Source organism: Festucalex cinctus, chromosome 19, assembly GCF_051991245.1.
Source record: "Festucalex cinctus isolate MCC-2025b chromosome 19, RoL_Fcin_1.0, whole genome shotgun sequence".
In the NCBI taxonomy this organism is placed as follows: domain Eukaryota; kingdom Metazoa; phylum Chordata; class Actinopteri; order Syngnathiformes; family Syngnathidae; genus Festucalex; species Festucalex cinctus.
Window position 1 is genome coordinate 12,380,758 of NC_135429.1, and position 818,806 is coordinate 13,199,563.

At 39.5% G+C, this 818,806-nt stretch overlaps 5 protein-coding genes and 3 long non-coding RNA genes across 23 annotated transcripts in view; 6 read left to right on the forward strand and 2 right to left on the reverse strand.

Moving 5' to 3' along the window:
* Positions 1 to 78,930: 78,930 nt before the first annotated feature.
* On the forward strand, positions 78,931 to 163,849 carry trps1 (trichorhinophalangeal syndrome I). 4 transcript variants are annotated; one of them, XM_077507147.1, is made up of 11 exons: positions 78,931 to 79,325; positions 96,897 to 97,311; positions 115,969 to 116,601; positions 117,484 to 117,599; positions 119,446 to 119,956; positions 120,143 to 120,357; positions 121,188 to 121,362; positions 121,800 to 122,034; positions 122,422 to 123,115; positions 156,097 to 156,219; positions 158,199 to 163,849. In XM_077507147.1, exons 2-11 carry the CDS (start codon positions 97,299 to 97,301, stop codon positions 159,600 to 159,602), a joined length of 4,119 nt encoding a protein of 1,372 aa, XP_077363273.1. In that variant the 5' UTR covers positions 78,931 to 79,325; positions 96,897 to 97,298; the 3' UTR covers positions 159,603 to 163,849. The 4 variants fall into 4 exon arrangements, with proteins under 4 accessions (XP_077363273.1, XP_077363276.1, XP_077363275.1 ...); XM_077507150.1 differs by having other exon boundaries at positions 115,969 to 116,190; XM_077507149.1 differs by lacking the exon at positions 78,931 to 79,325 and adding an exon at positions 79,625 to 79,782.
* Positions 163,850 to 164,354: 505 nt separating this feature from the next.
* Positions 164,355 to 185,699, forward strand: LOC144007592 (uncharacterized). The gene is made up of 4 exons (XR_013280229.1): positions 164,355 to 164,447; positions 178,122 to 178,177; positions 180,207 to 180,252; positions 184,467 to 185,699. It is a non-coding gene; the product is annotated as an uncharacterized LOC144007592 (long non-coding RNA).
* Positions 185,700 to 194,930: 9,231 nt separating this feature from the next.
* Positions 194,931 to 526,451, forward strand: csmd3b (CUB and Sushi multiple domains 3b). Of its 3 annotated transcripts, none has more exons than XM_077507458.1 (76): positions 194,931 to 195,155; positions 195,663 to 195,830; positions 195,941 to 196,033; positions 196,414 to 196,537; positions 235,324 to 235,535; positions 302,396 to 302,618; positions 347,151 to 347,263; positions 368,954 to 369,151; positions 394,034 to 394,241; positions 408,599 to 408,711; positions 418,805 to 418,882; positions 425,386 to 425,473; positions 425,559 to 425,683; positions 435,932 to 436,053; positions 445,747 to 445,850; positions 445,969 to 446,081; positions 452,036 to 452,218; positions 452,364 to 452,690; positions 454,437 to 454,631; positions 456,123 to 456,261; positions 456,558 to 456,745; positions 457,286 to 457,474; positions 460,609 to 460,725; positions 460,830 to 461,045; positions 463,326 to 463,514; positions 467,040 to 467,140; positions 467,517 to 467,585; positions 467,670 to 467,826; positions 469,347 to 469,538; positions 472,229 to 472,355; positions 472,429 to 472,631; positions 472,711 to 472,902; positions 472,968 to 473,106; positions 473,305 to 473,492; positions 473,564 to 473,682; positions 473,801 to 473,876; positions 473,962 to 474,078; positions 479,217 to 479,330; positions 479,432 to 479,527; positions 479,647 to 479,850; positions 480,857 to 480,981; positions 481,428 to 481,524; positions 483,189 to 483,293; positions 484,418 to 484,536; positions 485,028 to 485,097; positions 486,259 to 486,375; positions 487,626 to 487,835; positions 489,243 to 489,431; positions 490,078 to 490,255; positions 493,925 to 494,070; positions 497,139 to 497,219; positions 498,288 to 498,401; positions 498,480 to 498,668; positions 499,391 to 499,549; positions 501,564 to 501,752; positions 502,487 to 502,672; positions 502,751 to 502,945; positions 503,054 to 503,227; positions 506,097 to 506,270; positions 508,224 to 508,397; positions 509,730 to 509,915; positions 510,348 to 510,521; positions 513,133 to 513,315; positions 513,421 to 513,597; positions 515,609 to 515,788; positions 516,464 to 516,637; positions 516,713 to 516,886; positions 519,824 to 519,897; positions 520,285 to 520,396; positions 520,525 to 520,704; positions 521,642 to 521,701; positions 523,005 to 523,163; positions 523,360 to 523,496; positions 524,076 to 524,163; positions 524,249 to 524,384; positions 525,206 to 526,451. In XM_077507458.1, exons 3-76 carry the CDS (start codon positions 195,961 to 195,963, stop codon positions 525,363 to 525,365), a joined length of 11,076 nt encoding a protein of 3,691 aa, XP_077363584.1. In that variant the 5' UTR covers positions 194,931 to 195,155; positions 195,663 to 195,830; positions 195,941 to 195,960; the 3' UTR covers positions 525,366 to 526,451. The 3 variants fall into 3 exon arrangements, with proteins under 3 accessions (XP_077363584.1, XP_077363586.1, XP_077363587.1); XM_077507460.1 differs by having other exon boundaries at positions 499,391 to 499,537; XM_077507461.1 differs by lacking the exons at positions 194,931 to 195,155; positions 195,663 to 195,830; positions 195,941 to 196,033; ... (6 more) ...; positions 408,599 to 408,711; positions 418,805 to 418,882 and adding an exon at positions 423,480 to 423,545 and having other exon boundaries at positions 508,224 to 508,409.
* A 2,510-nt stretch (positions 526,452 to 528,961) lies between these two features.
* On the forward strand, positions 528,962 to 653,900 carry LOC144007652 (uncharacterized). Its single transcript, XR_013280296.1, has 7 exons — positions 528,962 to 529,062; positions 530,306 to 530,369; positions 530,825 to 530,888; positions 604,728 to 604,803; positions 618,329 to 618,442; positions 651,611 to 651,679; positions 653,790 to 653,900. It is a non-coding gene; the product is annotated as an uncharacterized LOC144007652 (long non-coding RNA).
* Positions 618,712 to 649,142, forward strand: LOC144007649 (teashirt homolog 1-like). Of its 3 annotated transcripts, none has more exons than XM_077507463.1 (2): positions 618,712 to 618,814; positions 644,233 to 649,142. In XM_077507463.1, exons 1-2 carry the CDS (start codon positions 618,775 to 618,777, stop codon positions 647,457 to 647,459), a joined length of 3,267 nt encoding a protein of 1,088 aa, XP_077363589.1. In that variant the 5' UTR covers positions 618,712 to 618,774; the 3' UTR covers positions 647,460 to 649,142. The 3 variants fall into 3 exon arrangements, with proteins under 3 accessions (XP_077363589.1, XP_077363590.1, XP_077363588.1); XM_077507464.1 differs by lacking the exon at positions 618,712 to 618,814 and adding an exon at positions 620,119 to 620,249; XM_077507462.1 differs by lacking the exon at positions 618,712 to 618,814 and adding an exon at positions 638,370 to 638,420.
* Positions 653,901 to 655,881: 1,981 nt separating the features above from the next.
* Positions 655,882 to 750,242, forward strand: LOC144007653 (uncharacterized). The gene is made up of 4 exons (XR_013280297.1): positions 655,882 to 656,022; positions 656,288 to 656,389; positions 665,651 to 665,725; positions 749,876 to 750,242. It is a non-coding gene; the product is annotated as an uncharacterized LOC144007653 (long non-coding RNA).
* Positions 749,436 to 770,285, reverse strand: LOC144007650 (uncharacterized). Of its 7 annotated transcripts, none has more exons than XM_077507470.1 (23): positions 769,948 to 770,285; positions 769,846 to 769,880; positions 769,640 to 769,725; positions 769,427 to 769,489; positions 769,197 to 769,251; positions 769,018 to 769,070; positions 768,138 to 768,424; positions 767,979 to 768,048; positions 767,753 to 767,842; positions 767,545 to 767,598; positions 766,711 to 766,746; positions 766,530 to 766,600; positions 766,320 to 766,391; positions 765,982 to 766,168; positions 764,389 to 764,473; positions 763,842 to 763,995; positions 762,185 to 762,237; positions 757,539 to 757,624; positions 756,861 to 757,011; positions 755,554 to 755,644; positions 752,718 to 752,807; positions 752,040 to 752,188; positions 749,436 to 749,701 (listed from the first exon to the last, which is right to left on the reverse strand). In XM_077507470.1, exons 4-8 carry the CDS (start codon positions 769,476 to 769,478, stop codon positions 768,010 to 768,012), a joined length of 486 nt encoding a protein of 161 aa, XP_077363596.1. In that variant the 5' UTR covers positions 769,479 to 769,489; positions 769,640 to 769,725; positions 769,846 to 769,880; positions 769,948 to 770,285; the 3' UTR covers positions 749,436 to 749,701; positions 752,040 to 752,188; positions 752,718 to 752,807; positions 755,554 to 755,644; positions 756,861 to 757,011; positions 757,539 to 757,624; positions 762,185 to 762,237; positions 763,842 to 763,995; positions 764,389 to 764,473; positions 765,982 to 766,168; positions 766,320 to 766,391; positions 766,530 to 766,600; positions 766,711 to 766,746; positions 767,545 to 767,598; positions 767,753 to 767,842; positions 767,979 to 768,009. The 7 variants fall into 7 exon arrangements, with proteins under 7 accessions (XP_077363596.1, XP_077363594.1, XP_077363595.1 ...); XM_077507468.1 differs by having other exon boundaries at positions 768,138 to 768,173; positions 768,276 to 768,424; positions 769,846 to 770,285; XM_077507469.1 differs by having other exon boundaries at positions 768,138 to 768,173; positions 768,248 to 768,424; positions 769,846 to 770,285.
* Positions 770,286 to 777,057: 6,772 nt separating this feature from the next.
* Positions 777,058 to 818,806, reverse strand: part of epha10 (EPH receptor A10) — a 187,626-nt gene continuing 145,877 nt past the window's right edge. The window contains exons 7-19 of one of the 3 annotated variants that reach the window (XM_077506454.1): positions 817,922 to 818,204; positions 815,143 to 815,251; positions 809,930 to 810,055; positions 803,767 to 803,822; positions 796,054 to 796,179; positions 794,930 to 795,115; positions 789,839 to 789,900; positions 788,077 to 788,193; positions 786,691 to 786,777; positions 786,159 to 786,311; positions 781,626 to 781,816; positions 781,371 to 781,535; positions 777,058 to 779,566 (exon numbers count right to left, since the gene is read on the reverse strand). In XM_077506454.1, the coding sequence (XP_077362580.1) occupies positions 779,452 to 779,566; positions 781,371 to 781,535; positions 781,626 to 781,816; positions 786,159 to 786,311; positions 786,691 to 786,777; positions 788,077 to 788,193; positions 789,839 to 789,900; positions 794,930 to 795,115; positions 796,054 to 796,179; positions 803,767 to 803,822; positions 809,930 to 810,055; positions 815,143 to 815,251; positions 817,922 to 818,204 (1,776 nt within the window). In that variant the 3' untranslated portion in view covers positions 777,058 to 779,451. Of the gene's footprint in view, positions 779,567 to 781,370; positions 781,536 to 781,625; positions 781,817 to 786,158; positions 786,312 to 786,690; positions 786,778 to 788,076; positions 788,194 to 789,838; positions 789,901 to 794,929; positions 795,116 to 796,053; positions 796,180 to 803,766; positions 803,823 to 809,929; positions 810,059 to 815,142; positions 815,252 to 817,921; positions 818,205 to 818,806 lie in introns of all 3 variants that reach the window. The other 2 variants (XM_077506453.1, XM_077506455.1) reach the window with 2 other exon arrangements.

An 818,806-nucleotide genomic window follows, 5' to 3' on the forward strand; every position in this document is an offset into this window, starting at 1 on the left:
AACAATTTGATGGATGGAGCCGTACGAAAGCTGGTTTTGGTTCTAGTGGGTCATCATCAGGACAATGTAAACGCACACTTGTAAGCAGCTGTTGACTGATGAGGATCACATGTGATGTGAGTTCTCTTCTCAGATGCCACTGGATGGCACTGTTGACGTATGCACACTGCGAAAGAAAGAGGAAAATTTTTCTCCTCTCTTCCTGCTGCCTCCACACTTACATTAGCTATCTATTCCCCCACGTTGTAATGCGCTCTTATTAGAAAAACAGACGCACCTTGACGCGCACAATCTATACGGGCCGAGCGGCGAGGGGAAAGTCGACGTGACGCACGGCGGACGTGATGCAACAAATTCAATCCATTGTATAATATGCCCGTCATCCGCCGGCGAGCTGAATATATGTTGCTCTTGTAAAGTCACTCCATTATGTGAGCGTGCGTGCGCTTTGCTGAAGAGTACTTGACAAGAGGATGACGGCGCTTTTTGTAGGACAGAGGCCGCCGTCAGACTGCGGCTAAATGGTTATTAATCATTTTGCACAATCGGATGGGATCAAGGACAAGTGGTTAGCTCGTCGGCTTCACAGGTCTGAGGTGCAGGGTTCGAATCTAGTTCCTCCAATAGCCCAATTGTCCATCGCTGTGACTGTGAGTGAATGGTTGTTTGTGCCCTGTGATTGGCTGGCGACCTGTCCAGGGTGTACCCCACCTCTCGCCCAGTGTCAGTCTAATGACAACAGGTGCGACAGGTGATGGATGGATGGAAATATGCTTTTTAAAAGTATTCTTTAACTTCGGTTCTCACTCCAGTGGTCAAGAAATGGAAGATTATTGTATAAAAGAGGCATTGTGCGCTTGCTTTTATTTTTTTTTGTCTGAAATTTACTCTCAAACTGACATGTAAAGTAAAAGAGAATTCAACATGATAAATATTCATCCAAACCATATGCAGTAATTTCCTCTCACAAAAGTCTGTTAGCTTAAAGCTAACATATAATGTGAAACACCATAAACGGGCTAACTGGAATTAGCATACAGTATTGGTACTCGTGACGGCGGCCACGCCCTCTAGTGGCCGTTTTACAATCGGGAACTAGAAATTAGAAATTAGAGGAATAGAAAATTGCAATTAATTTCATGCAATTTCAGGAAAAATACTATATTGGGATTTTGAGGTCTTTTAAACAAATTATATTAATTAATGTCATTTTTTGAGCTGGAATTTTATGTACTAGTGGTATCTGGTGTCAGTGACTACTCAACATTTGAGTATCGGTTTGAAAAAAAAAAATGGCATCGAACGTTCCTAATGGTAATTGTAAACCTTCAAACAACTGGTACTTTAACATAGATTGAGCAGCAACACGTACAACAAACAGCATACAAAAAGTTTAACTATTACATCTAAAATATTATCTTTGGTTTGTGGAAATTCGAACTTTCCTGTATACTATAAACCCCCCGAGAAACAATTTGCTTAAAAATTTGTCATATAGTACAGGCATGAACGCTGGACTCCAATATAGTGTACTTACTGTATATGTATAAAAATGCTGTATAGAAATAGAGTATTATAAACAATTGGAGGATGCCTGGTTGCTAGTATGCCTTGCACATTGAAGGATTTCTCATTACCGCTTCAAAACATCAAAAAAGCCTCAATCCACCCAAACAGAACTGAACATTATTTTCTTTGTAGGTAAGAGTTTGGAACCAGGTATAGGATTTCATTCCATTATGCAGCTGCACCTTAATGTTGTGACACATATTGGTTCTCAAAAGTCAGATGAAAGGCACCAAAGGGAGTCTCTCCTGCGCAGAGAAGCGTCAACATAATTCATGATGAAGAGCGCCATGTTTTCCGCACATTTCCCCGGCCTGGCGCTGCTCCCTTGCGCTCCAGCCAATAACCAGCATCCCCCCGTCACGATTGGAGAGTGGACCCGGCGTAATGTTGTTGTGGCGCCACAAAACCCCAAGGAGAGGCGCGCTGCGGGGGTGTGTAGGCTACAACGTGGAGAAAAACCCTGGCGGGTTTGCACGTCCTCCCGACAGTGAATGTGTGGCGCGAGATCAGAAACGTTGCGGTCTGCGCTCAGAAGGGCGTGTTGCATGCTGAGTAAGATGCTGAAAAACAACATATCCATTCACTGACTCACACAGGCCAATATAAACAAGTGTTGACTACCGCTTTGATAAATGATTTATCTTGTCGGCAAACGCGAGTTAAAAAAAAAAGAAGCTTGCTACCTGTTATGGATGTTAAGCTGGTAAACGCGCTTTTAAGGAGTTTTCCCATTGCCCTGGCCTATACCTATATTTTATTTTTTAAATATGGTCTTTATATTGCAATTTTCAATAAAGAAGTCAACTTTAGACATTTCTTGACAATAATACGTTATATGTGACTTCATTAGTCTAAACATGACATTTTGATTAACATTACATTTGAGGAAAATGAGTTATGTCGCAAAATCCAGCCATTTTTATCCATCTCGGGGCGACCATTTTGTCACTTGGTGTCGACTGAAGATCACATCACAGTTGCTCAGGGGCTCAGGCACTGACCAATTAGTTTTATGAAACAGAGCTGTGATTGGTTGTTACCTGAGCAACTGTGATGTCATTTTCACTCGACAGAAAGTGGCAGAATTTTGCCACTTGCTGTCGACTGAAGATGACATCACAGTTGCTCAGGGATCAGGCAGTGACCAATTACAGCTCACCTGTTTTCTGTAGCTGAGCTGTGATTGGTTGTTATCTGAGCAACTGTGATGTCATTTTCACTCGACAGAAAGTGGCAAAATGGCCACCTGATAATAACTGCTGAATTTTGCTGCTTAACTCATATTCCATTAACACAATATGAACCAAAATACTGTACTGTATTTAGAGTCGTGTTGCTGCATAGAACATATTCTCAAAAAAAAAAAATTTTTTGGTTGATTTCCCCTTTAAACTGGGCAACTCTCTTTTAATTACTCATGTTGCTTTTAGGTCCATAGTGTCTTTCCGGTCTTTGTCTCAAACTTTGTCAATCCTTGAGAAGCTCCCAAGTTTTGGCTTGTCCTTGTTGCTACTTTGCTAATTTTGTCTTTAGGCTGAGTTGGATGTATAATAAATCTGAGGAGTTCCCTTCTCAGTTCAGGACAGCCGAGATGGCTATACATCAACAACATTTCAAGAGTACCCTCTCTTCATCTCTTTCAGTGAGCCAGCACATCAAATTTGCTCTTTATTTATTTTTTATCTTTTCTTTTTTTTTCCGGGGTGTAGCTGACAGTTAAAACACGACGATACTCGCTGCCAAGGAACTCAAAATTGCTGCAAGTCACCAGAGCAGCACGAGTAAATCATAAATTCATGAAGAAGTCACAAACACTTTAGAATAAGTTGGACAGAAAGTTGTCGAGCTCGGCATATATTTGCTGAGGGCGAGGGCGTTGTGAGTGACGGCCAGAAGTGGCAAAAGCCCTCACGCTATACTTAAGTACAGATACTTGGAAAAAGACTGAACTCCTTTACAAATGTAAAATATATAAAATGTAAAAACAGTTTTCTCTCTGTTTACGTCTTTTTTTTTTTACATCGTGTTGTCATTCGCAAAGGTTGAAAAAATAAATAAATAAATAAATACTTAAGTACAAATACCTGAAAAAATACATTAGTATTTTATAATGTGTTTCTAAGAAATAGTCATGAGTTTTACTTTTTTAGTTGAACTACTGGAATAAACCTTACAAATCTTCATTAAACATTTTCTGCTCTGTATAGAAGAACCATGCTGGGAAGAAAGTTAGCCAATATTAGCTTCTAGTTAGCATTTACATGAGAGTTTGCTATTCCCATCAGGGCTTGGTTCCTAAACCATGAGAATATCGAGGTTTGATTGTATTATAAAGAACGTGTACCATTCTTAAGCACGAGTGGCCCAGTCGCACGCAGCTTTAAGGGCATCTGAGCGAAGTGACAGGCAGAGGAGGAAATTCCAGCGTATGGCTATAATTTGACCGAGCAGGTAAAAGGCTGTCAGCGCCTCTCGAATTCCTATTAGACGTCGCGGTATTGGTGGTAAATCCATAAACGCCATCCTCGGCTAATCTGATCCGTTCTTTTCTGATAGCGCGCAATGGAATGAGTTGTAGCGGCGGCGACGTCTCACATTTACACGCTACAGTCTTGCCCTTCAGAGCCACAAGCTATTCGTCAAGCTTAGACACATGGCGACTGGTGAGAGATATAAATTGATCATGGAAATTAGGGCGATGACATTGTTCACACTTGTAACAGAGGTGATTCAGTAATTGGCATGCTAACAAATGCCTACAAACAGTCCAAGTGGAATGGATTTTGGGCTTTTACGTCTCAGTTTTATGGAAAATTCTTTCTTTTTATGTTTAAACTGAGGCACTAAAATGTTAAAGCCAAAATCTAAGCAGAGCTTGAGCTGCAGAGTTAGCGCAGATTAGCATCAGCTAACAGGGTAATCAGCTGTTATGATGTGCTGCCCTCATTGAGTGATGGGACATTGTTTACTGTGTTTTGTGTGCATGTGTGTGTGTTTTTTTTTTTTTTAAACATTATTCCTGACTGGCGGGGTATATACTGCCAACAATCGCTAATCTTAAATGCTAAATGCTAAATGTGTTGCCTGACTAGTAGGACTACATTTCACATGATTCTTAGATGTGAAAGCATGAAGTAGTAAGTTCTGATCACCGCCTGCTGCGCAAGTTCGTCCATTTACCCATTAGCTATGGATGCGAATGAGAGCGCAAATGTGAATTTGGAAGTAAATAGGAAGGAATATAACAGTTAAACTCCCTTTTATTTATTATATGAATAACTATGACAACTGTGTGGTTGACATACACATGGCTAAATACGTACGTAATAGCAGGACACAACAAAGAGGTTGGCGAAATCTGGCAGGACCCAGGACCCAAGGCTCAAAATCACAGGACGTCTGGTCACCCTAGTGCAAAATCTTCTGTAATTCTTGATCTTTTGTGTTTACTAGTGAAGGTATGCAAACACATTGAAATCAGTTATAACACTTCGTATGACCGTCTCCGTTTCCATCTTAAATGATAGAGACCAGTCGAGGTGACTGCGGTCTAAGCAAAAGGAATTGACATTTCGCCAGACCACACCCCAATGCATCCAAAACCCACAACTAACCCGGATAAATGCAGGCTCTGGAGAAAGCAGTCGAATCCTGTCAAGCTCAATTGTCTGTAAAGACTTACAGTCACATAACATTTATGAGATTCTTTCGCCCCCCCCCATAGAATAACATTCATGCATCATATAAGAAAGCATATAGGAGCGCAGGTGGTAAATCCGACCTGCGACTCATCAAAGAAACCTGGATAATACAAAGCCTGCTCTTTGATCCCTATGCCGCCGTCTTCCCGTCGACTTGGCGAGCCTTTTACCCTCGCCTTGCTAGATTGCCTGGTGTCCCGCAGAGTGGTTTCAATTCATTTCCATACACGGCGCACGCATCAAACGGCGTGTTTCCACAAAGGTGTCCATGGCTGTTCAGGTTGCTTCTACCTTTTCTGGGCTGTTTTAATTGGTGCTAATGTGATGCCCGTGGTTGCGTTTGAACCTTGCGTGACAAAGCCGACGATTGGGCACTCTTCAGTTTCAAGGTATTTCAATGAGTTTCCATCACCTAGACAGACAGACAAACTTGTCTAGAGTCAGACTTGAGTTGCCAATTTTAGACTTGGGACTTGCTTGGCTTGAACTGCATGACTTGACAACCTTGCTTACGAACATTTGGTCTTCATTTGGTCGTCCACCAGTTGGGTGCCAAAAATAGAGGTACACGACAGATAATATATACTTTGGTACCAGACAAAACTTTCGGCGACTTGTCACGTCTAATAAGGTCATGATAGGCATCTTCCGTGGCTAGTTGGAGGCTTCCCAGAGAGCGGGTCACCTTCAAGGTTGTTATTCAAGAGAAAACTCGCTGAGGTGTCACAGGAAGTCTATTTTCCACTCCAAGTAGTGGAGCTGATTGGAAGTTTTGGACTTACCTGAGACCAATTAGCAATCAGCACACAGCCCGTTTGACCTGTCAATCACTCGGGGGAGCTCTGCGAGGAAGCTACGCTCGCACATATGGAGGTCAGGGTCAGGTGACCGTACGGGATCCCGGTCCCTGGAGAAATGCCGTCTTCCAACCATGCACAAACTTCCTCTGATGAGACTCAAGGTCATTCATCACTCTGACTTCCTGCGTTTTTTTAGGAACGGTCGGTAAGGTTGGCATCAAGTCATACGTCTTAGCCTGGTGTCATCCTGCGACTCATAGATTTTTCCACTAATAAGGAAATTGACTCACACAGAACTGGATGACAAACAACACGTATTTGTATCGAATGTGAAAGTGTGACTCACCCGTGTTTATTAAAAGAGCCAACCGTACCATCCTCGTGTAGCCTGGAAGCCAAACAGCAGTTTCATTTTAAGCCTGCTGTGGATTTCCACTTCAACCTGAGGCACAGAGAAAAATAAATGTCATGTCTTATTTCATTTTTTTTTTTAAAGATTAAAAAGGATTAATCATAGTTCTGAAGCACGGCTGAGTGTAACCAGAAGTTATTATCACCACAAATGTGTTTAGTCACTTCTGATAAAACAGACCGCAGTCCGACAAACACTTGTACACATGTAACTCGTTATGAGTTTTTGTTTTTTAAATCTCGAACTAAACAATGAATGTTTCATTTTCATTGTCATTATTTAATTTTTAACTGGGCGGCTACTGACGAGCTGCCACTGCCCCTTGCACTCATTGGTCTTATTTACCTCCCGACCTGCTTTTTCCTCGACTTCTATCATTATCCTTCTCTCTCTTTATGTTCTTGGCAGCGCTCGCTCACATTGTCCATGGTAGCAGGTCGCTTGAGCATCTGTGAGTGTGTGCGTGAGAGCAGTCTAGACGTGGTTTCCTCTGCCGTGTTTGTCTTTCTCCCCGGGCCAGCTGATCTATTCGGCCAGGAATGTTAGCGCTCGCCATTCCGTTAGCACACGCTCTCCGTGATGCTCCTCGTCTTTTCGCCCCCTCCATCCGTTTTAGTCTCCTCCGGTTCTTATCTGCGTCTGACTTTTAACCGCCGCCTCCGTGCATGTGGACTTTTTCCCCCTCGCCTCAGTTTCCCTTCTCAGCGGGGAATCAGACGTACAATTTATCTTTCTGTTAAATGGTCGCAAATGCAGATTTCTGATCCGCGCTTCGCACATTTTTCTCCTTCCTCATCACGCCTTCGCCGTCCTCCTCTTTTCCCCTGCAGAGTCATCATTCATTGAGTGTCTTCTGGCAACAGACCAGCACACCTTAGCATGTGTAATTAGGTGTGAAAATTCCTCATTTCAGCACGTACGAGAAACTGGTCGGCTTTCATGATTTTGGCCTTCCTGTGTGGTGTGTGCATGTTGTCTCCGTGCTTGGATGGGTTTTCGCCAGGTTCTTAGACTTCCTGCTGGCATTTTTTTTTTTATAAAATAGTTGATAAGACCCAGACTACCATAAAATACGTAGTTCTCCAAGTCTCGTCAATCATATTAATGCATCTTGAAAGACACTTCCCCTCTCACCGACTCATCTTTCTCTCATCCAAAGTCATCTGGAATAGGCTCGCCCTAATAAGGTCACTGTCACAGGTGAATTGTAGCTTATCCAATCTGACTTTGGCGCAAGACCCAGGGTACACCCTGGACTGGTCGCCAGCCAACAGCAGGGCACCAGGACCTATCACTATCAATATTTTCCAACCAGGACTTATTGCCACCAGGAAGCCATCCAACAAGTTCCAGTCATCAACCTCGCACCATCTGCTTAACTTATCAGCAGCCTGGCTCGCTGTTGCCGTGGCAACACAAGCAAACAGCGAAAAGGAGGGGCGCGAGGCTGCCAAGCGCTACAATGACTCTGTTTTCTCTCCATCTCTTTTAACCCTGTCTTCTTTTATGCTCACTCACTTAATTTTCCTCTCTGTCGCACTTCTCTTGTCACTTCTAAAAATGGACTCTTGATCAATGAATTCATCAATAAAGCGTTGGACTGGAGTCCCTAGTTCTCCCTTAAATCTTAATTCGACTTCCATCCATCCATTTTCTACCGTGCCTGTCCTCGTGTCAGCACATTTTACTTCCATTTCCATTGGCCAACTTTTTGTGACAAAGGGGTTTGACTTTAATTTGGATCTCCACTGACTGGTGTCATACATTTAATTCCATATGTTTGACCAGAAAGGAGCAGAGTGGAGGTGTAGATAGCTTCGCCGCTAGCTAGGTTGCTATTTCCTGTATTTGTCCCCAGTTCCGTTGGTTTGACAGGATTTGATAAGGAGTACTGTATACAAATGTAAACTTCTATGTTAGAAACACACTAGTTTCTACTTCCTGTATTTTTCCACGGTCCTGTTGGTTTGTTGGGTTTGACAAAAAGACGTACTGAGCAAAAATGGACACTGCTATGTTAGCCACTAGCTAAGGTTCTACTTCCTATATTTTTCTGTTCGAGTGATAGGACTCAGTCATAGTCGGTATTCACCAACTTTTTGTGAACAAAATACTTTAATATGGATCTTGTGTGACTTATGTTGAACATTTGAGTCCATCTGTATGAAGCGCTTACACAGTGAAAATGCAGACTGCTACGTTAGCCCTAAACTAGGTTTCCACTGCCCTCCGTGGTTTGATAAGAAACTGCCAATTTTTAGAACAAAGTACTTTCATTTAGATCCTGTATGACTGACGACACATATTTGAGGTCATCTATTTGTAATATTTGTCAAGAAAGATCACTGAGTGAAGATGTAGACGGCAACATTAGCCATTTTTTTCTAGATTTATGCTTTCTGTGTTTCTGTCCCCCCCCCTCTCCCCCATTGACCAACTTTTATGATAGACTTAATTATGGCTCTCCTGTGACTGGTATGGTACATTTGAGTCCATGTGTTAGTGACATTTGACAAGGAGGACTACAGAGTCAAAAGGTAAACAGCTACAGTATATTAGCTTCTCGTGCTAGCTGCAATATGCTTGTGACTCGTAATCAAAGGCAAGAGTATTTCAATGTGTGACACGTTTATTACCCATCCTCGTTCGACAAAGTTTTGGAAGGTGCGCTGCGTATATTATCTATCGGCTTCCATATATTTTGGCGAGTGACACAAATCACAAATTTTAATGAACCATATCTTTCCCACTTGCCAATATTCTGATGACGAGAAAGCAGAGCATGATGTTTTCACTTTGCTGGAAGGCGTCAAGGTCTTCTGATGGATTTAAAATAGATTTCGGAGAGCGTGCGTGTACGTGTGTGTGTGCGCGCCAGCACCGCATCACCATGTTTTGCATAATTCGCACGCACGCCCAGGCACCGCTGCCCTTGCCCAGGGCGGCGAACACGTACGTGCTCGTGCGCGCGTGCACCAGTGATGGATGTTTTAGGTGTGCAGGTTAATCTCACGCTAATGTAGATGAATTGTCCGCCATCCAGATTGCGGCAAAAGTACACACACAAATACTCATGGCTTAAAACATGACACTGCAGATAGTGCCTTGTTATGAGAGAAGAGTAACACAGTGTAAAGTCAATTGACGAGTTAATTGGTATGTCTGAACTGTGAAAAGCTCAAAATTTTGACTTTATAGTTGTAAATTACCTAGATAATTGTTTGTAAGTATGTATTTTTATTTCCTTCTTTCATGTAAAAATGACTTGTTTGATTGAAAAGCAACATCGTAACAAAATTCCTTTTTAATCATGAATTTGAGTCAGCCTAATGTCTGTTGTCAAGCGCTGATTTGGTAGTAACGATCACCAACGCAACTATCAGTCGACAGCGCATCACATCGCATCAAAATGCAAAAGCCGAGGTGATGAGTTCTTATTTGAACTTATGCAAATTGTCTTATGAAATATTGAAGGCGAGGCATGAAACTCCAAAACTTCTAAAAGACATTTTTGGCAATTTGGTTGGCAAGTAGTTTATATTCACCAAGAATCGAGCAGCTTGAGGAGAGAGGACAAGATCAGACACACATCCAACTTGTGATTATTCTCTTAGGTCTAATTTCTTTCTCAGAGCGTGCTTTTTGGGTTTCACGTTTGATAAAAGATGGATTATATTTGCTTATAGTCGTGTGACCGAGTAGAATGGAAAGGAGGGTTTGAGATAATCACTTTAGGAAAGGAACCTTAAATGCTTCCTTAAAAATGGATCCATGGAAAGAATACTTGACTTTTTTTCCCCTAAAGTAATAACTACTTGTTTTATTCTCATCATATTTTCACTTTAACATTTTGACTTTTCTAGTGATATTTAGAATTTATTCCTATATTTTTTGGGTGTCAAATTTAAAACTTATCCATACAGAATTCCCCCCACCATAATAAAATGTATTTACATAAAATGGAATTTCATGAATACATTCTTGTAAAATTGGCTATATAATATTTCACCTTCATCTTACAGTACACTTAAAAATAAAGATTTGATTTTGAAAATAAAAAATTGCCCCATGAGTGTACATGCACATGAAAAGACTCTCTGAAACATCCCAGGCTAAACATAGCTCCTCCCTTACACATTAGCCTTGCCTCTCTGTCATTTCAACACACTTCCTTGGACCAAGTACTACTTTTGCACCATCTTGTGGCGTTTTAGTGCCAAAGAACTATCTTGAAGTGAATTCAGGAGCTTCATTTAGATATAAGTAGTGCTTTGGTGCCATATTGTAACATTTTGTTGCCAAGGAACGATGGTGAAGTGAGTTGAGAAGTTTCATTCGGACAAAAGTAGTGCTTTGTCACCATTGCGTGACATCGATAGGCAAATAGACAGATGGAATAGTTTTGTATTGATCGTGATGAATCATTTTTTTCTCACAAGATGCGATTCTTAGGATGTGACTCATTGCGTTTTGTCTCCTTTTCAGCCTAGTCCCCTTCGTGGTTATGTAGTAGCAAAAGAGCCATCTTAATAGGAAAGAGCGCTGTCATTTCATTTCTCCGTCTGGAGACATTTGAAAATTTCTATTTCATCTTTCATCATCACAGACGCTCAACCGAAAAGAACAACGCCAGAACCTTACTGACCTTTTGTACCACCGCACCGGCTGCATTGAAACATATTTTTCTTTTACAAAACTTTTCTATTTTGTCTGACATTTTTTTTTCTCTATTTGAATGCATGATTGAATACCTTTCTTCTTCTGCCACTTTCCAATTTGAACGCATTATAAAGCTGATGTGAATTATTTAGCAGACTTCATTCGTCAAGTTAGTTTATTATCCTTGATTACAGTAGTATTATTATTCATGGGTGTGATTTTTCTTTTTTTTCTTTTTTGGAGTGTAGTTTCAATGAATTTCGGGGACGTGTTAGGCATGTTCCTCCATGGCTGCGCATCTCCCTCAGCCTCTGCTCCTGTCAATAATTGATGAGCTGAATTTTATGAACACATTCAAAGCGAACGCACTCGTTGCTTTTTCATTTATTGCTGCTGCACATCCGCCCATGCTCTAAATTCTATATAAGCGCCAATAGGCAACAATATCAAACTTCAGGCGTTGCGTCAACTTTCCAAAATTGTTACTCAGCAGGCCTCCCCCAAGGCCGACGCAGCTTGGTAGCTGCAGTGTCAATAATGCAACAAGGTCGGACGTCATCGGTGGCGTCTCTTCTCGGATTTACGCACTCACACAGAAGCCTGAGGGAAAAAAAAAAAAAAAAAAAAAAATCCAACACTTTTTTGTTATCTGCGCTACTGCAGCAGGCTTCTGCCAGAAATTGTCAGGCGGTAGATGAAGAAGTCAAATTTGCAGAGCAAATAATTGGATTCATACCCATAGATATCAAATCCTGCAATTCCTAGAAAACCGTTGGAATGTTATAAAATTAAATGTGAGCAGAATATATAGATATATATTTTTTCATGACTTTTGACATTACGTTATTACTGAACTCTTATATTTGAAGTGTGACATTCCAACTTTATTTTTGTAATAAATACAAGTCAATTCACGGGTTGCCATTTACAGGTTCACATTTGCAGAATTCTTTTTTGGAACCTATCCTTTATTTGCTAAAAAAAAAAAAAAAAAGTCACATATTTGCGGTCATATGGTATCTCGGTGCCAAGGAACTATGCTAAAGTGAGATGAGGAGCTTCATGAAAGGCCATATCCCACTGAGGGGCGAACGTTTGCAAAGATGTGCGAAGGTAGTGAATGTTGATTTCTCATCAGGGTTCCTTCAAGGTCTCAAATGTTCACTGGACGTTAGCTAACAGTTTGTTTTTCATGTCGTAAGATATTTTTTATCACGTTCAAAATTTCCATGAGGAAAGAAAAAACATACTTTCAATTAATTGTACAATTTTCCTATATTACTAAAAAAAAAACTAGACTTTATTTACAAGAATGTAAAAATAAAATAAATTCATAAAAACAAATAAAATAAAATAAAATAAAATAAAAATTGTCTCTTAAAAGCTACACTTGTTTGTTTTTTTCCTCATCGAAATTGTAACATAATTCTCATAATTTGTTTCCAACAAACCAGTTACCGCAATGCATTCTGGGATTTGTAGTACCACTGGTGCACGTTTAATTAAAGGCTCCCAACCACTCTCTATTTGTGTAAAAAATAGACCCACAGTCCACTATAGTCGACTATATATTGCTCTTAAATCAACGTAATAAACTTTATATTCCACCGTCATCATCCGTAGTTGTTTAATAATTGAGCTTAGGCAAGGAAATGTCCTTGTATCCCTGACAAATCCCCCCTGGCTGCTTCTGCTGTGACCACAAGTTCAACTTCCTTTTCAGCACCACTGAAGAAGCGGCTGAAGGATTTGTTTCGCAACTTGAGGATTTGGGTCCCAGTGGTATAAAAAAAAAAAAAAAAAAAAAAGTAACCTTGTTCCTAACCTTGTTCTGATGTTTTTCAAAGCTCCAGGAGAGACGAGGGGCTTAAGCTCACAGCTCTTACATGAGCAGAGATCATTGGATAATTGATTCTTTTTGTTCAAACCGTCACTTGTGACAAACTCCGCCAAGGCCCAACAATCCTGAAGCAGCGCAAAAAAAAATGTGGAAGGTCCTTCACATCTTCATCACGAGCAGGCCGTTTTTGCCATATCTGGCCAGCAGATGGAGACCGTGAAATTGATTTGAATCTCAACTCATTTGCTCCCAAAAACGTATAAATACGTTATATTTTAAATATTACCAGTGACCCAAAGACGTACTTTTTTTTCAAATGTTTTTTTTATGCTAGAGAATACAGAAGGCTTTGATGCAGCCTCTGAACTGAAGAGAAGGGTCAAAGCAATGGTAGTTATTACAAAAACGGACAGCAGGTGGCAGCAGAGTATAAGAGATCAACCAGGGCCATTTTGTAACAAGCTGTTTTCACCACAGTTTTAAAACAGTTTTGTGAATAATGATGACACTTAGCTATATTCTAATGCTAATTGCTGCAAAACGGAAACAGATAGAAATATACTTTTTTTTTTGTGATGAAAGAAGAGACTCTAATCTTTCTTTTGGTTCCATGTTTTTATAGCATTAGAACACAATATTTTGGGGTCCTTATAAAATCAGTCAAAATCCAGTAAAACAGCCACTACAGTAGCTGTAGTGAAAATGAGCTGGGAGTGAATGAGTTAATCAAAGGAATCTGCAGCATTTTTTGGGTGCAGCATAACAGCTAAATGCCCCTTCACCATGTTTGCTTTGACGCCTGGACTCCACTAAATAATTGACTCAAGTTTGCACATCTCAGAACCCGACCAGGTTTATATTCAATTAACATTTCGTTTATGTATTCAGGACACAAAACATTCAGTGAATCTGCACTTAAATGCCCAACGGGCCGATGCTTCCCCACCCACGACGTACAGGGACGGGTCCGTCCGTGCGCATGTGCGTGCGAGCGCGAGCGATAATGTTGTGTTTAGGGGCAGTTAATTTGGTTGGCGAAGCGAGAACGCGCGTATAAATATCCCCGCGCTCGGGACAGCCTGACGCAGTTTGACAAAAATTATAGTTATGGCCGCGCTCGCGTCTCGACAGCATGAGTCAGTTACGCGCAGGATTTACGGTTATTGGGGGAGGTGAGGCGAGGACACCAGCGCGCGCCCGTGCACAAATAGCGCGAAAAAAAAACCAAAAAACAGGTTTGGAGCACACATTAAATTATCTTCACACAAACACAGCGAGGGAACAGAATATTTTATGGTGGACACAGAGATGTGTTGTTGCCACGCAGCGCTAATCAATACGTTCTTTATTGGAGGCGGTAGTAGCTCAGGCCATAAGCACTTGGCAGCTTTGAGACCCACCGCGCACCAGAACAAGAGGCAAGCGCAGGCTGCGAGCTGGAGAGACGCAAATTCTCTTTATGAGGACCACTGAAGTGCCTTTGAGCAAGACCCTGAACCCCCAACTGCTGACCAGGGACTCAACATCTCAACTGTAGCACACACTTTCAAATCCACTGTCCAATAAAAAAAAAGTGCTCAGTAAACCTTTTGCCGAAATCACAGTTAGTTTGTCAGTAGGGATGGCTGAGTGCGAGTATGCTACCAGACCTTAAGATCGTTTTATGATCAGGAATTAGAAATGATTAATTACAAGAATAGAAAATGGCCACCAATTTCTTGCAATTTTAAAGAGACATGCTATAATGTGATATATTGATTAGGGATGCAACGATAAGGGCAATATCGCGATATCGTGATATTGAAACTGCCACAATATCGTCGTCATGTTCACAATATTTAAAAGGAATACATCTGTTAAAAAAAAAAGTCAGGTTGATTTCCATTTGTGCAGTTCTAGCACCTTCTAGTGACAAGCTTATTAGTTTAATTTAATTTTTATTAGGGATGTTTTGGCCTTCTATGTTCAAAATCTATGCTAATTGTCAGATGAAGGGGAACCTAATTTGCTTTTGAAGCGATCAATGTGTGCTTGCATTAGCAAGTAAGTGCCTCAATATTGTTATTAGAGATTGTAGGTGGTTTATATGCATTGCTGTTATGTACAAAAGCACAATATTATGCTTTTTTTTGTATGAGCTCTTTTTATTTTTTATTTTTTTATTTTTTTACAATATTGTGATCTTTTTTAAATACCCCCCCCCCCCCCCCCACACACACACACACACACACAATATAGTGATAATTATCGTATCGTGACCTTCATGTCGTGATAATATCGTATCGTGATGTTTGGATATTGTTACATCCCTAATATTGATCTTTCTTCGCATTATCTGTCATTGATTTTTTGGGGGGCAAATTTTATGTATCAAAACTACTAGTGGTATCGGTATCAGTGGCTACTCAAGAGTTGGGTACTCGTATTGGTATCTGAAAAAAGTAGTATTGAAAGACCTTTATTTATTTATTTGACCTATTCAATTGAAGTGTGGGGGTGTACAGCCAAAACCTACACCGATCCCATCTTTATTTTACACGAACGTGGAATTCGTGTCATTTGCGGTTGTGGATACAGAGACCACACTAATTCAATATTTATACAACTAAAAACTTTAATATTTAATGAATTGATGGAGTTTAACCGTTTCTAAATAATGTTTAAACCCCATCGTGAAATTTTACCCGTTAATATACAAATTAAATTTATAAAAAGGGAAAGTGAGTACAAATTTAAGAGGAACAGCCAACCTAAATATAGAACTAAACAAAAAGAATGACGTATTGCAACACAATGTGTCAGTTGAATTATTTTATAGAATAGTTACATTGAAAGCATCTTGACCGCTCGCTGTCATTCATTTTGTGTTATTTTTGTTGTTGATCAGGGGCAGATAACATAAGTTCTTACTTCTTTCTGTCCCTTTTCATTTCTTTTTTTTTTTAGGAATGAAGTAACTTTGAATGGAATTGAAATAACAAAACAATATTTTTTTTTTATTAATGACCCTGCCAGACTCATACAGGAAGTGGAGTCTCTTCATTAATACCACAAAAGAAGAAGAAGCCAGAGATGAGCTGCTAGTATCAATTGGAGGCGAAATGTTTACTTTGAGTCACAGTAAAGAGTAAAATATGAGATTCTTTTGAGACAAATGACAAATGGTGTCAATGAAATCCAATTTATGCTCACTTGTTGAATGGAATTACTTTTTAATCCAGTGCTTCTTAATTATTATTTTTTGTTGGAAGAAGATACATAATGTATTGTAGAGACTTCATACTGATATTACTCATATTTCAACGTGCATTTAAATGGTGTGCACAACAGGTGTTTGTCTTTATCTTGACTAGTCTTTAGTGCTTGTGCCCACAGCCTTATTGAACTCCTCTATAATTGACTGACTGTGTGTGAGTTCTTTGTGAGTCATTCCACCCTGGCATCACAACAAATTGTACAACATTTGCCGCATGCGCTACACTCTGTCAAGCTGTTAAATGAGGGAGCCAGCATAAAAAAACAATCATGTGCCAAAGGTGGAGTTGGGCTTCCTCCTGGAATGTGGATGAGATGAGTAATAGTTCTAAATGTATCTTGTCCTGCCATAACAACCTCCTGTGTGTCCGCTCTTCTTCAGCTGACCACATCAAAAATTGTTCCGCCGTAAAATTGCAGTTCATCGTTTATGGTGGATTTTCATGTTTTTTTTCATTTTTTTTGGGGTATACTTTGGGTATACTGGAAGAGATGCCACGTAATTAAGAGGATGAAGAAGAGGCAGAGAATGTCCCCTACTAAGCTGCAGCTGAGATACGTGTCTGCAAGTAGGGCTACTCAATTATGGAAAAAATAGTAATCACAATTATTTTGGCAATAATTGAAATCATGATTATTCAAACTGTTTTTTTTGGTACAAAACAAGAAAATGTTTAAGCATTTAAAAATATTAAGACCAATTAAAAAAATATAAGTTCCTTTTGGGCCAAACATTATTTATTTATTTATTTATTTATTTATGTTGGCAAAAGCTTGAAGTTGAAGTGCAGCTAGTGCACTGTAAAATACGACGATCATTTATTTATTTTATATATTTATAATAATATTTATTTATTTATTTATTTATGTTGGCAAAAAACTTGAAGTTGGAGTGCAGTATGTGCACTGTGCAGTAGGACGATCTTTTATTTTTTGGTACAAAACAAGAAAATGTTCAAACGTAAAAACAAATAAAAAAAATATTAAGACAAATACAATTTTTTGAAACACTATAATTAAAAAAACAACAACAATTATTTATTTTAAAATTGAAAAAAGGTGCAACTGTGTCAATTTAAACAACTCGAAAAATTACTATTAATAATCTTTTTTTTTTTTTAATGATTACACTAATTTTGTAATTGTGCAATGAAATAATTGAAATTGTACTTCAATTTTAATTAATTGCACAGCCATACCTGCAAGTTTGTATTTGTTGCTGCACAAGGGGTAATCACAATCACCGTAGCATCTGCGCTAATTTCGGTTTGCTCAATTCCATTATTTCACAGTGTCATGGGCAAAAAAAGGTAGAATAATTCTGGCTAAATGAGTTATAATGTAGATAATTAATTATTTTATGACTAAAAAAAACTTTCTAACAGATTTAAAACCAAAATACAAATGAAATGAGTTCAGTTTACCCCTGTATATATTCTGCAATGTTACCCCTGAAGTTGGAAAATTGCAGAAGCGACTTCATTCTCGATCCCATGTCCATAAGTACAGGGTGGCCCAAAAGTCTTGATTCACTTTCTTCTTTCGATTCCATTTGAGTTTGGATAGATGTGAGGTCATCAGCATTTGACAGCTTAAGCTTTGCAGGTTTTTTTTTTTTTTTGCAAGCGTATCATTCCGTTGCCCGTGGCTCACCAATTGACATTGGAGCAGCGTTGCAAAATTGCCACCTGACAGACGTTTGCTGTCCCCAACTGCAGTTCAGGATCAGTTTGAGAAGATTTATGGCCCCAGCACGCAGTGCAATTTACGCTATCCATGCTAAGTTTCTCAAAACAGGATCTGTTTATTTGCTACTATCTCCACTGATGACAAAAACTCCTAGAGCAGGCAATTCAAGAATCGACTTGTATATTGACTTCTGGGACACAATGTATACCAACACAATGTGATAAAATTGCTATGCGGCTATTTTGCACATTTCTCCATTCTGAGTGCAAAAAGGTGACTTTCCCGTAGGCGGGCGACGAGTGGCGGCCATTCCGGGAAAACGCAACAACCGACAGAGTCATTAGCAGAGATGACGAAACGTGAAATTGGGACAATTAATCACCGGACAAGAGGGCTGAATGTATCCACACATCTCAGGTGGATGAGCTCCAAAATGGGAGCCAGTGACTGCGGATGGAATCTTCCATTCATTTTATTTTATTTTTTGACAAGCACTGAGTCACGACTCTGACACATATAGTGGCTAATGTGCGTGCGTGGGTGGCACAGACTGGAAACAAAATGAAGCTCTGAAATATCAACAAGTTGCCACCAGGCCGCAGATTTTGGCGTCCAAATGACTGATGCCAGTTGAGGACAGCGTGCATGAATTATTCATGGTGGGGAAAAAAACGACCCCCGCCAGACTGTGAGGGGGGGGGGAAGTTGCGCAAGTTACCCACCACGTTTAATCCATCGCACATGACTGATGTCCCGCTTTAGAACGGCGATCCCTCACTGAGTGTGAATTTATTTTTCATTAAAGTGCCTCGCCACCCCCCGCAGGGGTCATCTATTACGCCACTATACGTACGTCTGCAATGCAAATGTTGGGGGGGTGGGGTGCTAAAGAGCGGACGCTCACATTTATTACATTTGTTCCTGTGTGGCCTCAGTTCATTTGTCTGCTCAGATCAGCGGCAACGATTTATCAATGTGCAAAGTTCTACTTTTTAGCCATTTCTCATGTAGCTCCGTTTTAGTGCACAGATTCCAGATGGCCCACTAGAAAGCAGAAGAATCGTGTCATATGCCCCAGCCAATCAACGGCGAAAGGTAACCATGTTGAACAGTTATATTGAAGTGTAACACAAAAGAAATGCAGTGAATATGCTAACAATTAATGCGAAACGCCATATATGGGCTAACATACATTAGCATCAGCGTTACGGTAATTATAAACCGAACAGCTGCTACTTTGATACAGGAGACAAAAGTAGCATATTTTGCATGGATAGAGTTTTAAGTAAATCTTTATTTATGAGAAAAAAAAAGTCTCAATGTCAAAATGTTTGGCAAATAAAAAAAAAAAAAAATGCTATTACGAGAAAAAAATCATAATATCCAGAGATAAGTATTTTTTAGAGAAAAAAAATCTGCACATTAAAAGATAAAGTGGTCATTTTGTGAAAATTCACACACCCCTCTTAAATTAGAGATTGGTAAGTACAGATACCAGATATTGATATCACAGTGATTGCCAATGCCAGTCTTAGCTGAACTCTTGTGACCGTTTTACGATAGAAATGAGAAGAATAGAAAAATGAGTGTTAATTTCATGCAATTGTAAGAAAAATGCTACAGTAGGATATATATGTCTTTCATTAAAACTATCTGTCATTATTTTTTTGAGAAATTTTATATATAAAAATTTGTAGTTGTATCGGTACTTGATATTGGTATCAGTGACTACTCAAGAGTTGCGTATTCGGTATTGTTATCAGTCTGAACAAAAAAATGGCATCAAATATCTAGGGATGTAACGATATCCAAACATCACGATACGATATCACGATATGGTCACGATACGATAATTATCACGATATTGTTGCCTATATTTAAAAAAGATCACAATATTGTAAAAACAAAGAACTCATACTAAAAAAAAATCACAATATTGTGCTTTTGTACGTAACAACAATGCATATAAACCACCTACAATCTCTAATAACAATATTGAGGCACTTACTTGCTAATGCAAGCACACATTGATCGCTTCACAAGCAAATTAGGTTCCCCTTCATTTGACAATTAGCACAGATTTTAAACATAGAAGGCCAAAACATCCCTAATGAAAATTAAATTGCACTAATAAAATAGCCACTAGAGGGTGCTAGAACTGCACAAATGGAAATCAGCATGACTTTTTTTTAATAGATGTGTTCCTTTTCAATGTTATGAACATGACCACGACGATATTGTAGCAGTTTTAATATCACAATATTGCCCTTATCGTGACATTCCTATAAATATTTCTACTTAAAATTTACAAATTCCATGTAAGTTACACTCTTATATGACTTTTTCCCTTTGTGAAATTGTCTCTAATATTTTGCTTTTGTTTGGTTTGGAAAAATCTTTTTGCTTCCCTCATATTTCAACTTTATTTCTGTAGTCGTATCAGTTCTTCTTCTTCTTTTTTTTTTTTTTAGTGCACCCTAAATACTCGTTTTCATATCATACTGACTCACGATTGTCATTAATATAAACAGAGAAATGAGATATTGAGAACTAGTTAATTTGTTAATTAAAAAAAAATGGAATGCATCCCTTGTAAACTGTGTTTGCTATCAGGTCAAATGAGTGAAACAAACAATTTGTGATCATGATAATGGACTTAATATCACGTGTGAGTTTGTGTTTGTGTGTGTGGGGCCTCTCCACATTCAAACCTACTTGGACTACTTACAATTTATTACCATGAATATTTTATTGTATTTGACAGGAGCCACTTGTAACAATACCTTTATTGTGTGCCTCTTACAGCTACTAATGGCTTCCCCTTCTGCACGTGTGCGCGCGTGCGTGCGTGCGTGCGCGTCTGTCTCTCTTCAGATACTGGCCCGTAGACAGAAACAACAACTCCCCAAAAGTAAAGGAGACAAATCAAATAGCAAAAAAATACATAAATAGAGGAAGAAATAATCACACACGCATTCAGAGTACACAGACACTCTTTATCCCTTCATTAGCGTTACACATACAAAGATATATGACAGCTGTGGAAAAGTCTGGGAAGTGGCTTTGCGTGTGTGCGTGCGTGTTAGCGGAACGTGTCAGCTCAGTCGAGCGTTACCATGGCTCCTCATGGCTTTGGCCGCAAGCTCGAGTCCCTTTCCCTGCGCTCAATGGCCCAACTCAAATAAATACGCCTCTGTCTTGTGCCACCGACAATTCTTGATGAGAAGAAGGAGGAAAATTTAAGGCTTACTTGCCTTTACAGTTAAAAACAAAACAAAACATCATCATCATGGATTTGGCTTTTTTTGGGCAGCTCAGTGAGCATCAAAGGGCTAGCTATGTTTTTATTTGTATTTATTTATTTATTTATTTGTCCAAAAAAATGCAGTTTTTGTGCTCTTCCTGTAATTACTAAAATGCCACAGGATGGCGCCAAGCGCATGGCTAAAAGAGGCTTCATTAAGAAAAATAGCAATTGGTGTTAAGGAAGTATGTCAAAGCTGTATATCTCAATGGACAAATTAACGTCTTTGTTGGGGAGGAGTTAAGTTTAGTCTGCGTTGCTAATGGATGAAACAATTCTTGATTGCATGCATATGTGTTGTACACACAGAGTTTCGGTGCATTTTTGTCATGTCATGATTAGGGTCATGCAGGAGTAATGTTTTGTAATGTCTAGACTCACCCCAGGGTTAAGTTTGGGTCATGACCGAGAGGTCAAGTGTCTGTGTTGGACTGATATAACAAGTGTCTGTTTTGAACTGATGTAACCGGCATCTAGTTTCAACTGGTTTTAGACTATGTGATGTCAAGAATCTTTAATCTCTTTACTGGGTCAACAGCCAATCAGATTATTCCATGTCAGTACTGGTACCCACATGTCTAGCCAAAACCAATAAGATCGATTCACTGTCTATTTAAGCCAAAATGAGAAGTGTGTGTTTGCCGGATTATCACCTCTGTTCCTCTGTGCATCTCCGCAGCCGAAGGGGGCTTGGCGTCTCGTGATTCCCGATGCATTCTCGTTGTTTTTCGTCGAGTCAAGTTGTTCTACGCCTCTCGATGTTATGCGAAGAAAGAGTTAAAATCTTATTTGTGTCTGAGTGTTTGGGATCCAACCTCAGAACATAACATGTCAGAATCTAATCATCTCAAGTAAGATTACAGGATCTGAGCCATTGATGTCAGTGTACGTGTGGCGCATGTTTTTGTTGTTGTTTTTTTGTTTCCAGATCCAAATCGGTAAACTTGCACAGAATTTCAGAAGTTTGCGAGATCTCAGTTAAGTGACTGAGAGGAGGAATTCCAAAAAATTCTTCTCCTTTTTTTGTTTGTTTGCACTAGAGCTGTCAAAATTAATAGACTAATCAACAAGTAATCTATTATCAAATTAATTGACAACTATTTTAGTACTCGAGTAATCGTTGGGAGCAATTTTTTAATTAAAAATTGTCAAAACAATCTGATTTCAGCATCTCAATGTCACGTCAGGGGTGTGGTGGTGCACCCAACTGCAGGGAAGCAGGGCGAGGAGGCAAAGAATGCGGTCAAAAAATGTTTAATAAACAAAAACAAGGAGGCAAAAATGAACTAGAAACTAAGAAACCAAAACAAAGTCCAACAGGCTAAAAAAAGACAAGGTGTGGAACAGAACTGGCAGCATGACGGGAGGAAAATGACAGTGAATCGACGCGGACAGAGGGGAGACAAGAGACTAAATACACACACTAATTGACAGAACGAAACATAACCCAAACTAACTGAATAATCGATAGATTAATCGATTCTGATTCTGTCCCATGTACAGCACTTTGTATACACTTTGTTTTAAAGTGATTTATAAAGGAAGTTGAGTTGAGATGAGTAAAAATAATCAATAGTGACAGCCCTTCCATTCCAAAATACAATCTGATATACTGTACTAAAATGTCAACAATTGTTTTTCTCTTCTGTGCGAGCTGATTTTTTATTTATTTTTTTGCTTGATGATGTGAGATGAATGCATGCTGGTCTGTTTGCGTCGATCCCACGCCGGGGATTAGCGGGCACCCTCGAAATGGCGCAAACCTAAACAAGCTCCACAATCAAACCCGGCTGAGTCACTCTCCCATCCGAACTCGATGGGGGGGGGAGAACACCAACGTCGACGAGGAACACACACATTGACGGTCGTCGGACGGGCGACGTGACCGTTGCCGTCGCGCTTAGCCGGCTGGCGCAAACACGCCGACGCTGGCGTGCGCCGAAGCAGGGAGAAAAGGCACCGGCGTGGCTTTTCCATATTTATGATAGCCTCCGCCCTCCGGGGGATCGTTCCACTTTAATTGGACGTGCAAGGAGCGACGCACTGTTAGCTGCGTGCAAGCGTGTCAAGTCCACGTGTGTGGTCCTCCACGTGTGCACGACGATACTGCGTGCAGTTGATGTCTGCTTCATCCCTCAAAGCTTTATTTGATCTACTTTAGGTTTTCCCTCATGTTCGTATTTATATTGTAAATATCTCTAATTTGATGATTTACGTAAAGTCCTGTGCTTTAGCAAATAATTTCTTCCAGTGATGCAGTTGTTCAGATTGGGCTCAAAAGTGAATTTTCACTAAAGTAAAAGTTTGAAGAAGGAAAAGAAATATATGTGAGAACTTTTTTTCCAGATGTCGGACAATTTGGAATTTGAATGCAAATTTCCAAAAACTACATTACAAAGTCTTGGAATACTTCAAAATTCAAACCGTCATCATGCGAGAGGTCAGTTGAGTGAGCATGAATGGATTGCACTAATGCATACATAATGTGCATATTTGATATTTCAAATGCCCCTAAGGTATTACTTTTTGGAATTTGAGTACAACTTCCCTCAACATGAAAATGAAAACAGAATAGATGAGAAAAAATACAAGACAAATATTTTTCTAAAATTATATGTATATATTGATTAAAGCAAGTCTTTGTAAACCCTTCATGTACATATTTTAAATGTATTATTATTATTATTATTATTATTATTAGTAGTAGTAGTAGTAGAATTATTATTATTATGAGTGATACCTTTCTATTAGCTTTTATTGAAATAATACTAAAATAATTTGACTATTTTTTTTATTTAGCTATTGAGAATTTTAAACAGTCTTCACATCAAGTTCAGTGAAGCAGAACCCAAAATATTTTTTGATTACAATATTTGAAATTGTTTTCAAACTTTACTTGTAAAAAAAATAAAATAAAAATAATAATAATAATAATTCCCTGTCGTAAAATTACAACTGCAATGTAAATATTTTTGGTGTTGTCATTAGAACAGAAATTTAAAATACAAAAAAATAAAAAATAAATAAATCAAAATACTGAACTTTGAAATGTTCCCATGTAGACTTTTATTTAAATAATAATTAAAAATTAACAATAAAAATTTTCCCCAGATATATTATTTCATATGGCACTCGTTCTGATTAAGTTTTGTAAACTATTAACATTCAAAACTTCACATATGACAAAAATAATGTTTCCCCATTTTATTTATTTATTTATTTATTTATTTATTTATTTATTTATTTATTTATTAAACTCAAGTCAAATCTGTGTAATTACTACACAAGCATATTTTGGGGAAATTTGACTAAATTAAAATAAATATATAATTTCAAAAATGTAATTTAATAATAATAATAATAATAATAATAATAATAATAATAATCATAATTATAATAATAATCATAATTATAATAATAACAATAATAATAATTAATAATAATAATTTTCAAAATTTTATAGATTAATACAAGAACTTTATATATATATATATATATATATATATATATATATATATATATATATATATATATATTTTCTATTGACACTTATTTAAGAAAAAGTAATAAAAAAGAACCGAAATGAGATTTCAACCACAGCCTCCATGTGAAACGTGTTGCAGCAAGACTCTCCTCTTCTTATTTTATTGCTTCACGACTGTGATTTGCACAGTTTATGAAATGACTTTCAACATTAAATCTAATAAGAACAAGGCTAGAATGAGCAGTGTTTAAAAAAAAATGAAATGGGGAGGGGGGTGGGGGGTGCATTGCGATGTGAGAGGAAGAAGCCACAAAATGATTTACTGTCTGTTCCGAACATTTAACCGCAGTTTTGATGATATATTAATGCGGTGTTGTGTTTTTATATGACTGTAATAAACAGTGGGAAACACAGAGGGGTTTAATTTTAATCTTGCATGGGAGTAAAAATTGTACACTATAAATGTATGGAATACGGTATACAAGGAAGCGAGTATCTCTTGATATTCACAATGGATCCTGACCCCAATACAATTGTATTTGGTGCCACATGCTGCTTCACTGGGTCACTGTTTCATTGCATTTCTGCCTTCTGTTAAAGTGTTTTTTTTTGTTTTGTTTTTTCCAGGTTGCTAGCGCACATTTGACGATGCAGGCCGTTATTTTTATATTATGGTCACAGCATAATGTCATGCTCCATACATATTAGTGGTAGTAGTTTTTGTTTTATTACTCACATCAATAATTTGCAGCCCCCTGACCTGAAAGTGGGTAATGAAAGTGCACAGAGGCGAAGCATGATCACACGGAGACAAGAGACGAGCCCGGCAGGAGGACATCTGAATGCTAATTAGCACTATTTTATTTACCCGCCGGCTGTTTGTCGAGGGTCCGGGCCTTTTCATTAGAGCTGCACGGGCTCTCATTAGCGCAGGACGCTAACTCCCGCGCTGCAAAAAAAAAAAAAAAAAACTCATTAGAGGCACTGCCCCCTTGCTTGAAGAACACACGGTTCATGCAAACGCTGCGTCAGTGTTGCACCATCAAAATCAGAATTGGGGAATACTTTAGATTCACTTTGACAACTGTTGAGCACGAGCTATTACCACAAAACATTCTTTGATAAAGCTGAGTCAGCTTTTCTTTTGTTTTTTTGCCGCAACATGAATTTCTTCATCGTTCATCTTCGCCGTGGCGGTTGTGACCCGTCGACTCCTGGCAACTCGCTCGCTAACGTCCGCTTAATAGGAGCAGTATGCAAATGATGCCCGAGTCACCCTTCACGCCGCCTGACAGCGGGAGGCGTTGTGCACCATCGCCATAGAACACCGCCGGGCTAATTCATACCGCGCTCAAAGCTCGTTAACATACTTTTGCGAGGGGGAACCATTTGCTTTTCTTCTTGCCTTGATGGGGAAAGTTTGTGAAGGGATTGCGGACCTCTGCGTCGTGATAACAGTTTTCCAAGTACTGTGTTTGTGTGAGTTCTCTGTCCGTGTGTGCGTTTTTATGACCAGGTATTTCTCTGTGCTGGAACTGCTTGTTAAACCATTTGCGGAAAAAAAAAAAAACAGGTGCAGTTTGTCTGAATGACTTCTCTGTTTTCCTGTGTGTGCGTGCGCGCGCGCAAGCGTCTAATGAGCACAACCTCAGCCGTCATGTCTGACAGCCGGCTTCCTGACAACACACCTAAGAAAACACACCGGTGCAGCACATATGTGCAGGCGCACTCAGCGCACAAAACACACACGTGGTCGTTTTTAGAGGTGTGTTTGTTGGTACGAGTAAACAGCGTCTTTTTAGAAAACGACACAGCTCACGCAGCTGACACATGAAAACATGACGTTTCAACATTTTAGTGGCCGCCCTCTTTTGATTGATTGTCCCGTTGGGCAAAGTGACGGAATGAGGCGATGGAAGCTCAAAGTGCAAGATAAAGACGACTTTCACACTTTGGTTTCCTCGTGTCGACAGGTTAATGGGAACACAATACTTTGTCTGCTTGGCTCTGATTAAATGGTGCTAGGCTAAGCTAATTTTGGCTAGGCTAGCACGGTTACAGTGGAAGTCAACCTTAAACATTTTTTGACAATAATATGTTAGATGTGAACTCACTAGTTGTGGGAATGCTGAAAACATCCCACATTGGATTTTTATTCTTCTTTTTGCCGAGAAACCACGCCCACATAATACTTCCGATTCACACTGTTCAAATTTCCACGAGCTTAAAAAATTCACACCTTCCGGGGTATATATCGTCTGATTCCACATTACTTACAGTACTTGCACAATTTAATTTAACGTTAAATCTAAACTTTTCCCCATTCATTTTCAATGGGACTGACATTGAACTTTTTCTAAGTCCCATTTGCCACGCCCACTTACACACATACAACTGATCATCATTAGCAGCTCTCTGATACGGTTGCATGGACAGGATGTCACTCACTAAGGCAATTTCCAGCCATACATTTGGTAACTTGTTTGAATTGGATGCTGCACTTGAATGTAATACAACCATGCGATTCCTCCCCCCAGCCAATATGTGAAATCCGTTAAGGCTTAAAATTTACTCTCTGTAAAAGAAGCTACTGTATGAAATCAGAAATGGCAGATTCATAAAGGGCAAAAAAAAAAAAAAAGTGCAGGAATCTCTGCTACTGCAGATTGTGAATTTAAAAAGCCAAAAAAAAAAAAAAAAATCAAATTAATATATCACACAGATGGGAAACAGCAGTGCCCGTTTGATTACAACTGCCCATCTGCTTGGGCTCGAACAAATAAAGGGCAAAACCAAATCAAAACAATCCTCACTCGCCGATGCGATGCATAATGCGCGCGTGTATGATGGAAGCGGAATTCAAACAGACAAGCGTCCGTTGCTGTCTGGCTGCGGGCGAAGGACAGGAAGTGATTTTAAAAATAACACACTTGCGTGTATTTATTTGGAAGCCGAAGTGCATTGTCAATATTTTTGCCGCGCTTTCTGATTTACACGCCGCGCACCCCTGCTCCAACAATAATTAATAATTGCTGCTTTGCGACAATATTGTATTGGGTACGCCTCCATAAAACTAATGCAGCATAATACAACAGGCCCGGCAGTAAATCCTCCCTAATGGCCTTCATAATGCGCCATCTCTTTTGAAAAGGAGATGACAATAATTTTTTTTGATTTACGGAACTGATTTTTCCATTCTGATTTTTATTTTTTTTCCCCCGCCACGATAAAATGGAACAGAAGTGTGCCTGTCAATCAACCCAGCGGAACACAATGGCACATCCTGGTCCCCGGCCAACTCCCATAACGTTAAACGATGCTGATCAATAACAAACGCCCTGTTCACATCATTTATTTGATACCCTCCCTGACATAAACCATAATGGAATTGATTTGTTTACCGACTGAAACAAGTTGAAGATGACGGTGCTGCTTAAATCGTCATATAATTAACGACGTATCATTTGATTGCGTCTGACCCGAGCAGTTTCCGGATGGAGGTAATAAAGTTGATCCCGTACAAAGAGCTGCGCTAACGAGCTGAGTCGCACCAACGGATGCCAAACAGAGATCAATTCGGTCTGTGCACGTTGGCGCCGGAACGACACGCTCAATTGCTTCAACCGGAATCGCAGTGTAGGTAGCAGTCACGTTTGTTTATAGATACTTGATGCTCACATCACTTATCCGTGACCCACAATATTTCCATACGCACAAGAGCGGGCCGTGATTTAAGTTTATTAGCAAAACGCGGCCTTGCGTTCCAACACGCACGACAGTGAATGATGTCGCACTGTTCTTATTGAGTGTAAGCATAAATGTGAATTTCACAGAAGCAATCCCGTTCGCTCCCGGCTGTTTTACTAGATTTTGATTTTGCAAGGCCCACGGAATATTGTGTTCTATTGCTATAAAAACATGGAACCTATCGAGAAAAAAAAGATTAACGTCTCTTCTTTCATCAGGAAAAAAAAAGTATTCTATCTGTTTACGTTTTGCAGCAATTAACATTAGAATACAGCTAAGTTTAATCAATTTTCACAAATCTATTTAGAATTGTGAGCAATTGAGCTTTTTTTCACCATGGCCTTGGTTGATCTCCTTTGCTCTGCTGCCACCTACTGGCTGTTTGTGTAATAACTACCATTTCTACAACCGTTCTTTGCAGTTGAGAGGCTCTAGCATAAAATAAAAACAAAAACATAAATGTATAAATACGTCTTTGGGACACTTAAAACATAAAAAAACAAAAAAACAATTATAAGTTATTGGGAGCAAATGAGTTAATCGCATGACTTCAGTATTTAACTCACAATTAATGACAAATTTGATACCTTTTCTAACTGTACAATGAAATGTACAATAAGTTTCCATACTCTTAACCTAAAAGTGGGGGAAAAAATGTTAAACTAACAGAAATTTGGCTACATGTTTTAGTCATTGATACAGTAATTTCATAATAATTTATGAAATTGAATTAAAATCAAAAATATGTACTGTAAAAAAAAAGTGTGATATTGTATTGAGTGTTGAGGCCATTTTTCTGCCACTAGATGGCATAATTGCATTTGTAAGACATTGGTGACAGCTCAGTGCATTTTTCTTTTAAATTAAGAGCTTTCTAATCTTTAACATGAAGTTCCTCGTGAAAGTTGCATATTTTTTTTTACATTTTAAATAACTTGACCCCAGTCTCCACAAATATATGCATTATTATGAAATGTATTACTGCAATATTTTGACATGGACATATATGCTACGGCTTTCTAACTAAGGGGCGGCCATTAATTGCACATAAAAAAAAAAAATTGTGGCGTTAAAGGAACTTTAAATTTTCTCAAAATTAACGCACTCATTTTGACGCCCCTAATGACAACACATCCATAAACATACACATTACTATAAAGCCTTGAGAAATACAAACTTGTATGGCTCTTTGTGATTTATTTACATGGAATGGGAATACACCATCAGATAGAAAACGAAAGAGAAGGATTTGTAAACCACATGTACAAATTGACCGTTTACAACAGCAACATTTTCTTCATGCTTGCGTGAGTGTGTGTGTCTGTGTGTGTGGGCGTGTGCACGTGCGCGATGGTCAGTGAGAAGTAAAGCGCAGGATTCATGTTGGCGAGCGTGCAATTTATTTTTTATTTTTTATTTTTTTGTACTTTTGAAGGTTGGAGCGTTTGGAGTCCCGCTTGCTGTTTTAACAACGGTAATAATTTGTGCGGCGGATGACAAGGGCACACTTAGGAGAGATAACTCAAGAAACCCCCCCCCCGGGATAATTTTCACATTTTATCCTCGTTTACTCCACGTTGTGTACACAGTATATCATGTGCTGAAATATTTAATAACACTCGCCTGCAGTTCATCACATGTCCAGCTTAGGTAGGCGGTATTTTACACTGTAACAGAGGCCGTACCTCATTGAGGAGATATCCGTCCATCCATTTTCTAGACCGCTTTGACTCACTTGGAGCTGGATTCTATTCCAAGTGATTTTGCGTACAACTTGGACTTGTTTCAGTTTAATTGCGGGGCACATTTAGACCAAGTGTCTGTCTCATGAAAATGAGTGACAGCTCTCTACCATGCCGTGTCGATCTAGGAAGGAGCCAAGGGAGTTGCACAGTACAAGATGTTAGCATGGATGGCATAGAAGTCCAAGAAGTATATGATACAATGTGGGGTACCGCAAGGATCCATTCTAGGGCCATTATTGTTTCTTATATGGGCGTTTTATCAGATTGGCTACTTCTTCTAAGTCATATACCCCAACTGCTCCACTTAAAAAAAAAAAAAAAAAAAAAAAAAAAAAAGTAATCTATTGATAATTTTTTATGTAAATATTCTTCAAATATGCATACTGTATTTATTTTCAAATTGAAGTACATGGGTTCTGTCATGTGCTGAAGGTTGGATCCCAAAGCGCTGACACAAATAAGATTTGAACTATTTATTCATATCGAGAGGCATGGAACGAACTTGACTAGAGGAGAAGTTGGACAGTGGTAACAGAAGTAATAAGCCGACAAAGACACACTTCTCAGAAGGCTACCACAGACAGTGAATCGATCTGATTGGTTGTGACTAAGTAAAGGATTAAAGATTGACATCACAAAGCTCATGACATCACATAGCATAAAACCAGTTGAAACATCCCATCGCGTCTTTCCAGTTGAAACCAGATGACACTTGTTACATCAGTACATAACAGACACTTGACCTCACGGTCGTGAACCCGAACTTAACAGGTCATGAACCCAGACATGACAGGTTCAGACTTGCCTCAAAGTTTTCAAACATTTTTTATTTGTAATTTTCAGCTTAATTCTTATTCGATCAGACAAGTCAACAATTTGTACTTACCATTTTATTACATATCTCGAGGTCAGTTTTCATTGAGATACCGTGAGGCCCAGTTATGGAATACAAATTCACAATTATTAACCGACTCCATGTCTCTATCTAAATATAAAATGAAACTTAAGGAAGCTTTAATATCAGAGAGACTAGGTGCTGCAGAAGACTGACTGATTGTATATACAGTATTTAATGTGTGTGGCTATGGATTTTTTTTTTTTGCTAAAGTAATAATCCAGTTATCCTGAATATATTTTTGTTGAGGTTCTCTGTATATATGCATATAAATCTTAGTTTATTTTTCTTAGCTGAGGTCCTTGATAAGCCCATCATGGGTTTCTACTTCACCTTCGCACGTGTTGTATTTATTTAATTTATTTTTTTACTGCCATATTTGTATTTTTATTTCAAGATTGTGTGTTAACACTGAACAAACAAACAAACAACAGACCAGCGGCTTATACTTGAGGAAGTGTAGCCAACAGTGTAAAAGTGTGACCGCATTTTCCCTGGTGAATGCAGCACTTCCTATTTAGTTGTTGTACTTGAGCTTCATGTAACAAAATTTTTTGGCAAGCCTTCCATTTTTATTCAATTTTCATGCATCCTTTTGTCACTCTCCTTCACAAAAAGGCGACGCTCACCATGTCATATGATTTTTATTTTCCCTTAACCACATCTTCTATTGTATTTACGCCCCAATTGTTGAATTGCCTCATCGTAATAGGAAATTCCGGAGCACTTTCTGCAGCATGCGACAAGGCGACAGAGCGAACGCTGGATGTTTATCAAGGAGGAGGGAAAAAAAAAACCCAGCACTCACACACACATAGCAAATGCCAAGAAATGCTCCCGCCGCCATCTATATTGCCAAATATGCTGAGCCAAGCAGCCTCTGTTCACATTATAGACGACTGTACTGAATATGTGTGTGTACTTCATACGTGACCTCAATTTAGATGCTGCTCGCCTCTAAACTGGATTACTACTTTAGCTTTTATTTGTCCTTCAACTTGTTTACATCCCTGGAAATAAACACAGCAACTACTACGATGACTTTTTACTGACGGGTTCCAGCAAATCATAATAATCTCTCGGGGTGAACGCGGATGCCCGTGCTGAATTGTTGGTTGCTGTTTTATTTTTTTTTGTCTAATGTACTGAGGGCGCGGCACGGTAGTCGAGTGGTTAGCACGTCCGCTTCCCAGTTCTGAGGTCTCCGGTTCGAGTCCAGGCTCGGACCTTCCTGGGTGGAGTTTGCATGTTCTCCCCGTGCCCGCGTGAGTCTTCTCCGGGTACTCCGGTCTCCTCCCACATTCCAAAGACATGCATGGCAGGTTAATTGGGCGCTCCGAATTGTCCCTAGGTGTGCGTGTGAGTGTGGATGGTTGTTTGTCTCTGTGTGCCCTGCAATTGGTTGGCAACCAGTCCAGGGTGTCCCCCGCCTACTGCCCAGAGCCAGCTGAGATAGGCGCCAGCAGCCCCCGCGACCCTTGTGAGGAATAAGCGGTCAAGAAAATGGATGGATGGATGGATGTACTGAGGGCCCAAGAGTCAACGACATCAGCATCCAATACGTAGATATTCTTTTCTTCTACCTTTCGTCTTCCGGTTTTGTATTTTTGGGGGTCATTTTTCAGACTTTGTTTTTGCTTTTTATTTTTCATACTTCTTTTTTTTATATACATTTTTAGACTTTTCTGCCTTTCTGTCAAATTTTTGATATTTTTGGCAATTTAATGGACATCTATTTTTCTTTTCTTTTCTTTTTTTTTTTAAACTTTTTTTAAAATTTTACTTTTTCAAAATACCTGTTCTGTTTTTTTTTGTACACATTTTATGTTAAATTTCAGGAATTCTTCTTTTGGTTTTGGACATTTTTATTTCAACATTTGAAACATTTTTCTACTTTAAAAAAACAAAAAAAACAAAAACATTTTCTGTCTATTTTGGAGGCATTTTGTTTAGATTGTATGTTAATTTTCGGGATTTCTTTTCTTTTGTTTTTGGACATTTTGTAGTTAGCGTTTGAACGGTTTATTTTCTGTCTTTTATTCAATTCTCTGGCCTTTTTGGCAATTTTATGGACATTGATTTTCTGATTTCCCTCTTCCCTTTTGGACATTCTATGATCTCTTTTTGGACATTTTTTTTGGAAAGTAAAAAAAAAAAAAATGTATTAACTTTTTCATCTACCTTTCACGCATCTTTTTCTTACAAAAAAAAAATATATATATATATATATATATATATTTGTTTTTTATTTATTTAAATCATTAATTCATTGAAAGAGTATTAAATCTAAAAAATAAATATGAAAAAAATAATTTAAACTATTGTTTTTTTTCCTTGAGATCCACAGGGAGTCACAGAGCCACATGTGGCTTCAGAGCCGCACATTGCACACCCCTTATATATGTCAGAGCCATCTAATTGGCTGCTTGGTATGGATGAAACATACAAATACGTAAAATGTCTTGTTGGTCGTTTTACCAAACAAGCAAGCACAACAAAAAAAAACTTCTCCATGAATAAGAAGAATGCACAGAAACATTTGAATGATTTAGTGGCGTTCCTCCGTTCCAAGTTTTAGTCAAAAGTGTAATGAGTCAATGTGTTGAGTGTATCTGTATATCAGCGAGCTGCGTTTGGCTGCCAACGTCTGCCTGTGGCACCCAATTTAATCATTGTCCCACTTCACATGACCCGCTGCGTGTGCGCGTGCGAGGCGAGCCGAGTAATTGTGTTTTCATTGTTTAGGTGTCAACAACTCACGGTGGGCTACTTGTTTGCATATTGTTAATTTCCCCTTCTTGCTGGGCCCCGCTGTGCATCTCTGCATGTGTCTGTGTGTGCATGAGAGACGGAGAGAGTGTGTATATAATGTATAATGCTGCTGTATTTTAAAGTTGGTCATGCAATTTGGAATATTATTTTTTAAAGGTGGTACTTGGTGTAAAAAGTTTGAAACCCGCTGCTCTATAATGCATTATTATACTGTCTCCTATTTCTGACGGATTTCCTTTAAAGGGCCTGACTGTCCCTAATGTAAATGAAAAGTGCCGCACAGGAAACGTCTCGCGTCGCTCCCAAGACGCTTTAACTTGGACCTCCGTGGCCACCGTAGAGGCAATTAGGCGGCGACTCGGTGTGAGTAAATGTCACTCTGTCTGCTGCTGGCTTCGTTAAATCAAACATTAATTCAGAATCCACACTGTGCATTCAATGCTGGGGGTTTATACTGCGGTTCCAATTTAGCGACTATATCAGATAAATGAGCGGGAGTTCAATATGTCTATTTCATTGAAGAATTACATGGAATAAAGGAAATGAAGAATTTAAAAGTTCTGAATTGTACTACTTATATAACACTTTGGAACAATATGAAAAACAATATCTCTTGAGTTATATTTTAACTAAAATTGGCAAAAATATATATATTTTTTTCTCCACAGTGTATTATCTAGCTCAGCATTACGATTGGACTCATGCACAGCTACATAGCAACTTTTTGCGCAGTCACAATAAAAAAAAAAAATAAAAAAAATAAAAAAATCTATTTCCATTTTATACTTTTGTTTTAGTTTTCGAAACTTGTAGCTATTCATTCAGAACATATATTTAATATTTGAAGAAATATTTGATGTGATCGAGAAAAACTGAAATAAATTTGGGATTCCGCACCCAAAAATGAGTTAAAAACAGCTGCCAAACCTAACTCAACAAAAGTTGTGATCCCTAGTGTGAGTGAGAATTGTTAGTGCAATCATGCTAACAGCGGCTATGCTAACATAGCAAAATAGTAACCTGATAGTGAAAGCAAATCTACGGAGGCCCTAAGGTGACATGGTATAAAAAAAAAAATGTAGCGTTCAAAGATTGCGTTGCATTCCCTCGCAAAACAACTTTGCGTTCCCTCGCAAAGATTGCGTTCTCTCACAATCTTTGCGAGGGAACGCGAAGTTGTTTTGCGAGGGAATGCAAAGTTGTTTTTTTCGCCTACCATGTTACCTTAGGTGCTCCATACACACTTCCGGGTCATCTACCATGTGAACCAAAGCGACGAGGATGGAACGTGTAAACAAAGCAGTGGGAAAATACATGCTCCATCTTAGTCGCTTTGGGAAAGCTTTCCCACTGCTTTGTTTCATGTTTATAAACGTTCCACCCTCGTCGCGTTTGGTCACATGGAAGATGACCCGGAAGTGTTTACGGCGCACCGAAGGTGACATGGCAGGGGGGGAAAAGCAACTTTGCGTTCTCTCGCAAAGATTGCGAGGGAACGCAATCTTTGCGAGAGAACGCAATATTTTTTTGCGTTCCCTCGCAAAGTTGTTTTTGCGACGGAACGCAAAGTTTTTTTTTCTTTTTCTACCATGTTATCTTAGGTGCTCCGTAAAATAAAATGTCTTCTTAATTTGGGATTTTTTTCAGGGAAAGTGCTACCATCAATACTGATTCTCCATTTTAGTGTGAAAATGTGGAATTCCATAAAAGTGAGATTTAATAGAATGTAAATATAGTTCTGTAGATGTCCTGAAATGAGCTAACAGATTGAAGTAATAATGCTTTGAATCGGTTTTCAGAGTAAGTTGGCAATTTGACCTACCGAAAATCAAGATGTGCCGTGAGATGCGTCGCGGTCGCCTACCGTGATTATATTTGTCCCAACAAGAAGCCAGTCAGCCCGTCGTCATTTCAACGTCCTTTCCGCATTTGTTTGTACGCGGGAGTGTGCTCTGCTTGGCAAAATATGTTTTCTAAAGTTTGTTCGTAAACTACATTATTCACTGGAGACACGCACACACTTACACAGGAGGAGGCTAGGACGAGGAAAAAAAATCTTATCTTCAAACACTGTGGCTTCCACTCCTATGAGATTCTTGTGGTGTGTGTGTGTTCTTTCAGATGTGGTTTTGTCGGAAGAGAACAACAAGCCTTTTTAAGCTCCATACAGAAACTCTTCAAATCCCCAAATGGATTGATAATTACAAACAGGACACAAATTATATACTCTATATGTATACCAATATGTGTGTGTGTGTGTGTCATGGGGCTTGAGCTGAACATGTTTTATGAATTTAGAAGGAGAAATAATTACAAAGGGCCGTCAGATATAGTCGGATTTTGCATGGCGGGGATGCGAAAAACATGAAAGACGCGAAGGAGCGCGGCGAGATGCTCAAATATTCTTGGAAAGGGAACAAATCAACAACATGAATATGTTCACAGATTGAAAGGGAAATAAGATGGAGGAGGCAAGGATGTTTTGAGCACCCCCGACCCTTCCCCCGGCTTGCATGGGCCCGTAAAACAGTGATGAATTGCTTTCCCTGATCGTATCAAGTATGTTGCCACAAGAATTTAGTAGGATATGTTGCGAAAAATGTCACATAACCACATCTGGATGTGACTGTTGACCAGAAAATCAGTGTCACTTCGCCTGAGCGACCCCCCACGCTGAAGAAAATGATCAACTTCAGCTTCAACAAATGTGGCCCATGGCTGGGATGTTGCAATAAAAATGTTGCATTTCACATCAAATTCGCTGGAGTTATAGGATGATATTATATTTCGGTTGACTGAACATATTTCTAGAAAGTAACATTAGTCAATTATTTGATTTACAAAAATGCAACCATTAATAATAATCAGAAAATGGCAATATTCTCTCACTTAATGACATTATAATTGATTTGTTTTATATATAGAGTACAGTGTTCCCTCGTTTTCCCGCTGGGGTTAGGTTTAAAAAAATAGCCGCAAAGTAGTTAGCTTTATGTTTTACATTTATTATAAATGTTTTAAGGCTCTAAAACCCCTCACCACACAATTTATACTTTTCTCATTGAGGCCTTTACATTTTCTCACATTTTTCCCATTTAAACATTCTCAATGTCCAAACCTTCATACATTTTATAAAATAGATACAATACTATAAAAAAAAATGCATGCAAAATTACACTAAATAAAATCTGCAATACAGCGAGGCCGCAAAAAGTGAACCGCGTTATAGTGACGGAACACTTTATGCAATATTCTGACATGGGCGACATTTACTGTACATGACAACCAAACAGAGTAAACAATGACAAAATGATGTACATTCACATAAACAACCAAATATAGCAATAAAAAGAACACAAAAGACTGTAATGTGCATGCCAGGCCACTAGTTGGCGATGTCATGCGCGACATACTTTTTTTTTTTTTTTTTTTTTGTGAAAAAGTAGCAAAATTAAGACGATAGTTGGCCCATAAAGATTACTATTATTGACTTGGATTGTCTTTTTAATTTAATGTTAATTTAATTTACCCAATAGAAGCTGAATGAAAATTTTTTCATTGTGGGAATGTGGAAATTTACATATACACATAATTTACATACAAATTTCATCTAGCTTAAAAAATTCACACCTCCCGGGGTATATATTGTGTGATTCCACATTACTTACAGTATTTGCACAATTTAACATTTAATATTAACTTTTCCCCATTCATTTTCAATGGGACAGACATTGAACTTTTTCTAAGTATCACTTTTCTCGCCCACTTCCATACATATAACTTATCATTACAAGGTGTCTGATACTGCTCGGTGGCACAGTTGGTATTGTCCAGTAACCAGGAGGTTAGAATTTCATAATTTATCTCGCAATTTAATTCATAACCATTCGACATGCATTCAAATCTTAGCATTCAGCTTTCAGCATTCCCACACAATTTCTCCAGATATTGCACTTAGTCTAGTTGTCATAGTCATTGTCAAAAAATAAAAAAATAAAAAAATATCCTTGTTCTAGTGTAAAAAAAATTCGAATAACCATCAAATTACGTCACATTGCTTTCTGTGCTAAATCGGACTAAAATTTCACACTTAAAGTATTGGTGTGTCTTTTACCAGTCTTACCTGACCTGTGGCTTACATCTAAATTTTGACAAGTTTCCCATATAAAGATGTGTTTTTTTAAATACACCAGTCTGACAGGATAGGTTTATAAAATTGTCCCATGTATAGACATTTTTTACCCCAGTCAACATGATAGTTTTATTAAATTTGAGGTGATGATTATGATTACCAGATTAAAACCGTTTAACTTTTCTCTCTCCCGGTTGAAGCTTACTGTAAAATTAACACATAAAAAAAAAACATTTTAATCACTAAAATATTGCACAACATAATTTTGCCAAAGGAATGGCCGCTAGCTTAATGCTGACATATAATGTAAAACACAGAAATTAGCATTGCTGTTAGGATAATTCTAAACCAATGTATACAACAATACTCATGGACATATAGTTGTTTGCATCTCTCTTACCAAAATAAGTAATAAACTATTTTCAAGTAACGTAACTGGCGGTATATAATTGATTACATTTTGTTCTTGCCCAACTGTGGTTACATTGAAATGGATTGGATAGGCTGTGGAGGTTCCAAATCTCTGCACTGGGGGCAGCAGGCACACACACACCCACGCACACACTTGTCCTTTCTCTCGCATGCTCTGTTGTACACAACACAAAGACATCCATCTAGTGTGTGCGGGGTCCTTAAGGCCTAAACTTGTTTGCTGTGATGGAGTGTTGCACACCTCTGTGCCTTTCTCAATTTTTCTCTCTCTCTCGCCTCTCTTCTTTTTTTATGTTCCACCTCGCCGCTCTCTTCATCACGCACTTCCTTTCCACCGCTCACGTTCTCTCTCTCTCTCCCCTGTTTTGTCCTATCGCAGGCACTAACTCTTATATCACGTTCGTATCACCATGCCGGGTAAATGTCTAGTAGTTGTAATTACATTCAAAGGAAAATAAAGGGTTAACTGGGTACTCTGTTTAACTCTTTTACTGCCACACGTTATCAAGAAAAACAAACACGGTGCCAGCCGATTTTGCGCATTTTAACTCATCTTTCAACGCAAACAGAATATTGTGTGCATTTACTACATATGCAAGGTGCATACCACATGAAAGATCGCATTCCATTCTTTCATTAGAAAGAAAAAAAGGTATGTTTCTACCTTATTTCGTTCTTTAGTAATCACCATTTGAAAATAAGTCGTTTGAGTGACACTGAGCAAAAAATTGGAAGATACATTGAAAGATTGAAAGATACATTTTCTCCACAACAGTGACACTCATATTTTTTGTTTAGTGACATCCTTGAAAACGTTCTATTTCATCAGATTTCTTCATGTTTCATTGTAATTCCATGCAAAAGAAATAAAATGCTGCCATCTGCTGGCCATTGTGAGTTTTTGATTCCACATCCCATTGACCAGGCAGCGCTGCACTTAGACGTTGCACTGTCCACTGATTAAAAAATAATAATCATAATAATAATAAAAAAAAAAAAAAACGTAGTTGACATCATTATACATTTATGGCGGCATACATCGTGATTTTACTAATCGTTATTAAACATTTTTGGCGGAAAGAGTTAAAATGTTGCTAACCAAAACAGCAGGACCTACCAAAGCACTTAAATGGATTAAAGGGTAGAGTCTTACAGAATTAAAGATGATCTTAATTTTGTGTTGGATAACATTACATCTCTATCAAGTTCCTGTGTCAAAATCTTTACCGAAACACTTTTTGGTAGAGAACAGTGAAAATTGTCTTTGTTCATTTGCAAACTTGTGCTCACTCTAATTAAGTGAAAGAAGCATTGTTGCATTGTTGAAAGAAAAACGACCAAAAAAAGTTGTTTGTTTATAGTTAAAAGGGTTTTCATTCCAATTGTTTGTGTTTGTTCTTTGCCGGAGGGCCTGTTGCAAAGCTCTGATTTACATCGCTTGTGTTTGTGTGTTGAGAGAGAAAATTGAAACCATTTAAATTGGAGACAGCATATTGACGATATGTATACGACGCAGAAGGAAACTGTTTTTTTTTTCCTCGCAGCAGAGCTTTAAAAGAGTCAAAACTCATCGACCACCCAGCGCTCGCCGTCTTTCAACACTGCTTTTTGCCCCCTCTGTTGTTTTTATTGTGTTCCGCTTCTCTTTAAATCCGCCTGGTTTCATACTCTTGTCATCTCAAGTGCGCTTCTAAATCCCTTTTCTATCTGCGTCTTGGCTTCTTTATGCTGCCACGTTCGCCACATCATCAAACCGCTATGTTAATGAAAATTGATTCCCCCCCCCACAGTCTGGAGGAGAGATTTCTTTCTCTGTTTTTTTTTGTTTTTTTTTGTGTCTCAGCACAAAAACAAAAATCGTCATGGGCAGTGTGTTTGTGTGTGTGTGTGTGTGTGTGTGTGTGTGTGTGTGTGTGTGTGTGGCATCGTTAGACACAAGTGGGGCATAAATAAAAACATGGCATAGAAAACGTTGGCACATTTTAAAAAATATATATTCATTTCATATAAATTCATCAGCTTGACAACATATTTTCCTAAAGATATGATTTAATATTGCATTTAGTTAAAACACGCAAAATGAATTGAAATGAAATATTAATTACAGTCAGTGAGCTCTGGACGAGTGACAAAAAAAATGTATAAAATATATGATCAAATATTTGAATTGCCAATTGAAGTATACCAAAATGCACATAAAAAATATTTATTGAAATTTTAAATATCATAATGACCATGCAGAGGTCCTTTACAGCTGTAAAAGAAACCCTGGAGCAAAAATACCTAAAATTTGAAAATAAATGTATTTAAAAAGGCAGAACAATTTCCTTTAATGACAAATGAACAACCTGCATTTTAATATTCAAATCTTGCATATACATACAGGGAACAGGAGCAAAAAAATGAAAAAAAAAAATACATTTTGCAATTGAATTTATATACAAAGTTTTCAATTCAAATAAAATGATGTTATACTTTACAACTGTAGAGGGAGTCTTGGAATAAAAAAAACACTAATTTAATATAGTTAAAAAGTATTTACCATTTATGACACTTGATTAAAACTTTTTTTTTTCCTAATTTACAATGATTTCCTTAAATGTGAGTTACACATCATGCAGAGGGAAGTCAGAATAAATAATACATAAATAATAAATAAAAGGTTGAGGGGAAAAAAATATGAAATAAAAGTAGCTTGCATGCCACAGACAGTTAATTGTCAGTTACATTTCAGAATTGTAGAGGGAGCTCTAGAGTGGTTGTAAAAATATACAGCATCCATAATACAGTGAAATGTATTTAAAAAGTTAGAAATTTTAAACACCAGCCGCCAGTGTCAAAATACACAAAGGGAACCCTAAAACAAAATATGGATGTATTTTAAAATCATCACTTTATCTAAAAGTGTTGCCACTGGAATATATCTTAAATTTACCAAAAAAAAAAAAAAAAAAAAAAAGTAAGGGCAAGGAAAAAAAATCCACATTTTATCATCAAATATACTATTTAAAAAGTTTACCCCTAATGACACTGAATTTAATACATTAAATAAAAACATGTAATTAATAATAATAATATTAAAATGTGGTTTTTGTGTGTTTGTGTATGTGTCAACTTATGGGAAGTAAAAGGCTTTAAAAACATTAATATGTGGGTTAAAACAATAATAAAAAAAAATACATAATTTATAATGTATCAACACATTCATCCATCTACCCATCTAATGACATTCAAATAGTTGCCCATATGGCACTTGAATATACTTTTGGAAAGAAATTGAGGCCCAGTAATAGATTTAATAACATAATAATAATAATAATAATAATAATATAACCATATTTATTAAATGTGACCGTTTCTGTGTGTTTGCACATAGTGAAAAGCAGCTGGCATGTCTCTTTGCTCTGATCCGCCCATCAAGGAGAGCCTGGTGGAAAATCCATCTGGAACACACGGCACCAACACGCGCACACACCTAATGATGTCAGTCTGTTCAAAACTTTTTTTGTTGTCGGGAATTTGTGTGACTAAATTGGCGTGAAAAATCGACATTACGCTGCAAACTCAATGACCTCAGGATATATAAGATAAAGTAGAAAAACCAAAAAAAAAAAAAAAAAAAGATAAAGGTGGGGCGTCACATTATGTGTCGCACTGCCACATGAAAACAATTGGCAAATAAAGATCGAGAGATGTAAAGATACACCTAATTTGTTATATGTGACTATATACTGTATAGTGTGCGTGGGGTGTGTCTTTGTGAATGGCTTGTGATTGGTGGTGGGGGGGGGTAGGAAGGATCTGGCATGGCGTGCTAGTCATTTCCCTTCTAGACTCAACATCACATACACAGTACAAGCGTTGGAATATCATTACGGTAAGAGCTGCAGTGAGCGGGCCCCTGACACAAGTGGCCCTTTGTTCCAGTGTAGACACACACGCACACACACACACACACAGAGTCAGGCCTTCCATATCGCCAATATATAATTGCAGCTATTACATGTGACTCAAATATAACTTTACATTTCTTTTTTTTTTTTCCCCCCACCTCTTCCTGTCCAAGTGCTCCATGTTGAACAAGAAGCATTTGAATGTTTGTGTGCCATGGCATAATGCTGTATAAACATTACCTCAACTAACGAGCGAGCGGTAACTGCTGGCCAGTGTGCGTGCGCGCGTCTTTAACATCACCGTTTGTACAGACGGCCTTTTGTTCGCATGACTTTCGCATCAGACTCGTAGCATTGCTCTTATATTCCTGATTTAATGCGCCTTTAAGTGTCGTCTTCCTAATGATAAAAACGAGCGTATTTCCCCAAATTGTGGTTGAGTGTGTTTATTTACTCGGCTGCAAATGTGGGGAGGCGTCTTATTAGAGGGGAGGCCTTTATCTGCATTTATTTAATAATAGTGAATGTCTCTGGTATAATACAATTAATGTCATGTGAAACTAGAATTTGAAACAAAATAAAGAAGAGCAAGAGGCAGAGTGTGCGTTACGTAGACATTGTGGCTCCCCGTAACATAAACATGGACACACACAACAATGTGGAGCGACCACATATCGGTGTCTAGGTGCAAACAAACAAATAAACCAACTAGCTAGCAGCTAGGTTCACTAGGTAGTAGGAAAAAAAATGTAACCGACTGCAGAGAAAGAGCTGAATAAAAAAAATAATTGTAAATAAAATAAGTAACAAAGAACTGAGTGGGGGGAAAAAAAGACTACAAAAAAAAATAATTAAACTGCAACTCACATATGAACAAATTAACTACCAGTGAACAATTGAACAGCTTCGCTACCTGCAAACAATCTAAAACAAACTAGTTCTAAAAACAATTAAATACTAACTAACTAACTAACTAACTAACTAACTAACTGCAAACAAATGGGCAAGCTATAGATATGGGCAAACAAATGAACAGATTAACTGTGAACAAATGAACAAATTAACTACCAGTAAACATATGACCAACTTCACTAAGTGCAAACAATCTAAAACAAGTTCCAAAAACATTGAAATACTAACAAAACTAACTAACTAACTAACTAACTAACTAACTGCAAACAAATGGACAAGCTGTAAATATGGGCAAACAAATGAACAGATTAACTGTGAACAAATGAACAAATTAACTACCAGTGAAAAATGAACAACTGCAAACAATCGTAAACAAACTCGTTCCAAAAACAGTGACATACTAACTAACTAACTAACTAACTAACTAACTAACTAACTAACTGCAAACAAATGGGCAAGTTCGATATGGCCAAACAAATGAACAAATTAACTTTGAACACATTAACTAATGAAACTAATGATCACGTGGCTTCAAACAAACATATTAACTAACATTGAACAAACATACATTTCTACTAACGGCAAACACATTAACTACCTATGGACAAGTAAACGAACAAATGACCCTGACAGAACAAAATAATCAATTTACTATGAACAAAAAATTGAACAAATTAGATAACTGGCTAGGGACAAATGAACAAACTAGTAAACTAGCTGTGAATCAGCAAACACACAAAACTAACTAGCTACAAAGAAAATTTATAAAAATGGACAAACAAATGAACAATTTAACTGTGGACAGTCAAACTAATTAACTCCCTCCAAACTAACTAATTCAGAACAAATTATAATAATTAAATAAAAAAAAAAAAACATGTTGACGAACAGCAAAGAAGCCCACACGTTAACTGTGGAAAAAACTAATGAACAAATGAGATAAGACAATTGTAACACATATATGTGAGGTTTTGTATAGACGTCATTCATCGTCTGTGTTGAGGAGTGTCATTGCCAACTGGTAGCTGCGATGTGTAACGCTTTCCTCCACGCTTAAACACACGTGTATGTTATTATGTCAAACATGATTGCACTTTTGTCTGCAACATGATCTCATCTAGTTGTGTGCGTGCGAACCTATTTTCTCGCTCACTGCTTTTCTCCTCGGCCAGGCTGCTCGACAATGCTTCCGGCACAGACAGGAAAGTTACATGGTATACACACCGGCTCAAATATGTACATTGCCAGAGCTTAGACATCCACCAAGGCCAAACAAGCAAAATGTTTGATTAGAGAATTAAATAAATGATGATGTTCCACTCCAGTCCTGTAGGTGGCGGTAAGTGCTGGATCTGGTGAATCATTGGTCCACTTAGACCTTAAAGTAAGTCGATTGAAACGACGATAGAAATGAAAATAAATTGCTCATTTATCCAAATCTGCTCAACAGCATTTCCGAAATTAAACAAATCAAAAGCAATGAATGAAGAACAGGATGTCACTTCGCTCCTGCTGCTGTTTGAAAGCACACAAGTACATAGAAGACAAAGTGATTAGTGGTACGTTCACTATTGATTAGTTAAGTGTTTGAAACGTCTCTTTTATTTTAGCCATGACTTTATGGAGCAGGTATCATTGCTAGCCACGCTCCATAAATTGTCCCAGGAGTGCTTTTTGCTTCTTACTGCACAACACACCACACTCTCATTTAATATTGTGCAAAGTAACAACCCTGATCAATTTGCATTGTGCAAGTCACCGCATGTTTGAGTGTGCGCTTTTGTAGGTGTGCATGTTAAATCAATTTCATAAATAACACTGAATAGTTTAAACAATTATAAAGGTGTTTTACATACACAGCATACATAAAATGCTGTATATATATTCAGTATAAAAATATGTAAAAGTAATTTAAAGATTAAATATAATTTTTATTATAGTATTATTGATGATTATTGAAATCAATAAAATTGAAATCTATTGTCAGAAAAGGCATTATATTCTTCTCTATTTTCTAGCCATTGAAAATTAAGTTTGCATTAGTTACAACTCAAAATTTTGCTTTTAGATTTAGAGGCCGTAGTTTCATTGCCAATCTGTTTAAATCATCGTTAGTGTTTCATTGTGTCAGTAGCAAACAGGAAGACTCATTCAACATAAAAACATTTAAAAAAAAAAAAGCAACCTCGGAGGCACAATTATAACTAATAGCTCTCCTCTTTATTGTTCAGTCCCTAAACAAGATGTTCCGCTTTACTTACTTTGTCTTCTTCTTTGCGGTGGAACATAACACAGAAACAAAACATGTGGCATTACTTTGCTTCACACAGCATCAAACATTATTAATGCTATTTGTCCTACTATGAAGTTAGAAGGCGCAGGGAGAATCTTTCCAGTTAAACGTCAGCTCCAGATAAAGCTATGTGATTGTCCGTGTAGTTGGCTGGATCCTGGGGGAAAAAAATATCTAGAAAACACCTTGTCGACCTCCAGGTAAGCGTAGTAATTTGTATATCATTATCTATAAAAGTGGACGGCTCGCTAAACTAACACGGCTAGCTACATGCTCCTGGTTGCTACGTTTACATTGTAATTGTAATTAGCGAGCTAGCCAGCTTTTTAAGAATAGAATGAAGGGATTAGCTTACTAACTGTTAACTAGATATCAACAAGTCAAGTCGTCGTTAACAGATGAATAAACAAATGAGCTATATAACTGGTTAGCTAACTGCAACGAAGCAAACAAGCTAAATAATCAGCTGTAAACAAACGAGAACGATTTATGTAACACTCTAACTGCAAAGAGACGAACTAACTAACTAACTAACTAACTGCAAACATTCACAATATTGTAGCCATGAGTATATGTAATGTACGCGCAGTATATAAAGTGATTCCACTGATGTTATGCAAGCTCTCTGAGCCAAAAGTGAAAATGAAGGTTGATCGTGTTCATACATAATGGTTCATTTACATAAATAATAATTCTCTGCGGTGGACGTCTGCAGGCTGCTGATCGTAACCAGCACTTGTGATGGAAGGTCCGACCGCGTTAGGTTGCCCGGCATGCTAACAAGCACTTACATGTAAGAGCCACCTAATCAATTTTGTCTTGAGTGCTTTTGGGTTTAAAAGGGGCTGAATAAGGAGGCCGGAATTTGCATTTAAAGTGACTTGCTCACACCGGTGCGACACTTCAACATGCAAGAGAAAACGGGGATTCACAGCAGGGCAAGGAAGTGTCTCGTTGGCGTTGGGAATCTTTTTTCCTGTCAAATTATGAATTGTGATGCAACGCTATTTGGTATTATACAGCATATGTTAGAAGCATTTTTAGGTTAAATATTTTTGGGGGTCTGCTTTGGATTGGGGTTCATTGAGGCAAATTCCCTCATTAAAGTTAATCAAAATTTGAGCCATTGTAAATCGCCAAAAATGTCTACATTGTATAAAAAAAAAACCCAAAAAAACAGACTGCAATATAACAGAATTTTACTTTTTATTTTACTTTTTTTTTTAATGTATTTTGAAACTATCATTTAATTTACTAAAATAAACTGATTTTACATGTCAAATGTAAAATAACATGAAATCACTAACTGTAAAAACACTCATTTCTGTTCTTTTATGAGAAAAAAAACAAACAAAAACCTCCATTAGAAATACATATATTTATTGTTAAAATATGTTCACAAATGTATCATAATTTCACAAATATTTGTCAGTTATTTAATGGATGGATAAATGTAAAATTCAACATAAAATCCTAAAAAAATGAAAAAAAAAGTATATTGACTGAGAAATTAATAGTAAAAATTCACAATTTTACTATAATTTCTTTGTGAATTACAATTTTTTTAAAAGTGAAAATAAGTACAATTTCTGTAATGTGCTAGAGATGGTAGCATTCATTGTATTAACATTTATTTTGAAAGGACATCTAAAATCATCTAAAAATTCAATCTCCGGAGTAATAACCTTATTTATTGATTGATTGAATTATTTTTTATTTTATTATCCGTTATTATTGCTGCTGGATATGTAAATTTCCCAGAGGGAGCCATCCCAAAGGTATCAATAAAGTGAAGTCAAAGTCTAAAGAGATAACTTCTAACCAAAATGACTTCCTGTTATGATTGACCTGTCCTAAAAATGTCATGTTGATCGATGATGTTAGTGTTGGAAGCTCAGTTTTTGGTTTTTTTTGTTTTGTTTTTTTATTCCGAGAATTCTCAAAATGTTCATCCAACTTGGACGCTATGCTCCCCTAAGCTTGAAACTCAGTCATTTGTCAAAATACGAGCCTTTGTAAATGACCCAAAATGATTGCTTCAAACCCAAATGACCAGCTTCCTGTTTAATTTGGAGCACGAGTCCCCTAAAATCCATACATTTTCGCTCGGATAAACATGAACGCTGAATTCTCAAGCATATTGAGGTCTGCCCGAAAAGGAATGGAACTCCGCCCATTCATTCAAACAAGCACTGTAATTAGTGATAAGTAATCATCGCGCTCTTGTTATTTAGGATAAACAACCACTGCTTGTAATTAACACATCTATACAAGCACCCTCCATCGCCCTCCTGCTTTATTCACTACTCTTCACTCATCATCTTCACCATCATCACCATCAAACATTAGGATTCCGCTCGGCGCTGCACTTACAGAAACTTCCGCGTCGAGTCCATTAGTGGCACATAAAAAGCACTCTGGCTAATTAGGAATACACATCCGCTAATGTTCCGCTGTGGTGCGTTGGGATGGACGGGAAGAAAAAGTTGCTTTTATGAAGCTATCATGAAGTTAATGCAACAATTCTTTTGTTCAAGATTAAAAAAAAAACAAAAAAAACAAGGTGAAGTAAAATATTCCCCAAATGTTATATTAATCAGTGGTTGCCCTTTAGTTTGCCGGATATAAACCGGTTGCATTACTTCCAAGTTAGAATTGTGCTCCCCTCCAAAAGTATTGGGACAGCGAAACTGTTCCGTACCTTGAAAACATTTGGATTTGACGTGAAAAGTTAAATATCAGATCAATATGTCAACTTTTATTTCCCGGTATTTACAACTGGATCTGTTAGACAACTTTGAAGATGGCGCATTTTGTTTGAACCCGCCCCTTTTTCATGTGAGCTAAAGTTGTGGAACGTGTTTTATTGCATAAGGGTCAAACTGAAGGCTCAGGGGCCAGATTTGGATATCCACTTTTTTTTTTTTTTTTTTTTTGTGGCCCACAAAAACAAGGTGAGTCCATTTTCTGTGTCGAGCTTCATGGATTTGTTCTACTCTATTACAGTTAATTCCACTAAAAAAATAAATAAAAAATGACATCACTTCTTATACTTAAGCCAGCCATATGACAGTCAAGCCTCAAATTTAAAAAATAAAATAAAATCTGCGTGTTTCAATACTAACAGTGGTTCACTCCATGACAGCTAAAATAGATGATTTCCTTCTGGTAAAATACTTTGAAAATCCCAGTGTTTGACATGTGGAGGGGCTGACATTGGAGGCTCCCTGGAAATGGAATATGAATTGAAAAATAATATAGAAGGGAACAGTCTTATCTAATCCAATTAGGTATTATTCGGTAATTCTTACCTCGGAGCCTTTCATCCTTTTGCTTCTTATGGCTTTTACGTCTCATCTCTGCTCTCTCTCTCTCTCTCCCCCATCTCTCTATTATCCAATCATGCATTTGTGTGAACCTCTTAACCCGCTGGAGGAAGGCACAAAGGCTGGAATATTGGCTTTTGGCAGCTAATTGGATAGACAATTGCCTTTTTTTTCCTTCCACCTCCTGGTTTTATTGGTTCCTCGTATGGATGTCCTCAAGTTCCTTTCTCTCGATTATTCTTGTTTTGTAAATCACACTACACCGAATCCTCATTACCTAAAGGTGTTCTTTTCACAATTTACAGCAACCATTCGTCATCCTTCAAAGTGATTTTAATTAAAATGTTCTCGTAAAGCCATTTTCGAACGAGTTCCAGTCGCCTCGTAACATAAAATTGGATATTCTTGAGGTTACGAGGTCGACTCGTGATTTGTTTGACATTTAGCTCAATTACTGAATCTGGCTCTCGGTCCAGAATCGGCTCCGGTCCGATTGGACGCCGCCTCCATCCGCCCAAAAAACTCTCACTTGGCAGCAAAGGCCATTTGGCCGTTTTTGACATTGTGCGGTTGAAAGAAGTCGAAACTTGTGGCAGCAGTCTGGTGCCAGACACGGCTGTAATGGGAAAAAATGTTCCCTCAGAAAGAGACCATTAATCACTGTTTACACAGGACATCTGAAATTATGAGATGAGGAATTTTGACGAAAACTGAGTTAAAGCTATCTACACTTTTTTTTTTTCTTCTTCGCGACTATATTATTAAACTAAATAAACTGTCACCCATAGAGTGGGTATCTTGCCAAAGCACCGCGCCTGCTCACTTCATCATCATTTTGGGAGTTTAATTAGCAGTGAGGTCGGTGACGTTTTCAAACCAAACACAAACAAATGTGTTTTTTTTTAAGTCATTGGGTCATCGCATGAGGACAGAGAGCCAAAATAATTACAGTTTAGAAATCCTTTGTTGAAGCTTTTAATTTGATGCACTGTATGTCTTGGCGTAGTTTGCTGTATGAAAATGATTGGATAGCGAAGAAATTGAGGATTTTTGTGTTTGACATATTTGATTTTGTTGTGACCATGTACTTGGTCCTTAACTCATTCATTCCCAGCCATTTTCACTGATGCAACCCACTTTGCTCCCAGCTGTTTTACTGGACTGATTTTGTAAGGCATACAGAATATTGTGTTCTATTGCTATAAAAACATGGAGCTTACCAAAAGAAAAAAAAAAAAAGTATATTTCTATCTGTTTATGTTTTGTAGCAATTAGCATTAGAATATAGCTAAGTTTCATCATTAGTCACAAATCTGTTGGGGAAAACAGCTTGTTGCAACATGGCCCTGATCTCTTATACTCTGCTGCCACCTGCTGGCCGTTTTTTTAATAACTACCATTGCTTCAACCATTCTCTGTAGTTCAGAGGCTGCATCAAAGCCTTCTGTATGCTATAGCATAAAACAACAACAACATATAAATACATCTTAGGGAGTGATAAATGATATTTAAAATAGAACGTATTTATACGTTTTTGGGAGCAAATGAGTTAACCTTGATGCTATGTCCTGAGAAAACCTCTGAAACTAAAGAACCTCTAATGGCAGTTGTGTGGATTGTAACCACGAAAGAGTGAAATAAGAAGCTGTATGTTTCTCACAAATACTGTATTACAGTGGAGGGAATGCATTCAACGTATAATGTGACCATCTGTGCCTGACATAAATCATCGATATGGTCACCCTGCAATTTTATTACAACTCTCATGCGAGGCTGTCAGTGCCTTTCGGGAGGAAGAGTAGTGGTTGGGGAGGGACGCAGGAGAAAACAGAAAATGCAAAGTCATGACGGAGCTATAAAGAATGGCAGTGGCAGTCAATGATGCATGGCGCGCCATGACTCAGCAGTACCGATCACAAGCCAGCGGTTTCAGCAAAGTGCGACGTCGCACACGAACGGACGCGCGGGACTAAAGGTCAGAGCGTAAGTAACTCCGAAAAAGGCTGCAGACAGCAAGAAGAAGAAAGCGAGGCGTTGGTGACTTGCACAAAGTGTGATTAAAACACTTAGAAAGTTACTGTGGCAAGCAGGCCATCAGACGGTCAACTGCTGTGGTATTGCATTGATTGTTAGTACCCTGCATTGTAATAAGTGCAGTGTGAAAAGGCCTCTAATTTTTAAACCTATGTTTAGCCTTGCGCCTTGAGTGTTTAATGTTGAATGTTTTTTTCTTTGTAATAACCTTCCCGTACAAAACCACTCACCCCACTTCATCTTTTTTTTCTTTTTTTGCTGCCATTTTGAACTCTCAGACGTCCCCACTCGTGTTTTTTCATCTTGCCGCAAACCCTTTTCTTTCCTGCTTTCCGCAGGAGAACAGCCCTCGAATAATATCTTAAATTTTTCATTCCTCATCTCGGCTTTTTTTTTCTTTTTACCTTCAATTTGTTGCCCGGAGCCCAAAAGCATCACGGGATTCATGAAACGTGCACACGCCACAGAAAATGCGATTACAAGCCGCTCCTTTCCCGCAGCTTGGGAGTCGACAGACGTGATCGCACCTTCGTCTCTGTAGAAAAACCCTTTGTCAATTTTTTTTTTTTTTGGAACCATCTCAGTCATATTTCTTTGTTTCCTCTCGCTTGTCTCGTTTGGCGTTATCACACTCTCCCTCCTCGCGTCACCGTCGCTCTTACTAGGACTCCTTCTTCTTCTCTATCCCTCCCCGCATGCTCAGAGGTAATTCTCTCCTCTCCTAAGTCCTATTCATCATCGTCGGTGTCTCTCAACTGGAGAATACACGGTGACATTTCGGAGTGCAAGAAAGGGAAATTCAAAAAGAAAAATGTGCGTGCGTCTGTGAAGTTTGTGAAATGTGTGTAGTTTCTTTTGATAGAATTACCATTTTCTGGGAAAGATTTGCCTCAAAAGTATAACAAAGGGTTGACTCCACAAACGTGTTTTGCTTTTACTGTTCTTTTTTTTTTTTTTTTGATACGCAGGCACACGAGCAATATCTATGCAATGCTGGAAGGTGAAATCCCTCTCCATCTTTAAAGCGTGAGTAGTTTTGCTTTATTTACGTATACCCTAGCCATCAACCTAAATATCTAACTTTTGACTATGAAGCATAACCTTAACTAGGGTTGCCAATTGTCCCGTGTTAGCCGGGACGCACCGTATTTTGGGCTGAATTATACGGGACCTCAAAAGTCCCGTAAAATAATTCTCAATTCTTGCACGAAATGCAGCAAACGGCATCTTCGCCATTTTTGGACCACGGCTGCTCCCGTAGGTTTCATTCATTTTCATTCATTTTCATTTGTTCATTTTTTTCAGTTAATAATCAACATTAACAATATATATAAGTTAGGTTTGTTTACAGCTAAACTACATAACTTTTCCGAAAGCCTGCTAGTTTAATGCTAACACATAATGGGAAAGGATATAGACAGGCTAAAAAAAAAAAAAAAAAAAAGCAGCTTCGTTGCATGAGCTTCTCCTTCTTCATCAATTCTAATTGTAGTATGTTAATGTATTATGCTGCCCCCTAGTGGATAAGGCGTACACACCAGAATGAACAGCACAATGCCTATTGAATTATCGTGATGCAAAAACTGTCTAATGCTTCACTTTTTTTTTTTATTGTGGGGCTTTTTCAATACATAGCAATGAATTAAGATAGTGTTTTGAGTCATGAGCATCTTAATGTAACAAATTAAACTCACAAATTAAGGCATTACTGTATTATTCATCTTCTATTTACGCATTTATGAGTTTTACTTTAACTCAAAAACTCGTGCGACCGGAAGTGGGCTGAAGGAAACGACACGAACGGGACAGGAAGAATATAGAGTACGGCGCTCCCCGTGCGGGCAAGATTGATAAATGGATTTCATACGTCGTAACATGAAGTAAGATGATGGATGGTCACGGTTTACAAGGCAGCAACATGTGTGTGGAACACACCAGTCAACTTTGCTGTGCCTTTGCTATGAAAAGAAGCCAACATGAAGGTTTTTAAATGAGTTTAATGCATGTCGCCACATTGCATTGTTAAAAAAAAAAAAAAAAAGATCTACACTATCATCTTCCTTTAAAGTGTGTCATGATTCATAACCACTAATATGACACTGCAATCTGGGCCTTAGTATGCATGACAATATCACATCATCACAGATGTGTTGCATTCAAGCAGAATGGATTCATTTGTGTAATGGGGCCAATTTTTTTATTGCAAAAGCGCAGCTGCAAACGTTACATTTTAAACGATCGCTTGTCTCATCAAGTGAGTGCAGAGTGATGCTTTCGGGGGGCCAAAATGCCACGACGAGACTTACACACAGACAGTTTCGGGAGTGGCAAGTTATTAAATTCATCGTGAAATGTCCCGTGAATCTCGTCTGGGTTGCAAACTCGTCGACGTTGTCCGTGGTGTAACATTAAAGGGGACGCTTCTCGAGGGTGTTGAGTCTGGATCTTCTGGATTCTTTGACTACAACCAAGGTTTGTTTTCTATTGAAGCGGCCGCAAATAAACAACTTCAGACCTGCGTGATAATCCGGGATTATGATACTCCCTGGATAAACGCACTTCTGTTTAACATATCCTGCGATATATAATCCGCCAGATTACCATATTTCTTTATGCTCCAATTAGCACTGAGGTGGGGTGCGTCTTCCACTTATGACAAATAAACACCTCCCTCAAATAGGCACCTCTCCTTTCAGATCTGAGGTGAAAAGGTACGACTAACAGTAAATATCTCAGTTCACAGCAGTGTTTATAGTTTGGGAATTTTCATTTTAGTTTGTTTTTATTTTGTTTGGAGTTTTGTTTTTTAAATTTATTTAGTTTTAATTAGTTTTAAGGGTGGTTCTGTTAGTTGCTATTAGTTTTAGTTATTTAAAAATGTTAGTTTTAGTGTAGTTTTAAAAAGCCTATTACCATATTTTCATGACTATAAGGCGCACCTAAAAGCCTTCAATTTTTTCTAAAGCTGACCCTGCGCCTTATAATCCAGTGCGCCTTATATATGGATCAATATTGAGCCGCAACAGGTCTCGCTGTCAAGACGCTATCGGTGACCCTGCACAATCGGTGACGCACATGCGCAGAAGATCCCGCCATCTTGGATCGCTAGCTAATACTAATACTTTACCTCAGAGAAAATAATAAAACAGCTGTTTATTCATTTTGGGAGTGAACGGAGTTGTCAGAAAGCTGGTTTGTAATCTATTAGTAAAGTTTGACTGAACTATCTGACTGTTTTGTTGACATTCCCTTTAGCGCAGCACCATCTAATGGATGCATAACGTAACCCCAGCCTCTACTGTAGCGCCTTATATATGGAAAAAGTTTGAAAATATGTCATTCATTGAAGGTGCGCCTTATAATGCGGTGCGCCTTATAGTGCAGAAAATACGGTACTTGTTCGTAATAATTATTTGACACCATCCTAAAATGAAAAAAAGTAACACTTTCCTTACCTAGCGTTGCATTTCGGCTGAGGTAAATGAAAAAACTAATCAAGCCAAAAGTCAAGCACACAATGAGCGATGTCATCTGAAGGTGCTTTTCTATTGGCTGCTGCTAAATGATGTCACTTCTGTGTGACACACTTTCAAACGTCCTTATTCCAGGTTAATATCGAAATAAATATACTTAAAATCACATTTAAAATCATCCCGAAGGCTCATGCGTTAAATTAATTGCCAAAGACTAAAACAAAGGACATTCTAGTTATAGTTAGTTTTGTAAACATTACATTTAGCTTTAGTTAGTTTAAAAAAATATATATTTTATTAATGAAATTATTGTTTTGAATTTTAGTTTCGTTAGTTTTCGTTAACTAAAATAACCTGGGTTCACAGATGTTTTAAAAGGGATACATGATTCATTGAGCCCTAACAAAAATGTCCAGAATTAATTTGATAACTCTATTTAATTTATTTATCTTCATAATAATCTAATTAAGAATAATAATTAAATTTAACAATTAAAAATACATTTTTTCCACTTGCTGTCGACTGAAGATGACATCATCCGTGCTGAGGAATTAGGTAATGACCAATCACGTCTCACCTGTTTTCTGGTTTTGGTCAGCAAACTGAGCCATGATTGGTCGTTACCTGTTTTCCTCAGCACAGGTGATGTCATCTTCAGATGACAGCAAGTGGCCAAATTAGTTTTTAAAAGTATTAATTGTTCATAAAAAATAAGGATGTTATCACATGCTTTAATTTTGAAAATCTGGTCATAGTAGAATTGGCTTGAAATTTGGTGGGGAACTTGAGACTTATTGTACTTATGCCTTGACTACTCTCACCTCTGGTTGTTGCTTTCAAGTAACACAGCAACATGCCGTTAGAAATAAATAGATCAACTTTGCAGACAAGACCAAAAGACAATTTGAGCCTTTTCCGGGAACTGAATCGTATTGTTACGTTCTAATTGAGAAAAGTGTGACGCCGCCGTCATTGCGTAAGATGTCGCGCACACCGAGACGAGCTGGGTCGCCAAGTTCTACTCAGTCATATAACCCTTCGCCGATCGGTCCTCTGGATTGGATTCCCATTGCCGCGGCTTTGATAGCAGCGTGTAAAAAAAGGAGGCGGGCGGGTGGCGTGTAGACAGTTGGCACCAGCGGGACGACAAGACGACAGAGGAACACGTCCGAGCGGGAGACATTGTGGCTTTTCTCTTCTCGTGGATATATAATCACTTTAAAGAGGATGTTTTTTTCCCCCCACAGTTTTTGGCTTTGATGCGCAATCAGATTTGGGGCCGCACTGTAATTCTGCGTCTTTGTCTGTCCCGCTAAAGTCTCCCTGTCACCCGCGTTTGATGTGGCGGCGCGCTGGCACATTGTTCCCACTATTGTGCCAAGCGGAGGGGCGGAGGCTGGGAAAGGAGATAGATGAAGGGCAGGCTTGATGTGGCACGGAGGCCCCAGTCAAGTTGGGGCAATCTGGTTGTAATTGACTGCCACACGGGCAGATCTGGGATTACCATTAGAACAAAAGAGGGCCATGTTCTGGAATCACCTCCAAAAACTTTGAGAAACCTCCACCTGTTTGTACTACGCTTTTCACAAATTCACCCTTTTTTTTCCCCCCCAGCTATTTTTTGTGCTCTTAAGCCCTAAGATGCCAAAAGAGCCAAAGTCCTGGTTAATAGGAACATAGTAATTAGTGTCCAAGGTTATTATAATTAACGAAAACTAACAAAACAAACAAAATTCCGTTAATATAAAAAATACAAAGGAAAATGCTTTAAAAAATGACAACCAACAAAAATTAACTATAAACATAGTGAAAATGACTTAATTGAAAAGAAATGATTTTCATATTGCTGTACGCCCGTCCAAAAGAAGGAGGGTCAAACAGTCGTTTCAGAATTGTAGTTTACTTTAGTAGTTTACAATATGTTATTGCGATCGACCAGTTGATCACAAAGTTAGTATTGGTACTGTAGATCGCATGCAATCACGACATTAAAAAAATAAAATAAAATAATTGAACAAATATTCAAATAGCTTCAAATAAGGTGCTGACATTTAGCGAAAATTTAGCTCCCTGCCTTCTAATCCCGTGGGCACGGGTTCGATCCCAGAGATGAGGAAAGGTCAATCGGGGATGTTTGTGCACCCCTGCTTTACTGTATTATACAACAATTTTTATTTCTTATTTTGCTTGCGACAAATAATCCATATATTTAAAAAATAATAATAAAAGTAATAAAAAACGAAACTACATATATATTTAAAAAAAAAAAACTAATAAAAAAAAATAGCGTTTAGAAGCATTTTTGAAAAATAAATAAATAAATGAATCCAACCAACAAACTCACTGAATTTTAAAAACTAATTCAAAATGAAATATTTATTGAAAATTCAAAATTGTTGAAGTGATGCACCTTGACTGATTGACTAAGATCTTTGTACGTCGGGTAGAAGATTAGCCTGGGTTGTTAGGGGAAGTTACGGAGAGTCTTCACTGTATGTGTATGCTTCTCACTTTTTAAAATTTTATTAAAATTAATGTTAAACTGGTTCTCCATTGTATGAAGTGTAATTAAACAAGAAGCCAAAAGTTTCCAAAACTGTAATGTTTTATGTGTGTGCCTTTAACTCTTTGACCACCAAAAACGTTTCATAACGATTAGTAAAATCACAATGTATGCCGCCATAAACGTTAAATGATGTCAACTATGCTGTTGTTGTTGTTGTTTTTTTTTTGTTTTTTTTATCAATGGGCAATTCACCGTCTAAGTGCAGAAGGCACTGCCTGGTCAATGAGTTGTGGAATCAAAAACACTCACTATCTATGGCCAGCAGATGGCAGCATTGTATCTCTTTTAAATGGGCTCATTGCGTATGAAATTACAATGAAACATGATGAAATCTGATGAAATTGAACGTTTTCAAGGAGGATGTAAATGATCAAAGCCTTTTTCATATTAAAGTTTTTTTGAGTGGCAGCAAAAGAGTTAAGGGGCGTGGCTGAGTAACTGACGACAACTACTGAAGTTGCGTCAGCCGAATAGTGACTGTTGCTCTCCTTGTCCATGTGCAAGTGCATTACAGCACCTTAATCGCTCTACTTCACTCGAGTGACAGCATATCTGAACTTTGCTTATGACACAAATTTCTCCTCGAAACATGTAGCAAAAAATTAACCAAGCAACAGCTCGTAATCCCCCCCCCAAAAAAAAAAAAAAAAAAAAAAAAAAAAAAAAAAAAAAAAAAAAAACACTAAAGTTTGGGCAATTCTAAACATTTTCTTTGTTGTTGTTCTGGTGTTTTTTTGTTTTTTGTCTATTAGTGGCAGTGCTTGATCCCTTGCGAATAGTGGGCGTATCCTGTATCTGCACATTATCATCATCAGAAATACCAAACGTCCATGTTTCTAATTATTATCCCGTTTTATTTTCGTTTCCATTGCACTCGTCTTATCTCGTCTCTGTCTGTTTATCTTCAGCAGTGACTGAAGTTCCTCGGGGAGCTTTATGGGTAAAACATTTTTGGACGACGCTCAGTGATGATCTCACTGTTATTATCAGTTGAAGCGGAGCAGGCAGCGAAAACAAACAGCTCAGCCTATTACGTTTCGAAGAGCATAAGTGGAAATGCATGGTGGCAGGCGACCGCATTGCATTCCGCGGGACATCTTTTGGGTTGTCTCACGCATCCCAAGTGGATAAAAGCAACAGTGCTGGAGAGGAGAGTTGGTCTACCTAGCGGGGAAGTTGCTGGATTAGAGTTGAGGGGGCTTTTTAGCTGACCAAAAATATACAAAATGTGTCAAAAATGACAAATGACATCAGTCTTCCATCCATCCATCCATCCATCCATCCATCTTCTTGACCGCTTATTCCTCACAAGGGTTGCTGGAGCCTATCACAGCTGGCTTTGGGCAACACGCGGGATACACCCTGAACTGGTTGCCAGCCAATCGCAGGGCACACAGACACGAACAACCATCCATGTTGCCATGCATGTCTTTGGAATGTGGGAGGAGACCGGAGTACCCGGAGAAGACCCACGCGGGCACGGGGAGAGCATGCAAACTCCACCCAGGAAGGTCGGACCCTGGACTCGAACCCGAGTCCTCAGTACCGGTAGGCGGACGTGCTAACCACTGTGACTTCCCCATTGTATTATTTACTATTTAATATGATCAATTTTTTAATAATTCCAAGTCTGACAACATTGAAATATTTTCAAGATATTATAAATTTAATTTAACTATTTGATTACATTTTTTGTTGTGTACTTTAAGATCTCATTTATTTAGCTTCATAATTTTTTTTCAATTATTTAAATGTAGTGGTGTCAGGCGATTAAAATTTTTAATCGTAATTAATCCCATGATTCAATAATTAACTCACAATTGATCGCAAATTTTATATCTGTTCTAATTGTACAATAAAATTTACAATAAAATATTTTCCAAGTTTTCATACGATTGTTAACACAAAAGTGGAAAAAATGTTAAACTAATAGACATATGGCTGCATCTTTTAGTCATTGATACAGTAATTCATAATAATTCATGAAATTGAGTAAAAATTAAAAACATGTACTGGACGGCAAAAAAAACCAAGTGTGATATTGATTTGTGTTGGTCATTTTTCTGCCACTAGATGGCATATTTGCATTTGTAAGACGATGGCATTTTTCTGTTCATAAGAGCTATCTTTGTTTTGAAATTCTGCACATTTCTAAAATTGTAAAATACAACTTGACCCCAATTTTCAAAAATAATTATTAAAATGTATTACTGTTAAATGTTGACATGGACGTGCTGCTGCGTTGCATGGCATTCAAGGAACTTTAAATGAACTCAAAATTAATGCACTAATTTTGACAAATGTAATTTCACTATTATTTGCTTATTTGGTTGATTCATTATCACACCATTATTTTTCTATTTTTCTATAAATGCAAACATTTACTTTTTTGAACTTAAAAAAATTGTTTTATTTTTGTATTCATCTATTTTATCCTGAAGTATTGATAAGAACTTGTTGAGAAAAGTTTTAAAGATTACCTTGGGCGGGAATTGAACTGGTGCCCTTTAAAATACTGGACACACATTTGAACCGTGAGGAGTTTCATTACAATCCTGATGCTCAAAATGAGTGACTCAATTTTTGAAAATAAGATGGCACGCACGCTTGATGTCTCATAGAAAAGCAAGCATTGGGAAAATGTCAACCTGTAACAATCAGCCGTAAGTGTGCCATTTGCGCGTGAGATCCGGCGGCTCAATGGCACATGGAAAATGGGAAGAAGCGAGCGGTGCGACGCGGTGATGAAAGACGATGACGGGGCGGCGAAAAAGAAAGCGCAAAAACAATGACGGCCAAACTCAAAGAGCATAAATGAGCCAGAATGGAGTGAGAGGAGGAGAGATATAGAGGGCAGGAGAAAGAAAGAACAAAAGAGGGGTGAGGCGGAAGATGATTTTGATGGAGCCAAAAAGCCGATTTCTTGCTTCATCTGATCTGCATTACTCTGCAATCAGCACACACACACACACACACACACATACTGCAATCAACGCACACACATTGCAATCAAGGTGCAGGTTGCTGATCAGACGCTGTCATCAACTACACACTCTGCATGCTGAAAGTGCGCACACAGTTTGATCGGGTGAAATAAGCTCACATTTTTCTTGAAAGATGGAAACATTTTGGGTGTCAAATTGTGCCACACAAAGATAGAAAGACAAAAACACCTCATCTCAGAAAACTTTGTTGTGCTAAAAAAAATCGATACGGCGATATATCGTTGCGGACCTCATTACAATACATGTATCGATACGCAGGCGTCAGAATCGATATTGCTCCTTGACTTTAAATAGGCAGTTAACGTTTGCCTTTGCAGCTTGCATTGTACCTAAAAAAATAAAAAGCAGCAGCGTCTTTGAAGTTAATTGCCTTCAATTAATGCAAAAATAGCTCACCAGTGATTGGACACTGTGTCTTGCTAAGAAAAATGAAAGCAAAGGAAGAATATCAACATTTATTTACTTATAAACTTAAAATGGCACATGTGTCTTAATGTACCAATTTTCCTGTATTTTGTTTAAAAAACTAAATAGAATGTGTTACATGAAAAAAAAAATGCTGTTTTTATTTCCCCAAATATTTCAAATAAGCACATTTTAGAGCTGTAATTTTAATACTTTGATATTTTTACTCATATCGGCTCATGCCTATTAATAAATTTTCCCGGTGTGTCTGTGAAAACTGCTCCTTGCTCTGCAGTGCGTACATATTTAGACAAGGAATGCCGCTAAACCAGAAGAGCTACTAACAAAAACATTTTTGTCATCCAGCATAATAAACATATCCTTTAGGTATACATATGACTGTTATTATAAAATGCAAGTAAATAAATGTGAAATATCGGGATACGTATTGCCTTGAAGATCAAGTCTTGGGATACATATGTATCGCGATACGTATCGCATCGTGACCCCTGTATCGTGATACGTATCGTATCGTGAGGTTGGCGGCAATACCCTACAGAAAACACTTTTAAAATTATTATTTTTAAAATTATTATTATTATTTTAATACATTAAAATTACATTCAAAATTAATTTCATTAAAAAATATTTAAATCATCAGTTTTAAAATAATTATAAATAATAACAATAAAGCCAACTAGAGCTGCGAGCAGCTATAAAGGGCCCTCGCAGCGTGGGCCACGTTGGGTTACTTGCACGTTGGGGTTTTTATTTTAGTACGCTAGGGGGTGCTATAGAGTCACGTTGTTATGACAACTTTAAAATATCAAATATTTCGCCGGGCCCGAAGAGTGTGCAAAGTTTGGTGAGTTTTTGGTAAATGTTTAGGTCCTCAAAAATGCGATTGTTTGTGGAGAATAAAGAATAATGATAAATACGAACGAAAAACAATAGGGATCTCACAGCGGTCGCTGCTCGGGCCCAAATAACGATGCACAATATAACGTGGGAACTATAAATCCTACCAAACTGGTGGTGTTGCAATCATCATCCCCTGACCTCAACCCTATTGAGATCCTGCGGTGCATCCTAAAAAGGAACTTGTGCGCGGGTGGACAGCATTACTCACATCCTCAAACGAGGATGGAAATGGAAAATGACACCCTACATTTGTTTTCTTTTAACTTTTGATAATAATTCAAGTTTAATAAATCAAAATGTGTTTTGAAGACGCCTCCCAGTAACAGTACGGCTCCTCCCTTAATCAACCCCCCCCCCCCCCCCCCCCCCCCCCCCACACACACACACACACATCTACACTGCGTGCATGTTAATGCTCTCAAGCAGTTGATGTTATTGACGCAATGAGTAGCGGTGTCTCCCAGGCAAACGGGGCGTCGTTCATAAGCGCCGTCGATCAACCAGTTGACTTCACAAGCCAGCCAGGCATCAAAGAGGCTTTCAAACGGCTCACGAAAACAGGCGGCGTTGCTCAAAAAAAAAAAAAAAGGAAGAGAAAATTGGATGTGAGCGTAATGGCAGTCGCGGAGATCATTAGGCCTGGCAGGATTTTTTTTTTTTTCATAGGACAGAATGATTTTTTTTGTTCCAGTGTGAGAAAGAAGCCATTTAGCTAATGCCAAGCCTCGTGTGAAAATAAGACGTTTAGGTTTTTGGCATGGCTTCTCATGGGGAAAAACATCTCTTTGCGCCCAAATATTTTCTAGCAGGGACGAGCCAGACCCACAGTTGTGGCTTTTTCACCCTTTAGAAAAACATCCACTTTCACACCTGTTTTCAAAATTTGCCAAACAGCATGAAAATGACACATTCTGGTTAAACATTTTTTTTTTGTGTGAAATACCCCCAATGATTTTCCACACAAGCATTTGTCTTGCAAAAGTTAGCATGTTTTGAGACAATTGAGCGACAAGGCCCATTAGACTTAGACTTAGATTTCCCTTTATTGATCCCTTTGGGATGGCTCCCTCTGGGAAATTTACATTTCTAGCAGCAATAAGGACAGATAAAAAAAAAAAGAAAAATCAATCAATAATAATAATAATAATAATAATAATAATAATAAAAATAATAATAATAATAATAATAAAATAACAATTCAATCAATCAATAAATACGGTTATTACACCGGAGATTGAATAAAATAAAATAAATACAGTACAGTAAAGTGCCATATTTGTGACACCGATTGCAAGTATGGCTTTTGTTACCATGACGACCAATCAGATTTAACCAACAACCAAGCCCAAAGTGGGGGGTGGAAAAAACACACCCTGTAAAGACAAAAAAAAAAAAAAAAAATTCACTCATGCAGGCAGCACTTCATAGACTATACTATATGAATGAGTTGCATGGACACGTCATAAGCGCCATAACCCACTTTGTCATTGGAAGCTATTAACCCATGCTTATCTATGTTCCTGGCAAAACCCACGGCAGCTCTGCTTACCTTTTTGGCCAGCAAAATCAACACACCACAGTGGTAACAAAAGATGGCATTCAGTTGCCTGCACCTTTTACCCAGAAGCCTCAGTCAGATTACATCCAGTGCGACTAATAAAATGCTTGCCAGACAACAACAATTGCTTTGAAAACAACAGAAGTGAGTGTCTGGTTGTTTAAATTTCACAGCCTGGCCACAAACGAAAGAGAATAAACAAGAAAGAAATAGAATGTTGCATTTAAATCCTGTTTTTGGTAAGCAGTGATGGCGATTTTAAGGTGGTGTTGTTTGCCGTTAGCCCAAGATTGAAGAGAAACAAGCTCTCTAATTACAAAAACGACAGTTAGCATTTGTTTTTGTTTGTTCATTCATATTACTTGAAATCGGTTTGCGGCAGAAAAAAATGTTGGGGCCCGCTGTTTAACAGCCAGTGTGAAAGGGGCTCGTCACGACTATGTCAGGTGAGGCGGCGTCGCTTCGCCTCTGACGTGAAAGATGAAAAATCAATGACGATTCGACGCGGCTGATCTTTTAACAAGGAACAGGTGGCAGGACCTGATTGCAGGCGAGGAGCTGATTGGTTTCGGGGCGAGATGACAAGGACTGATGCAGCACAGGTGCTCGGGGAGGGGGTGGAAAAACAGTGGAGGGTTAAATAGACTACAGCTGTGTGCTGATTCAGGGGGTTCGCCCTTCGAAGGATCCCGAATATACAGTGCAGGCGGAAAACTGCGTCTTTGGGAGATTTCTTGGTTGTGTCACATAGTCCCTCCCATACATCACGATGCTAGGTTAATACATTTTAGCATTACTAATAAATTGTGCTAAAGTAGCAGTATATCCTACAAAACTCGAAAATAAGGCCACATTCGAAGGTTTTACATCAACATCGGTTTTTAAATCTGGCATTCAAAGATGCAGCACCTACAATATTAGAGTATTGGTGGCAGCGAAGAATAGTAGATGCTGCATTTGAAGGCGTTTATGAATGAGTTGTATTGATATTTTATGTGCCTTCAATTACTATCTCCGATATCCAATGGATCCCACGAAGGATCGCCACAGTTTTAATGTATAGTATTTTATATTTTTTTATTTGAAAGGATTCTTGTCTTCTCCTGTTCTGTCTGCCTTCAATTGCTGCCTCTGAGGGATATCGATGGCTAGTAAAGAGAGCATCATTGCATTATCCAAAGAGCTACATTTAAAGGAATCTTGGAATTAGTGCTTTATTAGCCTTCAAATGCAAAGTTTGTTGGTAAATTTGTAGGATTGACACATTGTGTCCTTAATAAAAACACTCAATTTGAAAATGTCTTTGACACGGAATTATTACATAATTTACCTTCAAGTGTTGCCTCCGTTTGGTTCCTAGTTGTCTAGAAAGAATATTCCAGTGTAACCTCATAATTAAAAACTGCATTTGGGATCCCACTGGAGGCACCCTTAAATTAAATGGAGAATGCCTTCATTCTGAGCTATTACCTGCCTTCAAATGTGCCCTCCAAAGGATGTAGCATGAACAATCTTGTGACATTTGTGGCGATGAAAGATCGTTGCAATGTTACTCCCAATAATGTATTCGAAAATTCCATTCAGAATTATTATTAATCTTTTGCCATCAATTGTGGCTTCTGGCAGGTTAATGGGTGCCCTTTAACTCATTGACTGCCATTGACGGAAAAAGACGTCAAATAATGCATTTTTGCTGGGCTGGCAGTGAATGTGTTAAACACAATGTGCCAATATATTTTGTGATTATATTGCAGCATCCTTTTTTCCTTTTTTTTTGTTTTTTTTTTAGGCAAATGTTTAAAAATCCATCAATTTTGGTTACATCTCATCTTAAGTCATTGACTGCCATTGACGGAAAAAAACGTCAAATAATGCATTTTTGCTGGGCTGGCAGTGAATGTGTTAAGTATTGTTTGTTACAGTTTATCCTGCCAAAAATGTATTTGGTCAGAATTTGACAGAGTCTCGAGGTTAGGACTACTGTCTTGCATATTTATCATGTCATTTGTGTTCAACTGTAGCCTACAAATGATGTAGCATCAAGAATTTTTGGGTGTGGGTGGCCTTTGAATTAGACCTGTCCTTCAAATGTGTCCTTAAGAGTCTTGTTGGTGGCTTAGAAAGATAGTACCACTTTGTCCTTCAATTAAAAGCTACATTGAAGATGCATTTAAAGATTTCCTTGAATTGTGAAATCCTTACTGACGTTTTCTGCCTTTAAATGTGGCCTGCAAAGGATACAGTGAAACCAGAATCTTGTGGTACGTTTGGCAGCAAAGGAAAGTCATGTTTCCATGATCCTGCATTGAAATGATCCTTCATTTTAGGCTTCCACATAGAAAAATAATGCCGCCTGCCTTCAAATGTGGTATCCAGTGGGTCAGTGGCTGCCTGGGAAATCGCATAGCAGTACGTGGCTGTGACGTCCTCTAATTGGGAGAGAGGTTTTCACAATCCTTCGAATTCAACCTTGACAGTTTATGGCCTTGAATTAGGATACAGTTTATTGTTTTGTACAGCTACACAAAATCATTCCTTTCAGTCCTACATGTTCATTTTCAGCTTCAATGTTGCAATTTATTCGTTATCCCATGGGAATATACACAAAAAAGAAATCCACTGAGCAAACTCTTGTAACTCTGCTTTGCTGGGGAAAAAAAAATAGAGGTCACCTGATCAGGTTGTTCTCTGATTATCTAGCTGGAATCTCTGCAGTGGAAGAAAACAACATTGCCTGACCTTGGAGCGTACAGTTCAACCGGAGCTAAAGCAAAAGAATAACAACAACTTTTATGCAGGACAAAATGTGTTCCAATTCTCAAGAGGCTTTAGTAGTAAAAAAAAAAAAAATCGCTGTGGTCCGTTGTGGCGTTGGGGAGGGAAGAGACGAAAAACAAACACAATAGGAGGGCACACAGTCAAAGGAACCTCATCAAAGGGCAAAAAAACGGAATAAAATAGAGACAAAGTTTAAAATTGTTTTATGAAGACTGAATGTGGCGTCGGGAGGAAGAAAACAACAAAAGAAAGGAGAAACTTTGACCACATGGCTATGCATGGTCAGATCTTTTAACGCCGGGTCAAAAGAGTTCCGAACTCACCCACGGACAAACACAGCACTAACGTGACGAAAGACACCCATGGGCTGGAAAGTGCCTGTTCTTAACATAATTTAGAACAAAAAGTACAAAAAAATGACATTTTTGGTTGCTTGACACTAATTAGAAAGAAATTGTGTGGAAAAGAATGGTGCTAGCTGAATGTTAAAACCACAATGTTAAGCAGATAATATTTATGTATGAGTTCAAAGAATTATTTTCCATTTCCATCGATAGCCACGGTACACTTTTATTTTTGCACACGTTCAATTTACTGTCCTGCATGCACCGTGTGCCTCAATGTTCAAACAATGGCTATTTTTATAATTTTGAAAGATGCGTTTGGATTTGGAATCAATAAATATGGAGGCCCCATTTTCCATTTTGCACTTGTGGACGGCTGCCAAATTGAACGGGACACTTGTGGTGCGAGGTTACATCATTGTCATTCGAAGGCATAAATGGATTTCTCAAGGGGGGACAGGAGGGGGAACGTGAAGAATGGACATTAGTTTGGGGAGGTTAAATCAACGCTGCATGGGGATATTGAAAATGTGTACTCTTGAACATTGGATAGTCATGTTTTGTTTTTCCTTTTTTTTTTTTAAATTTAGTTTGTATTCTGCATGTTTTCCACTGAAGGTGCAATTTCTTCCATTTTAGCCACTGAGAACTAGATGCAGAGGTTTGTCTTTCCATGCCCATCTGGCTCCTTCTCCTTACTGTGCTTCGGTTGCCTGAGGGATTCACGTAACGGGTCATCCCTGGGGATCAACTTCTTTATGTATTGTTGGAGGCCAGTTGTTTCCTCCTGGAAGTGCCTGTGACGCACACTAGTCCTCAGCAGTCCTCTTTCCGCTTTGTGTACAGACTCAGGATGCTGGATTTGGTTTCATATTGGGGTTTCAAGTCAGGGTGTGTCATGACCGTGTTTTGCCTGTAAGTTATTTGGGGCCAGGGTTATGTTCGGGGTCAAGTGTCTGTTTTGAACTGAGGTCAAGTGTCTTTTTTTGAACTGATGTAAACAGCATCTAGTTTCAACTGGTAATACGCTATGTGATGTCAAGAGCTATGCGATGTGATACCAATCAGATAATTCCATGTCAGTCCTGTTAGCCTCATGTCTAGCCACAACCAATCAGATCGATTCACTGTCTATATAAGCTGTCTGAGAAATGTGTGTTTTTGTCGGATTATTACCCCTGTTCCCTTGTGCAACTCTCGTTGTTTCTCGTCAAGTCATGTTTGTTCCACGCCTCTCGATGTGAATAAATAGTTAAAATCTTATTTGTGTCTGCGTTTTTGGGAGCCAACCTGAGAACATAACAGGTGAGGGTTTCACATTAGGTTTTCAAAGTAGTGTTTTGGTTAGTGTATCAAAGTAGGTTTCAAGCAAGGGTTTGATTTTCAAAGTAGGATTTCAAGACAGAGTTTATGTACCAAAGTGGTTTTCAAGCCAGGATTTGGCTTTCAAGCACTCATTGACAAGATGGAGTGCCCGAGTGAAAATGTACACTGCTACATTAGCTTTTTATCATATCGGCTACATGCTTGTAAATGTTAAAGATTTTGGTCCACCTTGGAGGTATCGCTGCATGTAATTACTTACAGATGGCATTGGAAAATAACAGGAGAATTTATTGTTCTCAATACTGTGTAGATGGTCTCAGCTAAACGTAGGTAGTCTGTGTGCAACCACACCCTGAGTGGGAAAAGGGAAGGGCTGCAGGGTACACACATCATTTAGCAATTAGAGTCTAACTCCCCCGTTTGTATTTTGATCAGCAATTATATTGTCAGGTGTCATTTACGCTGCACACTGTACAGCACGGACAGCGACTTTCTCTTTCACACACATGCGATACTGTATTTAATAGTGTGTTCTCACGGGAGGTTAATTATATACCCTCAATTTTTTTATTTTATTTTGGTAAGGTCTTGGCATAATTTTCCTGTCACGTGAGATTCAAACCCAATCAGGTCTGTACGGATGTGATGTGATCTGAACACAGAAGGAGCGATGAAGTCAAACACGCTAAACAGATTTCCATACAATGCTTGAAGGGAGAATGCTTTAAGAGTAGAAAAACAAACAAAATGTGTTTTCTTTACTTTTGTAACTATAGGTCACATTATAAACAATAGTGGACCTAATAAGACCAATATATCTAGAACACATTTTCCTCTGGAAGTGGGTGCAAATAAAGTATGTAAAGTATGGCTTTACTTTTTGTATAAATAAAAGGTCAACCCCCAAAAGTACAAAGTTTTAAACATAAAAGTCCAATCATGACAACAGGAGTGCGGAAAACTTGAACTATATTTGTACATTTTTGTTTCTGTATTTTGTTAATCATTAACTGTTCATCATCACAGACACATAAAAAGGAGAACATGTTCCAAATCCTCAGATTGTGCCGGACGCACCGAGGTGTGCCGTATCAAAGAAAACGTAGCCATGTACAAAATTGGCTTGGCTTGGCTCGCTGCTCGCGTCCGCCCGCACAAGCGCCCGGCCCGGCCTGGCGTGGCGGCTATCGTCCGCATCGGCGTTGCCGCCGACCTCGCCGCCTCTCCGGGCCCTCGTGTGGTTCCGCCGGCTGAGCTCCATTTCGCCAGGCACCGATTCAAAGTGCCAATTTATGAACGTAATTTGTTCCGCGTCCACATTTTCCATAGTGCGCCGGCTGTGTTTAGATGTGTGAGGTCTGCGTGTGCATGTGAACCTACTCTTATTATTCATGCTATTGTCCCCCCTCATCATATTTTACTCGTACTGTGTGCCAGGGTGTATTAATCCTCTTACAATTTCAGTTTAGCTTCCCGGAACACTGGCTTGCAATATATGATTCTATACTATGGGGACTCTTGAGACTACTTTAACACAATACACTCACCATATCATCCACAAGTCCTCAAGCCATACTGAAAAATGAAAATAAATAAATAAATAAATAAATAAATAAAAAACAAAACTATATATATATATATATATATATATATATATAAATATATATAGATAATTTTTCTTTTTTTCCATATACATACATATATTTTTTTCATCCACAAGTCCTCAAGCCATACTGAAAAAAAAATAATAAAATAAATATATATATATATATATATATATATATATATTTTAATATTTTTTTTTTCATATACATACATATATTTTTTTCTCATCCACAAGTCCTCAAGCCATACTGAAAAAAAAAAAATATATATATATATATATATATATATATATATATATATATATTTTTTTTTTTTTTTTTTTTTTTTTTTTTCATTTTATATATAATGCATATATTTGTGGAGACTGGGGTCAAGTTGTATTTTACAATTTTAAAAATGTGCAGAATTTCACAAGGTACGTCATGTTAAATATTAGATAGCTCTGAATATGAAAAGAGCCCTGCGATTGGCTGGCAACCAGTCCAGGGTGTCCCCCGCCTACTGCCCAGAGCCAGCTGAGATAGGCGCCAGCACCCCCCGCGACCCTTGTGAGGAATAGGCGGTCAAGAAAATGGATGGATGGATGAATATGAAAAGAAAAAATGCCCTGAGCTGTCACGTCATACAAATGCAATTCTGCCATCTAGTGGCAGAAAAATGACCTCAACACAAATCAATATCACACTTGTTTTTTTTTACAGTACAGTACATCTTTTTCATTTTAACTCAATTTTATGAGATATGAAATTACTGTATCAATGACAAAAAAATTGCAGCCATATTTCTGTTAGTTTAACATTCCTTTCCACTTTTATTTTCGCAAGCGTATGAAAACTCTTAAAAGATTTTGATTCAATAAGGTGTAAAAACTACCAATTATGATGAATGAAAGCTTACTAGAAATATCACGATCCCTGTGGTTAAAAATAATTCATCGTGGATTTTTTATTTTTTTTTCAGTACATCAAGAAAAAAAGCTTCCTGGAAGGAAACTGCGGTGGCAATTGTGCAAGAATTTGCCAAAGACATGCTGGCCATTTATACGTGTCAAAAGAAGTGATTTATGGACATGTTGGAAACTTTTGACCCGAGGTATGTGATTCCAAGCTGCAAATATTTGACTGAGGTCACCTTGCCTCACCTGTAAAGCACCATGAGGAAAAAATGTGGGAAGCTGAATGGGTCCAGTGCTGAACCATTCAGTTTGATTTTATGATGTTAAATTGTTGACGTTTTAATCTCTCAATATTAATGTATTAAGAATTGTATGTGCTTTTTAATACGAGGGACATTTTTTCAGTTAGGCTTGTTTTGCCTTGACCTACTTTTATTCGTCAATATCCAAAAAGCAGGACATCCCAAAAAGAGATTAGACATATTTGAAACCCTCATTGACACAAAATAAAGGAAAACATGTTGCCAAAAAAAAAAAAAGGTGAGTATCAGTATTCTCACAAAATGATCCCTCCTCTCGGTAATCACCCCGTCATGAAAGCTGGCGGATTTCGTCTGTCAGCCGCCAACGTGACAATTAGCGAGCGGCGCGGAGCGGAATGGCAGTCACAAACGACGCGTCGCACGCGCGATTTCAAGCTCTCAAGCAAAATTGGCGTGACGCGCCGTAAGCATGTTGCTCCGATTAAGCGTGTTTGTTTTCCGAAATGAGGCCGCGGGGGCCGACGGGACGATGTCAAACGAGCCGCGACTGATTACTTACACAATAGAACTTCAACTTGAGCGCGTCCAATAGTCATCCGTGAACGCAAACACATCTGGAAAAATGTGCAGGAATAACATCGACAAAAAAAAAAAAGGGCCACTTACAGTAAGTGTGTTTGACTTTTAAAGATTTGAGTAGAACAAACTATGACATTTTATTGTTAATACAAAAAAATACATACAGTAAAGTAATAATAAATTTTAAAATGATCTTTAAAAGTGACGTTTTAAAAAAAAAACTACATTTTTGTCAATATTGTAGTGTATTATAATTAATTTCTCCAAGTAACATTTTATTTTTAATATATAAACTAATGCATACAATAAAATAAATATATTTATGACTAGGGATGTAACGATGAGCGCAATATCCTGATATCGTGATATTAAAACTGCCACGATATCGTCGTCGTCATGTTCACGATATTTAAAAGCAACACATTTGTTAAAAAAAATCAGGTTGATTTCCATTTGTGCAGTTCTAGCACCCTCTTGTGGCTAATTTTTTATGCAATTTAATTTTCATTAGGGATGTTTTGGCCCTTCGAGGTTTAAAATCCAGACTAATGGTCAGATGAAGGGGAACGTAATATACCTGTGAAGCAAGTCAGTATGTGGAGGAACTCAATGTGTGCATGCATTAACAACATCACATAATAATAACATAATAATAATAATAATAAAACACTATAATAATAATAATAATAATAATAACATAACATTGATGTTATGTACAAAAGCACAATGTTATTATGCTATTTTTTAGTATGAGCTCTTTTTTTTTTTTTACAGTATTGTGACCTTTTTTAAATATCGCCAACATCCTCACAATATCGTGATAATTATCGTCAGCTTCATATCGTGATCATATCGTATCGTGACGTTTGGATATCATTACATCCCTATTTATGACTCAACAATGGATGGTTTGATTTTTTTTTTTTTTTAGGAAGGAAAGTAAAACAAATCACCACAGGACTTTTGTTTACCTATTTTTACTTTTACCTTCTTTACCTTAAAAAAAAGTTACATAAAATATTGTAATGTACTGTATAGTGAAATAATCCAAAAACATCATTTCACCACATTTTAATACAAAATTTGGTGAAGCAGCATGTGGCTCATTGCCCAGGGTTGTATATGTTCTACACTCTGTTCCGAGTTAGCGTCAACAACGATGTCATAGGTCAAGTCAAGAGTTTAGTGTACAGTAAGTGTGAAAGCAAGCACCCGCCGTGTTGGTCAGAAGGCCTCGCATACTGCATTCCGTACATATCCGCTATAAAATGTTAAATGTTTCCTTTTCCTCCTCCTCCTTTCTCTGAAGTCAAATCCAGCAAAGTTTTTTTTCTTGCTCTTCCTTTCTTTCTCCCCCTCACTTTATGAGATAAGTCCTCTAAACCCTTTAAGCTACTTGGCCATATAAATTCTGTTTTATTGGAAGTGTCCTAGGCAGAGAAAGCAGCGAGAGAAGCACAACAGATAGCCGTAAAGTAACGAGAAAAATATGGATTTTTTTGCCCGCCACTTTTGTGTTATTTTTTTATTTTTTTTAACAGTGATTTCAAATATTCAGATACTCTCCGGGACGTGTTTAATTTGATCTGTCTGCCCGTGATGGATGAGTTGGAAATTGAAACGTCATTGCCGCATTTGTCACAAGGAGACATTATGTGTGAATAAATACACGTTCCTCTGGGGCGACAATAAGAAAAAAAAATCATAATCTCAACTTTTTTCCCAATGCAATAAAAATTCACTCTCTTTTATGAGCAAAATTTGATGATATCAACTTATCATGGCTATCATAAGAGTGTATAATAAAAAAAAAAGTAATTATTTGCATGTCCAAATGTTCCTCACTTTTGATCTCTTTTTGAAGAAAAAAAAATGTAATTGTTTATACTTGGAACAAGATGTTTCAAAAGTGGCTTTGCATAATGAGCCACATGCTGCTTCACCAAGGCAAAACATGCTATTATCTGATCACATAAATAACCTCAAACTCCATCGCGCAATGACTTTGCAAAATGACAAGCCCATTGATGTATTTTCTCACAAACGATAATGACGCAAAGAGCCAAAAATTTGCAATCGTGAAATTATTTTGCTTTGCTGTGGTTGACCGCGCGGAGGAAAAAAAACATCCTAATTATTCGTTCTGATACCACATGTTCCGTGTTGTCTTGTAGCCGGCAGAACAACATCAATGCCTTAATTATCATGCAAGGAAGAAAAAAAACAAAAAAACATCCTTGATTCAGTCGCCCTGTTTTGCAATCAGATCGTCTAACAGTACGGCAGCCATCTCACTCGTGGAATTACATAATGATAATAATGCCAGGGCTTCTTTTAATGGCCGAAACCGTGAAGCAGAGATCCCCCCCACCCCCCCCACCCAATCCCCCCTCCAAACACACCCACACACACAGTCAACAACATGTTAAACACCTTCCATGATCTCACCAGTCACACCCCTGCAGTGTGAAAAGCTTGCGGAGGAAAGTTTTTCACTCATTCATAAAAGAAGGCAGCACATTATGTACTCATGAGTTCAAATGGCACAAGTTATTTTCATGATATCATAACAGCATATCACTGCTAAATGCATGACAATGTTCCACAACCTTTATTGCAGGGGTGTCCAAACTTTTTCATTTGAGGGCCACATCCAGAAAATCAGAAGGACGCAAGGGCCACATAATGTTATGAAGAGAAATTGTGTTTAGTCCTAAAAATTGTACAAATAATTTATTTGTGCTTTTGCATATTTAGAAAAATGCTACAGTATATAAACCAATTTATTTGTAATATGGCAGTAGGGTTATTATAGTTTTGGAATTTTTCATTTTAGTTAGTTTTTATTAGTTTTCAGGGTGGTTATGTTAGTTTTTATTAGTTTAGTTATTTAAAAAATGCTTAGTTTTAGTTTAGTTAGTTTCATTATTATTATTATTATTATTATTATTATTATTATTTTAAAAGTGTGTTAATTGTGCGCAATATTTAAAAAACACCATGGGCGCAACGTCATCTTTTGGTGCTTTTCTATTGGCTGCTGCTAGATGACATCACTTCTGTGTGACATACTTTCAATCGTCATTATTTCGGCTTATATCAAAATAAATCTACTAAAAAATCAGATTTAAAATCATCCCCAAAGGCTCATGCATTAAATTAATTACCAAAGACTAAAACGAAGGACATGTTTTCTATAATTATAGTTTGTTTTGTAAACATAAAATGTAGTTTCAGTTAGTTTTCGTTTTTTAAAAAGCATTTTCGTTTTTATTTTATTTCGGTAACAATATTGTTTTTTGAATTTTATTTTATTCATTAGTTTTAGTGAACTAAAATAACCTTTAATGGCACCTGTTTTTCGATACCCTCCCTTCTTACTTTGACCATCTCCAAACATTTTTGTTTGTTGTTTTTTATTTCAACTGAGTCAAATGCCATTTTTAGCATATGTCGCGGGCCACTGAAAAATGGCCCAGGGGCCGCAGTTTGGACACCGCTGCTTTATTGAGTCAAGATACGCATTTTACATTATGTCACAAATGGTAAGGAAATTATGATCATCTCGTCTCAATCTACTCTCTATTTACTTTTGTTTCTTCTGCCATCTAGTGGAAGAACAATTTATTATTCTGCCTGTCAGTATATGTTGTGGCAAAGATGGATGAAGAAAAAGGCAATATTTGCAGTATATATTTTGGGATTTAAAGGTAAGGTTTCAAATTAAGGTTTCAAGGTCAGTGTTATGGTTTCAAGTCTTGGCGTGGCTTTGTTGTGTATTGACCTTCCTTCCTTCCTGATCACCCTTGTTTCCTTTCATCACACCATCTATTCTGAATTCTTACCTTCCAACTCCTGCCTTATTTCCTTCCTTTGGTTTTTGCCTTCATACATCTTTGTTTCCTTTCTTCCTACCTGTCATTATCTTTCTTTATCTTTCCTTTTTTCTTTCATATAAGTCTTTTTTTTCCTCCCTTCCACACTACCCTTGTTTTCCAAAGTCCTCCTGTCCTTTCATACTGTTTCGCTTTCTTTGCTTCCTTTCATACGATCCCGACTCTCAACTTTTTCTTCCTGAAATAAGTTAATTTCAAAAGTGCATGCCAACTTTTGACCCACCCTGTATACTGTTACTGTATATTTTTGTTGACTTGGCCATATTGGATTGAACGGCCAGCACAGAGGCTTGTGTACTTACGGAATGACCAAAACCTGCGGCTAATTAGCAGAGCAGAGAAAGTCAACCCAAGTGTCCGTAAATGCGGGGACATGCTCTGTTGGATGTTAGATAAAGTATATTATTATTGACTTATCCTTCTTGTACCGACCTGCCTGGACAGAGATGCGTGAAGCACTTTTGACGCTGTGCAACCACTTTGTCCAAAGTTCCGCTTGCAGTGTTATGGTTGGCATTTTGCCATCCCAAATACCCGTCCGGAGTGGTGAATCAAACAAAAAAGCCAAATCAATGAAATAGCAAATGCTCTTGTCTCAAAACTTTGACAATTTTAAAAATCATTAGACCAACTATCAATATTGTATTTTTGTTTCTGTTTATAAGTAAAAATAGGATACAAAAACAAAAAAAGAAAGAAAGTAAAAATACTTAGGGTGCGTCCCATTTTGTAATGGGCCACTCCTGTGTCTGGAAATTTCTTACATGATTTGAGCAATTAAAAATTGAAAAAGTTAGCACACCTTAAAATACCACAAAGAGCAACACTAGTCTTTAAAATATTCCGTCAACATCCGTGTATTTTCTACTGCTTGAGTTACCCTAAATTCAGGAAATGCTGTATAATTATGAATACTTTATCTTAACCTAGCATGTACTCTCTGTTGTTGAGAATATTGCCCAGTAGGAATTGTGGGTAAAGTTAAGAAGTTATTTCAAACCAAATCTTTTGTGTTTTTGTGGGTGTGTCTCTTTAAGATTTGGCCTTTATTGTTTGGGTCATGAAGGGCTTTAGTATGAATTTACACAATACATTTGTTATTTAATGCATTCAATCCCAGTGACACATTGTTGGCTTTTAAGAATTCACACATTCAATACCAGGTACGTATTTACGTGTGTCAGTTTTCAAGTGTTGTAGTTTTAAAGTAGTTTAATCAAAACAGAGATTTTTGATTGTAATGTGGCAAAACTTCAAACCGATGACATTCATTGTTACAATAACGCTCCATTATGAATAAGTTATGCTACCAAAATAGCAGTTGTGGCTAACATCAGCTTGTTTAAAATGCTAATGCTAGCTAAGTTTTGCTAGTGCAAACGAAAGCACTTGGCTCTGTTCGTTTAAGGGGGAGGAAAAAAATAGGAATAGATAGCACTCATGGCTCAGCAGGAACTTGGAGAGTTTAACGTCATTCGTGAGATACAGTTCCATCAAGGCCGCTTCGAGGTATATTTCAGGCTGAGCAGGGAACAGTTTCAAAGTCTACTGCAGAGAGTTGGTCCAAGGCTCACTGTATTTATGAGGATTTCCTCCATTTTCCTCATGCTTGCGCAGAGTTGGTCCAAGGCTCACTGTATTTAACTCATTCACTCCCAGCCATTTTCTCAGAAGCAATCCCGTTCGCTCCCGGCTGTTGTACTGGATTTTGACTGATTTTGCAAGGCCCACAGAATTTGGTGTTCTATTGCTATAAAAGCATGGAACCTATCAAAAGAAATTTAAAGTCTCTTCTTTCATCAGGAAAAAAAAGTATGTTTCTATCTGTTTCCGTTTTGCAGCAATTAGCATTAAAATAGAGCTAAGTTTCATCATCGTTTTCACAAATCTATTTAAAATGGTAATTTAGCTTTTTTTTCTACATGGCCCTGGTTGATCTCCTTTGCTCTGTAATAACTACCATTTCTGCAACCGTTCTTCGCAGTTGAGAGGCTGCATCAAAGCCTTCTGTTTGCTCTAGCATTAAAAAAGAAAAAAAAAAGAAAAAAAGAAAAAAGTATAAATATACGACTTTGGGGCACTTAAAACATAAAAAAAACGTATTTACACGTTATTGGGAGTAATTAAGTTATTAGGATTTCCTTGATTTTCCTCATGCTTTACTGTAAAAGTCCAGTAAAATAGCTTCCATCAAAAATCACTCTGTTAGCTCCTCTCCTATTGGAGGAATTTTCTGATGTCACAGTGATGCTACTCTTGAATACATTATTTTTTTTTATTTATTTGACTTACATTGCTGTCATTCTGCGGTCCTGCACCCTCAGCTCATACATGATGCTAAGTGCAGTGTGAAAAGGCCTTAAGTCTCCAATCTCGGGTTATTTGTGTACATTTTTTTTCATTGTTGTCATCCATAGAAATTGAACAAGTAACAAGCAAATTTTGATTGCAGTAGCAAGCACAGATGCTCGTTTTCAAATGTAGTGTTAGTGATGAATCTGTAGTGTTTTGTTACTTTCCATCGCTGGGAGTTAGAAAATAGTTTTAAGTAGTAGAGGGAATTGGGGGATAACTTACAAACTTGCCTTCTTAGACACTCTGTGAAATGTAAATAATTTCTATCATAATCACAGGGTTTATACAAACCATGTGTCAGGTGCTTTTTCCTCTCTAGTCCATCCAAAGCCTTGCAACCGCATCACAGTGCTTGTCTGCAAGGCAAGGCCTTTGTTAATAGCAACAAAAAGGCAGTGTTTGAAAGATGTCCCGGAAAAATCGAAATATGGACTGCCACGTTTCTATTCAAGTCACATTAGAAGACAGCTGATTGAATAGCTCGTATTGATAGAGTTCTAACAGTCTTATCTTATCTTCTACTCATTTATTTTGGCTTAAATCCATCTACCGATGAATATTTTCATCACGCCGGCTCATTTGCCCCATGGTTATGTGCTTAGCGAGACCAGATAAGAGTTATTAATATGTATGCTGCCTGCTTCTCTGGCAGTGTTTGAGGGGAAACCGTGTTTGGCTCCAATTATATACACTTTTATAAAGTTATGTGGCCTGAGGTTGAGATTTAAGGGGTGAGATTACCCCGTTGCACTTTTACATGTGTTTACCTTGCGTTTTGATGACACAATTTGTATGTGTCTTTATTGAATATTTTTTCCTCATCTTTCTCACTTGTAAAGATAAACATCTTCCGTAAATACCGAGCCTGTCCAAATAATCAAAAATCAATCAACAGTACGTGACATAAAGTTGGGTTTATTAACAGGTGGATTATTGCGCTTAATGTGCACGTATGTCTCCTTAAGAGTTAATCGCAAATGTTATCAGTGGGCGCCTTTGAGAGTCAGTCTTTGTTGTATAAGGCTTGAAGTGACAGTAGGCACATTAACAATAACTTTGTTGCATGTGCCTGTCAGTCGTTATTGTATCAGAGTAAGTGATTTAATATGAGTTTTTACTGAGTATGTGTCACTTTAAGAGCCAGTCTTGATTTTAGTGGTTTGAAAAGTGGTTTCATTTGAGTTGTATCACTGAGTTTATTCATGCGTGATGTTTAAGAGGCAGTATTGAATGTGTTAGCCTTGATGTGATTTAGTGTGCTCATGAACAACAAGTTTGTCATGGGCGTCTGACACTTTCAGAATCATTATTTAATGTCTTAGCCTTGAAGTTATTTAGTATGAACTTTATTTTAACGCAGTTTATCATGAGTGTATGTCAGCCTTTTTAGTTTTGCAGTTTTTATTTGAGCTGTAGAGAATGTGATGCATTTCAACGTATATCACGTTTGATATTTGTCTTCTCAATATGTGGCTACGCTCGGTAAACAAAAATAATACTGGTTGGCATGTTTCTTTTCACAAAAAGCTGTTTTCTCTGCTTTTAGGTGATGAAACCAACCCAAGTTGTATCATGGAAAAAGGTAGGAAGAACTCGGTTTTCTTCTGGTGACTGAAGATAATGCACTCTTTGTTTTTGTAATGCCTTAACTTTCATTTGAATAGAAAGCTTGACTTTATCAGTGCTTGTGCTTGTCACTTAGAATCAGTTTAATATATTGCATAGAAAAAAAAAGTCTGTTGGATTTACATTTTTAAAAGCATGGACTATACATGAATATTGAACAAAAATCATATTCATGTTGGTGAAACATGATTTTAACACGTGCATCCCAACCGAGGTCCATACCATTTTTATTTTTTATTTTTTTTATGAAAATCCAACAGACTCTTGTTTTCAGGCACCGCGCCACTTTTCATTTTCCAAAACAGTCGTGTTGATTTCGCCTGGACACGAACAGTAAGTTTATGCACACGATTGTGCGTGTCACTTTAAGATTCCGTCTTCGGATGGCTCCTTGTTGATATTAATAGAGCTGCAGCTGTGTCTTCCTCTTGTGACGTCATGACTCCGGCGAAAACGGCAGAGATGTCCTGTCACAGCAAAAGCGACAACACTGCCACACCGAACTAAAAATAACAACAAAAACAAAAACAACAACAACAAACCGGGAGCTGCTCCTCCTTTGTCGGGCCGGATAACACAGGATACCGAATGAGAGCCCCCAACAAACCCGGTTGGCGTGTTCTATCGCGTCCAAACTCTTCATTTATAAAAGAAAAAAAAGAAAAGAAAGAGAGGCATAAAAACGAGTCGCCCCTCATCAAACAGCATTAAAAAACTACAACGACAAGAGACGAAGCAGCCTTTTTTGTGTCCCTTTGGCTAGCCCCCCGGAGCTAACCTCCTTCTTTAGCACGGAGCTAAAAAGAAGCTAATGTTCTTGTTGTCCGGATCAACAGGTAAGAAAAACACTTAAAACTGTCGCAGTGGCGTAAAAAAAAATAGCTTAGGAAGGCGAGTGGGAAGCTCGGGGCGCAGCCGCCGAATGGCCGGTCCGGAGCGGACCGGGACATCTCTCGCTGTGTTCGCTGCTTTTACGACAACCGGCGGCCGCTTGGCGACTTATGTAACTAACGGCGAGCCGCTGGTGGATGAAGGAGGGAGGGAGGGAAGTAAAAAGAGAGAGAGGGGAGGAGGGAGGGAAAGGAAGAGCTTTGAATTCACATGGCAGCTCACATTTTAGCTCGGGACAGCTATACAAAGTGCGCGAGCGAAGGGGGCTTCTGGTTCGGGAGGAGGGGGTACGACTCGGGCTACTACCGCTTGGCCGCCAAAGTGAGCCGGGGAGCCCGCGGCGAGACCAGACGAGACACGGCGATCGGACAGACGCGGTTGCGGTCGCCTCACAAGTAGTAGGTTGTTTGTTGTTGTTTATCTTCTGTTTTCTTGATAGGACAGTCGTTGGCCTTGATTTTCTTCTCAGCGTAGTTTGTTCGCATTCATTGATAACTTTTTTGGTGCGTAAACTCGCTGCAAAGTGTTGGAAATGGTGCCTTCACGGATCAAAGCACTTGTTTTGCACGTCTTTCATTGTTGGGGGGCAACATGGTAGCCCCCCTAAAACTCCCCTCCCTCCCTTATCAGCTTTGAAAAGTGAAACTTCTAATGGCCTGATAATGTTTGGTGCAACTTTGCATGATGGATGCCCAGAAGCCTTTTTTTTTTTTTTTTTCCTCAATCATCCCCCCCATCTCCCTCCACCTCGCTACTACCACCTTCACTAACCTACCCCCCTCCCTTCTTAGTTCCTCTACTGTGGTAAGAAGTGTGATGTTCCTTTGAGATAAGGGAGCCCGGGTAGGCATGACAACTCTGTGGGGAGAGCCGAGTATGCGAGGCCAGCACAATGAGGCACACACTGCGAGGAAGGCTTTTTTTACACAGTCCTTCCACAGTTCTCCAGCCACCGCTTTACCCCCTTTTTTTTTTTCTCAAAAAAAGAAAAATAGAATTGCTCATGTGCGCCCACTTTTATGCATAGATAAGCTTCAGGAGTTTTTCAAAACATTACAGTACCTCATAGTACCCCAGGATAGCTTTGCTTTAAAACGTGTCGTTGCTGTACCAGTACAAAGATTCGTGTTAGTATAGTGAAATGTGGGGGAGAAAAAAAAGCTGATTGTTTTTTTTTTGTCATTTATTTTAACAGTGAGGATGCATATCCCATCAATGTGGAGTTGAAAAAAGTTTTGACCAAAGTTTCAGTAACTTCCACCTGATAAATAGCATGCAGAACCATAGTATTTAATTTAAAGCATGACTGTCAAATTTTTTTTTCTGATTATTTTGACCAAAGCATTTTTTATTTTTTTTTAAATTGGAAAGCGATAATACACATTTTTGCAGGTTAACTTTGTGTCATGGAAAAACATTTTGTTCAGTCATGTAGATCCTGGAAAATTAGTAGTACAATAACAAGCCACGTACAGTATACATTTTGTGAATTTTATGTTTTAGTTCAAACACCGAGAGAGCAATTTTGTGAGATTTTTTTCTTTTAATTGCAGAGGGATGATATAAATCTGAAGGTTAACACTGTGGAGTTGAAAAGTTTTCAAGTAAAAAAAAAAGTATTTCTACACGCTATGGTGTTAAATGAAAAGCATCTATTTCCGTAGATTGAGCTTCCAGTTCTCATTCAAAATCCATGAAAAGCAAACTTTTGCTGATTTTAATTGACAGTGACGATACCCTGTGTGGAGTTGGGGAAAAAAAAAAAGTTTCCAAGAAGATTTCATCGATGTAAATCAGCGGGGAAAAGCATGCTAAAAATTAGATTTTCCAAAGCAAAGTGTGTATTCACGTTTCTTGAGCTTTTAGTTGTGATCTGAAGAATCCGTGGGTTGACCCTGTGGCGTATTAAAAAGTTGTTGCATGTTTCAGTAGTTTAAATTCTGGAAAAAGTAGTAGGCCTACTAAGAATTGTAAGGTCTGATGAAGACCATGTTTCAATCACATTTTATGTGCTTTTTGTTTTTGTTTTCAAAGCAAAATAAGTCATGTGTGGTTTATTATTATTTTTTTCTTTAGACAGCGACAAAAAAACATCCGTGAGTGAAACATGTGGAGTTGGAACAAATTTGTTGCACTAACCTTAATTATGAATAATTAGCACTAAACCAGTAGCCAATGAAAAGTTAGTATGTCCATATTCTGTCTGTTTTATCAGAGATAAATAAAGTAACAACCATGTGGTGGTGAAACGTTTTTAAAACTTTGAAAAGCCCTATTACACAATTTTCTGAGCATTTTGTTTGTATCTGCAATGCGCAGAAAAGCCGATTTTGGTTGTTTTTCCATTGATGGTACCCACCCGTGAGCTGTAATCCAACTTAGAACCATAGTGGCCCATGAAAAGAATATACTGATTTTTTTTGTTGGTTTGTTGTTTTTCTTTGGACTGTGAAGGATACACTGATTCTTATGAAAACAAAGCAATGATTTACATTGCTCTTAACTCAGCTATTTTCTACATTTTCAAAATTGTAAGTTGTGGATGTATCTCTAAATCTAATACTAATTTTGTTAAAATTAGCTACATGATCTTCATTGGACAGTGACAAAAACTTTTACTATCAAAAAAAAATCTGTGCGCATTGAAATGCCATCAGATTGACTTGGTCACAGCTCCTCGGGGTTGGTTGCTCAGCCAACTGCTTTTTTTTTTTTAATAGACTTTGTCAACCGTAGCTTAACCTTTTCACACGTTTCACAGTATCTCGGTAAAAATCCACCATCTGAAAGTCTCGCTATAATAATGTCAAATATTGCTCCTTTTCCTTCCAGACACTGGATATTATTGTCTCACGGCCTTGTTCGAAGCCACTATTAAACCTCAAACCAGTTGATGACCTCTTAAATAGAACGTCTGCTTATAAAACTCTTTCCCGTATGTGTGTGTGGGAGAGAACACAGCACTTTTGTGTGTGCATGTGCGTTATGGAGACAACCGCGGATTACTCATATGGCTGCAAGATGTGAAGCCTCTGCGGTGCAACTGGGCCGAGGAGAAAGTTTTCTGGTCGCGTGGGAGAAAAGAGTGAGGGCCTCGGACTCGGGAGCGAGGAGGGGAAGTCGCAAGCGCTGGAATGCATCTCGCCATCGTTTTTATTGACGGTTTGACGCGCTGTACGACACGGAGGAACAACTGTAGTGATTTTGCGGGCTGCCGCGCGTTTGTCTTTTGGTCGCTTCCGAGCAGCCCGGCGTTACGGGGGGAGGACGATGGGGAGCGAAAGTAGACATTACTCCTGGCTCGTGCAACTTTTGAGGCTAGATGGTGGTGACCAAGATCCCGTGGAGCTTCATGAAGTACGACACTAGGTAATTCGCATCTGACAGTATGTATTTAAACAAGTTTGTCATTTATGTCGAAATTGCTTGAAACTTTCCAAGAGGGCTTTGCAAACTTTTTCGGCTCAAGACTCAGTCTGAAATTCCTCCCAGGGACCATGGATTGCAATATCCCATAGAAAAAGTAGTACGATTGAACGATAAATGTGACTAATTAGTAGGGGTGTTTAAAAAAATTGATTCGGCGATATATTGCGATACTACATCGCGCGATTCTCGAATCGATTCAATAAAAAAAAAATCGTTTTTTTTTTTTTTTTTTTTTTTTTTTAAGAGCTCAGAATTGTTCAACGTCTTATCATCATTGCCTTTTTTGTGTGTGTGTGTGTGTGTGTGTGAATCCATTTTTAATGGAAAAATATTCAACAAAACGTCTTACTTCGGGTTAGGATTCACACCTTGAGCATGGAAGAATGTTATATGAACGGAACATTAAGCCTTAATATTTTATTTTAATGCTGTTCAAACATGAAACAAATTACAACCTCTATAAGACTGAAATTTCAGATAAATAAATAATACATTTTCATATAAATCTTACACTCTACAAGCTTACTGATTAGTATTTTCTAAATTTGAATGAAAAAAAATCGCAACAATCGACTTATAAATTCGTATCGGGATTAATCGGTATCGAATCGAATCGTGACCTGTGAATCGTGATACGAATCGAATCGTCAGGTACTAGGCAATTCACACCCCTACTAATTAGCATATACATATATCATAAAGCCACAGGCTGAAAAATTCCGTTGTTTCTTTCCTACAGTTTACAGAATTTTACTGATCAGTTTAACTGCTTTAGTGTTTGTTTATAAGATTAAACTAATCTGAAATACAGTCTCAATATGGTTAACTTTGGTGAGTTGGTGACCAAAACAAAACGCTGCTTTAAAAAAATAAATAAATAAAAAATCAGGACATGTTGAAGTGAGCCACTAACTTTTGAACAGTACTGTAGTACATACAATAGAGTAATTTCATAAAAAACACCCTAACTTCTGTATGGTCCGGTATGTGAGGTTAACTTGCTTAGTCAGCACATCTGTGTATTGCATTACAAGGTGTATTGCCATCTTCCTTGTTAACAATGAAACTCTGCAACATTGTAAAATCAGAACCGGTAGTAACGATTATTGATTTGAGACAGTTCTTAGTGTCTTAAATGTTATCAGAGTTTAGGTTTAAACTGTTTTCGTTCCTATATGACAAAATTCTTTGCCGAGTGCGACGGCACAGAACCTGGATGTCTTCCCCCTCCAAATGCGGGAAATATCACCTTTCACAAGCAGTTGTAGACGTCTGAGTAGCACTATTAATCTAACAATGTCTTCTGCTGCTGCTGGTGATTCGAGTGAAGGCCCTCAAAAATACTCTGAGCGGCACGTTTATTATGAGAGGCAAATGGGATGACTGTGGTGCCTTGTTATTGTTTCACATTTGAATTAGTGAAGAATTTGCGGTTCTTGTGTATTATGTTTCTTGGAAATCAAACCACCTCTGGGGGTATGCATAGTTTTTTTTTTTTTTTTTTTTTTTAAGTATGATTGAACAGTTATTCTGTACAGCATTTTTGTTTTGCGTAAATTCTTTTGATGTTTCATTATTGTTATTTCAATTTCATGTTGGTTTTGTTAGATGTTCTGGGTAATTTCACGGTTTAGTTTTGGGGGGGTGGAAGCTCGTATCAGCAAATCTGTCTAGACTAAACATCTAATTAATTATTGTAATCAAAGTCATCCTTTTCTGATGATGTGTGAAGCCCTCTTCCACCAAACATCAGACACATAATTTGTAATTTGAAGGCACCCTTCTAATTTATACTTCTGCGTATATATACGGTTGTCGACAGACCATTCAAAATCTTGTTTATGATAAGTATTAAGAACTATTAATTACTGTAGCTCATAAAGGAAAACACCCATTTGTCTCGGCTAGTATATTTTTAGAAAAACGTTTTTGCGAGGCTTCTGGCGCATGGCTCTGTCGCTAGCACTTGGCTAACTCGCACTAGGATGCAATTGTTTCACCAAATTTTACAAGCTGCACACATGTTTTTTGACTCTGGTAGCTGTATAGCACATTAGCTAATTATAAATTCTGCATGGCACTCAGGGTATAGGAGTGAATGCTAAGAATACCAAAGCCATTTTCTGGAGTTTGTCGCTGTGCTTTTTCTGTTTATTTTAGGCTTTTGACGTCAGACTGTAACGCACACATGGTCTTAGTTTAAGGAGATTTTTTATTTTTGTATTTTATTTTTTCACTTTTCATGGGATGTCCCAAATATGGGAGTTTTTTTTTTTTTTTTTCTTCTTCTTGCTGCCACTTTGATCACAGAAAGTAAATAATCCTCCTGTCACGACACAGAGGAAGCTGATAAAAGTGGCAGCTGAGTGGATTTAGGCGTTTACAAGTGCCAGGTGACGACAAATGGGTTACAAACGTCTTCCTTTTCGCTTCCGAATTGCTGTATAAAAGTCGCGTGATAAAGCTGACAGTTTATTGTGTGGACTGAAGTTTGTCCCCCCCAATTTCTTTTTATTGGACTCGAGCTGTAAAGAATCTTTTTTTAGTTCAATATTCGTGTAAATCACATTCTTGCTGATAGGTGCGCTCATTGAAACATATGAGCAAAATATTTGTCAAATAATTTGTCCTTTTGACTTTCAGGGAGAGGTAATGTCAAATTATTAAGTTTGAAATAAAGATCCCTTTGTCTGTTTTTAAGATGGTTTTTCCCTCAAAGTCGGGACACAAAATGGATCGCATGTCAATTTTCACTAAGTCGCCAATAGTCAGACTAAAGAGCTGCAAGGGATTTTATTGACTGTTAATCCACGACACATTTCTTGGCAAATTTCTCTTTCACTCTTGTGTGTTGTAATACATTAGCGTGTGTTTTTATTCTTTCTAAGTGTGGGTTTCATTTTGGGCTGAAAAAGCCTCTGCATAGCGTCCAACCCTGTGCCGTTGTTCAAAGTCATCAATGCACAATTAAGATATTCATGCTTTGGTGTTATGAGTTCGCATTACAGGACTCAACGCGCTCCCATGAGTGCAGCCCCCTGACGGTAATTTCCTCTGGTTTTTCCCACATTAAGCCATCAGACAGAGAGACAGTGAAATTAGCTTTGGAAAATGTGACTGAAGGCGAAAGTGGCCTGAATGTGATCAAGTTGTAAGTTTCTTTTTGTTGGAACCCGAAAAGGCTGATGGGAAAAGTCCTGAGCTATTTTTCCCCTCAAGTGCCGCATTCTGCCCGTGTTTTTCATTTGAGGACATATCTGTTTGTTTTAGTGTAGGTACATCCAGCATGACTTGTAGCAGCTTGTAGGATCAGGCGTTGACTTTTGAGGGCTGATAATTGGTAGTCTTTGTTGTTCTCCGTTGATGTAAAGGTGCTTTTTCTTCAGCCAAGTTTTTCACTCAGTGGTTCAGTTCTGCTAACCGGTATGATTTGGTCACCACTTTCCTACTCCTTTCCCCATCGACCGATGAATGGAATGCATTGTCTTGAGATTCAAAAGGGTTGTGATGTAGGGTTTTTGATAAAGTTCAAATGCACAAATGTCAATATTATAGTCTGTGCTACTTCGTGGCAAGTTTTAATCTCACTGCCGATTTGAATGAGCACTGAAAACACATTTTTCCCCCGTAATAAAAACTATAAATATAATAACTTTGCCAAATTAATGACATTGTCTCTGTATAGCGTGGATTTTCATCTACAACGGGTGCGTCTGGAACGTGTCCCCTGCTTTGAACCGGGGTTCTCAGTACATGGTTTCGAATAGTAAAGTTTACAGGTGGTCGTTTATTTCAGCTGCTTTTTAAATCATTGCTCATACACACTTGCACACACAAACGCTCAACCCCATTAGCATTGTCGTCTGGCTAAAAACATCTGGCGACTGTTTCAATGTAGTCTTGGTCCTTTCTCAAATGGGCAGGTCAGCCATTCTGTCTACAAAACAAGGAGCAGACGTTTTATGTTGTCCAAGCTAATTGGAGCTCGGATTTGAAATGACAGTTTTATTTATTTTTTTTCTTCTCTCTTTTCTCGAAAACGGAGCTGGCTGCTAGGTGGCTCGTCCTGGCTTGTCCGCTCAGCTTGCCTCTGGTCCAGTTTGACATTTTGACTAAGAGCCTGAGAGAAAACCCAAACAGGCAGAAACTGCTGGAAGTTGGAGCTGATGCCCTCAGGCCTTCTCTCCAAGGAACATGAACTTTGGCGGAAGCTGGTGGCCCTCTAACTTTACGTCAAAAGTAGACTTTTAGATTGTATTGAAATTCTTCCGATGTAGAAGTTATGGAATAATTCCCTGCAAAAATACAGGACCGGTGTCCTTTATTTTCAAAATACGTAGACCGAAACCATTTGGGTTTGATAGCAATCATATGACAGAAGATCAATTAAGATTTTATTTCCAGTTATTAACTGGATTGTAAATGTAAAGATTTTTTTGGTAGTAATATAGAAATGCTCTTTAGCATGTTACAATTTGATCATGTTATTGTATCTAAGATGTGCATAATAGCCAATTGATTTTGTTTGCAAGTTTGTTGTTTTGAGTGTGTTTATTTGAAATCAGTTAATAGCACCTTGAAGCTATTAAGCCAAAATGGAGTACACTGCTTTGTTGAAACTATCAGACACTTTTGATTCAGTCTTTCAAGTTGTTATTTTAAGAAGAACAAACGTCTTCTATCTAAGCTTCATCCGCGTCGTAGCCTGCAGCACAATTAATCCTAACTGACTCTGAATATGACTCTGGCGTTTAGAGCGATTCCATTAAATAACTAATAGATTAATTGATTTTAATGGCCATCCCATTTTATTTTTTAACTTATGGTGACACTTGTGCTGGCCCCTAATGTCTCAAGGGAATCAAAGTTTCTTGTTGACCTTCTGAAAGTTGGCTAATTTGTTTAGAAACAATGTTTGCCGAAACTTTCTGACAGGACTGAGTGCCGTCTTCCTTCTGCTCACCCAGAAGAACAGCTCCTAATGTGGCCAATTACCAATCACTCAGTTATGTAACCATTAGCTGCACTCAACACTAACAACAACAACAGCAACGCTCATTGCTGTGTTGTGCGCTGCCTACACTTTAGGGGAGAGTTTTCAAAAGTGCAGCAACTCCTGCTTCGCGGAGGCAGTTTGTCGAAAAGAATGAAGAACCACAATAAATGAAAACGAGTAATAACCACATTAACTATTGAACTGGCTGTGTTAGGATGTGATTCAGACAACCATGCATCAATGGATATTTTTATTAGCTGTCAATAAGCTCAGCCTGAACCTGGTCTCTTGAGAATTTTGACACAAGTTGTACATTTTGACCAGTAAGTCCTATGAATATTAATACACACAACTTAGTGCTAATGACCTAGATTTTATGGCGAAGTTTGTTTATTTAGTAAACAATGCAAAATGCAATCTATTTTATTGTAGTTGGTAAGGATAGACAACGTTGCTGGAAAGTTGTCTAGCTTTAAAAACCTTTTGTACATTTCCTGCCATTCAAGCAGTTGTTTCAGGATGTGATTCAAGACAACTTTACATCTATGAACATTTTTAACTGTCAATTTAGTTGGAACTTGGAATTTCTACATTTTAATGACTCTTTATGATTTGTGCTAATTAATGCGAATTTAGGGTAAAGTGCAGTGTTTTTATTATAATATCTGGAAAATAAAAATTTTGCCTCGACAGTTTTTGACGAGACAAAATGCTGTCTATGTACGAGCCTTTTTTTCCCTTTTTTTTTTTTGGGTGGGGGTAGGGGGGGGGTAAATTCCTATTACATTAGTACATTTGTCTTGCTTTTTTGTGTTGATGGGTTTTGAAATGTGTTAGTGTGTGAAGTGGGTGCATCGATTGGATGTCAAGCAGGAGGGAGTTGGTCCCCCAACTTATTTAGTTTTTTTTTAAATGGAAATGAAAGGGGGCACACATCTGGGGGTCTTTGTGGTAGGAAGACGAGGTGGCGGGTGTCCGAGGCCCACGGTCAGGGTGCGAGGGAGTCTTTGGTGAAAGAAGGAGGGACGAGGAAGCTTTCCTTTTATGAAGGAAGGTGTCAAGAAGTTAAAAGAAAATAAGTGGAAAGTGGATATCCATATTGGCCATTCAATTCGGCCGTCCGGAAGGACGACGAGTGTGTATGCAAACATTAAGACTATTAGGAAAAAGGAGAAATCTGAGGTAGGGCAACGTAAGAGGGACTGAAGGCCAGATGAACAAGCAAGGAGCTCATTAGCATAGACAGGAGTGAGAGGAGGAGGGAAATGGGGGAAAGGATCACTTGCTATAGTTGAAAACTTTACGGCTGACAGTTAAATTTACTTGTGTGTGCATGTATGTGTGTGTGTGGGTGTGTGTGGGTGTGTGTGTGTGTGTGGGTGTGTGTGTGTGTGTGTGTGTGTGTGAGAGAGAGAGGAATAGCTCGGTGGGGGGTGCGCTGCGTTTGTTCTGCAACATGGCTTTTAGGCTTTTTACTACTGCCCCCCCCCCCCCCCCCCCCCCCCCCCCCCCCCCCCACCACACACACACACACACACACACACACAAAGTTGTCCTCTCGCTTGTCCGCTGAGGCCGATTTCACCTCGCTGTGACAATCATGCATTCTTTCACCTCTTAACAGAAGAGACAAAACATAATTTCAATCATGAAATTTGATTTATTTCATAAAAGGAAATGCTTTTACACTGATGAGTCACTTTTTTTTTTTTTTTTCTTTTTTGTAATTTACTGCATTCAAGGGGGCCGTTTACTGGGCTTAGTAGATTTAAACACAACCAAACAAGTCTATTGTGATGCAAGCTAATCAGTTGTGGCTTAGTGTTTCTCCTCCAAAATATATAAGTGAAGCCTGAGCAAAGTGCAACGTTGTGTGGGGGGGGGGGAGTTGATATTCACGTGCTCAAGCTATCTTTCTCCTTTCTTTGTTCTTCTTATTTTATGGCTAATTCCTGCACTGCAATTGGAGCATAGTGTTTGATGTTCCACCATTTTAATTTTTGAATACGGATGGAGAAAATGTGTCAAGGAATCGTTGCGGGCAAGAGGAAACGGCATTGGAGCGAGTCTAAACCATAGCGCCATTAGAAGTCTCTACAGATGATTATGCAAATGTAATCTGCTTAATAACCACATCCGAAGAAGCATCCATTACAGTTATTTGCGGCCCACTCTGCCTCCAAAAAAAATCTTTTGAATAGACTGAGCTTGCTTAAATTCAGCGCCGGGGATGCTCAAATGGAATTAGTCGAGGTGGCGTGCTATAATATCCGATGGCAGCTGGATGGACTGCACCTGTTTTGTTGTTTTCAGTGATTTGCGGAAATGGTTGTGCTGGAAATGGAGGGAATGAACATGATTATAAATTAGTCTGTCTGGTTTAGGAACGGGCATAATAATCGATTAATTCATCTGCAATTGGAGTTGAACGTGGATATAATGGCGTATTGAATGAGTCATTTCATCCATCCATCCATCCATCATACCACTTGTTTTTGGTAATGCATTGCTCAAATGCCTTTCCCAGCTGACTTTGTATGAGAGGAGTGGTACACCCGAGACTGGTCAGCCAGCCAATTGCAGGGGGTCTTAAACTAATGCAAGGTTTTACATTTATGATTGTGAACCCTGATCGTTTTCCAACCAGATCAGGACGAAAAAGTATTAACGCACCCCATATTACAGAATCGCTCAAGATAATCGTTGACATTTTTATTTTAAATATGGGATCGGGCTCCAATCAGGCCTGATTGCTGTTGATTTGTCAACCCAGCTTTAGTATTTGCAATCATAAATATTGAACAGGTTTAACATTTTACAATTGCTGCCCCTGTCCATTTTCCAAGCTGATAACTCTTAATACACCCCACACTACAAGATTGTCACTGACATGCAGGCAATAACCCTTTTAAAACCGGGTTATGTAAAACATGTAAGGCCATGTAAACACACACAATAGCCGGAATATGCTTTTATTCGGGTTTTTAAAAACCCGAATAAGACCCCTGGGTTACCCCTTCATAACCGGAATTCTTGCTCATATAAACGCATTCAGAGTATCTCAAGTTAATCGGGGCATTGTTTTTCGCTGTGCGCATGCTCAACGTTTTCTTCTTCATCATCTTCTTCGCTTATTTAATTCGCAAGGAATCTTGGTCTGTGTAGCCACGAGTCTTGTATGTGCAGCTCAGGCATACTCGCTGAAGGGAGCCTCCCTTGAATACATTGATTTCTCCGCGATGTTTTCATGTTATTTTGTGTCTCTACGGCGAAAATGTTTACAGTAAATACAAGTTTATAAATCCGTGCTTCTGGCGTGTAACCCACCGGAAATACTCAAGCCGATGTCAACAAACATGACGCCGTAGCAAAGAACCACATTTCTGGAGAGAGGATGAAACAGAGTACTATATTTAGCGTGGTGAGTGACATACATATAATGTCTTTTATTGAACGTATACTAAGTTAATGGAAATTATTTTTGATTTGCGTAATTACGTTGTCCACGCGTCGCGGTCCGAACAGGATATTCCAATCAAGCACAAATGAGCATGTAAACGAGAATAACTCTGTCCGCCACACATGTAAATGTGTTACCTTGATTGTTTCAGAAACTGGAATTCTTACCTTAACCCGAATATTGACTGCATTTAAACATAGTTACTCAGGTTAATTGTTCTGACAATCAGGCCTTTGCTGATTTCGGTCACAAGGGAAGGCTGCTAAAATATTGTGATTGTTGGTGTCTGATAGTGTAATATTTATCCTGCTTATAGGATTAGTGATCATAAATATTAAACAAGTTTAACAATTACGATTTTCAGCTCTGACATTCTGAGCCGATCAGGAAGAGAAAAAATATATAATCAACCTTTAACACCAAATGACAGCATAATCGCTGAGTATAGTCTTTCAGACACAGCCGATAATCGGCCCTTTTCTGGCTTTGAGGGAATCGGGCCGAATCTGAACATGATCGTCAGTATGCATGCACGCAGCTTAAGGATTTGTAATCATAAATATTGAACATGGCTAGCATTTGTGATTGTCAGCCCTGACCATTTTCAAGCCAATTCAGGTGGAAACAATTAAAAACCCACTCCACAAGACAATCGCTCAGGATAATCTTTTCGAGACATCTGATAATGGGGCCTTTGCTGACTTTGTCAAAATGATCAAATTTGTCCCAATTGTCAGTGCATGTTTTACCCGTTGGAATTGGATGGGAAAACTCACAGCCAAAAATTCGAGACAGTGTGACAACTTCTGGCTCCCGAGCGAAGACGCCCAGCTCTGAAATTGACATCACCGAGGAAGAAAAAAAAAAGAAGAAAAGCCACCCCCGCTCTCGCTTCCCGATAGTGGAGAAATGGCGCTCTGCTTGCCTCTGCAAGCGAATATAAAAGTCAACATTGTGGCCCAGCAAACGTTCCGCTGCGCGTCTGCGCGTGTGCACGTTAAGTTTGTCCAGATACATTTCCCGTCAGTCGGAGCGGGTGGTGGTGGTGGTGAGGGGCTGCTTCTGCAGGAAACGTCCGCTTCTGCGGGAGTGGAAAAGTGTGCGTGTTTGTGTGTTTACACAGGCGCGAAGAGTTGTCGGTGCATGTGCGCTACATGGCCGTCCTTTTTCTTTTCCTTCGTTTTCTGTGGACGGCTTGTGCGCGAGTGATGTCATGTTTGAGATTAGCCAGACAGGCAAGTGCACGTGTGTGTGGGTGCACTTCCAAATCGTCTTAATTACCTGGTCGACTTTGGCACGTGGGCATCTTGTGTGTGTTCCTTTGGCATGACTTGGGTTTGTTTTCCATAATTTCTGAAGGGGAAAAAAAGACAGACAAGGCGAGAGAGTCAACAATCAACATGTTGATTTATGCCCACAACTAGTTCCTTCCATGACGCCTACGATTACTGCTAAAAAAGTTTGTTCTCTGTAATTTGTCTTTTTTTTTTTTTTTTTTTTTTTTTTTTTTTAAGCGACAGCGTCTTAACCGTGCTGATACCTGTTGATTTATGCAGCTCGCCTGTGTAGCCAAGGATGAATATACGCTCTGTCTGTCTGGGCCGCCGAAAGTTGGAAAGCTGCCTCGGCAGCCACGGGCACAACCAGACATTATTTGGCTATTCTTGTTTGAGCAAGGTTTTTCTTGAACTCTGCCAGGGATGCGTCTGCTTGTCAGCTCATAAAATAGTATTCCTTGGATTGATTCTTTTTCTTCTTTTTTTGAGCAGGTTGCGCTAACTGGCATAGCCGACAGATGTTCAGTAGTTTAATGCATGTTTAGTTTTCACACTGGCGCTTTCGTGACTATAAAATATTGCTTTCTTTTGACACATTCAGGTTGTGAATGTTTTTTAATGGGGCATAATATGTAAATTGACTTTTTTTTTTTTTTTTTAAATATCTCCATTAATTCTCCACATTCTTTTCTTTTTACTTTTTATTTTGTTGTTGCTTGTTTTGACCCAGACTTCTGCTATTTTAAGTACAAATAGCAGGCCTAGCTATAGCATCTGATGGAATGTTTGAATTGAATGTGAAATATGGTGCATTCATCCCTCTAATTGCTGGAGTCTGAAGCTTAAATGCTTTAAAACTAAAATCAAACATAACTTTCAAATACAATGAATTATTTTGACTGGGAACTGACAAGGGTCATGCAAGAATGAGAACAAATTTAAATCATATATTTATCATTTTGACTGCATAGCCATTTTAACGGGTCTTGGCTAATCAGAAACAAATGAAATGTTTGATGTTTCAAGGTAAGCGTCTGAGGAATGGGGAACTAAAGAGCGTCAGTAGCTCACTTTCCCATATCTGACGTGTAGACTTTTTTTTTTTTTTTTTTTTTTAACAACGTCAAAACAAAACAATCATAATTGCTTCTTGTGATTAATCATCCATCTAGTTTCTGTTGTGCTGCCTATCCCAGCTGAGCTGACTTTGGGTGAGAAACAGGATTACACCCTGGACTGGGTGGTTGCTAGTCAATCGCAAGACACATATTGACAACCATTCACCTCTCGAGACGATTTGGAGCCTTTAACCAACCTAACATATCTATTTTTTTTTTTTTTTGGAATGAGGAGGAAGGCATAACGGAAGAACCAACTAGAAGGCCCAAACTGAGATTTGAACAAAAACAAAAACAAAATCTCAGAATTATGAGGCAGATGTGCTAACCACTTGGACGCAGTTTGAAATCTTATCACTTTTCAACACGTCCATTCATTTTTGGCTTCTGACTGCCTGTAATGGCTACTGGTTGCTTTGGGATGCACTTGACAGCCTGTTTTGGGTGGGCAAAGGTTACTGGATAAAATCTATTCTTGGATACGGGTAGATACAGACTGGTGTGTGTTTATGTGATAACTGTACTTTTGTGACGACGTGTTGTGCACCTATACATGCCTCTACGCCTTTTCTGCGTGAGTGTGCGGGTGTTTGCGTGTAATCGCGTGCGTCAGGCCGTCATGAATGGTGTGTTTGAGTGTGGAGTTCCTCCGGGCCGAACCAAATTGGAAACAGAAAAACAAACAAACCCACCAAGTCAAGTTACCCACCCCCCTCGTCTGCCGGCTAGTGACGCGGCCTGACCTGTCTGGGACAATGTAACGGCCTATAGTCGGACCGGACCACACACGGCTGTGGAGCACAGGAGGCGGTGGCTGCGCTGCGGTGGGAAGACATCTGTATGTATGCGTGTGCACGTGCGCGTGAGTGATGTCCTGGGCAATCGCAAGTTGGAAAAACAGGCGGCAATCACGCAAAGTTTGTCGGGTGCTCAGTGACGGATTGATGGGAAAGACAGAGCGATGGAAAGAAATTTGAAAAGTGGATGGTGGAACACGAGTGGAAAGGATGGAGATAAGTCACGGTGGAGAAGGCGGTAAAGAGAAAAACAGAGGAACTGTGATTGAGTAAATGAATGAGGATCCGCGAGACCCGGTCGGGTCTCTTCGGGGAAAATATTCAGACTTTCGATGGGGGAAAGAAACCCCTCCCCTCAATCACTTATTTTCCTGTTGTGAGTGCTACTATTTTTTTCCCCAGAAAAAAACACTAATGGCTAAAGCTATTATGTGGTCAAGCTTGCAATAACCGGAAGCGTTGTGGATTTGTATGAAACGTCACACAGCAGCTCACATAATAGTAGACAGGCTGGACAAAACTCATTTCTAGATCAGTTCCTATTGCACCTTTTCCACCTATCTGATTGGCTGAAATCGTTTTTCAAATTTTTCATCTAATCCCTTCTTTTCACGAGTGTGCCTGCTCTTGTTACTGTGCCTGTAACTTTCCACCAAAAACGCATTAATAGTTCACAATCAATAATTCATCATTTCCAGCTTATTCTACCAATGGCTTTCTTCGAGCTTCTGATTTGCTAAATTCAATCAATCAATCAATCAATCAATCAACCTCACTTTATTTATATAGCACCTTTCATACATTCAAATGCAACTCAAAGTGCTGAACAATTAAAACATCCATAATACAATAAAAATAATTCCCCCCCCCCCCCCCCCCCCCCCCACCCCCATATCCCTATGATCGTACCCACAAAGACACAGACAAACCACAACATGGTGGGACACAGAATAACTCTGTGAGGAAAGACACCAAGGAGGAGTTCATCCACAAATTGGCCTTTTAGTTGTAGTTTACCCCTCCTTTTACTTTGTGGTTGAGCGTACAAAAAACTGAAGCATATCGATTGTTTGTGTGCAACAGCAGCTCTTACGATGGGCATGTTTTAAATAAATCAGACACAATAGAGCGCTGTTTTCTCACTGTGATATCACAACGTAATAACCTACAAGTGTGATTTTTGTTGCCCCAAAACACGCTCACAGTACCGCTTCTTGATGGGAAGGTCTGAAAATGACTCATAATTTCTGTAATGACTCATAATGCGCTTGACTTTTCTCGCCAGCAATCTTCTGTTTCTCCTCCAAAACGCCCCGTATCCGTTTTCACATAACTCGCTCGCCATCTCGAATGGCCGCTGCCGTTTTCTACTTTCCAGACAAAAGTTGTAAAGGTACGTGGATGGATGTGTGCCACGACGGGGCAGGAATTGTAAAAAAAAAAAAAAAAAAGAACTTGACAGGTGGATGTCTTCTGATGTCAGTTTTTAAACAACCAACATCCCAGAGTGACGTTTAAAAAAAAAAAAAAAAGTGATGATCCTGTCTGTAGAGATCTCAGAAGCGCTAATGGTGCTTGATATCTACAATTGCCAACAAAAGGTATCAGTGTTAGCTAATTTTATAAAGCCTCCACCGCTAGATAGAACACAGCCACCAATGCTCTTTCAATTGCTTTATTATATAATGGTAAAAATAATAATAAAACACATGCACATTATGCATTTGACATGCAGACTAGGTAACAGTTAGCCAGTTAACAGGCAACTGCAAACTTGAGCTGACGCCCACATCAGTCACCAGGCCAGGCCCTACATAGTTTGTTTAATAGAATAAAATGTTTTTATCTGAGTTATTGATGGAATAATCGGTAACTGATTCTAAATAAAGTTGATAGCTGGAGCACTATTATCTGGAGCTTGTGTTCTCATTAAAAAATATTTGAGGCTGAAGGCTGTGAATACACAAACCTTAAAAAAAGTGCGTGTGGATGAACAATTTTAAGGTAAAAAATAATTTTATTTGTACAAAAGTGTGTCACAGACATTTATTAGTCACTTGAGAACTGTTTTTGTGAAAAAAATGTATGTCATTGGGTTTTGTTGGCAATGGCTCCGTCTTGTGCTTGCTTAGCACTTAACAACCGTTTGTGTCCCATCAACCATATTGAGGCCATCTATCCCTGTAGTTTTGATGTAGCACAAATGTCACAGGCCGCCGAACTTCGATAGCGCCTGGCTCTCGTTTGTGGGATAGATTCAATCTATCCGTCTACGCTGCAGTCACATTGGCACAAAACTATTTTTCCTTACGCCGCACGACACTCAATTTGGGAGTCGAGGGGAAAAATGTTTCCCGTAAAATCTGGACAAGACGTCCTAATATAAAACACCATTGCATGTAAAAATCTGAACCTATTTGTCTGTCTGCCTTGTTCCAGGTGCTAAATGCGGCTTTTTTGGGGGGGCTTCCCAAAATTGACAAGTGAGGATCTAAACCAGAGCTGAGACCGGACCGCCACCTGTTTTAAAACTTCTCCTGTGGATCTACAACACGCTCCATCGAGCTGCGACGCTTAACAGCACCAGCAGCGGTGGACCAGAGCGAGCGGATGCGATGTGGAGTTTAAGAGCCTCCCCAAAAAACTGATAGAAGCTGAAGGGTTGGCAGCCATGGACCTGCGTGGAGCTATGCGGGCCTGCTGAGAAAGGAGCGCTTGGATATAGCCTGAGCTCCACCTTTTTTTTTTTTTTTTTTTTTTTTAAATCAGAGCGGAACCTCTGGGGTCCAACTGAGCCGCTTGAACAGAACCGATGCTCAGGCATGTTATTTTTATAACCTGATGACCAGCAGAGGTAAGACATTTCCATGTATTTTTAAATCCTGCTACAGTACCATGAATGATTGGGTGGGGAAAAAAAGCCCCAAATTATCTCCATTACTCAAATCATACGACAAATCCCTTCATTTTTAATACTCGAACAAGATTTAATATGCAAATAATCAGCTGTCTGCGTGTATGTAATTAAAGTGGGGTCATCAATAATATAAACTGCGCTATTATTATTTATATTTAGCGTTAATAATTGATAAAGATGCCACAGCAATGATGTATTTTTCTCAATGAGTACATGGAATTACATTGAAGTAATATATTAATTCTTATGGAGAGAAAAAAAAAACCATTTGCTTCATTCCTCCCTGTTTACAGTGCATGTGTCAAAATGTTCATAGCTGTTTTTGCATGTGTTTATTATTGTTAAAAAATATAATTGCTTATTACGGTTATGAATTATTTCGCTCTTGACACCACTCGGAATTGTAACTTTTTCTGTTTGTGCTCCTTATTTTTTATATATTTGTTTGTGCATCTCCAGTCCACCCATCATATTGAATATATAGTTGCATCGCTCACCTTTTTAAAATTTGTGATGAAAGTTAAAGGGATACTTTAGACATTTTTGGCAGTCAAACATGAATATTTTGCCTATAATAAATTTGATATTTTCATTATTTTTCATGTACAATTAGTACCTTTTAAAAACACATTTTGCAACTTGCTGTCGACTGAAAATAACATCACAGCTCAGCTTGTGAATGTCACATGACCAAACCTAGAAAACAGGTGAGCTGTGATCAGTTACCTGAGCCCTTGTGATGTCATTTTCAGTCGACAGCACGTTGCAAAATGTGTTTTTAAAAGCTACTGATTGTATGTGAAAAATAATGAAAGTATCAAATTACTGGTAATTATCGACAAAATATTAACTTTTTATTGCTATAATGGGCTAAATAAGTGAAGTATCCCCTATGTGTGTGTGCGTGCGTGTGTGTGTGTGTGTGTGTTGGGGGGCAAGATTTTTAATGACTTTTTCTGCCATTGTGTGTTTAGATAAATGATTAGAACAAGCCTGAACATATGGGTCGGGATATATACAAGTTCTTTTAAGCACGTGAGCATGTGCGTGGGTGTGTGCGTGTTTGTATGTTTTTCATTATGTGGTACGGCGGCTTTTGCTCGGTGATGTTATTCAGCAGGGCGGGTTGCTTTTAACCGCTTGATGCTTTTAGCTGTGGTTTGCATGCGCTCTTGTTTGGGACTGTCTATGCATGCGCATACTTGCATGTGCGTACATGCGCGCGTCCGCATGTGCGTGCCTGTGTGTTGTGGTACTGCGACAGCTTTGATGTCGCCAGCACGAGTCGGATTTGGAACATGTTTTTGTGCAGTTTGTGAAAAAAAAATGAAGGAATGTCAAGTGGAGACAATTTGATGGAGTCTAAAAGTTAAGTCGGACTGTCATTCAAACTGCGCGCACATACGCAAGTGCGGCATGATCAGTGCTACGTCTGTTTGACTCTTGCTGAACATTTTCATGTTTGTTGTTGTTTTTACCAACATTACATCACAGTAAACGCAGCACCAAATATACAGTAGACCACAATTCTGTCAGTCATGCACCGATTTAGTCGATCGGCAAAACAAACTATTCCAATAAAATAAACTATAGCTAGTAGGGCTCCAGACTGAGACCAGTTTGGGCACCCAGGCACACTAAATGGTACGCCTAAAAAAATCAGAGGTTGCACTTTGTAGGGATGTAACGATAAGCGCAATATTGTGATATTGTGATATTAAAATTGCCACAATGTCGTCGTTGTCATGTTCACGATATTTAAAAGCAACACATTTGTCAAAAGTCAGGTTGATTTCCATTTGTGCAGTTCTAGCACCCTCTTGTGGCTAGTTTTTAATGCAATTAAATTTTCATTAGGGATGTTTTGGCCCATTAGCCTGAAAAATGTTCTTTGCCAAAATAAAAAATAAAAACTTTAAACCTGCTCTAATTCAGTTTTTAATCGATACAGAAAAAAAAGACAAATCTGCCTTTACACTTTCTCTACTCAGTTTGCCATCTTACCATATGATGGCATACTAACTGTTAAAAAAAAATTGACCATTTTGAGACTTTCTATTTTGTTAAGGCCAAAGATTAAAATAATTCTGCAAGGCAAAACCAACTCACAATAAAGACCTCACAAATGGGAGTGAAAATATTCAGACATAAATCATAGAAGGTCCATTCAAATTTCCTGTGTGGATTTTTGCCGTTATAACTCAGTCCTTCACAAGTCACGAAAAACTCTACTAAAAAAAATAAAATCAAAACAAATCACAACAGCTGAGCAATTATTGTCTTTTGTAATTTCACACTTAATGGACTATCTGTAAACAAGCTATTAAAGCCAATTTCCCATGATATGTTCCCTTTAAGGCATTTGACTTTGTAGTTCACGCTGTAAGTTACCAGTTGCATCCATATAGTGCATGAAACACTCATGTTCCTTCAGTGCTGCATAATGAGTGTTTAGAACTACAGGTGCCAATGCATCATCATGTAGCAAGCCCATTAACCCTCACTGCACTCACCTCCATGCTCAATTTTGAAGTAAACTATTTTTTTATTGTTTTTTTGTTTTTTTGGTCCCACAAACAATTATTTTCCTGGCAGAGGCGTCTAAATTATGCAGACAAAGATGGATAAAGGCGTTGTCGCCAGACGTCACCACAATTAATGACTTCATTTGTTAGTTTGCTAATGATCGACTTGTTTAAAGGACGCAGAATCAATCAAGCGTCGAAATGACAGATGTGCGTTTGCCGTTGTGTGAAGTGTGCGTGTGATTTCATAATTGATGAAGTCACTCGAATGGAGTAAGCACAGCGCGCTTTCTTTGTGGTCGCTGTTGACGTGACTTTCCCCAGGTCAATTGCGCAGTTTGGGGTGGGCGGGACATGTTTGTTGTTGGTAATTAGGAGATGAGAGCTCATATGATTTTGGGTGTCAAAGATAATTCTCCATAATTAGGAGAAAACTGCAAATTCGACATGACCATGTTGCCTTTATGGGAATTTTGGAACACCAGCTTACTGTTTTTATTGTTTATGCAGCCGTTACTTATTTGTTTCAGGTCTGTAGCTGCACTGAGGTAGTACAGAGGTGTATGATGTTTCCATATTTAACATGCAATGGATTAAGTGTCACATTCTATTTTCAGATGCTATTTTGAAACAACAAAAAAAGATTCATTGTTCTTCTATAAAAGTGGGTCGCAACTGCAACAATAAGAAGGAACATGGGGGTAAAATAAACCATAAAAATACCACAAACCATGATCACAAAATGTTAAAAGCATTTCAAACATGTACAAACATCCCTTAAAAATACAGTGCTGTAAACACAACGAAGCACAAGAGTTACACCAGTGGTGCCGAGTCTGCCAACACTTCTGGCATGGCGTCTACCGGTGGGAAATGCCACTGCTTCCCATCTTAGTTTTGCTGCAGTTTAGTCCTAGTTTGGCAAAATGATCGTGAGCCAAAACTGCTGCAGCATATGTGCGCCACTATCGTTTCTATCCACTCCTGCTTTGAGTTGTGATTGGTGAACTTCCGTTTAGTGGAAGTTTGGTTGAACGGACAACTTCTGGTAGTTTTTTTTTTTTTTTTTTTTTTTAATTGCAATTAAAGAGATGTTACAGTATAATACCATGCATACATACTGTTGTATTTTGCCAGTAAAATATGTATGTTTCAGAATTTTTCTGTCACTTTACCGAAATTGTGAAAAGGAGAGTTGTTCTATGAAAAACTGAGGATATATATTTTTTAAAAATCAACTAATAGGTTTATTTGTGGTATATAGTGGTGAGTCAGAGTACTGCTAGTCCTATTACTAGGTTATTAGGTATTACATATAACTGACGTGGTGTTAGTGAGATCTCTCCCTGACGCCCCTGCAGGAAGAGCCATTAATCCGAAAATGGTAACCAGAAAAAAGCTGGGCCAGTGGGTCTAACCGAGACTTCCAAGGCCCACTCCATTTGTCTCCGACCAAGCCCGGCTGGGCTGAAATGCCTTAATCAGATCAGATTAGATTTGAAACCAGCCAGTGGGCACACAAACCGACTCTTGGTTCAGTGTGAAGGCTTCTGCAGCCTGATCCTGCACACTGTGTTTGCCTCCCGAGCAATTACATTATGTGTTGATACTCGCTCCCACGCTAAGCCAAGCTACACCCGCTCACCTGCTTGTATGTGTGCTGCCACGGGGCGTGTTGTCTTTTTTTTTTTTTTTTTTTCGCGTTTTGGCTACCACCGCGTGCCGTGGCCAAGCGAACAAGTGTTAACAAGCTCCGCACACACTGTATTTATTTAATCCATATGCCGGTGAGCCATACAGCTGCTGCAGCGAGTGCGTCTGGGAGGGAATTATTGCATAGTCATCACCACAGTGTTGCTGGTTTTCCTAAAGGAGTTAAACATCTAAGCCATATTAGTTACACATGAGCTTTTTTATTTATTTATTTTTATTATTTTTTTATACCCTCTGCCCTTCTGTCCTGACATTATTGAAGATGTTTGGCGGAGAGAGCTTTCAATTACACGAATGCTCTTGGCTTTTACAACATATTTTATTCACAAATCTATTTCTTTTGTTGGAGCAAGGGCCAGCTGTGGTAAAAACAGGGATGCATGGAACTCAGGCAAAGGCTGTGAGCACCATTGACAATAAAAAAAGGTGGTGAAAAGACCGGGATGATGCATAAGCCACCAGCTAAAGCATCCAAACTTGCTTAGATGATAAAAACAGAATAATCCAGCCATCCATTTTCTGTTCCACTTTTCCTTGTTAGGGTTTGGGGTGTGCAGCAGTCGATCCCATCTGACTTTGAATGAGAGGCGGGGTGCACCATGGACCGCTTGTCCATCTCTCGCAGGGTACATTTTTCAAAATTCACACTCATACCATCTTCAGTGCATGTTTTTGGAATGTGGGAGGAAGTCAAACTCCAAAATCCGACTAGACTTTACAAATTGATTTCTTATTTTTCATAGTATTTTAGATATAATTTTTTTTACATCAAAATATTTTAATAACGTTACAAAATTAATAAAAAATATCTTATGAAATGACTGATCATTATATTGAATCTATCATTTTTTCCAAAATAAAAATAAAAAAAATAAACTGGTTTAACTTTTAAACATGAAATACTTTGCTAAAACTGATACAAAAAACCCCAAAACTCTATGTGAAAATGTAAAAAATAAAATAAAATAAAAAATTAATGAACACAGTCTAGTGAGAGTCAGTCCAGCAAATGCAGTCAGTCAAGGACAGGTTGAATACTGTCTACTGACTTGGCAAGCCTGGACAAACTCAATACATTCACACTCTGTCAGCATCTTAGGTTGATAAATTCTCCCTGAATGTTCTGAACTCTTGTTTCTATGCCATTGTTGTTCATAGCACAATAAATGTGCAGCTGAAGTAGTTTGCTTGCAGTCATGTCGCTGTTGTTGTTTGGGTTACAAAACTAGCAATGCACTCTATTTTGCCTCAAGACACGATGAATCAATTCCACACGGTTGCTTAATCCGGCCGTCTAGCTGCACAAATGACCGAACGCGTTGCCATGTTGTTGAATGTGGTGACTGCGTGCTCACCGCCAGTCCACTGGCTGCCAGAGCTGGGTGGTGGAAGTTACTGGAAGTTTGGATTGCTAGTTTGGAATATAGCATGGAAACACATATCTACTTTGAAGAGCCACGCCACAGCCAGCCAGTCATTCACTGCACAGTTACTCATTTTTTTCTAAATTTATTACCCTACTCTGCTATATTAAAGATGTAATCATGCAAGGACAAGCTAAATATCAGCTGTCTTTATGGGCCTGTGTATAGGCCTCTATTGGTATATAAAATTTGGGACCAATGGATAATTGCCCGAGAATACCTAATGCAGAATGTGAATGTGCAAGTGTGGTAATCTCTATGGCAGGTTCCTTGCCATTAGCGCACCACCGAACAAGGCAGCAATTCATTCAGCAGATTTAACTGTGTGTGGGTGTGCACGCGCATGTGTGTAGTACTGTTATGTCTGGATGACAGGTTTCTAAATGTAGAGTGTGTGTTGTTTTTGGAGAATTGTTTCCGTGCGCCTGTCTGCACCATATGGCCCTATGTGGAAAAAGGCCTCTTTAGGGGTTTGTGAGTGTGTGTGTGTTGTGTGCGCACACAGCGGTTGGGTCTGCCCAGAGTTGAAGCTGTAAAAACAAAAACGTCTTGAGAAGAAGAAGGGGGGAAAAAAAGCTCCACTCGGAGTAGTGATGTCAGAGGCAACCGTGCTCACTTTCACTCGCCACCTAAAGAAATCACAATGCCCTCACTGTCACACCTTGCCGTGTACAGTGCACAGTGTTGGAAGGGAAGTTTGTTGATGATGTCATTGCTGTCTCGTAGGAGTGCCACAAAATATCTTAGTCATATGATGTGAATAAATATGATGTGAATTTCAGTACTGTCATCGTTGCTTAGCTAAACAGCAGATGAAAAACAATGTTTTGCCAGTTCCCCAACACCCAGCCATGGCCAGCTCTAAGCCCGGATTAAAATAATAATTAATAAATGGGTGGGTTGGTTGTTGAGGAAAAGGATCCAGCATAAAATTTAAGCAGAATTAACTGGGAGTAACTTGCTGTGGCAACTCCTGCCAAAAGTCATGCACTGATGACTGCAAAGGAAATCTACTGGAATCGATGAGCAGTCGACTATGGGTGTTTTGACACCCCAAATATCAGGGTTTTGGTATCTACCTTGTCATTAGACAAAAAAACAAAACAAAATGTTGGGCCATTGCATCGTCAGAGAGAGCAAGCCAACTTCAACACTTACAATTGGTTAATTTGTAAAAATTAGGGATGCACGATAATGCTATTTTCAACCGATACCGATAAACCAATAATTTAGAAGTGCCAATGTCGATAACCGATAAGTAAGCCGATAATTGTTTGCAAAATTAACTTGAATACAAATATACTTTTGAGTCCTACTATAAGTCTAACAAATACATTGAAACATTGTATAAACTTTGCACAATGTTTCAATGTTTGTAAAGCACTATAAGCTGAATTTTATTGATATGAGCCACAACCACAACAGATTGACCAACGTGGCATGTCTATAATTATTGCTGGATTTCTTTGTTATCTGGTTTATCTGTATGAACTCAAGTTGCCGATAATTATCGACAGATTTCTCTATTATCTGTTTTATCTGTTTGACATCAAATTGGTCGATAATTGCCGATAATTATCGGCCACCGATATTATCGTGCATCCCTAGTAAAAATAATAATAGGGGGCTGACCAATGGTATTGATTTGTGCGTATTAAAACACTGACCAAACTGACCAATTCTGGACAGTTTCGTCCACCAGCCGCCATATAAGCAACTCGCTCGAAATCAGATGGGTAGGCTCCAGTTCCCCTGTGACTTTGTCACCTTAATAATGACAACCTTAAAAGGAAAAAAAAAGATTTATTTCAGAATAATTTTTCATGCTAGTGCAAAGTGTGCATTGCTAGCCATGACCTCCGCTAAGCTGCACAGTATTTGTTTACATAGTCGCATGCGGCAAGAGCACACGGGAGTTCCACTTCGGTCCCTTACCTAATGTGTTCCGTGTGGGAACCCGTACGCTCTGTGCCAGACAGACAAATCTGAATATGAACACATGTACCATTACACCCCTAGCGAGAGCATTGATATCTTTGGCAACCATATCGAAATATCATATCTTCAGTTACTATGCAATTCCGACCCCAAATGTCCAACACTTGCTGAATATGTATTTTCAAGCCCAGTTTATCCTGCCTGATAGTGTTTCTTACTTGTTTTTGGCTTGTTCCGAAATTATCACTTCGGTTTTTCTCCCCCCATGTACTTTTCTCATGTTTTCTTTGTGTCCGTTTTCCTTGCGACTTTTGGTTTACTTTGGCGTAACAGTTGGCGCAGTGGTCGAGTGCGCCGAGACCTGCGAACAATCAACGTCTCACACATGCAGAAACGCTTGAACGCGCTCCCGTCGGTCGTCATGTGTTGACAGATGTAAGCAGATCTATGTACACCCGCAAGAGACCGAACATTTACGTCTCCTTAGAACTTTGGTTTATAAGAATAGTAAGAAAAAAATGGTTTGATTAATTAGTCATTATTGCTCTGTCTGTAACATAGAAGTGAACAAACCAATCATAGATCTACTTCTTACTTGAGCTATTATAAACCTCAGACTATTAGGTCAAACAAAGGCAAGCAAAAGTGAGTGTTTAGACGCAAAATCCTTACAGAAGTGCCTCACTAACTCAATTTGTATTGTAACAGCTGCAAGAAAGGCCTTTTTGTTTCTAATGGCTGCTCTCTTTGGTTTAGTTTCAACATGTTCCATTTAATGTACAACATCTGTTGGGAGAACAGCCTCTCGTTTTGGTGGCTCCGTCAAGTTTCCGCAATGGAGTGCGCCCCTCACCCCGTCAAAAAAAAAAAAAAAAAAAAAAAAAAAAAAAAAAAAAAAGGTTTTAGGCTTCATGTTAACATGCTCACAGAAGAAGAACTTTTTTTTTATTAGGCCCCTGGAGGGAGAACAATTATTGAACACTGTTGCTGTCAAATGAGAAGCATATATCTCCTGATTTTTCTGAGCTTTTTATCTGGAAACAACAAAAATGACTCATGAAATACCGACTCGCACTCAAGGCTGAGCATTTTCTATCTTCAACAACTAAGGAACTAGCCCCAAGCACCAGTTAGCAATCACTGGTCTAGAGGGATGGATGGAATAATGGAACTCAATTTCTTTGCAGCGTCTTTTAAAATCCGCAACCAAGCCTAGTCGAATGATCTAGCACCGCCTGTCAAGTCAGGTAAAGTCGCACAAGACCTTGACGTCCTCTGCGAACCCCTGTGGACTTGAATTCACGCCTGGTCGTAACATGTCTGATCGGATCTCCCATGCAAATGAAGACTGGGGAGGCAGCAAGTCAATTGTGCTTATCGCCCGTTGATTAAAAAGGAGAAAACCGTAGCAGCGCTCCAGGCAAAACCCGATCGCCTGGGGCGTTTGATGCACTCGTAATACATTTTTCAGCCAAGTGTAAAAGTCAAATCAAAAGTCCTGCTCATGGTCTAGCCAATATTCTTCTCCTGTGCTGCCTCTTCATGCTAACGGCACATTGAAAGCGCTCAGTCATCTTGTGGTGAAAGTAACCAATGGCTTTCAAACTGGGTTCAGTTTGTGGGGGCACACACACTCTCTGTAGTAACCAGCAAGAACTGATTAAAAGATTATTGAATTCATTCCTCCTTTACTCTCAAAGTTTTTTTTTATTTTTTTTTTATTGTATTTCTGCATTTCTTTTAAGCATCATGCCATTAGGCTTTCATTTGATTTCCATTGTGCTACGCAAAAGAGCAACATCCATCTCCTCTGGCCTCGCCAAACTTCCAGCATCTCCACTTATAAACTATGGATTTCATGATAACAAGTTCCTCAGGACTTGATTAACGAGAGGCATCCGACTGCGGCCTCCTGCGTCTTCTCCCGGTGTGAACTTTCATCTCATCACAGTCTCTCTCTTTGCTCGCTGCGGTATCTCGATGCAGCCCCGCGTTCTGCAGCCACGTCCAAACATTTACATTTCTGCTTTCAAGTGCTGTTTATATATGGCCTTATCTGTTATCTAGCACGCACCCGTGCACATTCAGACAAGGACGGTCGGTGAATCAAGCCTCCATCGTACTGACATCAACACAGTTGCTTTGTCCATAATAGGACAGAGAGAGTAAAAGAGAGTGCCACATAGACACAGGGAGGGGAGGCAGATCATTTGCCACCACAGTGATTTGTGGTGAGGTGACGCATGGAACTTTGGGGACTTTAGCGCACACAATTTTCTTCTTTGCTGTCTAGCTTGTGCTATAGAACAGCCGCGCTATTGCAGTCCTGTTCAAGTTCAGATTGTTTGAGCCTATCCCAGCTGATTTTGGGCAAGGGGTGGACAACACCCTGAACTGCTTGCCACTCAATTGCAGGGGGTTTTCCAGTGCTTTTTCTCTTTTATTAGAAATAAAAAAAAAAAAAAAATCCAATTTATGTTTTGCGTAGATGAAGGTACTACATAAGTTACAAGTACTGGACTGCTTAATTTCTGCTTCCCATCCAAATGACAAATCCTGATCTTGTGCCAAAAATTTGGTCAAGGCAACTTGTAAGCCTGCAGACAGAATCAAACCAGATATCTTAAATAGACTGTTAAAGGAGACCTGTTATGGTATTTTTAACAGGATTGGTGTCTGCCTCAAATTCTTAATTTTGGGGACTGTGATCGGCTGATCTTTAAAATAAAATATTTTCCACGATCGCAAAATCTCCCATCTCAGAAGCCTGAGCAAGCATAATAAGTTCTTTTGGAAATAGGTACTACTCTGGTTGTGCTTCACCGTTGCCAACATGCATAAGAATTGTTGCAGGAACCCTGTAAAGCTGTATGTGGATCGTACAATTCTTCCTGTTTGAAAGAGCATTACAGGGTGCACCCTCAGCCTCATTTTGAGGACTCGATTTGTCATCCTGACCCTACTCAGAGGCATCCCGACCCTTTGACATTCCTGTTTGTCCAAAAAGGAGATCTCTGATTCAGGGATCTGCCGAGTGTCACACCAGTGCGTGATGGGCTCGGAATTTGACACTCGGTATCTGCTTATCTGTCAGAGAGAGAGAGAGAGAGAGAGACACGAGTGAGAGTGAGTGTCATGGGTCTTCGGTGTGGATGTGTAGTCTGATTGTTATCACGCTGTTTGACTCCCATCTGCTTTTAAGGCAATGAATTCACATCTACCCTTCCTTCTTGTCTTGTGAGCCCTCTCCTCTTCTCATCTCTGGTTTGAATCTGTCCTTCTTCCCCCTCCCTTCTATCTGTCTGTTATATCTTCCGGCACTCTCACATGACCATGTTTTCTTTTGTGTTTTTTACAGATTATGTGTAATTAGCAGCGAGACACCAAATGCTGATTTGCAGGTTTGGTGAGTCTTATTTACAAGAGATTGTTACCTCAACCAACAATGACTGTAAAACTTTGAACCGTGACGGGACCCCTCAGGTGAGATGTTTTATTGGTTGTCACCCTGCAGCAAGGATACAAGTTGCGCTCCCTCTTTCCACCTGCACATCTGAACCACTGCCAAGATTGTGGTTTGTTTTGCGGTCTCTGTACTCAAGCGCGCAATGGCACACGTATTAATCAGTCGGCCGGCGAGTGATTGACAGTGGGATTTGTCGTGTTTTTCTTTCATTCCGCAATCAACGCACGTGTATATTTGACATGATACAGCCAAGACGCTCTAGTTTTGACTCGCTCGCCGATGACGCATCCAACTGTCAGTTTTCCAAAACATCACAAAAGGGAAGCCTCAACCAGCACACCCATCTTATCATTTCATTTTTATGTATGCCTGTGATTCATCAGTGGCGTATATCAGAGGAGGATCAGGGCGAGGAATAAAAGGCAGAGGGGAGAGGTTGTCAACAAAAGCCAGTCGATGAAAAGATTAAGGGTGTAGTAACTGCTGATTCTCAGCAGTGAAATCTGGAGTGTCTCTGTGCCAGCGCTTGTGTGCGATTTTTGTTTGTTCATATCTAAGGGCGTACCAGCAGTTAAGACGGGCGTGAGAACAACAGATTGCATTCCTTTGCCATCAAAGATTGTCTACCTTTGCTTTCATTATGACTCCACACCTGCATCTATTTTAAATGAGCGGGGAGGTAACTCGGGTCATCCAAGGAGATGTCCACTAAAGCGATGCAAATAATTAATACACGATAATACATGAAGTCAAGCAAAACCTTAATAACGGGGACTGGGCGTGGGGTGGGGGTCCTTTGTTTGTTGTACTTTGTTTACAAAGAAGATTCGTTCCTATCGTGGTGACTGGTGACACAACCTGAATTTGCCTCTGGGCCCATCACACACAGCGATGCAGCCGAACGTGACTGACCATTTGGCTGCAATCGTTTGTAGCGATATAATTGCATTCTCACTGTGATGTCTATGGCAAGTTAAGATTCTCCTATACCAATATACATTAAAAAATATAATATCTTCAAATGCTCCACCCGCAGGAAAAGGGAACAAGTCATTCACAAAACAAGTTGCACAGCTGACAGAGTTGACCCAGGAAAATTAAGTTGTTCTTGAGAAATGAGCAAACAGAAGTTTGTCTATTTGCTCTCTGTCCTCAAGAGTTCAAAAGCAATCTCTGTTCTGAAATGTATGTTGGTTATACAGTATCTTGACATTTGATTTTTATTTATGTAGACTTCCTTACTCAAGAAATTCATGTTTTTGTGTCCTGCATTGTCACATAACCGTTACTATTGTAGTCACAGTTTGATCAGCTTGTTTTTACGGCAAGCTATTTGTGTGCTGTGTAGTTCCTGCGGGCGGGTCACAGCTCTTGATAACCATCGGCTCACAGTGTGCATGCATGTCTGCGTGCTTTTCAACATTTTTGTCATTTTTTTTGTGTGTGGAAGGACAGAGGAAATGAAAGCTCAGACTGAGGCCTCAGAGGCTTTTTTAACTGTCTCTGTGTCCTTCTCGTGCATTTTTGTATCTGTGTTTGTTGTATTCTTCAAAACACGTGTGCCAGGAAGTTATCGAATCTCAGTGCCACCACATCCTCTCTCTTCTGTTTGTGCGTTTTGTTTACCTTGTGTTTCTTCTGGACTTTTGTAACCCGAGTAGGGTACTTCAGGGATGTAACCCAGTGGCATCCCCTCAAACTATCGCGTCATTGCACGTTAACATTCATTTTTGTCTGTTTTACATTCATTTAATCCTGGTTATTCCATTAGTGGGGTCATAGCATGTTAAACCAACAGTTCATACATCCATGTATACATCAATGGGAGCTTCTGAGCTTCCTCTGTGTGTATACAAGACATCCATACGGGTTGTACTATTGCTTAGCCTCAGCAGCCTGTTTAGCTATAATTAATTACACCCGCTCATTGTGTTAGTAAGAGCTTTCCACATAGTTACCTTGAAAGTTGAATGCCCTAAAGGCGACATTTTATTCCCGCAATTTAAAACGGTTCCTATATATCTTAACATGTCTGTGATGTGCTTTCGACAAATTACTGAAAGGATCAAGAGTTACAGCACATTGCCTTTATTTTTTTATTTTTTTATTTTTTTTAAAGCCTTGTTTTTTGTGTTGTGTGGGGTAGTCTTGTCTTTCCAACTGGGCCTGTGCTGAGTATAGCTTTCCTTTTCGTGCGGATTGGGTGCAGAGCTGAGGGTTGTGAAGATGCCAGAGTGTAAAGAAAAAAAGTGGGGCTGATTTGTATTTTCACTCATACAGGCAGCACTTCATCTCCAAACTGATGAATGACACTTAACAATTAATGTAACACAGTGTTCTGGAGTCTTAATTGAGCCAAGGGACATATTTCGGAATATTTCATGACACTCAACCAATCAAAAATGTCACCCAGTATATTTACGGTACTAAAATAATGATGATCTTGTCTGAATTTACTTAAAAATTGACTGCGTCAGTGGGAAATCTAAGCTTGTTATGTTGAATACAAAGCTAACGTTTTATGAATGGCAACAGGTGGCTACACGGGTTAACTGTACATTCTGCCATCTTGTGAAAGAGCATTTAAATATTCTGCCTTTCATTACATATCTCGGTCATAGACAGTATAGGGCTTACTACAGTTTAAATAAAAAATCAGACCCATTAAAACTAGTGTGTTTGACAAGAACAAGCACCGAGCGAACATGTAGACTACACTGTTAGCTTCTAATGCTAACCACTTGAGAAATGTTTTTCATGAAAAAATGGGAGTTGACCACACATGCTATATTTGATGACATTCACACACTCAGACAGCATATGCTCTAAAGACCATAGTGGGGGAAGCTCTGTCTGCGTTTTAGTGTGTGTGTGCGTGTGCGATTGTGTGTTTGTAAAGTCAAAATCCAGACAAGGGGCCAGACTATTCAGTCTTATAAACTCTCAGGTCACAGATTATTGAAATAACAGAAGAGATGCATTGTCTGCACCCGCGTCTTCTGTTTCGCTCTGCGACTGAAATACTCCCAAGTTGCTGAAGATAGTGATCATTTGTGAGTGTTTATTGTGTATGCAGTAACGGCATATAACTTTTTTTTGACCAGTACACAGTCGTTGACGTGGTTGAGTCATTTTAGATTAATTGTGTTCTATTTGCCATGTTGAAATTACAAGCCTCTTTTTGCACGGAGATCCCTGAAAATGGCCGCTTCTGACCTGTAACAGTGTTCCATGTCAGTCTTGTGGCGTTCCTGTGTGTATATAATTGGATCAATATCTAATACAGCAGATCAGTATAACCTCGTAATCACACAAACTAGCAAAGCATTTCAGGGATGATTATTAATAGTTGGACTGGATTAAATGAAAGTCAAACTAGTGATACTCCAAAACAGTAGTCTTACCTGAACAAGGTGTGAATAACGCACACACGAAGTTTTGTGTCAAGATAAGGCAAGAGACTGAGCAAAGTAAAATTAGTGGAACTGAGAACGTGATGAATGTGTGTGGGTGTGTGTGACGGATTAATTGAGAGTGATGGATGAAAGTTGGAGTGATAGGGAGCGGATGCATTCACAAAAGAAGTATGATTGGGAAGAGAGCAATTTAGGAGTTGAATTTAATTTGAAAGGTCTTGAAACTACCTAATTAGTTTTGACATTTATGATGACACTATTGGCATACTGTTACTTCACTACAGGGAGTTCTTGACTGCACTAACCGGATGTCTCTGAATGGGAGTTGCATGCTCCTTGGAGAGAGAGCTAGTTGTTGCTATACAAGAGGCATATGCAACTCTCACTTGAGCAGACTATTTATATGTGTAGCATAAACAGTACATTTTTCCATAGATAGTAAAATTTGTGTGTCACAATCGTGAGAAAAGATGGCGATTCATGGAGCAAATGATGAACACCATGCGCAAAAAAAACAAAAAACACTTTTCAAATGGAGCCATGTGATGAGTCAGCGTTGCTCACGCCGCATTTTTTAGTTGTATATCTGTAAATAAATCAGTATTTTTTAATTTATTTTTTTGCCATCTGGGGGGGGGGTGGCTTGGTTGTCAAGCTCTGATCAGTTTTCCCGATAAGTTGGTTGATTGGTTTGGTTGGTGAAGTTCACTTGGTTTATATGGTTGTTGGTTGTCACCTCCAAATGTCTGCTCTGACCAGCCCTGAAATACGATCTTGAACCAGATCCTGATTAATGGTATATGCTAACAAATCTTCAACAGTGAAAGGTAATGAATAATTCAAGTTTTCATACAATAAACTTCATACCACAGAGAAACGACACTCCAATAACACTGTTTTGTAACTTCTTCCCGTCTTCCTGAGGCTGAGAGCTAAACCTCTTAAGTTTACAATGTATAAGTTCATTCATTATCCATTATTGACTTTAAATTTGTTTGGCAGCAAGTTCAAGTTACAGATATGTTTGAAATCAAATGTGTTCATAGCTTAAAAATGCAGCTTTTGGCCCTCCAAAGCCTCATCGATGAAAACTCCGCAGTTGATCATTGATAATCCATAAGTCACCCACATCCACACTTGGCCAGAGCTCGATTTGTGCTTAAAATGCAAAGCCTCCCCCTTCTACTCCGAGTAACCAGTGCTTGTGTCTGATTCCCATTATAGCTTGGCTTGGTTTCAGGCACCCATATGTTTTGTCTGTCTGGGCATGAAAGCATATGCGTTCATATACAGCCGCTTTTATTAACTTTTTACTTCAAAGAGTGCTAAGTTGAAGTGACAAGCCAACGTAGCCATGAAGTCCCATCAATAGGGCATCATGTAATCACGTGTGACAATGACGTCTTAATAACTGCTTTGTACTTTTGGAGTAAAACTGTGTGATCTTGAAACAGGGATGTGAAGGAATACATTTCTATATTAATAATATTGCAATTTGCAACTTTTTTTTGTTTGTTTTTGTAACCTATCCTCAGCTATTTGCTGAACAACTCACGTTAAAATATTTTGTCCTCATTCTAAAATTCCCTAAGATGCCACAAGATGGCACTAATGTTAAATAGGAAAGTAGTACTTTGGTGCCAATGAAGCTGTAGTGATAAGTCTCAACTAGAGTTGTTTGCAGAAATTATTGATTGTAAGTGTACCGTATGATGAGCTTTGAATATTAAAATACTTTGGGATCATAGTTGTGATATATTTAAGATTATGAACATTTTTGGACAGGTGTCAATTACTATTACCTGTACTTTTGTTCTTGGATTTTCTACTTGAGGGAGAGAGAAAAAATAATAAAAAATCCTGTACTTTACTTAATAGTGGCATTTTTTTTTAATGACTTCCTTGAAATCTTAAAAGCCAACTAGTCATATTTTCATATTTTTCTTCAGTTCCCCTACTTTGTCATCAACCGTCAAAGTTGTAACGCTCATGTCAGCGTATCCCTCAGCGGCCGTCTCCGGGTCATTATCATCAATTTTAGATAATAGTCCCACCGGCTAATTCGCGATGATGGAAACGTTTAAGCGTCACATTCATCCTACCTGTCATATCGCGGGGGCCGCTTAGCGTTGTTTTTTTCGGAGGCGGGGTGGGTAATTGTAGCAAGTAGCAGTTGCTGATATGCAGTGAAGCCAGTATGTTGTGGTGGCTTGCACCTAATTGCACTTGATAGTAATGGTTCCAGCCTGTGCATACAGCCTGAAGCATGCACAGGCCGAGGATCGGCAGTCCTGACTAGGCGGGATCCAATCCCAATTCGGACCCAGATGTCACTTTATGGGTTGAGGATTCGTATGAATAGAACTAATTTATGATTTTCTTAATATTGTGATAGATGATATGTTAAGTGATGTTCTACTGTCTTAGTTGGGATACTCCAGTCCAGACTTTTATTTTTAAGAGTGTGTTTGACAGTCAGTCAGACTGATTTATAATGCAGCATCATGGTGGAGCAGTGGTTAGACTGTCTCTTAGTTTAGAGGTTCTAGGTTTAAATCTTGGCTTGATTGTGTGGGTTTTTTCCAGGTCCGGCTTTCTCACACGTTCCTAAAACATGCTTGTTATGTACTGAAGACTAAATCATCCATAGGTGTAAATGTTAGTGTGAATGGTTGTCCTCATGCGTGATTGACCAATGAGCAGTCTACAGGGACTTGGGATAACTTCCAGCTCCTCCACGGCCATAATGAGAATTAGGGGTATAGAAAATAGATGGATGAATTTTTGAAGTTTACTGCTATACTTTGGCATAAAACGGGTCTTCCTGTAATTGGCACGCATCAGCAATGTTGGCAACCAATTGGTTCTGATTAAATTCACAGTTTTATGACCCTCATCTTAATGGACGTCCATTGCCCAGCAGATGGAAACACAGTTTGGTCACTCGCGAGCTCCTTTATGTTGGGACTTTTTGCGTCATCACTTGACCACAACGATGTCGTTTTCCACTTGTGTGTGTGTGTGTGTGTGTGTGTGTGTGTGTGTGTGTGTGTGTGTGTGTGTGTATGCGTGCGTGTGATGAATTCTGACTTGGGTGTGGTGAGCATCAGATGAGATTTTCCTCTGCTCCCCGCACTCTATCTCACGCACACACATGCACACACAAGGAGTTCGTGCCAGGGTTGGTTGAGGCGTGGGCACTGGCAGACATAAATTACTTTATTTTAATAGTTGCATGGCTAGGAAAGAGAAGGAAAGACTCGTGGATACCACAAAGAACAGTCTTTTTTTTTTTTTTTTTTCCTCCATAATCACATTTTCTGATTTCATTTGAGCCATTTTGCACCTCAAGCGTATTGCTAGTTATACATAATTCAGCCTATAGTCCATTCTTATGCACTTAACATGCATCTTTGTGTTGTTGAGTTTGTTGTAACATGCCAACATACTAAGATTAACAGAGAAATTGAATTGCTGTTTTTGCTTTGTTACATAGTTATGCAAGATATTCTGTATCATGATATTATTGGTATAATTGGCAAAATATCACTATATAGTATCAACTAGTAGGGCATTATGAAGTATACTGGATGATAGGCCTGCACGATATACTGTTTGAACATCGCCATCGCAATACCGCGGGTATTAGGGCTGCACGATATTGGAAAAACATGCGATATGCGATATACTTTCTGAACATAGCGATATCGATATTATTGCAATATTTAACATTTACCTAAAGAAATTAAATTTTTATTACCTAATGAAAGAAAAACATTTTTCATGGGGCAAAATAAGCAACCTTCATGTAATCTTAGTTCATTAATTGTAATTATGTCTTGATAATTTTCAACAATTGAATGGCGATGCACATTTTAGTGAGCATTTGACTGGTCAAATTCATATAAAAAGCATGAAATTCCATATAAAACTTATTGCGTGCCTTTGCGATATGCATATTGCAAGGGCCAATATCGCGATATCGATATTTTTTCGATATATTGTGCAGCCCTAGCGGGTATTGTACAGTATCACAATATGGTATCATAAATTCCTTTGTGTCCATGTAGTAGACAAGTAGAAGTAACATACAACTTTCTCCATCTTCTCAGCGATGGTGAGGAAGAAGAATCCCCCTATCCGCAGTGTGGGAGGCGAGGAGGAGGAGGAGGAAGAGGGGAGGAGGCCAGCGGGCGAGGATGAGGAGGACGGTGAGGAAGACGAGGGCCGCGTGGGAGCTGAGGCCGACCGAATAAGCCGTCCCTCGGAGCCCGAGGACCGAGTCCGGGGCGATGAGGAGCCCGACGAGGAAGAGGAGGAGGAGGAAGGAGAAAGTGAGTGCATTTCCTCATCTCTCTCGCCCTCATCCGTTGGCAACGAGGAGCGAGGCGGGCGGAGGGGAGGAGGAGGAAGAGGTGGAGGTGGAGGTAGGCCTTCGCAAGGACACAAAGCGGCCGAGTCGGACCCTGAGGACAAGGTGGGCAAAGGCAAGCCCCCCGGGTCGGACGCGGTTAGGGCAGAGTCGGCCCCCGACACGCCACCGCTCTCCTCCAGCCCCTCCCCCAAGCTGCAGGACTTCAAGTGCAACGTGTGCGGTTATGGTTACTACGGCAACGACCCCGCTGACCTGGTGAAGCACTTTAGGAAGTATCACCTCGGCCTGCACAACCGCACACGGCAGGACGCTGCCCTCGACACACACATCCTGGCTCTCCACAACATGGCGCCCCCGCACACACCTCTAGGTAACTCCTAGCTTGGCTTGTTTTGCACCCTCTTTGTGTGACGTGGTCGTAAACAACACAAAGTAGCGAGTGAAACAGTGTGTCCGTGGGGTTTGTCAAAGGGTAGTTCATTGGAAATGCAAACAAGTTCTGTGAACAGACTTTCTGCCACATCACAGTCATCACAGTAGAGCCTTCATTTATTGGCTTGTAGGGCATTTCACCATGCCTGCCTGTTCACACACCTGTCCGTCCTCCATCCCTCACACATTCATTGATCTTTTTTTTTTTTTTTTTTTTGGGTGGGGGGGGATTATCACCGCTACACCAAATGTTTGTTCATGAGTATATTTTGAGTTGTACAAAATGCTATTAAATTGGTGCATTTCATCGAGATTGAACGCATTCACTCCAACTTTCAAATATTTTTTTGAGAAGATTGTCTTATGATCTTATTATAAGTTAGTGGGAAATTACAGCTCACCCAACACAAATTTCTACCCACCACAATTTATTAGGATACAATAGCCCATGCAGCCCAAAATGTCATGGGCAAGAAGTGACTCTCGGGTGTCAAATGCACTGCACAAATACTTTCCTTTTAATTGTACAAGTTATACTGCATATTGTTATATTCACATTTATTTTCTGTTCTATTTTGTGTTTAGTTTTAATCTGCAACTTTGATGTATTTTGAGGGTTTTAAAACTGTTGCAATTCAATGTCTGGTTGTAAAAAATATTAATGTATGGTATTTGAAGGTATGACGTTTAACTTTAATCAACATTAATTTAACCATTGCATGGCATTCTCCTCAAGTTTGCATTTTTGCTTTTGGTGGTCCGAGTCCCACAGCTTTTGCAGTTCTGACTTGTCCGTCCATCCTTGTGTTTGTTCTCACAGTCATGCAGGCAGTAGAAGGGAACAGGAATCAAACCAAAGAGTCTGGCGTGAGCAGGCCAGAGCTCCACCATCAGCAACACAGGACAGTGATGATGAACGGCACTTATGACATCCAGGTGGGCATCCACATTTCAGGTGGCTCTTAGGGCTACTTTAATTTATTCGCAGGCTCTTTGTTGGAATAATACTTATATTGTTTTACTCACTTGATTATGGATTTGGTGCGATACAAAGTCTGAGGGTCAGAGCCATCTTACACTGGAGCTAGCATGTCATAGATAGGGAACTCCTTTACTTATACATGTACCTCATCAGTTGTGTTCAGTCATGTTAGTTTGCAAGTAGTATTAAGTATTGCACTGAGGTAACTGGTCATTTATTTTAAACGTTAAGCCACACTTTCAATCAGCGCGCATACGCTACATGCACAAACTCCCTGCAGTATTTCTTGCGTTTCACAAATGCACACTCACAGACTCACAAATAGAAAACCCAGGTCTGTTTTTGAAGAAAATGTACTATTTAAAAAAAAAAAAAAAAAAGAATCAAAGGAGTCTCTATTCTCTTATTCCCTCGTTCTTGCTTTTTCACTTTCTCTCCTGCACGTGTTTGGAAAGTTCCATGCTGTCATTTGCTAAGACGGGATTCCCGGTGAGCCAGTGAGATTTTCGCGGGAGGGGGGGTGGAAGAAAATGATAGCGATAGGGGGAAAAAATGTCAAGATGAAGGGTTACTTAAGGAGGCTTCAAAACACTGGTCGATGTAATGAAGCAGCTGTCAGACAAGTTTAACTCGGCTTTTACTTTTGTTTACCGACTGCCAAATTTTTCAATTTACGTTTCGTCTGTCTTACTGCTTTTTCCCCCCACCATTGTCCTGCCCTCTGACTTTTAATGTTTTCCCTCTTGACCAAGATTTCCAGTTGGGGAGCATTGATTGTTCAAGTTGTTTGCTGTCGAAAGAAATCCAAAACAGGTCTACATATAGAAAATTGAGCTTCATCCATGTTTTTGATGAACAAATCGTCTTCTGGGGGAGGCCCTAGCATGTGTGAAAACGCACCAGTTTTTGCAACCCTGGTGAAAATTTATATATTTTTTTTATGGGTCCCCCACAGAACACAAGCAATATTGAACCCCATGAATGAAAAGAATCAAGGGAAGTCTGTTATTTTGGCTTTTTGATTTTGGCCTTTGATTTCAATACTTCTCGTATTTTAAGTGGCTCATTCAAATCTCACTCGGTAGCATGCCCCTGTAAAAAAAAATAAAAAAAAATAAATAAAAAAATTAAGCCCTATTCGGAAATTGTTTTCTAACATAGATAGTTAAACGATTAATTTTCATGTTTATAGCAATTCCAGTTCTAATGCTGCTCTGTTTTGCTGTGTAAGGAAAATATGTTTGTTTAAAAAAAAAAAAAAAAAAAACATCAAAGAAACTAATTCCCCCTGGTCATGGTCAAGCAAGAACATATGATGTCATGTTTCTGGTTTTAAATTCAAAATTCTAACACTACATCTGGAATTTTCCAAAAGGCTTTCTTTTGCATTGACAAACTGCCGCCGCCGGACCGCCGAGCGTCCGCATGAGACCGCAGATCTGCTCGGAGATAAATCCACATCGTACGGTAGTAATGTCATTGTAAGCCCCTGCGCTCCCGATCCAGCCAGCAGCAGCACGTTATAATCACCTACAGTCTACGGGGCCAGCCTAATAAAAACCAGATGGGCGTCAGGTTTCCTTGCCTCGCAGCCGTGGAAACCTGGAAAACATGGAAACCTGCCCTGGAATATATGTTAGGGGTTTGGTTAGTTAAAGTTGCAGCAGCATTTAATTGCACATATAGAGAGAGTATGCATTCAAGTGCTAAGAGACATTTTTCTTTGTAGTTCGATGCTTCTTTCAAAAGCTCGGCAGTCAGAAGTTGAACTACTTACTTTCTAATGTTTACATTCAACAGGTGACAGTGGGTGGCACGCTTATCGGAATCGGCCGCAAGACCTCCGATTGCCAGGGCAACACAAAGTACTTCCGCTGCAAATTCTGCAACTTCACCTACATGGGCAGCAATTCAGTAGAACTGGAGCAGCACTTCCTGTCCTCGCATCCCAACAAAGCCAAGACCCCGCCAGCCACGTCCCTCCTGAATGACAACCAGAGCAAAGGGAGGAGTCCGATAGTGGACGGGGCGGAGCGAGTGGCGGTCCGAGCGGAGGATGACTCCCTGGTAGGGTATTCCATCCCCATCCGGGCCGAATCGTCGGGCTGGCCGACAGAGGGGACGCAGGCGTACTACTGGTGCAAGTTCTGCAGCTGGAGCTGCGAGTGGTCGGGAGGTTCGGCCAAGCTTTTGGAGCACTATGAGCAACGGCACAGGATAAACACGACAAGCCCGAATGACTCCAGAAGGGAAGGCGAAAGAGACCACATGTTCAAAAGTCGCAAGGATCTGTCATCCGGTCCAAACCAAGGTAATTTGGGCCCCAGCTTATGAGCAGTATAAAAATAATAAAGTAATGGAATGGAGCAATATTTACATATTCGACTAAGTGGCGAAATGCTGTCCTGGTGTCCTGTGGGTGTCAGACTAAAATCTCCGATGTTCTAATCCTACCAACTGGATGACCTTTTTGATGTAACATCCGTCTGGTTCGCAGGTGACCCGAACAGCGGCGACGCCGACGCCGTGGTTACCAGCTACAACTGCCAGCTGTGCGACTTTCGCTACTCCATGGCGCACGCCGCCGACGTGATCGTGGTTGCGCCGTTGCTGCTGCATTACCAGCACAACCACTCCATTCATCGATGCTGCATCCAGCACTGCATGTACTGTCCGCAGGGCCTCTGTCAGCCGCACAAGCACCTGGGAGAGGTGAGTTGTGGATTTCAGGGGTTCTCAAATAAGGCGTAATGTTAGGGGTCTACAAAATAATTTGTAATAAATTACAATTGGGAAAAAAAAAAGTGCATATCTTCGTATGGAGACTGGGACACCAAAAAAAAAAAAAAAGATTAAATAATTCTAATGAATAATAATGTATATGTAAATCATTTCTTTTTTGCAATTGTTTTTTTTTCTTCTGTTTTTCTTGTTGTTCTGATGTTCAGTTCAAATGACATAGTGATTGCCTTCCACCAGGTTGCTTTCTCCTTATTTGTCAAATAAGGGGAAAATGATTCTGCTCATGCTGTCTGAGGGTTTAGAAAAGGCTCTAAGTTGGCAAGACTGACAGTGCGTTTGTAAATGAGCTCCTCTTTGTTCGTAGCCATGCTGTTAGTTGAAGCAGTGCACGTCTGCTTGCGACGGTGGGTAAATATTGAATTTAATGAATTTGGTTTTGGTGAAGTTCCTTTCTATTTAACAGGTCATTAATATTTAGGTTGAAATGAGCAAAAACTTGGTACACTTGGTTGTGATCTTTAATTGCCGTTATGATTATTGAGCTGGACCTCGGTAATGAAAATTGTGCCTGGACCAAAAAAGTGAGAAGTTAAACAGACACCTCCATCTTTCTTTTTGTCCAAGCAGCAACATTGGGGATGGCATCATTAAGAGCATCATTAATGATGCACATATCCCCAAAGAACTCGCAGTTGTTTGATTTTTCCCTGCCAAGATGAAATACATAGTACTGTCGAGCAAGGGTTTCAAATCCTGGTGATCACATCATTCTTGCGTCCCACCCCCGCCTCTCTGAATAGGTATCCCACCCGTTTGCGTGCCGCAAGCCCACCTGTCCAAAATGTTGCGGCAAATTCCCCCCGTGCAAGACACAGCAAGACACGGGCGGGTCCACGTCGCCTCCTCATCCCAGAAGCGACCCCAGTGTGACGTCGGCTTCGACTGTTCATCCCTCAAACCCTGTTGCGTCACAAGGTAATTCATTTGGATGACCAGGGAATACTTTATGTAAAATGTAGTTAAATAAAATAAAGAATATAGAATGCATTCTCCAGTGGACAGTAGCAACATGCAAGAATAATATGAAATAATCCAAACTAGCTACAGAATATATATACTTGATAGAGCAGGCAATGGGAGCATAGTCTGTAACTATATATGAATAATATATTGTACTGTGTTTGCAGATGTAAATGGCAAAGTGTACATGACTAACTAGATACCATATATGCTTTTAGATTGATACTTTTAGATCTAAGTTGAAAATTACTTCAGGAATGCTATCAGGATGAATAATAAATGTATCAATATATGCTACTACATTACGTAGATGTAAATGTGAGCAGCTGCTTAACTAGTCGGCAACATTCACTGGAGTAGGAATCCAAACGAATGTGATTATCCGTCCTCAGGCGTCACCCACCTGTGCGACCAGTGCGCCTTCGCCACCACCGACATCGACGTGCTGCTGCAACACTACGACGGCTGCCACAGCCTGATCAACCTGAAGGGGGCCCCGGCGCACGTTAAAGCCGAGGAACAGGAGGGCGGCGGCAGCGGGCCGGACAGGGAGGCGAGTCGGGAGTACTCGTGCTCAAAGTGTCACTTCATCACAGAGGTGGAGGAGGAGATCTTCAGACACTACAGGTCGGATGTGTTTAAAGTGCTTTGAATGTCTGGCTTCTCCACGGAAGTGGTCATTTTGTAAAGAGTCACGCATTAATGTAGGAGTTTAATATTAGTTATTTTTTATCTATGTTAGTGTTATGTTGACACAACTTAATCCACCATTACTACAGTCGTAAAACCATCACTATCAATGCTAACTGTTAGCATATGAACGGCATTCTGCATTATATTGTATGTTAGCAAAAAGCTAGCAGATCATTCTGAAGGTAAAGTTGTCTGATTGTTTTTAAATACACAGTGTTATTCTCCTTGTTTGATGTTTAGTTTGACCGTAAAAATTGTTCACTGCATGTGCTGCATTGTGTGTTATAATGAAATATAATTGTATTTATTGCTTCTGCGCAGACGTGTCCACGCGTGCTGCCGCTGTCGCCGCTGCGACTTCACGGCGCCCGATTCATCGGCGCTCCTCGACCATTTCAACTCAGCCCACTGTCACGACGCGTCACTGTCGGCGACCTCGCTGACGCCGTCCCTGACGCCGTCGGCCAACGGCTGCTCGGCGCCCTCCACCTTGGCCATCAAGGAGGAGAGCAAGGGGGATCTTCGGCTGCTCTACTCGCTGGCGCCGCCCGAGGGACGCCTGGCCGAGGGGGGCCGCGAGGAGATCGTCAAGAGCGAGGGCGGCGACGAGAAGGAGAGGGAGCGCGAGAAAGGCTGGGTCCTCGGGGAGACGAGAGGCGGCGAGCAGGCCCACGGTCTTCTGTGGGTGCCCAAGGAGCGCATGGGACCCGAACCTTCCCTATTCCCCTCACCGTTGTCCGTGGCGTTCGTTGCTGCCAACCAAGAGGCCTCTCAGCAGAAGCGGGGCGGCGGCGTGGCCTCGCCCAGCATGGTGTACCTTGGAGATACCAAGTCGTTTTTGGGAGAGGCCAAACTGTATGGCGGAGGCGGTCGGCCGGGCGCAGGACCCGCCTCCAGCGGAGGGGAGAAAATGAGCCAGATGCCGTCTCAGCAATACACAAGGGGAGGAGGGAGTGGAGGAGTTCAGGAAGTGAAAGGAGGAGCTGCTAAAGAGGAGTCCCAGTCGCTGCTACGGGTAAGGTTGAACACATGTACACAACCTCCCGAACACTTTTCTCGTCCTTTTATACTGCTGTCAATCATGCCACACTCGCATTTCACTCTTCCTCTTCCCCACCCTTCTCTACTTAAACACTTTTAAGTTACCTGTAGCATGCTCACACCTTGGTGGCACTGTCTACATAGCAACATATCTGCAATTAACCCGTTGTGCTTTATGTTGTAGGATTAATATATATTTTTTTGTTCTCACTAAATATCAAAGTAATTATTCAATTTTATTTTGTGTATCTCTTTATATATTCAATTATCCTAAACACTGTATATTACATTAATAATAGTGCCTATTTAATATGATTTCAATATATCACATTTTTTTTGGTGAAAAATACCTACCCAAATAACATTTGCTTCCTTCTGTCACCTGTTTTATTATCTTATACTTGGACCACTGCAATCACCAAATGGAATATGCCACCTTCTCGCCTTAGTGATGAAGGGAAGGCAAACTTTGACAGTTCCCATGGCAACTGACCCGTAAAGTTCCAATTTTCCGTAGGGGGGAGTCTCAGTTCACAAGTGATGTCATGGACTGGCAGTAGTGAGATTGCGGTCATAGAATGGATTGGTTATGATCACATTAAATCAGCATAGGCCCACATGTATTTTGTGTGGGTGGATATAGAGTCATTGCATGGACATGTCTCCATCTTCGTGGCAAAAGTGAGTGTATGAATGGAGCTCACGGAGTGCCTGAGAATATATCACTGTATGAATACACTGTACTGGCTTGCTTATTATGAAGTATGTGTGTGCGTGCACATGATGTGTTGGCAACCACTTGGCAGACAGTCAGGGTGTGTCGGTAAGGAGGTTTACTCATTTTCTCGGGTGGGGCAGAAAGAAAGGGAAGAACATTTAGATGAGAAGCAACGAGGCGAGTCGTTAAGAGAAAAATTAACCCATTCCGAATCATCAACTTTCTATCTTTATCACAGTGGAACCTTCAAAGTGCTACAGTCTGGAGAAATGTGCCTCCAACGTTCAACAAATTCACGGTTCAAACAATCATGTGAAATCATCTGAGCTTTTTTTTTAATTTTAATTTTTTATTTTTTTTTTAAATTTTTATTTATTTTTTTTGATGGAACTCAAAGAACTGGAAATGGAACTAATTGCTTCAAATTCCAATTTGCACGATTCAAATTCAGAGATTTATAGTGGCCAAGAATGCATTAAGTCACTTTCAGTCATTTTAAAAATACTTAGGGAGCCCTATTTGGTGTTAAATTTACACATTTTTAAATATTATATTCTTAAATTCAAACAAACTTTCTGAAACTTAATCAGGTCATCTAATATTAGAAACTGCCCTCAGTATGCTGCATACTTTTTTTTTTTTTTTTTTTTTAAACATTGCAAACCAAACCAACTTCGCACTCAATCACATTTTTTTTTGGTAAGAATTGTCTAATTTATTCGTGTGTGCGTGAAAGTGGCAAGTACAAACACTGCAACCATATTACTTCAATCGCGCCGTAAGCGATTACACTTTATTGGTTTATCTTCAACTCAATATTTATATTGCGTTTCCATGGCGTACACACACACACACGCTTTACGCCACATATGAATGCATGCAGAGCCGCTGTTGACTCATCATTTTGACTCATCGTCATAAGGCAGGGCAAACGACTGGCATGAATATTGCATCATTTGAGTTTTTTTCTCTCTCTCTCTCTCTGCTCAAATCTCCCCAAAAAATAATATCAATCACCATGGCAACACCCGAGAAACTAATGCCAACTGTTACTTAGTGAAATTTATCATGTGCTACTGTCAAATGCTGATTTTTTATTTTTTATTTTTTTTGCGGGAAGGGGGGCCTTGGCGCAAGCTAAACTGCGGAGGAGGGAGGCCGAGAATGATGCATGACAAGATGAAAAGCAGCAAAAGTCATATTTCATCGAAACATGCGACGCTGGTCATTTTTTCCCCTCCCTGTGTGCGTCTCGTGCGTTTATTCCCCAGACACTGCATCAACCTGCCGCTTTCTTCCATTTCCACAACTCACCTGACAGAGCCAAATCAATAATCAGCTTAGACAAGTCCGGCAAAGGAGAAAGGGTTTCTTCTTAAAGGGCCGGATGCTAGTTCAGCACTGGATTGTTAAAACATTGTGCCTCCTATTGCGTGGTGATTTATTACGCCGCTGTCAACCTTTGTGTATCCCCACCGTGACTTTCTACTTCTTTGACTGACTTAATGAGACAAGCTTTCGAGCGTTGTTCATGTGCTCTTTGGATTAAAACTTCCATGACGCTGTACCAGCTTGGCTCTACTAATATACAACATGATGTACACGTCAGTCACAACAAGGCACGCTAACAAACAATGTATGTTGTTTCTGAGTATGTGGACTAGACATGCTAGCAAATAACTGCGAAGAGGATCTTATTCGAGAGGAGACGAAGCGTGCAGCCAAGTGGAGACTTTGGTGTATTATACAAGCCCATTGTCTTGAAGATTCAGGAGTAATTAAGTGGATTTGCCACGTTCAGCACAGTTTATTTCTGCGAGAATCCCAAACTGTGGACCTCCCTCGGGGTTTCACCAACATCCAGCATAAGCTCTGAAGTACTGGGTCGGGACGTGTAGTCAGATAAATGGCTGTGTGTGCTTTCGGCATATCACAGAGAAGTTTCATTAAAGTTCTTTCCGTTTACATTTCTGCCTGACGGAGCTAATTATGTTAAAAAAAAAAGCACATACACACACACAGTTGTATTTTACATAAAGTTCTCATTACTTTGCGTTCCATTTCCCCTTCTCTGTCTTGCATAAATCCATGTGTGTGTATCCATCTGTGCGACTGAGCCCTCCTCTGCTTGTGTACTTAATTATGTGCGTTGTCCCCACATTTGCATTCCATCTGAGCGTGTGTGTTTTGCAAGGAAATTAAAGCTTGAATTGAAGTTATTTTCCGTACTGATAATTTAACATCCCGTTACATCCGCGACAGGAAATTGTGGAGCTTATGCCGGTCTGTGTATGTGTGCGTGCGTGTGTGTGTATGTGTTTAACAGTGAAACTGAAGTGATTTAGCCCCTAATGATGTAACTTCGCTGTACTGAAATAATTGCGTAAAAAAACAAAATATTCACCTGTTCATAGAAAGCGAATAGGAACGTTGTTGTAGAGGAGTACTGTTACGTAGTGGTGTTTTAAAGGCATTGCGGTTATCTGTGAGTTACTGATCCCCTCGTAAAAGTGTTTATAATTACTCATGTTAATAGTTCAGTGTGTTACATCATTGACATGCGGCAAAGACTCACGTAACTGATTCCATTCACAACCCAGGCTAAACGTAGCTCCTCCCCTTACGTTCAACAACTTTGATGGCACCGATGTACGGTTCTCCTATTACACATGTCTTCGCCGACATCTTGTGGCATCTTAGAGGATTGCAGAAAGCGTTCGTCAGTAAGTGTAAGTTCAATTTCCTGTTCTATAGTCATGATAACAGTTTCCCTCTGTGTTGCCTTCAAAATAAAAGCTGGAGAAAAAGTAAATGTACTACTTATCCAAGTAAACAAGCTTAATAGGTTTTGACATGTAGCATATATTGTTACAATGTCCCAAATGTTGTGGGATCTGTTAGCTAACTTTAACTCAGACTGGTTCTCATCCAAAAAGGCAATCCGTGTGACACACATACACACACACACTCGTGCACGTTTGCCAAACTGTTGCGTTTGTTTGTGCAGCATGGCCACATTTCCCAGGACACACGCTCAAATAAACATGGCCGCGCTCGGAAGGGGAAGAAAAGTGTGCGTCTTGTCTGCGTGCGGCGGCTAGCTGGCTGTTTGTTAGCCTTCGAAAAATTCCCTGATTAAGACACTCATCGCTTGGGCATAAAAAGCAAATAAAACAGCAGGGCGAGGAAATCTGTTTTAGACGAAGATATAAGTCGCATAAGCACATTGGTGACCCAAGGGTACAGATGTAAACTTGTGTCAATTTCAAAGGCTACCACGGTTTTGTAAGGCGTAATGGTGGATACCTGCGACGTAGTTAGAAAAATGTTGGATGGCTACACCATGTTTATGGACCCTTGTTAACATTCTAGGTGTTTTCATCTTCTTAGCCCTTATCATGTTGGCTGCCCCTGGCTACATGTTAACCGTTAAAGGAGTTACCAGATAGTGTCTTTGCACGTACGTGACCATGCTAGGTGACGATATGTTAGCCTTTGAAAGCTTTACCAGTTGGTAGATTTGCCCTTTAGTCACCATGCTAGGTGGCTATACGTTAGCCTTTGAGAGATTTCCTGGTTGGTTTGCATGCTATGCCAGAAAAAGTTATTATTGATATTTTAACAGATATATTTGAAGGTTGAGGACCTTTAAAGGCAAATTTGTCACAACCTTGGCTCGTCCTTTAGTGACACAGTTATTAACTTCACCATTGAATCAGCGCTCTGTAATAAGTTTCAAACAAACGCCACCCATCCATTTTATTTTATCAGCATAGAGAAGTACAATGTAAATTGGCTTTAAAACTCTCGGGACTTGGGTCTTGGCTCTTTTTATTCCCCCTCCTGTTTGCCTTGCTTCTTCTAAGAGGTTGCTATAGTGATGCAATCAGATGAGGTCCAGCGTGAAGGTTTTGTCCATTTTTCAGGGGAGTCCTTGAACAAGCCCCCTGTATGCTGCAGGGCTGCTTGGAAATTGTGTTTGTCACCATGCTAGGTGGCTACATATTAGCCTTCAAAAGATTTCTCAGTTGTGCTTGAGTTACTCCCTTGCTTGCTGCAGCCCTGCTGGGAATACCTCCTTTCGGGAAACAGATTAAACTTAGCATCTCTTTTGACTCGTCCTATTTACGAGGGAGAGACCGCAGTTGTCGGGAGCCAAACTTTTTCTGAACCGGCATCTAATTACCACGTGGCGGTTCGCCTCTCACAATATCGGTCGTGCAGTAGAATGAGTTTGACGTGCGCCTAACACCCATGTCACATCGCTGCTGGCGGCCGGCCTGGGCCTCCGTCGTGGCTCTCGGGCCGGGCGCCATGACACAGATGTTCCGCCCGGGCCGCCAGAGCGCCGGCCAGGTGTTTTTCATTGGGTCGCCACGGCAACGCTCAAACACAGCGGTCACTTTAGCTCCTTGCTGTAATTTAGGCGTTTACATCAATTACTGTTACAATCAGCTACAGTGCACGTGTTCTCTTAGTCCGGCTTTTAGCCGCCGCGTTGTTCGGCCCTCGCTCTCTTTCTTTGTGTGTAAGGCAGGAGCGCTTCACAGGCTGTGCGTGCTTGCTTGTGTGTGTGCGTGCGTGTTCACACATGGAACCAATATTGAGGCCAGATGTTCATTTTGCTACAACAAGACCTCTACACGCAATATTAGCCAGGTCCACACACACATGCACAGGCAGTACATAGCATCCTGGCAGCACTTGTGTAATTAGGAAGCTGATTGGTTAGATTAAATGTCCACCTGACCCCTGACCAATAGTTAATTTGAGAAACCCCCTCCTGCCTTTCCACCATCTTTTCTACTGACATGACGTCCTTTTGCAGAATCTACTGACAGTTAACGGTGTCTGACAATTGATTTTTGTAGCATGAGTAAGTGGCGGTTTTCTGTATTCAGCCCCATACAGCGGTTCACTATTCACAAATTTACATTTCACATTTTTGTCTGTACAAAGTATCCCTAGCTCGTCGCTTGAAACAAATCATTTTCAAGAGGTAAGAACACTTCCTCAAGACAAGAGTTAGGTATGCTGTAATTTTGATTCTTAGTGTTTGACAAAGCATGTCAACTCGTCTGACAACATTACACTTAAATGGAGATTCCCAATACATCAATTATACACATATTTTCGCTCTTTTTGGGCTGGCCTGCTCCCAATACCCCTGCCACCCCCACCCCACCCATATTAGACTGTACGCCAGTTTCTATGTGAATTGTTTATCAAAAAGTATAATCAACAAGACATATTGTGCAAGAAATATCTCCAGTTTCTGCATTTTCATTGACTGTCACAAGTTCACAACACATAAGCCGGAAATTGACTCTGGTGCGCACACACACAAAAAGCTGCATCAGCAACAAATTATCACTCATCTGCCTTCTTGCAGCCTGAATTGGTTTGTCAGTCGTATGGATAAATTCTTATGAGAGAGGAAGGACTTTTGCGCTGCACAATCTTCTGCTTTTCTTCCATATTGTGCAGACTCAAGCCATCATCGTGACACGCTAATCCACTTCTCTTCAGACACACCCTGCTCCCCCTCAAGAGCCATGTGTGTGTTTGTGAGCGAGTGATACCATGGCAACCCTGGCCGTCCAAGGCCCTCTTGGCAAGGTTGCAGCACTGCCCTGGTCACACACACACGTGCCTCCGCACTCTGCGTTAAATGTGTGGACGGCAGATTTTCACTCTAACGCACGCTAAGAGGCGCACATGCTTGATACGATGTGAAAGCGTTTTCTCCTCTCGGCATCTTCCCCAACTACTACTCTCCCACCTCCCCCCTCCTCTTCTGCATCCCCTGTGAGGTCTTCACTCATTAGGAATTCTTGCCTGTGCGCGAAGTGTGTTTATGAATTCTGCTCCACGGGCGCGATGCAGCTTGTATACCCTGATTCCCCCCAAAGACCACTTCGCTTTTTTCTTCTCCCCCTTTCGATTCTCTTCGGCGCAACAGGATCACACATTCTTTTTAAAATAAAATATATTGTATTGCACTTCTGTGGTATGTACGGAGGGAATATATGAAGGATGGATTCTTCTCGCCTTGAAACAATTGATGAAAGTAGCTGAGATGCTTAAGTTATTCCAGGTGTACGAAAAGCTGAGCTGTTTGCTGACATTGGAAATTGATGATTGTCAAAGTTGGTTGCACAAGGGCATAAAAAAAAAAAATGTTTACTCTATGAGCGCATATGAAGAGGAAACTACTTGAATGATATATGACGAATAACATAAAGCGACGCTACACTTAATATTTTACATTTTGTATTTTTTATTTATTTAATTTTTTTACATGGTTTTAGGCTGTCTGTTTTGGAGGCTCAAGTCGGCTGCATTCGTCAGCCACTGCCGTTGTACAAGTTTTTATTTTTCTTCTTTCCAGAAGGAAGAACATAAAATCTGACATGGTTTAGAGTGTCCTTATTTGAATTGTGGCAATATTTGGTGATGCCATACGGCGTTTTCATAGCAAATTAGAGCATGAAACAAATCCAAAAACAACAGCTGCCATGTTGAAGCTGGAGCTACTGCATGTCATAGTGATCACATGACTTGTCAAAGCGGTGTTGCCATTATTTTAACACTTAATTGACTTCAAATTTCTTTCAGGTCATCAGATGCCAATTTTTTATTTTTTTTTCTTAATCCAAACTACTTAGTCGAATGCTAGATGTAAAATTTTCGTTGTAATCACAAATGTGTTCCTCTAAAGCTGCTTCCTGTAAAAATTTGGCTAAAAATATCTTTACATTCGCATTTTTATTTGACTATTTATGACTGAAACAGCTTATTAGTAGATTAACACATTAGTTTTTCATCATGGCTATTCCTGCAAGCCTCCGGCCAAGATTTCAGACTGGATTCGGGTTCAAGTTTCCCGCCCACCGTCCTTTTGGCAGTAGCCATTTGTAATTTAATTTTCTGCATTCAGTAGCTTTAAAGTGAGATTACCATAACTCCCGCAAAATTTTCACACTTTTTAACAAGGCTGGCATAAATCCTGTTAAAGTTGTGCGGTTTGAAACAAGATTACCGTTCCTCTCACAGAAGTTGCACAAGTTAAAATAAGACTACCTTAATTCTTCTAAAAATTAAACACATTGAAATAAGACTACCATAAAGCACCCAAAAGTTGTGCAAGTTAAAATGATACTACTGTAAATCTCCCCATAGTTGTGCACTTTTAACCAAAGATGTAAATGCGCCAATGCAACTTTTTGCCGAAGCTGTGTAATATGAGTGCTTCATAGCATCAGCCGCAAAAGATAAATATGCTTGCCTCCATTTTCTGATCAGTCGCAAATGTCCTTTTTTTTTTTTTTTTTTTTTTTTTTTGCTTTCAAATGTGAGTGATGGCTTTCCAGGCCTGGTTGAATGGAACATGTATTTTCCGGCTCATTTGGACGATGATCATTCATATTTTCGTTGTTGTTTTTGATGAAAACATATTAGTGTATGTAAAGCTCTGCCATCTGCGGGCTGTGCGTGATTATGGTGTGAATAATGGCGTACTTAGGTGTTAGCGTACCTCAGTCACGCCATAGTTTGCACCCATTTTTACGTCGTTTCTCAAAGCTTGCTGCAGATGTTTGGCGTCAGAGACTGCGCAGCTACAGATGCACGCAAATCAAAGTTGATTGACACGTTCATGCGGTCAGGTCCCGGTGATCCATCTATCCTGTTCCTAAATGGTCCAGGTGCTGTTGAACAATGGTTATGTGCCCTTTACTGCGTGTGTGATTGCGTGTGTGTGTGTGTTATTCTAAACTACTGTGTTTGCATGCCCTTGAACATTTCTTTCAATTTCTCTTTAGGATCATTGCCGCCCGCCTGCCCGCCCAGACATCTTGACTCACACAGTTTGGCTGCACCTTTTAAAGTCTTTATGTTCCCCATTAGTGGAATCCATAGCAATGCTATGCTTTCATTATTCTATTCGAGGTGCTTTGTCTTTCTTCCACTACACGTCGAGATAAAACCGTTTTAAAAAGACACGATCACCACCACCCCAGTAGAGCTGCATTATTCCTTTAATCTACATGGCTCACTGATCAAGAACAGCTCACTCTGCCTTAAGTCTTTGTTGCATTAATGTGAAAGAATACATACCGTGACTGGTCTCTGACCACCCTTGAAGAACGACAGCCTGAGGAATTCGAGCTACATCCATGTAGACGTCGTAATAATTAGAGTTATGTATATTGTATCTTTCAAGGGGTTCAAGGACACTGTGGCACAACTCCACTGGGCAGCATTATTGTGCTATATTCTATTCAACATTGCTTTTGAAACAAAACATTTTTATCCTGGTACAAGTCTGACTGAAGGACTGTTGTGGACCGTAATACGATTAACTCCACCAAAGATTGCACAGGGTAAAATAAGACTGCTGTGAATGCCCAAAAGTTATGGAGGTAAAGAAAGTTTCACAGTATAAACTGAGGCAACTGAAAGTTGCAAATCCGTTACATCGAGGGTCCTATATTTTATTCGTGTTGTGTTGCCCATCCCACATGCTTTGAGCACATCGAAACTTTTGCAAACACACACACATCAAGAAAATGCAACTGAGCGTCGGAAACTTGCGTGTTTTGATTCGCAGTGAGATCTTTGAGGCTCATGAGCATGCCATGCAAAGCACATGTGGAGGATCATCGTTATGCAAAGCCCCACCGCCAGGATGCCAGTGTTCTATTACCTCGAGACCACCGCCAGTGAGACGGTAATCAAAGAGCGATGGGGGAAGACAATAAAGACAGAAGGATGATGTGTGTGTGTGGGGGTGGGGTGGGGGGGTACAGGGAGAGAGAATGAGTTGGCAGCAGCTGCCAAGTTTTGAGTGGGGTTAAGCATCACCACAAGAACAACCTAATAAGGTCTGAAACACACCGAGTTGGCAAGTGTTCACTTAGAAACTCGCTTCTGCCCCCTGCAAGCCGACGTGACGCCTTGCTGTGATATCCAGGGGAGGAGTTCTTCCCTGTTGTTTGGCCTTTGACGGCCAGCATTTGCAACACAAGACACCCTCCCCCACCCCCAAACCCAAAATCAATCATCGCCCAGGCTCGGCGCTAAGACGCTCCAGATGTGTGGCAGCATCACCTGGTGCGCTTCCAGCTGGGATGCACAGAGCAGACGCAAACGCACACACTTGACGGATTGGCACAAAAAATGTGAAATTTCCACACGAGTGTTCTTTGTGTGCATACAAAAGTGTTCAAAAGAAGGACAGGATGTACTAACAAAAGCAAAGCGAAAATCCACAGAGATGCACAGCAAATAATGTTGCTCACAAATGTTCAAACATGCTGCACATACAATGCTTGAATAAGGTAAAAAGTACTTTTTTTGCCATTAATTCTGATTGAGTAATTTTGCTTTAAAAAAAAAACTGACTTCCTCCCGCATTCCAAAACCATATGTTAAATTATGCAAGACTTTTAATCACGGGCTCAAGGCCCGTGAAAAGCTTGCCACAAGTTTTCCTTGACTTTTCAATCTTATGGTGTGATTGTTAAAAAGACAGATAGATGTCAGCTCAGTGTAGTGATCTGCTTGTCAAACTTGTTACCTGGTTTGAGCAAATGTGAACATCATTGTAGCATGGGGTAAAAAGTAGCAAAACAGAAATCCAACTGTCAAACTTTCTACAATTGCATGACGGGCTCTCGAGTGTTGTTTATCTTGAAGAATAAATCATTGCGAATTTTTTTGTTTTTGTTTTGTTTTTTGTTTTTTTTAACGTCACGGTCATTCAGCGTCATTTGTGCAGAGCTATAATTTATAAACAGTTTAATCCAGTGAAATGTTTGAGGTGAGGCGTGGTTTTCCTTTACGTCCTCCAATCTGTTCAAATGTTATTAAGCTTTATATCTTGTACCTGTTAGGCCTCGTAATAAGGTACAAATCTCATTGAACTGGCTGAACCAATAAGTCCTGATCTCGTTTTGGCATCCGCAGTATAAGAGTTCATTTATTTCTCCGTTTATAATCACGTTTTGTCACGTTAATGCCTCTCTGTCCGTGTGTGGCCGTGGGTGTTTTTTTTTTTTTTTTTTTTTTTTTATAAATGTGTGTTAAAATGTTAGTCTGTTTGTGTGTGTCAGTATGGGTCCATCTGCTAGTGTGTTAAAGTATCTGTGTGTGTCCCCATAGAGGGAGTTTACAGAGGCCATCAATTTTTAGCTTTTACCCAAAGGGATGTCTTCTAAAATGCTTTTTTTATGCAAGATGGTCCAAAGAAAGTCGCAGTGACATAATGGCTTTTTATCTGTTTGCAAGGCTTAGTGAGGAATGAAAGTGGACAATCCTGCCTGCTAAGTAACCGGAGAAGCCAAAAATGAAACTCATCATCTTCCCGCAGTATCCAGACAGTAAAATGAAATCACACAAATAGTGTGCTGTCCCTTGACAGGTAGCCTTGTGGAAAACCGAATGAATAATGGGAGATGGAGGATAACTTTTCCCTGAGTGCCACTGCTAGCTTTCTCTCCGGTAAAGACGATAGATGAAAAGCTGATTGTAGAATGGCAGAGACATGTTGCACTCGTGCCTTTTTTGTTTTTCCAGGTCTTTTGTTTTTTTCGTTCGCCGACGCTAACATGAGTCTCTCCTGATGTAAGACATATGTTCTGGCCTCGTCAGCGTGTCCGCGGCTGTTTAAACCAACTTTATCGCTCCATCAGCTTGCAGACAAGGAGCGATTCATTCAGTCGGCGGGAGAAGGGGGGTGGTCTCCTACGCGTGTGTGGGTGTGTGTTAATAAAACCTCTGGAATGTCGGACATCGGATGAAAGTGATTCAAAAGGTCTGCATTGATTTCATTAATGGAACTGTATTCCGTTTAAAAGAATGGCCATATTTCCTCCAGTAGTGGCATTAAGTTAAGACGGGTTCAGCAACTAGTTTTCATGAGTGGCTCAGTAAAATAACATACAATGTGTCTAAAATGTCACTCAAGACTCACTTTTTTTCTATTTCATTTCAGCTATCAATTGGGATTACGTGAAGCCATCAAGCTTGACCGCTTTGGCTTTGCAATTGTTCAAATCACATAATTTCTTTTGACATTGGAGCAGCGTTGCAAAATTGCTACCGGAGGTTTTTCTGTCCCCACCTGTATTCATCTCACTTCATAGATGCAATTGTTGTTCACCAACATAAACAACTGAGCTCACGTAAACAGCATTGCTAACCAAAACAGCAATTCCTACAGTTTCTCAAGTAAATTGAAGTGTTACATAACTTTACCTTGTCATAAAATCTACATGTGCAGTCTTGTGCCCATCCATGTGCATGTTCTTGGCAGCTAGGAAACTTTCGTCTTCCTCCATTTTGCGTTAAACTCCACTTTTACTTAAAGTAATTGTAATGGACCGGTTGCATTGTTTAATATAATTCCAAATAAAGGACTTCCTCCCTCACTTAATAAATGCCTCCTTTCATCTGCTGTTGCGTAAATACAGTAAATGCCCCTAGCAGATGAAAACAAAAGTATCTGCCTGACGGGCATTCATACAAAACCCCAAACATTACAAGGGGATTTTCACCCTTGATCCCAACTTCTTTTATAGCAAAATGAGTTTCTTATGGTTTGGGCACCATAGCAACTACAACCTGTTTATTGTTTCTAAGGATTCAACTCCAACAAATGCAGAATTTATTGGGATTAAACATTTCTTTTGGTTTATTATCATTCTAAATATACTTTTCCCTGGCTTTTATTGTATTTTATAAAGGCGGTAATGGGGAACAGCGCAAGTAAGCTGTAACTTCCAGTCTACCGTTATTGTTTCTTAAACTCTCTTCAATGGCCCATTCAATATGGCAGGTTGAACATTTTCTTTGTTAGAAAATGCAACATCAGTAGAATTTCTTCTTATTTCGGAAATAAACAATCCAGACACGTAACAAAAGTAGCACCAGTGGCATTTTGTATTGCGCTTTGACTTCATCTGAAGAGCCTGTAAGAGGCTATTTAAACGCTGCCAGATGTTGTGTTAGCACCAAGCTTTTTTTTTTTTCTTTTTTTTTTTTTTATGCCGACTCATATTCACAAAAATAGTAGTTCAGTTCCACCTTGTTTGTAATGTTGCTGTTGTATTTCATATTCGGCACAGTAAAGGAACAATGCATTAGAAAATAATATATGCTTGCCTCTGTACCTCCAAAATGTTCAATCCCCCCCAAAAAAATCACAAAAGAATATTTGCAAAACTTCATTGTGCATTTTTGTTTGCAAATGAATGAGAAGCCTATCATCCAATTTTAATGGAAATTGTGCCCTAAACAAAAGATTACATTTTGATAGCGTACAATTGTGGAACACTTGAATTGAACGAACACATGGTTTGATTAAGGCTTCATCTTACACACACGGAACTCATCTCCATTTAGATTCTCCGGCCAGTGTGTGTGTGGTCATCCGTATAGTTGGATCGTGAAAAGTGTGCGTGCGTGCTGTGAGTTATTGATAGTGTGTGCGGGCTATCAGATGGATTTTGGGAAATGAAAGCATTTTATTTATTGATACCATATGATTAAAAGGCATTTGTATCTGTCTTTTGTATATGCGTGTGTGCGTGTGTCTGTGTTTGGTATAATGACAAATAGAATGAAGGGATCAGAGCAATCAGGTTTGAATGATTACTATGGGAGCGAGGGAGCGAGCGAGAGAGAGACTTTGGACTTGGCTAATTCTAACGCGGCGATACAATAACAAGAGTATTGCATCAGTTGTCTATCAGATCTTTTATTTATCATTCTTGAACTGCAGCGCCTCATTTCATTCCGTCCCCTCTCGCTCCATCATTTGCTGCCTTTCCATCTTGTCAGGGCGGCCGCATCAGTGCCAATAATTACAGCCTTTGTTTGCGATACAGCCTTGGCAACGTTCGCCCCCGCTCGGCCGTATAAACTCTCTGTTTTGTGGTTCGGAAGAGAGGAGAGACTTTAGAGTTGCAGCCAGCAAAAACGTCATCGTTATTTAGTGCATCCTTTATGTTGTCAACGCTTTTATGGCCCTTCTTCGTCACTTACTGTAACTGGAAGCATTTTTTTTTTTTTTGGTTTTAGGTTTGACGGGATGTTATTTTGTAGTTTATTATAGTGGAAAGTGGTTTCATTAGTAGTAGCAATTGCGATTCACTTTGAAATTGTGCGGGAATGCCAAGAGACTCAGAGCTGAAATTGTGAAGCAAAATTGACGACCATAACGCAGATATACATACTGTAGAAGTGCCACGTCCAGGCTCGTTACGAGTGTTCTCGTTTTGCGTTTGTTTGGTATTTTGGCCCATTTAATAAATGACCAAAAGTCTTTTGGCATGGACAAGTTCTTGCTGTCTATTACTATCCTTGAAATTGGATTTTTGCCGCACTTAGTCCTCCACGTTCCATGTCTTGTGCTGTTTATACTGAACAGAAAACTTTGAAAATGTGAAAAAAAAATCCTAATTTTCTTTTAAATAAGTTATGTTTGTGTCATTTTCACTCATTAGATCATCAGAGGTGGTTCTTTTTGTTTTTTTTATACGAAGAGTATCCGTGCATGTGTGTTATACAAAAAAAAAAAAAAAAGACAAGGAGTGTCTACATATGTTCCAGCACAATTCCAGCCTCATAAATCACTTCAACTGGTGTTCAACAGTCAATCGCTTTCTCTCTCGCACTTTTTTTTTTTTTTTTTGTCGTTTTCACTGCCAACAGGGAGATTTGTGCTCTGTCTCTGTCGTACAGGATTAGCGAAAAGACAAAGAGAACAGAAGGAAAGAATGAGGGAGGGAAGGAAACTTAAGAGGAGAAAGAGACAAAAACGCAATTCCCCGAAATCATACTCCTGCCTCCATTTTGTGTGTGTGTTATCTGTTCTTGTGTGTCCGGATGTCGTCCAGATGTGCAGTGAGCTACACTTGGTCTGCAAGTCTGTACGAGCGTGTGTGCGTGCGCACGCGTGCACGCATACGTGTGTGTCTAGTCCAGCACTTTACTGCCGAGTTGCTTGAGCCAACAAGCTAACGCTAAGCCACTTGTCTGTCTGCGTCCAGAATGGCGAGCGCCTCATTTTTATATGAATGCATTTGTAATTGTGACAGCACATTTGAAATAACCATCAATCCTTTTTTTTTTTTTTTTTTTTTTTTTTTTTCTCTCTCCCCCAAGTCGGAGTTGCTATTTCACAGGAGTCAAGCAGAAACATGAACGGTGAAGTCTAGCTTTGACTTCAGCCACTAGAGGGCACATGTTTGTTGAGAAAGAATTAGCCACTTTTACACTGCAAGCTGTGAAGTTTCTACCTTTAGAGTATGTATCAGACTTGACGGATAGATGCCTGGTATTGTGTTAGAGCTGGAGTATAACAATTTTGCAGGATTGTGTGAAGAGGCTACACCACATTTCAAGAATAACGGAGGAAATTGAACGTGTGCTCTTTGCATTTGCAGCTCCGTGCGGCTACTTTTAATATCATCCCGTCTGCCCTCTGTTGCATTTCTGTGGGTCAGCTTGTGTTGGAAGTGATCAGTATCTGTTCTGTTTGCTCCTCTCCAACCTGCAGTGGCCCCCATTGTTTGTGTTTGTTTCCTCTGTGTGGTAGAGATGAGAGAAATGATACCTCAGGAGGATAAAATAATGAAAGTAAAGCATGAGAAATAAGGGGTGAATCACAGCTTTTTGACCCTCTCCAGGTGCAGCCAGGCTCTTTTAGGAAATTGGCATTCTTTTCCGTTATCAATCATCTGGAAAATAACCACTCAATATTTAGTAATTAGTTTTGGTGATTTATGTGATGTATCCAGCCAAGGGCATACTTTGGATTCATAGTCATCTGTCTGGAGCGTCTTTGACACTTGCCATCTCAGCTGCCATTTTATTTCCTTTCTGTTCATGTGTTAAGATAGTGTTGTAGTTCTGGAGATCGGACTCGGTCTCATTTCAGCATCGACAGCATTTTTCCACGCTCTTGTCTCGGTCTCAGACAGGCCAGACTCAGATGTTCCAATACCACTCAGTTGCCTCAAAGGATTTTTCATAGATTCATGATCAAATGTGGTGTGTTCTGACTGAAGGAGAAATTCAGGTTTCGCCGCCACCGGAATTCCGTGATAAACCAGGGACCCCCTGCATAAATCTCGAAAAGGAACCTGACGTTCTGAACTTCTTCTTTACACATTCAAATGCATACGTCTGAGCTTGTCATAGTGAAAGTGACCTACAGTTAGACTAGTTGTTAAAAAATTCTAAGGTACCAAAATAGAGTTATCAACAGTAATTTTCTTTTGAACATAGCTGAGTCACAATAGTTTGCTGCTGACCATCATTTAGTGACACCGAGCACCATAGCTTCTATTCTATGTCCTGGCAACAACTCGACTGCAAACAATCTTTTTGAAGAGTCTTGGTCCTCGCATGCGTGTGCTGGCATTTCTTTATTACAAGAGTTTCCAACGGATGGAAATGAGCTCACTCTCGTCTCGGATTCCTACCAATACACTCTTTGTCGCATGATATCAGGCTCTGAGAGCAAAATTGTACCTACCAGCAATCATTTGCTGTTCTCCTGTTTTGCTCTCTTTCTCTCTCCATCAAGTTTGCTCAGCGTTCTCAACACATCTCAAATCCTTTTTGTCGATTGTTTGTTCTGCGGTGTAAAAAAGAGACACAGGGGAAGTAATAAACGGAGATTTCCTGACCTTGAGTGACTCAATGCAATTGATTATTTCACTGTCTTGTTTTTAGCCCAGTCACCAGTCCAGGGTGCCAATATTGGCAGCAAATTTTTTTATTACAACTTAGGTTTGTGTACAGCGTCCTAACTGCTGTTTTTGATTCCTCAATGCCTTGACAAAAAGTTAAAAACCTTAGATGTGTCTTTCTCACGGTAAATTTTTTAAATCAAATATATGTGTTCCCGATGTAACCTTGTATCTCAAGACTATTCTGGATAATACTTTGATGCTTTCTTGATTTTAAATACTTGACTCATTTTAACAACATTGAATGTTCCATTCCAAGCAACCATCTTTAGCTCAGTGTTCAGTTGTTGTACAAGTAAACTGCCACCACGACACAACGGGATGATCAAAGCCCATGAGAAGACATTCTGTAAATATCTGTTGATTTATTTATTTTTTAAAGCGCCAGACAGAGGAGGTCAGTGACAGAGCGAGTTAGCAGATTGCTGAGATGAAGGGACATTACAGAAGCTGTCTAAAAGTAGCACAGTTCCGTCCTGCCAGTTTTTGTCTTTGATTGACGCGTTCGACGCGACGTCTTTGGAGGTGGCGGGGCCCCGCTTGATGCGAGGCCAGGTTTGATGGTTGGATATGTTTGGCTCCGCGCCTCGTTCAAGTCCAATTAAGGCCTCAGACGCAAAAGAAAAAAGAAAAAAAAGACGGCTCTTTCTCGGTGCCAGATTTGGACGCCCATTTGAGTCGATGTGAAGTGCAGCGTGACTATCTGTCAACGCTCCCGTAGCGTCGTCTGGGTAACATATCGGGTTATCATAGGTGGCTGTCTGGAGCGAATGGCACAAAGATGACATGTCGATTACGCCCACCAGACACGTATATGCGCTCTTCCAAGGCTAGCTGATCTGTTTGGTTTGTTGCGACAGCCAGAGCATGACCGTCAACAGCCTCAATGTGTGTGCATTGGAGGGGGGGCGAGTAATTCCGATATTGACGTGTGTGGCTCCATCTCCAACCTGAGGTTCTTTATAAGTGGAAAATGTCAGATAAGCCCCAGGTGAGTCTCCCATTTAGTATTAGTGGTGCCTCAGTGCTGACATCGACGACAAGCTGCACTCATTTATGCGTTAAATATGCAAAAGACTACACATGCATTACAGCACGGGGACGGCGAAACATTTTAGAGCCTCTTAGGAATGGCATTCAAGTATGTCTCAGAAATATACCTCAAAAATATTAAAGATTAAGATTTAGTCATTTAATGTTATGCTTGATTAATTTCAGACTTCTCAAAAAAGCCTAGGGAGCTCAAATTTGGGTCTAAAAAGGTGAATTGAGTCATTATTCCTGTTCATAATGGATAAACATCAAGGCCTCCCTCAAATTGAAAGTCTGCTTAAAAGAACTCGGACACTTTTCTCATTCAGGTGTTCTAATCCATTTGGCAAGAGCACAATAGATTCAAATTGGACTTTTGCTTGACGACTTCAGTGAGCGTGAAACCACACTGAATTTAAGTTGGGTAATAATTAGACCTGATTGAAGTAGGGCAGGGACAAACCTAGTATTGTTCCATATGCTCTCCACGCTACAGTGCAAGGTTATAGACTGTGTTTTTGTATTTTTTTTTTCTATTTTGTACTTGCGCTACACACTCAGGATGAGTTAAATAAAAGACAACAAAAGCATGAACGTTGACATTTGCCCAAAATGTCTATTTCAAAACAAAAAAGGCAAAGTTTCTGTTTAGTTTTGTAAAGCCATCAAAATATATTATTTGAACTGTTTTGATGACCAACTCTACTTCACTGTCTTTCTAAAATTAGGGCCCATGTTTTGCCAATACTTTGACTCTTCGACTACCAACCCGCATCTTCCTTGCCCGAGGCTGATTTCATTAAAATTGAAAGTCAAAAGAAGCAATTTGAAGCGGTCATCTTATCACGCGGGACCCTTATAAACAGCTCACATGCATTCCGAGCGAGCGAGCGGCCGCCCGCGTGCAGCGTGAATTTTCTCGCGGCAACAAGTCCACACGCCTTCCACCTCCCTCGCCATAAATAATAATACAACCTCACACTGACAGGCCTGCACACATCACCACCTCGCTATGAGCCTTCACACACATGCAACATGAATACCTGGTTGATAATACAGAGCAGCGGCTTCGCAACCTGACCGACACAGCCCAGGGACATTGCAAGCTCATAGCCCAACAGACTTTGTCAATATTCAGATGATTTCACGATGCACTTGTATTGCGGCTGGCGTTAAAAACCATAGCGAGCTGTCGCTTCCACAGTAATGACGGTCAGAGGTCGGCATCTTCCATTAATTTCAGGCGGTCTATATCACTGAGGGGGATGTCAGCGGAGATTATGCGATTCCAGGCGCTAATCTATTTTAAAGTCACATTGTTGCATAGCCGCTAAATCCTAACCGTTTGAATTTGATAATGTACTTTCAAGCAAGTGAAATAGAGACAATTGTTGTTACTTGTTTTAATACAACAATTTTGTTCTTTTCAAGCAGAAAAAAACACTTATGTTAATGAAGGCGCAGATTTTGTTTTTGAGTATTAAATCCATTGTTCGTTTGTGCTGTTGTCATGGATGGACATTTTGTTTTAAACCAAGTAGAGCTGTCAAAATAGATAATTTTATATGTGGTATTAAATTGCTGGATGTTGTATAATCACTGAATCTTGACAGTTTGCAATAACTTCTTATATATTATTTATCGTGCAAAGAAAAGACTGCTGAAGAAGTATGACTTTTTGTTTTGATTCAGCAAGTGTTAATCATCTTGGATAGTGAACATTTAACTCTAAAGGGAAAGTCAAGTCAAAAATGTTCTTTCCAATGATATGATCAGTGCGCTCCTACTAGTCTAAACATGGTATTTTGGTTAATATTGCATTTGCGGGATATGTATTAGAGTCCACCTGTTTTTATCCATCACAGGCGACCGCCATTTTGCCACTTGCAGTCGACTGATAATGACGTCACAGTGCCGAAGGGCTCAGCTAAATCCATGTATTGTGCTTTTTTTCATAGGCATTCTTCCAAGTTTTCCATTTGCAACACTGTAGAATTGAGATGATTGTTGTTAAATTGGTTTAATAAGCTAACTGCGAGCAACAATATATATATATATATATATATATATATATATATATATTAAGGGTGTCACGATTTCGATTTTTTATCGAAATCGATCGAAATTACGTCACGATTTCGAGCATCGAAATAGAAGAGAGGACACACGATTCGATGCCCCCCCCCGCGCCCGCCGCCACCGCCGCCACCGCCACCTCCCAGGAAAGCAAATGAGACGCAGCCATTCAGCTACTAGCTAACGGCACTTGTTAGCTGACTTCTCCTGCAGTCATGATGGCAAGCGCGGACAGACACAGCAATGGTGCTTCAAGCCGCTCCCGCTTCTCTCGTCACCAGTTTGGAAACATTTTGCGTTCCCGGTGAGTTATGTCGACAACGTTCACGTTGTCGATAAAAAGACCACAGTTGCAAGATATGCTATGTGCGCGTACTGTACTCGGCCACGGTGTTACGCCCGGCTCGTCAAGGGGAAGGGAAGTAACACAATAACAGAAAATATAGAGTAGATAAACACGGGTCGACTTTAACATCTGAGTAGTTTTAATTGAAATTTCAGGCAGGGGTTTGACAAGGGAGTGAAAGTGGAAGGTGAACAAATAATAACCGCATTTGACAGAACTGACAGAACGGAGGAGAAACAATAACTAATAGGGGTATAATACACGGATACACAATAGCGTCGCGCTGGCACAGTCGTCCAATCGGAGTGTCGCGCTGGCACAGTCGTCCAATCGGAGTGTCGCGCTGGCACAGTCGTCCAATCGGAGTGTCGCGCTGGCACAGTCCTCCAATCAGAGTGTCGCGCTGGCGCATTCAAACTGAATGGCCCGAGCCGCCAGCCGTAACAACGGGAAACACGACAAACATGACGGGACATTTACGCAGGCATCACAAAGATTTAGATTTATCAAATTCAACTAGAAGTGGGAAAACAACGGTCCAACCAACTATTTCATCCTCATTTACAGTGAAACTTCCACACACTTCAGCTCGCGCGAAACGCCAGATCCATAGGTCTATTTATAGCAGCAGACCTGCAGCCTTGGAAAACGCTGGATTCAAACATTTAATTAGTGTACTTGAACCACGCTACAGTATGCCCAGCAACTGTAAATGTTGGGATATAGTTTGTTCAGGCTGTATTTGTTCCATGACTTTGGATACAATATATTTTTTGTTGTTGTTGCACATTGCACATTATTTTAAGAGGAACGCACAGCACACTGTTGTAACCAAAAACAGTCAATAGATGGCAGGCACCCACTGTGACTTTTTGTTTTTGTTTTTTTATTTTTTATTTTACACTTCAGTAAGAACAAGACGGTTAACTTTATATTGTAAATAAATTCTTTGAATTTGATCATTCCTGCCTAATGTCAATTATCATATATTACATAAATTTACACAAAAATAATATGGAAATTGCATCACCTATATGTAGCCGATCTTTTGAAATAAGATTTACTGTACAATGAATAGAACCAATGATCATAGACTAGCCTTAGCCTACAGAAGCATATGCCTCTGTGTTATAAAGTGGGGGAGCGGAGAAAAAAAAAAAAAAAAAAAAAATCGAAAAAAAAATCGAATCGTGACCCCAAAATCGAAATTTAAATCGAATCGTGGAGTTGGCGAATCGTGACACCCCTAATATATATATATATATATATATATATATATATATATATATCTATCTCAATTGTCATGTAATCATTAGCAAATTATCACAATCATTTTAACATCTACTCCTTAACTCCTGTTCATTTGCATCAAACGTGTTTTTAAGTTGGTTAACAACACACAATTGTGAAAAATGCCATGTAGTCCTGTGGTGGCCAAGTCCGGTCCTGGAGAGCCGCTATAAAACCTGTTTTCCATGCCTCCCTCCTTCAGCGCAGCTGAATCTAGTGATCTCACCAGCAAACTTTGCAGAAGCCTGATCACGATCCTGATCTTGAATCAGGTGTGTTCGTGGAGAGAAACATGGACAACAGGCTGGATAGCGGCTCTCGAGGACCGAACTTGACCACCCCTGATATAGTCAAAAGTCGAATTGTAACCGCTGATTTTTTTGTAACAAAGATGGAAAAAAAATTCTCATTATGCAGCTCAGACTAGTTTCCATTTGTTTTGTCAGGACTTTGATGAGTTGGCCCTAATGAGCTAGCTAGCCTTATCATTTGTCCTTTTGGCTTCAATTTGATGGAGCGCGTTGATATTGGTGAACTACTCATTGGGCCGCGCAGCCCCGTGGTGTTGCTTGTCTCCGACGCTCACCCCGCTTTTTAAATTAAAAACCTATCAGATGGTTGCATATTCTGAATTGTTAGGCATTTAAAAACACAAATGAGGAATGGCAATACGAAAATGTTTTAGGCGTCGTAGTTTAGTCCGGAGTCGCCGTGTATGCTCACGATGCACATTCTGTGCGCCATCTTCTGCTTGTTATTCACCTTGGCCTCCTTGCCCACTCACTTTTGCTCATTTCCCGCTACTGTGACCTGTGGCACTATCACAACCGCCCTCACACAGTCGAGGACTCACACTGATAAAATACAGACTTTACCGTGGGACCAAGGTAGGTAGGGAATTATTAATGTTACTATGTCACTCAATGGACTGAACTTTTAATGATCAAATCACTGATTATTGAGTTATAATGAACCAGTTCTATCATTTTTAATGGCAGTTTAGTATGGACTAATACAAACTTTTAAAAAGAAAAATGTCCAATCCTGCAATCAAATAAACATCACCAATATGTCTTGGCCCTAAATGTAACAAATTTTATGAACAAACTCCAATCTTTGAGGCAGACGTGCTAACCTTCAATCCACCAAGTATCTGCGCGTTACCCGTCAACAACATACATTTTTGTCTAAAATCTTACGAAATTCTTTTTTCCTCATTTTCTTGTGTCTGTTTTTGTATTAGAATTTAAATTTTGGACACAATTGAGGGTCCATTCATCCTTCGCAATACCAGGAATGGCCAAAGGTACCTTACTGTGCTGCAAGATAAAATCTTGCCAGTTATCGGTTCTTGGGAGAATGTTGAAGATTTCATTTTCATGCAAGATGGGGGCCCGAACACATTATACTATTTTCGTTCATGAATGGTTGAACACCCACTTCCCGTGAGATGGATGTGTAGCCAGCCAGGGGTCCCAAGTTAACACCCGTGACCTTTTTTTCCTTGGGCTTTGTTAAACAAGTCGACTGTACTAAACCAAAAACTTGGGAAGAACTTGAAGGATGAAAATGAAAAGTTGTGTTTTCCATCCCAAAAGAGTTTCTGGTTCAATCACTTTATGCAATTCCTGAGCAGTTACAGAAGTTTGTAGCAGATTCTGAAGTCCCAGTTAAATTTGAAATAAAATGTCTTGATAAAAATGCAAACTTTCCTATGTTCATTTCTTGAAAATAAATCATACATTAAAGAAGCACTCGAGGGAAAAAAAAAAAATCGAAATCCCAGTTAGTAATTAAATATTTTCATAAAAGAAAATAATTCTGTGCAAAATCGTAGAAAGTGTCTAATTAAACTCCAGGAGGAGCTAATTTGTGGATTTTTCAGCTGGTCATAAATGTCAGCGTTGTGTTGTAACTGTGCTCGTCTTCTTTTCTGTCGTCCACACCGTCCAGCCTCTTCCCCCTCGGTCCGCTTCACACCTCCTCTGTCTTGGTCGTAGCGCTAATTGGAGAGATAAAGTCATTTGGTGAGGCGGATAGTGCGCGAGGTCATTTTGAGGTTTAATACTGTAAAGTGCCATCCATTACATGCTTTTGGTCGCATCCCTTGCTTGCTTCCCATGTTGTCTGTGGCTTCTCGTCTTCGCAATCATTTTTATTTAACAGCCCACACCCTCCTTCCCATTTTCTTCCCGTCCCTCGTTTGCACCGCAATTAGGCAAGTCTTTGCTTGTCCAAGGACGTTTGGAAATGAAGACATACGACTGGCGGTGTGTGCGCACCTTGTTTAACGTGCCGCGTTGTCAAACAATTAGCGTCGCAGATGTTAGCGTCAGGCTGGGATGAGCTTAATACATGCCGGTGTTCACAGCACTGTTAGTTTGCCTGTCAGGTCAGTTTGTGGTGTTCTTTGACAACTTCATTTCTGACATCACAGCCATTTTTTTTCCCTCACAGTAATGTAGCAACAGGACAAGGTATCGCTTATGAAATCCGCACCCTCTCGAGCATTGGTTCTCAAACTGGGGACCCCTGATGGTCTGTGAGGTCCACTAAATATATATTGTTTAAAAAACATCACACATGATAAAATGTCTGTTATATATATATATTTTTTTTAGAGAAAAAGTAGTATATTTTCAAGAATAATGTCCTATTTCCTAATATTAAAAAAAATGAAGTTGTATGACATTGAAGTGGGAACCAATTTTGCTTTAGTCATTTCTTCGAGACTGAGCATGGCAATGAACTTTAATGACTTGCCATTAAACCCAAAATTCTAATCAACTCCACAAGGTCAGTCTTGTGATGAATGCTCTGGCATAACTACAAATAATTTGCATTTACGTCTCTTCAGTAATTGTTTTGTTTTTAGACATTACCTAGCTCACTTGTTGCATCGGAAAAAACACACACAAAAAAAACAGTTAAAATGGAACCAACAAGAGATGAGCGCATTTTTGAATGAAAGTGCCGGTACCAGTCTGCCTTGCCTTTTATTTTTGCTCTAACTTCTACATTCATTCACATTCCTATTGAAATAAATTGGTTCAATTGTACCAAATCCCAAATAAAACGACTCCTTGCACACATCTAATGTTTTGGTCACAATCTCCAGGCATGTAGTATTGGCATTGAACAGTCACGTGGGGGTCTGCAGTGTGGGAATCGACTTGATCTTCTATTCTCAGATAAACAAGAACAAATAGAGACTCAGACAGTTAATTAGTTGCTTAATGCCAGTGGATCAGGCCTCAGGTATTAAGGGTGGACATGGAATAACTTCCACTCTGCTCATCTTCTTCCCCTCTTGCTCATTTTCCTTTGGGCACTTGTAATGTGAGAAGGGGTTAAGGTTGCAATGTCCTGGATAAGTAAAGCGTGTTCATGTCCACCTAAAGGGGCCTTCCTTCCAGGATGAAATATGTGAACTACATTTCTCACCAATCTGGACAGTTTGAAGTGGGTCACTGTTCTCCAGACACCATTTTGTTCTGGGGGGTGGGATGATAGCATTTTAGACAGTGAGTAATATGTTCTTAACCACAGAGATTTAATAATTCAACCACTGTAACTACGTTTTCTGATCAAGAATGTGCTTTATTATTTCAAGTTGGCTAATTTGAGCAGAAAGTACTGACACATTGAGCACTTGGACAAGAATTCAGAAGTTTAGGGAACGTCAAGCTATGTTCACCAGTGAAGGTGCATTTTAGGTTCATCCTGAAATTTTGCCCAAAAGGCCAGCATCTTTTTGTGAGTCGAATAATGTTATGGCCTACAAGTATTATTTCATTTAAACATAAATGTCTACCACTGAGTTAGCATAGTGATAACCTAAGGGTATATTCCCATTTAAGTACAAATTTAGGTTATATGGCCTCCATAGGAACAGAATTCCATTGTTAACCCACGTTGGATTCTGATACATAAGTTTTCCTTTTATGTAGCATTTTCCTCAACCCTTTTGTTCTTTTTAAGCATTATGACATCTGTTCGGAAATCCGTCTGCTGGTATTTATGTCCTTAGATGTAAAACAAAATCACTTGAGCAAAACCTTCGTTAAATGTCACATGCAGATTCCCCCTGAGGTTATCGCGTTAGTGCTCAGGTTTAAGCTGCTCCCATTGGCCACCGTCCAACCGAAAAAAAGAAAAAAAAGTCAAGTGGCGTTTGCTGACATGGTCTTTTGAAACATCATTAAACACTTCCTCCGCTCTAATATGGAGCTCGCCCGGTGGTGGCCTAGTCGTCAACCGGCCTGGGCCTCGCTTTTGAAAGCCCGCTTACGTATATCGCCACACAGCCTTTATTGTCCAGCAATGAGATTTACTCTTAAGCTCCAAAGAGAGAAGGAAAGGGGGATGTAGGGGGGGGGATAGCTGAATGTGCTGCTGTGATAGCGTTGGCGCTGCCTGTCCAAAGCCTGCTGGTGTGGTCTGTTACTATAAGCTTGCTTATGTGTAATGGAGCGCAAGGTGCACAGGGACAAACACCGGCCGTGTTCTATATATAAAAAGCTCTTTCAAGCTCCACTTGCTTGTTTACAAGTTTGTTGCTGTGCTAACCGCCGCGTAATGCTCGCTGACAGCAAACTTTAGACATTTTATTCTCAGGCTAGTGGTGTAAACCCTGATACATCTCCATTGCATCCACTTTGATTATTATTTTTTTTAATGGTCGTTCAATTGTGTAGGTTCCATAACAGTGTCACATCACTTTGCTAGAAAACAACTTCTGATGTCATACAATCTTCTGTGCAGCTCACGGTCATCTGTAAGGCCTCTCAACATCGGCACATATGCCTTTTTATGACACTTGCATTAATGCTGCAGAATGCATTATGCTGACATTAATGCAGAATTCAGGCACAGTTCTAATCCCATCGGATATATATATATATATATATATATATATATATATATATATATATATATATATATATATATATATATATATATATATATATATATATATATATTAAGGGTGTCACGATTTCGATTTTTTATCGAAATCGATCGAAATTACGTCACGATTTCGAGCATCGAAATAGAAGAGAGGACACACGATTCGATGCCCCCCCCCCCCCGCGCCCGCCGCCACCGCCGCCACCGCCACCTCCCAGGAAAGCAAATGAGACGCAGCCATTCAGCTACTAGCTAACGGCACTTGTTAGCTGACTTTTCCTGCAGTCATGATGGCAAGCGCGGACAGACACAGCAATGGTGCTTCAAGCCGCTCCCGCTTCTCTCGTCACCAGTTTGGAAACATTTTGCGTTCCCGGTGAGTTATGTCGACAACGTTCACGTTGTCGATAAAAAGACCACAGTTGCAAGATATGCTATGTGCGCGTACTGTACTCGGCCACGGTGTTACGCCCGGCTCGTCAAGGGGAAGGGAAGTAACACAATAACAGAAAATATAGAGTAGATAAACACGGGTCGACTTTAACATCGGAGTAGTTTTAATTGAAATTTCAGGCAGGGGTTTGACAAGGGAGTGAAAGTGGAAGGTGAACAAATAATAACCGCATTTGACAGAACTGACAGAACGGAGGAGAAACAACTAACCAATAGGGGTATAATACACGGATACACAATAGCGTCGCGCTGGCACAGTCGTCCAATCGGAGTGTCGCGCTGGCACAGTCGTCCAATCGGAGTGTCGCGCTGGCACAGTCCTCCAATCAGAGTGTCGCGCTGGCGCATTCAAACTGAAGTACTATTATACGGGCACCAGCCGACACAAACACACACATACATACTAGGGGAGCGGAGCCGGCGGCGGGCCCGAGCCGCCAGCCTATAACAACGGGAAACACGACAAACATGACGGGACATTTACGCAGGCATCACAAAGATTTAGATTTATCAAATTCAACTAGAAGTGGGAAAACAACGGTCCAACCAACTATTTCATCCTCATTTACAGTGAAACTTCCACACACTTCAGCTCGCGCGAAACGCCAGATCCATAGGTCTATTTATAGCAGCAGACCTGCAGCCTTGGAAAACGCTGGATTCAAACATTTAATTAGTGTACTTGAACCACGCTACAGTATGCCCAGCAACTGTAAATGTTGGGATATAGTTTGTTCAGGCTGTATTTGTTCCATGACTTTGGATACAATATATTTTTTGTTGTTGTTGCACATTGCACATTATTTTAAGAGGAACGCACAGCACACTGTTGTAACCAAAAACAGTCAATAGATGGCAGGCACCCACTGTGACTTTTTGTTTTTGTTTTTTTATTTTTTATTTTACACTTCAGTAAGAACAAGACGGTTAACTTTATATTGTAAATAAATTCTTTGAATTTGATCATTCCTGCCTAATGTCAATTATCATATATTACATAAATTTGCACAAAAATAATATGGAAATTGCATCACCTATATGTAGCCGATCTTTTGAAATAAGATTTACTGTACAATGAATAGAACCAATGATCATAGACTAGCCTTAGCCTACAGAAGCATATGCCTCTGTGTTATAAAGTGGGGGAGCGGAAAAAAAAAAAAAAAAAAAAAAAATCGAAAAAAAAATCGAATCGTGACCCCAAAATCGAAATTTAAATCGAATCGTGGAGTTGGCGAATCGTGACACCCCTAATATATATATATATATATATATATATATATATATATATCTCCATAAATCTGTTAGGATTGCGCAATGGGCAGTTTTCACGAGTTCCCCCCCAACAAGGTAGCAGTTGCATTTTGGGACATCTCCATAGGCTTCAATGATTCCAAATTGAGGAAAATCAAGTCATTTTCACTCCACAATTCACTATTACATTGTTTTCAGTTTTTTCATACATTTTCAGCAATTATCTTCAACCGTATATCATGTATCAATAAGCAAATCTATGGTTTCACTTTACAGGGACTTGAATGTAAATTCTTTCTAATAAACCAAGACAAATATTTGTCTTGGTTTATTACTGCAGTGATGTCAACCGCGTTATTGATTTCACAAGGTAACTGCTACATGCTGGTGGAGCGACAAGTTCCATTCTTCTTTCTCACTAATAATGTTATGTGAGCTGATAACCGTTGGGGAGAATTTATCGCCCCGCTGCCGTTGATTCATGTCAATTTTGCAGAGCGCGGGACCTGAGCTGTTTCAGTCTATTTGCGCTATCAATAGCAGCTCCTGCCATATAGCATATAAATATGTACAGTAATATAGCATTTGTTGTGCTCCCTTATCTCCTTATTTTTCCCAGTCTTTAAAATGGCCTACTATTGTATTATTGAAGGTGAGTTTGTGCAGCGTCTGTCGGTCCTCCAAAGTGCTCCTGCCAAAGCTGTCAGTGGAAATAGTCAGATCACCTTTACATCCACTCAACACCAACTTGATGGTTCCTTTTGGTTTGCACAGTAGCATGAGAAGAAGCATATGCCGGACACGCAAGCAGTTAGTTGATGGTTGGTAGCATGATTTACAAGACTCACTCACGTGTTAGATGGCTCCCAGATGCAGTTCGCTGCACTGCGATAACTTTGTGTCTTATTGTCTAACAAGCGCCATGTACACATTTCTTTTCCACGTGTGCGTTCCACGCGTGCGTGCAATGAATATACTGATCCAGCGTAAGGATATTTGACTTGTCAGTACGGAAATTAGTTAATTCTTCCAGCGAAGTAGTCTTCTGGGCTGATTAAATAATCACTGATTTAAAGCAAGTCGTTGCGTGTGCGATATATGCTCCAGAGAATACTTGACTTTCTCTTTAAGTGAATCAAATGTAATTTCATTCTGCAAGAAAAGCCTCTTTTTAAAATCTATCGGAGACTGCTGGGCGCCCTGATCTCTTCTCTGTTACAGAAAATACTGGATTATTACCTTATTTTATGCCGAGAAACGTCCATGTATTTCTCTCAATGTGCCTCTTACAGAACGGTCGTCTGGAGTTGTATTTGTAAGTCAAAGACTAAATTGGATTTTGCTGTAAAAATACAATATTCAAGATATGATGGTCTCCCTTGATGGCAGAGGACTGCAATAATACAAATTGTAAGTAAAAAATTGCTTTCTAATCTGAATGTATGGTCATCTAACACCATGCGAATACCTCAAAAAGGAACTCATAAACAAACATAAATACATAACATAACTGAAACTGTCTCTGTGATGTTAAAGATTTGATTTAAAAAAATACACAAAATTAAAAAATATATATATTAAATACGATTTGTTTTTCATGGAAATCTTACCCCCTTTGTTACTCAAATTTTCTTTTAATTCAGCTCGTTAACATAAATTAAAACATCAACAATGTGAATACGTAAAAAACATATTTTGCTCAAACTATATAGCTAAAAATCATACTCATTTTTCTTTCAACAGGTTTTGTGATAACGAACAGCAATATTGAAGGTGAAATATGTGTATTTTTTTATGCTACGTTGTAACAGTGACATCAAAAATAAAAACAAAAGTCACACTGTCAAAATGAATATTCCTAAAACTTTTCCAATCCCATAATTCCTCCACAAATCCACTTTGATTGTGTTCATGTGATGAGTCAGCTTTTGAACTTCCAACATGTCGACAGGTGTTATTCATGTCATGCGTTGTTGCCAGAAGGTTCTCAGCATTGACATAAATATCACTTAGTAACCAATACAATAAATATTTTTTTATTTGCTCTTTGACACAAAGTTGATTGCACTCCTGTGCCCCTTTGAGTCTCCTTGCCATGTCCTTAATGTATTATATATGAGTTTGTTTGTTTTTTTATCCAAATTGCTATTTCATAGACAGATTATTAGGTAGCAGGCTAAAATCCTTTTTTAATAGCAGGATGCAATTTCCTCCTTTTGAGGGTTTGTGTGTGTTAGGTACAAATTGAAGCGTGTCATAAGCAGCTGAGAAATTGATGTATGAGTGCGATATGATTAGTGCGTATGTGTGTCTGTTCTCTTGTGTTTCTATGTTTGTGTACCACAAAACCTGGCTGTTATCTTTATGGATACATTTTGATTCCACTCATGTTGAAGTCTGTGCGTCCATCGTCCCATAAGGAGGAGGGGCAGCTGCGTGGCCATATGCGAGTAATTTGGCTCGCTCGGAGAAGCTAAATTCTGATGACAGACACATTGTTGGGCTTGCGGAGGACTACACACGCATACACATGCACTCTCGAAGAGGAAGTGGACATCAATCAATCACCTGGCTCCGTCTCGCTACATGTGGTGAGCGTATGGTGTGCGCACACACACACGCGTAGTGTTCGTTGCCAGCAAGAGGATTTGGATCCGTGCGTGGTCCCGTGTCAGAAAGCAGCACATGTACCATAAAGAATCCCAATATTAGCCATGTGCTGTTTATTCCATACAACATGTTTGGAACAGGATGTTTAATCATCCCCACATTGACTCGGCGAAGGGTGGACGGAGGCTTTCCAGAGTAAATAAATATCCTAGCTTGCAAATATTTGAACTGTCTGATATTTTGTCGGTGTAGTCTTAAAGTAGAGTGAAGGAAAGTACTTGAAATCTCTGCTTGGCAAAAACATTCATGTCCCGCCTTTAAAACATTGTTGCTAAACAGTAGTAACATTAAAAAAACAGTTGTGGACTGGACAATTCATCGTCTTCAGCAAGCAGCTGGATTTGCCGTGTCATGGAAATGAACCAGAGCTGGCTGCTACATGTGATCAGATAGTCTTTTGACTCGGTGAAGCAGCATGTGGTTCATTGCTTAAGGTTTTTCATGGTACACTCAATTCCAAGTCTCTGTAAACAAGTCGTTTTGGTCAAGAGGTCGCTCGAGGTTAAAGGTCATACCACAATATGATGCTATGATGTGATGTTCTGCACACGTTAAATTTTTAGCATTTTTGAAAATTAATGCCTGTATCCCACTATGGGGTGAACATTTGCGTATCTAGCAAATGTTGATTTGTCTGTGTGCGACAGGGTTTGTTCAGGGTCGCAATGTTCACAAACAGTTTCAATGGGGTTTTTTTTCTTGTTGCAAGGACATTTAGCCGAAGGTTTAGCGAATGTTACGACTCTTAAGTGAACCCTGCTGAAAAATTATTTGCTACCTTTGCAAAAATTCGCCACTCAGTGAAATGCAGGCTTTAGCGCCGATTTTTGTCAACTTTGTTACCCAATGCGGTAGCCTAAAATCCTTAAACCTCTTCCATGGTAAGGGTCCGACAATTAATTGTGGCCCTGGGCCAGTATGGCACTGTCTCGGGCCATCACGTATCTTACAAATCGGGCCATGAAATCAACACATTCTTGCTTTTTTTTTCTTTTTTTTTTGTTTACATACAAAACAACTAACTGCACAGAAGTAGTATCTTCAAAAATTCTTAAATTAAATGGATATGAAATAATCAGTGAAACTTATATCATGAATATATGGGCCAGCATGGCCGCCACTCTCAAAGGCTTCTGACAGTGATTATGAACAAAGTTATCCGCACCACAGATGGTCATTCCATTAAATTACCTGTATAGAACATGAGGGAAATTCACAATCAATCAGTTATCTTTTTATAAAAATGGCATTTTTACAAAACCAGCAGATGTTACTACTAATTAATACCCCGACATGCTAACCACTAGTCCACTTTGCTACCTACATTTTCCATAATTTGCTGTGCATGTAAGTAGATTTTTGAAAGATTATAAATCTACAGTATTTGTTGACCAAAATGTGTGGAAACCCAACTGTGATTAATTACAACCAGATTTGCTGTTTTTTTTGTTTTTTTTTTGTTTTGTTTTTAAACTCCATTCACATCCCTGCCTCTTCACAAATAACACATTTCCGGTGGGAACACAACCTGAAAATGTAGCAGTGCTGTGCCCATTGGACTCGTCTGCTTTGTAGCTGCCCCCGCCCCCCCACGAAAACAGATGCCTGTTGGAAGATGTGCTCGTGGCTCCATCTGCAACAGCTCGGAGAGTCCAAAATGGCCCCGAGTGAAGTGAAGGCGCTTTTGTGAAAATGTTTTTGCACCAGCTGCTTCGAACCCCCCCGCTCCCCAAAAGTATGCTAAGCTCTCCACTGTCAGGTACATAAAGCGACAAGATGGCGGTTTTGAAAGGAGAAGGGCCCGGCAGAGCGTCGACAGAAGGAGAATGCCAAAGATGGCAGGCACAAAGATAAAATTTTGGGGGGTTTATACAAGTGAGAACATAATGGAGCTGTAGTTCTTATAGATGGACAACAATCCTAAACATGGTGTATTGTTGCCTTGATTGACAAGTGGCCCAACATGTGAGTTTTTACAAGTCAGGAGACGTCAGTTCATTTTTTTATTTTTTTTTTTGTATATAAATACCACTGTATTTTCTATGGTTGATGCATTAAAAAAAAAAAAAAAAAAAGTCAATATGAAATGGAAATTGGTAGTGAAGATTGATGGACTGGCATAAAAGAAAATAAAAGCAAGTGAATTTGTTGGCATCGTGGAGGAGAAAGGATGAGGTAGCGGCATCGTACAGGTGGGGACCTGGGGACCACAGACCTAATGGGATGGAGAAATGCTGTGATTGGCTCATTACTGTGATGGAGCACGTTGCCACGCCAATTAGCCTCCTCACCTCTCCCGCCTATTTTCCACGCTTGTATACTAATACCGTTAATGACTTACCTGCAAAACACTTCTTAAACTCCCCTGCGTCTTTATTTTTCTTCATCCATTTGTGTTGACATTCCCCCGCTAACGTCAATCTTTTTTTGTTTTCATCGTCCTCCAGCGGCGGAGAGGCAGCGGGGTCTTTTGCGCCAACTGTCTGACCACCAAAACGTCGCTATGGAGGAAGAACGCCAACGGCGGCTATGTCTGCAACGCCTGCGGCCTCTATCAGAAACTGCACTCGGTAAGCCCTCATCCTCGCCAACTGTATATATTTTTCCCCTTCAGTAAAGAAGGCTTTTCAAACTTGGGGTCCAAGGACCACCTCATAATCCTAACCTCAATTAAACACATGTGGGGGAAACTAGGGCTGAATGAGTTTGAAAAATGATCAAATTGGGATTTTATTTATTAATTTTTTTGCCTCATCATTATTGTGATTATGATTTATTATGAAATTATTTTTTTTCAAGGTCCTCTTACCTTATTAACAAAAAAGAAATAAATTATTACAATAAAAAATATCAGAATTATACTTTTTTTTTTTTTTTAGGTTAGATTTACGCTAAAAAAAAAGCACATGAATATATATAAATATATATTCTACGTACATATATGTACATAATGTATGTATATAAAATATAATATAAATACAGCTTACCAAGTGACTTAATTAAAGCAAGCCTTTGCAATTCGAAAATTGAAATGTACTACGTTGCAATGTTGATTTGGTTTTAATTGTTCAGCCCAATAGGAATCAGCTGTGTACTGTACCCAGAGAACTATACTGTACGCCGTGGTGGAAGCAGGCTTTAGTCGTCCAAGGCGCCAGAAGACTGCGCATCTGTTCACCCTTAGCATAGCAAATAAACGCAACAAATTGTGCTCTCTTAAGATCTGTTGCACTGCGACTCCTGCTGTGGAAACATAATATTGTGCAAAAGTATATTTGATTTGGCTGCTGGGGAGTCGCAGACCTCAGTCAGCTTCCCTGGGAGCGCGAACCGTCATGGCGTGATCCGAGCCGACCAGCCGTCTCCAGCCTGGGGAAAGACGATGGAAATCCCAAACTTAATTAGACGGCATGAATTACAGATGAGATAACGACACTCGGGTTCCGGAATCAAACGGCTTTCAAGCGTGGATCACCTCACCTCCACTCTTGTGGAGTTTGGAGTCATTTCACGCATCAGTACATGTTTGCATATTGACTTTTGAAGCTGGCCTTGTTCAACCGCAAGGTGCTTCCAGTGTAATAAATCGCATTGTTGATTTAATAAACGAGCCGACTACTTGACAATTACTGAATGTAGCTCAAACTGTGGGTCAGACTATCCAAATTGGTTCAACCACTGCAACTAATTTTACTCTTGAACAAAGCTAATAAATAACTAAAATTATGACATTTCAATTTTGTAGTGCAGGATATGAAAAATGTCTTAGAATATTGTCATCAGTAACTGAAAACAATACGTGATGCATTCTAGTTAGTTTGGGTGTTTGGAAGATCTAGAAAAGTCTTTTAAATACCCCCTGCAGACGCACCAGTTTCAGAACGCGCCACTCGCGTCCCGTTCAGTCCCTCCCGGTCGCCACGACGGCCATATTTTACATGGCACGATAAAAGTTTTATTTGCTCGACACACATTATTAGCGAGGATCGCAGCTAGTAAAAACACTGGCGTGGTGAGAGTGCACAGGGAGAGTTATGAATATGGAGTCGCCGGCGCGAGAGGGAGCGTGTCACCGTTTGTCTTCACTCCGGCGACCTTTTGTCGCCTCCGTTTGCTCACTTTTGAAATGGAAAAGCGTTGTGTTGACTCCGTGAATCACTTTCTCCTTCTTCTGGTTTTGTTCACTCAACACTGACTAGCTTCCTTTTACCGCTACATGCACTTTTATGAAAATTACATGTGGTTCATTGAAGATTATGAATTGTTAATAGGTAAATTTGATAGGTGAGTTAAAAATAAGTTAGCTTTAATAATGTTATTTTTATGTTAATCGTAAAACATAATTTATGTGAAGACAATGGTCTTGTAAATAATTTCTCACAATTATTATTTTCAATCTCTTTACTAACATGACAACGTAAGTTATCATATACAAGCACTCCCCCTTGTGGTCAGGGTAGGAACCAGACAGTAATTGAAATGGAAGGTTCAACTCATTCTCCTACAAGAAAATGCAAGTCACATTCTGACACTTTATTTTGTGTTGCAGACACCCCGACCTCTAAACATCATCAAGCAGAACAACGGCGAGCAAATCATCCGTCGGCGCACCCGCAAACGCCTCAACCCGGACACGCTGCCGCCGGAAAACCCCGCCCCCAAGCAGCAGCGCGGCGCCGCCGCCGATGAGCGCGTCAACGGCGACGAGTCGGACAGGAGCTGCGCGTCGGCGAAAAGCCAGCAGCAGCCGTCGCCGCGCTCGCGCTCGCCGCGCTCCACGCAGGCCTTCCTGGCCAACCAGACCTTGGAGATCCACCGGCGCATGCCGCCGCTGTTGCTCCCGTCGCACCCCGCCTCCTCCGAGGTGGCGGACGTGCTGGCCAAAGTTGAAGCGGGGAAAGTCGGCTCCGGAGGCAGCTCGGAACGAGGAAGTCCCATCGAGAAGTACATGCGGCCGTCCAAGCCGAACAGTTACTCTCCGCCGGGCTCGCCCATCGAGAAGTACCAGTACCCGCTGTTCCCCGTGCCGCTCTCCCTCGCGCTCTCGCCGGACTTGACGCCCGAGTCCGATTGGCTGCGCTTCTGGACCAAGTACAAGATGGCCGCCGCCTCAGGCATGGGCAACCTGGGCGGCGCGGCGGGTCTGGCCAACAACGCGCACTACCTGGGCGCCATGGTGGCTCCGGTGCAGCAGCACCACCCGCAAAGCTACGCGGTGCCTTACTGCGCCTCGCCGTACTCGCCGCTCCCGCCGCCGCCCGCCCCGGCCCAATACCCGCCTCCACCCCTCCACCCGCAAACCTCGTCGTCATCCATGGAGAGCGACGCGCCATTGGACCTCGCCATACGGCAACGGGACGCCACGGATTGCGCGGAAAAGAAGAAGCGGGAGTCGCCCCCGTCGGAAAGCCAAAAGGCGGAGGAAAGCGGCGCCCGGCGGGAGGCGGACGACGGGAACTCGTCCGCCCGCGCCACTGCCGACGTCGCCACGCAAGACGAGCCCAGCAACCGCTGCCTGCACTGCGGTATCTACTTCCTGGACGAGGTCATGTACGCGCTGCACATGAGTTGCCACGGCGACCAGGGACCCTTCCAGTGCGGCTTCTGCCTGCACGTTTGCGCCGACCGCTATGACTTCACCACGCACATACAGCGAGGCTTACACCGCCACACGGACAAAAAGACGCCGGCGAAGGATCAGAACGACGCCGCCGAGACGCCGAAGCATCTCGTTTTGGAGCCTGGACATGGAGATGTGGAACTGGAGCATCCGGATATGACGCCGAAGAATCAGGATTCGACGGCAGAGTTGACCGCGGAGGAAAAAGATGGCGGTGATGGCACAAAAAAAGACATTTCCTGTGAGGACGTCACCGACGGAAGTGAGGAAGGTAGCAAGATGGCAGCCGACGGTGGCGAAGAGCCGGACAAAGGGGACACAACGTGTCATTGATGTCCCTCGAGAATGAAAAAACACATCCCAATGCTGGAATAGAAATCACCCTGCGAAGTGCTGCTGGGATGGGAGAAAACTCGTGGAGAAATGATGACGTGACTAACAGTTTTGATGGCACCAGAGCGACTTCACCGCCATTAAATCGGTACGACCTGCGCAAAAACCAAATCGGATTTGGTCTTGGTGGGAATGAGTCAAGCGGTATCAAAGTGGATCAAGCGTGTCTCTCTGCTGTTGGGCTTCGAAAAACTCCAAAACCCAAGACTGTTTGTTTTGAGTGCGGACGCAGCTGTCTGAAACCAGTCGAAACTGCTCCAAACCGGTGCCAATCCGGAACGGAAGTGTTCTCCATGTCCCGTGTGGACGGAACCAAGTGACTTTATTTTGTACTTCCCTCCGTGCCATGATACTAGCTACGTGCCTGGCTGCCTTTGCCTGCCTGATAATAGAACAAAACAATCTATTAACCTGCTTAACATTTGTATTCAACAATAATAATAATAATAGTAATATTAATAATAATAATTATATGGTTCTGTTACAAAAAAACATGCAATTTCATACACTTTTATTATGTTATTTTGTAAAGGCAAATGCTTGTTTTCAGGACTTGGTACTACAAAATTAGTGTTTTTTTGTTGTTGTTGTTGTTTCTTTTACATCGTTATGGAAATGGTACAAAATGTGTGTATGAGAGTGTGTTTGCGTGTGTGAGGGTCAAGGGCGCGTCCGTCCCCGATCATGGATGTAAACAAAATGAAGGTTTGCTATTTCAGTCCTCAGGGGTCACGCGTGTTGCACACCAGCCCGCCTGCTTTTTATTTCGATTCTTGGGATTGTTTGACCGTTATTTTGTAACTTGTACATTATGTAGCTGACGTCACGATGTTCTCACGTACGGGGGGTCCTCGATTTACGACGAGTGCCGTTCCTATGGCGGCGAAGTAACGGAATTTTTTTTCTCTCTCGCAGTGTTACGACTTCACTCATTTTTCGTGCGGTTAGAAATGTTACATTTATTCAGGTCACCTGGCATATTTATTTGTGCAGAAGTGAAACGATTAAAAAAAGGGAAAAAAATACTTTTTTGAAATATTACAACTAAGAGCATATAAAATGATGCCTTGTAAAATTATGACTTGTACCCCAAATTTATTATAAATTACTATTTGTGGAAAATGTGGCGTTTTCCACATCAAATTTTTGATTTTATGCACATAAATTTTATTTTATTATTATTTTGCTTTTGTTTTTTCCAGTAAAATTGACTGTCCTTAAATATTCTGACAAAATTGAGATGTTGCATATTTAGTGTTAACGTAAAATTAGGTATTTTCTTATAAAATTACAACTGCAATTATTCCAGAAACATTGCAACTTTTTACTCATTCTATTGTAGTTATTTTTATTTTTATTTTTTATTTTTTTACACAATTTTTAATTTATTCACTTAAAGTTGCATCTTTATGTACAAAATTTTCAAAAAAAAAAAAAAAAAGCCACAATTTTTAATGCTATGTCAAATTGGTTTTCTCATCAAATGACAACTTATCTTTAAGGAATTTTCACCATTTTTTTGTACCCGGAACCTGCTTTAATCTATCATTAGCCTCTACTAGCGCAGTCTATATTTGTATGAAAAACACTTGACTTAAATATAAAACGGAAAGACGGTAAGTACGACATTCGTATGCCGCCGTGCAAACTCGCTCATTGCACACCATCTGCTACCTTACGTCTTATATCGGGACCATCGTAAACCAAGGACCCTCTATCTAGTCAATGTTCTCATCCTGATTTTTTTGTTTTTATTAGGTCAACTTGAAGTGTTTGGGTTCGAATCAATAGTCAGTGTGCTACAGGTCACCTCCTCAGTAGTCTTACTGATACATTTTACTGTGCAATCACTTCACAGGAAACACCCTCCCATCCCTTCTGCTGAATTTTTTTCATTTATTAGTTTTGTCTCGGTTATTTATCAGCAGAATATTTTTCTACTTCTCAACTGTTTACATTCAAAGTTGTACATAACCAGGTAGGGGGGAGAAAACGTCACCCGCCTTGCTGCCTTAGCGTAAAAACAAAACAAAAAAAAACACTATAGGACTAAAAATGAAGGAAAAAGAAGCCTTAGAATATTTTTCTATCCGTTGAATGAAATCCCAGCTAGTGCCTGCTCACTTTTTTTCTATTCAACAAGCTCCTCCCTGGCTGGATTTGCGCCACACGTCCAAGTGCACAATTCTGATTGAATGACTTTTTCAAGCGATGCGATATGGACTGTTTACATAACATGGAGGTAAACCATCATACATGAATAGTATAAACACACTTAGCCCCCATTACTCCATATTTTTTTTATTTAATGAACATCTTGATTCACATGTGGAAAAGTCCTGATTGTCCCAATTGAAAATATCATGCCTCATGTTGCAAATGAAAAAAAAAAAAAGAAGTCAGAATTGTGTCACTTGAACATTCAATGTAAATCCGTCTCTTGTCTCAAAAAGGTGCATCAACAAAAAAAAATGCCAACCCTCCATTAATTTTGTCATAAATCGACATTGCAGCAAAGCGCCTTAATGTCTTTGGCTGCATCCCTATTTCAGAATCCAAAGGATCTACTGGAGTTGACATCGGGAGTTCTGAATTTTCCAGAAGTCCGCATGGTCGACTTTCTGATCTCCTGGAGCCAAAAACAAAAATCCACTTGTCGACCATGTTGGAGGTGTGGCCAAGATGGCGCCCTTGTTTTCATCAGTCACACGTAAGCAGTCGACATCCGTTCAGCAAAACCATTTTGTTCGCTCAGCTAAAAGCCATATGTGGTGCTTACGCATATTTAGCTGGATGTCAACACAATTTAGTAGGAAATCGTACTAAATCACGTCAGCGTGGGAGGTCATATTGGACATTTATCCTAATAAAAGTCCAAATTTTGTACATTAATTCGCATTTTTTAACTTAGAATTTTCAAATAAATGAATAACATGACTTACTTGTTGGCATCTTTTTACCTTTCAAAGCAAATTTAACAGTTTATAAATCTGCATTGAAGCCTTTTTCAGATTTCAAGTCAAACAGTTGACACCAAAATAATTCATCTTAACTAAAAATCCATAATAAAGTCCTTTAGTGCCCCCACTAGGCAACGTGAAGCTCACATAGGACCAAAAAAGTCATTCAAAATGGAAAAAAAATCCTCCTTTTGCCACCATTCACTGATGAAAAATGGGAAAAGCGCCAAATCTCTTCCTTCCATTTTTTTTGTGACATTAGCATTAATAATTGACTCGTAAGATAATTATCATTCTGTATGGACCTTAAGATGGACATCAAGGATAATGAATAAATGCTAAAACAGCTGATTTGCTTGTTGTACGAACTCCTACTAAATTGTAAATAAAGCAGGTAAGACCAAATCAAGGTCACGCTATGCTATTTAAGACACAAGGTCTAAAATATATATATATATATATATATATATATATATATATATATATATATATATAGCTTGATTCCAAAGTTCACCTTTAATGCAAAAAATAAAATTGCGAAAATCCTATCATGCAAAAATGATACAAAAAAAAAGTCTTTTATTTTTAATAACAGGATAATTTCAACCATGGGAAGTGAATGTGTAGGGTTTTTTTTTGTGGGTGGTCAAAATGGTCATGTTTACATTTTGGAAATGTAGCAAAGAAATGAAGTGACGGGGAAAGACTGGAGGGCTTCTTTTCGGAAACAGCGGGGACATTTTCTAATTATGTTTGAATTTTGTTTTCTTCTTAGTCCACATCGATAAAATTCACGAGTGGCATTTCACATCAAAGTTTACATCAAGGCCTTTGAGTGTTGTAGCTTCTTCCTGCGTTCATATAAAAAGTCGCGAATATCGCGAAGGGACAAGAGAAATGTAGCTTAGCATGCAGCCGATGGTACGATCATGTTCAAGAAGGGAGCTAAAAAAATAAAAGAAGCCAGTTTGGTCCGAACCATGCATTGGTAAATGTACATTTAATCAACTTTTGTTGTAGTAGAATTTAAAATGGGACTATTTTGTTTTAGTTTTCTGTCATGTCTTATTTTATTCTGTTATCTTTCTGTATGCTATTTGTTAGGTTTGCGAAAATTGTATTTTAATGACATTGGGGGGAGGAGTTTACGGCCAAGGATAAGTTTGTTACGCAGCTAAACTTGAAAAAATATTGATAATAATTAATAAAAGTAACAAATATACTGAATGTCTTGTCTCTATTTTCTTGTCATCTGATTTTGTCAGCTTTTAGCGTGTTTAAATTCCTAATAATGTAACAAGCCAACTTTTAATGCTCCAAATATGTTGCCATGCTATATGCTAAACTAAGTTACACAGAATGGTAGTCTACAATTCCCAGATTACTTCCCGGTTTGTGATACAAATGTATGATGATCATTTTCATGCAGAGGAATTAAAAACAAAGTTGGCATGTTGTTTTTGCTCATGCGACTTAAACACTGGATAGCAAACTACAATATTGCACATAAAAGTGAGATAACCGTAGCCTACAGAGTAATTTCTTTTTGTTTATGCTACATGCTAAGCAAAGTGTGTGTATGTGGTACGTGAGCACGAAGGGAAAAATAAATCACCTTGTGGAGCAAAATGAGCCATATGTGGAACTAGCTCAAGGGGGCAGCACTGTGCAGAGCAGTGCAACTCACGTGAGTTTTCAGGTGAGGGGGAAAAAAAAGGCATGACCAGCTGCAATCAATTAAGGAATGGTAAACAGACACGTTACTGCCGCTAATATGGAATATGCCGGTTTCAATCATGGAAAGAAAAACTCACAGATGCTTTTGGTATGTGGGGAATTGTTTGTTTTTCTTACGTGATTGCTTTTGAAATTAGTAAATATATGACGTAATTTTATTACTATTAGGGAACTTATCTGCCTGTAGTCCAGGACAATTTCATTTGGCACGATTTCTTAAACCATTGCAAGAAAGTAGTCTTAAAAAAAAACAACACTTTTAAAATACAATAAAATATGAAGTAAGGAATATAACTCAATTTGTAAATTACTTAAGCATTGCAGTATTCAAAGTGCTGTATATGAAACAGAAATCGGTCATGTAGTAAAGAATAAGACAAGAAAAACAAGAACAAACATTTCGAGTCGACGCCACACAACCGCAATCTTCCCCACAGTTGCTGAATCATTTTTGGTTTCAGCGCACGTGTGCCCCCACGGATCAGGAACTTTGACAATCAGCGTAGCCGGAGCCATCTTAATCTCATGTTTAGCATTATCAATTTATCTGTGTGTTTATTATATGAACATTGATTAGAGTTTATTAACTCGGCGCCTGGAGTGAAATTAAGAGGCAGCAGGGTATCATTTGTATGTGTGCGTATGTGCGAGATGATGATTTAGCACAGATAGAGGATGTAAGGACTGGAATACTAACTAGCCCCGTGTCTTTGCTCAGAGGTCATCACAGACCGATGGATGTGAATGTAATTATGAGCACGCAGCAAATTATGAAGCAACATAATTACAAATATGCTACTAAAAATCTTATTCATGATATAGCAGCTGTAGTTTCAGCTTCTAAGCCACATTTACAAATAAACATGTAGGGAATCAAACTGGAATTTTGTGTTAGTATATGAAAAGTAATGTTCGTTTGAGGTGATATTGCTGTCACTACTTGAAAAGAAAGAGAAAATCTCTAAAAATATACTACTTGATATAACTAGAAAGTGACATTTCTGGGGAAATGGCATGTGAAGGCTGGAAAGCTGAATGAAAAACTGGATAATTTGGAATAGCTCATGGCGTGAATTGTTGGAATATATTGAAGTTGGAATGAAGTGAATCGGATGAAAAATGTGGAAGTAAATGTGAAATGTAGAATCTCTCAATAGAAATGAATGGGGACAAAAATCGGGTACAAAATCGGGAATTGTGGGTAAGGCGAAAATATTTGGAATAAACAAAATGCACCCAATCATGGCGTGAATATTTGGAATATGTTAGAATTGGAATAATTGTGTGAAGGCTGAAGGCCTCGGATTTTGTTTAGTTAACTTGAATCCAATTTTTTAAATGACTAAAGACCAATAAGTAATCCATAAATGATAATAAATTACATATTTGCACAGTAAATTTTGAATAGCTCCAAATATTAGTAAGTGCTCCTCTGTGTGCCGTAGAAAGCAAACCCAAATCAATAGTTGAGAATGAGATGAAGACAGGCTTGACTTCTCCTGGCTCGCCGCTTGCTCCATCTATTATTGAGGATCCCTTCAGGTCAAACTACTACACCTTTTCTCCTTTATAGTCTTTTGCTCTCCTTCTTTTACCCCAAAGTCTGTTTGTCTGTGCCATCCTCCATCTTTGTTTCAAGCCTGTGCTAAAATGGCCGTTTAAAAAAAAAAAAAAAAGAAAGAAAAGAAAATGGCCGTTCAAAATTTATGCTAAATGTATGATGGAACTAACTCGTATGTATTAAAAAAAATAATTAAATAAATAAAAAAGCTATTTTTATGAAGAAAAACGTCATGGCTGAAAAGGCAGAGGAAGTTGGCCATTTTGGTGTGTAGCGGCAAATTTAGATCATTCATTTTGGCCACTTCCAATGACTTTTCTGATTTCCTTAAAAAATTGCACCCCAGAAGCCAGTTTGACTTGAACTTTAAGAAGTCTATCATGCGTAGAGCCACAAAAACGTCATGCCTGAAAAGATGCAGGAAGTCAGCCATTTTAATTTGAAGCAGCCATTTTATGGCCATGTTGGCCATTTTCAACAATCCTAAATTTATCAGAGAATTGTCCTTTTTTATTTCGCCACATAGACGGAAAATAGTTCATAGCTTTTAGTCCTTTTTAAAAAAAAAGTTGAATAATCTTTACTTAATGACTGATGGATCCATTAGTGATCCCCTCTGAGACCTCTGACCAGACAAGGCAGCGTCCGTTTTGTTAGCACTGTGAGATAAATCCAGCTTCTCCGCCCAAAAGAACAAATATCCTCTGTCTCTGAGCCCATTAAAAAGGTCCATGATCGGCGGACACATAATCGATCATCCTTTCGGCTATTTTTCACATTGCAAACACTCTCCAAAATCTGGATATATTGTCCTTTTTTTTTTTTTTTTCCCTTATACAACTCCTTTAATCCTGTAATACGGCTTTTAATCCCAGCTAAATACAACTTTATGTTGATATTTGTGTGCATGTATCCCCTTGTGCACATGCAAACACACATAGATTATGAATTTATCACCTGGCAGGCTTCTTATGCCATGTGGAGTACTTGGTTGCCATGGCAACACACTGTCGCTGCAACAAAAGGCTGTTTAGTTTAATGCTAACAAACAAAACACTATAGATGGGCCAACAAATAGCATCAGTGTTGCTAGGTAAACCCTCAAAGTACTTTTAGCTCTTTTTTTTTTTTTTTTTTTTTTTTTTTTTTTTTTTTTTTTTTAATCTACATGTATATCCCGTATAAAATAATGCTATTGATATGTAACCATTTTCCCGTGATTCCCGCTGATATTGCATATGGGTCATTTAACGTACTTTATCGATTTGAAGTGCGATTTAGGCTGTGTGTGTGTATATGTGCCGCGCGTGTTTGTATGTTTACGTTTGACCTTTTTGCCGGTGATGAGCATCCTAGCGTGTTGAGAATAATCAGCGCCCTGTCAATCACGGGTGCCGCAGCATCAACAGGCAGATGGCAGACATCTTCGCGGGATGTTCACTTGGAGTTATTTTGAAATATGAATTCTAACTAAAATATTCCATGTGATGTATATTCTGATATGTAACAATCAGCCATATTGAGAGAGTCGGCTAGCTTACTGTTAGCATATAAAGTGAAAACACAGTGTGCTAATGGGGGCTAGCGTAGCTGCTACCGTAATTATACAATTTCAAGCAACTGCTTCTTCAATATTTTCTCCATTGGAATGTCAGGTGCATTATGAAGCTTTATTGGGGACCTTCTTTGCCTCTTCTTGCTTGTAGACGGTGCTACTTGCCATTTTGTGGCGTAACATGGTAAGATTTTTTTTTTAATAGTGTTCCAAATATTAGAAATAAACTCCTCCCCCTATCTGCAGTTGAGTAATTGTTGCCATCATTTTGATTATTGGTGCATGTTATCGAACAAGGGGGCTCATCTGGCTCTCATCCGAGATATGTAATGGGTCTATTCTCCTCCTAATGTGCCACAAATTGAAAATCTATTTGCATTACCGACGTCATAAATATCATAGTGTGTGCGTGTGTATTGTGGGTCCTTGTACTGTACATCCACATTAATTTTATATTTGATCATTTATAGCCCAGCATTGTTGTTGTGCTCGTTTCATAATTAATGCATAGCGGAGGATGTCACCATTACAGCTTTATTGAACGTTTGGGCCCCAGCGGACTGATGGGACTGCTTATGAGGTGACGAGATGCGTTTGGTTTGTTGCATCAGACTTGCCACCTGGTTTCCCGTTTTTATGTGGCTGTCAAAGGCGAGACTTGAACAGACCGCTGTCAAACATCCAGCTGCTTGTTAGCCGAGCATGCTAGCAGGATATCTGACAAAAGTCGACATGTTTCGGAGGAAATCTTGGGGAAAAATTAACTACAGTGAACCCATGCATAGAATTTGCCTCCTGGCTGATCTTTTTGGTTTCGCTGTCCATCATTATTTGCTGCATTTCTTCTATTCTTCCAAAACTATGTCAATTGTCAAATGTACAAATCTTTCTTTATCGCCATCTAGTGGCACACCAATTAACTATTGAAGTGTAGGGGGAGGGGCTTCATCACTGATCTGATCATATGACTGGCTCGCCAATAGGCCGAGACGTTTGAAGTTGTGAGGCCGCCATATTGCTCCTCCCAAGAAAACGTTTCTTGGCATACGATCCTATACATTTACAGTATAGAAATTGTAGAACATTTGAGACCGTAATGAGTACAAACAGCATGATTTATGAAGTTTTAAATTTGTTAAACTGCCACAAAACCCACGACCCCCTATACTAACTGCCTATGAGCTGTCTAATCTGGACGTATACCGTATAGAAGTGGTGTCAAAGTCTGGTCCTCGAGGGCCTGAGTCCTGTATGTTTTAGAGGTTTCCGACGTTCAACACAGCTAATTCATTTTTAAGCTCATCGGCGAGCTCTGCAGGAGCCTGATAATTAACCTGATCATTGAATCAGGTGTGTTGGAGTATTGAAACCTCGAAAACATGCAGGACTCAGTGTTGTGTGTTGAAGGTTGGATCCCAAAGTGCAGACACAAATAAGATTTTAACTATTTATTCACATCGAGAGGCAAGGAATAAACTTGACTCGACGAGAAACAGAGTTGCTCAGATGAACAGAAAGCAATAATCCGGCAAACACACACGCTTCTCGGACTGCTACTACAGACAGAGAATCGATCTGATTGGTTGTGACTAAGTAAAGGATTAGAGATTGACATCACAAAGCTCATGACATCACATAGCATTTTTGTAGTTGAAACCAGATGATGGTTACATCAGTACAAAACAGACACTTGTTGTTGTTTTTTTTGTTGTTTTTTTGTTTTTTTAAAAAAATAAAATAAAATAAAAAAATAAATAAATAAAAAACAGAAAAAAAAAAAAAAAACAGACACTTGACCTCACGGTCGTGAACCCAAACTTTACAGGTCATGAACTCAAACCTAACCCTGGCGTGACCCCAGACATGAGTCAAAACCCAAACATTACCCTTGCATGACCCCGAGTCATGACACTCAGACCCTCGAGGACCGGATCTGGGCATGTGCCGTATATTGTAGTTTACGCAGTAGTCTGCTCGCGAGATGGGGAGAGCAAGATGGCCGCCCTGTGACGTCAACGGCTTGCACAGGCGTGTATGGGCTATCGGCTATCCAGTCATATATTCAGATCAGTGAGATCATCTAGTTAGGCCGAAGTGCTTTACTGCCATCTAATATAGTAGGACAACGTACAAAAAAAAAAAATCAATTATCTTACTGTAGTAGGAAATTTTACGAAATGTTGATACATTTTGTTATAGAATCTGACAAAAAATTCACTTGTTTAGTAAAAAATCTGAGAGGAAAAAAAGGCTGAATAGGAAATTTTACAAAAAAGTTGGAAATGTTATAAACACAAAGAAGGTGAAATTAGTAAGAACTCTTACCAAAAAAAACTAATTAGTAACTAACTCAGTTAAAAAAGTACACTTAGTAGATAAATGTTGACTACTCTAGTAGGAAATGTTACATAAGTCGACTAATAATCTTGGAAAAAAAATCGATTAGGAGGAAAACATAATAGTAAAAAATATAGAAGGAAATTTTACACACAAAAAAACCTTTGAATACTTTAGGAGGATGTTACATAAAAGTTGACTACTTCAGTAGGAGATTTTACTCCCCAAAAAAATCAATGTATTCAGTAGAATTTAAAAAAAAAAAAGTGAAAAAAAAGTAAAAAGGAAAAAAGCCGACTAGTTTCGAAGGAAAGTTGAACAGAATGTTGATTAGTAGTAAATCTACACAAAAAAAAAGTTTGCTTACAGTAATCTTATAAAATATTTAACAACTTAAAAAGAAAATGTTGACAACAGTAATGGGATTACAAAAAGAAGTCTACTATCACTAGCCACTTGTTAGCCTGGCACGCTATTTAGCACATGTGGTCATAGCAACTCATTGCAGCGCACATATTGGATGAAAAGCTCGAACATTCTTGGACGGGCTCACGTCGTAAATCAATTGTGTTCTTGCTGACACGGAAGATTATTTCTGCCACTCCGTCGGCCGCACCTGATTTTGCAAAACGCGCCGCCACGCTGCGGCCGTTAGGCAAGCGTTCAAAGCTGCCATCGGGACTAATGGCGTGACATGGCGCACTTGACCCGTGTTTACTCGCCGATGCCCGTCACTCGTCAGCGGCCACCCAAATGCCCGTGCTGCCGTTTTGCGAGGCGCCAAAGCACACTCGGCACTTTGGGTTTGATCTCGACGCACTACCGGAAGAAAAAAAATGACAAGTCGGCAGAATTTCCTGCATGGGAAATTGTTGCTAGGCAGAATTCATTCAGCAGATTTAAATAACTAACTAACATATGGCTGTTAGGATTGGATACACTCTTTTTGTCTTTTGGTGCATTTTAAATAAATGTGTTAAATAAATGTTCTTATTTTTTTTCATTCTTAGTAAGTCACTGTCCCATCACTGGTGAGCTATTTTTAGAACAGACCTGTGCGCTACTCATGTTGTCATTGGGGCTAACCAGTACCTATTTATTGTTTATTTATTTATTTTCTTATGACAGTTTCTATTAATCAAGTGAACAAAAAAGCACCTGTGAGTACAGCATCTTTGGTCTTGCTCCTTACCTCCTCCTCCTCTGTGCCTAACTGCTCACCCCTCCCCTCTCTGCTCACAATATATTCTATATTTTATGTAGCATGTATAATTTTAAGTATTTCATGCGCTAAACCATTTCCTTCACACATTTATGATCATTTTTAATTAATTAAAAAATTTAAATTAAAAATAAAGTCAAAAATCTTTTCAATTCAAATTCCAATATATATATATTTTTAATTCATCAAATTTAACACAGTGCCATCTGCTGATCATAATGAAAACAGATTTTATATTATTTTAAAAAATATAATCATTTGTTGAATCTTGTAGTTTTATTTATGAAAATAATTGTCCAATTTATTTCCTTATTTTTCTGAGGCGTTTACACCACAGTGCCATCTGCTGAATCTTGCCCTTCACGCTAGCTACTGCATCCCACGTCATGCCTCAAGTGTGTGTGTGCGCGTCATTGGCAATAATAAACACATTACTTGCCCTAACGATCCCTAAGTGCAGCCCCTTACCCATAACCCCCCACATGCCGCTGCCCCCGAGGACGCAGAAGCTGACGCATAATCACAGATGCACGTGCACATCCTGCCGCCACTGCAAGACATAAAAAATCCCCACTTTAATCATCTCCCCTGCCTGCCTCCCAACTGTGCAAAACAAGCAACGGCGGCCCACGTGGCCATTCCCCGTCCCCTTTTCCCTGCCCTCATTAAATATGGAGCATCCGAGGGAGCCGTAACGTGCAAGGACACGCCGCCGCTTTCTTGTATATGTCAACCGGATTTAAGCGCACTCTGCTCTTGCATTCCGGAAATGAATTTGCAGCACCTTGCCAATGTAGCTTCAAATAAATCCGACACGAAGACGCAACGGTTGTTGAAATCAAATCCGTCGTAAGCCAACGGTGCGAGGCTTCGGCCGCGTATCAGACACCTGAGCAATGGAACTGTCGGGGCAATTAAAAGCGGCTTAAATGGAAATATTAATTATGTCAGGGACCGGCGCTCTGCAGATTGGCCTGTTTTTTTTTTTGCAGGCAGCCGAGATAATGAGGTCTGAAATTCACAATTTCTGCGACGTGACACTTCTCGGCAATGAGATTGACAGATTATGCCAAAGTGCCACGGGCGACGAGTAGAAACGTTGAGGAGAAAATCTTTAAAAAAAAAAAAATAAATCTAAGGAGATCTTTGAAAAATGTCCAACTGACTACAACGTAAGTCATTCAAAAATATCACTGAAGGGTTTAGGAGGACGATAGTTAAGAACCCCGCCCCCAAAAAACTGATGGCAAAAACAAGCAAACAAAAAAAATCATATGCAATTTTGGTCTGAAATTTTAAGTTAGTTAATTTAGTCGGAAATTTTACAAAATGTTTTTTTTCTGAAATCTAACCAAACTATTCGTTAATTTTATGGGCAGAAAGTTTGATATTGTGTGAAATGTAACCAAGAAGTGGATTTATTTTACCTAAAATGTAAAAAAAAGTTGACTAATTTAGTAGGAAAATATTTTTTTAAAAATTGACTAATTTTGCTTGGAATATTATACAAGGTTGACTAATTTAGTAGGAAATATTATTACAAAGGTTATTTTAGTGTGTAATCTTGCCCAAAAAAATGGCCAATTTGGTCTGAAAAAAAAAGTAGATTTTTGATTGATATTTAACCAAGTAGTTGACTAATTTAATAGAAAATAGAAAGTTTTTTTTACTAAAGTTGACTAAACTAGTCTGAAATCAAACCAAAAAGTTTGCTAATTTAGCAGGAAATTTGACAAAAAGTTTGCAAAGTTTTGTCTGAAATCTTACCAAAAATTGGCTAATTTAATTGGAAATCTAACAAATGTTGACTAATTTAGTTGGAAATTTTACAAAAAAAGATGAAAATTTGGACTGAAATAAAAAAAAAAGTTGACTAATTTAGCAGTATTTTTTTATTTATTTTTTTTTTATTTTATTTTTTTTTATTTTTATATATTTTTTTACAATAAAAGTTGACTTATTTAGTCTGAAATCAAACCAAAAGTTTACTATAATTTAGCAGGAAATTTTACAAAGTTGATAAATTTTTGTCTGAAATCTTACCAAAAAATGACAAAAATTATTGTGCATTTATCGGAACAAAAGTTGACACATGCAGAAGCCAATTAATTATCACTGATTCAAACTAACTTGTAAGCTATACTGTTAAAAAATAAAAATGAATAATAATAATAATAATAATAATAATAATAATAATAATAAAATAAAGTGCTGCATATCTGGGGTGCTAACATATTTTATATGAAATATTGCCCGTAATTCCGGCCAAACAGAAACTGAACACACGCCTCAGCCCGAGGTTTCATTAATATATGAACTGTCCCCCATGCAGATGATTGTCCGCACGATCACATGCTTCCTTGTAAGCGCCCCTTCTTAATTGACCCGCGCTCATTAGCTCGTCTGAACCCGAGCCCTCCATAATGGCATTTAACGAAGGCGGAGCAAAGTCGCGCGGTGTAGGAACAGAAAGGTGGGGTCGGCGGGTCACGACCTGTGACGCCGCCGTTCTTCCTTTGCATGATGTCACGCACCTGCACACCAGCAATTATTTAAGGGTCAAGTTATGTGTCAAAGTTCTAATGTCCACGTGTGAACAGTAGTACCCTGAAACTGTGCTAATTTCACTTTCTTTCTGATGTCAACATTTGACTATTAAGTTGAAGTGAAGAAATATTGTGAAACGATCTTGATGCTCTTTTTCATTTGCAGTTTGAAAAGCGTGAAAACACACGAGCGAGTCACGGTGTCCTCACCTCATATAGGCTTAGCGGCCTTCGCTATCACTGAAGGAGTAAATGGTGCTGAATGTGCATTCTGAGAGACTCACTTCACTTTAAATAAAAAGACTTTCTAATGCTTTTGGTCTTTGCCAAGGTAACTTCACGCTCGGCTGCACGCTCACTCACCATAAGCAGAAAAGAGACGAATGTGAGATGACGCACGCGCAAAAAAAGGACAAAGAAACGATTTCGAGACACTTGTGATGAGACCGCGAACTTTAATTGATATCTCATTGGTAAGAAATCATACAAAGCCTTGTTTTCTGAAGAGGGCCCTGCTTTCGCTTGTTTTCCTCAAAGTCGTCCCGCTGCCAAGGAGGCGTCCATATCGCTGGAAAACGTCCGTCTGAACATTTGCTAGATGGCCATCGAGCGCCTGTTCTCTGGCCGCAGTTTGTTGAATAATTCAGCGCGTCATCACTCAAGCATTTTGGTAAATATTACGCAGCGGCGGCGCCGTCATCTAACGGAATGATGCGCACAATATCTATTTGTTGCCGGCGCGGCATCATAATCACCTCATCTTCCTGCCCCCCCTCCGCCGCCGAGAGCAGAAGCGTCTCAGTGCCTCGCCGGCCGCTGTTTGTTGTTTAATAGCGGCGACCTCGGCACAGCGTAAAGCATGCGTATGCATGAGGCCGACCACTGCTGTGCTGATGGCCGCGGCTATTACGCACTCTGCTGCATTCGTGCGTGTTGACATCAGCCACAAAACAACTTCAGATTTGCTCCAAAAAAAAGATAGAGCATTAGTTTTTTTCCGATTTCATTTGTGCATAGGATTTGGATAAATACTTACTTTACAGTGAAATGTAGCGTTTGACTGTTTTTATTTGCTTAAATCACATATTGTAAATTATATCCATCAAATCCTAAAACTACTTTAAAATGCAATAATTTTTACTTAGAAAGTTCAAATAAAAATTAACAATTTTCAACAAATTTCTGTTTTTTTTTGTTTTGTTTTTTTTGTCTTGGACAAAACCCATTTTGGGGGACTACACTTTTTTTTTCTTTTTTTTTTATTATTTATTTATTTATTTATTTTTTTATGTTTGTTTTGGGGAAACAAACATTACAAAACCCCCCCAAAATAATGGGTTGTTTCAACCCACTAATTTGAGTTAATCTGGCCCAACTTTCTGGGATGTTTTGTTCAAAACAATCTCTTTTTTTTCTCTCTCTCAAAACAATTTATTTATTTTTTTCTGGGTACGAAACAACCCACAAATATTGGGTTGTTTTGACCTCCTAACTTGCATCAATCTGACCCAGCTTTCTGAGTTTTGTTCAAAACAATCTTTTTATTTTTGTATTTTTTTGTACAAAACAATCCACAAATATTGGGTTGTTTTGACCCCCTAAATTTGGTCATTTTGACACCACTTCGTGAGTTTGGGACCCGCTAACTTGGGTAAACTTTCTTGGATGTTTTGTACAAAGCAACCGAAAGTTGGGTCAAATTAAGCCCGTCCAATTTGGACCCAGCAGTTTTCAGGGTGGTAGATATAGTTATTGATTTGCCATGTTCGTCATTGAGATTCTTTAGAACCAATACCAACTTAAAATTAAATATTCATTCAGTTCTTCAGCTGTCCAACTTCTGTTATCTGCACTTTTGACATTTTTTTTTCCCCCAAACAAAAGTCCCTAGTTGTCCCTTTTGCTATAGCCAAAAGGATCATATCGTATCCCCACATCTCCTTGTGAATTATACATTTTGCTCTTAAGAGGAAACCGCAGTTCCCAAAGACAACACGCGCGCTAAGACACTCAAATGCGTCGCTGCGTTGAATAATACACGCCATTTATTCCCCCGTGCTGGCCATCACAAGTAACAACAATTTTGATTGCTTCATCTGTGCAACGTGAGACAACAAGATGTCCTCACATGGCTTGTTTTGGCAAGTGCTTAGGGGTGATTAACTATAAAGGAAGGTTCTGGTTACACTACAAACGGTTCTTCTGAGACACAAAGTGCATATTACTTGACATTGATGGGCATTAGGCGAAATTTCTTTCATAGATTAGTTTAGTAAATTAACTATGGATTGATTTTATTTCTATTTATTGTATTTTTTTATTGTTGGAAATTATGTACATTACTATGGAAGCTAAATTCCATCAGTGGGGGGAGATAATTTTTTATTTATTAATGTATTTATTTATGAATACATAAATATATTTTGGGTAAAAAAAATAAATAAATACCCATCAAAGCCTTTTTTCACAATTTTTCCATGCACAACTTGGGTGTTTAAAAAGTTTAAAAAAAAAGAAAAAAAATTCTGAAAGTTAAAAATAATGATGACAGTAAATACCAGGATGACAAAGGATGGAAAATGGTCGCCGTGTGTGTCTGTTGGTTGTGTACGTTTGCTCCTGGGACGCACATGCCTCATGAGTCATTTAAATACAATATTGCAGCATGTGTCTCTGCCAAATGGCTGGCAAATGAGTCCCCAAGCCCCCATGTTCCTTTCGCCTTCCTCCGATGTCTTTGGTGTGTGGGTGTGTGTGTTGTCAAAAAGTCTCAGTGGAATACTTGCAAATGGATCATATGGAAATGTCCATGTTTGCGGCATACGCAGGTCCAAGAGGTCACTTCTGTGTTTACATACATGGAGTTGTGCTTCTGAAAGCATCATTAAAAGCAACCTGACAGGGAACTGAACAGAAGCCCTCCAAGTGTGCTTAAATAGACTCTCGTCTTCAATGAATTCCTGCATGGTATTAAAAATGGCAAATGTTTGGCGTTCCACGAAACTCTGGCAAGTGTTCGCTCCACAATGTTGTGTGGATTTGTTTTTTGTTCTGCTAAGTCTGCCTGGTTTCTTGCCATTCTTCCCATTATAGTCACTGTTATTTTGTTTTGAAAGCCACTTTCCCTATGCAATAATCCCCCACATATTTGCTGCCACCTACAGGGCTGGAGTAGAACAACATCTCTTTTAGTTCTACGTGGGACCTGATGCCAGTTGTTATGTCAAATGCAGCATTCTTGAATGTTTCAAATACAGATACAATTCATTTTCAGTCAAATCTCAGCCTAGTAACCATTTTAAATGGTAAAACTGCAGAATCTGTCGACTTTAAAAGGTGCATACCAACCCAAGCTTTATCAACCGAAATCCTTTTGAGTGGTTTTGTTGGCACTGGGAGGCAAACTTGCCACGAAGAAGCTTCTGTCTCGAGGGTGGGAAAACATGAAATGCAAACGATCGTCACGGGAAACTGACAGTGAGATGAAAGCACGGCGGCACAAAAGGAAACATGTTTGAACTTGCCGTGATTATTCCGCATGCAGGATGATTGGAACGGCTCATCATCCGTGCATGCGGATGTTGCCGGCGCCTGGTGCTGCACGCCTTGGATGGGAACCAAATGGAAACACATGGAGAGGCTGTTCATTTTTCCGCATTCAGGTTCATTTCTAGTTGGTTGAGGATGCACAAACGAATTTAATTGACATAGTTTAAGACATTAAGTAAACGTGCAGATCAGATGTGATGTGATGCAACAGGAAAACGGCGGTCTCTCCTCCATCTTGCTCTGATGGACTTTGCCATCATTTGACATGACGTCCTCACCCCCACAGGAAAAATTAGAATATTCAGAAACAATCCCTCATCTTTTTGTACCAACAAATCAGTCCGGATGAGGACGTTCGAACCTTTATGGTGTGCTGTGCTGTGCTCTTCAGAAATCTTAACGAGCACATTTTGTATTGCCGACTCATTAAAACGTATTAGTGTCATCCGGAGACCCTAAGCGGGCCAATTTAGTCAGTCAGGTCGGCTCTATCTTGGCCCAAAATGTGAATATTTTTGAGACCCTGGGGCTCATTACAACATATTAGTACCTCTGTCATGTTGGGGTGGGGGGGCAGTCAAAAGCAGTTTGCGTCCTCACCTGTGCTCTCAGAGTGATTATCACACCTGTGTGGTCAATTCCTGACGACCAACGTGCATTTTCTTTGCATGGAACACGTCCACGCCGGTGTTTTGAAAAACTGACCTATCTCGTTTTTTTTGTGGTCTTTGATGATAATCCTCTAAAATGCCGCAAGATTGGCAGATAGGAAAGTAGTAATTGGTGTCAAGGAAGTACGTGGTTCGTAGGATGTTAGGAGAGTTCCTTCATACTGCAACTGGACTGTTTTGGTTGTCAGTTCATGAGAAGGCTCAGTAGGAAGTGAAAAGTCTTCTCCGACAACCAGAAGAGTCCAGTTGTGATCGATATAAATCCCTGGTTGAGAATATCAAAATGTAACGTGTCTTTTTTTTTTTTTTTTTTTTTTGCAGGTCGTTGCTCCCTGGATCCTCTTGTGAAGCTTCGTGACCACATAAGTGTTAATAAGGTGAGCCAAAAGGTGTGTTTGGATATAAATTGTCCTCTTCCAAGCGGCGTCAAATGAAATCCGACTCTATCTCCCGTCCTTATTGGACGATTTTCCTGCCACCAGTCAATCTGTGTCTAATTGCCAGGAGGGGTTCGCCGCCTAGGTCGCTGGAAAGTGGGATGATTATCTTCTTTCCTTCCACCTTCTCTCATCAGCTGTCTGCAACTCCCTTTTTCTGATTATCTGTGTCACCACTTTCCTCTTTCATCCCTCATGCTCCCTCGTTCTGTTTCCAACTCTGTGCCTTTTTTTTTTTCTTCTTGCCCCTCCATCTTCCATTAATCACAATGTCATTCTCCTATAGAAAATGTAGTTAACAGACTGATGACTGCAATCAGCATTGGTTCACCCGCAGGTCACCCACTACATATATACAGTGTATTGAGTGTGTGTGGGCGAGCGCACGTCTTTTAGTAAGGCCGAGATTGACGTGTGATCTTTCACGAGAGATGAGCAATGCAGACTGATTATGAAGTTCCACAATAGATTGATTGGTTGGTGCACCATCTGCATATACAAGAAATATTGTAAGTGCAAGTGTCCTGACAAATCTTCCTCTTCTCCATATCATAATTGAAAGATGACTCGTTGCACATACTGTAGTTATCCTAGACCTGACGTATACATATTCAAAGAATTCTGGATATGGGGGAGGATAGAGGAAAAAAAAAGAAGAGCTTTAAAATGTGGGGGAAAAATAAAAGAAAAAAGGTCAAATGAAAAATGTTTTCTTTTCTGTGAGGTGTTTGTATAAAAGTAGGGGTCTGCAACCTAAAGCTCTGGAGCCACATGTGGCTCTTTTAGTCCCTCCCCTGTAGCTCCCTGTGGATATATTAAAAAAACAAAACAAAAAAACCCCCCAATATTTTTCGTTTTTATTTTTTAGATCAAATATTCTTATAAATGAATTAATGATTTAGATTAAAAAAAAAAAGTAATTAAATATAAAGAAAAGGTCAGAGTCCAAATTTGTAAAAAAAAGAAAAAAAAAAGAAAAAGAGAGACAATAAGTCAGGGGTGGGCACACTCTGTCCTCGAGGGCCGGAGTCCTGCAGGTTTTGGATGTTTCCCTTCTTCAACACAGCTGATATGTAATAATCTCACCAGGAAGCTCTGCATAAGCCTGATAACAATGCTGTCGATTGGAATCAGCTGCGTTGGAGCAGGTAAACATCCAAAACCTGCAGGAAAAAAAATGACCTAAAAAATGTCCAAAAAGTTACCGTAAAATGTCAAAAAAAAATGAAGAGGGGTAAGCCGAAAATGACCACTTTCAAAAAGTAGCTCTAAAATGTTGAAAGGCAGAAAATCACCTTAAAATGTCTTTGAAATTGGAAAAAAAAAGAAACCATTCAAAAAAATAAAAAAAATCCTGAAAATTTCCCATATGTTCACAGAATTGCCAAAAATGTTAAATCTATTTAAGAAAAAATAGAAAAGAAAACCTTCAAAAACTCTAAAATGTCCAAAAACAAAAGAAAAAAAATCCTGAAAATTACCACAACATCTCCATAAAATTGCCAAAAAATGTCAGAAATTTGACATAAGGCAGAAAAGTTTAAAAATGTATGAAAAATTACCTCCCAAAAATAAATCTCTTTGTATTGGATGCTGCATATTTTCGTTCCTCTCAAAATAGATCTTGAGTCCTCAGTACATCAGACTAACACACTGTTTCCTTTGTTTTGCGGCTCCAGACAGTTTTTCTGTGATTTATTAGCTCTAAAATGGCTCTTTTGACAGTAAAGATTGCTGAACCCTGGTATATACAGTAGTAGGCGTTCCACAGATATCTGTTCTAGGTCCACAACTAATTTTAATATAGATTGTAAACCTCAGCAGTTATTTATTGTACTGTAAGGTGCGTGTGTGAGGGGGGAGGGTTATGGTGCACACAATACAATTTAATGATTCCAAATGTCATTTTTAGGATGCTAACGTGATGAATTGCTGAAATGGGATTCATGCCGCACTATTCTGATTTCAGGGTGACTAAAGTGTCGGATGATGACGGGGCAACAAAGAATCACAAGGCAAGTAATAATACACATTTTGCTAGATCTGATGTAAAGGATGAATGAGGAAGAGAGAGTGCAAGCAAGAAAACAAGTAGACATGCAGAAGTCCGATAGCGGAGCTGGGGGTAGTACAAGCATACAAACAAGCAAAGAGGTTTGCAGCTGAAATGGGTGATGGGAAACTATCAGGGCAAATGTGGCCTATTTGAGCGTAGATGAAGTCATTTGCGCCGCGCCACACAATTCTCTTCATAGCGACAAGCGCTGCGACACAAAGGGCCGGTGGAGATAATGGGAAAGCAGGGATTTCATCTGCACCACCGACAAGTGTAAGACAAATGGCGAGATATATGTGCTTTGGTGTAATGGAGTCCCCATACCAGCTGCACTGCCCAAGTTGTGGCAAAATTGGACTTTTTTTTTTTTTTTTTTCTCATTCTAATGAAACATGAACAACGGTGTATTAGGGCCACGTATGAATAAATATTTTTTTATAGGGTGGGGGCAATATTCCGAGGGAAAAAAAGCTTGTAAATTTTTCACTTTATAAAGTGGTAAAGTGGAACATTAGCGAGAGAAAAAAAAACCTCAAACAAAAGAAATACACATAGCGTACTGCTTGGATGTTTGAGCCAATACTTTTCGGTCGGTTTTTCAAATAAGGAGATGGTAATTGCTTGAACAGAGATTAACCATATCATGTTAGGAATTCGTACTTTGAATCATTGGGTGCAATCTGCTGCTGTCATTCACTTGCAGTTACCTAAAGTATGCTATCTTCTGATTGATTAGTGCTAGTCAGCTGATAGGGGATCAGGAAGTGTTGTCGCACTAGCTGCCCTGTATGACCAGTAAAGTTTAAATTAAGAATGAATCCTGCATTTTCATTAGTTTTTTCCCCCCCAAAAAAATATTACCTTACCTCTGGAAAAAAACAAAACATATGTGGTCCTAATATGTATATATTTTTTTGTGGGAAATCATACCAAATGTCAAGCAGAACTGTCCAGTCCTGAAAATGTCATATTGTAGCTATCCATAAGTGGTTTATTATTATTTCTGTAGTAGTCAGTGTGTATATGTCACCCTCAATGTTTCATTGGACTAATTATACATTGATAGAAATGCACTACTTTGACAACAATGCTTACTAGCTCGGCACTTTTGTAACAAGGTAATACACTTTTTGAGGTCTGCAGCTAGCCAAAACAGCAGTACCAAAACATCATAATCACACCCAGCGTTGTAGTCAGAACAGCAGCTGTTTCAAAAATCGGGTGAATGTAAATTTGGCCAAGGGCTTAATAGGCTACGCATGATTTTATGTTATATGGAGATGGCATCATTAATAACAATTAGCGTTCCAATATACATATTTGGTCGTTCCGCAATGTTGTGTGCATCCTTTTTTTTTAAGGAGCAACAAACTTCCTCAGTTATAGCAGTTTTACAGCGTTTTACCATAAAGGTCATTTTTATTAAGCTATAAACTGCAATCTTTGGCCAAAAACCTAATAAAAATGCATTTAAGTATCTTTCAGTATGTATAACAGTGACATTTAATTTGAAAATCAGAAGAAAATGAAACTTTCTGCCCTGCCGGTCACGATCCGGCATCTTCATCACGCTCAGGATCATTCAGCCGTCTTTACTAATGTATGTTGCTTAACGTTTAATGCAGACCATGAGAAGGGCGAGAGCCGCCGAGGGTCAGCAGGTTGCAACAGAGAAAAGATGAAAAAACAGAGCTTTGAGAGGGTTTTGTCTTCATCTCTCCCCCCCCCCCCATAACGTGTCCTCCCTGTGAACCAAAGCTGCATTATCACCTCTTTAATTGGTGCATGCAACAACTTGTAAGTCATTTGACACAAATTGAGTTGATGAGAGCACAGGGTTCCGCACAGTCGTTATTTTTGGTGTATCTAACACTTGATCATAGATGCAGACACAAAGAAGCAATTTTTGGTAGGAGATGATGCAACTATATACTTTTAAATAAGGTATGCTTTCGGACCCGAGCAGTAGAGAGACAAAACATGGTGCACCTACAAAACCAAGATTGAATCTTATAACGTTACATTTGGCGTGTAAATATTGTCTAAAACAAATTTGGCATTTAGTGGTTTGCAGTGTTGCCGGTAACGCGTTACTTAGTAACGCGTTACTCAAAAAAGTTGCTTTCTAAAGTAACTAATAGTCTAACGCGTTACTTTATTCTACAAAGTAGTCTGATTAAAGTTACTGTCCAGAGAATCAATGCGTTACTCCACATTTTCATGAAGAATGCAAACTATCTCACTGTTGTAACAGTCACAAACAACTACTGCTAACTACGAAGATGAGGCAGAAGTCATTGATCACCACACTGAATTCAGCCATGGTCTGGTCATGAATGGTTTGCACATTCAAAACAAAAGTGATGATACTTTTACTACTAGTTTTATTAACCAACAGGCACACAACACAACAAAAAAAGTGTGCATTATGGACCATAAAAGTGGTAAAAAAAAAAAAAATTATTTCCATCCTCAACTGGTCCGTGAAGCATTATGGGATGAGGTCGTCTCCGCCCTCTCGCCAGGGGGAGTGACGTCAGACAAGTTACGTTTTCAGTAGGGGTGGAACAAAAAAACGATTCGACCGAACCATCGTTCGTCAAGGGGAGCTAAACGACCGTATCGGTTGCGAGTGAGGCTTTATGGTTTTCATAACAATAGCAAGAGTTCTGCGCCGTGCTCTACTTGTTTTGTTTACATTTCAGTAGCATCACCATTCAAGCTACTTCCGTGTTTCCGTGCTCGCGACACGGCGCGCGCGCGCGCAACGAGTGACAACATACAAATGGAGACAGTTAGCAGAAGCCGGTGCCGTACATCTCGGTATTTCCCATGGCTATCGAGTCCTCTCGGTGCACTTGTATGTCCCGGGCCGGCGTTGGTACTGCGCGCGAGCCAAAAAGAATAACTCCCGTGACGATCCAATGCATGGATTCAAACGACACATGTATGTCCCACAGCCAACACACCAGCTAAGCTAAAAGCACACTGCAAGTATCTCATTTCTCAGTTTGTGGCTCCCTGTCAATGTCTACAACTAGCATGAGCAGCAGATAGGAGAACTGAGACGTGCCCGCGATTACGACAGCCCAAAAAACAAAATATAAACAGTAGTGATTCTGTGGTCATCATCGTGTCTCAGATTAAAAAAACAAAAAAAGATGTCATACATTAACCAAAAATGAAAGTGATGACAAAAGAAAAAACAATTGTTAAATACAAAAATTGTTGATTAAAAAGGGAAATGAACTTTTGGAAATATTTTTGCATATATTAAGTGGTTAAAATGTGTTTGATAGATTTATTGTTCCATAAGGTGGCTTCATATTTCTTTTGGCTGGACGGTAGGTTTATTTCATGTCTTAAATTTATGTTTCTGAAATACTTCACAATGTGCAAATATTCTGTTTAATTGTGTTGGTGTCTGTCTAAAGGTTAAATATTTATATTTAACATTAAATTATCAACCTTTTGTTTTCCTGATCCTTATTTTGAAGAGAAAAAACAAACAAACCAAAAAACAATTATAACTGTCAATAACTACTAATAAATATTTAAACTGATACATGTGTACACACTGGAATAGCGGAACAAACAAACAATAGAGGAATTTAGGGGATTTTCATTTTCAACCTGGATAGATTTTTATTTTTTGTTTTATAAAAAGTATTTACGTTACAAGAAGTCAAGAGAGACTGCCTATTTTGTTTTTCATTAAAAAAAACCTTTATTTTCATGTTAAAAATGCACTTTCAATAAAGTATTTGGAACTCTGTTTCTACTGCATTATTTTTATGTTGAGATGGTGTTATCGGCAGCTGCTGAAAGTAACTAAAAAAGTAACTTTTAATCTAACTTAGTTACTTTTAAAATCAAGTAATCAGTAACGCAATTTAGTTACTTTTAAAACCAAGTAATCAGTAAAGTAACTAAGTTACTTTTTCAAGGTAACTGTGGCAACACTGGTGGTTTGGTAGATGCTTTAGAGCCAAATTTAGGAACTTAAATTGAGCTCAAGTCTCAAATGTCCCTCAATCTTTTCAATAATTGCATATTTTTAACATTCAGATTCCGACCTTGTTTCCCAGTCTTTGACGATATTTTCATTATTACAATGCAAAATTCCTCTCTTCCTATCAACACCGCTCCCTCCACATTGACACATGACACCAGCCGGCCCGGCACGTACGACCTTGCGCCGCCTCTTCCATCCGCTCGTCCCTTCTGTTGCGCATTTTGGCCTCTGCAGCTTTCAATTACGCCGCTGACATCCAGTATGTGTCATGTCATCTCCTCTCTCCTCACGTGCGGATTCCGCTGCATTCTCACCCCCACTACTCCCATCTTCTGCTTTTTCATTCTGTCTCCTTCATGACTCTCTTATTTTGAGTCATGCTGAAATAAGATTACATGAATATCAATGTTTTTGTGCCAAATGGTTTCAGGCTTTTTTTTTTTTTTTTTCATTCAACACAAAAATCTAAAGTTGATTAACTCATTCACTGCCATTGACGGAAAAAGACGTCAATGCCATTTTTTTTTTTGCTGGATTGGCAGTGAATGTGTTAAACATGACCTTTTACTTGCTAACAAAATGACATTGTTAGCATGTGTGAGTGTAAGTATCTGAGGGTTTGTGTGAGAGACAGTTCCTGTGTGTGCGCGTGAAGCTTCATTCCACCCCAATCTCGTAAAGTCAACATTAACAAAAAGAAAGAAAGACAAACTTGTTTCAATAATTGTTTGTGGCCAGATCTTTGCAGCACAACCTGTTGTACAGTGTGCCGCAAAGCTAGCAGAAATATAATTCCGCAAGTTTGTGTTCTAAATATGTGACGAATAAACGCGTTTGTGGAAGGTGAGAAAAGTTACTTATGTCAGGGCATACAGTGAGCAGATTATAGCGGCTATTTTTCTTTCCTTTTTTTTTTTTTATACATGTCGGTAATACATGCAGTGTTTGTTTGCTTTAGGCTTTGTTTGTGCGCTACGAAGCTGTCAATGCATGTTTGATGTTCTCTGTCGAAATGCGAAGCCAAAGAAGGCAACCAGCACACATTTTTATCTAGTAAAACTCTATAAAATTGTTTTGATTGGATGGAATCTTGTTGCTGTTATTTTAATTGATTGTATGCTTTTTTTGTGTGTGCGTTTGAGATGGCCAATTGTGCTAGCTGTCCTCATGTACAGTGAAAACATTTCTCCAGCTACGGGTAACACATGCCATGTCTACTTTGCCTTGAAAATTTATTTACCGTCATTTGTTATTGTGTAAAAATGCCAAAAGGTGATTTTAATGACTTAGTATTGATTTTGCTAGAAAGTGCTAATTTGTGCTAGAGTATTGTTTAGGCTAGTATGCTAGCTATTATTGATGAGTCTCATGTAAAGGTGGTTTGTGTTGAATAATTTAAAGTAGGAGTATGCAATAAATAAATAAACCTCTTTTGGACGTATTTTGTGTCTCGCAATGTCATGCTAACTTGCCGAGTGCTACTCTTGCACTAAATGTAAAATCAGTTTGAAGTTATATAGTTTTTCAGGTGGTGGAGGTGTTGCCTGCAAGTAGTGTGCTCAAAATGATTGACACCTCACAAGTCCCGCCTTCTGTCTCTGATTGGTTGTTTTTCCTTGAGTGCGGTGTTTATGTACCAAATGGCGCCTATGCCACAGAAGGGGCAGGACTTCCAAACAAAAACTTTATGCGGCCGCCATACTTCCTGGTTACAGTAGCGCCATAGAACCCCCCCCCCCCCCTTTTTTTTTTCCTTCCTTTTCCACCATATGAGATTTGATGTCAGTGGATCAATTTCGACACAACCGGGTGTGTAGCCATATATTTTTTTTTAAAGCAGGCATACAGAAAAAAATAAAATAAAATCTGCTTTTCATTGGCTAATATGAGTTTGACTGACTTGCACGGAAGCAACTACATGAATGAACAAAGAGACAGCCCGCTAAATCAAAGACACTGACCACACTATTGCTGAAGTCGGCATTTACAGGATGCACTTTATTTTCCAAAGCGGCTCGCTTAATATGGACATCAATCACCGAACAAGCGCTTTAAGCTGCTTAAATCCCCGCGAGGACGTCGCATCTCAGCAGAGCCAGTTAGACGACTTTGTCAAAGCTCGTGTGCATCCAATAAGCAACAAAGTGCGCGCTTGCCTGATTGTTTGTCCTGCGGAATTCCTCCTTTGTTCCAAAGTTGAACTGACAAGGCATGCGAGGGGAGCTTAGCGGGGCTACATGGTGCTAATTATCAGGTTAAAGCTTTTAATTTGAGGGTTTTAGTAGTGGGGCTTTGAGTGATCAAGAGCATTATTATCTGGCTTGTGCTGCCGAGTTGCTGCAGTGATTGTTAATTCTGTTCCGGAGTGCATACAGTCACGACCTGCAAGCTAATTGCTGCCGGAGTTATTTGAAGAGATGACATGATTTTTACCTTTACTGTCAGCAAGCAACCTCTAACGGGTGCACATTCGCCATACCAACAGTCATTGTCAGTATCACACACCAGAGAGGTATTACGCGCTAAATATTAATATTATATTAGGGGTGTCAGGCAATTAAATTTTTTTATCATAATTAATCGCATGACTTCTATAGTTAACTCACGATTAATCGCAAATTTTATATCTGTTCTAAATATACAATACTCAACATAAAAGGGGAAAAAATGTTCAATAGAACTATGACTACATTTTTTTAATCATTGATACAATAATTTCATAATAATTCATATAGTAAAAATTAACTGATATTGATTTGTGTTGAGGTTATTTTTCTGCCACTAGATGGCAGAATTGCATTTGTGACATTGGTGACAGCCCAGTGCATTTTAATTTTCATATTAAGAGCTACCTAGTCTTTAACATGGAGTAACTTTTGAAAATCTGCACATTTTTTAAATTGTAAAATACAACTTGACCCCAGTCTCTACAAATAGATGTATAATTATTAAATTTGACTGGAATTCCCCCAGTACAGGCTTTCCAAGAGGGGCAAACATTAAGCGTGCGTTAAAGGGATTACGTCACGGTATTTTAAGTTCTTCCACAGTTAACTATTAGCATATAATGATTAAATCTCACCTTTGATACCCTTTGTTTTTCTTTTTTTCTTTTCTTTTTTTTTTATAAAGTATTAGGTGTTTTGCTGGTTATTTTTCTAACGAGGAAGTAAATCGCTCGGTTCAGTAAAACCCTGTCTCTCCGCGTGGTCGCTGCGCCCCCAGCGAGCTGACTGCAGTCTGCTGTTGGAGCTCTGCGTTTGAGCACTTCTTCAATAAACATTTTAAACAAAATGGCTCCTTGTCGCAAGAAATCGTGGAGGAGGAGAAGAGAGGGAAGAATAGAGAGGAAAGGAGAAAAAAAAAACGAGTTGGTCGCGAACCAGGTACCTGCTGCTTACGAGCGCACTAACCACTGCACTATTTGTTCACTTTGGTTAGCGGCTCAAAAGTTTTACTTGTAGTTTACAAAGGTGTCAGTCGTAATAGATTTTAAGACGCCCATTTGTCATTGCACTTCATCCATCCATCCATTTTCTTGACCGCTTATTCCTCACAAGGGTTGGCATTGCAAATGTGAAGGATAATTGATTGCTTTGAATTAATTTGGACAGAATGTTTACTAATAAAAGCTACTTTTGTCACTAACCCATGGAGGACTTAGAGAAAGTGTGCGTGTTTAGTACGCAGAGGCGGCACCATAATTTCCTGCCAGTTTCATGCTCAGGATAGAATATCTCTGCTCATCATTACAGGCTAGGGGCCGTGCTCGCCTTGCTGGGCCGCGGTCGACGGTTCCCCTCTTTGGTGGCAGTCCTTATGCATGCAGATCCATCACAACAGCATCTACTGAAATTCAAACAGAATTCACTTTTCCCTCCCACTGCTTGCTGAATAAGTGGATGGTGGTGTCTGTGGATCTCACTCTTCAGCTATCCTTCCCTCCTTCCTCTCTTTTCCTCTGGTCTCTTGATATCTCCCTAATCTGTTGGAATTTTGAGGTTTCTGGGGTTGGCGTAAGATTCTGGCTTTGTAACCATGTGGTTGGCAGGTGGTGTTTAGTTGGTGCTGGATTTCACTTTGATTCATCTTTCTTTCCTTTGACCTTTCCTCTGGTCTCCCGACCTTCTGAACTTCACAACTCTGACACATGATGTGATGTTTTTTGTGAGGAATTAGCATTTTAACATGGCTAAAAGCTCCAGCAAGTTGATTTTTCACGTTGCTGTCCCTTTAAAAAAAATAAAATAAATATTTGTGGTGTTAAAGGAACTTTAAATTAACTAAAAATTTAAACACTAATTGTTACACCCATAATATTATTAGTAGTTGTTAGTATCAAACAGAAAACATAAAAAAATAACCCTTTTTAAGCAAACATCTTTAAGCCTTGGTGGAGGTCTCTTGTCCATTTAGTGTTGGTTTAACCACCTGTAGCGATGCTGTGATGGATAAACAAGTTGTGAGAAATGAAAAACAAACACCAGTGCAATTACAGGGAAGTTATTGTGCACACGGCTGTGACTCCTAAAAAGACTTCTTTTTTTTTATTTAACACTTCGTTATCTCATTTCAGAGCACTGTGCCGTGTGCGAGGCGGCTGTTGTTCTTTTTTTTTTTTTTTTTGTTGCTTGGTGAGATCCAAAAAATGATGTTGTGGGCATACTCTATTGCACACGCACCCACGCTGATTTTCTGAACGGTAGTCACTAAACTCATAATCTGGTGAAATGTCGTGTCAGGGCTTAGGCTGCTGATTTTGGGTTGCTCTCTGTTACTAGGATGACTGACGGCCGGCCGGCTTGGCGTGGAGCGTTAAAGACCACTCAGTGCTCACGGGAAAATAGATTGCCTTCCCATCGCTTCACCTGTGTCTGCCTCGGTACACTGGGGCCTGCTGTAGACCTTTATTTGTCCCCCAGGGCCAATTCATTCTTCTCTCTTAGCAATAAAGGCGGTCAGCTACACACACAGAAGACAAAGGCAGCAACAAGCACGCTTGGAGATGGTGGCAGGCGCAAAAGAATTTATTAGTTTTGACAGATGGTTGTCTGAGACGAGAAGCACAGTGCAGGAACTTCAATTCCAAGTGCAAGGGATCATGGGTACTGTCAGATGGAATAATACTCAAGACAATAAACGCCTCCCTGCAAATAGCCGCCTCCTTTTTCCCGTCGGAAAAACAACAGGTACTAAGTGTAATTCTTTGTTCAGTTCATCGGCACGGTTGTTTGCAAGTGTTAACCGCCGAGCTCGTCTAAATATTGGATGATTCCGATTCAGAAAAAGGGCAATTTTGGGAAGAAAATGCATAAGGGGGAGGGGCAAAACTGCACCTTTAAAAAGGGGAGCACGGTATGAGCCTGGAAAAAAAGTATTCTTAAATAAAGTCACATAACATGACATTACAATGGAAAACCCAGTTCAACAACGACATCCTTGTCAAGGATTCAAAGTGCATTTTGTAAACAAGTACTCGATACAGTATTAAAGATGATTTCATAGCTGATGACATGCATCTCAGTTGAATCTGCCCATCTTGATATACTTCCCGGGCTCTTATTTTATACACTTCTTAGTCTTTATGTATTCTAATATATGAGTAACAATCTAAAACTGAAGAAATAAACAGCGTTCAGTGCTCCTATAACAATGAACAAAACTAATTAAGATGACTGCGGTCTGGCTTTTGTGGGCATTAGTGCGCGAGTCCACTCATTAAAACCCAATTTGGATAAAGCTGTGTGGAGTGTTTGAGATATTATAAAACTCCCTGAAATGATTAGGAGTCATGAAAAATGGATTTTTAATTGCGGTGGAAGTCCACTGATGGCTAATGCTGATAGGACGATTCTCTTTGAAATCTAATCGGAAACATAGAGGTAGCCCGTTTAATGAGAAGTTCTGTGCCAGTATCACCTAAGTTAATATCAAAATAAAGTGCCTTTGAGACTTCACCGTTTCATCAAAAAGTTGAAAATTTTCCATGAACTTCATACTTGTATTAAGTAGATGTTAAGCAGAAATGTATATTGGTCTAGGTTCCATGCTGTAAAACAAATGCAATTGCAAGATGACACACAAACGGCAAAGCAATTAAACTTGCTGACAGGGTGGACATTTTTGTCAAAAGTTATCAATTTATGAGCACATGGTGGATCTTCACTTTGCAACATAATTCAGTTAGCAAGCTGACTGTGTACTGTTTAACAGATATTTTCAGTTTTAAAGATGACTTGACTTGACTTATATTCATTGATATTTGACTGTGACAGAATGGACATAAAATGACTCATGGTCAAATATGACACATATGGTGAAAATTGAAAAGCTTAAGTGTATGTAACACGCCACTGTTTCAGCCATTGATTTCATATATTGGTATTTCTTAAAGTGGCATTTACTCCGTAATGACAGGGTGGACATTTTTGTCAAAATTTAATGTTTTATGAGCACATGGTTCACCTTCCCTTTGCAACATGACTAAGATGGCAGGCTGACTGTGTAGTGCTTGACAAATATTTTCAATTTATATTAATGGATATTTCACTGTGACAGAGTGGACATGATAAGCTGGACATCAAACTATGCACATTATGAAAATTGAGAAACACAAAGTGTACATATGAACTATATCACTTGCCACTTTTTCAGCCTCCTGTGATTGGATATATTGGTGCTTCTTCAAGTGGCGGATACCCCGTAAAGACAGGGTGGACATTTTTTCAAAAACTAACATTTCTTGAGTACTTGGTGGACTTTCACTTAGCTATATGATTCAGTTAGCAAGCTGAGTGTGTCCTTCTGAACAGCTATTTTCAATTTATATGAATTGATATTTCATTGTGACAGAGTGGACATGTTAAGCTTGACAGCATCAAACTAAACACAGAAAGAAAATTCAGAAGGCAAGGCAAGTTTATTTGGATAGCACATTTCATACTCAAGACAGCTCAATGTGCTTTACACAAGAAAAAAAAATGTATAAAATGAATGAAGGCAAGTTTGTCTTCTTTTGATCTATCATGACAGCTCTATCTATCACGTATGTCTGCAGTATAAACATTATTTCACTCATTTGTGTTTCTATATTATCATTCATCCTGTTGTGTGACTGCAGTATTTCCAGCAATGCCACGGTGACCTTGCAAGATACGATTTTTCATATGCCTCAAATTAATTGTGATGAAAATCCACCCAAATGTGAGCGTGGAGGAAATGATAAAGGTTTTCAGCCTTTGTGAAATGTCAAAGATCAACTCCACTTCATAATACTAAACTTCATAAAGCACTTTTTTTTTTTTTATGGCTCCCGTTTATGAGACCATAATTCTAATCACCTAGACCTTCACTCACAGTAATCAGGAACAAAGCATCCACATTATGTAATTTTTTAAAAATGTTTTAACTGCCATCTTTCATACAATATATCATAAGGGCCCTTCTGAAATCAGTTTGTTAATCATGTTAAACATAACCCAAAACACATTTTAAAACAGGTTTATTTTTTAATTAGTTTATTTTTATTTTGTCAAATGCCTATTAGTTTAGCTTGTATTTATCTATTTATAGTTTAGCTTTGGCATTAGCTTTAGTTTTTTTTGTTTGTTTTTTTTAAATATGTTGTCAAGAGCAATATATATTTTTGAAAAATGTCACCAAGTGTGTAATCACAAACATTTACATTTTGCTTTTCGATAATTCAGGGTGGGAAAAAAAGTGGTGCAAGGGCTACTTCATCGCCGTTTTGCAGCTTTTGATATATAAGTGTAGTTGTGCCCTCCTCCCACCTCCTCTGCCGCTGCCTGCTTCTGGCCTTGGTCTGCCTTTCACAGCTCCAACCGTGCGCGGATTAGGGCTGGCTGAGCGGTCATACCATGAGAAGTCTAATCCATCATTAAGAGACAAGAGGAGTTTGGCGGGATTTGAGAGAAGACGACCTGAAATGTAGCGTGACGTGCCAAGAGCCACATGCAAATGTGCCGCAAAGACGGTGCTACAAATGAATGTACACCCAAATTGTATTGAAAGTCATTTTTTCTGTTCCCCCCCCCCCCCCCCCCCCCCCCAGATGTGACATGTTATGACATATAACATCCTCAGTGTCTCAAAGCATTTTGCCATGATTTATGGATGCATTTTGTCATGTTATATTGAAGCAAACAAAATGATTTTATTTATTTACTATGCACCATTTCTGTTTCCATCCGTGCACGTTTCACTTCTGCAATCACGTCTTATGAATCAGAGTGAAACGCCGGCACCGTCAAATGATATTTGACAGTCCCGCTGTTGTAAAGAACACAAGTTGCATCCAAGGAAGAGCTGTTCTATTAGCCTTGTTTAAAGGGATAATAAAGCATCACTTTGAAATTGTGGACTTGTTTATGGGCCGCAAACTCCACAAAGGTTAGAGGGATTTTGAGAGCCCATTTTACACTTTTGTGGTGTTTGAGACCCGGCCATGTTTTGTGTGTGCGTCTTTGGGGCGTCCGTGAGAGTATTGTGCATGTGGGCTGTGTCACAATGTGGCCTTTAGAGAAAGGTCGGTCCGTTTGGAAGAGGAATAGAAAGATCACGCTGGAGCAGACACATGAAGAAGCCGCAGTGACATAGATCGAGCGTACATGACAAAGAAATAGGAAATTATTGACCTCTATATAGTCTATATTCTCAAAATATGGCGCATGTTGGGAAGCGCTATAATCACTGTGCTGCAATTTGAGGCGGCAGAGAAGGAACGGGTGAAACATCTGATGTGATATTATTGATTTCTCTAGTACGTCTATGTGTGGCTCTCGCTGATCTGGGATCAGTTCGGAATTATTTCATGAGGCTACCTGGACTGGATAGACATCAAGTATCATAATGATTAAAGTCTCTTTTTTGTTTTTGTTTTTTTTTTGTTTTTTTTTGTTCACAGATGGGCAGCCTATTAGTATTCACAAAAGAAGAACATGTTTTATATTAATCATAGAACTGAAACATGAAACAATGACATAGAAAATGTGGAGGTGAGTGCGTCCAGGGGTTTGGATTTCATAGTTTTTTTGTTTTTGTTTTTTTTATGTGTTTTTTTTTATTTTATTTTTTTAAATAGTTTTTAGAGCAGCTTTGTTAGTTTGTATTTTTGGGGGAAAATAGTTTTAATTTAGTTTTAGTATTTTATTTTATTTTTAAATACATGGAATATTGTGTGCAAGTGAACTTGCCACTTAGAATTATGTAATAAAATTTGAAATTCATATTTGAAAAAGCAAACAATTTTTTTTCAAGAATTTTCACTTGGCTTTATAAATGTAAAATGAAGTTTCAGTTGTAGTTTCATAACTTTTATTTCGATAATGACATTTTATTTTCTATTTTAGTCGGTTACTTTGTTAGCTTTTAACTATTGTAGCCTTGTTTGGGACTTTAGGGATGGCGTCACAAGTGACTTATTTGAATTTGCCACATCAAACCAGGTAAATTCCACCAAGTCTCAAAATCTGAGTTGTAAATGTGCTTCAATACTTGAACCTTGGGGTATTTTGTCGCTGCCTGGGGGCTCTTTTAAATGGTAATGCAAAAAAAAAAAGTTTCCCATGTACTTTTTCAGATTTACGATGAAAAAGTGGAGTTTTTGGATCCGTCTGGTCAACCAAAATATTTCTGTCCAGCTCCTTTTGTTGTCCGGAGATGAGTCTGGGTATTGTCACTTGGATATATGTCAAAAATCCATTGCAACCGCTCCTCCATCCTGCTTCTTTCTCATTAAAAGTCTCCTCTCTCCTTTGCCACATCACTCCATTCCAGCTCATTTCTTAGTCAGATGGGGCTTTGCGAGGCAGAAGGTCACGGAAATATCTCTCTTGCATACACACAATCACTCTTTCGCTCTCACTTACTCATGGATCCCCCCCCCCCCCCCCCTTTATTTTTTTTTATTTTTATTTTTTTTACAGCCACCCACATGCATACATTATTAAATGTCCCTTTCCCTCTACCCCTTTGTCTCCACTCTGTGCTGTATGCGCCACATATATTTTTTATTTCATATCATTCAAATGCTGTGATGCCTTTGAGCAAAGCATTTCACTCAGCATGCTCGTTCTAAAGGTAGGTAATCCATTACAGGTGCATGGCAGCTAACTTAGCATTTATTTCATGGACAAATCAATAGAGGGAGTGTAGGCTAACTGGCAGTGATGGGCTGCACCTTAAAAGGATCGCGCAAAGGTTCCTTGCATGTTGTTGACGCCGTTTTTTTCATTTGACATCCCGTGGCGCGGTATTATAAAGTTACATAGGTAGTTGCTAAGACTATAAGATGGCTTTTGCAAAGAATAGTTGGGTGAGAGCTTCAAATATTATTACTATATTTTAATTTCATATTTGTGCTACGGCAAATATAGAAAAAAGTAGCATTCACATTCACAACTATGCCCAATTTTATGAAACCTTATATTCAAGTATTATTAATTAAAAATAATGTTGTATTACTAACCTTTGAATAACCATAAACCATATCTATTTGTCTTATTGCCTATTTGCAAATATCAAGTTTAATTGATTAAAAATGTTTCGAATACATTGCTGGGTTTCCTGTTTTACTTTGAAATCCTTTTCGCTGTAACGCATTTCTTAACTTTACTTCCGGTTGTAGATTGCGGTCACCTGACACCTGCCTGCAGGCTCAACTGTCGGCTGTTAGTTTGTCTGCTCACCTTTTATTTGTTTGTCTTGACACGTTTGTGTTTAAAATATTTCTTTCTCCACAATACCCAAAGTGGCAAACTTCATCACGTATAAGCCACAAAAACAACACCCGTGTTTGCTACGTTGTTGTTCGACTTACTGCGTGCGAGGTAAGTCATATTTCACGGATGAGCAGCGTGTGATGCGGGCACAGTCATTTTTTTTTTTTTTTTTTTTAAATAAACACAAATTAATAATCATTTTTTCTGTAATATTCTTGGCTTTTGAATCTAGAGCATGTGGTTTTAACTGAGGTAATATTTTACGGCCGTATTTTCATTGATAGTTTTCCTGGTTCAAATTGAGGCATAAGTGACATGTCTCAAACAAACGCCACCCCAAGTCAAGTACTGCATACTCTTTACATTTATTTGGTTTTTCACGTTTTTTTTTTTTTTTTACTTTACTAAATTATCAAATAAAAAATACTAAAAGCACTCTCTTCACTATTAGGTGAATATGTGAGCAGACATCATTATTTTCAAACTGAACTCTTTACTTTAAAAGTCCTTGAAATATAAAATGCCTTCATTAACCAAATGGGATGCACTGCATCATATTATTATTTGATAAATTTTGCATGGACTTAGTTTCACAGATATGACTTTGTCTTTCAGGTAAGGTGATAAACTACGATCACAATGCTACTAGATGCAGACAACGAGTAAATCCATTTTCCACTGATGCAATAAACCATGAGAGTTGTGTTTGCTGCCCGGCTTCACTTTCCCTCCCATGCGTGGACATGCGTCTCTTCTGCAATTGAAAGCTGATTATTATAAGAAGTGAGCCCTCACAGTGACTTCCCAGTGTGCCTTCATGCGCAATAATGTTGTTTACCCGCCGCCATTCATTAGCAAACATTCTTGACACCACCGCTTGTGGGCTTTCACAGGGGTATCCACCTGCCCGCTAATGGAACATCATCGGCAGAAAAGACCTTTCTGCTGCTTTGATATTTGGGGCCTGATCCACCGCTGTTTTAAAGGTGACATTTTGTTTTTACAACATGACACGATTTCCAGCGTGTCAGTGTATGTGCCAGTGTGCCAAAATAAATGTGAATATGAAATTTTATAGATAAGTGCTACATGCTGTAAGTGCGCTCCATTTAAAATTATGGTCAAATTGGATTGTTATTTTTTATTTTTTTGACTGTGAAGTGTTTCTGTCTAATTTACAATTGGCAACCCATTCGAGTTGATCCGACTTGCTGCTTAAATGTAAACAAATAACAAACGGGACTTTTGGGTGCAAGTCCGAGCTCTAGCAATGATGACTAGTCAGAAAGGCCTTGCTATCTACAATGTTAATAATACTTTTCTAACTTAGCTTTTAAATTGGGATTCCACTTTTCATATCCAACAGACAAAGAGAAAAGGAAGTTGGAAACCGTGTCAAGGGGATGCAGAGAAGCCTCCAAGTTGCTCTTGGCAGTGGTGGAAGCCAACATCTGTGCAGCTGGTAGCGGCGAGCGGCTCAATGTGTTACAGTAAGTGTTCAACTCATGCTTATAAGGAGTTAAAATGTCTTATAGAAAAGTAGCACTAATTAACATTTTAACGGGATGTAAGCCAACATAAATTCCAGCATCCGCAAACTTTCTGTCCATTTTTCAAATGACAAAACTAAACATTTTGCTAGCACGGGGATTAGTACGTAGCACATGCACGAATCCCTGAGTGCACCACTTTGACTTATTTTTGTTTAATTTGCCTGTTTTATTGCCATAAATAGAACCTTATCCTTACGTGCTCACTCAGCAACACTCGCTGATTTGCACCCGCCGCTCACTTAGCTGTCACGTCCGGCCACACGTGTGAAAGTGACCTGCCTTGATCAGACATCGGCTGCATTCTTCTATTTGCTGACACAGCCTCTGTCCTTTTGTGTACTCTTTGACATGCGACACATTATAATGTAAATAAATCATCTGATAGCACGGATGATCCCCCGCCGATTGATATGCAGTAGCTAAATAATAGATAGATGAATAAGATAGGGGAGGTACGTAGTTGTTGTCTCAGCAAAGTGGTGAGTCCTTTACTTCCCTGATCCGACTTCCAGGGATTAGAACTCCATTTCCAGAAACAGACTCAAGAGTCACACATTATAAAAGAGATGTGCTAATCCCACCCCCACCCCCCTCAGTTTGCATGGGTCATAGTTACTAATGTTTTAATGGCACATATTTGTTAAAAAATCCCCAAGAATTAGAATTCTAAGAAATTCATCACGGTACAGGTCGCTCAAACTTTTTCAGAAATAGGTAGCTCATCAAAGGTTTACTTGGTCGTTTAATTTCTCCTTTCAAGGGAGGGCAGGAATTCCAGAGTGCCATTTATTTCTATACAAAAACAATAAAAAAGTCAATTTTCCATGATATACCCTCAATAAAAAGGTCAATTTTCCCCTTAATATGTCATTGATTTTTGTTACATTTTAGTGTTGTACGTGATTGATTTTCACAGTATCTAGCTCAAGATGGCTGACATAGCAGGGTTATAAAATGTCTGTTCACTTTTAACATATCGAAGACAATATAAATCTGATATATTTTTTTGCAATATACAACTATTTATTTCAAGATCATTTTCCTATGTCTTTTTAACAAATCAGCAATAAATGAATATGTATTTCAATAAACACTATCGGATATATTATACTTAGATTTTAGTAAATGCGTAAACAAACGTAAATGAGCCATGGAAGCATTTCTTTATCTACTTAGTCTTGTAACTTGACCAAAATAACTTTTTATTCACTTACATTTTGTAATGTTTCGTGAAAGAATATGTCAATGTGGAATGCACTTCTTAATTCTAATAATTAGGATTTTTTGGGGGTAAAACTTTTGCCTTATCGATTTGAAAATTGCAATTTACTCCATTGCGGTTCAGGCGTTCTATTTGAAAGAATGTTCAATCGTGCTGGTTTCACTTGGACTCCATACTCGCCACTAGTTTAGCACTTTTGTCACCTTATCCAATGTATCCTCCGACGAAGGCGATATGGAACTAAATGCCGCAGCGGTGCTGAGGCACAAGTGTTGCGTGCCGTAGCTTAGCAACAGGCGACTCTGCCATTTCCTCGCCGCGCTCTCAAAATTCTCTTTTTTTTTTTTTTTTTACCGAGAGAGGGCTTCTTAAATGTTGTCTCCTCACCAAAACGGCTGAATGCAAATCACAATAGCGTATCATCGTGTGTGTCTGTGTTTTACCGAAGCAGCCGAGCAGTGAAACTAATTGGCTTCAGCTGAGAGAAGCAAGACAATAGCTGGGGACACAAAAAAAAAGTGTCAAAGTCACACAGGGACAAACAAGCACACAGTTGCTCTTAACATCCGGGTGTCGCTTGGCCGGGCCCAAACAATTGCAGTCGATGATGATATACACTCTGTCGCCACCTCATGATTTGATTACGATTCTGGATACTATGATTCAATTGGTTCAACTGATTATCGATGCGTTTTGGTGTGCCTTGAATTGAATTTTTTTCTTACTGTGTTGCTTCTTAGTTTTCAAATGAGATTTGTTTTGGTGACTTTTAAACAAAAGGTGTAAGAATGAGTCACTTAGATATATTTGCTAGCAAACGTTTCGCATCATTGGAAAATGGCAACAAGTTTAGCTCCTGTGACGACGATGCAGCCCAAATATGTTGCAACGTTGTCTTTCACCAACAACATAGTAAAGTCGTTTTATAAATATTTAACAAAACACAGTCGTAGTAAATTGTGCACCCTTTGTCACCTCAAAATGTCAAATGTCGGGAACTTTTTAAAATTTGGCAAATCTAACATGCTAATTTCAACTTTGCCTCTATTATTTTTAATCGCTGCATGTGTCGATATCGTGTGAATTGTTATAATTAGGACATCCAAGCTTTAAACAAAATTATAAGCAGCCATTAAAATGCCATTTTTACACTTAAGAAGCATTAATTTTGCATACCTGCAACTGCCAAAACATATTCGCCATTACTCGTCAGGATTCCCAAATATATAGATAATATTGTTGACAGTTATGTATATAACCAATATGTACAGTATATAACATATACAGTATGTGAAACTGTAGATTTGCGGACATTGTCAGGTCGTCTTGGCACAACTTTCAAAATAAAAGCACTGCATATTTTAGGTTGTACTTTGACTTCATGGTCACCGTGAGGGCCGGTCGGAGACTACGGATGGGCCGCATAAGGCCCCCGGGCCATACTTTGGATTTTGCATCACATGATGCGTTTGACTGATTTAAATATGTATTCATTGCGCTTGCGATAGAAGTGATTCATGTGACGCGTCTCATTCACATAATTTTTTATTCAAGCAAAGTTAATATAAGTGAGTTGTTGTCTTCGATGGCTTATATTGGCGCTGAGATGTGATTCCCATACGTTGTAATTTGTCCCTTTATTTCACAAGCCCCCAGGATTGTGGAGTCATTTAATAAGCAGGTCCAAGTAAATATAATAAAATGACAAATATATCAAGCTCCAGTGAGATGGACTTGCTTCCCTTTGAATTTTATTTGCGCTCACAATTTTCACCGCACTCATTTTCAGCCCCCGAGTGTATCGTGTTTGGTTTGTGTGCAAGCGGAGGAGATGGTCGGCTTCATCTCTGTGAAACCAGGAGGGCGTGCTCAAGCACCTGGAGTCAGAAACTAATTCCGTGCACACACACGCCGTCCTGATCCGGCAACGTAGCCTCTCAGGCACTCTTTTGGCGCGAGGAGGTGGCGGGGTAGGGGGGGGGGGGGGGGGGGGGGATAGAGCGAGCGAGCTAGCAAGAAGTGAATTTGCACTTGAAGTGTTTTTTCTGGGTTTCCTCCAGCGGGCTTCACTCTCCATCACACACGGAGACATTACCGCACGCGCACACAAACGCCACACAGCTGAAAACAGTCTTTGCTTTTTCTCGCACAAACACACAGACGTCATCGAGTGGAAATGACTTTGAGATTGTCTTTCCACAAACACATTTTTCTGGCACAGGAAGCAAATATTTTTCAGAGGGTCAAAACATTCTTAGAGTTCATTTGTTTATTGATTTATTTTTTTAACAGCCAATGAAACTCTAACATTATAAACGTTGGTATTAGTAGCATGTGCTGTAACCGCAGATAGGAGTCAAGGAGTTCTTGAGACGTGAAAACGGAGTTCGAGCCCCACATAAGCAGTTGGAAGCTCTCGGATTGGTTCAAATTTTACAGTCAACGAGTTTGCGCTGCACCATAAAAATGTTGTCACACTAAGATAGTACCATTGTTGTCTCTTTCTTTTAATGTATATTTATGGCCTGTAATTGCTTTTCATGATACATATAGGACATGATAGAGCAAACACGTCGTATAGGATTTTCAATATTTTTGAAGGGACCCTGTATCCCACTAACACTGAACACTGAACAGTGAGCAAATCCCATCTCCACATTCAGAACCAAAACGAGCAAACTGTAATAAACCTGACAATTTTTCAAACACAGAGTATCATTAATGTCAAATTTAAATTTTTAGCATATGCCACGGGTCGTTGAAGAATGTATGGCGGGCTCCAAATGAACCCCGGGCCATAGTCTTGACACCCTTGCAGGGCTCTACACTAACTTTTCCACTACTAGCACTGGTGAGAGTAACATTTTTAGTTGCTCGCACAGCACAGGATTTGGTCGCACCATTTTATTGTGGAGGTGCAGCATGACCTTAGGCATACGCAACTTGATATATTTGATTGGAACAAGAGATTTACCTGCAACAGCAGTGGCTATCAAAACAAGTCAATAATTTCGTATAACTTAACTGATGTGAACATTATTTTTTTTTAGCTCAGTAAAAGTCAGTGCTTTTTTTTTTCTTCACCTGCTTCTCGGCCGATGTTCCCCTACCTTTACATTTGTATACTGTCCTCGTGCCGAAGCTTCTAGATTTCACCAGCTAGCCAGCGAGTTAACGACGTTCCAAATAACCAGACTTTGTTTTCCTTTTGTGCTGTTAATTTGAACAATGGCCTCTTTTTAATTTTTTTTAATTTTTTTATTTTATTTATTTTTTTATTTATTTTTATTATTATTTTTTTTTGCGAGTGAAATGCTCGTACTGCCTTGGCCTGATATCCCGGGATTAGAACACCAGTTGTTTGTCTTTTCCTGTGTTGCATACACTTCAAACTTGCTTGCGTGCTAGTCACCACATTAGCATCTCAGCGAGGTGAATTTCAATCGACGTTTGGTGCGTCACGCTTGCGCTCGTAAAATAAAGGCGGCAAGAAAATGAGCGTTGAAGTAGAAGCGGCACTCGAGCCGGGGGACCCCCCCCTCCCCTCCAATAAACATTGACATTCATTGCACTGAGCCCGATCAACTTTTGGGCATCGATCAGGGAAAACAGCCAGAGGGCAGGTCCGCTCCTCCAACCTGCGGGTTGAGTGCTAATCCCTCCATATAAATCTCCCAGACTCAGACTGGGAAATCAACGTTTGACCACCCCGCTGTGGGGGTCTTCATGGGCTAATATAGATGAGTGCATTCTGAACAGTGCCGAGTGCGGTCGGGTGTGCAGGACTGCAAGGCATTTACGACGTAAGCGTCTTTAACATGCGGCTGCGTTTTATGTCGTGCACGTTAGTATTGAGCGAGGAAGCTCCCATTTGAATGCCAGGCAGAAGCAGTTGAATCTGCTCCAGCCCGACATTCAGATGTGCTTACAGAATGACAAGTACACATTCATTTTATAGGCAGCGTTGAACCCAATATACTGCCGGCAACGTTGTGTGTGTGTTTGAGGTATTACTGCAGACATGCTTGGGAGGTTCTCGTCCGCTCGAGTCTGTTTCCCCAAATCCTGCAGAGATGGAGAAAACAAGAGGGGAGGAAGGGTGCAGATGAGGGGATAGAAGCGACTTGCTGAAAGTGAAGGCAAGAGAGAGGTGTTTTTAGCGGAATTAGATTGTTCCTCGGAGTGACTCGGGCCGTGCGGTTCAACCTAATGGTGATGGATGGCGCACGGCTGTGATACAATGCAACGCACGGCACTCGCAATGCACTCCCATGGCCCTATAGATGGCTTTTAACGCACACTTTGTGATGATGGGAGTGGAGAGAAGGAGCACTTGGCTATACAGTAAGTCAAAGAAAGGAGCCTGTGTTTTAATGAAACCAGAGAAATCTTTCTTAGTGCATATCTTGTACATACATTATTGTAATTCAATGATGTAGCAAGTTTGAATATATAATCCAGTTTGCTATGCTCGATTTAGCTTGTTGATGTTCTCCGTTAAACAAGGCAAGGCTACTTTATTTACAGTGTGCAGCATATTTCATACACAAGCACAACACCAACAAGTATTTACAAGACACACTTGCATGCAGCATAACAGCTAAAAGCCGCTTCACCATGTTTGCGTTGAAACCTGGGCTCCGCTAATTCAACCGAGTCTGCAGACGTCAGAGTCCTACTGGCAGTGTTGAAGACTAGAATTGAAAGTGAAACATATTGTGACATATGTAGGTAGGAAAATGGAGGTGCACTGGTTGCTAGGTCCAATGTGGTAATGATACAAGAAGTAGGTGATGCACAGTTTGTTTCATCACCCCTCTTGCGTGCACATCCACGCTTGTCCGCCCAGCTACCTGTGAAGCCATTCTACTGTCTGGCTCTTTATCTCCCTTTCTAATTCTCCCTCCCCAGTGCACCGTTTTCCCCCTCAATCTTGCCCTCGTTTGCTCTCATCAGTGCCTCACACTCTCCTTGACATTTTTCCCATAATCCTTCACGACCAGGAAGTTAAGCCCTGCGGGGGCTGGGCTGACATTTAGGAACTGCTCTCCGCGCTGGATAGCTGAACTCTGGATTTTCATGCAGCCACACACACACACATGCGTTGCACACCGTGTCTACGTATAGACTTAATCCGCTGCTTTATTATGGACCCGTGGTAGACTTGTGGGCGGAATGCAGTTTTCTGGAAGAATTTTTGGAATATTAGCTGTGAAAGCCTTTTCTGTGCGGAGGTGCTATTCTGCTGCACGTCTTGGCCACAAAATATTTGTGTCAGTCAGGTGAGAACTATACTTGACGTATAACCAGACCTCACCATTGTTTCACTGAAGTGAGGCGGACGTTGTTCAATTTTGGTTTTGTGAGTCCAACCCACACTGTCGAAATGGATTAACAAGTCGAATACATCAGACGTTGCATTTGTCACAGTTCGTTGTGTGTCGGTAGCGTGCCCAAAAGTGTTGTCTCCCATCAAAACAAATCGAAGACAGACTTTTAAGCCATCTGTTGAGTCCCAATGCTAACGCTAAAATGAACTTTTACAAACAAAGCTGCCTGTTTCAGTTAGGACTGTTCTACACTACAAATTTGCCTCAAATAATGGTTATCATTATACACATTTAAAATGACCCCTTTTCAAAATAATTATTATAATCTGCTGCTGTTTTGCCAATCTATTGTCAATATATTCTTACATTCTCATAAAACAGTAAATGCTGTTTTAACAGTGTTAAGTCATCCACAATGGTGCCTTGCACGTTTCTTTTTTTTTTTTTTTTTTTTTTTCCTTTCTTTTTTTTTTTTTTTTTTTTTTTTTTAAGAGCTCAGAATTGTTCATTCGGTAGTCTTACCGATTCAACGTCTTGTCATCATTGCTCTTTTTTTTTTTTTTTTTTTTGTGTGTATGTGTGCGTTTGCGTGTGTGCGTTTGCGTGCGTTTGCGTGCGTGCGCGTGCGTGCGTTTGCGTGCGTGCGTGCGTTTGCGTGTGTGCGTTTGCGTGCGTTTGCGTGCGTGCGCGTGCGTGCGTTTGCGTGCGTTTGCGTGCGTGCGCGTGCGTGCAAATACGTATAAATTTATACTCATTCATTCACCTAAAACCTTATAAATATCCCATTACCCTTCGCCTTAACCAGGTACTTCAGAATCTTGCCAGAGTCGTGAGGTTTAAATGGTCAGGAGACCAGAGAAAAGGTCAGAAAAAAAAAGAAATAAAGAGAAAAGAAAGGTAAATCAAAGTGAAATCCAGCACCGACCAAACACTTCCTGCCTTCCCCATGATTACAAAATCAAAGTCTTATGCCAACCCCGGAAGCCTCTAAATTCCAGCAAATTTAGCGAGATCTCAAGAGACCAGAGGAAAAACTAAAGAGAGGAAGGAGGGAAGGATCGATAAGGCAGAGTGAGATCCATAGAAGCCAGTACATCCAATCCATCAAAGTGAAGTCCAGCACCAACAAGACCCCTCCTGCGTGGTTACAAAACCAGAGTCTTATGCCAACCCCAGAAACCTCATACTTCTAATAAATTAAGATCTCAAGTGACCAGAGGAAAAACTAAAGAGAGGAAGGAGGGAAGGATAGATAAAGCAAAGTGAGAACCACAGACACCAGCACCAACTGATTCAAGGGGCTGTGGGAGGGAGAGGGTACTTCTGTTGAGTTTCAGTAGATGCTGGTGCGACGGATCTGGCATGCATAAGGACCACCACCAAAGAAAGAAGCCGTCAACCGCGGTCCAGCAAAGCGAGCACTCCCCCCCCCCCCCCTGGAATCCCCAGGCCGCGGCAGCACCAAGGCCACCCCCAAGCCACCCGAGCGGACACCGGTCGGCAAGCCGACCCAGACACCCGGAACACCCCCGCCCCAGCCCCGGCCCACACCCCCGAGCCCAAGGCCGCAGAACGAGGCCCAGCAGGCCCCCACAGCGCCCCACCGGTCCCCAGCCCCCATCCTCCCACGACCCCCCCGCACCCCACCCAAACCCGCCATCCACCACGACCCAGGCCCCACCACCCCCGACCCCCAAACCCCCGAACACACCCCGACCCCCAGCACCCAACCCCCCACCCACCCATACCTCCACCCCCCCCCAAACAAGCCGCCCCCCCGCCGACGGCCGCCACCCCCCCCCCGCGAACCCGGCCCCCCGCGAGAACCCCCCACCTCCCCCCCGGAAATCGGCACCGGGCAGCAGCGCAGAGAGGGAAGATGTGCCCACCCCACCCCACCTCCAGCCGCGCGAGATTTGCACAGCGGCGGGAGGGGGGAAGCAGAGGAGGAAGCACCAGGGGAGAAGGCGGAACACCAGAACACCGAGCCCGGTGGGGAGAGGCCCCGGTCGTCACGCCAGAGTACTAGTGACACCTAACCCTGTTACTGAGTCCGCCAGCTCGCCGACTGGCGAGCTCTACCCTTACACCGTGAATGTGGCCCCACCCAGTGTATATACAAGTGTGTGCGTGTGGTGCATTAAAATTGGGAGCAGGTGAGTCGGAGCAGAGGGAAAAAAATTTCCCCTACTCCGACACACCCGTATCTCCCCCAAAAAAATGAATATGTATATGTGTGGTGCATTAAAAAAGGGAATGGAGGGACAAAGTGGTGGGGCAGGGACACAAATGGGGGGGACCACAGCGCTGCCAGGCACTGCAGTCCATCCCCTCTGATGGCTCCCCGCCCCAACTCACCCCTCCCCTTGGACGTGAGGTGCATTAAAATTGGAGGGGAGTTGAAGGGTGAAGACGGTGTTTCCACCCTTCCCCACCCCACCAAGAAATGTGTTGTGTGCCCTATGTGTATATTTACAAAGTGTATAGTGCAAGCTAGTGAAGTGAGTAAGAGGAGCGACCAGCGGGGCCTCACCCAACCCGGCGGGTGTAGGTGGCACGCCCGCCCCCCAGCACCCACCCCCCCACCCGCCCCCCACCTCATCCACCCGGCACCACAATGGGCGGACAGCCAACGCAGCAGGGCTACCGGACAGCCCACCGGCCACCGGAGCCCGCCCGGGGCGCCAGGAGTTCTACCGGAGTGGGGCAGGCCCCAAACCCTCGCCCGGCCCCCGGAGCCCGACGCCCGGGCCGGGGAGGGAGCCCCCAGGCCCAGGGACGTTGCACGTTTCATTCCATCCATTAAGCATCTACGGGAGGTGATGTTTTGTCACAGTTGTTGTGTGGCCATGCTCGAACTTTGCTGTTATCTACGACAAAAATGCTGGAGTTCCAGGTTATGTTAGTGCTGTAGAAGCTCCTAATCATGATATGTCTTGTACAGCAAAAGAAAAAAATCTGTTCCTCATCGTCAGCAGCAAGTTAAGATAAAGAACAGTATATAAAACATGTTCCTAAATCCATCACATATTACAGGAGAAAGTTTTTGGTCAGTTTCAGGCAGCGTTTGCTTGACTGTGCACCCACATTTTTTGAAAGTTTCCTGGAAAATGTTAAAAATGGATAAGAAGCAGAAGATTGGCTCTCGTTTCGGTTTAATTCTCTCCCTGTACATCATGTATTTATAACGCAACTCTCTCCAAGGCTGCATGTTTTGATATCTGAGAAAGGCATCTCTGGTTTCATCACTTCATGGAAAAGAAAATATTGCAGTCAAAGAATGTGAAGGGTATCGTGTATGAATAACGTTTTTGCCACTGTCTGTATACATTTAAGGCATTACATGCATCAGGCTTTTTTTTGGCATGTTTTTATATTAAAATAACTAATGGCCAGATCCACTATGCACTGCGTCCACTAACAGCACCAAAAATTGCTCCACATCTGCACCCGCAGCTTGCTCCCTATCAACGTCCTATTCACTAATGATATTGCTATAATTTCAGAGGTTGTTGTCGGGGTACAGTATGCATATGTTAAATGACATGTACGCGCAAAAACCATCGTCACGCCGGGGCGCAATCTGGTTGGCAGTGCAGTCAAGAGTTGAATTTCTCCATATGCGCATGTTTAGTGGATTACACGCTCCCCGATTGCTCCATTTTTAGCGGTTAGCGCCACGCAAAAGCTGTGCAAACCTTTAGTGTAAAAATTACTCTGACCTGAAAATGATCTGAATTCTCATCCTTGTTGTTAGCGTTCAGGATTGTTAAAAAAAAGTGTTTATTTTTTATTTTATTTTTTTGAATTAATTGGCTGATTAATCATTTATCTGAAATATTTTCAATATATAAGAGAGGCATTTTAATAATAATAATAATAATAATAATTAATATTATTATTATAATAATAAATCTATATCTGTTGTGTCCTTCTTCCCACTGTGTTTTTCCATTCAGTATTGACCCTATGGTGATACATAATAAAACGAAATATGCAGTGGTCAGGTTAGCTGGCGAACGCTCGTGCTAACTCTCATTAGACTTACCTCCTGCTCTATTTCCAACCTGACATGTTTACCAAACTTTCCTCTTCCCCTTACTCATTTATTAGAAAACGCCACTATGACAGGTGCTAAATTTTGGCTCACCGTCACCATGACAACAATCTGAGTTGGCCACACACTGGTGACATTAATGCTGCATTTACATCCTGCAGCCAAGATTTAATGTATGTTCCATTACAAAGTGTGAATAATTGAAAATCAACGATCGAGCCATCTGACTAGGCACAGTGTGCTTTGCTTTCACCTTATAAGACGGCAAAAGCGATCAGGTGTAGCCTCGGTCCGTTTTGAAAATTCGCGACGGCATCCTTGATGACATGAGAGATGGCTGGCGTCTCTGCTGTAACTCTGCACGAAGACTGTTGATTTCACACAAAATCGTCCAATCGTTAGATGACCGGTCTGGAGCTTCCAATCATTCCTTGTGCAACTGACAGCACCTGGCGGGTCTAAAAAAAAACGGCAGTTAAAATTGTGCTTGATACTGGCTTAATTTGCACAGTGTTCGCCCATCTTAATTAAAAGCCAGTTTTTAAGCCTTTTTGGGGTTGATGGATTCCCTTGCGTCTCGCCTCTTTCTCTCTTCCTTCTTATCGATTCTTCCATCCTTCCACATTCCCAGCAGCTTTCTGCTTTTACTCGTAAAGGTTTATTAGAAGCCTTTCTGAGCGTCTGTGTTTGTGAGTTTCATCCCTGATTATCTCCCTGCCTATCTTTCTCCCGTCCCTGCACCCTCCCCCTCCCTGATAACAGCCTGCGGTCATGAAAAGTTTTACAGATGTGAGTTGGCAGACCTTGTTGGTGGGGTTTCCGCATAACTGTGTATGTGTATGCGTGTGCGCTGGCAGACCTTGAGACCCGTCAGCAAGTCAGTGTGTCAAAAGAGGACACTGGCATCCTGCCTAACCCCCTCTTCTCCATATCCACACGTCTCTAACACGTACAGAATTAGCAAATGGCGAGCACGCTAACTAGCAGTCGGCGCATTTTTGTTTGCACCTGTGCTGCCTTTCTGCCGGCGGTCATGCCCTGCGTCGTTAGCCTGCAGAGTCGGTCAGTTGGAGGCCCTTCTCTGTTTGCGCACGGCATAGATTTCTGGAAACCACAAACAAGGGTTGGGATGCTTGAACCGGAGGGCTTTTTAGTTGGTCAAACTGTTCTCTCCCATGCCGTTTTGACACCGGATGGCTGGAAGGGCAGTTGGTGTTTATATCCTGAAAGCATTGAAAAGATATGATTTGTTTTGGCATTTTTCAAAAAAACAAAACAAAACATTTCAGCCATATTTGTTATGTGCATACAAAGAAAAGAAACACTATCAAGTCTTTCATGACTGATTTTACACTGGAGGTCCCCAAAGTATCGAGGTCTTATTTAGTAATTCCCACTAAAACCAACCTACATGACATGGACAGCTCCCAAGATGCCTGGAACAGACTGACAGGATTTAATGCACTTGACTTTGACATTACTTTACTGACTGCAGTCAGTAATTGCTTCACTTATGTAATGGTCTATGTACCTGTAATCGAGTTTTCCCCCACTCTTTATTTAGCCAAGGCATGTATATTTTATATTAGAAAATGTTCCCGCCGTGTTGATGATTTTGCCTCAATGTACTCGTACATTTGTATACTCTCTGTGAAATCTGGGCCTATTTAGTCAAAAACAAAACTGACATACTGATTAGGGCTGCACGATTTTGGGGGGGAAAAAACAAACAAACAACTAATTGCAATTTTTCAGACCAATACTGCGAGTCAATTTGCGATTTTTGTATTTTACACATTAAAATGCATGAAAACACTACAATTGTCAGTTTAGTTTCAGACAAGTAATTTGATCAATATTTTAACAATGCACTGCAATACTATAATGCCAGTATTTGATTAAAAGTACGAGGCGGAGATGTCCTCTTCTGGTGAATATGCGAAGGGAGGAGCTTTGACCTACATTATGCTTCAAATAATTTGCCAATAAAAACAATACATTGAGGCTCAGGCTATGGTGAGATTTTAGGTAGTTACATATCCAGAATAATAACATAGAATGGAAAATAATATCCCAATTATTATTTTTTTTGTAACATCATTATATTCAAATAAGACAAAGAGAACCATTAATAACTGAATGTAAATCATCTTCAAGTATCATGTGTCAACATTTAAACAGGTAAACATTGCACACTATTATGCACTTACATCAAGTAAGCAAACCTTTAAAGCACAATACTCATGACAAAACTCTTGTATTAACAGTGCAAAACTTTGAGGTCTGTCCATTGTGTGCATGAGGCTTTTGAAGCCACCCCCTGACAGAATTTAAGGGAATCATTTCCTTGACAATATAACTGGTTATAGCCCTTTATTGTAATTTCTTTGTGCCTAACTAGCCCTTGTAATTTCTTTGTGCCTATGGGAACTTTTTTCATAAGACGTGACTAACGTGAATGCTGCTGTTAGCGATGTTTGCTTCGCACGGCCGCTAGTTGTTGCCTCCCCTTCATCAGTCATTTTTTTAACCTGCTTGACATGCTTCATACTGAAGTCGGTCGCTGATGGCACATTTTGTATCTGGCGCTTTTCTTTTGGTTTACATCATTTTTGTCGAATCCGAAATACGTCCAAATAATAGACGTGCCTTCTTTGGCACAAGTTGCTCTCTCTCCCCTCCTTTGTAGCGGCAGAAGTCCCATCTTCCATTAAATCCACTTCGGTGCACGGCAGTCACAGCAAGCCTCGAGGTGCACTCGTTATGGTTGCGCTGTACAGAACGCCAACAACGCTGATTGGCTAGCGCCATTAAGACTCGCGCATCAGCAATTGTGGTTGGCTAATACAGCTATCACTCAAACACCAAAGGGGGGAAAAAAAAGAAAAACTATCTAAAACCGCACTTTTTTGCGATTAGGTTATTGCACTTTGTCAAACCTCCACGTCGGTTAGATTTAGATTAATCGTGCAGCCCTAATACTGATATTTAAGATGCTATTTTCTGGGAATGCACTATTTGTAGTGAATAAATAATTTCCGGACCAATCAAGTCAAATTGGATAATTTCCTGCCGTCCATGTGATAGTTTTTGAAGCAAAATGGTTGATTGCTCCTTTACCATATTGATGTTCTAAGTTTTCTTCACGTTCAGTATCTTTGATTTAGAGCACTGAGCAAAAAATTTATGGAGCACTTGAACTATGTAGACCCAATACAGCCGAAGAGACATTTTTCAATCTATATTAAGTTCATCAACCTCTCAACTGAATGCTTTGGTAAAAATCTACTTTGATTAATTGGTCCAGTTTAAAACAAAAACAAAGCTGATGAGGTCTTCATATTTGAGTCCAAGGTACATAATCCTTCCCAGCTTGCTAGGTTAGAATGACATGAAAATGTCAGCTCGCCCGGCTTCTCAGGACCAGAAATGCTCAGCACACGTCGAGCCGTCTCGTCGTAACTGCTGCTTTCAAGCCTTTTTTTTTTTTTTTTTTTCCCTTGTCATTCTCATCATCCACTCTTCCCAAGTTGAAATTTGCTCCGCTGAAGAAACGGGACAAATTAAATGAATTGTGCCGCTTTGAAGAAAAGCCTGAGCTGCATTCTAAACGCATTCATAATGGTCGATACAAGTTCACTTTAAGTTGATTTAAATCAAATCTGTTCAATGGTACTCGTGAAATTGATTTCTTGGGAAAGATAAGAACGGGATGAGTGTGGCTACGCTAACATGCCAGCCCAGCAGTGCTTAAAATGCAGGAGGAGCTGCCACAAAAAACTTCTTTTGCAGCTGCTTTAAGTGGACTTTGAGCCAACATTTTCCATTCACTCTAGTTTTATTGAATCCTGGTTATCAACCACTGCTTGATGCATCATGCCATACCCTGCATAAAAATGGATTTTGACTTTCAGTGCATGACTAAAACAACAGGACATCATTTTTTTTTTAGCACTTAGCATGATTCTGGTTGGCTTCCAAGTTTGTTTTTTTTCTACCACAGGAAAACATGTAAAGTGAATTTATTTTGTAAAAGTCGCACACCCTTTCTTTAACATCATGTGACATCTGCACAGTGACGTGACCTTCCAATACGAATGAGACAGTTGCCTCGCGGGGGGGAAAATGCCTTGTCATCACCGTCCCTTTTATAATGAATCAGTTTTGTTTACGTCGCTTGCTTTCTCCTCTCGTATCCCTTTGCTCAACCTGTTCTGTCACGTTGTCTCCACCGGTCGTCAACTTCCCCTCAACGTGGCCGCCGGGAGAGCAGATGGCAGTGATCCATATAAACCCGGTTAAAGCAGCAGATTCTTAACGAGGAAGGACGTATATACGCGCAGGAAGAGAGAGACGTTGGGAAAGAGTGAGGAAGAGACGAGCAAGAGAAGAGGGGGGGATTATCAACATGCTCACAGCTCTGTCGGACCGCGTCTGAAAAGTTAATACCTCAGGGAGATGTCTCGCTTTCAACATTCTCCTCTACAGTGTGCCCTTTTAGACTATGCAGCATATTGAAGACCTGGCAGGGGGCTGCAGTGTAGTCATATATGCACAGCAGTGCCGTCTCCCGAGTCGTTCGCCCGGTGCTTATCAACATACTGGAGTGACTGTAAAAGACTGACGACAACAATGTGTAATAGGATCTGGAACAGTCATTACTTTTATCTTGCATTAACTGAGTGATAAGGCAAAAGAGCCAAATTTTTGTAATTTATTGCCGCGGCGGCCGTAAACCAAAATAACTTGACTCACTCAGTGCTTAAATGGACTCGCAGGGATGTTCAGCAATAATTCAATCATCATCATAAAAATGTGCAGTGGATACAACCAAACGCAGCATTGTTTATGGTGAGTAAAATAAACCAGAGTGTTGATGATAGGAAAAACAAGCATTGTTCAGATTAGCTAAAGCCAATAACAACATGAATTGCAATGGGTACAAGTACGGGTGCTGCTGAGTGAACTGTAAATTTGGGTTGCAAATTAGAAAACAAACCTAAGAATGAGTGATGTTTAGTAGGGCTGGATATTGATTCTAATTTCCGCAACCGTTTCGATTTCGATTCACAAAAGTTCAGTTCGATTCAATTCTTTTCCGATTCGATTTGCTTCAATTCAATCTGGTCTCGTTTAATTATGGCACATTAATTCTTCTTAAATGTCAAGGACATGATAAATACTCTACAAACATTAAATTCCAAAGTGATTTTTTTTTAGAGGCAGTAATTGGTCAAATGATTTAGTTTCTTAATGAAGGTAACACATTATAATTGCTTAAGTTTTACACAAACATTGACATCAGCAAGGGTGAGATGAAAATATTTTCATAATTTAATTAAATAATTCTAATTATAAATTAAAAAGATTCTGAATTGTCTTAAAGTGCAATAAGTCAGGTCTTTCATAGATGTAAGAAAATGCTTTTAAATTCATGTCAACAGTAAATTGAAAGAAAACGGTAAGACAAAAAATCCATCTTTAAAATTCTACTTGAGAATTAAGAAGGTTTGATGAATCAATATCTGGCTTGAAAAGGAAAATCAATTCAATATCAATTGTTTTATTTTTTATTTTTTTTTAAGCTCAGCCTTAATGTTGAGCAAATTTAAATTGTATTGTTGGTGATGACTATAACCAGAATAGCTATAGCTAACTATTCTATCAATTGCAATAGAAACAAGCAACTGTAATATGAATTGTGAGGTGGTACAGCAATATTGGTGCACAATGAGTAAAATGAGCTCTGTTGAAACCCAAGTCTGATGTGGGAGGTTCAAGCTAACTGTAGCATGTGTCAAAATAAATTAAGCCAACTGAAGTGTGTTTGTTGTTGGGTTTTACGTTCTCTGTTGTGGGCCACACTCACCAAAGCTTGCACTGAGTAAAACCGTATCTGGTGTGGGTGGTTATAATCCACTTTCTATTGGTAAGACCAACTTCTGTATGGATGCTTGTGTGTATAATCAACTGCAGAACTGCTGGTGATGGCTAAAACCCAACTTGTAATGGCCTGGATAATCCATTACATTCTTAAAGTACATTTTTATCTTTAATTTGAAAACGACGATTTTTAAGCCCTGCGGTGGCCGTAGAAGAAAGATGAAAATCAAGGCTGATTCGTTTACTACCCTCCAACTCCATGTCCTTGAAATAAAAATGTAGTTGATTGGTTGGCCCCAAGTATGGAGAGAATGAGCGCAACACGTCTTGTTCTCTGTTCTCATTTAATTAAGGTGCTCTCGCTTATGTTTTATAGTCTGAATGGAAAGCCTACGGCATCCTTGGAATTGAATTGATGCAACCATAGCGACTCAGATCTTTAATGTCCGGACTCTGCGGCTGGGATTTACAGTGCAGTCCCAAGGGGAGTGAATTTATAAAGTCCCGCTTGTCCTTTGCATCTGGTATGATATAATGTACACTATTGACCCGAGTTGTTTCCCCAGGATTTGGTTTAACTGCATTCCCCATTATCTAATCAAAGCATGGGTCAATACTTTCATCATGAGATTAGACTTGGTGCTTAGGCAGTTATTTTTACAAAAATAAACAGTCTAGATTAGTATATAAATGGTCCAGAAAGTCATATCGTAAAGAGGTCAACTGGAAATTTTCTGGAAATCAGTCTGCAGTCAGAGACTTTCTTGTCAGTTTGTCTTTTTCATTGGCTTTTTTTTTTTTTTTTTAAATATACTGATTCCAACTCCCAAGTACTTCGCTCACTACCTGCAGTCTGGCTTTAAAGGGAAGGATGTGGCGGGGAATGATGTCTACAAAATAAACCTGGAAACTCTCCAATCTGGCACCCGCGACCGCTGCTGATGTAGCTTGCAGGAGGAGGCCATTGTAGGCCTCGCCAGGAGTTACAGCCTGGCGGCCGGTTGACAGCGCTGTCACCAAAAGAACGGTGAAGGACATCGGCCGCAACGGGCGGAGAGTTTCACTAACGTTCTTTGCTCAAGCGCTGCCAGCGAAGCCCAGGCCGGGTCCAAATTTCAGAGCTACCGGCCCCGCTCAGGCTCCAATTTGTGCGCCGGTTTGATGCTGCCAGCCCTGCAGCAGACTGAGCGGCTGCACAAAGAGGGAAGGGGCTGCAAGGACGCGATAGAACATTATTGCACACGTAAACGCCTTGAGACGACAAGCCTGTCCTTAAGACACAACAGTCACTGCTTTAATCCATTTTTCTGTCTCTTTACCTGCTCTTTCCTTTAGAAGTTTACCCTTCACTTTTTATCCACCCCCCCCCACAAATGTTAATCTGGTTTTCACACACGCACACCCACCCATAGAAAAAAAAAAAACTTTCGAGATAAGTGTGTCCGTTCTCTGAAAGCTGAAATTGCTCTCAGCTGGGAGCAGCTTACTCCGAGGATGTCGCATGTCGACGGTGTGAAACCGATAACAATCCATTCCATTGAATTCCCCTCCCAGCCCCTTTTCTTTTTCCAACCGGACTCACAATGCATGTTCTTCATTTCAAGCGCTAATATTTGTCTGCTCACCTCGTGTGCCAAACAGCAAGGCGAGAGAAGATAAGGTGTCGATGAAAGCCCACGAACGGCCGTTGTCCTTGATGAATCCAGCTGGGAGGTAGTCGCAAATCTCGACGTGAGCCTTTGCGCTTCAGTCAAAATTGTGCATTTGTAAAGGACACTTTTTTTTTTTTTTCATTGATAAAACACAAATATTGTTTCCCAACCTTGAGGGAACTAATTGACATTTTCTGCGTTGGAAAAATCTCACCACCAAACAAAAAGGTCCCAAAACGTAACCATCGCATATTAGCATTAGCATTTATGAATTTGAATGTTGTCAAATTGTTTTTGGGACCCTTTAATCGTTATTCTGAGAATTAATAAAAAAAAAAATAATAATTCCAGACATTGTTTACAGGTTATTTAATATTTAGGATTTATTTTTTGTTTATTTATTTTCCATTGATTGGAGTATGGTTTTCATTCAATATTGTCAATACATCCGAATGTAATCATTACTTATGTACACTTTTATTTTCTAACATTCAAGTACAAGTCAAGTCACCTTAATTTCTATAGTGCTTTCAAACAGTGTTGATGTTTGAACTGTGCATAATGTTGCAATGGCAACGGAATGGAAATGAATATAGTTTACTGTCAAATTAAATTAATGGTTGTTGATGAATTAGAATAATCTTCTCCATTTTGAGTTCTTTGCCGCCATCTTATTTATATGCAATTACAACCTCCTTTTAGGGAGTTGTCAAGTTTTGGCTTTTCTTTATTTATGGCAGGGTTCGGTACCTATCCTCTGCAAATAAACACTATAACTGTTCTTTTTTGAAAATCTCTGTGAAGAGGAGTTTGAAACAATAAAACCGTTATAGGTGAGTGCAGCAAAGCATCATAATCCTATAAATATATGGATGTATATAGCACTGTGAAGCAACATGTCAGGCATGTAGAAACATTGTTTTCATGCCTATCGAGAATCATCTTTACTACTGCTCAGGAAACTTATTTACCACGTGCCGCAAGCCAAAAATTGTTCGGTGCTGCTGGTTTATTTAGCAATAGAGTTCAGTTGGACTCGGAAGTTTAACTTTTTAAATGTCTGTGTGAAAAATATTGTCTATGAACTATCATTTTTTTCCTGATGGAAAAACCTCAAGTGACAATTTGAGAGAGGTGTTTACTGGTCATAAGTGACTGACACACCTGTCTATTTGGACACATTGAGAAAAAAAGTGTCTTGAAAAACTAACATGAGAGAGATTTTAATTATTTAAAATTGAGTGAAGACTAAATCACACACTCGGTGCTCAGTACATAATAATGTACCAGACAAAATTTTGGTTTGGTATTTTAGAGGTCCGTCCGTCCGTCCATCCGTCCGTCCGTTACTCCCTCCCTCCCTCGCTCCCTCGCTCCCTCCCTCCCTCCTTCCTTCCTTCCTTCCTTCCTTCCTTCCTTCCTTCCTTCAAAGCGTTTTTCATTTTTAGAGCACAACCTGGACTAGTCATCAGCCAATCACAAGGTGCAACCATTCCCAATCTTCAATTAACTGAACATCTTTTTGTAATTTTGTGAGGAAGTCTAAGTAAGCTGGAGAAAAACAATTGTAAACCTCACAACTTTGAGGCTAGCTTGCTTTCCACCATGTCTCTCTCCTGCTAGTGTTAGTGGAGCACATTTTGTATTTATTTATTTATTTTTAACTTTTGCTGTACTCGTGATGCCAAAATGAAAATTTTGATAGGCTATACAGAGAGGAGGACAGAATACCTCAAGTATCAAGTAAGCAAAAACCCTTGGCTTCCTCTGAGTCTTAATTCTTACTCTTTTCAAGAGACTTTTGGGATGATTGATTTTTGCTTAAAATTTCATAAAAAATACATTATTCTCTTAAGATTAATTTCGGTGTACATTTAATTAAAGAGGCCTAGTGAAGATGATTGTGTCATAATCTAAAATTCAAGTCTTTGTGCTTTACGCTGTCCATCACCAAAACAAAGATAGCTCAATCTCCTAGGAACTGTCTGCAATTATTTTCTTTTTATTTGTATTAAGTGCTTTGTTTGAAGCTGAGCCGCCAGACGACGGGTTAATTGAGTAGGCCAACAGCATCGCTACATTAGAAAGTGAGTGGAATACATCTAAGGGGTTTTTAATGGCTCAAATTATCACTGTCAATCGTGAGAATAATGAGGCATGAACAGTTGGAATCCGGTGAATTTGTGTGAATCAATTGTATTGCCGTGGCACCAATGAATATAGGAGTATTTAGTTAAATGGCACCGTTCCGTCTCACTTGCACCGAAACGGAAAACGGGCAGTGTGAATCGTCCAAAGTGCCGGCTGCATGGGAGGGAAGGATCAATCAAATGGAGGTAGAGATAAGAAGGACGAATGGAAACACAAGGTGGATATTAAGACAGTTGGACATTAGCATGAGCCACTTATGGGGCATGTGGTTGCACGATCAGTCCAGAGACAATAATTTCATCCCTCAAACCAGAAGTTTTAAACATGAAGACGAGTATATTTTAATTTGGTGATCAGTGTTGCATTTGCAGTTTGCCCTCAAGGATGTGAGCACTGTCATCTATAATCGACATTTTCCACTCTGTATGTATTTTTTTTTGTGTGAAAACAGCACTTTGAGGTAAAGGAATGACTGGCCTCTGTTAGTTCACGCACTACCAATTTTTGTGACTTATGTATATGTTTCATCCTCTTTTATGGCTTGTTGCACTCCAAGATTAAGTCGGGACCATTGTACCCAAGAAGCCATTAGATATGTGTACAATCAGCATCTCCAATTGCCTCTCAGACTTCCTCTTGCACACTTCATGTCCGCACAGGGCGGCAATTTGCCACCGCTGCTTGCTGCACGTCATCACTTTCAACTTCTACATGGTCCATTACAAAAAAAAAAAAAAGTAAATGGGCCGCAGGGCATTCTGTACCTCTTGCATCTGGACCGCGCGGTACTATTTTGCCGTATATAATCTAATCCGCTTCCTGCATAGCAATGACACCATTTAAATTCAATGCACATTGATTCAGAGCAGCAGAATTGTTTGAAATGAAATGTTCCAAAGGGTGAAATGTTAGGGGGGGGGGAATGAAAATCTTTCCTTTCATCTCGATGGGCTTTGAGGTGTTAGGCGGGGAGAAAATGTTCTGTTTTGAGGGATAATGGAAGTCTTGTAAAGTATGCTTAATCTTATACAATATTGTCACTTAGCTAGGATGGTCAGAGCAACAAAAATGTAATGAAATGGCAAATATATTAGACAGATTGAGTAGCAGAAGTGTAGATTTGTATTAATTTAATGGCTGTATGTTGAAACTGGCAATTAATTTTAAAGAGTCATTAATTTTTGTCTGTTTCTAGCAATGCATAGTAAACACTATTCCGCAAAAGTCCCTAAACAGTTCAAACATGGCGCTAAGATTTTACATCAAGATCAGCATAATTCGGAATTCAACGGCTAGTTTGACTTCACACACAAGCGTACACAAACACCATCAACCCTTTGGTATGAATAGGAAAGCCGGTCACCGTCTATTTTATTTAATGACGGTCATTAAATAAAAGTGCCGGTGGTCGTCTTTCCTATTCAACGTTTTGCCATTGCTCCTCTCCAATCATCAATGTTGTAGTTATGTTCAAAAGAGGAAGTATGGGTTTTAAATGACAGAACAGGGCTACTCTCAATGCCCGACGTGGCTCTGCGTGAGTAGTTTAGTAGTTTGGATTTGAAATGTCTTTTGTGATAACAGCCCTGAAACTTTCTGACACACCTCGTGCAGCACCTTGTCATCACCTTGCGTATGTGTGTGTTGACAATCAGCCGGGAGAAATGACTTCCAACGATTTTGCATCGTACTCTCCCTACCAGCCAATCACAAACCACAGCACGGACACGCACACCTCGTGTGTGTCCGTGGAAACACATGGAAACGAAGCGATGTTTTATTCAGAACAATCCAGGAGCCAACAGAAAATGCAAATGTAGAACTTTCCCACCCCACCGCCAAACACATCCCGCATACAGCGAGATGGATTATTTTGTAACGTAACTTTGTAAGTGTGAGTGTTTCTTGTTTTGCCTTTGCATGCCATTATTCAAATGGGGAATACTCTGTGGGTATTAGGGCAACTTTGTTTTGAAGGACTTTCCTGTAGGTGTATGTTCTTTAATTAGTCTCAAAACGTGTGCGTGTTGGAAACAAGGCATGGGATTCCCCCCCCCCCACGTGACTTGCGTTGACTTACCAAACCTTGAGGGCAGACGGGCATCGATGCTTCTTTCTTGCTCCGAACGTTTCATTGCTTCCTTTGGTGTAGTCTAAATTCCCTCTGAGAACGACCATGTTTGTTTGGCATCCGTGTTAGGGCACTGGCTAGGGCTAGGTATCAATTCTAATTTCCTCAGTTGATTCACAAGAATTCAGTTCGATTCAATTTAGATTTTTTCGCTTCACTTTACTTCAATCCGACATTGATTAATTATGGAACAACTTCTTAAATATCAAGGACATGATAAAAATTCCACAAACATTAAATTCCAAGTTAGATTTTGCAGAGGCAGTAACTGATTAAACAATTTAGTTTATTAATGAAAGTAATATGTGATATAATCACTTAATTGTTACACAAACGCTGACATCAGCGAGGATGAGATGAAAATATTTTCAGCATTCTAATTCAATAATTGTAATATAAATTAAAAAGATTACAAATTGTCAAAGTGCAATATGTCAAATCATTCATAAATGTAAGAAAATACTTTTAAATTCATGTGAACAAGTACATTTCAAGAAAACGGTAAGATACAAAAAAAATGCCCCATAAAATTCAATTTTCTTATGAATTTATGGGGGAAAAAAAGAGATATTAAAATCGATTCATGTTCTTTAAATTGATGTCAGGCTCAAAGGAAAATCGATTCAATATATATTATTCGATTTATTTAAATCCATCCCTACCACTGACATTTTCTGAGGCTACATTTACTCTACTTCGTAAAATTGGGAACGTTTCCCATACAGTATGTCACAGTGTTGCCATATGCAGACCTGTCTTAAAAACACTGCGGTAATCATGTTCGGCCAGAAATGAGATGTACCGGGTTGTGGTTCCTGAACAAAACAGCAGTTTTGCGAACAAGTTGTTTCTGAATGTTTGTGTTTTAAGATTATTAAAATCATGGTCATGTAAAGAGGAACCAGATCAACGCCAGGTCAGCTCTTCTAAATCAAAACGCTGAAAATAATTCAAATTCCTTGGCAGGCTGCCTGAGCTAAATTGGAGCACAAAACCGCAGTTACTATGCTTAGTTTCCAGACAGTAGGCCATGTATAAATCATTAATCGTCCAATAGTGTATCATGACCAGGGACATCATTACAGTATTGAATTCCTGTTTGTAGCACACACATTCATTTTGTGAACATGTATGGTTCATGTTCCAATAGAATAGAATATCCCACAAGGCTGCTCACTGCAGAGCCTCCAGCTGTGTGCCTTTTGAATAGACCATGCTAATAGTGGCATTTCAGTCAAAGTCAAATCTTTCTTTCTCCCTACCAGAGAATCATGGTATGTTTTGTACTGTACACATTTTATTCTATTGCTAGGCCCAGTTTCGTAATTACCTGCCAGCAAGGAGTTGACGATTTCGGCGACATTGGTTTGTCTGTGAACACGACTACGCTAAAGGTTTTAGATTTATCATGCTGTCATTGGTTGAAGTGGTCATTAATCATCCTCAGATCAGGTTTTTATCTTTTGAGTTAAAATGCGGTCAAGGTCAAGGTTGCAATATCCCTTACTTTCAAGCCACAGGAATCAATGGATGACATTACGGAAACTGACGACCATGGCCTCATGCAGGAAATGAGCAACCTCATCAAAGGTTTGCTCTCTCCGTATACTTGCTTCAGAAAACTACCAGTATACCCTACGGCTTGATCGCTTTGGCAAGCGGTTGGGTTTGACGAAAACCGATAACTAGAGCTTCCAATTAATTTAGCTCAGATGGAAAATGGACATTCTCGCTAGAGGGACCAAAAAACATTGAAGTTGCCAACCCAAAATAACATCAAGAGTGTATTCTAGTTTAGGCGAGCCAGGAAAGCCTGCTCACTTTCTCAGGCGTCAATCACATGCACCACTTCCTGTCAGCTGTCACATGACATTTTCATCAGCAACCACAGCTGGGCATGAATTTAAAGCGGATTATTTCAACTTTGTACTGTATTTCACTCGCTGTCCACTGAGCTTGCTAAACTTTGAATTGGAGCACCAGCTCATATACTGTGGCTGCTCGATCTTGCGATGTTTCACAAGTCTTCCTGGGATGTAATTCTATGAATAACAAAGTCTCTTTTGTGCCCAAAACGCAAGATCAAATTGCAGAGTATAATTGATTTCTCGGCTATGAATTGGAATTATTTTGGAAGACAGACAAGGCAAATCAACTTCCTTCCCCTTGAGGATTTGCCTCTGCTGGAAAGTGAATCACTGTTTTGAAGCCATTTGTCTTTCTGAAAGGGTAGAAAGATATCTTTTTTTTTATTTTTTATTTTTTATTATTATTATTTTTTACACAAGTTTGCAGCTCCATCACTCATGTGTCAATGACTCTCAACACATCTCTGGTGCGGATACTTGGAACCATACAGGCTAGTAACAAGGTGTGCTTGGAAACTAAACCTAGGGGTCTAAATCCAGTTAAGTATCCACTTAAGCCAGGCCAAGTCATGGGAAGTAATGTATCCACGAGCGATGCTGGCCGCCCAGCTTTAAAATGCCTTAGTTGTCTCATGCAGCCCGTCATAATCTTCCAGGCCAACAACTAAGCAGAAGATCTGCTTGAAGTGTTGGATTCAATGTCAGCCTCTCTGGTGTACCAACCCTTGCCCTCCCTTCAAGTGTTGGCAACTGCTTTGTTCAGTCAGTCAGGGCTGGTTCAGAGGTTCTCGGCAAGTGCTTAGTGGCAGAATAGTGGTTCAAAAACAGCTACCCCGAGGAAAGGAACAGTGGAGATAAAATCTCTTCTTTGTCGTGCAGATTTCTCCCAGACTGAGCGCGGTTTTAACATCAGTATGGTGCTCCCTGTGCGTCTTAAGTACAGCTCCCTTGACGTACTCCAGCTTCGATTGCTTCTCCCTACACATGCTCTGTTTCTGATGTCGGAGTAATCCATATTGTCCATTATATAATATCTTTCACGTTCACCGTAAATCAAAGTGAAATCAAGTTTCACATAGTTGCCATGAAATGTGGGTCTAAAAAAGGGTTATCATATTGCATATGCACAGTATATTGCTCACAACTTGAATTGATGAGTCTAAAGAGCATGAAGGGATTATTAATATTGCGTATTGGGCAGTAACCTGAATTGAATTTTGTGTGACACATTTGCACGTTGAGTGGTTAGCACATCCGCCTCACTGTTAATGATGTGAAATCACTGTAGTGTAGAGTTTTGAGAAATCAAAAACTCACACAACCCAGAGGAGAACCGCCATAGAAAATGGATGGATGAGTTTCGAACGCATCAGATATTCCCTTTAAGAATAATTCAACTTCCATTTTGGCCCAATCAGTGGCTAAATGTTGCACATCATCTGATCTTCAGTGTCTAGAATTGAGCAGAACAAGCAGAATTGAAACTATGTATTGCTCTTTGTGTCAGTGGTGTAGTTAAGTTGCGCTGAATATAGAACTGAAATATCTGCTTCTTTGATTTTGGCAGCTCAATGAAGAGGTCAGCATCAAAACGGCAAACTGTACTAGAGCCAGTTCATGTAAGCCAACGGTATCATTCATTTCCCGGCTTCCCAACTGCATTGTCTACAATATTACGCACGGTTAAGTCAATTAGAATGGATTATGGCTTTCAAGATTTACTTCTGAATTCGGTGATAGATGTTGTGTTACGCCAACCTGGCAGCATAAGCGGGAAGGCGAGACCGAACTGTCAGTGTTTGTTCAGTCGGAACGGGATACAAAGGGTTTGCGGGTAACACCGTATAAATTATTTTCTGTTCCAAGATGGAAAGCTTCACTCCCCCCCGAGGGAGGCCACAAAATGACGCACCCACTGGCTAAGACTGAAAAGGACAGACGCAATCCGACCACAATGAGAAGCCAGCAGTTGGCGACCGGACACGAGCAAGCTGGACCGATCGTCCTGCACGAGGCAACAGTCTTTTTCGGGTCACTTTCTGCTTCTCTGTTCTTTTTGGCTGGCCTACAACTGCAGGCCATTGGCACCAGTGTTTCTGTCAGTTATTGCTGGTCAGATCTTTGGCTCTCTGAGACACTTTGTCTTTACTCTTTTAGCAGAATTGAAACCGAGTTAAGCTGTCATTTTCAGTTTGGTTTCCCCAAACTGTTCTTTTAAGATGACAGCCTCTTTCATCCTGCCCACTAAAAGGAAAATGGAGCTAAAGATGAAGTGCTAGCTGCCTTTAAGTAGGAACATGTTGACCGTGCCCTGAAAGTATGGTTGCATTTTGTTTATCCTGCTGACCTTGACCTGGTGCTGATTCAAGAGATGGCAAAAAAACTGTTTTCTCAAAGGGGGTTGGGATCTGCTCTCTGACTGACTCAAGATTTGACACAGAAGCTAGGAATTGTCCAGTCAATTTGCCTTCATTTGCACATAAGTTATCACCTCACTATTTCCAGGTCGTTATTTTCTGCTCTTTGCCGGCGACACTACAGAACATTTTTATGCTGTCATCACAACTAAAATTAATGCAGGAAAATTGTCAATGATTTTTCTACTTCTTTCAAGAGGTATTACTGCAACAACATACTCGTTACTGTGATTGTCGTTAGATGTGGTGTACAACCACAGGTGTCTTCTTCTTTCACCCTCATTTGATGATTTTGAGTAAGTGTAGCTTCATTGTTCTCTTCATTAAATTGAGAGCAATAAATTTGACGATCCCAAACACACGCACACGCACACACACAGCCCTGCTTTAACCTCTACTCCCGCATTCACAAACACTTCTTATTTATGAGGCTTTGGCTGACAGTTTGTACGTCGGAGCTGGATTAACAGCCTACTGCTACCAAAGGGGCGAGATGTAGATGAACTGCAACAAATTATTTCCTGGATTAAGTGGTTGAACCTTTAGATTGGAAACCCCCCAAATCCGTTGGAAAAGGTCTGCTCCTTCAAGTCTTTTCACCGTTATCTTTCCTCTTGCGATAGAGGATAAGAGGGGCCAAAAAAAAACCCCACTTTGCTCCTGCAGGCAATATGTGAGACTTAAAAGTAGAGTGTGATAAACAGGATTGGAAGGGACAGAGCAAAATCGAGAGAAACTCACAGAACACTGTAATAATTCAGTCTAGATTGGCTGCACTAACATTTTATCATTTGTTTATTGGAAATTACGAGAAGCACACCTACCTATGATGCTTCCATTTCTAAGAATACCGCAAGGATTGGTTGCACTGGTTCAATCCAAACCCACATTTCTAAAATATAGCCCTATGTACTACATTAAAAAAAATAAAAATAAAAAATGAATGCAACAAGATGCAAATCAGTTTAAACTAGTGTTCTTCATTAGCATATAAAAAAATAAGACGGCATCCTTGCAAAGAAAACTGTGTAGTGGATTGAGGCTTTTGAAACAACCTTAAATGTAGCAAATCTTTCAAGAGCAGATATTTGTCAAGTTTCTTATCTGAAACTTCAAGGTTTCTCCATTACATCTGAGAGATCTGACGGTGACAAAATATATTTGTCAGGAAAGCAGTCACTGCTCCCAAGAACATTTTTAGGATTTCATCTATGTAGCATTTTGTAGTTGCCGAAGATTGACACGAAAGTTAGTCTAGAAGTAACTGTAAGGTCACGTTGGACTTGACGATGGCTCATTCAAGTCCTGATATTGATCAGTCTTGAAATTGGGACTACTAACTCAAGATTCCAGCTACCGTGTAATGCACATTCATAGGATTCAACTGCATTATAAATGTGAATAAGAAATTCATTGATTAAAGGTTGCAGTGACTCAATTTTTTTTTTTTTTTGGTCAGATATTAAAACTGTCTCTATGACCTGACTGTAGAATATTACTTAAATAATCTTTTGAAAAGTCATCTCTCTCTGGCCCAATCTTAATGCCTCTAATTTAATTTTTAATTATTTCTAAACTTATCATTGCGTGACTAAACTAGTCAATTAGAGACTGTAGAGACAGAAAGGCGTGACTGAGGGATGCACACTGCCACTCACAGAGGCTCTTGGAGACACACGGAGGCTCTCGTGAAGGAGAATATTAAAGTTTCTGGGTTGGCTAGCAATTTTTTTTTAAAAACAGGAATAGGAAAGTTTCATGTAAAGGGACATGAAAGTGTTGCTTGAGGCACTCATGGCTGCAATGTGACCGTATCCATCAGGTCATCTGTTATGTTGATCCTCTCATATGTTTTAATTGATTGTACATTCCAAAAACAAAATCATCATCAAAACTTTTTTGGTTTTAGGCAATCATCCATCCTGAAAGTAGGGGCCAGATTTGGGGGGTGGGGGTAAGTCAAGTGAGGCTACGTTCACATCTTGCTAGCAGCTTTCAGTCTGCAAATTCTACTTTTTATGACTTTGGCATTGTCACTGGTGCAGTAGTCTGTTGACCTGATTTGGATGCAGGAAGCTGATTCAATCCCCACTCAATGATTGTGTCATGGTAGAGCGAATGGCCACCAGTACAGGAGTCCGCTCTTCCCTCGATATCAGCTGGCTTCGGCAGACTTACAGTTTTTTCCATTGCGGCGAGTGTGGGCGAGGGCCAGTTGCCTGGCATGCAAGTGTGGATTGTGGACTGTAATGTATTTGCGATTGTCCAGTTGACTTGCGTTTGGCTTCATCACTCGTTATACACATGTAGCTTCCGGACCTATGTGTGTATTTAGAACTGAAACGATCATTGTAATGGAATACAGTAGTTTTTTTTTTTTTTGTAGTGTCTTCCAAAGATATAATAGTAAGGACTCGGGAGTATTGTGGTCACTTCGGTACTCAAATAGACTTAAAATAGTAATAAAGTTCTGCTCCCAACCACACTTCATATTACCCAAGTATGAGTTTTACATATCAGGATATTGAGCCGAATGACATCCCTCCCCTCCACCTCATCAAATAGTTTTATCGCGCTAGACCGGCCGATATTGTTCCTATGTGTGAAAGCGATCAGTCAAACCTGCGTGCGTGCCTGTTTGTGTGTGTTGGCGGTAGCCGCCGGCATCTTGTTGAAAAGTCAATGACGTTGCCTCTGTTTGTGCAATGAGCCTCTCCACACTGACAAACACACACAATCTCACACACACCCAAACAATCTGTCTCTCGACGTACCCTCCCCGCGAGCGACAACGGTTGTAAACAGGCAGCTGGGGACGAACAAACACTGTCTGCCTTGTTGTGTGTGTTTGTTGGAGAGAGTGAGCATGATTGTGCATGTTTACAAAATGGGAGCCATGATTCCCCACGAAACCCCCCCGCAGCCCCCACAAGTGTTGCAACTTCTTGTCTATTCGCAAAAATGGGAGGCGACTTTGCTTAGCATCGGTTGGTTAGCATAAAAAAAAAGAAATCCCAATATGAGGATTTCATGCGTTTAATTCCAGTACCACAGGATGAGCTGACATTTAATAGCATCTCCAATATCCTCTTCTTTTTTTCTGGCCATAGTTCCTTACACCACTTTTTTATTTTATTTTATTTTTAAACCTAATTTGTTTAATGCAGAGCTGGCCTCTGAACCAGTAGACAGCCTTTGTTGAAAATTCTGGCAAAAGCCCAATACGACTCTTTTATGCACTCTTTGACTCGCTTTTCTGGCAAAGTCTTGCCTTGCGTCTAAGTGTACATAACTCGGAGTGTCAACAGAGAGGTCGGTGTAAACCACAAATTGCTCGTATATGCAATGCAAAGCCAAAGCCTTTGTGATTACTTTTTGTTTTTTTAGTATCGTGAGCTGAAATGTTTTGGTTTAAAAGGTGATCCTTGATTTTAACCTTTCTGATCGTGTCAGAAGGCCGACGCGTGGCAACAGTTCTTTGCACTTAGATATTCCTGAGTTTAAAATCATCAATACAAATTGAACTTCATGACCCTTAGTCGTTAACCACTGCGCAGCGGCCATGCCCTTCAAATGATGAGCTTCCAGCCAGGGCTGGTCTTGACAAGGTCTTGCCAGCACCCAGCTGTGAACAAAGTCGATATTATGCACTTCCTCACTTGGAGCCAACCTTGTCTGTTACAAATGCTTTTATATTTCAATAGAGTCTTGGATAAGGGAGAACAATTGAAGGTTAGCATGTCTGTCTTGCAGTTCGAGCATTCAAATCTCTGCTATACTACCTTCCTATCTGACGTTTGTATGTTCTAATTTTGCATGTGTGGGTTTTCTCTGTGTATTCTGGCTTCACATTCCAAACACATGCATGCTAGCTTAACCGAAGACTCTCATTTGCCCATAGGGGTTAAAGCCTGTGTCTTTGTGCCCTGCGATTGACTGACCAGGCTAAAGTCAGCTGGGATAGACCCCACCTCTAATGAGGCTCGTAAAATGGATGGATGGAGAGTCCAGGATCCTGTCACACATCCGCCGGCAGAATCTTTGTCTCTTGTGTATTTAAAGCAAGGCTTGCTTGGGTGGGTGGTTAAGCGGGGACAACGCTCACACCTGAAGCGCATCGTCTCTAACAGCTGCGCTAACACATAGGCGGCCTCTTTCTCCTCCCGCGTCACGACAATTTTTGGAACGCCTGTTGAAGACAAGAAAACAACCGTCACTCCCGCTTTGCCTCCGCTAGCCACCGGTTGTCAAGAGAAGCGGCAGGTTTTAAACACCTTCCACCATCGCCATTTCACATTTGCTTTTGTCACCGCTCCAATGCCTCCTAGCAGCGACTGTTCCTGTACTCTTATTGAGGATCGTGTTGCACTTGTCTTCACGGTGGAAGTCTCTGCACCAACGCTTTTGACAACCGTTTTCTGCAAATCGGGAGAACCAATCATATCATCTTCCATTCATTCATCCATCCATTAATTTTCTCTCCTACAAAGTGTCCCAAAATGCCTGACACACACGTGTGTGTGTGTGTGTGGGGGGGGGGGGGGGTGTATATATGTATATATATATATATTTATATCTGCATCTACATGTCCTAGACAAACACGATTAAATAGGTTGAAAAGTTTCATTCACAAATATTCCAGCGTTACACAGGGAACATTTGCAACATGGTTGTCTAGTCAAACATTTTTTATACACACACTCTACTGTACATAAAGTTGGGGACTTGCTGGAGTGCATTCCAGCCGTCTAAGGCACACCCCAGAAATGCCAATGAGATAATCACTGAATGGACTTTCCGTTATTATTATTTGTAAATTAATAGTATACTTTTGTTACATTATAATACTATTAAGTTGCATTGTTAGCTTATCTAACTACCAAGGTTAGCTACTTGCTCCTGGTTGCAACGGTTGAAAAGTCTATTAAATGATTGTGATTGTAAAAAGAGAGCTTGCCAGCTTTCGAGAAACAGAGTTGCACTTTAATATCATCTTCTTGATTTGTTTAGCATTATTTCGTCATGGTGCATGCAAACTTTGAAGACATAATACAACCTATAGTGGTTGCTTTGGTCTAAAATGTAATGTCATATAAAACGTTTTCCAAAAATTGGATTGTATTTCCCTGGATAGACTGTTAAAGGTATTTATATCTACACTATTCGTTCAGTTAGGTCCAAAAGCGCATACGTTTTACTTGTATTTTAAGTGTCACCCACGGAACCTTTCTTGGAATATAAGACGGCCAGTTGTCATTGCACTTTTGCATCGCAAATGTGAAGGATAATTGATTGCTTTGAATTCTTTTGGATAGATTGTTTACTGATAAAGGCTACTTTTGTCACTCTCCTGTGAGCAAGGAGCTCTCAGGGAAAGTGGGCATGCGTTTAGTCTACAGAGATGGTGCGGGGGTGGGTCTGCACCTAATGATGTCATAGAGTGAGCACCCGCTCGTTTTCTCGGGTTGGGAGGGGCTGATGCTTGGAGAGCAGAATGACCCAGAATTTCTCATAGAGGGGCGAATGGAGGAAAATACCACTTTGGTCATATTTTTGTTGAGGAATTAGCATTTTAACATGGCTAAAAGCTCCAAAAAGTTGATTTTTCACGTAACTGTCCCTTTAAAGAAAAACAATGATTTTTGATGAACTTAACATTGGGTGACGAGTAAGGGTGTCACGATTTCGATTTTTTATCGAAATCGATCGAAATTACGTCACGATTTCGAGCATCGAAATAGAGAGAGGACACACGATTCGATGCCCCCCCCCCCCGCGCCCGCCGCCACCGCCGCCACCGCCACCTCCCAGGAAAGCAAATGAGACGCAGCCATTCAGCTACTAGCTAACGGCACTTGTTAGCTGACTTCTCCTGCAGTCATGATGGCAAGCGCGGACAGACACAGCAATGGTGCTTCAAGCCGCTCCCGCTTCTCTCGTCACCAGTTTGGAAACATTTTGCGTTCCCGGTGAGTTATGTCGACAACGTTCACGTTGTCGATAAAAAGACCACAGTTGCAAGATATGCTATGTGCGCGTACTGTACTCGGCCACGGTGTTACGCCCGGCTCGTCAAGGGGAAGGGAAGTAACACAATAACAGAAAATATAGAGTAGATAAACACGGGTCGACTTTAACATCTGAGTAGTTTTAATTGAAATTTCAGGCAGGGGTTTGACAAGGGAGTGAAAGTGGAAGGTGAACAAATAATAACCGCATTTGACAGAACTGACAGAACGGAGGAGAAACAACAATAACCAATAGGGGTATAATACACGGATACACAATAGCGTCGCGCTGGCACAGTCGTCCAATCGGAGTGTCGCGCTGGCACAGTCGTCCAATCGGAGTGTCGCGCTGGCACAGTCGTCCAATCGGAGTGTCGCGCTGGCACAGTCCTCCAATCAGAGTGTCGCGCTGGCGCATTCAAACTGAAGTACCATTATACGGGCACCAGCCGACACAAACACACACATACATACTAGGGGAGCGGAGCCGGCGGCGGGCCCGAGCCGCCAGCCGTAACAACGGGAAACACGACAAACATGACGGGACATTTACGCAGGCATCACAAAGATTTAGATTTATCAAATTCAACTAGAAGTGGGAAAACAACGGTCCAACCAACTATTTCATCCTCATTTACAGTGAAACTTCCACACACTTCAGCTCGCGCGAAACGCCAGATCCATAGGTCTATTTATAGCAGCAGACCTGCAGCCTTGGAAAACGCTGGATTCAAACATTTAATTAGTGTACTTGAACCACGCTACAGTATGCCCAGCAACTGTAAATGTTGGGATATAGTTTGTTCAGGCTGTATTTGTTCCATGACTTTGGATACAATATATTTTTTGTTGTTGTTGCACATTGCACATTATTTTAAGAGGAACGCACAGCACACTGTTGTAACCAAAAACAGTCAATAGATGGCAGGCACCCACTGTGACTTTTTGTTTTTGTTTTTTTATTTTTTATTTTACACTTCAGTAAGAACAAGACGGTTAACTTTATATTGTAAATAAATTCTTTGAATTTGATCATTCCTGCCTAATGTCAATTATCATATATTACATAAATTTACACAAAAATAATATGGAAATTGCATCACCTATATGTAGCCGATCTTTTGAAATAAGATTTACTGTACAATGAATAGAACCAATGATCATAGACTAGCCTTAGCCTACAGAAGCATATGCCTCTGTGTTATAAAGTGGGGGAGCGGAAAAAAAAAAAAAAAAAAAAATCGAAAAAAATATCGAATCGTGACCCCAAAATCGAAATTTAAATCGAATCGTGGAGTTGGCGAATCGTGACACCCCTAGTGACGAGACATCCCATTTACGTGCGGTATTCAGTCCCGGATTTTGAGCCTTGTGTCTTAAGTCCTGGTGGATTTCGCCAGCCCTATCCTGGTTTTTCCAGTCTGCAAGCCAATTGTTTGTGTACTCCAATCACACAGTTTATATTGTGTGTGTGTGTGTGTGTGTGTGTGTGTATAGTTGATTTTCAGCAAAATTAGTGTCCTGGTTGTAATTTTGAAAATCTGGTGACCCTAACGAATAACAATATTGAGGGTGTGTTGGCAGCTTTATTGAGATGGTCAACTGTAAGCTGAGCCTTGAAAGGGAACCGAGCCTGTGGCAATGGCATACAAATCAGCTGAATCTACCCACGACCAATGGGCCATCTTTGTATGGTAGACAAAAGGCGCTTTTCCACCGAAGGAACTTTTGGAGAACTTTTCATTTTACCTTGGTAAAATTCAGTTTGCGCGTTTTTCCACCAACAGCAATTTCCGGGGTAATTTAATTCTCCAGGGGGCATCCAAGTACTATCTCAGCAGCAGGGTCTTTCTGAGCCAGGGAGGGAATTTGAGGGGGCGGGCTGCAATGACCAAGGCTGAATGGTTGGACAAATTTGGGCATTTGGATAGGTCATCAAACTCATTTGAATGAATTACAGAGAACTCAAGACGCTGTAGAAACTCAATTATAAATTCCCTGCTGAACTTTTACAAGAACTCCCTTTACCCAGAACTCAAAGATCCTGCGCTTTTTGGTGGAAAAACAGCAAAAGATATACACTTCCTGTTGCTTTGATGCGTTACCTGCTGCAGTCCTCATTTTTGCTCGGATTCCCTTCTCAGACGCGGCAAATGGAATTGACTTTAAGGCAATAACAAAAAAGTGTTCCACCTTGACCGCTAGTTGTTTGACTGGAATGGGAAGGCATCAAACCAAAGCTGATCGGAGCAATTGCGACCCTAATGGTGGCAAATAAATGGGCTGCTGGAAGAGGAGAGTTCATAAATTTCAACTCATTTGATGCAGTGGTGTGTAGCACTTTGCAGGATAATGGCTTCTGTCAACAGCATCGGTTTAAACAGGTTTGCAGCACCGAAGCACAAACATGTAATGCAGCTTCCATGAAGATCTTGATCACTCTTTATAGATTCCTCACTTTTTTCTTTTTTTGCCTCAGTCTCCCTTCAAGTCCAAAACCATCATGTCCGTCCATTTGGTCTCATTCTTCTCCTCCTCATTTTGTTTTAATTGCCTCTTTTCTCCCTGCCTACCACCTCCCCACTCCTCGTCTCATCCGATATTCTTCACCCGAGCTCGGTCTGCAACCTCCCAGCCCTCCCTTCTCGCCAATCCCCCTCCAGCCTCTTTCTGCTCTCCTCCCTGTCATCGTTTCTCCTCTTTCTTACTCTCTCTCTCTTTTGGTCTCACTTTCCCAGGATGTGAACCTCACACATGGCTTATTGATTTCTCCTAGCAGGAGCAAGCAGACATAGGGAGAAGAGGGTTTGGTAAAATATTCACACTAGAAGTCTTCAAGGAAAAATAGGCACTAGACATTAAACAAAATGCTATGCAGATGATAAAGCAAAGACGGTGCTAAGATCAGGTTGTTGCAGGAGAGTTTGGAGGGAGTGCACCTGCAGATGGCAGAAGAGAGCTTCATGAAGCTCACACACAAAATCACACACGTACACAAACTCTTACGGCCATTAACCCCCTCGCATTTGCATCGATACACCTGTTTGGATATTCCTTGATGAAATTCTCTCAACTGAACCAGTCAGTGTAGCATGCATGCATAGATTACACTAAAGATGCATGTATTACTGCATAAATGAATGAATCAAAAGCAGCAGCATCAATAATTTATCTCTAAAATGATTACACAAGGGTAAGAAATCGACGCTTAGCTTGATTGGTTTAACCAATGATGCCTGCAAATATTTTGTCGATCTGTCCGTCTGGATTCACGTTGTAGGGTTGATTCAGTCACCAAATATGCGTCTACTTAGCTTTCTACCAATCGACCTACCTAGAATGTGACGCAATCTGTCGCTAACCTAAGCTGATGCAGTTGTGAAGTCAATTATTACAGTAAATATTTGTATAAAAATTGCTTCTTGGCCATATTTACATAAAAAATGAACAGCAGGAAGAACAGCAGAAACTGATCATGCCTCCTTGTGCCTTCTGACCACGTATTCTTATGCCGCTGTGCAAGCTAGTTGCTTGGAGCACCAAAACGTTGTCGACAGGGACCTCCTGTATTATCTTGGACATGTCTACATCTATTCAGTGCCTGTATAAAATCGAACTAGTAGGAGTGCAAACCATTATTCAATAATTGCAGCCGTTATCCTTTCAGTAGCAAGCCAACGTTTTAGAAATCGGGAAAAACGTGTGACATTGTGCTGACTGCTTTAATGGGGTGAAAAGTAGTGCCACCTGGTGGACAAACTCGACACATCCTTTATAAGATGAATTTGTGTGAAAGTAAATGTGATGAGATATTATTATGCCACCACTCAAACTAGTTAATTGTGTGCCACTTGTAACCTCGAAACATCGTAAAATGTATTCAGGTGAGCAATTGGGGAGGAAAAGCCTAACAAAATAAAGCAAATCTCACTATTTAATTCTCGTTCCTGTCATGAAGGAGCACAGTTATCTGGATAATGCAGTCTTTAATCCCTGTCGTTAAAACTCACCTTATTACCCAAAAGGCTCTGACTACTCAACTCTGAAAATCCTTAATCACTCGTCTGTGAGACCAAAAAAAAAAAAAAGTAACATCATCCAAAATATCTGTGCGCCGTCCGTACGAGATGACCTTGCAGGACAAACACATGCCATGCAGCGAGTAACGGATGGTTGGTGATGGCTTTTGATGTGACGGCCTCCTCGCGGACTGAACATTGTTGTATTAAAAAAAAAAAAAAAAAAAAACAAAAAAAAAAAAAAAAAAAAACATAGTCCGCCTACAGGTCATCCCAGCAACAAGCGCATTGCGTGTGCAATTTATGGTAAAGAAAGGTCTGGAAAAGGATACTTTGAAGGTCTATTAAGAACAAACCATTAAATGGTTTGTGGAGAACCTGAATTATTTATTTTTTTAACCATTTTTGACAATATTTTTCATTGCTGCTAGTTGTCAGGATAATACACATTTTTTTCTCAACACTTTTTATGTTTTGGTATTTGTATGACTTTTTTTTCGGAAATTACCATAGTACGCCTGAAAATGATTACAGAAATCGATTCATCTGTTTTTTTGATTAATCAATGGATCAGATTTAAAAAAAAAAAAAAAAGTTTACATTTACAGCCGTTTTTTCAAAAACAGGACATTTGAAATTGACAGTGCGTAAACAGAAATTACGATTCGGTTACTGGCTTGCTCTATAACGTGAGGAAAATTAGCAAAAATGGTGATCATTGTTATTCAAAGTGCAAAGCTAGCTTTCATGCAGGACTTAAAGAAATCAGAATTTTTTCACTGTTGAGCTGAAATTCAGAGCATTATGACAATTACCAAATAATTTGATAATCGGTTACGTGCCGATTATTGCACCTCTATACTACAGCTGAGGATGGTTGTTTTTCATCGCTTCTAATTGTCAGGATTATGCAAATGTGCAGAAATCTGCAAATTAGTGTAATTCCACATTTTCTTTGAAGTGCTGCACCCATGAGTGAAAAGGCTCTTATTCTTTTCTTCAGACTTTTTCTCATACCATTGCACTGCATGCATACAGTGCTGCATCACTTCCACGGCCCATCCCCTGACCAGTAGTCACACCCACGCACATGGCTGGGGAGCCTAATTCGCCACCAACTCCCAAACTCCTTCCTCTATTGACTTCATTCCACGAGACCAACGGCAGAGGAGGGTAACGGAGTGATTCGTGCGAGCACCGGCGTTTCTCTCCCCCCCCCTCCCCACCTTCCGCCGGAGCGGTTTTAATCACGGAGCCGCTCGGGCTGTGAGTCGCGTGCAACGGACGCGCGTGACTTACGACGCGGGAGCTTCCGAGGAGCACTTGAAGGCAACATCTCGCACCAGTCAGGCAGCCCGCCTCACTCGCAGCAGGAAGACGAGGCAGAAGGATGGAGCGGGATACGTCTCCTCTGCTTTCAGACTAGAGGGATTTCTTTTCCTTTCTTTTTCAGTCCTGGGGGACAACTTGAACATAACACTGCAAGACTATTTGATGGTTTTATTTTATTTTATTTTTTTAGGAGGGAGGGGGGGTGGATCAAGAATGAGTGAGGCTGATTGTTTTGCGCCACAGCAGGGAGCAGGATGCAACAATTCCCGCATCCGCACTTGAAGAGAAAAGAGTAGAAGAGGCTGCGAGGGGGTTAAAAACACAGAAAAAGGGGATCTATTTATTGTTGTTGTTTTTTTTTTGTGGAGGGTGGAATACCAACCCTCCCGAGAGCTTGGATGCATCCCAAAGGAGGAAAAATGTGGATTTGACACGTCAAGTCTCCCTCAACATTGATGGCTGATTTACAAGTCACTTCTCCTCTCGAGCGCCATATGATGGATTTATTTAGTCTATGTTAGCCGGAGGAGGAGGAGGAAGGAGAAAACTCACGCACCCCCCCACCCTAACCCCCCTTATCCTCTCCTTTCCTTTCGCTCTCGCCCTCCCTCCTCCCCCCTCCCTCCCTCCTTCCCGTGTTCTGGATGTGAAGCAGCATGCGGCCCGGTGAGAGCTCAGAGGGCTGGCGCTCACCTCGCCGCGGAGGATGCGTCGGAGCCCGCACTAGCGGCACGGAACGCCGTCTGATGGAAGGAGGTGGCGGAGGAGACGGAGGACGACGGACGAGCATGACCGGCGGAGGGATGACGGCGCGCTGCCTCCTGTGGCTCGTCGTCCTCGGCTCGCTCTGCACGCACGCGCAAGGTACGGCCGGGGATGGATGGATGGACGCACGCACGCACGCACATGCCAGGGTCGTGGCACTGGTTGAGCCCGCACCCCCCTCCCCGTCCTCTTTCTTTGCTGCTTCTTTGATGTGTATGCATGGAGTGTTCAGAATTGAAGAGCTATTGAGCTGTAGCTTCTTCTTCTTTGCTCGTTTTTCTGCCTCCCTCCCTCCAAGCCTTTGCCTCAATACAGCCATTGAGCCGGTAGCCAATAAATATTCTTGCGGTAGCTCTTGGGCTGTGGCGGCGTGAACGTGAGCTGATTATTCCAAATTGTGTGTGTGTGTGTGTGTGTGTGTGTGTGTGTGTGTGTGTGTGTGTGTGTGTGTGTGCGCAAGTGCGTGCGTGTTGTTTGTAGCAATCATCTCCCATCCTTCCTTACGCAGCACTTTTCCTTCCATAGATAAAGCTCAACCTATTTCACTCTAAATGTGTTATATAATGGACAGGGTGCTCTGCTCCCCCTCCTTACACTTTCCCCCCCAAGCCTTCCTCTCCCAAGTGGAATCAAATGTTAAAATATTGACCGCGCCGCGTCGCATCTTCCGGTTCTGATCACCCAAACTCATCCCGGCATCATGAGGAAGATGCAGAGTGGTGGGGAGGGATAAAAGATTGCACCGGCACCTTGGCCCGACTTTGAGAACTTGCCAGTAGGGGGTGAAAAAAGGAGGAGGTGGAGGAGGAGGAGCTTGTACAGGAAGTGGGTAGCTAAAGGCTGGACGCTGTTGAAGGAGCGTTTGTCACTGTCACAGCCAAGTGGAGGGCGATTGTTTGGAGGCTGACTGAGCCAGAAAAGCTAGATGGATTTTCCTCAAAGGAACAAAGTCTCCACGCATGTAGTCATGAATAGGTTCATCAGACAGTTTGCTTAATTGCAAAATAAGGCCGTCTTGATCTGTTTTGTAGCATTATATCGTATCTTGATAAGATATTTGAACTTTCTTGAATGTTCCTTGACTGAGAAACCCATGCAAGAAAAGTTTGCATTGAAGGGGAGGGATAGGAAACCTCGGCGTGTTGAGAGAAAACATTGACGTACTGACAAAAGTACTTGACTCATTGAGACATTTTCAGCAGTAAAAAATTAATATTTTGATCATGTCATTATTTTTCTTGTATAATTAATAATTTTTAAAACTAATTTTTCCACTTGTTGACTGAAAATGACATCACCTGTGCTGAGGAAGTAGGTAACAACCAATCATGACTCACCTGTTTTCTGGGTTTGGTCAGCAAACTGATGATTGGCTGCTAACTACTTCCTCAACACAGGTTATGACGTCATCTTTAGTGGACAGCAAGAAGAAAAAAATAGTATTTTAAGGTATTAATTGTACCTGGAAAATAATGACGTTACCAAATTCATTCTGGACAAAATATTAACTTTCTGCTACTGAAAATGGCTCATTGAGTCAGGTATCCCCCCCCCTCAGCAACTCCCGCTAGGGCAATCCACATTTCTATATGACAGAATAAAAGCTTATATGACAGTAGTCACAAATACAGAAACCAATATACAGGACCTAAGAGTGACACTTACAGGGACGTAGCGACTCCATAGCAACTGCAACTATCCTCACAGGGGACATAGCAACTGCATAGCAACAATGACCCACTGAACCAACCCAAAACAGTCATAACAGACTGAAGCTTCACAAACTCCAGATCATTTCAGTGAGAATTGCCTTATATTAAACAACAAAATGTTTGCTTCAGATATTTTTCATACATTTTGTAAATCCAGCGGAGAACTGCTATACAAAATTTTAACAGAAACTTACGTTTCTCAGTCTGCTCTAGACTTATATGTCATTTCACATTCACGTGATGGAATTCCCTCAACAAACACATGAGATCTAAATCACAGCCCTCCATAGAGGAAGGCAAAAAACCTTGGGGCAGATTCAAATTAAGATGAATAAAATGTCAAAGGTAAATCGAGGAATTGGAGAAGCAGCCAAGCAAATAAAACTCATTAAAACGCCGAACAAAGAAAAGGTAAATAATAAGACGCGCTTGATACTTGATGACATTTGCTGACATTTTGGGGAGACCATGGCTCAGAGTACAAAAGCGGGATTTTTTTTTGCAGGGGTAAATGAATGGAAATGAATGGCAGATTTATAGAGGTGGAATCCTCTTCTGAACCACAATGGGGCCACTCGTGCAGACCCTCCCCCAAGGTAAACGATCCTAGTTTGAATCAGAACCAACATGTACACCTTTATTGGTAACAACCCCACTGCCTGTAGACCACAGGTCTCAAACTCCAGTCCTCGAGGGCCGCAGTTCTGCATTTTTTAGAGGGTTATCTCCTCAAACGCAGCTGTATCATATAATGATCAGGTTCCTGCAGAGCTTACTGATGAATCAGGTGTGTTTGAGGAGGGAAACCTCTAAAACATGCAGGACTGCGGCCCCCGAGGACTGGAGTTTGAGACCTGTACTGTAGACTGAGTTTTCAACAAGTTCCTTTAGTTCTCTAGCGAACATTTAATGCTTGCTTCTTGGCTATGTTGTTACATCCTGTTGACAAAGAATCTAGCTGTAATGAAAACACAATTTGTGACTTAACAAATCGGAACAAACTTCACTGAAAGTCTACCAAATTTGCCAGGCTTTCCTGGTGCCGATAAGCTAAATCACGGTGAAGTTTCAAATAGATGCGGGTTCAGTTTTTGCCGAATCATGGTCACGAACAACCTAGTAGTGATGAAAACACAACTTAAATGGTGATGTTCATGACGGATAATGGCAAATAATACACAATAACAAATGTGAAAGAAAACAAGTTCAGATGACGGATGAGCACGTTTTTGGTGAGTGCTTTGTGACGCAAAGCCTTGACGAAATACACGGACTGAGAAGGACCCGCTGACTGACCTGGAAAACCGTCTATTTTCTCGAGGATTGACGTCATAAAGCCCTCGCCGAAAATGTGCGCATCCGTTCAGGACGGTGAGACGGACCTGCCCACCTTTGGCAAACGTTTCCTAGGCCTTTCCACCAACTCGCTACAAAATAATTCTTGTCTAATCCGTCTTACAAATAGCCAAGCCATGACGAAAATGAATGCATCTTTAATCTTTTCTCTTTTTACTCATTTATCCTGTTTATATTTGAAATGTTTGGCTGCACAAAGTATTTCAATTCAGATTATTCATCCACAAGGGAAATTACAAAGTATTATATGGAAAGGAGTTTTCTCTGAACAGAAACAGTATTTTGTCGTTTAAAAATTTAGTTTTTCCCTCTCAGCTTTCCTTCTTTCCGCACCCTCTAGAGGCTTAATTTACACAACGCTACATCGCACTTGCATGCCACGAAGTCAACCCCCACATCTTTCCCCATCTTCGCTCCTTTAACGTATTCTGCTCTCGTCCTGGTCTCGGTCACCTGCCGACTGATTCGTCTCCGGCACGTGACCAAGCAGTTATCTAGCGTGGTCCAAAATGAGCTTTTCAATCTATATTGGGGAGGCGTGAAAATGTAACACTTTGTTCTTTGTAAATGCAGCCCGATTGAAAGTTAGCCGTCATCGGCGGGCGGGTAATTGAATACAAGTCATCGCTGTTAAATTGGCGTACTGAAGCTCTCCTGCCGCTCGGCTTTTTTGTAAGCCATCCGCGGATATCGAAGATTGATCGGCGCCCAACGCCTGCTTATGAATCATTGATTGATGTCATCCCACTGCTAATCATTTACTTTTTTTTTCAATTTTATTGGTTTGGGGTGTGGGGACGGGGTCACATCTGGGTAATAACTTCAGTCGGTAATGGATTAATATTCCGCTGCGGACACGCAGGCAAAAACGATGATCATACTTTTTGTGTTCTTGCATACACACTTTGACACACACATCAGCATACACTTTAATTCCGCGGCTTATGGCCACTGGCTCTGAGAGGGAGATCATATACTGTAAATAGTGACGCTGTGCCGAGGAGGAAGACACACATGGCGCAGAGAGGGGAATTGGGGGATTGTGAGGCTCCGTGCCTGAGGAGGGCTGCGTAATATACTGGAGTGTGAAATGTCGCGGCCAGCGAGGAGGCGTTCATGATCTTCACGACAGCCTCGATGCTTGTGATGGATACGCTTCCAACATCAAGGGGTTCTTGCTTTTACGCAGATGAATTATCCTTTTAAAGTCACAAGTTGACATATGAAAGAGGGTTAGAAAGGGGTTGATGGAAAATGGTGGCTGAGCAAACTGGTGTAGTTAAAAATCTCTCAAGCTTCTTGCTTTCACCCTGAACAATTGGATTCAATTGCTATAGAGTTTAGAGATTAGTTGAAGATTGAAAAAATGTACTGATTTGTTTATTTTCTTATATGCGTCCACCCAATCCAAAGAATTGGATTCAATAAATAACCTTTAAAATGAATGTTTATTTGACACTCAGAATAGTTTTGAAGGGGGGGGGGGGGCTGAAAACTGTAACACCTCACCTAGCTTGACTGTGAAATTGAGGTTTGTAAACCACTGTAATGACAAAAATATCCCCGTGGATGCTGATGTTGCAGCTCTTCGGATTTGAGATTAGCACAACTTTTGCATAGAAGCTAAAGATTAAGCACTGGATCTTGGCTCGTCATGTCAATTATGAGGGTGAGAAATGCCAACACGTTGGAAGTCGTATAAGTTTCGGCTTCTCACAGTTGAACGGAGTATGTACTATATGAAGGCTGTTACAAAAATGTATAAAGACATATTTTAATGTTACCATGCTCCCAAAGACGTGTTTATACTTTTTTTCCCCAATGTTTTTTTTTATTTTTATTTTTTATGCTGGAGCATACAGAAGGCTTTGATGCAGCCTCTGAACTGAAGAGGATGATTGAAGTGAATGGTAGTTATTACAAAAACGAGATCAACCAGGGCCATGCTGCAACGAGCTATTTTCCAAACTGTTTTAAACAGATTTATGAATAATGATTAAACTTAGCTATATTCTAATTCCTGCGAAACGGAAACAGATAGAAATATATATATTTTTCCTGATGAAAGAAGACACTCTAAACTTTTTAATTGTTTTTATAGCAATAGAGCACAATATTCTGTGTGCCTTCCAAAATCAGTCAAAATCCAGTAAAACCGCCGGGAGCGAAGGGGGTTGCTTCAGTGAAAATGCGAGTGAATGAGTTAACAGTGGTCGTTGTGGTAGGTAGTAGAATTTGTGTGTCAAACTTTTAAGAAAAGGCAGTTGATGGAGTGGCTGACAAATGGAAGGTAAAAAAAAAAAAAAAAAAAAAAAATGGAGTCAGCATCACTTAGTTGTATGACTCTAAATTACTTTTCCATCAAAAACCCTTTCTGAGTCTTATTTTTCTTCTTTTATTGTTTGAGGCGTCACAAAAGCAAATAAAAAAATCTCAAGGTTGCTGTTTTCTGCTCGTCATGTTTCTTTTCACAAAAGCTTGTTTTCCCCGCTTTTTATTCCGAAACCGGTGTTTTTTGCTGAACACCCCATTTTCTATTGCTGATTATTACTTTAGAAAGATGAACTGGTGAAAGGTCACTATTTCTTTTGTTGGGTTTGCTGCTTATATTGTCACAGATCAGTCAAAATGCTCTGAAATGGCTGACAGTACGGGAAACTGCTTTGAAAAGGGCTGGCAATAAATTGCTGTACCACTGCGAGTGGCATCCCAACGGGGATAATCCCAAAAGTGGTCTCTTATGGCTTACTTCTGCTTTTAAAAAAATCATACAGCATTTCTGAAATTAACTTAACTTGTTCATTCTCAGCCTTACTTTCACGGATAAGACATTGCTGATGGAGAACATTTTTCTAAATTGATATATTCCACGTGAACACGTGCACACCTTGTAATTTTCTGATTGGATTAGGATCTCGGTCAGATAGAGATCTAAATTAAATTAGCCCCTGTAGCCTTTAAAAAAAAAAAAATCACATCTCCTAGGATTCTTTGGATGAGGGCTTTCTTTGATATTAGCGATGAGAGAGCGTGGCACCTGGAGTCAGTCCATTTGAATTCTATTAAAGTCACAGTGTCCGTTTTTGCTGTGCTCGTGTTGTCAGCTAGGAAGATGGATACTTACCGTCTGGCCTTGTCTTGTTGTGTTGCTTTGCCCAAGAAAAGCATCACCTTATCAATGCAAGTCCCTTGTTTATTTCGTACCTGAGGACCTTTTGCGGTTTTACACGTGATAATCGCCATGCTGCCAAATTTCATGTTTGTTCGTGAAACTAGCTGAATTTTTGGATTTGAAAACCACACTTAAGTCTGTTTTTCCTCCGAGGACTTGTGCCTTTTGCCACACAGTGTTGTCATGAATACGATTAGCGTAATGCTAATTCCTCATAAGTGAATGCACAAGACAGTGAGGCTTCCCGCAGGAGCCATTATGAAATATGGCAACGATTCAGAGTCAACAGGAAAAGGGTCAGCCAGAGTCCACTGTATGATTTATTTATTTATTTATTTTTTTTAAACCAACGTCACATTTTCAACTTTGTCATGATTGATTCTCTGTTTGAGGTGGATTGTCCAAAAATTCAATGAACAAACGGACAATGTTGAGAGTACTATGATTTGCTTTTATTAGGCAAAAAAAGAATTTTGTTGATAAAATTGAAACGGCCAAAGTCAAATTTTTTTGTGGAATGGTTAACAAAGAAATGTAAAAATATGACTTAATTAAAACATTGCCAGTAATGGAATTGTTTGAATTTAGATTGGATTATTTCCATAATTCCCCATCTTCACCTATCATAGCTCAACTATATTTGGAGTGGGACCTTGATTTCACACTCAGTGACTAGCAACAAGGCCTTTGGAGCAGTGTCTTGCAACCTTAATGAGCCAAGGCGCATATTTTACATTGGGAAAATCTCCCGGCACTACCAAATGTCACAAAAAGTATGAATACTAAAATAATAATGATCTCTCAATTTACCCACAAAACCACTTAGTGTGAAATCTGGGCTTGTTTGATTGAACTTAGGAAGCTGAATGGCATTAGGTGGATGCACAGATTTATTATACCTTCTACCATCTAATGGAAGAGCATTTAATTGGTTTGCCTTTCATTATATGTTGCCGGCATAGATAGAACAACATTTGTAATTCCCAAATATTCATTTTCTGATAGACTGAGGCCAAATGGATTATTCCCGAGGCTCAAAGCACTCTAGTGTGTTGGAATCACTTCTTTGGAGGAACCCAAAGAATCCAGCCTGTGCAATTTTAACTCCTAGCCAAACTGCTGTTAAGACTTGTCTGCTTCGTTTCAAATATGAGTCAATATAGAAATAGAAAAATCTCATAGCGGGGGAGGTATTGCGCAAAAACGCACGCCCACACGCCGAATTTGCCAGTCCTCCATAGCCTTGTCATTATTCCAGAGAAGGTAGACATGACATGAACATATCGTCTTCTGTGTGCCCACAGACAATAATAAATATCTAAAAAATATTCAGGTCACGTCAAGATAGCACTTCCCTGAAGGCGTGACCGCAAACTTGCACGCGCATGCATAAGGGGACAGCAGACAAAATGACTTTGTGATGGCAAATGAACATAGACAAATCCAGCTGGTGCCTCCTCGTGTTTTTGTGTGTGCGTGCGGGCGCATTATGAAAGGTATTTCGGCTTCCTTACTCAGTAAGAATTGTGGCAGATAGTTGCTTGAAGATGGTGATGAATGCAGAGAAGGAAGAGGAGGGAGGGACGGAGGGATGGATGCGTGAAGGGCAGCGTCGGTCAGAGGTTGGATCCCCGCTGACAGCCGCGGTGTCGCTGTCAGGCTGTCCTTGAGTAAGACACCCCCGGCCTTAGTGATGGCGAGTCGTGCTTCCATCTTCTCCAGCCCGCTTGGGGAAATACATGACAAGAATTTGTACAAGACAAAGTCCAGACTTGAAACTATACCTCGTTCGTTTGTGAAAACGGTTCAGTTGCATGTGAACATAACATATAAAAAAAGGCTCATTTGATGTTTGTTGTTTAATTAGCTGGTTTGTTTGCAAAAATACACAAAAACTATTCAGCAGATCCAAGCAACTTTGCAAAGATTCCTCCAATGCAGCAAGGTTCTAAACACATCGAACTGATGCGCTTGCTTGAAAAATCATGAGGCCCATAGCTCTATTTAGTGGATCTGGTGGGTGACTGCCAAACTTTGACCCGATGCAAGTGGAGCGTAACAAGAGAAATGTAATTTAATTTCTAGATCTGCATCATCTATTCAGATCTGCAGGGGGAAAATATGGTTTTGTCTTTGGCTTGTACAATATGTAAAAAATTAGGAGGGTAAGTAAAAAAAGTAACTGCAATAATCTGGTTGCATAAGTGTGCACACCCTAATCACTATTATATAACTAATCACATTCATTATATTCAATGGAAGTCAACACACACACGTCAACTTTTAAAGTGCCTATAGCGAACACCAACTCGATTTAAGATGTTCTAGGAGGCTTTTCCTGACTTGAAGGGTTTGTGACAACACAGTACTTTTCACACTGCTTGTAGAGTCATCTGTGGTTGCTTTAAAGTTGCGCCACACAGCTGACAGAGCTGTACACCTACCAGAAATTATATTTCAGGTTGGTAAAGTGGTAAACACAGTTAGTATCAGAGCCTTTTTTTCATGTTTGAGTGCGAGTATAAACATTCAGAGTGTCGACGTTCATAATGATTCTGGTCTTAGTATCGGGCCATCTATACTAGGGGTGTTTGATATCCCGTTTTTTTTTTTTTCTCAGCCCAATACAAGAGTGAGTATTCACCGATACCTCTCGTACTTTTGATATATAAAATTTCAATTAGCTGGCAATAAAATGCGTGAAATTACTGCAGTATATAACAACTGTCGATTCCGAGGAGGCCATATTCAATGTAAGGTTTTATTTTTTTTGCCTTCAGTATTGGTAGATGGTGTCGGCAGCCTCCGTGAGTACCCGGTACCTTAAAATAAGGCTTGGATCAGCGGGATTCCAACCGACCTGGTATCAGTACTCACCGATCCCTGATCCATACTACACAGCTAGTTCCAACTAAATTGCTCAAATCAGTCATAAAATAACACACAAAATTCTAGTTTCTGTTCTATTCAACCAGATATTCCACAAATCATCCGAATTCTACACTTAAATCTCATCCACAAGGAATAAGTAAAGCCTACAGAACTGCGTGTGCATCCTTTGCTAGTCCTGCTGCCACATCGCGTTGGCTACGATTGTCTCGGGAACACTTCCTTCTGCAAGTGATGGTGTATTTTCTTTCTGGCTTTTCCTTTTTCTTTCCTTTGGAGACATTTTGTGTTCTTATGCCATGTGCCTCTTTATGTGTGTGTGCGTGCGCGCGCACACTCATTCCCCTCGCAGGCCCTGTCAGGCTGTTTGGAGGTGCACTCAGCTCACAGCTTGAGGCTGCCGCTGTCACCTTCTTACCTAACATCCCCTCTGTCTTCTTTTGGAAGGGATTTAACCCATCTGAGTCAGGACACAGGGGTAAATAGCCCCTTTATAATAAGATTAGGACTGAACTGTGAATAATTGTATTGGCAGTAGTAGAATGAAAATGACACTCATAAGGTTAGCAAATTCGATAAAATGTTTTTTTCGATAAAATGTTGTTTTGTTTTTTTTAACGAAATTTGATGTATCAAAACTACTAGTGTTATCAGTATCGGTGAGAACTCGAGTTGAGTACTCATAGTGGTATCTGTTTGGAAAAAAAAAAGGCGTATCCAAAAGATCCCTAAAAATGTCATCGTTCATTGATAGCTTTGTTTCCGCACTAGCTTAAAGTTCAGTGTGTAGCAATTAGTGTCATCTAGTGGTGAACTTACAGAATGCAACAATCTATGTTTGAAGCACGTACATTTTGAAGCGTGCGCCTCAGAGACCACAATTCTCAAGTCTAGCATCACTTTCTACCCTCGCAAAGTTCCTCTCCTTTGGGTATCTGTAGCAGAAAAATGGCGGCGAAACATGTTAGCTCGACCAGCGGCACCTAAGTAATACAATTAGTGATTACTAGACCTATATATATATATATATATATATATATATATATATATATATATATATATATATATATATATATATATATACACGTGTTGATGTGATCCAACACATTATTCAATTCAATAGTGTTTTTTTTGTTGTTTTTTTGTTTATAAAGTGACTGAATGCTGAAAAAAAAAAAACTCTGCACACTGTCTCTGTGTATTTTGGGCTTGTTTTGGGTTTGGTTTTATGAAGCCAATGCTGAGATAAACCTTTATTAGTTGAAAAACAAAAATGTGTCATTATCATAGCAGATGGCCATTCAACTTTGAATGCCATGCAGCATAGTTTAGGAATATCTGGCATATGCAATCATGTCATCATTGGAATATGAAAAATAAATATACAATATTTAGCAGCAAAATAGGCTGAACTAACAACCAGAAGGTCAGACAATTATGTGATTAACATAAATGAACAGCTGCATAATTATGACCTAAATGGAATTCTTGGCATTTGTTTGTGTGCACGGATGTCACAAAAGCCGCTTTCCAGCACCGTCGCTCCCCTCCCCCATTGTTGTCACCCTTCACGCTCGCCATCCCCCCCCCTCACCTGCTTGCTTGTGGGTCAGCGGGTCAGACGGCGAGCAGATGCTTTCACGACGTGACTCCAACCAATACTGCGACACGGTTACTCCTGTTTGCTCATTTCACACACACGCAGGCAGTAAGTCCTCACGCTTTTACACAGGAGTCAAAGCTAATTGTTTAACGGCACATTGTGGGCTTTTTACATTACAATTTGTGCCTCTGGGTTTTCTTTCCTCGCACAAACAATTGTCATCATTGAAATGTGTTTATGGCGTTGGCAAAGCTTTCCCCGCCATGCACTTTTCTCCGTGTTGTGTTCAGTGCCAGTTCCTCCACGTTTGATGGGATTGTGTGCAGGGAAAAAAATAACAAGAAAAGCATAAAAAGTCTCTTTTAGATTCGAATGCAAGCCAAAAGATTTAGTCTCCCCTCTGTTGTTTATTATAAAGCACCAACCCATTGGCTGTATTCTTGAGCCAGTTGTTTTTTTTTTTCATTTGGTAATTGGTACTACAATTACAGTGGTACTTCGAAGGCTCTCAGCACATAAATCCAAACGAGTCCACGCTGTTGCCATGATAAAAGTTTTAAGTATACAGGCTATATTTTGATTTAAGGAAAAAGTCAGTCAGGACCAATTCCGGCTGAAAGTCATACAGGAAGTAGCCACCTAGCTAGCGGCTAACGTAGCAGTCTCTGAGTGTTTCTCCTTGCCAAATGACACAAACGGATGGTCTCAACTGCATGGAATCACTCACATAAGTTAAATAATCACAAGTCCTTTGTTCACAACTATTAGGTCACTACTGTTTCCCGTTGAGTCTGTAGGCGTGAGGAAAAAACAAGGAGTAGCGACCTAGCTAGTGACTAATGTAGGGCAACTAATTGGTCACTACCAGCTCCGGCTGTGTGTCTTGTCACATTAATAGGAATGAGAATAGCAAACACAAAGCAGATACCTAAAAGGTTAAAAACCACTGCAGTATAGATTTTTCTGCGCTTCCTGCCATCCTTATGAGAAGGGGAAAAAAAAGGTCAGAGAATCTTTAATAGCATGTGCACGGATCCCTTAAAATCTCCTGCAGTTTTTTTCCCTCTAATATTTTGTCTAGGTAAAATTGGTTGGCTTTGCTGCAAAAGTACATTATTCCACTTGGCGCATTAGACAGCCCAAATTCCTCCCCGGATAAATCACAAAAATACTAAATGTCAAAGCCACTTTTGGCGTCGCCGTTGCAATCTGGTGGAGGTAATTTACTGTATATTCTCAAACACAACACAGAGGAAATAAAAAGGCTGCCGCGTCTGCTCGTCACAATCCCAAATACCTTCTAGCGGCTCAGCTCAAATGACTTTGCCGGATCAGAAGACGGCAGGCGATAAGGAAGGGGGAAATAAAAGGATTTGAGTCGGACTTGGAATCCATTCAAGCGGGCGGCGCACCAGGCGCACCGGACTTGGCTCATGTCACCCGGGTCACATCTTATTCTACTTCTGCACACTTTATCTGAACTTATCTCTGGTTTCTTTTTGTTGCCTTCTCCATGAAGTTTTCCTTTTTGTGTCTTTGAAATAACCAAAAAGAGCAACAACAAAATATTGAACAGTTCTTCAAAGCTACTTTTAATCTCTTGCAGCAGACTTTTTTTGTGTGTGTGTGTGTGTGTGTGTGTGTGTGTGTGTGTGTGTGTGTGTGTGTGTGTGTGTGTGTGTGTGTGTGTGTGTGTGTGTGAGAACATCCCCGGCTGTATTTGTCTCCTGTGGGCGCTAACAAGGGGGTTGATGAGGACTGAAGACTTTTGGGTGAAAAGGTGAATCATTTTCAACAACCAAAGTTTCTGGTTGCTTCGATTCAACTTACTATGTTCTTATATACAGTAGACATTCATTTTCTTGCTGAAATTAACCCGTTTTGATGGGACAGGAGCCCCCCTCTCCCTATGCTGCTGGGCGAATGACAAATAGCTTTGTAGGGGATTGCAACTAGGCGAGCGGGCTCTACTTGCAGAAAGGGAGCCCGGATCGAAGAAAAGAAGTGAACGTCTATAGAGATGCTGATAGCATTTTCTTTTGTGAAAGAAATACTTCACACTCACACGTTGAGAAAACACATTGGCAAACTCAAATATGACCCAACCGCATTGGCAAATTCACCGAGCAGTCAAGTACGTGCTGCTGATCAGAAGCTAATGCTAATCTCAACTAGCCTAGTTGCCAAGTAATGGTTGGAGAAACTCAATGCCTGGGCATTATTATTGAAATTAGCCCCACTGTTTCATCATAATCTGTCAATTTATAATAATGTAGCTAAGCAAATACAAGTACAAGTTTGACTTATGTATCACCCTACTTGATCCCAAAGTGACTGACCTGCGCAGTAATGACGCCTACTGAAAAGCTATAGCTCCTATTGCAAGGTACTTTATTGGTTTGTCTCCCAGTGCTGTTGCTTTCCAAGCAATTTCATTAAAGGTACTTCTCAATAGACCGCATGCTGGATCTCATCGTGTTCATCTCAACAGAACACAATTTCGGGGACATTTCCGTGAATGAAATGCTTCCTGTGTGCTTCCCAATTGCTGTAGTTGACTTCAATTTGGGGCCTGGATGCGAGTAGATACACTCACAATGTCACTGTCTGAGAAAAGTAACATACGACGAAGATTCTGGGGGGTTAAAAAACAAACAAAAAAAAACTTAATTGCAAAATGTGTCACTAACGAGTCATCATTGAATATGATATGTGGGGTACACCATAGACTTGTTACCATCCAATTACTGGGTACGTATCGACAAACAACCATATAAACTTACATTCATGCCGATGGACAATTTAGAAAATACCATACAGCGATAATCCAATGGAGATTTGAACTTGGATCTCATGATCATGAGGCAGATATGCTAACCACTAAACCCCGCCATGTTGCCTAATTTTTATTAACATCCCTCCGTTTCCTTTTCTGCTTGGCCTCATTAATGTTGTGGCCAACCACCTGGCAGATTGTGTCATGAACTGTACCAGCAGTAGGAGGTAAAGTCAAGACTCAAAAGGCAAAAGAGAGTTCGAAAAGTACACAGTTTAATAAACAGGCTGGGCTCGGTACACAGTCGAGCAGCTGCAGCAAAAGCAACGGTAGTCAAAAATAGTGGGTTTTTTGTTTGTTTGTTTTTTTATTGTCCATGAAAAATTGCATGTATTCAAGGGGCCTCGTATTAACATGTGCCTCACTGTACTGGTTTCTTACGGCTTAGCAAGAGAAGTGCCAAATCTCCCGGTAATTATAACCTGAGCAGCTCTGACATTTCTTTTTTTTTTTTTTTCTTTTTAACACCAGACTCCCCCAGGTAAGTGCATGTATCGCATGTGTGTGTGAGAGACGGCCCTTTTGTCTTACGGGGATGAAACAGCTGGGTGCGCCTTGCTAATTAACTCGAAAACCTCATGATTACCGTTAGCTGGTGCGCTCGAGCTGACAGAAGGAGGGAGAGTCAGGAAACCCAAAGACAAGAGTGCCCAAATGGGACACTCCACATGGACAAATGTTTATTTACTGCTCATCCGAGACTCGCACACACACACACACAAAAAGTCTTTTTTTTATCACAAAGTTTCCAACAATTGACTTTTTGCAAAGCTAAGTATTTATTTATTTTTTTTGGTTCTGTTCTCAAATCATGAACCAACCTCTGCACTTTCCGTGTCAAGATAAGCAAAGTACTTGTATTATACCTAAAATGTGTATATCATAAGCTTGTTAGCCAAAATGTTAATGTTATGTTACCCAGGGGTGTCAACACTCACGCAATGAGTGTGTGACACATTCTCCATTCTCATGCTCATGCTTTAATTTTATTTCTCATGCTAAGAAAAAGTATCTGTAACCAGGATGCAAAAAAATAATTTCGCGCAGCGATGCTGGGCTGGTAAAAGCTTGCCACAGGTATGTTGTTGTTTTGCTTATAATAATATGAAATTATTTAAAACCGGATGCATCGAATGTCGACCTGTAAGGGCTGAATGCAGTTGCTGCAGAGCGAGTGAAACGGAGCCAAGTACAGTATGATTAAATTACGGAGTTGCTGAGTTGTGTTTACATCGCTTTCCCTCCCATTGTTTGAAAGGGTTAGCCTAGCCGGTAATGTAGTATGGTACAGTCTAGCCTTCCCATTCATTGGATTTGCCAGCCTTCCCGAGCGAGGCGGTTACCTGGCTGTTGTGTTGACGTATATGATTGTGTATTACTGCGTGTAGAAGTTTGAATGTAATTGGAGTGCTCTAAAGCCCAGTCTCTTGGTTATTATTTACTTTTTGATATTAGAGTTATTGTGATGAACCTCAGTCCGTCAGTCAAAAAATGAGCGCATTGCGGGGGCTTTGCAAAAGTGACAGAACATCCATCATTTTAAGTTGAATCAACCTCAGTACCTTCTTGTCACTTCCTTCAAAATAACCAATACTACATTTTTTTGTATTTTATATATTGAGAAAACATTTGTCACTTTTTTTTTTGCTAAACTTATTCTGAAATGAGGATTAACTTGCCTAAGCAAAACAGCACGCAAACTGATAATATGGCCTAATTTGCTTATTTGAAATCTCTTAAAGATTTACCCTGAACGATTATCATATGGTGTGGGGTGTTCAATCTTTATGATTCTTGTGTGTTGTCAACACATTCAAGCCACGGACTGTCATTGTGATGTGAAGCTGAACAGTAGTTAATCAGCAAGCAGCCTGAAACACAATTAGTGGTGCAACCAGATGTGTTGAGTGATTGTAATACGTGTCTCACTCTAGTCAGTTAAAATGACACGTAGAAAAATGTATCACTGCAAAGTCATTGCCAGATAAGCTAACAGTTAGCCTTGCTTTGCAATACACTACTTCTGCGTATCCAAATTGATTTCTGGGCTTGTAAACCAGCTAAGATTGTGGAGAAGTTAATTGTTTTATGATGATGGTGGTGTTGTCAATTCTGAACTCATCCAACTTTTGCTTTTACTGTCTGTAAACCAGTAAACCTAAGTGGAAAGCCTTCCATTTGTTTCCATTTAAATCACCCAAGAGGATAGTCAATAGCTGAGCTTAACATGACTGACATAAAAATGCAAGCTATGGATCACGTATGGCTCCCAAGCTAGACTTTAGACCCCCCACAACATGCAGTGCAGAAAGAAGATGGATGAACTAGAGGAGATGAAACAAGACAACAAAACAACAAATGGAGCATAATTAAGACCGGTTGAGATGTTTGTTTTTCCATAACTGACAATCCAATTATGTGCAGCAAATTTCTTGCGTCTCTCAAAGCCGGTACATAATAGGGAAAAAAATGTTTCCTCACAAAGCAAAGACAATCATTTCTGGCAACAAAGCGACAAACATGAGGATGGTGACCATGCAAAAAGAACACGGGGACGACGAAAGCTTGTTGTTCCTCCGCAGGCGAAAGGCCACCCCTGCCGCGCCGCTACATCGTGTGTGTGTGTGTGTGTGTGTGTGTGTGTGTGTGCCTCTCTGACAAACATGTAACGTCGGGTTTATCTGAACGGCTCGCCTTGGTTGACCTTACAAGCTTCTAGAAGTCTGCCCTGAAAGGTCACGGAAATCAGTGGGGATGTGAGCACACTATATGACTTCGACATGCACAAAAAGTTTTTTTATCCTAAACAGCATACATTTTTTAATTTCGAATGCCAAACACATTTTCAACAGTATTTTTCTTTAATATATATACAATTGTACTGTGCACAAAATAAAATTGCCATATTTCTTACATGAACCAACTTGAGCCACTATTCTACTGTGCTTTTTACATGAACCAAATTGGGTTATGTTGCTTTGGTGGATAGCATTTTTTTGCTGAGTTGTGGTGTCACCAGCTGGCAAATTGGGAACTGGCAACGAGGCTGAGTGCTTGAGCTAAAGGCCACCATTTTCAGGCAAATACATGGAAACACTGTAATGACAAAGTCAAGAGCTGTGATGTTAGCATTAGCTTCCTGGCACATACTGTGATGTTCAGCAAAATTGTTTTGTTGTGGATGTCGGGGTATTTGTGCACATGCACTTAACTGCTACACCTGTAGTGCTCAACCTTTAATTTACACCAAGTAGTAGGGATGGGCGAGCAACGATACCAGCTATATTATAGAAAGGTCACTTCAACATTTTGGAGAGTTTTAAAATTAACAAGGAATAAATATATAAAAAAAAAAGCTTATAAAAAACATTCAGTGAAAATGTATGGCACATGAAAACATTTGAATACGAGTTCCATAAGATGAAATTCACATCTAGCAATAAAAAGTTAACTGAACTTAGGAAATTGTATGACTGGAGGCAGGAAGACACTTTGAGTATCGCCGTGCGACTCTTAATTGTCAAGTGTGATTCAGGGCTTGCTGATGAAGTGTTCTTACCATCATAAGCGTCACAACAAACCCCCAAATGCTCAATCATAATACATGCGGATATGCATATCTTCTTTAAGATGTTAAGAGTTATGTTTTTGTTGATGAGTTAATTACTCTAGTGTTCGAGCAAAAAAAAATGTGACATGCTCCCTGACTGTCAGGCTCTTGCAGTGTGTAGCTTGTCTCTCACTGCAATTAAGATGCCGCCATATAATATCTCATGAATGTCAGGCTCATTGCGTAATAATATTGAGTCATGAAGCCAATAAACCGCCTCCAAATTCTTCTGTTGTGATTGAAAGAGAAAGAATAATAACCGTTGACATGCTTGTGTGCATTTTTTTTTGTTTTTGTTTTTTTTAATTTGTCTGGGGTCAGCCGTGGTCTAAGCAGCTGGCTATTCATATGTGTGTATCATGATGTCGTCGCGGCACGTTGATTTTGTCTGACAGCAGCGTTCTTTGCGCCACTCAATTACTCCACGTGCCCACGAGGCGTCACGGCCGCGGGGGCTGAGTGGCTGCCGGGCAGTCTCAAGATTGCCGGTTTGATTCCCGTAACCGTCCCGAGTATCTCGGAGGAAATATTGAACTCCCCAGTCGCTCCCAGTGCCATGTCATCATTTTAAATCTATCCATTGTGGCTACACTCACTTATTTTTTTTTTCCCTCCATTCTATCCCGTCTTCCCTTGTGGTTTCTCGGCCGAGAACTGTTTTAGTCATTCCTTTCTTTCCTTTCCACACTAAAGCTATTTAATTGCCACTATGGCCTGAGTTTGACACAACACAATTGCTCACAATAACAATAACGTCAAGTCAATGAAAACCCACAAAAGAGAAAAAAAAAAACAAATAAAATACCGCTCAGCATCATTTTTCAAGCTTGAGCACTGTCACTGGAGACTTAAGAAAACTGCTGAATTAGATCCACTCCCAAGCACAAACAAGCAATTGTGTACAAAAGGCATAAGTCATTTTTAAATTACGTTTTCCACAGAGGAGAATAATCATTCGAAAAGCTTAATTAGTGTGTGGAAAACCGGACTTTTTGGGTCTTGAATAAATCAAGTCAGATTGCAGTAAGTAAAGGAAGTCAAGTCAATGATAGATGATTTTAGATTATTCAAGTGCTGCTCATGTGCTCACCCTACAGTTGTGAAGGTAAATTTAAATGTTAAATGTACTTGAGCGAAACAACATGGTCTGTACGGAGGTTCAGTATCACTTTTTTTTTTTTTCCTAATCGATACCGATACATGTTGAAATATAAAGTTAAAATGACCCCCCAAAAAAGGCATTTCTTTCCGACGCATCAGCTAATTTGCCAAGTTGAATGCCTCTTATTTATTCAATGTCAGATTTGTGTTTGTCTTAAGTATCAGTGGCTGGTATCGGCAGCCTCCACAAGTACCCATTATCTGGTATTGGTACTCACCCATCCCTAATGCTCTGTAAAGAAAACATATCTTTGTTATGGTGAAGCTGCAATCACTGAATGTTATTTCTGCTTGTACCAAGTAATGACAAACAGTCGTATGTTTGTATTCACCAGCTTGCATTTGTGTCTTTGCTATGTACAAGCTCCTCTCTTACTTTAAGTATGAGGTTAAAATACTTGTCAAGAAGCAGCCATTTCACAGTTTGTTCCCTACAACTGGGATTTGCCTCACGGCTTGCATTCGCCTTTTGTTTTTTTCTTCTCATTGTGCACTCCGATGCCTTTACAAGTTGTTATGGAATGAAATATTGTACTTTACTTTTTATGGCACTCTTACTTTGCCATTATTGGCCTTGTCTACTCCCACACCACTTAGCGATCGCCTACACAGAATACCTTTCAACAGTCCCCAGACACCGAGGGACCCTGAACTTTTATTCCGTCGAGACTTGCACTTGTATTGTAGGAGGAAAGCTTTCTTTCAACGGTCAAACTTGAAACACCTCCCGAAAAAGCAACAAGTCTCACATTCAGGAGCTTCAGTCGACCCACGGTTCCATTTATTTCTGGAATTCTTTCTTTCTTTGTCATCTTGGGTCTGAATTTTGCACATGTGCCAATATCAAGCAGCAACAATACAGAAGGATATATGAAGAAGTAACGAATGTATTTCTGCAAATGTTTTTTTTTTTTTTTTTTTTTTTTTTTTTTTTTTTTTTTAATTGGCCCTGACTCTTTCCCGTACTGGTTTAAACGTTTTTGTAACCTTGAAATTACTCTACTGATTGCCGTAAAGATTTTCCTTATTGAATAATCCATACATGCAGTGAAGCACATTTACTCATTTCTACATATGGGAACCACTGCGCCAAACTGAGTGAATAACTCATGACATATATGAACTCATTCACTCGCAGCCATTTTCACTGAAGCAACTCCCTTTGCTCCCAGCTGTTTTACTCGATTTTGACTAATTTTGCAAGGCCACCATAATATTGTGTTCTATAAAATATGGAACAGCCAAAAGACCTACCAAAAGAAAAATTAGTCTGTTCTTTCATCAGGAAAAAAAAAGTATATTTGTATCTGTTTCCATTTTGCAGCAGTTAGCATTAGAATATAGCTAAGTTTCATCATTATTCACAAACCTGTTGAAAACAATAGGGAAAAGTGCTTTTTGCAATATGCCCCTGGTTGAGCTCTTATACTCTGCTGCTACATGCTGGCCGTTTTTTTTTTTGTAATTACTTCCATTGCTTTAAGCGACCTTCAGGTCAGAGGCTGCATCAAAGCCTTCATTATGCTTCTAGCATAAAAAATAAATAACTAAATGAAAATTGAAAACGTATAAATACATTTTTCGGACCATGGCAATATTTTAAAATAGAACCTTTTTATATGTTTTTGGGAGCAAATGATTTTAGAACATGGCATGTAATAACATCGAATAAAAACTGTAATGAGAAGGAGCAGCGTGCAATTAATACAGCTAGAAGTCAGTTACATTGCAATGTATCTCTTCCATTTTGTTTTAATCAAAGATAATTAGTTTTTCTGCTTATCCATGTAATTATGCGTTATACAAATACTCAATTATCTTTTGTCAAATCAAATCATAGCCCTTTGGAGTATAATCCAATCCAATTGTCAGGTGGTGAAAGAGGCCCACCTGATTTCTATGAACCTTTTTTTTTTTCCAACCCACAATTAGAAGAGGTGTTATTGTGATCTGAGAACATTCAATTTCAAGCATTTTCTTTACACTGGCAAGGCAAAGACGCACGTTTTCAAAATGAGCACTTGAACCAACTCTACCATAAGTGGCTAAGTACGCTAAAAGCATACAATAGTCATGTCACCTGTTAAATGTGGAGAGTCAACTGATTTGGAGAGCGTCTGTGTAGAGCATTCAGCATGAAACTTGTTCATATAAATAGGAACATGCACTTATTTATTTTCATCAGGAGTTGTTGGGGTACTAGTAGTAGGATTTGGAAACTTCCCCGGCGGTGGCTCGATTTCTCACAGCTGCAAGGAAGCCGCAGAACCTGGACCCCGCTATCTGTGCACGGAGCACCGCTAATGTATAGTGATCCCTTGGCTAAGCCCTTTATCACAGCAATTAGCGGAATGTCTCTTAACGGCCGGAGGAGAAAAAGGGCTTGTAGAAGGGCCGGTGTTGAGGAGAAGCTGGAATGGGCTATGAGTTGGGCAAATTGCACGGCTGGTCGAATGAGTGACATTTCTGGCTGACATAATAATAATAATAAAAAAAAGGCCTTACACCAGACATCAGGGATTTTGTCATTTTGATACTGGAGGCGCTTCAGATCCGTCGAGACCTGATGTCTTGTTGGGTCCTCAAACCAACCATATGATATTTCAAGATTAAGAATTATCAAAATGAACTAGCTTATGCAGTGTCGTATTATGGTGTAAGACAAGATTTTGCTGTTTTTTTTAATTTATTTTATTTATTTTTTATTTGCTTTACAAGCCAATTTGTCATATGCCCAATGGAAGGTTTAGAAGTTGGATGATTTCCCATTGTAGAAAGAGTTCAAGTTGTCAATGATGGTGGAATTTACTTGATTGCTAGGTTTTTACACAAATAAGAGTCAAATAATTAGTCAAATACAAACTTTGGGCCAAAATGTTGTTGCCCAAATGGAACATACAATCCGAAATATACTGTACGTTGGCACAAAAAGCATTCTGAATTATTGCTGTACTTAATGCATTTCATTTAATTGGTTAATTTATAGTTGTTTGATAGTTTGTTAGTGAAAGGTTTTGGCATGTTCCGACAAATTTAAGTTACGTGGCCGTCGGAAATAATTCATCTGTGCATGAGTCAATAATAGATTCTGACAGTATGATATCTGAGGGAAAATATCATAGTATTAAAATTACAGCTCTAAATGACTTTGCTTTAAATATTTGGGTCGAGAAAAACATTTAACACAATGTATACAAAATATGAAATATTTTATCCAGAAATAAACATGTACCACATTAACAGTTTACATAAATAATTAACATTTTTCTTAGTCAGTCACATTGTCCTATCACTGCTGAACTATTTTTTAAAACAGACCTGGGGACTACTCATGTTGTGCTTGAGGCTAACTAGTACTCACTGGCACCATTTATTTATTTATGTATTCATTTATTTAGTTAGTTTGTTAGTTCGCATTGTCCCTTTGGTCTTGCTCCCTCCTCCATACGTCTCCCCCAAAAATTTGTTAATTGGAGGCAATTAACTTTACTGGTTGTTTACTAAACTCTGCAAGCAGTCAATCATATTGTGCCCTGCTAAGACGTCCCCTCAAAAAAAGAGAAGAGCTCATTACGGGTGACAGCCATTATTAGCGGTTATTGAATCATTGACTTAAAAAACAAAACAAAACTGTTAAACCAGTAATCGGACCATGCCAAAGTATATTTTGAGCTATGGTTGTGCACCTGCTAGAAGATGAGCTGTACTGTGATTATTTATAGAGGAATTGTGAGACCGCCTGTTTTTTTTTTTTTTTTTTTTTTTTTTTTTTTTTTTTTTCCAATGGTTCAATTCTGTGGCGAAAGTGTTTTTAATTCTCTGTACTACTACATTAGTTGTAGGTTAGTGATCGGCCACAGCGTGTTGCATTCTAAGTCAAAAGTCAGCCTAGCAACAGAACTCCATTATAACAACTGCATTATAACAACACATGGAACCCCGCCACCCTTTGTTCCCTTGAAGTATACCCTTAAGTGGACCACATGTAGGAGCTTCTGCACTTTGCTTTTCACCATTCCCTCCCTCCTGACTGCGCTCATCAACTGTAGGGCAACGTGACTTTTTGTTGCTAGCTCCTTTGGATTCACTAAGCCTCGTCAGAGAATGAAACGGAGTTATTATTAAGCCCCGTCGTTCCACTCGCACCTCAATCAGAATCGCTCATGGCGCCGATGGCAAAAAAGCCCCGCCGGGCTTTGGGCGTTTTGTCTCAAGGTCATTTGGGCGCGGGCGAACTGGTTACTGTCCTTTTGCGAGACGGCTTGGATGCTCCGTGAGCCGTGACGGGATGACAGTTTAACGGGTCCGCGCAGGATCGCGCGCCGCACATGACGCCGCAGCACGATGACTCATGGGAGCGCAAATGGCTTTGAAGATGATGTGGAATCAGTCGCGTACAAACACTCGCCGCTGTGCTGTTGGATTCAGCCTGCGGGGTTGCTCATTGATAAAACGCTTGCCAGCCTGACGTGTGCAAGGCAATACACACATTTTTGTAAATATTTTATTACTACCAACACTGTAGAAATGACCATTTGATACAATATAAAGTCGGCAGTGTGGTTGGAATAACAATATAAATATACTTTCCCTTCAAAATTATTTAACACACATTGTTTAAGCAGCTAGTGGGGACCCCCCAAGTGAAAAGGTCCAAATTGAGCCCAATTAGCCATTTCCCCTCCCCAGTGTCATGTGATTCGTTAGTGTTACAAGGTCTCAGGTGTGAACGGAGGAGCAGTTTTGTTTAAAAAAAAAATGGTGTAATTCCTTCAGTCTTGTTCCATAATAATATATAATAAAATAACTTTAAAAATTATACAAAGTGCAATTTCTGAAGAAATTGCGTGGGAATGCTGAAAGCTGAATGCTAAGATTTGAATGCATGTGTAATGCTTATCTCATTCACTGCCTTTGACAAGTATACTTGTCAATTGTATTTTTTAGAGCGGTGCTAAATGGGGGCGAATCTGAGCATGCTCCACTGTAAATATCAAACTTGGAAACAACTTTACTGATGCCCAACCACCGGTAGATGACATCATAGCCCCATTTTATAGGAAATAAACACAGTTTCAGAGTCCATGGGAGAAATGGCTGTATTTTGGCAAACCTACATTTTTCTGCTGTCAATTATAAAAGAACGGGACGGGACAAAAAGTAGGGAGTCTATTCTGTTATTTGGTAGATTCGGTTTATATATAATTATTGAATGGAATATCACGCGAGTATTGGAAATATAAAGATTTTCTATAATGACTGGCAGTGAATGAGTTAAGAAGTAAATTGAGAGATAAATTATGACCTCCTGGTTACCGGACAATGCACTTTACCAACTGTGCCACTGAGCAGTGTAAGACATCTGGTAATGACAAGTTATGTGTATGGAAGTGGGCGTGGAAAGTGATACCTAGAAAAATTTCAATGTGTGTTCCATTGAAAATGAATGGGGGAAAAGTTGATATTAAATGTTAAATTGTCCAAATACTGTAAGTAATGTGGAACCAGACGATATATACACCGGGAGGCATGCATTTTTGAAGCAAGTTGAAATTTGAACACTATAAATTGGAAGTATTATGTAGAAGTTGTTACGTGGCAAAAAAGTGTGGAGAATAAAAATCACAATAACATGTGGGAATGCTGAAGCATTCCCACAAAAAGTGATATACTTCCTTAGTGCTGTCAAGATTGAGTAATTGACAAGTAATCAATTATCACATTGACAACTATATTAATTGAGTAATCGTTTGGAGCCATTTTTTCATAAACATGTTTCAAAATCGTCTGATTTGGAAACATTTAATATCAGAAGTAATTGTTAACCGATTTCTGCAGACCTTCATGAAAGAAGACTGATCTTCTCTGTTTAATAATCCAAATAAAACATTTGCAAACATCCGTATTTACTGTGGAAAACAAGGACCGAACCGGTAACAGTACAACATCCTTCCCCCTTTTTTCTTTAATCACTATAAAAATACGAATTACGAAATAACCAGCAATCACTGTGGTTAATTAACAATAAGCAGGGATAAAATTCCTTTGCAATACACTTTATGACGCAAAATTAAAATGATTCCGAGAAGTCGATTAATCTATTGACTGGTTGATAGATTAATCAATCCTAAAATTATTTGATCGTGACAGCACTAGTTCACGTAGCCTCAATTGGGTCAGATGGGGGGAATGGAAATGATCTCACTTGAAGCTTTTCATTGTCGGCCCTTTGACTGTACTCTGTGGGAACGCTCATTTGTGTGCCTGAAAAACACAAAACAAGAAATTTTTCTTTTGGTCAAACTGCTGCTCCGCGCACATGCTAGCGTTTTTGTTTGCATGTGACCGTGGTAAGAGTTCATAAGTGTGTTTACTCCTGATGTCGCAGAGCTCTAATATGCGCCATCTCCAATCTGACAGCGTCTCTACAAATTGTCCTAAGGGACACACTGTCTCGCTCTCTCGCGCGCATAAACGCGCATTTGTTTGTACACGCCACTCCATGAACACAAGTCACCATGAATGAAATGCATGGCAGCGTTTTGACTCTGCACAGCGGTACTGAAGCACCCCATTTGGCGGAAAGATAAATGAGAAAAGAAGCAATTTGTTGGAAAATAGTGCCAACTGTCTGAAACACACACTGAAGGTGACTACTTTACAGCAGCTATGTCCTTGTGAGAACATGGTAGAAAATTGTGTGAAATGTCACTTATTTGGAATGCTTTCAAGCAGACAATATATCCTCACAAGATTTCTGTCAACAAATTGCACAAAATGAAAGCCTGGTAATTGCAGTGAAGTGAACTCCTTTCCAGCTGTCAGCATGTCCTCTCAAGAATTGGGAACATTTTGTCAAATGTCAATAAATATGTCTTAGGACTACTTTCCAGCAAACAAAATGTCATCAGAAGAATTGAGTGTGAAATTGCACAAAATTTAATCAAATTACACTGAATGTGGGACTACTTTCCAGCAGGCAACAAATTTAGTCGGAAGTCGAGCAAAATGCAAACAACTGTTGCTGGGAATATGTCCTCACGTGAAAAATCACACAAAATGTCAACATTGTAATTAGCCCGTACCCGACTTCTTTCCAGCAATAATTCAAAATGTCATTAATTTGGACTACTGTCGAGGAGGGAATATGTCCTAATATGAATTGCGTATAAAATCACGACACGTGAGCATTATAAATACATTGAACAGGAATACTTTACAGCAAGAAACATTGGCTTAACGAAAATGTAGTAACAAATCTACGAAATTCTAAGAATTTAGTAGATCTTGTACAAAAATAGTGCACTTATTTTGATGTCTTTTCGGGATGTTCAATGCCACTTTTCTCAGACCGATACCAGTAGGAGTACTCACTCTTGAGTAATCACCAATACTAATACCAACCAAGTACCAATACCACTAGTAGGTTTGAAATAGAAATTTTACCCCCCATTAATAAAAAATAATTTTAAAGAAAGACCTTTATTTCCCAATAGGGCAATATGGCCAAAAATAAAACCACAATTTTATTGTTTGTTTGCCTTGAAAGATGAGTAAAATGCTCGAAATTGGCTGGCACTGTCGGGGTTGTTTTTAGATAATGTTTTTCAGTCAAAGAGTTAATAGAATTACTTCGATTTATTGCCCAGCCCTATATCCCAGTGTAGCAATTTTCCTTAAAATTGCATAAAAGTAATTGCACTTAAAAAAAAAAAAGTTAAAATAAAATACACAATTCGTATAGAACATCCAATAAAATGAAATTTTAATAAATGAAATTAAGCTAATAATACAGTGGTCAGAAAAAGTCCTGCTCAAAATATGGTTTTGTACATCTTCATGGGTATCTGTCAGACATGTATGCCTTTAATTTGCTATATTGTTAAACCGATACCTTAAAGGCCCATCCTAATAATTTAAGTTGAAAAAAAAAAAAGTTTCCTTTTTTTTCTGAGAGGAAATAATTGTAAACCATTTCATGGTTGTTAATTTTGTAGATTTGTGGCGATACACTATTTTGATTCCACACTGAGTTGTTACTGGAAAATGTGAGAAGTGTTTTTCTTTTAGCATGATTTTCTACAAAAATTGCATCTCTCATAAAAATAAGATATCATTTGGCCATGGAGACAAAAACATGTTTCTCTTCATATCTGTGTTCAACTTTTAAATGATTTTTGAATAACTAAAAATGGCATACCTATATCCAAATTAAAGTTAACTGCTCCATTTTAAGTCCGTGTTGTGAAGTCTCAGGTACTGTGACAAATGCCGAAAATGAAAAAAAATGAAAATTGCGACTGCACATAAATGCAACGCACCACTATGAATCAGGGGAATAAGTGAGACACATTGCAAATTTGTGACGAAAAAGTTGTGGAGAGATGCTGGACAAGGGTTGTACATGGAAAGTAAGCGGAAATAAGAGAACAAGCAAAAAGAAAAAGAAAAAAAAGACAATAACGTAGAGGCAGGGGGAGACAGAACGCTCTTATCAGTGTGTTGCAGGAGGCCGAAAAACGCAACTGGGGAGTGTGCGTGTGCACGCGAGTGTGTTATTGAAGTGACTTTGGTCAAGTTGAAAAAGCGGAAAGTCCAGCTGAGAGACGGACGTAGCGAGAGCCATCGCAAACACCATCATCCTCCTCATCAGTATGTGTGTTTATATGGTGCAAATGGCAGGTGTATTTTCCGTGGCCGTGCATTTGTCAACATCCGTTTGGCATGTTTGCGATGAAGATTGGGGGCCTGGAGGAGATTCAAAGTCAGACAGCCCCAGAAAATCGATGCCCACTTCTCTCTGAAGACTTCGCCTGCGCTTTGCATCAAATGAGCCAATGAAGCCAGTAACGACGCACGAAAAGCTCGCCCGCCTTTTAAAACATCTCTTATTTAATTAGACGTACAGTATCCTCCGCTTTGTGTGGTGGGATCTGCTCTAAGCGTCAAACTCGAGGCCTGGGGGCCAGATCCGGCCCGCCACTTCATTTTATGTGGCCCGCATGTTATGAGGTGAGAAGTAGGATCCCAAACGCAGACACAATTAAGGTTTTATCTATTTCTTGTCATTGAGAGGCAGAAACTCGGAGACGCTGTACACAGGACAGGTGGACAATAATCTGGCAATACACAGACAATTCTCAGACCCTGAAATACACAGTCAATCAATCTCATTGGTTGTGGCTAGACATGTGAGTACTAGTACTGGCATGAAATTCTCTGATTGGCTGTTAACCCAGTAATTACAGATTGTTCCCGACAACAACAAACATCATACAGCATGATCCATGAGCATGATGATACAGCAAGATCCTTGACAAACATCACATAGCCTAAAACCAGTAGAAACTAGATGGTTATATCACGGTTACGTCAGTTCAAAACAGACACGTGACCTCCCAACTTAACAGGTCAAACTTCGCCCAGACATGACACGGCAGAAGTAAATCTTGTGAATCAACTTGCGGGATTATTGCGAAAGTCTCTATCTACTAACATTTTTAAATGTCATATGTAGAAATGATAACATATAAACAATTTTTAATACCAATTATCTTTTACAGTAACTGTCACTCAAGACACCACACCCCTTAAAGGCACAAGCAATACATTTCATGGCATTATTTTATGTTGCATTCTCTTTCAATGTTTTTAATGCAGCAAGGAAGGATTTAGCCGTGCTGGAGGTATTTAAATTTGGACAGCGCATGGTGACAAATCAAATCAATCTACATATGAATCCGAGTTTGGGTCTTCCTCAGGACTTCACATCTAATTAGGACTTATTGAAAGAACAGAAACTGTCATCTAAAATCACTTGAATATCTGCTTGCGGGACAATCGCCACCAGACACACCTATTTCATAAATGCGCTATGCCAAAAACCTTCATGTCAATCATGAAAAATATATCCTTGAGCGGTAAACAAGGGTGGGTGTGAGCTTGTTTCGTGTTAATGAAGTGATCGGGATTGACAGGGGACTTTTTAAAAATAAATCTGCGGACGTCAAATTGCATGCGATGCAAACAAGATGAGAGAATACCGCTTTGGGAATCTTCCATTTATAGATGCACATGCAGAGATGCAAAGATGGCACATTTATGATGGTTTGGTGCTATATACATTATTACATTAACTCTTTTACTGCTGCACATTATCAAAAAACAACAACTTTGATATGACAAAGACTTTGATCATTCACGTCATCCTTGAAAACGTTCTATTTCATCAGATTCCGTCATGTTTCATTGTAATTTCATATACCGGCAGCCCATTGAAAAGAGATAAAATTCTGCCATCTGCTGGCCATAGTTAGTGTTTTTGATTCCAAGTTGACGTCATTTACCGTTTATGGCGGCATACGTCGTGATTTTACTAATCGTTATTAAACGTTTTTGGCGGTCAAAGAGTTAAATATAGCAAAATTATCCACAAAACGCTAAAGACTCAGATTACTAGTGCTTAGATTTTATTAGACTAAATTCTTGTGTCATTTTGCCTGCTGGAAGGTCTTGACCCATTTCAATGGTGTAAATGCCACGGAAGAGGCGGGACTGTTTTTGCACATCAGTTTGTTTCTGGTTCGGTTTGCGATGTATGGGTGCGTCAAAAATACTTGTGCTTCCGACTTTGTGCCCCTCGGTTGCGCATTCGCAACCCGGACCGGAAACAAACCCACGTCCCGCCTCTTCCGTGGCATATACCCTATACCGAGCCTGGAACTTGATATGTGTGGGCTAGCATCTGAATGTTTGAACATTGTTGCCATGGAGACACTGATGCAATTTTCTTGTCAGCGCCTTTATTTTCTCCGCCAAATGGTCTTACGAGCCAGTAAAGTTAAAGTGCTGGTTTAAAACATTGTGCCGAATGCGCCTTCCTCCTCTGATGTCATTTAATGTTAGAAAAGGGCCCAGTGACTCACATTTTACTGACGCACGCTAACATAGAACCGTACAAGCACTTTAAGTCACATACATCAAATTCCAAATTATTATGCAACTATTTTTCTCAGATTTTCCTAAATAACATAAATTAATTTTCAAGTCAACAACCATTTAAGAGTATCATTTGAATGTTTTTGAACCAATTGCATAATCATATTGTGTGAGCACATTAATGTCCACCCATATTGTACAGTACATGCCCCTAACTGTTCCAGTCATGGCTGGTGCCTTATGGAGATCAATCGTGTCTGTGCGGGGACTAGGATGTGATGTCAACGGGGTTCATTCACACTCTCTTAGCCACCGACAACTTGAGTCATACCACCCGCCTTTTGATGAGCTTACACACACCCACTCGCGCATTCACACATGCAACACAGCTAATTAAGAGCATCATTATTGTTGGCTTATGTAGCTCTGCTTCACAACTACGGGCTGTTCTTCATTGGAGAAAATGCTGCTTTCACTTGCTGTACCTTCTAGATTCATGGATGGGATTAGTGGTTACACCTAGGGGTGCATAATTTGGGGTTGGTGCACAATTTTAACATAACGAAAGAGAGTACATGTGAATGGTTGTTCCTGTTGGCATGCATCTGGGCTTTTTTTTTTTTTTGAGGGGACTCCAATGCAGGTAAAGTCACGCTGCAATATGATTGGCTATATTCTTTGATGTTAATTTTAAGATGTCAAATGCTTTTTTCCCCTCACTCTTTCTTGGCTGAACAGAGAGGGGAGGGGGAAGCAGTTACACCCACCCCCCCCCACACACGCCCCCCCCCCCCCCCCCCCCCCCCCCCCCCACACACACACACACACAAGCAGGGGCACAAGGCAGGGCGGCGAGCTATTGACTTTGGCTGTCAATTAATGTGCATTGTCCTAAAGTAGGTGCCAGTGGGTAGTAGTTAGCCCCAAGGACAACATTAGTCCCATGGGTCCGGTCTAAAAATAGTTCATAAAGGCACTGTGACATACTTAATTAAAAGAGAAGAATGTTAGTTTCTTTCTTTCTTTCTTAGTTTATTTTAACTTGGCATGATAATTGTTTCTTGATGTACCAAATATTCTGTTTTGTTTAATTAAAAAAATTGATTGTGTTCAATCGCAAATAAATAAGTAAATAAATAAATAAATAAATAATCCAAATATTTCAGAAAGACGTTTTAGAGCTGTAATTTTAAAACTGTGATATCACATTTTTTAAAATCATGCTTATCATGCTGTCACAATCTATTATAATCCAATGCCTAGTCGCTCATTTAAAATTTCTTGTCCGTCATGATGGTGGACAAAAAATAAAGTCTGTCATGTCCTGATGGGATAAGGATCAGGACATCTAAACATGAGTATTGTCGTCGTCGTATTTTCCGCAGCCTTGGTGCCCCATCCTCTACCTGTTTTATAGTCTCTGCCCGTCATAGCGGTCGGTCACTGTCGCCGACAAATGAAGTCTTTTATGACCTCAATCTGATGGGTCAAAAATGTTTGAAACCTGAATTTCACAGTTGCTAAGAGCACCTTGGCAGTCCTGTCGGCCTTGTTCCATCCTCCTGTGCTTGTTTTCGAGTTGTGTCCATGGCTGTCACCAGTAAATAAACTCTTTGATATCCTAATAGGTCAAATATTGTGGAAATCTGACAACAGTATCAGACTTGGGAAGAGTGTCTTGAGAGTTTGACTGAATTTTTGGTGGGTTTTCTTAGACTATAAAATGCAGCTTGAGTATGGTACATATACCTCATTTCCCCCGGACACTAGCAAGCCATGTTAGCTGCTCTGTTAATAGTAATGAAGAAGACTTAACATGAATTTTCATGCCCATCTTTTTTCTTCTGTGCACCGCTACCCGCCTGTGTGTGTACTTGCGCAATGCACACGCACGACTGACTTTTTTTTTTCCACCCCTTTCTACCTCGCTCGACTCAACTTGTTGCTGCCAATTTACATCATCAGTCCAAAAGATCTTCACATCGCTCCTGCTGCTTTTGATCAAAAAAGTGCAATTACAATGAGTATCACAGAGCAAAGCCCGCCCCGTAAACCCCGCCTCGGATAAGACGACCTCTATATGTGTAACACGGAGGGATTTCTTCTCACGCAGAGACACGAGGCTGCCCTTAGGGTTGCCGGAATGGAAGAAGTTGGCTCACTAGGTGGCTGTAGAAAGGGAAGTACTCTAGGTGTAGAGGATAGAAGGTTGATACGCAGTGATTGTGATTATGATTATGCATTGCTTTTCTGTGAATGCTTAGCCACCTAATTTAGATTTTATGAATAAAATGGATGGAGGTGTGGTCATATTTTCACAAGGTTTTTAACTACTATACCTTCAGTACCGATCTACAGTTTGTTCATACAGTACAGGCCAAAAGTTTGGACACATACATCTCATTCAATGTGTTTGAACGGCGGTTATTATGCGGGAGCGGTACAAGATGTATTCTCCGGAGTTTGTGAACTCACAAATATTGTGCGAATTCATATTGCGAGAGCAAGGTTGATATTTCATGGATATTGTCCCAAGTTGTAAATACTGTACAATGAGTGAAATGTTGAGATACTGTGCAGGTCAGTTTAGCATAGTTAAGTAAAACAATGCAAATACTAGCTAACATTTACTAAGTAAATGTTAGAATTGTTTTTTAGAATTGCCCCATTCATATTTTTTGTACCCAAGTCTGAGTCATTTGTTTTTATTTGCCGATAATGAAGACAAAAAGAGCACACATTGTCTTACCCCCCCCCAACCCCCCCCCCCCCCCCCCCCCCCCCCTCCAAGAAAGGTATCCCAACATGAAAATGTTTTATAAGTCTGAAAGTCAGCAGTGGGTCAAATGAAGTAAAAGGAAAAAAAACAGACTTTAGAAAGGATGAAAATTCAAAAATATGATCTATTTCATGCCGATGCCGATCAGCTGAAAATCATGTGATCAGCCCAAATTTCCGGTTACATGATCGGATCGGGACAACTCTACTTTTTAGCCATCGCAAACTAGTACTTTCACATTTGACAGTGTCGAAACACATCTAAATTGATTTTTTTTTTAACCATTATAAAATGTATAGATTTTTTTTCATCCCAGCAAAAATTTTACTGAAATGTCAAAACACGTTATAACCCTCACCCTAAAAGAAATCCATGCTGCTATATGAAAATGTGTAAAACTGGACGTCACCAAAGGCTTTGTTTTGATCCGATTACAAGCTCATCGATTGAACAGCTGTTGGATTTGTTGGGAAAAGCCTTTTGTTTTTCACACGATTCACTGGATTTTAGTCGAATCAAAAAACAAAACATTTTGATTACCAGCGTGAGCAAACTTGATCACATTTGCTCTAGTTAAAGTTGCAGCAAACATGGAGTCAGCAGTCATGCAGAAGCATGTCAGGATCATACTGGATAAGGGACCTCTGCAGCCCTGTTGGACCAGTGATGCATTTGCTTGCATCAGTGTGTGTGTGGGTTTGTGTGTGTGTGTGTGTGTGTGTGTGTGTGTGTGCAGGGGTGTGCGTGTTTGTGTTGAACCCTCAGGTATCAGCTAGCCTAGTTTTAGGTGATACACACACACACACAGACGCACACACTTGAGATAGCATCCACCTCCTGAGGGCCAATGTTTCGCTGACCACGAGTTGTTTTCCTTTCATGTAGCGTGTTTGTGTGTCTTGGCCGTGTGCTATTTTAGGTGTGTTTGTATATGCACATGTGGCTTCTATATGCCTCCAAAAACTGACTTGCAACTAAGAAAATTGTAGTTGGGGCAACAAAGATTTTTCATCTTGGCATCATGTTTATTCTGTTGGCCTTTTGCTGCACTGTTTGTGTTTCCGCCGTTGTGTGCCTTCAAAGTGAAACGCTGCCCCCTCTCTCATTATTTGTGAGCCTGTATTTGTGTGTGTTTGTGTGCGTGTGCTTTAAACAAAGAAATATGGCCGGCGAGTCAATCCTGCTGACCTCACTCGGTTATGCCTCTTCTCAATTCGTTTTTTTTTTTTTTTTTTCCGGCGGAGCACAAAACGCCGACACGTTGACACCCACGCACACGCATCTTTGATTTAGTGAGAGCACAATAAACCCCTTGGTAAATATTCATTCACTCCGATTTACATGGAGGACTGGAGATTGGGTGGTTAGGAGGAGGCGCCACGTGACTATTTGTTGATGCTTATCAGGGAACACTCTTGACTTGTTTGTATTGCTGAGCAGGATAGCAGCAATGTTTGCAAGGAGTGAAAATATTGCATTTCAGTTGTGGCTAGTTGTGTTTATTTACTCAAAATGCAGATAGTTTGAAGGTGCCAAGCCACCATACTTCCCTCGCCTAATCCATTTGCCCCACCAACCAACCTATCCCCCAACCAAACCATCCTTACACCTGTCTGTCAACCAACCCAACAATCCATTAAGGGAGCCATTCCTCCATCAACCAATCCTGTGTCTCCTCATCAAATCCATCTTTCCATCGCCCAAATCAAACCATCCCCCAAAGTTACCCATCTCTTCTCTCGTCTTTTACACAAACCAACCGATCTATGAACCAGCCGTCTGTCCCCACGAACAACCCATCCATCCCCTCAATCATTTCTCAAAATCCATCCTTCCCCTACCCATCTGTCCTTTCACAAACCCAGTTGTCCGCCAAACTTAGCCCATCCTTCCAGGAAGTGGAACAAGGAAACTCATTGTAGTGGAACCCCAATCAACCACGGTTACGGGCAAACCTGCTGAGGTAGAACTTGTGACCAGAGACATCAGACTCAAGGGATTTGTGGTAGAAAGAGCACAATATGGTAAGAGACTACCAGGTCAGCAGCGCAACAGCAATCCACAGAGAACTGTTGGACACATATCAAAACTGTCTGGCAGGTAGCAAGTTGTTTGCAGAGCTGTGAACAGTTGGCTGTGGCTGACTGGCTGTGTCACAAACATTCCGCTGGTCTGCCGTCCCAACTGATAATCCTGCCACTTCCCATCCATCCCGAGCCAGTCCCCCAACAACCTATCCGAAGGGTACCCTAATCCTCGCCCAGACTGCCCAAACCTGGTCCTGGAGGGCCAGAGTCCTGCAGGTATTAATGTTTCCTTACTCCAACACACCTGATTCCTATAATCAGCTCATCAACAAGCTCTGCAGAAGCTTGAAAACGATGCTGATATTTTGAATCAGGTGCATTCGAGGATGGAAGCATCTAAAACCAGCAGGTCTCCGGATCCTCAAGGACCAAGATCCAACCCCCAATCCCCTGAACCAACTCTTCTGTCCCCCAACCACTCCATTCGTCCCTTCAACCAAGTCATCCTTCCACCGGCCATATGTCCCCTCAATTCATTTATCCACTGACCCCTCATCCATCAACCAAATAGTCTCTTACCCACAATCAAGCGAGCCATCCAAGTCATCTCTCTGCCATTGTATTTCTTAAAGACTTAAATTAACAAAATGTTTTAAATAATATTTATTTATTTATTTATTTTTTAAGGTACACTTCAGGTTTGCCAAGTGGTCAAATGTGTTGAAGCCAATGAGGACCTGTTGGTTTGTTTCATCATCAACTTGTTTTTGTAAATACCACACAGGCAGACACCTCTTCACGCTCTGTTGCTCGCCCCTTGCTCATTATGTTTTAGTTTGTCCAATTACTGCACTTGTGTTCCTGATGCCTTGCCCTTGCTATTTTCCAACGTTGTTGCTTGCTTACCCGGCAGGGCTCGCGTTGGGTAGCCTTGCTCTGCATGACCTCGATTCCCATTTTGTCTCTCTTGCCCTCACTGTTGCTTGCCAGGTGGTGCTGTTAGCACCTTGCAGCTAATGCGCGTCGACTTTTTCCTGTGTGCATAATTGTGCGCATATCTCCATGGATCATGTTTGTAGTTAGTGTGTGTATGGGAGACCTTATGCCCCCCCCCTCCCTCCTCCTCTTTATCTTTCTCTGTGTCCTCGATTTCTGGGCAACCCATTTGCTATTTCTTCCCCCCCACCCTCTTTCCCTTTTGTCTCTTCTTACCCCATATGTGCGTCACTCTCACCAGGTGTATTTTGTGTTGTGCTCGAGGCTAGTGTGTGTGTTAGGAGTAGAGCGAGCGAAAACGAGAGAGAGAGTGAGGATGCCCTACTTCCAGCAGTAAAAACTACAGGAGGGGAATAAAATAAACTGCAATCAAGGCAATAACAGTAAAATCCTGATGCGGGAAACTGTAAAGAAAATAAAAGAAAAGGTTGTGCGCCTTTGAGTGTGCGTCAATGAGTGGGGTTGTAATCATAATTATGAAGGACGAGCGCACCCCCATCCTCCCTCGCTCGCTCTCTCCTTCCCTTTACTCCTAAGGCGTCATCGACGCTGCTGCAGAATCACTCGAAAGACAGCTAGCGCTCCTACAGCGACTTCACTGACGTTCGTATGATACGGAGGTTCTTTTTGAGGTTACGATGTTCAATTCTCGCCGACCCAACTAGCATGCATCCCTCTTCTGCAGGAAAAAAAAAGAAAACTGAAAAATTCCCTCCAGCTGCTACATCAAACGTAGCAGTTCAAGAAGGGAATGTAATGAAATCTGTCGTTGGGAACGCAAAATGAGAACCGCGTCTTCAAGTGAGCCGATCGCCTTTATCGTAATTCATTTGTTATGCGTAGTGCAAAGGGGACCAGTTGCCCTGCCTCCCCGCCTGAGGGAACGCGAAGCGGCCAATCGGCGAGAGTCTTAATTAAATAGTCGGCTTGTTGTCCAATCACCGGGGGTGTCGTTTGGCCTCGGCGGCGGCTTATGGATCTGCCGTCTTGTGGTTGGCTTGTAATGAGCCAGCAAAGAAAGAGATTAGCTGGAGCATACTGCGGACACCACAAAAGGCTAGGCGGTAAGTAAGGAACATGTGAGGAGGAAGAGAGGGATTGTTGTGTCCTAGATTTCAAAATGGGCGTTCATAAACTCCGGATTAAATATATCAAAGAGGTTACGTTTTCATCTTCATTCAGTTTTGGCGCTTAAATGCAGATTTCAAATGTTGAATGGTTGATTGTTGGTAAATAAAGATTTTGAATTTGGAGAAGGCCTGTGATCAACTAAATTCCATTCTAGCATTGGTTTCCGAAACAGCTTTATGGGGAAAGGATTTTTGTTGATATTGTAACATTAGGTTATCCGCAAAAAAACTGGTTTTCTACTGGGGTGCGCATCATCGACAATTAAAGATTCCATCACATTTTGGTACAGATCCATAACATTGCAAAAATGGCTTTTCTTTTTTCTTTTCCATAATTCATGGATTTAAATGTGGATTTAGAATTTCCATTTTTTTTTTTTTTTTTTTTTTTTTTTTTATAATAGAACTTGATGACAATGTGGTGTTCAATGTTTTTGAGAGGTCTGCAACAGAGTTTGACTTTAGTTTTAGGTGTTTGTAGGGTTTAATTCACATGCAAACTCTGACTTTTTCATTTTCACAAAACTCTATTTGAGGGTGGGGCTTGTGAGAATTCAGCAAACATAACATTTTGCTGGGAATCAAAAAAAATGAAACGTTTCCAAGAAACTTCCTGAGGTGGTTTGGGTGCGAAATTTAATGTAGACTCGGAAATGTATCTTCCACTCGTCTTATTTTGGTGGCGTTTTCCTTAGTTTCTTGATAAATCCATCCATCCATTATCTGAGGCTGTTATTCCTCACAAGGGTCGTGGGGGTGCTGGAGCCTAGATATTTGAAAAATTTAGTTGATCCAAATTTACAGTTGTTCCACCTTCGTGAGGTCTTTGCTAAACTCCGTATCGTTCTAGTTTTAAATACTTACAAAATGGATCAGAAAGGCTTCCAGTTTGAAGACCTTGAGTTTTGAACTGAGCGGTCCAGTGTGATAATGTGGCTTTCCCATAGTGCTGAGTACCTTCTCCACTCCGCGTCATGATGTAACCAAGAGAAATAATAGTGATGTGAGGGGAGCTCACACATCAGCATATCAACTTGTTTACTCCTCCAGTTCCATCTTCTTCTCCTCCGCGTTCATTCTCAACCTCGTTTTCAACCTAGACCACACCTTGCGGCGTCTTCCCCCTACTTTTCCCTTCATTTATCTCTACCATTCCTTCCGTTAGTTACCTCATAAAGTTTTTCAATTTCTCTCAGCTTCGTTACTTGCTCTTCGTAGAGCTCTCGCCGCCACTCTCGGAGATGCAGGGGAGAGATTGAGAAGGAGATGAGATTGAAAAAGAGGATGAAATCCAGCCAAAGGGTAGATCTAAGGCTTTGGGGGTGGGGGTGGGAGGATGCATTAAAAGAGGCGGAGAGAGGGGGATGGCAACGTGAGAAGGCGATCAAAGGAAAGAGGACTCAAGAGAGTAGCTGAATTAAATAGGAGGATTCAATCGAATTAGCATTGAATGGAAACAGGGAGAAAGACGGCAAGGTCCTCGGAGGAGCATATGTGAATTGACTGGTTCATAAAAGAGAGCGTCTGCAGTCAACAAGGTCTGCCATGGACTATTTACACTCACTGGCCACAACAATGTTGCATTACTTCAAGTTCCTCAGTCCCAAAATTTGCAGAACTTGGAGGGAGAATATGGAACATGTGCCTCTTTTTTTTTTTTTTTTTTTTATTTTGCTTTTGCAACACATTTTATGAAAAGGCAATGGGTATACTAGTACATGGGAGAATAGCCATCTGCACAAAATACTCAGCAGTCCTGTGGATAAGAGAAATGTTGCTTCCGATAAGCCATGTTTAGCGCTGTTACTGCTTTTATTTGGCATGTTTTCTTCAGTGACCTTGGCTTTTTAAGACTCTCGATTGGAGCCGGCATCAAACAGCTTTTTGTGAACAAAATACGTAGAATTGGATCTTCTATGAAAGACGTGTTAGATCTGAGTCCAACTGTTTGTACAGTTTGATAGGAACAGGCGCTGAGTGAAGATGTAGACTGTACATTAGCGTTTCGCTAATCACTTCCAACGTTAAAAATTTGTTATATTTAAATGCGTTAGGGGTTGACTGTGATGTCATTTTCAGTCGACTTTTGAAGAGCTCAGAATTGTTCATTCGGTAGTCTTACCGATTCAACGTCTTGTCATCATTGCTCTTTTTTTTTTTTTTTTTTTTATTTTATTTTATTTTATTTTTTTTTGTGTGTGTGTATGTGTGCGTGCGTTTGCGTGCGTGCGTTTGCGTGCGTGCGTGCGTTTGCGTGTGTGCGTTTGCGCGCGTTTGCGTGCGTGCGTGTGCGTGCGTGCAAATACTTATAAATTTATACTCATTCATTCACCTAAAACCTTATAAATATCCCATTACCCTTCGCCTTAACCAGGTACTTCAGAATCTTGCCAGAGTCGTGAGATTTAAATGGTCAGGAGACCAGAGAAAAGGTCAGAAAAAAAAAGAAATAAAGAGAAAAGAAAGGTAAATCAAAGTGACATCCAGCACCGACCAAACACTTCCTGCCTTCCCCATGATTACAAAATCAAAGTCTTACGCCAACCCCGGAAGCCTCTAAATTCCAGCAAATTTAGCGAGATCTCAAGAGCCCAGAGGAAAAACTAAAGAGAGGAAGGAGGGAAGGATCGATAAGGCAGAGTGAGATCAATAGAAGCCAGTACATCCAATCCATCAAAGTGAAGTCCAGCACCAACAAGACCCCTCCTGCGTGGTTACAAAACCGGAGTCTTATGCCAACCCCAGAAACCTCATACTTCTAATAAATTAAGATCTCAAGTGACCAGAGGAAAAACTAAAGAGAGGAAGGAGGGAAGGATAGATAAAGCAAAGTGAGAACCACAGACACCAGCACCAACTGATTCAAGGGGCTGTGGGAGGGAGAGGGTACTTCTGTTGAGTTTCAGTAGATGCTGGTGCGACGGATCTGGCATGCATAAGGACCACCACCAAAGAAAGAAGCCGTCAACCGCGGTCCAGCAAAGCGAGCACCCCCCCCCCCCCCCCCCCCCCGCCCCCCGGAATCCCCAGGCCGCGGCAGCACCAAGGCCACCCCCAAGCCACCCGAGCGGACACCGGTCGGCGAGCCGACCCAGACACCCGGAACACCCCCGCCCCAGCCCCGGCCCACACCCCCGAGCCCAAGGCCGCAGAACGAGGCCCAGCGGGCCCCCACAGCGCCCCACCGGTCCCCAGCCCCCATACCCCCATGACCCCCCCCGCACCCCACCCAAACCCGCCATCCACCACGACCCAGGCCCCACCACCCCCGACCCCCAAACCCCCGAACACACCCCGACCCCCAGCACCCAACCCCCCACCCACCCATACCTCCACCCCCCCCCCAAACAAGCCGCCCCCCCCCGACGGCCGCCACCCCCCCCCCGCGAACCCGGCCCCCCGCGAGAACCCCCCACCCCCCCCCGGAAACCGGCACCGGGCAGCAGCGCAGAGAGGGAAGATGTGCCCACCCCACCTCCAGCCGCGCGAGATTTGCACAGCGGCGGGAGGGGGGAAGCAGAGGAGGAAGCACCAGGGGAGAAGGCGGAACACCAGAACACCGAGCCCGGTGGGGAGAGGCCCCGGTCGTCACGCCAGAGTACAAGTGACACCTAACCCTGTTACTGAGTCCGCCAGCTCGCCGACTGGCGAGCTCTACCCTTACACCGTGAATGTGGCCCCACCCAGTGTATATACAAGTGTGTGCGTGTGGTGCATTAAAATTGGGAGCAGGTGAGTCGGAGCAGAGGGAAAAAATTTCCCCTATTCCGACACACCCGTATAAATGGAAACATTTTAATGACATTTACACAATTGTGGTCTGGAGCACATTCTAATATTTTAGCTAGTCAAGGCAGAATTCCTTACTGGATCTCATTCAATTGTGCAGGTGTTGTCACCGATAAGTTTATTTACCAAAACTGCGTGGAAATCCATCATTGCCTCCTCCGTGTCCCTGCTTTCATAAACACAGCGGGTATCGCTTCTTAAATCTGCAGACGATAATGCTGGCAAGAGCGCCCGTGTCGCACAGACGCCACATCTCGCTTGAACCTTGTCGAGCTGTCGCACATCTCAAATTCACTGGCAGCTGCCGTGCCTTCGCCGGCCAAGTTTGCAATGCCGAGGTAGCTGGCAGAGCAACAGTAAAAAAAAAAATAAAAAAAAATACAGTCGATGTTTGCCAAGCCTTTATTTGGTGACGTCTGCGAAAACTCCCACTGCGCTTCCCTAAGACGCAACACATTCACTATCGACAAGTGGGTATTAATTAAGCGCATGGTGAGGGACTCTACTTGACAATTTAGGGATTGACTGCACCTGCTCACTTGTACCAGGAATCAGCAAGACAAAACCATGTCGGCGTAGTGTATATTGTTGATGTGGATTCTGTCTTCACTTGTTTGCTGTCTAAAGCGGTTATTCCCAAGCACTAAGTGGTGGAAATTGTACTTAATTGGACCAAAAAATATGTTCTCTGTCTCTTTGCTTAATTCCTACATGTATATCAGCTTGTGTAGTTAAAGCACTATATAAAAAGCAGTCTGTGTACAACAGGCACAGATTTCACATTGCATAAGTAAATTTGTGAGTAAATTGAGACCAGATCCTCTCTATTTCTGTTTGTATGTTTTTTTGGGATACGTGTTTGGTAGTGTGCAGTGAGATTTGTAATTTAAATATGCAGCTTTGGATCAGTAAAGGTTGGAAACACGAAAAGAAAGCCAACTTTGATGTCAAAATCCATACGGGCAGCACATTAATCTGGAGTTCGGAAAATTTGGACATATTCCCCCAACTCATAAAATCATTTTTGTCAAATGCCCAGCCCTGCTTTTAATAAAAAGTCGGCCAACTAATGACACAATAGTAAAGAAAGTTGAAGTTGATTATAATGTAGTGCAGTAAAATGGAATTTATTGGTTAAATTTTGGTGTTTTATTTTTACGGCTGCCCTTCCTGACTCCCAACTCTTCCAATTTATCTGGAAACCATATTGGGCTGACATAGCTCAAATCAAAGTACAACCCTTCTGTGTGGAACCTCCCAGATCAGAGTAGTATAGCCACTTCAATTTACAGAAAGAATGAGCCACATGTTTCTTCACCAAGCCTACAGACAAAGATATGTGTACTTTTCTCAGATGTCAGGCCGCTCTGAAGTTTCTGTTGCAAATTGTGTATTTACCAGTGTGACTGCAGCGTAAATGAATGGATTGGATCTATCCAGATGATCCAAGACTGACACAAGACTGACAGTGTTGTTTGAGGTTCTGTGCACATAAACGACGATGTTGGACACATTCCTTGAAAAATCGGACAAAGGCACTAAACCGGAATTGTATATCTGTCTCTTTCTGTTTACCCTTCACACGACAAAATAATTGCTTACGATCATCTTTGAAGCAACTGACAATCAAGTCCTTTGCTGAATTTGACGAGGGGGTTTCAGTCACAAATTGTGCCCGATTATGAGTATGCGTGTACCTCTCTTCAGGCCGAACTGGAAGTTGAATCGGTTGGCCCGTGACCGGGAAGCCGTCAGCTCTGCCGCTCGAATTTGCCGAACAAAGCGAAGGCATTCATCTCTCGCGGTGAAAGGGACCCCCCCCCCCCCCCCCCCCCCCCCCAACACCCCCCAGCGAGCTCATCGACAGCCAAGAAAGAGCGACCTTTTGTACTTGCTGTTTTCCTCAGGGGGGCTTCACAAACACGTGTGACTGCAACCAGTCTTCCATCCGAACTCGGTTACCATTCCCTTTAATGACTTTGATGACTCTGGCGATCAGATAGGTGTCTGTAATTGATAAGTCCGGTCCTTGAACCCCTATCCAGCCTGTTTCAATGTTTCCCTCTTCCAACACACCTGAGCAACACATATCAGCACACACTGCAGATGCCTGGTAATGATCCTGATTATTTGATTCAGGTGGGTTGGAGACAAGGACTGTCAAGGACTAGACTTGGAGACCCCTGATGTACATTTTGTGTGGAACATTCAATCCAATCAGTCTAACAGTTTTTAACTCTGACTTTTTGCTTCCATTGCGACTTTTCCAACCCCCTATCCTAATTAAGCTTTTACAACAACTTCAAATGTACAAGAGTCCATTACTATTCATGAAAGGCAAGACAGGGAATGGGCCTAAGAGATAGATAAAGGAGCAGGGAGGGGACAGGAAATAAGAGTAGTTGTGACAAGACAGGACCAGTGACGGAGAAGAAGTAGACAGTTGGCCTTCGCGCAACATCCGCCGCACTTCCAACGTGTCTAAATTAGATGAGAAAATGTCACTGGCTGTCCAGGGATCGCGTTGACAGTAGGTGGAACTTTTGGCTACATTTGGCGTGGGGGACTGACTCAACTGGGAAATGTCAGTAGAAGCTTCTGTTATAATTGGCAAATGAATCATAAAACTCCGCTTTAATTTACTAAGGAAGTTTTTGGTAGATTTTGTTGGTAAAGTAACACAAAAAGCTAATCACAGTTATTTGCGATAACACAAAATGTGAACAGTGTATGAGATATTAACTCAAGTCACTTAAAGTGGATCTTGGACGTGGACAGCCATCAATGGCTGTGATTTGTGGCAATGCCACAAGATCGTTTAGAGCAATCTCATTGGATCCCTAGCACGTAGGAAATTTGATGACATCATTTTGAATTGTCTGATTAAAAAGGACTCTGTGACGATGGACATCAATGAAAGTAATTCAATTCAACACTAAGGAAGTGTTAGGAAAACATGCCAGGACATCGTTTTGAGCCATGTGATTGGACAAAGTATGCACTAGGTGGACATGGTGGGGCCTTATTTAGAGCAATCTGATTGGATGTTTAGTACGTGCTACGATATTGCAACAAAAAGTTAATTTCTTCTGACAGTTGCAGGAAAATATTGTAATTGTAATATAAGAACGTGTCATTTTTCCATTGAAGTCTTTCTAAATTACCATACGAATGTGACCAAAATATGTCGACCTCAGCATGCCGCTGACTTTAAATAATGTAACAAAAGCAAGCGGAGGACCACTCACTTTGTTTGCTTAAAAGCCTTCACAGCGCCTTCCAATTAATGCCAAACTGCTGATTATTAATTACATCGCTGACTGAATCGCTAATGAAATGAAGCTTGTTATAAATTAGCCCACTCGCGGTCCCTGAACATTTACAAAGACTTTTTTTTGTTTTTTCTTGTTGTTTTAACAGGATTGATCATTTTAATGTTCACCTCAGCCTTTTGTACTACGGGCGAGGCTATTTTTGGTCTCCATTAGAGGCTGTTTCGCTTTAAGCCATTTGGGGAAACAAACACAGATGAATCGTCAAAATGATCAATTCGTTTCAATTATTTCCAGTCTTAGATGTCCTTTTTGCTTTTTTTTTTTTTTTTTGAATTTATCACTATAGAATTTAATTGGCTATTTACTCGATCAACATGCACATTATCGCCTAGTATCTAGGGAAAATCTTACATAGCACAAATAGTGACCTCCTCTTAAATGCATACCTCCCTTTGCTAACCAAAACAGCAGCGCCACATAATTAACGAGCACCCTTCGTTGTCTTATAAATTATCTTATGTTAAATTGGCCATTTCCTGATGATTACTAGTGTTACAATCACTTTCATTTTAAGATGATTTTTAGTATGCGGTATTAATTTGGTATAAATGATTATAAACGTAGTTTGATTGAACGCTGAATAAGTCTTGACTGAGGCAATACCGGAGCATCGTTTAGAGCAATCCACGTGGATTCATATACAATATTCAGAAGAATGAATGTTAGGTTCATGCAGACACCATTGGATGGTTGTTTCTTTATACTGTATATATGTGCCCAGATATTGACTGGCAACCAGACCAGGATGTCCCCTGATGTCGATAATCGATTTAGAAAATGTTGGCTGGTTGAGTTAATAAGAAAAAAAAAAAAAAAAAAAAAAAAAAAAAAAAAAAAAAAAAGACCCTGGTCTAAAATGATACCTAAAAATAGCTTTGGGCACCTCTCAAGACGGTGACTTGATGCTAACCCTTGACATTTATCCGTAAGAGTGACTCACACTGATGAAAAAGACACACACAGACGCGCACACACGCAGAAGAAATACACAAACATGGTATTTGCAAGGCCTTGTGGTTTTAACGCGAGCTGTCAGCTCTGCCACATTGTTGTGACTCGTTACACGGGATAGCGCCGCGAGCGTGTCTCCTTGTGTGTGTCTTCGTGGCAAAAATAACGCTTTTGTATACATACTGTAGCATTGTGTGTGTGTGTGTGTGTGTGTGTGTGTGTGTGTGTGTGTGTCGTATGCATATCTGACAAGATCAAACAACACAGATATGTTATGGCAACGTGTCAAATGTATCAAATCAAAACGCAGCGCATGCGGATAAGCGTGTTTGCTCTTTTCATCGCCATACGCCACCCCCCCTACTCCCCACCCTATCCAAAAAGCAGTTTTGACATTACCCTGTTGTACAGTACACACACAAACGCGCACAATGCAGCCCGCAAGGCCGATTAAATCAGATTTGTTTCAAAGAGAATTTAAGTCAGCGTGAGCAATCTCGAGAGGCGATCGCAAAAAAAAAAAAAAAAACGTTCCAATAATCGCTCCCATCTTTGTCCTCCGCCGCCTTCCCTTTTCCCGTCGTTTTTCCATCAGCGTGCTCCGCAATCTGATCCAGGTCCTTCCCCGTGACCGCCTCTTCTCTGCAGTTAGGAATACAACAGATACATAAAAATATCATCCACCCCCTCAGGACGAGACGTCATCTTGATGTGTGGGGATGCTTTTGCAGGCGACATGTTCAGGGTTAACGCTGGCATTGAGATTCTTGAAGATGCTTCCGTTGCGGTGTTGTCATTTCAAGATTTGAATCGTGCATTGAAGTGCTTCACATTAGAGTCGAATGTTCACAAAATTACAACGGAATCATTTGCCTATTCGGTGAATGCGACATATTACGGAAAAGAGTTTTTAATCGCTTGTATACAAATAGTTGCATCTCTTGAGTGTGAAATTACACGTCTGAGTGCTTTTTTCTGTGAGAATGTGTCTAAGTATGCCTTCCGATGTTTCTTTTTAGTTATTTATTTATTACATTTTTGGAATGCCACCTCCACACTGAGTTTCTGTGCCTGCGATTTGACAGCTCGGCTAGGCAAAAATCTTCCATTTTATAAAGATCTACACTGATTTGAAGTCGAAGCCAAACACCAAGCAGAGCTGCAGTGTTGTTCGATGCACAGATCAACACACTGGCGCATAAAGACGATACTGTATGAGGCGTCCTTGATTTATGAAGTTCTATTTCTGCAGCGATGACGTAACCCAAATTTGTACGGAATTTGGAACATGCCGTAACTCGGGGGTCACCAGCTTGAAAAATAGCTCTCCAGTGAGTTTTTATTTTATTTTATTATTATTGTTATTATTTAAATCACATGTTCAGACATGCTTTGGTTTTTTAATAAAAACAAAATATTTTCAGAAAGATGCCCAACCAAATCTGACTATAATAATAAAGATCTTAATCTTCAATGTCTAGACAGCTGTGTGACTTTCAATACCCAACCCTAATGCTGCAATATGCCACCCTGATTTGGTTTTCTTAAGGCGACTAAATGTTGACTCTGACTTCAGTCGCCTGTGTAACTTCTTTTATCGCAATTCCCCAATAAAGTAGGGACGCACGATAATACTATTTTCAACTGATACCGATAAGCAAATAATTTAGAAAGTGCTGATGTCGATAACTGATAAGTAAGCCGATAATTGTTTGCAAAATTAACTTAAATACAAATATACTTTCGAGTCCTCCATTCAGTCGAATGATTGCAAACTTGACCACACGTACTCAGCAATCTTCAACTCAACACTGTGTTCCAACTATGTTTTGCATTTGCATTTTTTAGGGTTGGAACACCCACGGAACTGGGGGCGTGAAAACCAAATAAAAAGAGAGGGTGAAGAGAGGATTGTATTGACATCTCTGCTTCAAAGTAACTCATTTTGATTTTGCAAAAACAAAAGGGTCAGGTTTTAAAAATGCAACAAAACACTGCGAGGGTAACATTTTGTGGGGACGCAGTAACGAAAGCCCACACTGGTGATAAGCCATGTCACCATGACGCACCGTCTATGTTTTATTTTATTTATTTATTTATTTATTTATTTTAATACCCACTCACACACGTGGCCTACTTCTTGTAGGCCACATACATGGGCCTCTCCCAGGCGGAGGATCTCGCACGCATCATGACATCACAAATATGAAACATTTCCATAGGAGAGGGGAGGGGTTGAAGATTTGGGCACAACTTCAGCCACAAATACGACGGATGGACCAACGTGGCATGTCTGTTATTATCGGTGGATTTCTTTATCTGGTTTACTGTATAATATCAAATTGGTCTATAATTGCCGATAATTATCGGCAGATTTCTTTAAATCTCTTTTATCTGTTTGACGTCAAATTCGTCTAATTGCCGATAATTATCGGCCACCAATATTATCGTGCATCCCTACAATAAAGTAACTTCAGTTTGTGGTTCTATGGTCATCACAGTTGTTCGTCTTGCCATCACAAGCGCCTTTTCCCAATGCCTGTAAAAGGCAACTTGTTTCTGCCTGTCATTATAATCGGCACAGGCAGGCTATGAAGGCGACATCGTTGTCCCATTAATATTCCGCCCTCAGAGGTAGTAGCAGCACCAAGCAAGTTATCCCACTTTGCTCACTTCTTTAAAAAAAAAAATGCTGTGTGATGTGGAAATTCAGTGGGATGTCTGTGTGAAAGACTTTTTGGCCTACACCGTTGGCGGGGCGTGATTGCCTGTGAGCAAAATTGCTTGATCACCAATATTTCCTGTTGTGTGTGTCCATGTTGAGCCATTTACAAGAACAGAAGACTTGACTTAGGTCAGCCGTCGGTCTTTTGAGGACATCAGAGGCTCTTTGAGGTGGCAGTAATGGATGTAGGCGTCCATATTGCTCGCTGCCTCCCGTTTAGTCGGCCTCACACTCTCTGTGTGCTACTTTTACTCTCGCTGATTGGCTCAAAAAAGTTCAGCCTTGAAACCGTCAATAGTCTGACGCCCTCTGTTGTGTTCGCCCTCCGTTTTAACTCCAGTCTGGCTGTCTTTTCTCTGTCAATTGCAGCCATTTACACGTCTGGCACCACATAGCATGTGCCCTCCAGTTATGTAGCTACATGTGAAATATGTACGTCTGTGCGAGGAGTCGGAAATTAAAGCTGCTCGTGTGAATCCAAACTGACTCACACCCTATCCGATAATTGCATTAAGTCTCTATTTGAATATATGCTCATCACGCAGTGTAATTCTGCCCGTTCCGCCGTGTCCTCGCATGTAATTGAAATGAGTGCGTAATGAATGCATATCTGAATTAGAAGCCCCTCACTTCATTGACTTTACTGGCACCGTTGTAGCAAACAGCCGACCTCGAATGCTCCCTTGAAAGCGACGGGATTGTGCTTGCGTTCTTCGACTGTCATGATATGATGATGATGGTCACATTGTACCACAAGCAGAATGATGGGGGAAAGTTTTCATGTTGTGCAATTATTTAAAAAAAAAACCATATTTTTGCAGCTCTCTGAAATCTGCATGGATAAAACCTAAAAAAAATAAAATGGGGAATGTATGAGCTCAGTTAATAGGGATGTAATGATATCCAAACATCACGATACGATATTATCACGATATGAAGGTCACATTACGATAATTATCACGATATTGTGGGGGGGTTGGCGATATTTAAAAAAAGATCACAATTTTGTAAAAAAAACAAAAAAAAAACAAAAAAACATGTACATAACAGCAATACATATAAACCACCTACAATCTCTAATAACAATATGGAGGCACTTACTTGCTAATGCAAGCACACATTGATCTCTTCACAAGCAAATTAGGTTCCCCTTCATCTGACAATTAGCATTGATTTTAAACATAGAAGGCCAAAACATCCTTAATGAAAATTAAATTGCACTAATAAACTAGCCACTAGAGGATGGTAGAACTGCACAAGCGGAAATCAACCTGACTTTTTTAACATATGTGTTCCTTTTAAATATTGTGAACATGACGATGATGATATTGTGGCAGTTTTAATGTCATGATATCACGATATTGCCCTTATCGTTACATCCCTATCAGTTAATACTATCTTTATTTTTTAATTAGAAAATATATCACAGACCCTCAAAAATAGTATTATTTTTACTAAAAGAGGGATAGACAATCAATTAGAAAGTTTTGTAAACCATCCATGTAAAAAATAAGCAAAATATATTGCCATTAGTATAAAACCAGCATTTTTGGGGACACTTGAGTTTTAATTACATTCAAGTACTAGTCAGTCAATTAGGTGATTGCTCAGAATTCTGATGTGGAGTTGATTAGTCAGTCTTTGAGTAATTGAGGCATAATGGACGAGTGGAGTCAAGTATTATGTTTTGTATTTCATGTAATTTTTCCAATAATTTTTGACTGAAAGGTAAAATGGAGTGCAACCAGCTGTCGATATGTCAGTATATTTAAGAAGCATTTAATCTGTATTAGGAAATATTCACACAGGTGTTATATAGGTTAATGATAATATGCTATATGATCTATTTGGAACAACAATATAATAAAAACAAAAAAATATATATAATCTTTATTGTTTAATCCCTTTGGTCCTTGTTTCCCTAAAACTCTTGTTCCACATTGTGTTGTTGACATCACTGAAACAAATAATCCCATTATCTCATTTTCCAAAGGCTTTGGCTAATTGGCATCAGTGGAAAAGTTGAACGTTTTAATGAGAGACTTTCATTAGCATTAGCTCCTCAAAGGGGGCACTTAGTGACACGCACCCGGTGTTGGAATGTTATCTCATTTGTATTTGTGTGTGTTTTTTTTTTTTATTCTTTTTTTTTTTTTTAAACACTGGCTAAATAGTACTTCAGTCTGTAGACACTTAAGAGGGGTATTTAGACTTCAAACAAGCACATTGAAATGGCTCCCGGCCAAAGTGTGTGTGTTTTTTTTTATTTTAATTATTATTAGCTGCTACCTTGCACTTTCACCCTCATTTCATTTTTTTTAACATACACAATCTCAAATTGTGGCACCTACTGTAATACAAGCAGTGTCACAATTAGAAAATGTTCCAAAATCGTAAGAAACATGATTTCATGTATCTTTTCATGGGACAACTCTCAAGAAACGACACTTGGACACAATGGAAAGTAGTCAGTGTAAAACTTATCTCACGGTGTAAATTTATTGTTCCCTCAAAATGACTCAAAATTCATCCATTAATAACTGAACCCCTGGGAATAAAAGTGAGTACACCCCTAAGTGAAAATGCCCCAAATGTCAAAATGAGGTATTTTCCAGCACTGCCTTAACTCTTGGGCATGGATTCACCAGAGTTGTGCAGGGCTAACAATATGAGCAATACTTTTCCATTGTACTTGTTTTTACATGGAAAATATAGTTAATAGCCCCGTAAAGTACCTTCCAGTGCTCTTGGAGGTTTTGTTTCCAGCTGAGCAAGCAGCATCTTGTGGGCCAGGCCTCGGCAGGATGCTCGGCGCGCTCGGAACAGGTGTTCTCCGCAGGTGGGCTTTCTGACGTGATTAAGTTAAGTATGCAAATTGACTAATTAAACAAATAATCATCCCATCATCCCGTCCTGTAAGCCATCACGGTCAGTGCGCAGCGCCGTCCAAGTTTCCATTTGAGGCGTTTAAATGCAAGCGGAAGGAAGGAAGGAAGGATGAGGGAACAAAGTGGAGGCGAATATGATGGATGGCAGCGAGCGAGGAAGTGCTGATGAAGGCTCGGAATGAACACATGCGTGGATAACTTTTTACGAGTCCTCCTTTCTGCCCCCCCAAAAAACCTGCCGACGATTTTCACAAACTAACCTTTTCTCTCACGCCGATGTGACATCTCGCTCTCTTTGCCGTTTTTCGGTTAATTAAAATGTCACAGGAGGTGTGGACAGCTTGCCCACATATTCTACATGGAAAGGAACATTCGCATACAGTAGCACTTTTTCCTTTTTTAGTTTAAAAAAAAAATGTCATGCTACTTAGGTTGGGTATAATCTAGGAAAGGTCAGTTTTTTGTGAATTCAGACTTGAAGTCCATCTTAAAATAATTCAGGTACTTTATATTAAACATATCTAGAAGCTCAACAAACTAGATTTTTCTTCATTGGTTGTCCTATATTGAGTAGAAACTGCTGTTATTAATCCTTAGGTGAAAGCAGGGGTGTCAAACATATGGCCCGCAGGCCTGATAAGGCCCGCAAAGAGGTTTAATCCGGCCCGCAAGATAATTTTGTAAAGTAAAAAACAAAATAAAAAAATTGTAATGTCGGACTAATTAATCAGCCGGCCACAATCAAAACATAAATTTGTAATTTCACAAGCAGTCCTCAGATGAGCAATGCAACTTGTACGGGGAATCGTCCTGGATTTCATTATTTTACACACAACTTAAAGTTACGGGTTTTATTATTATTATTATTATTATTATTTTTTTTTTTTAAATCATAGACCGCCAAATGAGTTAAATACGAAAAAAATTAAATTACTAGTAAGGAATAACGTCCTTTTGACGTCATTAACTGCGTCACACAATGCATTCTGGGAACAATATATATGCAAATCAGGTGTATTTAATATGTCCGGAACTTGTACCGGCAAAGTGTTATTTTTTGAAACAATATGATAACAGTTGAGCTCCGTAATTTAGGGCTGGTCCACGAAAATCTGCGTATAAATGACGGTAATTATTTTGAAGTTATGTCCAGCTATTCTACTGATGCACCTCACTTGGTAATACATTTTCGTTCATGCGGCCCCTGAGCTAACATGAGTTTGACACCCCTGTCTTCAAGTAATCATTACGGTGTGCTTTTGCTCAATGTACGTTAAAATTGACTGATTGCTCCTGAGCAATGTTTTTGTTTGTGTTGAAGTGTCTCTTAAAAGTTAAGACGTCTTTCTAAATACTGTTTGAAGGTAAATGCAGAAAATGTTCAAAGTCTGAGAACTATGCGTCAAACTATTTTTCCACCATTTTAGTTTTTTTCTGATTTATTTATTTCTTGGGGGGGGTTGCATGGCTAAAATGGGTCCTAGTGACCTGCACAGTTAACTATATAACTACACTCTGAAAATCCATCTTCCTTTTGGATAATCCACATTCAAAGGCCACTTTGTTGTTGGCCATGAATACACGTTGGTAATGATTTGGACAGTGGATATGGAGCCCCCAATTACATCGCCACTCTCTCATTAACCTCTCTCTCAAGCTTGTTTCCTACCTCACACGCTCACGACATTGTGCGTCTCCTCCGCTTCTAGCGTCAGCCTTGTTTCATGTATTCATGTCGGCAACAAGTGTTACATGGTAATTAGCAACCAGCCAAGTCCTTCTGTTTGGTTTGCGTGTTCACATGCATGTTGCATATATTGCCCCCTTTGGAAGAAAGAAAAAGAAAAAAATGATCTTTGCACGCACTTGTCACTTTCCATAAATTTCTCTCCTCGCTTCCCCTACTTGTTTCTCCGCCTCTCTCGCTCTCTTTAATACCATTATTGGAGCCATCAGACAGAGTGGTGGCATTTTCTGGCCCTGACGTTGGCCCACTCAGACAGGCTCGCGCACACACGCGTGAACGCGCATATACGGGCAGGCTGCCCACTGCGTGCTAAGTTAATGAGATTGGCAAGGTGCCACGTTGCCAATATCAGCAGCAGCACCCCCCTGCACACTTTGGCCCTTTTCCTCCTCCTCAAATGCACAAAAAAGGGGGAGATTTACGCTTTGAGACGTGAAATCGGAAATACCCAGAAGACATGGGTGTCTTACAACAAGTACAAAAACCGGCTGTGAGATTTGAAACGGTCAGATGGCAGGGGAAAATGGAAGCAGGCGAAATGGCCTGGCAACAGTTTACAATAGTCTAAAATGCATGCAAGCAGATGATCGACAATGTCGGGTTTTACCATCGTTGTTCTGTGTAGATATAAATGTGGGGTAATTAGGATTCAAGGTCACAATAAGCATCCTGCGTTAAATTGAAAATTGATTGATCTGTTATGTAGTAATAATTGATTTTATAACATGGCAGCAGCCAGCAAAGACTGAATTGTGGACAAATTAGTCTGCTGCCGAAAAGGGATGCATTCAAAATGGGAGGAACACAAACGTTTGGAGTAGAACTATAAAGACTAAACCAGGATTTATTATTTGACTACGTTGTATGTAAAAGTAAAATTAACTTGTGGTAGAAATGGGAAGTAAGTATTGAACCATTGAAGACTAAAAGCATATCTAGGGTGAATGTTTGATGAATGAACCAGTATTTACTTTGCTAGCTGAAAAGGTTGCAGTAGAAATGGAATATAAATATGAAAGGTTGGAACAGTTTGACGAAATGGATGGAAAATCAATTTGCTGCTTAAATGGTTTGCAGTGAGAATAGGAATTTTCCGGAAAATGTAAATTTGCATTTGGACGTTTTACATTTGACTTTTTCTACCGCAACCTGTTTATGTAGCAAACTATTTGGTCCACAATTCAGTCTTTGATGCATGCTGCCATGTAGGAAAAAAAAAACCCTTATAAATACAAAATGGAGACCTCGTGATTGGCAAATATCCAATTTAATATACAGTACCTTCTTATTCCAGCCTTCAACCAATTAACTTTTTGGGTGGGAAAAAAAAGGAAACGTCTTTAGTTAATTGTTATCTAACATTTTAAACTACCTTTCAACCAAAAGCCTCCATCTTTTCTGACTACATGAACATCTGTTTACACCCACGTTAAAAATTCATATTCTCATGTTCCAGTTGAATGAAGTTATTTACTTTTTTCCTTTTTACCGTTTTTTTTTTCATTCTGCAAATCTGATCCCAAAGAACTGTTTCCTTCACTGTGTTTTAAAATACGAGTTTCTTAAATTGTTGAAGAAGTGTCGGCGACCCATTTGAGGCTGAAAGTTTAATTGTGAACCAAACACCAAGAACCAAAAACATCCATATTAAACCATAATGTTGTGATTGTTCTTTGTAGTTTGTTGTCTAAAAACATTTCATCTAACACTCGGCTGTGCAATGCAATATGGCGTAAGCATGTCAAACCACCGTATTTTATCATTGACACTCACAGGCTTGGTTTCTTCCACCAGCATTTCCCATCCTTTGCAGTCATTCATTATTTCATGAATGATTAACATCAATGTTTTACCGAGTGGGGGAATGAGATGGGGAGGTGAAATGCCACAAAGCAACAGAATTTTGTTCAATTTGGGACGCCAGCCGAGCAAACGTGTGCCCGCCTTTTAAAATTTGCATAAGTTCATCTTCAGGAAGTGACGGCTCGGGATTTTCAAGGTTTTCTTGTTTTGTCGGTTATTTGCAATTGTTTTTAATATTGCATGAATCACACTTTTGATTTACTTGTGGTTGCATCAGAAGAGCAGTGAACTCGAGAGAATAAATGGAGTTGCTGTCCAAGGTCCTGAAATCACACTGGCTTCAGTTCCTTTCAAAAAAGGCTGTTTGTGGCGTGTGGAGCAAATAAACCATTCATTTGTAATAATAATAATAATAACGATGATAATAATAATAGTAATAATAATAATAATAATAACTACATTATGCATTAAATATCTTATTAAAATATTTGGGCAGTTCATCTTTGCTCCACCTCTCGTTTATTTTGAGTGTAATTTCACTGGGCACCACCAGATGGCGGCATACGATTTAATTTGACATTATGAAAAGTAGATGAAGAATGAAAACAGGAATTATTTTTAGCGCTGCCTAGTTTTTGCTGAAGAATGATTATTTAACATCTTTTTGGTCTGGCAGGGTGAATGACGGGTTAGCACATCTGCCTTACAGTGCAGCGGTTGTGTGTTCGAATTTGGGCGTCGGCCTTCTTGTGTGGAGTTTGTTTTTTTTTTCTCCAGGTTTCCTCCCACATTTCAAAAACATGCATGGTAAGCATTTCGGAGAATAAGAAATGATTTGTTTACTGTAATCACAAAGGGATCAGTACACAGACTGTTTGATAATATATAAATTGTAAATAAATTCAAATTGAATATTTAGTTATATATTTATGAATGTATACTTAGTTTGCAGCTCTCGTCTTTGTGTTTGACTGTGTGTTCTGTTTTATAAACTCAAAAAGCTCCTGAGTTGGGGAACTCCCAAATTTAGATACCACTTGCATTATAAATATAAAATATTACAAATGAAGTCATACTAATATTACTTCAACAATGTCACATTTCAGTTCCCAACACATTTTTATTGTATCAAGAGTTGAAAAGTAGAAATGAGATTTCATCAAACCTCTTAAATATAAACCAGCATTGCATGTTTTTTTTAAACTTATAAATACAACAAATGCATGCATATTAATTACTTCAATTTATGTATTTATATTGCAACAACTCCAGTGTTAATTAGGGATGTAACGATATCCAAACATCACAATACGATATCACGATATGAAGGTCACAATACGATAATTATCACGATATTGCAGGGGCGTTGGCGATATTAAAAAAAAAAAAAAAGATCACTGTATTGTAAAAAAAATAAATAAAAAAATAAATAAAAATAAAAAAATAAATATAAAAGAGCTCATACTAAAAAAAGCACAACATCGTACATAACAGCAATGCATAAATACCACCTGCATTCTCTAAAAACAATATTGACTTACTTGCTAATGCAAGCACACATTGATCACTTCACAAGCAAATTAGGTTCCCCTTCATCTGACAATTAACATAGATTTTAAACATAGAAGGCCAAAACATCCCTAATGGAAATTAAATTACACCAATAAACTAGCCACTAGAGGGTGCTAGAACTGCACAAATGGAAATCAACCTGACTTTTTTTTTTTAACAGATGTGCTCCTTTTAAATATTGTGAACATGATGACGATATTGTGGCAATTTTGATATCACAATATCACGATATTGCCCTTATCGTTACATCCGTAGTGTTAATTAGCAAAAAGCGCTTGTAGATACTTTGAAACACAACCCGTTTCCTCCATATGCACACAGTAACCACCTTTTTGTTTCTTAAATAAGACGCACATTAGGCCACTTGGCGACTTGTGACAAAAGGTTAAGCGTGAGCAAAATCCCTCATGTCCCAGCATGCCCTGATTTACGACTGTGTGTTTTTGTTCCCGCGCAGGATGTTTGCATGCTGAGGTGACATTTGTCCCGACAATAAGTCAAGCTACTTGACATTTATCATGGTAAAGCGCCTCAACACTTGTAAAAGCAAAACGGTGTGACCTTATAGTTACATTTAAGACTTGCTGAGCACAGAACCGAACATGATTATCTTCGTAAAGCTCGTTTGGACTTCATATATTTCCACGCTTTAAAAGACACATTCATTGACATGCAAATGAAAGTCGGCTAACAAACTCTGAATGATCTCTCATCCAGTAACACACTTTGCTGCAATTTCTTTCAATTTATACACTTCCATCACCGCCGTGTTGTGTTGGCAAGTGAAAAGCATAATTAGGTCGAAAATGCGCTCTGCATAATCTATTTCTTCTTTTTACCTCACTGTGATTTAATATCTAGTTCTGCCGCCTGAAAAACTGGCAATGAGCTAAAAAGGGACTGGAAATGGTTTCCAAAAAAGTCTTAGCGGTTTGCCAGATTGGATGCTCACACAGTTATGATAGTTAAAATGGACTCCGAAGCACTCAAACGAACAATTCATGTGTACAATTTGATTTGTGCTGATGGCTCCGTTTTTACGTGTCGTTTATTTACTCAAATGCAGATTTTGGGGAGGCGATCTAAACATGCTTTGCTAAGTTAATCTTACCATGATATGATTCTCCGTCAATACTATATGTTGGGCTCTACAAAATGTAGTAAGCCCACTTTAATCACCTGATCGTCCCTTTTTCTTGAGTCAAAAGATAGATATGAAATCTGAAGTGGGTGATAAATTAGGGACAGCTATAATGGACGCTCAGCAAAAACAAAACACATAAACCATGTTTAAAAGCTGTAAGCTATGATTAATCAGCACTCAAAGTGTTTCTTGGGTCCAAAGCGACGGCGTAATTAATCGGTGTGCCACTTTGACTCCATTGGCAGCCATTGATTTATCAATACATACATGTGCACAACAGCGCACGGCGACAGTGACTGATGACCAAGCGGAGGCGGGCAATAGATTCTTTCAAGGTGATGATTAATCCATAAGAAGCCGAATCCCCGAAGACAAGCGTGTCCCACCAATTAGTTATGACACAGACACGCTTGATGAGTCGGAGCAGCGGTAATGAAAATGAACAATTCGCCGGACGGGATGAGATTGAGTTACCTCTGGCCGCCGGAAGCTCATTACACAGACGGGAGAAGTCTTTGACGTTATCGATCTCGGACGGAAAAGGAATTATGATTTTTTTACCTTCGACAATCGGAATGAGTGCAGCATCATTTAGTTCCAAATTTGCAGACTTTGGAAGATGTCAGAAACTTGAAGTACAACTTTTTCACTCTTCTGCTTGTTTTATTAAAGCCATACTTCTTTTAGAGGGATTATTGTCTTAAATTCATTTGAAATGTAAAGTGCTAGACATATTTCGAGAGAAATGTGCAAATGAAATCGGGTTTGTGCCGTGGCAGACTTCCACACTCTAACAAATTGTCATCTGAGCATTAGATCGGCGCTTCTTTGGGGGGGGGGGGAAAGCTGAATCTAATATTGGCCCGTAAAGTGGTTCGCTTTATGAGGTTTGCTTCCTTCCCGCTGAGCATAACCATGCATGCTGAGTGCGGGCGGGCGGTTTTGACAGCCAGCTTTTCCCCTTTTTTTATTCAAACAACAACAACAAAAAAAGCTTGAACAGGAAGGCAATCCAATCTTTTGTTTTGGCAGCCTTGCTCGCGAGAAATTTGTCTGTTTATTTATCGCTAGCAGTGAAATTGAGTATATTAGGGATTCATAACATCTTTTGGAGACAAAAGGAGTTACTTATAAACAAATGGAGAATGTTCCATGAGATGCATTTTGTTCAAAATCCTGCTAAATTCCATTGAGAGGAGATGAGGCCAGTCTGCTGAAGTCACAGATATACATTTTGGAATCTGGGCTGCCAAGGTAGTCATGGTGATTTAGGTCCATCAGTGTGCTCGCCGTAAAGGGGCCATATTATGGAAAATAGACTTTTGAATTCCATGTATACAAATAGTTGGGTCTCTGGAGTTCCAGCCAACTAATCAAGTGTGAAATTACACAACCAAGTAAATCTTTTGTAAGCTTGTCTATTTCCGGAAGTGTTCTTGCAATTAAGTGTTTTTGAAATTGTCTTTTTGACCCAACAATGTCAAGTCCTAATATTGAGACACATGCTAACGGTTTTAAATTATGAAATAAAATGTCTTGTATGCGAAATTATTATTTTTTTAAAAAACTCTCATATGCATCCTTAAACGGCTTCCCCATCCGTCCTTGTAGCATTTCCGCTGACGTCTGCTAAGCTGATGGCTGCCTTAAAAAATTAACAGAGACAAAATATGATTTTGAGTCATGGAATCATTAAATCCTTCCTGGTGCAAAATAGGAAAGGGGGGGGGGGGGGGTCTTGGAAGCTGACTTGGATCCAGCATATTTAGGGCAGCGGGATTGTTGTATTTCTAATGACTGTTCAGCTCCTAATGGGGCCTCCTTTTGTTTTTTAAGCAAGGCTCTGTCTCCGAACAGCATAATGAGAGCAAGTGTGTGTGTGAGTGAGTGATTAAAGCAGCTACGCCTGCCATTTTAAAAAAAAAAAAAAAAAAAAAAAAAAAAAAATGAATGGGATGGGATGATTGTGGGTTTTAATACCTTTGCTTGTTTGAACGTGCACTTTTTGGGGTAAATAACCACTTGGATGAACCGCACGCCAGCCTCCACTTGAAGCTCCCACAGATGCTGAAGAAGGAACGCCCGCTAACTTGTGCTCCCCCGGCTGAGAAAGATGTTAGCAGATTCCATATTAAGAAGTGCAGTAAAAAGAAAGATTTCTACACTTTGATTGAGTCACGCGGCGTCCCAACATGGCACCCGCTCACTCGGCTAGCCCACTTTGCTTTGCGATTTAATTTTTTAAGACTTTTTGCCTCTTTTGAGTGAAAATGGGTCGAATTGGCTAGAGAATATTCATTAAAAAAAAAAAAAAAAAAAGTTTGCGAATTGTCGTCTTTATTTTTAATGGGGCCGTCAACTCAAATTTTCTTTACAATATGTTACATGCGCCCCCACTAGTCTAAACTCTTTGTCCTGATTAATATTATGTTTGTGGAATCGTAATGAAGCAGCAAAATCCACCCATTTGTATCCATCACAGGGCGGCCATTTTGTTACTGTCGACTGACAATGACAAAATGGCTGGCCCTGTAAGATGGATAAAAAATTGGATTTTGTTGCTTTATTCATATTCCACAAACACTATATTAATCAGAATGTAGTTTTTATTCTATGGGGTATATGCCACGGAAGAGGCGGGACTTCCGACTTCCGTGTTTTTGCACGATTTTGGTTCCGGTCCGCATTGCGAACGCGCAACCAAGGGGCACAAAGTCGGAAGCACAAGTATTTTGACGCAGGCCACACGTCGCAAACCGAACCGGAACCAAAGCTGATGTGCAAAAACAGTCCCGCCTCTTCCGTGGCATATACCCCATTGAAGCTGCATTGAATATATTGTAAAGATGTTTTTTGGGGTTGGCTTCTCCTTTAAATCAGCATAAAATGGCAAAGCTTTGTAAAAAGAGTCACATTTGTTATGACAAAAAATTATTTTATTCCACATTTATCCATCCTTTCAATTTTATATCCATATATATTTTTTACTGTACACTGCCCCTTAGGCTACTACTTTTGTCAAAATGAAACACCTCAACTCACTTCAAACTAGTTCCATTTTAAGAAGATGTGGCAGATCTAAATGAAGCTCTTCAATTCAATACAACATAGTTCCTTCGAACCAATATGCCACAAGATGGCATCATATCATTACTTTTGTCTAAATATAGTTCCTCCATTGACGTCAACACATTTTCTGACCAAACAAGATGATGTAAAATCTCTGTAATGCAGCTCCTCAATCCACGGCAAAAAAAAAAAAGTTAGAATGATATAAAAATGGAGGATAGGTGAGTAAATGGTGAATTTGTGAATGTTTTGTGGTTTGGGGTTATTAGAGTAAAATTACTCAAAATAATGATTTGTGTGTATTTTTCAGTAGTTTTAAAAGATAGTGAAAAGCAGTGTCGTAACCAAAACTCATTCCACAACACAGGCGGCGCCATCTTCCCGTATAATAGGTCAAATGTTACCATGGCGACATACATTCACCTGAGTTTCCTCAGTAACAAGCTCACAACGTCTTACCTACAGAACAAAACAGAAGATGCTTGTCAGTGTGTTTTTTTTTTTGCACTTCGGGTCTCATTAGCGGGGTCGGTGTCTGACACTCGAGTAATCAATAGCGCCCCCTTCAGATGACGCCTACCAGCGTCTCATTATTCCCTCCTGATGTCAATCACTAAGGCTTTAATGCACTTGTCACTTCCTTTCATCGTTGCACATGCATGACAGAGTTCCTCGTTATTGACGTTTGACCGATGAAGTCAATCAAATACTCGAGATTGTACAATTTCCCTCCTCTATACCATTGCTGGGCTCTACTTGAACACCAAGGGCAATCCCTCAGAAATATGCTTGACCAAAACTACCTCTCAGCTGACCCACTTTCAAAGAAAGCACATAAAAAGTTGTTTGCCAAAAGTTAAGCATTTAGCTGCCATTACCGGCAAGGCCAGCATGCTGATAAAAGTGCACATTATGGCTTATTATTATTCAAATAGTGAGTGCATTAGCGATTTTTGTGCCTGGTGCTCATTAGCCCTAAACGGTAATTTGACTCTATTAGGATATCTTTTCAATACGACGATGTGGAATTAGACAGCATGGCTGGATAATACGCAAATGAGGCCTGCTGTGAGAAGAATTGGGCAGAATTTGGATGGACTACTATGGGACTATATTTGTCCACCAGATGGGGCTATTCATCCCAATTCAAAGCATGAAGCAAACATTCATATTGTACTTGTATAGATGGTATATTTAACATTTTTAATATTATTAGTAAGTCAGAATGCCGAGCACAGAATTCGTCAAAGCTATCATCTCAGAGCAGTTCTGACTTTACTGGCGCATTACTAAAATTTAAGTACAATTTTGAATGTAATATTTTGTTGAATGTTGAAGTTCCACTGTGTCAAGTTTTCTTATAACATGTCCACCATGTATTTGCCGATGACATTTCCTTCTCTCACTGATACGATTGCAGTCCTGATTCTCAATTTCAGCTTTCCTGTATCAATCTACTTTTTACCACAATCCCATCCTGTGTGCTGTTCTCTTGTTTCCCCCCCCCAACCCTTCTTTTTTCCCCCCCCTGCCCCTCATTTTTATTCACATGCTCTTTCCCCTGCTAGTGACTGACAGCCCTAGAAATTGATTTTCAGCCCGGTGTGTTCCCTCTGTCTCGCTCTCTCTAGGCATTTCCCTTTATTTAGCCTCCACCACTCCAGGGTATAGTCTAGACCACGAGTTTGACGGGAGCCGTCTAATTCTTGGTTTGACGGGCGCTCAGTGACAAGACCCGGGGGGACGTTTCAAACATGTTCGGTTTCACGTTTGGCGATACCTCCGTCCCCCCCCCAGTTTGGCCTTTGACAGTCTCTCTTGCTTTTGCGCTGTCTTAAAAAAATCCCACGGGCATACTTTAAATTAAGACAGCATCCATTCATTTAACCGCTGGACTTTGCTCCAATCAGAAACACGACAGTGTTACCGGTGTGGCCTGACTTGATTGGTAAGTTGCCCACTGGGCGAAAGCTATTTGTTGATCATAAATCAGAAAATGCTCAATCATACAGAATAGGCCCTTAAAGTGAAGATGCTTGTTCGATGAAAGAGATGGACAAGCAGAGGAGCAGGACGACAGGAATGCATTGGACGTGACCAGCGGTTGAACAAAAGCTTGGTTTCATCACCAAATGAGCCTATTGATCAGAGGATTCCTCTCCCCTTGTGGAAAATGACGGGCCCTGTAATTGATTTCCCTGCCGGCTGTGTACGCATTGTGACGGGCTTAACGCATTCTCTTCGTCTCACCGTAATGTTTTGATTCACCGGGACAACGTGAACAACCGGAAAGCATATAACACAGAAGATGACTTTTTGTATTTGTTCTTTTTTTAAATGCAGACATTTTTCTTTTGCATAGGTGTGCGCTTAACAATGGACAAATGTAAAGTATGTACAGTATGTGTATCTTTTTACAGAGAGCTCAGAATTGTTCATTCGGCAGTCTTACCGATTCAACATCTTATCATTGCTCTCGCTTTTTTTTTTTTTTTTTTGTGTGCGTGCATTTGTGGGCGCATATGTGCGTGCGTGCATGTGAATACGTGTAAATTTGTACTCAATTCACCTAAAATCTAATAAAAATCCCATTGCCCGTCACCTTAAGCGGATACTTCAGTCTTGCCAGAGTCATGAAGTTCAGAAGGTCAGGAGACCAGAGGAAAGGTCAAAGAAAATAAAGATAAATTAAAGTAAAATCCAGCACCAACTAAACACCTCCTTCCATCCCCATGATTACAAAACCAGTGTCTTACGCCAACCCCAGAAACCTCTAAATTCCAACAAATTAAGATCTCAAGAGACCAGAAGAAAAATGAAAGAGAGGAAGGAGGGAAGGATAGATGAAGCAGAGTTAGATCCACAGACCCCAGCACCCACTGATTCAACGAGCAGTGGGAGGGAGAAGCGAATTCTGTTCAGTATGTGTATCTAAAATGTTGTACAGTTTAGATTTGAAAGAAAATTAAAGAATATTTGAGTTTTTCTGACGAAAACATAACACACGAGATTTAAAGATGAGTTTGGAAAATGGATGTCTAAAGCATGTGTTTACAAGATAGATATACTTTCTTCACTTCACAAGAAATGTCACAGTGGGCGTCATTCGTACTATTCAGTATTACTCATGTATGAGACACCAATGGTTGTTTTGGAGGAAAAGGTCCAATCCAATTTATTTGTGATAAAGTGGCATATAAGACTGAAGTCTACCATAATGGAAATGCTTGAAATAAATCTCCTTAGCGCCTCTGCCAGCTCACCCGCTGATTCGCTTTTCACTCCAATCTCAACACTGAAAGTCACTTACTTTACAATCAGGTATGTTTTGAATCATACACTCACAATTTAAAAATATATAATTCAGAAAACACGTTTGTCTGAGGCAAGGCTGTTGAACAGTTAAAGCAATGCTTAGCAAGATTCAGTTCGCTGATTATGGCGGCACTATATGGACGAAAGCGGTATTGTTTTCCCTTGAATGAGAATAGGGCTGCCACAAACGACTATTTTGCTAGTCGACTAATCACTAACAGTAGTCACGATTAGTCAACTAATCGTATCGTATCGTCAGCCTACTTAAATAATTGCCCAAAGTCTTTTTTTCCCACCCTTTTTTCTTCAGAAAACCCCAAAGACGGAACCACATTCTGATTACGTATTCATTTCATTTTCATTTCAGGGATATAATTATATAAACATAAAATAATAAACTATGGATGTAGCCAATTTTAACAAAGGTGGCCAGCATTTTTTAATTTATACGACTTAGGCCAATATTTTTAAGGGGCTGACAAGCAAGCAGCTACTCTTATATAACCATCATTAGCATATAGCTTGAATTTGTTCAGAAGTATGTACAAGTTAGTAATAAAGATGGTGACAGGTGAAAGGTAATAATACATTCAACTTTTATTAAAGTGCAGTTTGTGCCAGAATTCCTTGTGCAATCCAAAAAAGAGAATAGTACATTTGAACTTTTAGCTCAAATACTGTTGCCTTTAACATTTATAACAACAAATGTTGAGTGCATTTGAAAATAAAACCCAAACTAAACAGCAATGACTAATATGAATACAACAAAGATGTAAACAATATAAAAATACTTGAGGCATGCACGCTGATGGCTTCGTAACAAAGCTCTTCATTGAAGTGGAACGGAGTCTTTTAGCACTGTAACGCAGCTTTAAGACATCGTTGTCACATTTACTATTATGCCATAACATCGCTGTACAACGTTGCACGTTTTATCACACAGTGTGTTCTAAATACTGAAAGCGTCTCCGTTAACGTCCACGTTAGCACTTAGCTACGCTAACCATCCAAATAACTTACAGAGATGACGGTCCCTCGCCGTCAGAAGGATTTGACAAAAGGTGCGTCTGTCTCAAATGCTCATGCATTGCCGATGTGCTGCCGTGAAAGGCAAGGTCTGTCTTGCACATTTTACATTGGACATTATTTGCCTTAGCGTCTTTGTGGAAATGTTCCCAAACTTCCGAAGTCCGATGTCAGTTAGCCATGATAGCATACTGTGTACAGGTGCTATAGCTTCCGGTGACGTCACGTCTGACCCGGATTAATGCTACTGCGCATATGCGTTCAGTGAGAACATGCGGCAGGCAGTCAAACGAGCGGTTGAGGCAGTTTTGGAAGAAAAAAAAAAAATTAAAGCTGATATATATTATGTAAAACTGACTAGTCGACTATTTAAATTAGCCGTTGACGCTTTTGGTCGTCGACGTAGTCACGACTAGTCGACTAATCTTGGCAGCCCTAAATGAGAACCACATTTTCCATGAGGACAAGCGCATATCGTGAAATCCGGATGTCCCGGGCGCAATTGGACTGAATTACATTGTTTCCAGTGGCTGGTTTCTATCTTTTCTTCATACAGCACTGTAACGTTTCTCAAGTATGTTAACAGCGGACGGTGGTTGTGATCTTACCTTCTTTATTGTACGCACACACAAACGCTGTGCTCCCCCTTCCTTCCTTCCCGCGATGCATACACAAGCATTCATTAACAAGAATGCACACAACTTTTTGAGTGTTGCGTGGCTGGTCGGGCCAGTGGATGTATGCCGTAAAGCAGTCTGCACATTTGTACTTTTTTGTGTGTGGCCGAGTTCACACCATCCACCTCAGTTATTTAATGGCAGTAAAAATGATAGAGACCACCTCAGGCCATGATAAAGGTTTCATTAATCTAGCTGTAAGTCAATGTTTCATCAGCAGAAGTATGAAAATATGAATTGAAGTTTCAAAAAGTATTTAGTGCTATTTTAACTTATCTGAGTTATTCCAGATGCATTTCTTACCATGGACAAGTAATGGAATCCCATTCATTAAGATGCTTTTCATCCATTTATTTTTCCCTTTGCTGAGTGGGCATGCTCTTTTCCAGCAATGCATCACCATTCCTCATTAGCACTGTTGAATATATTCGCACCTAGCCAATTCCTTCCGCGACTCTTTGACAGTTTGCCAATTAGTGTCTTTCTGTAAATCCTCTCGACAAAACTAGTCACACTCTGCAGTTATCCTTTAGACACTTTTTTTGTTTTTTGTTTTAACTCGACAAGAAAACCTTTTGTATTTTGTAGCTCCTTTAGTTAGCATGGAAGTGTGCAGATACCAGATTGAAAAAGGAATGATATCTTAAAATTATTCAAATTTGAGCAGAGCCACATGGGTCATGGCGGCGGTTAACAATGATTATTTTATTTATTTATTTATTTATTTTTGGAGGAGGGGGCGTCATGTGGTGTGGTCGAGGGTTACAAAATGAGGTCGATTGAGGTTAGCGATGGCGGAATGAAGAAATGACGTGATGAGTGATGGGTTCAAACAGTCGAGGACGCCCGGGAATGCTTATACACTGTGCGGTTATTTGTAGCTGTGCTTGTGTGCGTCTTTTATTTTGGTGTGTACGTTTTGTGTGTATTGAGGATGGCTGTCAGTTTCGGTCTGGCAGTCAGCATAATTAGAAATCTCTTTTACCCCTGTGTACTCTTCATTCTCTCCCGCTCTCTCTCTCTCTGGCTTCCATTCTATATTTTTCCATCTTGTTTCAGCCAGCATCCTTCCTCCCTCCCCCACTCCTTTGCCACTACCCACCTCTCCTCGCTTTGAGTGATGACTTTTAAATCATCTTTTTTTTCCCTCCCACTTTCTAGCATGGTGACTAACGTCGAGGAGGGGTGAAGGGGGGGGTGAAAAAAAAAACCGTTCTTTTTCTCTGTTTGCTCTGCAGTCCGTCTGTCCCCTTTTCACCCGCCGATCCGATTTAATGACTCCACTTCATCTCGGACCAAGACATCCTCTAATCTATTAAGTTCAGATGAAGCCCTGATGGACTTGTCAGCGAATCCGCCAGAGCGTTACGTTAAACACAACGAAGGGGAAAAGACGAGAAAAGGCTGCTGCTGCCCACTTTTCGATGTTATTAGGACCAGACAGTGCAAGGGGGCCTTGTTTATTTTTCTTTGGATGACTGAATGGTGGTTATGGGTGGGGGCTCAACACGCTTCAAAAGTCACCAATTTTTCCAAGCATGTGTACCCTGATGAAAATGTACATATTTTAGGGGTCAAGAACATTTTGGAATTCATTCCATGAATTCTAGGGCCCGAACTTTGATGAAGACTCACTATAGATTTAGTCTGAATGAGCCCCAATTGAAAGCAGGTATTAAAGATGTCTATTTTTGTCTCTGCTGTCTAATGTGGGTGGACCATTTTGTTAGTTTGATGGATTCGCTATGAAAAAGGTGAACCTTCATCACTGTTCATATTTTCTTTTTTTTTCTTTTTTTTTAAACCTTGGTCTTGACATATTGCACATCCCAGTGTGATTAAATACAGTGAACACCTCTGAGAGAAACAGGTACAGTCTGCAAAATGACCATCTGAGTGATTTGATACAAGCCTCACATGAAACGACAATACTTGAAAGTACAAACCTGCAGACGGCTGCAAAGTTCACTCAGCGGAAACAATGACTGTCGAAACAATTCTTTGAATGTTCAAATAGTATTTGTTTAAATGCAATATGTTTGTGTTGTTTTAAAGTGAATGTTTAAAAATCTTTCACTCAACTCAACTCAACTTTATTTATATAGCGCTTTCAAACAGCCTCAGCTATCACAAAGCGCTTTACAGAAACACACCAAAAAAAACAACATATTGAACACATTGAAAAGCATTGGTTTCCAATGTTTTAGTATTTTTGTTTCATCAAAAACCCATGGAAACGTTTTTTATGTTTTTTTTTTGTTGTTTTTTTTTTTTTAAAAGGGAAAAAAAAAACTTCATTTTTCCAATGAAACACATTTACAGTATCGGCATCTTGGTATTTGATTTTATTTATTTATTTTTTTTAGTAGTTTCTCAGATCAATAATTTTAATCTCCCCATATTTGTGAGTTGATTTTTCTTTTAAACCAAACCCACCTGAATTATTTTCATATTTCCATTGGAAAAAACAAAAACATGTTCCAACAGTACTGAAACTCAGAGGAAATTACTTGGACCAAAAACACAATTTGGAGATTTTGTTGAACACTACAAACGCTACATATATGTAAAATATACTGCAATGGATTTATTCTGTCGTGTACACCAGCATTTTCTTGTCTGAATGCAAAATCTCTTCTATGTTTCCAGTTTGAACATCTTCAATTAACTGGCGGCAAACTGAAAGTTTTCATCTGCGCTCTCTTGCAGGTTTTATCTACACTTGCGGCGGCACCCTGAAGGGCCGAAACGGCAGCGTGGAGTCGCCGGGGTTCCCCTACGGCTACCCCAACGGGGCTAACTGCACCTGGGTCATCGTCGGGGAGGAAGGCAGTCGCATCCAGCTCATCTTCTTGTCCTTCGCTATCGAAGAGGAATACGACTTTTTGTCCTTATACGACGGACACCCGCACCCAGCCAACTTCAGAACCAGGTAAGACAACTCTCATTTGTGCTTCAAGTTTCTCCCTGCATAGAGATTACAATTCTAGTATAAAGTGAAGAAACTAGGCCTTGTGAAAGGTTTTTTTTTTTGTTTTGTTTTTTTTGAATAATTTAACTTATAATATATGAGTTCATGACTGTGTCCATGTTAGATGCATGGTTTTGGTGCTTCTATATCAGGATTGGCCCAAAGCATTGCTTAATTTAAAATAAACCTAACACATTGGAGCGCCAACATGGCCAGGAAGGCGGAGGCTCCGTAAAAGAGAACAGCTCCACCCAGCAAAAGAACGCAGATGCCAGCATTGCGACCCGGCAGATGCAAAGAATTGTGCTCCATAAACCACAACGAGTTCATTGGCAGTTTACGCCAACGTTAAAAGCTACAAATGTATATCAGATCTTAATCTAGGACTTTTTTTTTTTTTTAATTTGGTAAGAAAGTTGTTTCTCCAAGTTACACAAACACCCGTGCGTCACCGCCTCGGGAAATAGGTCTGGGGCTGCATTGTCAACATGAGTCAGCAGAATTTGCAGTCTACAGGGTTCACGCAAAGGTCCGACTTATTTAATGAGATTAGGCAAGACGCGGTTCCGAGATGAGGGGAAGCGATTTAGGTCATCAAAAGATGCAAATGAGTCCTCCTGATAGTTGCTGGAAAGCAGTCCTCTCACCATGGGACGCTTTGGCTGGCATCCGTTAGAAGCCTGACGCAATCAGCATTCTCAAACAAAAATGCGTTTATTGTTCAAATACCGTGTGAAGACGCCAAAAAGGAAACGGTGAACGTGGGATTTGGTTTTGTGATGCCCAGGGAGGAGATAAAGCAGTTAAAAAGGAAAGCCAAAGTAAAAGACGTCCTGGGTTGACTCGCGTTTGCCTGCTTAACGTAGCAAACGACTGCAAGTAAATTGACGGGTATTTTTCCACATTGCCTTCACAGCTTGCATTGTGAAGTCAGTCTACGTTTCGCTGTACGTATGATTTCTTTTGGGCCTAATTGGTCACTTAATGGAGTGTCTAATGTGAGCTTTGAGAGAAAAAAGGGCGGAAAACAAAACTCGCTGCATAAAGAAAACCCATTGAAAGCAATTTAATGTCCACACTGAAATGTGTCATTTTTTAAATGAACAGGCACAGTGAGGAAACAGTTGCGCAAAATGAGCTCACGGGGCTCGCTATGAGGTAAGCAGGTAAGTGGTAATGTCATAATCTTCTCTCTGTGTAGCTTTCACACACACAGTTTAGAGGAAAGTCAGCAAGAAAGTTATCGACGATAACAGACATGCAGTATTACATATACAATCACCGCTTGCTCAAAGGCTCAAATAGGGAAGCATACGTTTGTTAACGACTGCTGGTAAAGGCATCAAACAAGTTTTTTTACTTAGGGTGGAATGGTACATTGTGTTCGTGTATGAAGTGTAACTTGCCTTGCACTGTAATCCGTAAACAAATACAGTGCAGCTCTGCCGCTAGCTCATGGACATCGTGGCTGGTAATAAGCTCTTGGCAGTACATCAAATTCGCAGCCAAATCAATAACAAATGCCATCTGCATTTTTATTGCACAATAGTTGTGACTGTCGGAAATTGTTACTTTTGAGATTGTCTGTTCCCTGTGACACAAAAGAGAAACATTTTTTATGCTTTGCATTTTGTTTCCACATTGAATCCAATGTGAATTGTGACCTTAAAAGCAATGACAACAGTAACGATCTTACACTTGCTAACTATATTGAGATTTTTACTTTTAACCTCTGTGTATTCTTCACCTCATCTAACAAGAACAAAAATGAAAATATAACTACATAGGGTTAAGGTTAGGCTCAAAGGGACAAAGATAAACCTTTGCAATTGAAAGCTAGTATTGCGATTGGCTGGCAACCAGCCCAAAGTGCACCCTGGCTAAAGAGTGACCCTAATGAGGGCAATCACAATCGAAAAGGGACAGATCTATTGTGTGAAGGCTGTTATTCCGACTTTTTGTTCCTCCCACTCTTTCTTCTTCCACACAATTCATCTGATTCATATCATTCCAAGTTCCAAAAAGTCACACCATCTATATCTTATATATTTTTTTTTATTAAAAAAAAAAAATCACAGTTTCCCCATGATTAAATATTTTTTCTATAAATTCCCCATTTTTTCCAATTGAGGCCATATTTCCCCCAATAATTATTTATTCATTTCCTTTGGTGCATTCAAAATATCAGATTCAGATAGTTCCAATTTGAAATATAAATCATTCTGCTTAGAATCAATTCACCTGATGAACGATTTTCAAACAACTAAAAATTCCCATTTTTTTTAACCCCCAAAATTCCCATATTTCGATATTCTACATTATTCATTCCTCCCTCAACATTACATGGCCGATTCAAACTATTCCAACTTCAACATGTGCAGCCACAAATTTCAAATATTTAAATCTTCACCTCCAGTTTCCATCTATATTGACCAATTAAAACCATTCCAACATATTCAGCTCATTCCAGATCATTCCAAATTATCCCACAATCTTGTTTTTTAATCAGCCTTTCAGTTTTCACATGCAATTTCTCCAGAAATTGCAAATGTCTAGTTATTACTTCGTATCTTAATATGTTATGAGATGAATTCATTGCAAATAACCATTAAACAAACCAAAGATGTGTTTAAGTTTGTTCATACGTCATAGACACACTCCAGCTTCCTAATCAGCACTAAATCTATTTATGAGTTAACTACTTCAATGGCAACAATTTGTTCTAATTACAAGTTTTCATAATTAATTAAAGGGCACCTCGCTTGTGCCGCATGTTCCATCGAGCAGTTCCAAGTTGGCCCGCTGACAGCCGCTGGTGTTGTGCGAAAAGTCTGCTTGGCCCACAGCACGACAACATTCAGCCACTTTGGATGAGGCACACTGATTCAAGGACGTGGCAATTCAGCCTCGTTATGTTTGTTTACGTGCGGATTTTTGTGCGCAAGTTGGAAAAGTTACGGCGAGTTAGCCATGCATGTATTCATGCAACTCCGGGAAAAGTTGCTCATACAGTACGGGCCTCTCATGGGATTGACAGACGGGACGCTGCTTCCTCTCAGGTTTCATGCTAATTCAACCTGACACATTTGCATACAGTTTCCTGCTTTTTTTTTTTTTTTTACCCCACTCCCGTCTTTCCCTGAATTGTGTTCTATATATAACTCCCTAGTTGTTATTCAATTTGACTGGTGACCTGTCATTTAACTGCACACTCAATTTTGTTAGGGTCGGTAACAAAGTGATCATTGGGGATATTTTGGTGCTAAAAAACCCCACCCCCAAGCACAGAGTGCCTTGCTTTGGGTAGCTTCATGTTGTTGTTTAAAAGAGAAAAGTAGTAAGTATTAAGTTTTGCTGTACTTATATATGTCTACCAACAAGTGTAGTAACTTGAGAGTGAGAGCAAAAACTGAAAATTAAAGCCGTTCACAGTTCAATTCACATTGGGTAAATTAGGGAAACAAAATGCAAAACTGCTTATCTTTTCTGGGCAGGAACATATAAACATTTAAACTGACAAAAAAAAAAAGAAAAAAAAAAGCTTACAACATTAAGTTACAAATTCTACCATAACATTAAAACAGCAGCACAACAAAAACATTGCTTCTTCATTTCCTGTATGTTAAGATTTGTCACCCAGTATAAACACCCTTTCATATTTCAGCTGTGTGAATGTTTCATCAGTACGTGTGTTTTGCGTGCATGAATGCTTTAAACGTTGGCCGTATTTATTTTTGCGCAAGAACAAACTCAATACGTTAGTCTCCTCTCAGGGGCCTCAATGCAAACCGGGGGGGTTGTGTTTGGGCGTCTGATTGGCTTCGATCCGCCGCGTCTCAGGCTGGAATCTTTGGAAATGTGTTTACACCGTCTGCTATATGAATGTTGTACACATGCGGCAAGCGTATTGCGAAGTCAATAAAGTAGGTTTTCAGCGAGACACGGCTGGTCAAAGGCTGGTGAAAAATGGAAGCGGCAAATAATATCGCAAAATGTAATTTCTAAATACAAGGAAGAGTCATTGAAGTGTTGAATGAAGTGTTAAAGTTTTTACAAAGAAGACAAGGCCAAGTAAATATATCGATCAATCTGATAAATGTAAGTTAATATTAGTAACGCATCAACTAAGGGATAGAAAGTTTAGCGGTCCTAATGGGCCACAAATAATTATTTCAATGAGTCAAAGGTCCTTTTTTTTGTTTTGTTTGTTTAGTCAAGCCGAGTCCACACAGTCAGTACTCAACCAAAACGCATTTGGGAGGAAAACATTTTTCAATTTGGGAATTCAGGAGCCCAACTCGCCGCCAGCCTCACATACACTGAACGGGCTGGTCAACAAAGACAATGTGTTATGTCCAATTTGGAATGGTGCCTTTGGATTGTAAATGTTTATATTTATCACAATGAGGAGATGAATTTACATGCATGACTGTATGAAATTGTCAGCTATATTCAGTAAAGTTAAGGAAATGAATTGCATCTTTATTATTAACAGCAGGGGTGTATTTATTGACATACAGGGCCACTGGCCACCCCAAAATGTATCTTATGAGCTACATATAAGAATGCCTCCACTGGTCTCCCTTTGCCTGTATAATTGCGTAGTATGGTATTGGGTTGTTTCATTATGCAGTGGTGAAAAATATCAGTCTGTCAGTCGTCTTGAAGTTGTTTGCTGATTATGTGTGAAAAGTCAGCTCCTTTGCAAAATAATTCATCATTTACTTTCGTCAGCACCACCAAAAAAAAAAATGCTTTTTAAATAATTCACCCTGAGAATTTACTGCGTGAAGCATTTTGTCGTTGATTTAACCGTGTCGCTCGGTTTTGAAAGCGCACTTCTGTTTGTCGTCAGTTCATTATTGCCGCTGTGAGCCACTCTGCGAACTCAATATGATGGTATGCTATCCATCAGGCAATGAGGAGTACAATTGAGGTCAGATGCGGAAAAAACAAACAGAGGAACTTCGAAGCCCCTAGAAAAGCAATCAATGCGAGCGTATATATGCTGGAGTGTAGGGCATCCATCTTGAGTTGGGTCGGCGGGGTGAACGACAAGGTTACTTGGGGCTAAAGATGAGATTGTTGTAGAGGCGAGAGGGCGAGGGGGTTGCTGCACTCGCCTACTAAGTTAAGATGTCGTGATGTGTGTCTTCAATTGCACTGTGGTGGCTGTACCTCCATTTTGGGGGTAAAAAAAAAAAGACAATAGTTATTTTGTTTGAGGTGAACCAGGTGAACAGAGTTTCGGCTGCTTGTCTGATGTGATTTATTACGGGCATTTTCACTCAATGGACTGCTAATGGGAATATAATGTTTGCGGCCTATTTTGATTTTAAGCGTCTGCATTGTTTGGGGATTGAGCTGCCGCAATCCAATGAGATCTAGTAGGCTACAAACACAGACAATTGCACCTTTACTACCATCATAATACCCACTTCGTCTTTATTAGTGCATGAAACAAGGAGGTTTTGGTCATATTTTGCATTTCATTGTGGCTAAACACAGTAGAAGCATTGACTCCAGCTCAGGTCGGCCATTTACTACGTGGTTATTTCTGTGCTAAGCCCTTTTTCACACTGCACTTAATTAGTGTGACAGGGTTGCGTTTAGAGTGACCCTCACTCTAAACAACACCAAAATTTTCTTCAAGTTGGTGGCTCCAAAACAATGTAATTTATTTATTTATTTATCTATTTATTTATTTATTTATTTAGAGTTGTTTTTATATTTTTAAGTTATAGGACAATAAACTCTTAAAATATTTTGTTGAATTGCCCAACTCATTTTCTTTATGCTTGTAGCGATAATTGGGTCGTCTTTTGGACGAATTAATAATCTGGACGTTACAGAGGTAAATTGTATTTACCTCAATAACCTCTGGGGCACCACGTTTGTTTTGCTTTGTATTAACAGGAGCAAACAACGACCAAAATCCTTCTTTTATCAGTCATTGATAATCTAAAGTCGCCACACTCGATATTCAGTGGTTCGTTGTACTAACAAAAGAATAATAATCCACTCGGAAACACAGATGACTTAGGCGGAATAAAGTTTATAAAACATGCATTTATTCACGATTGCTACACTACAGAATCAAAATACTGCCTATCTAACTATTCTACCGTCAGAAGAAAAGAAATAAAATAAAGCGAATGAAAATAAGGAAGGAATGCGAATGAATAAAGAAACAGGGAAAAGAGAAAATTTGACCTGCCAGATTTGTGATGTTTCAAACGTAAGTGGCACACAGTGGATACGCCGAGGTAGAAATCAAGCGCACTTACGAGCCCTGGAGTTGCGTAGCAACGAACAGAAGTGGCGGCCTTTTTGACAAGGGGGAAAAAAGAGTCAATGTTCGTTGAAAAATGCAAGGAAAAAAAAAAAGTTTATTCCACAGGTTAGCGAGGGAGCCGCGCCAGGGGCCTGACGTAGTTGCGCGGCTCGTCCCTTGATTGGTTGGTCGACTTGGCGAGGTTGGTTCTGCTGGGCAGCTGTCCGAGCTCAGGTGTTGCAGCTCGGTCAGTACGCGCCTGCGTACGGGGAAGGCCAGCCGTTGGAGGTGAGCTAGCACCGCGGCGGGGCACCACCGACTAGCAGTTGAGGTGCTGAGCGGCTGAGGTGCGCAACCTTGAGTCCGGGATACGTTGCAAGTGTACCCCGGGGCCGCGAAGGTCGGGCGGGTAAGCACCGATAGTGGAACAAAAAAAAATAAACAAAAAAACAAAAGAGTCTTTAGTCAGCGTTGCAGTTTGCACTTGCTTTGGCGTGGCGTGGCGCGAGGATCCGATCTCGTTAACGGATCCTGCCAGGAAAGAAAAAGCCACGTGGTTTGCAAGTTTCTTAGACAAAAGAGTTCGAGCAGCCTGGCTGGCCCACTTGCAAGTCGGGCCAGAGTTTTTGGAAGAGGCTTGTGAGAGCAGGAACAGGCAAGAGAGCAGGAGGGCAAAAAAAGAAGAGAGCGGGCAGTGGTCTGCTCGTGTTTTTATAGTCTCTGGGTGGGGCGAGCAGGTGAAGGCACACCCTTCTGTTCGCTCGCGCAGACTCTCAGAGGAAAATTATTAAAAAGATTAATAATTTGGCATTAAATTTGGTCAGTCTGGCAAATCAGTTTTCCCACACAACCCGTTTAACACCCATTGTAATTAATGCATCATAAACTAACTTGTGAGGTAACTTCTACTTGTCTAATCTGACTGAACTGAGAGACATTGATTATCTTTCATTCTTTATGGAGTACACATGAAATAGGATGTTCATACACACAAAGATATAACATGAATCATTCGTAGTTCAGTTGTCTGTCAAGAATTATCATGATATAAATGTGTAAAATGCGGTTACTTATGTGAATTGTCACTAAGGATAGTTCCAAGTTTCGCCACTTGGAGGTGTTGTTGCTCCATCTAGACGTTCCAGGAAGGGCGAGGCGCCAGAGTATCCTTTTGTGATTGATAAGAAGTCATGAACATTCCTTTGATCGGTCATTTGTGTATTCCAAACCATTGGAGCCATTTGTTCGGGCTCCGAGCAGACTGCTGGAAATACACTCCTTTGGCAGACGCATAAATTCCTTTGTCACCTGGTCAGCGGCTTCAAAAGAGTTTTGTTGGTGGCAAGGACCACCTGTAGAGCTGACCAGGCTGGATCCTGTCTGGGCATTGGCATATTCATGCACTGCAGAGAATTTGCTTCAAGAGAAGCAAACTAAAAAAAAAATTAGAGGGTGGAATGGACCTAGGCAATAGTTGTTACAGACCCCCCTTCGTCAAGCGGGATGAATCTTCAGGATGTCCAGGTTGGCGGGTCCAGATGATGCGTGGCCAGGGTCCAGGCCACGGTCAGACGGCCGGAGTCCCACTCACGCTCTGCTGCAACACTCAAGACATACCACTGGTGCCACTTTTCCCTAACCTCTGCCTGGTTATGTGTATGCAGGGTACGTCTGTGTGTTTTCAATGTGTCTCTATGTGTATTCAGTTAACAGTGTGTCTAACTTGGTACTGTGTCAGCTAACTGAGGGACTCGGGTCCCAAAACAGGCGCGGGCCTGGGAAAGACGCAAGACGCGAAATTCCAAACAAAAGAAAAGGAAGAAAACTTTTCCTAAGGCTATAAGGCTAGTATCATATTATGAGTAACTAGGGGAAGCGAACAGCAAATTAAAGAAAAGAGAGAGAGAACGAGAAAAGAGGCTGTCGCCTTCTAAAACTCAAAAACCCGGGACTATACTCAGGCCATAACTCTCTTATAAAGACGGGGAGGTTGTCTCAGGCACCTGCGTGTCGGTGCAAATCTCCACCCCTGGGGGTGTTCGTCAAAAAAAAAAAAGTCTTAGGTCGGTTAGCGCGACACTATCGTTGCTAGGTACTTAGCTATCGCGTCTTCCTATGGCGTAATTAAACACCCAAAAAGTCGTGCGTTATCCAAGAATAACTGAAGGGAAAAGGGAAAGAAAGGGAGGAGGGGAGAAAAGGGAGCAAAAGGAAGGAAAAAAAAAAATCAGAGTATCCTTGGCAGTTGCGCTAGACTAAGGGAAGGAAGGCAAAGGGGCTTAGTTAGATTAGCTAGACTCACTAACGCTTTAAAAAGAGTACTCTGACCTGCTTTTGAAGGCCTTAAGTACGGGGGAGCTTTTCATGGCTAGCAAAAACTGATTTCACGCAGCATACCATTCATAAGTATCATAACACCTTGAGTGTACATAATCTTTTGAATTTGAGTTGCAAATCATTTTGTAGTTGTCTAGTCTAGTTCTGCATAATGCTATCGGTGTTACAGCTAGGACCGTATCCTTAAGTGTTGCACCAAGCGTCTGCAAATAAGTAGCAAAACACAGTATGCTAACCTCTCGCAATCAACAAAGACAAGCGGATTAGCGTCGCTCGGTATGGTATCACTGAGGGGTTCGGTAGGTGCAGCGGGGTGTTGACCCCCCTTTTGCACGTGTGATACTTTCAAACATCGTAGTCAGCGAGGTCGGTCGGCGGAATTTGGCACGTCTGTCGAAGGTGGCGGTTGGGTCGCTGACTCGGAGTCGGCTGGTGACCCCCCTTTGTCAGTTCCGCACGTATGCTGGTCCTGAGATTCGCTCGATCGCGTTCTCAGACGTTCAAACCCGCAGTGACTTTTGATCTGGTTTCGGTGGACCCATCTCAGTTGGTCCCCCTGACGTCCTTTATTCATCCTAATTTGATAGGCGACGGGTGACAGTTTGTCGACGATTTCATGTGGTCCTGACCACCGGGGAAGAAATTTTCGGGCGATGCCCCTCTGGGCACGCGGAGTATTAGCATTTGGTTGCGCGAACAAGTAATACCATACTCGATCACCTATTTCAAACTCGGTTTGTGAGGCTTTCCTATCGTAGTAGGTTTTCTGACCTTCTGCACTTTGCTTAAGCCGTTGTTGGGCAAATGCAAACGTGGCTCGGAGGTGGGCTTGCAAGTCCTCCACGTACTGGGAGGCCGTGTATGCCGTGGCTAGGTTTGTTTCGCCTGGCTGGTACATCAGGTGCAGGGGGAGCGTCATTCGCCGTCCGGTCATCATTTCAAAAGGGGCCACCCCTGTGGATTCGTGAGGGGTGGCTCGAATTGCCATGAGGATCAGTGGGAGTCGGGTGTCCCAGTCCCGATGGTTGGAAACAACAAACTTTTTCAGCAAATTTACCACGGTGCGATTAGTCCGCTCCACCTGTCCTGATGACTGCGGGTGATGGCTAATATGCAACTGGGCTTTGATTCCGAGCATTTGCCAAAGTTGTTGCATCACCTCGGCTGTGAAGTGGGTTCCCCTGTCTGAGTTAACCCGTGAGGGCAACCCAAAACGGGAGAACACGTGGTTCATCAGCAGGCATGCAGTGGTGTGTGCGGTGTCGTTTGGAGCAGGCAGGCATTCTACCCACTTGGTGAACGCGCAAACTACTGTAAGAAAGTATTTGTTCCCTCTCAGAGATCTGACCAGTGGTCCCACCCAATCAATTTGGAGATCAGACCATGGGAAGTTGACTCCTTTCTGTTGGAGTGGTGCTCGGTGACTCGGGTTTGCTGGCTGAAACTGGCAGCAAACCAGGCATCCTTTGATGTAGGTTGCTACATCATTATGCATGCGCGGCCAGTATGCCACCTGTTGTAGTGCGGTGACAGTGGCCTTGAATCCGCGGTGGCCTGCATAAGGCGCGTCGTGGGCGTATGTTAGCAAGACCCCCCTTTGGCTCCGTGGAACCACCAACCGCAGGGCAGGCGGAGACGCGGAGTCATAAACCAGAAGGCCTTTAACGAGACGCAGCCTTTGCAGCACGGAGAGCAAGTCTTTGAGGTCGCTGTCGTCACTCAACGCGTCAGGCGACACGGGGTTGGCGACAGGATCAGAAAGGTGCTGAATTATTTTGAAAAGCGCGGGGTCGCCGGCCTGTTGGGCGACCAAGTCGGAGGTTCGGACGGGCGGTACGCACGCCACGGGCCCCGTAGGGGTCCGTGTGGGGGCGTCGCGAGACTCAGCGGCGGCCGCAGCGCGGCGGCGCGTGAGAACGTGGACCTCCAGGGTGGGCTGGGTGGGCAGCCAAGCTGTATTAAATGTCCAAGGAGTCCCGTTGAGGGCCCCTTGTTTGGCTAACGTGTCCGTTAGGTCGTTAAAATGTTTGTCAGGTCCTGGGACTTTTGAGTGTCCCCGGACCTTTTTCCAATAGACATGCATATCATTGGAGGAAACCAAATGGTCGCATGTCAAAATGAGGTCGCGGTGTTTAACGGGTTTCTTCGCTGACGTAAGGAAACCATTTCGACGCCACACCGGTAGATGACAGGTGAAGGCGAGGCGGGCATAGTTTGAGTCAGTGCAGATAACCAGCACCGTGACACCGTGTTCAACTGCTAATTTGAGTGTAATCAGGATGCCAGCGATTTCCGCATATTGAGAAGAGTGGGGGCCCAATTGGAATAGCAGTGGTTTGCACGGTGTGTCGTCGACCCAAGCGATGCCCACCCCAGCCTGCAGCTGGGTTTGGTGGTGGTAAGAGCAGCCATCCACGTAAGCTGTAGGCATGTCTTTGCAGACATGTTCCTCAAAATAGCGGTGACGCGTGAATTCCGGCATCGGTGCCACGGCGACGTCTGTCGGCGGGGTCGGGGAAGTTGACACACAGTTCTGGCAAATCGCTAGATCGGTACCCAGCGGTAACTTTGCGTTTTTCGCGTACCGGACTCGAACATCGTAACTTTGTAACGCCATAAGCCAGCCGGCAATGCGCGCGTTCGTTACGACACCGTCTCGAATGCGTTGGTTGTTAAGCAAAGTAACCGGATGATGGTTAGTATCAATCGTTACTTTTTGACATCCAATGTAGTTTGAGAAATGTTTGATTGCCCATACTGTGGAAAGCAGGGCTTTTTCGCAGTCGGAGTATTTCAACTCAGGGCCGTTCAACGTTTTACTGGCGTACGCCACGACGCGTTTATCCTGGTCGTACATTTGGTATAGACCCGCACTCAAACAATGGTCGGAGAATCCTGCTTCCAAGAAAAATTCCTTGTTGCTATCGGGGTACGCGAGACAGGGAGCGGAGCCCAGCTTTTGTTTTAGCATATTCATCGCGTTGTTTTGTTCGTCACCCCAATCGAAGGGCGTGTCTTTCTTCAGCAGGTTAGTAAGAGGGCGTGCTATGTCAGCAAAGTGTTCAATGAACTGGCGCGAATAGTTGCACACGCCAAGGAAGCTGCGCAATTTTGACACATCGGTGGGGGTTTTGATGTCAAGAAGGCCTTGAATACGGCTGGATTGTGGTTCAATCCCGTTCGGCCCAACCAAGATCCCCACGTAGTTGACCTTCGTGCGACACCACTGACCTTTCAGGAGGGACAGTTTGGCACCTGCAGAAGACAGCTGTCCAAGAACGTGGTCGATTTCCATCAAATGGTCATCCAAAGAGGAGCTCCTCATCATAATGTCATCGACATAAATGAGGTTGCCCCTGGCGGCGGCATCAGGGCACGCCTTGTTGAGGAAGATGTTAAATTCGGCTGGCGAGTTGGCGTAGCCGAATGGACACCGGTTGAAAGTGTACTGTTTGTTGCCAAAGGTGAATGCCAACTTGTATTGATCCCTGGGATCTACTGGGATCGTCCAGAACCCCGAAGCCACATCGATGGTGGTGAAGAATTTGGCATCTCGAACCTTGGGAAGTTCCTGTTCAAGTTGTGTCATGGGCCATCGCGAAAGAGGAACCTGTTGGTTCAGTTTGCGATAGTCAATGGTTGGTCTCCATGTGCCGTTTGGCTTCAAGACTGGCCACAATGGAGCCGAATAGGTGCTGTTACAGGGGCGAATGATGCCCTTTTCCAGCATGGCGTCGATAGTCTTCTGTACTGGTTCGTAAGAAGCTATCGGAATCTTGTACTGGCGCACGAAAGTTGGAGGAGCGCCGGGCTGAGTCGGGATGCGGACTACATGTAGTGCCGTCAACCCGCAATCCAAGGAGTCCTTGGCAAAAGAGGGTGTGTATTTCATTAACACGGTGCGCAAATGTTCGCGGTCCTGTTCGGACCGGAGCGCGTCGGCGCGGTGCAGAACTTCTTGGAGGTGCGCCTCGAACTCTGGGTACGGTTGAAGGTCCCCATTTGGAGTCGTGGTTGGTTGAGGTCTCTCTGGGTTTCCAGAGGGAATGCTGGAGGGCGTTGGAGGCAACGCGCTCAAGGCATAAATCACCAGTTGTTGGTCTGTCCCCAGGTCCACTCGGACGATGTCTTCATCGTTGGTGGGACCGGCAGGGTTGACCGTAACAAGCTGAGATGGCCTGGTGAGTCTTCGGCCACCGGTGTCTTCAGTCAAGAACAAGTCCGATGGGATGTGTCCAACCACAGGCACCGTTAGAGTGAAGTCGTGGAAGTCGGAACGGATGAGCAGGCCCAGACGGGTCGCTTTTGGTATGCGAACGTCGTACGAAAGGGGGTTGTGAACCAAGATCAGAGTGGTGAGGGAGGCGTCCACGATGGGCGTGGCCTCCAAGAGTAACGACAGGTTCATGAACTCCGAAGAAGGTTGGAAGAAAGCGGAGCGAGCATTCAAGACCTGGTTAGCTCGTGTCACCAAGCGAACCGGAATGTTGATCGTGGTCGCCGGAGCGATCACTTCATCCTCATTTAAGACTTCGCAAGCATCTGGGACGGTCTGTCCGGACTTCATGTTTGGAAGACTGGGAACACAAGCTAGAGGTTCCGAGTTGGTGAGGGACCACAGCACGTTGTTGATGGTGTCCACCTGGACGGCAAGACGAACAAGCAAATCTGCACCCACGAAAAGGGTGTGAGGCGCATCCGGGACAACCAAGAAGTAGTGGGTCAGTGAGTGTTGCTTCCACTGAAGGTTTAAAGCGCACACGCCCACTGCGGTTATTGTGAGAGGAGGTTCCGTGTTTAACGGAAACCGGCAAGACTTGGAGACGAAAAGAATGTTTGGGTCAAGATCTCGCAAGTTGTCAGCGAATGCTGCAGAAATGGCTGATTTGTCAGCCCACAAGGCGAGGACGGCGTCAAGAACAGGTGCACCTTGCACGTGGACACCTCCGATGATGCGCGGGGCGTACCCTGCATCAGGCGGGGGTGGGTCAAGGTCACAAAGAAAGGTGTCGTGGCTTCTCAGCCGGTCCTTTGTCGGGGACGCGAGGGGTCCTGCCTTGGACTGTGTCGTGTCCCAGCTCCCTGTGGGGGCGTCTGCTTCCCCGTGGGGTGGCTGCGCCCGAGTCACAGTGCAGAGCTGAGCCTGGTCAGGGCCCGAAGGAAATGTCGGCAGGGCCTGCCGCACCTGGGCCCAAATCTGGAGTCTCTGGTAGTCTATGATGGGTTGGAAGCGGAACAACAGGTCTTGGCCAATAAGAAGGGGGACTGACTCAATGGGTCCCACATAGACTGGATGAATGAATTCCATGGGGCCAATGGACCAGTGTACCATCGCGACAGATTCCAGCTTTGTGTTAGTAGGTGAGAAAGCGCTAACGGTGAGTGGGCACCGCCGTAGGCGGAGCGGTCGACTGTTAGCTTGTGACGCGGCGCGGAGTTGTTCGAACACCGTGTTGGACATCACCGTGATGTCTGCGGCAGGATCTACAAGGGCTTCGTAGGTAAGAGCTCGCTCCAGGGTGACGCTCAGATAGAATTTACGAGCCATCCCCCTGGTGGTGAGGTCACCTAAAAGCTGTTGGAACGGTCTCACGTCATCGGTTGATCGCGATACATGCGGGTCTGCTGTATTTGGATCAGCCTGCAGTACCAATATTGTTGAGTCAGAAGGCAGTTTAGTAGGTGTCTGAGTGTCGGCTACTGGAGGCCCCTCTGGTGACCTCTGCTGGTGGGTCACTTCAGTGGGCATCCGGCCGTCGGTTAGTCATAAAGGCGGGTCTTTTGACGAGTCTTTTGACAATTTCAGGAGTGCCTTCAATATGCCGTTGGCAACTGCGTTGTGGTCAGTCTCGGAGTCGGCTTGGCGGTTCCGGGACTCGCGGCAGGAATCGGTTGCTGGTGCGCGTTCGACTTTATCACGTTTTGGATGATAGCGCGAATCGGGCTTACCTTTCGCAACTTTGGAGCGCCGGCGGTCGTCAGCTTGCTTTTCTCCGTCCGCTTTCTTGTCACGCGAGTAGTCGGTTTTGGAGCGCGGTTTCCGGTTTCGCGGGGCGCGGGACTGTTTTGACTTTTTGGATTTAGTCTGGTCTTCCCTCGGAGCAAAGGAGCAAGCTCCCTCCAGCTCTGAAGGAGGACCCACGTCCACTTTATAAATTCCTGCGTCGCCTGCCTTGGGGGCGGATAATTTTAGCTTTGCATAGCCCCTAGCTGCTAAGTCACGTAGCTGCGAGCTATTCAGTGTCTCAGGACACAAAGCCAGTCCCAAGTAGTGGTTAAGGTTTTGTTGGAGGTTTCGGACAAACAACGTTTTAAAACCAGAATCTTCCTCCATGTTGGGCTCGTTACGAGTCCCAAAATAGGCATCGCGAAGACGACTATAGAAAGCCTGAGGAGCCTCCTGCTTTCCCTGTTTGACGAACATGGCGACTTCCATGCCCGACAACCCAGGAGAACCGTCAAACTCGCGTGAGATGGCTTGGTGCAGTGCCAAAGGGTCAGACAACACATCAGCGGGCTGCCGTTCCAGCAGTCTGTTGACTGCTCGGCTGGACGTCATTTTGATCAAGTACAACTTATCTTCCACGGTTGCCATTGGGACCCGCTGGAGATGATAGTTGATGTCTTTCAAGTACTCTGTTGTGTTGTGGGACCCCCCTGGTTTCGGTTCGAATTTGGTTATATTTCGAGCCAGCTTGTCCAAATCTTTCCAGGCCACGCCCATTTGTCCCTCCAACGGGGGAGTCGACATGGGTCCACGTTGGAAACTGTCATCACCTGATGGCCCGAAAGCGTGTGGGGAGGCGGCCATTGGAGGTGCCAGGCCTAAAGCGGCGGTGGTCACTGGCGGCGTCCTCCAGGCGGTTCCGGACTCAGGTGGCAGTTTGAGCTGTGGTGCTGTGGCTCTGGGATCAGGAGGTCTGTGTGGGGGTGGAGCTCCCGGCCGGGAGGCTCCTCGGGAGACCTCATGCAACTGCTGCGCGCGTTGTAACTCATGTTTAATATGAGCTAACTCTGTCTCATATTCCTGCTGGCATTGTCGGAGGCGGGTAACCTCGGCTTCAGTCAATGCTAATTTAGTTCGCAGGTCATATGAGCGGTCCACTTCGGCATTACGTTCCTCCCTAAAGGTCTGTACCTGAACTTGGAGGCGCTTCACTTCATCGGTTGACTGAGCTAGCGACGAACTAACCCGAAAGTAATTAGCTTCTGCTAGCCGAAGTTGGTCTTTTGACGGTCGTTCAGTCAAGTCAGTCACCTCTGCTTTTAGTTTGTGAATTTCATTTGCCGCGGATCTCAGCAGTTTTTCTTGCTCTCGATTTGTCTCTTCGACGGTCGCGAGAGCTTGGGTTAACTCACCAATCTTTTGATGGGAGTCGGGAGTGAAAGCAGACTCATCTGCATCACTGCCCAGATTTTCGGCTAGCGCCGCATCTGCGCGGGCTTCTGCCTCATCCAGCTGCGCTTTAACGTCATCCAGCTGGGTCTCCATGACCTTCACTCGGTCGTGGGCGGCTTCAAGCTGTGCCGTGGCATCACGGCTCTGCTGTTGTGCCATGTCAAGTTGGTGTTTCACTTGACAGTCCTCGGCATCGCTCAGCTTCAAGTGTGCGGCAAGGTTCAAAGTCAGACATCCGAGCATTCGAATGAGTGACTTGTCCTTTGGGGCTTTGGTCTCAGCGTCACTCATGAGCTGCGCGAGGTTATCATTTAGCGTATTGACATCCGCATCCCTAATAGACTCAGCGTATCCAGGTAAGAAGTCCTTGGTCAGCTTCTGCACCAGTTGAGCCAAGGTATCTAGGTTCTCACAGGGGCTGGGAGTCTCTCGGAGTGATGCCATATTGTCAATAGCTTTTTAAACGATCACACTTGTACTAGCGTTTAATAGTTAGTTAATCAGCGTACGCAGTTAGCTAACTACCGCTATCAAGTATTATCGTCAACAATACACACTGGGTTCAAATTATCAAAAGGGGAATTGCCACAAAAGCAAAAGATTTGTAGTGGGCTATGCAACCCACAGCTTACACTATAGTTGGGAGAAATCAATTCCAGTTATCAAAACAAACAAAAACAAACGGCAACAAAAAATAAAATAATAAATAAAGCAAAATAAAATAAAATAAAATAAAATAATAATAATACTAACTTCAACTTGACTCACTCAGCAAAGAATAGCTTAAACGAGGGACAGGGTAACTCTAAAATGTTACAGCGGTCAATCCCAAAAGCTAAATCAAAAAAAAAAAAATTCAAACAAAATTTTTTTTATTTTTTTTTGGAAGTCGAGTTAAAAGTTGAAATTAAAATTAAATTAAATAAACAATAAAACAGAAAAAGGGGGAAATAAACTTAAAAGGGGTTAATAGTCTTAGTCAAATGACTGGTTACAGTGTCAGTACAGTTTCATGCAAATGTCCTGTGGACGGGGTTTTTGGGACACAAAAACTGCAGAACTATACAGAAATATTAGAGCTGCCTCTCTAATAATAGCTCATTCGAACTCATACCTTCTTATTAACTAGACACAACCGAAAAACAAAAACAAAAGAACAAACAAAAACAACAAAGTTAAAAATAATGGATAAAAATGAGAAGAAAACAAATAAAAGGGAAGAAAATAATAATAATAGTACTAGGTCTACCAAACCAACTAAACAAACACAAAACCTGAAATTAAGTGGAATGTTAAGTCAAGAATATAGCTAGTTAGCCTAGTATGAAACTGGATAAAAGGGAATACGAAAAAAAAAAGAGGAAAAAAGAAAAACACATTAGTGTAAATAGTTCCTTTGTATTAATTTGACCCAGCAGTATGTTTTGTTGATGCACCCGTAATTACTCTCACGCTAGGCAGCGTAAAAGGCTAGAATGCGGTCAGCTATTACTATAATCCTTAAACGCAAACAGTCAATTAAGCCTACAACTGCGTTTAATCGGACGTGGATAAATTTTTTATTATCCTTGTGTACTAACGGTGACGACACTCACTAAGTACAACGCTCGACACGGAAAACAATTCAAAAAGCAATGTGAAGTGACATTGAATCAGAATTATCGCGGAGCAAGGACCACCGGCGTTAAAGCAGCAGTGGGGGGGTCAGTTGTCTATTGACAGCTCAAACGCTGTCTGACAGCTGACAACCTGCGAGACCCGCTCCCTTTCGGGGCGTCTACAGGCGTGGCTCAAACTCGCCAATGAGAAGGGAGGGGGAGGTACTCAACCACGCCTCCACGAGCCACACAGCTCTTCACAAGGACTATGGCGCCACCTTGTGGAAATGCGTACACGGTACAGGTAAGCAGCTAACGTCTTAGCGCTCTGTTAATCCGCTCGCCACGAGCTGAAACTTTGAGTCGGCGGCTACAAAAGCTCAGTCACGACTCAAACTTCTCCCACAAGCTAGGTGTAGGAGGAACACGGGGAAAGTGACTCGGACGTCGTTTACGTTGCTCGCGGTTAGCTACTCCGAAGCACGTAACTCGAGTCGGGTCAACGCGACGCACGTAGGCTGTCACGTGACTTCCCACAATTTCCGGAAACACAACAACACAAAGACAAACAACTTCAAATTCAGCCAGCTGAAATTTAAAAGTTGCACAACTCGAGTTCTATCACGTACGTTTTCAAATACAAGCCACTATTTTTTCAAACGGTGACCGGCTCTTACTTTTATTCCAACAATCAATCCCGTTACTCTCGTTTACTTATAGCACGTCACTCCGTGGTAACACACGCAAGATGGCGGCTAACCAGACGCTCGATTCAAAGCTGAAGGGGAAAGTCAGTGCAGTTCTATGTAAGAAGCAATGTTTACCTTTTTGCACAGAGACAAATGATTAGGTACACTACGTGAAATGCGTTTTACTTTTCACGTCCAAAGTCTTGTGTTTTCGAGTGGATCTTCTTATGTTTTGTAGCCTCACACGGCCGGCACCATTATGTAGCGATAATTGGGTCGTCTTTTGGACGAATTAATAATCTGGACGTTACAGAGGTAAATTGTATTTACCTCAATAACCTCTGGGGCACCACGTTTGTTTTGCTTTGTATTAACAGGAGCAAACAACGACCAAAATCCTTCTTTTATCAGTCATTGATAATCTAAAGTCGCCACACTCGATATTCAGTGGTTCGTTGTACTAACAAAAGAATAATAATCCACTCGGAAACACAGATGACTTAGGCGGAATAAAGTTTATAAAACATGCATTTATTCACGATTGCTACACTACAGAATCAAAATACTGCCTATCTAACTATTCTACCGTCAGAAGAAAAGAAATAAAATAAAGCGAATGAAAATAAGGAAGGAATGCGAATGAATAAAGAAACAGGGAAAAGAGAAAATTTGACCTGCCAGATTTGTGATGTTTCAAACGTAAGTGGCACACAGTGGATACGCCGAGGTAGAAATCAAGCGCACTTACGAGCCCTGGAGTTGCGTAGCAACGAACAGAAGTGGCGGCCTTTTTGACAAGGGGGAAAAAAGAGTCAATGTTCGTTGAAAAATGCAAGGAAAAAAAAAAAGTTTATTCCACAGGTTAGCGAGGGAGCCGCGCCAGGGGCCTGACGTAGTTGCGCGGCTCGTCCCTTGATTGGTTGGTCGACTTGGCGAGGTTGGTTCTGCTGGGCAGCTGTCCGAGCTCAGGTGTTGCAGCTCGGTCAGTACGCGCCTGCGTACGGGGAAGGCCAGCCGTTGGAGGTGAGCTAGCACCGCGGCGGGGCACCACCGACTAGCAGTTGAGGTGCTGAGCGGCTGAGGTGCGCAACCTTGAGTCCGGGATACGTTGCAAGTGTACCCCGGGGCCGCGAAGGTCGGGCGGGTAAGCACCGATAGTGGAACAAAAAAAAATAAACAAAAAAACAAAAGAGTCTTTAGTCAGCGTTGCAGTTTGCACTTGCTTTGGCGTGGCGTGGCGCGAGGATCCGATCTCGTTAACGGATCCTGCCAGGAAAGAAAAAGCCACGTGGTTTGCAAGTTTCTTAGACAAAAGAGTTCGAGCAGCCTGGCTGGCCCACTTGCAAGTCGGGCCAGAGTTTTTGGAAGAGGCTTGTGAGAGCAGGAACAGGCAAGAGAGCAGGAGGGCAAAAAAAGAAGAGAGCGGGCAGTGGTCTGCTCGTGTTTTTATAGTCTACCGGTGGGGCGAGCAGGTGAAGGCACACCCTTCTGTTCGCTCGCGCAGACTCTCAGAGGAAAATTATTAAAAAGATTAATAATTTGGCATTAAATTTGGTCAGTCTGGCAAATCAGTTTTCCCACACAACCCGTTTAACACCCATTGTAATTAATGCATCATAAACTAACTTGTGAGGTAACTTCTACTTGTCTAATCTGACTGAACTGAGAGACATTGATTATCTTTCATTCTTTATGGAGTACACATGAAATAGGATGTTCATACACACAAAGATATAACATGAATCATTCGTAGTTCAGTTGTCTGTCAAGAATTATCATGATATAAATGTGTAAAATGCGGTTACTTATGTGAATTGTCACTAAGGATAGTTCCAAGTTTCGCCACTTGGAGGTGTTGTTGCTCCATCTAGACGTTCCAGGAAGGGCGAGGCGCCAGAGTATCCTTTTGTGATTGATAAGAAGTCATGAACATTCCTTTGATCGGTCATTTGTGTATTCCAAACCATTGGAGCCATTTGTTCGGGCTCCGAGCAGACTGCTGGAAATACACTCCTTTGGCAGACGCATAAATTCCTTTGTCACCTGGTCAGCGGCTTCAAAAGAGTTTTGTTGGTGGCAAGGACCACCTGTAGAGCTGACCAGGCTGGATCCTGTCTGGGCATTGGCATATTCATGCACTGCAGAGAATTTGCTTCAAGAGAAGCAAACTAAAAAAAAAATTAGAGGGTGGAATGGACCTAGGCAATAGTTGTTACATGCTGTTACTTGTAAATAACTGCATAAAAAAAAGAAGCACAAATTCGCTCCACCAGCCCCTCTCCTATTGGAGGGTCTTGTCTGAGGTTATGGCGCCACCGCTCTCAAATAAAACATGTTTTTTTTTAATCAAGGTGACTTGATGTTTTGACAAACATCCTCTTGCCACACACGCCATTTCATGGTCCCCGCCCCTCACCACATACACAACGACAAGGTCTGACAACGCCACTCTGCGCCCAAGTAAGTGCAGTGTGAAAGGGGCTTTAATGCCTTCTCCATGCTCCGTGTTAGTGTTTGCATTATGTCTTTGATTGACTGTTTGATGATGAACTCAAAGTCCATCGGCAACTGGCATTCCAGGACTCTGCCTGAAATTGAGCAGGAAGTTAACTATCTTGGTTCATATCTACCATTTTCAGGGCTTGTATTTTGAAAAAGTCTGCTGAAGAGTTTGCCGAAATGAGCCCATCTTAGAAGCAGGTACCATTGACAGATATATGGGTGACACTAAATTGCTGAACATTTTTAGTCCACACCATCTAATGTGGGTAGAATATGAGTCCGTTTGTCCATACTTTTACACGAGCCGGACTGGAAGTTGGGCGTCGGCATCAAGGTAAATCCGGTATATTTCAAAATAAAACAGTTTGCAAGCTCGTTTTTTTTTTTTTTTTTTTTGAGAGAAGCTAGCTAACAGCATGACATGAGTCGGACGTATAAAAGACAAAAAATACAAACTTAGAATAAATTAAACATGAAAAAATGACACTATTTAAACACAAAACGTACTTACCCATGGTAGAAGGGCCATGGTAGAAGTCCCAGAAAGAATGTCCAAAAAGCATATCGATGTGACAACGGGCAAGTGTGGCTATTGTTTACAAATAGGACTCCATCTACACGGTTGTTATTACGTAAAGTCAACTCTTCAGCGTGAACCCCCGTCATCTTGTGGTCTGGCGGGTGCAGATTTCCGGCGTGAATTGCAGTCCGTGCGGATAACGTATGGAAAACGCTCCGCGTCCTTTCCGCCGTCAGTGTGCAAAATATTGCCCTTAAACAGTGCAACACATTTGTATGATATGTTGCCATCCAAGCTCTGGTCTTTGTGTGTTCCGGTCCTGACCTGTTTTGTTGCGTGTAATCTTCTGCAATGCCCCCTTTACACTCGATAAGTCACTCTATGATTTTCTCCAGCAGGACGACATTCAGGGGTCACTCACATAGACACAACACAGTACAATGTACAAAAAAAAAAAAAAAATCATGTTCAAAGGGATAAACACAGAGAACTGTAGCGTACAAATACAAAGGTCATGAAAACACTTTTGATGTTACTAAAATATATTTTGGGGGAGAATGAATGGTTTGTGTGTGTATGTAGCTGCACACTAAATGTGTGTGTGTGGAGTTCCAATGGAGGTGTGTTTACCCCTGAGGTTGTCATATTTCATCTCCTGCCGCATCAGTTCTGCCCTGTAGGAGGGTAAGAGGTGTGCGCGGGTGCTTGCGTGTGTGTGTTTGTGTTTGTGTGGTTGTGCAACTCTTTTGTGTTTGTGTATGCAAGCTCTAACATCCACATAATGTTGCCTATAAGGTTATGAAGATGGAAGAGGTGATATGAGGCCGCTTTATTTTTTCATATCTTTGTGTTTTTTGTGGCGCTTTGTTGACCAACATTGCTCATTTGTTGAGAAGCGAATAGTACACAATTCAAATGATTTTAAGGAACCATTTGATGACCGCAACTGCAAATTTCTTCTTTTTATAATTCAGGCAAACCATCTGATCTTTCCCAGCCAATCAAAAGAAGCTTTTTGATAATCTGATAAGTAAAATAAAATGTTAAAAAATAAATGGTGAATACTAAAAATAAATAAATGAACCAAAAAGAAAAAAAAAAAAGAAAAAAAAAAGAAATATATATATATATATATATATATATATATATATATATATATATATATATATATATATATATATATATATATATTTAAATGCATTTAAAACAAAATGAGTTGAGACATTTAAAAGCAAAGCGGAAATAAAAAAAAAAAATAATAATAATAATAATAATTTTAGACATTTAAAAGCAGAGTCAAGAAAGAAAAAGTAGTTCAGTAAAATTACTATAAAAGAATGTACAGCGCAGGAACAAAATTTTTGAAAAAAAAAAAAAAAGATTATCCAAATAGGTTGGGGAAAAAAAAACAAAACATAACAGATTTTAACCTAGATTTCCAATCATATACCACTTGGGGCTAACATTTTCCTGGCAGTTTATTCATTCATCCTAACCGCAAAATGCTGATTCACCCTGTTGGCCTTGAACTCTGGTAGTCGTAATAATTTAGGTGAAACATATTCAAAATAAAACAATCTCACGTCTTGTCCAAAGTCAGTTGACATTGGCTGACCCTTCTCTTGTGAACGAGATCAGCAGTACAAATTAAATTAAACTAAATTAAATTAAAATAATTTGGATTAAAACGAAGTCCTGAAGAAAATGTATCTAATATACTAGAAAAATTATGAGGGCCTGTAATTCGTAATGGATAACTATATTGATGACTCGATTACTGAAATGCAATCAATTTTTTCATTTAAAAAAATAAATAGATTACAGTAATTTTCAAGGGCCAGAATTCAGATATTTTTTTTTTTAGCATTTCAAAAAGTCCCTTACTGATTAACTTGCTTTTTTTCCAGTATTTAAAAACAAAAGCAGTTTAACTTGAACAATTGGCTAAAGTTACAACTATTTTTCAATTGTCACATAATGATCACTGATTAATTTGTTTTATTTGCAATTCAAAAATCAATTTATTTGCAGGTAATTTCACTCTATCCCCAGGTGCCACTACCTACGCTAAATATTATGTGCCACAATATCGTTTGTATTTGCGCAATGTAATTACATGTAAAATGAGTATAATGTGACAGTGGCCATAATACAATTAATAATAGTGAGTAGAAGTTGAGACTATTACAAGGTGAACTCGGGACATTTGGCTGTCTCTATCAGCATTACAGTTGATATGTTGTAATTGGCACGAAGAATGGTGCAGCTCACTTCACGGGAAGTTTCAAAGCTGCTAACAGCTATTTAGGAAATTGCTTTTTACATGAAGCATTTTCTTTGAGCGTGCAGTTTCCTGTCAGGGATTTCCCGGCTTTTGCTGTAAAAATGAGATACAGTATTTGAGCCGTGCTGTATATATTGCGCATGTCGAGCTTATCACTTGCTGTCCATTATCTACTATCTTCCTGTGCACAGTCTGTCTCTGTCTGCACCTGTAATGGACTCCTTCATCTCTCCTCTCGAATATTACTTCAACGACCGTGTCTGTTTCGACTCATTTTGTCAACGTCATTTATTCACCGGTGATAACTGGCCTCCCGTTCCTTTCAGCCGCAGATTACAATTGTAATCTCAAAAGAACACTGTGCGGCATTCAATGAAAGAGTCACCGTCGTCATTGTCGTCCTTTTTGACGCTTATTAAAAATTGACTCCAGGCTTGCATTGTCTGGGAGCCTTCTGGTTCTACTCCTTCGCCGGAATCAATCTTGGCTTTTGCAATGGGGAGAATCACCTTTCAGTGATTGATGAAAGCCTTGTTTATACTGTGATGACCGGACCATAAAATGTTCCATCAAAAAATTCTTGACAAAAAGATTGCTATTAGACTTTCCACCGATCTGATCGGCTATTTTTTGGGCCGATATTTTGCATCTTTTGTTCATTTTGTCACCACCTGTAATGCCAGAATTTTCAGATTCCGCAAATTGAGACATTAAAGCTGTAGCCACGTGCACTTTATCTATGACCGGGCTACCACTAATGAATTCCGTCTGCCATTGATAGATTTTGTGAGCGACATGACCAAAAGCAGCAGCTTCCAAGCACACACAGACATTTCAAAAAGTGCAACTCAGGTAACTCCATTGTGTAATACAAAAATAAAAAATTGTGTGCAGGCAAGAGGGGGTGAGTCAACTTCTTTGGGATGTTGTAAAAAAAATATATATAAAATTGATTATTGCAGGAAAATGTTTTAAGATTCACACTGTTTTTTGTGCTCCTTCTGCAAGCATGAGAGCTCAAGTCAAGTGTTTTGATTTTAAGAAAATCCAACAAAAAGAACTTATGTTTCTCTAATAACAGCGCATAATGTTCCTCGGCACTGAATCATAAACGGCAGATCTTAAGAGTTTTTTTGCAGTCTTTACAGTACCTTCAGAAGGACAAAGATAAGTACCCACTGTTCCACTTTTCATAAATATGTATCGAGGACTTTACATAATGGAGCGAGGAGCGAGCAAACACTTGTTGGGCGCCTCGTCGTGCAAGTTCTACGTCTCTGACAAGAATGTCGTAATGACATCGGACTACCTTGGTGACAAGCGCCCGGCTCAGATCCCGGCGGTTTTGTCGACTTAAGCGGGATTGTTTTGAATTGCGGGCCACTGAGAGCCAGTGAGCCAATGTCTTGGATGACTTTCCCAGTTGCCACTCTGGCTTTTTGTGTATTTGTGTGTGTGTGTGTAGCATTCCAGTAATCCCAGCGGCTGAACTGGTAATCCCCTCAAGTTGCCCATTAGCCTCTTCATGCTCACCAACCCCCTTGCGGGTCTTCACCCAGGTGTCAGGCATGCTCTTTCCCTGGGGAGGGATCACTTTGATGAGCCGCAGCGCTAACCTCGACCCCCCCATCCTTACTGGAGGGATGAGAACGGATGTTTGGCGAGCCTTTTGACAATTGCAGGTGGGGATCAGACTGAGGCGAGCAAGCGACAAGGACCAAAAATGAGAAAAGTGAAAATGTCATTCAGTTAAAGGCCAGAGAAGATGACGTGAGTGTCTGGTATGACGTGACTATTGCTTTCAACGTAACAGGGATTGGGTAGGTTTGGGGGCATTACGGAATAACCTCACACACAGGACCTTCACGCTTCTATTCCACCTCTGGTAACCAATGCAGCCAAATAAGTGACAATTCCCCTCAATTGGTACTGTTTATACTGAATACCAGAACAGAACAATGCAAATAATTGTTGCAGGTAGTGTGAAAGGGGCTAGAGATTAGAAAGTGTGATCATAACCATGTCAGAGCTCTATCACAGTTTGTAATATTGCTGAAAAGAAATTCAGAAGGTTGGAGAAAACTGATTTGCACATTTTGTTCTCGGAAAGATGCATTTTTTTTGTTTGTTTCTCCATTCAGTGTTTCGCTCGGCGTTCTTTTCTTGAGCCTCACGCCTACCCGACCTCCCACTGGATGTTTAGCGGTGAGCCGCGTGGGCATGGATCGACGCGCCTGTCTCGTTATTGAAAGACAATCGCGTTGAGCCCTAAGGTTCTCTTGCATTGATGTCGATGTGGAATTCTTTCCTCGGAGCGTGACTCACAAACACGGGGTGACGCAATCTTACGGAAGGGTTGCGGCATCCTCTACTGTCCACCATCTTGACTATTCAATGGTTCTTTTTTTTTTGTTGTTCAGTTCTTTTGGTTTTGGGCGCTAGGGTTAGCTGAGGATACATACCTTGTACTTTTGCTAAAGTTAAAAACAACCACAGAACCTCCACTTCAACATTCTGTGTTGGATATTCCTTCCTGCCTGCTTGTTGTTTTCCCTTGCTTCTTTTTAATCATGGCAGATGTGATAATTCAATTGGAACAGAAAATGCAATTGTTCTGTCAATGTGGCATTTTAAAAGAGAGTCTGGCTGTCTCCGCCTACACCTTGGCGATTTTTTTTTTTCCTGCCTTGAAGTTTACGCTGATTTGATCTCAGCCGAACTTAATGACGTCATGTTCATCCTCTGATTGATGCTTATTTTTGTGACTAATTTGTTTTTGTTTCCACAAATAGCCACTGTTCCACTTTTAGTCCAGTTTGGACAAATAAACACATCAGGAAATGAAAACATATGCAGTTAAATAAAGTCACTGATACTTAATGTTATATATCATCGCTGCTATGTGAAAAACACTTATGTCCATTTTTTCCCATTTTTTTTTTTTTACATAAAAATTTAAAAAAAGGCAGTCATGCTATATCAGATATTTTTTACACAAAATATGAATGTTATTCATAATTGCTGTATTGTGATATTTTTTTATAAACATTAGCAAAATATAGTCAGTGTATCACGAGTTTCCCCGAGATTCACTTCTTTGTTTATATAAATAGTAAATGGTAAATGGACTGCTTTTTATATAGCGCTTTACATACAACATATCGCCGCTATGTGACACACATTTTTTCCATTTTTAGGTTATTGGGATTGTTACATTCAGTTTCACTCCAAAACCATAAAAAAAAAAAAAATGGACATACGTTGTTGTAGCAGCTAAGTTATGGTGTCCAAAGCGCTTTACACAAACCTCACATTCACCCATCCACGGTGAGCATTATCCACGGGATTTTATGCTACGTTATTTCCCATAATATGTCCATAAAACCTCTGTATCGTGATCCCGTTATCAAAATATTTCAATAATTCAGTTTTGCAACTTGGTTTCTTTTCCAATTGCAGTGAGTTCCTTTTTCGACCAAATGCTTCTAAATCCTGGAACAGCTTAGGCTCCCTAATGCCGCCCTCATTAGCAGGGAGAAGTTTTTAGTAAAACATCGCTCTTAAAGCATCGTTAATCGCTCAGGTGTGCGCACATATTTACGAGGACGGCCTTGTTTAAAGATTTTGTGTCGGCGGCCTAATGACGTTGAAACGCTGCCACGACAGGGGCAACCAATGGAGCCGAAGTTCCGAAAGGAAAAAAAAACAAAAAAAGGCAGAACGGGAACAATACGTGTTCCTCTCTGCTCCGGTGTTTCGCTCCATTATCCTCGCAGACACAAATACACGAATTCAATTAAAAAGAGCGTGTAGTGACCTTACCACACGGACACAGTGCCTTTGTTGACGTATCAATTAATCACCGTCTGTCACTTGACCATTATAGACTGTGTTTCCTCACTGGACCAGGACCTTTGTTTGTGGTTTGTGGGTGTATGTGCTTCTTAATGACCATTGTTATCCCCAAACTCTTAAAATGTTGTTAGTGCCACACTAATAAGTCTGTTTGAATGCTGCTGCTTGATTGCGTGCGTGCGTTTGTGTGTGTGTGTGTGTGTGTGTGTGTGTATTATGATTAGTATGCAGCAGCGGATGCACGCCTCTCGTTTTTAAACATTAAAACGAGATGACAGGATGTGGCCCGAATGCCTTGGCTAAAGCAGAGCACACTCTGTGCTTCAATAATACAAAATAATCCCTAACAAATATTTTAGCAACCACTCAGTGCAAATATGGAACAGCAGAAACTAGCGTTAATGTTGTTTTTATACAGCGACAGGGCTGGGGGAGCTAATGGCAAATATACAGAGTTTGAAGGAAATCGGAGCAGAGTTGTATCCACAGTATACCCTTTCAACGTGGGCACCCATGAGTTTCAAAGGTGGGACCCTCATCATGCAATCACATGATGTTTAAGTCTGATCTTGTGGAGTTATTCGTGTTGGTTGTCTGGCAACGACCTAGCACTGAAATTGTTCACAGTTACGCGTCCTCCATCTGTCTCGTATACGTGTTGCAACTTCTGTCTGAAAAAATTCTCAAGGACAAGTTTGCTTTTGAAGTATCTCTGGAAATGGCTCAGATGATATGGACTTCTTCTTCAGATTCTTTTGTTGTATGATGTGCTATTTTTTTTATGATTGACATGTCTACCAAATTTCATGTTCAAGTTAAACAGCCTTTGGTGTCTAAAATTTGTAACAACTGGACAAAATTCCTCGTTTGAGTTTGGCTTTGAACAGCCCCTGGAAATGAGAATCTTAAATTGGCTGCTTGAGACCAAAATGGCAGACTTCCTGTGTATTTTCTGCCGTGGCTTCTTTGTACTTTTGCAGGTCTACCCATGATAAACATGCCTACCATGTTTATGGCATATATCCATTTACATTTTCCCCAAATTCCAGTGGCAATGTTTTCATCCAAAGGTTGTTTCCTCCATGCCAACAAACTATACAGACTTTTTGAGAATGGAAAACAATCAGAAATGTATCTTATTTAGTCTAACAATATCAACAATGATGAATAAAGCAATTTCAAATACTCTTAGGGTAACTGTTCAAAAAAGCCTTGATGACTTGACTTGACTTGACTTGAAAACTTGAAAGGACCTGCTGTCTTTGTGCCTAATATCCCTCCCGCTCGTTACTCGATACTGTTTTACGGCATTGCCAATGTCTAGATTGAGCTGGTGTGTGCAAACACTGACACTGGCAACTCGCGCTCATGCAGGGTGTTAGGGTCCACACTGGGAGATTACGGTTACTCAGAAACAAGAAATCTAGAATTAATGTTAAACCAATCAATGCGTATAATATACCCAAAACTATTAACAAAAACATCATTTTACAGATAATAAATATCGCTTAACATATAAAACCCATGAATATATTTCTGCAACTACTTCACAACATCAACAAAAACTGTGGAGGGGAATAGAGGCGGCGTTTTCGAAGTGGTTTCTTAAATTCCATAGTTTCTTACATGCTTTATCCACTGTCTGCCAATCAGAACTTTGTCACATTGTGTAAAAAAATGGTTTAACAGACATCTCGGCATACACCATCATGTAAGGTTTTATTAACAACTCAAGTCAATAACGAGCCTCTCAGTGTGAAACGTCTTTATAGGCGACTTATGAATTGCTTCAGATGAATGTGCATCGATTCCGCGAAATCAATGGCAGAGTCACTCTTTTTAATTGCAAAAATTGAGTGGATTTATGTAAACAGCTCCTATATTTAAATGAACAAACCCTAACGTTTCCCCTGCAAATGAATTGTTTTTCCTAATTTTGGTAGCATGTTTGCACCTGATTTTCAAAATACAACTTATGTGCGGCCCGATAACGAGTGATCCAACGACATGCCGGATGTGCCTTGGCTTAGATTGGAAAGAACACTTTTCCCAACAATATTGCCTCATTCGCTGCTGTGATGATAGCAGTATCCATCACATCTGTTCCCAATCCCCCAGTAGGCGTGCGATCGGGCTGATACCACGCGAAGGTTAAAGCCAAAACCCATCACCGGCGTCACTCTCGTAATCGTCCGATCATTCAGTGACCCCTGGGGAGCATTGCGGTTGTCGGGCGGGAACACGGCCATGCCTTTTATTCCTTTTAATTCACCACCTGTACGTCCGAGCACGCTGCGAATGTCACCGGTTTTATTTAATCGTCGTATTAATGGCGTGTTTCACAAACAGCAGGCCTCAGGGAGCACGTTTGGCTGGCAAAGTTGGTCAAAGTACCTAATGTACTTAAGAATATAGAATAGTGAATGCAAGAAGATGGTACTTGTTTTTTTTTTTTTTTTTTTTTTTTTTTTGCCTGGAACAAGTATTTTTTGAGCTGACATCAACAAAATTGTCCATTTTCCCTCTCCTTATAATAATGTTCTATATCATAGTATTTTTTTCAGCATTTTTTTCTTAGGTGGAGGGGTATGGGGTGATGCTTTTGGGGTCTGCTTTTTTGGTGAGGTGCCCAATTGTATGTAAATGTCTGTGTAATTGATTGAGTATGCAGTAGTTCGGTTTAGCAAAAAAAAAAAAAAAAAAAAAAAAAAAAAAAAAAAAAAAAAAAAAAAAAAAAAAAAAATTGTTCAATTGGGCAGCCAGCAGTATTATGTTCTCTCTGTATGTTCACCTGAATACTGGGACACCGTTACACTAATTGCAAATGATCATCGGAGTACATAGAAAAGTCACAGGATGTCTAGGGTTCACCTTGTTAAATTGAGAGAGGCCTACAGTCCAATCCAGTATCATCACAGGAATCCTGTCAGAATTTGTTTTTGCAGTTCAGACAGACAGTTCCCGGGATTGTTTCAAGCTCCCCTGTGAATACTGTCCCCATTGTCCCATAAAAATAAAAATATTAATACAGTATTTACACGACTTAGACTTTTGACCTATCAAAGATCAATAGGTGCATGTTTCTGTGGGAACATGTGCAAATGTGTTAGGAATGCTGGACGTTTCAAGCTTCTCTTCAGTGTTACTACTGTCAAAAAAATAAAATAATAATTCATAAACGCTGTCCATTTTAGTGGACATTTCTCAAATTTAACTTTTGATATCAATTTTGTGTATTTTTATTTTTTTTATTTGACACTTTAGGAACATTTCAGGGTGAAAGAATGACATTTGGGATGCCACATTTGACCTGAACAGTATGGGTTAAATAAGGCCGATGGGAAATGTCTTGCTTGTCCGAATCTGTTGCCATCATCATTAATGTTTCCTGGATCCTCTTCCTCCATGTCGCTGCTGTCCCTGTTGTTTCCATCATATATGACCCCAATATCTCTATTAATCGAGGTCAACTACCGTTAACATTTATTTTTATTTTTTTAAAGATTGTGTCCATTGTGTCCTGCGCATGCGCGTCACCAATCATGCAGGGTCACCGATAGCGTCTTGACAGCAAGACCTGTTGCGGCTCAGTATTGATCCATATATAAGGCGCACTGGATTATAAGGCACATGGTCAGCTTTTGAAAAAATTGAAAGCTCTTAGGTGCGCCTTATAGTACATAAAATACAGTACTTGCTAATGCACACATATTGACTCGGTTCATAAGCATATTACGTTCCCCTTCTTCTGACCATTAAGCGTGGATTTTAAACATACAGTAGAAAGGCCAAAACATGCCTTGTGAAAATTAAACTGCACTAAAAAACTAGGCCCCAGAAGGTGCTAGAACTGCACAATTTTTATTTTATTTTTTTAACAGATGTGCTGCTTTTGTACATGACGTCAATATTCTGACAGTATTGCCGTTATCGTTACATCCCTAAATTGTTCTTTTTTATTTTAAAATGACTTACCTTAACTAAAATCCCTTATCACATTGTGGCCAAAGGTAGAATCCCGTTTGGTTATTGGGACTTTTGCTGCTGTAAATAGTAGCAAACACTTTTGGTTCATTACCGCCGGTGGAAAGAAGGTGGCGGTTATGCACAAAATGTCAACACAACGAACGTGAAAAATACGGTCGTTACTTCCAACCACTATCAACTGGAATCACCTCCCTTAGAATAATATCTGTTTCTGTCTTGAAAAAGCACAACGCCATGTCCACAAGTGGTACGTTGTGTCGGTCGGTACATAGTGGGAGTTGCGGTAGCAGCGGCGTGGCCATTCATCACACTGAACGTTGTAAAAGCGTCCACTCGGATTTGCTCCACTTTGCGCCACGCTGCTGCCTGAAACTGGACTTGGAAGGACATCCTAAGTAAAAGTGATTCATGACGCCAAGCCTGGGGATATATATGGCCACCTTCCTGATTAAGCTATCTGCCATCTCCAAGGTCGATGTTTACATTTCCATGCAGCATTTTAGATTGGAATGCTGTCTGCAACTTGGATTTAGTGTTTGGTTTTGAAGACATCCCAGAATCCTCTGACATGCAACTCTATTCTTAGGGATGTGCATCTGTGTCATGTGCAGAGATGTGTAAAGGGTCCTTTGAGCGCGTGTGTTTGTGTGTATGCATGGGCGGGCCCGCTGTTTAGTGCCACTGTGTTGTCTCCAACAAGTCAAAGAGGTAGTTATTACCACGGGCGATGCGCACTTGACTGCAGACAGACGCCAACACAAAGGATTACAAGACGCGACTGCATTGCTTTTTTTTTTTTTTTCTTTTTTCCATTGAAGTTCATGTGGGAAAGCTCCAACATGAAATTTACCTGAAAGACTTGCCAGGATTGACGCAAAACTGAAAGAGCACGAACATCAAATAATACAGATGGGAGAGATGCTTTGAGGATGGAATATAAACATAGACGTACCTTTTACATACTGTCTTATGAGAATAGTAAAGACTGTGATGTGAAAGATAATGGATGGATGGAAGTAATGCAATGTAATCGGTGGTACAGTTGACTTAGGAGTACTACTTTGTTGACTTTTTGTTTCATGTTGTACAAAAAAAAAATAAAAATCAAGTCGGCATATTGTTGGTTTGGTGGTTTACTGTGGATTATGTTCAGAGGAGGAAGGCAAAAGACATGGATGCCTTTTTGCTCTGTTAATAATTTTTTAGTTTCTGTTCTCCTAAAAAAGGCGACAGCGTCTACTAGTTAGCCCCAAAGATAACATGAGTAGCGCACGGTTCTGTTCTTAAAAGGGCTCAGTTTTTTTTTTGTGTACAAAATATTCTGTTTTTTGATTAAAAACAAGATTGTATCCAATGGGGGCAAAAAAATGTATTTACTAGGGGTGTAAATCTCTCCAATCACGACAATTTGATACGCATCTCGATGCATGGGGTGCGATCCGATACAAAGACGGTTCAATTTTAAAATGAAATGATTCGGTTCGGCTCAGTTCAGTAGAATTACGATTCCATGTTCGATTCAGTAGGATTACTATTCGATTCGCTTCGATTCGATGTATCAGTGAAACGATTATTTGATTACTCAACATTTAGTCAGTTGTCAAATTCATTTGCAATTATGTTACTCCATTAGTGATTTGAACATCATGTTTAATTTAAAATAATCAAAATCTTGTAATTTACATTTGCAAAAATGTGCTTTTATTTTGTAAATGTAGCTCGCAACAGTTATGTTTCTGTAATGTTACAGCATTTTACAGACCAAATTAGTAACTATCAGTCTTTTAAAATGCTGTTTTATGCATCTGCCTAATCAAATAATCCACTCATTAATTGTGACTATTAATGAATATCGTTTTCAAAGTTCCATCTGACTAAATATAAACTAACTTAAAACAATTACATTTTAGTTACTTTCTAATCGGTTTACTCTTGTGACAGTTCATATATAGTACGAGTACGTACATCTGCCGTGCTCGCGGTTGACAGCCTTTGTACATGGCGACACTTTTATCCAGCATTCCATTGTTCATGTAAAATACACATCTCCTCCAGAGTTTGGACATTAAACTTGCTGGAACACGTCGTGAATCTTGTCCGCATCCATTCAACTTCACCTCTCTCGCATGCCTTTTTTTTTTTTTTCCCCCACCCACGCACAAACAAACACGGTCTCCCGGGCGAAGTCTCGCGTGAATTAGAGTCAAGGAAATGCAGTTTCAACAGCTCACTTATGAATAATATTCTCATTCATGCAGGACACTTCATTCTCATGACATTGAATCGATCACAACTGGACTGTTTTGGTTGTTTTATCAAACAGTCTGATTCCATATATCAGCAACATAAAACAGATTTTAGAACGTCTTGACCGGGCCATCGGCCGGTTCAAGCTATTTTTAGACCGATTCATTAGTCCGTGTGCCGGCGCGCTCGCATCGTTAAACTCAAAACCGGATTTCCGGTTCAAATCGATTTTTTGTTACACCCCTAGTATTTACCTAAATATTTCACAAAAAGGCAATTTTAGAGTTGTAATTTTAATACTGTGGTACGGCAATATTTTTGCTCATGGTCATCATACTCTCACAATGTAATATCAGCCCATGCAAACCCCAAAATATAAAAGTGAAGCACTTGCAAGAAGCTGCTGTACTCCACAACCAAATTGTTTGTTCGTTCCTGTACTTGTTTTGATTAACAAAAAAGGGCCATCACAATCGGTTACTTTCTTTTTGGACTTTATTGTGACAAAAAAAAGACTTGTAACAGTAAAGATTCAATGATTACTCGATTCTCAAATTCATTGATAATTCTATCTTTATCTTTGTGCCAGCCATGTTTGTAGAATATTTCCCAATTTCCTCCAGAATTCTCGTGAAGTCATGTTGTATATTATGACAGACCTTTACCACCGTCAAGTTTGTGACCTCCCACGTGTGCCTGTCGCGCATTTAATCCCTTGCCTTCATATTTCTTCTTTTACACGCTCCCTCTTTCTCTCAGCACCACATTTAATCCCACTCCCCCCCTCCTCCTCCCCGGCCCATACATCTCTCTAACGACTGTACCTTTAAGTCGCTGTCAGCCCTGACACCTCCCCTTTGAATGCCAGTGGAGGCATGCAATCTGTCTCTGCCTATCCGCCCAACACAGGTGTGTGTGCGTGCGTGCGTACCAGCATGCACGTCCATTTGTGTTAGCCCCCGTTCCTTATGTGTGTCCCTTTCACCGCATGTGCTGATGTGTGTACCCTTCCCCGTGCCCGTCAAGTGTAATAGTAAGTGATGGGATAGCCAGAAGCCTAAACAAGCTTTAGCTCCGGGGGGGTCAGCAGTCACTATCTATCTAACTGTCTAAAAAAAGAGAGAGGGAGACGGCGGGCACGGGAAGACAGAGGTACACAACATTTATTATTAAATAGAGCAGGGCCGTTGTTTACGGATGTTGTTGAAAATACCGGCAGGAAAATCAACTTTGTTCACTGATGCATGTCACAACGATCCAGGGTTGTGTGTGTTGGGGGGGGGTGCTGAAAGGTGTCACACCTGTTGATGTTGAAGCAGCGCAGCTGTTTTAGTTCAGCACGGCAAAAGGGCAAATGTATAAAAGTCAATGGAAGTGTGGTGTCACGATAGGTCGGCGACAGTGCAGCGTGGATGGAGAGTTCCATTTTACATGGGGCGCAAATGCGGACTCGATAAAATGCATCCATGCATGTTCTTCCCGTGCCTGTGCTGTTTTTTTGTTTTTTTTTCCCAGCTTCCTCCCATATTGGAAAATAGGGCAGCAGATAAGACAAATGATGAGACGAGTGTGACGAGATGACCGCGGTTGACTTTGGGTGAACTAATTTTTTTTTCTCTCTATTATTTATTCCGCAAATGTTGATGATGTGCTCCACTATGACATAAATCATGATATTATATATAATGCGAAAAAGAATTGTAATGATAGTTAAAAGCACTGGCGATAACAAATTAATTTTTCCACCATTTTATTTATGTATGTTGAAACCACCTAATTTGTAAAATCATAACTGAGGATTGGATGGATGACAAAGATATCTCTCGCCAGCGCCGTAAAATATACTTACAGGCTAATTTGCTGATTAGAAAGTTCTCTATGTGCTCTGATTCTGTTAAGTGCATAAGGTTCAGAACTTGTATTACACCATTCTATACTGCTCAGCTGTGGACCAACTACAAGAAATAACGTTTACAAAGGCTTCAAGTTGCCTACAATAATGCAATGAGGCTCCTTCTTGGATCTGATCGGACAACATTTAGCATTTTATGCAGTATTAGTGATTGGCTGTTGTGTTTTGTTAATTTGCCTTCACGAAATAAGACACTGCATGTTTGTTATATATGCTTATCAACATTTTAAAAATATTTTTTATCCCTGTGAACCCCACTCCACCTCCCCAAATGTGTTTCATTTGACATCAATTATACGTGGGTTTTTGCTATTTGGGGGCAGTCCTTATCTCCCATGAATGGCAGTGATCGACTGTAAATACAATTGTTTTTTTTTAAATACTTATATTATTCGCTCTTATGATCAAATTGGTACTCAAGAATGCATACTTTTACTAGTATCGATATGAAAAAAAGTGGCATCAACATCCCTTAAAAGAATTAGATGAGTGAATTTCAACCCAGTATCTAAATTAAAAATGAAAGGGTCATTGTTTTCCAGACCAGATTTTTTTGTTTTCTTTTTTTCGTGACTAAAGATGCATCGAAAATGCATTGCCGGACAAGAAAAGGCTGCCTTGGTGTTTAGCTTGCATCACGACTTGTCAGTCTGAGTCACGGCGTGTTCCCCTCTGAACCTCTGGGGCTGACAGCGAGGTTAATCTGTTGTTCGACCCCCCCGCCGGAGTGCCTCGCTTCCTGGGTGGGGGGTGCGAGTGACTCCGCCGAATCCCGAATCAGGAGTTGGGACCGGCGCGATGGATTGGCTGCTGGTGCCAATAGCTGGAATGGGTGCCAATCATGGGGAGTGTTGAGGGATGGGCAACATGTTTGTGGACTGCTACAGCAAGTTTTCCATTTTTTGAGGGAGTATGTTGCCGAATGTCCGATCCTGTTTGTGGAGAGTTGCACCACATCCGCTGTCATGGAAAATGCTGAATATCATGTTTAATTTTTTACATTCTTTTTATTATTATTATTATTATTATTATTATTATTATTATTATTATTATTATTATTATTATTATTATTATCCATCCATCCATCCATTTTCTTGACCGCTTATTCCTCACAAGGGTCGAGGGGTATTATTATTATTATTATTATTATTATTATTATTATTAATGTTGTTATTATTATTATTATTATTAGTAGTAGTAGTAGTAGTAGTAGTATTTTCAATATTATGTACAATTTTCTAGAGTACTATTTGACTTATTAAAAAAATACTTGTTTTTAAAATATCCTTTCCAGTAGTAGTCATGGAACAAATGCATTTTGGCTCATTATGAACAGCAAAAAAAATATGCCCCCATCCTGAGGTACGTACACCAACTTAAAACAGCTGAATATCATGTTTGTTTACATTCTGTTTATTATTATTATTATTATTATTATTATTATTATTATTATTATTACCATTTTTTTGCATTTATTTATTCTTATTTTTTGTGTTTACCATTTCTATTATTATTATCATTATTATTATTATTATTATTATGTACACTTTTCTAGAGTGCTATTTGACTTATTAAAAAAAATACTTGTTTTTAAAATATCCTTTCCAATAGTAGTCATGGAACGAATGAATTTTGGCTCATTATGATGAGCAGCAAAAAAATATGCCCCCATCCTGACGTGCTTACACCAACATGTATATTTGTGTGTGCGTGTCTGACTAATTTAATGGATGACCCACCAGCAGAGTCAAGGACTTACCTCACACACAAAGAGACAGATTCACAGCTGATTTACCAGACACAGCAGTGACCGTTGACGACACAAACTGAATGTGTGCGCGTATACATGTCACTCAGGCCAGTGCTGTTAATCAATCACATGAATCCGTGAACTTTGCACATGATTGAATAAATGAATAAATCAAGATGCAGAGAGGAGGAAGAGCATCGATGGGATGACATTTCTATAAATAAATAAATAAATAAATAAATCATGCTTGAGCTCATAATTAGGAGATATTCATCACTTTTTCCTCCATCTCTTGCGTACAGAATAAAAATTAAACCCAGCGTTGAACATGAGAGAAAAGCCGGAAAATGAATTGTGCTTGCCCTTGACTCTCCAGCCAACCTGAACAATTATGACCTCTGGACCTCATCTCCCCCTCAATGTGTGAATGCGCGGGCGCGCGCGCTCATGTCAAACAGAGTTTATCTGATGATTATATGAATGCTAACGAGATGCCGCATGATGAAACGTGGCGAAATAACAGAAGCAGACGTTTGTGAACTCGGATAAAAACACCATTAATGGCCTTAACGAGGCAAGCGTGTGTGTCTGTGGAGCTGGTGAATTAATGTGAGGTGATGGCAAACGATAGGAAAGAATGGAGTGGACTTTAGCGATAATAATGTTGATTAAAAAAAAAAAAGATGTCTTCTACAATTGGCAGGGGATTAAAATGAGGCATAACAATCTTTAAAAAAAGCAATTAACAGCATCACATGTCAAACAGAAGTCTTTTTACAAATGAAAAATCTAATCCTGTAGTTCTCCAACAAAATATCACCAAAAAATACTTGACTTGCCAAGTATACCAGAACTCATATTTGATTACAGTAATTTAGTAGGGCTAAGTTAGTAAGTGTTAATCTAGAAGAAGGCTTAACCACAGTAGATGTTCGCTTTCTAAAAATAATATTGAAAGCCACTAACATCAAAAACAGTACGAACATTAACACTCCTCACAAGGGTCGCGGGGGGTGCTGGCGCCTATCTCAGCTGGCCCTGGGCAGTAGGCGGGGGACACCCTGGACCGGTTGCCAGCCAATCGCAGGGCACTCCTTCAAAGTTAATTAGCAGCATTTCACTCTAGTATCATAAGAGCGGACCTGTCTACCACTAGTACCACATTTTGAGAATTACTTATCTAATCAATTTAATAGGTAATCAGTGCTGAATAATTAATTCACATTAAATTAAACTAAAGAATACAAATATATGACTAGAATGGAATTAAATCATAAGACAGCCATCTTTGTGGACTTTTTTTAATTATTATTATTATTTTTTTATCAGCACCCCCACTGTATTTGTTGACTATGTTGCAACTTGTCTGCCATCTTGGAGGTGTATACTTCAGCATGTTAGCCATGTTTGTAAAGTGTGTAACCATTTTTGAGGTCCGTATTAGTGTGTCCGCCATCTTTGTGAACTGTGTCCCAACACAAAAGCCCCCGTTTTATGTTTTTTTTGTTTTTGTTGTTGTTGTTTTTTACAATAGTATTACAGTTACATTATAGTAATACAATAGTATTGAATGTACTCAACGGGAGCTATTTAAGTGTTTTTGTTGTTGTTGTTTTTAATTAATTAATTTTAATTTTAAAGCTATTTTAAAGTAAAAAGAAAAATATTTTTTTGGAATGTTTTACAAAAATAAACAAACAAACAAATAAATAAATAAATAAACACATTTTGTTTATAAATAATTAGATAAATAAAGAAATTTGTTGGACTATGAAGTACTTATTGTGAAAAGTAGAATAATTATAAAGTAAGTGGCTTGTAAATTGACTTGGATTAATGTAAACACAAATAGCAAATATAAATCCTGAATGCAAGTCGAAGTTTAGTAATTACTTATTTACTTTGGAAGGGGCTGAAAATCACACAACTCTCAATAATTTTGCCGGTAATTCTGCATTTTTAGCATATGGGCAAGAGTTTTTGGCCTATTGTCGTTAATTTTCTTGCAAAAAAAAAAGTTGACTGGAACTTATCAAATATTCTTAAAGTGGAGGCTGCACGGGAATTCCACATTTTCTCCCCCTTTCATTTCCTTTCGATGTCATGGCCGACACATCTCAATACTGCGCCCACGTTTGGGTTGTTAGTTCAAGGACACCACTTAGCAGCTCAGTTGTCATGGTTACAGTGTGAGAATGCTTAACAAAACAGCCACAAGTGAGGAGGGGAAGGGGAAGCATCTCACTTCCATCCGGACTGATTTACGTCCCCCAGCAACCTTGCACACCCGACTCGCCATAAACCTCCTCCTGATTAAACGGCATATTCAGGAACGCTTTGACAACCAGACTGTGACTTACGTGCTGCTGTAGCGCTTACCAATCTCATTTGGATGTAATTTCAAGTACGGGCATCTCAAAAGAGGGCATTATGTTTATTATTCATAAAGATAATTGCGTTTACCGTGTGGAATACATTCCTGGCCCGCATACGAACATCTGCTATTAAAAGAGCCCATATTAAAAAAAAAAAAAAAAGTTTTACTTCTCCCACATGCTTTAAAATCATTTAAACTTATTAAAACACATCTTGAAAGTATTAATTAGCCCCTCACGCTCTGAACTACCAAATAAGTGTTTAATTAAAAATAATTAAACAGTAGTGAATCAAAGACTAAAATGCTGAAAACAAAAGCCAACTAGCATAATACTAATGTATAATGCAAAACTCCATAGAAGGCTTACGGAAACAGCAAAATGAATCGAATCGGCACGGTTAGTCTGGGGATCCCCGTGCAAACTGATGTTTGCTCTGAGTAAGGAAGGGGGATCGTCATCGCGAGCCAGGTGGACCGCGGGGGCGTATTATTGGTTGGCATTCGTGGAAAGAAAGCGTAACCCCCACGAGGAGGGCGTGAAGAAAGTAAGTGGCTTGTAAATTGACAGTTACTCGATCTGAAAGAGAGAAGTTCACAGGGGCTTTACACCTGCGGGGTTCCTATTTAATGTTTCTGCAGCCAGGTTCTTCTTTGCCTTTCACACGTATCTTCTTCATATTTCATGTGATTAAAAAGAACATCAACTCCTAACATCCCCCGACGGCTATAAAGTGACAATCAGAGGCAAGTGAAAGAACGTGAAAAGGAGGCTGTCAATCGCATTAGCGGGACTGCATGCTTGTTTTGTGCGCGCGCGTGTACGCGTGTGGTGCATCGAGTGAAATCGCATTAGCAAGGGAATGACAAGCTAGCTAATGTTTCCCCTACAACACACACAGTATGCATAGAATTTAAAGCTATCTGGTCGCGAGCGCCTCTCCCTTTACGAGAGCGATGCTATCCATTCATAATCAGTTAATTATCATAGTTGCTGCAAAAAAAAATGTTCTTTGGCCATTTTAATGGTGCAAATAAGACACGTTTGGTACAACAGAGCGCACATTTATGTCGTTATTCTGTGAGAAACTAGAGCGCCTTCCGTGCAGGTTGTTCCAATCTGCATTTTAACAGAAGACAATTTAATGTAGCGTAGCATAAAATGAAATTACATAGTACTGCACAGCATGACATAGGATAAGATATTATATAATAGAGCATAGTACAACACAGCATCATAGTACTGTATAAAGCCATAACAACATTGCATACCATGGCATCATGTAACTTAAATTTAGCATGACACCAAAATATAGTTTTATACAACATAACATAACATAAAGATGATTCCATATGTAGCATATCATATAGCACATCATAATAACACTAACACAGTTTACAGTCACGAAAATGCTAGCAAAATTTTAATTTAGCCGCACGCCAAGGCAGCTACATTGCTAGCATGACTTGTTTAAAGGTATACTTCACTTATTTAACCCATTATAGCAATAAAAAGTTCATATTTTGTCTATAATAAATTTGATACTTTCATTATTTTTCACGTACAATTAGTACCTTTAAAAACACATTTTGCAACTGAAAATGACATCACAAGGGCTCAGGTAACCAATCACAGCTCACCTGTTTTCTAGGTTTGGTCATGTGACATTCACAAGCTGAGCTGTGATTGGTTAATTGTACATGAAAAATAATGAAAATATCAAATTTATTATAGGCAAAATATTAATGTTTGACTGCGTATCCCTTTAAGATGGCGTATTGCCAAAAACGAAATCTTACCAGTTTGATGTTACATTTTTTGGAATGTGCAATCACTTGAAACATGAGAGGCAAGCAACTTAACTGACAACACGGTGGGATACATCCACAAATATGTAATCTCACACGACTAGCTAGGTAAAAGCGTCCTGAAATGATACATCTACCATCGAGATCGAAAAGTGCCTTTACACAAACGGATGCTAAATGAATTCCATACAAGGTGTAAAAGACGGAGGAGAGTCTTACTCTTGTTTGTTGAGGAGTCCAATAAATAGAGGAGGGGCATAAAAAATGAAAAGGCGCCGTGAAGAGAGTGATGGGTGCAAGGATAGGTCAGCCGCTACAAAAACAGTCACTACATGTTGTAAAGTAAATGTTTTGAAACCGCTCTTTGGAGACACTAAAGCATGAGTGCTTTCTTGGAATGGGATTCATTTTCCCGACACTTTTGGCAGTTGATAATTTTTGAACACATTACTTTTGATTTTTTATTTATTTTTTTTATTATTGTGCTATTTATCTATAATTGTCTTGTGTATTATAAAAAAAAAAGTTATAATTGACTAGAATTTTTGTTCAGTGTTTCCTTTTGTTTTTGTTATTCTATAGTTTCTGAATAAAAAAAAAAAGTATTTTAATTATGGTAGTAATCTTAATTTTAATTATTTTTTTCTGTATTTGTTTTTTTTTTGTTTTTTGTTTTTAAATTTCAAAATATTCTAGTTGGATTAACACAGTTTACTTTTCTTTAATTTTTAGTATTTTTTTCCTGCTTTGTATTATCCAGTTCTTTGATTTAAAATAATGACACATTTTATCTCTTTTTTTCCATGTGATGTATTTAGCTATTATTTATTTATTCATTTATTTATTTATTTATTTATTTTTGATGACTTTAGTGTGTATTGTTTATGCATATTATGTTATACATATATTTTGTCCATTATGTATTTTTATGCATGTTATTTTTCACAATTGTTAATGATTTAACTTTTATTGACATTTTTTTTTAATTTCAAGCATTTTTTTTTTTATTTTTTGTCATAACACTTTATTAAAATCATTATAATAAAATGTTCTATTTTTACATAGCTCCCATATTGCTATCTACAATGCATGTTTTATTTCCTTGTTAAGAATGTTTGTTTTTTTCTTCATTTGATTATTAAATTTATTTTATTTTAATATTGATATGTATTTCAGACTATTTTCTCCCTTTAGGGACTATTTATAATATGTAATTCTGTGTAATTACGGTGTCTTACTAGTTGCAATGGGTGCACCATTAGTTTACACCCTAAACTAGATACTGTGGAATTCCATATAATCTGAAAAGAGTGAATTTTGGTAGGTGTGAAAACATTTTTCCACACATTTCATCTAGTTAGAATTTTTTGTTGTTGTTAAGATCCAAGACATATTGAATAACCAATCAAAGGTACTGATGAAAAAAAATAAAATAAAAAATATAGATGTTTGCCTCCTTCGAGGACGGACGCTCTCAGAAAATCCAACGCTGCCGCCTCGCCTTTGTGCTCCCTCCTGGTTGTTTGCCTGTTTATATATCAAGCAACACAACTCTGTGGGCTTTAATCTTGTGGCATGATTTATTTAAAAGTCCCCCATCCACTGGTGGCTTTTATTGCTACCCCCTCCTCCTCCTTTTTTTTTTTAAATTCTAATGTATTTTCAAATAATGGAGAGTTGTTTGCGTGGTACCTCAGAGGCCGGCGTATGAGGAGCAAACACAAATAGTGGTGTCATCGAACTAGCCGAGTATAAATAGGAAGATTTCCTGGAAGCCAATTCATGTGTGCAGCTATTGTTGTTCAACACCATTTATACTCTTGGTGTACTTCCCAATTTCTACAGGATAGGCAAAACCTGTATCATAAAATGTCGGACTTTAATCGCATCAGTGCATATTTATGTACTTTGCCCCCCTACTCATTATTTTGTGTACAGCGCTTTGTTCGAGCTGCTGCTGTTGAAACAGTGCTGTGCAGAAAAAGTTGAGTTAATGTGTTTGTATTTTGATTGTTGAAGAGTGTTGTCATTTGGGTTTCAGCATCCTCCAATTTTGAAACTGGATCAATATAAAGAGTGATTTTGTGAAAAGTGAATTCCCCCAATTTTAGAGTTTTAAATATTTATTTTATTTAAATAATTTGACATTTTGATTTTTTTTGGTTTCATTTCTTATTTGTTATGATTAAATGCAAGGCAAGGCAAGTTTATTTGTATAGCACATTTTACACAAGGCAACTCGATGTGCTTTACACAAGGAAAGACAACACATAAGCATCAAGAAACAGTAGTTAACATTCAGAGGAAGAAAAATAAATAATTTCAATTATTAAAAATTGTTTTTTCTCCAATTAGGTCGACTTCTCAAATATGTCAGTCGGGATTTTTTTTTAAAGTGGAATTTGGTGTCGCCAATTAGCAAGGTGGCTCAAGTTGTAAGCTAACCCACGAGCTAACCATTTAGCCTCCGAGGTGCTAAAATAGGTTACAAAATTTACTAAAAAGAACATACAATAACAATCTTAAAACATTATTCAACAAACTTTAAAACATTTAACATAAGGAAGTTTAAAATAATAAAAAAACACTTAATTAAAGCTGTTTAAACAATTAAAAATGATTAAAGTACCCTTTTCTGTAATTTTGTATTTTAAATTGTAATTTATATTATTTTGTTCATGTATTATTATCCGACTTGAGGTTTGGTCCAAGATGAAAACAATTAAAAAACGCTGTTAAAAATGTAGATGTAATTTTCTTATTTTTTTTTTTAACAAAATTATTACATTGGTAGAACAGTACATTTGATCAATAAAGCCTAATAAGACATTTGTGTTTTGAGTTGTTAGTTTATAGTGTTTTCATGAGTTTTGGTGACCAACGCAAAAATGCTGATGATGTGAAAGTTGTTGACGTATTTGAAGTATTTATCTATTTGTTTCTTTTTCCTCTGTAGGCTAACAGGTTTCCAGGTGCCGCCTCCGGTCACAAGCACTGGGAACGTCTTCTCTTTGAGGCTGACGAGCGACTTTGCCGTCTCCGCACATGGCTTCAGGCTCATCTACGAAGGTCAGAGCGTGTCAACGCGTTGGCACTTGTGTCTTTGTGTGAGTGTCAATGTTTGCAGCAACAGTGCTGGAGGAAAAAAAAAAAGGAAAAAGAAAAAAGATGAGGCGCGGGTCGCCTCAAGTTGAACGAGCAAGTCCTTCTCCGCAAATGTTTTCAGTCGAGTCAACATTGTGATGTGCTCACAAAAAAAAAACAAAAAAAAACACTGAAAATGAAGCAGAGTGACAAGAGAAAAGCTGAAACCACAGAAGCAGGCCACAAAAAAAAAAAGAAAAAAAAAAAAAAAAAAGAAGAAGTACCGGTATATAAGACGTGACGAGGTTTTGCTTAAAAAAAAAAAGAAAAAAAAAAAAGAAAAAAGAAACAGAACATTAAATACTTTATAGGTAGAAAAATACTAAGTAGTAAAACATTTGACATTTAGTCACAATTGTGGCTTCCACAAAGGCATCATGTTGATCTTCCACCGAAACAATATGGGGGCCTCTTATGTTTCTCTTTTATTCCCAGTCCAGCGTCTTTGAAGGACTTCAGAAAAAGTTCTCCAGGAATTTGACATGTTCACTTTTCAGCTTGTCACGAGTGACACTTTAATTCTTTTCCACAGCGAACGGCTGTCAAGACCGGCCGGCATTGTGAGCGATCGAATCTGCCGGTAAAAGTGCCACAGTGTGACCCAAAAGTGGGACATTTTCAAAATGAACCCACTTACTGAGGACACTGTGTTAGAGACGTACTGGTGGAGGAGGGAGGACATTTTTTTTTTTTTTTTGTCCAAACTGCCAGTCCTCCACTTTGTAACTCGTGAAAATGCTTGGTTTCAAAAGCTGAGAATACAGTGTGCAAATTAAGCTTGCTCCAAGTACCAATTCCGAAACGGCCGGCTGACAGCTGAATCGATTTAAAGTCTGGTTGGACTCCAAAACGGCTCATTTCATGGCTCTCCATTTTTTCGTTGGCCTGGAAAGCAATCCAGGTCATGGCTCTTATTTATTTATTTTTTATTTTTTTTCATAAAATGGCACAGATCAATTCTCCCGCTTACCATGTTGTCCAACTGAACTCTTAGGACGACCTTCCAGTGATTCTTTTCAAGACATGATAGTATGAAACCTCCCGTAAAATGAAACATTGGGGAAAATCCTGCCTCAGCACTGCTGGGTTAAAAGTAACCCAAATTGAGTGAAATGGCTAACCCATCGCTGGGTCCAAAACGGACTGAGCATATGTTATTTATTATTTGACCCTGCACATTTAGAGTAAGTTTTTTTTTTTTTTTTTTTTTTTTTTTTTTAGCAAGGGGTAAAAACTACCCATGAGTTAAAGCTGCCAAAAAAAAAAGAAGTTACCAGGTTATCAGTGTAACTATCTTCAAAAATCATACTCAATTTATTAGCGTTCTCCAAAAAGACGAATCAAATTTGACCTGTCAGGGGTTGTTGTTAAAGCACATGCCCTAACAAATCCCACCAATGTTTTCTAGGGATGTAACGATAATGGCAATATAATGATATTAAAACTGCCACAATATCGTCGTCGTGATGTTCACAATATTTCAATGCAATAACACATCTGTTAACAAAGTCAGGTTGATTTCCATTTGTGCAGTTCGAGCACCCTCTGGTGGCTAGTTTTTTAGTGCAATTTAATTTTCATTAGGGATGTTTTGGCCCTTCGATGTTTAAATTCTACACTAATTGTCAGGTGAAAGGGAACGTAATATACCTGTGGAGGAACTCAATGTGTGTGTGCATTAACATAATAATAATAAAACACAACATTTATGTTATGTAGAAAAGCAAGCACAATATTGTGCTTTTTATTTTTAGAATGAGCTATTTTTTTTTTTTTTACAATATTGTAACCTTTTTTAAATATCGCCAACCTCCCCACAATATCGTGTTCACAAGTTTTGCCTTGTACGAATACATTCCATCAGTTGCCTACATGTATTTATTGCCCGAATATCAACTGGCCACGCCTACGCGCAGCGTGCTGTTCTAAAAATAGTAGTTTGGGGGTAATTATAAGCTTCCCTATTCGTGTATTTGCGTTTTAATAATTTTTTTTGTCTTTACCATAAGCATTCCAAGCTTAAGTCTGAAATGTGGTCTTGATTTGTTTTGACAGCTTGCAACATTCACGAACCTGAACATCCAAGTGTGAGCATTTCATCTGTAATTTAGGCATCACGACGCATTGGAATGAAGCGCAGACATTTTATTGACAACCTCTTACGTTCGCCTCGTTTGGATGTCAGTTCACGCTGATTGATTGTTTTTCATCACTACCGTTTTAAATATGACATTTACAAAAACGTTGCCTTCTTGCGCTTTTACCGTAGGCCAGCAGTAAACAACTTGACGTCATTCTCGCAGATGAAAGCCCAGAGATATCAAAAAATAAAATAAAAATGACTGAAGCGGTGGCTAAAATTAGAACTCATTATGCATGATCGTCACCGTGTCCAGATCAGATTTAGATTCGGGGGAAAAAAATAACTTTGATGTGCTCATTGAGGAAGTTAGCGTAAAGAGTGTCGGCCCCGCGGGGGCAAATGCGATACGACAATCTCAACAATTTACAACCACGTTGGGCCATGGAGAAGTTGTCTTATGCGTGCAATTTTTTTTCTTATCTTGCTCTGCTGTCATATAAATGTCACCGGTGATGAACTACAAAAACACTTGCGTTTATTGAGTAAATAAAAGCATATTTCCTCAAAGACTGGCCATCCGTGTAATAGATGCTGTGCCCCATTTGTATGCCAGGTGGGTTCATTCATTTCAGACAAAAACCTTTTTCCCATTACTCACTGCAATCAACTCATTTCATACACTTTTGTGTTCGAGGCTGATTGCAATCATTAACCACGTTTCTCTGTTGTTTGAAATTAAGGCAAAAAAACAACAACAATATGTCCAAACAGATTCAAAAGGATCTCAAACGTGAAGGCAAAACAAGATTCCTCACCCTCATGAATGCAGCATGTAGGTACCATCCGTTCTTGTTCCTACTGGGAATGCGTCAAAACGACTTGCAACGTTGAAATGTTTGCGCTCTCAGAATGCTTCCCGGGGAGTCATCTGAAGAGTCCCCCGTTATTTATATGTGCATCATCCACCATCCGCCATATGCGGCATCCCATAATGCTCATCGGGGAGAGCTACACACGGGCGGAACGATCCAACATGGATTATTTTTGGCAGGTCCATTTCCGCAGCATGTAATCCTCCTGTTAGCCTCACGCTGGTTGCAATTCCGTTTTTTTTTCGATTGTGACATGTATTGTCTGCAACGGCAAAAAAATAAATAAAAAAATGAGGACAAATAGCTGTTTACCATGTCCATTTGAACAAATTTTAGTTGGATTTTTAGCTACTGTATATAATTAATACATCTATGTATTCTACAACATATCTGTAGAGTTTGTTGTGGGATGTATTAAAAAAAAAAAAAAAATAGCCATAGTGGGATGTATTAAAAAAAAAAAAAAATAGCCATAGTTTGCGACTGTGTTGTGTAACCCATACATTAAAAAAAAAAAAAGAAATCTAGAGCAGGGGTGTCCAAATCTGGTCCTCGAGGTCCGCTGTCCTGCAGGTTTCCCACCTCCAACACACATAATTCAAATGATCAGCTCAACAAGCTCTGCAGAATCCTGATAATCATCCTGGTCTTTAGAATCAGGTGTGTTTGAGGAGGGAAACGCCTAAAACATGCAGCATAGGGCCCAAGAGGACCAGAGTTAGTGATTCCTGTCTCTCATGTTTCCCTCTCCAACTCACCTGATTCAAATCAGTAGCTCATCAGCAAGCTCTGCAGAAGTCTTAGTATTCTGATAATTTGAGTCAGGTATGTTGTAGGAGGGCAACATCTATACCTCTGGTCCTCGAAGGTCAGTATGCTGCAGGTTTTAGATGTTTCCCTCATCTAACACTCCTGATTCAAATCATGAGCTCCTCAACAAGCTGTGCTGAAGCCTGATAATGATCCTTCATTTGAATCAGGTGTGTTGGAGGAGGGAAATATTAAAACCATGCAAGATAGCGGCCTCCCAGGATTGGATTTGGGAACCTTGTTTTAGAGAGAACCAACTGAAATTGGCATTGTTTTATTCTGCACTAATTAAAAATGGACCGTGTGATATAATAGTAATTTTGAACAAGGTTATTTGTATCCATTTTTAAATTTCCTTCTGTGAAGAAAAAAAAATGGAATAAACTATACGTTTGGCTAACACTGGGGTAATGATTCACATAGTTGACTTTAGTGCCACTGGGTTGGGATTCAGTCCCACTCAAATTTAGACTCGTGATCCATCATTTGAGGTGTGAGCAGGAATTGAATGTATGAAGCCCACCTACCTGGAAATTCTGTAGCATGAGTTGTAAATACAAATATGCCGTTCAACTGGGCACATCAAATCAAATCACGATACTGTCAAGCAGGCCTGCATAAACATGGAGCAGATGAGTTGAGAATGTGGTCAAACCGCACGTAGGGGGTTCCGCATCCGACATACCCTCCGGTGTCGACGCTGTCAGCGGAGGTTATCCGGACATGCGATCAGTGTGTGGCTCGAACCCGAGCCCACCTGCCCGAGGCATGCCTCACACAGGGGAGGGTCGGGCCAAGTTTGCGCGGGGAAGATTCTTCAATTCTCTCTTTCAATGCGTGCATTTTTTGGAGAAAGAATGAGATCTGCCATTTTCTCTCTTTGATGTCATTGTGGGATATCTACACACAAGCCCCCCCGCTTGTTCCTGTGAAGACCGCCAGAACATCATTAATTCATGGGGCAGCACACATGCACACTGTATTTTTATGTATGTGTGTGTGTGTGTGGGGGGTGTGTGTGTGTGTGTGTGTGTGTGTGTGTGTGTGTGTGTGTGTGTGTGTGTGTGTGTGTGTGTGTGAGGGAGGGAGAGAGAGGGAGTGATGTATTATTTAGCATCATGTCAGAGGCGGTTTGATATTGTGCTGATGAGAAGGAATCACAGATGATCGTACACACACAGACGCACGCAGCATGTTGAATAATTTTTCTTTTTGTTTCCGCCGTCCTATTTCACCTTGTTCATTTAGAATGACGGTGGCCAACGGAAGCCCGACGAAAACGCCATATCTGCACGTTCGGTCTACATTTGATAACACATCAGATAATCTCCAAGCAGCAATCTACGCCAGAATTATTAATGATAATTATTGGACCCATATCCATATTCAGCTGTTTTGTAACAGGAGCTTTTCATATTCAAAAATTTCTTTCGACAAGAAAAAACCTGAAAACTGTTTGCGACGTTTGTAGAACATTTAGTGAACGTTGCGACCTTGAACGAACCCTGACGAGAAATCAATATTCACTGCCTTCAGAAACACTTGCAAATGTTCGACAACTCAGTGGGATACGGGCAGGGCGACCAGACATCCCGGTTTAAGCAGGACTCGATGGATTTTGCCAGCCCCGTTGTTTCGTTTTGTCAGCATGCCAATTGTTTGGCCAACGTGCATGTCAATCAAAGCTAGATACTGTATGCGTAATTAATAACATTAATTAACATTAATTAATAACATTTAACACAAACAAGGGCTTTCTTTTAGGGTAAGTGTGTCGGGTAGATGAGGTGAACCAACTTCAGGATGTCGAATAGGTGACATGGCTAACAACCTTTGGAAGACACCAACCTGAACTCTAAATATCTCCAAGGTTTCAAAGCATCCCCAGTGTGTATTTTTAAGTGCTGTGTCATGCTCCTCTTTGTGAGCGTGATCAAGTTGCGGTATCAGTTGTGGTGACACCGCTTGAGTGCGTGCTGACAAAGACACTCAGTCATGTAATGGATGTGGCCTTTTCACTGACAGGGAGGCACAAAAACAGCAACGGCACCGCTTGTTTTTGTTTGCAGACCAAAAGAAAAAGAAGCCTTTGTGGACTTTTGTGACTGGCAAACATCATTATGACTGTTTAATATTCAGCTTGGGCTCAAACTCCGCATCTCAATACAAATAAGCTTTGCTTTCTCAAGAAGATGAAACCGAGCAGTCAGCCCAAAAACTTTGCAAAAAAAAAAAAAAGTATTAACATTGGATCTTTTTGTTAAGGAATTTGGATGCAGCCTTGGTTCGAGAAACATCCATTGCATAAAACATAACCTGCACTGGCGACCTTTCTGTAATTAAGCATGTAGCCCTGCTTTGCTGGCATACTTGACCTTCTGTGTTAATTGTAAAACTTAATCGCCGAGTAAATGTGATCATATGCAGCTGATGAACAAAGGTGATTCATACAGTAGCATGTGGACCTCCTAAGAGGCCTTGCCTTCTGTTATCAGATCCATTGATTTGGCCTGGGATGTCACCTGTGGCCTTTAAAGTGTGATTGGTCTTGGTGTGGGCTCACACCATCATAAAAGCTTAATTAACTCTGTAGACAATCTTTTAATTAGCATTTTAACATTATTAACTGTCATCCAAGTACAGCAGTACCCATGTATTAGTGGGTGATAGGGACCCAGCCCCGAGAGCCCTCCAAAAAAGGCTTTAAAATGCCTGTTGATGCCTCATGATGGCAGCACTGTACTACTGTTGTCGAAATGATACTCCTCAACTGACTTCATCATAGTTCATTAGCATCATAATACCACAAAATGGTGGCAAAGTAGGGGAGACCGGGACTAGTTTTATCACACTTTTATATATTTATTGGAATTAATACATTCTATATAAACAAAATGTATACCATATATATATATATATATATATATATATATATATATATATATATGTATATGTATATTAATGTCATTTTCTTACTTTGTGTCAGTGCACAGTTACATTCCATCAAATAGACGGAGTGAACATGTGACATTTTGCCCCACCAATGGGTAACTTGTCACACTATATGGGGTAAGATGTCACACTGGATTTTGCAACTACTCAAACATCCTTGTTCTCCTGTTTTTTGTTTGTTTGTTTGTTTGTTTTTTGAAAGCCAGAGACATTGTTTATTATTGATCTTTAAAATTGACCATAGTCATTGAGCAAACTTTAAAATATTATGAAATAGATTAAAGTCCTTTGGAACTGCTGGCATGTAGGTCGTAATTCTCAGCCTCAAATGCCTGTTTTGCTTCCCTTAAACTGGAAATTTGAGATTAAAATAGAATTTCAAAAGAATAACGCATTTTGGTTAATGGATGGATGGTTCACCATGAAACTTTAAACCAGTCCTGACATGTGGGCATACTGTCGTTCCAACAACTGGAAAATCCGTAAAACAATGGAAAAAAAACAAAACAAAAAAACAACCTGGCAAACTAATTTCCTCACTCTTCAGACTCGTCATCTGAAGAACAATTCTGGCATATGAAAATAGAATTGCTAGAGGTGCAATTTTCATTGGCCCATTCTTTGCATGTGACAACAAACCCAAAAATGACTGAGACAAATTGCCCCAAACTATGTTGGCTAATATTTGCTACAGTTTAATGTTAGCTTAAAACAGAGTAGTGACTGATGCATGACAAGGTGCCTGAACCTCTCCTCTAATGAGTCCACGTGATTTGCTGCTAGAATTTACGTACGACGCCTGTTTCAAAATATATGAAGTTGAAAAGTTTTACTATGGGTTGTGCAAAACGGATAGCTGGCCCTCAGCTCAGCACACAATGTGCTATTCTCTTCTCAGACAGTACACAACCTGTTACCATTTATATGGAGAAAACTAGTATTCCACTTTTTTTTGCTGCGCCCTCTGGTGGAGAAGAAAATTGCAATATGACAACTTACCCGTGCTAGCACCAGTCTGCCCCTCCACTCCCCAAGATAAAGCTCCTCAGTGTACTTCAATATTTTTTTGTTTGTGTGTGGCAATTGTTGGCCTAACATGATTATGTGTTCTGCCACAACTACAGGCTGACTCTTTGTCATTGTAACAGCCTGCGTTCCCCACAGACAAAGTGACTGCTCTCTTTCTTCACTACAGCGACATGCATATCTCACACTAGCAGTTTTAGCACACAGGTCTTGTTTCATTTTTTTTCCCCCCGCCCTCCTTGTTTCACATCTATTTCTTTCATCTCTTATTTTCACCCACTGTTACATGCAGCGCACCGGCAAATACGCATGAGGCTGTGCACAAATACGCGAGTGCGGCCCGGGTCATGCATTTCAAATGAGGGAGAAAATGTCAGCACTGTCCCTGGAGACAAAACTGGGGGGTGTCAGAGCCAAGGATGCAAATGCGGAGGTGTGTGTGTCCATATTGGAAATGCATGTAACGCCGCATAGTCCCCATGTTAATTCATCTGCAGAAACACAATTTCCCATTAGATTTATGTAGTTTTGGAATCTAAGGTTTACGTTACACTTTTGGATTGTTAATTGCCATACAAGTCTTGGCAAAGGTTGATCAATTGTGTATTATTCTACAGCTTCATCTTCTTGTCTGTTGTGTGCTGAAGGGTTGGATCCCAAAACGCAGACACAAATCAGGTTTTATCTATTTATTCACATTGAGAAGCAGAATCTATTAGAGCTGCACACGGGAACAGTTGAGCAATAATCCGGCAAAACACACACAATTCTTAGACCCTTAAATAGACAGTCAATCAATCTCATTGGTGGTGGCTAGACATGTGAGTACTAGTACTGACATGGAATTCTCTGATTTCCTGTTTACTCCGTAATTACAGATATTCCTGACATAACAAACATCATAAAAGATCCTTAACAACATATAGTCCAGACATCATATAGCCTAAAACTAGTTGAAATTGGATACTGTTACATCAATACCAAAACAGACACCTAATGGGTCGTGAACTCTGCCGCACGGTCATGAACTCTACGCAAACTTAACCTAGGCATGACCCCAGACATGAGACAAGACCCAAACATTACTCCTGCATGACTCGTGTCATGACATTGTCCCCCATCACCAGTAGGTGGACTCAAATACCCCAGTCACATAATATCCAAGTTAATGTCCTTTATTTTCCTGCTCCTGTAGAAAATGAGAAACCACCTAGCTCATTTACATGACACGTAACCCCCCTCAAAATAGGCTCATTTTAGCATGTTAAGAAAATGGTGAATAGGTTGCTGTAATTGTTTATCTTTGGGGCATTTGACATTGAAACACATGGTAACTGTTTTAAATGATGAAAAATGCATGTCCCGTTTAATATCTATAAAAGAGATTCACGAGTCTTACATAGCGGCACATTAATGACAGCATGTCCGTGTCTCAGTGTGACGACGTAATAATGTCATTACAGCAAATGGATCTCGCCTTGACAGGACACTGATGATGTCTCATGTCCAAAGAAATGACAAAAATCCAATTTGTGTAAGCCTGAGAAAAATGTCCCCAAAACGTACCAAAACGTGGTTATCGGTGTGACACCTTGGTATTTTAATTAAAGTGTAGCGGGCGACACAAAAGCAGTTTGATGTGCGCCAGATGATATAATGACCTCATCTGAATGATGTTCACTACTTTTTGTGAAAGAGGCATGGCCACCTTGAAAGTGACTCATTGATACCAAATTCAGGCCTGTCAGATGTGTTTTGATATTACAGTCTCACTTGGAACTTATGTGTATATCTGTCTTTTCCTGTCTTGGCTGGTCTCGGCAAGTCTTGGCTTGTTTTTTTTTTGTTTTTTTTCCTCCCCTGTCTTGTCCATTCCAGTACTTGTGGCTTAAAATAATGTTGTACAATTTGGACACAATTTGATATACTGTACTGATAAAGGATTTTTTTTTGTTTTTGGTAATGTAATTTTCACTCGACAGCAAGTGTCAAAATGGCCTCCGGGTGGCTTTTCATCCTTAATTCATATTCCACAAACACAATATTATTCAGAATGTGTTTGGACTAACTTGACTTCCTCTTTAGGTGAGTTAGCATCTGTTTATATTAGTCGTTTCTCATCACATATCCTCAAATCACGAGGCTTGATGATGCCACTCATATGGCTGGAGAGAGTTTGGGCAGTCCCTGGTTTCGAGACAGTTCGATGCAAATGATTGATGGATGATTGCCTGAAGGAATTGATGGATGTGTCAAGTGACTGATGGATGGACGATGTCATAACTTGAATGTTTGCAAACATCAGTCGACTTTGACTGGAGTCTATTTTTGTAATCGTACTTAAATGTCACCGTGTTGACATTTCTGAGTCACTCTTTCCACCCATCAAAAAAAAACCCAAAACTATCCATTCATAATATGGCCATGAAATCACCCAAATATACAGTATGCTTGTAATTTTGACCTATGAACATAATGTTTATAGGTTTTGGAGGTCATGCGCTTGCATGCAAGCTTGTGCTTGTCACTCGGCTCTCCAGGCAGGTTGCCATTGACGTTAGATTTAATAGGTCACACTGCAATAAGCGCGCCTATTAGATACCCCGCACAGATTGACACGCACATACAGTACTGAAGCTAGCCAAGCAACGCGTTCACTGATGGTGTTAGCAGGGGCACACATACACATATAGCATATTTGCGACTTTAATAGACAATGACAGGGTAAGTTGTATAATGGTGTAACCACAGGAAAACAACAATGGTTTGCAAGACGCTTCTTACTACCGCATCAGCTGCCGACACATAACACGAGCGTCCTCGAGACTGCGAACATACAATGGTTACTTGCAACATGCAGTTCAACATAACCTTGGACCACATGCTCATGTGTTAAACTGCAACTTTGCTGAATGAATGATGATTGATGAAAGGTTCTCTGTATCTCACTGAGCGATAAATGCATGCTAATGTAGCCGCTTTGGGGTTTTCGTCAGGGTTTGTAAAAGGTTTCAGAAGATCTTCGCAGACAGCGGCAAATTGAATATGTTCACAATTTCTTTGTAACAAGTAAAAACTGTCTGTGAACATCTTACAAATCCTGATGAAAACCCTAAATTTGTTGTGTTCGCAAGCATTCACCGCTCAGTGAGATACCAGCTTTATCGGCCTTCAGATTCATAAAAAGGCTTATGCCAGATATCGACTTGGCTGATAATCAGTCTATCCCTACTAGTAGGAAAGGTTGACTTCCCAAAAAGACTTTCACCCCAATAGACACATGTAGGCCACTATTTGCATAAAAGCAATACTTGAACTTTCAATCAAGTCTTCACTAGTCCAACAGACTTATGCCGAGGCGCACACGCATGCTGGCTATGTCTCTACAGGCACTAATGTGTACATGGCGTACTGCTTAATGATTCATACATCACTTAGCAGCATTAACCTTGCACAGGCCCCCACCTCACTGTCAGCACGCTCGCTGTCGCTTTCTTTGAGGACAAGTCAAAGATCTGACTGAAGTGGCTGCTGAAGGGGAGGGTAAAAAAAAAAAAAAAAAAAACACCCTCCGGCGACCCCTCGGGGCGTCACTGTTCATTACTGCAATTGCATCAAGCAGGGAGACTCTTTCAAAGTTGGCAGTTCTTGGAGGGAGAACTTCAGGAAAGGTTATAGAGTTGGTAAACAGAGAAACAGTAAATGCTATGGGTGTTGATTGTGACGTGATTCCCGATGGTATCGCCAAACATCAGCTGTGATAATCATAATCTCTACGGTCCGGAGTACTGGACTGTCTATGGAGCTTACTTTGGCCAAGGTTGATCTGCAGCGCGTCATCTCCATATGGGACTGGACATCAAAGTGACAATGGCTGATAGAACCCTGACACTAAAGCGAGGAAGACATTGAAATACAAAAGAGGAGCGCATGTATGCGAGTGAAGAAGTGTCGTGCGCTATTGATCAGCTCTCAAGGGCCGCATTCATTTACTCAGCTCTGTTCAATGTCACATGTGGCATCTGATCTTCTTTTGGAAATCTCTTTCTCTCGGCCTCTCTGCTTCTCTGTGGTGTTCAGTCTCGTAATGGATATTGATTCAGTTTCAGGCACATACTGTAGCTTTCGATCTTTCTCCGCTAACCCCGTCTGCCTTTACAATCTCTCGGTGAGGTGACGCCATCTTTCCAGATGGCACTCATTTCAAAGTGCCTGCGTGTGCATGTGTCGCACACATAACGATTTCCTATTGGACGCCGGCTCCCTCCCCCTGGGCCTAACGACCCGTTATTGATTGGGCCAATTAGCATTCACGCCTTTTAATTAATACTGGAGCAATGATATTCACGGGTGCACACAGCTAGTTTGAGGCAGGAAAGGTGATCATTTTTTTTCACTTAAGGAAAGCCCTCTGAGCATTATTCAATATTGTTGATATCCAGCTTAAGATACATGTACCCAGTACTAGTCCTGACTAGTAAGACAATTCAGCACATTAGTAGAAAGACTTGTTTTTGCTTTCCACTGCTGAAGATGCCCTTTTCACACTGCACTTGGTTGTCTTGTGTTCACCGTGTAATAGGGTGCAGGGACGAGAGCGCACAAGCGCAAGCTTGCCCATATTTGGAAGATGTTTCTTAGCGACCCAGGAGCTAGCGTGGATGCTTTTCCTGCTAGACTATTGCTGTTAGCACTCTGAAATCACTCTGCCTATTGGATGGGCCTTGTAACGTCACAGCCACACAACTCCCGAATTTAAATTTACGCACCACTGTGCATACACGATGAATGGGTTCGGTGTTGTGATGCACTCTAAGTGCAGCATGAAAAGGCAATTTTTGCATTTCTGCACACTGCTAGTACGACTCAAGGGGCTAGATGTTAGCTAGTATAATTTCAATATGTCATTGCTGGTACTAATAGCATACATTTGTCACCTAAATTTCCATTTCATCACTAGTACATGTAGTTGTGGAATTTGCCCAAATGAACCCCAGTCCGTGGCAGGTATCTTTGACAGATGGTTTGCGCCAAATTGCCTAGATTGGTGCCTATGCTGTCAAGTGTTGGCATAGCATGGTGACCAACTTTGATCATTTTGCGGATTCACTATTGTAAATGTGGCTCCTCTTACAACAACGGTATGTTTGTGAGACGTATTGATAGCTTTATTGATCACCCCGGCATGGAGCGGGAAGCACTCACATGGTCTTGTCTACACACACACACGGGCTCATTGCACACATGCGGAGCAGCAAAGTGGAGGTGAAGGGCCTCTAATTGGGCCTTCTCGCACGGCCGTGTGAGCGGTCGGACGGCTGTCATTATGTGCTCATTCACTTAGACGCACAAGGGGTGGGAAATCAAATGGAAGTCGGCATGTTGGGCTGACGTCTCGGCAACAGAGAATCTGGCTCGCCGCAAATGAGCTAATAGCGGCGGACGGCGCCGCCGTCTCCAAAACGATCGACCCGTTCCTGGCAGTCAATCAGGTGTCACCGCATAGTTATGCAGCAATGTGATTGGATGATTGGCTGTCACTCAGGTGCCATTATTTAATTCATGTCCAGCTTTTTGGAACAGGTGGTATAATTCTGTGGAGATTCTCAAATGGCAGTTTCAAATTGATTTTTCTTTGGACTGCAACTATTTTACTATAGCCTGCGATAAAAAGAACATTTATTTGATATTACATAAATCATGCTCTGCGCAGAAAACAACATTGTGAAACTTTAATAATGAATGAGTCGTAATGGAAAAATGCAATCGTATAACTCAGATTGTTATTCTTGGCCAGAGGTCTTTGAAAGATGAGAAAATACTTAGTATGTTGACCTGACTGGGGGTAAAAAAAAAACCTCCCTGCTTTTTATTGCAGGTCTTTTGGAGTAAGCTTAGCCAGAGTGCCGTGAACACTAACCTAGTCTTTATCTGGTTGTCCAGAATGGAGCTAAAATCGCCAGAGGTTGCTTACCAACATCTCAGCTAACCCTGTGACTAATCGTTCACACGGCACACATACAACATCAAGGCATCAACACTATAAAGCCAGACTCCTGGCTGCTGCGGGGATGAAGGTGCATTTGCTGTGTAATAAAGACCCAGACCCGAGACGTTGGCGGTCTGTCGCCCCCCGGTCCTGTAATGTTTGATCTCCACGAGCATTAGCAGCACGCTAGCGTGGGTACAAACGCATCTTCACGGCTGCCAGATGTCGTCGGATGCAACCTCTTTTCCCTCCCTCCGCTTTTGGTGCCGCCATAAATAATGGTAATTGCGTTTAATTACACCGGCGCTGAGGTGACCGTGATCGTTGCTTTATTGGAGATGTTCATCACTGTCTTTGTAAGGTTGCGCTTGTGAAAGTTAATTGCTGACAACGCAGGTTTTCCAAAAAACATTTGCGCTTTATATTCTAACATGGCTCGATGTTTGTGATATTGGGATGCCAAATGTGAAAAAGTTCTCATTTCAAACCAGGTTGGATCTGGATCAGATGCAGATCATCCTTGAGCAGCATTATATACAGTGATACCTCGGCTGACGAACGATTTAGCTCACGAACTTTTCGCCTCACGAACATTAAATTTGCGAGAATTTAGTCTCTGCTGACGAACTACTTTTCGGCGGACGAACCAAACCACGCGGTCGAACAGCACCACGGTGGCGGCCACGAGAAGCTGACGCACGCTCACGGCGTCCCAGTTCGTCACCCCCTTTCTTTTAGTGCGGACGCGGTTTGTGTTTGATAGACATTTTGAGTGTACTTTTGCTATTATGGGACCGAAAAAGACCCCACCACAGGCTAGTGTTAAGCCTAATGCTTACCAGCGAGGGACGGCGATTCGGCGGCGCGTTTGCATTGTAGTCAATGGAGTTCGCGCCACTAAAAAAAGCGAAAGTGCCATCACGTACCTCAAAAAAGGAGAAAATCGTGCCACGGCTGTTTAGTCCCAGGAAAGAGGTGAAAGTAGTTGGCGGTGCTCACTTTTTGTTGACTCGCTAAAGTGCTCCACTTCCTTGTTCACCAAGGGACACACCTCCTCCGCTCCGGTGAGCACGAAAGTGCGAATGAGCGACAACCGTTCCATAAACACTCTACGCGGTGAAACGCTCGCGAATGAAGTAAGTCTACCATTGCTACTATCCTTAAGAACTACCATCACAAAGTAAAATAAAACGACTTTATTATACAGTATAATTTATTTCTTTAATTACAATACAATAGCACATTTATTATACATAAAATAAGGTATATTTTGTGTAGTTTTAAGGCTTATTTAGTAGAAAATTATGTTTTATAGGGACCTGGGAACGGATTATTCTCATTTTAATGGTTTCTTATGGGAAATAAATGTTCGGAAGAAGAACTTTTCGGCTTACACACACTCTCTGGGAACCAATTAAGTTCGTGAGCCGAGGTATCACTGTATTTAACTTGGGAAATCCTACTTTATATGTTGGCGATTTGATTTTCCAATACCTTTTGAAGGGCTTTAACACACTCAAAAAGGCATCACCTTTTGCAAGGACATGCACCCTTGTTAGAAGTTCATACGTTTTATGCAAGGCTGACAATTGTACGAATTTGTGGCACAAATTGGCACGACTCGAGTCATGCCAATAGAAACCTTCCGAAACCAGTATGACCCACTGACTTATCATGAAATGACACATCAAAAGAAATATCATATACATATTTGTTGTTTTCCCTTTTTTTTGTGTCAATTTACAGAACATCTTTTTTCGTGTCGCTTTGCCAGCCATTTTAGGCTAATTTAAAAATAAATAAATAAATGCGTATATGCAGTATACTCACTGGGAAATTAAGTCTATATCATCATTCTACACTGCCGAAATTGCTTATAAAACAGATCTCATAAGGGATTTAAGGAAGTTACTCTGTCCAATTGTTTACTTCCCCCATTCGTCATCCTTTTGTTAAACGTTTTCCCAGCGTGATCATCTTTAAACTGCTTAATTTTACCATGCGAAGGCTTTTATGTGTAGAATTTGTCACATTATTTTCAAACAGCGGCTGGCTCATCGCCACGTTTATCTTCTCATTTAAAAGCCACACATTCAATAATACCATTATCTCATTGCGTGTGCGTGCGTGTGCCTGTCAGTGTATGTGCGAATTCAGCCGTCATTGTTGGGCATTAGAAGAATTTGCTTTTGAGCACACATCTGAATGACAGCTCAGCGGATGCTTTATTAAAAGTGAAGGCAGACGGACGTCCTCCCGCTGTCAATAGTGCTAATATATCACAAATATTAGCACTGAAAGCACTAAATGTCATCTTCTGAAAGGAAAAAAAAGTTTTGCCGACTGCTGAAGTTTTCATGAGCTTCAATCGTTTTTAGATGAATGCATATTGATGCAAAAGAGGTGTGATTAAACTTTTTAAATCGTTTTAAGTTGTCACAATGTCAAAAAAAAAGTGGCTGAAAAGAAATGTCTATAGTTATTGTCATTTGAAACCACATTAAAACCACATTAAAACAAGTTTTCATATTGAAAGCAGAATACAGTTATTCATTTTGAATAGTTTTTTAGAGATAGATTTGCATTCTTCTGTAGGAATCAAACTACGAGGGTCTCCTATTGTGGCTTTTAAGTTTGTCCACCAGATGGCGCCGCACTTTACCTCGTTCAAAGCATGCAGCAAAACATAACACATTTTCGTTGTTTTCTACAAACTACTTTTGCTATTGATGTTGGATGGTGGATGGCTTACATTTGATTAAATACTGTATGTAATAAGTCACTCTAAAAGCAGCTTGGATGTCTGCTTACCAGAGACTGAGCTGCATTGCATTTGTCTACAGAGCAGGAAGAGAATCTTCCTGTCACTTCAAATTTCCATACGGAAACTTGTACCTTCCGCACGCCTATGAGCCATAAAGACAATCCATAGTTCTGTATATTACTGTAATGTATCCGTACATCTCAAGTGACGGGGCAGGTTGGAGCAGTAGGAAGGGGCCAGGTGGTTGTGCGAGACTTTGAAAGTCAGAAGGAGTACTTTGAACTTGATGCATGGTGGGATGAGAAGACAGTGAAGGTTCTTGGGGGAGGACGGGGGGACAGGCCTCTGGAGTGGAAATGTGTGAGTGAATTGTGAATATATTGAAGTTCTCTGAGGGCCTTGGAGGATGAGCCTTAAACCTTTGACAAGGCTGCAAAAAAAAAAAAAAAAGGGAAGAAGTTACATATAACTTTTTTAAAGAAATACAGAGCTCCAAGATTTTTTGTGGCATTGCATTCACTATTTTAACAGTTTGACTCCAAATATTTGCTGTTTTCTTATTTTATTTTAAAACAACTCAAAATACAGCCATTAATATCTAAACCCCTGGCAACAAAAGTGAGTAGACCCCTAAGTGAAAATGTCCAAAGTGAACAGTTTGCCATGTTCTCACCTGTTTAGCTTTTAATAGCTGTAATTTGACTTTATTCATATATACAATAAGTATACACTGCACACTGGCTGTTTTTCCATTAGGAAACACTGGTATAGACCATTGAATAGTCAAACGACTAATGACCAAATATGGGCACTACTTTTGAAGAGCTCCAATATAAATCCAGTGAGACTGCACTTATTTAATCAAATGAAAGTTGGATTTACCTGCTTGTAGTAATACATTTTGACAAATGATATTAAATAGGAGTGAACTTAAGCAATTTATGAACCTAACGGACCAAAAAATTTTTTTCTTGTAAGAAGATTGAGTCAAAGAACAGGTGAGAAGATGAACGCGCCTCATTTGAATATCCCTCCAAATCTGATAATTTTTTATTTTTTTTTTTAGAAAATGCTTTCAAATGGATTTTCTGCTGGATTCATCCGTCACACGTTAAATGGATCTTTCATGCCTTCGTTGAGCTTTTTCTACACACATCTGTTCTGTAGAGGGAAAAAAAATGCAAAGTTGACTCCTCTTTAATCCAAGATGGTGCTGACGGAGGTGCAAAAACTTACCAAGTCATTGAATCGCTTTAGCTTTTTTTCCCGTTGTCATCCATCTCACTAAAACCTGCGAAAAGCATGGGCACCATTCTTACTTTTTTTTCCATCGTTCCTTTATTTTTTCTTACCCGTAAGTGTAATTGCTTATCTAGGGAGAAATAAAAGTCCAGGTAAACGCTTGCCTGAGTATGTGCGATGGGGGTTCGATGACTGTAGCCCGGCCGCTCCGTATCGTGCGTGTGACGAATGCAGATCAGCCTACAGATGGGCCATAAAAGCAGCAGCTTGTAATGAAGCGACTGAGACCCGAATGATGGTTATAGCGGACCAGAGGGGGTGCGGGGAGGGGGCGTAAGGGGTGAGGAAGAGTGAGACAGAGATGGAAAGACGGAGCGAGTAATTAGGGAGGAAGAAAAGGTGAGGATAAATAATTGAGGGCGCGTGGCAGTAAACCAGAGAGAGAGTCTGGCGTGGCTGCTGGCAGCCGAATAAAGCGTCGTTCCTTCGGAACTATGAAAAGTCCGCAAACTCGCGCGGGCAGATCAAAGACAGCTTTACTTTTACAATGTGAAGTTGTGAGCAGCCGCTACGTCGTGGATTTGTAAGCGATTATTTTACGGGGTTTTACAATATACAAGCAAGTCTGAATTTAGAACTGCATAAGTGCAGTACCACTGTGTGCCACCACTTGGTGGGCAGTACTAAGGTCTGCCGGAAGACATGGACCCCAATTAACATCAAGAAGGAAGTGCTGTATAACTAGTAGTCATCCTCAACAGTAATAGCAGTTTTTCCAAACATAGCAGACACAATACAGTATATACATGTGAGCATTGTTTTATGCGCTGTTTGTGGGTGTTTGACATCTGCACTAATTTCTTTTAGCCTCCCAATGATATTTCACATCAAAGTATAAAGTCTGCAATATACAGTCGAGCTAGACAGAGTTAACCAGTGCTAATAAGCATGTAACATTTTTTGTTAGGGCTGTGCAATTAATGGAACTTCAATTACAATTTCAGTTAATCAATCCCAGCCCCCCCCCAATAAAACAAATTGCACCTTTCAGAATGGCCTTTTATTGTGGGCAGTCTAAGGCACACCTATGCACTAACCATGGCATATATTTGACAGTAATTATGGACCTTCAAGCAATTGCTACTTTAAAAAAGCCAATATGTATAAAACAATACTCACGGGCATATTTTCTATTACTACTATTACTGGAGGTTAGTTGGGGACCTTCTCTGTCTCTTCTTCTCACTCTTCTTCTTCTTATGTCTACCTATAAAATTAAATGTGACCCCCCCAAAAAAAAATAAATAAAATAAAAAATAAAATAAAATAAAATAAAATAAAATAAACCATTAAAAAAAAACAAAAAAAAAAGCACAATATATCGTGTTGGTGCAAGATGAACCTCTATAACAGTGAGGGTTCACTTGGAATGAAAGAGATCAAACGATTGGAACGAGGGAATGTAATTTAATGGAAACCTGAATGAAAAAGTGATGAAAGCAATGTGGCTCCTGTGCGTGTGTGGTATTAAATGTGTCTCTGATGGGACGGCAAACCACCACACGCATCCCGGCACCCAACACCTCTGGGTACAAAATCAATAGGCCAGCAGGTTGCAACCCAACATCCAATCACTGGGGGGGGACACAATGATGGATGACCCTGCATAGGTATGTGTTTGTTGCGATAAGAGGGTCGGCAAGGGGTCTTTAGCGAAGGCATTCTCGTTGAAAAGACTCCACAGAGAAGCTCAAACCAAACTAATTACTGTACATAAAAGTATGTTCATTTCCTTCTTTTTTTTTTTTTTTTTTTTTACTGGTTTGTCTGCAGCCGAGACTCGTTTGGAGGCAAATTTATCCCGCCATTAAGTCAATTACGTCCTCGTTTTCTCCTTTCCAAAAAAGTTTTAAGCGCGGCGGCCCTCATTAGTCGAGTAATGGATGCTATTCATATCGAGGAAGCTTTTCGTAAAAAGGGGGGGGGGGGGGGGGGGTCGTCTTGGGCGAGTGACGATCATCGCCACGGCAACAATAGCGAGGCGTCTGAGTTTAATGAGTGATCTAGAAGTCGTTAATTCGCAAGATGGCGATCAATTGTCACCGCCCACCAGCTCCTCTGCGGGGGTCCATTACTTCATTTTACCATGTAATTAAATATCAGTTACATATTAATTAACCATTAACATACACATTAATAATAAAGAACAAAACGTGCATTCATTTAAAGCAACAAGTCTGCTTTAGAATAGATGAAACTCTTTTTTTTTCAATTTAATTAGGGTACTAACTTTGGAGGTAAATTTGTTTCAGAGTAATTTACTCACTTGATTTCGAATCAAAATTCCTCTTCTGTGGACTAGGAAGGCTAATGCTAAAATTACAAACAAAAGCTTCAGATATCACCAAGTATCCTCTTTTCTTTCCCCAACAGAACCCATCTGTCTCCTTCCCAGTCGCCCCTTCAATCATCACCCCACTATCCCCCACTCACAACCCACACCGCCCAGCCTCCCTAAATCCTATCTGTCTGCACACTTTCATCGTTGTATCAATCACGCTGAAACTGTAAGAGCAGAGCTGGTCCCCGATCTCCCATCAGCCTCCTGTTTTATGGCTCGTAGCGTCCTCCCTCCCTTTCCCACTCGCTCTCTGGTGCACATATACAGTAAATGTGTATACAGTACACATCTGCCAGCAACATATGCACCAGTAAAAGCATCTTGAGGGAGAAACTTCATTAAGTTTAAACGCAGCATGACTCCAGCTGATAATGTACGCCTGACTTGGATACATTTTGAGTTTGAGTTGCAGCTTAGCTTGATTCAGCCTTTTTAGTGTCACGTAGGCCCTGACCAGGGTTACGTCAAAGATGGACGCCCCAGAGATTTTGATCTAGCAAATATGTGTGAGATTGGTGAGGCTAAATTTTGTAAACAATTAAGTTTTAATCATTGTATGTGGACATAGGAAGGCAGCAAAGTTCGATGACTCACCATAAAACAGTTTAAAATTCAGCCTGCACTTCACAACCTCTCGTTGTTTATCTGGCAACCATTTTAGACCTCCTTTTCCCTCCCTTCTCCATTTTCCCATCTTGATGACATCTGACATCTTTGACTTGCGCCGAGGGATTCTGCTTTTCATAATGGTGCCTGCTCTCAGGAGACCATTTGCTTTCAACATATCCTGCACCTTGACAGAGCTGAAAAACTTGTCAAGTCGGTGGAAGACGAGTCAGTTCCGTCCCAGCGACTGCGCCTTCCTCTGCGTCTGAATCCAAAAACTTGAATAACATTTCTTGGCATCTGGCCGCCACGACCGGAGAGCACACAAATGCTCTCGCAGGACGCGGTGGTCTGTGCTGGCAGAGACGCCGGCACATGACGGCGGCACATGGAGGCAAACATCTGCTTGTCTTCACGGGCCTTGTCTCCAGTTGGCAGAGTGTGAAAGCCTCACTTCCCACATGGCCTCATGCATGATGCTCATCGGAATAATCAAGATAACTTGCTCCATAGCATTGTAATTTTGTTCTATAGCACCAGGATACACTTGATCTGCTTGAATTGTAAAATTCTTGGTCTCAGACTGCAAATGATTGAATGTGGGATAGGTAGTTGTTTAAGTTGTTACCGAAACGGGACCAGGACCATTATTTTCAGAAAAAAAGGCCAGAATTTGCTATGGATTTTGGAGTCAAGTTGGAACATCATATACCAGGTCTGCACACCTCTGAGTTCCATTCCAGTCATCAACCAACAACTAATTGAAATCTATAAGCGCCCCGATGGGATACATTGTGCTTTTCTATGACCAGCTGTAGTGATGCTCCGCCCAGTTAAACCGAACTCCTCTCTCGTCATCTCTACCTGCAGAACTCCACAGTACGTCCTGCGGGAGCCCCGGCGTCCCGCCCAAAGCAGTGCTAAGCGGCGGCGGGCGCTTTGCCGTGGGGGACAGCGTGCGTTACAGCTGCGTGTCCGGCTACGTTCTGGACGGCCACGCCACGCTCACCTGTGTGCTCAATGCAGGGAACACGGCCGTGTGGGACTTCCCCGCTCCCATCTGCCGAGGTACACACCGCCGCATGCTGGTCTATGTGCTCCTGTGGCTTTATTGAATGAATTGTGGGGGGGGAAGCCTGTCACAAGCATGTGAGTGTGTGTCCTTTTATGTGTGTGTGAGGGGGCGAGGGGATCGAGGATTGTTTTTGTGGTCTTTGTTCATCATGCTACAACAAGTCATTCTGCCCATGTTTTTGGCTGTATTTACATATCTCCCAAGTCGGCCACAAGCCACATTTCCACCAAATTCCATTTGTTTGGTAAGCGTATGCCTTTGGTTGCCAAAGGTGGTACAATGTGTTCTTTTGATACAAGTTTTTTTTTATTTTTATTTTTTAACTTTTTTTCTGAATCCAATCCAAACGCTCTAGCCCCAAACTCCACAACACTAATCTTTTAACCCCTAACCTTAATCCCATCCCACAAACCCTAAACCTCATTCTTATCACTAACTCTAATTTCTATAACTAACCAGTCCTAAAATCTGAACCAATAATTCCAGCATCAACCCGACCTTTTAACTCCTAACTTCAACCCCTATCTCTAAACCCTGAACCCCAAATCCTAACCCTTAATCCCATATCTCAACCCCTAACATTTTATCCAAGCTGTACCCTCATACCCTCCAGCCTTGATCTAAATCCCAAATACCTAAATGTAACCTCATGATCCCCAAATTCTTAGGTCCTTGCACCCATCTGCCAATCCCTAACCTCTAATCCTATACTCCTCTAACCCCAACTCCGAACTCTCTCCCAAACCAATTACCTTAACCTACTGGTAGGGGGCCCTGTCCCTCGAGAGCCACTGTCCTGCCTGCTGTCGATGTCTCCCTCCTCCAACACTAATGATCAGCTCATCAGCAAACTCTGTGCATCCTGATCATTGTATCAGTTTTATTGGTGGAGCGACACATAGAAAACAGGCATGAGACGGATCCCGAGGCATTCCCAGTCCAACCATAGTCTGTCCGACGTCAGCTGGGTCGTCCTGGGACCTCCTCCCAGTGAGACGTGCCCGGAACAGTTCCCAGAAATGCATGTTGGTAGCACCATAAATGGATCCTTAAGCCACCTCATCAGGGTCCTCTCGATGCAAAGAAGCAGCGGCTGTACTCTAGTCTGCACCCTTCTCACATGACCGAGCTTCTCACTCTCTTATGTCAAAAGAAGAGCCCACACACTCTGTGCAGGAAACACATTTCGGCTGCTTGTATCTGGTCTTTGGGTCGCGACCCACAGTTTGGTGCCATAAGCGAGGGTAGGAATGCAGATCAACTGGTAAATTGAGAGCTTTGTCTTTCGGCTCAACTCCTACTTCACCACAACAGAACGATACACAGGCCGCATCACTGCAGATGCAGCCCTGATCCGCCTGTTGATCTCCCACAACATTCTTCCCTCTTTTTGAAGAAGACTTGAATTCCTCCACCTGGGCAGGATCTAATCCCCAGTCCTGGAGAGGTCACTTCACCCTTTTCCAACCACGGTGTCAGACAAATCCTAACCTCTTATCCTCAAACCAAATTCCTAACCCTACAACATACCACCTTATATGATCTCACTAAAAACATTTGCTATAACCTCATAATGCTTGTTTACTACAAACTGTAGCATTATATAAAAATAGCTTGTCCAAAATGGAGACCAGTGTTGTTATAATATGTGAAATCATCCTTGTACACCAAGTGTCTGCAAACAACTCAAAAGAAAAAAATAGAAGGCAGCTCTTCCTGGACTCGCGCTGCGCCACCTCACTACCAAGTTTTGCCAACACAAAACGACTGTCGCACACAAACACAACCTCATTAGAATGTAATTAAAAGTGACTGGTGATGACTGAGAGGCGTCAAACCAAATGCTTGCGATGAGTCACCAGACAGCCCCTCGACACAAGCGCGACTCAAACATGGTTTTCGTGAAAGAATCGCAGCGTGAAACCGATTCATGCTCTGGATTATAACATCCCCCCCAAGCCCCACCTATCCTCAAAATGAGTCCATTAATTGCTCGCATTCATCCGAAGAACACAGTGGGCGTCAATCACGGAGACGCGGTGCGAGTCTCGGCGGTTTCACGGAGATAGCGGGGGGTCCAGTGGAGTTGCAGCTCATGGCGGGGGGGGGTACCAAGATGATCAAAGAAACCAAAATGGAAGCCGTGCCAGAGACGTCGCTGGTGGCAAAACCGCTTGAACTTGAGAAACAAGTACAAAGAGCAGCATTTCGTGTTTAATACACAGGCAGTCTTTCCTTTTGTAAATGAAGAAACCTAGTTGTTGCTGATGAGGGTAAAAGGGGTTCATTCAGGGTTTGGTCTAATGAGGAACATTCACTTTTATTTATCCATCTGTTTTCTATTGCGCTTGTCCTCATTAGGGTCACGGCTGATTTAGGGCGAAAGGCGGGCTGCACTCAGGACTGATTACAATTCACAAACAGACAAACAACAAATCACACTCAAATTCACTTGGACAGTTTAGAGCAACGGGTGTGACGAGCCTTTTAATTTGCTACTTGGATGACTTCCTGTTTAGATTTGTGCTTGGGTCCTTGAGATGTTTTTTGTGCCTTACAAGTTACAATCCCATGGGACAATAATTCTCTTTTGCTTGACTAACTTCAAGTTAATATTCATTTAATGTTGTTTCGAAGACAAGTTAACTCAGTTCTGAAATTCACCCAACTCATGATTAGCATTAGTATTCCGACATATTTTTCAGTGATGTCAAGTCACTCTGAATGGCGATGGAATAGGAAGGGGGGGTGTGCTGGGAGGCTGGAAAAGCCACTTGTCATTGGCGGATTAGTAATGTCTCTGTCACTCTTGTCAGCGAGGCTAAGAGGGGTTAAGCTACCGCAGTGAACGCCGGGCAGCAGGCTGCAGCCTCTTTTCAAAAGTTTGTCATACACTAAATTCAAGTTATGACCGGTGCAACTCGGATAATCCTTTTTCGAATGTTTTTTTTTTCTTTGTGTGTGTGAATGGAGCACGGATCACTCTTTTATTTGGATCCTGTTGAAAGTTGATATATTTTTTGACAGTATTTGAGATCTTGACATGGATCAAGAAGGGTATGTCTTATTTCAGTTTTGATGGACTGACATCAATTTTATTTTAATTCATTCAAATAGACATAGACGTTGTTTTGTTGAGCAATTTTTGACACTTTGGTGCTAAGGAACTAAGTTGAAGTGAGACTATAGGCTTGTCTAATCGAAAAAAAGTGCTTTGAGGTCATCTTGTGACATCAATAGGTAATTACATACCCTTTTGTGTGGCCGTCCTACACTACCGGGGAAAGAAAAGAAAAAAAAACCAACAACCTTAAAGCTAAATAATGAACATGAGTATGTCTTTCATTTTCATCATTCTTTTTAACATCAGATACACATACTGTATTTGCACTTCTAACACTTCTTCTATTTGTACTAAAAAAAAATCCCTTGCCGTGAAAGTTGCTTCATAACTACAGCCTTCAAATGGTTGTCCCCAAATGCACCATATCTGTAATAAATGTTTGGCTGAGCTCATTAGAATCAGTCACTATTATACTCTTAATGTCTGCTATAGGACTCCAATGCTTCTCATTAGTCACTTTCTACAGTACACAAAGGCCGGCCGGCTGCTCTGTAAAGTCCCGGCTCTGGTTTTGGCAGCTGATGCGGGTTGCCATGGCGGCGGGTGCTAATGAGATGATGTGCGGCAGCTGGATTCCTTTCACACAACCTGTTCATCAAACGGACACTCCCAACCTGCTGCTTCTTCGATAGTTTTTACGCCTTTACTTTAAAAGGTTACTATCCTGAATTAAACTTGTTGGGGGAATGTGTAGGGGTTACCTCTTTTCTTTTCTTTTTTCTCTTATTCTGAAACAAAGTTTTTTATCTTACATCACTATTTTCTTTTGTCTTTTTTTATGTCTGTGGCTGTAAAAGGCATGCAGTCATCTGCACTTGGTGCTTGAATACACAAAATAAAGAAATACAGTAGGTGCTTAGATGGGCAGTTGGATGAGAAGGAAAATCAATGCCATTGTGTGGAAATTTAGAGTTAACAATCAGCATTAAAGGGGACATATGGAAAATTGACTTAAATTGCTTGTTTACAAATAGCAGAGATAACAAATTGACAAATGCCACCAAGTGATTCAGTGGCACCGCCTTGAGTGAAAAATACAATTTGACGTTTTTTTTTTTGTTTTTTTTTGACTAGGCTATCACCACCCCTGGTTGTCATGGTAACAAAATCCATATTCGTCATTCGCCCCCTCAAAACAAGCTAATTTCTGCTGCAAACTCTGATTGATGTAATTCTCGAACCATATTCCATACAATATAGTGACAAAAGCGTTGTCACATTTTACTCCCAAATATCTCCCAACGTTCCCACACGAATATCCAAGACAGTCTTTTATAGATTCCTGGAGGACATGTTTTTCCATCCTACCACTCAGGGCTGACCCTGTTTGGTTTGCACAAGCTCCTCAGTGGTCTTCCAGGTTTAATTATTGCCTTGCTAATGACTCCTTGTGGATGTGAAGCTCTGCTGAGCCAAGCAGCTGGAGGAGACGAACACACAAGACCCGCCACCCAGACATGTGGAGTCCACGCACCCACACAAATACTGTACATACACAGGTAGATGAAACAATTTAACAACTCCATTTCATAGAAGGTAATGTTCACAGATGGAGATGAAATAGTCAAAAGCAAAGCCCATATGCTAACCAAAACCGCAACATATAAAAAGTCACTTAGATGAATGAAAGAGTAAAAACATTCATTCAATATTGCACACAGTATTCTGCCTAATGTCATATATTCTTGCTTGGTGTTTCTTATGTTAGGGGAAAAAAAAAAAAGTAATGTATCAAATGTGTATGTACCTTGCTACCTTCTGACTTGTGTCTGTTATATTTTGACGAGCTTTTTAATATATTATCTCCCCTCAGTCTCCGTTCTTTCCGTTTTACAGCCTTTCTCCGTAATAGTCCTTTTTATCTGATTTTCAATTCCTGTTTAACGCGACATAAATTGTAATATCCTGTTCCCATTGTTGAATATTAATAAAGGCCTCCCACTTAATAAGCACTTTGGCAGCCGCAATTTGTAGAAATATGGCAATAACAACAGCTAATTCTTCTATTTTAAGTCACTTTACCTGTCATGCTGTATACCCTTGGCGTAAACAATATGGCATTCTGAACTCCTTTGCGCCCCTGCGAGGTTTTTGCAAATGGTTTTATTTATGTGGCAGGTAGATAGCGAGCCGAGTTCATTTATAAGAACAATTTAAGTGCATGCGGAATTGTGTTTAGGAGTCCATTATTCACACTAATCACACTCCCGTCCTACCCCCCTGCCCCTCCTCTCCGTCTTCTTGCCTCGTCTCCCGCAGATCAATGTAGTGTCTTGTAGTGACACTTGAAGTGGTCTTATCTCTCTCCTGCAGACCTGTTCACTGCTTCCTACTCCACAACCACGACACGCGCACACGCACACACACACACACACACACACACACACACACACGGTTCTCATCCCACACATACTGGCAATCCACTTCTCCACATATTTTATTTCTTAGCTCATTCCCTCTAATGTTCTCGTCTCTCATTACCGGCACGGCGGTTGCTGTCTTAACAATCGGAGGAGGGATACGGATAAGATTAAGCCCTCTGTATTTCGTAATTATGTTGGGCCTTGGAAGTCGAACATATCTGTCGGACCTGCAGTTTGTTTGGACCTTTAAATTAATTCCCTCATTAAGTAATAATGAATATAGAAAGGTCATTGAAAAACCTTTAAATACTAAACAGGTCATGTTTAAGTAGCTTTTTCATTAATTTTAATGTCGTGTTAAAGTTACACAGTGAATGTGCCTATTTGCTGTTCACGGTTCACAAAATTCTTTTTTTTTTTTTTTTTCCCGAAAAAGTGCCATCTTAACAACAAAATGATGTCTGCTAAGCTCAGGCTTAGTAAGTAGGAATCAGGGTCTCATTGAATCCCTCTCCAGTCACGACAGGTGTGCTCCAGGGCTCCATCCTGGGGCACCTGCTCTTCATGATCTACCTCCTCCCACTCTGCCTCATTTTTTCTACACTCATCATTTACTTTCATTTCACTTTCGTCTCATGCTTGTCCGAAATACCCTCCTGGTTCACCTAAAATCTCATCAAACAAAATGTTGGAAAAAAATGTTGAAAAATCTGCACCATCCAAAGTTGACAGTTTCCTCCATTCCAATGCTCTACATAGGCTACTTATGACTTGCACCAATAGCATGTAGCCTACATGTCTGCCTCAAACATTGGCTATATATAGCAAGCTGATTAGCAAAAACAAACGCCCTTTTTTGCATAGTTGTTTTTCACATTTCTGTTTTATCAAAACTATACTCCCAAAGAAAGCTTGTCATGTAAAGGCTGTCTTTTTTCGCTTTTCTTGTTTGCATTTGGTAAACACGTGTTTGTACAAGCCCCAAGGCTGTAATGAGGTGTTAAAAAAACAAAAGCAAAACACAGCTCATATTTAAATATCACTTAAAGCTTCCTACCAAAAAGCATTTATATTTAGTCAAAAATATGCAGCTTGGAAAACTCAATTTGTTTTAAAAAGCAGACATGCTGGATGGACATCAATAATCTGAGACAAACACATTTTGCCAATAAACACATGTAATCATATTTACACAGTAGCAACTGTTGAGTGAACACTACAACCAATTAAGCGTCTTTTTTAGTGTAATCACACTGGAACGCATGCTGCATGCGAGCACATTTCCGCTAAAATGCTGTTCATTTATTGATACGACCCACTTGTTTGTTTATTTATGGAGATGCACGTGGCGACAAGCTTGTAAAAGAGCACTTTTGCGGCATGTGCGCTCACCACAATGACGGGGGGTCGGCTCGTGTGGTTTAACTGGAGCGTGACGCCACCTGATGCTGCTCCGTCAAAATCGCCATTTTTACGGAATTAAACAGTAATGTCTTGTTGGATAAAATCATCGGCAAGAATTTAGCACACGGTTTCACACCATCTTCAACTCGCAACAATCTCTTAATGTATATACTGTATAAGTATTATGAATATTACCTTAAAGCCTCAATGTCATTTACTGTCACCAATACAGCATGTCATCGCTGTCGTACAAAAAAATTCCAAATGAACAAATTATGTAATATGCATCATATTTATAGGTAAAACCATCACATAAGAGAAGATTGGCGAGTAATCAAACCCCCCCTAAAAAGGTTTAAAATATTTTTTTCTATTGGACAAGGCTGTAGTCTGACTACCCTTTTCACACTGCACTTACCCAATGTAAAAGTCACTTGCAGCAACGGGAAATTACCAGTTGCCAGCATGCCCATATTTGGAAGTGTAGACGTAGCAGCCTGCTAGGAAGTAAAAACGGAGGTTTTGCAGCTGGTTAGACTTTCACTGTTGCAAAAGAAAGCCCTGACTTTGCTGATTTTAAGGACGAGGATACGAGCAGCTGAGTAAAACTCACAGGAACTTGTAAATAAATCTGCCCAAATTATACTATATCACTCCCTCAGGTCCTTTCCTATTGGAGGCCCTCGCCTTATCTCATGACACCATCATTTTCAAATACATTTTCTAATTCAGGGAGCCTTGCCATTGAGGCAGAAGTCCTCTTGTCGACACGCACCACCCAGCAAAAGTCCATTCCATGGTCAATGTATGGGTTTGACAATACTAAGCGCAGTGTGAAAAGGGTTTAACTGAATATATACCCTTCACTTCAGCATAGATATAGCCAAAGCAATACCTTTATGCTAGATAAGGTTTTGACAGAGTATAACGGGGATAAGTTGCAAAAACATCAAGAGCGAATTTCAAATGTGAGGATGACTTTTTAAGTTTTTTTTTTTTTTTGTTTTTTTTTTTGTTTGTTTGTTTGTTTTTTGGTGAAGTTCTTACGACTAACTTTTTATGAAGGGTGTTTTTTTTTTTTTTTTAATGACTCAAGAAACATATGTTGCAACTGACAATTTCCTGTATGTAGATTTTAATACCAGGTGCTGTTGGATTAGTGGGTGGATTTAATTCAAAATAAGGAAGGCAAAATAAGAAATAGAAAGGCCTTACAGTCAACACTTTTTCTTGTTCAAGTTTTGGCAATAATTTATCTGGGTCCTGCATTCGTCAACACCAGTGTCAGTGGAAAAAAAAATATATAGTTTGCCATCCTACTTGTTAGCAAACCTCAGTCGACTCCATTGTGCGGTGGCGGCGGTGTGTGCAGAAGGCTTATGTCAGGTGTGCTTTACTTAACTCTAATGTGATTGGATTAAAAATGTGTTTACCGCGATGGCTCCTTCCCCGCGACGGGATGCTGACGCTGCAACGGGGACGCACAATGCGGACACAACACATGCACGCGAGCACACACAAAGTTTTCCGTTCACGCTCGAACACACAAAATCACTCACACGCAAGCTGGAGCCGGAGTATAGTAGCACTGCTGGAGTCAGCAGGGACTCATTTAGCCACTAAATGATTCAGGATGTTCACTCTCCATGTGTGTGTCCTGTGTGAATACAAATGTGTGTAAGCAGTTACTATGCAGGGACAACTTGATGATGTAATGAGATTTATAACGTTTTAAGGTGCAACACTTTAAGGGTAAAAATTGGGGTTTTGGAGAAAAGAGAAGGCTTTCAAGTTAATTTGTTTTATTTTGCTCAGGATTCAGACAGAAGTTTTCCTACATGAGTCAATTTTGAGTATGGAAACGAATGTGGGACCATTCTATCTGGCTTTAGAATTCTAACAAGGACACAAGGCTCGATCAAATTTCGATCTATTCGCACGTCCTTCATGTCACATCCTCCATCTGTCTAGTTTTCTTTGCCTCAAACATAGGAAAATAGAAAACTAGATAGATGGAGGCAGGTGTCCAATCAGACGCGTCTTTGCCAAAATCACAATGGGAACCAAGTCACAGCAGCCAACTCTATACATAATATAAAACTAAAGAAATAGGGGTGCTTTGATAAGATTCATGCAGGGAGCCAGATAAGGTGGAAAGAAGAAGCACCATGAAAAGCTTGTTAAAATGGAAAAGTTGCTATTCTTTGATCACCTGCACATTTTAATGAGATATGGCGACACGAAAGTTGTGGAAAACACATCCCACCTTTTGGCAAAGAGATGTTAATGACATTCAGCGAGGTCACCAACCTCAACTCAAAGCACACAAATGCACCAAAAAAAGTCACATTTTGCTGCTAAAATTTTAGTTCAGGACAGAGTTGTGTTGACGTCGGTGGCAACACTGTGAAACGTCGCAAACAGTCTTGCCCATGGTTCACACGCAAGCAGTTTTTTTGAAGGTACTGTACTTTATATTAACAATGGATCTGTAATGTTAAACATTCAAATCCATTTTCAATCAAAGTATGCTTTTTTTTTTTTTTTTTTTTTTTTTTTTTTTTTTTTTACAAAATCTAGGTACTGGTAAACATCTCTCTCTCTCTCTCTCTCTCTCTCTCACTCTCACTCTCACTCTCAATATGGTGGGACAATTTTGGATCCAATGTGTTGAGATATGTGGCCGGCAAATTTAGTTTTTGTGCCTCGCCATTACACAAAACAGAATAATTCAATTCCACAAGGTCAGAGCTTTGATCTTGTATGTGACGTGTCAGATGATAATCTTGTAAATGTGGGCAATTACTCTTAAATGACAGTAACTAGCAATATGTCATGCATTGCATATTTGGAAGTGACACTGCTTTTTTTTTTTTTTTTTTTTTTGAGTCGCGACATGGCTGCCTCCCCCGCAGCACACCTCCGTGCCTTTTAAAATGTGTGACAGTTTAATGCTCACTAAGCGTGTCTGGCCTGCCAACAAACACACACGCAGCCTGAGGTGGTGTGTAACAGGGGATTTCAAGGGGGACAGCAGGATAGACAGTTTAATCTGACAATGAGAGGGAAGCGAGGTGAGAAAGGGAAGGAATTTGTACATCGAAAGATGGAAGGGGGAGGTGGCTCGGGAGTAGAGGGGCTAAAGGTTATGATCAGGACGTGTCGGCGGGGAGTACTGACAGTGGAAAACTTCATCTCTCTTCCACTCGAGAGAGTTTTCGAATTCTGTGGAACACAGGCCGTAATGCTGGAGGACTTCTAATGAAGTCATAAAACAGTTAAGTAACTAAAACTGAGCTGAGATACTGATTGGGCTACATTTGATTTTATTTAGTTAGGAAATTTGACCATGACATCATAAGTACATCTACTATTTGTGTTTTTGCCTATTTTTGGTGCTGGTTGCTTAGCAACCGAACTGGAAGTAGCCTTGTGAGTTTTGCTGTTGAAGCTATAAGGTAGCCAAGGTACCTCTGGCATTACTTATAATAAGGACGAGGAGGAGACGAGTGGCAGCTAAATGAAGGGAATAAGTCCATCCAATTTTAAATAGTACATTTAAGTAGGCTCGTCCATAGACTACAGCTAATGAAAACTACTTTGATGTGAACTTCAGTAGATTTGTTTAATTTTTTTTATTTTTTTATTTTTTTATTTTTTATCACTGTACAACATTTGTCTTGTGCCCTAAAGCTCGGAACCTTGGTACACCACATTAATAACATACTGCTGCCCAAATAAAGCAGTTTACAATTACGCCATGGTCAGTTGATTTTCGGACAAGAAACACAGGCAGGCGACTGAGGGAGTGCATTCGTACCAGGGAACACTTGTGAACTGACTCGCTATTTCACCATAAATAGACTTAACAGACATATTATGGTTACAACAAACCTCTGCTGCTTTGCAGCATCCACCCTGAAGTATCCTAGAGCATATTCTTTTTTACTAACATAATTTATATGTAGGTATGCCTTTCTGTATCACTCAATGATCAACCTCAATGCACCTGCAATGCGTGTGTGTGATGGTTGTCTTCCTCATGTTTGTTTAGCATACAGACGTTTCCCCTCCCCTGGGGAGGAGGACCCCAACTGATTGACAGCTCTATCCCCAGTTGTCATGGCAATGATGATGGATGTTTTTTGTTTGTTTTGTTTTTTCAGGGGGGGGGGGGGGGGGGGGGGTGCATCACCGTCGAGACCACTATTGTGGCACGACATCTGCATGCATAATGCACTTTTAGCATAAAGAGACGAGGCATGGTGAGACATGTTGCTGGTGTGCTATAGAGACGCCGATTAGATGGAAATTTCGGTTAAGTAGGACACATTACATGGGAGATGCACATGCAGCCTCCTTGGAGATAGCGAGGTGTGCGTTTTGAAAGTGAAAGTGAAAGGTGAAGCACTGTGAATTTTCAAGTTTTTTTTTTTTTTTTTTTGTGGGATTGGGCTAGTTTTGATGTTGGTAATCGTTTTGTGGTGAGGTTTGGGTTTAGGTGAGATTAGCTAAAGACAATATGCACAGTTGAAGTTTGTGTGTTTATTTTGTAACCTTTTTTCCTGTAAAAAGTAAAACATTGTAGTTCCTTTGCGTTACTTAAGAAAATCCAAAAGCCATTGAATATTATTGTCAGGGACATCTATTAAACACGACGAAAAAACAAGAGAAGACACTCAGTTCAGGGCTCGACGCACAATTCACTCCTGCACTCTCTAAAGATTCCTCTCCTCACCCTCTCCATTTATTTGGTTTTCCACGCTCCTTTCCACGCCCCTAGTTACATGGGTGTTCCAATGCTAAAATGCAAATGCAAGGCATAGTTGGAACACAGTGTACTTGTTTGTCTATGTGTTGTGCATGTGAGTGGAAGATTGCCGAGTACACGTGTGCTCAAGTTTGCAATCATTTCTTCACATAAAACAGGTGACCTCAGCAGACTGGCTCGAACCATTTTGCTGCTTTAGATGTTTTGGTTCTTCAGCTTCTTGAGCAAAGCAATTCTTCTTTGCAATCAGAGCAGTCTTCATTGCAAGCAGAAGCAGTTCTTCATTGCAACAAATGTATGATAACTTATTATTCACAATTATTCCTACTATTATACATGCATTTCTTAAAATGTTCTACATCGGTTCAATTAGAAACACATGCACGTTCATGGCGTTGAAGTTGGTGCTTTTGGTGCTTGGCAGGCCTTGGTGGAGGTCTGCACATGGGGAGTTGTGGTAACATTTTATTTTCAAGGGAGTCTGTCCTCTATTTTTGTACAGTCCGTTGTGACAAGACACCTATTTTTATATGATTTTCTGCTAAATTCCCATGCGGCCTTGTCTGACATCACACATTCAGGCATTGCAGTGCACATTTTCTCTGCTCTTATGATTATTTTCTCATTTCTCCTTCCATCCTAGAACGGGAATGGATGAAGTACTGCACAAGTGCCCTTTTCACATATATTCAAGCCATTTATATTCATTTCCCATGGACCAACAACACATGCAGTATAATAGTAATAGCGCAAATGCTCATTCCCCGAGGAGACGTCAGCACGTGTCCCCGTGTACGCACAGTATCTTTGTTTAGATTGGGCGTTTAGCTCAACTAGCATGAATACATAACAATATGCTGTGTGATATAATGTGACATGAGAACAAAACACACACACACTGTTGCAGGTTAAGTCGACATGCATGAGTGGTTCATCCAAAGGGAGGCAGGCAATCAAGCTGCTCACCTATGCATGGCATTGAGATATTGAGATCCAACATATTGTATTCCGGGAAATAGTCAGTGTCGAGCGTTATCTCTACCCTGAAGGGAAGATGTATCCATGTAGTGAACGTTCATAGTGGTAAGTTGATTAAAAACGGCAGAAAACTAGCTTTTCTTTCACGTTTATTTTAATTGGATACAATCTCCTTCCAAAAAGTTAGGAACAGAGGGGCCAGTTCCTTTATTTTTGTTTATCACATGAACATTTGAGCTTTTTTATTTCCAGTTGCCGATGTGTTTCAAGTTTCATCTCTAAAATGAATACCTTGCTCAGCATAAAGAGGATCTTATGATTGTGGGGAGATAATGATTAGCACTCAAGTAGACTGACAATAATAATAATAATAATAATAATAATAATAATAATAATAAACGTTATTACAGACTTAAAAGGTCCAGGTAAAAACAAAAAACAAAAAAAATTCAAAAAGACATAAAAAAATAATATGAGAACCATTCACGTTGTATATACAGTGCAATTAGTAAAAAAACACTTTAAGAAAAAAAAAAGTCAAAAGACCTCAGAGGAGACCAACATACCAATGCTTCCAGATTTTGGACAAATAATGTGTAGTGCTCAATTTGTAGCCATGATTATAGAATTCTCTGATTGTTCACCCGACATATAAATTTACACTTAAAATTTCTCTTTTTCTTTTTTTTTTCCAAAAAATAAACTTTGCAAATAAAATAAAAACATAGCCATTATTATATAGGGATGTAACGATAACGGCAATATCGTGACTTCGCGATATTAAAACTGCCACAGTCTATCGTCGTCATCATGTCACAATATTAAAAGCAACACATATCTGAAAAAAGTGGGGTTGATTTCCATTTCTGTAGTTCTAGCACCCTCTCGTGGCTAGTTGTTTTAGTCTAGTTTAATTCTCACAAGACATGTTTTGGTTTTAAAATCCACATTAATGCTCAGATGAAGGGGAACGTAATATGCTTGTGAACAGAGTCAGTATGTGGAGGAACTCAATGTGTGCTTGTATTAACAAGTGCCTCAATATATATATTTATATATTTTTATGTATGTTTATAATATTTTTTATATTTTTCATTGCTCTAATTTACAAAATCAGAATATATATATTTTTTATTTTATTTTTTTAGTATGAGATGATTTTTGGACAATATTGTGACTTTTTTTTTTTTTTTGTATCACCAACCTCCCCATGATTTTGTGATAATTATCATATCGTGACCTTCATATCGTGATAAATTGTATCGTGATGTTTGGATATCGTCACATCCCTATTATTATATAGCCATTATTTGTGAAAATACTGTAGTTTCCCAACTCTTTAAATACACTTTGGTGATTAAACATACATCTATATTACATCATCAAACGGGTTAGCCTCATGTCCATTTGCAGGCCGTCAAAGATTTCGATCTCTTGCAGGCCATGAATATTTTAAACGTACACGTATTGAATATTAGAAGCGTGAGTAGTGTTGCATTCCTCACACCCCCCCAGCGGGCCGCTTTGGAGTCATCAATAATTCAAAACGCGCACTAACTCGCAGACCGGCCGAGCCGCTCACACGCTAGCAGATCACGCAGGGTCAAAGTCTGCGCACACATCAAGTTGAAAATGAGCCTCCATGCCCCCACCACTTGCAAGAATGACAAAGGCAGCAAGGAAATGGAGACAAATTCAAAAAATGAAAACAAAGATGAATGCAATTGGCCTTTCAGTCATGACTCAGCAACATGAATAGACGATAGTGGGCGGGTTACAAATAGGAGAAAATTGATGGAAAAAAATCTGAAATGGAATCCTCGAGGATAGTCGTCTGAGAGCATGTTTCTATCATTTATTGTTCAGATTTTTTGGGGCCTTTCATAGCAGTTCCTCTCAGGTTATTTTGTAAGGTTTAAGTCATTAACACATAATAAATATTGGTCATGTACAGCACTTTGTATACAGCAATACTTGTTTTAAAGTGCTTTATAAATAAAGTTGAGTTGAGTTACATTTGTGTTACGTAACACAAAAGCTTTTTTTTTTTTTTTTAAACTTTGTGGTGTACATCCTTTTTTCCCTCCTTTTTTGCATTCATTTTTGGGAGCGGATTCATGATTTTTAAATGTCTTTTTTTAATGACATTTTTCATGGATCTGGGAATTTATTTCACTTTATTGTCTTATTTTTTTCTTTTATTTTACATTTGGGATTTATCTGGAATTCATTGTACATGTGCTGCGATGGCATGACGATGGAACAAATGTTGGAAAAATGTTCAATATATGTATGAGAGGCCTTGCTGTGGTGTTAGGTACTGCAACCTTTCGAAGAAGGGCTGGTGGAAAATGGAGGAAGTAATCATACAAGCGGTATCCCGGTTTTCTGAGTTTTGGAACACAAGAGAAATTGCATCCTGTGACATGGATAAAAAAAGGACAGCGATGGCCGAAAATCTGTATATATGTATATATATATATATATATATATATATATATATATATATATATATTAATCAGAATGCCAATGTGTTTGAGTAAACTAAGCTGTGCAGCTGTCTTGTTTATCGTTGCTTGCTTTGGCAGACATCTTATTAGCCTTCTCATCCGTTATGTCAATCGCGGATTGTGAACAAGCATCCTGCAGGTAAACAACAAGCCAGCTCAGCACACACCATCTGGGATTCCTATCTCTAATTTACCCCATCAAGCAATCTTCAATCCTCTTTCTCGTTGTGTCGATCTGCATCTCTGTTATTTATCTGCCTTCCCATCTCCCCTTTGTCTTCCCAATAATCCTCCCGCCCCTCCATCACCGTCGTGATCTTCTCCGTCTCTATCCAATATCCATCCGTCTTGCTTCCCGTTCACCCTCCGGTGGACCGCCCGCCCACCCGCTTCCACTGTGACTTCTAATTGGTTTTGCCTTGCCTCAAGCCCCCCACTTTTGAAATCATCAGTCATCATCCCCCCCTTTTTCTTTTTCCCTGTCATATAGCTTCTACCTCGCTCGTCCAAACTTAGCTTCGAGTCGAGCCAGGTTGTCCGTTCAGATATGCCGCAAGAGCTCCCATGACGGAGGGCGACTTTGTTACTGTCTGGTCCTGGAGTCGAGAGATAGCAAAGCGAAAGGAACAAACAAGCAGAATAGAATAACAACTTTAACTCAGCTCTTGATTGACTTTAGGTATTCATTCAATCGGTTGCACTGTGCTCCGTCCGCATTGGATGGTGTATAAAAAATTAAGTGAATGAGTAAATAAATAAATAAATACAAATCTTTGCAATTTAGCATTATTCATGTATAGTGAGTACCTGGTTCTGTTTGTACCTCATGATAAACGTGTCTCCCGAAGTTTGTATCAATTGATAAAGCTAGTATTTGGGGATTTTTTTTTTTAATATTGTTATTATTATTATTATTTTTATTTAAACTGGTGATGGTGTTAAAAACCCCAAGAATCTTTTTTTTTTTTTAGGTTTTAGGCTTGTTACGGTCCCCAAAACATTCTCAAAAAATATTGATTACTGTCAAACTAAAACATAAAACAAAGATAATTACTTGTTTGTGTATTTAAAACAACCACAAAACCTCTGCTAGGTTAATGCTAACACACAATTAAAAGTGCCATTGATGTTTACTATCCATAGCCATGGTGTTAAACCTTTAACTGATATTTGAATACATACAGAACACATATAGACAGACAATATAACAATACTCTTGGCCGTATGTTCTTTACTCCATGTGACAAACTTACTGCAGTTTAGCGAGTCACTTACAGTAGTTGTGACACTTTTATTAGTTTTTTTTTTTCTGCATGCTTGTTTTAAACTGCCCCGGTGGACACATTGTGCACAACAGAAGGTGCAACAGAAGAAATGAATTAATCATGATGCACAAACCGATTAATTCTTTATTCTCTGTAATTATGTTACTATGTTTTATTAAGTAAAATATTAAATGTTGCTATATTGCTATAGTGCTATACTATATTCATATAGCATTCATTTAAATTAATTTAAATGGGGACAGGTGAGCTCTAAGGTTTTTTATTACTATTATGAGAGTTGCCATAGAACAAATTAATCTTGTATTTCAAGGGGCTTCTGTACTGAGAACAGCATGTGAGGAAAGTCTGCACTGCATAGAAAACAGGACAGGAGTATTTTCCTGGAGTCTTTTGAAAAATAAATAAATATGCACTGTATTATACCTTGCCTTGACGGTTGACAGGCTGTTTTAAAAAAATAATGATAAAATCGGGAAGCTAAAAGAGATTTGTTTTCTTCCTGCCATATAGGTCAGGTTCAATAAACTTGTCACAAAAAAGTGACAAAAAAAAAGATGCATATCGCTTTGGTTTGCTGTCACTTCCCCTGCTTTTTACTTGCGTCCGTGAACGAACAATTGGACAAGACGTATTAAAGTTGACCTTCTTTTTTGTTTCAAGTCGCTGAGGACTCTTTCTTCTGTCCGTCATCTGACGGTGTTTCATCCCAGTCTTGTCAGGATTACAAGATGGCCTTCTCGTGTGCCTTGTAGGAGATGCCACCAAAATCATTGTCCGCTGGTGAACTTTGAGGTGATGTCACCACTCTTTTTGTTTGGCGAAGCAGTAGCCCTGGTGCTTAAGTGGCGCGAGTGGGAGAAAGTTTGTTTGACGGTGCTTTTTTGATCGCCCACTGATCAATGGGGAAGCCCAAGGAAATTGTCGCGAGACAAGTTGGGAATTATTGTAGTGGCATCCCTTAACAACCACAGATGAGTCATTTCACATTGTGACTTTTATCAGCGTCTTTATGGATACACTGATGAAATAAAATTGAACATTATGTGCATGCTTGTTGTGTTTTAATGGCACCTTAAAGCCAGTAGAAACCGTAGCTAGTCTCAAAGGAATTGCGAGGATTTTAGACAATTAAAAGTTGTAGTTGCTTTTCCTTACGTTGCGAGATGTGTGGCATTTATCTATCAAATTCTTTGTGACAGCGTCTTATTAAAGGCGGCTGTGCGAGCTGACAGCAATCTGCTAAGAATTCTCACGTCGAAAACACGAGTGACACTTTTCACAGCGCGCCGTCTTGATTTTTTTTTTCTTTTTTTGTCGTGCGTGACCTTTTTCTGATGCGACGAACGCTTTCTTCTCCCCCTCCTTCACACGCGCTAAAAGTTAATGGGACCCCGGGGACGTTACTTGTAACAACCATAATACCTCATGTGGTGATTAACGTTGTGTTCATTGCGATTTCTCTTTTATTATAAGCTTCACTCACCGGACACTTCACATCTGCTCTACTTGAAGAATTTCAATATTGAAGAGCTGGATCAAAAATGTCTCCACCAAGAAAAAACAAAAGTAGTTTTTGGTGTTATCCACCTAGCTAGCAAACAAATCTGCAGCAATTTGACATATTTGTGTTTTATAGTGTTATGGCAAAATGATGTGGGTTTGTTTTCTCCAAAAAGGAAGAATCAATGTGATTGGTTCCATGGAGATGAGTGGATCCTATCCCATTCCGGCTGTGATGCGTTCACTCCGGGCATATACTATTTGTTTAAGATGTCACAGATGACATTTAACACTCACCGATAACGGGGGTCTCTCTCTAATGCTGTATGCCTCCCCACATTCTCATACACAGCTTAAACGTGTGAATAATAGCAAGGGAGCTGTGCAGTGTAGGACAAATGAGCGGTAGAGACAATCAATCACAACTTCAGGAGTTTATCGTCGGGCTTGATCATTTAGAAACTCTTCTCAACACCCAAATGAGAAAACGGGGGGACGCTTGATTCATTCGTCTTGATCCCCCTCCGGATTTAGACAGACGCCGTCTTGTCTCTTTTGCTTTGTTTACCCTTAACTTGTGCCCCGCCTCTTATCGTTCTTCTCGGCTGAGATAATTTCCAAAGCAGCGGGGGTGGCATTCGCTCAACGACGCAGAGAGAAATGACGCATCGGGACGCGCGCCAAATGATTGATTCTCAAGCCGCTATCGCTCTCGTCGGATCGTTTTACTCGAGGGGAACATGCCAGCTCGTAACAAAAAGGTTCCAGCAAAGGCGAAGGGCGGTGTCTTGCTGTGCGGTGTTCATCACGGGCCTGTTTCACGCAGGGAACCCCTCAAAAGTGGCCCATCGCAGCCGTAGCACAAAATCCGCAGATCCTTGAAAAGTCTTAAAAGGCATTGAACCCATCTTTCTAAAAATAATGCCTTAATTTGCATTAAAATGTCTTTGTGATAAGTAGGATTTTATGAGTGTAAATAGTCTCAAATCTCAAAATAAATAAGTAATATTAAAAAAAAAAAGAAAAAAAAAAGCCTGTGCTACATTAGCAGTTGTCTGGTTTAAAATTACCATCACATCTATGCTAGCTAACTCCTGTTAGCCCATCTATAATGTTTCACATTGTTAGCATGAAGCTACCAATTCTTCATTAGAATACATTTTGTTTGGTGTACCATTTTAGTCTTTAAATATATATTTCATTCTCCTTTGTTGAGAGTTTTAAATAAAACAAAAACATGTCAGTTGGCGATGTTAGTCACGGCAGCGCAAAGACGGCAGCTGAGGCACTTAAAAATATGAACTCTCCGCTTTCACTTCAGTGAGCTCCATCAATCAGCGGGGTTAAACAGTACCACTAGTTAGGGAAAGGACCATAGCGCCATAATGACACGCAGATTTTATCCGACTTGGAAATTGAATGTAATCAAGGGTCAAACGCTCACACTGTCGGAATTAAAACCGCCATCCATCATTGACGTCGTCACGCATCTCCGCCGTATGATGGAGCGTTCCATCGCTCTTCCGCCCTAATTGGGCTAAATGTCGGGCGAGTTAGTTGAGTGGCAGACAGCAGCTGCTCCATGATTTGTGGACAGATGGTGGGCGGCACTGAAGGTCACTGCGCCGACTCTTGTTTATGCGCTAGCGTGGCAGAGATGCTGTCACTTTTTCTGATGATGTATAGAGCTGCCGAGCAAGGGGCGACGGCCGGTGCGCTTTTTGACACGATTGAACATGTGAAAGATAAAATGGTGACTGGTAGGAGGAGCCCCTGATAAGGTTAAATTTAGTTATTTTTAAATACATAATGCCTGGCTACAGATGGACCATGACGTGTTTATTGCAGGGATATGTTCCAGATCCATGACACAGTTGGGGAAAATCTGCCAGATGCAAACCATATTTAAAAAAACATGAGAAAACTTTTAACACAATGAAAATCCATTTTAAGGGGAATAATCAAACTATGGTGTCCACACAAGATGACAAATAATCAAAATGTTTATAGCCTCACCCATCCACCTTGTGTATGAGCTTCAAGTTTGGGCAAAACGGTCTTCTGAAACCAAAATGGCAGACTTCCTGTGTCTGTTTCGGCATGGGTCCTTCACTGTTTGTTGTCGATCTACTCATGAATATGATTTTTGGCACTGAATGTTGAAAAGGTTTGTTATCTGCCTGTAACTCCATATCATGATGTAGTTAGACTGTGTGGCTATTTGATGAAATCAAATGTGAGTATTTTTGGCCGGGCAGGGGTTGGTTGGGAGGAGGGCGTAGAAGGCCAGATGGTGTCAGATGGCATCAGGTTTCTCGCGCGGTACCAATCCAAGTGGAAACAGATTCCCCCCCGAAGGAGGAAAGTGAGGCAGACGTCATTCCTGGAAGTCGTGAAGGGCAACGTCGGCAAGCTTCAAGGAGCTGCTGTTTAAGAATGACCCATTCGGCTTTATTATTGAAAATGGAGCATGTAGTAAAATGACATGGAAACCAAAAAAGTATTTCGACAAATTGTGTCTCGAGGCGTTTGTGGTGTTTACTCAACTACAGATGGGGGCGGGGGTGACTATTCACATTACATTTGATGTTAGGTGAAGAAGAAAAATAAAAAGGGCTGTTATGGGTGAAATTCACTGCCGTCTTGCACATATGGAGTCCATTTAATTATTCCCAGCAGGTAAACTCAGGAGCAAGCAGCACTGGTCGAGACTGACTGATGGCTATACATGGCGCAGTACCGCACACTACGGATGGAGAGGTTGATGGATGGCTGGGTGGATGTAGATAAGAGAGCAGTAGGATGGATGCAGCCTGAAGTCCAGGAGAGGCGAAAAAAAAAGCAAAAAAAAAAAGCTGATGATATAGACGGGCAGTAATCCCTTCACGCTGACAGCGGCTGATTGAACCCGCTGTGTTTTTGGAAATTGTGTGCCGGGGGATCGCCGCTTTCACCGTGCCAGCGATGCAAACAAGAGATGGAATTATAGGGGTTGTGGTGAGGAGTGGAGAGCTAAAAAGAAAAAAAAAAGGTATTAAAAGCAATCAGCACCAAGAGCAGCAAAGAGGGGGAGATCTTCAGGATGCATGCAGCGAGACGGGGAGGGATAAAGAAGGAATACTCCGATGGCTGGGATATTGATGACAGCGCAGCGGGGGTTTTATGGTAAACGCAGGCGGGCATAAGCAGGCTAAGAAGCAGGGATCAAAGTCGAAATGCCTCGTGAGGGGGAATGATAGTAAGAAAACGCCTGTGTGGAGATTTCCACTGGGATTCATTGTTGTCCGTTGGTCAGCAAGGGCCACGTTTGTTGTACAAGCTCGTCTTTGGAATCATATTAAACAATATGAGCAGTGAGAGCGGGGATCAAAACAAAAATGAAAAGGCTTGTTATGGAGAATTGCCGCAAAGTACAGTGTAGAAAAACGGGAGAGAGAAAAACAGGAGTCAGTGTCCGACACAACAAGGCTCACGTTTACATACTCCACAATTATTATTATTCTTTCTGATAGACTGATAGTTTATGTAGGTGCTGCTGTTTTGGTTAGCAACGGCCCAAATCAATTTTGTTCTTGAAGAATTTGGCTCTTTTTTTTCCCTTTTTTTCCTTTTTTTTTTTTTTTTTTTTTTTTAACAGTATTTGGAAACAATTAGAGGATGCCAGTTGTTCACAAACGGATACGAGAGAACTGACACATGAGCTCTTCTGAATTATGTTTGCTAACCAGAATAAGGCAAAAAAAAAAAAAAACTCAGGAATTAGAGCATGGAGTTATTCCATATTGTGAATGACTCTCCCTGCCTCTGCCCCTGCCCTAGTCTCTAAAAATGAAAAACATTTTTGTCTCCCGTCAAATTCCATTCAAATAGGTTGGGTCCTTTTTTTTTTTTTTTAATGCAAATTGAGTTATTGCTGACCCAACTGTTTTTAGAGTGAAGCCACACTGTAAAATATTTTGGTAAAAAATAACCTAATACGGGTCAAAAAGGGAATGAGCAAGGCTTTTTTTGAGATATTAACTTAACTACCCGTATTATTTTTTTTATTTTATTTTTTTTCCCCAAACTGTACTTTATTTTTATTTTATTTTTTTTTTAAGTTTAGTTTAGTCTAAAGCTCATTTTTTTAGGGTACAATTAAAAAAAATGTTTTGTGGCTTATTCATTTTGCCTACTTTTTTTAATGTTGAATGTAAACCACCAAAAGTTGGGTCAGTCGCTTTTTGACCCCTGTTGGATTATTTTTGATGCAACTGTTTGAGAGTGATAAGGCTAATCTTACACTGTGCAGACATTCATCTCTTGACACACAGTCACTCTACCATGTGTATGAGCCGTGATTACCACCCAGTGTCTTAAGGCCAGAAGACAAGTTGAGACAGTGGCGGTTGGGGAGGGTGGAGAGCTGGTACGACTGCGGCAAAAGGTAAAGAAAAGGGCAAAAGTGTGGCCCGCTGATGTGATGTGAAACGGCACCCACACACACTGAGAACTCCATCTTGTGGGTCAGTGCTTGGGCGCTGAAACACAAGTTCGGCCTCCCCCGGTTGCAGTGTGCAGTACAAGTACACCACTAAAGTGCAGCTGGATGGAAACGAAAAAAAAGAAAAAGAGAATTGCTGATAGATTAACTCCCGTTGGCCCCACCTTGAAACCACAGTGGTAAAGTCAGTCCCTCCACCTCTCTTGTGCCCTACCTGTATGTGATAGCACAAACACAACAATACCTAAGGGGATGTTTCCTAATATAACAAACCACAGCGGTGTCCATACAGAATGCAGCAGGAGTCGGTGCTGGTGTCAGGCACTTTCTCACCTTCTGCAAATTGCCAAGTTGCTATCCGACTGACGCACAGCCATTCCGGGTGACTTCATGCCCTGAGGTGTGAAAGCAGCTTGCAAAAGTCCACAAGGTCTGTCCTTAAGTAGCCCAGGCTATTATGGTGATGTCGCCACAGGTGGATGAAGTTGACGGTTTTGTCTCAATCTTGCTTTAAAATAATATCGGAATTACAAGGCTGACCTTTTTCCAATTGACAGACTTATCGTTTGATTTATTTTACTGAACACTGCCATCTTAAAGCAGTACCTGTCAGGTACTGCAGGGGTCGCCAACCACCGACTCAGTCCAGTACTTCGCCGCAGGCCATTTTCTACGAGAGGCTGAACATAAGATTTATTGTCATCGGAGTCTGAAAGAAATTTCCTTTTTTTGACAATCAGCAGGTGCGATATGGGGGGGAAATCAGCCCACAGGCTAGCAAAAATGAGACACAAAAACAAATGAGTTTGAAGAGCTTGAGTGAAACTTGAATGAGAATGAAAGGCTTCCAAGAAAAGAAACAAGGGATGTATTGAAGAGACAATATCGACAGTTCCACTTAAGTTATTTAGATTGCTGAAATAGATGAATCCATCTTACCTTCAGGAAAAAAATTGTAAATACTCAAGCTCACAATACCGGAGAAAACCCAAACAAGTGTGGGAAGAACATGCAAACTCCACATGAGAAGGAACTGAACTTCAAAACCACAACTGGTGAATGGTTGTTCAGTTCTAGGTTATTTTAACCATGGGTTAACCTGTTAAATAATTAACCCGCTCGTTACAAATTAAATATGTGTTGTAAAAAACGTAGTTGCTCACGTTGTTAAAGTAAACCCAGTTTTGAACGGTACTGTTAAAGTTAATGGTCAGTTAAATCTACTTAAACAGTCATAAAAAATAATCGAACACAAACTAACTTGCTTCCCACTACAAGACTGTGCTACTGAGATTAACCCATACTTTTCAAAATACCATTCAGAGATAAGAGCAATGAATAAAGCTTATTTCAAGGCAACATTCTGTCTCATGAACATTGAACACATTTCCTAACATTTAGCATTTGTTACTTTATATTGCTGCACGTCTTCAATACATTTGACACAAGCTAAGACTGGAACCTCACGCTTAAATCCTGCCTTTTATTTTCTCTTCCTTTTCATCCCACGTCTTGTTTTCTTTTTCCCGACCTGTTCCTGTGATCCCCGCGTCTATTCCTGGCTCGTTCTGTGCTGTACTTCCTGTCTGCCGTGCGAGTGTGTGCGTCTGATCTGTTGATTGTGTTTATGCTCTATATTTGTGGGTTGGGGGGTGGGGCATCGCCACCCTGAAGGCACCACCCCCTGCGGCCGCCTAGAGGGCGTCGGCCTCGCTGTCGATGTACCCATCAGCCAGTGCAGTTTGACGCTTGAGTTGTTTCTGCCGGGAAACGTGAAAACTGCACTTGCTGTTGTCTTTGTTTTGTCTAAGAATGTGCTGTCTTCCTGATTTGCCGCCTTAATGTCTATATCTATAAATTATCGAGGTATAATTTATATTCACAGTTGAAAATGGTTTGTTTCAACATTGTATCTTTTTTTCCACTGGGGCACCAATTTAAGCAGCAGTTGCTAACTTTTAACTGATGCCCTAGTGCAGCAAAAAGGTTCCAATGTCATCCGGTGTTTTCCCCCAACCCCGTCCTCTGTATAAATTGTATGTTTATAATTTATACCGTGTGCACAGCGCCGATCCATGTGTCTTTATCTGTTATACAGCAAATCAGTCAATTATCACAGTCCTTTTTTAATTGAGGAGAGAGTGTCAAATGTCATTTGGGTGTCGACCACAGGAACTGCAGCCTAACCCCCCCTTACAGCAAAATCTGACATTAGCAAATGATCATTAAGAACGATTGGCAATCCCATTTCTAACATTGAAGCAGTATTGGGAGAGAGAAGGCGGGGCGTTGGGCTGTCTTGCCTGCTTGGTGTAGTGGAAATCAGTTTCCCATTCCATTTTTTTCCTGAATTGACCCACCCGTCTACAAAAAAAAGAGAAAAAAATCCGCCCTTCAGTCCCTCCTCCTCTCCCTAACCCAGGTTTTTCTATTTGTCACTCTGATTTGATTGACAGCTGAGGACACATGTGGGGGCACTGTGCGGGGCGGCAGTGGGGTGGTGACCAGTCCCGGTTACCCCGGCAACTATGGTAACCAGGCCGACTGTACTTGGATCCTATTGGCCGAACCCGGAGACACCATCTCTGTCGTCTTTACAGACTTCCACACTGAGGAGAAGTATGACTACCTGGAGGTCGAGGGATCCGAGCCCCCAACCATCTGGTAAGTGGTGCTTACTGTTACATTGCTTAATGTTATGGTTGGAGAATTGATATGTTGAAGATGTAATGTTTTTATATGTAGTCAAATATAATTACCATCGGAAATGTATACGAGCGATAGGGACTTGAGTAATTGTGACTTGGACTTGAGTCGACTTGTTTTGGTGACTTGTGACTGGACTTGACTTGACTTGACATAAACTAGAACACTTGAGACTTGGGCCATGACTTGATTTGAAGCATAACAAGGTGCTATATATGCCTACAAGTTAAGTCACTTGATCAATAATATCATGATCTGACCCAAGCGGTCTGACTTGATGAAGACCAGATACTGTAGTCAAGGACTTGACAAAAAGACTTGAGACGTTCGTAAGACTTGCACATTGGGTGCAATGAACTAGTTGGTGCAGAGGTGTTGGAATATGGAATCACATGGCATAATTTATTTATTTATATTTTTCGAACTATTTTGCTGACTCCTAAGTTACAGCTTGTAGACCCCAGAGGATCTGGGAACCTTTCTTTAAAAAAATAAAAAAATAAAAAATAAAATGAAAAAAATAAAATAAAATAAAAAAAACACTGAGAACCCAATTTTAATAACAATCAGAATAATCTCTTCCAAAATCAAATTAAGGCCATTTGAATTTAACTTTATAGACATTTTTTTTTAAACATTTAATCTGTCTATTCATGTAAAACTAGGTCCTTATTTGTGACATATGTCCAAACGTTATTGACGGGGTGTGATTCCGCAATGAGCCTCACATATTTTAGTTCCAAAAGCACTTGGCACTACCTTTTAATGACAAATTACAAGGGTGCAGTGAGACACATTTATATGTTTAAGGCCGTATCGACCTGTGCACCTTTTCTAATGATCTGCAAATTGTCACCACAGCTTTGTAGATTTCAATAATTAAAAGGGTCAGATTAGTTTTACAATTAGAACATTTTGAGGTTGGTATGCATGTGTATCAAGAGTAAAACATCCCAAGAAGTCATTCCTCAAAGATTGGTCTTTGTTAAAAAAAATAATAATAATTCAGCGTAAAAATGATTTACATTCAGGAACATAAAATGCGCAGATTTTTGGAAGGCACAATGCTCGGGTAAATATGAAGATTTCCAGGGTTTCTTCAAAGATAAACTAAATAATAGTGTTGAAAGCAAAAAACAGCAGTTTTATTCAAACCACATGTATGAGATACACGACCGCAAATTGCAAAAGTGTTGTTGACATTAGATTAGCATTAGCACAGTGGTGAAGTTTGATGACTCACCATAAAACCCAAAACTCGTTTTGAGAGTTTCTGATCTCATTAGACGATGCAGGCGTACTGTACTTAATGTGTATTGGATTAAGTGAGCCTACTTGAATCAATCTCCTGACACCCACCTTGCAGCCAGCTACCACTTTTTAGCCTTATAACAGACACAATCCTGTGTTACGGCTCACTCATTTCCCCAGAAACGATAAGTCACGCCAACTGTGTGTCAAAGTCCACACCGATCTGGCTGAATGGACTACGGCGCACAACTGAAATCCCCCCTCGCATTTATTTTGCAAATATGAACTTTTCAACCCAATTCCAGACGCAGGCTCGGTAGAGATGTGAGAGTTTTTGCGTAGGGAGTAAACTAACAACAGCTCCCCGGAGACATCAGCACATCCCGTCCGCTGTTTTAGCCTGAAAAGTACTCACTTCTCTCTTTATAAAGAATCGTGTCAACACAACATTTATGTGTGCAAACTGCAAACCTGTTTTAGGTGAAAAATACAGCTTGAGTGACAGGTTTCCATTCAATAAATGTTTCGACAGCATTCACAGATGGTAAAAACCAGCATGCCCCCAGATTTTTCTAAATAGTGGCTAGGGGTCACACATAAACAATATTACTATATTATTACATTTTAGAAACTGCAATAATCGAGAGAGACTAAGCAGAACAATTAGTCTTATAGCTCCCCGAGGAAACAAAACAAGGCATACATATTCTCAAAGTGTGGTTAAGACTCCCTGTTTCTGAGAGACTTTACATGATTCTGTAAGTGCTGCTGTTTTGGTTAGCAAGAGATCAAATGATTACACCAATTATAGCTTAATACTACAAAAGGATCTTCACAATGTGTTTTGGTGCTGCTGTTTTGGGTAACAATAGAGAGTTCAAATGGACTCTTCTGTTAAACTATAATTTGCAAAATATACATTGTTGGTATTGTATTTGTATTGGGGCCCAGTGTCTATTTACTGGATGGCAACTATTAAACGACTTAAGGTATTTATTTCTGTTCATCATGTTTTTTAGATTTTACTTGGTCTGCCTTTCTTTTCTCAGCATCCTATTATGCCTTTTTCCAGCTGTAATTATTTCAGGGACTCTGACTGGCAAAAACAGCATCACAGTTAAAGCTTACAGTTCCACCTGTTGCTTTGGAAGTCTGCCAAAAACGATCCGCTTGGGTACCAAGGGTGTGTTCGGGGACGCAAGAAATGTAGTATTCACAAGGGGTGATGCATATGAGTGACGTGTACCTGCACATGAATGCTAATATGGCCCTAAAATCTGTTCTCAGCCCATTCTGCCCCACTGCCCTCAGATCAGTGACGCTCTAATAGCCTACGTCGTGATTAAATCCACAGGAATGGCTGGTCAATACCCTAATTTGCCAAAATCGATGAGCAGTTGTGGGCTGTGAAATATTATGAGTGAACTTCCTGACAACTCACAAAGGAATTTCCCATTTTCTGCCAAGGAAATCTAGCAGAGCAGAAGCCAGACAGATTTGCCTTCATACTCGGTGAAGCAGCATGTGGCTCATTGCCCAAGATTAAATGTGTAATCTGTGTTCAAGTAAACAATTGTATTTTTTTGTTTAAGAAGCAGCTCATATTTAGTACAAGTGGCAAAGAAGCTGGCATGTTAGTGAGAAGACCTTATGTGCACCTCACGCATGCATGTAAACAGGTGCCACTATAATGTAATGAACATTTTGTGCACCACAATTAGTTGATGTTTGTCCTTTGTGTCCCCTGTAAAAACTGCTGAGGCCTCATGTTGACAAAGCAGCTCTGTTGACTCTGCTCTTCCCATTATAGCCAGCCCGGAATTCTTCAAAAATGCAGCCCCCGTAGGAACATGAAATTTGGTAGCCATGGTTATTATGAGTAGGTGCACAAAAAGGCTCAACAGCCCATGGCCGAAAAGACGAAGGGAGTTCTGCCATTTTGGTTTGAAGCAGCCATTTTGAGGTTACTAATGCCATTTCCAGACTTTTCTTAGAGATTTTGTTCAACTGCTACCAAATTTGAGCCACATATACGAGACATATGTGTGAAGGTAAATAGTGGAGAGGGGGAAAAAAAATCAGTAGCTGCCCATATTAATCAAATAACTCTACAAAGTCAATAAAGTCCATTTCGTTATTCCGTTTTGTCACTGTGACTTGTCCTGGTTCGGCATCTTCCTGTCTAGTTGCATTCTGGCACAAATATCTAGTTGAAACCAGTTAAGACCATTGGGTCAACACATTGTCACATGGGCTAGGCTGGACAGTATAAGACTAGAACTAGTAGAAATCATTTTTGACAAATTACGGCATCCAATAAATAGCTCAACTAAGAATATGTACTGTAGTTTTCTGGTAGTTATTATTAGTATAGCAAGCATTAAAGATAAAAGAACCAGTGAAATTTCCCTTCAGAACTTATATTGGTGCCATGACCCGGATCCGATTGTAAAATTTGGATGTACTGATTTAATCTAGAATCTTCCATTCCAGGCTTTCATTTGTCTTTGACAAGCAAAACAAGGAAAATTGTAAAATGATGTTTTCTTACTTTGAATGTGTTCACAATGAAAAGCAATTACAAATCAAAAGGTGCATGTTTCCCAGAAAGAAATCCAAAATATGCTTATTTAATGCATAAGACTGTTTTCATTTTTCTCTTAGCTCAAGCTGCAGGATTCCAACACGCGACCTTTTTTATTGTCGTCGTCACTGGCTTTTCTCGAAACTGGGTCGCTAAGCTCCTTGTTTACCGATTTCCGCTGGCAAATTGCAGGGGAAGAAGAAGGCATAAGCTAAAATGCTCATTTTCCGCCGACAATTAACAGGCAGCGCTAATGGCCGCCGCCACTAATACCGTGACCGGCTGCGAGAGTTAGGTGTTTATCAGACAACAGCAGTCTTTTGCTCACACAAACGGCCTATTTACATCCACGCACTTGATCTGGCAGCCTCCCTCTCATGCTTGTCTAATCAGTATGCAGAGAGGGGACACTCGTGCCTGCGAGAGGAGTATATCAATATGAGCTAAGTGCCTGTAATCCTAGCCTAACATTGCGCACACACACATACTCAGGCACACACAAATGCAAGTGTTGCATTTTGTTGTTTCACAATCAGTTGCCCTTGAAAGTGTGTCCCGTCTATCTGTTATCTGCCGGGAAGTCGCCCGCTGTTTAGTGATCTTTATGCGCCTCTGCTTGACAGCCCTCCACCTTGCGTGTGATGCTGCTGTCTCGCCACATGTCGGGCTTCCATCATATATTTTTTTTCCATGATTTGTTATTAACATCTCTAGAAATGAGCAGTGACAGGTTGTAGCTGAAGCCAGCGTCGTTGTGGTGACGCGTCGGGGAGTCGGATTGATGGCGGGTGACGGGAAGATGCGACGGTGGTAGATGGTTGACTTGCAAATGATTCCATTCGCCTTCAATAAAACCTATATTTAGTTATTTTCCCGTATTATATAACATTCTTAACTGTCATGCTAGTGTAAAGAGAAGTCAACCACTGCATAATAATACTAAAATGAGGCAAATTAAGGCTGCGAGCAGTGATAAATGGGCCCTCACATTTTCATGGCAAATCCTCGAAAGGAACATCAAACTTTGATTTCTGTGCTCAGCCCACAGACGGGAATGCAGCGTCTGTCGAGGCTGGCTGCTTCACTCCGGCAAATTTCCTTGGAGGGAATCGAATACTTTCGAGGGGAGCGTGTATTTCCCTAAAAAAATATGTTTCAGTTTAAATATGAAGCAGAAGTTTATGTTCGGATCGGTAGAAGAATACAAAAACTTTTGGCACCAGCAAGAAGATAAGGCAATTTTTCACTCATTCGACAAAACAGTCAAGATCAATATTTAACTTTGATTTCCATGCACAGTACAGTGGTGCAAGTTTGGAGTCTTTCAATCGTGTTGCTCTTCCTTGACAGCAAAAATGTGATATTTGGACACTATACTGTAATTGCAGTAAACTCAGTCATATCTATAGAACCACATATACATTACTGCAGCTTACTGAGCTTAGTTTTGACGGTCACCATGTACGCCTGTATTATACTGCCCCTGGTGGCGAAGGTGTACACACCAGAAGGAGCAGCACAACGTCCATTGAATTGAAGCAAAACTTGAAAAAAAGAAACAAAAAAATCTTCATTTTATTCAATTTTGTTATTGTTTCGTGTGTTTTTTTTAATAAAATAGAATATTATGAAATGCTATTTTTCTCATAAAGAAAAAACTACTCTATTTCTTTTATATAGGAGGCTGGAACCAAGGCTGATGCCCTGTATGTATATGACATTTTTGGACAAAACACCACTTTTGGTTTTTTTTGTTTTTTCTTATTGATAAAAATCATGAAACATGGTCATTGGAACAGCTTCAGATGTGGGTTTTGCCTGCCAAAACGAAATGCATACCAAAGTATAAACAAAATAGCTGTCGATGGATAATCCAATTATCATTAAAAAAAACAAAAAACCTAAGGAATTGTGAATTTGAGAGAAGCACAAACTCAGAACAACATTCAGACACAAGAATTGTCCAAGTCAATCATCAGACATGAAGGCTATTGAGCATGCATTTTTTATTTTTTATTTTTTTTTTTAAACCTGCTCAAGAGAAGACAATGGAACAAAGTTGCGGTGAAAACCTGGAAAGGCATCCAACATTGGGAGATGCCAAAATGATTTAACAATTTGGGTGTTTGTGTCATAAATTACAGTTGCACCTCATGTTCTGTCCAACGTGTACAAAATGACTTGCGAACTGGCATAGAAGTTATTTTATATTCTCCTCTCATCCCCAAAAATGAACTACTGCAAAACACATCAGTCAATCGGGGAGTCTCACGAGAATCCATTAGCGCACTATTGGCCAAATGATTGTAAACGGGCTCAGACTGAGACCGTTTCCCCCGGCGGGTTCGCGGCTCCCAACGACCTTCACATTTACCGAACCCACCTTCTGCCTCGCTGGTAGAGCAATCGAGGAGACCATTATGTAGTAATGTGGGAGGTGATGTATCGCCGAGGATGACGTGCTAGCAGGCAGGCGCAAGGGACGGGGTGCGGAATTGGGGTCCCATGGCAGCGAGCTCGAGGCGAGGGGGGGGTACACGAGAAACTCGTCAAACACGGAACGCGAGAATACCGCAATTAGATTACAAGCGTGTAAGCAATTAAGCGTTAATCCGCCGCCATGCGACTTGAATGTAGCTTCTGTACAGGATTAGCACGTGTGAAATTAGGCACAGAATGGCTGCAAACGCGACCCATATAAGGGTCTACTGTCTTTCGGGATCAGCTAATAATTTGGCAAGCGGTGTAAACAGGAAGCAACCATTGGAAGGCTTGACATGTTGCCTATAGGCTAACACACATCAACACTTTGCATTGAAATGGTGCGTTGAAATGAATCAGCCTCTGAGATGCTTCGAAACAGCTTAATCAAATTGCGCAGATAAAAATAAAATAAAAATGGAAATAATCAGTCAGGTGTATAATTAGATTAGTGTATGTTAATTTGTTTGTTGTGTGGATGCAAAAAAAAGTCACGATCAAAACACATTGAAAAGGGAAATGAAACAAAATAGGTCACTCTTAATATGGCGGAATTGTTTCTGACGAGCATCTGATTAGAATAATATTGCACCAAAAACAATACCTTTACTAAAACGTCTTTTTTTAAAAATGAATAAATAAAAGTGTCAGCTCACAGTACACATTTTTTACATTTATTTTTTTTAATTTTTTTTCTCATTGTAACAGGGTGTCACATGGTACTCAAGGACTCCTGTGCTGGCTTTCAAGTTTGATCACTGGGTGCACTATTTTTAAAGCTCGTCCATTTTTTGTAACGAGAGCCTGTCAAGCGTGTCTGTCAATAGCCCACCATCAAATAAACTTAACTTTAAGTCCAGTTACAGATTGCCATTGAATATATGTGCTGTCAACATCCTCGCAATAATTAATTAAAACTCTATAAAAGAAAAAAAAAATGCTTATTAATTGAAATGAACCCCTATGACCTGAAACCAGCTTTGCAATAATGAGTCAAAACAAAGTTGAAATTGGCAGATTGGTCTGTGCAAGTACTGCAACGTGAGATAGAGTGGAAATACAAATGTGCTTGGATGCTTCTTTTTCGTGTCCTGCCAAAAATGTTTTAATGGGTCTCTTGCATCCATTTGGAAGTGTCTCGGCGGAGTAATTATTTGATTAAGATAGTTCTTGAAAAATAAATAATAAAACTTCTTTCTTGACCCCTTGAGAACACCAAACATCAAGTTCTACCATCAAAGATTTTAGCAGAAATCCATGCAACGAGGCCATCAACGGATGGATATGTTTACGGTATTAAATATGATATATTGTTGTACACTCACACCAGGTGTTAGCATGTTAATGTTTTATTGAATCTCATTAGAAACGAATGACAGGGCAATATGTAACATCCTTATTTATCTGCACACAGAACAGATGCAAAACTCATTTTAATCTGCATTTTGTTGTGTTGCTATATGATAGCATTACACATTACTAGGTAGCATCTGTTAATGTATTACCGTTTTTAGCAATAAAAATAATGATGTCATACCAATGCTGTGCAGCTGTGAGAACGTCTTAGCTGGGTTCTGTATGAAAGGCACAGATACAGACATTTTACGGCATTTGTTCGTCCGTTTTGCAATCACTGCATGAAACAGTAGGGATGTAACGATATTCAAGCATCACGATATGATTTTATCACAATCTGAAGGTCACAATATGATAATTATCACGATATTGTGGGGAGGTTGGTGATACAAAAAAAGTTTAAAGTAATGTAGAAAAAATAAGCTCATAGTAAAAAAAAAAAAAAAGGACAATATCGTGCTTTTGTACATGATAGCAATGCTTATAAACAACCTACAATCTCTAATAACTTAATATTGAGGCACTTACTTGCTAATGCAAGCACACATTGAGTACCACAAGCATTTATGTATCCCTTTCATCTGACCATTAGCATTTTAAACATAGAAGGGCCAAAACATGCCTTGTGAAAGTTAAACTGCACTAAAAAAAATAAATACAAATAAAAAAATAAATAAACTAGCCACCAGAGGGTGCTAGAACTGCATAAATGGAAATCAACCTGACTTTTTTTTTTTTTTAAACAGATGCTTTTAATATCGTGTCATGACGGCGATATATTGTGATATCGCGATATCACGATATTGCTATTACCACCATTACACTCACTCGTCTTGCTGTGTTTTATGTCCTCGTTGTCCAGTTTGATACACGCTTGCGTGCAGTAGTGTTTTATGTCGTCTTTCTCTTTCATGAGACGGCGGTGGGAGACACATTTAGATGAGATAACGGGGGTCGGGGTGCGTGCGTAGGGGTCCCGTTGTGAACGCTGATTACCCTCTGCCCACTTGAGATTGATGGCGAGTGACACGCACGCATACACGCACACGCATCCCTCTGCTGTCTGTGCAAACTGATTGATGACAGTTCCACCCAGACTACATTCAGCCCAGCGGCATGCTTCCACAGAGTGTGTAGACTTGTAGGGGTGTGCGTATGTGTGTGGATATCAGTTCCCACCTGTCTTAATTAGCGAAGGCTATTAAGACAGATTGCCTGATTAAATAGCATTCCCCCTACTGTCTAATGAGCGCTCACACAGTGCAAACACACGTGCTACACGTGTTCCATGTAGTTTGGCCAGGCGGTGGACAATGCAGCCAATCAGAAGGGAATATTTCATTATTGGCAGGTAAAACAGTCCAATGATTGGAAAACAGACTAGTCGTAGGACAATGGTGCAGGTAGCAGGTTCTGTTAGCTTTGCAATTAATCGGCCGCCGATTACTGCCCTTGAAACATCTGCCAAAACAATCCGCTGATTATGTTTAAGTTTCCAACGCTGTGAAAGTACCCTGAATGCACTATTTTGCTTGCGTAGCATTAGAAACTTGCACGTGTGTAGCGTATGTTGTTCTGGTTATTCTGTTGTCCCCAAGTGTCCTTTAAGCTGTTTTTAATGACATCCCGAGGGCCCACCAGTGGTCCCGGCAGCCATCTTGGAAAAAGATGGGCTATGCTGGATACTTGCCCAGACATGTTATACATCATTTGAAAGCAGTTTCTGGATATTTGAATGGTGCCCATCTTGTTCAGATACAATCATATCTGCAGGCTCAGTGAGCATTTTAACCCGAAAATCGTAGATGCATTAAAAAACAAACAAACAAACAAAAAAAAAAAAACAACCCTTTCTGCTCTCCTCCATTCCCTACATGTGCAACCCCATCAAAACTGCTCCTCAAACATCCAAAAGAGTCCAGTCAAAGTATTCTAGGATTTTTTGAATTTATTTTTTTTTGTCCACACTGGGTATTTACTCACTAACCCCGGGTTTACACCGGTTGCGGTGCGGTTGTGGTGCGGTTGCGGTGCGTTCCGGCGACGCAAGCAATTAGATTCCATTCATTCGAATGGTGCAGTTTACACCGCTTGCGGGTGCGTTGCGTGTCGACTGTGTCTCAGCTGCGGTGTGCCACAGCCCTTCCGCAAGGATAGCCTATTTTCTATTTTTGCCGGACGCCGCAGCGGTAGGCCTCCGGCAAATGGCAAGCTAGCACAAAACACATCGAGCGGGACAGGAAGACCGACGCAGTTTCAAAATAAATTTCCGGTTACCTTTCAAGATAAAACACTCGCCAGATCCTATTTCGCAAGCATGCTAGCAAAACGTGATGTGGGCGTAGAGGGGCCTGGAGTTAACGTGCGAGAGGGTCATTCACGGTTTAGACACCAGCGAACATGGACGAGGAGAGGTTTATATTGGAGGTAGAAAGCCACAAAATAATAAAAGTCCACCTCTCTTTCTGCTTCTCTGTTGAGCACAGACTTTCTGTGTGTTTGTCGTTGTTTTTAATGCCACATGATCGCGCGCGGTCACGCGAGACACGGCGGGAAGTGGTCGCCGACGGAGCTGCCGGACCGCAGCTGTGCGGAGCCGGTGTGGATTGGCCAAAAAATTGACGCGTCCGGAGCACGCAGTCAAGACACACCGCACCGCAGCCGCACCGCAACCGCAACCGGTGTAAACCCGGGGTAAATCTACGTCATGGGCTACTGCAAGGTGCATCATAAGTTCCAAATTGCACACAAGCATCCGGGTTGACTTGCAGCTCCAGATTGGCTCTATGTAGTTTTTGGTTAACCTAGCAATTCATACATTATTATTCAGAAGTAGCCTAATTAGCTTAATTTGGCTTTAGGTCAGTTAACTTCTTTTACAGTATTTTAGTTTTTTTTTGGTCAAACTCAGTGTCATTAATTTTATTTTTCATAGCTTCAGCTATCATGGCTTTGGACAGCTCAGTTTTAATTGGTTTAGCTTCAACTCTCTTGAATGTAATCAGCTTAGCTTCAGGTGTCTCATTCTCAAGTTAGCCAGCCATCATTTTAGATGTTTTTTTTGTTTGTTTTTTTTCTTTTTCAGTTAATCTTTAGTTCTAGCTTCTTCAGAATGTGAAACATGTGTTTCAATTTCTTCTTCTTCTCGTGTTTTTTTCTTTAAATGGTTAGCAAAAAACATTTACTGCTACCTTCTGAAATGTATCTGGATGATCACATTTCACATGTTCAAAAAATACAAATCTAAAACTAAACTTACAAGAATTTCTCTTAGATTTCTCGAGTATTCCAAGCTACTTTCTGACTGTTCTGATTATTGTTCTGCCTCGTATCTTCAGTTTTTATTGTCATAGCTTAATTCATCCTAGCGTCACAAAGTTAATTAGCTTTAGGTAGCATGACGTTTTTTGTTTGTTTTGTTTTTTAAACACTCATGCACAAATATGAATATGGTCTCCCGGGCGGGTAAGCAAACCCACGCCGCCTGCATCGAACGCAAGCGACGGTAGTACTCGGCCACCCAGAGAAAACCCAGGTAGCTTGACTTCAGTTAGCTTGGTTTTAGTGATCTTGCCAATGTATCTTATAACCTACTTAGATTAACAAAGATTAATATGTCAGTTTAGCTACATATGTTTTTCTTTTGAATATATTCCTTAAATTTTAGCTTCAACATTCGTCTGAGCTTCATGTAGCTTGATTTTAATTTGCTACTGTAAACTTCATCTTAATTCAAATAGACTTTGCTTCAGCTTTGGCTTTAATTGGCCTAGCATGGTTTCAAGTAGCTTCAGACATGTTATGTTCTGTTATTATAGTTGCCTGTTTGCCAAGCTTTGAAGTACTCCATTAGTTTTGTTGCTTTGTTTGAGGTCTCTTGTCTCAACACGAGTTGCTTAACAGTGCGTCGTAGGTTGTTCATGTCTTTTATAAATAGGTTTGAAGTCCTAGTTTTGGAAGTCGTGTCCAAATGTATCCGCCCCCACCTTCGGAGACGTCGCCAAGCTTGTCTTCTGTGACACCCCCAAAGTGCTTTAATAGCCGAAGCTGTACCTAGGGGAGAGTGTGCATCGTCGCAAACCATGAGTGTAGATTAATGATTTAATAATGCTTTTGTCCTCATGGCGGAAATGAAGATGACTCCACTTAGGGTCTGTTCTTGTTTGGTTTTAGAGCTCTGCTGTGTGTGACTTTTTTTTAGACTGTTCTCATGAGGAGTAGGCTTTCATACAATATAAAATGAGTGGTCAATAGAATGCAAAAGTTCTGATGCTTAGCTTCACTTTGTTTTTCACATCTTAAATTTAGGTTTCTGATGTACTTGTGTTGTAAAATAGTTGTCCTTTACCCATTTCGATAAATTCTCTCCATCTGACCATCTTGTTTTCTCTCATCTTTCCGGCTTGATTATACTCACACTGCAACTACTTACACAACAACAACACACGATCCTTCACTATGGATTTATGCTTTAATTCCTCCTTTAATATTAGCGGGGCTTAAATATGCACACACCCCAACTTTTAATGATCCACTGCAGGTAATGATGCCGCTGCCAAAGTGAAGCGATGGAGTCTTATTTTGAATACAGAATGCATTTGTTGGCGACCCGTCACAATTACAACTCGGGATGCGCAACAAGCGGCGGTGTTAATCCATCACAAACGGCCGCGAGCCTCTCGGGAGTCTGGTTGCTTTGTCTGCTGTTTATTATAAATTCGCGGCAGTAATGTTTTACAGCCGGCGCATTTAAAAAAAGAAAAAAAAAAGAAAGAAAAAAGTCTAACATAAAACTAATACGCTAAAAGTGTGCATACTACTGCACTATGAATGCAGTGCACCTTCACAGTCATTTAGTGGCAATAGCATACATTTAACTGAATACAGTGCTTGATTTTTCTTTTTTTATGGTTGCTTTGAGTCACAAATTGCACAGAAAATGGTGTGCATTACAGTATATGGTGTTCATTACCAACGAAGCATCGTCCCTATGCTTGTCAACTCCTTGCAAGTATTTGCATACACATCTTCATCTCAAAATAACTAATGACAATACCACAGTAGTGCTGTCACTATCAAATATTTTTAGAATCGATTAATCTATTGATTTTTCAATCAATTAATCGACTAATCAAATTCATTTAAATTTTTCATTAAAGTGTATTACATTTTTTTCCACCCTGATTACTGTTGATGTTTATTTTGTACTTTGTATAGTGATGTTTAAAAAAAAAAAAAAAAAAAAAAAAAAAAAACGGGATAGAGGTTGTACTATGTTCCTGCTTTGGCCATTTTCTAAAGTAAAAAGAAAAGATATTTGCAGATGTCTTATTCTGATTAAACACAGAATATAATTAGTCTTCTTTTATGAAGGACTATATAAATCAGTGAACAATTACTGTTTATATGCTGAAATCCAAGGATTTGTACTATTTTAAGTAAAAAAAAAAATGGCTCTAAACGATTACTCGATTATTAAAATAGTTGACTATTAGTTTGATAATCGATTACCTGTGGAATAATCGATAAATTTTGACAGCGCTATACCTCAATGCAATACAATAATAAAAGCATGAGTGTTAAACATGCGATTTATTTATTTATTTATTTATTTATTTATTCTACATTTTTAAAACACTAACTTTAATGTAAATTGTGATGTAGTTCATGTACAAAACTGTCCTAACGTCTATGATTTTTTTTTTTGTCGAAGAGACTACTCATGAAATACCTTTAAGTATTTAAGTATTTGCCCTTGCCTTATGTTTTATAAATGTAAAAAACTAATAGCAACCTCCATGTGATACACTGCAAATATGTAATGTGTTGTTAAAAGGCCAAAGTGTAGGGTGCCTACTTATTTATGAGACCGTGCATTATGAGACCGAGCGCAGCTCACGAGCAGGTAGTCCACTTGACATACTACAAGCTAACAATGCAGAAGCACTTTAGAACCGCCTAATGTGTGGAAAACAATCACATTGGCCCGTTTTGGTTCAACTACAAATCATCTATATTTGCATTTAGTGTAGGTCGCTGCGGGGGGTGGTGTTAGCTAGACCGCTAACTGTACTAGCTAGCGTTATATTTGCTGGGTCAAATCCTCCCAAGCGTGCAACCAGGAGAATCTGTGCAAGAACTATGAGTATGAATAATCATCTGCTCCTTCATTAAGTACCATTGAGACACTGCATATATAACAATAATAATAATGATGATAATCATCATTATAATCGTTTCCCCTCACAGCAGGAGAGCCGCAGAATCAGGCAGCCAAGCCTTTATTCTGTACGAGTACGTACTGTAATCTCTGATTTACCAGATTGTGATCCAATAATCATATCTCGAGTCATGGTGAAGCAGCATGTGGCTCATAACCCGAGGCCATTTTTGCGCACTTTGTTCCAAGTTATTTTTAAACAGTGATTCCTTGTATACTGTGAAAATCCACAATAAAAAGAGGCAATAAAAAGTTTGATTTTACCCCTCCCACACACGCTAAACACATTTTAATTTATTTAAATAAATTTTCTTAAAAAGTATTCCTCAGCACCTGTTCTCACAGTCTTGTTCGCCGTTCTCGAAAAGCAGTTTGGTGTTTATGGCAGACATATAGAAGTATTTTTGTTGTTTTGTGTTGCAGGTTGTCAGGCAGCAATGTGCCATCGCCCATCATCAGCAACAAGAACTGGCTGCGGCTGCATTTTGTCACCGATAACAACCACCGCTACCGTGGTTTCAGCGCACACTATCAAGGTGAGTGTGCACATTATTATAATAAACACCCCACAAAAATGTGGATATATCTATCATCGGTTTGGCAGTTGATGTTCATATTTGTCCATATGGTAGCCAAGCTACTTCCAGGTACATCAAGGATGATGCAAGACAACTGCACCATATTATTTGATTTATTTTTTTATTATTAGCGAAAGGTTGGGGGGAAGATTCCATCATAACATCGACAAGGAGCGTAAGACTTCTGAAAATAAATAAGTAAATAAAACTGTTCAAATGTAATCCTATGCTAGCATGCTACTTCCTCCTTCAAAATAATGTAAAATGAGAGGACGTTACCATTTCTATTTATGGATTGGGTAAACATGTTTTTATTTATGTATTTATTTTTGGTGACTAAAAATGGACAATAATGAATAGATTAGAAAAATTGAGTTAAAACAAACAAATAAATAAATAAATATGTAGTTATGCGGGAAACTTGCCTCGTGATCATCAAGTATCTGACAAATAGTGTTAATTTTCTACATTTTTCTAAAAAAAAAAAAAAAAAAAAAAAAAAAGGGAGAGAAATTTGTCCCATGTTTGTCTGTTTTATCGTAGCTATTTTTTAAGTAAGCAACGGCGGACTGCAGACTGTTATTCGGAAAAAGTGAAGTTTTCTTGGCTTGTCGGTACATATGCTCGCAGCAGCGTTAAAAATAAAAAAAATAAAAAGTTGTAGTGATCTTAGAAGGCTACTCTAAAAATAAAGCATTCGGAACCGGTGGACACGAGAGATTTCCATGTTTTATTATATTGTCACCAAATTTTAATGGTTTTCTCCTAAAGTTTATTTATTATTTTTTTTTTTATGTAACTTGGCTAGCTAACAAAGTGACCAAGACCCGATGATCAAAATACTTGATGTTATTGACAGTACCCGAGTTCCATGGCCTGCTAGCTGGTTCCTTTTCAAATGGAGAATTGACACCCTCTACTTACCCCCACCACACCCCACACCCCCGTACATATTTTATTGAATGCCATAGCGAGAGCATTCAGTATCATGAAGGTCTTTTTTTTTTTTTTTTTTTTTTATGGCGGTAGATGAGTAGGCATACATGATTTCTATTCCAATGTAATCCCATTTAATCTTCCAAGGCAAGATTGTTGTTTCTTTTTTATGAGTATAATAAAAGTGATACAAACAGTGCATCAGTGGATACGTCATAAATCCCTCTTTCATATTTACAGCCTGCCAACCATCATCGCGTTCGCTACATGCAATATTTATGTCCATGAGCGGCATTAGCAGTTAGCGGCTAACACGTGACAGATGTATGTTCCCCTGTGTAAACATTCCAACTTTTTTTTTTTTTTTTTGCTCCCTGTTAAAAAAAATGCGCTCATGTACCCAGAAGGTCTCAATATAAAGTAATTTATATTATTTTTAATTATAATAATTCCCCAATGCAATGGTCCGTTATGTGGTTGTTTATGCACAGATATGGCATCTCTCATATTTGTCAGTTATTAATTAATTTGATTAAACGAGCGGTGGCTCTCCTAATGATTTAGATCCAAACAAAAATAGTGGCTAATAATTGTTTTATTTTATTTTAACTCACTACAACACAAAATTGTCAAATGAAATTTTAGTAATGTATGATTTTATATTTAAATGTAATCATATTTTATTATTTCTGTGCCTCCCTCCCGATTGGCTGACTGACAAGCTGACCGCCACCCCTTGGGGTCGGCTTAATTGATCCTGATTGATCGCCTAATTCGGTTTTAAAAGGTTAATCAGGGTTGTTAATGAAGGGTTGCGCTTGGAAAAAGTTCCTTGATTAATCAGCCGGCGGTTCCCTAACGAGCAAGCGAGAGCTGTCAGTCATCCCCGCTGCAAAAATATTATGATTATTGATTATAAAGCTTTATACACTCACAAGCCACTTGATTCCTGTGCGAAATGCCTTGGAGATATTTCACAGCATTGCACAGAAGGTTTTCTGACTAGCGCGGCAGCTTCTTTCACACTTGTGCTCAACATGTGCCAACATTATTAACATGCAATTGTTAATAGCCACTTGGAACTGGGAGAGCAAATGTGAGCCAAATGCTGCTTTTTGAGAACCTGTTCTACAACCTGTTCCAAGTAACTGTACACAATTGTATGTCTGCGATTGCACTTATGCTAATTTTGTGTCCAAACTTTTTCATTCGAGGGCCACATACAGAATATCAGAAGGACGCAAGGGCCACATAATGTTATGAAGAAAAAATTGTGTTTAGTCCTAAAAATTGTACAAAATTTTTTGCATATTTAGAAAAATGCGACGGTATATAAACCAATTTATTTGTAATATGGCAGTAGGGTTATTGTAGTTTTGGAATTTTCATTTTAGTTAGTTTTTATTAGTTTTCAGGGTGGTTCTGTTAGTTTTTATTAGTTTAGTTCTTTAAAAATGCTAAGGTTTAGTTTGTTAGTTTCAGTATTAGTATTATTTTTTTTAAGTGTATTGTCGCAATATTTAAAAAACAGCATGGGCGCAACGTCATCTTTTGGTGCTTGTCTATTGGCTGCTGCTAAATGATGTCACTTCTGTGTGACATACTTTGAAACGTCATTATTCCGGTTTATATAAAAAATAAATCTACTAAAAATCACGTTTAAATTAATCACCAAAGACTAAAACGAAGGACATGTTTGCTATAATTCTAGTTAGTATTAGTTAGTTTTGTAAACATAAAATATAGGAACTGGGAGACTGGTTATTTATTTATTTTTTTTAAAAAAACATTTTCGTTTTTATTTTATTTTGGTAACAAAATTGTTTTTTGAATTTTAGTTTTATGTTTTTAATTCGTTTTAGTTAACTAAAATAACCTTTAATGGCACCTGTTTGTTGATACCCTCCCTTCTTACTTTAACAATCTCCAAACATTTCCGTTTTGTTTATTTTATTTGAACTGAGTCAAGTGCCAATTTTAGCATATGTCGCGGGCCACTGAAAAATGGACGGCGGGCCGCAAATGGCCCCCGGGCCGTAGTTTGGACACCACTGTGCGAAACAATCTGTCTTGTGACCAAAAACAAAACAAAAACAAAACACAATTGTTCAGTTACTTGCAAATGATCTAAATTCCCATTGCCTCGCCCTTTTGTGCTAATGGTGGAGGTTATTTCAGTTTAGCAACATGGCATCAAAACAATTCCAATATTTTTTTTTTCCCTGCCCGGAGAGACAACATGAGCAAATGTACTTTGGCAGGCAGGCGTCGCTTTCCTAAGACGCTCGCTCCGAGACCTCCCAGGGAGGCTTTGGCACAGCCGGCTAGATGGTCAGACTTTCTTTGCGTGACTGTGTGTGTTTGCGTGTGTGTGTGTGTTGAGCCACAGGAGGTCAGCCAATTGGCTCACATATCCATCTAATTGTGCCTCCGCTCCCCAAATTGTGAAGGGGTGAATTAGACAAGAGTGGGGGAAACGGTGACATTCGGCCAGGCTAGCCTGGCTTTGTCTTAATATTTGCCCTGCTGTTGTCAACTAGTGTCTAATGAGCATATGTGTGCATGTGGGGGTGTGATGGATGGTTTGTACAGTGTATCGAATATCTCGCAGCCAAAGGGCCGTAATTCTAAATAGCATTAGTCCACTTGTCACGTTCAGCGCTTAATTGATGAGAGGACGTTACGCAAGCACGTTTGCCCGCTGGTCTCAATAATAATCATATGCTATTTATGAAGGTGATGATGACGATAATGTTTGTTTTTGAAGTTTATTGTGACATACAACTGCAATAGATGGACTAAAAAAATATTTATAAATAAAATATGTAAAAATAGTGATACATGCATCAAATGTGGTTATAAGATTATGATAAATATATATTTTTCCCCGCCACGAATAAGATAAAAGCCCTCAGGATCATGCAGTGGGCATGCACAGCCAGCCACCATTCCATCACCAGACGCAAATAAGCAAAGTGAATAATGTGCTTGTAGGCCTTGGCCTTGTCAATTACGATTCCATCTATAAGGCTTAAACTCCCTTTGAATAATAGCCTCCATTCAGACAGCTTTAATAATGCACTGCACGGGGGTCCTTGACACGCATGTCACATGCTACCGAAGGCGTAGAGCGTGGAGCAGGTTACATGTGGCGCTTAGATCCTCCTTCGGCCTGGGGTGGTCATGTGTCACGCTGGGGAAAGCAGGAAAACATGTCTGCTCAGGCAAGGTGAAGAAGTGAAAGTTGGTTGCAGGAACTGCATATATTTTGTTTGCGCTCACACATTATTATTATTATTATTATTATTATTATTATTATTATTATTATTATTAAGGTGGGGGTGGTGAACGTATTTCCTGTAAAATAAAGTTTGACCATATAGTATACAGAGAGAGTGCTTTATCTACACCATGTGATGTTGAAAGCCCAACATTCAGTTATTGGAAAAAGCATTGTTCTAACTACAGAATAGTTCTTTTAACTTTCACAGAACTTGCGTTAAAGGGATAGTTCGGATTTTTTGACATGAATCTCTATTTCATCCTCACCTCCAGTGTGTGCAATCAGCACCGACTTTGACCCCTGACAGCGTTCTGTGACACGAGTTCTGGTCCGGTGTTGGTCGAGAGGAAAATAGTCCAGCAAGTTGGCTGTCGTCACGGAAATAAACCGTTTTTCTTCTGAAAACAATTTGTGTTCGAAAGAGTGATACATTTGCATCACAAAACTCCCTCCTGAAAAAAAGTCAGACACCTTTACCGCCAGGCACTATTTTTCTGTTCGTTCGTATCACTGCGCGGCGCCCCGCATACAGCTGATAGAAAAGTTGTTTGTCTTTTCAAAGGCGGAAGGCGCGACTATCAGCTGTCTACAGGGCGACGCGCAGTGATACGAACGAACAGAAAAATAGTACCCGGCGGTAATGGAGACTGACTTTTTTTCAGGAGGGAGTTTTGTAAAGCAAATGTATCACTCTTATTAACACAAATTGTTTTAGAAGAAAAACGCTTTATTACCGCAACGAGAGCCAACATACCGGGCTACTGTCTTCTCGACCAACACCGGACCAGAACTCGTGTCACAGAACGCTGTCAGGGGTAAGTCGGTGCTGATCGCACACACTGGAGGTGAGGATGAAATAGAGATTCATGTCAAAAAATCCGAACTATCTCTTTAAGTAGAATCTCACATTGCATTGTGGTCAATGGTCGAATCTGAGTCGTTTATTGCACACTTTGTTTGTTGGAAAATAGTGGTCCTCATGACAAACATCCTGAATGTTGGATGGATTATTCTGCATGCTGCTCTTTACAGTAGCTAGCTGTGGAGAGCATCAGGATATTAATATTAATAATATTTTTTGAGAGATTTTGATGCAGTTTTGTTACAAACCTCAGACATGCAACTATGATACAGCCTCGTATCATTTTATAATCGGTGACATCATACGATCTGATCCGAGTCTGCAAATTCTGATTTGATTTTTAATTTGGCATGAATGTCCGAATTACCACCCATTTGTGAACAGCACTATTTTTTAGCCAATTGCTAGTGCTAACATGGTTAGGGAGATTTTGAAGCAGAGCCATTGGTATTGTAGATTAGAACATTAAAAGGAGACTATTCCAGTTTTTACAGCTCACCATATCACCAATATGGTTTCAAAACACTTTTTTTATTAGGCTGATTTTTTATATATATGTATATATACTTATTGTCGCTTTAAAGAAATGATTGTTGCCCTGCTTGGATGTTCCGTTATTAGCATTTGAGGCCTCAGGGCAATTACCCGGAGAGAGAAAAGAAAAAAAAGCGTGGATTAATTACGGTACAGGTTTGATCTTTTATTCATGTACGGATCACATCCAAGTGAATGCACCATCGACTGTGTATGAAGATGCATTATTCGCAGGCTATGGTGGTGGCTGCTGCTCTTACGCATTCCCACCGGTAAAGGGAATAAAGGGACATGAATTCCATTAAAGCCGAAATAGCAGCGCACTGCTGGAAGTTGTCAACAGGCTCACAATAATAAATGGTGACAGAAATTTTACAGTTCAGGTTCCCTCGAAATAGGTCAACTTCTGTCATTACCGCTGGCCGGGGTTATCCTTACTAGTGGAGAGAGTGGGTGAGTCACGCATAGCAGGGAGTTGTAGAGACTCGAGGAATTGCTCTTTGTATGTGCTAAAATACAATTGAGGCTGGTTATTTTTGAGAACCTCTCTGGGGAGGCAGACAGTCTTGGTTTTAAAGATGCTTTAAAAGTTGTGACATATATTGGCTGGCTGGTACATGATCCTAGCAGCGCTGTAATTGAGTGTTTGGAATTTTGAAGTCCAAGGACAAAGTCTTCGTGCTTCAAATTTTGCTTTATGCATTCAATCTTGCTTTAGACCTGGACTTTAACTTCAGATGTAGAATGGACTTTGGTAGCAAGTCTCTGGTCTACCTTGGCAGAGACCATTTTGATGACTGTGCTGATGAAGTCAACACAAGTTTGGGCCACGCATGAGGGGTAATGGACTCTCCATACCAATCTTTGGCTTTCCAGATGTGCAAGGAGGAAGGCTTCAGAGTCTCACTAATCCTATTGGTGAGAGCTTGAGACCAGTAACCTTAGACACGGACTGGACTCCTTTTGGTACCACGTGTTTGGCTTTCTGGGCATTTTCATCCAAGAGCAAAATGTTTTGAGTCCTCGTACCCCTAATCATGTTTTATGTCTCAACAGGCTTTGACAGAACTTGATATAGAATTTACTTCTTTTGGTACCAAGTCCTAGAGGATGATACTTAGGCTGGCAGTCGCTCCAGAAAATCTTACTTTAGGTAGGTCTAGCATGGCGACTAATGGTGTCCCTGAGCCACCATTAGCCCTAGTGGAGTCTTTTTGGTACCAGGTGTTTGCCAATTCAGATATTTACATTTTAGGATGACATAACTTGATTTGCTGTCTGGATGCCAGACCTGGACTTTTAACTTTATATGTAGTTTAGATTCTCTTGGTACCAATCCCCTGAGGAAAATCAATGATCAAATAATTATTGTCCTGGTGCGCCCAATGTAGATTTATGACCTGGATTTGAAATACCCTGAAAAGCTTTGTTATAAAAGCTGTTATGCATCTGTGCAAATCCAAAGGTAGCAATCTCTTATTTGGCCCCTGTTCAACAACATTAATTAACATGGGCGAACGTGAAGGTTTAATTAATGGCGCCAGCGGAACAAAAAAAAAAACTTGGGAGAGATTCCAGCGATGTTTTCGTTCTACCTGTAAACTCGCTGATTTTAAAAGCACCAACTTTAACCTCCCTGAAATCTGCCGTGTCTAAACCGGTTAGGCAGACTTAAAAGACGAGGTGCTTATGCGCATTCAGAAGCAAACGCGGCATGCAGTTAGATGCAAATACATGGAGACATCTGAAAAAATAAATGAACAGGGTTTTTTTTTTAGGATGTATGAAGAATACAGTAGACTGTTCGTGGTATATGGCATGTTTCTTAATACTATATTAGTAGAGTCATCAAAATGTTAAAGGGTGACTGTGTCATAGATGCATTTCCAACCTTTATTTTACAGGAAAAACAATATGACATGAACCACTATCCACACTTGACCATCTGGTTCTGTCTGTATTTAGATTTAATGACTGTTTATGGAACTCGTTTACTTTTTGACCTGGTCATTTGTTTTTGTACATTACAATACAGTGTCATTTGCTTTCCCCCCCAAAATCAAGCTCCCACTGTACTACTGCTCAGTGTGTCGTGATTTTGTCCCACTCATAAGTGTGAGGTGCGAACGACCGCCTTTGCTACCCGAAGGCACGAGTTACCAATCACGCGCCTTCCTTGCCGTCGTCGCTCCGCATGACCTATTCATGAGTTTCTGTGTCTGCGGGGCGTTGCGATCGGCTCTTAATGAACAGGGGACGGCGCAATCCTTCAGCCACAGTCCACTACGACCATCAGTCAGTCAAAAAAAATAAATAAAACAAAATCAAAATTTGACCAGAGAATGGCGAGTGCCAGTACCAAAACATTTTTCAGCTGTGCAACACCCTGGAGGCGGGATGTGGTCGAATTGCATAATACTCTAGTTCTCATATAATTAGCTCTTTTCCTTAGCCATGTTGGCTAGCCATTCTCACATGGCCACATTAGAACATAGACTAAGCCCAAATGTTGTGAGTTAGAGTAAATAGTGCATGTTTGTGTGTCTGCCTAAATAAGCTCCTCAGAGAACGCCATCATATAATCATAAAAGCTCCGTGTTGTTAAAATGTGACTTTCCTCCAAATAAAAACGTTTCAGCCCTCTGGGTGTCGACTTGCTATTACGCTCTTCTAATGTGTTCTATTAATAAGTAAAAATGCACCTAAATTGTCCTTAAAAAGCACCAAGCTAATATTAGACCGCGGAACGGCTTCTTGGTAAATGCGTCTCGATGAGGCTTGTATTAAAGGTGATGTTTGCGCTAATTCAATCCCGTTTTTGTTCATTTTTTTTTTTTTTTGGTTTTAAATCAAACACTTAAGCCCATAAGTGTGGCTCAGTGCAATACATCTGGCCCTCCATCTGCCGTGAGAACATCACCATGGGGATGTTTAACTTTGATGCATATTCGCGCCGGTTTTAAAACGCACACTAAACACAGCCGATGAATTAGATCAGGCGGATACAAATGTGACTAAGTTGCAGAACAACGCAAAGCGAGGACACTAATCTAACGGCGCCGTATTTCTTGTTGCAGTTGAAGGCGCCTTTTGGTAAGACAAGATAATATCGTATGGTGTCAGACGCATCATTGGCTTTATGCGTCACACATGTCGACAAGGCGATGAAGTGGAATAAATACTTCATTCTAATTGGTTGAGTTTTGGTGAGATAACAGAGCAGGGAAGCAATTTGCAGAGACATTCTCTTTTTAAATCTCTGTTTATCAAATACCACCTCACCACACCAAATAGTTGTTGATCCCTGCATATTCTGTTTGGTTCACATAATTTTTGTCAAAATTTAGATTTTTTTTTTAATTTTATTTTGACATGTATATCTGGAAAACATATGTTGAATGTATAACCAGAACCTGTTAACCATTGATATGAGCAAAGATGCTCAAGTTCTTCTATAGCGGAGGGCCGATCATGCGGAAATGCGTCATGAGGAACTATAAGAGACACCCAAAAAAAATCCAGAATACTGAAATATTAAAAAAAAATATTATTATTTTTTTCAAAAAAGAAAATATGTTAAAAATGTCATGATTTTATTTTATTTTTCAGAAAAAAGGTAAATAAAATAAATAAATATTAAAAAGTCAGGATTTTATTTTATTTTTTATTTTATTTCATTTGTCTATTTTATTAATTTCTTTCAAAAAAGAAAATATTTAAAAAATGTCATGATTTTATTTTACTTTTCTGAAAAAAAGGGAAAAAAATAAATATTAAGTCATGATTTATTTTTTTTTTTTTTTAGTTTTTATTATTTTTATTTCATTCATTTATTGAATGTGCCATAATAACTCCAGATACACAGTAGTAGTTTAAATCCGGTACCTGCAATGGTACTTTCTTTTGTATTTTACATGATTTTTCTTCATATATGCTTTGACTGTTTTTATCATAACATTGATTGATTGCAATTTCAATTGACTGAAAATATTCAGATAAAGTCCAGTATTTTTGTACTTCATTTTATTGTGGTTTTACCATCAGCTTTACACATACTCAAACGAGGCTTGTCTCCCAAGAATGAGGAAGGGCTAAAGGGAGATTTTTGTTATGACTCATATCATCAAATCTTTGAAAGTGGAGCTAACCCAACACAAGTGCCAATTTACTTGACCTGCTTTTGTTGTGAGAATGTGGCAGCAGGACACCCTGACATGAAATTGATGTTTTTTTGTTTTTTTTTTGCCTCTCATTGTCTGCTGAGCTTGCCGCTCTTCCCTCTCTCAGCATTGCGAGTGGAGAAGAACCGGCCATTTTTTTTTTTCTCCCGCCATTCCTCGCTTGTCTCTTGCTTTATTATGATTCTTATTTGCACCTCTTTATCCAGTCTGTTCTGATTTTTTTCTTCTCTCTCTGTGTTTTGTTCTCTTCTGCAGTGAAGCGCTCAGTAGATTTTAAGTCGCGGGGCGTTAAATTGTTCCCTGGCAAAGACTCCGGCGGCAAGTTTTCAATCTGTGAGTTTCCATCTTAATGTCACTGTGGCTAATGAACTAACGTGTGCTGATGGCCTTGCTTTTTCATGTGTCTTTCTTCCTTTTGCCTGCTTTTTGCCTCTTTAAAAAACGGCTTTTCAACACTTTAGTGCTTCACATCAATCCAATTTATTGTGGCTTATCTGAGCCCTATTTTGCTGAAGCACAACTATGTTGAAAATCCTTTTGAAGGGTGGCTTATTTTGCCTGAAATAATGTTTTGCTCTTTGTATATGGATTTTGGATGACAGTTTTTCAGTTTTATGCATGTCTTCTTCTTCTCATGAGACTGATCAATTTTTGATCATTTTGGGCTGTTTTTTTTTTTGTTTTTTTGTTTTTTGTAACTGCACCCCATGCTGCCTGCTCGATTCCTCCCTCTATGCATCATCTTTGTGCTACAGACAGGGGTCCCTCCATTTACAAGGAAGATCTCGTACTCGGGGGGCTGTCATAAACCAAATCTGTATGCAAGTCTTAATCACTAGCTTGTAAAATCAGTAGATATGAATCCATGGATGTCTGTTGCTTGATACAAAACACACAAAAAACAATACATTTTTGCTTTAATCAAGGTTGTTATAAAAAATATATACATTAATTAGAATTCATCACTTCCAATTACCAAATGGTTTTAAGTAAAATAAAGACAGCAATCCTTTTGAGATAATCCCTCTTCAACAGTGTCCTCAGTTTTGTGCTCACCTGTTATTTTTAGGGGAAACTACCGAGCCTTGCCACAGATAGCGGAAACTGGCGAGAAATACAATTTGAATATACTACTTTTTCTCTGTAAAGCTATTCATGAACCTCCTCACTTTACCCAATCCTGTTCCTGGTAGAGGTTTCCTTGCTTAAGGGGCCTTTTACATATTATTGCACAGGAAGCTGAGCAATTATACTATTAGTAACATGTAGTAAGGACATGATTGCGTTATAGTCTATGTTGGGTGTCATTAATAGCTAGAGTTGTCCCGATCGTGTGATCAGAAATTGGGGCCCTTCACGTGATTTTCAGCTGATCGGTATTGGCTGACAACGATTTGAGTTTTGAATTTTCGTAATTTCTAAAGTCAAGAATTTTTTTTTTCCACTTGATTTAAACCACTGCTGACTTGCAGCCATATAAAAAGTTATCATATGGGATAATTTTTGGGAATTTAAGCAAAAAAAAACAAGATAAGACCATTTGAATGTGGTCTTTTTGTCTTCGTAATGCATTGCTGTGATATTGGATCAAGACTGCATTGATACTTAAAATCAAATGACTAGGACTCAGACTTGGGTGTAAACAAATGAGATTCACATATATCTATTAATAGCTATAAATCTTAAAACAAACAAAAAAAATAGTATAAGACATTTTGAACGGCACCAGGGGTGTCCGTAGACCCTATAGAATAAATATTTTTCATTTTGTAATTTTGAGCTCTGAACAACAACCCTCCATGGATTCACCAGGTTTGAAAAGTTCTTAAAATTAAATCAAAAGCCAATAATATAAAATTTACCAAAATAAATAAATAAATGAAAAATAATAATCTGAAAACATCCAGTATATGCAGGTTTTCCTTTGTTCTGACCCTTTGATTTCAATAAATCCTGCATAATGATTGGACCAATTACATACCAGGGCAAAATGATCCCAATTTTGGGCCGCTAATGGTTCACTAGCCATGTGGCCGTGGGAAGTAAAGTGGAAATGTATGCGTTGACATGGTTCCATGCAAAGAAAGCCCACTTTTTTTTGTTTTTTTTTGTTCGCGAGGTCCCAGTCATTGATGCTGTCAGCGACCATTTTAAGTGCTCTCGCACACAATTTCTTTTCCTACTCACTGCTCTCTTCCACAGATGTGTTTTGAGACATATTTTTGCATGTAACCATGACGACGTGCTATTATTATTTTTTGTTCTCTTTTCACTTCAATAACACTCGTTTCTGGTTCCGTGGTCATGCGTGGACAGTGACAGCCAATGACACACTTCCAAGGACGTGCACATCATTCCAGATGCATGAATACAAGAGAGCGCTACGAGAGTACACTCGCCGGCGCTTTTTCGCCTAATTGGATTCGGAGTCCCGTCGTGATCTATTTAGGAATCCGATGTTTCCACTAAAAGCAGAGTACTGTCATCAAATAAGAATATATTGAGCAATGTGCTTCTAGAAATAAACACTGACCCAATGTATTTCTGCAAATAGCGGCCTGAGGCGGTTATTTACTCAACTCCAGGTGGGTGGAGGCATCCGTTAGTGGGGGTACATTTATTTGCAAAATATTGTTGGTATATTGCAGTTTATTTCAAGTGGAAGTAGCGCTTCAAACTAAAACCAAAAGACTATTATGGATAAACTATTCAAAAATATGTGAAACACAACATTGTGAATCAACTGCATGTCAGTTGACTGGAATTGTCATTAAAGGGGAAGCCCAGTCAAAAAATGTCTTTACAATAGTCCAAACAAGTCATTCTGATTAATAATGCAATTGTGGAATATTCGAAATACACTAATTTTTATCTATCATAGGGGGCGGCCATTTTGCCACTTGCTGTTGACTGAAAATGACATTACAGTTTTTCAAGGCTTCGGTAATGACTGATCATGGTTCACCTGTTTTGAGTTTGGTAATGTGACATTAGCAAGCTGAGTTGTGATTGGTTGTTGAGCCCTAAACAGTTAGCTTTTAAGTAGCCCAAAGCTAAGGTTGTTTACCGTAGTAAGTTTGCTGTATTTACACAACGGTCCCTAAATGTAGGATAAAAAGATAGGGAAGTTATTTTCAAATTATTTTATAGACCCCCACATACTCCCAGTTTGCTAACCACTCCTTTAGGTGGTGCTCAATGTTTTGTTTTTGTCCGTTGCAGAGTTAGTCAGCACTAACGCCCAGTCATGTTCCCAACAGGTCACCCAATCACTTCCACAGATGGCACTGCCATAATCGGTTCAGATGTTAATTTCCTCCTTTCTGACTAGTTTAGCAACCAAAGCGAGCGCGGACGCATGTGGGACGTAACTCGCACATTTACGCCGTTGTACGTGTGCGCCTCTGTGATGCCTACAAGTCGGTCCCTCTGGGGTGCGCCGTTCGAATGGTCCAGATGGTCAAATTAGCCGCTCCAGCAAAGCAACAAACTAGCCTGTCGGCGAAACAACACACGCGCATCCACCGCCACCTGCTGAGTGTACACTGACGCGTTTGTTCGCTGGCCACACCTCAGACACGAACTCGACAAAGAATTGCCTGCTTGTAATGTTAATGTCAGTGCCGCGATGCTAAGTATTTGGAACATGGACCACGTCACAGCCAAATTAGCAGGATCGTCGCGATGCCAACGCAAAGTGTGGCTGATTGGAATATCATTGGTATGGCAGATAATTAGCCAGATAGCAAACTCGCAGACATACTGGAATATTTAATTTTTGATTAATTTAGTGGGTATGTTCACATGCCATTAGGTGGGAAAGTCTGAAGTAATTTTTATGTCAGGGGTTATTTTTAATTGAAATCTGACTAAAATCGTTGGTTTGCCCATTTGGTTAAAGTCCAAACTGTAATACAGTCCAAACAGTAGTAGTCGTGTTACTTTACCATTACCGTTTTCAGTAGAGACACATTTACTAAACAAACACTTCATTCACATGTCACAGGTTATTCAAACCTGGTTTCATTTTGCTGTTATTAAACAAATAGAGGCACAACTGTTGGTTCATATGATTTCTAACTCTCCTTAAAACATTCCCTTGAAAATAAATAGCTTACATCCATCCATCCATTTTCTTAACCGCTTGCTCCTCACAAGGGTCGCGGGGCTGCTGGAGCCTATCCCAGCTGGCTTCAGGCAGTAGGCAGGGTAATCCCTGAAGTGGTTGCCAGCCAATCGCAGTAAATGGCTTACAGAGTATCTGGTTTATTTATTTATTTATTTATTTTATTTTTTTTGGGGGGATACCATGAGTGACACAACCCATGCTAAACTTGCAAAGTTTATCTCCAAGTCAAGATGTAGCATTTCTACATACTTCTTTGGACCAGCTACTGTACTACTTTACTTTTAAGACATCTTGAGGTTTGAGAAAGAACAGACACAAAAAAAGTGAGGCTAAAGATAGATTCCACAGAAAGAAATAGTGAACCACGAAGGGGATTGACTCACAATTGAGCACTTAGATGTCATTCCTAACCTTGTAACAGACAGTAGCATGTCGGTGTCATGTGCTGGAGGTTGGTTCCCAAAGCGCAGACACAAATAAGGTTTTAACTATTTATTCACATCGACAGGCGTAGAAAAGACTTGACTAGACGAGAAACAAAGAGTTGCACAGAGGGACAGAAAGCAATAATCCGGCAAACACACACAATTCTCAGACTGCTACTACAGACAGTGAATCGATCTGATTGGTTGTGGCTAAGTAAAGGATTAAAGATTGACATCACAAAGCTCATGACATCACATAGCATAAATCCAGTTGAAACATCACAGAGCGTTTTTCCAATTGAAACCAGATGACGGTGACATTAGTTCAAAACAGACACTTAGTGCATCAGTACATAACAGACACGACCTCACGGTCATGAACCCAACTTGACAGGTCCTGAACTCAAACTTAACCCTGGCGTGACCCCAGGCATGACAGTCGGTAACGTTGTAAACTAGACTCTTTCAAATTATGGGTCAAAAATAACCAATTTTGCAAAAAAATAAATAAATAAATAGATAAAATAACTCAACTTTTTGGGTTGCTTTCTACAAAACAATTCAATATTTTGGATACAACAACCAAGTAAATTGGGTTATTTTGATATATTCCCCAAATCTGGGTCAAATTGTCCCAAGACACGTGTTGGTCCATTGTTTGACAAAAAATTTGTTATTTTGGACCCCATGGTTTTAAATGTGCAATTTGACCAAAGACACTTACTGGTAATTGCATTTAGGAAAAAATATGGATGGGACTAAACAGATTACACCAGGCGATAAGACTGGCAAAAAAGAATTTCAGATGAATTCTCGTCTTGAGTCGCTTCAAAGAGGACGGAAGTCAGAGTTGTCGGCGCTCAAACGTTGAAGGACACAACAAACCGACACGACTCGCCCGATTTGTCGCCCTCTGCCTATCGTTACGCCACTACCGCGATGCCTTCGGAAAAATCAGTCGCCATCTGGCAGCGACATCTGATCTTTGGCTCAAACCCACTTCGTACAGCGTTTCCTCGGCTTTTGGAAGTAGGAAACATTTCCGACAAACACCGGGTAGGCTTTGACGGACCCCATGCGTCGTCTGGAAGTTTTGTTGAGTGAAGTCGCTCCCGAGGTTTCCTCCCAAAGCCGCGGGGTACCAGAAGACAAACAAGACTTAATCTGCTGATGAAGAATGATGCCATGAATAATAATAATATATATAATAATGCATAATAACATGACTAATTTATCTTCAGTTCAGTGGTAGCCTATTTTCTCAAATTTAGGGCCTCATTAGGTATTATTTTCAACAAGTAAAGTTACTCGTATGATCTTAAAGTGTGTAATCAGGCCAACTTCTTTCCTTCTCAACATTTTTAGCACATTCCTGAAGGGAGAACGTGTGTTGGCGTACTCCAGCACAAAGACAACACACCATGGGGTTGTTACTTATTCACACAATGATTTTCTAAGGTTTAAGAGGGGATAAAATAAGTTTTGCACTTTAATTTCTCATTCTCGCCTTGACGCGGAGATAGTATTCTCCAGGCGGACAATTGTTTTTGTTGAATCTTTCAGGATTGTGTGTTTAATTTTTCAGAGCTGAGCTACCTGTTGGTTTCTACTTTGTCGGTTACTTTTTGTTTTGCTTCTTTTAGGCTGAGTTAGTTTTGATATTTTATGCCAACACTATTGTAAAGTAGAGCCACACCCAGTAGAGTAGAGAGCTCAGCCAAGGCTGAAAAACTTATTTCCCCCACATTTTGTGTGCGCTAATAGTTACCCTCTTCTGATTTTGCCACTATGTGCAAAGTGCAACATTGGCTAGCATTGGCATCTTTTGATAGCCTGGAGCATGCTCGATCCTTTTTTTTTTCTTTCTTTTTTTCCCCTCTTCCCGTTGAGGCAGCTGGTCCACAACAGCTGTCAATCATTGTTTACGTGTGGCATTTGCCGTTTACTCAAAGTGGCAGATGCATGCCAAAATGGCGTCAGGATCTCTATCGGCGAATATTACGGTATACAAATTAGCCCCACTGTGACATCACAGTGAATTTCTGACATATGTCACGTAGCTCACAAAACATTCTGTTCATAGAATACATTAAAAATTCCAATTTTTCCGATAATGTCTACTTTAATCCATGTCAAATATCGGGAGAATGGTTTTCTATTTGTTTGCTTACACGCCTGCTTCTCCATGCATGAACCATTACTTACCTCTCAAAACGCCATTTTCAAGCTAGCTGCTTGCCGACTTTTGTCATGTGTCCCTGCTTATCTGTGTGTCCTTGCAGTAAATGAAGGCGGCGTGCGACAGGCATCAAACTCCTGCCCCGACCCTGGAGAGCCGGAGAATGGTAAACGCCACGGCAACGACTTCAGGTATTGTCTGCGCGAGCATAGGTCATGCCAGCGAAAAGATTTGCTTTTCCTCAAAACATGTCTGTTTTCCTCATTTTTCACTCAGCATCGGCGGCGTGGTGCAGTTCAGCTGCGACGAAGACTACGTCCTCCAAGGCAGCAAGAGCATCAGCTGCCAGCGAGTGGCCGAAGTCTTCGCCGCCTGGAGTGACCACAGGCCCGTCTGTAAAGGTAAAATAATGAAGGGAATAATCGTTGCATCACAACAAAAGTATAAATACACTCACAAACACTTGGTGAGCCTCAAACTGGCTCCAGTTTGAGACCTGGCCTGGTTTTCATGGGCTCCCACTGGCGTATGGAAGCCACGCGAGACGAAGACGGAGGGCGTCCGTCACTGTAAATGCCAAAGTCGTTTGTCAGCGTTGGCCTTGGGTTGGGCTTCAGACTCGGGGTGAGAGACGCACACTTGAGGATAGAAGACAAAATTTATGGGGTGCACGTCCCTTTGTGGGAGAATGAAAGAAATTATTTCATCACTTGACTAGTAATAAATCAGGCGCATACTCAAAGAATGAGATAAGCATAAATTGGGATAAGGAGACAGTTGGACAATTCTGTTCTTATTTTATGACAGTTTTTCCCAAATTTTTTAACCAACCACATCCCGATAGAGTTGGCACACCTCCCTCTTATGAACTCATATTTATTTAGTTAACATTTTGAAGGGGAATATAGAGGAAATGCAGACACTAAATATTTTGTTTTCAAGATAGCGGCAAGAATTGATGCACCCTTTCTCCTTACACACAATGTGGATAAGGAAATGGCTGAGAGAATAACATACAATCTTCACATTGCTCCCAAGTTGCCATGACATAAGCCACAATTAGTGAAAACATGTAATTAGCGTTTTTTACGACTGCAATCAGACTCTTAATCTGACCACCATCAAGGTCAGGGATCCTTGAACACATTTAACACGTGGACTGACTTCCTGAACACAATCTCTTCATGAAGCCAGTCAATATAAGTCGATTTGAACATGACGATAGGACTGCCTCCCTCTGTTTCGGATGGGTCCACAACAATCAGTCTTATTATGCAAGTCATTATTAGAGATATTAGACGTCTGGATTCCTTACGATTGGCAATTTAAGATGGTTAACGCCTGTTAGGGAATCATCATCACCAAAGAAAAAATAATGAGCATTTAAACGCTTGCCATTAAGTCTCGGGTGTGACGATTGGTTTAGCGTCCTCCCTCCGGGGTAGCCAGCAAGTTTAAGAATGTTGCGTAACAGTGATTTGTTTGCAATAAAGCAGCAGCATTATGAGCAACTGCACAGCCGGGAACTTTGTTTGACATGACAAAGTGCTCCGTGCCGCTCCAGCAGTTGTTGCTTAGTAACAAGCCCATTATATGCTTGGCCTCGCCATGCGACGTGCACCATGGGAATAATATACTCCAGGTAACGTTTAATCGCATATAATGTTAGCGACCGTACTCCTTCATGCTATGTCATCGGTGTGTTTATCATATTTATGTGTTTTATTTAATCGGCGTCCCACGGTGCGACTAAAGTCACGGTTTACTACTTATCCTGGTTACCAGGTCAGATTTTAATGCACATTTGTGGAGATATTTTTCATAAGCACTTGATAATCCTAAAAAAGAAAAGTTGTAATGTTACAATAACAAATTCATGTTTTCGGGAAAAGAAATTGCAATTCTTGAGAATGAAGTTGTATTTTTTTTTTTCCAAGGGGAAAAAAGTCATCTTTACACGACTAAATCACTTTTGTCAAGGAAAAATTTCAGAATCTTTTAACGATAAAGTTGTATTTTTTCCAAGTTAAAGTCACATCATTTTTTAAATTTATACTAGTGAAAGCAATTATTTTTCAAAAACTGCATTTCAAAAATACAAGTTTATTCTTGCAAAATATATTCTATTCTTTCTTCTCTATAAAAATAGTAAAAAAAAATACACTTTGCAATTGGTGCAAGTAGGGCTGTGAAATTAATCGAAATTCAATTACAATTTTAATTATGACATGCCACAATTGCAAAATAAATGTAATTGTTAAAAAACTATTCATACTAATTTTGAGTTGTTTTAAATTTATACATTTAATAGTTTAAATTTATACATTTGCACCTTTTTAAATTTTAGAAACTATTTTAATAAATTTTGCTTCATCCAAAAGGAATTTGCATAATTATAGTGTTTCAAAAAATTGTATTTGTCTTAATATTTTTTCTTACATTTTTACACAAACGTTTTAAAATTTTCTTGTTTTGTACAAAAAAAAAGATCCTCCTAATCGTAATTTCAATTATTACCAAAATAATCGTGATTAATATTTTCTTCATAATCGAGCAGCCCAAGGTGCAAGTTCCATACTGTCACATCCTAAAAAAAAAAAAAAAAAAAAAGAAAAAGTAAAATATTGATCCATAGATGATTGTGACAAATATTTGGACCGCTCTGTTCTAAATTGAGTGCTACATTATGCACCCCTCAGCTGGATACATCCTGGAAATCAGCAAAAAAAAATTGAATAAGTAGAAAAACTAGGCCCGTCTGTTCTTATTTTATGATTACATTTTATGGCCACACACCATCTTCAACATCGCTATATGTTTGGCGCACCCCTCTGCCTCACCTGGGCCTTTCATTTTTACAAATGATCTACATGTAAAGTCTTGAAAATGGCTGGCTCACAATTAAATGCAATGTACAGTAAGCGCCACGGTTCTAACTTGTGGAGATTGGAGGATACTGTATGCTTTTTTTTTTTAAATCAAGCGCGTACAGTATGTGCGTAAATGCTATGTATCAAAGTATACCGGCGTTGCTTGAAGGACAGCGTATTCTTAACACTTCGGGGAAAAATTAGACTTAACAGGCATTTGAACTACAGGCAAGATCAGTCCTTTCCAAGTAAGTGTAAACATTGCAAACAAAGCCCCTCCAGCTTGAAATGGGATGTTTTGGTGGCTTAGTTGAGGAGCATTGCGTGGAATATTGAGTGTACTCTGTCACAGGAAAAAAAAATAAACCCCCCTCAGGGTGGAAACTTTAATATCCGACATTGTAAATCTTATTTAAAAAAAATATGCAGGTGTGATGCTAATAGAGTCTTTGTGATTGGCTAATACATCTTGCAACCGGTCTTGTTCAGATTAAGCCAGCATCCGAAAAATCGAGCAGCCTCGCCAACTAGTCCATTATACCGCAAACGCACATAATTCCTTTTGGCAATTTTAGCCGAGGCGAGGCGTGGCGAGCTTAAGTTGGTGCAAACACGACTGCATCTGCAGGCGGAAAAAAAAAAAAAAAAGGGGAATTGTGGGCGGATTACGCTGTCAGCGCAGGTAGCGTCACGGCAGGCTTCAGTGAATGTAAATGTCACATCAGCTCTTCTTCTTTGACACAGAAGAAGCTGAATGGAGCGAACGGGGATTTTATCCTCAAGTTACTTGTACTACAAAAGATGTTTTTGCATCTCCCTTTTTGATTTCCACATTTCTACTATTAAAGTGCATCACGATACGATATTTCACGAGATGAAGGTCACAATACGATAATTATCACAATATTGTGGGGGGGGGGGGGGGGGCGGATGTATTGGCGATATTTAAAAAAGGTCACAATATTGTAAAAAATAAAAAAAATTGACCTCATACCAAAAAAAAAACAAACTAATGTGCTTTTGTACATAACAGCAATGCATATAAACCACCTACAATCTCTAATAACAATATTGAGGTGCTTACTTGTTAATGCACGCACACATAGAGTTCCTCCACATATTGACTCGCTTACAAGCATATTAGTTTCCCCTTCATCTGACAATTAGCACAGATTTTAAACATAGAAGGCCAAAACATCCCTAATGAAAATTAAATTGCACTAATAAATTAGCCACCAGAGGGTGCTAAAACTACACAAATGGAAATCAACCTATCTTTTTAATAGATGTGTTTCCTTTAAATATTGTGAACATGACGACAACGACGATATTGTGGCAGTTTTAATATCACGATTTTGCCCTTATCGTTACATCCCTAATATATGCATTATGTTGCACACAGATCATTTGTGGCGGAAATCTATAAGACCATCTTTCAAATGCATGATGTTTTAGATCGCTGGCGGGCCAAAACCTTGTACCTCCAAATTTGTCACTTTTCAAGAGACACCAAAAACGAGTCATTACATTGCATCATCAAAAAGAGAGGCCGTTTTCAACGCATTAAATTGGTCAATAATTCGTAAAAATGACACCCATACGTGTGGACTGACCAAAAGTATAGATTTTTCAAAAAAATATCTAATTTGCCAAATTGCGACTTACGAGGTTTCGGCCTAACACCGGCAAAAGGCAAATTGGCGTGCCAAAGGTTTGTAATTGCCACAAGATGGTGGCAAAGCACTACGTGAAGCTCTTGAACTCACTACACCATAGTTCTTTGGCACCAAAATTCCAAAAAACAAAGCAATTAGCACAAAGCTATAAAATGCGATGACTACTGAGGTTTGACCTTTCTTTACGCAGCACCTCTTGTGTAACACCGCTCAAAAGAAGCAATATGTTGTGAAAGCATCCAGCCAGCTTATTTATTAATACACTCATCACATCCAAACATGCTAATATAGTCAATTTGCACAGAACATGTGTTTTGTTTTTTGTTTTTTTTTGTCACAAAGGTAAACCAAAATAAATGGGGTGTAATTGTAATAGAACAACAGATTATTATTTAGCAGCTATGAAACTCGACGAGAATAAACAAGGCAGATCCTCCTTCTGTCTGCTCTGACTACACTTTTTTAGAGGCAGACGGACAAACGTAGCAAGTGTCCATGTGGCATGTTGATGAATGGACAGATGGCGAGGCCAGCGAGCCAAAACCGCGTGCACGCGTGTGCATGCACTTCGGGGGGGAGTGTTCAGTCGATCTCCTTCAATCTCCAGCCTGAATGAAGGATTCCTCAATGTACATGTGCAAAAAAAAAAAGGAATGAATCACTCTCTCTTTAGACAAGTTTTTTGGTGGGCGCGGAGCCATTTAGCCGGCCGTCGGGACACCTTGCCAGTTTAATGATGTCATCAATCAGCCGCCGAGCCTATTGGTCCATCCCTACTTATGTTGACGGGCTGCTTCAAAGTGCTCGTTTGGGAGTACCTAACGCACAAAAAAAAAAAAAAAAGCTTTGGATATTGGACTTGAAACTTTTCATCATTCACAGACGGGCTCAAGAAGCGTATACTGTGTAACTTTCAGAGTATGCTGCAAATTATTAAACAATCTTAATCACGTTACGCTAATGTTAGCTTATTTATTAGCTAATCATCCTCAGTCTATTGGTTGATTTGAACATTTTCATTTATTTATTAATGAACTCAAAACTTTAGCCCTCCCAAAAACATCCATTTAGTTAAAAGCACTGTTTTTCATACAAATGTGAATTTTTCTATTTATCAAGAGCACTCGCTAATGCTATGCCTCGCCTAGCCTTGCTAATTGGCTGATTCAAGTTGCCACTGTAAAATGTATATGACTCAAAAAAAAAAAAAAAAAAAGTGAATCACGACACAATCAAGGTATTCTTTGCAAATCTTGTAAAAATGTTAAGACATAGCTTAAACATTAGTACCAAATATTAGCAAAAACTTGGTAGCAGCATCTTCCTCATAAAAATCGGGGAATATTGTCTGACATGCTGTGCTGAAAATTGAAAACAAAATGCAGTTGAGACCATCTTGTGCTTTTTGACCAGTAGGAACACTCGATAAAGCTGTAGGCTGCCAATTGTGCTTTCGGATTCAAGTTAGTGCTATGAAGTAGATTTACGGCGTTTTCAGCTTACTAAAAACATTTTGAGCTTGCCGAAAAAAACGTCCTCACGTCCCCAACACTAAAACAAATGTTCAGAAATTGATAGCTGAAATTTAAATTAATATCTTAAGTGTGTTACTGTCTTGCACCGGACATGTGGATTAATCTTCAGCAGAAACACCTTCCAAAAATCACAAAATTTCCACAAAGATGGCCGACACACCAAAAGGGATATTGAAATGACAAAATACAACCACACCATTTTTTTGTGGGCTTTTTTCTAATAGAAGAAGCATGTGTGAAGATGTCAGCTGTTATTGCTCGTTTTGTGGGCAAAAAAAAAAAAAAAAAAAGTCCCTAATACGTTCAAGGACATTCTTGTAATTAAAACCCCTGAAGTGTTTTCTTTTTTTGATGTGTCCTAAAAATAAAAGATGCCCTCTAACGCTTTTTCTGAAAATGAAGATGAGCAAACCTGCCGGGCTTACTTATCATATCCTTTAAATGAGACACTTCCCCCTTAAATAATAAATTCACTTTAATTACATTTAGTTCCTCTGATGGCAAAATTGCCATCCTAAAAAGAACACTTTGCAGGTGTTGATTTATGGCGTATAACATTTCAAATTATACGTATTTTAAAAAGTTGAAACAGGAAGTCAGTAAAGCGTTGATAGATTCTACTTTATATACGCTTAACGAGGAATTTTGATCGTACTTTGTCTCAATATTTTCACCGTGCTGCATGGTGGTCACTGTGCAAACTGTTGACAGTGCAGTTGATGCAATGTGATTATTAGCATTTCAGTTAAAAATCCACTTCACTTCCTTCAAGACTCAATTTAGCAATTCCACGCAATCGACCAAATTCAGAGTGATCGATCGTTATGTTCACGACAGGAAGTCAGGAATGGCGCCCTCATACGGTAGCGTCACCGTTAGGGATCAACCGACCTTGATTCCCAATCAGCTCGGTGACCATTTCATACCCAGGAAGTCTGTTTGGCGCCCTTGCTGTTGCTGTGCAGCAGTTGGATTAAAGAGACTTCCCTAATGAGAGCTAAGAGTTGTGTGGGGGGTTGTTCAAGGACCACCCACTAACCTCGAAGGCTGGATCCCCCAGTGAGATCACGTGGACCTTGAGAATCGCACTCGGAGAATAATACATCTTTTTCGCTAGCATGGAGAAAACCTTGAACAATTCTCACCCAAAAAAAAAAAGGAGAAAAAGAACTTTTCTGTTCATACCATTGTTTGTTTACTGCCATGAATTTTCTATTTCACACTGAAAACGGTCTTCTGAACTGTTTTCCAGCAAACATATCACTTAAGAAAAAAAAAACAGAACGTAAAGATACAGAAATGAAAAAACAAAGAAGAAATGCGACACTCAACATGTAGAAAAATCCAGTGAACAAACAATTTAAAGTGATGTGCTGGCAGATGGCTAAACTTGCTCATTTATTTCAACGTCTATAATATGGGACTCAAGCAAAGCAAGTAAACATTCATAGGTTAAATAGTTTCAGTTCTAAAGTGCATATAATACCTTGACAGAGACACCCTCTGAAAACTGCACAACATTCCACAAAGATGGCCGACATAGCGCTAAAAATATCGTCTGTCATGCATAAACTTTAGATTACCAGTTTTTAAAATATTTTTTTGTGTGCAGTGCGAGTACATTTAGTACATTTTGATACAAATTGTGGATGCAGACCACTAGAAGTTGAAGACCTGTTATAAAATAACTGGAAATTATTTTCCTGCCGTTGCTATGGCAGCACACTGTCCAATCACCGGATCGCACGCAGATGCCGCGGCCATTCATTCAGGCCGTCTTGATTGAGCTGTCAAAGTGCACGCATGCATACTTTGTCACAAACGCACACACGTCTCTGTATACAGTACACCTAGGCCTACATACACGCACATGTACTGTACATGTCGTTATGGATGTATGGATTGTAGTGCTCCAAACACAAGAGAAGGTCAAGAGAAGATGCATTGCGTATGAGAGGAACAATCAGTCTGGGGCCAGTTGAGAAGAAGCTGAGGGACACACCGGGGGGCGATAGATCGTCTTAAAGGGTCTCTTACTTGTTCCATGAAGCGCTTCATGGACACACATTCCAGGACAAAAAAAAACACCCTGTGGGATGATTCTCTGTGCACTGCTGGGGTTTTTTTTTCTGCTCAATTGTCAAATTGGTTGAGTTCAAACCTTTAGGTTGGGTTCAAAGAGCAAACTACTGCATACAACTTATACAGTGGTATTGAGCTATTCATATTATTCAGTCATTTTAATATATTTTGTAAGTGTATCTTTGTGTTTCATGTATTTTATTTGACACATTTTCTGCATCACAAATTATTTTAACTTGTGCGCGTAAACTACCACAGCTTCGGCGAGTGTTTTGACGCGAAGCTTTGAAAAAAGACACAGACAGCGCGTTGACTGACCGTCCGTCAATCCGGGTCAGTACACCCGGTCCTTCGCGTCACAGAGCACTCGCCAAAAGCAATGACGGTTTTGCCTACCTCTGGTTTTAGCTAACCTGCTCATTTAAGCTAACGCATTTTCATTTTAGTTTAACTTCTGGGAATTTATAGTGAAGCTGTTTTTGGTATTTTTCAAAAACTATTCAAGTTTAAAATGTATTTTATTGATACATTTAGACATCTGCATGTTTGCGGTTTGGCGGTTCACCTGTTCATTGAATACTGTTCTTGAAGCTATGACAATGAGCATAGATTATTCACAGATTTATTTATTTATTTATTTATTTATTTATTTATTTATTTTTCTGCAGCAGGTCCCACCCTTGAATAGCATAGATTCAGACAGAAGCATTTAACTACGATACAGGGTGTTCCAAAATTGTTGACCCCATTTCATAGGCCAATGATTTTGACAATTTTTGTTGGATTGACCTCAAATTTTCACAGCTTGTGTAGAAACGTTTCAAGTTTTTGCGTGAAACGTTTGGCATTTCTATCTTTTCAGGTTATGAACCGCCGTTCACTTCAAAAGAAAAAGTGATTTTGCGTGTTAGAGCGTGCTCGGACTCAGTCACCGAAGACAGTCCAAGCGTGCCTTCTTCACAAATTTTGCAAAGAAGGCGCCAACTACAAAACAAATTAGGACTTGGCACCAAAAATTTCAAGAAAAGGGCCCTTTTTGGCACGAGCTTGAATACCGACTCGACTTGTGCAAAGTCACAGGCGGCGCTCATATTGAACATTTATGAAAATCTGCCATAGAACAAACATTTGTACTTTTCTTTGTAAATTTAACCAATAAAACTTAGCACCTTCAACATAAAGTGTATTTAGTTTCATTAAGATCCATCAAGTAGTTTCCGAGATATGGGCATTTAGAATGTGGTCAACCATTTTGGAACACCCTGTATATTTGTACAAGGTCCCCATTGAGAATATATATGGGATTTCCATTGGCAAAGATGTCCTTTTTTTGTTTTGTTTTTTGTTTTTTTTTGTTGTTGTTTTTTTGCGTGGCGCCTGTTCCACTAGCTGTGCACCGCGCGAACAAACTAATTAAGGAGCAAACGCTGCTTCAAACCAAGCAGAAAATTACCTCCCGACTCGGCGCGGGACGAACCAAGGACGGAGAGAGCTGCGCTTCTTGATTGTCACAGTATACGGCGCCCAAATGAGGGTTTATTTGGTGTGTTAACGAGTACCGTGTGTCATTTTCAGACCGGCTTATTATGTCATATGGCTGTGAATTAAAACGTGGAAATTATTGTGTATTAACTGTGAATTATAAAATGATAATACCATCCATTCATCCGTTTTCTTTTACACTTGTCCTTATTAGGGCTGTGTGTGATTTGGAGCCTATTCTAGATGACTTTGGGCAAGAATTGTTTCACCTGACGCTGGTCAATTGCTTGCACATATACATAAACAACCCATTCAGACTCACATTCACAGCTCTTTTCAATTTATTGTCTTCAATGAACCTAATGTTCTAACTGCAGAACCAGCGTGCTGGCGCACTCATGAAATCTACAATGGTAAAACATGACAGACAAAACATTCTTCATCACAAGTGACAAGCAAAAGGCAGCTTGCTAGCAATTTAATGCCGCTTCCACGCTAGTCAAAACAAAACAAAAAAAAGATTGGAATAAGTCATGTTCTTAAAACGAGTCAATAATAAAAAGAATAAAGTGAGGTCTAGTGACAAGCGTATGGGCAACTAACCAGTTTGCGGCTTATTGGATAGCAACTAAGCTAATGTAGAAGTCAACATCATCACCCAACTATTTGTTGCTAGGCAGATATTACCCCAAAAGACCAAGTAAAAGACATGCCTTCCACTGTAAGGTGGTGCACTTTTCTAGACACTAGTTCCTAATTGTTGCTCAGTTGGTTTGTTTGACTCTCCATAGATGTGCAGCACTAAGAGCAGCCCCATGAGTCAATATTGCGACTCCGGTCTAATCCTGTGGTACTCCGCAACCGATAGTCTCCAATTAAGTGGGACTATCGGGAGAGATGTCGGTGACCGTGTCGATATCTTCTACCCGACCCCTCCGTTTGTGTGCTCTGCAATATTCAGCCAGAGAAAAGTCTGCGACTATACCATTGTTCTGTTTTCACAGTCAAGACGTGCGGCAGTAACCTTCAGGGACCGTCGGGGACCTTCACGTCGCCCAACTTCCCGATTCAGTATGAGAGCAATGCACAATGTGTCTGGATCATCACGGCATCGAACCCCAATAAGGTACGTCTCACTTTATTTAATTAAAATGTCTTGGTTTTTTTGTAATCTTATTTTAGGCTGTACATATTTGTTTTAATGCGGGTTGTTGGGGTAATATCTTATTTTAAACCTGTGTAACATTATGGGGGATTTCCGGTAATATTTTGATGTTAACTTTAGAGGGGTCTTATTTTAACCTGCTTATCTGGGGAGATTTGTGGTAGTCTTTTGGAGGATTTATGGTATCCCTATTTTCACCTGTGCAACTTTTGGGGGATTTACGGTAGTCTTTTTCTTTTACTACACAACTTTTTGGGGATTCACTGTAATCTAAATTTAGGGTAGTTTTATGTCAATATGTGAAATTTTTGAGGGATTTACAGTAATCTTTTTTTTTTTCTTCTTCTTCTTTAAAAAGAGCTCAGAATTGTTCATTTGGTAGTCTTACCGATTCAATGTCTTATCATCATTGCTCTTTTTTTTTTTTTTTTTTTTTTTTTTGTGTATGTGTGCGTGCGTTTGCGTGCGTTTGAGTGTGTGCGTCCCCCGCCCGACCACGGGGGACGGCGTCAAGAAAATTGACTAATTAGCATGCAGTAACACCAAGTGTTGATGCTTAGTGCCCACTAGAAATAAATCTTAAGGAGTTAATGAGTATAGTGTCGTATAGTGTGGTGTGCTCGAGCCCACTAGCAGCAACTAGGTTCCTGACTATATAAAAATAAAAACAATCAGATACAAAATACCAAATACAGAAGCAGCGAAAACAGAAGTTGTAACGATGTGGTGGCTCTTGTTAACAGGCAGAATCTAGGCAGGATTAAGTTGCCAAATTAAGATTAAAATATTCTATGTACATAGACCATATTTGTTTAAATCTTGATACTTGATTTTTATTTAAGGCAGAGATTTTTTCCATTGAGATATAATTTATTAGTAAGTTTAACAAGTGGTCGATATTTAGAGATTGTTTATTTTTCCAATTGACAAGGATTATTTTTTTAGCAATAGTAAGGGCTATAAATATAGATTGAGATTGTTTACATGGTAGCTCAGTTATTGTTAAGTCACCTAGTAAACACAATCTTGGAGATAAAGGAAGCCTACAGTTTAATATATCAGCGAGCTTTTCCAAGATTTTAGTCCAGAAATGCAGCACTGGAGTACATGACCATAAAGCATGAAGATAAGTATCGGCAGTGTTTTGTGAGCACTGGAGACAAATGTCGGAGTCAGAGAGTCCCATTTTTTTCATCATATATTGTGTAATATATGTTCTATGAAGTATCTTATATTGGATAAGTTGCAAATTTGTCTGTTTGGCCATTTTAAATACATTTTCACAGATTTGGGTCCAAAAGTCTGGTTCCGGAACTATAGACAAGTCTTTTTCCCATTTTAAAGTCGGTAAATACGTTTTATTTGTGTATAAAAATAACTTATATATTTTTGATATTTTCTTTATTGTTGTTGGAGAAAGCTTTATAATATCTTTAGCTAAGACAGGCAGTTGGAGCGTATCCTGAAGTGTTGGGATTTGTTTCTTAACCATATTTTTAACTTGCAGATAATGTAAGAAATTTCCGTTTTTTATTTCATATTTTTGGACCAAATTTGTATACGATATAAACTTATTATCTGAGAAAAGATGATGAAGGTGTGTAATTCCTTTCTGCTCCCATAATCTTAAATGGAACGACTGATTATTAAGTTGAAAGTCGGGGTTATGCCAAACGGGAGAGAGCCCACCGGGCGCCAATTGAGAGTTTGTCATTTCTAATGCATTTCACCAGGCAGTCAGGGTGGCGGCTATCATTGGGTTTTTAAAACAATTATGTCGTCTTATTGATTTTGTAATAAAGAGTAAATCTGACAGTCTAAGATTATTACAATCCTTCTGCTCCAATTCCAACCAACAGTTAGTATCTTTGTTGGGTTGTGTCTGTTGGGTTGTGGATTTACAGTAATCTTAACACTTGAAAGTTTTGAAAGATTTACAGGTGTCTTGTTTTAATATGTGGGATTGTTGCGGGATGTATCTTATTTGCCTCCAACTTTTCTGAGACGTATTGCGTTTTTTTTTTTTTTTTTTAAATAACCTGCCTCAGATTAATACTATTTTAACCTATGGGATTTGCGATGGCTTTATTTTAACCTCTGCGATCTTTGGAGGGCTTATTGCAGTCTATTTTTTATTTATTTTTTTAATTAAATTTTTTTTTTTTTTTTTAAACCTGCAAGATTTCTGTGAATCCTATTTTAACGCAAGTTCTGCGAGATTGATGGGAGTCTTGTTTTAATCATCTTTTGGAAGCTTTACAGTTGTCTTATTTTCACCTGCAACTTTTCATAGACTTATAGTTGTCTTTTTTTTTTTTTCTTTTTTTTTTCTTTAGCCTCCCCAACTTTTGTGAGATTTATAAGGATTCAGTTAATAAACGGTGCAATTTTGTAGGATTTATGGTACTCTTATGTTGATCTGTGCAACTTTTGGAGATTTTCGGAGACTTATTTTAAGTTTTTAAGACATGCTACTTTTGAGGGATTTATGGTTAAAATTATGGAACTCTTGGAAGATTTATAGTGATCCTATTTAAACCTGTTCATTATACATTGAGTTCAACTGATCCGGAAATGAAACATTGGTAGCTTGTCTGTCCAAGTTAACATCCACTGTAACTTATTAATGCAGGTACAAGCATGTACACGCTTAGTTCACTGACATGTTGTAAATAATTGAAAATGTCACGCCATAATAATTGACGAGGATTATGTGCTGCTTATAGACATCAAATCCAGCCCCGTGATTGGTCGGGCTGGGAGGAATGTCATTGCTATTCATGGAGTGCGCGTGGCCGTGTCATCATTGCATCAGAAACGCAATAGCTTTGAAATGCACACACACAGCTTCTCTGGAGTCTAACAACAACTTCTGTGCATCTCCCGCTTGACCTGGGTGGAAGCCACAGTGCTTTATACAGAATTACATAGAGTTTCACTTCTAGTTTAATGTTCCACATGATGTCATTAAACATGCCCAACAGCTCACAAAAAATGACGTGCGGTATTCTGTTCTGTCACATTGCATTAGAAGTGCGGTGAACATCTACATGTTACGGGTCGTCTTACTTCAAGCTGCTCAGGTTGAGCGGGGATTTATCAATGTTTCATTTGAACCTGTACAACTTTAGTTGGATTTAACTTAACCTTGCTTTAGCCTGGGGGGATTTACAGTTGTCTTATTTTAATCTGTACCATTTTTGGAAGATCTATTTTTGTCAAGTTTCAATTTATGCTACTTTCAGGCTATTTAAACGATAATTTGATTTTAACATGTGCAACTTTTGCAGGATTTATTTTGGTTTTGTTATATTACCCCGCATCTTTTGGGGAATTTGTGGTGGTTTAATTTTAACCTTGCAATTTTTAGAATTTTTTTTTTTTGGTCATTTTATTCAACCTTGTGAAACTTTTTAGGGATTTATACTATTTTTAATATAGCTTTGCAACTTTTCTGTGATTTGTAGTTGTCACATTAAACTTAGTAAATTTTGGGCGTAAGCAGTCATCTTATTTTTAGCTGCATACCTTTTTAAATGATCCTATTTTAACCAGCACAATTTTAAGAGGGTAATGGTCATCTTATTTTAAACTGTTGCAATGTTGTGATGATTTACCATAGGTTTGTTTTAATCTGTATGGTTTGTGGCTGTGTTTACATCCATCAGTTGTCTTATTTTACCCAGTGCAACCTTTATGGGTCTTATCTTATATTGCATTTTTTTCCCCCCTTCAGCTTTAGGGTCTTATTTGACTGTTTGTATCTGAATTATTTTTTGCTATTAGTTTATCAAGAAAAATGGTGGCAATTTTCTCAGTAGAAAAAAAAAATGCAGCCCTAACTTGACTAATAGTTTCATCACAAGCTGTCATTGCATTTCCGTGCGTGAATGACAATAAAAATGGAGACATTTTAATACAATCCCCGAAGCAGCCGACGATAAGGGATGAAGCGTGAGTGACAAATCCTCTAATTTCACTCCTAATATCCTTCTTTCTTCATTTATTTTTTACATCCTGACAGATTTTTTCTTCTTTGTCCGTATTCATATTGGACTCGTGTGAATTGGCACGTGAATTAAAGATTCATCGGTTAAAAACGCAATATGTAAATGCAGCATATTGCTCATGGATTTTGTATCACTGCCGTCAGTCAAGTGTCATCGCTTTCCCGCCGGGGTTCAATTCGCAGAAGATTCCGGAAAGCTTTTAACGCCATAGAGCATCAGTCAATCAAATGGAAGGGATACTTATCCGACGTGTAGTACATTATGAAAGTTTGGAAACAATACAGTAACTTTTAATGTGAGTTAAACCACATCCAGTATGCACTTGTAAAGATGAGACAATTAACATATTAGTATTAGTGTTGTTCCGATACCGTTTTTCGGCCCCCGATACCGATTCCGATACCCAGCTTTGCAGTATCGGCCGATACCGATACCGAAACCATACAGATACCTAAGGTTTATTTTCCCTCAACATGAAAACGCTGTCCTGCCATTGGTTCAGAGCATTCAAGGGACAATAGAATATCTTAGATCGGCATGCAGTGAACATGTCACACATCAGTGAATGTCGTGCACCAGCAAGACACAAGATGCTGCATCCAAAATCCTATATTAGCGTTGGAATGAATGGTATCGGCATGTTACTTGTGAGTACTCACCGATACCGATACCACTGTTTAAATGCCGTATCGGGGCCTCTGCCAATACAGGTATCGGTTTCGGAAAAACACATTTTTTAAACACTTTTTTTTTTTAATGCATACTAATTTAGTATGCATAAAAAAAGTTTTTTTTAAAAAAAAGGATTAACTCCGAATCGTTTTGTGATTATTACGAATAATATTTTTGTATTTTTGAAATTATTTTTCATTTGATATATAATTATGAATGTGTTTTTATTTGATGCAATTATATGTTTTTATTTACAATTTTAAATATTTCATGTTTTAAAGTATGGAAAAGTGAACACAACCCCCCTAATTATCTTCAAGATGCATTTACAGTGGCAAAAGTACAGATTTCAGCATATTTTAATGTTTGAATCCAACTTGAGCAAGTTTAATAGCTGGGAGCGTATTTGCAATGGCTTGCTCTTAATGAGCACACTGATGGGTGAAGGAGGAGCAGCTTGTCGAGGATATTGGATCTCCTGAGAAGGAAATAAAAAAAATGAACACGAGCATAATCCGAAGACAGAGAAGAAGAAGAGAAAGGAGGTGACTCGTGACACACCGGGCATGGAAAGTGTCCCGTCTGAATTCTCCTCAGTTTCTTCATTAAGGAGCCCGAAACGATCAAATTACTCGGAAAGGAAGTGCAGGGTGTTCCACTCTTGCGTCCACATCTGAGGATGAGGCACGGCAGGTTTTCCTGTCCTCTCTGGTTTCTTTCCGGCCCCCTCGTTTCTCTCTCCCCTCGGCTCGGGTTAAGTGTTAATGGCCTTCTATGGCTCTCTGACGTTATTGCTTCATTTAGTTTGAGCGGAATGAGCCTTTAGAGCCAATTCATTCCCCCTCTTCTCATTTAACCTTGGGGATGGCGGGGCAGTAAGGCCGTTAGCAATGCCGCCTCCTTCCTCTTCAATTCTTCTTCATCCTCCCCCTCTCTCTCGCGCGTGCTCTCGTTCGCCTTCTCATTTGCTTTTTTTTCTTTTTTTTCTTTTCATTCGCTCCCCTCACGGCCCCTCGTCTGCCCCCGCCGGCCGTCGCTGTCGGAACGCGGCGTGTTGAATATTCACTTAATGACATAGGTGGCAAGAGTGATCACAGTCTGGACTTGAGGCACAGATCTTTATGTTTAAAAAAAAAAAAAAAAGTAATACAAAAAAATGGAGAGTGAAAAGCAAAAGTGTATTTTTACTGTCAATTGCTCTTTTTCAATCACTTGCACTGTGACACTCCAAACTATAAAACAACAAAAACAAGACTGGCAAGATAATTACTTATTTACATATAGACAACTAAGAAATGTGCCTGAGCGCTGCTGAATCACCGTTCAAGTTGCCTCGAGTAGGACATCAGTGACTGTTTTACATGCAATACAATTATGGTACTACACTGAACGTGCCCAATTCTGAATTCTGATTTGCTTGTATACTGTAAAAATCCATGAAAGTGGAAGTCAAACTAAACATTTATTGACATGTTATATGTGACCTCACTAGTCTAAACATGACATTCTGATTAATGTTACATTTGTGGAATTTGAGTTATGCAGCCGTTTTTATCCATATCAGGGGGCGGCTGTCATGTCTGGGGTCACGCCAGGGTTAAGTTTGAGTTCATGACCTGTTAAGTTTGGGTTCACGACCGTGAGGTCAAGTGTCTGTTTTGAACTGATGTAACCATCATCTGGTGTCAACTGGAAAGACGCTATGTGATGTTTCAACTGGTTTTATGCTATGTGATGTCATGAGCTTTGTGATGGCAATCTTTAATCCTTAACCACAGCCAATCAGATTGATTCACTGTCTGTCGTAGCAGTCTGAGAATTTGTGTGTTTGCCGGATTATTGCTTTCTGTCCCTCTGTGCAACTCTTTGTTTCTCGTCTAGTCAAGTCTGTTCTACGCCTCTCGATGTGAATAAATAGTTAAAACCTTATTTGTGTCTGGACTTTGGGATCCAACCTCCAGCACATGACAGAGGCCATTTTGCCACTTCTGTTTGACTAAAGATGACGTCACACTCAGGGCTCACGCAACGACCAATCACAGATCACCTGTTTTCTAAAGCAGCACTGTGATTGGTTGTTGCGTGAGCCCTGAGTGTGATGTCATCTTTAGTCAAACAGAAGTGGCAAAATGGCCTGAGCAGCTGTGATGTCATATTCAGTCGACAGCAAGAGGCAAAATGGCCGCCGTATTTAGGCTAGTGGGGCTGCATAGAACAAAACAAACAAAACATTTTGGAGGGTTGACTTCCCCTTTAAGAAAATGATCATTAATAAATCAACAATATAGTGTGACGTGATAAATGAACCGTGATAAATCGGACATTCACCCAACCCGCTTTCCGCCACTGACTCTCCCACCCGAGCTACCCTCACCTTCTTTCTCAGCGGCGCTTCATCATGCAGAAATCCAATTCTGCCGGCTCATTGGCCAGCGGCCGCAGACGGATTGGCGAGAAGCCGGAGCGCGGCGACCAATTAGAACGGACGAGGCGGAGGTGGGTGACGGACCGGCGCCGGCGAAGACGGCGGAGCGAGAGACGGATGTGCTTGCGTGGCCGCCGACCAATTAGAGGGGAGGAGAAATATGTACACGCGCGCTACACCGAAAGGAATTACGTTACGCGTGCCTCAGAAGTCTGAGCTACATATTTCTCCCTCCCGAAGTCGCCCGCCTTCCTGGTGCACTATGGTTATGTTCTCTCCATGTTTAATGCCGTGTGAACTGTGCTCATGCGGCCTCATGGGGTGTTGCATAAAGGAGCTTAATGGCCACGCATCCATCACACATCTCCCAGTAATATTTTGCTTTCCCTTTTCATCTTAATTAAGACTTAATTGTGGCAATCGTTCCGACTGTAGCATTCATAGTCACAGATACTACAGTATACAACTTATGGATGGCAACCTCGAATCTTAAATGTGAAAGAGGCTGGAGATGCAGGCATTTATCTGCTTTGATTCATGCAGTTTCAGTGCCAGATTAATTGCTGGAAGCCATGTCGAAAAATAAACCAAAAAAAGAAAAAAAAGTCAACTGATTGACGAAAGGGCAATCATTACCATTAACAAGGCAAATTAGCGCTAAAGTTGGACTGCGCCTTGGCATTGAGGTCACGTCAATATCTCCACTCTTTAACGGCAGATTTAAGCCAGGGAGATGCTTGTGAAGTCCACGAGCGGGGATATTGAATCTGGAAATCTGGGGGAAAGAAATTCCCCTCCAGCAACAGAGAGGAAGAGAGAGAGCGCGCGATAGAAGGAGGGAGCAAGCGAGCTTTCAATCTCTCCCCGAGGGTGAACTCAAGTTTGAAATATTCTTACACAGTTCTCGGCGAGCATCAAAAGATGTGCTCATTATTAGACCGACCCTCCTCCCCCGAGTGACCATCATCTTTCTCCTTCTCGGGTTTCCTGTTCTTGCCTCTCTATGGTCTCACATGAAACAACAACAAAAAAAAAATGTGCTGGTTGAATAATTCCCGATCAGAGTCTTTCTTGCTTTGTGCTTCTCGTCACCTTGATACATTCATGAACTAGTAGTCAAATTCCCAGGAGAGCTTGAGCTGTTGTTTTATTCAGTTATTTGATAGTGTGTGTTATTGTTATGGTATTGTGCCAAATTTCTTCTTCCAAATGAAGGGTCACGAGAAAGTGAGTGATGAGCAGTGTTGGGAACATTACTTGGAACCGAGTTAATTATTGAGTTACTTCATCATAAAGTAACTCATTACCAGACAAAGTAACTATTTTTACTACTATTAAAAAAATAATTTTGATTTTTTCAATATATTATGGGATATTATATTTCTATTACTATTATAATATTACATGTTTTTATTTTATACAAGGAACTCAAATTATGTCAAGCCTAATTTTTTTGTGAATATCTGTCACAAATTTGTCGACAGTCCTAACACAGACAGTTAAGAGAAATACAATTGTTGCCGCTATTAGTTAAACGAGCCAAGTGTTTCTTGAACGTGTCGCTGTGACTTTTTTCTTGTAAGGGCCAGAAATAAGTTTCACTTCTGTCTGTCCCCTTTCATTTTGTTTTTTTCAAGAATGAAATATAAATTTTGAATTGAATTGAATTATAGCTGCCATGGTGGTTGTGATTTTGTGAAGTCCCGTAATGGTTCTTGGTGGAACTAACCTGGAAATAGCCAGATGGAAATTACATATCCATCTGGTACCTCACCACAGTGATTTCGTTGGGAAAAGGCGAGACATTCTGTACAATAATTCGAGCTGATTGGACGATGCGACATTCTACACGTTTTTGTTTTTTTTATGCAATCACAGCCATGTGTGAAAATTTCAAATTGTCATCTATGTTCATGTTGAAATGGGGTGTGTGGGCGGGGGGGGCACACGAACATCTTACCAGCTAGAAATGCACGAAGCGCCTCTCAGCCTCTCTCTGTTCAACATTCAACAAGGAAACGGTGAGTAAATCTGCGAGAACAGAATTAATTGCAGCGTCCATTCGTCCACGTTAGGTTAGGGTAGCTCCGGCGTCGGTGCTGGTTTCCTGGTTTCGTCACAGTTGAATATCCCGCCCCCCAAACACAATGTCGCTCTGTGATTAGTCGGAATGGCACTTATCTGCGGGAGCTGTACAAGATGGTATTCTCCGGAGTTTGTGAACTCACAAATACCGCAAGAATTCATCTTGCGAGAGCAAGGTTATGGTGGAACAGAATTGTCGGCAAAGTCTCTCCTTATGGTGGCCATTTTTTCGGCAGCTCTAACAGCGATATTTTGACCAACGTCAGTCTTGTCAAACCGTGAATCAGCTCCAGGCTAGCTAAAATGCTACACAACATCATTTTGTATTAATTTCTACGGGGAAAGGGTGATTTGAGATATGAGTTGTGAGCACGCTCATGGAATCAAGGTCCCACTGTAGAGGTTTGAAACAATTTTGACATATAATAAAATTGGTCCTAATATATTTCCTATATGCTGCAGGTCATCCAGATTAACTTTGAGGAGTTCGACTTGGAGATCGCCTACGACACGTTGACCATCGGTGATGGAGGCGAGGTGGGGGATCCGACCACCATCCTGCAGGTGTAAGTACTTCTATTGCTTTATTACGAGCAGCGATGATCATCTCATCTCATCACAGCGGTGGAAATGAGACTTTTATTTCCAATTAGAATGAAATGTAATGTCTTCGCTGTGTCGCAGCCTGTCGGGCAGCTTTGTCCCCGACCTGATTGTCAGCATGACCCACCAGATGTGGCTTCACTTGCAGTCGGACGAGAGCGTCGGATCCATTGGCTTTAAGATCAACTACAAAGGTAAGAACACAGCTCGCAAGGAGACGATATAAAAACAAACATCGACGGAATTGAGAAACCGTACCAGTGCACATTCGAGCAAATGCATCCTCTCAAGTCCACAGCCTCTCAAATTTACATGTGCATGAGTGAAGAACCTGCGAAGTACAAATCCCCACGAGAAAATACCCTCATCAGTATGTGTCCTCACGTTTTTGTTTTGTCTCATGTCCGGTTGTTGTCCAGCAAAATGACCTGTCCCAATTTTCTTTGAGGTTTCATTCTTTTGTTTTATTCCTGCTTTTCTCTTGCTTTCACTCCCTCTGTCTGATTTCATTCATCTATTATTAACGCCAAGTTCACCCACCTGGCAACACTTGGGCTCTGCTGCCAGCTGCGAGGCACACACATCACACACATACGCACGTCCCCCCCGCTATAGATTTGAGGCAGCGCTGCAACATTATTGACATCACATTTTCATTAAAGATTCAGTGAGTTTGTGCCCACACCCATTTGTCATTCAGGCTGCACAGTCCATATGCAGAATTTGAAATATGGATCCATTCCGCAGTTCATATTTAGCTCCTTAGCAACATTACATTTGCGACCTTTATGAATACACCAGTGAGACATATACTAGCACATGTATTCATTTGCATTTTAGGATTTCAGCAGCCGTGATAGCATAAAAAGCAGTACTGTCGTCAAATAAAGACTTCAAATATTATATTGGGCTTGAAGCGATATTACTCTTTGAATTGGTTAATATGTAATATCTCGGACAGATAAAAATATAATATTGCTGCACCGTAATTCTTGGGGATGTTCCCCCATTTCACGAGTCCTTATTCCGTCTCATCTGAGATTTTATTTTACGTTCTTCATCTGCTGTTTTACGGCTTTTAATATGTAATTTGTTTTATTAGCGCCAGAGATGTCAAGGTGTCTTTTAACAGGTTATGGTGACTGTCCTCGTTCCGGGTGGGCTCACATATTTAGCCATGTTGATGTACTAATTCAGGGCTCACCAGTGCCCTCTGCAAAGTTAGGGGGGAAAAGTTTTTTTTGGTTTAAACCATTTTCACTGGTCAATACTTCATTTGGTGCATATGTCTAACGAAACAGAGCTCACAAAATAGTCTCAATGACCCATGCGAAAAATGGAACTTGTACTCCAGCAATCTCTTGAAAGTAGCTCTGGATCTTGGCCTAGCCTGGCTGACAAATCATAGGCAGAGAAATGCTGTGCAAGAGTTGTGTTATGCAAGTTAGCTGACTTGTGATGTATGGCAAAATTCCGAACCACTCTCGTAGTAAGACTTTCGGGAATAGCAGATCACAAAAGATTTACTTGATTGTTGATTTCATCCATTCCATAAGCTCACCTTAAAGGGAAATTTTCATAGCTCAACGCTATCGCTGACTTGTCCAAACCAATAAAAACAGTGTCCTGCAGTATCATTTTAATAACAAGGAGGATCCGTCTGGGAGAGACCAACCAGACCTAATTTAATTTGGCACTCTGCATATAATTCGGAGGACAACAAATCTTTTATGAGCATTGTTGAGCTCATTAAGAGCCACTTGTCACTCGTAAAACACATACGCAAAAAAAAATATCACTCATGTGAATGCTTTTGGGTCCTTCAGGGCCCCCCAAAAGTGCAGTAGTGAAGGTCCCTAATTATGAGTATCTTAAAAAATCACGCTTGGTGGACCGCGAGAGACACTGAAATATGACTTTATAAAATATTCAGTCGTGGCATCACTATAAATTTCACTTGGTTTACAGTCGATAAGGCTCCCGTTGGGATCCTGTGTTTGTGCTGTCGAGGTAACCGGCGAAGGGCAAACGCTTACTTCATCACAAAAGCGTCAGCAGGATATGATTTTTCACTCATGAATTATTGACCAGCGGTAATAAACTAACAGGAAGCAACAATGTTCCTGCTACTGAATACGAGATTGGCTTATGTTAAGAACATTAGCTCACGTTTCCCTCTCTTTTTGACATTATCTCATGTTGCCACTGTGCTGTATTTCTGGCATGTCAACAACTTCAGCTTCCGTTGCCACCATGCTTACGGTAATGTTAGCTTGTGTGCCGTCAATGACATTATGTAATGATGCGATCATGTTACCATTAACTCATGTTAAGAAAAACTGTAGCTCATTTTTCCATCATACAAACAATAATACTACATTAGCTTGTGTTGTCGCCACCTTGCTAATAACAGCTTTATTTGCGTCATACTAATTCAGCTTGTGTTGCCACCATGCAAATGTCAGTAATCATGTACATGTTTCTGGGATGCTAATATTAGTTCAAACACGGAATAAAACTAGCATGTGTTGCTTTTGTACTAATTATTGTACTCTTGCCTTCATACTAACATCAGCCCAAACTCCTGTCACGTTATGTACTAGCGGTTGTGTCTTTGTCATGCTAACACTAATTTTTGCTCCCACCCTAACGACAACAATAGCGTTTAATGCCATCATGTCAAAATTAGCTTGTGTTGCTGCCGTGGTGCTACTAATAACACCATTTTATATTAATGCTAGCATTAGCTTATATTGCAACAACATTCGTTAAGAAACAAACTCAAATTAGCATAACATTTTTGTACTGATAGACATAATGTTGCATAGCTTTTTACCAGACATCATTTTACCATAATAACCTTTTCAAAGATTAAAATGTCAATATTTGTCAAACATATTTCACTATCATTTGCTTCAATATGGGAACGTGCTGGAACTCTCCGCCAGTAAAGACATTGGTTCGTGGAAGAAAATTATCATAGGGATGTTTTGAGGACCAACCACATGCAGAGAATGCACCCCCCCAAAAAAATCAAAATTTAAAATCGCAGTTTGGAGGTCACTGTGCAGAAAGCAAGAGCACAGTGTAGGAATGTAAAAACATATTTCTTACCCGGTGACATGTCTGGATCAATTATTGCATCCCTATTAAAGCAGGTCTTTCCAGGACTCATACCAGCCATAGATAAAACCAACACATGGAGTTAACAGCAAATAGGGGGAAAAGGTGACCAGGATGTTTTTTTTTTTTTTTTTTTTTTTTTTGTTTTTTTTTTCCCTGTCTGACTTAAAAATCAAATGTTTACGTACAGGCGACATTGTCAAAATGATCCCTGTTTTCTACAAAAATGACTGTAATCTTCAAACTGGACTATGAAATTGTAGGAAAATTGTTTAAAGTGCATCAGGGAAACGAGTGTCATCTTAAACTTCACACCTTGTTCGGCCATCATCTCGCCTCATTTACAGCTGTGTTACTAGTGAAGGTCATTATATTATATGTGACCTTTTGTCTGTGAAAGGCGCATTACAAATGAAGGTTACCTACTTACTGACTATATCCCAGAAAAAAAAAAAAAAGCTGCTTTGTGATATCTACGAATATACTCCACACAACCCATTAAAAACAGAACATCTACACAATGGTTTGCGCATAATTTTTACGCATAATTAAATGATATTGGTTCATTGATTGATTGATTGATTGTTTTTTTATTGAACATATAAACAAGTAGCAGAAAAAAATAAAAATGTAAAAGATAATATCAGATAATTCACACCCGCGTCATACTGTTCCCAATTTGCACAGTTATTATCCCGCCTCTCTTGAGCCTCTTATACAATTTCCAAAGTGAGTGTAGCCTCTTTTACACAGACTTCACTTCAAAATACCGGACACGGAAGAAGTGTGTGTTGGGCGTTAAATTTTGAATCAATGTCCAACCGACCCGGTATTCATCATTTACAAAAGTTTTGGTCCACCTTGCTAATATATTATTAATACTGCTTAAGTCAGAAAATTGAGGACTGAAACATAAAACACAGTGCAGGTAAATCACTGCTTTTCACTGGCCATGTGAAAGTGGCTATTCCCTGCCATCCCTGTAAATTGTTTTACGATAGTTTGACTTAATCTCTTAATGCATCCTGACTTTTGTTTGTAGCGTGTAAAAGCACAGAATGGGGCAAAAAAGGGGCCGTTTATTAGATGGCGTAAAAGCTCAGAGCGCGCAGGTACAAGATGCTTTTAGCATCCTAGCGGCTAAATCAATTTCACAATGGTCACAAACGCAGCCTATGCTATTTTTCTTTTCTTTTTTCTCTCTCTCCTGTCCCCTTTTGCCCAAATCTCATTATCCTCCAAAAATCTATTTCCTTCCCTCTTGGATCTTTAAGTACCGTTTTATACCAGCACACATTACATGTTGTATTCCCTTGAACAATTCGGCATGATGGAATATTATATGAGTGGCGAAAAGAGAGCGGCTGGCTCAATCCCCAAGACACGTTGTGGGTAAAAAAATGCACATACGTATGTACATGCACATTGTAAAGACACCCTGTTCCCCATTACATGTGTCGTACTGTAGAAATATTCCAACAAAAGTCCATTTGTTCTCCCTTCTTGTGCGTTGGGTGCTGTGATTGGTGGAGTCGGCGCCTCTCATAAAGACGGTGTCATGACGGAAATTAATGCAATACATCACAAAACGCACACACCCAGAAGTGTACAAACAGCAAAAACACATCATCCCCCTCCCTCCCTGTAAATAATAGTGAAAGTGGGAACGTCGCGGCAGAGGAACGCCAGGCCAAATACATCCCCCCCAAATGCCATCCACCGACTTTTTAAAAAAGACTTACGGCGACACGGTGGCATTTCACGTGGACCCAAACGGGGATCCGTCTAACCTTATCGCCAGACGGCCGACGTTAATTCCTTTGAAACGCCGCGCGGAAAGTGATGGATTCGAACACTGAGTCGTTCGTTTGACGCAGCAGAGAGAGAGCGACACGATTTAGTGTGACGTGTAAATACGCCGCGGTGGGGGAGGGGCGTGGTGGGGTTATTTGGGGGGTGCCGTGGTTCGTATGTCTGCCTCCCAGTTGAGAGGATCCGGCTTTGAGTCTTGAGCCAGCCCACATGAAGACAACTACTGAAAAAATAGTTGGATGTAAATACACTGTAGAGTAGTGGTTAGAAAAACTGCCACATAGTCTGTTGTGGTGGGAATCTTTGTGTTGAGTATATCGCCGGGTACTCGGGCTTCTTCTGATCCCAAAACGAACCCTTTCCACCAGCAAATCTGTTTCAACACTTCAATTATTCATTATACTTCACCTCTTTCCCCATGATGACTCTCCCGGATTCTTACAGTAAGCCGTACCCAAAGCAAATTCAGACCTTCACGGTCTACAAACATTTGACTGCTGCTCCTAGCTAGTATTATAAATGTATCCCCATACATTAGTTGGGGTGTTAACAAGAAAATGACTAAAATCTGGTCAGGTTTTATGGACCCTATATCATCCTCTTTATTGCGGTTAGCAATGACTTAGGTCTGTGTTGCCTGAGGCAACAACATTGCATTTTTTTTTCTTCGCCATTTCGCTCTCGATCCTCGATAATGTCTACATTTCTGTGGCACCTTTTTTAAAAACCTCAAAAGAAGTGTTATCCCTGCCAAAGGTTACATTTCTCACACAAGCGTGCGCTGTTTTTAACAAGCAAGCCCGGTCGCTTGCCTGCGCAAAAGGCGACTAACGGTGAGTCACACTCTGTTTTCCCAACACGGCGTCTTAACTAATGCGAGGTGTGCCACCTCGTTAAAAAGAGAAAACGACGAGGCGGCAGATCCTTTACGTTATCTTTTTTTTCTTTTTTCTTTTTTTTTTGTAGCAGGTCCCCTGTGAGGAGCTAAATCCACAAATGCCTAAGCCCATCTCTTCTCCCCACTGGTTTGTTTGTGTATGTGTGTAACTCCCAAAGTGATGTCCCAAAAGATTCTTAAAGGAGACATACAGTTTGTATTTTCTGTTGAAATCATTTCCCAGGTATTTTTGTATAAAAACCCAGAGGAACAAGAATTATAGCAAACCTTTACAGGACCCTATTGTCGAGCTGAAAACGTCGACTATTTTTACAGAAATAGACAAAGAGAGCTGTGGTGATCCCGGGACGCCTCTCTACGGAATAAGGGAGGGTGACAGCTTCCTGAATGGCGGCATGCTGCGGTTCGAGTGCCAGTTCGGGTTCGAGCTGATCGGGGAGAAGAGCATCTCCTGCCAGGACAACAACCAGTGGTCGGCGAACATCCCTATATGCATATGTGAGTATTCCCCCAACTCTGTTGCGATGCTGAGCAGTCACCATGGCGACCGAGTTCACCACGGCCCGCAGCAGACGATGACCGGCAATGATGCGGAGATGAATATTTAACCGGAAGCTGCTTTTTGTGTCTCCCCTCCGCAAAGTCCCCTGCATGTCCAACTTCACGGCGCCCTCGGGGACCGTCCTCTCACCCGACTACCCGGAAGGCTACGGCAACAACATGAACTGCGTGTGGCTCATCCAATCGGAGCCGGGCTCGCGCATCCACTTGGCGTTCAACGACTTTGACCTGGAGGCGCCCTACGACGCGCTCACGGTCAAGGACGGCGAGACGGGCGACGCCGCCGTCGTGGGCAGGTTCTCGGGCGCCGAGAGTCCCTCACACCTGACGTCCAACACCAACACGCTGAGGCTGGAGTTCCAAGCGGACCACTCCATGTCGGGGAGAGGCTTTAACATCACCTATAGTAGTATGTGACGGTTCTTCTCCTTTTTTAAAGAGCGACATTGATGTACAGGGTTCGTAATTTAGTTGTACTACGCCATAGCTAACCTATGCTAACAAAGTGGTAATTAAAGTCAATACTTGTTTAAAAGACAAAACAAATGACTAGTCCCCCGCCTACTGCCCAGAGCCAGCTGAGATAGGCGCCAGCAGCCCCCGCGACCCTTGTGAGGAATAAGCAGTCAAGAACATGGATGGATTGATGGATAAATGACTAAATTGTTCTACCCATATATTACAGTGAAAAGCATTTGCAGTTTGGATTTTGGCAAATTTGCATAGATGCTTTCCTCCATTTGTGTTGTTGCTAGTTTGGTGCTCAGGGCAAAGCAATAAATGTATTACTTAGGCGCCATCTGTTGAAATGTTGGTGGTGTTGTTAGGTTGGATTTATTGATTGTGCTTTTATGATAGCCACTTTTGTTGGCAGTTCTTCAATGCACCTTGTGCACAGTTAATAGTGGCGCTGAAAATATGTTTGTGTTTCAAAGCCCTTATGTCTACATTGCCATTACAATTTGCCTGTACATTTAGATTGTGTGTAAATGCCAGAAGGTGAGTTTAATGAGCACTCGTGTAAAATGCTCCTGCGCTTATTTGTTTGCCTATTTGTGATGTCTCGTTATTTTGGCTAGAATGCAAGCTAATTCTATAGATGATGCTCATGTGAGGTGGTTTGTATCGTGAGTAGTTGTTTATGTAAGATGAGTTTATAATTGTTTACATTTTGGATGGATGGTGTTGATGTTTTATGATCGTCTCCTTTTTAAGTGTTTTGCAATTATCTTGTGGCATCTGTATAATTTGCTTTTTGCGGTAGGGGTTTGTCCCTCCCTATTGCCAATTGCAGAGGTTCAGTAAATAGAACTATGATGACTAAAATAACATAAAACCTTTATTACTTCTATCAGAAATATTTGAACGAACAAACTATCAAAAATAATTTAACCATGAAGTCCACCAAATAAACTACAGTAAAACTTTTGGATGTCATGGTTTGAAATGTCCACTTGTAAGGCATTTTTTCCAGAATATGAATTTCATCTTGTGTACTTCTATTGTCTTGCAATATAGTCTGATTGACTGTCATGTCCATTGAAACGCATGTGCCAAACAAATCAGCATTTGGTTTATTGTACCATAACTGTCAGATAATGTCAAAAATTGCTGATTTCTACAATTAGTTTTGAGCACAACAGAGTTAAGTGCCACATTCTCTCTCTATCACGGCTCTGATGTTATTTCCCAAACATACTCCGGTTCCCTATGTTACATCTTCTACGTCCAGCTCATAAACACTGGTGTAGCATTTGATTAGTTTCCGGGCCGCTGCACTTCTTCCCCTTTTTGGGACCGTTTCGAAATCGGTACAGTCCTGACATGTAATACGACGAAGCGGACCATATGCCTCAAAGCGGGCACGCTGGCATGAATTTTATCAGCGGCCCGATTTGCTTTGCTGGAGTCCTCTCGAGCAAGCGAGTAGGCATTTGAGCAAAATCCTAAAAAGGAGCAACTGGAATATGGAACAGACAGATTACAAGGGGACATATTTTTCAAGGCCAACGCTTCCAAGTCATGATTCCGAATTTAATCAAAGTGAAGATGGCTGTAAAATATGAGTTTTATACCATCTAATTATGTTTCAAACCACAGTCCAGTAACTATCGCAATTCTTTCTGTGTCCCCTTGTAACTTTTCACCCCTGAAGCGTTCGGCCACAACGAGTGCCCGGACCCTGGCATTCCAATCAACGCCCGCCGCTTCGGAGACAGCTTCCAGCTGGGCAGCTCCATTTCTGTGGTGTGCGAGGATGGCTTTATCAAAACCCAAGGAACCGAGACCATCTCCTGCCAGCTGGAGAGAGGAAAGGTCATGTGGAGCGGGCCCATCCCCAAATGTGAAGGTAAAATGTTGACTCACTATTGGATGCCCTTCGATGATTTTCTTTTTCAACTACGGGGGAAAATGTACAGCTATTATTTAAAAAAATCTTATTTGTAAAGGGATGGGAGCTTAAGAATGTTTTGGTCTCCTGTTTTGTTGCCTGAAGAGAGGTAGGTCTTCACTGATGTCATGTTAACTTCTTTAGCCAGCAACTTAACAAGTTTTGACTTACTCAACAATGTTTCTGCTCCACTTATATCTTTATCTTTATATCATCCAAACAAAAATTATAGTTTTTAAATGTATTTAATGAAATGAAAAAAAAACATTTTATTTGTACACTATTAAATTTTTTGACTCTTCTTCATCATTATGGATCGAATAACATTTTTGTTGAATTACATATAAAATTAACTCTCACACACACTAATTTGTGATAACCCTAAATAAGAATTAATGTAAATTATTTGTTTGCATTTTTCGCCAAAGTTAAGAGTTTGTACCATTCGTACTTAATCATAAAAAAAAAATAAAATACTGTAATGCTCAACTGCCTTGGATTTATGGCAAAATGTAGCATTTTTAGTGAAGCGCAAGACGTATTTAATGGCACCCATTTTGTGCAATCTAACTGTTGTGACAAGCTATCAATAAAGTAATGAAGTTAATTGCCTCCAATTAACTTTTTGTTCTTCTCAGCAAAGAGGAGGTGTTGTAGGGTGAGACGAAAGTGACACAGTGATACAGATGCCTTCTGATGGATATGCTATTGAAAAAACACACATACACACAGTACCAGCATGTACCATTTAGCCCCAAGGACAACATAAATTGCCCACGAGTCTGTTCTAAAAATAACTCACCAGTGATGGGACATTGTGACTCGAGAATAATTAAAACAGAAGAAGAATGTTATAGTTTATTTATTAAACTTAACATGATAGACATTTATTAATGGACCAAGTAGTATTCTATATTTTGTTTAAAAATAATTTGTGTACAAATGCTGAATGTCCATTTTTTGGGGGGTTTTTTGTTGTTTTTTTTTGTTAGTTTGTATGTATGTTGTTTTGTTTTTTGCCTTTTAACTGAGTGCATTTGTGCAAGTTTCTTACTTGCATAACTGTAAATGTGATGCTGCAAAGTGAGCAGTTTGGGCGAAGTCGCTAGCTTGCGGGCGCCACCGCAATGGATATTTGGATTTGGGCTTTAGTCAGATCGGGTCCATCCGTCACGCGCTCCCCCAGCATGAGTTAGTGTTACGAAACAAAGCAACTCCGCCACTATCCATCTGCTGCCTCGCTGCCACTCGGGTGGGTGGGTAGTTGTGTTCAAATCCAGGAGAGGCTGCGTGGAAATCTGCCCAGCACCGGAGGGATCAGAATGAGCTTCTGTCCATTGTGGCGTTTAACAGTTGGCGGAGTTCATAGGGAGCATGTAGTGCTCCCAACTGGGCTGGCAGCTGGGATGACCTCACAATTCATAGCCATTTTCCCGTTTCCTCCTCCAGCTCCATGCGGCGGGCACTATTCGGCCCCCAATGGGGTGATTCTGTCCCCGGGGTGGCCCGGTTATTACAAGGATTCCCTCAGCTGCGAGTGGGTGATCGAGTCGGAACCCGGCCGATCCATCAAAGTCACCTTTGACAGGTGGGTGGCGTAAAGCACAGCTATTAAATAGCCTCAAACAATCAATACAAATTATATGTACCTTTGTACCCGCCTGTTAAACTTTCACACAACAGAATAAAGTATGGCTACCTGCAAGCTTTGTGTTTCAATTAATTTATAATGCAACAACTGCACATACCGGCAGATGTGCTAACCACTAGCACGCCGTGCTGCCCTATTCCGCTTAATGCTATGCAAGTAATTGCATCAATATAGCGTATGCCCAAATACTCTCATCGAAAGTCGTTGACAGCACTCCCAATGTTTCCCCGCAGATTCCAGACAGAACTGGGTTACGACTTCCTGGAGATCCACGACGGCCCCAACCTCCTGTCTCCGCTGGTGGGCTCCTTCAACGGCACCCAGGTGCCGCAGTTCCTGTTCAGCAGCACCAACTTCCTCTACCTGCTCTTCACCACCGACAACAGCCGCTCCAATGCTGGCTTCAAGTTATTATATGAGAGTAAGTGTGAAAATATACTGAAATTGTTTTATAGTTTTGCGCCGTTCAATAAATAGCTCAAAATCGGCATATGTAAACACCAATGATGTTTAACCATAAAATATAATTTAACAAAATTCCATTAGCTTAATTCTACCTTGTACAATGAGTTCTGTGAATTAACATACTGTATGTTGTTACTGTAATCATATATATGAATGCAAATGCTACTTTTAACACACATGGAGCAGCAATCCTTAAACAATCAACAGTCAAAGAATACAACACAAAAGTGTCCATATGATTGAAATGTTCGTAACGCATTTAAAATCTACGATATAGCAGGGGCACAAATGATGAACCTCAAGATAGTGGAGTACACTATAGATATACAAATAATATATATATTTTTTTTTTCATGGTCGGTGAATCACGATATAGTAGTGCAACACTGTACACTGACCTAACGTTGCAACAGTCAAGTAAAAGCTCTTGATGACCTCACTCTTTCTAACCTTGATGCCTTCTGTCAGCCTTCACCGGGATTGTTATATGTTGCAGGCGTTACGGTGGACAGCTACTCGTGCCTGGATCCCGGCATCCCCGTCAACGGGATCCGCTACGGTCAGGACTTCTCCATCGGGTCCACGGTGTCGTTCGGCTGCGATTCGGGCTACAGGCTGAGCCACGAGGAACCCCTCGTGTGTGAGAAGAACCACTGGTGGAGTCACGCTTTACCCACTTGTGACGGTAAGTAACACAAGTTGGTAATTCATCAACTTTGCTGGGTTTTATGTTGTCCACACTTAACATACATTTCCATTTTTTTAATTATTTTTTTTTTAACTCAGCCGAGACAAACATTTGACATATATAAAGACAATTTAAGTGATTGCCAGCCTTTACTACTTGCTACACACCAAGTGCATTTCAAACAGTTAATGTTTTCTATTGTGCCAAACCTCTAATGATTTTTTTAAGATTTTATGTGCCGCACCCCTATTAAAATTGCAACATACTATAGTGCTGTTTGACGCCGATAGTAAATTTTCAGTGTTTCTTTGTGCCAAACTATGTCTATAGTAAACCTGTTTTTTTTTCAGTGTTACACTACTGGTACATTTCTATGCACCACAACCTGAGGAAACTGTCAGTGTATTTCTACATTGATCACCGTTATTAACCTTCATATTGTGTGTTTGGCACACCTCTAACAAATTTGAATTTTCAATCGTTCTATTTGTTACACCCTAGTAAGCTTTAAATATTTACTGTATCTATGCATTATAACTGTATTAAAATTTTAATATAGTGCCAGATTTTTCACATGTAGTAAATTTTCAATATTTCTTGGCACCGGACCCCAATTGCAGGAAACTTTGGGTGTTACTGTGTCACAAATGTAGTAATATTTTAGTTTGTATATTCCATTCCCTAAGTGAATGTTCAATATTCTCGCTGTTATGTGAAAAACACCTATGTCCATTTTGGTCTTTTTTTTTTATTTTTTATATATAATCTTTTTATGATTAAACGGAATGCAGACATCCAAAAGCATAAAAATTTAAAATAAATAAATAAATAAAATAAAAATAGGGGGTGGGGGGTGGACATAAGTGTATGTGAAAAACACGTATGTCCATTTTTTAATTTTTATTTTTTAACATTTTTATGTTTTGGGGGTGAAAACTGAATGCAGACATCCCAAAAACGTTAAAAAAAAAAAGTAAAAAATAATGGACATAAGAGTTTTTCACAAGCAGAGACGATATATTAGCATCGGTTGTAACCTTCAAGTAGTTTTCAGTGCCACACCCCTCACAAATTTTCAATGTGTTTCTGTGTTGCATCTTAATAGGCGTTCAACATATTTATATGCGTCTCACCAGTCGTAAACTTTCGATGTATTGCTATGTTCTGCACCCGTAGTAAACTTTTAAGATCCCACACCCCAAATGACTTTTCCATGTTTTGTGTTGCACTCTTAGCAATAGTTGAAATATATTTTCATGCGCCGTGCCCCTCATAAACTTTCAGTATATTCCCACAGGCCCTCAGTAGTAATTTGAAGATGAAGAATGCAAATTTGTGTTGAATCTCAAAAAGAAATATTTATTAAATACTACAAAAGTGTTCATTAGAGTTGTTAGAAACCTGTTCCTGGTGTTGTAATGACTGAAAATCAGGCAAAAATACTGATGCCTTGTTTAAAAAAACATTTTTCCAGCTCTCTCGCACGTTCCGTGTGAGCTGATTGATGCAATAAGACTCTTTGTCTCGCCGTGACGCTAATGCGACGTTGAGGGTTTTTTTTCGCCCGAGAAACGAAAGCGAGGACAGACATCGGAACTGACAGCAGATATTGAAGCCGAACCAGCGAGGAAAAAAAAAAAAAACACAGAAGACAATCAGAATCCAAATTTCTCACCCAGCTCAGCATTCAATATTCACAGCTTCCTGGCAGCAAAGTATAAATAAGTAATGTTGCAGTGCAATGCGGGCGTGTGCTGGTGTCAGAGCACAAGTGTCGGGTCTGCGCCTTTTTCTGCAACGTGGACTCATTCACACAAGTTGCTCAAACTTGTTTTGTTTTGTTATTTTTAGCAGTGCATGGATTGCTGATTGTATTAAAAAATGTACAGGATTGAGTTGGAACATGCTACGGTGTTTTCAATATCCTGGTCTGATTCTTTGCACAACTCCCTTCAGTCCGTGACCCTCCGCAAGGTCCTTTTTCCAACTGCTGCTTCCCGACCTTATGGCACAGCGGTGACGACGGCCAAACTTCTCTGCCGGCATTGCAGTTTTTGAGGCTAATGGTTTCCGCTGGGGCTTTATTGCGACTGCAATGATGAGGCGACTTGTCCGACTGTAAGACGGAGCAAGTGGAGCGAGCCGCAATGGAGCCGCGGCCCATATGCCGCATTAGTATGCATAATGTCAGCAACACATCTTTTTTGGAAGGGTCCCCCGTTTCAACTCGGGAGCGCCGCACAATGCATAACAATGTGCGTGGCTGAATGCCCGTGGGGTCATCTTGGGGTCATTCTGCCTCGTAAAATCCGTAAATAAAATCACTTTGCCTTGAAATCTACATAAAATCTGCATAAAATGGGTTGTAACCAGTAATGACATGTAACAATTATATTGTTATTGTATTGATTCGGCAGGTATCTGTTCTGACTGTGCGTTGGATTGGGCCATTGGCTCATTGGGTTGTTATGATACCAATTACTGATATCATTAATACTTTAAACAATGACATTATTTTAAAGAAAGACCTATATATTCCAATATAACATTTTCCTTAAAATTGCATGAAATTAATGGCAATTTTGTTCTCGTGATTTATCATTTCAAATTTCTACTTCCTGATTACAAAACGGCCACAAGATGGCAGTCGATACCGATACCTTGAAATAAGGCCAGGTATTGACCCAATACCAATACCTGATACCGGAACTCGCCCATCCCTAATTCTATGCATACCCCTATTCAATATTCTATATGTATTTCTATGGCCATCCTCCTCGTCAGCTTGTCTATCTCATTCTATTTGTCTCACTACTACCGGTAGTAAATTTTTTAAATATATTTGTTTCACACCCATTTTTGCACACATGTATCATGCATCACAGCTTTAGCAAAATTTCTACTTCCTGTTTGTCAGTGTCACAGCCCAAATAAAGTTTTGATATGTTATTTGCTGTTAGAAATTACAGTGAAATCAAGGCCTTGCTCCAATGGATTCTCATCCAATTTGCGGTTGAGTAAATAAACATCAATCATCAATGAAGATGTGGCATATGCCATCTGTTTTATCAGTGAATATACCGAGTCTCATTCATACTGAACATCTCACTCCAACTCGCACATCCGTGCAGCTCTATGTGGCGGTGATGTCCGAGGCCCCTGGGGCACCATCCTGAGTCCCGGCTATCCGGACAGCTACCCGTCATCCCTCAACTGCACCTGGACTGTGGAAGTCAGCCACGGCAAAGGCAAGAGTCAGTCGAGCGTTTTGCATAATGTCACAAACTACACACACGCTCGCACACAAAGAAAAAAAAACAAAACAACAACTTTACGGTTCTGCCTCTGACAGGCGTCCAGTTCCAGTTCAACTCGTTCCACCTGGAGGACCAGCACGACTATCTGCTTGTCACGGAGAACGGGAGTTTCCTGCAACCACTGGCTCGCCTGACCGGCAACGAGTTGCCTGGCAACATCAACGCCGGTCTCTATGGCAACTTCAAAGCCCAACTACGATTCATCTCCGACTTCTCCATTTCCTACGAGGGCTTCAACATAACGTTTACTGGTAAAGTCTCTCAATGGATACTGTATTCACAATTTTGCTTTGGGTAATACCCATCTCTTGTTTAAGTATGTCAAGTTATTCGCTGCGCAGTGCAGTTGGGGGATTTGGGGCTTTCGGGTGAAAATTCAGGATGAACCGAAAATGCACTCGATCCTTTTCCGGGAAACTTAATTTGACCCTGTCTAAACTTTCCAAGTCTTCATGAAAGAGCGTTTGTTTTGCCTGTCATTAAACTGTATGTTGCTTTCATGGATACATGAACAAAGACACATTATTTGTTGCAAATAATATTTGGACCAATTACGGGAAATTGGGTCCTCTCTTGGCAATACCTAATGATCTCTCACGGCACAATGGTTCTGTGCTAGATGATGCAGTTGCCTTTGTTTGCCAAAAATAGCTGACTTTATTTCTATAGAGCTTTTTGCTCCTCAGAAAGAAGAAAAAAAAAGGAACAAAAGTACCCGGATACAATAGAATCCCAACATGGAACCATAGAATGGTAGCACTTAATAGCAGAAACTGTGGAGTCTCAAAAGAATCAACTTTTGGTGATTTTTCAGTTGTCATCACCTGCTAAAAGCTGGTAGGTGTCATAAATGCTCATGCTGAGTCTGACTCATACGTTTCTTTCACACAAAATATTTCTGACGGATTGAAAGTTCAAACCATACAATTTAGGTCATTTCCGGGAAAAATTCATATTTGAGTCCTCACAGTCCAACTGAAAGGCCCACGCCGCCCATTAGGGTTGAGAACACTTTTTTTTTAACAATAGTACATAGCTATTGACAGCTAAAAATACAACACTTCCCCACAGCACAGCACAGCACAGCTTCATATCCTGCTGTTTACAAGCCTGTGTTGGAGGTAAAGCGTCATTTTCGAAAAATAGAGGTTTGACTCAGAGTGCCTTCAGCAAACAATGTCTCATGCGAGACTTGGATGCGATATGGCAACCCAAATGTGTTAAAACTTTGGCTAGCGGTTGAGACAAAAGGCGGTGCGAGTCCGCAGACGGGATTAAAAACAAACAAGAAAACAAAAGGGACGGCTGATTGGAGCGTTGGCAATACACATGGCCAGATGTCGTATTAGGAAGACATCCATTCAGATTTGCAAAAGGACACCTACTTTAGAGTGGTCCCGAAATGGGATCCAGTGCAGTGTAATCAGGCACAGATTGACTTTTATGCGCAATACATGACCAACCTCAAAATCTCATTTTTATGTATAAAAAAAACAATGGTCAGACAAAAAGGCCAAAACCAAGATTGGTGACAGAAGTGAGATCCGTCCATCAATTTTCTCCACTGATTGTACTCATTAGGGTCGTGGGTAAACTGGAGCCTATCCCAGCTAACTTTGGAAGAGAGGTGGGGTACACCTTTGACTGGTCGCCAGCCAAGTGTAGAAGCGTGATCCAAATGCGGGCTAATTAGGTCCAGAGTGACTTCTCACAACACATTGCTGTAACACGCGTATGAATTATGTGGCTTGATGTTGTCATTTGGAAAACATTTGAAAATCAGTTTGATAAGACAACCTTAAAAAAAAAAAAACTGTAATGTTCTTGTGTTTTGGCTTGACTGGTCGCCAGAACGTTATTATTAATGCAATCTTTATGGACCGTTGATGCGCTTGGATTGCTTCAATTGCTTCTGTCTGCACTCTGGGAAATTTTCCTGCCTTCCAGATGGCATAGACTGAATGCCGGAATGTCCCGACGCTGGTGTCACAAGACATCTGACTCCTTTTGCTAGCACATTCTCATAGAGTGACTTGCTGAAATATAATTCCATAATTCTACTGTACAGAGTTCTCCCGCTATATAGTGTGCACGGTTTAGTTATTGCAAACACATGACTTGGCAGATTTTTTTTTGTGGAACGTATCCACTTCTCTGTTGTGAAAATTCCCCTTCTTTTTTATTTAATGAATGAACTGGTATTGAAAATTAACTAGCTTAATGCTAACATGCACAATACATTTACCATAAATGGGCCCTGTGAATTAGCTAAAGAACATGCATTTTTTCAGCTGTTTATCGACTGTAGGGTAAACACAACAAAGTCATTCACGCAAGAGCTGCTGTAGGCCACAGCTCACATCCAGACACTCACAAGCAGACTTTCTAACGTTACATACCACGCCACCAGGCCCTGTCTCTTAATCAAAGGCAAATTTAGATTTTCACTTTTCGCAGGTGGGGTTTGATTGTATGCCGAGTGAGAAAACCAAAGTCCAGTATGCTGTTAACATGTCCGTCATTTTCAACAGAGTACACGCTGGAGCCGTGCGAGGATCCCGGGACGCCGCGCTTCGGTCGAAGAAACGGTTACAGCTTCGGCATCGGTGACACGCTGACCTTCTCCTGCAATATGGGATACCGCCTGGAGGGGGCGCCGGAGCTGATCTGCCTGGGCGGCGGCCGGAGGATGTGGAGCGCGCCGCTGCCGAGATGCGTCGGTATGTGCACGGCGTACAATCGACAGTTTGATTCATAGTGATGGCAAAATCATGACTTGTTTATATACAAGACATTAAAAAAGTAAATCTTCCATAATAATACATATTTTGATGGTAAATGCTCGCACGCGATAATTTGACTCCACTTAGCCATGGTGCTGCTATTAAGCGTGATAACTACATTTTTGAGCGCATTAGCGTAAGTCTGAACGCTGTGTGCATTCACACAAGGACTTGCCATATTTGATTGAACTGATTCGGCTGCGCGATTTTCCGCAACCGTGCTCTTACCAGTGCAAGTGCAGCGTTCAGTGGAAAATCGAAAAAAACAACGATGCGAGTTACAGCTTGGTGTGATTTGTGCGAGGCGCCCGACCGTTTGCAGGCGCATTGCTCGGCCTTGGGCGGCTCATGGAGCGAACCAAAACATGCAGCTTTAATGGGCTCCGGCAAAAAGTACGACGCTGTTCATGGCGCGTTAGGGTTGGGACGTTTGACTTTGTGAGTGCAGCGGACGTCTTTACATCAGCTGACATTTATTTTAATGAAGTAAAAGAACCTCCTCTCAACGGGTCTCCTGGACAGAATCCAATGTGCGTGATTCTTTTTTGCACGCCTCCGCAGCAGTGGCGGAGCCTGTTTGCTTTTTTGGCCCGATTCCGCAATCACGTTCAACCTCGGGACCCAATCAGCGAGATGTCTATTGGTAGGGATTACAGAGCGTGTTCTCGGAGCAAACACTGCGGATGTTGGCCGTAGATCAGTGAAGATACGCTGGCAACGCATACACGCGGAAAGCTGTCTTGGAGATGAAGGTAAAAAATAAATAAATAAATACAAATCACGGTCCTGCCTCGACAAGGGATCAGCATAATGGGAGTGTGTGTTTATACATAGCAAGCACCTGCAACTTCTAAGCGTGAAAGAGATATCAGATTAACACATACATAATACTGTTGCAGCACCACCAGAAAATATGGCACGACGTAAATAGGATAATTTGGGAATGGTAGAAAAATCACTAAATGATAGAATAAAATTCACTAAGTGACTGGTGTTGGGGGGGATTCACAAATCGATACCAATAGAAAAAGTCACAAAATGGTGCATAGGCTATAAGGAAATCAAATTTGCAGATGTCAATGAAATTTACAAATGTTACATAGCAATGGAAAAGCATCATGAAATGTCATATACCAATGGAACCAAAAAAATGTCAGTAAATAAAAATGCTAAGTCAAAACAACAGCTTGTAATAAAATTTGTCCAAACGAGCAGGCATCCTACTAGACGGATGTGTGGTGCCAAAGCTACTTCATTTTTTATTTTTATTATTATCAAAGAGACATTTTCCCAGAAAGTTTCACAAAGTTCAAAGAAAACATTGTCATTTTGTAGTGGTTCGTGCCTTGCCTTGCCAGTTTGTCGCGATGGGTAATGCAAAGTGACGGCATTGCGTGCCAGTTTTCGTCTGCCGTTGAGCATTTGTGTCGCTATATTTAGTTCCTGATGCGTCGCAGCGCTGTGGCGCAGTCAAATAATCACACCTCAGATGTAGCGTTGCTAATTTTCAGCTCTTTTTGTTGTTGTTGTTTCCAGAACCTTTAGTAAAGTGGAATCAAAACAACTGAATCTTTTTTTTTTTTTTTTTTTGGAATAAAAGACTGCTACAGATTTGCTTTGGTGGTCCGTGTTTGTTGCACCCAAGTAGGTCAAGCAGAGGGAAGTAGTGCGTTTTTAGACAGCATTAAAAGTTCCACTGGCACCTTCTCTCCCCTCTATTGTTCGGTGCAATTTTCCACACATTATTGTCCTTGTAGCAGGGAAAGAGGGTGTGGATAAATGGGAAAGAAAAGGGGAAAACAGTGAGTGTGATTGAAGTAGGTGAGTGTAAAATAGCATTATTCATAAAGAGGCCAAGCAGGCGCGAGAGGCGGGGCTGAGAGGTAATTTTCTAAATGGGAAGCTGCCGCAACGTGATTTATTGACTATATGACAGCTGTAATGCGACTATTACACCAGGAGCGACACAGAGGCGGGGTTTTTGGAGGCGTATGTGTGTTGGTGTATTAACATGGGACATGCCGAGACGGGGCGGAGAGTGGGGCTCATGTTATCCCAGTCGAGTGGGAATCTGGAGGTAATTTCCTCATCGGAATTGCACTGGTGTCGCATTTTCTCACAATGGAGGTAGATTGCTGACAGCACAGCACTTAAGCCCGGTTATTAAATTAGGAGCGCACAAATTCACATTAGGACCGTTCAACCGTTTATGGGGGCGAAAGGTGATCAGCATCTTTGAGAAAGGAAAATGGATTGAAAATGTATATAATTCAGTGCACCCCCTGCATATTTGCAGTTTGGCTTTTGCAAATTTGCTGATTTTTTATTTATTTATTTTTCACCTATTCTCTGTAATAACAGTGTATTGCTCTGGTGCCATCTTGGTGCAAAAAAAAAAAAAAAAAAAAGGCACGTTTCAGCAATTTAGAGGTTACTCAAGTGTTTACTGTATAACCTTATTGAAACGATGCACATATGAAAAAGGAAGTTAGCCAATGTACAGCTAGGGACGTAACGATCAGGGCAATATCGTCATATCGTGATATTAACATCATGTTCATAATATTTAAAAGAAACACACAAAAAAAAAGGTCAGGTTGATTGATTTCCATTTGTGTAGTTCTAGCACCCTCTAGTGGCTATTTCTTTTTTTTTTGTGCAATTTAATTTTCATGAGGGATGTTTTGGCCCTTCCATGTAATCTACACTAATTGTCAGTCAATTGATAATATTAAATAAAATAATTAAAATAAATACATAAGTAAATAATATAAATAAAAATCTGATAATATAATAATAAAACATTAAATAATAAAATTTTGGCCCTTCTATGTTTATAATCCACACTATTGGTCAGATGAAAGGGAACGTAATATGCCTGTGAACGGAGTCAATATGTGGAAGAAGTCAATGTGTGCGTGTATTAACAATTAAGCTCCTCAATATTGTTTATAGAGATTGTCGGTGGTTTATTTGCATTGCTGTTATTTACAAAAGCACAATATTGTGCTATCGTGATAATTGTTGTATTGTGAGCTTCATATCGTGATAATATTGTATCGTGATGTTTGGATATTGTTACATCCCTAACAACAAAGCTAAAATAAAATTATACTCACCCAGTGTAATATGTCGCCCTCATAAATATTAACTGTAAAAACAATTTTACAGTAACACTTTTAATCAAACTAAAATTAAAGAAAACAAATACAAATAAATGTCTTGTAAATTTGACACGCCATACAAAGAGTGATAACACTGCCAAATGTATATGATTTAAAAAAAATAATAATAATACAATAACTGTCACATATATAAAATGGCGCTTGAAAATCACAAAACACCAAACCCTTTGGTGGATCCACTTAATGTTAGTGTTAATCTTTTGAAGTCGAATATTGTTTGTCTTTTGAAACATTATTGTAAAATATTGGCACATTTTTTTTTTTTTTTCCTCATTAGCTGAGTGTGGCTCGTCTGTCATGAACAACGAAGGCATCCTGCTCTCACCCAACTACCCGATGAACTACGACAACAACCACGAGTGCATCTACAGCATCCAAGTAAAGTAGCGGCTAATTTATGAATAGGTCACACACATTGTTATGCTAATAAGCAAAAGTTTAGAAAATATTATTATTATTATTATTATTATTATTATTATTTCTTCATCTTTAGAAACAGTGCTATTTACCGTTATCCTAGTAAAAGAAAAATGTAAGTAGGAATTGAGAATGTTTATCTAATTTTCTTTGTTTAATTTTCTGAAATATACATGTTTTGTATTAAAAGTATGTTTATTGCTTATTTATTAGGTCATAGTTAGGGGTGGCTTAAAAACAGCTTTCCTGCTAGTGTGTCTCCAGCTACAGAGGAAATATTTTGAGGCAAGAAAATACATAAATAACCTTTGACATATAATTCTGTGTCACTGAACAGGTTCAGGCTGGGAAAGGCATCAACATTTCTGCCCGGACGTTTCACCTGGCCCAGGGGGACATACTCAAGGTATGAACCCCATCTGAAACTCATATCTCAAAAAACAATCACCCGCGCTTACCTTTTGTCATCTGCGCTTTTGTCTAAAATCAGATCCACGACGGCAAGGACAACACGGCCCACGTCCTGGGGGCGTTCACCGGCACGTCCATGCTGGGCCTGACACTCATCTCCACCTCCAACCACCTGTGGCTGGAGTTTTACAGTGACCCGGAAGCCACGGGGGAAGGATTCAAACTGGTCTACTCCAGTGAGTTGACGCCGCTTTCTTTTCATATCCGTCGCGACCCAATGCCGGGGGAATCACGTACGATGGTTTAGCCTGCTCGTGCGGCCTCATAAATTGCAATAGAGGCACGGGCCATGTTAGGAAGATGGATGGTGGCAGAGATTCTCAGGGTGAAAAATGGCAGAAAGTGGAGAAAGGACGTTTCAGGACTGAAGGACATATATTTTACTAAACTAAGAGGAAAGAATGTGTATTATGCCTTTTCTGGAAATGACTTGTGATTGGCTGATATGTTGTATAGATTTTATATCGGCACATATTGCGTGTTATATTGTGTGTAGGAATGTCACGATAAGGGCAATATCGTGATATTGTGATATTAAAACTGCAACAATGACGTCGCCGTCATGTTCACAATATTTAAAGGGAACACATATGTTAAATAAATTCAGGTTGATTTCCATTTGTGCAGTTCTAGCACCCTCTAGTGGCTAGTTTATTAGTGCAATTACATTTTTATTAGGGATGTTTTGGCCTTCTATGTTTAAATCCATCCATCCATCCATTCATCTTCTTCCGCTTATCCGGGGTCGGGTCGCGGGGGCAGCAGCTTCAGGAGGGAAACCCAGACTTCCCCTCCCCAGCCACTTCAACCAGCTCCTCCGGTGGGATCCCAAAGCGTTCCCAGGCCATCCGAGAGACATAGTCTCTCCAGCGTGACTTCTATGTTTAAAATCTATGTTAATTGTCAGATGAAGGGGAACCTAATTTGCTTGTGAAGCGATCAATGTGTGCTTGCATTAGCAAGTTAGTCTCAATATTGTTTTTAGAGAATGTAGGTGGCATATATGCATTGCTGTTATGTACAAAAGTACAATATTGTGCTTTTTTTTGGTATGAGCATTCTTTTTTACAATATTGTTATATTTTTTATACATCGCCAACGCCCCCACAATATCGTGATAATTATCGTATTGTGACCTTCATATCGTGATATCGTATTGTGATTTGGATATCATTACATCCCTAATTGTGCGCACTATTTGAAGTCACTATTTCTATGGCCTCATATTCCAGTCTTAAAATCTTCCTTCATTCTCTTTCGCATGTGAAATACATGCTCTTTCGTTTTAAGTCTGGAGATGAACTTGGATGCAAACGTACAGTGATGTTTATCTGTTTGCTCAGCTAAACATTATTTCAAATAATACTGTCTTCCCTTTGCAACTTATCTTCAAGGTAACGCCATAGACACTGGCTTGAGTCTCGCAAGGATAAACGCTATTTATATACCGCTTCATATCCTGCTCGCGGAACGGTTGCGCGCGAATAAACAGGAATCTTCTTAATATTACCATGGAAACAGCTCAGACAGACTGCGGAACATTAAATGAGAAACTGTGAAAACATGCTCATGTATCAGCGCCTTGTTTATTAAATCCGGATGAGAGGAGCTGAAAAATATGATGCCTAAGAACGTCAGCTACACTTAGGCTGTTTTTTTTTTTTTTTTTCCTCTGTCCGGTCTGTCTCTGTCGCAGGTTTTGAGTTGTCTCACTGCGAGGACCCGGGCGTGCCGCAGTTTGGCTTCAAGGTCAACGACCAAGGACATTTCTCCGGCAGCAGCATCACGTATCGATGCGAGCCCGGCTACACCCTGCACGGGGCCACCACGCTCAAGTGCATGACGGGCGAGAGGAGAGCCTGGGATAACCCCCTTCCTTCCTGTATCGGTATGTTGCCATGGCGACCCACTCACACAACTCTTTATCTGCGGTGCTGATGGATTTTGTGCGTTGCGGCGCTTTTTTTGAACTTTCAGCTAGTGAGTCATTTATTCATGCTGAATTGCATCAGTGCCACCAGGACCCAATGCGTGGAATTGGTACTAAGCAGAGTTTTATTTACAGGTGGCTTTGTGGTTTTCCCAGGATGTTATCATCCACTCTCAAAAAGCAGATTCATTCCAGAGATCTTATCAGCCTATTTTCCCCAAGCCGATCCATTTGTTTCTGTGCAGTTTCCCCCCTCCGATAAAACAAATATAGTCAGATATTAAAAAATGGTTTTATTTATCTCTCTTCAAGCAGAATTGTTTTCCCGAGAAACCCCGTTGCTCTGACTTGGGTCACGAGCGTATTTTAATCATTCTCAGTAGAACCTGAAGGCATTTTCAGGGGAAAAAAAACAAAAAACAAAAACAAAAGAATGCAACCTACCTGAATGTAAATTACATTCAAGTGGTGTGAGGGCTTTGCTGAATTCAAGGGTTCACTTTTGAAATATTCCGTCAAACTATAATTGCATTTTTAAAATCCATTTTCAAGGTTTTAAATCAGTAAGGGCAGGAAAAACAAAACAATGGACTGAATAGTGATTCCAACAAGAAAACATTATACATCATGGCAGTATAAAAACCTGCATTAAATTGTATATCCTCAGATCTACTGTACCTCTTTATATTATATAATTTCAAGATGACCAAAAGTGTCATGATACAGTAATTGTTTATTATTGTTACATAATAGAGTAAAGTAATTGTTACATACATTGATGGACCAGAAAGAAAGACACAATATTGTATCATTATATATCAGTGGTATCACAATACAGTCTATAAATTGGACGAAAACAGTATACGATGCATAGCCTTAGCTACTAATAGAAACACACAATACATCATATTTTGATAATATTGATTGTATCATGACACAATTGTGCAATAATCACTACTGGATGACAAAAAAAATGAGATGTCACAATACTAATGTAATGAAGTTCTTATTTTTTTAAATGTTTAAATGGTCTAAAAAAAAAAAAAGCCTTATATCGTAAGGCGTCTTTTTAAAAAAATGGTCATCTTAGCAGTATGTAATATAACATATACTTGAAGGTGAAAAAAAATCAGTGGCTCCTCTGCAAAAACATGTTCAGTCATCCCCTCTTATTTTGGGTTGCAGGTTCATCTCTTGGGGTTAAATTGCAGCAAGTGGCAACAAAAAATCGGGGCGACAGCAAAGGCTGGGAAAACAGATGGCCGCAATAAGCAGAACAGCAAACGTAAAAGTTTAAAGAATCTTTTCTCTTCCTTCATCCGCCGGCCCTCAACGCTCTTGATTTGAAATTCAGCTTAATAAGCCTCCATCCTTCCTCACTATCAATAATGGAACGCTCATAAAACCGAGAGACGATATTCTATGACTTTATTTTTTCGCAGTCTCATACTATGACCGCAGCTCAGCCCCCTCCCATCTTGTTATATTGCCTTTTTTTTTTATTACCCTTTCTGTCTTTAACACCCCCAAAACCTTCAATTCTCTACTTTCTATCTCTATTTTTTGTTTTTTTTTTTAAAGCAAGGAGTGGACTCTTAAAATTGCTCCTCATTTTCAAGCTAATATATTCCAGTGAGGGAGGGATGCCGCTGGGAAATAGGAACACAGGCACAGAGGGAAAGCCAAGATGGGATAGAAATTGTGGAAATATGTAACAGCGGGAGACACAAAGATTGAGGGGCGTGATTTATATATTATATTGTACATTCTTCTACTAAATTGTCACATTTGTGCAGCTAACTACATTCTCAGGTTGCTGTATTTTCCTTTGATGTTAACATCTGACATAGCAATATGGAACACGACGTCTACTAAAGCGAGTATATGGCAAACCCTTTTTCACATTAAACAGCTAGAGTGGGTCTGTGTTGCTTATACAATATCTGTAATTCAGTTGAACTTTTCAGATAGCAGCAAGTCCGTTACTCCTAATTGTAAATTTAGATATCTGCGACATTATTTTGCCTTGGGAACAAAACATGACACTTTTGATGTTCATGTGTATGGGTGGGATTTGATTACAGATTTAATTCAGTTACCGATATCTGCTATGTCATTTATGGATCAATCAATCAGTCAATCAAACTATTTGTATAGCACCTTTCATACGTTGAAATGAAACTCAAGGTGCAAAACAATAAAAAGAAACCCATAATACAATAAGTAAACATCCCTCCCCCCACACACATACCCCCGGCCCCCCACCCCCCCCCCAAAACAAAAAAAAAAACAAAAAAAAAACATGGGGGGCACAGAGTAACCATGTGAGGAAAGTCACCCAGGAAACAGCTAAAAACCAAAAGACAACAAAATAATGGTTAAAACCTAAAAGAACAAAGCTAAAGAGACAATATGATAAAATAAATTGGGAACTAAGAAAAGAGATAAAAGGGGTCAAAAAGATAATTTAATCTGATATCTGAAAGTGGCTGTGAAGCTGAAGTTTAGGTTGGAACTTAACAGATTTAAAGATTCAAATGGAAAAAAGAAGTTTCATCAGGTGTCTTCAATATTATTACCAAATTTTGTGGAAAAACAGAATGATGTCAAAAATACACCATGTGTGACACAATTTTTATTTGCGTTAGCCGAATGTGGCGGACGTTTCAAGGGCGAGTCTACGGGAAGGATTCTTTCACCAGGATACCCGTTTCCCTATGACAACAACCTGCGGTGCACCTGGACCATCGAGGTGGACTCTGGAAATATTGTTAGGTAACAAAACACCACAGCGAGCAACAGTCTCCTGCAGAATCCTGTTTTGAATACCTTGTCAATTTTTTGGTAGCCTTCAGTTCCTGGCATTTGACACTGAGGCCAGCCACGACATGCTTCGGGTTTGGGACGGACCTCCCACTAATGAGATGTCTCTGGCGGAACTCAGCGGGTCACTCCTACCTGAGGGCATCCACTCCACCCTCAACACTGTCACCGTTCAGTTCGAGACGGACTTTTACATCAGCAAGTCTGGATTCGCCATCCAGTTTTCCAGTCAGTAATCCCCAATAGGGAGCATATTTCTGTCTGATTGAAACAAGGTTCACATGCTTTAACGGATGTGGCCGCCCAGGCTCGGTGGCAACTGCCTGCAGGGATCCAGGGGTGCCGATGAATGGCACCCGCAGCGGCGACGGCCGGGAGCCGGGGGATTCGGTGTCCTTTCAGTGCGATCCGGGCTACGAGCTCCAGGGGGACGACAAAATCGCCTGCATACAAGTCGACAACAGATACTACTGGCAGCCCAGCCCACCTGTCTGCATCGGTGAGAAGTGTGAGCTTCAAATACGAGTTGTCAAGGGAAACGGTGATTGATTATCTGTGTTTCAGCTCCCTGCGGAGGCAACCTGACTGGCTCCAGCGGCTTCATCCTGTCCCCAAACTTTCCGCATCCCTACCCGCACTCCAAGGACTGCGACTGGCTCATCGCCGTCAATCCCGATTATGTGCTGTCGCTCGCTTTCATCAGGTACCGATTTTTCTTGAAAAGTTCACCCATCTTTAGTTTTATTGGTCTACTTTATGGCTATCCTTTGGAGAGTGCAAATACAGCAAGAGTGCTAGTTTTTCCTAAACTTTAAAGAGCGCCAAAGTCGGTGAGATTTACACCCGAGAAACAATAATTCCCTAACCTCAGCTCACCTCTCCCAAATCCCCACCCGGCCAGTTTCAACATTGAGCCAAACTACGACTTCCTGTACATCTACGACGGTCCGGACAGCAACGGCCCTCTGATCGGCAGTTTCCAAGACAGTAAACTGCCCGAGAGGATTGAGAGCAGTTCGAATACCATGCACTTGGCCTTCCGAAGCGACGGCTCCGTGTCCTACGCTGGCTTTCACCTGGAATACAAAGGTAAAAACACCTGATACTTGGCACACTGTCAACTATTAAGTATTAACTTATCTTGCTTCTTTGCCATCCAGCCAAGTTGAGGGAGTCCTGCTTTGATCCAGGGGTGGTGCTGAATGGGACCAGATTGGGATCAGACTATAAACTTGGCTCGACTGTGACTTTCTACTGCGAGGCTGGATACGTTTTGCAGGTACATGATTGAATGAGTGAGCAGAGAATCTGATGGACGGATACTAATAATTCGATGATGTATTTGTTTGGAAAAGCTTCTAATAGTCAATGTTATTTTTTTGCTTTGTTGTCCACAGGGTTACTCGACTCTAACCTGCAGCATGGGAGATGATGGCAGGCCTGGATGGAACAGGGCATTGCCGAGCTGTCAGGGTACTAATGGCCGTTCTGTTGAAGACCCACTGAAGGGGATTCCTCTGCTCTAGTTGACGCCTTCTGTGATCGCTTCTGTTTCCAGCTCCCTGCGGAAGTCGCTCCACGGGATCTGAGGGGACCGTTTTGTCTCCAAACTTCCCTCGAAACTACACCACCGGACAAACCTGCATCTACTCCATAGCTGTTCCGCGAGAATTTGGTGAGCATCTGACAAGTTTTCATAGAATTACAATTCAACACTGACTTTGACACGAATATTTTTCGTTGAGTAACGAAAAATAGGTGAGTTATGTTTAATGTGACAAAGGCTTTGATCATTCACGTCATCCTTGAAAATGTTCTATTTCGTCAGATTCCATCATGTTTCATTGTAATTTCATACACCGGCAGCCCATTGAAAAAAAAGATACAATGCTGCTATCTGATGGCCATAGTTGGTGGGTGTTTGTGATTCCACAACCCATTGACCAGGCAGCGCTCCACTTAGACGCTGCACTGCCCATTAATTAAAAAACAAACAAACAAAATAAACGTAGTTGACGTCATTTAACGTTTATGGTGGCATACATCGGGATTTTACTAATCGTTATTAAAGGTTTTTGACTGTCAAAGAGTTAACTACAATTAGTTATATGGTTGCTGATTGTTTCAGGTGTTGAGTAAACACAGTGAAGAGTGACATGAAAACACCAAATAGGAAACACAAATAGATATTTTGCGCAAAACCTCAACTGTACACCGCATCCAGCCTCAATTGTTGGAGTGAATAGCGCTAATTAATTGTGTGATCACCATTTTTCTTCCCCCTTTTAAACCTGATTTTAATGAGTTCATTTTAGACTCCCACAGATCAAGCCTTAGAATGTTTTAACCTTCACGGAGAAAAGCCGCGGGGATATAATAGCGGATCAAAAGATGCTGGCTGTCCAGTCATTTCATTCCAGGTCAGGGTTAATCAGTGAAGCAGGGATGAAAGATGAAGCAGGTTCCTCTCTGATCTGGTCGGCTTTTGTTTTATAATGCCATTGTAATAGTAGAACACTTTCTTCCATTTTGGCCTCTTTATTAAAGCCACTATAAACCATTATGTCGCTAGCTAATTGGGCCAAGGCGTTCATCTTTATTATATGCGCTCCTGCCAACTTGTTGGATGCACCGCACATCAACATAGAGTATGGAATCTCTTTACGTTGCGAGCACCAATACATTTGAATTGTTCATGGTGGATTCTGTCACGTCAAGTTTGACTTCATTCTCTGCCTGGATGGCAAAGGCAAAAAGTCTTGACATTCTGTCAAGGATACCTGCTTCTGATCAGGGCTCATTTGGTGACTTTCCCAGAAGGAGATTGTCATAATATGAGCCCTGGAATTCACACAAAATGGCTGCTTCAAACCAAATTGGCATTTTATTTTTATTTTTTTTATAAATATTGTTGTGGTGCCATCTTGTGGCCAAAGAACTGTTTACATGAGAGGAATGACTTAATTAATCAGGTCATAACCTTGTCTAATGAAAAAAGTTGCTTTGCTGCCATCTAGTGGTATGCATCGGTAGTTAAAATCCTATTTGGGTGCGTGTCAGTTGGCAATATTTGCCCGGTGAATATTGGGGGTTCGCTGTGTCGTCAAGTGCAAATGTGCAGTGGTATACTGTACAACATGAGGGTGTACAAACTTCAAGGCACGGATCCATATATCACGATCGCTAGCAATATGTTGTCTGACAGCATATTAGCTAACCGGCTCTGACTTGCAGTCAGTAATTATTTGAGACGGAGTCCAATTGTGCCCGCCGGCACGGTGTATAAATAGCGGCTCTCCCCGAGACCATCAATGGTCGCCCGTCTCATTCCATTTAGCGAGCGGCGTTCGTGGCGTCGCCTCCGTGACGACGCTTTTGACGGAGAGAAGCTAGCATTTGCTTGGCCTCCTTATTTAAGGCGTGATCCGCCCCCGCACCTGGCAGCAGCTTGTTTTTGTTGTTGATGTTGACACTCGTTTTTTTTTTTTTCCTTTTAAAAACACACGCACACACATTCAGTTTGTGCTCTTGAAGGTTACTCCTTGCGATGATGACAGCCTACACTGGAAATGAATGGAAATGTTCATTGACTTCTCATCTCTCATACATACAGCCTTGGTCAGTTGGCCTTTGTTTTTTTTCTTTCTTTTTTTTAAGATGCTGCAAACTCTTCTAATATTTTGCCAGTCTTGTGGTCCAACAGGCATTTCAGATAAACAGTAAATATTGATTTTGGTTGTAAAAATCAATGCAAAGTGAAAATCCTCTGTAAAGAAGTAGTTAGGCCACTTTAATCTGCACCTTCAAGAAAATTCAATGCAGCTTTCCTTACCTGTTTGGCTTTGACATGATAGCAGACAAGTTAACCAAGGGTGGTGTAGACACATTTTACAGAAACAGGAAACAAGAGTATCTTCACGGGCATTTATATGTTTGTTAAATTTAACATGATGGGTTGCCAGGTGGGTGGCAAGTGAGTGGTTAGCATGTCCGCCTCCCAGTTCTGAGGACTCGGGTTCGAGTCCGGGCTCCGGCCTTCCTGGGTGGAGTTTGCATGTTCTCCCCGCGCCTGCGTGGGTCTTCTCCGGGTACTCCGGTCTTCTCCCACATTCCAAAGACATGCATGGCAGGTTAATTGGGCGCTCTGTGTGTGTGGATGGTTGTTCGTCTCTGTGTGCCCTGTGATTGGCTGACAATCAGTTCAGGGTGTACCCCGCCTACTGCCCGAAGCCAGCTGGGATAGGCTCCAGCACCCCCCGCGACCCTTGTGAGGAATAAGCGGTCAAGAAAATGGTTGCATGGATGGGTTGTCAGGCACTTCAGTGACTCCAGTATTTGTAAATAATCACTTAAAAAGTAAATTTTTATATAACAACTCCACATTTTTTGTCATGACTTGAGTCATGCAGGAGTAATGTTTGGATCTCGTGTCTGGGCTCACGCCTGGGTTAAACTATCATGACAGTGTTTTGTTTGAGGCAAATGTCTGTTTTGTTCTATTTGTTTTATTTGAACTGATGCAATCGGCTTGTAACTAGGTGATGTCAAGACTCTTCAATCTCTCTATATGGTTAGAAACCAGTCAACAGCCAATCAGAGAATTCCATGTCAGTACTAGTACTCACATGTCTAGCCACAACCAATGAGATTCATTGACTGTCTATTTAAGGGTCTGAGAATCGTGTGTGTTTTGCCGGATTATTGTCCACCTGTTCCTGTGTACAGTGTCTCTGAGTTTCTGTGCCTCTCGATGTGAATAAATAGATAAAATCGTATTTGTGTTTTGCGCCTTTGGGATTCAAACCTCTTAGCACACAACATTTTTAAGGTCTCTTTTGGAAATAAGTTGTCTTTTGAAGGATTTGTTTTGGTTTGAGATTCACAAAAAAGAAAACTGATGGCCCAATGCCTTCTCTTTGTGAGCATTATTCAGATATTAATATTGAAGGCTCTTAACCAAATTTCTTTCTTTCTTTTTTTTTAAACAAGATCGGCGACCTTGTCATTGTGAAAGATTGTTGGCGATGTTCACGTGACGTATGTGTGGTTGCTGAGGCCTAACTTGAACATTAGTCATCCTTAAGGACTTCTTGCAACAATCTTGAAGACACTCTTGCTCCTGCTAACTTCATATAATGTCATGTAACCAGGCACATGTTGGAAAAAAAAACACTGTGTTCCTATATTCCAGGAAGCTAAATTTGTACTTGCCTGCATACAATGAATCCCATCAAAAATGGTTTGCTTAAAAATCGAAGAGGTTCACTCTAAACTAGTCTTGCTATGTCTTCGCATCCCTCCTGGAGTCTCATTAAGGATGTCGCTGCAGCCTCACTATAACACATACAGCCTGTAGATTTTCCAGGTATTATATGGGAGTCCTGGGTGTAATTCCCATTCCACTGCGGCACCTTTCATCATATAGCAAGGCGGAGGAGAAGCGCTGTCCTTTTAGACGTTAGCTGGTAATTAACGAGCAAGTGCCAGCGGCTCCTGCTGCCCAGATTGATTTTAAAACCGACGCTAAGCCTCCTGATGGCTCTATTGGGCCAACACGGCTTATGATGCATGATTCACGGGGCGCCACATATATTATGTAGTCTTTTCTTGTAATAGTACAACTTTTGCTGAAAATTACTACTTTTCATTGCGAATATGATTGTTTTTTCACGAGTAGGGGTTTTATCCAGCAATATTTCAACTTTATTCTTGTAAAATGATAATGTTCTCTTAAAATGAATTTCTTGTATTAACCCATTTTTATAGTTTTACTAAAATGATGATGTTCTGCATGCACAGTACAGTGTTCATTTTGCATGATTCGCTACTTGCACATTTATTGTGCTTTTCTACCCTGATAACTCATGTATTATATATATATATATTTCTCTGCTGTTTTGCTTGTTTATATGTTCAATAAATCAATTCAATCAAATATATTCACCTTTTGAACCGCTCCAGTGAGAGTTGGAGGCCCCGGCTTGATGAAGCCAACAGCACCACATCATCTGCAAAGAGCAGAGATGCAATACTGAGGTCACCAAACCGGACCCCTTAAATTTCTCGGCTGCGCCTAGAAATCCTGTCCATAAAAGTTATGAACAGAATCGGTGACCTTTGTCACCGATTCTGTTCAATTCAATATATCAATGAATTAATTATGGCACATCAATTCTTCTTAAATGTCACACGATAAAAAAATAAAAATAAAAAAAATCCACAAATATTCAATTCCAAAGTAAGTTTTGCAGAGGCAGTAATTGGTTATTTAGTTTATTAATGAAAGTAACACGTGTTATAATCACTTAAGTGTTACACAAACGTGACATCAGCAATGATGAGATGAAAATAATTTCAGAATTATGATTCTAATTCAATAATTGTAAATATAATTAAATATTCTGAATTGTCTTAAAGTGCAATAAGTCAGGTCATTCCTAAATGATATTGGGCTTGAAAAGAAAAATTTATTTGATATTATTTATTTATTTATTTTAAACCCAGCCCTAATAATTATTAACCCTCAAATGATTATTTCTCATAATTGCTTTTCTTTATGTTAGAAAATCAGATTCTCAAGCTATTTCTTGTTAAAATGACTCCTAAAATGGTCTCAAAAAGTTTGAATTGTACCCCCACGTGTGTGTTGCCTATGCTAGCTAGCGCAGGCGAAGACAAAGTAATGTTTATTTGGTAATGTTCAAGGTTGGCACTGATGGGATTTTGCCATGCAGGTCTATTGTATCCCTGTGGATTTGGACACAACATAACATTTACTTTCTCTTCTCACGCCCTATCCCATCCCTCTTTCAGTCCTCTTTGGTCAGTTTGTGCTTTTCCAGACGTCTCTGAACGATGTGGTGGAGATCTACGACGGGCCCACTCAGCAGAGCACGCTGCTGTCATCTCTCTCCGGGTCCCACTCAGGTAAGGACTGATGGATGAGTAAGCTGATGGATGAAAACATGGCGGTGGCGAGTGCAGGGGGCGTCGGCGTCGGAAACGAATGAAATGTTATCTCGTTTCAGGAGAGTCGCTGCCACTGAGTTCAGGCAATCAGATCACCGTTAAGTTTACGACCGTAGGGCCCGAAACGGCGAAAGGCTTCCACTTTGTCTACCAAGGTCAGCTTGTCAGAAAAAAAAAAAGAACCCAGTCAATGACATGATATGTTCTTATCGTTTTAGTTGCTGTAGATTATTGAATCAATCAGAAGTAACGTTTCCTTGTTTTCATTCACCAGCCGTGCCGAGGACCAGCGCAACGCAATGCAGCTCGGTCCCAGAGCCGCGCTTCGGCCACCGCCTGGGCAACGACTTTGCGGTGGGCTCCCTGGTCCAGTTCGAGTGCAACCCGGGCTACGTCCTGCACGGCTCCACCGCCATACGTTGTGAGAGCGTGCCCGACAACCTGGCACAGTGGAACGACAGCCTGCCCACTTGTATCGGTAACTAAGCAAACCAAAAAATGCAATGTACTGTCAATATTGTTAAAGTTAGACAGTATAAACATGAAATTATCAGTTTCTTGTGATATTATGACTTTTGTTAATATTTGATTTTCTTTTCCCTGTAAATGACAACTTTATTATAGATTGTTTTTAAGTCTTTGATCTCACAGTGTAAACAAAAATAAATGATCTCTCTACCCTTATTAGCTATAAAATAATGGCGTAAGTATCTGACTATAGCTTCAAACAAACAAGCTCACTAATACTAAAAATAAAGCTATGCGGTCGCCCGCATAGCTAGTCTCATCCAGGATCAGCAGTGCATTAAGATGTAAAATACTAATCATAATCATAATAATAATGGTATGCTATCATAATTACCTACTGAGCTAACTAACTCGCTTCAAACCAAACTAGCTCACTAACATGCTAAAAATAAAGCTATGCGATCGCCTACATAACTTGTTGAATCTAACAAGTATTAATTGTCAAATCATGGTCTACTAGCTGTCGAGCTAAATAACTAACTTGCTAGCATTAAACAAAGTTATGCTACTAACGTTAGCCAGCTAAACTACAAGGCTAGCTATTTACTTACTAGACATATAACTTTTTATTACAGACTGATAGACTAGCTATTGAGAACAATTGTAAGAAACCAATGAGCTACTTATCTTCAAACAAACAAGCTAACTCAACATTATCATACAAACCTAAGCCAGAAAGGTTATCCATGCTTGCGTCTTGCTCCATAGGAAATGAAGAAATGAATAGCGAAAAAACAAACTAGCAAGCTAACGCTAGTTAAAGCTACAGATAAAGCACAGTCTGAAAAATCCCTCAAAAATCAACAGGCACGCCTTCTGTTGAACAAATGAGTTAATTAACTAGTTGCAAACTGTTAGCCCGTTCACCAAGACGTTATGGTGAAAGCTAAAAGGCCTTTTCAAGCCCATCGAGGCTGTGTGTTACTAATTTGCGGTACTTTTTGTTTTCATGTCAGTTCCCTGTGGAGGTGTGTTGAGCTCCCGTCACGGCACAATCCTGTCGCCCGGCTACCCGGAACCGTACGACAACAACCAGAACTGCGTCTGGAAGGTGTCGGTCCCTGAAGGCGCCGGAATCCAGGTAACTGACCTTGCGTATCATTGACTTAAAAGCTGAGCAAGCGGGAACGCTGGGGGAAGATAAGAGATTATTAGGCGGGATGACAGACAGACGGATGGACGGACGGATGGTAAGCAAGCAAAGGCGCATACCCACACGGGCCGATAGCATCTCATGCTAAAGAGATAACGGCTGATTGCGTGGGAAGCCAAGGCGCTCTTGAGACAATGCAGAGATAACTAATGCCTTTCACGAGTGACAAACCAGCTCTAAGTGGCGGTTGCGTGCAAATTGTGCTACATTATTCCACTCTTTCTTACTGTTACACATGCATTGTGTATTTTTTTTGTCTTGTTTTAGTAAAGTGATCAGTACTTTGTTTTGTACGTGATTGCTATTCTTGTAAAATTGTGACTTGGTGGTGAAAACTGCTAACAACTCAAGACGATATTGTTCCCTTTCTTCAGGTTCAAGTTGTGAGTTTCGCCACGGAGCACAACTGGGACTCTTTGGATTTCTATGATGGTGCGGACAACCATGCACCGAGGCTGGGAAGCTACTCAGGTAATACTTATTATTCCATCATGCTCATGTTTGCTTAGTGAGTACAGGAGTAGAAACAAACCAAAAAAAATGTGCATTGCCTTTTTTCATGCCATGCAACAGAATCGGCTATTCCCGTAGTTTGTTTTTTACAATGTGTAATATATACAACACAATCTGGCGATGTTTGCACCTTTTGTGGGGAATATTACAACATTCTACACCTCCTATCATATATACACTAGGGGTGCAACGGTTTCAGATTTTGGTGTACGATTGTGGTCTGAGAAAAAAAACGCGTATTACAATTATTCTTATAGACATAAGCTGTGTTGTTGAGCGGCTGTGGTTAGATAATCCTGACGTTAGAAAATCACGTTTAATTGTAAAACCGGTTAATTGCTGCACCCCTAATATACACACAGACATATAATGTCATCCTAGCTCAGAATTATTCTTGCACCGTTATGACTCTATTGAGCAATGTTCCAAATTTAAATTGTAAAATTTGCATATTTTTCCATGTAAAGTTACTATATAATCTGTGTAAAACAGTCTTTTGCTCTATCTTTGTTAAAATTACACTTCAAAATAACAAAATTCAAGTCATACTTTGGAATATTTCAACTTTTTTGTTGTTTATTCCTTAAAAATATAAAAATTTAAAATAACATTCATTGTCATCATTTATTTTCATAAATTAAAATGTTTTTTCTTTCTTTTTTTTTTCTATCAGTTTGTCACAGCAAAATTATGACACTATGCTTCGGTTTCTTTTTTATGACCTGTGTAAAATTTCACTTTAGTTTTAAATGTGCCCTTTTTTTCTTATAAAATGCTAATTCTTTCTGTAAAAAATTGACTTTTCACATAGATTTTTTTTCCTGGTAGATTTAATTACTGCATATTTTCATTTCTGTATGATTCTAATTTGAAAAATTGAGCACCTTTCCCACCTGCGCCCAAAAACACTACTATAGATTTGGTACCATTTTTTTATTTAGTCAACAAAGTGTACCGCAAATGCACAGCTCTTTATGAAGTCCTTCTTAAATACTCATTCGTTATTGTAAAACTCACTCTGTTAATTATGCTGCGTCATCCTTTATTCATTGAGGAAGGAAAAAATATCTTTATATATTTATAATGTTCTGTCATGATAATAAATGAGCCTTCCTGTGGAATGGAAAAGGAGCAGCAGGGAGGCTAATTAATTCCCCTCAATCACACCAGCCAGTCACAACCATCAGCCCACCACAACAACAGTAACAACAACAACAACAGGGAGACGCTAAAATTAACCGTCAAACCGGTTGAAAAATATCACAGAACAATATTAATACGGATGTGCGGCGGTGGCATTTTAGCAGTGAGTAGCTTAGCGGAGGTTAGCGTTCCGTAACATGAAAGGACGTCACGAGGCGGAAACACGGTGAACTGTGACAGCTTGGCTTCAGACGCTTTCTTTCTGCAACTGGGTCAGGCCAACAGTTCTACTTTCAAATAAAACGTTGGCCTCAAATAAAATAAAAAAAATTAAAAAAAAAGTGATCCCTTTGCATCTCCTTCCGAAAGAGAGAAAGAGGGGAAAGTCTTTGTTATGTTGTTATGCTGTCAGATGGTCATCAGTGTGACCAGGTGTCTCTTTTTTTCTTTCATTCTCTTTCTACTTTTTTTTTCTTCAGGCACCACCATCCCGCCATTGCTCAACAGCACGTCCAACAACCTCTACCTCAGCTTCAGCTCTGACATCAGCGTATCTGCCGCCGGCTTTCATCTGGAATATACAGGTATCAAACCAGCAGGTCACAGTGGAAACTAGATGAAGGGGCACAGGCGGCAGTGCCCCACCAGAAAATATTTCTGCAATCAGATCCTCTCAAGTCAAACACAATTTGTTGCATGATATGCTGATACCTGATAAGTGAGGTCATGGAGAGGAAAAGGAAGGTGTCTCCCATTGGCTGGCTGATTGGCCTGTTTCTTGTAAATTTAAGACTTCATTTACAAAATTACTTTTTCTATTTTGTAAATGTTATTCATCAAAAAAAAAAAAAATTATAACTATGGAACTGAAATGTTCTTTTTTTTTTTTTTTTTTTTTAAGTCACATTGTTGCTTGTGTAAAATTGTTCTTAGACTTAGACTTAGACTTGACTTGATTTATCCCTTTGTGATGGTTCCCTCTGGGAAATTTACATATCCAGCAACAATAAGAACACATAATAAAATAAAAAAAATAATTCAATCAATCAATAAATAACGTTATTATACAAGAGATTGAATTAATAATAATAATAATAGTAATAATAATAATAATAATAATAATAATAATAATAATAATAATAATAATAATAATAATAACGTAAAATTCAATCAATAAATAAATAAGGTTATTATGCCAGAGATTTAATAATAATAATAATAATAATAATAATAATAAATTAAATTACTGCTTTTTTCTTGCAGTATCATAACTACATAGTCAGTGGTCAACTAAAATAACGTCTTTTTTTCTTGTAATATCACAACTTTATTTGTGTAAAAAGTTCAACTTGAAAAATTGAACATGAAATGATAGATTTTCTTGTAAAATGCCGTGTATTTTGGTAAAAACGTGACTTTGTGTACTCTCCCAAAATTCTGAATTCAATGCGATAAAATTCTACTTATTCCCCCATAATATTTTAACTTAATTCCATCTCATAAAGTGCCAATTTTCAACACGTGAAATGAAGCTTTTTACCGTCAATTGTGATTTGTATTTATTATTTTTTTATATGCGCTAAATTATTTTATGCATTGATTTTTTTTTTTTCACACCTTGAAAAATTACAAAAAATTATCTTTACGTGAAAGATGGTGGAATTTTAGGTGTGTAAAGTTGCTTAATGTGCATAAAATATATTTCCAGCTATCGGTCTGGAGTCGTGTCCGGAGCCCCAAACCCCAAACTACGGAATAAGACAAGGAGATCGTTTTATGGTGGGCGACGTAGTGCAGTTCTCCTGCGAACAAGGATACTCTCTTCAGGTAATCCCACACTGACTTTTCCTTTCATTCCTCTCACTTTATCCCCACAATAGTTCCAAATTCATTCTTGTAAAATAACAGCTTTATTCACGTAAAACAAAGACCTCATCCTCATAACTCCACTGCTTTTATAAGACAAGGAAATTTATTGTAGGTGATGCGTTTGTGCGTTTCTCCAAGGCTATTTTCTCCAGGTAAGACAACACGCCTATTACTGAAGAAAAAGAGAGCACATTAAAACTCCGTATTAAAAAAAAAAAAAAAAAAAAGTTTAAAGTGTCTCAACTCATTCTCTCTTTTATTAATCCCCTCGGCTGCACAAAGCAAAAGTACTTAAAACAGTGAATCAGAGGAAACGTCACTACACACACGCTGCAATGAATAATAAATGTCTCTACCTCATCTCTGTGGGTGTGAGAAAATGTTCAAATGTCATTAATAAGGTTGGCGACTCTTTCAAACTTAATTTTGTTTTTGTTTAATCATTTTAGGGAAACGCCCACATAACCTGCATGCCAGGACCAGTTCGCAGATGGAACTACCCAGTGCCTCTTTGTCTTGGTAGGTAACACCTTACCATACAATAGACACAATGTCGTCTCCTATGCTTTTATAAATGCCCCACCTGAAATATACCAGAGGGAAACATAGACAGTGGAAAACCACCCACAAACTTTTCAGTCTTAAATCATACAAAATACATATTTTGCATGGTCTCACAGTCATATAAAATTATGAGTTAAAAAAAAAACAGGGTGTACCCTGCATACTGCCCGAAGCCAGCTGGGATAGGCTCCAGCATCGTCGCGACCCTAGTGAGGTTAAGAAAATGAGTGGATGGATGTATTTATTTATTTGCAACATTGCAACGTGATGTGTTAAATTCTGATTTATTTTCCCTGTAAAAGAACTAATTATGGCTTTATGTACGTGACAATTCAACTGCATATTTTTCTAATGACTTTATTTATGTAAAATTGGGTAGTTTTTTTATTTTTTATTTTTTGTGTAAAACGTAAGACTTGTGATATGTTAGCATTGTTTTGGGGGAAAAGTACTCTGTTGAGTATAAAATTGGAAGAAAAAAAAAACTCTTGATATTGCAACACTAATTCACTAATTCTCGTATTTTAGTACTTTAGTCACATATTACCGGTATATTTTTTTCATGCTAAATAATCATAATGTTCCGCTTTTTATCTGCAGTTAGCCTTTTAGCATATTTACCAACTTACTTACACATTTGCTTGGCAATTTGACTTCCCAGTCCTTAGTTTTGCTGTTAGCATTCACTCCCGCACAGCACACAGGCACAACGCGACGTTGCCCAATTAGTTGTGAGAAGGTGGTTAGCATGGTCGCTGTTAGCGTTGTTCAAATGTCCATTTTCAGCTTTTGAATAATGCAAGCAGAAGTAGCGGAGCAATGCCCGACGTGATTAGCTCTCAGTGTGAGTGAATTTTAAAGGCTGCGGGGGGAAATAAGTGCTCTTGGTCAGCGTGATTGCCCATGAGCTGCCACTGATGCATCTAAATTGGATGTTTATCTTTGACCTTGCGCTGCAAATTAATTGGATATCGCGCCGCGCCGCTTTTTTCGCGTGAGTGTGACGAGGAATCTATTAAAGACTTCATTTGCCATTCAAAAAAACATGCAAAAAAACAACTCAAAAGGTCCTCTGTGTTATTATTTTTATTTTGTGTTCTCCGTGTGCATCTGCAGCTCAGTGTGGTGGGACCCTAACGGACGTAAGCGGCGTGATCCTCAGCCCCGGTTACCCCGGCAACTACCCTAGCGGATTAGACTGCACTTGGACCGTTAACTTACCTGTCGGCTTCGGTAAGAAATGCTTAGCCTCTTGTTTGGTTTAGTTTTTTTGTTTGTTTTTGTTTTTCTATTTCAGCTGTGTAAATCTCAAACCCCAACACACTTAAAATTGGGTTTAAAAAAAAAAAACCATGATGAAAATAGGATATTTTAATTTAAGCAAAATTACTTGCCAGTAAAGCTGGCAACATTTCTGAAAACAAGTGAGGATTGCTAGTATGACATTTCTGAAAACTAATACCGTAGGACAACTTTGGCATACTAGTAGAACTACTACTGTACATGTTACTAATAAGGCAAAACGGTGCGTGTTGACATTTGCGCTTGATGTTAACTAGTAGAATTTTAGAATGTCACTAGTCATACTAGTGGCATGCCGATGTCAATTAGTGGACGTTTGCCACACTAGCATGTGTTACTAGTGTCAAAATTGTTCTACCTGTGAGGACAAAGATCTTACTAGTACATGGACTTTAAACTGGATATCAAATAAATGCTCAAATGGCTTTGCACATGGATAAGGTTATACTTGGGTCCATGTACGCTCATGTTCTTTGTTGTCAATAATCGGAAAACAATGTGCTACTAGGGAAATAAAATTGCGAGTGCTACTAGTAGGCTCACACCACTTGCCAACCAGTTGGGTCCAGTAATTTACCATACAGAACAGTAGTGTACTAGTAGGCCAAAAATGGCTCTAGTCGTGAGGAAAACAAGTTGAAAATATCATTCTACTAGTGCATCCTGGTCATTCTACCAGTGAGGACAAAGCACACTTTAGGAGATGGAGCTCAAGCTGGATATCAAAGATGTCAAATGCATGCTTACATAGCTTAGTACATTGTAATTTGGTCCATCTAATAATATAACTAGTAGGGCAACCTTGGCGTGTTAGTAGGACAACTAAATGGGAAAACTACTAGTGGGCATTTTGGTGCTTCTAGAATAGTCCAGGGGGGTACTAGGATGGAAGTCAGGACTCCTAGTTTGGCCTTCATAGTGTTACTAGTAGTGTAATAATTGTGTACTAGTGGCACTAGTAGCGGGGGAACAAACAGTTTACTAAATGCTAGTTAATAGTCATGCTTCCAGTGCGCTGATTTAATCTACAAAGAGTGTACTTATAAATGGACCTTAAACTGGGTATCAAGGAGTTGGAATAAAAGCTTCAACGGCTTCCCATAGGCCACAATTGATTGATTTATGCTTTGCCTTGGGGCTCCCTTGTAAATCTCATTAAGTTTTGTTTTGTATTTGTGTAGGAATCCATCTGCAGTTTGTGAACTTTTCCACGGAAGCCATCCACGACTACCTGGAGATCCGCAGCGGTAGCCTGGAGACGGGCTCGGTCATCGACCGCTTCAGCGGTCCGCTCATTCCCAAAGCTCTGTTCAGCACCACGCACCAGACCAGCTTCTTCTTCCACAGCGACTACTCGCAGAACAAGCCCGGCTTCCACATCACCTTTCAGGGTAAAATGTGACGCCGTCTCGCTCACGCCACGCCACGGGTCAGCGACCACAGCAACGCACGGATTGTAAAATGGCACCAAGAAAAGGGCTTAATTCTTCATGAATGATGTCACAGTTTTACAAGAGTTTGAAATATAAGGTGAAAAACTTGGTAATTTTATAAGAAATATATAATTCTCATTTTACATAATTAAAGTTAAGTACATGCGCAAATTTTAATTTCATTGTCAAAATTTTAAATAAATAACATTTAAATATTAAAATGATACTGCTAAAATTGCTAAAATATCAGAATTTTACGTGAATTAAGTCATGTTACTATCCCGATAGGAACGTTTGTGGTAAAATTCTCTCATTTTGTTGTGATTGTCCTTATTTTTGTAACATTACTTTATACTTAATAATTTAAATACTTAGTAGCTAAGTATTGCTATTACTACATTACTTTTTTTTAAAATGACTAATTACAGGCTTTGTTCTGGCACTTTGTCACTTACATTTATGACTCTTTTTTTTTTTCTTGGAGTACTTCAACATTTCAAGATCATCAACTAGAGGACATTTTTTTCACTTACTCGCTTTATTTTTGAAGTAATCAAAAGACAGATACTCAAAATCACAGCCAACTCACCAGTTATTTGTTATTGAATTCAAACAATGTACTGCATTTGACTCTTCATTCTGGGTGGCTGATGACAAAATAATGAATATTTTCATCCTGGCGATTGAAAATAAAACAGGTCGTGACATTTGAAGAGCTTTCCGGAAATTACGTGCGTAACGTTCCACGTCAGGGGAGAAATTCATTGATTACAAAATGTTGTTTATTCTCTCTGGCACTGAAGCATTTTTTTTTTTAATGTGCACAAACAGATTAAATTTGTTCGAGCTTCTCTTCATTAATGTGCAAATTATTTTGTCGAAAAAATATGTGATTGCCAAGCCATAATGGTGTGCTTAGAAGCACCAAATAATAGCTGGTGACTTAAATTTGATGTTCATGTGAAAACAGCACAGAATGAAGCAGTCACACTCATGCGACATTTAACATGATTTCTCCACTGATTGAATTTGTGCGCCGTCTTCATGATGCCTTTAATTTTCTTAATTGAATTCATAGATTTCATTTAGGGATGATCAATATCACTTTTTTTTTTTTTTTTAGACCAATATCAGTACAAGTACTACCACCAGTAGTTTTTGATACATGAATCCCCCCCCCCCCCCCCCCCCAAAAAAAAAAGACAATCTCAAAGCCTATAACCTAACCGATATCTCAATTTAGCATTTTACTCGTGAAATATCAATTCTGATATCTGGTATTGGTACTCTCTCATCCTTAATTTCAATACACACTGTTTTTATTTCTTTTTTTACATTTTTTTTTTTTTTTACATATTTTTACAGCCTACCAGCTCCAGAGTTGCCCGGACCCCCGGCCGTTCCGGAACGGCATCGTGATCGGCACAGACTTCAGCGTTGGGATGACGGTGTCTTTCGAGTGTCTTCCGGGCTACTCCCTCATCGGGGACGCTTCCCTGACATGTTTGCATGGCATCAGCCGTAACTGGAACCACCCACTACCTCGATGTGAAGGTAAAAAAAAAAAAAAAAAAAAGACGTATTAAATAGATAATAAGTACTCAAAACACTGTGACAATAATAGCGTGATTAATATCCGTTCAATTACCTTTATCTCACTTTGCAGCGCTACCTGTTTGATATGCACAGCGGTTCCCATTCAAAACCTGACAAATGCCATTTTTATTAGGGCTGTTTGATATGGAGAAGCGCTGCAATAAAAGTGAAAATAACGGCAAATGCAATTAGTTGGAGCGAGTGTGACCTGTAGCGTTTAAAAAAAAAAAAAAAAGGATTTATTAGGCAAGGCACTAAAAGGAGTGTTGTGATACAAATGCAGTTAATTGCGGAGGAAGAATCATATCACTGAACTATGATAGTCTGATTTTATTAGGACTTTTATCCAAGTACCGTTCGAGTGGCAATTTTGAGGACTTCTGCTTTTACTGTATGTCCCTTAATGTGGATTATTCCCTGTTGTGGTGGTAAAACAACACCAGTAATACAGCTAAACACCAACGGGGAGCTGCAAAAATTGAAATAAATATAAACCTTGATGAGGTTCAAGGCGGCGCGTGGCTTAAAAAGTTTAGGAAAGCGTATTACCCAGTGGTCATAACATTAAAATGTGCGTAATGTTTGCTATTATCGCCCCTAACAGCTCTTTGTGGTGGAAACATCACCTCGCTAAATGGAACTATTTACTCGCCCGGTCACCCTGAGGAATATCCCAACTTCCAGGACTGCGTGTGGAGTGTGAGAGTCCCGCCCGGACACGGGATCTACATCAACTTCACAGTACTGAGCACGGAGCCCATATATGACTACATCACCGTCTGGTAGGTTGACGTCCTCTTTTGAATAGGGTCACTCAAATTAAACTTAAAGTGGTCTTATGAACCTTAATATATGACCCATAATTCCACCAGAAGTGGTTCATCTCAAAGTATGTCTCCTGTGAATTATGACTACTATACATCCCACAAAGGATGCCGCTACCATAATTCTTTCAAAAGTTGTGCAACATAAAACAAGACGAACATAAATCACACAAATGTGGCACAGCTTTGTTATGACTACTGTACACTGTCCAAAAGTCGTCCATCTTAATTTAATACTGCAATTCTCACAAAATCAGACTTCTCAAGGAAAATGTCCAACCTACAGTGAGCCTCACGTAAATCTCTTAAATGTCTCAAAAATCTCAAAAATAAAACTTGCAACAAAAAAAAAGAGACGTTTCAAAACAATACAACCTTAAAGCTCAGTCAAATGTGAAATTTTGACTACAACTACCATAAATCTTACAAAGGTTGTGCAACCGAAAACGAGATGACCATAAACCCCACAAAAGTGGCACACTTTTAAATAAGACAACTGTAAATCCTCAAAGTTGTGCATCTTGAAGTAAGACTACTTTAAATCTCACAAAAGCTGCACAGTGTGAATGAAATAAGAACATCCCACCAAAGATGCGGCAACTATTAATCTCACAAAAGTTGTGCAACGTAAAACAAGTCTACCATAAATGACACAACAGTGGCACAGCTTTAATACAATTACTGTAAAACTTCTAAAAGGTGTCCATCTTAATGTAAGACTAAATCTTACAAAAGTTGCACAAAAAAAATCATAAATCCTCAAAAAGATGCCAGCCTCAAGTAAAACTACTGTAAAGCTCAGACAACTTTGCACATCTCGAAAAACATTGCATATAAACCAACAAATGGCAACAATTTGACTGTGGCTAGCATAAATCTAACAAAAGTTGCAAAATAAGATACATAGAACAAAAGTAGTACAGCTTTAAATAACACTAATACCTGATGTATCGAGTATGATGAGACTACCATAAATCCCACAAAAGCAGCACACCTGAAAACAAGACTAGTCGTAAATCTACGCTTGAATCCTTAAATCACGGCGTTTCTGAGCTGTGCAACCACACCGTAAACAAGACCAACAATCCGGCAAAAGTTGTGCAGGTTTGAAAAAGACTACTATAAATCTCATACGGTACCAGGAGATGAATAGCAAAATTCACAACAGGTGTTTGTTTGGCTCAGTGGCCACTTCCTTCAACAAACTAAACTTATAGCAGCTACTTGTAAGAAAGCAGCAAGTTGGGCAAAACGTTCTGAAACATTGACCAGTGGCCCGCCAGCTTAGAAGAGGTCACATTAATTTCCCTAGAAATTTCACTCTAAAGCCCAAATTCATAAAATCATTCAAAGTGTTGGACTTTGCGTCCAGGGCTGCCCTGTAATTAGCCAGCCCGTGTTTCCGGGAGTGTTTGTCTTAGCAAAATTACATTTGTGTGAACAAATTGCTGAAATCACCCAAAGAGAGACACTGACGCTCTCATCATCACCCCCGCCGCCGCAAAACTGTCTCTCGGCGGGGAGTGCCGTTTCTGTGGCGGGAGTGCCATTTTCACAGCGGCCCACCTCGCGTCCGGAGCCAGATGCCGGCAGTCGAGTTTGACTGCTAATTGCTCTCATACAGGGAACGATAATATATGTCGAGGCCTCGCTTGACGGTATGCATGTCGAGTTTAAAAGCCACAGCGGAGGCCGGCTGAGACGAGTCCTAGTGGATCATAGGGAAAAAAGGGATGGTGGCTCAATGCTCAAACCTTGTTACTTTTAATTAGCCTAATCCAGAGTCGCTCAAAGAGCTGAGTAAAGGGGGCGGATGTCGTGATGATGCGTTTTAATCACAGACAGGTTGCTGTTTTTGTAAATTACAACCGTGTAGCTTGACAGGAAGTGACCGTAGTGTTGCATAGTTGGCCTGGTAGTTGACAGATGACTTCCTGTCTGCTAGCAGTGCTAACTGAAGCTACACTAGAAAAATAATCTTACTAGATACTAATGGAATTTCGGCCCAGGAGTTCGCCCAAAATGGTGCTTCAAATCAGAATGGACGATTTATTCAAAATTGGGCTATGTCACATCAATTTTGTATTAACGAGGGACATTTGAGTGTGCTAGCTAGCATGATTTACAGTGGGCTTTCTGTTTATTATAACAATCAATTAATTAATTACAAAAAAAAATAAAAATCTGGAAGCATAGTTTACTAGGCTGACCAGACGTCCTGATATAGGCAGGACAGTCCTAATTTTCAGTGATGTGTCCTGCGTCCTGCGCAATCCTAAGCAGGACACTGGTTTGTCCTCCTTTTTAAAGAAAATGAGTCGCGGTTGAATTTGTGACCCAACATCAGCCCCACCGCACGTTTGTCACAACTGGTATGTGATTGGCCAAGAGTGGCTTCAGTTAAAAATCTCGTATATCATCGGTTCAGTAAATATAAACAAAGCTACACATGTGGCTGACTACGTCATGTCCTCGCCGTCTTCTTTGAGAGCAGCAAAAAGGCAGCGCTAGTAAAAATGCCAAAACGCCAGACAACTTTTAATATTGAATAGACGAAAGAGACAATTTCCTGGCCAAAAGCAGTCGAGACTCGTTTCACAGTTTCTGCACGCTTTGCCGGTATGATGTTGGACGTGCGCGGTCAGGGCAAAGCAGTCATAGAAGGTCACACGGGGACGGAAAAGCATAAAAGCAAGAGGCGAGCAGCAGGTGTGCCATTGCTGAAGATATTTTTTCCTGATTTGCTTTTCAAAATAAGTCATGTTTTGTGGCACGTTTCACTTTCACAGAAGCGTGTCTGCTTAGTGGCTTAAAAAAACATATAAATTAAATAAATTGTCAAAAGATTGTTTGACTTTTTATTGCTATTTTTTACCATTTAGTTACACAAACATGATCTATAAACCTTGCAAAACTTTATTGTTGATGACAATACACCACAAGTCTGATGTACGGTGTACCCTCGTTTTCCGCTAGGTTCCAAAAAATACCCGCAATAAATAAAATCAGCGAAGTAGTTCGCGTTACGTATTAATTTTATTAGAAATGTTTTAAGGCTCTAGAACCCCTCACCACACAGTTTATACACTTTTCTCATCGAGGCATTTACATTTTCTCACATTTCTGTTTAACTTCACGGGAGAGCGATAGTCATTTTCCAGTGACCAACAAACCAGTTGGCGTGTATTACTAGATCAAAAGTGTAGAAAAATGTTCTACTTTGAAACATAATTGTCTTTGTGGAGTCGCTGAATGACAAAAAAAGCCCCAAGCCAAAAATCCACAGCGGTCTTTGGCATGTGTTATTCTTTTTAAACTAACGAGCGTTAATGAGCTCCAATGTCCCTGAGATGCAGGGACGAAGCCAATTCTGTTTGAACCGCCGTGTCATCGAGAGACAAAAAGAATATGCCCGCTTCCAAGCAAGTTTGTATTTGGAGTTTAGCCTTCAGTTACTGCCAGTGCTACATTTTGACAAAACAAACCAATTTTATGCAGCCGGATAGCAACAGTAAAAGGTCAATGGACCTTGTATTTGCGTAGGTTTTTTGTGTGTCCTCTCGCAAACATTCTATGAAGACTTTGCAAAGCAAGTTCTGATTTTTTTTTCTTTATTGTTCGCTGCAGGGATGGTCCGGACCAATCGTCTCCTCAGATTGGCCAATTCAGCGGCAACACAGCTCTGGAGTCGGTCTACTCCACCTCCAACATCATCCTCATCAAATTCCACTCGGACTTCTCCGGAGCTGGGTTCTTTGTTTTGAGCTACCACGGTAAGCGATGATGTCGTTAGTCGATGACTTCGATCTGTTTTGGTCTCGTTCATGTTGTGGATTATTCGGCTTCACCCTTGTTAGGTCACTCGCATGTGTGCCTGAGAGGGTTGAAGCATGGCTCTAACAAAGAACAATTTAAAGTTAGGGTAGATCGAAACTTAGTCGGGTCTGATTTACTTGCTCCGTTTGCTAGCCAAGAAAGGAAAGGAATTGTTTTTGTAGCTGTCGAGCAAATTTATGGCAGCAAACTTTGCCTCGCTCCACATAAAAAGTAGACTGCATATATCCTTGACTACTCATTAAGGTATAAAACTTCATCACCACCACCGTCATCTACTTGACCAGCCCCAACCTGCCTGAGGGAGTCCAGCTCATGGACAGGATTTGATTCACTCTGAATAGATTGAAAACAAAAAGCAAGGTGCTCACATCCTCCATCATGGAGCTCCGATACGCCGATGACAACACATTAGTCGCTCCCTTTGAAGTCAACCTTCAAAACATGAATGTTTTTGTCAGAGCCTGCCAACTCCTTGGAATTGACATCAACATCAAGAAAAGTCAGATTCTCTACCATCCAGCTCCTGACAGAAACCCCCGCCAGGCTTCCAAGATCTACTTGGACAACAAGCTACGAGAAAATGTGGATCATTTCGCCTACCTTGGCAGGTTTCTCTCCATAGGAGTGTTAATTGATGCAGATTCACTAGTTAGTTGCACACTAGTTGAAGAACATTTTTGACAGTAAATGTCTTCCCTACATTCAAAATGTTACCTCAACTTCGTCTCATTCTTTGTATATCTACTGGATCATTGACTGCCCGTTTAAGCAGCAAAGTAGTTAAATCCCGATTTATGTGCCCAATTCTCGCTATTTCCAAGAAGTTACAGTAAATCCATTTTATTCTTACATTTGGAATGCATTGCATCTCTATTTGTATATCTACTTGTAATATCCTCCACGACCCGTTTAGGCAAAAAGCTGGGCCATGAGAGGGCAACAATTATTATTAAGATAGCATTATCGAGTGGTGGTTTTGTAGCTCGAGGACCACATTTAACATCATTTTAAAACTCGCAAAGTTTCTCTCTTGAATTCCATTACATTTATCTCTGAGATAAATATGATGCTGTTTTTTTTCTTTCCTCCTCAAAAGTTGCCTTTCGGGGTGGAATTTTTAATTAGACGCAATCATTTCTTGTGACTTTCCTGACTCTGTTTACCCTTCACAGCGCAGTTTTTCACTCACTGCTGTGCACACGTACACACTCATACATATACATGACGATCTTCTGTCCTTTCCTTGCAGCATATTTGTATATTTCCAGAGGTTTGTGTTGCAAGTGTATTTTTTTTGTGTACTTTTTCATACATATGTCAGGCTCTTAATGAATCATGTTGGTAGGTCGTGATTGTCGAAACAAGAACAGTCCCATCTGTTGGAGGGTTTTGCGTTTTTTTTTTTCTTTGAGCTGGTTGCTGATTATATACTGTAGCTTGCAGATGGTGGCAAATTAGGACACTGCTTGTTAGTGTTGTGTGCACAAAAAAAAGTGAAGGTCCACTTCATTTATATGGACGGCAGATTGTGCGGGTGTACCTAATGATTTGACCACTTTCATTTTGCCTCTTAAATTTGACTTTTTTTGAGAATTCACCCCTCAAAAGCAGCTTGACTAAACAACTTGAAATGTGATAGACGTGTCAATCATGAGTAGACCAACACAAAAAAAAAGACTAAGCAGGCCATAGTCCAAACACTGGTCACTAGACATTTTGGTTTGAAGCATTTTTGGGTGATTTTTTTTTTTTTTTTCGATCCCCCGTTTTTAGGCATCCTTCATTGATGAACTTATCAACACTCATCAACATGAACTATAGCTATGTCTATCATGGTTAGACCCACAAGCAAAAAAAAAAGAGTTTCCAATGCCCCTTTCCAAAATAACACAGCAAGTCTGCAATTTCATTGATCCTTCTAAGATGAACTAGAGATTATGTCCGATTACTACCAAATTTTAGTCATTGAAGAGCGAAGACAGTTTAACTTGGCATCATTAAATTTGAAGATTTATCCATCATGAGGAGAACCACACAAAAAAAAAATCTCCCGGTGACATTCGTAAAAGTTATATTGTAGGAAGTCTGTCATTTTGGTTCAAGAGGCCATTTTAGTGCCATTTTGTCAATTTCCTGGGGCCCTTGAAAAAACAACTTTGGCCCAGAGATTTTGTCCGACTGCTACCATTTGTGAGCCCCTGATGAGCCCCTGAGAATGACTTGACATGACACTAGGTAGGCATGTCTATCGTGAGTAGACCTACAAAAATCAATCATCAAGAACGCAAATAGACAGAAGGTCCACCATTATGCTGTGACACAGCCATTTCAGAGACTGGTTGGTTATTTTCTGGGGGTCTTTCAAAAAGTAGCCTGACCAAGAGACTTGGTTGGACAGCAGTAGAATTCGAACCACGTATGCAAGACAGATGGGCAAGGCTAAATTGCTAATGATTCTAGTTTTCGCCATTGCGTGTGGCCAGAGCAGGATTGCGTCATTGGTTGACTTGCCATAAAATGTGAAAACTCTATAAGGTCAGCTCGTGACAAGGAAGTGGCTCTGAAAATGTTTTTGAGATTAGTGAAATCAATTGCTGCACGTAAATCTGCATGCTTTTGGTATGCACGAGAGCAGCGGATACTTATTGGCAGGTCTCGTTTTCATCGTCAATTTCAACCTGACTTACAGCCCTCAGCTTTCTCCCTCTCTCTATTTTCTCCTTGTCCCGCTCGCTCGCCAGGTTACTAAGTGATCTATGGTCATGCAGTCGTATCGATTGCAGCCTCTCAGCCCGGTGGCTGTTGCCTTTTATGATTCAAGGCAAGCAATGTATTTGTGTGGCTACTCTGGCTGCTTTGCTGACCTAACCGCACGCACATAAGGAGTTCAATCGGAAGGTTAAGTAAAGCATAAAGCAGAATAAATGGTGCAGTCCAACCTGTACAGTGCCAAATGTTTTCCTCTCTGCCTCCTTTCCGGTGCGGTGTGTCATCCGTCTTCCAGCTTACCAATTAAGGGTCTGCCAACCCCCTCCTGAGGTGCCCAACGCTGACATGCTGATGGAGGACGGCGAGTTGGAGATAGGTGAGCCGTCTGTCCGTCCGTTTTCGACGCCTCCAGACATGTCACTTTGATGACGGGCTGCAAACGAGACGCTCTGAAGTCCACAGAAGACAATTTATTTTCAAAGGATGCACAAATAACTCGCCGGGCCACAGCAGTGCGCAAACAAACTGTATCAAAAAAAGTCTGTAAAACAAAGAACAGATCCGTTTCCAACAGAGAGACATTCATTTCCCAACAAAAACTTAAAAATCTAAATAATAATACATTTAAAAAAAAATAGCCAGTCTGCAACTTTGGAGTTAGTGGTTGATGCTAGGGGCTAACATCAGTCCATGAGAGATTTTTAATATGCATTTGCTGAAAAAATGAATTAAATAAAATAACGAGTCTGCGGCTAGCAAGTTATCGGCTAATGTTAGTGATAAGCAAATAACATACCAGCTGATAAGGGATATTTTAATTGACTTTTGCCGAAAAGCAAGCTAGTCAGCAGCTAGTGAGATAGCGGTGAATGATAGTGGCAATGGGGTAACAATAGTAATCGACAATGGTTTTTTAAATATACATTTTTGTGAAAAAAAAATCAAATCAATTGCCAACCGTGGCTATATAGTTAGATAATCTAGTATTAGCGACTAACAGATTGAAGAGAGCCTTTTTATTCATGGTTTGCTGTAGAAAACAATTACTATTAGCCAGTCGGTGGCAAGCGCTATTAATCCATAAGAAGTTAAATGACTTAAATGTGGTTATCAATTAAGCAGCTAATGCTAGAAGCTAAATTAAGCAGTCAACTGAGGCTTTTAAAATCACATTTGTTGTCAAAAATAATACAACTGAAATAACTTGTCATTGACGACTATGTTTGCAATTTATGCTAACGGCTAGCATCAATTGTAGAGTTGAGCACTAATGAGACACCTATGGATTCGCCCACATTTTTGTCCACAATGTTAAAATGTGTCTAAAATTTCGGGTATGATGCCAAATCGTTATATACTCCGAAACTTAATACTTAATGAAGTAGCTGGTAAATGTAATGCATACATAAAGTTGATGTCATTGCCTCCTTCACATTGTTTTCAGGTGACATCATTAGGTACAGGTGCCATCCTGGATTCTCATTGGTCGGCAGCGATATTCTCACCTGCCGCTTGGGAGAGCGGCTGCAGATGGATGCGCCACCGCCAACATGCCAAGGTCTTTGCTTGGATTTTATCGTACCATACTTATGAGAACATTTAAATATATATATTTTTTGTTTTCTTTTGTCTACAGTTCAGTGTCCCGCCCACGACATCCGATACGATTCGTCAGGTGTCATCCTGAGTCCCGGTTGGCCTGAGAGCTATCCCAATCTGCAGATGTGCTCATGGAGCATCAGCGTGGAGAAGGGCTACAACGTCACCATCACCTTTGAAAGCTTTCACACAGAGAGAGAGTTTGACGTGTTGGAAATTTTTGATGGTAAAAAAAAAAAAAGTTCAATCGACTTGGAACATCATGCTGGTTTGGGGTGTGTGTTGCACTTAGGGTTGGGGTTTCTGTTTAGGGAAATTTATTCAAAGTGAAATCATCCAAAATGTCACATGATGAATCAATGTTTGCTATTATACTATCTTGTAATATTATTATTTTTTGTTTGTTTATGAATTGCTTCCTAAACTCCGTTTGATACTTTATTGGACGCCCCCCACCCCACTTATATTGATTATTAGGGGTGTTAAAAAAAAATCGATTCGGCAATATATCGCGATACTACAGCACGCAATTCTCGAATCGATTCAATAGGCAACCGAATCGATTTTTTAACATCCATTTTTGATGGAAAAATATTCAACAAAACCAACCTGTTTGTTAAATACAGTGGCTCACAGTTATAAAACTGAAGTTTCAGATCAATAAATAATACATTTTCATACAAATCTTACAGTGTACATGTATAAGTTTACTGAATGGTATTTTCTAAATTTGAGTAAAAAAAAATCGCAACAATCGACTTGTAAATTCATATCGGTATCGAATCGAATCGTGAGCTATGAATCGTGATACGGATTGAATCGTCAGGTACTAGGCAATTCACACCCCTATTGATTATAGTGTGTCACATTACCCATTTTGTACCCCAATGGGACTACTCTGCACCCAACAAAATTTCTGAAGCCCCTCCCTCCTCTTCCACACCTCAGGTCCGTCCGCCAACGACCCAACGTTGGCCACGTTGAGCGGTGACCTACCGACGCCCTTTAACATCAGCACATCTGGTCACCAGTTCTTGGTGCGCTGGTCATCGGACCACGGCACCAACAAGAGGGGCTTCAAAATTCGCTATGTTGGTGAGTACCAAAGTATGTATCCCAACTTTATTTTACTACTAATTAGCATTATCATATTGCATGGAAAATAATCAAAGAGGCAGACAGAAGGCTGAATGGTTCCCATGGCTCTAAAATGTTTCCCAAGGGAAATTTGAACATCACATTTGTCAAATGTGTGCGGGAACTCGGCACAATAACCCAAAATATGACAATTAAAAATAACTTGAGCACATAAACCTGACTTCTGACTGCCTCTCATGCAGTTGAATATATTGTGTAACGGTCGCTCTCTGTCCAAGTGGAGCCTGCTGAGCACAGATGGTGCTTTTTTTTGGACAGTTGGACGAGAACTTTTTTGTCCGCCGAGGACCTTTTCCCATGTAATGGGGTTTTATTCAAGGAGTTTTTTTGGGGTTTTTTGACAGTAAAGGGGAACGTGATAATTGTAAGACCGGGTTAGTTCCTTTGACCTTTTAAGTTGCTGCTCTTGTTCGTGATGAATGACAGTCAGAGCAGATGTCTGTGACGTTCCCACTTGGTAACTCATATGGTTCACTAGAGTATAATTACTTTTGAACTGAATTGTCTTCCTTTATACACATGAAATGTCCGATTTTCTTGTGGAATGATGTCATGTATATAAAAAAGCATCTTTTTCTCCCATTGTCAGTTTTAAACTGATCTTGTTCAGGGTTAGGCTTGGGATTAGGGAACAATTCAGGTTAGGTTTGGAGCTGGGATTAGTTTTTAGAGTTCTGTTTGGAGTTCAAATCCCTGTAAAGTGAAATTAAATTTGTCCTCTAAATATGACACAGCTTCGTTAACAACACCGCCTCATTTGAATGAGTGCGATATTATTGAAATAATGGTTTCTAAATTGGGAAAAATCCAACTCTTCTCTCTGCACTCAAATTGCTGTGTCCATCAAATGCGCTGATTTCTGCTCGACTGTCAACTGTCAATCAAATACCATAACTACGACGTGTATTTTTTTTTCCTCCTCGCTCTTTCTGCCTTCTCTCAGTGATGTGCTCTCTTACAGACAACAACTAGGCACTCTAAAATAGCCACACCATCCCAAAGCCCTGGTCCACACATTAGCTGTCTAGTTGTATTTAAAAAAAAAGACAGCTATCTAATCACTCTTCAATCTATGTGAAATGTGCACATTCACAGCTGACAATGAGGCACTCTAAAGTAACGTTCAAAACAATCACGAAACCTGAAAAGGTTAAAAAAAAAAAACAGTAAAAAAAAAAAAAGTTTCAAAAAATAAGTTGGAGTCCAACATATTTATCAGTCTTTGCATATTTTCAGCAGTTATGTGAAATTTAAGTGTCATGTATTTAGAAACAAATTAAATTCATTTTACAGGGTCTTTAAAGTTTATTTGTTCGGTATTAGTCTGGGTTGACGGTTGGGGGTGATATTCTGGGTTTTCTATTTTGGCTTCAGGTTGCTGTTAAGGTTTCGTGCTAGTGAGTGAACTTCCCTGTAAATACAAGTAAGCTGCCTTCCAGCAGGCTTCAGGCTATGCAACCTGCAGAGAGACTTGAACTCCAGCGTTTTAATTATTCCTACCACTATCATCTCGATCTTTTTATGGCGTTAGCCGCTCCTTAGCAACCTTCAGAGGCCGATATAATGCAAATATCTTGTTTAGGTTAGAAATTATACACTGCGGTGAAGTTTTAATTGGTAACAACTGGTATGTGACAAAAACATGCTGATTAACAACTAATTGTTTAGCTCCATTACCCCTGATAAAGTACATGAAAATAAAACCACTGTTAAACAAGCCCCAAAGGGACTTATTTAAAGTGCAAGATCAGAAAGGGCCAACAAAGAGCTGATGGTTCAAGTGAAAGAAAGTCTTGGATACAATTTAGCACTTTAGCCTATTAGTGTCATTGCAGAGTGTCATGATGTTAATGACAATAAGGTTGTGAGCAGCTGCTTGCAATGTTTTATTGAACTCGCTTCCCTGCAAGTGGTCCTCGTCACGCGTCCGCTACTCGTCACTTTTTGGAATCGTTCTGCGCAGCCCTGTACTGCTCCACGCCGGACTCGCCGCTGCACGGCTCCATCTCGTCACAGACCGGCGGCCACGTCAACAGCGTGGTACGCTGGGCGTGCGACCGCGGCTACCGCCTGGTCGGCAACGCCACGGCCACCTGCCGCCGCACGCCGCTCGGCCACCATGCCTGGGACTCGCCCGTGCCTGCTTGCCAAGGTGTGTATGTGACATTAAGACGGGGGGGCGGGGGGGGGTTCATGGTAAATAATGATTACAATGTACTGCAGATAAAATAAAAAATAAATGTTTTAGAGCAGACAGCTCTTACAGATGTAATTCAAATGTAAGCAGTGATTCTTTTATGTACCACTCGAGTGTGCCCTTGTACCACTAAGGGTGCTAGGCGGCCATTTTGCCACTTGCTTTTGACTGAAAATGACATCGCAGTTGCTCAGGTCTCAGCTAACGACCAATCAGGCCTTACCTGTTTTCTGAAGCTGAGTCTTGATTGGTTGTTACCTGAGTGTCATGTCATTCGGCAGCTTGTGGCAAAATGGCCGCCCCCTGAAATGGGGAAACAAAATCAGGTGGATTTTACTGCTTAATTCATATTCCACAAGCAAAATATTAACCAGATGCTTGCAGCATATTTTAAAGAACATTTTTTGGTTGACTTCCCTTTTAAGGATTAGTGTGTTAAAACTTTGAAAATTGCATCTAAATTTTATTTTTTATTTTGTAAACTAACTTCAATTCTAATTTGAGTAAAATGTACATAAAAAGTGATGTGAGAGCAAGGATGTACGTTCTTGATAGTCATCCTGTACCATCTGTTTTTATCCCAGCCAAAGAACACGTCAAACCAACATGCTTGAAAGACATAAACGATGCATTAAATCCACATCTGAACCACCGTGTGCATGCGTGCGCGCCTCTCTGTCCTCCCCAAGCTGTCTCGTGCGGATCCCCCAAGGCGCCGACAAACGGCGGCGTTTTAACAGCCGACTACTCGGTGGGGACGCGAGTCTCCTACTTCTGCAACGACGGCTACCGGCTCTCCAGCAAAGAGCTGACGTCGGCCATCTGCCAGCCCGACGGGACGTGGAGCAACCACAACAAGATCCCGCGGTGCTCAGGTTGGCGCAACCTCAAAACCCAGTCGGCGTAACCGCAGCCTGTCACGATACTTTTGTCCGCCGGTCTGTCTGTCGTAGTGGTGGTGTGCCCCAGTATCGGCTCCTTCTCCCTTGAGCACGGCCGCTGGAGGATCGTGAACGGCTCGCACTACGAGTACAGGACCCGCATCGTGTTCACCTGCGACCCGGGCTACTACCGCTTAGGACCCGCTCACATCCAGTGCCTCCCCAATGGCGTGTGGAGCTGGAAGAATGAGAGGCCGCACTGTCAGAGTGAGTCATTGTATTGGATTATGGACAGCAGAGATGCTTTCCTCCTGTCTGTTTTCAGTTTGTTTTTCTCGCAGCGATTCTCTTATATCTGCGTTTTGTCTTTGTCAGTCATCTCCTGCGGCGAGCTGCCGTCCCCGCCCAGCGGCAAGAAGATCGGCACGCAGACGACCTTCGGGGCGACGGCCATCTTCGCCTGCGACGCCGGCTTCATGCTAGTGGGCTCGGCCGTCAGGGAGTGCCTGTCATCCGGGCTGTGGAGCGGAACCGAGTCGCGCTGTTTAGGTACGTGGATGTAAACGCTAATTAGGACAGGAAGCTCTCTCTTTTCTATGTTTCTTGGCTGACTAATGAGGACAGGTATTAAAGTTGTTGAGATGACCCCTCCTCAACACACCACTACCTTCATGTGCTTCCACAGCTGCTTCCTTCTGGCCTTGACCTCGCAAGTACCCCCCCCACACACACATCTTTCTGTTCAGCAAAAAAATGCCAGGCACTGACAGATGTTATGGCACCCAAGAGCTGTTAGGTGCCACATAAACAGCATTTAGATTCAAGACCAGTACATTTTTTTCCCCCGCACTAAAAAAGGCTTAGCTAAAGATAAATACAAAGAAAAAAGAAATTGAATTTACCTGGAAAGAAAGCGCTCTCTTGTCCTTGGTGGTTTACGCTCGTACGGTCTACTCCGAGAGGCGAGGAAGGGAGAAAAAAAAAAAAAAAGTGTTGAAAGTGTTTTACGTGATTTGACTCTGGATGTAATGTTTATTCGCAGATTAGAGACCATGTTCAAGCCAAGTTGACATTTGCCTGACTTATAATGACTTTCGAAGAATATTGCAGAAACTTTGTGGCACTCTAAGCGTTGCAAGGTGCAATTTTTCCATTTATTTATTTATTTATTTTATTTTTTCGAAGCTTCACACTCGCTTCGACGTCCCGACAGAGTTGTTGCTGCCTTCCCAGCCCCTCTGGTGTTTAATCATGATCAAAACACATTACAAATGATTTGTTATTATTTCAAACTGCTATTACATTTTTAATTTCACACAACCCCGAAGACGTGCACGCATCACAGTTGGGAAATGCTAATTAGTCATAACCGTATGAGTAAATAAACAGCTAGGGCTTTAATACTCAATGCTCAATACTATGCTTCTTTGTTTCTAGATGCAATTTTTCCCAGATTTTTTTTCAAACCACGCACCCCTTAGATGTCCCTACAGAACTGGTGCTAATAATTTTTTCGCGTGTTTTGATCATGAGAAGGCTAGGAGGGGTTCGCCCTCATGTTTGATCATGACCAAAACACAAAGTAGTATGATGATGATGATGATGATTATTATTATTATTATTTATCAGTTTACACCTGCCCTGGAGGGGTATGGAGGACCAAAAATGCAAAAGATAAAAATAAATAAATAACTATATATTTTGTTTTATTTCTATTTAAATTTTTTTATTATTATATTTTTTATATCTGTTTTTATTTTCATTTTTTATTTTTGTTATAAATTTGGCATTTTTGGTCCACCATAGAGGGCTGCATCTACCAGTTTGGGAATTCCCAAGCAAAATAATGGGAATGGTGACTAGTTATAACTGCATGAGTGTAGAAGCAGCTGGCGATCTACAGTAATATACTCAAGCAGTGTCTCTTTATGGCTCTCAAGTGTTGGAGGGGGGGTGCGCGACATAAAAAGTTTGGGAAAGGCAATGCCACTGCTTGATGGCATGCTTCTTATTTAGGACTCCGGGGCGCAGCGTGTTTACACCTTGATCAGCCTTTCCTAAACTCTTGAAATTGCGCACCCCCAGGCCTCTCATGTTTAATCAAGATCAAAACACATGGGAACGTATTAGTAATCGTGCCCAACAAATGTCAAATAAAGCCGATGCCAATCATCCAAATTGACACGTCACAATCATCAAATCTGACTGTGAGAAATCCTTTGTAAACAATGTGTTTCATCATCTTTCATTAGCTGCCTTGCGCGCAACTGAGGGAATCGAATGTGATCGCGGGAGTTGAAAAGGACAAGAATCCCAATCCAATTAGGCAACCCATCTTCAAAAGAACATGTGCGCCTCCCTTTTAGTTTTTCTTCTTCTTCTCCTGGAAACAACACAAAGGACTGCGCTGCATCTGTGGAAATGCTTGCGGGCCAATTGACCATCTGAGCCTTTTTAAACTGATAAATAATTGAGGTTCTTCACAGAATCCCTAATAGTTTGCGAAGGCTTGTTTTGCGTTCTTTGACAATAGATTTGTGCAGCGTGATGATTGCTTGCAGATTGGCAACAGCTTCTAAATGGGGTTGATGAATGAACCCATCAGGAGCTGTTTTAGTCATCTATCCATCTATTTTTGTTTTTATATCGCTTGTTCATTACGGGTCAGAGTTGAGTTGGAGCCAAACCCAAGAGGTGGGGGGAGGTTATAGCCTCAGAATTCTTGGACAGATGTTCTATCAGAGGCTGATTGATAATGGGAAGTGGCGAAACGGAGGAGAAGCAACAGTAAAACAGGCCAAAGCATTCAATATTGCTGGAGCCAGAATCCAGAATGCTCTTGAATCAGCCGACTTACTTTGAGGTCTCTGAGTCACTAAAAGACCAGCATTTTGTGAGCGTAGGTCTCAAACTTGATCTTAAGTCTCCTCAAGTCTGCAAGGTAGGAAGGTGCAAAGGCAAGTCATAATTTTTCAGTAAAATCAGGTGGACCAGGAGCCTGTGCAAGTTGGCCAATCAAAATGTGCAAAATCACAATGCCTGTGCGAACACATTTATGGACAATGTCCCGCTTCAGTGAGTCCTGTCTGAAAGGCACAGGCGAATAAATCTACTGTTATGCCTCAATGCGAAAGCTAATGGCATGTGGTGGCACTAAAGGGACAAAAATATGGTGTTTGTCAAACACTCCATAATGAAAGATTTTTTTTTCTTTTCATGAATTAAATCAAATGTTTGAATCACGTGGTCACTTTATGTAGTTCTGACTCACCTCAACGCACAGTCCATAGGTTCGCCGACCCTGCTCTAAAACCACATCAGCCTTGAATCCCTGTTCCCTACTGTCACGGCAAATAAGCCTTGAATTTATTTGAGTTTACCCAGCATGTGTGTGCGCCGTGTTGTTTTTGTGTTGCAGCTGGTCACTGCGGCATCCCGGAGGGCATCGTCAACGGCCAAGTGATCGGGGAGAACTTCGGTTACCGCGACACAGTGGTGTACCAGTGCCTGCCCGGCTTCCGGCTGATAGGCTCATCGGTTCGGATCTGTCTCCAGGACAACCAGTGGTCGGGCCAGCTTCCCATCTGCATACGTAAGAAAATGAGAAACAAATGATGAAGATCATCAAGCGCCTCGGAGGCTCTGTCTCCATGACAACCTTTTGAGCCAAATGGCCACCGAGCTCTTAAGACAGCAACGCCGCTATGTATATACATCGCGCCCACAGCATAGGCTTCATTATCGCATTATGTCCCATCTGTTCAATAAGGAACATCCTCATGCGACGCTTGATGCACTCACTGAACCACACGTTTTGGTGGTCCGCTTCGGGGTCCGCTAAATAATCTGCAATAAATCGTGTTGTCATTTTTAAAAGTACATATTTTTTTTATTAGGACTGAATCAATTGATACGTGAATTGAAATTAACTCATTCGCTCCCCCTTCGCTCCCAGCTGTTTTACTGGATTTTGACTGATTTTGCATGGCCCACAGAATATTGTGTTCTATTGTTGTAAAAACATGGATACGACCAAAAGAAAGTTTAGAGTCTCTTCTTTCATCAGGAAAAAAAAAGTATATTTGTATCTGTTTCCGTTTTGAAGCAATTAGCATTAGAATATAGCTAGGTTTCATCAATATTCACATTCTTGGCAAAAACACTGTCAAAAAGAGCTTGTTGCAACATGGCCCTGGCTGATTTCTTATACCCTGCTGCCACCTGCTGACCGTGTTTTGTAATAACTACCATTGCTTTAAGCCACCTCTTCATGTCAGAAGCTGCATCAAAGCCTTCTGTATACTCTTGCATTAAAAAACAAACAAAAATGTATTCATACGTTAAGGACAAAGTATTAAGAAAGATATTTTACACATTTTGGGGGTTGAATGAGTTAAGGTCATGTTAGGGTCATAAATAATTAGGTTGAATTATTCATTCACGAAAAAAAACAAAAAAATCAGACACGCACATGGTGGTGATGTTCCCTCCTTAGCAGGACTCGGGGCCCCGATTTTTTCCATCATTTGGGAAACCTGCTGCGACTTGAAAACCGACCCAAAGGCAAATATGATTTGGAAAAGTTTTATGAATTTGTTCTTCGTGCAACATTTTTTTTATTGAACTTGTTTATGCAAGAAATCTCCAGGCCAGAAATAATTTTTCCGGCAAATGATCCAGTAATTATGGAGATTAGTGGCACACACACATAGACTTGCTTGTGTGTGTCCAATGGCGTTAGATGAAATGTGTACGCACAAACTTCTGATTCTCCCTGATTAATTTAAAAAAAAAAGAAAAAAAAAAAAGCATCCCATTCTCTCCTGTCGTCTCTCGTCAGCATTCCTCGCTCGTTTCCGTCCCCGTCCCATCGTCTTCCCCCCGCTTCCTCTCTCCAACTGTCTCCTCGTGCGAACGTCAAAAATAGCCTCGTCAGCGCACAAACTTTTTAAGCAGCCCCATTGAATCAAGCTAAGGGATGAATAATTACCACGCCAAACAGCAGGACACTCAAAACCAACACCAAGGGGGTGGCAAGGGACGATATTTCCTGAAATGACATCCGTAAATTGCCCGTGAGGCCTTCAGCCGCTGTGTACTGATGAAGGAGATGGATGTCTATGAATCAGCGCCATGTGAGGACTTTTTTTCTTTCTTTCTTTTTTTTTTATGCTCTTCCAGACATCAGTTCCTCTAGCCCTATAATTTGTTTTTCTCGCAGAGGAATCAATCACATAATCGAAGGAGAAAATGGAGTAATGTTTAATGAAAAGCTCAAACATTCATGCCGTGCTTCTGAGTCAACAGCATGTCTCCGTAACACTTGCTTCTCGTCGCTTCTTTATTTGGGCAACCTGACGTAAGATATATGTACTTACTTTAGCATATACATATGTAGAATTGGGAGGGGAAAAAAAACTTACAACTTTCACAAAAAGCATAAGTCAAATAATTAGACTAAATATGCTCTACACTCGCAAATTATTTGGGGAAATATATTATTAGAAGAAATTTTGACATACGTTTTGTCCTTCTCCCACTTCAGCCATCAGCTGCGGCCACCCGGGCAGCCCGATCTACGGTCGCACGGTGGGGAACGGCTTCAACCTCAACGACGTGGTCAGCTTCGTGTGCAACCGGGGCTACGAGATGGAGGGGCCGGCCCGCGCCCACTGCCAGGCCAACCGCCAGTGGAGCCACCCGCCGCCAACGTGTAAAGGTGGGGAGAAAAGTTGAGTGTATTCACTCCTAACTGTCAACGTCATCGTTTACGTGTAGAAATGTAATCTAATCCTTACAATTGTAGTTATGAGTGCTGAATAACTTAGTTCAAGTTACGGACAATTTTAGCATAAAACAAAGTGGGTTACACGGTTTGTATTTGTCCAAACCACATAAGTTCGTCTGATCAAAATATGTTAGCTGAATGCTAATTCACACTGCAAAACGCCGTAGATTAGCTATTAATTCTACCTTCATTGATGTTGCAGTGTGATTGCAGTTCATTATTATGAGCTCTACAAAAAATAGACTTGTCCTGTACCATATCTCCTGATGAGTTTCTGACAGGTAGTCAAATCAATTTATTTCAAACTCTTGACTTTGTTTTCATAATTGTTCAGATATCCCGATTGTGATCTAGTAAGTTATTTTAATTTCTGATCATATACAACAGGGGTGTCCAAACCTTTTTCATTTGAGGGCCACATACAGAAAATCAGAAGGACGCAAGAGCCACATAATGTCATGAAGAGAAATTGTGTTTAGTCCTAAAAATTGTACAAATAATTTATTTGTGCTTTTGCATATTTAGAAAAATGCTGCAGTATATAAACCAATTTATTTGTAATATGGCAGTAGGATTATTATAGTTTTAGAAATTTTCATTTTAGTTAGTTTTTATTAGTTTTCAGGGTGGTTTCAGGGTAGTTTTAGTTAACCTGTTTTTCGATACCCTCCCTTCTTACTTTGACCATCTCCAAACATTTTTGTTTTGTTTATTTTATTTGAACTGAGTCAAATGCCATTTTTAGCATATGTCGGGATCACTGAAAAATGGACGGCGGGCCGCAAATGGCCCCCGGGCCGTAGTTTGGACACAACTGATATACAACATAGCTATTGAAATCGGTTGGAATGTGAAGCTATTTTAGATTGATACATTAATATATATAAAATTATATAACTTCATTAAAACACCGGCGTAAACTAAAGTGGGCCGGTCTAAACCAAGACACCCCAGGGCTGAAAATGAGCCTCAGTCCAGCCCTGGCTAAGGCTGAGATTCAACCCCCACACTAAAAAATTAATAAATAAATAAAATAAAATAAATAAATAAATCCATCTCTCCATGACAAAAGATAATCAAATCAAATTAGTCTGAAATCATGTCAAGCTGGGTCACTATATTCAAGAAAGGAATCCATCAATTCAGTCTTTTGCTTTCTTTTTTTTTTTTTTTTTTTTTTTTAAATGAAGGGGAGGAGAAATCAGCCTGTCAGGTTAATGCCAAATAACACATGTTTTGGTCCTTGCGTTTTTGTGCCTGTAGTGGTCAACTGTTCGGACCCCGGCATCCCGGCCAACTCCATCCGCCAAAGCAAAATCGAGCATGGCAACTTCACCTTCGGCACGGTGGTGTTCTACGACTGCAACCCGGGCTACTATCTGTTCGGCTCGCCTGTGCTGAGCTGTCAGCCCACCGGACAGTGGGACAAGCCGCTCCCAGAATGCATCGGTGAGGGAGGCACGAAGACAGTGCTAGTCAGTCCAGGTTATGGAAATGGAAACATTTTCTTTGTACTATGGGGATACAAGACAGTTACCAATATCTCTCATAATGGTACACAATTTCAAACATTTAAAAACATTTTTTTTTAAATCCTTTAAAAATGGATGATTTCAAGCCCCCATGTGAACATGCAGGTGATTGCGAATATTATGACCCCCCTTTTTGTTTTTACTCAACGTCAAAATGAACACAACTCATGTAAATTTATTGCCTTTGCCTCAATTTTTGCGAGAAAAAAGTCAAAGCGGTGACACTTGCCATCTTTTTTTTTTTTTTTTTTAACCTTCATCAATCAGCTTCTTTACAGCCCTCTTTTTTGCTCTCTCTTCTCTCTCTCTCTCTCTCTCTCTATCTCTCTCTCTTTCTCTCTCTCTCCAGTTGTTGACTGCGGCCACCCCGGCTCTCCCCCAAACGGCGTGCTGAGCGGAGATAAGTTTACGTTTGGTTCGACGGTTCGATACTCCTGTCTGGGCGGCAGGCAGCTAAAGGGGGAGTCGTCCAGGATGTGTCAGCTCAATGGGATGTGGAGCGCGCCCATGCCCTTCTGCTCTGGTAAATTATGAAATACGCACACGGAACGTACATCAGATCAACTGATGGAAATTATTTTGATGGATTAACTTAAGAATACTGTATACCAGATGCATGCTATGCTCACAAGACTAAATCTAAAATTCTGACCTGAAAGGTTTATTATCACAATGTTGCAACTTTTAATCAGTGCTCTTTTCAGTGTGTCCTTAACAGTCCTTTGTTTTTCAAATGTTTGGCCTTGATTGCAGCTAAATAATTGTAGCAGTGGAGGTGGCTCATAACTAAAAATATGTAAGCGTTTAATTAACCTCAAAAGCCACGTTTCAGTGCTATTTAGACTGTACCACATTTTATGCTTTTTTTTTTTTTTTCAGTGAGCCAGTGAATTTCTATTCACACACAATAGTACTTAATGCACCTGCATAATGGATGAGTGTGAATGAACTTGGCAGTGTTGTGTTCATATCGCTCGTAAAGCAAACAAAAATGCACTCAAGCAAGGAAAAAAAAAATAATCTACGTTGGAATGCAAATCATAACCTTGGCCCTGGAAATGAAAAATGCAATTCGGTCCCAGAGGTTTCCTGGAAATATTGGACAATTTTTCATTGGCTGGTCTTGCATGCTGACTGATGATGTCAGTGACAAATGATACACAACAATGTGAATGGAAAGTTTGAGCTTTTCATGGGACCATTTATATTAAACCAATACGGTAATGGGAGAACTTGATGATTTGTACATTACAATATACCGTAGCCATCCTTGTATACAATGTGAATGTACCCCCACTGGCTACAATAAGCAAATGAATAACGCGATGACAATCGGATTGGAAGCTGCTCAATGCCTTTACATCATCATCCCACAATAACACCTTCAGATCAGTTAGCCTCAGCTTAGCATTATTAGCGTTTTAGCTTGTTAGCCTTTCACAAATGCTACATTCTCATTTGTGTATACTGGTAAGTATGACCAATAATTGCTCATTGCAGTGTCACATAAAAAAAAGGAAAAAAAAAAAGGTTAGAATATTGTAAGAGAAGAAAGTCGTGTCCTCCTGACTACCAGCAATTCAAAATTGTCCTCTGTAGTGGACCTTTTCAAACCTGAATATTTCCCACCCAGTGCCTACGATTAACTCCTGTTGTGCTCTATAGAGGACATTCAGAGCTTTCCAATGATACCAAATGTGTAGGGGTGGGGCTTTGCTACCTTTGATTGCATCATAAAAGAAAATGGCTTCCCTCAGTGCAAGCATTTTTTCGGGAAGAGGAAAATTAAGTGTATAACACTTTTTATTGAACAAATTTAGGGTTTAAATGTTAGCATGTTTTCTATAAGACTCTTAAGAACACAAACTATTATTTGAATTATTTTAACTGTATTTGACCCTAGCATTTAAGTTTTAAAAATGTCCTCTGTAGTGGACACATCATAGCTTAAAAAAAAAAATCAATATTCAAAAATTTATTTTGCAGTATTCCAGTTATTTCACAAAGATTGGGAAATATCAAAATAAACATGATTGGACAATATTTTTTTTCCCTGGTAGTGGTATTACTAGGATGACAATGAAATTTAAAAATATGTAATTTTACTTGGGCAAATGTTTTAAAAGTGAGTCAAAAGTAAAAATAAATAAATAAATAAAATCCAAGTTCTATGTTTTTTTTTTTAACTAAGTTTTGAAAATTTATTTTTCTGAGAACCAAGAAAAAAAAAAAAACATTTTAAGAAAAAAAAAAAAACATTTTAAGAAAAAAAAATAAGTTGTGGTTTTACCCCAAAAAATATTGACAAAGTCACAATCAATGACAGCCAAATAAAAATGTGAGGAAAAAACAATTTCACAAGAAAAGTTTTTTACTGGATTTGACAATGACTATTACTATAATGAAATTATATTTTTCAGAGAAAAAGGTTTACCAAATAACGTTCAATTTACACGAGGAAAAAAAAAAATCAATGTTACTCTAATTGTCATTGTTACGAGAAAAACGTTGACATTTTAAAGGCACAACATGTTACTAGAATCTTCATAATGTCATAAGAATGACAATTTAATTCAAGGAAAACAACACTTAACTACAAAAATCAAGTTTGAATTATGCGCATGTATACAATCAAAAACTAGGACTTGTTGATAAATGCTCAACTTATGGTGAGATGGCCCCTGACTTTGTTCATGCCAAACACTATTGAGTGAGTTGGTCTAGTGTGAATGCCAAGTCATGTAGTAAAGCAACAGCAGCACCAAAGTAACATTCCCCAATGAAATTGTCTGTCTGTCTGCGTGATACATTTATGTGTATGTCGAAAAGCATGCACACACATTTGTCAGGCACAATTTGCTGACCGTGCAGTTCTCCAAGGACAAGATCACACGCTCACTCTCAGACACACTCACGCACACACTTCAGTCTCAATTTAAGTGTTCGAACGCACACCACACTTGTAAACGTGTACTTGAGTTTTATGTTTTCATATGAGGGGGCCATCAAGGACATCATTCAGGATTATCGCTTGTATTCTTCCTCTTCGCTCACACAAGCTAGTGAAATTCACTCGTGGACTGAAATGCGCAATTTCCGCATGCCGTGTGAAAGGATTTGTGTTTTGTGCTTAGGTGACACGGCCGGCTCCTGCGGCGATCCGGGCATCCCGTCCCACGGATCGAGGGAGCAGACGGATTTCCGCATCCGCTCCAAGGTGTTCTTCAGCTGCACGGAGGGCTACGAACTGATCGGCTCGGCCGAGAGGATGTGTTTCCCCAACGGGACGTGGTCGGGAACGCAGCCCTTCTGCAAACGTAAGAGGATGACAACAGTGGGAAAAAAGTTATCAGAGAAATAAATACTCAACTTTCCCATGACTGGGAATATTACTTAAATGTAAAAGTTGTTTACTTTTCCAGCCATCCAGTGCGGTAATCCCGGTACTCCCAGCAACGGCAGAGTGTTTCGTCTGGACGGGACCACCTTCTCCCACTCAGTCATCTACTCCTGCATGGATGGCTACCTGCTCTCCGGCGCCACCACCAGGCTGTGTCTGGCCAATGGGACCTGGTCGGGAATACAGCCCAACTGTACCAGTAAGGCATTTGATTTGATATTTTCTGTTATTTGTTGAAAAACTCACGTCTTCATTGTTTTTGCCCTCATACAAAAGACTTGTTTGTTTTGTTTTATGCAACCTGGTTCCATGGATGTATGTTGCAGTAAGGGCAGTAACTTTTTTTTTTTTTTTTTTTTTTTACACAGGCTTTTGTGCTGTCTAATAGGAAAAAAAAGTAGTGCTTTGGTGCCATTTTGTGCCATTTTTAATTGATTTGGTTGATTTGATTTGATTTATTGAACATATAAACAAGCAAACAGCAGAAAAAACAGAAATTAAAAGAAAAGAAAATCCCAAATAAAATTATCAATCCATCATAGTTTACATGTTCAAAAGGAAGTAGGAAGAAATTAAAAACATATCTTGTCCTACCCCTTTTACTTTAGATATTTAAACTTATTTCATTATTAATACAATACTAATTTACTATTTTTGGTTATATAGCCTGGTTATATATACACAAGTGCACTTGGACATGTTTACATTTGCCAAACACATATATACATGAATTTTCTAGACATATACCATAATACCTATCTAAATCATATACACATACTCACATATACAATTTTCATGCTCTGGTCTGACATAAGTATTTATTTATTTTTAACTTTATTTTAAACATTTTTTTAAACTCCAGAAGTGACTCACATAATAGGCAATTACGAAATTTTATTTTAAAATGTTGTGACGTATCTATCACATTATTTCAATAAACATCAAAAGCATCAACAAAATAATTAAAATATACATCCCAAGCTATGTATTAACAATTAAAAATGAAAAAAAAACACCAATGTGAAGATTATAAATAAAGTATAAATATGACAAACTTAGCAACAAATTAAAATGAAAAATAAAAATAAATTGCTGCCTCGTCATTTAAACTCAAAGGTTCTTTGAGGTTAAACAGCAATCTTTATGTGTTACTTATGGGAAATATTTACTTTTAAATCTTTTGCTTGGCAGTTGTGCCAAGCTGCTGATGTGTGATCATCAGGCTTCCTCCCACTTCCCAACCGTGCTTTCAATTATTCCCATCTCTGAGTAATGCAACGGTCCTTGGCTTTTCTGTGCCGCTGCCATTGACGTTAAAGAATGACGCGTGTAACCATGATCGGTGTTTACTTTAGCTAATTGGCTCGACAAAGTCGAGAGGAGGGAACGTTCAATAAGTGCAACTTGCCACAGCCTTAAACAGCAAGATGACTTGTTAATAAATATGTGTTTAAAAAAAAAAAAAAAACTTTAATTTGTCATATCAAGATATATATAACAGCTGTAATGACATCAAGCATCAACATTGACATGCTACTGAAAAAGGAACACAAGTGGACGTAAGTGCAAAAAACATTCAACGTGGCCACAAAAGTGTTAAAAAATAATAATAATAATCACATAAGGGTGTACTCACTTTTGCTGCTGTGTCATTTTGAGGAGAAAGTTAAGTTGGACTTTTATATAAACTATACACTGACTACTTTACACTGTAGTAAAGTGTTATTTCTTCAGTGCTGTCCAATGAAAATGCATAATCAAATATTTACATAAATATGAAGGGTCTACTCACTTTTTTTTTTTTTTTTTTTTACATACTGTCCTGTCAGATTTATTTTGCATAAATTTAGTAGGACTTTGAGGACTCATGGCCTCTAATAGGACAAAAGGTTCCCCATGCCCGACGTACAGGAGGAAGATGACAGGACATCTATTAATAGTCATGTACGCATCCGGTGGCGGCTTTAGAGGAATTTCAAATACCTATTAGGCTATGAAGGACAGGACTTTATAGGTACAGTCAAGGGAATGTTAATGTGATTCCAAAGAGAGACCCAAGACAACCTCGGCCGCTCCCAGGTATCACTTGACTTCAAGCCACTAAAGGAAATTAGATCCATGCTAATACAGGCGGAGTGAATGCATAAGACCCTAACCCTGCTCCTAAAACTAACTCTAACCCTGATCTCTTCTTTTCTGCAATTTCCAAGTGATAAACTGCGGTGATCCTGGTGTTCCGGCAAATGGCCTTCGCTACGGCGAGGACTTCACCATCAGCCAGAACGTGACCTTCCAGTGCCAGCCTGGATACAGGATGGAGGAGGACGGCTCGCCCGTCAGGATGTGCACCCAGAACGGGACGTGGAGCGGGAATATGCCAATATGCACAGGTAATGGTCACTGCAGTGTCGCTGTATTTTAGTTTTATGATAGTGTCCAGGAAATAATCCATATACTGGAAGAAAAACATTGTAATATCTATATAACTGAGAAAACCATCACAATATGATATTAGCACTTTATTAACTCATTCGGTCACAGCCATTTTCACAGAAGCAATCCCGTTCGCTCCTGGCTGTTTTACTGGATTTTGACTGATTTTCCAAGGCCCACAAAATATTGTGTTCTTTTGAAATAAAAACATGGAACCTATCAAAAAAAAAAGATTAAAGTCTCTTCTTTCATCAGGAGAAAAAAGTATATTTCTTGTTTCCGTTTTGCAGCAATTAGCATCAGAATATAGCTAAATTTCATCAATTTTCACAAATCTATTTAAACTTGTGAGCTTGTGAGCTTTTTTTCAACATGGCCCTGGTTGATCTCCTTTGCTCTGCTGCCACCTGCTGGCCGTTTGTATAATAACTACCATTTCTGAAACCGTTCTTTGCAGTTGAGAGGCTGCATCAAAGCCTTCTGTATGCTCTAGTATAAAAAATAAAAAACTTACAAATACGTCTTTTGGACACTTAAAACAATTAAAAAAAACATATTTATATGTTACTGCGAGCAAATGAGTTAATATGTTTGTTAAAGGTCCCTCTTCCTCTCTTTCCCTCCCCGTCTAGCGGTGACGTGTCCCACTCCCGCCACCGTCAGCAACGGGGTTCTGCAGGGCAGCGACTTTGAGTGGGGCAGCAGCGTGAGCTACACCTGCTCGCCGGGCTACGAGCTGTCCTTCCCGGCCGTTCTCACCTGCGTGGCCAACGGAAGCTGGAGCGGGATGCTGCCGCAGTGCTTACGTAAGCCCACCATGCATGTCACCAGCCATGCAGACTCAACATTATTTATTTTTTGGTTTTGTTTTATATATGCAGCCAAGTTTTGCGGCGACCCCGGTACTCCAGCGGGTGGTTCCCGAGAGGGCCGGAGTTTCATCTACCAATCGGAAGTGACCTTCTCCTGCTCCCCGCCTCTCCTTCTGGTCGGCACGGCAACCAGGCTCTGCCAAAATGACGGTAGCTGGAGCGGTACACAGCCCCGCTGTATAGGTGATCATTTTGCTTGATAGTATTTTTTTTTTTTAAACCCTAAACATTCTTGAATAAATGAATATATCACTAATAATGATTTTGGTTGGGTTGCTCAATGAGAAAATGGCCTTTGTTCTATAAAATCCGTTAAAATAGAATCTACTGGTTTTTTCTGCTTTTGTCGATATTTTTGACAGTTTCCCTAGATTCACTGTGATTATTGCATGTTATTCATCATTCAGACACCACCAAACCCTAATTCAGGGTGGTTCAGCTTTGGGGGAGTCGGTATACTCAAGAGTAGACAAGAGACAGGACAAGCGCTTTGAGAATTATGAGAGACACAGTTAATTAAGAACGTGCATGCATGGAGACAGTTCAAATACAACCTGATAGCTACACAGAAAAGTGTCTGTCAATTTCTCCTTAGGCGAGGTCGTATTTGCAGCCATGAACAGGCAGTTATCATCTGTCTCATGCAACTGATGCCCGCCTAATTACTGACAGCTTGCTTTGTCTCAGCAAAGTGATAATACAATATCAGAGAGAAAGAACAAGGTCGGCGTTCTTATCCTTGCACTCAAGGAAAATATTATATTGTTGTGAACAGAATCCAATTTTTAAGTTCAGAGGCATATATTTTTCTGGCTGCTGTTTCGTTCTAGTCTTAAATCGTTGTGTAATTGTGATATAAAAAGACGCGTATTGTTGTTTTGAATGTATTTAGGGGGCTTCCAAATGACCGCGCGCGTGGGTTTGTCACACATTATTTATGTTCGGCTGCGTGCGGATGCTTTATTCCAACTTGTTTGTTGCTCAGTGGGGAGCCGCTAGCTATCGCGGCTAACCCCGCCGTCTCATATTCCTCTGCCTTAACGATCAGGGCAATTAAGGGCCCACCCACATGTGGCATTTTGCAGGCTTTGGCTCCCGGTTAAACCGGCCGCTGCTCATCAAAGCAGAAGTCACACAGACGGATCAGGAATAATCACAACGGAGGACTAGACAGACATGTTGTAAATGATGGTGGCGGGATCCGGTTTTCTAAAAGGACACTAATAACATCTTCGTTTTTGCACACTGAGTAATAATGTTTTTGATAATCTGAATTAGAAAAGGCTGCCCTCGTCTTTGTTAGCTTAGCTTTAGCTACCCAGGTAATTGATACCCAGTTGTTGTTGTAGAAAGAAAAGTCTTTGATAAATGTTTGGAGAACAGTCAATGAGTTTGAGTAATAAATATAAACATTAAGAATTCTTCCTTTGCAAAACTCACAAAAAAAAACCCCCATCACATTATCAGAAGATAGCCACTATTCAGCATGCATCTAGCAGCTAAGCTAACGTAATGCAACCGAAGATCTAACTTTACTTAAGAGTTCTGGGAATAGGAACAAAAACAGGTAGTTGTGTATGGGTTTTTTTCTTCACAATTTCAAAGTGATTTGTGTTTGAATAATCTTAAGTGTACAGTTAAGTTATGCTCATGAACCATGTAGCTAGCGGCTAAACCAGGCGTTGGGAACGCCAGTCCTCAAGAGCTGCTGTCCTGCTTGTTTTAGATGTCTCCCTCCTCCAACAAACCTGATTCAAATGCTCAACTCATCAACATGCTCGATATGAGCCTGATAACATTTCTGGTCATCATCAGGTGTATTGGAGGAGGGAAACTGTAGGACAGCGGCTCTCAAGGACCAGCGTTCGCTACCGCTGAGCTAAGCTAAACTAGGCGCAGTAAACATCTCTACTCGGCACAAACAGATGGCCCCCAATGCTTCACGCCAGTCACAGAAGATTATCACGACAATGAAACGGCTGAGTTCATCTGTCGATGGTGGCTGAAATGAGGTCTAGGGAGACACGCGGGGGGGAAAAAAGCGAGCGGCCCCTGCTATTTAGTCAAAGGCTCAGCACACGCGGACCTTGGCTCGCCACTTTGCACACGGGCGTGATTTGCGAGGAGGTGCTTCAGCGTCGAGTGCGTGCTGACTCATCATGATGTCTGAGTGTCGTTTTAAACACACGCACGAACCTCTGTATTCCATGGCACTCTCATAGGTGACTCCAAGTAGAATGTTGGGACAACTTCATAGCATCTGCACACACACAAAACATCTGGAATACTGCGGAACCTCGAATGAAGAAAAAAATAGACTGACGACTAAAAAGAGAGGGCCGCTGGAGGGGAAAAGAGATGTAGAGGAAGTGATGATGAAGAGAAAGGGAGTAGCATGAGGAGGGTTAGGAAAAGGATACATAATGGTCAAGCGAGAGGAATGAGTCGGGAAGAGAGAGAAGGGGATGCAGAGAAAAGGAGGTCTGAGTCGGGAGAAAGAAGGAGGTGAAGGAGAGTCGAGTGATGAAAGGAGGTGAATGAGCAGTGAAAAGAAGGTGAAATGTGAAGAATAAGTGTGAGGGAGGGAGAGAGAGGAAAGATTACACAAACATGATTGACTTTGTGTGAGATGTTTTTTGGTCAGTTTAAGATATTTTTTGGCGATAAGTGTAGTTCGTCCATATGTGAGGTTTTTGATGAATGTCAGCATTTTTGGAGGGGAGTATGTGAGATTTTAATGGTAAGTTGTTTTTTTGGTGATTGTGAGAAGGGTTTTCGGTAGACATGCGTTGCTTTTTGGTTTGTTTTTGATTATTAGAATATTTACACTGTATGTGAGATTTTTTTGCTCAATTTGACAGGTTTTTGATGAATGAGTTATTTTTTTTGTTTGTTTGGTGTGAGAGGCATTCTGATAAGTGTGAGAGGAAAATGTTATTATGGGCATTTACAGCACATCATAGCTCTCGCTCCTCGACTGCATCCTTTTCCCTCTTAACTTTGTGACAAAGCTCTGCTGCCCCCTGCTGCCGCGCCAGCATACAACAGTCTCTGTTGCCATGACAACAACGGGCCAGTGGAGAGGAGAGAGGGCATAACGCTTGTGTTTCTTCTTTACAGAGCCAACCAAGACGAGCTGTGACAACCCGGGAACGCCCAGATACGGATCCCTCAACCGCACCTTTGGATTCAAGGTTGGTAATGCAGTGAACACAATTTCATCAAGATTATTGTATAACTTGACTTGGCAGAAATGGAAAGACTCTCATGAACACAGTTTTAAGTAGTAAAAAAAGAGGCTGATCTTTATTTGTCACTCCCAGTTGAAGTATAACTGTAAAACAAAAATATGAAAGATAATTAAACAGTGTTTATTAAATTTTTTTTGATAAATGAGCCTTTCATATGAGTGTTATATGAGTTATGTTTTATTTTAATGCAAGATGTTTTTTTTTTATGCTTGTGTGAGAGCTAAATGTAAATGTTGTCCTGTGGAGCACTTCATATTGACGTTATGGCACCGATACAGCGATTTATCAATTTCCACGTGTGAAAGGGTCTGTCGTCTTGTCGTGTCGCAGGTGGGCAGCGTGGTGTCCTTCCAGTGCCAGCCGGGTCACCTGATCCAGGGCTCCTCCTCCAGAACTTGCCAGCCGGATCTGAGATGGAGCGGGACACAACCGGAGTGTATACGTAAGAGTCCCGTTCAAACGCTTGTCATGTCCTCTCCAATCGCCATCTTTTATTTAATGGTTATTTTTTTGGTGTCCAATCATCCATCTTTTTATTCTTCTTATTTTTTTTTTGTCATCCTCTCACAGCGCACGCATGCAAGCAGCCCGAGAGCGCCCTCCACGTGGACGTGGTGGGCATGGACCTGGCTGGCTTCGGCTACACGCTGGTGTACAGCTGCCAGCCCGGCTACTTCCTCGCCGGGGGTTCCGAGCACAGGGTCTGCAAGAGTGACGGCACCTGGACCGGAAAGATGCCGATATGTCGCGGTAAAAGCAAAACATGACTATAAAAGTGTGTTCATTGTTTTATTAAATGAATTAAAGTCCGATTATTAAACTGTTAATTACCTAACTATAATAACATAGCATAATAAACATTGAAATTTAAATTCAAATTAGAGCTGTCAAACGGTGACATTTTTAATCAGATTAATCACATCTTAGAATTTTGATTAATCATGATTAATCACTGACTTAAAAAGGCTTTTTCTCCCAACATATTTTGCCCCTCTAAATTTGAAGCGCACCTGTTATGTGTTCATTTTTTCGACATTTAATGTTATGAGGACGTCTTCAAAAATTTATATCCACTGCACACGCTCATCCTGCTTTTTCTAATCAATTATTTGCATAAACATGACCTACGGCACATGTAAATATTTATTAAATGCTTTACTTTAATGCATATAGTTATGTTTATTGCTCAAACTCCAACAGCTACCTTGTAACCATCCACTGTCGGCTAAAAAGGATCATCTGCGGTGAAAATTAATAGTGTGATTAATCTGTGGTAATACAATGATTAATGCGATATTTTTTTCTGATTAATTAGTTAACGCTTTAACTTTGTCAGCACTAATTAAAATATCAAAATTGGGGGGTATTAAGTTAATAAAAGGTACAATGTAATAAAAAAAATTAACAAATCATGAAATCTTACAAATTAGTCATGGATTCACTTTGCATAGCCTAGCCTGCAGCAAGCCATTTTTTTGTATTTTTTTTCCTTCCCCAAACACTTGATGGTCAATTAGTGCTAATCATGCGACCAGCACTGAATTCTAATTTTCTGTCTCCTGCCTCAATGGGACATTAAGCCTACATCTGGCTCACTACCATCTTTTGTTCCAATTTCCATATCATCACTGGACGCCACGTACTTAATGGAGCCAAATGTGTATTCATGTACTTTGTATGCTTGCAGCTGGCGAGAAGAAGAAAGCTGTAAAACCAGCAACGGGAACCCCGAGCCCCAAACTGAACGGTTAGTGCTGATTCCTTTTTGGTCTCCATGCAGTCCAAAAGACACCAGAGCCCGCAGCCGAGCGTGACCGCTTGCTTCCTTGTCTGCCGGCCATGTTTGTTATATTAATTTCTCAAAAGGTCACTATTTTGGCGAGCAGCGAAACACTTTTAAATGTGAAGTCACAGCTGTAACAAATGTTTCCGTTTAGTGCCAACTGCCAGCAACGTCTGCCGCATAATAACCAGCTATTTACATCTGCACTACATCAAACTGCATTTAATGGAGTTTACACAGGCCTACTTTTTACTATGGTACGGCTGTAAGGCTATATGACCCCAATAAAATAGCCCTATCTTACTTGGGATATGCTACATTTCATTGATCAACCTCTACTCAGCTCAACTTTATTTATAGAGCACTTCAAAGCAACTGCAGTTTAAGGTGATGTACAGGATACAAATACATATCAAATATGACATACAACAATAAAACACTAAAGGACAGTCATGTGGAATTGAAGGCGAATGAATAATATATTCATTTTTAGTTTTAATTTCATTTCTAATGGGAAAAAAATAGTGTACATTATTTTTTTCAATTATTAGATTTTAGTTTTTATGTTATTGCATATTAGCTTTAATTATACATTTTCTAAAAAAATATATTTAATGTTTTTAAATGTATTGCTGTTTTTCACCATATTTATCCCCATCAGTTATAACAGTAATATTTGATAGATAATATATTTATTTTTAATTTAAAATTAATCTATTTTGCAATAAATGAGTTGTAAATGCACAAACCTTTTATTTTAATTATTTTATATATTTGCAATTTGAACCCCATGCAAAAAAATAATAAAAAAATACATGAAATAACTGAAATAATTTTGAAAAATGTTTTGAAAAATTCTAGGTAAAAAAAAAAAAGAAGACATTTTTAAATCTTTTTACCTTTTAACTAATAAATATTTTTAATAGATGATGAAAAAAAAACGATTTTATTTAAGTTAGAATTAAAATTTTGTTTTTTGTTGTTTTCTTTAATGGTCATTTAGTTGCTGTAAATTATTTTTCACATTTATTTGTATTTAGATATTTGTATGTAGTTTCTAATTGTATATATTTCATAATGTGATGAAAGTGAGTAGTTAATGATTCTGGACAAGTGCTGAGTGAATTAATTGTCTTTTATTGACTTTTCTATATTCATTTCTACACGTGACTTAAAAATGACAAAAATGCTCATGCTGTTAGCCACTCTGATTCTCTGATTCTCAATATATATATTTTAACCATTTTTTTTCTCCATGGTTCCGCAGTGCCCGACGATGTGTTTGCCCCCAACTACATCTGGAAGGGCTCGTACAATTACAGGGGAAGGAAGCAGCCCATGACGCTGAGCATCACCAGCTTCAACGCCAGCACGGGCAGAGTCAACGTCACCCTGAGCAACGGCAACATGGAGCTGCTGCTATCAGGCATGTCACGCATGTTGCTGTTGGACATATTGTTATGCTACGGAGGAACATATTATTTTCCTTAATATGGTATTGATACATATTATACAGGACAAAACATGTACATACATTATGAGTACAAAAAAATGGCAGAAACTAAAATAGAGAAATAGTAGAAAAATAAAAAATGAACAAGATGTGTTGTCTCTTTCGGCAGGTCTTTATAAGACATCAGAGGCACGTTTGCTGTTGCTGATGTACCATGTGAACTACGCGCAGCAGGGAAATCAGCTCAAAGATGCCACCATTTCTCCTGCCAAGATCATCGAAGACTCGTGGACCATGGATGGATTTGTAAGCGTCAGTGTGATCACAGAAAATATCAACTTTACACAGTCATCCTCCGCTATTAACGACGGATGGGGATAATTGTTTAGAACTGGAAATATAGCACAAACTGTCATCTCAAAATAGTTTAGTATAATTTCAAATTCACAACATTATTAAAATTTAATGTACATTAACTCTTTTACTGCCACACGTAATGAAAAACAAACAAACAAAAAACACAGTGCCATTTCGCCGAGCATTCATCAGATTCCATCAGGTTCCGTCACATTTCATTGTAATTCCATACACCAGTAGCCCATTAAAAAGAGACACAATGCTGCCATCTGCTGGCCATAGTTAGGTGGTGTTTTTGATTCCACAACCCATTGACCAGGCAGCGCTGCACTTCGGCATTGCTCCGTCCATTTAAGGAAAAAAAAAAAAAAAAAAAAAAGGTAGATGACGTCATTTCACGTTTATGGCAGCATACATCGGGATTTTACTAATCGTTATTAAACGTTTTTAGCGGTCAAAGAATTACAGTTCATGTGCATACCATCCAGTCCATCACTTTTTCTTGAATGTGGTTATTTATCGTTGCAGGTGTCTGCCGAACCCGACGGTTCCAGTTACGTGTTCCAGGGCTTCATTCAGGGAAAAGACTACGGACAGTTTGGACTCCAGCGACTCGGTAATTGCTGTCCAAAAAGGACTTGATGATGATGATGATGATGATGATGATGATGAACGAGGCGAACTTCCCGTTTGCTTTGCAGGTCTGAACATGTCGGAGAGTCAGAATTCGCAGCCGCCTCAGCTGGGTACCAACAGCAGCTCGGTGGCTATCGCGATCCTGGTGCCTTTCTTCGCGCTCATTTTTACTGGCTTCGGCTTCTATCTATACAAACAAAGGTTTGTACTAAAGAGTGCATTGATCGTATGTGGCAGGCTTTCCGTAAAACAGCCCAAGAATCATGAGTTGTATACAATTTTTGACTCAATGTTTGCCTAAAAGATCCTGTTTTAAGGGGGTAGTCCTGTCTCGTGCTAATGAGCCATAATTAACCTACATATTAGCTTAGCATTGCCTCGTTGCTAGGTGGTTACGATGATGCTAGCTACTACAAGCCCACAGGGAAAAAAAAAAAAAAAAAGACAGCACTACGGGTGCCCACGTCCACTTTGACAACATCAACAAACGTGGGCTCCCTCTAGTGGTATGCAGAAGGATCACTGCCCAAGTACAGTTAAGCTGTATTTAGCGTTTCATACCACTTACTCACAGAGTCACCTGTTTGTGCAATTTTTTTTCAATTTTTTTTGTAATATTGAAAAAAATAAATGTTTGCTAGGAGAGCCTGTCGCCGTGGAGGTTTATGCCTGAAATTTGGGGATGTTTAAAAAAAATGCATAATATAAAATGTCCAACAATTATTTGCTGAATTTCACTATTCACTATTACTGTATTTTATTTGCCCGTTTTTAAATGGAGTGTTTGAACTGTGCATAATGTTACAGTGGCCTGCAATAATATATAGGACCCCATTTTCTCATTTTTGAACCCCGGTCGGAAGGATGTGCTAATTTGCTTTTGCCAAAGTTTGAGGATCATTTCAGGGAACCCAGGAAACCCCCAACTCAATTACAACATGGAGGCATCTGTCTATGTTCATAGACATTTTATCTTACCCCTCTGTTGTTGTTGTGTTATTTCCACATTTATTTACACACAGGACCACACCGAAAACCCAGTACACAGGCTGCTCGGTCCACGAGAACAACAACGGGCAGGCCGCCTTCGAGAACCCCATGTACAACACCAACGCCAAGGCGGTGGAGGGGAAGGCGGTCCGCTTCGACCCCAATCTCAACACGGTCTGCACCATGGTCTGAGGATCCATGACGGGCAGGAACCGGAACGGAAAACTGTTCCCGGTGATTCAGACTGGTCTCGGCCGCCCGGTCTGGAATCTCACATTACGGAGAGTAGCAAAAAAGTTTTTGTAACACGGAGGGGGAGAAAAAAAAAAAAGTAAAAAAACAAACAAACTCGTGAGCAAAAGAAGGGATGAGGGCAGCCCCGGAAACGGCGTCCTTAATCTTGAGTGAACGGCGGATTAGAGTCAAAAGGGAGCCCGGGTCCTAGTGGAGCAGATGAGAGGGGGAGGAAGGCTGACTCACGGAATGTTTAAATCGCTCCTTTGCCATTCCGGTGGACGGAAAGGCTGAGGAGAGGCAGAGAACCCCGAACTGAACTGGAAGTCGATTAAGCGAATCGTCTCAAGTGAAGATCTTCAAATCCCCTCGTAGCTAATCAGAGCAAACCTGAAACTCGGAGCCGTTTGCGGAAATTGTTCCCTGATTCGGTGGATTCCAAAAGGACTCTGATGCGAGTTGGACTAACAAAGAGTCTGAAACTGACATTCCGGTTCTGGCACTAAAGCACATCGGACAGGAAACGCTTCCTGTCTGCCCCGGAGAATGGGACACTTTGACGGGAGGGAGGGGACGAGACGGGAGACATCTGCGGAGGTCCGCTTGCAGGACCGCCGCCGTTGGAACTTTAAGCAGAAGCGGGCTTTGCCGCTGCCGACGTGGACCGCCGCCGCGGTTCCACTGTGATCCTGCACTCCGCGAGTGCTTCCTCCTTTATTTGTTACTACTACAGAATCTTCTGATCTGTAAATCTATTGCGAATATATATCAATATATATATTCGGGAGTGGTCACCACTTATATTTTTGTGCTATGTATTTGCCACGGGGGCGTGGCCAAGACGGATCATAAGCAGCAGATTATCATGTGGGATTTTTCCAGGAAAAAAAAAAAAATCTGGCCAACCACCTTTTTTCTTTCCTTCGCAGAATGTGAAGTCGCACACTTTCATTGCTTTTTGTGATCTGTTTGGTTCTATGATTTTTGTTTAGACGTCACTGTGTCTAATTATCTAAATGAGAAAAGCCGCAACAGCTGCCACTTTTTAATTTTTTTTTTAATGTTTTTTTTAAAAAAAAAATTCTTTTTTGTTGTTTTTGTTTTTTTGTTTTTTTTGGTTGGTTGGTTTTTGAGTCCAGAATGCTACGGTGCTATGATTACAAGTGTTAAAGGGGAAGTCAACCTTTCTTGTTACTTCTTGACAATAATATGTTGTACTGTATGTGACCTCACGAGTCTAATTGTGAAATTCTGATTAATATTACATTTGTGGAATATGAGGCAAAATTTAGCCGTTTTTAATAATCTCAAGGGGCGGCCATTTTGCCACTTGCTGTCGACTGAAGATGACATCACAGTTTGCTCAGGCAGGGCTCAGGCAATGACCAATCACAGCTCACCTGTTTCCTGAAGCTGAGCTGTGATTGGTTGTTACCTGAGACATGAGCAACTGCGATGTCAACAGCAAGGTAGCAAGACAGCAAAATGGCTGCTTTCTGATATGGAAAAACTGCTAGATTTTGCTCCTTAATTCATATTCATTTAACACAATATTAAACAGAATACTGTATTTAGAGTAGTGGGGCTGCATAGAACATATTGTCAAGATTTTTTTTGTTGACTTCCCCTTTAAATTTAGGGAGGACTCAAGTGATGTGAGCCCCTTTCACACTGATCAAAGCACCTTCTTGTTATCCTCTTTGTCATCGAAAGTAAATACTGTCGCTCAGACGTCAACATACATCTACTGTAATTATCTGAATAAGTGAAGCTGCAACGGCTGAGTCAACTCGTAGTTTGGAAATGATGATTTTGTGCCAACTCAACCGTTCTATCGTTACATGCCAATTTGCTGGGAATGTAGTGTGAAAGGGACTAGGGATGGAATCAAGTGAAGTATCTGGATAGTTATGAACTCAACTCGTCCGTCTCGCGTTGTTAAATATGGAATGTTGAAATGTTGTGTTTGTAGTCGGAAGTATCGCTTTAATTGTAATTAAGTTTGTTTTTTTTCTCCCCTCATTATCGGGACCTTTTGTACAGGAATTTTATCGTAAACAACTGGATCCCAGTGGAATACTTTGGGTTTTTTTTCAAGTATGCATTTGAAGAAACATAAGCCTTATTATTTCTGTCTGGTTTTCTTTGTTCAGTAGCGTTTATTTCCCATCAGAAATAAAGTTGGCAGGTTTAGGAAACCATGCGGAACAGTCCAACATACTTCCTCTTAATTGTCGGCCTTAAAATGAGCCACAACTCGTACTATTTTTTTTACTTATTTTTTTTTTCTCCCAAATGGGCCAGTCATATTGAGAGCGTTTTTCTGCTTCTTTTAACAAGTGCCGCATTGATCTTTCTTTTTTTTTTTGTCTTTAACATGCTGCCAAAATGACATTTTGTTGGCGGTTCAGTTCATCCACGCTCATTTGGACAATTTGGAGTGATTGTCGTCGCGTGTACGTTGTTGTTGTGTTTTGGTGGCTTTAGTTGTGCTTTTCACAATGAATCTGACACAGTGCCTGACAAAAAAGAAAAAAAAAATTGGGGGACCCCGCCACATCTGGGACAACGCCTTCCACACACACACACACGTATCCCACTTTCAATGGCATTTTTCTCTCCCCGCCACAAGCTTTTCCCACTGACTGCAATAAGATTGACTGGAAGACTGAAGCCCTTCTTCGCCCCCCCTTGACGGACACTGGGAGTATTCCCTGTTTGGAAAGAAAAGAAATTATGGTTAAAAAAAAAATATATATACCTAACTAAACAAAGTGTTTTGTACAGAAATATATTTTTATGATGAGATTATTTGTAAAATGTAATGAATCTATTATGTAAATTTTCAATGCAATGTAAGATTAAAAAAAAAAAGGCGACTTGCTTTTGTAATTGTGTCTTTTTCTTTGCATACTGGGGCGGGGTTCTCACTTTTAAAAGTTGCTTTTGGGTTAAAGTGTGACTTGAAAATAAAGCAAATTTACACCTGTGAGGCCAAAGAGAGTGTTGCTATCTCACCTCGAGATAAAGTCCCCAAACTTTGGCATGTTCATTTTCTCTCCGCAGGTTTTATCGCCAATTTTTTTATTTTAATTTTTTTATTTTATTATTATTATTTTTTTAGTGCCTTTTCAGACCTTCGACTTTCTAGCCTAACTCCCAAGAAGTTTAGTTAAAAAAGTTTTGCCACAAATTCAATGTTCCTTACCCTTTGAGTACTTATCATTAAATCATAATCCACTTCTTTGATTATATTATGTGATGAAAGAATTACTTGCAGTCATCATAATGATGTTCTAGGTAACTTGAACTTTCATTCTGCCTAATAAAAAACTGATTAAAAAAAGTTATTTATACAAATATAAATTGACAATTCGGTAAAAAAAAAAAAAGTCGTAACATGCTTTATACATACATATATATATATATATATATATATATATATATATATATATATATATATACATACATATACAATTTAACATGAATTATATATGTCTGCGGTTGTCATTTTCAAGACGTCTGACGTCGGCAATAATCGCCGTTGCGTGATGACGTCACTAAGCGTTCTTTCCAATGTTGGAAGTTGCTTTTCGCCTCTGCTCGCCACGACCCGTTGACGTTTTCTCAAATGTTAAAGAAAGGTGGCTTAAAGGTTAGAATATTTAACTTTCTCTTTTGAAGAGGCCACCGTTCTTGTGTCGGGCAAATGCTAAGTTAAAGCTGTGTGTTTTTTGTGTTCGTCGTGGTCCAAAATGTTGCTAAATGAGTTGAGCTAATTAGTTCTACCTGCGTTCGACAGGTGCTGCTGCTGTCGTCGTCGTACAACAGCGGCGTTTTATCCCCTTTTTTCGAAGCTTCAAAAGTCAATAAATTTGTGTTTTAAGCAGAAAAACGTTGTCAAAGTTTATGCTGTGGTATGGTTTTATACGTTATGGAATGAATGCTTGCGGCGCCGTCAAGTTAAATATACCTTTTTACACAAACTGATAATTTATTTGTTTAAGTGGTTTACTTGTTCAAGTGGTATGTTTTAATATTTTATGTACACGTGTGAATCGATAATTATCTAAATTAAGAAACAGTAATTTAAATGGGCTCTTGCAAGGCTTTTTGGGGTTTGTTAGTTTACCACACGCGGCCACTAGATGACGCCACAGCACTTATGATTTTGTTGGTTGGAAACGGCACGTTAAACGTTGACGCTGCTGTTGAAATTAAATAGCAAAAAATACAAAACAACAAAAAATATAGATACAGTCGAATGTATGTATTTTTAGATTTTCTTATTTTTCCAACGTTATTAAACAGAAAATGAAACTGAATAAACGTTATTCTTGTGACTCTGAGGTGACTTTTAAAAATGTTTCTCAACGACACTGATTGTAATGTAGCAGGTAACCACTAGGTGGTGCCAGCACACTTCTACTGTCAGGGTCAGTGAGGCATTTTTACAAACCATCAATTATTGGCAGTGTTATTTTATTTTATTTTTTTTGTACATTCCAAAGACATGCACGACAGGTTAATTGGGCGCTCCGAATTGTCCCTAGGTGTGCTTGTGAGTGTGGATGGTTGTTCGTCTCTGTGTGCCCTGCGATTGGCTGGCAACCAGTCCAGGGTGTCCCCCGCCTACTGCCCAGAGCCAGCTGAGATAGGCTCCAGCACCCCCCGCGACCCTTGTGAGGAATAAGCGGTCAAGAAAATGGATGGATGTTTTTGTACTTCAAAGGTGGAAAAAAGATTATTGGACGTAATTTGAAAATACAACATACTTAAACATATTAAAATATAATACATTAAAATAAATAAGACTGTTCTCCAGTTGAAATTATTATTTTGTTTGTTTTATTTTTAAATTTACATCTTTTTTTTTTCCCCTGCTATTGTACATTTAGAGGCCGAGATGAAGAAATCTTGTGACCACGACTGTCTCTACACAGCAAAGTGCAAGTAGTTTAAGTAAGTATCCTGTTTAAAAGTAAATCAATGTTGTATTTTCGATTATTTTCATATTTTCCCATTATTTAACAAAATAATTCAACTCAATAACGTAATGACTCTTCAACGACTTTTGTAAAAATGTTTTGATTGTCATGTAGCAGGAAACCACTAGATGGTGCGGCACACCTCTGAAGAACATCAATGTTTGTGGAACAAAGGCGGAAAAAACACGCACACAATTATTAAGAGTTACAATAAATAAATTAAATTAAATTAAAGAAAATAAAAGTGAATTGGAGAGAATTTGAAAATACAACACATTTATAGAGATTTAAAAAAAAAAATCAAAATATGTTCAGCATATGAAAAAAATATATATGATCCATTCCAATGATTCAAGCATTATTGTTAGTTAAGTTTTTAAATGTATTAATATTTGTCTTAGTTTTATGATGGTATTTTTACATTTACAGACCTAGAGGAAGAAATCTGGTTATCAAGGTGGGCTCTACACGCCACAAAGTGCAAGAAGTTTAGGTAAGTTTCCAAATGTTTATTATTTATTTATTTATTTGAATTCATGGGAGTATCATGAAGAAATGTTTAATTCTTAAAATATGAGTTTGGGAAATAGGATTTAGAATCAGCATGACTCAGGTGAATACTTAATGTACAATTTACTGTAGTATAAAAAAAAATACAATGAATAATGTTGAGAATATTAACATAAAAGGGAAACCTTTAACTAGCTATTCTTCCCCAAAATAATGTTGGTTTGTTGTTCAGTAGGTTTGTGCTATCCTTGAATGCTAATTCGTATGCACGTGAGACCTTTGAACTGGAAATATTAAATACAGTGTAGTTAATTTGATGTTTCAGCCAAACCCTTTGTTGTTTGTTTAGGATAATGGATCAATTATACATGTATTGAAAAATTTATTATCAAAAATGAAGAGCACGTCCTGAATACCCTTTCATAATATGTCATATCAGTTGTATCAGGGATTGACAACTTGGAATAAATGCTGGAGGGGATCACATAGGAGCAGATGTATTATAAAAATGTAATTTAAAAACATATATAAAATATATAGAACAGTTGAAAGGATTTATTCAACAACAACAACAAAAAAGATCTTTTGTGGTCCATTGTTGCCCCTTGAGCCTCAAGCTGGACACGTGTGCTTTAAATACTCATCGTGTCTTCCGATCAGTCAGCCGTCTTCCTGCCCGTGACTCGCTCGCTTTTCCCACATTGCTCCGTCTTTTTTTCCGTCCTCTCTCAATCAATGGGGGGATTCGGCCCTCCGGGACGTTTTATTTCAATAAAGGAGCCTGGCGAGCCAACAGAACGATGTTTTGTAGGAGCCACATTAATTATGCATCCGCTGCGGAAATCAGCCGGCCTTGATCATCTCGTTTTTACTTTTTTATTTATTTATGCGTTTATTGTAGTCCAAGTTGGATTGTTAATTGGCGGGCTTGTCACATCATATCTGGCCTGTGTTTGATGCTCTATATATTTTATGGTTTCTATTTATTAATGCTGTTTGTGGTGACCTCCCTGCATATTAATTGTTAGTTTTCTCACTGTTGGCTTCAGAAATGTGAACAATTAAATAGGAAATGATGGATTTTGTACTTTAATGTTAGTTTTGTGCACTCTACACTGTAACATGAACTTCACATGTACTGCTGTGTGAATGTGAAATTGCATTCACGTGGTGTCAGACGATTTACTAAATGAAATGATGTCCCTGAAGGTGTGCCTTGCTAAATGATACTAAATTAATAGTCAATAAAAGTGTGGAATATGGGGTAGTTCATACAAAATTGTAGTTTTACAAAAGTTACTCCATTTTTTTGGAATTTCACAACTAACAGTACACAGTGATGTGATAACAAAAATGTTTGCTTTGTGTTAGAATTGCGGTTAAGTGGCAAAATAACACCGAGAATCAGTCATACAGAGAGCGAATGAAATATTTTAATAAAAAAAAATATTTCACCCTAATAAAATACAGGATTTTTTATTTTTATTTTACAAGTAACAATTCAAAAATGAAAACAAATTTAAATTTTGAGAATAAAAAAAAAAAAAGAGAATCTTTACATTTGTGTGGCTATTGTGGCATTCTATGGCTAAAATTCTGTCAAATGACCTTTAATTTAAAAAAAAAAAAAAAAAAAAAAAAGTTTATCTTAATTTGACCCCCCCCCAAAAAACAGAACATTTATTTTTTTTAAATTATTTTTTCTTTTTTTTTTCAAAACTTCTCTCAAATCTTTTCCTGAAAAAAATATGAATACATAGGTACTCGCAACATTTAACTCAACATACAGTATTAATTCTAAAACATAAGACATTTTTTTTCTGCTCCAACTCAGTGTTTTGTCCTCTAAAGTTTTTGTTTGTCCTCCATAAATTACAAATGAATTCTTAGAAATGTACATTTTTCCTTGAAAGAAAATATCCAATTCTTCTTTTAACTCAAGCCTTTGTAAATTACTCTTCAAAATGACTATTGTACACTGTTGCCGTGGCGACGCGCTGTTTTGATGGTCTCATGGAATCAAACGAGAGGTACGGTTCACAACCATGACCTAAAGATAGAGCTCAAATCTTCCACGTTGCAGTGATGGACACCAGTTGGAAAGTTTCCTGATAGCTCTACTTGCGATCAGACCTATACTGTTTATTTTTTCTCATAATAATGAGCAAAATGAAGGCTATTAAGCAGATTGCACTACTGGGCCCTCACTACTTGTCAGCATGTGTGCACGTAGCGCCCCCTCGGCCTTGAAGCCGCTCGGCGTAACCAATCGATGCGTGAGACAAGCTCATCCGTGTCCGACATCGCGCGGCAACCATGTTTGATTAAATGGCCGCCGCCACAGCCTCACCGGGACTCAAATCAATGGCGTTGGAGGGGCGGGAGGGGTGCTCACCTTACATGACGCGGCCCACCGTGGCGCCTGGCCGTATTGACTCGCATAGCAATAAGGAGGATGCCATTTGTCATCAGTTTGTCATTTTTCAATAGTTGCGTCACTGATGTTTTAAATACAAAGTTGTTCTCAAACCTTTTAAACAGCAAGTAACGCTTAAATAAAATTCCAAGCCTGATTTTGTGAGGTCGTTTGTTGTGCTTGCAGCAGAAATTACGGAGTGTTAAAAAAAATCGATTGTCGTATAAAATCCAACTTTTTTTAAATACCTTACATTTTGCCACATTTTTCAGCATTTTTGCCATTGAACACAGCTGTGAACATACCGGTAGTCAACTTTTCAGTCTCTTTGTTCCAGTCGGACCGCAAGGACAAGCTTGTAATGATCTCAATGTTTTCTGTTGTTTCCATGACAACACAACACCCCTAGGTGATTCGGCCCGTGCCACATCATTTTTAACTAAACACGCGATAAAGGTTCACTGCCTAGGCTGAGAGAATTTAGCGCATGACAGCCGCTAACTATCAACATTTTTTTAGAAATGTAAAACAAAACTGAAATGCTACAAAAAAATCTGCGAAATGTAAATACTAAATGGAATACATTTTGACAGAGGACTTTCCTTGAATAAGAAATGAATTGAAATAATAGATCGCCTATATTGTCATTGTCAGGTGCTACCAGATTTGGGGTCCACAACTTTGTTTTTCCTCAAAAGCATTGCTTCTCCATAACTTTATTTTATTCACCGTATTCCCACTCTTAACTACATAGACATTATTTGTTTCCACAAAATATATTTATTTCAACTCGCCCCTGCTTGCTCCATTGTTTCAAGACGTGAGCGGCGATCATTGTCTTTTGCTCCATTCTACTCCGCCCTGTTAGGATGTCGAGAGCGAGACGCGGCAAACGATCGGCGGGCGGCGGCGGATCGCTCGCGTGCGGGATTTGTTTGACTCGGGTAATTGAAAGTGTTTTAAACTATTACGGCGGGCACAGGGGCTTGTTTAAGTGTCGAGCTGCCAGTCAGTGAGGCGGGCGGGCCCCGAGAGCGCCGGCCCGTCAAGGCCCGTCAGTCAGTCGCTGGAAAGCCTTAATGGATTTCTCCACGCCGGAGCTCAGAGACAGACGGGAAAATCAATGCCTTGTCATGTGTGAGTGGGATCCATCAAACAAGCGGCAGCAGAAGTCAGATGGAATGTTTTGTGTTTGTGTGTGTATGTGTTCCTCTCTGCGATAGCTCTGGAAAAAGGGGGCCATGACCCTCCAAAATGGCTGTCTATTATCTAGATAGCTACTATAGCTAGCTAGCCATCTATATACTATCTCACTAGCTAGCTGTCTATAGTAGGTCACTAACTAGCTGTCTATAGGCTCTCGTTAGATAGCGGTCTAATGGATCTAGCTAACTAGTGGCCTATAGGATCTAGCTAGCTAGCGGTCGCTATAGGATCGAGCCAGCTAGCAGTCTCAATAGGAGCCATTTTGCTAGCTGTCTGTATGATCTAACTAGCTAGCTTTCTATAGAAAATAATGTTTTTAAAAATCAAGATGGCATTCTTACTGAATGGATGCTCTCCGCTCATTAAGCATTGGACTTTGGATCGTTGTAATTTGACTTGTGAGGATTGTCTTGATTTCAAAATGAGATCAAGTGCCGTATCTGCTAGTCACAGGCAAAAGCAATACAATAGGCTGTTTGTTTTCATCGTGTATGGGAAGCATTTGCATGCCGGAAATATCACAAATGCCCAGATGTTCTGACTTGTCCATAGATTTACATTTGTAGCTGGCTGTCTATAGGATCTAGCTAGCTAGCTGTCGAGAGTAGGCCTATCTCGCTAGCTAAAAAAGGTTGATGCTGCCGCCAGAACAGTCAAAAGTTTGCTTACATGTCTGTAGCTTGTAGACACAGTCGACACAGATTCCACACAAGGACGCACGTCTTTAGTGTGTGTAACACTGCACTGAATGATTGCAGACTTTAGTAGTAGCACTTGTTTCCACTCATTGCAAATGAGACTTATGTAGGTTTGAGTCTTTAACACAATCATCTACTCGGTGAAAGTCTGCCACCCTCCACTGTTTTTGATTACTTTCCAAGTGAATACCTGCTTCTCATCGCCAAACCGGCGTCTGTGATTTCCTGCCCGCACATCCCGCTCAACCACCATGTCATTTATTATTATTATTATATTGTTTTTTGAGGGGGTGCCTTTTATCTGCACCAAACGATGGCATTCGCTGCCGTCACCACAGTCTAACACGAGGCAGACTCGCACGTCTGTGTTGAGCTAAACCAGACGACCCTGTGAAAGGCATCAAATCATTCCACCATGTTGAGAGCCAAAGTGGTAATTACTTATAATTGGGGGGGGGGGGGGGGGGGCTTCAATTTTTTTCTCACTTTTTTTTTTCTAAATTGGATGATTTCCTTTTTTTCCCTCCTTCTTCTTTTGACACGATGGCAGATACCTCAGAAGTTTTTGGATGAAAATTGAAAACAGAGGTTGTTACACTTCACTTGTTACCCTTCCAACAAGCTGCCATTTGATGACATCCCACATCGTTGTCTTTTTACATATGACGAGCCTTTTTATCTATATTTGATTTGTACTGAAAGTGTTTCCTATTATAAGATTTCACACTATTTGGTAAAACTATCATTAGTATAAAAACTGGCACATAGTCGTCAAATTGTCTTTCCGTCGACGTGATCTCTTCGGCATTTGCATATTGACAGATTTTTCAGCGAAACTATCCAATGCACATCACTTTTTGCGTGCCATTTGGTGGCATCTTTTTGCCAAGGAAACAATATGAAGTGAATTGAAGAGGTTCATTTAGACACAAGTAGCGCTTTGATTCTGTTTTATGGTGTCTAGAGGAAATTAAAAATCCTTTGAAGGCTACTTCACGTATTTGCGTATTTTCACTATTTGCGAAAGATGCAAAAATAAAAAATAAATATTCAAAAATGTTGCTGTAATATGTTGTAATGTGACTAAATTTGTTTATGCAAAATCCTCGCATGAACACAAAATCGTCCTCACTTACCTGAACCTAAATCGAACAATTTCCCAAAACCAAACTTCATGCCGTATAAATGTTTGACAACAGTTTAAGTCAGCAACTGTTGTCACGAAAATGTTCCAAACCAAGTAATGGAACACGATCTTGCCTACGAGATGACGTCCTGGTTGAATCAACATGTTCCTTTTTTTTTTTTCGCGAGAAGATCTCATGACCCACTTTTACGTTCACCAGCTGGAAAAATTCCGCCGGCTAACATCAGTTGGATCGGCTTTGACAAACGCGACCAAGGGCTAGCAGAATTGCCATTGCCTTTGTGCATCCTAGGCAACTTTATAAAAAAAAAAAAAAAAAAAAAAAAAAAAAATAAAAATAAAAAATAAAAAAAAAAAATCAGACTTGATGTATTTAATAGCTAGTGTGTTTATGTAGGCTCCATATGCTAGGGCTCACTGTCTCACCCCCCACTCTGTAGGCTTGTGTTGGGGGGGATGGGTGGCGGTGGAGCCCGCACTGTGGCCTGCCAGCCTCGCAGACATCAAACTGGGCTTTCTTGGCAGCGTCGCGTCGTAGCAGCAATAACACGGGGCCGAGCTGTTATTTTTACCAGCGCTATTACACAAAAACTCAGTGTGTGGGGGTATGTGTGTGCAAAAACACACACAGAAAACACAATGTTTATACACGGATCTCTACTCAGAACATATGCCGCCCCACAGCCTCACCTAACCATCCACACACAACTACAGCGGGAGGGGGCTGCGAGGTGGTCCGACACGCAGTAAATCACATGTGACACAGCAGAGGTGCGTCTCTTGACATGCTGTGATGGGGCACGCCCCGCTGCATTACCGTCCACCAGGGCTCGTGGACACCCGAGCTTGGGATAGCTTCTCCATTCGGGATATGCGGGAAGCTCTTTACTGCGATGTCGCAAGCAGCCAATCATTTCTTCCAGTCTAATTGGCACGCATGTAAATTTATCCTGGAAGGAGCCACAGCGACGTGGCAACCGTGTGCGTTCGAGTTAAACCCCACGTGCGCTCAAGTGTGACCCGAGGTGCCCGGCGCCACCGCCGCCGATGGCCGCCAATCGGCTCATGTTTAGATCTCTAGTATTGACGGTTCGTCATCTACATTATTGTTATTATTATTATTATTATTATTGTTATTATTATTATTATTATTGTTATCATTATCATTATCATTATCATTATTATTATTATTATTATTATTGTGGGAATGCTGAAGCATATGTTATTGTATTACACTTTTTTTTGCCAGGTAACAACTCCCACATATTTCCAATGTACATTGTTCAAATTTCAACTAGCTTCAAAAATTCATACCTGCCGGGGTATATTTCGTCTGATTCCACATTACTTACAGTATTTGCACAATTTAACATTCAATATCAACTTGCCCCCATTCATTTTCAATGGGACAGACAGTGAACTTTTTCTAAGTGTCACCTTCCAAGCCCACTTCCAAACATACCAAACATATAACTCATCATCATTACCAGGTGCCTGATACTGCTCAGTGGCACAGTTGGTAAAGCACATTGTCCAGTAACCAGGTTATAATTTTATAATTTATCTCTCAATTTACTTCATAAGCATTCCACATGTATTCAAATTTTAGCATTCAGCTATTAGCATTCAGCTTTCAGCATTCCAACACAATTTCTCCAGAAATTGCACTTACTCTAGTTATTATTATTATTATTATTATTATTACATTTCCTACTTTCTGGAATATAGTAGGAATGGCCAAACAACGTGGGACCAGATTACAAATCGACATGTTCTGGCATAAAAATTAAACATACTTCCCCCACTCCGTTCATAAAATAAGAAGGTTAAATGTGATCATTTCGGCCAATGAAATAAATAATGAATTGAGCAATTGAGAAAATGTAGCCTAAAATTAGAACCTAAAAAATATTGACTTTTTTAGTACTTAAAAAAAAAAAAGATTTCGTAAAACCATTTTTTAACTACAGAAAGGCACATATGGAATTGGAACATTAAAAATTGTAGTGTTAAAAAAGTTGCATACAAATGGGGTTTCAAAGAACTAGCATGCAAGGGTCCAAATATGCACTAATTCATATGTATTCCAGTGAATAGCTTGGATTAAGTTTGTGTGTCAGCATCACAACCTAATTAGTTTTTTTTTTTCTCTCTCTCTCTATTTAGCTAGGTAGTAGGCATAGTAGCTAGCTACTTCTAGCTACTAGTAGTTAGCTCTTGTAGCTCTCTATCAAATGTATACTATCTAGCTAGATGTCTATACATTTTGAAAAAGCTCATGTACAAAAAAACACTAAAAAAAAAAAAAAAAAAAAAAAAAGCACAAAAATTACACAAATGTGATTGAAATTAGAGCTGTCAAACGATTGCATTTGTAAATCCAATTAATCAAATTTTAGAATTTTTGATTAATCATGGTCAATCACTTAATTAAAAACACTTTATCGGAAAAAATTTGGCCACCATATTTGAAGAGCACCTGTTATGTGTTAATTTTTTGGACATTTAATGTTGACGTCTTGAACATGTTTATATTCACTGCACACTCTCATCCTCTTTTCTAATCAGTTAATCATTTGCATAATTTAAAATGGAAAAAAATAGTAACCCCAGCAGTTTTGACATGAACAAATATGTATACTGAATGTCATACAAAAATGTTCATTAAATGCTTTACTTTAATGCATTTTGTTATGTTTATTGCTCAAACAACCTGTGCTTTTAACGTACCCATCCGCTGTCAAGCTAAAGGATCATCTGTGGTCCAGTCGTGTGATTAATCTGCCTTAATACATGATTAATGCGATATTTTTTTGCAATTAATCAATGAGTTAATGCTTTAACTTTTAGACAGCACTATTTAATATATAATTACTGCTATAAGACTGGAAGTATGATAATGATGAATGATCAATAATGAAAGGCCAAAGTCCATAAACTGTTGATGTGCTTTAACATGGACATTTAAAACAAATATGTTAGCCCCGAGTCCCGACAGATTTTCAAACAAAGCTTACTGAAGTCTCTGAACCCAAATTTGTATTTAGTCTATTAGGACACAGATGACACCCATCTTGAATGTTTTTAGTATTTGGGTCCATTTCAGGTTCGGGTCGACCGTCAGATGCATCTCCCTACAGAGATGTGAAACCAGAAACGATAACGTCCGCGTCTTCTGTATAAACACAAGCCTTGGCACTAGCTTCCTCCGAAGCAAGCCTTTGAAGTGAAGTAACGACGCGGGGGGAAGTTAATTACGTCCCATTATGCAGGCCGGGCGCGACTGCGCGCTTAGCAAAGGCCATGTTTTTCCCTTTAATTAACTCGAAAGCAGAGCCATCGCCTGTCAGGCCGCCGCTAAAATAGCGAGGAAAGAGCCCTCGGGGCGCTGATGAGAGGCCGCTAGCGCCGGCCACATGCTAATTGCGCCACGTTAGCGTCTTAAACTGCGCGATCGCATGCCACTTTTTGTCGTCTTGCCGAAATGTGCGAAGGGATATCTTTTGGTGGTGGTGGGGGGGTCTCCGGGGAGCCCGGGAGCAAGGGGAAGCCTAGGAACTTTTCAACTTTGAAAATACCACCAGTGCGCTCGTCGTGTGAGTGCTTAATTGGAAAGTCCGACAGAGGAACCCCATGATCACCCTGAGCCAAAGGATTTTTTTTTATTTTATTTTATTTTTTCAAAGCTTGTTAGTAGCACGAAGGAAGTAAACATATTTTCTAGTTTGTAGTTGATGGGATTCAAACACAGAAAACCAGCTTGAGGTTTGCACAGCAGCTGTGTTAACTTTGACAAGTTTGGAGTCACTTACTTTTCAATGAAGCTAACATTAAATTCATCATGACTACAGTATTGATATACGTAGTGTGGTTACAAAAAAACAAAAAAACAACAACCCTGTAATGACATTTCTAGGTGACCCACCACCCCAAAAAAAATCTTAGTATGCGTTGTAAAACTAGCCTATTCACAGTTTTTGTTTTGTGCTCTTTTTGAAATTCCCAAAAAATGGCACCATTTTGTGGCATCTTGGTACCAAGCAACTATGTTAAACTGAGGAGAGGATTTTCTGTTAGACCTGTAGTCAATTTGACTCAATTCCTCGCAGATTTTTGAAAAACACAGCAGGTCCTGAACCCTCTTGAATAGCAGAATTACCATAAATAGGATGTCGTGTTTTCAAGATGTTGTCTGGGTGACCCCTAACCTCAAGCAAACATACATGCTAATCTTTCTCACCTTTACAGTGGCACACAACGTATGATAGCATTTTTTTGTCATGTAGTATTGACATAGACATAAAGGATCTTGATACTACTGAACACATTTATTACAAAAGCAAAATACAGTGCATAGACAAATCTTGAACTTTGGCGAAGTCTGCAAGTCCTCATTTTGTTTCATTGAACCATGATACAGATTAAGCGTTTTCTTTAATAAGTGGCTTTTTTTTTTAGTTGGTAATTTAACAGAAACCTGAATCAACAGAGTGCCTGAACATCAATACCATGCGATTAAATTTTGGATAACCCTTGGGTGTATTGGACAAATCATATTCATCAGATCTCATTAGCTGTTTTTGTATTATATATATATATATATATATATATATATATATAGTTTGTTTTTTAAATTGTAAAGCACTTTTAGGAAAGAGATTTCAATAAAATTCAGCTTCATGCTGCTTTACACAATGTTTCAATGTATTTGTACATGTTTGACTTATAGTAGGATTCAAAAGTATATGTGTATTCAAGTTAATTTGCAAACAATTATTGGTGTGCTTATCGGTTATCAATATCGGTAACTTTTAATTGTTGGTTTATCGTATTATTTGAAAATAGCATTATCGTGCATCCTTAATTTTGACCATTACTATTATTATAACCATAAGTAACTATTTTATCCTGTAAATTGCCATGTTTTCAATTTTTGTAGTTGATTTCATAATTTTATTTTTATTGATTTTTTTTATTTTTTTATTTTTTTTTTTTTTTTAGTTTATACTAGGGAGAGGTATATTTTTAAGAAATTATTTTATTTCTAAATATTTTAGTCTGTCCCTCAGTAAGTCGTCAGAACAAATATAACCCAGATATCCTTTGAGTCAAATAAATGACATACAATGACATACAAATATTGTTCTCAAGCCACATATAGTTGAACATGCATGGAGGTTAATGACAGTGCATGAAGCAGTTCCATTGTCAACTGCAGCACTGTGCATTGCCAAAGGGAGGCGCTAAGCACAAACTAAAATGATTTTCCTTGTAGTTACAGTCTGCATACGGGCACATGGGACTTACTGTTTATACATTAGTGCAATACATATTTTATTTTATGTCAGCATCATATTTTAAATAACTGGTCCCCACACCCTCACCCTTACACACAAGCACATGCCCGCATACACGCACAGCTCTCAATGTGTGTGTGTGTGTGTGTGTGTGTGTGGGGGGGGGGGGGGGGGGGGGGGGGGGGGGTGAGGCGGGTTATCAGTGACAGCGTAGTGGTTATTAATGTCCACTGTGTTGTAATGTGTGCTGGGAAGAGGGTGCATCGGTGCCCCCCCCCCCCCCCCCCCCCCCAAATCTCACCGGCCCCCCCACACAGGGCTCCAACTGTCTGGCTCCAGCATGTAAAAAGATCCAGGTCTCATCGCTCCTCTTCCACGTTCACATCATCTTAAAAGACGACCAAAAAAACAAAAATCAATAAAAAGGCAGCCAACAAGTTGATAAATGTGTGAGGTCGGTTTCACCATGCAACGCGGTTATGTGCTTTTGCTAAAGGTTCAGGTGTGTCTAATATTACCTTTTGTGGTCCGTGTCAGCTTTAAACATTGGATGAAACCATTTTAACATTTCTACATTATTTTATTTTTTAATTATTGAACTTCATGTTGTGCCAGGTGCTTTATATTCCTCGACATATTTGCTACAGCCTGCTTCTTTGTTGAATACGTTCAACCTCCAAATCACGCCTTCATTATGTATTTTTCTCACTTTCATTTCCAATGTGCTAACTTTGAAGGAAGGCACTCACTCCTATGTTTAAATATAGCATTTGTGTCCAAATGTAACATCTTCATCAAAATATCATTGCTTTAGCAAGACAGCACTTTATTTGCATTTTCTCAGCTCAATATATGTGCATTGAGGTGGCATACCACATACAGTAAAACTATTTCCTGGCATTTTAATTAATATTATTGAGAAAAATACATTATGTCTTGGCTAAATATTAAAAAAGAAAAAACGTAAAAGTTTTGCATCTGCAGAACATGGAATTTATGGCAAAATATAGCATTTTAACTTACTTTCCTGGCAAAATCAATTTTGGTATATTTGTGGCAGAATAGCATGATCATAGCATTTTCTTGGTAAAGTCTAGAATTGTAATGAAATATTTCCAGCATTTTTTTTTTAAATGTAGCATTTTCATGGCAATGTAACATTTTGAAGATAAAAGTTAGCTTTTTGTAGCAGAACAATGCCTTTTCATAGTAAAGACTAGTGTTTCCATGGAACTTCATTTTTATGGAAAAGTTTCTATCATTTTGCAGGAAAAATGTAACTTTTTTTATGGCAAAATTATAAGATTTTCAAGATAAAGTGTGAAGTCTCTTCATAGAGAAATATAGGATTGTCATGGAAAATTGCTAACATTTTCTTGCTAATATACTATGTAACATCTTCATGGTAATATGTAACATTTTTTGCAAGAACATAGCATTGTCCCAGGTAAACTTGCAAAAACTGGCAAAATGTAGCATTTAATGTGTGTTGTCAATGGTACTAATATAATTATGGAGTGTCACAAAATAGCCCTGTTTCCAAGTAGTATGAATTAATTAATTGCATCCTGCATGTGTTTCTGTCCATGCAAAAAGCTAACAGCATGTTTTTGTGTAAGATATTGAAGGTCACATTTTATCAGAAGGATGTATTGGACGTCCATAATGTCAGGCGCACTGTCGTTTTCTTGCAGTTGGTAGCCAAACCTCTTCCATAATGTAGTGGTCGCTACGTAGCGCGGCATTGTGTTATCCCAAGTCCAAACGGAAGTCAGGTAAGAGAATCAAAGTGGAATCATTTTGACTTTCCATCTGTCGCTCTTCCCCCTCGCCCGCTGTCTCCCCCACTCCCCTCCCTCGCCGCTCCCCGGATGGGTTCCGGCTGTCGAGCGGGTGGCGCTGGTGGCCGGCGTGACGGCTAGGCTGTCTGGTGTCGCGTGCGATCAGGGCGCACGTCGCGCGGCGAGGCCGATCGGAGCTGAGCGCCTCCGCCTCACCGCGGGTCACCTTTCACGGGCAATTAGTGTCGGAGCACGGGCCGCGCTCGCGGCTTGTCGGCCCCGCTTATTGTGACGCCGCGCTTTGGCCCGCCGCTCCCCTCTTCCTCCTGCCGCTCCTCGTTGCCTCTCCATCTCCTTGAGTTTTCCCCTGATGTGCTTTTGCCGCTCTCTGGCTAATGGCTGCTGTCTGGCAATATGTTGTCCAACTGTTCAGCTCTGTCTTCATTATACACGCTTGGGCTACAATCATGTAATGCTCTACGTATGCGCATTATTCCAATTACGTCTCCTGAAGTTCTTCTTCCCAGGACTTTGCTTTCGTATTTTTTTTCCTCCTACAACAACTTTTGTCGCTTCACTTTTATGATCAGTACTGCGTGGTTGACGGTTCGACACCAACTTCAGCTTTGTGCATTCTGTTTGAAATGTACACTATAGCAACAGTCTAGGACTTAAAGTTTAACAACAACCACACAAAGAAATGGTGTGATCAGTCAAATCATTAGGTTTGACTTTACATCGCAGGTGTATGTATGCCTAGCCTAAACAAAGTCAATTTTAATCTCTATTGAAGCAAGTTACACTCTAAAAACAGTTGGGTAAAATAATAACCTAACTATGGATCAAAAATGGACCAATCCACTTTGAGTCAATTTGGCCCAACATTCTGGGTTGTTTTATACAAAATGAGCCATTTTTTTTTTGACCCAAGTAAAGCATCTGACCAATATCTATGAGTTATTTTAGACTAAAAGACCCATTTCTGGACTCAGAGTTGGGTGGGTCAAAAAGACCCAAGCAGAGGATCGGTCCATTTTTTACCCATAGTTGTTTTTTTTTTGTTTTGTTTTTTTGTTTTTACCCAACTGTTTTTATAGTCTACTTTGTCAGAGTATATTGTGATCTTTGATTCTGAGACAAAAACATATGATACGACATACTATAGACACAAATATCTCACCGTATCCATTAAACAAAGTCGTGTACGAGTAATGAGTGCCACCAGCAATAGCGAGTGCGATTCTTAATATAAATTGTGACCTCCATACATACATTATCTGGGCCGGGCTCCAATATTTCCGCCACACGCTTTACTGGTGTGTGCCTTTAAATACGGAAGAGGAGAAATCAAGGAAAAGGGCACGCTCATTTGCATGTGGGGGGCTTCATTAGATGACGCTAAGGACGGCAAGGAGAGCAACCTCAGCCATCGTGATGAATCGCTGCTGCATCACCAAGTCGCCTTGTAGTCACCCTTATTTGCATATGCTCTATTTCTGTACATGTGTTATTTACGCTACTTAATAGTAGGCACTTACCTGTGTGCGTTGAGAATTTGCACGCTGGTTATAGAAATATGAAAGTCTGATTTTTGTCTAAAATATTGTTAATTCATTACTTGATATTTAGACTGTTAAATGATGGTGTTGTGTGGACTTGATAGTTAATGAATTGCGACGAGAAGCAGATGAAGTAACATTGTTTTTGTTACTGTTAAGTACATTGTTAACCTAGCAGTTGTACTGGCCATCCTGGGCCAGTGTCTTTAAGTTATGTGGTGGCCCAAGTCAGTGGCATGCATACTGGTCCTCGGATGTTGGACCCTGCCTAGTTACATCCGTGAAGAAATCTCCTCTGTCTAATCTGTCCAAGTGTGTTTTCTCATAGCTGCTGTTCAAGGCCCAACTTTACTTTCGGGCTGCCAAAAATATTTGCTAAAAGCTGGAATATTGAACTTGAATCAAGACTTTCAGCATTCAAACAGGTGATCAGCGCTGACATCAAATTCCACAGCGAACCGAAGCTCCCACCTTCGGGATTACAATCATATTTTCGTAAAATAGGAAATAAATCCTCCGCTCTTTAAGTCAAATATAAACCGTAAACATGCTGAATAAATCATTTCCCCACTCTTTCATAAATGCCCCCATGGGCAGTTGCGTCTTGGCAGGCCTCACGCCATGTTGTCTTTTTGAAGACGAACCTGCGCCGTCGGGCCTCGGACGGCCGTTTCATCTGGTCGTCCCGCGCCTGACGAGATCCGACTGGCCCAGTCCCAATTGGGTCCTGCTTCTCAGCAGCCAGCCATCAGCCTCTATCAAACAAGAGCAGCCCGGATGGCGTCAGATGTTTGCTCGCATTGCGGCGATGAGCGTCCTCAGAGGCGAGGGCGTATTGGAGTAAGATACTATGATCTGAAACATCCAAAGACTGTTGGGGAGGGTTTAGGTATTCTTATTAGTGCTGAAGTTGCTGACACATACAATATGTGCAGTGTCTCCATTGGAGATAATGTGTCAGCGAGCTGTTTGTTCCTATTTTTATGTACCTGGAAAACTCTTGGTTAGTTAGCAGGCAGACTTTGGATAAGAGACTGCCAAACATTTTGTGTCCACCGTCCAAAGAACAGGCAGTGGGATTCCAAATCTTTTAATAGGCTGTTGGTCTATGTGGTCAATTTCTTATCAGCAGTCTGTCCAATGTTTGCCAAAATTACTTTGCTATAATATTTTCTGTCTTAGTTTCTTTAATAAGGCAGTTTTTGGTTTTATATAATCAGATATCAGGTTTTTGTACGTGCTTGTAAGATTTCAGCAAATAACCTGGACTGTTTAACTTCTGAAGGTTTGTCATGAGTCATTACAAATGAAGTAGTCAGTGGCAATTTCACTAACTTTGTAGTATGGTTGTGCTTTGTTCAGCAGTTGAACTAAGTTTGCTTTTATTTTGCAAAGCCAATTTTGGTGAGGTTAGGTATTGGGGTCTCCATCTGCCAACATGCAGTGTAGAAGCTGAGCATGCATACAGACGTGACTAGATCCAATCTTTCGGTCACTATCAAATTTCCAATTGTCAGCATTTAGTTTTGAACTTCCATTGTTGAATGTTTTTGTTTGTTGTAACAATAGTTAGAATGTTCACAAATTTTGGTTCCCACATCGTACCTGATCTTTTTTTTTTTTTTTTTTTGATAATCCATTTTCGACCAGCCTGCTGGCGTCTACGTACTAGCCTTTCCAACTGTTAAACACTTCTTTAAACTAAACAGTAGAAAATCACCCCAATAGCTTCAAATTGGGGTGATTTTTCTTTTGAAATCAGATTTTGGTTCACTTCTTGAGAGGCATCATGCTCCTGAATGATTTAGTAGGAAGATGGAGTACATGCAGGGAAGACACAGGGCTAATATTGTGAAGTATTTTATAATTGGTGGGCGGAAAGTAGTCTAAAACTTTCAACAAGTCTCATTTTTGAAGATAATTTCAAGATGATTTCCATCATGTAAGAAATACAAATAGCTGATTCACCCAAAAGGTTGGAAATTTGGCATTTTACTTTCTACAAAAAGACACCGTCCGCAACGTATTGCCAAACGATTCTCTACCCTTTGATTGTAAGTGGATATGTGTGTAAATATGACCTCTGACCCCTTACAAGTGTGGCGGAAGGAGGACGAGGAGGCTCATGTTTATTCAGTAGTCGTGGCAGCCCCCGGGACAAATCAACACTCAGGAGTGGCTGTCGCACCCTGGAGACTGCAGCGAGCACCTCAGGGCGGGGAGCTATATTGGGAAATGTGTGCATAATGTGCATTAGCTCAACATGTAAACAACAAAAATACACACAGGGGAAAAAATAAATACCTTTATCACAGACTGCCTGTCTGCTGCCGCAGCGCTGAAGTTGTCGCCGTTAATGCGGGTTTGTGTTCAATCATCGTGTCATCTTCTGAGAGGCGACTGATTGACACATTGAAGAAGCAGCGGGACTGGGGCTAAACTCGGCGTAGAGCGTCAGATCTCAGGCAGGCGCGCGCTCACTGCGGAGAGTTAGACGAAAGCGTCTGGTCCAGTCAACGCGCTGACAGTGATCGCCAAAGAAGTCTCGTCTCACTTTTTTCTTTCCCATGTTTGTTTGAGTTGTCTTCCCGCGGTCCACCAGATCAACTACTATTCGTCAAGTGTTTTTCTTGCCGGCGATTTCCCAAAAGGGGCGGAATTTGCGAGAAAGCGCTTCAAGTGATATTGACATGTTGTCAAGCTCGCGCCTCGATCCCGCCGAGGACGTCAACGGAGCCGTTGACAGGTCGGGGCTGCGATTGTGATTCTTCTTCTACCCCTTTCTTTCTGCCAGCCGAGCGATTCCAAGCTCGTCTCCTGGAAATGATTGGTTTCCCCTATTTTTAAACACCAATCACCCTCGGTCAAGGAAAAACACCTGCTGTGTGACTGTGAGCACCCCTCGGAGCTCACCATTTATAAACTGGCCAGTTGAAACTTCTTGATCAGGTTTTTTGCCTGATGTGCTGTGGAATCTTGTCATAAATGACCGCTGCAATGGCCAATGAAATGTTGCCATTTGAAATATAAGGCAAGTGGTTTGATTACGAAAGTCTCATCATATTTAAAAGAACAAAAACATTGTTCATTTCCTGTCCTGCAATAAGAGCATACCTTCCCAATATGGATCCAAAATGGCTGCTTTCAGAAGTTTGTCTCATTCACCAAGCCTATTTGGGATTCATGTGATGCCGGTTTGCTGTATGAGGGGGGGGGGGAAACAAAAAAACGCAAAATTGTATGGCCTCAGGATGGGGATGCCCAGTCAGACTCCTGCAAGCTTCAGCAGCTGAGGTCATCAAGCAGCAGTTTGACAAGATGTTTTTCGGGCTTATTGCAGGCCTTAAATGCCCCCTCCCTCGCCACACACATCGACTTATTCCCTCTTGAAAAGACATGTGCACAGATGACTTGCCACGGACCATAAAAAGACCATAAGGGCAATGAGCCACTAAGAAATGATGGCTGGGTGATGGAGGGCTGGCCGGCAGGGAGATGGGTGGAGTTCTGTTTTTTTTTTTCTTTAGGAGGACATCTCGAGCAAGTGTGGAAAATGAAAGTGGGATGCCAAGTGTATGGAAACATAAAGGAAATCAATCACATGGACCACATGGGAACCTCGCTTTGAGTTTGCTCCAGCTGTGGCCTCTAAGCGGCAGGTGGTCCAAAGAGATTACGAAAAAGTATCGCAGCCATGCTTCTGGGAAATGTCAGTCCTCTGAAAGTGCAATTGATAGCAAAGGCAGAGATTATCAACTATATTTAACATATTCCCTCTAATAGTGGCTGTTATTCATGCTGCTAACCAAAACAGCAGCACCTGCAGAGGCAAGTAACCAGAGAGATGCCCTGCACATTTCACAAAGAAGTTCCCTGCACAGGAAAATGATTTTTTTTTAAGTGAAGACGCTGTTGTTAATGATGTTTGGTAGTACAGCAGATTGTGACTACTCTGTGGTCACACCGCAATGTTCTAACCAATGCAGAAGCACCTACTGAGATGAGATGACTTGACACCGTCTTTAACTCATTCACTCCCAGCCATTTTCACTGACGCAACACCCCTTAGCTCCCACCTATTTTACTGGATTTTGACTGATATTGCAAGGCACACAGAATATTGCGTTTACCAAAAGAAAGATTAGAGTCTCTTCGTTCATCAGGGGACAAAAATATATTTTTAGTTGTTTCCGTTTTGCAGCAATTAATATTAGAAAATAGCTAAGTTTAATCATTATTCACATTCCTGGCGAAAACACTGACAGAAAGAGCTTGTTGCAACATGGCCCTGGCTGATCTCTTATACTCTGCTGCCACCTGCTGGCTGTTTTCTGTAATAACTACCATTACTTTAAGCCACCTCTTCATCAGAAACGCATTCTGCATGCTCTTGCATTTAAATAAAAACAAATAAAATAAAAAAAATGTGTAAATACGTTTTTGGGAGTGAAGGACAAAATATTAAAAAACATATTTACACGTTTTTGGGTTTGAATGAGTTAATGATTTTTATGTTATATTGAAGCTGTCTTTAATGATAATTAGCATTCTGGTGAATTTGGGACGAATTTGTGGTCACTCTTGAAAGTCGTTTTGCCAATCAACGCAGCAGCACCTATTGATAGATCATCTAAACTGCATTCTCAACGTAGTTCCTGCACATTATTAAAGTTGATTGTAGGTTATTCACATTGTGGTACATGGACCCCCTCTAGTGGTGTGCAAAAGAATCACTGTCTAAATACAGTTCAGTTGCATTTAACTTTTAAAACAATTGCATTTGGACACGTGCAATGCATTTTAATAAAATTAAGTACATTTTTTTTTAGTTTGCTATGTAAACATGTAGTGTTGATGTTTAAACTGTGCATAATGTTCCAGTGGCTTACAGTAATATCAGATCTACTTTCAGGAATAAAACCTCTTTCAACTCTTGAGCTGCAACTGGGATATTTTCTAGCTGTCTTGAAGACATTATTACACATAATTTCTGCATCCTTGATCTTCCATGCTAACACTTCAGTTGTTAGGCCACATCATCAGCGTATTTCTTATAGTTCTGTTGTATGCAAAAATCTCCCCACCCCTCCTCCCTCACAATATAGCTGTGAGTGTACCTCCGAGCTGTCATGTGTGATGATCACCGAATGGCAGATGAGAGCTGCCACGACGGCACGCTCCGAGAGCCCTCGGGGCGAAACGGATGACTGCAACGTGGTGCCTCTGCACTCGGATTTGTCTCCGCTAACTGCGTTGCTCCTGCCATTAGCGCTTAGCTCTTCAGGAGGCTGTTTAAATGGTCTTGTCCCCGAAGTTTTCCTGTTGCTCACGTTGTGTTTTAATTAACAATCGCTATGAGCAACTTTTTAATAAGCATTTAACTTGGTCGTAGGCTACTTGGAGCTATTTTGTCTTTTGAAGAGTTCAAGTAAAGTAAAAATGGTTGACCTAAGAATAGACAAGAACGTACCGCTCCTGATCTTTGTTCAAGTTGGGAAAAGGTTGTATCTTATAGTCCGAACTTTACGGTAATGTGTTTTTCAAGGGACTATTAGATAGCCCATTAGTCACAGTGCATCACTTTTTGTGCAAAAATACTGCTCAATTCCTGAGATGTTTTCCGAGACAGAAACGCGGCTCATTTCCAGCTGAACGTTGTTTTATTTCCCTACCTGGCTCAAGAGTAGCTTGAGCTCATTCAATTAAGCGCTGTCGACGGACAAAAGTCATTTACGGCAAATGCACTCAATCAACGCGAGCAGCCACTCACCGGGAATCGCAGTGATGCGCATGATCATCCCAATTCCCTTTGTTTCGGCTTGGACAGCTCCTGATGTATGTTTTGGACTTTTTGGGGGTTCGCTCGTTTGTTTTCTGTTTTTCTTTTCTTTTTTTTCTTTTTTTCACCTCCCAACCCCCCGTGGCCTCAGCAGGGTGCGGAGTGATGCGCGGAAGCATGTCATCCCCCGATAAAAGCCGACCCTGATGCTTTTTAATGCATCATCAAGGCAATGGGGCTGTCCAAGTCGCGTACAAGTTCACCAAATAAACACTGACAATGAAATTAATAATGCATATTGTTTGCGAAGGCCTCAGCTGGGTGATTTGACTGATGTATGCAAAGATGGTAATTTATTGAAAGTAAATTCATGTAATTGTGCAGCGGAACTTGATGAAGCAAAAGAAGGTGTCAGCACGGCTTCCATCATCATCAGAAGAGAGAAATCATTAAAGAGCAAAAACAAATCCGGCTTCAAACGACAGCGCACAACAAACACTTTATTTTATGGATGTGTTTCATTTGGACCAAAGTTCACCACAGCCCTTATGGTAAATATGTCAGATTTGCTCTTAGTTGTTTGCCGATGTGATCGTTTGGGTTTATTTATTTTCCGCTTGGTCCGCGGGGATGTAAACACTCACTCTGCGCGTATCAAAGTCGTCAGTGTAGATTTAATTTGAGGAGAAGGAGCAAAAATGTAGTTGTCATCGTCAAGTCATGCGGACGTCTCGCTCGGTAAAAATAGTTTCCTGCGACTCGGCTGTTTTTTATGATAATTGTGATGTCAGCGAAAGTGACGCAGTGTGTAAGTGATGGCTGCCTGGTGTCGGGCGTAGTGACAAAGTGATATACACAGCGGGACTAGGGAAGAGTCTTTCAAGGTGGATTATCTGCACTTTTTTGTATATTATGAGTTTGAACAGTCGTCCAAAGACTTTCCAGTTCATCATACAAAAGACAGACCTTAATGTGTGTTGCCCTCTTCGATCGCTTAGCAAATTTACATACATTGTCTTATAGGTCAAATATTTATTTTGTCAGTGATTGAAGCTATCATTGCCAGCAGCCTCTCAATGTTACTTATGATTATTTTCTTGAAACCTGCTGACAACACTGAAACATTTCTGTATTTTCTCTCCTTAAAAAATAAAATAAAATATATATATATATATTTATTTTAATCCATCTCAGGGGGTGGCCATTTTGCCACTGAAGATTACATCACAGTTGGTCTGGGCACAGGCAACGACCAATCACGGCTCACCTGTTTTCTGAAGCTGAGTTGTGGTTGATTGTTACCTGAGACCTGAGTAACTGCGATGTCATCTTCAGTCGACAGCAAGTGGCAAAATGGCCGCCCCCTGAGATGAATAAAAACGGCTGGATTTTCTTTCATTTTCCACAAATGTAATATTAACCAGAATGTCATGTTCAGACAAGTGAGGTAACACAAGGTTGACTTCCACTTTCAAATCAATGACTGTGACTACCTACCAAAAATGGATGTTGTTCACCAACTAGTTCTTCAACAACCCAGGGTCAGCGTAGGCCTCATATGACTGCTTACCAAAGATGCTAGTTCGTCATTTTGACCACTGACAGATGGTCGTCACCGACACTGTGCTCATCTTTTTGGAAAGAAGAATCAAGCTCGCTGTACAACGATTAGGACCAGTATGTTGCTTAAAGACGCAATTAATTGTGTGTAAGCTGCCACTATGCCGTGAAGTATGTCTTGTTTTACAATACACAATATGTCACTGTTAAGCCACTGTTTCCAAAGTGTGAACCCAGATTTATGTTCTCCCCTTCCTGATGAAAAATTGGAACAGCCAAAAAAAAAAAAAACCCCTTTGTCTTGTCTTTTGGTACGTTAATGCGGTTTCAAACTGCCAAACATGGTGTCACGCTTTTCTGACAGGGCCTTGGGAGAGAGTTTATCTCATCATTAATTAAGTATCATATTTCCCTACATGCTGCCTGTGCTTAATTAGGAAAGGGGGGGTCATTTGGGAAAGCTTATTAACTGGAACAAATTTGTTAAAGGAAAGAGACTGATAAAAGCGAAAGGCGACGGCGGCCGCCGCGACAAGGTTTTGCCTTCCGTGATTGATAACTGCACCAGTCGCAACTCTCGTCCGACGCATGCAGGGAGATGTGACTGAGTACATGGGAGGGGATGGGGAGGAAATGTGCGAGGAAGGACGAGGGCGGCAGGTGGGGGGCCTGGGAGGAAATGATTGCAGACATATGCTAGCGCTCAAGCCAGATAGAGTTAGACACAGGCTGCCAGGGGAGGGATGAAGATACAAAAACAAAGAAGGGAATGGAGGTGTTGAAGATCCATTTGTGCAACATCACAATGTTTATGTATGAAGTGATACCACTTAATGAGGCAGGAAAATCATATCTTTTAGTGAGGTATGTTTGGTATTGGTCGTGATTTTGGTGACGTTTCTTGGGAAAAGTAAATAGCCAACTTGAGTTGACCAAATGCTTTTGAGTATTGGGTGTTTACAATAAATTTGAGCATTATATGGGTGTGTCTCAAAAAAGGTATCAAGTGAAACATGACTATATGAAATGTGCTAGGCAAACCCAATCAAATGGGCTTAATGTTGAAAAATGGGGGGTGGGGGAGATGTATTTTTAAACATATTTCACAAAATTCTTGATACTTGGGTTATCTGGGCACGAGACCTAGGAAGTCTTTGATTGTGTTGTAGTCAAGACCACACCAACCGTGACCAAGACGTTATCGAGACAAGAGAGTATAGAAACTTAGAGAAGACCAAGACTGCATATATTCCGAATCCGCTCCGTCCGAGACCGAGACAAGACCATGTAAAAAAAAATGTTTGATTCCAAGACCGAGAACCTTAAAAGGTGGTCTTGTTATCAAGACCAAGCTCGAGAACTACAACACTATGATTTAAATTACAAAAAAAATGAGTAAGTCTAGCAATACTTGGATATATTATTAGACTATGGAATGATTTAGGATTAAGTTTATATGTATATATTTTTTAAAGCGGAAGTCAACCCAAAAAAAATGACAATATGGTCTATGCAGCTCCACTAGTTTAAATATGGTCTTTTGGTTAATAGTGAGTTAGTGGAATATGAGTTAAACAGTAAAATCCAGCAATTTTTAATCAATGTTAGAAGGCGGCCATTTTGTGACTTGCAGTCGACTGTGATGTCATCTTGAGTCGACTGCAAGTTGCAAAATGGCCGACCCTGAGATGGATAAAAATGGCTGGATTTTGCTGCATAACTCATATTTCACAAATAAAATATTCATCAGAATGTCGTTTTTACACTCGTGAGGTCACATATAACATATTATTGTCATGAAATATTGAAGGTTGACTTACAATTTAAGCCCTTCACCCTGACAAAGCAAATTATCCATCCATAAATTGGGTGTGGCCAGGTTTGAAATACGTTAAACCAAAGAAGACGAACTGTCAAACGGTAGCGATGAACTTACACTCACATTATCGTCACAAGAACGCATGTCAGTTATCGCTGCACTTCCTGTTAATTCATTTTGTGTTTATAGTCTTGAAATGTTTTTCATACAAATATTTACTGTAATTATGATCTGCTGCTGCGTTAGCACAAGTTAATGATCACTGAGTGACTTGCAAACAAGTCAGCGGTAGTCATTCATGTTCTGCCACCCCAAAGTATCCTGGTGCCATTGTCTAACAAACATTCGGAAATGGCCGAAAGTCTACTTGCATCGGGGCCAATTGGGACAGTGAGGCACCCGATTCATCAGTTGAAGCCAAACTGGAGAAGAAAAAAAAAAGCTTGCAGTGTGTGTTTATAATGCAGATTACTGACACCTACAGGACCTGCATGCAACGTCATCATTTGATTTAATCCAGTTAGTCACGCGGCCTTGGTGGAGGTCTGATCTCATTTCTTCAGCGCACATCATGTTTCCCGCCCTTTTCAAGTGATGGCAAACCAGTCGGCGCGTTGCTCATGTCATCGATATTCCAAAGTCTGGAGAAAAACAAACTTTATTAGGCACGTCGTCGCCTCACCGGGATGAAAACTTCTGAGAGCCATTACACGTTTGAAGGCGGGGGCCCCGACGCGGCCGCGCTTGATTGACAGGGTTGGCCTTGCCTTAATAGACGATAATTGGGCAATTTTGAAGGGTCTCTGAAAAATGACCAAATAATAACACGCGACTTGACTCGAGACTTGTTTTCTCAGGTAATTGTGCAAAAAGCATCTGGCGCACCATTAGTTCCATTTTCACATTAGAATAATAATCCTTTGCGGCTAATAGAGTCGCTCAAAATGTCCGCCGAGCGCCTGGGTGGTGCTGTGAAGTGTTAAAAAACTGCATGTAGGGAATAAACCGGCGTAGCCTCCACCTTTTTGTATCTCGCTGACATTTTCTTGTCTTCGGTTTTAGCATGCACCCGTTGCCATTTGCACGTCTAATGAATCATTATTACGATCAATGAAACACTTGAGCGGCTCGCTCTTAATAAATTCCACAACAAAACGGGGCCGTCAGCGCCTCTCGCCTATCTTCTGATTCGAAATGTCACAACATTAACGCAATTAACACCTTATCAGAAATTAAAATATGATGCAAGACAAAAAAAAAAAAAGTGTGCGCGTGATGAATGTTTTTATAATAACAATTACCAATGCTAATTGAGCTGCGGGCATTTTTTTTTTTTTCATCACAAAAAAATGCTACTACTTTTTTTTTTTTTTTTTTTTTTTAATATGCAAGACGATAACAATCCCCAAGGGGTAGTCGCCTTATTGTTCACCTCTTCCCAATGAGAGATTACACCAATATCATGTCTCAAATTAAAGGCTAATTAAGACATGTTGTTTCCGAGTTTATTGCTGTCCATAAAACTTTGATTAGGCAAACATTAGCCACATTAAGGCTTTAATGGCCATTGCCCCTGCGATTACCATTCGCAATTTTTATGTACTGTGCCGACGTGTGTGCATGTGTGTATTGCAAATGAATAATTTAGACTATACAAATAGGGAAACGTGGCTTTCGAAAGCAGTGCATGTGGGTTTGTGTTTTTTAAAAGGTGAAGTTGAAATGTCGTTAAAAACTTTGGGGATGTTAAAGTCCCCTAAATATGGATTCAAAATGATTTGGACAGATGGGCATTTCATTGACTGTCGGGAAATGTTATTGCTCCTTTATAAACAGGGATGTGAGAATCTCTGTATGTTCTGAACTCCTGTTTCCATGCCAATGTCATATTGGGCCAAATAGTAAGTTGTCTTTTCTCTCTAGCTGCTGACCTCTTTGGATATTAATTTGTTGAATGCATCAATAGTGCCTGTGCTAGGCTCAGGACAGACAGACGCCTCCAACACTCCCCGTGCGATGCTCTGTTGAATGTGATGTCACAATTTTGTGAAATTTCCTTTTATATAGATAGACCATATTTTATTTTTGTAATTTTACCCCCCCCCCCCCCCACCATCCCACAAGCTTTAAGCACATTTAATCTTCATCAAAAGTGTTCATTAGCACCTGTTGTCTTTCTCTTACTGTCAGGATATTGTATTACATCACTGAAGAAATGAATAGAAGACTCTCGCTCACATGTCCAAATGTCAAAGCAGCCTTGCTTTTAAGTTGTCATTCCCAGTAGAGGTTTAATGTAAAGCTGAAATGTGAATGAAATTTAGCATCAATTTGACGTTTATTATAAACCTTCCACGACTGTAACACACGCAAAGCAGCAAACGGCGCATACAATAGTACTCACAGGGACATGCTACTGTATGCGGGAGCGACTACTTTAAACTGGAGGTTAGATGAGGACCTTCTCTGCCTCTTCTTGCTTCTCAATTTCTTGGCATCTCTTACAAGGGACGTAGTGAATACCTTTTTTAAAAAAAAAAATATCATGTAAAAATCCACAATATAGCATAATTGACAACTGAAGTCATTTCAAGGACTGATAACAGGCTTACAAATGTGATTTTTCATCAACACGAAATATCTTTTACCCATTACTATATAATAATAGTTAAAAAGCACTATTGTTAAAACTGTCACGAACATTAAAAAAAAAACAAAAAAAAGTTGTTGGCCTGCTGTGTGGTTTCACTTTTGAGACTTGCTGAACAAAGCAGGACATCTGGACACAAAAGCGACTGCACAACGGCGGGAAAATCATCATTTTTGTCCCGTCTTGGCGCGCCGTTATTAATGGCGCTCGCTCTTCCGGATCACCTGAAAAATGAGTCCAAGGATGAAGATTTGTGTCGGGAGAGGCGTGGCTGTCCACTTTTATTTTTTTTATGCGGGGAAACAATGCGATTCGCAACAAGGAAGATTAATGGAACTCAGATGGCTTTTAATTAGCGCAGCTGTGCTCATTAATTATCTGTCCACAACACAAATATTTTTATATTCGCCCGCTGTTGATTTATTTGATTTTGTTTGCCGCCGGATTTAGATGAATGAGGCTTTCTTTCAAATTTTGCCAACACTGTACACAGGAGCCAGACATTGTCCTCGCTTGCTCCTCGCCGTGTTGGTTTCGAGGAGGACGTTATTGATGGTCCACGCTGGTCCCACATTTGAGTTTTTTTGTTTGTTTGTTTGTTTTTGTAAAAATCATACCACGATGTTGCATCCTTGGTGCAGTATAAATCTGTTGTCATTATTGTTAATAACAGTGACTCAGCAGTTTTGAGGCAACTAAGCTAACTCCTCATTCAAAACAAATATTAAAGAAAAAAAAATCCATGAAGTTCGAGAGACAATTGACACTTGTTCTTTCCTAAACATATAATAATACTTTCTAAACTATTGATTGGCAAATTTTACTTTACACAGATTATAAAAGATGGTATGTATTGCGATTTGAAGTATACAGCATATACTTCATTTGCCTTTCCTTTTACACACAATTAACATGATTTTTGTAGCATTACTCATAGAAGCTAGATAAATATTCCACTTATCTTCATCTGTCATTACTTCTGCCGCACCACCACCATCACAACACTTTCTCCCATCTCTGCCTCGGCACATTTCTTTGAAACTCTCGCACGAGTCGAAACGCGACGGCGAGGACAGGAATTAAAATTTCATTATTTACTGCAGTCGGGGCTTTTTTTTTTTTTTCTCTCTCTGGGAAGGCAAGCAAGGCAATTAGCAATGCGAGCCTCACGGCCCAGGGATATTTATTGCTCCGGCCTCTTCTTGCTTTCTTATCCTGTCGCTTTCATCCTGTTTAGCTGCGTAGCGATGCTCATTAGAGTCACGTTGGACAATTTAGTCCAGCATGTGAACTTGAGATTGGACACGGAGGTGATAAATCACAGACTGATTGAGTTTCAGTACATTTAAAGGAGTAGGAGTACTTTTTATAAGGGTAGCAATTTGACAAAATTTCCATGATCGTCATTTTTTTTTAAATTATTTAATGGGCCGAATCCGATGTAGGTTGTTTTTTTTGTTTTTTTAAATTGTCCAAAAAATTGACCATGTTTTTTTTCTGATGTTCTCTCCCGCAACGGCCATAATGCAACTTTCTAGTTGTGGCCGTCTATGAAAATAACAAAAGAGAGAAATTTCCACCCATGAGCACAGTTACACTGCGCTCTTTTTTTTTCCAACTTCCTCAAACACGAACAACAACCATGTTAAAGTTCCTGGACATTATAATGCAAATGAACCCAATCAAAAGAGACCCCAGCGGCAGATCTGAAGGAACAACGTGAAGTGGTAAAACAACATTAAAGCTCATCTTAGTATTCCAAGGCACTAACATATTGATCAAGAGGAGGCAATGTTTTGCGCTGGGCTGGGAAAAATAAAAAAATAAAAAAAACTGAGGGCTGACGAGCGGCAACGGCACCAGGAAGCGCTCGTGCTGGCGTTCATTAAAATTGCATGGCTTCCTAAAAAAAAAAAAAAAAAAAAAAAAAGAAAAACGGTTAACTGGAGGGAACAAGAGACAAAAACAAGGGTTTACTCATAATAGCTCTTTTGCATTCCTCCCACAGGTCCGAAAACTATTTTTCCCTCCCCATTTGTTGGTGCAGAAGCCTCATGGGCAGGTGGAGTATCAGCAAAAAAAAAAAAAAAAAAAACATTCCTGTCAAGCTTGTAGGTTTGCTTCGTAGGTAATACAGAGTGATTTCATTATAACCGTCGCCGTTTCCCCCACTTTGACTAATAAGTACTTTTCAAACCTTCCCGTCCCGTTCGGCGGCGGCGGCGGCGCTCCGGTTCCTCTGCGAGTTAACCTTAACACGCTATCATTACTGTCACTCTCCGTAAGGAACTTAACACAGGCGCTCACTTTCTTGCGACGTTGAGCCCGCGCCGCGGCGTCAAGGCGGCCCACAATTCCCCTCAATTACACGATGTGCTGTTAAATCCGGCTCCAAACTTTTGGCAAATAAAAGATAACAGATTGTTTTCTGTCTCGATGAATGTTCTTTTCCAAATAGATGTCACAGAATAGCCTTAACACAAGATACAAGAGGTGGGGAGTACTTTAGTCTCAAGTTTTAAACTTCAAGTTTCAATTAAGTCATAAGTTAAAGCATTGCTGTTGTCTTCATATTCACCCCTTTTTTTTTTCTTTTTTTTTTAATCAAAAGCATCGTCCTTGAATCCAAATGTAATCATCTGAAGTTGAAATGATCATAGTTTCTGTTATATTTCCAGTTAAACTATTAATATCAGTGTAAACATTTGTACAGGTCTCGGTCTCTATCCTCCTTTAGCATCATCTCGCGACCATCCTAGCCTGAACCATCAACCTTCCTTAATGATAGCTGGCAAGTTATCTGTACATTCTGGATTTGCTCCATCAACCCCACGCCCCCTCCTCCCAGCATGTGTCATTACCCGTCGAGTGTGACCTCCCTCGTCCCCTCCCGTGGTGACACCGCCTGCCCTTGTTAAGTGGCCGCGGCTCCCCTTGCCCGATTTACAGGTGAAATCTATTCTCGCGCACAGGCCTCCAGGGCCCGGACGGACTGTAACAGAATTTTTCCCTGACCGCGACGCTGAGGATAAATGGCCGAGGTGGCGGGACTGGACAGAAAAATCAATGGCTGTTTATACAGACGTGACAGTGGCGGCGCCCGAGCAATTCTCCCACTCGCCCCTCCAGACGAGCTTTTCAACTCCCCCCACCCAGTCCTATAAAAATTGCAGCCCCCACCCCCTTGCGAGGTTGCCACCAAGGGCCATTTTGCTCTCAATTTGTTCCCAAAGCATGTTGAGGTCAAGCTGGTGCTTTTTGATGGGCCAATTGTCAGCGCTACTGTATGTATGCCAAATATGAATTGCAGACACCTTGGGGTTGGGGCAGCAGGGGTCATGCGTTGCAGACGGACATTCTTTCTCAGCTGGCATGTTGCAAACCTAGAGTGCTGACAGGGTCTCACGGAAGATGCATTCCTATTAAAACATTATAACACTTGTTTGTTGGACACTTGATGATTTGCCACTTTTGTGTCCTTGACACACCACAACTATAGACTTTTGTATGCAAAGGCAACAGATTATTCCATATTCTATACTAATTCTCAAAACAGGAGTCCACCTTTTCATGTTATGAAAAACATGACATTTCCACCCCTTGTCATTCAATCTACAAAGGAAAGAAACAAAAAAAATGTAAATGTAAAAATCTAAAATTTGGAGATATATCACTTTCATTATTTTTAAACAATGTTTGGATTTTTTTTAAATAAATAAAAAAATAACAATTTTGGTTTAAGCTGAGTGAAACTGTCAACCACACAAACACCATACAACCATATGTTTTGAATCACTGTTCTTCATATTCACGATTGAATTGAGATTTTTTTTTCCCCAATACTGAGAAATATATGTGACACTGGTATATGAACATGTATTTGTACTTTTTTTTTTTTCCCCAAAAAACTTACCTTGAATCTTTTTTGATAGAACAGCAAAGGCTAGCTAGCAGAAGTACTAACTAGTCAATACAGCTTATAACACTTAGCGTGCAAGCTAATAGCAAGCTTCAAGGAAGCACTGATGTATAGAAGTGGCTAAAGTTAGCAAGTTTGCTAAAAGCACAAAGATATGTGTTCAGTTAGCCTGTAATTAGCACACTTTCATGAGGCAATGCGCTTTCATTAGCCAGTTAGCATTTCACACAAACATAACAAGCTAAAGGGAAACATCTGTTTTGGCTTAGAGTTGTACTTTGATTCATGAGGTGTCGCTGTATTACAATATTAGCTTGTACAAAACTATTTTTTTCTCAAATTCTTGTTTTTTTGTTTTTGTTATGTTTTTTCTTATTGATTTTCAGCACACTTTGCTCCGCTTTCACTCACCGCTACCAACATACTGAGCTCGTGACATTGTGGAGGGGCAGCCGCGGCTCACTTGCAACTCGCGTTGATTTATGTCCGCTGCCCAAGTATAAACATAAATCAACGCACCTGCCTCACAAGTCACTCTCGCGCCTCGTCCCCGCTGTTGTCTCGTTCCCCCCCCCCCAACATTGACGGACACGCAATTGATTCCCCTCGTTGCGTCAATTTGTCGCCTAATCTGGTGATATGCTGATAAATTTTTACCACTTTGTCAATTAATTTCCCTCCAAGGCTCGGTCCTGGCAGCGGTGGACACATCAATACGCAGCCGGTGGAAGTATGGCTGACAAAATTAAGTGATAAAATTTATTGCCCCCCTATGCGGCGGTGTGAAAACATAACTAATGAGGGAGGCAATTAGAGTTGCATGTGGTCTCCTTCGGGGGGTGGAAAGAAGACCTCTGTGGTAATTAGACAAGCGGGAGTGAAGGGATCTAGGGGGAAAACGGTCATCTGAAACAGAGGGGGGGGTGCTTTATAAAAATAGTTTGTTCCAGCTTTTCCGTCACAGTTGTAAAGGGCAAACAAATGGAAGAGGCCTTTCAAACATGACAATAAGTCACTTCACGCGTTTCCAGTTTTTGACAAATGCCTTTAAGATGTGCTAGCCGCTCATCAGTTCCCTCTTTTGCACGTTGAAGTACCGACATAAAATCATTGTCAGTGCATCCTCGCCTAATTAGTCCACCGCTGACTTTGACGCATGTTTTTTTTTTTTGTCACACGCTGGAATAAATTAAACATAGATGCTTGTGTCATCATTTTATTTTCTCCAGAAGGGAAGAAGGTTGTTAGTGGCGTTATTCCCCAAAGCTGGCTCGATGGCATCCTGACGTTCACATCAAAAACGGACAACGTTGTCTTTGCTTTATTTTCGCATACGACGCCGTATGGCCCGATAGAAGTTGCCGAGCTCATTTTGTTTGACATGTTGCACTCGTGCTGTCATTCGACAGGCAGACAGTCACTTTGGTTCGAACTTAAGCCGTTTGTGTTCGTTTTAATGGAAGCCGCGATCCCGGTGGGAACGCCGATCACTGTCTGGCGGGCTCTGTGGTCAGTGATCAAAGGTGCTGGGATGCCGTGGGAAATAAATAATCATGTCACCCCGCAAACATTGCAAGACAAATAATATGTAGTCTAATAAAGCTCATCGTCACGTTTGACAACTTGCTTGGAAGCATGCTTGGAAGCATGAACAACACAAAGTTTACCCCCCCCATTACACCACCTGAAATTGATCTACAATACTAACTAAACAGTGCTTGTGTAGCTTCTGGCGACCCTCAGGACGGAATTCTGCATTGCAGTAACAAAGGCGAGATTTTTTTTTTGTAGTTTTAAACACCAAGATGTTCAACCAATACATTTAATCCACAGACTCGTGAAGAATTAAAAATATTTTTGTGTTATTGTGCTTTTAAATATGGTAGAATTAATTGCAGTCTGCAAAGTGGTCTCAGTTCTTATTGGCTGTTAGCTCCAGCAAAAAATAACAAATAAAAAAAATGGCATCTAGTAAATTCATCAAAAACTTTTCTTTTTACTCAGGCTTGCTGGCTTAGCTTGTATTATGAGTGTGTTGAGCAAAGTTCTGAGATTTTATTTTTTGGCATTATATTTCATGAAACCCTGACTAAAGATGGTATGACTAACAATTAGTTCTCAGTTACAGAGGAGATCGAATAGGTGTATAAATCGGCCTCCCCTTTTAGAGTAGATCAACTCAACTCCCCCGGACACTATTTACAAAAACCTGAATTACAAAAGTTCTTACATGAACTCCTGTGAGTACAAACACAAGTCAAGTTCATGTTCCTTTTGTACCTTTTAATCCCATATCAAATTTGTAATAGCGACATCTATTAATAATGAAATTACAAATGAGTCATCATCTTTCATTTGAACAATTTAAACGCGGCCGCGTTGTGTTAAAACACGAGGGTTTTGCTGCTTGTGGAAACTTGAGTTTTTATGTGTCGTAGCACCCTGGGGAGCCGTTGAAAACAAATGGTGTGTTTTGAAGAAAACTCCTTTTTACGACTCCAACAACCCGGGGAGGCGACTTTTCTCAAGAGTGGAATCGCCATTAGCGCCTTCATTAGGAATGTGGCTAGCCATCGACGGCAGGTTTTTTTTTGTTTTTTTGTTGTTGTTTTTTTAACGTCGGCTTTAACGTCTTATCTCTTAATTCTCGGCCGCATCATTCGTGTCCGGCATAATGAGATCCCTTCATTAAACAAGCGTGCCGATTCTCCGAGGGGTGCTCCTGCAGCGTGAGGGATACTCACCGACGTTGGTGCTGTTTGAGGAAATGAAGCTAAAGTTGTTTTGTGCTTGTTTAATAAAACAAGAAGTGCCTTAATATGATCATTTGTTTAAAGTAGTGGACAAAGTGTACCTGGGGTCTCTATGCCAACTTCTCGCGTTGTACTCAATCGAGTGTGAGTGGAAGTTAGCACGTTGTAGCACAGGTGGCAATGTGTTTGTAGTTTCTTACAGATATGACTTGCGCCGATGGTCAACCTATATGTGATTTATTTGTTACTTGGCAAGCCTATGTTTAAAAGTACATGAAGTTATTAACTAATACCACAAAAAAAAAAATAATATATATATATATATATATATATATATATATATATATATACATAGCAGAAAAAACACTACTTCTAAAATAAAATGTAGTTTAGTTCACTTTTCCATGTGTGAACTACCTGTATAGTATCTATGAGCTGACATAATGAGATTTTCTACTATTATTTTTGCTTTCTAATGAGAAAAGGCGAGACCTTCATTTGTCTAACGTGGATGACAATTGAACAATTTAATTTATCAGCGAACAAAAAAAAAAATCTGGATTTTTGGCGATCCGGTGTTGTCGCAGCCTTACTTCCGGAATCGTGAGACTAGCAGCGAGTCAACGTTCCGGGAGGGTTAACCAGAATCTGCCATTAAGAGTAGGTGTCTGTTTTAAATATGAATCACCCCCTCTTCTAGTTCAAGTTGTTTGCTAAATAATTCAGCGCCGAGGGATGCATTATCGACTTGATATAAATGTGATTTGAGTGGAAATTGTGACGTGTGACCGAGACGATAATTGAGACGATAATGGAAAAAAAAAAGATGATGCCACAATAGCAACAAATAGTAATGAAATGCTAAATAAATGATGGGGCTAAAACTGCAAGCGACACGCCGGAAGAAACTCTGACTCTGTGCGAGAGGCGGACGAGAAGTGAAAAGCAGCAGCTGGCCGGGCAGCGGCACGGCCAGACATCTTATTACGAGCGCTTGTGTCGCCCTTAATGAGACAACAATCGGCCCCCACCTGGTCCGGATGCTACATCGTAGACAGACGTCGTATTCCAGCTTGGAAGACACTCACTTTTTTACACCAAGCTCTGCCAATGGAAAGCCATGAGGAGTGATCAACTGTGACCAAGCAAGAACATGACTTTTCCAATAGCATGTTTAGCATACGTCCACACAGCTTGTCAAAGTCATCTCCCAGATTATTCGAAAAAGCGACGCCACTCTCTTCAACCTCGTGTCCTCAGACACATTTCCAATTTTTCCAGAGTGGCCGTTCAATGAGATCAAACGTGTGCGGTGCCAGTCGCAACTGACAAGATGGTGTTGCACTAGAGTGCAAACTGTTCAACTGTGGCGAGCGGCCTCCATCTGCAAGACGTCGGGATCCAAATGAAGTCGTACAAAAAGCACCGCGTGCGATAATACGGCTAATTTTTACGACTCTGACAAGTATGTAATTATGCGCCGCGCTGCCTTTCAGATTGTATCACAGTCAATAAGAGAGTGTGCTAATTTCATTCCCCTTTTGACATATTTACACGGAAAAGATTCCGTTTTGGTGGAGGAATTAAGAGGCCTTGACGGATGGCTCTTAACCATCTGTGACCCGCCGCCCGTCACTCTCCACCGAGACGGACTTTGATCTCGAAAGATGGGACGTCTCGGGGAAACATGAGGCCCTTTGTGTATGCCACATGTGCAAAAGTAATGGGACACCTGACTGCTGCATTTTCTCATCGCATTTTAGTTGACCACAAAATATTTGGTCCTTCAACCCTTACTCTGTAGAATAAAAGCTAGTGCATTATGTGGAAAATATGACATGGTCACTCCACAGCGTTGTGTAAGTCCACGCGGCCGTTGTCAATCCATCCGTCCGGCCGAGTTTTCCGTCAAGTCAACGCCGCAGGGGTCTGCGGCAGCGACAAGGTCCACTTATGAGACGTGGGAATTGGCGCCTGAAAGCGCGGAAACGCGTTCCCATCTTGCTGTGTGGCGTGTGTCTCGGCGGTGTCATAAAAGCAGCAGTAATTACCCAGGAAATTGACAGTGAAATTGAAAAAGTTTGAGGCTGTCCATCCTCCCGTCTCCTCCTGTTGTGTGACAGCAGAAGGCTCAACATTTAAGTGGACCACACAGAGGTACTTGTTGAAATGTGTTGGTATTGGAACCGGATACATTTGGAAAAAGAATAGTGATATGAGTAGAGTAGTGATTATAGATCAGCGACGTGAAGAGAGACTTTGTAAAAACAATGTTCAAATATTGAACACCTCCCACACGTTTTAAAACCTTAAAATTTATTTGAACACACTTTTAAAAGTAAAAGTCAACATCTCTAAAAAATGCATGACAATAATAGTTCTATGCAGCCCCACTACTCTAAATACAGTATTCTGGTTAATATTGCGTTAGTGGAATATGAGTTAAGCAGCAAAATCCAGCAGTTGTTATCCATATTAGAAGGTGGCCATTTTGACACTTGCCGTCGAGTGCAAATGACATCACAGTTGCTCAGGTCTCAGGTCACAACCAATCATGGCTCACCTCCAGAAAACAGGTGAGCCGTGATTGGTTGTTGCCTGAGCACTGAGCAACTGTGATGTCATCTTCATTCGACAGCAATCATCAAAATGGCTGACCCGTGAGATGGATAAAAACCCCCTCCTCCACAGCCCAATCATTCCGAGCTAGCTTGCTATTAACGCACGGTGACATTTGCAAATATACATCACGACGTACACAGGCGAGAACGCGCGGTGCTCGCAGCGTTTGACTAGAAGACGAGGCATTAGTACATTATCATGCGGCTTGTCGATAGACATGAAAGCGCGCGGCGCTCAAGAACAGCCATGCGCGAGGACGCGGCAGCGCCACGCCGCGTCGCTCCCGATCGCTAACGCCAATCTCCATAATCAGGATGAAACCGCACCGCGGCGCTCGCCGATGAGTGATTGATTGAATCTGAAATAATGAGGGTTTTCCGCCGCTCTGCCGGTCATCTAAAATTCCGCATACAAATCAAATGGAAATTTTATGCAATGAGATGGATTAATGCGACTCTGGCAGCGTTTTAAAGTCCTAATGCACGGCAATAAGCAACATAGGTTGTCTGCGCCAGCGCGGACACTTGTTTGCTTGTTGATAGGCCATTTTAGTGCATTACTGTCAAAATAATGCATGTCTGTCTGCGACCATTCCACCAGCTTAACGTGGAGCAATTACGATACAGCACTTTTCAAACTATTTTAGTGCTAAAGTGCCACTAAAGACATTGCAAAAAGTTGTTAAATTAAATATTAATTTATGGGAGTGGGGGGGACAGCAGCCTGTATCTGAAATCGCTCTGAAAATTAGTATATCTTATTGTTTAATCTAATGTATTATTTACCTGTAAATTTTGCATTCTAGTAATGCATTCATACATTAATAAAACTATTAAATAAATATATACCAATAATCAAAATATTTTCAGATATTTTTATGACTTCACTACTGCAATTGACTTTTTGTTTTTTTTTATTACTGAATCAATGTTATTTTCAAATTCTCATTTGAATCTGTACACATAGCTCATTTATAAAAAATAGGGGAAAAATAAATATTAATTTTAGTAATTGGCCAAACTTAAATTGCTCCTCTTTTATTTTTATTTTTTATTTTTTTTATGACATTGAAGTGTATTCTGGCCACTCTGATTACACTTTGAGTGGTTGCACAAGTCCGACTGCTTGGTTAATCACGTTGATGTTAAGTGGTATTTACAGATTGTGGCCAACAAAATAGCATATTAAAAGCCCAATTAACATTTTTGTTGCCCGGGGCAACCGGGAAGTAGATCGCATCTGTTTTTTCCAGGCAAGCCAGCGTACTAAGCGGGACATCAGTGCAGCAAATTTAACTTTAGGACAAAGGGGACACGTCCCATGATTAGCATGCTCATTAATTTGTCGTCTTTCATTTAAATCTCATTTTAAACGCCTCAAACCGCGAGCACTTAAGCGGAATAATATTGTTGTGATTTCAAAACGGAGCGTCACGCCGCTTCACCATAAGGCGTGGCCGACGTTCACTATAGCTAATCGTGACATCGTGACCACTTTGTGAAACAAAAGGAGATGATGTGTGATGTATTTTACGAAAAGGATTGAAACGATCGAGCAGAATATATACTTGCACCTTGCTCGTTTGATGTATGTCCAAAAAAAAAATCATATCGCGAGCATGACATCTGCTAGCCACTAGACATGTTGTGCGTCCTGCCCTTTACAAAATGTGTTTTGTGTGAGAATCCATTGTTTCGGTAACATATGGAATGTTCTGTACATTTACTGTACATTTCTCATTAAGTGTCTCCTTTACTAAAATATATGTTAAATATCTAACAATTTCATACGCAATCTGTCGTTACGGTCCAACACGTCAAAAGTTGGGAACGAGTTAACGAATCAATTGTCGCTCATAAATGAGTTGTAATAGCTTAGATAAGCAGAACAGATAGCGACACAATTTACTGCTCACATGCCATCAGCTTAAAAGCAAATGACATATGACGGCCATCAAAGCGTCCCACCCCGGATCAAATCGGCTCCCTCCCGTTAGCGCCCAAGCGGGAGAACTTCCCGTCCCGGCCCACGATTGATTGACAGCGAGACATTGACCGTCTTTTTTTTTTTTTTTTTTATTTCATCTCCCTCCGCTTCGGATGAGACCTCCACCTGCCATGAAAGCGCAGCTCGTCCCGCGTCGGCAGCCCCCAAACGATAGCGAATGTGATTAGCTTTTCACTCCGCCGGATTTCCGAATACTGCTGATGGTTGACGTTTTCTCTCTTGGCGGCCTGATAAAATAGTGATGACAATTGTCTTCTAAGGGATTTTGTCAGCATTAGTCCGACTGATAAAATACATATGGTGTGACACCAGGGATACTGTTTGTATCTCAGTGAAATAACTTGGATTTAATTGTCGCAGACATTTTTTTTTCCCCTTGTTGGCACATAGGTCGCAGTTTTGTTTGGATTTTGTTCACATTTTGCTTGAAACTGGACAGTAACTAGATAATCTAACACTTAGAATTATTTTATTTGATTTTTAACATTTTTGTGAACCAAAATTTTCAAATGAAGTGGAATAATAAGAATGACAGTTCCAATGCAATTTATTAGAATCAACAGTCAAATACACAAAATAATGCTTTAAAACCAGTTTGTTGATTTGTTGGTTAAGAAGTCAAGGTACCACTGTACTGGAGAACGCAATGTTCTAAAAATGGTTCCTCAGTTTTGACAAATGCATCCAATTTTGTTTCATGGTTTTAAATACAATTTATCTCTTGCTATTCTTAAGAGTTTTATTGCACCGATTCAAATTGTGGCTGAGATGATTCACCCACACGGAATGACAAATCACCCGTTTTTTACTTTAGCGTTTTAGCGTCTAGTAGATATGTTTCAGATTTGGTAGCAAGCAGGAAAAAAAAAAATCTCTGAAAATGGTGGCTTCAAACAAAGATGGCTGCCTTTCTGAATATGGGAAAGTGATCAGGGTTAAGGACTTAATGCAAAGGACAAAGCAATTTCAAAAGGATCTTTAAAACAAATCCAAATGGATACACCGTGGTCCCCTATTACCACAGGTTCTTTTCTTATGTAGATTCTGATGCTACCAGTAGAGTCAACATGGTAGTACTTCGCAGTTATTTTTTATTTTTTTGTCACAAAAACGTTCTATGAGGTCAGGTCATGTCAAATGTATCAGGAAATATTATACATTTCTTGCTGAGCCCTGTCTATTTACATTTTGCACACGCAGCCTTATATCACAGCTGCTAATGAAGCCTCCGTTTGGCAAACTCCATTCGCCGTGCTACACTCTCGTCAACTTTTTTTTAATTTTTTTTTTTTATTGTCTTCTTTTTTTATTGTTTTATTGGGACGACATACATTAAACCCACTGTGGCCGCTGTAAATAGTTTGTTGTAAAGTCATGTTTGTGAAGGAGCTTGTAAACACGGGCACGCCCGCAGCCAGGTCAAACTCATTTCCATTGAGTACTAAGGTAATAAATATAAATTGCATTGAGAGCATTTTTGGGCTTTGAATGCAAGTGGGGCAATGGGTGAGTGAAGTTCAATTGAAACTGACGTGAATTCATTTTTCTAGTACAACTTTTCCCTTCTGAGCTCAAATTTGAAAGTCTTTTAGAAGTTCAGAGTGATTTAAATCTTAAGATTTGAAATGACACTTTGTACACATTGTATGCATGTGCAAAATGATGTCTATGATTTGTATGAGTGAAAAACACCACTTTCAGATGCTCAACTTTAGACCCAATTCCCCGCCTGCCAGTCTTGGCCCAAAAGAGCTTGCGGTGATGCTAATTGACGCTTATTGATTAATGTTTTAAATCCGGGCATCCACTTAGCCTCGCCGTCAAGGAATCCCGACGTTTGATTTGCTCTTTCATGCCGTTAAGCGGCACGCAAATGACAGCCGCGCGTCTCCCATTCCTTTTTACTCATCGCCTTTCATTATGTTTGGCTAAAGCGCCCGCGCCATTAGCGCCGCTGGTATCATAAGTTATGAATGAGGCGCTTGGCACAACACATCAACACTCGGGGCATCAGCGGTGACGTGACGAGACGCGCGCTAGTCTCCCTTTTTGCGGCAGTTGGTACGCGGAAACGCGACCTTTACATACGCGCGCGGCTAATCGGAGTGGAAGTCAATTGGGCCCATCTCGCCATCGGATGGTTTGTTGCTTTCAAGTCGGGATGCGAGGATTAAACACATAAAAGCGAGCCCAGTTCATGCTCTGTCACCATGGCTCTAATGGGATTTGCGGATCATTATGGGAGGCTTTAGGCAAGAAAATCCAACAGTCAAGTTTTGTCACTTGCTGTTTTTTTTTTTTTTTTTTAACATTTATCTTGCTATTAGCGACACGTCTTTGCCTTCATTTGAGTGCTTCAGCCTCATAACATGACTTCATCAGTCCAGATATGAGGGATGGATATAGTTGTTGATCGAACGTTTGTGATGAATTCTGTCAAATGAATGTTAGCACACCAAAAACACGTCATTTATCGCCTTTTGTTACACATTAGGGAAGAATTAAGTAAATGTACAATACTTAAATTTAGCACACCAGCTGTCACCAAGAGAATTGCATTGAGCTTCTGTTTTCACACTTCACCTAAAAACAACTAGATTGACACACGGTGGCCCAGAAAAGCATCAAAACCAGCACCGTTTTTGCCAGCGCTCAGTCGTTTGCGATCTACGTAAGCCAATAAGAAATCTAGCGGCGAAATCAACGGCGGACGCTAATTGCATTTTCTGCATGAAGTATGATCTAAAGCAGCCATTTCCCACTGCACGCCTGGCTAGGAGTCACCTGCGAAAGCCCCGTCAATCACTGTGACTGGCACTTCTCAAGTCAGCCAGCCTAATTTCTGTCTCTTTTTGATTGGTTTGTCAGCTTTTATCTGGGGACCCCATTTGCTTGGGGTTTTCTTTACCCTGAAAAGGACCTGTCAGTCAAGTTGACTGACAGGACTCAGGCCCTGTGTGGGTAAAGGCAATGAAATGATTCCCAGCAGCAGTTTGCCTCTCTGCAATGCAGCCTTGTTCGCAGCGGCAATATGATGCAATCTTGATTGTCTGGATAAGTTGCTTTAGTGACTTGATAAATGGCTCATATTCTTAACATTTACAATTCAGCTTAAATTTCACCCGTTCGTTCCCGCTGAAATGTAATGCCTTTTCCTAAAGTGGCCCAAAATACCCCAAAAAAGATTAAGAAGTTGGGGATGTTCGATACCACTTTTACCACAATAATAATAATAATAATAATAATAATAATAATGATAATAATAATGATAATAATAATAAATAAAAATGACAGATAATTTTAGTGAAAGACCTATATATCCCAATATAGCATTTTTTCCTCAATTGATATTGCATGAAATTAATGGCAATTTTGTATTGTTCTAATTTCTACTTCCTGGTCATAAAACAGCCACAAGAGGGCCACCAATACTAGTATCGATCGAAAGTACAGATACCTTGAAATAAGGCTTAGAGCTCAAACCAGGTATCAGTACTTGCCCCATCCCTAAGATATTTAAAAATGTCGCTCTTCTCTCCAGTGTCACATAGTTTGTGTCCACTAAGGCTATTCCAAGTCAAATGTCACGTGAATACTAAAATAGATTTTAATTTGTTTTCAGTGTGTGTTAAATCGAGGAAAATGGTGGTAATAGTAAGAATCATGGAACTCTAAAAATGGTACATGCCTAAAATGTGTGTGCTACTGTGTGACACTTTGAAGAATTGTTGGAAATGCTGTGAAAAGGAAATCACATCCATTTGATGGAATTAATTATAACCATCGCTATTCTCAATATGCTCTTTTCTCTTACCATAAATTAGATTACATACTGATTCTCTAGGATCCTTGTTCTTTTGTTTAAGTTTGGCTTCAAAGTTGAACCTGTAGCTACACACTGTTCCTTTTTCACAGTTTTCCTTAATTTGGGACATCATTTGAAGTCGATATCAAAATGACACCTTGAGACAGATGTCGGCGTGTTTTTGTAGCTCGAGCTCACTCCCGCTTGGAATCATTCGGCTTCTAAATTCCAAGTGACTCAGAATGGAACATTTCTGCTTATGGTCATGACTCAGCTGTGCATCACACTCATGCTAGACTTTTTTTTTTTTTTTTCCAAGTCAGTGCTGGAAGATCACCAAGTTGGCCAGCTGCTGACAAAACAGGAAACTTTCATCGGGATATTTTGAACTGACAGGGCTGTGATGACCTTTAAATTCCAAATGTAGTTCAAAGACGAGAAGAAAACATTTTAACCACAACTGGCTGGGTCTTACATGTGACAATAATCTCACATATCCTTCAAATGTCCGAGCCGTGATGATAATGTAGCAAAAAGATAAAAGAAGTCTGCCCCAAAAACATGTGGGGAAATATTTATGATGTGATGAACTTGTTGGCCATAATTCCAAAATGTACAGTGTGTTTAGCACAAACGAACGACACTGAACCAAGCAGAATGAAGTCACCCAACTGTTCTCATAAACAAGTTCTCATACTAATCGTACCTTGAGTGGATCCAATTCTGCAGTGAGCCTTTGTAATGTTGGAATGATGAAGTCTGGTCAACTGTGTTCTTAAAATGGCTGCACTAAAGGGCAAAGTATTGTTAAAAAAAAATGTTCTGGCTCTAATTCCTAATTCTAATCTTTATTGTTTTAAGTGATAAAGGACCAAAATAAAGCTACTTTATTCACTATATATTATTTTAATTGATTAGCCGATTAATCTGTTATAGGAATTGTATTCTGCCAAATATCGGAATCAGCACCAGCCTGAAAAAATCTGACCCTAACAAAAACGACACTGACCACCATAACCACGGTCAAGTTCAAGAATCCAAATTTGCAACTCGAGAAGAAAAGACAACTCGGCAACTTTAAAAGTACATTTCTGGCAAATGCTGTCTTTGTCCTGCACGTAACAACAATCGCCCGCATTCTTCATATGTTTGGCCTATGGGGTAGAGTAAAACATCCAAGCTGGACTAAATTTGAAGAATTCTGGCCGTGGTCTGACATCCGCCTGTGGGCGAGCACCAGCCTCTGGTGCCAGTAAGCGAATTTTAAAGGGGAGTGATGACACGCATGTACTGTATATGCACTATAAAGGTCACACTGCAGTCGTCCATATGGGATCTGACAAGAGCTTTGGACCAAGTGTCTCCTTGCCCCTGTAAGCAGGACTGGAGTTTTAACAGATGTTCTCAAGGATCAACTGGTTGGGTGTCAAGAGTCACCCAAGGCCTCGTTACACGGGGAAAGCAGCCCTGTGGTCTCATTAATGTAAATAAAGAGGTCAGCGGGAGGGTAATCTTTCCCCAAGAGCAACAATACCCGTCCCACTGTGTAACTGTTGTTTTTTGTTTTGAATGGTGTATCATAAAGAGTTCAGAGATTTTAATACAAGATGGAATGTATCATGAAACATTTTTTAACCATATTTTTGAGACTTGTTACACTTAATACATTTAATTTTTAAAATGAAGTTGTTGCATTGTAGCCAAAGGTATAATTATGGTAGATTAAATCGCCTTGTCAATTTTTGTTGTGCTTACTGAAAGTTAGTTGCCATGACTGACGTTTCTTCTTCTGCTTTTTTTTCTTTTTCTTCTTCTTCTTTGTAATGATGTCTTCTTTCAAAGAATTAGACAAGCAAAAGCTGCTCCTTGTCTGTTTGAACGTTTATGAGTACCGTAACATCCATGCGAATTTCAGTTAGCTTGTCTGACATTTTGCATATGTTAGCTTTAAGCTGGCCAACGTTTGATGAAATTATACTGTGCAGTTTGAATGAACAAAAAATGTTTAATTCTCATTTATATTGAATTGGGAGTGACAAACAGCTTGAAGTAAAAACACTGCATGTTATTTGGAGAACTGGGCTAGCGAGAGTCAAAATGGGAGCTGAAAAAGAAGTAAAAGTATAAATACAAACAATTATTATAACATAATGAACAGGGTTTCTGTAAATAACAATTTAAGTCATGGATTCCTGTAAGAATTGTCTATATGGCAATATCGGTGTGGCGGTTTGTGCGCGCTATCAGTGTACTACTCGTGCGCTCTTATCGGCGCACTTGCGCTAGGACGTTCTTCCACTCGACCCGCCCGCCCGGCGCTCCGCAGGGGAGGTTTATTTTTTTATTTTTTTTTATTTTTTTTTTATATCTCTGCCGGTGTTCCACATTATTGATGGCGGCATCCGTATTGACAGGCGGCGCCGCGTCAGGAAAGGCAAAATAGGAGTTTGATATGACATACTGTGGCGCTCAGCAGGTCCCATAAATAACGTTGACACGTTTTTGTATGCATGGGAAGGCCTCTGATTCAGCCTCCCATAAAAAATAAACTTCTATTATGGAATGTATTTGTCAAGTGGCGGCGTGATGGATGGACTCGTGTTTAGCGCTTGGCAGGTGGATGCGACCCGCCGCTAGCGGAGCCTCGCAGGGGTGGATTCGCTAAGCAAGCCGGGGGCGGCTGGAAAGAGGAGGTTTGTCGATGCAATTATTCAACATGAAGGGGGGGAATCATCTCCGCACCTGCTTTCTCTTTCCCATCATGCATTATGGTGACAGCGTCCTTTCTTGCTGATCAGAAACATAACTGGCGCACAGGAGATGAGACGCAGAGGACACAAGATTGTCTTTGGTTCAAACTCGCCGGGCTGCAAAATTGACTTTTTGAACACAAATGCGCACTCTGATTATGTGTATGAAAAAGCAAACAAAGTTGGGTTGGAACATATCAACATATTGTACAAATGTCTCAGGCTACAGTACCATTAGATTAGATATTTTAGCACTGGATTATTTGTACCACAAATAGTGCCTGGGGGAGTTGATTTACTTAACTGCTTGTTGGAGGGAGGCACCAATAGAGAAACTTAGACAGAATTTGAACAAAGTACTACAAACACATTTTTTGGAGTAATGTTTAAGACTTTGTCTTTTAGTTAAACCAACTAAAATAAGTTGATTGAGCACAACAAAAATATAGATTGAATATATAACCTTGTAGCTCCCCAGAAAACAAACACTGGCACATTGTGGAGTGAATCTATGATCACTTTTTCTATTGTTCAGGGAAGGCTGTTTGCTTGCTGCTGTTTTGGTTAGCAAAATTAGCAAAATTGTGTCATGCTTGTGTGTGAGCTTTCAATGTAGTATCATAATGTGCCACAACCTGCCACGCAGCGCTAAGATCTACTGGGAGATTTGCAGCAAGAAGAAGAGGCAGGGAAGGTCCCCAACGAAGCTTGCAGTAATGTGAGAGCAGAGGGAATATGCATAGGTTGTGTTTGTACGTGTTGCTGCTCTGTGTGCGTATCGTCGTTTAAAGGTTTCGCATTACTGTAATCACACATTGACACTAATTTCACTTCCACTTTTTTGATGTTTTGTATTTTGTTAGCATTAAGATAGTGGACTTTCATTAGACGAAATACAGTTTGGCTGAGCAATTGGGAGTTTATGATACAGTGTGTGATTCATCCATCCATCCATCCATTTTCTGAGCCGCTTTTCCTCATAAGGGTCGCGGGGGTGCTGGAGCCTATCCCAACTGGCTTCGGGCAGTAGGCGGGGTACACCCTGAACTGGTTGCCAGCCAATCGCAGGTGTGTGATTCAATTTAGTTTTGCATGTCAGACAGTAAACGTCTTGACCAGTGGCTTGAAGCAAGCATCCTGGGTCTCTAATTTGGGGAACTGTGTTAGAGCGAGTAGGAGTCACAGGCGCTGAGAAATTATTTTTAAAAATGTGTTGTATGTTTCAGTGTGTTTTAATATTTTTTTAAATGTTTTTGAAGTGTGTGGCTGGGTAAAAGTAAAGAAAAATGTATAATACTGAACACTAATACAAGTTAGTATTATAGACTAGAACCTATCAAAAGAAAAATTAAAGTCTCTTCTTTCATCAGGATAAAAAAGTGTTTCTATCTGTTTCCGTTTTGCAGCAATTAGCATTAGAAGAGAGCTAAGTTTCATCAGTTTTCACAAATCTATTTAAAATTGTAAGTAATTAAGCTTTTTTTCTACATGGCCCTTTGCTCTGCTGCCACCTGCTGGCCGTTTGTGTAATAACTACCATTTCTGCAACCGTTCTTTGCAGTTGAGAGGCTGCATCAAAGCCTTCTGTATGTTCTAGCATAAAAACAAACAAACAAAAAAACGTATAAATACGTCTTTGGGAAATTTAAAACATAAAAAAGAATGTATTTATACATTATTGGGAGTAAATGAGTTAAGGAAATATGGGGATGAAAGTGACACCAATCGGGTGCACCTGCGCTTCCTTCATCTCATCATACATGGGGACTCCCGCATACTTGGGAATCGAGTCTCCTCATACAGTATCTGCTCTTGTAATAAATGGGAATTTGTATGGGCAAATAAATGAGCTTTCCATCATCCTAAAGGAACAAACGATGGGCTGAATTGAGCCCAAAGATGGAAAACTCCTCCTTATTCACTCATTAAGGCGGCAAATACATCAAAAGATCTTTACAATGATCCTCATTCTCATGCGCTGCTGCTCGGCCGGCCCAATTAGGGGGACAAAGGAGGCGGTAATTACAGATTTTAAAGAAGTAGAATGCTGTATGTAATCGCATGGATCAAAACACAATTAAAACTTCAGCTCAACCTGTTATCGCCGGCTGATGAGCTCTACACCCCACCCCCCATTTCTCTGATCTTAATACTTGAAATCATATGGCGGGCGGGCTGTTTGCCGACGGACGCATAAAAACACCTCTCGCGCCCAACAGTAAATTAATCGCACCGCTTATTCCGCCGCCCCGCGGACGTTTAATGCCAGCCTTTGGAGACGCCGCTCAAATCCTCTTCCTTTGTAATTGGCTGTCGACTTCAATAATTGATTGGAACAAATGTGAAATGGATGAGAGGGTCTAAGTGTTCTCCATCACACGCTTTCTTGGTTCAGCAAGTTCACGGGCAACTGCTCGGCGAACGGGAAGCAGTGGCGCCCATTCGTCGCTTCCTTGGGATCTCATTGCGGCAACGTCGACCATGACACTTTCAAATTTGATGCAAATAAATGTTCATATGTAGGATTTTTTTTTTTTTTTTTTAAATGTTTATTGTTAAGTTAGCCACTGTGGCATGTTGATGTCTATGAACCAGGATGTAGCTTGCCAGCTAACATACTGTATCAAAATAAGTCAATTGATGAAAACACACTTGAGCATTTATTTGATGTCCTTGATATATCCATCTTAAGGTCCATGTACTAGTACACTTTTTATCATCTAGTGTAAGACAATTTATTTTTATCTTGTTTTTGTTTTTTTGCATGTTAATAAGATTACAATATGTAACGAGTTGTACATTTTAGTACTGTTACTACTACTAGTAGGAGGCCACTAGTGTGTGACACATGCCTCATAGGGTTACTAGTGCAGCACAGTAGCTTAATAGTAAGAGTTAATAGCATTCTGTTAAGACAAAAGAGAAACTGCTAGTTGAAGACACATTACTAGTAACAAGTCATTCTACAGGAGCAACCTAGTCATTATGCTAGTGTGTTGAATTGTCACACTAGTGAGGACAAGAAGTCCACTAGTATGGACCTTAAGATGGATATCAAGAATCTTGAATACATGCACAAAAGGTTTTTCCATAGCACTACTACTGGTAATATTTTTATTCCGTTGTCGTAGCAGTTTGGCTAATTAGTTAGCTTGTGCATCATCCAGATGTAAATAAACAATAAACACTTTACTTTTCTCTATCAAAGGAAAAAAAATGGTATTTATCATTTAACTATCAATATTTCAGTTGGTAGACACGGAAAACGAAAATGGGCATTTAAAAGTTAATTTCTGAGCACATTTAAAATTTGTTGCTAACCAAAACAGCAGCACCCAATGGCCTCACAGATGAGTGTTGTTACGTGTCGTATGCAAAAAGTAATCTAATTTTATTAAATGAAAGTCTGATAGTTTAATGCTAACATATACTTGTCATGTGACATTACAACAAACAAACTACAATAAACAGGTTGATTCATTATCACCCGATTTTATATTTGAGATGATGGGAGAATTTATCAGAATGTTTTGAACTCCTGTTTCCATTCCTCTCTCCCACTGAGCACAATGCCTAGCATGGGTTGACGTAGTCTCGTTGAGCGAGTTCACAATGCCGGCATTTTGCAGTTCTCAATTAATGACCAATTAACAATCAATTAAGCCATTGTTCTGCACATCCCACAAGAGACGGCGACGGCGCTCAAACATACTAACGCGCCCACTTTTTATGCTCCTGCCCGCGTTCCTGTGCCTCCTCCCTTGTATCTCATCCCTGCTCGCTCTCCTTATTCCGGCGTATCGCGGCCTCCTTGTCATCACAATGAATTGGATTTGTCCCCTTCAGTGCAAACAACAATAGACGAGCGCCGGGGACCTTCACGGAAAACAAATCGCCGCCTCCCGTCGCCGCCGGGGGAATGGTTGTATACGTGTCTGCGCACATGTGCGCTCGTGTCGCTGATGTGGCTGAGGGCAGCGATGAGGAAAGAGGCCCGTGCCACCGAGGCACCCTGGGTCGTTTATTAACATGTCACCCTCGCCTATCTGCGCGGCGAGCCAGACATCCAGACGAATGATGTTCATAATAATAAGGAGCCCCATGGTGACACTATGAGGTCTGTGCTGCTGTCCGTACCGGGCGCCTCTGTTTTATTAGCGCTCTTTGCAACTCTGGAAGGGCTTTGGGATGCTTATTTGTACTATTGTGGCTTTGGACTGGGATAACATTACTTATTGGAGTTTTTATTGGCGAGTCGTCAAACTTCACTGAGACGCAATGATGAAAATGTGAATCCCTTCATATTTGGTAGCAATGAGACGAAATATCTACAACATATTCTTGAAATGACCAACATGAACCTAAAATGGCCACTTCAAACCAACATGGCAGACTTCTTTGGCCATATTTCATCACTGTGCACATGGGTGGGGTTTTCTTTCTATTATTTTGCTTAAATAGTACAGATAGAATAGAGCAGGCTTCCCCTATCCTGGTCCTCAAGGGCCAGAGTCCTGCAGGTTTTACATGTTTTGTCCGCCAAACATGCGATTCACATAATCAGCTCATCTGCCAGTTCTGCAGAAGCCTGAGCACGTTCCTGATCTTTAGAATCAGCTGTGTTCAAGGAAAGAAACATCTAGAACCTGCAGGAATCCGGCCCTTGATGACCAAGATTGGGGAATCCTGGAATAGATTGTGTTGCGCCGTTGTGAAATGGAACGCAGCCGACTCCCAGCCAATCGAAGCAGCTCCCCTCATTCCCATTAAAATCAGGACAGTCATAGGACACACAGACCTTGACATTGCAGAAGCAAAAATTAACACAAACCCAGTCAAACATTTTTAAGATACTGATCATAATTTGTTCAATTAATAGATTTCTACAATGGTTCACTGCGATTCTCCTACGCATTTGTCATATTTATGAATGATATCCACCACACATGTCCACTGAGTACTGAATCTGCCTGCACCTAGATCACACCCACCAAAATCACATAACGCCACCTGTGCCACAATTTAGACCCAGTTTTACAGAGTCCAAAATCAGTCACCAAATTTCCACATGAGCTGGGAGCATGGCAGCTTGATCCGCTGGAACGCCCAAAACGATAAACTAGACTAGCCAGGTTATGAAAACGACTATGCCCGCTTTTATGCCGAGTGCACAGGCACCTGGTCTCCAAAAGAAAGAAATGTGTTTTAAATGACATCCTGCTAAGTGAAACTGGTTTTGTCGGGATTCAAATTTGGTGGCAGTTGGACAAATACTTTGGAAGAAGTTTGAAAGGAGCGACATTATCCTAAAAGGCTGCTTCAAACAAAAATGTCAGACTTCCTGTGTCTTACCGGATATGGCTTTCTGAGGATTTTTTTTGCCGGTCTACTCGTGATTAAATTTCATGCTGTTCAGTGAAACTGGAATTTTGAGAGGCTGTCACAGTTAAGATTATAGTTTTTCATAATGTCGGTGTTTTTGGCAGGGGAGTGGGGTACAGCTGCGCCTCATCCCGGAACGTTTCCATGCATAGTAATAATTCATAGTGGGTGTTGTGCGTCGGTCACTGTGATTTAAGCTAATTCATTCATATAGGTTGTAACATTTTAAATGAGATGCGCTCATGTGCGAGAGAGGTCCACGATGGCTCCTTTCAATTGCAGTGATGATTTAATGATCTTGCTGTGGGTGTCATGAATTTTGGTGGGGGATGACAATCATACCATCCGGCACGGGTTTGTTTTGCAGTTTTTTTCTAGAAACAAGTGAAGACAACAGCAAAACAATCTGAGGTCTTGTCTAACCAGCAAAATAGACTGACCAAAACGGTAATTAATGGTCGAGTGTGTGACCAGGTTTGAATAGTATTTACATCCTGCTCCATTTCCATGCGGCACTCACGCTGCTATAATAGCGTTTTGTGAAAGTTCACTGCTAATTCGCACATAATAGCCACCGTGACGTGGTAGTAATTCAGCCTGAGTGGCCTGCAGTGGACAACTGCGACGAAAGACTTTTATCACAGTGGATTGATCGCATCGGAAGGGAAAAGGCACAAAACAACCACCCTTGGTAGGAAATGGGTAGAAAGAAACCTAATTGCTCTCCACTGTTATTCTATTTCAATACTCATGCAGTTTTATATAATGACCTTTTATTCGCCCCCCCCCCCCTTTTTTTTTTTTTTTCCCCTGCTAAAACCAGTGACAATACATCAGTCATAATACTTTTCTGTAGGGTCAAATTGTCACTGTCATAAAAAAAACTTTTATATTAACTCTCCAGGCAATAGGATATCTTAGATGCGCATGCAGTGAACATGTCACATATCAGTGAATGTCGTGCACGAGCAAGACACAAGATGCTGCATCCAAAATCCTATATTAATGTTGGAATTAATGGTATCGGCATGTTACTTGTTAGTACTCACCGATACCGATACCACTGTTTTAATGCAGTATCGGCGCCTCTGCCGATACCAGTATCGGTATCGGAACAACACTAGTCCTGAGCGTGAGCGACTAAATCTCACTCAGTGTCTCTCAAGCCGGCCATCTTGGTTTGAAGTAGCCATTTTGGATGAGTTCTAAGGCTTCTAACAGGAATTCACCCAAATGAGCCCCACTCTGAATCATGTACCCTTGAAAAAGCTTATTTGAGGAACTTTTTTTTTTTGCCGACGCCATCTAACACAGGCAAAGCATGGCATCAAAGTTTGATTGTTTTGAGTATTTGCCATAAAAAGAAAATTAAATTTTATTCATTGTTTTTTATGGCATTTTAACTGATTAGACACGCTTGCATAAAAACAACAGATCAAAGTCTTTTGCAACTATTTTTGGTCACGCCGTTTCTTCTTCTTCTAATGCGATGTTTTGTCCCGGCGCTTATGTTTCGCTTTCAGCCGACTGGCGTTAAATCTATTAGGTAAATAAAGGAGTCCCGCGATGCAGCGTTTCCTCGAGGCACCCAGAGTGAATTTAGCGTTCGATTAGACGCCGCCATTTGCGCCCAACCTGCGCTTATTAGAAAAGATGCCGTTGTAAGCCTTCACCCAAAGCAATAAACAGTAAGCGCGTGCAAATGGTGATTATGATAAGTACGCTAATCTCCTCGGCTCATCGGCGCTCGCTTTAGCTGCGGAAATGTGTTCCCTCCCGCATGCTGATAGCGTGGAGATACACCGCCAAGTAAGAATATTAATGTTTTTCAGAGGTGGCAAAAGTATTCACACTTAAGCAGACGCGTGCGGTGCTAGAATAGACGATGATTGTCCTCAAGAGTACTGTTACTTTAAAACATTGACTCTACTAAAAATAAATTCAATGTTGTTCCATACTAAAGTAAACATTTTAATTAGTTTTCTTTTGATCGTATAAAATGTAATAACTTAGCACATGATCAACGTAGTAATGCTTGTACAGAGAAAATAAAAGTCGTGTTACGTTGCATGTTGTTAAGAACTAGCTAACGTTAGTTCCACTTTTATGCTATCAATGCAAAAATGTTTTTTGTTTTTTGTTTTCACACATTTGCTACTTTGGCCATGTTGACAGTCAGACAAGAACAGCAAGTCTGCCCGGCAACAGCCACACACCACGACAGCCATCAAAGTTTTATGGCAGCTTTCACTCACTAGCTTGTTTTTTAATAAGCTGTCCGTCAATGCTAATGAGGCGGTGAAGTAACCGGCGATGCATTTAGTTATTTTTTCCTGACCTTTCACTCAGTAATTCACTCCGCCGCCGTCAATCTGTCGTGTCAAGCGTGCAAGGACGCCGGCGCTGCAGTAAATATTGTTTAAGGACTCAATGCTGTCACCTGTAAACAGCCATTACATTACTTCATAGTGCCGCAGTAAACAAGTCCTCATCTGGTTTTTAAGGCTGGATTCACATTGCACGGTCCAGGTGACACAATTCTGATTTATGGCCACATCGAGATATCCATCGTGGTCGTTTAAATCGGGAAACAAATGCATGGAAGTGGATATCAGATTGCAATCAAGTATCCTCCAAACGAGCATGAAAAATAAATGGAGCTTTGCCAAACCATCCTAGATAAATAAAGTTAAAAATTACAACATGCTCAAATATATATTGATTTTAGAACCAATTTCACAAAGACACTAATTGAAGTTGGCCTTAAGTACAGTGAATCCCTCTTTTTCGGGCCTCTGACGCCTTTTTCCCAAGGTCAAATGGTGGCCGCTGTTCTGTCACAAACAATGGAGGACTGTATGAAAGGAAAGACAACAGCGCGCCCAAAATAGATGCGCTTAATTATACTGTGTAATTCAATTTAGATTAATAATTAATGCCTCCTTTCTCCGACTAAATATCTATAATTAATCAACAAGTCCTAGCAAGAGAGCGGGCTAATTGGTTTGAAAACAGCAAACCTGCATGCTTAATTCGTGACATCGCTAATTGCGGGCGTAATCAAAGCGCCGCCCTGTGGGATTTGACGAAGAGATTGTTAAATGGAGGTTAGCGTGATCCTTTCAAAGCGTCGTCGTGACGGCTCCATTTAGGGAGCCGACGAGTATGGCCCGCGACACGGCGCGTAAATGGCAACAGCCGCGCCGCATTAGCGCGTTTTGATTCTAAGCGCCGGCGATTGAATCAGTGGAGGAGTTTTGCCCACTTAAGGCCAACTTGGAACGCGGTTACGGCGGTCTCCTGAGCCCTCGCTGTCACTCGATTGTTTTTCAGCACGCGCGCCCGCTGAAACGTTAGCTTCTAAGTGGATCAACCGGTGACGTTGCCGTTAAACTCCACCCATTTGCTTGACGTGATCTTGGCCTTGAAACCCCCTTGTCCTTCCGATCACCGATCTCCATTTGAAGTCTTCCACTACTTTACCTTCCGTGCCGTCCATTATTCACGCCTGTGAGCAGTCACACGAGGGTTAAGAAGTTAATTTCTATAATTGATTCTAAGTGTCGTATGACAGCTCCACAGACGCCGGTGATTGATCGGCATGATCGATGGCTCAGGCGGGTGCATGCGGAGGGCGTCGTGGAAAGAGAGGGTTCAAGACGGGTGCTAATGACAACAGGGACGTATGCCCCTCTCCCGCCGACGCCATTAGTGGTTGTCCTTAATGCTGACTCAGCTAAAGCTGAGTCATTATTTTTAGCTCTGGACTCGAAACTTTTAGAGGTGGAATCGGCACACGGGCAAAGAGACGTGTACGCGTGACAATTCGGAATGTGTCCAAAATTTCAGGCTTGACTTTTAAGAGTGAAGACAGTTTGTCCTTGGGATGTGAAGACACTCACTTCTCAGGCTCAGGCACTTTGAGTGTGATCTTATTATTATTATTATTTTAATCAAATCAATTATATTATTTTTAAAGGTTGTGTAAAATGACTGATATTATATTGAAATGTATTGGAATCATAGTTGGTGGTATATTGGTGTACACGAAATACAATTTGATACGGTTTTCGATACGTAGGGTGCGAAACGATTCAGGCGGGTTGATTTGTAATTGGAACGATTTGATTTGAGGTTGGTTTGGCCCAACCTAGCCAATGAAAGTTAAACTGGTTTTATAGACCAATTATTAATGTGTTAGGACAAGCTGAAAGTCATTGCACCAACTGTTGTATTTGTTCCTGGAAGGGGCGTGGCCGAGTTGGAAGGACTGAATGATTTGAATGATTTTTTTTTTTTTCCCTCAATATTGTGATATCGTTTTTAAGGCCCTCTTCATGTAAAATTAATTAAGCAACATGCATGTTTTTGATTTTATAGACGAGTCTTACAGTAAAATAAAGGCAACTGAGCCTTGAATTAAACTGAGACATTTTTTTATTTACTTCAATGAGTGTTAACATACTAAACAATTTACTTATTTCAACTTCTTGCCTGTACTTTGACGCGTATTGTATGCATTTACAGTGTGATCTAACATCACCATTACTTCCCTGTTTCCCCATCATTGCCACCTTGGGCGGGGATCAGATTAGCCGCTCACCAACTTGGCAGGCCCTGGCGACGGGGCATCGGCGACGCGTGTCCGCTCTGATATTTCCCTTCTATCTCCCGCCGTCCGATAATGCGAAGCCCCACTAATGAAGCTATTGTGCGGCTGTCCGAAGCTATTGTCTTCCCGCCGCGACTTCTCCCCTTTCTTTCCCACTCGACACGTGCTCCCCTCGGTGATGAGCGCACCTGTAATGGCCACGTCGCTCCTCGTCTGTCCTCCCCGTTTTATCCGCCCGCTCTGCCCGGCGCCGCCGCCTTATCGTTCTTCTCAATTCCGGACAGTTTTCCGCTATCTACATAGGCAATTTATTTTTGTTGTTTTCTTCCTTCCTCCGCCGTGCTGTTTGGCTTTATCTTCATAGCGGAGATTGTTACAGTTTAGAGAAGTGACGGGAGATGAGCTAAATCAAAGCAGTGCATTTGGAAGGGAGCACTTAATAGGGCAATTTCTTGGCGGACAAACTTCAAAATAGTTGTCATTGAGACAAACGTCCTTGACTTTCTCCAAAGCTCTGAATACATTGGACAAATCTCGACAAACTTTTGAATCGGGGCTAATTTCAAGTCTTGCCAGATATGCTAGGTGGCAATGGGCTGCTTGCAACAGACTTTTAGGACAACACTGCACTGAATTGCCATCATCGATGTACACTTTTAGTTTGGAGTAATAGATAGTCATGTTGAATACATTTGTTGATTTCTGTATAGTGATCGTTTATGTACTGTTTATCATGGGGGGATACGTTCCCCATCTACCCGAGGTAGGCAAACATCTGATAGACAATATAAATTTAAAAACAAAAATCATATATAGACTTACCTCTCCAAATGTTTTTTGAAAATACAGCACTTTTACTCACCGTTTCTCACACAGTTCTCCTAATAAGAGGTCAACTGTGCGTGCTTCAAGCCGTCAGTCACTACATGTTCACCAAACTGACCCATCAAATAAAGGGAAATTACACTCAAATGGCCAACCAAAGCATTTAATGTTATTTTATCAATCTTTGCTAGCTTAATGCTAACATGTGAACCACCATAGACAGGCTAACTGTCCACCTCTAAAAGCAGTGTAGGAAGAAAATCTCATACTTTCAATCCGATGTTTTTCCTTTAAATATTTCTATTTCTATTAAAAAGGAAAAATAACACATATGTGGATTTCAATGTTTTATTGCCCTTCTCCAAAATTCCCCCCAAAAATGTTGACATTTTTTAACCAAACTTTTGCGAGATACATGTTTTTTCACCATCCTTATCCCGAATATCAATTTCTAATGCAAAAAAAAGATTTTTTTTCTTCCTCTTCAAATTTCCCTGCAAAATACATACAACGGGAAAAAACTTTTACTAGACCTGTTTTATGCCAATAAATAAATAAATAAAATACTGTTTATCATAAAAACGAGAACAATTATGAGCAGTCGCATCAGTGTAGTCTGCCTTGCGTGGCAGCTTGACAGGAAATGACTCCCACTGTATCTCAATTTTTTCCCCTATTGTTGCTTCTACTTCACATAATAATGTACTGTAAAGACGATTGAAACCTTACCCCTCGTTAAAAAAAAAAAAAAAAAAAAAAAAAAACACCCATCAAGCTTGAATGCCGTTAACAAGCATGATTATTCCTTCCATTCTCAAGGACTGTCCTTGCATCTGCCATGTGTAGGTGAACAGGAGTTGTTTCATACACCAATAAAACAATCACAGCAGTTTTGTGCTGCGAATATTGAAAATGGCAAAGAAAACGAAAACGTGTACCCGTGCCTGATGCTCGTCATGCCCCGAACCCATACTGACGTCTAAATGTCACATTCTGCTGGAGATGTTACACTTTATTTGCACTCGGAAATTCTCAAAATGGAAGGGTGTGTGTGTGTGTGTGTGTGTGACTGCCTTCTTTCATTTCCAATTTCACTGTGCAAACATTACGCTTCTCGAGGAATATCACTTTCCTTGGATTTGAGCGTAAATTTCCCCTTTCATGCCAAGATGTTCCCAGCAAGCGAGAGTGAGGTCCTCACAGACAGCACACGGCGGAGGACAAGCGCACCTTTTTTTCTTTTTTTTTTTTTTTTCTTTTCCCCTGATGCTCTGGAGCCTTTGATGTGCTGGGAGAGGCTGACTTGCATCGTGGCCTCTCCTGCCAAATTAGCAATGGCACTCATGATATTTACCACCCGTGTTCTTAAATGATATGCACTTTTTTGTTTACAGCATTTTTATTTTATTTTTTTTACAGCAGTTTGCAGCAGCAGTGAAATATCCTACCATTTTAATCAATGACAGAGTAATTAGATTGTTTGTTTGTTTTTTTGTTTTTTTAATTTTAATGTATTGATTGATTTAACATGGTAGTGGGTTGATTTTGGTGCAATTTTTTTAATTAAAAAAAATACTAATTATACATGTGTGTGAATAGTTTTGGAGATAAATTAGATTGTTTGTTTTTTTGTTTTTTTAATTTTAATGTATTGATTGATTTAACATGGTAGTGGGTTGATTTTGGTGCAATTTTTTTAATTAAAAAAATACTAATTATACATGTGTGTGAATAGTTTTGGAGATAAATTCCACCCAACAACGATGACATACATTTTATATTGGTCTTTTGTTTTTGTTTTTTTTCGGGGGGTTTTAAATGACTAAAGTATCTTTCTATTTTGGAGGATAAAAACTTACCAAATTTGGAGTTGCACATTTTTCACTGGGCAGTGACAATTCCCATATTTGAAAACAACACGACACCACAAGTGCAAAACAAGCATTTGTGGTGTGTTCTATTTGTCAGGTGTGCCTCCCGGTGATGAAGCCACGAGAGAAGCCTCGCACTATCGGGGAACAGCTGTCCGGCTCTAATCTTTTTATGAGCGATATGCTGTTTTTAATGAAAGCCCCTCGCAGCACTCGGCAATCAGCTCGCCATATCGCCGCTTATATTTCATCCCGCTATTGTGATGTCATCACCGGGCGCGGGCATCATACATAATTCCCCCTGCGTTATGACAAACTGCGGCCCCCGGGGGTCGGCGCTATATATGAAAGGCCTTTTTGGGCTCGTTGTGACGTCCGATGCCATTTGCGGCTGGAATAATCACCCGGCGGCTTGTTGTATGATTGGCCGGCATCAAACAACAAATAGTACACGGATGTATGAATAAACTGCGAGGAGGTTTTGATACCATTTCAGATGGATGCAGTTTGAGTGAGAAGAAAAACAAAGCGAATGCAGGACAGGGGAGGATATGTTAGTTTTATTATTATATTTTGTCCTTCCATTCACATTCACCCAGTTCTCAAAATTGGAATTATTCCGCATTTCCCATGTCAGCATTCCAAATTCATGGGAAACTGAGTAAAGTAAGTAAACTAAGTAAGTAAACTAATAAAGTAATTGTACATTCTTGTGTTGCGCCATGACATATTCTTATAGGCAAACTCTACTCGTGGTTTGTAACTTTGTAACGATTTATGTCAGGACCGTTGTAAAGCAAGGAGATCGGTGATCATCAGTTATTTATCTTGCTAACAAAAGTGAACAAACTGAGATAAAAGTTTCATGGGTACAAACAGCATAAAACAAAAGCTACTAACTAAAGTGCTAATTTACAGTCACCTGCGTTATTAGATTTTAAGATTGTTATTCCTTTATTTTTATTTTTTATTACCAGCTCGCTAGCTAGCTTGCTAGACTCAAATTCTGCCTTCTCTTGTGTCTTTTTCTGTGATGAAGGCTGACTGTATTGGAATGTATTTTGTACATTTTCCAAAGCTGCCTCGCTTGTGTTCATTTCCAGGATGAATTGAACAGGAATATTTCCAACCTTACTTTTGAACATTTTGGCTAGCTACTACGACGCCTCCACTGTATGTTGCTTCCAAAGGCTTCCGCCAGTATTTTTTATTTTTTTTTGTTTTTGTTTTTTGCCCTTCAGTATCATTTGGATACTTTTGATTTCCCGTTTAAGCAGTTATGTTATTTGCATAGGAAGCTAACGGCAGTGATTAATTGCATCGAGTGGTTCCATGATGATAGTGTCTACATGTGGATGGGCTGTCGATCTTGGAGATGCTTGTGTGCTCATCTTGCAAAAAAAAAAAAAGAGAGAGAGAGACAAAAGTCTTTTGTTCCCCTCAGGAGACTTTCAAATTGTCAGTGCCAAGCAACAACTTTGTTCCCAAGAGAGGAGCTGAAGTACCCTGGGAATCAGGCATCATTTAGCCCGCCAGAGCCTTTCTCACTGCCTGGCAATCACTTTTTACCTTTTATGTTCCCCATATGCGCTCCTTCCTCCCTCAACTGTACAATTGTTCAATCTTGTTCTCCTCCTCTTTGATTTGACGGTGAATATCAGTTTAGCTCTATCCGACCCCATCTAATAGCATCTTTTTTTTGCCTTTTATGTTCCTGTATGCACTCCTTCTTTAACTGTACAATGTTAACTACTCTTTTAATGTCAGGTTTAGTCTTGTTCAGTGTGACTCTGACCGACTTTGACCTTGCCAGTCCAGCCTCGGTTGTAAGAGAATTTTAGCTTTTAATGTTTCTGTATGCACTCCTTCTTGTACAGTTAAAGTAATTTAGTCTTTTTAGGATAATCTTTGAGTTAATGGTTAACCTTTTTTTCTCTCATTATTCATACACTCTCTAACTTCTCCATAACAGCACATTTTTAGACACACGTTTAGCCTTGTATGTTCATTTATGCACTTCTTCCTCTATCAACCTGAAAAGATTGTTCCCCCCTTTTTGATTTCAGGTTGGGTCTCAGTCAGTCATGTTCCAGCCACTCTAATCTCACCAGTTCAGTATCAATTTGTAGAGGGTTTCTCTTTCTTATATTCCTGTATGTGCTCCATTCTCTCAACTGAACAGTCTTGCACACTCCTTTTTGTTTGAATTTAAATCTCATTCAGTCTTTTGCCAACCACTCTAACCTCACCATCATAGTTTGTTTTTTGCCTTTCTTTCTTGTGTTCTGTATGTGCATCTTCCTTTTAACCGGACAATTTTGTTTTGTTCCACTTTGATTTCAGGTGAAATCTTATTCAGTCCATCTCTGATCTCCTTCAACATCAGGAATCTGAGGTTTCATTTTTGTGTATGGACTCCATCCTCTCTCAACTGTTGTCTGATTTGTTTTTTGTTGATTTCCTAATCTCATTTAATCCTTCTCAAACTACTTTAACATCACTTTAACTATTCAGTACTGTTGGATCCTCTCTTGATATCAAGTCCAATCTATTTTTGGTTATTTTTGCAACCCTCTCAAACCAGACCAGTCAAGTGTCAGGTTTCACAGTTCCCATATGCGCTTCTTCCTTCCCTCAACTGTGCAATCTTGTTTGCTCCTTGTTAATTGGAGTTTGACTCTCATTCTGTCTATCTTAGAAAAGCTTAACCTGATCAATCCAGTCAGTTATTAGAGGATTTCTGCCTATAAGCTTCATGTATGCGCTCCCTTCTCTCACAGCGGTGCAGTCGTTCAATGGTTTTGGTTGTTCTTTTTGTTTTTTTACCGCAAAATCTTGCTAACCTCACCAGTCAAGCGTCTATATTCCTGTATACGCTCCTTCTTAAAAAGGGTGCGACCATTCAGTCTTTTCGCTGTCATCCAAAACATACACTGCCTGTCCAACCTCATCTCACGTCAGTTTGGCAAAAGTGCTGGTGTAATACTTCTCCCCCACACGTGTCGCTTTACAAGAGTAAGCGAGCGCCGCCTTGGCTATCAGGATGCGATGACTCAATCTTTTGACAAGGCTGGCAGCGGGCTGAAAGAGGACGCCGGCTGACGAGAAGCTGCCACCGCTGGTTAATTCACTGGCGGGCTGCGCCGCGTTTTTACCGTGATGAACGACGCACGTCTCAAAGGTTAAGGGCTGGATTGGCGTCGCATTAGCTGACGCTTCCCGGAAAAAACAGATGACACGTTGATGAAGGCAATCTTTTGTCATGATGCTAAACTTTCATTTAAAAAAAGGACTTGCTTGCTGGTGATGCATGGGTCCATAAATGTCAGCATTCATCCTGTGGGACACCGTAGCAAAAGGTGGGTCGTGGCGTTGCAGTTTCTATGGTAACCATGGCAACACAAGTAGCTTGTTCCCTTAATTAAAGCCTTTCACATTCTGTAGTTATCATTCCCTTTGCAATCAAGAAAAAAGCAGACATTTTCTTGATTGGCCTGAGAACCGAGGACGATGGCTATTTTTGTATTTCTGCTGGACTGATTCAGTTTTAACTTTTGGATGTATAGTCTCTGACGTCTCCATCAACACAAAGGAAAAACTGACTGATATGAGTTAGGCACGCTGGGTGTGATGGGGTACCATATTTTTGACCTATAGTATTTATGTTCATATTCTTGGTCTGTCGGGCCTAATCACTGCAACGGTCATGAATTTAACAGCATTGTCTTGATTGACTGGTGGGGTCTAGGTGGAGGCTCCTATTTCTGCCACCCCAATTTTCTGTGGTCATCTTCAGAACTGTCGCAATGAGGATTCTCTTGACTAACCTGACTCTAAGTGGACTGGTCTTTTTTTCAGACTATTGTTATTACTAATTATGGGTGTACTGATACCAGGTGTTGGTGCCGATACCAGCCTTACTTTAAGGTATTGCTACTGGTATAAGGTATCGGCTGCCCTCATTTAGCCATTTTACAAGCAGAAATGAGAAATTAGAGGAATAGAAAATTGCCATCAACTTCAATTATTTATTAGGAAAAAATACTATATTGGAATATATAGGTCTTTCTTTCAAATGAGCTGTCATTTTTGGGGGGAATTTTTTATAGTACTGCTCAAGGGTTGAGTATCGGTATCGCTCTGAAAAAAAGCTGTATCGAACATCCCTAGTTATTACCATCACAGAAAACGGCAATCATCTTGACTGATCTGAGTCTAGGCGGCGCTCGAGCCAAGGTTGATAGCTACGTTGGAAGTGCTGCCGGGCCGTTCCATTTCTATTGTTGTTTTCTAGTTTCAACTCATTGGACGCTATTGTATATGCACCCTGAATGGTCTATCGGTTTTCAAGCGACCCAGTCTACAAATAAGCATGTAAATGGCAAAGGAAAAGGATAAACAAGAGTGTAGTCTGTTCACTGTATGCTCGATTCAAGGTCGCAGCTTGGACACGAGAGCGTCCTCCGTTGCTTATCTCAGCCGAATCCTTGCATCTGAGGCGACAGAGAGAAAATGGCTGCGCGCTATGTATGTACAGTGAGACACACACAGATACAGACTCATCTCCTGGTGAGGAGATAGAGATAACCCCAAGAAAGCGCGCACACACACACATCATAAGTAGTTCACTTTATCAGCAGCAAAAGAGAGCTGGCAAGCCATCTCTTCGCCATTGTTAATCGCTCTCTCTCGTCGTCATCCGTCTTTTTTTCCTCCTCCCTTTCCTCGCTCACTCTTTTCTTTGAAGCCCACAATTTAATAACCTCAAGTGCTGTCAGAGGAGGCGTTGAAAAATGGCTTCTATAAAACATAACGGCCTTAATCAGAGTGTGCCGAGGATTCTCCCCGCCGCCGCTGATTTACCCCCTCCAACACACACGCACACACCCTCTCCCCCACGATGATCCCCGCCTCTAATGAATTAATGTTGAAATATGCAGGGCCTCAGTAGTCATTAGATGCGCGCCGCTAGATGTGATTTAAGATGGCGGCCTTTTATAAACGGTGAGATGGAGCAGGTTGGGTCTGGTGGGCCAGCCATTGTCTTGACCGACCCGAGTCTCGGCGGCGCCCGGGCCGAGCGAGGGTCATGGCGGGACTGTTGTCGTCTTTTGTCTTGTTTTCAGTGGAAGCCCCTGACGTGATTTAAGGTGGAGCTCACCAGTGATGGTCGACCCAAGCCGAAGGTGTATATCTGCCTGCCGATTGTTGTCTAGGCGGAGTTCGAGCCACGTGTGATGGCTTGTCTGCCGGGTCATTGTCATGTTTGAGATGGTTTTGAGCGGGTTGGGCCCAGCCAGGTGGTGACGTCTGGACTGATCTGATGGCTCAAAACCTGATTTAAGATGATAGCCTGTTTGAATTGGTCAGTCATCCTTCGTCATGATGCGCCTGAGTTTTGGCGTTTTTGTCAATGGCTTGTAACATTTTTCCCGACCCGTTTGTATGATTTTTTTTTTTTAATTGTTTTTATTTAATTTATTTTTTAAATTATTTTTAGAATTGTTATTTATTATTATATTTATTATAATATTTATTATTATTATGGATATTTTATTTTTAGTGGTACACTCGAGACTTGATTCTTGATTCTCAATTTGGATCAGGCTGTGCCCTGTCAAATAGCGATCATTATTGACATATCTGAGTCGTGGCACCGTTTGAGCCAACGGCCAATGCTTGGTTCGTATATTGCCAGTCCATTGTGGTTATTGATTGATTTTGGATATTCTCAAAGATGGCAGCCCATTTATAAGCAACAAGATAGAGTGAACTTGCCTAGACATCGTCTTGACCTGACCGACCTGAGTCTAGACTATACTACCGCCATGGGTGAATTTCTGCGTTATTGTCTTTCTGATTGTTTTTGGCTATGCTCATGCATCAGGCCGAAACAAGGGCTGATAAGTTGAGGAGACGTGTCCTTTATCCACCACCTCTGTGCAGCCGTGGTTTGAATGGGTGTTCATCATCACGCACTCCTGCCGCGCCCTTTGACCTACGGCAGCGTGGCCCCAGCAAATGAATCCCGACTGTGACGGCAGCGTTGAGTAAAAGCGATGACTTCAATAGGAAGCAGCTCTCTTCCAGGTATCAGCAGATTTGAAGATATTTTGAAGGCAGTTTCAAGTGGCTTCTATTTGTTTTGAGACTCTTTGTGAATACAATGTCTGACAATGGATGGTTATTTTGGTTTGTTTGAGGAACAGACGCCTAGAATGGAGCCTCATCTTCATTCTTTATTGACTCTTCGTGCAGCCCATTTAGGCAGCCGGTTTGTTGGGCCCGAATGAATACATGTAAACATTAACCTTTCCTGTCAGGGTAGCAGCCACTACCCAATGTACTTGTACAATGTGTACTTCCTATTTGACTTCTTGTGCAGGCTGATTAGGCAGCAAGCTAGTTGGGCCTGAAATAATTGGTGTTGACCATTAATAGCTTTAAGCGCATTGTCTGTTTTGTATAGTATCACTACAAATGATGTGCTTTCTCATTGACTTCTTGTCCTCTGGTCTAGTTGGACCTGAATTAATAATACGGGCCTTGCTTGTTGTAGTAAGAAGAACCACTTCAAAAGATATACTATGTGTATGAACTTAGCATGCAGCCCGTTTAGGCAACAAAACAATTGTGCCTGAATTAATGCGTTGATCACCTCAGCCATCTTTTTAAGCATTAGCTGTCATGATGTTTTCTACGGCAAAATGTTCTTCTTTTTGACCATTTCTTTTTTTGTGACCCGTTTATGCAGTGAAATAGTAGTGTTGCTTCAATGCATTATGCTTCAAGTTGCGTCTGCACAACGTGATGATTTTTTTTGTACTTAGACAATTTGAACAATCCAACCTGGTCAAATAAATTAATAATACCAAAAGCAATACCAGTAGAATTTATTGACAGTAACAGAATAAAACAGTCAGTTTAACCTGCCAAACAAAATGTATGTAGCTTGAGTACAGGTGTCACCATCAAACAATTTCTGACATTTTGTTCAAAAGGCGCATCAAAGTGTTCCTATAACTTCCGCCCAACATTTTTTTGACAATGTTTCATTACTGTCGGGCGGCTCTGTAATCTATTTCCTTTGAGGCGCTCCTGTGAAGTTGTGATCACACAATTTACCGGCGCTCTCGCCGCGGCGGCTACGACGGCGGCCGAAATTAATTAATAAATAAACAGCGCATTTCTGCTGTTCATCAGCGGCCGGTAAAAATAGCTCTCATTATCACAGGTAAATTACCACTTTCATTTTTGTGTCAAAAAATTAATTGTATCCCTTAACAGCTAATCCCAGGAGGATGTTAAAGAAGAGAATGGGGAATGTAAAAAGAAAAGAAAAAAAATCACTGGTGCCGACCACCAGGAGTGCTAATTGATGCTTTCAAAGCCTTGCGTCAGTGTTGGTGTCGTTCTGCGCCGGCGTACGAGTGTCCCGCAGCGACGGGCTGCAGGTAGAACTCCCCCCATTACAAATGTGAGGATGTCAAGTGTTGATTTAGACGCCCCGGCAGGGAACTTCTCTTCATCTTCGCTTAACCAGGCGGGCTGACCGCACAAGTGAGCGGCGGGCGCAGTTGTTTTTAGCGAGACGGCTGTGTGATGTGTGGCATTTCTCCCCGCTTAGTCGCCTGTCGGGTATGAATGTTGACATCAAACAAACACGACAAGTGCAAGTCAACAAGCGAGGTGGGAGACACAACACGGGAACAAAGATGAACTATATCGCAGTGGAAGATTTGATTATACTCTGTTTTTTTTTTTTGTATTACCAAATTAAGACATTTTTGGTAACAAAGCATTTTTTTATTTCATCACTCAAATTGGAAATCAATTTCATGATAAATTAAGAATGGATTTTTACTTTTTAATGGTCACTTGCTATATTATCCACTGGACAAATACATGTATCGTAGGCAAGTATCAGCAGGCTCCATGAGTACTCGATACCTTGAGATAAGGCCAGAATTGCACAAAAGGAAATCAACTATCAATTTGTTTGTTGTTCATAAATGACATCTTTTTCTTCCATTCCAAATCCTCCTAAATCCTCGTGACAGCATGCCCTCACGTCAAAAAGAATATTTGCCTACTTTACCGTGACACGGATGACACGGCGAGTTAATGTATCATTCTGTGCCCGTGGACAAGCCACTGATGAATACCACTGCATTAGCTGGGCCATTAGCACGTTTAAGCCGCCTGTAATGCCCGAGTGCTAGTGACACCTCTGGGTCCCCGCTCCACTTAAGCGCCGCGTCCAACTGACGGGCCTGACACGCCAGGTGACAGCAATGCCACTGCGGCCGTGAGCGGAGACCCCCACGGCGAGAGTGGTTTTGTCGGGCTGCCATCGCCTAGAAGAAGATCGGGCAGATTGCTGTCAAGTATGGAGCGCATGTCCGTGCATGCTAGCATGCATCCGGCAAGGTTTTACTACTACTTGTACTTTTCCTCAAAACCAAATAAAAAGTTACCTTAGTATTTCTATAAATTAGGTTTACAATTTAATAATTAATTTTTCCAGCGGTTTCACTGAACTGAAGTCAGATGATCCCAGACGACATGAAGTGCTTCTTCGCCTCAGCTCATTGTACTCCCAATTGACGGCGGATGTGGCCGTTTGATGAGCTAAGTTTGGCCACACGGGCCCTAATGGCCGCATTAAAAGAGGAGAGCGGGCAGAATGATGGCCGCACATCCGTCACTTTAATCGCCCGCTTCATTATTCAGTGGACGGCAGGCACCTGCTCATACATGAAAGCTGTCAATGGCGATGAGACGTCGCCAGGTCGGGTTTGAGGGGGAGCGTCTTTATTCTTCAGCTCAGGCACAAGCCTCGTTTTTTGTTTTTTTTTCTTTTTGTTCTTTTTCTTTCCTAAGAGGAAATTAATTGCATCCCCCGTTGGTCCGATTTATCATTGGAGATGAGATCATTACTTGGTCTTGTTGGAGGTGCGTCATTATGATGAAAATCCCAAGGAAGAGTTTTCATGAGGGCTTGAAGGGTGCGGCCATTTTATGATCTGTTATGTTTCATTGTGGTTGTAGTTGGCTTTGAATTGCGACTCAGAATAGAAACAGTAATATTATTTATTTATTTATTTTCTCGTTAACCTCGACTACAACTACTCCTACTAATTTGCCATTGACACTATTGCATATGGTTCTGGAGCTTATGCGCAATGATAAACAGAGGTTTTCTGTATACTGTATATGTATAAATACATTAGACAGGACTGCTTAATTTGACCTTTTTTTTTTTTTTTTTAATGAAAAAATTGTCAACATGCATGAGCAAAAATAGCCAAAACCTCACATTGCGCCTATTCACGGTCTTGTTGTATTTGCAACAAGCTTATAAGGTCATTCAAAGCCTGTTTCGAATCCTCAAGCAGCCCATTTAGGCAGCAAGCGATATAACAGTTCAGTTTTGAGTCGCAACATAATCTTATTGATACAAAGTTTAAAATTTGGAACAATCAAATGCCTTTTTAGCCCTACCCTACTGTTGTTGTTCAATATCCGGTTGAAGCATGGACAAGATCCTGGACCAGTAGCAAGTGCTGATATGATACACACTCACACACACGCGCACACACACGATAAGCGAGAATAAGCTGTCAGCAGCCCGTGTTTGCGCGTCCTCTACATTCTTCACATTAGCACAGAGGGAACAATGCGTCTCGTGTGGCAGGTGGCCATAGTTCATAATGTGCTGATGCTGACCAAGTGTCACTTTGATCCATGGCGTCGGCGGAACGAGGGGGGACGCCGCCAGACCTGCATGCTAAAGCGAGCGTTCCTGCGGGGAAAGCCGGCAGACGCGATACAGATGAGGGCCGCCATGCGGGCCTGTTGACTGGGAAGGAAGCTGCGGCAAAGGCTGGGGAGGTTTTAGGAGGAATGAGCAGATGTGACGCTTATTTGCTTTATTAGCTCTGGAGCGTCTGTCCCAGTTACGTTTTCAGGCCTGTCTAGTTAGGAGAGCTATGGAAATAAACAGTTATCAAAACATACACGTGTGAAATCACATTACTATAGGAAGAATCTTGTTGATTTTGAATGACAGTACCTGACCATGTGACCAAAGGGTTGTTGGCCCAGGTTCTTCAAAGCCTTGATTTTGATTGTAAAAATTGATCATTTCAGTGTCTAGTAAAGCAGCACACTCTTTAGGTATGTTTTGCTGGCAATATGAATTGAAGTTGGCATGGATGTGTACGTAGTTGTTTCCACACATACACATACACCTCGAGGCAGGTTTGTGCAGTCGACGGTGAACATGATCAAAGCACAGCTGAGCACACACACCCTCATCCAATTTCCATATTCAACAAACTGTCACGCACACAAACACGCTCCTTTGCGTTTGTTTGTTTGAAAGGCACACGCATTGTGACATGGTGACAACATATTCATGTCACCTAAACAATGCATGTGATAGAACAGCATGTCGGCGGCTGCGCGAGGATGTTCGCTCAGTGAAGTTAACAGCATTTAAACGCCGTCGTTTGTCAGCCAGACGTCGCTCGGCATCATTGTTCGTATTGGAGGAAGACGCGTGAAACGTGACGGCCGGCCGGCCGCCGCCGAAACATCAGCGGAATGTTTGGGGAATGTCGGCACGCCACAATTCCACACTTTAGCTCTCCCTCCTCCTGGATTTATTGCACGGGGAAGAAGAGAAAGCACCCCCAGCGCCAGGCGATCTGTCATCTCAACATTATCGGCCAAACACAGCGCCTTCCATACGGCGCTACAAGGGCTGGGCCAAATTGCTATTTTTATGGGACATGATAAAGGAAATGCTTCCTTATGTTCACTTTTTTTTTTCTTTTTTTTTTTTTTTACCTCCTCTGATGTTGGCGCCATTATTCATGATGCTGGAAGCCATTTGGCACTGTGTGACGCTTGCTGGGGGAGGGGACCAAGTGGACAAATATATGTATTTTGTGTTAAGCGATGAACCACAAATAAAGACCTCCCTCAAGTAGACATGTCAGGAAATGTATTTATTTATTTGCACCATTTATGAACTGAGATAAATAAATTTCCTGGTGCTGTTTCATATAAGTTAATGTTTGCCATTATGCCTAAAGCTAGCTAGCCGTGATGTCTGCTATCAGAAGGTGAGCTGCACTCTTAGTTTATGGGCTATTTCCTCTTCTTGTTCCGACAATGTGTTTCGCACAAGCAAAGACACGGCACCGAAAAACATTTACAAGCTAACGATATTCAGAAGCAAAGCAGAGAAAACAAAAGTAACTTACTATAAGTTCTCAAGGAATGTACATTGACAACAGTTAAACACATTATAAAAGATTTAATGTTTTTGAGCATTTACACTCGGGGCTGGCTTCACTTCTATTGGCAGCTTATTCCATTTGTGTGCAGCATAACAGCTAAATGCAGCTTCACCATGTTTACTTAGAACTCTTGGATCCACTAATTCTACAAAGTCTGCAGATTGGTGAGTTTTCATGTATGTCAGGGTACACTTGGGGATCAGGCCTTAATAATATGAGTAATAATAGGGATGATAATAATAATAAGGGTGTTAGGGGAAGAATGTGGAAGTCCAACCATATTTCAGAATGTGACTAATAGAAATGCAGAAAACTGTAAATGTGCTACATCTATGAATACTTCGCTGTTCAAACAAACAAATAATTTCAACAATAATGTCAGGTTGAAAAAAAATTAAAGCAGTGAATAAATGCAAAGTGAAAGGCAAAAAGTCAGAGCTATTACCAAGTTCCGTCTGGAGAAGACAAGTCAGTGTTGACTTCATCTGTCTGTTTTTTATTCCCCCTCCTTCTCTCCCTCTTCTTGTCATTTCCTCTCCGTCAATCCTTCCCTCGGCGTGCCTGACAGGCAAACTGACAGGCCCTCAAACTGCCGGCTAGAAGGCGAGCATTAATTAAGTCATTGCCGGACTGTAATTTCCTTGAGAAGTTAAAAAAAAAAAAAAAAAAAAAAAAAAAAACTCACACGCGAAAAGGTTACCAAGACCTTTTCTGTGTCAGAATTACCATGTGTCATGAATATTAATGCGCTTAATGAAGACAACCTTTGCTTCATCAAGAATGTTCCAGTAGCAGGTGCCAAGCTGATAAACTCACTCGCTGATGGCTGTTTTATTTCATTTTATTTTAACTTTCATTTCATGTCAGATCCTCTGAGTCCGTTATTCAAATCACGCAATCGCATGTCTTGAAGGTGCTTCATTTTTTCTGCAGTTTTGCATGTCTTGTGGGATCGTGCCGACCTGCTGATTGCTGCGGTCATCAGAATCTGGAAGAGTTATTCGACGTTCTTGTATGGGTGGAAACTTTTCAGATTGTCCCCTTTTAGTCAGATCAGAACTTTAATCATAATCACGATAGGGAAAAGTTGGTAAAAGAGCACAATATATTTCACTATGTAACAATCTCAAGCTTCAATCGTTGCCTTGAACGCAGTCTTGGCTGAACAAGGTGTTGTATTGACATGTCAATTTTACACAGAGATGGCATGATTCTGACCAGAGTTGGCAAAATTGTGCCTACTGCTAATGCAGCTCGGTGTGTAGTTGACAAGACCTACAGTTAGGGTAACACGAGTCCCATGGATTTTGCCAGCCCAATTGTTTTGTCCAACTTGTATGTTCATTCTGTGTTCCCTTTATATATGACAGTTGAACATAGAAATATGTCTAAATCCCATCTTATCCACACTGTAAAACTAAAAAAGATAACCAAATCGCAGTGTCACCCACGAAGCGTTTGACTTCTCGGCCTGGTGCCTCAGCTGTCCCTGCGCTCCTCCTCGTTCTTCTTCCGCCTCTGGCTGCCTATTATTCCCGTTGCATAATAGAGATGCTGAGACATTGACAGAAATCATTTACCACAAGATTATTACATCCAGACGCACGCTCGCACTGGAGACACGCTCAAAGAATGTAATTTGAGGCGCCTCTCCAGTTGTCTTTTTTTCCATGTATCCGCTCGTAACCGATGCGGGATCCGAGCGAGAGTGAGCATCTGCTTGCCGAAATGGGACGACTCCTCTTATTAGGCTGCCACGTCACACTAAATCAGGGATTCCCAAATTGTGGTGTGTGCACCCCAGGGGGTGCGCGACTCGAAATGTGTAATAGCTGTCGAGTATCATAATTACCCATTTCATTTTTTTTGAACAACTTTTGTGTGTGTGTGTGTGTGTGTGTGTGTGTGAAGGAGAGAGGAAGGTGCACCTACTCTGTCAGGACCATACAAGACTGAGCAAAAAATATTCTATTAGAGTCTGAAAGAAGCGTTATGAAAATCATGGTCTTACATGATATATCTGTAAAAAAAAAAAAAGTCTGTAAAAATTTGTAAAAACAAACTTCTTTGGGGCACTTTTATAAAGAGGAGAAAATCCAAATCATGAGACTGAAGAGTTGACAACTTCCAAGAGAAATAAAGATACAGTTAAGAGACAATATCAGCAGTCCTACATTGCTACGAGTGATAATACCTTGATGGTGTCATTGATTCCCATTACTCCAAGATGGGGCTGGACTGGCCATCTGGCACACAGGGCAGATACATGGTGGACATCTTGGGGGGGGTCAATGTGGTGCTATTGATTATTTTCCTCCATTTTATCCCAAGAGACCCACCCCCAATTTAGGTGGCGTAGCCAGAGTTTCTTTTCTCTGTCCAACAGCCCATCAAAATATTGCTTAATGTGTAACCAGTCATGGCACAGAAAAGGTTGGGAACCGCTGACCTAGATGACACTCGCAGCCACCCCACAGGTGCTCAAGTGCCTGCCACAGGGTGCGTGTGATGAAGCGTAATGCAAGTCTGTATATGGGTAGGGGAGAAGGGGTGCGCCATGTCTGTCAAGATCTTGAAAGGGTGTATGTGGCTTGAAAATTGTTGGATAAGACCATCTAGATCAGCGGTTCTCAAATGGGGGTACGAGTACCCCTCGGGGTACGTGAAGGCACTTCAAGGGGTACATGAGATTTTATAGGTTCTGAAAACGAATTTTATTTATATTCAGTCGGCAATTGAATTTCAATGTCCTAAAAACCCATGGTTTGACCCAACTTGTCATATGCCACCTAGAATCACCTGTCAATCACTTGAAAACTTTTTTTTTTTTTAATTCAGTTAATTGTTTCTTTTTGAGAAAAGTGCTCTACTATGTTTCCAAAAGATGACACTTTATATTGATGAGAATCTGTAAGTGCACAAATCTTTATTAATATTTTGTTTTAATTATTTTATTTCATATATTTATTTTCAAGAGACCACATAAATACAAATAGTTTTTCCACAAAGTTAATTAATAAATCAGACAATGATGGCACAGCTCGTTTTTTTTTTTTTTTTTTTTTTACTTCAATCAGAAATGATTTGTGCTGGTTTAGGGGTACTTGGCTGAAAACTCCACATTGGTACATCACTGAAAAAGGTTTGAGAACCAGTGATCTAAATGACACTTTTAGCCAGCCCAGGGGTGCACAAGTAGTCTCCATGGGGACCCAAAGTCTTTTCATGACTTTATTTGACCACCTTGATGCCACTTGAAACCACTTTTGCCAGGTGCCCCCCCAAGTAAATACAGTATGAATGGGAGAGTGTGCCAACTCTGTTGCAATGTTTAAATGGGGTGCGGTCCTTCAAAAGTTTTGGTAAAGCTGCACCGAGTCCAACCAAACAACCACTGCCATGTCTCGTCTTATCTATCATTCCGGCTGCATTGTGAGGAAGTCGGTCCATCCTCTTGAGACAAAGGACCACACACACACATCCACACTGATGCACACGCCGACGAGAGCTGTGAGGTGCGCTGTCATGCACCTCTCATTAATTCCGAGCTGTCAGCGAGCTCCCCCCTACCGTATCGGCCCCCGGAAAGGTGACAGCTTTCCGATGACTGACAAAGGCTCTTTAGGTGATACGGAGGATCCCCCCGCAGCAAACGCTGGCTTGTGTAAAGTGCCCCTCAAATGTCACTTTTGCCGCCCGGAGACGCACACGCCCACGGGGGGAAAAAAAAGGAACAAAAAAAAAAGAAAGAAAAAAAAAACAGAGGACCGCTCTCAAGTCGTCAAGCATGTGTGACATCCCAAGGCTGCGAGTGTCACCGAGGCATCAGCTCTTAAAGCTTTTAACATCCGAGAGAGGTGGCGTTGTTTGACAGTGCTATTGGTAGATGCTATTGTTGCGTGTCATTTTTTCCCCCCAAGTGCTTTGGATTCACTTGTGTGTTGTTTTTTTTGTAAGAGATGTGTAAAACTGAGGCAAACTTTCCCTGCGTGTCCGTTCAGCTGTCATGGCGACAGCGAGCTGTTTTTCGATGTCAGGTGGTGCCAGGCGAGACTGGGTCAGGTAGAAAGAAAATGTTGTATTGTTTGGCTTGTATTGACATCCTCTCGCTTGTCCGTGACAATTTTGTTACATGAGCTGCTCAGAACATATGCTTGCAAAGGATTTCTACTTGGAGAAACTCACTGCTTTTACTGAACTATAACCATGTAAAAACGTGTTCCAAGTGCTTGTTTGAACTGCAAATGTGTTCAAGTTTTAGTTCCAATTTCAAATTTATGTGCCCAATACAAAAATAAATAAATAAAAAAGCAGAATTGATCAATTCCAGAGTCTGAATTAAACCAAGTTTTGTTTTCTGATAATGGATCACGGTGGGCCCCAATACAAGCGGAAAGCAACATGGAAAGAGGTTATATTTGCATGCAAAATAATAATAATAATGACGAATGGGTTCTTCTTTGGCAAATATGCCAAAAACTTCAAATTTTATAGTTTGCTGTCACCCCACTAGATAACTTGCTAGCTAACTGACTGACTGACATTGCAAAATCGTCACCAAAAATGGCCAATTTTTTTTTTTTTTTTTTTTTTTTTTTTTTTTTTTGATAGTTGTGCTATAATCCTGCGAGCTAGCTAACTTAGCAACACCAAGGAACTTTCACTTTACATTGATTATGGCGGCACCATATGGACAAAAGCGATATGTCTGAAGGAAGACCACATTTCATATGAGTACAAGTGCATTGCTTCGTTTTTGAGATCACGGCAGCGAGTGAAATCCGGGACAATGTTGATCCTTGACTGTCCTTTTATTTGGGTAGCTTCCCTTTTCCTTGTTTCCTTTTTGTCTTATTAGACAAAACTTTACAGTTGTTTTGCAGCTTCTGCCAGCAAAGCAGTATTCGTGTATTGACATTCAAATTGACTTCCGTCAGTTATAATGAATGGGAAACTGGGAAGTGACGTATGCCATAAAGCACATTTGTATTTTTTTTGTGTGGCAGTGTTCCTATCATCATCATCCTCATAGTTGCTTAGTGCCAGTAAAAATGATACAAGTTATGGCAAAGGTACCATTCAACTACTGTAGTTTTAAGTTGTTTCATCAGAAGAAATTTTGTGTTAAGGTTGAAAAGTTCCTTAGTGCTACTTCGATGTTGTCGGAATTCCGTTCCATGCTCAATAACTAATGAGTAAACTTGATAACTTCCACTGAAAAAGAACTTGAACACAAATTTCTTGGATTTATTTTTTTTTTCCTTGACCAGCCCAACACAGTTTAGCATTGCTACTCGTGCTTACTAGTTAATGTCAAAAAGGGACCTCTTTAACCAAAATGTCTTGGGTTGTTGTTTGGCCAATGTGCTTACCTGGTACGAAAACGTATTATGGTTTTGCCGTAATCCTCATAGTTCATAGCGTAATCCAATGCTACCCCATCTCTAATAAGCATATTTCACTTCTTCTCAGTTGCTGGGCGGTGATAGAAATACTTGTTTTACTTTTAAAACACTCTGGCAGATTGAAAATGGAGCACAATGGTGGAATTAATTCGCCAACTTACTCCAAAAGTTCACGGTGCGTGAACACCTTAATATGCGTGGCCTTCACCTTTACGGGCTCATAAAAACGCACCCAGTTGTGCCTAATTCTTTTATAATATGTAATTTATTAAGAGCAGCGTATGTTAATCGGAGTCTACGTGGGTGAGGTTTAAAAAAAAAAGAAAAAAAAAGTGTGTGGCCATGGAAAGGTCAATAATATTGTTTAATGCTGCTTTAATGATTTGCATTCTTTAGCGCGTATTTTACATGGTTATTTGCAGCCAATAAAACCAGGCTGCCTCTTGTTAATCTCTTGTGAAATATTGTTATATTCAAGGCAGGCATGCACTGAATTAATGAAGATTCTCATCTGATCTGTTATCATTTTTCCACAATAAAAATCAAAAGTTGCCGAAGTTGAAGTGTATTTCTACTTTCTACATCTGCACAACTGAATGAGATCAATAGATTATTATTATTATTTTTTAATAATCTTACTTCCTTTTTAGACCCCTGCCGGGAATAGTGATGTCACCAGTCAGTAGCAGTGTTCATCATGCCCCATCCATCATAAGCAGCAGCATGGTAAGTGAGATGATGATGATACTTCTGGTCTCTTGCTTTTTGTTTGGTTTTGGGTTTTGTTTTGTGCCCATTTCAGCCATGTCGCCAACAACAGTTGCAAGTAAATGACATGGCATGACAACACACATTGTCACACACAATAGAGGTTTCATTTAGGGGCATCGAGTCAGTAGCACCTATTATTAGCATGCCAAAAAGTGTGCTTCCTTCATTGCAATTTGAAGGGATTGTGATATTGTCGGACTGCCTGTAATGTTTTGTTGCTAGAAAAAAAAAAAAAAAAATCTACCTAAAAATAGGAATAAAGCAGCAAAATCCACCTGTTCTTTGTTTTGTTTTTTTTGTTTTTTTTAATCCATCTTGAAGAGGCAGCCATTTTGACATCACAAGTTGCTCAAGGCTCAGGTAATCATGGCTCATGTGATTTCTGAGTTTGGTCATGTAAGGTTCAAAAGCTGAGCCGTGTTTTGTCATTTGCTGATCCCTGAGCAACTCTGATGTCATTTTCAGTTGACGACAAGTAGCAAAATGGCCGCCCCCTGAGATGGATCAAAAACAGGTGGATTTTGCTGCTTCATTCATATTCTACAAACAATGTAAATCAGAATGCTGTGTTTAGACTAGTGATGTTGCATAGAATGTATGTATTGTAAAGCGTTAGCTTCCTACTTGATTTGACTTAAGATTGCTCAAATTTTAGAGATGCTTGGATCTACTTTAAAGTTGCTTCAGTACCCCCAAAATGGGCTTGACACAACTATGCTGTGACATTTACAGTCTCTGTTGTTAAGACATGAAAAGTGACGTTTGCAAGCGCGCTTTCACGATATGGTTCGTGTGAATGTGTCCATGCAATTTTTAGTATGTAACTCTGCATAGCTACTCTTTAGTGTGGTTGTGTTGAAAGAAAAGACAACAAGTAAATTGCTTGTTAAAGACAAGTTCTTGTTTGTTTCTCAGTGGGAGCCAAGTTGCGTTCAAGTGCACAACAGGCTCATCATCTAAAAAAACGTTTGCCACAGAACAAACTCGCATTTAATAACATTGTGTTTAGACAACAGTTCCCCAAAAGCTTGTTTTGCTCTTCAAATATCCACAGTCACCCTGCGTGAAATTTTATGCTAATCGTCGTCAGCAATCAAAAGGAGTAATTGATTAAGACTGAACGAGAGTGAGCAGTAAAAAGAAGATGTTATCACTCCGAGTCTTGTTCAGATTGAAAGCGTCATCAGCGAGCGTCTCCTTGAGTGCACATGACACCTCGCTCATTTCGCTGGTGGCTACATGACTGATGTGTGATGTGATGACTCCGTTTCTCGCTTTTTTTTTTTTCTTTTTTTTTTGACGTGTTTGAAGGCCTGGCCGTTTGTGAAGTTTAGTGACGGGCGTGCCAGCGAGTGCTTTAGCGAGATAAGTCGTTTGACACGCGCACATCACAGCCTGCCCGCCTGCCACATTTTGTGCGTCCACGTCGGGCGCTTTTTTCACTTTTCAGCTGTCACAACTGACGCTGACGCACGCTGAAAAGCTGTCAAAACTAAAAATACTGTTAAATTGATCTGGGGCCACTTTAGAAGGGAAAAATTAATTTGCTATTTAAGAAAAGAAAAAAAATATCCTCCCGCGCCGTTGATTAGAGCAATTAGATGTATCCTCCAGAGTGAAGGCCGCATTGAAGTCAACAGTCATTGAACGCAACATGACAGCTGTTATGGCTGACAAGATTTGTCGCTCTGAGACATTCTCACACCACGCACACATACAAGTATTACAATCAATTTGTTATGGGTACACAGGTGCACACTGCGCAACATACTACAGTAAACAAACCCAAATGCTGCAAATGTTGATGCTGGTGCACACGTAATAGATATGAATATGCGCACACACATAGAATAGAGTAAAGTAAGGAAAGGAGTGAGTGTGCTGGTCCAGTATTTAAGCGTTATGTAGGATTGCGCTAATTGGCCCACGTCTGTTCTAAACATAAAACGCCTGTTAAACTTTGGCCAATTAAAGCGGCGCCAGTGTGTTTAACTGACACAAATAGTGACAAAACACTCCGATTGGAAAGAAAATCACATTCCATACTGTACATTCGCTACTGTATATAGATTTTTTTTTTCTTTTTAAGAAGATTGAGAACTTTTCTTTAATTGGTGTCCATGAAAGTGAAAGCATGATTGGTCACAATTATTATTTTTTTTAATGTAGTGAAGAAGATATGAGAGCTTTTACATACAGCAAATAGGAATTCTCATTAAGAAACCTATCTAGTGTGTGTTTGCCTTTCTTTGTGTTTCTCCTGTGTGACGCACACCGTGCGATCCCTGTGGTCAAACATCCCCCTCCCCCTCCTCCCCGTATGTGTGACCACTTGTCATGGGATGTTTATGGTCCATTGTTTGCGGTGCTGATGATCACTGTCACTGGCTGCTTCCATTACCAACAACTCCTCTGATGGATGAGACACACCCCCCCAACCACCCCCACCCCATCTCTCAATCCCCCGGCCCCCCACTCACACCGGCGTCCTTGACCGCCAGGGCAGCCAATGAGTTGATATCCTATAAAGCAACAATTCCTATCCAATTTCCCTTAATTGCTCCCAAAATTATTTACAACTAAATAGTCTTTGTTCATCTATCTCTGCGCGGGACGTATAGTGACAGGCAGAACAATTAGATTTACCACCTCATGTTGTCATTTCAGTATAATGTACATACTTTACTATACCAAATTACATTTGCACTTTCAATCTTTCGCACCTCTCAGGAGAGCACTCACTGTTTGGGTCGTCGTTATGTGTACCACGATTAAGGCCAAGTCATCCTTAACATCATTTTTAATGCCAAGCACCCCCTTTAACATCCTGCCAAGGTTGGCACACATCCCTCCTCACCCATGTGAAAGTTTTGTTCTATAAAGGAAATGCTCATATTTAACCTTTGTTTCTTTGTGGGAACAAAACTATTATAACCTTATGACCCTGCAATCCCTGGTCTGTGCACCTCCAAGTTGGTGCACCCCCTGAAACACACACACCTTGAGTGTATCAAAGTTTGTGATTATTATACTGTATGAGACAAGATTTCAATGACATTTTTAATCTTGTGCACCGTCCAGTACATCAATCCCGGTTTATGATTTACCAAATTTAGACCATATTTAATGTTCTATGCCATCCTTATGAAACCACTGGCCCCCTTTAACATTTTGACCAAGTTGGCGCACCCCTTGCCTTCCTTGATACACATCATAAAAATAGCTTCTGTCGGTACCATTATTTTTTCTTTACAATTGTTAGCAGCCAAAAATAATATATATGAGGAAATGCCCAAAAAAAAAAAAAAAAAAAAAAAAAAAAATTATACCCGAGTAGACTCTTAATCATGTGCACCCCCGGGAGGGTGGTAACAATTTGCAATTCTTTGGTCTGTCTCTGCTTAAATAGCACATTTAGACAATGTTTCAGATTCGGTGCATCCATTCCAAAACTTTTAATAGCGACACATCGCTTAAGGTGGGCACATGAAATGCATGGGTGGGCCCAATTATTATGAATACCCTACAGACAGCATCAACTTGCTTTGGATACATTTATGTAGCACTGCCATGCATCTATAATTGAATGGTGCCCGCTGATAGTATTATCATAGACAGCATTTACAGTACATAGTAGACTGCAGCGGCCTCATGAGTACGTTGACGCCGCAGCCATATTGGATGGGGCAAAGCGAAACTATTTGCGTGCGTCTATCCATTAAATGGCGCCCGCTGACAGTATTATCATTGACAGCATTTACAGTACATACACATACAGTAGACTGCAGCGGCTTCGTGAGTACGTTGATGCCGCAGCCATATTGGATGACATTAACATATTTGTCGCGTATAAGCCAGCGTAGGCATACCTAGCATTATTTTCAGAAAGGCTATGATAGCTGTTGCAGATAAGACTGGCCATCAATCAAACAAAATCATACTGTGACGTCTTGCGAGAATGCCGTCATAAAATGTTCCTTGGGAATGTCACATTTTTTATTTGCTTGAACAAATGGCTACCGTTGGCCGTAGCCGACACCGAAAACAAGAACAATTCACGAGCGGCGAGCATTAGAAGCAATGAACAGAAGCAGCCAACACAAACGTAACGGATGTCCTACAGTACAAACCTGTGTTGCGTTTACTGACACTCGGACATAAGAGTGCTAAACAGAATGAAAGGAAAAATATAATAATAAAAAAAAAAAAAAAGGAGAACCATTTTAGAGATCCATGACTTAAATGGGCGGGCACAATCATCTTGATGGGCGGGCACGGAGTCCTATGGCCCGCCCATGGTGACGGGTGTGGACACAACCCCTCCCTTAACATCCTGACAGTGTTGGTGCACCCCATCTCACTTACGTGCACCTTTGAAAAAGTCTTGTCCTATGCACCACTAATGTTCCATATATAGAATGTATTTAACTCTCCATCTATGCCATCCATTCCCAAACTTTTAAACTCATGCATCCCCTTCACAGTCCTGACAAACTTGCCACACCCTCATACCACCGACACATTCATCAAATGGAAATTGTCACTTGAAGCATGTAGTGTAAATTCAGTTTTACATGGAGAACTGAAGTGCTAGTTAAAGGAGACGTCTTATCAGCGGGGACTCGCAGTAGACCTCCGAACGCCGCCCCCTTTGACAGGCGGGGGGTGCGCCCGGTGAATCCTCAAGCAGCCGTGGCCGATCATAATTGTATTTCATAACTGTCACCGGACGAGAGGTGACGAGAAAGCTATTTGTGTCACTCCGCCATCTCCATCTCGCTTCTCAATAAAACTCCAATCAGCAGGCAGATTGTTAGCAGCGCGCCTCAGAGATTATTAAAAAATCCAAATGGGGGAATTTACGGGTGACAATTAACGGGCGAAGGCTTGATTAATAAAGTTGGCTCGACGTTGCGCTGGAAAGCGGAAGGAGGATCCGACACACGACCGCTTGTCACGGGAGACAGCCATGTCATTCTTTTTGATTAATGGCGCATCATGACCCGACTCCGATCCTGCCTTCTTCGTTTTCTTCCCCTTCTCTCACCTCCACTCATGTAAAAATAGACCCATTAGACACAGGGTTTTTTTGCCATCAGATTTGGGAAGGACTGAGGAGAAAGATTGAGAAACTTAATTCTCTCTGTTGTGGCGTCACCTAGCTAACCTTGTCACCATGTTGAGTCAGCTGTGATTAATTAGTGCAGTGAGACTGAGCAATTAGGTCAGGGATGTTTTTTTGCGTGTGCGTGTGTGTCAAACTTTTGGGCAAAATGTTAATTACGCCTGCGACTGACAATTATTTGGGTGATCAGTTAATTTGCCATTTAATCAGTGCAACGGCGGGCGTCTGAGAAATGTCACAAAAGTCCTGACAGATGTTTGATGTAATCACCCAGCTTGAGATGCCTTTTTGGCAATCAGTGTTTGTTTATTATTATTATATAAACCAGACACCATTTCAAAAGTACCATTTATCCTCTACAGTCTAACACATTTCAAAACAGTAAATCCCAAAGAGAAATAGCGACATAAAACAACTTTGAGCTTTGTGCAATTTACAGACTATTATGTGCAATATAATTATTATTTTGTATTAAATATGTGGAAAATACTCATAAAAATGAAATTAAAACATTGACAACGACAAGGCAGATCATTTAATTTTTTTTATGCTTTTATTAGTAAAACAGATTCCCCTTGATAACAGATGACAATGATAGCAGTATTTTGTGAGCATTCAAATTTAGAGGTTTCTTGCATCTTTATTAAGGTGTTTATTTTTAGTCTTAATTTTCTAATGTAAACTACAAAAAGAAGTTATACTTTAATGGAAACATCTCTGACAAAGGCATAAAGCAAATGTGGGTTGTCCAATTTTAACATTTAATTTAAATTTTCAGTTAACCACTACTATTGTTCATAAAAAGTTAAATATTACCCTTACCTAAGCATTGAACTTCCTACTTTAGCATCATTTTTACAACGTCCTTGCTCATGGCGGCATTTTTTGTACGATTTTCAAAGCTCGTGTTTCACTTATGGACCTTCATGGCTTAAGCAAGAAATGTTTTCAAGAAAGCCTAACCAACATCTCGAGTGTGCACTCATAAAAACTTGTCTGCGTCGTCGTGTGGCTTTGCCTTCTCGAGTTTAAGGATGAGAGACCCTCACACAAATCCTTGATCCCCTAACGAGCATATTTAACAATGATGGCTATATATTTCCCCCCTTTTTTTCCTTTCCACGCAATTAAAGAGTCACCGTGTGTAATTTAATTCTTCTTTTCAAGTGCTGGCTCCCCCGAGACGTGGCCTGTAGCTGCGCCATCATCGCTCTTGGTGATTATCATTAATGAATGTCGCCCAGGACCATCCCTCAATGTGACTCGCCGAGGAAACACGAGCCCTAATTAAAGGTTCCTATTCATAAATATACGCCTGAAACCACGCGCATGCTCCTTTTAATGTCAGGAAAGAGCGGCTTTAACAGCACTTTTTTTCATTTATTATTATTATTATTGTGACAGCTGGCAGCGAGGGATCTGTGCAATTTGAGATTTGCAGATTTTGGAATTGCAAAGGATTTAGGATGTGCTAATTTGACAGTTAATAGCGACTGTAAATCAGAATGTGAAGCACACAATTTCTTTTATTCTAGTGTCTGAACTTCCAAAGTATTAATAAAAGCAGAATTTATTATAATACAGTATAGCCTCTACTATTTTAGCAATTGCCTTCTGTTCTTTAAAGGCCACCGTACAAGTGGCCGTCATGAGCTAGGCTAATAATTTTAGTGAATTAGCCTTTTTTTTTTTTTTTTTTTTCATTACTGACACAAACTCAGAACAAGTTTGACTTGTACCACTGAGCACATAATTGAATGCCTTTAGTCCCTTAAAGGACAGCATACATGTACATGTGAATGTCACTGGCTAGGCTAATAATGCAAGAACTAGCTTGCCTTTTTGACAGACATTTTCTAATGTTAAGAGTGCTACATGTATTAAAACTATACTTCCACACTGTTTAAAGGTAATTTACAAACTACAGCCCGTACACGTAAAATATACAAACTCTTTAACTTTGACTTGTACAGTGAATTCTTTGTCAAAACACTGACGACTACCCGTAAGCTACAGTAATAACGCCAGCGGATTAGCATGCGTTTTTCAAAAGACACAGTGTAATGCTGAGAACTCAAAATCTCCTAAGAAGTTCAACTTGTACACCTGAGAGCATTCCTGAAAGTCTTTTGTTCTTTTGATGCCACCATTTTGAGATTCATAGTATCAATGGTGTTCCCTTTTTCTGCCAATAATTCAGGAGCTAAGTTAAAAAGTAGCCTAAGTAGCCTAGCTAGCATAGCTAGATAGATTTTATTTTATTTATTTAACATATTTTAACTTTATTTAATACTGACATTATTTTGTACATACTTCTGTCCAATTTTTGACCTTATTTTATTTGTAAATTTGTGATTATCATACCACACCGCCATAATGACGTAGGCAACACACCCACTGGAGGGCACTTAACAGTGAAATACTTACCTTGTGTCCCTCAAAGCTCACCGTACTCTGCCGGTGCCTCAATACACTAACGGGCCACTTAATGTGGATGTTAAAACAAATTTGTGTTAAAACCTGTATATTGCACAAAAAGTTTCCCACTATGTTGTCTAATTTGGAGTGTTCCACAATTGTCTACCTTGACACATATCTGAAAATAATTGTCATTCCGTAAACAGAATTTTGGTCACATTGTCACACACCAAACCAAATCATCCGGCATGCATTGTGGGCAGAAATTTTTTATTTATTTATTTTATTTTTCAAGAATGTGTCCCTTTCTGCTCCCACTTAGCGGCTGAGAAATGCTAATTGGGGTGCAAGTGTCAAAGCAAACAAAAAGGCGAAGGAGGCGGCGACGCGAGCATGCATGTCAAGCGGGGCACCGATTATTTTCAAACGGGAAATGTGTTGCTTGATGCAGTTGAGGGAACTCAAAAACTGTTGGTTTTTTTTTGTTTTTTGTTTTTTGCATGATTTGTTTACTAGATGAGTTGAAATCTCGGCCACAACTTTAGGTACACTTGCAGAGTGGAGTTCAGTGCAAGTCTGGTATATAAATATGGCCCTTAGGACCATAATGCTAATTTATATATGTGTTAACGTAATCTATTCTATAGTGTAATTATAGTTCTAGTACCGCATTTAATGTTGTGGTTAGCCCGTTTGGTTACATATTTGAGAGAAACTACAAGGATGCTCTCATAGGTTAATTTACCATTTTCCATTTTTAGGGTTAGTGAAAGACATTTATTTATATATATATATATATATATATATATATATATATATATATATAATAAATAGATAAAATAAAATAAGAAACCATGAATGTTTTTACTAGGCTACACTACAAGTATTTTTTGCTTTTATTTATTTATTTTTTTACTTGAGTAACTATTTTTTTTTTTTGTAGAGCTTATATTTCAACTCATTCAATTTTATTTTTTACTTGCTTCAGTTTTATTTGCTTTAATTTCCCCATTTTATTTTATTACAATTTTTATTCATTGATTACCATGATTACTTAGTATGTAAGTACCAGTAATTAATTTTCTTTTATTGCGTATAAGTTGTTGTGGAGTGTCTGTGAGAGAAATCTCATGCTCCTCCTCCCTTATGAGTGAGGCTTGTGGCATCCATTTTGACTCAAGTTTAACAAATGTACAATTTGTTTCTTCAACTGATAGAAATTTCTTCATTGCGTCTCGGATTTTAAAATATATAGGAGCTGACTTGTAAATGTGTTTTCCTTCTTGTATTTGGCCCCAAAAATAAATATTATCAGACAAAACAGCACTGAAAAGTTTAAAAACATTTGTTAGAAGAGTAAAAACCTCATTGAGTCTCCTACACTCAACAAAATATGGAAACTAAAATAACTGCACACAAGGTTTTACTCTCTCATCACACCATCACTGCCATCTTTTCAACTTAAGAAAAACGTCCAAAAGTGACCAAAAAAAAATTAGTGGGGATTACGAGGGTTTAATTGCATTGTCAAAAGTAGCGAAACCTGTCACTTTTTTTTCCGCAAGGCAGCACACATGAAAGCAGTCACATTATTTTAATTACGTCCATTTATCTGATAGATGTGTGCAGATAGAACAGAGCTGGTGTCAAAGTTAGTCTTTATTAATATTTTTGAAGACATATACTGTACGTATCCTTAGTCAGCCTGTCACTCTGATAGCAGCCGTCATTGATTAGAGATTAGCGTTTTTTTTTTTTTTTTTTAAGGCACTTCAGAAAAGTTTCGAGTGGAGAAAAGAAATACACACCTCTTGGATGTGTGCATGCAAACTGATTTATTCATGACTGTTAAGAGGGAGTCATTGCATTTTTGTCATCATCATTTGGCCCATTAACTTTGCCGTGACAATAAGTGATAAATACTTAATATAAAAAAAGAAAAAAAAATCCTCTAAGAAGCCACCTATGCTTGAAGTATACCACCGCCACACAAAAGGCAAAAACATAATAGTTTAAATACTGTACATAATCTTATCATAAGTTACATTACAAACACACGTGTTGGTCAAATAATATTACAAAACATATATATACAAATGTAAAATAAAAATGGACATAAATATATAAAAACATAATACATTGATAAAATAATTAGAAAATATAACTAAATTGAATAATACAATAAAGACAAAATAAGATTAAAAATACAAAAATATTTTCTTAAATACAGTAATGCTAAATTAAAACAAATACCATAATACACCAAAATAAATCCTGAACATACAATTGAAATAATCAATATTTCAAATACATATTCTTAAAAAAAAAGAATACATTCATTCTCACCTTGTTTTCTCTAAATATATCCACGTCATAGCAAGACAAAAAAAAAAGAGCAGAAGTGGGAGTATTAATACATCTTATGAGTAGTGAATCTGTAAGTATATACTCACTGGTCACAACTTTAGGTACACCTGATGATGTTTTTTTTAACCATCTTTTTCTGTACTATTAGAACTGATTATAAAAAAAAAATAGTGGATTAAACAAATGCTGGGTCGAGGAATTCACGTATATAACAACAAACACACACGATTCAATGCAAGTACATTAGGAGCTTTCTCTCGGGACCCCATGACCCCCCCTGCTGGCCCTACTGAGACTCCTCCAATGCAGCCTTCAAATCCTTCATATTTTACATTAGCATGTAATGGTAATATTTCATATTTTGTAACTTGACCTCAATGTGTGCTGAAATAGAACATGAGAGCCAATACAAATGTGTATTAAATGCGTTTCTGATATTTGCATGACCTGATTTCGGTACTAGTGCATGGAATATACTGGTGGGTTTTTTTTTATGCCGTAAAAGTCATATTATTCATCACCTTATAATACTGTAGAAGAACGTATATATTTTGTGGATAGTGTGATCAGTTGTAAACACGAACACACAAAAAAGGAACTATTAAAGCTCTTAATCTTGCTAAAATCAGGACTTGGTGCCTCATTAAAATTCTAAAACAGTACACACATTTTTTTTTTTAAGCAGTGTAGTGAGTTGTAAATAAACAAAAAGGGTCATCTCAAAATGCATCTTTTAAAACTTTGTCAGATTGAATTTTTTTTCGATGTCGTATTGGAAAAAAAAAAGAAGTAATAGACTTATGTTCAAAACAGTTTGTTTGAAAGAACCAAACTCTGGATTTTAATGATATTTTCTGCCACATTAAAGAATGACAAGTGCATAGTTTAATAAAATACATTAAAAACACAATTTATCACTTACTTGAAATTCAAACTCCTGCTTTAAATCGTTTTCGTGAATCAGGGAGAAAAAAAATTGTAAAAAATTAAATGAAAAGTGTGAAAATCTTAATTTAAGTTGCAATAGGCACCTCAATGTAAGTGTTTATTCTTTTTTTTTTTCCTTTCGGACACATTACAGTTTACATCAATCACATCACATCATTTGCAACATTGACGTCCAAAAGAAGGGCTGACGGGTAGAAGCCGAAGCTTATTCGAGACCCGTCCCCTAGTGTTGTTTATATGTATTATTTAATTATACATTCAAAGCAAACAGGTCATTAAAGCTATGACTTAAAAGTCAGATTTATGGTTTTATATTGTTTTAAAATCTTAAAAAGTCAAATTTTGTCATAGATTAAGGTTTTAAAAAATGTATGTAAATTCCATGAGGCATCTTGTTTAAAAAAAAAAGAAAAAAAAAAAAAGTATAGTTCTTGTACAGGAGTCTCTCTATGTGAGATAAAGCACCCCCCCCCCCCCCGCCCCCCTCCTTGCAGTGACGTCACCAATCTCCGTCAATCAGCGTTGCTGGCTGCGGTGACAGACGCGGATGGACACGTGTTGTGTTCCGAGGGCGGTCCTTTCCCTTTGCCCGCGCTCATTAGTCAGCCTTCTGTCGCGCGTTAGCCATGGCGAGCACTCACCGCCAACTTTCTCTGTCCGGTGTGTAATAATAAGTCCCGCTCATGGAAGCCGTCCTCCTTAAATGTTCATCCCCCCGTTGAGGCATTAGCGATGTAGCCCTGCTGCCGTTTGCCCGCTTTTATAAACACTTTGCTAACGCTTGGGAACGGCTGGCTAACGTAGAACCCCCACCCCACCTCCTTGTGGTGGTGGATCGTAGAGCCCCTCCTCTCCGCGTGAAGCCGCACAAGAAAGGTGGAACCAATTCATCCGCCACCTCTTTTGTGCTACTCCCAAAAAAAAACTAAAAAACTCCAAATGCCACGGCAACTTTAAAAGTATCTCTTACTTTCTCTGAATGTAGAAGCCCATAGTGGGGACAAGTTACAAAGTCCTCTGGGAAATAGTCAAGTAAATGTTTCTTACTATATAGGTTTTTACAAAGGCCCCAACTCAGTCTTTCAAGTTTATTGTTGTTGTTTATTTCCTTTGTGTAGATAGCCAAAACTGCCGTTTGAGCAAAGAACCACTTGCATATGGGGAGCTAGCGGCCATTCTCTAATAAAGTACTGTAGAAGTCTGAGGAGTGACTTTTTGAATGATCCGCTTGACACCATGTTACAGTGGGAAGGAAGTAACTTAACTGGTGAATTTAATAAGAAGAAATAGTGCAACACGTCCATTTATGTTGTGACTTTTGGCTTCTCCCAACCTACAATAATTGGCTCATTGCATAATTGGAGGACAATTTAGGCATTAGGCGTCAAATATTTTTGAAAAACTGACCATTTATTTGGCCTTTTTTTTCCTTTTTTCTTTCAAGAAAAACAATGAACCATCACATAGTTTGTTTCTTCCAGCTCAGCCATCAAAGGTACCCTTTTTTTTCTTTTTTTTTTAATTATGAGATCATACTTGTCAAATTGGCCATATTTTCTTGTTTGGTGCATCCCAGTTACCGATATGCCGGCACCTGAAAAGCATATAGCCTACAAATACCAATTTAATTGTAGTGGTGAAAATTATTAGAATTGTGTCAAGTGTACATGTTAGCTGTTAGCTGCTATGCTAACTGGTCAAAAACAAACTTATGTTGATAATGCTTTGATATTAATGTATTTTTTTTTTTTTTTATTGTTGTGTAGGTTTTAGTGGTACACTATTATTATGCATGTACGTTCATAGCATATAATTACTTATCTAATAAATATTTTTTTTTTTTCAAAAGGTGATTTTAAACTTCATCTGTTATTTAATATGCAAGTTGCTCATTAAGAGGAAGGGATAATGGGAAGTCATTTTCGGAGATGCTTGAGCTGTTTGGGAGTTCAAATATTTGGGAAACATTTTTGCTAACATTTTGGTCTCAGCGCAAACTGAATTTTGTGCATCGATGATTTTGAATTTTCATGGTTAGACGGGACAGAACATCTCTAATTCTGTAGTGACCCATAACATATGTCACATAAGTAGCCTATTTACATCGAAGCACTTTGGCCCCTTACAGTAGGGAAAAAATAATAATAATATCCACAATGTTGCCACCAGCACATACACTCGGGTGTGTATTTGTGCGTGTGAATGGGTGGGAGGGGTGTTTGTGTCAAAGTGACGCCGCCAGGTAAACACTCGGCAGCGGATTGACGGACAGGTGGGCTCCGTCTTGTCAGGGTGACGCGGCTTGAAGGGGTGGAGTAAAAAAGAAGCAGCGGAGAGGCCGGCCCTGGCTGCGTTGCGTTGCGTGTGTCCGTCCATCAGTGCGAACCGCGCCGTCATCCTCCTCATCCACGCCGCGGAGGAGCTCTCTTCTTCTTCTTCTTCTTGTTCTAATCTGCCTCGTCTTGTTGTGTGACGCTTTGTTTGTTTGGAATTCGCCAACAATCACGTTGACGGAGCGCGCGCGCGCCTGTGAGTCTCGCGGACTCGCGCACGCCCAATGACTGACACGCCGCTCTAAACGTGTCACTCTGTTTTTTTGTTTTTTCCTGCTTGCTCCCACAGAGTGTCACGGAAGCTCCCACGGCCCACAGCACGGAAGCCCCCACGCCGCCCTCGCCGCTGCCTCCCCCCACGAGAGTTCCGAACTGCTCCGGCGTACTTTTGGCGCCGTTAAAGGTAGGAAATAGTCCCGTAAAAGGAAGGTTTTGGCACGGAGCGGGTCACTCCTCGCTTCCCTTCCCACCTCCGAGCCACCTCCGTTACATCCACACGGAGGCTTCCGGCAACTTCGCGGACCTTCTCCCCCGTTTTTTGTTTTTTTTCCCTGCGGAAATACTCATCACGAGTAATGAGTTAAAAGCTCGAATTTTCTTTTTAAATTTCAAGCAAAGCAGAAGAAGGATCTACGTGAAGACTTCCGGAACACGCAGCCGTTTTTTTTTTTTTTTTTTTTTTTTTTTTTTGGTTGAGCAGTTCGGGGTCTGCATGAAAAGTCCAGCAGCGGCAGCATGCCGAGGAGGAAGCAGCAAGCACCGCGACGCTCTTCAGGTACGTCCCGGTGTTGTAAACAAACACACCCTCGCGCACCACACGCATTTTAATTAATGGCATCAAACATATTAGAGATGTGTTCGATTTATTCAAAGTGTAGCACTACATTTACAATTGTGTTTTTAATGGGTAATTTAGTGATTTGGAGATTTGTCAGTGAACAAAATTACTTTTAGTGCTATGCAATTACTTTTAGTAATATGTAATGGTAAACTTCATGTTTTAATATTGTATCTATTCTGTGAATATTCTTTTTTTAAGTAATAATAACCCATACATTTGTGTTTATGGTAACTAAAAGGACTCCTGTTGTAACCTTACTTCTTATTAGATTGTTTCATTTTGGTTTTAATGTTGCTGTCATGAAGCAAGTTCTCCAACTCCATCAATCCAACTTCAATGTATATATATAGAAAAAAAAATGTTTTTAATGTGTCAAAGCGTTTGAAGTGTAAGGATAAAACGGCACCAAAAAAGAGCAAAAGTGTCTTATTTTCAGCTCGCTTCGGCATTGCCATCCTCGATTTGATGCTTGATTGATCGCCTGTCACGCCACTGCCTTTCATCTATTCACTGGCGATAAACATCAACCAAATCGTTGGCTACGCATGCGCCCAGCAGCTGGACTCAATGGGTCACTTCTTTTTTGTTTTTTGTTTTGCTTTTGGAACCCCACCTGACAAATTGAAAGAAAAGTTTTAAAATAGGGGATGAATGCAAGGCGATTAATTTCCAAAAAAAGGAGGGTTGGGGTTGAGGGGGGCTTTCTGGACGTCCGAGGGGGTAGAGGAGGAGGGTGCTGGGGCGTAGCGAGATCACAGGGGAAGAAAAAGCCGGAAAAGCAGCCTCTTAACGCTGTGACCTGACCTCTGTGTTCGGGAGGTGACGAGCAGGAGTTGTGACCCTATTTGTACATTTATGAAAAAGTAGCCTACCATGCAAGAATTGACCCCTGAATGCTTCCTCCAAGGTGGTTTTTGTTACGAAAGATTCCACATGTATTACCTGATCAGGTTTCTTGGTAGTGTGGTGATTAATTTTTTTCCCATTTCCTTGATGCAGATTCATGAATCTCAATCGGAAAATTGTGATATACTATATATGGGAATATATTGTTTATTTATGTTATATATTGTTTGTAAATTGTTACATCAGATCCCTAACAGAAGACCTGATGTCATTTTGCTTTTGATGTTTGCACAAAACCCAGCAGAGGCAAGAAAGACATCACCGTAACTGTGTGCTTTCACACAGATACATGGCGTCCTGTAATCAGGTAATTAGCTGAACTCAGTGGCAGCGGGACGTCCATTGTTACGTATACAATCTTCGTTGGACAGTGACAACAGGATAGAAGTGATACTACAGTATTTTTACAGAATAGTGGAATTCCCTTACACACAAGTGATGCCTGTTACGACTAACTTTGAAGGTAGAATATTTACCAAATTGAGTTTGTCCCCTCATTGCATGATTGTGCAGTTTGTACAGAGCATTGACATTGGGGAGGGCCTGTGGGTGTTGGGGGGCCAGCAGGCCAGAAAAATGCCAGTTGTCAAGTTTATGTGGACATGTTTTCATCGTATTGCCATATTGCCATGCCGTGTTGCCTTGGTTCATAATGATCAATTTAAGTTTTTACTCAGTTGGAATGTGAATGCAGATCAAAGAGACTGAAAATGAGTAATGTAGCTTGGTTCACAACTTTTGAGAGTGTACCATACTCCCAAACACTAAAAACAGTCACGATAATACAATTGTCCTAATCATCTGGGATTTTTTTTTCATCATCATTCACTGGTAAAACATTTGATCTACAATTGTGAATCTGTGCATTAGTCCGGTTACATAAAAATACAAGAGTTGTTGGACATGAGTTCCACAGATATGATGATATATCGTGCATGGTCGCCAAAGATATTTTTAGAAAACTGTTACAATATGGCATCATGATTTCTCTCTATCCTTTCAAAGTCAGTCAGACGTGCCTTGCCGGGACTTTTCAGGGCCTCCGTAAGTTTCCTGCGAGAGTCTCGCGCCCATGTGATTGACACCCAAATGGCAGCGGAAGCCGTTTGAAGTCCACGCCGCGATGACCAAAGCCGAGCGAGCGGAATGCTAAGCAGGCGTCGGCGAGGAAATGTGAGGTTAAGCAGACTTAATCAAGGTTGCGGACGCGGACACTTTGAACTGGTCGTGGCTGTAAAGTCTAATTGACAGCGGGCTTGGCTGATGGATGTGCTGCCGTTTGAAGCGTACGCCGCAAAAGAAGGGCGTCTCGGTGTCGAGTGGGAAGCCTTTGACTGTTGCGGTTACCTCCACCAAGGAGTGTATGTTTTCACTAGATTTGTTTGTGCGCAACATCATGTCCCGCTTTTGGTGGATCATAGCGATTCCTTTGATTATATCCAAACATTGATGATGTCACAATTGGAAGCACGTGATCAGGAGCAGGTTTGATCCTGATCTGATCCAGATTAAGTAATGTTGTGATTCATGGTGGAAAGAGCCACATTTAAGTCAAAATGGATGCCACACGGCGCAATGTAAGGAGGAAGAGTCATGTGATTGGTCCGAGCCAATCAGCAAGGGATAGGCTACATTTATTGGATGACTTTGAAAAGGTCTTAAATTTGAATCAAAAAAATGAATGTGCTTATCATTTGTCATAAATGTTACATTCTCCAGCGTCATAGTGCCACATTTGGAGCTGAATATTGTACTTTGACCTGATCAAGTCAGGTTGTTTTTTGTTGTTTACATCCTCGAATCTGATAAATCTTGCCGATAAGATCCAACACAGTGAACTCGTTGATTTCACAGGAAGTTTCCCGGCCTACTGAGTAACCGACACGTATCCTGCACGTCTAAGCTTACAACACTGCCGTCCCTCCCCGGAATGTGTTTACATCCCTGGCCAAATATCACCAGATTTGTCCCCTGAGGTGTAAAACAAAAGCAGCCTCAGCTCCTCCAAGGGAAAGAGGGAACATTTCAATGCTCCCTTGTGTGTGCCGCTTCCAATAGGCTCCGTTTCATCAGTCACAGGGATGCTTTTACACCCTGTAATGGCACTCGGGCCTATCTCCTTTATGGTCGCTGACAATACATCAGTGTTCCCTCATCTGGAACCACATTAGTGCATCTGTTAGTTTTGGCGGCGTAACTGAGCGCGGCACCGTTTTCAGCAACGGTACCAGTTAGTTGTTTTTTTTTTTTTTTTTTTACTTTCTCTTTTTTACTGCAGTCATTTGTCGTCATTTTTGGGAAGGAGTGTTTATATCCAGAAGATGGCCGATTAAACTCAGCAATGTCAAGTGTTTTTTTTTGTGTTTTTTTTTTAGAGAAGCTTTAGTCAAGAGCAGGACTTTTTGCAGCACCATTGATGTGTGGCATCTTGAGCAAAGAAAAGGACACATTTAGAGATTGCCAGCCACTGAAGGACAATATTAAATGTTGAGGTTACTTGACTACATTTATCTGTATTACCCACCGCCCCATTTTTGTTCAAAGTCAAAAAAGTCATCCCAGCTCTCGCTTTTGCCAGCCACAAAATCTTAAATCAAAGTGTGCCACTCTTTGTAATGAACGTGTCAACTAATCACTCAACGCGGCAGAGTAATTAAACAATGACACAGATTGCATTACAGTCACAGGGAAAGGAAAAAGGACGACGAGGGATGGTCCCAGTGCACTTTAGGAGGGCGACGCATCGCAGGGAGTGCCTTGTCGTCCTCGAGTGAGGCATCGGCGATGTGGTTTTTACGAGTATTCCTAATTTATCGGCTAAACAGGCTGCAAAAGATTTACGAACAGCCATGATCAATTGTTGATCATTTTGCAGCTCTCACAGGGCATGGTTCATTCAGGCCCAGCTAGATGTACCAAAATTAATCGACAACTGTTTTAATAATTGAGTAATTGTTTGGTGCTGTTCTTGTTGTACAAATCCTCTGATTTCAGCATATCAACAGTAATTGGTCACCGATTTCTGTACTCCTTCATGAAATAATTATATTCTGTGTTTTAATCAAAATATGACATTTGCAAACATCTGTTTTTACTTTGGAAAACAATGACTGAACCGGTAAAATACTACATCAATCCATCTTTTTTAATCATTATACAAATATGAAGTATGAAATAACCATTAATCACTGCTCAATAATCAATAATCGGAGGCTATATATGCTTTTGTAATACACTTTAATGCAAAATTACAATTAATTAGATTAATCGATGAATAATCAATAGATTACTTGATTCTAAAAATAATTGATGGTGACAGCACTAGGCCCAAATAGTTTGCTGGCTAAACAGTCTGCAAAAGTTGAGACAAAATGCTTGCCTTTGTTTGCTCGATCTTGTCATTTGGCTATTTGTGGGATCATCACTCTGTTGAAGTGATGGAGTTATTACTTGGCTGCAAAATAGCAGCAGGTGCAATTTATTCAGGCCCGATTAGCATGCTGCCTAAACAGGTTGCAGATATTAGTACAAATGGCCGTGATAAATCAACATTGATTTTTGATCTTTTGAGAATTTGGTCAGTTGTGTGGATTTTAATCCTTCCAGTGCTTGTTCATTCGGGCCCAATTAGTATACTCCCTAAACGGGCTGGGGAATGTGTATGATGAGTTGAATTTTGCTGAGCCTATGCAATTTGATTCATCTAATGTTTACATTACTAAGTTTGTACTTGCTATGTGTTTTTTTGGATGCTGTTTGTTGTGTAAACAGCGTTTAAAATTAATTGGGTTTTGTTCTTAAGTTGACCAAATGTTGGAATGATGGAAGCATTGGGCAGCAGGGGAGCAAATAATTAATTTTCTGCCAAAATGGACTGTAGAAGTGAATGCTTAAAACGGAAAGCAAACTACATTTTGCTTTTTGTCAAAAGAATGGTAATAATGTCGTGTTCTGAGCACTATTTAATGCACTTTGTTGTCGTTAGCTCGCATGGCGATGCAGCACACGTCAGCCAAGGAAGGCAGTGAGCATCACGCTATTAGCACCTTGCCGACACTCCTGTCTGGATGCCATCCGATAAAGCTTTTAATGACATTTGTCAGAACTTGGTGGCGTGCAGCAGGAGGAAATATTTGAAGTACACACAAGAATGCAGTGTGCAAGTGTGATCCAGTGATAAGGAAGCGTATGCAAAGTATCATTAAGGGGTGACATTGACTGAAGTAGTCGGTGGATATAATCTGGCTTTCTGCAGAGTGGCCAAGTGCGTTTGTTTACTCAACTGCAGATGGGGGAGGCCAAGTATGGTGTGTTACAATTCATGGTAGATGAAGTTGAAGTTTGAACTAAAGGCTGAACAGAATGTATATTTTTCTTACATCTGGCACAGTGTCTCCTTGGAGGAGGTTACGGTGACGGTGTGATGCATGAAGACGGATAAGAATCAAAATGATTAAAATATTCCTGAAATTTGTCCGGCCATCCCGGCGACGACGTAAAGGCATTCAGCCCCGCTGCCGTGAGGTAAACCTATCCGCGACTTTAATGAGGTTGAGTTTTTTTTTTTTTTTTTTTAACAAAATAAAACTTTGAGCCATGAATACACACAGCAGGTAAGACGTTGTCACTTATCAGGCCTGTCTTTGATGCTAATTTGTTGTTTAAAGGCCTGAAAATAGAGAACTGAACAGAGTTCAGAGATGCAGCAGCATGAGATCATAGCTCATTTGTAGTTGTACAGGTTTCAGTGTGTGAGACAGAAAGGAAGGAAAAGAGGGGGAAAAGTGATGAGTCATGATTTAGGGAAGACTTTATGGGCTTGTCATGATGGTTGCTTTGCTTGCAGCAGTTTTACACCTTGGCGTTTTTATGATTGTTGTCCATTTGCGGCACAGTGTTACATCACGTGTGTGTGTGTGTCCTTGGGCGATTTGTGTTCACATTAGTTTTATTGCCACTGATTTGTTTTCACTTAGTTTCATTGCTGGATTGCATTATTTTTCAGCATTTTGGGGTTGTTTTGCCTCATTTCCAATCCATGAATTATAATGGCAGAAATCAGGCATATATAAGAGTTTGGTTATCGTTTACTTGAGAAACAATAGCATTTGTTGTCATAAAATTCTCAGAAAATACATATATTAAATGTACTTTAAGTGACCAATTCAAACTGACCTGGAAGCCATTGTATGCGCTGTTGCAAAATGCAGTTTCTCCCGATGCACAGTACAGATGTGCATGTGCTACATGGCCTGAGGCTAGGCTAGCATTAGCTTAGCCTGCTGTTGTTTTAGTGCTGGACTCTACACTGTTATCCTTCAGTATTAGCTGCACTTTAGCTGGAATTTCTACCCAATAAAATGTGCCGCCTTACCAACATTTAGCTTAGCATTTTTTTTTCTTGTTAGCATGTCTTGTTGAGACTGGTGTGTTAAACTACAACATAGCACTTGTTCTCACTTTCCTGCAATAATGAAGTGATAATCTGTAGAATTTTGTTTTAAATTGAGTTTTTACCTGTTGTACAGCATGTTTGAGGGTCTTGAAAGGTGATTCCAAATGGAATGAATTATTCCATAGTAGCACCAAGGCAGCATAGTTTTCAACTATGGCAAATCATGCTTGCTTTAAGGCGTATATCACTCACGGTTGATGTTTATTGTAAAACTAATGCATGAAACGAAGCAGAATTAAACATTTAATAATGTGAACCAACCACACCATAGTTTTGATTATAGTCCGCTAGCTTAATGCTAACAATGTAAAACACCCTCAACTGGGTAAAGGAAATTAGCATGGATGTTGCGGTACTGTATTTATAAACCTTCTAAAGATATATAAACAGAGCGTTTGGTAATTCAGCACAGTATTGAAAAAACAATTAACACAAAACTGATAGTAGGTCCAAAATCTGCACTGTAGCAAGGGCACGGAGGTTGAACCACGTTATAGTGGGTGATCACTGCACCACAATTGGAGTTAAAAACATAGCCAACTTCATGCAGCACTGGTAAAGTATCGTCGGTTTACCTGAAGTGGCCTCCAGCAGCCTTGAACATCTGGGAGGGCGAGCAGCAGACACCAGACGGCGAGATGAGCGTGCCGGGCGGAGCGGTGGCAGTTGTCCTGTGTGAATGAAAGCTATCGAAAGTGACAGACGAACAGCACTCGCAGCTGTGACTGCCTCCGTGGCTGTGACAGGTGTCAATTACGAAGTACAACCGCAGAGGCACCCCATGTCGTTTTCTTCTCTCTCTCTCTCTCTCTCTCTCTCTCTCTCTCTCTCTCTCTCTCTCTCTCTCTCTCTCTCTCTCTCTCTCTCTCACACACTGAGAGCTGCATTTTCGTAGAAATACTTTTACCCTTGTCAGTGTTGTTTGCACTTGGCGGCTGTGGCCTTGGGGAACCGCTATGCTAACTGATTGCTGGTTATCATTTTGGGGGCGGTTATTTGTTTTTGCTGATTTGAGCCTCACAGAATCATTTTCTTATTAATTACATAATATTATTGTAGCATTTTTAGAATGATATTTTAGCATTTCTACAGAAACATTGTATATTTTTACATAATTTGTTTTGAAGTTCTCATTGAGTGACTTGTGATGGAAACTCTCAGGTTGACATTTTCAAGATTTTGTTAGTCTGCGATCACCTAATCAGATCGAGACATGTCAGCAGCATGCGTCCGCCCGCCTGTAAGGAAGAGCAGAACAAATGCTAATTTGCCTGTGGAGTGAAACCCTCAATTTCCCAGCTGATTCTCGTCCCGACACTCCGGTCACAAGCTTTAGTGTCATTGACTGAAAGAATGAGATCGTCAGGATGAAGTGAGCCGCCTTTTCCTCCTGTAAAGCGACTGGCCTGGGACGCCCATTCGCTTCCCATCAGGCACTGCTGCAGTCTCTCAGCTGCTTGTACAAGTCATCACATTGACAGGACGTTCACTTGTCTTGCTGCAGTCTTTTGTTATAAAAAAAAAAAAAAAAAAAAAAAAAAAATGTGCAGCCGTCCGTAATGGCAACACACACTGGCAGAATACGGTAAGGCCTCTTGTAATGTTATCACTGTATTTAGTTTTAAAGAGCACCTTTTGACTCTTGAGTCTTGAATCTTTTCCAATGGTAGATTAGTCACTTCATTTATCCTTGGAAGAATTAATTACCAACTTTACCAGTAGAACAGCTTGACTCAAATTGAAAACCTGAATTGATTGTGTGCAATTTGTTGAACAAAACAGTGAAAGAATAATCAATTTAATATATTCAAGAGAACTCGCTGATTTCTGAAGCATTGGAATTTTGTTAAGTCAAATGTTGGAATTGGGATTGGCAAAAAAACAAAACAAAAAACGTATCGATTGGGCCTTAAAAGTTTTTTAATTATTATTATTTATATACAGATATACCATGGTACCTTGACTTCGGAGTTTAATTTGTTCAATGACTAAACTCGTAACTCAATATCATTTTTCAATCATTCAATTTGATTCAATTCAATTAATTTCATTCCTTAACAAAAAGAGAAATGAAAATGGACAGAAAGAAGTCAAACTTGTCAAAAATCATGTTTACTTATTGTAATGAACTGATGAACTGCCATTAATTGGTTCACACCACAGAACAATAACTTATAATGGCAGTATATTGCATAAAAATATAAGAAAACATAATTAAAAAAAATGTCAAGCAGTCAATTGGGTTAACAAAGTGTAATTACTGCATGCACTATAGTAGTATTACTTGGGCTTAATATGTTTTGACTAAACATGCATGTATGCCCTCCCTAAATCTACTGTTTGTAGATCTGAATCATGGTGTCCTGAAGCCACTTGGGACCCTAAATGTTAGATTCTGAACATCAATTAAACTTTGTTGTATTGTATTGGTGAAATGTATGTTTAAAAATAATAATAATAATAATTATCATTGTATTTGTTTAGTGTTTTACACCAGTCTGCGGAATTAAACTCCAATACAATCTTAACAAGTGGGAACATCACAGGCAGACGACACTCGTCTGAAGTCAAAATCTCATGACTGTCACATATTTTCCGAGAGGCCATTTTCCCTTCGTGCCAGGCAATAAAACATGTCGCTCGCTGAGGGAATCAAAGCATATTTCTGTTGGCTGCGTTCGCGTAAAAGGGAAGCCATTGATTGCCGTTTGCTTGAGGTTACACCAAAGTCGATGCTTTGTAGTCTCCTGATTCAACCGCGTTGGTGGGCTGTGGGGCTGCTTGAACCTTGAGATCCTTTGTCTGTTTGACGAAAAGGTGCCACTACATGCCCCCCCCCCCCCTCAAAAGTTCAAATCTTGTCTCAGACTTCCTACGGGGTTAGGCAGGGGGTCCTAAGCTGGCTCTGTATCGCTAAGACGTCTGACTGAACAAACAGCAGGACATCTCTTTACCTGTATCCCATTTAGCGAGGATTCGTTATTTCAGGGATCGACGGGGGGGGGGGCCCTTGGGGAATGGGGGTAGCTTAAGAAAAACATGTCTGATGGTAAAATTTCAGCGACATAATTAACATAGCAGCGCATCTGCTAATTTGATGTAACGACATTTTAGAACATCGTATCAAAGGAGTCACTTTGAAATGACTCGCTAATTAACAGGAATTGGATCGGGCTGATTAACGGCATCATTTTCGTTACTTCTTTGCTCGTCTTCCATGCAAGCAATTATCCAGAGGGACATAATCGTGTCAGCGTTAGTTGGAAATATTACGACATCAGAAAATGCACAACCTGAAGTCATCGAAATTGAGTTCTTTGAGAATGTAAATGACACTCCAAAAACATTATTTTGCAATGATTTCAATAATAATTGATTCATTGAGTGTTAAGGATTGATTAATTTCATCATGAGTAATGAAGTAGTTTGCCGATTAATTGTGTTTAGATGTAACTGAGGCAAAGTGAAGTGCACGACTTGGCTGCTTATCCTTAGCAAATATGTTTAGGTCATGTTGTCTTTGGAACATTCATTGATGGAAGAGTGATTAATTGAAAATTTAATTATGTGCGTTATAGCACATTTTGCACAAACTTGACTAACAGCGTATATTCAAATTGATTATACAAGTGTTGTTTAAGTTTTAATGTGAGATTTTGTACAAATTTATACTACAACTTGTCAGAAGGTAAAGGGATGGGAAATGTGGCCAAATAATTCATGTAAAAATTTGCTGACGCTAATTGGTTCATTAGAGCATTCATTGGGTTTGGTGGAACTTGATCATTTGTCCAACTTTTATTTTTTTTCTAAAACTTTACAGTGGTGCCATTACTATGACTTTAAGTGAATGAAGAGCTGTTTTACTACTTACTTTTAATACAACTGTACAAACGTAATCCAAAGCTAAATTTAATGTTGTTTTTCTAATTCCAGCACAGATTTTGTACTTTAACTTTTTCTTGTAAAAAATTCAGAGCATCTTGGTTCAAATTGAATAGGCAAAAATGTGTCTGTATCAGAAACTGAGCAGAAATGGGGTCTGTTGATAAATCTGAGTGGGTGAAAATGTGCAACCATCCTTTTGGGTCTTTGCATTTTGGGGATCTTTTATATATGGCGTGCCTAGATGGGTCTGACTGAGTCTGAGAAGCAACGGCAGGGCGAGGGAAGAAAAAAAAGGGGGAGAGTGACAGCAGACAAGAATGAGGAGGGGAGGGGGTGGCAGTGGAAAAAGAGGAGGCTACGCGACAGAAAGAAGTGAAAGAAAAATGACTTGAGCGATCGGTGAAATAAAGCAAGCGGGAGAAAAGTATCAAGGAAAATGAGGGTGGCTAGGGCAGCGTTTGGGGGGGGGGCAAAAGCATTTGGATGTCGGCGCAGAGAAAGAAAAAGAGGGGAGGATGTCACCCATGGCTGCCACTCATCACTCACAGCCTAATGACGCTGTTTTTTTCTCCTCCCCCCGACATTCTCCCCTCCTCTTTCTTCCCCCCGTGGGAGAGAGGACGCTATGAGAGGAGTTTAGTAGGAGGGAGCTCAGCCTGACCAACCGGGGTCACTCAGAGTTCACAATCTCCAGGTGGGGCTCTCCTCCATCACTGTTGCTGTTGTGAAAACTGCCCAGATGGGGACGATGACGTCCTAGCTGAGAAATTATCATATGAATGATTAATAAAATAGTTATTGTTTGAAGTTTTTTTTTTTTTAAGTTTGACATAGAGATGCTGTCAAAACAATCCATTTTGTAGAAACCACTGGAAATGTGTAATATGCATGCCAGGCCAGCAGTTGGCCACTTTTGGGTCTTAGCCAAAAGTGTCCTCATTGGCATATGTCCGTTTTGAATTTGACAGTAAAGTTTTACTTAAAAGCTGCGGTGTACAATTTGTTTGGTCACTCTTAAAGATGAAGTGTGCAAGTTTAATATCTTGCTGTATTTTCCACAATTTTAGACTTCTTGCACTGCCGCACTGAAAATTACAAAATCAGTAGTGACACATTTCCTCTACATAGTAATTGGTGGAGCTATGCTATTTAATCCCTGTTTGTAAAAAGCTAGCTAAATGTTACTTTGTATTTCTGTAATAGAAAATAATTGCACAATAATTATCTCTTCCAAAGAATTCATCCCCCCACAACTGTTTTTCAAAATGGAAAATGCTAATCACCGTGTAGAGGCGGGGTTGCGGCATAGCCAACGTCATACCAAATTGACAGCTCTGTTGTTGTAATTCACAATTCCAGTCGCACTTTTAATTAAGATTGCCAAAAGAATTCTGAATACCCAAAACAAATGAAAATGCAGGAGTATGGGCACCAAGAAAAACAATGCAACACTGTGTTTATTGAAAGTGCATTAAATGTCATTGGATGTTTGAAAAGTTTCACATGAGTACATCAAAATATTTATTCCCAAAAACATAGCTTCAGCAGATACAGTAGCTTGCTAGCTAGCTAATTAGCAAGATAGGTAGATAAATTGATAGATCATGACAGTTATCTCAAGTATTTCCAAGAGAACAGGACGAGTTTAATATGCATGCCTGGCTAGCTGTCAGCAACATTTTGTAAAGAATTGCTCAAGGATGTCCATTTTTTTTGCCCAGGGAACTTTATCATAATCCTAACATCAACTAAATTTAACAGCCATGTTACATATAGGAAGGAAGAAGCAGCATGTTTCAACAGAACAAATAAGTATTTTGTTGGATTAAAAAGTTGTTTAAATGATATTAAATAAAAAATATATATACTGAAGTAACAACGGAAAAAGTAATATTTCAATGAGTAAATTTAAAAAATGCAACCACATTTTTGAAACATGCCTTTTATTCTGGAAAATGTGTCTGTATTGCCTACAAAATAGGACTACATTATTGGGATAATAAACATTTTCTAATGGGAAATGTGACTTTATTCCTGTAATACGTCTTTTGTTTAAAAACTTTAGTAATAAATCATATTTATGTGATACTGTACACATCATCAAACTGTCAGAACTTTTAACTAACCCAAAGGTAAAATGGAGAAAAGTAATTGGTTTTCGAATTGTTTGTTTTACATGCACACTAGTCCTCATTGTGCACTTTATTTTGAAACATTTGGCATATTTAGTACAAAATATTTTGAGCTATGGCTTGCGTACCCCCTTTTGATCCAGGTCCCCCCATTTAAGGACCACTAGTTTAAACAAGACGCAAAACATAAACTTGCTTTCAACTTGACGTGGTAGTAGCATGTTGTTGTTTGCATGTGGCGAAACCACTTCCTTCTGGCATTGGCCAACTTCCCATCCAGAGCTTGTCTGTGTATGCGTGTGCATGAGCTCCACTTGTCTTCGCTGTTTCTGGGAAGCGTCAGCCGTTTAGAACTCCAATGGCCTGATTTTTTTTTTCTTCTTGTCTTTCCCTCACTCTCTCGTCCACCGCCACCTCCTCCTCGCTCTCCTCCTCGCACCAAATTTGGGGAACAGCTGGGGCGGCCATGATGATGATTTGTCTCCCTCTGCCCGTCCGCTTGACAGCTTTCAGAGCGTGCACATGCTTGTACGCCATTGCTAATAAGCACACACACGGCGATACACACTGTAAGACACGTAGCCTTATACAGAGGCCATGTTTTTTCTGGCTGCTGCCAAAACATGGTCATTTCCTTTAAAGCTTGGGCCGCCATACATCAGCGTGGGGCCTCCCAGCCCGGATGGCAGGGGCCTGACAGAATGACACGTGTCATTTATCAAATGAGGGTGCGTTCCCCAGATGGGGTGTGTGACAAAGCCCGACATCCAGAGTGGTATTTCATTGGATACATGCCCGCGAACTGAAGTCTTTTTTTTTTTTTTTTTTTTTTTTTTATGGCTTAAGAAGTCATTTACAAATACATATGTATACGGTGAACCTCGGTTTATCGCTGGGATTTGTTCCAGATCCAGACTCAACTGTGAAAGTTGAACAACCATAATGAGAGAACATGTGAAAAAAAAACTTCTACTTTTAAACTTATTTAAATACATAGGGTTTCTTTGCTGTCAAGAACATATCATATATAAATTTGAGAAAGTAAAGATTCACTGGAAATCCTCCATAAAGATTGTCGCTCCAGTTAAGGTTTCGTGTAAAACTGACACATAAAACAGAGAACACATTGAATATTCCAACATAAAAATGTTCAATATAGAGCTACTAAAATTAATCAATTAATCAACAAGTAATTAATTCCCAAATTAATCGGCAACTATTTTAATAATTGAGTAATTTTTTGGAGCCATTTTTCAATTTAGAATTGCCTAAATTCTTTTATTTCATCACTTCAACAGCAATTGTTCACAGATATCTGCAGTCCTTCCTGTGTCTTTAACCCAAATAAGACATTTGCAAACATCTCTTTTTAGTTTGGAAAACAACCGCCAAACTGGTAACGGCATCAAATCGCCCTTTTTACTAATCACTAGGGATGTTAAAAAAAATCGATTCGGCAATATATCGTGATACTAAAGCACGCAATTCTCGAATCGATTCAATAGGCAGCCGATTCGATTTTTTAACATCCATTTTTGATGAAAAAATATTCAACAAAACGTCTAACTTTAACACCTTAAGCATGGAAGAATGTTATATGAATGGAACATTAAGCCTTAATATTTTCTTTCAATGCTGTTCTAATATGAAAAAAGGTTACAACCTGTTTGTTAAATACAGTGGCTCACAGTTATAAAACTGAAGTTTGAGATCAATAAATAATAAACTTTCATACAAATCTTACAGTGTACATGTACAAGTTTACTGAATGGTATTTTCTAAATTTTAGTAAAAAACAAATCGCAACAATCGACTTGTAAATTCATATCGGGATTAATTGGCATTGAATCGAATCGTGACCTATGAATCGTGATACGGATCGTATCGTCAGGTACGAGGCAATTCACACCCCTACTAATCACTTTATGAATACGAAGTATGAGATAAACGCAATCTGATTGATTGAATGATAGATAAATTGATTTTAAAAATATTTGATAGTGACAGCACTAGCTCAATCCTGTTAGGATGTAAGGAGTTCTATTGACATACCAATGCACATTTCCACATGATACATCACAAAATTCAATTCTCAAGGTCATAGGTTAGGTTCTAATTTAGTTTTTATGAAAATCTATCTGTGTACTTGAGGTTGCAATCCTCACATTCCACAGGATAACATCTCTGACTTTGAATATGTGTGGCTTTAAAAGGTGGGGACTGTCCCTCCTGGTGAGTGACATGGGAGTTAGCAAATGAGTTGGCTGTTGTCAGGTTAGGTTAGCCGCTAGCTGCGTTGAAAAATCCATGTCCGTCAACCAGAAAGAAGCCTACCAACTAACAAAAAACAAAATTACGCAAATTAACTGCTCATTTAATGTACTATATTTGAGTCAAGATGGATCTGTAACTGTGCCCAGAATGCAACTGGTCCAACTCATGTCTTTCAATCCTGAGTACTAAGTTGCCTTCTAACTATCCAAAATCCCCAATACTGCACTCTGTTCTCTTTGCATGCACGCCGCCACAGTGCCGCCATACGCCTCTCTTTTCTCCTTCATCACGTCGTCCTCTTCTGTGATCTCACTCCTGCCCCCATCCCCCACCCCTTCCCCATCGTCTCCTCTTTCAAGCGCCTGTTCATTTGTCTTCATAAGCCTAATTTATTTGCTGGGCCTGCAGATGCGCGCTGACACACATCAGTCTCCCCTCCCATGCTGTGTGACGCATGCTCCCTGGGCGCACACCTGACCTCCCAGCACACATGCACACGCACACATAACGTGTTTCATGTACTGTACTACATCATAGTATGCATTTGCTTCACCCACTCAGACCGTTGGAGCTGCTTCTCTTGTGGCATTCCTGCAGTGTGCGTGTGTGTATACGTGGGAGATAGAGGGCACTTTCGGGTGGGGGGATTTTTTTCGCCTGGCGTTTTCCACACCCGCACAGCCGTTGGTTGTCTGTCTGCAGTTGGATATTGTGCTCCGTTGAAGGATGGCTTCCTCTCTTCCTGCCTTGCTCTGGCTGGGAGGCTGCTTTGAGCCAACACATGCACACACATACACAGTGGCATACAGACCAATTAGGTAGACATGACAACTGATCCAAGCTCGCCAGAATCTTCTACCCTTAATTCTTTCACACTTAAACATTAGCATTGGGACCAAATATGAATATTGGTAACAGGTCATTTTGACATGTGATGCAGCAATGATACAACCTAGTATTGCTAACGTTGGTCAAATATTGTTATGTTGTATTTCCTTTTGTCAAGTCCGTAGATATTGTAGTGTGGTAGATTTTGTCTTCCAATGTAGTGGTTTTTTGAGGTACAAGTGACCACCCCAACTATGAGTTTTTCAAGATAGTATTTTTTTTATTTTATTGATTTGATTTAGGAGTATAAATTTGAGATAAATGCTAAATTTGTTTACAATTACTCAATTAACCAATGGAATGACAGATGGAATACTCAATTATAAAAATAAGCAATAGCCGAAGTGCTAGTCATGACCCTTTAAAAAGACCTAACAATATTCACAAACATATATTCTATATCATCAGTAACAAGTGCAGCTTGCAAAGTCAGTTGTCAAACTTCTCTATGTACGCACGATACTTGCCTCTTCTGGTGAAGGCACGGGCCACCAAGAGCTTGAATAGATTAATGCCGTCTTTATTAATTTCAGGGGTGAAAAGTCATTTGATATACAAGTGTTCTGAGTTATGAATGTGCCCATGGAACAAATTTAGCAAGTAAGTCAAGGCACTGTTTCTCAATTATTGTTCAGCCACTGTGTTGTGACTTACGATTATCATTGGCAAAGTCATCATAATGCCCATTTTCGTTACATACATTGATTTTTTGACACATTCTTAGATTTTGCTTCCAGTTTATTAAGTGTTGTGCAATCATATTGTGGTTTTATTGGTGGCATGGCAAGAAATTGTGCTGACTGTGATATAGGGGTAGGCGACAAAAACAGTTTGGGATGAGTTAGCAAAGTAAAGAAAAAACAGAATTGGGAAGTAGAAAACACTGTTTACGACAGTGGTTGCTTGTCCATGACTCCGCGTAGTTTACAAATTCTCGTAGGTGGCCGTGTGGGCAATGTGGACGCATCGCGGAGGGACGTGGATGCTGAAATTGCGTCACAGATGCGTCAAGCATTAACCAAGCTTGAGCCTGCATAAAGTTGAACTGTATAGAATGAGCCCCACAAACGATCTTTTAGCTTTATGAGATTGTCAAGTTTGTCAACACATTAAAGTCCTCAACGATACAATATCGTGATGTTGCTAACACCTACTGTGACATGCTATTATTGGTTTTGCTGACAAAATATTGGAATTTGGTACATAGATCTGAGATGTATATCGTGATGAGATCTTCGACTATATTGTGCAAATGCTCTTGTGATATCAGTATTGTTTTGCGCTATTACATTGGGAATAACTGCGACTCCCTCCCTTATTAAATATGCTGTTGTATTTTATTTTATGTTATATTCTTGTGTGTGATCCCTCCCACTTTAATTTAATCTCCAACAATAATGTTGAAATGACAACAGTGAAAACTTTTTCTAATGGAATCTCGGCCTTTAGTGGCACTTTTGTCACTGGGTTAAAAAAAAAAAAAAAAACGACAATACTTGGCCAAGCATAAAGGATAATGGCTTTCACGGTGCACAATTGGCGGAATTTCCCTGGTGACACATGCGGTTGAAAGCGCTCAAATATTTGGGGACGTCTCGAGCAGACTTCCACCCGGAGGCTTTTTGTGGTTCTAATTAATTTCCCTGAAGTCACTTTTATGGTTTTTCATGTTCCTTCTTTTCCCTTTATTTTCTCTTTTTTTACTGTCCCTGAAAAGAAAAACTTGTGTGTCATACTCGCATTTTTAGCAGTTACTCAATGTCCTTATTTCAAGGTAGATAAAAATAAATGGGCAAGTGTCCTCGTTTATGAAATAATTTAGTTTCCTGACATTTGAGGTTTGTCACATTCACACCAATTGGAGGGGAGAGCAATGCGACCGATCGACTTGACAACACTAACTTTTGAGAGCTTAGTTTAGTTTATTATATTTCCTCATGGTAAGAAATATAAAATGTGTTTGAACATCATGGTCATCATGAGGCAGAGTGAGTAAGTTTATGAGCAACTCGCTGAATGAAGCACTTCTGTGAACTAGCAACCTTGCTAACCGATGCTCATTTGCTAGCTCTATGGCCAATTTGTCATTTTTATGGATTAATTCCAGTCTATTGGATAGGACTTTCCTACTTCTGTATTGTATTGCCTCAACCTGTTCTTAAGATGGTTACGAATGGAGAGGGGATCTCGTTTACAAAAGGTTGTTGCTTATCGTAGCAAACTTTTCAAACCCCTCTAGCTAATTTATCCCCCCCCCAAAAAAAAAAGAAAAAGAAAAAAACAAGGGCCTCATTTTGTCTGGTGTATAGCAAAAATGGAGCCTGGTGGGAGGGAGATTTTTAATCCCATAAACATTGCTAAATACAAAGTGCCCCAAAAGCAGTAATTTATCAACATGTTGGAAACTTTTGATGAGGTCACCTTGCCTCACCTATGCTCTTTTTCATGAGAAAAAGTGTGAAAGAGCAGAAGGGACAGTTGAGCCACTCACTCAGCTGTTTTTACAATGTTAAAGTGGAAGTCAAACTTAAACTTTTCATGACAATAACATGTTATATGTGACCTCACTGGTCTAAATGTCATTTTGATGAATTTGTGGAATATGAGTTATGAAACTAAATCCAGCTGTTTTTATCCATCTCAGGGAGTGGCCATTTTGCCCCCTGCTGTCGACTGAAGATATCACAGTTGCTCAGGGCTCAGGAAACGACCAATCACAGCTCACCAGTTTTATGAAGCTCAGCTGTGATTGGTTGTTACCTGAGTCCTGAGCCACTGTAATTTTATTTCCACGAGACATTAAGTGCAAAAATGCCTTCTGATATTGATTAAAAATAAAACTGTTGGATTGTGCTGATTAACTCATATCCAACTCATGCAATATTAACCAGAATCTCATATTTAGAATACTGGGGTTGCATAGAACATATTATTGTTAAGAAATATATTTGAGATAGACTAAACATTTAAGTTGAGCATTCGAATTGTAGCTTTTTAAGGATCATATTTGTGTCAATGTTTTTGCAGTTTTTTCCAGAGAGGGATTCTAAAGGGGAAAAAGTGTTTGTTTGTTTTTTTTAAAAGTTGATGCTAGGTATTGCTTTTTCAAAGCTTGTTTGCGATCAAGAGAAAACAAGTAAATCCCAGAAAGAAAAAACAAACCTGTTTTTTTAATTCAAGGTCCTATTTATGGAGTGAATAGTGCTAGCATACTGAAAAACAGCTTTTTGATCATGGTTGTTTAGGTAAAAAGCTTTGTAGCTAAAAACAGTGTTTTAAATTCCACTAATTGAATGTTAGGTGATTATTTGTGATTATGATAACCACCTTGGAATGACCTACAAAGTCTAATTTTTGTGATTTGTATCTCAGATCACTGCCCAAAATCCTCAACCACCACATTTCAAGCTATTTAGCAGACATTTGTTTAACTAGGAGTCTTTTGACGTGCATGTGTGTGTGTGCAAGTGTATGTTTTTTTGCTGCTCTGCTCATCAGTGTTTTATAAAGCGAGTGTCCTTGGCCAAGGCTGATTGATGGCTTATTGTGGAAGCAGACTAGACAAGACCCAACTGGTTAGCTTTTGGCCCTAGGCCATCTCATCTTCATTTCCGTTGTAGTAGATACTTTCTTTGTCTTAATACTCAAACATATTATACTATTATTAGTTTTTTTTTAATTTTATAAGCAAATGTTTATTTCTCTGTCTCTCTGTCTCTCTCTCTCTCTCTCTCTCTCTCTCTCTCTCTCTCTCTCCATTTCATTCTTCCTTCCTCAGACCTTCAGTTTGTTTCCTTTGTCGCTGCTGGAGTCCCTTGAGTTGAAAAGTTCCATTTTAATGCCTCTATTCATAGTCCAGGGACACGTTCACATTTTTCACTGTTTCTATTGTCTTCAAGAGTTGCACGGCCGTTTTCCTCACCGCTGGAAAAGTTAAAAACTCATCTGTCAATGTTTTTCCGCTCCCTATTGTCCACGCTGGTGTCGGTGATTTATGGTAATTATCCATCTTTGGGGGGGTCATCTGTCAAGCGGCTTGTTGCTAGGCGATGGGAGCAGATGTTGTTTAGTCGGTGGAAAGACAGGAAGATGGTCTGGGGTGGTGCAGGTGAACTCAAACTGTGTATGTGTGTGTGGAGTAGGGGGTGGGGGATATGAAGTGACAACGTTGAGACGCGGTGCATTCACAACCTTCAACTTGAGTACAGTGTTCCCTCGTTTTCCGCTGGGGTTGGGTTCCAAAAAATACCTGCAACAAATGAAATGCGCGAAGTAGCTTGATTTATGTTTTACATTTACCATAAATGTTTTATGGCTCTCAAACACCTCACCACACACCTTTTACCTTTTTCTCATTGAGGCATTTACTTTTTCCTCACATTTTTCTTATTTAAACATTCTCAGTGTTCAAACCTTCATAAACTTTATATAATAGGTACAATAGTTTGCATTATTAACAAACTATTAGAATATTTGGTGTAGCATAGGAAGGTGTAACTGAAGTAAGGAAGTGCATTTGGGTTGCTTTTAAACAGATTTTCTGCATAAATTCTCCTAATCAATCAAAAACGGCAGCTCAAATTGATATATTTTAATGGTAAATGTTTTAAAAGTGACTTTTTAAGTTTGAAACTTGGGTTAATGTTCTTAAAATGTCAGTCTATCACTGTTTTGTTGCATTAAATCCAAACCTTAATGAGTATCATTATCTTTCTTTGCAGATTGGCTCGGAGTAAATCAGATAGATGGTTTTACTGCCCTACATTTTGTGAGGTGTCCATCTTAACCTGGTCCCTTTTCCAATCAAGTGCTACTTTGCTGTACTTGAACACAAACGAGCGATGAATGAGTAAGCTACTTACTGTATGTGTTTGTAGAGAACACATCGAATACACGTGTTGTTTGACCTACATGGAGTCAGCTGAGTGAACGTCTCACAGTGGCATCGTTTTTAATTAGCATTAGTAACGCTTTATGTGCACTTTGCCTCAAAAACCAAACCAGATGGTTTGGCATGCCTGCACAAGAGCGCGGTTGTTGTTTCAACAGGCTTCAACCCTCCTGTGTGTGTGCGTGTACACATGGAGGTGTGTGTGTAATGAGCTAATGGCTGTTGTTTAATCTCGTAACAAAATGTGTGTTTGACAGTATAGGGAAGCCAGCATTTCGCTAGCAAAACATGATTGCTCGATAAAAATAATCAAAACTAAAGTTGTTGATTGATCATCGTGTTTAATTCGCTTTATGACCAAGCTTGTATCTGAACTTAATTGTGTATCAAATAAATGTTGCCCATTTAAATGAATTGAAATGCCATTCTTCTGTTCTAGTCCCTTGTGTGGGACAAAAGTTATGCATGGGTTTCAAAGGGGGGGAAAAAATAAATTTCTGGTAAACTGGTACACCAGAGGCGAGATGCCATTCAGATAATTCAACACATGGTGACGTCTTACACCCGCGACCTTAAAGGCAGTCAACAGCCAGCCTAAATGGCTGCTTTGTAAGGGCCCTCTGGTAAGAAAGAATCTTGTGACTAAAATGACCAAAATGAGCCCATAAACTGAATAAACCTGCAGATTCTGATGATGTCCAACTGATCTTTTTGATGCTAATGCTGTTTATGTGGTTTGATTGGATCACATGGATCCCCATTAATTGATTCGCTTTAGAACTGAACATTCTGTGTGGAATCAGTTGTTTATTAATCATGTCTTGAAGCAATTGAGACAAAGTAGGGGCACTATAGTACTTGACTATCAAAAGTAGAGTTGTTCATTCCCTAGTGATGGGCGAGTGCAATACGCGTTATTAGATATGGTATTAGGTAGTGGTTTTAATTAGGAATGTCAAAATGAGTGTGTTAATTTTGAGTTGATTTAAAGTTCCTTTAATGCCACACATTTTTTTCATGTGCAGTTAATAAGCGCCCCTTATTTGGAAAGCCTGCACTGGGTGAATTCCGGTCACAATGCAGCAGACACGTCCATGCCAAAATTTAGCAGTAATAAATTTAATAATAATGCATATATTTGTGGAGACTGGGGTCAAGTTGTATTTTAAAATTTAAAAATGTGAAGAATTTCACAAGGCACTTCATTTTCAAGATTAGATAGCTCTTAATATGAAAACAAATGTACTGAGCTGTCACCAAATGTCTTACAAATCCATTTATGCCATCTAATGTCAGAAAAATTACCTATACACAAATCAATAGCACACTCGTTTTTTTTTTACAGTACCTCATTCACTTTACACTTGTACTAACAAGATTATGAAACTTGCATAAAAATATATTTTTTGTCACATTTAAGTTTTCAATGCTTTGTTTAATCAATAAGAAATAAACTGTAGAGGAATGTTGTGAATTCAGGATTTGTTTTTTTTTCTCTTCAATGTTTTCATATGTATAGATTTATCATTAATGCTAATTTTAATGACAAAATCCATCAACTGTATCTCTGAAGATATATGCAACGATATGATCCAATGCATGGTTTGGACCTTGGCAGAAGTTTGCACTCTCTTCTTGGATATCATGACATTGCGCAGGTGCACCTAAAAGAACGTCCCACAGAGAGAACTGAGTTGTTGTGACACACTCAGCGTTGACATAATTGCCTATCCTGCGTGTATAGGATGCAGGTAGTAATAATGTCATTTTATTTACAGCTTCTACCTCCACACAGGTCAATGACACACACTGATCAGGCCTGTCCAAAACCATCAGAGGTGACTGGCAGCGAATGGAGGGACTGGTGACAAAGCGAAACGGAATTGGGGGGAAAATAAGGGCTGACTGCCGTGACGGGGGCTTGCTAAATGGTGCGAAGGGGCGGGGGGGTGTTGGGCTGGAACGCAGTGGGTAAATCAGTGGGGGTGAAAGCTGGTGGAATTGAACATTAGCGCTGCAAATGAGAGGTGGGATTGCCCTCTTGGTCCAGGCGACATGAATAAATGAAGATGCGTTCCAGGGGAAGGTGTGTTTGTATGTGTGTGTCGGGGTAGTTGAATGTTTTGGTCGGTGTGACAATGAAATGTCTGATGTATGACAAGTGCTATTCTCTATTGGGCAGGCAGAAGCAACTCAGCAATTTTTGGAATATTGGGCAGATGTAGTTAGTTGTGTCCGAAACTATTTGGACAAGGATTTTTCTGGATGTCACATCAAATCCTCTGACTAGATCTGGAATTTGCTTCAAAATGTCCAACTTCTTGAGCAGGTTCTTCAGACTTCCATTCATCCTGTTTTGATTGAAAATGTCTGCCAAATTTGACCGGCTGGTGAAACTGGTGCTTGGCGCATCAAAGTGAAACCTCTGGAATTTGCCCAAAAATGGTTTCTTCAACACCAAAATTTGATTCCATGCTCTGACAAGATTAGACAGTGTTGGCAAATAAGTCTTGCCCGTCTGTCTAGCATACCTAGAATTTTGTAGAAGTGGTTAGTTGGACTTTGCCTAAAATGCCTGCTTCAAATCAAAATGGCTAAGTTCCTGTTCAACATCATAGACTTTCACTATTTAAGATGTTTCACTGAAATCTTCTATTATTTCCCACTTAGGAATGGATGTCCATTTTATGCCAAGCATGTGAGACAAAATGGATTCCACTACTTGAACGCTGTCATTGTCCAAATGCCTTAGGATCAAAACCTGTGTGTGTGTGTGTGTACTCTACTCTTTGTTAATATATCATGTCAGTGTATGTGTGTGTAGGACACAATGTTTTCGAGGACCTAACACATCCCCCTGCCCTGGAGGAGCCATGTTGTTCTTTGTGTTGTGGTGTCCCACTGCGGTGTCACCTGTTTGCAGCAGGAAATCCTGGACCGTACACTGCAATAGTGATGGGCTGCACTCCAAACACGCAGATGGCATTGCTTCTCACACACATGAAAACAAACACATATTTAACACAGAGCAGTCATTGCTCTGTTTATATACATTTATCATATTGCTTTGGTGTGTTTAACCCAGTGTTTATATTTGCCTAGCCTGATATATAACAGTCAATATGGGCTTTGTACATTTTTGACTGACAAGTTACAATCACAACAGACACCTGCATTTCAACCCCCCTTGCCTTTTGTTTTTTGTTTTTCTTGCTTTGTTTGCTGCGCTGTCAACTTAGCTTTGTCTTAAACTTGAACTTGCCGCCTTGGCCATGAATGGCTTCCATGGCGTTTCCATTTCTACACTTTTAGATGAGAGCATTTTCAATGGGCCCAATTTTGTGAATGGCCCAAGTACTGTAGAATGTAATTATAATGGTTTATTTTTAAGACAAAAACGGATGTGTGTTGAGGCTTCATGCCTCCCACGCACGCAGAAAGTGAAAAGAGGCGGGGCGGTTGCAACTGTTGAACCTCCAGCTTTTCCCAGGCAGCTGTGACTGGCACCTCACACACATCAGGTATTATGTCCACTCCTATTATGGGATGGAGTGCAACACGCTGTTTGAAGCTGACAGCACATCTGCCTCCTCGCTGGAGACTCATTCTGGCACCTCAGACAAGTATCTTATTTGAGATGGATTTGGGGGAGGGAATGTGAAGGGATAGGGGGTTGCCTTTTTTCCCCCCCCCACCTCCCCTCCTGGAAATATTTAGTTTCTTTCTTTACAATGTCGCCTCAATTTCAGTCAGGCTTCTTTCGAAGTGCGACTGGGCTGTCATGTCCGCTGGTCCTTTTCCCTTGCCCCACGCTGGGAAGACTTCCACTGGTGCTGCCAAGTCCACTCCTCTATGCCAGCCACAGCCTGGCCAGACGCACGGAACTGGCATGCTCGCCCGTCCTCGCACTATCCCCATTACTTTGGAGGAGAAATTGTGTGTGCATGTCCAGTCAAATTGAGGGATGGTGTCAGTTTTCACGTGTGAGGTCGTACTTTTGATCTGGTGGTAAATTGGTGGCTGTTGCGCGTCGTTGTAAATCCCTCTTTCAATCCATCAATTGTGTAATCAAGAGGTGCAATATCAAGTAATTAATCAAATGTAACTTTTTATTTTGTTGTCTTTTTCATGAATAACGCGGCGCATGACATTTGTTGTTTGTGGATAGTTTAGGGAAGACCCACTTCTGTTCCCAGTGCTTGGATGAGTTTGGCATGGATGCCCATTAAAGAACATCATAAATAAAATAAAATAAAAAAACAAAAAACAAAAACAACAACTTAATGCCTAACTAGGAGACTGCACTCCAACAGTTCAAGGTTACAAACATTAAGCAAGGAACTCTTTAATGCGGTGGCATAAGAATACTGTATTTATATTACACATATATGTTTTGTTATTTAATTAGTTTTAAATATTTTATACACATCTTTACTGGAATTCTTTCACCCTCTAATATTCTTCCCATCTCCCTGTATAGTTTGAATGGTCTTCTGTCCAAATATTTTTGTACATGGTGTATCTCTCAGGTCTGTCCTCAACAACCTCAAAAAGGGCCCCAAGCACAGCCAAAAGTTTTTGATGACATCTTAGTAAAGTCAAAAGTCTGTTATAGCTGCTGATAAACTCCTTAGTTCCCTGCTGTTGGTGTAATGGCAGTGTGTCCCAATACCTGTCTGTCTGTCAGTCACGTGTGAAATTTAAGGCCTTGGGGCCATTCAGCCTGCTGCCTTGAATACTGTAGCCCTATAAAGTTAATGAACACGTCTACTTTGATCCAACTGAATGACTTAGTTGTCATTTTGGCACAAAAAAAAAAGCTTTTGACTACAACTCTTCACATGAATTCCGTCAAACAACATTTAATTCTGTAATTGAATGATCTTGCACTAACCAAACCTTGTTTGCTGTTTTCCAGCTTACGGCCCTGAGGATGAGTTTGGCTTGGACAAGGCCGATGAAGAGGAACCCCTTCAGGATGATGGCCTGTCTTTGGACGGCCAGGACACTGATTACTTGTTCAATGACGGTGAGGATGCTGGGGATTGCTTCAGCTGCCAGAACTCGCCGCTCAGCAACGGCACCAACCCGGATGCCGGCTACGCCTCTCCGCTCAGCGTGGCCAGTGACCACCTGGCGGACCTCAAGACACCACTCTTGGTCAGCGACGCTGGGCAAAAGCTGGAGGAGAAACTGGAGGAGAGTGCCGAGCCACTCAATGGCCTCTCTCTGCAGGACAGTTTGGCCAAAATGAAAGCTGCCTATGCAAACTTGATCTCCGATGCCTCGTGGTCGAGCATCGCTGCGGACATGCTGAAAGGTAAACAAGATGACGATGTTGTGTCCGGCAAGAGCAACAAGAGCGAGCACAACGACAGCAATGGGACCCAAAACCACCAAAGCCAAGCAGGTGTCCTGTCAAAGAGCAGATTGAGCATCACCTGCGCTAGCACTAACACAACTACCAGCAACACTGCAACATTACGAACCGTCTCAAGCAACACCAATGTCAATTCGGGGTTAGCTTATGACTGGCACCAGGCGGCTTTGGCCAAAACCTTTCAGCATACGCCCTACCAGCTTCTCCCTGAGCCAAGTCTCTTCAGCACCGTGCAGCTTTACAGGCAAAACAACAAGCTGTATGGGCCTGTGTTCACAGGCGCCAGTAAGTTTAGGTGCAAGGACTGCAGCGCAGCGTATGACACCTTGGTGGGTCTGACCATCCACATGAACGAAACTGGCCACTACCGTGATGACAATAAGGACACAGAGGATGATCGGGGCAAGAAGTGGTCCAAGCCCCGCAAACGTTCCCTCCTGGAAATGGAGGGCAAGGAGGATGCCCAGAAGGTACTTAAATGCATGTACTGTGGCCACTCGTTTGAGTCCTTGCAGGATCTCAGTGTCCACATGATCAAAACGAAACACTATCAGAAAGTGCCTTTGAAAGAACCGATGCCGGCTCTCACTTCCAAGCTTGTCCCGCCGACCAAAAAACGAGCCTTACAAGACTTGATGTTGCCGAGCTCCCCCGATTCTGTCTCTTCTGGTGTCCCGCTTGGAGAAACGCCTAAAGATCCGAGGCTGACCAACCCCTATGTCACGCCAAACAACCGCTACGGTTACCAGAACGGCGCCAGTTACACGTGGCAGTTTGAGGCGCGCAAGGCGCAAATCCTCAAGTGCATGGAGTGTGGCAGTTCCCATGACACCTTGCAGCAACTGACAGCGCACATGATGGTCACGGGGCACTTTCTTAAAGTCACCAATTCGGCTTCTAAAAAGGGGAAGCAGATCGTTTTTGATCCTGGTAGCGAGGAAAAATTTCAGTCCATTCCCTTGCCTCCAACGACCACCAAGCTCCCAGCTCCAAATGTGAAGTCTCAGCCTGACTCCCCCTTGCAGCCTGTAAGTCCTGATGAGGAGACTAGGGAGGGAGAGGATGAAGAGGCAGAGGAAGAGACTGAAATGCCAGTGGAAATAGCCAAAAAAATTAAAGAAGAGAGGGAAGATCCACCTGAGAAATCAGATAAACCAGAAAAGGCAAAGCCCTACCAATATCTCCGAGAGGAAGACTTGGAGGAGGTGCCCAAAGGGGGGCTGGACATATTGAAATCGTTGGCAAACACGGTTTCAAGTGCAATCAGTAAGGCCCAGACGGGCGCCCCGACGTGGGGCGGTTACCCCAGCATCCATGCTGCCTACCAGCTCCAGAGCTCCCTCAAGTCCACTCTGCCCTCTTGTGTGCAGGTTCAGCCTTTATTCAGCAGCAACTGTCTAAAGGTGGCGCTTTCTGACCTGGTGCCTGGCAGCCCATCATCACCGCTGACTCACAAGAATAATGTGCAAGCCATGGAGAAACTGGTGGAGAAGGTGACTGGGAAGAGCTTGGAGAAGAGCGAAAAAGAGGAGAAAGTCAGGTCTACCAAGTCACCGTTGCCAAATTGTAAAGATAAACGGGTTTCACCCAACCTAGAAAAGACTGGCCTTGACAAAACTGAGTCCAGAAGCAAAGAGAGCAAAAAAGCTATGCAGATCAAGGAGGAGGCCACGTTGTCAAAAAAGGCTGTCAATGACGGCTGCAACAACCTGAGCATCATCACTGACCACTCCCTGGAGCAGCCCCTCGTCAATCCCCTCAGTGCCCTGCAGTCCATCATGAATACACACTTGGGCAAAGCTGCCAAGGTGACCACGCCCTTCAGCGACCCCTTTGCCACGCTCTACAAGCTCAATGGCAAGTCGCCCCTAATGAAGCCGGCTGAGTTGCTGGCCGAGTACCAAAATGACCAACCCATGGATTTGACCAAGTCAAGGAGCACCAACGGGCCCTCGGTGAATTGTACTGCACCAAACCGGCAGCCGGGCTCCAGAAGCGCATCCCAGTCGTCATCGCCGCCCCTCCGAGAGAATGCTTTAATGGACATATCGGACATGGTGAAGAATCTGACGGGCCGATTGACACCGAAGTCCACCACACCGTCCTCCATTTCGGACAAGTCTGATGTTGATGGGGGAACATTCGAGGACAGCCTGGAGGAGATGTCCCCCATCCAGAGGAGGAAAGGGCGCCAGTCCAACTGGAATCCGCAGCACCTCCTGATCCTCCAGGCGCAGTTTGCCTCCAGCTTGCGGGAGACGGCTGAGGGGACGTTTGTCATAAGTGACCTGGGCCCCCAGGAGCGGGCGCACATTTGCAAATTCACCGGTCTCTCCATGACCACCATCTCACATTGGCTGGCCAATGTGAAGTACCAGCTAAAGCGGACAGGCAGCACCAAGTTCCTCAAGAACCTGGACTCGGGCCAGCCGCTCTTTCTTTGCAGCGACTGCGCCTCCCAGTTCAGAACTCCTTCGTCCTACATTCGCCACTTGGAGTCCCATCTGGGCTTCACCTTACAGGACCTTTCCAAGCTCTCCATAAACTTCCTCGAGCAACAGGTTGTTGGCAGGATGGACGAAAAGACGCTGGGTTTGTCGGAGCTCACAGAGCATGACGACAGCGACGGCGGCTCGGTCAGTCAATGTAAACTGTGCAGTCGGACCTTTGTGACCAAGCATGCCATCAAATTGCACCTCTGCAAGACGCACGGCAAATCCCCTGAGGACCACTTGGTCTTTGTCAAAGAGTTTGACAAGCAGTGATTGGGCCGTGCTGGCAATTCCTGGAACTACTGCACTAAAACCACCCAGCTTCAATCTGTCCAATCAGAGTGCCACAACTGTACAAAGCGTTGTCACATCACACATGGTAGCTTTAACAACCCGTGTATTGTTTCTTTTTTCTGTCTTCAATTGGCAATCAAGTGAAATATAAAAAATAAAATAAAATAAAGGTGATGTTATTTGTTGCTAGGGTGACAATGGCTTGAAATATTGAGATGATTTAATCTTCTTGTGCGGATGAGAAACTATTTGGTAGATGTAGTGTAAACAGTGGTTATTCAAAGAACAGCTGATCTTTTCACATGATAATTCTGATTTACTCAAACAGGAAATATCCCCCTAAACCAAAAAGCGTACTTTTAATGTAACACCAAAAGATTATTTTCTTATTTTGATGTTAGGCTGAGATCAAAAACACAAATGGGAAAATGCCCCATGGGCTGAAATAGATGTAAAAATGATTCACCAAATCATATTTTATCAATCTGCATTTGCTAGCTTAATGCTAGCATAGAATGTAAAATGGGCTAACATGGGTGTTCTGGTAATTATAAACCATACACTGACCAGCGTCGCATTCAAACATAGCATATAACAATACTCTTTCTGTTTGGAACAACTGTATTAGTTGGGGACCTTCTCTGCCCCTTCCTCTAAACCGCTGTCAAGCATGCAGCAATTTGTCTGCATTGTTGCTTATTCCTGTGGCCCATTTTTCCAATTTAGCATTTTTGTTCTGTGCCTAACATAAAAATGTGTGTGGGCGGGAATTGGTCCACTTTGGTGTTTTAGCAATTTATAATCGAGATCAAGAACGATACACAGATTTTTACGCCACATAGTGTAATTACTCATCCAAGCATTATGGACATACAACAGAATGTGATGGGATGGATGGGGGTCTTGCACTTGTCCCAAAGCTAAAACGTTGCAGGTTGATGTAAATTGTACAAAAATGGTGCTGCAACTGCGTAGAGTCTGAGCGGGTGACGGCCGCTCTTGTTTGGTGCACTCCATCTTTGATGAGCCTTTGGGAATTGTACATCTGTTCTTTTAAAACTGGACTGGCGCGCCCATTTCTGTCACCGTCAACTTGCGTATTATTTATGAGATTGTTTGTGCACGTGTTTTAATGTAAAGTGGTGGGCAAATGAGGAGACCTCCATTTAAGAGAAAAAAAAAAGACAGACATTTAAATGAAGGTGAAGCAGTTGAAGGATGCTCTAAAATTGATATTATTGTTATTTAAATATGTGGAGAGGAACGACAGAAAAACAGCTGTTTTAAAAACAGCAAAAGGATAAAAGGTGTCAGAAAAAATGTACAGTACTGTACAGTATTAGCATTATTTGAGAAAATGAATGAAGTTGCTGTATGAAAAATCAGCAAGCGGATGCGCGTTAGCGTATCTGGCTTGTTACAATTCCACATTATTTGTACTGTATGAATTTTTATAATGTTATTTTCTAGACAAAGATGGCCGAAAATGTATAAAGTTGGGTTTTGTTTCTTTTTCTTTTCCATCAAATGTGGTTGACACAGAAGCACTTGTAACAATAAGAAATATTGAAGAAGAAAAATATTGTTTTCCTGAAGTTTAAATTGCTCTGATGCTATTTTTTGTCTTTGGTTGTAAAATAAATGCCATGGTTTCAACTTCAATGCTGTTGCTGTGTACTTTACATTTGAAAGGTGAAATATGTCCAAGGGCACTTGGTGAAAAGGTAAAATATGTGATGAAATGTGTGAATGTGATGAAAGAATTTTAATTTTTAAAAAAGTTAATAAATGTTGATACAAAAAGACAAAATACAACGAGGAGAGAAAAATAATGATATTGGGGGGGGGGGTTGTCAGCTTCATTTCAAACATTACACCTTTCAATAAAACTTTTGATTCAAAACAACCAACCCATTGTTTATTTTTAGTCTGCTGCTTAACCATAATGTTTTTAATTTTGCATGTTATTAATGCGATCTGTTTGTCTTTTTGTTTTGTGCTTCACGTGTGTGTCTATATAGCAAGAATAATCCCTTTATAGTGGGCTGTTGCAGATAAAATAGAGAGGGAGGACAGGATAAGCTTGGGACGCGTGTGTTTGATGTGGAGCTTGGCTTTGCTGTTCAGCAGTGCCGGCAGGCACCTGATGATAAAAACCAAGAAGCTGTGGCATATTTCCACCGAGGGCATTTAAGTCGACGCGGTCCCGCCCTGCGCCGCTCTTGAACGCTCGCCTCAGGTGTCTTCACTCCCGAGAACAATGAGGCTGTGTTTCTCTGGGAAATGGACCCCCACCGCCACCTTTGTTTTGCAAAGTGGGATCTGATTAGAAGTCCCTTCTTGGAAGGTTTGAGGGCCATTTGAGCACTGGTCAACCTAAAGAATATAAGAAGCAAAATAGTCATCATTCTGCAAGAAAAAAAAAGTGTTTTCAGGCCTGAAAAGTCAGAACATAGTTTTTACAATGTCCGAACAAGGATGATGTCACAACTTTTCCTGTATGATTCCTGACTAGTTTCAAGTCATCTGAAGAAGTGTCAGACTCATTTCCTAACAAAACAATAAGGCACCTTTTCATGCTGAGAGCGAAGTTACAGGTTTCCAAATCACCCAGGATGGTTTGCTGGCTCGTCAACGAGATGTGCTGCCATCTCCTGTCAGTGGAACTTGTTTTTGTTCAGATACCGTGCGACATGTCAGGGCCAGGGCCTAGAGGGAAGAGGAGGCCCCTCAATAAGCGACAATATGGATGCTTTCCAGAGAAATGACACCTGCCTAAGTGACTGTTGGAGGAGCTGTGTTTTACTATACATTACAGCCTAGGGGGAAAAAAAAAAGGCCTGGCCAAAATAATGTGGACAATGTCAATCAGGTTCTCATTTGCAGTGGATGTACATCTATATTAGGAGTGCAACATAACACAATTATAATCAGAAAATCATTTTTGATTTAGCAGATGCAAGTGCATTGAATTAAACCAAATAAATCTGCTGTATGTATAGGTATCAGATAGCATTTCATTTTCTGGAGGAAATCTCTCATTGACAGTACTGACAAGTTCATTCATATGAACGACTAACAACTCATTGGATTGTAGTGATGCTGCCACTATCTAACGTATTCAAAATCTGCTATGCTATTGATTATTTGATTTCATTGAGCAGAACAATGCCCCAAAATTATTTTTTTTGTTGATCCACTAAGGTTGGATGCAAATTGATTGGAGCGGATATAAGGACTTGTAATTTATTATAGTCTGTATGGATGCATTGTTAAACATCGACAAAATTAGCCAATGCTAAAGTGTTAGCATTTGTGAATGATTGCCGTCTACTGGTTAAGTGATGCACACCTGAAACCAAACAGCAGCTCATATTTTGCAGTAATCACAGCCCAGGTGCTTGTTGGGAAGTTCAGAACTTCCTTTCTTGTTCTTTGGGGATGCCAATGCGCTGTATTGTTTAATAAAAACCCGATAAGTACTAGTGAGTGTTTTTAAGCAGACAAATCACATCAGCTGTTGCACTAACAGAAGATGTATAGATTAGATCACAGTTGCAACATTGCAATACTGCCATCTGGGGGACAAAAAAATGTGCACACAACATGGATTCTAAAACATGGCTTTGGCAGAGCTTTGAGACTTAAGAGAAAATTTAGTGTATTTAGGTTAAAACTGTGGAGAAAACAGCTAGTTGCAGCATGTCCCTGGTTGAGCTCTATTTTATTGCCACCTTCTGGCCGTTTTTGTAACAACTGCTATTGCCATTCTCTAGCTCAGAGAGCTTATGTATGTCTAAAAAATAACGTGTCTGTGAGATCCTGGTAATACACAAAGTAGAATGTATTTATATGTTTCTGGCAACAAATGAGTAGTGTCAACATTATGACCTTGACCAAATCTTGATGTGAAATTAGCATTTGTTAGCTTAGCAAAGGTTTGCCTGTTACAGGCATAAAGTTGTCAGATTGAACAATGTTAGCAGCATCTATTTCTTGTTTAGATCTATTCCCGTTACTGTGCTGCACGCTAAATAGCCCTTAGGCCTGATTAGATGTTTCAATGTTATTGTGTTTTTTTTTGTTTTTTTTGTTTTTTTTCCCAACCAGTTGTTCTCTTCTATTTACAGTTTCCAAGCATGAGGAGCATTTCTTTGGTGCCACCTGGTGGCATCCTGGTCTCAAAGGAACTATTTGAGGTGAGTTGAGGAGCTTCTTTTAGACAAAGTCATATGCTGCCATCTTGTGGCATTTGCAGGGTGTTACAAACCCTTTTTGAGGGGGCCATGGATGACTTGCACAAAATCACGATTCACATCAATGGCGCTGAATGGGAGTTCTCTTTATCCCCATCTGTGTTCATTGTTTTTAATGATGTATGCAAATCAGAGGCTTAGCTTAGCTGCATTGTTCTTTATGAATGAGATGTGCACTGAATACACTATGCATGGGAATGTCTTCATGTTCCCTAGCCACAAGAGGGGGGGTCAGCGTACATGACAGGCTTAGTAACAGTAACTAAGGGAGACAGGTCTCAAAACAAATCAAAAAGGGCAACGTCCACCTGGAATGTGTTGACTTCTGAAGGCTCAACTTTTTTTTTCTTTTTTCTGCCAATTGTATCTGTTATTGCTGGCTGCAATGTTGGAAAAATCCGAATAGTTGTGACGTGTCACATAAAAAGTAGGTTGCGGATGTATGCGGTTGACCACAATGCAGACGGTGACATCACCCTCCCGGAGACACTTGCGTGTGTGCGCGATACCAAATAAATAGGTTACAAGTGTCGCTGCTGCCATTTGCTCATTATTCCCGACTATTCCTGGCCTGGGAGGGGATGTCAGGCGCGTTTCATCCGGCAGCCTTGGTGGACAGTGTGATGAGCCTCATTCACGTGTGGTCCAAATGCTTCGCATGAGAAGGGGGGTTGGGGGCCCCAAACTCCAGCAAAATGACACTCGGCCGACAAGCCGTCAGCAGGTGGCTGTCATATTAAGCGGCTAAATTCAGGCGACACCCATCCGCTGGCCTCACTTGGGCCGACCTGACAACGCTTCATGTTCCCCGCTGTCTTTTTCTGAGGGGCTTTGTTAGCTGGGGTGGGAGTGGAAAGAGGAGTGTGGGGGGTGCTTTTAATCACCATGACGGACCCTTCCCTGTGCGCACACACTTCACGTAGGAGTGGGCCTATGCTGAGGGCAGTGGGCTGGCCGGCGTGCCATCATTAGTCCAAGGCGACGCTGCGAGCTCCTGACACATGTTGATGTGAGTTTTCATTCGGCTTTCACGAGGAGCATACGCATTATGCAGAATGGTGATGGCGCAGTGCTACTGTCACCAGGTGGCGGGAAGACGACATGCTGAAGAAGAGAGAGGCAGGGGGAATTTATTCGTGGTGGAATGGAACAGGAGGTCCTTTATGATGATCCTGGCTTACGAGGTTGCAATGTTGCAAGTGGCACCCAATGTTTCTTTTCTTTTGCCGTGATGTTGCAATGACATCACAGAGTGAGTTTTCACGTTGTGCCACGAGTGCAGTGTTTCTCAATTCTGGTCCTCAGGCCCCCCTATCCAGCCTGTATTGCATGTCTCCCAATTCCCAATGCAGCTGATTCCAATGACAGCTAATCAGCGAGCTCTGGGGAAGCCTGATAGCGATCCTCACCTGTGTTGGAATTGGGAGACATGGAAAACAGGCTGGATAGGGGGCCCTGAGGAGAATTAAGAAACACTGCACGAGTGGAAGGTTACATTGGCCAGGACTCATAAAAGTCTGCACATTGCTGTTTAGCTCTATTTTGGCAGTGACATAAACTGGATTTGCATTGAAATTGGAATGCACAATAGCATTTTGTGCCTGTGTAATTACAGATAAAGACTTTGGGGTGGTGTGGTTCAGTGGAAGGGTGGTTGACTCCCAACCCAGAGGTTGTGGGTTCGATCCCATGCCATTGTGACCATGTTGAAGTAAGGTTGAGGAAGACACTGAATCCCCAATTGCTCCTGACGCTGCCTCATCAGTAGGCAAAATGTGAAGTGCTTTGAGGGTCTTGTAAGGTGGAAAAGCACTATATAAGTGCCATTTATCATTTGTAGTTGTGCAAATAAGTACATGGTTCATCAAAAGTTTGGAAATATGTACGTTTATCCATTATGTTCCTTTATCCAAATGTTCCTTTTAAAAAAAAAAGAAAAAAAGAAAAAAAAAGTTCCCATCACTCATTTCTTTGGTTTGATTCCATAAACCCTAAATTAAGTCCCTATCATTATGTGATGTTTGACATCTTTTAATTTATGTCTCTCCACCAGTGATGGCGGTGCTTGCAAATTCGATGGGAGGATGACAAGAGGGTGGTGACACACGGGAAATGGCTGCATCACATGTGGATGGATCCTTTCTTATCATCACTGATGGCGAGCTACAACTTCAGCACCCTTCATCCTGTTATTCCCCACCCAAAGTTGGCAAGTCACAACTTGTCTGTGCGTCAAAGTTGCTTTGCGATTGAGCCCGTTTCTTGTCTTTACACCTTCAGCAGACTTTGAGAGAGGCAGACATGATAGGAACAGGGAAACCTTCCCACTGCCCGTGCAGGATCCTTTTGACAATCACAGGCTGTCATCATGTCCCGATCAGGTCTGTCAACACACTCGCACTTCCAGTCGACTGTCATATTTTGAGCTGTGCTATTTACGCGTGTGTAACAGTTACATGCGAAAACGCATCACATGTTTTGGGGCTCCTAAAAATAAGATGTAAGATGTGCTTTCAATCTGTCTGCCAAATGCTAAACTCTACTGAGATTTAATGTTTTTTGTAATGTACAGGCGACTGAATAGAAGTGTCAAAAGTTGAAAACATGGCACAGTAAATTTACTACTACAAATGAAGCTTAGAATATAATAGTTTTAATTTCGTCAGCACACATTTTTCACAGGAATAATTATTAATAAACAACAAGTGGGACTAAACCCCTCTGCATTTCCGTCGACCAATGAAGATGACACGAAAATGTGCTTAGCTGGACTAAAACCTATGGGCATTTTATAAAGTCCATGAACAAAAACAAGATGAAATGCGTATGATTTTGTAAAATCTTGTATCTGCTAATTTGCCATGTCTGCGTCTGTGCACAAACACGTGGGACAGACAGGAGGTGGATACATAGTTGTAACTAGGGTTGTTTCAAGAACCGATACTTCGGTGACAAGTCGATGCCAAGATTCTGAAAATGTGACGGTATTGACTTTTCTGTAATACTCGAAGTGCCGTTGATATCGAGGTGGCATATCTGGCCGCATCTTTTGCGGGTGTTTATTTATTTTTATTTAGTTTTTTTAAATCCCACACGCACTCACTCACACAAGCTTACATCATGTAAACTGGGTGGATATGAGCGCTTATCTGGCAACCCACGTTACATCTCATGTCGTCACGTGACTACCCTCCCGCTGCTACAATAATAAGGAAGTAGATAGAGCAAAATGCGTGCAACATGACAGTAGGGTATTTTCAGCCATTCGTTTTTCCTTCTGAAGCAAGGACATGGAAAACGGGAAGCAAACCGATTTCCGTTTTTTGTTTTGATGTATATGAACAAATAACGGGAAACGAGTCGTCTCCCGTTTTTGTTGAATTAAAAATGAAAATGAAAAACGGGAAACGGGCCCTGATCCGATGTTCTATTATGTGTTTATTTAGCACAAATCGGGAAATGAAATGTGGCCGTAAACCGTTTTTCGCAAGCTGGTTTCTCCTTGACCCGGAAGCCGTTCATCTTTTGCGGCACGTCACTGCTGCTGCTGCAGTGGCACATTGCTGCCCCCTAGTGTCCATTTTGAGGCTTCCGTTAGCGCCTATACTTCGGGACTTCCAAAAATGGCTTTAAATGGCTATCACAACTTGATAGTGGAAATGAAAAATAACGGCATGGCGTCTAGTGAAATCGCTACACATCTGCGTCGCCAATTTAGCCCTATAAGAAGACTTACGGAGAGAAATGTCCGAAGGTGGCTCTCAGATCATTGTCTGTCAGAGGCCTCGAAATAGACACTAGGGGGCAGCAAGCTTCCACTGCAGCAGCAGCAGCAGCAGCTTGTGACGTGCCGCAAAAGATGAACGGCTCCCGGTCAAGGAGAAACCAGCTTGCGAAAAACGGTTTACGGCCACATTTCATTTCCCGATTTGTGCTAAATAAAATCATAATAGAACATCGGATAAGGCTCGTTTCCCGTTTTTCATTTTATTTTTTATTTCAACAAAAACGGGAGACGACTCGTTTCCCGTTATTTGTTCATATAAATCAAAACAAAAAAACCGGAAATCGGCTTGTTTCCCATTTTCCATGTCCTTGCTTCAGAAGGAAAAACGAATGGCCGAAAAGTACACGGACCGGACCCAGTAGCCCGCACATCTGCGTTGTCTTCAACTGCTGCGGTCCCTCAATTAGTTGAGAAGAACAAACACCAAAGTCGCGTACTTTGGATTTGAGGTTGATGCGCAGGGATTGAGATACCGAAACCGTTTTCAGACAAAAATATGGTAGTTAATTTTGTTAGCTTGTTTTGATATGGTTAGAAGACTAGCATGCTAAACACATTTTATAGTTTGAGGGCTGCTTGTGGACTAGGAAGGACATAAAAAAAAAAGTCAGCATCAATGCCAACCTTTGACAATAATGGATCATTTGAATGCACAGTACTTTATTTTTACTTCGTTAGATTGTGACAGAAACATTTAGGAGAATGTGTATTAAAAAGGAAAGTTCCCCTTAAGTCCTTTAAAGCAATTGTGTTTTTCATTGTAGGTAGAAAGTCACCTCCCACTTGGTTTGAATTCCATGCTGGTGTAGCGCCTTGACGTTGTGGAAGGCGACAATACCTGAGAACTCCACAAGACTTTACAAAAGGTACCAAAATGTGATTTTAGGTTTCATTGTTGACCCATAAAAGCAAGTGGTCAACCCACAACCTTCCACATTACCGCCTGTTGTTTTTCACCCCCCACAATCCTTTCCCACTCAGGTGTCGTTTATTTGTTGTTTTACTGCACGGTTATTAAGTGGCCAATACATTAAAAAAAAAAAAAGTCAAAGGCTTGAAAATGAATATGCAAGCGTTCTGTCGTTTTCCTGATAATGGTGTGTCTCTCAGCTCTTAGTATTAACGGCAATTTCCCCTGATCCGCCGTGACAAACAAACACAAGTGATAATCCTATTATATGTATTTTCAGTGTTTTTATTCAACACTCTTTGTTTACCCTTTCCATTTGTTCAAAGGTGTTATTTTGTTGTGAGTGACTATCCAAATCAACTTTCAGATATTTCAGTTTCAGTGTTGTTGTTTTTTTCTGACAAAATTAGGATTCCTTGCAGGTTTTTGCCAGGTTGCTTAGCATTGTAGTCGCTGGTTGTCTTTATGATGAGAGATGATGTTATTGATGTTAAAATATCAGGAAGTCCAACAGCTTAGAAACAAAAATACCTGCATATGCTCTTGCAAACATGGCTCGAAAACTTATCTACAAGCTGGCAATATAACTGTGTTGTGTATGTAATGTTTTTAGGGGCAGACATAAGGTAGACTTCTTTCTTTCCCTTTTTATTTGTCTTTAAATGAATGGGGAATAAATTGGAATTGCAATTGAAACATTAAATGCTAAATTGCAAGACTGAAGTTGTATTTTTCTTAAGAAGCCCATTTTACGACTATGCCGATTGAATTATAAAAATTTGCTTGCAAGAAAAATCATAGTCAAAGAAATTCAAAACACTTATCCTTCATTGTGAAGGGTAAACGAACGGTATGATACTGAAGCCATAATTCTAAGAGATGTAATAATTGTGCAAAATAAGGCCAGGGAGCTGAAGATGTTTTTGTAATGAAAATTACAGTTTGGTGATGAATGTCTTCTGTGAAACTTTTAGAAATGTTCCATCCGTTTGTTGTTGCAAGCCAACGGAAGTGTTTTGTCTTTTTTGGTCAGCTGAGTGGCTTTGGTGTATAACCAACTGGTGAAGTTGAGATGGGCACTTTGCAATGAAGTTTCTGGGAGTGTTAAGCCTTAAAGTGCTAAAAATAAATAATTTTGAGTGCCAGAGGAACTTTGGCATGATGATGACACCTTCCTTTCCTAATACCTGAACTAAATACTCTCGCTTGCTCCCAATGTGCGTCCTTTAATCGCAGAATAAGTGCCTCGGGGGGCCTAATAAAGAGTGACAATTAAAGGATCCTCACCTTTGCCTGTGGCGTTGAAGAAAAGTCTCCTTGTAATTATTGTGGAAGCGTTTGTTGGAATCTTAGCCGACAAATCCGTGAAACCCAGATGACAGAAGACGCTGAGACTCCTTTCATCTTGGGGGGGTGAGCCACTGACAAGCTCTGGTGATGCACCTTTCATTGGCAACGTTTTAATGTCTTGTCATGCCTCGTGCGCCCTGCGCGCGACGCGTAGGCGACGCCGCTTGTATTACAGTGAGTTCAGGCAACTTCTGAAGAGCAATAGTACAACTTTGGCTAGTGCTTCATTCAGTAAGGAGCTTTTCTTTTCGCAGAGAGTACATATGGGCATGTGTGTGTGTGTGTGCGGGTGTGTGTGTGGAGGGGGGGGTGCTTTGTTTGTAGAATTTGCAGTTTTATCTGGGTATAGAATAGTAAGAAGCCTGGAACAATATTCAGGAGGAGTCAGAATTATAAAACCAGTCATTTTTCACACTTGACAAAGTTCAGAATTATTACAGTAGTCCATCATCACGCGAGAGAGGTGACATTCCATGTCACAAGAGCTAGCTTCTGTTGCTGGGGATTGACCCGCCAAAGTTCCTGCATTTGGCTGCCACCCAGCTCACTATGCTCCAGACCCCTTTGCCCCCCCCCCCCCCACAGGTGGTGAGCCCATAGGAAGGGGGACCCATGTTGTCTTTTCAGGCTATGCCCGGGGTGCCCCATGGGTGAAGGCCTGGCTATCAGACACTTGTCTTTGAGCCCTGCCTCCAGCATTACAGTCGTGTAATGTGAAAATCTTTTCAATGTCACACATTGCAGAAGGCCGCTGCAGACAATCCTGCAAAATGTCAATGATTTGAAGTGACAAAAAAAAAAGGTAGATAAAGACAATGAGGCACTTTAATGCAAACGTGCCAGCACAAAGCCCCTGTCCACATGCTGGCAGTCAAGTCAGATGCGATGTGCTAAAGAGCTTTCAAGGCCCAACTAGCTTATATTTGTTTGATATAACATTTGGAGTTCCCCCCCCCAAAAAAGGCTCAAGTTAGCATTGATGCTAGTTAGTGATTGTGTAAGTGCTGGACAGTGAGTCTCTTTCAAAGGAATTGAAAAATCAGTGATAGATATTTTAGTGGGTTTAATAGATTTTTTTCTAGTGTGTTCTTCAATGTGCTGTATCACTTGATCTATCTGCTCAATGAAATATCTTGATGACAGTGGCCACTTGGCACCTCATCATGTTGGCCATCTGGTGGTGTCATAGAGCCTCCTGTCCTGTGGTGAGCCCAGTGGGAGGGTCTGGACCTGTCATCACCACCCCCAAGCTTCTAACCCCTCAGTCAGACTTCAAAATCTTCCTGCTGTCTAATTTGGATTAAACGTGCTTTATATGTGAAGCTTTTTGATCCTATTACAAGCGTCTGAACAGTTAGCAGACAAGTCCAATGCAGTCATTAAGTAATTGATTGATTAAAACACCTTCAGTATTTATGTAGAAAATCACATATTTTATTTTCTCTGGTCAAGACTTTCTTCTCATAGGATTATGATTAATCTCATAAAGTTATGATTTTCCTCCTTAAGTAATGCATTTTTCAACTGACCATAATCTTATTTGGTACTAAGATGCTGGCAAGGCCCATCATAGTCAAAATAAAGCTCATCAATCCACTCAAACTTATTGGGTGTGTTTGATACACCCTTTTTTTTCCCAGACTGGTATCAGTACGGCTATCCATACGATACTGACACCAAGCACTGTTACCACCAATATTTTCGGAAATTAAAAATCTCACCCAAAACCAATCCCAGATAATTTTAAAGAAGGTTAATGATAACTTGGTAATGGTTAGCCATTGTGATTTACCCCCTTCCCCATGTAAAATATGTGGTTTTGCTCATTAAAGGCACAGAAAGGGCTAGTCTCGGAAGTTTAGGGAATTTCTCCAGATCAATCAATCAATCAACTTTATTTATATAGCACCTTTCATACATTTAAAATGCAACTGAAAGTGCTGGACATCCATAATACAATAAAATAAAAGAAAGAAAAAGCCCCCCCATCCCCATGATCATACCCACAGACACACCCAAAACCCAACAAACACATGAAAACCACAACATGGCGGGGCACAGAAGTACCCTGTAAGGAAAGGCACCCAGGAGGAGTTCATCCACAGTGAGATGGATGAAGAACAAGCATCCCTCTCACTGTGGAGGCTCCCCCATGAGAAAACACTGGAGCTAAAAATTTAATAACTACCAAATAAAAACATTTAAACACTAAAAGAAAACAGTTAAACACGATAGAAAAATACACGATAGATTAAAATAGTTAAATAAATAAAAGGGATAAAAATATATAAATAATAATAAAATATATAATAATAATAATAATAATAATAAATAAATAAATTTTGGGGAAAAAAAGATCAATCAAATGCCAAACTAAAAAAGTAAGTCTTAAGCCTCCTCTTAAATACATAAATACAGATGTCATTTGCATGCCTTCAGGGTCAAATGATATTTTGGCAGCCTGTGCGTAAATTACGAAATGTTGTTTGTGTGTGTGCTAGAGACGGATGTGCTTATCACTGGAGTCTAAGTTGCTTCCTGTCTGCATTTGTCGCTGGTGTGCACCTTTAGCAGTTCTCCATTGGCGTGTTGGGATGCAATAATGTAAGTGCTGTTGATGATGTCATCTGACTATCAGGGGCTTTCAAACAATTAGCATCTTCTTTGTTTGCAGCAACATGCATGCAACTCACTCATCAATCCAAAGCAGGCTGGGGGGGCACTGGCAGTAGTTGTGGCTAGTGGCAAATGTTGCATGTCAAGGTGAACAGACTACGAAGGGCTTATAAACATGTGCAATGCAGTGTAATTATTTGGAATGGCTGGGGAGTGAGTCACCATTTTAAATGCATTTGATCTTATTTTAGAAATGGACATTGTGCTGGCTCTTCTAGTGTACCACCAGAGGGCAGCACAAAACTGCACATCAGGGAAGGCATGCTTAATGTAGTGGCACAGAAGTCACAAAAAAAAAAAAAGCTGTAGTAGTCACAGTCATAAATGTGCTCAATAACGGGTCAAGCAGATGAATATGTAAAGTTATAAGCTGTGTACAATGCTGATGCTTATTAATTTAATGGTGTAATTGACCAGCTGTGAACATCTCCTTTGTGGCTGAGCTCGAAACGATATTCAGATCTCTTAAATTTGACACAATTTGGCCCTTTGTTTGAGGCCCAACATGGATTAAAATGTTCTTTCGTGATGTTATCCAGCAGCAGCAGCAAAAAAAAAAAATATATATATATATATATATATATATATATATATATATATATAAAACATGTATATTGCATTATTCATAAAAGGTTGATCCCGCAATTGGATTCCTCTGGTCTGCTCCCAGAGATTAATGAGCATGAGTTTGTCTTATAATTCAGAGTTCATTGTTACATACATCATATTTTCAAGCACATAGACTACAATAAGAGTGAGCACATTTATCATGTGACATGCAAACACGTGCATTGGGTGAGCCATCCACATCCAGTTACTGCAATGTTATTCAGCGTCGCGTCCCACCGTGTGTTAAAGTGCCGTCTGCGCAAATGGAGGAGAGATGATAGCGGCACAAAAGTGCATTATACATGTCCGATTGTCATTTATAACAATTAGGGATGCAACGATAAGGGCAATATTGTGATACTGAAACTTCCATGATATTGGTGCTGCCATGGTCACAATACTTGAAAGGCACACATCTGTCTGGTCGATATCCATCTGCGCAGTTCTAGCACCCTCCAGTGGAAATTTTTTTAGTGCAACTTAAGTTCCACTAGGGATGTTTTGGCTTTCTATGTTTAAAACCGATGCTAATTGTCAGATGAAGGGGAACCTAATTTGCTTGTGAGGCGATAAATGCGTGTTTGCATTAGCACGTGACTCAATATTGTTATTAGAGATGTCAGGTGGTTCATATGCATTGATGTTATGTTCTTTTTTTAGCATGAGCTCTTTTTCACAACATTGTGATATTTTTTTAAACATCGCTTAACCCCCCCACCCCCTGTGCGATAATTGCCACATCGTGACCTTTGGATATTGTTACACCCCCAATAACAACCAGCAAAGTGTGACACCTGCACGAAATGTTTGGGGGCTGTTGCTGCGGTTAAACTGTGGGCTGTAGTTTGGGGACCCCTGCTGCAAGCCATAATACCAGAAAGTTGGGTGGAAGTATTCAGACAGGCACATTGAGTGAAATGTGATTGTCTTTTTGTGAAAGAAGTGTTAATGTGCAAATTTGCATTAGTGCTCCATTGCATAAGCAAACTGTGATGACAGCAGAATGCTGTCGCTCAAAATGATTGAGTGCATGGGTGTGATGACGGCTGTTGGGATAGGCTGGAAATGGAGTGTTGCCTTTTGTGTAAAATCCTTTTTTTTTTTTTTTTTTTAGGTGTCTGGTGGTGGTTAGATAATTTAATTGAATCATGAATATGTGGTGGGCTTTGATGCTGCTAATCCAAATTGCCTGCCTCATGTGGTCCAACTCGGGCCACATGAGGCCGGCCATGTTGGGCCGCCCGACATGGTGTGGACTCATGCGAAGGTAGATTTTTCAAACGCAGATGACCATAAGGTTGCTGTGTCGAGTGCTTGTAAGATAGAATGTCAGTTTGGGGCCTAATGAAACCTGTAGCTGTGAATCAAGAAAAGGCAAACAAACATGTATGGAAAGTCACTCAATTTGTCTTTGGATGCCCAACCATCAAAAACAGTAATATGCATTATTCAGAGCAACAGATAAGACAAGATAACTAACTCCTGTTGCTTAATGATGCCTACATTTTCTGTTAATAATTCTGGCAACCCAGTGTAGTTTTCCCTCTCCAAAAGTGGTGTTTGGGGACCACTATGTAGCCAGTTTTCCATGTTTAGCTTCCACGAGGACTGCCGTCAGGCTTTCATAGATTCTGATGCGATGGATATTGAATCCACCAGTGTTCGAACATGGGAAATAGGATGTGTAGTGTTCCATGAGGAAGAGGATCGGGAAACCTTGTTGTAGTGGAGAAGATTTGCAAAGGGCTTCATGAACCTGGGATGAAAGTGTTGTCTGTGGCGCCATCCTTGGGATAAAGATGGAAGTGAGCATTTAATAATGCACAGCATCCCATTGTTATGTTGCTAATTGGAGCATTTGTTGTTGTTTTTTTCTAGTTGCTATGTAGCGCAAAAGGTTTGAGTAAGGTTGTTGTGCGTGGGGGGTCAGCTTTTGCAGAGTCGCTTTTACATGTTGCTTAATGAAGTAAAAGAATTGTGTGCCCTCAATAGTCTGGTATGCAATTTTCAGGAGAACGCCTGGATTTGGTGTTTACTAAGACTAATGCTGGAGGAGCATATCTTTACTGTCACGACTTGACTAGTATAATATTCTTCCATCTTCAAGGTTTGAACCTTAAGCAAGATGTTTTTGTTGAATACCTGTCTACCAAAAATGGCCGTTTAAAAATTGATTTGGCTGTTTATTGCATTGATCTGAGAATTGTGCACAGCAACATGGTGGCATATTGCTCAATTGATGCTTTTCAATACCCCCAAACGACAGCCAACCACATCCGTAGGCTGTGCCAACTTCAATTAATGTTTCAGTTCTGTCTGTGCACTGACTGCATTCCCACCTCTGTTAACTAACAATGTTATCTGCCAGCATAACAGATGGCAGACTTGTATGTTTGTAATTGTTAGCAACCAGGGAAGGCAAAGTGTCCCTTTTTTATGACCAGGTGCAGTAAGGAATGTCCTTTTTCAAAAGATCATATACAGCAATTTGTATTTTCATTTTTTAGAAAGGCTATGCACAGCATGAGACTTTTTTTTCATCGTGCGCATGTTCATCAAGTCAGGCATTTGTTTTGTTTGCAGGAGTGAGTATGTACAGTGCTGGGTAGGGGTGTTAAAAAAAATCGATTCGGCGATATATCGCGATACTACATCGCGCGATTCTCGAATCGATTCAATAATCGGCAGAATCGATTATTTTTTTATTTTTTTATTTATTTTTTTATTTTTTTTAGGATTCACACCTTGAGCATGGAAGAATGGTATATGAACGGCACATTAAGCCTTAATATTTTTATTTTAATGCTGTTCAAATGTGAAACAGATTGCAAACTGTTTGTGTACAGTGGCTCACGGTTATAAGCCTCAAGTTTTAGATAAATATATTCATACAAATCTTACAGTGTACATGTACAAATTTACTGATAGTATTTTCTAAATTTGAATGGGAAAAAATCGCAACAATCGACTTATAAATTCGTATCGGGATTAATCGGTATCGAATCGTGACCATTCGTATCGGGATTAATCGGTATCGAATCGAATCGTGACCTGTGAATCGTGATACGAATCGAATCGTCAGGTACTAGGCAATTCACACCCCTAGTGCTGGGTGTTTCCACTCTCATAAATCAGCATGCATAGCAAGATTTTTTTCTTAATGACTTTGTATAGCAAACTATCATGCATAGTGTTTTTTTTTAATTTGCAATATTTAAAGATGGCCAAGCATTGCAATAGGCCATTACCATTTTGGAAGAAATAGAGGTGGTACAGTACATTGTCATATTTCAGTGCGAAATTCTTATTTGATTTTTTGGCTGGTTGCTAAATGTGGTGGGTCACAGTTGCAAGATTGAAGCTTGTTTTCCTTTAGGACACATGGAACATATCACATTATTTGCAACATTGTTGTCTGAAAGAAGGGCATTTGGGCAGAAGCTGATGGCTTGTCAGAAACTGCCCTCATTGATTGCCAGAATGAATCAGTTGTGCACATTGCTCAGAATAGTCTTTGATTCATATTCATTTAGTTTATCTTGAATGAATTTGTGTAGCTCGTGTCTATAGTCTCAGTCATTTGGAACTGGTGAGTTGGTCCCCAGACGACACCAGCAGGCCTACGGTGTTAGGTGAGTGGTGATGGCAAGTGTGTGTTTTTGTTGTTCACCAGCAGTGTCTTTGTGGCTGCTGCTGGATTCGCTTTTGCACATGTTGTGGTTTCCAGAAGAGCAGATCAGCTGGCAACATGCATCTTGATATAAAGCAACACTACTTTGATTTTGGCTAGCTCAGCAATGACAGCTGGCAGATGGCACTTGCAGCTCCTGAAAGAGGACTCCTGAGTGTGACCAAGGCTAGCCCACGCCAGCTGCATTACAGGAACCAGGTCACTGACCCAACGGTGCGTTTTGACAGCAGATTCATTGTAGCTGTAATACAGCTTCATCACGTAGCCTGGAACGCTACAACCAATGCTCAAACAGAATTTGAGTGAGACCACATTTAGACTTACATGGGAAACATGCATCAATGCAGGTGTATGAATGAGAACTGTTGAGTTATTTTGGAGATGGTGGTGACGGAGTGCTTTGTCTACGACGGTGGCTCAAAAGAGCAATTTTAGATGCGCCTTAAAATGTCAATGCAAAAATCAACAAGCAGCTAGAAATTGAGTGCAGGAGCAAGTACAGATGCGCTCGAAGCCAGCACAAGTGTCAGATCAAGGAACATATTTCCACACAGACATTAACAGCGTGCATGCGGAAGTGCGGTGATGAGTATTCTATAAATTTGGCAATGAATCTTTGCCACTGTCCGTTAAACACATGATCAGTGCCTTTTTTCTTTTAGTGTGCTTGGCCAGGGACACGTCCTCATTTTTTTTTTTTTTTTACAATGTTCATGCATGGTCAGGGCCACCTTTACATTTTTACAACCCACAAAATATTATATTTGGCACTGACATGCTGCCTTTTCTTTGCATTTTCCCAATGCATATTTGCAACAAGGGCAGTGCAATGTTGCGTGGTTGCTCGTGCACTGAAAGTTCACTTTGCACATTGTGTTTTTGCCTTGGCAGGCGAAGGTTGCTGGTGAAGGACGCTGGTGAAGAATGTCTTCCTTGCTGGTGTTAATTGGCAGCACTTCAGATTTGGTAAGTCCCTTAAAGTATTTTTGCTATTTGTCCTTCTTTGAGTAGTATTTGAGGTGGTCCCAAGTGTCGTTTGCCAAGTATTTTTAGTTGGTTCAAAATTCTTTTTTTTTTGCCAAGTATTTGAATTGGTTCCAAGTGTTTTGTTGTCTAGTATGTGAAGTGGTCCCAAGTATCTTTTGCCAAGTGTTTTTTTGCCAATATTTGAATTGGCTCCAAGTGTTTTTCGTCAAGTGTTTGAATTGATTCCAAGTGTCTTTTGTCAAGTATTTGTAGTGATTCCAAGTGTCTTTTGCAAAGTTTTTGTAGTGTTTCCAAGTGTTTTTTGCAAAGTAGTTGTAGTGATTCCAAGTGTCTTTTGTCAAGTATTTGTAGTGATTCCAAGTATTTTTTGTCAAGTATTTGTAGTGATTCCAAGTGTTTTTTGTCAAGTATTTGTAGTGATTCCAAGTGTTTTTTGTCAAGTATTTGTAGTGATTCCAAGTGTTTTTTGTCAAGTATTTGTAGCGATTCCAAGTGTTTTTTGCAAAGTTTTTGTAGTGATTCCAAGTGTTTTTTGCCAAGTATTTGTAGTGATTCCAAGTGTTTTTTGTCAAGTATTTGTAGTGATTCCAAGTGTTTTTTGTCAAGTATTTGTAGTGATTCCAAGTGTTTTTTGTCAAGTATTTGTAGTGATTCCAAGTGTTTTTTGTCAAGTATTTGTAGTGATTCCAAGTGTTTTTTGTCAAGTATTTGCAGTGATTCCAAGTGTTTTTCGTCAAGTGTTTGAATTGATTCCAAGTGTCTTTTGTCAAGTATTTGTAGTGATTCCAAGTGTCTTTTGCAAAGTTTTTGTAGTGATTCCAAGTGTTTTTTGCAAAGTATTTGTAGTGATTCCAAGTGTCTTTTGTCAAGTATTTGAAGTGATCCCAAGTGTTTTTTGCAAAGTTTTTGTAGTGATTCCAAGTGTTTTTTGCAAAGTAGTTGTAGTGATTCCAAGTGTCTTTTGTCAAGTATTTGTAGTGATTCCAAGTATTTTTTGTCAAGTATTTGTAGTGATTCCAAGTATTTTTTGTCGAGTATTTGTAGTGATTCCAAGTGTTTTTTGTCAAGTATTTGTAGTGATTCCAAGTGTTTTTTGTCAAGTATTTGTAGTGATTCCAAGTGTTTTTTTGTCAAGTATTTGTAGTGATTCCAAGTGTTTTTTGTCAAGTATTTGTAGTGATTCCAAGTGTTTTTTGCAAAGTTTTTGTAGTGATTCCAAGTGTTTTTTGCCAAGTATTTGTAGTGATTCCAAGTGTGTTTGCAGTGATTCCAAGTGTCTTTTGCTTAGTGTTTGTAGTGATTCCAAGTGTTTTTTGCCAAGTATTTGTAGTGATTCCAAGTGTGTTTGCAGTGATTCCAAGTGTCTTTTGCTTAGTGTTAGTAGTGATTACAAGTGTCTTTTGCTTAGTGTTTGTAGTGATTCCAAGTGTTTTTTGTCAAGTATTTGTAGTGATTCCAAGTGTTTTTTGCAAAGTTTTTGTAGTGATTCCAAGTGTTTTTTGCCAAGTATTTGTAGTGATTCCAAGTGTGTTTGCAGTGATTCCAAGTGTCTTTTGCAAAGTATTTGTAGTGATTCCAAGTGTCTTTTGCTTAGTGTTTGTAGTGATTCCAAGTGTCTTTTGCTTAGTGTTTGTGCTGATTCCAAGTGTCTTTTGCAAAGTATTTGTAGTGATTCCAAGTGTCTTTTGCAAAGTATTTGTAGTGATTCCAAGTGTCTTTTGCTTAGTGTTTGTAGTGATTCCAAGTGTCTTTTGTTTAGGGTTTGTGCTGATTCCAAGTGTCTTTTGCTTAGTGTTTGTAGTGATTCCAAGTGTCTTTTGCTTAGTGTTTGTGCTTATTCCAAGTGTCTTTTTTCAAGTATTTGTAGTGAGTCAAAGTGTCTTTTTTCAAGTATTTGTAGTGATTCCAAGTGTGTTTGCAGTGATTCCAAGTGTCTTTTGCTTAGTGTTTGTAGTGATTCCAAGTGTCTTTTTTCAAGTATTTGTAGTGATTCCAAGTGTGTTTGCAGTGATTCCAAGTGTCTTTTGCTTAGTGTTTGTAGTGATTCCAAGTGTCTTTTGCTTAGTGTTTGTGCTGATTCCAAGTGTCTTTTTTCAAGTATTTGTAGTGATTCCAAGTGTGTTTGCAGTGATTCCAAGTGTCTTTTGCTTAGTGTTAGTAGTGATTCCAAGTGTCTTTTGCTTAGTGGTTGTAGTGATTCCAAGTGTCTTTTGCTTAGTGTTTGTAGTGATTCCAAGTGTCTTTTGCTTAGTGTTTGTAGTTATTCCAAGCGTCTTTTGTCAAGTATTTGCAGTGATTCCAAGTGTCTTTTGCTTAGGGCTTGTGCTGATTCCAAGTGTCTTTTGCTTAGGGTTTGTGCTGATTCCAAGTGTCTTTTGCTTAGTGTTTGTAGTGATTCCAAGCGTCTTTTGTCAAGTATTTGCAGTGATTCTAAGTGTCTTTTGCTTAGTGTTTGTAGTGATTCCAAGTGTCTTTTGTCAAGTATTTGCAGTGATTCTAAGTGTCTTTTGCTTAGTGTTTGTAGTGATTCCAAGTGTCTTTTGCTTAGGGTTTGTGCTGATTCCAAGTGTCTTTTGCTTAGTGTTTGTAGTGATTCTAAGTGTATTTTGGCAAGTATTTGTAGTGATTCCAAGTGTCTTTTGTTTAGTGTTTGTAGTGATTCCAAGTGTCTTTTGCTTAGTGTTTGTAGTGATTCTAAGTGTATTTTGGCAAGTATTTGTAGTGATTCCAAGTGTCTTTTGTTTAGTGTTTGTAGTGATTCCAAGTGTCTTTTGTCATGTATTTGTAGTGATTCCAAGTGTCTTTTTTCAAGTATTTGTAGTGAGTCAAAGTGTCTTTTTTCAAGTATTTGTGCTGATTCCAAGTGTCTTTTGCTTAGTGTTTGTAGTGATTCCAAGTGTCTTTTGCAAAGTATTTGTAGTGATTCCAAGTGTCTTTTTTCAAGTATTTGTAGTGAGTCAAAGTGTCTTTTTTCAAGTATTTGTGCTGATTCCAAGTGTCTTTTGCTCAGTGTTTGTAGTGGTTCCAAGTGTTTTTTGCCAAGTATTTGTAGTGATTCCAAGTGTGTTTGCAGTGATTCCAAGTGTCTTTTGCAAAGTATTTGTAGTGATTCCAAGTGTCTTTTGCTTAGTGTTTGTAGTGATTCCAAGTGTCTTTTGCTTAGTGTTTGTGCTGATTCCAAGTGTCTTTTGCAAAGTATTTGTGGTGATTCCAAGTGTCTTTTGCAAAGTATTTGTAGTGATTCCAAGTGTCTTTTGCAAAGTATTTGTAGTGATTCCAAGTGTCTTTTTTCAAGTATTTGTAGTGAGTCAAAGTGTCTTTTTTCAAGTATTTGTGCTGATTCCAAGTGTCTTTTGCAAAGTTTTTGTAGTGATTCCAAGTGTTTTTTGCCAAGTATTTGTAGTGATTCCAAGTGTGTTTGCAGTGATTCCAAGTGTCTTTTGCAAAGTATTTGTAGTGATTCCAAGTGTCTTTTGCTTAGTGTTTGTAGTGATTCCAAGTGTCTTTTGCTTAGTGTTTGTGCTGATTCCAAGTGTCTTTTGCAAAGTATTTGTGGTGATTCCAAGTGTCTTTTGCAAAGTATTTGTAGTGATTCCAAGTGTCTTTTGCTTAGTGTTTGTAGTGATTCCAAGTGTCTTTTGTTTAGGGTTTGTGCTGATTCCAAGTGTCTTTTGCTTAGTGTTTGTAGTGATTCCAAGTGTCTTTTGCTTAGGGTTTGTGCTGATTCCAAGTGTCTTTTTTCAAGTATTTGTAGTGATTCCAAGTGTGTTTGCAGTGATTCCAAGTGTCTTTTGCTTAGTGTTTGTAGTGATTCCAAGTGTCTTTTGCTTAGTGTTTGTGCTGATTCCAAGTGTCTTTTTTCAAGTATTTGTAGTGATTCCAAGTGTGTTTGCAGTGATTCCAAGTGTCTTTTGCTTAGTGTTAGTAGTGATTCCAAGTGTCTTTTGCTTAGTGGTTGTAGTGATTCCAAGTGTCTTTTGCTTAGTGTTTGTAGTGATTCCAAGTGTCTTTTGCTTAGTGTTTGTAGTTATTCCAAGCGTCTTTTGTCAAGTATTTGCAGTGATTCCAAGTGTCTTTTGCTTAGGGCTTGTGCTGATTCCAAGTGTCTTTTGCTTAGGGTTTGTGCTGATTCCAAGTGTCTTTTGCTTAGTGTTTGTAGTGATTCCAAGCGTCTTTTGTCAAGTATTTGCAGTGATTCTAAGTGTCTTTTGCTTAGTGTTTGTAGTGATTCCAAGTGTCTTTTGTCAAGTATTTGCAGTGATTCTAAGTGTCTTTTGCTTAGTGTTTGTAGTGATTCCAAGTGTCTTTTGCTTAGGGTTTGTGCTGATTCCAAGTGTCTTTTGCTTAGTGTTTGTAGTGATTCTAAGTGTATTTTGGCAAGTATTTGTAGTGATTCCAAGTGTCTTTTGTTTAGTGTTTGTAGTGATTCCAAGTGTCTTTTGTCATGTATTTGTAGTGATTCCAAGTGTCTTTTTTCAAGTATTTGTAGTGAGTCAAAGTGTCTTTTTTCAAGTATTTGTGCTGATTCCAAGTGTCTTTTGCTTAGTGTTTGTAGTGATTCCAAGTGTCTTTTGCAAAGTATTTGTAGTGATTCCAAGTGTCTTTTTTCAAGTATTTGTAGTGAGTCAAAGTGTCTTTTTTCAAGTATTTGTGCTGATTCCAAGTGTCTTTTGCTCAGTGTTTGTAGTGGTTCCAAGTGTTTTTTGCCAAGTATTTGTAGTGATTCCAAGTGTGTTTGCAGTGATTCCAAGTGTCTTTTGCAAAGTATTTGTAGTGATTCCAAGTGTCTTTTGCTTAGTGTTTGTAGTGATTCCAAGTGTCTTTTGCTTAGTGTTTGTGCTGATTCCAAGTGTCTTTTGCAAAGTATTTGTGGTGATTCCAAGTGTCTTTTGCAAAGTATTTGTAGTGATTCCAAGTGTCTTTTGCAAAGTATTTGTAGTGATTCCAAGTGTCTTTTTTCAAGTATTTGTAGTGAGTCAAAGTGTCTTTTTTCAAGTATTTGTGCTGATTCCAAGTGTCTTTTGCAAAGTTTTTGTAGTGATTCCAAGTGTTTTTTGCCAAGTATTTGTAGTGATTCCAAGTGTGTTTGCAGTGATTCCAAGTGTCTTTTGCAAAGTATTTGTAGTGATTCCAAGTGTCTTTTGCTTAGTGTTTGTAGTGATTCCAAGTGTCTTTTGCTTAGTGTTTGTGCTGATTCCAAGTGTCTTTTGCAAAGTATTTGTGGTGATTCCAAGTGTCTTTTGCAAAGTATTTGTAGTGATTCCAAGTGTCTTTTGCTTAGTGTTTGTAGTGATTCCAAGTGTCTTTTGTTTAGGGTTTGTGCTGATTCCAAGTGTCTTTTGCTTAGTGTTTGTAGTGATTCCAAGTGTCTTTTGCTTAGGGTTTGTGCTGATTCCAAGTGTCTTTTTTCAAGTATTTGTAGTGATTCCAAGTGTGTTTGCAGTGATTCCAAGTGTCTTTTGCTTAGTGTTTGTAGTGATTCCAAGTGTCTTTTGCTTAGTGTTTGTGCTGATTCCAAGTGTCTTTTTTCAAGTATTTGTAGTGATTCCAAGTGTGTTTGCAGTGATTCCAAGTGTCTTTTGCTTAGTGTTAGTAGTGATTCCAAGTGTCTTTTGCTTAGTGGTTGTAGTGATTCCAAGTGTCTTTTGCTTAGTGTTTGTAGTGATTCCAAGTGTCTTTTGCTTAGTGTTTGTAGTTATTCCAAGCGTCTTTTGTCAAGTATTTGCAGTGATTCCAAGTGTCTTTTGCTTAGGGCTTGTGCTGATTCCAAGTGTCTTTTGCTTAGGGTTTGTGCTGATTCCAAGTGTCTTTTGCTTAGTGTTTGTAGTGATTCCAAGCGTCTTTTGTCAAGTATTTGCAGTGATTCTAAGTGTCTTTTGCTTAGTGTTTGTAGTGATTCCAAGTGTCTTTTGTCAAGTATTTGCAGTGATTCTAAGTGTCTTTTGCTTAGTGTTTGTAGTGATTCCAAGTGTCTTTTGCTTAGGGTTTGTGCTGATTCCAAGTGTCTTTTGCTTAGTGTTTGTAGTGATTCTAAGTGTATTTTGGCAAGTATTTGTAGTGATTCCAAGTGTCTTTTGTTTAGTGTTTGTAGTGATTCCAAGTGTCTTTTGCTTAGTGTTTGTAGTGATTCTAAGTGTATTTTGGCAAGTATTTGTAGTGATTCCAAGTGTCTTTTGTTTAGTGTTTGTAGTGATTCCAAGTGTCTTTTGTCATGTATTTGTAGTGATTCCAAGTGTCTTTTTTCAAGTATTTGTAGTGAGTCAAAGTGTCTTTTTTCAAGTATTTGTGCTGATTCCAAGTGTCTTTTGCTTAGTGTTTGTAGTGATTCCAAGTGTCTTTTGCAAAGTATTTGTAGTGATTCCAAGTGTCTTTTTTCAAGTATTTGTAGTGAGTCAAAGTGTCTTTTTTTCAAGTATTTGTGCTGATTCCAAGTGTCTTTTGCTCAGTGTTTGTAGTGGTTCCAAGTGTCTTTTGCAAAGTATTTGTAGTGATTCCAAGTGTCTTTTCCAAGTATTTGTAGTGATTCCAAGTGTCTTCTGCTTAGTGTTTGTAGTGATTCCAAGTGTCTTCTGCTTAGTGTTTGTAGTGATTCCAAGTGTCTTTTACTTAGTGTTTGTGCTAATTCCAAGTGTCTTTCATATAGTTTTTTTGCCAATTCCATGTGTATTTTACTTAGTGTTTGTGCTAATTCTAAGTGTCTTTTACTTAGGGTTTGTGCCAATTCCAAGTGTCTTTTACTTAGGGTTTGTGCCAATTCCAAGTGTCTTTTACTTAGGGTTTGTGCCAATTCCAAGTGTCTTTTACTTAGTGTTTGTAGTGATTCCAAGTGTCTTTTACTTAGTGTTTGTGCTAATTCCAAGTGTCTTTTACTTAGTGTTTGTAGTGATTCCAAGTGCCTTTTACTTAGGGTTTGTAGTGATTCCAAGTGTCTTTTACTTAGTGTTTGTGCTAATTCCAAGTGTCTTTTACTTAGTGTTTGTGCCAATTCTAAGTGTCTTTAATTAGTGTTTGTGCCAATTCCAAGTGTCTTTTACTTAGTGTTTGTGCTAATTCTAAGTGTCTTTTACTTAGTGTTTGTGCTAATTCCAAGCGTCTTTTACTTAGTGTTTGTGCCAATTCCAAGTGTCTTTTACTTAGTGTTTGTAGTGATTCGAAGTGTCTTTTACTTAGTGTTTGTGCCAATTCCAAGTGTCTTTTACTTAGGGTTTGTGCCAATTCCAAGTGTCTTTTACTTAGGGTTTGTGCCAATTCCAAGTGTCTTTTGCTTAGTGTTTGTGCTAATTCCAAATGTCTTTTACTTAGTGTTTGTGCTAATCCCAAGTGTCTTTTACTTAGTGTTTGTGCCAATTCTAAGTGTCTTTAATTAGTGTTTGTGCCAATTCCAAGTGTCTTTTACTTAGTGTTTGTGCTAATTCTAAGTGTCTTTTACTTAGTGTTTGTAGTGATTCCAAGTGTCTTTTACTTAGGGTTTGTGCCAATTCCAAGTGTCTTTTGCTAAGTGTTTGTAGTGATTCCAAGTGTCTTTTGCTTAGTGTTTGTAGTGATTCCAAGTGTCTTTTGCTTAGTGTTTGTGCTAATTCAAAGTGTCTTTTACTTAGTGTTTGTGCTAATTCCAAGTGTCTTTTACTTAGTGTTTGTGCTAATTCCAAGTGTCTTTTACTTAGTGTTTGTGCTAATTCCAAGTGTCTTTTACTTAGTGTTTGTGCTAATTCTAAGTGTCTTTTACTTAGTGTTTGTGCTAATTCTAAGTGTCTTTTACTTAGTGTTTGTAGTGATTCCAAGTGTCTTTTACTTAGTGCTTGTGCTAATTCTAAGTGTCTTTAATTAGTGTTTGTGCCAATTCCAAGTGTCTTTTACTTAGTGTTTGTGCTAATTCTAAGTGTCTTTTACTTAGTGTTTGTAGTGATTCCAAGTGTCTTTTACTTAGGGTTTGTGCCAATTCCAAGTGTCTTTTGCTAAGTGTTTGTAGTGATTCCAAGTGTCTTTTGCTTAGTGTTTGTAGTGATTCCAAGTGTCTTTTGCTTAGTGTTTGTGCTAATTCAAAGTGTCTTTTACTTAGTGTTTGTGCTAATTCCAAGTGTCTTTTACTTAGTGTTTGTGCTTATTCCAAGTGTCTTTTGCAAAGTTTTTGTAGTGATTCCAAGTGTCTTTTACTTAGGGTTTGTGCCAATTCCAAGTGTCTTTTACTTATTGTTTGTAGTGATTCCAAGTGTCTTTTAGTTAGTGTTTGTGCTAATTCCAAGTGTCTTTTACTTAGTGTTTGTAGTGATTCGAAGTGTCTTTTACTTAGTGTTTGTGCCAATTCCAAGTGTCTTTTACTTAGTGTTTGTGCTAATTCCAAGTGTCTTTTACTTAGTGTTTGTGCTAATTCCAAGTGTCTTTTACTTAGTGTTTGTGCTAATTCCAAGTGTCTTTTACTTAGTGTTTGTGCTTATTCCAAGTGTCTTTTGCAAAGTTTTTGTAGTGATTCCAAGTGTTTTTTGTCAAGTATTTGTAGTGATTCCAAGTGTTTTTTGCAAAGTTTTTGTAGTGATTCCAAGTGTTTTTTGCCAAGTATTTGTAGTGATTCCAAGTGTGTTTGCAGTGATTCCAAGTGTCTTTTGCAAAGTATTTGTAGTGATTCCAAGTGTCTTTTGCTTAGTGTTTGTAGTGATTCCAAGTGTCTTTTGCTTAGTGTTTGTGCTGATTCCAAGTGTCTTTTGCAAAGTATTTGTAGTGATTCCAAGTGTCTTTTGCAAAGTATTTGTAGTGATTCCAAGTGTCTTTTGCTTAGTGTTTGTAGTGATTCCAAGTGTCTTTTGTTTAGGGTTTGTGCTGATTCCAAGTGTCTTTTGCTTAGTGTTTGTAGTGATTCCAAGTGTCTTTTGCTTAGTGTTTGTGCTGATTCCAAGTGTCTTTTTTCAAGTATTTGTAGTGATTCCAAGTGTGTTTGCAGTGATTCCAAGTGTCTTTTGCTTAGTGTTAGTAGTGATTCCAAGTGTCTTTTGCTTAGTGGTTGTAGTGATTCCAAGTGTCTTTTGCTTAGTGTTTGTAGTGATTCCAAGTGTCTTTTGCTTAGTGTTTGTAGTTATTCCAAGCGTCTTTTGTCAAGTATTTGCAGTGATTCCAAGTGTCTTTTGCTTAGGGCTTGTGCTGATTCCAAGTGTCTTTTGCTTAGGGTTTGTGCTGATTCCAAGTGTCTTTTGCTTAGTGTTTGTAGTGATTCCAAGCGTCTTTTGTCAAGTATTTGCAGTGATTCTAAGTGTCTTTTGCTTAGTGTTTGTAGTGATTCCAAGTGTCTTTTGTCAAGTATTTGCAGTGATTCTAAGTGTCTTTTGCTTAGTGTTTGTAGTGATTCCAAGTGTCTTTTGCTTAGTGTTTGTAGTGATTCTAAGTGTCTTTTGCTTAGTGTTTGTGCTGATTCCAAGTGTCTTTTGCTTAGTGTTTGTAGTGATTCTAAGTGTATTTTGGCAAGTATTTGTAGTGATTCCAAGTGTCTTTTGTTTAGTGTTTGTAGTGATTCCAAGTGTCTTTTGTCATGTATTTGTAGTGATTCCAAGTGTCTTTTTTCAAGTATTTGTAGTGAGTCAAAGTGTCTTTTTTCAAGTATTTGTGCTGATTCCAAGTGTCTTTTGCTTAGTGTTTGTAGTGATTCCAAGTGTCTTTTGCAAAGTATTTGTAGTGATTCCAAGTGTCTTTTTTCAAGTATTTGTAGTGAGTCAAAGTGTCTTTTTTCAAGTATTTGTGCTGATTCCAAGTGTCTTTTGCTCAGTGTTTGTAGTGGTTCCAAGTGTCTTTTGCAAAGTATTTGTAGTGATTCCAAGTGTCTTTTCCAAGTATTTGTAGTGATTCCAAGTGTCTTCTGCTTAGTGTTTGTAGTGATTCCAAGTGTCTTCTGCTTAGTGTTTGTAGTGATTCCAAGTGTCTTTTACTTAGTGTTTGTGCTAATTCCAAGTGTCTTTCATATAGTTTTTTTGCCAATTCCATGTGTATTTTACTTAGTGTTTGTGCTAATTCTAAGTGTCTTTTACTTAGGGTTTGTGCCAATTCCAAGTGTCTTTTACTTAGGGTTTGTGCCAATTCCAAGTGTCTTTTACTTAGGGTTTGTGCCAATTCCAAGTGTCTTTTACTTAGTGTTTGTAGTGATTCCAAGTGTCTTTTACTTAGTGTTTGTGCTAATTCCAAGTGTCTTTTACTTAGTGTTTGTAGTGATTCCAAGTGCCTTTTACTTAGGGTTTGTAGTGATTCCAAGTGTCTTTTACTTAGTGTTTGTGCTAATTCCAAGTGTCTTTTACTTAGTGTTTGTGCCAATTCTAAGTGTCTTTAATTAGTGTTTGTGCCAATTCCAAGTGTCTTTTACTTAGTGTTTGTGCTAATTCTAAGTGTCTTTTACTTAGTGTTTGTGCTAATTCCAAGCGTCTTTTACTTAGTGTTTGTGCCAATTCCAAGTGTCTTTTACTTAGTGTTTGTAGTGATTCGAAGTGTCTTTTACTTAGTGTTTGTGCCAATTCCAAGTGTCTTTTACTTAGGGTTTGTGCCAATTCCAAGTGTCTTTTACTTAGGGTTTGTGCCAATTCCAAGTGTCTTTTGCTTAGTGTTTGTGCTAATTCCAAATGTCTTTTACTTAGTGTTTGTGCTAATCCCAAGTGTCTTTTACTTAGTGTTTGTGCCAATTCTAAGTGTCTTTAATTAGTGTTTGTGCCAATTCCAAGTGTCTTTTACTTAGTGTTTGTGCTAATTCTAAGTGTCTTTTACTTAGTGTTTGTAGTGATTCCAAGTGTCTTTTACTTAGGGTTTGTGCCAATTCCAAGTGTCTTTTGCTAAGTGTTTGTAGTGATTCCAAGTGTCTTTTGCTTAGTGTTTGTAGTGATTCCAAGTGTCTTTTGCTTAGTGTTTGTGCTAATTCAAAGTGTCTTTTACTTAGTGTTTGTGCTAATTCCAAGTGTCTTTTACTTAGTGTTTGTGCTAATTCCAAGTGTCTTTTACTTAGTGTTTGTGCTAATTCCAAGTGTCTTTTACTTAGTGTTTGTGCTAATTCTAAGTGTCTTTTACTTAGTGTTTGTGCTAATTCTAAGTGTCTTTTACTTAGTGTTTGTAGTGATTCCAAGTGTCTTTTACTTAGTGCTTGTGCTAATTCTAAGTGTCTTTAATTAGTGTTTGTGCCAATTCCAAGTGTCTTTTACTTAGTGTTTGTGCTAATTCTAAGTGTCTTTTACTTAGTGTTTGTAGTGATTCCAAGTGTCTTTTACTTAGGGTTTGTGCCAATTCCAAGTGTCTTTTGCTAAGTGTTTGTAGTGATTCCAAGTGTCTTTTGCTTAGTGTTTGTAGTGATTCCAAGTGTCTTTTGCTTAGTGTTTGTGCTAATTCAAAGTGTCTTTTACTTAGTGTTTGTGCTAATTCCAAGTGTCTTTTACTTAGTGTTTGTGCTAATTCCAAGTGTCTTTTACTTAGTGTTTGTGCTAATTCCAAGTGTCTTTTACTTAGTGTTTGTGCTAATTCTAAGTGTCTTTTACTTAGTGTTTGTGCTAATTCTAAGTGTCTTTTACTTAGTGTTTGTAGTGATTCCAAGTGTCTTTTACTTAGGGTTTGTGCCAATTCCAAGTGTCTTTTGCTAAGTGTTTGTAGTGATTCCAAGTGTCTTTTACTTAGTGTTTGTGCCAATTTCAAGTGTCTTTTACTTAGGGTTTGTGCCAATTCCAAGTGTCTTTTGCTTAGTGTTTGTGCTAATTCCAAGTGTCTTTTACTTAGTGTTTGTAGTGACTCCAAGTGTCTTTTACTTAGTGTTTGTGCTAATTCCAAGTGTCTTTTACTTAGTGTTTGTAGTGATTCCAAGTGTCTTTTACTTAGGGTTTGTGCCAATTCCAAGTGTCTTTTACTTAGGGTTTGTGCCAATTCCAAGTGTCTTTTACTTAGTGTTTGTGCTAATTCCAAGTGTCTTTTACTTAGTGTTTGCAGTGATTTCAAGTGTCTTTTACTTAGTGTTTGTGCCAATTCCAAGTGTCTTTTACTTAGTGTTTGTGCCAATTCTAAGTGTCTTTTACTTAGGGTTTGTGCCAATTCCAAGTGTCTTTTACTCAGTGTTTGTGCCAATTCCAAGTGTCTTTTAGTTAGTGTTTGTGCTAATCCCAAGTGTCTTTTACTTAGTGTTTGTAGTGATTCCAAGTGTCTTTTACTTAGTGTTTGTGCCAATTCCAAGTGTCTTTTGCTTAGTGTTTGTGCTAATTCCAAGTGTCTTTTACTTAGTGTTTGTGCTTATTCCAAGTGTCTTTTGCAAAGTTTTTGTAGTGATTCCAAGTGTCTTTTACTTAGGGTTTGTGCCAATTCCAAGTGTCTTTTACTTATTGTTTGTAGTGATTCCAAGTGTCTTTTACTTAGTGTTTGTGCCAATTCCAAGTGTCTTTTACTTAGTGTTTGTGCTAATTCCAAGTGTCTTTTACTTAGTGTTTGTAGTGATTCGAAGTGTCTTTTACTTAGTGTTTGTGCCAATTCCAAGTGTCTTTTACTTAGGGTTTGTGCCAATTCCAAGTGTCTTTTACTTAGTGTTTGTGCCAATTCCAAGTGTCTTTTGCTTAGTGTTTGTGCCAATTCCAAGTGTCTTTTAGTTAGTGTTTGTGCTAATTCCAAGTGTCTTTTACTTAGTGTTTGTGCTAATTCCAAGTGTCTTTTACTTAGTGTTTGTGCTAATTCCAAGTGTCTTTTACTTAGTGTTTGTAGTGATTCCAAGTGTCTTTTACTTAGCTTTTGTTCTAATTCCAAGTGTCTTTTACTTAGTGTTTGTAGTGATTCCAAGTGCCTTTTACTTAGGGTTTGTGCCAATTCCAAGTGTCTTTTACTTAGGGTTTGTGCCAATTCCAAGTGTCTTTTACTTAGTGTTTGCAGTGATTTCAAGTGTCTTTTACTTAGTGTTTGTGCTAATTCCAAGTGTCTTTCACTTAGTGTTTGTGCCAATTCCAAGTGTATTTTACTTAGTGTTTGTGCTAATTCTAAGTGTCTTTTACTTAGGGTTTGTGCCAATTCCAAGTGTCTTTTACTTAGGGTTTGTGCCAATTCCAAGTGTCTTTTACTTAGGGTTTGTGCCAATTCCAAGTGTCTTTTACTTAGTGTTTGTGCTAATTCCAAGTGTCTTTTACTTAGTGTTTGTGCTAATCCCAAGTGTCTTTTACTTAGTGTTTGTGCCAATTCTAAGTGTCTTTAATTAGTGTTTGTGCCAATTCCAAGTGTCTTTTGCTAAGTGTTTGTAGTGATTCCAAGTGTCTTTTGCTTTGTGTTTGTGCTAATTCCAAGTGTCTTTTACTTAGTGTTTGTGCCAATTCTAAGTGTCTTTGATTAGTGTTTGTGCCAATTCCAAGTGTCTTTTGCTAAGTGTTTGTAGTGATTCCAAGTGTCTTTTGCTTTGTGTTTGTGCTAATTCCAAGTGTCTTTTACTTAGTGTTTGTGCCAATTCCAAGTGTCTTTTGCTAAGTGTTTGTAGTGATTCCAAGTGTCTTTTACTTAGGGTTTGTGCCAATTCCAAGTGTCTTTTACTTAGTGTTTGTGCCAATTCCAAGTGTCTTTTACTTAGTGTTTGTGCTAATTCCAAGTGTCTTTTACTTAGTGTTTGTGCTAATTCCAAGTGTCTTTTACTTAGTGTTTGTAGTGATTCCAAGTGTCTTTTACTTAGGGTTTGTGCCAATTCCAAGTGTCTTTTACTTAGGGTTTGTGCCAATTCCAAGTGTCTTTTACTTAGTGTTTGTGCTAATTCCAAGTGTCTTTTACTTAGTGTTTGTGCCAATTCCAAGTGTCTTTTACTTAGTGTTTGTGCTAATTCTAAGTGTATTTTACTTAGGGTTTGTGCCAATTCCAAGTGTCTTTTACTTAGGGTTTGTGCCAATTCCAAGTGTCTTTTGCTTAGTGTTTGTGCTTATTCCAAGTGTCTTTTGCAAAGTTTTTGTAGTGATTCCAAGTGTCTTTTACTTAGGGTTTGTGCCAATTCCAAGTGTCTTTTACTTAGTGTTTGTGCTAATTCCAAGTGTCTTTTACTTAGTGTTTGTAGTGATTCCAAGTGTCTTTTACTTAGGGTTTGTGCCAATTCCAAATGTCTTTTACTTAGGGTTTGTGCCAATTCCAAGTGTCTTTTACTTAGTGTTTGTGCTAATTCCAAGTGTCTTTTACTTAGTGTTTGTGCTAATTCTAAGTGTCTTTTACTTAGTGTTTGCAGTGATTCCAAGTGTCTTTTACTTAGGGTTTGTGCCAATTCCAAGTGTCTTTTGCTAAGTGTTTGTAGTGATTCCAAGTGTCTTTTACTTAGTGTTTGTGCCAATTCTAAGTGTCTTTTACTTAGGGTTTGTGCCAATTCCAAGTGTCTTTTACTCAGTGTTTGTGCCAATTCCAAGTGTCTTTTAGGTAGTGTTTGTGCTAATCCCAAGTGTCTTTTACTTAGTGTTTGTAGTGATTCCAAGTGTCTTTTACTTAGTGTTTGTGCCAATTCCAAGTGTCTTTTGCTTAGTGTTTGTGCTAATTCCAAGTGTCTTTTACTTAGTGTTTGTGCTAATTCCAAGTGTCTTTTACTTAGTGTTTGTGCTAATTCCAAGTGTCTTTTACTTAGTGTTTGTAGTGATTCGAAGTGTCTTTTACTTAGTGTTTGTGCCAATTCCAAGTGTCTTTTACTTAGGGTTTGTGCCAATTCCAAGTGTCTTTTACTTAGTGTTTGTGCTTATTCCAAGTGTCTTTTGCAAAGTTTTTGTAGTGATTCCAAGTGTCTTTTACTTAGGGTTTGTGCCAATTCCAAGTGTCTTTTACTTAGGGTTTGTGCCAATTCCAAGTGTCTTTTACTTAGTGTTTGTGCTAATTCCAAGTGTCTTTCATATAGTTTTTTTGCCAATTCCATGTGTATTTTACTTAGGGTTTGTGCCAATTCCAAGTGTCTTTTACTCAGTGTTTGTGCCAATTCCAAGTGTCTTTTAGTTAGTGTTTGTGCTAATCCCAAGTGTCTTTTACTTAGTGTTTGTAGTGATTCCAAGTGTCTTTTACTTAGTGTTTGTGCCAATTCCAAGTGTCTTTTGCTTAGTGTTTGTGCTAATTCCAAGTGTCTTTTACTTAGTGTTTGTGCTTATTCCAAGTGTCTTTTGCAAAGTTTTTGTAGTGATTCCAAGTGTCTTTTACTTAGGGTTTGTGCCAATTCCAAGTGTCTTTTACTTATTGTTTGTAGTGATTCCAAGTGTCTTTTACTTAGTGTTTGTGCCAATTCCAAGTGTCTTTTACTTAGTGTTTGTGCTAATTCCAAGTGTCTTTTACTTAGTGTTTGTAGTGATTCGAAGTGTCTTTTACTTAGTGTTTGTGCCAATTCCAAGTGTCTTTTACTTAGGGTTTGTGCCAATTCCAAGTGTCTTTTACTTAGTGTTTGTGCCAATTCCAAGTGTCTTTTGCTTAGTGTTTGTGCCAATTCCAAGTGTCTTTTAGTTAGTGTTTGTGCTAATTCCAAGTGTCTTTTACTTAGTGTTTGTGCTAATTCCAAGTGTCTTTTACTTAGTGTTTGTGCTAATTCCAAGTGTCTTTTACTTAGTGTTTGTAGTGATTCCAAGTGTCTTTTACTTAGCTTTTGTGCTAATTCCAAGTGTCTTTTACTTAGTGTTTGTAGTGATTCCAAGTGCCTTTTACTTAGGGTTTGTGCCAATTCCAAGTGTCTTTTACTTAGGGTTTGTGCCAATTCCAAGTGTCTTTTACTTAGTGTTTGCAGTGATTTCAAGTGTCTTTTACTTAGTGTTTGTGCTAATTCCAAGTGTCTTTCACTTAGTGTTTGTGCCAATTCCAAGTGTATTTTACTTAGTGTTTGTGCTAATTCTAAGTGTCTTTTACTTAGGGTTTGTGCCAATTCCAAGTGTCTTTTACTTAGGGTTTGTGCTAATTCCAAGTGTCTTTTACTTAGTGTTTGTGCTAATCCCAAGTGTCTTTTACTTAGTGTTTGTGCCAATTCTAAGTGTCTTTAATTAGTGTTTGTGCCAATTCCAAGTGTCTTTTGCTAAGTGTTTGTAGTGATTCCAAGTGTCTTTTGCTTTGTGTTTGTGCTAATTCCAAGTGTCTTTTACTTAGTGTTTGTGCCAATTCTAAGTGTCTTTAATTAGTGTTTGTGCCAATTCCAAGTGTCTTTTGCTAAGTGTTTGTAGTGATTCCAAGTGTCTTTTGCTTTGTGTTTGTGCTAATTCCAAGTGTCTTTTACTTAGTGTTTGTGCCAATTCCAAGTGTCTTTTGCTAAGTGTTTGTAGTGATTCCAAGTGTCTTTTACTTAGGGTTTGTGCCAATTCCAAGTGTCTTTTACTTAGTGTTTGTGCCAATTCCAAGTGTCTTTTACTTAGTGTTTGTGCTAATTCCAAGTGTCTTTTACTTAGTGTTTGTGCTAATTCCAAGTGTCTTTTACTTAGTGTTTGTAGTGATTCCAAGTGTCTTTTACTTAGGGTTTGTGCCAATTCCAAGTGTCTTTTACTTAGGGTTTGTGCCAATTCCAAGTGTCTTTTACTTAGTGTTTGTGCTAATTCCAAGTGTCTTTTACTTAGTGTTTGTGCCAATTCCAAGTGTCTTTTACTTAGTGTTTGTGCTAATTCTAAGTGTATTTTACTTAGGGTTTGTGCCAATTCCAAGTGTCTTTTACTTAGGGTTTGTGCCAATTCCAAGTGTCTTTTGCTTAGTGTTTGTGCTTATTCCAAGTGTCTTTTGCAAAGTTTTTGTAGTGATTCCAAGTGTCTTTTACTTAGGGTTTGTGCCAATTCCAAGTGTCTTTTACTTAGTGTTTGTGCTAATTCCAAGTGTCTTTTACTTAGTGTTTGTAGTGATTCCAAGTGTCTTTTACTTAGGGTTTGTGCCAATTCCAAATGTCTTTTACTTAGGGTTTGTGCCAATTCCAAGTGTCTTTTACTTAGTGTTTGTGCTAATTCCAAGTGTCTTTTACTTAGTGTTTGTGCTAATTCTAAGTGTCTTTTACTTAGTGTTTGCAGTGATTCCAAGTGTCTTTTACTTAGGGTTTGTGCCAATTCCAAGTGTCTTTTGCTAAGTGTTTGTAGTGATTCCAAGTGTCTTTTACTTAGTGTTTGTGCCAATTCTAAGTGTCTTTTACTTAGGGTTTGTGCCAATTCCAAGTGTCTTTTACTCAGTGTTTGTGCCAATTCCAAGTGTCTTTTAGGTAGTGTTTGTGCTAATCCCAAGTGTCTTTTACTTAGTGTTTGTAGTGATTCCAAGTGTCTTTTACTTAGTGTTTGTGCCAATTCCAAGTGTCTTTTGCTTAGTGTTTGTGCTAATTCCAAGTGTCTTTTACTTAGTGTTTGTGCTAATTCCAAGTGTCTTTTACTTAGTGTTTGTGCTAATTCCAAGTGTCTTTTACTTAGTGTTTGTAGTGATTCGAAGTGTCTTTTACTTAGTGTTTGTGCCAATTCCAAGTGTCTTTTACTTAGGGTTTGTGCCAATTCCAAGTGTCTTTTACTTAGTGTTTGTGCTTATTCCAAGTGTCTTTTGCAAAGTTTTTGTAGTGATTCCAAGTGTCTTTTACTTAGGGTTTGTGCCAATTCCAAGTGTCTTTTACTTAGGGTTTGTGCCAATTCCAAGTGTCTTTTACTTAGGGTTTGTGCCAATTCCAAGTGTCTTTTACTTAGTGTTTGTGCTAATTCCAAGTGTCTTTTACTTAGTGTTTGTGCTAATCCCAAGTGTCTTTTACTTAGTGTTTGTAGTGATTCCAAGTGTCTTTTACTTAGTGTTTGTGCTAATTCCAAGTGTCTTTTACTTAGTGTTTGTAGTGATTCCAAGTGCCTTTTACTTAGTGTTTGTGCTAATTCCAAGTGTCTTTTACTTAGTGTTTGTGCTAATTCCAAGTGTCTTTTACTTAGTGTTTGTGCCAATTCTAAGTGTCTTTAATTAGTGTTTGTGCCAATTCCAAGTGTCTTTTACTTAGTGTTTGTGCTAATTCTAAGTGTCTTTTACTTAGTGTTTGTGCTAATTCCAAGCGTCTTTTACTTAGTGTTTGTGCCAATTCCAAGTGTCTTTTACTTAGTGTTTGTAGTGATTTGAAGTGTCTTTTACTTAGTGTTTGTGCCAATTCCAAGTGTCTTTTACTTAGGGTTTGTGCCAATTCCAAGTGTCTTTTACTTAGGGTTTGTGCCAATTCCAAGTGTCTTTTGCTTAGTGTTTGTGCTAATTCCAAATGTCTTTTACTTAGTGTTTGTGCTAATCCCAAGTGTCTTTTACTTAGTGTTTGTGCCAATTCTAAGTGTCTTTAATTAGTGTTTGTGCCAATTCCAAGTGTCTTTTACTTAGTGTTTGTGCTAATTCTAAGTGTCTTTTACTTAGTGTTTGTAGTGATTCCAAGTGTCTTTTACTTAGGGTTTGTGCCAATTCCAAGTGTCTTTTGCTAAGTGTTTGTAGTGATTCCAAGTGTCTTTTGCTTAGTGTTTGTAGTGATTCCAAGTGTCTTTTGCTTAGTGTTTGTGCTAATTCAAAGTGTCTTTTACTTAGTGTTTGTGCTAATTCCAAGTGTCTTTCACTTAGTGTTTGTGCCAATTCCAAGTGTATTTTACTTAGTGTTTGTGCTAATTCTAAGTGTCTTTTACTTAGGGTTTGTGCCAATTCCAAGTGTCTTTTACTTAGGGTTTGTGCCAATTCCAAGTGTCTTTTACTTAGGGTTTGTGCCAATTCCAAGTGTCTTTTACTTAGTGTTTGTGCTAATCCCAAGTGTCTTTTACTTAGTGTTTGTGCCAATTCTAAGTGTCTTTAATTAGTGTTTGTGCCAATTCCAAGTGTCTTTTGCTAAGTGTTTGTAGTGATTCCAAGTGTCTTTTGCTTTGTGTTTGTGCTAATTCCAAGTGTCTTTTACTTAGTGTTTGTGCCAATTCTAAGTGTCTTTAATTAGTGTTTGTGCCAATTCCAAGTGTCTTTTGCTAAGTGTTTGTAGTGATTCCAAGTGTCTTTTGCTTTGTGTTTGTGCTAATTCCAAGTGTCTTTTACTTAGTGTTTGTGCCAATTCCAAGTGTCTTTTGCTAAGTGTTTGTAGTGATTCCAAGTGTCTTTTACTTAGGGTTTGTGCCAATTCCAAGTGTCTTTTACTTAGTGTTTGTGCCAATTCCAAGTGTCTTTTACTTAGTGTTTGTGCTAATTCCAAGTGTCTTTTACTTAGTGTTTGTGCTAATTCCAAGTGTCTTTTACTTAGTGTTTGTAGTGATTCCAAGTGTCTTTTACTTAGGGTTTGTGCCAATTCCAAGTGTCTTTTACTTAGGGTTTGTGCCAATTCCAAGTGTCTTTTACTTAGTGTTTGTGCTAATTCCAAGTGTCTTTTACTTAGTGTTTGTGCCAATTCCAAGTGTCTTTTACTTAGTGTTTGTGCTAATTCTAAGTGTATTTTACTTAGGGTTTGTGCCAATTCCAAGTGTCTTTTACTTAGGGTTTGTGCCAATTCCAAGTGTCTTTTGCTTAGTGTTTGTGCTTATTCCAAGTGTCTTTTGCTAAGTGTTTGTAGTGATTCCAAGTGTCTTTTACTTAGGGTTTGTGCCAATTCCAAGTGTCTTTTACTTAGTGTTTGTGCCAATTCCAAGTGTCTTTTACTTAGTGTTTGTGCTAATTCCAAGTGTCTTTTACTTAGTGTTTGTGCTAATTCCAAGTGTCTTTTACTTAGTGTTTGTAGTGATTCCAAGTGTCTTTTACTTAGGGTTTGTGCCAATTCCAAGTGTCTTTTACTTAGGGTTTGTGCCAATTCCAAGTGTCTTTTACTTAGTGTTTGTGCTAATTCCAAGTGTCTTTTACTTAGTGTTTGTGCCAATTCCAAGTGTCTTTTACTTAGTGTTTGTGCTAATTCTAAGTGTATTTTACTTAGGGTTTGTGCCAATTCCAAGTGTCTTTTACTTAGGGTTTGTGCCAATTCCAAGTGTCTTTTGCTTAGTGTTTGTGCTTATTCCAAGTGTCTTTTGCAAAGTTTTTGTAGTGATTCCAAGTGTCTTTTACTTAGGGTTTGTGCCAATTCCAAGTGTCTTTTACTTAGTGTTTGTGCTAATTCCAAGTGTCTTTTACTTAGTGTTTGTAGTGATTCCAAGTGTCTTTTACTTAGGGTTTGTGCCAATTCCAAATGTCTTTTACTTAGGGTTTGTGCCAATTCCAAGTGTCTTTTACTTAGTGTTTGTGCTAATTCCAAGTGTCTTTTACTTAGTGTTTGTGCTAATTCTAAGTGTCTTTTACTTAGTGTTTGCAGTGATTCCAAGTGTCTTTTACTTAGGGTTTGTGCCAATTCCAAGTGTCTTTTGCTAAGTGTTTGTAGTGATTCCAAGTGTCTTTTACTTAGTGTTTGTGCCAATTCTAAGTGTCTTTTACTTAGGGTTTGTGCCAATTCCAAGTGTCTTTTGCTCAGTGTTTGTGCCAATTCCAAGTGTCTTTTAGTTAGTGTTTGTGCTAATCCCAAGTGTCTTTTACTTAGTGTTTGTAGTGATTCCAAGTGTCTTTTACTTAGTGTTTGTGCCAATTCCAAGTGTCTTTTGCTTAGTGTTTGTGCTAATTCCAAGTGTCTTTTACTTAGTGTTTGTGCTAATTCCAAGTGTCTTTTACTTAGTGTTTGTGCTAATTCCAAGTGTCTTTTACTTAGTGTTTGTAGTGATTCGAAGTGTCTTTTACTTAGTGTTTGTGCCAATTCCAAGTGTCTTTTACTTAGGGTTTGTGCCAATTCCAAGTGTCTTTTACTTAGTGTTTGTGCTTATTCCAAGTGTCTTTTGCAAAGTTTTTGTAGTGATTCCAAGTGTCTTTTACTTAGGGTTTGTGCCAATTCCAAGTGTCTTTTACTTAGGGTTTGTGCCAATTCCAAGTGTCTTTTACTTAGGGTTTGTGCCAATTCCAAGTGTCTTTTACTTAGTGTTTGTGCTAATTCCAAGTGTCTTTTACTTAGTGTTTGTGCTAATCCCAAGTGTCTTTTACTTAGTGTTTGTAGTGATTCCAAGTGTCTTTTACTTAGTGTTTGTGCTAATTCCAAGTGTCTTTTACTTAGTGTTTGTAGTGATTCCAAGTGCCTTTTACTTAGGGTTTGTAGTGATTCCAAGTGTCTTTTACTTAGTGTTTGTGCTAATTCCAAGTGTCTTTTACTTAGTGTTTGTGCCAATTCTAAGTGTCTTTAATTAGTGTTTGTGCCAATTCCAAGTGTCTTTTACTTAGTGTTTGTGCTAATTCTAAGTGTCTTTTACTTAGTGTTTGTGCTAATTCCAAGCGTCTTTTACTTAGTGTTTGTGCCAATTCCAAGTGTCTTTTACTTAGTGTTTGTAGTGATTTGAAGTGTCTTTTACTTAGTGTTTGTGCCAATTCCAAGTGTCTTTTACTTAGGGTTTGTGCCAATTCCAAGTGTCTTTTACTTAGGGTTTGTGCCAATTCCAAGTGTCTTTTGCTTAGTGTTTGTGCTAATTCCAAATGTCTTTTACTTAGTGTTTGTGCTAATCCCAAGTGTCTTTTACTTAGTGTTTGTGCCAATTCTAAGTGTCTTTAATTAGTGTTTGTGCCAATTCCAAGTGTCTTTTACTTAGTGTTTGTGCTAATTCTAAGTGTCTTTTACTTAGTGTTTGTAGTGATTCCAAGTGTCTTTTACTTAGGGTTTGTGCCAATTCCAAGTGTCTTTTGCTAAGTGTTTGTAGTGATTCCAAGTGTCTTTTGCTTAGTGTTTGTAGTGATTCCAAGTGTCTTTTGCTTAGTGTTTGTGCTAATTCAAAGTGTCTTTTACTTAGTGTTTGTGCTAATTCCAAGTGTCTTTTACTTAGTGTTTGTGCTAATTCCAAGTGTCTTTTACTTAGTGTTTGTGCTAATTCCAAGTGTCTTTTACTTAGTGTTTGTAGTGATTCGAAGTGTCTTTTACTTAGTGTTTGTGCCAATTTCAAGTGTCTTTTACTTAGGGTTTGTGCCAATTCCAAGTGTCTTTTACTTAGTGTTTGTGCTAATTCTAAGTGTCTTTTACTTAGTGTTTGTGTTAATTCTAAGTGTCTTTTACTTAGTGTTTGTAGTGATTCCAAGTGTCTTTTACTTAGTGCTTGTGCTAATTCCAAGTGTCTTTTACTTAGGGTTTGTGCCAATTCCAAGTGTCTTTTGCTAAGTGTTTGTAGTGATTCCAAGTGTCTTTTGCTTAGTGTTTGTGCTAATTCCAAGTGTCTTTTACTTAGTGTTTGTAGTGACTCCAAGTGTCTTTTACTTAGTGTTTGTGCTAATTCCAAGTGTCTTTTACTTAGTGTTTGTAGTGATTCCAAGTGTCTTTTACTTAGGGTTTGTGCCAATTCCAAGTGTCTTTTACTTAGGGTTTGTGCCAATTCCAAGTGTCTTTTACTTAGTGTTTGTGCTAATTCCAAGTGTCTTTTACTTAGTGTTTGCAGTGATTTCAAGTGTCTTTTACTTAGTGTTTGTGCCAATTCTAAGTGTCTTTTACTTAGGGTTTGTGCCAATTCCAAGTGTCTTTTACTCAGTGTTTGTGCCAATTCCAAGTGTCTTTTAGTTAGTGTTTGTGCTAATCCCAAGTGTCTTTTACTTAGTGTTTGTAGTGATTCCAAGTGTCTTTTACTTAGTGTTTGTGCCAATTCCAAGTGTCTTTTGCAAAGTTTTTGTAGTGATTCCAAGTGTCTTTTACTTAGGGTTTGTGCCAATTCCAAGTGTCTTTTACTTAGGGTTTGTGCCAATTCCAAGTGTCTTTTACTTAGGGTTTGTGCCAATTCCAAGTGTCTTTTACTTAGTGTTTGTGCTAATTCCAAGTGTCTTTTACTTAGTGTTTGTGCTAATCCCAAGTGTCTTTTACTTAGTGTTTGTAGTGATTCCAAGTGTCTTTTACTTAGTGTTTGTGCTAATTCCAAGTGTCTTTTACTTAGTGTTTGTAGTGATTCCAAGTGCCTTTTACTTAGGGTTTGTAGTGATTCCAAGTGTCTTTTACTTAGTGTTTGTGCTAATTCCAAGTGTCTTTTACTTAGTGTTTGTGCCAATTCTAAGTGTCTTTAATTAGTGTTTGTGCCAATTCCAAGTGTCTTTTACTTAGTGTTTGTGCTAATTCTAAGTGTCTTTTACTTAGTGTTTGTGCTAATTCCAAGCGTCTTTTACTTAGTGTTTGTGCCAATTCCAAGTGTCTTTTACTTAGTGTTTGTAGTGATTTGAAGTGTCTTTTACTTAGTGTTTGTGCCAATTCCAAGTGTCTTTTACTTAGGGTTTGTGCCAATTCCAAGTGTCTTTTACTTAGGGTTTGTGCCAATTCCAAGTGTCTTTTGCTTAGTGTTTGTGCTAATTCCAAATGTCTTTTACTTAGTGTTTGTGCTAATCCCAAGTGTCTTTTACTTAGTGTTTGTGCCAATTCTAAGTGTCTTTAATTAGTGTTTGTGCCAATTCCAAGTGTCTTTTACTTAGTGTTTGTGCTAATTCTAAGTGTCTTTTACTTAGTGTTTGTAGTGATTCCAAGTGTCTTTTACTTAGGGTTTGTGCCAATTCCAAGTGTCTTTTACTTATTGTTTGTAGTGATTCCAAGTGTCTTTTACTTAGTGTTTGTGCCAATTCCAAGTGTCTTTTACTTAGTGTTTGTGCTAATTCCAAGTGTCTTTTACTTAGTGTTTGTAGTGATTCGAAGTGTCTTTTACTTAGTGTTTGTGCCAATTCCAAGTGTCTTTTACTTAGGGTTTGTGCCAATTCCAAGTGTCTTTTACTTAGTGTTTGTGCCAATTCCAAGTGTCTTTTGCTTAGTGTTTGTGCTAATTCCAAATGTCTTTTACTTAGTGTTTGTGCTAATTCCAAGTGTCTTTTACTTAGTGTTTGTGCTAATTCCAAGTGTCTTTTACTTAGTGTTTGTAGTGATTCCAAGTGTCTTTTACTTAGTGTTTGTGCTAATTCCAAGTGTCTTTTACTTAGTGTTTGTAGTGATTCCAAGTGCCTTTTACTTAGGGTTTGTGCCAATTCCAAGTGTCTTTTACTTAGGGTTTGTGCCAATTCCAAGTGTCTTTTACTTAGGGTTTGTGCCAATTCCAAGTGTCTTTTACTTAGTGTTTGTGCTTATTCCAAGTGTCTTTTGCAAAGTTTTTGTAGTGATTCCAAGTGTCTTTTACTTAGGGTTTGTGCCAATTCCAAGTGTCTTTTACTTAGGGTTTGTGCCAATTCCAAGTGTCTTTTACTTAGGGTTTGTGCCAATTCCAAGTGTCTTTTACTTAGTGTTTGTGCTAATTCCAAGTGTCTTTTACTTAGTGTTTGTGCTAATCCCAAGTGTCTTTTACTTAGTGTTTGTAGTGATTCCAAGTGTCTTTTACTTAGTGTTTGTGCTAATTCCAAGTGTCTTTTACTTAGTGTTTGTAGTGATTCCAAGTGCCTTTTACTTAGGGTTTGTAGTGATTCCAAGTGTCTTTTACTTTGTGTTTGTGCTAATTCCAAGTGTCTTTTACTTAGTGTTTGTGCCAATTCTAAGTGTCTTTAATTAGTGTTTGTGCCAATTCCAAGTGTCTTTTACTTAGTGTTTGTGCTAATTCTAAGTGTCTTTTACTTAGTGTTTGTGCTAATTCCAAGCGTCTTTTACTTAGTGTTTGTGCCAATTCCAAGTGTCTTTTACTTAGTGTTTGTAGTGATTTGAAGTGTCTTTTACTTAGTGTTTGTGCCAATTCCAAGTGTCTTTTACTTAGGGTTTGTGCCAATTCCAAGTGTCTTTTACTTAGGGTTTGTGCCAATTCCAAGTGTCTTTTGCTTAGTGTTTGTGCTAATTCCAAATGTCTTTTACTTAGTGTTTGTGCTAATCCCAAGTGTCTTTTACTTAGTGTTTGTGCCAATTCTAAGTGTCTTTAATTAGTGTTTGTGCCAATTCCAAGTGTCTTTTACTTAGTGTTTGTGCTAATTCTAAGTGTCTTTTACTTAGTGTTTGTAGTGATTCCAAGTGTCTTTTACTTAGGGTTTGTGCCAATTCCAAGTGTCTTTTGCTAAGTGTTTGTAGTGATTCCAAGTGTCTTTTGCTTAGTGTTTGTAGTGATTCGAAGTGTCTTTTACTTAGTGTTTGTGCCAATTTCAAGTGTCTTTTACTTAGGGTTTGTGCCAATTCCAAGTGTCTTTTACTTAGTGTTTGTGCTAATTCCAAGTGTCTTTTACTTAGTGTTTGTGTTAATTCTAAGTGTCTTTTACTTAGTGTTTGTAGTGATTCCAAGTGTCTTTTACTTAGTGCTTGTGCTAATTCCAAGTGTCTTTTACTTAGTGTTTGTAGTGACTCCAAGTGTCTTTTACTTAGTGTTTGTGTTAATTCCAAGTGTCTTTTACTTAGTGTTTGTAGTGATTCCAAGCGTCTTTTACTTAGGGTTTGTGCCAATTCCAAGTGTCTTTTACTTAGGGTTTGTGCCAATTCCAAGTGTCTTTTACCTAGTGTTTGTGCTAATTCCAAGTGTCTTTTACTTAGTGTTTGCAGTGATTTCAAGTGTCTTTTACTTAGTGTTTGTGCCAATTCCAAGTGTCTTTTACTTAGTGTTTGTGCCAATTCTAAGTGTCTTTTACTTAGGGCTTGTGCCAATTCCAAGTGTCTTTTACTCAGTGTTTGTGCCAATTCCAAGTGTCTTTTAGTTAGTGTTTGTGCTAATCCCAAGTGTCTTTTACTTAGTGTTTGTGCCAATTCTAAGTGTCTTTAATTAGTGTTTGTGCCAATTCCAAGTGTCTTTTACTTAGTGTTTGTGCTAATTCTAAGTGTCTTTTACTTAGTGTTTGTAGTGATTCCAAGTGTCTTTTACTTAGGGTTTGTGCCAATTCCAAGTGTCTTTTACTTAGGGTTTGTGCCAATTCCAAGTGTCTTTTACTTAGTGTTTGTGCTAATTCCAAGTGTCTTTTACTTAGTGTTTGTAGTGATTCCAAGTGCCTTTTACTTAGGGTTTGTAGTGATTCCAAGTGTCTTTTACTTAGTGTTTGTGCTAATTCCAAGTGTCTTTTACTTAGTGTTTGTGCCAATTCTAAGTGTCTTTAATTAGTGTTTGTGCCAATTCCAAGTGTCTTTTACTTAGTGTTTGTGCTAATTCTAAGTGTCTTTTACTTAGTGTTTGTGCTAATTCCAAGCGTCTTTTACTTAGTGTTTGTGCTAATCCCAAGTGTCTTTTACTTAGTGTTTGTGCCAATTCTAAGTGTCTTTAATTAGTGTTTGTGCCAATTCCAAGTGTCTTTTACTTAGTGTTTGTGCTAATTCTAAGTGTCTTTTACTTAGTGTTTGTAGTGATTCCAAGTGTCTTTTACTTAGTGTTTGTGCCAATTCTAAGTGTCTTTAATTAGTGTTTGTGCCAATTCCAAGTGTCTTTTACTTAGTGTTTGTAGTGATTTGAAGTGTCTTTTACTTAGTGTTTGTGCCAATTCCAAGTGTCTTTTACTTAGGGTTTGTGCCAATTCCAAGTGTCTTTTACTTAGGGTTTGTGCCAATTCCAAGTGTCTTTTGCTTAGTGTTTGTGCTAATTCCAAATGTCTTTTACTTAGTGTTTGTGCTAATCCCAAGTGTCTTTTACTTAGTGTTTGTGCCAATTCTAAGTGTCTTTAATTAGTGTTTGTGCCAATTCCAAGTGTCTTTTACTTAGTGTTTGTAGTGATTCCAAGTGTCTTTTACTTAGGGTTTGTGCCAATTCCAAGTGTCTTTTGCTAAGTGTTTGTAGTGATTCCAAGTGTCTTTTGCTTAGTGTTTGTAGTGATTCCGAGTGTCTTTTGCTTAGTGTTTGTGCTAATTCAAAGTGTCTTTTACTTAGTGTTTGTGCTAATTCCAAGTGTCTTTTACTTAGTGTTTGTGCTAATTCCAAGTGTCTTTTACTTAGTGTTTGTGCTAATTCCAAGTGTCTTTTACTTAGTGTTTGTAGTGATTCGAAGTGTCTTTTACTTAGTGTTTGTGCCAATTTCAAGTGTCTTTTACTTAGGGTTTGTGCCAATTCCAAGTGTCTTTTACTTAGTGTTTGTGCTAATTCTAAGTGTCTTTTACTTAGTGTTTGTGTTAATTCTAAGTGTCTTTTACTTAGTGTTTGTAGTGATTCCAAGTGTCTTTTACTTAGTGCTTGTGCTAATTCCAAGTGTCTTTTACTTAGGGTTTGTGCCAATTCCAAGTGTCTTTTGCTAAGTGTTTGTAGTGATTCCAAGTGTCTTTTGCTTAGTGTTTGTGCTAATTCCAAGTGTCTTTTACTTAGTGTTTGTAGTGACTCCAAGTGTCTTTTACTTAGTGTTTGTGCTAATTCCAAGTGTCTTTTACTTAGTGTTTGTAGTGATTCCAAGTGTCTTTTACTTAGGGTTTGTGCCAATTCCAAGTGTCTTTTACTTAGGGTTTGTGCCAATTCCAAGTGTCTTTTACTTAGTGTTTGTGCTAATTCCAAGTGTCTTTTACTTAGTGTTTGCAGTGATTTCAAGTGTCTTTTACTTAGTGTTTGTGCCAATTCCAAGTGTCTTTTACTTAGTGTTTGTGCCAATTCTAAGTGTCTTTTACTTAGGGTTTGTGCCAATTCCAAGTGTCTTTTACTCAGTGTTTGTGCCAATTCCAAGTGTCTTTTAGTTAGTGTTTGTGCTAATCCCAAGTGTCTTTTACTTAGTGTTTGTAGTGATTCCAAGTGTCTTTTACTTAGTGTTTGTGCCAATTCCAAGTGTCTTTTGCTTAGTGTTTGTGCTAATTCCAAGTGTCTTTTACTTAGTGTTTGTGCTTATTCCAAGTGTCTTTTGCAAAGTTTTTGTAGTGATTCCAAGTGTCTTTTACTTAGGGTTTGTGCCAATTCCAAGTGTCTTTTACTTATTGTTTGTAGTGATTCCAAGTGTCTTTTAGTTAGTGTTTGTGCTAATTCCAAGTGTCTTTTACTTAGTGTTTGTAGTGATTCGAAGTGTCTTTTACTTAGTGTTTGTGCCAATTCCAAGTGTCTTTTACTTAGTGTTTGTGCTAATTCCAAGTGTCTTTTACTTAGTGTTTGTGCTAATTCCAAGTGTCTTTTACTTAGTGTTTGTGCTAATTCCAAGTGTCTTTTACTTAGTGTTTGTGCTTATTCCAAGTGTCTTTTGCAAAGTTTTTGTAGTGATTCCAAGTGTCTTTTACTTAGGGTTTGTGCCAATTCCAAGTGTCTTTTACTTAGGGTTTGTGCCAATTCCAAGTGTCTTTTACTTAGGGTTTGTGCCAATTCCAAGTGTCTTTTGCTTAGTGTTTGTGCTAATTCCAAATGTCTTTTACTTAGTGTTTGTGCTAATCCCAAGTGTCTTTTACTTAGTGTTTGTGCCAATTCTAAGTGTCTTTAATTAGTGTTTGTGCCAATTCCAAGTGTCTTTTACTTAGTGTTTGTGCTAATTCTAAGTGTCTTTTACTTAGTGTTTGTAGTGATTCCAAGTGTCTTTTACTTAGTGTTTGTAGTGATTCCAAGTGCCTTTTACTTAGGGTTTGTAGTGATTCCAAGTGTCTTTTACTTAGTGTTTGTGCTAATTCCAAGTGTCTTTTACTTAGTGTTTGTGCCAATTCTAAGTGTCTTTAATTAGTGTTTGTGCCAATTCCAAGTGTCTTTTACTTAGTGTTTGTGCTAATTCTAAGTGTCTTTTACTTAGTGTTTGTGCTAATTCCAAGCGTCTTTTACTTAGTGTTTGTGCTAATCCCAAGTGTCTTTTACTTAGTGTTTGTGCCAATTCTAAGTGTCTTTAATTAGTGTTTGTGCCAATTCCAAGTGTCTTTTACTTAGTGTTTGTGCTAATTCTAAGTGTCTTTTACTTAGTGTTTGTAGTGATTCCAAGTGTCTTTTACTTAGTGTTTGTGCCAATTCTAAGTGTCTTTAATTAGTGTTTGTGCCAATTCCAAGTGTCTTTTACTTAGTGTTTGTAGTGATTTGAAGTGTCTTTTACTTAGTGTTTGTGCCAATTCCAAGTGTCTTTTACTTAGGGTTTGTGCCAATTCCAAGTGTCTTTTACTTAGGGTTTGTGCCAATTCCAAGTGTCTTTTGCTTAGTGTTTGTGCTAATTCCAAATGTCTTTTACTTAGTGTTTGTGCTAATCCCAAGTGTCTTTTACTTAGTGTTTGTGCCAATTCTAAGTGTCTTTAATTAGTGTTTGTGCCAATTCCAAGTGTCTTTTACTTAGTGTTTGTAGTGATTCCAAGTGTCTTTTACTTAGGGTTTGTGCCAATTCCAAGTGTCTTTTGCTAAGTGTTTGTAGTGATTCCAAGTGTCTTTTGCTTAGTGTTTGTAGTGATTCCGAGTGTCTTTTGCTTAGTGTTTGTGCTAATTCAAAGTGTCTTTTACTTAGTGTTTGTGCTAATTCCAAGTGTCTTTTACTTAGTGTTTGTGCTAATTCCAAGTGTCTTTTACTTAGTGTTTGTGCTAATTCCAAGTGTCTTTTACTTAGTGTTTGTAGTGATTCGAAGTGTCTTTTACTTAGTGTTTGTGCCAATTTCAAGTGTCTTTTACTTAGGGTTTGTGCCAATTCCAAGTGTCTTTTACTTAGTGTTTGTGCTAATTCTAAGTGTCTTTTACTTAGTGTTTGTGTTAATTCTAAGTGTCTTTTACTTAGTGTTTGTAGTGATTCCAAGTGTCTTTTACTTAGTGCTTGTGCTAATTCCAAGTGTCTTTTACTTAGGGTTTGTGCCAATTCCAAGTGTCTTTTGCTAAGTGTTTGTAGTGATTCCAAGTGTCTTTTGCTTAGTGTTTGTGCTAATTCCAAGTGTCTTTTACTTAGTGTTTGTAGTGACTCCAAGTGTCTTTTACTTAGTGTTTGTGCTAATTCCAAGTGTCTTTTACTTAGTGTTTGTAGTGATTCCAAGTGTCTTTTACTTAGGGTTTGTGCCAATTCCAAGTGTCTTTTACTTAGGGTTTGTGCCAATTCCAAGTGTCTTTTACTTAGTGTTTGTGCTAATTCCAAGTGTCTTTTACTTAGTGTTTGCAGTGATTTCAAGTGTCTTTTACTTAGTGTTTGTGCCAATTCCAAGTGTCTTTTACTTAGTGTTTGTGCCAATTCTAAGTGTCTTTTACTTAGGGTTTGTGCCAATTCCAAGTGTCTTTTACTCAGTGTTTGTGCCAATTCCAAGTGTCTTTTAGTTAGTGTTTGTGCTAATCCCAAGTGTCTTTTACTTAGTGTTTGTAGTGATTCCAAGTGTCTTTTACTTAGTGTTTGTGCCAATTCCAAGTGTCTTTTGCTTAGTGTTTGTGCTAATTCCAAGTGTCTTTTACTTAGTGTTTGTGCTTATTCCAAGTGTCTTTTGCAAAGTTTTTGTAGTGATTCCAAGTGTCTTTTACTTAGGGTTTGTGCCAATTCCAAGTGTCTTTTACTTATTGTTTGTAGTGATTCCAAGTGTCTTTTAGTTAGTGTTTGTGCTAATTCCAAGTGTCTTTTACTTAGTGTTTGTAGTGATTCGAAGTGTCTTTTACTTAGTGTTTGTGCCAATTCCAAGTGTCTTTTACTTAGTGTTTGTGCTAATTCCAAGTGTCTTTTACTTAGTGTTTGTGCTAATTCCAAGTGTCTTTTACTTAGTGTTTGTGCTAATTCCAAGTGTCTTTTACTTAGTGTTTGTGCTTATTCCAAGTGTCTTTTGCAAAGTTTTTGTAGTGATTCCAAGTGTCTTTTACTTAGGGTTTGTGCCAATTCCAAGTGTCTTTTACTTAGGGTTTGTGCCAATTCCAAGTGTCTTTTACTTAGGGTTTGTGCCAATTCCAAGTGTCTTTTGCTTAGTGTTTGTGCTAATTCCAAATGTCTTTTACTTAGTGTTTGTGCTAATCCCAAGTGTCTTTTACTTAGTGTTTGTGCCAATTCTAAGTGTCTTTAATTAGTGTTTGTGCCAATTCCAAGTGTCTTTTACTTAGTGTTTGTGCTAATTCTAAGTGTCTTTTACTTAGTGTTTGTAGTGATTCCAAGTGTCTTTTACTTAGGGTTTGTGCCAATTCCAAGTGTCTTTTGCTAAGTGTTTGTAGTGATTCCAAGTGTCTTTTGCTTAGTGTTTGTAGTGATTCCAAGTGTCTTTGCTTAGTGTTTGTGCTAATTCAAAGTGTCTTTTACTTAGTGTTTGTGCTAATTCCAAGTGTCTTTTACTTAGTGTTTGTAGTGATTCGAAGTGTCTTTTACTTAGTGTTTGTGCCAATTTCAAGTGTCTTTTACTTAGGGTTTGTGCCAATTCCAAGTGTCTTTTACTTAGTGTTTGTGCTAATTCTAAGTGTCTTTTACTTAGTGTTTGTGTTAATTCTAAGTGTCTTTTACTTAGTGTTTGTAGTGATTCCAAGTGTCTTTTACTTAGTGCTTGTGCTAATTCCAAGTGTCTTTTACTTAGTGTTTGTAGTGACTCCAAGTGTCTTTTACTTAGTGTTTGTGCTAATTCCAAGTGTCTTTTACTTAGTGTTTGTAGTGATTCCAAGCGTCTTTTACTTAGGGTTTGTGCCAATTCCAAGTGTCTTTTACTTAGGGTTTGTGCCAATTCCAAGTGTCTTTTACCTAGTGTTTGTGCTAATTCCAAGTGTCTTTTACTTAGTGTTTGCAGTGATTTCAAGTGTCTTTTACTTAGTGTTTGTGCCAATTCCAAGTGTCTTTTACTTAGTGTTTGTGCCAATTCTAAGTGTCTTTTACTTAGGGCTTGTGCCAATTCCAAGTGTCTTTTACTCAGTGTTTGTGCCAATTCCAAGTGTCTTTTAGTTAGTGTTTGTGCTAATCCCAAGTGCCTTTTACTTAGTGTTTGTAGTGATTCCAAGTGTCTTTTACTTAGTGTTTGTGCCAATTCCAAGTGTCTTTTGCAAAGTTTTTGTAGTGATTCCAAGTGTCTTTTACTTAGGGTTTGTGCCAATTCCAAGTGTCTTTTACTTAGGGTTTGTGCCAATTCCAAGTGTCTTTTACTTAGGGTTTGTGCCAATTCCAAGTGTCTTTTACTTAGTGTTTGTGCTAATTCCAAGTGTCTTTTACTTAGTGTTTGTGCTAATCCCAAGTGTCTTTTACTTAGTGTTTGTAGTGATTCCAAGTGTCTTTTACTTAGTGTTTGTGCTAATTCCAAGTGTCTTTTACTTAGTGTTTGTAGTGATTCCAAGTGCCTTTTACTTAGTGTTTGCAGTGATTCCAAGTGTCTTTTACTTAGTGTTTGTGCCAATTCTAAGTGTCTTTAATTAGTGTTTGTGCCAATTCCAAGTGTCTTTTACTTAGTGTTTGTGCTAATTCTAAGTGTCTTTTACTTAGTGTTTGTGCTAATTCCAAGTGTGTTTTACTTAGTGTTTGTAGTGATTTGAAGTGTCTTTTACTTAGTGTTTGTGCCAATTCCAAGTGTCTTTTACTTAGGGTTTGTGCCAATTCCAAGTGTCTTTTGCTTAGTGTTTGTGCTAATTCCAAATGTCTTTTACTTAGTGTTTGTGCTAATCCCAAGTGTCTTTTACTTAGTGTTTGTGCCAATTCTAAGTGTCTTTAATTAGTGTTTGTGCCAATTCCAAGTGTGTTTTACTTAGTGTTTGTGCTAATTTTAAGTGTCTTTTACTTAGTGTTTGTAGTGATTCCAAGTGTCTTTTACTTAGGGTTTGTGCCAATTCCAAGTGTCTTTTGCTAAGTGTTTGTAGTGATTCCAAGTGTCTTTTGCTTAGTGTTTGTAGTGATTCCAAGTGTCTTTTGCTTAGTGTTTGTGCTAATTCAAAGTGTCTTTTACTTAGTGTTTGTGCTAATTCCAAGTGTCTTTTACTTAGTGTTTGTGCTAATTCCAAGTGTCTTTTACTTAGTGTTTGTGCTAATTCCAAGTGTCTTTTACTTAGTGTTTGTAGTGATTCGAAGTGTCTTTTACTTAGTGTTTGTGCCAATTTCAAGTGTCTTTTACTTAGGGTTTGTGCCAATTCCAAGTGTCTTTTACTTAGTGTTTGTGCTAATTCCAAGTGTCTTTTACTTAGTGTTTGTAGTGATTCCAAGTGTCTTTTACTTAGGGTTTGTGCCAATTCCAAGTGTCTTTTACTTAGGGTTTGTGCCAATTCCAAGTGTCTTTTAGTGTTTGCAGTGATTTCAAGTGTCTTTTACTTAGTGTTTGTGCCAATTCCAAGTGTCTTTTACTTAGTGTTTGTGCCAATTCCAAGTGTCTTTTACTTAGTGTTTGTGCCAATTCTAAGTGTCTTTTACTTAGGGTTTGTGCCAATTCCAAGTGTCTTTTACTCAGTGTTTGTGCCAATTCCAAGTGTCTTTTAGTTAGTGTTTGTGCTAATTCCAAGTGTCTTTTGCTTAGTGTTTGTGCTAATTCCAAGTGTCTTTTACTTAGTGTTTGTGCTAATTCCAAGTGTCTTTTACTTAGTGTTTGTGCTTATTCCAAGTGTCTTTTGCAAAGTTTTTGTAGTGATTCCAAGTGTCTTTTACTTAGGGTTTGTGCCAATTCCAAGTGTCTTTTACTTATTGTTTGTAGTGATTCCAAGTGTCTTTTAGTTAGTGTTTGTGCTAATTCCAAGTGTCTTTTACTTAGTGTTTGTAGTGATTCGAAGTGTCTTTTACTTAGTGTTTGTGCCAATTCCAAGTGTCTTTTACTTAGTGTTTGTGCTAATTCCAAGTGTCTTTTACTTAGTGTTTGTGCTAATTCCAAGTGTCTTTTACTTAGTGTTTGTGCTAATTCCAAGTGTCTTTTACTTAGTGTTTGTGCTTATTCCAAGTGTCTTTTGCAAAGTTTTTGTAGTGATTCCAAGTGTCTTTTACTTAGGGTTTGTGCCAATTCCAAGTGTCTTTTACTTAGTGTTTGTGCCAATTCCAAGTGTCTTTTGCTTAGTGTTTGTGCTAATTCCAAATGTCTTTTACTTAGTGTTTGTGCTAATTCCAAGTGTCTTTTACTTAGTGTTTGTGCTAATTCCAAGTGTCTTTTACTTAGTGTTTGTAGTGATTCCAAGTGTCTTTTACTTAGTGTTTGTGCTAATTCCAAGTGTCTTTTACTTAGTGTTTGTAGTGATTCCAAGTGCCTTTTACTTAGGGTTTGTGCCAATTCCAAGTGTCTTTTACTTAGTGTTTGCAGTGATTTCAAGTGTCTTTTACTTAGTGTTTGTGCCAATTCCAAGTGTCTTTTACTTAGTGTTTGTGCTAATTCCAAGTGTCTTTTACTTAGTGTTTGTGCTAATTCCAAGTGTCTTTTACTTAGTGTTTGTGCTAATTCCAAGTGTCTTTTACTTAGTGTTTGTGCTTATTCCAAGTGTCTTTTGCAAAGTTTTTGTAGTGATTCCAAGTGTCTTTTACTTAGGGTTTGTGCCAATTCCAAGTGTCTTTTACTTAGGGTTTGTGCCAATTCCAAGTGTCTTTTACTTAGGGTTTGTGCCAATTCCAAGTGTCTTTTGCTTAGTGTTTGTGCTAATTCCAAATGTCTTTTACTTAGTGTTTGTGCTAATCCCAAGTGTCTTTTACTTAGTGTTTGTGCCAATTCTAAGTGTCTTTAATTAGTGTTTGTGCCAATTCCAAGTGTCTTTTACTTAGTGTTTGTGCTAATTCTAAGTGTCTTTTACTTAGTGTTTGTAGTGATTCCAAGTGTCTTTTACTTAGTGTTTGTAGTGATTCCAAGTGCCTTTTACTTAGGGTTTGTAGTGATTCCAAGTGTCTTTTACTTAGTGTTTGTGCTAATTCCAAGTGTCTTTTACTTAGTGTTTGTGCCAATTCTAAGTGTCTTTAATTAGTGTTTGTGCCAATTCCAAGTGTCTTTTACTTAGTGTTTGTGCTAATTCTAAGTGTCTTTTACTTAGTGTTTGTGCTAATTCCAAGCGTCTTTTACTTAGTGTTTGTGCTAATCCCAAGTGTCTTTTACTTAGTGTTTGTGCCAATTCTAAGTGTCTTTAATTAGTGTTTGTGCCAATTCCAAGTGTCTTTTACTTAGTGTTTGTGCTAATTCTAAGTGTCTTTTACTTAGTGTTTGTAGTGATTCCAAGTGTCTTTTACTTAGTGTTTGTGCCAATTCTAAGTGTCTTTAATTAGTGTTTGTGCCAATTCCAAGTGTCTTTTACTTAGTGTTTGTAGTGATTTGAAGTGTCTTTTACTTAGTGTTTGTGCCAATTCCAAGTGTCTTTTACTTAGGGTTTGTGCCAATTCCAAGTGTCTTTTACTTAGGGTTTGTGCCAATTCCAAGTGTCTTTTGCTTAGTGTTTGTGCTAATTCCAAATGTCTTTTACTTAGTGTTTGTGCTAATCCCAAGTGTCTTTTACTTAGTGTTTGTGCCAATTCTAAGTGTCTTTAATTAGTGTTTGTGCCAATTCCAAGTGTCTTTTACTTAGTGTTTGTAGTGATTCCAAGTGTCTTTTATTTAGGGTTTGTGCCAATTCCAAGTGTCTTTTGCTAAGTGTTTGTAGTGATTCCAAGTGTCTTTTGCTTAGTGTTTGTAGTGATTCCGAGTGTCTTTTGCTTAGTGTTTGTGCTAATTCAAAGTGTCTTTTACTTAGTGTTTGTGCTAATTCCAAGTGTCTTTTACTTAGTGTTTGTGCTAATTCCAAGTGTCTTTTACTTAGTGTTTGTGCTAATTCCAAGTGTCTTTTACTTAGTGTTTGTAGTGATTCGAAGTGTCTTTTACTTAGTGTTTGTGCCAATTTCAAGTGTCTTTTACTTAGGGTTTGTGCCAATTCCAAGTGTCTTTTACTTAGTGTTTGTGCTAATTCTAAGTGTCTTTTACTTAGTGTTTGTGTTAATTCTAAGTGTCTTTTACTTAGTGTTTGTAGTGATTCCAAGTGTCTTTTACTTAGTGCTTGTGCTAATTCCAAGTGTCTTTTACTTAGGGTTTGTGCCAATTCCAAGTGTCTTTTGCTAAGTGTTTGTAGTGATTCCAAGTGTCTTTTGCTTAGTGTTTGTGCTAATTCCAAGTGTCTTTTACTTAGTGTTTGTAGTGACTCCAAGTGTCTTTTACTTAGTGTTTGTGCTAATTCCAAGTGTCTTTTACTTAGTGTTTGTAGTGATTCCAAGTGTCTTTTACTTAGGGTTTGTGCCAATTCCAAGTGTCTTTTACTTAGGGTTTGTGCCAATTCCAAGTGTCTTTTACTTAGTGTTTGTGCTAATTCCAAGTGTCTTTTACTTAGTGTTTGCAGTGATTTCAAGTGTCTTTTACTTAGTGTTTGTGCCAATTCCAAGTGTCTTTTACTTAGTGTTTGTGCCAATTCTAAGTGTCTTTTACTTAGGGTTTGTGCCAATTCCAAGTGTCTTTTACTCAGTGTTTGTGCCAATTCCAAGTGTCTTTTAGTTAGTGTTTGTGCTAATCCCAAGTGTCTTTTACTTAGTGTTTGTAGTGATTCCAAGTGTCTTTTACTTAGTGTTTGTGCCAATTCCAAGTGTCTTTTGCTTAGTGTTTGTGCTAATTCCAAGTGTCTTTTACTTAGTGTTTGTGCTTATTCCAAGTGTCTTTTGCAAAGTTTTTGTAGTGATTCCAAGTGTCTTTTACTTAGGGTTTGTGCCAATTCCAAGTGTCTTTTACTTATTGTTTGTAGTGATTCCAAGTGTCTTTTAGTTAGTGTTTGTGCTAATTCCAAGTGTCTTTTACTTAGTGTTTGTAGTGATTCGAAGTGTCTTTTACTTAGTGTTTGTGCCAATTCCAAGTGTCTTTTACTTAGTGTTTGTGCTAATTCCAAGTGTCTTTTACTTAGTGTTTGTGCTAATTCCAAGTGTCTTTTACTTAGTGTTTGTGCTAATTCCAAGTGTCTTTTACTTAGTGTTTGTGCTTATTCCAAGTGTCTTTTGCAAAGTTTTTGTAGTGATTCCAAGTGTCTTTTACTTAGGGTTTGTGCCAATTCCAAGTGTCTTTTACTTAGGGTTTGTGCCAATTCCAAGTGTCTTTTACTTAGGGTTTGTGCCAATTCCAAGTGTCTTTTGCTTAGTGTTTGTGCTAATTCCAAATGTCTTTTACTTAGTGTTTGTGCTAATCCCAAGTGTCTTTTACTTAGTGTTTGTGCCAATTCTAAGTGTCTTTAATTAGTGTTTGTGCCAATTCCAAGTGTCTTTTACTTAGTGTTTGTGCTAATTCTAAGTGTCTTTTACTTAGTGTTTGTAGTGATTCCAAGTGTCTTTTACTTAGGGTTTGTGCCAATTCCAAGTGTCTTTTGCTAAGTGTTTGTAGTGATTCCAAGTGTCTTTTGCTTAGTGTTTGTAGTGATTCCAAGTGTCTTTGCTTAGTGTTTGTGCTAATTCAAAGTGTCTTTTACTTAGTGTTTGTGCTAATTCCAAGTGTCTTTTACTTAGTGTTTGTAGTGATTCGAAGTGTCTTTTACTTAGTGTTTGTGCCAATTTCAAGTGTCTTTTACTTAGGGTTTGTGCCAATTCCAAGTGTCTTTTACTTAGTGTTTGTGCTAATTCTAAGTGTCTTTTACTTAGTGTTTGTGTTAATTCTAAGTGTCTTTTACTTAGTGTTTGTAGTGATTCCAAGTGTCTTTTACTTAGTGCTTGTGCTAATTCCAAGTGTCTTTTACTTAGTGTTTGTAGTGACTCCAAGTGTCTTTTACTTAGTGTTTGTGCTAATTCCAAGTGTCTTTTACTTAGTGTTTGTAGTGATTCCAAGCGTCTTTTACTTAGGGTTTGTGCCAATTCCAAGTGTCTTTTACTTAGGGTTTGTGCCAATTCCAAGTGTCTTTTACCTAGTGTTTGTGCTAATTCCAAGTGTCTTTTACTTAGTGTTTGCAGTGATTTCAAGTGTCTTTTACTTAGTGTTTGTGCCAATTCCAAGTGTCTTTTACTTAGTGTTTGTGCCAATTCTAAGTGTCTTTTACTTAGGGCTTGTGCCAATTCCAAGTGTCTTTTACTCAGTGTTTGTGCCAATTCCAAGTGTCTTTTAGTTAGTGTTTGTGCTAATCCCAAGTGCCTTTTACTTAGTGTTTGTAGTGATTCCAAGTGTCTTTTACTTAGTGTTTGTGCCAATTCCAAGTGTCTTTTGCAAAGTTTTTGTAGTGATTCCAAGTGTCTTTTACTTAGGGTTTGTGCCAATTCCAAGTGTCTTTTACTTAGGGTTTGTGCCAATTCCAAGTGTCTTTTACTTAGGGTTTGTGCCAATTCCAAGTGTCTTTTACTTAGTGTTTGTGCTAATTCCAAGTGTCTTTTACTTAGTGTTTGTGCTAATCCCAAGTGTCTTTTACTTAGTGTTTGTAGTGATTCCAAGTGTCTTTTACTTAGTGTTTGTGCTAATTCCAAGTGTCTTTTACTTAGTGTTTGTAGTGATTCCAAGTGCCTTTTACTTAGTGTTTGCAGTGATTCCAAGTGTCTTTTACTTAGTGTTTGTGCCAATTCTAAGTGTCTTTAATTAGTGTTTGTGCCAATTCCAAGTGTCTTTTACTTAGTGTTTGTGCTAATTCTAAGTGTCTTTTACTTAGTGTTTGTGCTAATTCCAAGTGTCTTTTACTTAGTGTTTGTAGTGATTTGAAGTGTCTTTTACTTAGTGTTTGTGCCAATTCCAAGTGTCTTTTACTTAGGGTTTGTGCCAATTCCAAGTGTCTTTTGCTTAGTGTTTGTGCTAATTCCAAATGTCTTTTACTTAGTGTTTGTGCTAATCCCAAGTGTCTTTTACTTAGTGTTTGTGCCAATTCTAAGTGTCTTTAATTAGTGTTTGTGCCAATTCCAAGTGTGTTTTACTTAGTGTTTGTGCTAATTTTAAGTGTCTTTTACTTAGTGTTTGTAGTGATTCCAAGTGTCTTTTACTTAGGGTTTGTGCCAATTCCAAGTGTCTTTTGCTAAGTGTTTGTAGTGATTCCAAGTGTCTTTTGCTTAGTGTTTGTAGTGATTCCAAGTGTCTTTTGCTTAGTGTTTGTGCTAATTCAAAGTGTCTTTTACTTAGTGTTTGTGCTAATTCCAAGTGTCTTTTACTTAGTGTTTGTGCTAATTCCAAGTGTCTTTTACTTAGTGTTTGTGCTAATTCCAAGTGTCTTTTACTTAGTGTTTGTAGTGATTCGAAGTGTCTTTTACTTAGTGTTTGTGCCAATTTCAAGTGTCTTTTACTTAGGGTTTGTGCCAATTCCAAGTGTCTTTTACTTAGTGTTTGTGCTAATTCCAAGTGTCTTTTACTTAGGGTTTGTGCCAATTCCAAGTGTCTTTTACTTAGGGTTTGTGCCAATTCCAAGTGTCTTTTAGTGTTTGCAGTGATTTCAAGTGTCTTTTACTTAGTGTTTGTGCCAATTCCAAGTGTCTTTTACTTAGTGTTTGTGCCAATTCCAAGTGTCTTTTACTTAGTGTTTGTGCCAATTCTAAGTGTCTTTTACTTAGGGTTTGTGCCAATTCCAAGTGTCTTTTACTCAGTGTTTGTGCCAATTCCAAGTGTCTTTTAGTTAGTGTTTGTGCTAATTCCAAGTGTCTTTTGCTTAGTGTTTGTGCTAATTCCAAGTGTCTTTTACTTAGTGTTTGTGCTAATTCCAAGTGTCTTTTACTTAGTGTTTGTGCTTATTCCAAGTGTCTTTTGCAAAGTTTTTGTAGTGATTCCAAGTGTCTTTTACTTAGGGTTTGTGCCAATTCCAAGTGTCTTTTACTTATTGTTTGTAGTGATTCCAAGTGTCTTTTAGTTAGTGTTTGTGCTAATTCCAAGTGTCTTTTACTTAGTGTTTGTAGTGATTCGAAGTGTCTTTTACTTAGTGTTTGTGCCAATTCCAAGTGTCTTTTACTTAGTGTTTGTGCTAATTCCAAGTGTCTTTTACTTAGTGTTTGTGCTAATTCCAAGTGTCTTTTACTTAGTGTTTGTGCTAATTCCAAGTGTCTTTTACTTAGTGTTTGTGCTTATTCCAAGTGTCTTTTGCAAAGTTTTTGTAGTGATTCCAAGTGTCTTTTACTTAGGGTTTGTGCCAATTCCAAGTGTCTTTTACTTAGTGTTTGTGCCAATTCCAAGTGTCTTTTGCTTAGTGTTTGTGCTAATTCCAAATGTCTTTTACTTAGTGTTTGTGCTAATTCCAAGTGTCTTTTACTTAGTGTTTGTGCTAATTCCAAGTGTCTTTTACTTAGTGTTTGTAGTGATTCCAAGTGTCTTTTACTTAGTGTTTGTGCTAATTCCAAGTGTCTTTTACTTAGTGTTTGTAGTGATTCCAAGTGCCTTTTACTTAGGGTTTGTGCCAATTCCAAGTGTCTTTTACTTAGTGTTTGCAGTGATTTCAAGTGTCTTTTACTTAGTGTTTGTGCTAATTCCAAGTGTCTTTCACTTAGTGTTTGTGCCAATTCCAAGTGTCTTTCACTTAGTGTTTGTGCCAATTCCAAGTGTATTTTACTTAGTGTTTGTGCTAATTCTAAGTGTCTTTTACTTAGGGTTTGTGCCAATTCCAAGTGTCTTTTACTTAGTGTTTGTGCCAATTCCAAGTGTATTTTACTTAGTGTTTGTGCTAATTCTAAGTGTCTTTTACTTAGGGTTTGTGCCAATTCCAAGTGTCTTTTACTTAGTGTTTGTGCTAATCCCAAGTGTCTTTTACTTAGTGTTTGTAGTGATTCGAAGTGTCTTTTACTTAGTGTTTGTGCCAATTTCAAGTGTCTTTTACTTAGGGTTTGTGCCAATTCCAAGTGTCTTTTACTTAGTGTTTGTGCTAATTCTAAGTGTCTTTTACTTAGTGTTTGTGTTAATTCTAAGTGTCTTTTACTTAGTGTTTGTAGTGATTCCAAGTGTCTTTTACTTAGTGCTTGTGCTAATTCCAAGTGTCTTTTACTTAGGGTTTGTGCCAATTCCAAGTGTCTTTTGCTAAGTGTTTGTAGTGATTCCAAGTGTCTTTTGCTTAGTGTTTGTGCTAATTCCAAGTGTCTTTTACTTAGTGTTTGTAGTGATTCCAAGTGTCTTTTGCTTAGTGTTTGTGCTAATTCCAAGTGTCTTTTACTTAGTGTTTGTAGTGATTCCAAGTGTCTTTTACTTAGGGTTTGTGCCAATTCCAAGTGTCTTTTACTTAGGGTTTGTGCTAATTCCAAGTGTCTTTTACTTAGTGTTTGTAGTGATTCCAAGTGTCTTTTACTTAGTGTTTGTGCCAATTCCAAGTGTCTTTTACTTAGTGTTTGTGCCAATTCCAAGTGTCTTTTGCTTAGTGTTTGTGCTAATTCCAAATGTCTTTTACTTAGTGTTTGTGCTAATTCCAAGTGTCTTTTACTTAGTGTTTGTGCTAATTCCAAGTGTCTTTTACTTAGTGTTTGTAGTGATTCCAAGTGTCTTTTACTTAGTGTTTGTGCTAATTCCAAGTGTCTTTTACTTAGTGTTTGTAGTGATTCCAAGTGCCTTTTACTTAGGGTTTGTGCCAATTCCAAGTGTCTTTTACTTAGGGTTTGTGCCAATTCCAAGTGTCTTTTACTTAGGGTTTGTGCCAATTCCAAGTGTCTTTTACTTAGTGTTTGTGCTTATTCCAAGTGTCTTTTGCAAAGTTTTTGTAGTGATTCCAAGTGTCTTTTACTTAGGGTTTGTGCCAATTCCAAGTGTCTTTTACTTAGTGTTTGTGCTAATTCCAAGTGTCTTTTACTTAGTGTTTGTGCTAATCCCAAGTGTCTTTTACTTAGTGTTTGTAGTGATTCCAAGTGTCTTTTACTTAGTGTTTGTGCTAATTCCAAGTGTCTTTTACTTAGTGTTTGTAGTGATTCCAAGTGCCTTTTACTTAGGGTTTGTAGTGATTCCAAGTGTCTTTTACTTTGTGTTTGTGCTAATTCCAAGTGTCTTTTACTTTGTGTTTGTGCTAATTCCAAGTGTCTTTAATTAGTGTTTGTGCCAATTCCAAGTGTCTTTTACTTAGTGTTTGTGCTAATTCTAAGTGTCTTTTACTTAGTGTTTGTGCTAATTCCAAGCGTCTTTTACTTAGTGTTTGTGCCAATTCCAAGTGTCTTTTGCTTAGTGTTTGTAGTGATTCCAAGTGTCTTTTGCTTAGTGCTTGTAGTGATTCCAAGTGTCTTTTGCTTAGTGTTTGTGCTAATTCAAAGTGTCTTTTACTTAGGGTTTGTGCCAATTCCAAGTGTCTTTTACTTAGGGTTTGTGCCAATTCCAAGTGTCTTTTACTTAGTGTTTGTGCTAATTCCAAGTGTCTTTTACTTAGTGTTTGTGCTAATTCCAAGTGTCTTTTACTTAGTGTTTGTAGTGATTCGAAGTGTCTTTTACTTAGTGTTTGTGCCAATTTCAAGTGTCTTTTACTTAGGGTTTGTGCCAATTCCAAGTGTCTTTTACTTAGTGTTTGTGCTAATTCTAAGTGTCTTTTACTTAGTGTTTGTGTTAATTCTAAGTGTCTTTTACTTAGTGTTTGTAGTGATTCCAAGTGTCTTTTACTTAGTGTTTGTGCCAATTCCAAGTGTCTTTTACTTAGTGTTTGTGCTAATTCCAAGTGTCTTTTACTTAGTGTTTGTAGTGACTCCAAGTGTCTTTTACTTAGTGTTTGTGCTAATTCCAAGTGTCTTTTACTTAGTGTTTGTAGTGATTCCAAGTGTCTTTTACTTAGGGTTTGTGCCAATTCCAAGTGTCTTTTACTTAGGGTTTGTGCCAATTCCAAGTGTCTTTTACTTAGTGTTTGTGCTAATTCCAAGTGTCTTTTACTTAGTGTTTGCAGTGATTTCAAGTGTCTTTTACTTAGTGTTTGTGCCAATTCCAAGTGTCTTTTACTTAGTGTTTGTGCCAATTCTAAGTGTCTTTTACTTAGGGTTTGTGCCAATTCCAAGTGTCTTTTACTCAGTGTTTGTGCCAATTCCAAGTGTCTTTTAGTTAGTGTTTGTGCTAATCCCAAGTGTCTTTTACTTAGTGTTTGTAGTGATTCCAAGTGTCTTTTACTTAGTGTTTGTGCCAATTCCAAGTGTCTTTTGCAAAGTTTTTGTAGTGATTCCAAGTGTCTTTTACTTAGGGTTTGTGCCAATTCCAAGTGTCTTTTACTTAGGGTTTGTGCCAATTCCAAGTGTCTTTTACTTAGGGTTTGTGCCAATTCCAAGTGTCTTTTACTTAGTGTTTGTGCTAATTCCAAGTGTCTTTTACTTAGTGTTTGTAGTGATTCCAAGTGCCTTTTACTTAGGGTTTGTAGTGATTCCAAGTGTCTTTTACTTAGGGTTTGTAGTGATTCCAAGTGTCTTTTACTTAGGGTTTGTGCTAATTCCAAGTGTCTTTTACTTAGTGTTTGTGCCAATTCTAAGTGTCTTTAATTAGTGTTTGTGCCAATTCCAAGTGTCTTTTACTTAGTGTTTGTGCTAATTCTAAGTGTCTTTTACTTAGTGTTTGTGCTAATTCCAAGCGTCTTTTACTTAGTGTTTGTGCTAATCCCAAGTGTCTTTTACTTAGTGTTTGTGCCAATTCTAAGTGTCTTTTGCTTAGTGTTTGTAGTGATTCCAAGTGTCTTTTGCTTAGTGTTTGTGCTAATTCAAAGTGTCTTTTACTTAGTGTTTGTAGTGATTCCAAGTGTCTTTTACTTAGTGTTTGTGCTAATTCCAAGTGTCTTTTACTTAGTGCTTGTGCTAATTCCAAGTGTCTTTTACTTAGTGTTTGTGCTAATTCCAAGTGTCTTTTACTTAGTGTTTGTAGTGATTCGAAGTGTCTTTTACTTAGTGTTTGTGCCAATTCCAAGTGTCTTTTACTTAGGGTTTGTGCCAATTCCAAGTGTCTTTTATTTAGGGTTTGTGCCAATTCCAAGTGTCTTTTGCTTAGTGTTTGTGCTAATTCCAAATGTCTTTTACTTAGTGTTTGTGCTAATCCCAAGTGTCTTTTACTTAGTGTTTGTGCCAATTCTAAGTGTCTTTAATTAGTGTTTGTGCCAATTCCAAGTGTCTTTTATTTAGTGTTTGTAGTGATTCCAAGTGTCTTTTACTTAGGGTTTGTGCCAATTCCAAGTGTCTTTTGCTAAGTGTTTGTAGTGATTCCAAGTGTCTTTTGCTTAGTGTTTGTAGTGATTCCGAGTGTCTTTTGCTTAGTGTTTGTGCTAATTCAAAGTGTCTTTTACTTAGTGTTTGTGCTAATTCCAAGTGTCTTTTACTTAGTGTTTGTGCTAATTCCAAGTGTCTTTTACTTAGGGTTTGTGCCAATTCCAAGTGTCTTTTACTTAGTGTTTGTAGTGATTCGAAGTGTCTTTTACTTAGTGTTTGTGCCAATTCCAAGTGTCTTTTACTTAGGGTTTGTGCCAATTCCAAGTGTCTTTTGCTAAGTGTTTGTAGTGATTCCAAGTGTCTTTTGCTTAGTGTTTGTGCTAATTCTAAGTGTCTTTTACTTAGGGTTTGTGCCAATTCCAAGTGTCTTTTACTTAGTGTTTGTGCTAATCCCAAGTGTCTTTTACTTAGGGTTTGTGCCAATTCCAAGTGTCTTTTACTTAGTGTTTGTGCTAATTCCAAGTGTATTTTACTTAGTGTTTGTGCCAATTCTAAGTGTCTTTAATTAGTGTTTGTGCCAATTCCAAGTGTCTTTTACTTAGTGTTTGTGGTAATTCTAAGTGTCTTTTACTTAGTGTTTGTGCTAATTCCAAGCGTCTTTTACTTAGTGTTTGTGCCAATTCCAATTGTCTTTTACTTAGTGTTTGTAGTGATTTGAAGTGTCTTTTACTTAGTGTTTGTGCCAATTCCAAGTGTCTTTTACTTAGGGTTTGTGCCAATTCCAAGTGTCTTTTACTTAGGGTTTGTGCCAATTCCAAGTGTCTTTTACTTAGGGTTTGTGCCAATTCCAAGTGTCTTTTGCTTAGTGTTTGTGCTAATTCCAAATGTCCTTTACTTAGTGTTTGTGCTAATCCCAAGTGTCTTTTACTTAGTGTTTGTGCCAATTCTAAGTGTCTTTAATTAGTGTTTGTGCCAATTCCAAGTGTCTTTTACTTAGTGTTTGTGCTAATTCTAAGTGTCTTTTACTTAGTGTTTGTAGTGATTCCAAGTGTCTTTTACTTAGGGTTTGTGCCAATTCCAAGTGTCTTTTGCTAAGTGTTTGTACTGATTCCAAGTGTCTTTTACTTAGTGTTTGTAGTGATTCCAAGTGTCTTTTACTTAGGGTTTGTGCCAATTCCAAGTGTCTTTTGCTAAGTGTTTGTAGTGATTCCAAGTGTCTTTTGCTTAGTGTTTGTAGTGATTCCAAGTGTCTTTTGCTTAGTGTTTGTGCTAATTCAAAGTGTCTTTTACTTAGTGTTTGTGCTAATTCCAAGTGTCTTTTACTTAGTGCTTGTGCTAATTCCAAGTGTCTTTTACTTAGTGTTTGTGCTAATTCCAAGTGTCTTTTACTTAGTGTTTGTAGTGATTCGAAGTGTCTTTTACTTAGTGTTTGTGCCAATTTCAAGTGTCTTTTACTTAGGGTTTGTGCCAATTCCAAGTGTCTTTTACTTAGTGTTTGTGCTAATTCTAAGTGTCTTTTACTTAGTGTTTGTGTTAATTCTAAGTGTCTTTTACTTAGTGTTTGTAGTGATTCCAAGTGTCTTTTACTTAGTGCTTGTGCTAATTCCAAGTGTCTTTTACTTAGGGTTTGTGCCAATTCCAAGTGTCTTTTGCTAAGTGTTTGTAGTGATTCCAAGTGTCTTTTGCTTAGTGTTTGTGCTAATTCCAAGTGTCTTTTACTTAGTGTTTGTAGTGACTCCAAGTGTCTTTTACTTAGTGTTTGTGCTAATTCCAAGTGTCTTTTACTTAGTGTTTGTAGTGATTCCAAGTGTCTTTTACTTAGGGTTTGTGCCAATTCCAAGTGTCTTTTACTTAGGGTTTGTGCCAATTCCAAGTGTCTTTTACTTAGTGTTTGTGCTAATTCCAAGTGTCTTTTACTTAGTGTTTGCAGTGATTTCAAGTGTCTTTTACTTAGTGTTTGTGCCAATTCCAAGTGTCTTTTACTTAGTGTTTGTGCCAATTCTAAGTGTCTTTTACTTAGGGTTTGTGCCAATTCCAAGTGTCTTTTACTCAGTGTTTGTGCCAATTCCAAGTGTCTTTTAGTTAGTGTTTGTGCTAATCCCAAGTGTCTTTTACTTAGTGTTTGTAGTGATTCCAAGTGTCTTTTACTTAGTGTTTGTGCCAATTCCAAGTGTCTTTTGCAAAGTTTTTGTAGTGATTCCAAGTGTCTTTTACTTAGGGTTTGTGCCAATTCCAAGTGTCTTTTACTTAGGGTTTGTGCCAATTCCAAGTGTCTTTTACTTAGGGTTTGTGCCAATTCCAAGTGTCTTTTACTTAGTGTTTGTGCTAATTCCAAGTGTCTTTTACTTAGTGTTTGTAGTGATTCCAAGTGCCTTTTACTTAGGGTTTGTAGTGATTCCAAGTGTCTTTTACTTAGTGTTTGTGCTAATTCCAAGTGTCTTTTACTTAGTGTTTGTGCCAATTCTAAGTGTCTTTAATTAGTGTTTGTGCCAATTCCAAGTGTCTTTTACTTAGTGTTTGTGCTAATTCTAAGTGTCTTTTACTTAGTGTTTGTGCTAATTCCAAGCGTCTTTTACTTAGTGTTTGTGCTAATCCCAAGTGTCTTTTACTTAGTGTTTGTGCCAATTCTAAGTGTCTTTTGCTTAGTGTTTGTAGTGATTCCAAGTGTCTTTTGCTTAGTGTTTGTGCTAATTCAAAGTGTCTTTTACTTAGTGTTTGTAGTGATTCCAAGTGTCTTTTACTAAGTGTTTGTGCCAATTCCAAGTGTCTTTTACTTAGGGTTTGTGCCAATTCCAAGTGTCTTTTATTTAGGGTTTGTGCCAATTCCAAGTGTCTTTTGCTTAGTGTTTGTGCTAATTCCAAATGTCTTTTACTTAGTGTTTGTGCTAATCCCAAGTGTCTTTTACTTAGTGTTTGTGCCAATTCTAAGTGTCTTTAATTAGTGTTTGTGCCAATTCCAAGTGTCTTTTACTTAGTGTTTGTAGTGATTCCAAGTGTCTTTTACTTAGGGTTTGTGCCAATTCCAAGTGTCTTTTGCTAAGTGTTTGTAGTGATTCCAAGTGTCTTTTGCTTAGTGTTTGTAGTGATTCCGAGTGTCTTTTGCTTAGTGTTTGTGCTAATTCAAAGTGTCTTTTACTTAGTGTTTGTGCTAATTCCAAGTGTCTTTTACTTAGTGTTTGTGCTAATTCCAAGTGTCTTTTACTTAGTGTTTGTAGTGATTCCAAGTGCCTTTTACTTAGGGTTTGTGCCAATTCCAAGTGTCTTTTACTTAGGGTTTGTGCCAATTCCAAGTGTCTTTTACTTAGGGTTTGTGCCAATTCCAAGTGTCTTTTACTTAGTGTTTGTGCTTATTCCAAGTGTCTTTTGCAAAGTTTTTGTAGTGATTCCAAGTGTCTTTTACTTAGGGTTTGTGCCAATTCCAAGTGTCTTTTACTTAGTGTTTGTGCTAATTCCAAGTGTCTTTTACTTAGTGTTTGTGCTAATCCCAAGTGTCTTTTACTTAGTGTTTGTAGTGATTCCAAGTGTCTTTTACTTAGTGTTTGTGCTAATTCCAAGTGTCTTTTACTTAGTGTTTGTAGTGATTCCAAGTGCCTTTTACTTAGGGTTTGTAGTGATTCCAAGTGTCTTTTACTTTGTGTTTGTGCTAATTCCAAGTGTCTTTTACTTTGTGTTTGTGCTAATTCCAAGTGTCTTTAATTAGTGTTTGTGCCAATTCCAAGTGTCTTTTACTTAGTGTTTGTGCTAATTCTAAGTGTCTTTTACTTAGTGTTTGTGCTAATTCCAAGCGTCTTTTACTTAGTGTTTGTGCCAATTCCAAGTGTCTTTTGCTTAGTGTTTGTAGTGATTCCAAGTGTCTTTTGCTTAGTGCTTGTAGTGATTCCAAGTGTCTTTTGCTTAGTGTTTGTGCTAATTCAAAGTGTCTTTTACTTAGTGTTTGTGCTAATTCCAAGTGTCTTTTACTTAGTGTTTGTGCTAATTCCAAGTGTCTTTTACTTAGTGTTTGTGCTAATTCCAAGTGTCTTTTACTTAGTGTTTGTAGTGATTCCAAGTGTCTTTTACTTAGTGTTTGTGCCAATTCCAAGTGTCTTTTACTTAGTGTTTGTGCTAATTCCAAGTGTCTTTTACTTAGTGTTTGTAGTGATTCGAAGTGTCTTTTACTTAGTGTTTGTGCCAATTCCAAGTGTCTTTTACTTAGGGTTTGTGCCAATTCCAAGTGTGTTTTACTTAGTGTTTGTGCCAATTCCAAGTGTCTTTTGCTTAGTGTTTGTGCTAATTCCAAATGTCTTTTACTTAGTGTTTGTGCTAATTCCAAGTGTCTTTTACTTAGTGTTTGTGTTAATTCCAAGTGTCTTTTACTTAGTGTTTGTAGTGATTCCAAGTGTCTTTTACTTAGTGTTTGTGCTAATTCCAAGTGTCTTTTACTTAGTGTTTGTGCCAATTCCAAGTGTCTTTTACTTAGGGTTTGTGCCAATTCCAAGTGTCTTTTACTTAGTGTTTGTGCTTATTCCAAGTGTCTTTTGCAAAGTTTTTGTAGTGATTCCAAGTGTCTTTTACTTAGGGTTTGTGCCAATTCTAAGTGTCTTTTACTTAGGGTTTGTGCCAATTCCAAGTGTCTTTTACTTAGTGTTTGTGCTAATTCCAAGTGTCTTTTACTTAGTGTTTGTGCTAATCCCAAGTGTCTTTTACTTAGTGTTTGTAGTGATTCCAAGTGTCTTTTACTTTGTGTTTGTGCTAATTCCAAGTGTATTTTACTTAGGGTTTGTGCCAATTCCAAGTGTCTTTTGCTAAGTGTTTGTAGTGATTCCAAGTGTCTTTTGCTTAGTGTTTGTAGTGATTCCAAGTGTCTTTTGCTTAGTGTTTGTGCTAATTCAAAGTGTCTTTTACTTAGTGTTTGTGCTAATTCCAAGTGTCTTTTACTTAGTGCTTGTGCTAATTCCAAGTGTCTTTTACTTAGTGTTTGTGCTAATTCCAAGTGTCTTTTACTTAGTGTTTGTAGTGATTCGAAGTGTCTTTTACTTAGTGTTTGTGCCAATTTCAAGTGTCTTTTACTTAGGGTTTGTGCCAATTCCAAGTGTCTTTTACTTAGTGTTTGTGCTAATTCTAAGTGTCTTTTACTTAGTGTTTGTGTTAATTCTAAGTGTCTTTTACTTAGTGTTTGTAGTGATTCCAAGTGTCTTTTACTTAGTGCTTGTGCTAATTCCAAGTGTCTTTTACTTAGGGTTTGTGCCAATTCCAAGTGTCTTTTGCTAAGTGTTTGTAGTGATTCCAAGTGTCTTTTGCTTAGTGTTTGTGCTAATTCCAAGTGTCTTTTACTTAGTGTTTGTAGTGACTCCAAGTGTCTTTTACTTAGTGTTTGTGCTAATTCCAAGTGTCTTTTACTTAGTGTTTGTAGTGATTCCAAGTGTCTTTTACTTAGGGTTTGTGCCAATTCCAAGTGTCTTTTACTTAGGGTTTGTGCCAATTCCAAGTGTCTTTTACTTAGTGTTTGTGCTAATTCCAAGTGTCTTTTACTTAGTGTTTGCAGTGATTTCAAGTGTCTTTTACTTAGTGTTTGTGCCAATTCCAAGTGTCTTTTACTTAGTGTTTGTGCCAATTCTAAGTGTCTTTTACTTAGGGTTTGTGCCAATTCCAAGTGTCTTTTACTCAGTGTTTGTGCCAATTCCAAGTGTCTTTTAGTTAGTGTTTGTGCTAATCCCAAGTGTCTTTTACTTAGTGTTTGTAGTGATTCCAAGTGTCTTTTACTTAGTGTTTGTGCCAATTCCAAGTGTCTTTTGCAAAGTTTTTGTAGTGATTCCAAGTGTCTTTTACTTAGGGTTTGTGCCAATTCCAAGTGTCTTTTACTTAGGGTTTGTGCCAATTCCAAGTGTCTTTTACTTAGGGTTTGTGCCAATTCCAAGTGTCTTTTACTTAGTGTTTGTGCTAATTCCAAGTGTCTTTTACTTAGTGTTTGTAGTGATTCCAAGTGCCTTTTACTTAGGGTTTGTAGTGATTCCAAGTGTCTTTTACTTAGGGTTTGTAGTGATTCCAAGTGTCTTTTACTTAGGGTTTGTGCTAATTCCAAGTGTCTTTTACTTAGTGTTTGTGCCAATTCTAAGTGTCTTTAATTAGTGTTTGTGCCAATTCCAAGTGTCTTTTACTTAGTGTTTGTGCTAATTCTAAGTGTCTTTTACTTAGTGTTTGTGCTAATTCCAAGCGTCTTTTACTTAGTGTTTGTGCTAATCCCAAGTGTCTTTTGCTTAGTGTTTGTAGTGATTCCAAGTGTCTTTTGCTTAGTGTTTGTGCTAATTCAAAGTGTCTTTTACTTAGTGTTTGTAGTGATTCCAAGTGTCTTTTACTTAGTGTTTGTGCTAATTCCAAGTGTCTTTTACTTAGTGCTTGTGCTAATTCCAAGTGTCTTTTACTTAGTGTTTGTGCTAATTCCAAGTGTCTTTTACTTAGTGTTTGTAGTGATTCGAAGTGTCTTTTACTTAGTGTTTGTGCCAATTCCAAGTGTCTTTTACTTAGGGTTTGTGCCAATTCCAAGTGTCTTTTATTTAGGGTTTGTGCCAATTCCAAGTGTCTTTTGCTTAGTGTTTGTGCTAATTCCAAATGTCTTTTACTTAGTGTTTGTGCTAATCCCAAGTGTCTTTTACTTAGTGTTTGTGCCAATTCTAAGTGTCTTTAATTAGTGTTTGTGCCAATTCCAAGTGTCTTTTACTTAGTGTTTGTAGTGATTCCAAGTGTCTTTTACTTAGGGTTTGTGCCAATTCCAAGTGTCTTTTGCTAAGTGTTTGTAGTGATTCCAAGTGTCTTTTGCTTAGTGTTTGTAGTGATTCCGAGTGTCTTTTGCTTAGTGTTTGTGCTAATTCAAAGTGTCTTTTACTTAGTGTTTGTGCTAATTCCAAGTGTCTTTTACTTAGTGTTTGTGCTAATTCCAAGTGTCTTTTACTTAGCGTTTGTGCTAATTCCAAGTGTGTTTTACTTAGCGTTTGTGCTAATTCTAAGTGTCTTTTACTTAGGGTTTGTGCCAATTCCAAGTGTCTTTTACTTAGTGTTTGTGCTAATCCCAAGTGTCTTTTACTTAGGGTTTGTGCCAATTCCAAGTGTCTTTTACTTAGTGTTTGTAGTGATTCGAAGTGTCTTTTACTTAGTGTTTGTGCCAATTCCAAGTGTCTTTTACTTAGGGTTTGTGCCAATTCCAAGTGTCTTTTGCTAAGTGTTTGTAGTGATTCCAAGTGTCTTTTGCTTAGTGTTTGTGCTAATTCTAAGTGTCTTTTACTTAGGGTTTGTGCCAATTCCAAGTGTCTTTTACTTAGTGTTTGTGCTAATCCCAAGTGTCTTTTACTTAGGGTTTGTGCCAATTCCAAGTGTCTTTTACTTAGTGTTTGTGCTAATTCCAAGTGTATTTTACTTAGTGTTTGTGCCAATTCTAAGTGTCTTTAATTAGTGTTTGTGCCAATTCCAAGTGTCTTTTACTTAGTGTTTGTGGTAATTCTAAGTGTCTTTTACTTAGTGTTTGTGCTAATTCCAAGCGTCTTTTACTTAGTGTTTGTGCCAATTCCAATTGTCTTTTACTTAGTGTTTGTAGTGATTTGAAGTGTCTTTTACTTAGTGTTTGTGCCAATTCCAAGTGTCTTTTACTTAGGGTTTGTGCCAATTCCAAGTGTCTTTTACTTAGGGTTTGTGCCAATTCCAAGTGTCTTTTACTTAGGGTTTGTGCCAATTCCAAGTGTCTTTTGCTTAGTGTTTGTGCTAATTCCAAATGTCCTTTACTTAGTGTTTGTGCTAATCCCAAGTGTCTTTTACTTAGTGTTTGTGCCAATTCTAAGTGTCTTTAATTAGTGTTTGTGCCAATTCCAAGTGTCTTTTACTTAGTGTTTGTGCTAATTCTAAGTGTCTTTTACTTAGTGTTTGTAGTGATTCCAAGTGTCTTTTACTTAGGGTTTGTGCCAATTCCAAGTGTCTTTTGCTAAGTGTTTGTACTGATTCCAAGTGTCTTTTACTTAGTGTTTGTAGTGATTCCAAGTGTCTTTTACTTAGGGTTTGTGCCAATTCCAAGTGTCTTTTGCTAAGTGTTTGTAGTGATTCCAAGTGTCTTTTGCTTAGTGTTTGTAGTGATTCCAAGTGTCTTTTGCTTAGTGTTTGTGCTAATTCAAAGTGTCTTTTACTTAGTGTTTGTGCTAATTCCAAGTGTCTTTTACTTAGTGCTTGTGCTAATTCCAAGTGTCTTTTACTTAGTGTTTGTGCTAATTCCAAGTGTCTTTTACTTAGTGTTTGTAGTGATTCGAAGTGTCTTTTACTTAGTGTTTGTGCCAATTTCAAGTGTCTTTTACTTAGGGTTTGTGCCAATTCCAAGTGTCTTTTACTTAGTGTTTGTGCTAATTCTAAGTGTCTTTTACTTAGTGTTTGTGTTAATTCTAAGTGTCTTTTACTTAGTGTTTGTAGTGATTCCAAGTGTCTTTTACTTAGTGCTTGTGCTAATTCCAAGTGTCTTTTACTTAGGGTTTGTGCCAATTCCAAGTGTCTTTTGCTAAGTGTTTGTAGTGATTCCAAGTGTCTTTTGCTTAGTGTTTGTGCTAATTCCAAGTGTCTTTTACTTAGTGTTTGTAGTGACTCCAAGTGTCTTTTACTTAGTGTTTGTGCTAATTCCAAGTGTCTTTTACTTAGTGTTTGTAGTGATTCCAAGTGTCTTTTACTTAGGGTTTGTGCCAATTCCAAGTGTCTTTTACTTAGGGTTTGTGCCAATTCCAAGTGTCTTTTACTTAGTGTTTGTGCTAATTCCAAGTGTCTTTTACTTAGTGTTTGCAGTGATTTCAAGTGTCTTTTACTTAGTGTTTGTGCCAATTCCAAGTGTCTTTTACTTAGTGTTTGTGCCAATTCTAAGTGTCTTTTACTTAGGGTTTGTGCCAATTCCAAGTGTCTTTTACTCAGTGTTTGTGCCAATTCCAAGTGTCTTTTAGTTAGTGTTTGTGCTAATCCCAAGTGTCTTTTACTTAGTGTTTGTAGTGATTCCAAGTGTCTTTTACTTAGTGTTTGTGCCAATTCCAAGTGTCTTTTGCAAAGTTTTTGTAGTGATTCCAAGTGTCTTTTACTTAGGGTTTGTGCCAATTCCAAGTGTCTTTTACTTAGGGTTTGTGCCAATTCCAAGTGTCTTTTACTTAGGGTTTGTGCCAATTCCAAGTGTCTTTTACTTAGTGTTTGTGCTAATTCCAAGTGTCTTTTACTTAGTGTTTGTAGTGATTCCAAGTGCCTTTTACTTAGGGTTTGTAGTGATTCCAAGTGTCTTTTACTTAGTGTTTGTGCTAATTCCAAGTGTCTTTTACTTAGTGTTTGTGCCAATTCTAAGTGTCTTTAATTAGTGTTTGTGCCAATTCCAAGTGTCTTTTACTTAGTGTTTGTGCTAATTCTAAGTGTCTTTTACTTAGTGTTTGTGCTAATTCCAAGCGTCTTTTACTTAGTGTTTGTGCTAATCCCAAGTGTCTTTTACTTAGTGTTTGTGCCAATTCTAAGTGTCTTTTGCTTAGTGTTTGTAGTGATTCCAAGTGTCTTTTGCTTAGTGTTTGTGCTAATTCAAAGTGTCTTTTACTTAGTGTTTGTAGTGATTCCAAGTGTCTTTTACTAAGTGTTTGTGCCAATTCCAAGTGTCTTTTACTTAGGGTTTGTGCCAATTCCAAGTGTCTTTTATTTAGGGTTTGTGCCAATTCCAAGTGTCTTTTGCTTAGTGTTTGTGCTAATTCCAAATGTCTTTTACTTAGTGTTTGTGCTAATCCCAAGTGTCTTTTACTTAGTGTTTGTGCCAATTCTAAGTGTCTTTAATTAGTGTTTGTGCCAATTCCAAGTGTCTTTTACTTAGTGTTTGTAGTGATTCCAAGTGTCTTTTACTTAGGGTTTGTGCCAATTCCAAGTGTCTTTTGCTAAGTGTTTGTAGTGATTCCAAGTGTCTTTTGCTTAGTGTTTGTAGTGATTCCGAGTGTCTTTTGCTTAGTGTTTGTGCTAATTCAAAGTGTCTTTTACTTAGTGTTTGTGCTAATTCCAAGTGTCTTTTACTTAGTGTTTGTGCTAATTCCAAGTGTCTTTTACTTAGTGTTTGTAGTGATTCCAAGTGCCTTTTACTTAGGGTTTGTGCCAATTCCAAGTGTCTTTTACTTAGGGTTTGTGCCAATTCCAAGTGTCTTTTACTTAGGGTTTGTGCCAATTCCAAGTGTCTTTTACTTAGTGTTTGTGCTTATTCCAAGTGTCTTTTGCAAAGTTTTTGTAGTGATTCCAAGTGTCTTTTACTTAGGGTTTGTGCCAATTCCAAGTGTCTTTTACTTAGTGTTTGTGCTAATTCCAAGTGTCTTTTACTTAGTGTTTGTGCTAATCCCAAGTGTCTTTTACTTAGTGTTTGTAGTGATTCCAAGTGTCTTTTACTTAGTGTTTGTGCTAATTCCAAGTGTCTTTTACTTAGTGTTTGTAGTGATTCCAAGTGCCTTTTACTTAGGGTTTGTAGTGATTCCAAGTGTCTTTTACTTTGTGTTTGTGCTAATTCCAAGTGTCTTTTACTTTGTGTTTGTGCTAATTCCAAGTGTCTTTAATTAGTGTTTGTGCCAATTCCAAGTGTCTTTTACTTAGTGTTTGTGCTAATTCTAAGTGTCTTTTACTTAGTGTTTGTGCTAATTCCAAGCGTCTTTTACTTAGTGTTTGTGCCAATTCCAAGTGTCTTTTGCTTAGTGTTTGTAGTGATTCCAAGTGTCTTTTGCTTAGTGCTTGTAGTGATTCCAAGTGTCTTTTGCTTAGTGTTTGTGCTAATTCAAAGTGTCTTTTACTTAGTGTTTGTGCTAATTCCAAGTGTCTTTTACTTAGTGTTTGTGCTAATTCCAAGTGTCTTTTACTTAGTGTTTGTGCTAATTCCAAGTGTCTTTTACTTAGTGTTTGTAGTGATTCCAAGTGTCTTTTACTTAGTGTTTGTGCCAATTCCAAGTGTCTTTTACTTAGTGTTTGTGCTAATTCCAAGTGTCTTTTACTTAGTGTTTGTAGTGATTCGAAGTGTCTTTTACTTAGTGTTTGTGCCAATTCCAAGTGTCTTTTACTTAGGGTTTGTGCCAATTCCAAGTGTGTTTTACTTAGTGTTTGTGCCAATTCCAAGTGTCTTTTGCTTAGTGTTTGTGCTAATTCCAAATGTCTTTTACTTAGTGTTTGTGCTAATTCCAAGTGTCTTTTACTTAGTGTTTGTGTTAATTCCAAGTGTCTTTTACTTAGTGTTTGTAGTGATTCCAAGTGTCTTTTACTTAGTGTTTGTGCTAATTCCAAGTGTCTTTTACTTAGTGTTTGTGCCAATTCCAAGTGTCTTTTACTTAGGGTTTGTGCCAATTCCAAGTGTCTTTTACTTAGTGTTTGTGCTTATTCCAAGTGTCTTTTGCAAAGTTTTTGTAGTGATTCCAAGTGTCTTTTACTTAGGGTTTGTGCCAATTCTAAGTGTCTTTTACTTAGGGTTTGTGCCAATTCCAAGTGTCTTTTACTTAGTGTTTGTGCTAATTCCAAGTGTCTTTTACTTAGTGTTTGTGCTAATCCCAAGTGTCTTTTACTTAGTGTTTGTAGTGATTCCAAGTGTCTTTTACTTTGTGTTTGTGCTAATTCCAAGTGTATTTTACTTAGGGTTTGTGCCAATTCCAAGTGTCTTTTGCTAAGTGTTTGTAGTGATTCCAAGTGTCTTTTGCTTAGTGTTTGTAGTGATTCCAAGTGTCTTTTGCTTAGTGTTTGTGCTAATTCAAAGTGTCTTTTACTTAGTGTTTGTGCTAATTCCAAGTGTCTTTTACTTAGTGCTTGTGCTAATTCCAAGTGTCTTTTACTTAGTGTTTGTGCTAATTCCAAGTGTCTTTTACTTAGTGTTTGTAGTGATTCGAAGTGTCTTTTACTTAGTGTTTGTGCCAATTTCAAGTGTCTTTTACTTAGGGTTTGTGCCAATTCCAAGTGTCTTTTACTTAGTGTTTGTGCTAATTCTAAGTGTCTTTTACTTAGTGTTTGTGTTAATTCTAAGTGTCTTTTACTTAGTGTTTGTAGTGATTCCAAGTGTCTTTTACTTAGTGCTTGTGCTAATTCCAAGTGTCTTTTACTTAGGGTTTGTGCCAATTCCAAGTGTCTTTTGCTAAGTGTTTGTAGTGATTCCAAGTGTCTTTTGCTTAGTGTTTGTGCTAATTCCAAGTGTCTTTTACTTAGTGTTTGTAGTGACTCCAAGTGTCTTTTACTTAGTGTTTGTGCTAATTCCAAGTGTCTTTTACTTAGTGTTTGTAGTGATTCCAAGTGTCTTTTACTTAGGGTTTGTGCCAATTCCAAGTGTCTTTTACTTAGGGTTTGTGCCAATTCCAAGTGTCTTTTACTTAGTGTTTGTGCTAATTCCAAGTGTCTTTTACTTAGTGTTTGCAGTGATTTCAAGTGTCTTTTACTTAGTGTTTGTGCCAATTCCAAGTGTCTTTTACTTAGTGTTTGTGCCAATTCAAAGTGTCTTTTACTTAGTGTTTGTAGTGATTCCAAGTGTCTTTTACTAAGTGTTTGTGCCAATTCCAAGTGTCTTTTACTTAGGGTTTGTGCCAATTCCAAGTGTCTTTTATTTAGGGTTTGTGCCAATTCCAAGTGTCTTTTGCTTAGTGTTTGTGCTAATTCCAAATGTCTTTTACTTAGTGTTTGTGCTAATCCCAAGTGTCTTTTACTTAGTGTTTGTGCCAATTCTAAGTGTCTTTAATTAGTGTTTGTGCCAATTCCAAGTGTCTTTTACTTAGTGTTTGTAGTGATTCCAAGTGTCTTTTACTTAGGGTTTGTGCCAATTCCAAGTGTCTTTTGCTAAGTGTTTGTAGTGATTCCAAGTGTCTTTTGCTTAGTGTTTGTAGTGATTCCGAGTGTCTTTTGCTTAGTGTTTGTGCTAATTCAAAGTGTCTTTTACTTAGTGTTTGTGCTAATTCCAAGTGTCTTTTACTTAGTGTTTGTGCTAATTCCAAGTGTCTTTTACTTAGTGTTTGTAGTGATTCCAAGTGCCTTTTACTTAGGGTTTGTGCCAATTCCAAGTGTCTTTTACTTAGGGTTTGTGCCAATTCCAAGTGTCTTTTACTTAGGGTTTGTGCCAATTCCAAGTGTCTTTTACTTAGTGTTTGTGCTTATTCCAAGTGTCTTTTGCAAAGTTTTTGTAGTGATTCCAAGTGTCTTTTACTTAGGGTTTGTGCCAATTCCAAGTGTCTTTTACTTAGTGTTTGTGCTAATTCCAAGTGTCTTTTACTTAGTGTTTGTGCTAATCCCAAGTGTCTTTTACTTAGTGTTTGTAGTGATTCCAAGTGTCTTTTACTTAGTGTTTGTGCTAATTCCAAGTGTCTTTTACTTAGTGTTTGTAGTGATTCCAAGTGCCTTTTACTTAGGGTTTGTAGTGATTCCAAGTGTCTTTTACTTTGTGTTTGTGCTAATTCCAAGTGTCTTTTACTTTGTGTTTGTGCTAATTCCAAGTGTCTTTAATTAGTGTTTGTGCCAATTCCAAGTGTCTTTTACTTAGTGTTTGTGCTAATTCTAAGTGTCTTTTACTTAGTGTTTGTGCTAATTCCAAGCGTCTTTTACTTAGTGTTTGTGCCAATTCCAAGTGTCTTTTGCTTAGTGTTTGTAGTGATTCCAAGTGTCTTTTGCTTAGTGCTTGTAGTGATTCCAAGTGTCTTTTGCTTAGTGTTTGTGCTAATTCAAAGTGTCTTTTACTTAGTGTTTGTGCTAATTCCAAGTGTCTTTTACTTAGTGTTTGTGCTAATTCCAAGTGTCTTTTACTTAGTGTTTGTGCTAATTCCAAGTGTCTTTTACTTAGTGTTTGTAGTGATTCCAAGTGTCTTTTACTTAGTGTTTGTGCCAATTCCAAGTGTCTTTTACTTAGTGTTTGTGCTAATTCCAAGTGTCTTTTACTTAGTGTTTGTAGTGATTCGAAGTGTCTTTTACTTAGTGTTTGTGCCAATTCCAAGTGTCTTTTACTTAGGGTTTGTGCCAATTCCAAGTGTGTTTTACTTAGTGTTTGTGCCAATTCCAAGTGTCTTTTGCTTAGTGTTTGTGCTAATTCCAAATGTCTTTTACTTAGTGTTTGTGCTAATTCCAAGTGTCTTTTACTTAGTGTTTGTGTTAATTCCAAGTGTCTTTTACTTAGTGTTTGTAGTGATTCCAAGTGTCTTTTACTTAGTGTTTGTGCTAATTCCAAGTGTCTTTTACTTAGTGTTTGTGCCAATTCCAAGTGTCTTTTACTTAGGGTTTGTGCCAATTCCAAGTGTCTTTTACTTAGTGTTTGTGCTTATTCCAAGTGTCTTTTGCAAAGTTTTTGTAGTGATTCCAAGTGTCTTTTACTTAGGGTTTGTGCCAATTCTAAGTGTCTTTTACTTAGGGTTTGTGCCAATTCCAAGTGTCTTTTACTTAGTGTTTGTGCTAATTCCAAGTGTCTTTTACTTAGTGTTTGTGCTAATCCCAAGTGTCTTTTACTTAGTGTTTGTAGTGATTCCAAGTGTCTTTTACTTTGTGTTTGTGCTAATTCCAAGTGTATTTTACTTAGGGTTTGTGCCAATTCCAAGTGTCTTTTGCTAAGTGTTTGTAGTGATTCCAAGTGTCTTTTGCTTAGTGTTTGTAGTGATTCCAAGTGTCTTTTGCTTAGTGTTTGTGCTAATTCAAAGTGTCTTTTACTTAGTGTTTGTGCTAATTCCAAGTGTCTTTTACTTAGTGCTTGTGCTAATTCCAAGTGTCTTTTACTTAGTGTTTGTGCTAATTCCAAGTGTCTTTTACTTAGTGTTTGTAGTGATTCGAAGTGTCTTTTACTTAGTGTTTGTGCCAATTTCAAGTGTCTTTTACTTAGGGTTTGTGCCAATTCCAAGTGTCTTTTACTTAGTGTTTGTGCTAATTCTAAGTGTCTTTTACTTAGTGTTTGTGTTAATTCTAAGTGTCTTTTACTTAGTGTTTGTAGTGATTCCAAGTGTCTTTTACTTAGTGCTTGTGCTAATTCCAAGTGTCTTTTACTTAGGGTTTGTGCCAATTCCAAGTGTCTTTTGCTAAGTGTTTGTAGTGATTCCAAGTGTCTTTTGCTTAGTGTTTGTGCTAATTCCAAGTGTCTTTTACTTAGTGTTTGTAGTGACTCCAAGTGTCTTTTACTTAGTGTTTGTGCTAATTCCAAGTGTCTTTTACTTAGTGTTTGTAGTGATTCCAAGTGTCTTTTACTTAGGGTTTGTGCCAATTCCAAGTGTCTTTTACTTAGGGTTTGTGCCAATTCCAAGTGTCTTTTACTTAGTGTTTGTGCTAATTCCAAGTGTCTTTTACTTAGTGTTTGCAGTGATTTCAAGTGTCTTTTACTTAGTGTTTGTGCCAATTCCAAGTGTCTTTTACTTAGTGTTTGTGCCAATTCTAAGTGTCTTTTACTTAGGGTTTGTGCCAATTCCAAGTGTCTTTTACTCAGTGTTTGTGCCAATTCCAAGTGTCTTTTAGTTAGTGTTTGTGCTAATCCCAAGTGTCTTTTACTTAGTGTTTGTAGTGATTCCAAGTGTCTTTTACTTAGTGTTTGTGCCAATTCCAAGTGTCTTTTGCAAAGTTTTTGTAGTGATTCCAAGTGTCTTTTACTTAGGGTTTGTGCCAATTCCAAGTGTCTTTTACTTAGGGTTTGTGCCAATTCCAAGTGTCTTTTACTTAGGGTTTGTGCCAATTCCAAGTGTCTTTTACTTAGTGTTTGTGCTAATTCCAAGTGTCTTTTACTTAGTGTTTGTAGTGATTCCAAGTGCCTTTTACTTAGGGTTTGTAGTGATTCCAAGTGTCTTTTACTTAGGGTTTGTAGTGATTCCAAGTGTCTTTTACTTAGGGTTTGTGCTAATTCCAAGTGTCTTTTACTTAGTGTTTGTGCCAATTCTAAGTGTCTTTAATTAGTGTTTGTGCCAATTCCAAGTGTCTTTTACTTAGTGTTTGTGCTAATTCTAAGTGTCTTTTACTTAGTGTTTGTGCTAATTCCAAGCGTCTTTTACTTAGTGTTTGTGCTAATCCCAAGTGTCTTTTGCTTAGTGTTTGTAGTGATTCCAAGTGTCTTTTGCTTAGTGTTTGTGCTAATTCAAAGTGTCTTTTACTTAGTGTTTGTAGTGATTCCAAGTGTCTTTTACTTAGTGTTTGTGCTAATTCCAAGTGTCTTTTACTTAGTGCTTGTGCTAATTCCAAGTGTCTTTTACTTAGTGTTTGTGCTAATTCCAAGTGTCTTTTACTTAGTGTTTGTAGTGATTCGAAGTGTCTTTTACTTAGTGTTTGTGCCAATTCCAAGTGTCTTTTACTTAGGGTTTGTGCCAATTCCAAGTGTCTTTTATTTAGGGTTTGTGCCAATTCCAAGTGTCTTTTGCTTAGTGTTTGTGCTAATTCCAAATGTCTTTTACTTAGTGTTTGTGCTAATCCCAAGTGTCTTTTACTTAGTGTTTGTGCCAATTCTAAGTGTCTTTAATTAGTGTTTGTGCCAATTCCAAGTGTCTTTTACTTAGTGTTTGTAGTGATTCCAAGTGTCTTTTACTTAGGGTTTGTGCCAATTCCAAGTGTCTTTTGCTAAGTGTTTGTAGTGATTCCAAGTGTCTTTTGCTTAGTGTTTGTAGTGATTCCGAGTGTCTTTTGCTTAGTGTTTGTGCTAATTCAAAGTGTCTTTTACTTAGTGTTTGTGCTAATTCCAAGTGTCTTTTACTTAGTGTTTGTGCTAATTCCAAGTGTCTTTTACTTAGCGTTTGTGCTAATTCCAAGTGTGTTTTACTTAGCGTTTGTGCTAATTCTAAGTGTCTTTTACTTAGGGTTTGTGCCAATTCCAAGTGTCTTTTACTTAGTGTTTGTGCTAATCCCAAGTGTCTTTTACTTAGGGTTTGTGCCAATTCCAAGTGTCTTTTACTTAGTGTTTGTAGTGATTCGAAGTGTCTTTTACTTAGTGTTTGTGCCAATTCCAAGTGTCTTTTACTTAGGGTTTGTGCCAATTCCAAGTGTCTTTTGCTAAGTGTTTGTAGTGATTCCAAGTGTCTTTTGCTTAGTGTTTGTGCTAATTCTAAGTGTCTTTTACTTAGGGTTTGTGCCAATTCCAAGTGTCTTTTACTTAGTGTTTGTGCTAATCCCAAGTGTCTTTTACTTAGGGTTTGTGCCAATTCCAAGTGTCTTTTACTTAGTGTTTGTGCTAATTCCAAGTGTATTTTACTTAGTGTTTGTGCCAATTCTAAGTGTCTTTAATTAGTGTTTGTGCCAATTCCAAGTGTCTTTTACTTAGTGTTTGTGGTAATTCTAAGTGTCTTTTACTTAGTGTTTGTGCTAATTCCAAGCGTCTTTTACTTAGTGTTTGTGCCAATTCCAATTGTCTTTTACTTAGTGTTTGTAGTGATTTGAAGTGTCTTTTACTTAGTGTTTGTGCCAATTCCAAGTGTCTTTTACTTAGGGTTTGTGCCAATTCCAAGTGTCTTTTACTTAGGGTTTGTGCCAATTCCAAGTGTCTTTTACTTAGGGTTTGTGCCAATTCCAAGTGTCTTTTGCTTAGTGTTTGTGCTAATTCCAAATGTCCTTTACTTAGTGTTTGTGCTAATCCCAAGTGTCTTTTACTTAGTGTTTGTGCCAATTCTAAGTGTCTTTAATTAGTGTTTGTGCCAATTCCAAGTGTCTTTTACTTAGTGTTTGTGCTAATTCTAAGTGTCTTTTACTTAGTGTTTGTAGTGATTCCAAGTGTCTTTTACTTAGGGTTTGTGCCAATTCCAAGTGTCTTTTGCTAAGTGTTTGTACTGATTCCAAGTGTCTTTTACTTAGTGTTTGTAGTGATTCCAAGTGTCTTTTACTTAGGGTTTGTGCCAATTCCAAGTGTCTTTTGCTAAGTGTTTGTAGTGATTCCAAGTGTCTTTTGCTTAGTGTTTGTAGTGATTCCAAGTGTCTTTTGCTTAGTGTTTGTGCTAATTCAAAGTGTCTTTTACTTAGTGTTTGTGCTAATTCCAAGTGTCTTTTACTTAGTGCTTGTGCTAATTCCAAGTGTCTTTTACTTAGTGTTTGTGCTAATTCCAAGTGTCTTTTACTTAGTGTTTGTAGTGATTCGAAGTGTCTTTTACTTAGTGTTTGTGCCAATTTCAAGTGTCTTTTACTTAGGGTTTGTGCCAATTCCAAGTGTCTTTTACTTAGTGTTTGTGCTAATTCTAAGTGTCTTTTACTTAGTGTTTGTGTTAATTCTAAGTGTCTTTTACTTAGTGTTTGTAGTGATTCCAAGTGTATTTTACTTAGTGCTTGTGCTAATTCCAAGTGTCTTTTACTTAGGGTTTGTGCCAATTCCAAGTGTCTTTTGCTAAGTGTTTGTAGTGATTCCAAGTGTCTTTTGCTTAGTGTTTGTGCTAATTCCAAGTGTCTTTTACTTAGTGTTTGTAGTGACTCCAAGTGTCTTTTACTTAGTGTTTGTGCTAATTCCAAGTGTCTTTTACTTAGTGTTTGTAGTGATTCCAAGTGTCTTTTACTTAGGGTTTGTGCCAATTCCAAGTGTCTTTTACTTAGGGTTTGTGCCAATTCCAAGTGTCTTTTACTTAGTGTTTGTGCTAATTCCAAGTGTCTTTTACTTAGCGTTTGCAGTGATTTCAAGTGTCTTTTACTTAGTGTTTGTGCCAATTCCAAGTGTCTTTTACTTAGTGTTTGTGCCAATTCTAAGTGTCTTTTACTTAGGGTTTGTGCCAATTCCAAGTGTCTTTTACTCAGTGTTTGTGCCAATTCCAAGTGTCTTTTAGTTAGTGTTTGTGCTAATCCCAAGTGTCTTTTACTTAGTGTTTGTAGTGATTCCAAGTGTCTTTTACTTAGTGTTTGTGCCAATTCCAAGTGTCTTTTGCAAAGTTTTTGTAGTGATTCCAAGTGTCTTTTACTTAGGGTTTGTGCCAATTCCAAGTGTCTTTTACTTAGGGTTTGTGCCAATTCCAAGTGTCTTTTACTTAGGGTTTGTGCCAATTCCAAGTGTCTTTTACTTAGTGTTTGTGCTAATTCCAAGTGTCTTTTACTTAGTGTTTGTAGTGATTCCAAGTGCCTTTTACTTAGGGTTTGTAGTGATTCCAAGTGTCTTTTACTTAGTGTTTGTGCTAATTCCAAGTGTCTTTTACTTAGTGTTTGTGCCAATTCTAAGTGTCTTTAATTAGTGTTTGTGCCAATTCCAAGTGTCTTTTACTTAGTGTTTGTGCTAATTCTAAGTGTCTTTTACTTAGTGTTTGTGCTAATTCCAAGCGTCTTTTACTTAGTGTTTGTGCTAATCCCAAGTGTCTTTTACTTAGTGTTTGTGCCAATTCTAAGTGTCTTTTGCTTAGTGTTTGTAGTGATTCCAAGTGTCTTTTGCTTAGTGTTTGTGCTAATTCAAAGTGTCTTTTACTTAGTGTTTGTAGTGATTCCAAGTGTCTTTTACTTAGTGTTTGTGCTAATTCCAAGTGTCTTTTACTTAGTGCTTGTGCTAATTCCAAGTGTCTTTTACTTAGTGTTTGTGCTAATTCCAAGTGTCTTTTACTTAGTGTTTGTAGTGATTCGAAGTGTCTTTTACTTAGTGTTTGTGCCAATTCCAAGTGTCTTTTACTTAGGGTTTGTGCCAATTCCAAGTGTCTTTTATTTAGGGTTTGTGCCAATTCCAAGTGTCTTTTTGCTTAGTGTTTGTGCTAATTCCAAATGTCTTTTACTTAGTGTTTGTGCTAATCCCAAGTGTCTTTTACTTAGTGTTTGTGCCAATTCTAAGTGTCTTTAATTAGTGTTTGTGCCAATTCCAAGTGTCTTTTACTTAGTGTTTGTAGTGATTCCAAGTGTCTTTTACTTAGGGTTTGTGCCAATTCCAAGTGTCTTTTGCTAAGTGTTTGTAGTGATTCCAAGTGTCTTTTGCTTAGTGTTTGTAGTGATTCCGAGTGTCTTTTGCTTAGTGTTTGTGCTAATTCAAAGTGTCTTTTACTTAGTGTTTGTGCTAATTCCAAGTGTCTTTTACTTAGTGTTTGTGCTAATTCCAAGTGTCTTTTACTTAGTGTTTGTGCTAATTCCAAGTGTCTTTTACTTAGCGTTTGTGCTAATTCCAAGTGTGTTTTACTTAGTGTTTGTGCTAATTCTAAGTGTCTTTTACTTAGGGTTTGTGCCAATTCCAAGTGTCTTTTACTTAGTGTTTGTGCTAATCCCAAGTGTCTTTTACTTAGGGTTTGTGCCAATTCCAAGTGTCTTTTACTTAGTGTTTGTAGTGATTCGAAGTGTCTTTTACTTAGTGTTTGTGCCAATTCCAAGTGTCTTTTGCTAAGTGTTTGTAGTGATTCCAAGTGTCTTTTGCTTAGTGTTTGTGCTAATTCTAAGTGTCTTTTACTTAGGGTTTGTGCCAATTCCAAGTGTCTTTTACTTAGTGTTTGTGCTAATCCCAAGTGTCTTTTACTTAGGGTTTGTGCCAATTCCAAGTGTCTTTTACTTAGTGTTTGTGCTAATTCCAAGTGTATTTTACTTAGTGTTTGTGCCAATTCTAAGTGTCTTTAATTAGTGTTTGTGCCAATTCCAAGTGTCTTTTACTTAGTGTTTGTGGTAATTCTAAGTGTCTTTTACTTAGTGTTTGTGCTAATTCCAAGCGTCTTTTACTTAGTGTTTGTGCCAATTCCAAGTGTCTTTTACTTAGTGTTTGTAGTGATTTGAAGTGTCTTTTACTTAGGGTTTGTGCCAATTCCAAGTGTCTTTTGCTAAGTGTTTGTAGTGATTCCAAGTGTCTTTTGCTTAGTGTTTGTAGTGATTCCAAGTGTCTTTTGCTTAGTGTTTGTGCTAATTCAAAGTGTCTTTTACTTAGTGTTTGTGCTAATTCCAAGTGTCTTTTACTTAGTGCTTGTGCTAATTCCAAGTGTCTTTTACTTAGTGTTTGTGCTAATTCCAAGTGTCTTTTACTTAGTGTTTGTAGTGATTCGAAGTGTCTTTTACTTAGTGTTTGTGCCAATTTCAAGTGTCTTTTACTTAGGGTTTGTGCCAATTCCAAGTGTCTTTTACTTAGTGTTTGTGCTAATTCTAAGTGTCTTTTACTTAGTGTTTGTGTTAATTCTAAGTGTCTTTTACTTAGTGTTTGTAGTGATTCCAAGTGTCTTTTACTTAGTGCTTGTGCTAATTCCAAGTGGCTTTTACTTAGGGTTTGTGCCAATTCCAAGTGTCTTTTGCTAAGTGTTTGTAGTGATTCCAAGTGTCTTTTGCTTAGTGTTTGTGCTAATTCCAAGTGTCTTTTACTTAGTGTTTGTAGTGACTCCAAGTGTCTTTTACTTAGTGTTTGTGCTAATTCCAAGTGTCTTTTACTTAGTGTTTGTAGTGATTCCAAGTGTCTTTTACTTAGGGTTTGTGCCAATTCCAAGTGTCTTTTACTTAGGGTTTGTGCCAATTCCAAGTGTCTTTTACTTAGTGTTTGTGCTAATTCCAAGTGTCTTTTACTTAGTGTTTGCAGTGATTTCAAGTGTCTTTTACTTAGTGTTTGTGCCAATTCCAAGTGTCTTTTACTTAGTGTTTGTGCCAATTCTAAGTGTCTTTTACTTAGGGTTTGTGCCAATTCCAAGTGTCTTTTACTCAGTGTTTGTGCCAATTCCAAGTGTCTTTTAGTTAGTGTTTGTGCTAATCCCAAGTGTCTTTTACTTAGTGTTTGTAGTGATTCCAAGTGTCTTTTACTTAGTGTTTGTGCCAATTCCAAGTGTCTTTTGCAAAGTTTTTGTAGTGATTCCAAGTGTCTTTTACTTAGGGTTTGTGCCAATTCCAAGTGTCTTTTACTTAGGGTTTGTGCCAATTCCAAGTGTCTTTTACTTAGGGTTTGTGCCAATTCCAAGTGTCTTTTACTTAGTGTTTGTGCTAATTCCAAGTGTCTTTTACTTAGTGTTTGTGCCAATTCTAAGTGTCTTTAATTAGTGTTTGTGCCAATTCCAAGTGTCTTTTACTTAGTGTTTGTGCTAATTCTAAGTGTCTTTTACTTAGTGTTTGTGCTAATTCCAAGCGTCTTTTACTTAGTGTTTGTGCTAATCCCAAGTGTCTTTTACTTAGTGTTTGTGCCAATTCTAAGTGTCTTTTGCTTAGTGTTTGTAGTGATTCCAAGTGTCTTTTGCTTAGTGTTTGTGCTAATTCAAAGTGTCTTTTACTTAGTGTTTGTAGTGATTCCAAGTGTCTTTTACTTAGTGTTTGTGCTAATTCCAAGTGTCTTTTACTTAGTGCTTGTGCTAATTCCAAGTGTCTTTTACTTAGTGTTTGTGCTAATTCCAAGTGTCTTTTACTTAGTGTTTGTAGTGATTCGAAGTGTCTTTTACTTAGTGTTTGTGCCAATTCCAAGTGTCTTTTACTTAGGGTTTGTGCCAATTCCAAGTGTCTTTTATTTAGGGTTTGTGCCAATTCCAAGTGTCTTTTGCTTAGTGTTTGTGCTAATTCCAAATGTCTTTTACTTAGTGTTTGTGCTAATCCCAAGTGTCTTTTACTTAGTGTTTGTGCCAATTCTAAGTGTCTTTAATTAGTGTTTGTGCCAATTCCAAGTGTCTTTTACTTAGTGTTTGTAGTGATTCCAAGTGTCTTTTACTTAGGGTTTGTGCCAATTCCAAGTGTCTTTTGCTAAGTGTTTGTAGTGATTCCAAGTGTCTTTTGCTTAGTGTTTGTAGTGATTCCGAGTGTCTTTTGCTTAGTGTTTGTGCTAATTCAAAGTGTCTTTTACTTAGTGTTTGTGCTAATTCCAAGTGTCTTTTACTTAGTGTTTGTGCTAATTCCAAGTGTCTTTTACTTAGCGTTTGTGCTAATTCCAAGTGTGTTTTACTTAGTGTTTGTGCTAATTCTAAGTGTCTTTTACTTAGGGTTTGTGCCAATTCCAAGTGTCTTTTACTTAGTGTTTGTGCTAATCCCAAGTGTCTTTTACTTAGGGTTTGTGCCAATTCCAAGTGTCTTTTACTTAGTGTTTGTAGTGATTCGAAGTGTCTTTTACTTAGTGTTTGTGCCAATTCCAAGTGTCTTTTACTTAGGGTTTGTGCCAATTCCAAGTGTCTTTTGCTAAGTGTTTGTAGTGATTCCAAGTGTCTTTTGCTTAGTGTTTGTGCTAATTCTAAGTGTCTTTTACTTAGGGTTTGTGCCAATTCCAAGTGTCTTTTACTTAGTGTTTGTGCTAATCCCAAGTGTCTTTTACTTAGGGTTTGTGCCAATTCCAAGTGTCTTTTACTTAGTGTTTGTGCTAATTCCAAGTGTATTTTACTTAGTGTTTGTGCCAATTCTAAGTGTCTTTAATTAGTGTTTGTGCCAATTCCAAGTGTCTTTTACTTAGTGTTTGTGGTAATTCTAAGTGTCTTTTACTTAGTGTTTGTGCTAATTCCAAGCGTCTTTTACTTAGTGTTTGTGCCAATTCCAAGTGTCTTTTACTTAGTGTTTGTAGTGATTTGAAGTGTCTTTTACTTAGTGTTTGTGCCAATTCCAAGTGTCTTTTACTTAGGGTTTGTGCCAATTCCAAGTGTCTTTTACTTAGGGTTTGTGCCAATTCCAAGTGTCTTTTACTTAGGGTTTGTGCCAATTCCAAGTGTCTTTTGCTTAGTGTTTGTGCTAATTCCAAATGTCCTTTACTTAGTGTTTGTGCTAATCCCAAGTGTCTTTTACTTAGTGTTTGTGCCAATTCTAAGTGTCTTTAATTAGTGTTTGTGCCAATTCCAAGTGTCTTTTACTTAGTGTTTGTGCTAATTCTAAGTGTCTTTTACTTAGTGTTTGTAGTGATTCCAAGTGTCTTTTACTTAGGGTTTGTGCCAATTCCAAGTGTCTTTTGCTAAGTGTTTGTACTGATTCCAAGTGTCTTTTACTTAGTGTTTGTAGTGATTCCAAGTGTCTTTTACTTAGGGTTTGTGCCAATTCCAAGTGTCTTTTGCTAAGTGTTTGTAGTGATTCCAAGTGTCTTTTGCTTAGTGTTTGTAGTGATTCCAAGTGTCTTTTGCTTAGTGTTTGTGCTAATTCAAAGTGTCTTTTACTTAGTGTTTGTGCTAATTCCAAGTGTCTTTTACTTAGTGCTTGTGCTAATTCCAAGTGTCTTTTACTTAGTGTTTGTGCTAATTCCAAGTGTCTTTTACTTAGTGTTTGTAGTGATTCGAAGTGTCTTTTACTTAGTGTTTGTGCCAATTTCAAGTGTCTTTTACTTAGGGTTTGTGCCAATTCCAAGTGTCTTTTACTTAGTGTTTGTGCTAATTCTAAGTGTCTTTTACTTAGTGTTTGTGTTAATTCTAAGTGTCTTTTACTTAGTGTTTGTAGTGATTCCAAGTGTCTTTTACTTAGTGCTTGTGCTAATTCCAAGTGTCTTTTACTTAGGGTTTGTGCCAATTCCAAGTGTCTTTTGCTAAGTGTTTGTAGTGATTCCAAGTGTCTTTTGCTTAGTGTTTGTGCTAATTCCAAGTGTCTTTTACTTAGTGTTTGTAGTGACTCCAAGTGTCTTTTACTTAGTGTTTGTGCTAATTCCAAGTGTCTTTTACTTAGTGTTTGTAGTGATTCCAAGTGTCTTTTACTTAGGGTTTGTGCCAATTCCAAGTGTCTTTTACTTAGGGTTTGTGCCAATTCCAAGTGTCTTTTACTTAGTGTTTGTGCTAATTCCAAGTGTCTTTTACTTAGTGTTTGCAGTGATTTCAAGTGTCTTTTACTTAGTGTTTGTGCCAATTCCAAGTGTCTTTTACTTAGTGTTTGTGCCAATTCTAAGTGTCTTTTACTTAGGGTTTGTGCCAATTCCAAGTGTCTTTTACTCAGTGTTTGTGCCAATTCCAAGTGTCTTTTAGTTAGTGTTTGTGCTAATCCCAAGTGTCTTTTACTTAGTGTTTGTAGTGATTCCAAGTGTCTTTTACTTAGTGTTTGTGCCAATTCCAAGTGTCTTTTGCAAAGTTTTTGTAGTGATTCCAAGTGTCTTTTACTTAGGGTTTGTGCCAATTCCAAGTGTCTTTTACTTAGGGTTTGTGCCAATTCCAAGTGTCTTTTACTTAGGGTTTGTGCCAATTCCAAGTGTCTTTTACTTAGTGTTTGTGCTAATTCCAAGTGTCTTTTACTTAGTGTTTGTAGTGATTCCAAGTGCCTTTTACTTAGGGTTTGTAGTGATTCCAAGTGTCTTTTACTTAGTGTTTGTGCTAATTCCAAGTGTCTTTTACTTAGTGTTTGTGCCAATTCTAAGTGTCTTTAATTAGTGTTTGTGCCAATTCCAAGTGTCTTTTACTTAGTGTTTGTGCTAATTCTAAGTGTCTTTTACTTAGTGTTTGTGCTAATTCCAAGTGTCTTTTACTTAGTGTTTGTGCCAATTCTAAGTGTCTTTAATTAGTGTTTGTGCCAATTCCAAGTGTCTTTTACTTAGTGTTTGTGCTAATTCTAAGTGTCTTTTACTTAGTGTTTGTGCTAATTCCAAGCGTCTTTTACTTAGTGTTTGTGCTAATCCCAAGTGTCTTTTACTTAGTGTTTGTGCCAATTCTAAGTGTCTTTTGCTTAGTGTTTGTAGTGATTCCAAGTGTCTTTTGCTTAGTGTTTGTGCTAATTCAAAGTGTCTTTTACTTAGTGTTTGTAGTGATTCCAAGTGTCTTTTACTTAGTGTTTGTGCTAATTCCAAGTGTCTTTTACTTAGTGCTTGTGCTAATTCCAAGTGTCTTTTACTTAGTGTTTGTGCTAATTCCAAGTGTCTTTTACTTAGTGTTTGTAGTGATTCGAAGTGTCTTTTACTTAGTGTTTGTGCCAATTCCAAGTGTCTTTTACTTAGGGTTTGTGCCAATTCCAAGTGTCTTTTATTTAGGGTTTGTGCCAATTCCAAGTGTCTTTTGCTTAGTGTTTGTGCTAATTCCAAATGTCTTTTACTTAGTGTTTGTGCTAATCCCAAGTGTCTTTTACTTAGTGTTTGTGCCAATTCTAAGTGTCTTTAATTAGTGTTTGTGCCAATTCCAAGTGTCTTTTACTTAGTGTTTGTAGTGATTCCAAGTGTCTTTTACTTAGGGTTTGTGCCAATTCCAAGTGTCTTTTGCTAAGTGTTTGTAGTGATTCCAAGTGTCTTTTGCTTAGTGTTTGTAGTGATTCCGAGTGTCTTTTGCTTAGTGTTTGTGCTAATTCAAAGTGTCTTTTACTTAGTGTTTGTGCTAATTCCAAGTGTCTTTTACTTAGTGTTTGTGCTAATTCCAAGTGTCTTTTACTTAGTGTTTGTGCTAATTCCAAGTGTCTTTTACTTAGCGTTTGTGCTAATTCCAAGTGTGTTTTACTTAGTGTTTGTGCTAATTCTAAGTGTCTTTTACTTAGGGTTTGTGCCAATTCCAAGTGTCTTTTACTTAGTGTTTGTGCTAATCCCAAGTGTCTTTTACTTAGGGTTTGTGCCAATTCCAAGTGTCTTTTACTTAGTGTTTGTAGTGATTCGAAGTGTCTTTTACTTAGTGTTTGTGCCAATTCCAAGTGTCTTTTACTTAGGGTTTGTGCCAATTCCAAGTGTCTTTTGCTAAGTGTTTGTAGTGATTCCAAGTGTCTTTTGCTTAGTGTTTGTGCTAATTCTAAGTGTCTTTTACTTAGGGTTTGTGCCAATTCCAAGTGTCTTTTACTTAGTGTTTGTGCTAATCCCAAGTGTCTTTTACTTAGGGTTTGTGCCAATTCCAAGTGTCTTTTACTTAGTGTTTGTGCTAATTCCAAGTGTCTTTTACTTAGTGTTTGTAGTGATTCCAAGTGCCTTTTACTTAGGGTTTGTAGTGATTCCAAGTGTCTTTTACTTAGGGTTTGTAGTGATTCCAAGTGTCTTTTACTTAGTGTTTGTGCTAATTCCAAGTGTCTTTTACTTAGTGTTTGTGCCAATTCTAAGTGTCTTTAATTAGTGTTTGTGCCAATTCCAAGTGTCTTTTACTTAGTGTTTGTGCTAATTCTAAGTGTCTTTTACTTAGTGTTTGTAGTGATTCCAAGTGTCTTTTACTTAGGGTTTGTGCCAATTCCAAGTGTCTTTTGCTAAGTGTTTGTAGTGATTCCAAGTGTCTTTTGCTTAGTGTTTGTAGTGATTCCAAGTGTCTTTTGCTTAGTGTTTGTGCTAATTCAAAGTGTCTTTTACTTAGTGTTTGTGCTAATTCCAAGTGTCTTTTACTTAGTGTTTGTGCTAATTCCAAGTGTCTTTTACTTAGTGTTTGTGCTAATTCCAAGTGTCTTTTATTTAGTGTTTGTAGTGATTCGAAGTGTCTTTTACTTAGTGTTTGTGCCAATTTCAAGTGTCTTTTACTTAGGGTTTGTGCCAATTCCAAGTGTCTTTTACTTAGTGTTTGTGCTAATTCCAAGTGTCTTTTACTTAGTGTTTGTAGTGATTCCAAGTGTCTTTTACTTAGGGTTTGTGCCAATTCCAAGTGTCTTTTACTTAGGGTTTGTGCCAATTCCAAGTGTCTTTTAGTGTTTGCAGTGATTTCAAGTGTCTTTTACTTAGTGTTTGTGCCAATTCCAAGTGTCTTTTACTTAGTGTTTGTGCCAATTCCAAGTGTCTTTTACTTAGTGTTTGTGCCAATTCTAAGTGTCTTTTACTTAGGGTTTGTGCCAATTCCAAGTGTCTTTTACTCAGTGTTTGTGCCAATTCCAAGTGTCTTTTAGTTAGTGTTTGTGCTAATTCCAAGTGTCTTTTGCTTAGTGTTTGTGCTAATTCCAAGTGTCTTTTACTTAGTGTTTGTGCTAATTCCAAGTGTCTTTTACTTAGTGTTTGTGCTTATTCCAAGTGTCTTTTGCAAAGTTTTTGTAGTGATTCCAAGTGTCTTTTACTTAGGGTTTGTGCCAATTCCAAGTGTCTTTTACTTATTGTTTGTAGTGATTCCAAGTGTCTTTTAGTTAGTGTTTGTGCTAATTCCAAGTGTCTTTTACTTAGTGTTTGTAGTGATTCGAAGTGTCTTTTACTTAGTGTTTGTGCCAATTCCAAGTGTCTTTTACTTAGTGTTTGTGCTAATTCCAAGTGTCTTTTACTTAGTGTTTGTGCTAATTCCAAGTGTCTTTTACTTAGTGTTTGTGCTTATTCCAAGTGTCTTTTGCAAAGTTTTTGTAGTGATTCCAAGTGTCTTTTACTTAGGGTTTGTGCCAATTCCAAGTGTCTTTTACTTAGTGTTTGTGCCAATTCCAAGTGTCTTTTGCTTAGTGTTTGTGCTAATTCCAAATGTCTTTTACTTAGTGTTTGTGCTAATTCCAAGTGTCTTTTACTTAGTGTTTGTGCTAATTCCAAGTGTCTTTTACTTAGTGTTTGTAGTGATTCCAAGTGTCTTTTACTTAGTGTTTGTGCTAATTCCAAGTGTCTTTTACTTAGTGTTTGTAGTGATTCCAAGTGCCTTTTACTTAGGGTTTGTGCCAATTCCAAGTGTCTTTTACTTAGTGTTTGCAGTGATTTCAAGTGTCTTTTACTTAGTGTTTGTGCTAATTCCAAGTGTCTTTCACTTAGTGTTTGTGCCAATTCCAAGTGTCTTTCACTTAGTGTTTGTGCCAATTCCAAGTGTATTTTACTTAGTGTTTGTGCTAATTCTAAGTGTCTTTTACTTAGGGTTTGTGCCAATTCCAAGTGTCTTTTACTTAGTGTTTGTGCCAATTCCAAGTGTATTTTACTTAGTGTTTGTGCTAATTCTAAGTGTCTTTTACTTAGGGTTTGTGCCAATTCCAAGTGTCTTTTACTTAGTGTTTGTGCTAATCCCAAGTGTCTTTTACTTAGCGTTTGTAGTGATTCGAAGTGTCTTTTACTTAGTGTTTGTGCCAATTTCAAGTGTCTTTTACTTAGGGTTTGTGCCAATTCCAAGTGTCTTTTACTTAGTGTTTGTGCTAATTCTAAGTGTCTTTTACTTAGTGTTTGTGTTAATTCTAAGTGTCTTTTACTTAGTGTTTGTAGTGATTCCAAGTGTCTTTTACTTAGTGCTTGTGCTAATTCCAAGTGTCTTTTACTTAGGGCTTGTGCCAATTCCAAGTGTCTTTTGCTAAGTGTTTGTAGTGATTCCAAGTGTCTTTTGCTTAGTGTTTGTGCTAATTCCAAGTGTCTTTTACTTAGTGTTTGTAGTGATTCCAAGTGTCTTTTGCTTAGTGTTTGTGCTAATTCCAAGTGTCTTTTACTTAGTGTTTGTAGTGATTCCAAGTGTCTTTTACTTAGGGTTTGTGCCAATTCCAAGTGTCTTTTACTTAGGGTTTGTGCTAATTCCAAGTGTCTTTTACTTAGTGTTTGTAGTGATTCCAAGTGTCTTTTACTTAGTGTTTGTGCCAATTCCAAGTGTCTTTTACTTAGTGTTTGTGCCAATTCCAAGTGTCTTTTGCTTAGTGTTTGTGCTAATTCCAAATGTCTTTTACTTAGTGTTTGTGCTAATTCCAAGTGTCTTTTACTTAGTGTTTGTGCTAATTCCAAGTGTCTTTTACTTAGTGTTTGTAGTGATTCCAAGTGTCTTTTACTTAGTGTTTGTGCTAATTCCAAGTGTCTTTTACTTAGTGTTTGTAGTGATTCCAAGTGCCTTTTACTTAGGGTTTGTGCCAATTCCAAGTGTCTTTTACTTAGGGTTTGTGCCAATTCCAAGTGTCTTTTACTTAGGGTTTGTGCCAATTCCAAGTGTCTTTTACTTAGTGTTTGTGCTTATTCCAAGTGTCTTTTGCAAAGTTTTTGTAGTGATTCCAAGTGTCTTTTACTTAGGGTTTGTGCCAATTCCAAGTGTCTTTTACTTAGTGTTTGTGCTAATTCCAAGTGTCTTTTACTTAGTGTTTGTGCTAATCCCAAGTGTCTTTTACTTAGTGTTTGTAGTGATTCCAAGTGTCTTTTACTTAGTGTTTGTGCTAATTCCAAGTGTCTTTTACTTAGTGTTTGTAGTGATTCCAAGTGCCTTTTACTTAGGGTTTGTAGTGATTCCAAGTGTCTTTTACTTTGTGTTTGTGCTAATTCCAAGTGTCTTTTACTTTGTGTTTGAGCTAATTCCAAGTGTCTTTAATTAGTGTTTGTGCCAATTCCAAGTGTCTTTTACTTAGTGTTTGTGCTAATTCTAAGTGTCTTTTACTTAGTGTTTGTGCTAATTCCAAGCGTCTTTTACTTAGTGTTTGTGCCAATTCCAAGTGTCTTTTGCTTAGTGTTTGTAGTGATTCCAAGTGTCTTTTGCTTAGTGCTTGTAGTGATTCCAAGTGTCTTTTGCTTAGTGTTTGTGCTAATTCTAAGTGTCTTTTACTTAGTGTTTGTGCTAATTCCAAGTGTCTTTTACTTAGTGTTTGTGCTAATTCCAAGTGTCTTTTACTTAGTGTTTGTGCTAATTCCAAGTGTCTTTTACTTAGTGTTTGTAGTGATTCGAAGTGTCTTTTACTTAGTGTTTGTGCCAATTTCAAGTGTCTTTTACTTAGGGTTTGTGCCAATTCCAAGTGTCTTTTACTTAGTGTTTGTGCTAATTCTAAGTGTCTTTTACTTAGTGTTTGTGTTAATTCTAAGTGTCTTTTACTTAGTGTTTGTAGTGATTCCAAGTGTCTTTTACTTAGTGTTTGTGCCAATTCCAAGTGTCTTTTACTTAGTGTTTGTGCTAATTCCAAGTGTCTTTTACTTAGTGTTTGTAGTGATTCGAAGTGTCTTTTACTTAGTGTTTGTGCCAATTCCAAGTGTCTTTTACTTAGGGTTTGTGCCAATTCCAAGTGTCTTTTACTTAGTGTTTGTGCCAATTCCAAGTGTCTTTTGCTTAGTGTTTGTGCTAATTCCAAATGTCTTTTACTTAGTGTTTGTGCTAATTCCAAGTGTCTTTTACTTAGTGTTTGTGTTAATTCCAAGTGTCTTTTACTTAGTGTTTGTAGTGATTCCAAGTGTCTTTTACTTAGTGTTTGTGCTAATTCCAAGTGTCTTTTACTTAGTGTTTGTGCCAATTCCAAGTGTCTTTTACTTAGGGTTTGTGCCAATTCCAAGTGTCTTTTACTTAGTGTTTGTGCTAATTCCAAGTGTCTTTTACTTAGTGTTTGTGCTAATTCTAAGTGTCTTTTACTTAGTGTTTGTGTTAATTCTAAGTGTCTTTTACTTAGTGTTTGTAGTGATTCCAAGTGTCTTTTACTTAGTGTTTGTGCCAATTCCAAGTGTCTTTTACTTAGTGTTTGTGCCAATTCCAAGTGTCTTTTACTTAGGGTTTGTGCCAATTCCAAGTGTCTTTTACTTAGGGTTTGTGCTTATTACAAGTGTCTTTTGCAAAGTTTTTGTAGTGATTCCAAGTGTCTTTTACTTAGGGTTTGTGCCAATTCTAAGTGTCTTTTACTTAGGGTTTGTGCCAATTCCAAGTGCCTTTTATTTAGTGTTTGTGCTAATTCCAAGTGTATTTTACTTAGGGTTTGTGCTAATTGTAAGTGTCTTTTACTTAGTGTTTGCGTTAATTCTAAGTGTCTTTTACTTAGGGTTTGTAGTGATTCCAAGTGTCTTTTACTTAGTGTTTGTGCTAATTCCAAGTGTCTTTTACTTAGTGCTTGTGCTAATTCCAAGTGTCTTTTACTTAGCGTTTGTGCTAATTCCAAGTGTCTTTTACTTAGTGTTTGTGCCAATTCCAAGTGTCTTTTACTTAGTGTTTGTGCTAATCCCAAGTGTCTTTTACTTAGGGTTTGTGCCAATTCCAAATGTCTTTTACTTAGTGTTTGTAGCGATTTGAAGTGTCTTTTACTTAGTGTTTGTGCCAATTCCAAGTGTCTTTTACTTAGGGTTTGTGCCAATTCCAAGTGTCTTTTGCTAAGTGTTTGTAGTGATTCCAAGTGTCTTTTGCTTAGTGTTTGTGCTAATTCTAAGTGTCTTTTACTTAGTGGTTGTGCTAATTCCAAGTGTATTTTACTTAGTGTTTGTGCCAATTCTAAGTGTCTTTAATTAGTGTTTGTGCCAATTCCAAGTGTCTTTTACTTAGTGTTTGTGGTAATTCTAAGTGTCTTTTACTTAGTGTTTGTAGTGACTCCAAGTGTCTTTTACTTAGTGTTTGTGTTAATTCAAAGTGCCTTTTACTTAGTGTTTGTGGTAATTCTAAGTGTCTTTTACTTAGTGTTTGTGCTAATTCCAAGCGTCTTTTACTTAGTGTTTGTGTCAATTCCAAGTGTCTTTTACTTAGTGTTTGTGCTTATTCCAAGTGTCTTTTGCAAAGTTTTTGTAGTGATTCGAAGTGGCTTTTACTTAGTGTTTGTGCCAATTCCAAGTGTCTTTTACTTAGGGTTTGTGCCAATTCCAAGTGTCTTTTGCTTAGTGTTTGTGCTAATTCCAAATGTCTTTTACTTAGTGTTTGTGCTAATCCCAAGTGTCTTTTACTTAGTGTTTGTGCCAATTCCAAGTGTCTTTTACTTAGTGTTTGTAGTGATTCCAAGTGTCTTTTACTTAGTGTTTGTAGTGATTCCAAGTGCCTTTTACTTAGGGTTTGTAGTGATTCCAAGTGTCTTTTACTTAGGGTTTGTAGTGATTCCAAGTGTCTTTTACTTTGTGTTTGTGCTAATTCCAAGTGTCTTTTACTTTGTGTTTGTGCTAATTCCAAGTGTCTTTAATTAGTGTTTGTGCCAATTCCAAGTGTCTTTTACTTAGGGTTTGTGCTTATTACAAGTGTCTTTTGCAAAGTTTTTGTAGTGATTCCAAGTGTCTTTTACTTAGGGTTTGTGCCAATTCTAAGTGTCTTTTACTTAGGGTTTGTGCCAATTCCAAGTGTCTTTTATTTAGTGTTTGTGCTAATTCCAAGTGTATTTTACTTAGGGTTTGTGCTAATTCTAAGTGTCTTTTACTTAGTGTTTGTGTTAATTCTAAGTGTCTTTTACTTAGTGTTTGTAGTGATTCCAAGTGTCTTTTACTTAGTGTTTGTGCTAATCCCAAGTGTCTTTTACTTAGTGCTTGTGCTAATTCCAAGTGTCTTTTACTTAGGGTTTGTGCTAATTCTAAGTGTCTTTTACTTAGTGTTTGTGTTAATTCTAAGTGTCTTTTACTTAGTGTTTGTAGTGATTCCAAGTGTCTTTTACTTAGTGTTTGTGCTAATCCCAAGTGTCTTTTACTTAGTGCTTGTGCTAATTCCAAGTGTCTTTTACTTAGTGTTTGTGCTAATTCCAAGTGTCTTTTACTTAGTGTTTGTGCCAATTCCAACTGTCTTTTACTTAGTGTTTGTGCTAATCCCAAGTGTCTTTTACTTAGGGTTTGTGCCAATTCCAAATGTCTTTTACTTAGTGTTTGTAGCGATTTGAAGTGTCTTTTACTTAGTGTTTGTGCCAATTCCAAGTGTCTTTTACTTAGGGTTTGTGCCAATTCCAAGTGTCTTTTGCTAAGTGTTTGTAGTGATTCCAAGTGTCTTTTGCTTAGCGTTTGTGCTAATTCTAAGTGTCTTTCACTTAGTGGTTGTGCTAATTCCAAGTGTATTTTACTTAGTGTTTGTGCCAATTCTAAGTGTCTTTAATTAGTGTTTGTGCCAATTCCAAGTGTCTTTTACTTAGTGTTTGTGGTAATTCTAAGTGTCTTTTACTTAGTGTTTGTAGTGACTCCAAGTGTCTTTCACTTAGTGTTTGTGTTAATTCAAAGTGTCTTTTACTTAGTGTTTGTAGTGATTCCAAGTGTCTTTTACTTAGTGTTTGTGCTAATTCCAAGTGTCTTTTACTTAGTGTTTGTAGTGATTCCAAGTGCCTTTTACTTAGGGTTTGTGCCAATTCCAAGTGTCTTTTACTTAGTGTTTGCAGTGATTTCAAGTGTCTTTTACTTAGTGTTTGTGCTAATTCCAAGTGTCTTTCACTTAGTGTTTGTGCCAATTCCAAGTGTCTTTCACTTAGTGTTTGTGCCAATTCCAAGTGTATTTTACTTAGTGTTTGTGCTAATTCTAAGTGTCTTTTACTTAGGGTTTGTGCCAATTCCAAGTGTCTTTTACTTAGTGTTTGTGCCAATTCCAAGTGTATTTTACTTAGTGTTTGTGCTAATTCTAAGTGTCTTTTACTTAGGGTTTGTGCCAATTCCAAGTGTCTTTTACTTAGTGTTTGTGCTAATCCCAAGTGTCTTTTACTTAGCGTTTGTAGTGATTCGAAGTGTCTTTTACTTAGTGTTTGTGCCAATTTCAAGTGTCTTTTACTTAGGGTTTGTGCCAATTCCAAGTGTCTTTTACTTAGTGCTTGTGCTAATTCTAAGTGTCTTTTACTTAGTGTTTGTGTTAATTCTAAGTGTCTTTTACTTAGTGTTTGTAGTGATTCCAAGTGTCTTTTACTTAGTGCTTGTGCTAATTCCAAGTGTCTTTTACTTAGGGCTTGTGCCAATTCCAAGTGTCTTTTGCTAAGTGTTTGTAGTGATTCCAAGTGTCTTTTGCTTAGTGTTTGTGCTAATTCCAAGTGTCTTTTACTTAGTGTTTGTAGTGATTCCAAGTGTCTTTTGCTTAGTGTTTGTGCTAATTCCAAGTGTCTTTTACTTAGTGTTTGTAGTGATTCCAAGTGTCTTTTACTTAGGGTTTGTGCCAATTCCAAGTGTCTTTTACTTAGGGTTTGTGCTAATTCCAAGTGTCTTTTACTTAGTGTTTGTAGTGATTCCAAGTGTCTTTTACTTAGGGTTTGTGCCAATTCCAAGTGTCTTTTGCTTAGTGTTTGTGCTAATTCCAAATGTCTTTTACTTAGTGTTTGTGCTAATTCCAAGTGTCTTTTACTTAGTGTTTGTGCTAATTCCAAGTGTCTTTTACTTAGTGTTTGTAGTGATTCCAAGTGTCTTTTACTTAGTGTTTGTGCTAATTCCAAGTGTCTTTTACTTAGTGTTTGTAGTGATTCCAAGTGCCTTTTACTTAGGGTTTGTGCCAATTCCAAGTGTCTTTTACTTAGGGTTTGTGCCAATTCCAAGTGTCTTTTACTTAGGGTTTGTGCCAATTCCAAGTGTCTTTTACTTAGTGTTTGTGCTTATTCCAAGTGTCTTTTGCAAAGTTTTTGTAGTGATTCCAAGTGTCTTTTACTTAGGGTTTGTGCCAATTCCAAGTGTCTTTTACTTAGTGTTTGTGCTAATTCCAAGTGTCTTTTACTTAGTGTTTGTGCTAATCCCAAGTGTCTTTTACTTAGTGTTTGTAGTGATTCCAAGTGTCTTTTACTTAGTGTTTGTGCTAATTCCAAGTGTCTTTTACTTAGTGTTTGTAGTGATTCCAAGTGCCTTTTACTTAGGGTTTGTAGTGATTCCAAGTGTCTTTTACTTTGTGTTTGTGCTAATTCCAAGTGTCTTTTACTTTGTGTTTGAGCTAATTCCAAGTGTCTTTAATTAGTGTTTGTGCCAATTCCAAGTGTCTTTTACTTAGTGTTTGTGCTAATTCTAAGTGTCTTTTACTTAGTGTTTGTGCTAATTCCAAGCGTCTTTTACTTAGTGTTTGTGCCAATTCCAAGTGTCTTTTGCTTAGTGTTTGTAGTGATTCCAAGTGTCTTTTGCTTAGTGCTTGTAGTGATTCCAAGTGTCTTTTGCTTAGTGTTTGTGCTAATTCTAAGTGTCTTTTACTTAGTGTTTGTGCTAATTCCAAGTGTCTTTTACTTAGTGTTTGTGCTAATTCCAAGTGTCTTTTACTTAGTGTTTGTGCTAATTCCAAGTGTCTTTTACTTAGTGTTTGTAGTGATTCGAAGTGTCTTTTACTTAGTGTTTGTAGTGATTCGAAGTGTCTTTTACTTAGTGTTTGTGCCAATTTCAAGTGTCTTTTACTTAGGGTTTGTGCCAATTCCAAGTGTCTTTTACTTAGTGTTTGTGCTAATTCTAAGTGTCTTTTACTTAGTGTTTGTGTTAATTCTAAGTGTCTTTTACTTAGTGTTTGTAGTGATTCCAAGTGTCTTTTACTTAGTGTTTGTGCCAATTCCAAGTGTCTTTTACTTAGTGTTTGTGCTAATTCCAAGTGTCTTTTACTTAGTGTTTGTAGTGATTCGAAGTGTCTTTTACTTAGTGTTTGTGCCAATTCCAAGTGTCTTTTACTTAGGGTTTGTGCCAATTCCAAGTGTCTTTTACTTAGTGTTTGTGCCAATTCCAAGTGTCTTTTGCTTAGTGTTTGTGCTAATTCCAAATGTCTTTTACTTAGTGTTTGTGCTAATTCCAAGTGTCTTTTACTTAGTGTTTGTGTTAATTCCAAGTGTCTTTTACTTAGTGTTTGTAGTGATTCCAAGTGTCTTTTACTTAGTGTTTGTGCTAATTCCAAGTGTCTTTTACTTAGTGTTTGTAGTGATTCCAAGTGTCTTTTACTTAGTGTTTGTGCTAATTCCAAGTGTCTTTTACTTAGTGTTTGTGCTAATTCCAAGTGTCTTTTACTTAGTGTTTGTGCCAATTCCAAGTGTCTTTTACTTAGGGTTTGTGCCAATTCCAAGTGTCTTTTACTTAGGGTTTGTGCTTATTACAAGTGTCTTTTGCAAAGTTTTTGTAGTGATTCCAAGTGTCTTTTACTTAGGGTTTGTGCCAATTCTAAGTGTCTTTTACTTAGGGTTTGTGCCAATTCCAAGTGCCTTTTATTTAGTGTTTGTGCTAATTCCAAGTGTATTTTACTTAGGGTTTGTGCTAATTGTAAGTGTCTTTTACTTAGTGTTTGCGTTAATTCTAAGTGTCTTTTACTTAGGGTTTGTAGTGATTCCAAGTGTCTTTTACTTAGTGTTTGTGCTAATTCCAAGTGTCTTTTACTTAGTGCTTGTGCTAATTCCAAGTGTCTTTTACTTAGCGTTTGTGCTAATTCCAAGTGTCTTTTACTTAGTGTTTGTGCCAATTCCAAGTGTCTTTTACTTAGTGTTTGTGCTAATCCCAAGTGTCTTTTACTTAGGGTTTGTGCCAATTCCAAATGTCTTTTACTTAGTGTTTGTAGCGATTTGAAGTGTCTTTTACTTAGTGTTTGTGCCAATTCCAAGTGTCTTTTACTTAGGGTTTGTGCCAATTCCAAGTGTCTTTTGCTAAGTGTTTGTAGTGATTCCAAGTGTCTTTTGCTTAGTGTTTGTGCTAATTCTAAGTGTCTTTTACTTAGTGGTTGTGCTAATTCCAAGTGTATTTTACTTAGTGTTTGTGCCAATCCTAAGTGTCTTTAATTAGTGTTTGTGCCAATTCCAAGTGTCTTTTACTTAGTGTTTGTGGTAATTCTAAGTGTCTTTTACTTAGTGTTTGTAGTGATTCGAAGTGTCTTTTACTTAGTGTTTGTGCCAATTCCAAGTGTCTTTTACTTAGGGTTTGTGCCAATTCCAAGTGTCTTTTACTTAGTGCTTGTAGTGATTCCAAGTGTCTTTTGCTTAGTGTTTGCAGTGATTCCAAGTGTCTTTTGCTTAGTGTTTGTAGCGATTTGAAGTGTCTTTTACTTAGTGTTTGTGCCAATTCCAAGTGTCTTTTACTTAGGGTTTGTGCCAATTCCAAGTGTCTTTTGCTAAGTGTTTGTAGTGATTCCAAGTGTCTTTTGCTTAGCGTTTGTGCTAATTCTAAGTGTCTTTCACTTAGTGGTTGTGCTAATTCCAAGTGTATTTTACTTAGTGTTTGTGCCAATTCTAAGTGTCTTTAATTAGTGTTTGTGCCAATTCCAAGTGTCTTTTACTTAGTGTTTGTGGTAATTCTAAGTGTCTTTTACTTAGTGTTTGTAGTGACTCCAAGTGTCTTTCACTTAGTGTTTGTGTTAATTCAAAGTGTCTTTTACTTAGTGTTTGTAGTGATTCCAAGTGTCTTTTACTTAGGGTTTGTGCCAATTCCAAGTGTCTTTTACTTAGGGTTTGTGCCAATTCCAAGTGTCTTTTACTTAGGGTTTATGCCAATTCCAAGTGTCTTTTACTTAGGGTTTGTGCCAATTCCAAGTGTCTTTTATTTAGGGTTTGTGCCAATTTCAAGTGTTTTTTTCTTAGTATTCGCAGTGATTCCAAGTGAATACTAAGTATTTTGAACGCATAAGCATTTTGAATACTCAGTATTTTGAATGTACAAGTATTTTGACATTAAAGCATTTTGAATGCATAAGCATTTTGAATGCATAAGTATTTTGAATACATAAGTATTCTGAATGTATAAGTATTTTGAATGTATAAGTTTTTCGAATGCATAAGTATTTTGAATGTATAAGTATTTTGACAAGTATTTTGACAATAAAGTATTTTGAATGTATAAGTATTTTGAACACTAAGTATTTTGAATACTAAGTATTTTGAATGTATAAGTATTTTCAATACTAAGTATTTTGAACGCATAAGTATTTTGAATACTAAGTATTTTGAACGTATAAGTATTTTGAATACTAAGTATTTTGAATACTAAGTATTTTGAACGCATAAGTATTTTGAACGCATAAGTATTTTGAATACTAAGTATTTTGAATGTATAAGTATTTTGAATGTATAAGTATTTTGAGAATAAAGTATTTTGAATATATAAGTTTTTCGAATGCATAAGTATTTTTTGAATAAAGTATTTTGAAGACTAAGTATTTTGAACGTATAAGTATTTTGAATACTAAATATTTTGAATACTAAGTATTTTGAATGTTAAGTATTTTGAATGCATAAGTATTTTGAATGTAAAGTATTTTGAATGTAAAGTATTTTGAGAATAAAGTATTTTGAGCACTAAGTATTTTGAATGTATAACTATTTTGAATGTAAAGTATTTTGAATATTAAGTATTTTGAATGTATAAGTATTTTGACTATAAAGTATTTTGACTATAAAGTATTTTGACTATTAAGTATTTTGAACGTAAAGTATTTTGAGAATAAAGCATTTCGAATCTGAAGTATTTTGAATCTGAAGTATTTTGAATGTAAAGTATTGTGAATATGAAGTATTCTGAATGTAAAGTATTGTGAATGAATACGTTTTGAATGCATAAGTTAGATCTGTAATGTATTTTGAATTTATAAGTTTGGCCAATAAAGTATTTTGAATGTATAAGTATTCTTAATGTGAAGTATTCTGAATGTAAAGTATTGTGACTGTATAAGTTTTGAGAATAAAGTATTTTGAGCACTAAGTATTTTGAATGTATAACTATTTTGAATGTAAAGTATTTTGAATATTAAGTATTTTGAATGTATAAGTATTTTGACTATAAAGTATTTTGACTATAAAGTATTTTGACTATTAAGTATTTTGAACGTAAAGTATTTTGAGAATAAAGCATTTCGAATCTGAAGTATTTTGAATGTAAAGTATTGTGAATATGAAGTATTCTGAATGTAAAGTATTGTGAATGAATACGTTTTGAATGCATAAGTTAGATCTGTAATGTATTTTGAATTTATAAGTTTGGCCAATAAAGTATTTTGAATGTATAAGTATTCTTAATGTGAAGTATTCTGAATGTAAAGTATTGTGACTGTATAAGTTTTGAGAATAAAGTATTTTGAGCACTAAGTATTTTGAATGTATAACTATTTTGAATGTAAAGTATTTTGAATATTAAGTATTTTGAATGTATAACTATTTTGAATGTAAAGTATTTTGAATATTAAGTATTTTGAATGTATAAGTATTTTGACTATAAAGTATTTTGACTATAAAGTATTTTGACTATTAAGTATTTTGAACGTAAAGTATTTTGAGAATAAAGCATTTTGAATCTGAAGTATTTTGAATCTGAAGTATTTTGAATGTAAAGTATTGTGAATATGAAGTATTCTGAATGCAAAGTATTGTGAATGAATACGTTTTGAATGCATAAGTTAGATCTGTAATGTATTTTGAATTTATAAGTTTGGCCAATAAAGTATTTTGAATGTATAAGTATTCTTAATGTGAAGTATTCTGAATGTAAAGTATTGTGACTGTATAAGTTTTGAGAATAAAGTATTTTGAATGTAAAGTATTTTGAATGTATATGTTTTGACAAAGTATTTTGAGTGTGTCAGTTTTGACTAAAGTATTTTGCATGTATAAGTTTTTTGACTGTAAAAGTATTTCAAGTGTAAGTTTTTGGATGGTGTAAAAGTATTTTAAGTGCATAATTTTTTTAAACTGTAAGTATTTCAAGTGTACAAGTTTCTTCGGTTTATAGGAGTGTTTTTTGGTGTATAAAAGTATGACTGTAAGTGTGGATGAAGGTGTACAAGTAAATAGCATGCCACCCATTCAACAGTTTTCTTTTAGTCAAGTCATAATTGTGCATTAAATGACCTCTATCAGATGTTCAGTGAACTTACCTGAGTATTCGTATGATACAAACATCTTTGAAAATTCTTTTGGCGTCAACATTAGAGCGGGATACAACGGATATAATTTTTGATTTAGATTGTGATTTGCTCAGGACAAAAAGTTGCCGTCAATGTTTACCGTTTCAAAACAGCACAACAAGTGGGCAGCTTAAATGCCTTTCAGCACAACCTTTATTTAAAAGCTGCATGTCAAAAGATTTTCACATCTTACACAATGACCCCTAGTTTGTCTTTTCATAAAGACAAATATCTGCTTAACATTTATACCAGTGAAGGGCTTTCCAAATAAATAGCAGGAGAACTGACATTTTCTTCTTTGATTTCACTTTATTTCAAGTGCATCTTCTATGCAACTACTGACCAGCTGAGAAACGAATGTCTTCACTTCTTTGCTTCCGGCATTCTTGTGTGGCCCAAATGCAACCGTCGTCGTCGTCGTCACGACGATGCTTTTCTGTAGCAGAAACAAGTTAGACAGACATGAGTGACTTTCACTTGCAGATCTGTTGGCAGAGTTGCCACTCTGGTTTGAAGGAATCATTTTTACCAGCCATTTTGAGTCATGTGAGACAAAAGTCAGGGATTTGCAAATTGGGTCAAGTCTTACCTTTGCTTTCCTCTTTGGCAGGTCGGGGGTCTACTTGCAAAGCACACTGAATAAAAGCACCCATTTTAAAATTTAACAGCCATCAACAATAAAATAAGGCAATGCCAATATTTGCCGAATATCCACCATTAGCAATTTTGACTATTTTGAATGTATAAGTTTTGACAAAGTATTTTGAGTGTATAAGTTTTAACTGCATCAATTAAGTATTTTGAATGTATAAGTTTTGACAAACTATTTTGAATGTATAAGTTTTGACTGCATCAATAAAGTATTTTGGATATTTAAGTTTTGACAAAAATTTTGAATGTATAAGTTTTGAATGTATACGTTTTGACATCAGCAATAAAGTATTTTGGATGTATAAGTTTTGACAAAAATTTTGAATGTATAAGTTTTGACAAAGTATTTTGAATGTATAAGTTTTGACAATAAACTATTTTGAGTGTATAAGTTTTGACAAAGTATTTTGAATGTATAAGTTTTGACTGCATCAATAAAGTATTTTGGATATTTAAGTTTTGACAAAAATTTTGAATGTATACGTTTTGACTGCAGCAATAAAGTATTTTGGATGTCTAAGTTTTGACAAAGTATTTTGAATGTATAAGTTTTGACAAAGTATTTTGAGTGCATAAGTTTTAATTGCATCAATTAAGTATTTTGAATGTATAAGTTTTGACAATAAACTATTTTGAATGTATAAGTTTTAACTGCATCAATTAAGTATTTTGAATGTACAAGTTTTGACAAAAATTTTGAATGTATAAGTTTTGACAAAGTATTTTGAATGTATAAGTTTTGACAATAAACTATTTTGAATGTATAAGTTTTGACTGCATCAATAAAGTATTTTGGATATTTAAGTTTTGACAAAAATTTTGAATGTATACGTTTTGAATGTATACGTTTTGACTGCAGCAATAAAGTATTTTGGATGTATACGTTTTGACAAAGTATTTTGAATGTATAAGTTTTAAAGGTATAAGTTTTGACAATAAACTATTTTGAATGTATAAGTTTGGACCTGTAAAGTATTTAATGTATCAGGTTTGAAAGTATAAGTTTTGACAAAGTATTTTGAATGTATAAGTTTTGACTATAAAGTCTATTTAACAATAAACACTGAATAAAAGCACCCATTTTAAAATGTATCCTATTAAGCCATCAACAATAAAATAAGGCAGATGCCAATTTTTGCCTAATATCAGCCCATGGCGAGGGAAACTCCCTTGACTAACAGCGCAAGAAGAGCAATGCACCCTAAACAAAGCATGTTTAGCATTTATACACAGTGGATGTAATTCTTGCTTAGTTTGACACTTTAGTCCAACTGGGGCCATTAAACATCTTAAAAGCTATTTTTCTCTCTCTCAACATTAAAAAAATAAATAGGACAAGTGTTCACTTCAACCTTTATTGGACCACAGTCATCCAACTCCACAAATGAAATTGCCCTTACTGACTATCCATAAATACACAGCCTTAAGTTAACCGTTCAAAAACAATCATCCAAAGTCAAGACAGGAATGAGTGAGCGAGCTACCTGTAAGTCGCAAGGTCAACAAGGAAATTAATCTAAGGTCCATCATTCAGAGTACAATCAATGTTTATTAAATCGTGCTTCCATTAGTGTTTAAGATTAGCAAATTTGGCATCCGGCCATTAGCAATTTTTGTTTTTTTTCATTACAACCAAATTAAAATTAGGCCCAATTGTTTTCCTGGTGTAAACATGATCAAACATTAAAATAATGTTGCACAAGCTGCATGATAATGATCCATTCTCATTTTCTAAATATATGAAGTGTAACCAGTCAAGCCCATTTTCAATGTAGATCAGGGATGTCAAACTTTACTCCTACTGGAAGGAGGTTACAACAATTACATCAATAATCCACTTTTAACTTTCTTAATTTTACTGTGATCTACCTCGGTAATATTCCACTTGATATATAAAAAAGGGGGCATTTACCACAAATGCTTCTAGCAGGTAGCAAAATTTGCTGTGTTTAGTTTCGGTTATATTGACATCGCCGGAGTAACTTGAAGATCTAAACTAATTACAACCAAGAGACTGGAATACAACACATTCAATTTTATTTATAGTTCTCCACACAGGCATAAATTACTATTGTGCCATATTTCTGTGAAAAGCCATAAGAGTCAGACCAGCCGAGGCTTACCTTCCACAGCTGGTGCCTGCAGTTGGTCTTCACTGAGTGCCATGAATCGGGCCCCCATCACTTGTCGCCTGCTGCTTGGCTTTGATTTGTATTCTTTTTTGGTTGGGTAGAAAGATTTGCTTGACTGTAGCTTCACTGACACTTCTGCCCTGCAAAATAGTTCAAACACAATTACAGAAAACTGCAGTAACACACGGCACAACAACAAAAGAACATTTAAACCGCAACTAGGCGGAAGGCTAGCTAGCCAAGAGGCTAGCTTAGCATGCTAAGCTAGCCGAGAGGCTAGCTTAGCATGCTAGCTGGCCACGAGGCTAGCTTAGCATGCTAGCTGACCACGAGGCTAGCTTAGCATGCTAGCTAGCCAAGAGGCTAGCTTAGCATGCTAGGTAGCCACGAGGCTAGCTTAGCTTGGTAGCTAAGCATGCTAGCTAGCAAAGAGGCTAGCTAAGCATGCTAGCTAAGTTAGCTAGCTCCATTCCCCGTGTGGCGACGGGTGGAAAGGCACCGCTGACCGACTGACAAGCAGGTCAGCCACCACCCTCCCTCCCAAGACAAACCTGCTTGCCAGCCGGCCAGCGATACCTTTCCACCCGTCATTGCGCAGGCAACGGAGCCAGTCCTCAAATAGAGGAAGGAATGAAGGTTGTGTTTTTTTGTCATGTGAACGAGTGTTACCTGGTGTTGTGCATCAGCCGGCGCGTCCGCAACGTAAAACAGAAGCCCTGAATCGTTTGGTGCAGATCACTTCATCTCGACCCGTTTGCCCTTCAAAACAGATCACATGAAATAAATCAGTTTTTTTATTGACTCAGACAGCATACTTTACAAGAGTGACAAAAATCTTTTATAAGGCACTGTACAATATCCTACACTACACACAAGTAAAGTCTAAAACCCAATGTACCTTTTTTTGTTGAAGGGGTGCATTTTTGAAAGATAAAATGGATTTGAAATGCTAAGTACTTAAAGTATTTTGAATGTATAAGTTTTGACTGCATCAATACAGTATTTTGAATGCATAAGTTTTGACAAAGTATTTTGAATGTATAAGTTTTGACAAAGTATTTTGAATGTATACGTTTTGGCAAAGTATTTTGAACGTGTAACTTTTGAATGTATAAGCCTTGACAAAGTATTTTGTGTGTATAAGTTTTAACTGCATCAATAAAGTTTTTTGAATGTATAAGCTTTGAATGTGCAGTGTTCCCTCGTTTTCCGCTGGGATTAGGTTCCAAAAAATACCCGCAATAAATGAAATCCGCGAAGTAGTTAGCTTTGTTTTAAGGCTCTAAAATCCCCGACCGCACAATTTATACACTTTTCCCATTGAGGCATTTACATGTTCTCACATTTCTCTCTTGTTCAAACATTGGCAATGTTCAAACCTTCATAAATTTTATAAAATGGTATATTACGATAAAAATTTTAGCAAAATTGCACTTAAAAAAATCAGCGAAAAGTGAACCGCGTTATAGCGAGGGAAGACCATTTCAAAACAAGTCTGCAGCTTAAATGCCTTTAAGCACAACCTTTATTTAAAAGCTTCAGGATTTGCTACATTTTAAAAGATTTTCACTTCTTACAAAATGAAGAAAAGTGCTGGCTGGTTTATCTTTTGGTAAAAGCAAATATCTCCTTCCTTAACATTTATACCAGTGAAGGGCTTTCCAAATAAATAGCAGTAGAACCAACATTTTCTTTCACTCAACTTTATTTCAAGTTGACGGATAACACGGGCTGAGGGCTGAGCAGATGTCACCAAAAGTTAAAATATGGATGATGTCACTAACATGAATAATGTGAACCTGTGCCATGTATTAACAAATGAATGCAACGATGCAATGATTGTTTGAGATAATCGCTATGTCACACAAAACTGGTATGTCACACAACACTAGTCTGAAATGTCTTTGGTGTAAGTGTCAACTTCATTAGCGTTTAAACATGCCCCATAATTGGTAAATATACTTGTGAACCAGCAGCCAGCATAACACACACTCACTTGTCATTGGTTTTGTGGTTTTAACATACCATGTATTTTGTTTGGAGTTTGGTTTGAATTTTTATGTTAATCAGTATTGGTGTGGGGCATTATGAGTAAAAAGCTTTGAAGGGATTTTATTCACAAATGGGAAGTACAGTTTATTTTAAAATCATGAATGTTTTGTCAGCATAGAAAATTATACCTTGTCAACAAATGTGTTTTGCAAAACTGTTAAGGTCGCATTTTTAAGAGGAACTGAAAAGAGGAAGTAAGCACCAGACATTTAGAACTCAGCAGTTCAAACTTTGGTACAGACTGACTGGAACACACTCATCTGTGCTTAGTCATGCTATGTTCAGCATCCCGAGGGTATAAATTGGCGGGGACGAAACGAGGCTGCGCGTGCAAAAAAGAGCGAGGCTCTCTCTCTGCCGAGAAGGGCATTTTCGTCTCTGTGCCCCATTTACCCCTATATGCTAAATGAGGAAGTAATTCTAACAATCAAAATAAGAGTAATTTGTGGTAGACACATTGTCTTGATTGGCTGTTAGAAGATAATAGTTCCCCTTGTTTTGATCGGTTTTATTAAATTAAATAGCCGGGATAGTAAATGATAAACTTCCTCAATTATTTTCTTTGAGCTACTAGTTTAGCTCAAAGATAATTAGGCCCAGGTGGTTCATCACAGAATAGCTACCTGTCGTGACCACCCAGCAAAGAATAATTCTTTTTCAAAGCTTTTGCCCTTCTTTTTGGTTTTTGATTTTTCTTTTCTTTTTAATTTTTCTTGTTTCTTCAATTGATGATCTGGAGTAAGGAGCAACAAATTGTGAGTACATGTGATTCTGTTCTGTTTGAATTTATGATGTGAATCATTATTTTTTGTCATTAATCAACATATGTTCATTATTGCACAAATTTTGCTTTGCTATTGGTTTGAACACTGATCAAGTAATAAACCAAGAAAGACAAGAAGTAGTTTAGAGTTTTTATGTGTATGGTCACATTAATCATTGATTTCTTAAACCCAACCTTCACTTTCCTGCTTTAACACTTTTCTCTCACCATTTGAGTCATACTTAGATACCTTATTGAATAAATAGTTCCATCTACATGTTGGCTGCGTTCCCAAAAATTCCTGAAAGGTTATTTCGGCTTACATAAACAAATAAAACAAGCCCTTACGGTTCTAACAAGGACAGTAAAACATGTTTAGGTCATTCTAAGTGCAATCGATCATAAGAAAAGGAGCCGCTGTAAAAAGAGTGTGATTAGATTTATATCCTTAAATCATCAAAGGTTACTCTTTAAGGGTTTAGTCTAAAGGAAGTCGGGGCTGACATTCTAAAACTAGGGCCGTGAGAACCTAAACGAATCCTTTTTGACGCCAGCTTGAAGCGCCCCCGTCACCTCCGTAAATCCCGTGTTACTACGGTTGGAGCCAAAGGGGGGCCTTAACCCTTTGTAACGGAGAGTTGGCCAGGTAAGCAAGATCAGACAAAGTGCATCTTCTATGCAGCTACTGACCAGTTGAGAAATGAATGTCTCAACAGTTGTCTTCACTTCCAGCATTCTTGTGTGGCCTAAATGCAACTGTCGCCTTCACAACAATGCTTTTCTGTAACAGAAACAAGTTAGGCAGACATGAGTGACTTTCACTTGCAGAGTTGCCACTTGTTGAAGGAATCATTTTTACAAGCCATTTTGAGTTATGCAAGACAAGTCAGGGATTTACAAATTTAGTCCAGTCTAACCTCTGTTGTCTACTTGCTGAGCACACTGAATAAAAGCAACCATTTTAAAATTTATCAGTCTTCAACAATAAAATAAGGCAGATGCCAATATTTGCCTAATATCAGCCCACGGCTCGGTAAACTCCCTTGACTTAAGCAACGCAACAAGAGCAATGCACCCTAAACAAAGCATGTTTAGCATTTATACGCAGTGGATGTAATTCTTGCTTAGTTCACTTTAGTCCAACTGTGACTATTAAACATCTTAAGCTATTTTTCTTTCTCAACATTTGAAAATAAATAGGACAAGTGTTGACTTCCACCTTTATTGGACCACAGTAATCCAACTCCACAAATGAAATTGCTCTTACTGACTATTCAAAAATACACAGCCTTAAGTTAACCGTTCAAAAACAATCATCCAAAGACAAGACAGGAATGTGTTGAATAAATGAACGGGCTACCCCTAAGTCGCAAGGTCAACACTGAAATTAATTTGACGTCCATCATTCAGAGTACAATCAATGTTCATTAAATCGTGCTTCCATTATTGTTTAAGATCAGCAAATTTGGCCCCCCCGCCATTAGCATTTTTGTTTTTCCATTACAGCCAAATTAAAATTAGGCCCAATTGTTTTTCTGGTGTAAACATTCAGACATTACTTATGTTGCACAAGCTGCATGATAATGATCCATTCTCATTTTCTAAATATATGAAGTGTAACCAGTCAAGCCCATTTTCAATGTAGATCAGGGATGTCAAACTTTACTCCTACTGGAAGGAGGTTACAACAATTACATCAATAATCCACTTTTAACTTTCTTAATTTTACTGTGATCTACCTCGGTAATATTCCACTTGATATATAAAAAAAGGGGGCATTTACCACAAATGCTTCTAGTAGGTAGTAAAATTTGCTGTGTTTAGTTTCGGTTATATTGACAACATCGCCGGAGTAACTTGAAGATCTAAACTAATTACAACCAAGAGACTGGAATACAACACATTCAATTTTATTTAAAGTTCTCCACACAGTCATAAATTACTATTGTGCCATATTTCTGTGAAAAGCCATAAGAGTCAGACCAGCCGAGGCTTACCTTCCACAGCTGGTGCCTGCAGTTGGTCTTCACCGAGTGCCATGAATCGGGCGCCCATCACTTGTCGCCTGCTGCTTGGCTTTGATTTGTACTCTTCTTTTTGGTTGGGTAGAAAGATTTGCTTGACTGTCGCTTCACTGACACTTTTGCCCTGCAAAATAGTTCACAAACACAATTACAGAAAACTGCAGTAACACACGTCACAACAACAAAAGAACATTTAAACCGCAACTAGGCGGAAGGCTAGCTAGCCAAGAGGCTAGCTTAGCATGCTAAGCTAGCCGAGAGGCTAGCTTAGCATGCTAGCTGGCCAAGAGGCTAGCTTAGCATGCTAGCTGGCCACGAGGCTAGCTTAGCATGCTAGCTAGCCAAGAGGCTAGCTTAGCATGCTAGGTAGCCACGAGGCTAGCTTAGCTTGGTAGCTAAGCATGCTAGCTAGCAAAGAGGCTAGCTTAGCATGCTAGCTAAGTTAGCTAGCTCCATTCCCCGTGTGGCGACGGGTGGAAAGGCACCGCTGACCGACTGACAAGCAGGTCAGCCACCACCCTCCCTCCCAAGACAAACCTGCTTGCCAGCCGGCCAGCGATACCTTTCCACCCGTCATTGCGCAGGCAACGGAGCCAGTCCTCAAATAGAGGAAGGAAGGTTGTGTTTTTTTGTCATGTGAACGAGTGTCACCTGGTGTCAGCCCGCTCGTCTGCAACGTAAAACAGAACCCTGCTTTGGTTCGGTGCTGATCATGCCTTGATCTCAACCCACTTATCCTGCAAAACAAAAACACAAGAGTGCCAAATTTTATACAAATCAACTTATAAGGCACTGCACAATATTAAACACTACACGCTCAAGTAAATTCTAAAACCCAATGTTTTTGTTAAAGGGGTACTTTTTTGAAACAATTGTGAAATGGACTTGAAATGCTGCTGTGCTTCCTGTGTTTAAAAAAACAACTGTAAAACATGTTTAAAAAACATTTGCTACGCAAAACCCTAATTTGTTTGGCACTGGTAGCTTCATCTGCACGGCAAAACAAATCACAGGATCAAATTCTCACTTTTTGTATATCACGCACACTTTAGAATAGTGCAATTTTTTCCTCTAATCCATTTAAAATAAGGCACTTCAATATGCATGCACAAGTACAATCAAAGAAACCAATGCTAGAGGTACTTTTTTTCTTTTATTAAATTGAAAAATAAATGTCCCCGTGCTTAAAAAGATGTTTAAATTTGATCAATTCAACCCCCGTGCAGATAAAGTATTTCAGGATGTTTGACATTTTTCCTGGTTTAAATCAGATCAAATGACTTGGCCAATGGTGTATATGCCACAGTGGAGGCGGGATTTCCGGCTTTCCACAAATAAGCGCCGTTTCCATTCCACGCTCCAACACTCACACCTGCGCCTCCAATCGCGTGCTCCCGACGATGGGAATGCTGAAATGCTTTGGACTACTGACACACTACAATCGACGGAAACACGCTACCGAGGGGCACAAAAAGTCAGAAGCGCAAGTATTGTGACGCAGCGGAGACGTAAACTGGAATTAAAACTGATGTGCAAAAACCTGGAAGTCCCGCCTCCTCCGTGGCATATACCCAATACACTCATGTAACTTAAACTTAATTTCTTTTAGTGATTTCCTCACAGACAAAGTTAGTCAACCCCTTCACAATTAACTCTTTAATCTTTTTTGACAACATGTGTAGGTGTGAACAGAACATTGGTGGTCTAAAATTTAGCTAATGTAAACAAATATTCTTCCTCCTTCAACTCAATTGTGTTCTTGCAAAATGTTTAAGTCCAAGTAATGGCCAAAGTCAAGAGGGGAGGTCACTTTATTCATAATTAAGACTAAATATGAAAAGAACAAAAACTAGCATTGGAAGAGACAACTGGAGGCCTAACCAGCAAGTGTAAAAGTCAGTGGAATTGCTGTTGATACCTCAAGCAAAGCGGGGGGGGGGGAGAAGAAGATCCCCGGATGACAGCTGTGCAACTGTGACAGTCAAAATACAAGAAGAGTCGACTCAAAAGCTCACAGGTCATGGAATGTTCTTGTCTGTGGCAACGAGAAAAATTTAAAGTCTTTGGTTGCTCAACATGTCAGGAGAAGAATGAATGAGGCCTGAAAAGAAAAGTACACCTTAGACTGTTTCTTTGGATACATGCAATTGCCAGCATGTGCAAGGTACCATCAATTCAATCAGGAGATTGTGGCTGTCAATTTGATAGTCTGACGATAAAGCTTGAAAGACAGACAGGGCAACAATTCCACATATGCCTCCAAATCTTAGTTTGGATGCAGACAAAGTGTTGGAAGATCCATCAAACTTCTTAAGAGAATCTGATGTGTAATGAAGAGTTGCCAAACAAAGCAACTAATGTGAACGCGATCATGAGAAACGGACAAAGATGGCCATCAATGGCTGCAAGAACCTTGTGGCAAGCTACCTTTCACATCTGAAAGGTGCTATTCCAAGAGTGTTGTACTACTACTCAAGTACAGATGAAACTAAAGGGGTTGAATAATTTGATCAATGAGGAAATCAAAGCAACATTTACTGGTACTAGTGTTGCACGGGGTACCAGTACCGTACCACAAACATTTGGCGTCTGTAGCTTTTTTTTTTTCGTACCGGTATTGAAAAAAGGGGGGGGGAAATGCGAGAGCCCTCCAACTCTGTTGCCACGTCGTACACTTTCAATAAACACGTGTGGTTTTCAATTTTAGAAATGTTTGGTAACAGCAAATGTTTTTCACAGAAAAACATGAGAAAACTATCACTCCTGCCATGGACTCAAGCTGCATTCAATTAACAGGCAGATGACAGAATGTGACAATAAATTTTGTTCCTAGTTTGTAATAGGCTTTTTGATGACACATTTGACTAGTGGGAGCAGAACGGAGACGAGATACGCACGCACACTCAAGCAATGTTACATTATGTCATTTGAGTGCCACTGTATTCCCATTATTTCAAATGGACAACATCAAATGCTACTGTGGCCCTGAATTGCAGCAAAAAAAAAAAAAAAAAAAACTGCAAAAAAATAAGGGGGGAAAAAAAAAGTCCACATTTAAATCACGTTCGATTGAGGCTGAACGCTCACACGGACTAGTCTTTACAGTGGGCTTCGTTCAGAGGCAACATGTTTCAGATGGAATTTGTTGTTATATACATAGCATAAAACACAGAAAATTTGAATATAAACTAATTAACAAAAGTCTATCAAGTTATTCGTTTAAAAAAAATAAGAGCTCAAAGTCACGCATTTACGGCGATTGCTTTGTTTCGTTTCACATTTTGTATTTTTCTGACTTGTAATTGTGATTACTTTGTGATCATGTTTGTCTTTCCTTTTGCCATTCCCTTAGTTTTTTTTCTTTTAGTGTTTACATTTTCACTGGTGTGATTTTTGATTTGCTATGCTTGGTTTTATTCAGTTTGTGTTTTTATTTGCAGCTTAGTGTTTTTGCACTTCAGGGCTACCATAAATGCAGTCAAATTAGTACTTCAACAATTGGCATGCAATTTCACAGCACAAAATAGCATATACATCTTATTTTATTTTTTTCCTTAAATTGTTGAAATTTGTCAGTTTCAATATTGCTGCATTTGCTTATATTTATTTTTGTCAATGTGCAATTTCAGTACCGGTATTGAGGCATGTTATGCTGGTATATTATAGAAGTCAAAATTTTGTTAGCACGGCAACACTAATTGGTACTTTAGTAAAAAAACTAATGCAGGTTGTGTTCATTTCACAAGTCCTTATTTGATCCGATTAGAAACAAGGGGGGGGGGGGGGGGGGGGGGGGGAGTTCTACTTGCTGAAGCACTTAACTGCAGTGGGAGGGAGGTTTGAATACTTTAAGTGTATGTAACCATCGTTTGGGAAATTTATAATATACATACGCACAGGTGAATATAGAAGCCCAAAAGTGTCAAAATTAAATAGGTCATTTTGAAATTACTATCCTTTTGGTAAATGACAATTATGCAATATGGCCATTAAATTTTAAAAATGATCTGTTAGTAATATGAAAAGTGTTATGCTATTCTTTAATATGTAACAAATGTTTTATTTTGATTAAATATTTCATAATGATTTTAACAAAGTCATACTTTTTTTGAAATAATTATGTTTTTTTTTATTTTCAAGGTTTTATAAGAAAACGTTTTACAAAGTCAGTTTTTATTTCATAATGTCCTTTTCCACAATGGTCTTTCACATAATGGCGTTTTACAGCCGAATGACTTGGTCTGTCAAATGACATGAGGCGGAGCCAGTTACGTGATTGGCCGAGTCCCTTATACAGCCATGAGCAGCAACACTTGCAGTCTTGATTCACGCGTGAAGAGTTTAGCGCCTGATGTGGTCACAGGCTTGCTAAAGCACGGATACGGGAGATAAGTCACTTTCAGAAGTACTCCAAGTAGTAGCAAATCGTTTAGAATCGGATCATAACGTAAAGACCTTGTTAAACATCTGCGTCAGGCTATGGGGTAGACATCACGGCGATCGAGGATCAAACAGGTGGTCCCACCCACTGACTGATTAACAGGCCAAGTCATTCGGCTGTAAAACGACATTATGGAAAAGACCATTGTGGAAAATTAAATTATGAAATAAGACTTTGCAAAACATTTATCTTATAAAACCATGAAAATAAATTATGCCATTTTTAAGTATGATAAAATCATTATGAAATATTTAATCAAAATAAAATCTTTTACACATTAAACAGTATGAACACTTAATACTAACGCCTCATTTTACAATTTAATGGCCATATTACATAATTGTCTGTTATTTATCAAAAGGATAGTTATTTCAAAAAGGCCTTTTTATTTATTGATTTGACACTTTTGGGCTTCCATATGTGAAGGCTCAAGTCAATTATGCATTTAAGAAAAGCATTTTTTTTTTTTTTTTTTTTTATACATAACCTATTCATAGCGAGGTAAGACTAGATAAATTCTTGGACTCCTTTGGACATGTAAACTAGGCCAATACACTTTTACATCTTGTAATTTGTTCAATAAGGTGCTCAAGTACAGTGCCAAATTTTAATATCTAAACACAAGCTATAAATTATGCTTTTGAAAATAAGTTTATATATAAATACAATATACACACAAGCTGTATGCTGTTTGTTTTTTTATTAGATGAAGACGCAACATGTCCTAATATTGGAAAGAGAAGCAATAAATAAAATTCAAAGAACTTCTGAGTTGGATTTTGTTGTGCACATCCTTCCTTTACATTTTTCCTAGGGGGGAAAAAAATACAAAAGAAAAAGCATACACATTCATTACCTTGGATCCAGTTCCTCTTGGTACCCTTCAGCAAATGTGATGACTCCACAAGCCTGAAACACAAACAGGAGTGGGGGTGTTGGAGTTGGTCCGCAAACCCTACACTGCACACTACAGCTTTCTATTGCCATCCTCGCCTAGTTCTGTGCTTTATTTTGTCTGGCATATCAACTAGGAACTGTATCCCCTGGTTGACACTGCCAAGGAAGACAGACAACTTAACTTGGATTGGCACACACTAAATGTAATTTCCTGAAATTGTCAACCCTGAAAAGGTACTAAAATATAATAATGCACTTTAATTGGTTAAAGATAAAAATCCTGGCTGCTATCAATACCTTTTTAACGATAATGTCACACATTACTTTATTGGGGATTTATTACATGTTCATGGCTCAAACTTGATGTAAAACCTAACGTATGTATTTCCATTTTAAGTTTGAAGTTCCACATTTAGCGCATCCAAGATTATGTACATTGACAACCATCCATTATGGCGAAATAATTGTGTTTTATTCCATTTTTGATTGACTGTAAATTGTTCTGTTAAGATTAAAATTAAATACTGGATTTATTTTTAAATATTCATGTCAATTGTCTAAAGTGAAACAAATGATTTAATTTTTTTACTTTGTGTGAGAAATTAATTTTAAAGTTTCCCTTTTAGAAAGAAATTATTGAAATAAGATAATCCATGTAATTAGCAGAGCAAATGCTCTAGTTTAAATTCTTTTTTTTTAAGACATTATCACAATGTTTAAGGTGGTTGAATTTGGACTCGTTTCATGCGCAATGCTATTTAAAATTTATTCCACATTGTGTCTTTGCATGGTCAAGTGTTTATTCTTGGTGCAGCCTTTGCAGTCAAAACTTCTATGATGGCAGCTTTAAACACTAATTCTCATTTTTTTTCACCCCAATCCGATTTCTCTACATATGTATTTGAAAGCTGGCGATGTGGAAAGTGCCAAACAGGCAGTCCTACAAAAGTTAAGTTTCACCAAAAGTGAGTGGTGCCTCTCAAATGGTTACACTGCCATCTACAGGCGAGATAGCGCGATTGCATAATTCTAAGGCGGGATGAAAAGATTTTATGGGAGCATAACCGTCCAGGCAAATTAAAAGGCCCATGACGCAGAATTCAGAGTTTTGGCACATTTGCGACCCCTCTGGTGAAACATGGAATGGACACCTGGGGCATGCACAACTTCTCAGGTACAAGCAAAGCTCCAAGTTAATTAAACAAACATCAAAACGGAGCGCAACACCTTTTTCATAGATTTAATGTCTACAGAAGAAAGAAACTTATTAATCTTAAAGTTAATTTGTATGTGAAAGTAATTTTGGATGACAAAAGCTTACCAACTCAACTACTTTCCCAATGTCAATAGTGCATTCCTGTGAATCCAATGACAGACTACAGCAGTAGGTTGCTATACTTTTTTGTTATCATACAAGTGGTGGTAAGTGTATTTACTTGTTGAACTATTCCAAGGCAGAAGCAGTGTTTATCATCCATGCCAAAGCTATTTTTGGCACAACTGCCAGATAAAAACAAAATAGCGCAAGTGCTATCACATACCTCAAAGAAAATAAAGGACAACTTTGTACAAAGTTAACCCTGTTGATACTTGCTTCAAGCGACAGACCCGCTTACCTTCCACAGCTGAGGCCTGCCGTTATCGTCACTGAGCCCCATGATTGGGGCTCCAGCCACTTGCTGCTTGGCTCAAGATTTTACTCTGGTAGCCGACTGGCTGGGTTGGAAGATTAATTTATGCTGGTAGTGTCTTGATCTCGACCCATTCGCCCTGCAGAATACATCACAGGAACAAAAAAATTACAGCCACAGCTGTAGTAACACAGATCACAGCAACAAAAAATAAATAAATTTACTCCGCAACTAGGCGGCAGCTAGCTAGCCAGGAGGCTAGCTAGCTGGTTAGCATGCTAGCTTAGCTAAGCTAGCTTAGCAATAGCTAGGTTAGCTTAGCTAAGCTAAGCTTGCTCCATTCCCCGTGTGGTGACGGGTGGAAGAGGCACCGCTGACCGGCCGACAAGCGGACCAGCCGCCAAAAAAAAAAACGGCGGCTGACCCGCTTGCCAGCCGGCCAGCGGTGCCTTTCCACCCGTCATTACAGGGAATGGAGCCAAAACAAAATGTGGGAATGAAGGTTTTGTTTTGTCGTGTGAACTAGTGTTACCTGGTCTCGTGTCTCAGTTGTGGTTCATCATCTGCCACGTTAAACAAAACTCAGATTTAGCGATGGTAGCTTCATCTCCACCCATCTGCATTGCAAAACATCACAGGATCAAAAATCTTTAATTACACTTTAGAATAGTGCCAATGTTTTCACCTAATCCATAAAAAAAAAAAAATTCAACACGACATGCAAAAGTAACAAAACCAAAATGAAATTTGTTTTTAAAGAAAAAATGTGCATTGAAAGATAAAATGCACTGTACTTGAAAGGTGTTTAAATATTCCAAAATTTAAAAATTCAACCCCCCTGCAGATAAGTTTCTGCATGTTTTACACTTGTTTAGAGCCAATAAGAACTTGTCCAATACACTCATGTAACATATTGCAACTGTTATTTTCAGACAATTAGTCAACCCTTTACAACTTTTTTAAGCGGTGTCAACACATGTAGGTGTCAACAGAACCTTGCCGGTCTGAAATTTAGCAAATGTACATAAAATGTGATATTCTTGCTCATTCCAGACAATGATGTCTTTGCTAAATGGTTAAGTCCAGGTAATGACAAGAAAAGAGAGAAAGGAGGAAAAAAAAACAAAAAAAACCAGAGATCGTTTCCATTCGTAAGCAAGGAAAAGAAAAAAACTAAACGTTACAAGAGACAACTGGAGGCCTGAACTGGCAAGTTTAAAAGTCAGTGGAATTGCTGTCGATACCTGAAGCAAAAAAGGTGGGGGAATACCCGGATGACAGCTGTGATAGTCAAAGTACAAGAAGTCAACTCAAAAGCCCACAGGTCATGGAATGCTCTCGTCAGGGGCAACCTGACAAAAATTTGAACTTTGGTTGCTCAACATGTCAAGAGGAACAAGGCCTGAAAAGAAAAGTGCACCTTAACGACTTTTCTTTGGATACATGCGATTGTCAGCATGTGCAAGGTACCATCAAGTCAATTTCATAGTCTGATGAAAGCTGGAGAGACGGACCTTTCCAACAGGACAATTCCAAGCATGCCTCCAAATCTTAGTTTGGATGCAGACAAAGTGCTGGAAGATCCATCAAACTTAAGAGAATCTCTGATTTGTCATGAAGAAGACAGTTGCCGAACAAAGCAAATATGAAAGTGGAAGCTTTTTCCTCATGAGGAATGGGCAAAGATAGCCGTCGATGGCCGCAAGAACCTTGTGGCAAGCTGCATTTCACATCGAAAAGGTGTTATTCCAAAAGACTGTTGTCCTACTTCCCAAGTACAGATGCAACTAAGGGGGTGAATAATTTGGTCAATGAGGAAATCAAGGCATTAACTGGTAAGTTACAAAAATCTCTGTAATTTAGGTTGCATTTGTTCATTTCACAAGTCATTATTTGATCAGATTAGAAACAAGAAAAAAAAAATCCAACTTGCTCAAACTGCATTGGAGACTGAATAATTTTAACAAGTGGTTAAGTCAAATCAAGATTTGGGAATTTACTATACAAGTATAAGTCACATGTTAAGAGGCTTTATTTAAAAAAAAAAAAAAAAAAAAGGGGGGGTTAACAAGTCACGCAACTAAATACCATCAAGAATATTTAGGCTCCAACTAGCAGCTCTTACCTTTTTTGAAATCTGCCCTCATTTCAAATTCAACCCAACATAATATACAATTGGCATCAAGAACTCAAGTCAGCCAAGGCACACCCCATGGATCAACACTATGCCCCCCTTTTGTTGACACGCATGTTTCTTTTGCTTGATCCTTGACTTGTTCTTTAGCCTCATCCCATTTGGCTCCTCTTCCAGCCTGCAACAGGCAAATGCTAGATTAATAGTGTGCTGCACTTGATTTGTAAATGTCATAATCATACAGACATTACACAAGACCAACGTTCTAAAATTTATTTTGAAATACAAGTAAAATAGATGGTAAGATTAAATAAACATAACTAGAATACCTCAGATTTGACGCAGACAGCAAATCCGTGTCATTTCATCAAATGTCTCCCACTTGACCATTTCAGCTTGTTCTGTAAAATAAAGACATTAAAAACTAATCCACATTTGTCAATATTTTAATCATGAAAAATGTAACGTTGGGTACTTCATAAGGATTTTATCATTTCTCTGAAAAGCCATTTTAAAATAGCAATTTCTGGTAAACTCACCTGGAGCCTTCTAATTTTAAACAGTATCTATTAACTTGCAGAGTTGGAATGTCTGTGCATTCTTATATAACCTAGAATGGAAGGTACAGAGGGAAAAAAAAAAAAAAAAAAAAAAGTTTAAAATCCCGCAAAAAAATAAAATGCAAATGCCAAAGAGTGACGTGCTGTGCTGTGCTCAAACCTCTAACGCTGACGAGTCCCTCAAGTGTGGAAAATCCTGCAACAAAACAAAATATTGTCATGAGAAACAAGCCACACATTTGCAAGGAAGTAGCTAGCATACAAGTGGTAGTAAGTGTATTTACTTGTTGAACTATACCAAAGCAGTGTATATCAATGCCAAAGCTATTTTTAGCACAGCTGCCAAATTGCCCCCCCCCCCCCCCCCCCCAAAAAAAAAAAAAGCGAAAGTGCTATCACGTTCCTCAAAGAAAATAAAGGACTACTTCGTACAAAGTCAGCCCTAGTGGAGCTTGCTTCGAGCGACTACAGCTGGGGTGTGCCGTTATCACTGAGCCCCATGATTTGGGCTCCAGCCACTTGTCACCTATTGCTTAGCTCAAGATTTTACTCTTTGGTAGCCGACTGGCTGGGTTAGAAGATTAAATTTGATGCTGGTTGCTTCTTGATCTTGACCCATTTGCCCTGCAAAATACATCACAGGAACAAAAAAATTAATTAAAAAAAGTACAGCAGCTGTAGTAACAGATCACACTTTCATTTACTCCGCAACTAGGTGGCAGTCTAGCGAGCTGGTTATCATGTTAGCTTAGCAATAGCTAGGTTAGCTAAGCTAGCACCATTCCCTGTGTGGTGACGGGTGGAAGAACTCGACAAACTCAAGCAAGAATATTTAGGCTCCAACTACCAGCTCTAAACTTTTTTTTTTTTTTTTAAACCTGCCCTCACTTCAAATTCAACCCAACATAACACAATTGGCATCAAGAATGCAAGTCAGCCAAGGCACACCACAGAGATCAACACTATGCCCCCCTTTTGTTGACACGCATCATACTTGTGTCGCTTGATCCTTGACTTGTGGAATTGTTCTTTTGGCTCCTCTTCCAGCCTGCAAAAGGCAAATGCTCGATTAATAGTGTACTGCACTTTATTTGTAAATTTCATAATCATACAGACATTACATGAGACTAAATGTCTAAAATTTATTTTGAAATACAAGTAAAATAAATGGTAAGATGAATTAAACATTACAACTGCAATACCTCAGATTTGAGGGGAAACAAACATTTGACGCCGACAGCAAATCTGTGTCATTTGATTAAATGCCTCCCACTTGACCATCTCAGCCTTTTCTGTAAAATAAAAACAAAGAACTAATACACATTTGTCAATATTTTCCCCATGAAAAATTGAATGTTGGGTACTTGAGATGGATTTTATAATTACTCTGAAAAGCCATTTTAAAACAGCAATATCTGGTAAACTCACCTGGAGCCTTCTAATTTTAAACAGCATCTTATTAACTCCCACAGTTGGAATGTCTACATTGGTATATAACCTAGAATGGAAGGTACAGCATTAAAAACACCAAAAAAAATCCCGCAAAAATAAACAAACGCCAAACAGAGTGGCGTGCTGTGCTCAAACCTCAAACGCTGACGTGTCCCTCAAGTGTGGAAAATCCTGCAACAAAACAAAATATCGTCGTGAGAAACAGCAACAAGCCACACATATTTGCTTGGTCACGGTGTGCTCACTCAGCTGACGATCGCGATTGTGCCGCACCTGAGCACTGCACGAGCTTGATGAAGGCCAAATACCCCTGTGCACACCTGTCTCCAATGTTCCCTGATGACGAGCTTCCCAAACGCCAACCACCTTCTGCTTGTTGAACGGTGCTTTGCACACCAGCGCCCCCTGGTGACTTGTCATGACTGCTTTGGTTTACCTCAGAATTTGTTGCTTTTCAAAGTGAATTAAAATGTCTGATTGCATTTCTCTGCATGGAGCGTTTGTCATTTGTATGCGTCATAAGCAACTGCTTTTATTTGACCACATGACATCTCTCGGCTGCTTGCCATTTTCACCTTGCTCGGGCGTTGACTTTCTGATCACGGGTCACCTGACCTGCACCGCCCCCAACTGTCGACCGCCACAAGAAAAAAATTTTTTTTTCCCCAAAGTCAAATTACATTTCATTTATTACTTTTATTTTTCCCCATTAACAGGATTCTAGTTAATTCTCTCCAGATTTGTAGTTCGTGATTGTGGAATTTAGGCTGTCGAGTGTAGTCTGTTTTGAAGACTAGTTTTTTTTTTTTTTTTTGGTGGGGGGGGGGGGGGTGTTATTGTTGCAATGTACTGGTCGTTGTGATATTTTTTGCAATAGTTCAATAAACCATTAAAAAATAGCTCTTCAGACGCCGCACTGTCGCCATCTCCTGGTCAGTATGAGAAATGCTGTCGGCGGTCAGCAACTTATGAGACTCGCACACAAAAAAAAAAAATAAAATAAACACCACATTACCTTGGATCCAGTTCCTCTTGGTACCCCTCAGCAAATGTGATGACTCCACAACCCTGAAACAAACGAGTGGGGATGTTGAATGGTTCCGCAAATCCTACACGGCATCAAGAAAGCAAGTCAACCAAGGCACACCCCAGAGATCAACACTATGCCCCCCATTTTGTTGAAATGCATCATACTTGTGTCGCTTGATCCTTGACTTGTGGAATTGTTCAGCTTGCCTCCTCTTCCAGCCTGCAAAAGGCAAATACTAAATTAATAGTGTGCTGCACTTTATTTGTACATTTCATAATCATACAGACGTTACACAAAACTAACGTTCTAAAATTTATTTTGAAATACAAGTAAAAAATGGTAAGATGAAATAAACATTACAACTGCAATATCTCAGACTTGAGGGGAAACAAACATTTGACGCCGACAGCAAATCTGATCTCATCAAATGCCTCCCACTTGACCATCTCAGCTTGTTCTGGAAAATAAAGACAATAGGAAAAACTAAAATATTACACATTTGTCAATAATTTACTCGTGAAAAATAATTAAATGTCGGGTACTTTAGATGGATTTTTATAATTAGTTTGAAAAGCCATTTTAAAACTGCAATATCTGGAAAACTCACCTGGAGCCTTCAAATTTTCGACAGTATTTCTTATTAATAGCTTCCAGACTTGGAATGTCAGTGCATTGGTGAATCTCGAGTAAAACCTAGAACGGAAGGTACAGCATTAAAAATAAAACACCAAAATCATTTAAATCACGCAAAAAGAAACAAAGAACATAATGCAAACGCCAAACGGAGTGAATTGTGCCGTGCTGTGCTCAAACCTAAATGCTGACGTGTCCCTCAAGTGTGGAAAATCCTGCAACAAAACATATCGTGGTGAAAAACAGCAACAAGCCACACACATATTTGCTTGGTGTGCTCACTTGTCTGACGGTCGCGATTATGCCGCACTGGAGCACTGCGCGAGCTTGATGAAGGTCAAATACCCTCGTGCACACCTGTCTCCAATTTCACCTGATGAAGGGCTGACCAAACGCCAACCAATCAAAGCCAACCTTCTGCTTGTTGAACGGCGCTTTGCACAGTAGCGCCCCCTGGTGACTTGTTGTGATGACTGCTTTGGTTTACCTCGGAAATTGTTGCTTTTCAAAGAGAATTTAAAAGGTCTTGGATTGCATTTATCTGCACGGAGCGTCTGCTAGCTGCTTCATAATCAACTGCATGCATTTGATCACATGATCCACATCTCTCGGCTGCTTCCCATTTTCACCTTTACTCGGGCGTTGACCTTCTGACATGCACCGCCCCCAACTCTCCACCGCCACTAGAAATAATGACTTATTTGATTTCCGTTTTACAACAGAAACACAAAAATCGAAATGTAGCTTGATTATAGTTTGTTGTCTGAATGTAACAAGGAAAAGAATAGCAGTTTGATTATACGTTTTAATTTCTAAAACAATTGAATAGCACGAGACACAAATGTAAAAGATATTTGTTTTGAATTGCCGGAAGTTGTCAGCAACAGCACTTCTCATAGTGGCCACAAGATGGCGGCAGCGGTACGATCATCGCCTCCCCTCTCTGTTGCCCGCATCCAAATACAGTAATTATATTATGCAAGTGTAACTCATGAATGAACGGATGGTTTATTTTGTTCCCATAGAAAAGAAAACAAATCAATTAGCCGGAAAAGGAATAATTTGAAACACCAGGTTTATTATTCAGTCCCATGAATCACCAACAACAGAGCAAAAACAAATAATAAATACTACACTCATAATTCCGAAATGTTTTACATTTGATTAATGGCACTATAAGCATTAATTATTTCACATTTTAAATAACAAACCATTCACATAATTGATTCGTTGATTCTCTGTAGACACCCTTATAAATTATTATAATCACTTTTTTTCTTTCCTGTAATGGACTATTTGAGTTTTTTTTGTTTTTGTTTTTTTAACACATTTCCCCAAACTTCTAACAATATGACATGTGAGGCAACATACGATATCACCTGTTATTGATTAGCAGGAGCGTTTCAGTCAGTTGTCTCTGTTGAATGGATGGAAGTTCACGTCAACCTCATCACGGGTTGTACTTCTTTTAACGTCCACTGAGTGGCACTGTGGCACTGCCTAAAACGCCCTCTGCTGTCTCGGTGCCGCTTGATGGCAAGTCGGGATGCCAGTTTAATGCTGCTTTGGGACGAACTTTGTACATCAAGGGAGACCAAAAAAAAAAAGAAAAAAAAAGCAGAATGGTACTTGCGTCCAAGCGCGGAGATGACTTGTGGTCTTGAATAACGGAGGCAGTAAAGAGGGAAATAGCTCTGATGGATGGTGCAGAAAAGCAATGATGGAGGACAGTGATAAATAGGCTGTATAGTAAATGTGGTGACATGGAGAGGTAACATACAGGCTATTAGATCGGGCCGCAAAGTGCTCTCATGGAGAGTTTCTGGAGGCAGCCAGACAGATGGGTGTTAAAACTGTCCAAAAAAGCAAGATGGTAGCCAACTGCACAAAGAGCGAGAGAGAGAAGTTGTCAGTGTGGTCACTTAGAGTTTAATCTTGGCTCAGTGGGAAGTTCAGATTTTGTCAGACTGAAGCCACGCCGCCTCACATAAGTACATCTCAGTGGAGAGATGCGATGGGAAGCGCTGAAGGCTTCAGGAGGAGGATTTGCAGACAATGACTTTTTGCCACTCGGGCAAAGTGGCTGAGTGAAGCCAGGGGAAGACAAAGCCAGCCGTAAGCTGGACCTAGGCCAGACAGAGCGAGGTGCTTTAAGATCAAGCTGTTAAAAAGCTGCGACGCGCTTCTTCCCTGAGGGATGGCTTCGCCTTTTGCCGCTTCGTTTCCTTCGCGGGGCCCCTTGCCACTTTGTTCCCTTCTCGCTTTTCCCACAGCGCGTCCACAAGCATGAGTAACCTTCATCTCTCTGTGGAGAAACACAAGCTTTTACGTCGCAATTTCTCACCTTCCATTTGCTTCTTCTGTCCCCCCCTGGTTTGTTTACTCGCTCCCACAATAACGCGGGGATTAATTTCCGAAAGCCGATTTGAGCCGTGGCACGCTTCGGAAAAGAAAGGACAGGAGCGACTATAGCAACAGAAGTTTCCCCTTCAAAGCGATTTAGAGGTGGACGTCTCTCCCCCCTTTTTTTTATTTTTTATTGTACTCGCTTTAATCTTCGCGCAGAGCCGAGGGAGCGAGGGATGGAGTGTGGGACGAGAGAGAGGAAAGGCTGCGAATCGCTCTGACATCTCGACTTTCCCGTGGGCCTCTTTACATACTTACCTGACATTTCCTTTGCTCATATTCGTTCCTTTTTCAATTGGAAAATCTCTTTCAAGAATAGAGCCATCAATGTCAAACAACTCTGTTCTTACACGGGAAAAAACAACAACTGGACCTTATGGCAGACAGAAAAACAAAAACTAAAAAACCCAAAAATGGCGTAAAAATTACATTTAGGCTCTTATGCTACATTTTGTATACGTCCACATTTTTACACACTTTTTAAGTAAAACCTACTTGAACTAAACATTCCCTGTTATGTATGATATGTGGTGAAGAGCTTCCAACAAATATTTAATCTTTATACTCGAGTCTGAGTGGATTTATTTTTTTTAAGTACAGTGTGTATTATAGCGCCCTCTAGTGGTGAATATTTAATTTCTTTTGAAAAAAAAAAACAGCAACGCTATTAACGCAAATTATATCACCCCAAAAAAATGTTCTCACATCATTATACAATTTATATATATATATATATATATATATATATATATATATATATATATATATATATATATATATATATATATATATATATATATATATATATATAATCATAGGTCTAGTATTCAATAATTATTTTAGAACCACACCTCTTACCGTTTCGCCGCCATCCTTCTGCTATGGATACCCGAAGAAGAATTTCACCAATACAGTATAGGATGCTTGTTTCCCTCTGCTTGCTAGCGTTTGCTAGATTTGCCTAGTAGCTTCTTTAAAAAAAAAAAAAAAAAAAAAAAAAAAAAAAAAAAAAAAAAGCCGCTCCAGCTAGCTTGTGCTATCCGCTCACAGACCTATTGCTTTTGTTAGCCGCTCCAGCTAGAGTGTACTAGCCGCACTTGTTAGCCTCTCCAGTGAGGTTTTGCTATAGCCAGTCTTGCTGGCTCAAAAGATTTGATCGTAATTGGTGGTAGCTTTTTCTTTGAGGCATCGTAGTCCGTAGTACGCATGCTTCAAAATCGCTCAATTATTAGTTCACCACTAGATGGCACTAAATAATTAGTGCTTTACAGTTCTGGAAGACCCAAGTGTAAGCAAGGCACACACAGAAGGATACAAATACTGAATAAACAACGTAATAAAATACTAAAGAAGCACAAACCTAAACTGTGTAAATTGACACCTAAACCACTGCTCTTATGATAGAACAAGCAAATTGAAACAAATCCTGAAAATAATTCTATGACAGGATATGATTGTTAAGTCTGTTGGTATACAAGAAGAGCAAACGCTCTCATGACATCTTTTGTTGCACCATAAGGGAACAGAAGGCAGACAACAGTTCATTAAGTGCTTCATTTGTAATGTGCCGGCCCTGAGCATGTACAAGTCAGGGGTTAAAACAATTAGTTTCAGTAATCCGACATGTTTTGCCTTTTACGCACTGACATGTCACAAATAATAATAAGAAAAGGATATTGTGCTATTTTTGTGTCTTCTGAGTGTCAAACTCATGTCCCATACCATATTTGGTTCCCAACATCATGTATTCATTTATTTTTGAAATTGTGGCCCACTCATGGAAATAGTGTTGACCTTGTTTTTTGGAGATTAACTCATCATTTTCATTTTGGCAGTAAATCTGGAGCAAAATTGCTATTTTCACAACAAGATGTTTTTTTTTTTTTTTTTTATTTAATTTTTATTTTTAGTATATTTTATTCAAAGACAACAAACTCTTGCAAACATTAAATACAGGGCACTTTTGTGCACATGCAGTAATTTGATGTTTTTAATTTTTATTTTTTAGATTTTTATTTAAATGTATTGAGTACTCATGAATGATACCGTACCGATGCCAATACTAATACTATCAATACTGAAACTAAGGCAGTATTTGTCGAGACACTGCGGCTTTTTGACATATTGGTGAATCATCATGAATCATCAGAAAGGTCTTTGCTAAAAATTGTCACTGTGCTAACTGAAATTTTATGAATCCTAGTACTAGTGGTATAGGTACTTGGTATCAGATAAACAAAACAAAAAAAAACGTGGTATTGAACATCCCTAGTCCTATATTATTAGTATGTGTTATAATTTGGGATGGGGCAAAAAAAAAAAAAAAAAAAAAATAGCTTGGTTGATTTCTAAAATTTATCGATGAAATTTTCTGCCTTGAAATGTGGGCGTGGTGATTACCCAAGTAATCGATGGAATAATCCACTAATATTTTCTGTTATTTACATTTTTAAACTGTCATTTCTACAATATTCCTAGAAAATCACAATGCCCCATCCTTGGTGAGCTATTTTTTTTTAGAACATGCTCACAAATATACCATTTATTTTTCATTTTATTAACTACAAATCTAGGATAAGCCTCAGATAGACAGCATCCAAAAGTTGTTGTTTTTTGCTGCAGTCACAAGTTTGAACGGGTGACGACGGGAACGTTTGATTGCGCGGGGGTTGCCGAACGCTCGGAGACGAAAGTCATTATGTCTCAAGCTCCAATCCGCAATGCCAATAAGACAGCAATATCAAAAATATGGATTGCTGCCGCCGCCTCTGTGTTAGATAAATAAATAAAAATAGAATAAGAATCTCTTTTTTTTCAAACCCCCAAGTCAGAGCACACACAATATCACACACACACTGACCCATGCGAGCAGGCTGGAAAGCGCGCAGCAGCGCTCGCGTCCACGCGCCCACACAATTGCCCACAGCAGTCCACCGCAACGCTGATTTGCATTCGCAATCATTTCCCATACGCTTAGCACTGGTCCAACTGTGGGTGTTGCATAATAAAGTAGTAAGTAATATCAGCCCCATTCCCCGAGCGAGGGACTTTGTAAGTTCACATGTTAATGCAGACCGAGTGTGAGAGAGAGAAAGCCTCAACTTGCAAAAGTTATCCTTGGCCAAGTAACCACAAAGTTGAAGTGGAGAGTAAATGGATTAAAGGCATTAACCTTATAACAGATCCAAGTGCAAGCAGCTCAGGTAAGACTTAATGGGTGAAGAATGAGCTCGTTCCGAAGGCCACTGGCTTGTTTCTTTGCACAAGAAGTGAAAATAAGGCCGTACTTTTAATTGGGGAGGGAACCAGAGGAAAGGAATAGATTGCGCAGAGATAAATAATCGAGTGGTTAAACTCCAAACAAAGTTTGTCTTCTATTCAACACACTTGCTTTTATGCTTTATTTGGATGAGTGTATGTTTTTTTTTTCCACTAGTATAGATGATTAAATGTTGCTGATGTAATGAAAAAGTCATGTGACATATAGCGAGTGAGGCCAATGTCATTTTGAAGGCATCGGTTCTATTTGTTACAATTTGAGGAGCATGAATCTGCATTGCTCTTGCACCAAAAGCATTACAATATATGAAATAAAGTAATTTTTACATCTTCTACAAACAACAGAAGAGAACTGGAGAGAAAAGTCGGACTGGAGACTGCGATGAACCGAAATCGTGATGAAGACGGATCTGACTGAAGGAGGGGTCGGACACATGGCTTTCACTATGCCCAGTTATCTAAAGCTACTGGACTGAGACAATCTACATGGTACCAATCAACAAGTGATCAACAAACTATTGGAACGAATCTACTGTCATGAACTACATGCGATCAAATCACTGGTGAAGATGAACTGATTGAACTTTTAATAATCCATTTGCCTGAACCAAAAGACTCCGAATGCAATCAACTGGATAACTAACGTCATGGACACGATGAACTGAGTGAACTTTTATTATCTCTGCTGACTTTTAACTATAGTTGTTTGATTTTCTGCGTCCTAGTATAGTATGGGGGCGGGAAATTCTAAGCTTTATGCTTCTTCCTGCCAGCCCTTTTTCTTTTCGGTTATTACATGTTGAAATTGTATGATGAAATGTTTGATTGTCACAATGCTGTCCGAAAGGAAAAATGAACAAATAAATCAATTAATCAAAAAAATGAAGAGTATACGTCCAGTCACCGAAATTAGTCGTGAAGAAAATATTCCCTATTGAAATTATCAACAAAGCGCCATGAGTATTATAGTCAACATTTGCTAATTTTTTAAAAAATATCCCCAAAACAGTTGATAAATGTTCATTATAGTTTTTTTGTTTGTTTGTTTGTTTGTTTTTTTAATGGAAAAATAAGTTGTAATTGGCAAAAAAAATGGCTGGAAAAATAAAACAACAAATAAAGAAGCAAACTATTGAAAAAATAAATAAATAATGCACTGTAGCTTTAATTTGTAATATTACCATTCACCACTAGATGGCAGACAGTTTAATTGCCCTTATACAGGTACTATACGAATTATACTTTTTTTTTTTTTTTGGGATTTGGAATGATATCCTTATATCCTACATTTAAGCGCACTGTTCATATTAAAACTGCAAAATCTTACAGACAGTGGCTTACAATAACATTAAATATACTTTTCAGAATTAATTCCGTCTTGTTTTTGGGCGTAAAATGTTTGCGAACCAATAGACATTTCAAAATCATCGCTGCTTTGCGGAAAACACTTAGTTATACCCATTTTTTAAAGTCATTTTTAATTGGTTTTTAACATTTTTGAGATGTCTGCATTCAGTTTCATCCCAAAACCGTGAAAAAAATAATTTAAAAAAATGAAAAAAAAAAAAAAATGGACATAAGTGTTTTCCACATAACAGCGACAAAATCCTCAAATGCAGTCAATGTCATGAAACATTATGAATGATCCATTTGTTTATATTGGAGATTTTTTTACTAACACAGTTCATAATTGTAACAGCCATCAGAATTTCTTCTAATGGGTAAAAATCATCAAAAACTAACAAAAAGACATTTTTTTTTTTTTAAATATTCCAAACACCAGAGTTTGTTGGCCATGGCCCTAAATTCAAACAAATAACCCCGTACACAGTGAGCAGATATTATATTCAACACATTGTTCTTCAAACAAATTATAAAAATAGATTTAGCATTTTCAAGTACATATTTACAGTATTAAACATATAATGGAAAGAGATGGGTAAAGAGAGAGTTTACATTTCATTCATTGTGGCAACAAGGTCCCGTAATTATTTTTTTTGTGCATGTGAATGCATGATGATGCATTTTTGTTTGAATCGGTGCGTGTATGTGATAGAAATATTAAACTCCTTTCTTCATGTTTAACTGTGACTGTGAGGCCTTGCAGTCGGCTGACAAATGAAAATGTTTCTAATTTGTCAGCTGCCTGCCTGAGTTTCTTTAATTTGACAATTACTAAGAGAGACAAGAACAAGCAGAACGACGCAAACTGTATTCTGTAGCAAATACAAACCGGTTATATTATTTCTATCGGAAACTGTGAAAGACGATCAACTAAAAGCTCTCTTTCAAATCTTTTGTCATGACTCAGAAAAGGCGACGGGGCAAATCACTGTACACAAACACCCAACAGGAATGGAAAAACACATACTGTAATTGCAACAAAAGCAAAAAAAATAAAATAAAAAATTGTTATGCAGAGGTGGCAAATCCAGGCCCAGAAAATAAAAACCCTGCCACAGTTTGGCTTTAGCCCCCAGTGCTAGCTAGCTGCCGAGCAGGTAAACGAACACCATTGGCGCTAGCTAGCTAGCTAGCACGCTCCCTAGCAGGTAAACACCATGGGCATTAGCTAGCTAGCGAGCTCGCTCCCTAGCAGGTAAACGAGCACCATGAGCGCTAGCTAGCTAGCACATTCCCTAGCAGGTAAACGAGCACCATGGGCGCAAGCTAGGGAGCTAGCTAACTAGCACCTGAGGCTAAAGCCAAATTGTGGCAGGAATTTTTACTCTCTGGACCTGGATTTGGCACCTTTGTTGTTATGACATTCTAATACCGTATTCACCCACACCACATCCAATGATAACAGACTAAACTGTTTGTGAATACACAGATACTGTGTGCAGACAGCTAACATCCTCCATTGGTAGTCTCGTACGAAACGTTCAATATCTCACATGTAATTAGCAAACTAACTTTGTCATTTACATTAAATACTTTAAATTAACCATCCTCACCTCTGCTTTAAAATCATCTATCGAGGTTGTTATTAAAACAAATAAATATGAGATTTGGGTCATCTTCCAGAGTTGACCTGAGTTTTAAAGTACTTGTGGTAGCGAGCGAGCCTTCGGAGGGGACAATTACACGATGACGTCTGGGCCAAAGGGGAAATTAAATATTTCATTTGCATGTAGAAGACGGTTTGAGAGGAAGATAAAGAGAATAAGACAAGGAGTGAAACAGACAGTTACATAAATTAAGGGTGATTAAACCACTTGTACTTGATGCGCCCCTGCCAAAAAAAAAAAAAAAAAAAAAAATCAGGCCGATATTCCTGAAAGTTCTTTCCATTATTCCCCAGGATCTATTTAGGCCTGTCAGCATACTTTACTCTCTTCGTACATCAACCCCCGTTCATTTCAAGTGTTTTTGCAGGCTTCATTTCAATACTAAATTCAAACTCGTTGGACCCTTTTTGCATGGGACAGCTCAGACTTTAGAAGTATTGACATCTGCTGCTCTGAGTCCGCGGATTACAAGCCTGCCATTTTCAATATTCCGAGATATCCCGTCACCATCTGATATGAGATCACTTCTGGCATAGTGATGCTGTTTCACATCCTTAGATTATGTCCGTTCATATTTCAAGTGAAATCAGCCAGCGGAGAAAGTGTCTGTCAGTCTTGACTCAAGGCCAGTAAAAAAAAAAAAAAAAAAAAAAAATCTAATTGTGGTAAAGGGAAAAAAGTTGTCCAGTCACCTTTTGGAGTCCTCTACAGCCACCACAGCTCAGAGGTCACCGTTCTGGAAGATCTCTCTTCTCTCGCTGATTCCGAACCAGGACGATTTAGCGGGCACAGTTTTTGAAGGTCAAAGTGCAGACAGAGGTCACAAAAAAAGTCACATGACATCACTCCTCTGCCACCCCCTCATCGCCAGAAGGACTGGTCGCTCGTCTCTGAGGGGCTTCGTAGTAAAAAAAGAAAGGACGGGATTGCGGAAGGCGTGAGGAAGAATGGGAAAGAGGAGTAAATAGAGGAGCGCAAGGTCCTTTGATCTGCCCTTCACTCGGAAAGACGGTCTCTCTTGCCTCGTCTCCAACCCCATCACCCACCATCTGCGTGTGCGCGCGCGAGAGCCTGCGGCGGCAGCAGTCTGTTACACTTGCACGCCACGCCCGTGCATTTGGATGACCTGGGCTCTTAGGGTCTGGATGGCAGCCAGGATCAACTTTTGGTGCTCCAGGGAAGTGATGCCGAGGCTCAGGACGTCTCTGCAAACACACCGTTCACTCAATGTGGAACATTAGGGAACAGCTCAAGAAGACGGCTCGCGTAACATCATCGGTTTGATTTCTGCCGCGTTCGCCAAATGCTGCGTCATGAGATGACAAAGGTTTAAAATATAACAAAATAAAGGCATATAACATTGTGAAAACATCACTATAACACAATGATGCAATGATAAACACAATAATATTGTTGCTGCTATGTGAAAAACACGTCAACCCCCCCCCCCATTTTTTATTTTTATTTTTTTGGGGATGAAACTGAATGCAGACATACGAAATACATATAACAAATATGACAACAAAAAAAGTACACTGAATGCAGTTATTCCAAAAACGTTTAAAAAAAAACCCAAAAAACAAAATGGACATGAGTGTTTTTCACATAGAAGTGACGATATATTTGTGAGGAATGGAGACTGGCTGAAATTGTCAAAGAAAAAACATGGTAGCGTCATTTTCCAATGAAGCTACTCTTAATTTGAAAAGAAAAAATGGTTTGTACTGTTCGGGTCACCAAGGTCCAGCATGAAACGCTAATGCCACCCGGTGGCTGAAAAAAAAAACAACCAAACAAAAAACCTAAACACAAATCTATGACTCAATTTTACGTGACTTTGAACTGTAAAACTGTAGCTGTAATGATTTTAAATAACTTTATGGGTGACTTTAAAACAACTGGATCAATAAACTAAAAGCTACAACAATATTTGAGGTAAACACATTTGCCCGTTTTTCTGTGAATTATCAAGAGTATTAATTTTTTTTTCATTGTACATTTACAACACATAAAATTGTGTGATAAATTTGCAATCAATCACAAGTTTACTATAGAAATTGACCGATTAATTGCAGTTAAAATATTATATTTTTCTCCCATTTTTTTATTTTTTTTTGGGGGGGGGGGGGGGGGGGGGTGAAACTAAATGTAGTTGTCCCAAAAACTTAAAAATAAATAAATGAAAACAAAAAAGGACACAGAATGCAGACACACCAAAAACATATAAAAAAAACCCCAATGAAACAAAAATAGACATGTTTTTTACATAGCAGTGACAATATATTTGTGAGGAATTAAGACTAACTGTCATTTTCAAAGAAAAAAATGGTTGTTTCATGTTCATTTGAAAAACTAAACTTTTCGTGTCACAACCATCCAGCATGAATCGCTAATGCCAAATCGTGGCAGAAAAAAACCCTAAACACAAATCAATGACTCAATTTTACACCACTTCGAACTGTATCGCAATAATTTAAGTCACTTTTATGAATGACTTTAAAATTACTGGCTCAATAGCTACAACAATATTTGTTTGAGGGAAACACATTTGCCCGCTTTTACGTAAATGACCAAGAGTATGAAAATACAACAATTTTTCATTGTATATTTAGAACAGATACAAAATGTGACCAATTTGCGATTAATCGCAAATTAACTATAGAAATGGTCTGATTAATCGCAATAAAAAAGTAAAAAATAAATAAATCGAATGACTGATATGCCTAATATATATATATATATATATATATATATATATATATATATATATTAGGCATATATATATATATATATATATATATATATATATATTATGGCTGTAGATTCTACATTCATGAAACTGTTGAAAAGGGTTGTTCAAGGCGGGTTTCTTTGAAATACTGCTCTTCACTGTAAAACATTTTTATTGGTCCTGAGAAAATAGTAAGTGTTGGTATGCTGGACTCAGAGGGGGAAAGAAAAAAAAAAGTACAGCGATAAAAATTTTACAGAATAGCATCAGCTACTCACTGTACGGTCATCCGTGCCACCGACTCCAAATAGCAGTATCCTGCGGCAGTGAAGTTGTCCTTGTATCGGCCCATGTCCACGGCATCCAGCCACTCGCCGACCGAGTTAAATGACGGGAAGGTGGGAAGCGGCCTCTCTGCTAGCGTTATGGAGTTACTCAGCGTCCTGTAAGAAGAAGAGTGAAACGGGCGTTCACAAGCCTTCGGAAAGGCCAAAGTGGGCGTTTGCGACGCGAGACTTGTCACGGCGTGCCACCTTCGTGCCAATGTGGAGGAGCCAATGCCGTCGGGCGAGCGAATGCTCTTGGTGAGCGCCGAATGGATCTGACTAAAGGTGGGCCTCTCCGTTCTCTCCTTCTGCCAACAGTCCAGCATCAACTGATGCAAATGCGTGGGACAGTTGACCGGCGCGGGCAGCCTGAAGCCGTCCTCAATCGCCTTGATCACCTAAAAGCCAGGACGGACGGTGGCAAATAAAAAGGCAAATCGTTTTGAGCGGTTACGGTGAAAAGTGAAGCAAATTGAAAAATGTCCCACGGAGTACGATTTCATTGATCTGCTACTACGGGGAAATATGGATTCAAGTGGAAAGGTTCTTGCTTTAAAACGATTCGATAAGTTAGTTCCTTGAGTAGCAGATTGAGCAAGAATCATCCCCTCAACGAAAAATATAGATATGAACTAATTTAAGCACCACTCACCCTTAAAGACACTAGCTGTGGTTTTCACAACACAATACTATGTACACTGTATGAACTGTATTTGTATTTTATTATTAGGCAACCCACGAGCATTGCATGTATTTTAATGGAATTACATGAACAGTCATTGACAAAAAATTAGACCACGTTGTTTTCTTCAAACTCTTCTTCATTTTACTACCTGGTACCACTAAAGTTTGTAAAAATTACATTTGTCCAAAGTGTCAGGCACTTAAAATGATCAAGAAAATCAAGAAACAAGGGTGGTTTCATAATTTTTATTATAACTGTTCACTTTATAGATGGTCCAGGTCAAGGTGGGCTGTTGTCCGGTCTTACGAACCACCAACTCATTATGTAAATCAGATGGACAATTGCAACATATAAATTTGAAAAACTCGAACTATTCCAAATTGAGCTATTAATGAATTGAAAAGAAAAATGCACTAGTAATTAATCGCGTGACTTCATTAGTTAACTCACGATTAATCACAAATTTTATATCTTTCCTAAATGTACAATATATTTTTTCTGAGTTTTCATAGTCCTGTTAACATAAAAGTGGAAAAAATGTTAAACCAATAGAAATATGACTGAATCTTTTAGTCATTGATACAGTCATTTCATAATAATTCATAAACTTGAGTTAAATTAAAAAGATGTGCTGCATTGTAAAAAAACGCGTCTGACGATTTGTGTTGATGTCATTTTTCTGCCACCAGATGGCATGAGTGCATTTGTAAGATGCGGTGACAGCTCAGCATTTTTTTTTTTTTAAGTATTAAAAGCTGTCTCATCTTTAACATAAAGTTGTGAAATTATGCACAGCCCAGTCGCCACAAATATATGCACTATTATTATATTAATTAGTGCTAAATTCTGACACGCACGTGTCCACTGCGTTGAAACTGGAATTCGCTCAGTACAGGCTTTCCAAGTACGTGGCGGTCATTAAAGATGACTTGACTTGACTTGACTTAAAGAGCAGGTCAAAGTTCATATCAGCTTAACCAACTTGTATGCCATAACCAAGATAAAATATCAAACAAATGAAACTGAAGACTGAAGGTGAGACATTCGTTCTGCCAGCATGCAGAAAAAACATCAAATTAATTTTACAACCTATTTTAAAAAGAGGGGGCCATATCTCGCATGTTACGACGATAACACTGGGGAACAATTTTGAAGGGGGAGAAAAAAAATCTGTTGACTTAGATTTTTTTTATGTTGATTAAAACAATAATTGGTATGCTGATTCCAAAATTGGAGTCAGTTTTTTTCTAGCAAGTCATTTTTTTCTCTACAGCTTCTGCTCCACATAAGCAAAATTCCACTGAGTAGCTGTCGTAAGACTGTAGTAAGAATGAAACAAAATGATCTATCTAACTGTTCCGTAACATATAACGTGGTCTAAAAGATAACTGAAATATTACTAAGGGCTCCACCATTGTACAGTACTTTACTGAAGCTCACATTTCACCTCTTTCAAACACAAGGGCATGACCACATCCATCTCGATTTACTCAATGGTCCTTTTTCCTCCATCGAGCTAACGCTGTTTCCCCATTGAAAAAACGTTCACCATAAGACGTCAGTGGGGATTTCATCTTATCTATCCCTCCAAGAACTACACTCTCCCAGAAGGAGGAAATAAAAGTCAGGGTAAACTCATAAAAATGACATTTATCAGCGGCATTATTACCTAAAACACTCTCTTCTCCTCTCAATCTCGCCAATCTGCTCCCCCATTCGCCTCCTTAAGCTCCCGCCTCTCTAAAGAGCATGCATAAAATGCTTTTCAGCATTTGACATTTTCCATTTAATCAAAGCCAGCGAGGTAAAGGGCACAATGAATTACAGGTGGACGGGCCAACCAACAGTCCCGTTATGATATAACGTATCAATTCGAGGCGGATTAATATCCCCGGCGCTCGACAAGCTTTGGCCTTTGCCCCAGCAAATGGAAAGTTTGATAATATTCATCAGACCGAGGGGAAACTTTGTCATGCTTTTGTGTTGAAAAAAAAAAAGATTGCTTGAAGAAGAAGAAAAAAAATAGGTTGCTCGCACCTGCTGATTATCTCATGCATATTAATTTTGGACATTAAAAATTGGAACACAGTAATAATGGGTTGCTTTTTTTGAGCCTGCACCTGCATATTGGATGCATATTATGCTGACTGCAATTTGCACGCTTATCACCAAGATGGATCTTTTACAATCATTGGATTCTACCTTCATTCGTGCTTTAATAGTCTGTATTATTGTATTAAATTGGAATATATATCATCGTCCAAACTGACTTTCACTAGAAAGTAAAATGAATCCATTTTAAAGGCCAAAAAGTGAGGGGTGAGCAGCAAAAAACTGAACAAGCCTCTCTATTCAGTCAGGAATAATAGCAACAGGGGGAGTCCTATCGACCGCAATCTCTTCAACCCTGGAAAGAGGGAAAAAAACGCAGCATTTTCCAGAAGAAGCTGAATGTAAAAGAGGGATTTTCAACACTTTTTAAGAACAGGATGGCACTGGAGGAGGGACAGGCGGAGGCCACTGGAAGGAGGTCACCGCTTCCTTAGGAGAAAACAGGATTGGTTATGGAGCTGATGCAGACTTAAAGTGGGGGCTTAGGCCTTGAAAAAGCTTTCGGAGCGACTGCAGCTTCTGTTAATAAGATCCTCGCTGGCTATGGACAAAAGCGTTCATGAATGCAGATGGAGGTGACAAATAAAAATAGAGTCTAAATATTCTCACCACAATTTCATCTGAAATTATCAAACTTGAAATTGACCTTTTAAGGAAATTATTATGATTATGATTAGTATTATGATTATGATTATTATTAATTAATTTTTATAAATTTTTATGCTATATTGGGATATGAAGGCGTTTTTTATTTATTTATCTCTTTTTTGTTGACATTTTATGTATTTTTTTTTTTTAATACTAGTGGTATCTTGGTATTGGTATCGGTGACTCCTAAAGAGTGGAGTACAGTGTTCCCTCGTTTATCGCGGGTTCGCCTTTCGCAGTCTTGCTCTTTTGCGGATTTTTTACAGCGTGCTATTATTTTTTTATTTTTATTTTTTAACAGCGTGCTTTTTGTTTTGTTTTTTATTTTGTTTGGTCTTTGCGCGGCCGTATCTCTTGAACCCTACGTCCAACCGGGGACATACGCATCTGCGGATTCGTCTCAACCAGACCTTTCCAACGGTGTCTGTCCCGTCGCTCAAAAAAAAATTCATACTTTTAATCAAAAAATGACTGTAAATGAATACAAAACAAATGAGGAATGAAAAAGCAATCATAATAAACTAAAAATTAGACCAAAACGAAAAAAACGTATATAATAAATAAAAAATGTTACGCTCTAAGGTTGGATCCCAAAAGCGCAGACACGAATAAGATTTTAACTCTTTATTCGGATGACATCGAGAGGCAGAGAACAAACTTGATTAGACGAGAAACAACGGGAATGCAACGAGAATCACGAGACGCCAAGCCCCCTTGGGCTGTAGAGATGCACAGAGGAACAGAGGTAATAATCCGACAAACACACACTCGGTTTGGCTGTGGCTAGCCATGTGGGTAACAGGACTGACATGGAATTATCTGATTGGCTGTTGACCAGAAAAAGACATGAAAGATTAAAGATTCTTGACATCACATAGCTCATGACATCACATAGCTTAAAACCAGTTGAAACTCGATGCCGATTACATCAGTTCAAAACGTAATGAATGTAAATGAAAAATCATATATGATGAGTCAAAAAGCATTTATAATAAAGTAAAAATTAAACCAAAATGAAAAAAAACACATAATAAACAAAAAATATACATATAATTAACAGGATTTTTATTTATGTATTTATTTATTTTTGTTTAATAAACGCGGATATCCATTATCTTAGTTTTTGGAACGTAACACCCGCGATACATGAGGGAACACTGTACTCGTACTGGTATCAGTCTGAAAAAAAAAAAAAAAAAAGTGGTATCCACCATCCCTACTAAAATGTGCCTAAATTAGTTGAATTAATATAATGAACAACGACCAGAGATTAGGAATCCCTGCCATGCACTTACATCTTGGTTGCCCATATCCCAGTAGGGTCTCTCCCCGTAGGACATGACCTCCCACATGACGATGCCAAAGCTCCAGACATCTGAAGCAGAAGAGAAGCGATGGTACTGGATGGCTTCTGGAGCAGTCCACAGCACCACACTCTTCCCTCCATGCTATTCAGTAACAGAGGACAAAAGAGGGGACACCGAGTTCAGGAATGCATCTTCTTTGAAAAGCTTTAATAATCTATACAGTATTTAAAAAAAGAAAAAAAAGAAAAAGAAAAATCAAAAGATTCCAATATTCACCTTTAGATGAACCCCATAATCCTGAAAAGTTACTTTCTCTCCCCACTTTCATTACAGCAAAATTGTGTGAGCTCAAACAAACCCGACAGCTAATAATTTGATCTGAATCTCATTAAAAAAAAAAAAAAATAAAAAAAGATCAGGCGCCACAAACGTGCATGATCTGAGGATGTTTAATGAGAAGATAAAACGGATATTTCCAATTTTAGGATACAAAGAAATGTAATGCAATATCTTTTCTCACCAGTGTAGTGTAGATTGCTTCTATCTTGTCCTCTTGAAGAGGTCTGAAGCCAGACACTTTGCAGCCCAGGTTTGCATTAACCAAAACCTACACCAGGAACACAAATATACATACAATTCAAGGGAGGGCAAGAGCAAAAATCTTTAATAAAGATAATAAGAATAAAAATCAAATGTCAGTTTTTGGGGGGGTTCTTATAAGGTTATCCTGAGACATTCCACATTTTTTGCCCATCTACAATATAGAATTGTGATTTTTTATTATTATTATTTTTTTTTTTTACAAACCCTGTCTAAGAACAGACATAGAACTCACAATGAGCAGAGAATATATTTTGGAAAATCCTCTCTCATCTATTATGTCTACCTTTAAAAAGTAGTACTTTTACTTCACTATCCCACTATAATCATATTAGTGATCCACAACTGTTGAATCACAGACAGCTCAATCATTAGCTAATGGACGAGTAAGCTAGCAATATCATTTTGGTGGCATGCCAAACTCACTTGCAACTGTGTATTTTCAGCAGTATTGCCACACAGTTACCTTGAAAAAGTAACTAAATTACATAATTGATTATTTGCTTTAATTTTTTTCTGATTACTTGTTTTGAAATGTAGCTATATTACAATTTACTTTAATACTTGGCTAAAAGTTTTAACATTTACTGCAATTTACTTTAATAGTTCCATTTAGCAGATAGACAACCCTGCTTAGAAAAATGACAACCGGTCGCAACGTGCTGAAAACAATGATGTCACTTCCTTAGATACAAATACTCCCACAATGCATTTCACTGTATTTTATTATTGATGATTTAGTTTGATATTAAAATAAGTTCTTGATGAGGAATGCACTGTTGATGACAAGTGTGGTTTATAACTCTTGCCAATTCGACTTCACTGTTGCCTTTTGCAGGCGGATAATTGCAACTGCTTGAGGTAGTAAAAGTGGAAATGTGTAGAAGGAAATGTGGTAAAACAATCGCTTTCAATTAATTTCATTAGTAGTATTCATTCACTTGTATTACAATTACAATTTCACCCCCCTAATGGACAAAATTCTTGTTTGCACCCAGCCAGGACTGTCGTTTACAAAACAAGCTCGACGACAGTACTTGCAGCTTTGAGAGCTCGGCTCCTTTTTTCAAGAGGAACAAACTGACAGAGCAAACCCTCATGACAAAATGATTTTGACAGCATTGTCTTGTCATTTTCAGCTTCATGTATTCCTCAAATAAGCCACTGACAAATGACTGTCAAACACGGCTCGAGACAAGGACAAATTGTATTCTCCGAGCCTGCCAACGGAAAAGCTAGCTTGAGACATACATCAGCCTACACAACTGTAGTCTATTACCGCCCACCGCGCCACCTGCGCTCTTACCTTGTGTGCAGCCAGGCGTTTGTGAACAAAGCCCATTTCGGCAAGGTACTTCATCCCCGACGCCACACCAGTCAGCATATCCATCAGCTGCATTACGCTCAACTGACCCTCATGTTTCTGTGATTTTGAGCGTTAAAAAAGGGAAAGGACAGCGTGAATGGAAGAGTGGGAAAGAAATGAGGAATGACGAAAGCGTCAACTGTTGGTATAGATCAGGGGTTGGCAACCTTTACTGTCAAAAGAGCCATTTTAGGCCCCCAAAAATCTGTCTGGAGCCAGACGAAAAACCTTTGAACATGATGATGAACTTAACAGTCTACTTGTACTGAGTGCCCAAGAGCTAATTAGAGCTGCACCATAACAGAAAATGTGTAGCATTCAATATTTTGAGATTAATTTTCTTATTCATTTCATCTTCTATTTTTGGATTTATTTATTTTTCATGTGTGTGTAAAGACTTACTTTTTCATAGATCTTTAGATTTTTCTGTCTTTCTCTTTAATTTCTAACATTTTTGGCAATTTTATCCAACTTTTTTTTGGACATGTAATGGCTATTTTTGACATTTGCTTCTGCCCTTTTACTATCAATTTTCTGACATTTTAGGCAATATTTTGGACATTTTAAGGTCATTTTGGGGATTTCTCATTTGTTGTTTTGTTTTTTGGACATTTTAAAGTTTTATTTTCTGCCTTTTTAAAAATATTTTTTTCCACACCTCTTTGACAATTTTGTGTACATAATATGGTAATTTCCGGGACTTGTTTTGCTTTTGGGCATTTTATACTTTATGCTTTTTTTTTCCTTTTTCTTTTTTTTAATTAATTTTCTGAAACTTTTTTTTTTGGCAGTTCCAAAGACATTTTATGGAAATTTTATGTCCTCTTTTGATTTGGACATTTTATTGTTACTTTATGAACGTTTTCTTTTCTGCCTTTAAAAAAAAAAAAAAAAAAAAAAATCAAATTTTTTGGCAATTCTGTTCAATTTTATGCTTTTCATCTTCCTTTTGGACATTTAATGATCACTTTTTTGACATGATTAGGTTAAAAAATATATTATTATTATTATTATTATTATTATTATTATTATTATTACTATTATTATTATTACTACTTACAAATTTCGACTGACATTTTTTGAATATTTATTCATTATTTTTTTAAATTTAAATATTGTATCCAAAAATTTAAAATATGTAAAAATAATAGAATAAAATAATTTCTCAAATTTTTATTTTTTTTTATTTTTTTGAGATCCACAGGAGTGGGAACAAAAAGAGCCACATGTGGTTCAAGAGCTCCAGGTTGCACACCCATTCTATAGATTCACAAGTTGTGACCCTTTTGTTACTATTGGGCTTTACAAAATCCGATTTTTTTTTTTTTTTTTGGAACACAGAGGACCACAGTACCATCTTGTAGCATTTTTAAGCAAAAACACCCCATTTGTGTGTAATCATGAACATTTTCTCTTATATAACAAGCATGCTGGCCTCGGAATGGTGAAAACTAGGTTGAATTTATATTTTTGTAAAAATTAACAATATGTTGGAAGATTTAAATAAGGTTATGTTCATTGTTCAAGTACTTTTGTGATGAGGTAGTGCTTGGTTTGAATAATTACTTTTTCATATTAACAAGGTTGTAGTGAAAAAAAAAATCTGCTTTACTAAATTATAGTTAGCCTTTTTGCTTCATTTCCACTCGACTGCTTTTATGTTTGGAAAAGCCGTCCCGAATATTAATAGAGACCGACTTACCCGAAGGAAGGAGTCCAAGGCCCCATTCGACATGCTCTCCACTATAATCATCATGGTGTTACCTGAGCACAAACAAAACAGGCCAAATTAAACTGAGATTGACTGCAGAGGAGAGAAACGGTGCATACTGTATGTGAAGTAATAGAGACACAAGACGCAGGAGTGGGAATAAAGTGAGGCTAGCCCTCTTGGCAGCACTGCAGGATTTGCGGCAAAGCCATTCTTCACTCAGTGAACTGTGGCGAAGCTGGAAGAACCTGCGTGCTGCCCTGGCTGTCTCAGCAAGTTTAAGCACCCTTAAACACTCACTCGACACCCTCACGTACACGCACACAGACGCACGCAAGCCAACGAGCTTCCTGTACATTACACGCAAACAACACCCACACGATGTGCATCTACAAAAAAAAACAACAAAAAAATGGAGGCAGTGATCCTGCACTGCTTTGAAATGCGTTGTTAGGGAAAATAAGACCGAAATGGGAGCGAGACAGCAAACAAGGAGAAAAGAAAAGTGAAGGATCATTATTATTATTACTGTACACCTGTAAACTAACAATATACAGTACAAAGTTGGTCTCTTTAGGTTAGTTGGTAACTTAACTCTGACTGCCAAACCTTATCCAAACAAACAACCCCGACAGCGCCAGCCAATTTTCACTCATCCTTCAAAGCAAACACAATATTGGGTGGTATGACTACATAGACATGCTGGATACCATATGAAAGATTGGATTCCATTCTTTCATGAGAACAAAAAAAGTATGTTTCTACCTTATTCCATTCTTTAGTAATCACCATTTGAAAATGGGTTATTTGAGTGACGTAAGCAAAAATAAAAATAAAAAATAGAAAAAACAAGCTTTTTGTGAAAAGATCCATTTTTTTTTGGACAACTGACTTTGATACTAATATTTTTGTTGTTTAGTGACACTCTTTGAATTAAATTTAATGTGACAGGCTTTGAGCATTCACGTCATCCTTGAAAACGTTTGATTGTAACAGATTTGTCATGTCTCATTGTAATTCCATATACCATTGACAAGAGATACAATGCTGCCATCTGCTGGCCATAGTTAGTGGTTGTTTTTGATTTCACAACCCCAATGACAAGGCAGCGCTGCACAAGACGTTGCACTGCCCATTGAGGAAAAAAAAAAAAGAAACAACATACTAAACGTCAATTAACGTTGATGGTGGAATTCATTACAATTTTAGAATACGTCATTAGATGTTTTTGGCAGTCAAAGAGTTAAGGCATATTTTGAAGGGCAAGAATTCTTGGTTTAAATTGTGGCTACTTGCATATGAACATTTTTTTCAGCTTTGTTTTTGAAGGTTGAATATAATTCAAACTCCTCTCTTAATATTCCCCTTAAAATTAATGACTCATTTTCCCAATCTCCTATAGGATATATTTAGCTCCTCCCTGTCTTACAGTTTGTCTTTGTGCTGAGGTATTGCTTCAATGTAGTTCCTGAAATGGTTCCCAAGATGCCACAAGAAGTCCGACTTTGTATTAGACAAGGCTTTGGTGTCATCTTGTGGCATTTGATTGCACTTCAGAAAGCGCATAGGTGAGTTTTTGAGCACATAGGCGAGTTTGATAACAGCAAACAATCTACCATTCTGACAATCAACCAAGAATGAGCATTAGTATTTTTGTTAAGGCAGATTTGGTGAGGGAGTATGGATTTATTCATCATGCAAGCATATTCTAGATACATCACAAGCTTAAAAATAAATAAAAAATGCATGAATTAGATGAAGGAGCAGGCACAAAGGGGTTATTGTTAGTCTTCAAATTAATAATCCATGAGTCTTGATGGTCAGGTGAGTTTTATACATTTAATTGAATCTATTCCCTTGAATAGCCAGCGGTATTGGCAGCATGCTGCATTGCTATTCAAATAAAAGTTCCAACAAACAGGCTGAATTGGCTTTTCTGCTCGGGCTATTAGTTTAGTTTTGATCTGTCCTCCTCTCTCATCAAATTGTCTAACTATTGTTATTAGTTTCTCTGCTAAAATGCCCCACGGTATTCACTGCAGGGACAGTATTGTGTATGTGGCAACTTTTACGACGAGTGAAATAATCTGTCATAAAATTTTAAACTTCATAATTTAATAAACAGAAATGCTGTCAATAGACAATAAAGAAATTTGCTCCATAAAACCTGCCTCGGGATTTAATGACAGCTGGTTATAAAACAAATTGAGTACAGTTTAAGGTGGACCTTTTGGATTGTTGCCGCTTGCCATTTGTTGAAACCTGCAGATCCTCTGCGTGGCTTAACTGTACAGGGTTTCTGCGGGTGTCAGCTTTTCTCATTTAATGCTGTTTTAATATGCAAATTAAAACACATTTAATGCCCACGTAGTATTTGTACAGATACATGCACACGCACACACATATACAGTACATACATACAAAAATATATGCATATACTATTTATATATTGATGCTGTCGATTACACTTTTTAATCGTAATTAACTCATTTGCTCCAAAAACGTTTAAATATTTTAAATGTTTTAAGTGTCCCAAAGACATATTTATAGACTTTTTTTTTTTTTTTTAATATAAAATGCTAGAGCATACAGAAGGCTTTGATGCAGCCTATGAACGGCAGAGAACGGGTGAAGCAATGGTAGTAATTACAAAAACGGCCAGCAGGTAGCAGCAGAGTATAAGAGATCAACCAGGGCCATGTTGCTAACAAGCTGATTTCCCTACAGTTCTAAACAGATTTGTGAATAATGATGAAACTTAGCTATATTCTAATGCTAATTGCTGCAAGACGGAATCAGATAGAAAAACAGTGTTCCCTCATTTTCCACTAGGGTTAGGTTCGAAACAGAATTTTAAGATGAAACAGCAATAAAATTTGAGGACCCCGTCCATTTTGCAAGACAGTGCTTAACTCAACGATCCTTTTTTATTTTATTTTATTTTTTTATGATTGAACAGGCACAAATACTGTGCATATGCAAGTTTGTCAGTACTCTGCTGGAGCACACGTTTTCCAAATCATAATTCATTAGCAGTTTCTATACAACTAAAATTTCATGAGATTAAAATGGTTGAGCTGAGCTACACCTGTAAAGGCATAATTGGATCATACATCTCAGATCATGGCTACTCAGCCAGCAAAGAAACAGTCATTGCAGGCAAGGTCAAAAATAGCTGCTGGCAATCAGTAAATGTATAAGAAACACTTCTACCGCAACAGGTTCCTCTGTGGTTTCTTTAAAAAATAAAAGGTAACAAAACAATTTATAGCATTTTCTTTAATCCTATTACGTTTAATCTTGGCGCTGTTTGGAAAACGGCAGAGCAAACGGGTCATGAAAGTGGCGGGCGTGTAAGCAAAAGATGGTTGAGAGGAGGGGAGCTTTTCCATACTAATGGCATCCATGCTCCTTTTGGGCATTGAATGACAGACAAAGGATGAAGGATAAAGCATTGAATATTTTTTTGTTTTTGCAGTAACAATTTGTAAAATATGTGGAATTATTCACTGGACATCTAATTTTCCACCTTTTACCATATTTTTCCAGACTATAACACGCACTTCAAATTCTTTAATTTTCTAAAAAAAAAAAAAAAAAAAAAAAAAAAAAAAAAAAAAAACGTGTGCCTAAATACAGTAATCCGAAGCACATTACATATAATAATAATAATAATAATAATAATAATAATTTTATTTCTTTTTTAATATCTTTAATGCTTACATATTTTAAATTATTTAATTTATTTTTTTTAATTCTTTTTCAAATTCTATCTGCTTTCACATTTTAATCATCCGCATCTAATCACAAGTAGGCATATGTTTTGATCATAGCATAACAAGAAGTACAGTACTGACTTGAACTGAAGCTAGCATAATAGAGCTAGATTTACCATCCAACACTATCAGCCATTATTATTATTATTATTATTATTATGAAATATTTTTTGATATTGTACTATTTTTATTTTATTTATTATTATTATTATTATTATTATTATTATTATTATTATTATTATTTGAGCAATTACATTATTGTGCCCATTGATTAAATCACACTAAAGTGTGAAAAAAGAGCAGCACACCATAAAATATTATAAATGAATTTAAAACAGGGAAAGTCACTGGAATAATAAAATTGTCATGAACCTCAATTGTCTGCGCAAGTATATTTACAAAAGTGTTTGCTATGCTAATGACTTTCATGTTAGCAGTACTTACTCTTGTCACACCATGTGATTCATAGCCAAACGGCATGTGTGTGACTGCATGGCGGTCGTGTGCGACGACAAATGCAATTGTGCGTGCGTGTGCGTGTGTGAGATTGGAGTGTATCCCGGGGTCCCACTGAGTCTCTAGCACCAATTACTGTACCCTGCACATCTGCTGCCATCCTGCTGCGCACAGTGTGTCCGGGCACCCTGCCCACGCCCGCACACACGCCAGCATCACAAAAACTTTACAAACTCTTTAAGCGTCTCCCCTCAACTGCCTTTGCCATTAACCTCCACCTCATAGCGGATCATCTCCGTCTCTTCCCTGCCTCAAGTTTATTTTTCCATCCTGTTTTCACGGCGGGGCGTCGATCGCTATCTGTCTGGGCCCTTATGTCGCTCGGCTGCTGGCGTGGGGCGTCCAGTCAAGCACTTGCTCTTACACCTTCTTTCCTATTCCGCCGTGCAGTCTGGCCTTGCTCGCTGTGAGTGTTGATTCCCTCCGTGCGTGAGATGTCGAAGTGATCGCAGCGTCTGGGAACTCTTTCCAATCTTCAGCCCTTTTTCTGCCATCAAGAGCATTCTCTTCCCCCATTTTCATTTCTTTCCTGACTTACCTGAAAGGCTGAACCTCGCTCCACAGCCAATTGAAATACTAATTTCACTTTTTTTTTCTTTTATCCCATTCTGAATTGCCACTTCTCCAAGTGACAACGTCTCCAATCTTATAAGTTGCCACACTCCACTTCCCCCATCTTCTCCTTTTTAGTAATGGATAAATCCCATTTGCGTTTTGATCCTTGGATACCGAGATTCGCCCCAAGCTTACTTTTGTCTTAGCCATACTTTCCCTTCCTGATCTCTCTTACCGCTGGTGACGACGCCCTCCAGCCTGATGATGTTGGAGTGGTCAAACTGCCCGAGGATACCGGCCTCGCTGAGGAACGAGCGCCGCTGTTTCTCCGAGCAGCCCGCTCGTAACGTTTTGATGGCCACCGGCAGCTCTCGCTTGCTGGGTAGCTTGAGGCAGCCGCGGCACACCTCCCCAAAGTCGCCTTTCGGGGAGAGAAAGACAAACAGAGGTCAAGCTCCCCCTTACTAAATGCTACATAAACAGCCAGAGATCAGAAAAGAAAGGAGACTTTGGAATTTGGCTGAAAGAGACAAACACAGGAGGAAGACTAAAATAATAATATCACTTTTGTCATGTATGTATATATATATATAATAAAACGGCAATGAATCCGTTCAATAGTTAACTTACGATTAATCACAATTCTTATCTCTGTTCTAAATGTACGATAAAATTTCCATAAAAGTTTTCACACGCTTGTTAACATAAAAGTGGGATTTTTTTTTTTAAACTAATAGAAATATGGCGGCATCATTTAGTTATTAATAAAGTTAATTCCACAATAATTCATCAAATTGAGTTAAAATTAAAAAGATGTACCTGACTATAAAAAACAAGTGTGATATTGATTTGTGTTGAGGAAATGTTTCTGCCACTAGATGGCAGAATTGCATTTGTAAGTCGGTGACAGCCTCGTGCATTTTTATTTTCATATTAAGAGCTATGTAATCTTTAACATGAAGTAAGTTGTGAAATTGTGAACATTTTAAAATTTGTAAAATACAACTTGACCCCAGTCTCCACAAATATATGCATTATTACATTTATTCCTGCTAAATTTTGACATGGACGCATCTGCTGGAATTCCCACAGTACAGGCTTTCCAAGTAAGGGGCAGTTATTAATCGCACGTTATAAAAAAAAAAAAAAAAAAAAAAAAAAAAAAAAAAGGTGTTAAAGGAACTTAAAACTAAACAAAAAATAACAGTCTACTGGAAGAGATGCAACAAAAATAATAATAATAATAAGAGGCAAAGAAGGTCCACAATTATTTAATAATATTATTATTATTATTATCATCAACATCATCATCATTATTTATTATACTTTATTTTTTTTTAAATGTTTTTGAGTCATTACCTGTGTGCACAATTCTCTCAATCTTGATGCTAGAGTTGTCCAACTCCTTGGCAAAAGCATGGATGGCCTGCAGCAGGTCCTCGCACGTCTCCGGGTCAATGTAGGTCCTTCGTGTGGGAATCTTGACTGAACAGATATTAAAAAAAATGCACACACATCAACAAGCATATTACTGACAGCAAGAAATTCTGACCTTTACTCTTTTATTTTAGCCCACAGAATTTTGATATCTGCTTCTACCATGAAGCATGATAAAATGCATGCTCTATATGGTATGATTTAGGAGACTGATTGGGTCAGTGTAAAACTTTCCATTTCAAGTTTGCTGCATTTTTCAAAAATTGCAAGACAAAATATTTCTGTATACGTTCCTTCCATAATGCATTAATTACCTCATCAATGTTTGTCAATGATTACCTCTGATGTGTTTTTGTTATCATGAGCAGATGGTTTATTTCTTGAAGCTTTAAGTCTTTGTCACTTTGGTAAAGGTTAATTACCGTCTCATTATTCCATTAAACTTTCTCTTGTCACAAAAACATCTTTTGATGTCAAATAATTGCTTCAGTATACAGTGCAGCAAATACAAAGGAAGTACTGTATGTGTACGCGTGTTTGCTTTTATGACAAATAAATGTCTCTTTACAAGGCAAAGCAAAACATTTATTCTTCTCAAAACACTGTTGCTTAATGATGCTACCGTGAATTGTATCTGCTCCTACAACAATAAATTTCCCCTTGCATGATTGTCATATTGGCAGCACAAAGGAATAGCGGTGAGCCAGCGCCCCACAGTCAGGAAATGTAAGACTCAACTCTCTGTTGGAACACATCTTTGTCTAGTTTTCAAGTTCTCCCTGTGATTTTGTGCACGCTGACATCCTTTCAAATCTAAAAACATATTTCTTAGGTTAACTTATGTTTCAAATTTGCCCATCAGTGTGCATAGCAGTGGATATGGACATGATTGGATCAATAATTGTCAAAACATTGACTCACACCCTTAAATGTATTATCTTCACCTATTTTGTATTAAATGCTTACCAAGTTTGTGATAAAACTAACACACAAAAGATTCCCACTTGCCGCCCACATTATGCTTTTCATTAAAAAAAAAAAAAAAATGCTTTTTTTTTTTTTTTTTTTAAAGACCTCAGAATTGTTCATTCGGTAGTCTTACCGATTCAACGTCTTATCATCATTGCTCTTTTTTTTTTTTTTTTTTTTTTTTGTGTATGTGCGCGTGCGTTTGCGTGCGCGTGCGTTTGTGTGCGTGCGTGTGTGCAAATACGTATAAATTTATACTCATTAATTCACCTAAAACCTTATAAAAATCCCATTACCCTTCACCTTAACCAGGCAAAAATGCTTATTTGTGAAAAAAGTGAAATATGAAAATAAATCTCGTCCTAATGAGAAATATTCTCATCTAAACGAGAAACCTCACGATTTACACATCTAATGAGCCATAATGAACCCTGAAATTAAAATTTGTGAATTTAATTTAAAAAAAAAAATGCTGTACTGTACAGAACACTAATTTTGTTGCCTTTAATGCTTTTTCTACATGAATAAGTTCATAGCTTAAAATATTAAGGCTAAAAATATTTCTTTGCCATTAAAAAAGGTTTACTAATTATTTGGATAGATAATTACTAATTTTATTTATGTTTAAAGGAAAAGTATTATCACAAAATGTACTTCCTGTTTCCGCCCATGTTTGCGAGCGTTTGTGAACTGTCAGGCAGAAATGCCCTAAATTGTGTTTTATTATAGTTTATGGAGGGCGGCATGGTTAGCACGTCCGCCTCCCAGTATTGAGGACTCGGGTTCGAGTCCAGGCTCCAGCCTTCCTGGGTGGAGCTTGCATGTCTCCCCATGCCTGCGTGGGTCTTCTCCGGGTACTCCGGTCTCCTCCCACATTCCAAAGACATGCGTGGCAGGTTAATTGGGTGCTCTGAATTGTCCCTAGGTGTGCTTGTGAGCGTGTATGGTTGTTCGTCTCTGTGTGCCCTGCGATTGGCTGGCAACCAGTCCATGGTGTGGCTACTGCCCAAAGCCAGCCGAGATAGGCTCCAGCACCCCCCGCGACCCTTGTGAGGAATAAGCGGTGAAGAAAATGGATGGATGGATGGATGGTTTATAGATACGAGTGTGAAAATATTAATGCTTAATTTTGCAATGGTGCTACAGTGTATCCAGCTATTGACTTATTTTATGTTACGAAGCCAAAAAAATAAACATCTGCGATAGAGTGAATCCACAATAAGTGAACCGCGAAGTAGCGAGCGACCACTGTACTGTATTTCCAATTTTTTTTCTCTGTCACAGTAGGGGCTCCATGTATTTCTAAATAACATGTCTAAATCTTTTTCTCAACTCGTCTGATTTGACCTTGCCAAACTCTGGAGGTGGCAAGATGAAAGGCTCAGACTGTTTAAATCTGACTTTGGGTTCTTTCCACAAGGCTTCAGCCAGATTCCAGACAGGACAGGGCTCCCTCAACCGGGCTTTTTGTCTTTCCACTCGCCTCCAAATGTTATCTTACTAACACACACATCACTTGGAAAATGACACAAATGCAACATATGCATAATCTTCTGTTGAAATGAGGACAAAAGAGCTCCTTAATGACCGCGCGGGAATGAATGTCAGCAGAAAAGTCCTCGAAACAAAAAACCCTCTAATTACATTATGATATTTTAATACAAAGCCAGCATTGTGGTTGATGTATTATAGGCAACCGTGGGCCAAAATCCAAGGTAAGACACCTTCTGTCTCAAATCCAAACAAGTAATCACATCGGATAATTTCACTCAAGACCTCAGCAGAGCTGCTGTGACCTTAATGAGACTACTCAACATTTTTGCAGCTAATTGGCGCAGCGCTATTGACCCCAACTGTTTCTCTGTCCTAAACAAACCCAAAACACAAACCTACTCTCGCAGCAAGACTCTTGTTTCCTTTATCAAGCGCTGGTTTTGTTTACCAAGCGCTAACAACCAGCAAATCAAGTGGCCGGCACACAGCCAATAACCATTAACCGGCAGAGAGCGGCTCTCAATTAGATGACCTTTGTTAGCGCATGTTAAAGATAATCTTCCAGGAAAAGGCCAGGTAGTTTCCACAAGCCGGACAGGGGCTTTGAAATGTGATTACGGCTCGGGATCGACCTGAGGGATCCTATACTGGCGGCCTCATAACGGCTTATTGATTCCGCACGCACACACATATACGCCCGTGCGTAAAGCCACACTCACATATATGCCTATTATAAAGCAAAGGAATTCCTTTCAATTTAAAGCAAGAGATGAGAGAAAGATCGAAGGCTCTTTTCGCTCAAATTGGGTTTTCAAACACGACGGTAGCTTAAAGGGGGATGCTGCCCGTGTGGCCTGTAAAACATAAGCATGGGAACGGCTCACAACCTTCTGAGACGTACCCCGACACAGACACGCTTCATTGCCCCCGTGGCTGATTAGTCTCAGGGTTAACTGTGTCGCTGCTGGAAAAAGCTGCATAAGTCGTGAATATACTGTATGTATGGCTCCAAATAGTGTCAGGGATGGAAAACTTGAACGATAACCAATTCAGAAGTAGTGCAAGTACGGTAAGTGTGGTAAGTACATGGCCTGACCTCCATCACGGACCAGCCAAGCCCTAACTAAGGATAGAACAAAAGCATGAATGCTTTAAGACATTACAGTCAATCAATCAATCAAACTTTATTTATATAGCACTAGGGATGGGCGAGTACCGATAGCAGGTATCGGTATCGGGCCGAAACCAGCCTTTTTTCAAGTACTGGAGTATTTGTGACGTAGACGAGTACAAGCGACCGATGGCAGAGGGGGAAGACGCTAAGTGAGTCCTCCTTACCTGCAACTGACGCTAGCTTGCAGCAGTTTTTCACCAAAACTTCACCGGTTTGGAAATACTTCAAAATTGTGAATCTTAAACTAAAAGAGCATTTTTGTGTTTTATTTTGTATTGAAGAGTGACTGTGCTGTTTTTTTTTGTCAAAATTAAAGGAAATATATTTGTTTAAAAATATCTTTTAGTGATTTTTTTTATTCGGCAAAATGTACTACTGGTATCGGCAGTTGGTATCGGTGAGTACTGAGGGTCTGAGTATCGGTATCGGTCTGAAAAAACAGTGGTATCGAACATCCCTATATAGCACATTTTCATACATTCAAAACGCAAATCAAAGTGCTGAACATCCATAATACAATAACATTTTTATTTTTTAATTTTAATTATTATTATTATTATTGTTATTATCATTAATTCAATCTCGGGTGTAATAACCTTATTTATTGATTGAATTATTTTGTATTTTATTATCTGTTCTCATTATCTGTTCTCATTGCTGCTGGACATGTAAATTTCCCAGAGAGAGCCATCCCAAAAGGGATCAATAAAGTCAAGTCTAAGTCTAAGTCTAAAAAGAGAACGCCACCCCCATGATTGTACCCACAGACACACCCAAAACACAACAGACACACGAAAACCACAACATGGCGGGGCACAGAAGTACCCTGTAAGGAAAGGCCCCCAGGAGGAGTTCGTCCACAGTGAGAGGGATGAAGACCAGCCATCCCTCTTAGTTTGAAAGGCTCCCCCATGAGGAAACACTGGAGCTAAAAATTTAATAACTACCACATTTAAAAACATTTAAACACTAAAAGAAAACAGTTAAACACTATAGAAAAATAAATAAATAAAAACAAAGCTACAAAACAATATAGATTAAAATAGTAAAATTAAATTAAAAAAACAACAAAGTCAAGATTGGCATTTTCATTTAAAAGAAATTTGACGCCAATATTTTTCCCCCTTTTTGCTGAACCACAGGATGATGATCAACACACGCCATATCTGTGGGCACAATTTAATCCAAATTATCACTAGTTGGATCTCATTCACTTGGCATCAACCACCTCGATGGTGCATATGCATCCCGGGGGCCACCAGGGGCCAACGGCTGTTCTCGACAAAAAAAAAAAAAAAAAAAAAAAAAAAAAAAAAAAAAAGACAAAACGCAATAGCATTATCATGCCGGGCTATCTCCATCCTATTTTGCCAGTGATTTCCCCAGATGCTTTCCCTCTCTGTTGCGCTTGCATTTTTTCCATGCAATCACTTTGAACAATATCTAAACCTGGTTTATTAAAGCAGATTGCAGATGAGCCTTGATCCCGTTCGAGCAATGCCCACGACAACTCCGCTGCACTTGCTTTCTAGGTCATAGAATGGACCAACAAAAAAATATATTTCTGGTAACGTCAACAGAAACATTTTGTGATCAGCCGTAATGTCATGATTTTGCCAATGTCAATGATCTGTGAAATACGAAACTGCTGCTGCATAGTTTCCAGGGATAGACCAGGCCGATTATCGGCACCGACAACAATAATTTATTAAAATTTTCAGTTAAGCCGACCCTGGGAACCTTCTGAACCTTTTGTTTTTGTTCGACATTAAACAGAGAAATGTCAAAGTTTAAATTTATTTTTTATTTTTATTTTTTACACTTAAAAAAAAACAAAAAAAAAACAGAGCTATGGTATTTACTTCTTTACGCTTCCATTTACATTTTTATGATGTACTGATAACCTTGGGAGGTACTTGACCATTTTTTTTTTTTGAGAAATTTAAAATGTCATTATCTAAGAAAAAATGCTACATTTTGAAATGTCTGAAAAATTATCTAATATGCATTGATGCTTTATGAAATTACAAAAAAAAATATCAGCCTCCTTAACCACCAATAATCAGCATCAGTATATCAGTATCGGTCCTGGAAAAACCATGTCGTTCTACAGTATCTCTATTTTATTTCCCCACATGTGCTAGGCCGCATCGTTGTCACAGCACAAGCGATGCTGTTTCTATTGTCTTTAGTGTTAGAACAACACTCCATCTTGGCAATAGCCTATGTATAGGGTTCAGGGTCTTCTGAGTTTTGAATTATGCTGAAGCGAACAAACCATGAACAAAGTGAGGGATTCGGAACTAAATGGAAAGTAGCAACTCTGGCATATTTAAATGTAAATGATCTTTAATATACTGTCCGGGTTCCCCGTTTTAACGAGATAAATAATTTAAAAAAATATAAACATCCAATATTGCTCGATGTTATGATCGGGATCGGTAATTGGTTGTGTTTTTTTTTGTTTTGTTTTTTAATTCTTTGATTGGCCCCTAGACCTAAGAACAAATTACAACAGAATGATTAGGTGTGTCTCAATATTTTTGTTTCCATCGTTTAGTGCGGGCGGTCTTCTCCGGGTACTCCGGTCTCCCCGCACATTCCAAAGACTTGAGTGGCAGGTTAATTGACCACTCTGAATTGTCCCTAGGTGTGCTTATGTGCGTGGATGGTTGTTCGTCTCTGTGTGCCCTAGATTGGCTGGCAACCAGTTCAGGGTGTACCCCGCCTACCGCCCACAGCCAGCTGAGATAGGCTCCAGCACCCCCCGCGACCCTTGTCGCAAGCAAGCGGTTCAGAAAATAGATGGATGGATAGTTTGGTGCGGGCGACACTACCACACTGCATGACTATCGAAACCTTAATCTTGCAATGCAGCCCGCTCAGTCATGAGCCAGAAATGGGCTCACGGGAGTCCAAGGAGTGTGCGCTGGCTAAAGAGAACAAAAATACATCTTAGAGCCTATTTATGTGTGTGTCCATGTTCTCCATAAAAAGCGTTTTTTTTTAAAAGCAGGCCAAATGTGTGCATGTGCGTCAGCTTCTGGCATGTCTTTGTTTGGGCAGATTTAATTCCCAGCCGCATGGCTTTGGCTCATTATTCATCAAGCACGGTGCTCTGAAACCCCTCCCGAGGGCTCAGCATGCTGGGAGATTAAATAACGCAAATGAGCATGCACACACATACTACATTTGCAAAACTGTGCACACACAAAAGCAAAACTCTAAGCACACAATTACCACTTAAGCAAAGCTTTGCCATGCACGCACACAAACAGGAGAAGATATGTCAAACTACCCCCATTCAGTCACTGTCCGGCAAAAAAAAAAAAGAAAAAAGCCTGCTGGGAGTTAAGTGAGCAGGGTTTTTAAAAAGAAACGTGTACAACAGCCTGTTTTGGAATTACAATCTCTCACTTTTGACTTTCTCCCTATTTTCTTGCTCTCCTTATTTCAATCTCTCGCCATCACGCTTTGCTCTGCACACTAATCGGTTCCATCAGTGTGCCCAAAGTTAAACTAAGCATGCCACACTCAGAATTAAGAATTCATGCTGTTGCACTAAAAAGAATGTGTGGTCGTGCGTGTGCATGCGTATACCCATGCTTTACAGTATGGACGACCAAAATTGCCAGCACTAAAAATAAATCAATTAATTATTATATTAAATATATTTTTTGTATTTAATTTTTATTTTTATTTTGTTTCACTGTTATAAGTATATAAAATATAAAAATATATACATTTCAAAAATTACAAAAAAATATAAGTCAAAAACTACAAAAGATAAATATGAATAAAATAATATAAAACAATTCAAAATTATAAAATATTTTTTTTTATTCAATTTTTGAATTATATTTTTTTATATCTTTTTTTCCATTATTTATTTATTTATTTATTTATTTATTTATTCATGCATTTATTTTTGATTTTGGCAGTTTTGGTCTTCCATATTACAGAACTGTGAAACAGGAAAAGGTCCAACCGTCACTTACACTGGAAGTAAAGTTCCTCGTCTCCTTCTTGAGAGGCTTTGCTGTAGCCGCATTGTCTAAAAAAAGCGAAACAAAGACAGACATCAGAGAGCGTCCCATCCCGGTCGGGAGACACAAACAAGCACCAGACGCTGTTTATCTTGCCACGCAGTCGTTTACACGGAATGCGCAATAACTGTGAGATGAGGGAAAGCAAAGATGAGAGCGTCGAGCGCGGTGATGGAAGCTGCAGAAGAGTAATACAGAAGGCCCCCCCATTGATGCAATGGCACTGATTTGCAAGAGATGGATCTGAGGCTGAATGAGTGGAAATTTTGTCAGACACACAAAACTGATTGGACTGGAAGAGATACGCTATTGTTGAACACATACTCAAGGATACGCATTTCACACAACTCCCTCGTCGCCATAGGGGGTCAAAACAAAAGCAAACTTTACATATTGTGACTGGCTGCTTGGCCTCTTTGGCTTCGAGGGAAATTTGTCTCTCACATACACACACACACAAACTGAAAGGACCAGCTTAAGAAGTGACGAGCAGACATTTTGGCTGGTCTGCATGTTTTCTTGGATTAGTCAAATACTAGAAAGCAAATCAAGAAAAAAAAAAAAAAAAAGATCGAACAGACTTCTCACTAACAAAATGCTGACAACAATATATTTAAAAAAATGCTTTACACAAAACAAAGTCACGCATTTTATAGCACTCGGAGTTTGGGGTTTATATAACAGATCAACACTAGTTTATAGATGCAATCATTCCTTGCATTGACAGGGATCATAATTGTGTCAGGTAAGCACATTTCATGGAACAACAAAGTGGAAAGGGAACATAAATCATTGGAGGGTAAAAATTAAACAGACCCTGCGGAGTTGTTATCAGGAGTATCCTTGAGAATAAAAAGGATTGTCCCTTAAAATGCTTTCCATCATTTCATGTTTACTAGCTAGCATTTTCTTCAATAAAAGTGGAAAAAAATAAAAATGAAAGTATAGCCTCTAAGGAACAGGTGTCAAAATCAAGATCGGGGGGGCCAGATTTGGCATGCAACGGCAAATTATGCGTTGATTTCTTGTTTCTTGTGAGATTTGCAAGCATTTGTGTTACATTTTTAAAATAAAATGAAAAAGTAGTCAATTTTTTTTATACTAACGTCTGATCTCAAAACTAGTTATCCCATTAATTTTTTGTATATGCGTTAATATAAAGCCATTGTACATTTATATGCATTTATATGCAAGCAACTTTAGCTGACTTTTAGATGTTCCATTATGTTTATTACTGCATTTCTGCAGGTACACAACAAAGGGTAGACTTAAAACATTGATGATGTCATTCCTGTGCCTACTATACTGCATGTGTGTCTTTGGAATAACAAGTCAAGTCGTATAATATCAGCATGATACTGTTCATAGTGTTTGAAATTATGCATATGAGATTAAATTTAATAAAATTTGAGTTTTCCTGGGGAGTTTTTTATATATATATATATATATATTAGAGGTGTCAAAATGAGTGCATTAATTTTGAGTTAATTTACATTTCCTTTAATGCCACTAATTTTTTTCAGCGCACGATTAATGACCACCTCTTACTTGGTAACAAGTCCACTCGCAACGCAGCAGAGACATTTCAGAATCAGAATTTAGCAGTAATGCATTTATTAATAATGTATATATTTGTGGACACTGGGGTCAATTTGTATTTTTGCAATTTTAAAAAATGTGCAGAAGTTACTTAAAGATTAGATTGCTATTATTATGAAAAGAAAAATTCCCTGAACTGTCACCAATATCTTAAAAAATGCAATCATGCCATCTAGTGGCAGAAAAATGACCAACACAAATTAATATCACACTTTTTTTTTTTAATTTTATGAATCAATTTTATGAATTATGAAATTGGAGTATCAATGACTAAAAGATGCAGCCATATTTCGATTAGTTTAACATTTTTTTCTGTTTTTGTTAGAGTATAGAGTTAGAGTAATATTTTCTTGTTTATGAAGAACAGAAATAAAAGTTGCGATTAATCAGAAGTTAACTATTGAAGTCATGCGATTAACTACGACTAAAAATTTTAATCGCCTGACACCCCTAATATATATTGATTCTCTTGTCTGTTCTGTCGGGCAAATGCATTATATTTAGAGAGCAGCTGTTGAAAAGTCGCTCATTAGTGTCTTTTTAACAGCTGCTGGTGTGTCTGAAGTGGCAAGAACCTCTTGATGCGAGATCCTCTCAAGGCTTGCAGTCATATGTCAAGCGGTGTTTTAGCCACCTCAAAACAATATCACAAGGAGAAGCGTTTGTACTTGGCCCCAAAAAACTTCGATACCATTGAAGCCTGCGCTGCTAGATTTATAACAGGAGAAATAATAATGGTGTGGCAGCATTATTTCTTGACCTCGACCCTATTGAGAACCTATGGGGCACCCTGAAAAGCAAGATCGAAGAGGGTGGACGGCAGTCTGCCTCCAAACAGCAACTCTGGGAGGTTATTGTTGTCTCTTCAAATGGCAATACAGGCACAAACTATTCTGTGAACAAACCTCTTATCTCAGGCACTGAATACTCTTTTTAAAACGTAAAAGCTACTAAAAAATAGTAAAGAACACATGACTTGTATTTATGTATTTTTTTTTCTTGAAACAGAAGACGAGCCAACAACTTCCAGGAAGTTAACTCATTCACTCGCAGCCATTTTCACTGAAGCAACCCACTTCGCTCACGGCTGTTCTACTGGATTTTTACTGATTTTGCCGGGCCCACAGAATATTGGGTTCTATTGCTATAAAACATGGAACCGAACAAAACAAAGATTAGAGTCTCTTCTTTCATCAGGGAAAAAAAAAAAGTATATTTCTATCTGTTTCAATTTTGCAGCAATTAGCATTAGAATATAGCTAAGTTTCATCATTATTCATATTCATGGTGAAAACACTGACAAAAAGAGCTTGCTGCAACATGGTCCTGGTTGATCTCTTATACACTGCTGCCACCTGCTGGCCGTTTTTGTAATAACTACCATTGCTTCAAGCATTCTCTTCAGTTCAGAGGCTGCATCAAAGCCTTCTGTATGCTCTAGCATAAAAAAAAAAAAAAAAAAAAGTGTAAATATGTCTTTGGGAGCATGGTACTATTTAAAATAGAACATAGCAAATGAGTTAAGAGACACGTCCTATTTAAAATAACCACATGGAAACCAAGCATGTTGCATTAAAAGACATTTTGGAGGATTTTGCAATGAAAGTGACCAAAATAAAAATTAGCAGATTGGAAATAAGTAATACACTTTGGAAGTCACTACCTCCAAGATGGGACCAGTTCCGTAAAGAAAATCAAGTTGCAGTTTTATTAACAGTTGATTTGTTTCGACGCCTGTTTATCAAAATACTCCATGTGAAACTGCTCCGTGGCACAAAAAAAGGTTGCATGTGAGTGCATTTTTAAGAGATGTCAATGTTCCCTTTTTTTGGGGGTCTTTTTGCGTCCCTGTGTGAGTGTTCTCGTGGGGAGACGTGATCGAGGATGAGGCTGACACATCCCTCAGCCTGTGTAACAGCGGGGTCTGAGACAAGGTCAAGGCCCTGTCTGTCAAAACACACCAGCAGACACATGCAACAAAGATCCTCGGGGCACAAGCTACCACACATAGGAGGCCAGACAAGAATTGATAGACAAGGGAGCACACTAAAGGCGGAACGGGACAGAAATGAGGATGGAGGGCATAATGGAGCCAAGAAAAACAAGATCAGAGAGACGGAGGCGGGTTAGAGGCAAGGGAACGTAGTGGGGACATGGCGAGGGGAGACGTCAGTGAGGAAAAACCAGATTGACAAATGTATCGGGACACTTGTCCATTACGGCTCCTGGAACTGAAAATACAACCAAAAAAAAAAAGGGAGCTCTAACCCCGGGTTTTCACCGGATGCGGTTGCGGTGCGGTTGCGGTGCGGTGCGTCTTGACTGCGTGCTCCGGACGGGTCAATTTTTTTGTCAATCCACACCGGCTCCGCACAGCTGCGGTCCGGCAGCTCCGTCGCCGCCCACTTCCCAACGTGTCTCGCGGGACCGCGCGCGCGCGATCATGTGGCATTTCACAACGACAAACATACAGAAAGTCTGTGCTCAACAGAGAAGCAGAAAGAGAGGTGGACTTCTTTTGATTTAACCTTTTCTTCTTCTTCTGCTATGAGATTCCATGCAGCATCCTTTTTTTGGTTGTCCTTGTAAAGTATATTAATAACGAGAGTCGGGTCAGTGCGGGTCCACTCTTTATTTCTGTCTTTCCCGTCCGGCTGCCGCTCAGTACGGCAAGCGAGACGGGCACAACAAGCAATCGCGAACATCAAACTCACAATACATTACAGTCCTTATAAAAAGGATGTGCCGTGTCATATATTATTTTGTGGTTTTCCACCTCCAATATAAACCTCTCCTCGTCCATGTTCGCTGGTGTCTAAACCGTGAATGAGCACATGGCCCGGCGACGCCCACGTCACGTTTTGCTGAAAAACTTGCGAAATGGGAGCTGGCGAGTGTTTTATTCTGAAAGGTAACCGGAAATTTATTTTGAAACTGCCTCGGTCTTCCTGTCCCGCTCGATGTGTTTTGTGCTAGCTTGCCATTTGCCGGAGGCCTACCGCTGCGGCGTCCGGCAAAAATAGAAAATAGGTCTATCCTTGCGGCACGCCGCAGGCCTTCCGCAGTCGACACGCAACGCACCCGCAAGCGGTGTAAACTGCACCATTCGAATGAATGGAATCTAATTGCTTGCGTCGCCGGACCGCACCGCAACCGCACCGCAACCGCATCCGGTGTAAACCCGGGGTAAGAGTTTCCATTTTTCAGGGATGACGTCCAGGTTTTGGAGTCTATGTGTTACACAGTCACTGGAGAAAAGCATATACACAGTTAGAACCTGGCTCACAATTAAGATTCTTTTGAAGATACGCCAACTCGCGGTTCCGGTGACGTCACAACATCCGATTTGAGTCCGCAAATTATGATTCAAACAACTCACTGAATTACGACCCATTCGTATACAACACGACTAATAATTATAAGAATGCTAATCCATATTCATGTGAAAATAAATAAATACATGAATTAAAACAAAAAAGGTACTGTCCTGCAGATTTCCCATTGCTATTTGTAAACAACATTCAAAACGGACAGCAGCCAACCAGGAATAAGCATGAAACAAGTCCACCAATCAGGAGCGGGGGTACCGTACAGCCAAATTTGCATATGCCACTGATACTACTCATAGATAGTACTTGTAACTTGCCTCCGTGGCTTGGCTGGATGGTAAACGTTGAATTTCCGCTAGCATTGTCACTATCAAATATTTTTTAGAATCGAGTAATCTATCGCTTACTCAATCGATTAATCAACTAATCAGATTCAAATACAAAAGCCTTTAATGATTTAACATAATCTATCATGAAGGACTACAGAAATCAGTGAACAATTCCTGTTGATATGCTGAAATCAAATTTGATAATCGATTACATCCTACTTAATTGATTAATTTCAACAGCTCTAGTCTCCGCCCAGAAACATCCCTGACAGGCCAAAAACAAATCCTTTCAACAGTACCTTCAATAGATTGACATGACCTGAATATAAAACCTCAAAGCCCGGAAAGTTGTCATGCTGAATGTTGTGCTAATTTGCATAGATCTTGACAGAAAAGTCAAAAGATAGGCAATGTGAGGAAACAAGACAACTGAGCTACTAAAGGAGGAAGGAAATACGGAAGAGGGGGCGTCGTCACAGCGGGGTTAAGTCGCATAGCTTGAATCCTTTTCCATCAATTCTTTTGGAAACGTCAAATGTGATTAAGAAAAAAAAAAGTAGCGGTTTCTTTTTGGATATTAATTCAAAAACTAACAGTCGCTTTTTTTTAAGTGCATTTCATAACATGCTGGGCCACCGATCCGAGGTTATAAAAGGAACTGGGCCAAACAGCTTGACGAAAAGAGCGAGAAAAAAAAAAGAAGATACTTCTTTAGCTTATTAGCATTTTATTTGTATGAGGAAAGCAAAAGAAAGAAAAGAAACCACTAAGGGATAAATGCAATGGCAGGAGGACTGCAGGGAACTCAAAAGGAAGATTTAGAGGGTGGGGGGAGTGGGGAATGCATGCCAAGTGTACCTGGGCATCAGCTGTGTGAAGGGAGGAAGAGGAGAGAGAAGAGGAGGAGGAGGAGGAAGAGTGGAGAAGGATGTCGAGAGCAGCACCACGCTAGCAGGAGTTACATTGGAGGAGCTTGAGCAGACACTGCTGGGAAGAAACAAGGGGGTGGGGTAGGGGAGGGGCTCTTTTCAGTACTGTGAAAAGCTGGCAAAGCAAAGCATTTGGACTCATTAATTCCGTTTAATATTCAAATATTGTCACTGCTGGCAGGAAAAAATAATAATCATGGATCCTTATTTTGATGACATCTATTTATCTTATTTTGAAAAAAAAAAAAAAAAAAAAGATCTATGCTCCCACATGAATAGTAGATAAATATGGTTGCCAAGTCACTGAATTACTTTGCCAACTCTGTCGCCATTATCTCAGCCCAGGCAAATGCATTTCAAACTAAGATAAATAAATACTCGGATGCATCAATGACAGGAAACTGAAACCGAAATAAAGTAGGCTGAAGGTTGATAGTTCGAGAAGATCATTGTGAAGCGGGTAATTAGAAATAATTCACAATAGAACCTGTTCACTTGCTATTTCATTGCCTCTCATTGAAATATACTGGACATTAGCATTTTGAAAAGTAACAAAAGTAGTTGGGTTTTTCAAGTATTTGCCTATTTCTGAAAATGTGTCTGAGTTTGAATTTTGACCAACTGTGACACCTCAATTTGTCTACTTTACATACTGCAACTGTTTAAATTGCTCAAGCTAGCTAGCGGTGGCACCGTTAATTTGCAGTGTGGACATCCCCATAAATCAAAGAAAAAAAAAAAAAATTGGTAGATTTGTTGGGCATCTCTTTCAGAAGGTTGATTGCAAGAAAGAAGATAAATCTGTTTACTTGCTAACACTGAGTAGCCACATACTTAGCCACATGTGCTAGCATACTTAGCCACATGCGCTAGCACTGCCCAGTCCTCATGGTAACGTACCAAAATAGTTATTTAATGTACTATAATTCTTTATCCTTTGACAAAAGAATGTCAGATATAGTTTACTAACGACAAACTATGAACCGTTTTAGCGTGTGAAAAAACAATCGCATATGCCTACTTTAATAAAACAGTTTCATTTAATATTAGATGAGATCGTTTTTAGCAAACAATCCCAAACCGTTTGGGGTCTTCAAAACTATGTAGGGAGTAGATAAGAACCAGACAAACTGGCTTTTACATCATATCATAGTCATATGTTGCCTGTTTCTATGCCCGACCAATCAGAAACAGTCAGGAGCTTACAGTGACGAGAATATGCTAAATAGCTACAAGAGCGCTACGACAAATGTGCATGAGCAGAAATGAAACGCGGCTAAAACAAAAGTGTCACAAAAATCTCATTTTTGTCCAACTCTGTATAAGCCACAGATGACAACAAGCCACACTTCTTCTTTTCTCCTGGTATCTCCTGATACCTTGACCTTGCAGACATCCACCCACTCAATCTCACTCATACGCTGCGGTGTGACCACTGAAGGGTAAGCCATCCCTTTCACTGACCAGTCAAGGCTGATCTTCCTGGAGAATGTTCGGTCAATGCCCTCAAACTTTGCCTCTATCAAACGTCGTCAGGCAGTAGCGTGGATGTGTGTGTGCGCGTTTGAGTGATGCATTTGTGAGCCAAGATGGATTGCCAGAGAAAAAAAAAAAACAACTTTCAAAAAGTAGTACTTCTTCCTGTCTTGTCCATCGGACCATATGTTTCTCATTTACCATTGTGATATGTGCTCAATATAGTGTATGGTAAATTATTGTACAGCAAAATCAACATGGTAAACTGATTATCCCAGATAACTGATGCAAACTACATGCTAGGCTAGTCACAAGTTAATCACAGGTGAATGCTGAAATTGCAAAAACCACCAAATTGATTGATCACTTCAGCTGGAACCAAACTTGTTAACCGATAATGTATTTACTTCTCAGGATGTAAAACTTTAAAGCAAGCGAAGAAGGGGCATTACTATTATATAAGTATATGTTACTCATCTCATAAAAATAGCTTCCCCATCAATGACTGATACATCAAAATCATTGGAAAATGCCGGTATAAATGCACAGGATATCAAGGCAGGGCAACAACAAGGAGGTAGCATCTCATTTTAGTGCGTACAGGAATGTACAGAAGTGTGGAGCTGCCAATGTAAAAAATTTTTTTTACCGGAAAATATTTTTGAACATATTTGCAAATACGTTTAATTGCCCAATTTTATGCAATTAATTGCGATTAATCGCGATTAATCACATTTTTGCTTTTTCTTACTTCAACGCTTGTAACCGATATTTGCTTTTGGAATGAATGTAAAATCCTCAAATGCAAAGTATATTTAGGTCCAAAAAAATGTTCTATTAGTTTTCTCTGGTCCTTGAATACAATTGCTCTCCTGTAAAATACAACTATTGAACAAAACGATCAAGCAAGACTCGGCTTTACAGCCATCTTATATTCTACTCATAGAAACTATTCTTAAAACTTCTCGCTTACAGGTTTAGAACCTTCTTCGTATAAGTACATTTTTGGTAGTGAATGAGTTAAAGATCAGAAATGCGTCAGGTTTTGCCTGTATCGTAGCTTGGTGATGCAACATCATCATCATCATCATCATCATCATCATCGCCTTGTGTCCAAGCCTTTGTGCGAGCATCGCGTCTCATTTGCATGTTTGCGAGTCAGCAGGCAGATCAGTACATGAGACCCTCCAGCCGTGCCTTGAAGCTGGCTGCCTTTGCAAACACAAGAGCCTGATAATTGAGGCATCAAGCCATTCCACTTCCTTGTCTTCACACAAAACAGAAGGAGCAAGATAATGGTGGCTGCGGCGATGAACAATGGCGAACCCCGTTCAATGCAATGCAGTGATGAGGAAAAAGGAATGGGGGGAAAGATAAGCATTATTATTCAATAAAGCGTGATGTGTGCTGTGAATATTCTGCAACCACCTGTATATATGGCAGATTGTCATCTATTTTGTCGATTTCTACATTGGCGCTCAAGCATTCATGTGATGCTCTGCATGGGTTTCAAACACGTCTATCATGCCCATCCCATGAATTCCTTTGTGTGTGCGAGAGAGACAGAGAGCGAGACAGAGAGAGAGAGAGAGAGAGAGAGAGAGAGAGAGAGAGAGAGAGAGATCGACGACAACAGTTTGCCGGGTGTTGCGACTGACAACAGCCCATTTCAACACCCGGTTGACCCCATCATCGTGGCTTCACATTTGTCTCGAATCGGTCTGCTGCTATCAATATATTTTTTTCCCCGATGGTAATATCTGACAGCTGCCTACTCTCACTGGCCACCATCAGTTCCATGGGCACTATCGAATGGAAAAAGGTCTATCAAATATACTGCCAAAGGATAAGACCGCTTTTGACCGACACTGTCAAAGAGCTATTAATTAAACCTTATCACCAAAAGTCAGATTTGATCGAATAAAAATCTACTCTTCATTAGTAGAACTGCACTGCTTATTAGAAGGGATAACAGTATGCTCATACTGATGACACACAAGATGAATAAAACATTACATTTACTGACTGAGTATTTGTAAAATGGATGTACGGTATTGATGGCAAACCCTTTCTGTGACTCCTCTCTCACAGAAATATTTAAGATTGATGTAATTTTCTCACATAAATTTCCATTTACTTTTTTTTCAAGATAGTTTTCACACAAACCTGCCAAATAAACCTCATATGATACATATTCATTAGTAAAATAAATCTTATCTATTTGAAATGCATAATACTCAGATTAATATATTTAGGATTAATAAAGTATAATTACTTTTTTTTAAACTTTTACTGCCACGTTATCAAAAAAACAAAAAACAAAAAAAAACAAAAAAAAACAATGCCAGTGCTACACGATTTTGAGCATATTAACTCATCTTTCAAGGCAAAATACATTATTGTGTGCTTTACTACATATACTGTGCAGTGTGGGTACCAAATGAAAGATTGCATTCCATTCTTTCATTAGGGAAAAAAAAAGAAAAGAAAAGTATGTTTCTACCTTATTTCGTTCTTTAGGAATCAGTATCACTATTTCAAAATAGGTAATTTGAGTGACATTGAACTTTGTGACAGTTCAAGCTGTTTGAAAGCGCTATATAAATAAACTTGAGTTGAGTTGAAAATTGAAAAGATGAGGAGAAAACAATCTTTTTCTGAAAAGATATATTTTCTCCACAACAGTGACGTTGACACTAATATTTTTTGTTTAGTGACACTATGAATTAGATTTAATGTGACAAAGACCGATCCTTCACGTCATCCTTGGAAACGTTCCATTTAATCAAATTTCATCAGATTCCGTCATGTTTCATTGTAATTTCTTCCACCGGCAGCCCATTGAAAAAGAGATACAATGCTCCCATCTGCTGGCCATAGTTAGTGGGTGTTTTTGATTCCACACCCCATTGACCAGGCAGCGCTGCACTTAGATGCTGCACAGCCATATTGATTTAAAAAACAAAAAAAAACAAAAAACAAAAACAAAACAAACAAACAAAAACGTAGTTGATGTCATTTAATGTTTATGGCGGCATACGTTGTGATTTTACAAATCGTTATTAAACGTTTTTGGTGGTCAAAGAGTTCATTATTATTTTTACGTTTTTGTGATGTCTGCATTCACTTTATGCATTTTAAATAAATACTCACTTATTAATTTTGAATAATTACAAGTTATTGATACTAAATACATAAACCGAGGAGTATGCATTTCTAATAAATAGGCTTTATTAGACAAATTAATATGTATCATATAAGGTTTATTTTGGTAGGTTTGTGTTAAAAATATCTAAAGAATAAAGTAAATGGGAATTTGTCATGTAAAAAAAATTACATAAATCTTCAACTAGGTTTAAATATTTCTGTGAGTGCTGCACCTCTTTTCATATATCTGCTCATATTCCGGCAAATACATATGTTCTGAATCTAAAATCCATCGCGCAATTTTCAATGTGCTATTTGCAGATGCTTCAATAGAAGGAATCCTTTTATTTTTGGATTAGTGTAATCTGGATTACACACACACTGAGTCGATGGGCCATTGTTTGTTGATGTCAAACGCAGGTTTGTGTGACATTTCAGAAGAATAGAACACAGGGATGTGCTGTGTATCCAGAATTAATAATTGCGTGTGCGCGTGCGTCTCTTTTTAAAGCGCTTTACCTCCTCCAGATGTGCAGTCCGACTCCCATCGACAGCAGCATGACGAGCGCCGCCACTGACACGACAGCGATGATCACCACAGGACTCTGTTCGCTGGATGCCAGCGCCACTGCAAAAGCAATTGAAATAGATAGTTGATGAAAAGAGAAAAAAAAAAAATAGAGGTGACATGTGATTACATTTTTTAATTGTAATTAAACGCATGATGTCAATAGTTAACTCACAATTATTCACAAATTGTATGTCTGTTCTAAATAAAATGTACAATATTTTTTATTCTGTTTTCATAATATAAAACTGGAAAAAAATGTTTAAGAGAAATACGGCTGCATTTTTAGTCATTTAGACAGTAATTTCATAATAATTCACAACACCGAGTTAAAATTAAAAAGATGTACTGTATTGTAAAAAAACGAGTGTTATATTGATTTGTGTTGGTCATTTTCCTGCCACTAGATGGCATAATTGCATTTGTAAGACGTTTGGTGACATAGTGCATTTTTCTTTTCAAATTAAGAGTTATAAAATCTTTAACAGGAAGTAATTTGTGAAATTCTTTAATAATCGGGCGTTTTAAATATTTGTGGCGTTAAAGGAACTTTAACTCAAAATTAACACACACATTTTGACACCACTAAAAAAAATAATGAAATAAAACATATGACTAGCACACTTTAGCATATTAAACAGAAACATTAGGGACAACATGCTAAGTTAAGGCCTGAGTGTCAAGTGGTTTTACGACAAATGAATCACCTTTTTAGGGCCCTCAATGTGCCCGAATTTTTTTTATTTTTGCAAACATTAATACACATATTTAAAAATTACGGAATATTACTGCCAAAATGTACTTAGTAGTACTTTATGGAAAATTTGAATGATACCCCTCAACACCAACCTCACAGATCCGTACGAAATTTGGCCACTATGTATTAACAGAACATAGCACACCTGAAATTGAATAGCAAGATGGTCATTAGCCTGTCCCTCTTTGGCAAAAGTTTGGAATTTTAATCAAATAATTAATATTATGTACTCAGGTTTTGACATACATTAACAATTAACGGTTACTACGACAACCAGTCAGTATGTTTTTCAGACAGCATTGCATATACCCATTTCTAAATGCCACCTGATAAATACCGTTCAGTAATACGTGAGGATTGTGATGTCATGGCCCTTCCTCCTCTGCCTCTAATTAGCTGGTGATTAGATTGGCTAACTTGAGGAATGAGGACTCATGAGGCAATCATGAAGGGGTGTAAATAATTCTTCAAATAGTGTCCTGATTTGTGACAGCGGCTCAATGGAAGCACATTGCGCTCATACACCAGAGACCTGCTCATGGTGTGGGTTCGATCCCCGCTGGTTACACATGAACCGGCATGATCTAGTTTAGTTTTAGGAGCTAGGCTTTTAGTTTATTTTAATGTAATTTAATTAAAACACAAAAATGGGGACAAATAAGTTTTGGACTAACACAATGTGGAGGTCCAATAGTGACTGTTTTTCACTATTTTTGTTCATTGTTCACTAAATATTTTTTTTACAACATTATTTATACTGTCTTTTGATAAATTAATTTAAAATCTATCAGGCTGCTTGAGTTACCAGTAATAACTACAAACTGCTCTTAATCAAGTCATGATAATTTTATGGCTGTGAGCAAACTACAACCACTGACGGCGAGTGAAATGTATAACATTAGAAAATTGCTATACATTTAACTGAAATTTCACAATTTTTGAACATTTTAAAATGGTGGCACATGGTAAAAAAAAATAACGAGATTTTTTTTGAAAATTTATTTTTGTTTTTTTTCCATTTATTTGATTAAAATGACAAAGGGTCTCATTAGAAATAAACTTTTGCCAAAATGGTCATTTTAATCTTCTCTGAATTGCAGTCTCATATATTTTTTTTATGTCTGTCCAATGTAGCTAAAAAAAAAAAAGGTTAATGAAAGTTCTGTATAAAACACCACACAAACAATAAATACATAAACACACACATACTCATACTCTTCCCCCATGTCTTATCTCCAGCAAACTTGAAAACATAATATGTGGCATTGTCAAATAGTGTTTATATTTTGGGATGTTGTTGCTTGGCTCCATTTCTCGTGTAGTTACAAGGATGTTAGAGTCTGGCTGCCTTGAAAACTTTCTGAGGTCATCACTTGTTTGACACTTCTCAGCTCGCCCGCGGCAAGAATAGGCATCATCCATAAAGTTAGTGTGAAACTAAGACCTCTCTTGCGAAACACAAAAAGGTCAACTGCTTTTTGTGTAATATTCTGTTTGGCCCAAAATAAAAGAACAAATGAGCCATGCCAGATTTGGTCTTTTGACCGCACGTAGGAGATGCTGGCTGCGCGCAGCAGCTTTTAGGTAAATTTGCCCCTGCGTATAATGTGAAGCTGCACAGCACTAAAAATCCCATAGCTGAATATAAAAATGGTTGTTCCCATTAGAAGTCGGAGGCATAACGCACACACACAGAGTCAAAACTACACTCTGAGGTGTTATCAAAGACAAACTGTTTCACAGCTCACCGATAAAATGTCGAATCTTCACACATTATCGCAAACACTGTCACAATGCTGACTCTCTCTAACTCGAGCAGCACGGCGCATTGTTTAGGCTGGCTGTGTGCCCGCATACCCCCCCCCCCCCCCCCCCCCCATCTTAAGTCACCGCCTGGAGGTGCTCGGCTGAGAGGTACGAGCGTGGAGAAAGAGAACAGGACAAGGCCGATGAGGTGTTAAAAGGCTACTCACACTCTCCCAGTGTCTGCAGTTCCAGGGGAGCGCTGTAGGCGCCGTAGTCAATGGGAGAAGGGGAGGATGACGATGAGGAAGAAGAGGAGGAGGAGGAGGGATAAGCGGAGGAGGATGACGAGGAGGCAGAGGACGACAGAGGGGAGGAGGACAGTGATGAGGAGGGCGCCGGTGTCGTGAAGGGGCGAATCAGGAAGACATAAGTGGTGCCGGCTTTGAGGTTGTTGACACTGATCCGTGTGGCGGATGTCTTCACTGTAGAATAACTTTGATCCTTTTGCTCCTGTGGAGGCAGAACATGTAATTAGAGAAACAAAAATAGACGGAATCAGCGCGTGACATGTTCATCACATGGCACAGTTCCTCATAGCTTCAATGGCAGACTTTGAAATAGTTGCATGTGTCCCATGAAGGACAAAAATGTGTGCATGGATCTGTTAAATTAAGTCGGGTACACCTACATATTGAAAGTACTGTACAACAAGTAGATGCATCTCAATCAAATCAATGTTGCGGACAATAATTTATTTCAAGTGCCCAATTCAATTACCGTGGAATTCCACAGGTAACTAGGTCAAAGGGCAGCCACATCCCAATGTCTAAAGAAGGTGAGGCAGATCCTTAATAGTCAGCTGAATGAATAACAATCAAGAGCTACACTTAATTACGAGTTGACCTGCTTAGCGGATGTCTCTGGCAACAGAAGCCCAGTAAGGAGAAGGAGCCAGATGGACAAGCTCCTGCATATGCACATACAGTACAATTGACAAATAATAACAAATCAACAACTAGTAGAGGACCCAAGCTAGAAATATATATATTTTTTGGAACTAGTACATACAAGTGTTTTGTCACCACAAAATGTCAACGATTCAAATTTATGTT

Coding starts and splice junctions, on each gene's coding strand:
- csmd3b (XM_077507458.1), top strand. CDS start 195,961: ATGGAACATCATCGGCAGAAAAGACCTTTCTGCTGCTTTGATATTTGG. Junction 502,946..503,053: donor TGAGAGGCCGCACTGTCAGA/GTGAGTCATTGT, acceptor TGTCTTTGTCAG/TCATCTCCTGCGGCGAGCTG. Junction 516,887..519,823: donor TACACAGCCCCGCTGTATAG/GTGATCATTTTG, acceptor TCTTCTTTACAG/AGCCAACCAAGACGAGCTGT.
- trps1 (XM_077507147.1), top strand. Junction 122,035..122,421: donor GAGATCTTCAGACACTACAG/GTCGGATGTGTT, acceptor GCTTCTGCGCAG/ACGTGTCCACGCGTGCTGCC. Junction 123,116..156,096: donor AGTCCCAGTCGCTGCTACGG/GTAAGGTTGAAC, acceptor ATCGTCCTCCAG/CGGCGGAGAGGCAGCGGGGT.
- LOC144007650 (XM_077507466.1), bottom strand. CDS start 769,928: ATGTGTGTGGCTTGTTGCTGTTTTTCACCACGATATGTTTTGTTGCAG. Junction 769,726..769,845: donor AGGGACACGTCAGCATTTAG/GTTTGAGCACAG, acceptor CTTCCGTTCTAG/GTTTTACTCGAGATTCACCA. Junction 769,490..769,639: donor CGAAAATTTGAAGGCTCCAG/GTGAGTTTTCCA, acceptor TTTATTTTCCAG/AACAAGCTGAGATGGTCAAG.
- LOC144007649 (XM_077507462.1), top strand. CDS start 638,375: ATGTTTTTCCGCTCCCTATTGTCCACGCTGGTGTCGGTGATTTATG. Junction 638,421..644,232: donor GCTGGTGTCGGTGATTTATG/GTAATTATCCAT, acceptor GCTGTTTTCCAG/CTTACGGCCCTGAGGATGAG.